The following is a 1,010,376-nucleotide window of genomic DNA, read 5'->3' as shown; positions in this document are numbered from 1 at the left end:
ACTAGCAGCTAAACATTGGAAGAAACTCCCGGTGGCCCTGACAGGCAACCCTCACACAAACACCTTCCGTACACATCTGAAAACCCACAGATTCAAAGACTAAGCTGGTTTCCCCTCCCTTGAGCTTTGGGCCTAGCACTAGGACACTCTAGCAGTAGCGGTGAACTATACAAATCCCAAAATTCATTCATCCATTCGTTCATTCAAAGGTGTCTGCTGAATCCTGTGACCCACATCCCCACTCCAAGGCCTAACCCAGTGTCTTCTGGGGGAGAATGGATTCATGCAGCCCATGGAGGAGGCAATCTACTGGAAGAGGTATGTGGTCACCAAGTGGCCAGTCAGAGTACTGCAGTGGGAGATGACCTGTGTTGGACTGCTGGCTTCCTCCCAGCCACAGAGGGCGCTCCAGAGTCACAAGAAAAGGAGACTAGTAAAAGTGGACCCGTGTGAGCCACGCCTGCGGGAGCAGGTGAGAGTCAGGGAAAGGAGAAGGGGAAAATCCTGGATGAAGAATCATGCAATGTTATCGGCTTTTGTTATGTACGTGTAGATGTATACATCAGTAATAATGATAAACACTTTCAGCCAGTGCGTGCCGATGGGGGCCACCAGCACCTATTTTTAAAACCAGCACTTACTTTTCCTCAGCAGACATTCACCAAGAGAGGGAAAACTCACAGAGGGGAAAGAATGAGGATGAGAAAGACAGAGAAAATGTTGCGGAAGGAGAACACAGGATCCTGCAAGACTTAGATAAAGTGAACGGGGGCCTCTGGTAGGGGATAAAAGAGGCGTGCGGTGGACTGAAGTCTGCGGACACTTGGTATTCAGTGCACTGACATTTAATAGCGCCGGTCACGAGCTTCTGAGCAGAGCTTTGGACACCGACACTTAGGGGCATATTATCAATGTGAAGGACGTCTAACCTGAGCTTCAATTGGAATTCCATAGAGCATATTATCAAGCCCATTATCGCCGTTTTAGCGGCAGTTTTCTGCTGCCTGTCTTGATAATATGCCCCTTATTCTTTTACAAGTTAAGCTCTGGACACAAGTTTGTTTCTTCTGTTCCCGGTTTCTTCTTCTCTTCATTGTGACCTGCACTTGGATGGATCACAAAACATTTGATTCTGGGATGTTTGAAAAGTCTCTCCTGGGAGACAGAACATCTGTACTCGGACTCTCCCTCTTAGACTCAGCGATGCTTCGGCCAAACTGTGCAAGAAGAAAAACATCGATCAGATGGCAATGTGTACACAAACCTGCGAATGCCTCCTAAACATGCCCCGGCTACGGAGAGCTTTGTCTGTTGAATTACTTCATCTCATTACTTCTTCAAAAAGGGCATTGAGAAGTCCAGAGAGAGGGTGGTCTTTGGGTCTTCTCGTCTCGCCTTTGGCTTCAAGGTTTGTGCTTGCTTGGGGGGGCCGTTGATCAAGGCCACGGCATTTCAAGGATGGTTGCAGTTTCCCACTCGTATTTCCATGAGGTTTTGGTGACGTGGCCTCAATAGTCCTCTTGTTGAGGATACAAACCATCTATACCTTGCCACTAAGAGCCAGCGTGCCTTCTTTGCTACATGTACTTTGCTGGCAGGATGACAGTCTGGTGGCTGATTTATGGCCATTTTGTTTAGGAAGTGTGTGCTGTTTGGAAGCCTTAGGGGTTCATTGGGACACAGGGTTACTTGCACATTCATTATTTGACTTTGTTGTCAAGATCACGTAAGATTTATTCTAACACCAGCAGAAACCTTTATCAAACATACTAAATATCCATCCCCTGCCTCAATTGTTTTGCATAACTACTATAATAGCAACGCATTACCATCCTAGTACAACGTGCACCATTGGATACCACTACTACTATAACAGCAAAGCATTACCATCCTATTACAACGTGCACCATTGGATACTACTACTACTATAATAGCAAAGCATTACCATCCTAGTACAACGTGCACCATTGGATACTACTACTACTATGATAGGAAAGCATTACCATCCTATTACAACGTGCACCATTGGATACTACTACTACTATAATAGCAAAGCATTACCATCCTATTACAACGTGCACCATTGGATACTACTACTACTAGAACAACAAAGCATTACCATCCTATTACAACGTGCACACTTGGATACTACTACTACTATAATAGCAAAGCATTACCATCCTAGTACAACGTGCACCATTGGATACCACTACTACTAGAACAACAAAGCATTACCATCCTATTACAACGTGCACACTTGGATACTACTACTACTAGAACAACAAAGCATTACCATCCTATTACAACGTGCACCATTGGATACTACTACTACTATAATAGCAAAGCATTACCATCCTATTACAACGTGCACCATTGGATACTACTACTACTATAATAGCAAAGCATTACCATCCTATTACAACGTGCACACTTGGATACCACTACTACTAGAACAACAAAGCATTACCATCCTAGTACAACGTGCACCATTGGATACTACTACTACTAGAACAGCAACGCATTACCATCCTATTACAACGTGCACCATTGGATACTACTACTACTATAATAGCAAAGCATTACCATCCTATTACAACGTGCACACTTGGATACCACTACTACTAGAACAGCAAAGCATTGCCATCCTATTACAACGTGCACACTTGGATACTACTACTACTAGAACAACAAAGCATTACCATCCTATTACAACGTGCACCATTGGATACTACTACTACTATAATAGCAAAGCATTACCATCCTATTACAACGTGCACCATTGGATACTACTACTACTATAATAACAAAGCATTACCATCCTATTACAACGTGCACACTTGGATACTTCTATAATAACAAAGCATTACCATCCTATTACAACGTGCACACTTGGATACTACTACTACTATAATAACAAAGCATTACCATCCTATTACAACGTACACTATTGGATACTACTACTACTATAATAGCAAAGCATTACCATCCTATTACAACGTGCACACTTGGATACTACTATAATAACAAAGCATTACCATCCTATTACAACGTGCACACTTGGATACTACTATAATAACAAAGCATTACCATCCTATTACAACGTACACTATTGGATACTACTACTACTATAATAACAAAGCATTACTATCCTATTACAACGTGCACACTTGGATACTACTATAATAACAAAGCATTACCATCCTATTACAACGTGCACACTTGGATACTACTACTACTATAATAACAAAGCATTACCATCCTATTACAACGTACACTATTGGATACTACTACTACTATAATAGCAAAGCATTACCATCCTATTACAACGTGCACACTTGGATACTACTATAATAACAAAGCATTACCATCCTATTACAACGTGCACACTTGGATACTACTATAATAACAAAGCATTACCATCCTATTACAACGTACACTATTGGATACTACTACTACTATAATAACAAAGCATTACCATCCCTTTTACAACGTGCACACTTGGATACTACTACTACTAGAACAACAAAGCATTACCATCCTATTACAACGTGCACACTTGGATACTACTATAATAACAAAGCATTACCATCCTATTACAACGTGCACACTTGGATACTACTACTACTATAATAACAAAGCATTACCATCCTATTACAACGTGCACACTTGGATACTACTATAATAACAAAGCATTACCATCCTATTACAACGTACACACTTGGATACTACTATAATAACAAAGCATTACCATCCTATTACAACGTGCACACTTGGATACTACTACTACTATAATAACAAAGCATTACCATCCTATTACAACGTACACTATTGGATACTACTACTACTATAATAACAAAGCATTACGATCCTATTACAACGTGCACACTTGGATACTACTACTACTAGAACAACAAAGCATTACCATCCTATTACAACGTGCACACTTGGATACTACTATAATAACAAAGCATTACCATCCTATTACAACGTGCACACTTGGATACTACTACTACTATAATAACAAAGCATTACCATCCTATTACAACGTACACTATTGGATACTACTACTACTATAATAACAAAGCATTACCATCCTATTACAACGTGCACACTTGGATACTACTACTACTAGAACAACAAAGCATTACCATCCTATTACAATGTGCACACTTGGATACTACTATAATAACAAAGCATTACCATCCTATTACAACGTGCACACTTGGATACTACTACTACTATAATAACAAAGCATTACCATCCTATTACAACGTACACACTTGGATACTACTATAATAACAAAGCATTACCATCCTATTACAACGTGCACACTTGGATACTACTATAATAACAAAGCATTACCATCCTATTACAACGTGCACACTTGGATACTACTACTACTATAATAACAAAGCATTACCATCCTATTACAACGTGCACACTTGGATACTACTATAATAACAAAGCATTACCATCCTATTACAACGTACACACTTGGATACTACTATAATAACAAAGCATTACCATCCTATTACAACGTGCACACTTGGATACTACTATAATAACAAAGCATTACCATCCTATTATAACGTGCACACTTGGATACTACTACTACTATAATAACAAAGCATTACCATCCTATTACAACGTGCACACTTGGATACTACTATAATAACAAAGCATTACCATCCTATTACAACGTGCACACTTGGATACTACTACTACTATAATAACAAAGCATTACCATCCTATTACAACGTACACTATTGGATACTACTACTACTATAATAGCAAAGCATTACCATCCTATTACAACGTGCACACTTGGATACTACTATAATAACAAAGCATTACCATCCTATTACAACGTGCACACTTGGATACTACTACTACTATAATAACAAAGCATTACCATCCTATTACAACGTGCACACTTGGATACTACTATAATAACAAAGCATTACCATCCTATTACAACGTACACACTTGGATACTACTATAATAACAAAGCATTACCATCCTATTACAACGTGCACACTTGGATACTACTATAATAACAAAGCATTACCATCCTATTATAACGTGCACACTTGGATACTACTACTACTATAATAACAAAGCATTACCATCCTATTACAACGTGCACACTTGGATACTACTATAATAACAAAGCATTACCATCCTATTACAACGTGCACACTTGGATACTACTACTACTATAATAACAAAGCATTACCATCCTATTACAACGTACACTATTGGATACTACTACTACTATAATAGCAAAGCATTACCATCCTATTACAACGTGCACACTTGGATACTACTACTACTAGAACAACAAAGCATTACCATCCTATTACAACGTGCACCACTGGATACTACTACTACTAGAACAGCAACGCATTACCATCCTATTACAACGTGCACACTTGGATACTACTATAATAACAAAGCATTACCATCCTATTACAACGTACACACTTGGATACTACTATAATAACAAAGCATTACCATCCTATTACAACGTGCACACTTGGATACTACTACTACTATAATAACAAAGCATTACCATCCTATTACAACGTGCACACTTGGATACTACTATAATAACAAAGCATTACCATCCTATTACAACGTGCACACTTGGATACTACTACTACTATAATAACAAAGCATTACCATCCTATTACAACGTACACTATTGGATACTACTACTACTATAATAGCAAAGCATTACCATCCTATTACAACGTGCACACTTGGATACTACTACTACTAGAACAACAAAGCATTACCATCCTATTACAACGTGCACCACTGGATACTACTACTACTAGAACAGCAACGCATTACCATCCTATTACAACGTGCACACTTGGATACTACTATAATAACAAAGCATTACCATCCTATTACAACGTACACACTTGGATACTACTATAATAACAAAGCATTACCATCCTATTACAACGTGCACACTTGAATACTACTATAATAACAAAGCATTACCATCATATTACAACGTGCACACTTGGATACTACTACTACTATAATAACAAAGCATTACCATCCTATTACAACGTGCACACTTAGATACTACTATAATAACAAAGCATTACCATCCTATTACAACGTGCACACTTGGATACTACTACTACTATAATAACAAAGCATTACCATCCTATTACAACGTGCACACTTGGATACTACTACTACTATAATAACAAAGCATTACCATCCTATTACAACGTGCACACTTGGATACTACTATAATAACAAAGCATTACCATCCTATTACAACGTACACTATTGGATACTACTACTACTATAATAGCAAAGCATTACCATCCTATTACAACGTGCACCACTGGATACTACTTAACACATACTGAATACAGACCACTTTCAAATTGTAAAAAAACCTCTTTTATCAATTTACATGTACATGTTTGCTTGAGTGCATATTAGCACTGTATTTAACCACCTTTTCTTTCATAACTCTTTTCTGTTACCTATCCCAAACTTGGCCTTTCTTTTTGATTGTTTATGTACCTCGAACCAATGCACAGCAATTTATATACCAAACATTATAACAATGTTAAAATGAAACAAAATGCTTTCTTTACACTCAACAGCTCTAAGTACAGCGGGTTAACAATGGCTTAAAACAAACAATGGCCACCAGATGTATTTACTTTTCTCTTTTCATGTGATTCTTTAATGTCTTTGTGATATTTCAGGTTGTACTTTGATGCCTGTATCTTTGGAGTTGCCGTCTGATAACAACTCCTCTGTTCGTCCACGTGAGACTCTTGCTATCGCGTGGCCCATTTCTGTAACCGTGCATCATCCCCCATACCACCCCTTTGCAAGCTTCTACACCATGGGGCATATTTACAAGGGCTTTCTCGCCTCTTTTTTGGCTTACAAAGCCAAAAAAGCTAAAACTATCACCCTATTTACAAGAGGGTAATAACATGCATAATCGCATGTTACCACCCTTTTTCCCAACGCCTCCCTTTGCATCTCCAATGAGATGCAAAGTGGGCGTTACTGGGCGTACCCAATATGGACTACCTTGCAAATATCGCTGATGTTTACATCGCGATATTTACAATGCACCCCACATGATTTTAGCAGACGTTACATTTTGGCGAAAACTGCAGTTTTCGCCAAAATCTAACGTCTGCTAAAATCCTGACTTAGCCATCCCTAACACAGGTGTGGATTATGCTGATACGACCCTTTTGGTCATATCAGCAAGGTTATCGCCCTTTTGCAGGGAACATCGCTGGAAAACCAGCGATGTTCGCTGCAAAGGGCGATAACCTCGCTTTCTCTGGAATTTTTATCGCCCTGGAGTAACGCGTTGTTAATAACGCGCTACCAGGGTGATAAATTCCAGAGATAGCCTGCGATAATATTATTATCGCTAAGCACGGCCACCGATAATTATCGCTGGCCGTTGATAATATGCCCCCATCACTTTTATGGCAGGGAAACATTTTCACCAGATTTCGTCTTTCATGATTTGCCTACCGAGGAATGTGTGGTCTGGGGCGCTCAAACCTCACTTCACCACTTGGTTCCCATATTCTTGATTTTTTACATGACTTTGTTTCCAGTTGCCACCTGTAACCTGCACAGATATTCACCATTGGGCCGCTGCGCTGTGTCCGGCTCACTCTCTACTCAAACTCCTCAAAGCCTCTTGGGGCATCCTCCATGGCCCTTCAGTTCAACACGTCTGCCCTGGTGCTCGTGTAAGATGCGGGCTGACCGTGGGAGTCCAGCCTGGACAGTTCTCCAGCACCCTGCTCACAGCATTCATCACTTTATTTCATTCACTGTTTTTTGGTAACACATTTTCATCAAAATACAAAGGCCCTCATATACAATATTGTGGTGCAGGGTAGCGCTGCAAGCCTTCCCGCAGCGCTGTCCTATGTGAAAAGAAAAGGGCAGGAATGCGCTGTATCTGTGCGATGCGACACATTCCTGTCATCTTTTACAGCGCTGGCGCAAAAATGGCTGCCATGAGCCAACTCAGGCACCCTTGCACCATGGTGCAAGGGTGTCTGAATGGAAATCAGGTTGTTTTTGTGGGACCCCTTCCTTCACAAAACAACCCTTACGCCACCCCTGGGGAGGCAAAAGCTTTTGACGTATTCCCAGGATTACAGCGTGTTGTAAATCATGAAATGTGTCAAATGCCATGGGTGTTACATGGTAACACCCACCGCAACACCCATGGCACGCCTCCCTAACTCTGAGTGAGGCAACGCAACGACTTGCACTGCGTTGCCTCGCACAATATCTTCGAGGCCATGAAAGCTTTGCAGGGTGACTTTACGTGGCCTCGTAGATATGGGTAAACCCAGTGTGCCGCTGGTGCCAGTGTGCCCGTGCCAACGCATGCCAGGAACATATCTCATGGATATGGCGCATTCCCGACCTTTTCTTCATTTTTCTTATCTTTCACACTGTACTGGCACACAATTCAGTGCCTTTCACCAACGCAGGCACCCTTGCACCATGGTACAAGCACCATTGTGCAAGGGTGTCTGCATTTTGGGCAGGTTTTGTTTTGTGCAGGAAGGGACACCTTCCTGCACAAAAACAATTCATGGATGTGTTTTCCTTGTTCTATGTGTGGCGCAGAATGCAGTAGACATGAAAAAAGGCAAAAACTAGGAGAAAGGAAAACATTCATTTTTGTTATTCCTGCTCTGGGGAGGCGTGGGGCCTCATTTACAATTTTCTTTGGCTCAGGGAAGTGTCGCAAGGCTTCTTGCTATGCTGCCCTGCGTCAAAAAGAAAGGGCAGAAATGTGCTGTATTAATGAAATACGCTACATGCCTGTCCTTTCTGCCTGCGCCGGCACTCAAATTGGTGACCAGCACCACGCAGGCACCCATGCACCATGGTGCAAGGGTGTCTGTGTTATTGCACAATTGTTTTTGTGCAGGAAGGGACACCTTTCTGCACAAAAGCAATCAATGGAGGTGTTTTCCTCTTTCTATGTGTGCTGCATGGAAAGAGATAAAAAACCAGGAGAAATAAAGTTATTTCTCCTCCCCTGGGGAGGCGCACAGTTTGATGCATTTTCAGGTTTACAGATCCTTGTGCATCTAGGAATGTGTCAAAATTCATGGGTGTTGAATGGGAAAACCCGCTGCAACCCCTGTAAAAAACACCTCCTTGATGTCGAGTAGGGCAAGGGAGCCTTCTGCTCTGCCTTGCCTGAGTGCATATCCATGAAGCCAAAAGCCACTCAGAGTGGCCTGGCGTTGCCTCACAGATATGATTGAGAGGCTGACGCCACCAGAGAACCATGAAAAGTGATGCTCTGGCGGCGCAGGCCTTTTGTAAGGTTTCGGTGCTGCTCCAGGTTAACGTGATTTTGTAAATCTAGGGCAGCGTCGGAATCCATTGGTCTTGCGTGGGAACACCCACCTAATGCCCATGGAACGCCTCCCTCATGCAGAGTAAGGCAACGCAGTGCTTTGCGCTGCCTTGCCTTACTCCACATCTATGAGGCCATGCAGGGTGGCTTTGGGTTGCCTCACAGATATGATTGAGAGGCCTGCATCGCTGGATCATTACAAAAAGTGATGCTCCGGCCTCTTGTAAATAAGCCCTTCTGTTCAACAAAGTGGCCCGGAAACCAGCTTCAATAAAAGTTCTATAATGTTGTATCCTGCGGGGCAGACACACATACAAACACACAAACATGTATGCATGCACACACACACACAGAGAACAAAAAGCTTATTGGTGTTGCCAGTGCTTGTTGACATTTAGCTGCTCTCTTGTACATCCACTGTTTCAGTATTTCTGAGGCCTAGCTTTTAGTTAAAACCAAAGCCCCGAAATCAAGCACAAGTGAATTCCTGCATCCTAACACTCACTGCTCACAGGGGCTGCAAATAAAACTAAAACAAGCATTTGCAATGCAATAAGTCTAGGGTTGAGCTAGTGGCATAGTAAATGACAATGCCTTTTATTTATGTTTTGGTTTTTAAAACATAAATAAAAGGCTCTGGGGACCCTGGCTGTAGGTGGCCGGAGCTCAAATCTGGAGTGGGGCGTACTAGCTATTGCCACCTACAGGCATTTCAAAGAAACAGTCTGTGGGTGTAGGCAGAGCGCATTATTTCAGAAGGGATACAAAATAAAGACCTCCCCCAGGGAGGCAGGTTCTGAAGACAGCCGTGGCATTGTGACACAATATTAACTCTACACAGGATAAGGAGAGTGGGCTCGATAGCGTTAAAAAGTGAGCGCAACTTCCTGGAAATGCCAACGCAAAAGTAGGGCTAGAGCGACGCAGCTCCCATCTTCGGGTACAATATTTGCCGAAAGAGGAATGTAAAGTATTCCAGGGGAGGTGGGTACGCGAAACCCAATGGCTGCCGGCAAAAGCAAAAAGACACGCACGAGCATGTGGTCAGCTTTCAAAACTTCGTTTTTCACCTACTAAATGTCTCGTGCTGCGCGAGCAGTGCTGTGCGCTGCAACTCTAGGCGCAAGACCTAAACAGTCACTCTCTCAAGGTTTCTGAAACTCTCAGGTGCGTTGAGCAAGAACCTGTTGAGGTGGGGTGTGAGGGGTACATGGCGTGGCCAATCCATGCCTCTCCCGACGAACAGAGACAACCAATAGCCTGAAGAGAGAGGGTGCATTCTTCAGCGGCTAGCTGATCCCCCAAACAGCGTGTGCGGGGGGGGGGGGGTAAGGGGCAGCCCTGGCTACTCGTTAAAGTTCATTACACGTAGGCTCTTTTCATTGTGTTCACAACACTGTGATGAACGTTCTCAAAAGCAGGGTATCAATATTGTTTCCTTCATACTAATGTAGCTTTGGAGATGCCCTTGGCTCATGATGTGATGACGTCAGCGCGCATCTCAGCTCCATGCTTCTGAGTCGATGGATTTCCTCCTAATCTGCCTTTTCCCGCGTCCCTGGAGCATCCCTTCTTTCCCATCCTTTTAGTTGGATGACTTGTGTCCTTCCACTGCTGACATCAGGGAACTACAATGCACCATCCCATATTCATGGCTACAAGCATCACAATAATTGCATATCCATATGCATGAGAATATTATTCATATTGTAAACGTCCTATAAACTTGGTACATGAAATTAGGATGACGTGTGGGGCCTGCCCAGGCTCGCTCTTATATGCATAACAAGAATGTTCCACATCGCTCGTCACTGATCGGAAGGAGCGTGACTCACTAAACCCTCACACCTCTGCAACCGCTCCCATGGAGTAGCATGAGCCACTGAGCTCCCACACCTTAGCAAACACCCCTGTTGGGCTCCCACTGAGTAGCATGAGCCACTGAACCCCCACACTCCAGCAACCACCCCAATTGGGCTCCCACAGAGAAGCATGACTCACTGAACCCCCACACTCCAGCAACCACTCACATTGGGCTACCACAGAGAAGCGTGACTCACTGAACCCCCACACTCCAGCAACCACCCCCATTGGGCTCCCATGGATAAGCGTGACTCACTGAACCCCCACACTTTAGCAACCACCCAAATTGGGGTCAAACAGAGAAGCATGACTCACTAAACCCCCACACTCCCGCAACCACCCCATTTGGCTCCCACAGAGAAGTGTGACTCACTGAACCCCCATGCTCCAGCAACCACCCCATTGGGCTCCCATGGAGTAGTGCGACTCACTGAACCCCAACACTCCAGCAACCACCTACACTGGGCTCCCAGGGAGTAGCATAAGCCACTGAACCCCAACACTCCAGCAACCACACTTATTGGGCTCCCATTGAGTAGTGTGACTCATTGAACCCTCACACCTCAGCAACTGCTCTCATTTGGCTCACACGGAGTACTGTGACTCACTAAACCCTCACACTCCTGCAACCACTCCTATTGGGCTCCAATGGAGTAGTATGACTCACTGAACACCCACACTCCAGCAGCCACCCCATTGGGCTCCAATGGAGTAGTGTAACTTACTGAACTCCCACACTCCAGCAGCCAACCCATTGGGCTCCCACGGAGTAGTGTCTCATTGAACCCACACACTCCAGCAATCACCCCATTGGGCTCCCACGGAGAAGCGTGACTCACTGAACCCCCACACTCCAGCAACCACCCCCATTGGACTCCCACGGAGAAGCCTGACTCACTAAACCCTCATACTCCAGCAACCACTTCCATTGGGCTCCCATGGAGTAGTGTGACTCACTGAACCCCCACACTCCAGCAACCACCCCCATTTGGCACCCATGCAGTAGCATGACCACTGAACTCCCACATCTTAGCCAGCACACCCATTGGACTCCCACGAAGTAGCTTGACTCACTGAACCCCCACACTCCAGCAACCACCCCATTGGGCTCCCACAGAGAAGCGAGACTCACTGAACCCTCACACTCCAGCAACCACCCCCATTGGACTTCCACGAAGTAGCGTGACTCACTGAACCCTCACACTCCACCAACTGCCCTCTTTGAGCTCCCACAGAGAAGTGTGACTCACTGAACCGTTACACCTCAGTAAACACTCCCACGGAGAGCGTAATTCACTGAACCAGCATACTCCAGCAACTAGTCCCACTGGGACCCCACGGAGTAACATGACTCACTGAACCCCCACACTCCAGTAACCACCCCCATTTGGCTCCCATGAAGTAGCGCCACTCACTGAACCCTAACACTCCAGCATCCACCCCCTTTGGGCTCCCACTGACTAGCATGACTCACTGACCCCTCACACTCTAGCAACCGCTCCTATTGGGCTACCACGGAGTAGCATGACTGACTGAACCCTCACACTCCAGCAACCACCCCATTGGGTTCCCACGGAGTAGCATGACCCACTGAACCCTCACACTCCATTAACCACTCCCCTTGGGCTCTTAGAGAGTAGCATGACTCACTGAACCCTCACACTCCAGTAACCACTCCCATTGGCTCTGAGGGAGTAGCGTGACTCACTGAACCATCACACCTCCAAAACTACTCCTACAGAGAAGCGTGACTCACTGAGCCATCATACTCCAGCAACAGCTCCTATTGGGCTCCCATAGAGTAGCATGACTCATTGAAACCCCACACCACAGAAACCACCCCATTGCGCTTCCACGAAGTATCATGACTCACTGAACCCTCACACTTCAGCAATGACTCCATTGGGCTCCCGTGGAGTACTGTGACTCACTGAACCCTCACACTCCTGCAACCACTCCTAGTGGGCTCCGAAGGAGTAGCATGACTCACAGAACACCCACACTTCAGCAACCTTCCCCATTTGGCTCCCATGGAGTAGCATGACTCACTGAACCCCCACACTCCAGCAACGGATCCCATTTGGCTCCGATGGAGTAGTGTGACTCACTGAACCCTCACATCTCAACTACAACTCCCACACAGAAGTGTGACTCACTGAACCCTCATACCTCAGCAACCACTCACACAGAGAAGCGTGACTCACTGGACCCTCACACCTCAGCAACCACTCCCACTGAGAAGCGTAACTTACTGAACCCTCACAACTCAACAACTGCTCCCAAAGAAAAGGGTGACGCACTGGACCATCATACTCCAGCAACAGCTCCTATTGGGCTCCCATAGAGTAGCATGACTCATTGAACCCCTACACTCCAGCAACCACCCCCATTTGGCTCCCACAGTGTAGCGTGACTCATTGAACTCCCACATCTCAGCAACCCCCCATTGGGCTTCCACGAAGTAGCGTGACTCACTGAACCCTCAAACTCCAGCAATGACTCCATTGGGCTCCCATGGAGTACTGTGACTCACTGAGCTCTCACACTCCTGCAACAACTCCTATTCGGCTCCGATGGAGTAGCATGACTCACTGAACCCCCACACTTCAGCAACCATCACCTTTGGGCTCCCATGGAGTAGCATGACTCACTGAACCCCCACACCCCAGCAATGGATCCTATTGGTCTCCGATGGAGTAGTGTGACTCACTGAACCCTCACACCTCAACTACAACTCCCACAGAGAAGCATGACTCACTGAACCCTCATACCTCAGCAACCACTCCCACAGAGAACCGTGACTCACTGAACCCTCACACCTCAACAACTGCTCCCACAGAAAAGGGTGACTCACTGAACCATCATACTCCAGCAACAGCTCCTATTGGGCTCCCATAGAGTTGCATGACTCATTGAACCCCTACACCTCAGCAACCACCCCCATGTGGCTCCCACAGTGTAGCGTGACTCATTGAACGCCCACACCTCAGCAACCATCCCAATCGGGCTTCCACAAAGTCGCGTGACTCAATGAACCCTCACACTCCAGCAATGACCCTATTGGGCTCCTACGGAGTACTGTGACTCACTGAACCCTCACACTCCTGCAACCACTCCTATTGAGCTACAATGGAATAGCATGACTCACTGAACCCCCACACTTCAGCAACGGATCCATATGGGCTCCAAGGAGTAGCGTGACTCACTGAACCCTCACACCTCAACTACCACTCTCACAGAGAAGCGTGACTCACTGAACCCTCACAGCTCAGCAACCACTCCCACAGAGAAGCGTGACTTACTGAACCCTCACACTGCAGCAACCACTCCCAAGGAGAAGCGTGACTCACTGAACCTTCATACTCCAACAACCGCTCCTTTGGGCTCCAAGGGGCCGCATGACTCACTGAACCCCCACACTTCAGCAACCACCCCCATTGGGCTCCCATGGAGTAGAGTGACTCACTGAACTCTAACAACTCAGCAAGCACACCTACGGAGAAGCATGACTCACTGAACCCTCACACCTCAACTACCACTCTCACAGAGAAGCGTGACTCACTGAACCCTCACAGCTCAGCAACCACTCCCACAGAGAAGCGTGACTTACTGAACCCTCACACTGCACCAACCACTCCCAAGGAGAAGCGTGACTCACTGAACCTTCATACTCCAACAACCGCTCCTTTGGGCTCCAAGGGGCAGCATGACTCACTGAACCCCCACACTCCAGCAACCACCCCCATTTGGCTCCCACAGAGTAGAGTCACTCATTGAACTCTAACACCTTAGCAACTGCTCCCATTGGGCTCCCACAGAGTAGCATGACTCACAGAACCCTCACACTCCAGAAACCACTCCCCTTGGCCTCCAAGGGTGTAGCGTGACTCACTGAACCCCACACCTCAGCAACCACCCTCATTGGGCCCCCACAGAGTATAGTGACTCACTGAACCCTCACACATCAACAACCCAACCACTCACACAGAGAAACGTGACTCACTGAACCATCATACTACAGCAGCAGCTCCCATTGGGCTCCCATGGAGTAGTGTGACTCACTGAATCCCCACACTCCAGAAACCACCCCCATTTGGCTCCCACAGAGTAGCTTGACTCATTGAACCCCCACACCTCAGTAACTGCTCCCACGGAAAAGAGTGACTCACTGAACCTCCACACCTCAATAACTGCTCCCAAAGTGAAGCGTGACTCACTGAAACCCCACACCTCAGTAACCACTCCCACGGAAAAGCGTGACTCACTGAATCCCCACACCTCAGCAACCCCCCTCATTGGGTTCCCATGGAGTAACATGACTCACTGGCCCCAAGTAGCGTTGTGATTATTCGGGACGCTGCCCAGCCAGAGGCTAATGGCCCAGTCATTGCAGCCTACATGGTGTTGGGCAGAATGCGCATGGCTGGTTTGGTCAGCCCCAGAGGACCAACCAAACCAGTCATGCACACTCAGGAGTGGGCACACCACTCCTCCCCTGCTTGCAGAGCAGCCCCGCCCGCCCACAACCAAACCCTTCTGCTTTCTCGCAGTGTGAGAAGCAGAAACATAAAATGGTAGTTATGCATCTTCTGCAGCACGCACATGACATGGAATCTTCTGCAGCACGCACATGGCATCTTCTGCAGCACACACATGGCATCTTCTGCAGCACACACAGGGCATCTTCTGCAAGATGCACATGGCATCTTCTGCAGCACGCACACGGCATCTTCTGCAGCACACACAGGGCATCTGCTGCAAGATGCACATGGCATCTTCTGCAGCACGCACATGGCATCTTCTGCAGCATGCACACGGCATCTTCTGCAGCACTCACACAGCATCTTCTGCAGCACGCACACGGCATCTTCTGCAGCACGCACATGGCATCTTCTGCAGCACGCACATGACATCTTCTGCAAGACGCACATGGCCTCTTCTGCAGCACGCACAAGGCATCTTCTGCAACACGCACATGGAGTCCAAGTGGACCCACCATTCACTCAGCACATGTAAAACACCTACACTGTCTCTCACGCACACAACAGACACACACACACAGACACTCACACACACAGACACACACATATAGACACATACACACACACCCCTATATCACACATGTTAAGAATGCTAGTTATGGGAGCCGAACAGACCTTAAAACGCCGACAGTCAAAGACCATTCTTTCCACAGAATGTCTACTGGTAAAGAAAAGTCAAGTAAACGTCAGGTCATACATGAGCTAGTTGAGAAAAACCCACAAGGCAGGACAGCTCTCCCAAGCTGCAAACAAGCATTGGCAAAGCCAATATATCTGGCGACGCCAGCCCGCTTTTCGACAGTTCTTGTTTTGTTTTTTCATGGATTTAGCAAAAACTTTATTGTTTGAAAAGCTGTCAGGCATTTCTCAATCCAAATAAATAAATAAATACATTGACTAAGGGCAAAAATGTTTTTCAGTCTCAAAAAAGCACACATTACCATAGTACTCCATGGCACTCAAGGGAACTACTTTGTGTGCGGATGTGCTCCTTGTGTGAGGGCAATTAAATATAATCGGGTTACCCTGTGTCCCTCAGCACTTGGGTATACAGTTATGAGCTACAAATAGTTCTGTCGGGTAAAGGAATTGTGAATAATGTTATTTATTAAACATTAGATACTGAAAGGGTCTATACGTGAAGCCATTCAACATCTGGGAAACTTCTCCTGATTCAAATTACACCAAGCTTTGAAGAAAATAATATCTTAAACCCACTGACACAACACAAATATCAAATTACTTTTAAATATATATATATCCTTTCATATTTCTCAAACAATAGTAACTTTATTCTGAAGCAATTAGCCATCCATAAAAGCAATATATAATTCATTTCAGTTATAAAAAGCGTTAAAAATACAATTCATAGGACCAGCTCAGAGTATATGCCTAATTATACAATAAAAACACAGTAGTAAAAGGAAGTTTAAAATCAAATCACAATACTACAGTATATCACTGATAAAAGGACAGGTGTGCAACAGTTAATAGTTAAAAATAAAGAAAAAGTACAATAATATCTAGGAGAATAATTTTGACACGTTCGCGCATACCTCTTGTAGCATAATTGGCTGAAATACAGGGGAACTAGGCTGAGAAGGAGAACAAAAATCTCATATTGGGTCCACCATGTGCTCCCCACATCCCCTAGAAAGTCCAATTGCATATTTTTTTATTTGTAGGAGCATAAGAAAACAATAGATGATGTGTACTTAAAACATATATTACCACCCAGCACAACACCCTAAATAATCTCTATCTATGAGCTAAAGAAATGTTCATTCCTGCAGAGAACAGTCCACAAGAAAGAAGCCATACCGCAGCAAATCTCCGAAGCATGCAGAGATCGTAGGTATTAATACGCTGGTCGACATTGCTTGAAGTGTACACTCCTTATATTTGGTACAATCCAGCGCTTCCTCTGATAATTATAAAGTTTACAGAAAAATACCACATGCGTGGTCTTTTGTGCCATTGTCGCATCAATACAAGGACAGTTAGTTAAAATTGTAGACTAGTCATTCATATTTGGAAAACTGACCTATCATGGAAAGGCGCCCAATCTTAAATGAGTCAAGACAAACCTATGTCTTGCATTTAAACTGCTTTAAGACAGGGTTGCACATCAAAAGTGATTAAAATCATTTGATTTTTCAAAACGTTGGGTTTAAAAATGTCGGCTTTAAGTCTAAGATTTGCCAGATGTGTCATGGCTTCATTTTTTAAAGAATCCCTACTGGTGGGGTTTAGTGATTCAGGCTTCTCAAAATACTCGGGGTGGCCCAAATCATTACAGAAGCGTTGAATGTAAACAAGCCGCAGTATACTCTGGTATAAACTTGATTCGAGCCAATCCCTGATTATAACATGATTTAAGTTGGCATGTTCAAAAGTCCATACTTTATGCCAAAGTAGGATGGGCTGTAGCATGATCAGGTCTGTAATAAATGGGGCTCCATGCTCAGCATGGCATACATGTACTGGAGCGGTTTTAGGGATGGCAAGAAGATACCTGAAAAACTTGTTCTCTACCAGTTGTATGTCACTACATGTCTTGTGTCCCCACACACTCGCCCCGTAAAGTGTGCCACTAAGCTATTTAACTTTATAGATTGACATCATCAACTCTGGAGGGTGAGAACCTAGTCGTCTGGGAAACCCTCCGAGTGCCATACAGGCTTTGCCAAATTGTGGTTTCTTATTGGAAATGGCTTTATTCAATAACCACTCTTTATCAAATAAAATCCCCAAATATTGGCAAAGCCTATAGTTGTGCCATGTATTTTTAGATCTCGACAATTAGTAGTGTTCCTTCCTCATTTCATGATTGATTTACTTAAAGACCAAGTTCCTGCATATATTCAACAACATTTTTAAGCAGGTTCTGAAGGGCAAGTGGAGTCCGTGCCATGAGGATGGCATCATCGGCATAGAGGAGGGCAGGTACAGGGCGAGTTCCTACTTGCGGGTGATCTTTAGAAGATGCAGTAAGTACCACACCCACATTATTTATATAGAGAGAGAACAGGAAGGGGGCCAGGGCACAGCCCTGTCTAACCACCCTCTCCACCCCTTCATATTTTAAATTTTAACAGCTGCCCAGCTAGGTGCTGAGATATCATGGTATACATCTAACAGATACCATTCTGGACAAGTCATGTGTCTTTCTTTCAATACATTTAAGGCTATACTTTGCTCTGTTGTAGTCCTGAGGAAGACCTGACATGATGTATAGTCACTAATACTTAAACACAGGGTTGAAACGTCGACGACATTGTGTTATGTCCTATGTCAGCTGTCCTTGGAAATATGTGATGAAGATATAAGGATACACTGAACAAAACTTGTTTTGGACATTTTGATTGTATGTGGTGGGTTCTGAGGCCTCATGTCTGTGATCACTGGTAGATGTTGATTCTCACTATTTATAGGTTATTGTGATCTACTCTTCTTTATGTTTTCTGGACAGCCGTTGAAAGGAGAAATATGAAAAGATATATATACAAATGGATGAAGCGTGGCTGAAGACCTCTCTAAGGGGCATATTAACAAGGGCTTTATCTCCGCTTTTCTGGCTTTAAATATCGCCCTATCAACAACAGGGTGCTAACATGCAAAATGGCATGTTAGCACCCTTTTTCACTACGCTTCCCTTTGCATCTCTAATGAGATGAAAAGTGGGCGTTCCAGAGCAAAAGATTAGGAGAAATGTTGCTAAGCGACATTTCTCCTATTATCAAGCTTCACGCTAACCCTGTTAGAGACAAAAAAAGCAGCGCTAACCATGGTTAACGCTGCTTTTTTACGTCTGCTAATTTTCAGACTTAGCCATGTACTCGAATGGGAGGTGGATGACATGGCTAAGTCCACCATGGGCTATCAACAAGGATAGCCCTATCCTTGTAGCTTTATCGCTGCATTACCAGCGATAACCTCCCAAAATGCCGCTATCGCTGGATTTTTTTATCGCCTAGGCGGTTAGCGTTGTTAATAACGCGATGACCAGGCGATATTATCCAGCGATAGCGGGCGTTAAAAAAATTAACTCAAAGCGCCCTTAGTGTTCATTTTCCCCGTTCCTTGTTAATATGCCCCCAAGTAACTAAATCATACAAATAGTTGTAGTAAAATCCAAGGTCTTGGCTCACACAGAGCGGAAAAAGGCAAATGTTGTACCATTGACTGCCAGCCTCTTGCCTTTAAAAAAGAAAGGAAGAAGAAAAGAAAGGAAAAAACAAGGAATGAAAGCAGGAAATAAGGAAAAAGTAAGGGATGAAGGGGGATATCAACAAGGGGCCGCGGTAATCATCGCAAATCGCGCTTAGCGCGATTTGCATTATCGCTGTATATAGCCGGTTCACATCGCCGTATTAGCGGCTTATTTACAACGATTTGCTAACAGGCGATGTTAAACCTTCGATATACAGCGATTTGAAGCAATATCGCCTGAAAACCAGCAAAGTCAGCATTGTGCAGAGTAAAATGTTGATAATAGGGAGAAGTGGATGTAACCTTACACTCCACCTCCCATTATGCACATGGCTAAGTCGGAAAAATTCCAGACGTTAGTTTGCGGCGATGTCAGCGGTTAGCGCGGCTTTTTTCATCGCTGCGCGTTGTCTGGGCCTGCTTGTTGATACCGCGATGTGCAGTTAGCGATCAATTTCCCTGTTCTTTCCTGAAGATACGCCTACTTTGCATCTCATTAGCGATGCAAAGCGAGGCGTTACTAAAAAGGCAGCAAACATGCGCTAATGCAAGTTTGCGCTGCCTTGTTAATAGGGCTGTTAGACCTGGCACCTTGGCGTGAGTTTCCCTTCCACTTTTGATGGTGTGCCTCGATTGTTTTTCTGGTGTTGTCCGCTCAGGGCGCTGCGCCACGGCTAATCCGTGCCGCAGCGCAAGTGCTCCCTAAAATAAAGTGTTCATCATTGGTATACATGATTGGTTTATTGGATTCACTGTCAGTCCCCAGTAAAGTGCACCCGGAGTGCCAGGGCTTGTGAATGCCAATGCCGCTAGTGGGCTGCAGCGCTGGTTGCGCCACCCACACCAGCGGCCATGTAAAATGTGTCCTGGGTCTGCCACTGCTGACCCCGCGTGCAGTCCCGTACTGTCACGCTAGCTGGGCAAGTGCACACACTTGCCAGCCCTCAGAACCTTCCCTTAGCCTCATGTTAGTCACCCCTATGGTAGGCCCGCGGGCAGGGTGCGTTGTAGGTGTAAGGTAGGACAGGCCCTGGTTGTGAGGCCTGTCCTAATAGTGAATCACCGCCATCTTCGTGGTTCACTATTGCAAGGCTACCTGTTCCCCTTAGGCCAGATGAGCTGCTGGAATTATTACATCCTATAATCCCAGCAGGCTCAGGGAACATGGTAGAGAGATATGTTTAGTATGCCTGAACTCGGAATGATAAAGTACTTCTTGTAGTCAAGTTTATTTTACTATCCTGGGTTTGTAAATACGACTTTTTAGAAAGTCCGTATTTACTCGCTTAACCATCTCAGCCCGCCTCTGCTGTGCGTGTATCTGACTGTCTGGGCTATGTGAGTGACAGGGCTGGGGGGATGACAGGTAGCGAATGGCAGGAGAGCACCTTGGTGGGAGGTGGGGGTGCCCCTTGGACTCTGAATAGGGCAGTGCTCCACCACCACAAAGCTGGCTCCGCCCCCTGGGGAGCGACTGATGACTCAGCCTGCACCTGGCCCCGGACGGGCGAAGCGCTGTCCACAAGGTGATCCTGAAAGTACTTGTCCCCTGAATGCCGGCTCCACCTCCTGTGGAGCGGCTGATGTGCCTGCCCCTCACACTGAAAGCAGAAGTCAGAGTACCCCCAACAAAGTGCTCAGGACTGAGATCGACTATGCGAAGGCCCCCCTGGCCTGAAAGAACAAAAGAAATGTGGTATAAAAGTAGGAGCCCTGCTCCTTGCAAATCAGAATCCTGTTTACCACAAAGGACCTCTGCCCGACTAGAAGGAGAAGAAGACGCTGGAAGGACTGGCCTGCTGCTTGCCTTGCTGAGAAAGGAGAGGAAAAAGACTTGCTGAAAAGACTTTGCTACTTTGTGCTTGAACATTCTCCAAGGGCTTGATCTGAGCTTGCCCCCTGAACTGAACCCCAGGACTAGTGGGTTCTCTGTGCTTTTGCTCGTCCTCCAAGTCGAGCCGTGTGTGCATTCCGCTGGAAAGAGACTGCGCCCCTCATCGCCCCCTCCTAGGGCCGTGACACTCAGGAGCTTGCCTGCCTTTACCCCGTGAGAGCCCCGCTCCGTCCGGAGGCGCTCTCTGTCCCCGGGCTAGGTTGCCTGCACCCCTGTCATCGCCTGCCACTGGAGTGCGCTGAACGCGCTGTCCCCCCTCCCGCCGGAATCCGTCCGACGACTGTGATCTACGCCGGATCAACCAGCTGCACTGACCGTGCCTTGTGACCCCGCTTCGCTATCCCCGAACATCTCAGGCCGCGCCGCCCCCGCTGTGGAGACCCCCCTGCACCGCCGTGCTAAGGGTCGCTGGCCGCGCCTGCCTGCTGCATACACCCGCTGATTGAGGATCCAAAGACACTACCCCGAAGCCGAGAGTCGCTCCGATCTGGGTAACTCTCTCCTCGCAACAGTGCTACAGGAATTCCAGTATCGGGCTCGGGGCCCGCACCACCTTACTTCCCCGTTAAGCCTCACCGCACGCCCGTCTCACCGCCGCTGCCCGGGAGCCACCGGGAGGAGCTGTGCACGGCGCGCGCGCGCCCACGACCGATGTGTGAGCCGCGGTAGGCCGGAACGTAAGTCAAAGACTGGAAGCTCCCAAGTGACATTGAAAAGAGACTAAAGAAGCATCCGCTTAAAGAACCGTTTACCTGCTTGATAATCTGGTGGCATAGAAGCAACGTTACTGGTCTTGTGATAAATCTGCATATTAAGATAACTATTTTTATATAAAGAACCGTATTTTCACATACCTAAGCCTGGTGTCCATTTCTGGGGGGATTAATGTATTTACTGTGTGTGTGATTATAATTGCTTAACCAACAACGCCTGGAGAATCGCCTTGGCTGCTCACGCCACGCACCTAGAGGGTGAGCAAGGGTCATTCCCAAGGGGTTATCCTTTGCCCTGACGTGGAGGAGAAGGTCACTGCTTGACACAAGGACATCCTTGCGCCAATTAGAGATCCCCGTCTCTAACATTGGTGGTAGCGGCTGGGATTTCGGATTTGCATTTGTAATTTGCATACAGTGAATTATTAATCACCAGATAGTGAGAGCAGACCAAGTAACGCAGCCACAGGTTTTTTTCATTTGTGAACCTTTGAGACATCTGCCATTACTGCAGCCATGCCTGGCTCACTCCCTGCTGGAAGAGCACTCTCTGTGATTTCTGGAATGGATGAGGTGGATTGGGAGAAACTGGAGGACTGCACCGTGGAGCAATTGAAAGGCTACAGTGTGAAATTCAGAGTTCCCCATACTGGATTCAAGAGGAAGAACCAGTACCTCAAGGCGTAGAGAGCCTGGAAAGAGTCAAGAGACCCACAGAATGCGGGGGACATCGTTCCGCCCGACCACTTTGTGGAGCCCAACAGAGGGCTGTCACCAGAAGAGCTGGCGGACAGGGCAGCAGACAGGGCGCATGCAATGGAGATGGCAAAGTTGGCAGGACAAATGGAAATGGAGATGCAGAAGTTGGCCTTGGAGGCACAACAACGCCAAATGGATCATGATCTGAAAGTGAAGGAGTTGGAGCTGAAGGCGAAAAGTTTGGAAACCACTCCTTCTGGTGGCAGCACTCCACCGGTGCAGGTAGAGTCCAAGGTGTACATCCCCAAAGATGTAGTTAAAGAGTATTTTAGGAAGGATGACATAGGGCAGTGGTTTAGGGCCTACGAGGTAGCCATGTCTTCACACCGGGTCCCTGAGAAAGACTGGGGAGCGGGGTTGTGGGGAAGGTTCCTTGCTGAAGGGCGTGACACACTGTTAGATTTGCCCCTAGTGATCCAGACCTCATACCCCCATATGAAGGAAGCTTTAATGACCAGGTATGGGTTAACTCCTGAGCTATATAGACAGAGGTTCAGGGAGACTAAGAAGATCCCTGAGAGTACGTATGTGGAGTATGTAACTTTTTTCTGCAGAGCACTGGATGGTTGGGTGAAGGGTAGCAAGGTGAATGATTATCAAGGGCTGCTTGATTTAATTGCATGGGAGCACTTCTCCAGTCAATGTTTTCCTGAGCTACGCCAGCACCTGATTGATAGCAAGCTGTCCAACCCGAGGTAGCTCGCTGAGGAGGCGGACCGCTGGCTCAGCACCAGGGTCCACAAGGGTCAAGTGGGAGACTCCGCCAAAGGTGGGCAGGGTCCCCAGCAGAAGGGTGGAGGGGACAAGGGTAAACAAAAGGGGTTCCAAAAAGGCCCCCAAAGTAATCCCCAAGGGAACCAGCAGAAGGGTTCTCAGCCTCCCCCACCCCCGCAGCAGAACGGGGCCCCGGCAGGTAGGCCTGTTCCAAAGGGGCCCTTCAATTGTTATAAATGTGGTGAACCGGGTCAAATTGCCTCCGATCCTAAGTGTCGCCTGTTTGGTAAGACAGCACCCACTGGTGCTCCCCCCCCGGCAAGTAGCTAATGTTAATTTTGGGGAGGAGGTAGCAGTCCAGGGGGGTGGGGGTCCTGCGCATATGACCCTAGTCTCGCTAGGAGACAGTGAGATGGTCCCTGAAACCTACTTACCCTCTAACACTAAGAAATATGGGCAAGTAGTGACCATCAATGGAAAGAAGGTTGAGGCTCTTAGAGATACAGGAGCCAGCGTGACCTCGGTGAGGCAACACCTGGTGTCTCAAGAGCAGATTGTACCCAATGCCTACTGTAGGGTTGTCAATGCTGACAACATGGAGAGTCGTTGTCCAATGGCTCAAGTTCCCTTTGAGTGGGGGGAGGTCTCTGGTACTCTACAAGTCGCTGTGAGAACTGACATGCCTGTAGATTGTCTGCTAGGGAACGACCTGGAGAGCTCCCCTAATGAAAAGGTGGAGAAGACCACGCATCTGAGGATGGTGGGTCTACCCGACTGGGCGTGCGTGACCACCCGGTCCATGGCAGCCAGTAGGGGTGTTGAGAGGGTCCTGGAGCCTGAGGGAGAGGTCCAGGAACCGGCCTTAGGGAGAAGGCGCAGGAGGCGCGGGAAACCGGCCCCCGAAGTTCCCACGGCCCAGGAGGAAGCAGACCCTGAGGGGGATGCCCTGGAGCCTACCGGGGAACAGATTGCCGAACTGGGAGACCTGCCTGAGCTGACCCATTGGCAGCAAGAAGGAGGTCCCTCCAGGGAGCAGAAAGAATGCCCTTCTCTCGTGGGTATGCGGCAGCAGGCTGCAGACCAAGCCAATGGTGTTCAGGCCAAGACACACTACGTGTACTGGGAGAGTGACCTCCTGTATTCAGAGCCTAAGGCTGCTGAACCTGGGTCAGCCCGTGTGCTGGTGGTACCCCAGAAGTTCAGAACCTTCCTACTGGGGCTGGCTCATGATGTGCCTTTAGCAGGACATTTGGGGATGGACAAGACCTATGACAGGCTTGTCACCCACTTTTACTGGCCCCAAATGCACAAGAATTCAGATTCCTACTGCCGAACCTGTCAGACTTGCCAGGCAAGTGGTAAGAGCGGAGGGAAGCACAAGGCTCCTCTGCAGCCCTTCCCCGTGGTCGGTACGCCATTCCAGCGAGTGGGTATTGATATTGTGGGGCCTCTGGACCCCAAGACAGCCCTGGGCAACAGGTTCATCCTGGTCTTGGTGGACCATGCCACCCGGTACCCTGAAGCCATCCCTCTGAGGACAGTGACGGCCCCCGTGGTGGGACGAGCACTGATGGGAATTTTCTCCCGAGTGGGATTCCCTCTAGAGGTGGTGAGCGACAGGGGGACCAATTTCATATCCACATATATGAAATCCCTGTGGAAGGAGTGTGGGGTAACTTACAAGTTCACCACTCCTTACCACCCCCAAGGAAATGGGTTGGTTGAGAGATTCAACCGAACCCTCAAATGAGGCGTAAGTGGGACGTCCTCTTGCCATGCCTGCTCTTCGCTTACCGAGAGGTGCCACAGAAGTCTCTAGGGTTTTGCCCCTTTGAGCTTCTGTATGGTCACCCGGTAAGAGGACCTCTGAGTTTGGTAAAGGAAGGCTGGGAGCAATCTCCCAGGAAACCTCCCCAGAATGTATACAGTTACATGCTGGCCTTCCGAAACCAGACTAGGCGTTTCAGGCAACTTGCTGAGGCAAATCTGGAAGCTAGCCAGGAGGAGATGAAGCGGTGGTACGACCGGAATGCCACTCTGGTAGAGCTTCAACCTGGACAAAAGGTGTGGGTCTTGGCCCCAGTGGAACCGTGTGCACTTCAGGATAAGTGGACAGGTCCATTTGAGGTTGTGGAGCGCAAAAGTCCAATCACCTACCTGGTGAACATGCAGTCTCCCAGGAACCCTTTGAGGGTCCTACATGTTAACCGCCTTAAGCCCCACTTAGAGAGGACCGAAGTGGGCATGCTGCTGGCCGCTGATGATGGAATGGAAGAGGAGACCGAGCCTCTTCCTGACCTCTTAGTAGCCTCTGAGAAAGATGGGTCAGTGGATGCAGTTAACCTCTCACCCACCCTGACGCCCGAACAACAGGAAGATTGCCGCCACTTGCTGGGGCAGTTTCCCGATAGGTTCTCCCTGGTTCCTGGTGTCACAGATTGGTGCGTCCATGATGTGGACACAGGTGACAGCTTACCTGTGAAGCACAAGGCTTACAGGGTAACTGACAGGGTCAGAGCTTGCATCAAGGAGGAGGTCTCCAAGATGCTTGCGCTAGGGGTGGTTGAGTCCTCCAGCAGTCCTTGTTCCAGCCCCGTGGTCTTGGTCCCCAAAGCTGCTGCGCCGGGAGCCACACCTGAACTCCGGTTCTGTGTGGACTACAGAGGACTCAATTCAGTAACTAAGACTGACGCGCACCCCATCCCCAGAGCTGATGAGCTCATTGATCGGCTGGGGGCTGCCCGGTTCCTCAGCACGTTTGATTTAACGTCTAGGTACTGGCAGATCGCCTTGACCAATGGGGCCAAAGAGAGGTCAGCATTCTCTACACCAGATGGGCACTTCCAGTTCCGGGTCATGCCATTTGGGATGAAGAATGCCCCTGCCACCTTTCAGAGGTTGGTCAACCAGGTACTGGTTGGGCTGGATGCGTTCAGTGCCGCCTACCTGGATGACATCACAGTGTTCAGTGCCACCTGGCCCGAACACCTGCGCCACCTCTGGGAAGTGTTGATGGCTCTGCGCCGAGCAGGCCTCACGATCAAGGCAAGCAAGTGCCAGATCGGGCAGGGTTCCGTGGTGTACGTGGGACACCAAGTGGGGAGTGGCAAGGTGGCACCCTTGCAACCCAAAATTGAGACCATCCTGGCTTGGGAGCCCCCCAAGACGCAGACCGCAGTGAGGGCCTTCCTGGGGCTCACTGGGTACTACAGGAGGTTTGTCAAGGGCTATGGAACGATTGTTGCCCCCTTGACAGAGCTGACTTCCAAGAAGCAGCCCAGGAACGTGATCTGGACTGACACCTGTCAGAAAGCTTTCGACACCCTGAAGACTGCCATGTGCACGGCGCCCGTGCTCTTGGCCCCTGACTTCTCCAAGGAATTCCTAGTGCAGACAGACGCTTCAGAGCATGGTGTAGGGGCTGTTCTCTCACAGATGACTGAGGAGGGCTGGGACCAACCCGTAGCCTTCATCAGTAGGAGGTTACTTCCACGGGAAAGCAGGTGGAGTGCAATTGAGCGAGAAGCATTTGCTGTGGTCTGGGCGCTGAAGAAGCTAAGACCCTACTTGTTTGGGTCTCACTTCCGAGTTCAGACCGACCACAGGCCCCTCAGATGGTTGATGCAAATGAGGGGTGAGAACCCGAAACTGTTGAGGTGGTCCATCTCCCTACAGGGTATGGACTTTACGGTGGAACACCGTCCTGGCACAGATCACGCCAACGCTGACGGTCTGTCCAGGTATTTCCGCCTTAGTGACGAGGAACCCCCTGGGCAAGGGTAGTTCTCCCCACCTTTCAGCTGGAGGGGACACGTGTTAGACCTGGCACCTTGGCGTGAGTTTCCCTTCCACTTTTGATGGTGTGCCTCGATTGTTTTTCTGGTGTTGTCCGCTCAGGGCGCTGCGCCACGGCTAATCCGTGCCGCAGCGCAAGTGCTCCCTAAAATAAAGTGTTCATCATTGGTATACATGATTGGTTTATTGGATTCACTGTCAGTCCCCAGTAAAGTGCACCCGGAGTGCCAGGGCTTGTGAATGCCAATGCCGCTAGTGGGCTGCAGCGCTGGTTGCGCCACCCACACCAGCGGCCATGTAAAATGTGTCCTGGGTCTGCCACTGCCGACCCCGCGTGCAGTCCCGTACTGTCACGCTAGCTGGGCAAGTGCACACACTTGCCAGCCCCCAGAACCTTCCCTTAGCCTCATGTTAGTCACCCCTATGGTAGGCCCGCGGGCAGGGTGCGTTGTAGGTGTAAGGTAGGACAGGCCCTGGTTGTGAGGCCTGTCCTAATAGTGAATCACCACCATCTTCGTGGTTCACTATTGCAAGGCTACCTGTTCCCCTTAGGCCAGATGAGCTGCTGGAATTATTACATCCTATAATCCCAGCAGGCTCAGGGAACATGGTAGAGAGATATGTTTATTATGCCTGAACTCGGAATGATAAAGTACTTCTTGTAGTCAAGTTTATTTTACTATCCTGGGTTTGTAAATACGACTTTTTAGAAAGTCCGTATTTACTCACTTAACCATATCAGCCCGCCTCTGCTGTGCGTGTATCTGACTGTCTGGGCTATGTGAGTGACAGGGCTGGGGGGATGACAGGTAGCGAATGGCAGGAGAGCAGCTTGGTGGGAGGTGGGGGTGCCCCTTGGACTCTGAATAGGGCAGTGCTCCACCACCACAAAGCTGGCTCCGCCCCCTGGGGAGCGACTGATGACTCAGCCTGCACCTGGCCCCGGACGGGCGAAGCGCTGTCCACAAGGTGATCCTGAAAGTACTTGTCCCCTGAATGCCGGCTCCACCTCCTGTGGAGCGGCTGATGTGCCTGCCCCTCACACTGAAAGCAGAAGTCAGAGTACCCCCAACAAAGTGCTCAGGACTGAGATCGACTATGCGAAGGCCCCCCTGGCCTGAAAGAACAAAAGAAATGTGGTATAAAAGTAGGAGCCCTGCTCCTTGCAAATCAGAATCCTGTTTACCACAAAGGACCTCTGCCCGACTAGAAGGAGAAGAAGACGCTGGAAGGACTGGCCTGCTGCTTGCCTTGCTGAGAAAGGAGAGGAAAAAGACTTGCTGAAAAGACTTTGCTACTTTGTGCTTGAACATTCTCCAAGGGCTTGATCTGAGCTTGCCCCCTGAACTGAACCCCAGGACTAGTGGGTTCTCTGTGCTTTTGCTCGTCCTCCAAGTCGAGCCGTGTGTGCATCCCGCTGGAAAGAGACTGCGCCCCTCATCGCCCCCTCCTAGGGCCGTGACACTCAGGAGCTTGCCTGCCTTTACCCCGTGAGAGCCCCGCTCCGTCCGGAGCTGCTCTCTGTCCCCGGGCTAGGTTGCCTGCACCCCTGTCATCGCCTGCCACTGGAGTGCGCTGAACGCGCTGTCCCCCCTCCCGCCGGAATCCGTCCGACGACTGTGATCTACGCCGGGTCAACCAGCTGCACTGACCGTGCCCTGTGACCCCGCTTCGCTATCCCCGGACATCTCAGGCCGCGCCGCCCCCGCTGTGGAGACCCCCCTGCACCGCCGTGCTAAGGGTCGCTGGCCGCGCCTGCCTGCTGCATACACCCGCTGATTGAGGATCCAAAGACACTACCCCGAAGCCGAGAGTCGCTCCGATCTGGGTAACTCTCTCCTCGCAACAGTGCTACAGGAATTCCAGTATCGGGCTCGGGGCCCGCACCGCCTTACTTCCCCGTTAAGCCTCACCGCACGCCTGTCTCACCGCCGCTGCCCGGGAGCCACCGGGAGGAGCTGTGCACGGCGCGCGCGCGGCCACGACCGATGTGTGAGCCGCGGTAGGCCGGAACGTAAGTCAAAGACTGGAAGCTCCCAAGTGACATTGAAAAGAGACTAAAGAAGCATCCGCTTAAAGAACCGTTTACCTGCTTGATAATCTGGTGGCATAGAAGCAACGTTACTGGTCTTGTGATAAATCTGCATATTAAGATAACTATTTTTATATAAAGAACCGTATTTTCACATACCTAAGCCTGGTGTCCGTTTCTGGGGGGATTAATGTATTTACTGTGTGTGTGATTATAATTGCTTAACCAACAACGCCTGGAGAATCGCCTTGGCTGCTCACGCCACGCACCTAGAGGGTGAGCAAGGGTCATTCCCAAGGGGTTATCCTTTGCCCTGACGTGGAGGAGAAGGTCACTGCTTGACACAAGGACATCCTTGCGTCAATTAGAGATCCCCGTCTCTAACAAGGGCGATGGCATTAACTCCGCTTTAGCAACGAGAAGTGCCGATAAAGCGGAAATAAATCCCTTGATAATATACCACGAAGGAAGAAAAGAATGACGGAAGGCAACAGTCTTTATAGCACAGTTCTCTCAACAACAATCTAGAAGATTCAATCTCAAGTTCCGGGAAAGGAGCCTGCTGCAGTACAGCACGTTACTGTCAATAATTAATAGGAATGCATCTTACCACTTCGGTGGAAAAAGTATTGTTGGTAACATGTTACTCGTACTTTTATATGGGCTACCACCTCCACAGCGTTGTGGTCACCACAAGCAGAAATAGACCCAGGGCTCTGAATCCTGGATTTGAAGAAACTGAAGCAAGACAGCGCACCACACTGTAGAACTTAAGAAGGCCGGTGATTGGACTGAAGAGGGAGAGCAAGCCACACTATAGAACTTAAGAAGTCCGGTGATTGGACTGAAGAGGGAGAGCGCGCCACACTGTAGAACTTAAGAAGGCCGATGATTGGACTGAAGCAGGAGAGCGTGCCACACTGTAGAACTTAAGAAGGCTGGTGATTAGACTGAAGCATGAGAGCGCTTCACACTGTACAACTTAAGAAGGCCGTGATTGGACTGAAGCAGGAGAGCGCACCACACTTTAGAACTTAAGAAGGCCGATGATTAGACTGAAGCAGGAGAGTGCGACACACTGTAGAACTTAAGAAGGCTGGTGGCTGAACTGAAGCGGGAGAGCGCGCCACACTGTAGAACTTAAGAAGGATGGTGATTGGACTGAAGGGGAAGACCACGCCACACTGTAGAACTTAAGAAGGCCGGTGACAGGACTGAAGTGGGAGAGCGCGCCACGCTGTAGAACTTAAGAAGGCCGATTATTGGACTGAAGCGGGAGAGCACGCCACACTGTAGAACTTAAGAAGGCCGGTGACTGAACTGAAGCGGGAAAGTATGCCACACTGTAGAACTTAAGAAGGCCGATGATTGGACTGAAGCGGGAAAGCGCGCCAAACTGTAGAACCTAGGAAGGCCGGTGACTGGACTGAAGCGGGAGAGCGCGCCACACTGTAGAACATAAGAAGGCCGATGATTGGAGTGAAGCGGGAGAGCACGTCACACTGTAGAACTTAAGAAGGTCGGTGACTTGACTGAAGTGGGAGAGTGCGCCACACTGTAGAACTTAAGAAGGCCGGTGACTGGACTGAAGTGGGAGAGCGCGCCACACTGTAGAACTTAAGAAGGATGGTGATTGGACTGAAGCGCGCCACACTGTAGAACTTAAGAAGGCCGATGATTGGACTGAAGCGGGAGAGCGCGCCACACTGAAGAACCTAAGAAAGCTGGTGACTGGACTGGAGCGGGAGAGCGTGCCACACTGTAAAACTTAAGAAGGCCGGTGACTGCACTGAAGTGGGAGAGCGCGCCACACTGTAGAACTTAAGAAGGATGGTGATTGGACTGAAGCGCGCCACACTGTAGAACGTAAGAAGGCCGGTGACTGGACTGAAGTGGGAGAGCGCGCCACACTGTAGAACTTAAGAAGGCTGGTGATTGGACTGAAGCACACCACACTGTAGAACTTAAGATGGCCGGTGACTGGACTGATGCGCGCCACACTGTAGAACTTAAGAAGACCGATGATTGGACTGCAGCGGGAGAGTGTGCCACGCTGTAGAACTTAAGAAGGCCGGTGATTAGACTGAAGCGTGAGAGCACGCCACACTGTACAACTTAAGAAGGCTGGTGATTAGACTGAAGTGTGAGAGCGCGCCACACTGTACAACTTAAGAAGGCCGTGATTGGACTGAAGCAGGAGAGCGCGCCACACCTTAGAACTTAAGGAGGACGGTGATTGGACTGAAGTGGGAGAGCACGCCGCACTGTAGAACTTAAGAAGGACGGAGATTGGACTGAAGCAGGAGAGCACGCCACACTGTAGAACTTAAGAAGGCTGGTGATTAGACTGAAGCAGGAGAGTGCGACACACTGTAGAACTTAAGAAGACCGATGATTGGACTACAGCGGGAGAGTGTGCCACACTGTAGAACTTAAGAAGGCTGGTGATTAGACTGAAGTGTGAGAGCGCGCCACACTGTACAACTTAAGGAGGACGGTGATTGGACTGAAGTGGGAGAGCACGCCACACTGTAGAACTTAAGAAGGCCGGATATTGGACTGAAGCAGGAGAGCACGCCACACTGTAGAACTTAAGAAGGCTGGTGACTGGACTAAAGCGGGAGAGCGCGCCACACTGTAGAACTTAAGGAGGCCGGTGATTGGACTGAAGCGGGAGAGCGCGCCACACTGTAGAACTTAAGAAGGTCGATGATTAGACTGAAGCAGGAGAGTGCGACACACTGTAGAACTTAAGAAGGCTGTTGGCTGAACTGAAGCGGGAGAGCGCACCACACTGTAGAACTTAAGAAGGATGGTGATTGGACTGAAGCGGGAGAGCACGCCACACTGTAGAACCTAAGAAGGCCGGCAACTGGACTGAAGCGGGAGAGCGTGCCACACTGTAGAACTTAAGAAGGCCGATGATTAGACTGAAGCAGGAGAGTGCGACACACTGTAGAGCTTAAGAAGGCTGGTGGATGAACTGAAGCGGGAGAGCGTGCCACACTGTAGAACTTAAGAAGGATGGTGATTGGACTGAAGCGGGAGAGCACGCCACACTGTAGAACTTAAGTAGGCCGGTGACTGGACTGAAGTGGGAGAGCGCGCCACGCTGTAGAACTTAAGAAGGCCAATTATTGGACTGAAGCGGGAGAGCACGCCATACTGTAGAACTTAAGGCCGGTGACTGAACTGAAGCGGGAAAGCACGCCACACTGTAGAACTTAAGAAGGCCGATGATTGGACTGAAGCGGGAAAGTGCGCCAAACTGTAGAACCTAGGAAGGCCAGTGACTAGACTGATGCGGGAGTGCGCGCCACACTGTAGAACTTAAGAAGGCCGACGATTGGACAGAAGCAGGAGAGTACACCACACTATAGAACATAAGAAGGCCGATGATTGGAGTGAAGCGGGAGAGCACGTCACACTGTAGAACTTAAGAAGGCCGGTGATTGGACTGAAGCAGAAGAGCACCCCACACTGTTGAACTTAAGAAGGCCGGTGACTAGACTGAAGCGGGAGAGCGCACCACACTGTAGAACTTAAGAAGGCCGATGATTGGACTGAAGCGGGAGAGCGTGCCACACTGAAGAACCTAAGAAGGCTGGTGACTGGACTGAAGCGGGAGAGTGCACCACACTGTAGAACTTAAGAAGGGTGGTGACTGGACTGAAGTGGGAGAGCGCGCCACACTGTAAAACTTAAGAAGGATGGTGATTGGACTGAAGCGCACCACACTAGAACTTAAGAAGGCCGATGATTGGACTGAAGCGGGAGAGTGCGCCACACTGTAGAACTTAAGAATGCCGATGATTAGACTGAAGCGGAAGAGCGCGCCACACTGTAGAACATAAGAAGGCCGATGATTGGACTGAAGCAGGAGAGCGCGCCACACTGTAAAACATAAGAAGGCTGGTGACTGGACTGAAGCAGGAGAGCACGCCACACTGTAGAACTTAAGAAGGCCGATGATTGGACTGAAGCGGGAGAGCGCGCCACACTGTAGAACTTAAGAAGGACGATGTTTGGACTGAAGCGGGAGAGCGCGCCACACTGTAGAACTTAAGAAGGCCGATGATTAGACTGAAGCAGGAGTGTGCGACACACTGTAGAACTTAAGCAGGCTGGTGGCTGAACTGAAGCGGGAGAGCGCGCCACACTGTAGAACTTAAGAAGGATGGTGATTGGACTGAAGCGGGAGACCACGCCACACTGTAGAACTTAAGAAGGCCAGTGACTGGACTGAAGTGGGAGAGCGCGCCACGCTGTAGAACTTAAGAAGGCCGATTATTGGACTGAAGCGGGAGAGCACGCCACACTGTAGAACTTAAGAAGGCCGGTGACTGAACTGAAGCGGGAAAGCACGCCACACTGTAGAACTTAAGAAGGCCGATGATTGGACTGAAGCGGGAAAGCGCGCCAAACTGTAGAACCTAGGAAGGCCGGTGACTGGACTGAAGCGGGAGAGCGCGCCACACTGTAGAACATAAGAAGGCCGATGATTGGAGTGAAGCGGAAGAGCACGCCACACTGTTGAACTTAAGAAGGTCGGTGACTGGACTGAAGCGGGAGAGTGCGCCACACTGTAGAACTTAAGAAGGCCGGTGACTGGACTGAAGTGGGAGAGCGCGCCACACTGTAGAACTTAAGAAGGATGGTGATTGGACTGAAGCGCGCCACACTGTAGAACTTAAGAAGGCCGATGATTGGACTGAAGCGGGAGAGCGCGCCACACTGAAGAACCTAAGAAAGCTGGTGACTGGACTGGAGCGGGAGAGCGTGCCACACTGTAAAACTTAAGAAGGCCGGTGACTGGACTGAAGTGGGAGAGCGCGCCACACTGTAGAACGTAAGAAGGATGGTGATTGGACTGAAGCGCGCCATACTGTAGAACTTAAGAAGGCCGGTGACTGGACTGAAGTGGGAGAGTGCGCCACACTGTAGAACTTAAGAAGGCTGGTGATTGGACTGAAGCGGGAGAGTGCTCCACAATATAGAACTTAAGAAGGCTGGTGATTGGACTGAAGCACACCACACTGTAGAACTTAAGATGGCCGGTGACTGGACTGATGCGCGCCACACTGTAGAAATTAAGAAGACCGATGAGTGGACTGCAGCGTGAGAGCGCGCCACACTGTACAACTTAAGAAGGCTGGTGATTAGACTGAAGTGTGAGAGCGCGCCACACTGTACAACTTAAGAAGGCCGTGATTGGACTGAAGCAGGAGAGCGCGCCACACTTTAGAACTTAAGGAGGACGGTGATTGGACTGAAGTGGGAGAGCACGCCACACTGTAGAACTTAAGAAGGCCGGAGATTGGACTGTAGCAGGAGAGCACACCACACTGTAGAACTTAAGAAGGCTGGTGACTGGACTGAAGCAGAAGAGCACGCCACACTGTTGAACTTAAGAAGGCCGGTGACTAGACTGAAGCGGGAGAGCGCACCACACTGTACAACTTAAGAAGGCCGATGATTGGACTGAAGCGGGAGAGCGTGCCACACTGAAGAACCTAAGAAGGCTGGTGACTGGACTGAAGCGGGAGAGTGCACCACACTGTAGAACTTAAGAAGGATGGTGATTGGACTGAAGCGCACCACACTGTAGAACTTAAGAAGGCCGATGATTGGACTGAAGCGGGAGAGTGCGCCACACTGTAGAACTTAAGAATGCCGATGATTAGACTGAAGCGGAAGAGCGCGCCACACTGTAGAACTTAAGAAGGCCGATGATTGGACTGAAGCAGGAGAGCACGCCACACTGTAAAACATAAGAAGGCTGGTGACTGGACTGAAGCAGGAGAGCACGCCACACTGTAGAACTTAAGAAGGCAGATGATTGGACTGAAGCAGGAGAGCGCGCCACACTGTAGAACTTAAGAAGGCCGATGATTGGACTGAAGCGGGAGAGCGCGCCACACTGTAGAACTTAAGAAGGCCGATGATTAGACTGAAGCAGGAGTGTGCGACACACTGTAGAACTTAAGCAGGCTGGTGGCTGAACTGAAGCGGGAGAGAGCGCCACACTGTAGAACTTAAGAAGGATGGTGATTGGACTGAAGCGGGAGACCACGCCACACTGTAGAACTTAAGAAGGCCAGTGACTGGACTGAAGTGGGAGAGCGCGCCACGCTGTAGAACTTAAGAAGGCCGATTATTGGGCTGAAGCGGGAGAGCACGCCACACTGTAGAACTTAAGAAGGCCGGTGACTGAACTGAAGTGGGAAAGCACGCCACACTGTAGAACTTAAGAAGGCCGATGATTGGACTGAAGCGGGAAAGCGCGCAAACTGTAGAACCTAGGAAGGCCGGTGACTGGACTGAAGCGGGAGAGCGCGCCACACTGTAGAACATAAGAAGGCCGATGATTGGAGTGAAGCGGAAGAGCACGCCACACTGTTGAACTTAAGAAAGTCGGTGACTGGACTGAAGCGGGAGAGTGCGCCACACTGTAGAACTTAAGAAGGCCGGTGACTGGACTGCAGTGGGAGAGCGCGCCACACTGTAGAACTTAAGAAGGATGGTGATTGGACTGAAGCGCGCCACACTGTAGAACTTAAGAAGGCCGATGATTGGACTGAAGCGGGAGAGCGCGCCACACTGAAGAACCTAAGAAAGCTGGTGACTGGACTGGAGCGGGAGAGCGTGCCACACTGTAAAACTTAAGAAGGCTGGTGACTGGACTGAAGTGGGAGAGCGCGCCACACTGTAGAACGTAAGAAGGATGGTGATTGGACTGAAGCGCGCCATACTGTAGAACGTAAGAAGGCCGGTGACTGGACTGAAGTGGGAGAGTGCGCCACACTGTAGAACTTAAGAAGGCTGGTGATTGGACTGAAGCGGGAGAGTGCTCCACAATATAGAACTTAAGAAGGCTGGTGATTGGACTGAAGCACACCACACTGTAGAACTTAAGATGGCCGGTGACTGGACTGATGCGCGCCACACTGTAGAAATTAAGAAGACCGATGAGTGGACTGCAGCGTGAGAGCGCGCCACACTGTACAACTTAAGAAGGATGGTGATTAGACTGAAGTGTGAGAGCGCGCCACACTGTACAACTTAAGAAGGCCGTGATTGGACTGAAGCAGGAGAGCGCGCCACACTTTAGAACTTAAGGAGGACGGTGATTGGACTGAAGTGGGAGAGCACGCCACACTGTAGAACTTAAGAAGGCCGGAGATTGGACTGTAGCAGGAGAGCACACCACACTGTAGAACTTAAGAAGGCTGGTGACTGGACTGAAGCGGGAGAGCGCGCCACACTGTAGAACTTAAGGAGGGCGGTGATTTGACTGAAGCGGGAGAGCGCGCCACACTGTGGAACTTAAGAAGGCTGGTGATTGGACTGAAGAACACCACACTGTAGAACTCAAGAAGGCCGGTCACTGGACTGAAGCGGGAGAGCGCGCCACACTGAAGAACCTAAGAAAGCTGGTGACTGGACTGAAGCGGGAGAGTACGCCACACTGTAGAACTTAAGAAAGCCTTAGTGGGTTAATGAAAACAGCACCACAAAGGAAAGTAATCCAGCCTACCATTGAGAGCATGTTTAGGTTGGAGGGGCAGTTCCAACGCAACCACCCAACGGCACGATTGTACAATGCGAAGCTGGCTAATATGTTAGCGCTGGACCTTCTTCCTTTTTCATTTGTGGAAGGGGTGGGTTTCTTTGAATTTGTGTCTGCCATCTGCCCTAAATGGAAGGTTCCCAGCCGGTCCTATTTCGCAAGAATTGCTGTTCCGGCACTACATCATGATGTGCTGTGTAGATTGTGGAGAAGTGTGGCTCACTGGTTAGAGTAGGCAGACCTGGAAGCAGAGGTCAGCCCGGGACCAGGGTTCAATTCCCGGCTCGGCTGGGTCTTGAGTCCATAAATTGTCCATGGACTCGATAATTCTCGCTCCAGTGCATACTCGATTCATGGGTTCACACTCTGCGACTCTGGGCAATAGCTTGCTTAATCTCCACAATGACCCCTCGCGGCGGGATGCCTGGCTTTCACCTTGTGGATGCCCTGCTGGGTTATCTCACAGGGGAATACCAGGACGGGTTCCCTAAGCAAGCGCTTAGAGACCGGTTGGTGATTTGCGCTATATAAATATCTGCACATTTACAATTGGTTGGACAAGCTTTGCAGCAGAGTGCTGTGCACAATATCCACCTGACAACAGACATGTGGACCAGTTGCCAAGCCACAGATTACATGTGCATCACTGCACACTGGATCTCTTTTGTGGGGGTTAGAGATAAGCTATCTGCACGAGGTGCTGTTGACACAGCTGCGATTTTTGAAGGTACTCGGAAACATGCAACTGTAGCCATGTTCGCCATGGAGAAATCTCATACGGCTGAAAACATTTTACACGAGTTTCGCAGCAAGGTTTTGGAATGGCTGCGGCCAAGAGGGCTTGGTATTGGTTTTGTTGCCACAGACAATGGCAGTAATGTACTTAAGGCCATGGAACTTGGTTCCTATTTCATGGTTCCGTGTTTGGCGCACTGCATAAGCATTATAGTTCAAGACTTTCTGAAAAAAGAACCCATAGTCAGCAATTTACTGGCCACCTGCCGAAGAATATGCACTCATTTCAGCCATTCTTTTAAAGCTCGGAAGCAGCTGAGGACCATCCAATGTGAACATAGGATGCCAGTCAAGGCACTCATCCAGGAGGTGGCAACACGTTGGAACTCAACGTATTACATGCTTGATCATCTGTATGAGCAGTACAGGTCACTCCATGAATATGTCTGGAACAGAAGTGGGGATGCTACTGTTAAAGGCATGAACCTTGAGATGGATCAATGGAGCCTAATTAAATGCCTGACTGAGATGCTGTGTCCTTTTGAGGTCATCACACGTGAAGTCAGCAAGGAGGACTGTACAATGGGCCAAGCTATCCCATTATTACAAATGCTAGAGCATCAGCTGAATAATGTGTCTGAATCATACAAAGGTGTAGAGGACAAAAGGCAAGCCCATGGCTCGATGGAGAGCTTATCCCGGCGCTTAGCTGAAAATGTAAGGATACAAAATAAAATTTTGTCACAAGAACATTACATTTGTGCCACAATTCTGGATCCACGTGCAAAACTTGGACTGAAGACATTCTTTGCTTTTTCCGAGATTGATGTTGCCCGCTACAAAAGTTGTATAGCTGAAGCAGCCAGTAAGTTGGAAAACGAACGGCTGCTAATTAAAAGCCCGCAAGATCAACCCACAAGAAGTACTGAAGCAGGCCATGCAGGATCAAGTGCAACTTCGTCGGCTGAGGGCAGTGCATTTGGATCACAACACTCACCATCACTATCGACCACAGAAACAATAACTGGATCATTAGGCCGAGTACAATCATTACACGATTGGTATCTAAAGTTAGGCATTAATAAACACAGTGCTGATGCACAGAAAAAACTGCACAAAAGCTTACCAGCAGCAACCCTGAACATTGAGCGGATGGTCCAGGCCTATCTGGACGACCCAACAGAGGTGTACATTGATCAAAACCCATTGCAGTATTGGTATAGGAAAAGGTCTGAATGGCCACAGCTCAGCAGGCTGGCAATAAGCTATCTGGCTTGCCCTGTCACAAGTGTCTCTTCCGAACGTGTTTTCAGTGCTGCTGGTTCCATTGTAACATTGAGAAGGACCAGTCTCTCGCCCAAAAACGTGGAGAGGTTAACAATGATCAAAATGAATCAGCACTTCATACCACCGAATTACACAATACATGAAGCAATGGAGGAAGATGAGGACAGCGGCTCAGGTGACGGAAGTAGTGTGTCACATGATAATTACCTACTACTGGCTGACCCCCCAGAGTTTGAGGACGAGCTATACTTCCCTGACAATTAGGCTTGCACTTACTGTCTTCCTACCTTTTTTCCCACCGTTGTTTGTGTGTCTGTCGTTCTGGTTACAAACTTGTGAATCCCAACAAATCCATTACCACCGTCTTCTACTCTTCTTATTTAATATACAATTTTCTGGTGTCTGCAATTTGACAGTACAGTCCTCCGAATCCAGCTCCTCCGCTCCATCATACTGAATCTCCCACCCAAATCCATTGCCCTCATGAATGATGATTGGATGATGGTAAAATACTACAAGAAAAAAATCAAACTTTCCTAGTCCTGCCAAAATAAGTGGAGCATGAATCAGATGACTACTATAGCTATCCTCCTTTTAAGAGCCGAGAGAGACTGGCCATTAACTGAAAATAATATGGAACAGGTAATGATTGGTGCCATGCATTGGACGCAGAGTCGCAGACTGAATCATTTTGTTGTGTTTGTTGTGCATGAATTTATGTAATTGTGCACTGCCACTAATCAACTTTCTACAGAACACACTAAACTTAACTTAAGGTGAATTCAATTTTCCCCTTCTTGCAAATAAGAAATTGCTTTTAATTCAATACAGGAAGGGGACTCACTATATCTGCGCAATGAGTATGATGACACAACAGCACCGCCCATCATGATGATGGCGAAATAGACGGCCCGTTAACTTAAGATGAGAAGGAACAGGTAATGACAATTAATGGCATGCATTGGACACCTGACTCTGAGCGATTGGTCTTTGTGTTTTTGTTGTTTGTTTGTTGTGCACAAAGTGAAGTCAAAGTATACTAGTAATCTATCTTTCTGTACACACTAAAGACTGACTCAAGTCAATAAGATTTCTACTCTTGTGGTGTAATAACAATTTTACTTCTACTGCAGGCCGATCTTCACAGTCAGTCAGTAAAAGTATCGGAGATGATGATGAAGTCAGGAGGACGTTTCATGAGTGGCATAAACTTAAAAGCCTAAAGGTAAACACGTCAACAACAACCACAGCAGACCCAAATGTCTGTAGAAGTGGAATAGAGTGTAGCGGTGGGATGACTGCGGTGCATTGATTCACTAACTTAAACTGTAAAATGCTATGTTTGGAATGGATAATGTGCTTTGCCTTTGTCCAACTCTTTAAAAAAAAAAAAAAAAAGTACTCTAAAGTCTTAACGTAGGATGTGCTACTGCTAAGCATTGTGGGCCTGCTCTCTCCTGTTATTGTTGAAGGTCAATGCTGGAAACAGACTAGAGTAGAGATGATGCATACATGCCACCTCGGAAAGTGTTCTTGTTGCACAACACCATAACTTGTGCATTTGTTTCAACTTTGTTTCTCAATATCCCCTTTGGTTTTCCATCTACAATTACAGGCCGGGCCTTGCCCTATACTTTGGAAAACATTACAATACTCACTTACCTTACCAATAAATCGACATTTTTGTTTCCAGCCGGGCAGTGGCGAGTGGCGAGGCGACACACCCAAGATTGATGGACGAGAGGAGGACCAAGAGGAATGCTGAGATGCAAATCCAGTCCACATTTTTTACCAGGATAACACAGTAAGAGTATCCACTTTTATCTTCTTTTAAATAATTTGATTAATATTTTGTATACAATCTTTACAACAGTGTGTTCTTGGAGTTGTTATTATCATCATTAGGTTTGCTCTCTGTCTACGATTCTTCCCTACCAATATTTAAAATTTCTATTTGCTATCTGTAAAAGTATTAAGGCCGGAACAACAGAACAAGAACTAGAAGTGTATGTAATCCGGGTCTCTCATCATCATGCATGCATTTCCTTTTTCTCCCTTAACATATGGATATGGTAGTCTTCAATGATTGTCGTTTCTTTGTCCATGCATACTGTTTTTCTATGTCAAACCTTTCCCAAAAAAAACCTTCCCATCCATTCAACAAACCCTAACCCTCTTCCCCCGGGCTGTGTGACTTATTGTCGAGGTGTAACTAAATTGAATGTACACCAATACTTAATCACACACTTGCTGGGGCGGATGTGGCGAAAGCAACAGTACTTCAATTTCAAGGCAGAGCGATGATCTTCCTCTGCTTGCCCACCCATGAGTAGGATATTTCAGGTTATTTTATTTAACAAAGGAACATATACCTCAGCATGAATTGCCGGCATTGATTGGATTTGTTTGTTGTCATTCCTCATATACAGCACTAATTGTTAGGCTGTAGGCCTAGTCAAGTGACTCGACACAACTATAGTTTGTAACTCTGTCTAGTAGGCTATCCCAACCACCATTATGTTTTGTTGTCTAATATTTGAGAATATTATTGTTGCTCGGTAAGTTCTGTACTGTACTTCATTCTACTACTCCTCTAACAGTCTCTCAAAGGCGATTGACTGTCTCATTTTCTTTTTTTGCAAATGCTGCCGCCCTGCCAGTGTCTACTACTACTACTACTATACTACCACCACCACCACCCCTATCATGGCATGTTAGAAAAAGGAAACCATCTTCACCATGCAGCCATTGCTGTGCCACAGTTGGACATAAACATCAAGCACAGGTAAGAGAGACGTTTGGGGGAGGCAGAATTAATAATGGACATGTTGTCAATGATTTCATTTTCACACACCAGTCCAGATAAAGAATGCATAGACTAGAGGACAGACTGAAAGTACTAGAAGGACAAGTCAATCAGTGAGGTGTGTCGCATCTATCAGTTTGTGTCTTACACAGTCAGCCAATTATTTAAATCAAACACAGGCTATGGGCAGCCATGCACCAGCAAGGAAACAGTGTGATGTAAAACAGTTACCCCACCTACAAAACATTAACAACATTGCATGTAACATAGAAAAATATATTTAATTTTCCCTAACAAAAATAAACTAAACCCACAAAAGCTGACCCACCCCCTCCCTAACCCCAACCAATGTCCAATTGTCCATAGGAGAAAGTCCGTAAAGAAAAAATCCCAAACCCAACGCCCAAACAAGTTCCCACCCACCCAAACAAGAATTAAAAAAGGGGCAGAACTTAATGACAGGGACTAAGGTGTGGGGCGGGACTCAAGGAGGACACGCATTTGGTGCTCTAGGCGGGCGACGCGGCGTCTTAGGGTGCGGCAGTTGCAGCCACAGTGGGGGGGACACCGGAGATGGCACTACGGTGGCAGCGGGCAGCCGCCAGACGGTGGCGCCGTACTGCTGGAGGGCGGTGGCTGGGGCCCGGGGCACTGGAGGAGGCTTGAACAATTGCTGCCGCAGTCTCCTCCTCCTCCTCGGCTAAGACCACCAGACGCCGGTATTCCCGCTGGATTGCCTCCAGCTTCCGGCGCCGTGCCTTGGCGGCCAACTCCTTGCGGTTTAGTTTAGGAGTAGCTGTGTATCAAAAAGAAAAAAACAAGACAATTGTAAAATATACTCTTAGAAAAACAGTAGGACTAGGTAATTATTTATACACATAGTGGCATGGTAGAGTAGCACTATAAAGCACAGTAGTACATAACATTTTAAATCTCGCCCGTCCTTCTTACTTCCACCCGTCTTTCACTTTTTAGTTGAACAGTGCACCAGGTGCTCTTCTCCATAAAACTTTCAAAGTGGAGTTGAAATCAGATAGATGAGGCCATTGGTTACTCAATACTCCCGCTCCTATGCAAATTAAAGGGATTCTAGTCTTCTAGTTCACTCTTCAAACGTCCCCAACAACTCATACTTACTTACGACATCGGATGGCGGCCGGACTTTGTCCGCCCACCATGCTAAAAAGGGTGGGGGTCCCGTGGGGACAGTTAATTAGGATGATGCGCCCGGCACAGTGGCGGGCGCATCCTGTTTTTTTTACATTCTGGTTGGCGGTGCCGAAAGCAATGCTAAAAATGCATGTTGTGCTGCTTTTCCAAGCACAACATGATGGGCCCCGCACAGAGCCTGTCACGTTTTGCTTTGAAAGGCAGGGGGGGTACCATAGCATAGGTAGGTACCCTCCATGGGGGCCCCCAAGCATACTCTGCAATGTCTGCATGCCTTTCCGTGGTGGACGGCAATGCCGCCACGCAAAGGCATTCCAAAATGCAGATTATATGGCTGGCGGTGTGTTCAGAGAGACACCACCGCCATATTGAACCCTTTCCCGCCTGGTCGACATATGGGGGGAGTCTGACTCTTTTCTACAGGGATGGCGGTAGGTTTGCCCCTGTGGTGCCGGTGGTGAATACCGCCGGCCCGGCGGGGGCAATACGCCCGCCATCCTAATGAGGCCCTAATTCTCAACAGTACAGTATACATATACATACAGTACACCCTTGCAGTGAGTGTACTGTCAAGTTCAACAATAGTTAAGGATTATGAATCTAACTTACCACCGCCCGCCGCTGGTGCTGCCACTCCCCCTACCGCTCCGTTGCTATCGGCAGCAACTGCCGCATCCTCGCCCTCCGCGTCGCCTGCGCTGGCCCCGGCAATGGTGGTCGGTAGTGCGCCTAGAAAACATTACACATTGATTAGGCGTCATATACACCTCCCCCCTCTTGATCAGTAGCAAGGTTGAAAAATGAGTTAATACTAACATACATCACTAGTACAAATCAGGTAGTAGTAGAGTAGACACTAATAGTTATATATGGTCATTATTGTAGCCTTTGCTTAATTAGCCCGAGCCATGCTACCATTTTGATTTTACCTTTGTGTCTTTTATTTTTGCACATGTGACGTTACCTTGCAGCTTCTTGTATAAGACACCTTTGAGGCCACATGACCTGCCTCACACTGCTACTGCCTAGTCTACGCGCTGCGTACAAGCGGTCAACAAAAACATTAACAAGCCACTTTTTTAGGAAGTACTGGTGTACTGTTAGTCCATATTGCTTATCCATAAATGCTACACTTTTTGGCACGGCTGAGAAATGCTTGCAAGTTGCAATATACTAACGCACACCATTTCATTTTTCGCATTACAGACGGAAGATTCCCTTCTACGAACCAGAGCTTTGCAGAGCTTCTGAATGATGCAACAACTACCAGTACTAGGTTCTCCCAAGGTGAGGGGTCCCTTCACTCACATCTTCATTTATAAATTTATATAAACTAAATTCCTAGCGGATGGTGGTGCTGCCTTCCACCACTGTTCAGATATCATGATTTAATTCCCAACTGTATAAGTGTAACAATGTTTATTGTTTTAATGTTATTGATTTTCCGGTTGGTGCTGCATTTTATAATAAAACAATGTACAGAGCTTCTCAATTCAAAATAAACATTTTGAACTTACATAGGCTTGGCGGTATTTGGTGTGGATTAACTTAGACGAGTGAGCAAATTAAAGGAAGGGTGTGCAAGTGCATTGCTTCCACGACTGAGAGGTTGGGTGTGTTATGTTCTGGGTTGTCTACTTGCTGGGTATCTTGGGGGGAGGGTTCGGAGACCTAATAGTTATGACAAGACAGTACTATAGTCGAGCAGTGGAATTGTGGTGGGTGCTGAATTTCTGATTGAGGTGTGTGAGGAAGGTCCAACCTACCATCACCAACATCCTATTTTCTTGTGCAAAGATCTGTATGTGCAAGATCCCTACAACAGTAGTAGTATGTCCTATAGGCTATCATATCAAAATAGTAATACATCTGGTTGGGCATTTGTTGCTGTGAATTGTCAAAGCCTCAAGATTAACAAAGACTCAAGATCAATAAGACTAGAAGTAGTACAAGACGACGACCCAAAGGATTGGACTCAATGGCTCGAGCTACTGGTGAATATGAGTTTTATTACAACCTTTCAAATAAAGAGTGGCACTGGCCAACTGGGCAAGCTTAGCTACTACAGTACAGACAGACTGATAGTAGTAGTAGTACTGAGAGTCATCATAGCAGCGGCAGGGATAAGATTTTTGAAACCGTACAGATCGAAGGATAATTGTTGGTAAAAAAATAGCATTTGGAAACTGAAACAATAGTTCGTGAAAAATATGGTGCAGATGGTGCAGTAAAAGTTATGGAATAAGAAATATTATTAAAAACAAGAAGACTTACTGGGGCCAGCAGAGGAGCCCTCATTGGTGTCCTCCTGGTGCTGTTCGGACTGTTGTCCCGCCGACTGCCCAGTCCCTGTCTGTCTGCCCCTGGGTGCTGATGAACAGGAAAGATATAAGAAAGAGACAAACATTGATGGATGGTGTCAAACAAATACAATATTTTTCAACAACGGTAAAAAAAACACTTATGTAAACAACAATTGCAATAACTAAATTGACCGATCTCATCTGGTCAACAAGTAGTATTGGGGGATTCGCGGATCGACTACTTAAGTTACTATTTATCAACAGTAATCCAGTCTTCCATTCTGATTCCAGAATACTAAGTTACAACTAAGCCTAAGTACGACGTACCACCCAACCTAGCCCACCTATTCCAAGCATGCCAATTGTACATTAAGTATGCATTTCCACTTCTTTAATTCCTCGACAATGCATATGGTCAAATGGAGGAAACATGACTACATTTTTTGTGAACACCAAATATTGGGTTGATTGATTGATGCTGATGTTCTGCTAGTGCTAAGCCAATTACCACCACTCATTGAACAAACTAGAAAAGGTTCTAATAAAGACTGGCGTACTACCAGCACGTCACGTAACTAAGGGGGCATCACGCATACCACTAACAAATTAGAAACTCATACAAAGTACCTAAACCTAAGTATCAATCCGCCCCTATCTATTAGTGACAGGACAAAGTAAGGAGTGGACTAGACTCACTGTAGCATTACGTAACTTAATTTCTCTAAAATAAACTCCTACAGAATCACGCTAAGCGAGCGCAAACGCAAATTTGCAAACAAGTAAGATTAGTAGTAGCGCAGAAGAGCACCTGTGTCATAAAAAATCACAGAAGACTTTTAAACGTAATTAACCTGGAATGTAAGCAGCAACATTCTAGCTGGTTGGAAGAAAAAAAAGATATTCGCAATATATAACACAGAGCAGAAGAACAGACACAAAGTAGTAATAATTAAATAGGTACTCACCAAGCCCCGGGACCTCCACTCCTAACAGGTCCAGCAGGACCAGCTCACGGTCCAGGAGGTCAGACCACCGGTGCGTCAGCTGCGCCTGGGTGCGCCGGACCCCAGAGAAGCGCGACACTGCCCGTCGCACCTTCCCCCACCGCTGCCGACGCTCCCGGAGGCCGTACCCGGACCCAGGCCTGCCACCTGCTGCCATGGTTGAGGGGAGGTGGCGCTGCACACAGAAAATTAGTGCAGCCAACTCTACCTCCCCAAATAAGGCCCGTGCCTGCACCCCTTGTGGGCACCGCCTTCCGCAAGGAAGGCGGTCGCGGCTCTGGCTGCGACGACAACCAGCCCTACCCTTAGACATGGTTCTGGGGTAAGAAAAGGTAATACAATTAAAGAAGTAAAGGAAATAAATAGTAGCAGGCAATAGAAAGAGAAAAAGCAGCTAAAAAACAAAAAAAAGGAGACAAAAACCAAAAATATAGAAGCTGGAAAATAGTAAGAGAAATAATAAATAAGAAAGATAAAAAAAAAGTGGGTTGAAACAAAGGATTGAAAAGATTTGGAGAGGATTGAAAATCAGGCCCCAGAACCATGCAATAGAGTGAAAAACAAGATGGCCGCGCCCATTGCGACCACGTGCGCAAGTTCGCGCGATATTTTCTCAAGCAAAAAGCAACGCGATCAAGTAAAAGCGGTCGCGAACAGGAAATATCTACCACGAACGGGCGCAAACATGCATTGCGCGACCCGGAACAGGAAGTAAGCATCGCGAGAGGGCGGGACAAGTGAAAACACGATGGCCGCGCCCGTGAGCAACCGCATCGGTAAGTTGGCGACCCGCGATCACGCAAAAAATACCGCGAACGCGCGGGAAAAAAACTTCCGCGTCTTCGCGATATTTCCGGCGTGTTTGCGGAGATTTTTAGCATTTTCGCGATAATTTGCGAAAGTTAATTTTGCAAATTCCGCCCACCCCTAATAAACACACTGCCATCAATACTCTGTACGTTTCACATTCATGCTCAGACACGTCATTGATTGATACCTGTCAATCAATCAAAGGATGGGGTGCTCATTGCCTCAATAACTTCCCCCCAGCGCTGTTTCTGGAGGTGCTGGCAGCATGTTCCTAGTTATTATCCCTGGTTTTGCAATCTATTTCCCATTCACACCCACCTTACAAACATGGGAGACACAAACTGGCATCAAGCGTTTACGTGACCTGGGAGGCCTCACATTACACTCTGCATACAGAGACACAGGCTTCAGCTCTGGTAAAGACCCGAATCACGCATGGAAACTCCACAAAGGTTGGAACTGAAAAGGCTGTTGCCCAATCTAGGTCACGAGTGCAGGACAATGATGCCAAAGAGAGATGTAAGAAACCCCAGCTGGTTCAGCCTGTTTGAGCGGATCCCAGCCCAGGCGGACGGAAGCAGCACTCCCAGGTGTAATACTCAACTATCTCTCTTATTACAGCACCCAGAGGGCCAGGCACACCTTCAAAAATGAGAAAACTCAACATGTTCACACTGGGCTCCACCCACGAACGACCAAGGGAAATATTTACAAGGCGACAACGCCACCAGAATGTCACTTTTTCTGCCGGTTTGTTGGCGGTAACTCCTTTGCCTTATTTACAAGGCGGCGTTAAGCCACTTAAGGTGGCATAACACCTCCTTGTAAATAGTGCCCGTAATCACGCAGCACTTAGCGTACAAGGGGCATGCAGTGGGGGTTCCGCCGCAACACCCATTGCTTTTTGACGCTCCCCATATTTACAAGGTATGGGGCAGCTCACAAAATACAGCCAGGGAATTACTGGGGCGTAATTTATGAGGTTGTGGCAAGGGGCAGAGGCACAAGGAGTCTTGCTGCGCTGACCTGCTTCAAAAGAAAAGTGCAGGAATGCGCCCTATCTATGAGATGCGGCGCATTCCTGTCCTCTACCCTTGCGCTGGCGCACAATGGACTGCCATGATGTCAACGCGGCACCCTTGTGCCGTGGTGCATGGGTGCCTGCGTTGTGGGGCTGATTGATATTGTGCAGGAAAGGATAGCCTCTTTCTGTGTGTGCTGCAGAAGGTTGCACACAATGAAAGAGGAGAAAATGAGGAGAAATGAAAACATTTCTTCTTGTTACACCTCCCTAACGCCACCTCTGTGAAGGCGTTAGAATCAAGCGCATTCCCAGGTTCACCATTCCGTGTAAATCTGGGAATGCCTCAGATTCCATGGGAGTGCCTCAGATTCCATGGGAATGCCTCAGATTCCATGGGAATGCCTCAGATTCCATGGTTGTTGTATGTGAACACCCACAGCAACACCCATTGAACGCCCCTTTCACGCAGTGTCCTGCGTGAACGGGTATATAACCAAGTAAAGTGGCTTTGCGTGGCTATGTTAATATGCTGCATCATATTGCGCCACCGGAGCGTTAATAAAGTGCTGCTCCGGCGGTGCAAAAGTGCTGCTAGGGACCTTGTAAATGAGGTCCCTGGACTTAAGCAGGCGATACGAGGAGAAATGTTTTATTTCTCCTCGTGTTTTGCTCTTTCCACATGTGCTGCATTGTGCAGAGAACATAAAGAGAACAAATCGCCTGTAATGATTGTTTATGTGCAGGAAGGTGTCCTTTCCTGCACATAAACAATTGCCCCTGCAGTGCAGGCACCTTAGCAAAACCGCACAAGTAGAGTGCCTGCGCAGGCGCTTGGCAGCTTTTTTAGCACCGGTGCTAGGGGTAACACAGGGGTGCGTTTACATTCTTGTGAATATGACGCATCCCTGCATTTTTAAACTGTCGGAGCATGGCGTTACCTATTTTGGCGTAACACCGCGCTCCACCGGTTTCTTGTAAATATGCCCCCAAGTTTTTTAACTCTTCTCTTAGTATGGAAGCAACCAAAGAAATGGGGAGCCAAAGAGAGCCCCCAGAATACACTCGGAGTACCAGACGCAAAGGTGCCTGTCTACACCTTCCTCCCTTGTTCATCTTGAGAGTTTTGATCAGTTGTGTTGTGTTATGTTTGTTGCAGGGTTTTGTACACCGCTGTAATCGCCAATGCTCTGTATTCTACTTCTCGTCACTGTTGTCAGACTCTTGTCTGCCTCTGTGGCTTCACCCCATGAAGAATCTCCGATGAAGGGGGGATTTAAACCCTCGCCATCCAGAGTAAGTGCTGATGTTTTAGTGATAAGATGAGGGTTTTCCAGGTTCATTGAAGGCCAGAGACTGGATTTTGTGACCCTTCAACCTAACCTTGGTGCGTCAAAGTGGTGTCATGGGCACTTATGCAGGGTGCTCTGCAAGGGCCAATCACAGGGCTCCCCACGTAGCCACAGTCAGCTGCAGCACCGGTGTTGTCCAATCATCGCGAGGTTGTGTCAGAGGCTTTCTAGTGCAGCCTTTCTGGGCCTTCTGATGCTCATCTGGAGGCTTCTGTCCTCCTACAGGTTCTGATGGACACATGCCGCCCTGGCCTCCTGCCGCCCTGGCCTCCTGCCGCCCTGGCCTCCTGCTGCCCTGGGCTCCTCCCGCCCAGGCGTCCAGCCCCTCTGGGCTCCTGTTGCCCTGGCGTCCAACCCCTCTGGGCTCCTGCCGCCCTGGTCTTCTGCCCCATCTGGGCTCCTGCCGCCATGGGCTCCTGCCGCCCCGGGCTCCTGCTGCCCTGGTCTCCTGCCCCCCTGGGCTCCTGCCGCAGTGGCGTCCAGCCCCTCTGGGCTCCTGCCGCCCTGGGCTCCTGCCGCCCTGGGCTCCTGCCGCCCTTGGGTCCAGCCCCCCTGGGCTCCTGCCGCCTTGGGCTCCTGCCGCCCTGGGCTCCTGCCGCCCTTGGTTCCAGCCCCCCTGGGCTCCTGCCGCCTTGGGCTCCTGCCACCCTGGGCTCCTGCCGCCCTGGGCTCCAGCCCCCCTGTGTTCCTGCCGCCCTGGGCTCCTGTCGCCCTGGGCTCCTTTCACCCCGGGCTCCTGCCCTCCTGGGCTCCTGCCCTCCTGGGCTCCTGCCACCCTGGGCTCCAGCCCCCCTGGGTTCCTGCCGCCCTGGGCTCCTGTCGCCCTGGGCTCCTTTCACCCCGGGCTCCTGCCCTCCTGGGCTCCTGCCGCCCTGGGCTCCTGCTGCCCTGGGCTCCTGCTGCCCTGGGCTCCTGCCGCCCCGGGCTCCTGCTGCTTCGGGCTCCTGCCCTCCTGGGCTCCTGCCGCCCTGGGCTCCTGCTCCACTGGGCTCCTGCCGCCCTGGGCTCCTGCTGCCCTGGGGTCCAGCCCCCCTGGGTCCTGCCGCCCTGGGCTCCTGCCCCCCTGGGCTCCTCCCGCCCCGGGCTCCTCCTACCCCCCTGGGCTCCTGCCGCCCTGGGGTCCAGCCCCCCTGGGCTCCTGCTGCCCTGGGCTCCTGCCGCCCTGGGGTCCTGCCCCCCTGGGCTCCTGCCGCCCCGGGCTCCTGCCCCCCTGGGCTCCTGCTGCCCTGGGGTTCTTACGGCTGAAACAGGCCTGTACCTACCTGTCTTGTATTTATTCGTTTTTTTGACCTTAGATGTAACATCTGGTGTTGTGTGGTCTGGTATTTCCCCGCCCACCATCTCTCTGTCTTTATTCATTCCCTGTCCCACCAGAGCAGTCCCTCGGATTTCATTCCACTGGCTGCTCCCCCTCTCCATCTGCTGGTCCTGTGCCCCAACAGAAGGCTCTTCCATGCGGCTCAATGTCCCAGGACTCCCTGGGATGGAAGGATGGATGAAGACAACAGGTATCAGCCGTGCCCTTCCACAAGGGGCGTCCTAACACAGAGGCCCATCCTTGGTGGCGAGCAGGGGTGGATTTAAAGGGCGCGTCTGCATGAACGTCAGACCCACATCATCAGACCAATGATGTATCCTGACTCGGTGGAGCTGGACACACCACTCACCGTTAGAGAAGAGAGCTGTTGGTCTGCAGGTGGTCAGCGTATGTTTGGGGAACCCGTGGGTCAAGGCAAGAGCGGATGGCATGTGTGGTCAGTGATGGGGAGGCTACAGAGTGTCCCGTGCCCCAGAAAAGTATCTTCCACGTGTTACTTATTGGGAGTGCCAAGTGGAGATAGGAGGGTGGGCCAGAAATCTGGACAGGGTTGGTCCATTTAATTGAATCCCTAATAAGATGTGTGTGCTTGTGGTTATGAAAATACTCTACATTCAGGAAAGTTTTATAGTTCTGTAGCCAGACCGATCATGGCATGAGCATGAAAAACTATCTACAAAGCAAGCATGGATTGCAATAAAATGTAATAAAATAAAAATGTATATTTACGCGTCTTAATATTCTCTACAATAGTGAGAATCTTTTCCCCCACACAAAAAATAGTTTCGCTATAAAAGCAAAGCAGCGAAATAGGTCCACCGCCTTCCAGTAATAAAGACAGACTCCCACCCAATAACAGAGACAAGCTCCCACACAAAAACAGAGGCAGGCTCCCACCCAATACCGGAGGCAGGCTCCCACCCAATTACAGAGGCAGACTCCCCCCCCCCCCCCAAATTAGAGCCATGCCCCCACCTAATAACAGAGACAGGATGCTACGCAAAAACTGAGGCAGGCTCCCACCCAATAATAGAGGCTGACTCCCATCTAATAACAGAAACAAGCTCCCACCCACAAACAGAGGCAGATTCCCACCCAATAACAGAAGCAGGCTCCCACACAATCCCATAAGTTGGCTCCCACCCAATAACACAGGCAGGCTCTCACTGAATAACTAAGACATGCTCCCACAAACAAAACATAAGTAGTCTCCCCACCATTAACAAAGACAGACTCCCACCCAATAACAGAGACAAGCTCCCACACAAAAACAGAGGCAGGCTCCCACCCAATAACGGAGGCAGGCTCCCCCCAATTACAGAGGCAGACTCGCCCCCCACCCCAAAAAAAATAAATTAGAGCCATGCACCCACCTAATAACAGAGACAGGATGCCACGCAAAAACTGAGGCAAGCTCCCACCAATAACAGAGGAAGGCTCCCACCCAATAATAGAGGCATGCTCCCACCCGATAACAGAGACTGACTCCCATCTAATAACATACACAAGCTCCCACCCACAAACAGATGCAGATTCCCACCCAATTACAGAAGCAGGCTCCCACACAATCCCATAAGTTGACTCCCACCCAAAAACAAAGGCAGGCTCCCACTGAATAACAAAGACCTGCTCCCACAAACAAAAAATAAGTAGGCTCCCCACCAATAACAAAGAAAGACTCCCACTCATTAACAGAGGCAGGTCCCCACCCGAAAACAAAGGCAGGCTCCCACCCAATAACAGAGGCAGGCTCTGTAGGAAGGTAGGATCTGCTTTCATGGTCACCCCCACTTTTGCTGGTGTCATTATGTTTTACTGACTAGTCTGACTGGGATCCTGTTACTCAGGACTCCAGTCTCTGTGCTTCCTCCGTAAATTGAACATGCTGATTACTTAGGTACACCCCAGACTGGCTACTGGTGTACCCTGGTAAGTCCCTAGTATATGGTACTGAGGTACCCAGGGCATAGGTACACCAGGGGTCCCCCATGGGCTGAAGCATGTATTGTGCCACCCGTAGGAGACCACTCAAATGGGGACTACAGGCCAGCCATTGCAGCCTGTTTAAGCTGGTGCTAGCACTACTTACGGCAGACATAAGTTTCCTTATATCCGAGGTCGCTGCACTCAAAACCTATAAGTCACCCCTAAGGCAGGCCTTTCAATCCGGAAGGCAGGGTGCTCGGTTATAAGTGTGAGGGTGCCCCTGCATGAGCAGGACACCCCTAACAACCCACGGAGTCCATTCTCACAGATTGTAAGAGCATTAGCCATTACGATACATAGAGTGCCCATGCGTCATTACGCAATGGCTAACTCTAAACTGGCTGTAACGATGCCTGTCATGTTTGGTATCAAACATGTTGGAATCATACACCCACACCGTAATGTTGGAATCATACCCCCACACCATAAATGGTCCTGTACGTATGATTCCATGCACTGTAAAGCTCCTGTGGGAGGCCCTCAGTGATCCCGGTACCAGTGCTCAAGACCCAGACACGATTCTGGCTTTCTGCGTCTGAGCCAAGATCGAGCAGGGGAAGGTAGGACAATGGGTTTCGTGTCACAGGAAGGTGTGACCACCTCCCAGACAGGACTTAGTGTATTAGGACAGGGTGGGGGCGCTTGCCAGCTTCACTAGCCTAAGTCTGGGCGGTGAACTCCAGATTGCTCCCTTCTGTGTCTAGAGCATCATCATCTGTTTCAGTGCGTCATGGGAAGCCCCAGATATCTGTGTTGTAAGGCCGCAGAAGACCCTGCCCCTAATCCACCAGACAGCGAGGAGCTCTCTTCGCAAGCCAGCATTAATATTTATTGACTGCAGAAATTGTTCAAGCGATAACTGGTTTTAAGGTTTGCTACTAATAAACCCGGTCATCTGGCTAGCTCGGGCACTCTTGCACCACCAGAGAAGACCTTTCTCAGTCGTGGCCAGTAGATCTGATGTCTTCGTACGAGATGCTGAGGTACTCTCAAGGCTCATAAAAACTCAACAAGGAAGATCTGAAATTAAGATATAGCTATTGTTATGAAGTCTTATTAAGCGCACTCCAAGTTTATTATTGCTAGAAATGTACTGTTTTGACATTGGGATTGTTTCACCAAATCTACCTAAAAGAATTAAACTTTTGGTACTTTTCCTAAAATCAGCAACTGGATTCTCTAAAAAGTACCCCAGGGGTACCCACGCTGGCCTGACTGTGTTAAAGTGTTGCAAGACCTCAAGCCATTTAATGGCTATTCATAGAATAACACTGGCCCTTTCTTTCTGTGATATAGGATTAGGACTAGTACTTTTAGTGGACAAAACAGCCATTGTAAAGAGTACAGTTCACTTAATAACGCATGACCCAGTGCCCAACATCCCAGTCACACAGGCTGTCCCGCTCTGATACTGTTAGCCGGGGGTTCCAACAAGTTCATGAACTAGGAAATCGCTGACATTTAACTCTAAACTTGCAGGGATGAGACTGCTCATGCTGTGCGGGACGCAACACCCTCCTGGCCCTCTTTGACTTTTGTCATCAATCCTGTATTTTCTCCTTTTACTGGTTTGTAATTTGCTCAGGAGCAGATACACGGCTGTGCCTGACTGGGGGGTTCCACACTGTGCCCCCCACACACAGTGGACATTGCCTACTGCTCCCAAGTCATGTAGTGGGGGCACAGGCGGCTGGTGGTAGCCTGCCACTGGGGCACACATCTTTTGATATATACTCGTGAGACAGGATCTATCACTCACAACCCAGACTTTCTGTTCATCCCATCGCTTTGGTATTTCACTGTACATTGTGTATGTTTTGTGTGGTTCTATGTGTGACCACGCCTGGCAACCCATGTTCTGCGTGAATGATGTCCTCTCTGAGGACCCGGGCGACTACAGCAAGTAATGAAGTCCTCCATCCAACATGCCTTCAACACACATGTGGCGCTCCACATGGAAGCCCTGTAGCGCCTCTGGGATAGGTGGCGAACCCGGCCCCACCAGCGCTAGAGAGTTTCCTGGAACAAAGACTGTCTATGAATGATTTGATTTTCTGAGTAGCCCCTTCCTAGCTCTGCCAAGCGCCTGCTCCGCCTCACTTAGGATGTCCAGAAGGGGACATTTCAGACTAAATGCCAACATCCTTTTCTACTTCCGCGTAACCCCCCCACCTGTGTTGGAAGCCTGGGAAATGCCCTCATGATCCCCTGCTCTGCTTGGCTGCAGTTACAGTTTCTGGAAACAGAGACAGTAGCTCTGAATGGACCTTGGGTTTATTGTGTGTAATCGTTCGTGTTATCCAGTCTGTGAGTTTACACATAGCGCCATCTCCCAGAACACATTTACTGCTGGGCATGGTGCGCACAATCAATCAAGCAGTACATTTGTAGAGCGCATAACTCACCTGTGAGGGTTTCAAGGCGCTGGGAGGGGGCGGGGGTGCTGCTACCTCTTGAACAGCCAGGTCTTGAGGAGTCTCCTGAAGGCCAGCAGGTCCTGGGTCTGTCGTAGGTGGATGGGGAGGGTGTTCCATGTTTTTGCAGCGAGGTGAGGGAACGATCTGCCACCTGCATTTGCTCGACGGATGCGAGGGACGGTGGCAAGGTCAGCAGAGCGAAGCTGGAGGTTCGGGGTGTAGAAGGTGAGTCGTTCGTTGAGGTATGCTGGTCCGGTGTTGTGGAGAGCTTTGTGAGCGTGGGTGAGGAGCTTGAAGGTGATCCTCTTGTTGACGGGGAGCCAGTGTAGGTCTTTCAGGTGGGCTGTGCTGTGGCGGGGGATGTCGAGGATGAGGCGTGCAGAGGCATTCTGTATGCGTTGTATTCGTTTCTGGAGTTTGGCTGATGTTCCTGCGTAGAGAGCGTTGCCGTAGTCCAGTCTGCTGCTGACAAGGGCCTGGGTGATTGTCCTTCTGGTACCGGTGGGGATCCATCTGTAGATCTTGCGGAACATGCGGAGGATGTTGAAGCAGGAGGAGGAGACGGCGTTCACTTGCTGGGTCATTGACAATGCGGAGTCCAGGATGACTCCCAGGTTGCGTGCATGGTTAGTGGGCGTCGGTGCAGCTCCCAGTGCGGCCGGCCACCATGAGTCGTCCCAGGCGGAGGGGGTGGATCCGATGATGAGGACCACCGTCTTGTCCGAGTTCAGTTTCAGGCTGCTGATCGTCATCCATTCGGAGTGTACGGACCCCACTGACTGACAGAGGGAGTGTACGGACACCACTGAACCCCACTGACTGACACAGGGAGTGTACGGACCCCACTGACTGACACAGGGAGTGTACGGGCCCCACTGACTGACACAGGGAGTGTACGGACACCACTGACTGACAAAGGCAGTGTACGGACCCCGCTGACTGACACAGGGAGTGTACGGACACCACTGACTGACACAGGGAGTGTACGGACCCCACTGACTGACACAGGGAGTGTACGGACACCACTGACTGACACAGGAAGTGTATGGACATCACTGACTGACACAGGAAGTGTACGGACCCCACTGACTGACACAGGGAGTGTATGGACACCACTGACTGCCCGTGACCCAAAGAAAAGACCTCGGAGTACGCAAGCCTTGTCTCAGCACGTGCATCTGTGACCCACCAATGCATCCATGACTGGGCAGCATCGCTGAGCTTTGGAAACCCCTCTTCTGAGAAGAACTTGTAGATGAAGGGAGACTAGCCCTTCTTAAAGGGACCAACGCCGACATAATGTTGCCATGAAGTCCAGCTGTGGACAGGTCACCTTTAGACGGTCCAGCAGAGCTAAAAAAAGCAGCAACACTCGCTCGAAAGGTTCAGCGCCCAGGCCTTTCATTGGACTTTGACCCTTCATGACCTATCCAATACCTTTAATACCAACCACCAGCTTACGATACTCAGGAGGAGGGACTTCACCCATCACCAAGCGAACCACCAGGTGGAGCTCACAAGAGCCTTGATTCCCTCCCACCTGGACTGGTGCAGTGGAGTCTACAGTCACCCCCCAAAGGGTCTGACAAATATTCTGAAGATCCAGAACTGACCCCCAGTAGAAAGGGCTCAAACCCCTGGCCCTCTGCACCATATGCACACCCCGCTGAGGTGCAGCCCCTTCCCGCCTCTAATGACTGGGAAATTAACTATTTATTGCATCTTTCATCCTGCAAACCCAGCCTGAGGCAACTGAACATCACCGGGCATGGCAGACACTTCAAGGCTGTTTTCATGAAGTCAAGGTTTCACATTTAATACATCTAATAGATACTGGAAGGGTCTATAAGTACCATTCAACAATGGCTGGCATTCATCGCCCTCAGACAGGTGTGGGCGCTGCCTCGGTTCCTGGTGGGTGGCATTCATGGCCCTCAGACAGGTGTAGGCGCTGCCTCAGTACCTCGTGGGTGGCATTCGTGGCCCTCAGACAGGTGTGAGCGCTGCCTCAGTTCCTTCTGGGTGTCATTCATTGCCCTCAGACAGGTGTATGCGGTAAAAAAACAATGGTTCGGGTGTGGCCAAAAGGTCCAATAATAAAGTGATCCTAAAGAGAGTACTTATGGTTAGCGAGTTGAAGATTAATTATTTTAAAAGAGCAAAAAAATTAATAATGTACATCGGGACATAAGTAAGTCCATGTGAAACATTTATTTCCACAACAATAGAATTCAGGTGCTCACACAATAAGTGAAAGAGGCGTGACGTGCAGAGTGATGGTGAAGTTTAAAATAACGGCATCGCGTTGACAACATTGTGTAAAACTCCTCAAGCAACTTTATAGAATAGGAAGAGTTTTGTTGTAAAGGGTCAACGGCGTTTCGATCCCAACTGTTCGAGATCATCATCAGGACATATAACGGGTGAGCAAGCTGAATTGATGCAATTATTCGTAGCGCAAGGAAGAGCAATTGAGGGCTTCAGAAAACAGCTGAGGGCAGACGAGTTCACCCAGATTAATTTGCTGAAGGTACGAGCGTGAGAATATCACGTGTGAATAAACTTGAAGGGCAGGGTCAGCTGTGTAAATTGCACTTAACGATTTTCTGCCAATAAGTTCAGTTAAAGTCACTTTCAGTTCATATTTGGAAAGTCTTGGGAGAGGAGCTCAACGCATCATGCTGCTTGGGCTGTTCACGTTTAGTGGCCCACAGTCAGGTGTGGGCACTGCCTCAGTACCTTGTGGGTGTCATTCATGGCCCTCAGACAGGTGTGGGCGCTGCCTCAGTTCCTTCTGGGTGTCATTCGTGGCCCTCAGTCAGGTGTGGGCGCTGCCTCGGTTCCTCCTGGGTGTCATTTGTGGCCCTCAGACAGGTGTGGGCGCTGCCTCATTTCCTCGTGGGTGGCATTCGTGGCCCTCAGACAGGTGTGGGCGCTGCCTCAGTACCTCGTGGGTGTCATTTGTAGTTCTCAGACAGGTGTGAGCGCTGGCTCAGTTCCTCGTGGGTGTCATTCATGGCCCTCAGACAGGTGTGGGCGCTGCCTCAGTTCCTCGTGGGTGTCATTCGTGGCCCTCAGACAGGTGTGAGCGCTGCCTCAGTTCCTCCTTGGTGTTATTCGTGGCCCTCAGACAGGTATGGGCGCTGCCTCAGTTCCTCATGGGTGTGATCGCTGCCTCAATTCCTCATTGTTGGACCCGGCCCTCGTAACATAGTCAGACCTGACCCCTGCACCTCACACCAGCCCCGAGCCCCGAGCCCCGAGCCCCTGGCCTAGCCGATCCTTCCCACCAGAACACACGCACCCTACCCGGACTTCCCCCGTCCATAGGCCTTCCTCCTTCGGCCACCCCGGGCCCGCGTGCCCACTGCATGCACCAAGATGGCCGCCCGGCCCCAGCGCGACCCTAGCCTACAGGCGCCACTCCGGCTGGAGGACATCGCGCCCCCCTTGGGATGAGAGAGGGAGGAGCAGTTTCCATCACACCTCTGCGCTTCCCGGGGACGGTGGGTTTCGATCGACCTGCCGGCCTCCCTGAGGGCTGGCTCCACGCCTGCTGGGTGTCTGGGGCTCCTCCCGACCCGGCCCTGAAAGGATCAAAGGACAATGGCAGGAAACCCCCAACAAGCGACCCCCAGGGGACAAGACCCCTGCCTGCACAGACTCCGGACATCAAAGAGGAGTCGCCCTATAACAAGGGGTGCTCTGGGACTGTCGGGCAGATTCGCTTTGGAACCACCTGAGCCCTGCTGAGTGACTCGCGGCTCCCTGAAAGATCGTAAGACCTCCGAACTTGTGCTTGAGCCCTGCTGAGTGACTCGCGGCTCCCTGAAGATCGTAAGACCTCCGAACCCGTGCTTGAGCCCTGCTGAGGGACTCGCGGCTCCCTGATGATCGTAAGACCTCCGAACTCGTGCTTGAGCCCTGCTGAGTGACTCGCGGCTCCCTGAAGATCGTAAGACCTCCGAACTTGTGCTTGAGCCCTGCTGAGTGACTCGCGGCTCCCTGAAGATCGTAAGACCTCCGACTTTGTGCTTGAGCCCTGCTGAGTGACTCGCGGCTCCCTGAAGATCGTAAGACCTCCGAACTTGTACTCGAGCCTGCTGAGTATCTCGCAGTGCCCACAGACTCCCTTGGTCCCGCCGGACCCCACGACGACAAGCGTATCCCCCAGCTCGAGGATTGTGAGCTGTGCGCCGGATACGCTCTTGCATTTGATCCATTCCCCCCAAAGACTGTCCCGCTACCTCCTAACCCCCCTCCAAGACTTTGTGAGCCCGCGCTCCACTTGTATATATATTGCCTTGCGGATCATAAAGATCTTACCACTCCGATCTGATAAAGATTTGCTCTTAAGAACTCTCGGTGTTGTGTCTCTTTGTCGTGTGGTGCCGAGTGTACGATCCTAGATACGAGATTCCTCCCCTGAGGAGTCTCCCGCCAGTGCCCGGCTACGATACCTCGAGGGTTGGTCTCAGGCCAGTCAGGGCCCCCTCCGGGCCCCTCTGAGGTCGCCTTCTAACATTGGTGGCAAGCGACGGGATTCGGGCCCATAATCTAGAGATCGTACCGTGAACGGCTGACGCACTACCGACAAAGATGGCAGAAGGAAGCGCTGTGGTTCTCGTAGAAGACGACGCCAGCACCGTGTTCCAGGTGGAACAGCTGGAAGAGTACACTCACAGAGAACTAAAGCAATTCTGTAAGGAACTCAGAATCGCTACCACCGGTCTCAACACCAAAGAAGATATGCAAAAGGCACTGAAAGCTTGGGTGGATTCTGGAGCCTCCCGCCCAGAAGGAGCGGTGGAGCCCCACAACAAAGCAGGACCCTCCCAAGGAGAACGCAGCAGCAACCAGGTGCGAGGCTTCGTACCAGACGGGGGCCTATCCCCGGAGGAACTCGCAGACAGAGAAAAAAGTCGCCATCACGAGCTCGAATTAGCCAAACTCAAAATTGAGGGCGAATTGAAATTAGCCGAGAAAAAGCTAGCAGTAGAACAGTTGCGAGTACAAGGAGAACTGGAGGAGAAGAAACTCCAACGAGAACACGAGGGAAGGAGACTTCAACTAGAACATGAACGCAGCTTGAAGGAGATAGAACTGAAAGCAAGAAGCGAAGAAGCGCGGCCCCCGGGGAACCGGGAGGCGGCCGCCCCAACGGAACAGAAGGTCCACATCCCCAAGGATGTGGTCAAAGAATATTACAAAAATGATGACATTCAGCAGTGGTTCCGGGCCTACGAGGTCGCCATGACCTCCCATCGGGTCCCACAGAAGGATTGGGGGGCTGGGTTATGGGGACGATTCCTGAGCGAAGGGAGAGACACCCTGCTCGACCTACCCACCTCCATGCAAACATCCTATGAACACATGAAAGCGGCCCTCCTCACGAGGTACGGCCTCACCCCGGAGATGTACCGCCAGCGGTTCCGGGACTGCAGGAAGATCCCGGGTACCACCTGGGTGGAATTTCTTCAGCCGTGCCTTCGATGGGTGGATCAAGGGCAGCAAGGTAACCACCCTGGAAGAACTAACTGACCTTATGTTATGGGAACACCTGGCTGCCAACTGCTTTGTGGAACTACGCCAGCATCTGCTCGACAGCAAGCTCACGGACCCGAGAAAGCTGGCTGTCGAGGCGGATCGCTGGACCAACACCCGGGTCTCCCGGGGCCCTGTAGGAGAGTACCCCCGAGCCAGTCAGGGACCACCCCGCCAGAGAGGGGGGGGAAACCAGGGAGGGCAGCAAGAGCCCCAGACTAGTCCCCCGAAGTCCCAACCTCCGCCTTTCCCGGCACCCCCACCAGCTGTATCCGGCCCCCCCCTGAGACGGGGGCACCGGGTAACCATATAACAAAGCAAGACCTACCCCGGAAAAGGAAATAATAATTTAAATTTATTTTTGCTCTAGGTACCCAATGCTTGTAGTGCCTATCTCACTCACACCCTCTGGTGTTTCTGCCACTAAAGTGGAAAATCTACTGTTATACACAGACCGTGTCTGTTCTTACAGGCTGTGAGAAGGGCAGCTCCTAAGTGTCAATGTGTTTCCCTACACTATTGTGCTGTAAAATACTGATAGTGGTAAAGCCAAAAGTGCAAAACCAAAAAAGGTGTGATAGGCCGGCAGTGCCTCACGGAAGCAGCCCCAACGAGGTTTGTGTAGACAGGTACTCGCCTACTACCTCCTGTTATCATCATCGGCTACTGCCGCCCAAACAGAAACAGAAAAGGAAGAAAACAACAAGGAGTGCTGGAACCCTCATGCTAATCCTAATAACTAGTGTCTAAAAAACAATTTATATGGTGACATGTGTCTAATAATCTAAAGAAAAAGAGGAAATGTCGACCCAACTGCTGGGTGACTGAGTCTGATCAGGACCCAAGTCACTCCAATTAAAACCGAGCAGCACTACACTAGCTGTGTGAAACTTTATTCTATGCTGTGTGGCTGCTCATTAAAACCAACATGTTTCGTTGCCCAGTTAAATTTGACGGCAACTTCTTCAGGGCTAGGGTCGACTGGTCTCTCTGCGTCGCTAGTACAGACCAGCGATTACTTTATCAGCACCTGGGGGAAACACAATTAAAAACACACACTCAGTATCTCACCCAACCGGTCAAAGCCAGTGCATACGAGCAGCTGCTCGTCTACCAAGGTGCCTGCATCACACCTGACGTTCATATTTACCATCATAGATGATGTCTGTCAGCATACCTGAACCTTTGGTATGTGTGGATATATGTGGTATCTTAAAAAACCTGGACTGCTTGTTCAGAGGCTGCGGAACCGCGTTTCTGGAAGGGCACATGTTATACATGAGCAGAGGGGACTGAACAGCCTATACCGGGGCACTTTAATAACTGTTACATCTTTGTGCCCTTCCAGAAACGCGATTCCGCAGCCTCTGAACAAGCAGTCCAGGTTTTTTAAGATACCACATATATCCACACATACCAAAGGTTCAGGTATGCTGACAGACATCATCTATGATGGTAAATATGAACGTCAGGTGTGATGCAGGCACCTTGGTAGACGAGCAGCTGCTCGTATGCACTGGCTTTGACCGGTTGGGTGAGATACTGAGTGTGTGTTTTTAATTGTGTTTCCCCCAGGTGCTGATAAAGTAATCGCTGGTCTGTACTAGCGACGCAGAGAGACCAGTCGACCCTAGCCCTGAAGAAGTTGCCGTCAAATTTAACTGGGCAACGAAACATGTTGGTTTTAATGAGCAGCCACACAGCATAGAATAAAGTTTCACACAGCTAGTGTAGTGCTGCTCGGTTTTAATTGGAGTGACTTGGGTCCTGATCAGACTCAGTCCCCCAGCAGTTGGGTCGACATTTCCTCTTTTTCTTTAGATTATTAGACACATGTCACCATATAAATTGTTTTTTAGACACTAGTTATTAGGATTAGCATGAGGGTTCCAGCACTCCTTGTTGTTTTCTTCCTTTTCTGTTTCTGTTTGGGCGGCAGTAGCCGATGATGATAACAGGAGGTAGTAGGCGAGTACCTGTCTACACAAACCTCGTTGGGGCTGCTTCCGTGAGGCACTGCCGGCCTATAACACCTTTTTTGGTTTTGCACTTTTGGCTTTACCACTATCAGTATTTTACAGCACAATAGTGTAGGGAAACACATTGACACTTAAGAGCTGCCCTTCTCACAGCCTGTAAGAACAGACACGGTCTGTGTATAACAGTAGATTTTCCACTTTAGTGGCAGAAACACCAGAGGGTGTGAGTGAGATAGGCACTGCAAGCATTGGGTACCTAGAGCAAAAATAAATTTAAATTATTATTTCCTTTTCCGGGGTAGGTCTTGCTTTGTTATATGGTCCTGAGAGGGGCGCTACCTACCCTTTGACCCCCTAGGCTCCCTTTTTTGAGAGCACCGGGTAACCATCACTTGTTTCCGTTGCCAGAAGCCCGGGCATTACGCCAACGACCCTGAATGCCCCATGGCCCCACGCACCAACCAGGCAGCACCCCCCGCTAGACAGATAGCCAATGTAGCCCTGGGGGAGGAGGTTGAGGAGGCCGAGGAGTGGGAACCAGCCGCTATGGCCCTAGTGTCCTTAGGGGATACGGAGATGGTCCCTGGGAGCCTCCTGCCCTCTAACACAAAGAAATATGGCCAGCTCGTCACGATCAATGGCCACCAAGTAGAAGCCCTCCGCGACACCGGGGCCAGCATCACTGGTGTCCTCAGCCATTTAGTCCACGAGGACCAGGTCCTCCCCAACGTATTTTGCCCTGTCATTTCAGCCGACAACACAGAAAGCCTATGTAAGGTAGCCCTGGTGCCCTTCGAGTGGGGAGGGGTGGTCGGTAAACTGAAGGTCGCAGTGAGAACCTCCCAGCCCGTCGACTGTCTCCTGGGGAACGACCTGGAAAGTTCCCCCTGGGGGCAAGTTGAGCGCAAGGCCCACCTAGGGATGATGGGCCTCCCTGAGTAGGTGTGCGCCACCACTCGATCCATGGCGGCTCGACTGACCCCCCTGAGGGACGTCGACGACGCCCCGACCCCTGGAGATGGGATGGTCCCAGCCGAGGGCCCCCACATCCCCCCACCGGAAGAGTCGCTCGCCAGTAACGACCCGCCGCCTTCCGACTCCACCTCAGACGCCGAGTTAGGCGATCTGCCCGAATTAGCACAGTGGCGCCACGAAGGTGGCCCCTCCCGAGGGGAGTTCTGCCGAGAGCAGGCTATCTGTCCCTCCCTGGTCGGGCCCCGGCAACAGGCAGAGGCCCAGGCCGCAGGCGACCAGACGGGGACGCACCGGGTCTATTGGGAGAATGACCTTCTGTACAGCGAACAGAAGTCGGTGGATGTTGGACCCGGCCTCGTAGAATGGCCCTCCGTGCCCCCGCACCACCGAAACCTGGTACCTGCAGCCCAAGCACACGGCCCAGCCGACCCTTTCCACCAGGACACCCGCACCAACCCCGGACATCCCCGTCCATGGCCTCTCTCCTTTCGGCCACCCCGGGCCCGCGTGCCCACTCCATGCAACAAGATGGCCGCCCGGCCCCAGCGCGACCCGGGCCTCGAGGCGCCACTCCGGCTGGAGGACATCACGCTTCCAGGGGATGAGAGAGGGAGGAGCAGTTTCTATCGCACCTCTGAACTCCCCTGGGACGACGGGGTTCGATCGGCCCTCCGGCCTCCCTGCGGGCTGGCTCCGTGCCTGCTGGGTGTCTGGGACTCCTCCCGACCCGGCCCTGAAAGGATCAAAAGACAATAGCAGGAAACCCCGACAAGCGGCCCCCAGGTGACAAGACCCCTGCCTGCACAGACTCCGGACATCAAAGAGGGGTCGACCTATAACAAGGGGTGCTCTGAGACTGTCCGGGAGATTCGACGCTGGAACAACGAGAGCCTGCCGACGTGGTCGCGGCTCCTGGAACTTGAACCCACCTGAGCCCTGCTGAGTGACTCGCGGCTCCCTGAAGATCGTAAGACCTCCGAACTTGTACCTGAGCCCTGCTGAGTGACTCGCGGCTCCCTGAAGATCGTAAGACCTCCGAACTTGTACCTGAGCCCTGCTGAGTGACTCGCGGCTCCCTGAAGATCGTAAGACCTCCGAACTCGTACCTGAGCCCTGCTGAGTGACTCGCGGCTCCTTGAAGATCGTAAGACCTCCGAACTCGTACCTGAGCCCTGCTGAGTGACTCGCGGCTCCTTGAAGATCGTAAGACCTCCGAACCTGTACCTGGGCCCGCTGAGTGACTTGTGGTAAATAAAATTCTTTACCGGGACTTAATTTGATACAGAAACATAATAAAATAGCTCAGTAAAATAAGAGGCAGAATCCGTGGTATTAGAGGTTCGGAATGGGCTTTATTCCAATGATCGATTATAATCGGTTGCTCCAAGTTCCATCACCACGGAGGTTCAGGAAGTGAAGTACATACTTTATTGACACGAAGTGATTTTTATAGAACATACATTAAAATGAAACGAATGCAGTAGGCGTAACAATTGATAAGGAAAATGACGATTCATATGCGTAACCGAAAATGGGTGTAATAAGGAGTAAAAAGGAACATAATTGGTTATGATGTCATATATAGGTGGATCTATAAGATAATACTTGGTATAGATGCGCGCGCAGCAGCATGACGTGTGATTGACGTGCAACTAGGGGGTGAAGGGGACTTGACGTTTAGCTCTACATGTGGAGACGAAAAGTCTGGGGGGTCAAGTCAACCTAATCCCAAATCATATCTAACATCCTATGTTTAAAGAACTATGTTATCCACAAAAGAAGGACTCTCGGACAGAATCTATTCTATACTGACTGTGCGTGCGTGTACAAGCGTCTAAGTGTCTACACTAAATGCGAGGGGGTAGGAATATTCCATGGTAACAGGACTATGAATTACTTGCATAAAGACAGAGAAGCCGAGCCATTGCTCGGTAGCTGGAAGGAATGTTTACTTAAACTACTAGACAGGAATGCATCGGCTGAGGGGCGAAGCAGATAACTCGAAGGTGAAATACAGTTCTTGGCAGAGAATAGGCTGATGTCAGGCTTCGTGAGCCGCGCAGAGAATGAGACAAAGTTCATGGTCACGGATGCAGGCTCAGACTGGAGCTTTCAGAGGCAGAAGGCAAGAAGAGTTCGATGACAGAATCAGGGCCTACTTGCCTGGACTGTAAAATGTCATAAGTGAACCATATAAAGCCGGTGGCCTTTCATACTTAAGAATGGAATATCCGGCCTATTCATGGCGGATCTGACAGAGGACATGTTGATGGTGGACGCACATGTGTTTGCGTCTTCATAACTGGAACTGGAGGGAACATACATGTACTTGTAACATGCACATGGAACCGTTGGGGTCCAAGATAGGGGACATAACTGACCAGAAAAATCCATATTTCCACATTCCCTCCTTGTCCCCTACTTGCCCGTTAAGAGATATCAATCTTCATCAATCCATTGATCTGTTCATATAACATCATTTGTTCTTCTTTCTTCTTTCGTGACGAATGAATTCTTGGTGGTGGAATACATGATGTGGCACACAGACCACAGATCGCTGGTCCACCTTGTAGACATAGACAGCAACTGAATAGTATGAGAAGGCCAATACCTAGGAAAGATAGGACCTTCCATCCAAAGGTAGATATTATACTCCAAAACCAACCGGACCAAGTCCAGGTGCCTGGGTTCTGGTGTATCTGGCTTACAATCTTATGAAGGCGAGTTATGGCCTTATATACAGATGGCGAATTTTCTGGTATGAAAATGCAACAGCTTGATCCGATGACCCTACAAGCTCCGCCCCTATCAGCCAGGATGACGTCAAGGACAAGACGATTTTGAAGCACAACAATCCGCATAGCAGACTGCTCTTCTGTTAAATTGCCTAAAGCGGAAATAGTTTCATTCACCACTGCTTCAAGGGTTCTAGTCAATCTACGTATCAGCTTACTATTAGTAACAGTACCTATATAGGGAAAGAGACCTTTATTGAAATCTGTGTATTTTTCCCATGCTGTTTCAGTGTAATCAACTATTGGGAGATCTCTCCTTACTCTACTATTTACTAAATGAATATTTCTGTGATAATCAGGAGGAGCTAAAAAACTGGTGGCAAAAGAAATGCAATGTAGCAGGTACCATCCCAATCTAGGGGTAGACGCATATATGCAGTCTGACCACATATAAAGTAGGAGTGGCGATAAGCTCTAAATGAGGATTTGCCTTGATCACTGAATTCTACTATAGTAGTGCATTTACTATGGCCCATATGTATGGAACCAACCTTTCTTACACATAATTCACCTTTCGCTGGGAATACTGACATTGTTGGTAAAACTAGTTCAACTTCGGATTCGACATTTAGAATCATGAGATTAGGTGTAAAATTACCTAATCCATATACTTCATTTTCTAGATCAGTTCCTGTTCCTTTGGGGCGACCCTCCTTGTCAGGGTAACAGACCTTGAATAAAACTAGGTTCAGATTTCCCCATACCCAATGGTCTTGATAAACTGCTGTGTCTGAGTCTATGGAATTGAATAAGCTGAACCATGCTCCACAGGAGCCATTATGTGTAAACGGATGTGGAAAGAAAGGCAGGACTCCTTCATAATTCTGATAGGGAGGGAGCCACACCCAACAATTAGTAGCATTACTAGTCTGGTGGGAATGATGTAACATACTAATGAAAGTGTTATTGCGCAGCGCAAGTCTATAAGACAATTCATGCGGCGGTAGGTCACTAAAAGAATGTTCAGCAGTAACATTGTAAACATTTCTGGCAATAGGGTAATATATGTGCAACAATATACTTGCAGTAATTATTAAAAGACTTAAGAAAAACAAGATTAATAATGTCACTATGCAATGGCTACGCAGTGATTTACAATACGCCTGTCGTTTCATCACTTTTCGTGTTTTTCCATGATTCAGGTCTGGAGGATACATGTCGGAGACAGATTCAACCGCTTCACCTAGGAGAGGACTTAAACAATCAAATCGTCCGACGGTCTAGGCCTTAGTTTTAGTTTATAGAGTTCCTTGCTGTTGGTCTCAGCCAAAGGTAGTTTTGAGTCAATGGGTGAAGACACACGAGGTGGGCTATTTACATCTGCAGGAAGTCCATGAAATTTCTTGATATGACTCGAATGAATCCATCCTTTTCTGCCTTCAATCTTCACGGCTGTTCTTGTGGTCAGCAGGACCAACTTGGGTGACTTCCACCTGGGCTCCAGCTGAGTCTTTCGGTCGAAATTCCTCACAAGGACGAGGTCCCCCGGAATTACGTCAAGGGGTTTCACCTCAGTGTTGTCGGGAAAGGCTGCAGCTACCTGTGAACGACAAGATTGTAGTGCAGACATCAAGGAAGCCAAGTAATCTGTCAGCATATTACAGTCAATATCAGTTATTTTTCGTGGTATAGGCGTCCCCCACATATTTGGTGGTCTGCCGAAGATCACCTCATACGGGGATAGCCCTGTTCGAGAGTGTGCTACCATTCTCGTGAAAAAGAGTGCAACTGGTAGTGCTACTACCCAGTCGACACCTTTCTCCCTGCATATTTTGGACAATCTAATTTTCAGGGTCTGATTATGTCTTTCTACGAGACCTGCTGCCTCAGGGTGTCGGACACAGTGGAATTTCCACTGATAACCTAACAAAAGTGAAACATGTTTCATTAATTCGGATGAGAACGGCTGGCCGTTATCTGAGTGAACAACACGTGGTAAACCGTATCGTGGGAAGAATTCTCGAACCAACTGTTTGGCAGTAGTCGGGGCAGTGTAATCTGAAACCGGGTATGCCTCCGTCCAACGGGAAAGAGCACAAACAACTACGAGAACGTATTTGAATCCTCGACATCGTTCCATCTGGATATAATCCATCTGGAGGACTTCAAAAGGGTGATCAGGAGGATGAAATCCACCCTGTTCTACGGGAACGCTTTTTCCTGGGTTGAACTGGCAACAGATCATACAGGTACGGACCTTTTGTTTGGCTGCTGCTCGTAAATGTTTATTGAACCAAATGTGTTGAATGCTATCTAGCATAGCTTTTTCTCCTAGATGTGCTGGACTATGTATAGTGTTAATTATAACTTGGACCATTGAATCAGGAAGGAACCACACAGACTTTTCCTTCATAATCCATCCTTGATCCGTTTGGATCCCTCCTAATTCGGTCCATTTCTTTATTTCATCTGGTGTAGCATGTGTCTGGATGTCAATTACGTCAAAAGTAGGATCTTTAACTGTCATACAATGTGTCGGCATCGGGACTATTGTCTTTGTCATGTCGGAGGTTTGAGCTTGAGCAGTCTGTTTAGCTGTTCTATCGGCTAGATCATTGCCTTGAGAAATGACATCAGTAATCTTCGTATGAGCCTTACATTTCATAATTGATATTGCAGTGGGTAGATCTATTGCATCTAATAAGGCATGAATGAGGGGTCCGTGCTGAATGTGGGCACCGTGGGAGGTTAAATAACCTCTCTCTCGCCACAGCACGCCGAAGTCATGTACAACTCCGAATGCATAACGTGAATCAGTGTATATGTTAACTTTTTTATTCGTGGCTTGAATACAGGCTTGTGTCAGAGCGATGAGCTCTGCGGCTTGAGCTGACAAAGTATTTATACGATTTGTTTCAATGACTTCAGTATCTGTTGTGACTGCGTAAGCAGCCACTAACTCTCCTGTATTTGTTCTCATACATGAACCATCTACATACAATGTCAGGTCTGGATCGGACAATGGGACATCGGTTAAGTCTTGTCTGGGTTTCGTCGTTATAGTAATAACTTCAATACAGTCATGGGCTAGTGGGTCTGTTCCGATTACTGGCAAAAGTGTGGCAGGATTCAATGTGTTACAGCGTCTGATTTCTATATGTGGCTGAAACAATGTAAGCTCGTACCCTGTAAGTCGCGCTATAGTCAAGTGTTGTGTTTGCATTCTATTTACAAGAACCTCTACTGCGTGTGGTACTTGAACTGTCAATGGATGTCCTAACACTATGGCATCGCTTTGTCTGATTGCTAAAGCTGTCGCTGCCACTGATTTCAGGCACGCAGGCAAAGCCTGAGCTACGGGATCTAATGTACTAGAAAAGTAAGCACATGGTTTGTGTGCTCCTGCTTGTTCCTGTGTGAGTACTGACAAGGCAGTACCTTCGCGTTCTGTAACAAAAAGTGTAAACTGTTTTCTGTAACATGGCGTTGCTAAAACAGGTGCTTGACATAAAGCTTTCTTTAGGCTTTCAAAAGCTTGTGTATGTTCCTGAGTCCAAGGGAGAACAGTCGATGTGGCTGCCTCCTGTGTTGTCAACTGAATGAGCGATTTTGCTAGAAATGCATATTGAGGGATCCACTGTCTACAGTATGAAGTGAGGCCTATGAAAGCCCGTACTTCCTTTTGTGTCTTAGGTATTGGCATGTTAGCTATTAACTGAATGCGGTCGGGTGTAAGCTGCCTTCCCTCCTTGGACAGCGAGTGTCCAAGATAAACAACTCGCTGGACACAGAATTGCAGCTTAGAAGGGGACACCTTGTGTCCCTTTTCAGCTAGAAATTGTAAAACTGTCAGTGATGCTTTCTCACATTCGGGTTCGCTTCTAGCGGTGATCAACAGATCATCGACATATTGAAGCAAGGCAGTGTTAACTGGCATGTGGATGCTGTCGAGTTCTCGTTTCAGTGCTTGGCTATAGATGCTGGGGCTTTCTGTAAATCCTTGAGGTGCGCGTGAGAATTTAAAGCTACGCCCATTTAAACTAAATCCGAACAAATATTGGCTTTCCGGATCTATTGGGACACTGAAAAAGGCATTCTTGAGATCAATTACAGTAAAGAATGTTGCTTCGGAATCAATAGCTGTCAATAATGACGAGATATCAGGGACCACAGGGAATTGTGGCACAATACACTTGTTTAATTCGCGCAGATCAATAACCAATCGATATACTGGGAGGGCCTTTGGATCTGTTCGTTTAAGAATCGGAATTATTGGTGAATTACATACATTGGAGTCTGTTTCCACAACCACTCCTTGGGCAATGAGCTCGTCAATGATTTGCAGCAAAGCCACTACAGCATCTGGTGGTAACTTGTATTGTCGCATTCGTGGTAGTACCACTCCTGCCTTTAATGTGACTCGATATGGTGTAATATTCATGCAACCAACATCAGTAGGGCCTTGTGCCCATAGATGTGTAGGTAAAGTCTGCAGTCGGGGATCCATGTCTCTAGATACATAGTGACCTTTAAAATCACGTAAAAACAATCTTACTCCTTCCGGAGAACAACATATTATGGCTCCTAGAGCTTTCAGTGTTTTTATTCCTAACAGATTTTCTGGACATGATTTAGTAAGCAATAAATCGGTAGTTCGGGTCAAAGGTCCTATCGTAAGTGGAAGAGGTTGTGACACTTCATTAACAATAGGTTTTCCTGAAAAACCAAGGGAAATATTCTGAGAGCCTGAGAGGGGTGCCCCTGGAACTTCACTACGTTTTATGGTCGTTCGACTTGCCCCTGTATCGAGTAAAAATTTTCTGTCTTGGCCTAACAATTCACTATGTACATAAGGTCCTTCTTGATCTACAGGGATCTCGATAAGGGGTAAGTCAACTTCCCTCTCTAGGCTGGTTCATGCATATCGTTGATAATCAGGATAGTCGTACTGTGCGGTCTGGTACAGTTGTCGTGTCGTGGTTTGTGTGGCAGCAACGGGCAGCGCTGGTGCAGCTGGCACAAACTGTACAGACTGTGGTGGAGCTGGCATGGACTGTGCGTGCTGCGGAGCTCCTTGTTCATTCTGATCCTGTCTAGGTGGTCGTGGTCTTTCTTTTGTATTACCTATGGCGATATTATGTTTCAAAACTGGACAATCGTGTACGTAATGACCTGGCTTTTTACAATAATTGCATGTCCCTTTTACAGGTCCTGCTGAATCACCGGAATGTGTCATACCCTTTTTATGTCCTTCAGCTGGAACTGTCTGAGAAACTAGCATTTTCATTTTTGTGTCTTTCATGCGTCTGTGTTCATGTTCTTGTTCCTCTCTAATTCTATTGTGATGGTACTGTAACATTTGTAACATTTGTGATGGAGTGTTACCTTGCCAGGTACTCTCGAATTTTAATACTCTATTCTTTACTATGGGCAGGGCATTTTCTACTAATTTTGTTACAAACAGATGTGGGTATGATTCGCTACTCGCTTTTATGCCACTATTTATACCAAAACATTTTTCAAATCGGGCATAGTAATCACTAGTGTCTTCATCTTGCTTCTGTTTACAGGCTGAAATTGTACCCCAATCTTCCTTTTTCGTAGTTAATAAACGTGGCAGTACCTGTACTAATAAACCTGGTAGTGCTTTAGTTTTATCCCCAAGTCCTGCTCCTGCAGTTCGGGCCTTTTCTTCTGCTTCTAATACTGACCATTCTATCTTTTGGTCTCCTACCTCCCACTCTTTTTCCCTGAGTTTCTCATAAATGCCAGCAGGCATTAATACCTTTAATATTGTCATAATGTCGGGATAGGTATACTCTCCCATGAGTAACATGTCTTTAATTTCTCGGTGAAAACCCGCTGGATCTTTGTCATGACTGGGTACCACTTTCTTCATTTCTAACAATTCTATTTTTCATATGGGCGTGTATACAAATACGCGTTTAAACTCATTGTCCTCGCCCTTTATTGGGTGTACTTCTCGTAGAGGATTCTGTCTGTCCATGTAATACGTGGTTCTTTCCTTAATGGGTAGTGAAACATGTTCTGAACATACAAAAAGAATGTATTGCTTTCTTGATTCTAGTATTTCTTTAATTAATTTAGTACCTGAACCTCTCCATCTATTCATGAGTAATTCAGTCAATATATCAGGTAAGGGACCAGGGTCCGAATGCTGACTCTGATATAGTATAAGGAGTTGTTGAATCATATAAATCCCAGCTAAACGCTGTTCATCTGGGGTGAGATTCAAAAATGTGCGTGCTACTGTATCATCACTATATTTTCCGGGACTGTCAACCCAATGGACAGCTGACCTGGCTAATTCTTGTTCATCCATAGAATCGAGAAAATGATAACCCCTTCTTTCTCGAAGTAATTTGTCAGCTGCTTGGAACGAATGCTCGTTAGACCTTATATGGACTATGGGTGTTGGGAAATTCCTGTTATTATCTGGACATATCGGACGTATCGGGTCAATAAGACATCTATTACTATTACAAGATCTTCCTCTACCTACATAGGCTATAGTGTCTGACTGTCCTGTGGGCAGTCCTGATCCTTCCTCCTCGCTTTGTTCGAACTCGTCTACCTCTAATCTCTCTTCGTGTAGGCGCTCTATTTCTTTACGGATCTTTCGGCACATGGCTATTATACAATTCTGCTTATCATGTCTTCCTTCTGATATATTCTGACTCCATCTGGTAAGAATTTGCATTGCTTCCGGGTCTACCCCTGGTCGGTCTTGATTTCTGATCACACAATTTATGAGGAAACGTAACAGTTCCCCCTGTATCTCCACTTTCTGGTATTCCATAGCTCTGTTAATACATTCAGAATCTCGCCCTGTTTGAACAAAATGATATATATTATCTAGATGCGCAGTCATTCCTGGTAACTTCCCTAGATACACCGCGGCTCGTCTGATACGTAATGATGCCAGGGTCATTTCGTCCTCTTTGCCGGGCACAGGGTCATATCTACAATCTACAAGAAGTTCCTTAAGCGTACGGGCATTTATGAGTTTGGGGGTACGTGAATGTGCTGACTCTTGAAACGTAAGTTTATTTATTCTGGGTGGCGTAGAAAAAATGTTGCTAGCACCTCCAGCAGCCCCATCTGGGGTATCGGGTGTGAAAGGATTCGTTGAACGTGACACAGCAACTATAGGTGTGGACACAGCTATAGAAGCAGCTGTGGGAACAGATGTAGAAACAGATGTGCTTGCCGGAACTTGTGACACGATCTGTTGCTGTAGGGATACGGGTACTGGATCTTGGCGTTGAACCTCCCTGGTATGCGGTCTATGTGGGGCGGAATTAGCATATTCGGGAGCTGCGTCGTCTAAATATGAGGAGAGAAAGACATCTTCTGCGGTTCTAGGATGCCCCTTAGGATGTACCTTTATTGGGAATAATGGGGGCGGCAAGTCTTTCGGTATTTCTGGAGTAGCTTTAGGTAAACCTTCGGCTAGAAGGGGATACATACCATTCATAAGGGCATTTCTTTGTCTATCTACTTGTTCTGATTTCACTCGGATACCTTCCTCAATTAATAGATTTTCTCGAACTTTATTTGAACTCTCTTTATTCTTCTCTTCCTGTCGGAGTGCTTTTTCTGTACGTCTATGAGATTCTTTACGCCATAACTCAACGGCATCTTTCTGTGACTGTCTGACTTTCCTTTTCCATAACTCTTCCTCGACTTTCATGATGCACTCTGCATCCCAGGTCCCCGCTGCGGGCCACCTCTGACTTTCTGGTAATTCCTTGGTGTAGTCTACCCATAAATCAAGAAATAATATAGCGTCTAAGCCATGTTTATGATACATGAAGTACCCTGGAGTGTCCCTAGGAGGAATAGGAACGGCTTCTTCGAGTACCCCTTTTCTTGTTGTGATCTGTCTTAATTTTGAAAAGAGCGGCATATTTGAGAACTAACCTGATACTTGATTTAAAACAAAACTTAATACAGTAACCACGATAATGAACAGTCATTCATACCACAATATGCAGAACGTACTGAAAACATTTAACATTTAACATTTACCTGAACAATCAATAATGATGATGATCTAAGGAAAACTTAAATCACTAAACATAATACTCGACATTAACTGAATTATATACTTGATATACTGCTAAACAGTACAGATACACTGCTGAAACAGTGCAGACCGGATTTGTGTACCCAAACCCGTCTTGACCGGCACAACCTATGTGCACGTCAGAAAGCCTCCCCAGTAATGGTACTCACCGGGTAGCTCGGAAACGGAAGGCCTCGGAAACTGGACTGAACTTGAACCGGACTGGACTCGACTCGAACACTACGGAGACTGGACTCGACTTGGGACTTCGGAAACTGGTGGGCCTCTGTATACCTCGGATCTTGCTCTCTCAGCTAGGCTCTGGTCGGGATACTTCGCACTTCTCACCGCCTCGTCTGGGTGTTGATCGCAGCCTCAGTCGCCCCCGCTTGACCGGAGGGAGATACAGGAAATCCTGCTGGTACGCGTTATTGTCCGTCCAGCTGTGGCAGGAGACCGGGCCTGCAACTCACCGCCGGCGCGTGAGATGAGAAAGTGTCCCTGTTCAGGCGCCATTCATGTGGTAAATAAAATTCTTTACCGGGACTTAATTTGATACAGAAACATAATAAAATAGCTCAGTAAAATAAGAGGCAGAATCCGTGGTATTAGAGGTTCGGAATGGGCTTTATTCCAATGATCGATTATAATCGGTTGCTCCAAGTTCCATCACCACGGAGGTTCAGGAAGTGAAGTACATACTTTATTGACACGAAGTGATTTTTATAGAACATACATTAAAATGAAACGAATGCAGTAGGCGTAACAATTGATAAGGAAAATGACGATTCATATGCGTAACCGAAAATGGGTGTAATAAGGAGTAAAAAGGAACATAATTGGTTATGATGTCATATATAGGTGGATCTATAAGATAATACTTGGTATAGATGCGCGCGCAGCAGCATGACGTGTGATTGACGTGCAACTAGGGGGTGAAGGGGACTTGACGTTTAGCTCTACATGTGGAGACGAAAAGTCAACCTAATCCCAAATCATATCTAACATCCTATGTTTAAAGAACTATGTTATCCACAAAAGAAGGACTCTCGGACAGAATCTATTCTATACTGACTGTGCGTGCGTGTACAAGCGTCTAAGTGTCTACACTAAATGCGAGGGGGTAGGAATATTCCATGGTAACAGGACTATGAATTACTTGCATAAAGACAGAGAAGCCGAGCCATTGCTCGGTAGCTGGAAGGAATGTTTACTTAAACTACTAGACAGGAATGCATCGGCTGAGGGGCGAAGCAGATAACTCGAAGGTGAAATACAGTTCTTGGCAGAGAATAGGCTGATGTCAGGCTTCGTGAGCCGCGCAGAGAATGAGACAAAGTTCATGGTCACGGATGCAGGCTCAGACTGGAGCTTTCAGAGGCAGAAGGCAAGAAGAGTTCGATGACAGAATCAGGGCCTACTTGCCTGGACTGTAAAATGTCATAAGTGAACCATATAAAGCCGGTGGCCTTTCATACTTAAGAATGGAATATCCGGCCTATTCATGGCGGATCTGACAGAGGACATGTTGATGGTGGACGCACATGTGTTTGCGTCTTCATAACTGGAACTGGAGGGAACATACATGTACTTGTAACATGCACATGGAACCGTTGGGGTCCAAGATAGGGGACATAACTGACCAGAAAAATCCATATTTCCACAGACTCGCGGCTCCCCCAGACTCTCACGGTCCCGCCGGACACCGACTCCGACCACGTATCCCCCAGCTCGAGGATTGTGAGCTGTGCGCCGGATACGTCCCTGCTTTGAACCGTTACCAGAGACTGTCCCGCTACCCCCTACCTTTCCGAGACTCTTGAGCCCGTGCTCACCTTGTACATATTTGCAGTGATACCTATTTGATAAAGCTTGTTTTCTGAGAATACCCAGTGTGGTCACTCTGTGTCGTGTGGTGCCAGAAGTACGATCCTAGTTGCGAGATTCCTCCCCCTGGGGAATCTCCCGCCAGTGCCCGGCTACGATACTTCGAGGGTGGGTCTCAGGGTAGTCAAGACCCCTTTCCGGGCTCCTCTGAGGTCGCCGTCTAACATTGGTGGCAAGCGACGGGATTCGGGCCAAATCACCTAGAGATCGTACAGTGAACAACGGACGCACGACCAACAAAGATGGCAGAAGGAAGCGCCATGAGCTCCGCAGAAACCAACATCCCCGTCCATGGCCTCTCTCCTTTCGGCCACCCCGGGCCCGCGTGCCCACTCCATGCAACAAGATGGCCGCCCGGCCCCAGCGCGACCCGGGCCTCGAGGCGCCACTCCGGCTGGAGGACATCACGCTTCCAGGGGATGAGAGAGGGAGGAGCAGTTTCTATCGCACCTCTGAACTCCCCTGGGACGATGGGGTTCGATCGGCCCTCCGGCCTCCCTGCGGGCTGGCTCCGTGCCTGCTGGGTGTCTGGGACTCCTCCCGACCCGGCCCTGAAAGGATCAAAAGACAATAGCAGGAAACCCCGACAAGCGGCCCCCAGGTGACAAGACCCCTGCCTGCACAGACTCCGGACATCAAAGAGGGGTCGACCTATAACAAGGGGTGCTCTGAGACTGTCCGGGAGATTCGACGCTGGAACAACGAGAGCCTGCCGACGTGGTCGCGGCTCCTGGAACTTGAACCCACCTGAGCCCTGCTGAGTGACTCGCGGCTCCCTGAAGATCGTAAGACCTCCGAACTTGTACCTGAGCCCTGCTGAGTGACTCGCGGCTCCCTGAAGATCGTAAGACCTCCGAACTTGTACCTGAGCCCTGCTGAGTGACTCGCGGCTCCCTGAAGATCGTAAGACCTCCGAACTCGTACCTGAGCCCTGCTGAGTGACTCGCGGCTCCTTGAAGATCGTAAGACCTCCGAACTCATACCTGAGCCCTGCTGAGTGACTCGCGGCTCCTTGAAGATCGTAAGACCTCCGAACCTGTACCTGGGCCCGCTGAGTGACTCGCGGCTCCCCCAGACTCTCACGGTCCCGCCGGACACCGACTCCGACCACGTATCCCCCAGCTCGAGGATTGTGAGCTGTGCGCCGGATACGTCCCTGCTTTGAACCGTTACCAGAGACTGTCCCGCTACCCCCTACCTTTCCGAGACTCTTGAGCCCATGCTCACCTTGTACATATTTGCAGTGATACCTATTTGATAAAGCTTGTTTTCTGAGAATACCCAGTGTGGTCACTCTGTGTCGTGTGGTGCCAGAAGTACGATCCTAGTTGCGAGATTCCTCCCCCTGGGGAATCTCCCGCCAGTGCCCGGCTACGATACTTCGAGGGTGGGTCTCAGGGTAGTCAGGACCCCTTTCCGGGCTCCTCTGAGGTCGCCGTCTAACATTGGTGGCAAGCGACGGGATTCGGGCCCATCACCTAGAGATCGTACAGTGAACAACGGACGCACGACCAACAAAGATGGCAGAAGGAAGCGCCATGAGCTCCGCAGAAACCAACGCCAACAGAGTGTTCCAGGTGGAGCATCTAGAAGAATACACACACAAAGAGCTAAAGCAATTTTGCAAAGAACTTAAAATCGCTACCACTGGCCTCAACACTAAGGAAGACTTGCAGAAAGCACTGAAAACTTGGGTGGAGACCGGGGCCTCCCGCCCGGAAGGTATGGGGGAGCGCCCCGACGAAGCCGAACCCCCTCCAAGTGAAAGCAGCGACAATCAGGTGCGAGGCATCGTACCAGACGGGGGCCTATCCCCGGAAGAACTCGCGGACAGAGAGAGAAGCCGCAGTCATGAACTCGAGTTAGCCAAACTCAAAATCGAGGGCGAATTGAAGTTAGCGGAGAAAAAGCTAGTGGTAGAGCAAATGCGCGTACAGGGCGAACTGGAAGAAAAGAAGCTCCAACGGGAGCACGAAGGAAGGAAGCTCCAACTGGAGCACGAACGCAGCTTAAAGGAACTCGAGCTCAAGGCCCGAAATGAGGACGGGAGGCCCTCGGGAAACCGAGAGACGGCCCCCCCAGCGGAACAGAAGGTCCACATCCCCAAGGATGTGGTCAAGGAATATTATAAAAACGATGACATTCAGCAATGGTTTCGGGCCTACGAGGTCGCCATGACCTCCCATCGGATCCCACAGAAGGACTGGGGGGCGGGGTTGTGGGGGCGGTTTCTGAGCGAAGGAAGGGACACCCTGCTCGACCTACCCCTCTCCCTGCAGACCTCCTACAGCCACATGAAAGAGGCCCTCCTCACAAGATACGGCCTCACCCCAGAAATGTACCGCCAACGGTTCCGGGACTGCAGGAAGATCCCGGGCACCACCTGGGTGGAGTATGTAAACTTTTTTAGTCGGGCCTTCGATGGGTGGGTCAAGGGCAGCAAAGTCACCACCCTTGCCGAACTCACTGATCTCATGTTATGGGAACATCTGGCTGCGAACTGCTTCATAGAGCTACGTCAACATCTGCTGGATAGCAAGCTCACAGATCCCCGGAAGCTGGCTGTGGAGGCCGACCGCTGGACCAACACCCGGGTCTCCCGGGGCATGGTAGGAGAGTACCCCCGAACCAGTCAGGGACCACCCCGCCAGAGAGGGGGAGGGAACCAGGGAGGGCCGAGAGAGTCCCAGCCTAGCCCCCCAAAGACACCACCTCCACCTTTCCCGGCGCCCCCCCCACCAGTGACCGGGCCCCCGGGGAGACGGGGACACCGGGTGACCGTCACATGCTTCTGTTGCCAGAAACCCGGGCACTACGCCAATGACCCAGAGTGTCCCATGGCCACCCAAGTCCCCCCTGCGAGACAGATAGCCAACGTAGCCCTGGGGGAGGAGGTTGAGGAAGCCGATGAGTGGGAACCCGCCGCGATGGCCCTAGTATCCCTGGGAGATAGGGAAATGATCCCTGGTAGCCTCCTACCCTCCAACACACAGAAATATGGGCAGCTCGTCAAGATCAATGGCCACCAGGTAGAGGCCCTGCGGGACACCGGGGCCAGTATCACCGGTGTCCTCAGGCACCTAGTCCCCGAGGAGCAAATCCTTCCCAATGTCTTTTGCCCCGTAATATCCACAGACAATAGGGAAAGTATGTGTCAAGTAGCCCTGGTGCCATTTGAGTGGGGAGGGGTGATAGGTAAACTCAAGGTGGCCGTAAGAACCTCCCAGCCGGTCGACTGCCTCCTAGGAAACGACCTGGAGAGTTCTCCCTGGAAGCACGTAGAGCGCAAGGCCCACTTAGGAATGATGGGACTCCCCGAGTGGGTGTGTGCCACCACCCGATCTTTGACAGCCCGACTCACTCCCCGGAGAGAAGTCGAGAGCACCCCGGTCGAAGAAACCAGTACCGTCCCCGCCGAGGGTCCTCCCGTTCCCCCATCAGAAGGGTCCGTCGCCAGCAACGAACCCGCACCATCCGACCCCGCCCCGGTCCCCGAGTTGGGGGATCTACCCGAGTTGGCCCATTGGCGCCACGAGGGCGGGCCCACCCGGGAAGAATTTTGCCGGGAGCAAGCCACCTGTCCTTCCCTGGTCGGGCTGCGGCGCCAGGCCGAGGGCCAAGCCGCAGGTGACCAGACCGGAACGCACCGAATCTATTGGGAGAATAACATCCTGTATAGTGAGCAGAAGTCGGTGGAGCTGGGATCCGGACGGGTACTGGTGGTACCCCTCCGCTTCCGAGATTTCCTCCTGGGCTTAGCCCACGACGTCCCCCTCGCCGGCCACCTGGGTCAGGACAAGACCTACAGCCGTCTCGTGACCCATTTTTATTGGCCTAAGATGAAAGCAGCGGTAGAGGCACACTGCAAGTCCTGCCCCACATGCCAGGCCAGTGGGAAGAGTGGGGGGAAGCGCAAGGCTCCCCTCCAACCCTTCCCGGTCGTCAGTACCCCCTTCGAACGAGTCGGAATCGACATCGTGGGGCCACTGGACCCCCCCACCTCCCAAGGTCACCGTTTCATCTTGGTCCTAGTAGACCACGCCACCCGCTATCCAGAGGCTATTCCCCTACGCACCATTACGGCCCCCGTGGTGGGCCGGGCCCTGATGGGGATCTTTTCCAGGGTGGGTTTCCCCCGCGAGGTCGTGAGCGATCGCGGCACTAATTTTATATCAAGGTATATGACGTCCCTGTGGCAACAATGTGGGGTGTCCTATAAGTTCACCACCCCGTACCATCCCCAAGGGAACGGCCTAGTAGAGAGGTTTAATAGGACTTTGAAAGGGATGATCGCTGGCCTAGAAGAGCCCCTCCGGCGTAAGTGGGACGTCCTGCTCCCCTGCCTCTTGTTCGCTTACCGGGAGGTCCCCCAGAAGTCCTTAGGGTTCAGCCCGTTTGAATTACTCTATGGACACCCCGTCCGAAGTCCCCTCAGTTTGGTTAAGGAAGGGTGGGAGGCAGCACCCCAGACCACCCCCCGAGATGTGTTCCAATATGTCCTGGCCCTCCGGAACCAGACCAGGAGGTTCCGAGAACTGGCCGAGGCCAACCTGGAGGCGAGTCAAGAAGAAATGAAGCGCTGGTACGACCAGAATGCTACTCTGGTCGAGTTCCAGCCGGGCCAGCAGGTGTGGGTCATGGCCCCCGTGAAGCCTGGCGCCCTCCAGGACCGATGGACTGGGCCCTACAAAGTGGTTGAGAGGAAGAGTCAAGTCACCTACTTGGTGGACGTCCAGTCGCCTCGGGATCCCCTCCGGGTCCTGCACGTGAACCGCCTCAAGCCTCACTTCGTGCGGACAGAACTGAGCCTCCTGCTGGCCACCGATGACGGGGCCGAAGATGAGTCGGATCCCCTCCCGGACCTCCTGTGTGTCAAGGAGCAGGATGGCTCCGTGGAGGGAGTGAACCTCTCCCCAGCCCTCACTGCCCAGCAACAAGCGGACTGCCGCCAGCTCCTCAGACAATTTTCCGACCTCTTCTCCCTGACCCCCCGGGTCACCAACTGGTGTGTTCACGATGTGGACACCGGGGACAGCCCGCCGGTGAGACACCGAGCCTAACGGGTTCCTGACCGGGTCCGGTCCTGCATTCAAGCTGAAGTCTCGAAGATGTTGACCCTGGGGGTGATCGAGCCCTCTGACAGTCCCTGGGCCAGCCCCGTGGTCCTGGTTCCGAAGGCCGCGGCCCCCGGTGTCGCCCCCGAGCTCCGGTTCTGCGTGGATTACCGGGGGCTCAATGACATTACCCGAGCCGATGCCCACCCCATTCCACGAGCCGACGAACTCATTGACCGACTAGGGCCCGCCCGGTTCCTCAGCACTTTCGACCTCACCTGCGGATACTGGCAGATTGCGCTCACCGAAGGGGCCAAGGAGCGGTCTGCTTTCTCCACCCCCGATGGGCACTACCGCTTCCGCGTGATGCCCTTCGGGATGAAAAATGCCCCGGCCACTTTCCAGAGACTGGTGAATAGGGTCCTGGCCGGGCTAGAACAGTTCAGCGCGGCCTATCTGGACGACATCGCTGTCTTCAGTTCAGAGTGGAGTGAGCACCTCCAGCACCTCCGGAGAGTGCTAACCGCCCTGCGCCAGGCAGGCCTCACCGTAAAAGCCAGCAAGTGCCAGATCGGGCAAGGATCCGTAGTCTACCTGGGGCACCAAGTCGGGAGTGGCCAGGTCGCCCCTCTACAGCCAAAGATCGACGCCATCCTGGCATGGGAACCACCCATCACCCAAACGGAGGTCCGAGCCTTTCTGGGACTCACGGGCTACTACCGCCGATTCATTCGGGGGTATGGCAGCCTGGTCGGCCCTCTCACTGAACTCACGTCTAAAAAACAGCCAAAGAAGGTGCAGTGGACGGCTGCCTGCCAGGGAGCTTTCGATGCTCTAAAAAAGGCCATGTGCACTGCCCCCGTCCTCCAGGCTCCCGACTACACCAAGGAGTTCATAGTCCAGACCGATGCCTCCGAGCATGGCATTGGGGCCGTCCTGTCCCAAGTGAATGATCAAGGCCTAGACCAGACGGTCGCCTTCCTCAGTCGGCGGCTGCTGCCCCGAGAACAGAGGTGGAGCACCATAGAGCGCGAAGCCTTTGCCGTGGTCTGGGCACTCAAAAAACTACGACCCTACCTGTTCGGCACTCATTTCAGAGTCCAAACTGACCATCGGCCCTTGCGATGGCTCATGCAGATGCGAGGAGAAAACCCCAAGCTACTGCGGTGGTCAATCTCCCTCCAGGGAATGGACTTCACCGTAGAACACCGCCCTGGTACGGACCACGCCAACGCTGACGGCCTCTCCCGGTTCTTCCGCCTCAGCGAAGAGAACCCCCCAAGGTGATGGGCAGTTCTCTCCGGCTTTCAGCTGGGGGGGACGCGTGTTGGACCCGGCCTCGTAGAATGGCCCTCCGTGCCCCCGCACCACCGAAACCTGGTACCTGCAGCCCAAGCACACGGCCCAGCCGACCCTTTCCACCAGGACACCCGCACCAACCCCGGACATCCCCGTCCATGGCCTCTCTCCTTTCGGCCACCCCGGGCCCGCGTGCCCACTCCATGCAACAAGATGGCCGCCCGGCCCCAGCGCGACCCGGGCCTCGAGGCGCCACTCCGGCTGGAGGACATCACGCTTCCAGGGGATGAGAGAGGGAGGAGCAGTTTCTATCGCACCTCTGAAATCCCCTGGGACGATGGGGTTCGATCGGCCCTCCGGCCTCCCTGCGGGCTGGCTCCGTGCCTGCTGGGTGTCTGGGACTCCTCCCGACCCGGCCCTGAAAGGATCAAAAGACAATAGCAGGAAACCCCGACAAGCGGCCCCCAGGTGACAAGACCCCTGCCTGCACAGACTCCGGACATCAAAGAGGGGTCGACCTATAACAAGGGGTGCTCTGAGACTGTCCGGGAGATTCGACGCTGGAACAACGAGAGCCTGCCGACGTGGTCGCGGCTACAGGAACTTGAACCCACCTGAGCCCTGCTGAGTGACTCGCGGCTCCCTGAAGATCGTAAGACCTCCGAACTTGTACCTGAGCCCTGCTGAGTGACTCGCGGCTCCCTGAAGATCGTAAGACCTCCGAACTTGTACCTGAGCCCTGCTGAGTGACTCGCGGCTCCCTGAAGATCGTAAGACCTCCGAACTCGTACCTGAGCCCTGCTGAGTGACTCGCGGCTCCTTGAAGATCGTAAGACCTCCGAACTCGTACCTGAGCCCTGCTGAGTGACTCGCGGCTCCTTGAAGATCGTAAGACCTCCGAACCTGTACCTGGGCCCGCTGAGTGACTCGCGGCTCCCCCAGACTCTCACGGTCCCGCCGGACACCGACTCCGACCACGTATCCCCCAGCTCGAGGATTGTGAGCTGTGCGCCGGATACGTCCCTGCTTTGAACCGTTACCAGAGACTGTCCCGCTACCCCCTACCTTTCCGAGACTCTTGAGCCCGTGCTCACCTTGTACATATTTGCAGTGATACCTATTTGATAAAGCTTGTTTTCTGAGAATACCCAGTGTGGTCACTCTGTGTCGTGTGGTGCCAGAAGTACGATCCTAGTTGCGAGATTCCTCCCCCTGGGGAATCTCCCGCCAGTGCCCGGCTACGATACTTCGAGGGTGGGTCTCAGGGTAGTCAGGACCCCTTTCCGGGCTCCTCTGAGGTCGCCGTCTAACAGTGGAGCTAGGGTCCGGCCGGGTGCTGGTGGTACCACTACGCTTCCGAACCCTCCTCCTGGGCTTGGCCCACGACGTCCCCCTCGCAGGCCACTTGGGTCAGGACAAAACATACAGTCGCCTTGTGACTCACTTCTACTGGCCTAGAATGAAAGCAGATGTAGAAGCCCACTGCAAGTCCTGTCCCACGTGCCAGGCCAGTGGGAAGAGTGGAGGGAAGCGCAAGGCTCCCCACCAGCCCTTCCCTGTCGTCAGTACCCCTTTTGAGCGGGTCGGGATCGACATTGTGGGACCTCTGGACCCCCCAACTTCCCAGGGGCACCGGTTCATCCTCGTCCTGGTGGACCATGCCACTCGTTACCCTGAGGCCATTCCCCTGCGCACCGTCACGGCCCCCGTGGTGGGCCGGGCGCTGATGGGGATCTTCTCCCGCATGGGTTTTCCCCGCGAGGTCGTGAGCGATCGCGGGACCAACTTCATCTCCCGATACATGAGGTCCTTATGGCAACAGTGCGGGGTGTCCTACAAGTTCACCACCCCGTACCACCCCCAAGGAAACGGCCTGGTAGAGCGGTTTAACCGGACTCTGAAGGGGATGATCGCGGGCCTGGAAGAGCCCCTCCGGCGTAAGTGGGACCTCCTGCTCCCCTGCCTCCTATTCGCATACCGAGAAGTTCCCCAGAAATCCTTGGGTTTCAGCCCCTTCGAGTTACTCTACGGGCACCCCGTCAGGGGGCCCCTCAGCCTGGTCAAAGAAGAGTGGGAGGCGGCGCCCGAGGCACCCCCCGAGACGTGTTCCGTTACGTCCTGACCCTCCGCAATCAGACTAGGAGGTTCCGGGAGTTGGCAGAGGCCAATCTGGAGGCGAGTCAGGAGGAGATGAAGCGCTGGTACGACCAGAACGCCGCACTAGTAGAGTTTCAGCCGGGCCAGCTGGTGTGGGTCATGGCCCCGTGAAACCCTGCGCTCTCCAGGATAAATGGACCGGGCCCTTCAAAGTAGTTGAGCGAAAGAGCCCGGTCACGTACTTGGTAGACGTCCAGTCACCCCGGGACCCCCTCCGGGTCCTCCACATGAACCGCCTCAAGCCCCACTTTGTGCGGACAGAGCTGAGCCTCCTACTGGCCACTGACGACGGGTCCGAAGAAGAGTCGGATCCTCTCCCGGATCTTCTATGCACCAAGGAGAGGGACGGCTCCGTGGAAGGAGTGAACCTCTCCCCGTCTCTCACGCCCCAGCAACGTGAGGATTGCCGCCAGCTCCTAGGGCAGTTTCCGGACCTTTTCTCCCTGGTCCCCAAGGTCACCGACTGGTGTGTCCATGACGTGGATACCGGAGACAGCCCACCAGTGAGACACCGAGCCTACCGAGTCCCCGATCGGGTCCGGTCCTTTATCCAAGCCGAAGTCTCGAAAATGTTGACCCTAGGCGTGATCGAACCCTCAGACAGCCCCTGGGCCAGCCCCGTGGTCCTGGTCCCAAAAGCAGCCGCCCCCGGGGTCGCCCCGGAACTCCGCTTTTGCGTGGACTACCGGGGACTCAATGAGGTCACCCGAGCCGATGCCCACCCCATTCCCCGAGCCGACGAGCTCATTGACCGGCTCGGAGCTGCACGGTTCCTCAGCACCTTCGATCTCACCTGCGGCTACTGGCAAATTGCGCTCACAGAGGGAGCCAAGGAGTGGTCTGCCTTCTCCACCCCGGATGGGCACTATCGCTTTCGCGTAATGCCCTTCGGGATGAAAAACGCCCCGGCCACCTTCCAGCGACTGGTAAATAGAGTCCTGGCCGGGCTGGAATAATTCAGCGCTGCATATCTCGACGATATCGCAGTTTTTAGTTCCGAATGGAGTGAGCACCTCCAACACCTCCGGAGGGTGCTAACCGCCCTACGCCAGGCGGGCCTCACCGTGAAAGCCAGCAAATGCCAGATTGGGCAAGGTTCGGTAACCTACCTGGGGCACCAGGTCGGAAGCGGGCAGGTTGCCCCTCTACAGCCCAAAATCGACGCCATCCTAGCCTGGGAACCCCCCACCACCCAAACAGAGGTCCGAGCCTTTCTGGGCCTCACGGGCTACTATCGGAGATTCATCCGGAATTACGGCAGCCTGGTCGGTCCCCTCACGGGACTCACGTCCAAGAAGCAGCCCAAGAAGATACAGTGGTCCCCTGACTGCCAAGAGGCGTTCAATGCCCTGAAAACGGCCATGTGTACGGCCCCCGTCCTCCAGGCCCCCGACTACTCCAAAGAGTTTGTGGTACAAACTGATGCCTCCGAGCATGGCATCGGGGCCGTCCTCTCCCAAGTAAATGACCAGGGTCTGGACCAGCCCGTAGCCTTCCTCAGCCGAAGGCTATTGCCCCGGGAACAGAGATGGAGTACCATCGAGCGCGAGGCGTTCGCAGTAGTCTGGGCCCTCAAGAAGCTACGCCCTTACCTGTTCGGCACCCATTTCAGGGTCCAGACCGACCATCGCCCCTTGCGATGGCTCATGCAGATGCGAGGAGAAAACCCCAAGCTTCTGCGGTGGTCAATCTCCCTCCAGGGGATGGATTTCACCGTGGAACATCGCCCTGGTACGGACCACGCCAACGCCGATGGCCTCTCCCGATTCTTCCGCCTCAGCGAAGAGAACCCCCAAGAAGATGGGTAGTTCTCTCCGGCTTTCAGCTGGGGGGGACGCGTGTTGGACCCGGCCCTCGTAACATAGTCAGACCTGACCCCTGCACCTCACACCAGCCCCGAGCCCCTGGCCTAGCCGATCCTTCCCACCAGAACACACGCACCCTACCCGGACTTCCCCCATCCATAGGCCTTCCTCCTTCGGCCACCCCGGGCCCGCGTGCCCACTGCATGCACCAAGATGGCCGCCCGGCCCCAGCGCGACCCTAGCCTACAGGCGCCACTCCGGCTGGAGGACATCGCGCCCCCCTTGGGATGAGAGAGGGAGGAGCAGTTTCCATCACACCTCTGCGCTTCCCGGGGACGGTGGGTTTCGATCGACCTGCCGGCCTCCCTGAGGGCTGGCTCCACGCCAGCTGGGTATCTGGGGCTCCTCCCGACCCGGCCCTGAAAGGATCAAAGGACAATGGCAGGAAACCCCCAACAAGCGACCCCCAGGGGACAAGACCCCTGCCTGCACAGACTCCGGACATCAAAGAGGAGTCGCCCTATAACAAGGGGTGCTCTGGGACTGTCGGGCAGATTCGCCTTGGAACCACCTGAGCCCTGCTGAGTGACTCGCGGCTCCCTGAAAGATCGTAAGACCTCCGAACTTGTGCTTGAGCCCTGCTGAGTGACTCGCGGCTCCCTGAAGATCGTAAGACCTCCGAACTCGTGCTTGAGCCCTGCTGAGGGACTCGCGGCTCCCTGAAGATTGTAAGACCTCCGAACTCGTGCTTGAGCCCTGCTGAGTGACTCGCGGCTCCCTGAAGATCGTAAGACCTCCGAACTTGTGCTTGAGCCCTGCTGAGTGACTCGCGGCTCCCTGAAGATCGTAAGACCTCCGACTTTGTGCTTGAGCCCTGCTGAGTGACTCGCGGCTCCCTGAAGATCGTAAGACCTCCGAACTTGTACTCGAGCCTGCTGAGTATCTCGCAGTGCCCACAGACTCCCTTGGTCCCGCCGGACCCCACGACGACAAGCGTATCCCCCAGCTCGAGGATTGTGAGCTGTGCGCCGGATACGCTCCTGCATTTGATCCATTCCCCCCAAAGACTGTCCCGCTACCTCCTAACCCCCCTCCAAGACTTTGTGAGCCCGCGCTCCACTTGTATATATATTGCCTTGCGGATCATAAAGATCTTACCACTCCGATCTGATAAAGATTTGCTCTTAAGAACTCTCGGTGTTGTGTCTCTTTGTCGTGTGGTGCCGAGTGTACGATCCTAGATACGAGATTCCTCCCCTGAGGAGTCTCCCGCCAGTGCCCGGCTACGATACCTCGAGGGTTGGTCTCAGGCCAGTCAGGGCCCCCTCCGGGCCCCTCTGAGGTCGCCTTCTAACACTCATGGGTATCATTTGTGGCCCTCAGACAGGTGTAGGTGCTGCCTCAGTACCTCGTGGGTGGCATTCGTGGCCCTCAGACAGGTGTGAGCGCTAGCTCAGTTCCTCGTGGGTGTCATTCGTAGCCCTCAGACAGGTGTGGGCGCTGCCTCTGTTCCTCGTCGGTGTCATTTGTGGCCCTCAAACAGACGTGGGCGCTGCCTCGGTTCCTCGTGGGTGTCATTCGTGGCATCAGACAGGTGTGGGCGCTGCCTCAGTTCCTCATGGGTGTCATTTGTGGGCCTCAGACAGGTGTAGGCGCTGCCTCAGTACCTCGTGGGTGGCATCGTGGCCCTCAGACAGGTGTGGGCGCTGCCTCAGTTCCTCATGGGTGTCATTTGTGGGCCTCAGACAGGTGTAGGCGCTGCCTCAGTACCTCGTGGGTGGCATTCGTGGCCCTCAGACAGGTGTGGGCACTGCCTCGGTTCCTCATGGGTATCATTTGTGGCCTTCAGACAGGTGTAGGCACTCCCTCAGTTCCTCATGGGTGTCATTCGTGGCCCTCAGACAGGTGTGGGCGCTTTGTGGCTCTCAGACAGGTGCGAGCGCTGCCTCGGTTCCTCATAGGTGTCATTCGTGGCCCTCAGACAGGTGTAAGTGCTGCCTCAGTACCTCGTGGGTGGCATTCGTGGCCCTCAGACAGGTGTGGGCGCTGCCTCAGTTCCTCATGGGTGTCATTTGTGGGCCTCAGACAGGTGTAGGCGCTGCCTCAGTACCTCGTGGGTGGCATTCGTGGCCCTCAGACAGGTGTGGGCACTGCCTCGGTTCCTCATGGGTATCATTTGTGGCCTTCAGACAGGTGTAGGCGCTCCCTCAGTTCCTCATGGGTGTCATTCGTGGCCCTCAGACAGGTGTGGGCGCTTTGTGCTCTCAGACAGGTGTGAGCGCTGCCTCAGTTCCTCATAGGTGTCATTTGTGGCGCTCAGACAGGTGTGGGCGCTGCCTCAGTGCCTCGTGGGTGTCATTGGTGGTTCTCAGACAGGTGTGGGCACTGCCTCGGTTCCTCGTGGGTGGCATTCATAGCCCTCAGACAGGTGTGAGCGCTGGCTCAGTTCCTCGTGGGTGTCATTCGTGGCCCTCAGACAGGTGTGGGCGCTGCCTCGGTACCTCGTGGGTGTCATTCGTGGCCCTCAGACAGGTGTGGGCGCTGCCTCGGTTCCTCGTGGGTGTCATTCGTGGCCCTCAGACAGGTGTGGGCGCTGCCTCGGTTCCTCGTGGGTGTCATTTGTGGCCCTCAGACAGGTGTGGGCACTGCCTCGGTTCCTCGTGGGTGTCATTCGTGGCCCTCAGACAGGTTTGGGCGCTGCCTCGGTTCCTCGTGGGTGTCATTCGTGGCCCTCAGACAGGTGTGGGCGCTGCCTCGGTTCCTCGTGGGTGTCATTCGTGGCCCTCAGACAGGTGTGGGTGCTTCCTCGGTTCCTCGTGGGTGTCATTCGTGGCCCTCAGACAGGTGTGGGCGCTGCCTCAGTTCCTCTTGGGTGTAATGTTTGATAAAAAAATTGTTTTCACATTACGTATGACACACTAATTCGTAGTGCGCGTTAGAGTCCTATTCGTGGCCCTCGACAGGTGTAGGTGCTTTTCTAAACACTGGCAGAGATAGGAACAAGCAGAATTACATACTGAGTATGTTTTTCTGATTGCTGCCTCGGATCCTCGTGGGTGTCATTCGTGGCCCTCAGACAGGTGTGGGCGCTGCTTCAATTCCTCGTGGGAGTGATTCTTGGCCCTTGTGAGAAGTTGACCTGGCATATGCTGTCCACTAGTTATAATGGGCACCTTGTACCAGGCCAAAAACCCTTATTGATGATAGGTTTAAAGACAACCTTTATTGAAAGCTATCCTAGTGGTAGCTATGGAGAGCATCCTTCAGGCTAAGTCTTGAAGGAGTGTAAAGCAGCTTGCTTTACCAGATTATAACCTCTTGAATTACTAAATGAAAGGAGAACCACACAAGGCATATAGAAAATATATGTATTTATTTCTACACACGCACTACTAATCTCTTTATGAGATTAGAGTCCAAGATACACAATAATACAGTTCTAAAACAACAGTAAATAGCACAATATACAATGGGCCCTAGGGGCGGACCAAACCATATATTAAGAAAGTGGTATTAGAACCACAACTTGACTAGACACAGTGCCTAGAGCACGTAGAAACGCTGGGACCCCAAGGAACCACCCAAGATAGTGACACAGGAGACCCACGGGGACGTTTGCAGTGTGAGAACACTGGAGCGAGCCCCGTACTATTCTAAGGGAAAGTCGCGGTTGGAATTTTAGAAGTTAAGGACACGTAGGAGAGGACTTTGAGCAAACCCCTTTAGACTTAGGGGGTTCTAGGGCCAGCACCCACGGGAGCACTGGAGTACTCGAGTTACCTCACCCAGGGAAGCCGGGTGCATAGGTGTCAAATGGTGTAAGGAATCGTCATTGATTTCAATGGCGATCTGCTGCAAAGTGCTGCTGCCGGGAAGAATAAAAGTGTCCGGTGTGATCCAAGCCTGGATCGAAGATCAGAAGAACCTGAAAGCAGAGGGGACAGAGTTCTGGGTCACTTGCCAGTGACCAGGGGCACGATAGACGAATGCCCACCGATGTCGGGTGATTCAGGTGAGAAGAGGGTAAGCTTGACTCTGCAGCCACAAGGACCAGGAGGCGTCAACGATAACCAGGAGCTGGATTCAAGCTGTCCCACAAAGGATGTTGAGTGCTGCGGTGTCGGTGCCCAGATTGGACCCAACAAGCCTTGGCAAGAGCAACCCACGCAGGAAGAGAAAAGATGCTTTGGTGCAGACCAGCAAGGTCCTGGGGACTCCCCAAGCAAGGGAGAGTCAGGGCACGTCTGGAGCAACCAGAGAAGCCCAATTAGAAGTAAAGATCCCTTCACAAGGACCCACCAGTTGAAAGACTAGGGATCGTGAAGGGACCGCAAGAGAAAAAACAAAGGGCCAGCTCACGGAACACTCGTGAAGTGTAAGTGGGTAATCTTCGCTACAAATGCTGCTCGGGGTCTGGGCTACAAGTAACCCAAAGCTCAGCTGCAGGAGTCATTGGAACGCTGATGCTTCTGCAAAGTGACATGGTGTCCAGGGGTTTGGGGTTGCACGGTCGCCACGAGGGATACGGGCCACAGACTTGCTGTGGGCACTGATCCACCTCTAAGACCATGGAATCCCACCTCCTGTGTTGCAAAATTTTTCAGAGTCTGGCAGGAGCTTTGGAGGTACAAACCGGTCAGATGCGTCTTTGGTGCCTGCCTTGCAGGGGGGTAACTCCTTTACTCCAAGGGAGATTCTTCAGTCATCTAGTTCAATGTCGATCGTCAAAGTTCCAGGATTCAGTATCAGAGTTTCATCCAGGTGTAATCTAAAGTCCTGTAGCCAGGGATTCCTATCTTATACCCAAGGAAGGGGTGGGACAAACTCTAGGGACCCATCTATGGGAGGGTCAGGTAAGAGGGGTGGCTACATCCATTTTCTTTGTCCAGTTATATGCCAGAGCAGGGGCTGGTAGCTCCTGCAACTGGTTTGAGCTGGACTATGCACAGGGACACCAAATGTGCCCCCAGTGCTGATATTCAAAGCACTCTTGGAGTGCACCCACCCAGCCCCAATACACTAAAGCCTGTCTGGGAGGTGGTGTGTAGGAGAGTAGGATCTGCACTTATGTGGCCCCCACTTTTTTTCTGATGTATACACTGGTTTCTTGCTATAGTCTGGCTGGGTCCCTGCTAATCAGGGCCCCAGTGTCTCTGTTATCTCTAAACGACTTGCTGTTTATATTAGATGCACTAGTGATTGGATACTGTGGTACCTTATGAGCCCCTAGTATATGGTACCTTAGGTACCTAAGGCATAGGCACTTCACAGGCCTACCAGGGACTGCAGCATGTATTATGCCACCCCTGGGAAGCATTCTCAATCTGACACCACAGGCCTGCTACTGCACTCCTCACTGAGATATAGGTTTCTATATCTCCCCATACACACACATATAAACCTATCAGCCACTTCTATGGCAGGCACTATCCATCCTGAGGGCAGGGTGCTTGGTTTACAATGTGAGGGGGTGCCTCTGCCGGAGCAGGGCCCCTCTGCAGCTACCAGAGTCTATTCTCTATGGCTGTTTGTGGATGCGGTTAAACCATATACTCTTAAGGGCATTAAAATGCTAACTTTGGAATGACTGCATCAAAACATGTTGTGTTTAGTGTCAAACAACTTGGAATCATACCCCCACATCAGTCCATGATGTGGGAGCATGATCCCACCCTTCTAGAGGGGACGACATGTAAAACGACAGAAATCTGAAAGAGCCCTGGCATCATAAAATGGATGCCACCAGCACAGACACCGGGCTGCCCTCCTGCTGCTGACTGAAACTCGCAGTGGAGGAAGCCCAACAAAAGGCATCCTGTCACAGGGAGGTGTCACCACCTTCCAGACAGGATTTAGTGTATTGGGGCTGGGTAGGTGCACTCCTAGAGTGCTTTGAAGTCCTGCACTTGGGGAGCAGTAGGCTCCTCTGTGCATATGCCAGCTCAAACCGGTTCAGGGGCTACCTGTCCCTGCTCTGGCGCGAAACTGGACAAAACGAAGTGGGTGTAACCACCCCCTACCCTGTCCCTCACAGAGGAGTGGTCATAGAGCTAGTTCCTCCTCTATCTTCACTATAAGATGGCAAACTTTGCCATTGCAAAACAGATAACCCTGGACGACGCTCTACAAAGAAAAATCCTGGCCCTTCGACGTTCCACTACCTTTAGAAGACAGAAGAATCTCCCTTGGAGTCAAGGAGTGACTCCCCTGCTTGGCAGGCACCAAAAACCTTAATCAACAGTTGCAAACTTTCCCACACCCGCCGGAGTTCGAAGTCCCTGCAGCCCCGGAAGTGGATTTCCTGACTTCTCGACGGCCATTGTGAGTCCCCAGCAGAGCTGTGGTATAAGTATAAGTATAAGTATAAAAGAAGCTTATAAAGCGCTCGAATACCAGACGGTGTCTTGGCGCTGTGGTATGTGTAATCAGCGGGAAACAAATTGTTATTGGACCTGGAATAGGCGATATTTAAGCATCTTTCTGAAAAGGGCATACCTAGGTTGAAGTCGCATCTCCACTGGCAGATGGTTCCATAATCTAGCTGCACAGATGGCAAAAGAACGACCGCCCCATCTGGCTAGTTTAAATCTGGAAATACAAATAAGGCCAAGGTTGGCCGACCGCAAGGCACGGGGCGGGTTGTAAGGTATGAACCTGTCCTTTCCATCGTTAGCGCCCCCACCAAAGCGGGCCCGGTGAACCAAACAGAGTGCCTTAAACTCGATTCTCTGTTGAACCGGAAGCCAGTGGAGAGATTTCCTGCCCGCAGAGGTGGGGAAGCCCCTGGGCAGGTTCAGAATTACACGAACCGCGGCGTTCTGCAGAGACTGGATTTTTCCAACCTGGAACTTGTCGATACCCAAGAACATGGCATTACAATAATCCAGTCTGGACATGAATAAGGCGGCCATCACAGTTTTTTGTAGCGCCAAAGGGATGTATGGTAGGATTTTCCGCAGAGTCTTTAACAGGAAGAAACAAGATGAAGTTAGGCTATTGACCTGGGCTGACATGTTCAACTTTTCATCAAAGATCACTCCCAAGTTCCTCACCTTAGTGACCGGGAGGGGATATTGCCCAGCCGCCGAAGGCCACCATAGGGTGTTCCAGACTGAGGGACCCTTCCCGAACTCCATCACTTCAGTCTTTTCGGTATTGATTTTTAAAAAACTCGAGCGCATCCATTCCATCACATCAGAAAGACAGGCATGGAATTTGGCCGCTATTTGATCAGGGTGTTCCACGACTGATAGCACTAATTGTGAATCTTTGATGCACAATGGTTCAGCGCTATATAGAATAAGTATATAAAGTCAGAGGTCACAATGATTTTGCAAGTGAATAAAGCATCCAAGATATGTTGTTCTTGAGGTAATTCTTCTTTATTTTCCTTTAAAATATTTTCTTTATTTTCCAAAGATCAAGAGATCCTAGCCATAGCCAATGCGTTTCATCTCTTGGCGAGACTTCTTCAGGGCTATTTAAAAATACAATACAAAAAAATATTTTAAAAAAAGGGCATTCAGACATTCCTTTATGTTTTGACATACAGTAACAATTACAATACATTGAACAAAAAAACACACAAATATATTATTTAACACGAGGGTCTATAGCGTATGGGAAATGCATTTGTTCGCAAATTCCGCCCACCCCTAGTCACTTCCAAGCCAGTGGCAAGTCAGGTGGCACAACAAAGGCCCCCCTGATACCACTACCTGTGGTGGGGGTTCCCTTGGAAAGGGTAGGGATTGACATTGTTGGTCCCCTTGACCCTCCAACTGCATCTGGGCACAGATTTATACTGGTGGTAGTGAATCATGCCACCAGGTATCCAGAAGCTATACCCCGCAGGACTACCACAGCCCCTGTGGTAGCAAGAGCCCCCATTGGAGTTTTCTCCAGAGTGGGTTTCCCGAAGGAGGTCATATCTGACAGAGCTGCAAACTTTATGTCAGGATATTTAAAAGCAATGTGGAAGGAGTGTGGTGTCAATTATAAATTCACTACTCCCTATCACCCACAATGCAATGGGTTAGTTGAGAGATTCAACAAAACCCTAAAGGGAATGATTAAAGGCCTCCCAGAAAAGCTTAGGTGAAAATGGGACCTTTTACTTCCCTGTCTTCTGTTTGAATACAGGGAGGTTTCACAGAAGGGGGTTGGCTACAGCCCTTTTGAACTTCTGTTTGGGCACCCTGTCAGAGGACCCTTATGTCTGGTGAATGAGGGATGGGAGTTACCTCTCATACCTCCCAAACAGGATGTGATGGACTATGTACTTGGTCTCCGCTCCCGGATGGCAGAGTACATGAAGAAGGCAACTAAAAACCTTGAGGCTAGCCAAGAATTACAAAAAGCTTGGCATGACCAAAAGGCTGTCCTGAGTGTTTATCAGCCAGGCCAGAAAGTGTGGGTGTTGGAGCCTGAAGCCCCAGCAGCTCTCCAGGACAAATGAAGTGGCCCCCATACAATTGTTGAGAAAAACGGAGAAGTCACCTACTTGGTGGATTTGGGAACTCCCAGGAGCCCCCTTAAGGTGCTCCATGTCAACAGATTAAAGCCATATGTGGACAGGGCTGACATGGGCTTGCTCACGGCCACTGATGTGGACCAGGAGGAGGAGAGTGACCCTCTCCCTGACCTGCTCTCACAGAACCCTGATGATGGGTCAGTTGATGGTGTTGCTTTGGCAAGCAGCCTCACTGAGCATCAACAAACTGAATGCAGACAAGTTCTGCAACAGTTTAGACATATGTGTAGCCTGACCCCAAGTCAGACTTCCTGGTGCACCCATGAGGTGGACACTGGAGACAGTCTGCCTCTCAAGAGTAAAATCTACAGGCAACCTGACCATGGCAGGGATTGTATCAGGACTGAAGTCCAGAAAATGTTGGAACTAGGTGTTATTGAGCCTTCAGATAGCCCTTGGGATAGCCCAGTAGTCCTTGTACCTAAACCTCATACCCAGGGTGGTAAGAAAGAAATGAGGTTTTGTGTTGACTACCGAGGCCTCAATGCAGTCACCAGGATTGATGCCTATCCAATACCCAGGGCAGATGAACTTATAGACACTTTGGCCTCAGCCAAGTATCTTAGTACATTTGACCTAACAGCTGACTACTGGCAAATCAAGTTAGCTGATGATGCCAAGGCCAAAACAGCATTGTCAACCCCTGGTGGGCACTATCACTTTGTGGTAATGCCCTTTGGTTTGAAGAATGCACCTGCCACTTTTCAGAGGTTGGTGAATAAAGTTCTGATGGTATGGAAACCTATTGCTCTGCTTATCTTGATGATACTGCTGTCTTTAGTTCCACCTGGCAGGATCACCTGGTCCATCTCAGGAATGTTTTGGAGGCCCTGCAAAAAGCAGGCCTCACTATCAAGGCCACTAAGTGCCAGATAGGGCAGAGCAAGGTTGTGTACCTGGGCCACCTTGTGGGTGGAGGCCAGGTTCAACCATTGCAGAGCAAAATCCAGACCATAATGGAATGGGTAGCTCCAACAACCCAGACACAGGTCAGAGCCTTTTTAGGCCTGACTGGGTACTATAGGAGGTTTGTTAAGGGATATGGATCTATAGTGACCCCCTTAAATGATCTGACTGCCAAGAAAATACCAAAAAAGGTTCAGTGGACAGCTAGCTGTCAAAAGGCATTTGATGACGTCAAGCAGGCAATGTGCACTGCCCCCTCCAGACTACAAAAATAAGTTCATTGTCCAAACAGATGCTTCAGAGCTGGGTGTGGGAGCTGTACTGTCTCAACTTAATGATGAAGGTCAAGACCAGCCAGTAGCTTTCATAAGCAGAAGGCTGACCCCTAGAGAGAAACGTTGGTCAGCTATAGAGAGGGAGGCCTTTGCTGTGGTGTGGGCCCTGAAGAAGTTGAGGCCATACTTGTTTGGTACTCACTTCATAGTTCAGACTGACCACAAGCCCCTCCTATGGCTCAAAAAGATGAAAGGTGAAAATTCTAAATTGCTCAGGTGGTCAATTTCCCTACAGGGGATGGACTATACAGTGGAACATAGACCTGGGACCCAACATGCCAATGCATATGGACTCTCAAGGTATTTCCACTTAGAACATGAAGACTCAACTGGTCAAGGTTAGTTTAATGTCCCTGCGTTTGGGGGGGGGGGGGGTGTAGGAGAGTAGGATCTGCACTTATGTTGCCCCCACTTTTTTTCTGATGTATACACTGGTTTCTGGCTATAGTCTGGCTGGGTCCCTGCTAATCAGGGCCCCAGTCTCTCTGTTCTCTCTAAACGACTTGCTGTGCATATTAGATGCACTAGTGATTGGATACTGTGGTACCTTATGAGTCCCTAGTATATGGTACCTTAGGTACCTAGGGCATAGCCACTTCACAGGCCTACCAGGGGCTGCAGCATGTATTATGCCACCCCTGGGAAGCATTCTCAATCTGACACCACAGGCCTGCTACTGCAGCCTGTGTGAGGTAGTGTTCGCACTCCTCACTGAGATGTAGGTTTCTATATCTCCCCTTACACACACATATAAACATATCAGGCACCCCTATGGCAGACTCTATCAATCCTGAGGGGAGGGTGCTTGCTTTACAATGTGAGGGGGTGCCTCTGCCGGAGCAGGGCCCCTCTGCAGCTAACAGAGTCTATTCTCTATGGCTGTTTGTGGATGCGGTTAAACCATATGCTCTTAAGTGCATTAAAATGCTAACATTGGAATGACTGCATCAAAATATGTTGTGTTTGGTGTCAAACAACTTGGAATCATACCCCCACATCAGTCCATGATGTGGGAGCATGATCCCACCCTTCTAGAGGGGACGACATGTAAAACGACAGAAATCTGAAAGAGCCCTGGCATCACAAAATGGATGCTACCAGCACAGACACTGGGCTGCCCTCCTGCTGCTGACTGAAACTCGCAGTGGAGAAAGCCCAACAAAAGACATCCTGTCACAGGGAGGTGTCACCACCTTCCAGACAGGATTTAGTGTATTGGGGCTGGGTGGGTGCACTCCTAGAGTGCTTTGAAGTCCTGCACTGGGGGAGCAGTAGGCTCCTCTGTGCATATGCCAGCTCAAACCGGTTCAGGGGCTACCTGTCCCTGCTCTGGTGCGAAACTGGACAAAGGGAAGTGGGTGTAACCACCCCCTCCCCTGACCCTCCTAGAGGAGTGGTCATAGAGCTAGTCCCTCCCCTATCTTCACTATAAGATAGCAAACTTTGCCATTGCAAAACAGTTAACCCTGGACGACGCTCTACAAAGAAGAATCCTGGCCCTTCGACGTTCCACTACCTTTGGAAGACAGAAGAATCTCCCTTGGAGTCAAGGAGTGACTCCCCTGCTTGGAAGGCACCAAAAACCTTAATCAACAGTTGGAAACTTTCCCACTCCCGCCGGAGTTCGAAGTCCCTGCAGCCCTGGAAGTAGATTTCCTGACTTCTCAACGGCCATTGTGAGTCCCCAGCAGAGCTGTGGCTAGTGGACCCCACGAGTGATGAGGAACAGCAATACCCGGGGACCGTGCACTATTGTCGAGTGCAAACCCTTCACGACGTTCTATGAACTTGTGCATTGGATCATTTGTGGCCCAAGCCACCAGCAGATTTTGCAGCGAAAATCAGAGGCCTACCCCATCCCGAGTGACCGTGGGCTCCTGTGAAGCATTTCCTTAAGAGGCATCTTTGCAATCCCTTGCCCATTGGATGGTGGGTCCCCCGAAGACTTTCTTATCAACTCAAAGGGCTTCCCTGATTGCTCCAGGCCTGCACTCACTTACCCTTGCTGGGTGAGTCCCTCAGACCTTGCTGGTCTGCACCATCGACTTTCTTCAGTCAACACAAGACTTGCAGTTGCCAAGGCTTGTTGGCTCCAATCTGGTTGCCGACACAGCCATCAGCTGCAGACATTGTGGGGCACTCCGAATCCAGCTGATGGTCATCATTGATCCCTCCTGGACCTCGTGAGCGAAGAGTCAAAACACCATCGATGACCTGAAATCACCCAACATCCGTGGTCAGCCATCTTCCTGCCCACCGGTCACTGGCAAGTGACTTTGAACACTGTCCCTTCAATTTTCAGGTCACCTCCATCTTGAATCCACCCTTGGATTCCACCGAACACTTCTTCAGGCGATGCAAGCAGCAAGTCTTCTTTGGTCTCCATAGAAAACAGCGACGCGGCCAGACACCAAAAGACACCTATGCACCCGGCTTCCCTGGGTGAGGTAACTCGTGCACTCCGGTGCCCTAGTGTGTGTTGGCCCTCGAAATACTTACCTTGTAAGTGGCTTGCTTGTAGACTTCCTCGAAGTACCCTAAAACTTTAAAAATCAAACCGCGACTTGCACCATTATAATCAATAGGGAACCCGCGGCTGTGTTCACACACTGCACGCGTCTCCCGTGGGCCTGTTACTTACCTGCTAACACTGCAGTAGTGAAGTCCCAGCGATTCCCCAGGCCCTGGGCCTTGTCATTTTGCAAGTCGACATTCTTACACCATTTTTTTAGTATATCGTCTGGTACGCCCCTAGGGCTCCAGCCATATTTGTGCTTAACTTATTGAAAAACGTTGAATTTTGAATGTGTATCTGGCTTCTAATCTCATAAAGAGATTAGTAGAGTGTGTCTAGTAATAAATACATATATATTTGATATATATAAATGTGTGGTGTCCTTTCATTTGGTAATTCAAGAGATTATAAGGTAAAACAAGCTGCTTTACATTCCTCTGAGACTTAGCTTGAAGGCTGCTCTCCACAGCTACCACTAGGATAGCTTTCTTTAAAAGGTTGTCTTAAACCCATCTACCATAAGAGTCGAATTGGACTGGTGCAAGGTGGCCACTATAACTAGTGACCAGCATATGCCAGGCCAACTTCTCACATGGTGACACCTCCCTTTGTCAGGAAACCTATTGTCCAGGCCTCCCCTGCCGGAGTTTCGTTCAGCAGCAGGAGGGCAGACTGGTGTCTGTGGCTGGCAGCATCCATTTTGTGATGCCAGGGCTCTGTTAGCTGGTACCGGGTATACCGGTGCTGTCATGTCTCTCCCTCTAAAAGGATGGGATCATACTCCCACACCAGTTACTGGTGTGAGGGTATGATTCCAAGGTGTTTGACACCAAACACAACATGTTTCCGGGCAGCCATCCCAAAGTTAGCATTTACCGTTTGGTTAGCATGCACTTAAGAGTATATAGTTTGGCTGCATCACAAACAACCCCGGAATAAAGGTTCCGAAGGGTGCAGAGGGGTTCTGCTCATGCATTGGCACCCTCTCACATAAAACCCAGCACCCTGCCTTCAGGATTGGTAAGGCCTGCCATAGGGGTGACTGATAGGTTTATATGTGCAGTGATATGGAGAGATATAGTGAATCTATATCTCAGTAGGGGGTGCATGCACCACCTTACCCAGGCTGCAGTAGCAGTCCTGTGGTGTCAGTTTGAATGGTCTCTCAGGGGTGGCATAATATATGCTGCAGCCCCTGGTAGGCCTCTGGTGTACCTATGCCCTGGGTACACAGTATACCATATACTAGGGACTTATAAGGGTACCCCAGAATCCAATCTGGAGTGTACCTAAGGTACAGGGAATCAATTTAGAGAGGGAGCAGCTAGGCTGGGGCCCTGGATAGCCGGGCCCCAGCCAGACTAAAGTCGAAAAACAGTGAAACATCAGCAAAAAGTGGGGGTAACTATAAGAATCAGATCCTACTCTCCTACAGCCCCCAGATAGGTGTGGGAGCTGCCTCAGTTTCTCGTGGGTGTCATTCGTGGCCCTCAAACAGGTGTGGCCATTGCCTCAGTTCCTCATGGGTGTGATTTGTGGCCCTCAGATAGGTGTAGTCGCTGCCTCAGTTCCTCGTGGGTGTCATTTGTGGCCCTCAGACTGGTGTGGGTGCTGCCTCAGTACCTCGTCGGTGTGGGCGCTGCCTCAGTTTTTGTTGTGTGTGTCATTTGTGGCCCTCAAGCAGGTGTGGGCATTGCCTCAGTTCCTCGTGGGTGTCATTTGTGGCCCTCAAACAGGTGTGGGCATTGCCTCAGTTTCTCGTGGGTGTGATTCGTGACCCTCAGACAGATGTAGGCGCTGCCTCAGTTCCTCATGGCTGGCATTCATGGTCCTCAGACAGGTGTGGGCGCTGCCTCTGTTCCTCATGGGTGTCATTCGTGGCCCTCAGACAGGTGTGGGCGCTGCCTCAGTTTCTTGTGGGTGTCATTTGTGGCCCCGCGGACAGGTGTGGGCGCTACCTCAGTTCTTCGTGGGTGTCATTCGTGGCCCTCGGACAGGTGTGGGTGCTGCCTGAGTTCCTCGTGGGCGTCATTTGTGGCCCTCAGACAGGTGTGGGTGCTGCCTCAGTTCCTCGTGGGTGTCATTCGTGGTTCTCAGACAGGGTGGGAGTTGCCTCAGTTCCTTGTGGGTGTCATTCGTGGCCCTCAGACAGGTGTAGACGCTGCCTCAGTTCCTCGTGGGTGTCATTCGTGGTTCTCAGACAGGTGTGGGAGTTGCCTCAGTTCCTTGTGGGTGTCATTCGTGGCCCTCAGACAGGTGTAGGAGCTGCCTCAGTATCTCATGTGTGTCATTCATTGCCCTCAGACAGGGGTGGGTGCTGCCTCAGTTCCTCGTGGGCGTCATTTGTAACCCTCAGACAGGTGTGGGCGCTGCCTCAGTTCCTCGTGGGCATCATTCGTGGCCCTCGAACAGGTGTGGGTGCTGCCTTAGTTCCTCGTGGGTGTCATTCGTGGCCCTCAGACAGGTGTGGGCGCCGCCTCAGTTCCACCTGGGTGTCATTCGTGGCCCTCAGACAGGTGTGGGTGCTGCCTCAGTTCCTCTTGGGCGTCATTTGTGGTCCTCAGACAAGCGTGGCGCTAAGGGTCCTGGCCACGTATGTTGGAGCAGACGTCTTGGATCTTCAAAGTGCTGGAAATGGTAGAAAGTTTAAATCTCAAAATGAGTTTTCTTTTAACGCTCAAACATTTTTATTGGGTCGATTTTTAGAAGCTCTATAATTTGCCGATTAAATTCTTTATTTCTTTTACATAAAACCTTAGTTGCTGATAAAACACCGAGGTCACCCAGGAGAGCTACAACCCTTTGTTGTAGCGCTTTGACGAGTAACTCAGGTCCCTTGTGCACTGGCAGCAATTCTCTCAAGAATAGTTCACTCTGGGGGAGGGGGGGTAGTATTTTTACTATTTCTATACCTCGTTATCATATTCTGTCCCTCAATAGCTCCTCGTTGCATTAGGCAGACGGCATTAAGGCGCCTGTTCGTGCATGCGGATGACTCTCTTGGGCCTGGCAGAGTTGTGTACGAAGAGGGTTGGCAATGTACATCATCACTACACTCCGGCTGCGCCTCGTGCGCACTCGCCCTCCTTGTCCTGAGTTTGCCCTCTCTCTGGCTGCTGCCTGCACATGGTTACCCCAGAGGCTGTGCCTTTGACTCCAGGTTGGGTAAACAGATTGTGAAACGGGCAGCCGTGCATGGGCGGCGCCCTTCCCTGCCCACATCCCAGCTCAGCCCCTCGTGTCTTGAGGCTTTCCTCCACCTGGCAGGGGGCAAATGGTGCAGGGGGGTGGAGGGGGCAGAATGATGGGGGGGCAGAGGGTGCTGGGGGGCAGAGGGTGCCAGGGGCAGAGGATGCGGGGGCAGAGGGTGCAGGCGGCAGAGGCTGCAGGGTGCAGAGGGTGCCAGGGACAGAGGGTGCAGGGGCAGAGGGTGTTGGGGGCAGAGGGTGCAGGGGCAGAGGGTGCAGGGGGCAGAAGTTGCAGGGGGCAGAGGGGGAGGAGGGCAGAGGCTCCAGGGGGTAGAGAGTGCAGAGGGTGCCGGGGGCAGAGTGTGTGGGGGCAGAGGGTGCGGGTGGCAGAGGGTGCAGTTTTTAGGTCTCGCCTGACCCAGCGCATGCGCTGGTCTGGCGAGACTTTTTGTGAGGGCTTAAAAAAGTGCTACCACTGTAGCCTAGAGCTACGGGGCATGTGCGCGGGCGCGCGCGCCTCACTTTCGCGGTCGCACGGCCGCTTTGATGTTTGATCGCGATTGCGATCACTTTCACTTTCGCGGCCGCTCTGATGTTCTCTGTGAGCCAGTTTTTTTTTCTCCTGTTTATTACTTCTATGTAGTAATGGTGGCACCCGTGCGCCACCATTACTACAGAGCAGTAATAAACAGAAACAGAAACAAGCATTGGCATAGCCAATAGGTCTTGCTTTTGGGACCTTATAAGTATTTAGTTATGCAACTGTTGCATGGCTAAACACTTATAAGGTCCCAAAAGCGAGACCTATTGGCTATGTGGTAAATAAAATTCATTACCGGGACTTAATTTGATACGGAAACATAATAAAATAGCTCAGTAAAATGAGAGGCAGAATCCGTGGTATCAGAGGTTCGGAATGGGCTTTATTCCAATGAACGATTATAATCGGTTGCTCCAAGTTCCATCACCACGGAGGTTCAGGAAGTGAAGTACCTACTTTATTGACAAGAAATGACTTTTATAGTACATACATTACAATGAAGCGAATGCAGTAGGCGTAACAATTGATAAGGAAAATGACGATTCATATGCGTAACCGAAAATGGGTGTAATAAGGAGTAAAAAGGAACATAATTGGTTATGATGTCATATATAGGTGGATCTATAAGATAATACTTGGCATAGATGCGCGCGCAGCAGCATGACGTGTGATTGACGTGCAACTAGGGGGTGAAGGGGACTTGACATTTAGCTCTACATGTGGAGACGAAAAGTCTGGGGGGTCAAGTCAACCTAATCCCAAATCATATCTAACATCCTATGTTTAAAGAACTATGTTATCCACAAAAGAAGGACTCTCGGACAGAATCTATTCTATACTGACTGTGCGTGCGTGTACAAGCGTCTAAGTGTCTACACTAAAAGCGAGGGGGTAGGAATATTCCATGGTAACAGGACTATGAATTACTTGCATAAAGACAGAGAAGCCGAGCCATTGCTCGGTAGCTGGAAGAATGTTTATTTAAACTACTAGACAGGAATGCATCGGCTAAGGGGTGAAGCAGATAACTCGAAGGTGAAATACAGTTCTTGGCAGAGAATAGGCTGATGTCAGGCTTCGTGAGCCGCGCAGAGAATGAGACAAAGTTCATGGTCACAGATGCAGGCTCAGACTGGAGTTTTCAGAGGCAGAAGGCAAGAAGAGTTTGATGACAAAATCAGGGCCTACTTGCCTGGACTGTAAAATGGCATAGGTAAACCATATAAAGCCGGTGGCTTTTCATACTTAGGAATGGAATATCCGGCCTATTCATGGCGGATCTGACAGAGGACATGTTGACGGTGGACGCACATGTGTTTGCGTCTTCATAACTGGAACTGGAGGGAACATACATGTACTTGTGATTCATACATGGAACCGTTGGGGTCCAAGATAGGGGACATAACTGACCAGAAAAATCCATATTTCCACATTCCCTCCTTGTCCCCTACTTGCCCGTCAAGAGATATCAATCTTCATCAATCCATTGATCTGTTCATATAACATCATTTGTTCTTCTTTCTTCTTCCGTGACGAATAAAATCTTGGTGGTGGAATACACGATGTGGCACACAGACCACAGATCGCTGGTCCACATTGTAGACATAGACAGCAACTGAATAGTATGAGAAGGCCAATACCTAGAAATGATAGAACTCTCCATCCCCAGGCTGACATCATACTCCAAAACCAACCGGACCAAGTCCAAGTGCCTGGGTTCTGGTGTATCTGGCTTACAATCTTATGAAGGCGAGTTATAGCTTTATATACAGATGGCGAATTTTCTGGTATGAAAATGCAACAGCTTGATCCGATGACCCTACAAGCTCCGCCCCTATCAGCCAGGATGACGTCAAGGACAAGACGATTTTGAAGCACAACAATCCGCATAGCAGACTGCTCTTCTGTTAAATTGCCTAAGGCGGAAATAGTTTCATTCACTACCGCTTCAAGGGTTCTAGTTAATCTACGTATCAGCTTACTATTAGTAACAGTACCTATATAGGGAAAGATGCCTTTATTGAAATCTGTGTATTTTTCCCATGCTGTTTCAGTGTAATCGACAATTGGGAGATCTCTCCGCTCTCTGTTGTGTACTAAATGAATATTTCTATAATAATCAGGAGGAGCTAGGAAAACAGGTGGCAAAAGGAATGCAATGTAGCAGGTACCATCCCAATCTAGAGGTAGACGCATATATGCAGTCTGACCACATATAAAGTAGGAGTGGCGATAAGCTCTAAATGAGGATTTGCCTTGATCACTGAATTCTACTATAGTAGTGCATTTGCTATGGCCCATATGTATGGAACCAACTTTTCTTACACACAATTCACCTTTCGCTGGGAATACTGACATGGTTGGTAAAACTAGTTCAACTTTGGATTCGACATTTAGAACCATGAGATTAGGAGTAAAGTTACCTAATCCATATACTTCATTTTCTAGATCAGTTCCTGTTCCTTTGGGGCGACCCTCCTTGTCAGGGTAACAGACTTTGAATAAAACTAGGTTCAGATTTCCCCATACCCACTGGTCTTGGTAAACGGCTGTATCTGAGTCTATGGAATTGATTAAACTAAACCATGCTCCACAGGAGCCATTATGTGTAAACGGATGTGGAAAGAAAGGCAGGACTCCTTCATAATTCTGATAGGGAGGGAGTCGGCCACACACCCAACAATTAGTAGCATTACTAGTCTGGTGGGAATGATGTAACATACTAATGAAAGTGTTATTGCGCAGCGCAAGTCTATAAGACAATTCATGTGGCGGTAGGTCACTAAAAGAATGTTCAGCAGTAACATTGTAAACATTTCTGGCAATAGGGTAATATATGTGCAACAATATACTTGCAGTAATTATTAAAAGACTTAAGAAAAACAAAATGAATAACGTCACTATGCAATGACTACGCAGTGATTTACAGTACGCCTGTCGTTTCAACATTTTTCGCAATTTTCCATGATTCAGGTCCAAGGGATACATGTCAGAGACAATTCAACCGCTTCACCTTGGAGAGGACTTAAACAATCAAATTGCTCGACTGATTGGGCCTGAGCTTTAATTTATAAAGTTCGGAGTCACTTTTTTCCACAAAAGGAAGTTTTGAGTCAATGGGTGAAGACACACAAGGTGTGGTATTCACATCTGATTTCAGTCCATGAAATTTCTTGATATGACTTGAATGCACCCATCCTTTTCTGCCTTCGATCTTCACGGCTGTCCTTGTGGTGAGCAGGACCAATTTGGGTGCTTTCCACCTGGGCTCCAGCTGAGTCTTTCGGTCGAAATTCCTCACAAGAACAAGGTCCCCCGGAACTACGTCAAGGGGTTTCACCTCAGTGTTGTCGGGAAAGGCTGCAGCTACCTGTGAACGACAAGATTGTAGTGCAGACATCAAGGAAGCCAAGTAATCTGTCAGCATATTACAGTCAATATCAGTTATTTTGCGTGGTATAGGCGTCCCCCACATATTTGGTGGTCTGCCGAAGATCACCTCATACGGGGATAGCCCTGTTCGAGAGTGTGCTACCATTCTTGTGAAAAAGAGTGCAACTGGTAGTGCTACTACCCAGTCGACACCTTTCTCCCTGCATATTTTGGACAATCTAATTTTCAGGGTCTGATTATGTCTTTCTACGAGACCTGCTGCCTCAGGGTGTCGGACACAGTGGAATTTCCACTGATAACCTAACAAAAGTGAAACATGTTTCATTAATTCGGATGAGAACGGCTGGCCGTTATCTGAGTGAACAACACGTGGTAAACCGTATCGTGGGAAGAATTCTCGAACTAACTGTTTGGCAGTAGTCGGGGCAGTGTAATCTGAAACCGGGTATGCCTCCGTCCAGCGGGACAGAGCGCAGACAACTACGAGAACATATTTGAATCCTCGACATCGTTCCATCTGGATATAATCCATCTGGAGGACTTCAAAAGGGTGATTAGGAGGATGAAATCCACCTTGTTCTACGGGAACACTTTTTCCTGGGTTGAACTGGCAACAGATCATACAGGTACGGACCTTTTGTTTGGCTGCTGCTCGTAAATGTTTATTGAACCAAATGTGTTGAATGCTGTCTAGCATAGCTTTTTCTCCTAGATGTGCTGGACTATGTATAGTGTTAACTATAACTTGGACCATTGAATCAGGAAGGAACCACACGGACTTTTCCTTCATCATCCATCCTTGGTCCGTTTGGATCCCTCCTAATTCAGTCCATTTCTTTATTTCGTCTGGTGTAGCATGTGTCTGTATGTCAATTACGTCAAGGGTAGGATCTTTAACTGTCATACAATGTGTCGGCATCGGGACTATTGTCTTTGTCATGTCGGATGTTTGGGTTTGAGCAGTCTGTTTAGCTGTTCTGTCGGCTAGATCATTGCCTTGAGAAATGATATCAGTAACCTTCGTATGAGCCTTACATTTCATAATTGATATTGCAGTAGGTAGATGTATTGCATCTAATAAGGCATGAATGAGGGGTCCGTGCTGAATGTGGGCACCGTGGGAAGTTAAATAACCTCTCTCTCGCCATAGCACGCCGAAGTCATGTACAACTCCGAATGCATAACGTGAATCAGTGTATATGTTGACTTTTTTATTTGTGGCTTGAATACAGGCTTGTGTCAGAGCAATAAGCTCTGCGGCTTGAGCTGACAAAGTATTTATACGATTAGTTTCAATGACTTCAGTATCTGTTGTGACTGCGTAAGCAGCCACCAACTCTCCTGTATTTGTTCTCATACATGAACCATCTACATACAATGTCAGGTCTGGGTCTGACAATGGGACATCGGTTAAGTCTTGTCTAGGTTTCGTCGTTATTGTAATAACTTCAATACAGTCATGGGCTAGTGGGTCTGTTCCGGTTACTGGCAAAAGTGTGGCAGGATTCAATGTGTTACAGCGTCTGATTTCTATGTGTGGCTGAAACAATGTAAGTTCGTACCCTGTAAGTCGCGCTATAGTCAAGTGTTGTGTTTGCGTTCTATTTACATGAACCTCTACTGCATGTGGTACTTGAACTGTCAATGGATGTCCTAACACTATGGCATCGCTTTGTCTGATTGCTAAAGCTGTCGCTGCCACTGATTTTAGGCATGCAGGCAAAGCCTGAGCTACGGGATCTAATGTACTAGAAAAATAAGCACATGGTTTGCGTGCTCCTGCTTGTTCCTGTGTGAGTACTGACAAGGCAGTACCTTCGCGTTCTGTAACAAAGAGTGTAAACTGTTTTCTGTAACATGGCGTTGCTAAAACAGGTGCTTGACATAAAGCTTTCTTTAGGCTTTCAAAAGCTTGTGTATGTTCCTGAGTCCAAGGGAGAACAGTCGATGTGGCTGCCTCCTGTGTTGTCAACTGAATGAGTGGTTTTGCTAGAAATGCGTACTGAGGGATCCACTGCCTGCAATATGACGTGAGGCCTATGAAAGCCCGCACCTCCTTTTGTGTCTTGGGTATTGGCATGTTAGCTATTAACTGAATGCGGTCGGGTGTAAGCTGCCTTCCCTCCTTGGACAGCGAGTGTCCAAGATAAATAACTCGCTGGACACAGAATTGCAGCTTAGAAGGGGACACCTTGTGCCCCTTTTCGGCTAGAAATTGTAAAACTGTCAGTGATGCTTTTTCACATTCCGGTTCACTTCTCGCGGTGATCAACAGATCATCGACGTATTGAAGTAAGGCAGTGTTAACTGGCATGTGGATACTGTCAAGTTCTCGTTTCAGTGCTTGGCTATAGATGCTGGGGCTTTCTGTAAATCCTTGAGGTGCGCGTGAGAATTTAAAGCTACGTCCATTTAAACTAAATCCGAACAAATATTGGCTTTCCGGATCTATTGGGACGCTGAAAAAGGCATTCTTGAGATCGATTACAGTAAAGAATGTCGCTTCGGAATCAATAGCTGTCAGTAATGACGAGATATCTGGGACCACAGGAAATTGTGGCACAATGCATTTGTTTAATTCGCGCAGATCAATAACCAATCGATATACTGGCGGGGCCTTTGGATCTGTTCGTTTAAGAATCGGAATTATCGGTGAATTACATACATTGGAGTCTGTTTCTACAACTACTCCTTGGGTAATGAGCTCGTCAATGATTTGTAGTAAAGCCACTACAGCATCTGGTGGTAACTTGTATTGTCGCATTCGTGGTAGCACCACTCCTGCCTTTAATGTGACTCGATATGGTGTAATATTCATGCATCCAACATCAGTAGGGCCTTGTGCCCATAGATGTGTAGGTAAAGTCTGCAGTCGGGGATCCATGTCTCTAGACACATAATGACCTTTAAAATCACGTAAAAACAACCTTACTCCTTCCGGAGAACAACATATTATAGCTCCTAGAGCTTTCAGTGTTTTTATTCCTAACAGATTTTCTGGACATGATTTAGTATGCAATAAATCTGTAGTTCGGGTCAAAGGCCCTATCGTAAGTGGGAGAGGCTGTGATACTTCATTAACAATAGGTTTTCCTGAAAAACCAAGGGAAATATTCTGTGAGCCTGAGAGGGGTGCCCCTGGAACTTCACTACGTTTTATAGTTGTTCGACTTGCCCCTGTATCGAGTAAACATTTTCTGTCTTGGCCTAATAATTCACTATGTACATAAGGTCCTTCTTGATCTACAGGGACCTCGATAAGGGGTAAGTCAACTTCCCTCTCTAGGCTTGTTCATGCGTATCGTTGATAATCAGGATAGTCGTACTGTGCGGTCTGGTACAGTTGTCGTGTCGTGGTTTGTGTGGCAGCAACAGGCAGCGCTGGTGCGGCTGGCACAAACTGTATAGACTGTTGTGAAGCTGGCATGGACTGTGCATGCTGCGGAGCTCCTTGTTCATTCTGGTCCTGTCTAGGTGGCCGTGGTCTTTCTTGTGTTTTACCTATGGCGATATTATGTTTCAAAACTGGACAATCGTGTACGTAATGACCTGGCTTTTTACAATAATTGCATGTCCCTTTTACAGGTCCGGCTGAATCACCGGAATGTGTCATACCCTTTTTATGTCCTTCAGCTGGGACTGTCTGAGAAACTAACATTTTCATTTTCGTGTCTTTCATGCGTCTGTGTTCATGTTCTTGTTCCTCTCTAATTCTATTGTGATGGTACTGTAACATTTGTAACATTTGTGATGGAGTGTTACCTTGCCAGGTACTCTCGAATTTTAATACTCTATTCTTTACTTGGGGCAGAGCATTTTCTACTAATTTTGTTACAAACAGATGTGGGTATGATTCACTACTTGCTTTTAGGCCACTATTTATACCAAAACATTTTTCAAATCGGGCATAGTAATCACTAGTGTCTTCATCTTGCTTCTGTTTACAGGCTGAAATTGTACCCCAATCTTCCTTTTTTGTAGTTAGTAAACGTGGCAGTACCTGTACTAATAAACCTGGTAGTGCTTTAGTTTTATCCCCGAGTCCTGCTCCTGCAGTTCGGGCCTTTTCTTCTGCTTCTAATACTGACCATTCTATCTTTTGGTCTCCTACCTCCCACTCTTTTTCCCTGAGTTTCTCATAAATGCCAGCAGGCATCAATACCTTTAATATTGTCATAATGTCGGGATAGGTATACTCTCCCATGAGTAACATGTCTTTAATTTCTCGGTGAAAACCCGCTGGATCTTTATCATGACTGGGTACCACTTTCTTCATTTCTAACAATTCTATTTTTGATATGGGCGTATATACAAATACGCGCTTAAACTCGTTGTCCTCGCCCTTTATTGGGTGCACTTCTCGTAAGGGATTCTGTCTATCCATGTAATACGTGGTTCTTTCCTTGATGGGCAATGAGACACGGTCTGAACATACAAAAAGAATATACTGCTTTCTTGATTCTAGAATTTCTTTAATTAATTTAGTACCTGAACCTCTCCATCTATTCATAAGCAATTCAGTCAATATATCAGGTAAGGGACCAGGGTCCGAATGCTGGCTCTGATATAGTATAATGAGTTGTTGAATCATATAAATCCCAGCTAACCGCTGTTCATCTGGGGTGAGATTCAAAAATGCGCGTGCTACTGTATCATCACTATATTTTCCGGGACTGTCCACCCAATGGACAGCTGCCCTAGCTAAATCTTGTTCATCCATAGAATCGAGGAAATGATAACCCCTTCGTTCTCGGAGTAGTTTGTCGGCGGCTTGGAACGAATGCTCGTTAGACCTGATGTTAATTATAGGTATTTGGAAATTCCTGTTATTATCTGGACATATCGGACGTATCGGGTCAATAGGACATCTATTACTATTACAAGATCTTCCTTTACCTACATAGGCTATGGTGTCTGACTGTCCTACGGGCAGTCCTGACCCTTCCCCCTCGTTTTGTTCGAACTCGTCTACCGCTAATCTTTCTTCGTGTAGGCGTTCTATTTCTTTACGGATCTTTCGGCACATGGCTATTATACAATTTTGTTTATCATGTCTACCTTCTGATATATTCTGGCTCCATCTGGTAAGAATTTGCATTGCTTCCGGGTCTACCCCCGGTCGGTCTTCATTTCTGATCACACAATTTATGAGGAAACGTAACAGTTCCCCCTGTATCTCCACTTTCTGGTATTCCATAGCTCTGTTAATACATTCTGGATCTCGCCCTGTTTGGACAAAATGGTATATTTTATCTAGATGCGCAGTCATTCCTGGTAATTTCCCTAAATACACTGCGGCTCGTCTGATACGTAATGATGCTAGGGTCATTTCGTCCTCTTTTCCGGGCACAGGGTCATATCTACAATCTATAAGAAGTTCCTTAAGCGTACGGGCATTTATGAGTTTGGGGGTACGTGAATGTGCTGACTCTTGAAAGGTAAGTTTATTTATTCTGGGTGGCGTAGAAAAAATGTTACTAGCACCTCCCGTAGCCCCATCTGGGGTGTCGGGTGTGAAAGGATTCGTTGAACGTGACACAGCAACTATAGGTGTGGACACAGCTATAGAAGCAGCTGTAGGAACAGATGTAGAAACAGATGTGCTTGTCGGAACTTGTGACACGATCTGTTGCTGTAGGGATACGGGTACTGGGTCTTGGCGTTGAACCTCCCTGATAGGCGGTCTATGTGGGGCGGAATTAGCATACTCGGGAGCTGCGTCATCTAAATATGAGGAAAGAAAAACATCTTCTGCGGTTCTAGGATGCCCCTTAGGATGTACCTTTATTGGGAATAATGGGGGCGGCAAGTCTTTCGGTGTTTCTGGAGTAGCTTTAGGTAATCCTTCGGCCAGAAGGGGATACATACCATTCATAAGGGCATTTCTTTGTCTGTCTACTTGTTCTGATTTCACTCGGATACCTTCCTCAATTAATAGATTTTCTCGAATTTTATTGGAATTCTCTTTACTCTTCTCCTCCTGTCTACGTGCTTTTTCTGTTCGTCTATGTGATTCTTTACGCCATAACTCAATGGCGTCTTTCTGTGATTGTCTAGCTTTCTTTTTCCATAATTCTTCCTCTACTTTCATGATGCACTCTGCATCCCAGGTTCCCGCTGTGGGCCACCTCTGACTTTCTGGTAATTCCTTGGTGTAGTCTACCCATAAATCAAGAAATAATATAGCGTCTAAGCCATGTTTATGATACATGAAGTACCCTGGAGTGTCCCTAGGAGGAATAGGAACGGCTTCTTCGAGTACCCCTTTTCTTGTAGTGATCTGTCTTAGTTTCGAAAAGAGCGGCATATTGAGAACTGATCTGATACTTAATCTTGAACACACTTAGTACAAAAGCACAACAATGAACAACCATTCATACCACAATATGCAGGACGTTTAACACATTAAACATTAAACATTAAACATTTTTTTAACCTTTGAAATAACCAACAATGATGATCGTCTGCATAACTAATCACCAAGCATAATTCTTTGACAATAACTAGATACTTCGGAATACTTGATATACTGCTAAACATTACATATACACTGCTAAAACAGTGCAGACCGGATTTGTGTACCCAAACCCGTCTTGACCGGCACAACCTATGTGCACGTCAGAAATGCCTCCCCAGCAATGGTACTCACCGGGTAGCTTCGGAAACGGAAGGCCTCGGAAACTGAACTTGGACCGGACTGGACTCGACTCGACTCGTCGGAAACTGGACTCGACTTCGAACTGGTGGGCCTCTGTATACCTCGGATCTTGCTCTCTCAGCTAGGCTCTGGTCGGGATACTTCGCACTTCTCACCGCCTCGTCTGGGTGTTAATCGCAGCCTCAGTCGCCCCCGCTTGACCGGAGGGAGATACAGGAAATCCTGCTGGTACGCGTTATTGTCCGTCCAGCTGTGGCAGGAGACCGGGCCTGCAACTCACCGCCGGCGCGTGAGATGAGAAAGGGTCCCTATTCGGGCGCCATTCATGTGGTAAATAAAATTCATTACCGGGACTTAATTTGATACGGAAACATAATAAAATAGCTCAGTAAAATGAGAGGCAGAATCCGTGGTATCAGAGGTTCGGAATGGGCTTTATTCCAATGAACGATTATAATCGGTTGCTCCAAGTTCCATCACCACGGAGGTTCAGGAAGTGAAGTACCTACTTTATTGACAAGAAATGACTTTTATAGTACATACATTACAATGAAGCGAATGCAGTAGGCGTAACAATTGATAAGGAAAATGACGATTCATATGCGTAACCGAAAATGGGTGTAATAAGGAGTAAAAAGGAACATAATTGGTTATGATGTCATATATAGGTGGATCTATAAGATAATACTTGGCATAGATGCGCGCGCAGCAGCATGACGTGTGATTGACGTGCAACTAGGGGGTGAAGGGGACTTGACATTTAGCTCTACATGTGGAGACGAAAAGTCTGGGGGGTCAAGTCAACCTAATCCCAAATCATATCTAACATCCTATGTTTAAAGAACTATGTTATCCACAAAAGAAGGACTCTCGGACAGAATCTATTCTATACTGACTGTGCGTGCGTGTACAAGCGTCTAAGTGTCTACACTAAAAGCGAGGGGGTAGGAATATTCCATGGTAACAGGACTATGAATTACTTGCATAAAGACAGAGAAGCCGAGCCATTGCTCGGTAGCTGGAAGAATGTTTATTTAAACTACTAGACAGGAATGCATCGGCTAAGGGGTGAAGCAGATAACTCGAAGGTGAAATACAGTTCTTGGCAGAGAATAGGCTGATGTCAGGCTTCGTGAGCCGCGCAGAGAATGAGACAAAGTTCATGGTCACAGATGCAGGCTCAGACTGGAGTTTTCAGAGGCAGAAGGCAAGAAGAGTTTGATGACAAAATCAGGGCCTACTTGCCTGGACTGTAAAATGGCATAGGTAAACCATATAAAGCCGGTGGCTTTTCATACTTAGGAATGGAATATCCGGCCTATTCATGGCGGATCTGACAGAGGACATGTTGACGGTGGACGCACATGTGTTTGCGTCTTCATAACTAGAACTGGAGGGAACATACATGTACTTGTGATTCATACATGGAACCGTTGGGGTCCAAGATAGGGGACATAACTGACCAGAAAAATCCATATTTCCACAGCTATGCCAATGCTTGTTTAAAGGAGGCCTCGAAACGGGTCTCTATCGGGCTCTGTTTTGTTCCCTGGCACAGGCGGTCTGTACAGTGACACCAGCACATCAATGTGCGCTGCGTACACTGCTCACTTCTCACTTCTCACTGGTGGAGAAGTTCCGCATGACGTCATGCCAGGTGAGCGTTGTAGGGGGAGGGAAATCCTTTAAAGAGAGTCATTTTCTCTCTGGATTTCCCTTCTCTTTTCGAAACGCAAGAGCAGCAACATTGTTGTGGTGTCACCAGGGCTTTAAGTGGAAGCTTTTTCAGTATTATATACAAGCCATAGTTGCTGCTTATTCATCTTATGCGACTAACAACCATTGGCATAGCCAATATTCCTGACTCTTCGTAGGTATGATGTTACTTGTCGTATCATATATGTGGATGCAGTGACGGAAACAGCAACATACAACTAGGGTGGCACACTTAGGGTGACCAACCGTCTGTAAATTTCACAGACTGCCCATAATTTGGGCCTCTTGTCCGTGAAGAATTCTTTCACGGACGCCTTATGTCCGTAATTTCAGACTTTAGAGCGAGCTGCCCCCTGCAAGCAGCCTGGTAGTTCTGTAACTATCACTGTGGGGGGGGGTGGATGGGGGGTGGGGTGCTCCTGCTGTGATCAGTGGCCTGCAGCAGCACGTCCCCGCACAGGCTTCTATTCGCCCGTTATCTCTGTATGTCGGCCTAATTATCACATACAGAATGTTAATGGGCCAGTGACAGCCTGTGCTGGGCCTCCTCCAGCCAGAGCCCAGTGCATGGCAAACTGCTTCTGTTTAAGGACTCCTGTCACCTCACCTGGGGCCAAGCTCTGGGGTGGGTGGAGGTTTCATTTTGGCGCATTTTACGCAGATGCATCCAATATGCAAACTCAGATATTTAAGTTTCACTCAGGCCCACAACAGATGCAGTGCAACGTTCTCTCCACCTAATATAGACTTATTTTGACTTCTGCTTGTGTTGGTTGTCTATTTACTTATGTAATATTACGCAACCTTCTATGATGTGTCTGTAAAATGTACCTTTAGTCTTGAATTTTTGTCCTGAATTCTGACCTTTTGCCCTGAATTTTTGTCCTGAATTTTGACCCTTTGTCCTGAATTTTTAAACTCACTGTCCTGAATTTGCACCCATGCCAGTTGGTCACCCTAGGTACACTATGCTAAGCACAGATTTTTAGCTTATGTATTTTTAAGCCACGCCCTTAATTACATTGGCCACCCCCCTTTGAGAGACCCCTGAGTTTTCTCATCCCACTTAAAGCCCTGGGGCAAAGGGTGCAGGGGGGCAGAGGGTGCAGGGGGTAGAGGGTGCAAGGGGCAGAGGGTGCAGGGGTCACCTGGCTCCATTTCCCCAGACACCCAAGAAGAGCTTCAGTGGTGGCTCCTTCACATGGACGCCCAAAATGTCAAGGCCATTTTCGGGGCCTCCCCTGACATGGTCATCGAATCAGATGGCAGTCACTGGGGCTGGGGAGTGTAATGCGGAGATTTTTCTACCAGGAGTCGCTGGTTGTCTGAAGAATTGCAACTCCATATCAACTGCCTGGAAGTTCTGGAAGGGTCTTTTACTATAAAGTCACTTTCTCCCATTAGGAGCAACTGCTGCATACTCCTGCAGATAGACAATGTCTCAGCGGTTTGTTACATCAACCGCTTGGGGGGAACAAAATCACGCCTTCTAGAGAACATTGTCTGGGAATTCTGGCACTTTTGCCTATCCCAGGAGATAACAGTTCAAAGGGATTTCCTTCCAGGCAAGAGCAATCTCGTGGCGGATTGGAATTCCAGATTTCTGGTAGTTTCAGCGATTGGAAGCTCCATCCCTTCATCTTCTAGAAGATTGTGTTTTCCTGGCGAGCTTATCAAGTGGACCTTTTTTCTTCCCGTTTGAATGCTCAACTGAAACAGTTTTATAGTTGGAGACTGGACCGGAGGGCCATGTGGACAGATGCCTTTTTACAGACATGGATAGGTCCTGTGAATTATGCGTTCCTGCAATTTGGCATGATTCCGAGTGTTGCAGCTCAGCTCAGGCGTCAATCGGCAACTCTTGTTTTGAGTACTCCAGTGTGGAAAACACAGTCTTGGTTTCCAACGCTTCTGGAACTGTCAATAGCCCTTCCCGTTCTTCTGTCTACATTCCTGCATCTTCTCCTGGACCCAGTGGGATCCCCACATCCTCTGATCCTTCAAAACAAGCGACTCTCATGGTCTGGAAGATATCAGGAGATATGTCCAGACTGCAGGTCTTTCATCTGCATCTGCCGATTTAATACACCAAGCTTTGGCTCCTTCCACCCGCAAACGATATTCTTCTGCATGGAAGAGAAGGGTGGGTTGGTGCCTTCAACGGGAGGAGGATCCTGTGGGATGAGAGTTAAAAGATATTTTGAACTTTCTTTCTGAATGTGCTGAATCGGGATTATGTCACTGGTCAGTAAATAACTTCAGGTCAGCTTTGGCCACTGGGATCAATCTCATTAATGGTAAGCCAGTAGGTATCCAGTCTCTTGTATGTAAGTTATAAAAAGGTATCAGGGTGGATCACCCTCTGAAACCTAGATACTCTCACTTATGGGATGTGACTTTTTTTTGTCATTATTGGAATCATGGCCCGACAATTCGGATTTATCGTTGAAACAATTTTCTGCAAAGTTAACTATGCTTTTATGTTTGATTTCATGCCGACGAGTGCCAGATGTGCGAGCTCTGGATCTTGCAGGTAGGTTATTTTCTCCTGAAGGTGTTTCAGTTCTTATTTCAAAACAAACAAAGGCCATGTCACTGTCCATTGGTTATCCTGCTTTTCCCCCAATGCGAAGTTATGTGTTGTAAAAAGTCAGAAAGTGTACGAAGAACGCACTTTGGCACATAGGACTGACCCTCTAGGCCCTTCATTTTTGGCTATTCAAAAACCTTTCAGTCCAGTTTTGGCAGTTGCTGTTACTGGGTGGGAGCCTGCCTCCATTACTGGGTGGGAGCTTGCCTCTATTATTCGACGATTCAGGGGTCCCTCCCACAGATGGGGCTGGACAGTGGGGAGGATACTCCATGTCCTTTGTCCAGTTTCACGCTGGAGCGGGAGCCAGGGGCTCCCTAAACTGGTTCTAACTGGAGTATCCAAGGAGAGCCCCAAATGTGCCCTTCAAAGCAGACTAGTGTAAGCCTGGGCAGAGTTCACGGAGTTCCGCTACGCGGAACCCCGCGAAGTGCAAAAATAACTCTGCCGCACTACGTCGAACTCACGGAGTTTGTCCAGTTTTCCGCACTCTGCGTTACTTGGAGCAGAGTTCATCAAAGTCAAGTTGGCGAGCGGGAGTGAGGAAAATCCACCTCTCGGCGAGATTTTTCCTCGTTCGCGATCATCAACATCAAGTTGGCGAGCGCCCGCATGGAAAATCAACCCTTACTGCGAGATTTCTAAACGCGGGCGGTCAGATTTCTCATTGCGAGTGGTCGCGACCGCTTGCATTGAGACACGACCGTTCCCGTAGACAAGGCTGCCCCTCAAGTAAAAATCTACTCGAGTGGCTGAAAGTAAGCAGTACCCGCTTGCGCTGTGCATGGTGCCATTCACGATGATTGCACAGTGCGTACAAGTACCTGGCACTGAAAATCACAGCGAACGGCATTTATCTAACGCACTCCACAATCTGGCAAGTGAACTGAGTTAGAATGGGCTCACGCCGTAGATGACTTCTGATGTGGGTCCACACAGGACGAAGGTCACACCAGGGAGTTCTTGGTCCTCAATGACAAACTTTGATGCAGACGGGGGGACTTCCTACGACAACTAAAGAAGAAGTTGGTTATGGCCTGTGCTCACGCCACACGAGGCTAGTGCGTGGCAGGATGGGACAAAGTTTTAAATAAGTAAATGTCGGCACAAGAGAGTCTTCTCACCAAGAAGAGTCAAGGTTTCCTTAAGCGCCACCTGCACTTGATGAAAGGAGCCTTGGCAGCTCCCTCTGTCACGGTGAAGGCCAGAGAGGATTTCCTGGTGCTCTTCCTCTACGTCAACAGGTCTAAGGCTTTTGGAACAGCCGAGGCTGAGCTGTGAGGCAGCAGCACATGGACGGGCAGCAAGATGGTGAGCAGAGCTTGCCTTTAAACTCCAGAGGTTGAGGAGGTAGTGGTCACGCAGCTCCAATGCCTAGAAAGACAACAACAATGCATAGACCACTTAGGTCTGCTCAGCATGTAGTTCCTTGAGGTGCTGGAATGGGGCTCCAGCACACATTATGAGACTGGGTCACTGGTGTTCCTGGACATGTCCACATTGTCCTCATCTCAGCATGTACTGCTTGGCAGTTGCAGCTAGGTGACACTTTACAGATAATACTTCAGAGCGTTGCCCAGTCTGCAAACCCTGAGACATTCCCTGTAGAAGATGGAGAAAGATAGAGCGGGAAATGCACTGACCCTGTCATGTCTGTGTGCAGAATCAATCCTTCATTTTAGCTTCACAATTATGACAAAGCCAGACTCCCCTTTTTGTATATCATGATCTATCCTACATCAGGAACTTTGGGCAGTGAACTGTATAAGAAACCTCAGACTAAGAACTCTCTTCTTAGTTTTCATAGTCATCACCCCAAATCTCTTCGGCACAATCTTCCGGTAGGGCAGTTCCTGCGCATCTGCAGGAACTGTTCTACTATGGACAGTTTTCAACTCCATGCTGATGTACTCTCCAAGCAACTCAAAGCCAGGAAATACCCGACTCACCTGGTGAGACAACCCTGCAAACGGGCGTCTAATAATAACAGGGACGCTCTCCTTGAACCTCCGGTTCCCAAGGCACCATTGACAAGACTGACCGTTGTCACTACCTTCAGTACACTATCCAACAGTGTACAAAAGTCGGTACGTAAACATTGGCATATTCTTAATGTTGGGAATGAAAATATCCCATTACCCTTGTTCTCTTTCAAAAGAGGGACAAGTCTGCGTGACAACCTTGTGCACACAAGACCCAGGGTTAAACAAGGGGCAAAAACATCGACACTATGGGATTTTCCACCGGTACAGGGCCACTACCCATGTGGCTCGTGTTCAGCTTGCCCACAAACGCAGCCTACTAAATCAGTCGATTTAGGGCTAGAGAAACCATGGATTTTACGGGAGGCATACCAACTGTAACTCAGAGAAAGTAATCTACCAGATCACATGTCCTTGTTCACTTAGATACATAGGAATGACAACACGCAAGCTCAAAGTCCGTATCAGTGAACATAAAAGTACCATCAGGCACAAAAAACAAGCCACAAGACTAACCAGCCATTTCCTTTCCCTCGATCACAAACCTGAGGATTTGAGATGGCTCATTCTAGAACAACCTTTTATTCCATCTCATATTACTGATATCAACAAATTCCTTTTCATAAGAGAACAGAAATGGGTCTATAAATTACAAAGTGATTGCCAAGGATTGAACGATCAGATACCATGGACATCGCTATAAGAGACTTATTGAGCACCTGTGAATACATAACATCTCCTTTTGTATAAAAGGTTCGCATATGTAGAGCTTTTTTTCATATAAAAGTCTGTGCCGCACCATTAGAATAAGAATCCATTCTCCTCCTTCTTTCAGCTATTTTAACTCTTCAATAGATACAATCATTACAGATTTGGAGAGCCATTGACTGAGACTAGGTTTTAGGTGGATAAAAACAATATAGTTTACTACTTCACCGACACCAATCTCTACTTTATTCAAGTCACTGCATAAGCTAGCCGCCCCTCGCCGTGATACAATGTCACTGGTCGGGCGCGATATGCTTTGTGATTACATTGCCTTGACCGCACCGGCTTCATGACAAAAGACTACAATTCCCCATAAGACATGGGCTGCACGTCACCACGCCATTTCGTCATCAGCCTGCGCCCGGTCTTCATGCAGATCGCACACAGGTTACGATGGTGGTGACGAGTTCCTGCTCCTCAAATAGGATTCCTTACTACCGCCGTACACCTCCCCTTCTCGCTCAGTAGCCGCGAGAGGTACCGACGGAGAGGTAAGGTGCATACGGACAAACTGCTTTTGACTCATACTTTGTGAACTATCTTTTGAACTGTGCAGAGTACCGTCATCAGTCTCTACTTAGACATGCGCTCGCTGTGCTAGCGATTTGTGCCGTTAGCATTTGGTATTACTCAGAGCAGACAGAACCGTGCTGTAAGGCATAACGAAACGGCAGCTTTGGTAAACAGGTTGCCTAGTTACATTTACACATGGCTTCGATTAAGGCAGGCTCTCACTTCTGCGCTTGTTTGACCCTCATCATGTACTGGTTCTAGCATGAGAGACAGCACCACACTAGTCGCTTTTATTAGATGACAAAGTTTAGCAACCATTGATGATGATTTCTAGCATCTAGTATATCGATGACCAGGACAGAAATAAAGGTCTTTTATCTATGCCACCTCTGGGCCATACGTTCTTGACATAGAGTGACACGATTGCAAATATGCATAGAGGTATGCTTTGTCGATAGTCAGACTCCCGTGTGACCAGTCCGCCTTGTTTTTAAATTTGCGCTGTGTATATTAAGTGTTCAACATTCAAAGAACCATGGTCAGGTGACACAATGTTTTTCACTTATATCATTCCCTAGAGCGGTGCCTCCTAACCTGAGCAGTTGCCAGGTGAGGGGAGGCGCATACCCAGAAATATTCGGGTGAGTGACAACATAATATTTTTATCACTTGATGTGATGGCCGTACAGTTGTTTTAGTACACTAACTGGTATTTTCGCAAAATTGATAGATTTAATCTCTTTGCGATTTTTTGACCAAATTGTAACGCTATACCACTTTGTTTTCTTGTTTAAATTCTCACTGCTGTTATTCTTACATGTATTTTCCCTGTACCAGGAACAAGGTCCAGGTTGTATGATTTATGAGATATTTGTATTAAATACACCACAACTTTGCAGTAGCTTTCTGGTCCTGACGAAAGCTGGGATATAATTTATCCGAGAGCTGAAACATGTAGACCAGTCTTTTCCAACACAGTTATTTGTTTAAACTGTCATAGCACTGTTTTATTTTATTTTGGTATCAAGGTAGCACTCTAATAAAAACATTTTTGTGCCTTGTTAACCAATTTTAATCATCACTTTCCTTATCAAGTGCACTGCATGCATCACCCCTTATCATCTTTACCGTGGTCTCCCTCGATTCAGACAATATACCGACAGATACATTTGGGACACACATTGAACCAGTATCTACGTTCATCTGGTAGAGGATGGTTCTCTGGCGAAGTTCCTATGTTCCCAAATGATGAAGCGAGTCACTTGTTGTGGGTGATGGGAATCTTTCTCACTATATGAGAACATGCATGACTCGCTCCTACGCGAGAACTTGCATGACCCGGTCCTACGTGAGAACCTACATGACAGATCCTACATGAGAACTTGCATGATGCAGTCTTGCAAAAGAACTTGCATGACGTGGTCCTACATGAGAACTTGCATGACACGGTCCTACATGAGAACTTGCATGACACGGTCCTAAAACAGAACTTGCATGACACGGTCCTACATGAGAACTTGATTGACCCGGTCCTACATGAGAACTTCCATGACCCGGTCCTACATGAGAACTTGCATGAGTCCATCCTTTGTAATAACTTGCATGACCTGATCCTACTTGAGAACTTGCATGACCTGGTCCTACATGAGAACTTGCATGACCCGGTCCTACATGAGAACTTGCATGACCCTGTCCTACATGAGAGCTAGCATGACACGGTCCTACATGAGAACTTGCATGAGTCGATCCTTTGTAAGAACTTGCATGACCTAATCCTACTAGAGAACTTGCATGACCTGGTCCTACATGAGAGCTCACATGACGTGGTCCTACATGAGAACATGCATGACTCGCTCCTATGTGAGAACTTGCATAACCCACTCCTACATGAGGACTTGCATGACCCGGTCCTAGGTGAGAACCTACAAGACAGATCCTACATAAGAACTTGCATGATGCAGTCTTACCAGAGAATTTGCATGACCCGGTCCTACATGAGAACTTCCATGACCCGGTCCTACATGAGAACTTGCATGAGTCCATCCTTTGTAATAACTTGCATGACCTGATCCTACTTGAGAACTTGCATGACCTGATCCTACATGAGAACTTGATTGACCCGGTCCTACATGAGAACTTGCATGACCCGGTCCTACATGAGAACTTGCATGACCCTGTCCTACGTGAGAGCTAGCATGACACGGTCCTACATGAGAACTTGCATGAGTCGATCCTTTGTAAGAACTTGCATGACCTAATCCTACTAGAGAACTTGCATGACCTGGTCCTACATGAGAGCTCACATGACGTGGTCCTACATGAGAACATGCATGACTCACTCCTATGTGAGAACTTGCATAACCCACTCCTACATGAGGACTTGCATGACCCGGTCCTAGGTGAGAACCTACATGACAGATCCTACATAAGAACTTGCATGATGCAGTCTTACAAGAGAACATGCATGGCCTGGTCCTACATGAGAACATGCATGACTCGCTCCTACGTGAGAACTTGCATGACAGATCATACATGAGAACTTGCATTGTAGTGTAGTTCCTATATCCCTGATAGGCTCTGTGCATTGGAATATACACTATAGTTTTGACATAGGACTGAGGTCAGTATGTCTCTATCGAGTACATTAAACTTAATTACTTGTGTGTGCCAGCTAACTCAGAAGTCACTAGAAACTTCTCGAATATACAAGAAGGGATTAGTTTCTGACAACCGCATAAACATGACAACTTTGTTTCCCTTAGAGTCGGAACAATCTCAGAACCGTAGAAACAATAGATAACAGTTTCACTCAGTCAATCATGCATGCTTCGTTTCTACAGAGGTGCATAGAAATAGAGAGACGGGCGTTTCAATAAAAAGGGGTTTATTGAACAGTCTTATCTCTCATGCAAGAGATATGAACTGCTACAATCGTGAGACAGGATGCGAAGTACAATACGTACAGGGTTAGCAGTAAGATAAAATAATACTGCAATAGCATGGTTTGTAACTATGACATATATTAATTAAAGTACATACATAAATAACAGCGGCTAAAATGTGAATACTCATCTGATGCTTCTAAATAGTTCTACCCCAGTGTACCTAACCTAAGTTTAGTACGAGGTAAGAAGTGGGTGCTGTTTGTCTAAAGTATAGCTAGCTATAGTTTTATTTATTTATTTATAAAGTTTTATTTATAAAGTTTTATGTAGCGCGAACAATATCCCAAGGGATATCAGAGCGCTTTACAATCAAACTAGAACTGGAAGGATAATAATGTAACAACAACAAGTTAAAAACAAAAATGATCATAAGGTGCACGAAAATTAAAATGGAAGTTATGTTAAACAAGGTACAGTGTAACGACAGAGGGACACAGTATGTCACAAAAAAAAAAGTGTAGTAGTAAATGTTGAAACAATCGAAGAAGGAACAATGACAACGGGCCAAGGGGCTAGCCCAATTACTGAAGGAGTTTATTCATCAGGAATCTTTTGACTTCCAGTTTGAACACCGTTGTTCTGGAGATTCTGCGTATTTCTGGAGGAAGAGAGTTCCATATCTTTGGAGCCGCGCCAGAAAAGGCTCTGTGACAGGTTCTCTTTTTGTTAAGGATAGGTGGTTTCAAGAGTTAGGTAGTGGCGCTTCTGGAGGCTCTGGAGTTTTGCCAAGAGTTGCCAAAAGTTTCTCTAAGTTCTAGTCTGCTCCATACCTTAGAATGTGTGAGGTTGGAATCTCTTTCGGGACTCGATATCTAACACCCCGCAAGGGGAGTCAGAAACACTGGAGCTGGATTCTCTGCGAGGAGGATGACAGCGTCTGGTCAGTGCGTCAGGCTGGAACTCGATTTCCTTCCAAACTTGTCGTGGCAAACTGCAAGTAGGCAGTCGAACTGGACCGTACCGGAACCGTGGTTTGCCAGGGCAAGTGCAGGTATATTTATTCCTTGAAGGTGTTTAGGAATGCCAGTATTGACGTAAAAGTCGGGCATCGGAACGTCATGAATGAACACCTAAAGAATAGATGTTCATGCATAATAAATGAGTTCTTGGAGAAATCAATATCCAAGCAATGGAAATTCCTAAAGGCTTAAGAGTCTGGTTTTCCAAGAACTCGTTGTGACGTAGATGGACGGATGTAGGTGGCCATGCCTGTATTTGGTTAGCATGGACAATGCCTAAATAAGGGCTGGATTTTCTATGCCTAAATAAGGGCAATGTGAATTGTACGTATATAAGGGCATAAATCGGGAAACCTATATACGGAATCTAAATCTACACACAACAGCATGACCCGGTCTTACATGAGAACTTGCATGACACGGTCCTACAAGAGAACTTGCATGACCCGGTCCTACATGAGAACTTGCATGACCCGGTCCTACATGAGAACTTGAATGACCCGGTCCTGCATGAGAACTTGATTGACCCGGTCCCATATGAGAACTTGCATGACGCGGTCCTACACGAGAACTTGCATGAGTCGATCCTTTGTAAGAACTTGCATGGCCTGATCCTACTTGAGAACTTGCATGACCTGGTCCTACGTGAGAGCTTGCATGACGCGGTCCGACATGAGAACCTGCATGACACGGTCACATGTGAAAAATTTCATGACCCGGTTCTACAATAGAGCTTGCATGATGCAATCCAACATAAAAACTTGTGTGACCCGGTCCTACATGAGAACTGGCATGATCTGGTCCTACATGAGAACTTGCATGACCATGTCCCACATGAGAGCTTACATGACCCCGTCCTACATGAGAACTTCCATGACCCGATCCTACATCAGAATTTGCATGACATGGTCCTACATGAGAACTTGCATGACTCCATCCTTCATGAGAACTTCCATGAAGCGATCCTACATCAGAATCTGCATGCCGCGGGCCTACATGAGAGCTTGCATGACCTGGTCCTGCATGAGAGATTTCATGACCCGATCCTTCGTAAGAACTTGCTTGACGCTGTCCTACGTGAGAACCTGCATGGCATGGTCCTACATGACAACGTGTATGACCAGGTCCTACATTAGAACTTGCATGACCCGCTCCTACATGAGAGCTTGCATGACAATGTCCTAAGTGAAAACCTGCAAGGAATCGTCCTACATGAAGAAGGATTCTAAAGTTTGTGTTCTGCTTCTCATGGACTTGAGAAGGGCAGTGGCTGGTGAAGATCTGAACTTCTTCACTAAACTAGGAAATGTACAGCTGATAAAGGCCAAAGATACTTGTCTGGCCCCTGCATGAGGATCTAGGATGGAGGCTCTCGCGCCCCTAAGACTCACCTCCACCTGTGGCTCTAGACTCTATTGTTGACAATCGCTGTGCACCTACTCCGATGCGGTACCTGCTTCTCATGTACTCCTGTAGTGCTGGGTGCACCACTGTGGGACCATCCCAAGGTCTGCCCTGTACATGCACACCTCAAACGTTCCCAGCAGAGCGGAGGGCTGCATACCCCTGGTATCTTGTGAATAATAACACCCAGTGTGGCAGGGTCTGGCCCAAGCAGACGGCTCTACAGTTTACTCCTTTGAGAGTCAGAGGGACGTCCACTTGAACACCTGCCTTTGCTCAGCCCTCATTTTTGCACTTCACACCATATTTATGAGAGGGCTGCTTCACGTTTGCAGCCACGCAACATGGTACATGCATAACGCAAACTTCTCAGACAAATTTTTGAAGCCACATGAAGCCACTTTGCGTGACTCTGAGTGGCTTCAAATATCAGGAGGACCGCAACGCAGCGCAAATTGCTGTGTTGCGTTACTCTGCCCTATGAAAGCATTAAATGGGCACTGCGTGGGAGTTGCCATGCAACGCCCATGGATCTTGACTCATCTCCTGATTTTCAAGCATTTGTAAAGCTGGGGATGCGTCAAAATCTTAGATCTTTGCAGGGGAGGCTTAATGAAGAGAAACATCCCTATTTTTCCACGTTTCTTCCTGTTTCTATGTGTGCTGCACACATTTTAAGCACACACATAGAAGGAGGACTATGCCTCCCAGGATTGTTTTTGTGCAGGAAGGTGCCCCTTTTATGCACCAAAAAATCCTGCAAGCAATACACGCACCCTTCCAGCATGGCGCAAGAGGGCCTATGTTGGCATTCCATGGGTGTTGCTGTGGGTTTCCCACGCAACATCCATGGATTCTGATGCATTCCCAAATTTACAACATTTTATAAACCTGGGAAAGCGTCAGATTCCTACGCCTCACCAGGGGAGGAGTAGGGGAGGTGCAACGAGGAAAAATACCGTTATTTGTCCACGTTTCTCCTTTTTCTATGTGTGCTGCATTGTGCAGCCCACATAGTAAGAGTAAAACACCTCTCATGATTGTTTATGTGCAGGAAGGTTGTCCCTTCCTGCACATAAACAATCATTCCTGCAATGCAGGCATGCTTGCACCATGGCGCAAGGGTGCCTGTGTTAGTGCACGGCAGCCCATTGTGCGCCGGCGCAGGGGGAAAGGACAGGAATGCGCCGCATCTCATAGATACTGCGCAATTCTGCTCTTTTCCTTTGACGCAGCGCAGCAAGATTCCTTGCGGCGCTGCCCTGCGCCAAAACCACATAAATGAGGCCCTTCATGAGTAGCTTCTGCTTTTTAGAGCCCAGTTGGGCACATTTTGGCAGCAGATGAGCAGCACCTCTGCAGGGTTAGTCACATTAACAGTACCTTTTACAGCTGGGTAAATAACCACCGCAGGTGACGTCACCCTATGTCCACTGCTGAGACGGGGCACTGCTGTCAATCACCCTGTGACACCCCCGCTCTCCACTGCTGAGAAGGGGCGCTGCTGTCAAACACCCTGTGACGGTACCCACTCTCCACTGGGGAGAAGGGGCGCTGCTGTCAATCCCCTTGTGATGTCACCCGCTCTCCACTGGTGAGAAGGGGCGCTGCTGTCAATCACCCTGCGACGCCCCCCGCTCTCCACTGGGGAGAAGGGGCGCTGCTGTCAATTGCCCTGCGACACCCCCCGCTCTCCACTGGGGAGAAGGGGCGCTGCTGTCAATTGCCCTGCAACACCCCCGCTCTCCACTGGGGAGAAGGAGCCCTGCAGTCAATCGCCCTCTGACGTCACCCGCTCTCCACTGGGAAGAAGAGGCCCTGCTGTCAATCACCCTGCGATGTCACCTGCTCTCCACTGGGGAGAAGGGGCGCTGCTGTCAATCAGCCTGCGACACCCCCCCCCCCCCGCTCTCCACTGGGGAGAAGGGTGCTGCTGTCAATCACCCTGTGACACCACCCGCTCTCCACTGGGGAGAAGAGGCACTGCTGTCAATAACCCTGTGACGTCACCCGCTCTCTTCCGCTCTCCACTGGGGAGAAGGGCCGCTGCTGTCAATCACCCTGTGACGTCACCCGCTCTCCACTGGGGAGAAGGGACGCTGCTTTCAATCACCCTGTGTTGTTACCCGCTCTCCACTGGGGAGAAGGGGCGCTGCTGTCAATAACCCTGTGACGTCACCCGCTCTCCACTAGGGAGAAGGGGCGCTGCTGTCAATCACCCTGTGACGTCACCTGCTCTCCACTAGGGAGAAGGGGCGCTGCTGTTTTTCAGAAGTGCAGACAAGTTATTTTTGTAAAATAACTTTATTAAGTTCATTGGAACAACCCCTAGACATGTCCTTTCTCAGTAACTGTCAGCTCTTCTCTGCCTGGATAACTCACAACAAAGCATCCTTCTTACCATGGTAGGAATGCTGTAATGTTGTCAAGTTACCAAGCTATCCAGTCAAGACATAACACATCTTCCTTCTTTAATAATGGAAAAAATATATATACAAATTACAACTTAAAAAAAAACATAATACAAATTAAGAAAACAAGTACATAACAACTGTAACAAGATGCGGAATGCCATGCACAAGATAAACAAGTAGGTGACATAATTACTGTGCCATTTGGGACTTTTCCTGACATGTTTGTCATTGTTTACATTGTCAGAACTATTATCCAATTGATTGTTACGACCTTTTTCCATCCATGTATCAACTTCCAGCTTATTGCACAAGGTTACATTGCGTCTATTCCAAACCTTGCTGTCACTCAACCAAAGATTGTTACCACTAACTTTGGTTATACATTTTGGTACAGACCATTTGACAAAACTTTTTTTTTGTAAACCCATGCTGTATGTCCTCACCCAATCTCCCACTGAGAATTTATGACAGTTCCTTTTTAACCTGTTATTGTGTCTGTGAACATACTTATCTTGATAATGCTTTACTCTACTCTCTACACCCCTCTTGCAAACAGGACGTGAAAAGTCTTTGAACATCCATACCGGGGCAGCCGCCGTGCCAGGTTGCCTACCCTTGAGAAGTTTAAATGGGGACTCTTTAGTGACTGAATGAGATGTGGTGCGATAACTCCATAACATTTCCTTCACTGCCTCTTTGCAATCTTTACCAGATTGTTCAGACAATTGTATACATTATTTTAATGACCTGTTAAATCTCTCCACAAGACCATTTTCCCTGGGATTATAAACGGCTGTGGTGTGGTGAATGGTACCGATTCTAGATAGATATGTCTTAAATTCATTAGAAATAAACTGTGGACCATTGTCTGCAATCAGTGTATCAGGACAGCCTTCTCTGCGAAAAATTTGGTCACAAAATTCAATAATGTTGTAAGTTTTAATGTCCCTTGTAAATGCCACCTCCGGCCATTTGGAGTGGTAATCCATCAACACTAATGCATACTTATTAACAATTTCTTTAGCCGAAAATGGACCACAAATGTCCATGGCTACCTTTTCCCATGGTCCGCTGGGGAATTTGGTTGAAGAAATAGGTGATTCCTCTACTCTATGTGTTGTATCACAGCACATGCACTCCATGCATTAACGTACATGTTCCTCTATAATTTTATCCATCCCTGGCCACCAACAGGTTTCTCTAGCTTTCCTCTTCGTAGCCGACATACCACCATGTCCTTCATGCAATAATTTAAGTAGTTTATTGTGCAAACTTTCTGGAACTACCAGTCTACCACTTCTACGTAACACATCATCTACAACTGAAAGTTCTGACCACACGGTCCAAAATTCTCCAAATTTCCTTTTTATGGTAAAACTAGATCCAGATGGATTGGCCAACTCAATTATTAGTTCCTTGAGCACCTTGCCATTTGTTATTGCTTCTTTGCACTCATCACAAGATATGGCACCATTACACGACTCCATTACACTTGCTGCAACACAATCGTCATTGGAGTCTATGTCATCATCATCACAATCTAACGGTAAGCGTGATAAGCAATCAGCATTAACGCTACGAATGCCTGGGACGAATTGTAGAGAGAAATCATATCCCTAAAGTCTGAATAACCATTTGGCAGTCCTAGGAGTTGCCTTTGCAGCTCGTCTAGTGGTAAACAACTCTACAAGTGGTCTATGGTCAGGTCTGATCTCAAAACGTGTGCCCCATATGTAATTCTTGAAATAGTTTACTCCCCACCAGCATGCAAGGGCTTCTTTTTCTATGACAGAGTAAGTGGCCTCCGCACCCTTAAGGGTATGGGATGCGAATGCCACTACCCTCTCATGTCCCAAATGCTTCTGCATTAACACTGCCCCTAGACCATAAGCACCGGCATCCACAACCATCATGCTGTGATGTGAAGGATTGTATGGTTTCAATGAAACAGCCTTGACAAGTTGTTCCTTGATGGCATTAAAATCCCTTTGACATTCATCCGTCCAGTCAAATTTGACCCCCTTTTTCATTACATTGAGCCTGTGAACTTTGTCAGCAAAGTGCTGAACAAATTTGGAATAAAATTCCTCAAGACCCCAGAAGGAGCGTAACTGTTCTTTGTCTTGTGGAGATGGAGCATTTGTGATAGCATCGAGTAATTTTTTTTTAGGTTTAACTCCCTCCTTGGATAATGTGTGCCCTAAATAATCAATTTCCTCAACACCAAATTTGCACTCCAGCTGTTAATCCTGCATTTTGTAAATTCTCTAATGTTTTTGTTAACATTGAATCATGTTCTACACGAATAGATCCCCTCACCAATACATCATCTTGGAACACTAGTACGTTAGATGCCCTCCCAATATTCTGCTCATTACTCTTTGGAAAACTGCTGACGCCGATGCCAGACCAAATGGCATTCTGATGAACTGAAAGGCCCCTTCCGGTGTGATGAAAGAAGTCAGGTGTCTTGAGGATGAATGTAATTTGATCTGACGGTATGCGTTAGATAGGTCAATCAAAGAAAAGTACTTGGCATTATTTACAGAGGAGACCATTTCGTTGATGTGGGGTAATGAGTATCTGTCAACTAAAATATTTCGGTTGAGGTCTCTCAAGTCAATACACATGCGTAAGTTGCCGTCCGGTTTTTGTGCCAAAACCACCGGACTAAGCCATTCGGACGATTCAATAGGTTCTATGACCTGTACCTTGCATAACCTTTGTAACTCTGATTTTAACTTCTCTCTAAGCGTAAAAGGCACATTTCAAGCTTTGTGCACACATGCAGCATTATTTTGTTTGAGAATAATGCGGTGTTCAAATTTTTCTAAGCAACCTAACTTCCCTTCAAACAATTCAGGAAACTTGGTACTCCATTTAATTGTTTCGTCTTCATCAGTAACTATTACTTGTTGTGGATGATTAGGGTTAAGAGTGATACCCAACATTTTCTGTTCACACCATCCAAGTAATGCTCTCCCCTTTTCCACAACGTACACTTTGCTGGTATCCACCTTTCCTTTGTGAGACAAGGTGCACTTGAAAAAACCCAACAATGGAAGTTGAACATCCCACTGGTTCTACATCAGGTGGACTCAATCGGTGACTTCCTACTTTCTCCCACATATTCTTATCTATAATTGTATAGGATGAGCATGAATCTGCCCATACCGTTATTTTAATTCCATCGATACCTAAATCACATTTTGGTGGATTGTAACCCTCAGATATTTCATTTATGGCATTATCACAAATGACCATTACTTCAACTTCTCCATCATTGTCGGAGTTATCTTCTTCACTATTTTCTCTTATTGTATTTACAGGAGGCTCCCATTTTGTATTAGGTAAAGACCCGGCCTTGCACACGCGTGCTAAGTAGCCAGTCTTTTTACATTTGTATCATTTCTCTTTGACAGCGAAACATGTGTCAGAATCAGCTGTGCGTCTTATGCTGCCACATCTGTAACGTGCTTTGTTATTTTTAAAATTGGAAATGTTTTTGCTATTACTTTCCTTCTTTTTGACAGAATTTTTTTCTATAGTGCAGACTTTGTTAGTGAGGGGTTTCTCTGTATTTAACTCCTTGACGTATTTGGAAGTATTCTCCATTCGCCTTGCTACTTGTATGGTTTTTGATAGGGAAGGATCCTTCATGTCTAATAGTCTCTCTTGGATTTTGGCGTTGATTGTTCTGTTAATAAATTGATCTCTTATAATTTCTTCATGAAGGTCTTTAAATCTACGGGTGGCGGCAAATGTTCTTAATATAGATATATATTGCTCCACTGACTCCCCAGGTAATTGTGAACGAGACAAAAAATTATGTCTCTCTACTACAACGCTAATCTTTTTGTCGTAGTTCTCTTATAATGCCTTTACTACCTCAATGTACACATCAGTAGAAACTAGTTCTTCATAGTGTACCTCTACTACTTCCTCTACATCTTCACCTTCATGTTTGTTTTCTTTATCATTGGTTTTTTCGCTAATGACCTCTTGACTTTTAATTACGTTAATAGGTCATGTTTTTAGCACCTTCTTTCCTTCTCTACCTAAATTATGTTTAAGTAAGGCTACTTTGCGCGAAGCAATAAAATCCTCTCCACCAATAGCCTCGAAATAAGTTTCAAAGGATTCTATCCAATCCTCCCAAGAAAAGGGGGGTTCTCCTGGATTTTGTAAAAATTTAGGTGGAGCTGTAATGGATGACATGTCCATATTGATGGTTCACTAGTTGTAGTATAGATCACTTAATGAAACAATATACCAGTGTAGTTTATACAATAAAGATAATGCCTTAATATGAAGGTATCTGAAAATAAGACCAAGTTAGTAAAACAAAACAAACTAAAAAAAAACGAAGTAGTCACCGTAGTCAACTCAGTAGCAGATTGCAGCAATTCTCATGATAATGTGTAGTGGATTGTTCCCTCGAGTTTATTTGTTTGCATAAATTCTTCTGTAGCTTAATTGTGATGAAAACGTGCACTTCAATTTGTTGAAATGTGCTCCTCGGTTTTCTGTATTTAAGAAATATTCCTGAAATCGAGGGGTTTATGTCGCTTTGTTTGTACTGACGCGTTGCTATGGCAATTGAATGCTGCTGAGCCCTGCAAGATCACGTTGCCTGTCACCGCGCATTTCCCAAGTGACGTTGCGCTCGTGACGTGTGACGCTCCGTGATCTTTTGAAGAGATGCAATGGCGCGCTCCACAGAGGAACGCTCGAGCCTTTACCGGTGAGTTTAATTCAATTAATAACACTGCAGCAGTTTGCGCCGACAGTTACAACTTCCACAGTAACTTAACGAGAAACAAAAAACACCGCAGCCGAATGTTAGCACCTCCGAAAGAAATATCAGGGATACTGTCACACGCTGACTTGGCCTTCCGTAGCAATGTCGCAATCATTTAGACCACAAGTTAATACTGTCACACAATGGCTTCCATCTTCCTTGCAATACGTCGCAAATTCCACAAGTGCCCATCGTTTTCGACAATAACATTCAGGGCAACGTGGATCCAATTCTGTGCCAGAACCAACGTTCGTTTGTGACCCCTAACCGCTAGACACAGCCCTCAAAGTACAGCGGTGGGATCACGCACACATTATTAAATGAAATTCCAAGCATGTGTACATAGCAATAATAGCGCTTGTCGGACAAAGTACATAATAATTCCTTGGTTCACGCAGATAAGATGAATGATAACTTTGTCCAGTTCAGTCCTCCTACCTATGACTTCAGCAGGACTTCTTCTCAGCGGTTATTCACCAGAATGGATCCATGTTACTCTGCTATTCCATGCAGTTTAATCTTCCCACTTGTCACTACAGCAGGACGTCATAAAAAAAAAATTCACCATCAATTTTGGATGAATTCACGCCACACCGCACAAAACTGCACAATGTTCGTCTAGGGGTTGATACCGCTCAGTCTGCCTTAATGGGAATGACATCCCATCCTCGTCGCCACTTTTAAGAAGTACAGACAAGTTATTTTTGTAAAAGAACTTTATTAAGTTCATTGGAACAACCCCTAGACATATCCTCTCTCAGTAACTGTCAGCTCTTCTCTGCCTGGATAACTCACAGCAAAGCATCCTTGTTACCATGGTAGGAATGCTGTAATGTTGTCAAGTTACCAAGCTATCCAGTCAAGACATAACCGCTGTCAATCACCCTGCGACGCCACCCACTCTCCACTAGGGAGAAGGGGCGCTACTGTCAATCACCCTGACATTTACTGCTACGCCCAATGCTGGGCAGGAAACAGCACCATTGAAATGGAAAAGCAAACCTGTTAAGACGAGCTGCAGCCTATGGCCATCAGCAGCGGCGCATGGGCACCGGGCACAGAATGTGGCAATAAAAATAGAATCACGTAGTACTGTAAATATGCAAATGGGTGCAATGCCAGCTTCATAGGAAGGCATGCCTGGATGATTAAAAGGAACCTTGGGCCCTTCCTGCTTAGCAAACACACACACCTGTTCCTGTGAAGGAAGTAGAAGTCCCTTTATTGTATTTAATTAGATTTACTCTCATTTAAATGATCAACGCAGGCCTAGTCTGGAGAAAGAGAAGGCTTGGAGGTCCCATTAGGATGGGGGGTTTAGACCGGAAGGGGGGGTCACTTTGGTAAGACCGGGACGGTGGAAGGAGGACAGACACGGAAGAAAGACTCACAGGCAACAGCAGGTTATTTCATACCATAGAAAGACACTAAAGAAAGACTCACAGGCTTCAGCAGGTCTTGACATATACTCGGCTCTGACCATAAATGAGATGCGAATCATGAAGTACGTGTTGGCATCGTCTGGAACTGCGTTCAGTGGGTCTACTGAAGAGAAGCTCTTTCTTAACTCTCCTGAGCCCCAGGAGGGTTCGGGCTGACAGGGCCTGGAAGGGCATTCCAGAGGCAGAGTATGGGAAGCAGCTTGGCTGCCACCTTCACTGTGGGAGGCTTCTCGCCAAGGTCTGGCTTCTGGTGCCAGAGGAGACTACCAAAGAGCTGGTGGTCCAGATGGCATGCTTCTGCTGACAACGCCTTGTAAATGTCCCTATATGTCAACAACTGTGTGCCAGCTTTTAGACACAGTAGTATAAAAAGCAAGTCTCAGGGGGGTGGAGTCAGGCTGTCGAAGAAGATGGTGGCTATGTTGTAGAGCTCTGACGACTCGCAGGGCTTTGGGTGGCCCAGGACCAGTTTCCGGCAGAGCAAATGGCTGGGAATGGCAGAACATATACACTGTGCCAGCATTCTGCTGGTGGACACCTCTAACCGCCCCCTCCCCCCCCCCCACATGCCCCCAGCTGTGAGAGCATCCACGGCCCTCCCGCCATTCAATTGTCCCATCAATTATGGACACAAAGACCTTTGTGGTGTTAGAACGGCTGCAGGTTATTCACATTATGAGCTGGTACATGAGTTATCACAATTGCATCGGTCATTAATATGTTCAGCTCTGTACAGCCTACAGTTCACAATTGGTCCACAGTAAAATCTTATATTTATTACATATCAGAATTTAACACGCATAATCTGCAATGGATTACCCTGTAAATCAAAAGACTCCTGACTGGGTGTCATAAATCACTGTTCGTCAGCTGCCGAGACAGCTCATCTTCGTCGGTTATTTTTGGCACAGCGGGCCACGGCTTCGAGGCTTCCCTTGCTACCGAATGTAGGCATTCATGGCCACCGTGGCCATGCCTGGGTTGCAAGTGTGTGTCCACCCAGCGCTGTCCATTGTTTACCTCCTTCGTGTGCCTTCAAATGTCCTGCCATGAACCATCCCAAGGACCTTGTCCGGGCAATTGTCTTTTTATGTCCGGGAGTGAATATATGTTACGTTGCACCTTGTAGCTACCTGCCCTTGACTTATTTGCGGCTGCGATGCCCGTGTTACCTAGTGTGAGTGAGTGGGATCAGCTTCACAAGGACCCAAAACAATTTGAAGGAATGCCACCCGCTCCCTTCGGTCACCCTTTTGACCACCTTCGTGGCCAGGCTCCTCTCCCTGATCGTGGCTTTCAAATATAAACTTGAATGGGCCACCTCTCGGCCCCCTTGTTCTTTTGGTGCTCTCTTTTGGTGCCATCCACTGTCGTTCACGTTGGGACCCCACTGGGGGGGGGGGGAGAAAGGGTGTTAGCCTCCATCCCTCTAGGGTCAGCTGCGCCTCCTGGTCAGGTGGGACTTTTCTTTCGCTGAACCCCAAGTGGCGCACAAACAAGACGATTCACACCAGCTGCGCCACTTCCAATGCGGCATCTTGAGGCAATAGCCTCAGCCCCAAGGGACGGGCCACGCTTACGCAGACCCACAGTTTGCAATCGCCTATTCCATCTCCAGTAGATCTGACAGCGAAGGAGAGGATGGCTGGTCTATACCATTTTTTTCAGGCATTTGTAGAGTGCATGGTTACCCAAACGGTCCTCCCAGCGCTGGACATAGTTCAGGGCCCAGACTCAACCAGATTAGAGAAATAGCCAAGTTTTCAGCTGCTTCCTAAAACTCAATTCTCAGTAAAGAAGAAGGTAGAACATCTAAGATCCTCTTGAGCGTTCTCCGCGTGTCACAGCAGCTAGCTTCCCACACCAGGGTCTCAAAAGTGATATTGTTATCCAGCCAGGTGTATACATTGTTTTATTTTCGCGTTCCAGACAGGATGGCTGCCCAAGGAATCGGGCCAACAAACCATGGAGCAACCATGAAGGTTTGTCCCCGCTGAGCCTCAAGCAACCGGCTGCCATCCCGTCTGCTACCTACTTCAGGCAAGGATCAAGCCGCCATGGAGCCAGGTTTCCAGAGAAGTACCACAATTGGCTGCTCATTAAATAAGAATGAAAAGAGATCTAATTCATGCCACACTAGTGATCTGCAATTGAGCAGAAACAGCCGCCACATTTCACCGGAGTAGTGCTGCACCATGGGGCTAAAATTACTGAAATCACAAGTAGAACTGGGCGCAATTTCAATTACAATAGAGCAATTTCTGTAATTCTCTGATACTCTTTGATTGGGAATTATCGATAATTACGGGATTAATCCTCCTTGCGTAATTAAGAGTAATTTGGAGGATAAAATTAGAATGCAAGAGAACATTTAGTGAGCGCGAGCAGCCGCTCGCTATTTGTGTTCTGTTGCATGTAGCTCTGTTTCTTAGCGCACAATGCATCCTAGGGTTTATTTTGGATGCGAGAATGCATTTTGTGGTAGCAAAATAGAGCTAAATGTCGGTAGTAAATGGAGGCAAAGTCCTACCTAAAGAGCACATTTGGCGAGCACAAGCAGCTGTTTGTGTGCTGTTATATTTAGCACTATTTCTTAGCACAAAATGCATCCTCACGTCCAGATTGGACGCGAGAATGGCATTTTTGCAGTAAGAAATAGCACTAAATGCACAATCACTCTTCTCGCATAATTCAAGTGTGATCTTGTGGAATTTTTAGATTGCACGAGTTACTCCAACCCCTAATCAAGAGCCAATGTTGCTGATCAAGGGTCAATCAAATGAAGAGAACTGCCGTTAGCACTTACACTTAGGGCATGGAATTGTTCAAATGAGTACGATTGGCCAGTTTGTGAGAGACGATGAAGGTTGCTGGCCTCGTGCGACTTGGACAGGTGTAGACGAGCTTGCCTTTGGTGTGCATGTGGCACACCAGTAGTGCGCATGCTACACGTGTCCACTCTGAGTCCCCCCCCGTTTTTGATGACCTAAACTGAGGGCTTGGTGTCCCAACCGCTTCCGGACACCCCCACAGGACGTCAGCCGTTAGACCAGCTAGCTCTACGGTGCCACTACCACCACCCTATATCTTACAGTAGTGTAGGTATTTTCTGGCAACCACTGAACATGACAACCCTGATTCCTCAGGGATCGTGGAAAACAGTACGGTATGTTTCGCTCAGACGCTCGTGCTTGCTTTCTCTCTCACAGCGTGGTGATTAGAACATTTCAATAATTATTTATTGGTCCAGCAACAGCCTTGTGTAAAACGTGTGCTGCGACAATCAGGAGACAGAAGCATACAAAAGAGATTGATAGTACCAGTATCATAAACAGTAGATACATTTCTACCATATCGCTAATAAGATGAACAGAAGCCGTTCAGATAAAAACCATAGCACTTGCATATTCCTAAAATGCGCGTCCTAAGTAGTTTGCTAGAATATACCTCGTCTAACCTGGAAATGTAGGTGTATATGTGTATAGCTATGTGTATCTGTAGCCAAGAAACCCCAGGGAAGAACCGCCGCCTCACCTGATGGTGTAGAACGAAGGACCCCGACTGCATCGAGGGTGACAACCCACAAGGGATGTCAGACCACTGCGTGTCGGAGATTCGGCATGCAGGACCCCCGTCTCAGCCCGAAAGAAATTTGCCTGTAATTTGTGAGGGTCTTTTATACTAATGTGATCACTCTATGTTTTCTTTTACTAGAATTAATATGTTTTTAAAACAGCCATGGATGTTTTTTTAAAACAATCATAAATGTTTTGAAAACAATCACCAATGCTTTTCTGAACAAGTGTGATCATGCACAGCTGGCTGTTGGCCAAGGATGAAAAAGTTGTGACCCTTATACAGAATAAATCTGACGTTCCTGGGGACATGTTTATGTACGTCAGGTACAGGGATTATGACAGAATACTTAGAGCCTGGTGTCGAGGAGACAGGAGCAAGCTACTAGGTAAAAGGTCACCTGTTTAGAATCATTATTGTCGTGTGGATGGGACAATGTAGGTAAAAATGGGGTATACATTGATGGGACTATCCTAGTAGAAATGACAATGGAGCCATGCACATGTTACCAAAAGACTCTGGAACTGTATTTCCTCCAACATTTCTCTGACGTATCAAAGCTTCACATACTGACATGCAGATGAAAACAACTACTTTTGGTTCTAAACACATAATTAAATAACACATGAGGTGGCATACTTGGCATTGGCGGTAATCAGGTAATCTCTCCATTGTTCTAACTGCAGTACCATGGTGCATGTCTACTAACGGTTTAAGTTCAACCCCTCCATGTATGAAATCCTTTTGACTTAAGCAGTTTCCGTTTGCGGGATGCCAAATTCTGGCCAGCACCTTTGGAAACCTAGCCGACGACTGGCTGGTAGTCAGGACTTTTGGAGTCTTTGTTGACTCTGGGGTCTCTACTTTCTCTTTTGCACTGGACTCTGCCCCCTTTAGGGTTTCCTCATTGTGGACCAGCAGTTAATGGCTAAGTTGCTTCTTGGTAGTACGAAAAAAATGATATTTTCATGACCTTTATGCACCTTTCAACGTATTTTAAAATCTGGCAATGAAGTGCACTTCTTTTTAGGTGACCCTACAAAGGCAATCAGGTAAAGGTTGTTATAGTGTAATGGGCAGTGGCTCACGTGGGCTGACCACTGCCCCCTGCTCAACGGTGTGGAGGGCTAAAGCCAAATGTGAATGACAGGCGGCCAATAGACGAGGAGAGCTGACCCCATGCATCGCTGTTTATGCCTATCTGTGTGTTATTCATGAGTTTTGTTGATCACATGGGACTTGCAAGACACAGAAGTGGCCTAAAACAGAAGAGAGGGGTTTTTATCTGGTTCCTCCATGTTCTGCTCTGTTATGTGCATTTATAGACTTCGAAACAATCCAGGGACTCACTTTTTTAAGTGTGAAATTCTCTGTCTTTGCTTTCACAAACAATAGTTTTTGGGGGGTCGATGTAGTTTGGTCGGCAGGTCCCATTAGTTACACATAAGGACAAATAAGTTGAACCAGCTATGCATCCACCCACTTATCCATCCACATCTACCTTCTCCTCCATCCATACTTCCCATCACCCTTCCTTTACCCTTTCTTACTTTCCATTCTTTCTTTCTGTTTTCTTTCAGTCTCTCCTTCCTCCTTATCCTAATTATGAGTTTCTGTCTGTCCTTCCCGCTGCAGCTGCTACAGCAGTGAGGGCGGGGAGGGTTCATGACGTCCACACTAGCCACCACTTCAGAGAAGGGAGTCTATACAAATACAATGGCTGCACTGCCTTAGCCTGTTTATGCAGCAGGATGACAGCCGAAGCCTTGGCCTGGATCCATGTGCCCTGCGGGCTTCGCCACCGACCCTTTGAGTGTAAATAAAGGTGCAAGCCACCCCCTGCTGACATTCTGATCTGTAAAGTTTCCAGCAATCAATGTCTCTCTTTTCCATGAAGCAGCCGGACTCACCAGCTAGTCATCATAGCTCTTGTCTGTTACCAGCAGAAAAGTAAAACTGCCTGTTTCGCCGCTTTAGTGGCAGAAAACTGCCGCTAAAGCGGCGATAATGGGCTTGATAATATGCCCGTGAGAATTCCCATAGAAGCCCATGTTCTGGTGTCAACATGGGCTTCTATTGGAAGTCTCTGCGGCATATTATCAAGCCCATTATCGCCGCTTTAGCGGCAGTTTTCTGCCACTAAAGCGGCGATAATTTTAACGCTGTGCTTGATAATATGCCCCAGAGTTTTTGTCTTCAAATAAACTGCAGAGCAGGCAGCATAGACAATCGCTGGCTGTACCAGTCCTCGCACACCCTGGTGGGCCGCACACTTCTGAGACTAAGGGGCATATTTACAAGCCCCTCCCGCCACCAGAACGCCCGTTTTAGTGATGTTCCTTTGGCGATAGGGGCTTCGCTTTATTTACAAGACAGAGTTAAGGCACTTAATGTGGCTTAATGCCGCCTTGTAAATAAGGCTCCCGTTCACGCTATAGTTAGCATGAAAGGGGCGGGCAATGGGTGTTGTGGAACCCGCAACACCCATTGGTTTTGAAACTGCCCCATATTTGCAAGGGTGGTGTAAACATGGGCCCGCCCCAAAATGAAGAACAATGAAACCTAGGGGCATATTTGCAAGGGCTTTATCTCCGCTTCTTTGGCTTACAAAGCCAAAAAAGCAGAGATAATACCAGCGCCCTATTTACAAGAGGGTGCTAACATGTATAATTGCATGTTAGCACCCTTTTTCCCAACGCCTCACTTTGCATCTCCAATGACATGCAAAGTGGGCATTACTGGGCGTACACAAGATGGACTACCTTGCAAATATCGCTGATGTTTCCATCGCAAAATTTACAAGGCAGCCCACATGATTTTAGCACACATTAGATTTTGGTGAAAACGGCTGTTTTCTCCAAAACCTAACGTCTGCTAAAATCCTGGCTTAGACATCCCTAACATAGGGGGTGGATTATGCTAATACGACCCTGTGGGTTGTATCAGCAAGGTTATTGCCCTTTTGCACGGAACATCGCTGGAAAACTAGCGGTGTTCCCTGCAAAAGGGTGATAACCTCGCTATCTCTGGAATTTTTATCGCCCTGGAGTAACGAGTTGTTAATAACGCGCTACCAGGGCGATAAATACCAGAGATAGCCTGCGATAATAAAATTATCGCTAAGCACGGCCAGCGATAATTATCGCTGGCTGTTGTTAATATGCCTCTTAGTCTTACCGTGGCGAAACAAGGAGAAGCGCTTTATTTCTCATCGTTTTTGCTGTTTCTATGTGTGCTGCTCTCTGTCTCACTAATGACAGTGTGTACAGGAAGTAAAAAAATGTAAGAGAGGAACTTTCAGTGACTCGAGATGGCCTCATTCTGTGCCCATGAGGGACACCAAGGAATAGTTGCCTCTAAGAGAGCTCTCCATGATCGAGTCTTGTTTCCGCATCTCGGCAATAGGGTCGAAAAAGAATTGAAGACTCGTCTTTTGTCTCAAGTTATTCAGCCCCCTGGGAACACGTCAGAATTGCCACATCATGCTTGAGACAAAATCGCTATTGATTTCTTTGGTCCTCAGAACGGACAACATCTTCTGGTTATTGTTGATAAATACTCCCTTTTTCCATTGGTAGAAGACCTTTCATCCACCACACATGAAAAGGATATTCAGAAGTTAGATGGCATCTTTGCAACATAGGGTGCACCTACAATCTTAACATTTGACAGCGCCCCACCTCTTAATAGTTGAGAATTTAAAGACTTTCTGAATCACCTCAATATAAAGCATCAAACGAGCACTCGCCTTTGGTCCGAGGCCAGTGGTCTGGTAGAGCGGTTCATGAGTACTCTAAAGAAAGCTGCTCTGCGTGCTGCATTGGAGAAGCTCGACCTCGAAGTTGCTTTAAACACTACTCTTTGAACTTACCATTTGCATCCTCATTAAACGACAGGGTGAAGCCCTGCAACTTTCATCTTTGGAAGAGCCATGACAACCAAGCTGCCGCAATGGACCAACCTCAGAGCCAAGAATGAGGAAGATAGTCACGCTACAGACTTTGCGTCATCTTCACAAAAGGAGATCGAGTGCTTGTCACACAACACAGCAAAAGAAAGTCTGATGTTTCTTCTGAGGGTGAACACTTTCCCATCACTAACACCAAAGGACACACGGTGACGGCCCACTGTCTTGGGAAGTCCCTTATGAGAGAGTTCTCTCATTTTCGGTAAGGGGCCCATCACTCACCAAACATTGATGTCAATGTAGAGACTGGGTCCGACAGACTGTTGATGACTCGGTGTCTGCTGATAATTCCACCTCACCTGTACAGATCACTGACACTTCGGCTGACAGTTCCCGGTCTCCAGTGACCCGATCAGGAAGTATGATTCAGGCGCCACAACGCATAATTGAAGAATTGTAATTGCCTGTATATCTCTGATTAACTGTGTATTTATTCATGTATTTATTTGTGTATATATTTATTCACTTTGTTGTCTAATTTGAAAAGTTCAAACTTTTTTCTAACAAAGCGGGAGATGTAGTGTCTTGTACATAAAAGAACGCTGGAGATCTTTTGGTTCCCACTGTACACCGTAGGCCTATGACACAAGCATTAGAGAAATGAGTTGAAGGCAGGATTAGAATGGTGAATTCTGATTTACGTGCAGAACAATAAAGATGTCTACAACTACAACGAGTACCGGGCTGGCAGGACTCTACCCTACAAACAACAGCTTCTATTCTTTGTCAAACCCCTGACACACACCAAACCTACATTAAGAAATGATGTTGATATTAGTAGTGAACTGGGGACTGTAAACTATGGAGAGAGTTCATTCTATACCACACTGTTTGCAAACAGTGAAACCTTCATGAGAAATAAATCACAGAGTATTCAAAAGAATCTACTAAGATCAGTGCACATTCTGTGCCACAGTTGTCAAAAAATACACTATTGCTAAAAACAGCCAAGATCTGAAGGTGCCAAAGATCATACTACCTGCACCCTTCATACTACGGTGAAACCTTTACAGATAGCCTATCTTCTGACGCAAAACAATCACGCATACATAGGTTACTACCTGGTGCACACACTCTTCCATGCTAAGGATAAATTATCATGGGGACACCATTCTCTCTAATAACTCAAGGCTGCTTACAAAAGTTAGTAGTTACTAGGTACAATGGCCATTCTCAAATTAACATGCATAGGGAATCTTGATCTCATTAAAGACAACGGAGGCCTACATTATGGAATAATTCTTTATTGCTTCCCCCACATGCGGGCCTTTCTAGAATCTCAACACATCACAAAGCAAAGAGAATGTTCAGAACGTATCAATATCCGGAGCGTGCAGACATCCTCCTCTTTTAGTGTAGTGGAGACGGAGGTCCAGGTACACACATTGCTATGTTAGCATAAGCGTCTTCGAAGCTAGAAACGCCATCTTGCCACTTTTGCTGCTTTTGCACACGACACTGCAGATAGATGTTATTATATGAAAACTGCTTGCTTGCCTTTTCTTCACATGAGAACGGTCTGTTGTTCACATCCCTAGACGTGCACCGCGACCTTGGTCTGAACACTGTGTGCAGAAACAGTTTGCAGTTTGCATGCATGAGACACACACTTTGGAGAAGAACTTTTCCAGACACAGAGCAAAGCTGATCCTGTGATGTGATTCACCTAAGCTGATCTTTACGGTATGGGGTTCCCCATTCAAACCTAGAGACCTTCTATTAGTCTAATAATACTAGCTTACTAGTGAAGGGAGGGTGGTTGTATTCCACTATCATTTGGAATATGATTTCTCCCTTCATTTTTTATGGTATCGTAACAATGCTGATGGTTTTATTCTTAATCATTTGTCTGCTTATCTTAGCCAAGTACTGCATCTTAGGACACGTAGTTTATAAAATAAACATTTTAAACTTTACTGTGTCTCTGATTACTCTTGGGAGGCAGCCCTCCTAGTGAGAGCCTGCCCTCCTAGTGAGAGCCTGCCCTCCTAGTGAGAGCCATCCCTCCTAGTGAGAGCCATCCCTCCTAGTGAGAGCCTCCCCTCCTAGTGAGAGCCTGCCCTCCTAGTGAGAGCCTGCCCTCCTAGTGGGAGCCGCCCTCCTAGTGGGAGGCAGCCTTCCTAGTGAGAGCCCACCCTCCTGGGGAGAGCCCGCCCTTCTGGTGAGAGCCAGCCTTCCTAGTGAGAGCGAGATCTCCTAGTGGGATGCATCCCTCTTGGTGGAAGGCAGCCCTCCTAGTGAGAGCCAGCCCTCCTAGTGAGAGCCAGCCTTCCTGGTGAGAGCCAGCCTTCCTGGTGAGAGCCAGCCCTCCTAGTGAGAGCCAGCCCTCCTAGTGAGAGCCAGCCCTCCTAGTGAGAGCCAGCCCTCCTAGTGTGAGCCAGCCTTCCTGGTGAGAGCCAGCCCTCCTAGTGAGAGCCAGCCTTCCTGGTGAGAGCCAGCCCTCTAGTGAGAGCCAGCCCTCCTAGTGAGAGCCAGCCCTCCTAGTGAGAGCCAGCCCTCCTAGTGAGAGCCAGCCCTCCTAGTGAGAGCCTGCCCTCCTAGTGAGAGCCAGGCCTCCTAGTGAGAGCCAGTCCTCTAATGAGAGCCTGCCCTCCTAGTGAGAGCCAGGCCTCCTAGTGGGAGGCAGCCCTCCTAGTGAGAGCCCGCCCGAGCCCGCCCTCCTAGTGAGAGCCCGCCCTCCTAGTGAGAGCCAGCCCTCCTAGTGAGAGCCCGCCCGAGCCCGCCCTCATAGTGAGAGCCAGCCCTCCTAGTGGGAGGCAGCCCTCCTAGTGAGAGCCTGCCCTCCTAGTGAGAGCCAACCCTCCTAGTGAGAGCCTGCCCTCCTAGTGGGAGCCGCCCTCCTAGTGGGAGGCAGCCTTCCTAGTGAGAGCCTGCCCTCCTGGTGAGAGCCAGCCTTCCTAGTGAGAGCCAGCCCTCCTGGTGAGAGCCCGCCCTCCTTGTGAGAGCCTGCCCTCCTAGTGGGAGCCAGCCCTCCTGGTGAGAGCCAGCCCTCCCAGTGAGAGCCAGCCCTCCCAGTGAGAGCCAGCCCTCCTAGTGGGATGCAGCCCTCCTGGTGGGAGGCAGCCCTCCTAGTGAGATCCTGCCCTCCTAGTGGGAGGCAGCCCTCCTAGTGAGAGCCCACCCTCCTAGTGAGAGCCCTCCTAGTGAGAGCCCGCCCTCCTAGTGAGAGCCCGCCCTCTAGTGAGAGCCAGCCCTCCTAGTGAGAGCCTGCCCTCCTAGTGAGAGCCTGCCCTCCTAGTGGGAGGTAGCCCTCCTAGTGAGAGCCCACCGTCCTAGTGAGAGTCTGCCCGAGCCCGCCCTCCTAGTGAGAGCCCGCCCTCTGAGAGCCAGCCCTCCTAGTGAGAGCCCGCCCGAGCCCGCCCTCCTAGTGAGAGCCCGCCCTCTAGTGAGAGCCAGCCCTCCTAGTGGGAGGCTGCCCTCCTAGTGAGAGCTTGCCCTCCTAGTGAGAGCTTGCCCTCCTAGTGAGAGCCTGCCCTCCTAGTGAGAGCCTGCCTTCCTGGTGAGAGCCAGCCCTTTAGTGAGGGCCAGCCTTCCTGGTGAGAGCCAGCCCTCTAGTGAGAGCCAGCCCTCCAAGTGAGATCCAGCCCTCCTAGTGAGAGCCTCCCCTCCTAGTGAGAGCCAGGCCTCCTAGTGAGAGCCAGCCCTCTAGTGAGAACCTGCCCTCCTAGTGAGAGCCAGCCCTCCTAGTGAGAGCCTGCCCTCCTAGTGAGAGCCAGCCCTCCTAGTGAGAGCCAGCCCTCCTAGTGAGAGCCCGCCCTCCTAGTGAGAGCCCGCCCTCCTAGTGAGAGCCCGCCCTCCTAGTGAGAGCCAGCCCTCCTAGTGAGAGCCAGCCCTCCTAGTGAGAGCCAGCCTTCCTAGTGAGAGCCCGCCCTCCTTGTGAGAGCCAGCCCTCCTAGTGAGAGCCCGCCCTCCTAGTGAGAGCCAGCCCTCCTAGTGAGAGCCAGCCCTCCTAGTGAGAGCCAGCCATTCGAGTACGGATCATCCTGCGCTCAAATACATTTGTTCAGGCCTATGAAAGTTCATTGGTTTGGCCAGGGTCATAGGAGCTCCAGTCAAGGTGGGATTCGAACCCATGTCCTTGAGGCCAAAGCCCCCAGCGTTAGGAGTTTGGCTCCATGACCTCGAAATCACCGCAATTGCTGGAAACAAGCGCTCAGCTCACTGGGCCATCCTCTCAACTGATCCTGGGCTGCCCCCTTAGGCGCCACCATTGGCTCCAGGTGCCTCAGGAAAGCCTGCATTTCTAGCCCCGTTGTCGCCGATGTCCCCAGGGGCTCGACGCCTTCTCCTGGGCACCGCCGTCCTGGCTGCAGCCGGTGCTGGTGAGGCGGGACCATGTGTTCTTCCTGCCTGGAGTGAGTGGTGCAGGTCACGGGCTCCTCCATGCTTCCCGCAGCTGGATTACCCCAATGGCTGCAGCCCTGTACCCAGCTGTCCACCTCGACCCCTCAGCTGATGACCCCGCGACGAGGTCTGAACGTGGCGAGGTCAAGGTGTGCCCAGGGTGTGGCAACCTGCGCTGTGAACCCTCTTTTCTGCAGTGGGCTTCCTTCTGATTGGTGTATTTGAACCATGCAGCTCATCGCCTGCTTCCGTGGTCTTGCGGTGAATTTCCACAGGTTTACCACCTTCCGTCTCCTGGTGGTGCCGCCCTTCGGAGGCGTTCATCGCGGGCCCTTCATTGGTCCGGCTTTGCCTTCCCGCGACTTTTCCAGTTGCAAGAACCTGGGGTCTCATATTCAAAGATTAAACAATAAAAACACCTGGGGCGCCTTCTTGAGAGAAAGGGGTGGTTGGAAAGTACAGGAAGTCCTTCCCCTGTCTGTGCAGGACAAAGGGAATGGGGAATGTTTTTTGCCAGGATGGAATGAACTTTAACCCCTGTGCCCATCCACCGGACGGAAGTGACGTCAGGTCTAAGTATTAACGCTCTACAGCCCCTACCTGACTGTAGGAGTCGACAGGCAGCAAGTGAGAGTGAAGCACCAGTTATTTTCATGAAGGCTCTATGTGAGAAGGCTTCTCCTCAACAACAGAAGGGCCATTTTGAGGAGAAAGCCTCTGTAGAAGTTTCTTAACTTCGACCAGAAAGTAACCCGCGTGGTCCTCAAATAGCCACCTCCAGCCCTCAGCTCAAGGGTCAAGGCCTGCCACCCTCCCGCAGTGGACTCCTGCGGTACGATTTAGTGATTAGACCGGGGGCAGGGTGGGGCAGTATTTCTGACTCTTCCAGCGGGTGGAACCAGGGGGCAATATTTCTAACTTTTTTTTAATTGTAACGTGGAGGGTTTGAAAAGGGCCTTATGTCCTGTGCTCCATTGAGTGGACATGGGGGCAGCATTGCTGACACTTTTAGGGGGTGCACTCAAGGGGGCAGCATTGCTGACACTTTTAGTGGGTGCACTCAAGTGGGCAGCATTGCTGACACTTTTAGTGGGTGCACTCAGGGCGGCAGCATTGCTGACACTTTTAGGGGGTGCACTCAAGGGGGCAGTATTTCTGACCCTTCCCGTGAGTGGACCCAGGATGCAGGGGCAGTATTCCTGATTCTTCCCATGAGTGAACCCAAGGGGCAGTTTCAACCAGAGATGAGGGACGGAATGAATGACGCCCTCTCGGAGGCTTCCTGTGAACACCAAGACTGCAGCAGAGACGCCTCTAATCTTCAAGGTGTCTTTCTGACGCTCCAACCAAGGATGAATGGAAGGGGCCCTACGCAGTAGTTTGGGCAGGGTGGCCTGGGCACGTCTCCATCAATCACCATTAACAGGCACGCTAGAATGTTCCTTTCGGAGAGGACGTGGGCTTGGGTTTTGAGACCTGTTGTGACATCATTCACAGTTGACCCCTTTACATAGGTACACCCAGTGGGCCTCCAGCAGTCTTCTCTGTAGGGGCAAGACTACCAGCATTCACATCTGCCCCTTAATGCAGGGTCGGCTTTAGGGTGGTGTGACCTTTATGACCGACCTGCGCGCAGACCGGGGGTGGGGGCACTAAAAGAGGGGGGCACTGCGTTTAGCAATAACCTACGATTTAAAAGCACCTGGTGCACCCAGCTTTCAGGCAAAAATAAAAATGTCAAGAGAACTCTTGCAACTAATGTTCCTGCTAGAGAGAGATGGAGTGTTGGCTAGAGGCAGTTTTGACTCGCCATAAAGTAGCTCAGAGGGTTAATATGCCTGCTGCACAGGACAGATTTGTATTTTATGTGGATAGCTGAGTGGATTAGTAAAACCAGCATTTACCAATACTTTCAAACAAATGTAACGCATGTGAGAGAGGGGCTATGGAGAGATGAGGGGCACTCTTGTCTCATGGCCGTGAGAGAATCCGAGGAGGTGGTCATGGGGAGCAGCAAAAAGATTGTCCCACTCGGCGCCACCAGCACTAACGCCGGCCCTGCCTTAATGGAAGACGCAACAACATGCTTGAACTGCGAGCAGCGAGCGGTCTGGTTGTTTTGTAACGCGCGTTTGGTATGCAGCGTGTAAATAATTAACGTGTACCGAGTAACAAAAGAAGCTTTAGTCAGGTAACCCACACTGCAGTGCCCTGTACTCAACCAATGCTCAGAATAGAGAACACTACTGTGCACTACAGGGCTCTGCGTGGCCACTTGTGTAATAAAAAGACTCCACAGGAGTTACGGGTACAACTGGTGAGCACTATGAACCGTGAAACCACTCTCTTTAGGCACTGAAGCACATCAGGTAAGGTGAGCTTGAAAGACATCATAGTGCCATGAAGTAAATGAGCCTTCAGCCTCGTCTATGAGAGGGAGTGAGAGTGTTCAGGAGATCTGTGCTGTTCATTAGTGTCGGAAAGTGGCCCTTTTTGACATGACCTGGTATTTGATGTGATTTCGACTGGAAGCGCACACGGTCCCTGCTAACTCGGTCCAGAGTGTCTTTTTCCCAAAACTGTGCAAGTGTACCTCAGTTGGCAATACCTTTGGCACTCCCTGTAAGTCCGTGGTGAGTGGTACCCTGGTACCTAGGGCAAGGAAGTCAAAGGGGGTCCTTAAGCACTGCAGCATGAATTGTTCAACCCTAAAGGACCCCTCACCAAACACATACAGAGTGCCACGGCAGGCTACGTGTCTTGGTGCAGACAAAAGTGAAAACACGACATGGCACACAGACCTGTGTGCCATACCCACAGACCCAGCATAGAGTATAGGCAAGTCAGCCCTACTGCAGGCCTTACAGCCCTAGGGCAGGGTGCACTATACTACATGTGAGGGCATACCTGTATGAGCAGATATGACCATGTGCCGGTCAGTCCTATTGCCACCAGTGCAAGTGAACACGGAAGCCGTTTTGAGTACATGTGCTGGACACTGGTGAAAACGAGTTCCCCAGCTACACGATGACTTTGCTGAAAATAGGGATGTTTGGTATCAAACATCTCGTATTAATGGAGCCACACTGGGCTAGTGTTGGATTTATTAAATCATGCACAGAGGGCACCTTAGATGTACGCCCTGCAAACCTACCAACCTCGGGTGTATTGACTGAGTGGATCTTGCCAGCCTACCACCAGGGATGAGTTACTGACCCTCAAGGGTGAGGACTTTGCTCTCAGGAGGTCAGAAACAAAGCTTGCTAAGGAAGAGGGTGTTCAACACCCCACCCCCCCCCCGCACACCCCCTCCCCCGGATGACCCGCTGATTAGCATTCCAAGGCAGGAAAGCTGCAAATAAACCACCGCCTTTGAAATGCGAATCTGGCTTCCCTCACAGGAGAGGAAGCGGGCCCCTTTTGTCCACAGTTATTTGGCACCTGGAGAGGTGGGAAAATTAGCTAGTCAGGTAGGCGTGCCCACCCACAAGCTAGTACCACCCCTAAGGTGGCCTAACCTGAAGTAGACACGACTTTCCAGTGTTGGCCATATTGGTGATGGCAAACGTAGGAACCCTGGGACAGGGTTACGCCCACTTCCCACAGGAAGTGGTCATATAGGAGGCGTAGTGACCTCAGAGGTAGGTAGCCCATTGCCTACTATTCTATACTCCCCTAACACCCCTAAATTCAGTATTTAGGGAAGCCCCTGGCACCAGAAAAATCAGGTCCTGATGACCTGAAAGACGACGACGGATGTTGAGAGGACCAAACAGCAAGAACAGAAGACCCAACAACTGACTTGGCGCCAACCCTGCCGGCCTGCCTGCTGACTTCGACAATTGCACCAAAAGAGGACTTATCCTGCAGCTCCTGTGTCTCCAACGCTTGATAGAAACTGCCAACACTTCACCCCAGGAACCAAGAACTCCCGTGAAGCAAGGTGCCGGCTTCCCTGAATTCTGCAAGCACCCACAGAAACCCGAGAGGACTCCAAGTCCGTGAAAACCCGACGCCTAAGGACACCTCTGCACCTGTTGCCCGTGGAGAAGAGGACCAAAAGTGTCCCCATCTCCTCGAGCGTTGTGAGGCCTCAGTCCCTCTGTTGGTTTAGCCGGACTGGCTCCCCAGTCAGACCCTGAAGCCTCTTCATGCGAAGACCGATCTGCATAGACTAATATTGGGCACCAAATGCTGTATTGCACCTCCACACCCGGCCCCCCCAGTACCGCCCGGTGTGAACTCTTGGTGCTGCCTTGGACATTGCAGATACTCACCTTAAGTCCAGGAGTTTGGTCTTGTAAGTTGCTGTATGGACCTGGATGCAGTACTTGTTTTTCCTTCCATAGGATAACATTGCAGCACCTGAAAAATGCATTAAATTTTTTTTTTTTTTTTTTTTTAAACCTTTATTTTTCCAACAAGGTGTACACTGCTATTCAGCCAACAACCCGGAGGCAGGCAGCGTGGTAATGTAGCGGCTCACCGCCAGAGCGGACCCATGGCGTACACCAGATTAATACCAAGTAGATAACAGTATGCAATGTTTAACAACAACAACTGGAGGCGTGAGTCAACAGCAAGGGACACATATCAAGAGCCAATATCCCTGCCGTCACCACCCTGTGGTCGCGTATTACCAAGCCCGTGCAAGCGCAGGGCAAGCCCGCCCATGCACAACGCAATCTGGACGTCAGACCACCCGCATCGGGGTGAGCACCCCACCATATTACTACCCCACTATGCAGCCCCACACCCCCCGCACCGCATCCCCAGTCAACCAGCTCAATCGCTCATTCCCCATCATTCGCGTCTGTCCCCGCCAGCCAGTCCACCAGGGGCTGCCATATATCAACCGGTCGCGAGCGCTGCGGCATCTGGTCCCAGTAGGAGGTCAATTGTTCCCTACAATACACCGCTGATCCCACCCAACCTGATATTTTCGGGGGAGCCCTACGCTTCCAGTGGATCGCTATTTGACGCTTGGCGAGCAGGAACAGAATGGCCACAAGCTTACGCAATGTATTTGGTACATTCTTCACGAATCCCAGGAGGGCCACAAGCGGGTCGGGATCCATTGTCGCGCCCACCATCCGCCCCACGATATGGAAGACCTTTTCCCAAAAGCTATGCACTGGGCCACACATCCACGCCAGGTGAAAGAACGTAGCCTCACTCTCGCCACACCGCCAACACTTCGTGTCAGCCTGCAATCCCATCTTAAAGAGTTGAATGGGCGTGCGATATATCCTATGCAGGTAGTTAAAGTGGACCAGCCGCAGTCTATAATTAGGAGACAGGTTTTCAAGCTGGGTGCAGCAGAATTCCCACTGTTTCTCCGTGATAGTTATGCCAGCTTCATCCTCCCATGATGTCCGGGAGTCCACGTGCGCAACCGGTGTTGCATTTTGAGTGACCCTATAGATGCGCGTGATCAGTTTGCGCGGGGAGGAGTTCGATATTACGTCTTCCAGTGCCGCCAACGTCGTCGGAGCCTTCGGGAACGAAGGGTATCTATGTTTACAGGCCGACCGCAACTGATAGTACAACAGTAGTTCCGACGCCGATGGTGCGGGCGCCGCAACCATGTCCTGCACTGTGAGAAAAGTATCATCCGGGTACAGATCGCCCGCCACCTTCAGACCCCAGGCATGCGCCCGGCGCACCACTGCCGCGTCCGTTAGTGGACCTAATAATGGGTTTCCCCCCAGCGTCATGCTCGGGGCATATAAGTCAGTGGTCCCCGCGCGCTTCGCAATGTTCAACCAGGCCCACCGCACCGTTTCAACGGTGTCGATGTCGTCCCGGGACCGCTTGTATCTCTGATACACCGCTGTCCTCAGAGGGCAGGGCGCAGCCATGTCCATCTCGATCGCCACGTGAGGCTGGTAAGGGATCGGGTGCTGCCAGTAGTGCAGGTATTGGGCCTGCGCACTATATGCATAAAGCTCGAGGTCCGGGGCCGCCAGGCCCCCCTTGCGAAAGGGGAGCGTGAGGAGGTTCCAAGCTATTCGGGGCTGCCTGCCCGCCCAGACCAGTTCAATCAAGGCCGAACGGAGGCGGCGGAAGAAAACCTTCGGTAAGGCCAAGGGAATATTCACGAATAAATAGAGGAATTTAGGCACTACAACCATCTTTGCGATGGCTATGCGGCCCGTCAAAGATAGCGGCAACGTTTTCCATCTCTTCACTTTGCTCTCCAGCCACTCCATGGCCACCCCAAAATTGGACAGCCAGATGTCCTGAACTGAGCGGCTCACCCTTATGCCCAGGTACTTGACCTCATCCGCAACCCAGGCGATCGGGAATTCCGTGGGGCACTCGAGCGTACCATCTGTCAATGGCAACATCACTGATTTCGACCAATTGACATCTATGCCAGTAAGGCCGCTATAACGCACCACCTCTCTCATCAGAGGGTCAAAGTTCTCCTGCGGATTCAGCATGTATATGGTGATGTCATCAGCATACAGGGATATGAGCAGACCACGTGATGTAAAGCCAATGCTACGCTGGGTATGGTGCTGTCGCATGCGAGCCGCCAACGGCTCCGTTGCAATAGCAAATAGCAATGGCGACAGTGGGCACCCCTGCCGGGTCCCTCTAGTAATGGAGAAAGGGGAAGACGTCTGTCCGTTTACCCGCACCCTGGTCGACGGATCATTATAGAGTATGCCAATGCGCCTGGCAAATAGCGGGCTGAACCCCATACGGGTGAAGAGCGTCCACAGGAACTTCCACTCCAGGGAGTCGAACGCCTTAGTCGCGTCCAACAGCGCCGCCGCGGCCTGCACCTTGGGGTCCAGATAATGCAGAAGACCGAACAGCACTCTTAGGTTGTGCGATGTGGACCTACCCATTACAAACCCCGACTGGTCGGAGAGCGCTATCTGCGGCAACATATATTTTAAGCGGTCCGCAAGCAACTTCGCGTAGATTTTGGCATCAAGATTGATGAGTGAGAGCGGGCGGTAGGAGTCCGGGCTTATGGGGTCTTTACCAGGCTTTAGCAGTGTTATGATCAAGGCTTCGCGCATCGACTGCGGGAGAACGCCACTCTCCACAGCCTCCTCAAAAACCTGATGGAGTCTCGGGACCAAGATGTCTGCGTATTCTTTGTAGAAGGCTGCCGTCAGCCCGTCAGGGCCCGGTGCTTTACAGGGCGGCAAGCCAGCTATTATCCCTCTGATATCGTCGGGCGTGAATGGTAAATCCATGTATTGCCGGGCACTATCGTTGAACCACGCTAAAGCTATGGTGTCCAAGTAGTCGCCGAGCACATTGTCCTCAGGCGTCACCCTGGACGTGTACAAGGCCCGATAGTAATCTGTCATGGTAGCCAGTACAGCCGGTGGCTCCCGCACCACGGCCCCCCCCGCCCCCTGTAGTTCCAGGATATGATCCGAACCACGTGGCGGCCGCAGCATGTTCTCCAGTGTGCGCCCGGCACGGTCCCCTTCGCCATAACGCCTGGCTTGGCAGTCTTTAGACAAGTACGCTACTTCCCTGTCAGCCTCCTCCTGATATCTAGTAAGCTTCGATCTGAATTCGGCACGCAGACTATCCGACGGCGCTACCATCAAGGCATTCTCGAGCTGTGCAAGCTCGGTTTCCAATTTACTCAGTGTATCTCGTATGGAGCGCAGTACTCCAGTTTTCAATGACATACAATGTCCTCGCATAACCACTTTGCAAGCCTCCCAAAGCACGCCCGGCGAACCCACAGTACCCTCATTGATCGCAAAATACTCCTCGAGCTTATCGCGCAATTCCTGCTGGAATACCTGGTCGCGTAACGCGCGGGAGGGGAACCGCCAGCTAAAGGGTTGTACGTATTGTGTTGGTGTGGACAGGGACAGGCATACCGGGGCATGATCGGATAGCGACCTTGGCAGATGCGACACCTCCAGAACCGATGTGTGTAAGTCTCTGGACAGCAGCCAGTAGTCTAGCCTGGACCAGGCCGCTCTGTGCGCTGTTATACACGTGCCCGCGCGGACTCCGGGGTGCAAGAGCCGCCAGGAGTCCACCAGCTCCGCTTCCTGGATAATACAGCCTAGCGCCGCTGACGCTCTGGGATGATGTTCCCTAGCTGCGCCCTGCCTATCCAAAGTATCGGAGAGAACAACATTATAGTCCCCACCCCATAGAATCGCCGCCGGGCCGCGAGCCTGCGCCTTATGCCACAAATCCTCGTAGAAAGCAGGGTTGTCATCATTCGGGCCATACACATTCACCAACACCATCCTCATGCCGCATAGCGTACCCACCAATAGTATGTATCTGCCTTCAGGGTCCCTGATTTCCTCATGCGTCATCCAGCGGAGTCCCCTTCTAATTAAGACCGCCACCCCTCTGGAGTAATTGGAATAAGAAGCGTGGACTATCTCACCCCAGCGAGCGTGGCGAAACAGCTGCGCAGCACCCGCGGCCAGATGAGTCTCCTGTAGGAGGCATATGTCTACTTCCTTTCTGAGTATGAAGGCCTGAATCAGCCGGGCTTTGCGTCTATCATTCATGCCCCTTACGTTCCAAGTAAGACATCTTATTTGCTGCATGACATCAGGGGCCTGATAAAATCACATTCCAACAGCGGGCCAATTCCGACCAACACACCACGCAACCAACAACAGAAGCATTGCGTATCGGAGACCAACAGCCAAGCGGGCCACAGCGCGTGAGGGTGGGTAGAATTCCACGAGTAAGGTGGGTTCCAGCAAGGCGGTGAACAGTGTATAATAGTCGATGCATCACAGAAGTATGCCCCCTCCAACTCAACGCTCCAAAACAAACAGTAAAACCCATCATCCCTCAAACTCAAATTAACCCATTTCCCACCCGCTCCAACCCCCCAAGCAGGTTGTGCATTTTCCCCCCAGGCCACACCCCCATCAAACAAACTTTAATGAAGGCCAGTGGTAGTGACCAACGATTGGGAATCATCCCCTGAGGTACGCAGGTTAGCCACCTATTAACCCCGTACGCATTGTAGTAAGGACTCCCTTAATACGTACATACATTGTTAAGTTAGCATAACCACGTTAGAAGTTAAAAAGCCATCTTGCTGCTTTTGCACACGACACTGCGTTCACAAGTTATTGCTTAAACGAACTGCTGACTCGAGTTTTGCCTCACACGAGAGCAATCTGTTGTTACCATCCCGAGCTCTGCGAAGCGACCTTGGTCTGCACACGATGTGACAAACAGTCTGAGTTGTTAGACAATGCATGTTTTCCACTCTAGGTTGATCGACCCACTATTTAGTCATAACACACGAGCAGCTGCACATACCTGAAAGTTGGTGCTTTTAATATCACAGACATCATGTTTATTATTCAGACCGAAGACGAGCCTTCCTGCGAGAAGACTCCTGATGCTCCTATGATGTGATTTCACTAAGCTGATCTTTGAGGTATGGGGTCCCCTATTCAAGCCTAAGAGACCTTCTGTTAGTCTAATAATAATATTAGCCTCTTAGTAAAGGGAAAGTGGTAGTATCCACTGTCATTATAACATGATCACCCCTTTTATATTCTATGGAATTGTAACTATGTTGATGGTTTTGATTTTAATCATTTGTCTGCTTGTATTAGCCAAAGTACTGCATATTAGGACACGTGGTCTATAAAAATAAACTCTTTTTATTTTCACCGTGTCTCTGTTGATTCTTGTTGTGGACTGATGTGAGAATAATATACGAACAGGTATTTCCGATTCCCACCATTCCTGAGTATGTACTGAGTCGCGTGTTCTGGGTTGTCTTTTCATTGGGACCGCCGAGCTAAATCTCGGATAACGAATGGGACACTTATGCTAGCCGGATACTGGGTTCTGGGTTCTGGGTTCTGAGGTGAGTTTCTGGTACACCACAACTCACTGAGGTCCTGGGGTTCTACGCATAGTTCTGTGTATAAGCAGAATCCCTGCAACATGGCGCACCTAACGTTTGGTCTATGAGTTGAAACGCCTTAGTAGTGCTCGCGTTTGTCCACAACACCCTCACTCTTGTTTCCGGATAACATGTCTGACGGATTTAAACCTACCTAGGTCTATTGATATAGGTTCTTTCAAGCTTGATAATTAAAAAGGTTACTGAACCCTTGTGCTACTGATAGTTTCACGTGTATTGTCCTAATGTCGGTGGATATTGCGGCGCATAGCCGTGCGGCTCTGAAACGTCATTTGACGCAGTATGGGGTACCGGACACTGGTATGAACGTCATCTTTGTGGTGGGAGCCGATGCGGCTCATCCCTATGAGTTGTTCTACTCTTGGGTGACGATTCCAGCGGTGGGGGATGATGACACCTTTCATTCTTATACTGCCGCTGCAGTGCCGGCGAACTATACGCCGTATAGGACACAGGAAATACCAATATCTGCTTGGCAGCATCTTATTTGGTTTAATGGCGCCCTTCCCCATGTGGTTATACCGCCGAGAATGGGCCCTTTATCAATTGCAGGGGCCACTTGGCCGGTACTAGCCGGATTTACGCCTCATCCCCGTTACCTCACGGTGACGGTGGCTGAGCTGCGTGTACTACACACTGCCCTCATTACGGTATATAGGGCGTTGGTGCAGTATGTGTCGCGCAATATGCAGGCGGGGGCGCCTGCATATGCGGGACAGCCTACTGATCATCACGCGGTGGTCATTAGTCCTGTTATGGTCAATTCTGTTATGGGCAAGCGCCCCCAAACTAGGGATGATTTCCCCTTTTGGCTTGCTGAAAAATTTGACCAAATAGAAGCGGTTTACCCGAATACTTCACCTGTGGAGAAACACAGGATCCTCACCATTAGTTTGCCTAAGGACTTGGTCCCCCACATTGATGATTGTACAAATTGGGGCAAGGTCTTTGCAGCGACGTACGCGCAGTGCTATGGCACTCCGTCTATGTTGCAGCTGCCCTCCGTAATCAAAAGAGTTCAAGAGAACCATGGTGCGGAGTCTGCGATGGAGTTAGGGATGCGGCTCCTCGGGCAATTTGACCTGGTGGCTACCATGATAATTGGTAACCTGAAGGGTGATGCTTTGCATTTCCAGGTTCGTAATGAACTGAAACGAATTCCTGAGGAGGACAAACCGCAGGAATTTGCGAAAATAATCGCAGAGGCATATCGGGATTTGGGTCGTAGCTCTTTAGGAGTTAAGCCTGTCATAAAGAATCCCGATCTAAAACAGCAGGGTAAGGCAGAAACGTCTGGTAAGGACGACCGGCCCTTTTTTCCTAAACAAAAATGGCAGGTTAAACAACAGGGGAAGCAGCAGCAGCAGAAACAGGGCTCTCGGCCTGCCTCTCCCGTACAGTCAAGTAGTGAACGCACTTATGATCTGCGCGATCGTGCTGCTATAAAGTCTCCTGATAGATTTCAGGTTTCTGAACAGCGCTCTCCTCGTTCTTCACAGGAAACATCGGCTACACAGTCCGGTGGCGGAGGCGGTGGCAAAGGTCGGGGTGCTCCACAACAGCGTGACCAGCCCCGACAGACTGAGGGTGAAGGCAAGCAGGACGAATTTGCACGACAAAGACCCCCGTTTCAGAAGAAGAAAGTGGCGGCTCTGACGGCAAGGTATGCCTCAGATAGTGCGGACACAGCTTCGGAACCGGACATGGGCGCTGACGCTCCTGGACAGCGCAGCGGAAATTACCATAGTCCGTCAAGCTCTGCGTCCATTTCTGGCGGTGACAGCAACTGATATATCGGTTACTGTGGAAACAGCTGACACCAGAGTGGCTCCCCCTGATAGACTTTATGAAATAGTCTTATTAATTGAGGGTGACATACAACGTACAATAAAAGGGATTTTTTGGGATAATCTGACCTCCTCCTATGATATCCTCCTAGCGGAGGCAGATTGGCCCCCAGCTTTCATTTTAGAGGCTCCTAGAGGGGAGGAAGTAATCCTCCCGTCCTTTGCGCACACAGTGCCTAAGGACCAAGCTGAAGTGTATGCTGAGGAGTGGGCGCTTGCGCTTGCGCCGGCGGTGTATCGTACTCAGGTGGGATGGGACAGATTGTCCCCCTGCCATGAGATTCCATTGCGGTCTATGCCCCAGCCTCAACCCCAATATCCTATGCGTCGTGAAGCGAGACCCCACGTCGCGGCAATCCTTGAACAATTGGAATATCAAGGTGTTATTGAAACATGTGTGTCCCCTATGAATAACCCTTTATTCACTGTAACGAAGCCTGACGGCTCGTACCGTTTAGTTTTGGATTACCGGCACCTAAACTCCCACTGCCGGACCTGCGCGGTACAAAATACACATAGCTCGGCTTTGGTCGACAGTCTCGTGCGTAAAAGATTTAAAACGACACTTGACATTTCCAATGGCTTTTTTAGCCACAACCTGTCCACACTGAGTAGCCAGTGGACAGCGTTTACTTCGGGCGGAAAAACAAAAACAGTTTACAAGATTAGCCATGGGTTACAAAAATAGCCCTGGCGTCTTTTCTGCTCGCGTGGTTTCTCTCTTAGAAAGAATAGACCCCGACGCATACTCCTATGTTGACGATATCTACCTCACGGATGATGAGCTGATGCCACATCTGTCTCGAGTCGACAATATTATCGTGAGTTTTGCTGACTATGGCTACAAATTCAATTTTGCGAAGTCACACATCGCAGAATATACGGTGTTGTTTTTGGGCTACGAGCTCAACAATGAAGGTAAGGGGTTAGCCCCCCACTTTCTGGAAAAGTGTGCACGCTTGAGTGCTCCTACGACACTGAAGAAATTACAATCTCTGCTGGGTTTTCTGAATTTCGGCCGTACGTACATTCCTGATTATGCCCAGCGTATCAAGCCGCTTTACGCCTTGGTACAACCTTCATTTTCGAAGTCTAGCTGGCAGCTAGAACACTCTGCTATTTTACAGTCTTTACAGGCTGACCTTCTTGCATTGGATGCCTGGCAGTGTGTACCCTGGCACCCAATGTCAGACACCCGCGGCCGGCAGCCAGATTCACTATCGCCCTCAGCAGCCCGGGGGAAGGTACGTTCCTCGCAGCAGGGTAAATCCCCAATGCAGCAACGGCGAGCTCCGGCACAGGGACCCCCTCCGTGGGACCCCCGATACAAGGTACCCCCCGCTCGGCGTCTCCACTTCAGTCCCCCCTTCGAAGGCCACGCATCCCACCTCCTGGACCACTTCGGCGCCACCGGCCGCAGCTCGCTCTCCGCAGCTTACTCTCCCGCCGGGTTGGGCACCTGACCAGACGCCGGCCCTCGCCTCACGGACCAGGTGTCAAGGGTTGGTCCCGCACTTCCACCAGTAGCTGCCCCCTTACCTCGTCTGGGATTGCAGCGCCTCCGCCAACCGCCGCTCAGCAATTCTCAACGTCGGGGCCCGCATCGGCAACCGCCAGCAGCGCAGCGCCTCCAAGAAAGATGGCCGCCATCCGTCCTCTGCCGTGGGGCACGAACCAGGCCTCAATAATACAGGGGGACACGGGTGCTCATCAGGCGCGAAGGGATACCGGGCCTCACGATGCAAGGCCACTTCATCCGCAACCCGGCAGCGCCCCACGGTCGCCAGCACAGACTCCCGGTCTCCGTCTCCGCAGCGCCCTCCGAGGCCCCGGCTCCTTACGATGCGCAGGGCTTACTCTTCACGCAGCCCGCTCACAGCTGCCCACGAGCCCCGGCACCAATTCCGCCGTCCCCGCAGTGTGTTTCTGCGATCAGATCATGTGTCGCTCAGTCCAAGGCTCCAGGATCAGCGGGGGGGGGGAGATCTCTGTGTCGCGGCGCCGCACATCCGCAAGTCCAGCCTCACTCTAGTCCCCGGCTTGTGCGGGTGCGACAGGCCTCCACGCCGCTCGCCGGTCCAACCACCGGTTCCACGCCAAGGACGAGACCAGGAGTCACATAGGGCAGGGCACAGCCACTGCACGCCTCATTGGGGTCGAGGGGTCCGAGTCCAGACACCCGTACAGCATATAAATGTCGGATGGATGTGCTCGATCAGCGGAGCTGCGGTTTCAGGCAGCCATTCTGCTCGGCAGCCAAGCCACGCCCCCATGCAGTCAACTTTTTAAACGTAAAAGTATTTCTCTTGCAAAGTGTACTTACTTGATAGTATTGATTATGGTGCCTAAAAATATATAAAGACAGGTGTTATTTTTATAAATTGGTGTGGATCTCCTTCTTGAGTCACGGGCATCATTTATTGACTATTGTGTGTGTTTCCAGATGTCTAACACTTCTCTGTGTTAAGCCTAAGGCTGCTCGACCACACCACTCCCTCAAAGAGCACCTTGGGATTTCTAGAGTGTGAGAAGCTGGCCTGGTATATGATGTCCACTAATGTAAGTGGGCACCTTGCACCAGTCCAGACAACCCTAATGGGGATTCAAGAGGTTTTAGACAACCGTAGAAAGCTCTCTAAATGGTAGCTGTGGAGAGCTGCCTTCAGGCTTAGTCCAGGAGGAGTGTAAACCAGCTTGTTTTACCAGAATGCAATCTTAAAGTATAGATTAAGTGAAACAAACCACCCCAAGTACTTATAAAAATATGTATTTATTATATAATACTCTCTAGAATGTTCAAATATCTCCTACATGGAGATAAACACAATGCACACAATACTTTAGCAAAGAAACACAGTAAATAGCACAGAATACACAGTGGACCCCAGGTCTGGACCAAACCATATACTAAGAAAGCAGTATAAGAAACCCGACTCGGGTCAAGACAATGTTGAGAGGACGTAGAAGTGCTGGGGACCCACAGAACCACCCAAGGTAAGTAGATAGGGACCCCAAGTAGAGTGTGTGTAGTGTAGAAACATGACAGCGTCCTCCGTACAAGTCTATGTGTAAATTGTGGTTGGAGTTTTAAAGATTAAGGACCCTTCCCTCGACTCTTTCCAACCTGGATTTCGCAGCAACCACAGTACCAAGACCACCCTCTTTGCTGCCTGAGACGACAGCCGCACTTTCCTCGACCAGGGCCACACCGCGGCCCTCATCTTACAAGACCTCTCTGCAGCCTTCAACACTGTCTCCCACTGCACTCTCACCGCCAGACTCCATGACGCCGGCATACAGGGAACCACCCTCGACCGGATCCACTCCTACACCGGCCGAACCCAAAGAATTAGACTCCAGCCTTTCCTCTGTGAACCCACAGAGATCAACTGCAGAATACCCCAAAGGTAGTCGCTCTGCCCACGCTCTTCGACATCTACATGGCCCCCTCGCCGCCATCGTCAGACAGAATGGACTCATTTAGTATCCTACGCCGATGACACGCAGCTCATCCTTTCCCTCACAAAGGAACCAGACACCACCAGACTCAGCTTCCAGGAAGGAATTAAGGACGTCGCATCCTGGATGAGCAGCAGCTGCCTGAAGCTCAACTCTGAGAAGACAGAAGTCCTCCTCCTCGGACCCACCCCATCAGCACGGGACAACACCTGGTGGTCCACTGCCCTTGGAAACCCTCCACACCCATGGACCACGCCCAGAACCTCAGCATCATACTCGACTCTTCCCTCACGCCGTCTCATCCATGTGCTTCAACACCCTCCGCATGACCTTCGAATGGATCACCCCCCCCAAAATCCAGAAAGACCATCATCCAGGCACTCAGAACAAGTAGACTGGACTACGGAAACGCCCTCTATGCCGGAATCAACAAAACCTTGCTCCAAAAACTCAAGACCATCCAGAACACCGCTGCCAGACTCATCCTCGGCACCCGACGACATGACTACATCACCTAGCACCTATGTGACCTCCACTGGTTCCCTGTCGAGAAGAGAGTAACCTTCAAACTACTCACGCCTACAAATCCCTACACATTACCGGATCCCATTACCTAGATGAAAGAGTCTCCCTTCCACGTACCAAACAGAAACCTCCGCTCGGCTGCCCTCGCCGAAACCCCACGCATACGCAGAGCCCGAGCAGGTGGAAGAGCCAACATCGTGGCAAAGACCTGGAACGAGCTCCCGCTCATCAGATGTTCCCCTAGTCTGCACACCTTCAGGAAGAGCCTCAAGACATGGCTCTTAGGCTGAATCGGAACTGCACGCCCCCTCCCCTCCCCCCCCCCCCCACAGCACCTTGAGACCCTCACAGGTGAATAGCACACTTCACAAACCCCGGATTGATTGACCCTGAAGAAGCCCCATGGAAGACAAAAGGTTGGCGAGCCACCCCACCCATGGATACCCTAGTACCCATGTTACCTACACCAGGGAAGCCGGGTGCATACGTGTGAAGTGGTGTCGGAAACCACTGTCGACCCAAATGGAAGATTTAAGGAAAGTGCCTCTGTTGCAGAAGGAAGAAGTGTCCGGTGGAATCCAAAGGTCAATTCTAGATGAGAGGTACCTGCAAGCAGAGGGGACAGAGTGTCATTTAGGAGTGACCAGGAGACTTGGAAAACTAATGCCCTCCGATGTCGGGTGCTGCAGGATGGGTGACGATGACCTTGACTCTGCAGCTGTGAGGACCAGGCGACCATGAGGAGGACCAGGAGCCGGTGTCCGGTGGGAGCGCCAACAAGACTTGGCAAATGCAACCAATGCAGGAAGTGAAGAAGGAGCAACGTCGGGACCAGCAAGGTCCAGGGGACTCACCACAAGCAGGGTAGTCAGGGCAGGCCCAGAGTATTCATGGGAGCCCAAAAGAATCAAGTGTGACCCTCAAATGGACCCACAGGCCGGAGGCACTGGAGTTGCAAGAGGACTTCAAGCAGCTCACCAAAAGATGCAGGCCTAGATTCACACGATGTGGTGTGGCTGAAGATTCTGGTCACTGAAGGTGCTCGAGGTTGGGGCTACTTGGATCACATATAAGCAACTGCTGTCGCTTGAATTTCCTACAGGATATCAAGCATTTCCAGAAGGCAATAAAAAGGGCAATAAACCTGGTCTCCAAGTAGTGCAATGATGTCCCTGGTCAGATCTCTGGCCGGTGAGGTATCCAAAGATATTAGAGTAGACGCCTCACTCACTTATCGTGACATGCTTCTTCATAGGCGTCTATCCACACCCAGGTAAGATGGTACTACCTGGGCGGACTCAACCAAAGATGTAATGGGAGTTCTTTTTATAAAGCAAAAGCTGGTCATGCAGGGAACCAGATGAGTGATCATAAAAATACCTTCAGGGATACCCAAACATTATGTTTATTATGAGGGCACCTGGTATATAGATAAGTGTGCAAAGTTTGGGGTTATACTGAATCTAATCGTTCAGTTGTACCCCATTTAAGGTGCCAACATGTTTCGGCCCGTGCTCTAAGCCCACGTGGGTTTGGGGCCTTCGTCAGGGCTAATTTTCTACTGTTAAGTGTCCCTGCTTGTGAGAGGTGCACGAATTACATGCCCTAGAGTGAAGCCTAATGCACTCACCTGTCTTCACTGTGTCCTTCAGTAGGTTTTCTACTGGGTGTTGATTAATAGGCTCTATGCGGATCAAGTTGTTGGTGCTGTCTTGTAGTCACACTTTCGTCAAAGATCAAGCACCACCTGAGTACCTCTGTATCTCACTGTGTCCGCCGCCGGACTTGTAGCCAGACGATCTTCTTGGAAGGAAGCCAACAAGCCTTTGTAACTGCAAGTTCTCGCAGTGCTCAGCTGTTCGGTTCCTGCAAACCCCCACGAAGGATACTGGGCTCAAACTTGGTGTGAGGGCAGGGCAGGCCTCGAGAGCTGTGGAAAACCACTGCCTGTGTGGCAGAACCTTACGGACTCCGGAGGAACTCAGGATCCGCAGACCAGTCGACTTGGTTGTGGTGCCTACGAATGCAGGGGAGTGACTCCAAGGGAGATTCCTTCAGGTGTCTTTGATGCTTCCCAGACCTTAAAAGGTTTCTGTATGGTGCACAGGCACAGATGATGCAGTAGACTGGAAGGGAGACAAAGTCAGGCCCAAACGAAGTCCAGCAAAGTCCAGAGTGCCCAGATGGTAGAAGTGCAGTGGTATCTGATCTGAATCTTATCACACGACGAATCGAGGGACCTTCTCCCAGGTAAGCCTTTAAGTACCCTGGTGAAAGGGTTGGGACGATTCAGGGGACCCTTTCAGGGGAGAGGATACTCCCATGTCCTTTGTCCAGTTTCATGCCAGTGCAGGAGCCAACAGCTCCCAGGACTGGTTTGAACGGGACTATGCACGGTGGAACACCAAATGTGCCCATCGTGCAGACTGAGTGACGCTGGCAAGCGCACCCACCCTACCCCAATAAACTAAGTCCTGTCTGGGATGTGGTCACGCCTCCCTGCGACAAGATGCCCATTGTTCTGCCTTTTCCTGCTTGAGCTTGGCTCAGCAGCAGGAGGGCAGAATCGTCTCTGCTCAGCAGCAACCATTTTGTGCTGTCTGGGTCAAGAAGGCTGGTACCCAGGAACACTGAGAGCCTAACGGAAGGCTCTTCCAGTGTTTGGAGTCATACCTCCCATACAGTTTACGGTGTGGGAGGTATGATTCCAAAACGGTGTGGGAGGTTGATACCAAACATGATAGGATTCGTTGTAGTCAGTTTCAAGATGGTCATTGCGCAATTACGCGGTTCCCCACTATATAGTATATGGCTGCTTCATTGACAACCCAGGAGAATGTACTCTGTAGGCTAAAGGGGTGTCCCGCTCATGCAGGGGCAACTTCGCACTTAGAAACAAGCACGCTTCCTTCAGGATTGCAAAGGCCTGCTAGAGGGGTGGCTTTTAAGTGCAGTGACCCTAGATATAGGAAACCTATGTCTTTAGTAAGTGGTGCTAGCACCAACTTACACAGGCTGGAATGGCAGGCCTTTTGGTCTATTTTGAAAGGTCTCTCATGGGTGGCAAAATACATGATTCAGCTCACAGGAGACCTCTGGGGTACCTATGCCCTGGGTACCATATACTAGGGACTTATAAGGGTACCCCAGTATCCAATCTGGGGATGTACACAAGTACTGTACATACCAATTTAGGGAGAAAGCATAGACTGGGGTCCCGATTAGCAGGATCCCAGTCAGACTAGTCAAATACAGCTTAGCACCAGGCAAAAAGTGGGAATTACCATAGAAGGAGAACCTACTTTACTACATAGATCAAGCCCCTGTCCACTAGTAAGGGAACACCTGGACTCTATGCATGGTATATCTCATATCTGATACAACATATCAAGCGTCATCTTTCTACAGTTAGTGCATACAGGAGCTACCATCCCTGCTGGCATCACACTTGTCACATGTTGCCTATGTCCAGAGTTGCATCAGGACCAAAAATTGGCCCGGGCACCCAAAAACAAGTGGTCCACCTTTGCAGATCTCAACCTTTCTAGAAACATTGCTTGGTTAGTATCAGGGCGCTAGGTTGGGGAAACATCTGTGATAAATTAAACTTTTCAACCGTTCTAGACTGGTAGCATTGTCCAATGCTGGAAACACCATTATCTCTGACTCTTTTGCACGTCTTCCAACTAATGTGTCCCTGAACCAGTTGTTTACTCTTACACCCTCCAAGTCATTATTCGCCGTCGAATCTCTGAATTCTCGCGGCAATCGGGTCCCAAAACCCTTGGTCATTCTTGTGGATCCTTGCTTGGCCCTGACCAACCTGGCCCCACAACTTCATGCCGATCATCCTGTCTGTCGGTTACTGTTCGCCCGTAGGAATCCATAGGTGCTGCTCATCCTATGGCCATCAGATTCTTGATACCATCAGCTGGTCTCTTAACGGCCCACATAATAAAAAGGCCCTGAATCTCATTTCCGCCCTCCGGTCCGATGAGACTCCTGCTGGGGCTCAGATCCTGAAGGTTCCTGCTCACTCTTCGGTGCCTTTGGATTCCAGCTCGTCATCTGATGACGAACTGGTCCCTCTATTTCAATCCCTCCTTTATCATGCTCTTCTTCCTGCCTTTGTGTTAGTTGTTCTGATTTTCCAAGTTACCATCGCCCCTGCATGATTTCCCTCCCTCTCTCGCAGTCTATAAATCCCCCCTCTTTTTCACTCCTGTCTCCCACATACGCTCCAGCCTTAATTTCTTCCGACCTCCCATTTCCTTATTCCCCACTCTCAATTTCTATTGTCTGAGTTTTACTTCAGTTCTTTTTCTTGTCTAGCAATTTCTCCCTTTCTTTAGTTGCGTTCTCTCAGGTCACTCACCCTCATTCCCTAAAGCCCTTGAACATGTTTGCATCTGGCAGCTCCTCCATTAGGGCGGAGGAGCGTCGCCCCACTGCTTTCTCGCAGTGCGAGAAGCAAAAACGTAAAATGGTATTAGAAATACAATTTTACATTTCTGCTTCTTGCACTGCGAGAAAGCAGAAGGGTTTGGTTGGGGGCGGGTGGGCTGTCCTGCTCTAGGGCAGGGGAGGAGTGGCTTGCCCACTCTGAGGGCGCTGACTGGTCGGCCCCAGGGCCGAACAAAACAGTCATACACACTCTCCCTTTTCTCCATGTAGGCCGCATGCAGCCTACATGGAGAAAATGGCCTTCCCATACACACCTGTGTGGTCGGCGTCCCAGCCAATCACAAGGTTGCCATTGCGCGTTGTCATTGGCTTAGGGGAGGGAGGCTGCCTGCTTCCTGTGAGGAGCAGAGACGATGCGGGACCAGGCCGCCGAAGGCAAGTTAATTTTATATTTAAATGAACCCCCCCCCAGCACAACCCCCCCACCCAGGAGTCATGCCGACCGCAACTACTGGCAACTACCTGCTTTATCCTACCTTGACATTTGCAGGAGACCATTCTCCAAGGATATTAAATAGATTCCCGTGCTTTCAGGTCTGCAGCTTCCAAAGGTTATTCAGGAAAGTAGCAGGGCCCTGTTCTACCTTTAGTAGAAATCAGACCACAAGTATGTTTTATTATAGAGTTGTAAGGGAAGTCCACCTATTTCTAGAGAAATTGTTATAAACAGTGGAGAATCCGCGGGTGGCATTTCTTTTACCATATTATCCCTTTCTTTACGGGGTAGGACCAGATTATCCCTTTCTTAGATTTTACTCCTAAATTGGCATTTCCTAGGTAGGGTCAACCTCTAAATCAAGCGGTGGACTGCTGGACTGTCAGAAATAAGTGTGTGTGTGAGGCCATGTCCATCTTTCCCTTATTACTGACCAGGATACTTCTAACATCCTCTTCTGCATCCATCCTTCGCATTGTCATCCACTGTTATTTTTTCTCCCTTAGCTTGCCCTTCTCTCCACTCTTGCTTCCCACCCTACCTTACCAATCTTTTGTTCTACCCTTCTCTACACTTAGGGCCCAATTCCTATGTCGTTCGGAAGGCCTCCGAATCAGTTTTGACTTTCCCGGATCTGAATCGTAGCCCTTATTTCCAACCGAATCGTACACAGGTCCGAACGACCAAGTAGGATGTGAAGATCGCGTACGCGCCGACCGAATGGATTCCAAACCCGATCCTGTCTGCACGACCCGTCATAGCCGAATTGTGCCGTGCAATGGTGCCGGATTCCGACCGAGCGAGTACGATGCACGGTTCGGACAGCCGCAGCGACTCGGTCTCAGCGAGACAAAACGGCTGTCGGAATCATACTTCGAGGGGCCGTAGCAAACCCCCCCCCTTCACCCAGGGCCCACTGAATCTGTAAAGGGGGGGGGGGGCGAGTGCCCATGGGTCCCCCCGATCAAGCATTCACAGGATGTACGCTTTTCCCCACCCACCCCTTTTTGCTATGGGAGCCTGTGTATGCGTTGGTACACCGGCTCCCATAGAGTTCAATGGGAGTCTGAGCCAACCAAGTCCGTAAGCATACGGATGCATCGTACTCGCTCTGACTCCCAAAGCACGATTCGCTTGGAAAGCCCTCCGGATCCGAGTCGTATGGAGGTCTTTCCTATCGTAATCAGGCCCTTAGTCTGTCCTTACTTCATCATTTCCTTGGTTGTTTCCCTCTCCGCCCCTCTCGTTCCCTCAATGTGCTGATCTATAATCCCTCCCCTTAGCCTATTTTCCTTTCTTCTCTCAATCATTTCTGCCTCTTTCCTCTCCCCCTCTCAGTTTGTCTCTACTCTCCATTCTGTCTCCTATTTCCTTTTAGTTCCCTCCCTTTATCTCTGCTCTCACTTCTCCTTTTGCCCAGACAGAGGGTGAATTATTGTTTTCACTGAAACATTGTCAAAAATCGATTTTCCTTTTAGTCATTTCTAGTCATTATTTTCTTTGAATGTAAAGTTATTTCAGTCCTTGGTGTTTTTCTGTGACGTTCCATCTGTCTCAGCTGTGAGCAGCTCCCTCCCTATGCCATACGGAATGAACCTTCCCATCTCAGTCTGTCCCAGCACAGTTTTTAAACCAAAGGCTGGCACTAGACCCCCCTATCTTATCTATCCGACCCTTGGAGAGCAAGGGACAGTGCCGGGCGGACAGCATGGTACAGTGCGGGGGGGGGGGGGGTACCGAATGGTACAGTGCCGGGGGGGGGGGGGGTCAGCATGGTACAGTGCCGGGGGGGGGGCAGCATGGGACAGTACCGGGGGTGGGGGGGGGCAGCATGGGACAGTGCCTGGGGCCTCAAGGCGCAGCATCCGGGGCGGCAGCAAAGGACAGTGGTACGGGAGAGCATGGGACAGTGCCGGGGGCCTCAAGGCGCAGCATCCGGGGCGGCAGCATGGGGCAGTGCCAGGGGACAGCATGGGACAGTGCCGGCGGCCTCAAGGCGCGGCGGCTCTTATCCCTATGTAACCTCTGTGCATTCTGGGATGGAGGCCAGATCTGCAAACCTCGTGTCTACAAACGCTCCGAGCTAGTGCTTTTATAATCTGCACTGAACACATGGCCCCAGTTAACATCTGCCTCTGTCCGCATACGAAACAAAACAATTTAGAAAAAGAAAAAAAAAACCAATACATCTGGTTTTCACAAAAGTTGAATTTAGCCTATTCCCGCAAAGCAGCTGGGGAGGGAGGTGGCACTGGGAGCCGGAGTCGAGACCCCAACAAACAAGCAGTGGCAAACTCTTGTACTTAAAGACAGGATAAAACATTAAAAAAAGACTGCTGTGGTGGAAAGTAGGAGAACAAATGATTGATGAATGTATACAATGCATTTAGGAGCAAAGGATTTAAGGGCTGACTATTGAGTTTACTTATGAGAAATAAAATAGATCCTCATGCATGGCAAAACGAGGCGGAATGACACACCACAGAATAAGAATGATACACCACATAGCCAATAACAGTGTGGGACAGCAACAACAAAAAAAACCCAAAAAAACAACACACCACCACTGATCTTTAAGTTCTCAGAAATGTCATCGATAGGTCATTCAGAGTATGCGGACAAGGCAGACCTAAAAATGAGGTAGATCTCTGTAGTAGGTCATCTCAGAAAACTCATCGCCTGTTAACATAGACAAGGCTTCAGGGAACTCGGTCTTCAGTTCCTGTGAACTAACTCTATTACTAATTATAAAATCCAACTTTGGGCAGCCTGGTCTTCACTCCTTGTAGACTGCTACTTCCTGCAGAGTGAGCAGACCGCAAGTCGGGGTGATCTAATGCCGACTTTACACCCTTTCCAAGTCATCGTCTCCGCAATACCCCACACACCCATACATAGAACTCGTTTCACTGACAGCAATGCTGGGTCCTCAGGCGCTCGCTTCACGACCTTTCAAAGACCTCCTCCCCTCCACCCTCCACCTCCTCACGCATCCATACACAGCACACGTCAAAGTGACCGCAATGCAAGGTCCTCAGGCACTCGCTTCACCACCATTCAAAGACCTCCTACTCTACACCCACCACCGCCCTGCGCACCCATGCACAGCCCGTGTTCAAGTGACAGCAACGCTGGGTCCTCTGGCGCTCGCTTCACAACCTTTCGAAGACCTCCTCCTCTCCACCCTCCACCTCCTCACGCATCCATACACAGCACACGTCAAAGTGACTGCAATGCAAGGTCCTCAGGCACTCGCTTCACCACCATTCAGAGACCTCCTACTCTACAACCACCACTGCCCGCTCACCCATGCACAGCCCATGTTCAAGTGACAGCAATGCAGGGTCCTCAGGCACTCGCTTCACCACCAAAGACCTCCTACTCTACACCCACCACTGCCCGCTCACACATGCACAGCCGATGTTCAAGTGACAGCAACGCTGGGTCCTCAGGCACTCGCTTCACCACCAAAGACCTACTACTCTACACCCACCACCGCCCGCTCACCCATGCACAGCCCATGTTCAAGTGACAGCAATGCAGGGTCCTCAGGCACTCGCTTCACCACCGTTCAAAAACCACCCCCTCTACACCCACCACCACCCTGCGCACTCATAACAGCATGCGTCCAAGTGACAGCAACGCTGGGTCCTCAGGCACTCGCTTCACCACCATTCAAAGACCTCCTACTCTACACCCACCACTGCCCGCTCACCCATGCACAGCCCATGTTCAAGTGACAGCAATGCAGGGTCCTCAGGCACTCGCTTCACCACCAAAGACCTACTCTACACCCACCACTGCCCCCTCACCCATGCACAGCCCATGTTCAAGTGACAGCAATGCAGGGTCCTCAGGCACTCGCTTCACCACCAAAGACCTCCTACTCTACACCCACCACCGCCCGCTCACACATGCACAGCCGATGTTCAAGTGACAGCAACGCTGGGTCCTCAGGCACTCGCTTCACCACCAAAGACCTACTACTCTACACCCACCACCGCCCGCTCACCCATGCACAGCCCATGTTCAAGTGACAGCAATGCAGGGTCCTCAGGCACTCGCTTCACCACCGTTCAAAAACCACCCCCTCTACACCCACCACCACCCTGCGCACTCATAACAGCATGCGTCCAAGTGACAGCAACGCTGGGTCCTCAGGCACTCGCTTCACCACCAAAGACCTACTCTACACCCACCACTGCCCCCTCACCCATGCACAGCCCATGTTCAAGTGACAGCAATGCAGGGTCCTCAGGCACTCGCTTCACCACCAAATACCTACTCTAGACCCACAACTGCCCCCTCACCCATGCACAGCCCATGTTCAAGTGACAGCAATGCAGGGTCCTCAGGCACTCGCTTCACCACCAAAGACCTACTCTAGACCCACCACTGCCCCCTCACCCATGCACAGCCCATGTTCAAGTGACAGCAATGCAGGGTCCTCAGGCACTCGCTTCACCACCAAAGACCTACTCTACACCCACCACTGCCCCCTCACCCATGCACAGCCCATGTTCAAGTGACAGCAATGCAGGGTCCTCAGGCACTCGCTTCACCACCAAAGACCTACTCTAGACCCACCACTGCCCCCTCACCCATGCACAGCCCATGTTCAAGTGACAGCAATGCAGGGTCCTCAGGCACTCGCTTCACCACCAAATACCTACTCTAGACCCACAACTGCCCCCTCACCCATGCACAGCCCATGTTCAAGTGACAGCAATGCAGGGTCCTCAGGCACTCGCTTCACCACCAAAGACCTACTCTAGACCCACCACTGCCCCCTCACCCATGCACAGCCCATGTTCAAGTGACAGCAATGCAGGGTCCTCAGGCACTCGCTTCACCACCGTTCAAAAACCACCCCCTCTACACCCACCACCACCCTGCGCACTCATAACAGCATGCGTCCAAGTGACAGCAACGCTGGGTCCTCAGGCACTCGCTTCACCACCATTCAAAGACCTCCTACTCTACACCCACCACTGCCCGCTCACCCATGCACAGCCGATGTTCAAGTGACAGCAACGCTGGGTCCTCAGGCACTCGCTTCACCACCAAAGACCTCCTACTCTACACCCACCACTGCCCGCTCACCCATGCACAGCCGATGTTCAAGTGACAGCAACGCTGGGTCCTCAGGCACTCGCTTCACCACCGTTCAAAAACCACCCCCTCTACACCCACCACCACCCTGCGCACTCATAACAGCATGCGTCCAAGTGACAGCAATGCTGGGTCCTCAGGCACTCGCTTAACCAAAGACCTCCTACTCTATACCCTCTACCTCCTCACACACCCATACACAGCACGCGTCCAAGTGACGCAATGCAAGGTCCTCCGTTACTGGCTTCACACCCTTTCAAACACCTCCTCCTCTACACATATCACATGATACAACAGAAAGAAAAAAAACACAATGTAGATCAGGAATTTATTTCCACATTTCTTTTTTGGTCGACCAGTGTATTCATTATTTGATAAACTATGTAATATATGTCTTAAGAGACTTGTTCCTGTGGAAAGGACTGTGGCGAAGTGTGGGGTGACTCAGCTCTGCACGGACACCATCCTGCTCATGCCGCTGAAGTAAGACCTCTCCCGCTCGCTCATCACCTCGAAATGCAGGGGTCGCTGGCAGAAGTTGCACTCCGCGGAGGAGTGGGGGTTCAGGGGCAGTCCCACGCTCTCCCATGTGTGCTGGAGGTTTTCTGTCAAATAAAAGTAGAGCGTTCATAAGCGTGCCCTTTGGTGCCACCATGTGTACGTGCTTAATACATTTATAAAAGTAAACTTTATTCAAACAGGGTTTCAGGCAGACCACGCTAGATGCTGCAGAAACACAGGCATCGACTGTCCTTCAAAGTGAACAACCCCAATTTTGAGGGTTACCCGTTACGCAACAAAAACGTGCCCAGTCCTATTCTGAATCCAATCCATTTATCTCTATAAAGGCACATAGTTCTGATCTGCTACAAAGCGTCAGATTGTGGTAGTTTAAAGGGTTAACCTTTGCTATGGCTTCAGGGCTGACCGTGCCACACACACTGGCCCTGCCAAGCACTGGTGAGCAGTCGTGAGCACTGGTGAGCAGTTGACCATCTGACCATGGCCGCTTCATGCCTTTTGGGAATGCAGTCTCACCCCAGAAGCAGCGGTATGGTCTCACCTCTGACCCCCCTCCAAACCCATTCCCATCCGACCCTCACACACCTGCACCAGATTCCATTGCACGTGCCTCCTGTCTTTGTAACTTTCCTGCAGCCCTTCGGGTAGACATGGTGTGTTCTTGAAAATGAATGTGAATACTGGTGATCGGAGCTGTTGAAGGTCGCTGCTCACACTACTCACCTCATCCTAACCCAGAACCTAGAGGGATCCAGAGACCCCCAAACCTTTAGTCGCGTCTGGGGCAGTGCACACAACCACTCAGACCTCAACCAGGAGGTTGAGAACAGTTCTATGCATGTCAAAACTTTGCCTCAGCAAACTGTGGGCACCACAGCTGGGCTGGTGGCGAAGCCAAGCCTCGGTCCGTATAACATATGTTGATCACCTCGCCCGGGGCGACCACAGACCTCTGGAACGGAAGGGCCACCAGCAACCAGTTGGATAAAGCATGAACTGATGAAGTGTCAAAGCTTTCTTACAGTGAACCTCTCCGGTCACACCTTTGGTTGTAGATCAAGTGATCTCAACATTCCCCCCCCCCTTCCTCGACAGAAAATAAAAACAACAAAAAAACTGCAGGATTTTCAAACTCAAGTTTAGACTTTTGCAAATATAAAAAGGTAACAAATGAGGCCTTGAACCGCTGGTGAGAGGGTTTAGGACGTGTGTGGTACAATAGTGAGTGAACCTCTTCCATGTGGTGGCTTCGCAAGTGTGCATGGTGGGCCCAAGGGCTTCCTTTAGGAGGTCCAGACACTCTTGGTGCCAGTTAAGGAAACCAAACTAAGGGCTACGGACTGAGTTCACTGGGTCGAGATGCCTGCAGTCCAGTGCCCGACTCTGCCATGGTTCTGTCACAGGTGCGGCCAGTTGGGGAGCTTCTCATGCGCGGCATCGGATATCTTTGGAAGGGCTGAGAATGATGGTTGCGAGGCCCATGCAGGACCCACCAGAATGAGGGTGAGGGATATTTGCCAGTTTGTGTGTGTGTGTATATATATATATATATATATATATATATATATATATATATATATATATATATATTCACTTAAAAAACCATAGGTTTCACACATGTTATAGTTAGGTGGATATTTCACTCGTAAAAAACCAATGAAATTCCCCCGTTATAGTTAGTTCAGATAACTATAACTGCATGCATGCAGAGCATGTGCATCTATAGCCACACATGCTACGTAAGCATTTAGTGAGCTTTACAACATAATCCAGAGTTTGACCTATGGATACGGAGGAGTGGAGTCAGTGCTCGTTGAACACAGGCACGGCCCAACCAGTCGTGAACTCATGGATGCAAGGACTCAGACAACAGTGTAGAGGAACGACTGTAATGCAGTGCCTCCCACCCAGGCAATGCAAAGGATTGAACCACCATTCACAAGCCAACAGTGATGGGAATTCAATCAAAGGACAGGGCTCACCAAGCTGCCGCTAGGAGAGGGCGGAGGTCAAGGCAGGTTCCATGACTGGGCCACATTGAAGAACAAACCCAGGTCTTTCAGGTACAAGAACCAAGCAAGAAATCCGACTTCAGAGCTAAAATGACCAAGAAAGAAATATTTTGGGGCGATTCTCCCTTATAGGCAGCGAGTCATTGGAGTTAACTTACCCAGGAAATAACGCATCATCTGAGGGGTGTGGTGAGGAGTTGGGGCGATCCGCAGGAGCTCTTCTCCACGAGGAACTGTAGGATAATTGATCGCTTGGACGTAGATGTTGTGGTTGCTCATCAGTTTATCACAGATTTCGGTATTTTTAGCAGCATCGGCAACCTACATCATAAAAAACATTTAATCAGCACCCGTGCATCCTTCTGTTATTTGATCACACATCCATCGGGGTCTCCCTCTCCCTAAAGATGCTGTTTGCATCTTCACAATACACTTTACAATGGTAAACAAGGAGGGTTGTTGATATTTTTACTCCACATGTCACCGAGGACCCTCAACATAAAGGAGCTCTTACAGCCCACCCTGGACCCCACCGCTCTCCTGGCTTTCAATGTTGTGGAGGAGGCGCAAACCATAGAGCTTTCGATGACCAGTACACAGGTCCCCTACACAGCGAGGCGCAAACCATAGAGCTTTCGATGACCAGTACACAGATCCCCTACCCAGTGAGGCGCAAACCATCGAACTTTCGATGACCAGTACACAGGTTCCACCCTAGGTCTATAGTGTTGTAGTCTGCTAAGTGGACCCAAGAACAACAAAACTAAATACATGTTTTATGACCTTCACCCAGTAGGAGAGGAAGATGAAAAAAACTGTATCCATAAAACGCAAATGAATAAAAAAACAAGAAATCACCCCAAAAAATATATATATATGAGGGACTGAAGGTTACCCTGATGGGAATGATGTGACTAGGACAGTGCACGACAGGAAAGCCTGCGTCCATCAACATTTGGCGCAGGAGTTTGACATTGCGCTGGTGCTGGCGACGTAGAGCTTGGCCTTCCGCACTCTTCAGCGTTCGGACGGACTCCATGGCTCCAGCCAGGAGCATGGGTGGCAGCGAGGTGGTAAAGATGAAGCCAGCGGCGTAGGAACGAACAGTGTCGATTAAGGAGCTGGTGCTGGCCACGTAACCTCCAACACATCCAAAAGCCTTGCCTAAAGATGGAGAAACAGATAACGGGTTTTATTCAAGTTGCTGGAATCTGCAAGTCAGCACGATTAACATTCCACAGAAGCAGATTACTGAAGTTATGGTCAGACTAAGACAAGTCCTCAGTGGATTAAAATCCAAAACTACAAGAACTGCACGTGCAGCACACGTTGCTGGATCCAGGGGTACCACACTACTGCCCGAATCTAGAAGGGCAGCAGCGTGATGAGCAGCGTGGAGGAGGGGCGCATGGGAGGGGTCCCTACTGACCACCACAGTCATCAGCACCCAGGCGAGGCAGATGGCAGAAAACCAGACCTTTCACATGAACTCTGCTCCAGCAACTGTTCCCAGTCTCCTTCACTTCCGAGTGCCTTACCTGGATTTAGGCTTTCTTGTCCATCACCAACTTCTGCTTCCTTGAATGCCTGTTATTTTGACTCACTCATTGCTGGTTTTTACCATCTCATCTCTGAGTAACCCTAACATTGTGTTAAAGTTTGCTACTGGAACAATTGTTTCAGATACTTGCTCCAGTTTCACTAATTTTTCCACTTCATACATCGTTACTTGTTTTTTTCCTGTACATTTGTGGTTATGATTAGAGTCTGTAACGGACCATGTATATATTACTCTGCTCTTGCAACTTTGTTTTAATGCTAAAGCGCTCTCATGCCTTTGAAAACAATCATCCCCCAAAAAACTACAATAATAAACAAAAACTAACACACTCTGGCCCTTTTAGATATTTCCATTTGTGGTTTCTGTCTGCAATTTTTACCACTGTTGACAGCTGTGTCCCGCCCACTGGGCGTCAGCTGACCCGTCACCGGGGCGACGGCTCTGACCCGCCCACCGGGGCGATAGCTCTGACCCGCCCACCGCTTGGCAGTTACCTGCTATAGCAATGCACACGATTTGCTCATGCATGTATTCATTCTAGGAGTATGCACGCGCTAATGTTGTGTACATTTAATGTTATGTTCTACTGGTATTCTGCTCTTGGAAGAGCATTCCAGTGTCAGCTGCACTGCCACTTCCCAGGTTCATGGATGCTCCAATAAAGACTTCTCTACTTACCATTTTGGAGTCCTAATTCTTTTACACTTGCACACCATGCGACAGCTGTGAACTGTGCACCGGGTAACAGCTGTGACTGGCACATCAGAAGGTAAGAGGTTTATACAATCTACATATTTCCAATGAAAGAAAAGTTCAGATCTTGTTATTTGCCCGGGTTAGGCCTCTGTAGCAACACTGCCCATTTTCTAACAGTGTCCTCTTTCTGCACAGTAACATGATATTGTCACCTTTTGCACATATTCGCGAGCATGACCATGTTGGATTTGTTCCTCTGAAACGGCTTTGCTTGTACATCTGGCTTCGCGCAACATTATTGGGATGCCTTGAACACCGAAAACAAGGCCTTGCACGCTCTACTATGTCGTCCTGTCTTCATCCACGGGGCGACAGGGCGGTCTACAAACTCATAACAGTGATGGTCTGTGTATACGTCACAAGGATGATTTTCATTATACATTAATGAGAATTTGCGGGGGTTAGCCAGAGGAGACACTTCTGCTGACATCCAGAGGTCCCTGCATGCTGACACTTCATCAAGCAGCTGCCCAACATCTTCGTGAGGGGTGTCCAGTTTGTGACCAAGACGAAGTCCTACATTCTGCCCCACCAGGTAATGGGGTTGGATCATCCCGTGGGGGCATTCTTGGCTATACATCCACATACACTCTAGACGCACATATGGTAGGTAAGGCTTGCATAGTAGGAGTACTCCCGATTACCACCTTGTTTTGTATGCCTGCATATATACACTGTCTTAGCACCACACTAGAACGATACCTGCCGTTTACTCTTCTGTTGCTTGTAATCACTTCCATCTGCTTCTGTCAACTGATTATCGCAGCACACGTATTTTATACAAGAATACATTTGGTTCAATAAATATATGGAAGAAACTCCCATTGTACATTCTTTGTATACTTCTGAGAACAAGAGCGCATGAGTGACTGGGCAAAACTGTTCTAGATCGGTTTCCACGATACCCGAGGCGTCGGGTTTATCATTTGGGTTAGGGGTGCTTGTGGTGGCACTGAGCTAGCTGGTCTCTAGGCCAACATACCCTTCATGGGTGCTTGGAATCCGTCGAAGCACCTCACCCAAAGTTTGTTGTCCACAAATGCACAGATCCTACGGATTAGTGGGATCTACACTACAGTCTCTTAGCTCTCATAATTATGTCGTTTTTTTACAGCCATGTGTAAAGTGTGCTGCCTCTAGGAAGGGATCATTGTATTAAACCCTTGTTAATCGTGCAGCAAAGCAAGCGAACGCTTCCATTCTAGACAGGCCGTGGTCACTGCAAGCAGTCGCAGGAACACAATGTACAATGTAGCGCATCACAGCTCTTGTAACAACACATTGTTTGCAATCTTCATGAGGCGGAACATAGTAAAAATGCTGAAAACATCATATTGTGCTTGGCAATGATAGAAAAGGTGCACTTAGCTGCTTCGTATAATACCTTCACTTGGTGGCGCGTGCAGAATACAAAGAGTGATGGATGGATGGATGGATGGATGGATGGATGGATGGATGGATGCTTGAATGAATCTCAGCCACCAGGAGTTCTTCGGAAAGGACAGGTTTTAATTTTGCTCCAAGGTGGGGGTCATGGGATGATTCATTCACTTACTCTCAGAAGGTTACTCTTCTTCGCCACAGTGCTGCCCATCGCTGCATGAAACACGCACGGACGATATCCTACTACTGATCCAGTTGCTAGTGACTCCAATTGGGTGACAGATCACAGGGTGACAGATCACAGGGTGACTGCTGGATCCAGTACCAACAATAACCTAGTGTCTTCCCAGTCAGCAGTGGCCTGCTGGAGGGTGTGTGCAAAGTATGCACGTTCTATGTATAGCTAAGGCTTTAGACAACCCACACCGACAGGAACTAATGTGATTCAATGCTTATACAAAACAAACAATCTTTTTGAAGCGGAACACACAGACGCTAGATTTAATTTAAACATAAAAAAATAACACTTTTAAACACACTTGATGAGGTATGACTGTTTGCACGGTTTGTAGAGTGAAAAAGAGTCCCTCTTCCCCTAAACAGCACATGACATACCCAATGTTCCGGAAATGATGTCCATCTTGGGCATCACCCCATCTCGGTCTCCGATCCCTCCTCCGCGGGCACCGTACAGTCCAACAGCGTGCACTTCATCGACAAAGGTGATCGCTCCATATTCATGCGCCACGTCACACATTTCTTCCAAAGGACAGACGGCGCCTGCAGCAGAACAAGAGTTAAAGAGCAGAACTTGTAAAAACCCTGTACATGGAGCGCAGAAGACAGAGCGTTCGGTGAGGCCATAGGAGGGAGGGACGACTCAAACACGAGTGAACCCTCTGCTACAGATTACCATACCTAGTGCCATGAAGCCGTGGCAAGAAACTGGATTTCCGAATATGCCTAAAAACAGTGAACAATACCACTGGGTAATTTAGGACTAACTGTCTCAAGAGCAGACCAGAAATGGACCGATTAGTTGAGCAAGCAGTTCTTTTCTACAAGAAATGAAGACACTGAGTGAGTGCCTGGGACTCAATTTCAAGAAAGGGGCACTGTGGGAGAGAAGACAATCCTCATCTGTGAGAAGCGGGCACAGTAGGTGACCCTCCACTACAAGAAATGGGCACAGTAGAGGAGAGGGCACTTCATCTGCAAGAGATACCCACAGTGGGCGAGTATCCGGTCTCAAGATATGAATGCAGAGCTCATCTGCAGCTGGATTCAGCGCCCATAGAAATGAAACCCATAGGCAGGGCCCCTGGAATTATGCGTATATGGGGCCACTGCATTTTTGGCATAATTAAGGATTAGCCGCATTGGCCACATAATACATTATCTGCTGCATAATTCTCAGATTTTAACAATACAAAACTTTTTTAGCTCAAACGGACGAAGTTACTAAAAACATGGTGATATTCGTTCACACCCATGGAAGACCCTTCGCAAAGGTTGAATTATTATCTTTCAGTTGCTGATTTATGTATTTGGATGTAAAACTGGTACATATGTTGTGAAATCTTAGTGCAGATAGTATCAGGAGTAAGAATTACAAAAGAATGAAGCAATACAATCACAAATTGAGCCACACTACGCCGCATATTTTCTTTTTCTTGACGCATAATTAAGTCGACCATGCCACATAATTTGTTACTCAGCTGCTGTATGATTCCAGTGGCCCTGCCAGTCGAATATGAAATCAGTTGAAGACCGAAGTAAGCTGGCCATGGTATGCAGGGCACATGCTCTTCTCCAGTCATTCACATCACTGGCAGCTTTAACCTGAAGCTCAGACCAGGGGACCGGGCAGGGAAGGTGGTCATACAGAAAGGGCCACACGCTAAGCTGCTCTTGTGGAGAAGCAACAAGTACCCAGAAAAGGCGCCTGCACGGCTACCGTAACCCTAATGGTGCGCCTAAGATTCATCTGCCCGCCTCTTAACACCCAGAAACGTCTTTTACAGATCCCCAGTCCACGCAATGGTTGGATTCCTGGTAAAGAATCCACCCATCTGATGATCTGGCTTTGCCAAGCGCCTCAGACTGCCAGATAGATCCGCTCTTTGAGAGCATCAGACTATGGCTCTGCACCTTCAGAGAAGACTCGTCAGCCTATGCCCAGGGTCAGAAATCTACTAGGTTTACTGGTTTTATCGATTTACTATTAAATCATTTCCTAATCTTTACTCCATCTTAGTTAGCTGTGTGTTGGTCTAGGCTTTATGTAAACAAATTACCAGGGTATTGCTAAGCAACTAATCAGGGTACTTCTTGCTGATCAACTAGCAAAGCTAAGCATGTGGCCCCCCTCTATTATTTTGCAGCCTTAACCATAGCTCGCCCCTATTCCACTTCAGACAACATCACAGGAGACTTTGTTGCTTCTGGGTACTGACAAACAAAGACCTACACGTTTCTATCCGTACATGCCCACAAACAGAAATAGATTTCACGCTGGGAAGAGGACAGCAGACAGGAACAGGGACTGCGGCCGCCCCGTGTCACCTCATGAAACCTTCTAAGAAGGAGCTTACCATCCATGGAGTGGACAGTCTCGAAAGCAACGATCTTCGGGATAGATGGATCGGACTTCTTCAGGATGTCACGGAGATGGCCAACATCATTGTGTCGGAAGACGTACTTGGGCACGCGGCTGTTGCGAATCCCCTGTATCATGGAGGCGTGGTTCCCAGCATCGGAATAAATCTCACAGCCTTGAAACAAGACACAAGGAGTATTTTCATAGTAAAAAAATAGCACATTTTCATCATTCTTGGGACATAAAAGAAAGATGTCACTAAAATAGAAGCTTTTTTTTTTGTTTTTTTAAAGTGGAGAGAGCAAATGAACACAGTGAGTTCTAAATCCCTTTAGTTACGCAAATAAATAAATGCAGCCACATAAGTCATAGCAGCGACCCTTTCAAGGTGGGCTCCTCGCAGCTTTGGTCAGAAGCAGGATATAAAACGGTAGTTCAGTTCATACGTATGTATGTATGTATGTATGTATGTATGTATGTATGTGGAAAAGGTCTAGTGCAAGCTCGCCAAAAAGTAGTGGAATATCCATTGCTTTGCTAACTCCTGAGGCGAAAAGCCGGGAGGTGTTTTTACTGCTATTTTAAACTTGTATACTGTGTATTGATTTTAAAAATACTTGCCGATTTTGCACACTCTGCTTGATTCCCATAGCAGCTGAATATTAGCTGTTGGGAAACGAAATCCACTCGTTTCTTGGCGCCATTGACCGCCGAGGGAGACGATAGCCACGCCCATCTCTTGCTGGCCACGACCCCTCCTACGTCACTTGCGACCACTATAACTCATGTGTCAATACCGGAAGCGCAGCAAACGAGCGCAGCGGGCACGCCGATTGCGCGCTTAAGGCAAGCTCGTCTGCGCTCGTCCGCGACGAGAACGCGCCTAGCGCCACAAACCCTGCCCAATTCAGCCCGCAATCCCCCTGCTACACCCGGGACGCACTGCTCAATCTACGAGGGTACGCGCACGAAGGTAAGCTCACCTTTGAAGAGACTGCTTCTCCCTTAACTGACTTCACCCACAAGGGCCTAATCGCAGGAGGCCTCCTGAACGTCAGATCTCTACCGAAGCATGCCACTGAAATCAATCTCCTTATAGAGTCACACCACCTAGACGTACTTTTTCTAACCGAGACTTGGACACATGCCAACTGTGAGACCGATTTAGCATCCGCTTGCCCTTTAAACTTTAACATCCTACATCTCCCCAGATCCAAAGGCCGCGGTGGCGGAGTTGGCGTCATCTTCCGAGCCTCGTGGCAATTGAACACCATTGACATAGACCCTGTACCCGGAATCGAGCTCTTTGGTCTGACTATAAACTGCCACCCAGGAGTCACCTTTACGGTGATCATCTGCTATCGACCGCCTGGGGCGTTTTCCCTCTCGCAACAGCAAGCGCTCCTCACGATCATCACAAACATGGCAACCTCCCATAACAAACTTATTATTCTAGGAGATTTCAATCTCTGGCCAAACGGCAGCCTAGACATAGGTTTAGACAACCTTCTGCTGTCCTGTGAGAGCATGGGGCTTCACCAACTGATAAAGGACCCCACTCACTCCGCAGGAAACCGTCTTGACCTTATCTTTTCAAGTCCTGGTCTATCTCAAGTAGGCGACATTTTGCCTATGAGCTGGACAGACCACTCGCTCATTAAACTTTACATCAACAACGCCACAATAAGAAAGCCCAAGAATCACTCTCCACCACAATTTTCTTATCGAAACTGGAAAGCTTTAGAAAAACTCAGCACCTCCACCAAAGTTTGAGGTGCAGGATAGTTTCTCTCCTACCAGCTCGGTGGAAAACAATTACAGATCCCTCAGCTCGAGAATTACCTCCATCGCGGACTCGGTTGCCCCTCTAAAACACTGTAAACCCAAAGGTAGAGCACCTGCTCCCTGGTACAATGACTCCTTGAAAACCTTCAAATCAGCCTGTAAACAGGCTGAGAGAAAGTGGAGACACGGATACTGCGACAACAACAAAGCCCTCTGGAAAAACTCACTCCGTGATTACAAATCTGCCATCGCAGAGAGTAAATCGAATTATTACTGCTCCACCATAGCCAACGCGGCCAACAGTCCAAAAAGTATATTTCAGATCCTGGATAATATTATACATCCTGACTGCGTCAAAAACTCCATTCCCCCTTCTCAGACCCTTTGTGATAACCTTGCTCAGTTTTTTACCGACAAAATTGAGACTATCATCAACAATCTGGCAACGCCCCCGTTACATATCCACCCTACCCCTCCCGAAGCTGGCTCCACCAATCTTGATTCTCCGAGGTCAGCCTGCCCTCCTATGAATAGGCTCCTGGCTTTCCCCTTGATCTCTCAAGCAGAATTTGAGAAAGTGGCACTGGGCATCACCTCGGGATCTCCCCTTGACCCTCTGCCTCCGAAAATCTGGAAAGCATGTGGGCACGAATTATTCCACACTCTCCGGTTGATTTGCAATCAATCTCTCAGCTGTGGTCTCGTCCCCATCCCCTGGAAGCAGGCGCTCATCACCCCGCTATTAAAGAAACCTACGCTAAATCCAGAATGTTTGTCCAACTTCCGCCCCATATCACTTCTGCCTTTTCCGGTGAAGGTGCTTGAACGTTGGGTCAGCAACTGCCTCTCAGCCCACCTCGAGCAGCACCACGTGTTGGACGAATTCCAATTTGGTTTTCGCCCAGCCCATGGCACTGAAACTGCTGTGCTCACTGCCATGGAGGAGCTTCGAATGCGTGCAGACAGGGGCCAAGCCGTGGCCTTGATTTTATTAGACCTGTCTGCCGCATTCGATACTATTAATCATGGGACCTTGCTTGAGAGGCTGAGAGAGGCAGGGATCGACGGCACGGCCCTGCTCTGGTTTCATTCATATCTCAGTGACAGGAAACAGGCTGTATCCCTTCCCCCCTTCCAATCGGTCTTCTCCCCTGTCCCTCACGGTGTTCCTCAGGGCTCCTCCATCAGCCCGATTCTTTTTAATGTTTACTTGAAACCACTGGTCACTTTAATCAAATCGCACAATATGACCACAGTAAACTATGCGGATGACACCCAGCTCCTTTTCTCCTGGGAGGGCGAAGACTCCATCTCTTTAGAAGCCTTCCATAACTGTCTAAGAGACACTGCAGGCTGGCTGCACCGGAACTCCCTCCAGTTCAACTCCTCGAAAACCGAGGTTCTGTTCTGTCCCGCGAACCGCATACCCCGCCCTCTGCCTGCTGAGTTCTGGCCCCCGGAAAACTCTAACAACCCGCCACCTGTTATCAGTGTTCGCAACTTGGGCGTCATGCTAAACCACCAACTGAGCATGGAAACGCAGGTTTCAAGAACAGTCGCTACCTGCTCAGCCCTTATGCGCTCACTGCGCAAAGTCCTGCCTTTACTACCACCTTCTGCCCGTGCATTGATAGTCAGGTGCACTATTCTTAGTCGCCTTGACTACTGTAATGCCCTTCTGTTTGAATCCCCAGCGACGCTGCTGGACAGACTCCAACGAGTTCAGTCGGCAGCAGCCAAACTGGCTCTTGGTTGGACCAGGAGATCCTCGGCCACCGCTGCCTTGACCGAGCTGCACTGGCTGCCTTTGAAGCAACGCATTGCCTTCAAAGCCCTTTGCTTGGTCTTTAAGGCACTACACGGCGCAGGACCCAGACCTCTTCAACGTCTGTTCTCGTGGTACAGCCCCACCAGAACACTTAGGTCTACAACCGCCTGCCTTGTGAAAGTACCTAGATGTAAGAAGGCCAGGACTGGGGGAAGATTGTTCCACAGCTTGGCTGCAGCTACTCTGAACGGTCTGCCTGCCGATATTCGCCAAATCCCCCATCTCCTACCTTTCAGGAAACGAATCAAAACATGGCTCTTTCCTCCACCCCTCTAAGCCCGCCAGCCATAGTTCAACCCCCCCGTCTAAAAACCCAGGAGTTAGTTACCAGCGCCAGGATACCTGCCAGGTGACAGCCGCGCTCTATAAATATTTTAAATAAATTAAATAATTCAGGGTCAAAGGTAAAGATCTGCTTAGTTACTGGAGCAGCAGCAGTGTTGCTAGGACCACAGTCGAGCACTACTTGCTTGCGAGTTTGCGTTTTGTAAAGAGGTGTTTCTTGGAGTAGGGTGGGCGTACTTCTGATGGGTGCGGGGCATTGTTCCAGATCCTTGGTGCATAAACGGAGAAGGCTTCTGCCCCAATACATCCTAGCAAGACACTAGCAAGTCACTTGTGACATTACACAGACTGCCCTGCTCCTGGAAGAACTTACCCGGTAACATTTTAGCCAGAGTGAAAAGAGTGGAGTCGTTTGCGACAAAACAGGACGAAAACAACAAAGCAGCGTCTTTGCCATGGAGATCAGCCAACTCGTGCTCAAGATCGACATGAAATTTACTGGTTCCAGAGATGTTCCTTGTCCCGCCTGCTCCGGCACCATGCTTCTTTAGAGTTTCCCTGTTGGTAAACATGAAAGAGTGTACACAGTTAGTAAACTTCTCTTGACCCCATGAAAAGCAGCAAAGTGGGATCTGGTTGTAACCCATTTAAGGCGGTGTTAACCCGTCCAACCACAATCAACACAAATGTAGCTTTTGCGTTTAAGTTAAAGAAGTGGGTCAAGCAGAGGTGGAGGGCCAGCCATGAGAACGAGTGCAGAGGAAACAAGCACACAAGTGTGTCCTGCGCTCAATGTTCCTGTAGCAAAGTAGGTTTTGGGACTGAAGTGAGCAGGAGGACTCAGGAAGTCACTGGACCAGATAACAAGAAGTCGATTTAAAAAGAGACTCCATGAGGATTCTGCCTCTTTAAACCTTCAAGGCCGGCAGGCACCCGTGCAGTTTCCTATTTAATAAAGGGCGCATATCTCTAAAGGAGGCCATGCCACAAGATAATTCAGCCAAATGCCTGGCTCAATCTTGTGTGCAAACAGACGAGTAAGGCTTGTCTGGGGAGGTAAAAAGAGGCGGGAAATTCCAGTCCTTCCAATACATACATATCTATATACGCTATCATACATTCATGGAATTAGAATGAGAGATCCTTTGTGCCCTTGGAAAGGCCCCGGATCAATAATGTGGCTCTTACAGTGGGTAGAAACATGTCGGCACTTTCAAAGGATGATGGGGCCAACGTACCCCTAAACAGCCAGTAATTTGTTTATTCACATTTTAATAATACCTGTGGTACGTCATAATAAGGGATATACATGTGGTTTACCTCAAGGTATTTTTTTATATAAAGCGTATACCTGTATTATCCATGAAAAGAATATATCTTTAATTGCAGTTACGTCCACCCTGGTCGTACCATCTTACCAGGGTGGGCTGAGGTGGCCAATGCTTAAGCATACAACCTTACGTGGGTGAGACCACCGCATCCAAAATCTTTATTTTGACCCACAGTGGGTCCAATAGCTTGGGGACAAGGACTTCGGTATAGGAATTACTCATTCGGTCAATAGATTTGGTGCACTCGTCGTGCAGGGTCTAAATCCTCCCTTTCACTCGACGAGGTATGAAGTTTGGGGGAGGCCCAGAACGTATTCTTCTTGGAGACTCCAGATACTTTTGGTGCCTTCTTAAGTCTATTTCTTGGCATCTGGGGTGGAATGACAAGCTTACAGTATATCAAAGAGTTTCTCTGTGCTGGGATGTGCCCACTTGTTTGAGCACCCTGAGACATTTGTGAAAAACAAAAAGACAGAAACTGGGGCCAGGACTGTTTTTTAAAGCATAAACAAGCTACAAGGGAACTAACAGAAGTGGATAAACCAGCAGTCTGCGATTATTGCATCATTCAAATAGTGCCAACTACTGCCCCATACTTATTATACGTGATTAATGTGTACGAGAGAACACTGCTGGCACGGTTCAGGTTGGGCTCCTTCCGTTGGTTCATTTGTTTTCCCCTTGGCCAGAATTTTTCGGATTCCATTTGTATTTGTCCATGTGATGAGTATTCAAGCCAAACCATTATACACTTTGTCGTCTTTTGTCAATTTTACTTACCGGACACAAAGAAATGTTTATCACCCCTATTACGAAGACATAAATTTTATACGTGTAAAGCCGCCCTATTTCACCTGCTGCAACTCCATGGCCACTGTGTATGCCGCGCAGTTGCTGGCTTCTTGAAGTGTGTTGTAGCCAAAAGAAGGAGCATGTTTGATGAAATCGTTTTTATTTTCCATTTTACAAAGTGTTGTGGGTCTTGTATTGTAGAGTGTAAGTTTGTCCCTGGCATCTTACTTTTTATCCATCTTGTTGTCTTTTTTGGTTATGATGTCCTTGGATTCAAAATGTATGCACTGTCACTTTACATATTGTAAATTATAATTTTTTGTCTTTTTAACATGCGTTTTATATTGCATGATTTTTTCTTATTGTATGTATCTTTTATGATCTGCCTTCGGGAGATCGAATAAAGATGACTGCTAATGCTACAAGCGACAGCGGAAACCCCGTTGTGGGATAGCAACAGTCTGGGAGAGGTGAAGAGGGAGCGCGCACACACAATGGCACCTAAAAGGAATAGATCCGCTGGGAGACGTCTGGAGGGGGGGCTCACTACTAACTTTTAGAGAGTTGGAGTATGACCAAGGGGAGATATTCCGATGTTTGCAACTACAGCATGTACCGAAGTGTCACCTGCCCGAGGGGTACAATCGCCGGACTACTCCCCTATGGAGGAGCGGCTGCTCCTCGACCCTATGGAGGAGCGGCTGCTCCTCGACCCTACGGAGGGCCGGCTGCTCCTCGACCCTACGGAGGACCGGCTGCTCCTCGACCCTACGGAGGAGCGGCTGCTCCTCGACCCTACAGAGGAGCGGCTGCTCCTCGACCCTACGGAGGGCCGGCTGCTCCTCGACCCTACGGAGGGCCGGCTGCTCCTCGACCCTACGGAGGAGCGGCTGCTCCTCGACCCTACAGAGGAGCGGCTGCTCCTCGACCCTACGGAGGGCCGGCTGCTCCTCGACCCTACGGAGGGCCGGCTGCTCCTCGACCCTACGGAGGGCCGGCTGCTCCTCGATCCTACGGAGGGCCGGCTGCTCCTCGACCCTACGGAGGGCCGGCTGCTCCTCGACCCTACGGAGGGCCGGCTGCTCCTCGACCCTACGGAGGGCCGGCTGCTCCTCGACCCTACGGAGAGTTCTGGAGCCGAAATAGTTTTTACTAGGTATTGCAGGGGAAGAGAATTAGCCCAAATACCACAGCAAATGGCTGTCCACTGCTGCAGGGGTGGTGAAACGTAATTAAGCCAGACTATGGGGAGCGAAAAGACCCCCGACGATCAGAGAGTGGGAAGACGACCTTGACTGGTGTCAATTGGCAGAACGGGAAACATACCAGGCCAGAGGTTGCCCCCATAAATTTGAAAACATTTGGGGACCGTGGATGCAGCATAGGGGGATTGAAGAGGTAGGATAAGAAGGGAGGAATGGAGGGCAATGGGCAACCTAACACCGTAAGTGGACTGTCGATCACTCTCTCTACTGTACAGCACGCAACTCTTGGGGGGGGGGGGGGGGCCGACACAAAGGTACCCAGCGAAGTGCTGACCCCCTGCTAGTGGCAGATAAGGCCTTTACTTGATGTCAAACTTTACTTTCTTGAGCTCGAACAATTGCTCAATAAAAATATATATATATTTTTTTTTTAACGTATTTTTCGTCACATCTTCGACTGTAGTTCTACACTGTAGACTCTCTCGTCTGAGAGCAGTGGCTCTGTGTCCGAATGTCCTGGGTCACTCGCGTCATGCTGCAGCAGCTACAATGCGAGAAAAAAAACGAAGGTCATTTCGGGGTCTGTGTTTCCAAGGATCCTGTGGTGTTTAGATGTTTTGCCAAAATAAATGTACTTGAAGCCTTTGAAAATATGCATTTTCATATCTCCAAAATATGAATAAAGATCTGTCGTCGAGGAGGAATGATACACAGAAAGCGAGAAGGTCTTTTATCATCGTTCGGTTGTCATGGTAGCCCTGGATGTCAATGGACAGCGGAGTGAAAGCAGGGTGACAAATAAAACTAGTCTCCAGGGAGTGACCGGGGAAGGGAGAGAGTTGCAATTTAACTCAATGAATTGGAATAACTCCCCATTTCCTCAGTATTGCTTCTCATTATTAAAAAAAAATTAATAAAACTTCTTGAACACAAAAAAAAAAAAAATTGTCTTCAGAAAATTGTCTTACGAAAGAGGAACACTGTCAACACCACCACAATGTCCTCAGGTTCATGTGCAGCTGCAAAACCATCATTGCAGTATTGTGGTATTTACTTGCCTTCCCTCAAAACTGAAAGAAATGATGGTGCACAGGCAGTGACCCACGTAGAAGCCATCGTGGCCCGCACGGTGCAGCTAGTTTAAAACTTAGGCCTAGATTTAGATCTTGGCAGACGGGTTACTCCTTCACAGCGGTGACGGATATCCCGCCCGCCGAAGTATAAACCCCTTATACCCTCTATGGGATTTATATTTCAGCAGACAGGAGGTCTAAACCATGCCCCTAACAAAATATAAAATAAAGGAAGAACCCACCAACAGGCTTTGGGTATAAACGTCCTTCTTGTCGTTTCTCTACACCTGGGACACACCAAGAGATGCTGGAAGAGGGCAGCCAGTGTGGGGAACCCCACAAAGGGGAAGACGTACAAAGCAACATTGCGCATACTCCTTCGGTACCATTACTCCTACAGGTGTTTACAGCCCCACAGTTTGTGCTTCGTCACATCAGGACTTTCTAACGCCTCTTGGGCGTCTTAAAGACAATTTACCAAACAACAACACTCACGTGACAGCTGCAACAACGCGAGGGTGGCGACTCATCCCCAGGTAGTCGTTGCTGCACCAGACGGACACCTCCTTCTTGCTGACCAGCGAGTCGGAATAGTCGTCCGCCATGGGGAAGGCGCGGCTCCTCCGATTCACGGTTTTAAACACGCGGTAGGTGTGGTCCTTCTTTTTCTCATCAATCTTTCTCTCAAAAAACTGGTCATACAGGAAGGTGTTAACAGCTGCAAATTAAAAAGGGACAGAAAAGTTCAATAATTTGGGACTGAAAAACAGTGTCACTTTGATTGCTAAAGCTCTGCTTTTTCTTCAACGCATTTGCCACCGCAGACTAGAAGTACTGGTGTGAGGCACGGCGGCGCCCACGCATGCAAGGTGACCCACTGCGGCACCCTCCCGCTGCACAGCGGACCCACTGCCGGCACCCTCCCGCTGCACAGTGGAGCCACTGCCGGCACCCTCCCGCTGCACAGCGGAGCCACTGCCGGCACCCTCCCGCTGCACAGCGGAGCCACTGCCGGCACCCTCCCGCTGCACAGCGGAGCCACTGCCGGCGCCCTCCCGCTGCACAGCGGAGCCACTGCCGGCACCCTCCCGCTGCACAGCGGAGCCACTGCCAGCGCCCTCCCGCTGCACAGCGGAGCCACTGCCAGCGCCCTCCCGCTGCACAGCGGAGCCACTGCCAGCGCCCTCCCGCTGCACAGCGGAGCCACTGCCAGCGCCCTCCCGCTGCACAGCGGAGCCACTGCCAGCGTCCTCCAGCTGCACAGCGGAGCCACTGCCAGCGTCCTCCAGCTGCACAGTGAAGCCACTGCCAGCGTCCTCCAGCTGCACAGCGGAGCCACTGCCAGCGTCCTCCAGCTGCACAGCGGAGCCACTGCCAGCGTCCTCCAGCTGCACAGCGGAGCCACTGCCAGCGCCCTCCTGCTGCACAGAGGACCCACTGCCAGCACCCTCCCGCCGCAGAGCCGGCCCACTGCCGGCACCCTCCCACCACAGTGCCGGTGCCCTCCCGCCGCACAGCCGGCGCACTGCCAGCACCCTCCCGCTGCACAGCCGGCACACTGCCAGCACCCTCCGGCTGCACAGAGGACCCACTGCCAGCACCCTCCGGCTGCACAGAGGACCCACTGGCAGCACCCTCCCGCCGCAGAGCCGGCCCACTGCTGGCACCCTCCCGCCGCAGAGCCGGCGCCCTCCCGCCGCACAGCCGGCCCACTGCCGGCACCCTCACGCTGCACCTGGCCCACTGCCGGCACCCTCCCGCCGCACAGCCGGCCCACTGCTGGCACACTCCCGCCGCAGTGCCGGCGCCCTCCCGCCGCACAGCCGGCACCCTCCCGCCGCACAGCCGGCCCACTGCCAGCACCCTCCCGCTGCACAGCCGGCCCACTGCCAGCACCCTCCAGCTGCACAGAGGTCCCACTGCCAGCACCCTCCCGCTGCACAGAGGACCCACTGCCAGCACCCTCCCGGCGCAGAGCCGGCCCACTGCTGGCACCCTCCCACCGCAGAGCCGGCGCCCTCCTGCCGCACAGCCGGCACCCTCACGCCGCACAGCCGGCCCACTGCCGGCACCCTCCCGCTGCACAGCCGGCCCACTGCCGGCACCCTCCCGCTGCACAGCCGGCCCACTGCCGGCACCCTCCCGCCGCACAGCCGGCCCACTGCTGGCACACTCCCGCCGCAGTGCCGGCGCCCTCCCGCCGCACAGCCGGCACCCTCCCACCACACAGCCGGCCCACTGCCAGCACCCTCCCGCTGCACAACCGGCCCACTGCCAGCACCCTCCAGCTGCACAGAGGACCCACTGCCAGCACCCTCCCGCTGCACAGAGGACCCACTGCCAGCACCCTCACGCTGCACAGCCGGCCCACTGCCGGCACCCTCCCGCCGCACAGCCGGCCCACTGCCGGCACCCTCCCGCCGCAGTGCCGGCGCCCTCCCGCCGCACAGCCGGCACCCTCCCGCCGCACAGCCGGCCCACTGCCAGCACCCTCCCGCTGCACAGCCGGCCCACTGCCAGCACCCTCCAGCTGCACAGAGGTCCCACTGCCAGCACCCTCCCGCTGCACAGAGGACCCACTGCCAGCACCCTCCTGCTGCAGAGCCGGCCCACTGCTGGCACCCTCCCGCCGCAGAGCCGGCGCACTCCTGCCGCACAGCCGGCACCCTCCCGCCGCACAGCCAGCCCACTGCCGGCACCCTCCCGCTGCACAGCCGGCCCACTGCCGGCACCCTCCCGCCGCACAGCCGGCCCACTGCTGGCACACTCCCGCCGCAGTGCCGGCGCCCTCCCGCCGCACAGCCGGCCCACTGCCAGCACCCTCCCGCTGCACAGCCGGCCCACTGCCAGCACCCTCCAGCTGCACAGAGGACCCACTGCCAGCACCCTCCCGCTGCACAGAGGACCCACTGCCAGCACCCTCCCGCCGCAGAGCCGGCCCACTGCCAGCATCCTCCCGCCGCAGAGCCGGCACCCTCCAGCCAAAGTGCCGGCACCCTCCCGCCACAGTGCCAGCACCCTCCCGCCACAGACCAGACCCATGGCTGGCATCGGGCCACAGAGGTGACCCACCACCGGCACCCTCCCACACAAGGCACCCCATTGCCAGTGCCCGGTGCCCCACTGCCAGTGTTTGCGAGGCATCACCACTGCCAGTGTTGGCCAACCTACCTGACATGAGTTCCCACCACCAGCGCTGTTGCGCAAGGTGCCCCATGCCAGTGCCTTCCTGCACAAGGCGCCTCATCGCCCTCCCGCACAAGGTGCCCCACTGCCAGTGCACTCTCCTACAAGAAGCCCCACTGCCAGTACCTGGCAACCTGGTGCACCACTGCCAGTGCCCAACCAGCACCCCACTGCCAGTGCCCACCCAGCACCCCACTGCCAGTGACGGATTCCCCAGTGCCCACCCACCTGGCGCATGACTGCCAGTGCCCACCTACCCGTCTGCCATGCGTTCCCACTGCCAGTGCCCACCTACCCGTCTGCCATGCGTTTCCAATGCCAGTGCCCGCCTACCCGTCTACCATGCGTTGCCAATGCCAGTGCTCGCGAAGGGATTTAACTAGCAGTGCCCACATAAGGCATTTGACAAGCAATGCCCATGCAAAGCATTTGATGAGCTGTGCCCAGTTACCTCAAGGACGTATAAAGTTGTGCAAAGATAAGAGTACTGCTTACTCCTTCCGTTTGTACCAAGAAGTCCCCTCCCTCAAACCCCTTCCAGTGAGTTCATAAAACAGTCTTCTCAGCAGATTACTACACTGATGTGTGGGTGGGTCACACCAGCTGCCTCATTTAGCCATTATCAGAAAGGAGGGGGGGACAGAGCGAAGAAGGGGGGGGGGGGGGAGAGACCTCTGCTGCACAGTCCAGCATGCGTTTCCCAGGTAAAAAGTCTGTGTCCATGGAAGCAACCACCAATTGATTGCAAGACTTTAAATATCTCTTTGCAGACCCCAGAGCAGTGAAAAAGACACAGAGGCGGGAATGCGAAGGGCGGGGGGCAAGCAAGTGCTGAGGAGGGTCTCTGTATCCCTTTGGCACAACCCTCTGGGAGCTTAGCCCGAGTGCAGTAAACTTGTTATTCAAGGGGCCCATCCCGAAAATGAAACACTTATAATAAATGCGAGCTCTACTTAAACTGTTCTCGAATGGGCCTGGACCCGGCACGGGCGGTGACAAATTAAGCACAGCGAGCCGTCAGCATCCTTACATTTGGGCATGTTGTCCTGGAGGAGGTGGGACACGGTCTCCGGCCTCTGCTTCCGAACCACATCCTGGAACCTCTTCAGCAGGCCAGGGTGGTCCTGTCCCTCGGTTTGGATCTGCACCACTGCCGGAGTCAGGGGGGACGCGGCCAGCTCTGCGCGTAAAAACAGAAGTGCACGGGTGAGGTCAGATGTACGGGGAGGGCGGAGTCACTGGTCTTAAGGACCCCACGACAACTCTCAGACACAACTAACCCCGGACTCTCAGATGCACGGGTGAGGTCAGATGTACAGGGAAGGAGAGTCACGTGCCTCAAAGGCCCTACGACAACCCTCAACAGACACACAACTAACCCCTGACACAAGTGCACGGGTGAGGTCAGATGTACAGGGAGGGCGGAGTCACATGTCTCAAGGACCCCACGACAACCCTCAACAGACACACAAATAACCCCGGACTCAGAGATGCACGGGTGAGGTCAGATGTACAGGGAGGGCTGCGTCACGTGCCTCAAGGACCCCACGACAACTCTTAGCAGACACACAACTAACCCCGGACTCTCAGATGCACCGGTGAGGGCAGGTGTACAGGGAAGGATTGTCACGTGCCTCAAGGACCCCACGACAACCCTCAACAGAAACACAAATAACCCCGGACTCAGAGATGCACCGGTGAGGTCAGATGTACAGGGAGGGCTGCGTCACGTGCCTCAAGGACCCCACGACAACCCTCAACAGACACACAACTAACCCCGGACTCAGAGATGCACGGGTGAGGTCAGATGTACAGGGAGGGCTGCGTCACGTGCCTCAAGGACCCCACGACAACCCTCAACAGAAACACAAATAACCCCGGACTCAGAGATGCACCGGTGAGGTCAGATGTACAGGGAGGGCTGCGTCACGTGCCTCAAGGACCCCACGACAACCCTCAACAGACACACAACTAACCCCGGACTCAGATGCTGCAAGACACAGGTGCACACTGAACTGTTCGTTATACCAGACATTGCTTAACAGCAAATGACCACATTTCACAATACAAACCAGCAGAGAGGGCAGCCTTCCTCATTTGAAAGGGATGCGACCCAACTGACAGGATTTCAAGAACAGGTTCCCGGCGAGGGCAGACACGCCCAGAAAGGGCACACCCGAATGCCCACATACCTTTCCTCACCGCCTGCATTTCCTGCACGTCCTCCTGCAGCGCCAGGCTGGCTTTGCGGAACACGCTGCTGTTGTCCGGGTTCATCTGTGCTGCCAGGAAGGGGCACTTGGTGGCCGCCTTGGGGCTTGCATTAGCCGCAGAGGGGCCCGGTTGCGAATGGGATCCGGTGGGCCTGGGCGCGGCTCCGGCAGCGCTGGTCTCTGTGGAGACCAACAGAAACGTTTAGATTTCTCGGATCAACATCCCAGAGTTTCACAATATTTCAAGGATTCCAGAAACCCAACCTGCTCAATACACGTTTTATGTCTACCAACAATGTACCGCTGTACCGCTGTACAGTCCATTTATCTCACATCCCATTAAACATGCACATGTTCTACAGCTCAAAAACAGAGCTTTACGGATACACATGTATCCGAAACACCTAGTAACAAAGATGCAAAGTTCATGCATCTTAAAACCCTGTGCTTTACAGGCGCAAAGTTCATGCATCTTAAGACCCAGGGCTTTAAAGGTGCAAAGTTCATGCATCTTAAGACCCAGGGCTTTAAAGGTGCAAAGTTCATGCATCTTAAGACCCAGGGCTTTACGGGTGCAAAGTTCATGCTTCTTACACCCAATGCTTTACGGGTGCAAAGTTCTTGCAGCTTAAGACCCAGGGCTTTACGGGTGCAAAGTTCATGCTTCTTACACCCAGTGCTTTACAGGTGCAAAGTTCGTGCATCTTAAGACCCAGGGCTTTACAGGTGCAAAGTTCATGCATTTTAAGACCCTGTGCTTTACAGGTGCAAAGTTCATGCATCTTAAAACCCAATGCGTTACAGGTGCAAAGTTCATGCATCTTAAAACCCTGTGCTTTACAGGTGCAAAGTACATGCATCTTAAGACCCAGTGCTTTACAGGTGCAAAGTACATGCATCTTAAGACCCAGTGCTTTACAGGTGCAAAGTTCATGCATTTTAAAACTCTGTGCTTTACAGGTGCAAAGTTCATGCAGCTTAAGACCCAGGGCTTTACGGGAGAAAGGTCATGCTTCTTACACCCAGTGCTTTACAGGTTCAAAGTTCATGCATCTTAAGACCCAGGGCTTTACAGGTGCAGAGTTCATGCATTTTAAGACCCAGGGCTTTACAGATGCAAAGTATATGCATCATAAAACCCCATGTTTTACAGGTGCAAAGTTCAGGAATCTTACAGGTGCAAAGTTCAGGAATCTTAAAACCCCATGCTTTACAGGTGCAAAGTTCATGCCTCTTAAAACCCAGTGCTTGGGGGGACCCAATGATGAACCATGTCACCCGTGTGTGAGTGAGGGTTCTCGTCCTTAAAAAGGATTCCTTCCATGCAAACAATTTCATCACATCACACACACCAATTTATTATTTCTGATAGGGTACATCTCTAGGCAGTGTACTAGCCTCTAGCACTCGGAGTATCACACCAGGCGTACTTAAGGGTGAATTTATGTAATAGTGGGATTAGCACATAGGTGGTTTCGGTAGGCCCTGTGATCCCTAGTGTGAATATTATCACCAAATGCAGAGGGTGGCGGGGGCCACCTCTGTCCAGGCATAGAACACGCTCCGGTGTGGGATCACCTACATGCAGAGGGTGGCGGGGGTCACCTGTGTCCAGGCATAGAACACGCTCCGGTGTGGGATCACCTACATGCAGAGGGTGGCGGGGGTCACCTGTGTCCAGGCATAGAACACGCTCCGGTGTGGGATCACCTACATGCAGAGGGTGGCGGGGGTCACCTGTGTCCAGGCATAGAACACGCTCCGGTGTGGGATCACCTACATGCAGAGGGTGGCAGGGGCCCACCTGTGTCCAGGCATAGAGGACGCTCCGGTGTGGGATCACCCATATGCAGATGATGGCGGGGGCCACCTGTGTCCAGGCATAGAACACGCTCTGGTGTGGGATTACCCACATGCAGATGATGGCGGGGGCCACCTGTGTCCAGGCATAGAACACGCTTCGGTGTGGGATCACCTACATGCAGAGGGTGGCGGGACCCACCTGTGCCCTGGCATAGAACACGCTCCCGTGTGGGATCACCCACATGCAGAGGGTGGCAGGGGCCACCTCTGTCCAGGCATAGAACACGCTCCGGTGTGGGATCACCTACATGCAGAGGGTGGCAGGGACCCACCTGTGTCCTGGCATAGAACACGCTCCGGTGTGGGATCACCTACATGCAGAGGGTGGTGGAGCCCACTGGTGGCCTGGCATTGAACACCGAGTGGTGTGGGATCACCTATGTGCAAAGGGTGGTGGAGCCCACAAGAGGCTTGGCATAGAACACGCTCTGGTGTGGGATCACCTACATGCAGAGGATGGCAGGGGCCCATCTGTGTCCTGGCATAGAAGACGCTCTGGTGTGGGATCACCTACATGCAGAGGGTGGTGGGGGCCCACCTGCGCCCTGGCATAGAGCACGCTCCGGTGTGGGATCACCTACATGCAGAGGGCGGCGGGGGCCCACCTGCGCCCTGGCACACACTCGTGAGCTGCAGATGCCTCTCCTCTGAAGTGGCAGACAACAGCCTGAGGCGTGGTCTCACCTGTAGGGTGGAGGTCTTGCTGCCAGGAGCACTGCCCGTGGAAGACATGTTTTTGGACCAGTATTTTACCTCTCCCCCCGTGCCCACTAGACAGCATTCCCCGGTCTCCATCCAACACTCACCTGGCGGGGGCATGCTGCATTCCCTGGCCTCCTTGCCCACAGGGCTGTTCTCCTTGGCCTCCTGGCAATGAGCGGCTGAGGTGCGCAGGGCGCGGGCAGTCATTCCCTCCATCATCACTGGACAACTCTGGGCATAGGTGAGCAGTGACTGGCCGGCCTTCTGCAGGAAGGACTGGGACACCCGGGACAGAAAGGGGCACCGGCGGGCGAAGGCCTCCATCCTGGGGAGACAAGAGCATGGAGTCAGAGCAGCTCCTACCAGCACCAGGCATGGCCCATTCAACCCCAGTACTAGAACCAAAGTACACCCTTTGTGGTGCCACATGCCCCATCCACACCCCAGATACCACGACCACGCCAGAACTCTTCCTCAACCCACAGCAGAGCTCCTGCCAGCTGGGGCCCAGCTGTGAGCCTCACATGCGTCAGAGCCACCTGTACACCGACTGGTGCAACACTCCAGCAGGACTCAGCCCTGACAGCACCCTAATCAAGGCAGGCTGCTCCCCACGAGCCACATCTCTCTCTTCCCAGTGCCCTTGACTATGCCAGGTCGGCATGCACCCTCGATCTATGCCAACATTTCCAGAATGACCACCTCACTGGAGCCTTGCCTCCCGTGCCAGAAGTCCAGCAGCCTCACCTTGCATCTCACATCCAGAATACCTCCCGTGCCAGACGTCCAGCAGCCTCACCTTGCATCTCACATTCAAAATACCTCCCGTGCCAGACGTCCAGCAGCGCCACCTTGCATCTCACATTCAGAATACCTCCCGTGCCGGAGGTCCAGCAGCCCCACCTAGCATCTCGCATCCAGAATACCTCCCGTGCCAGACGTCCAGCAGCCTCACCTTGCATCTCACATTCAGAATACCTCCCGTGCCAGACGTCCAGCTGCCTCACCTAGCATCTCACATTCAGAATACCTCCCGTGCCAGACGTCCAGCAGCCCCACCTAGCATCTCGCATCCAGAATACCTCCCGTGCCAGACGTCCAGCAGCCTCACCTAGCATCTCACATTCAGAATACCTCCCGTGCCAGACGTCCAGCAGCCCCACCTAGCATCTCGCATCCAGAATACCTCCCGTGCCAGACGTCCAGCAGCCTCACCTTGCATCTCACATTCAGAATACCTCCCGTGCCAGACGTCCAGCTGCCTCACCTAGCATCTCACATTCAGAATACCTCCCGTGCCAGACGTCCAGCAGCCCCACCTAGCATCTCGCATCCAGAATACCTCCCGTGCCAGACGTCCAGCAGCCTCACCTTGCATCTCACATTCAAAATACCTCCCGTGCCAGACGTCCAGCAGCGCCACCTTGCATCTCACATTCAGAATACCTCCCGTGCCGGAGGTCCAGCAGCCTCACCTAGCATCTCACATCCAGAATACCTCCCGTGCCAGACGTCCAGCAGCCTCACCTTGCATCTCACATCCAGAATACCTCCCGTGCCAGACGTCCAGCAGCGCCACCTTGCATCTCACATTCAGAATACCTCCCGTGCCGGAGGTCCAGCTGCCTCACCTAGCATCTCACATTCACAATACCTCCCGTGCCAGAAGTCCAGCAGCCTCACATAGCATCTCACATCCAGAATACCTCCCGTGACAGACGTCCAACAGCCTTACCTAGCATCTCACATCCAGAATACCTCCCGTGCCAGACGTCCGGCAGCCTTACCTAGCATCTCACATTCACAATACCTCCCGTGCCAGACGTCCGGCAGCCTTACCTAGCACCCCACTTGTGCCTTACAGTCACAGTACCTACCTCCCGTGCCAGACTGCCCAACACCTACTCCTTCTGCGACAACGCTCCGCACCCCAACCATGCCAGACATCTAGCACCATCACTGGTGCACAAAACACCAGTGCAACACTGAAAATGGTCTCCAAGCTATATCTCCCACAATCCCCAGAAATGGAAGGTCTCCCTTAACCCTTGGTTAAGCTGGACACCCAGTACAGTTTGCTGTGACTAACGAGCCTGCATCAACCCTCGTGCATAACGACCAGCACCTTCACACATGCCCCACACCCTTACCCATGCCTAACCAGCACCATCACACATGCCACACACCCTCACCCATGCCTAACAACCAGCACCATCACACATGCCACACACCCTTACCCATGCCTAACAACCAGCACCATCACACATGCCACACACCCTTACCCATGCCTAACAACCAGCACCATCACACATGCCACACACCCATACCCATGCCTAACAATCAGCACCATCACACATGCCCCACACCCTTACCCACGCCTAACAACCAGCACCATCACACATGCCCCACACCCTTACCCACGCCTAACAACCAGCACCATCACACATGCCCCACACCCTTACCCACGCGTAACAACCAGCACTATCACACAAGCCACACACCCTTACCCATGCCTAACAACCAGCACCATCACACATGCCCCACACAATTTACAACTTAAAATATCAAAAGGCCCTGGCAGTTGGGCACAGATAAGGGAGTGTGGCACGCATAAGGGTACTAGTTGTAAGCATTGGTAAAGGTGTGTGACATGTCAGAGGGTGCTGGTAGTAAGGCAGAGGTAAGGGTGTTTGGCACACGTAAGGGTGCTGGTTATGCATGGGTAACAGTGTGTAACTCACATGAAGGTACTCATTGTAAGGCAGTGGTAAGGGTGTGTGCACACGCGAGGGTAATGGTTAGACATGGGTAAGGACGGTGTGTGCACGTGAGGTTGCTGGTCGTTAGGTACGGGTGTGTGCACGTGAGGTTCTGGTCGTTAGGTACGGGTGTGTGCACGTGAGGTTGCTGGTCGTTAGGTACGGGTGTGTGCACACGCGAGGGTGTCGGTTGTTGTGCATGGGTACGGGTGTACGGACCACCTTCGGCTGACGTCAGAGCACTTTTCATTTACACAAGTTTTGAGAAACGCCATCCATTTAACCTGAACGCAGGTTTACTTAGGCAAGCTAGAAAGTCAAATTATTTCGTTATGATATTTGTTCTTCATGTTTTTGGTCTTAATTCAGAGCCAGGCACTGCCCATGCGATTAACAGCCAACTCCCCAAGCTGGTGCCAGACATTCATCATACAAGCGACAGACACATCATACCACCCGCAGCAGACCTCATTCACGAGCACCTGCATAGAACCACGAACATCTTGAACTGCGACAGACATCCAGAGCTGGTTCTGTGTCAGGTCTTCAGCACCCACCAAGCCACACCCTCAATTGTGTCGACCAATCAACACGCTCACCAGTGCTAGACACCTTCGTCAGTGCTAAACAAGCACCTCCCACACCACTAACAGACACCCAGTATCCCACCCACGGCAAGGAACCAGCCCCTTCTCCCGAGCTGGACCTCATAAATGCACAACAACCAGCACCCACGAGTGATGAATCCCTCAGCCTGAGTCAGACACCCTCAGTAGGACACCCAGCGCCCTCAACTATGCCAGACCCCTCAATATCTAGGCTTTGCCAGACACCCTGACCTCTATCAGATACCCAGCACCCTCATTTGTGCCAGAGATGCAGAACCTCTCCTTTGTCCGATTGCTTGGCCTCCGTCAGCCACCAAGCAATAAGGCCAGTGTCAGACACAGAGCGCCCATGCCTTCTAGCCTCACTACGCCAGACTCGTTCACATGCCCTCCCCAGTACCAGACACCTAGCAGCTCTCCGATGTCAGATCGTCTAGTTTCTCATCTGTGAGCGGCATCCAAAATCCCACTTCTCAGACACCCAGTTCCGTTACCAGGGTCAGACACCTCACATGTGCAAGTAATGCAGCACCCCGATCTCTGCCTGCCTCCGTCCCCCTTGTGCCAACCCGCGCCCCAGCCCTCACGTGCGTCAGACAAACTATCCCTGTCAGGAACCCAAAAGTGCCACCACTGTCCTGACAGATATGCCAGTGTCACCCCTAATGCCAGACATCATCACCAGGGTCAGACACTCATCTGTGCCAGATGCATAACCCTCCCGTGGCAGCTACCTTAGTATCCTGCCGCATGCCAGACGCCTTCATCTGTGCGCCACATCAAAGTCCTCCAGGGTCCGATTCCTCATTATCCTGCCCGTGTTAGTCATCCTGAGCTGTGTGACCTCTCACATGTGTCAGACACCTACATCCGTTGCCAGTGATCCAGAACCCCTCCAGCGTCAGCTCACCCGGAATTCTGCCCATGCCAAGCACCCCACCTGTGCCAGACACCTTCACGTGTGCCAATCACCCAAAACCCCTCTAGGGTCAGATCGCTCAGTATCCTGCCCATGCCGGAAACAACCACCTGTGCCAGACACCTCAACCTGCGTAAGACGCCTACACTTGTTGCCAGGGATCGGGAACCCCTCCAGGGTCAGATCCTTAAGTATCCTGCCCATGCCGAGCACCCCCATCTGTACTAGACACCTACACCTGGGTTAGACACCCACACCTGGGTAAGACACCTACACCTGCGCCAGTGATCCACAACACCTCCAGGACCACATTCCTCAATATCCTGCCCGTGCCGAGCACCCGCACCTGGGGCGGACACCTACACCTGCGCCAGACACCTACACCTGCGCCAGACACCTACACCTACACCTACGCCAGACACCTACACCTGTGCCAGTGATCCACAATACCTCCAGGGCCACATTCCTCAATATCCTGCCCGTGCCGAAAATAACCACCTGTGCCAGACACCCCAACCTGCGTCAGACACCTACACCTGTTGCCAGGGATCGGGAACCCCTCCAGGGTCAGATCCTTCAGTATCCTGCCCATGCCGAGCACCCCCATCTGTACTAGACACCTACACCTGGGTAAGACACCTGTGCCAGTGATCCACAACACCTCCAGGGCCACATTCCTCAATATCCTGCCCGTGCCGAGCACCCCCACCTGTGGCGGACACCCCCACCTGCGCCAGACACCTACACCTGCGCCAGACACCTACGCCAGTGATCCACAACACCTCCAGGGCCACATTCCTCAATATCCTGTCCGTGCCGAGCACCCCCACCTGGGGCGGACACCCCCACCTGTGCCAGACACCCCCACCTGCGCCAGACACCCCCACCTGCGCCAGACACCTACACCTGCGCCAGTGATCCACAACACCTCCAGGGTCATATTCCTCAGCATCCTGCCCGTGCCGAGCACCCCCACCTACGCCAGACACCTACACCTGCGCCAGACACCAACACCTGGGTAAGACACCTGTGCCAGTGATCCACAACACCTGCAGGGCCACATTCCTCAATATCCTGCCCGTGCCGAGCACCCCCACCTGCGCCAGACACCTACACCTGCGCCAGTGATCCACAACACCTGCAGGGCCACATTCCTCAATATCCTGCCCGTGCCGAGCACCCCCACCTGTGGCGGACACCCCCACCTGCGCCAGACACCTACACCTGCGCCAGTGATCCACAACACCTCCAGGGCCACATTCCTCAATATCCTTTCCGTGCCGAGCACCCCCACCTGGGGCGGACACCCCCACCTGCGCCAGACACCCCCACCTGCGCCAGACACCCCCACCTGCGCCAGACACCTACACCTGCGCCAGACACCTACACCTGCGCCAGTGATCCACAACACCTCCAGGGTCACATTCCTCCGCATCCTGCCCGTGCCGAGCACCCCCACCTACGCCAGACACCTACACCTGCGCCAGACACATACACCTGGGTAAGACACCTGTGCCAGTGATCCACAACACCTCCAGGGCCACATTCCTCAATATCCTGCCCGTGCCAAGCACCCCCACATGCGCCAGACACCTACACCTGTGACAATGATCAGATCCCTCGGTATCCTTCCCGTGCAGAGCACCCCCACCTGTGCCACACACCAACACTTGTGCCAGATACCCCCACCTTTGCCAGTCATCTAGAACCCCTCGAGGGTCGGATCCCTCAGTATCCTGCCCATGCCAGGCACTCCAACCTGCATGACCTGTGCCAGGCAACCTAACCTGTTGCAAGTGATCGAGAACCCCTCAAGGGTCAGATCCCTCAGTATCCTGCCCGTGCAGAACACCCCCACCTGTGCCAGACACCAAACACCTGTATCAGACAACCTAACCTGCGTCAGACACCTACACCTGTTGCAAGTGATCGAGAACCCCTCAAGGGTCAGATCCCTCAGTATAGTGCCCATGCCGAGCACCCCACCTGTACAAGACACCTATACCTGTGTCACACACTTACACCTGCGTCAGATACCTACACCTGTGCCAAGGATCCCGGACCGCTCCAGGGTCCGACACCTACACCTGGGTCAATGATCCCAGAGCCCTCCAGGGTCAGACACCTATACCTGAGTCTGTGATCCCGGACCCCTCCAGGGTCAGATCCTTCTCATGGCGGGCACCCCCACTTGTACTAAGCAGCTGCACCTGCACCTGCGTCAGACACCTACACATGTGCTAGTGATCCAGAAGCCCTCCAGGGTCAGCCACCTACACCTGTGCCAATGGTCCATGACCCCCCCAGGGCAACATTCCTCAATATCCCGCCCGTGTCGAGCACCCCCACCTGGGCAGGACACATACACCTGTTGCCAGTGATCGATAAGATCGGTCAGATCCCGCAGTATAGTGCCCATGCCGAGCACCCCACCTGCACAAGACATCTGCGTCTCACACTTACACCTGCGTCAGATACATACACCGGAGTAATTGATCCAGGACCCCTTCAGGGTCAGATCCCTCAGTATCCTTCTCATGATGGGCACCCCCACTTGTACCAGACACCTACACCTGCGTCAGACACCTACACATGTGTCAGACACCTACGACAGTGACCCCTCCAGGGTCAGACATCTACACCTGTGCCAATGATCCAGGAGCCCTTCAGGGTCAGACACCTACACCTGTGCCAATGATCCAGAACCCCCCTGGGGTCAGATCCCTCAGTATCCTGCCGGTGCGGGGCACCACCACTGGTATCAGACACCTACAACTTGGTCAGACACCTACGCCAGTGACCCCTCCAGGGTCAGACATCTACACATGTGCCAATGATCCAGGAGCCCTCCAGGGTCAGACATCTACCTACACCTGTGCCAATGATCCAGAACCCCCCTGGGGTCAGATTCCTCAGTATCCTGCCGGTGCGGGGCACCACCACTGGTATCAGACACCTACATCTGGGTCAGACACCTACGCCAGTGACCCCTCCAGGGTCAGACATCTACACCTGTGCCAATGATCCAGAAGACCCCTGGGGTCAGATTCCTAAGTGCGGGGTACCCCCACCTGTACCAGACACCTACATCTGGGTCAGACACCTACGCCAGTGACCCCTCCAGGGTCTGACTCTCTCACCTGTGGACGAGCAGTGCAGATGCGGTCTGGGGCAGTCTGATGGTGGGGCTGGGGCGGTGGCAGTACCCGTCTGCTCGGGTCTGAGGCGGAAGCACCAGAGGACGAAGCAGTTCACTGACCCTGTACGTCCGCGATGTCGACTGACCCTCGGCGCGACCGCTTCCGCAGTACCAACCACCCAGCGACGCGCCCCTGCGCTGCTATTGGCTGGAACACTTCCCCGAGCCAGCTTGAGCCTTGTGATTGGACTGTACTTCAGAGTTACGCAAACCTCCGTGATCCTATTGGTCCGAGATCCAGCCTCCCTAAACCAGCGCTGGTATCTGTCCAAATCCCACACAAAGCCCGCCCCCTCTTTCCATTGGCCCGAATGTCACGTCACTTTCCAACATGTAGATTTAATGTCAGATACACGCGAAACCCGCCCTAAGCATGTCAATCAACCAATTCGCACGGCAGGGATAGGTTACCTTGTTGCTCTCCGCCCTTTGAGTTGACGTCAAACCTCCACCAACTAAAGAAAACCCAATCCTTGGTGACCATGCTGAATATGGGTAGGCCTAAGAGACGTCAGTGTGTGACGTATGATGACAATGATGAGCCGCGCTCCTCAGAGCGTTGTGCCCCGTGGTGTCTCCGGCTCGGGTGACCAGTTAAAACCCAGAGCCCGCGACTTTTCGCAAACATAGAAGTAGGACTACAATTCCACATGATTTAAAGGGCAATGAGACTAACTAGACCACACGGGTATAGATACATAGCTACCAACTCACACGGTATCGGGTCCCACCATCACACGGCCTCCCGGTGAGGAGCGGATATCACACGGTGGCAGGGAGGGCCAGCTGAAACCAGCTCCTTTATCAACTGTCAACCTCCGTGGTTCAATAAAGCACCTTGGTTCAATAAAGTTCTCTATGACGAAAGGAAAAAACGTAGAATCTTGGAGAAACATTGGAGACAATCTCCATCCACCTCCAATCTCTCTCTTTTACGCCCAGCAAGATCCAATTACCACAAGCACATCTTCCATGAAAAAGCATCACATTTCAGATCCCTCCTCGACTCAGCTAAAAACAGACCCAAAAAACTTTTCGACCTCATCAAAAACCCAAACTGTTCTCCCCAAACCATCAAACCTGAGGATGCTTCAAAGAAAGCAACTGAATTCGCTATATTCTTAGATGAAAAGGTCAAATCACTGGTGGATCAGGTCACCCACCCCACCCCCATTGAGGAGCGAAAATCCTTAGTCACTTGGCAGAACTTTGCCGCCATCTCGGAAGATGACCTCCTCAAATGCATCGTCAAAACCAAACCCTCCAACCATTCTTCTGACCCCATACCTATTGTCATCGCCATTGATTTCTATACCAATACTCTCTCTTATTGGACCAGGCTAGTTAATCTCTTCCTCAGTCATGGATCCCTCCCAGCTGTCCTCAAAATAGGACAGGTTACCCCCCTTCTAAAAAAAACATCCGCAGATGCGAACAACCTCAATAACTACTGCCCCATCACCAATCTCCCTTTTCTTTCAAAGATCACAGAAAAATGTGTTGCAAAACAACTTTCCCAACACATTATGGACAATAATCTCCTTGACGTGTTCCAGTCTGGCTTTATTCAAAATTGCAGGACTGAAACAGCCCTGCTGCGAGTGATCGATGATGCGCTGCATATACTCGATTCGGGGTAATCGTGCCTTCCGATTCTTCTTGGCCTATCTGCAGCCTTTGACACTGTTAATCACAACACCCTCCTTAACACTCTTCAACAGAGAATGGGCGTGGAAGGCACAGTGCTTAAATGGTTTGCCTAATTCCTCTCGGACAGATCCCAAATGATCAAGATTGCGAACAGTCTCTCGTCTCCACTGGTGATTGGTCAAGGCGTCCCTCAAGGTTCCATCCTTGCACCCACTCTGTTTAATCTCTATCTGGAACCATTAGGGAACCTCCTAAGCAAATCTGGAATCCTCTACCATCTCTATGCAGATGACACCCAAATCTACCTCAAGGTGTCTTCCTCTCAAGATCTCTCACTACTCAACTCTACTCTCAACTCTATTCACAACTGGATGTTAGTTCACCAACTCATTCTCAATCCCTCCAAAACTGAATTCCTCCTCCTATCTACCTCTCTTTCCCCGCCTCCTGTTCAATCCTGGATGGATCAGCTGAATTTACTCAACAGTAAACCCATCATTGTCGACTGCGCTAAATCCCTAGGTGTCATACTTGACAAAAGACTCAACCTAATCTCACACATCAACTCCATTGCCAAGAACGCACGTTACCAGCTGCGCCATCTGTGGGGGATTCATTGGTTCTTCCCGGAGAAAGACCTAAAATCCTTGGTCCAATCACTAGTTCTCTCTAGACTGGATTATTGTAATTCTCTTCTGACTGGCCTTCCCAAATCTCACCTCTCTCCCCTTAAATCCGTCCTCCATTCAGCAGCTCGCTTCATTTCAGGATCCAAACGAAGTGACCACATCACACCTATCCTGTCTTCTCTCCGATGGCTTCCCATCGAGGCTAGAGCTATTTACAAAACGACTTGCATCTCCCACAAAGCCTTGCACTCTTCCTCCCCTCGCTATCTGGTGAATAAACTGAAATTGTCCGGAGGATTGAGACCTTCTCGGAATGCGGAAAAGTTCTTGCTTGAGCCCCCCTCCCTCAAAAGGGAAAAATTGATGGCTCAATCGTTCTCAGGTAATGCGGTGAGAATCTGGAACTCGCTTCCTCCTTTTCTCCTTGCCACCACTTCCATCCGGATCTTCAAAGCGGACCTCAAATCTCTTCTTTTCCAAAGACACTTTCAGAACTAATTCCTTCATTCTCAGACTCCGCCAGGAAGTTCGTTAGTCATTGTAAATTTGTTATATTTATTTATTTTGTGTACATTCCTTGCTTGCTGTGGTTGATATTGTGTTCATCTTTCCTGCTGTGTTTGATTCTGTGTCCTGCTATTTTTGTACGTTCTATTTTGTAACATTTCTCTCATGTAACGTAACTGGTTCTATTGTACAGCGCTCTGACACCTTTGGGTAAAGTCCGCGCTTTATACAAATGCATAAATAAATAAATGAAGGGGTATGAAACCCCCAGGACATGGGCATCAGCTTCTGCAAGCTTTTTAGGTCTCACCTGAGCCAGCGTATGCACTGCTCTGCAAGACATTTAGTAAGTGGGTTTTGAAAGTGCTACCACAGGCTTTTGCTGGCTTCAAGCTTGCGGTTATGCGCTCATGCACGCGCGCAGCCGCCATCAGTCTTTCCTCCGTCAGGGATCATTAAGTTCATCGCGATCACTTTCGCGGCAGCGTCACTCTCACGGTCGCGCGGCCAATGCTTGTTTTTTAGTAATAGATTGTTATCTTTTTTCTAGATGCTATTAGAATTGTTTGCGTTCTTTCTATTATGTATTACATCTCATTTTAATAGCTTGTTCTTTCACTGGCACAACATTGGTTTCTTGGCTTGTTTTCACTAGGCCATAGCAACCTTCTCTAGTGGCAAGGTCTGCTATGATGACTTAATAGAAGTATTCATTCAGACACTTAAACAGAGCAGTTTTGCTTTCCTCTGTTTCTGTTTCCTTCCTCTGTTTTGGAAGTGTTTTGTCGGAGTGTCGCTGCCCCCTTCTGAAATGCCAGTACAATGAGACGGAGCAGTTTCACATTGCCCGTCAGTATCCATTTTGTTTTTTTTGAGTGTCTACCAGAACCGCGTGGCGCGCGTGACAGCTGGGGCGGCCCCGCGCTCTCTTCTGGCATCATGGAAAGAGACGACCGACAAACCTCGTATTCAAAGAACTATAGTGGTATTGATGACGAAGAATGTCGTGAAATTAGTTGCAAATTCACCAAGAGCCCCGGAGCTCTTCTGCTACCTGGCACGGGCTTGCCAGAAGTGTAACCCTTTGTCCATTGACATCTTTGGGTTTGTAGCGTTCGCATGTTCACCCACCTGTTGCCTGGTGACAAGATTAATGCGCACAGACACTCCCTGGACAATCTGACATTGAGAGCCCCTTTGCGATAAAATCCAGCCAGACTGACATTTTGCCCTTTTTTGTGCCCTCTGTATGGTAAAATTCTGTCCATACGACATTGTGATGCACTTTATACCATATCTTTCTAAACCAATATAATGACCCGTTTTGAGATTAAAAAAAATCTTTCAGTCCCACATTAGGATCATCTTTACAATAAAATCCTGTCAATATGGCATCATAATGAATTTTAAAACTTTCACTCCATGATTGTGACGCATTTTTCAATAAAATCCATCCAATTTGCTTATTATTTCACCCACTTCATGTTACTGTCCTGCATATCAGATGTTGTGACCATCCTTAATGTAAAATCCTGCTGTTCCTATACTTCCTTTAAAAATGCAATTATTCCAATCAAACATTGTAACCCACTGTTGGACTTGGCCCTTTTCCCGGAATTTTTCGCTTTTCTGGGAAACCACATGTTATATAAATGCGAAGATTGAAAGCTGTGTGATAATGTACGCAGGCTGAGTTTCCCCATTTTAAACATGTAACTTAAAATGGATGCCATAGCTGTGTGGTTGTGCCGTCTGACTGAGCTGGGTTAACAGTCTAGTCGTTATTTCCCAGCAACCCCAGCTTCTGGAGGGAAGCCTGGCACCCAGGGTGCTCTACCCCTCCCCCTAGGCCAGTTAGAGCCAGTCTCCCCAGATGCTTCTAGAAGCTTCTGGCACTGTCTGGAAGGTGGGGTGAGGGGCGTATAAAGTGCGGAGCTGGGCTGCCATGTGCTCAGTCAGAGGGTGGACCTGAGAGAGAGGGGACCTGCTGCCAGGGGTTACCGCCACATGGGCCTGTGTGCTGGGCCCTGAGCCTACCTACCCCCCCTCTACTGTCCCCAGTGCGAGGGAAAGCTATAGTTGGGGCAACACAGACCTGGAGAAGCCTACGCAGGAGTTTTTGGCGGTAGGGTTTAGTCAGGGACCTATGCCTCTGAAAGTGACAGGGCTTAGGTGCTGCCTTTTAAGTGAGTGAGGGATCCTGAACTAACCCACTGATCTGGCCCAGCGAGAGGAGAACCCAGGGACGACGGGCAGAGACTAATTAGTCCGCCTTCAGCCACCAACTCAACTTCCCCCCCTTGAGAAACCCTCCACCCAGGGCGCAGGAACCAGTAAGTGCCTCGTGGGACCCTGACTGTAGTCCCTGCGGAGAGAGAGCGCTATTTACAAGCGGCCTGTGGAAAGAGAGCGCTATATCCGGTGAGCACTACATTTATAACTGACTGTGCTCTGCTGGTGAGTGTTGTAATCCCAGCTGCCTGATGCCCCTGGAGCTGAGGGGGCTGCCTAGCGCTTGAAATGGATGGTGCTACGTGTGGAGCGCCTCGGAGAAAAGGCGCATCGCCTTATGTCCTGGATCTGAGGGGGCTGCCTAGCTCTTGGTAAGTGCTATACCCCGTGACCCGGTTGCGCGGTGTGGTCCGGGAGAGCTGTTGATTTGCCAGCGCCGCGGGAGCCTACCCCACGTCATGGCGGCGCTCTGCATGCACCTTTGATGGAACGGGAGCCCACCCCGTATCGGCGCCTTATTTGAAAACGGGAGCCTACCCCGGGTTGCCCCCGCAAGGAGAAGATTGCGCCAAGTCACCGCTGCGGCCCGGGGAGAGGCCACGCCACAGACGCGACGCGGAAGTCAGGCAGCCGGCTGGGACGTGGGCGGAGCTGCATCGAAGCCCGGCCGGGACAGGAAGGCTGCCTCTGAAGCGGCGCCAGGCGGGAGCCTACCCCGCGCTGGCCCAGTGCCTCGCAGGCTCCAGATCGAAGTCCCGGGTCCCAGGAGGGGGCCCGGGTGAAGCCGAAGAAGGAGCTGGCGTCTGCAGGGCTCCCTGTGAGCGGAGGAGAGCCCTGCACCTGAGGAGAGCCCTGCACCTGAGGAGAGTCCGCCGGAACCCAGGTGAAGACGAGACCGCCTCAAGGACTGCCAGCGAGTGGGGCTACATGTGGAGACCGGTGGGGGCCATTCGAGGTACGGGGTCGGTACCTGAGGCCCCCTGAAGCCGAGCGAGTGCCTGCACCAGCCCCAGCCCTCACAGCTGCACCGCGGAAGCGGGCGGCTGCACCGAAGGGGCCTTTTGAGGAGCGGGGAATTGAGAGGGCGACAGGGCACATTGTTGGTGCCCGCCCCCCCCTGCACCAGTGTGACTGTACCGCTTCAACGTGTGCCTAATTGGCCCGAGGAGCCCTTCAGTGAGCCGGCAAGTGGGGCTCTTATGTCGAGTGGTAGGGGGATGAATTCGGGGTACATTGCCGGTGCCCGCTCCCAGTGCCCGGACTGGTCCTCCCCACTGCCCCGTCTGACAGAGGGCAGCGGCAACGAAGCAGGAAGCATTGTTGCACCCAGGAGTCCCAGGGGTCGATATACCCTGGCGGGCTGGGCCAGCTGGGTCGTCTTATTGTGGGCCACACCACTGCTAACTCGAGAGCCCCTGGAGGGGGGCTCCCAGATACCACATTTGGGGCCTAACTTTGAATGGAGAGTCCCAGAGGAGGGGCCCCCATGGTCCGTGACTGTACTGTCTGGGACTGCTAACTTGTTAGGGAGTGCCTGTTTTTACAGGAATGTGCAGCGCTATGTCAAATGCTATGTTTTAAAGCGCTACTGCCTTGCTATGTGCAATGCTATGTTAGATGCCATGTTTTAGAGCGCCATTGCCTTGCTATGTGCATCGCTATGCCATGTTTTAAAGCGCTATTGCCTTGCTATGTGCAGCACTATGCCATGTTTTAAAGCGCTATTGCCTTGCTATGTGCATCGCTATGTTAAAAGGCTCTATGTGACGCGCTATTGATTGGCTATGTGCAGCGCTATGTCTAGATGCCAGGTTTTGATGTGAATGAACTGCCTACTTTGATTCCTGCCTCGGGGGACCTTCAGGGTGTTAAGGGATATGGTCAGGTCCTGATGTTTTTATTACAGGTGGTCCGGACTAACGCCTAAGGTTATGCCCCGAGTTGACTTTATTGCAGGATTGAGGCTGAGGGACTGTATCTTTATTCCTCACATACCTTTGTTATATTTGGAGGTCGCACTAGTTCTGGCAGGGGCCCGATTGGCCCTGCCCTGTATATAATTCCCCCCGGTACCTTTTGACCCAGCGCCAGTTGGCGCCGTGTAGAGATTACCAAACATACTGGGTTTTGACAATACAAAAGTTATTTTCACACAAACTTGTGTAGTGTCTCTTTTTGTAGTGTGCCTTGTGTGTCGCCTGTGTGTACTGCGTGGATGCTTTGCACATTTCCTCCAGAGTTTGGCCCACCCGCTCTGCACCACGCTACCCATTTCCAACACCCACCACAAAAAAAAAATATATACGAATCGATATTGGGACCAACTTTACAATAAAATTCACCCAATCTGGCATTTTGTGATGTACTTAACTAAAAAATCCTGCCAATGTAACATGGTGACCCGTGTTAAGATGAATTAACGTCAGTGGCCATATTTTCTCATTTGCTTAGGCAAGTAGGTGAACAGACAAGGCTTTCTGCTGTGTCCTCTTCTTTCACTGGTACACATTAAACTCCTGGCAGGGAGAACAAGCATTTGCAATGCAATATGTCACACGGTCTGCTTTTTAAGTCGGTGAGCGCTTTTGTTGATTTTGTTTAATAAATAATGGGGACAATGGCGGCTGCTTCTTGTATTTGGAGCGCACCCACACAGCACTCGCAGGACAATGGCGGCTGCTTCTTGTATTTGGAGCGCACCCACACAGCACTCGCAGGACAATGGCGGCTGCTTCTTGTATTTGGAGCGCACCCACACAGCACTCGCGGGACAAGGGCGGCTGCTTCTTGATTTTTTAAATTTAAAGCTGAGCACGGCGCCCACTGCAGGGACACTGTGTTCTGTTTCAATCTTTTTTTACTTTAATGCGGAGCGCTGCACCCACTTCAGGGATACCGTGCTCTGTTTTAGCTTTTTTTTCTCGTAACATTTCAATTTAATGCTGAGCGCAGCGCCCATTTCAGGGACACCGCGCTCTCTGTAATGCAATAGGTCTTGCATTTTCCAAACTATGACCTATTATTACTGTACATGACAATGCCTTTTATTATTCCAGGTCTTTTTAAATCCACAAATAAAAGGCATTGTCATTTACAATGCCAATAGTTCAAAATCTCGTGACCTATTTCTAAAAACCGGGACAAGTGCTGGATTAAGTGGAATCTGCCGGGACACATGAGCAAAAACAGGGACTGTCCTAGCACATCCTGGATGCCTGGTCACCTTACTCTGGGCTGCGCTCTGAGGTGACCATCCATGAGGTGTCGGTTACACGGTACAGAGGCACCCCCGTGGCAGAGCTCCCCTCACCGTATGCCACCGTGCATTACCGGCACCACAGCCAGAGCCTCTCTCTTGCTGTAGAAAGCCTGATGCCACCTCCTTCTGCATGCAGCCCTTCTGTGAGGCGTACCTCAGGCTAGGCCCGTGACCTAAGTCTTGCCCCCCCCCGGCAGGACTGCTGCCACCTCCCTTCACAGGCGACCCTTCATACGCCTTTCTTTAGGCCAGGTCTGTGACCTAGGCCTTAAGTGCCCCTACGGTGTCATGGCAGCAGCCCTGCTCTCCCCAGTTACCTAGCTTGGAGGGTCTCGGCAGGAAGTCCCTGTGCTTCCTAAAAAGTAAAAAAAAAAAACATACATACATCATAACTCTTCAATGAGTCGGCGAAGTGCACAAATCAACCTTCCAGATCTCAAAGCGTGTGGTTGAGGAGTTATAGGAGAAGCATCCACGGCAGGCACCAGTTACACAGGTGCAGTCTTTGGGCTCTCCTGACTTCCAGGTGGAAGGGTCTCACAGTGAACGTCTGGAGTCAATGAACCTCAAGTTAGGTGTTTGAAATAGGAATTTCTTGTGATACACCGAAAGAGCCCTGAGTACTGAGACTGCCCTGATCGCAGCCACCGATGACATCAAGGCTTTCCTGGACTGCAGCAAAATGGCAGTCATCACCCCCTGGACTTGTCAGCCACCTTCAACACTGTCTCCCATCACATCTTGATCAACTAGCTCCACCAAATCTGAATCCAGGGAAACACCCTCAAATGGATCGCCTCAAACATCACAGGAAGAACTCAGAGAATCCGTCTCCCACCCTTTACCACGGTTCCCAAGAAGATCATCTGCGGCATCTCCCAAGGATCGGCCCTCAGCCACACCCTTTTCAACACATACATGACCCCCTTGGCGAACACCATCAGATCGCACAGAGTCAACATCATCTCCTACACTGACGACACCTGGCTCATCCTCTCGCTGTCAAAAGACCCCTCCACCACCAGACCTAACTTCCACAGATGAATGATGAACGTCGCCGACTGGATGAAGGACAACTGTCTCAAACTCAACATGGGCAATACAGAAGTCCTCATCTTTGGGAACAACACCCCTCCATGGAACGACACATGGTGGCCTGCTGAGCTAAGCCCATCCCCCGCCCAACAGACCACGCACGCAACCTCAGCAGCATCTTGGACAGCAAGCTATCTAAGAAGAAACAGGTAAATGCCATGTCATCCACTTGCATCCACACCATGCGCAATCTCTGACAGATCTTCAGGTAGCTTCCAGTCAACACCGGAAGGACTGTCACTCAGGCCCTCGTCACCAGCAGGTCAGACTACAGGAACACACTGTACATAGGAATCACTGCACGCCTCCTGACGAGACTAAAGATAATGCAAAACTCAGCAGCAAGACTCATCCTTGACCTCCGCAGATGGACCCATAGCCCACCACACCTCAAGAAGCTACATTAGCTTCTGATCCAGAAGAGAAGCCAGATCAAGATGTTGACCCACGCATACAAAGTCGTGCACAACGAAAGACCAGCATACATCAACATATGCATGACCTTCCCCTGACTCACCAGACAACTAGATCCGTCTCCCTATTCCTTGCAGACACCCCCTGGATCCACAGAGGTAACAGCGGAGGACGCTCCTTCTCACACCTGGCGGCAAAAGCTGGAACAACTCTCTCCTGCACCTCAGGACTGCCTCTTTGCTCCGGGAATTTAGAAAAGGACTCAAGACCTGGTTCTTCGAATGAACAAGATCACCATGCAGAATTTAACAACTCCAGCACCTTCAGACCCTCATGGGTGATTTTCCACGCTTTATAAATCCTTGCTTGATTGATTGATGGACTTTTCATGATGATGAGCAGTCACCATGTGTCCTTCACTAGTCACAACACTCAGCGGGTCAGTTTCAAAAGGAGCATCAGACTTTCGTTTACATTTCTCCTTAAAATGACTTGGTCTCCTCTGTTGAACACAGTGTTCCGTGCACAGCGGCTTCTGTCCGCATAGGTCTTCATTTAGCGCTTGTGATACGAACCAGTAGTGGAAAGTTTACCCTGGTCAATAAATCTTTGAGAAGTCCAATTTGGAAATTTGGTTTTCACGGCTCTTCTTAACATTACGGTGGCAGGGCTTTCACCTGTGGTACAATGAGGCTTTGACCTGTAGGCACGAAGCGTAGAGTGAAGAACTGATTTAAGTTCAAGCCATTCCAGCGCAGCGCGCTGTACGGTCTTCTTGAGGGTGCTCATAAATGGCTCAACGACACCAATCGCCTGGGGCCAGAGAGGTGTGCGTTTCTGATTCTTGACATTTAGATGAGTGAGAAAATCCTTAAATGCAAAACTATTGACCCTTGTCAGATTTCAAAATCGAAGGAACACCTAATGTTGCAAAAATACTTTTTAAATCTCCCAATGACTCTGTCATGAGTAGTTGACGACAGATCTTCCACAAGGGGACAATGGGAGCATTTATCAACAATTACTAGTAGATGATGTCCATTGTCAAGGTGTCCACAGAAATTAAGTGCAATCTTCTTCCATGTATGCTGCAGAAGATCAGACATGTTTAACGGATGCAGGGTTGTTTTGGATGACAAACAGTTGCACAGCTGACATGCTGTAGTAGTGCAAGGAGTTGATACACACACTGGTTAGGGAACCCTTCTCTCCCCTCGAACAGCTCTGTCGTTGCTCCTCTGCCCCCTGCACCTCTCTGGACTCAGGTAGGTGTTCGGAGCTCACCTCCACCCGCAGGCCTGCACCTCATCCCTGGTGGTCCTGTGGGGGAGCCTTTCTCTTCTGCTGGTCTGCCCGGCATGCCGTCTCTATCTTCTGTTTCTGTTCTATCTTTTCTGTCTGTTTCTCTTGATTGTGCCTGTTCTGTCTTTAAATCTTCTTCTCTATATTGTGCCAGTTTTGTATTTAATTATTTTTCTCTCTATTGTGCCATGTTGTGTTTTTCTTTTTATTCTTTTCCCCCTAGGTGCCATTTTTCTTGCCACTGCTGCCCCTGTGGCCACTCCCCCCCCTGTCAGTTCCCGCTCCCGCCTCCCACTGCACTCTCACCCCGTCCCCTACTTAATGACAGCTGCTGCGCGAACGGGTTGATCAAGCCGTCTGACCTCCTGGTCAGGGAACTCTGCTCTCCCCTCGTGCAGTTCTCTCGTTGCGTCGCTGCCTTCTGCACCTCTTTGGACTCAAGTAGGTATTCGAGGCCCTCCACCCGCAGGCTCCTGCCTGCGCCTCATCCCTGGTGGTCCAGTGGGAGAGCCTTGCTTTTCTGCTGGTCCACCCAGCTAGCCGTCTCTGTCTTCTGTTTCTGTTCTGTCTTTTCTATCTGTTTCTCTTCATTGTGCATGTTCTATCTTTAAATCTTTTTCTCTTCATTGTGCCTGTTCTGTCTTTAAATCTTTTTTCTCTTTATTGTGCCTTGTTGTGTTTTTCTATTTATTCTTTTTCCCCTTGGTGCCTTTTTTCCCGCCACTGCTGACCCCGCGGCCCCTACACCCCCTACTGGTTCCCGCCTCCCACTGCGCTTCCTCACCCGTCCCTTACTTCTTTTTTTAACTTGTTTATTAATTAAGCACTGCATGAAGGATATCTGTAACAGTTGTCATGCACAAACATTTACGTCTCAACAATTGTGTCGTTACCCGTGAGTCCCTTGTCCCCTACTTACTGTGCGGCCGCGCCATTGACGCGCCAAAGGCAAGCCTGGCCGCGACCCAACCGCGACCAGCGCTAAGGACCCTGATTCTCTGACTCCCCACTGCTACGACTCAGCTGCCCTCCACGCACTCAACCCTGGAAGAAACAACAACTGCCAACTGTCGATGCTGGACACCACCCATGGCCAGTTTTTCCTGCTGACACTGCCGACGAACCTTCACCAACCTCTGAACTCCCAACGGCCACCGCCCAACCTCCAGACGCCACCGCACCCGAACCCCTGAGGTGCATCCTCCTCAACGTATGCTCCCTGCACAGACACGCAGTAGAGATCTGGAACCTTCTCGACACCCTTTCACCAGACGTCATCTTCCTCACGGAAACCTGGACAAATGCCACCTCTGCCCCGACATTGCTACCGCGATCCACAACGGATACAAGATCCAGAGAAAGGACCGCCCCAACTGCCCAGGAGGAGGACTTGCCATCGCGCACAAGAACTCCCTCCTGCTCACCACCTCCAGCACAAATGACTCCTCGTCCCCCATTTCCAGATCCAGACCAGCCCCAGAATGACCCTACGTGGCACCCTCTCTTACAGACCTCCCGGACCATGAACCACGTTAACCACAACCATCACAGACATCATCACACCCCACACCATTGCCTCCATGGACTACATACTGCTCGGAGACTTGAACTTGCACCTCGACAAACTCAGTGACCGCAACTCCTCCGCCATTCTGGACAACCTCGCCAACATCGGACTGAAACAGCTCATCTCCAACCCTACCCACAAGACAGGACACACCCTCGACCCCCATCTTCGCAGGAGGAAACATCCGCATCAGCCACACCACTCAACCCCCCTCGACAGACCACCACTGCATACACTTCTCCTTAAAAAAAAAAACACCTCTTCACAAACCCCTGATGGATGGACTGGGTAGACTCGGGTGGGTATAGATTTATTATATCCAAGAAAAGAAACAAATAAATGGTTGTGATATATTCAGGAACATCTCTGAGGACTTCAAACCGTGGTGGTAGTTCCTTTTATTCTTCAGGAGGTGTCCCGTCTCTCTCTCGGGGTCACAGAACAGAGGATTAATAAAAAAATCGCTCCTTTGTAGGACGCGCACCTTAGTGCCACCTTCATCGATCAGGGGTGTGTATGCGGGTGTTGGTGGTGATAAGGGCATCCCAATATACCCATATGCAACTCCCACATGCGTCTTTCTTTACAGGTGTGCCCTCACTTTGTTGGACCCCCACCAAAAGCACTGTGTAGCTGCTGGTACTTGCCTCTGACCGTGACCTATCTCCTGGGTTGTGGTATCAGGACCTGAATCGTTCGTCTCGTCCCTCTGCTTCCTGGGACGGTAATCTGTGCAAAACAGCAGTGTCTCTTTCGGGATCTCCGCTCCGGCGTCTCTGGAGCAGTCAGCTACTTCCTCCAAAGTACGGGTTGGCTTCGCAGGGACGTGATCCGTCTCCACACCTCCTGTTGCAGCTGATGTTTCTCCCAGATTCTGAGCACTTGCCTTTTCCTCGTCTGCCTCTTCTGGCTCCTCTGTGCGTGTTCTCCCTTTCATGCTAGTCACCTCGTCCAATTCCCGAGGGAACTCCTTCTGGTTTTCCTCGCATTGACATCCAAAGGGGCGTGGCCACTCATCTGCCCTCTTTCCATGGAATGCTGGAGCGCTCTCTGTCCCCAGGGCTTGGTTGAGAGTATCGGCCATGTTGGGTTTCCACCCTTCCTTACACATGCCCTTAACTCTTTTTAAACTCTTTCATCGAAACGAGGGAACCACACTCAGTCCCGTAGAGCTTGTTTAGTAGCAATAACTTCAAGATGTTCCTCATGTGCCAGTTCAGTGATTTGCTCTCTCAGACTCTTGGACATGACAACTCTCGACATTCGTAAGACGATGCCTTCTGGGGTAACTGAAACTTCCTCTTGCGCATGTTTTAATTTCTGGTATTCAAGGTCATCATGAAGAGATTGAGTATGTTTTTGTCACAATTGATCTGTAATAATGTCTTCAAGTATTAGGAAATCTCTGTCCGTGCTCCCAGCAGCAACGATTTGTTCCAGTGATATGGCATCTGGGATGCTGTATTAAGAAGTAGTGCCATGGCACGGTATGGGTGCAAGTGAGAAGTAGTCAGCAGGGTTTTGATATGTTCCTGGATGATGCACAATCGTAAAATAATACTTCTGCAATTGCAACCCCCACCGCTCAGTGCGAGGGGGCATCTTGGCTTTAAGATTGCCAAAAATGGTGAGCAATGCTTGGTGTTCGGTGAGAACCTTGAAGTGTTTTTCCTACAGGAACACTTGAAAATGCTACACAACAGTGAGGCTTTCTTTTTCAGGTAGTGAATAAGCACGCCCCGTTAGTGACATGCTCCTGCTAGCATAAGCCACAATTTGACTTGGTGCATTAAGATGCCCATTGTGCTGGGCAAGTATGGCACCTAACCCCACTGGGCATGCATCAACAACAATCTTCGTTTGTAGTTTCAGATCATAGTGTGCCATTTCAGTGGCATTCTCAATGGCACGTTTGGTTTTCTTGCAGCTTGGTTCACATTCACGTTACCACCGAATTGGAACATTTTGTTTTGTTAAATCTCTCAATGGGGCACCTACTTTGTTAAAGTCACGTATATACCTTGAACAGTAACTGGTCATACTAAGGAAGGATCAGAGCATAGATACATCTTGTGGGGAAGACGTGAATGAAACGATTGTACTTTATTTGGATCTTGAGGCAATTCCCCCAACAGAAAAGAAGATATAACCAAAGAACTTGAGTTTTGTTTTATGAAACTCACACTCCACAGCATTTAAAGTGAGACCTGCATCATCAAGTACACAACACACTTGTGTAAGAGCTTTATCATGTTCCTTTTGTGCGACCCCAAAAACCAATAAGTCATCACTGTAATTGAAAGCATTTGTGACTGGCTGTAATATGTGATGAATGGCATCCTGAAGAGTTCTGGATCTGATGACACTAAGAAATGTAGTCTTTTATATCATAACAAACCAACACGTGCCGAAGAAGTAGTAATGTACCTGTAATTTTCTTCTAGTTCGATTTGGTGATGCCCTTTATTCAAATCAAGGCGGGAAAAGACTTTGGCTCTATTTAGCTGTGTAATCATGTAAGCAATGAGCGGACCTGGATGTCGTTCTCTTTGAGTCACCTTGTTAGCTTGGCGCATATCAACACAGATGCACACGGCTCCTCCACTATCCTTCTTCTGCACTACAACTATGGGTGATACCCATGGCGTCGGACTAGTGAGTGGATTGCTCAATGATGATGTGCTTTAATTGTGTCTCAAGTTCTTTCTCAACAGCCTATTGAAAATGAAATAAGATTCAACAATGTCATTGAGCAACAGTACGGATGTCCTCATTTATGTGAAGTTGCAGTTTCATTGTCTTAAGTCTTCCTGGTCCATAAAACAAGTGATGATTCACTATCTCATGATAAGCATTGGCATTGTAGTTTGGGAAATGAGCCCATTGTCAGTGGCAGTACTGAAAGTGAGTAAACATGCACTCAATGAAGTGCCTTGCAAGACCTGAATTGGTGCTTGTACTTCCGTATTTTTATGCTTTACAGTTGCCATAAATGAACCTTGGCTTTGAAGTGGTGTCAAAGCAGCCCAAGTGTACACTTTGGTTTTCAACTGGGTTAAATGAGGCAATGGAGACAGTTCATTGTTCTTTCTGGGTGGCATAATATTTATCAATATACCAATGTCATCGATTCACCTTCAATGTGAATTTGGGACAGTGTCTACACGAATTTCTCACTTGCCGATCTCTCTTTGATTGGCTTTCTTCCGTACAAGAATCAAATCCTACGTTTTCCCGTGGACAACACTGACATCACACATCAAGCTTCCTCACTGTCACTTGACAATGATGGTGACAAACGTTTTGATGAGGAATTTGATAACAATCGACGCAGTTCAGTTTCTAGACCGTCTCTGGAATTTTCTACCATTCATTTTGGTTTCTCTACCTGGTTCACTTGTTCTTTCCCTCACTCTGCAAACTGTTACAAAATGGATCTCTTTCCTGCTGCCTTTTCATCTCTATCCAATGGCGGGACATTTAACTTCATGTGGAAAGGAAAATCCACAACTTCTTTTTCTTTGGAGACATTACTTTGTGGCCTTCTCCCTTGTGTTTTGGCTTGCTTTTCATGCTCAGCGCAGATTCATTTTAGGTCGTTCCAGCCTCCATGTTAGAGGCTTGTCTGTCAGCCCTTTCTTCCTCTCTAGCAGCCATGAGTACTCGCTCCAAACTGAGTGTGTCTTTCTGCATTCATCGTCTGAAGGACTCAGAGAGACAACCATCTATTACCATTAGACGTGTGGCCTCTTCATCACATTGAACTGATTGAACTTGCAATACTTGATGAGCGAATCAAGTCTTTCTACAAACTCATCCGTTTCACCAGCTTTCTGCATTTCCTGACTGAAAATGTACCTTCAATGGTTGACATTTGGCATTGGATTGAAATTGGTGATTTGTGCTTCTTTGATTTGACGGTATATCACTTCATCGTCGTGAGGTATTACGTTTATCACTTTCAGGGGAGTTTTATATAGCGCAAACTTGACCCGAAGGTATCAGAGCGCTTTACAGGAGCACCAGTTCCATTATAGAATGACACATTCATTAAAAAAAGAATTGTTAGGCACAGGAAGATTAAGTGATTTGCCCAGAATAACAGAACGTTGCGCGTCGCGGCTGAGACTCGAACCCGGTTTCCCAGCTTCGAGGTCGACCGCTCTAGCCATTTTACTTCTTCACCTGCCCAATTATTTTGATATTTAATTATGTTTTTATCATTTGCTTCGTCCAGTGCATCAATAAATTCATCAATGGATTTGATCGAGGCAGTCCATCTGTAGCCAATATTCAGCTTTTTGGTGGTATTAACGGGAGGCAGTGGTTTTAAGAATGCAGCAGTATCATAACCTGTGGAACTTTCTGCTGTCTGGAGCGGAACCCTCTCCGGCAATGTCTGCTGCCCACTTGGAATGGCAGCTTCGTTAAGCACTAGCCATTGGCTAACATTTGGGTCGTCGTGCCCGTTCCCTGATGATGATGATAAATTTATAAAGTGCGACTTATACCCTGGGTGTCTAGGCGCTACCTACAGTACATTCGGTACAGAAGGGGGTAAACCAGTTACACCGAGAACAGCCAAGTTTTAAGGCCTTTCCTGAATTTGAAGAGACTATTTTCACTTTTTAATGTGATGGGAAATGAATTATAAAAAGCTTGCCGTTATGGCCGTAAAACTCTTTCCCCCCCATCTTGCCTTGCTGATTCTGGGTACAGTTATATTTCTGAGTGAAGCCGATCTAAGGGTTCTCACAGGGGCATAAGGTTTCAGAAGTTTCATCAGCTGTGCTGGCCTCATGTGGTTAAGACATTTAAAGGCGATACATAATGATTTAAATTGTATCCTCTTGGCCACTGGAAGCCAATGCAGTCTAATAAGCGCCGGGGAAGCTGAAACAAACTTCGGGATGCCTAGCAATAGCCTAGCCGCTGCGTTCTGAGCCGTTTGAAGTTTGTTGATGCTACGGCGTTGAGCACTGGAGAGGAGGGCATTACAATAATCAAGTCTAGAAGAAATCAAGACTGATTCCACCGTCTTCCTTAGGACCATCGGTATTGCCGGGAGGACTTTCCTCAGAATCTTCAGAATGAAGCAAAGATGGTGGCATTGATTTGATTTTCAAAAGTAATCTTTGTGCCAAAAAGGACCCCGAGATTTTTCACCTTGGGTACAGGCGTGGGCAACAGACCCAATTGGTCAGGCCACCAGCTGTTGGTCCAAAAGGAGGGAGTATTCCCCAACAACAGGACCTCGGTCTTGGATGAATTCATCTCAGACAGTTGCCTGACATCCACCTAGCTATGTGGCTCATACATTCCCTGAACCCGGTAGCCATCTGGCTATCCGAGCTGCTCGCTGAAACGATGATCTGTGTGTCATCTGCATATGAAACAAGGGTAAATCCATAGCTTCTCACTAGGTTCGCCAGCGGGGTAACATAAAGGATGAATAGTGTTGGGCTGAGGAAGGAGCCCTTGGGGACTCCACAAGGCAAAACAAATGGGGGTGATACCATATTCCCTATTGCCACCTCCTGAGACCGTTCAGACAGAAAGGAGCTCATCAGGGACAGCGTCCGCCCCTGACCCCTGACCCCGATGGTATATAGCCGGTCCCGTAGCAGCCTAACAGTATCAAAGGCTGCTCATAGGTCCAATAGGATCAGCGCCCCGCCCCTGACCCCGATGGTATATAGCCGGTCCCGCAGCAGCCTAACAGTATCAAAGGCTGCTGATAGGTCCAGTAGGATCAGCGCCACATTCCCTCCTGTATCCAGGATCAGTCTGAGCTCCCCCGTGGCTGTGATGAGAGCACGAAATACAAATTGGGATGGATCTAATAAGTTCTTGTCTTTAATGAAGGCTGAGAGTTCGGTATTTATTGCCTATTCTATGACTTTGGCGGGAAATGGGAGTCTAGAAATCGGTCTATAGTTTAGTGGTCCCTTAACATCCAGATTGGGTTTCTTTAGCAGCGTACGTATTGAGGCTCTCTTGCAGTCCACTGAAAAGAGTCCTGTTGTGAGCATTAAGTTAAAAATCTCAGTTAGGGGAATGGCTATCGTTTTGGGTGAAATATGCAGAATTTTGGGGGGACGGGGGTCTAAAGGAGAACCTGATTTGGTAGCAGCAATAAATGAGGTCATTTGTTCAATTGTCAGTTCATTAAAATGGGACAAGGTGGGGATATCTGGATCGAGGGCACCTTGTGGAGTAGTGGGTGCAGCTGACTGGGTTATGTCAGCGGCACTCGCCAGTTGGTCTGGACTTTTTTCCTGCTGCATGTATAGATCAAAAAACGATTTGACCTTTTGTTGAAAGCATTCTGCCAGAGCATTACAAAAATCTTGACTCATGTCAATGTCAGATGTAGAGGTAAGTTAGCAAAATGTTTGTCTGTAGTAAACAGGGCTTTAGGACAACTGTTAGCTGCCAGAAGTAGCCTTTTCTTTAAGGATTCATTTTTTGTAAGTCAGCGGGATGCCTTATAGTCAAGTCGGGTGGATTTGTTATCATCGAGTCTCCACTTTCTCTCGAGTCTACGACAAAGCTGCTTCTGAACTTTTAAGGCATCCGTGAACCAGGGTTCTGAAGGAGTTCTCCTGGATTGTCGACACGTTTTTGGAGGTGCTAATGATGTCAATGCTGAATCAAGCCAGGAGCGATGTTGCTCTGCGGCCTGATCAGGATCCCTAGCCAATTTTGTCATTATTTTGTTCAAAGTAATGGTTAGAGATCTTGCCTCTACTTTCTTCCAGGGGCGGCTAGCATAGTGCTCACTGGGGATCTTGAATTTGTTTTTTTGTGGTCGAGTAATTTCAAATAGGCCGGCCTTATGGTCTGACCAGATTAGAGGTATGACTCCAGTCCAGCCTAACATGGGAGTGTCTGAGAAGATGCCATCTAGACAATGCCCAGCATTGTGTGTTGGACTCTTAACAATTTGACACGTCCCTGCGCTGTCCATGAAATCAAGAAATGATTTAGTATCGGGATCATCAAATGTTTCCAAATAGAAATTAAAGTTGCCCAACATGGTAAAGTTGGGGTGATCAGTTTTCTGGGTTAACAGGGTGCCCAGAATATCTAAGAAGGCAGTCTTGGATTTCGGCGGGCAATAAAGTAGAGTTCCGTTAAAAGAACGTTGACCAAACAGCTCAATTTTAAAAACAAAAGATTCAAAGTCTTCACTATTCTTTTCTATTTCTATACAAGACTTAAAAGTGGATTCAAGGATGAGGGCAATGCCCCCCCTTTCTTCCCTTCCCTGTCCATTCTGTGAATGTTATACCCAGCTGGTAAAGCCATTAGCAGAACTGGGTCAGAGGAAGGCTCCGCCCATGTCTCAATGACAAAAGCGATGTCAGTGTGATTGGCGTTCACAAACTCGACATTCAAGAGCATTTCTGATCAATGTTGTGAGGTGCTGTCTTCTTCGTTGGCGGTGAGTAGCAGCTTTGTTTCTAGGACGGGACCTTCATCCTACTCACTTCTTTGCATTGTACTTGGTTTCTACTGCCTCTAGTGTTTCTGTGTATCAGAAATGTTTCCACTTTTAGTGCTTCCTTGCACTCGGCTATCACTGCCTTTCGCACTTATCTGTATCTGGTTGTCGCTGCCTTTAGTGTTGCCGTACTGTATGAATGACGGCTCCGTGTTAGGCTGTGGCATAGCATCTCTTGTCTCGACTTTACCACTAAAATTCTACTCGACGACAAATAAACTTTCTTTAAGGACTTCTTTTTCTTCACAGGCCTTACTTTGACTGGAGTGTCGCTTTGACTCCACATACTCCAACTGTCGATTTTCACTTCAACTGCGGCACACGTAGCATGCACAAGCAGTTTGCTGGACCACAGCAAACTCTCCGGGAGAGCACTGGTGGTTCTTCGGGTTGCAGGGTTTATGTAATCCCATATCTCGTCACCAGTTGTAGCATCCTCCTCAGCCCTGGTTCATGTAAATGATCATGCCACACACAGAGCTCGATATTACACGTCTTTATTCTTCAGAGTGTAACGATTAACTGCACGCCCTACGTCATGAGGTTTCTTAACCACACCCAATCACCTGTGTCACTATTCTGCAGAGTCCGTCAGGGATCAGAGGGATCCTGCTATCTCTGACACACACGACACTACACCTTACTGATGATAAGCAGCAGTGACGGCTGGCAGGGAACGGGGGTGGCAGGAGGGTGAAAAAAATATATATTTCTAAAATACACGTACATCTTCATGGCCACCGTCTCCCCTCTGTTGTTGGTTCTCTTCCTGATGAGTCACAGGCTCTCCTAAGCCAATCACAACGCTGCTGTCAACAGAGTTGTGATGGGTCTGAGCCCCGTGGTTTGGCCCTCAGACGGGGACTGGGAGCCCGTGCATATTCTCCACCCAGGCTGTGTATTACAGCCCGATAGAGAACATGCTAAGTGGGCATGAATGTTTGGCCAGCCAAAAATGGCCGGACAAACTGTCATGCACACTTATTGTGCACAAACCACTCCTTCCAGGCTGTGACACCAGGCCAGCCCTGCCCCGCCCTAACACAGCCCCGCCCCAAGGACGTTATTATCGTTTTATTTCGTTTTCTACTGCCCTGAGATCGGTGGGGCGATGCTCTGCCACTTTAGCAGAGGAGCCGCCCCGGACAAGCGGTGCTCTGCAAATCCACCTCACATTACACTGTGGCCACATGTGGGGAAGGGGAGGAAGGCACTTGTGACTTGATCAGCTTTCTAAGTCTCCACCCTCAGTGTTTGGAAATGGTGAATGGTCTTCCAAAGCAGCGGCTCGATACTGGCAATCCCTGGTGATGCCAGCAGAACCCCTCTCGCCGGCTAAGCCTCCACCAGGAGATTGCTGGCACGTTTCAGGGCATAGCCGGTAAACCAAATCTGCACAATTAACAAAATTATTTTCCCTGAATATTAAACCTAAATCAATAAATGAACAATTAAAGGATTTTAGAACTTTTTATAGTTTTCTTAAGTGATCAATAAAAGTAGCCAAGAATAAAAAAAGGTTACAGGGGTGTATATACAAATTCTATTCAAGAGGCCGCTCCTCGACCATTCATAATTTTGTAGTAGCACGTGGTTAATCATTTTCTTGTGGCAACGCCAGTCGTGATCCTCTTTCATGAGGTGCCCTCTGACAAAGCCTCTATCAGTAGTCAAAGAGGTTCAATGGAGCATACAGATTGGTCCTCCTGAGATGGCTGAGGCCAATAGAGGCGGGACAGGCGGACATAAGGCTATAAGGAGGATGGGTCCGCATAGAATAATGATGCTTATTATAAGTAGTCTTGCTACCACCTTGCTACTTATCTGAAATGTCTAAAATGATATCTCATGCTAAAAATGAATATTTTTTTATATTAAGTTCCTGTATCTTCATCATGTTGCAGTCTGTGACCTCTTCAACCTCAGAAGAACACATCTCCCATTACTTGAAGCAGTGAAGGCTCTGAAAGTGGTGAAAAATCATGTGTTTTATAAGTGACATACTTTAGCAGCCTCTTGGAATGTGTTGCAAGCCTTTTTCCAGAGAGTGGCTCTCAGGACTGGTCAGTATCATGTAAAGGTGGACGGCTCAAAGGCAGAGGGAGCCGCAGGTGTACTGAAAGGACTGGACTAAGAATTAGGTCACAAATCCTTTGAGCTACTCAAGAATACGCACAACTTGAAACCTGTAAATCTGTGATGTGGAAGTGAGATTGGGACCAAAGGGGTTTTGGGAGAATCCTGGCCATTGAAACAGGTATTTGGAAGGGCTGGTTAGGGCTCTCTGGGCTGGAGAAGAATATTATTCAAGTACTGTCAGACAGTATTGAACTATCGACTGTCACCGAGACTTGAACTATCGACTGTCACCGAGTATTGAACTATCGACTGTCAAAGGGTATTGGACTATCGACTGTCACCGAGTATTGAACTATCGACTGTCACCGAGTATTGAACTATCGACTGTCAACGAGTATTGAACTATCGACTGTCAAAGGGTATTGAACTATCGACTGTCACCGAGTATTGAACTATCGACTGTCACCGAGTATTGAACTATCGACTGTCACCGAGTATTGAACTATCGACTGTCAAAGGGTTTTGAACTATCGACTGTCAAAGGGTATTGAACTATCGACTGTCACTGAGTATTGAACTGTCGACTGTCACCGAGTATTGAAATATCGACTGTCACCGAGTATTGAACTATCAACTGTCAAAGGGTATTGAACTATCGACTGTCACCGAGTATTGAACTATCGACTGTCAAAGGGTATTGAACTATTGACTGTCACCGAGTATTGAACTATCGACTGTCAAAGAGTATTGAACTATCGACTGTCACCGAGTATTGAACTATCGACTGTCAAAGAGTTTTGAACTATTGGTCCCACATTTAAAAATCAAGGTGGCGGTCATTACGGCATATGATTAAAGAGTTTGTTTCTAAACATAAGCAAATTCTGTGGCTTGATAATTTAAAACAAATCCAGATGTTACTAGATCCTGAGGGCTTTGAAGGGTCAAGCTCTTTTACAATAGCACGCTAGTGGAAGCTTTTAAGAAACTTGACAAACACATGATTGTTTGAAAAAGAACTACAGGGCGAGCTGCAGTTATACTTGAGGGACATCCGACTGATGGACATTATAATGTTGATGTTAAGACTAAGATTGGGGCAAGTTCTTCTAAACAATAAATGGAAGATGCAAGTGGCTAAAAAAGTAACAATACTGATATACCAAAAGCTTCCTTAACTTGCCCATTTCAAAGTTCCGCTGCGACTCTGTCACCGCCCTTGATCGCACGGCATTGTATTTTGCTCATATTTCACCACGGCCCTGAAAGAGCCATTGCTACCAGTTTTTAGATGTTTCAAGACACAAAGACTTAACGAATTGCGTGTAATTATAATGAAATATGAACATTTTGTATTATGTTACAAATTGGGTTTATTTTTTTATATTTTGGAGAAATGTATATAATATGGGTTAGAGAATTGTTCTTGAATGATGCATTTTTTTAGTATTTTTATAGAATTTGCAAATCAATGACTTCCCAGGTTGGCATATAATGAAAGAATGGAACGGATATCCGGATGAGCCGAGTCCATCTGTTGTGATTAAAGGCGCTGCTTGTTTTGGGGGTACGCAATGTCTACGCAGGCTTCCTTCTCTGGATCTTATCCCCATTACTACAGATGGAGTAGTGTTCAGAATTGTCTCGGTTCTACGCTCCAGTGTTGTATCTCTTTACCTTCTTGGAAAAGGTTCCATATTCTCCAGATGTGCACAAGATTCTCTCATTCCAAAGCTGGACTGTGGAGGCTTCGAATCTGACACAACGGGCCATGCTTATGCCTGTTTTTCTAGGCCTGCTGACATTTAAATTACGGTGGCGTAAAAGTTCCCTTTCCTTAATATCTATCAAAAATCATTGGACTTCCCCATTGAATTGGATTTTTCATAACTATTGTGTAGGAAGCTGTCTCTCTATAAAGGATGAGGTCTGGAGTGCACAGAGTCCCGTGGACCCCCAGAGGCTTGAAAAGAGGCTAAGGTAGATAATACCTCACTCTCTTTTGTGGTGGTGTGGGCGAGCCGTGGGGCTTACCAGAGGGCAGTGTTAAACGTTTGTTGTACACACAGAGGCAATAAATGACACACACACTTAATGAAGAAATTTGAGACCAATTCATAGCTTTGCATTGTAGTGTATATGCGAATGTACAGAGTGTAAAATGCTGTTTATTACCACCGTTGAGCGTGGCATCGGTTCCCGGGAGGTCGCTCCCTACCCTCAGCACTGACGATAAGTAGAGTGTTCGGTGTGGCCCTGGGTGAGTCACCCTCGTGAACCACTGGACTCGAGGCTGCCCTACTCTTTTATAGTGTATATGCCAATGTGCAGAGTGTAAAATGCTGTTGATTACCACCGTTGAGCGTGGCATCGGTTCCCGTGAGGTCGCGCCCTACCCTCAGCACTGCTGATAAGCAGAGTGTTCGGTGTGGCCCTGGGTGAGTCACCCTCGTGAACCACTGGACTCGAGGCCCCCCTACTCTTCTGTCCCTGGGTGGTAAAAACACGGGGGTGATTTTAAGGCCATTCGTAATATCATAGATGAGAATAAAGTACATTCACCTCAGGGTCTGAGTGACATCATAGACGACTCGAGGTGTGAGGTATAAACACAGCCAGGATGTAAGAGGTTACATGTGCGTAGTTTGGTAAAACCGCGCTGAAGAGGCGCCTCACCAGAGGCGCGCGCGCTTCCTATGTGCAGTACCCGCTACATGCGATCTGTGAAGAAGTAACACGTGTGTTTCTCTTTTCAGTTGTGCAGCGTGAAGGAAATAAACTGGAATTTGACATTTGAATGAATGTATGGATATTAATACAGCTGCTGCAAATTAGGTGTAATTGCGCCTCGTTTATTTTCACTAATTTTATAAACTTCGATTGTATCAGAGTGGACTTTATGTTTATTTTATTTTTTAGAAAGAAAGGAAGCATTGGCTGAAGCAAAAGTCAAGAAACGACTTTAGAATAAAGTTACGGAAACGAACTTAGCGCTTTACACAAGACTTCTGTTTGGAAACGTTAAACAGTATTCACAGCGGGCTCTCAAGTGTGCTTCTAGGAGACCTTTTGCCGTCGCTGCTTGGAGGGGCCCCTAGGGGCTTCTCCATCCGATGGCACCAGGACGGGCACCTGGGGGCCTCTCCATCCGATGGCAACAGTAGGGGCCCCTGGTGGCCTCTCCATCCGATGGCAACAGTAGGGGCCCCTGGGGGCCTCTCCATCCGATGGCACCGGGAGGGGCCCCTAGGGGCTTCTCCATCTGATGGCATCAGTAGGGGCCCCTGGGGGCCTCTCCAGCCAATGGCACCGGGAGGGGCCCCTAGGGGCCTCTCCATCCGATGGCATCAGTAGGGGCCCCTGGGGGCCTCTCCAGCCAATGGCACCGGGAGGGGCCCCTGGGAGCCTCTCCATCCCATGGCACCAGGAGGGGCCCTGGCCGGAGATCTACGCTTCTGCCCTCCTTCAGTCACACTTGTGGCGTTTCCTCTCCAGCTGCCCCCACCCCCGGCGCAGGAAGCGCTTTAAGATTACAAACTCACGCGCCCCGGGGTCGTGCACTGGTGTTTCACGGCCGTGCAAGCGCCGTTTGCCCACTGGACGGTTGAGGCCCGTTGCTCAACCTTTCAACAGAAGCTGTGGTGAGACTCGTGCCCACAGCCCACTTGCGACACTGCCTGGGGTCGTGCAAGGAGGAGAGGTGTCTGTTGTGCAACACCCAACCGCCCAAGAGTGGGTGGTTCACCCAGCAGGAGCGCCCAGCAGCGCTTCTGGGCGCTATGTGTCGTCTTGTGGATTCGGTTCATGCTCCATTGTGCGGACCGGGTCTGTCTCGTGTCACATGTGAGCAGTGAGGGGCTTGGAGGGCCACACTGTTCTGGTACTGATGGTGCCCCACTCGGAATGAACGGTGAGGGCACCATTGCCTCCCGGCAGCTGGCATCGGCACTTCCTGATGCATCGGGCCCTTTCCTATCTAGCAATGTCCTTTCTGCACCCTCTGCCGCAACGTCTGCAGCGTGGCACCTCAGTGGACGAATGCACCCCCCGTAGGGGCCTGCGTTCGACTTCATTCATGGTCACAGGTTCAAATCCCTGTGGTTCTGCCCAGCCTTTCAGCTTTCTGAGGTCGATAAAATGAGTACCACTGAATTTGGTACCAATAAACGTCAGTTATTCAGGCCAAGATACCCTTTTGGGTGAACGAGCGCTTTAAAAATTAACATGTTATATATAAGAAATACCCCTTACCCCTGTTTACAAAGCAGCGAATGGACCGCACGCATTTTAATTCACTTTACAATGAGAGAGGTAAGTTTGAAGCAAAACCAGCCTGCTTTCATTTTGTAAAACCTGCACAGCAAATACAGAATAAATGTGCCACATTTTTTAAACAAACCCTCACGAAGCAATGTTTCTTCTTCGTTATAAAGTTTGATGAATCAGTGATAAACAAAAGTGGCCCGTCCATTTTTTGGAGCAGTTTCCCACCCTGTTTTCTCGCTTTGTGCTCTGGCACAACTAGGTTTGTCTCTTTCCCTAGCACAAAAATTGCAAAAATACATCTAATAAGAAGTTGCTGGATTTTTGCACCAGTGTTTTTTTTTTTTAAACATTTTTTTAAAATCTGCCATGGCATTGTTTAGTGTCACCAAAGGAGTTTGGCATGCACTATAAACAGAGGGCGTGAATCCCTGGAGGGCCAGTCACCTCCTGTCTGAACAGCACTAGATACAGTTAACAATGCACCCCCACCTTGGAGAGGCCTGAACGGCTGGGGCGAAGTCAGCCATGTACTTTTCACCTGTCAGGCAGTGTAGAGTGATGGGAGAGAAAGCAAGCTGACTCTGACCCGGACCTGCTGGCCTCTCAGAGGCTCTGCCCTGTCAGCCCCCACCTGGCCCCCTGTGCGTGGAGAGCGATGACGCATGTGTGTCCACTCACAGGAGCCGTGCAGCCGGCTCGCATGACTATCTGTACTCCAAGCTGAGCTGTCTCTTGTCACGTAAATAATCACTGGTGTCTTTGTTGGCTCTGAAATGATGAAAGCCTGGCTCGACCCCTGCAGACTTCATACCTGCCTAAAAAGGGGGCGCCCCCTCAACACGCCAGGGGGGGCATTGAGTGGCCACAGTAAACAGTCCCAGAATGCTCCAGCCGGTCATATTGCTTCAATGCGGCTGCGCCGCGGTCACTTCCTTCAATCAATCAATCAGTCATTTGTAAAGCGCACTACATACCCGCGAGGGTCTCAAGGCGCTGGGGGGGGGGGGGGGGGGCTGCTACTGATCGAACTGCCAGGTCTTGAGTAGCCTCCTGAAGGTCAGCAGGTCTTGGGTCTGTCGTAGGCTCAGTGGGAGGGTGTTCCAGGTGTTGGCGGCGAGGTGGGAGAAGGATCTTCCGCCGGTGGTTGTTCTTCGGATGCGCGGGACGGTAGCTAGTGAGAGGTCGGCAGAGCGTAGCTGGCGGTTGGGGGTGTAGAAGGAGAGCCGTCTGTTGAGGTAGGCTGGGACAGTCTTGTGGAGTGCCTTGTGTGCGTGGATGAGGAGCTTGAAGGATATCCTCTTGTCGACGGGGAACCAGTGCAGGTTTCTCAAGTGGGGGGTGATGTGGCTGTGGCGTGGTACGTCGAGGATCAGTCGTGCCGAGGCATTTTGAATGCGTTGTAGTCGTTTGATGAGCTAGGTCAGGGCTCCCGCGTAGAGGGCGCTTCCGTAGTCGAGTCTGCTGCTGACGAGGGCCTTGGTGACTGTCTTTCTTGTATCTGTTGGGATCCATTTGTAGATCTTGCGGAGCATGCGGAGGGTGTTGAAGCAGGAAGAGGAGACTGCGTTGACTTGCTTGCTCATTGAGAGCGTTGAGTCTAGGATGATTCCTAGGTTGCGTGCGTGGTCGGTGGGTGTCGGGCTGCCCCCAGTGCTGTCTGCCACCAGGAGTCGCCCCAGGCTGAAGGGTTGGAGCCGAGGATGATGACCTCCGTCTTGTCCGAGTTCAGCTTCAGGCGGCTGATCTTCATCCAGTCGGTGACGGCCTTCATTCCTTTGTGGAGGTTGACTTTGGTGGTGATGGGGTCCTTTGTGAGGGAGAGGATCAGTTGAGTGTCGTCGGCGTAGAAGATTATGTTGAGGTCGTGCTGTCGGGCGACTTGTGCAAGCGGGGTCATGTAGATGTTGAATAGTGTCGGGCTGAGGGAGGATCCCTGGGTACGCCGCAGATGATCTCGGTGGCTTCAGATCAGAATGGGGGGAGGCGGACGCTCTGGGTTCTGCCTGAGAGGAAGGATGTGGGCCATTACAAACCTTATCTTGGATCCCTGCAGCGTGGAGGCGTGCGCGTAGTGTGCGGTGGCAGACGGTGTCAAAGGCGGCGGAGAGGTCTAGGAGGATGAGTGCTGCAGTCTCACCATTGTCCAGCAGGGTCCTGATGTCGTCGGTGGCGGCGATGAGGGCGATCTCGGTGCTGTGGAACCCTGACTGGGAAGGTTCCAGGATTCTGTTTTCTTCGAGGTATCGGGTTAGCTGTCTGTTGTCCATCTTCTCGATGACCTTGGCCGGGAACGGGAGCAAAGACATGGGCCGGAAGTTCTTGAGGTCTCTTGGGTCTGCCTTGGGTTTTTTGAGTAGGGCGTTAATCTCAGCGTGTTTCCAGCTCTCTGGGAAGGTCGCTGTCTCGAGGGAGAGGTTGATGACGTTGCGCAGGTGGGGTGCGATGGAGCTGCTTGCTTTGTTGAAGACGTGGTGCGGGAATGGGTCTGACGGAGAGCCGGAGTGGATTGTGCTCATGGTCTTGATGGTGTCATCGATGCTCACGCTAGCCCAGGCTAGCAGGGGCTCGTGGTCGATGATGTGAGGAGAGTCTGTTGTGTTGCTGTCTGTTGGGGCTGTCTGGGTGTTGAAGCTGTCGTGGATGTCTGCCATCTTGCGGTGGAAGAAAGTGGCGAGGGAGTCGCACAGGGTTTGCGACGGCGGGATGTCGTTGGTGTTGGAGCTGGGGTTGGAGAGTTCCTTCATGATGTTGAAGAGCTCCTTGCTGTCGTGTGCATTGTTGTCGAGGCGGTCTTTGAAGGAGGTCCTCTTGGCAGCCTTGATGAGGTGGTGGTGGTTGTGGATGGCGTCTTTGTGGGCTGCGTGGCTGTCCAGGGTCTGTTCACTGTGCCGTTTCTTCTCTAGCTTCCGGCAAGCTTGCTTGGAGGCTAGGAGTTCTGGGGTGAACCAGCTGGCCCTCTTGCTGGTGTCTCTGTAGGGGGGTTTCTTCAGCGGGGCAAGGGTGTTGGTGCAGTCCTCGATCCAGCGTCTGAGGCTGTGGGCAGTGTCGTCGGTGTTGGAGGGTACGGTGGGTGGGCTGAAAGCGAGGTTTGCATGTAGTTGATCTTCGGTGATTTTGCTCCAGCAGCGTCGGGGGATCTGTTGGGTGCGGTGGTGTGTGGTGGGTTTCTGGAAGGTGAAGTGGATGCAGCGGAGGTCGTTCCAGAGGAGTTCGGTGGTGTGGTTGTAGGAGACGTGCAGGCTTGAGGAGAAGACGGGGTCGAGCGTGTGGCCGGCGGAGTGGGTGGGCGTAGTGACGAGTTGCCTCAGTCCGAGGTTGGCGAGGTTATCGATCAGGGTTGTGGTAGTTGTTGTTGTTGTTCTCAAGGTGAAAGTTTAGGTCTCCGAGGAGGATGTAGTCAGTTGAGGTCAGGGCGTGTGTGCTGATGAAGTCGACGGTGGAGTCGCTGAACTGGGGGCAGGGTCCGGAGGGTCGGTAGACGAGGGTGCCTCTGAGGGTGGAGTTAGGGTCTGTGTGGATCTGGAAATGCATGTGTTCGGCGGTGCTGAGAGTGTCGTCGGTGCTAGTCGAGACCCTGATGCTGTTCTTGTGGACAATGGCGATTCCTCCTCCGATTCCGTTGGTGCGGTCTCTGCGGGTGATCTTGTAGCCGTCTGGGATGGCTATGGCGATGTCGGGTGCGGAGGAGTCGTTCATCCAAGTCTCTGTCAGGAAGGCGACGTCCGGGGATGTTGTGTCGAGCAGGTCCCAGAGCTCAACGGCGTGTTTGCGTGCGGAGCGGGTGTTCAGGAGTATGCATCGGAGGTGGTTGAGTTCTTTTTTAGCGGGTGGTTCATCGGCTCTGAGGCTGGTGTAGCTGCAGTTCCGGCAGGTGAAGGGACCGTGTGTGCGTTTCGGGGCCGCCTTGAAGCAAGTGAGGGTGCGTCCGGAGTTGAGAGCATGCAGAGTGCTGGCATCGTAGTGGCGGCGTTCCTTGTGGCGGGTGCAGGGACCAGGGGTTCTGGCGCTGGGCGCTGACCAGGCACGGACTGGCGCAGACGGGCTTGCCTTAGGCACGCCTTCTGCGCGCCAGCGGCGCGCCCGCTGCATGCCACCGCACTGCAGCTGGCATATATGGGGAGGTGGGAGGGAGGAGCAGCTGGGAGGTGGGGGCAGAGAATGGGCAGTCAGGGGTGCGGGGCCACAGGGGACGCAGTGGCAGGAGCAGAGAGGCACGACAAAGGGCACAGAAGGCAAAAAGGCACAAAATTAGAGGGGCAACGAGTGTTACAGAAGGCAAAAAAGGCACAAAATTAGTGGGGCAACGAGTGTTACAGAAGGCAAAGAAGGTTACAGAAATACTGGGCAGTGAATGGAATAGAAGGCAAAATGGGCACAACGGGCACTGGGTTACCGGGGCAACGAGGGAACAGAAAGCAAAACGGGCAGAGAGACACGGGGGCAGCGAGGGGAACAGAGGGAAAACCGGGCAGAGAGACACGGGGACAGCGAGGAGAACAGAGGGAAAAAAAACGGGCACAGAGCAAGTACAGGCAGCAGGGGAGGACCGAGAACAGCAGTTACGGGCACAACAATGACGGAAAGCAGTACAGGCAATACAGTGAGAGCAAACCTACCTACGGCCTACCACTGGCCACCAGGGATGAGGCGCAGGTGGTAGCCTGCGGGTGGTGGAGGGCCTCAAACTTCCTCAGTAGCGGCAGCTGGTGCAGACACACAGGCGGTGGTGTGGGGGGGGAGAGCGACCTACCAGGTAGGGTCAAGGGTCACTCCTTATTTGTTCAGGGGCTTATTGTATCAAGATTAGACTACAGCAATATTATATTTCTAGGTGCCCCTGAAGCCGTTTAACAAACTCCAGCAGGTCCAAAATGCTGCTGCAGGGCTGCTTATGAATACACCAAGGATGCAGTCAGCCAAACCCGCTTTGAAGGCCCTGCACTGGCTTCCGGTGCGGGAAAGGGTCAAATTCAAGGCTCTATGCACAGCGCATAAAATTCTCCAGGGGAAGGGACCTCCCATCCTGAGGAATTTAGCTGTGCCCTATAAGGCTAACAGAGCTTTGCGTTCTGACCAGAAACATCTGCTCCAAGTTCCCAGAGTGAAAAGGGCTCGGGCGGGTGGACGAAGATTCTCGGTCAATATAGCCTACCGGTGGAATGTGCTTCCTATGAGTTTGCGCTCAGAGACTTGATCCTGTCGGTTTCGGAAACTTCTTAAAACTCATCTTTTTCCTGTTTGACGCTGCTGACCCGTTTGTTGCTCTTGTTGTCGCCCTGGACAAGCGCTGGGATGCCCTAGGGTAACTATGCGCTATATAAATCTCAAATTCATTCATTCATTCCTTCCAACTTTAACTGCTGTAAGTTAAAACTTGGCAGCACCATCGTCTGGACGCTTGCTATTCTGAATTTATTTCAAGTGGGAGTACCTGTCCTGCTCTGCCCTGCCCTGTTCTGTCTTGTCCTGTCCTGCCCCGTCCAGCCTTGTCCTGTCCTGCCCTGTCCTGCCCTTTCCTACCCTGTCCTCCCCTGTCCTGCCTTGTCCCGTCCTGCCCTTTCCTACCCTGTCCTGTCCTTTCCTGCCCTGCCTTACCCTATCCTGCCCTGTCCTCCCTTGTCCTGCCCGCCCTGTCCTGTCCTACCCAGTCCTGTCCTGTCCTGTCCAGCCTTATCCTGCCCTGTCCTGCGCTGTGTCTCAGAGGAGCACACTGTTCCCATATTTCTTTTTGTGGGGCGCTTATGTCTGTGTTTCATCTGATGACATTTGATCTTGCCTTGAAAACTTTGAATTAAATCCTTCATTATTAAGAAGGAATCTGGTATCAGTGTGTGCTTGAGACCCTTACACTGCAAAGCCAAATAAAGATGTATCGCAGGTCAGCAAGGCCAAGCGAGACCATAGTGAACACAGGCCAGTGGGGAAGGAGGGGGTCAGTCGCCTGGGAGGCTTTCAGGGCTGGGACAGTGAGTTGAACTGCGGTTTAGAGGGGTGGGGGCAGAGTCAGTCACATGTCAGACATGCAAGACTCGGGGGCATATTTACAAGGGGATTGCACCACCAGAACGTTACTTTTACCGCTGTTCCTGCGGCGCATGCTCTGCTCCATATTTACAAAGTGGCGTTCAGCCACCCTTTGTGGATTAACGCCGCTTTGAAAATATTCTACCCTTTCATGCAGGTGTCTGCGTGAAAGGGGTGTTCAATGGCTGTTGCTGTGGGCGTTCCAGCGCAACACCCACAGCTTTTGACGCTGCCCCAGATTTACAAGGAGGTGTAAACCTGAGGCAGCGGCAAAAACTACCGACAGGCAAAAGCAGGCATTAGCATGGCGGAACGAGGAGAAATACTTTTATTTCTCCTCGTTTTTGCTTTTTCTATGAGTGCTGCAGATAGAAAGAGCGAAACACAATTAAAGATTGTTTATGTGCAGGAAGGGGTCCCTTCCTGTACATAAACAATCATCCCTGCCGCCCAGGCACCCTTGCACTATGGTTCAAGGGTGTCTGTGTTGGCGCTAGGCAGTCTTATTTAGTTCCAACACAAGGGAAAACACAGGGGTGAGCCATATTCTTGTAAATACTGCGCATCCCTACGTTTTTGAATTGACGCGGCACGGTGTTGCAAAATTGCTCGCAGCACCGCACTGTGCAATTTCCTTGCAAATATACCCCTCAGCCACATGGCAGGCCATGTGGGGCTGGGGTAGGACCAGTATGAGATCAGTGGTGCAGGGCAGAGCCAAACACCTCTTTGGCCAGTGTAGCTGGGGACAAGTAAATCCAGAGGTGGAATTGGACAGGATTTGGGAGGCACCACGTGCTCATACTTTTTTTTACTAGTTTAGCAAAACCAGCTCCCTAAATGTGTGTTAAGAGACAATTGTTGTTGGACGGTTAATTCGGAGAGTTGAGATGCATCAGCAGAAGTGGAAGGGAGGAGCCTCTGGTGCTGTGAAGAGAGGAATGGACAGACATCTGGACAAGAAACAAGACTTCTAGCCAGGGTGCCTGCTGCCTGAGAGAAATGCAAATGTGTGCGATTGGTTAATGTGCATATGTAGAGACGGCTTTGAAGTCGGTATTGGCTTTATCTGCTGACGTCACTTGAGGCTTTGTGATGACACAGATGTATTCTTTGTGAGAGGTATTTCACGGGTGTTACCAGCTGAGCTGTGGAGTGCATACTCATAATGGACAGTGCGTACTCATAATGGACAGTGCGTACTCATAATGGACAGTGCGTACCCATAATGGACAGTGCGTACTTATAATGGACAGTGCGTACTCATAATGGACAGTGCATACTCATAATGGACAGTGCGTACTCATAATGGACAGTGCGTACTTATAATGGACAGTGCGTACTCATAATGGACAGTGCATACTCATAATGGACAGTGCGTACTCATAATGGACAGGGCGTACTCATAATGGACAGTGCATACTCATAATGGACAGTGCATACTCATAATGGACAGTGCGTACTCATAATGGACAGTGCGTACTCATAATGGACAGTTTTTACTTATAATGGACAGTGCATACTCATAATGGACAGTGCGTACTCATAATGGACAGTGCGTACTCATAATGGACAGTGCATACTCATAATGGACAGTGCACACTCATAGTGGACAGTGCATACTCATAATGGACAGTGCGTACTCATAATGGACAGTGCGTACTTATAATGGACAGTGCGTACTTATAATGGACACTGCATACTCCTAATGGACAGAGCATACTCATAATGGACAGAGCATACTCATAATGGACAGTGCATACTCATAATGGACAGTGAGTACTCATAATGGACAGTGCATACTCATAATGGACAGTGCATACTCATAATGGACAGTGCGTACTCATAATGGACAGTGCGTACTCATAATGGACAGTGCACACTCATAGTGGACAGTGCATACTCATAATGGACAGTGCATACTCCTTATGGACAGTGCATACTCATAATGGACAGTGCATACTCATAATGGACAGTGCATACTCATAATGAACAGTGCATACTCATAATGGACAGTGCGTACTCATAATGGACAGTGCGTACTCATAATGGACAGTGCACACTCATAGTGGACAGAACGTACTCATAATGGACAGTGCGTATGGACAGTGCATACTCATAATGGACAGTGCATACTCATAATGGACAGAACGTACTCATAATGGACAGTGCGTATGGACAGTGCATACTCATAATGGACAGTGCATACTCATAATGCACAGTGCATACTCATAATGGACAGGGCATACTCATAATGGACAGTGCTATAATGGACAGTGCATACTCATAATGGACAGTGCATACTCATAATCCAGAGGCACACCCTCCAAACCCTGGTACTTGTCCACTCTTAAATTGGAAAAAAAACATTGTAAGCTCTTGAATGTAAGTGGAGGAGGGAATATGATTTCGTGGGTAAAGAATCCTCCAAAAAAGCACAAAAGAACTATTATGCAGCCATAATGATAGCTAAACAAATGTATTAGGAGGAGCGAATTGGAAAAACTGGAAAACACTGGAAAGAGATCTTTGCGATAGTTAAGAGTTTTATGACCCCATCTGCCTGCGCTGAATCCAAAGAGGCCTCAGGTGAGTGGTGGGAGGACCTGCCAGGTTTTCTCGCATCCAAAGTCCAAAGTATTCAGGCAAGCCTAGGAGTAGGCAGTCTACCGGCTACTGATGTATGAAGTTATCTGTGAGCAACTCAAAACTGAGCTCCGTCGAAGCCCTCTCTGCAAAGGGCTCTCTTACTGCTCTCAAAACTTTGAAGTCAGGTTCTCCGAATGACCCATGCCCCCCTAAAGTGCCAGCTGCAGGGGCTGATATCATTAATCCAGTGGTCAACAAGATTCTTTATACATCTGTTGTAAAAGTCACAGTTCCTAGAGTTTGGAAACAGGCCATGGTTCTACCCCTTCTAAAAACCCAACAGCAGATCCAGCCGCCCCATCTAACTGGAGGACCATTGCCCTGCTGCCGGCTTTTTACAAGATTCTAGAGAAGCAGCTAAATGGACAACTGTCGAATTATGTGGAGAATAAAAGGCTTCTCCTCCGAGGTCAATCCGGCGTTAGAGCCCAGCACAGCACAGAAACGGCTCTGGTAGAGGTATCGGAATTCATCAGGGGTACCCTGGACGCTGGGGGCGTAGCTGCACTAATGTGATTGGATCTGTTGGCAGCGTTGAGCACAGTCCCGCATGCTCTTCTCTTAGATCGTCTTCAGGAGACAGGAGTAACAGGGCAAGCCTGGAGCGGGTTAAAATCCTTTTTTAGAAAACAGAAGCGAACAAATCTGGATTCCCCCATGGTCCTCAAGTCCCCAAAAGATGGAAACAGGGGTCCCTCAGGATTAGTGTTAAGCCGCACACTTTTTAATATTTATCTCACCCCGTTGATCCAGCCAGCAGGAAAATTAGGAGCAAAAGTGATCGCCTACGTGGACGACACACAGTTGCTTCTTCTCCTGGAAGAAGGGAACAGAACTGTAAAGCTCTCATGTTAAAACCTGTCTTACTGCAATCTTTCATTGGCCAGCAAAGGCGCAATTGAAATGTAATGAGGATAAAACAGAAATCCTCCTCTTCGGGAGTTCCCCCCATATTTCTGGCTAATTTTTTGTCCGGACGATGCATCCCTGCAAGGTCCCCAAAGAGATTCAGTAATAAATTTGGGGATTTGGTTTGATAATACGCTGTCATGTGGACCCCAAATTGACAGGTTGGCTGGAACCTGCTTTGGCATCATGAAATCCCTGAAGAAATTTCTGCCTCTCATATCGTTCTTTGTACAGAAAACAGTCATTCGGGCATTGATCACGTCCCGTATTGACTACGGCAATGCCCTGTATGTAGGCCTCACGGAATATCTCCTGGACAAGCTTCAGGTGATCCAGAATGCGGCAGTTCGACTTTTACTCAACCGCCCCAGACGGACGCTCATCAGGCCGCATCTTCGGGGTCTCCATTGGCTGCCGATTAGGGAAAGAGTGAAATTCAAGTCGACGTGCTGGTTCATGCAGCTCTGTGGTGCAAAGGACCTACCTACCGAAGTACCACCTTTAGCTTTTACAACCCGACAAGACCGCTGCGAACTAGCACTACATTTCTGGTTCGCACCGCCAGGATCCGCAGACAGAGAACAGGAGGTAGATCTCTCACCTTTTTGGGTGCAGCGGCTTGGAATCAGCTTCCCTTGGAATTACGCGCTATAAGCGATCCAGGGCTGGTAAAAAAAGCTGAAAACCTGGTTCTTCTTGGTAAACTGAGCTTGTGTTTCTCTCTAGCCTCGCAGAATAAATGTTTCCTATTATATCATCATATCATATCATTATAAAAAGGTTTGCACTTGATACATTCTGTCTATTACCAAAAATCTGTATTTTAGAAGCACTTAGATCATAAACTTACATCTTTTTTGCACATTTTGTGACATGTTATTTCACTCTGTGTCTAATGCAAGTTCAGAGTAATGACTCCCATCTCCACAGTCCCAGCGGCACAAACTAGGGTTCAATCTTGGGGCTTTCTGGTCACACACAGTGACGCCTGCGGTGATCGCATTGACCAATACAGGTTTAATGATGTGAAATCGCGCCTTTCCCACTGATTCGTTTACCGTGCACGTATGCTTTATTTAAGGCATCTGTTACTTTACATTCAGGCACCTGAAGATGAAAGACCAACAGAAAAGTACCGAAGGTTTTGTTCTTTTTAGCCACGCCCTCAGCTACGCACACCGATCTGGCCCCATGGACTCGGGGTCACAGTCCCATACTTGTTGTTAATGCACTTGGACCGCAGAGTTATCACAGTGACATAATGCAAAATGATGGAATGCCCTTGCAGAATGTGGGAAGAGGCTACTGAGATTCCATATCTCAGAGACATCCTTCTGCCTTGGGCTGATTGAGCCCCAACGGGCCTGTGTTACGCCCCTGGTAAGTCATATGTATGGTACACAGGGCTGGTCATATGTAAAGTACACAGGGCTGGGTCACAACCATGCCGTATATAAGGTACAAAGGACTGGTCATATGTAAACTACACAGGGCTGGGTAACAGCCATATCATATCCCGGGTACACAGAGCTGGGCCACAGCCATGTCATATGTAAGGTACACAGGGCTGGTCATATGTAAAGTACACAGGGCTGGGTCACAACCATGCCGTATATAAGGTACAAAGGACTGGTCATATGTAAACTACACAGGGCTGGGTAACAGCCATATCATATCCCGGGTACACAGAGCTGGGCCACAGCCATGTCATATGCAAGGTACACAGGGCTGGTCATATGTAAAGTACACAGGGCTGGGTCACAGCCATGCCGTATGTAAGGTACAAAGGACTGGTCATATGTAAGGTACACAGAGCTGCATCACAGCCATGTCATATGTAAGGTACTTGGGGCTGGTCATTTGTAAAGTACACAGGGCTGGGTCAGAGCCATGCCACATGTAAGGTACAAAGGACTGGTCATATGTAAGGTACACAGAGCTGGGTCACAGCCATGTCATATGTAAGGTACACAGGGCTGGGTCACAGCCATGTCACATGTACGGTACACAGGTCTGTGTCACAGCCATGTCATATATACGTTACACAGAGCTGCGTCACAGCCATGTCATATGTACGGTACACAGTGCTGGGTCACAGCCATGCCATATGCCAGGTGAGTGGTGCTGGCAGGAGCAGCTCTTCCGTAATGGCGCAGGAGTGTCGCACCACTGGTCAAAGTGAGTCCCAGAAAAATACCATTATAATAAAACAATGATATTATTTTATTTCTCTGTCACTGGCTCACAGGTGTGCGTGCATGCAGGGCCGGGCCGGACCATGACAGGGAGGAGTGGTGAGGACATAGAAGTGCGCATGTCAGTTTCGCTGTCCGTCTTAGGCCGGCCAAACAGACATGCGCACTTCTATTTCTCCAACCCAGCTGTGTTGCACAGCTGGGTTGGAGAAAAGCCGCAGGCTCCCAGGCACTGTCTGAGTGGCAGACTCGGCTGCTCAGACAGGGGCGTAGGAGACACTATATTCCAGGGGGGGGACAAGGACAACCTTTTGGATTTTCCAGTAAACCTATACAAATCTCCCATTGTCTGAGAGCCGTACGCTCTGATAAACGAATACAATTGCAATTTGTAGTGAAACATTGATAAAGGCAGACATGTAATCACATCTTCATGCACCAAGTAAACAAAGGTGGGGCGATAAAAAGGAAGAATAAACCGAATGCTCTTTGTGACATTCCTAAACCTCAAAATGCAATTAGACTAATCTTGGAGTGTATTGGAGACAGGCTGCAGGCACACAGAGCTGTGAGAAATGTCCACTTTTGGCAAATCAAAAATAGGAATGTAAAAACTAACCTTACCAGTAAAGAGGATTCATCTCTCTTTCTCCCCCCTCTCTGATCACTTTCTCTCTACCTTTGCCGCCATCCCTCCTTCTCTCTCTCTCTTTCTCTCTCTCTCTCCTGCTACCTCTATACCTCTCTCTTTCGCTCTCTCTTTCTTCCTTGTCTCTCTTCTTCCTGCTCTCTGTCCCTCTTGCTATGTCCCTCCCTCTCTCTCCCTCTCTGTCTCTCTCCCTCTCTCACTCTCTCTTTCTCTCCCTACTTTTCCCGCTCTCTCTCTCCCTTTCTCTGTGTATCTGTCTGTCTTGCTCTCTCACTCTCTCTCTCTCACTTCTCTCTCTCTCTCCCTCCCTCTCTCTCTCCCTCCCTCTATCTCTCCCTCCCTCTCTCTTTCCCCTACTCTCTCTCTCCTTCCCTCTCTCTCCCTCTCTCTCTTTCACTCTCTCTGTCCCTCCCTCCCCCTCTCCCTCTCACTCTCTCCTCGCCCTCCCTCTCTCACTCTCTCTCTCTCACTCTCACCCTCTCCTCCCCTTCCTCTCTCTCTCTCCCCCCTCTCTCTCTCTCTCTCTCTCTCTCTCTCTCTCTGTCTGTCTCTCCCCCTCTCCCTCTCTCTCTCGCCCTTCCTCTGTCTCTCTCTCTCTTGCTCTATCTCTCTCTCACTCTCTTTTTCCTCTTTTCTCTCTCATTTCCTCTCCCTCCCTCTCTCACACACTCTCTCTGTCCCTCCCTCTCTCTCTCGCTCTCTCCCTCCCTCTCTCTCTCTTCCCCATCACTCTCTCATTCTCTCTCCCTCTCTCTCTCTCTCTCTCTCTCTCTCTCTCTTAAAGCTCCCTGTGCCTGTTGCAATTCACTTTGGGGAGCTGGGGAAAGTGAAAGGCTCCAGGAGCGGCCCTGGGCATTCAAAAGCGGCCCCCAAGGGCCCCAGCCGACTGGGGAAATGGCCAGTGGAATTTAAAATTGCCCTAGTTTTGAGCCTTGTGGTTGTCTCAGCCACTCACTACTTTTCATGGAAGACTACATTTATAAATTAGCTGCACACAAAGGGGTCAATTCACACATGCATTTAGGAGTCCGGGAAGCAGTACTCTGGAGTACTGTTTTATATACTCTGGAATACTGTTTTATGTACTCCGGAGTATGGCTGTATGTACTCTTTAGTACTGATTTATGTACACTGGAGTAATGTTTTATGCACTCAAGAGTACTGTTTTATGTACTCCGGAGTACTTCTTAATGTATACCTGAGCACTACTTTATGTACTTCAGAGTACTGCTTTATGTACTCCAGAGTACTGCTTTATGTAGACCGGAGTACTGCTTTATGCACTCCAAAGTACTGTTTTATGTACTCCAAGAGTGGCGGTTTATGTAATCCGAGAGTGCCAGATTATATACTCCGGAGTGCTGCTTTATGTACTCTGGAGTACTGCTTTATATACTCCAGAGGACTTTTTATGTACTCCAGAGTACTGTTTTATGTACTTCGGAGTACTGCTTTATGTACTCCGGAGTACTGCTTTATGTTCTCTGGAGAGTACTGCTTTATGTTCTCTGGAGAGTACTGCTTTATGTTCTCTGAGAGTGCCAGTTTATGTACTCCGGAGTACTGCTTCATGTACTCCGGAGTACTGCTTTATGTACTCCAGAGTACTGTTTTATGTACTCCAAGAGTGGCGGTTTATGTAATCCGAGAGTGCCAGATTATATACTCCGGAGTACTACTTTATGTACTCTGGAGTACTGCTTTATGTACTCTGGAGTACTGCTTTATATACTCCGGAGCACTTTTTATGTACTCCAGAGTACTGCTTTATGTACTTCGGAGTACTGCTTTATGTACTCCGGAGAACTGCTTTATGTTCTCTGGAGAGTACTGCTTTATGTTCTCTGAGAGTGCCAGTTTATGTACTCCGGAGTACTGCTTCATGTACTCCGGAGTACTGCTTCATGTACTCCGGAGTACTGCTTTATGTACTCCAGAGTACATCTTTATGTACACCCGAGTACTGCTTTATGTACTCCGGAGTACTGCTTTATGTACTCCATAGTACTGCTTTATGTACACCTGAGTACTGCTTTATGTACTCCGGAGTACTGCTTTATGTACTCCATAGTACTGCTTTATGTACTCCCGAGTACTGTTTTATGTACTCCGGAGTACTGCTTTATGCACTCCAAAGTACTGTTTTATGTACTCCAAGAGTGGTGGTTTATGTAATCCGAGAGTCCCAGAATATATACTCCGGAGTACTACTTTATGTACTTCGGAGTAATGTTTTATGTACTACGGAGCACTTTTTAATGTACACCTGAGTACTGCTTCATGTACTTTACAGTATTGATTTATGTTCACCGAGAGTGCTGGTTTATGTACCCTGAAAGTGCTGGTTTATGTACTCCAAGAATGATGGTCTATGTACTCCGGAGTACTGCTTTATGTACTCCAGAGTATTGATTTATGTACTCCGAGAGTGCTGGTTTATGTACTCTGGAGTACTGCTTTATGTACTCCGGAGTACTGCTCTATACACTCCAAAGTACTGTTTTATGTACTCCAAGAGTGGCGGTTTATGTAATCCGAGAGTGCCAGATTATATACTCCGGAGTACTACATTATGTACTTCGGAGTAATGTTTTATGCACTACGGAGCACTTTTTAATGTACACCTGAGTACTGCTTCATGTATTTTAGAGTATTGATTTATGTACACCGAGAGTGCTGGTTTAAGTACCCTGAAAGTGCTGGTTTATGTACTCCGAGAATGATGGTCTATGTACTCCGGAGTATTGCTTTTTGTACTCTGTATTGTTTTATGTTCTCTGAGAGTGCCAGTTTATGTAGTACGGAGTACTGCTTTATGTACTCCGAGAGTGCTGGTTTATGTACTCCAGAGTACTGCTTTATGTACTCAAGAGTACTGTTTTATGTACTCCGGAGCACTTCTTAATGTATACCTGAGTACTGCTTTATGTACTTCAGAGTACTGCTTTATGTACTCCAGAGTACTGCTTTATGTAGACCGGAGTACTGTTTTATGTATTCCGATAGTGCTGGTTTATGTACTCTGAGAGTGATGGACTATGTACTCCGGAGTACTGCTTTATATACTCCAGAGTATTGACTTATGTACTCCGAGAGTGCTGGTTTATGTACTCCGGAGGACGTTTTAATGTACACTTGAGTACTGCTTTATGTACTTCGGAGTACTGCTTTATGTACTCTGGAGTACTGCTTTATGTACTCTGGAGTACTGCTTTATATACTCTGGAGTACTTCTTTATGTACTCCAGAGTACTGCTTTATGTTCTCCGAGAGTACCAGTTTATGCACTCCGGAGTACTGCTTTATGTACTCCGGAGTACTGCTTTATGTACTCCAGAGTACTGCTTTATGTACTCCAGAGTACTGCTTTATGTTCTCCGGAGTACTGCCAGTTTATGTAGTACGGAGTACTGCTTTATGTACTCCGAGGGTGCTGGTTTATGTACTCCGGAGTACTGCTTTATGTACTCCAGAGCACTGCTTTATGTACTCCGGAGTACTTCTTTATGTACACCTGAGTACTGTTTTAGGTACTCCGAGAGTGCTGGTTTATGTACTCCGGAGTACTGCTTTATGAACACCTGAGTACTGCTTTATGTACTCTGGAGTACTGCTTTATATGCTCTGGAGTACTGCTTTATGTTCTCCGAGAGTACCAATTTATGTACTCCGGAGTACTGCTTTATGTACTCCGGAGTACTGCTTTATGTACTCCAGAGTACTGCTTTATGTACTCCAGAGTACTGCTTTACGTTCTCCGGAGTACTGCTTTATGTTCTCTGAGAGTGCCAGTTTATGTAGTACGGAATACTGCTTTATGTACTCCGAGAGTGCTGGTTTATGTACTCCGGAGTACTGCTTTATGTACTCCAGAGTACTGCATTATGTACCTCCAGAGTACTGCTTTATGTTCTCCGGAGTACTGCTTTATGTTCTCTGAGAGTGCCAGTTTATGTACTCCGAGATTGCTGGTTTATGTACTCCAGAGTACTGCTTTATGTACTCCGGAGTACTTCTTTATGTACACCTGAGTACTGTTTTAGGTACTCCGAGAGTGCTGGTTTATGTACTCCGGAGTACTGCTTTATGTACTCGGGAGTACTGCTTTATGTACTCCGGAGTACTGCTTTATGTACTCCAGAGTACTGCTTTATGAACTCCGGAGTACTGCTTTATGTACTCCAGAGTACTGCTTTATGAACTCCAAGAGTGGCAGTTGATGTAGTCCGAGAGTGACAGTTTATGTTGATGTACTCCGAGAGTACTAGTTTATGTACTCCGAGAGTGCCGGTTTTTGTACTTTGGAGTATTGCTGTATGTACCCTGGAGTACTCCTTTATGTACTCCGGAGTACTGCTTTATGTATACCCAAGATATTAAAGAGAGATAATGGTCCACCTTTTAATGGGAAAGAATTCAGCAAGTTTCTTGAGTACATGGGAGTGAAGCAAAGACAAATGACTCCACTATGGCCACAGTAGAAAGATTGATGGCTACTTTCAAAAAGAGTGTGCAGAGGGCCAAACTAACAGACATTTCGATAAATCAGGGTGTATGTCAAGTTTTATGTGATTATAGAAACACACCTCATGGGTCAACAGGAAAAAGTCCTTCAGAGTTGATGTTTGGACAGACCAGATAAACACGTCTACCACAAATGCCTTTGAAACCCCCTAAGGAACATGCTCAAATTGCTAAGAGGGCTGAAATGATAAAAAAGAAGGTGAAACAGTATGCAGGGCAAAGGAAGTGTATTCAGATGAGAAACTATAAAGTTGGAGACCTGGTACTAGTGAGACAGAACCAAGTACGACTGTCTGTGAGCAGATTTCATCCATCTCCTTTGGAAATAACAAAAGTAAAGGGGGTCAGCGATCGCTGCACAGAGTGAAGATAGTGCTGCTTTATGTACTCCGGAGTACTGCTTTATGTACTCCGGAGTACTGCTTTATGTACTCCGGAGTACTTCTTTATGTACACCTGAGTACTGTTTTATGTACTCGGGAGTACTGCTTTATGTACTCCGGAGTACTGCTTTATGTACTCCGGAGTACTGCTTTATGTACTCCGGAGTACTGCTTTATGTACTCCAGAGTACTTCTTTATGTACACCTGAGTACTGCTTTATGTACTCCAGAGTACTGCTTTATGGACTCCAGAGTACTGCTTTATGTACTCCGGAGTACTGCTTTATGTACTCCAGAGTACTGCTTTATGTACTCCGGAGTACTGCTTTATGTACTCCAGAGTACTGCTTTATGTACTCCAGAGTACTGCTTTATGAACTCCAGAGTACTGCTTTATGTACTCCAGAGTACTGCTTTATGTACTCCGGAGTACTGCTTTATGTACTCCGGAGTACTGCTTTATGTACACCTGAGTACTGCTTTATGTACTCCGGAGTACTGCTTTATGTACTCCGGAGTACTGCTTTATGTACTCCGGAGTACTGATTTATGTACTCCGGAGTACTGCTTTATGTAACCCCCGCGATCGCTGCACAGAGTGAGGATAGAACAATAAAAAGAAACAAAGCCCATTTCAAACCGTTTGTGAAGCCAGCTCCAATTACAATGCATGAAGAGAGAGACGGTGCTAATGATTGTGTTTCTATCAGAAGAACAGGCAGAACACTCAGAAGACCTCAAAGATCAATCGAACAATGTTAATGATTATTTATAGCGCTTCTTTATTGTTATTTAATGTAGCTCTGTTATAAATGTTCCTTATTGTTGTTAGAAAAAGGGAAGGTATAGTGATGTCATGAAAATATTGGAACTGTGGCATGTCATGGCCACATGTAGAATATGTTCTAGGATTCAAATATAGTTCTGCGAGAGCACAGTTGGTGGCTGTTGTGGTGCAGATGAGACGACTGCTCTGTGCATTTAAAATAAACCGCTTTATCTCAAGTGAGACTCAGCGTCATTACAGGGGCCAGTGTATCCGAGGTTACTCTGTCGTGATAGGCTCATGAGCCACAGTTTGTGGGAGGATGGCATGCGGCAAGGCAGATGCACGGACCTGCATGTGGACACTGCTGAAGAGAGGATGACTAGTCACAAGGCACATATATGGACCTGCATAAACCAGCTTATCCTTGTGTATCCTCCATGTGCCAATGTATCCAGGGTGACTCAGTCGTGATAGGCTCATGAGCTGCAATTTGAGCTTGGAGGGAGGATGGCATGCGGCAAGGCAGATGCACGGACCTGCATGTTGATGCTGCTGAAGAGAGGATGACTAGTCACAAGGCACATACATGGACCTGCATAAACCAGCTTATCCTTGTGTATCCTCCATGTGCCAATGTATCCAGGGTGACTCAGTCGTGATAGGCTCATGAGCTGCAATTTGAGCTTGGAGGGAGGATGACTAGCCGGAAGGCAGATGCATGGACCTGCATGTTGGCACTGATGCCGGGAGAATGGCTTTCAGCAAGGCAAATGCATGGACCTACATGTTGACACTGATGGAGGGAGGATGGCTCACGGCAAGGCAGATGCAGGGACCTCCATGTTAACACTGATGGAGGGAGGATGGCTAGCCGCAAGGCAGATGCATGGACCTGCATGTTGACACTGATGGTGGGAGGATGACTAGCCGCAAGGCAGATGCATGGACCTGCATGTTGGCACTGATGGCGGGAGAATGGCTTGCGGCAAGGCAGATGCATGGATCTCCATGTTGACACTGATGGAGGGAAGATGGCTTGCGGCAAGGCAGATGCATGGACCTGCATGTTAACACTGATGGAGGGAGGATGACTGGCCTCAAGGCAGATGCATGGACCTGCATGTTAACACTGATGGAGGGAGGATGACTGGCCTCAAGGCAGATGCATGGACCTGCATGTTAACACTGATGGAGGGAGGAAGACTGGCCGCAAGGCAGATACATGGACCTTCATGTTGACATTGATGGAGGGAGAATGGCTCACGGCAAGGTAGATGCATGGACCTGCATGTTAACACTGATGGAGGGAGGATGGCTAGCCGCAAGGCAGATGCATGGAACTGTATGTGGACACTGATGGTGGGAGGATGGCTTGCGGCGAGGCAGATACATGGACTTGCATGTTGACACTGATGGAGGGAGTATGGCTCACGGCAAGGCAGATGCATGGACCTGCACATTAACACTGATGGAGGGAGGATGGCTAGCCGCAAGGCAGATGCATGGACCTGCATGTTGATACGAATGGTGGGATGATGGCTTGCGGCGAGGCAGATACATGGACCTGCATGTTGACGCTGATGGAGGGAGGATGTCTCATGGCAAGGCAGATGCATGGACCTGCATGTTAACACTGATAGAGGGAGGACGACTAGCTGCAAAGCAAATGCATGGACCTGCATGTTAACACTGATGGAGGGAGGATGGCTCATGGCAAGGCAGATGCATGGACCTACATGTTGACACTGATGGAGGGAGGATGGCTAGCCGCAAGGCAGATGCATGGACCTGCATGTTAACACTGATGGAGGGAGGACAACTAGCTGCAAGGCATATGCATGGACCTGCATGTTTACACTTATGGAGGGAGGATGGCTCATGGCAAGGCAGATGCATGGACCTACATGTTGACACTGATGGTGGGAGGATGGCTCACGGCAAGGCAGATGCATGGACCTGCATGTTAACACTGATGGAGGGAGGATGGCTCAGGGCAAGGCAGATGCATGGACCTGCATGTTGACACTAATGGTGGGAGGATAGCTTGCGGTGAGGCAGATACATGGACCTGCATGTTGACATTGATGGGAGGGAGGATGGCTCATGGCAAGGCAGATGCATGGACCTGCATGTTGACACTGATGTCAGGAGGATGGCTAGCCCCAAGGCAGATACATGGACCTGCATGTTGACACTGATGGAGGGAGGATGGCTCACGGCAAGGCAGATGCATGGACCTACATGTTGACACTGATGGCAGGAGGATGGCTTGCAGCAATTCAGATTCATGGACCTGCCTGTTGACACTGCTGCCTAGTCAAATGTAAGGGCGCTGTCCTGTGCCAATTCCACGGAATTCAACACAAAGGCGTCATTCACAGAAGAACACAGGACAAACATTCAAGCCCTGCTGGGCACACAGGTCTTACAGAGAGAGTGGCTGCAGGAGAAGCAGGAGAAAATGATTGGGTGCTGTCTGGTAACCAGGTCTTATGTGTGTCAGACAAAAATGTAGGGCACTCAGTGAAAAGGTGCTTGTCTCGGCTCTCACCTGGTGGTGACGGGGGAGGGCTCTTATGAGGAAGGATACATGTGAAACTAGGTAGCCGGTGGAGGCTGTTCATCTTGGAAACTCAGCTTCTTCAACCTCTTCATGAGAAGGTTCTGAATGGTGAGCTAGGGCTGTTGAACAGGGGAGATAAAACACAGGGCAGGTGAGATAGGGCTGTTGGACAGGGGAGATAAAACACAGGGCAGGTGAGATAGGGCTGTTGGACGGGAGTTTCAAGTGCGACCGCTTGAGGCTCCTTCGCGATCACTAGCCCATTGGCTAGCAGGTCCCCACGAAGGCAACTCCATTTCTGGTTGGGCTTTCCTGGTTGCTCCAGATATGCCCTGACTTACCCTCGCTGGGTGAGTCACTCAGACCTTGCTGGTCTGCACCGCAGTCCTTTCTCTGAATTCCTGTGACTTGTTGTTGCCAAGGCTTGTTGTGTCCAATCTGGACGCCGACACCGCAGCACTCGACAGACTTTGGGGAACAGCTCGAATCCAGCTCGTGGACTTCGTCGACACCTTCTGGACCTCCTGGCTGAAGAGTCAAGACACCCTTCAACTCACCTGAAGCACCCGACATCTGTGGGCATTGGTCCATCCTGCCCTTGGTCACTGGTAAGTGACCCAGACTCTGTCCCCTCTGCTTTCAGGTTCCTTCCATCCTAGATCCAGGCTTGGATCTCTTCGGACACTTATCCTCTTCACGGCAGCAGCAGTTCTTTGCAGGCTTCCATTGCAATCACCGACGCGGCCTGACACCAAAAGACACCCATGCACCCGGCTTCCCTGGGTGAGGTAACTCGAGTACTCCGGTGCTCCCATGGGTGCTAGCCCTACAACTTCTTAAGCACAAAAGGGTTTGGTCCTGACTAGATTAGAAGTGTCCCTAATCTTTACATTTCCAACCGCGACATTGCCCATAGAAGATAACGGGAACCCGCGGTTGTGTTTACACACTGCATACAGTCCCCGTGGGTCCCCTGTGACACTACCTTGGGTGGTTCCTTGGGGTCCCAGCGATTTTACAGGCTCTAGGCCTTGTGCTTAGTTCAGTCGTGGTTATTATACCACTTTTTTGGTATATGGTTTGGTACGCCCCGAGGGCCCAAACGTGTATTTGTGCTATTACTGTTGATTGCTATCTTGTAACTTAAGTACTTCGAACTTCAGTCTCATAAAGAGACTAGAGGGGTGTGTTTTATCTTAAATACATATTTTAAATATGTACCTGGTGTGGTTGTCCTTTCATTTGGTCATTCAGTAGATTATAGACTGGTAAAACAAGCTGCTTTACGTTCCTTCAAGACTTAGCCTGAAGGCTGTTCTCCATAGCTACCACTAGGATAGCTTTCAATAAAGGTTGTCTTTAACCTATCACCATAAGGGGTTGTTTGGACTGATACAAGGTGCCCACTAGAACTAGTGGACAGCATATACCAGGCCACCTTCTTACACGTGCTACTCTGGAACTCAAGGGTGGTGATTAATCCAGTGGTTATTGTTAGTTATTGGGATTAATCGAGTGTTTTCAAGGAATCTATACCATGTATTCACTGTAATTTTGTGGTAGATTAAATGAATCGGAGCTAGGTGTGATCAGTAGTGGGGGGGAGTCTGTGAGTTCATGCAGATGGGGGGTGAGGTGAGTTACTAAACACAGAGGAAGGAAGGGAGGAAGGTAATAATAATAATAATAATAATAATCCACATTTGTAAAGCGCGAACAATCGCCCGTAAGGGTCTCTAGGCGCTGGGGGCCGTCGGAAGATTAAGCAAGCTATTGCCCAGAGTTACATGGTGCTGGGCTAATCTGTCACCGGTGCCGGGTATCGAACCGTGATCCCCAGATTCTGGAGGCAGTCGCCCTGGCCGTGGCGCGACAACTCAGGGAAGGTCTATACACAGAGAGTTGAGACACACAGAGGACAGAAAGAAGGTAAGGGCTGTGCTCTGAGAGAGGAGGCACGCAGAGGATGGAGGGAAAGTAAGGTCTGTACCCAGAGACTGGAGGCACACAGAGGACTGAAGGAAGGTAAGGGCTGTACCCAGAGAGCGGAGGCACCCAGAGGATGGAAGGAAGGTAAGGGCTGTACCCAGTGAGCGAAGGCACTCAGAGGATGGAAGGAAGGTAAGGGCTGTACCCAGAGAGTGGAGGCACCCAGAGGATGGAAGGAAGGTAAGGGCTGTACCCAGAGAGTGGAGGCACCCAGAGGATGGAAGGAAGGTAAGGTCTGTACCCAGAGAGCGAAGGCACTCAGAGGATGGAAGCAAGGTATGATCTGTACCCAGAGACTGGAGGCACACAGAGGTCTGAAGGAAGGTAAGGGCTGTACCCAGAGAGCGGAGGCACTCAGAGGATGGAAGGAAGGTAAGGTCTGTACCCAAAGAGAGGAGGCACCCAGAGGATGGAAGGAAGGTAAGGTCTATACCCAGAGATTGGAGGCACGCATAGGACAGAAGGAAGGTAAGGTCTATACCCAGAGAGAGGAGACATGCAGAAAGGTAAGGTCTATACCCAGAGAGTGGAGGCACGCAGAGGACAGAAGGAAGGTAAGGTCTATACCCAGAGAGTGTAGGAACGCAGAGGACAGAAGGAAGGTAAGGTCTATTCGCAGAGAGTGGAGGCACGCAGAAGATGGAAGGAAGGTATGGTCTGTACCCAGAGAGTGGAGGCACACAGAGGATGGAAGGAAGGTAAGGTCTATACCCAGAGACTGGAGGCACACAGAGGACTGAAGGAAGGTAAGGGCTGTACCCAGAGAGCGGAGGCACCCATAGGATGGAAGGAAGGTAAGGGCTGTACCCAGAGAGCGAAGGCACTCAGAGGATGGAAGGAAGGTAAGGGCTGTACCCAGAGAGTGGAGGCACCCAGAGGATGGAAGGAAGGTAAGGGCTGTACCCAGAGAGCGAAGGCACTCAGAGGATGGAAGGAAGGTAAGGGCTGTACCCAGAGAGTGGAGGCACCCAGAAGATGGAAGGAAGGTAAGGGCTGTACCCAGAGAGTGGAGGCACCCAGAGGATGGAAGGAAGGTAAGGTCTGTACCCAGAGAGCGAAGGCACTCAGAGGATGGAAGCAAGGTATGCTCTGTACCCAGAGACTGGAGGCACACAGAGGTCTGAAGGAAGGTAAGGGCTGTACCCAGAGAGCGGAGGCACTCAGAGGATGGAAGGAAGGTAAGGTCTGTACCCAAAGAGAGGAGGCACCCAGAGGATGGAAGGAAGGTGTGGGCTGTACCCAGAGAGCGGAGGCACTCAGAGGATGGAAGGAAGGTAAGGTCTGTACCCAGAGAGTGGAGGTACCCAGAGAATGGAAGGAAGGTAAGGTCCACACCCAGAGAACGGAGGCACCCAGAGGATGGAAGGAAGGTAAGGGCTGTACCCAGAGAGTGGAGACACCCAGAGGATGGAAGGAAGGTAAGGTCCACACCCAGAGAGTGGAGGCAAGTAGAGGACGGAAGAAAGGTAAGGTCTGTACCCAGAGAGTGGAGGCACCCAGAGGGCAGAAGGAAGGTAAGGGCTGTGCTCTGAGAGAGGAGGAACTCAGAGCATGGAAGGAAGGTAATGTCTATACTCAGAGAGTGGAGGCAAGTGGAGGATGGAAGGAAGGTAAGGAATATACTCCGAGAGTGAAGGCACACAGTCACGATATTTCCAACTCGATACTTGTGTCAGTTGATATTACTGACTCCATATTTTGTCTGAAACCCTACCAACCCTCTTAGGATCATTTAGGTTTTGTTTGTCAAACCTTCACTCAACCCTGGGTAGCTGTGGCTCTGAGCAGTCAGGCTTGCACAGAGGAACACGTGTGAAGCATTTAAATAGCACAAAAACAATTGAAAAAATAAATAGGACACTCAAGAAATCAGACACAAATGTATAAAATTAGTGCACATTTTTTATAATCATTTTTGACACCAAAATAAAAAAGATCGACCAGAGTGTTCTAAAGATAGCAAATTTACAAAGTATAGTAAATCAGCACTTTTTACTTAACCACAAACAAGCATTGGCTAATTCAATTAATTTTACACTTAGAAACTTATTTCAAGAAAAACTTGTGCAGTATCAATGTGGTTACTTAGAGCTACTTTAGGGAACCAAGTCCAGCAGAGAGACAATCAGGCAGACCATCAAGGGCCACTGCAACAGTGACCTTGACAAGAAAAACAGTCCCCAGTCCAGTTCCAGCTTCAGTGTCTTCTTGCCATTGTCTTTGATGGAGTGGTCCTGATGCAAGAGATACAGGACGCTGAAGATGCTTAAGGATGCTGAAGCTGCTGTGCGGTTGACAAGGATCTTCCTGGGGCTAATCTTAGGTTCTCTGGTTTGGTGTGGTGATCCTGGCTGCAGCGGCTAATGTCCCTCAAAGTCCTCTCGAGCTTGGCAGAAGTTCATTAGCCACTGGACTACCAGTTGCCTGGTATAGCAGTTTCAGCAGTTCCCTGCCTTTGGTGGTAACTTGCCTTATGGGTGACCTAGCTGCACTTCGATGACTCTCCCGGGTCCAGCAGACTTGGGGGCAACTATTGAGCATTGCGTCCAGGTTCTTGATGCTGCAAGGTGGCAAGGAGAGGCGATCTGCTGACCTGGGCTACCTACTCACCCCAGCATGCTTCTTCAGCTGTTGTGGCCCTGTGATGTGAACAGGAGGTCAGCCAACTGACCCTTGGAGTCTCTTGGTTTGGCACGGCTCACTAGTCGACTTCTCAAGCAGCAGGACTTTCCTTTGCTAGCCACCAGGAGCAGCAGGTGCAGTCCTTCTTTGGTCTTCTCCAGTCCAAAGAAATCTCAGCTCTGGGTGCCAAGGTTCCCTTTTTATGGTCAGGGGAAGTCGCAATCACTAGCCAATGGGCTACTAGGTTGATTTGATTTTGGGTTTTATCGGGCACTCATATGCCCTGAGGCGTCTTGGCGCTGATCCGAGCAGGAGAGTGTGCAAAGCGGGGACTGGCCTTGGATATGTTATTTACTGTACAGCCAGGTTTTTAGTTTTTCCTAAAAATAAGAAGAGTGGAGGCTGTTTTTAAATCCAGAGAGTGATCATTCCAAAGGAGTGCAGTATTTTTATCAAAGCCTCTGCCACCCCAGGTGGTCAGTCGGTGTCAGGGCACAACAAGTTTTTCCCCAAGGCTGATCGGAGCGGTCTATTAGGAGTGAGTGTACCAGCTGAACTTGTTTTTCAATTACTCTGGACCTGTTCTGGACAAAGCTTTGTAGGTAACGCAGAGTGATTTAAAAGCAGCTCGCTCTTTCACTGGGAGCCAATGAAGTTTGTTCAGCGCTAGAGTTGCCGAGTGGCATTTAGGCGGATTGTGAAGCATTCTACCTGCAGAATTCTGTACAGTTTGCAATTTCTGCATGAGATTTACTTGCAGAGTAAGATGAAGGCCGTTGCAGTCGTCAATGCGTGAGAGAACCAGGGCAAGGACTACTGTTTTCAGAAGGTCATGAGAAATCAGATGTCGGATTTTCTTCAAGATTTTTAAGACAAAAAAGGAGAAAGAGGTTAGTGCATTAACCTGGCCTTTATACATTCATCTGTTGTCCAGCAGGACTCGTAAGTTCCTGACTTTACTCTTAGGGGTGGAAGAGCCCCCATGTCTTGCGGCCAGCATGAGGGGATCCAGAAGGATGTGTTATGACCGATCAGCATCACCTCCGTTTTAGCCAGATTTAGTTTGAGGCTGTTTTTGCCCATCCAGGCACTGACAGCCGACATACAATTACGAAAAGGTTCATCAGTGCCATGTGTGGAATTGGAGAGGGACACAACTATCTGGGTGTCATCGGCATATGATACCAGCGAGTACCCAAAGGATCTGATAAGAGCTGCGAACGGGGTGACATAGACATTGAACATGGATGGGCTCAAAGGTGAACCCTGGGGGACACCACAGGGTAAGATATAGGATTCAGAGGTGTGTACGTCCAGGCTTACTGATTGCACTCTAGAAGTCATTATGGATTTAAGCAGAACACTAGTCTGATCTTTAACTCCCTGTTTGCTCAGTCGATTGACCACACAAGTGTAGTCCCCCCCCCCCTCCTGGTGACTACTTCCTGGCAAGTGTGAGATCTGGCTATCCAAGAAGGCTCCGTTCTGTCCGCTCCCAACATGGCAGAACCCTTTTCTCTGCATGCAGGGCACCCTAGCCCAACCCAGAGATGTGACTACCAAAGGAGATATACGCCTTGGAAAAAGCAGTTTGACTACTAGTTTCCCTTCTCTGTCCTTAGTGCCAGCCTGTCTAACTTAACTATAGATCAGTCCTTTTCTCTAGTGTATGCCAGTTGTCCTTCAAAGGTGGCTTCCACTTTGAAGCTTGTCTTTTCAGCTAAAATCCATGTGGTTTCTTGCCAGGGAGAGACAATACCTCTCCCTCATGCAGGCCCCTATTGTCTCCTGACCTGGAAGTCATTTGCATGTCTCCCCAGAAATGCAGAAAGCTGTCTCAGTGTGCAACCGAAAATGGGCACATGAGACATTGGGCAACACAGTGGCAACTTTGTAAAAGTTGTGTATTGCAAGCAGCTATATTAATTCCGACTTGAGCAAGAAGTCATGCTTAATGTAATGGATTGTTTGATACCTTACAGGACTGACTTTGATAGTCCCAGTTAGAAGTTAGAAGCGCTGATGGGTCAGCCTGCAACTTTGCTCTCGTCTATAGGACTACTAGACTTTTCCACAATATTAATGACAATTTAGGGTTTTTACTGCTGGAACATTTAAAAGTACATGCTCCATTTTATTACATACAGCACCTGACTTAGGACTCAACAGGACTACCTTAGGGGTGGCTTGTGTATATTAAAAAGGCAGGATTGGGTTTTTCCATGTTTTTAAATGGCAGAGTTGAGTCAGCAGTTTAAAAATGCTCTTCCAGTCTGTAGTGGCAGGCTGGGAGCCAAGTTTGACGATTGTTACATCCGGAGGGGCACAACCACGGCTACAGTCCCTGGGGTGACCCTCTAACTTAAAGGCCCTGGATAGAATATACTAGGAACTAATGACCTGACATGACAGGAGAAATGTCGCTTAGCGACATTTCTCCTATCATCAAGCCCCACGCTATGAAGCATAGTGACAGGAAAAGTAGCGATAACCCCTGTTATCGCTGCTTTCCTTACGCCTGCTTCAGGACTGACTTAGCCAAGATATCCTATGGAGGGTGGATATCATGGCTAAGTTTGTGAGTCCCTATCAACAAGCTAACGCCACATTGCGTGAGATTATCGCTGGGTTTCCAGCGATAATCTCACGTTAGGCAGTTAGCGCTAGGATTTTTATCGCTGAGGAGATAAGCGTTTCTAATAGCACGCTATCTCAGCGATGAAAATCCACGTTAGCCGGTGATAATTATCCTAGCGCTAAGTGCGCTTAGCGATAATTATCGCCGGCCCTTGCTGATATGCCCCTTAGTGTCTTATTTGCAAAAAATTGGCATAGGGCAGTGCCGCAAGTATTCTTGTGGCACTGCTCTATGCCAATCTGAAAGGGCAGGAATGCATCGTACTTATGAAATACAGTGAATTCCTGAGCTTTCTGCCTGTGCCAGCACAGAATCTGATACCATGCGCAAACGTGGGCACCCTTACACCTTGGTGCAAGGGTGTCTGCGTTGCTGGTAGGATTGTTTTTGGGCAGGAAGGGGCGCCACCCTGTACATATACAATCCATGGAGGCATTTTTCTTGTTCTATGCGAGGTGCAGAATGCAGCACACATGGAAAGAGGGAAAGACAAGAAGAAATGCATTTCTCCTCGTTACGCCTGCGCTGGGAGGTGTAAGGTTTTGGCGCTGCCCCAGGATTACGCAAATTTGTAAATCTAGGGCAGTGTCAAAATCCATGAGTGTTGCATGAAAACACCCAGTGTAACGCCCATGGAACGCCTCCTTTATGCAGAGTGAGGCAACGCAGCGACTAGCGCTGACTTGCCTGGCTCCATATCTATGCAAAGTCGCACAAAGTCACGCAAAGCCACGCAGGGTGGCTTTGTGCCGCCTCTTAGATATGATTGCGAGGCCTGCGCCACCAGGACATTAAAAAAAGTGACACTGCGGCGGCTCCGGCCGCTTGTCAATGAGCCCCTAGGGCTTCATTTATCATATTGGTTGCCGTAGAGCAGGCCGTGCCGCTGCGCTGCTTTACGGCAAAAGAAAAGGCCAGGAATGCGCTGTATCTATTAGATTCCACGCATTTCAGTCCTTTCCCCTGCTCTGGTGCACAATGGTCTGACATGCGCCAACTCAGGCACCTTTGCACCATGGTGCAAGGGTGCCTGCGTTGTGGGGATGATTATTTTTGTGCAGGAAGGGAAACCTTCCTGCACACAAACAAAATACAGCGCACATAGAAAGAGGAAAAACGAGGAGCACTAAAGATATTTCGCCTGGTTGTGCCTCCCTTCCTTATACCTCCCCTGGGAAGGCGTAAGTTTTTGGCGCTGCCTCAGAGTAACGATTTTTCGTAAATCTGGGGCAGTGTCAAAAAGCTATGGATGTTACTGGGAACGCCCCCCAGCAACACCCATAGAAGGCCTCTTTCACGCAGTTTTCTGTGTGAAAGGGGAAAATATTTATAAGGCCACGTAACCTGGCTTTACGCGGCCTTATGTTATGTTATTGTAGCTTTTAAAGCACACTTATACCCAAGGGTGTCCTGGCACTGAATGCTGTCTCACTGGTTCCATAGGTAAAATGTTTATTCAGAGAATAGCCATGTCTTCAGCCCCTTTCTTAAAGAGAGGCGCTCGGTGCCGTTCCTGAGATGCCCTGGCAGGTTATTCCAGGCTTTTGCCGCCAAACAAGAAAAGCTGCTGCTGCCCCCGTTGGCTTCTTTTACTCGGGGAACAATCACTTGTTTTCCTTCCGAGGAGCGCGGCGCTCTTCTGGGAACGCACCAGTTAAAGCGTCTGCTCGGGTCTTCAGCACCATTTCCCGTCAAAGATTTGAAAACGGTGAACAGTGCTTTAAATTGTGCACGTGTGGCTACTGGGAGCCAATGTAATTGACGAAGACCCTGTCTAACTGAGACAAACCTTGGTATGCCCGATAGCAACCTAGCCGCCGCGTTTTGCACTAGCTGCAGTCTGTGAAGATGATTTTCCTAATGCCCAGGTACAGACTGTTACAATAATCCAGCCGTGACAAGATGAGGGCTGAGACTGCAGTCCTAAAACAGTCCACTGGTAAGAAAGAATTTATTTTCCTCAAAATTCTAAGAAGAAAAAAACTTGACGAAACAACTCCACTGACCTGCTCTCCAAAAGCCAGTTTGTTGTCCATAATTACACCCAGGTTCTTAGCTTTGGACGTGGGAGCTGGAAACTTACCCATTTCTTCGGGCCACAAATCCAGTGACCAGAGGTTAGGGTTATTTCCAAATGTAATGACCTCGGTTTTGCCTGCATTAAGTTTCAGGCAGTTCGAGGCCATCCAGCCAGATATGTCTTTCAGACAGTCCTGGCATCTGGTGGTCATTTCCTCTTCTTTACCTCGTTGCACGGACAACACAATTTATGTATCGCCCGCATAAGAAGTGAGTTGAAGCCCGAAGGATCTTATCAATGCTGCCAGCAGACTGACATAAACATTGAAAAGCATGGGGCTGAGGGAGGACCCCTGAGGCACCCCGCACGGGAGGGAGAAGGGCTTGGATTGCTCCCTCCCAAGATCCACCGTCTGTGTTCTGCTGGCCAAAAATTACTTCAGAAGGCTCCAGGCCCTGCCCTGAATCCCTGCCTTTGATAAACGGTCCATCAAGACATCGTGGTGGACCGTATCGAAGGCTGCTGACAAATCCAGCATTATCAGGATCGCCATACCTCCCTGGTCCACCGCCTCTCTGACCTTCTCCGTAGCATTAATAAGAGCTAGTTCCGTGCTGTGACCTGCGCGAAAGCCGTACTGTGTAGGGTCAAGCGCGTTGGTGTTCTGTTGAAACGTGCTGAATTGCATATTGATGGCCATCTCTATCATCTTGGCTGGTAACGGAAGTCGTGAGATAGGTCTATAGCTGTTAGGATCGTTTTTATCCAAATTCGGTATCTTTATCAGCGGAAGTATTGATGCTGATTTCCAAGTATTGGGATATTGACCTGACTCGATGATGATGTTGAACAATGGCGTAAGGGTAGACGTGATGACCTCCAGAAAGCATTTGATCACTGACACTGGACACGGGTCCAGGGGGGACCCAGACCGAGATGCCAACAAACGTTTAATTACTTCCTGGGTTTCAAAAGGTTTAAAACCCTCTAACATATATGAAGAGGCAGTGGTCTCCAGCATAGGGTCGACTGCCACGTCACCCGCCTCTCCTTGCTGGCTGATGAAAGAGAAGATAACTTCCACCTTGTTGCGAAAGAAGGAGGTTAACGACTCACACAGACCTGGGCTACTAGGAATATTTGATTTGGTGGGGTTTGTAAGATTAGTAATGGTTCTAAACAATTCTTTAGAAGAGGATTTAGCCTTGGCCAGTGGCACATTGCACCACCGGAACGTCAAACAAGTGACCCCAGTGTTCTGTGTCATTAAAAATACCCAGCCCCCAAAAGCACCTACAGTAAAACGTGCCCACTGGCATCATGCCTCAGGCGCGTCTCTGCGCCTTTTTACACTCCGGTTAGTAACCTGTTAGTAACCTGTTGCAAATGCAAAAATAATACTTGATGGACATTCACCCCAGTACAGAGATCTGGGCCTAAATCCATCGTTTTTTTACTCACTATGTCATTCCAGTTTGGACCCAGCCATATGCAAATCAATCTTGACCCTGCGTCCAATGGGAACAGTCCAGCCCGAACTGCCAGGCCAGGTCCTTCCTGGACTGGAAACAAGAACCTAGGACCCCTCATCAGCCAGGATAGCTTAATTCCAGTGGCATGGAGAGTACGGGACCCACGTCTGGGCATACCTGTCCCACTCGGGGTGCAAATGCAAAAAGAACAATTTATGGAAAGAATGCAGAACAATGTCTCCGATCCAGGGAGGACCTGGCTTGGCAGTTCGGGCTTGTCTGTTCCCATGAGGCACAGGGTCAGACTGATTTGCATATGGCCATGTCTGAACTGGGGTGGCATGGTGAGGAAAAGAATGATGGAATTAACCCAGATCTCTTGATTGGGGGTGAATGTTTTGTTCTGCATTCCGTGTATCAATTGTGTGTCTTTTAGTAACCTCTTGCAGCCTGTCCCTTTTAGGTCTCGGCTAGCGAAGGCTGGCGAGATTTTATGTTTTCCAGTAGTGGGGCTTGAACCCGCCCCTCTTCTCCATTGGCTGGCCTCTTAAATGCTGGTCAGCCATTGGAGAAGAGCTTTGTCTGTCAATTCAAGCCCCGTCTTTTCCGGATTCAGGGGTGTGTTTTTTCGCTTCTTTCTCTTTTTTAAGCCCCGTCCCTTTTACACTGGTGGGCGTGTACTTTTTATTGTTTTTTTACAGGGACTTTTTGGTGTTTATTCTTGTCTCTTGCTGGGATGTACAGAGCGATTTCCGAACATCTAAGGTAAGCTATCTTTGTTTATTTACATTTCTTGTTTGCTATTTTTTTTTTTCTTTTCTTCATTCCGGTTCTCGCAGTTCTTGTACTAAACGTAGTACAAGTATTAGAAACGAAAATTAAAAGTGAAGACAAGGCTGCCAGCGTGTGATTGGGAACCTGGCGCCCTCTGAGGCCTCCCCGTCCCTAGTATCAGTGAAACACGCTCAGCCAGTCCTGGCCTGTGGAGACGCCCGGCCGCCATGGTGGAGCAGTAGATGAAGCGTAAATGGGCTATTCACTTGATGTGATAGTTACTACAACAGTGTAATATCTCAGTAAATAATGCGTCTCTTGCGCTACTTAAATGGAGCTCATTTTATTTACCTCGGGAGAAATTAAAAACCGAAAAAACATGTAACGCAATTTGTCTCTCTGCTAAAGCGCTTTAATGTCCTCGGGCAAAGTAGCGCTATATTAAAAAAAACTAAAAAAACTGCAGACCCGGTTGTCTCGTGATTTTTTTTTTTAAATACACCCGGCCTCTCGACTTTGGTTTGTGAGGCAACGGAGTATAAAGTTAGTAACAGTCTTGCTTTAGATAACTTAGGAGTAGGACCCAAGAAGAGAGGGTGGTGGTGAAAGGGCAGAGGGAGTGTCCGAACAGCGGACAGCAGCGGGTTGGATGGATAGACATGGGGAACAGGGAGAGAGGGTGGATGAGGGGGGCACAGCTAGAAGTGTGGGGAGGGCGGGATTTCGTAGAGTTGTTTTGAGCCCCTTCGAGCTTCTCACATGTAGGCAGTGAATGGGAGTACAAACCCGCGCAGCTTTGCAGGCATGGACCGCCACCACTGCACCCACTACCAGTTCCGAGTGATCCTCCTGGGGGACGCCACGGCGGGGAAGACGTAGCTGGTGCAGCGAGAAATCCTTCCTGGAGCAGGCGGTGTGCACCCTGGGCATAGACTTCCATGTGAAGATGCTGACGCTGGCGCCCGGTGTGCGGGTCAAGCTGCAGCTGTGGGACACTGCGGGGCAGGAGCGCTTCAGGAGAGTGACCCTCCCAACCCCACAGCCGCAGTGATGGTTCACTGGAGCGACCTGCAGTCCGCACACTTGCAAGGGATTGGGGCAGTTTTGTCACAGCTAAATGAAGGGGGCCTTGATCAGCCAGTTGCCTTTATTAGTAGGAGGCTTCTTCCCAGAGAGCAGAGGTGGAGTGTCATTGAGAGAGAGGCTTTTGCTGTGGTGTGGTCACTGAAAAAGTTCAGACCCTATTTGTTTGGGACTCACTTTCGTGTTCAAACTGACCACAGACCTCTCAGGTGGATCATGCAGATGAGAGGTGAGAATCCCAAGCTGTTAAGGTGGTCCATTTCCCTACAGGTAATGGACTTTACCATGGAACACAGACCTGGGGTTGCCCATGCAAATGCAGATGGACTTTCCAGGTTTTTCCACTTAGCTGATGAGGACTACCAGGGTGTAGGTTAGTAACCCATCAGTCGGAGCCTGCAATGAGCTTGGGACTTCCGGGACCAAGGTTAGGCAGGTCACATGGTGTGGTCTCTTGAAGGAGAGTGGACTCCGACTCTTTCACCGCCGAACTTGGCTCTCCAGCTCTCGGCTAACATGGCGTTAATTATTACCCTTTTACCGCTCCGGACCTCTTCGCTGCTAACAGCGGCAACCGGCGCTTATTCCACCCAGCACCCGTGAGCTTGTCTCCTTCGCCGCCCTGCGTCTCCTACTCGGATCGCCATCCTTGCCATTCGCACAGGCGCTACGGCACCCGTAGGTGCGTATCACGGACGCTCCTCCTCCGCCTCAAATCGTGCGTTTCCCCAGCACCTGAGGCTCCTCAGCCACTCATTCCTTCTACCTGTGGCTACTTAGCTAACTTCCCAGGCATCCTTACCTCCGTCTTGTCCTGAAGAGATCACACCATCTGTTTGGGGATCAAAACGTCGTCGACCTACGTCTCTAAACTCAAAACTTTATTGTACATTTGTTTTCTGAATATGAGATGTTGATTTGACTTTTCGTATTTGCATTGTTTACTTAAAAGTCACTTTTTTAAGTCACCAGCCTGGGTTAAGGAAATCGGCTGATTTCCTTTTAAACCTTCTCACGGCTAGCTCACTCATTTTTGTTCTTTATTATAGTTCTTAAAATCAACATAAAAACCTTCTTTCATCACATGCATTGTTCATTCTTTTGAATTCCAATTCTTATTGTAGTAATTGTGATATTTTTCTTGACTTCTCTTGAATGGGACCACTGTTCCTTGTAAATACATGTGGAATTTTGGAAGCAAATTCAGAGAGGGTGTGCGTGGGTGTTCCGTTCTTAAAAGCAGATATTCATCCTGGTCCAATAAACCTATAACCCACCGCTCTTTCAGCAGATCGTGATATCTGCAGATGGATTGCCTGTCGGTTTCCCAGTTTATCTCATCGTAGCAGGTGATATCGCTTAGCTGTCGGCAAGCTTCCGCTCTATAATCCTCCATGTTTACCAAGACAATATTGCCTCCCTTACCGGATGGTTTGATGATTATTGAAGAATCATCAGTTAATCGTTTGAGGGCAATCCTTAGTTCCTTGGTTAAATTATCTCGCCACTTCATGTCATTGCTGTCACGCATCTTTATGATTTCAAGCGTCCTGACAGAATTGAAAGCCTCTGTTATTGTAGGGTACATTTGGATTATATCTTGATTTTGGTTTGAAACCTCTTTTAAACGATCTGTCGATGGTAAAGCCCGTAGCTCTCAGTGTCTCACTGGTATTTTGTTCTTGTATCTCATCAGTTAGATTCTCGTCTAAAGCATGTGCTGCTAGTACAGAAATTATGTCACTCAATGTAAAGATAGAAGGTTCATTCGCTTCCGATCCATTGCCGGCTATTCTTTGTTTATTTGTTATTTTATGCATTTCATTCATTTCAATTTTCTGACATGAACAAATCTATTCTTAAGTCCACATAGTTCGTATCACTGGTGGGACAATAAGATAAACCCAATTTGATCTATACTTACATTTTTGTTGTAACAGCATATGCGTGGTAAAGGTATGCATCGCAAATGCATGCTTCTGTCGCACAACCAGGAGAGATGAGGGGATACTGATAAAGAGTTTGTTCAAAGATAAGGAGAACCAGAGGGTAGGGGAGGCAGATGAGGGAGGTGATGGATACATTGATGTGAGAGACTTCTCAAAGAGATGGGATGGCAGGTGTGAGGGACGCACTAAAGAGATAGGTTAGAAGGACATGTCGGCTAGACGGACAGGTGCGAGTGATAGCGGAACGAAGGGAGACAATTAAGAGCAGGGTGATAAAGTTGAATAGGATACAGTGGTTAGAGAAACCTAGGTTAGAAAAAACACTTGAGAGGGAGGCAGAGAGAGGAAACGTGCTGGATATGTAGATGATATTGGTATAGAGACAGGTGAGAAACAATCGGGAGAGAAAGTGAGGTGGGAGAAAGATTAAATGGAAGTCAAATAAGAGACAGAACAGATGAGAGACGTGAAGATAAATACTAGTGATAAGGACACTGTTAAGTTATACAGGAGGGGTGAGAGAGACACAGCAACATACGAGAGATAATAAAGTTACGCAGTTTACAGATAGCTGAGAGGAGAGTCACAGCCGGCCCAAGGTCATATGACAGCAATTTCTGAAAAAGCCAATAGGTCTGGTTTTTTCAAGCTTGTGTTTTATTTATGTATTTATTTTTCTCATGTTGAAAGCATTAGCCACAAAAATATAAAAAAGACAAGTAAACATGCCAGTTACACGTGGTAACCATATACTGGCAATAAAAATAAGGATGACACATGATGACATAGAAAAGTACTTGTGCATCCTGGCACGCAAGCATATTTAGAACGGGTACACACAGCCTTTTCAGTTTTTATGCACACCACAGGGAATTAAGGTTCTAATTGGCACAAAGAGACGGTACTATTGGCTTTAAATCACTTAGCCTGAAGACAGGGTTTCAACACACAAGGAGGCCTAAAAGAAAAAAGTCAAAGGATAAACAATAGATTAAAACAAGCATTGGCATAGCCAATAGGTCTCGCCTTTGGGACCTTATAAGTATTTAGTTGTGCAGCACAATATCCTTGGTGCAACAACATCAACTGTTGCATGGCTAAACACTTATAGGGTCCAAAAGGCGAGACCTATTGGCTATGCCAATGCTTGTTTACATGGAAGAAGTTATTTTTCTTGTTGTGGCTTTATTTCTAAAGAAACAAACACACTGCTTTTGAGCGTGACCGCATTTTGAGACCTGGTTATGCGCGTCTTTACGTAACACGTATTACCTGTATTTCCTGCTCAGAAGTGGGTCGTCCAGTGGTATAGAAAGGATTTGATCAAAGCCCTCGTCGTCTCTCCGCGCCTGGGGCGCTTTCCAATCGATGCCCCTTAAGATACCCAGGTCTGCGTCCGGTGGCGGGAAGGATGCTCGTCTCCATGGCAACGCGAGGCACACAGACACCCGAGCCTGGTCCAAGATCCCTGCAGCTCCGGGCGATGCGGGGCGCAGACGTCACCTCTCCCGCTGCGGCCACGGAGGTGGGAGCGCGGGAGATTATGGGGTTTAGCGCGGCTACGAAGAGAGGCCTGGGGGGGGGGGGGGGATGGGGGTCACATAAGGCATTAGGGACACGAGGGCGGCGGCTCGTTCACGTAACAGCACGGCTTGCTGACCTGATGGACGTGTCCTGCTTCCTGCTGACCCAATGACCTCACGGAGCCGCGAGGGTATTTCTCTGCCATAGTAAAGTAACCATTATTTAAATTAAGAATATATGTGAGACCCCAGCCCTTATCGACGCGAGAATGTTCCACTCTTGAGCACAACATGATTTACTTCTCTTAGAATCTCAGCCCTCTGTGACATTTTCCGTCGGGAAGGTTCCCTGGCTAATCGACCACCCAGACTCAAGTCCCCCCCTTCCACCACTGCCAGTGCTTGCTTCTTCTATATGACTGCACCCCCCTTCCACCACTGCCAGTGCTTGCTTCTTCTATATGACTGCACCCCCCTTCCACCAGTGTCAATGCTTGCTTCTTGTATATGGCTGCACCCCCTTCCACCACTGCCAGTGCTTGCTTCTTCTATATGACTGCACCCCCCTTCCACCAGTGTCAATGCTTGCTTCTTGTATATGGCTGCACCCCCTTCCACCACTGCCAGTGCTTGCTTCTTCTATATGGCTGCACCCCCCTTCCACCACTGCCAGTGCTTGCTTCTTCTATATGACTGCACCCCCTTCCACCAGTGTCAATGCTTGCTTCTTGTATATGGCTGCACCCCCTTCCACCACTGCCAGTGCTTGCTTCTTCTATATGGCTGCACCCCCCTTCCACCACTGCCAGTGCTTGCTTCTTCTATATGACTGCACCCCCCTTCCACCACTGCCAGTGCTTGCTTCTTCTATATGACTGCACCCCCCTTCCACCACTGCCAGTGCTTGCTTCTTCTATATGACTGCACCCCCCTTCCACCAGTGTCAATGCTTGCTTCTTGTATATGGCTGCACCCCCTTCCACCACTGCCAGTGCTTGCTTCTTCTATATGACTGCACCCCCCTTCCACCAGTGTCAATGCTTGCTTCTTGTATATGGCTGCACCCCCTTCCACCACTGCCAGTGCTTGCTTCTTCTATATGGCTGCACCCCCCTTCCACCACTGCCAGTGCTTGCTTCTTCTATATGACTGCACCCCCTTCCACCAGTGTCAATGCTTGCTTCTTGTATATGGCTGCACCCCCTTCCACCACTGCCAGTGCTTGCTTCTTCTATATGGCTGCACCCCCCTTCCACCACTGCCAGTGCTTGCTTCTTCTATATGACTGCACCCCCCTTCCACCACTGCCAGTGCTTGCTTCTTCTATATGACTGCACCCCCTTCCACCACTGCCAGTGCTTGCTTCTTCTATATGACTGCACCCCCCTTCCACCACTGCCAGTGCTTGCTTCTTCTATATGACTGCACCCCCCTTCCACCACTGCCAGTGCTTGCTTCTTCTATATGACTGCACCCCCTTCCACCACTGCCAGTGCTTGCTTCTTCTATATGACTGCACCCCCCTTCCACCACTGCCAGTGCTTGCTTCTTCTATATGACTGCACCCCCCTTACACCACTGCCAGTGCTTGCTTCTTCTATATGACTGCACCCCCCTTCCACCACTGCCAGTGCTTGCTTCTTCTATATGACTGCACCCCCTTCCACCACTGCCAGTGCTTGCTTCTTCTATATGACTGCACCCCCCTTCCACCACTGCCAGTGCTTGCTTCTTCTATATGACTGCACCCCCCTTCCACCACTGCCAGTGCTTGCTTCTTCTATATGACTGCACCCCCCTTACACCACTGCCAGTGCTTGCTTCTTCTATATGACTGCACCCCCCTTCCACCACTGCCAGTGCTTGCTTCTTCTATATGACTGCACCCCCTTCCACCAGTGTCAATGTTTGCGTCTTCTATATGACTGCACCCCCCTTCCACCACTGCCAGTGCTTGCTTCTTCTATATGACTGCACCCCCTTCCACCAGTGTCAATGTTTGCGTCTTCTATATGACTGCACCCCCCTTCTACCAGTGTCAATGCTTGCTTCTTCTATATGACTGCACCCCCCTTCCACCACTGCCAATGCCTGCGTCTTCTATATGGCTGCACCCCCCTTCCACCACTGCCAGTGCTAGCTTCTTCTATATAACTGCACCCCCCTTCCACCACTGCCAGTGCTTGCTTCTTCTATATAACTGCACCCCCTTCCACCACTGCCAGGGCTTGCTTCTTCTATATGACTGCACCCCCTTCCACCAGTGTCAATGTTTGCGTCTTCTATATGACTGCACCCCCCTTCCACCACTGCCAGTGCTTGCTTCTTCTATATGACTGCACCCCCCTTCCACCAGTGTCAATGCTTGCTTCTTCTATATGGCTGCACCCCCCTTCCACCACTGCCAGTGCTTGCTTCTTCTATATTACTGCACCCCCCTTCCACCACTGCCAGTGCTTGCTTCTTCTATATGACTGCACCCCCCTTCCACCACTGCCAGTGCTTGCTTCTTCTATATGACTGCACCCCCCTCCCACCACTGCCAATGCTTGCTTCTTCTATATGACTGCACCCCCCTTCCACCACTGCCAGTGCTTGCTTCTTCTATATGACTGCACCCCCTTCCACCACTGCCAGTGCTTGCTTCTTCTATATGACTGCACCCCCCTCCCACCACTGCCAGTGCTTGCTTCTTCTATATGACTGCACCCCCTTCCCCCACTGCCAGTGCTTGCTTCTTCTATATGACTGCACCCCCTTCCACCACTGCCAGTGCTTGCTTCTTCTATATGACTGCACCCCCCTCCCACCACTGCCAGTGCTTGCTTCTTCTATATGACTGCACCCCCCTCCCACCACTGCCAGTGCTTGCTTCTTCTATATGACTGCACCCCCCTCCCACCACTGCCAGTGCTTGCTTCTTCTATATGACTGCACCCCCCTTCCACCACTGCCAGTGCTTGCTTCTTCTATATGACTGCACCCCCTTACACCACTGCCAGTGCTTGCTTCTTCTATATGGCTGCACCCCCCTTCCACCACTGCCAGTGCTTGCTTCTTCTATATGACTGCACCCCCCTTCCACCAGTGTCAATGCTTGCTTCTTCTATATGACTGCACCCCCCTTCCACCACTGGCAGTGCTTGCTTCTTCTATATGACTTCACCCCCCTTCCACCACTGCCAGTGCTTGCTTCTTCTATATGACTGCACCCCCCTTCCACCACTGCCAATGCTTGCTTCTTCTATATGACTGCACCCCCCTTCCACCACTGCCAGTGCTTGCTTCTTCTATATTACTGCACCCCCCCCCTCCCACCACTGCCAGTGCTTGCTTCTTCTATATGGCTGCACCCCCCTTCCACCAGTGGCAATGCTTGCTTCTTCTATATGACTGCACCCCCTTCCACCACTGCCAGTGCTTGCTTCTTCTGTATGACTGCACCCCCCTTCCACCACTGCCAGTGCTTGCTTCTTCCATATGACTGCACCCCCCTCCCACCACTGCCAGTGCTTGCTTCTACTATATGGCTGCACCCCCTTCCACCACTGCCAGTGCTTGCTTCTTCTATATGGCTGCACCCCCCTTCCACCACTGCCAGTGCTTGCTTCTTCTATATGACTGCACCCCCCTTCCACCACTGCCAGTGCTTGCTTTTTCTATATGACTGCACCCCCCTTCCACCACTGCCAGTGCTTGCTTCTTCTATATGACTGCACCCCCTTCCACCAGTGTCAATGTTTGCGTCTTCTATATGACTGCACCCCCCTTCCACCACTGCCAGTGCTTGCTTCTTCTATATGACTGCACCCCCTTCCACCAGTGTCAATGTTTGCGTCTTCTATATGACTGCACCCCCCTTCCACCACTGCCAGTGCTTGCTTCTTCTATATAACTGCACCCCCTTCCACCACTGCCAGGGCTTGCTTCTTCTATATGACTGCACCCCCTTCCACCAGTGTCAATGTTTGCGTCTTCTATATGACTGCACCCCCCTTCCACCACTGCCAGTGCTTGCTTCTTCTACATGACTGCACCCCCTTCCACCACTGCCAGTGCTTGCTTCTTCTATATGACTGCACCCCCCTTCCACCACTGCCAGTGCTTGCTTCTTCTATATGACTGCACCCCCCTTCCACCACTGCCAGTGCTTGCTTCTTCTATATGACTGCACCCCCCTTCCACCACTGCCAGTGCTTGCTTCTTCTATATGACTGCACCCCCCTTCCACCACTGCCAGTGCTTGCTTCTTCTATATGGCTGCACCCCCCTTCCACCAGTGTCAATGCTTGCTTCTTCTATATGACTGCACCCCCCTTCCACCACTGCCAGTGCTTGCTTCATCTATATGGCTGCACCCCCTTCCACCAGTGTCAATGCTTGCTCCTTCTATATGGCTGCACCCCCCTTCCACCAGTGTCAATGCTTGTTTCTTCTATATGACTGCACCCCCTTCCACCACTGCCAGTGCTTGCTTCTTCTATATGACTGCACCCCCCTTCCACCACTGCCAGTGCTTGCTTCTTCTATATGGCTGCACCCCCTTCCCCCACTGCCAGTGCTTGCTTCTTCTATATGACTGCACCCCCCTTCCACCACTGCCAGTGCTTGCTTCTTCTATATGACTGCACCCCCCTTCCGCCAGTGTCAATGCTTGCTTCTTCTATATGACTGCACCCCCCTTCCACCACTGCCAGTGCTTGCTTCTTCTATATGACTGCACCCCCCTTCCACCACTGCCAGTGCTTGCTTCTTCTATATGACTGCACCCCCTTCCACCAGTGTCAATGTTTGCGTCTTCTATATGACTGCACCCCCCTTCCACCACTGCCAGTGCTTGCTTCTTCTATATGACTGCACCCCCTTCCACCAGTGTCAATGTTTGCGTCTTCTATATGACTGCACCCCCCTTCCACCAGTGTCAATGCTTGCTTCTTCTATATGACTGCACCCCCCTTCCACCACTGCCAATGCCTGCGTCTTCTATATGGCTGCACCCCCCTTCCACCACTGCCAGTGCTTGCTTCTTCTATATAACTGCACCCCCCTTCCACCACTGCCAGTGCTTGCTTCTTCTATATAACTGCACCCCCTTCCACCACTGCCAGGGCTTGCTTCTTCTATATGACTGCACCCCCTTCCACCAGTGTCAATGTTTGCGTCTTCTATATGACTGCACCCCCCTTCCACCACTGCCAGTGCTTGCTTCTTCTATATGACTGCACCCCCCTTCCACCAGTGTCAATGCTTGCTTCTTCTATATGGCTGCACCCCCCTTCCACCACTGCCAGTGCTTGCTTCTTCTATATTACTGCACCCCCCTTCCACCACTGCCAGTGCTTGCTTCTTCTATATGACTGCACCCCCCTTCCACCACTGCCAGTGCTTGCTTCTTCTATATGACTGCACCCCCCTCCCACCACTGCCAATGCTTGCTTCTTCTATATGACTGCACCCCCCTTCCACCACTGCCAGTGCTTGCTTCTTCTATATGACTGCACCCCCTTCCACCACTGCCAGTGCTTGCTTCTTCTATATGACTGCACCCCCCTCCCACCACTGCCAGTGCTTGCTTCTTCTATATGACTGCACCCCCTTCCCCCACTGCCAGTGCTTGCTTCTTCTATATGACTGCACCCCCTTCCACCACTGCCAGTGCTTGCTTCTTCTATATGACTGCACCCCCCTCCCACCACTGCCAGTGCTTGCTTCTTCTATATGACTGCACCCCCCTCCCACCACTGCCAGTGCTTGCTTCTTCTATATGACTGCACCCCCCTCCCACCACTGCCAGTGCTTGCTTCTTCTATATGACTGCACCCCCCTTCCACCACTGCCAGTGCTTGCTTCTTCTATATGACTGCACCCCCTTACACCACTGCCAGTGCTTGCTTCTTCTATATGGCTGCACCCCCCTTCCACCACTGCCAGTGCTTGCTTCTTCTATATGACTGCACCCCCCTTCCACCAGTGTCAATGCTTGCTTCTTCTATATGACTGCACCCCCCTTCCACCACTGGCAGTGCTTGCTTCTTCTATATGACTTCACCCCCCTTCCACCACTGCCAGTGCTTGCTTCTTCTATATGACTGCACCCCCCTTCCACCACTGCCAATGCTTGCTTCTTCTATATGACTGCACCCCCCTTCCACCACTGCCAGTGCTTGCTTCTTCTATATTACTGCACCCCCCCCCCCTCCCACCACTGCCAGTGCTTGCTTCTTCTATATGGCTGCACCCCCCTTCCACCAGTGGCAATGCTTGCTTCTTCTATATGACTGCACCCCCTTCCACCACTGCCAGTGCTTGCTTCTTCTGTATGACTGCACCCCCCTTCCACCACTGCCAGTGCTTGCTTCTTCCATATGACTGCACCCCCCTCCCACCACTGCCAGTGCTTGCTTCTACTATATGGCTGCACCCCCTTCCACCACTGCCAGTGCTTGCTTCTTCTATATGGCTGCACCCCCCTTCCACCACTGCCAGTGCTTGCTTCTTCTATATGACTGCACCCCCCTTCCACCACTGCCAGTGCTTGCTTTTTCTATATGACTGCACCCCCCTTCCACCACTGCCAGTGCTTGCTTCTTCTATATGACTGCACCCCCTTCCACCAGTGTCAATGTTTGCGTCTTCTATATGACTGCACCCCCCTTCCACCACTGCCAGTGCTTGCTTCTTCTATATGACTGCACCCCCTTCCACCAGTGTCAATGTTTGCGTCTTCTATATGACTGCACCCCCCTTCCACCACTGCCAGTGCTTGCTTCTTCTATATAACTGCACCCCCTTCCACCACTGCCAGGGCTTGCTTCTTCTATATGACTGCACCCCCTTCCACCAGTGTCAATGTTTGCGTCTTCTATATGACTGCACCCCCCTTCCACCACTGCCAGTGCTTGCTTCTTCTACATGACTGCACCCCCTTCCACCACTGCCAGTGCTTGCTTCTTCTATATGACTGCACCCCCCTTCCACCACTGCCAGTGCTTGCTTCTTCTATATGACTGCACCCCCCTTCCACCACTGCCAGTGCTTGCTTCTTCTATATGACTGCACCCCCCTTCCACCACTGCCAGTGCTTGCTTCTTCTATATGACTGCACCCCCCTTCCACCACTGCCAGTGCTTGCTTCTTCTATATGGCTGCACCCCCCTTCCACCAGTGTCAATGCTTGCTTCTTCTATATGACTGCACCCCCCTTCCACCACTGCCAGTGCTTGCTTCATCTATATGGCTGCACCCCCTTCCACCAGTGTCAATGCTTGCTCCTTCTATATGGCTGCACCCCCCTTCCACCAGTGTCAATGCTTGTTTCTTCTATATGACTGCACCCCCTTCCACCACTGCCAGTGCTTGCTTCTTCTATATGACTGCACCCCCCTTCCACCACTGCCAGTGCTTGCTTCTTCTATATGGCTGCACCCCCTTCCCCCACTGCCAGTGCTTGCTTCTTCTATATGACTGCACCCCCCTTCCACCACTGCCAGTGCTTGCTTCTTCTATATGACTGCACCCCCCTTCCACCAGTGTCAATGCTTGCTTCTTCTATATGACTGCACCCCCCTTCCACCACTGCCAGTGCTTGCTTCTTCTATATGACTGCACCCCCCTTCCACCACTGCCAGTGCTTGCTTCTTCTATATGACTGCACCCCCCTTCCACAACTGCCAGTGCTTGCTTCTTCTATATGACTGCACCCCCCTTCCACCACTGCCAGTGCTTGCTTCTTCTATATGACTGCACCCCCCTTCCACCACTGCCAGTGCTTGCTTCTTCTATATGACTGCACCCCCTTCCACCAGTGTCAATGTTTGCTTCTTCTATATGACTGCACCCCCCTCCCACCACTGCCAATGCTTGCTTCTTCTATGTGGCTGCACCCCCCTTCCACCACTGCCAGTGCTTGCTTCTTCTATATGACTGCACCCCCCTTCCACCAGTGTCAATGCTTGCTTCTTCTATATGGCTGCACCCCCTTCCACCACTGTCAGTGCTTGCTTCTTCTATATGACTGCACCCCCCTTCCACCACTGCCAGTGCTGGCTTCTTCTATATGACTGCACCCCCCTTCCACCACTGCCAGTGCTTGCTTCTTCTATATGACTGCACCCCCTTCCACCAGTGTCAATGTTTGCGTCTTCTATATGACTGCACCCCCCTTCCACCACTGCCAGTGCTTGCTTCTTCTATATGACTGCACCCCCCTTCCACCACTGCCAGTGCTTGCTTCTTCTATATGACTGCACCCCCCTCCCACCACTGCCAATGCTTGCTTCTTCTATATGACTGCACCCCCTTCCACCAGTGTCAATGTTTGCGTCTTCTATATGACTGCACCCCCCTTCCACCACTGCCAGTGCTTGCTTCTTCTATATGACTGCACCCCCCTTCCACCACTGCCAGTGCTTGCTTCTTCTATATGACTGCACCCCCCTCCCACCACTGCCAGTGCTTGCTTCTTCTATATGACTGCACCCCCCTCCACCAGTGTCAATGTGTGCGTCTTCTATATGACTGCACCCCCCTCCCACCACTGCCAGTGCTTGCTTCTTCTATATGACTGCACCCCCCTTCCACCACTGCCAGTGCTTGCTTCTTCTATATGACTGCACCCCCCTTCCACCACTGCCAGTGCTTGCTTCTTCTATATGACTGCACCCCCTTCCACCACTGCCAGTGCTTGCTTCTTCTATATGACTGCACCCCCCTTCCACCACTGCCAGTGCTTGTTTCTTCTATATGGCTGCACCCCCCTTCCACCACTGCCAGTGCTTGCTTCTTCTATATGACTGCACCCCCTTCCACCACTGCCAGTGCTTGCTTCTTCTATATGACTGCACCCCCTTCCACCACTGCCAGTGCTTGCTTCTTCTATATGACTGCACCCCCCTTCCACCACTGGCAGTGCTTGCTTCTTCTATATGACTGCACCCCCTTCCACCACTGCTAATGCTTGCTTCTTCTATATGACTGCACCCCCTTCCACCAGTGTCAATGTTTGCGTCTTCTATATGACTGCACCCCCCTTCCACCACTGCCAGTGCTTGCTTCTTCTATATGACTGCACCCCCTTACACCACTGCCAGTGCTTGCTTCTTCTATATGGCTGCACCCCCCTTCCACCACTGCCAGTGCTTGCTTCTTCTATATGACTGCACCCCCCTTCCACCAGTGTCAATGCTTGCTTCTTCTATATGACTGCACCCCCCTTCCACCACTGCCAGTGCTTGATTCTTCTATATGACTGCACCCCCCTTCCACCACTGCCAGTGCTTGCTTCTTCTATATGACTGCACCCCCCTTCCACCACTGCCAATGCTTGCTTCTTCTATATGACTGCACCCCCCTTCCACCACTGCCAGTGCTTGCTTCTTCTATATGACTGCACCCCCCTTCCACCACTGCCAGTGCTTGCTTCTTCTATATGACTGCACCCCGTTCCACCACTGCCAGTGCTAGCTTCTTCTATATGACTGCACCCCCTTCCACCAGTGTCAATGTTTGCGTCTTCTATATGACTGCACCCCCCTTCCACCACTGCCAGTGCTTGCTTCTTCTATATAACTGCACCCCCTTCCACCACTGCCAGGGCTTGCTTCTTCTATATGACTGCACCCCCTTCCACCAGTGTCAGTGCTTGCTTCTTCTATATGGCTGCACCCCCCTTCCACCACTGCCAGTGCTTGCTTCTTCTATATGACTGCACCCTGTTCCACCACTGCCAGTGCTTGCTTCTTCTATATGGCTGCACCCCCCTTCCACCACTGCCAGTGCTTGCTTCTTCTATATGACTGCACCCCCCTTGCACCAGTGTCAATGCTTGCTTCTTCTATATGACTGCACCCCCCTTACACCACTGCCATTGCTTGCTTCTTCTATATTACTGCACCCCCCTTCCACCACTGCCAGTGCTTGCTTCTTCTATATGGCTGCACCCCCCTTCCACCACTGCCAGTGCTTGCTTCTTCTATATGACTGCACCCCCCTTCCACCACTGCCAGTGCTTGCTTCTTCTATATGGCTGCACCCCCCTTCCACCAGTGTCAATGCTTGCTTCTTCTATATGACTGCACCCCCCCTTCCACCAGTGTCAATGCTTGCTTCTTCTATATGACTGCACCCCCCTTCCACCACTGCCAGTGCTTGCTTCATCTATATGGCTGCACCCCCTTCCACCACTGCCAGTGCTTGCTTCTTCTATATGGCTGCACCCCCCTTCCACCACTGCCAGTGCTTGCTTCTTCTATATGACTGCACCCCGTTCCACCACTGCCAGTGCTTGCTTCTTCTATATGACTGCACCCCCCTTCCACCAGTGTCAATGCTTGCTTCTTCTATATGACTGCACCCCCCTTACACCACTGCCATTGCTTGCTTCTTCTATATTACTGCACCCCCCTTCCACCACTGCCAGTGCTTGCTTCTTCTATATGGCTGCACCCCCCTTCCACCACTGCCAGTGCTTGCTTCTTCTATATGACTGCACCCCCCTTCCACCACTGCCAGTGCTTGCTTCTTCTATATGGCTGCACCCCCCTTCCACCAGTGTCAATGCTTGCTCCTTCTATATGGCTGCACCCCCCCTTCCACCAGTGTCAATGCTTGTTTCTTCTATATGACTGCACCCCCTTCCCCCACTGCCAGTGCTTGCTTCTTCTATATGACTGCACCCCCTTCCACCACTGCCAGTGCTTGCTTCTTCTATATGACTGCACCCCCCTCCCACCACTGCCAGTGCTTGCTTCTTCTATATGACTGCACCCCCCTCCCACCACTGCCAATGCTTGCTTCTTCTATATGACTGCACCCCCCTCCCACCACTGCCAGTGCTTGCTTCTTCTATATGACTGCACCCCCTTCCACCAGTGTCAATGTTTGCTTCTTCTATATGACTGCACCCCCCTCCCACCACTGCCAGTGCTTGCTTCTTCTATATGACTGCACCCCCTTCCACCAGTGTCAATGTTTGCTTCTTCTATATGACTGCACCCCCCTCCCACCACTGCCAGTGCTTGCTTCTTCTATATGACTGAACCCCCCTCCACCAGTGTCAATGTGTGCATCTTCTATATGACTGCACCCCCCTCCCACCACTGCCAGTGCTTGCTTCTTCTATATGACTGCACCCCCTTACACCACTGCCAGTGCTTGCTTCTTCTATATGACTGCACCCCCCTTCCACCACTGTCAATGCTTGCTTCTTCTATATGGCTGCACCCCCCTTCCACCAGTGTCAATGCTTGCGTCTTCTATATGACTGCACCCCCCTTCCACCACTGCCAGTGCTTGATTCTTCTATATGACTGCACCCCCCTTCCACCACTGCCAGTGCTTGCTTCTTCTATATGACTGCACCCCCCTTCCACCACTGCCAATGCTTGCTTCTTCTATATGACTGCACCCCCCTTCCACCACTGCCAGTGCTTGCTTCTTCTATATTACTGCACCCCCCCCCTCCCACCACTGCCAGTGCTTGCTTCTTCTATATGGCTGCACCCCCCTTCCACCAGTGGCAATGCTTGCTTCTTCTATATGACTGCACCCCCTTCCACCACTGCCAGTGCTTGCTTCTTCTGTATGACTGCACCCCCCTTCCACCACTGCCAGTGCTTGCTTCTTCTATATGACTGCACTCCCTTCCACCACTGCCAGTGCTTGCTTCTTCTATATGACTGCACCCCCCTTCCACCACTGCCAGTGCTTGCTTTTTCTATATGACTGCACCCCCCTTCCACCACTGCCAGTGCTTGCTTCTTCTATATGACTGCACCCCCCTCCCACCACTGCCAGTGCTTGCTTCTTCTATATGGCTGCACCCCTTTTCCACCACTGCCAGTGCTTGATCCTTCTATATGGCTGCACCCCCCTTCCACCACTGCCAGTGCTTGCTTCTTCTATATGACTGCACCCCCCTTCCACCACTGCCAGTGCTTGCTTTTTCTATATGACTGCACCCCCCTTCCACCACTGCCAGTGCTTGCTTCTTCTATATGACTGCACCCCCTTCCACCAGTGTCAATGTTTGCGTCTTCTATATGACTGCACCCCCCTTCCACCACTGCCAGTGCTTGCTTCTTCTATATGACTGCACCCCCCTTCCACCACTGCCAGGGCTTGCTTCTTCTATATGACTGCACCCCCTTCCACCAGTGTCAATGTTTGCGTCTTCTATATGACTGCACCCCCCTTCCACCACTGCCAGTGCTTGCTTCTTCTATATGACTGCACCCCCTTCCACAACTGCCAGTGCTTGCTTCTTCTATATGACTGCACCCCCCTTCCACCAGTGTCAATGCTTGCTTCTTCTATATGACTGCACCCCCCCTTCCACCAGTGTCAATGCTTGCTTCTTCTATATGACTGCACCCCCCTTCCACCACTGCCAGTGCTTGCTTCATCTATATGGCTGCACCCCCCTTCCACCAGTGTCAATGCTTGCTCCTTCTATATGGCTGCACCCCCCTTCCACCAGTGTCAATGCTTGTTTCTTCTATATGACTGCACCCCCCTTCCACCACTGCCAGTGCTTGCTTCTTCTATATGACTGCACCCCCCTTCCACCACTGCCAGTGCTTGCTTCTTCTATATGACTGCACCCCCTTCCACCAGTGTTAATGTTTGCTTCTTCTATATGACTGCACCCCCCTCCCACCACTGCCAGTGCTTGCTTCTTCTATATGACTGCACCCCCCTCCACCAGTGTCAATGTGTGCGTCTTCTATATGACTGCACCCCCCTTCCACCACTGCCAGTGCTTGCTTCTTCTATATGACTGCACCCCCCTTCCACCACTGCCAGTGCTTGCTTCTTCCATATGGCTGCACCCCCCTTCCACCACTGCCAGTGCTTGCTTCTTCTATATGGCTGCACCCCCCTCCCACCACTGCCAGTGCTTGCTTCTTCTATATGGCTGCACCCCCCTTCCACCACTACCAATGCTTGTTTGTTCTATATGGCTGCACCTCCCTTCCTCCACTGCCAGTGCTTGTTTGTTCTATATGACTGCACCCCCCTTCCACCACTGCCAGTGCTTGCTTCTTCTATATGGCTGCACCCCCCTTCCTCCACTGCCAGTGCTTGTTTGTTCTATATGACTGCACCCCCTTCCACCACTGCCAGTGCTTGCGTCTTCTATATGGTTGCACCCCCTTCCACCACTGCCAGTGCTTGCTTCTTCTATATGACTGCACCCTCTTCCACCACTGCCAGTGCTTGCTTCTTCTATATGGCTGCACCCCCCTTCCACCAGTGTCAATGTTTGCGTCTTCTATATGACTGCACCCCCCTTCCACCACTGCCAGTGCTTGCTTCTTCTATATGACTGCACCCCCCTTCCACCACTGCCAGTGCTTGCTTCTTCTATATGACTGCACCCCCCTTCCACCACTGCCAGTGCTTGCTTCTTCCATATGGCTGCACCCCCCTTCCACCACTGCCAGTGCTTGCTTCTTCTATATGACTGCACCCCCCTTCCACCACTGCCAGTGCTTGCTTCTTCCATATGGCTGCACCCCCCTTCCACCACTGCCAGTGCTTGCTTCTTCTATATGGCTGCACCCCCCTTCCACCACTGGTAGTGCTTGCTTCTTCTATATGGCTGCACCCCCCTTCCACCACTGCCAGTGCTTGCTTCTTCTATATGGCTGCACCCCCCTTCCACCACTGCCAGTGCTTGCTTCTTCTATATGGCTGCACCCCCCTTCCACCACTGCCAGTGCTTGCTTCTTCTATATGGCTGCACCCCCCTTCCACCACTACCAATGCTTGTTTGTTCTATATGGCTGCACCTCCCTTCCTCCACTGCCAGTGCTTGTTTGTTCTATATGACTGCACCCCCCTTCCACCACTGCCAGTGCTTGCTTCTTCTATATGGCTGCACCCCCCTTCCTCCACTGCCAGTGCTTGTTTGTTCTATATGACTGCACCCCCTCCCACCACTGCCAGTGCTTGCGTCTTCTATATGGTTGCACCCCCCTTCCACCAGTGTCAATGCTTGCTTCTTCTATATGACTGCACCCCCCTTCCACCACTGCCAATGCCTGCGTCTTCTATATGGCTGCACCCCCTTCCACCACTGCCAATGCTTGCTTCTTCTATATGGCTGCACCCCCTTCCACCACTGCCAGTGCTTGCTTCTTCTATATGGCTGCACCCCCCTTCCACCACTGCCAGTGCTTGCTTCTTCTATATGGCTGCACCCCCTTCCACTACTGCCAATGCTTGCTTCTTCTATATGGCTGCACCCCCCCTTCCACCAGTGTCAATGCTTGCTTCTTCTATATGACTGCACCCCCCTCCCACCACTGCCAGTGCTTGCTTCTTCTATATGACTGCACCCCCCTTCCACCACTGCCAGTGCTTGCTTCTTCTATATGGCTGCACCCCCTTCCACTACTGCCAATGCTTGCTTCTTCTATATGGCTGCACCCCCCTTCCACCACTGCCAGTGCTTGCTTCTTCTATATAACTGCACCCCCCTTCCACCACTGCCAGTGCTTGCTTCTTCTATATAACTGCACCCCCCTTCCACCACTGCCAGGGCTTGCTTCTTCTATATGACTGCACCCCCCTTCCACTACTGCCAATGCTTGCTTCTTCTATATGGCTGCACCCCCCTTCCACCACTGCCAGTGCTTGCTTCTTCTATGTGGCTGCACCCCCCTTCCACCACTGCCAGTGCTTGCTTCTTCTATGTGGCTGCACCCCCCTTCCACCACTGCCAGTGCTTGCTTCTTCTATATGGCTGCACCCCCTTCCACCAGTGTCAATGCTTGCTTCTTCTATATGGCTGCACCCCCCTTCCTCCACTGCCAGTGCTTGCTTCTTCTATATGGCTGCACCCCCTTCCACCACTGCCAGTGCTTGCTTCTTCTATATGACTGCACCCCCCTTCCACCACTGGCAGTGCTTGCTTCTTCTATATGACTGCACCCCCCTTCCACCACTGCTAATGCTTGCTTCTTCTATATGACTGCACCCCCCTTCCACCACTGCCAGTGCTTGCTTCTTCTATATGACTGCACCCCCTTCCACCAGTGTCAATGTTTGCTTCTTCTATATGACTGCACCCCCTTCCACCACTGCCAGTGCTTGCTTCTTCTATATGACTGCACCCCCCTTCCACCAGTGTCAATGCTTGCTTCTTCTATATGACTGCACCCCCCTTCCACCACTGGCAGTGCTTGCTTCTTCTATATGACTTCACCCCCCTTCCACCACTGCCAATGCTTGCTTCTTCTATATGACTGCACCCCCCTTCCACCACTGCCAGTGCTTGCTTCTTTTATATGACTGCACCCCCCTTCCACCACTGCCAGTGCTTGCTTCTTCTATATGACTGCACCCCCCTTCCACCACTGCCAGTGCTTGCTTCTTCTATATGACTGCACCCCCCTTCCACCACTGCCAGTGCTTGCTTCTTCTATATGGCTGCACCCCCCTTCCACCAGTGGCAATGCTTGCTTCTTCTATATGACTGCACCCCCTTCCACCACTGCCAATGCTTGCTTCTTTTATATGACTGCACCCCCCTTCCACCACTGCCAGTGCTTGCTTCTTCTATATGACTGCACCCCCCTTCCACCAGTGTCAGTGCTTGCTTCTTCTATATGACTGCACCCCCCTTCCACCACTGCCAGTGCTTGCTTCTTCTATATGACTGCACCCCCCTTCCACCACTGCCAGTGCTTGCTTCTTCTATATGGCTGCACCCCCCTTCCACCAGTGTCAATGTTTGCTTCTTCTATATGACTGCACCCCCCTTCCACCACTGCCAGTGCTTGCTTCTTCTATATGACTGCACCCCCCTTCCACCACTGCCAGTGCTTGCTTCTTCTATATGGCTGCACCCCCCTTCCACCAGTGTCAATGTTTGCTTCTTCTATATGACTGCACCCCCCTTCCACCAGTGTCAGTGCTTGCTTCTTCTATATGACTGCACCCCCCTTCCACCACTGCCAGTCCTTGCTTCTTCTATATGGCTGCACCCCCCTTCCACCACTGCCAGTGCTTGCTTCTTCTATATGACTGCACCCCCCTTCCACCACTGCCAGTGCTTGCTTCTTCTATATGACTGCACCCCCCTTCCACCACTGCCAGTGCTTGCTTCTTCCATATGGCTGCACCCCCCTTCCACCACTGCCAGTGCTTGCTTCTTCTATATGACTGCACCCCCCTTCCACCACTGCCAGTGCTTGCTTCTTCTATATGGCTGCACCCCCCTTCCACCACTGCCAGTGCTTGCTTCTTCTATATGACTGCACCCCCCTTCCACCAGTGTCAATGCTTGCTTCTTCTATATGACTGCACCCCCCTTCCACCACTGGCAGTGCTTGCTTCTTCTATGTGGCTGCACCCCCCTTCCACCACTGGCAGTGCTTGCTTCTTCTATATGGCTGCACCCCCCTTCCACCAGTGGCAATGCTTGCTTCTTCTATATGACTGCACCCCCTTCCACCACTGCCAGTGCTTGCTTCTTCTGTATGACTGCACCCCCCTTCCACCACTGCCAGTGCTTGCTTCTTCTATATGACTGCACTCCCTTCCACCACTGCCAGTGCTTGCTTCTTCTATATGACTGCACCCCCCTTCCACCACTGCCAGTGCTTGCTTTTTCTATATGACTGCACCCCCCTTCCACCACTGCCAGTGCTTGCTTCTTCTATATGACTGCACCCCCCTCCCACCACTGCCAGTGCTTGCTTCTTCTATATGGCTGCACCCCTTTTCCACCACTGCCAGTGCTTGATCCTTCTATATGGCTGCACCCCCCTTCCACCACTGCCAGTGCTTGCTTCTTCTATATGACTGCACCCCCTTCCACCACTGCCAGTGCTTGCTTCTTCTATATGACTGCACCCCCCTTCCACCACTGCCAGTGCTTGCTTCTTCTATATGACTTCACCCCCCTTCCACCACTGCCAATGCTTGCTTCTTCTATATGACTGCACCCCCTTCCACCACTGCCAGTGCTTGCTTCTTGTATATACACTGCACCCCCCTTCCACCACTGCCAGTGCTTGCTTCTTCTATGTGGCTGCACCCCCCTTCCACCACTGCCAGTGCTTGCTTCTTCTATATGGCTGCACCCCCTTCCACCAGTGTCAATGCTTGCTTCTTCTATATGACTGCACCCCCCTTCCTCCACTGCCAGTGCTTGCTTCTTCTATATGGCTGCACCCCCCTTCCACCACTGCCAGTGCTTGCTTCTTCTATATGGCTGCACCCCCCTTCCACCACTGCCAGTGCTTGCGTCTTCTATATGACTGCACCCCCCTTCCACCACTGCCAGTGCTTGCTTCTTCTATATGGCTGCACCCCCTTCCACCACTGCCAGTGCTTGCTTCTTCTATATGACTGCACCCCCCTTCCACCACTGCCAATGCTTGTTTCTTCTTTATGGCTGCACCCCCCTTCCACCACTGCCAGTGCTTGCGTCTTCTATATGACTGCACCCCCCTTCCACCACTGCCAGTGCTTGCTTCTTCTATATGGCTGCACCCCCCTTCCACCACTGCCAGTGCTTGCTTCTTCTATATGACTGCACCCCCCTTCCACCACTGCCAGTGCTTGCTTCTTCTATATGACTGCACCCCCCTTACACCACTGCCAGTGCTTGCTTCTTCTATATGACTGCACCCCCTTCCACCACTGCCAGTGCTTGCTTCTTCCATATGACTGCACCCCCCTTCCAGCACTGCCAGTGCTTGCTTCTTCTATATGGCTGCACCCCCTTCCACCACTGCCAGTGCTTGTTTGTTCTATATTGCTGCACCCCCCTTCCACCACTGCCAATGCTTGTTTGTTCTATATGGCTGCACCCCCCTTCCACCACTGCCAATGCTTGTTTGTTCTATATGGCTGCACCCCCCTTCCACCACTACCAATGCTTGTTTGTTCTATATGGCTGCACCCCCCTTCCCCCACTGCCAGTGCTTGCTTCTTCTATATGACTGCACCCCCCTTCCACCACTACCAATGCTTGTTTGTTCTATATGGCTGCACCCCCCTTCCACCACTACCAATGCTTGTTTGTTCTATATGGCTGCACCCTTGCTCTGCTCTCCTGCTCTGTTGTCCTGTCTGTTGACCCCACTTGACTTTCGTCATGGACTTCTTGGAAGCTTATTCTCAAATCATGTAAAGCGCTCTGATACCTTGGGGCTGAGCCAGCGCTATACAAAACTCAAATAAATAAATAAAGGGTGTGAACCAGGTACGGGCACCTCCGAGGCGCGTGCACCTGCCTAGACAGGGTTACCTGTAAGGCAGCTTTACCTCCTGTTCACAATAACTCACAGGGCGTTTCCTGAAACAAGGTTTCGAGTCCATCTCACCAAGGACGAAAAGCTTCAGTTCTGAATATTTAACAAACACGTGAGTGCATGCTGGTACTTGAGGTTTAATGTCAGTCAATGAAACAAGCAGGAGTAAAGTGGCAGATCTGAGTTTTAATGTCAGTCAATGAAACAAGCAGGAGTAAAGTATCAGATCTGAGTTTTAATGTCAGTCAATGAAACAAGCAGGAGTAAAGTATCAGATCTGAGTTTTAATGCCAGCCAATGAAACAGGCAGGAGTAAAGTAGCAGATCTGAGCTTTAATGACAGCCAATGAAACAAGCAGGTGTAAAGTAGCCGATCTGAGCTTTAATGTCAGCCAATGACACAAGCAGGAGTAAAGTAGCCGATCTGAGCTTTAATGTCATTCAATGAAACAAGCAGGAGTAAAGTATCAGATCTGAGTTTTAATGTCAGCTGATGAAACAAGCAGGAGTACAGTAGCCGATCTGAGTTTTGATGTCAGTCAATGAAAGAAGCAGGAGTAAAGTAGCCAATCTGAGCTTTAATGTCATTCAATGAAACAAGCAGGAGTAAAGTAGCTGATCTGAGTTTTAATGTCAGTCAATGAAACAAGCAGGTGTAAAGTAGAAGATCTGACTGCATGTAAATGAAGACACCCCCTAACTCATCCATCTGCCTCATGTAAATGAAGAGAGCCCCCCTAACTCATCCATCTGCCTCATGTAAATAAAGAGACCCCCTAACTCATCCATCTACCTGCATGTAAATGAAGAGAGACCCCCTAACTCATCCATTTGCCTGCATGTAAATGAAGAGAGACCCCCTAACTCATCCATCTGCCTGCATGTAAATGAAGAGAGACCCTAACTCATCCATCTGCCTGCATGTAAATAAAGAGACCCCCTAACTCATCCATCTACCTGCATGTAAATGAAGAGAGACCCCCTAACTCATCCATTTGCCTGCATGTAAATGAAGAGAGACCCATTACTAATTCATCTGCCTGCATGTAAATGAAGAGAGACCCCCTAACTCATCCATCTCCCTGCATGTGAATGAAGAGACCCCCTAACTCATCCATCTGCCTGCATGTAAATGAAGAGAGACCCTAACTCATCCATCTGCCTGCATGTAAATGAAGAGAGACCCTAACTCATCCATTTGCCTGCATGTAAATGAAGAGAGACCCATTACTAATCCATCTGCCTGCATGTAAATGAAGAGAGACCCCCTAACTCATCCATCTGCCTGCATGTGAATGAAGAGACCCCCTAACTCATCCATCTGCCTGCATGTAAATGAAGAGAGACCCTAACTCATCCATCTGCCTGCATGTAAATGAAGAGAGACCCTAACTCATCCATCTGCCTGCATGTAAATGAAGAGAGACCCTAACTCATCCATCTGCCTGCATGTAAATGAAGAGAGACCCCCTAACTCATCCATTTGCCTGCATGTAAATGAAGAGAGACCCATTACTAATTCATCTGCCTGCATGTAAATGAAGAGAGACCCCCTAACTCATCCATCTCCCTGCATGTGAATGAAGAGACCCCCTAACTCATCCATCTGCCTGCATGTAAATGAAGAGAGACCCTAACTCATCCATCTGCCTGCATGTAAATGAAGAGAGACCCTAACTCATCCATTTGCCTGCATGTAAATGAAGAGAGACCCATTACTAATCCATCTGCCTGCATGTAAATGAAGAGAGACCCCCTAACTCATCCATCTGCCTGCATGTGAATGAAGAGACCCCCTAACTCATCCATCTGCCTGCATGTAAATGAAGAGAGACCCTAACTCATCCATCTGCCTGCATGTAAATGAAGAGAGACCCTAACTCATCCATCTGCCTCATGAAAATAAAGAGACCCCCTAACTATCCATCTGCCTGCATGTAAATGAAGAGAGACCCCCTAACTCATCCATTTACCTGCATGTAAATGAAGAGAGACCCATTACTAATCCATCTGCCTGCATGTAAATGAAGAGAGACCCCCTAACTCATCCATCTGCCTGCATGTGAATGAAGAGACCCCCTAACTCATCCATCTGCCTGCATGTAAATGAAGAGAGACCCTAACTCATCCATCTGCCTGCATGTAAATGAAGAGAGACCCCCTAACTCATCCATCTGCCTGCATGTAAATGAAGAGATCCCCTAACTCCTCCATCTGCCTGCATGTAAATGAAGAGACCCCCTAACTCATCCATCTGCCTGCATGTAAATGAAGAGACCCCTAACTCATCCATCTACCTGCATGTAAATGAAGAGAGACTCCCTAACTCATCCATCTACCTGCATGTAAATGAAGAGACCCCCTAACTATCCATCTGCCTGCATGTAAATGAAGAGAGACCCCCTAACTCATCCATCTACCTGCATGTAAATGAAGAGACCCATTACTAATCCATCTGCCTGCATGTAAATAAAGAGAGACCCCCTAACTCATCCATCTGCCTGCATGTAAATGAAGAGACCCCCTAACTCATCCATCTACCTGCATGTAAATGAAGAGACCCCCTAACTCGTCCATCTACCTGCATGTAAATGAAGAGAGACTCCCTAACTCATCCATCTGCCTGCATGTAAATGAAGAGACCCCCTAACTCATCCATCTACCTGCATGTAAATGAAGAGACCCCCTAACTCATCCATCTGCCTGCATGTAAATGAAGAGAGACCCCCTAACTCATCCATCTACCTGCATGTAAATGAAGAGACCCCTAACTCATCCATCTGCCTGCATGTAAATGAAGAGAGACCCCCTAACTCATCCATCTACCTGCATGTAAATGAAGAGAGACCCCCTAACTCATCCATCTGCCTGCATGTAAATGAAGAGAGACCCCCTAACTCATCCATTTACCTGCATGTAAATGAAGAGAGACCCATTACTAATCCATCTGCCTGCATGTAAATGAAGAGAGACCCCCTAACTCATCCATCTGCCTGCATGTGAATGAAGAGACCCCCTAACTCATCCATCTGCCTGCATGTAAATGAAGAGAGACCCTAACTCATCCATCTGCCTGCATGTAAATGAAGAGAGACCCCCTAACTCATCCATCTGCCTGCATGTAAATGAAGAGATCCCCTAACTCCTCCATCTGCCTGCATGTAAATGAAGAGACCCCCTAACTCATCCATCTGCCTGCATGTAAATGAAGAGACCCCTAACTCATCCATCTACCTGCATGTAAATGAAGAGAGACTCCCTAACTCATCCATCTACCTGCATGTAAATGAAGAGACCCCCTAACTATCCATCTGCCTGCATGTAAATGAAGAGAGACCCCCTAACTCATCCATCTACCTGCATGTAAATGAAGAGACCCATTACTAATCCATCTGCCTGCATGTAAATAAAGAGAGACCCCCTAACTCATCCATCTGCCTGCATGTAAATGAAGAGACCCCCTAACTCATCCATCTACCTGCATGTAAATGAAGAGACCCCCTAACTCGTCCATCTACCTGCATGTAAATGAAGAGAGACTCCCTAACTCATCCATCTGCCTGCATGTAAATGAAGAGACCCCCTAACTCATCCATCTACCTGCATGTAAATGAAGAGACCCCTAACTCATCCATCTGCCTGCATGTAAATGAAGAGAGACCCCCTAACTCATCCATCTACCTGCATGTAAATGAAGAGACCCCTAACTCATCCATCTGCCTGCATGTAAATGAAGAGAGACCCCCTAACTCATCCATCTACCTGCATGTAAATGAAGAGAGACCCCCTAACTCATCCATCTGCCTGCATGTAAATGAAGAGAGACCCCCTAACTCATCCATCTACCTGCATGTAAATGAAGAGACCCCTAACTCATCCATCTGCCTGCATGTAAATGAAGAGACCCCCTAACCCGTCATCAGTCTGCATGTAAATGTAGAGACCTCCTAACTAATCCATCTGCCTGCATGTAAATGAAGAGAGACCCCCCATCTCATCCATTTGCCTGCATGTAAATGAAGACACCCCTTAACTCGTCATCTTCCTACATTTTAATGAAGAGAGACCCCCTAAATCGTCATCTGCCTGCATGTAAATGAAGAGAGACCCTAACTCATCCATCTACCTGCATGTAAATGAAGAGACACCCTAGCTCATCCATCTACCTGCATTTACATGAAGAGACCCCCCCTAACTCAGCCATCTACCTACATGTAAATTAAAAGACCCCCTTAATCATCCATCTACCTGCATGTAAATTGGGAGACCCCCTAACTCATCCATTTACCTGGATGTAAATGAAGAGACCCCCAAATCATCCATCTACCTGCATGTAAATGAAGAGACCCCCTAATTTGTCATCTGCCTGCATGTAAATGAAGAGAGACCCCCTAACTCGTCCATCGACCCGCATGTAAATGTAGATACCCCCTAACTCGTTTTCTACCTGCACGTAAATGTAGATACCCCCTAACTCGTTTTCTACCTGCATGTAAATAACGAGACCCCCTATCTCGTCATCTGCCGGCTTGTAAATGAAGAGACCCCCTAACTCATCCATCTACCTGCACGTAAATGATGATACATTCACTTTATACATTGTGTTCATAAATCTTTCTTAGCTACACAATGGGCTTACTCCTTCATGTAAAAATCTTTCTTCATTGTTTTGTGTGTCATCCATCATAAAAGTTGGCAACTTGAAGCCCAATAATAGTTCTCTCGACTTTCAGTGTGCGGCATTCGTATCTTTGGTGCAGTCGTATTAGTAATTGATGCTGTTTCACAAACTCTGGGGCAAATTTACAAGCCCCTTACGCCAGATTTGCACCGCCGTTGCGTCTCTTTTGTGAGGCAGCGGTAGCGCAAAGCCAGCGCCATGCTGCGGGCTATTTACAACGTGACACATCTAGGGAGATGCGTCACGTTGTAAAGCCCTGTGCCACATGTGGGCGTTCCTGCACAGGCGGGGGCGTTCAGTCACTTTTACAGCCATGCTGTGTCAAAACCCTGCGCCTGCTTGAAGCAGGCGTAAGGATTGACACAGCATGTTAGGGATAGGGGCACCCCGAGCCTTGCTGGTGCTGCGTCGCGCTTACGACACAACTCCAGAAATGCGCCGCCTTTCCGCGGGGGGATGCAACATGCATCTGCCCATCAGCGCGCCACGGTGCGCCGCATTGTAAGTGCGGCGCATCAGTGGTGGAGCACGGGTGGGCAGATGCGTCGCAACTCTTCTGGCGCATCCCTGCTGATTAGCAGAGATGCGGCAGAAGTAGTAAATCTGCCCCTCTATCTTTATGGACCAATCCACACAATATATATGTAGAGGGAATCCCCTTATTTATATCCTAGTACACTCTAAAACTACTTGTTAAGATTTGCGATGTTGGGGAAGATATTGGTTTATGCCTTCATACTCACTCACCAAACTATCTAATTTCACCATGTCAGAAAGAGATGTTGTAAGGAAATGTAAACATTTGAAAAAGTACCTCAATCAATAATCATTTGTATAGCGCAGCACTGTCACCCTGGGGGTATCTGGGCACTGTGGGTGTGACGTCTCAGTCGAAAAGCCAGCTCTTGAGTTTCTTTCTGAAGTCCGCCAGGGAGTGAACTGCTTGAAGATGGAGAAGCAGGTCGTTCCAGGTCTCGGCGGCGACATAGGAGAAGGAGCGTCCCCGCTGCGGCTGCAACGGATGCGGGGGGTGTGCAAGGGCTAGTGTGGAGGAGCGGCCCCCGCTGCGGCTGCAACGGATGCGGGGGGTGTGCAAGGGTTAGTGAGAAGGAGTGGCCCGCTGCGGCTGCGACGGGTGCAGGGGGTGTGTGCAAGGGCTAGTGTGGAGGAGCGGCCCCCGCTGCGGCTGTGACGGATGCGGGGGTGTGTGCAAGGGCTAGTGAGAAGGATTGGCCCCGCTGCGCTGCAACGGATGCGGGGGGTGTGTGTGAGGGCTAGTGAGGAGGAGCGACCCCCGCTGCGCTGCGATGGATACGGGGGGGTGTGCAAGGGCTAGTTAGGAGGAACGGCCCCCGCTGTGGCTGTGATGGATGCAGGAGGTGTGTGCAAGGGCTAGTGAGAAGGAGCGGCCCGCTGCGGCTGCGACGGATGATGCGGGGGGTGTGCAAGGGCTAGTGAGGAGGAGCGCTAATACATAATTAATTTTGGAATATATCACGCTCTAGTGCTTGATTTCTCTATTTCAGGCGGTGCCCAGCTTTCAAATGAAGCTCTCATGATTCATGCAAGCATCAGATAAAATATTAATCAAAGATATTATTTGGCCTCATCCGACATGTCGCTAATAAAGAACTGGAGACTGTTCTTAATGCCATCAGGGCATGCCCCGCTCCTGTGTCCAAGGTTGTTCATGCTTTGGACTCCCAGAGTCAATAAACCCAAGAGGATAGGCATCACCCCCCCTCCACCGCACTCCAGGAGTGTAACCCTCTGTCCAAGTGCTCAGAAAGCAGCCCTCTTTGAGCTCTACTCCTCCTTTCTGTACAATATTGTTTTATAGTTTCATTGTTTGAACAGAAGAAGCTTGCCGCCAGATATGCTTTGACTGACAAGGATGTGTGGTCCAAATGACGGCGCTGCCTGATATGCCTATTGGTGACGTCAGTGGGGTAGTGCCGCCCTCCCACCAAGACATACATGTGAGAAAGTACCCCCTGCTGTACATTATAAGGATATTGCGAGTCACTGAGGAGTTCCATGACCATACAGAGGAACGAGGCCAAAGGCTGAGGTACTTTATAAGAGTATAGAACCCCAGGTGGCGTGCAATACCTTTATGATGTCCGGCAGGGCGCACTTTATTTGCTGTAAAACACGGCCACACCATCTCCTTACCCTCCAACCAGTTAAATCCTTTGTGCTTAGCTCCTTCAAATGAAAGAGAGAGCGTGTTTGCAAACATGAAGAATAAAAAAACATCTCTAGTGCAAAATTAAATACTTCAAACAGCTGTCATTTGTTGCAAAAGGTATTAAAAACTACTTAATACTTTAGGAAAGTAGGAACTGCGTTCATGTTCACCCCACTTTTTGCTGGTGTTATTCTGTTTCTGACTAGTCTGACTTGGATCCTGATAATCAGGACCCCAGTCGCTGTGCTTCCTCCCTAAATTTGACTATGGTAAGTACTTTTGTACCTTCCTAATTGGCTGCTGGTGTACCCTCCTAAGTCCCAAGTGTATGGTACTAAGGTACCAAGGGCATAGGTACCTCAGGGGTCTCCCATGGGCTGCAGCATGTATTGTGCCACTCATGAGAGACCGCTCAAACTGTGACTACAGACCTGCCATTGCAGCCGGTGTGAGTTGCTGCTTGCACCTCTCACAACAGATAATAGTTTCCTAATATTGCGAAAAAATTGCAAAATAAACAAAATGCTGCAGCTAGAGCTCTGCTCGGCATCTCAGGAAGATCGAGTATAAAACAACATCTACGGGACCTACACGGGCTTCCTGTGGCTCAACGTGTCCAGTTTAAAGCCCTCAATCTTGCCCATGGAGCTCTTCACGGATCGGGCCACCCTATCTTAGGACACGCTTTGGTATTTACGTCCCCTGAAGACAATTGTGTTCAGCCGCGCAGCTTCTAGCAATGATACCCCCTTTCGCCTTACTCGAATGGGGGGCAGTTCTTTATCTTTTAAGGCAGCTGAAGCCTGGAATTCCCTTCCATATGAACTGCGGAATCCACAAGACCCCAGGCTGTTTAAGAAGCAGCTAAAAACCCTGCTTTTTAATTAATCCACAGTTTCTCTCAGCTCCAATGCACTGGCAGGTGGCTTCCATGCCGGGACACTCCTGCGTGATATAAGTGTTAATAACATAACATAACAAATATCTGAGGTCACTGCACTTAAAATCTATAAGTCACTCCTAAGGCAGGCTTTCCAGTCCTGAAGGCAAGGTGCTAGGTTATAAGTGTGAGGGTGCCCTGCATGAGAGGATACCCCCTACAAACCCTAGTCGATTCTCCAGGCTTTGTAACTGCGGTCAGCCATTTAATACATATAGTGGACATCAAGTCAATTACGAGATGTCTAACTATATAATGGCTGCACCGAAACCGGTCATGTTTGGTATCAACCATGTTGGAATCCTACCCCAACACAGAATCCAGTGTTGGATGTAGGATCCTATGTACTCAGGGGGCTTCCCTAAGGAGCCCCCTGTATTCCTGGTACCAGCCTCTCAGGGTCTGCCGGCAAGCAAGTGTTGCTGCTGACCCCAGACATGATTCTGTCCTCCTGCTGCTGGGCCAAGCTAGAGCTGGGGAAGGTAGAACAATAGGTTTCCTGTCACAGGGAGTGGTGACCACCTCCCAGACAGGACTTAGTGTATTGGGTTGGGTGGGGGCACTTGCCAGTGCCACCAGACTCCTTTGAAGGTCACATTTGTGGCTCTCCTTGCATACTCCAGTCCTGGGAGTCGTTGGCTCCCGTGCTGGCAGGAAACAGGACAAAGGACGTGGGAGTATCCTCCCCTCTGTCCAGCTCCTCCTCTGGGAGGGATCCCTGAATCGTCCCAATTCTTTCCATAGTGTGCTTAAGGGCTTACCTGTGGGTGGCCCATCAGATGTGTCATGGGACAAGATTCAAATAGGAAACCACTTCAACTTCAACCATCTGGGCACCTGGACTTCATTGGACTTCGCCTGTAACCGAGGCTGAATAAAGGAAGAATCCTGCTGCTCCTGGTCTCGTCATCCTGTCAGTCTTCTGCATCGTCTGTGCCTTTGCTTCATCCAGGTACTTCTCCAGGCCTGTGGGCATCAAAGACACATGAAGTAATCTCCCTTGGAGTGAAGGAGTCACTCCCCTGCATCTGCAGGCACTGTAACAAAGCTGACCACCCTGCTGCTCCTGAGGTCCTACGGACTCCGAAAGGCTCTGCAACATAGGTGGTGGTTCTACAACTCCCTTTAGGCCTGCACTGTCTTCTCAGCAAGTTTGAGGCCAGAATCCCTGTTCAGAACTGCTGAAACAGAACCCTTGTGCACATCATTGACTTGCTGTTGCCAAGGCTTGTTGACTTTTTCCTCCAAAGATCGTCAGGCTAAAAGAAGCTCCAGCATCTCTTCCTGCCAAGATCTCTGTCCTCACTGCATCCTCTGAACTGCGAGCCTGAATCATTGGTGACTTGCTCGAGGTCCTCTTGCGACTCCTGCGCCTTCAGTCTGTGGGTCCTTGTTAAAAATGGGATTTTTGGTAGGCTAGGGCGTGGGCCAAAGCCAGGCAAATACCACCACTCTAATCAGGATAAGGGAGTTACACTTCTAAAATGACCCCTGCCCACCCCCATGGCAGCTTGGCACGAGCAGCCAGGCTTAACTTAGAGGCATTTGCACATAACCAACAGAAATACAGTGTACGCACTACAAAAGGACACCACACCAGTTCAGAAAAATATCCAATATTTTTATATAATTAAGACAAGACCAATAACAATAAAAATCCACACTACTATACTTAAAAGTTCACAGTTCCAAAAATACGCTGATTAAAAAGGGTTCCTTGTGGGGATAGCTCCGTCCGGGCTACCACGGCATCGTGAACAACAAAATCCAACAGTTCTGGCTGGTCGCGGGGTCGCAGGCCAGCTACGGTGTCGGGAAGACCCACAAAACAGTACCTGTTAGAAATGCAGGGCATCGAGGCCCTTGAAGTCACTCGTGTTGCGGGTCGAGCTCCTCTCTGGTAGAATCATGAACGCTGGCGCCGGCAGGCGTCGGGTGCTGCGGTGTGAGGTCACGGTATGAGCAGCGGCTCGGTGGCGGTGTCAGATGACATCGTCAGTGAGACCAGGGTCGCGGTGCAAGATGAAGGCGGTGCTCGTCACGGTGCTAGCAGGTCACGGTGCAAGCAGCGGCATCGTCATTGCTGGAGCGCTGTTGACGGCTGACGAACTGGAGTTGATGGTGCCGGCGTCGATAGACCAAGGCTGCGGTGCGGGATGAGGGCAGTGTGTCATGGGACTTACAAGCGGGGCCCTCGAACCACGGTGCAAACAGCGGCGTCAATTTTGGCAGGAAGAGGCGGCATCAGGCCGGCCAGGGCATCCACGTGAAGCAAGGCGGTGTGGAGTGTGGTGCCCATAGGTCGCTGTGCGAGCAGCGGCTTGGTGGCGGCATCAACAGGTGTCGTCGGTGAGACCAGGGTCGCAGTGCGGCGTTGAAGCGGTGCCCTCTGCTGTGACAAAGCTTCATCGTGAAGTGAGGAGGTGCGGAGTGCGGTGCCCACAGGTCGCGGTGCAAGCAGCGGCTTGGTGGCGGCATCAACAGGCGTCATCGGTGAGACCAGGGTTGCGGTGCAGAACTGCGGCGGTGCCCTCTGCGGTGCCTCCAGGACACAGACTAGGCAGTGGCGTCGTAGACGTCGTCGAGTTCGTGTTCTTCGGGGTGCAGCACAAAACAGACAGTCCCCAGTGCTGCGGGTCGAAGAATTTGAAGTCTTTGCTGTTCCTGAGACTTCGTGAACAGGGGGCAAGCTCTACCTCAAGCCCTTGGAGAGACTCACAAATTATGTTGCAGAAAGTCTAGTCCCGGCCTTTCACTGCCCAAGACAGAAGCAGAAACTGCAGGTCAGCCCAGCAAAGCACCCAGCAAAGCAGTCCTTCCTTTTTGCAGCTTCTCCGGCTCTTCTTCTTGGCCATCTTCTTCATCCAGATGAGTTCTAAAGTTCAGGGTTCTGGGACCCAGTATTTATGTCCCTTTGAGGTGCAAGGAAATCTCCTCCCCCTTCCCCCATCGTAGCCCAGGTCTATTCAGCCCTTTCCTGACCTACCTAGATTATCTGGAGCCCATCCGGCCCCCCATCCAAAGCCCAGATAGGCAATCCACATTCCAGCAGAGGCACACGAGATGACTGAGCAAGAACATACCCACTTTCTAAAAGTGGTATCTTCAAACGCAGAATGTAAAAATCACCTTCACTAAAAGATGCATATTTAGATTCTGAGTTCAGGTATACTAAATTTTATTTTCTTACAGAATTCCCTGGGCCAGTTATGTTTATAAGATGTTATAAACAAACCTCCCATTCTGTCCTATGGGCAATGGGTAGCCTTGCAATAGTGGGAAACGAAATTGGCTGTAATTCACTATTAGGACATGCCACACACACCAGGGCATGTCCTACCTTTCACATACACTGCACCCTACCCACAGGGGTACCTTGGGCCTACCTTAAGGGTGCCTGACATGTAAGAAAAGGGAAGGTTGGGGACTGGCAAGTGTGTGCACTGGGCAAGTCGACATAGCAGTTACAAACTGCGCACAGACTCTGCAATGGCAGGTCTGAGGTACCTTTTCAGGGCTACTCACGCGGGTGGCATAATCAGTGCTTCAGGCCCATGAGTAGCATTTGATTCACAGGCCCTGGCACACTCAGTGCACTTTACTAGGGACTAACAAGTAAATCAAATATCCAACCATGGAAACACCAATCTATAGCACAATTTACACAGAGCACCTGCACTTTACCACTGATCAGCAGTGCGAAGAAACGTTATGTCAGCAAAAATAGAGACAAAACCAGGAGGTCAAAAAGCAAAAAAGTCAGGGGAAACACGCCAAAAGATGCCAAGTGTAACACATGTCCCCTCCAGCTGAAAGTAGGGAGAACTACCCACACACCTGGGAGTTCTCTTCACTAAGGCAGAAGAACCTGGACAGGCCATCTGCGTTGGCGTGCTCTGTGCCAGGGCGGTGTTCCACCGTAAAGTCCATTCCCTGTAGGGAGATGGACCACCTCAGCAGTTTTGGATTCTTCTCCCTCATCTGCATTAACCATCTGAGGGGCCTGTGCTCTGTCTGAACACGGAAGTGAGTCCCAAACAGGTATGGTCTCAGCTTCTTCAGTGCCCAGACCACAGCGAAAGTTCCCTTTCTATGGCACTCCATCTCTGCTCCCTGGGGAGTAGTCTCCGGCTAAGGAAGACTACCGGCTGGTCTAGGCTCTCTTCGTTCAGTTGTGAGAGCACCGCTCCCACTCCATGCTCTGACTCGTCAGTCTGCACGACAAATTCTTTGGAGAAGTCGGGGACCTTGAGCATGTGGGCCATGCACACGGCGGCCTTCAGGGCATCAAAGGCCGTCTAGCAGGACTCCGTCCAGATCACCTTTTTTGGCTGCTTCTTGGAAGTCAGTTCAGTTAAGGGGGCAACAATGGTGCCATATCCCTTAACAAATCTCCTGTAGTACCCGGTTAGTCCTAAGAAGGCCCTCACCTCTGTCTGGGTCTTGGGGGCTCCCAAGTAAGGATGGTGCCAATCTTGGGCTGCAGGGGTGCCACCTGGACGCTCCCTACCTGGTGTCCCAAGTACACCACCGAACCCTGCCTGATCTGGCACTTACTGGCCTTAATCGTGAGGCCTGCCTTCTGCAGCGCCGTCAACACTTCCCCGAGGTGCTGCAGGTCTTCGTCCCAACTGGAACTGAACACGGCAATGTCGTCCAGGTATGAGGCGCTGAATTCCTCCAGCCCGGCCAACACCTGGTTGACCAACCTCTGAAAGGTGGCAGGGGCATTCTTCAAACCGAAGGGCATCACACGGAACTGGTAATGTCCTTCCTGGGTTGAGAATGCAGATCTTTCCTTGGCCCCCTCGGTTAGAGCAATCTGCCAGTACCCCGACGTTAAATCAAACGTACTAAGGAATTTGGCAGCTCCCAACCGATCAATGAGTTCATCAGCTCGGGGGATGGGGTGTGCGTCCATCCGAGTGACGGCATTGAGACCCCGGTAGTCCACACAGAACCGCAGTTCTGGTGTGGCACTGGGTGCTGTAGCCTTCGGGACCAAGACCACGGGGCCGGCCCATGGACTGCTGGACAGCTCAACCACCCCTAACGCCATCCTCTTCGAGATCTCCTCTTTGATGCTGGCTTTGACCCGGTCAGTCAGCCTGTAAATCTTATGTTTCACAGGGGGGCTGTCACCGGTGTCCACATCGTGGGTACATCAGCGAGTAACGCCTGGGGTCAAAGAGAACAGCGGGGCAAACTGCACTAGCAACTGGCAACACTCACTCTGTTGCTCAGCGGTCAGGTTCGGGTAGAAGATCACACCATCCACCGACCCATCCCCCTCCGGGGCAGACAGGAGGTCTGGGAAAGGCTCACTCTCCACTTCCTCCCTGTCATCCATCGCCAAGAGCATGCTCACTTCGGACCTCTCGAAGTGGGGCTTGAGGCGGTTCACGTGGAGGACCCATAAAGGGTTTCGGGGAGCCTGCAAATCCACCAGGTAGGTGACTTCACTTTTGCCCAGTCCACTTGTCTGCAAGGCACAAGGTTCCACGGGGGCCATAACCCACATTTTTTGCCCAGGTTGAAACTCGACCAGAGTGGCATTCTGGTCATACCACTTCTTCATTTCTTCCTGGCTGGCCTCGAGGTTCACCTGAGCGAGTTTTCTGAAGCGGGCAGTTTGATTTTGGAAGGCCAGCATGTAGCTAAACACATCCTGGGGGGTTTTGCTGGGAGCGGCCTCCTAGCCTTCCTTCACCAAGCTTAGAGGTCCTCGCACGGGGTGACCATACAGAAGCTCAAAGGGTCTGAACCTGAAAGACTTCTGAGGTACCTCCCGGTATGCAAAGAGAAGGCACAGTAAGAGGACATCTCACTTAAGCCTCATGGGTTCGGTGAGACCCTTGATCATACACTTCAAGGTCTGGTTGAACCTTTCTACCCGACTGTTACCTTGGGGGTGATAAGGGGTGGTGAACTTGTAAGTAACACCACACTCCTTCCACAGGGATGTCATATACTTCTAGATCAAATTGGTTCCCCTGTCAGAAACCACCTCTCTGGGGAAGCCCACGTAGGAAAAGATACCCATTAACGCCCGGCCCACCACTGGCGCCATCGTTGTCCTGAGAGGGATTGCCTCCGGGTACCGGGTGGCATGGTCCACCAAGACCAGGATGTACCTGTTGCCCATGGCTGTCTTGGGATCCAGTGGCCCCACAATGTCCATCTCTACCCTTTCAAAGGGTGTCCCAACAATGGGGAACGGTTGGAGAGGAGCTCTGACCTTCCTCCCACTCTTGCCACTTGCCTGGCAACTTTGACAAGACCGACAATGCACATCTGACTTCCTTCGCATTTGAGGCCCGAAGAAGTGGGTGACAAGTATGTCAAAGGTCTTGTCCTGATCCAAATGTCCTGCCAAAAGCATGTTGTGAGCCAGACCCAGTAGGAAGGTCCAGAAGCGCTGGGGTACCACCAGCACACGGGCTGACCCAGGTTCCGCGACCTTAGGCTCGCTGTACAGGAGATCATTCTCCCAGTAGATCCAATGTAACCCGGACTGATCACCAGTCACCTGGGCTGCGGCCTGCCGCCGGACACCCTCCAGAGAAGGGCACTCTTCCTGCTCCTGGCAGAACTCCTCCCTGATGGGACCCCCTTCTTGCTGCCAATGGGTCAGCTCAGAGATATCCCCCATTTCAGCTACCTGTTCTCCTGTAGGCACCAGGGCGTTCCCCTCAAGGTCCACCTCCTCCCGGGCCGTGGGAACTGTGGGGGCTGGTTTCCCGCGCCCCCGGCCCTTTCTCTTGGTAGGGCCCTTGGTCACTGTTTCAGGCTCCGGGTCACTCTGATCACCCTCTCTGGCTGCCATGGACCGGGTGGACACACATGCCCACTCTGGCAACCCAAGCATCTCCAAGTGGGACCTGAGCTCAACATCCTTCCACAAGGACTGCTCCAGGTCGTTACCGAGCAGACAATTGACAGGCATGGAAGGGTTCACAACTACCCTCAAAAGACACCCCCCCCCCCCCACTCGAAGGGAACCTGCGCCACCAGACACTGGCGCTCAGGATTGTCGACTGCAATTACTTGGTGGAATACCCCAGGGACTACCTGCCTCTCAGGGACCACGTGACACCGAACTGAGGTCACACTGGCTCCAGTATCCCTGAGAGCCTCTACCCTTTTCACATTGATCGTCACCCAGGTGCAGTATTTCTTTGTGTTAGTGGGCACCGGGGCCCCTGGGACCTTCTCACTGTACCCTAGTGAGATGAGGGTAATTTCTGTGGGGTCCCCACCCTCCTGTGGGTACTCCTCCTCCTCCTTAAGTGCTACACTAGCCAACACCTTAGACTGCACACCAGTAGGTGGCTGTGCCCCCTTGGAGCACCTGGGGTCCCCCTTCATGTGCCCCACCTGTTCACATGCAAACATTTGCGGGCTGGTCTCAGCAGGCTTGCCTGTCGAGACCCCTTGCTTCTTATCTCTGGGGGGATGGGAGCCTTTACCCTGGGTGTTATTTTGGGGCCCTTTAGAGAACTCCTGTGTTTTACCCTTGTCCCCCCCACTTTCCTGCTGGGGACCCTGCCAACTTTTAGCTGAGTCTCCCCCAAACGCTCTCTTGTGGACCCTGGTACTCACCCAGCGGTCAGCCTCCATAGCAAACTTCCTGGGGTCAGTTAGCTTACTATCAACTAGGTGCTGGCGCAGATCCGCAAAACATAGACTACACAAGTGCTCCCACGCAATCAAATTGTAGAGCCCCCGAAAATCTGTCACATTACTCCCCTTCACCCAGCCATCCAACGACCGACAAAACCTATCCACACATTCCAGCCACGTGTTGGCATCGGACTTCTTCCACGACCTAAACTGATCCCTGTACTTTTCAAGAGTTAGACCATACCCAGTGAGAAGGACCTCCTTCATATCAGCATAGGTGAGGTCAGGCCCCTTACCCAAAGCTGTCAAAGTATCCCAGGCTTCCTCTGGAAACAGAGACCACAAACCTGCTCCACAATTCTCCTCAGAGACCCCATTCATGTGTATCGCTGCCTCGTAACCCTGAAACCACCTCTGTATGTCATCCCCCTTCTTGAACTCTCTGCCCACATTCTTAGGGATTTGTACGATTCGGTCTGTCTGTCTTGATGAGTTGCAGCCACCATCTGAGCTGGTTCTTTTCTCTCGATCCAGCTCCTTCATTCTGATTTCGTAATCTAATACCATTCTCTTCTCTTCCATGGCTAATCTAATTTTTTCTAGTTCTGTGGCTACTTTCCTTGCTTCCCGTCTGTCCTCCAGCTATTCTGGGGACAGCCTACTGCTGCCTGGCCGGGAGGTTTCCCCCCTTCCCAACAGCACATCCACCCTAGGACTAGGCTCCTCTGCTTCTCCACTACGATCACCAGATTGCCGACTGGCGTTTCTGGCTGCTACCCAGGCCCTCAGTGCTTTTTGTAGCTCGTCCTTCTCAGTGAGGCCTCTGACTTGGACTTTTAGGTTCTTGCAAACGGATTTCAATTCTCTAACAGTGTAGAGCTCCAACCTATCCTCCTCAAAGGCAATTTCCATGGATGCAACGGATGATGCTATTGATTACGGCATTACGAAGTAGAAAGTTCACCTGGCAAGATCACAAAAATTGGCCAAAAAGAAAACGGGCTAGTATGCGGTACGTAATGGTCTGAGATATGGTAGTAGTTCACACCAATCACTGTAAGTCACGTGCAAATGCAAGTCCTATCCTCACCGGTGACAACCAATGTTAGAAATGGGATTTTTGGTAGGTTAGGGCGTGGGCCAAAGCCAGGCAAAAACCACCACTCTAGTCACTTCTAAAATAACCCCTGCTCACCCCCTTGGTAGCTTGGCACGATCAGCCAGGCTTATCTTAGAGGCAGTGTGTAAAGCATTTGCACATAGCCAACAGTAATACAGTGTACGCACTACAAAAGGACACCACACCAGTTTAGAAAAATATCCAATATTTTTATATAATTAAGACCAAAAACAATAAAAATCCACACTACTATACTTAAAAGTTCACAGTTCCAAAAATACGCTGATTAAAAAGGGTTCCCTGTGGGGATAGCTCCGTCCGGGCTACCACGGCGTTGTGAACATCAAAATGCAACAGTTCTGGATGGTCGCAGGGTCGCGGGCCAGCTACGGTGTTGGGAAGACCCGAAAAACAGTACCTGTTAGAAATGCAGGCGTCGAGGCCCTTGAAGTCACTCCGTTGCGGGTCGAGCTCCTCTCTGGTGGAATCAGGAGCGCTGGCGCCGGCAGGCGTCGGGTGCTGTGGGGCGAGGTGCAGCGGTGCGGCATGCGGTGGCACCAGGTCGCGGCGCAATCAGCGGCTCGGTGGCGGCGTCAGATGACGTCGTCGGTGAGACCAGGGTTGCAGTGCAAGATGAAGGCGGTGTTCGTCATGGTGCTAGCAGGTCACGGTGCAAGCAGCGGCGTCGTCGTTGCTGGAGCGCTGTCGTCGGCTGATGAACTGGAGTCGATAGCGCCGGTAGGCCAAGGCTGCGGTGCGGGATGAGGGCGGTGCATTGTGTGACTCACGAGTGGGGCCCTCGAACCATGGTGCAAGCAGCGGCGTCAATTTCGGCAGGAAGAGGCGGCGGCAGGCCGGCCAGGGTGTCCACGTGAAGCAAGGCGGTGTGGAGTACAGTGCCCACAGGTCACGGTGCAAGCAGCGGCTCGGTGGTGGCATCAACAGGCGTCATCGGTTAGACCAGGGTTGCGGTGTGGCATTACGGCGGTGCCCTCTGCTGTGCCAAAGCTTTGTCGTGAAGCGAGGCGGTGCGGAGTGCGGTGCCCACAGGTCGCGGTGCAAGCAGCGGCTCGGTGGCGGCATCAACAGGCGTCGTCGGTTAGACCAGGGTTGCGGTGCGGCGATGCCCTCTGCGGTGCCTTCAGGACATGGAGTAGGCAGTGGCGTCGTAGACATCGTCTAGTTGGTGTTCTTTTGGGTGCAGCACAAAACACACAGTCCCCAATGCTGCGGGTCGAAGAATTTGAAGTCTTTGCTGTTCCTTTTACTTCGCGAACAGGGGGCAAGCTCTACCTCAAGCCCTTGGAGAGACTTACAAATTAGATGGCAGAAAGTCCAATCCAGGCCTTTCACTTTCCAAGACAGAAGCAGCCACTGCAGGTCAGCCCAGCAAAGCACCCAGCAAAGCAGCCCTTCCTTTTTGCAGCTTCTCCGGCTCTTCTTCTTGGCCGTCTTCTTGATCCAGATGAGTTCTAAAGTTCAGGGGTCTGGGACCCAGTATTTATGTCCACAAATCCTTTGATCTTTCAGGCAGAGGGTGTCTGGGCCCGGCCAGAACCAGTTGGGCCTTCTCTGGTGTGAATTCCTGGCAGGAGGTGGAGACGGCATTTGTCAGAGGCAAACCAGGCCCTTTGAGGTGCAAGGAAATCTCCTCCCCCTTCCCCCATCGCAGCCCAGGTCTATTCAGCCCTTTCCTGACCTACCTAGATTATTTGGAACCCCTCTGGTCCCCCAGCCTTCTGTCATCCAAAGCCCAGACAGGCAATCCACATTCCATAAGAGGCACACGGGATGACTGAGCAAGAAAATACCCACTTTCTAAAAGTGGTATCTTCAAACGCAGAATGTAAAAATCACCTTCACTAAAAGATGCATATTTAGATTCTGAGTTCAGGTATAGTAAATTTAATTTTCTTACCGATTTCCCTGGGCCAGTTATGTTTATAAGATGTTATAAACAAACCTCCCATTCTGTACTATGGGGAACTGGTAGCCTTGCAATAGTGGAAAACGAAATTGGCTGTAATTCACTATTAGGACATGCCACACACAACAACGCATGTCCTACCTTTCACATATACTGCACCCTACCCACAGGGGTACCTTGGGCCTACCTTAGGGGTGCCTGACATGTAAGAAAAGGGAAGGTTGGGGACTGGCAAGTGTTTGCACTGGCCAAGTCGACATGGCAGTTACAAACTGCGCACAGACTCTGCAATGGCAGGTCTGAGGTACATTTTCAGGGCTACTCACGTGGGTGGCATAATCAGTGCTGCAGGCCCACGAGTAGCATTTGATTCCAAGGCCCTGGCACACTCAGTGCACTTTACTAGGGACTAACAAGTAAATCAAATATCAAACCTTGGAAACACCAATCCACAGCACAATTTACACAGAGCACCTGCACTTTACCACTGATCAGCAGTGCGAAAAGTGCGCAGAAACGTTACGCCAGCAAAAACAGCGTCAAAACCGTGAGGTCAGAAAGCAAAAAAGTCAGGGGAAACACGCCAAAAGATGCCAAGTCTAACAGTCCTCTTGAGGGTCTTCCTTGGGTTCAGTGGACTCCCCTGCTTTCTTGGAGCCTGCACTGACCCTTCTGAACTTGGTGAGTCCCTCTGACGTTTCTGGTCCCAACGTTGCACCCTTTTCGTTTTCCACATCTGTTGCTGCTGCCAAGGCTTGTTGGTGCTCCCATTGGACACCGAGCCCCTGGTTCTTCACTTCCGACGTGGGACAACTCATGAACAGCTCCTGGTCTTCCCACAGCATTGCCTGGTCCTTACAGCTGCAGCGACAAGGTCTCCGTCACCACTCCTTCAACTTCCATCATCGGTGGTCATTGGTGTTCCGTGCCTCCTGGTCACTCCTGACTGGCATAGACTCTGTCCCTTCTTCTTGCAGGTTCTCCTCTTCAAGAATCCATCCTTGGATTCCACCGGACTCTTACCCCTTCTTCACCAGCTGCATCTTTGCTGAAGTCCTCCATGGTTATCATTGGCGGTTTACGACATCATTTCGCACCTATGCACCCGGCCTCCCTGGTGTAGGTATCCTGGTTCCTGGGGTATCCATGGGTGGGGTGACTCTCCAACCTTCTATCTTCCATGGGGTTTCTTCAGGGTTCACTGGGAAGGGTCCTTCTTCTTAAAAACTGCAACCACAACTTCCTCATTGACGCATTGAGTACGCGGCTGTGTTTGCACTCAGCACACAGCCTCCGTGGGGTACCTGGGTACATACCTTGAGCGGTAACTTGTCGCCAGCTCTTCTGAGTCTTCTGGTCCAAGTCTCAACTTTGATCACAGTTTGCATTCCACTTCTTTAGTATATGGTGTGGTCTCCCCCTGGAGACCACTGTGTATTTGTGCTTAATTTCCTTAATCCCATTGAAATATTGTGTGTATTGTGTTGATATCTACGGGTGGGAGATATACCAATGTGTTAGTGAGTGTGTATAATAAATATGTCCGTACCATCTCCATATTATCATGGAACATCGCTGGGTTGAGAACTAGGAATGATGCCCCCGATTGGAATGAATTTATAGGGATTTACGATATGTGCGCCTTTCAGGAAACCTGGGCAACAGATCCGTTTTTTTATCAGGGGTATCTAAATTATTGTACTCCTGCTACCCGGGGTGCTAGGGGCCGTCCATCAGGGGGCCTCACAGTCTAGGTAAAGCAAGAAATAGGTTTAAAGATCTGGCTCTTACCCTCCGTTTCCAACAACATTCTTGCACTTATGGTGTCCTTTGGGCCCCGTGACATCTGTGCAATAGTGAATGTACATGCAAGAGGTCAGGGGGGGGACATAGATCCGGAACTATTAATGCCTTGGGCGAATTCTTAAATACCCTCCCTGGGTACTCTGGTGTCATAGTTGTTGGTGACTTAAACACCACTTTTGAACTGCTCGACAATGAAGATAATAACCTTACGAGGGAAGAGAATGAATATTGGGGAGTTCCGGCACTGGAAATAAATCCGATTAAACGATGGACCGAGGACGCAATCCAATTAAAAGCATTATGTCAGGAACATGGCCTTAGAGCAGCCAATGGCCGGTCCATCTCGGATAGACAAGGTAAAAAAACTTTTAATAATGGCTACCACTCTAGCCATATCGATGACCTTTTAGGCAGTCTGAATTTATAGCATATTTTCGAGGACATGTCCATAAACGCATGCACAGAGAGTGATCACGATCCACTCTGTTCGCAGTTTAGATTTTGGAATTTTAGAGTACCAGTGGCACTGGTTACTCCATCCACAGTGAGTGATCATGTAGCTTCTAATAATATGCGGAGCGTTAAATGGTCTAATATTGTGACTAGTCCAGAAATATTAATTATCATAAGTAGCGAAGTTGAACGTACAACCAAACGGATGGAGACTCACGACTCACAGATGTTGCTGGAACTCCATGATCTGGACGTTTTGATAGTGACGGAGACTTGGACCCATTTGGATTCAGATCTAGAACTGGGCCAAGCATGCCCGCAGGGCTATAAGGCTTTCCATTAACCTCGTCCTAGTGGTAGAGGCGGAGGAGTCGGGATTTTCTTTAAGGACGTCTGGAATGTTTCACCCGTAGATATTGACATGGTTGAAGGGGTTGAATTATTGGGCTTTGCCCTAAACACCCTTGAGCACCAGGTGCTGACAGGTATTATCTGCTATAGACCGCCGGGAGTAGCCAGCCTCCTGCAACAAAAAAACCTGGTAGACGTGTTTAGTAATATGGTTCTTGCACATTCTAGGCTCCTTATATTGGGGGATTTTAATTTATGGGCCAATGGAAGTATGGATCCAGGATACAACAATCTTTTACAATCATGTATGGATCTTACCCAGTGGGTGGTAGAGCCTACACATACGGGGGGGATTTCCTGGATCTCATATTTGCCAGGGAAGACTCAATGTAAGTTGTAAGTGTGTCCCCAGTTGGTTGGTCTGATCACCACTTGATAAAATTTGATGTGTTCAATATCAATCGCAATAATACGGCTAGGAAGGAGATAAGATGTTTTCTTGGCAGGGACTGGAAAGGCCTGTTGAGGAATATTAGCTCCTCCCCGATATTCCATCCAGAAGGTCTGTTCGATCCGGGGAAAGATGTGGAGGATAATTACACTAAATTTTGCTCACATATAAAGAATCATCTTGATCGGATCGCTCCGTAGAAAATGATCAGAAGAGGTGGTAAACCCTCAGCCCCTTGGTATAATATTGCCCTGAAAAGTTCAAAGTTGGGATGTAGACAGGCTGTGCGAAAATGGAGGAAGGGGTATGCGGAGGTAGACAAAATTCTCTGGAAAGAGAAAATCTCTAGTTACAAGAAAAGTATTCCTGCTGCTAAAGCTGATTACTTTGCTGAGATAATTTTGAAGGCTCCAAATGGCTCTAAGAGCATTTTCAATATATTGAATGATATTGCTAAACTGATATGCACTAAAAATAAGGTCCTTCCTACACAGGAACTTTGTGATAGCCTAGCTGACTTTTTTAACGATGAGATTAGAAAAATTATTGAAGGGTTGGAAGAAAATAATAGTTCTGCTAAGACCGATGGTCCCTCACAGGATGAACAGAAGGAAACAAGAGTGCAGAGGAAGGCTCCGGCCTTCATTCCTGTTTTGGAGCACTTTGATACTCTCTCCCCGGAGGTGTTTGAGCAGCTTGCTGTGGGGGTTTCCTCCGGCTCACCCTTAGACCCTTTCTCACATAAAGTCTGGAAAGCGTTCAGATCTGAACTGCTTCCTCCACTTAGACAGCTGTGTAATCAATCCCTGCTAAATGGGATGGTTCCTTCTTGCTGGAAGCAAGCAGTTGTCTCCCCCCTCCTAAAGAAGCCTTTACTTGACCCGGAGTGTCTTAAAACCTATAGGCCCATCTCACTCCTTCCCTACCCAGTAAAGATCATCGAGCGCCATGTGAGTCGAGCACTCTCCCAGTTCCTTGAGGCGAATAACCTACTGGACGAGGTCCAGTTTGGTTTCCGCCCGGGACATGGGAGAGAGAGTGCCCTATTGACCGTGTTGGACGATCTTCGTCTGCGTGCAGACAAGGGTCAACATGCCATCTTGATCCTATTGGATCTGTCTGCTGCATTCGACACGGTCAATCACAGGGTCCTCTTGGAGCGGGTGGAAGGAGTGGGGGTGACCGGTCTAGCACTGAAATGGCTCCACTCATATCTTTCGGAGAGAAGTCAGGCCGTAGCTCTTCCCCCTTTTCAGTTTAAGTTCACCAAAATCCAGCATGGTGTACCGCAGGGGTCCGCAATAAGCCTCATTCTGTTTAATGTCTACATGCGTCCCCTGGTGGATAGTATTAAATCTTATGGCATAGGCATGGTAAACTATGCAGATGACACCCAGTTGGTTTTATCACTGGAGGGAGAACAGTCATCTTCCCTGGAGAATTTTCACGCATGTATGCAGAGTATGGCTTGTTGGCTAAGAACTAATTCGCTGCAATTTAATGCAGATAAAACTGAAATCCTTTGCACTAAGGGTGGGAAAGTATCCTTTCCCCTTCTGGTCAACTTCTGGGCTCTTCCTGCAGACCCCCCATTACGACCTGCAGGGGCAGTCCGCAACTTGGGAGTCATATTTAATGAAAAATTGTCTTTGGAAACACATGTCAATAAGACTTTGGGAACCTGCTTTTCTCTTGTAAGAATCCTGAGGAAGATTCTCCCCCAGCTCCCAGCTCATGTGCGTCCTTTGGTAGTTAGGAGTGTGATCCTGAGCAGATTGGATTATTGTAACTCATTATTGCTGGAATCCCCTTGATTTGTGATGGGGAGATTGCAGAGAGTTGAGAATATGGCAGCCAAGTTGGCACTGATGCGCCCCCGTCATTCTTCCTCCACTCAGGCCCTTGCGGAGCTGCATTGGCTTCCCATAGCACAGAGGATCTACTTTAAGTCCCTCTGTGTTGTGTTTAAGGCACTGCATGGTCTGGGTCCCACACCATTACAGAGTAAATTCTGCTGGTATGCACCTTCTCGCTGCCTTCGATCCTCCACAGCTTACTGGGTGGGAGTACCTCGGATCAGAAGAGCTAAGCTTGGGGGACAAGCTTTTAGTGTCGCAGCCGCGAGACTTTGGAATAAACTGCCCCTGGAGCTGCGACAGGTGAAAGACCTTTTAGTCTTTCGTAAACAACTTAAAACCTGGCTTTTCCCTAGAACTTAATATCTCTCTGTCTGGATTTTTTTTTTATTGTCCCTGCTGTTCCCTCTTTTAGCGCCAGGATGCTCGTTGAGTTGCAGTGCGCTTTCTAAATTACTATTACATTACATTACATTACTTTACCCCAGCAATGGCCATAGATTTCACAGAGCTGCATAATTTATTCTTTTCAACGTTACGCTGTCACTTCCAAAAACAGAAAAACCAAAGGATGAAACTTACCCAGCCCAAACATCAATGGTACAACCGTGAGTGCAGTAGTGCACGAAAAATGCTGGGTGAGGCGCTCAAGTCGGGGATTGGGGCAAGGGTGAGAACCGCTGGGTCAACATATAAGAAAGCGATCTATAGCACCAAAAAGTCCTGGGACAAGGAAAGCTGGCAGGAATTAAAGTCCGCCAGCATCAGTAAACATTCCAAATGGTTTTGGTATGTGGTAAAATGGGGCAGGGGAGGAGTAGCTCAGCCGCCGGATAATCATGTTGACTCTGAAGCGTGGGTTAATTTTTTCACTACCCAATACACCGAGGAAGAAGCTGATAAGGGGGTATCATCCTTGAGTCATCATTCCTCCTCTGCTGTAGTTTTTAACGAGGAAGATGTGACCCGTGCACTAGGGGTCTTAACTGGTGGTAGGGCACCGGGCCTAGACTGTATTCCTGCAGACATTTGTCTGCATGATAAGCCCAAATGGTCTATTTATATACTTTTACTTGCCAAAGCTATAGCCCAAGGGGCACCTATCCCACTTACCTTGCGGGGGCGGAGATAACACCCATCTATAACAAGCATGTGCAATGCAATAGGTCTCGCATTTGCCAGAGTTTTAGCTATTGGCATTGTAATGACAATGCCTTTTATTTATTTGTTTTAAAAACCCACACATAAATAAAAAGCATTGTAATTTACAATGCCAATAGCTCAAACTCTAGCAAATGCGAGACCTATTGCATTGCAAATGCTTGTTGTATATACCCTATCCCGAACCCCAAGGACGGACTACTAGGGCCCGCTACAATCGCTGTTCCCTATCCCAAACCCCAAGGACGGGCTGATAGTGCCCGCAACGATAGCCGTTCCCGATCCCATTCCCCAAGGACGGGCTGCTAGGGCCTGCTACAATAGCCATTCCCTATCCCGCACCGCAATGAAGGACTGCTAAGGCCCGCTACAATCACCGTTCCCTCACCCCAATGACGGGCTGCTAGGGCCCGCTACAATCGCTGTTCCCGATCACGAACCCCAAGGATGGGCTGCTAGGGCCCGCTATGATAGCCGTTCCCTAGCCCGAACCCCAAGGATGGGCTGCTAGGGCCCGCTACAATCCCCGTTCCCTAGCCCGATCCCCAAGGATGGGCTGCTAGGGCCCGCTACAATCACCGTTGCCGATCCCGCTATGCTTAGGTAACAACTTGTTTGATTTGGCACTTTTTTATTCTGCACTTTGGCATTTTAATGATGTGTAGTTTTGCACATCGGCACTTTTACAGGGGAAAAACCATGGTCCATTTAGCATCGTACATATACCCGCTATCTATAGCGATTTACCTATGTTAATTCCAACCATCCCTATTGCAAATTTGCACTGTGCACATTAGGGAAAAGACCAGTCCCTGATTCGTCATTTGGATCCTTTTAATATCTGCATTTGGCATCTTTACTTATATGTTTAGGAAGGAAAATTAACAAATGTGAAAGTCTAGCCACAAGCTGTCCAATGGCTGAAGTAGATGTCAGATTTGTACTCTTTCTTGTATGCATTTTAAACATTTTGAATTGTATGTTTGGATCATGTTTAGGGTTTTAATTGACTGATAAACTATTCGTATTACATACCGTGTAGCCTGGCGTTAGTTAAATGTGGTTGCACTTCAAGGGAAGCCGTTTGATGGTGGCTCCCAAGTGTGAAGTAAGTGTAATATGCACTGTGAGGGGCACACAGCGTCTCCTCGTGTAAACCATGGGAACGGACGTCACCGGGACCTTTGCAATGTGGTGATAAACATGCCCTAAAGGACCCTTGTTTTGGTCACGGCGCGGCGGAGATATATATGTGTGAGTGGCAGACACTATGACAAGTATATTAGCCCCGCCCCCACAGTAGTGCCACAGGTGGTTGTTGACCACATATCCTCGGAAGCTTGGCTTTAAACCCGTCCTTGCACCAGACACGCCTCTCGCACTCACTCGTGCACACATGTGTGGCCCTGCAAAGTGACTTACACGAGCATGAAAGGGTGTGAATGGACGCCCGGACTCCACAGCCCCCCGAGCAGGAGCCCCTCACGGGCTCCAGTCGGCGGTCTGCGGGTGTCCGAGGTGCAGAGTATACGTGCGGCCTATGCGGCGAGGAGGCGCCGGGACTGGGACTCACAAGAGATACCTTCAGGCACCTAAGTTCTGCGGTCTGTGCTGCAGTGTTCATTGTCACAAGGACACGAGCACTAGTGACGAGCTCATTAATGTCCGGGCTTTATAGTTATGGCTGTCCGTGCACTCTTACTTGTACCAGTGTTGTGCGTCATTCGTTTGTCGCTGTCACAATTATAATTATTATTATCCTCGTAACTCTATTATCGCGGTCGTCGCTATTACTGTTATTATCTATATCACTATTATTAACATAAAGACTGACGTTACTCTCATTATTATTATGTCATTGTAATTATTACGTCATTATCACTCTGCTATTCTCACGTTGGTTACTGCTGCCGTTTTTATGAAGAAAAACCAGAATAGGGGCGATATGTAAGTAAAACCCAAATTGCGAGGTTCTTAATATCGATTTTTACCTAATCGCTATTAAGAACTTGCAAAGTCCGATGTAGATTAAAAATCGCTAAAAGATAGCGATTCGGTAACAATCGCTAAAAATAAATACCGATTTCGCATTACCAAATCGGTATTAGCGATTTCGCATTACCGAATCAGTATTAGCGAATCCGCTATTTCAAAAAATCGCTAATTGGTGAATCAGCCAATCCGGTGCATCCTGATGACCTCACAACCAGGAAGTGGGGTGACACATGCTGTTACACTGAGCCTGAAGCTGTGGGAGAGGCAGGGAGCAGAACCAAACACCCAGGAGCTGCACAGCAACCACCTTGCAGACACCGAAAACAACCATGGAGACACAGGAGAAGGGAAACGAGGCCGGTGAGAGGAAGAGGAAACACAATTTTAGTGAGAGGGAGTTGGAGGTACTAATTGAGGAGGTGGTGAAGGATCTTGACCAGCTCTTCTGCAAAAAATCCCTGCACGTTCCTGAATCACAGAAAAGAAACATTTGGCTTGTGACCCAGGAAAAAATCAATGTCATCGGTGTCACCCAGAGCTCGATTGACGAACTCAAGAAGCGCTGGTACGACCTTTACAAACGTGCCAAGGAGAGGTTGGCCGACCAGCTCAAACAAGCCAACCAGACAGGTGGCGGGACATCTACTGCGCCTGTACCAACTCCCTTGGAACAATTGGTGGAGTCCACCCTCCAGCCGGAGAGCGTCATTGGCATCGGAGACGCAGACAGCTCTGCCAGAGGAGCCAACAGACAAGGTAAGATGCATGCTTCACCTTAAAAGCCCGTTCGTACAGATTCTGTAGAGCACCCCAAGGCTACACTGAGAGCCCCAGCATTTATAGCCAAGCCCTCAAGAGACAACTAGATGCAGTCCAACTACCAGATGGAGTGGTGTTAATACAGTACGTTGATGATATTCTTTTGGCGGCCGACACCACTCCACTTGCAGTCATAGCCACCATTCACCTCCTCCACTTCCTTGCGGAGAACGGTCACAAGGTCTCCAGGAAGAAGTTACAATTCTGCCAACCCCAAGTGACATACCTAGGCCACCTCCTATCCAAAGACGGGAGGAAACTTACACCTGACCGAATTCAGACCATCTTAGAAACCCCTGTCCCCAAAACTCAGAAGCAAGTGCGGTCTCTGGTCGGCCTCACCTCCTTCTGTCAACAGTGGTTACCAAACTTCAGCCTTATTGTAAAACCTCTGCTTTCCTTGCTAGCTAAAGACGCCCCCTTCCCCCTCCCCTGGACACCCGAATGCCAGTCTTCCTTCAAAGAATTGCGAAATGCCCTTTGTTCAGCACCAGTCCTAGGAACCCCAGACTACACTAAACCTTTCTCCCTCTACACCCACGAAAGGGAGGGATGCGCGTTGTCTGTCCTAACCCAGTCCATAGGTCCTAAACAACGCCCTTGTGCCTACTTCTCTGCCACTCTTGACCCTGTAGCCAGAGCTTTGCCCGCCTGCCTTCGAGCAGTAGCCGCCGCTGCTGTCTCTATCCGGCAAAGTGAGGGGATCGTGCTCTCGAACCCCCTCACTGTGTTAGTACCCCATGCGGTTGACAGCCCGCATCACACAGCGATCCGCACAGGCGGCTGAACTGATTGCTCTCACACGAGCATGCATCCTAGCAGCGGGGACAACCGCAAACATTTACACCGACAGCCAGTATGCCTTCGGGGTGGTTCACCACTTTGGGCTCCTATGGAAGGAGAGGGGATTCCTGACTTCCCATGGCACACCCATCCTACACGGAGATCTAGTCTCCGCTCTGACCGAAGCAGTCCTCCTCCCCACACGGCTAGCTGTGATCAAATGCCAGGCACACAAAAAGGTGACGGACGTTATAGGACAGGGAAATGCGCTGGCTGACGTCACTGCCCGAACCACAGCAGAGAATAGGTCAACAACACGCATGTACGTGACCAGGTCACAAACTGAGAAATGGAAGGATGCTAGGGAAACGATTAGGGACATCCAATTAGCCAGCTCACCACACGAATTGACTGAATGGGCACGGGTGGGATTGAAGGACGATGACGGTTGCTGGCGAACTAAAGACACGAACAAATGGTTGCTACCTGACTCATTCCTGATTCCCATGCTAACCATGACACACTCCCCCGCGCACATAGGGTCTGCCCCCATGATCGAACTCATCTCCAAGGTTTGGCACAACGACAAGATCCCAGACTCAGCCAAACGTCTGGTCCAACAATGCCTGGTATGCCTCCAACACAACCCTGGTAAAGGAACTGCTGTACCCCGGGGAGGGTTTGGGGTTCCTAATCATCCCTTTGAGGTCCTACAGATGGACTACATCCAGTTAGAAAGGTGCCAAAGCTTGAAGTACGTACTTGTCGTTGTGTGTGCTTTCAGCAAGTGGGTAGAAGCTTACCCGACCCGAGACAACACTGCTATGACTACCGCTAAGGTATTGCTGAAAGAATTCTTCCCCCGTTACGGCCTTTGTCGAATTTTGTGGAGCGACAACGGCCCACACTTTGTAGCCGAAGTTATCCAACTCATCTTAAAAGGGTTGGGTGTAAAACAGAAGTTCCATGCGGTCTTCCATCCCCAATCTGCAGGCTTGGTTGAGCGACATAATGCCACACTGAAGCTCAAAATAGCCAAAATAGTTGCCACCACAGGACTGAAATGGCCAGACGCTCTCCCGCTAGCATTGCTATCAATGCGTTCCACTCCCACAAAACACCACTTAACCCCCTACGAGGTCGTCTTCGGGCGGCCCATGAACCTTTGAACCGCACCAAAACCATCATCCATCCACGACGTCCCGGACGTCCTCATGTCTGACTATTTGTACAACCTAACTAAAATGTTGTCTGTTATCCATCAGCAGGTGCTGCAAGCCATTCCTGATGCTTCCAGGGGCCCCGGGCACGATATCCAACCCGGAGATTTCGTCCTAGTGTGTAATTTCCAGCGTGCAAGGAGTCTGGAGCCCCGGTGGACGGGCCCCCTGCAAGTCCTGATCACCACCCGAACAGCTCTTCGAGTGGAGGGGAAGCGCAATTGGCTGCACGCACATCATTGCAAAAAGGTATCACCGACCCTGACGACAACCGACAACATCGCCGGCCAAGAAGAACTCCTGGACGAAGGCCGACCATCCCTGAGCTGCTACCCGGACACAAAGACACTTGAATTAATGAAATATCCCGATCCCACTGTGCCGTCCAAAGAAGGGTATAACCTGCGACGAAAGGAGGGAACTTTGGCTAAGCAGACCACGAACTAAGTTGAAATCTCGAACCGGTAGCCTAATCACCTCAAAGGCCTCCAGAAGAGAAATTAGACAAAGTCTGTGTTTCTGCCCGCTACCGAGTCCCTTGAAGGTGATGGAAGCGCCCGACATGAAGATGATGGAAGCAACCGGACGTCCGAATATCCACTACAAAAACCCAAAGACTGACAAAATGCACAGCTCAGACTATCGCGCTTTTTATTACCCTACTCTTTTGCCTTCTCCTCATGATCACCTTCTGGATCGTGGAAGAGAGTGCACCCGCTCATGAGACATTGTTGACCACTGTCCAACCTACCACCATGAAAGAACACCATCTGATCTCACTTTCACCCCAACTCCGAGAAAGGCGTAAGGAGTTCTGGAATAACTCTTTTGTACAGTTGCTCCACCAACACAATCTTGCCGCCAATGCAACCAACTGCTGGATCTGTGGATTGCTGCCACATGCCACTGGACATTCTATCCCTTTCATCCCTTCGCCCTTCTCTGTCCATGGCTCTTGCCTCGCTTGGCTAATCCTCCTGCAAGAAAGCTACAAGGACAATGCCACTTCCGACAAAACTATGTCACACTTCTACCATGGGTTCTGGCTGAACAGAACTGGAAAAACTTCTGCTCCCTTCTGTCCTCTGAGATCAAACACTTCCTTTCATATGGACATCCCTGCCAAAGAGCGAGTCGAAATGCAGGTGTTTAACAACCCAGCCAGACCCACCTTCTCTTACCTCCGGAAACGAACGGCCGCCACCCTAACAGTGGCCCTATCCGTCATCAACATCACAGGTCTTGTGTGCATCGAAGGTCTGCGAACGCAGCTGGTGGGCCACAGTTCCTGTCTCATCACCCGAACATTGGACTCAGTTGACCCACCTTCCTTTGTTACCTCCCCAAATATGTACTTCGTCTGTGGTACTAAGGCCTACACCTGGCTTCCGAAAGGGTGGGGAGGCACCTGCTACATCGCTTTTATCCTTCCTCCACCATATGTGGCTCCAGCAAACCATCACCGGCAGAAACGTGCAAAGGACATTGTACAAGCCGACTCCACTGGAGCACAGTTCATGGACGCAGTAAAGGGACTTGTTCCACTGTGGGGTCCAATGGCAAACAGCCGTGACATCCGGCACCTGACCCAGGCAGTCGAAACCACAATGAACATTACAGCCGGCATCCTCACCAACAACACCGCTGAGCTTCAGGCCGTCCGCCTGGTAGCTCTTCAGAACCGCCTCGTTCTAGACGTAGTTCTGGCCGATCGTGGAGGAGCATGCCGCATCATTGGGTCCAGCTGTTGTACCTACGTACCGGATAACTCACCCTCAGTCTACAAGGCGATTGAACACCTCCACAGACTTTCCGCAGAGGTTCATCAGGAGCAAGAAGGATGGTCGCTTGGGAGTTGGTTTTGGGACACTATTAAAAGTTGGGGGTGGAGGTTGTTTACGTTTATCCTAATACCAATTGTGATCCTATGTGGATGTTGCCTGGGGATTCAGTGTTTGCTACCCTTATGTTCACTTTTCATAAACTGCATCTGCCCTAAGACTCTGAACTTCGAAGCAGAGAGAATGAAAGCTCTGTACGACATAGAGGTGCGTGGCATTATGGGGATAGATCCGAACTAAACAAGCTGGCGAGATATGTTAAAAGGGAGGACTGTGGAAATGTAGCTCGTAACTGAACAGTATCTGCGCCATCTTGTCTCTCCCCAGCGCGACACACAGAAAAACGCACGGCAGCCATTTTAGGCATCCTGGTCTCTCTCCCTGCTCATTGCCGATCGCCAACGCGTCCCTCTGGTGCTGCGAACATCCCCCCGCGCGCCGGCCACCCCCGCTCTCTCATACACGGGCCATAAACCCTCTCCTTCTACGCGACCCTGCCATGGAACCACATCCCACGCCTGACCGACATCCCATACATGGTCATACATCTCTTTGATAACCCCCTTCCTCTGCGCCCAATTGTCCGAACCGATCCCAGGCCATCACCTAGCCCTGCGGATGCAGTTTATTGCCCCTACTGTAAGGGAAACACCCCACATCAAAGGGATTACAGTAGATCAAGGCCCCCCCACCCCCTGAGACCCGACCAGTCGCACACACCCCCGGGAATTGGCGGAATGTCCAGCTGTGTGATAGCCATCTCCTACTGTGGGTGGGGTGGGGACTTCCACTGTAGATATGTGTGGGAACGAGCTTGAAGTGGGGATTCTGAGGATGTTCTTTCATGTATCAAAGCGATCTCAAGAATGTGCCATGTATGATAAACCTGCAATAAAGTCATAAACCTGTGTATAAGAGGCCAGGCCTCAGAGATGTGGTTAGAGCACCTCGTGACGATACCTTGCTGTCTGATCTGATGTGTTCTACTCCGACGGAATAAAACTTTGTTTTCCTGCCTTCCAGTCTCCGGCGCCTGCCTCTTTGTTGGTTAATTTTCGAATGGTATAAGAGGCGATTACCGCCGGGCAATACTTGAAAGGTTATCGACTGCAACTGCCCCTACCTTTTAACAAAAGACTTCGGTGTCCGGCGGGAGATTCAGCGATGCAGACCGGTCAGTTGCTTCTTTGGAGCCTGCCAAGCAGGGGAGTCACTCCTTGACCCCAAGGGAGATTTTTTCAGTCTTCTAAGCCAAGTAGAACGTCGAAGGTCCAGGATATATATTGCAGAGTTTCGTCCAGGGTAATCTAAAGTCGCAAGGACTGGGTTCCCATAATTATACTAAGTTTGGGGGTTGGACATACTCTAGGGACCCACCTATGGGAGGGTTTGGAAAGAGGGGTGGTTACACCCATTTCCTTTGTCCAGTTTCGCGTCAGAGCAGGGGCAGGTAGCCCCTGCAACCGGTTTGAACTGGACTATGCACAGGGGCACCAAGTGTGCCCCCAGTGCAGGACTTCAAAGCACCAGAGAGTGCTCCCGCCCAGCCCCATTACACATCTGCCTGTCTGGGGAGGTGGTTACACCTCCCTGGGACAGGAAACCTATTGTCCAGGCCTCCCCTGCTGAAGTTTTGGTCAGCAGCAGGAGGCCAGACCCGTGTCTGTGGCAGAGGCATCCATTTTGTGATGCCAGGGCTCAGGAAAGTCCTACCGGGTTAGACCAGTGTGAACATGTCTCTCCCTCTAGAAGGGTGGAATGCTACCCCCGTCGCCAGAACTGGTGGGGGGGGTAGTATTCCAAAGCGTTTGACACCAAACACAACATGTTTCCGTGCAGCCATCCCAAAGTTAGCATTTACCGCGAGGTTATAATACACTTAAGAGTATATGGTCAGGCTGCACCACAAACAGCATCAGAGGAGGTACTCCGAACGCTGCAGATGGGCTCTGCTCATGCAGGAGCACCCGCTCACATAAAAACCAAGCAATCTGCCTTCATAGGAGTGACTTATAGGTTATATATGTGTGTGCAATGGTAGTGATATAGGTAGCCTATACCACAGTAAGGGGTGCAAGCACACCCTTACCCAGGCTGCAGTAGCAGACCTGTGGTGCCATTTTGGAGTGCTTCCCAGGGGTGGCATAATACATGCTTCAGCCCCTGGTAGGCCTCTGAGGTACCTATGCCCTAGGTACATAGTATACCATATACTAGGGGCTTATAAGGCACTCCAGAATCCAATTAGATATGTACCTAATGTACATGCAAACCATTTTAGAGAGGAAGCAGCTAGGCTGTGGTCCTGGTTAGCAGGGCCACAGCCAGACTAAGGTTGAAAAACAGTGAAACACCAGCAAAAAGTGGGGGTACCCATGTGAAACAGATCCTACTCTCCTACAACCCTTGACCAATCAGAAAGAGTTGTTACCAAGGACAATCAGGTCTGCCTCCAGCTAAAATACATTGCGCATTGGTCCGACTTCAAGCTAAATTGCGGAAAACGAGGTCTTCAGTATAATTGCACGCCTAAAACCTTCTTCCCACACTATGGACCGTCTCCCTTCCACAATTATAAAATAACTCAACCACACCATTTGCCCTTTCCGGACAAAAATCATCAACGCCTCTCTCACCTCAGGCTGTGTCCCAGACTCCCTTCAACTAGGACAAATCACACCCATACTCAAGAAACCAGGGGCCGACCCCAACGATCTCAACAACCTCAGACCGATCTCCAACCTCCCGTTCCTTGCAAAAACATTGGAGAAATGCGTTCTCCACCTACTCAACAAACACATTGATGAGTTCAACTTCCTCAACACCTTTCAATCAGGATTCAGGAAAGGCTATAGCACTGAAACAGCTATGCTCAACGTCTCGGACGATATTCACAAGGCTTTAGATGAAGTTGATGCCTGCCTACTCATCCTTATTGACCTATCTGCGGCATTCGACTTTATAAATCACCCAGCGCTTCTGGAGACCATGTCGAAGCGCTCCGGCATCAATGGAACAGTACTAAAATGGTTCACTTCCTTCCTTCAACACCGCTCGTAAGCAATTAAAATCAACTCCTGTCTCTCGAAACCAACAAAATTCACACTTGGGGTCCCGCAAGTCTCGATCCTCTCCCCGGCCCTCTTCAATCTTTTCATGGAGCCCCTCACAATCATCTTGAAAAAAGCTGGAGTGAATTACCACCTTTACGCTGATGACACCCATATCTATTTCAAAATCAAGTCTCCCAGCGACATCCAACACCTCAATGCCACTCTAACCAAGATCCAAACTTGGTTCAACGCTAACCACTTAAAACTCAATCCAGATAAAACAGAACTAATCCTATTCTCTCCAGAAAGCAACCATCGTCCAATCCAAGAGCGGCTCAAGAATCTGGTCGCCCTAAACTGCCCCATCGTTCTATCCGATTCAGTTAAGTCTCTAGGCATCACCCTTGACAAGAACTTATCTATGGAGGCCCACATCAAAAACTCTGCAAAAAGTGCTCTTTTCTCTCTAAAGCACCTAAAGAAATTGAAACCTTTTCTTCTCCATGTTGACCTCAAGACAGTAGTCCAATCCCTAGTTCTCTCTAAAATCGACTAAGGGAACACCATCCTAACAGGGACTCCAAAGCTCACCGAGCCCCACTAAGGACAGGGCTGAACATGGCCGCTCGACTCTTATCTGGGGTAAAAAGATTTGATCACATCACTCCAGCTGTCAACTCCTTCAACTGGCTTCCCATGAAAGGGAGGTGTATTTACAAGCTGGCCTGCATCACACATAAAACCCTTCACTCCCTGACCAAACTGGTAAGAGCAGGTCAATCCAGAACTCTGAGAAGCTCCAACTCACTCCTTTTTATCCCTCCGAAACTGAAAAAGAAAACCACTCAGTATCGATCTTTTTCTGGCAACGCTCCCAGGATGTGGAACACAGCCCCTATAGACCTCAGATGCAACCCTCCTTCCCCTGCTTCAAAAGGGACCTGAAACTTAATCTCCTCAACAAATACTTTCCTGACCAACGTCAATGAACCTAGACTTCAATATCCGAGTTGACTCCTCTCTCTCTTGACATTCAAGGATAGTTGGTGACCGGACTGTGTTAGCCATCTTCGTTTGTTTTCTCTCCCTCCCCTGCACTGTTTACCTATTTTTCAGGTTGTATTTTTTATCTCTGTTTTGCTTCCTCACCGCCTTCCTACTATGTAATGCAATTTTTCCTCTGTCTTTACTGTGCGTATGTAAAGCGCTCTGATACCCACGGGTCAAGCTAGCTAGCTAAGCCCAGAGTAGAGAAAACCATAGAGAGCTGGCTAAGGGCCGTCAGGACTCCGGCAACGGTGGCCTGCTGGGGTTTTCTGTTGTTTTTTAAAAGATATCAAAGGGCTCCTGCATCGAATGGGGCCTTTCAGTGAATGACGTCACCAGACATCAGCAAACAAAAGTCACTTCTGGAATCAGTGGCATAGCTAGGGGGGGGCGGTCCGCCCCAGGCGGCACTATATTGGAGGCGGACAAAGGCATTCAGATAAGGCTGGGCTTGCTTTCGTGGACGTTCGGGGACGGGCAGAGAAGGAATAGGACTCGGGCAATGTCCTCTTCTTTTTTCTGCTGGCAGCTGTCCCCCCCTCTCTTCCTATTATTCCCTCTCTTTCTGTCTTGCTCCTCGCTGACTTGAAGAAACTGTTCACAACCTCTTTCCTTTTTTCATTTCATTTAGTTGCTTCCCTGTGAAAAGGATCCAAAAAAGAAAAACACTCTTGCGGGAAATGCCCTTTTTCTGACATTTTTCTATTCCAAAGTGCAGCAGGGTGGAGAGAAATAGAAGGTTTTAAATATGTAAAATAAATACATAACTAAATAAAGCAAGACAGAGTGGTCGCAAAGTGGCCAGATTGGTTTTATTCACATCCAAACACATCAGCTTTACTTTACAGAGTTTGCCAGTGAAGCGCTACTTTTGTTTTCTCGTCTTTCTTTGAACAGCGTTGTTGTCCCCAGGTGGGAAAGTGCACCATTCCTGGAGGGACTGCAATACCTGGTTGATGGGTGGATTGGAAAACAAAATGTGTACCATGGCTCTGTGTTTATGGCTGTGGTCTTTTTAAACCACACTGCTTACGTTTATTAAGGATATAAGCAATGGACATTGAAACGGTTCCCTTCAGGGCCCTCTAGTCATGTCCTTAACTTATCAGGTAAAACCACTCGCTGATTTCTGAATAGTGAGCGAGAGATAGTTAAGGTAACCATGTTGTTTCTGCTTACATTTCACATGCTTTACTTAATCTTGCATTACCTATGAGTGGTTGCATTTGCTTTTTTTTAGGCAGCATATTACTCTAATCAAGTGCATAATTTGAATTGAGCCACATCCAAGTGTTTATAGCGGGCACAATTAGGTTATAGCTGAAGGCAGTGCGAGTTTCTCTCAGTGGGGAAGTATGGTGTTCAGTGGGGATGTGGCACTATGGCCAGAGCTGTCGAATTTGGAACTGGGGAACCGGGTTCAGCCTTCATGACCAGTCCACCACACCACTGTACTGAGGGAGCACATTCCCATGCTAGACCTTACAAGGCCCCACTAGACCTTAGAAGGCTTGATGTCTTAGCACAAGCAGGTGTACCCTAGTGGTGTCAATTGTGAGTTTACCTTCAAGGTTTGTCCACCACAATCCATACTGAAGTTCATCTCCAGTCTTGCGGGCAGGCCTACGAAGCAGCACACCCTAGAGCAACAGTGATCCAGTCACTGTGACTCTGTCACTGAGGTCACATGAACCTTGAGCAGGTTAGGGCGGTGCGAACGGCGTGACCGCACTGGGTACCTATTTCGGTGGGTGTGTAGTGTTTGCAAGTATATAATGGTTTTTAAAAAACTTGCTGTCTCCTTCCTGGCCTCCAGCTATTTTCAGAAACAATAAAAATGTCATGATAACTTCGGTGATTAATGTTCTTCCTAGAGAGAGGTCGAGTTTTGTCTGGTGGAAGGGTTGACTCCTGGAAAGGTAGCACAGAGGGTTAATGTGCCTGCTGCAAAGAACATGTACCATGCAGATCACAAAGTGCACTGCTTTAATGGGGGGACCATGATGAATGGTCATTTAATGTCAGCTGTAGATGATGGATCCCTGAACAGTGTCATGTATGTGCATGTTTGCATTGTGCTGAGGGGATTACCAGGTAATTGTTCACGCAGCTCTCTGATGGATGTCACGTGCGGTTTTTCTGAGTCCCCAGATAGATCATGCAGTCTGTGTGTTCTCTTTTGTACTGCCAGTCACCGGTGTATTCAACTGTTTAGCCTTAGACCGTGTCATGTATGTGCATGTAACTTGCATGATCGAGGTAACTATTAGTGGTGATACTACGTGTCTCTCGGTCCTCTTTCAAGTGCTTGCCATCCTTTTTCCCCAGGACCCTCGTCCCCCCCCTCCCCAGCCCCCCCCCCAAGGGGCGGCAATCTGAGGGATGGCCCCGGGCGCCACAAGCTCTAGCTACGCCTCTGTCTGGAATGTAAACCCCAGCTCCATAGAGTCAAAGAAGCGCAGGTTCAGCCAACTGACGCTTACAAGATACAATCTGAGGAGCACACAAGACAGAAGCAAAGGGGCGCCCCTTGTTGACAACCCCCCATTACTAAAGGCTCTAGTTTGTGGAAGGTCTGTTAAATAAATGTATTAACTGAACTGAAGTGTAGCGGTCTAGTTGTGGTCACGTCACGGTGACGTGACGTAGGCGGCCATGTTGGCGCCGGGGTGTGCGCGCGGCATTAGCGCGCTAAGCAGCCACAGGGAGAGAGTGCCGGCCGGCGCTCCTCGGTACGATTCTAGACTAACAATAAATAAACATAGCGGTGTCTGTACAACGTGCCTCGAGTGATTATTGAACACATTACAGTGGCGACGAGGTCGGGACGGAGACCGGACCGACGCGGGTACATAGGAGGAGGCAACACTCCACGTGGCCCCACGAGGCGAAGGAAGACACGCAAGTAGGTCACAAGGAAAAAACGGAACACCGACAGGCCTGCCTGGAGCGGTGGAGCCACGGGGGGAACGTCGGACGATCCGAGTCACGGAGCAACCGAGGAGCGTGGCAGTGCCACAGCATAGCACACGAGCTGCATATAAGCCACAGGGACGAAGCAAGCCGCTAACGGCCAAGAGCACACGCGCCACCTTCACACATTCCACGCACTGGGAGCGCTGCGCTGGCTACCAAGGAGGAGGAAGTGGGGTCTAGTAATAAGAGCCCCCAGAGAATCGAGCACACAGGGAACAACGACAACACCCCAGGCAGCCCCCCGAGCAAAGCCACCGACGGAACGAGCGCCAAGGAAGTGAAGATGAGTACCCCGGCAGGGTACGCGATTGCACCCGTGCAATTCCTAACGAAACCCGGAGACCCACTGATGAAATGGGAGGACTGGAAGGAATATATAGACAACTTCATAGGGGTCCTGGAGGACGAAAATGAAGAGAAGTTCACTCCTCAGAGAAAGAAACGCATCTTGCTACTAAATCTGGGCCCAGAAGGACTGAGAATATACAAGAGTCTGGTACCAACGAAGAGAGAGGACACGGACGACGATGTGTATGCGCAGGCGGTGGAAGACCTAGATGAGCGATACCGCCCCACCATCTGTATTTCAGTGGATAGATATAACTTTCAGCAAAGGAAACAAAAGGTGGGGGAATCCATCGAAGAGTATGTAGCAGCGCTGAGGAAGCTAGCAGCCCCGTGTAAGTACGCACTGTGGGAAGATGAATTCATAAAAGACCAGGTGATCATGCACACCACTAGTGCAAACGTGCAAGACAAGCTGTGGGCGAGCGGGGACACCACACTCAAGGAAGTAATGGTCATAGTGAAGAGGGCAGAACTCTCGAGGAGGTGCGCCGAGGCCACCAAAAAGGAGGCGGTCACTCCAACCATGGTGAACAGGATACAGGAGGAAGATCACCGCAAGGACCAGAAAAACAAACTACCCACGGCCAAAGGGATTAGCAGATGGCAAGGGAAACAATCGGACAGCGTGAACAAGAGAACGTGCTACAGGTGTGGAAGTTGGTCCCACGAAGCCCACGACAGACGCTGCCCGGCGTTCCGAGCCAAATGCCTGCACTGCGGCATCATGGGGCACTACGAGAAGGTGTGTCGGAAGAAACAACAGAAAGGAGGGGTGAAATACGTTGACCACAGCACAGAAGACCTGGAGGAAGCCCCAGAGGAAGAAGTGGTCACCGTCTTATGTATATACGATCAAGTATTGAGCGTAGACGACAAGAGATCAACCAAACCAGTCCTAGAGATGTCCATGGGCGGCATCACCATTTCAGTAGTGGCAGACACCGGATCCCCATTTACCATTATACAGAGAGCGGTGTGGGAAGGACAGTTCCAAACCAAGTTAGGCCCTGAGCTGGAGAAACTAGACATACGACCAGTTACCTACAATGGGGATCGCATTCCCATGCTAGGCTTCCGACGTCTACTGTTCGAGTTCAGAGGCCGATCCGCGTGGTGCAAACTGTATGTGGCCGAGAAAGGACCCTCCGTCCTAGGATGGTTAGACCAGGGCGACCTAGGCATAAAACTCGACCCAGGAGGGAAGGAACAAATCCTGCTCACAGAACAGGAGGAATGGCCGGACATGAACAGATGGAGGAAGAACTACCCAAAAGTGTTTGGGGGCACTGTAGGGAAAATGGAGAAATTTCAGCATAAAATAGTGCTTAAGGATGGAGCCACACCAGTGGCACACAAAGTGAGGAATGTGCCCATTGCAGTAAGGGAAGCCGTCCAGACAGAACTCCAAGACCTGGAGAAGAAGGGCATTATAGAACCCATTACCTGCGCCGAATGGCTGGCGCCCTTGGTGGTCGTGATGAAACCCAACGGGAAGGTCAGGCTCTGCGTGGACCTGAGAGAACTCAATAAAAACATAGTGGTGGAGAAGTTTCCCCTTCCCAAGATAGAGGAGATGTTAGCAAAAACCAGAGGAGTTCAGTGGTACTCCACCATTGACCTTACATCCGCTTACCACCAGGTAGCCCTACACCCGGACAGCAAAAGCCTGACATCGTTCATCACCCCGTTTGGGTGTTACAGATTCTGTCGCATGCCGTTCGGGCTAGCCTCAGCGGCAGCCGTCTTTCAGAAGATGATGCACCAATTGTTCAGAGACTGCGAGGATGTACAGTACTTCCAGGACGATATTTTGGTGATGGGGAGAGATAGAAGAGATCATGACCGAAAACTAGACAAAGTACTACAGACACTGGAAGCCAAAGGTCTCACGGCAGAGTGGTCGAAATGTCGGTTGGGACTGCAATCGGTAACCTATTTAGGCCATGAAATTGGGCGACAGGGGATCACACCCAAGACGGAGAACGTGAAAGCGATCGCTGAAGCACCACCCCCCAAGAACAAGGAGGAGGTCAGATCGTTCCTGGGGATGGCGGAGTACTATAGTAAATTCGTGGTACACTTCGCATCCAAAACCTACAACATGAGGCGGCTGACCAGGGAGAGCACGGTGTTCCAGTGGACACCAGAAGCCCAAGCGGAATTTGAAGTCATCAAAAAGGGAATCCTGGAAGCCATACCGCTCAAGGGGTACGACCCACAAGGCGCCACCATACTCATCACTGACGCCAGTGACAAGGGATTAGGCGCTGTACTCATGCAAGACCGAGGAAGAGGGGACACGGAGACAATCAGCTTCGCCTCCAGAGCATTGACGGAAACAGAAGGCAAGTACAGTGTCATCGAGAAGGAGATGTTAGCGGTAGTGTGGGCCATGACGAGGTTCCGGCAGTTCTTATGGGGTACCCGGTTTCGGCTCAAGACTGACCACAAACCGTTAGTGAAAGTATTAACATCGGGCGGGCACGCCAGCGCCACACCCCGGATATCGAAGATGTCCTTAAAACTGTTGGAATTCAGATATGATGTGGAGTACATCCCTGGAAACAAGAACCGAGTGGCGGACTACTTGAGTCGAGCGGCGGCCATGGAGCCGGGAGAAGAGGACCCAGCGGACAGAGGAGAGATGGTAGCCCTCGTAGAGGACCAAGAGAAGATAATCAGCATACAAGAGTGGGCTGAAGCCTATGAAGAAGATTCTGACCTGGTGGAAGCAAAAGCGCTCATCACACAAGGGTGGCCTGACAAGAAAAAGGTGAAACCCAACCTCAAACCATTTTATGAAGTGAAGGAAGAACTGACCGTAGGAGACAAGGGCATATTCATCTACCGGGGAGACAGAGTAATCCCCCCCACGAAGCTCATCAACAAGCTGCTGGACTTATTACACGAAGGCCACCTTGGCATAGGAAAACTCAAGGCCAGATCGAAACAGAACTACTGGTGGCCAGGTATGGACGTAAGAGCAGAGAGACATGTCAGAGAGTGTCCCCAATGTCAAGGGGCCGACAAAACATTGAGACCACTACGTCCAGCCCTTGGGAAATTCGACACTCCCTCAAACCCGTGGGAAGAGTTGTCAATAGACATTCTAGGACCGGTGCTGGACGACCAGGGCATACAGAAATACGTGTGTGTCCTCATCGACCGTTATTCCAAATGGCCAGAAATAAAGGTGAGCGAATCCATGGACACGGAGAACATCCTGGAGTTTCTATCGGAAACATTCACCCGAGAAGGAATTCCCAAGTCCATCTTAAGCGACAATGGACCACAGTTCACGTCGGAAAGATGGAAACAATTTATGGGTAGAAATGGCATCTCTGTAAAGCACACGGCCATATATAGGCTGTCCGGAATTCGGTTTAAACCGAATATTACCGACAGTACACTACCGGACGAAAATCAGCGGACTCGGTTTAAACCGAGTGTCACTGATTTTCGTTGCTGTTGCACCACTTGGCCACTTGATGGAGCCAAAGCAGTACAATGGCCCCCGATTGAATTTCATATGGCAGCAGGTGTGGAGCAATGTGCAGGAGAGGAGGTAACGATGTGTGATAATGGTAGGGCGGGACTGTTGTTCTGGGGCTGGCTTGATGGTGGTTATAAATGGGCAGAGTAGTGGGAAAGGCACAGCGGGGATTCAAGTGCCATTCATAGGCAAGGGATGGGTACAAGGGCTTCGGCCCTAACAAGCTGCAACACGAAAGGTATAAAGTGCGGGCAGAGGATAAGGATAATGAAGAGTGGTGAAATGCCCGTGGATAGCAAGGGGGGAGGGCGGAGGGCCGTCCAGGCACTTATATGGATATGGGGGTGGGTAATGGTCGGTACTTAACACGGCAGGGGCGTTTTAGGAGTTGTGCAGATTGTAATTGGGCACAGGAGTGTAAGGTTGTTTCATGAGACAATTGTAGTAAATGGCAGGGTATAAGGGGGAGGCGAGGGGGGCTGAGGCTCGGACCTGCTGACTCAGGAGCAGGGTGTTGTTTGAATCTCGGAGTGAAGTTTGAATCTCGGCGTGTGAGCCTGGGCGGATGATATATCTCACAGAATACCACAAAGAAGGTATTTGTCCAGGGGTGACGCAACGGGGGCAGCATAAAAAGCACTTCAATATCAGAGACAGGTTAGTTAGAGGGAGACAAAGCGCGGGGGTAGCGAGAAGGGAGGGGCAAAGGGGGCCCTCGGTTCTCCAGGTTAAGTCAGGGCAGGTAGGGGTCTAATTACTAGGTTAAGGCTGGGAGCCAGGCTGCACCGGAGGAGGTTTTTGCAAGAGTCTGGCCGGTTAGGATCTATTGGGTGTTCCCCCCACATCTGGGGGTGGGGGAGATTGCTGCACCAGGCACTATAGGAGAGCAGGGATTGGCGCCATTTCTTACAAGGGCGTGATTGATTTCCACACGGGGGTACCATGGAGGGGGATAGAGGCACCAGTCCGGCAGTGTAGGGGGAAACACTGGGTGGCACGCACTTGGGAAATTTAGTGCTCAACAAACTGGGCCCGACCTACAGGAAGATCAGCCATCCATCATGCAGAGCAGAACAGTGCCTCACGTGCCTGCAATCATGGTAGCGTGTTGATGTGGGGTTGGGGGGCGCAGATAAAGCGTTTTCGGCTTACAATGTAGCATTTCCGAAAAAATTAAGTGCCGCCGTAATTCAATTGGTGCTGGGAATAATGTTTTATTACCCCAGCAGGTGTTTTGCTGCGTCTGTAACACCGAGGTACCCATGGCCAGGGCTTTGGCTTTATGTAGGACGACGAAAAATCTAGTGGGTCTTTTAAATGGGAGTGGTGGATGTAATTAAGGGCGAGGCTTAAAAACACGTATGCTAAAAACCTGTGCTTAGCATAGTGTGTCGCCCCACTGGTATTTGCGTTTTCTGTCTTAGCATCCCGATATATGATACAACAAGTAACATTACACATACAATGAGCCAGGTCTATTGGCTTTGTCAATGGTTGTTAGTTGCATGAGATAAATAAGCAGTAACTACGGCTTTGTTGTATGTATGCTTCAGTGCTGAATTGATGAGACACTGAAAGAACTATAACCCGTCTCGTTGAAGTTACATTAAATTATGAGCAGCTGCACAGTAAAAAAAAAAAATCACCCTGAGGGTGAGGGCAAAAATGGAGAGCCCAATAGAGACGCGTCTGACCACCTGCTGTAAGAATTGCCTGTGCCCAGCACCTGCAGGAGCCGACCCACTTTAAGTCCTGGATGTAGCCCTCTGGCAGTGTTAGCTACTTGTCGGGCATGGGGAGGTCATGAAACTGCCATGTTGAAAGCACTGAAGTGCAAACTTTCCACACTGCTCTTCACTGTGCGTTAAAACGGATTTGTAGGGCAGATTGAGTGCTTGGGTGTTTTTTCTCAGATTTCCAAAAAATGCTGCCACTGAGAAGAGAAGATACACTACTGTTTTTAAATAAACAGGGCATGTCGTGCTGAGAAATGCGAGGTACCATTCAGAATATATCTCGGAGGAGCGGCGCAAGCCTCTCACGCTGGCCACAGCTGAGCTTGTATACCTGCTAAGGAAGGTAAAGGTGAGTATGGACTCCATATCCTTTTTCTTTGTTACTCCAGATTTCCCAGGAATTCTCTTTACACAAATATCACCCATCTGTTTCAAATTCTGAAAGGTTAAAAATACTATTGAGGCTGCATTTATTTTTATTCCAGAGAAACTGCAAGGGAGGCTGGCGGTATTTTGCGCTGGTGTTTGGGGAGAGGACGGTCACCTTCATGAAAGGGAGGGGGCTCTCATGGCACGAGGCAATAAGGACACACAGGGATTATGCTGGAGGTGGAAGGAACAGTGGGTGGCAAGCTGGTGGGCACACACAGGCGGCGGAGCGTGCAATAATTTGAGTGTCTGGCATAGCGACAGCTAAAAGATTACAGAAGGCTAATTGCGCCCCCACCCCCCCCCCCATTGACGGACAGGGAGCAGGAAGGTTGTCTGGGTGGTGCCAGTGCTACACCGTGAGGGTGGGGGTGTAATGTTGGGCCGCGGGAGAGACTAATTTGGCATATTGGCTGCACCGTTCTTTGGGGTACTCGTACGAGGAGACCAGCAGTCAGGTCAAGGTCCGCGATAACGTAGTCAGTTCTCCTCCCTCAAGAAATCCAAGGTTGCACAAACCCCCCCCAAAAAATATGCAGCAAAAAGCAACTGTTAAACCTTACTCTGGTTATGCATTGGCTCTACTATGAAGTTGCCTTAATGAAGCGCCAAAGTATTAGACATTTCAAATTATATTTGATAGTTGATAAAATATTTTAACTCTAAACATTTTTGCTCTCGTTTCAACTCCCCAATCCCCAATGCGTTTCCAAATGCAGCAGGCTGCTAATGCATGTTTGACTACTGTGCTGGTTTTGTTCGACTTGTATTTGTTTGGTAAAACGCATCTCATCGCTACTGTTGATGGGGAAACAAGCAGCTTCTGGACTCCTCTTGGGAGAAATTGAATGACCACATTTTTCAATTCAGTCTGCTCTTCTCTTTCATTATTGTGAATCGTTTGTTTTCCAAAGATTCACTGAAGAAGTATTGTATAGTGTACTACAATAAGTTCTACTTGTAAAAATGTATTTGGACCTCATATACACTGTACGTACACTGTCTACATACCATGCATCAGTGAAGAAAGCAAGCAATAATAAAAGCAAAGCGTTCCATAAACACCGGTAAAACACTGTTTCTGCTGTTTTTTTATGACGCGAAAATGAGTAACCACTGAAAAGCACTGTTTTTTTTAAAGTATTGAAATCACTGGAAAACACTGAAAAAACACCACCAGAATATACCTAAAATAGAAACTGAAAACAGGAAAGCCTAGCCATATACCATCCGGCAGGCAACGGTCTGGTGGAACGATTTAACAGAGTGGTGATGGGGGCTATACAAGCGGCCATCACCTGTAATAAAGACTGGAAGAAAGCGTTGGAGAACATGGTATGGGCCTACAGAATAACCCCCACAAGCACGGGGTACAGCCCGTTTCAAATATTGAGAGGTCGTGAACCCTTCACGCACGACAACAGAATCTGGAAGGAGAAGGTGGTGACCAGCGAATGGTCCCCGGCGGTAGTAAGAGCAAATCTGGAGAGAGCACAAGCCACCTACACCAACAACTATAACAAGAGGAGGAATGTGAAGGACACTCATTTAGAGAGAGGAGAATGGGTGAGAGTAAAGCTGGCGACCCTACAAAGGAAGGGAGACAGCAAGTACAGCAAGCCGATGCAGGTTAAGGAAGTCTATGATCGAGCGGCCCTGCTCAGTGATGGGAACGTGTGGTCGCAGGACCGCATGGCCCGGTGCAACAAGATATTGAGATGGGAACAGTGGGATCCGGAAGGTGAAGACAGGGAAGACCTGGATGAAGAGAACAAGAGGGGCGGAAGTGAACAAATGGGAGAAGCAGGTGCAGGAGAGGAGCAAGAAGGCGTGTTAAGGGGTGAGACCCCAGTGGTAGAGATGGACAGGCCAAGTGGCAATATGAACAGCGGAGGAGCGATGAGTGGAGGAACAGAAATCGAGGAAACGCAGAGCCAAGGGGCTCGAGGGAACATTGGTAAGGTGACCAGGAGTGGAAGGCAAGTTGTAAGGCCTTCCAGGTTCCGAGACTTTGAACTAACCTGCGAACTGTAAGTGACTTTATTTCGGTTTGGTAAAAGGGGGAGATATGTAGCGGTCTAGTTGTGGTCACGTCACGGTGACGTGACGTAGGCGGCCATGTTGGCGCCGGGGTGTGCGCGCGGCATTAGCGCGCTAAGCAGCCACAGGGAGAGAGTGCCGGCCGGCGCTCCTCGGTACGATTCTAGACTAACAATAAATAAACATAGCGGTGTCTGTACAACGTGCCTCGAGTGATTATTGAACACATTACATGAAGGGTGAGTTAACGCTGCTGGAATTCAATGTCAGCCTCACATTTCACAAGTCCTCGGCAGCTCGACCTTTTATCTGCTTACACGGAGTATTTCTCGGTTAAAATGTGCATTTCCGGAGCTTACTGCGTGGGCTTTGGTTCCCTAAACCACTCCAGAAATGACTGCGGGGGTGGGCGCGGGGAGTTTGCGTAGATTATCATATAAATTAACTTTAATGTGACTTCACCCGGGGTGTTTGTTTCTGTTTGGTGTCACTGGCAATGACAGGCAGGGTCTGAAGGGTGGGGGCCCCGCCTTCTGGAGGTGCTCAGAGCGCACGGTGCGTGTGCGGCGCTCTGGACAGAAACAGCCCCCCCCCCCCCCTGTATAATGAGACCTGTGGCTCCTGACGGAGAATCTGCCAGTGACGTGGTGACAGCTGTCAGGAGCAACAGGCTTCAAGGCTTGTAACCACTGGGGCGGAGCGAGGAGCAACAGGCGTGGGGGGTGGAGGGGGGTGCTGTGGAGGGGAGCAGACCAAGCATCACAGGCCTGGGGGGGCGGGGTGCAGGGGAGCAGAGCCAGCATCATCGCCCGGGGAGGCTGTGCAGAGGAGCAGAAGGGGAGGCTGTGCAGGGGAGCAGAAGGGGAAGCTGTGCAGGGGAGCAAAGCCTCGATCGGAGGCCGGGCAGGCTGTGCAGGAGGCTGTGCAGGGGAGCAGGGCCTCGATCAGAGGCTGGGGAGGCTGTGCAGGAGGCTGTGCAGGGGAGCAAGGCCTCGATCAGAGCCCGAGGAGGCTGTACAGGAGGCTGTGCAGGGGAGCAGGGCCTGCATCGGGAGCCCAGGGAGGCTGTACAGGAGGCTGTGCAGGGGAGCAGGGCCTGCATCAGATCCCGGGAGGCTGTGCAGGAGGCTGTGCAGTGGGGCAAGGCCTCGATCAGAGGCCGGGGAGGCTGTGCAGGACGCTGTGCAGGGGAGCAGGGCCTCGATCAGAGGCTGGGGAGGCTGTGCAGGAGGCAGTGCAGGGGAGCAGGGCCTGCATCAGAGCCCGGGGAGGCTTTGCAGGAGGCTGTACAGGTGAGCAGGACCTCCATCAGAGCCCAGGGAGCCTGTGCAGGAGTCTGTGCAGGGGAGCAGGGCCTCGATCAGAGGCCGGGGAGGCTGTGGAGGAGGCTGTGCAGGGGAGCAGGGCCTGCATCAGAGCCCGGGGAGGCTGTGCAGGAGGCTGTGCAGGGGAGCAGGGCCTGCATCAGAGCCCAGGGAGGCTGTGCAGGGGAGCAGGGCCGGGGAGCAGGGCCTGCATCAGTGCCCGGGGAGGCTGTGCAGGAGGCTGTGCAGTGGGGCAAGGACTCGATCAGAGGCCGGGGAGGCTGTGCAGGACGCTGTGCAGGGGAGCTTGGCCTGCATCAGAGCCCGAGGAGGATGTGCAGGAGGCTGTGCAGGGGAGCAGGGCCTGCATCAGAGCCCGGGGAGGCTTTGCAGGAGGCTGTACAGGTGAGCAGGACCTCCATCAGAGCCCAGGGAGCCTGTGCAGGAGTCTGTGCAGGGGAGCAGGGCCTCGATCAGAGGCCGGGGAGGCTGTGGAGGAGGCTGTGCAGGGGAGCAGGGCCTGCATCAGAGCCCGGGGAGGCTGTGCAGGGAAGCAGGGCCTGCATCAGAGCCCAGGGAGGCTGTGCAGGGGAGCAGGGCCGGGGAGCAGGGCCTGCATCAGAGCCCGGGGAGGCTGTGCAGGAGGCTGTGCAGTGGGGCAAGGCCTCGATCAGAGGCCGGGGAGGCTGTGCAGGACGCTGTGCAGGGGAGCTTGGCCTGCATCAGAGCCCGAGGAGGATGTGCAGGAGGCTGTGCAGGGGAGCAGGGCCTGCATCAGAGCCCAGGGAGGCTGTGCAGGAGGCTGTGCAGGGGAGCAGGGCCTCAATCAGAGGCCGAGCAGGCTGTGCAGGGGAGCAGGGCCTCGATCAGAGGCCGGGGAGGCTGTGCAGGAGGCTGTGCAGGTGAGCAGGACCTCTATCAGAGCCCGGGGAGGCTGTGCAGGAGGCTGTGTATGGGAGCAAGACCTCCATCAGAGCCCAGGGAGGCTGTGCAGGGGAGCAGGGCCTCGATCAGAGGCCGGGGAGGCTGTGCAGGGGAGCAGGGCCTGCATCAGAGCCCGGGGAGGCTGTGCAGGAGGGTGTGCAGGGGAGCAGGGCCTTGATCAGAAGCCGGGGGGGCTGTGCAGGGGAGCAGGACCTCCATCAGAGCCCGGGGAGGCAGTGCAGGAGGCTGTGCAGGGGAGCAGGGCCTGGATCAGAGGCCGGGGAGGCTGTGCAGGAGGCTGTGCAGGGGAGCAGGGCCTCGATCAGAGGCCGGGGAGGCTGTGCAGGAGGCTGTGCAGGGGAGCAGGACCTCCATCAGAGTCCAGGGAGGCTGTGCAGGAGGCTGTGCAGGATAGCAGGGCCTCGATCAGAGGCCGGGGAGGCTGTGCAGGAGGCTGTGCAGGGGAGCAGGGCCTGCATCAGTACCCGGAGAGGCTGCACAGGAGGCTGTGCAGGGGAGCAGGGCCTGCATCAGAGCCCGGGGAGGCTGTGCAGGAGGCTGTGCAGGGGAGCAGGACCTCCATCAGAGCCCGGGGTGGCTGTACAGGAGGCTGTGCAGAGGAGCAGGGCCTTGATCAGAGGCCGGGGAGGCTGTGCAGGAGGCTGTGCAGGGGAGCAGGGCCTGCATCAGGGCCCGGGGAGTCTGTGCAGGAGGCTGTGCAGTGGGGCAGGGCCTTGATCAGAGGCCGGGGAGGCTGTGCAGAGGAGCTTGGCCTGCATCAGATCCCGAGGAGGCTGTGCAGGGGAGCAGGGCCTCGATCAGAGGCCGGGGAGGCTTTGCAGGACGCTGTGCAGGGGAGCTTGGCCTGCATCAGAGCCCGAGGAGGATGTGCAGGAGACTGTGCAGGGGAGCAGGGCCTGCATCAGAGCCCAGGGAGGCTGTGCAGGAGGCTGTGCAGGGGAGCAGGGCCTCAATCAGAGGCCGAGCAGGCTGTGCAGGGGAGCAGGGCCTCGATCAGAGGCCGGGGAGGCTGTGCAGGAGGCAGTGCAGGGGAGCAGGGCCTGCATCAGAGCCCGGGGAGGCTGTGCAGGAGGCTGTGCAGGTGAGCAGGACCTCTATCAGAGCCCGGGGAGGCTGTGCAGGAGGCTGTGTATGGGAGCAAGACCTCCATCAGAGCCCAGGGAGGCTGTGCAGGGGAGCAGGGCCTCGATCAGAGGCCGGGGAGGCTGTGCAGGGGAGCAGGGCCTGCATCAGAGCCCGGGGAGGCTGTGCAGGAGGGTGTGCAGGGGAGCAGGGCCTCGATCAGAAGCCGGGGAGGCTGTGCAGGGGAGCAGGACCTCCATCAGAGCCCGGGGAGGCAGTGCAGGAGGCTGTGCAGGGGAGCAGGGCCTGGATCAGAGGCCGGGGAGGCTGTGCAGGAGGCTGTGCAGGGGAGCAGGACCTCCATCAGAGTCCAGGGAGGCTGTGCAGGAGGCTGTGCAGGATAGCAGGGCCTCGATCAGAGGCCGGGGAGGCTGTGCAGGAGGCTGTGCAGGGGAGCAGGGCCTGCATCAGTACCCGGAGAGGCTGCACAGGAGGCTGTGCAGGGGAGCAGGGCCTGCATCAGAGCCCGGGGAGGCTGTGCAGGAGGCTGTGCAGGGGAGCAGGACCTCCATCAGAGCCCGGGGTGGCTGTACAGGAGGATGTGCAGGGGAGCAGGGCCTTGATCAGAGGCCGGGGAGGCTGTGCAGGAGGCTGTGCAGGGGAGCAGGGCCTGCATCAGGGCCCGGGGAGTCTGTGCAGGAGGCTGTGCAGTGGGGCAGGGCCTTGATCAGAGGCCGGGGAGGCTGTGCAGAGGAGCTTGGCCTGCATCAGATCCCGAGGAGGCTGTGCAGGGGAGCAGGGCCTCGATCAGAGGCCGGGGAGGCTTTGCAGGAGGCTGTGCAGGAGGCTGTGCAGGGGAGCAGGGCCTGCATCAGAGCCCGGGGAGGCTGTGCAGTGGGGCAGGGCTTCGATCAGAGGTCGGGGAGGCTGTGCAGGAGGCTGTGCAGAGGAGCTTGGCCTGCATCAGATCCCGAGGAGGCTGTACAGGGGAGCAGGGCCTCGATCAGAGGCCGGGGAGGCTTTGCCGGAGGCTGTGCAGGGGAGCATGGCCTGCATCAGAGCCCGGGGAGGCTGTGCAGGAGGCTGTGCAGTGGGGCAGGGCCTCGATCAGAGGCCAGGGAGGCTGTGCAGGGGAGTAGGGCCTCGATCAGAGCCCGGGAGGCTGTGCAGGAGGCTGTGCAGGGGAGCAGGGCCTCGATCAGAGCCCGAGAGGCTGTGCAGGAGGCTGTGCAGGGGAGCAGGGCCTGCATCAGAGCCCGAGGAAGCTGTGCAGGAGTCCGTACACTGTCCGCATTTGACGAGCGATGATGGAGAGGGGCTTCTGCTGTGGTCGGAAGTGTGCCACGACCCATTCCCTCCCCCAAGCCTGGCAGGGACACTGGCAATGGAAGTATTATCCCTCAGGCGACCTGATACCCATTCTTGCTTCGGGACTGAGCTCTTCCCTGCTACCAGGAGAACCCCCTCCTCCCTGGGTGGTTAGTCGGCGGAGGAGGTGGGGGGGCAATCTGAGTCTGACAGCGGTGGGTGACAGGGTTGTTGAAGTTTTTAGGGGCGGGGGCTTTGATAGCAGTGGTGCCTCTCGCAGGATTGTAAGGAGGGCACCAGGGGGGCCACAGATAAAACTGGTAGGGCCACCTACAACAGACGTGTAATTGTAAAATGATGTACCCGCACACACACACACATCTCTGTGTATATATATATATATATATTCACTGAAAAAACCATAGGTTTCACACATGTTATAGTTAGCTGGACATTTCACTCGTACAAAACAATGAAATTCCCCCGTTATAGTTAGTTCAGGCAACTATAACTCGCGCGACCGCAATCCACTGCTGATGACGTCACATATTACATCACTCATGACATGGTCAGTGACATCACTCATGACATCACTGATGACATCTCAAATGACATCACTGATGACATCACTGATGACATAATCCAGTGAATATGTGTCTTTCTGAAAAATAAATATTTTTTATATATGTATATCTAAAGGTTAATGGAAGAATAAATGGGTAAATAAGTGTCTAAATGGATGTTTTTTTTGTAAAATTAATTGTATAACTGACTTATTAACAGTATCTTAGTGAATACAGTGATATAATATGTGACGTCATCAGCAGTAGATTGCGGTCGCGCGAGTTATAGTTAGCTGAACTAACCATAACGGGGGAATTTCAATGGTTTTGTACGAGTGAAATGTCCAGCTAACTATAACATGTGTGAAACCTATGGTTTTTTCAGTGAATTTGCAAGGTTTTTTAAATGCTAATTCCTAACTATAACATGTGTGAAACCTATGGTTTTTTCAGTGAATTTGCAAGGTTTTTTAAATGCTAATTCCTAACTATAACGTGTGTGAAACCTCTAGTTTTTTAAGTGAATTTGCAAGGTTTTTTAAATGCTAATTTCTAACTATAACGTGTGTGAAACCTATGTTTTTGTTAGTGAATTTGTAAGGTTTTTTAAATGCTAATTTATGTATGTATTATTATATTTTTTATATATTTATTTTACAATAAACTACCTATGTACATAGTTATAGATTGACTGTATCCTTTAATATGGAATGCCTCAGCTTTTTTATTTTGAATTTGGATAAAGTTGAACAGCATAGTTAATATCTTCTATAAACTTATAAACAGTTTAAAATGTTTTTTTTTTTAATGGTTTTTCACGGTGCGTGCACCGTGCGCGCACCCCGCGATTTTTTGAAAAAAAATAAAATGTTTTTTTCACCCTTCGGGGTCCTTCAGGGACCCCCTGACAAAGGCTAGGGGGTCAGGAACTCTCTACCCTGCCCCCTTTTCACGTTCTTCACCTTTCTTTTTCACTGTCACACATAAAATGGCGTCCGACACTTCCTGATTTCGACCGATTGGAATGTTGACTGACATCTAACCACCAATTAGAATTACACGTGCGCCCACGTTGCGCGCATATAGATATTTATGTACTTTTAACTGCAATTTTCTCAGGAATTACTGAACAGATTGACACCATATATGCAAAAGGCACATGCCTGACCTGAGGACTACCTCTTTGCCAAATTTCATGTAATTCTGTTCAGCCGTTCGGGCTGTACCTTTGACTAAAGGTCCTATGGGTAAAGGCATGGGGAAAACGCGTTTCTGGACCCCCCTTTTTTCTCAGCCCCCGTTTGACGTATCACCCCGAGACTTTCAGGGTAGGAGCTGAGCGGAGCGCCCCATTAGTTTTGAAAATTTCACGAAGATAAGTCAACCAGCGCCAAAGTTATTCAAAATAGAATTTTCAGATTTCCTATGGGAACTCGTTCCTAACTATAACTATCTACTGGCGACCGCCAGTAGATAATATATACACACACACACGTTTACATATATATTACACATATACATATATATTTACTGAAAAAACAAAGGTTAAAGTGATATTATAGTAAGTTAAACATTTCATTTCATCCTGGTGCCTGTCCCCCTACATTCACCTTTCATAGCCTACGGTACCTGGCCTGCACCTTCTCTCTTCTCCTCATTCCTCTGGCCTTCCATTGACCCCCCCTGCCTCCCCTCCCTGTACAGCCCCTTCCCCTCTCATCTCCCCATACCTCTGGCCATCCATTGACCCTCCTCTTTCCCCTCCCTGTACAGCCCCGTCTCCTCTCATCTTACCGTATCCCTGACCTCCCCTTGATCCCCTCCTCCTCCCTCCACCTCTCTCCCTCCCTCTCTATTTCTCAATTTTCTCCTCCTACTTATGATCTCCATTCTTCACCTCTGCTCAACACCAGTAAAAATATCACTGTAACTCCATCCACTCCTTTCTACCACCATCTTTCTCCACCTTCGACCCTTGCACATCAACACTCTCCCCAGTCCCGCTCCTCCCCCTGTCCACCTTCGCCTACTTCACTCCTTCCCTTAACCATCGAGCCACCCAACACTCCGTGCTCAGCCCTCCTCTCTCTGGAAAATAAACTTGACTCTTTCATCTCTTCCATTTGCCAGCTTGAAGCATCCATTTCACTTTTAAGTGCTAAGATATCCCCCTTCCCTAATAACCTCCCGAGGAGTTCCCTGCTCCCGCGCCCCAATAAAGCCAACCACAGTCTGTCCTCCACAGACATCACCAACTTGCTGGCTACAAGACTACCAACGTCAATCCCCCTCCACTCTCCTCTCCTAACAATTCTACTCAATTCACCATTCAGACCATCTCTTCCGTCAGAACTTACCAGCCTCCCTCTCAAGGGGCCCCTCATTCAAGAATCTAATCCCTATCTCCCTTAACAGCCCGAACACTCCCATCACCAAAACAGTTGCGTCAGAGCTGCATTGTTTGCTCCACAACTGCAGATCTGCAATCAAGCACCAACTGGAAATCTCTGACACTATCACCCACCACCATCTCGACATACTCTTTCTCACTGAGACCTGGTTTAATGACTCATCTCACACTTTGTTTGATCTTCTGATACCTACCGACTACTCTATCCTCAGAAACAACAGAACAGACAAGATCGGGGGAGGTGTTGCTATTACCTTAGAAACTCCCTTCAAATGAAAGCCTTTCCCACCATCTTCTTCCGCACATTCGAATGCCTATCCCTAGAACTTCAAGTTCATCACGGCTCACCCTTCAGGTTCCATGCCATCTACCACCCGCCCAGTAACTGCTCTTCCTTCATGGAGGAACTCACCGACTTCATTAGTGACCAATATTCTCAAAGTGACAGGCAGATCTTCCTAGGTGACTTCAATCTCCACTGGGGCTCCCTGGAAGACTCAGCTTGCAACCTTTCTCTCAGCTAACGATCTTGTCCAACACTGCTCGGAAACTACACATGCCAAGGGCTCAATTCTGGGCCTTGTTATTTCTAAATCAGACCTGCTTACCATTGCTCCCCCTATCCATGTAGACTGGCAGACCATTTCCTCATTCCCTTCCGTTTTCACTTTTCGCACGTTATAACTCTCGGCCAACCTAAAAGGGCTTCTACCTGGCTCCGCAACACTATCAACATTGATCTTGAAACTCTGTGTGATTCTACTATGCTTTCACTTCCTAGTCCAGACCCTAGCGCGGATGTCAACGATCTCACCCCCCATTGCCTCTCAATCCTAGCAGTCGAAATCAATATTGTCGCTCCACTCCAAAGAAAAAGGAAAAGACCCACCCCCTCAGCACTTTGGTTCAATAAAGCTCTCTATGATGAAAGGAAAAGCCTTAGAAATAGTGGAGACAATCTCCATCCACCTCCAATGTCTCTCTTTTACGTTCGGCAAGATCCAAGTACCACAAGCACATCTTCCATGAAAATGCATCACATTTCAGATCCCTCCTCGACTCTGCTAAAAACAGACCCAAAACACTTTTCAACCTCATCAAAAACCCAAACTGCTCTCCCCAAACCATCAAACCTGAGGATGCCTCAAAGAAAGCAACTGAATTCGCTATATTCTTAGATGAAAAGGTCAAATCACTGGTGGATCAGGTCACCCACCCCACCCCCATTGAGGAGCGAAAAGCCTTAGTCACTTGGCAGAACTTTGCCGCCATCTCACAAGATGACCTCCTCAAATGCATCCTTGAAACCAAACCCTCCAACCATTCCTTTGACCCCATCCCTAGTGGCATCGCCATCGATTTCTACACCAATACTCTCTCTTACTGGACCAGACTAGTAAACCTCTTCCTCAGTCAAGGCTCCCTCCCTGCTGCCCTCAAAACAGGACAGGTTACCCCTCTTCTAAAAAAAACCTCTGCAGATGCGAATGACCTCAACAACTTCCGCCCATCACCAACCTCCCTTTTCTTTCAAAAATCACAGAAAAATGTTTTGCAAAACAACTTTCCCAACACATTATGGACAATAATCTCTTGACCAGTTCCAGTCTGGCTTTATTCAAAATTGCAGCACTGAAACAGCCCTGCTGCAAGTGATCGACGATGAGCTGCGTATACTCGGTTCAGGAGGGTCTTGCCTTCTGATTCTTCTTGACCTCTCTGCAGCCTTTGACACTGTTAATCACAACATCCTCCTTAACGCTCTTCAACAGAGAATGGGCGTGGAAGGCACAGTGCTTAAATGGTTTGCCTCATTCCTCTCTGACAGATCCCAAATGATCAAGATTGCGAACAGTCTCTCGTCTCCACTGGTGGTTGGTCAAGGCGTCCCTCAAGGTTCCATCCTTGCACCCACTCTGTTTAATCTCTATCTGGAACCATTAGGGAACCTCCTAAGCAAATCTGGAATCCTCTACCATCTCTATGCAGATGACACCCAAATCTACCTCAAGGTGTCTTCCTCTCAAGATCTCTCACTACTCAACTCTACTCTCAACTCTATTCACAACTGGATGTTAGTTCACCAACTCATTCTCAATCCCTTCAAAACTGAATTCCTCCTCCTATCTACCTCTCTCTCCCCGCCTCCTGTTCAATCCTGGATGGATCAGCTGAATTTACTCAACAGTAAACCCATCATTGTCGACTGCGCTAAATCCCTAGGTGTCATACTTGACAAAAGACTCAACCTAATCTCACACATCAACTCCATTGCCAAGAACGCACGTTATCAGCTGCGTCTTCTGTGGGGGATTCGTCGGTTCTTCCCGGAGAAAGACCTAAAAACCTTGGTCCAATCGCTAGTTCTCTCTAGACTGGATTATTGTAATTCTCTTCTGACTGGCCTCCCCAAATCTCACCTCTCCCCCCTCAAATCCGTCCTCCAATCACTGATCTAATTACGTGTGTAAGCACTTTCACCCCTGAATCAAACGCCATCCAAAAAATAATCAAAAAACATTGGAATCTGCTATCGGTGGGAAGCTGGGAAGTCCCCAAGCCCCGATTTGCGTTCAAAAGGACCGACAATTTGAAAAGTTTGTTTATTAGCACTAGACCCAAACTATCCCCACCCTCCAACCAACGACTGTGGGGCCTTCCACCCGTGACAGGCCATCACCCATGCGGACAATGTACTGCTTGTGCCCTAACAAAAACAAGCAAATTTATCACTTTTTCAGAAACTCTAATTTGGCAACAAAAATCCCATACCAATTGCAATACCCGCAATTGTATCTATCTAATTCAGTGCCCATGTGACCTTATGTACGTCGGCATGACGACACGTCCAGCAAAGATCAGAATTTCCGAACACCGAAGCAACATTAGGTGCAAAAAGATTAATACCAAAATGTGCACTCATTTTGTGGAGAAGAACCATACTGCCAATGATCTAACGTGGACAATTCTGCAGGCTTTCCCAGTGATCAGTAAGGAGGCCCTTTTCCGAAAGGAACAGCAGTGGATCTTCAGAATTTCTAGCCATACTGGCGGCCTCAACGATGATATACCATGGGCCACCCTTAACAATACATGATCCACCTCACATACATGAGACGGCCTGAATGAGCCACTATCATAATCTGAACAGCTTACATTAAGGTGATTTCCTCATAACACCATAAATAACACCAATAGCCTTGCAACTTTTTAGATGTCATTAGGCAAGACCCACCGGCTTTAATTACTGACCTTGCCTTTTATAACTCGGATATACCATGGGCCAACCTTTACAATACATAATTCACCTCACATACATAAGATGTCCTGATGGAGTCAATAACGTGGTCTTGCCAGCTTAAATATAGGTGAATTTCTGATGACACCATAAACAATAACAATAGTCTTGTATTTTTTTCCATCTCATTAAGCAAGACCCACGGGTTAAAATTACCGACTTTTCGCCCTTTTTTAGACTCTGAGGCTGCTTTACATCACCCTTGCGTCACCGCGTCAGTTACTTGCATGAATAATTTTTATTGTAATATATAACCCGCTGAGTCACTTCCCAGCGCGTTTTTCCGTGACGTTTGTTTTGCATGCCCAAGTTCCCCTGTTGTGGGACATTATCTATCCTTGTCCCTTTCACGCACTGTTCGCGCAATAACGTTTGCTGTCAGTCTCAATATGGGCGCACAAGTTTGCGGTCTAGTTGGTTGCTCCCGTGCGTTTGAGCCCTTCCTTTATCTTGCACACACCCCTGTAGGCTTGTTACGGAAGCCTGAGCCTCGATAGGATCTCGGTTGTGCGCTCGCCCCAACTCTGTAAGTACAATGCGTTTCTAGGGTGGTATCAGTGTACGGCAGCCTGTAGGGTACTTACTGCTCTCCTTCAACTTTTTCAGGGCGAGCCCTCTACGGCCTCCAGGCGAACCCGTACAGTATTTTCTGTTCCCCAGGGGGTGAGTCTCCGTAGCCATCGGCACTTGCATTTTTGAAATTTGCGTCAAAATCACCCGATACTCTAAATTTGAGGACAGCATTTTAACACGTATTTTGGCCTTCCCCCTTGTTTACTATGTTCACAAATGTTCTCATAGAGCTGGGGACGACAGTGCACTTCAACTATAATTTGCTCGGCCACATATCGCGATCCCATGCCATATAGCACTTCGTGAAGCATTGCATAGCATTTGGCACACATGGTGGTTGCACAGTATTACGTATTTGGTAACACCGATGCGATGAAGCACGATCTCCTCCGGATTTTTGTGTGAGCACCCATTAAACTGGCTATCACAATAGACGCACGGTTACCCACGGGAGCCAATCAGCACCCAATTTAAATGCTGGAATGTTTTATGTGTCTGTGTTGTCCTTCTCTTTTTCTTTTTCTTTTCTTTTAGGTACCGCAACAGCGGGTCCACTCCTCTTAGGGACCCAATGGATTTGCTAGGTGATGTACTTATAATTTTTCAATCACCTAATTTTTCAATCACCTATTATGTAGTAGAGTTTATATTTTGGAGCACATTCTCACCTGGTCCTGATGAATTGCCACCGACCCGTATGGGCATAGAGCAAGAAACATGTCGACCTTTCTACTTCCCTAGGGAGCATTATAATCCCTCGGGGGTCACCGATTTTACTTAGGCTGGTATACCACCAGAATAAAATGGTTCATCGATTGGCAATACCATACCTATTTTAACCCACCTCACTATCACTCGATACACTTGTTGCACCTACTCCCATGCACCTATACGGCTGTCTCTAAAAAGATCTCCGATAAAGAGCCCCTTCGCGGGAGCCCGTCGGGCATTGCAGCGCCGGCCCGACGAGGAGCACAGCCCTATGATGAAGCATGACACCTTGCTAGGTGTGTGAGGGCATTCTATAGAGACTAATCGCTCTCCCCCCTCTCTCACCCTCCCCTCTCCCAGAGGAACTGCACTCCTGGTTTTGTTCTGAGTATTCCGTAGAGCCAAATGTGATGAGCAGAAAGAATCTGCTCAACGGAAGAACAAATGAAATGAAAAGGATGACAAAGATTTATCCAAGGAGGGGATCCCATGAGTGTTGAGCAAGATGCTGGAGAAAGAGTCCGAAAGTAAATGAGAGCACAGGCACTTTATTCAATGGAGGAGGAACAAAAGAAAGATGAAATAAAAAAGGATTTTTTTGGGTAATAACTCAGCACAACCCACCATAAGGAAAATATTACAAAAAAAACTGGAGTATCCTGCGGAAAGAGAACCTTATAACAACGTTGTGGATCGAAGCCCTAAGAGAACGTCTAAGAAGACGAAATCCATGGGAGATATTTTAACAAGAAGCCACTTAGAACCAAGTAGAGAAATTAAGTGGTTAACAAGCAACATAAAAGGAGCATGCCAGTTTGGGATTAATCGAAAGACATTTGTAACATTGGATGGAGAAAGGACAATACAAGGCAGAATGACATGCGAGACTGAGTGCTTAGTATACGCAGTAAAATAACAAATATTATGTGGGTAGTACCATCAGTACCATCAACAAACTGAAGCTACGAATATTGCAACACATATGAGCCATTACAAATGGTTAATCACTTTGCATGGGAATTTCGCATTTAGGGATCCCCCCTTTTTGCCTCGGTCCCCTCTTGATGGATCACCCCGAAACTTTCCATGACAAACTAGTCAAAACTTACACCTGTTTGAAAAGTTTCGTGGAGATTCGTAAACGCTCATAAAGTTATTAGCAACACAAAAAATGCTTAAATACACACACACATAATGCTTAAATATATACACACACACGTGTGTTACTGCCATTTCAGTTTTAGTAAGGTCAGAGTTTTGTTTAAAAAAATGTTTTTTTGTTTTCTTAACAACTTTGGCTTTTGGTACCATTCGACAAATCTGCATGCAACTTTCCCCAAAAAATAGTACATCCAAGTTGGAAGCCTCATGGTCATTTTTTTGCTGATCTGTCAAGGTGAAGCTGGAGGGGGTGTGGATTGCCATTTGAAGAAAGTGACTTTTCCCATTTTACCTCCCATAGGATTATTTGCTTTTCGATACAGAAAAATGGCTGTACGGAATTACACAAAACTTGGCATGTCGGTGGAACTTTACTATACAATGAGTATTTGCTTGGTTTTGTAGACATATGTTCACTAGCATTGGAAATGACCATATTTTTTGAGTTCCCCCAGATTTGATGCCTTCTGTGCCTGAAACTGTTTTTGTTGGCCACATGACTAAGCACACTTTACTCTGCTAACTAGTGATAAAACTACTTGTAAGATCCTATTATATGGCACAACACGCACCCAGGGCCTGTAAATGAAATGCTTCTAGTGGATTGCGGCAGTCATTGTGCCACTAACTACAGTAGCACTATAAAACAGGTCTGCAGGTTTACATTGCAGCATGTGTGTGCCATTTTGACCTGGCAAAATAAACCTGTTTCCAGGCCCAAACTTTTCCTTTGAGTAATAATAAGTCACCCCTAAGGTAGGCCCTAAATGCCCAGAGGGCAGGGTTTTTAGAAAGTGGGACATGTATATTTAATATTCAACATGTTCTGGCAGTGAAAAAAAGCCAAAGTAGTTTTTCACTGTAGCAAGGCTGGCTCTCCCACTGGGAGACACTGGGTACAAAATTCCAACTTATAATGCTCCATTTGGGTTTGGGAGCAGCTAGAAAAATGATTCAACAACTTATTTTGATAGTAATTGAAAATCCAACCTAATGGTAAGGTCGGATTTTATATTACTATTTTGAAAATGACACTTTTGAGAAGTTGTCCTTTTTCTGTCTAAGCCAAATGTCCTTCTAGTGACCAGTGTCTCCTGACTAGTGAATGACTCCCCTTCGGTGAGAAGTGGATTGCTTCCAGACAGTAGACAAAAGGCTTGGGTGTGGGGAGGTGTTTTTCTTCCTTGGCAGGGTGGCCTCTCTTGAGCTTCAAAAGGTGCCTACCCTGTCACTGGCAGATGTAGCTCACACCCAGGCTTGCCTCCCCTTTTCTTCCAAAACAGCTTGGCTCCAAACCCAGTGGAAGGGGGAAGCTGCCCCTGAAATGATTTGGAGTGACCACAAGTAAGGGTTTGCCCGTTATCATGACCACTCCTCCGAGTAAGCACAGGAAGATCTGACTAAGTGAAGAAGGGTTCTGCCATGTTGGATTTAGGCGGAGAAGAGCACTCTAGGGTTGTTTACTGTAAAATACAGGAAGTGCTGCAAAAGTGGGTAGAATCACCTCTGTTAACTTCTACCCCTTTGGTTAGGGAGTGATCAGGAGTTTCCCCTACCCACAGGCTGGCACTGGGCATAAACATGGCATCCCCGGTACCTCTCTCAGAACACTCCTGGACTTGTGAAGATCAGATGGACTGTCCTGCTGTCTGAATCCTGAAGGAAGACTGGACCTACTTGCCATTACACAGGACTGCAGAAGGTGGCTGACCATCCTGTTGAGTTACAGGGACACAACAAACTAACAGAGGCCATTACTGCACAGCCCAGCTGACCAGATCCAACTGGACCTGCCCTGGACCCTGCTGCTAGCCCCATTTAGAGTGAGTCTTTACCCCCAAGTGCTATCCTAGACCCTTGACTGTTGTCAAAGTGTAGTCCTCCTAAAGTTTCCTGAAACTTGAGACTTAGGAACTTTTTGCTCTGAGAACTGACCGGGGACCGGGACCAATCTTCGGAGCCCATCCTATGAAGGTACATCACCGGTCAATAAGGTGCCTCCCACTACATTTTTCTCAGCAGCAGTGAATCCATTCCAGCAGGACTTGACAGAGAAGAATTCAAGAGTCCAAGCTCCAAAAATGTTACTAAGTCTGAAAGTAGAAATCTTTACCTGGCAAATGCACAAAAAGTATCTGGCCAGCGAGGGACCTTCCCTGGGTGTGGAATTCAAATTTATCCTGCTCTGAGCTTTGGTGCCAAAAATCATCAGTGGCTTCACCAAAACCTCTTCCAACTGCTATTCGATGGCGTGGACCCTTGTGAATTCACAACCCGCAGCCTTGCGCCACTGAGGGTTCCCGACTTCCATCCCAGAGAGTAAGAGCCTGATTTATTATTTGGCGAACGGTCTGTCGTTCCACCAGAGAGGCTGGGTAAAAATAAAAAATAAAAGTAAATTACTCTGTCCCCATGGCATAAGGACCCTCTACCAAAAGTATAAATGACCGCAAAGCAGGCGGCCCATAATGCACTGGCAGGACCACCATCGCAGCAGTTCCTGCCAGTGCATTTTGCCCTTTGGTGCGGGGTGGTGTCAGCATGATGCAGCCCTGCACTAAGCAGTTTTCATTTTTTATTCTCAAAAAGACAATCCTAAAACAGGAATTTTTTTCAATAAAAAAATGTAATGCTCCCCTTGCCATGGGAGTCATCTTCCATTCTGAGGGGGGGCATTATTAGTATTTTACTTACGCTCCCATCCAGGGTTCGCCTGGCAGTGACGGACATTAAAAAAGGGCTGTAAGTCCACCCATCCTGATTGGGTGGGCGGACCTATGGCCATTTCTCCAATGGTCCTTACTCCGTCGGGCCGTTGGAGAAGTTTGGCAGTGGTGAGGACGGAGCATTAACCACCGTAGCCAAACCTATGGTGTGCCTGCATTTAAATCAGGCGGGCGGACTGTAATGCTGGCAGTAAGGATACTCCGCCACCATTGAGATGGAGTATTACTGCCAACATAATAAACCTGGCCGTAAATCCGAAGGTACAGCTTTTCACCGGAGCGAACCTGGACCCTGTATTCGAGCTGGGCTCCCTCACCGTCGGCCTTAACTTTGTCCCAGTCAAGCGCAGACAGATGACCGCGGCTGGCACTACCCCTTTTGGCATCGTTTGGAACCTTAAACTTTAAAAGCTCATAACTCCGGATCTACTTACTGGTCATTTTATTTATTTAAATATACTCTATTTTTCTAAATAGACTTTTGGATTTGTATTGTTTTGTGTTCTCACTCATAACTTGTTTGAGAGCCAAGTTTGTGATGAAACATCCCGTTCGCCAAACTCTGAGTGCGGCCCTGAGTCTGTAATGCACGTCATTTGAGGGCTGCAGTTGCTGTCACATACATACGTGACAGAACTGCTGACCGAGTCTGGACTGTGGGATCTGTGGAGAGTCTGGATCAGATCTGCTGTGTAGGATCCGATCTTATTCAATATATGCAGCCTGATGAATTGATCAGAAGCCATTGCTTAAAATAATCTCCCCAACCCCCAGGAGGTGAGACCTGAGTCTGCATCCTTTACAAGTGTCACTTTAGGATAGCTTTCCTGAGGGACACCTGAGCCTGTGTTGCGATCGGTGTAACCTATGATACAGCTTCGCTGTAAAAAGCTTAAATGGGCATGACTTAATTTATATGAACTAAGCTCAGTGTTCCAAAGTCACATCCTGTTACGTCCAAAAGTCACATACGTGGTGTGAGAAGTTGGCCTGATATGTAGTGCTCACTATTCTAGTGATCACTGTGTATCATTCCAAACGACCCTTATTGATGATTGGTTGTAAGTCAACCTTTTAGACCAGCTATCCTAGTAGCGTGGATACGAGCAGTCTTAGGCTAAACTCTAGAGGGCGTGTTAAGCCAGCTGTTTACCATCACATATACCCCTTGAACACCAAGTGAAAGGACACCACACAAGTTGTTATGAAAATAAAAGGATATTTATTTATAACAGGACTACCCTGGCTCTTTATGAGTCAGGGAGCTAAGCACACTACAAAACTCTTAGGAAAATACTTCAGTTGCACAATTTACACAAATGCCCGAGGGGCACGAGAAACCACCTACACTAACAGTGAAATGCGAATGGTTAGAGTCTGGAGATACGGATCCCGGAGTGATCCGATCAGTGGGACTAAACGAAAAAGGAACTGGACACTTGTAGAGCGAACCTGCGATGGAGCACCGAGATGCTCGAGTTACCTAGCCCGGAGGCTGCGGCTGCGTGAAGTTCGTCAAGATGTCGGGAGTCCTCGTGTAGTCTCAGGAGCCTGAAAGAAGAAGATGCTGGCAGGCGACCAGTGACGATGTTCAGAGCGATCCAAGCCTGGATCGGTGGTGAAGGAAAACCTGAAAGCAGAGGGGACTCAGTTCTCAACCGCTAGCCAGCGATCGTGTGGGTACCAGGAGGGTACCGGCGGAAGTCACCTCGACCAGGTGAGTGGGTGACGTCGGACTCGGCTGTTCCTCGGACCAGGAGGCGCGGCGGCGACCAGGATGGAGGGCGAGCTGTCCCACGAAGGTGTCTGCTGTCGATGATGCTGGGCCCAGGAAGGGGCAGCGGATCTTGGCAGTGGCCACCCAAGCGGGGGAGTCAAGATGGCGTCGGGAGTGGACCAGGAGGGTCCGGGGTACTCCTCTGTTGAAGGGGAGCAAGAGCCAGTCTGGAGCAACCAGACTAGTGATGAAACAAAACGTGGTGCGTCGTGAAGCGGGCCACAAGCCGGTCGGCAAGTGGTCGGACAACGCGGTGAACAGCAAGGAGCGGAAGGGCCCCCACGCAGATCTCGTGGATGCTGGGGAGACAGACTTCGATGCTGGAGCTGCTCAGGGTTTAGGGTTTCTCAAACCCTAGGTGCACTCACTCGAGGGTCCCTCGGTGGGCGTGCTAGATAAGCGTCGTGCAGGTCCTGAAGATAGCCGGTCCCGCAGGTCTCGTCACACCTACGACTCTCAGCTGAGCTGATGAGGGAGGTAAAAGGTCAGAGATGGCAGGGAACTCGGGTCTCGTCGAGCTGGGCAGTCTTGATCCGTAGGAGAGACTTACAGCAAACCGCAAGCGCTTAGGTGGTGCCTGCTGGTGCAGGGTGGCTACTCCTTAGCCACAAGGGAGAGTCTTCAGAAATAGTCAAGAGTTCCTTTCGTGGAAAGTGGTTCGTGATTCGGAGGTATCCGATTATCTGATTATCCAATTTGGGAAGGGGACTCGCCCCTACCTTTATTCTAAGAAAAGGGGCTGGCCCGTGACTAGGTTCTACCTATGGGTGGAGCCAGGATGGGGGTGGTTACACCCCTATCCTTTGTCCGGCTTCGCGCCAGCTCAGGGGCCGGTGTGCCCCCGAAACTGGTTTGAGCCGGGCTATGCACAGTGAGCACCGGGGTGCCACTTGCAGTCACCTTCCTTTCAGCCCTGCCCACCTGGGATACACAAACCCTGTCTGGGACGGTGCTAACACCGCCCTCGACAGGAAACCCTTTGTCCAAGCTCCCTTTGCTGGAAGGTCCCCCAGCAGCGGGAGGTCAGACTTGTGTCTGGTGGCAGCATCCATTTTGTGATGCTGAGGCTTGAGTCAACTTTAACCGGGGTTCAAGGTTACTTCCATGTCGTGTCCCTCTAAAAGGGGGGGAATGCCAACCCCGTCACCCGGACTGGCGAGGGGTTCGTATTCCCATTCGTATGACACCTTACTCGACATGTGTAGGTGATGCGAGGCCAAAGTTAGCAAATAACCGCTAGGATTATAAGGCATTAAAAGTAGTTGGCCCGCGTCACCATGGAACGGCTATTAGGACTTGGTTCCACAAGCCGTCGACGGGCTCAGCTCGCGCCAGAGCACCGTCCCACATGATCCCCTGCACTCTGCCTTCAGGATTGATAAGGCCTGCCATAGGAGTGACTGATAGGAACCCATGTGTCCATGTTAGGGTTTAGGTGTAGGAATACTACACCTACAGCAACGGGTGATTACACCACGTGGCCCCAGCTGTCGTGCAGCCAGTTGTGTCAGATTTGGGCGGCCATTCCAGGGGTGGCATAATACATGCTTCAGCCCCTGGTAGGCCCTGGGTACACCGATGCCCTGGATACCTGTGGTATGCTGAGACAGGGACTGACAAGGCGGCCCAGTTCCAATTAGTGGATGCACCTAACGTACATGTGTGTTAATTTCGAGAGAGAACAGCTAGGCTGTGGGTCTGATTGGCAGGCCCACAGCCGGAGAAAGTCGTAAACCAATGAAGCAAAAGCAAAAAATCTGGGTGATCATAGGATTGCAGACCCTACTCTCCTACATGACCCCCCCCCAAACTTCGGGACAATAAGCTAACCTTGACCAGGTGAGTCTTCTTGCTCTAAGTGGAAATACCTGGAGAGCCCATCTGCATTGCCATGATCAGTGCCAGGTCTATGCTCCACTGTGAAGTCCATCCCCTGTAGGGAAATGGACCACCTAAGTAGTTTGGGGTTTTCACCCTTCATTTGATTTAGCCACAAGAGGGGCTTATGGTCGGTCTGAATCTTGAAGTGAGTGCCAAACAAGTATGGCCTCAACTTCTTCAGGGCCCAAACCACAGCAAAGGCCTCCCTCTCAATAGCTGACCAATTCTTCTCTCTGGGGGTCAGCCTCCTGCTAATAAAAGCTATGGGCTGGTCATGACCATCAAAATTCAGTTGCGATAGAACAGCTCCCACACCCAGCTCCGAAGCGTCTGTTTGGACAATGAATGGTTTGGAGTAGTCTGGACTCTTTAGGATAGGTGCTGTGCACATGGCCTGCTTTAGGTCATCGAATGCCTTCTGACAGCTTGCTGTCCACTGAACTTTTTTTGGCATCTTTTTACTTGTCAGGTCGTTTAGCGGGGTCACAATGGATCCATAATTTCTGACAAATTTCCGGTAATAACCAGTCAGGCCCAAGAAAGCTCGAACCTGAGTCTGGGTGGTTGGAGGAGCCCAGTCCTGGATGGCCTGTATTTTGCTCTCCAACGGTTGAACCTGGCCTCCACCTACAAGGTGGCCCAGGTATACAACCTGTGTCTGCCCTATCTGGCACTTGGTGGCCTTGATAGTGAGGCCTGCCTTCTGCAGGGCCTCTAACACTTTCCTCAGGTGGACCAGGTGATCCTCCCAGGTGGAGCTAAAGACAGCGATATCGTCCAGATACGCCGCACAGAAGTCGTCCAACCCAGTGAGAACTCGATTCACCAGCCTTTGGAAGGTGGCAGGTGCATTTTTCAACCCAAAGGGCATTACCACGAACTGATAGTGCCCACCCGGGGTAGAAAATGCTGTTTTGGGCTTGGCCTCCTCAGCTAACCTGATTTGCCAATACCCAGCTGTCAGGTCAAACGTACTTAAGTAGCTGGCCGAGGCCAACCGGTCGATAAGTTCGTCTGCTCTTGGTATCGGGTGGGCGTCAGTCTTAGTGACTGCATTGAGACCTCTGTAGTCCACGCAGAACCTCATCTCTTTCTTACCGCCCTGGGTGTGAGGTTTCGGCACGAGCACTACGGGACTAGCCCAGGGGCTGTCCGAGGGTTCAATGACTCCCAGCTCCAACATTTTCTGCACCTCTGTCTTGATGCAGTCTCTGACATGATCAGGTTGCCGATAGATTTTACTCTTGACGGGCAGACTGTCCCCAGTGTCGACCTCATGGGTACACCACTTGGTCTGACTGGGTGTCAGAGAGAACATATGTCGAAAGGATTGAAGAACCTGTTTACAATCCTCTTGTTGATGTCCAGAGAGGCTGCCACAAAAGACAACACCATCTACTGATCCATCGTCAGGGTTCTGAGAGAGCAGGTCTGGGAGAGGGTCACTCTCCTCCTCCTGTCCCTCATCTGTGGCCATGAGCAAGCCCATGCCCTCCCTGTCGACATATGCCTTGAGCCTGTTTACATGGAGCACCCTGTGGGGGCTCCGAGGAGTTCCCAGGTCTACCAAGTAGGTGACCTCTCCCTTTTGCTCAATGATCGTGTGGGGCCCAGACCATTTGTCTTTGAGTGCTGCTGGGGCCACTGGCTCCAGCACCCACACCTTCTGTCCAGGCTGGTACACAGTCAGGACAGCCTTTTGGTCGTGCCAAGCTTTCTGTAATTCTTGGCGCGCCTCCAGGTTTTTAGACGCCTTTTCCATGTACTCCGCCATCCGCGAGCGGAGACCGAGCACATAGTCCACAATGTTTGATGCCGGCTTTCTGAGAGGTCTCTCCCATCCTTCCTTTACCAAACAAAGGGGTCCCCTTACAGGATGTCCGAACAGAAGCTCGAAAGGGCTGTAGCCAACCCCCTTCTGTGGGACCTCTCTGTAGGCGAACAAGAGGCAGGGTATCAGGACATCCCATCTCCGCCGAAGCTTTTCAGGTAGTCCGTGAATCATCCCTTTTAGGGTCCGGTTGAATCTCTCAACCAGCCCATTGCATTGTGGGTGATAGGGTGTGGTGAACTTGTAGTTGACACCACATTCCTTCCACATAGCAGTCAGATATCCCGACATGAAGTTTGCACCTCTGTCTGAGACGACCTCCTTAGGGAAGCCCACTCTGGAGAACACTCCAAGTAGGGCCCGTGCCACCACAGGTGCTGTAGTGGTCCTAAGGGGAATAGCTTCAGGATACCTGGTGGCGTGGTCCACCACCACCAGTATGAACTTGTGCCCTGATGCTGTCTGGGGTTCCATCGGTCCGACAATGTCGATCCCCACTCGTTCAAAGGGTACCCCCACCACTGGCAGTGGTATGAGGGGGGCCTTTGTCGTGCCACCTGACTTACCACTGGCTTGGCAAGTGACACAGGAGCGGCAAAACTCCTTCGTATCTTCGGACATGTGGGGCCAGTGAAAGTGTGGAACAATTCTGTCCCAAGTCTTATTCTGGCCTAAGTGACCTGCAAGGGGAATCTCGTGGGCCAAGGTGAGAAGGAAACCTCTCAGAGACAAGGGGATGACCAACCTCCTGGTCGCACCAGGTTTGGGGTCTCTTGCCTCGGAGTACAGGAGTCCATCGTCCCAGTACACTTTGTGGGTACCTGTGGCGTTCCCTGCAGCCTCAGCAGCGGCCTGCTGTCTGAGGGGTTCAAGGGAGGGGCAGTCTAACTGTGCCTTCCCCAGGTCTTCCCTGGAGGGTCCCCCTGAGCCCAGAAACTCAACCTGACCAGGTTCAAGCTCTTGCGGCTCAGTTTCCCTCAGTTCTTTAAGGTCAGCCTCCTCGGAGACTTGATCCACGACCTGGGGCAAGGGGGAAGGCGAAGCCTTACCCTTACTGCTCCTCTTCTTGGAAGGTGCCTGGTCCGTTCTTCCAGGATCCAGCACCTGTTCAGTGGGGCATCTTTTGGCCTGTGACCTGGTCACAGCAAGGACATGTGCTGGCAAGCCTAACATCTCCGTGTGAGTCCTCTGCTCCACCTCTGACCATTGTGACGTTTCCAAATCATTGCCCAACAGACATTCTACGGGGAGGTCTGAACTAACCACAACCTTTTTCGGGCCACTTACCCCTCCCCAGGAGAAATCAACAACTGCCATACTGTGATTGGTAGTGACGTTGCTGGCATTGGTCACTAGGTAACTGGTACCTAGCATGATCTGTCCAGGGTCCACGAAGTTAGGCGTCACCATGGTGACACTGGCACACGTGTCCCTGTAGGCCTGAGCCACTCTTCCATTTATCAAAGGTGTCTGTCTGTATTTGCCCAAAGTATTGGGACTGGCGTCAGGGGACATATCCATATCCCCTGTACAGACAAGGACGGCCTGAGTGAGCGTGCCGACTAAGTCGTCACTCCCCTCGGTTCCCAAGGTTAACCCAACTAATGCCTTGGGAGGCGCACTACCACTGCTGACTGTACTAGGGGGTGCAGGTGCCTTAGGGGCTGCAGTGGCAGGAGTTTGCCCTCCTTTCTTGGTGCACTCACTAAACCAGTGAGTCTTACTTTTACAGTATTGGCACCACCTTTTTGACTGGCCTTCTTGAGTCTTCTTCTTCTGCGAAGCCTGACCCCCACCCTCTTTGGTTTGTTGGGGACCTGTCGAAGACTTCTGGTCATTTTGTTCGTTCTTGTTACCCTTCTGGTCTGCTTTCTTCTGACCACCCTGGTTCTGATTCTGGTTCTGCTTGACCCTTGTTCTGACCCATCTGTCCGCCTTCTTTCCCAATTCTTGGGGAGAGGTCAGATCCGAGTCGACAAGGTGCTGATGCAACAATTGGTTCTGACAGTTGTTTAAAATCTGTTCTCGCATGATAAGATTGTACAATCCTGTGTAATCAGTAACCTTGCTACCCAGCAACCAGCCTTCCAAAGCCTTAGTGGCACAATCGACAAAGTCAGCCCAATCCTGAGACTGAATTTTCTGGGTGTCCCGGAACAGCACCCGGTACTGTTCCGTGGTTAAGCCGAACCCATCAATCAGTGTGTTCTTCAGGACCTGGTAGTTGTTAGCATCCTCAGCTCTTGTAGTGAGGAGCTTGTCCCTTCCTTTACCTTCAAAGGAAAGCCACAGTATAGCTGCCCACTGACTTGGGGGGACGCACTGGACAGTGCAGGCCCTCTCCAAGGCAGTTATCCACTTGTGGATGTCGTCCCCTTGTTTAAAGGGGGGCACGATTTTACTCAGGTGTCTAGTGTCTATACCCCTGTCTTTCTCTCTAAGGAGAATGCTGCCACCAGTGGGATCTAACCCACTTAATTTCTGTTCTCGGGCCAAGGCAAGTCTTTCTTTGGCGAGGGCAAGTTCTTCCCGCTCGATCCTCAGATTGACCTCCCGCATCTTCGCTTCATGCTCCCTCCTCTGAGGGGAAGTCATTCCTCTCTGAGAGGATGCCTGAGAGACATGTGTATGAACCGATCTGCCAGAGCCTCTGGAGAGAGACCTAGCTCGTCCGTTCCCAAGGTTAAGCCTGCTTGAGCGTGGGCCCGGGGCTCCCCCAGTTCCATTCTCATGCCTGCTTAAGTTGGTCCTTGTAAGCCTGCCGACTACCGCTGGACCTTTGTCTGCCTCGTCTCCCGATAACTCGTCCTCGTCCTCCTCCTCTGTGTGAGGGTCGAGGTCCGGGTCACCGAGGGTTCCCTCTAAGGGCGGCATGTTCCCATCTGCACTGGGGGGACCTGTGTTAGAGGACCTCCTAGCATCGTACGCCTCTAAGAGACCTATCAGTATTGCGATGGTAGGGTTAGAACCCTGGTTTAGCTTCCTGGAGGCACACAGTTGTCGCATCTCCTTGAAGCTAAGAGTTGCATATCGTGACACGACCTGTGGAGGGTCACTGACCACTAAGGGAGTATGCGAAGACTCTCCGTGGATCGACATGCTTTTCTAGTGAGGTGTAAGTGTTGCACCTACCTACACTATGGGTTTACCTACTGATCCCTTGCTAGGAGTTGTAGTCAGGGTGTGCTAAGCCCTGTTACACTACAACAGCCGGTTCAGTAGAACTCGGAGTATTCTAAGTTAAGTTATATGTACCTGGGTACTTATGTGATCTTTCACTGCGATATTCTTAGGATACGTGTGTGGTAAAACAACAGCAAGCTCAAATCCCAACCGCTGCCACCAATGTGAGAAGTTGGCCTGATATGTAGTGCTCACTATTCTAGTGATCACTGTGTATCATTCCAAACGACCCTTATTGATGATTGGTTGTAAGTCAACCTTTTAGACCAGCTATCCTAGTAGCGTGGATACGAGCAGTCTTAGGCTAAACTCTAGAGGGCGTGTTAAGCCAGCTGTTTACCATCACATATACCCCTTGAACACCAAGTGAAAGGACACCACACAAGTTGTTATGAAAATAAAAGGATATTTATTTATAACAGGACTACCCTGGCTCTTTATGAGTCAGGGAGCTAAGCACACTACAAAACTCTTAGGAAAATACTTCAGTTGCACAATTTACACAAATGCCCGAGGGGCACGAGAAACCACCTACACTAACAGTGAAATGCGAATGGTTAGAGTCTGGAGATACGGATCCCGGAGTGATCCGATCAGTGGGACTAAACGAAAAAGGAACTGGACACTTGTAGAGCGAACCTGCGATGGAGCACCGAGATGCTCGAGTTACCTAGCCCGGAGGCTGCGGCTGCGTGAAGTTCGTCAAGATGTCGGGAGTCCTCGTGTAGTCTCAGGAGCCTGAAAGAAGAAGTTGCTGGCAGGCGACCAGTGACGATGTTCAGAGCGATCCAAGCCTGGATCGGTGGTGAAGGAAAACCTGAAAGCAGAGGGGACTCAGTTCTCAACCGCTAGCCAGCGATCGTGTGGGTACCAGGAGGGTACCGGCGGAAGTCACCTCGACCAGGTGAGTGGGTGACGTCGGACTCGGCTGTTCCTCGGACCAGGAGGCGCGGCGGCGACCAGGATGGAGGGCGAGCTGTCCCACGAAGGTGTCTGCTGTCGATGATGCTGGGCCCAGGAAGGGGCAGCGGATCTTGGCAGTGGCCACCCAAGCGGGGGAGTCAAGATGGCGTCGGGAGTGGACCAGGAGGGTCCGGGGTACTCCTCTGTTGAAGGGGAGCAAGAGCCAGTCTGGAGCAACCAGACTAGTGATGAAACAAAACGTGGTGCGTCGTGAAGCGGGCCACAAGCCGGTCGGCAAGTGGTCGGACAACGCGGTGAACAGCAAGGAGCGGAAGGGCCCCCACGCAGATCTCGTGGATGCTGGGGAGACAGACTTCGATGCTGGAGCTGCTCAGGGTTTAGGGTTTCTCAAACCCTAGGTGCACTCACTCGAGGGTCCCTCGGTGGGCGTGCTAGATAAGCGTCGTGCAGGTCCTGAAGATAGCCGGTCCCGCAGGTCTCGTCACACCTACGACTCTCAGCTGAGCTGATGAGGGAGGTAAAAGGTCAGAGATGGCAGGGAACTCGGGTCTCGTCGAGCTGGGCAGTCTTGATCCGTAGGAGAGACTTACAGCAAACCGCAAGCGCTTAGGTGGTGCCTGCTGGTGCAGGGTGGCTACTCCTTAGCCACAAGGGAGAGTCTTCAGAAATAGTCAAGAGTTCCTTTCGTGGAAAGTGGTTCGTGATTCGGAGGTATCCGATTATCTGATTATCCAATTTGGGAAGGGGACTCGCCCCTACCTTTATTCTAAGAAAAGGGGCTGGCCCGTGACTAGGTTCTACCTATGGGTGGAGCCAGGAGGGGGGTGGTTACACCCCTATCCTTTGTCCGGCTTCGCGCCAGCTCAGGGGCCGGTGTGCCCCCGAAACTGGTTTGAGCCGGGCTATGCACAGTGAGCACCGGGGTGCCACTTGCAGTCACCTTCCTTTCAGCCCTGCCCACCTGGGATACACAAACCCTGTCTGGGACGGTGCTAACACCGCCCTCGACAGGAAACCCTTTGTCCAAGCTCCCTTTGCTGGAAGGTCCCCCAGCAGCGGGAGGTCAGACTTGTGTCTGGTGGCAGCATCCATTTTGTGATGCTGAGGCTTGAGTCAACTTTAACCGGGGTTCAAGGTTACTTCCATGTCGTGTCCCTCTAAAAGGGGGGGAATGCCAACCCCGTCACCCGGACTGGCGAGGGGTTCGTATTCCCATTCGTATGACACCTTACTCGACATGTGTAGGTGATGCGAGGCCAAAGTTAGCAAATAACCGCTAGGATTATAAGGCATTAAAAGTAGTTGGCCCGCGTCACCATGGAACGGCTATTAGGACTTGGTTCCACAAGCCGTCGACGGGCTCAGCTCGCGCCAGAGCACCGTCCCACATGATCCCCTGCACTCTGCCTTCAGGATTGATAAGGCCTGCCATAGGAGTGACTGATAGGAACCCATGTGTCCATGTTAGGGTTTAGGTGTAGGAATACTACACCTACAGCAACGGGTGATTACACCACGTGGCCCCAGCTGTCGTGCAGCCAGTTGTGTCAGATTTGGGCGGCCATTCCAGGGGTGGCATAATACATGCTTCAGCCCCTGGTAGGCCCTGGGTACACCGATGCCCTGGATACCTGTGGTATGCTGAGACAGGGACTGACAAGGCGGCCCAGTTCCAATTAGTGGATGCACCTAACGTACATGTGTGTTAATTTCGAGAGAGAACAGCTAGGCTGTGGGTCTGATTGGCAGGCCCACAGCCGGAGAAAGTCGTAAACCAATGAAGCAAAAGCAAAAAATCTGGGTGATCATAGGATTGCAGACCCTACTCTCCTACACGTGGGTGCTGTTCTCAACCAAAACTACCTCCAAAAACTTCTATCATATTTGGATTTTTTTTTAGGTCTCGTCTGACCCAGCGCATGAGGGCTCCAAAAAGTGCTACCAGGCCAGCCTAGAGCTACAGTGCATGTGCGCGGGTGCGCGCGCCGCGCTTTACCGCGATTACTTTCACTTTCGCGGCCCCACGGCCTCTTTGATGTTTGATCGTGATCGCGATCACTTTCACTTTCGCGGCCGCTGGGCCGCTTTGCATAGCCCATAGGTCTCGCTTTTGGGACCTTATAAGTATTTAGTTATGCAACTGTTGCATGGCTAAAAACTTATAAGGTCCCAAAGTCGAGACCTATTGGCTATGCCAATGCTTGTTATTGATGTGTAGGCCGCTTGTCCTTGTTCCTTACACAGGGAGCCGTATTGAGAAGCGTATTTTGAAGATGTGTAATTTGTACCACTAATTAAGTCTAAATAGGGGTCACTGAAAATATGTTTGTTACCGGGGCCCCAATAGTTCTTAAGATGGAAATGCCTGCAGGGTGGGATTGGGGCTGGTCGGAGAGATCAATGTGGGGCATTTTTTTAGCGGTTGTGGACCGGTTCTTTGGCCACATGGGCCAGTTTTTACGGCTTATTTCCCATATATTTCCAGTTTTTTAAACAATATGCTTCGCTTATATGGGTCACTTTTATTTTGGTACTGGGCCTATTTTTTAACCAGTTCGACCATGAGTCTCCCTGTCAACTGACCTTAGAGGGCGTGAATGAGCTGAAAAGGTTAGTAGTAAATTCAAAGCTTTTCTGAAGAGCGGTCCCCGAAATAGGTTTGGCACAGGCCCCCCAAAATCCTTAAGATGTCCCTGTTTAGGAGATGCCCTTTAGAGGATCTGTGCTCCATCACCCACAGATTATTACATTCCAGTGGCAGATTCTAGGGTGGCCCCCTCATTCCATGCCGTCACAGACACTGTTTTCAGTCTTGGGCTTCTTGTGTGACCGCCTATTGCATTCTGGGCACTGTAGTCTTCTTTTGTGTCCATTGAACTAACCAAAGCCCCACACTTGACAGCTGTAGGAAAGTAGGATTTGCTTTTATGGTTACCCCCACTTTTTTTGCTTGTTTGCATGATGTAATGCTATTTCCGATGAATCAAACTGGGATCCTGCTATTCAGGACCCCAGTGTCTGTGCTTTCTTCCCTAACTTGGGGGCATATGTATGAAAGCAAAAATTAGTCGCAAACGCTGCGATTCGCAAAAAACAGCGTTTGCGACTGATTTTTCGCTATTTCATATGTATGACACACTTCCAAACTGAAAAATAAGAAATCGCTAAATTAGCGATTTCTTAGGCTGCGAAACAAGAAAACTGCGAATTTCCTAGCAAATACCTAATTTGCGATTCCTTAGCGTTGCGAATATCGCTAACAAGAAATCGCTAGCTAAGAAATCGCAAACACATGTATGAAAAAATCGCAAATTGCGATTTCACGAAATTCGCTAATTAAGAAATCGCTATTAACACCAATTGCTTGCAGGTGGTAAACTGGTGCAAGGTACAAAAACCAGCCCACAATGCAACAAACACACCCACAATGGCTGCAATGTACGTGATAGCCAGGAGGCTGCGTATTCGGGCCCTTGCACACAGGAGAATGAGACAGGAACGTATCTTCAGGCTGCGCATCACCCTGTTCCAGAACACTGAAGAGGACATCTATGACAAGTACAGACTGCACCCACAGACCATAATGGACCTGATTGAGGAGCTGAAACCCCACTTGGAGCACCCTACTCGCAGGACACAAACAATTCCCACACATGTGCAGGTCCTGTGCTCCCTGCACCTCCTGGCGTCAGGGAGTTTTCAACGGGTCATAGCGGAGGTTGGTGGGGTGTCACAGAGTGCACTTTCGCGCTTCTTCCATGCCTTCCTAGATGCAATGCTACTGAGGCTCCCACATCACATTTACTTCCCCACCACCCAACAGGCATTACAACAAACGATACTGGACTTCTACCAGATTGCACGTTTCCCCCACGTCATCGGCTGCATTGACGGGACCCATGTGGCCATCACACCCCCAGCAGAAACTGAATATGTCTACAGGAATCGGAAATGCTACCATTCCCTCAACATACAGATTGTGTGCAACGCTAAGTATCACATCACAGACATCGTAGCCAAATACCCCGGCAGTACACATGACTCCTTCATCTTCCGACACAGTGGAATACACAGACGTCTGAGTGCTGGAGAGTTTGGGGAGGGGTACCTGCTCGGTAAATACATTGCACACATCAATACATCCACTACATCAGTTGAGGGGGGGGACATTGACTCACCTATTGTGTTTTTTTCCATGAAGGTGACAGTGCCTATGCAGTGCGCGACTTCATCCTGACCCCATACCTGGATCCGGCAAATGCAAGTGAGAGGAGCTACAACAGGGCACACAGATCTACACGCTGTGTCATTGAGCGAACCTTCGGAATCCTGAAGAGCCGCTTCCGGTGCCTGCATAAGAGTGGAGGCGCACTGCAATACAGCCCTGAGACCTGCTGTAAAATCGTGGCAAGCTGTGCAATGCTACACAACATGGCAATGAGGAAAGGCACCACAATTGATGTGACCGATACAGACACATCGGATGACGAGCGCCCTGCTCCCCCTGCCAGACCAGCACCAGGAGTTGGGGCAGCTGCTGGACGCCAGAGACGGACTGAGATCACACAAAACTACTTTTAGGTGAGTATTGAGGAAATGAGACTACAAAGCCTGATAATGTGTCAAGTGTTTAATCACACTTAACATGAAAGAAATTGTAATTGTCCCCAGCACATGTTGTACACACAGTGCAGAGAAGGCACAAGAAATAGGGCAAACAGCCTTTTGCGGGTTAATGCACCCGTGTTGCAGTCAGTGTCCCCGCAGAAGATCACCTCCGTCGGTGCCGTCCAGGGTGGTTGACCCCCATGGTGCGCCCTTGGCCTGCTACCTGTCTGCCACTGCGGCGTCTTTCACCTGGCAAGGTTGGAGTGATGCTGCTGCGACTCGATGTGTCCTCACTCTCAGCAGAGGCCATTAGTGCGCTGCCACCTGCATTGGCTGTCTGCAGCTGTTCCACAGCAGTGGTCACCTGCGCCAGCCCTCGTGCTATGTCCTGGCAGCAATGTGCCATGTCCACCTGCATGGTTACGCTTCTGCGTGTGAGTGCGCTGGTGGTGGTGCAGAGGCGGTTGACTGCCTTAGTATAATTGTGTAGCCGTGCATTGGCACGTCGTCCAGCCCTGTCATTGGCAGCTTGGGTGTCCCTCAAAGTGGCACAGAGCTCTCGTATTGCCGCTACCATGTTGCGATTGTCCTGATGTAGGCGTCCTAGCTGGCGATTCATTGACCGCATTGCCTTGCTTTGCAGGCGCTGTTCCTGCAACATGCACTGTTCCAAGCCGGAGAACACGGTGCCCTCTCCTTCTGTTGCAGTGCTGCTCCTGGGCCTTGACCTGGAAATGGCCTGTTCCCTTTGCCTTGGTGTTGGTGCGTCATGACGGGGCATGTCTGTCACACCCTGACTCCCCTCTCTCCTGTCGGTGTCATCGCCTGTTGCTGGGACTTCATCCTCAAATGGAGGCAGTGGGGGCACATGTGCGCGCTTCCTGCGCTGAATTGGCTGCTGCTCTGTCTCATCGCTGGAGTCCGCAGGGTCTGCAGGCTCCTCTCCCTCAGCGCTGTCTTCTTGTGGCATGGCGTGTGCTGTGGATGTAAAGGGGACTATATGAGTTTGTGTTACTGTCTGCATGTGGCACTCAATAAAGTTACAAATCTTTGACGGCTAACCTCTGACACATTTCTATTCAATGATCCCCAAAACACATATGTTGCATTTACTTGTGATGGTGTCATGGACACACAGTCAGACACAGTACTACGAGTACCATGATGCATTGCTGGGTGTGCTGTAAGACCTGGGCTGGATTGGCATGTTGGGAGTTAACTATGCGCATTTGGGGGAGTGTGCAAGGGATGGGGAGGAGTGCAGGGTGATTTGGCATGCATCTTACCTTGTCTGCTGGATGAGGGGTCGGAGCTGTCGATTGCAGCCACACCACCAACGCTCTCAGGCAGGAGGGTTGACTCCACGAGCTCCTCATGGGGGGTTGGCTGCTCTGCAGTGGATGGTCCTCCTCCAGTCTGAGTGGCATCCTTGAGTCTGGCTGCCACCCTCTCCTTGGACCTCTGGCGCATATCATACCACCGCTTGCGCAGCTCCTCGATGGTGCGTGTGGTGACTCCAACAGCATTCACCTTGCTCTGTATTTCCAGCCAGATTTTCCTCTTCCTGGCCTCTGGGACTTTGAGTGCCTTCTTCCCAAACAGGAGCTCATGGCTGCAGACCATCTCCTCAATGAGGACCTCCTGCTCCTTTTCTGAAAACTTTTTTCTGCATCTTTGCCCTGCTGGTTTTGTTTGGGATCCATTGCTGGTTGCTGTCTCCAGGAAAGCCTCCTCACACTCCACAAGCAGCCTCTGGGTGTGGCTCAGGTGAGCAGGTGCAGGCAATCACTACAGTTTCCTGTTTGTGATGTCATCAGCCTGCACCAGGCTTGCAGATTCCCGTTTTTGCGATTTCTTATTTAGCGAATTTCGCTATTAAGAAATCGCAATACGGGATTCTGCGAATTATTTGCGATTTTTAAGGAATCGCAAATGATTAGCGATTTATTTTATACATCCCGTTTAGCGAATCTGATTTTGCGAATCGCAAAATCTCGCAAATTGAGATTCGCTAAAGGGGAGTTTGATACATATGCCCCTTGGTTTGGTAAGTACTTAGGTACATACCAGATTGGACACTGGTATAATCTTATCAGTCCTTAGTATATGGTACTAAGGTAACCAGGGCATAGGTACACCAGGGGTCCCCCATGGGCTGAAGAATGTATTATACCTCCAATGGGAGACCACCCAAACTGTAACTACAGGCCAGCCATTGCAGTCTGTGTAAGCTGGTGCTAGCACCACTTACGAAAGATATACGTTTACCTATATCTAAGGTCACTGCACATAAATTCTATAACTCACCCCTAAAACAGGCCTTTCAATCCTGAAGGCAGGGAGCTTGGTTCTACGTGTGAGGGTGCCCCTGCATGAGCAGGACACCCCTAAAGCCTACAGAGTCCATTCTCCCGAGTTTTAAGTGAGAGAGCCATATAACATATAGAGGGGCAACGTGTCATTATGCAATGACCATCTCTAAAGTGGCTGTAACAAACCCTGTCATGTTTGGCATCAAACATGTTGGAATCATGCCCCCACACCGTAATTGGTCCTGTACGTATGATTCCAAGCACCGTAAAGCTCCTTTGGGAGGCCCTCGGTGCTCCCGGTACCCGTCTTCCAGACCCAGACAGCAAGCTAGGGCTGCCGCCGACCAGAGACACGTTTCTGTCCTCCTACTGCTGAGCCAAGGCTTGGGCAGGGGAAGGAAGAGCAATAGGTATCCTGTCACAGGGAGGTTTGACCACCTCCCAGACAGGGTTTAGTGTATTGGGGCAAGGTGGGGGCACTTACCAGCGCCACATAGTCTGCGTACAAGGCACACTTGGTGCCCTCCATGCATAGTCCAGTTCAAACCAGTTCAGGGAGCCGTTGGCTTCCGCTCTAGTACAAAACTGGACAAAGGACGGGGGAGTACCCTCCCCCTTCTCAATCCCCCTCCTTAGGGAGGGACCCCAGAATTGTTCCAACCCTTTCCTTAGGGTATTTAAGGGCTTACCTGTGGGTGGGTCCCTAGATTTGTCATGTGACAAGATTCATTTCAGACACCACTTCTTCCTCAACCATCTGGGCATGCTCGACTTCGCTCTGGGCATCAAGGCTGCAACTGGGAAGACTCCTGCTGCTCCTGGTCTCGTTGTCCTGCTCCATACAAGAACCTTCCAAGGCCTGCGGGCATCCAAAACACCTGTAGCAACCTCCCTTGAAATGAAGGAATCACTTCCCTGCATCTGCAAGCACCAAAACTACTCTGACCAGTCTGCTGATTCTGGGCTACCACAGACTTCAGAAGGCTCAGCAACACAGGTGGTGGTTCTTCACATCCCTCAAGGCCTGCCCTGTCCTCTGACCAAGTTTGAGGCCAGTATCCCTCATCAGAGCCGCAGGAACCAAACCCCTGTGCATCGTGTTGACCTGAAGTTTCAAAGACTTGTTGGCTTTCTTCCACCAAGATCTTTGGGCTCCAAGTAGCCCCCACCTCAAGCATCTCTAGTGATCAAGATCTCTGTCCTTACTGCAACTCTTGCATCGTTGGCCTGCATCTCTGGTGAGCTGCTCGAGGTCCTCTTGCGACTCCATTGCTTCCGGCCTGTGGGTCCTGTTGAGGGTCATCTTTGAATTCTTTGGGCTCCCCTGATTGCTCGATGCCTGCCCTGACTCCCCTGCTTGTGGTGAGTCTCCTGGACCTTGCTGGTCCCGCCATTGCACCTTCTTGAACTTCCATGTTGGTTGCAGTTGCCAATGTTTGTTGGTGCTCCCGCCAGACACCGACCCCTAAACTCTTGACATCCCATGTGGGAAAGCTTGTGTATGGCTTCTGGTCTTCCACAGCATCGCCGCATCCACGCAGCTGCTGTTTCAAGGTGACCATCAGCTCTCCTGTATGCCTCCTGGTTACCCCTGAGTGGCATAGACTTTGTCCCCTCTGCTTGCAGGTTCTTCACATCTTGAATCCACCTTTGGGTTCTACCGGATACTTTCACCTTCTGCAGCAGCGGCATCTTCCTGAAGTACTCCATTGAGTTCGACAGCGGTTTCCGACGCCACTTTACACCAAGGCTCCCGGCTTCCCTGGTGCAGGTATCCTGGTTCCTAGGGTATCCACGGGTATCCACGGGTGGGGTGGCTCTGCAACCTTCTGGCTTCCACTGCGTTTCCTCAGGGTCCACTGGGAAGGGTCCTTCTTCTTTAAAATTGCAACCGCGACTTACCTATTGACATGCATTGACCCCGCGGTTGTGTTCCCACTCTGCTCACGGCCTCCGTGGAGCTCCTGGTTACTTACCTTGGGTGGGTCCTTGGGTCCCGGCACTTCTACGTCTTCTGGGTATAGTCTTGACTTGAGTTATAGTTCGCATGCCACTATTTTAGTATATGGTTTGGTCTCCCCCTGGCGGCCACTGTGTATTGTTTGCTACTTACCTGTTTCTATTGAAAAGTTTTGTGTGCATTGTGTATATCTCCATCTAGGGGATACCTACATGTGTTAGTGAGTATATTATAATAAATACATATTTTTATAAATATACTGTGTGGTTCCTTTTCATTTAATCTATACTGTAAGAATATGTTCTGGTGAAATAAGCCGCTTTATAGTCCTTGTGCACTGAGCCTGAAGGCCGCTCTCCACAGCTACCACTCAGAGATCTTTCTAAGGTTGTCTAAGACTACTGAAATCACCACAACGGTCGTCTGGATTGGTACGGGGTGCCCACTTTCATAAGTGTACACCATATACCAAGCCAGCTTCTCACAACAGTCATGAGTTCTAGGATACAAATCCAGGGCTGGAAGTCTGGGAGGCTTCTGCTGGGGGTATTCCGTGACATGCAAACTTTGACACATCCATTTCGTAGTGTGCAAACCACGGCAGGTGGGGTGTACTGAGTGCCAGCCGCAGCGTGTTAGACAATAAAACTTGAGAATTGTGCTTATACATGACTTAATATCGCAGTTTTTGACATTCCTTAGCACTGTAAAGAATAGATTTTGCTACTAACCAATTTAATTGTCTTCATTTTATTGACTCTACATTGAAATGTTGAAATGGCTCTGCTGAAATTCAAATTTAAAACCAGAGATCACACACAGATGTCAGCAGTGAGTGTTTAACTCCTTGGATTATGTTGCTTGCCGAGACTCCCAAGAGAAATTGAAAGTGCCTGTGGACCTGGCTAGAAGTCGAGTGGCTGCTTGAAGCTCTTTGTGTAACAGGCCTTGTGTCAGGGGTCCCAGTGCAGCGCCCCTGGCTGCTTGAAGCTCTTTGTTTAAGAGGAGCAGGGGTTGCAGCACCCCAGCTCTTGTGCCGGGGTCACCATGCACCACCCCCTCGCAGCTTGAAGCTCCTTGAGTAAAAGGAGCAGAGGTTGCAGCACCTCAGGTCTTGTGTCGGGGTCCCAGTGCAGTGCACCCTGGTTGCTTGAAGCTCTTTGTGTAACAGAAGAGGGTTTGCAGAATCCCACGACTTGCTTCGGGGTCCCGGTACAGGGCCCCCTGGCTGCTTGAAGCTCTTTGTGTTAAAGGCCCAGGAGTTGCAGCATACAGGGTATTGCGTCGGGGTTCCAGTGCAGCGCCCCCTGGCTGCTTGAAGATCTTTGAATAAATGGAGCAGGGGTTGCAGCACCACTGGTTTTGTGTCAGGGTCTTCTTTCAGTGCCCCCTGGCTGCTTGAAGCTTCTTCTGTAAAAGGAGCAGGGGTTGCAGCACCCCAGGTCTTGCGTCCGAGTCCCAATGCGGCGCCCTCTGGCTGCTTGATGTTCTTAGTGTTAAAGAAGGTGTTGCAGCACCCCCGGTTTTGCGTCGGGTTCCCAGTGCAGCACCCCCGGCTGCTTGAAGCTCTTTGTGTAAAGGAGCAGGGGTTGCAGCACCCCAGGACTTGTATCAGGGTCCCAGTGCAGCCCGCCCTGGCTGCTTTATGCACTTTGTGTAAAAAGAGCAGGTGTTGGCAGCAACTCCGGTCTTGCGTCGGGGTCCCAGTGCAGCACCCCCTGGCTGCTTGAAGCTCTTCGTTTTGAAGGAGCAGGGGTTGCAGCACCCGAAGTCTTGCGGCGGGGTCCCAGAGCAGCACCCGCTTGCTGCTTGAAGCTCTTTGTGTCAAAGAAGCAGGGATTGCAGCACCCCAGGTTTTGTGTCGTGGTCCCAGTGCAGCACCCCCTGGCTGCTTGAAGCTCTTTGTGTAAAAGGAGCAAGGGTTGCAGCACCCTAGGTCTTGCATCAGGCTCCCAGTGCAGCACCCCCTGGCTGCTTGAAGCTCTTTGTGTAAGAGGAGCAGGGGTTGCAGCACCCCAGGACTTGCATTGGGTTCCCTTTGCAGCCCCCACTGGCTGTTTTTTTACGGTCTTTGTGTAAAAGGAGCAGGGGTTTCATCACCCCAGGTCTTGCATCAGGGTACCACTGCAGTGCCCCCTGGCTGCTTGAAGCTCTTTTTGTGAAAAGAGCAGAGGATGCAGCACCCCAGGACTTGCATTGGGTTCCCATTGCAGTGCCCCATGGCTGCTTGAAGCTCTTTGTGTAAAAACAGCAGGGGTTGCATCACCCCAGGTCTTGCATCGGGGTCCCAGTGCAGCACCTGCTTGCTGCTTGAAGCTCTTTGTGTCAAAGAAGCAGGGATTGCAGCACCCCAGGTTTTGCATCGTGGTCCCAGTACAGCACCCCCTGGGTGCTTGAAGCTCTTGTGTAAAAGGAGCAAGGGTTGCAGCACCCTAGGTCTTGCATCAGGCTCCCAGTGCAGCACCCCCTGGCTGCTTGAAGCTCTTTGTGTAAGAGGAGCAGGGGTTGCAGCACCCCAGGTCGTGCATCAGGGTACCACTGCAGTGCCCCCTGGCTGCTTGAAGCTCTTTTTGTGAAAAGAGCAGAGGTTGCAGCACCCCAGGACTTGCATTGGGTTCCCATTGCAGTGCCCGATGGCTGCTTGAAGCTCTTTGTGTAAAAACAGCAGGGGTTGCATCACCCCAGGTCTTGCAACGGGGTCCCAGTGCAGCGCCCCCTGGCTGCTTGAAGCGCTTTGTGTAAAAGGAGCAGGGGTTGCAGCACCCCAGGTCTTGTGTCGGGGTTGCAGTGCAGTACGCCCTGGCTGCTTGAAGCTCTTTGTGTAAAAGGAGCAGGGGTTGCAGCACCCCAGGTCTTGTGTCGGGGTTGCAGTGCAGTACGCCCTGGCTGCTTGAAGCTCTTTGTGTAAAAGGAGCAGGGGTTGCAGCACCCCAGGTCTTGTATCGGGGTCCCAGTGCAGCGCCCCCTGGCTGCTTGAAGCTCTTTGTGTAAGAGGAGCAGGGGTTGCAGCACCCCAGGACTTGCATTGGGTTCCCAGTGCAGCGCCCCCTGGCTGCTTGAAGCTCTTTGTGTAAAAGGAGCAGGGGTTGCATCACCCTAAGTCTTGCATCAGGGTCCAAGTTCAGAGCCCCCTGGCTGCTTGAAGGTCTTTGTGTACAAGAAGCAGGGGTTGCATCACCCCAGGTCTTGCGTATTGGTCCCAGTGCAGCTCTCCCTGGCTGCTTGAAGCTCTTTCTGTGAAAGGAGCAGGAGTTGCAGCATCCCAGGTCTTGCATCGGGGTTGCAGTGCAGTACGCCCTGGCTGCTTGAAGCTCTTTATTTAAAAGGAGCAGAGGTTGCAGCACCCCAGTTCGTGTCGGGGTCCCAGTGCTGTCCCTGGCTGCTTGACGCTCTTAGTGTAAAAGGAGCAGGGGTGGCATCACCCCAAGTCTTGCATCTGGGTCCCAGTGCAGCACCCCCTGGCTGCTTGAAGCTCTTTTTGTGCAAAGAGCAGGCGTTGCAGCACACCAGGTCTTGCTTCGGGGTCGCAGTGCAGTACGCCCTGGCTGCTTGAAGCTCTTTGTGTAAAAGGAGCAGAGGTTGCAGCACCCCAGGTCTTGCTTCGGGGTCGCAATGCAGTACGCCCTGGCTGCTTGAAGCTCTTTGTGTAAAAGGAGCAGAGGTTGCAGCACCCCAGGTCTTGCATCGGGGTCCCAGTGCAGCACCTGCTTGCTGCTTGAAGCTCTTTGTGTCAAAGAAGCAGAGATTGCAGCACCCCAGGTTTTGCGTCGTGGTCCCAGTGCAGCACCCCCTGGCTGCTTGAAGCTCTTTGTGTAAAAGGAGCAGGGGTGGCATCACCCCAAGTCTTGCATCTGGGTCCCAGTGCAGCACCCCCTGGCTGCTTGAAGCTCTTTTTGTGCAAAGAGCAGGCGTTGCAGCACACCAGGTCTTGCTTCGGGGTCGCAGTGCAGTACACCCTGGCTGCTTGAAGCTTTTTGTGTAAAAGGAGCAGAGGTTGCAGCACCCCAGGTCTTGCATCAGGGTCCCAGTGCAGCACCTGCTTGCTGCTTGAAGCTCTTTGTGTCAAAGAAGCAGAGATTGCAGCACCCCAGGTTTTGCGTCGTGGTCCCAGTGCAGCACCCCCTGGCTGCTTGAAGCTCTTTGTGTAAAAGGAGCAAGGGTTGCAGCACCCTAGGTCTTGCATCAGGCTCCCAGTGCAGCACCCCCTGGCTGCTTGAAGCTCTTTGTGTAAGAGGAGCAGGGGTTGCAGCACCCCAGGACTTGCATTGGGTTCCCTTTGCAGCGCCCCCTGGCTGTTTGAAGCTCTTTGTGTAAAAGGAGCAGAAGTTGCAGCACTCCAGGTCTTGCATAAGGGTCCCAGTGCAGCACCCCCTGGTTGCTTGAAGCTATTTGTGTAAAAGGAGCAGAGGTTGCAGCACCCCAAGTCTTGCGCCGAGATCGCAGTGCAGCACGCCCTGGTTGCTTGAAGCTCTTTGTGTAAGAGGAGCAGGGGTTGCAGCACCGCAGGACTTGCATTCGGTTCCCAGTGCAGCGCCCCCTGGCTGGTTGAAGCTCTTTGTGTAAGACGAGCAGGGATTGCAGCACCCCAGGTTTTGCGTCGTGGTCCCAGTGCAGCACCCCCTGGCTGCTTGAATCTCTTTGTGTAAAAGAAGCAAGGGTTGCAGCACCCCAGGTCTTGCACCAGGCTCCCAGTACAGCACCCCCTGGCTGCTTGAAGCTCTTTGTGTAAGAGGAGCAGGGGTTGCAGCACCCCAGGACTTGCATTGGGTTCCCATTGCAGCACCTCCTGGCTGCTTGAAGCTCTTTGTGTAAGAGAAGCAGGGGTTGCAGCACCCCAGAACTTGTATTAGTTTCCCAGTGCAGCGCCCCCTGGCTGCTTGAAGCTCTTCCTGTTAGAGGAGCAGGGGTTGCAGCACCACAGGTCGTGTCAGAGTCCCAGTGGTGTCCATGGCTGCTTGAAGCTCTTTCTGTTAGAGGAGCAGGGGTTGCAGCACCCCAGGTCGTGTCGGGGTCCCAGTGTTGTCCCTGGCTGCTTGAAGCTCTTTCTGTTGGAGGAGCAGGGGTTGCAGCACCCCAGGTTGTGTCTTGGTTCCAGTGTTGTCCATGGCTGCTTGAAGCTCTTTCTGTTGGAGGAGCAGTGGTTGCAGCACTCCAGGTCGTGCCTTGGTCCCAGTGTTGTCCATGGCTGCTTGAAGCTCTTTCTGTTGGAGGAGTAGTGGTTGCAGCACCCCAGGTCGTGTCGTGGTCCCAGTGTTGTTCATGGCTGCTTGAAGCTCTTTGTGTACAAGAAGCAGGGGTTGCATCACCCCAGGTCTTGCGTATTGGTCCCAGTGCAGCTCTCCCTGGCTGCTTGAAGCTCTTTTTGTGAAAGGAGCAGGGGTTGCAGCATCCCAGGTCTTGCATCGGGGTTGCAGTGCAGTACACCCTGGCTGCTTGAAGCTCTTTATGTAAAAGGAGCAGAGGTTGCAGCACCCCATGTCTTGCGCCGGGGTCGCAGTGCAGCGCACCCTGGCTGCTTCAAGCTCTTTTTGTAAGAGGAGCAGGGGTTGCAGCACCCAAGGACTTGCATTAGGTTCCCAGTGCAGAGGTCGAAAGGTCTTCACCACAGTGTAGAATACTGTAGGCGCTCGTGGCACGTGAAGGCACTGGTGAGAGCCACTTATAGGCACTGGTGAGAGCCGTTTGTATGCACTGGTGAGAGCTGTTTGCCCATAGGAGAAGGGAACATTTCCAGCTTGTCAGGTGCTGGGGTCAGGGGCTGGAATCAGTGAGTGGGATCAGGGGCTGGAATTAGGGGCTGGAATCAGGGGTCAGGGGCTGGGATCAGGGGCTGGGATCAGGGGCTGGAATCAGGGGCTGGAATCAGGTGCTGGGATCAGGGGCTGGGATCAGGGGCTGGGATCCGGGGTCATGGGCTGGGATCAGGAGCTGGAATCAGGGGATAGGATCAGGGGCTGGAATCAGGGGCTGGAATCAGGTGCTGGGACCAGGGGCTGGGATCAGGTGCTGGAATCAGGGGCTGGAATCAGGTGCTGGGATCAGGGACTGGGATCAGGGGCTGGAATCAGGGGCTGGGATCAGGCGCTGGGATCAGGGGATGGGGTCAGGGGCTGGACTCAGGGGCTGGGATCAGGTGCTGGGGTCAGGTGCTGGGGTCAGGGGCTGGAATCAGGGGTCAGGGCTAGGATCAGGGGCTGAAATCAGGTGTGGGGTTGTTAGAAATGGCGATTTCTGGTTGGCTAGGGCCTGCGCCAAAGCCAGGCAGAAACCACCACTCTAGTCAGGGCAAGGAAGTTACACGCCAAAGATAACCCCTGCTCACCCCCTTGGTAGCTTGGCACGAGCAGTCAGGCTTATCTCTGAGGCGATGTGTAAAGCGTTTGCGCGCGCACCCAGCAACAACACCCAAGGCCCACCACAAAGGAAACTCCACACAAGGTATTATATAAAAATAGCCTTTGTATTATACCTAGGGCTCCCGGTTTTCCGTATTTACGGATTTATACATATAAATACAGACGGAAATCGATATTTCCTTTGTCTGTATTTATATTTATAAACGGTAAAATACGAGTAAATGTTGCAGCGCTAGTCTCCCGCCTCCCGATTCCTGCAAGCAAAAACCCGATGCCTCTGGGTTTCAGCTGACAGGGCAGCGCATCTCGAGAGCCTGCTGTGTTCACTGCAGTCTCCTCACACCGTGGGTGGGCGGTGTCTGCTGCCGCTGCTCTGTCCCAGGGTGCCACATCTTTGTTCTGTGCCTCGGGGTATCTTCATCGCCTGACTTTGTTTCGGGGGAGCGTTCATGTTTGCACTTTACCAGCGCCTTGAGTACATTTGCAATGCAATCTGAAAGGCCACCTCCCGCCCCCGTTGATAACCTTCAAACTACTCACAGAGCAGGCCTCTCGTGCTTTCGTAGTGCGCCCACTGCTGCCGAGGAGCACAGTGTGCGGCAGAGGGCGGCCAGTGAAGGCTTAAACCAGGAACACTTTTTGAGAAACACAAATATCAGCTGACAGGGCTTGATATTGTGTAACGTGCTAATTCTTCCAGCAATAGTCGGAGTGGCGATGCAGGGGCTCTAGAAGGGGTGAACAACCAACAAAGCCCCATTAACAAGCGAATGGTCTTTTAAAGACCTGTGAAGTGCTCGGGGCGGCTGTGTGTGTGCTGTTTCAGTGGCTCCTAATGACTGCATATGGACCTTCACCTCTCGCTAGGATTGAATTTGTTTTTTTTTAATGTCAGCTGTATTCAGATTCTAGGTTTGATAATGAGCGACATAGAAGGCATCAGGTGTGCTCCTGGCCTGTCATTGGCCGCTTGTCAAATATTTGATTTCGAAGCTTGGGGCATACTTCTAAAGCACTGGAAACATATTGGGGCTGCATTATGTTTTGGTCTGCATCATTGTAAGAAACGTATGCAAATAAGCCTGGCCCCACACAAGCCTGAACTGCTAGGCCATATCACCCTCTTTCATGAGACAATATGCACAACGATGGCGTGTTTCTGTTTCATTAGGTCTCATCAAATTTCTTTTGTATTTTTGAGTTATCATAGGTGGAGCTTAGAGGTGTGTAAGCCCACAAATTAGCAAGGGAGCCGAGCCAAGCCCAGGGTCTGGATTGGCTTCAAGAGCCTGTGCACGAGCCAAACCTTGAAAATATTCGGCAGACAAATCAAGTCACAGGTATCATATACAATGTATGGTAACTCCTTTCCAAAATGAAAAAGAAGGGTACACGCGTCTCATTTTAGCACATCAGATTATATCACTGCATAGAGAAGAATTTTTAAAAGCGGTAGTTTTTAATACATAAACTTGGAAGGATTAATGCTTCTCCATGTCGACAGTGCCACTAGTGTAGTTAGAGGCAAGTCAGTTATCATGTGTATCCTATATGTGGCATGGAATTTTATTATGCATGAAACAAAATTATAGTCTATTAAATCAAACACAAGAGGTGTTTGTACAGTGTGTGGCTTAACTGATGCTGATGTATTTGCAGATGTTCTCAAGTGTGATAATGTATAAAAAAGGAGGCTTGCTGAAATAAAATATTTGACAAGGTTTACACAGTTTGTTCAGTTGGGGATGCCGGGATTGAGCTCAGGTTTTCTGGTCTCACATTGTGCAATTCACTCACTAGATGGTTATTTCTTGCCCTTTATTACATCAAAGCTTCCGGCTTTGCTTTTTGTGGGTGACTTTACAGCGTGAGTGGCAGATGCCACATGAAAGTTCAACTCATTTTTAGCTCGAAGGTCCAAAAAACAAGCATTTGCAATGCAATAGGTCTCGCATTTACTTGAGTTTGAGCTATTGGCATTGTAAATGACAATGCCTTTTATTTATGTTTTGGTTTTTAAAACAGATAAATAAAAGGCATTGTCATTTACAATGCCAATAACTTAAACTAGCATAATTGCGAGACCTATTGCATTGCAAATGCTTGTTCTCTTCTGCACACACAAAACATCAATCCTCATAGTGATGGCCAGGGACAGCTTTTAGCGCTAGTGGGGCACAATTTGGGTTGCAGTTGAAGTCAGTGTGAGTTTCTCTCTGTGGGGCAGTATGATGTTCAGTGGGGGAAAAGGATGTGTCACTCTGCCGATGACAGGAACTGCAAGGCTCTGAGACAAATGGCTTGTGATAGCACTTTTAAGCATATTTGGGACATTTTGCAAATGGCAAAGTTTTTAGGTGAATGTATAGTGTTGACCAACAACAACTGAGCGCATGTGTGCATTGTCAATTTAAATAAATGTGGAAAAATACTAGCTGTAGCGTCGTCTTTTGCTTGTGGCAAAAATAAATGTGGATAAATACAGAAAAAATGCCCGAAAAATAAATATGGATAAATACAGACGGAAATGGCAAAAAAATAAATACCATAAAACCGGGAGCCCTAATTATACCACAACACATTAGATAAGAACACACACTCTACAATGTGCCAACAGGCACGGGCAGAATTTACAAGGGATTATATGTACAGGGGACAGGGCCACATGGACCACTGTCAGGAATTAGCACTCTTAGAACATAACACAAATTACCAAGTGTACATGTAGAACATAACACAAATTAGCACTGTAGAAACCAACCAGTATCTACTGGCGCAATAATGACCTCAGCGTCATCACACTAGCATCAGGTATAAAACCTATCCTGCATCCATCGCAGAAGCATAAACACATTTATGCAATTTCTCATCAGTCTAACGCATTAGACCTAACCACCTAAGTATAGCTACTCTAGGGGCGTACATGACACAGGGAAGTACATTCTCCCTACCATCAACCTAAAAAGGTAACACAACCTCCTAGGCAGAAATCCTATCTAGAGGTATGAAATACAGGGTGCACAAAACATGCTATACACAGTACATTTCCTAGCACCAAAAGCATGAACACAGGGTGCGCCAAACATACTACACCGTACATTTCCTAGCACCCAAAATCACATTAGAGTCCAGGTTGCGCCAGAACCTAAACATAGCAGCTGCCCACTACTTGCTGGGCAGCTGGGGACAAGCACAGGGCCTAAACGCTGCAGCTGGCACTAAGTGCTGCGCAGCTGGGGAAGGCACATAGTAGGCAGGGGCTCTCACTAGCCCCTGAAACAATATCCAGAACGTTGGAGCCACCTAGGCTCGAAAATGACATGTCCCCCTGGAGCGCACGGGCTCCTAAAATAATGGTGCGCCAATATAGAAAAGGGGCTTGCCCCAAAGTACTGTGGAGCGCACTGGCGCTCTCTGGGCGAACAATGCTGAGTTGGAGCCTCTCTGGCTCTTAAGGTAATGAGGGGGGGGGCCCAAACGTTGGAGCCATCTGGCTCAGAGAACAACTGGCACACGTGCTGGAGCCACTCAGGGCTCTGAAATAATAATATGAGCTGGCGGTGGGGTCCCCTCTGGACTCGAAATAAGGGATGCCTGCCTCGTTGGAGCCTCACTGGGCTCTAAACAAATCTGCCCCGCGTTAGAGCCTCACGGGGCTCTGTAACCAACTATGCCCCCATGGGAGCGGCCCGCTAACAGACGGGGCCGCCCCAGAACTTTACACTCAGTGCCTTTACAGGCACTTTAGAATGGTATCGGCTCCCTCCTCGGCGGGAGCGAAAGGCGGCCCGGACCCCCTTAGAGCCCTCACTCACCGGCTCTCTTGGACGCGCCTCTCACGGCGGGGTAGGCTCCCGCCTCAATATCTGCGGGGCCGACGATGGAGCATACAACGCTCCGCTTCCTCTGAACGCGGGGCTCTCACTTCACGAGAGCTCCGCTGAGGGGATCGAGGCACCTCTCTGTGCCGGCTTCCGGGGTACTCCGTGGGCGCGGGGCTTCCTTTGGAAAGCGGAAGTCCCGCCCCACGTCAGGCAGCCAGCGACCTGACTTCCGGGTCTCCCCGGCCGCGGCGGTGAAACGCGGGGTGGGCTCCCGCTACAACATCGAACAGGCACTATGAGAGGTAGGCTCCCTTGGAATTGGAATATAAAGCAGGGTGGGCACCTGCTAATTAATAAAAAGTAATTGGCAGCATAACCAGCGGAGTGGGCTCCCGCTTGGTCTCGTATCACGGGGAATCCCTACCACGGGGGTTCCCTCCGACAGGGGCTGTAGCTCGGCGCTGCGAAGCCCACGCTCTCCCTCCGCTGGGCCAGTTTAAAAAGCAGAATACAGCGCTCAGGCGCTGGAGGACTATAGCAAAGCCCTGGGCAAAAGCAATAAAAAAAGAGCCAAAGGTCCCAGCAGTCCTGGGGGCATCAGGGGGGCAAGGTAGGGCCCAGGGGCCAGCACACAGGACCCTCCAGCAGGGAGGTAGCCCCCATGGCGGTCCCTCCTGGGCCCCACCAGCAGCAAGCCCCCCCCCTCTGTCAGGATCCAAAAAGAGAACAGATTCTGTGGGGACACAGCCCCAGTTTTATACAGTAAAACCCTTTGTCTCAGGGTGCAGGGGAGGGGCGAACCAGTTACAACTGGTTCCTGAGCACTTTGTTTTGCTCAGCCCCTCTCCCTGTTCACAGTGCAGGCCAGGGTCATCAGTCGCACCACAGGGGGCGGAGCCAGCATTGTGTGGGGAAAACCCAGCCCTATTCAGGACCCAGGTGTACTCCTCCCACCCATCTAGTTGCTGATCTCTCCATTCACCACTGGGCGACTCCCCCTGACTGGGGATTCCCTAGCCCGTCACATGACCTCACTCAGCCAATCACGCGACAGGCAGTCACTGCACATTTATGCCAGCGTCCAAAAGTGGCACTTCCACACTAGACACAGCCACGCCGCACACATCATCGCGCAGCATTTAATCACACGAGTCCGCACATACCAAACTCGCACCTGCACTCCCCACGCATCAGGAACTACCAGGGACACATACATTCCCCCATGCATTCCTATGGGAGGGCAGGTCAGCGTCACTCAATGTACACAGAGCGCACGCGCTTTCCACTGGGACACAGTGTGAAAGCGCCTAGAGGCCTAAAACCACTAGTACAACACAGGAAAAAGGCTAGGATATTTGCAAAAAGTTCCAGGGGTGAACTTGCCAGAAGGGCCAAGTCCAACAGGGGTCAGGGGCTGGAATCAATCAGGGGTCAGGGGCTGGGATCAGGGGCTGGGATCAGGGGCTGGAATCTGGGGCTGGGATCAGGGGCTGGGATCAGGGGCTGGGATCTGGGGCTGGGATCAGGGGCTGGAATCAGGGGCAGGGATCAGGGGATGGGATCAGGGGCTGGGATCAGGGGCTGGGATCAGGGGCTGGAATCAGGGCAGGGGCTGGAATCAGGTGCTGGAATCAGGGCAGGGTCTGGAATCAGGTGCTAGGGTCAGGGGCTGGAATCAGGTGCTGGGATCAGAGGCTGAGATCAGGGGCTGGGATCGGGGGCTGGAATTAGGGGCTGGGATCAGGGGCTGGAATCAGGGGCTGGAATCAGGGCCTGGGGTCAGGGGCTGGGATCAGGTGCTGGGGTCAGGGGCTGGAATCAGGGGCTGGAATCAGGTGCTGGGATCAGGGGCTGGAATAGGGCTGGAATCAGGTGCTGGAATCAGGGGCTGGGATCAGGGGCTGGAATCAGGGGCTGGGGTCAGGGGCTGGGATCAGGTGCTGGGGTCAGGGGCTGGAATCAGAGGCTGGAATCAGGGGCTGGGATCAGGGGCTGGGATCATGGCTGGGATCAGGTGCTGGAATCAGGGGCTGGAATCAGGGGCTGGGATCAGAGGCTGGAATCAGGTGCTGGGATCAGGAGCTGGAATCAGGGCCTTGGGTCAGGGGCTGGAATCAGGTGCTGTGATCAGGGGCTGGGATCAGGGGCTGGAATCAGGTGTTGGGATCAGGGCTGGAATCAGGGGCTGGAATCAGGGGCTAGGATCAGGGACTGGGGTCAGGGGCTGGGATCTGGGGCTGGGATCTGGGGCTGGAATCAGGGCAGGGGCTGGAATCAGGTGCTGGGGTCAGGGGCTGGAATAAGGTGCTGGGATCAGAGGCTGGGATCAGGAGCTGGAATCAGGTGCTGGGATCAGGAGCTGGAATCAGGGGCTGGGGTCAGGGGCTGGGGTCAGGGGCTGGAATCAGGGTCTGGAATCAGGTGCTGGAATCAGGTGCTGGGATCAGGGGCTGGAATCGGGCTGGAATCAAGTGCTGGAATCAGGGGCTGGGATCAGGGGCTGGAATCAGGGGCTGGGGTCAGGTGCTGGGGTCAGGGGCTGGAATCAGAGGCTGGAATCAGGGGCTGGGATCAGGGGCTGGGATCAGGGGCTGGGATCAGGGGCTGGGATCAGGGGCTGGAATCAGGGGCTGGGGTCTGAGGCTGGAATCAGGGGCAGGAATCAGGGGCTGGGATCAGGGGCTGGGATCAGGGGCTGGGATCAGGGGCTGGGATCAGGTGCTGGAATCAGGGGCTGGAATCAGGGGCTGAGGTCTGAGGCTGGAATCAGGTGCTGGGATCAGGGGCTGGAATCGGGCTGCAATCAAGGGCTGGGATCAGGGGCTGGGATCAGGGGCTTGAAACAGGGGCTGGGATCAGGGGCTGGGATCAGGTGCTTGGATCAGGTGCTGGGATCAGGGGCTGGGATCAGGGGCTGGAATCAGGGGCTGGGGTCAGAGGCTAGAATCAGGGGCTGGAGTCCGGGGCTGGGATCAGGGGCTGGAATCAGGTGCTAGGGTCAGGTGCTGGGGTCAGGGGCTGGAATCAGGGGTCAGGGGCTGGGATCAGGGGCTGGAATCAGGTGCGGGGTCAGGGTCTGGAATCAGGGTCTGGAATCAGGGGTCAGGGGCTGGGATCAGGGGCTGGAATCAGGGGCTGGGATCAGGGACTGGAATCAGGGGCTGGGATCAGGGACTGGAATCAGGGGCTGGGGTCTGGGGCTGGAATCAGGGGCTGGGGTCTGAGGCTGGAATCAAGTGCTGGGATCAGGATCTGGAATCAGGGGCTGGGATCAGGGGCTGAAATCAGGGGCTGGGATCAGGGACTGGGGTCAGGGGCTGGAATCAAGGGCTGGAATCAGGGGCTTGGATCAGGGGCTGGAATCAGGTGCCGGGGTCAGGGGCTGGGATCAGGGGCTGGAATCAGTGGCTGGGATCAGGGGCTGGAATCAGGGGCTGGAATCAGGGACTGGGGTCAGGGGCTGGGATCAGGTGCTGGGGTCAGGGGCTGTAATCTGGTGCTAGGGTCAGGGCCTGGAATCAGGTGCTGGGATCAGAGGCTGGAATCAGGTGCTGGGATCAGGAGCTGGAATCAGGGGCTGGGATCAGAGGCTGGAATCAGGTGCTGGGATCAGGAGCTGGAATCAGGTGCTGGGGTCAGGGGCTGGAATAAGGTGCTGGGATCAGAGGCTGGGGTCAGGGGCTGGAATCGGGGGCTGGGGTCAGGGGCTGGAATCAGGGGCTGGAATCAGGGGCTTGGATCAGGGGCTGGAATCAGGTGCTGGGGTCAGGGCCTGGGATCAGGGGCTGGAATCAGTGGCTGGGATCAGGGGCTGGAATCAGGGGCTGGAATCAGGGACTGGGGTCAGGGGCTGGGATCAGGTGCTGGGGTCAGGGGCTGTAATCTGGTGCTAGGGTCAGGGCCTGGAATCAGGTGCTGGGATCAGAGGCTGGAATCAGGTGCTGGGATCAGGAGCTGGAATCAGGGCCTTGGGTCAGGGGCTGGAATCAGGTGCCGTGATCAGGGGCTGGGATCAGGGGCTGGAATCAGGTGTTGGGATCAGGGCTGGAATCAGGGGCTGGAATCAGGGACTGGGGTCAGGGGCTGGAATCAGGGGCTGGGATCCGGGGCTGGAATCAGGGCAGGGGCTGGAATCAGGTGCTGGGGTCAGGGGCTGGAATAAGGTGCTGGGATCAGAGGCTGGGATCAGGGGCTGGAATCAGGTGCTGGGATCAGGAGCTGGAATCAGGGGCTGGGGTCAGGGGCTGGGGTCAGGGGCTGGAATCAGGGGCTAGAATCAGGTGCTGGAATCAGGTGCTCGGATCAGGGGCTGGAATCGGGCTGGAATCAGGTGCTGGAATCAGGGGCTGGGATCAGGGGCTGGAATCAGGGGCTGGGGTCAGGGGCTGGGATCAGGTGCTGGGGTCAGGGGCTGGAATCAGAGGCTGGAATCAGGGGCTGGGATCAGGGGCTGGGATCAGGGGCTGGGATCAGGGGCTGGGATCAGGGGCTGGAATCAGGGGCTGGGGTCTGAGGCTGGAATCAGAGGCTGGAATCAGGGGCTGGGATCAGGGGCTGGGATCAGGTGCTGGAATCAGGGGCTGGAATCAGGGGCTGGGGTCTGAGGCTGGAATCAGGTGCTGGGATCAGGGGCTGGAATCGGGCTGCAATCAAGGGCTGGGATCAGGGGCTGGGATCAGGGGCTTGAAACAGGGGCTGGGATCAGGGGCTGGGATCAGGTGCTTGGATCAGGTGCTGGGATCAGGGGCTGGGATCAGGGGCTGGAATCAGGGGCTGGGGTCAGAGGCTAGAATCAGGGGCTGGAGTCCGGGGCTGGAATCAGGTGCTAGGGTCAGGTGCAGGGGTCAGGGGCTGGAATCAGGGGTCAGGGGCTGGGATCAGGGGCTGGAATCAGGTGCGGGGTCAGGGTCTGGAATCAGGGCTGGAATCAGGGGTCAGGGGCTGGGATCAGGGGCTGGAATCAGGGGCTGGGATCAGGGACTGAAATCAGGGGCTGGGGTCTGGGGCTGGAATCAGGGGCTGGGGTCTGAGGCTGGAATCAAGTGCTGGGATCAGAAGCTGTAATCAGGGGCTGGGATCAGGGGCTGAAATCAGGGGCTGGGATCAGGGACTGGGGTCAGGGGCTGGAATCAGGGGCTGGGATCCGGGGCTGGAATCAGGGCAGGGGCTGGAATCAGGTGCTGGGGTCAGGGGCTGGAATAAGGTGCTGGGATCAGAGGCTGGGTTCAGGGGCTGAAATCGGGGCTGGGATCAGGGGCTGGAATCAGGGGCTGGAATCAGGGGCTTGGATCAGGGGCTGGAATCAGGTGCCGGGGTCAGGGGCTGGGATCAGGGGCTGGAATCAGTGGCTGGGATCAGGGGCTGGAATCAGGGGCTGGAATCAGGGACTGGGGTCAGGGGCTGGGATCAGGTGCTGGGGTCAGGGGCTGTAATCTGGTGCTAGGGTCAGGGCCTGGAATCAGGTGCTGGGATCAGAGGCTGGAATCAGGTGCTGGGATCAGGAGCTGGAATCAGGGGCTGGGGTCAGGGGCTGGAATCAGGGCCTTGGGTCAGGGGCTGGAATCAGGTGCTGTGATCAGGGGCTGGAATCAGGGGCTGGAATCAGGGACTGGGGTCAGGGGCTGGGGTCAGGGGCTGGGATCAGGGGCTGGGATCAGGTGTTGGGATCAGGGCTGGAATCAGGGGCTGGAATCAGGGGCTAGGATCAGGGACTGGGGTCAGGGGCTGGAATCAGGGGCTGGGATCCGGGGCTGGAATCAGGGCAGGGGCTGGAATCAGGTGCTGGGGTCAGGGGCTGGAATTAGGTGCTGGGATCAGAGGCTGGGATCAGGGGCTGGAATCGGGGGCTGGTATCAAGGGCTGGAATCAGGTGCTGGGATCAGGAGCTGGAATCAGGAGCTGGGGTCAGGGGCTGGAATCAGGGCCTTGGGTCAGGGACTGGAATCAGGTGCTGTGATCAGGGGCTGGGATCAGGGGCTGGAATCAGGTGTTGGGTTCAGGGCTGGAATCAGGGGCTGGAATCAGGGGCTAGGATCAGGGGCTGGAATCAGAAGCTGGGATCAGGGGCTGGAATCAAGTGCTGGGGTCAGTGGCTGGGATCAGGTGCTGGGGTCAGGGGCTGGAATCAGGGGCTGGGGTCAGGGGCTGGAATTAGGTGCTGGGGTCAGGGGCAGGAATCAGGTGCTGGGATCAGGTGCTGGGGTCAGGGGCTGGAATCAGGGGCTGGGATCAGGGGCTTGAATCAGGTGCTGGGATCAGGTGCTGGGGTCAGGGGCTGGAATCAGGGGCTGGGGTCAGGGGCTGGAATCAGGTGCTGGGGTCAGGGGCTGGGATCAGGGGCTGGAATCAGGTGCTGGGATGAGGGGCTGGAATCAGATGCTGAGATCAGGGGCTGGAATCAGGGGCTGGAATCAGGTGCTCAAGTGCACTTGGAGCATAGCATGTTGCCAATAAATCGCTGCTCACAGACGTGATGGAATTCGCGTTGGTACCAACCTTAGCTAGGGTGGATGGAAAAATTGCCCTTGGTGTAAGCGGGCTCCCGAGCTCTGCTAGGAGCCGCCATCTTGGCGGATGCCAAACCCTGGGGTCAGATGAACTCAGCTGTGGATGGGTGGTGAGGTATGTTTGTTATGCTCTGTTTGTTGAAGGGTGAAGTTGCATCTCTGCTTTTGTTGACATTCCTCAGTGTAAATCCTCCTACTTCACTGTTGGCAGAGTCCTTGGCACAGTGACGGCACGCCCATGGACAGTAAGACACACAACACTATGCAAATATTCCTAGTGCCGATATAGGCAACCCTCCCCCGAAACACAGTACACACTTCAATAATCACGCCACACAAATTTGCTTGGAAAAGTTTGATGCAGGTTTATTTCATACATGAAGTATGCCAACGCGGTGGGTTAACTTATGGGCTATCCAAGGACAGGTAGTGCTGAGTAACCTGAGCTGCCCACGCGCCTGACGAGCCAAACGGCAGCGTGGCCAACCCAATCAATGCAACCATATATCTAGGGGTTTCTCCCCTTAACTATTGTTGAGCACCAGTCCATGACTTTACTCACGACTTTACTCACGCCTGTTCAGGGGTGGAGCGTGGCCAGGGAAGCCCCCAGTTGCTCAGGCGTACAACCGCCCAAAGGACTAGCGGGGCGCCGACGTTTTCAACTAGGGTCCTGCCGTAAAGACTCTTGGGGTTTGGCATAGAGCACCCCTCCTGTGCTCATTGAGGGGGTACCCATCAGCCTCCGGATCGCCCTTAACTCAGCCAATGCCGTGAATGTGGCCGCCGTCATATCTGGGCCCACCCCACCATGGCAGGCTCCATAACCTCCTGCAACCTGCAGCTTCCAGTCCTGCTAGCCATGACAAGTCCCCATCCACCTCAGGTGCACTCCGCCCCTATCGAAGTCCCCTGTGGTGTTTGCACTACTGAGGCCACGCCCTATTTAACCACGCCCTTCTTGAGAGCTGGGGGCTCACTGGTCCTTGCTGCCACTTTGTGACCAAACTGAAACGATACATGTCGGGTGACCCAGACCTGCTGCCAGACTGAGGGGTAGCACTTCAACATGTCAAAAGTGTATTAGTTATTAAGTTGCTGTTTAACATCAGCAAATTTAGTTATCTGTACCAGCTACAGCTGTTTGCCAGCCTCCACAGCAGGTCTCCCCTACCCCCCTCCTACGGGATCATTTTAAAACCACTGCTCTCTTCATAACCACAGTTCTGGGTTATATAATCCTTTGCGCACTGTGTGCAAAAATGTGCCTTTACATTTGGGGGTTGATTAAGCCCTTGCTTACCCCCCTATTTGGCGAGTCCCTGTTGGACAGGCCACATAAAGGGCTTGCTCCCTCCCCGCATGACAGGGCCCGAGCCCCGGCCCTCCAGGTGTTACCCACAGAAGCAACCCGCACCCCGTCTCATACGGGACTCCTGCCCCCGGACATCTCTGTATCATGGGGCCGAACCACTACCGGCTCCCTCGCCCGGCCCGGCCGCCATCTTGGACACTGCACCACGAGGCCGCGTGGCCTCAGCTCGACCCTAACCCTGGGCCTGGCCAGGCCCCGACATCCCGGCACCACCATCCACCCAGGAGGTGAACGGACCACTTGGCAGGTCAATGGGAGAAAGAGGTGTCGATGGCTCTCCCCCGCCAGGTGCCGATCGCCCCCCAGCTCCCCCGGGCGCTGGCTCCACCCCCCTGCTGGGTGTCTGGACTCCCTCATCCCGGACCTCCCGACCTCCAAGTGCGAGGGTCCGGACATCAAAGGGCGCCAGACCTATAACTGGGGCAGCTCCAGAGCAGGAAGGCAGTTGTATCCTGGAGTCAAGAGACACCGTGAAGAACTCATCCTTGACGGACTACTGGCGCTGCCGTAGTCCTGCCTTGCGAACTATCGTCCTGCCTGCTGGCGCTGCCGCAACCTTCTGCATCCTTCATCCTCGTCGGGACCTGCTGGCGCTGCCGCGGACCGTTGTAACTACCACCTTCACCGGGACCTGCTGGCGCTGCCGCGGCCCGTCCATCTAGAACGCCGAGCTCGAGGATTGTGAGCTATCCATCATATCATCGCATCTACCAGATTGGTAACAAGACTGTCCCGCTACCCCCTTTCCCAACCAAGAGACTAGAATCGAGGGGACCCCTGAGTCCTGACCTCCTTGTACCATTCTATCGTACCTAAAGATTGCTTATAAAGAACGTTAAACCTTATCTTCGTGTGGTGTACATCTGTGGGGGGGAAGTTACTCGTCTGTACGATCTCTGGAGACGGCTCTCCCCGGAGACCTCTCCCCTTGTCCTCGGCCGACCCTCCCGGTCCGTCTAACATTGGTGGCCAGCGGCGCGATCCGAATCAAAGCGTAATCGTACAGAGAGTAGCTCACCCCACGACGAAACCACAATGACAACCAAAGAGAGCGGATCCACCGAGAAATTCCAGATGGAGAAATTGGAAGAGTACAGCCATCGCGAGTTGAAACAATTCTGCATTGAACTAGGCATTGCTACCACCGGTCTGAGTACCAAAGACGGTTTCAAGCACGCCATTGAGTCGTGGGCAGAAACCGGGGCCACCAGACCCCCGGACCAAAACATTGCAGCATCAGAGAGGAACACCACGGCTCCCGAGGAGCGAAGAACGGGTCTCTCGCAGGAAGAGATCCAAGAGAGAGAAAAAAGCAGACTACATGAGTTAGAAATGGCACGGCTCAAAATGGACAGTGAACTAAAATTAGCCGAACAAAAACTGAACCTAGAACATCTGCGGCTCCGAGAAGAACGGGAAGAAAAACAGAGGCAGAGAGAGCTCGAAGAAAAGAGATTAGCGTACGAACACGAGCGCAAACTGGCAGCAATAGACCTACGGAAGCAGAACAAAGAACTGGGGGTGCCCGAGCAACCGCGCACCCCAGGAGCGACAGAAAAGAAAGTCCACATCCCCAAGGATGTCGTTCGAGAGTATTTCCGAGATGACGACATACAACAGTGGTTCAAGGCCTACGAGATCGCCATGACCTCCCACCGGATCGATCGAAGTGACTGGGGAGCCGGTCTATGGGGGAGGTTCGTCAATGAAGGCCGCGATGCCCTGTTACAGCTCCCAGACCATCTGATGACATCCTACGACCACATGAAGGCTGCCCTCCTCACCCGATATGGGCTCACACCCGAAATGTACCGCCAGAGGTTCCGAGACTGCACCCGGATCCCGGGTACAACTTGGGTGGAATATGTAAACTATTTCAGCCGAGCCTTCGAGGGTTGGATCAAGGGAAGCCACGTAACGACCTACGAGCAACTTTTTAATCTCATGGTGTGGGAGCACCTCTCTAACAACTGCTTCGTCGAGCTCCGGCAGCACCTCCTCGACAGTAAATTGACTGACCCACGGCAGCTCGCCGCCGAAGCTGACCGGTGGGAAAGCACCCGAGTAGGCCGGAGGGGGCCGCACGAACAGAACCGGAACAACCAAGGTCAGCACCGTCCCCGAGGAGGAGGAGGAGGCCAGGGACGAGGAAGAGACACCGCCCCGGCCGCCCCCGCTGCCAGCACCCCGCCCCCGGCCAGCCGGGGCAACACCCCGATGCGCCCGGGGTTCCGAACCAATGTCACGTGTCACCGATGCCAGCGAGTCGGCCACTACGCCAATGACCCGAACTGTCCACAGAACCAAACTCCGAGACCCCGCCAGGTAGCTGCCGCCGCCCTGGGGGGAGAACAAATCTCCGAAGAACAGGAAGAATGCGAACAAGAACAACAAGAGTGGGAACCGGCCGCCATGATTCTAGTGTGCCTAGGGGGAAGAGACATGGTCCCGCGGGCTCCCCTACCCGCCAACACCAGAAAATATAGTCAGTGGGTGAACATTAATGGACGCAGGGCCGAAGCACTACGTGACACGGGGGCCAGTGTGACGGCCGTCCGCTGTCACCTGGTGACCCCAGAACAGATCCTGCCGAACATTCTCTGCCCCGTCCGTTCAGCCGACAATTCGGAGAGTCTATGTCGGATGGCCTGCGTCCCCTTCGAATGGGGAGGAGTCTCCGGCATGTTGAAGGTGACGGTCCGAGATGATGCCCCCGTGGACTGTCTCCTGGGGAATGATCTTGAGAGTTCCCCGTGGGCCGCCGTAGAAAGAAGAGAGCACCTGGGGATGTTGGGCCTCCCGGACTGGGCGTGCTTAACCACCCGGTCCATGGCCGCCCGTGCCATCCCCCGACCAGAAGAACCAGAATAGCCAGCCCCTCCTCCCCCGATCGCTCCAGTAGAGGACACCGACCATACCGACCCCCCAGAGCAAACCCCCGAAGGGCTCGCTCAGCCCCAGGACCTTCCCGACCTGGCTCAGTGGCGTCAAGAAGGGGGGCCCACCCAAGAACAGTTCCGTCAAGAGCAGAAGACCTGTCCCTCCCTCGAGGGACTCCGCCAGCAAGCCCTCGCCCAGAGCGCAGGGGACACCACCGGAGCCCATTGGATCTATTGGGACAACGACCTGTTGTACAGTGAACAGAGAATCGCGGAGTTAGGGGCCAGTCGAGTGCTGGTGGTGCCCCTCCGTTTTAGAGACTTCTTGTTAAATTTGGCCCACGATGTCCCTCTGGCTGGACACCTGGGCCAGGACAAAACCTACAGTCGCCTGGTGACCCACTTTTTCTGGCCAAAGATGAGAAACGACGTCCTCAACCACTGCCGGTCCTGCCCCACGTGCCAGGCCAGCGGGAAGAGCGGCCGCAAACTTAAAGCACCTCTGCAACCCTTCCCAGTTGTCACCACCCCGTTCGAGAGGGTGGGAATAGACATTGTGGGGCCCCTGGACCCCCGTACAGCACAAGGACATCGGTTCATCCTGGTACTGGTGGACCACGCCACCCGCTACCCCGAGGCTGTTCCCCTGCGAACTATAACAGCCCCGGTGGTCGGCCGGGCCTTAATGGGGATCTTCTCCCGGGTGGGCTTCCCCCGAGAAGTCGTCAGCGACAGAGGCACAAACTTTATTTCAAAATATATGAAGTCCCTCTGGCAACAGTGCGGGGTCACCTACCGATTCACGACCCCCTATCACCCTCAAGGAAACGGACTAGTCAAGCGGTTCAACCGCACACTCAAGGGAATGATTGGGGGGTTGGAAGAGCCCCTCCGTCGCCAGTGGGATGTGCTACTTCCGTGCCTCCTCTTCGCATATCGAGACGTCCCCCAGAAGTCCCTCGGCTTCAGCCCTTTCGAACTCTTGTACGGGCACCCGGTGCGAGGGCACCTCAGCCTAGTCAAAGAAGGTTGGGAGATGGCCCCCCTAAAGACCCCTCCAGACGTCTTCAAGTACCTCCTGACCCTACGCAATCAGACCAGGCGATTCAGAGAAATGGCGAAAGCGAACCTTGAGGCCAGTCAGGAGGACATGAAAAAATGGTACGATCAAAATGCCTCCTCCATCGAATTCGAACCTGGCCAACAAGTGTGGGTGATGTCCCCCACCGAACCATGTGCCTTGCAGGACAAGTGGACGGGGCCCTTCAAAGTGGTCGAGCGCAAGAGCCCCGTCACCTATCTCATCGATATGGAATCTCCACGGAACCCCCTCCGGGTCCTCCACGCCAACAGACTCAAACCCCACTTTGTGCGCTCGGAGCTCAGCCTCCTGATGGCTACAGACAGTGGAGCGGAAGAAGACTCCGAGCCTCTCCCTGATCTCCTAAAGACTCGTGAGAAAGATGGTTCCGTGGACGGGGTCCGACTCTCAGATGCCCTCACCCCGGAACAGCACCAAGGCTGCCGGGACCTCCTGCTGCAGTTTGCGACCCTGTTTTCCCTCACCCCAGGGGTCACCCCCTGGTGCTTGCACGACGTGGACACTGGGGACAGTCCCCCTATCAGACATCGGGCGTACCGCGTACCAGATCGGGTACGGGCCTGCATCCAAGAGGAGGTGTCAAAGATGCTCACGCTCGGGGTCATCGAGCCCTCGGACAGCCCCTGGGCCAGCCCGGTCGTGCTGGTCCCCAAAGCTGCTGCCCCCGGCACCACTCCTGAGCTCCGATTCTGCGTCGACTATCGGGGCTTGAATGCTGTCACCAGAACCGACGCTCATCCCATCCCCCGAGCGGATGAACTGATCGACCGCATGGGGGCTGCCCGCTACCTCAGCATCTTCGACCTGACAGCGGGCTACTGGCAGATCGGTCTCACACCCCGGGCTCAAGAACGATCCGCCTTTTCCACCCCCGATGGCCACTACCACTTCAAAGTCATGCCATTCGGCATGAAGAATGCCCCAGCTACTTTTCAGCGACTGGTGAACCAGGTCTTGGCGGGACTCGAGGAGTTCAGCGCCGCCTACCTGGACGATATCGCTGTGTACAGCCGCCACTGGTCCGACCACCTCCACCACCTCCGAGCGGTCCTGCAGGCCCTCCAACGGGCCGGCCTCACAATCAAGGCCAGCAAGTGCCAAATTGGTCAGGGGTCCGTGACCTATCTCGGACACCAGGTGGGAAGCGGTCTGGTGGCCCCTCTACAACTCAAGATCGCTGCCATCCAGTCCTGGCAGCCTCCAGTCACGCAGACCGAGGTCCGAGCCTTCTTGGGGCTCACCGGCTACTACCGGCGGTTCGTGAGGGACTATGGCAGCATTGTGGGGCCCCTCACGGAACTCACATCCAAAAACCACCCGAAGAAGGTCAACTGGACCCCAGACTGTCAAGCGGCCTTCGAGAAGCTGAAGGCCGCCATGTGCACTGCCCCTGTGCTCCAGGCCCCCGACTACAGTCGGGAATTCATCGTACAAACAGATGCCTCCGACCATGGCATCGGGGCGGTCCTCTCCCAGTTGAACTCCGAGGGACTTGACCAACCAGTGGCCTTCATCAGCAGACGCCTCCTGGCCCGAGAACAGCGCTGGAGCACCATCGAGAGGGAGGCCTTCGCAGTGGTGTGGGCCCTCAAAAAGCTCCGGCCCTATCTCTTCGGTACCCACTTCAGGGTGCAAACAGATCATCGGCCCCTGCAGTGGCTAATGCAGATGCGGGGGAAAACCCCAAACTATTGCGTTGGTCCATCTCCCTGCAGGGGATGGACTTCACTGTGGAACATCGACCTGGCCAAGACCACGCCAACGCGGATGGCCTGTCACGCTTTTTCCGCCTCGACGAGGAGAGTCCCCAAGAGGATGGGTGACTCTCCCCGCCTTCAGCTGGGGGGGACGCATGTTGGACAGGCCACATAAAGTGCTTGCTCCCTCCCCGCATGACAGGGCCCGAGCCCCGGCCCTCCAGGTGTTACCCACAGAAGCAACCCGCACCCCGTCTCATACGGGACTCCTGCCCCCGGACATCTCTGTATCATGGGGCCGAACCACTACCGGCTCCCTCGCCCGGCCCGGCCGCCATCTTGGACACTGCACCACGAGGCCGCGTGGCCTCAGCTCAACCCTAACCCTGGGCCTGGCCAGGCCCCGACATCCCAGCACCACCATCCACCCAGGAGGTGAACGGACCACTTGGCAGGTCAATGGGAGAAAAAAGGTGCCGATCGCCCCCCAGCTCCCCCGGGCGCTGGCTCCACCCCCCTGCTGGGTGTCTGGACTCCCTCATCCCGGACCTCCCGACCTCCAAGTGCGAGGGTCCGGACATCAAAGGGCGCCAGACCTATAACTGGGGCAGCTCCAGAGCAGGACGGCAGTTGTATCCTGGAGTCGAGAGACACCGTGAAGAACTCATCCTTGACGGACTACTGGCGCTGCCGTAGTCCTGCCTTGCAAACTATCGTCCTGCCTGCTGGCGCTGCCGCAACCTTCTGCATCCTTCATCCTCGTCGGGATCTGCTGGCGCTGCCGCGGACCGTTGTAACTACCACCTTCACCGGGACCTGCTGGCGCTGGCGCTGCCGCGGCCCGTCCATCTAGAACGCTGAGCTCGAGGATTGTAAGCTATCCATCATATCATCGCATCTACCAGATTGGTAACAAGACTGTCCCGCTACCCCCTTTCCCAAAAGAATCGAGGGGACCCCTGAGTCCTGACCTCCTTGTACCATTCTATCGTACCTAAAGATTGCTTATAAAGAACGTTAAACCTTATCTTCGTGTGGTGTACATCTGTGGGGGGGAAGTTACTCGTCTGTACGATCGCTGGAGACGGCTCTCCCCGGAGACCTCTCCCCTTGTCCTCGGCCGACCCTCCCGGTCCGTCTAACAGTCCCAAATGTAAGGGTTCAAACTGCTGACATGTGCAGCACCAGCAAGTGAAACATGGACCCCCTGGAGAGGGTCATTGGGTGGGGACAGGGTGGAGTCTCCTGCCGATGCCCCCCCCCGCTAGAGCTAGCACCTTAGGCATGGCCCTCTCAGCCATAAGAATCGTATGACATGTATCCAATTGAAGCAGTTTCGTGTCCTTTCGAGGACGCCAAGAGACCCTCTCCCGCCTGAACCAAGACAAAGGTGAACCTGAAAACAGGGGCTGAGGCCTGAGGTCCCCTAAACATACCCCAAATATTCTGCAACATTTCATGTCCTTATTTCCTGCAAACCCATCAGTCTGACTGTGATCTTCAGATGCTGAGTCGCCATGCTGATGTCCACGCCCTCGCGTATGTAGCCCACAGCCAGATGTTTGCTGAAGGTATACCAGAGTGCCGACAAAAGATGCCAATGCCTTTGGATGGTGAGAACATGGAGTAAAACATATGTACAAATTTACCTGCACCGTCTCAAATATGAGAATGCCAAATGTGTTCTAGTAATTGTCAGCATTGGTTCTCCAAGCCCATATTTTGCACCACAATTGGAGCCACAGCACTCTTTTTAGAATGACAAACCAACGCACCCCCCGGCTAAATGGTGGTGAGCAGTTCTTTTTTTATTTAGCTTAAATGCAGGATCCCGTTATTCACACTCTCATATTTACAGACAGCGCATATTCTATAGAAATGGCCACTGATTTGCACAGGCACTTCTGCTAAACTGCGGTGAACAGTTTAATAATGCGACAACCAGGATCCGTGGAGACTTGTCTTTTATGCCTCGCCCTCCAGAGTGTGGCGATTAGTTTTGGCCGCATTACCATCGGTGCTTCCGTCACACTTCAGGATTGCAAGAAAGGAGCTTCGTTTCTGTTTCATGACCGTTCACAGCTGTTCCTTTGCATTTCCTTTCTCCAGCTGCAAAATGGAAGGAGTTCTGAGCGCCCCTCCCCCCCCCCCCCCCCCCCCCCAGTGTTGTAACACATACATTTTACGCAAATTCTGTCAGGAGAACATAGCGTCCTGTTCTTCATCTGTCTTTGAAACTCAGGAAACATGCCGAGTAACACAGAGTCTAACAGCATAGTTGTTTAACGTGGACTTTCCTGTCCCCACTTTACTGATCCTGTTACCGAGGAAGGTGTGGTGCCTCCCACAGTCGGTACACGTATGTGGTTTTTTTGTTGGACAAATTAACATATTAACACGTTCAGTACATTGCCCCGCTATCCGGCCGGCACGCTGGGTGTAATCTTGCCTGCCCTCTCCTGAGTTATGGAAATGTGAATTGCTTTAATACTTTGTCAGCCGTTGTCCCCAAAACCTTCAGAACCGTGCCCCTCTGTCTAGGACAACCGTTCCTACCCCGCCTGGCTGTGCTAGTCCTGGGGCCGGCCGTCTATCACTCAAGTGAAGCATCCGGTGGGACGCACTGGGATTTGACTGGTTTTGCTGGGAGCACATTTCCGTTGACTGGACACTGAGTTTGCACCTCTCACCGTCTCACTGATGCAGATCTATTGAACCCCCCTTGTGCTATAATCCAGGTCCAGCGGATAATTGTCCTTTGTGCGTCACCAAGTACATTTCATAGCTTTGTTTAACCCTATTAAAAGTGCCTGTGCCCAGTCAGATACAGGGGTAAAGGCATCTTTAATTAGCTCTGACCTACATGCCCCATCCTTTAATTGATCCTAATACCTGGAGGGGTGCGGTGCCTCCAACAGCCAGTAAAGTTATGGCTGTGCACATTACCCTCTATAGTAACTTGATGGACCCAAGCTGTTTTACCAATCTACACCACAAAACATTATTACACTCTGACGGATGTATGACGTAACAACGCGAGTCATTACAACGCGTGCAGTTACATTGCATTCGTTACAACGACTGCAATGTTACTACACTATGCCATTACAACGCAAGTCTTTACATCGACTTGCGCTAGATGGCGTGCTAACATTAGAAAGCGTAATTTACTATTCCAACTCCAGTCCACTTAACAGTAGGGAAGGATAGTAAACTACACTATTTGTAATGTTAGCACGCCATCTAGCGCAAGTCAATGTAAAGACTTGCGTTGTAATGGCATTGCGTGGTTACATCGCGTTCGTTGTAACGACCGCGATGTAACAGCATCGCGTTGTACTGAATGCGATGTAAACGATGTTTCCCCACTCTGACACTCCACTCCACTACCCTCAACTCCACTCTATGACATTTGGCTCCACAACTCTCCACTCTATGACACTCTACCCCACTCTGCGCCACTCCCCTCTACGCCACTCCACTCCACTTTAGTCTACTTTATGCCACTCTGCTCTACGCCACTCTACTCCACTCTATGACACTCTACCACACTCTACGCCACTCCACTCCACTCTATGCCACTTCAATCTATGAGACTCCACTCTATGACACTTTACCCAACTCTGTGCCACTCCACTCTATGCCACTCCAATCTACTCTATGCCACTCTACTCTACAACACTCTACTCCATTTTTTGACACTACACTTTATGACACTCTACTTCGCTCTATGTCACTCCACTCTACGACACTGTATTCCACTCTACACCACTCCACTCTACAACACTCCACTCCACTGCACTCCACTCTATCACACTCTACTCTGCTCTATACCACTTCACTCTACACCACTCCACTCTGTGACACTCCACTCTACTCCACTCTACTCCACTCTATGACACTCTGCTTCAGTATAGGCCACTCCACTGTACAACACTCAACTCCACTCTATTCCACTCAAAAACACTACTCAACTCGACACCATTCCACTCTACAACTCTCTACGCCACTCCACTCTACAACACCCTGCTCCACTGCACTCCACTCTATCACACTCTACTCTATGCCACTCCACTCTACAACACCCTGCTCCACTGCACTCCACTCTATGCCACTCCACTCTGTGCCACTCCACTCTACAACACCCTGCTCCACTGCACTCCACTCTATCACACTCTACTCTGCTCTACACCATTTCACTCTACCACACTCCACTCTACGCCACTCCACTCTATGCCACTCCACTCTATGCCACTCCACTATGTGACACTCGACTCCACTCTACTCCACTCTATGATACTCTGCTTCAGTATAGGCAACTCTACTGTACAACACTCAACTCCACTCAACAACACTACTCAACTCACTCTACAACTCTCTTTGCCACTCCACTCTACAACACTCTGCTCCACTGCACTCCACTCTATCACACTCTACTCTGCTCTACACCACTTCACTCTACCACACTCCACTCTACGCCACTCCACTCTATGCCACTCCACTCTGTGACACTCTACTCAACTCTATGACACTCTGCTTCAGTATAGGCCACTCCACTGTACAACACTCAACTCCACTCTATTCCACTCAAAAACACTACTCAGCTCAACACCATTCCACTCTACAACTCTCTACGCCACTCCACTCTACAACACTCTGCTCCTCTGCACTCCACTCTATCACACTCTACTCTGCTCTACACCACTTCACTCTACACCACTCCACGCCACTCCACTCTATGCCACTCCACTCTATTCCACTCCACTCTACAACACCCTGCTCCACTGCACTCCACTCTATCACACTCTACTCTGCTCTACACCATTTCACTCTACCACACTCCACTCTACGCCACTCCACTCTATGCCACTCCACTCTATGCCACTCCACTATGTGACACTCTACTCCACTCTATGGCACTCTGCTTCAGTATAGGCCACTCTACTGTATAACACTCAACAACACTACTCAACTCGACAGCATTCCACTCTACAACTCTCTATGCTACTCCACTCTACAACACTCTGCTCCACTGCACTCCACTCTATCACACTCTACTCTGCTCTACACCACTTCACTCTACCACACTCCACTCAACGCCACTCCACTCTATGCCACTCCACTCTGTGACACTCTACTCCACTCTATGACACTCTGCTTCAGTAGAGGCCACTCCACTGTACAACACTCAACTCCATTCTATTCCACTCAAAAACACTAATCAAACTCGACACCATTCCACTCTACAACTCTCTACGCCACTCCACTCTACAACACCCTGCTCCACTGCACTCCACTCTATCACACTCTACTCTATGCCACTCCACTCTACAACACCCTGCTTCACTGCACTCCACTCTATGCCACTCCACTCTATGCCACTCCACTCTACAACACCCTGCTCCACTCCACTCCACTCTATCACACTCTACTCTGCTCTACACCACTTCACTCTACCACACTCCACTCTATGCCACTCCACTCTATGCCACTCCACTATGTGACACTCTACTCCACTCTACTCCACTCTATGACACTCTGCTTCAGCATAGGCCACTCTACTGTACAACACTCAACTCCACTCAACAACACTACTCAACTCAATAGCATTCCACTCTACAACTCTCTACGCCACTCCACTCTACAACACTCTGCTCCACTGCACTCCACTCTATCACACTCTACTCTATGCCACTCCACTCTACAACACCCTGCTCCACTGCACTCCACTCTATCACACTCTACTCTGCTGTACACCACTTCACTCTACACCACTCCACATCACTCCACTCTATGCCACTCCACTCTATGCCACTCCACTCTACAACACCCTGCTCCACTGCACTCCACTCTATCACCCTCTACTCGGCTCTACACCACTTCACTCTACACCACTCCACATCACTCCACTCTATGCCCCTCCACTCTATGACACTCTACTCCACTCTATGATACTCTGCTCCAGTATAGGCCACTCCACTGTACAACACTCTAATCCACTCTACACCACTCAACTCCACTCTATTCCACTCAACAACACTACTCCACTCTACATCATTCCACTCTACCACCCTCTACGCCACTCCCATCTGTGACACTCTGCACCACTCCACTCTACACCACTCCACTCCACTTTAGGCCACTCGAAATAGCATTTTGACATTTTACAAATACAGCACAGTATAACAAACACAGCATTGCATAGTGCAATATAACAGCACATTATAACAAACACAGCATAGCATGATGCAATTTAACAGCACAGTATAGCAAACACAGCATAGCATAACAGCACAGTATAACAAACACAGCATAGAATATGAGTTCCAACAGCTTGATCCAGTCTTGCAGAAAAAACAACATGATTTCCGGAGGTGAGGTCAGGGGTTATGTTCCATAAGTGGTGGGCGTGGCCTAGAGGATAGGTATGGTAGCAGGGGGGTTTTTTGCTTCAGGATGTCAGCATGGGGAGCTGACGGTCACGTATGTAAGGACTGTGACTGGGAGGTCTGACGAGGACGTAATGCAATATAACAGAACAGTATAACAGACTCTAGTACAACAAACACAGCATAGTATAACAGAACAGAACAGTGTAACAAACACAGCATAACATAACATAAGAGAACAGTATAACAAACACAGCATAACATAACAGCACAGTGTAACAAACACAGCATAACATAGCACAGTGTAACAAATACAGCATAGCATAACATAACAGCACAGTATAACAAACACAACATAGCATAACATGACAGCACAGTATAACAAACACGGCATTGCATAGTGCAATATAACATCACATTATAACAAACACAGAATATCATAATGGAATATAACAGCACAGTGTAGCAAACACAGCGTAACATAACAGCACAGTATAACAAACATAGCATCGAATATGAGTTCCAACAGCTTGATACAGTCTTGCAGAGAAAAACAACATGATTTCCGGAGGTGAGGTCAGGGGTTATGTTCCATAGGTTGTGGGCGTGGCCTGGAGTGTAAGGATGGGAGCAGGGGAGTTTTTTGCTTCAGGATGTCTGTAGGGGAAGCTGATGCTCACGTATGGAAGGACTGTGACGGGAGGTCTGACGAGGAGGTAATGCAATATAACAGAACAGTATAACAGACTCTAGTACAACAAACACAGCATAGTATAACATAACGGAACAGTGTAACAAACACAGCATAATATAACATGACATAGCCGCAATGCATAACAAACACAAACTAGCAAAGCAAACCGACACACCGTGACTCAAGGCAACATCACAGTTTAACATAAGAAACAGCATAGCATAACTTAACAGCACCCCATAGCATAACAAAAAGCACAACATAGCATTGCATGGCAGGACATTACATCACATCCTTGTCTTCCCATTGGTGGTCGTGCCTGGGGTCCACCGCATGTTTCCATTGAGTACCAAGCTATAGCCCAGGCTCGAAGTCCCCACTATACACCTGGCACAGCCCTTTGTTTCCCAATCTGCTCCTTAGATGTAGCTGGTCTACCCTAGGGCCGGCTCTCTGGGACCCTGTAATGCACCGGTACACAAAGCTTTCTCTGTAGCACACTGACGTCCATAGTCTACCCTAGGGCCGGCTTTCTAGGACCCTGTAATGCTTTAGTACACCCAGCTTTATCTGTAGCGCCCTGAAGTCCATGCTCTGCCCTAGGGCTGTCTTTCTAGGGCCCTGTAATGCTTCAGTACACCCAGATTTATCTATAGCGCCCTGAAGTCCATGCTCTGCCCTAGGGCCGGCTCTCTAGGACCCTGTAATGCTTTAGTACACCCAGCTTTATCTGTAGCGCCCTAAAGTCCATGCTCTGCCCTAGGGCCGGCTTTCTAGGGCCCTGTAATGCTTTAGTACACCCAGCTTTATCTATAGCGCCCTGAAGTCCATGCTCTGCCCTAGGGTCGGCTCTCTAGGACCCTGTAATGCTTTAGTACACCCAGCTTTATCTATAGCGCCCTGAAGTCCATGCTCTGCCCTAGGGCCGGCTTTCTAGGGCCCTGTAATGCTTTAGTACGCCCAGCTTTATCTATAGCGCCCTGAAGTCCATGCTCTGCCCTAGGGCCGGCTCTCTAGGACCCTGTAATGCTTTAGTACACCCAGCTTTATCTGTAGCACCCTGAAGTCCATGCTCTGCCCTAGGGCCGGCTTTCTAGGGCCCTGTGATGCTTTAGTACACCCAGCTTTCTCTATAGCGCCCTGAAGTCCATGCTCTGCCCTAGGGCCGGCTCTCTAGGACCCTGTAATGCTTTAGTACACCCAGCTTTATCTATAGCGCCCTGAAGTCCATGCTCTGCCCTAGGGCCGGCTTTCTAGGGCCCTGTAATGCTTAAGTACACCCAGCTTTATCTGTAGCGCCCTGAAGTCCATGCTCTGCCCTAGGGCCGGCTTTCTAGGGCCCAGTAATGCTTTAGTACACCCAGCTTTATCTATAGCGCCCTGAAGTCCATGCTCTGCCCTAGGGCCGGCTCTCTAGGACCCTGTAATGCTTTAGTACACCCAGCTTTATCTGTAGCGCCCTGAAGTCCATGCTCTGCCCTAGGGCCGGCTTTCTAGGGCCCTGTAATGCTTTAGTACACCCAGCTTTATCTATAGCGCCCTGAAGACCATGCTCTGCCCTAGGGCCGGCTCTCTAGGACCCTGTAATGCTTTAGTACACCCAGCTTTATCTGTAGCGCCCTGAAGTCCATGCTCTGCCCTAGGGCCGGCTTTCTAGGGCCCTGTAATGCTTTAGTACACCCAGCTTTATCTATAGCGCCCTGAAGTCCATGCTCTGCCCTAGGGCCGGCTTTCTAGGACCCTGTAATGCACCAGTACACCCAGCTTTATCTGTAGCGCCCTGCAGTCCATGCTCTGCACTAGGGCCGGCTTTCTAGGGCCCTGTAATGCTTTAGTACACCCAGCTTTATCTGTAGCGCCCTGAAGTCCATGCTCTGCCCTAGGGCCGGCTTTCTAGGGCCCTGCAATGCTTTAGTACACCCAGCTTTATCTGTAGCGCCCTGAAGTCCATGCTCTGCCCTAGGGCCGGCTTTCTAGGGCCCTTTAATGCACCAGTACACCCAGCTTTATCTGTAGCGCCCTGAAGTCCATGCTCTGCCCTAGGGCCGGCTTTCTAGGGCCCTGTAATGCTTTAGTACACCCAGCTTTATCTATAGCGCCCTGAAGTCCATGCTCTGCCCTAGGGCCGGCTTTCTAGGGCCCTGTAATGCTTTATTACACCCAGCTTTATCTGTAGCGCCCTGAAGTCCATACTCTGCCCTAGGGCCGGCTTTCTAGGGCCCTGTAATGCTTTAGTACACCCAGCTTTATCTATAGCGCCCTGAAGTCCATGCTCTGCCCCAGGGCCAGCTTCCCAGGGACCTGTAATGCTTCAGTACACCCAGCTTTATCTGTAGCGCCCTGAAGTCCATGCTCTGCCCTAGGGCTGTCTTTCTAGGGCCCTGTAATGCTTCAGTACACCCAGCCTTATCTGTAGCGCCCTGAAGTCCAGTCTCTGCTCTAGGGCCGCCTTCCTAGGGCCCTGTAATGCTTCAGTACACCCAGCCTTATCTGTAGCGCCCTGAAGTCCATACTCTGCCCTAGGGCCGGCTTCCTGTGGCCCTGTAATGCTTCAGTACACCCAGCTTTATCTGTAGCCACTGAAGTCCATTCTCTGCACTAGGGTTGGCTTCCGAGGGTCCTGTAACGCACCAGTCTACACCCAGCCTTATCTGTAGCGCCCTGAAGTCCATGCCCTGCCCCAGGGCCAGCTTCCCAGGGACCTGTAATGCTTCAGTACACCCAGCTTTATCTATAGCGCCCTGAAGTCCATGCTCTGCCCTAGGGCCGGCTTTCTAGGGACCTGTAATGCTTCAGTACACCCAGCTTTATCTGTAGCGCCCTGAAGTCCATGCTCTGCCCTAGGGCCGGCTTTCTAGGGCCCTGTAATGCTTTAGTACACCCAGCTTTATCTATAGCGCCCTGAAGTCCATGCTCTGCCCTAGGTCCGGCTTTCTAGGGCCCTGTAATGCTTTAGTACACCCAGCTTTATCTATAGCACCCTGAAGTCCATGCTCTGCCCTACGGCCGGCTTTCTAGGGCCCTGTAATGCTTTAGTACACCCAGCTTTATCTGTAGCGCCCTGAAGTCCATGCTCTGCCCTAGGGCCGGCTTTCTAGGGCCCTGTAATGCTTTAGTACACCCAGCTTTATCTGTAGCGCCCTGAAGTCCATGCCCTGCCCCAGGGCCAGCTTCCCAGGGACCTATAATGCTTCAGTACACCCAGCTTTATCTGTAGCGCCCTGAAGTCCATGCTCTGCCCTAGGGCCGGCTTTCTAGGGCCCTGTAATGCTTTAGTACACCCAGCTTTATCTGTAGCGCCCTGAAGTCCATGCTCTGCCCTAGGGCCGGCTTTCTAGGGCCCTGTAATGCTTTAGTACACCCAGCTTTATCTGTAGCGCCCTGAAGTCCAGTCTCTGCTCTAGGGCCGCCTTCCTAGGGCCCTGTAATGCTTCAGTACACCCAGCCTTATCTGTAGCGCCCTGAAGTCCATTCTCTGCTCTAGGGTTGGCTTCCTGTGGCCCTGTAATGCTTCAGTACACCCAGCTTTATCTGTAGCCACTGAAGTCCATTCTCTGCACTAGGGTTGGCTTCCGAGGGTCCTGTAACGCACCAGTCTACACCCAGCCTTATCTGTAGCGCCCTGAAGTCCATTCTGTGCTCTAGGGCCGCCTTCCTGGGGCCCTGTAATGCTTCAGTACACCCAGCTTTATCTGTAGCGCCCTGAAGTCCATGCCCTGCCCCAGGGCCAGCTTCCCAGCGACCTGTAATGCTTCAGTACACCCAGCTTTATCTGTAGCGCCCTGAAGTCCAGTCTCTGCTCTAGGGCCGCCTTCCTAGGGCCCTGTAATGCTTCATGTTGGAAGGCGTTCCCTGGGGAGGCTGCGGAATGCGTTCCCGACCACCCTGAGGCCCACCTTTCCCAGAATCTAGGCCGAGCAAGAGCAGGGAGGCCCTTCCTGGAAGGGTCTCGCACCTAGGATCGCACGCGCTGCGCTTACTCTCTCTTCGGATAGAGGGACACCATACAATAGGTCGTTATAAGGCAAGAAACTTTTATCGGTAGTTGTCAGGGATCTTTATGATCCGGCAGGCAGGTGCAATATTAATGCCACAAGTGGCAGCGATTTCGTGATGGAGGGATAGGGGTAGCGGGACAGTCTTTTCAATCAGTGTCTCTGCGAGGTATCCGGCGCACAGCTCTCAATCCTCGAGCTGAGGGGATGTTGCTTCTCTTGGCAATCTCTGCCGATTCTCTTGGAGGAGCGGGCCGCGAGTCACTCAGCAGGCACCGGAGGTCCGTAGTTCGGGGAGCCGCGACGGCGTCAGCAGGGCTCAGATGGTTCAGATTTCGGGGAGCCGCGACGGCGTCAGCAGGGCTCAGATGGTTTCAGAGTTCGAGGAGCCGCGACGGCTTCAGCAGGGCTCAGATGGTTCAGAGTCGGGGAGCCGCGACGGCGTCAGCAGGGCTCCGATGGTTCAGCGTTCGGGGAGCCGCGACGGCGTCAGCAGGGCTCGGATGGTTCAGAGTTCGGGTGCGTTCTTCTGTTCGGTGAGCGATCGAGCCGCGACCAGGTCAGCAGGCTCTCGTCAGTCCAGGTCTTCTCTGCCTCTCGTCCCTTCAGCACCCCTTGTTATACTCCCCCTCCTCTTTGAAGTCCGGAGTCCTCGCGGAGAGGGGTCTGGTGCCTGGGGGGTGGTGTGTCGGGGTTTCCTGTCGCTCAGCCCCTTGATCTGTTCAGATGTGTCCGGGAGGGACTCCAGACGCCCAGCAGGAGAGGCGCCCGCTCACCGGGGGCCTGGTGGCCGATCGAAACCTCCCTCGGGGAAGAGACCAGAGGTGTGACAGAGTCGGCGCCTCTCGGTCTGGTTTGGGGGGGTCTCGTTCTCCCTCGCCGGGCATGCGTGTTGGGGATCTGGTCGGCCCTCGGGATGTTGGTCCACGGAAGCCGGAAGGCCGTGCACACGAGGTTCGGCGTGTTTGTAGTGTGACTTGCTGGTCGGGAGGGCCCACGCCACGAGGCCGGTCTTACACGTGCCCCCCCCAGCTGAAAGGCGGGGAGAACTACCCATCCACTTGGGAGTTCTCCTCGCTGAAGCGGAAGAATCGGGACAGGCCGTCCGCGTTGGCGTGGTCAGTCCCGGGGCGATGTTCCACAGTGAAATCCATCCCCTGGAGAGAGATGGACCAGCGTAGCAGCTTGGGGTTTTCCCCTCGCATCTGCATCAACCACCGCAGGGGTCGATGATCTGTTTGCACTCGGAAGGGTGTTCCGAACAGGTAAGGGCGTAACTTTTTGAGGGCCCAGACTACGGCGAACGTTTCTCGTTCAATTGTGCTCCACCGCTGTTCCCGGGGCAGCAACCTTCGGCTGATGAAGGCTATGGGCTGATCTATGCCTTTGTCGTCGTATTGTGAGAGGACTGCCCCGATGCCGTGTTCCGAGGCGTCCGTCTGGACCACAAACTCCTGGGCGTAGTCGGGTGCTTTGAGTACTGGAGCCGCGCACATTGCGGCCTTTAGGGTGTCGAACGCCTTCTGGCAGGCGGGAGTCCAGTGTATTTTCTTGGGGTGTTTTTTGGAGGTTAGTTCTGTAAGAGGACCTGCGATGCTGCCATAGTTTTTAATAAACCTGCGGTAGTAGCCGGTGAGGCCCAGGAAGGCTCGGACTTCCGTTTGGGTTGTAGGGGGTTCCCAGGACAGGATGGCGTCGATCTTCGGCTGGAGGGGGGCGACCTGCCCACTCCCCGCCTGGTGCCCCAGATAAGTTACGGAGCCGTGCCCAATTTGACATTTGCTAGCTTTGAGGGTGAGGCCGGCCCCGCGTAGAGCCAGCAGGACTTGACGGAGGTGCTGGAGGTGCTCGGTCCATTGGGAGCTGAAGACTGCTATGTCGTCAAGGTATGCTGTGCTGAACCCCTCTAGTCCGGCCAGGACTCTGTTCACCAGCCGCTGGAAGGTGGCCGGGGCATTTTTCATTCCGAATGGCATCACTCTCAAGGTATGCAGCGCTGAACCCCTCTAGTCCGGCCAGGACCCTGTTCACCAGCCGCTGGAAGGTGGCCGGGGCATTTTTCATTCCGAACGGCATCACCCTAAAGCGGTAGTGCCCATCCGGGGTGGAGAAGGCGGAGCGCTCCTTGGCTCCCTCGGTGAGGGCAATCTGCCAGTACCCACTGGTCAGGTCGAAGGTGCTGAGGTAGCAGGCGGCCCCAAGGCGGTCAATGAGTTCGTCGGCACGGGGGATGGGGTGAGCGGCTGCTCGGGTGACTGCATTGAGGCCTCGGTAGTCCACGCAGAATCTCAGCTCGGGGGCAACCCCCGGGGTAGTCGCTTTCGGAACTAGGACTACCGGGCTGGCCCAGGGGCTGTCGGAGGGTTCAATCACCCCAAGGTCTAGCATCTTTTCCACTTCGGTCTGGATGCAGGTCCGGACCCGATCAGGGACCCGGTAGTCCCGATGTCTCACTGGCGGGCTGTCTCCGGTGTCCACGTCGTGGACACACCAGCTGGTGACCCCGGGGGTCAGGGAGAAGAGATCCGCGAACTGCCCTAGTAGCTGGCGGCAGTCGTCGGTCTGTTGGGCTGTGAGGGCGGTCGACAGTCTCACCCCCTCCACGGATCCATCGGTTTCCTTCGCCCCCAGGGGGTCTGGGAGGGGCTCGGTGTCTTCTTCGGCCCCATCATCGGTGGCCAGGAGTAGACTTAATTCGGTCCGCACAAAGTGGGGCTTGAGGCGGTTCACGTGGAGAACCCGGAGGGGGTTCCGCGGGGACTGCACATGTCGTACTTTAATATTCGGGACCGCGTAGGGGACAGGGCCCTACCCCTGTCTATCTTGGTATTAGCAAACCGCAAATGGTAAATGCAGCATGTACGAGTGCTTTATATATCGTTCTAGCTATGAATGCACTGTGTACACGTTATTCTGCTTCACTACGCGGGTTCCATTTTGGAAGCAGTGGCCATCTTGTCATTGCCCTCACATAGGCTATAATGGAGTAAATACGGGCCTCACAGTACATGGGCTTTCCCTCTGACTTCTCTGTGACCTGGGCAGCTGGCTCTGCTGCCCCAGGTCAAACCGGTCTCACGAGCTCCCCTTCCTCCGTCCACCTGTGATTAGCATCAGGGCTTGACCCGTCATAAAACCCTTTCATTCTACACAATCCTCCGGCTAATCTCTTCCACACCTGCTTGTTCCTGCTTTATGACTTGTTTCCCAAAACAGGAGATGCTCATGTTTATTGGGGGGTCTATTAACATCCGATGTGGGATCTGAACCTTACTGTGTAAATCATTGTGGGCTGGCCGAACTGGAATGTGGGATGGTCATCATGACTCTGCCTTTTCTTTGTAATGTACACTTGTATATTGCCGTATCATAAAACCTAGGAATGTATGCTTGAGGCAAGGAAAAGGGTATTTAAGATGAAGTCCGTTTCTATGATTTTCAGCAGTCTCCTGAGAACATACACGCTGTTGTACTTCTAGGATACCTGTCATTGGTCTGCAGCCAATAAACGAATCTTTGACTTCACCCAGAAGACTCTGTGTTTCTGTAGGTCTGGAACAGGGTGAACCCAGAAGTCATAGGGTGTGTGCCCCTGCACCGCTGGGTCTAAAATACCCAGTACTTCAGTTTGGCGCCCAATGTGGGGCGATTTCAGCGGTACCAGTCCAAGCCAGAGGTTCGTGAGGAGCTTCGTGTGGAAATTCCGGAGGAAGGCCGCCACTTCATCGACCCCTGCATGTCGACGTGGTCCGAAAGTCTTTTCTGCGAGGTTCTCCACGTCCCGACGGCTACGAAGGACTGCTGCCCTGATTAATCGACCTGTTTTGGACCCTTGACGAGTTTTGAGAGAGCGAAACAATCGAGAGAGTCTTCTGGTGACGCCATCGATCAACAATATTCAGTTAAGTATAAGTGGAGCGTCTCCCATTTGTTTTTGGTATCCTTCGAGATCGTTTGATTTGGTAATTTGGTACTTTGGAGTTTGCAAACGCCAAAACCAGAGGACTCGTGTATTCACGAGGCTATCGTAATCGATAATCCTTTGACGTTTGGATCTAGACTAGTGAGCAAAGATGCCTGGTTCTGGACTATTTGGTAGATTATTCTGTTTGGGTTGTGGAAAAGATTTCCAGCTAGAGGAATCATGTCCGGTTCCTCCGGTTGGAACTCCAACTTATGAGCTCTATGTAAAACATGGCGTAGGCCCCATTGCATATAACGAAGTGTGGATCCACTACACCAGGAAAGATGGTGTTTTAAAATGGCCCCAAAATGGTAGTTTTGATACTGATATTTTAGATAATTTAGAAATTAAATTGTTTAAGAAGAAAGCCCGGCCGGCGATGTTTGACTCTTTCCGCTTATTGCGAAAGGAAGCCAAACAAAAGGAAATTAAGTTAGCGAAAAAGAATAAGAGAGAGAAAGGTATGACAGTAATGCAAGCAGCTGTACAATTTAAAGACAATGAAGAGGAGCAGATGAGTGAGCAATTGCATAGGCAGCGCAAGTTAGGGATTGACAAATGTTACCCAGCTTTACCACATTCTAAGCAGAATGAGTCCGAAGAAAAGGAGAAAGATCCCCTGATGTCACATTTGTTGAGTTCGCCACCCCCATATGCTCAAACTGCCACGGCGCCTCCCCAGCTTGTAAATATGCCACCTCCAGTGAATATACTGCAAGCCTTGCCGCAACCGCCAGTTGTTTTGCAGCCGGTTCCTATCCCTGTAGCGCAGCCCTCTCAAGCGCCGCCAGTTGTGCTTCCAACTGCCCCCGCAATTCCTGCGACTTTGCCTAATACAGCAGCTGCCTCCCCTGACACTCTTCCTTCCACCACTCCAGTACCTGTCTCTACATCCTCTTTTCTTCCCTCTGTTTTTCCCCCTGTTCTCGCCTCAGCTTCTCCTTCAGCGCGACAGCGCTTAGCTAATGTGGTTACTACATTAATGTCTCCTCTCTTTGAGTCATCTGGTGCGACTCCTGGTTTACAGCGTAAGCAATTGCGTAGCCAATTGCCTAACCCCGATGAGAAAAAGGTAATAGATAACATGGCGCGTAGGTGGATCGTTTTTCCTTCACTGTATGATGTGGAATCAGTTGTCAACGTTTTCCATCAATGGGATGCCCCAAAACAGAGATATGTGTTTGAGAAAATGTGCGAAATTCTCTGTGAAGAATTGGAGGATAGTGGTAAAAATCCGAACCCGCAGGAATTGTGTAGAGTGAGGTTCGATTTTGGAACTGGTATAATTGTGGACCGCGGAGTAGATAAAGCAGTTGCGGTTGTATTGTCCTTTAGGAATGATGATTGCCAACAATCATTGTTTGAACAAGATGTCCTTGTGGGGAAAAAGGTAAAAGCGCGACAATACCCTATGAGAGAAGTTCCCCCGGTATGGAAGGAAGCGGTTGCAGCTGCCGGTGGTAACCCCGCTGTGGCAGCGCATTTCCAGCGTGTTTGGGTGCATGTTCCATGGAAGCGCTCTGAGGTGTTAGCGCTTAAGCAGTCCTTGCCTGATCCCCGTAAAAACCCAGCAGGTTATTATAAAGAGTTGTCACAGACGGCAGGGTGATGCATTATGAATCTGGCCGACATAGACATGTTGTTTGGTAATGTTGTTCCACAGCCTCTATGGGGATCAATTCGTAATGTAGATCACAATGCAGAACTAGGGGATACATGGGCTAACATTGTTGCTGCTGATGCTAGACAAACTGGTGGTGCGAAACCAGAACCTTTAGTAGCTGAACTGCCTGGTAGAATCATCACGTATATGAAGACAATAATGCCTGCGATGCGCGTAAATTGGGACAAGTTATCTGCATGCAAGCAGAAGAAAGATGAGACAGTGTCAGACTTCTTTACTAGGTTTGAAGAAACATTTATTGACCACAGTGGGCAGGATATGAGTACTGAGGGTGGCCAACGGTTGTTTGTGGATAAGTTTGTGCAAAATTTACTTCCTGACCTGTGTAAAAAGTTAAAAGATTCAGAAAGTTCTTGGGCTGTTTCTTCTTCAGCGCAAATACTGGCTACTGCACAGTATTATGAAAATAGAGATAAAGACGAGAAAGATAGAACAGAAAAGAAAACGAAGGAACTAAAGACAAAGGTCCTTTTACAGCAGGCCTATCCGCCACGTGGAGGTCAGAATAATTATAGGCAACCCCAAGGTGTCTATCACCAACCCCAACAGTTTCAGAACAACCAGCAAATGAACGGGTATTACCAACCACGTGTCCTTGTAGGTCCCAACCAATGTTCATACTGCAAAGAGGAAGGTCATTTTAAATATAGTTGCCCTAAATTAATGCAGCGGAACGGCAATGTGTATGGCGCAAGAGGTAGGGGTGGTCAGCAAGCTCCTAGAGGCAGAGGGCGTGGAAGTGTTCCCCAGAACGCGCGTCCTCTGCCGCCTCAAAGTACCATCAATAGCTTTGATCAGCAAGCTAACGCGATTAGTAATACGGCTCAGTATTATAATAATGATTATTATGCAGAGGACGGTGATGGAGAGAATAATGATTACTAGGACAGCCGTAGACAGAGAGGGGGAGTTGTTTCAGTGCCAGTGGATCAGAGCGGACCGTACGTTGAGGTGACTACAGCAAATGTAACGGAGCCTTTTCTGCTAGACACTGGTGCTGCAAAGAGTTCAATCATGCATTCAAAACTCCCTGGCGCACCTTTGTCTGGCGATATAAATGTTTCAGTAGGTTTTTCTGGCGCCCCGGTTAGGAACCCGATTTCCAGTCCCATGACACTTCCTGTTGGACCTTGCGAGCTGAAAGCACCCCTGATTCTGACAACAGGTTGTGGTGAGAATTTGCTGGGATTAGATTTGTTGAAAAGATTGCACGCTACACTGTATTGTTCTCCTTCAGGAGTACAACTTACATTAGGCAAGAAAGTGATTTCCCCAATGTATTTGTCTAAAAATACAATGCCACCTGAATTGTCATCCCTTCCGGATGCCCTTTGGGCTACTGGTCCCAATGATGTGGGCCTCTTGGAGATACCGCCATATGTGGTGACTTTAAAGGCTAATGTCAGACTGCCACGTATTCCCCAGTACAAGATCTCTAATGAAGGGCAGAAAGCATTGTTAGACATTGTCAGCAACTTGATTAATAAGGGTGTGATTGAAGAGACAAGAGGCAACGTCTGCAATAGTCCGATTTTACCTGTCTTAAAACGAACGGATCCTTCACAGCCACCTGTTTACAGATTTGTGATTGATCTTAGAGAGGTTAATAAGATTGTTGTGCCACAGTTTCCGGTTGTCCCCGATATAACCGCCTTGTTAACGATGATTCCAGCCTCTGCTGCATGGTTTTCAGTGATTGATTTAAAGAATGCTTTCTTTAGCATCCCAATTGCAGAAGAGAGCAGAGACATTTTTGGTTTTAGTCTGGGAGGCCGAAGCTTCCGCTTCAAACGCGCTCCCCAGGGCTACTGTGAGAGTCCATCCATATACAGTCAGGCTTTGAAAGCGCAGCTTGATGCACTTGTTTTACCTAGTGGCGCTATCCTGATTCAGTACGTGGACGATTTACTAATTGCCGCGGATACTGAGAAGATTTGTAAAGAAGCCACATTGTCACTGTTGCGCCATTTATCCGCTTTCCATCACAAAGTGTCTCTCTCTAAGCTGCAATATTGTCGACAAGAGGTGACCTACTTAGGTCATCTCTTATCGAAGGAGGGAAGGAAACTGACCCCAGAAAGAATTCAAGCCATTGCACAGTTGAGTGTGCCAAAAACACAGAGAGAAGTACGTGCTTTCTTGGGCATCACTTCATACTGTAGGCATTGGATCCCTAGTTTTTCTTTATTGGCAAAACCTTTGTTAGCCTTAACATGCAAAGACACACCGAATCCTATCCCATGGTCTGAAGAGTGCCAGAAAAGTTTTGTGGAATTGCGTAATGCATTATGTTCGGCTCCTGTGTTGGGTACCCCTGACTACAGTAAGCCTTTTACATTGTATGTTCACGAGAAAGATGGATGTGCGTTGTCAGTGTTAACACAGCCTTTTGGCGACAGACCGCGCCCATGCGCATATTTTTCATCAACCTTGGACCCTGTAGCGAGGGCATTGCCAAGCTGTCTGAGAGCGACAGCTGCTGCAGCGATGTCTATCCGACAATCTGCTGGTTTGGTAATGGACAACACATTGATTGTTATGGTTCCACACGCTGTAGACACATTATTAAATAGGACCAAGACACAACACTTGACTAGTGAGCGATTATCAGGTTATGAACTTACACTGTTAGCAAATCACATACACATAAAGAGATGCAATACGCTGAATCCAGCTACATTGTTGCCAATTCCAGCAGACTCAGATGAGATTGAGCAACATGACTGTCTGTTCAGAACAGAAGAAGAGACGAAAGGGAGAGTAGATCTAAAAGATACTCCCCTGACTGAGTGTGATGGCACTTTATGGGTAGATGGGTCATGTTTCAAGCTCCCTAATGGTGACACGACTGCTGCATATGCTATCACGACTTTGCACACGGTCGTGGAAACTGCACGAGTGCCACATAATTCGGCCCAAGCAGCAGAATTAATCGCCCTCACGAGAGCATGTGTGTTGTCCGAAGGAATGAGAGTGAATATATACACAGAGGATGTATGATGTTACAACGCACACTTTTACAACGCATGCACTTACAACGCATTTTTTACAACGCATAATCCATTACAACGCATGACATTACAACGCATGACACTACAACGCATTTTAAAAAAATACCTTTACAACGCATTGCCATTACAACGCATACTACCTTTACAACGCATACCATTACAACGCATTATATTAAATTACATTTAAGGTAAGTATTAGATAGTATAGGGGTAAAAATTACTATTCTAACTCCAGGGGGTGCAACAGTAGGGTAAGTGTTGGATAGTACAGGGGTAAAAATTACTATTCTAACTCCAGGGGGTGCATCAGTAGGGTAAGTGTTGGATAGTATAGGGGTAAAAATTACTATTCAAACTCCAGGGGGTGCAACAGTAGGGTAAGTGTTGGATAGTGTAGGGGTAAAAATTACTATTCTAACTCCAGGGGGTGCAACAGTAGGGTAAGTGTTGGATAGTATAGGGGTAAAAATTACTATTCTAACTCCAGGGGGTGCATCAGTAGGGTAAGTGTTGGATAGTATAGGGGTAAAAATTACTATTCTAACTCCAGGTGGTGCATCAGTAGGGTAAGTGTTGGATAGTATAGGGGTAAAAATTACTATTCTAACTCCAGGGGGTGCATCAGTAGGGTAAGTGTTGGATAGTATAGGGGTAAAAATTACTATTCTAACTCCAGAGGGTGCATCAGTAGGGTAAGTGTTGGATAGTATAGGGGTAAAAATTACTATTCTAACTCCAGGGGGTGCATCAGTAGGGTAAGTGTTGGATAGTATAGGGGTAAAAATTACTATTCTAACTCCAGGGGGTGCATCAGTAGGGTAAGTGTTGGATAGTATAGGGGTAAAAATTACTATTCTAACTCCAGGGGGTGCATCAGTAGGGTAAGTGTTGGATAGTATAGGGGTAAAAATTACTATTCTAACTCCAGGGGGTGCATCAGTAGGGTAAGTGTTGGATAGTATAGGGGTAAAAATTACTATTCTAACTCCAGGGGGTGCATCAGTAGGGTAAGTGTTGGATAGTATAGGGGTAAAAATTACTATTAAAACTCCAGGGGGTGCAACAGTAGGGTAAGTGTTGGATAGTGTAGTGTAATATTATGCGTTGTAATGGTATGCGTTGTAATGGTAGTATGCGTTGTAATGGAATGCGTTGTAAAGGTAGTTTTTAAAAATGCGTTGTAATGGTATGCGTTGTAATGTCATGCGTTGTAATGGATTATGCGTTGTAAAAAATGCGTTGTAAAGGTAGTGCGTTGTAAAAGTTGCGTTGTAAAGGTTGTTCCCCATACACCGATAGCCAGTACGCCTTCGGCGTGGCTCATAATTTTGGGCATTTGTGGAAGGAGCGTGGGTTCCTGACGTCGCATGGAGCTAAAATTCAGAATGGCAAGTTGGTGAATGATCTCCTTGAGTCACTGACCCTACCGTTGCAAGTTGCGATCATGAAATGCAGTGCGCACAGGAAAGTCACAGATGATGTTGGACGTGGGAATGCGTTTGCTGATGAGACCGCGAGAGAAACAGCACAGAATGTGAAGACTAGAATGTATGTTGCAGGCCCCGCAAGATGGGTTAATGATGTGGGAATGTGTGAGAACACAATAGAGAGTGTGAAGTCGCTTCAAGCTGAAGCCACAGAGGAAGAGTTAAGCAAGTGGAGAGAAAGTATGGGTAAGTTGGATGAGAATGGTTGTTGGATTGATCTGACAGAACATAGGCGATGGTTATTGCCCAATGCATATGTGCTTCCAGTGGTTACTATGGCACATGGAATGGCACATATCAGTACGAAAGGTATATGCAAGTTGTTGGCTCCAGTATGGCAGAATGCTGGGATTCCCAAGTGTGCAGAGAATGTGGTCAAGAATTGCATAGTATGTTTGAAGTACAACCCTGGTAGGGGAACCCCAACTCCAGCTGGTCACTTTGCACCCCCATCATGTCCATTTGAAGTTTTGCAGCTGGACTTTATTCACATGGAAAGATGCAACAACCTGAAATATGTACTGGTGGTTGTTTGTGCTTTCTCAAAATGGATAGAGGCTTATCCTCTGAAAGATAACACTGCCCTATCCACAGCCAAAGCCCTTGTGAAAGAGTTTTTCCCTAGGTTTGGGATGCCAAGAATGGTGTGGTGTGATAACGGAAGTGAGTTTGTGGGTAAAGTGATGAAGAATGTATGTGAAGGGCTAGGGATAAAGCAGAAGTTCCACGCTGCAAATCACCCCCAATCAGCTGGATTAGTAGAACGCTACAATGGAGCCTTAAAGCTCAAGCTGGCCAAAATCCAGGCGAGCACCGGTCTTAAATGGCCTGACGCTCTGCCTTTAGCACTCCTGTCCACCAGAATGACCATACACTCACGAGTGGGACTTAGTCCTTACGAGGTTGTTTTTGGCCGTCCGGCCAATGTATGGGGTGTACCGAGGCCTATGAAGTTCAGTGAGATAGAACATCCAGTACTGCTCGATTACCTGTATGATTTGACTGTTAAACTGCGTGTTTTGCACCAACAGGTACATGATACTCTTCCCCAAGCTTCTGAACCTCCTGGACACCCTATCAACCCTGGTACATGGGTGCTAGTCCGAAATTTCCAGCGCAAGAGCAACGACGAGCCTCGCTGGATCGGCCCTCATCTTGTTCTTCTTTCGACAAGATCAGCAGTGCGAGTGAAAGGGAAGAAGCACTGGATTCATGGTACCCACTGCAAAGTAGTCCCCTTGCCTCTGCCATATGACCAGTGGGTCAAGGAGGGTATCGCCGACTCAGAGACAGACACTGTACCTCGTTTTGCACCATTCAGTGACGCACGCATAAAAGGCACAGTTTCAGACCAAGAGAGTGACAATATTCTGCAGGAAGCTGTGCCACCATCAAATCGACTGGACACCACTGAACCTGAACTTTTGTTTCAAGACCAAACAGCACCTGGCCGTCTCTGCTATAATTTGAGACCAAGGCCCATGGACAAATAAAGATTTCCTTACGATTTCCTCTTTGACATTTTTTGCTCTCCCATCTGAAGGACTTTCTTGATTTTTGTTTTTCGAACCACCATCCGGGTTCTGCCGCAGGGTCGCGGTGCCAAGACTTTGGGGTACAGGCCGAAGACGCTAGGTCAACGGTTCTGGTTGGTCTAGGGCGTTTCCCTGGACTGACAGGCGTGCCCCTTAGCAGAAGAAACTCATCCGCCGCGAGCGGCCCGAGTAGAGGATGGAGTTTTTTAAGATGGAGAGACCGATTGAGGAAATGAACTCTAACGCAAGGATGTGTAGAATTGTAAAAAGTAAATGTTTTGTCTTTTTGTGCCTTTTTACACTGTGTAGTATCATGATGTTTATTGTAGGATTTGTGTTTTTCTCCGCTCAAAAGCCCATTGAACCCACTCAACAGCCTATACCTCTTTCTACTGCCTCCTCTCACTCTTTTCACCCTTTGCCTGAGCACGAACAGACCAGACGATCAGAGTTCGTAAATAACTCGTTTATCCAGCTCTTGCACCAGCACCAACTGGTAATGAATACGACCAATTGCTGGGTGTGTGGGTTAATGCCCCATACCATTAACAAGGGTATTCCCTACCTGGTGCTGCCGTACAGTTACAACGGATCGTCATGGGCATTCCAAACCATGTTTCTCTATGCTCTAGATACATACTCCCCTCGCCAACCGCGTTCCATCAGACCTATCACCAATAATAAGGCTTTGATGAAAGGAGTTGCCGATATGAGTAGGGATATCGATGCATACTCATCCATTCCCAAAGAAGAGTTGAGACCTTATGTAGGATGGAACGCGACGGGGTATAGTATTAGTCTGGGTGAAAGACAGCGAAAAATCTCATCTCCAATCTGGGTCGTACCCCACATGGGTCGGTTCTGCTTACAGGGTAATGGTCAGAATCCTAGAGCTCAACTGGGAAGAAGTGACTGTACTGAAACGTACACCTTCCCATCACAGTTTTCCCCCGCGTTTTTGGCTGCCAAGGGCACATATTTCATCTGTAATGACCGAGCATATACATGGCTGCCCCCTGATTTCTCGGGCACATGTTATATTGCGAACTTGCTACCGCCGACATTTACTGGTGCCTCTGACTATCACAAGACCAGAGTTGTGAGAGGTGTGATTAGTAAGGAAGATACTGCGGGTCAGGAAGCGGGAGACTTCTTCTTGGGTTTCCTGCCGTTTTGGGGACCTATGGTCAATAGTAGGAACCTGAGACAGCTGACACGTGTGGTTGAATCCACTGTCAATGTAACGGCTGGTGCCCTTAGTAATCTGACAGCTGAGCTCCAAGCGGATCGCCTTATGACTTTGCAGAACCGCATGGTTCTAGACGTTATTCTTGCAGACCGCGGTGGGGTATGCAAGGTCATCCAATCCAGTTGCTGCATTTTCATACCAGATAATGCTCCAACAGTGTATCAAGCCATCTCCAAACTCCATAAAATATCTGAATCCATACACGTGGATAAGGGAGATTGGTCACTGGTGGGGTGGTTCTGGGAATTGATATCTGCCTGGGGTTGGAAAGTTCTGATGGTCATTGGAATGATCTTAGCCATTCTTTTCCTGTTCTGTCTGTGTATACAGTGTGCTCCTGCGATATGTGGTCTCTGTGCTACCTTATGTGTAAGGAAACCTGTATCGAGGGACGAACTAAGTAATAGGATGATGCTACAGCAACATCTCCATGATTTCGCGAACATTGACCTAGACTCGGATTAAGATGAGTATAGTGATTGCCTATGTAAGGGCAAAAGGAGGGTCTGTCGTACTTTAATATTCGGGACCGCGTAGGGGACAGGGCCCTACCCCTGTCTATCTTGGTATCAGCAAACCGCAAATGGTAAATGCGGCATGTACGAGTGCTTTATATATCGTTCTAGCTATGAATGCACTGTGTACACGTTATTCTGCTTCACTACGCGGGTTCCATTTTGGAAGCAGTGGCCATCTTGTCATTGCCCTCACATAGGCTATAATGGAGTAAATACGGACCTCACAGTACATGGGCTTTCCCTCTGACTTCTCTGTGACCTGGGCAGCTGGCTCTGCTGCCCCAGGTCAAACCGGTCTCACGAGCTCCCCTTCCTCCGTCCACCTGTGATTAGCATCAGGGCTTGACCCGTCATAATACCCTTTCATTCTACACAATCCTCCGGCTAATCTCTTCCACACCTGCTTGTTCCTGCTTTATGACTTGTTTCCCAAAACAGGAGATGCTCATGTTTATTGGGGGGTCTATTAACATCCGATGTGGGATCTGAACCTTACTGTGTAAATCATTGTGGGCTGGCCGAACTGGAATGTGGGATGGTCATCATGACTCTGCCTTTTCTTTGTAATGTACACTTGTATATTGCTGTATCATAAAACCTAGGAATGTATGCTTGAGGCAAGGAAAAGGGTATTTAAGATGAAGTCCGTTTCTATGATTTTCAGCAGTCTCCTGAGAACATACACGCTGTTGTACTTCTAGGATACCTGTCATTGGTCTGCAGCCAATAAACGAATCTTTGACTTCACCCAGAAGACTCTGTGTTTCTGTAGGTCTGGAACAGGGTGAACCCAGAAGTCATAGGGTGTGTGCCCCTGCACCGCTGGGTCTAAAATACCCAGTACTTCACACATCGATGAGATAGGTGACTTGGCTCTTCCGCTCGATCACCTTGAAGGCCCAGTCCATTTATCTTGGAGAGCGCAGGGTCTCACCGGGGCCATGACCCAGACTTGTTGGCCCGGCTGAAACTCGACTAGCGTAGCATTCTGGTCATACCAGCGCTTCATTTCTTCTTGACTGGCCTCGAGGTTTGCTTCTGCGAGTTCCCTGAATTTGCGGGTCTGGTTGCGGAGCGCCAAGATATATCGGAACACGTCCGGAGGGGTCCCCCGGGGGGTGGCTTCCCACCCCTCCTTGACCAGGCTCAGGGGTCCTCGGACGGGGTGTCCATATAACAGTTCGAATGGGCTGAATCCCAGGGATTTTTGGGGAACCTCCCGGTAGGCGAACAGGAGACATGGGAGGAGGACGTCCCACCTCCGGCGTAGGGGTTCCTCGAGGCCCATGATCATCCCTTTCAGTGTCTTGTTAAAGCGCTCGACTAGGCCGTTTCCTTGGGGGTGGTACGGGGTGGTGAATTTGTACGATACTCCGCACTGCTGCCAGAGGGACCTCATATATCGGGAGATAAAGTTCGTGCCCCGGTCACTCACGACTTCGCGGGGGAACCCCATGTGGGAGAAGATCCCCATCAAGGCCCGGCCCACCACGGGGGCCGTCACGGTGCGGAGAGGGATGGCTTCAGGGTAACGGGTGGCATGGTCCACCAGGACGAGGATGAACCGGTGGCCCTGGGCGGTCTTAGGGTCCAGTGGTCCGACAATGTCGATTCCTACCCGCTCAAAAGGGGTACTGACGACGGGGAAGGGTTGGAGCGGAGCCTTGCGCTTGCCCCCACTCTTTCCGCTGGCCTGGCACGTGGGGCAGGACTTGCAGTGGGCCTCCACATTTGCCCGCATCTTGGGCCAATAGAAGTGGGTGACGAGTCGCTGGTAGGTCTTATCCTGGCCTAAGTGTCCGGCCAGGGGTACATCATGGGCCAGGCCCAGGAGAAGACTTGGGAAGCGTAGGGGTACTACTAGTACTCGGGCCGATCCCAACTCGGCCGACTTCTGTTCACTGTACAGCAGTCCATTCTCCCAGTATACCCAGTGGGTGCCAGTCCGGTCGCCTGCTGCTTGGGCTTCGGCCTGTTGTCGGGGTCCAATGAGGGACGGGCAGGTGGATTGTTCTTGGCAGAACTCTTCACGGGAGGGGCCCCCTTCGCAGGGCCACGGTGCCAGTTCTGGCAAGTCCCCAAGTGTGGTCAGGTTTTCGGGGTCGGAAGGCCTGGATTCTCCGCCGGGAGCGGTTGGTTCGTCTAGAAGGGGGTCGTTGGCTTCTGGTGGTGTATCCTGGCTCTCGGGGGTGGTGGCGGTGTTCAGGGGCATGGCCTCTCCCCCCTCGGAGGAAGGCGCCCGGAGAGTCATCGAGCGTGTGGTGGCGCATACCCACTCCGGTAGGCCCATCATCTCGAGGTGGGCCCTTCGTTCCACTTGTCCCCACGGGGAGTTCTCCAGGTCGTTGCCCAGGAGGCAGTCCATGGGCTGGGAGGTTCGTACCGCTACTTTTAACTTGCCGGTGACTCCCCCCCATTCGAAGGGGACTAGGGCCATCCGGCAGAGGCTCTCGGAATTGTCTGATGATATGACGGGGCAAAAGGCGTCAGGCAGGATCTGATCCTCGGAAATCAGGTGGCAATGCACCGCCGTGACACTCGCCCCCGTGTCCTGGAGCCCCTCGATGCGGTGACCGTCGACCGTTACCTGCTGTCGGTACTTCTTTGTGTTGGCGGGCAGGGGCGTTCTGGGGACAATCTCCCGGTCCCCTAGGGAGACCAAGGCCATGGCGGCTGGTTCCCATTCTTCGGAGTCTTCCACCTCTTCTCCCAGGGCTACAGAGGCCATCTGTCGAGCCGGCGGGGTTGTGGTGGCGGTCCGCTGGTACAGGGGACACTGAGGGTCACTGGCATAGTGTCCGGTCTGCTGGCAGCGGAAACAGGTGATCCTCACTCGGGGCCCCGGCCTCCCGGGTGGCCCTGTGCTGGCCGGAGGTGGAGCGGGAAAAGGTGGAGATTGTCCTCTGGGCGGGCTGAGTGGGGATCCCCCCGGGAGCTCCCTTGGCCGGCCTTGGTTCCCCCCGCCCCTCTGGTGGGGGGGTCCCTGACTGTGGCGACCGTAGTCTCCCACGGGCCCCCGGGAGGTCCGGGTGTTCACCCACCGGTCAGCCTCGACGGCCAGTTTCCGAGGGTCTGTGAGTTAGCTATCCAGGAGGTGCTGGCGCAGCTCTACGAAGCAATTAGCAGCCAAGTGTTCCCATGCGATTAGGTCGAACAGCTCCTCAAAGGTGGAGACCTTGCTGCCCTTGATCCATCCGTCCAAGGCCCGGTTGTAAAAGTTCACGTACTCCACCCAGGTGGTATCGGGTATCTTTTTGCAGTCTCTAAACCGTTGCCGGTACATTTCAGGGGTGAGCCCATATCTGGCTACCAGGGCCTCTTTCATGTGACTGTAGGAGTTCATTACCGTGGAGGGCAGGTCCAGCAGGGTATCTCTCCCCTCACTCAGGAACCGGCCCCACAGCCTAGCCCCCCAGTCTTTCTGCGGGACTCGGTGGGAGGTCATGGCGACTTTGTAGGCCTTGAACCATTGCTGAATATCGTCGTTCTTATAATATTCTCTCACCACATCCTTGGGGATGTGGACCTTCGGTTCCACGGTGGAGGAGATGGGTTGGGTTTCCGAGGGTCGGGCCTTCGCCCTCTTGGCCTTGAGCTCGATTTCTTTTAGGCTACGTTCGTGCTCTAGTTGGAGTTTCTTTTCTTCGTGTTCTCTCTGTCGTTTCTTTTCCTCTAGTTCTCCTTGTAGGCGTAATTGTTCCACCGCCAGTTTTTTCTCAGCTAGTTTTATCTCTCCTTCGATTTTTAATTTTGCTAGTTCCAGTTCGTGGTTGCGACCTCTTTCTCGGTCCGCTAGTTCCTCTGGGGATAGGCCCCCCTCGGGGGCGCCGCTCCTCCCCGGGCTGCTTCGTGGTTCGTTGGGGTGCTCTCCTTCTGTTTGTGTCCGGGGGGCTCCTGTCTCGACCCAGGTTTTTAATGCCCCCTGGAAGTCCTCTTTCGTGCTTAGTCCGGTGGTAGCGATTCCAAAGTCTTTGCAAAATTGTTTCAGTTCTCGGTGCGTATAAGATTCTAACTGGTCTTTTTGAAATGCCGTGCTTGGGTTGGTGCCTGCGGCACCTAGGGAAGTTTCTCCTTCCATTTCTTCTTGGTAGTGCGTAAGCCGTCTACTGCACGATCTCTAGGTGTTGGCTCGGATCCCGTCGCCTGCCACCAAATGTTGGAAGGCGTTCCCCGGGGAGGCTGCGGAATGTGTTCCCGACCACCCTGAGGCCCACCTTTCCCAGAATCTAGGCCGAGCAAGAGCAGGGAGGCCCTTCCTGGAAGGGTCTCGCACCTAGGATCGCACGCGCTGCGCTTACTCTCTCTTCGGATAGAGGGACACCACACAGTAGGTCGTTATAAGGCAAGAAACTTTTATCGGTAGTTGTCAGGGATCTTTATGATCCGGCAGGCAGGTGCAATATTAATGCCACAAGTGGCAGCGATCTCGTGATGGAGGGATAGGGGTAGCGGGACAGTCTTTTCAATCAGTGTCTCTGCGTGGTATCCGGCGCACAGCTCTCAATCCTCGAGCTGAGGGGATGTTGCTTCTCTTGGCAATCTCTGCCGATTCTCTTGGAGGAGCGGGCCGCGAGTCACTCAGCAGGCACCGGAGGTCCGTGGTTCGGGGAGCCGCGACGGCGTCAGCAGGGCTCAGATGGTTCAGATTTCGGGGAGCCGCGACGGCGTCAGCAGGGCTCAGATGGTTTCAGAGTTCGAGGAGCCGCGACGGCGTCAGCAGGGCTCAGATGGTTCAGAGTCGGGGAGCCGCGACGGCGTCAGCAGGGCTCCGATGGTTCAGCGTTCGGGGAGCCGCGACGGCGTCAGCAGGGCTCGGATGGTTCAGAGTTCGGGTAGCGTTCTTCTGTTCGGTGAGCGATCGAGCCGCGACCAGGTCAGCAGGCTCTCGTCAGTCCAGGTCTTCTCTGCCTCTCGTCCCTTCAGCACCCCTTGTTATACTTCCCCTCCTCTTTGAAGTCCGGAGTCTTCGCGGAGAGGGGTCTGGTGCCTGGGGGGCGGTGTGTCGGGGTTTCCTGTCGCTCGTCCCTTTGATCTGTTCAGATGTGTCCGGGAGGGACTCCAGACGCCCAGCAGGAGAGGCGCCCGCTCACCGGGGGCCTGGTGGCCGATCGAAACCTCCCTCGGGGAAGAGACCAGAGGTGTGACAGAGTCGGCGCCTCTCGGTCTGGTTTGGGGGGGTCTCGTTCTCCCTCGGCCGGGCATGCGTGTTGGGGATCTGGTCGGCCCTCGGGATGTTGGTCCACGGAAGCCGGAAGGCCGTGCACACGAGGTTCGGCGTGTTTGTAGTGTGACTTGCTGGTCGGGAGGGCCCACGCCACGAGGCCGGTCTTACACTTCAGTACACCCAGCCTTATCTGTTGCACACTTAAATCCCTACCCTTCATACCTAGGTGACATACCCTGGTACACCCTGGCATTTATCATAGTATATTAGTGGTACAAAGATGTGCCCACATGGTGCTGAGGCAGTGCACAGTAAATGTAATTCACAGTGACACGTACTTTTTGTATTGTAGTCTATATTCTGATATTTTTGGTTTTCAAACTCAGAGGTCGAAGTGAACAGGATCGATTGAAAATGATGTTCCTTGTTTTTTATTTACAAAAACAGTTCCCATCGTTTTTGCCAGAAAGATAGATCCCTGAAGCAGTAATGCTGCCCCTGAGTGTCGTTCCGTACTGTGAAGGGAGCGGTGGACAGACAGACAGCTGAAGCAGAAACAGCCGTCTGTCCGGGGTAGCTGGAGCAGTGTCCGTGCGCATCAGGTCGATAGGTAGATGCAAAGGCTGCTTGGGAGCAAGACCCGGCTCCCTCTGATGGGGCCTTGTGAAGCTTCGTGGTGTCAGAGGGAGGCATCCTTCTGATCCTACCGTTAATGTGTCACCAGTCGAGTTCTGGACGGATCCTTTTAAAGTCCACATTTTTGGGGGAGGTAAACTTTTACAGCTGGGAGTGAGGCTGGCGTTTGATGACATGAAAACTTTATCTGAGCTCGCCGGCTCCATGTCCTCTGTGGGGTGACATTTGCGGATCTTGGGACGTTCGCATATCCGGCCTCCCTTGATTCCAGGACACGTCAGGGGTCTCTGCTCCCACAGGCCCCTCCCCCCTCTCAAATATGAAAGCAGCAGAGAGCGTTGGCCCCGACATGGGTCCTGGCAGCCCCTGAGACCTGTGATTAGGTCTGAGGTATACAGACACTACATACACACGTCAGGGGTCTCTGCTCCCATAGGCCCCTCCCCTCTCAAGTATGAAAGGAGCAGAGGGCGGGGTCTCAGGAGCTGGCCCTGCCCCTTGCAGCCCCTGAGGCCTGTGATTAGGTCTGAGGTATACAGACACTACATACACACGTCAGGGGTCTCTGCTCCCATAGCCCCCCCCCCCCCCTCTCAAGTATGAAAGCAGCAGAGGGCGGGGTCTCAGGAGCTGGGCGGGGTCTCAGGAGCTGGCCTGGGTCCTAGCAGCCCCTGAGACCTGTGATTAGGTCTGAGGTCTACAGACACTACATACACACGTCAGGGGTCTCTGCTCCCATAGCCCCCCCCCCCCTCTCAAGTATGAAAGCAGCAGAGGGCGGGGTCTCAGGAGCTGGGCGGGGTCTCAGGAGCTGGCCTGGGTCCTAGCAGCCCCTGAGACCTGTGATTAGGTCTGAGGTATACAGACACTACATACACACGTCAGGGGTCTCTGCTCCCATAGCCCCCTCCCCCCTCTCAAGTATGAAAGCAGCAGAGGGCGGGGTCTCAGGAGCTGGGCGGGGTCTCAGGAGCTGGCCTGGGTCCTAGCAGCCCCTGAGACCTGTGATTAGGTCTGAGGTATACAGACACTACATACACACGTCAGGAGTCTCTGCTCCCATAGCCCCCTCCCCCCTCTCAAGTATGAAAGGAGCAGAGGGCGGGGTCTCAGGAGCTGGCCTGGGTCCTAGCAGCCCCTGAGGCTTGTGATTAGGTCTGAGGTCTACAGACACTACATACACACGTCAGGGGTCTCTGCTCCCATAGCCCCCTCCCCCCTCTCAAGTATGAAAGGAGCAGAGGGCGGGGTCTCAGGAGCTGGCCTGGGTCCTTGCAGCCCCTGAGGCCTCTGCTTAGGTCTGAGGTATACAGACACTACATACACACGTCAGGGGTCCGTGAGGAGTGAACGTTTCTATGGGTCACACTTTGATAAACATTAATGGCGGCTGCTTCTCTGGGTGCAGGCTGGACAGCGAGGTGTACTGCAGCTTTGTGGGAGAGGCCAGTGTCTCAGAGAGGATGGAAGGGCTGGCTCCGACAGGGTTAGTCACTGCTAGCCTCATTGAAAAGGACGGCTTGTTCATGGTGTTTTCAGCAGCACCGCCTGCCAGGACTCTTCGGGTACAGCTCAGCAGTCAGCACGCCTCTGACCTGTGTCTGTGTGCGTCACAAGTTGTGCAATCTTTTGGCTACAAAGCATTACATAAGAAGGCAAGTGAGTTCACGGGCCGCTCCCTGTGTAATCCTCTGCCAACCATCAACACAGTTCGAGGTAGGCCACGTGAGTCTCAGTTATGGGGCAGGTGCCCGGTGGCATCACTGCAAGCTCTCCGCTGTGGCCAAGATCTCTGCAGAGCGGCTGAGTCAGCAGCAGGGAGGCTTATCTTAAGGTAGCCTTGTCTTTGAACCTTACTCTCGAACCCTCTAGCCCTGGAAGCTAGTTTTGCATTACACATAGAGCCATTATTGGCAACTCCCCCCACACACAGTCTGAGCATGCGTGAAGAAATAAATACACAAGACAACTTTTGTTTGGGAAAATATTGCTGCAGGTTTAATCCATAAAAAAGTAAAAAATATGGTGGGTTATCTAACGGGCGATCCAAGGGCAGGCAGCTGTACCAACCTATGCTGCCCCTGCCCGCCTGATGAGCCAGCACTGTGGGTCACCCATTCAGTGCTACACCTTTTGGTAATCCTCCTCTGGATCACGTGACACGTTGGTCCCTTATTACTCACGCCCTCTTCAGGGCAGAGAGTAGCAGGGCGAACCCCCGATTGGTCAGCCCCTCAACCGCCCGAAGGACTAATGGGGCGCCGTCGTGGTTTTCCGGGAACCTGCGCTGAGGCTCCTAGTCTTTGACACAGGCACCCCTATTGTGCTGCGCAGGGGTACCCTTACTGTACCCGTCTGCCGCAGAGGTACCCTTACTGTACCCGACTGCTTCCAGATCGCCCTGTAACTCCGCCACAGCTCTGGAGGTGGCCCCTGTCACCGTCAGAGCCACCCCCCACCAAAACAGCTAATTTCTCACCTGCAACCTGCTTTCTAGGGCCTCCTGCATGTCCAGTGGAATGTGTTCATGCCCACCTGTGACAAATGCACCCGATGTTTGTCAACTTAACCTTAGGCGTACGCCAGGATGGCCCATGCCACCAAGACAGCTGTCGCCTCACTTTCCACCTCTCATTTCCAGGGCCACCTGGAAGTCCAAGGGAACAAATCCATTCCCAATGGTGACAGTGGACCCCATCTTTATCAAAGTGGCCTTTAACATTAGCCTGAATCAGCTCGTGTCTGATGAAACCCAGACCCCTCTTGTCCGCGAACTCATGCCGTGAACTGTTCACTCTTTCAGAGATGTTCTACAACCTCCTGTGACTTAGCTCCGTGCCACCTCTGCGGGGAATCATCTCAGACCACCAAAGCTCACATGACTCATGTCTTTGCTGATCTCACCTAAGTCAGCCTTCATTGCTTGCAAGAATGCCCCCTTACCCCTGGCAGTGAGGTCATTGCCTCCTAAGTGGATCACCAAGATGTTGGGGAAGCATCCCCCCCCCGCCAGTCTCTGCTCCAACCTGTTCAGGAGGCTTCTCCGTCTCATTCAGCGGAACCCCCTCCATGTAGACTGCATCTGGGAAAACCGTACGGCGCTATTTATCCTTCTCCGGGAAGTACGGCTGCCTCACATTACCTGTAGGAATGTGATGGCCTCCCAGGAGGGAACTGTACTCTTACCATAGCTATAGTCGGCCAGAGACACACATATATTAAACCTATTTAATGTTTTTTGCCACTTGGCGCTCTTCTGGTTGGTGAAGCGGAACCTCCAACCCAGCATAAGCTGACAGTCTTGCGTTGCCGTCACCCCACCCGTGTCCCTTGAATCACCCTCCATCTTGCTGTGCAAGTCGCACTGCTAAGTGGGCAGCCAGTTCCACATCCCTCCTTTCGTGCCGGACTGTTGCCTGGTCAGTTTACGCTGTGGTGACTGCTCCCTGTCTCCCCAGGCAGCTTGCTTGCTGTCAATGTGGGCAGATGCTGACCTTGAGGGAATCTCCCGCTTGAAACTTGCAACTATAGCGCTTATTTTAACTTAACATGCTACCGTGTATCTGAATGAACTATGCACCGGTAATTGAAACTCTCACACGTGCAGTCGCTGTGAAACATTTTGGACTAGCCCATCAAATTCAGCCAGCCACCCCGTATGCCCTGTCTGTAATATGGTACCTCACATTCAGGATAGTCCTAATTTACCCCCATGCTTGATCCTTCCCAAATTAGAGGGGGGGGGGGGGTTCACACTGCCCACCCTGTGCATCACCAGCAGTGAAAAATTACCTGCTCCGTTAAATTTTAATTTTGTTGAATACTGGACGTGCCAAATGTTCTTTTATATAGTAGCCTTTTGTGCCTGACACCTTGTTTCCCCATTTATTGGGACAGCAGCACACTATGTTGTATGTGGCTGACAGCGTCCCCACCCAGCATGGCTAATATAGCTAACCGGGCGGGGCATTTGAGCATAGCTGCAGCAACATGCCACCTACCCTCGGTTCCGGGGTGCACTCACTTCGCCCCGCTTGACCAAACAATTGCACAGACCCCTTTGATTGCTAAACTTTGGTGAACACCTTACTGGTGACAAATCTGGTTTGAAAGAATATATGTATTGTGCCCACTGTTGGCAACACCTCACCCTTTCATGTAGTGACAACTTACGTTATGTTCAACGGCCTCCTCTGCCGTAGCCCTGTGCCACACTGCGGGGAATAATCCGAGACCACCAGAGCTCACATAGACCCATGTATAGGTGATCTCACCTAAGTCAGCCTTCATTGCTTGCAACTATGCCCCCGTACCCATAAAAGGGGGTACACCTATGCGCAAAGTACCTGCACCCTATTACTAATAGTGCCAGTGTGCTCTGTTAGTTGTCCTGTTTGTGATAGAATCCTGCTAGGTCGGCCCTATTGAGAAAACAGCACCCTATTAGGACTGCCAAACTCACCCCCCCGCTGGCTGGAAGGTGCCTATTTGTGTGTGCGGGTATACCCCAAGGATATGAGCTCAACTGAAGCAACCTGTATCAGCAAAGCTTTTGGATCTGAGGACATGGAGTCAACCTGTGAGCGATGTACCTGTACCTTCCTAACTTATGAATGCCAGATGTGCTCTGAAGGTTGTCCGTCTAAATGGTCTTAACCCTCTATTTCCGCACTAATGGGGTAACAGCACCCTTTTGGGAATGGCAAACTCACGCCCCCGCTGACTGAATAAAGCCCATTCATACTTGGTCAAAAGACCCGACAGACACCTCCAACCCGCAGCGACAAGATGAGGCCTGCTAACCTGCCCCCAAACTCTGCGGAAACCACAACCTGTGTAAGCGTCGCGAACGCCTGGGCCATAAATTGGGACAGTTGTCCCATTGTTAGCTGACAACTCCCAAGGATCAATCGCTTAACTGAAGCAACTGGTAACATGCAATCCATTTGGATCAGAGGACATGGAGTAAACCTATGAGTAATGTGCCCGCACACTCTTCAACTATGAATACAGAAAGTGCTCTGGTAGATGTCCGTATTAGTGCTCCCTCCCCTCTATTTCAGCACATCGAGGCAAACCGCACCCTCCTGGGAATGGCACACTCACGCCCCAGCTGGCTGAGAGTGCCTGTTCGTGTGTAGCCCATAAGCCTAAGTTTTCCACTGACTGTACCAGGATTATCCTGAAACTTACTTAGCTTCACCGCTGAGTGCGCGTTGCACAATCACAGATATGTCTTTGCCATTGCCGTTCCCGGGGGCAAAGTTAGAACGACATTGCCAGCCCCAATCCCGGGCGAATGAAAGGAAGCTTTACTGCTAACCATGTGCGCAGCTGCTGGTGCTAATGAAGGAAATCACCCAGTTGCCACTTGAAATTATAAGCCGCAGCCTACTGTGCTAAGTTATAAGTGCTGCAGAACCTAACTTAATGTCTCTTCAACTGTGAAGCCCCGCTCATGTCCCCTTCAGCGAAAGTTGTGCACTTCCCGCTTCTGCTAATGTGTACCATGGAGCAGACAAGTGGGTGGGAACAGGGGGGAACCATGTGTACAGATAACTGCCTTTTCTTGAATAATGGAAGAATTTAACGCTAAGTCTCTCGCTTTCTACACTGCCAAGTGAGCCCGGTACCTTCACCAAATTCCTGTACAATTTCCATTTCTGACTGTGATTGGGAATACGTTCACCCCATGGTATCTTGGTGCTGCATAACATGTTTATTGTTACTCAACTCAATGGTACTTGTTTTATCGACCTCAGAAGGATAAATGCTAAGTGGGCCTACAAAGATCTGAACCTGTGACCAAGAGGTCGAACACAAGCCCCTTTCTGTTCTGCCTCTCCACAGGCCTGGAAATTGTATCCCAGGGCCGACTTCTGGCACCTGAACCCTTATTTGGACATGCCTGAGCTAGAACCCATATCTAGAAGGCCCGCCAACAGGCTGACCACCTCCAACACCAGAGTGTCACGCAGCCACTCCGTAGCCTGGATACCAAAACAGGTAAAGATGTATCGGAAGACCCCTCTCCTGGCGCATGCCTGCCACAAATTTCACTGAAATAATCGCCTACAACCCACCCGAAATTATGCAACTGGAACAACCGATACAGGGGTCCATGAGGTGGCGCACACTGGGAAAGGAATGCCAGTATGGTGTAAATGCCACCTGCGTGCCAGAGTTAACCATGGTCCCAACCTCCAAATAGCCTGCCTACAAACCCCACTAGATCCGAGTGAGCACCCAACCCCCCAACTAGGACAGGGAAGCAGAGCACGTGTGACGTGGCTACCACACGCCAAATGCAGTGCCGAACCCACGGTGCTCTGACTACCGGGCCCGGCACCCCCACCCGCAAAGCTCCGCCCAAGCCGCATCCTCTCCATCTCAATCCACAGCCAGGCCAGCCAGACGCCAAACGTGGGGATCCCATTCTGCCAATGGCCACCATCAACCTCTGCGGAGCAGCCAGCTTGATGGGCTGTACTTTCAATCAAACCAATGTCATTCTAGAATGAATTTTCACCCAGCTCAAAGGTACCTTTTTTGTCGACCTCCGGAGGATGAAAGGCAGGATGGCCAAGCCGGGGCCAACCTGCCCAAGGTTGCAAACTTGTGCAATTGTTCCTGTTCCAAGGAGCACCCCATCCCTTCGCGGATGCTGTGGACGCCGGCATACACCAAACAGCAGACATCCAGCTGCAGCACAAGCGGAGTGTGTCCTGTACAGCGCAGCACAAAGCAGGTGTGATTAACTTTTACAACCACAAACATTTGCTTCTGGTCGTGTTACACCTTTACGACAATGAGCTGACTGTTGCATTCTGAATCCACAAAGTGTTGCTGGGCTATAACCTTTTGACCATATACTGCCCATCCCAAATTAAATACACAAATCACACTCTTCCTTATACAAAACAAACATTGTTTTAAGGGCCTCGCCGGAAGTACGCCTTTTAAAGAATAGCTGGAGAAACCCCCTTAAATCGTGAACGTCCAAACTTCGGTGAAACAACAAAACAGAGGGACAGTGCCCCCGGTGGCCCAAACACCTCATAGTGTTACCTGTTCACATTCGTGACCTCCTGGTGTCGGCCTGATAGTTTAAAGGCTGTAACCACATCTTCCTGCCCTACTCCATGACCGGCCCCAGTTATGCAAGCCAGTTCCCAGACAACCCTGGAGTAGATTTTTACACACTAGCTCACATACTGACTACTCGAAAGGAAAAAACTACAGAACCGTAAATAAAGCGGTTATTCAGGTGCTGCCGTAATAGACAAAGGAAACCTTGCACAAGTTCCCCACACTGGCCTCAAACCCAGAACCAAAGTGCACAACACTCCTCAGGCCTCAGTACGACCGGGAGCTGTGTGTGCCATCCGTTGTGGCATTTACAAGCGGGACTGAAATTCAGTTTAATAAAGAGAGTCTAGGTCTCAAGGAATTGGACCTCAATTTGTTTTGCTTTATTTGTTGCTGTCTGCTCTTTCTGAGGTTAGGATCCCTTATGCACGCTGCTCACAGGAGCTGTGGGGCCGATCACTTACTAAGCCCACCCATATCGGGGGGAGGGGGGACTGTAGAAAATAGAAAAACTTGTGAGCGTCAGTCCCAGGCTACAAGCTTAGGCCCAAGTGCATGATTACCAAATGTGGTGGGAGCAGAGTGACTTAGGAACTGTGATATGCTCCTTGTAATAACTGAGATTAGAACCCAATGGGAAACAGCTGGGGCTATTTAGCAGGAAGTGACATCAAGAGAGGCTGCACAATCTAGCGTGACATTCCAGAGACGCTGCTTCCTAGAACCATCCCTACATCCAAGAATGAGTTCACAGCGCCTCATCGGCCGTTCCTGGCCGTTAGCCGCGTCTGCTGTGCCTTCTAGCATTTTATGAGATTAATGATACACTATAACGTGGTACTCCAAACTAGTCATATATATTTGACTCTATTCATGGGAATAATTGGTTATACGTGTGATAACGTCGCAATCAAAGTGATGTAAGCGGGGAACTGAGAAGTCACGTATCAGTACACTAAACACCCAGAAATTACACATAAAACAATTGAAACTTTGCAGTTCTGTTCAAATACTTCAGTCTCCTCATTACATGGCAACATCCAGGTTCCTGGGATATCCACTAGGACGGCGAGACCCCTCCTCTAATCCCAATGTCGAACCGCTTCCCGAGGAATGAGGCCTGGCCAACGTCCGAAATCAGAGCCCCACTCAGCCTGGCATCGACCGAGGAAGGCCTGCTGCCACCCGTGTGTGACTCAGCATGGCAGCATGGACCGGACAGAGGGGACCCTGCTGATTGCCCGCCTCCAGCTACCGGGCACCGGCTCCGTCCCTAAAGGCAACTCAGCCTGGGCTACGCACCTGAATTTAGAAGAGCGCCCAGCACCACTGCTGCAACTTGCGATTCACAGAGCTCTCCGCACACCCCATGGTCTCTAGCCGCTACAGGAGCAAAGCAATGATCCCCGCCATCAACCCTGCACCTGGTATGGTGTCATTGGGCGGGACCACAAACCCTTTGTGCCTGAAAATAGCCCCTTTCGGTCACTTGTTTGCACCTTCACCTCATGTTACAACCATTAACTTATTGAGACGTGTCCGCAGTATCAGGCATATCTTTATCACCAGCCTCCCTAAAACTATCTTGGAGTGGTCAAGCATGATATGACCGCAATGTCCTTTAAAACTTGAAAGTCCATATCAGTCATCATTCCCAAACTTGAGGCTCCCTTCGGCATTGCCCACTGTAATAATCTCTTGTTTAACATTGATCTGTGATAATTATTCCTCTTATGGTTGACCTCGCGGCCCGACCGGAAGTGAGGCCCCCTCCTCGGCTCAGCGCACAGCAGTCTCCAGAGGTCCACACACAGCTGACTCCAGGCGCCAAACAGGCGAAGGCCCACCATTCTTACATTATCCTGTGCCTCAAATCTCACCCGTGCCGCCTCCAAGCTCCATGAACAGCGAGGCTTCTAGCGCCACGCAACTGCCCCCCAGTGTCCCGTGGCCATCCCAGCAATGGGAAGACCTATCGTCCCCAAACCAAACAAAACATGCCTCCACGCTCAGATCCAACACGGGGCTGCAGACACGGGTGCAACTGCAGTGTATCTGTCCAGTCAACCTATGATGATTCTGCTTTCAGCACGCACCCCGCCAGTTGACACACGCCTGTGCATCAATCCAACCAAACAGCATTTCCGCCATGCCACCCCAATTCAAATGTTGGAGCTGTGAAACCCAATGTGCGCTGTCCGCAACCCCCAACAGACCCAGTGCATGTCTGTGTCCGCGGCGACTCGCCCCCACCACACATGCAGATCGGAGGCCCCCTACCAAAAAGCATGCCCGAAGGCAAGCAGAGGCAACCGGCGCCAACAAGAGGCAAAGACCCCCCCCCCCCAAAGGGGGCTCCAGACTCACCGCATGTGCTCACCGACACCCCATAATAGCACCTGCCTCAGACACCACGAGGAGCCCTGAGCACCCGAACCCAGATGCCCCACGCTCACCTCACCAATCCGCGATTCACACGACCCGCGGCTCGGCCTCTGCACCCACAATGTCCGCCGTCTAGCGTGTGCCGTCTATGCCACCACTGATCTCGCCGGGCCAAATTAATTTAATAAAGAGCCCGGGACAAGATCACCCTCTCTACGGCCCCCAGCCGGTCCACACACCATCCCCCCTGCTGCATATACCGCAAACCAGCGGCCCTCCAGCGGGGCTGGGCAGCGCACACCACGAGGGTGAAGGGGGAGGACAGTTCACTGCGGGCTGGTGGCAGTGAATTGCCGAGAGGGGGCACACTCACCTCACTACCCAAAAGGGTCCTTGACCGACCGCACTTGCACGACCGACGACAGCGACGTTCAACGACGACGGCATGTCTGGCGCAACAGAGGACACCAGGAGGGCCGGGGGAGGCATATATACCCTCCCCTACCATGGCGCCTCGGAAGTGACGCACGTAGTGCGCCACCGCGAGAGGACTCCTAACTGGAGTCCAACCACTAGTGAGGGGTGTGTTAGTGCCCAAATGGCACTAAAGGGCAGCCCACTGGGGGGGCCGCGGGCACCTGCATTTGCCGGTCTCGACTAGGCAGCGCATGCCCTCTCTAGTCCCTCCTTTGGTCTTTTGTAACCCCCCCATGAGGACTGCCCCTCTTACATGTATCATTTCTTTCACTTGTCCTCTTATAGCGACTGCTAAAGGAACGTTTTTTTCACTGGCAAAAAGCAGTTCACGGGAGCGAACCTCTGTGGTTTCACTCCTCTGAACTTTAAGTAAAGAGTAAACAGGGCTGTAATTCTTATCTCACGGCATTTGCTGTTCATGCAAAGACGAGATCAAATGTCACACGGGCGCGTTTCCTTTTATTTACCTACATCAGCACCGTTGAAATGACAGCGTGTGATGCCAGAACTTAACGCTACAGGAAAGAATGTGTAACAATAAAACCTGTTTATTGTCTTTCATGGGCCTCCTTTCCTTAGCCAGACCATGAGTACCGCCGCGGTGCAAACAAAGAGTAAATGTAGAAATAGAAAAGTTTCTCCAGGGTGTAGGAGAGTAGGATCTGCTTCTTATGGTTACCCCCACTTTTTGCTGATGATTCACTGTTTTTCGACTTTAGTCTGGCTGGGACCCTGCTATCCAGGGCCCCAGCCTAGCTGCTTCCTCTCTAAATTGATTGCATGTACTTTAGGTACACTCCAGATTGGATTCTGGGGTACCCTTTTAAGTCCCTAGTATATGGTATCCTATATACCCAGGGCATAGGTACCCCAGAGGCCTTTCAGGGGCTGCAGCATGTATTATGCCACCCCTGGGAGACCATTTAAAATGACACAACAGGTCTGCTACCCTTACTCAGATATAGGTTTTCTATATCTATCCATATCACTGCACATATAGACCTATCAGTCACCCGTATGGCAGGCCTTATCAATCCTGAAGGCAGGGTGCTGGGTTTTATGTGAGAGGGTGCCCATGCATGAGCTGAGCCCCTCTGCAGCTTTCGGAACCTTTATTCCGGGGTTGTTTGTGATGCAGCCAAACCATACATACTCTTAAGTGCATTATAACCTCGCGGTAAATGCTAACTTTGGAATGGCTGCATGGAAACATGTTGTGTTTGGTGTGAAACACCTTGGAATCATACCCCCACACCAGCAACTGGTGTGGGAGGTATGATTCCACCCTACTAGAGGGAGAACCATGACTTCACTGGTACACCCGGTACCAGCTTCACAGACCCTGGCATCACAAAATGGATGCTGCTAGCCACAGACACGAGTCTGCCCTCCTGCTGCTGGACGAAACTCTGGCAGGGGAGGCCTGGACAATAGGTTTCCTGTCACAGAGAGGTGTGACCACCTCCCAGACAGGCTTTAGTGTATTGGGGCTGGGTGGGTGCACTCCAAGAGTGCTTTGATGTCTGCACTGGGGGTATATTAGGTGTCCCACTGCATAGTCCAGCTCAAACCAGTTTCAGGGGCTACCAGCCCCAGCTCTGGCGCGAAACTGGACAAAGGATATGAATGTAAGCACCCCTCTGTCCTGACCCTCCCATAGGTGGGTCCCCAGATTTTGTCCCATCCCTTCCTTGGGTATAAAGTACGAACTCCAGACTACAGGACTTTAGATTACCTGGACAAAACTCTGCTACAGAATCCCAGAACTTCTACTATCTACATGACGTTGGATGACCGAAGAATCGCCCTTGGAGTAAAGGAGTTACTCCCCTGCAAGGCAGGCACCAAAGACGCATCTGTCTGGTTTGCAACTACGCAAATCCTGAAGGACACCGAAGACTTTGCAACACAGGAGGTGTGTTTCCAAGCTTCCCCGAGGCCGATCCGTGCTCTCAGCAACTCTGAGATCCAAAGCCCTCGTGGGGACCGTGCAAACCGAACCCCTGGACACCGTGCACATTTGCAGCAGCATATGCTTCTTGGCGATCCCTGAGGTTGTGCTTTGGGCTACTTGTAGTCCCAACCCCGAGCAGTGAATCCATTGAAGATTTCTGGCCTACACTCTCGAGGTCCCTTCGCGATCCCTTGTCTGTCGACTTGTGGGTCCCTGAGAAGGGTACTTTGACTTTCAATGGGCTCACCTGGTTGCTCCAGACGTGCCCTGACTCTCCATTACTTGGGGAGTCCACAGGACCTTGCTGGTCCACACCACACCAAAGCATGGGTTGCCGTTGCCAAGGTTTATTGGTCTCCAATCAGGACACCGACCCCCCAGCACTCGACATCCTTCGTGGAACAGCTCGCCTGCAGACTGTGGTTGTTGTCGACACCTCCTGGTCTCCGTGGCAGTGGAGTCAAGCTTCACCTCATCGCACCTGAAACACCCGACATCGGTGGGTATTCGTCTATCGTGCCCCTGGTCACTGGCAAGTGACCCAGACTCTGTCCCCTCTGCTTTCAGGTTCTTCACATCTTCGATCCAGGCTTGGATCACAACGGACACTTTTCCTTTCCACGGCAGCAGCCCTTTGCAGCAACTCTCCATTGACGACATCAAAGATTCCCGACACCATTTGACAACTATGCACCCGGCTTCCCTGGGTTAGGTAACACGCGTACTCCAGTGCTCATGTGGGTGCTGGCCTTAGAACCTTCTAAGTCTGAAAGGGTTTGCTTCAAGTCCTCTCCTAAGTGTCCTTAAACTCTAAAATTCCAACCGCGACTTTCCCATAGGATTGTACGGCTATGTTCTCACACTGCATACGTCCCCCGTGGGTCCCCTGTGTCACTACCTTGGGTGGTTCCTTGGGGTCCCAGCAATTCTACGTGCTCTAGGCACTGTGTCTAGTCAAGTCGTGGTTCTTATACCACTTTCTTAATATATGGTATGGTCTACCCCTGGTGCCCATTGTATATTGTGCTATTTACTGTCGTTTTAGAATTGTATTATTGTGTGCCTTGCTCTCTAATCTCATAAAGAGGTTGGTAAAGAGTGTTTAGTAATAAATACATATATTTTATATATATACCTTGTGTGGTTGTCCTTTCATTTAGTCATTCAAGAGGTTATAATCTGGTAAACCAAGCTGCTTTACATTCCTTCAAGACTTAGCCTGAAGGCTGCTCTCCATAGCTACCACTAGGATAGCTTTCAATAAAGGTTGTCTTCAACCTAATCATCAATAAGGGTTGTTTGGACTGGTGCAAGGTGCCCACTAACCCTGGGCAATGAACTCCTAGTTTGCGAAATTTGTAATCTACACATTCCATTAGACACCCAGAATTCGTCTTGCAGAATCATCTACTAAACCGCACCCACAAGTGCTTTGATAAAGCAACTTTACATGCTATAAAGCATATTACCAATTCACAAAAGTGAACTTTAAAAATGTAAAATATCAGGCAATGAGAGAAGTGATGATTTTGGGGTCCCCCCTAACCTAGGGGGAGGACCAAGCAGATGCCTTGAACACAAAGAGCACATCTTGCTGAACGATTCGGTGGTGGTCCCATCCTCTTAGGACCACCCCAAGCACAGTTATGGGCAAAAATACAATCCCAACCAAAGGCCCTGCAAAGCATTATGGGTCGAGATTAGCAGTGGGCAGTGAATATTATAGTATCCAATATCAAAATAATTCTACAAAGAGCTGCAGTTCAATTAGTCGTTGCCAGATGTCCCTCACGAGTCAAATGCAAAAGCATTGAAATTATTACATCAAGCTGCAGTTCAACTAGTCGTTACCAGGTGTCCCTCAAGTAAAATGCTTTTGCATTTGACTCATGAGGGACACCTAGTAACGACTAGTGGAACTGCAGCTTCATGAAAGGGTTTCAATGCTTTTGCATTTGACTCTTGAGGGACACGTAGCATCGACTAGTTGAACTGCAGCTTGATGTAATAATTTCAATGCTTTTGGATTTGACTCGTGAGGGACACCTAGTAACGACTAGTTGAACTGCAGCTCTTTGTAGAATTATTTTGATATTGGATACTATAATATTCACTGCCCACTGCTAATCTCGTCCCATAATGCTTTGCAGGGCCTTTGGTTGAGATTGTATTTTTGCCCATAACTGTGCTTGGGGTGGTCCTAAGAGGATGGGACCACCACCGAATCGTTCAGCAAGATGTGCTCTTTGTTTTCAATGCATCTGCTCGGTTCTCTCCCTAGGTTAGGGGGGACCCCAAAATCATCACCTCTCTCACTGCTTGCGAAATGTTTCCAACGTAGTCATGGAGTCTTAAATATCTCCTGCTCACTGGTGCATGTTTTCATTACAGTGGTTTCAGACTGACTCGGCCATTAACAGCGCATTTCCTCACGCTTGCAGGGTCACACACAAGTGGAGTGACACAAGTTACACTCCTCGTTGCATAATGTCCTGTTACTGGTAATCTTCATTACCCCGATTAGGGTGATTAGGGTCCTCTTTGTCCCAGTCCTTCCATAGTGAGGCACACCTGCCTCCATCCAGCCAATCAAAACACCTAGAATCAAAAGTCCAAAGGTCACATAAACCCCTCCCACCCACCGCCATGCCTGTTGTCCACAAGTCCCTGACTCAAACACAGCGGGAGGGAGGGAGGGAGGGAAGAGGATTGGGACGAGGAGGACCCTCATCGGGGTAATGAAGATTACCGGTAAGTATCAAGACATTCCCCCTCATGGGTCCTCCCCGTTCCAGTCCTTACATAGTGAGGAGCTCACAAGCAGAGAACCTGGAAGAAAAAACGCCGGACACCAGGGATCCATGCAAGAAGTATAAAACTTTCATCAAACAAATTAATCAACAAACAGCAGCATTCAACACGCCAACCACAAAAATGTCAACAGATGCATGCAAAACATCAAGACGATAATACTGAACAAACATGTGAAGGGACTGCCAAGTGGCCGCCCTACAAATCTCCTGGATAGAGACCCAGTCGCCTCAGCCCAGGAAGCGGACACAGATCATGTCGAACGACCCTGCACCTGAGACAGAGGAGGCAGACCCACAGGCTTATAGGACTGGCAGACCGCCAAACGCACCCCCCAACTGATCATAGAAGTAGAAACCTTCTTCCCCTTATCCACACCCCCACAGTAGACAAATAGGGCAGGAGAAAGCCGAAACCTCAGCGAAGTGCCCTCTGAACATCCAAAGAAGAAGGAACAAGGGAATCCCCCTCTTTAGGTGAATCAGGAAGTATCACCTCCTGTTGCAAATGGAACTTGGAAGAAACCTTAAGCAGAAAAGCCGGATCAAGCCGTAAAACAACCCGATCCTGCAGGAAATGCAAATAAGGGAAAGAAATGAACAAGGCACCCAACTCACCCAACCGACGAGCGGAGGTGATGGCAGCAAAAAAGCCATCTTAGCGGACAACTACAACAAGTCCGCCTCCAGCAAAGGCTCAAAAGGGGGAAACTGCAGTAGGCAACTCCCAAGAAGGCATGACCACAGGAGAAACCGGACGACAAAGCCTAAAGCTCCGAAGAAGCCGACTCACCAAAGGAATAACAACCTCCAGGGAAGCCCCGGACCCCGACGAGCACGAACTGCTGCCCATTGAGCAGAAAACGTGGAAGGGGAAAGGTCTTTCAAAAAACCATCCCGGAAAAAATCCAGCACAGAAGCAGGATCCCCAAGCACAGGATCCACACCATGCGAAGAACACCAGGAGACAAAAGAGCCCCAATCTCGACCATAGCATTTAAGGGTCGAAGGCCGATGTGACAACTGGATGCCACGAGCCACCACAGAAGAACAGCCCAAAGATTCCAACGTCAACTGCTCAAGAGCCAGGCAGTCAGTTGCAAACGACGAAGACAAGGCAGAGACAGGAGCGGAAACTGAAGATGAGCCAGAACCAAAGGAAGCCGGACAAACCGCCCCCCCCCCAGCCACAACAGGAGAGGAAACCAAAGGTGTCGAGGCCAGAAGGGAGCAAATCAATAGGACTGACACCCTCTCCCCCCGAATCTTCTGCGCACGCTCGGGAGGAGGGACATAGGAGGGAAGGCATACAGAAGGCCTAAAGGCCAGGGAATCGAAAGAGCATCCATCACCCAAGCCTGAGGACACATCACCTCTGAACAAAACCTGGGGAGAAGAGCGTTGTGAGGGGAGGCAAAGAGATCGATCCAGGGAGTCCCGAACCAAAGACAAAGGTCCTGGAACAGAGGAAGTGAGAGATGGTTAGGCCTGGGCTAAAATTTCGTTCCGTTCGCGGAAATTGCGATAATTTGACATTTTCGCGTTCCGCGGAAAGCGTGAAAATGTCAAAATTTCCGCATTCCGCAGCTTGGCGATAATTTGTTTCTTGCTCGCGCTGTAAAATAATACATTCTCGCGCGCGCGCGATCGCCTTACCTGAATCCCTGCGTTCGCCGACAAGTTTTCTTGATCCGGTCGCGTTCTCCATGAGATGGTGTATTGTTTTTAGCCATTTACGCTGTCTCGCGACAGTTCGCGCCCGCAGTGACGTCATGCGTCGCGCGATCACGTCTTTCTTCTCGCGATCATGCACCGCGAGACAACTGAAAACAAGATGGCCGCGCCCGCGAGCAACCAAATGGGTAAATTGGCGAGCCGCAACCATGCAGAAAATCTCGCGAACATGCGGGAAAAAAACTTCCGCATCTTCGCGATATTTCCGCGTGTTTGCGATAATTTTTAACATTTTCACGATAATTTGAGAAAGTGGATTTCGCTAATTCCGCCCACCCCTAGAGATGGTACAGAACAGAGGATGAAAGGTTGAGGCTCAAAGCGTCCGCATGAAAATTCAACTGCCCCAGAATGTACACAGCTCTCAAGGCCAACAGGTGAGATTCCGCCCAGGCACAAATCATGGAGGCCTACAGATTCAGAGACAAGCACTCGGTCCCCCTGACGGTTCAAGTAACAACGAGCCACCTGATTGTCGGTACGAACCAACAGATTCGCCCCGTGGAGATGAACCTGAAAGAACTGCACCGCCTCCCAGATGGCCGCCAACTCCCGCCAGTTCAAGGAATGGGCGCTGTCCTTCCGAGACCACTGGCCCTTGGCCTCCAAGGACCCCAATGTGGCCCCCCAACATCAAAGACTTGCATCTGTGGTCAACAAAAGGGGAGGAGGAAGACAAAACCGCACCCCCTTCTCCAAAGACACCAGTCCAAGTCCTGAACCAGAGCAGGAGAGAAAGGAACCAGAATCTCGTAATCCGCCCGGAGGAGTCCTACCGAGCCAACAGAGTCACCAAGGGCTTGAGATGCAGGTGAGCCCAAAGAACCACAGCAGTGGTGGCAGCAATCAGCCCCTGGACCTTCAACCAAACACGAGCCAGGGCAAAGGGACGACTCAACAGATCCCGCAACAGAGTCTGCAAGGAAAGGATCCGAACAGGAGGGAGAAAGACCGCCCCCAGAGAGGTGTCGAACAGACCCCCGAAGAACTGAAGTCTCTGAACAGGATCCAGATGAGACTTGGCCAGATTCACCTTGAACCCCAGCTCCCGGAACAGGGCCAATGTTACTTCCACCGCCAGAAGAGCCTTAGGAAAGGAGGAAGCAGAGACCAAACAATCAACAATATAGGAACATAAAGAAACCCCGATGCTGCAAACCGCCCACAGCAGGAGCCAATACCTTGGTAAAAGTCCTGGGAGCAGTGGAGAGGCCGAACAGCAGAACCTGAAACTGGAAATGCATCCCTTGGACCGCAAACCTCAGGAACCGCTGACTGGCAGGTTGGACTGGAACGTGAAAATAGACGTCTTCCAAGTCCAGAGAAGCCCAAAAATCGCCCTCCTGGATGAGGGGAATGACGGACTGCAACATGACCATCCAAAAATGATCCAACCGCACCAACTTGTTCAGAGATAGGAGATTCAGGATCAGGCAGAAGGAACCATCTGGCTTTGGTACCAGGAACAGATGGGAATAGAACCCCAGTCCCACTTCCTCCACTGGAACAACAGCCCCCTTTGACAACAACATGGCGACGACGGACAACATGGCAGACCGCCTCATGGGTCTCTTGACAACATGGTAACTTGAAAGTAATCCAGAGGGGGAGGACCCCGGAAGGGAATCTGATAACCCAACCTGATGACTGACAAGACCCACTGGTTGGAAACCAGAGCAGACCAAAGGTCCAAAGACAACCAGAGCCGAGCCCCCACAGCGGCATAGTCTCTTCTGTCCCGCACCATTGGAATGCTGCCGCTGCTGCTGCTGTTGCTGAGGCCGAGATTTATAATGGAACCCGGCCCCCCGACCACGTGCCCGACCACGAAAGAGCAGAGAAGACAAAGACCCCTGAAACCCCTGCTTATGAAAAAAGAACTTCTTCTTAAGCACAGGCTGAAAAGGCTTCAACATTTTCTACTCCTCCGCAGAGCGCTGCACCATCGCATTCAAATCGTCCGCAAAGAGACGGGGCCCTCAAAAGGCAGCTTATGGACCAAGGCCTTCTGAGCAGCTTCAAGACGCCAAGGCTTGGTCCAGAGAGACCTCCTACCAGCCACCGCAGCCCTGCCAGCCGAGGAGAAGGCCCACAAGGAATCAAAAGTCATATCCAAGAGGAATTGCGCCAAGACCGCCATCTGAGCCAACACAGGAGTAGGGTCCCCCTGATCCCGCAAATGGTCAAACAACTTCTCAAAATATTTCAGAAGGACCTGTGAGGCATAGGCCGCATAAGTACTAGCACGCACCCCAAAATGAGAAGCTGCATAAGAACGCTTGAGAGCAGACTCCACCGTCCGCTCCACTGGGTCCGCCAGGGAAGCCTCCTCCGATGACAAAGAGGGAGACGAAGAAGAGGCCATAGAGGACAAGAGAGAGTTGACTTTGGAAACTGGAGGAAACTGGGTGTCAAAGTCCGCCAGGCGATACCGCTTCCCCAGAAAGCGAGGAAAATCCTCATCAGATAATGATTTTGGGTCAAAGCCCAGCACTTCCCGAATATGCAGCAGCATGTCCGAAAAAACCTTGCCCTGGACGTACTTTTTCTTAGGGGAATTGTCCATGTCCTCTTCATCCTCCTTAGATCTTTTTGCCGCAGGTTCCAGCAGCGCAGACTGGACAGCAAAATTGATCAACTGCAAATCAGCCCTAGAAATCTGCAAAACATCCTCCTCACGCAGGCCCTGGACATTATGCTGCTTGGAAACTGCCTTTGCAGGCACCGGAGAAGAAGCCCCCTCACTCATGGTGAGCAAAAAGGAGTAAACCCCACTGGAAACTCCCAACACACAAAAAGGAAGTGCCCAGCAACTCCCATAAATACTGCCCCCACTCAACCAAGTCTCGTGATGTGAGACTTAAAAATCAGCAAAAGGGCAGCCCTGCAGTCTCCACCCACAGCCACACACATCATGACATGGCCACGGGGGGCTGAACACTCCCTGAAACCTCCAGCGCCAGGACAATCTGCGGCCAGGACTGCAGGAAAGCTCCCCGCCCCAGCCCAGCACATGCGCGGGGAGCGTCCTGACCCAGGAGCAGGAGCGCGGCCAACCGTAGCACCGGTACTGCCATGCAGAGACAAAAAACAAAGTCAGAAGAAACAGTACAACTTTAAGACCTCTGAAAAACAGTTGACAAAAAACTCACGGCACCACAACACATCCGCGAAACTGGAAACAGCCACAGGATACACGGAGCACCAGCGTTTCAACCGCCGTCAGAGCAACAAAAAAACAGGCATGGCGGTGGGTGGGAAGGGTTTATGTGACCTTTGGACTTTTGATTCTAGGCATTTTGATTGGCTGGATGGAGGCATGTCTGCCTCACTATGTAAGGACTGGAACAAGGAGGACCCATGAGGGGGTAATGTTGGCTGCCCGTGGTCCACGAAGGGGACCCTCCTAAGACGGTGGCCGCCTTAGTGCCTCATGAGGGCACACGAGTCAGCCCAGTGTTGTGGGACCCCCTAGGGCTCCACATGCCTGCGTCATATCCGGGCAGGAGTGGGCGGGGGGGCGAGGCATAAATACTTCTCCTGCCCATCTGGCGTCCTCTTTTCCACGATCCTGGACGCTGTTTCGTTGTCCACGTGTCTTTCGTTGTCCATATTGACCAAGTACAGATATTATCGATTGGTATAGCTGGGCATAAGGAATGCCAGGCTAGAATCCAGGGGATGATAGAGCAAGTGTTCCCTGTTCCGAGCCTAGTTATGTATTTACAGATATGGGTGTGCTGCAGCTCCAAGGAGGCCTGGCCCTTCGCCCTTCAGCAGGGGGTTATTTACTGATTCACGCTGACAGCTCGCGTTCCCAGGACCGAGCGGGTAAATTTGCTCGTATGTTACTCCATCCTCAAATCCACAGCATTTACTTACCCCCCGGCCCTCTGGTAACAAGGGGTATAAGCATATAGAGGCCACAATGTATTAAGAATACTCGGCATGTCCCTTTCCAATTTTCAGTTTTACAGGTATGTAGGCAAGCTTAAATATGTCAGGCAATGCGGGTCCAGGCAAGCGCTGGTGCAGTCACTCTGTTAAGATAGGGTCAGCAACCACAGCATTCAGGGCTAGCTTGTCAGCGGATCGCAGCTTACAGGTGGGACGAGGGGAATCGCACTGTTTTAAGAGGTACATCCGACCGTAAGCCACCCAAGGGAGTTGCCGGAAGACAGGTTAAGCGTATTATGGACAGGTGAATTGTGCGTATATACCGAAGGCACGCCGGTGTGGCACCGGATGTGTGGTGGGGTGCAGTGTTATGGTGGTTTCATGTGCTAGCTTGGTTAGTTGTATAGAAGGGTGTGCAGTGCCCTACAATTGGGTTTAGCGTCCTTGCATTGCTTTACTTTGCCAGGGTTAAGGTCTGGGTGACTGGCCATTTGTACGTCCTGGGAGTGGCATGGTGGGCTTAAAGCAGGAAATGGAGGCATGGGTTTTCCGCCACTGAGAACCTGTTTGGGGTTCCCAAGCATGCGCTGGAACAACTTGTTAAGAAGCTGCGGCAAAGACTAAGGGGGGTTGTCTCCTCTCCCTAAATACTGGTCATACACCTGGGAGGCAATGATTTGACTTTCATGGGTAGGAGGGCACTGCTGCTAACAATGACATTTCCAGGTGTAAGTTATGCAACCAATTGGGGGCATGTGAGTTATGGAGGTTGGAGACAACCCCACGTTTAGAGTGGCGAGGGGGAGGCCAGAGAAGCCTCTCGCAGGAGACTTAACAGTGCCATGCGTAAAGTCTCCGGGCAAAGGAGATTTGGATTGATCAGACATGGTTTGCTACATGCAAAGTCCACTGGGTGTTTCGAAGGAAGATGGGGTTCACCTGTCTAGAGTGGGCATGGACTTGTTTTGGCTGGACCTGGGAGAGGCCCTGGAATCAGCAGGATGTAGGTAAAGAATGCCTACCTTGGTGGGGGGCCCTGGTTGTGACGGTGGCCACCCCCAGAGCTGTGGTGGAGTTACAGGGCGATCCAGAGGCTGTAAGGTACAGAAGGGTACCCTCTGCAGGAGCACAGTAAGGGTGCTAAAGCCAAATATCCCCAGGGAAGTCCTCGCGTTGGACCCTGGAGGAGCAACGGCGCCCCGTTAGTCCTACGGGCGGTTGTGGACCTGTGCAACCGGTTGATGCCTGGAACGCTCCGCCCCCTTCTGGCAGCGTGAATAATGGGGTGGACTGGCGGTCCACCAGTGGGAGGCGTTATCCCCTCCCCCAAAACTGGTAAACACCGATTGGCTATGGTCACGGTGTAATTTGGCTCATCAGGTGGGCAGGCGGCGACGGGCTGACTGCCCTGGGATCGTCTGTAAGATGACCCACCATGTTGGCATATTTGTTATGCAAATAAACTTGCAGCAATTTTCTCCACAAAGAAGGTGTCTTGTCTGATTATTTCTTCAGGAGATTGCTGTGGGAGGGATGGGGAGTGTTGCTGATATTGGCACTATGAATGAGTCCACAAGGCCACGCTGCTCCTGCACCAACTCCCGACGCAGGTCGGCCTCCTTATCTTCATGAAATGTATTTATATTCAATAGATGCTACTCTTCCGAGCCCGTTCAAACACTAGGGAGGCACTATTCATTGCTCTCCCACGTAGAAAGCAGGACACGGGCAACGTAGCCGGACCTGCTTCTGCCGGAAGTCTGTCAAATGTTGAAAGTTCAAAATATTCATTAGAAAAAATGGCTGGTTTTCAAAAGAGCTGCATAAGGTGGAGGGGGCATATCAGCAAGGGCCGGCGATAATTATCGCTAAGCGCACTTTGCGCTAGGATAATTATCGCCGGCTATCGCTGCTTTCTGTCGCGGAGATAGCGTGCTATCAGCAACTCTTATCTCCAAAGCGATAGTAATGCAAGCGTTAGCTGGAAAACAGTGTGATTATCGCTGGAAATCCAGCGATAAACGCACTGTGACCGGTGTTACCTTGCTGATAGAGCAGGGTGGTCTTAGCCATGTAATCCACCTCCCATTGGATTACATGGCTAAGTCAGAATTAACGTTCATCAAAAGGGAACAGTTCCTCGCTAAGTCAGAATTAAAGCAGGCGTAAGGAAAGTAGTGATAACCATGGTTAGCGCTACTTTTCTTATCGCTATGCTCCTTATTGCTTTGTCTGTAAAAAGCCTGGCCACTGGAAAAATGATCCCGATTGTCCAAAGGTCAGCAACAAGGAAAATGTTCCTTCTCGCACTACTACCACTCCTCCTGGTACTACAAGTAGTAATCCCCCAGTTGGTAGTAGTGCACCCATAAAGTTAGGTGGGTTCTCATGGGGAACTGAGGTTGACCATAATTTAGAAATGTGCCCCTCACAGGCCTCATCAGTCTGTAATGGTGGCATGGGATTTTCCACTTTTACTGTGAGTCCCAATACTTTGGGCAAGTACAGACTGGAGCCACTAATAAATGGTCAGAAAGCTGTGGCCTTTAGGGACACAGGGGCTTGTGTCACCATGGTGACAGGGAAGCTAGTCCCCCCTCAACAGCTTTTACCTGAGTTCAAGTACCAGGTGACCAACATTGATGGTATCGGGACAGATCATCCCATGGCCATGGTCAGTCTTAGCTGGGGAGGGGTCACTGGCCCAAAGAGAGTGGCAGTGTCCCTCAACTTGTCTGTAGATTGCCTGTTGGGTAATGATCTCGGAGTTTCAGCCTGGGCTGAAGTTGAATACTAGGCCCATTTAAGAATGTTAGGCCTCCCTGAGAGAGTTGGTGGGACCCACAGGGCCTCAATCCAACCCCAGGGAAATTTTGGAGTGGTGGAGCCTGAAAGAATGGCCCACTCAAGTTCAAGTTCAAATAACTTTATTCCATTCGGTTGAATCATAAAAGTTTTCATACATACTTTAAATAATAAAACAAAAACAAAACATATGCATACAAAGTTTTTGTACAGAAATTAAAAAATACAGCACACATATTATCTTTTCCTAAGTCATATTACCCCAGCACAGATTCAAAGAATTTAAAAACCTCCTACCGTTCTACAACACATTTATACTAAATACAAAATATTAAAACCCCTAAAATCACTAAAAACTTGAATTCATTTTAAGATTCATAGCGTTTCCTGATTAGAAGTGCGGTTCTAATGAAGTTAAGCACAGCGCTGCAGATAGCAGAAATGGACAGTGACCACAAGTAATTAAAACCCTCCTGATAGGAACAGGGACAGATTTCCTTTAAAATGGGCTTGATGAAACGTGCCCTTGGGTCTTTATAAAGGATGCAAAACAGCAAAAAGTACATTGTGCTCTGATGGGCTAACTTATTACAGGGACAGGGGGTTAGTCTCTCACACCAACCTGCCTGTTTGGGAAAAGCCACAAGAAAGTGCAATGTGCAAAGGCCACATCTAGTCATAAGGAAACGTGATTGAACATACAGAGTAAAAGACAAATAAAATTGTTGTTGATTCGGAAACGTACGATCTGGTATTCCATAATCCTCATTAGACATACCTAATTCAGTGTAATATGCATTTTTTATGATCTGTTTCATGTTTGATTGGATACAATCGGGATTGTCATAATAATTTTCCAAGTCTATTTTATAAAAAGTATCTTTGACATAACGAAGCCAGGAGAGTGACATTGGGTTATCAAGATTCATTCAATCTCTAAGGATAATCTTTGAGAATAAGTCCTCTGAAGTCCAGATTTTCCTCCATAAAATCAGCGGGCAATGTTTATCCGATCTTTTACATAATCCAGACCCACTTCAGAGTGACAAAAAAGTGTTGAAGAACTGCTAGGAATCATCAATCATCTTTTAAAAAATGTGTTCTCTAGATTCTGAATATGGGAACTTTTATGGTAGCCCCATACTTTAGCCCCAAAGGTAGTTACTGACAGGCATTTAAATGTATATAAAGTTATCATTTCTGCTACCGGCTTATGTCCAAGCTTGCAAGCAAAGCGAAACAGCCCCTCTATTATTCTGCTCGTATGTTGAATCCTAGCCACAGTTAGGTGGTGCCAATTTAATTTATTATTAAAAACATTTCCCAGGGAGGTAAAATTTGGCACCTTATGAATGATTTTATCCTTTACTATAAAGGTTCTTGTTTTTGTTTGATTGGGACCGCATACCATAATAAATGATTTGCTAAAATTTACCTTCAGATCCAAGGCCATCATAAATTCAGTAAACGCATTCAGACATTTTTGAAGGCTATTGGCCGTTAAGGTCATCAGAACTGTATAATCTGCATAGGACAGCAATGGAACCCGTTTGCCTTCTATACTGGGGCAATCCAATTGCTGTTCTAACAGGAATGATTCCAAACCATTTGTATATTTTAAGAATAGAAACGAGGCCAGAATGCAGCCCTGGCGTACCCCCCTCAGTGGAAGCAATGGGCCTGGTCTTCTCTCCTCCAGAACCAAAACGAATGGCTACAGCGGTGGGCGCGCGTAGCCTGCGCAGCAGGGAAATGAGGGGTTCTTCAAAACCCATATTTTCCATCAGTTTCCACAACTTCCCCCGGCTCACTGTATCGAAAGCACTGGACAAGTCCATGAAGGCCAGGTGGATCCCCGCCCCGGCCCTCATGTACTTGCCCATAATCATGGACAAGTTGAGGCACTGTTCATTTGTTCCCATCCGCTGTCTGAAGCCATATTGGCTATTCGATATGAGTCCAGTGGCATTGGCCCATGACTCCAGACGTGCAAGGATTACCCTCCCCATAACCTTGCACGTGCCATCAATTAGAGAGATCGGCCTCTAGCATGTGGGGTGATTCCTGTTACCTTTTTTGAAGATTGGGGCTACCACAGCATTTCTCCATGATAATCGAATACGACCCACTGTTACTGCTTTAAAAACATTAAGCATCAGGGGGCCCCAAAGTTGAGGATTGCTTTTAAATAGATCCAAGGGCACCCCATCTGGTCCGGGGGCTTTCGAGTAAATGCCCTTTGCTAGGGCCTCCTCAACCTCGCTTAAGGACAGGGATGAACTAAGTTGGTATGCCGTTTGTAAGTTAATGACTATCACATCCCTTTGCTCTTGTGATAAGACGCCCTTTGGGGTAAATATAGTCAGAAAATGAGACGAGCCGTTATAGTCAAGTCCATACTCCTTGTGTCATTAGAAAAAAGAGGACGATTTATGACTTCCCAGAAACTCTTGGAATCCTTGAGAGCACTAGTTCTTTCAAGATCTTCCCAGACCAGTCTTCTCAGTTCGTCCGTCCTATGCTTCATCACGCTTTTGTAGGTCTGTCTAACTGCCTTGATCAAAACCCTATCACGGGGACGGCATGCAAAGCTTTCTTCAGATCTTTTTGCGCCTTGGAACATTCAGCATTAAACCATCTTATTTCTGGTGAATCCCAAATCCTCACTGATTTAGTCAGGTTTTTAGCCACATCTTCACTAATTGATTCAAAACATTGTATTATAACATCTGGATGGGAATCAAAATCTAAGCATGTCCTGATTTTATTTAGATTCGCTTTACCAATGGCCTCCTCAAATTTTGTGGAATTTATTGTGCACCGCTTTAACCTCTCCCCCTGGTTGCGATGATGTTTTAATTGGCGTTCATCACCCCTACCCCATCTGTGCTATAACATGCACGGCAGCAGTGAGGGGGTTATAGTCACCAGCAGAGTTTGGTTCAACCGCAAAACTGTCTACTAGAAATGCATGCTTATTTGATGTCAACATAAAATAAATGGTACTGATTCTACCACCACCATGATAGGTTGGAAGCTGGACAGAGGGAATACTAGCCAAGGTATCAATCGTGCATAAGTCATTTACTACAATGATAGTATTTAGTGCTTCGCCCTGTGGGGTGTGCTTAAAGTGAGACAAAGGTTGGTCTGCGGTGTCTACAATGCCACATATTTTGCGTGTAGTGTGCTGACATAAAACCACCCACCCAGACTATGCACAATGGGAAGAATCGCACCGCAACTTTATCAATTTCCTCTTTAAGGGTGTTATTAACCCCACAGTTTTGAGGGTCAAAAATATTGTAGTACCAATTAATCAGTGATAGTGTGGCATCAATCAGATTAGAGATCACGATAAGCTGATACCAAGGAGACTCTGTTATAGTCTCTATCATTAGTGACTCATATTGGACGGAAATTAAAGTCACTAAGCCTCCCTTTGCCTCCCTGCAGGGGATACTGTTGCCTGGACATTAAATGAACAATATCCGTCCATGGTGACATCATCCCTGCGCCAGGTTTCCTGGGCACAGATAATATCAAACGTCTTCATATATTGTACCCAGGCCTCATCTGATAGTTTTGAGGAAATGCCCGCAATATTCCCTGAGATGAGCCTAAGTGGGCGGGTATTAGGATTCCTAACCTTTAAGACTTCCCCAGCAATGTTACTTGTGACTTGCTCAGCGGGCAAAATGTTTGAATCCAACCCTACAATTCGAGCACTCTCATTATACGGGTGCAGAAGTGGGTATCGGCTGTTCTCATGGTCTGATATAAAAGGGGACGCAACTGTACTATCTACCATGTTAGAGGCAATCTCTGGGGAATTTTTTAAAATACCATTATTCCCTGATTTTCTCAAATTTGATGTTAGTCAGTCTATGTCTGCAAGACCGCTTAAAACTTCAAAACGATTTGGGTGGAACCAAGGGGGAGGCTTGGGGTGCGGGTTCGCCCATGCACATCTGTTATCTTCCACTGTGTGCCAGCGTGGTCTTGGTGGCTGATAGAAAAACCCAAAGGGTAGAATGGAAATTCCCCTCTCATTTACAATATAATCGTCCTTCCTCTCTAATATTGTTCTGACCAAGCCTTGGGATCTAAATGTTAATGCAATACAATCTCCAGGGAATGTCTTGTTTGATTTCCCCACCCACTCAGTTCGGGGCGCCATCTTGAATTCAGAAAATAACAATTTATTATTAATACCTGTCCTTGCACTCAAAAAGTGCAAAGATTTGTTCCGCAGTGTTGACCAGTGCTCTATTTCACCAGGCTGCAATGAGGTAACATTAGCCAACACTATAATATATGGGGTTGCTTCTGGGGGCAAGTGCAGGTTAAAGTGTGAACCACTAGGGGGTCTTTGAGCAAAGGGCCGGCCTTCTATAATGCCTGTGCTTCTGGGTCTCTCTTCATAGCTAATACTTGCATTACTAGCTCGAGAACTTCTTCTCGGGGCATACGCAGTCTGGGAGTTCCTGTGAGGCAAACTTTCTGTCTGGAACGCAGTCTCTGTGCCATTCGAAGGAGGGCATGCTACCCTTGGGTGAGGCAAACCACCCCGCATCGCAGGTCTTACAGAGGGCTCAGGGCGCTGCACAACCCCTTTTGCGGCAACACCATCAGCCCTATTTTGCCCACAGTCTGCAGGGTCAGGGGGCACTGGGTGCCGGTTTTCTAACTGCGCTAGCCGAGCCTCCATTTCAGTTCGCTTTTGCAAAATTGGGTCCAAATTCCAATTTTTTCATAAAGCTTCCCTCTCCCGATCAGGTAATGGTACCGACGATGCCCCATCACCTGGAGCTAGTGCTTGTGTGACCCCCTGATTGTGCCCTGAGTCAGCAGGTTTACTCCTACGGCCCAAAGGTTTAGGCATAAGATAACTTTGTTTATTTTGTTATTTGGCGCCCGCCCTTTCCTTTTCTTTGACGGTGGAGCGAAGCTACTCCCATGGTTAATTTTAGCTTTTGGACCCCGTGTGACAACATTCGGCCTTGCTGAAGTATCGGATTCTTCAGTTATTTCAGAGGCATTCATGATTTCAAGGCCTGGGGAATGTAACACGCTAATTTGTGATGAGCCGACTTCCAAACCCGTTTGTGGAGCAGGGACAATCAGAGCAGTTCGGTTATGAGGGTTTTGTGGCTACAAGGACACTTTGCGCTCAGTAAGTTCAATTTCGTGAATGAGTCCCGATTCGGCCCTCAATAAAAAGGGTGCAATGTCCCCACTACCCCTTGCCCATTTCCAGATTTTAGCCTGTTGATTTTATCCACGCTCCTTGATACGGAGTCAGTACCAACAGTAATAATGTCACAGTACCTTCAAATGTCGACACTAATTGAAACCAAGGCGATGTAAAAATGTTAATAATGTGGCCGAGCCCAGCCTCCTTCGGCCTCTGACGGGCACGGACAGACCCGCCTTTGGACCGGGCGCGGCCCGCGCACGTCCTGCGCTGTGGGAGCCGTGGCCCCCTCTTAAGCGCCTCCTGGCGCAAGTGACAAGGTGCGCGGCATGCGCTCCGCTAGCGCTTCTGGGAGATGTAGTTCCAGGCTCCCAGGCTCGTGGATGCGGCAGCGGTGGCACAGACAGCAAGTCCCCGCGTTCTGAGGCAAAGCGGCAGGTGAGTATTAGGCAATCACCAAATTATCGGCCCACTCTACTCCATCAGAGAGCAGAAGGGTTGAAGAAAAGTCTTCTTCCCCCCAGACTATAGGTAAGGGTCAGCTTCCTCAGGGAACTGATCCTACCCCTTGTGAGGGAACTGCCCCCGAGGCGGTCAGGCCTGGCAACACCCCTGATGGCAGGGGACCCTTTCAAGGTGGTACCCAGTCTGAAGCAGGTATCCTGCCCCTCTCTACCCTACCTCAATCAGCCTAGGGCTGCAGAGGTCAGTGAACCCACTGTTCAGAGGAACCCCCCTCATCAACAGATTAGGGACACCCAGTCTTGTAGCTCTAGCCAGGTGAAAACTCCTCAACACACTGAGGGATCCCTCTTACCATTAGGTAGGGACCTTCCCCAGATGGACTCTATTGGGCAAGGGCAAACCTGGGACCAAATGGTTCCAAACCTACCCTCTCCCTCCAGTGTTCCAACCAAAGGGACCCAACCCCCAGCTGTAGGCAGCCAGAGGTTGACCCTTAGGGCCAGATACAACTCAGTCATGGAAAGAAAGGCCTCCATGGTGACCAGTGCTCTGGGGAAGCTTAGGCAACTTTATTAAGGCCTCACTTCTCTACTCAGACACCCCACCAGCTTTTTACTTTGTTAAAACACACTACAGGTAGTAATGCCAACTTTTGGAGAAAATCCAATACCCTTAAGGGTAGGGACTCCTTAGTGGACCATAAGACAGGGGGTATCCATGCTAGTGCAGGATCTTCCTTATGTGGCCACTTAGTTAATAATGTCTCAACTGGGCAAGGTTAGCCTTATCTCCTTTCGTTGGGGGGGGGGGGGAAGGGGTTATGTAGGAAGGTGGAATCGGACTGCATGGTTACCCCCGTTTGTTTTCCTGGTGTTTTGCTGGTTTTTGACTAGTCTCACTGGGATCCTGCTAATCGGGACCCCAGTTTATCTGCTTTCTCCCCAATTTCGTTGTGCATGTACTTTAGGTGCACTCCAGGTTGAATACTGGGGTACCCTTATTAGTCTCTAGTATATAGTACACCATGTACCCAGGGCATAGGTACCCCAGAGGCCTCCCAGGGGCTGCAGCATGTATTATGCCACCCTTGAGAGACCATTCAAACTGACACCACAGGTCTGCTACTGCAGCCTGTGTAAGGTGGTGCATGCACCCCTTACTTAGATATAGGTTCACTATATCTATTCTAAATCACTATACATATAAACCTATCAGTCACCCCTATAGCAGGCCTTATCAATCCTGAAGGCAGGGTGCTGGGTTTTATGTGAGAGGGTGCCCCTGCATGAGCAGAGCCCCTCTGCATGCTTCGGAACCTATTTTACGGGGTTGTTTGTGATGCAGCCAACCATATATATTTAAGTGCATTATAACCTTGGGGTAAATGCTAACTTTAAAACGGCTGCTTAGAAACATATCGTGTTTGGTGTCAAACACCTTGGAATCATACCTCCATACCAGTAAGTGGTGTGGGTGGTATGATTCCACCCTTCTAGAGGGACTTATGTGAAACACCGGAACACCCGGTACTAGCTTTCTCGACCTGGGCATCACAAAATGGATGCTGCCAGCCACAGACATGAGTCTACCCTCCTGCTGCTGAGCCAAGCTCGAGCAGGCGAAGGCTTGACAATAGGTTTCCTGTCACAGGGAGGTGTGACCACCTCCCATACAGGATTTAGTGTATTGGGGCTGGGTGGGTGCACTCTGAGAGTGTTTGAAAGTCTGCACTGGGGGCACATTTGATATCCCTGTGCATAGTCCAGTTCAAACTGGTTGCAGGAGCCATTTGCTCCTGCTCTGGCGTGAAACTGGACAAAGGACACATGTGTAGCCACCCCTCTGTCCTGACCCTCCCATAGGTGGGTCCCTAGAGTTTGTCCCTTGGGTATAAAGTAGGAACCCTGACTACAGGACTTTAGATTTTACCTGGATTAAACTCTGTTACAGAAACCAAGTACTTCAGCTATCTACACTTCGTTGGATGACCGAAGAATCTCCCTTGGAGTAAAGGAGTTACTCCCCTGCAAGGCAGGCACCAAAGACGCATCTGACCGGTTTGCATCTCCCAAGCTCCTGAGGACTCCGAAGATTTCTGCAAATCGGCAGGTGGGTTCCCGAGGTCTCTGAGATTGATCTGCTCTCTCAGCAATTCTGAGACCAGTATCTCTTGTGGGGACCGTGCGACCCGAACCCCTGTGCACTGTGTACTTTTGCAGCAGCATGTGCTTTTTGGTGACCCCTGAGACTGTGCTTTGGGCTACGTGTAGTCCGGACTCCGAGCAGTATTTCTGAGGAAATATGGATTTTGTGATCAGTTATGTCCCCTATCATAGACCCCAACGGCTCCATGTGCATGCTATAAGTACATGTATGTTCCCTCCTGCTCCAGTTTTGAAGACGCAAATATATGTGCGTCCACCGTCAACATGTCCTCTTTCAGATCCACCATGAATGGGTCAGATATTCCTTTCCTAAGTATGAAAGGCCACCGACTTTATGTGGTTCACGTTCCACATTTTACAGATTCAGGCGAGTAGGCCCGAATTCTGTCATCAAGCCTTTTCCTGCCTTCTGCCTCTGAAAGCTCCAGTCTGAGCCTGCATCTGTGACCATGAACTTTGTCCTACTCCCTGCGCGGCTAACGGTGCCTGATCCAGCCCGTCGCCTGCCAAAAACTGTATTTCACCTTCAAGATTATCTCCTCCGCTCCTCATCCGATGCATTCCTGTCTAGTAGTTAGGTAAACATTCCTCCAGCTACCGTGCAAAGGGCCAGGCCTCGCTGTCCTCATGCAAGTAATTCATAGCCCCGTTACCATGGAATATTCCTACCCCCTCGCATCTAGTGTAGACACTTAGACGCTTGTACACGCACTAACAGTCAGTATAGAATAGTTTCCATCCTAGAGACCTCTCCTTTTGGATAACACAGTTCTTTAAACATAGGATATTAGATATGATTTGGGATTAGGTTGACATAACCCCAGACTTCTGTCTCCACATATAGAGCTAAATGTCAAGTCCCCTTCACCCTCTAGTTGCACGTCAATCACACGTCATGCGGCTGCGCGCGCATCTCTGCCAAATATTTCTGCTGACATTGCAGGATTCTCTTATGGATCCACCTACTTGTGACATCATGTATAATGACGTTTTCTAGTTACGCCTATTCTAGTTACGCATGCATATTTTATTTTGTCTTATCAGTTGTTACGCCTACTGCATCTGTTTCACTGTAATGCCTTTTCTATAAAAATGATTACTTGTCAATAATGTATTGCCCTTCCTTCCTGAACTTTCGTGGTGATGGAATAGAATGCCTACAATTCGAATTGTATTCCTTTGTATAGGAATAAAGCCTTTTTAAAACCTCTAATACCACGGATTCTGCCTCTCATTTTACTGAGTTGTTCTTAATAGACTTTACCGCATAAAAAATAGTACCGGTAACGAAATATTTACCACATAAATTGGCGCCCGAACAGGGACACTTTCTCATCTCACGCGCCGGCGGTGCGTTGCAGGCCCGGTCTCCTGCCACAGCTGAACGGACAAAAACGCGTATCTGCAGGATTTCCTGTATCTCCCTCCGGCCAAGCGGGGACGACTGAGGCTGCGATCAACACCCAGACGAGGCGGTGAGAAGTGCGAAGTATCCCGACCAGAGCCTAGCTGAGAGAGCAAGATCCGAGGTATACAGAGACCCGCCAGGTTTCGAAGTTCCGAGTCCAGTCGAGTCGAGTCCAGTCCGGTCCAGTTTCAGTTCCGTTCCGAGGTTCCGAGGCCTTCCGTTCCGAGCTACCCGGTGAGTACCATTACCGGGGAGGCATTTAACGTGCACATAGTCTGTGCCGGTCAAGACGGGTTTGGGTACACAAATCCGGTCTGCACTGTTTCAGCAGTGTATCTGTACTGTTTAGCAGTATATATAGTATGTTTTGCATATAAATAAATATAAGTAAGTATTATCTAGTGTTAGTACAATGTCAGTAACTAGTTTTCTATTAATTATCATTGTTCGTAAAAATTTTAAATGTTAAATGTTTTAAATACGTTCTACATATTGTGGTGTGAATGACTGTTCATTATTGTGTTTTTTGTATAAAGTGTGTTCTAGTAATAAGGTCTAAAAAAGCCGCTCTTTTCGAAACTAAGACAGATCAAAACTAGAAAAGGTGTACTCGAAGAAGCTGTTCCCATCCCACCTAGGGACACTCCAGGGTACTTTATGTATCATAAGCATGGCCTAGATGCCGTATTATTTCTTGATTTATGGGTGGACTACACCAAAGAATTACCAGAGAGTCAGAGAAGGCCCGCAGCGGGGACCTGGGATGCAGATTGCATCATGAGAGTAGAAGAAGAATTATGGAAAAAGAAAGCCAGACAGTCACAGAAGGATGCCATTGAATTATGGCGTAAAGAATCGTATAGACGTACAGAAAAAGCACTCAGACAGGAAGATAAGGGTAAGGAGAATTCAAATAAAGTCCGAGAAAATCTATTAATTGAGGAAGGTACCCGAGTAAAATCAGAACAAGTAGACAGACAAAGAAACGCCCTTATGAATGGTATGTATCCACTTCTGGCCGAAGGGTTACCTAAGGCTACTCCGGAAATACCAAAAGACTTGCCACCTCCATTGTTTCCGATAAAAGCACATCCCAAGGGGCATCCCAGAACCGCAGAAGATGTTTTCCTTTCCTCTTATTTAGATGACGCAGCTCCCGAGTATGCTAATACCGCACCACATAGACCGCTTACCGATGGTGCTCATCGCCAAGACCCTCCGTCTGTACCTCCGCAACAACAAGCTCCGACACACATTCCGACAAGCACATCTGTTTCTACAGCTTTTCCCGCAACGACGGTTGCTGTCTCACCTTCAACAAATCCTTTCACGTCCAGCACCCCAGACGGTGCTACAGGAGGTACGACAGACATTTTTTCTACGCCACCCAGAGGAAATACATTTTCCCTTAGAGAATTAGCACACCAACGTACGCCCAAACTAGCAACTCCCGACATGCTTAAGGAACTTCTAGTAGATTGTAGATATGATCCTGTGCCCGGTAAACGGGACGAAATGCTGCTGTCATCATTACGTATTCAACGAGCTGCAATATATTTAACGAAGCTACCAGGAATGGCTACACATTTAGAAAATATATATCACTTTGTCCAGTCAGGACGAGGTCCTGAAAGTATTAGCAGAGCCATGGAGTACCAGAAAGCGGAGGTACAGGGACAACTGTTACGTTTCCTCATAAACTGTGTAATCAGAAATCAAGACCGGCCTGGGGTAAATCCGGAAGAAATGCAAAAACTTGTCACTTGGGGCCAGAATATATCAGAAGGGAGACATGATAAACAGTTATGTATAGTAGCTATGTACCGAAAGATCCGCAAAGAAGTAGAACGAATACACGAAGAAAGATTAGAGGTAGACGCCACTGACCTAAACAGAGAGGAGGAGGAGCAAGAATCAGAGCAATTAGACACGATAGCTTATGTAGGTAAAGGAAGATCCCATAATAATACCAGAGGTTTTAACGACCCAATACGTCTAATACGTCCGGAATATAATAGACATTTTCCAAACCCTATGCTAAATACAAAATCCCCCGAACACTTATTCCAAGCCGCTGATAAATTACTCCGAGATCGAAGGGGGTACCACGTGCTCGATTCCATGGACGAACAAGAATTAGCCAGGTCAGCAGTACAATGGGCTGACAGTCCCGGCGAATACAATGACGATGTACTTGCACACACGTTTCTGAATCTAGACCCATATGAACAGCGTTTAGCTAGTATATACATGATTCAACACCTCCTTATATTATATAAAAGCCAACACTCCGATCCAGGACCCTTACCTGACATATTGACAGAACTACTCACGAATATATGGAGAGGGTCAGGTACTGATTTGATTAAGGAAATTCTAGAATCCCAAAACCAATATTTAAATTTCGTATGCCCAGAACACGTTCCAGTTCCCATCATGGGAAGAAAAATGTATCACATAGATAGACAGAACCCGTTACGCGAAGTACACCCAATTAGAGGTGCCGGTGATAATTTTACACGCGTGTTTGTGTACACGCCTATAACTAAACTGGAATTATTAGAAATGAAGAAAGTAGTACCCAGCCATGACAAGGACCCAGCAGGTTTCCACCGTGAGATAAAAGACATGTTACTCATGGGAGAGTATACCTACCCCGATATTATGAAAATATTAAAAGTCCTATTACCCGCCGGTGTTTATGAGAAACTCAAAGAAAAAGAATGGGAGGTGGGAGACCAAAAGATAGATTGGACAGCATTAGAAAACGAAGAAAAGGCCCGAGCTGCAGGAGCAGGGCTTGGGGAAAAGACTACAGCACTAGCAGGATTACTAATACAGGTACTGCCACGTTTATTAACTACGAAAAAGGAAGACTGGGGCGCAATCTCAGCCTGTAAACAAAAACCAGATGAAGACACTAGTGATTTCTATTCCCGATTTGAAAAATGTTTTAGTATAAATAGTGGCATAAAAGCCAGTAGTGAGTCATATCCACATCTGTTTGTGACAAAATTAGTTGAAAATTCTCTGCTACAAGTCAAGAATAGAGTATTGAAATTCGAAAGTACCTGGCAAGGTAATACCCCATCACAGATGCTACAGATGTTACAATATCACCACAATAGAATTAGAGAAGAACAAGAACACGAACAAAGACGTATGAAAGATACGAAAATGAAAATGCTTGTTGCACAGTCAGTTCCAGCCGATAGTCATCAAAAGGGTGATTCCGCAAGTCCTGCGAAAGGGACATGCAACTATTGTAAACAACCAGGTCATTATATACACGATTGTCCAGTCCTGAAACATAATATAGCCACAGGTAGAACACATGAGAGACCACGTCCACCCAGACAGGATCAGAATAACCAACAAATGCCTCAGCAGGCACAACCTAGGTTAGTTCCGCAACAACTAGCTCCGCAACAGGCAGCTCCACAACAGATCGTAGTACCACCACAAGCGCAGCCTATTGCTGCAACTCAAGCAACAACACAACAAATGTATCAGTATGCACAAACAGATTATCCCGATTATCAGCGATACTCATGAGATAGCCTAGAGAGGGAAGTTGGCTTACCCCTTATAGAGGTTCCTGTAGACCAAGAGGGACCTTATGTACATAGTGAACTATTAGGGGAAGACAGAAAGTTTTTACTTGATACAGGGGCAAGCAGAACAACTATAAGACGCAGTGAAGTTCCAGGGGCACCCCTCTCAGGCTCACAAAATATTTCCCTTGGATTCTCAGGAAAACCGATAATAAATGACGTAACACAACCTCTTCCACTTACAGTCGGTCCATTAACACGTACTACAGATTTATTGCTTACTAAATCATGTCCAGAAAACTTGTTAGGTATAAAAACATTGAAAGCTCTAGGAGCCATAATATGTTGCTCTCCGGAAGGAGTACGACTATTTTTACGTGACTTTAAAGGTCACTACGTATCCAGAGACATAGATTACCGACTGCAGAATTTACCTACACATTTATGGGCACAAGGCCCCACTGATGTTGGTTGCATGAACATTACACCATATCGAGTCACACTAAAGACAGGAGTGGTACTACCACGAATGCGACAATACAAGTTACCTCCAGATGCTGTAGTGGCTTTACTGCAAATCATTGACGAGCTTATTGCCCAAGGAGTGGTTGTGGAAACTGACTCCAATGTATGTAATTCCCCGATAATTCCGATCCTTAAAAGAACGGATCCAAAAGCACCACCAGTATATCGATTAGTTATTGATCTGCGCGAATTAAATAAATGTATTGTACCACAATACCCTGTGGTCCCAGATATCTCCTCATTACTCACAGCTATTGACTCAGAAGCAACGTTTTTCACTGTAATTGATCTCAAGAATGCTTTCTTTAGTGTCCCAATTGATCCGGAAAGTCAATATCTTTTCGGTTTTAGTTTAAATGGACGAAGTTTTAAATTCACACGCGCGCCTCAAGGATTTACAGAAAGCCCCAGCATCTATAGCCAAGCACTGAAACGAGAACTTGACAGTATACACATGCCAGCTAACACTGCCTTGCTTCAATATGTCGATGATCTGCTGATCACCGCCCGAAGCGAACCTGAATGTGAAACAGCGTCACTGACGGTTTTGAAATTTCTGGCTGACAAGGGGCACAAGGTGTCCCCTTCCAAGCTGCAATTCTGTGTCCAGCGAGTTGTTTATCTTGGGCACTCGCTGTCCAAGGAGGGAAGGCAGCTTACACCCGATCGCATCCAGTTAATTGCTAACATGCCACCACCCAAGACACAAAAGGAGGTGCGGGCTTTTATAGGCCTCACTTCATACTGTAGGCAGTGGATCCCTCAATATGCATTTCTAGCAAAACCACTCATCCAGTTGACAACACAGGAGGCAGCCACATCGACTGTCCTCCCTTGGACTCCAGAACATACACATGCCTTTGAAAGCTTAAAGAAAGCTTTATGTCAAGCACCTGTCCTAGCAACACCATGTTACAGTAAACAGTTTACACTCTTTGTTACAGAACGCGAAGGTACTGCTTTGTCAGTACTCACTCAGGAACAAGCAGGATCACACAAACCATGTGCTTATTTCTCTAGTACATTAGATCCAGTAGCTCAGGCTCTTCCAGCGTGCCTGAAATCAGTGGCAGCAACAGCTTTAGCAATCAGACAAAGCGATGCCATAGTGTTAGGACATCAATTGACAGTACAAGTACCACACGCAGTAGAGGTTCTCTTGAACCGCACACAAACACAACACTTGACTATAGCAAGACTCACCGGTTACGAATTGACATTGTTTCAGCCACACATAGAAATCAGACGTTGTAATACGTTAAATCCTGCCACACTGTTACCAGTAGGCGGAACAGATCCATTGGCACATGATTGTGTCGAAGTCATTACTATCACGACGAAACCCAGACAAGACTTGACAGACATCCCTTTGTCAGACCCAGACTTGACATTATATGTAGATGGGTCATGTATGAGAACAAGTACAGGAGAGTTAGTGGCCGCTTACGCAGTCACAACAGACACTGAAGTCATTGAAACAAATTGTATTAACACTTTGTCAGCTCAAGCAGCAGAGCTCATCGCTCTGACACAAGCCTGTATTCAAGCCACAAATAAAAAAGTCAACATATACACAGATTCACGTTATGCATTCGGAGTCGTCCATGACTTCGGCGTACTGTGGCGAGAGAGAGGTTATTTAACTTCTCACGGTGCCCACATCCAACACGGACCCCTCATTCAAGCCCTATTAGACGCGATTCATCTACCTACTGCAATATCGATTATGAAATGCAAAGCCCACACAAAGGTTACCGATATTATTTCTCAAGGTAATGACCTAGCTGACAGAACAGCTAAACAGACTGCTCAGAATCAGACTCACACAACTGACATGACAAAGACAATAGTCCTGACACCAACACATTGCATGACAGTTAAGGATCCCGCCCTTGATGTAATTGACATACAGACACATGCTACACCAGAAGAAATAAAGAAATGGACTGAATTAGGAGGGATCCAAACAGATCAAGGATGGATGACGAAGGAAAAATCTATATGGTTTCTTCCCGACTCAATGGTCCAAGTCATCATTAACACAATACATAGTCCAGCGCACCTAGGAGAAAAAGCTATGCTAGACAGCATTCAACACATTTGGTTCAACAAACACTTGCGAGCCGCAGCGAAACAAAAAGTTCGTACCTGTATGATATGTTGTCAGTTTAATCCAGGTAAAAGCATCCCCGTAGAGCAAGGTGGATTCCAAACTCCCGATCATGCTTTTGAAGTCCTCCAGATGGATTATATCCAGATGGAACGATGTCGAGGATTCAAATATGTTCTCGTAGTTGTCTGTGCTCTTTCCCGTTGGACAGAAGCATACCCGGTTTCAGATTACACTGCCCCGACTACTGCCAAACAGTTAGTTCGAGAATTCTTCCCACGGTACGGTTTACCACGTGTTGTCTACTCAGATAACGGCCAGCCGTTCTCATCCGAACTAATGAAACACGTTTCCCTTCTATTAGGCTACCAATGGAAATTCCACTGTGTCCGACATCCCGAGGCGGCAGGTCTCGTGGAACGTCATAATCAAACTCTGAAAATTAGATTGTCCAAAATATGTAGAGAAAAAGGAGTCGATTGGATAGTAGCCTTACCAGTTGCGCTCTTTTACATGAGAATGGTAGCACATTCTCGAACAGGGCTATCCCCGTATGAGGTGATCTTCGGTAGACCACCAAATATGTGGGGGACGCCTATACCTCGTAAAATCACTGATGTTGACTGTAATATGCTGACAGATTACCTGGCTTCCTTGATGTCTGCACTACAATCTTGTCGTTCACAGGTCTCCGCAGCTTTTCCCAACAATACTGAGGTGAAACCCCATGACGTGGTTCCTGGGGACCTGGTGCTGGTCAGGAATTTTGACCGGAAGACCCAACTGGATCCTAGGTGGAAGTCACCGAAGTTGGTTCTACTCACCACAAGGACAGCTGTGAAAATCGAGGGAAGGAAAGGGTGGTTGCACTCGAGTCATATCAAGAAATTTTATGGACTACCATCCAGTGTAGATACTCAACCCTGTATTCCCTCACAGACAGACTCAAAGCTTCCCTTGGCTGAATTAACAAAACCAGAACTTTATAAACTAAAATTGAGGTCTAGTAAGTCAGACAATTTGATTGTTTAAGTCCTCTCCAAGGTGAATCGGTTGAATTTGTCTCTGACATGTATCCTCTAGACCGGAATAGAGAAAGAAATCATCAGATGCTGCTCAAGAAGCATGCGTATTGTAAATCATTTCGTAGTCACTGCACAGTAACATTATTAATTTTGTTTTTTCTAAGTCTTCTGATCATCATTGTCAGCATCTTATTGCACATGTATTACCCTATTCCTAAGCGTGCTTATAATATAACTGCAGAACATTCTTTTAGTGAATTACCTCCACATGAATTGTCTTATAGATTTGCGCTGCGCAATAACACTTTCATTAGTATGCTACATCATTCCCATCAAACCAGCAATGCCACAAATTGTTGGATATGTGGCCGACTCCCTCCCTATCAGAACTATAAGGGAGTTTTGCCCCTCTTTCCCTATCCGTTCACACACAATGGCTCCTGTGGAGCATGGTTTAGTTTGATTAATTCCCTAGATTCGAATTCCGCAGTTTATCAAGACAACTGGGTATGGGGAAACCTGAACTTAGTTTTGCTTAAAGTCTGCTACCCTAACAAGGAGGGACTTCCCAAAAGAACAGGAACTGATCTAGAAAATGAAGTATATGGATTAGGTAATTTTACACTTAACCTTATGATCCTGAACGTTGAATCTGAAGCTACACCAATCTTGCCCGCCATGTCAGTATTCCCAGTAAAAGGGGAATTATGTATAAGAAAGAATGGCTCCATACACATGGGCCATAGTAAATGCACCACTGTAATAAAATTCAGTGATCAAGGCAAGTCTACATTTAGAGCTTCTCGTCATTCCTACTTTATATGTGGCCAGACCGCATATATACGTCTACCTTTAGATTGGGATGGTACCTGTTACATAGCATTCCTTCTACCACCTGTTTTCCTAGCCCCTCCTGATTATCACAGAAATACTCATTTAGTACACAATAGACAGCAGAGAGATCTCCCAATTGTCGATTACACTGAAACAGCATGGGAAAAATACACAGATTTCAATAAAGGTTTCTTTCCCTATATAGGTACAGTCACTAATAGTAAGCTGATACGTAGATTAACCAGAACCCTTGAAGCAGTAGTGAACGAAACTATTTCCGCCTTAGGCAATTTAACAGAAGAGCAGTCTGCTATGCGGATTGTTGTGCTTCAAAATCGTCTTGTCCTTGACGTCATCCTGGCCGATAGGGGCGGAGCTTGTAGGGTCATCGGATCAAGTTGTTGCATTTTCATACCAGAAAATTCGCCGTCAGTATATAAAGCCATAACCCGCCTTCATAAGATTGTAAGCCAGATACACCAGAGTCCAGGCACCTGGACTTGGTCCGGTTGGTTCTGGGGCGTGTTGTCAGCCTGGGGATGGAGAATGCTCTCCTTCCTAGGTATTGGCTTTCTCATACTATTCAGTTGCTGCTTATGTCTACAATGTGGGCCAGCGATTTGTGGTCTGTGTGCCACCTCGTGTATCCCACATCCAAGTTTTCGCTCAAGATTCCGGAAGAAGAAGGAAGAACAAATGATGCTATATGAACAGATCGATGGATTGATGAAGATCGATATCTCCTGAGGGTCCGTAGGGGACAAGGAGGGAATGAGGAAATATGGATTTTGTGATCAGTTATGTCCCCTATCATAGACCCCAACGGCTCCATGTGCATGCTATAAGTACATGTATGTTCCCTCCTGCTCCAGTTTTGAAGACGCAAATATATGTGCGTCCACCGTCAACATGACCTCTTTCAGATCCACCATGAATGGGTCAGATATTCCTTTCCTAAGTATGAAAGGCCACCGACTTTATGTGGTTCACGTTCCACATTTTACAGATTCAGGCGAGTAGGCCCGAATTCTGTCATCAAGCCTTTTCCTGCCTTCTGCCTCTGAAAGCTCCAGTCTGAGCCTGCATCTGTGACCATGAACTTTGTCCTACTCCCTGCGCGGCTAACGGTGCCTGATCCAGCCCGTCGCCTGCCAAAAACTGTATTTCACCTTCAAGATTATCTCCTCCGCTCCTCATCCGATGCATTCCTGTCTAGTAGTTAGGTAAACATTCCTCCAGCTACCGTGCAAAGGGCCAGGCCTCGCTGTCCTCATGCAAGTAATTCATAGCCCCGTTACCATGGAATATTCCTACCCCCTCGCATCTAGTGTAGACACTTAGACGCTTGTACACGCACTAACAGTCAGTATAGAATAGTTTCCATCCTAGAGACCTCTCCTTTTGGATAACACAGTTCTTTAAACATAGGATATTAGATATGATTTGGGATTAGGTTGACATAACCCCAGACTTCTGTCTCCACATATAGAGCTAAATGTCAAGTCCCCTTCACCCTCTAGTTGCACGTCAATCACACGTCATGCGGCTGCGCGCGCATCTCTGCCAAATATTTCTGCTGACATTGCAGGATTCTCTTATGGATCCACCTACTTGTGACATCATGTATAATGACGTTTTCTAGTTACGCCTATTCTAGTTACGCATGCATATTTTATTTTGTCTTATCAGTTGTTACGCCTACTGCATCTGTTTCACTGTAATGCCTTTTCTATAAAAATGATTACTTGTCAATAATGTATTGCCCTTCCTTCCTGAACTTTCGTGGTGATGGAATAGAATGCCTACAATTCGAATTGTATTCCTTTGTATAGGAATAAAGCCTTTTTAAAACCTCTAATACCACGGATTCTGCCTCTCATTTTACTGAGTTGTTCTTAATAGACTTTACCGCATAAAAAATAGTACCGGTAACGAAATATTTACCACATTTCCACTGAAGATTTGCATCCTACACTCCACAAGTGTTCTGTGGGCTGGTATATCGTGAATCAGCTCGAGGTCCCTTCGCCATTTCGGGTCGGTTGGCCTGTGGGTCCCTGTGAAGGTAACTTTGACTTTCCTTGGGCTTTCCTGGTCCTCACCGTAGCTTGTTTCCTCTGCCCGCATGAGTTGCAGGTTGCAAGGCTTGTTGGTGTTCGATCCGGACACTGACCCCCTAGCACTCGACATCCTTTGTGGGACTGCTCACCTCAGGACTTTGGTCATCGTCGACTTCTCCTGGTTCCTGTGGCTACAGAGTCAAGCATTCTATCTTCGCACCTGAAGCACCCGACATCGGTGGGCATTCGTCTACTGAGCCCCTGGTCACCCTGAAGTGACCCAGACTCTGTCCCCTCTGCTTTCAGGTTTTCTTCTCACCTCAGATCCAGGCTTGGATTCCATCGGACACTTTTCATCTTTCCGGCAGCAGCACTTTCTGGCATCACGCCATTGAAAACGACTAAGGTTTCCGACACCACATGAGTTCTATTCACCCGGCTCCTCTGGGATAGGTAACACGGGTATCTCGGTGCTCTCAAGGGTGCTGGCCTTAGAACCTTCCATGTTCCTAAGGGTTTGCTTAAATTCCTCTCCGAAGTGTCCTTAAACTCTAAATTTCCAACCGCGACTTTCCAATAGCGTTGTACGGAGCTCGCGCCTGTGTTCTCACACTGTACCCGTCCTCCGTGGGTCCCCGCTGTCCTTGGGGTCCCAGCAATTCTTTGTGCTCTAGGTATTGTGTCTAGTTAAGTCGTGGTGTTTATACCACTTTCTTAGTATATGGTTCGGTCTCCCTCTGGAGCCCGCTGTGTATTGTGCTATTTACTGTCGTTCTAGTGATTTATTAATGTGTGCTTTGTGCTCTAATCTCATAAAAAGGTTAGTAGAGAGTGTTTAGTAATAAATTCATATATTTTAAATATCTCTTGTGTGGTTCTCCTTTCATTTGGTCATTCAGGAGGTTCTGATCTGGTAAAACAAGCTGCTTTACATTCCTTCAAGACTTAGCCTGAAGGCTGCTCACCACAGCTACCACTAGGATAGCTTTCTATAAAGGTTGTCTTTAACCTAATCATCAATGTTCAATAATAAACAAGGTGCCCACTTTAATTAGTGGTCAGCATATACCATGCCAACTTCTCACACCTTCCATGGAAGAGTAGTGTGGTGGAGCATGGGCTGAGGGTCAGTCTGTCTGTGACCCATCCAGGGAAGAGCAGTGTGATGGGGCCTGGGTTGAGGGTCAGTCTATCTGTGACCCATCCATGGAAGAGGAAAGTGGTGGAGCCTGGGATGAGGTTCAGTCTATATGTGACCCATCCAAGGAAGACCAATGTGGTGGAGTGTGGGCAGAGGTTCAGTCTATCTGTGACCCATCCGTGGAAGAGCAGTGTGGTGCAGCCTGGGCTGAAGATCAGTCTATCTGTGACCCATCCATGGAAGAGCAGTGTGGTGGAGCCTGGGATGAGGGTCAGTCTATCTGTGGCCCATCCATGGAAGAGCAGTGTGGTGGAGCCTGGGATGAGGGTCAGTCTATCTGTGACCCATCCATGGAAGAGCACTGTGGTGGAGCCTTGGCTAAGGGTCATTCTACCAGTGACCCAACCATGGAAGAGCAGTGTGGTGGAGCCTGGCCTGAGGGTCAGTCTGTCTGTGACCCATCCATGGAAGAGCAGTGTGCTGGAGTGTTGGCTGATGGTCAGTCTATCTATGATCCGTCCATGGAAGAGCAGTGTGGTGGCTCCATGAACGAGTAGTGTGGTGGAGCCTGGGGTGAGGCCCAATCTATCTTTGACCCATCAATGGAACAGCAGCGTGGTGAAGCCTTGGGTGGGGTTCATTCTACCTGTGACCCATCCATGGAAGAGCATTGTGCTGGAGTGTTGGCCGAGGGTCAGTCTATCTGTGACCTGTCCATGGCAGAGCAGTTTGGTGGAGCCTGGGCTGAGGGTCAGTCTATCTGTGACCCATCCATGGAACACCAGCATAGTGGAGCCAGCGCTGAGGGTTAGGCTATCTGTGACCCATCCGTGGAAGAGCAGCGTGGTGAAGTCTGGCTGAGGGTCAGTCTAACTGGGACCCATCAATGGAAAAGCACTGTGGTGAAGCCTGGGCTGAGGGTCAGTCTATCTGTGAGCTGTCCATGGAAGAGCAGTGTGGTGTAGCCTGGGCTGAGGGTCAGTCTATCTGTGACCCATCTGTGGAAGAGCAGCGTGGTGGAGCCTGGGCTGAGGGTCAGTCTATCTGTGACCCATCCATGGAACACCAGCATGGTGGAGCCTGGGATGAGGGTCATTCTACCAGTGACCCATCAATGGAAGAGCAGAGTGATGGAGCCTGGCCTGAGGGTCAGTCTGTCTGTGACCCATCCATGGAAGAGCAGTGTGCTGGAGTGTTGGCTGATGGTCAGTCTATCTATGACCCGTCCATGAAAGAGCAGTGTGGTGGAGCCTGGGCTGAGGGTCAGTCTATCTGTGACCCATTCATGGAACACCAGCATGGTGGAGCCTGGGGTGAGGCCCAGTCTTTCTTTGATCCATGAATGGAAGAGCAGCGTGGTGAAGCCTTGGGTGAGGGTTATTCTACCAGTGACCCATCCATGGTAGAGGAGAGTGGTGGAGCCTGGGATGAAGGTCAGTCTATCTGTGACCCATCTATGGAAGAGCACTATGGCGGAGCCCTGGGTGAGGGTCAGTCTATCTGTGACCCATCCATGGAAGAGTAGCGTGGTGGAGCCTGGGATGAGGGTCAGTCTATCTGTGACTGTTAGAATTGGGAATCTCTGGTTGGCACAGGTAGGTACTTGTGACAAGCAGGGACCCTCTCCTCTAGTCAGGGTAAGGGGTTACACTCCTAAAATAACCCCTGCTCACCCTCTAGGTAGCTTGGCGCGAGCAGACAAGGCTTATCTCAGAGCGTTATAGGTTAAGCATTTGTGACCACATACAGTAACCCAGTGACAACACCACAAATGGACACCACACTAGATTTATATAAAAAATAGTGATCTTTTATATAAAGGCTTAGCACAAGACCAAATAACGACAAAAATGACATACACAGTTCAAGAATATGATTTTAGAAAGAGTTCTTAGGTTAGCGACAAAATCATTCACCTTAGCGTCCGTTTTAACCCACAGTACCTTATGATGCGATAAGAAGTTCCTAGCGGCACTTCAGCGTTGAAAATCAAGCTGTAGCTTATCCGGTAGAAATTTACTCGCTAAGGCACAATGCGACAAAATTCGGCCCGCTAACGAGCGGGGCGACAATTTCACCAGCGGTTATCTTGATTGAGTCTGCGATGATTTTCGCAGCGATAAAATTACTCACGCTAATGAGCGGTGCGATGATCTTGGCTTGTTCTGCGACAATTCCACACAGCAGCTGCAGGCTCTGCGACGAAGTTCGCAGCGATAGAATTCTTCCCGCTAACAGGCGAAGCGTGGATCTTGGCTGGTAGCGATCAAATTCGGTCCGCTAACGAGCGGGGCTATGATTTTTCCAGCTCTGATCTGGCTCAGTGGCAGCAGGCTCTGCGACGATGTCCTCAGTGATAAAATTCTGCACGCTAACGAGCGGTGCGACGGAAATTTTTCTCGCTGTGCGTGAAAAAGTGGAGATCTTTGATTTCTTTCTTCTTGGCCAGCTTCCCAACAGCAGGCACAGCTCCCAGAGGTCCCAAAACTGGTTCCAGCACTCTAAGAGGGGCAGACCTCACACAGCAGAGTTCAGGGGGAAGCTGGGGGTGAAGTCCTTTTGTTCCTGGGACTTCTTAACAGGAGGCCAGCTCTACTCAGGCCCTTGGAGATCTTTTAAAGCGCAAGTTGAAATAAAGTCTTTGTAGTCTTTCTCCTCTCCTTCAGCAGCAAGGCAACCACTGCAGGCAAATCCCCCAGGTCAGGGACAGTACTCCTCCTTACAGCTTTCCCAGTTCCTTCTCCTCAGGCAGAGGTTCTTCTTGTCAAGCAGGATCTAATTTCCTGGGAGCAGGGTCTCAATACTTATACCCCTAATTCCTTTGTTCCTCTGGGGTAGAGGGGCCTTTGCCCAGTCCAAACCAGTTCCTGAGCACTTTGTTGACATGACTCTGACTTTCTATTCAGGGTGCAGGGCAGAGACATCAGCTGCTCCACAGGAGGTGGAGCCAGCATTGTGGCGGCAGAGCACAGCCCTATTCAGAGTCCAGGTGCACTCCTCCCACCCATCTGGATGTCAATCTCTCTATTCACCACCAGGCTACCTAGCCCTGCCCCTCTGGAATTCCCCCGCCCTGTCACTTACAGAAACCAGACAGGCAGATACACATCATAGCAGAGGCGGGCTGAAATGGTTAGGCAAGCTAATACCAACTTTCTAAAAGTGGCATTTGCAAACACAGAATATTAAAATAAACTTTACTAAAAGATGTATTTTATTCTGAGTTCAGGCATACTAAACTCGAATTTCTACCATGTTCCCTGGGTCTGTTAGGATCATAGAATGTAACAATTCTAACAGCCCATTCTGGCCTATGGAGAACAGGTAGCCTTACAATAGTGAAAAACGAAAATGGCTGTAATTCACTATTAGGACATGCCACACACATCAGGGCTTGTCCTACCTTATGCTTACAATGCACCCTGCCCTTGGGCCTACCATAGGGGTGACTAATATGAAGTTAAGGGAAGGTTTAGGGACTGGCAAGTGTGTGCACTTGCCCAGTCAGCATGACAGTACCAGACTGCACGCAGGTTCTGCAATGGCAGACCTTAGACACATTTTACTAGGCCGCTTCTGTGGGTGGCACAACCAGTGCTGCAAGCCCACCAGCAGCATTTGTATTTACAAGTCCTGAGCACTCCTGGTGCACTTTACTGGGGTCTGACAGTAAACCAAATAAGCCAATCATGGAATCCAACCAACATATACATGTTATAATGGGGATAGCATATGCACTTTAGCACTGATCAGCAGTGGTAAAGTGCCCAGAGTCATAAAACAGCCAACAGGTCCGCCAAATATAGGAGGAAGGCAAACAAAAAAAAGTTCAGGGATGACCCTGCAGGAAGGGCCAAGTACAACAGTGACCCATCCATGAAAGAGTAGTGTGGTGGAGCCTGGGATGAGGGTCACTCTATCTGTGACCCATCCATGGAAGAGCAGCGTGGTGAAGCCTGGGCTGAGGGTCAGTCTATCTGTGACCCGTCCGTGGAAGAGCAGTGTGGTGGAGCCTGGCCTGAGGGTCACTCTATCTGTGACCCATCCATGGAAGAGCAGCGTGGTGAAGCCTGGGCTGAGGGTCAGTCTATCTGTGACCCACCCATGGAACACCAGCATGGTGGAGCCTGGGGTGAGGCCCAGTCTATCTTTGACCCATCAATGGAAGAGCAGCGTGGTGAAGCCTTGGGTGAGGGTAATTCTACCAGTGATCCATCCATGGTAGAGGAGAGTGGTGGAGCCTAAGATGTAGGTCAGTCTATCTGTGACCCATCCATGGAACGCCAGCATGGTGGAGCCTGGACTAAGGGTCAGTCTATCTGTGACCCATCCATGGAAGAGTAGCGTGGTGGAGCCTGGGATGAGGGTCAGTCTATCTGTGACCCATCCATGTAAGAGTAGCGTGGTGGAGCCTGGGATAAGGTTCAGTCTATCTGTGACCCATCCATGGAAGAGTAGCGTGGTGGAGCCTGGGATGAGGGTCAGTCTATCTGTGACCCATCCATTGAAATCCAGCATGGTGGAGCCTGGCCTGAGGGTCAGTTTATCTGTGACCCTTCCTTGGAAGAGCAGCGTGGTGAATTCTGGGCTGAGGGTCAGTCTAACTGTGACCCATCCATGGAAGAGCACTGTGGTGAAGCCTGGGCTGAGGGACGGTCTATCCGTGAGCCGTCCATGAAGAGCAGTGTGGTGGAGACTGGGCTGAGGGCAATCTCTCTGTTAACTGGCCATGGACAGCATGGTGGAGCCTTGGCTGAGGGTCAGTCTATCTGTAACCCATCCATGGAAGAGCAGCTTGGCAGAGCATGGGCGTAGGGTCAATCTACCTGTAACCCATGCATGGAACACCAGCATGATGGAGGCTGGGCTGATGGTCAGTCTATCGGTGACCCATCCATGGAAGAGCAGTGTGCTGGAGCTTGTCTGAGGGTCAGTCTATCTGTGACCCATCCATGAAGAGCAGCGTGGTGGAGCATGGGCTGAGGCCAATTTCTCTGTGTCCTGGCCATGGACAGCGTAGTGGAGCCTGGGCCGAGGTTCAGTCTAACTGTGACCCATCCATGGAAGAGCACTGTGGTGAAGCCTGGACTGAGGGTCAGTGTATCTTTGACCCATCCATGGAAGAGCAGCGTGGTGGAGCCTGGGCTGAGGGTCTGTCTATCTGTGACCCATCCATGAAGAGCAGTGTGGTGGAGCCTGGGCCGAGGTTCAGTCTAACTGTGACCCATCCATGGAAGAGCACTGTGGTGAAGCCTGGACTGAGGGTCAGTGTATCTTTGACCCATCCATGGAACACCAGCATGGTGGAGCCTGGGCTGAGGGTCAGTCTATCTGTGACCCATCCATGAAGAGCAGTGTGGTGGAGCCTGGGCTGAGGGTCAGTCTATCTGTGACCCATCCATGGAACACCAGCATGGTGGAGCCTGGGCTGAGGGTCAGTCTATCTGTGACCCATCCATGGAAGAGCACTCTAGTGAAGCCTGGGTGGAGGGTCAGTCTATCTGTGACCCATCCATGAAGAGCTGCGTAGTGGAGCCTGGGATGAGGGTCAGTGTATCTGTGACCTGGCCACGGACAGCGGGGTGGAGTTCAGACTGAGGACCTGTCTATCTGTTACTCAGTTGAACACCTGTTGAGAGTTGTTCTCTCTGTGACGTATTGGATGGCAATCAGTTTATCCGAGTTTCTACCCTTGTCACAGGTGGAACCTGGAAAGAGCCGGGCACAACTTGCCCCCCTCCCGAAGCTCTGGGCTCCTGAGGAGGCAGTTGAAAGGATCGCCGGGATAACAACAGAGCGTGACCTGAAGAAGTGTCTTCCCAAAACCTCTCACAAGAGGGATAAACTATCCAGTGGATTCGAAATTGAAGACAACCTTGATATGTCAGCAAATCACGGGTTTCTGGAACATCCTATCCTGCCTTCCTTTGCACCATCATTGGCCGAGGTTCTGACGTAGGTTTGGCGATGTTAGGGATGAGGGACGTTTGCCGTCAGCTGGGATGAATGAAAGACAGAACCAGTCGTCCACGTGGAGGCAACTTTATCGAAAAGGCCAAAGCCTTGAGCTGGTGAGTTGTTATCAATGAACCAAAACATGTGGTTGAGATCTAACTGGCAAAGTTTGAACAGACAAGATAGTCGAGCTTCCCCTCCCGGAGCAAGCACAGCAGAGCTTAATCCGGAGTGATGGGTGTATGCCTTCCTTTCGACCTTAGAACGGTGCAAGAGTTCATAGACACGTTGTCTGTGCTCCTGTAACTGATTACAATCATTAATAGCTGCTGGAATCAAAGGCTCAATGCGAGCTAAAGATCTAAAAACTCTAATGTATGCAAGAGTTGAATCTTTGGTGGTGCAATGGTTTGTATCGTAAGACAATTCTGCACTTGAAGCCCAGTGCCCCTGAGTTGCATCACAGACCACCATAGACCTAGTGTCTGTCATGATCCGTGGCCCACCCTCACCTTCTTGTGCTCGATTCACCATGAAAGCCCAGGACTCCAGTCTGCACCTTCAAAAGCAAGAAGGTCTCCCCTGTGAGCAGTTTGTATGGGTCGGGGTGAGGCTTCCATTCTCCACTCAAGGCGCAACATAAAGGCCCGGATTACAAAAGTAAACTTAGACCTGAAGTCTAACTCTAAAACTAGTAAAGTTAGACTTCAGGTCCAAGTTTACTTTTGTGAATCATGCCCAAAATGCAAGAGTTAAGACAAGGAACCTACCTGTCCCATGATGCACCTGGCTCTCAGGAGATTAGCAAGTGATGGTGTCCATATTGGAGTCGCTGAGTATACGTGTCTTGTAATCCAGCGTATCCTTGCTAGGTACTTGAGATACATGGGTGGAACAGCTGGGAGCTTGGTACATTTGCAAGTCATCGAAATACTGAACTGGGTATAAGAAAGCGTTCTAGGAAACTATTGTGTTTAATGATTTGGACATATATTTACAGACGGTAGGAAATCTGCCTTTTCTGTGTAGACGCCCTGGGTATTTTACCTTTTCCTGCCTTTAGAACTCTGTGTACCGTACCCCTGTTAACCAATAATAAAGTGTCTGTGTTGCCACTTTAACCACAGTTACATTGGCTTATTCCTGACTGGCACTTTCAACTTTCCTGTAAGTCCCTAGTGTTTGTTGTATAAAGTGCACCCAGTGTGTGGAAGTTAAATGTGGCACCATTTGTGCCATCCATAATAGTGGCATGGCAAACATGGCTCCAGGCCTATCCTGGGTAGCCTGACTGCTTCAGTGTAAGCATGCACTGCGACAGGTCAAAAGATGCCCTTTTTGACAGATAAAAACATTTAAAAAAAATATTAGTAAGTCACTCCTATGTAAGCCTTGTAGCCGACAAGGTAGAGTGCATGATATTTAAAATTGGGACATGTTGAAAGTTAATGTTACCATGTCCCTACAGTGGAAAGGCCATAACAGCTATTTCCACTGTGGCAGGCCCAGCTGTCCTATGTAGAAAACCAGAGTGGATATTAGAATACTAATACTACATTATTAAACCACTATTTTTAATACTTATTAAAAATTCAATTGAATGGTGAAGTCTCATTTTTAATAAATATGAAGTTACAAGTAACTTTTAGAAAGTTACCCTTTACCTGCCTCACCTGTCAGATGGGTAATTAGCATAAGCAGTAGTCTGATCTGAAAGGCCAGAGTTTACTCCTCTGAACTCTACAGAATATGCCAGGTGGGGGCTGTGGGCCTACTTTTGACAGCACAGTGTTAAATCTTGCTTGACAGATCTGTTGAGCTCCATGTACTACTTGGGGCACACGTGAAAGGGAGAGAACAGGATGCCAAGACAATTCTTGTGGATCCCCTGTCTGGTTGCCGGAGGACCCTGCTTTTGTCCTACCAGACTTCTCTGGGCTGTATTGAGGGTACAGTGCCTGTCTGAAACCTGATTTTAGTGTTAGATGTGGGAGGGCACTATGAATATTGTGAGAAGGTGGCCTGATATATGCTGTCCACTAGTTCTAGTGGGCACCTTGTATCAGTCCAAACAACCCCTTATGGTGAATGGTTAAAGACAATCTTATATGAAAGCTATCCTAGTGGTAGCTATGGAGAGCAGCCTTCAGGCTAAGTCTTGAAGGAATGTAAAGCAGCTTGTTTTACCAGTCTATAATCTCTTTAATGATCAAATGAAACGACAACCGCACCAGGTATATATTCAAAATATATGTATTTAAGATAAAACACACCCCTCTAGTCTCTTTATGAGACTGGAGTTCGAAGTACTTTGTTTACAAGTCAGCAATTATCAGTAATAGCAGAAATACACGTTTGGGCCCTAGGGGCGAACCAAACCATATACCAAAAAAGTGGTAAAAGAAACACGACTGGAATAGACACAAGGCCTATAGCCTGTAGAATCGCTGGGACCCCAAGGAACCACCCAAGGTAGTGACACAGGGGACCCACGGGGACTGTATGCAGTGTGAAAACACAACCGCGGGTTCCCGTTTTCTTCTATGGGCAATGTTGCGGTTGGAAATTTAAAGATTAGGGACACTTCTAATCGAGTCAGGACCAAACCCTTTTGGACTTAAGAAGTTCTAGGGCTAGCACCCACGAGAGCACTGGAGTACTCGAGTTACCTCACCCAGGGAAGCCGGATGGATAGGTGTCTTTTGGTGTCGGGTCGCGTCGTCCATTTCAATGGAAGCCTTCAAAGAACTGCTGCTGCCGTGAAGAGAAGTGTCTGAAGAGATCCAAGCCCGGATCTAGGATGGAAGCAACCAGAAAGCAGAGGGGACTGAGTCTGGGTCACTAGCCAGTAACCAAGGGCAGGATGGACCAATGCCCACAGATGTCGGGTGCTTCAGGTGAGTTGATGGGTGTCTTGACTCTTCAGCCACAAGGTCCAGGAGGCGTCGACGAAGTCCACGAGCTGGGTTCGAGCTGTCCCACAAAGTCTGTCGACTGCTGCGGTGTCGGCGACCAGAATGGACCCAACAAGCCTTGCCAACGGCAAGTCACTGGAATTCAGAGAAAGGACTGCGGTGCAGACCAGCAAGGTCTGAGGGACTCACCCAGCAAGGGTAAGTCCAGGCACGTCTGGAGCAACCAGGAAAGTCCAAGTAGAAAAGGAGTTGCCTTCGTGGGGACCTGCTAGCCAACGGGCTAGTGATCGCACAGGAGCCTCAAGTGGTCACACTTGGAGCGGGCCCACGGGTCACTCGTGGAGTGGAGGCCAACAATCTTCGGTACAGGAGATGCTCAAGGCTGGGACTGTTTGGAGCCCAAAGCACAACTTCAAGGAGGTCCAGGAAGGTAGTGTTGCTGCAAAAGTTCACGGTGTCCAGGGGTCATGGTTCCACGTCACCCACGATAGCCACGGGCCTCAGCTTTGCTGTGGACTCAGGGTAGCCTCGGGGAAGTCTGGAAATCCACCTCTGGTGATGCAGAGACTTCGGCGTCCGACGGGAGCTTCAGAATTGCAGACCGGTCAGTTGCTTCTTTGGTGCCTGCCAAGCAGAGGAGTCACTCCTTGACCCCAAGGGAGATTTCTACAGTCTTCTAGTCAGGATAGAACGTCGAAGATCCAGGATATATGTTGCAGAGTTTCGTCCAGGGTAATCTAAAGTCCTAGGGACTGGATTCCTAAACTTATAGCAAGTTTAGGGGATGGACTAACTCTAAGGCCCCACCTATGGGTGGGCCTGGAAAGAGGGGTGGTTACACCCACTTCCTTTGTCCAGTTTCGCGCCAGAGCAGGGGCAGGGAGCCCCTGCAACCGGTTTGAACTGGACTATGCACAGGGACAGCAAACGTGCCCCCAGTGCAGGACTTCAAAGCTCCCGCCCAGCCCCAATACACATCTGCCTGTCTGAGGAGGTGGTTACACCTCCCTTCGACAGGAAACCTATTGTCTAGGCCTCCCCTGCCGGAGTTTCGGTCAGCAGCAGGAGGCCAGACCCGTGTCTGTGGCAGAGGCATCCATTTTGTGATGCCAGGGCTCAGGAAAGTCCTAACGGGTTTGACCAGTGTGAACATGTCTCTCCCTCTAGAAGGGTGGAATGCTACCCCCGCCGCCAGAATTGGCGGGGGGGGGAAATAGCATTCGAAAGCGTTTGACACCAAACACGACATGTTTTGATGCAGCCATTCCAAAGTTTGCATCTACCTCGAGGTTATAATGCACTTAAAGAGTATATGGTATGGCTGTATCACAGAACACTGCTATATAAACATAATTTCACAAATGTTCGTTTTATTCTTAGTGATTCAATTTCAATTCAAAAAGTACATATACTTCTGTGCAGATACACAAAACATTTTTCAAAAAAGAATTTTTTGTCACATTGTACATCTATTGCTCATGGATGTTGATTTCAAACAAATGTATACATGTACAAAAATATACATTGATGAGTGGTTTATGCCCAATGCATTTCGGAACTTAATAGTTCCTTCGTCAGGGGAAATGAAAATAAAAAAATAATACACTGTCAGTGTGTGTCCATATGGAGGCTCAAAAACACAATATTCTTATTATATAAGGTTTCATGATTGGTTAAATTAATAGGTGTAAAGGTAACAATGTAAAGTGTCTATGTGTGGAAAAATTCATACCTTCAGTTGGTAATCTTAACTATGAGGAACCAGCTTTCCTAATGGATAAAAACTGAAAGAAGCCCAATGTCACTTGAGATGCAACAACCACCAATTGGTGCTCTTGCTGAAATAAACGAACCGACAATCAGAAAGAACGCACTTCCATTGCTAATTCTTACCTCGCTAGTGTTTGTCTTATAAGCGGTCTGAAACATAAATCATCAGAAACAGAAGCGTCAATATATATCAGAAGTTTACGACATTGAAGTCTACCGTTTTCGCAAGTAGTCGGTCCGCCCACCTACGTGTTTAGAAAGCGTCCTTAACTATAAGGCACCCACTCTAACGTATATCTGAAAAACGCATTTCTTTCTCGTTTCGTTTTTCAGATATACGTTAGAGTGGGTGCCTTATAGTTAAGGACGCTTTCTAAACACGTAGGTGGGCGGACCGCCTACTTGCGAAAATGGTAGACTTCAATGTCGTAAACTTCTTATATATATTGACGCTTCTATTTCTGATGATTTATGTTTCAGACCGCTTATAAGACAAACACTAGAGAGGTAAGAATTAGCAATCAAAGTGCATTCTTTCTGATTGTCGGTTCGTTTATTTCAGCAAGAGCACCAATGCCCCGGCGTAAACCCCATCCACATCCCCCCTCCAGCAGTTCCAGGTATAAATGTGGCACCTCCAGGCACCCACTTCAGAACACTGACTGGACCTGTGCAAGATCAGCAGAGCACTGAGCCTGCTGTCTGTGACTTGCTTCTTGTATATCCAGCACAAAGAAGGGGACTCCAGGGGTCCGATGGCAGACCTCCTGTGGAGCTACAGGGAGACAGACAACATGCTTCATGCAAGAAGTCTGTTCCCGGAAGTCCCCAATGGCCAGTGACAACTGGACATGGTCTGGACCCTGATGTTGGCCTTTGCCTGACAGCCTGAGCACCTCTAAGTCCCTCCCCTGAGGCCTTGGGGGGCTTTCGAAGTGTACTCCTTTGGTGCTTAGGACTTAGAAGTCGAAGTCAGAAGGCATAAATCTTTGACCAGGATGAACCTGGTGTATGTCTCTGACCTGCGCTCCATCGCCTAGCCACCGGTCACAAACGTTAACTATCATTGGCTCTTCGACTTGTTTTGCCCGATTTCTACTTAGAACTTTACAAATTCACATCTCTGGTTGTCCTTACTGGATTTTTGTCATTTTAGTGTCATTTTGTATAATACATTTATCATCTGTTTTTCTAATTTGGTTTGGGATTTTGATTGTTTTGCATTTTGATTTCATTGCTGTTTTGGTAGTGCATAAATACTTTGCACATTGCCCTGCGTTAGGCTTGTCTGCTTTGAGCCACGCCTGCGGCGGGGGATGGGGGTGGGAGGGGGGAGGGGTTAAGCTCACGTTAATGTAGTGACTTGGAGCGTTCACCCTGACAAGGATTATGTTTAGTCTTCGGAGTACACAGTCGCTCACACCAAAGTTTGGTTTCCAGTTTGGAGGATGCGTTGCTCTATTAAACATGACGGATATCCCGTCTGCCTTAGTACAGTTGCCTTATATCCTGCGACACTTGTTATATGGTGGGCAGGAAATCCATATCATTTGGGACAGAGGAGTCATCTGCCAAACTCTAAAACAGGCTGACAGTTTCTGCAACCTTTAGAAAGTTGGAAATACAGAGATTGTTTGGAGACAACAACGCCCCACCAATTGAAGACAGTGCCCGCTGTGTGACCAATCAGAGTGGCACTATCTGTGTCTCTGTTTCTCTCCTATCCCATTAAATTTACTGGTTTTACTTTTCCACGTAAGGCTGGTGATGGGTTCAGGGAAGCGTGTAGGCATAAATTGCTCTCTTTGGATCCAGACTGCACGGTTAGTGCCTTCTGACTGCTCCAAACTTTGATTAGTTTGCTCTGTCTTTCCATTTGACTGGGGATGATGAACAGAAAAAAATATTGTGTTCCCCTCCCAATGCTTTACACAAAACTCTGTCCTTTGAGAGCTCATGTCAGTCCATATGTTGCATTCTCTTTGTCCTATGAGAGGACATGTCAGTTCACATGTTGCACTCTCTCTGTCCTATGAGAGGACATGTCAATTCACATGTTGCACTTTCTCTGTCCTATGAGAGGACATGTCAGTTCACATGTTGCACTCTCTCTGTTCTATGAGAGGACATGTCAGTTCACATGTTGCACTCTCTCTGTCCTATGAGAGGACATGTCAGTTCACATGTTCCACTCTCTCTGTCCCGTGAGAGCCTATGTCAGTCCACATGTTCCACTCTCTCTGTCCTTTGAGAGCTCATGTCAGTCCATATGTTGCACTCTCTCTGTCCTATGAGAGGACATGTCAGTTCACATGTTGCACTCTCTCTGTCCTATGAGAGGACATGTCAGTTCACATGTTGCACTTTCTCTGTCCTATGAGAGGACATGTCAGTTCACATGTTGCACTCTCTCTGTCCTATGAGAGGGCATGTCAGTTCACATGTTGCACTCTCTCTGTCCTATGAGAGGACATGTCAGTTCACATGTTCCACTCTCTCTGTCCTTTGAGAGTTCATGTCAGTCCACATGCTCCACTCTCTCTGTCTGTTTAGAGCTCATGTCAGTCCACATGTTCCACTCTCTCTGTCCTTTGAGAGCTCATGTCAGTCCACATGCTCCACTCTCTCTGTCCCATGAGAAGCCATGTTAGTCCACATGCTGAACTCTGTTCATCCTTCCAGAGGCCATGTCTGCTGGTTTCCGATCGCTTCCTTGTTATCTTTAAATCAAAGGCCACAAGATTGCCAAGGAGGTCTTTTATCCTCTGTGATGTGTCCCTCCCACTGAATGAGACCCCTGGCACCTTCACATGTGCTCTTCTGTGCAGGTGGCACTGTCACCGTGGTTACTCAACAGACCTTCTCAGCATGCAGTACTTGACAAAGATAGGATTAATTCTGCATTATGAAGGTATCACCTTCCCCCTGACATCATGGAACTGCAAGATACAATCAAGAGGGTAGGACAGGTCAGAGCAGTTCACAGTCATTCTTTCCTGCACTCAGTTCTGCGTCTGGGAGGTCAGATCAGTTCACATGTTGAACTCTGCTCCTCCTCTGAGAGGCCATGTCAGTTCACTTGTTGCACTCTCTGTCCTCTGAGAGGTCATGTCAGTTCACATGTTCAACTCTGTTCCTCCTCTTACAGGCCACATCAGTTCACATGTTTGCTCTCTACTTTCTCTGAGAGGCATGTCAGGTCACATGTTGCATTTTATCCATGCTCTGAGAGGTCATGTCAGTTCACATGTTGAACTCTGTCCATCTTCTGACAGGCCACGTCAGTTCACATGTTGTGCTCTGTACCTCCTCTGAGAGGCATATCAGTTTACATGTTGCATGTTACCCATGCACTGAGAGGTCATGGCAGTTCACATGTTGAACCCTGTCTATCCTCTGATAGGCCATGTCAGTTCCTCCTCTGATACATCACGTCAGTTCATATGTTGAACGCTGTTCCTCCTCTGAAAGATCATGCCAGTTCACATGTTCAACCCTCTTCCCCCTCTGGGAGCTACATTGAAGCACTGACAGTTCTCTGACCGCCCTCCTTCGATCCCTGGGAGTTCATAGCAGTTCACATGCTGTACTCTCCCCCAGCATGCTTTGCGAGGCCATGGCAGTTCACATGTTGGACTCTGTTCCTTCTCTGAGAGATCATGTCAGCTCGCATGTTGAACCCTTTTCCTCCTCTGGGAGCTACATTTAGGCACCGACAGTTCTCTGACCGCCCTCCTTCGATCCCTGGGAGGTCATGGCCGTTACCACTCTGCACTCCCTCCCTCGATGCTTTGCGAGGCCACGGCAGTTCACAGGCGCTCCCCTTGGCACACACACACAAGTGCAAGGTGCCTATCAGATGGGCTCTGAAGGAGGTGATCAGAGTTTATGCTGAGGTGATCTGTGTGGACCTGTGCACCAGAGTTGGTTTGTGTTACCTTTGTGCCAAGGGGATCGGGCCCATGGACCTGGGTGAATGTGGGTGTGCAGTGTGCTACACCTCGTTGTGCATGTATGCCATTACATTGTCACCTTTGTTAACTTTCCTGCTTTTGCATTTGACTCATGAGGGACACCTAGTAACGACTAGTGGAACTGAGCTTCATGAAAGGGTTTCACTGCTTTTGCATTGGACTCGTGAGGGACACCTGGTAAAGACTAGTGGAACTGCAGCTTGATGTAATAATTTCAATGCTTTTTTGCATTTGACTCGTGAGTGACACCTAGTAACGACTAGTTGAACTGCAGCTCTTTGTAGAATTATTTTTATATTGGATTCTATAATATTCACTGCCCACTGCTAATCTCGTCCCATAATGCTTTGCAGGGCCTTTGGTTGGGATTGTATTTTTGCCCATAACTGTGCTTGGGGTGGTCCTAAGAGGATGGGACCACCACCGAATCGTTCAGCAAGATGTGCTCTTTGTTTTCAAGGCATCTGCTTGGTTCTCCCCCTAGGTTAGGGAGGATCCCAAAATCACCTCTCGCACTGCTTGCTAAATTTTCATTTTCACTTTTGTGAAATAACTATATGCGTTTAAAGACAGAGGGCCTGATTCACAGAACTAACTTAAGACAAAATCCTAAACTTACTACCATTTTGGTATTCACAGAAGGCACTTACTCATTTTGGTATTCACAGAAGGCACTTACTCATTTCGGTATTCACAGAAGTTAGGAGTCCTAACTTTAGGACTCCTAAATGCCTTCTGTGAATACCGAAAGTCTTAAAATTAGGATTTTTCTCAGTTTAGTAGTAGTATAGTTAGGACTCCTAACTTTAGGACTCCTAAATGCCTTCTGTGAATACCGAAAGTCTTAAAATTAGGATTTTTCTCAATTTAGTAGTCCTAAATTTAGACTTAGGACTACTAAATTGAGAAAAATCCTAATTTTAAGATTTTCGGTATTCACAGAAGGCATTTAGGAGTCCTAACTTCTGTGAATACCGAAATGAGTAAGTGCCTTCTGTGAATACCAAAATGGTAGTAAGTTTAGGATTTTGTCTTAAGTTAGTTCTGTGAATCTGGCCCAGAGATACTTATTATATTACCAAAAGTATATGCGGTTTCTGTTTTATTAATTGGGAGTCTGACGTGGAATTCCGCGTAGTAGTACTTTGCCAATTACGCCCACCCTTATCCAGGAGGCCAATAGGCGCCGGCATGCCATGACTACCTAAACCAGGCACAAACCCGCTGCCAACAGGAAGGCAGCAACGGCGACAGGAGGTGGCAGTCCAGCGCCACCGGAGGAGCTGAAGGAAACCCAGGCCACAGTCATCAGTGAGGAGACGGTGCAAGGAGTAGGGAGTACGGACACAGCTCGAGAGGACCTGACACAACATCAACAGGGGGTGCAATGAACAGGGACTGGGGGGACGGGTGGAGTGGGCACAACGGCATACATGCACAACAAGGTGTAGCACACTGCACACCCACATTCACCCAGGTCCATGGGTCCGATCCCCTTGGCACACTGCAGCACACACAGCACGAACAGCACACCCACATTGATGAGAACGAGGAACGACGCACATAGAGAACAGAGGACACAACTGGCTCCGCACAGGCACAGAAACATGCCTACTACATCTGACGGAGCCGGAAACTGTGAAATGGAAATGTACGCGTACGACATCACATCTATCATGTAGACCAAATGTACACAGTCCCGCAGTAGAATCCAGCACCCCCCATACAGTCACAATGTACATTGCCATACAGTCTGCATGCAAACCTGCATAATGCGCCAACATATATGTCAATGCAAAGTCAATACGCACCTCCCCTACACATCGCAGAAGGGCACACAACACCTTCAGCAGAGCACAGAATGCAACACATCAGTGATGCCGGAGAGGACCACCACACCGTTGACACCGATGCCCTACAGCAGCGCCTAGATATCCCACGCAACCCCCCACCAGGACCCGGACAGCCAAACTACTCAAAGGAGAACACCCAGCCTGCAATAGCCCACACAGCAGGAAGCACCTGCAAGCACAGCTGGCTCACGACACTTCACCCATCCACACATCGCACCCCAATGCCATGACCCTGCATGCCAGAAAGGAGGTGGCCCAACAGGTGTGGGTGGGGGCCGAACCCATGGAATGCGAACCAGGACACATACGTAGGTGTCCATCACCCTTCAGGGGCCACCAACATCCCACTAAGGAGACCCACACTGCCATAGAGGCAGATGCACATTCACAGTACAGAACCACGGGCAGGGGGTGCTCAAATTGCAGTCACACACCCATGTTGGCTCTGCGTACGACAGCCCTGGCCACTCGCCTTACGAATCTAGTGGGTGACGACAAAGCTACATGTCCAAGCTCCAACCCGCTGCCTGCGGTGACACATCTGCATCTGATGTACACAGCACAATGTAATGGTGTCAGGCCCAGGGCCCTCATGCTTACAACACGACCACAGGGACACACGCAGATATCATGTTGAACTGGTTACGGGCACATGCGCCCGGCCCCTTTACTGGCAGGGCCACATGTACAGTGATCCCTGTGCTGGATGTGTGTGGGGTGAGTGTAAGCCATTCCGCACGGAATGTCTGGTGCTGGCAACCACTTGAACATTAGACACCAGTGCAACGAAACAGAAAACACATGAATAAAAGAGTCAACTGCTGAGCAACATGGAGGGAGCCGGAGAAAGTCCAGAGGACAGCCACCATGCAAACACAGAAGTGTCCGTGAGTTGCAGTGCACTGGGGATGGGACACTAGAGATGAGCGCGCCCATTGGAAGAAAAAGTCTTGGATTGTTTCCCTCCAACAGACACCTGATGCAGATGCAGTGGGGTGTGTCATACCTGAATCATCTTCCCCATCAACGTCTCAGTGCCCCCACACTGTTTGAGATGACATAGCTGCACAACCTCTCCACAGCTCAAAACTCAATCAGTAATGGACAATGGCTTGCGGTGCACTGAGTCACTGGCACCTGGAGTACTGAGTAGGGTATCAGGCAGATGATGGCATCCACGACAGGTCTGAGCAACTCTGTAAGTCTGTCAGGACCACCGTTTCGACTCTGGCAGATGGTTGATGGAGGTGGTCCTTACAGTGGTGGCGTGTGCCTTCTGCGGTGATGCCACATCCGGGCCGGTCAGGACTCGATTTGGTGTGTGAGCCCTGGTGGGACGCCATTGGGCCCGGAGGCTGCGTACAGCGCAGGGCCACAGAGAAATGGCGTTGATGACCCCAAGGCCAACGCTTCAGGGGCCATCCAATATCTCAGAAGAAGGGGTCCCGGACCTGACCAGCACAGTGATAGTGTCCTCGGATGCACAGCGGCCAGCACAGGCATCCAGCAACGGGACGGTGACTTGCGGTGCATTCAGATGGGCCATGCGACCTGAACGGGTCACCATCAATGTACGAGGTGTATGTTGAGGAGGGTATTGGGGGACAGTGGAAGGTGTTCTCCAGGGCATGACACCGAAAGGTTTGATTTTATCCGGAAGCAGCAAATGGAGGAGTGGAATGTGACAGCCTCGTTGCCACCACCAATTACGTATCAGCTACATGAGGATGAAAACTGCCCCCTAGTCCATATACGCAGATGGCACCGAAGTTCGACCAGAGAGTGTCCATGATTGTCGGGGAACAAACTTAGTGGCACCGGGGCTGAGAGGGGATGCTGTCTGCGATGATGCCGGTAAGCTGATATGAACTCTGCCATTGCAAAATGAAGAGTCTGTGACCTACTGGACTGCAGTGTAGGCCGCAGGCAGTGGTCAGCAGTGGCCCACAGCCATGTATCATTGGCTGGCGAGGCACAGAGTTAGTGACACAAGGGCAGTTGTCGGTAGTGTTCGATCACCTCCGTAACGATGATCTTGTTCCCTCGGGACTGCAACGCGTCATCCTCTTACGCCTCTCCTTGCGTGCGATGACATGTATTCTGCCTTTTGAATAACCGATGTTCAGTTCCAAATCTGTGACCCACTTGTGCACAGCGTAGGGCGAGGGCAGTAGTCCGCGTAGGGCCACAGACACGTGTGGTTGTGATGCCATGCACAGACTTGTTGGCACCACATCGAAGTGAGTACAGAGACTTGTCCTATGCCTTAAATGGTGTTCACTGCCACGGTGTAATCAAGACTCAGTTCCAAATGTGTGACCTACCTGACCGTGGTGTAGGCCTGAGGCAGCGGTCAGCACGGCCCATTCACCGAGTGTCGCCGGCATAGGTTGGATAGCCCCACCGGCCTACGTAGTTCAGGTTCAGTTGCACCACGTTTTGGGACACCTCTGTGTATGTGACCCAGGTTTCATCCGGACTGAGCCACATCTTCCTCTTACTCCTCTCCGTGTGACCACTGGTGTGGACTCTGCCATTCGTGATTTGCACCTAGGTGCTGGATGTGGGACCTACTGGTCCGCAGGGTAGTCCTGGTCCCTCATCCACGTGTCACAGGCTAGCGTTGAACAGGGTTAGTGGCACCACGTGTCACCGGCTGGCGTTGAACAGGGTTAGTGGCACCACGTGTGGCCGGCTGGCATTGAACAGGGTTAGTGGCACCACATGTCACCGGCTGGCGTTGAACAGGGTTAGTGGCACCATGTGTCCCCGGCTTGCGTTGAACACAGTTAGTGGCACCACGTGTCGCAAGAAGCCGATATGGAACTATGCCTCACTGATCGAAGGGAGTCTGGTGCTGTTGCCGGTGGCCCAGATTTGGGGGTCATTGCCATTCATGACTCAAGACACATTTTCACACATGGGACCTACTGAGCCGAGGAGTAGCCCTGAGGCGGCAGTAGAGTACGTCAACGAAAAAGCACTAAAGTGGGCCCTTGTTGTGGAGGCCGTGATGGTCTGAGGAGGCTACCAAGGTCGCAGGACTCGGGCCTGGAGCTTGAGCCAGAACGTGGTGGGCCCTCCTTTACACACGCCGGTGTCGGCAGGTGACCAGTGAGGTCTGGCTGCGCAGGGGCGGCCTGACAGGTTCGTGGTCCGGCAGGCGCACAGTGTTGCAGGCAACTCCGGCTGGACGGTGTCGGCCACTGGCTGTGGTGACATGGTTGCGTCAATTCTCCACTACACTCCATACACCAGAGGTGTGCGTCACCATGGATATGAGTGTGTGCTGCATACTGCGGTCTATCCAGCACATCTCCGCCACTCTTGGCATTGTGTGCTTTCCCAGTCATGTTTCTCCTGCCTCCTCCACACATGCCTAGTTGCAGCCTCTCCCCACATTCGGCTGTTGTGTGGCTGAGGTGCCATGCCGTTGACGGCTCATGTTCATGGCTGGGCCAGGTAACCATTGTGAGCTGTTCTGTCGTGTCTGGTGTGTGGGCATGTTGTTGTGCATGTTGGTTGTGATTTTGTGACGTCTGCATTGCCAGAGTTGTGATTTGCATGGTTGTGAAGTTGAGGTGAGTGGGGTGTTGATTTGGAACTTGCCAAGGGACTGTGCATTTCCCTTGGTGCCATCCTGGGGACGCTAGTTGCTGATGGACTGTTGGAGGATGATGGAATCATGCACACTGGCTGTGTATTTGAAGGTGATATTGTTGGAGGTTCCACGGTGTTCTGTTGTTGCCTGCACATTGGGGTGGGAGGTGTGCTTTCTGTTGCGGTGATTGTGTGCTGTGTCACCAGGGGGAACAGGTGGGACATGTGTGCTATGGATTGCCCCCAACACGTGCGTGCATCCTGCTATGGCGTATGATCCTTGCTTGGTCTCCAGCATGACCTGCGCATTGTGTTGGACGTATGGGGACTGGGGTACCAGGGTGTTGGTGATTACCAGGACAGGTGTGACGTACTTGGATGTGGCTGGCAGTGAGACTCCTCCGACTCTGACGGGTGTTGGTTGGGGAGTGCCAGGGGCCAACAGGTGCAGCAGCTTGGTGTGGGGTGGGATGTTGGTTGTCCGCTGTGTTGGTGTCATAGGCCTGTTGGGGAATGATGGTCGAGATGCATGGGGTGGTTGTCCCTTTCAGCCTGTGGTGGACGGTGACATTGTCAGAGGTTGAGTCTGTGTGGCTGGTACGCTTCCTGGGGTCCGCTGTCTTTGTCTGCACTGCGTCTGTGGTAGTCAGGGGGGGAGAGTGTTCCGGGTCTGGGTTGTGGTTCTGGAGTGGTGTCGGTGGGTGTTGTGGCCCTTTTGGGTGTCCAGGCTGCATGATGGGTGGCTCCATGGCATCTGTTGCCCTTCCAATGTGGCCCTGGGCTGGTCTCCCTTTTGTGGTGCTGGCAGCCGTCTGACTTTACACCAGGTCCGAGCAGGTGTAGATTTCCTGGTGCTAATGCGCCTCATCACCTGTTTTGTTTTATCGCAATTCTATCTGGTCGTTGAGAATGTTGAGGTGTGATGTTGTCACGGCTTTTCGGGCGGGAACGCCCACTCTGCATCTCATTAGCGATAGTTGCGGGGGGCCTCTGTGGCAATGTTTTTTGCGGTTGCTATCGCGGGTAAACTGGTGCTGTGGGCTGTTTACACCGGCTTGTGAATGGGGAGGTATTTTTATCGCAACTTTGGCTGCGATAAAGTGCCATTGACTCGGCAATAGTTTCTTGTGAATATGCCCCCTAATGTTAAATTCTTATGTGTCCCCTTAATTGCTTTGCTGCAGACAGTAAGGGAAAGTCAGTTTAAACCAAAGGAGAATCCACGGGTGGAATTTCCTTTACCATTCCATCCCTCCGATGCAGGAAGTTGCACTGGTAGATTATAATCTATCTTTAGCACTACCTCCTGGAACGCCAACAACCTCTAAACTAAGCCCTAGACACAGGGAGAAAATTAGGACAGTGTATGTGAGGTACTAACCATACTTCCATCTTTCTCAGTAACCAGGAAATGTTTAACACCCTCCCCTCTCCTCTCCGCTCCATCATTTCCTTTGTCATTCACTTTTAATTTGTAGTTTTATATAGCATAAACTCTACCCACAGGCTTGGAGCACTTTACATTGACACATTCATTTTTTTTTAGGCACGGGGAGATTAGGCAATTTGCCCAGAACCACAGGATATTGAGCCAACGCTGAGACTCAAACCTGGCTCCCAGGTCAGCGACTCTGGGTTACACCACATGCTCTACCTCTTTTCTGCCTCCCTCTTCTCCACTTTCTCTCTATCTTTAACAATTGCTGTCCTTCTCTCCACTGATTGCATCACTTATTCTCCCTAACCTCTTCCCCTCACTCCCTCCAACTCTCTGCATCCCTGCCACTCTTATCCTCTCTCCTCTACCTTTCCTTTCTTCCTCACATGATTTCCTTTCCTTCATCCCATATTTTTGTCATTCTCCACTCTGCTCTCTCACTGCTCCTTCTGTCCTATTCACATTGCTCTCCTCACTCAATCCATTTTGTTACTATCCTGCCAGGTCTATTCTTCTTTCCCTTTGTCATTTTGACCCAGAATAAATGTTTTTTATTGTAATGTTTTAAAAAATAATTTTTTGTGTGGTCAAAAATATTTTCTTTTTGCTCATTTTGATTGTGTTGTTTTTTACTTCCGTTCCGTGGTGAACCGGAGTTCCCTCAAGGTTTTTAGGATGACAAGGTGGGAGCGGGCGCCTGTGGCTTCTGTCTGTCACTGGAGACACTGGAGCCTCTTGGATGGCACCCCTCAAGATGTGCCCCACTGCACAGCCCCTTTCACATCACCCCAGGTAACATTACTGCTCGCTGTGACGCTCAAAAAGAGCAGAGCCACCCCCAGTGGCCTCACTGGTACGCTGAGAGACTCGGGATGGGAGGAGACCCACCCCCTGCTGTGCCTGCTCAGGGAGACCCACCTCCTGCTGTGCCTGCTCAAGGAGACCTACCACATGCTGTGCCTACTCAAGGAGACCTACCACATGCTGTGCTTGACCCACCACATGCTGTGCCTGCTCAGGAGACCCGTCACATGCTGTGCTTGATGCACCACATGCTGTGCCAGCTCAAAGAGACCCATCACATGCTGTGCCCGCTCAAAGAGACCCACCACATGCTGTGCCAGCTCATGAAGACCCATCACATGCTGTGCCTGCTGAAGGAGACCCACCGCATGCTGTGCCTGCTAAAGGAGACTCACCGCATGCTGTGCCTGCTGAAGGAGACCCACCACATGCTGTGCCTGCTGAAGGAGACCCACCTCATGCTGTGCTTGACCCACCACATGCTGTGCCTGCTCAACGAGACCCACCGCATGCTGTGCCTGCTCATGGAGACCCATCACATGTTGTGTCTGCTGAAAGAGACCCACCGCATGCTGTGCCTGCTCATGGAGACCCACTGCATTCTGTGCCTGCTCATGGAGACCCATCACATGCTGTGCCTGCTCAAGGAGACCTATCACATGCTGTGCCTGCTCAAGGAGACCCACCGCATGCTGTGCCTGTTCATGGAGACCCACAGCATGCTGTGCCTGCTCATGGAGACCCATCACAAGCTGTGCCTGCTCAAGGAGACCCACCACATGCTGTGCCTGCTCAAAGAGATCCACCACATGCTGTGCCTGCTGAACAAGACCCACCTCATGCTGTGCCTGCTGAAGGAGACCCACCTCATGCTGTGCCTGCTCAAAGAGACCCACCACATGCTGTGCCAACTCATGGAGACCCATCACATGCTGTACCTGCTGAAGGAGACCCACCACATGCTGTGCCTGCTCAAAGAGACCCACATATGCTGTGCCTGCTCATGGAGACCCATCACATGCTGTGCCTGCTGAAGGAGACCCACCACATGCTGTGCCTGCTGAAGGAGACCCACCTCATGCTGTGCTTGACCCACCACATGCTGTGCCTGCTCAAAGAGACCCACTGCATGCTGTGCCTGCTCATGGAGACCCATCACATTGTGTGCCTGCTGAAAGAGACCCACCGCATGCTGTGCCTGCTCATGGAGACCCACCGCATGCTGTGCCTGCTCATGGAGACCCATCACATGCTGTGCCTGCTCAAGGAGACCTATCACATGCTGTGCCTGCTCAAGGAGACCCACCGCATGCTGTGCCTGTTCATGGAGACCCACAGCATGCTGTACCTGCTCATGGAGACCCATCACAAGCTGTGCCTGCTCAAGGAGACCCACCACATGCTGTGCCTGCTCAAAGAGATCCACCACATGCTGTGCCTGCTGAAGGAGACCCACCTCATGCTGTGCCTGCTGAAGGAGACTCACCTCATGCTGTGCCTGCTCAAAGAGACCCACCACATGCTATGCCAGCTCATGGAGACCCATCACATGCTGTACCTGCTGAAGGAGACCCACCACATGCTGTGCCTGCTCAAAGAGACCCACGCATGCTGTGCCTGCTCATGGAGACCCATCACATGCTGTGCCTGCTCAAGGAGACCCACCTCATGCTGTGCCTGCTCAAAGAGACCCACCACATGCTGTGCCAGCTCATGGAGACCCATTACATGCTGTACCTGCTGAAGGAGACCCACCGCATGCTGTGCCTGCTCATGGAGACCCACCGCAAGGACCAGCCTGGCAGCCTCTAAGGTCCAGCATGGCAGCCTCTAAGGTCCAGCCCAGCAGCCTCTAAGGTCCAGCCCAGCAGCCTCTAAGGTCCAGCCCGGTAGCCTCTAAGGTCCAGCGCGGCAGCCTCTAAGGTCCAGCGTGGCAGCCTCTAAGGTCCAGTGCTGCAGCCTTTAAGGTCCGTTCCGGCAGCCTCTAAGGTCCATCGCGGAAGCCTCTAAGGTCCAGCGCGGCAGCCTCTAAGGTCCAGAGCAGCAGTCTCTAAGGTCCAGCGCGGCAGCCTCTAAGGTCCGTCACGGCAGCCTCTAAGGTCCAGCGCGGCAGCCTCTAAGGTCCAGTGCAGCAACCTCTAAGGTCCAGCACGGCAGCCTCTAAGGTCCAGCGCGACAGCCTCTAAGGTCCAGCGTGGCAGCCTCTAAGGTCCAGCACGGCAGCCTCTAAGGTCCAGCCCGGCAGCCTCTAAGGTCTAGCGCAGCAGCCTCCAAGGTCCAGCCCGGCAGCCTCTAAGGTCTAGCGCAGCAGCCTCCAAGGTCCAGCGCGGCAGCCTCTAAGGTCCAGCGCGGCAGTCCATCCAGCCCAGGAAAATGATTTTATCTACAGGTGAAAAAACTGGCTCGCCAGGTGGCCTTTACTTGGGCGCCTAAAGCAATGGCCAATTGCCCACCCTGCTAATCCGACGTTGGTCACTGCGTGCACCAGGACAATGCACAGAACGTAACAATCACGTCCATTACTGTCTCCCTCTCAGAAGAGAGAAGTACGGGTGCTCAGTACCAGAGTGCACCGGCCCCTTTAAAGTACTGCTGACAGCACTGGATGCTTATCTGCCCCTTTCTGTAACCCCAACAGAACAGCTACCCTTGAGAACCCAAGTCCTCCTTACCAGCCCAAAACAAAGAGGAGCTGCGCAAGGTCTGCGTTCATCTCTTCAAACCATCAACAACATTTAGGGGTCGCCAGGGGCTGCAGCTGCAATACCCGGCTTGCCCCTGGTACCCCTGGTACTACCTTTGGAACACCCAGCCTCAGAGGTGGCAAATCAGTGCCAGGAACACAGGGACAGCATTGTCTGGGGATCAACTTTCCTGGTTTTCTATCAATTTTTAAATTACAATAATAGTGAATACTATTTACCTACTCACTGTTAGTGTACTAAAGAATGGAGTACAGTCAGCTGGAGTAGGACCCTCCCTGGCAGCTGTGCCAGCTCATGGAGACCCACCACATGCTGTGCCTGCTCAATGAGAACCACCACACGCTGTGCCAGTTCATGGAGACCCACCACATGCTGTGCCTGCTCAAGGAGACCCACCACATGCTGTGCCTGCTCAAGGAGACCCACCACATGATGTGCCTGCTGAAGGAGACCCACCACATGCTGTGCCTGCTCAAGGAGACCCACCACATGCTCTGCCTGCTGAAGGAGACCCACCACATGCTGTGCCTGCTCAAGGAGACCACATGCTGTGCCTGATCATGGAGACCCACCACATGCTGTGCCTGCTGAAGGAGACCCACCACATGCTGTGCCTGCTCAAGGAGACCCACCACATGCTGTGCCTGCTCACGGAGACCCACCACATGCTGTGCCTGCTGAAGGAGACCCATCACATGCTGTGCCTGCTCATGGAGACCCATCACATGCTGTGCCTGCTCAAGGAGACCCACCACATGCTGTGCCTGCTCAAGGAGACCCACCACATGCTGTGCCTGCTCAAGGAGACCCACCACATGCTGTGCCTGCTGAAGGAGACCCATCACATGCTGTGCCTGCTCAAGGAGACACATCACATGCTGTGCCTGCTCAAGGAGTCCCACCACATGCTGTGCCTGCTCAAGGAGACCCACCTCCAGCGGACTCACTATTAGTGTAATAAAGAATGGAGTACAATCATCTGGAGTAGAACCCTCCCTGGCAGCTGAGGTACGTAAACAATGCTTTCAAATATATGCTGTGTGCGTGCTTGCGGGTGAGAGTGTGTTTATGTGAGAGAGAGTGTGTGAATGTGTGTATGTGTAAGTGTGTGAGTGAAAGTAAAGGTCGAATGGCGTGTGATGGCACTTCCGCTGCCCCTGCATTTTGGTGAACTGACGTCCATGCCTTAAACCTTCCCAAATGTCATATCTTCTCCCGGCGATGGACCCCTTTGTGGATATTTCAGCAGGAAGCCCTGTAACAAGTGACCGTAACTAACCCACTAGGTTCAGTACTTGAAACAGGGAGGCCGCGGTATACAATCAATTATCTTCTTGCTATCACGCCTAACTGCAGTTATCAATAGTAAAGTGTCAATCACTTGTACTTTTGAAAAAAGATCCTAAAAATACATTGTCTTGATTGACAAAGGAATACCCAGCTTTGTCTGGCAGTGCCAGCGTTGGCATAACAGATAGCAGAGTGCTAGCTACAACTTTTGCCAACATCCCGCAATCTGTATTAAGGACAGTGGGTTATCCAATGAACAAGAGACATTTGGGGGCATATTTACAAGGGCTTTATCTCCGATTTTTCCAGTTGCCTCTGGTCAGCTCGGCAGTTGCAGCAAAAAGTCTATTGTAGCTCGTTGTGTCCCTGTAGCTTTAACAGGAGGTCAGCCTTGTGGCTCTTCACACCTGCTTCTTTGTCCTCGGTACGACAGGGAACAGGTCCAGTCTTTAAGGCTCTTTTCTGGTCACAGACAAAAGGTCCAGTCTTCGTCTTTCTTTCACAGGTCCAGAAATTGTTCTGAAGTAGGTGCCTTGAGATGCCACATTAATCCCAGCAGGAGCTACGAGGCGGGAATTACCCTGAGGACACCCTGACCAAAGGGGTAAAGGTTACCAGGGCCAACGCTACCCACTCTGGGCTTTCTCAAGATGGCCAATGTCTGTGGCTCTGAGGGCTTGATCTGTGTACTATGGTAACCCTTGTGTCACATCCAACACTAACATCCCGTTTTTTACAGTCCCTTTCCTCCCAACCCCCCAACAAACTCCGAGACAGAATTCTGCAAGGACAAATCTGAGCTTCCAGCCACCAGAGAGTGTATAAACACACATTCTTTTGGCATTATGTTCCCCTCAGTTGAAGTATGCTCCCAGTGTCAGAAGAAAAACCCCAGCAGACCTGTCAAGCAGGTCTTGATGCTCCAGCAGGATCTGACCCTGTAAGGTTCTACAGGAGTCGCATCGTGATGGAGGTTGGCCCTGCTGGAGGGACAAAGGAAGGGTACAGGCCTGGGTGTTAGCTACATCTACTTGTGACAGGGTAGGCCCCATTCAAATTTATCGAATTATTGGGCCCAGCCAACAGGGCATCCTGTGCAGGGTTCAACAACACCTCCCCATACCCTAGGGCTTTTGTTCCTGTCCTAGGAGCAAGTTGAAGCCTCATTCACCCATTACTGGCCGGCAGACGAGAGAGAGCATCATTCACCCGCACTGCAATGCTAATGACTGGCCGGCGGACGAGAGAGAGCATCATTCACCCGCACTGCGATGCTAATGACTGGCCGGCAGACGAGAGAGAGCATCATTCACCCGCAATGCAATGCTAATGACTGGCCGGCAGACGAGAGAGAGCATCATTCACCCGCACTGCGATGCTAATGACTGGCCGGCAGACGAGAGAGAGCATCATTCACCCGCACTGCGATGCTAATGACTGGCCGGCAGACGAGAGAGAGCAACATTCACCCGCACTGCGATGCTAATGACTGGCCGGCAGACGAGAGAGAGCAACATTCACCCGCACTGCAATGCTAATGACTGGCCGGCAGACGAGAGAGAGCATCATTGTATTGTATTGTATTGTATGGCATATTTGTATAGCGCATGCTGTCACCCGAAGGGTATCCTGGCGCTTTAGACAATTATACCAACACCACAGCAGTCAGGTGAAATTAAACAGACCTAGGGAAGAGAAACGTTTTTAATTCTTTCTTAAAAGAGGGAAACTCCCCAGAGCTTCTCAACAATAAAGGGAGAGAATTCCAATGTTTGGCCGCCACGAAACCAAAGGCTCGGCCGCCCATACGAGCCCTCAATACCTTTGGGACTACCACAAGATGTGCTGACAGTGACCTAAGGAGCGAGTGGGCACATACCACTGGAACAGCTCCTGCAATGGAGCAGGTCCTTGCCCATGAAGTCCCTTAAACACCAAACAAAGCGCCTTAAAGATGACTCGCTGTGAAACTGGTAGCCAGTGAAGATCGGCTAGCGCCGTAGATGAAGAGTCAGATCGACGACGGGACAGGGCTAGCTTGGCTGCCATATTCTGCACGCGTTGTAGCTTGGCCAGCAATTTATTTGGAGCTCCCAGAAGTAGTGCGTTGCAGTAGTCTAACCTACTCAAGATGGTACCGCGAACCACTTCTGGGCGAACGTGGGCCGGCAGCAGCGGAAGAATCTTCCACAGCATGCGTAGCAGCATCATGCAGGTGGACACGGTTTTATTTACAAAAAGATCCAGTTGAAGATCAGGCCCAAACACAACGCCCAGGTTCCTGGCAGATACTGCTGCAGAAGGAACTTCCTGGAAGGAGGCAGGCCAAAAATCAGGAGGCAGTGGCCGAGGGATGTGGTCCAGTGAGCAGTGTAGAACCTCTGTTTTAGAGCTGTTAAACTGCAGAGAATTCTGCCTCAACCAGTCCGCAGTTGACGCCATACATTGATGGAAAGTCTCCAGCGACACCGCGTCTTTGCCCTCGATGGAAAAGATGAGCTGCGTATCATCGGCATAGTTAATAACCGAGATGCCAAATGATTTAACCAAGCTCACCAGAGGGCGAAGATAAAGATTAAACAGTATAGGGCTGATGGCAGACCCTTGCGGTACGCCCTGCTCAACTGTTTTAATCTCTGACTGGAATGGTGGCAAGGCCACTACCTGGCGTCTGTCTCCCAAATAAGAAAACAGCCAATCGCGAGCCGAACCCTTCACCCCTGCATCCTCAAGTCTTTTGACCAAGATGTCATGGTTGAACGTGTCAAAAGCGGCCGACATGTCGAGCAGCACTAAAAAGGCCGCTCGCCCAATGTCGGCCCGCGAACGAAGATCGTCCAACACGGTCACCAGGGCCGATTCCGTGCCATGTGCTGGTCTGAAGCCAAATTGAGACACGTCCAAGCAGCAGTTGGTCTCCAGGAAACTGGACAGATGTTTAGTAACCAGTTTCTCTAAGATCTTAATGGGAAAAGGAAGCAGCGATATAGGTCTATAATTCGCTGGACAGGTGGGATCCAAAGTTTCCTTCTTCAACAAAGGTGAGACCACTGCTAATTTCCAACACTTTGGAACACGTGCCAAAGAAAGAGACTGGCAGCAGATAGCATGCAGCGGAGGAAAAAAGCTCCGTCTGGAATACTTTCCAATATTTGTGAGGCAATGGATCTAAAGGAGAACCAGAGGATATGCTGTTAGCCAGCAGGCAAAACTCCTCAAAAGACGGAAGGGGAAAACTATCCAGCTGTGCCTGACTACCAACTACCCTTACTGCCTCCCTTTCGGCCGCTAAAGTAGAGCCAAGTGCGAGCTGGGTAACAATTGTAGTTGTAGGAGCAAGCTTACTTAGGATCAAGGCGATCTTATCTTCAAACGCCTGCGCTAAGGAGGAGCATAAAGCTTGGGAGGCAGGAATGTCATTAGCCACAGAAGCAGGGCGAGAAAGATCCCCAACAATTTTGAACAAGGCCTGCGTTTTATTCGGTGCATTCAAGAGCGATTCCTCCAAGAAACGTGCTTTGGCGCTTTTAATCTGCACTTTATAGGTCAGCAAGGCCTGCTTAAAAAGGGCTTTATCGGGTTCTAAGTAGTGTTTCCTCCAAACTCGCTCCGCGCGTTTACAGCAGAGCTTCAAATGCGATAACTCCGCAGTGAACCATGGCATGGCAATCCTGGATCTATTCCTAATTTTGCGCAGAGGAGCCAGCACATCTAAGGAGTTAACAATTTTCTGACTAAGGCTCTCAAAGCTTGCGTCCACAGAAACTCCTAAAGGGGGGGTTTCCCCGGCAAGCAGGGACGGCAGGCTGGGTTGTCTAAGTAACCTTGACCATTGCCTGCCCATCCTGGTCTTAGTGCCAGTACTTCCATTCCCGGTTGGAGCCATGGGACATGTCACGGAGAGAAGGACCAAAGCATGGTCCGTCCAACACTGCGGAAGAATATCCCGAACCACAACCTGGCTAGTGTTGGCAAAGACCAGGTCAAGAGTGTGACCCTTAATGTGGGTCTGTGAATGCACCAGCTGCTGCAGATGAATATCGCTGCAAGCCTGAGTCAAATCCGAGAGAGCCGACCTTGTAGGACCATCCGAACACAGGTTAAAGTCTCCCAAAAGTAAAGTCCTAGCATGGGTATTAGAGAGCTCGTAGATTAAATCAATTAGCTCTGGTACTGCTGATAAAGAGCTGGCAGGGGGCCGGTAGCACAGCAGCCCGGAGTAGAGAGTTCCTCCATGCCCTTTCAAAGAGAAGGCCAAAGTTTCGCAGCCCAAAATGCGCCTTGTATCAAGCACTGAGACATCAAGCGACTCCCTAAATATAAGGCCGACCCCACCTCCTCTAGCTCCCTCCCGTGGGTTATGTCTGATCTTGAATCCAGGAGGGCAGGCTAGCCCTAGTTCCACTGCACAGTCCGCTCTAGTCCATGTTTCTGTCATGAACAGAACATCTAACCTATAGGAGTCTATAAGTAAGGCAATTTCCATGTGATGTTTACTCAGAGACCGCACGTTGAGCAGACCACATATCAGAGGCTGTTCCCCCCGCTCTACGGCATGCGGCTGATGACACGTGTTCGTGCCTGGATTTAGTTTTAGCAACATGTCTCTGGAATACGGTAGCCGACCATCGGGCAGTGGAGCAGAGTTCCCGGCCCTCGGCACGACCTGTGCGCGAACGGGCGCAAACGGGCTTACCTCTGGCGCGCCGCCGTCGCGCTCGCTGCGCGCCAACGCTGCGCGCTGGAACACACATCCCTTAAATGCTGTGTCAGTAATCCGCGCGGGAGTCCTGCGAGGACACACCTCTATCCCCACCAAAGATGGCCCCCGAGGTGGACCCAATCCAATGAGCCTCACCAAAGATGGCGGCCGGAACGCCGCGATCGCGTCCTGAGTAGCCCCCCAACAGCTGACTAAATCCCGCAAAGTGCAGGTGAGTTTGTCAAGTTTTATCGTGCGGGTATGGTCTAGCTAATCCCCCAGTAAGTTACGCCACCGAGAGCACAAAGCGCCGGAAATAGCTGCGCAAAATACAAAATGCTAAATTAATATTAAAAGCTAGTTAAAAACAAAGGCAGCAGCACCAAGCTATGCGTTAGCGCTAGGTATAAAGGTCTACCCTCATTCACCCTCACTGCAATGCTAATGACTGGCCGGCAGACGAGAGAGAGCATCATTCACCCGCACTGCGATGCTAATGACTGGCCGGCAGACGAGAGAGAGCATCATTCACCCTCACTGCAATGCTAATGACTGGCCGGCAGATGAGAGAGAGCATCATTCACCCGCACTGCGATGCTAATGACTGGCCGGCAGACGAGAGAGAGCATCATTCACCCGCACTGCGATGCTAATGACTGGCTGGCAGATGAGAGAGAGCATCATTCTCCCACACTGCGATGCTAATGACTGGCCAGGAGACGAGAGAGAGCATCATTCACCCGCACTGCGATGCTAATGACTGGCCGGCAGACGAGAGAGAGCATCATTCACCCGCACGGCAATGCTGATGACTGGCCGGCAGATGAGAGAGAGCATCATTCACCCGCACTGCAATGCTAATGACTGGCCGGCAGACAAGAGAGAGCATCATTCACCCGCACTGCGATGGTAATGACTGGCCGGCAGACGAGAGAGAGCATCATTCACCCGCACTGCGATGCTAATGACTGGCTGGCAGATGAGAGAGAGCATCATTCTCCCACACTGCGATGCTAATGACTGGCCAGGAGACGAGAGAGAGCATCATTCACCCGCACTGCGATGCTAATGACTGGCCGGCAGACGAGAGAGAGCATCATTCACCCGCACGGCAATGCTAATGACTGGCCGGCAGACGAGAGAGAGCAACATTCTGATTTAGCTTTGAGGAACTTTAGGCAGGACAAAAGTACATTTTTAGAAGAAATCTCTCCAAAATATACATTATGAATCCAATTTCACCAGTGGATTGGGCTTATAATAATTATTTTAAAAAGTGCAAAAATGTATTTTGTAGGTGCTTCCTATGCGGAAAAAAACATTCATTACAATTAATATTTTATCCAAATGCTTTCCTATGGACCAGCCAACCCCTCTACAGTGAAAATGGCTTTGAGGTGCTTGTCACTGTGGGCCCGATTCACAGAACTAACTTAAGACAAAATCCTAAACTTACTACCATTTTGTTATTCACAGAAGGCACTTACTCATTTTGGTATTCAAATAAGGCACTTACTCATTTTGTGATTTACAGAAGCTAGGACTCCTAACTTTAGGACTCCTGAATGCCTTCTGTGAATACCAAAAGTCTTAATGTTAGGATTTTTCTCAGTTTAGGAGTAGTAAAGTTAGGACTCCTAACTTCTGTGAATACCGAAATGAGTAAGTGCCTTCTGTGAATACCAAAATGGTAGTAAGTTTAGGATTTTGTCTTCAGTTAGTTCTGTGAATCGGGCCCAGAGAGGACATGTTCAACATTAACCTCTACATGTCTTTCTTTTAAATACCATGCACCCTGCTTTATGCGCAGTACAGTTTACTTAAGGGTGACATCAATATTTAAAGATTTGACAGGACAAATTTGTTTGAACAGCCATACTACTAGTGACAGGCCTGCAGTCATGCTCTCGTTGTCACTGCAGAGGGTGGACAAATTAGTACTGCAGCCCACTGGTGACATTTAACTTACAGGCCCTGGGTACACTGTGGGTTCCATATACCAGAGACTTATAGGTAAGCTACATATGCAAATCTGGTTAGCAGGTGAAACAGAATTCTATAGCCTGCAAACACAGAGGTCAGCAAAAAAATCAAAGCATCAGAGGTGACTGTGCAGAAAGGTCAAGTTTCCAACAGAAGGATTAGTTCAGAGATTCATTTTAAAACATCCTATGGTCCATGGGGGTTAAAGAATCCTTGGGGAGAGGAGAAAAAGGCAGAATGAGGAGCTAGACTTCTGAGTGAAGCCACAGTGCAGGTACTTCTGCAGACCAAGTATGTGCCAGTCAAATAGAAAGTTTATTCAAACTTGAGCAAATTAGTTTTTTGAGTACTGCCAATGCATCTCTGTAACAGATTTGTTGTTTCAGTCAGTAACAACTGGTGTGCCAGGGGAGTGGCGGGTGGAGAGGGTGAGGGGCAGGGGTGAGAATGTACAGAGAAATCACAAAAAAAGTAAAAAAAAGAACTTACCTGCTGCATTGCCCCCCCCCCCCCCCCGCAGAAACTCCTCTCTTCTGCTTCTTCCTCACTGCAGCACAGGCTCACAGCCTCCCCTATGACCAATCCTGACGCTACTCTCATACATGAGAGCAGCGTCAGGATTGGTCTGAGGATTCTGAATTTGCACACCCAGGGAGGATGGAAGCCTGTGCCTGCTATCTCTAACCTTTGCTGTTCACCCTATGTGGGAAGGGTATGCCCAGACACACTACGCCACTGGAGTCAAGCTATCCTGGCTGAAGAGGGGTGAAACCCCGAAACCGGTCCTAGGATGCTTGATTCCGGTCCAGGGAAGACATGGCTTGGCAGTTCGGGCTGGACTGTTCCCATGAGGCACAGGGTCAAGACTGATTTGCATATGGACATGTCTGAACTGGGGTGGCGTGGTGAGCAAAACAACGATGGATTAAACCCAGATCTGTGACTGGGGGTGAATGTTTTGCCAATGTGCAACATTCCGTCCATCATCTTATGTGTTTTGCTGCTATCTCTAACCTGGCAATGCAGCTTGGGCCAAACCAACATACGCACTGAAGGCAGTGCCCACCACTCCCCCTCATTACTACCCCGCGATGGCCCGACCCCCAAGACACATTCAATGGAAGAAAGATAAAACAATAAAAAACACATTTTATTATCGTTTCATTTTCTAAATTTTGAAGCTGGCTGGGGGGGGCGCTCCTCCGCCATAGACGAGGAGCCGCCGCTGGCATCAGTTGTGTATGTACAGCATGCCAGAAGCCTCTGCGGATGCCACAAAAGAATCAACCATGTAAGGGTTCAACTTCATGCGTGTCTGGACCCTCATCGTCAGGCAAGAGTTTCCATTGATGTTAAAGTTCTCAGTCTCCCACATTGGAAATGTGCACGCCACCACCTCCAGTTTGTGCTGTGACGCTGGAGCAGTGGAGAGCAAGGGCATGAGCTGTATGTGTAGTTATTCAGCCTTGTCTTAAAACACAATGACATGAAAGACGCATAGATTTTTAAACCCAGTGCACCCAAAACAGTTTTTCAGAGTCACTTTTATGATTGGAGTATTCACAGCACACTGGGTCAATACAATGAACTGAAGTGATTGAATATAGCTGTGTTGTTGTGTAGGAAAGTGCCCCTTTTCGCATGGTTACGCCCCACTTTTTGCCTGGCCTCTGATGCAACCTGACTTGATGTGCCCTGGGTTCCTGCCAATCAGGTTCCCAGGGCCCGTGTTCTTTTCCAAAACTGTACCTTTGTATCCACAATTGGCACCTCCCTGGCCACAGGTAAGCCCCTCGTAAAAGGTACCATGGGTACCAAGAGCACTGTGACCAAGGAAGGCGTCTAAGGGCTGCAGCACCAATTGTGCCACCCTCAGAGACCCTGCACCTTAACACACACACTCTGCCACTGCAGGCTGCATGTTTTGGTGCAGTGAAAAGCGACGAGTCGACATGGCACACTTCCTTGTGTGCCATGCCTGCAATCCACTGTCTGAGGCCTAGGTAAGTCACCCCTCTAGCATGGTGCACAAGCCCTAAGGTGAGGGTACAGAGGCATGAGCCCTGTACCCCTACAGTGTCTAAGTCATTCTTAGACATAGTAAGTGTGTAAAGCCATACAGAGTATATAGTCTGGGAGTTGGTCATTACAAATTCCAGAGCTCCATAATGGCTTTACTAAAAACTGGGAAGTTTGGTAGCAAACCTCTCAGCACATTAAACCCACACTGATGCCGGTGTGGGATTTAATGTACAAAGCACTCAGAGGGCATCTTAGGGAGGCCTCCTGAAAATCGACTAGCCCTGGTATGGTTCCTGAATGGCTGCCCACCATTTGCCACCACCAGACAGGTTTCTGGACCCCTGGGTAGGGAACCTCCACTCTCTGGTTCCAGAAACAAATCCCATCCTGGACAGAGGTGTCAAGCCTCCTCCCCCAGGATGGGCTGGGTCCACGAAAGGGGAAGCTTCAAAGCCCTGTCTCCTTTGGACTCTGTCCCTGTCATTTGCTGCCACCAGCAACTGGCTCCCACCAGTTCTGCCCCCACTTTCAGCAGAAGATCCAAGCTAGGAAAAAAGGTGTCCCCACCCTTGCCAATCCCACCCTTCAGGTGGTGGAGGCGAGGGGAAGCACACATCTCAGTCCCCTCAAACTTGAAGATGAGGGGACTCAGCCAACCAGAAAGAGGCTCATGCCCCCTCACACTGGAGTGTGGCATATTAGGGGTGTACCCACCCCAAGGAAGGGACCTATTGGTCTCGAGCCGCACATCCATTTAAATGCCCCTAAATTTTGTATTTAGGGGCGACCGTGAACCTTGCCTCCTCAGATTTGAGAAAGAAAGAAGAAGGACTGAAGAGCCGTGCTGACCCAGGAAAACGAAGAGGACACCAACTGCCTTGGTCCAAGCCCTACCAGCCTGTCCCGTCTCCGACCTGCCTACAGCAAGAACCCCGGCAAGTCCAGCAGCCAGCAGCCCCCAGAAACCGGAGGACCTGCCCTTCGACCTTCCCACAGACTCTGTCTCCCATGATCACCAGATTTACTCAACCAAAGACTCACCTCCAGAATTCTGTTGACTCCGCAATTCTGCACCACTCTGTACCTAATGCCCACAGCCCGAGTTTGAGTGGCTCAAGACCCCAAGCAGATCTCCCCAGCAATACTGACCTGGGATCTGTTGATCCCCGACCTCCCACAAGACTCCTGATGACGCCTGCAGCCTCAATCTGAAGGGTCCCCCCAACCGCAAACGGAGCTGGTAAGAAAAACACGAGGCCAGAAGACACCCCTGCATCCAATGCCCCACAGCCTTGGGTGGTCCAACCAACGATGTCCAGGCATCCCTCTCCAGCCGGTGATCGCCTTCAGGAAGTCTCCCTGCCCAACCCTGCAGCATCTTTCCAAAACCAAAGATCTCCATTGAAGAGCACAGGGTCCCCGATGTTCATGTTGCAGCCTGCACCCGGCCGCCCGAGTGCCGTTGGTGGTGCAGCTCCTGTGCTGGTCATTGGCCCCTGCAGTGCTGACATTAACTCAAGGAGCTTGACTCCCACAACAGAGTGGCCTCTTCGTCAACAGACCCTAACCGAAGGTCCCCTTAGCCCCATTGGCTAACGTTGGGCCCCTGCACTCTTCACCCGACCGCCCCAGTGCCGCTGGTGGTGCAACTTGAGTGTCCCTCTAGACCTTGGGGAACCTTGGTCCTAACCCCCAAAGCTCACCCTTGTGAGCCGAGTACTTACCTCCAAAACCAATAACCATTTTTAGGTCTCGGGACCATCCGGTCGGCAGACCGGAAGTCCGGAGATTTAATGTCTTTGAGAAGAGGGGCTTGCACCCGCCCCTCTTCTCTCCTGTTCTCCATTGGCTGGCCTCTTAAATGCTGGCCAGCCACTGGAGAAGAGGTCCAGTCACTCCGTTGAAGCCCCGTCCTTTTCGGATCGGGGGCGTGTTTTTTCGTTGCTTTTCGCAGGGCGTGTTTTTCTCTCCTCCAGCCAATGGCAAGAGGAGAGAAAAAGAAACACGCCCCCGAATCCGAAACCGAGGCTGCGTTTCTCCGAGGCATTTCTGCTTGGCCTCGGAGAAAGGCGGTGGTGTCCCGGCGTCCGGACGCATTTGTTTTTTCCCCTTTTGTTGTAGAACATGCCATTTGTGCTTACACCTTCAGAAATGGAATGCCCCCTAGCGGTGTATGTTTAAGATTAGCGTTTTATAGATTTGTTTGCAAATACTGCTCCTGCCCATAAATCTGCATGAAGTCCGTTTCTCCTTGTTCCTTTTGATGGCGGCCTTGTTAGGGAACAAGGCGCGAAGGGCTCCGGCTCCGGGATGGATGTGAGGCCGTTTGAAGGTGAGTAAACGCACCCCACTGTCAGTTGGACGTGGAAGGGACCCCGCCGGCCCCTTCTGATAGCCTGCCTTCTCTTGTTTTGCCAATTATGCCTCCATGCCATTGATGAGTTTTTTTTATGTTTTTCTTCAAAACAAAAAAAGTGCCCAGTTCTGATGCCGCCGGAGACCGCTTTCTTCTCGCGCTGGAAGCGCAGAACTTGAAACGCGTCTTTAAAGTCGACGCCTGGGTCTGGGGGTGTCGAGGTGAGCACGAAACAGAAGGGGTGTTTGAACCGGCGCTGTGCGCTGCACCCAGGTGCCCTTTTACCACTGCCACGCTTTCATCCGGCATCTATCTAACGTTTATGACTCTCAGTGAAGATCCGGTGGTACAGTAGGCGCTGCCATTGTCGATTTAACATCAATGGCCCCCTCCGCCCCCTTCTGATAACTTGCCTCTCTGTGGTGGTATTGATAAAGTGTTCGTTTAATTATTTTTCTTCACAAAAAAAATCAAATGTTTATTTCTCGTTCCATCGGAGATCTCTTTCTTTCTAAAATTAAAGATTCTTTAAATTCCACAGCTGGGTCAGTGGGCGTCAGTGGTGAGCCAGGGAGCAGCATTAGTTTTTGACCCCGTGAATCATGCGGCACCCACATACCATCACCAGACATGACCCCCTGCCCCACCCTCCTGTGCATTTGATGGCTCAACTCATAATTTTCTTTGGATGCTAACACGACACCCAGTCAGTGCAACTGTGAAAGGTCGGTGCTTCATGGGGGGTCCAGCTTAAACTGCAATTCGGATCGGACCTTTTCTTATCATTCGTTTTTCTATTATCATTCGTTTTTCTTTTTGACGGTTGATTTTAATGTCAGATTCGTTTTGCTTAAACAATTTGTTTTGAATTTAGTTAGACTGTGTAACATAGCGCTTTGTTTTGTATTTAGTTAGACTGTGTAACAAAGCGCTTTGTTTTGTATTAACAGAGCGCTTTGTTTTGTGTTTAGTTCGACTGTGTAGCATAGCGCTTTGTTTTGTATTTAGACTGTAACATAGCGCTTTGTTTCGTATTTAGTTAGACTGTGTAGCATAGCGCTTTGTTTTGTATTTAGACTGTGTAACATAGCGCTTTGTTTCGTATTTAGTTAGACTGCGTAACATAGCGCTTGCAAGGCTGTGCCTCTTACACTGACCTGTGTGAGTGCGTACCGACCTAGGAGGACAGCGTCAGCTCTGCTACCGGTGACGTCTACTTGCCCCTCTCACTCACAAGGTACACAGAGTTTACGCCCCTCTCTCTCAATCGCTTCCCTCCCTCTCTAGCTGTTCATCTCTCTTACTTTCCTGTTTCCCGCTTGCTTTCGTGCTCCCTCTCTTTCGGTCACTCTTTCTCTCTTTCACATTGTCTCGCTCCAGCTCTAGATGTGTGGCTCTCTCTTCCTCTGCTCCCTTTCCCTTCTGCTTTCTCTCCTCTCTCTTTAGCTCTTGTTCTCTTTTTTTCGTTCTCTCTTTACCTCCCCTCTCACTTCATTGCTATTTCTCCTTCTTTCTTTTTCTTACTCTCGCTCTGTCCCTTCCTCTCTCCCTCCCTCTCATCCTCTCTCCCTCACTTCCTCTCATCCTCTCACCCTCTCTTCCTCTTCCTCTCTCCCTCTCTCCTTTACTCTCTCCCTCCTTCCCTCTCTCTGTCCCTTCCTTTCTCCCCCCCTCCTTACCACCTTTCCTCCCTCCCTCCATCCCTGTCTCTCTCTCCTTCTCTCTCACCCTTCCTCTTTCCTTCCTTCCTCTCTTCCTCCCTCTCACCGTCCCTTCCTCTCTCCCTCGCTCCCTCCTTTCCTCTCTCCATTCCTCCCTCTCTCCCTCCCTGCCTCCCATTGTCCCTCCCTCTCACCGTCCTTCTCTCTCTCTCTCCTTTCCTCTCTCTCTCCCTCCCTCCCCTCCTCTCTCCCTATCTTCCTCTCTCCCTCTCTTCCTCTCTCCCTCTCTTCCTTCCTCTATCCCTCCTTCCCTCCTTTCCTCTCTCCATTCCTCTCTCTCTCTCTCCCTCCCTCCCCTCCTCTCTCCCTATCTTCCTCTCTCCCTCTCTTCCTCTCTCCCTCTCTTCCTTCCTCTATCCCTCCTTCCCTCCTTTCCTCTCTCCATTCCTCTCTCTCTCTCCCTCCCTCCCCTCCTCTCTCCCTATCTTCCTCTCTTCCTCTCTCCCTCTCTTCCTTCCTCTATCCCTCCTTCCCTCTCTGTGCACCTTCTTTTTTCCCTCCCTCACTCTCTACCTCCTTTCCTCACTCCCTCCCTTCCTCTGTCTCTCGCTCCCTCCCTCCCTCCCTTTCTTCCTCCCTCCCTCCCCCGTCCCTCCCTCTCTCCATCCCTCCCTCTTTCCGCCCCTCCCTCTCTCCCTCCCTGCCTTTCTCCGTCCCTGCCTTTCTCCGTCCCTCCTTCTCTTCATCCCTCTCTCCTTCCTTTCCTCTCTCCCTCCTTCCCTCTCTCCTCCCTTCCTCTTTCCTTCCCTTCCTCTCTCTGTTCCTCCCTCTCTGTTCCTCCCTCCCTTTCTCTCTTCCTCCCTCTCTCTGTCCCTTCCTCCCTCCCGCCTTTCCTCTCTCTTTCCCTCCCTGCCTCTCTGTCCATCCCGCTCTCCCTCTCTTCCTCTCTCCCTCCCTCTCTCCCTTCCTCTCTCCGTCCCTTCCTCTCTCCATCCCTCCCTCTCTCGGTCCCTCCCTCTCTCTGTCCCTCCCTCTCTCCCTCCTTTTCTCTGTCCCTCCCTCCCTTCCTCCATCTCTCCCTCCCTCTCTACCTCCTTTCCTCCCTGCCTCAGTGCCTCCCTCTCTCCTTCCCTCTTTTCTTCCCCCCTCACTGTTCCTCCCTCCCTCTCTCCCTCAGTACCTCTCTCCCTCCCTTTCTCTCTCCGTCCCTTACGCTCTCCCTCCCTCCCTTCCTCTCTCCCTCCCTCCCTTCCTCTCTCCCTCCCACCCTCTCTCTGTTCCTCCCTCTCTCTGTTCCTCCCTCTCTCTGTTCCTCCCTCATCCCTTTCTCCGTCCCTCCCTTTCTCTGTCCCTCCCTACCTCCTTCCCTCCCTCTCCCCATCCCTCCCTCCTTCCCTCCGTCCCTCTCTCCCTTCCTCTATTCCTCCTTCCCTCTCTATGCCCCTTCTTCTTTCCCTCCCTCACTCTCTACCTCCTTTCCTCACTCCCTCCCTTCGTCTCTCCCTCCCTCCTTCCCTCTCACGCTCCCTTCTGCTTTCCTTCCCTTCCTCACTCCGTTCCTCCCTCTCTCTCCACCTCCCTCCCTTTCTTCCTCCCTCCCCCATCCCTCCCTCTCTCCATCCCTCCCTCTTTCCGCCCCTCCCTCTCTCCCTCCCTGCCTTTCTCCGTCCCTCCTTCTCTTCATCCCTCTCTCCTTCCTTTCCTCTCCCCCTCCTTCCCTCTCTCCTCCCTTCCTCTTTCCTCCCCTTCCTCTCTCTGTTCCTCCCTCCCTTTCTCTCTTCCTCCCTCTCTCTGTCCCTTCCTCCCTCCCGCCTTTCCTCTCTCTTTCCCTCTCTGTCCATCCCGCTCTCCCTCCCTCCCTCTCTGCGTCCCTCACTCTCTCCGTCCTTCCCTCCGTCCCTCCCTCACTCCATCCCTCCCTGCCTCCCTCTCTCCATCCCTCCCGCCTTTGTGTTACCACTTCTGCCCTTAATCAAAGCTGCCACTTTGGGAACATATCTCCAAGCACTGACATTTAAGAGGAGAGAGCAGTAGGCCAATGTCATGAGCAATACCAATAGCTCTAACTTTGACAATGCCGAGACCATTGCATTGTAAATACTTGTTCTCCCAGAGGAACCCATGTCATAAGATTTGGGGCCTAAAATTGATCTAAGTCTGCAACTGCTAAAGTATGGAGAAAAAAGGAGACCAATAGAATAAATCCTTCTGCACCCATCCCCTCACTTGCATTCACCGTACGGCTACATCACTAGATGTAAAGATCTCCACTAAAGAGCCCCCATTGAGGGGTCCATCGGGCATAGCAGTGCCGGCTCGACGAGCAGCGCCCTATGATGAAGGATGACACCCCTCCGGGTGTGTAAGGGCATTCAGATCTGACCATAGGGATTCCCCCGAGTCCCCCCGTTCAGCTCCGTGGATCCACCCCTTGTGGGTAGATGTTGTTTTCTCCATTCACAACTGCCAGGCATTGGCCGCTTTCTTACAGGCACTAATTGCATAGCGTGTCTATAGGCGAATATGCCTGTCCATTCCGCATACAATTATCCCGCATGCTGTCTATAGGCTGCAGGGAAAATGGTGCAATTGGAAGCCATCTCTTAAACCTATTGGATAGTTAACACTATCACCTGAAACAAAGATGCACACGCTGTCCTTTTATTCTCTGAAAATAAACCTTAGGAAATACACCAACCACAAACCCCTCCTGGTCTTAAACTCTCGTTACCTTGTGTTGTGACCCTTAAAAGCTGCGCTACATGCGACTTTACAGTAGGTAAACGTACTTGTAAAAGTTCGGCATACATTTATTTTGTGATAATATTGTGATTATGTGTTATTTGATTCAACTCTCACAGAATCAAAAGGCCTCTTCAGAGCACTGATTAAAACAGTCGCACCCGAGCACTTCACAGGTCTTTAAAAGACCCTTTGCATGTTAATTAGGCCTCGCTGTTGTTTCACCCCTTCCAAGAGCCCCTGCAGCACCACTCTGCCTATTGCTTAAAGTTCAGCCCCCCCCGAAATTTTTGCTCAGCCCCCCCCGAAATTTGGCTCTAGTTGCGCCTCTGTGTCAAACACAATGTCATCTTCACAGCAGATTTATAGACATGATGTGCAGCACGTCCGGGCCCAAATCTCAGGTTGCACTGCCTTCCCCAGACCTTCCCAATCACACCAGAAGCTACCATCAACAAGAACAGACTGATTACACAATGCTTAAACCCACAACACACACCACACACACATACACACACACCACACACACACCCCTGCACTACGGTCTATGGTGCTAGGTAGTCCTAATAGTGCGCCAGAGCAGGGAAAGACAGCAGCACCGAGTTATGTGCAAGTCTCACCTGAGAAAGCGCATTCGCTGCCACTTGTCTCACACACACACACATGTGCACACACATGCACACACATACACACATGCATGCATTCACACGCACACATGCGCGCACACATGCACACACATACATACACAAATAGACACGCACCACACCCAGGCACACCCACACAAACGCATGCACACCCATAAGCACACACACCTGCACGCACACACACGCACACACCAGCTTCCAGCCTGCACATACGCTGCTTTGCTTATTGTGAACACATCCTAGTCATTCATATGATCAGATTGTGACAATGATCAGCACTAAGCTATGAACATCTTCATGTAGATATGGAAAATAAAACGCCGATAACTTGTTCTTCTATTCAGTGACCTTTCTACACTTTTTGACAGTTTGTTTATTTCTGCTTGTATTTGTTTAACTTATTTCCATGATTAATGCAAGACACTTTGAAAGAAGCGATTGTGTGGCACAAAATAAACAGATACTGGTTAAAATAAAATGTGCTGGGTTTCCTATATTCATCTATTGTAAACTGAATGCCAGAAACAAGCATTGGCAAAGTCAATAGCTGTCGCCTATGTGAGATCGATTGGCTTTGTCAATGTGTTCTTTAGCCATGTTCTACGTGTGCAGCATGGTGGAAAGTAAAAAATAAAAAGCACTATGAGGCGGCCAGCATAGATCGTGTCATAGCAGTTTTGTTTTTCATTTACTCTCAGCCACGCTGCACACCAGTTGTGCTGCTGTACAACATAGCTTAAAAGTTAAAACACATTGACAAAGACAATAGACCTTGCATAGGTGGGAACTATTGACTTTGCCAGTGCGTGTTTGTATTTTACTTGCAGCACTCCATAGCATGCATGTGGGTGCATGCTATCCCCCCGACCCCACGCATGTCCCGCTCAGGACTAACACTGCTCCCTTGACCTCCTCGACCTATCTCTCTATATCCATCCACCCATCCATCCATCTCTCTCTCTCCTTCTGTGGTCACTTTCTCTCTACCCCCCTCTTTCTCTCTCTCTCTCTCTTCCTATCCATTCATCTCTCTCTTTCCATCCATTCATTCATCTCTCTCTCTCTCCTTCTCTCCCCACTCTCTGGTCACTTTGTCTCTACCCCACCCCTCCCTCTTTTTCTCTCTCTCTTTCCATCCATTCACCCATCCATTCAGCTCTTTCTCTCCTTCTCTCTCCCCCTCTCTGGTCACTTTCTCTCTACCGTGCCCTCCTCTCTCTCTCTCTTCCCTTCTCTCCTCCTTTTCTACCTGCCCGCACACTTTCTCTCTTTCCATCCATTCATCTCTCTCTCTCCTTCTCCCCCCCTCTCTGGTCACTTTCTCTCCCCTCTTTCTCTCTCTCTTTTCTTTCCATCCATTCATGTTTCTCTTTTCATCCATTCACCCATCCATTAATCTTTCTCTCTCCTCTCCTCCCTTTCTGGTCAGTTTATTTTCAGTATCCCCTCCTCCCCCTCTCTCTCGCTCTTTCGGCCATCTCTTCCTTCCCTTCCCTTCTCGCCTCCCTTTCTATCTCCCCCCACGCTTTCACTCTTTCTATCATCCATCTCTCTGCCCCTTTCTCTCCACCCTCTCTGCCCCCTTCCTCTCTTGAAGGCTGCTGTTACCCTCCAGGAGTTGAGGGGAGACGGAAGCAGCAGGGGCGGCCTCCTACGGCTGTGAAGCACGGGGTAAATGCCCGGTTGAATAAAAGGCCAGTCAGCCCTCGTCGCGTTGCATGCTGCTGCTTGCCCCTTTCCACCTTCCCGCCCCATTCCTTGTTGCATAAAAAGGGGCGTGGGAAGAAGTCCCGGAGCTGAACCTACCGAAGGTAATCCCATCTCACACAAACAAGTACATCAGGTGTGTCTGTGGCAGCCAGCCCTGCACATACTGCTGCAGCCAGGACTGTGCCCCCAGTGGCACCTGTAACTGCCCTTCGGCTCGGCACGCACTCACCCATAGGTACGATTTCACCACCTCCAAGCCACCCACGCACCCCTGCCTGCAGCTGGCAAGTAAGGGCGTGACGTGTGAGGCGCCTCGAGGCAGAGATGCACTTTTATTAGTGCCAATATCGGCAACAGTTATCACAAAACACATAAGTACATAAATAAACCACACAACACTGTAATGTAAGTGGAGAAATATTGCTGCAGGTTTATTAGCATAACCAATATGCAAACAAGGTGGGTTATCTTACGGGCGATCCCAGGGCAGGCCAGCCCCTATGCCGCCTGCCCGTCTGATAAGCCTAGAGTCACCATGGCAACGCCAAATGGTGTATACCAAATATTGGGAGGGGCCACCCCTCCCATCCGTGGACCCCCAGTCCACTTGCTTCACACGCCCCCCGTGATGGGTGGGCGGAGCATACATGGCAGCCCCCGGTTGTTCAGACCCACAACCGCCTGTCGGCTAACGGGGCGCCGTCGTTCTTCCAGGGGACAACGCTAAAACATCCCTGGGTATCCTGGCTTAGCACCCCGCGGTGCTGCTGCATGATGTACCCCTTGGTATGTGCAGACCCTGGATCGCCCTGTAACTCCTCCACAGCCTTGGGAGTGGCCACCGTCACTACCAGGGCCCCCCACCAAGGTAGACCTGTTTACTCACAACCTGCTGCAGCCAAAGCTTCCCCTAGGTCCAGTAGGAAAAGGTCCATGCCTAAACTAGAAAGGTGCACCCCATCTCCCTCCAGGCACCCTGTGGACTTGGCGTGTATAAAACCATGCCTGATGAAGCCAAGACCTCTTTGCTCTGCGCAACTGCGCATGGCTCCCGGTAGGCCTTTATACCTACAGCATACTGATACCGGGCTTCTCCCAGGTCCAGCCAAAGCAAGTCTACGCCCAACCGGACCGGCGGCCAGCATGCACCATCAGGACATGTGCCCCCATCCTTTCTAAACTCCCCCGTCGATTTTTGACTGAAATGACCTTAAACCTAAAACAAGGCGTTGATCCAATGTTGCCTTTGCATGGCTGAAGAACAATCCCTTTGACAAGACACTCCTGCCTGGCAGTGCCCATGCGGGAGGAGGTAAGAGTTGACAAGCCTGCCTTCCTTCCTCTTTCACTCCGTTGGAGTACGCCCATCGTATTCCATCAGTCACCAAATGTGAAGCCTAGCCCTCCCAAAATTCTGCTAGTATACCAGGGAGAGACAGGTCAGAGTGACCACAGAGGAGAACAACGTGTAAAATTCTTCTCTATTTGAATACTGGGAAAGCCAATTGTTCTCCAGCTGGTTTCTAGCACAAAGTGTCACGCCGGGGAATCCCTTAATCATATGGACCATCTTGCCCCCGTTGGAAGGCCACTTCCACAACCTGCATAGCAGCCAGCCAGTGCTGGAGGGCGGGCGAAGTTACCCGGTACTGATGCTCGCATCAAAGGTACCTGTTTCGTCAAACTCAAGGGCGTGCTACTAAGTGAGCAACCAGGCTCCGCCCTAGTATCCAGAGGTCAAACCCAAGCCCCTCCAAGTTCTGCTGCTTCACCTGCCTGTTAACACGAATCCCAGGGCAGACCACCGGCGTATAACCCATGCTTGGCCATGCCTGAGCTAAAATACCACTGAATAGCCTGGCAACAGGCTAACCACCAGCATTGCGTTCTGAATGTTTCTGACACTGCCAAGAAACATGCGCATAACTAAAGCAACTGGCACCATGCCATAAAAGTATCAATTCAGCCTTCTATGAATGCAAAGTGTGCTCTTGTGGCGATCCGTATTAGTGCTCCCTCCAAACCAGCCGCCCAGACGGCTGGGTCTTGAGTCCATAAATTGTCCATGGACTCGATAATTCTCGCTCCAGTGCATACTCGATTCATGGGTTCACACTCTGCGACTCTGGGCAATAGCTTGCTTAATCTCCACAATGGCCCCTCGCGGCGGGATGCCTGGCTTTCACCATGTGGATGCCCTGCTGGGATATCTCACAGGGGAATACCAGGACGGGTTCCCTAAGCAAGCGCTTAGAGACCGGTTGGTGATTTGCGCTATATAAATATCTGTACATTTACATTTACATTTACATTTAACCAGGCAACCCGCACCCTCTTGGCACTGGCACACTCCCGCCCCATCTGCCCTAGAGTGCCTGGTCGTGTGTGGCCACAACCTACGTTTTATCACTGACGTTATATATCGGGGTATGATGACACTGAACTAACTCTACTGCTGAGTGCCCCTTGCACCATCGCAAGTATGCCTTTGCATACTTAGTGGCTGGATGTAAAGTTAGATGACATTGGCAGCCCAGACCCGGGCGAACATAGCAGCTTTACAGTTTCTGGTGCTGTAGACCGTACCTGTAGCTTGCGAACCGAATGCAATTCCCTTGCTCCTGTTGAGCACGAAACCCACAAGAATTTCTCACCATGGTTCCATACCTTAATGCTGCTCATCATTTCCTAGCAGAATGTTGCCAATTCTATGTTCTGCAATGGCACTACTTCGCAGCCTGCACCGTTCTGCCAGTGCCGAAAAGACCTTTGTCCTGCTGCCTGGCCTAAGCAATCTTGCCCTGTTCTAGAAGCGCCCGCTTCAGCCCTGGAGCAAACAATTCGCCAGTAACCCCAAACTGGCCCTGATGCGAAACAAACCATGCCAAGGCACACAGGTGTGTGTAATAACTAATAGCAGGTCTAACAGCGTCAACCAGCATCCTCAGCTTACAATAGGCGAGAAGGAGTAGGGGTTTCCAGTGAGAATAAGATGACAGCAAATACAGCGGGAGGAGCGACCAATGCCCTGCCCAAAGACTCTTCGAAATCCTCTTACCGAATGATGTGGGAGCTCGCCATCAACCTCTGTCCAAGCCTGCCACCCCCCAAGTATTTGGACCCCTATTGCTCCAAGGATTGGAGGGGGGGAGGAGGGTCAGTCTGGTCTAAAGATGTGTGTGATGGAGGACATGCGTCCTAGAGTACCTATAGTTGGGTTCAAACGAGTACCTGATGTGTTTAATACTAATAACAGTAGTAGCAACTCAATCAGCACAGGGCTAGTAGAACCCGTCTTACAACCGTGTGCGACACAGGGAGGTTAACGGAAGGCTAATCCCAGTCCGACACAGAAAAAACCCACCACATGGCTGTGCCCAAAGAAAACACCGTCCCACATCAAAACGACCAGATGAAAAGACAACAAGCGCCTAACGCTCTACACCCGCGGATAACCCTGGAAATAACCAATCGTATAACAAATCAAGAAAATAACAACGGACATCCTTTCAGCATCTGAAGGCCTAGCCCTTCAGAAGTAACCTGGGAGCCCAACGCCAGGCATCAGAACCGGCCTCGGCACCTGTGGCGTGTGTGATCTTTGCCCACTACTGTGTGAGCCAGGGCCCCCGTTGCATATTTATTTATTTTTTTGATTGCTGAAGCACACGTAAACCACCCTAGCTGTTCCTTGCCGCTAGGACATCCTACCCTCAGGAGCTAACGGGCATATCCTCTTTGGAAAATGCCTCAGTTCAGGCATGGTAAGGCCGGGTCACCAACACTACTAGCCAAACTTACTAAAGTTGTACACTCCCAAGCCCTTGCAGTGTAAATATTATTTGAATCAGAAGGCACAAGGGATACCTACGGGCCCCGAGCCCATCCCGAGAAGGATGTGCATTACCAACAGTGAGAGCCGTAGTCATTACTGGTGACCCAGGCAAAGTCAGGCAGATCATTGCTTCCCCAGGTCTATTTACAACATTCACTGCGAACCTGACTGATCACCATTCATGGCGTTAATCTATGCACATTGAGAAATAGATTCCATTAAGAGTATGTGAACGCAAAGGTGTTGAAACGTTAAACATGACTCCAGTTACCTGACATCCTGAGCACGTCATCGCATCCCTATATTTACTACACACGGTGCACTACCTACAACAAGCCCCTCTATTGGCTAATCAGTGCTGCTAATTGCATGTAGTGAAATAATTCCCCATTATAGCTCAGTTGCATGGCCAACCGAGGGCTATTCTACCTCATGTCAGACTTGCAGCGAAACAAAAGCTGGGCTGGCATCCCCACACCAGCAGACAGCAAATTCTACACAACACCCGGAGGAGCCCTTAATAAAAGGCGAGGAAGAAGGAAATGCACAGGCTATACAGTGACCTCCTCCGAAGGAAGGCCCCCCCAGCTCTTCCCTTTCCGTTAGAGGCAAACCGTCAGCACCGCCGATCCTCACTCAACGCCAATAACGATATAATTCCATAGTCATCGTAACCTGTTGGGCATTTACCTTAACCTCCTACTCTTAACCACATAGTGCCTGTGTGTGGCAAGTACGGCCCCATTTTTTTTATTTGTTATTTTTTTTTTTTGGAGGTAGTTGCCTCCGTAACTTAAGCAACAACTGTAGCTCCGTTGTACATGTAATGGTTCCGGAATGATGAGGCTGTGTAAATCCTAATCAGTCACATAGAAGTTGCATCCCCATTACAACTGTCTACCAAACTACACTTTATCACTGCATTGTCCCGACCGCAGGAGAAACCGCGCAGAGACCAGGCAAAAGCCAAGCTCCTGGACTGTTGTCGCTATTCACCAGTTTTTAATTTGTAAATGAATGTGTGCCTGTGCACGGGCCGCTGCTCAGAAACCCGCGGCCAGCGCTAGCACGTTTCACAACCAAGGCTGCTTAGACTTGATTAAAATTATCCATAACTGGTGCACGCATCCACGCACACATTGCTGCAGGATATGTGGATGAAATGCGCTCATGGCGAGCACCGGCACCTGGACTGCAAGACACGCGGACATGAGGGGCGCCCAAGCCAGGCGAAGGTCCCACCCCTCAACCGGATAGAACTGGGGATGCCGGGGGTTAAACCCGGGGCCGGCCTAGGTGTTGGTGGCGCCTTGTGCAACAATGTTTGTTGGCACCCCCCAATGCCACCTCCACCACGCATTCCCTCACTAGCCCCCTTTAACAGTGACCAAGTCTCCCTAACCACACTCAGCCGCATTGAATTAGTATATAGCGACACTCCTACCAGTGTAGGGTGTCCGAACACTTTGCATCGCACACAAATTACGCAGAGCCAATCATTCATATGCGTGTGAATCGGTGTATCGGAAATGTTACCTAGGCCAAAGGACTCAAAGTGTATGAGTCTCATGTCATCCCTACTGGTAGGCAATATAGTTAACGGTTGCTTAGTGCGGAGAATCACAAGCTCAGAGTCGCTTTCTGGCCAAATTAACTCATTTGCCACAATAATCAATGTTCTAATATTGTATGCTTTGCGATGTGTATGCAGTACAACCTGGAGACTCGATAATTCAATAGGACGGTATGGGCCGAACGAACACAATGCGGCAGTGACACCCGGTGGCCAATACACCACTGGCCTCAATCCTACCCGTCAGAACTATAGACTTCGTCAATGGTTGTTCGTTGCATAAGAAAATTAAGCAGCAACGAAGGCTTGGGGATACTAAAGAAAGCTGACAACTTGGCCGCAACAAACCTGATATTGCCGAGGCAGGGCACCAGACAGCCTGAGATCATGTCCGAGTCCGGATGTGCTCCCTCAGCCCATGGACCCAGGGGACCGCCGGGGGAGCACTCGATGCGAAACCGGACCCCTACAACTATCCAACAACAAGCTTACAGTATTCTGGGCATATAAATGCTATAAGCGGAACCCGGGAACACCAACAGCCCCCGGCACAAAGAAAAGCCGAAGATACCGCAAGCGGCTGAGGAGGAGAATCCCCAGCAGACAGAGAAGGAAGGCCCTATAAACTGCGGGTAGTTCTAGCCCCGCCTGAGTGCAATCCAGAGCCAGCAGAATTCAAGAGGGAGTCCTGATCCCTTATTTCTAGATCCAGGCTTATTCTCAACTGTTTCGAACTTCCTAACCAAATTTCCCTACCTCTCCAATCCCAAGTAATCATAACAACAAGAGAGCGCGTTCACCCGTAGTAACTTGGCGCTAAATAATAGATGGTTCTTGTTACCCAACTCAATGGAACTCATTCTATCGCCGCAGGTGGATGAAAGGCTGAGCAGTACGATAACTTGGCACTCAATCACAGGTAGAGTACTCCACCTTTCGTTAGTGAACCAGCCCTCTATGCATAGATTTGTGTGAGTGTTGGGGCATTGGGGCCCGGCACCCTTGCTAAGCCCACTGTGCCTTTGCACATTTTTATCTATGCCTTTCCCACTAGAATGTTGGCGATCATTAGGACGTGGGTTTTATGCATTGCTGTGACGTGGATTTATTTACCTTGTAACTGACATAGTAAAATGCAAAATCGATGCTGTGTTCCTGTGGGACTTACAATGTGTGTCAAATTCTGGACTTTCAGCACACATTTGGGGATCGCACTAGTAAAGTGTCATGTTATGCTTCCGCTTCATTAAATCGTTATTTAAATCGCACTCTAAATATATAAAAAGCATGCCTTGTTTGAACTTTTCCTGCTGCTGGTGTATTTTGAATTACTTGTAAACTTCATTGACAAGTATTTCAAAAGCAATTGGGGCCGTGTAGTCTAGTTTCACACGCCCTGGAAACACGCCAGACTCTAGTTAGGCTCTACAGACAAGTCAGAAAGGGAAAGTAAACATAGTGCCATGTCCAAATGACGACGCAACGATTTGTTAGTGGGGAAGGAGACCTGTGACCTCTAGAGGAAAACATCAAATTGAAAGGCATAGTTCTTGCTCATTTTCCTTTTAAACGCCTTCGAGATTGATGTCGTGGTGATGCAGCCCACTCAGCGCCGACACCTCTAATCCCAGCGCCCCTTCCTTTCTAGAATTTGTGGACCTGTTCATCACGTTATGAAATCAAGACCACAAGTCACAAAATGCAAAGCAAATGTAGACTGGATAGGACACTAGCTCCTGCACCTATGAACTTGAGATGGCTTCGAGAGCATAGATACCCCCAAGAGAATGCCGCGCCCGCTGCCCGCGTCCCACGCAGTGGGACATCAGCAGGGCAGCTCTCTAGTGGCCGCCCGTCGCAGCCTTCCCCTCCCCCTTCTTCTGCCTCGCGAGCGAGGCCGCGCCCCGGGAGGAGATCTCCCAATGAGGTGCAGGTAGGAGGCGGGCTGATAGGGGGGGCGAGGCTAGCCCCCCCCTACTTAGGCGTCCCTCTCGCCCAGTTCCTCCTCTGCTTCCTGCGTGCCGCTCCTGCCCGGACACGCGTCGTCTGCACCACGTTACCACGATCGAGGCCCCCCCCCCCGCTCAACGTCGTCGTACTCTTCGGGATACCCGGGATACCATCTATTTGCGGTGAGTCTTGCTAACCTCTCCCACCCCGGCCCTGTCCCTGGGCATAACCAGGTGGACGGGGCCCTGTGGCCTGGATGGCCATGGGTGTGGGGGGCGCAAGCAGCGCCCGCGTCCCTGCGGGGCGATGCGGGTGTCGCTGGGGGGGTACCTTCTTGGTACGACTGCGGAGTGGCAGGGTATCGGGGAGGCGAGCGTGTTGTTTGCGGCCACGTGCGTTCGGGCCGTTGTACGGGTGTCGCGGCCATCTTGTCTGGGCTTCGTGTTTTATGGAGCACCGATGTTAGTCTTTCGTTTCCCGGCGCGCAATAGTTAGCGCTGTGCCGTGGGCGGGTTCCCAAGTAACGCATCGTGTAGAAGGTCGCACCCGGGAATGGAAGGAAATGGGGGCTATGGCGCGAGTCGGGCCCCTGCAGGGCCTCAGGAGGACTCAGGGGTAGAGTGCGGGCTGGGAGAGGAATGTGGTCCGCCGGCTTAAAACTGCCGATTTTGGTGCAGGGAACCAGGTTCGTGCCCTCGAGGTCGCGTCCACATTACGGTGCTCATGCAAGCGCTCCAATACCTTCGGGTCGAGTTCGCGCTATATAAATATCAAACATTTTCGTCCGCTACACGCGCTTCCTTCTACACACACTGCAGGTCTGCGCGTCTTTTGCAGCACACGTCTGATTATAACATGCCGGGTGTAATAGGTGGCACAGGCTCTTCCGGTGGCGGTAACGCACTGAGGCCGCCGGGCAGCGCTCCTCGCATTCACCCGAAGTTTACGGAGAGTGTCATTAAGGGATGCGCGTTTCACACCAGACTGCGGGCGGTGTCTGCTTGACCCACCACCCTCCTGTACTCTGTGGGTTGCACGCTGAAGCACAGAGAGCCTTCACACGGGGCAGCAGAATTGTTTATTTGGCGGGAGAGTGACGCTGGTTGCAATAAACTACACGTTCCGCCACTGAAACGTCGGCGGATGCTATTACACACACCTATGCTTTGTGCGGAGACACAACGTGTTCTCAAAGCACCACAATGAAGGACCGTCGGTAGAAAAATACACGGACATTGTGTCCAGCGGCGGTGATTCAGCCCTCCCCCTCCCCCCCCCTTTTTAACATCACGCTTCGCGATAATTCTGTTACAGACCCGCATCGCAGCAATGCGCGCGTTCCCTCTCAGTGTCTGGCGTGCCGTGTGGTGTCCACAGCCTGCTGCTTTCTTTACTTTCTGAATATTGTTTTGTTGCGTTGCCTTTTGGGCGATACGGGTATTCATCTTTTGCCCTGTGAGTGGCCATGATTCACTCAGATTTTACCCGCTGTGTCCCTTTAAGCACCGGCCATGTCCGGCCCGAGACCACGCGCTGTTTTCGCTCCACTGCTGATTTCCGCTGATGTTTACAACGTTACTGGTTATGGTTGAGGAAGCAGAGAACGTGCCTGCCACATTAAAAATGCACAACATATGTGCTGTGTCGTTATCCCTCCTACCTTCCTGCATTTCACGCACAAGGTTTTCCTGGCTATGCCAGGGCAAGGGGCTGGGTAGGTCATTTACGGTGATTATCTGGGCCTTCACAGATGCTGTTGTCGTAGTGCCATAAGAGGGCAGATTTCCAACTCGGTTGGACATAGGCAACGTGGCGCATGAGTCTGTTGGGTTAGCAGCTATATGGTTGTTGGTATATTCAGTGCATTGTTTCTCCCATCGTTCTAACGCCGTTCCTTTTCCCCATCTACAGATCCGGTGTGGTACAGCCCGCAAACGTAGGGGCAGGGACCAAGGGGAAGGCGCAAGGGGGACGCGCGCTAGCTGTGACTTCAGAGCAGCCCACCCACCATGGAGGATATCGGGACACCGGGTCCACTGTTCTCCCAGGAGACGTCGGTCGAGGAGACGCAGTCGAGCGCACCGCAAGAAGGGGTGTGGGCGGACTTTATGGCGTTCGCCCGTGAGAAGGGCACGGCGTGGGCCCAAGGTTTCCTTGAGGGCCGCAGGTTGGAAGATTCGGGCGTGGTCGTAACCCCCCCCCATCCGAGGGCGTCCAAGGCCCTTCGGGGTCAGAGCCCTGGAGGTCCACCAGGGTGCGTAAGCCCACATCTAAAGACATGCCCGAGGCCCCGCCGGCCAGGAAACGACAAGCGACCGCACCACGTACCGTCCTCCCGGCAGTTGCAACACCGCCGGTGCACGACTCTGCCACAGGAATCACGGACATGGCCCAGATGGGCAAAGCCATGGACCACATGCTTAGCCTCATGTCCGTCTTTCAGAGCCGCTTGGACGCTTTAGCTGCACCGCCACAGTTGCCCACAGCGACGGGGCCCGCACCAGCCCAGGCACCCGTGCTCCAAGTCTGGGCTGGTCAGAGTACGGCCGTGGAACAGCGTAATGGTGAGCCTGGGGGCGCCCCGGGGTTCTCACTTTCAGGGAACGCAGGTCCCACCGCAAGTAGTGCAGCGGGTACATCCACGTCTAGCGCGGTGGCTTCCCTACCACCCCCACCGGCGACGGGTACGCCTACCACCTCCGTTGCTGCTGAGCCTTCGCCCACCGTGGCATCAGGGTGCGCTGTGGCAGGAGGGGAGGGCATGGGCCAGGTTCCCAGACCCCTTGTCACCCAAGCGCCATTGGCATCAGGTCGCTGCTCCCTGGCATGGTTGGTACCGCAGGCCGCGAAGGAAGGCATTTGGAGGCGAGAGTATATAGACATACTGACACTACTAATGCACGGGTCGGCAGGGGTGGACACAAGAAAGATGGGGCGTAAGGAGGAGGAAAGGGTCAGATATCAGCGATGGCCAGACAAGACGATCGAGAATTGGACGTCTGCATTTAATATATTGGCGGCTGTAGTAGTGCAAAAATTTCCTGAACAGAGCGAGGCCCTAATGCAATATGCCAGCACGATCCAAGAAGAGGCGAGGCTCTCTGGGGGGTTGGGCTGGTTCTATTACGACCAGGACTTCCGAAAAAGAATGGCCATATGCCCGGACCTGGGGTGGGATCAGAAGGAGATTCAACTTTGGGTAGAACACATGTGCCGACCCACACGGGATAGGAAGGATCAGGCATATAAGGGACACGGGGAGGCGGACGACAGAAAAAAGAATCAGTTTCCCAGGCGCCCCTTCAAGCAGCCTTTTCGTGGGGGCAGGGGGCGGGGGCAGCGGCAGGGCAAGCGCTTCAATTCAGGCACATGCCGCCTTTACAACGGGGGAAACTGCACTTGGGGGAGGTCATGCAAATTCTCACACAGCTGCAGCAAGTGCGGCGCACAACACCCTGCTACTGCTTGCCCCCCCAGCCAGGGCGCGCCTCAGCCTGCCACACCAACCAGGACAGACTCCCAACGGCAATGAGACCACACGCGTACCACCCCCCCCGCCATTCCTCCCCACCAACGCTACCGCCCCCTGCGTTCCTGGGTTCACTGCAAAGCGCCCCAGCCCCGCGAAGGGTCCTTCCCCCATCATCCTGGAAAATTTCATCCCGCTAATTAGGCGCTACCCACTGTTGCAGGACAGGGCCCTTCTGGCGGGTGGGTTCATTGATGGTTTTAGGATTCCCTACAAGGGGCCGTTGGAGTCCAGGGATGCACAGAACCTGAAGTCAGCAAGGGATATGCCCGGGGTGGTGGACCAGAAGGTACGAAAGGAGTTGTCAGCAGGAAGGGTTGCGGGGCCGTTCAGCAGCCGGCCCCTGGACCATTTCTTGGTGTCACCACTGGGAGTGGTACCAAAAAAACAACAGGGTGCCTACCGCTTAATTCACCACCTATCGTACCCCGAGGGGAATTCTGTGAACCACTGGCTGGACGAGGGGATTTGTTCCGTGGCATACTGCTCCCTGGACATGGCCATTGACATGGTCAGGAGAGTAGGGAAGGGGGCGTGGCTGGCGAAGGCGGACATTGAGTCTGCATTCCGCCTGCTGCCGGTGCATCCAGCAAGTCAGCATCTGCTAGGCTTCAAGTGGGCGGGGCAGTTCTTCTATGATTGCTGCATGCCAATGGGTTGCGCAGTCTCCTGCGCCTACTTCGAAGCCTTCAGCTCGTTCCTTCAGTGGGCCTTGGGGGACCTTCACGGGATCACGCAGGTGACCCACTACCTGGATGACTTCCTATTCTTTGGTCCGGATGGGACAGACGAGTGTGCGGTAGGCTTGAGTCGCTTTGAGGAGCTGGCAGAGTTTCTAGGAGTTCCCCTTGCCCCAGGTAAGACCGAGGGGCCGGCTCAGGTCTTAAAAATCGGGAGAATAAAAATAGGCTTAAGGGCCATGCTCCATGGTATAACACCGAACTAAGAGCTCTCCGCAAAGAGTGTAAAAAGGCCGAGAGACTGTGGAGAAAAGACTGGCTCCATAGTAACAAAGACATGTATCACAGCTCGGTAAGACGCTACAAATCAGCCCTTAAGCTAGCCAAAGCTGCATTCTATGACAGCAGAATAAAAAACGCCACCAACTCGTCAAAAGAATCTTACCTGATAGTTAAAGAACTGTTAAACATCCCAATAACACCCTCCTCTCACTCCCCTCCTCCAGACAGAAGTACGGATCTGGCCAACTACTTCGACTCCAAAATCTCGAGGATATTGGACTCCCTTCCAACCATCAGCCCACCTATCCACACGGATATAGAGGCCGGCAACAACAGCCCACGGCTGTCCACTTTCAGAGCAGTTTCCCTTACCGAGGTATCGTCCACGCTGGATAAAATGAAAAGCGGATCTCCCCTTGACCCAGCCCCGGTTAGATTCCTGAAAACCGTGTCGACCAACATAGCCCCTACCATCAGGGATCTTATCAACACCTCTCTCTCCCAAGGAACGGTGCCCTCCAACTGGAAGAATGCGGTTGTCAGGGCCCTGTTGAAAAAGCCCCAACTTAACCCGGACGACATGGCCAACTACAGACCTATTTCGCTGCTCCCATGTGTCAGCAAAATTGCGGAGAAACTAGTGAATGCGCAATTGTCACAATTTCTTGAGACAAACAATCTTCTGCGTCAATCCCAAACAGGATTCCGGCCCGGCCATGGCACGGACACTGCCCTCCTCTCCGTCATCGAGGAGGCAAGGTGTATCCTGGATTCAGGAGGATCAGTGGCAGTGATCCTCCTGGACCTCAGTGCCGCCTTTGATACAGTGGACCACCGTGTCCTTCTTCATCGCCTGGCCAGGGCAGGAATTGTGGGAACTGCACAAGCATGGATTGAATCCTTCCTATCCGGCCGCTCTTTTCAGGTGTGGGATGGTAACTCACGTTCAGACTCACTATCACTCAAGAACGGAGTTCCCCAGGGATCATCGCTTAGTCCCACCCTGTTTAATGTATACATGGCCCTGCTAGAAGATGTCGTGACCCCATACGGGATAAAAATAATAAACTATGCTGACGACACTCAACTCGTCGTTTCCTTGTCCCACCTGGATAACCACCCAGACAGCCTGCTGAGCTGTCTCCAGGACATCCACACCTGGATGTGTGAATCCTCCCTGAGGTTGAATGGTGCAAAAACCGAAATCATGCTCCTGGGCAAGAAATGGACGTCCATCCCTCCATCAGTTTGGCCGGACGCCTTCGGTGAAATTCCCATACCAAAAAAAGAGATCAAAACATTAGGAGTATGGTTGGAACCTGACCTCACCATGAGGACTCAGGCTGTCAAAACAGCTGGCACCTGTTTTGGTCTCTTGCGATCTGTTCGCAAGATCCTCCCTCTTCTCCCCCTCCCATCCAGGAAACTACTGGTCCAGGGGCTCATCTTAGCCAGGCTCGACTACAGCAATTCCATCTATCTTGGGGCACCGGAATTCACCCTCGCTAAACTCCAACGCACCCAAAATGCGGCGGCTAGGCTCATTATGAACCTCCCACCCAGAGCCTCAGCCAAGCCGGCTCTTAAGGCCCTACATTGGCTCCCTGTCCGCCAGAGAGTAGAGTTTAAAGCCTTGTGTACCACCCATAAGCTCATCAACGGGGTTGGTCCGGCCGCTCTGAAAGACCTGGTTATCCCCTACAAAGCCCCCAGACTCCTTCGCTCCGACGCCGAACATCTGGCCACTGTACCAAAATTCAAGAAGGCTCGCACCGGTGGTCGCCGCTTCTCGGTCAAAGCTTCCACAGGATGGAATTCTCTTCCACGCAGTCTACGTCTGGAATCCTGTCACGCTCTATTCCGAAAAAAACTTAAAACCTTCCTGTTTCCCAAATAGTCCATTCCCGCCTCCCCCTCTCCTGGTCCACATAGATTTATAGCGCGGGGATGCCTACGGGTCACCAGGCGCTTTAGAAATCGCAAAATAAATAAATAGGCGTGGAGCTAGACACGGTGAAAGGCGAATCGAGGCTCCCCGCCGATAAGGTACTGGGCTTGTTGCAGGACATCCAGGCGCTGTTGGGCAAGGACAAAGCGACCCTAGGGGCTGTCCAGAGCTTTATTGGCAAATTGAACTTTGCAGCCAGGGTGATTCCAGCGGGCAGGGTATTCTCAAGGAGGCTGGCAGGGGCCACGGCAAATGTAACTCAGAAGCACCATTTTGTATGATTGACCGCAAGCTTGAAGGCTGATCTAGCAATGTGGGCAGAATTCCTCATTGGTTTTAATGGGACGGTAATTTGGAGGGCCCCGTGGATAGCCAGCCAGGAGCTTTGCTTGTTTTCTGATGCGTCTGGAAGGGAAGGTTTTGGGGTGATCCTGGGGGAAGAGTGGTGCGCTATGAGGTGGCCTAATGCATGGCGTAGAAAGAAGGTGACACAGAACATTGCAGTGTTGGAACTCTTTCCAATTCTTGTAGCGCTGCATCTATGGCGGGCCACACTGAGCAACATGAAGGTGGTCTTCTGGTCAGACAACATGGCGGTGGTGCACGCCATCAACGGCCTTACTGCCTCGTGCCCGCTAGTCCTGAGTCTGCTGAGGGAGTTAGTCAAAGAGGGTTTGCGCAGCAACATTGAGTTTAGGGCGCGGCACACCGCGGGTGTACGGAATGTGGCAGCTGACGCTCTTTCTCGCTTTCAGTGGCTCCGGTTTCGAGAGGCCTGGCCGCGGGCAAGGGCGGAGATGACACCATTCCCGGACCACCTGTGGCGCCTGCTTCAGTGGGGGAAAGACTGAGGAGGATGGGGGAGAGGTCCCTGGCGCCGGCGACGCGGAGGAAGTACGACTCACAGTTAGCAACGTTCAGAGCAGTAGTGGAGGCGCAGGGTTGCTTAGCCTTGGGAAGCGAGGATCAGGTAGAGACCTTTGTGGTGTGGGCCAAGGAGAACGGCAGATCACACTCATGGATTTGTGGTCATCTGGCAGCCGTGCACCATGACGCCAGGTTAGATGGGAGTGTCGACCCAACAGGGTCATCCAAGATTAGGGCGGCCCTGAAGGGCTGGGCCAGGGAGGAGGTTAGACAACCTGACACCAGGGCACCCATTGAATTCATGGACCTTCAGCTCCTCCTGGACACGGTACCTCTGATTACTTTCTCCCCGTTCGAAGCAAGGCTGTTTTCAACGGCATTCTGCCTGGCATTCTTTGGCGCTTTTAGGGTTAGCGAGTTAGTGGCAAAATCAAAGGTTGACCTGTCTGACACAGCGCTGGGGATTGCGGATGTGGCCCTTAATGTATCGCTGGAGCTCCGCATTCGCAAATCCAAGACCGACCAGGCGGGGAGGGGGAAGACAATTGTTCTACAGGCCTTAGGGGACAACAGGTACTGCCCGGTTCACACGGTCAGGGAATACCTGGCCTTACGCCCAGCGTCCCCGGGTCCCTTCCTGATTCACGCAGATGGATCCCCCCTCACCAGGTTTCAGTTCGACCGTATTCTGGGTGCCACCCTTGCCAAGGCTGGCCTATCAGGGAGTGGGCGCAGATTCTCCTTGCACTCCTTCAGAATTGGCGCTGCCACTTCAGCGGCAAAAGCCGGCCTGGGCCCAGAGGGTGTGAAGGGGGTGGGGCGCTGGGAGTCCGATTGTTTTAAGAGGTATGTTCGCCCTTGATGCTGCATGTGCAGCTCCGAGTTTTCCCACCCTGGTTTTTTCCTTTTGGATGAACGTATCTAATTTGGTGTGTCATAAAGATACAACTACCTAAAAGCTGCTTCATCGTTTCATTGACAGGTCACCAGGTTTGGTTGATGGGACACTCCTACATCACGAGGCTGGAACGCTGGGCAGCACACAGGAACTGGTCGCAGAATTTTGCTAACACGCAGTTCGTGTGGTTGGGCTCCCCGGGGATGCAATGGAGTGAAGCCCGGGGCATAATTGAACAGCGTTTGGCTGCTGGGGGGGTTCAGCCCTCGATTATTATCTTACACCTTGGGGGTAATGACCTGGTTTCCAGGGGAAGGAGGGCTGTGCTCATGTCCATGCAAGCTGACTTGCCAGCCATTAGCCAGGCTGGGGGGTCTTGCGAAGTCTGGTGGTCAGAAATTGTACCCCGCAGGTTCTGGAGGGGGGCCAGGTCCCCGGCAGCAGTAGAGCGGTCACGTAGAAGGGTCAATAGGTCCATGCAAAAATTCATGGAGCGCAGGGGCATGGGCTTCATCAGACATGCATTGATCCAAGAGAAAGTGGAGGGGTACTACGAGAAGGATGGGGTGCACTTGTCCAGGGTAGGGATGGACATGTTCCTGCTGGACGTGCAAGAGGCGCTAGCAAGCAAAGGACATCAGTAACACCTATGGAGGGAAGGGGGGCTCTGGCAGCGACGGTAGCCTCACCAGAGCTGTGGCGGAGTTACAGGGCGATCTGGAGGCAGACGGGTACAGTAAGGGTACCTCTGCGACAGGCGGTACAGTAAGGGTACCCCTGTCCGGCACAGTAAGGGTGCCCGAGCCAAGGTCCAGGAGCCGAAGGGGGTTCTGGGAAGACCGCGACGGCGCCCCGTTAGTCCTTCGGGCGGTTGGGGGGCCTGACCAACCGGGGGTGTGCCACAACACGCTCCGCCCCTGTCAGAAGGGGCGGGAGTAGGAGACAGATCACGTGACCCAGTGGATGATCTGAAAATAAATATGTGCCGCACTGCCGGGCATCGACCCACCGTGCGTGCTGGCTCAGCAGGCGGGCGGAGCAGCGAGGGGCTGCTTGCCCTGGATCGCCCGTAAGATAACCCATTTATCATCATACTTATGTTGTATGAAATAAACCTGCAGCAGTTCTTCACCCACAATGAAAGTGTCAGTGTAATCCTTGGGTGACGTCTGTGCATGCGTGTTGAATGAAGCGGATGACGGTGTGGTCACTATGCCGCTGCCCGCGTCCCACGCAGTGGGACATCAGCAGAGCAGCTCTCTAGTGGCCGCCCGTCGCAGCCTTGCCCTCCCCCTTCTTCTGCCTCGCGAGCGAGGCCGCGCCCCGGGAGGAGATCTCCCAATGAGGTGCAGGTAGGAGGCGGGCCGATAGGGGGGGCGAGGCTAGCCCCCCCCTACTTAGGCGTCCCTCTCGCCCAGTTCCTCCTCTGCTTCCTGCGCGCCGCTCCTGCCCGGACACGCGTATTCCCACCCATTCCACTTACCCTGCGTGGCAGAGACAGCGCGTTATTGGAATGTTTTAATGTTTTTCTTTTGCGTTGCAGGCGGAGTTACAGGGCGATCTGGAGGCAGACGGGTACAGTAAGGGTACCTCTGCGACAGGCGGTACAGTAAGGGTACCCCTGTCCGGCACAGTAAGGGTGCCCGAGCCAAGGTCCAGGAGCCGAAGGGGGTTCTGGGAAGACCGCGACGGCGCCCCGTTAGTCCTTCGGGCGGTTGGGGGGCCTGACCAACCGGGGGTGTGCCACAACACGCTCCGCCCCTGTCAGAAGGGGCGGGAGTAGGAGACAGATCACGTGACCCAGTGGATGATCTGAAAATAAATATGTGCCGCACTGCCGGGCATCGACCCACCGTGCGTGCTGGCTCACCAGGCGGGCGGAGCAGCGAGGGGCTGCTTGCCCTGGATCGCCCGTAAGATAACCCATTTATCGTCATACTTATGTTGTATGAAATAAACCTGCAGCAGTTCTTCACCCACAATGAAAGTGTCAGTGTAATCCTTGGGTGACGTCTGTGCATGCGTGTTGAATGAAGCGGATGACGGTGTGGTCACTATAGACTGGAGATGGTGCTGCTCGAGATTACGCACAATTCCCGTCGCAGCGCTACGTGTAATACCAACCATGAACAGTACCTGTCCGATTTAAAGAAACACGTTAAAAACTGCAATAACACTACACCAGGGGGGCGTGACACGGAGTCCCTGTCCCCTCGCGACAAGCCCGCTGTACCTCTGAAAAATAATGACGTTTTATATAGCGCGAACTGTACCCGAGGTATCGGGTATCAGAGCGCTTTACATACCACCAGTTGCGTTAAATGTGGGAACATTCAACATTGATTTTCGTTATGTACGGGGAGATTAAGTGATTTGCCCTGAATCACAGGACGTTTTATCGTAATGGCTAGACTTGAAACAGGTTTTCGAGGTCGACCGCCCCCAACTCCTCTCCCCGAACAAACACGGGATCCTGCAATGGACGCGTTAGTCCACTGCGCCACGAGACCCGGCAATGAATATCAGGTCATCGAATAATTGACAAGACAAAAGGGGGCTCTGAAAACTAAAACAGCTTACGTTGTGCCGTAAACGCACACGGTAAACGACTTGGCACACCTCCTGCAGGCGGCGCATGAAACCTTTCCCCCAAACGACACCGCGGCCAAGACCCACCATAAGCGTCCCTGCTCGCTCTTCCGCGAGAGACATAGGAAGCTACCGGGTGGAAGAGCCAGCTACCTTGCCCCTAACAATACCCCAATCCCTGTCTCGCACGATGGGTCGTGACTCTGCACCGACACTGAGGCTGGAGTGGAGCATGGCCGCCCGAGGGCCAAAATGCCTCCCGCGCCCTAGCGAGCCATCGTGCCGCCCGTGGCCAATCTACCAAGACCCCCCAGAGCGGGAGGGAAGCGAGGGTAATGGCGCCAAATTCCCCAACCCAGGCGTGCTCTAGCCCCCCCACCAAACTCGCCCCGCAGCCGACATACACTCTAGCACCGTCCCTGCCCCACCCCCCGCCCGTGGTTTGCCGACCACAGGGCCCCGTCCCTTGGACTGCACAGGGACAGGGCCGGGGCGAGAGGACGTCACCGGCAAACTCACCAAGTAGAAGTGCTGGAGGTGGAGCGCACGACTATACCGCGACGGCGAGACGATGGAGCAGCGACCTGCGAAAGGCGAACGAGCGGACAAGAGGACGAGGAGGGGGCGGAGACAGTATATGTACCCCTGTCTCCTCCCCACCCTCGCCGGAAGCAGCTATCTGCTGGGGTCTCCCCTGGACTAGCCCAGGGACTCGACCTCCCACCCCTGTGCCTTCCTGTGGCACTAAGGCGGCCGCCCTCTAAGGGGCGGGACGCTATGCAACCCCCCCCGGGCAGCCTTACAAAGGCCGCTCTCTGGAGTGATGATTGAAAAGGGACAGGTGGCATCATAACACACCCAAAGCAGCCTGTGCTGATACCCGTTGCACGCAGGCTGATGCATGCTGGGTGCTAAGCTGTGGACGCAAGTGTGGCGCGAGATAAGCGCTCCTCACGTCACTGACGTGGATGTAGAGCTCGGCCATGGTTTCAGGAAGAGGAGAAGGTATGCAATTCTATGGCAGTCCACGGAGGCTCCGATTATGCTTCTCTTTGCTTTACTGCAAAAACACAGCAGCCAATTAAACAACTTTAAACTCCAGCATACCCCGGAAGTACAACCCCCTCCATAGTATGCCCCAACCACTATCAGTACTTTAGTATATATAGTTCGAAACCACGACATCACTTCCTCTTTCTTTGCTGCTGCAGCAGCAGATAAGTGCTTTTCCATTACCTTTTATCGTTGTGGTAAAAATTGTGGGGAAGTTCTAGTATTGATTGTATTACCGCTAGGTTATAAATATATTCAGGATTGTTTTATTGTTGTGGTAGGTTATGGCGCGATCAGCGTAAGGATTTCTCAGGTGTTTGTTTTCTCGGCTCCGGCCCCTTTGGGGACGTCGTGTACGGCGGCGCGCGCATCGTTTGGCTGTTACGAGCGCTAGGGGGCGGTGGAGAAGGAGGAGGCAGACACGACATGCTCGTGCTCAGAGAGCGGTCGCGTCGTTGCCCCGGACGCTGTGTCTGTGCGCGAAGTCCCGTTTTCCGTCCATTTCGAATTAACGGCTCTTCGCGCACAGAGTACAAAGACTGCACACATCTCTGGCCTCATTATTCTAACGCTGACCGGAGCGTGTTACCGGCATAGAGCTTTGCTCTAGGGGAGCTTGTAAGGGGTTTCTCCTTCCACCTTGATCTATTTGGGCAGAACCTTTAGTTTAGGGTTCATTTTTCTGTGCACTTTTTAGTGACAGGTTCGGACAGACCCCTGGGCTGCTCCCCCCCTTGAATCTCCTCCAGACCTCCCTGCTTGAAGCAATGGCGTACTACGCCGAAGAGGAAAATCAGTGGGTAGAGTGTGATGCATATGAGGAATATGAGGAGCCTGAACAATTGGAGGAGAATTTGGTTGAAGCGCTGGATACCCACGTCCAGGGTTCAGTTAATAAAGCTTTAATAAAAGCCCTAAAGCCTTTTACTAAACCTCTCCTCAAATATGGCAAGAGGAAGATGAAGACTCATCATAGTGACGCGGGGACTTCGCAGTCCTCTGCCAAGGTTTTGGCGCGCATGGCCAAAAACGTCATGAAAGACCATGGCTCCATGGCTTCTTATACCACGGATGACTCTTTTCCTTCTACTACAAATACCTCTGACTCGGAGGTGGAGTCCGTGAGGCCTAAAAAGAAATCGAAGAAAGCGACACATACTGCTTATAAAGCAGATGACAGCCAGGCTCCCAAAAATCTTTTATTTGACCCTCAGAGTCTTATACACCCTCGATCCTCGGAGTGGGTTCCTTGTCCAGAGGTGGCCCATTATGTGGGGGTAAACCTACGACAGGGTTTTGAGAAAGAGGTGCGCGCCACCTTAAGGTCGGAATGCCCGAGACCTTCGCTGACTGGTAAAGTGGCGGACACACCAGAGTTAGACCCTAACATGGCTACGTTTATGCGAAAATTCGCGAAGGACCCGAAAAAGGGTTTGGATAGAGCCTGGCGGGGGTGCCAGGATAAACAGCTGGATGTTTCGGGCCCCCTTACAAAAATATTGGATGCGGCGGTCAACGCCAAGAACCAAAACGTTCCATTGGACACTTCGGATAGTATGGAGTGGGCTCAGCGGGCCCTGTGTTTTTTGGGCAATGCCAATGTGGCGCTTTCAACGGAAAGAAGGCGCTCCTTCTTAATGCGCATAGACTCTCAATTGGCGGAGATGGCCATGACTGAACCGGGTTCCTTGGCCAACGGCATGCTGTTTGGCGACAAATTTGTCAAAGAAATGGGCAAATACGTGGCCACGTTTTCGGCACTAGATAAGGCGCAGGCGAACATCAAGAAGGTGTTCCACACTGGTGTTTTTGATAGGGCCGGACGCTCCAGGGGTCGAGGGTCCGGCCGAGGTTATAACCAGACCTCCCGAGGTGCTGAGCAAAGAGGCAGAGGTGGTCAGAAGCCGCAGTTTTACCCCTCCCGCAATCGGGGTGGACGAGGTCGAGGCCACAGAGGAGTCTACAGAGGACAACAAAATTCCGGAGATAGCTCCTATTCAGGTAACGATTTTGAATACCACAGAGTGCATGGTGGGAGGTCGCATAGCGTTGTTCCTTCACAGGTGGCAAGAGATTACGGTCGATCCCTGGGTTTTACAAACAGTGCAGGGCTTCCACATAGAGTTCTACGCCACTCCAAATCAGAATCAGATGCCCGGCTCCCTACATTTTTCCCTACAAGAACAGAGTTTCATCGACAGGGAAGTGGAAGCGTTACTCCAGAAAGGCGCGATAGTGAGGTCTATTCCCCATTCTCGGGGTTTTGTAAGCACGATTTTCTTGGTTCCGAAGAAGGACAAAGGGTTTCGCTTGGTGTTGAATCTCAGGGAATTCATCGCATGGGTGGTGTATCGCCACTTCAAAATGGAGGGCATCCATTTACTGCGGGACTTCCTTCTAGAACAAGATTGGCTAGTTCGCTTAGATCTGAAGGACGCCTATCTGGCGGTTCCTATATTCCCGCCACACAGGAGGTTTCTCCAGTTTCTCTGGCGCGGCCAGTGGTTCGAGTTTTCCGCGATGCCCTTTGGTCTGTCTTCCGCCCCTTGGTGTTTCACCAAACTCATGAGACCGGTGGTGCAATGGTTGAGAGAACGGGGGGTGCGTCTGATAATTTATCTCGACGACATTCTAATTATGGCACAGTCGAAAGACCTTTTGATGAGGCATTTGTCTTGGACGCTCCGACTGTTGCAGGAACTAGGTTTCCTTTTGAATCTAGAAAAGTCGGTTCTGATCCCAGCGCAAGCGATGGATTTTTTGGGATTTCAAATCAACTCGCTCACGTGTCAGTTACTGCTTTCTTTGAAGAAGAGAGTGGCAATCAGGAAGGAATTGAGGAGAGCGCTTGCCTCTCCGACAATATCATTACGGACGATAGCTCGCCTTGTAGGCCTTCTGGCTGCGACCATTCAGGTGATATTTCCGGGACCATTGCATTACAGGGCCCTTCAGAGATTGACAATTTTGCATTTACACAAGGGTCTCTCGTATGCGCAACAGATATCCCTTTCAGCAGAGGCTCGTACGGAGATCAATTGGTGGTTAGACCATATGGATGCCTGGAACGGCAGAGCCATTTTTGCCTCCAACCCGGATGTAGTGATAGAGTCAGATGCGAGTCGATGGGGCTGGGAGCGCGTTGCGGGACCATGGAGACGGGGGGTCGTTGGTCTCAGGAGGAGCTGAAATTGCATATAAACTGCTTGGAACTTCTTGCGGGAGCATTTGCGATTCGTACTCTGGCCCCTCAGAAGGTTTCTTGTTGCATTCTCCTCCGCATGGACAATGTGTCCGCGGTGCGATACATAAATCGGCTAGGAGGGACCCGATCTCGCCTCTTGGCGGAGATAGCCAAGGACTTCTGGCATTATTGCCTGGACCATCGTCTGGTGGTGACGGCGGAATATATTCCCGGGTCATCCAACGTGATTGCCGATTGGAATTCACGACATTTTCGGGACAGCAGCGATTGGAGGCTGCACCCCAGCACATTCGAGGCGTTGAACCTCAAGTGGGGACCTTGTGTTGTGTTGGACCTGTTTGCGTCCAGACTCAACAGTCAGCTTCCACGGTTCTACAGTTGGCGGCCGGACCCTCTAGCGGTCGGCTCGGACGCCTTTCTTCACTCGTGGACGACGGGCATTCTATATGCTTTTCCACCATTTGCCATGATCCCGAGGGTGTTGGCACAGACTCGCAGACAGAAAGCAGAACTGGTTCTGGTTACTCCTTGTTGGAAAGCACAAGCATGGTTCCCAATCGCCTTGACCTTGGCTTGTGCGCCTCCGGTTCGACTTCGCTCATTTCCGGACATTCTCACGGATCCACAGGGGCTTCGACACCCGTTAGTGTTGCAGGACCAGTTGGTTCTCATGGCCTGGAAACTTTCAGGCGTCGCGGGCAGGTGCCGGGAGTTTCGCAAGACACTCTCTTTTTCTTTTCTCAGGCTTGGGCACCCTCCACACACAAACGATACGAATCTGCTTGGAAGCAATGGGCTGGTTGGTGTGGTGAGTGACAGTGTGATCCAGTGGGATCCGACATTCATCTGATTGTGAATTGTTTGTCGGAACTAGCCAAATCCGGCTTGGCATACCGAACGGTGAATAACTTTAGATCGGCAATTTCGGCGGGCCACCCGCATGTGGAAGGCAGACCGGTGGGGGAACACCCTTTGGTTTGCAAGGTGGTGCGAGGTATTCGTTTAGTGAATCCTCCTCAACCTAAGTACACCGTACTTTGGGACGTTTCGGTGGTATTGCGTTTTTTGAGAATCTGGCCGAATAATGAAGCCTTGTCTAGGAAACAATTATCGGCAAAATTGACAGTCTTGCTATGTCTAATCTCATGTAGACGAGTGTCGGATGTGCGGGCATTGGATTTGGCAGGTAGAGTATTTACTCCTTCAGGAGTTTCCTTTACGATTTCAAGACGTACTAAAACGCATTCTCTGTGTATTACATACCCTGCTTTTCCTCATCACAGCAAATTGTGTGTTGTCAAGTGTTTGAAGGTTTATGACGATTGTACTAGGGAATTTAGATCTGATGTATCAGGACAATTATTAATTGCTCTTCAGAGACCTTTTCGCCCGGTCACATCTGCAACCCTGGCCAGGTGGGTCACTTGGTTACTGGGTCTTGCTGGGGTGGATGTTTCGATTTTTGGAGCTCATTCTGTTAGGGGAGCTATGGCCTCAAAGTCTTTTGGGGCGAGTTCCCGGTTGCAAGATATCATGACTGTGGCGGACTGGTCGGCTGATTCAACATTCAAAACGTTTTACCATAAACCTATTGTGGATGTAGCTTCGGTGGTGGTGAATCAACTTTAAACTAGCATAATCGGAGCCTCCGTGGACTGCCATAGAATGAAAAATTGTCTAGCAAGCGCGACAAAGAATTTTCAATTCTATTAAGGACACGGAGGCGAGGATTATCCCACCCAAGCTTCTGGAATGATGGCATTATTGTGTAATTGTTATAATGTTGTACCCACCCGGTAATCCTATACATTGCCTTCAACGCCATTTTGTATGGACGTTACGATGTCAGTTTCCATTTCAGGTGACCAGACCAAGCAACCTTGAGGTTCTGGAGTTTTGGCATCGGCAAAGATGATACGGCTCATCAGGGAGGCAAACCAGCCTTCCGGAGATGAAGTTGGGGGCTCAAGTTTGGACGCACGTCGATGAGGAAATCGGTGGTCCAGTGTTCAACAGTCAAGTTTGTGGACTGTGTTAAGAGTTTCATGCAAAGAAAGAGGAAGTGATGTCGTGGTTTCGAACTATATATACTAAAGTACTGATAGTGATTGGGGCATACTATGGAGGGGGTTGTACTTCCGGGGTATGCTGGAGTTTAAAGTTGTTTAATTGGCTGCTGTGTTTTTGCAGTAAAGCAAAGAGAAGCATAATTCTCGCCTCCGTGTCCTTAATAGAATTGAAAATTCTTTGTCGCGCTTGCTAGACAATTTTTCACTCTATTCCAATGTAGCTCGTTTTCAGTTCGAGCCTGGGCTGCGCATGCGCACTCTGCGAGACATGCTGTACTCGAGTATGGAGTTGAATCTCCGCCCACTCTTCCGCCCATATTTTTCATTGGGTTGTGTCATTTGAAAATGCTGGCTTTTGATTCGTTAATAGGCTTGTTAGTCCCTCCTTAGTACTGCCTTGTCTTCCTTTGTAAACTCCCATGAGTACTGCCCTTTTACTTCTGTTGTTACACGGTATGTCATATTTAATTTGTAAGCACTATTTTTTTTTAATGAGTTTCTCCTACTGCAGGCACCTCATGCTTTCCTGCAACATTCAGCGCGCCATGTTTGCTTTCACTTTCCAAGCAGCCCGGGACAATGGCGGCCGCTTCTTCGAAATGAAATAGGTCTCGCATTTACAAGAGTTTCAGCTATTGGCATTGTAAATGACAAAGACTTTTATTTGTGTGTTAATGATCAAAACAGATAAATAAAAGGCATTATCATTTACAATGCCAATAGCTGAAACTCTCACAAATTGGAGACCTATTGCATTTCCAATGCTTGTTATATCATGTAGTCCTCTCTATGGCACTTCTGCCATATACAGGGCCTGCAGTGCTTCATGTCTCCTCCTCCACATTTTCCAAGGGAATTATGTCCTCTTCCAGTCATCCCGCCTCTTAGCCTGCCTTTCCTCAATATTTCCTTTTGCCATTTTAAAATAATATTTCATGTGGGCCTCCGGAAAAATATTGATGGGACTGTGTTAGTTTGGTGAAATTGAGGATCATAAACATATAAACAAACTTCTCACACACAGCAGCCCAGAAACACGCAGGCACACCAAACGCAAACACCACAAACACCCACCTCCTACAACCACCCACAACCACCCACATCACCACCTTACCACCACCACACTCCCACACCACCCTTCGCAACTTTACCAACATCACCCTAACACCACCACTACCACAACACCCTACCACTGCCAGCCTCCTACTAACATCACCACCACCCTAGCACCAACCCCATAACACCCTACTACTACCACCGCATCCTAACCACTACCACTCTACCCTCACCACCATCACACTTCCTCACCAGCATCAGCACTCCCCAACACCACCCTAGCCCTTCCCTCACCACCCTACTATGACCACCCTACCACCACCCTACACCTATCACCACCACCCTACCATCCATCACCCTACCCTAACCACCACCAACCTACACTAACCACCAACACCACCCTACCCTACCCCAACCACCACCACACTACCCTAACCACAGCCCTAACCACCCTCACCAGCAGCTCCACTACCCTTACCTTAATCACCACTACTCTAAGCACCATCACAACCCTAACCAGCACCAACCCTCAGCAACACCACCACCCTACTGCCACATCCTACAACCACTTCACCACCACACTACCCCTACCTCCACCACTCTACCACCACACTCTGCCCCATCCTATCCACCACAACTATGACCACCACCACTCTAAGCACCACCACCCCAACTACTACCACCCTAATCATGACCACCACACTAACTACTACAACCCTAACTACAACCACCCTACCCTAACCACTACCGCCCCACCCTAATCACCACTGCTACCCATCTGTAACCACCACCACCCTAACTGCTAACACCATCCTAACCATCACCAGCAGTCTACCCTAACCACCACAATCCCCACCCTAGCCAGCATCACCCTAACCACCACCACCCTAATCACCACACAAACCACCACAATAAACATAACCCTAACCATTACCACCACGTCACCGCCCTACCACCAACACCCTATTACCAGCACCAACCCCCTCACCACTTCAGCCACCCTCATCACTACCCTAACACCAACCACCGCCGACCTCACGCCAACACCTTCACCACCACACTCACATCCACCACTGTCCCCTCACCACCACCACCCCCCACCAACACCCTACCATACCCACCCTAGGCTAACCACCCCCACCCTTTCACTCAGCTCGGCTGTCAGTTGCTGTAGAAGGTCTAGATTTGATTGCTGTTTTCATGAAAAGTTGTGGCTTTGCCTGGGCGGAATTTCACTTACGTTGGAGTAATCAGAGTAATTTTGGTAATTCCACATATTTACTGTTTGACGCAGAATTACTATACTTATGTATGGGCATATTATCAAGCCAGGCGATAAAATTATCGCTGCTTTAGCGGCAGAAAACTGCCGCTACAACGGCGATATTGGGCTTGATAATATGCTCTATGGAATTCCAATTGAAGCCCATGTTAGATGTGAAGGAAATCTAACCTGAGCTTCAATTGTAATTCCATAGAGCATATTATCAAGCCCATTATCGCCGTTTCAGCGGCAGTTTTCTGCCGCTAAAGCGGGGATAATTTTATCGCCTGGCTTGATAATATGCCCCTTAATTCCTCCTGCTCGCGAAATTACGCGATAAAAAGCCACCCATGAGAGCACGTATAGCGAACACGAGCAGCTGCTTGCGCTCGGTATTCGTGTTCTGCTGCAGTTATCACTATTTCTTACTGGAAAAATGCGTCCGTGCGTCCATTTTAGAAATCAGTATGTGAACAGTGAGATTAAACTCCATGGTAGGACGGACGATGCTGTAAACCCTAGGGCGTGTGTTCGCTGGGCAGACCCACATTTGCAGAATCATCATATTTGATTAGCTTGGTAATTGCTGTGCAGTGGCAATAAGAACACACACTGCTCATCCGTTACACGGCATGCTTTGAATAAAGCAACTACCACTGCAGACAGTCCTGCTTCGAAGACTGGTTGTGGGGGCTTTCCTTCCTCTTCTTGTGCTTGTCCCTACCCCGGACCACGGACTCATGGATTTTGTCCTTCCACTACCTACTTGTCAGGCCCTCCTTATTTCTTTTTGGTTAGGCACTCCATGAGAATGCATGTGTTTTCCATCTTTCTCCCTGTACCGCTATTCTCCACTCCACTGTACTCCATGTTGCTCTTGCCCATGCGTTTGTCCCCATCCCCTTCCATGTTTTGCTTGTCCCTGTGTGCTTCTCTCCCGGCATTGCATTCTCCCCTATGTGTCTCTCCTCTCTCCACGTTGTGCTTTCTCTCACCCATGTGCTGGTGTTCCCTTGTGCTCCTTGTTGCTTTCTCTTGCCACTGTTTTGTACTTCTCCCGCTGCTCTCCATGTTGTTTCTAACCCCACCCTCTATGATGCTTCCCCAGTAGTGCCCTCTATCTTGCTTCCATCCCAATTATCTCTCATGCCTGACTCTCTAGAAATACTTGAGCACTGCATTTTTTATATTTGCTAATCCAACTTGGATCAGTGAGTAAAAAGAAAAAACAAGCACACGCATATTTTGCAGATGCATGCACACATGGCGCACGCACCTACGAAATGACCTGTCTGCGGCTGCAGAGCCCCCGCACCCTTTGTTTGGTGTCCTCTCTATCCATGTTGCACAGCATGGCTAAAAACCATTGGCAAAGCCAGTAGATCCCAAAGGCGAGACCTAATGCCTCTAGTAAATATTTATTTATTTATTTATTTGTGTGACTGCTCGAGCACCTCCTGAGGCGGAAGCCGGGAGGCTGTGTTTCTAAGCGTTGTTTCTGTTTTTATTTGCTGCTAAATTGCACAAACTGCTAAATCGCGTTTTTATCTAATCTTTGGCAACTTGAAGTAAAATAGCTTGATTTAAGAAGCTTTATTTGCTTACCTCGTTCCCCCTCTTTCCCGCTGCCCTGGGCCACTCCCAGCCGAGCATTGACGCTGTGGAGCCGGTCCCCGGGCACTGAATAGCGGTGGCCATCTTGTGTGTGGGTGGGATTCACAGCGCTCTAGTTGCGCATAAAAGGGGTCCCGGTATGCCCAGCGCCTGATTGTGTGACTGCTCGAGCACCTCCTGAGGCGGAAGCCGGGAGGCTGTGTTTCTAAGCGTTGTTTCTGTTTTTATTTGCTGCTAAATTGCACAAACTGCTAAATCGGCGTTTTTATCTAATCTTTGGCAACTTGAAGTAAAATAGCTTGATTTAAGAAGCTTTATTTGCTTACCTCGTTCCCCCTCTTTCCCGCTGCCCTGGGCAACTCCCAGCCGAGCATTGACGCTGTGGAGCCGGTCCCCGGGCACTGAATAGCGGCGGCCATCTTGTGTGTGGGTGGGATTCACAGCGCTCTAGTTGCACATAAAAGAGGATGTCCATGCCATCGCGCAGCGAACGCGCACAGCGGGCGCGCCTGACTCGCGCCGGAGTCGTGCCAGAGTCCTGCCCGTCTGCGCCCGTCCGCGACCAGGTCGCAGCCGCGACGAATCTGATCCCTTCTTCGCCTTGCCTCTCCTCTACCATCTCCTATAGCAGGGAAGCCTTACTTCGCCTTGACTTAAAATCCTGTTCATATATTAGTAATAGTAAGTAGTAAGTATACTTTATTTAGATATAAAAATATCCTTAAAAGAACACCTCAAAGTTACACAGCAATACATTTTAAAAACAGACCCTTAGCATAAAAGCAGTAGTTGATAAAAACTTCAAATTGCAATAAAAAACTTCACCGATATATCAATGGAATAAAGACTTAGTGTGCAAAATGCAATGACAAGCATAACGTTTAAAGTACATTTGATTTCAAATGTTTGACAAAAACCGTAAATACAGTCCAATAGACCATAAAATGACAACCAATTATGCAAAGCAACAGTCAGATAAAAGTAGTGTTAGCAGCATTTGAGAAATTACACAATGAAATGAAATAGCTCCTAAAAAAGCATAAAAACAAACCAACCCGTTACTGCTTAAGAGAGCGGTAAGCATGTCGTAAAAGAATTGTAAAAGCAATATTTAAACCAGTGTTTTCTGGCATTAATGCTGCAATAATTGCTTATCTGCACGTTCGGATTCCCAGCCTGTTCCACTCAATTTTCAATTTCCGTCTACGTTGCGACATAAAAGATGGACAAAGACAAACTATATGCTCCATGGTTTTGGGAGACATGCCGCACCCCCTGCAGATTACATCCTCTGACAGACGGCGCCAGACGGGCAGATCTTTTAGAAATTGCCAATCGCCCAGTCTGGCAGCCATAAAGCTGATTTTTAGGTGCAAGGAGTAAGTGCAAGATAAGTAAGATGCGGGGGATAACCGACCATACGAGGACATTGTTGCCCAAGCATGTCTGTGTTTGGCAAATTGGGCTTTATCGATGATCAGGGACCTCATTCGAGTGCAGTTCTTAATGCTAGTTTTAAATGCTGATTTACTAGGGTTGAGGTCCCATAGTGCACCTGCAGACATTTCTTGGATCGAATCCTTAAAAAGACGGCTGTAAGAGCCGCGTGGATTTGTCTGGGAAATATCCAACCAAATTAAGGACTCCAATGAGCCTGTGTTTGCCTGTCTCAATTTGTGGCACAGGTTTAGATACAATCCAGTGGCTGAAATTTCATAGTTTAATAGACCAAATTCTAATCTGATCTGTGCAGCAGAAGCTGATTTGGGCAGGTGGAGGATTTTTTTGTAGAGTTTCGTCACATGTTGGTTAAAAGAGGAGTTTAATTTCCCCCTAAAAATCTCAACACCATAAGTCAATGTAGGCCCTATTTTGCTCTCATAACTTCCAGTAATGGGGACAGGCTTGGGCCAGACAAATTTCTTGAGAGCTTGCAAAAATTTACCTGTAGGTTCATGGCTTTTACTGAGATGACCTTACGCTGTTGGTTAAAGTTACCCCTGGAGTCAAAAGTGACCCCAAGATATTTATAAGTGTTTCCTATTCTGAGGCTAGAGTTGTTGAACAGCCAACCTCCCCCACGGTATAGTTTTCTACCAAAAGTGACCACTTGGGTTTTCTTTAGATTGACCTCCAACCCATTCATGGTTGTGTAGATTTCCAATCTGTTTAATAGCATCTGCAGCCCTACCCGTGTCAAACTGAAAAGGACCAGGTCGTCGGCATATAAAAGATTGCTTATCGGGACACCTCCCATCTTGGGCGGATGACTGTTTATTTCCTCGAGGGAGGATGGCAAATCTGCTATGAACAGATTGAGAAGAAGGGGGGCCAGCACACATCCCAGTTTGACTCCTCTAGTTGTCATAATTTTCCTGGAGAGATGTGTGCCGGTCCCCAACTTCACTTGTACCCACGTGCCCGAATGGAGTTGGATGATCGCATCCAGAAGTTTGTCTGGGATCCCCCATTTTTTTAGCTTCTCCCATAGAGCGGCCCTTGGTACCCGATCAAATGCAGCTTTAAAATCTATAAAACAACAAAAAACCATGCTGGATGTGACTAATGCTTTGTTGACAATAATAGACAATGACAGTAAGTTGGTCATGGTGCCAGAGGTGGCGGTGAAGCCAGTTTGGTTCAATGGAAGCAGATTGTTCTGCTCTACCCAATATCTCAGTTCCCCCAATAGTGTTCCTGCAAAAAACTTGGCTTCAATATCTAACAAAGCTATTAGTCTGTAATTATTTGGAGAAGCATGAGAGCCGGACTTATAGATCGGATGGATTATTGCCCCTCGCCATGAATCCGGTATGGTTGAACTTGTCAGTGCACAATTGAAAAGATTGGTTAAATATCTTGACCATAAATCAATGTTTGTTTTAAACAGGGACTGTGGTTAGCCGTTTGGACCCGGAGCGCCATCAGATCTTGCTTTTGATAGTACTTTGGTGACCATTTCTTGAGTGACTTGTAGATCTTCACTTCGTAGATCTGAACGGACCATAGAGCTACTCCTGATCAATTGTGGGTTGAGTGTCAGTTGTTTAGGAACAGATAAAACTGTAGACACAGAGACCTCTGAGGCCCTAAAATGGTCAGTCAAATAGGCAGACCAGGCCGCTTCTCCGATGTTTGCTGACCCGGATCTAGAGGAGCTAAAGTTTTGGCGGTTGATTAGGGCCCAGAATCTTTTAGAGTTGCAGCTTTTGCTCTCCCATAGAAGTTTGCACCAAAATTGGGCTAGATGGCGCCGTTTATCAGTTTGTATTGAATCCCTGAGTAGTTTTTGGATGGCTTTATACCCATTCAAGGACTCATTGTTTCCTGGGGACGTCTTAAGAATCCGCAGAGCTTTGTCTCTAGATTTCTTCAATGCCCTTGTTTGACTGGAGATTTGGAACTGGCGGCTGAAGTGAGCCTTGTGAGCATGTTGGCTAGATGGAAAACAACTTGTCAATTGGGAGCAGAAGGATGACCACGCATCAGTGGAAAAAACCGCTGCGGCGGTACTTCCTGTTATAAATACCAAACAAGCTTCCATGATATTAGGGCTGATGTCGTCATTCCATTTTAACCGTTTTAGGTTTTTTGTATAAATTCCTGGGCATGTCGTTGAGGCAGGTTTATGAAACTCTGACTGAATAGTTTCATAGCCGGGAGTTAGACGCTAATTTGATTTAAAAAAAATTTTGTGTCACTGAATAACTTGCTGATTTTATAAGCTCTTACTCACCTAGGCTTCACGGGACTCGGTCCTAAAAGCACACCGCACAGCTGCCCTGCGCTGTCAGCGGACTCACGAAAACTCCCTCGGCGCCATTGCCGGCGTGCTGACAGGCCACGCCCCCTTGGAGGCCACGCCCCCCTTCCTCCCTTCCCATAAGGGATGTGTCAGTACCGTACGCGCAGCGGACGGGCGCAGCGGGCGCGCGGTTTGCGCGCCGAAGGCGCGCCAAGGGCAAGTCATCGCCAAGTCATCGCCTCTCGCCAGTCCCCCTGGCCTTTCTCCGTCACCACCCCTCCACTACGATAAAGAGCAACTACTTGCCTGGAACCCCGGACGGTCCTGCGCTAACATTACAGGTAGGCCTGGTCTCACTTGCCTACAATGTCAAACCTGCGATTTTACTACCGCTAACCCCCATTCTATTCGACAGCTACTAGAGCCTGATAACACCACCTCCATCACGATCCTCCACCTCAACGTGAGGTCGCTAGCCAAACACCACCTTGAGGTCAATACCCTCATTCTGGAAGAAAACCCTGACATCCTCTTCCTCTGTGAAACATGGCTACGGGATGACACCTCTACCATTCCCAACCTTACGTTACCAGACGACTACCTTATGTCGACCATTAATAGAGACGGAAGAGGAGGCGGTATCGCTACAATCTACAAGAAAATGTTTTCTTGCTCTTTCGCAAAGGAAGAAATGCCAGACTGTGAAAGCGCCCACTTTAAGATCACCATAAATCCCAATTTCACTGTGTCGGGTCTCTACATCTATCGCCCGCCTGGCCCCGCTTCAAAATTTATTGAGGCTCTCCTTGAGACAACAACCTCTTTAATCACAAAAAATTCAAACTTTACGATTCTAGGAGATCTCAATCTTCACTTTGACATGCTAAACGACGCTACGATCAAAAACCTCTTCGCGGATCTCTCCGCACTACAACTTTATTCTGTTATTTCCACTCCAACGCACCTAGCTGGCCACATCCTAGACCCAGTTTTCTCAAACTTGGAAAAACTTACTTCAGAGTCACCCTTACCGATGGTATGGACTGATCACTTCCTCATTAAATTGGCCATTCTGGTCAATAAAAGCAGGCACAATACCGCCTCGACCCGTCGTCTAAAAAGACCATGGCACAAATTGTCTCGCAATGACCTCCACACCACCCTAGGGGAATTCCACCATGACACCAATTCGGACATCAACGCCAACTACAGTGCGTTTCATGAGTGGATCACGGGAGGGCTAGATATCCTCATTCCAGCAAAATGGTCAAAAGGTCGTAACTCTCCATCCAACCCCTGGTACAATGATACCCTCAAAACCTTATGCAAAGATTGCAAAAGGGCGGGACGCCTTTGGCGAAGGGAATATAACATGGAAGAAAAATCAAACTACCTATTTCTACAAAAGACGTACCACAAAGCCATCCGTGCTGCGCGGACTGCTTTCTATGCTGACAAAATCAAATCTAGTCCCACCCCTGCTAAAGAAGTCTTTAAACTCGTGCAAGAACTTCAGTGCAGCAAATCTCCCCTCCCTAATATCTCCTCCGCGCAACAATGCGAAGATCTTGCTAGGTTCTTTGTCGACAAGGTACAGAAAATCTATACTTCTTTTCCTCAGCACTCCCCTAGCCCTACCAGCAGCCATTCTCCTCCCCCCAACTACTCTACCCTGACTTACATCCCGGAAATCTCCGGTGATAACCTCAGCAAACTATGCAAAAAAGTCAAATCTGGTTCCCCGGCTGACCCCATGCGCCCGGCTCAATTCTTAGAGTCACTCAACTTCTTCCTACCGGCACTTACCTCTATTCTGAACCTCTCCTTCACTTCAGCGTGTGTACCATCTGCCTGGAAGCAAGCGTGGGTTTCACCCATCATCAAGAAACCCACCCTAGACCCATCAAAACCGGAGAATTTTCGACCGATCTCCCTGCTCCCATGGCTCTCTAAACTCGCTGAAGCGCATGTGAACAGTACTCTATCCCAGCACATGGTCAAAAACATCATTCTGGACCCATCTCAAAACGGGTTCAGACCAGGCCATAGTACTGAGTCTGCTCTCCTGGCCACCACAGAGCACCTCCGAACGATTTTAGACGCCGGTCAAAGTGCTGCGCTGATTCTTCTGGACCTCAGCGCGGCCTTTGACACGATATCCCATGACATCCTTCTCAATCGTTTGGAGACTTTTGGAGTATCTGGCCATGCTTTGGATTGGTTCCGATCATTTCTCGAAAACATATCCTTTCGAGTCTCTGCGCCTCCCTTCTTATCCAAACCCCATCCCATTGCACAGGGAGTTCCGCAGGGCTCTGCGTTGAGCCCATCCCTTTTTAATCTCTATGTCCAGCCTCTGGCGGCAGTGGCCAAAGAGTGGGGCCTGACATTAGTGTCATATGCCGATGACACACAGCTGGCCATCGCTCTTTCAGAAGGTCCTTCTAACTCTTCCTCTAGCTTCAAAAACGGCCTCTCCGCGGTTGCCCAATGGATGACAATGAACTGTCTACAACTCAACGCTGGTAAAACAGAGGTGCTACTCCTTGGCAAAAACACCAGCCTCTGGAATGAGCACTGGTGGCCGTCCTCCCTAGGCACCATCCCCTCTCCCAAATCCCTAGTGAAAAATCTAGGCGTTTGGATGGATGCCTCACTCAACTTTCAGGCCCACACCAAAAAAGTTGCTGGCACCTGTATTGGCCTGCTGAGGAGCCTCAGCCACATACTAGGCTTTTTCGACGCCAAAACTCGCCAACTTATTATTCAAGCCACCATCCTCTCGCGTCTTGACTACGCCAATGTACTCCTTCTTGGTGCCAACAAAAGTGAGGTAGCAGGACTCCAACGCGTGCAAAATTCTGCGGCTAGAACTCTGGTCGGCCTCCGCCGTAGGTGCTCAGCCAGAGCTACCATCAAAAAACGACACTGGCTACCCGTTGATTCCAGAATCAAATTCAAGACCCTCATCATGACCTTCAAAATCCTCAAACTCGATACCCCCCCTCTGCTACGACCACTTCTCACTCCCTATGCGCCGTCACGGAACCTAAGATCTTCTAACCAAAACCTTCTATGCGTCCCGCGCATAAAACTTTGCCTCATGGGCGGCCGCTCCTTCAGGTTTCTTGGAGCCAAACTTTGGAATGAGCTGCCGCAACACATCCGCACCATAGAAAGCCTACCAGCGTTCCGGAAAGCAGTAAAAACGTATCTATTCCCTCTCCCGTAATGTCCCTTTTCATCCCTTTTCCGCTCAGGCCAGGATCTTGGTTCTTAGCGCCGGGACGCCTCATTGCTGGGGCAGCTGTTTGCGCTCTACCAAAAACTATAGAATAGAATATAGAATAGAATATTAAGGGTGACGACTTGGGGACGGTGATCACTTCCTGATCGAGGAAGAATACTATAGTTGCTCAGATGATGGAACAGCGCTGAATTGCAGATGGTGTAATCTAAGTAGGAGCATTTGCGGCCATTTGACCAGGACCAATTGGGAGGAGTATCATTCGTAGATCTGCCATTCATTACCAGAAAACCAATACTTAAAAATTGCAGCACACTAAGCTCACCAAGGCCACAATACACTTGGTTTGGGGGTTTGGACTGGGCCTTGACTTCCGGGGTTGTTGATGTAAAAAGCCCTTCGTAATCGATGGAATTACCCTGGAAAAAGTTAGTGTTGAAATCTCCAGTAATAATGTAATCAAAATTGGGATAGTCCACCACCAGGTCACACACAGTTTTCATTAAACGCGTTAGATGGGCCTTTTTTGAACGGGTATTAGGGTTGATACAAACATTAAGGAGTAAAAGAGAACGCTGATTGTTCCATGCACTCATTTTAACACCAAGTAACCAGTCTTCGTCAAAGGTCAGTATCTCAATCGGGCCTTTTAGGTTATTTGAAACATATATCGACAGACCACCTTTAGGGTGGCCGTAGAGACAAGTTCTGATTGCCGGTTTCCAGAATTCAATGAAACCAATAACTGGGCTGGTTTGAGAGGCCCAGGTTTCCTGAAGGGCAATTAAGTCATGACCAAAAATAAAAGAATGGATCTCTGAATTGGTGAATTTCTGAGAGAGACCACTAATGTTCCATGAACATAGGGTGAGCAAAGACTGCGGCTGGGGGGACGGAATAGTTGAGGAAGGATATAGGAGGCGTCCTGATTGAACCTGGGCTACAGGATGTTCATCACGTGGTCAATCTAATATATTACGGGACAGAGTGGCTGGTAGCCAACCCCAATCAGAAATTTTATCAAAATTCAGGGGATTAGACCGTCCATCTTCGGTCGATTGTAGTGATCCTAAGGCGTTTTTAAGGATTGAATATGGCCTATTTTTCCCCCCAGGTCTATGACTGACCGGACTTAGCAAAGTAGAGGGTTGTTGAGATAACACTGCGGGGTATCCTGGCGTGGAGTAGGGGTAGATTTTGATGCCCCATTTCCGAAATAAGGCCTTTTGATCTAAGAATAGTCGTACCCAAATGGTAGACTTAAAGGACACCACGGTTACCTCAGAGGGTTGAGTACCCCTTGGGGGGAGAAATTCAATTGACTCGATATCGTCCGAAAACAAAGCCTCAAAACCCGGAACACTGTTTACTAATTTAATTATATTTGATCTGTTAAGAATGTCCTGCCGACCTTTTGATTTGTATTCGGGGGCAGTATATGCACATACTCCTTTTTCCGATTCCACGTCACTTTTCTTTAAACCCTGTATTGTACAAAGTAGAGACAACCCCTCTCAGCTTCCATGTCATCTCCTTCAGTCTCTCCCCCGACACTCCTCGGCTCTCAAGAACACTATCATTAAAGCTGGACTGATTAACTGTCGTTCACTTGTGAAACACTCTTTAGATGTAGCTCAATCGTCAGAGGACAATCAGTGGGACCTTCTTTTTCTCACTGAAACCTGGTTAGGAGAAGAATCCAACCCTGCTGTCTGCCTTGCCATCCCGCCAGATTATAAGATCCTGTGTGCCAATAGACAGAACACCCACCCCGGCGGAGGTGTGGCCATTATCTATAGATCTATCTGGTCCATTTCTTCCTTTTCCTACTCCAAAATAGAGTGTATCGAGGCACTACCTTTTTGTATTAAATTAGCTGCTAACTTCACATATTCAGGTTTATTAGTTTACCGCCCCCCAAATCTAAAATCTCCCATCTCCCGGCCCTTCTTGATTATGCCCTACAAGCCTCCTTCCGATACGCTAATTTCACCCTTATAGGGGACTTCAACCTTTATGTCGATAATGTCGATGACCCCACCATCGCTAATTTTCTGTCCACCCTATCAGATGGTGGGCTAAACCAAATTATTTCCGGTCCTACGCATAAGGCAGGACATACCCTGGACCTTATTTGCACTAATCTAACAGATACCTTTATAAGTGACCCCATCCCTGTAATCTGGTCTGATCACTATGTGATCCCTTTTACCATCTCCTTTTGCCATCAGGATCGATCAAGACCCCTGTCCAACTCAGTGGGTCGGAACTGGAGGATGATTTCCCCTGAGAATCTAGCCCCTCATCTCTCCTTGTCCGCCCCCGAGGAGGCTATAGATTTAGACTCCAGACTGTCTAATTTTAACCATTGGATCACTTCTGCTATTGATCTCCTAGCCCCTATCAGACCTATTAAATCCTCACGAGCTACCCCCTCCGCACCGTGGTACTCGGATGAACTCCGTATTTGTAAATCGGCCTGTAAACAGCTCGAGAGAAGTTGGAGACGACCTTACTCCCCAAATAGCAAATTCAAATATAAAACCGCCCTTAAGGAGTACAGGAAGAAAATCATAGATCACAAAAGATCCCATCTAGAGGAGAAAATCCTCCGGGCACAAGGGTCTTCAAGAGTTATTTTCAACACCGTCAGAACCTTCACTGACCCTCTGGCCCTCAAGCGTCAACCCCTGGTGTTCCAGACCCTCTGCGACAGTTTATCTAGCTACTTTGAAGACAAGATTGCCACTATTCAGAATTCCTTTCCCAGCAAGATTAACCCTGACTATCTGGAACCATGCATAGTCAGCTCTAATCCTACTAAGGTCTTTTCTAACTTTGAGGTGATTACCCCGGAACTCTCGCTGGCATATTACTTAAATGTAAATCTGGTTCCCCTCTGGACCACTGGCCGGCAAAACAGTATAAATCCTTAGCCCCCCTGCTTAATCCCATTTTAAATGAAATTTGGAACGACTCTCTCCAGACAGGAATCTATCCCGACTCCTGGAAGCACGCCAGATTGGTTCCTATTCTTAAAAAAGCAAATGCAGACTCCTCCGAACCTGCTAACTACCGTCCCATTTCCCTGCTCCCTGCCCCAGCTAAAGTGCTTGAGAAACTCGTACAGCGGCAACTGGCTGGTTTCTTGGAAACTAATGGTGCCTTCCATAACTCACAGCACGGATTTAGGTCTGGATATAGAACCGAGTCCGGCCTCATTGAGATGGCTGACGCCATTAGATGGAAGTTGGACGAGGGATCTAGAGCGGTGTTGGTGTTGCTCGACTTGTCGGCAGCATTCGACACCGTCTCCCACCCCGTCCTCCTTGACCGACTGCAGGCAAAAGGCATACAAGGCAAGGCCTTGGAATGGTTTGCCTCCTTTCTGTCCAATCGAACACAGGCAGTATTCACTCCCCCTTTTACCTCACACTGTCGCCCCCTCAGGTGGGGAGTCCCCCAGGGCTCCTCACTGAGCCCTGTTCAATGTTTATTTTTCCCCTTTGGCCAAGATCATCACTAAATCTGGAATCCAGGCCACTTCCTATGCTGATGATATACAGCTTCTGTTTTCATTTGACTCCCACTCCCAATCTACCTTTGACCCGTTGAAAAACTGCCTCCGTAACATCGCTAGCTGGATGGACAACAATTTCCTCCGGCTTAACGCTGGCAAAACCGAGGTTATATTTTTCCATCAGCCCTCGCCTCTGGACCATAACTTGTGGTGGCCTCTTGAACTGAGTTCTCGCCCTTCACCTAAAGACTCAGTCAAAAATCTCGGGGTAATCTGGTATACCAATCTCTCTGTCCAAAAACATATCCAGTCGGTATCCGCGGCCTGTTTCTCTAAGATGAGGATGATGAAAAAATTAATCAATTTCCTCCCTAGTCAAACTAGGAAAACTATTGTGCAGGCTCTGATCACTTCCCATCTGGATTACGCCAATGGACTGTACCTTGGTCTCTCCTTGGGCCTCCAGCGTCGCCTCCAGACAGTCCAGAATGCTGCTGTCCGCCTGGTCTGTGGGCTCCCCCTTCGTGAACGTATTACTCCCCATCGACATAGGCTGCACTGGCTCCCGGTTCATAAAAGGGCGGAATTTAAGGCACTTACCCTAGCTCATCGGGCTATCAAGGGAAAGGGTTCCGCATACTTATCCTCCTGCCTTCGTCCATATAGCAATACCAGACTTCTCCGCTCGAGCTCTAAACATCTCCTATCTACCCCCAGAGTTAAAAAAGCTCGTTCTGGGGGAAAAACATTCCAAGTCTGTGTTTCCTTCCACTGGAACAAGCTACCCTTGTCCATTCGCACCATCCAGGAGGAACTCCCCTTCCGGAGAGCTCTAAAAACCTTTCTCTTCTGTTGATACCAACTGAGTCAGACTCAGCTTCAGCTCTCACATAAGCGCCGGGACACCCCGTTGGGGTATCTGTGCGCTATACAAGATTCCCTAAATAAATAAATAGTAAATATGGTGCTGTGCGGGTTTCTTTTCCTTCTGCGATGCAGTGCGTCTCCTTTTTTCGTGTTGCTCTGTGCTGAGATTAATAGATCTGCTTCCATTAGTCGATCAAACGTGATACAGCTCTAGAGAACAGACACACTCCTAGCATGCCTTTGTGTGGTAACTTGGTTGTCGCCTCTCCTTCCCTACTTCTCAGCCAGGATGAGTGTGGAATGTGTGATGATGTCATGAATGCACGGGTTGCTTGGAGATCTGGTGTGTGTCAGTTGAAGATTGGAGGCTGAGCAGCAGGGAGGCTGAGCAGCAGGGAGGCTGAGCAGCAGGGAGGCTGAGCAGCAGGGAGGCTGAGCAGCAGGGAGGCCGAGCAGCAGCGAGACTGCTGCTCGTGGGGCTACGTTCTACCAACTTACCATCTCACCTACCATTCTACATCTTGTGTAACTGGAACTTAATAAAGCATCATCTTTGGAACTTTCTACTTGGCTACTTGTGGACTTCCTTACTTCAACACTTCGCAGTCCATCGCCGCTGCAACAGGGCTTCATTACCGTTGTAGTGCAAGAGAGAATTTGTACCTGTAAGTCACCAGGAGCCCAAGCCAGGAGTCCTTTCCACTGAATATACTGAATTATTACAAGACCGGAGGCTGCCATTAAGCATTGTTCCTTTAATGACATTCCACGCAGCACTTAAAAGCACTTTACATCATAAACCAAACAGTCAAGACTAGAACATTGAGAACGCATAAGTCCATGCACAGAACTCTCTGCCTCTTTTAAATGCTGCTTCTCGCAGACAAGTACCTTCCTACTTCTTATGATCTTTTACCATTACTGTCTCTTTAGCATTTGCTGTGTTGGTTTGTTGTCTAACACCTTTCTCTTTATTTCATGGGCTCGTTGTTTTTTATTGTACTTTGCTGAAGGTTATTCAATTTTAGTTCAGATCTATTCAATATCGGGCAGATCTTGCAGGTTATTCTCGACCCCATGGCGGCTAATAACGGGGCATATTATCAAGCATGGCATTAATATTATCGCCGCTTTAGTGGCAGAAAACTGCCGCTAAAGCGGCGATACTGGGCTTGATAATATGCCAGTGAGAATTCCAATAGAAGCCCATGTTGACACCAGAACATGGGCTTCTATGGGAATTCTCAAGGGCTAAAGCGGCGATAATTTTAACGCTGTTTCTTGATACAATGCCCCAACATTATCTAGAAGCCCCTCAAGTACACCTCAATGGGAGTGGCGTGGCGCCCTCACTGCTTCCTCACAATTCAACATCCGGGGGCGCAGGCCGCGGAGGCAACTTCTGTGGGCCGCCGGCTACCATGGCCCCCTGCAGTGTGTACACCGGCTGCCGTGGCCCCCTGCATTGTGTACACCGGCTGCCGTGGCTTCCTGCAGTGTGTGCACCGGCTGCCGTGGCCCCCTGCATTGTCTACCCCGGCTGCCGTGGCTCCCTGCAGCGTGTACACCGGCTGCCGTGGCCCCCTGCAGTGTGTACACCGGCTGCCATGGTAGCCTGCCAGGCATTCCACGGGCCTCCTCCATCCTGTGGGGGTTCCACTGAAGGCCGCATCCGCACGACGCGTCGGGAAGGAATTAAAGGAAAGCCCTGGGCAATGGCTGTACTGGCACAACATGCTGTATACCACTATCATTGTTTGGGTGAGCCCTATTTATTTAAAATGATATTGGGCGGCAGTCGGGAGACACTGTAATGCATCATGCCGGCAGTTGACACTACAGGGTCTCCTCGAACAGCTGATCGTCCAGTGATTTGTTTGGGCACTCCTCCTCACTTCTGCGTGATTATCAACCATTTGCTTGCAGAACACCTAACATTATCTTGGGGGTCTTGTTGTTTTAAGCCCTTCTAATAGAGTTTTGCACTGCTTTTTCCATAAGAACACTTACAGGGTTCATTCTGTTATTCTGAAACCCCGCCCCCTCATTAACTAATATGTTGGATCAAGAGTGCGAGTCCTCTGAGAATTCAGAGAAGATTAATGAAGAGATGATTACGAAATGAATTTACCATGAGATGCATACCTGTGTAGGCGAGGTTGGGAGGTTAAAGTACCCCAAATAGGGCGGGAGGTCCAAGTCCCACAAAGGAGAGCGGTGTCCAAAGCAGCACGAAATTGAGTGGTGTCCGAGGTGGCACAATGGAATCGGGTGACCCTAGCGCCTCTCGGGAAGTTGATTTTGAGAAGGAATCCCAGAGTGAGGTGCCTGTGAACAAATATGCATTTGACCTGAATGTCCTAAAAGCTGAATGCTCATGACCTGTCATCCATGAGAAAGTGAGCCTTACCACAAACTTGGACCCGCAACTAACCACCTTCCTTTTCAAGATGGGCAGAGACCACAGGAAGGGACTTGAGAGATCCCTCAAATTATGTCAAGACCGCCTCCTTGACGTTGTCATGGCAGAAGAGGCATATATCAACAAACTCCCTTTGTATCTAGACTCCTCAGAGGCTGGAGCCAATGGGCTATGGTTCTTCTCGGAAATGCAAACGCAGGTCTTTATGCTGAGAGGCTTTGTAGAAGGTTGGCTTAGTTTATGGTGCACGCTTATTTAAGTGAAGCACCTTGCACTAATCCAGACAACCCTTATGGTGGTTATAGTGGTCTTAGACAACCATAGACAGCTTTCTAAGTGTGAAGACAATGCCCCAAATAAGGTCACTCACGACCACCTCTCAGCCTTCCATACTAAATGAAGAGTCGGTCAGAGAGTAGAGAATACAAACCAATACTTGTTTATTCGAATACACTCGAAGCGGAGCCCAGTCTGCCCAGTCGGTTAGGAGTGCTGCAGAGGGACTGACATCAGCAAGCATAAAGATACATTATGTACACCTCGAAACCAATGAAAGCATGCCCACCATGGAATTTTCCAAGCATATGCAGCTGGACAGTAAATTACAAAGGAGTACGTTTGGATGCTGAGACCGGGCACACATCATCTGCTTTTCAAGGTCATTCTGCCTGTGCCCACCGCAAGACAAGTGGGAGAAGGCCTACATCTAACAAGAAAGGTATGCGCTAATAAGAACAGTGTATTCATTAGTGTTGCAGAACTCAGCTCCGGAGAAACATAACCTAGAGAAGACAAAGGATTTGTTTCAATTACGATTCAAAATGGCGGCCATACATAAAAATGGCACAGCGAATGCTAACTTTTCATAAACAATGCAAAAGCATATTTTCCTATTCTAACAAGTGGTAGCTGTTGAGAGCAGCCTTCAGGTGTAGTCCAGAAGGAGTGTTAAACCGCTTTTTTTAACCAGATCTAATCATGTAGTGTAGGTTAAATGAAAAAGAACCACCCAGTGTCTATATAAAAACAGTTCTATTTATTATACAACACTCACTAACAAACTGGTATATCTCCTACCTGGAGATATCAACACAAATCCACACAATACTTCAATTGCAAATAGGTAAGTAAGCACAATACACAGTGGTCTCCAGGGGGAGACCAACCATATACTAAGAAAGTGGAATGTGAACTGCGACCGCAGTCAGGACGTGGACCAGGAGACTCAGAAGAGCTGGGAACACCAGGAACCACCCAAGGTAAGTACCCAGGAACTCCACGGAGGCTGTATGCAGAGCGGAAACACAGCCTCATACTCAATAGAAGTCAACAGAAAAGTTGTGGTTGCAGTTTGGACAAACAAGGACCCTTCCCAGTGGACCCTGAAGACACCCCGTGGAATACAGAAGGTTAGAGAGTCACCCCACCTATGGATACACCATGAACCAGGATACCCACACCACGGAAGCTGGGTGCATAGGTGCAAAGTGACTTCGGAAACCGCCATAGACCACGATGAAGGACTTCGGGAAAAATGCCGCTGGTGAAGACTGTGCAAGAGTCCGGTGGAATCCAAGGGTGGATTCTTGAAGAGAAATACCGGCAAGCAGAGAAGACAGAGTCGATGCCACTCGGAGGTGACCAGAAGGTACGGAAGAACAATGCCCACCAATGACGGAAGATGCAGGCGTGATGACGGTGAACTTGTCGCTGCAGCTGTAAGGACCAGGCAATGCTGAGGAAGATCAGAAGCCATTCACGAGCTGTCCCACGTTGAAAGCCGAGAACCATAGGATCAGTGTTCGGTGGGAGCACCAACAAGCCGTGGCAGCAGCAACAGACGTGGAGAATGATGAAGGAGCAACCTAGGGACAAGCAAGATCCAAAGGAGTCACCAAGTGCAGAAGAGTCAGGGCAGGCCCCAGGAAAGCTGGGGAACCCACAAAAGCAAGAGGAGACCCTCAGGAGGACCCCCAGGCCAAAGGCACAGGAGTCGCGAGTGGACCTCCAGCAGCTCACCTCAGAAGAAGACACACAGTGCAGAGGATGTGGTGGGGATGCTGATCTTGGCAGGAAGAGATGCTGAAGCTTCTTGTATCCTGAAGATGTCTGGAGTGCAGAGCCAACAAACCTTGGCAACGGCAAATCGATGCAGTGCACAGGGGTCTGATTCCAGCAGTTCCGACAAGGGATACGGACCTCAAAATTAAAGAGAGGACAGATCAGGCCTCGAAGGAGTTGCAGAACCACCACCTGTATTGCTGAGCCTTTCGAAGTCCATGGGACGTCAGGAGCAGCAGACCGGTCAGCTTCATTGCAGTGCTTGCAGATGCAGGGGAGTGTCTCTTTCACTCCCAGGGAGATCACTTTGGGTGTCCTTGATGCCCACAGTTCTTGTAAAAATCCTGGAAGAAGCACAGACACAGAAAATAAAGAAGACTTGCAAAACACCAAGACCAGGAGCAGCAGGAGTCTTCCTTGATGCAGTCTTGTTTCCGGTCGAAGTACAGCGAAGTCCAAGTGTCCAGTGTCCAAGTGTCCATACGGTCAAAGAATGATGGCGTTTCTGGCTTGAGTCTTGTCTCACGGCGAATCTGAGGACCCACCCACAGGTATGACCTTTCATACCCTAAGAAAGGGGTTATGACTACTCAGAGGTCCTTCCCAGTTGAGGGACTGGTCAGAGGGGAGGATACTCCCATGGCCTTTGTCCAAGGGCTCCCAGAACTGGTTCCAACTGGAGTATGCAAGGAGGGCACCAAATGTACCCTTCTAAGAAATCTGGTGGGGCTAGCAAGCGCCCCCAGCCCAATGAACTAAGTACTGTCTGGGAGGCGGTCACACCTCCCTTTGACAGGAAGCCTTTTGATGTACCTTCCCATGCTCAAGCTCAGCTCAGCAGCAGGAGAGCAGAATCATGTCTGGGGTCAGCAGCAGCACTAGCTTGCTGGCAGACCCTGGAAGGCTGTTACCAGGAGTACTGGGGGCTTGCCAGAGGAGCCCCCCAGCGCATGGAATCATATCTCCAACACCAGTAATAGTGTTGGGGTATGATTCCAACATGTTTGATACCAAACATGCCCAGGTTTGGCACAGGCATCGCATAATGACCCATGACCACTATATGTATCAAAACGGCTGACTGCACTTACAAAGCCTGGAGAATCAACTCCTGGGTTTGCAGGGGTGTCCTGCTCAAGCAGGAGCACCCTCACACTTATAACCCAGCACCCTGCCTTTAGGATTGAAAGGCCTACCTTAGGGGTGACTTATAGATTTTAAGTGTAGTGACCTCAGATGTAAGGAAACATATCAGTCATAAGTGGGGCGAGCACCAGCTTACACAGATTGCAATCGCGGGCCTGTAGTCACAGTTTGAGTGTGCTCCCATGGGTGGCTTAATACATGCTGCAGCCCATGGGAGACCACTGGATACTGGATACCTTAGTAATATATAATAGTATAATAGGGACTTGTCAAATTTAGGGAGGAAACACAGTGGCTGGGGTCCTGATCAGCAGGATCCCACTTAGGCTAGTCAAAAATACAAAGCAGATCCTACTTTCCAACAGGCGTAAAGTTGTCCTGATGAAAATAAACCCCAAGCTTGGGGATCTAGCGTAGAAAGAAGCCTCTGAAAATCCCAAGAGCCTACTCTTTGGTGAGGATATGATCAACACCCTGGGCAAATACGTTGCAACCTTTACTGCCCTCGACAAATCCCAGACAAATATGCACCGGGTCTTCAGCCCAGGTGTTTTTGAACGGGCGGTAGAAGGGGACTTTCAGCTGGCCAGGGCTCCCAAAGGTCCCAGTTCTCAAACTAGAGGCAGAGAGGCTATGGCAGAGGAAATCAAACAGGACCAGTCCCAACCTTCCATCCCCAGAGAGGCCATTTCCAACGTGAAAGAGAGAATAAGTCACGCTGTCAGAACCTCACCGGATACCAAGGAAGAGAGAGAGGCCACCGCAAACTTTTTACCCACGCCTGAGAAACTATGGGGCATATTAGCAAGGGCTGGAGATATAATTATCGCCGCTTTAGAGTCCGTTTTCGGGCGATAAGCGGCGATAATTATATCGCAATATCATCAAGGACACGCTAGCGCATGTTTCTTTGATGTAGAGCCCATTTCTTCACAGCCCCGCATCGCTAATGAGATGCAAAGAAGGCGTGGCTGTGAAAACAACACTTGAAAATATCGCAAAGGCAGCTTCGCGATATTAACAAGGAGGTGCAGCGATAAAAAAAATCGCGCCTCCTTGGCCTTAACGGTGGAATTTAACGTCTGTTAAATTCCAGACTAAGGCATACTAATAATGGTAGTTGGATTATGCTGATACAACCACAGGGTCGCATCAGCAATGTTATCGCTGTTTTCCATGGAACATCGCTGGAAAACCAGCGAGGTTTCATGGTAAACACCGCTATCGCTGAAATATTATCGCCATAGCGCTATGTATTTTTAATATAGCGTTATCATGGCAATAATTTTCAGCGATAGCCAGCGATAATATTTCTACCGCTATGTGGGGCCAGCGATAATTATCGCTGGCCCTTGTTAATATGTCCCTATGACTCAGGACCCTTGGGTCTTAGAAACCATCCAAGGTTTCAGAATAGATTTTGTGGAGAAGCCCTCCCAAGTTGTCCCTCCAAGGGAGTTAAGACTGACTGCAGATCAACAGGAAGTGGTAGATGAGGAGGTTAAATCTATGTTAGAGAAGGGCGCCATTGTAGGAGTGAGTTTAGGATGCAGAGATTTCGTAAGCACACTCTTCCTGGTCGAAAAGAAAGACAAAGGGTGGAGACCCGTGATAAACCTAAGAGATTTAAGCAGATTCCTAGTGTACATGCACTCCAAGATGGAAGAGAGCCATCTTTTAAGGGATATGTTGCTAATGGTGGATTGGTTGATGAAGTTGGACCTGAAAGATGCCTACTTTACAATTTGCATGGCCATGGAGTGTCAACCTTACCCTCAATTCACCTGGCGGGGTCGACTTCACCAATTCTGTTTGCTCCCCTTTGGCCTCTCGTTGGCATCATGGTGTTTTAGCATGGTAATGAGGACTGGCGCTTCCTTCCTCAGAGAAAGGGGCACTCGTATGATTGTCTAACTAGCTGATATTCTCATCATGTCCCAATCCCAAGCACAGGTTTTTAAGGAATAGGACATGGACATATCCCTTCCGGGGTATTTGGGCTTCATGGTAAACAAGGAGAAATCCATTCTGGCCCCTTCTCGCTCTCTTGAGTTTTACAGTTTAACAATAGACACAGTGAGTGTGATTCTGCTTTTGCCCTTAAAGACGAAAAGCAAGATTCAGAAAGAAATAAGGTACGTTCTCAAACAGGAGTCTTTAACTCTGAGGGAACTAGCCAGACATTTGGGTCTTCTGTTCTCTTCTGTCAAAGCAATTTTGCTTGGTCCTTTACGCCCTGGCGCTCTGCAAAGGATAATGGCAAAGGCCCTTCGGGCAGGATTATAGTCAGGGCCGGACTGGGAACCAAAACCGGCCCAACAAAGTGCTCGGCTGCCCCCCCCGGTGGGTTGGAGGTGCGGCCGAGCTGTTTTTGCGCGATTTTGATACAGGAGCCGATATTGCAGCTATGATGCAAAAATGCACCTGTAACAAAAAATGCACCAAGGGGCCTAAAACCGGCCCCCACCCTGGTGGCCCACCGGGGAAATGACCGGTGCCCGCTACAGCTAGTCCGGCGCTGATTATGGTATGTGGACAAGTTGTCTCTACACCAGGAAGCCAAGTTGGAATTGAATTGATGTTTGGACAATTTGGATGCCTAGAACGGCAGGGCGGTCTTTGGATGCTCTCCAGGCTTCATTCTGCAGTCAGATGCGAGCCTAACTGGTTGGGGTGCACGCTTGGGAGTACAGGACACTGATAGATTGTGGCCACACGCAGAGAGGTCACATCACATAAACTATTTGGAGTTGACAGCAGGTCTTTAAGCTCTCATGAGTTTCAGACATTGCACGGCAGTTCAGTTTTGCTAAATGGGCAATATTTCTGAGGTGGTAAATACAAATAGCTTAGGAGGAACCAGATCGTTGGACCTGTCAGAATTAGCCCCAAACCTTTGGCTTTTTTGCTTAGACCACAAAATCAGCTTGGGGGCAGAGTATTTGCCTGGGAAGGTAAATGTGTCTGCAGACTGGAATTCAAGTTTTTTATGGGATTTCAGCGAATGGAAACTGAGCAAGGAATGTTTCAGGAAACTGTCTCAGATTTGGGGCCCACTGCAGATAGATCTCTTTGCGAGCAGGCTGAGGTTTCAACTGAAGAGGTGCTACCGTTGGATGCCAGACCCGGGTGCTCTAGCACCCGGGTGCCTTCCTTCAGACTTGGAAGGGGTTCCATTCAATGCTTATATGGTCCCACCCTTCGCAATGATTCAGAGGGTTCTTCAGAAGATGAGATGGGAGAGATGCTCACCTATTCTAATAACTCCATGTCGGACATCACAGGCATGTTTTCCAAGGACTTTGGAACTCGCTTGCTACATTTCTTTTTTTTCCTGCCAAGGAGGGTCGGCTGAAATACACAGATGGTGAAGAAAACCCTCTGGTGCAGACAGAGACTTTGAGCCTTCTCGCTTGGAGAATATCAGGAGATCTAGAGAGATGTTTGGCCTTTCAGGAAGAGCTGAGGAACTCCTTGAGGAATCCGGGGCTCCAGGAACACGCTATAGGTAAAAAGAAATATAGAAAATGTGGGTATGTAGGTGCTTGGAAAGGGATTTGTACCCTGTGTTGGCTCCTATAGTTGGAGTTGTTAATTTTCTGGTAGAATGGTTTGATAGGGGCCTTAGTTATAGAACCGCAAACTGCTATAGGTTTGCGATCGCTGCTGGCACAGACTAATACAAGGTTAAGAGTAACAGCATTCTTACAAGGATGGAACAGCAACCCTCACTTGACGTACCAGCATTCTATTGAGGATTCCGTAGCCGCTTTCCTCCTGAGTGTTGCTATTCTGCAGTTCTGGTAGTCAGGAATCTAGTGAAACACACGCACTCAGCCTTTTCACAAGGACATCCATTTCAGTGACCTTCCCGCAAGGACATTTATTTCAACAAATGCCATATTTAGCATTCAAGGTTTTATTTTAGGCCTAGAACACTGTGACTGATAGTCAAGGCTTGGTGAAGGTTTGCTCCTACGTCATGTGGTGACCCGGCCTCCAGCAGGGTCATTGAGCCACCAGAGCCCCAGGGTCGGGCTGGACTGTTCCCATGAGGCACAGGGTCAAGACTGATTTGCATATGGCTGGGTCCAAACTGGAATGGCATGGTGAGCAAAAAAACGATGGATTTAGGCCCAGATCTCTGTACTGGGGTGAATGTTTGACATTGTTCTGCATTCTGTCCATCAACTGTTGTTTTTGGTTTGAGATTAGGCACAGGCCTCCAGTGCGTTTCAGAGGCATGAGCTGGCCAGCTCCAGCAGTGGCAGCCGGCATGGCTTGCGGGTGGCAGGGGGCGGGTGGCGGGGGGAGGGCGAGTGTGGGTCACAGGTGCACTCGCGCAAGGATAGGCAAAACAATAATAAAAAATGTACTTACCTTCCCGCCGGGTCCAGTGACTCTGCCCCATGCTTCAAGAATCAGGAAGCACAGCCAGGCCCCACTGACCAATCACAACACTGCAATGCAGCGTTGTGATTGGTAGGCACCCAGGTTTCCCCTGATCAATCAAAATGCTGCAATGCAGCGTTGTTATTGGTCTGAGCGCCGTGTTGGGGCTGGAGGGGTGGACATGTTCTCCATGCAGGCTGTAACGGGGAAAGTGCTCATGACTGCTTTGGATGGCCCGAGGGGGCCAACCAAACAGTCATTACGCACTTAGCAGTGGGAAAACCACTCCTCCCCTGCCTTGCTCCATGGGCAGAGCAGTCCGGCCCAACCCGCTCACCCGCAAAGCAACAGGAAACATAAAATGATAATAACTTGAAAGCAGTGGGGCGACTCTCCTCGCCATAGCGAAGGAGCCGCCACTGTGCTCCAGCCTATCCAGACGCCTTGCTCATGCTCATTAGCAGCATTATAAACACTCCTGGATTGGTTAGTTTGGGAACAGGTTCTGCTATGGGAGGTACGCTCAGAGCCAAGGTCTGCCATCCTCATACGTTAATTGCTAGTTTTCCCCTGTGATCCTACAAGGATGTTTTAAGCGCCTTTAACAGCTCCCGCTGTTCCCTGTACTTTTACTGTGGAGAACCCACTCAGAAGACTTGTTGGATTACTGCCTGGTGAGAAACCCACAGCTTTATGAATTGCCAAGAAAACAATTTGTCAGAGTCTCTCTAGGACAAACGCATTGGCAGACTTAAAGCAGGCTGTGTTGGTTCGCCTAATGCTGGGCTCACACTGTATGAGGTCACCCTGACTGGGGCTGACTCTCGCTACACCAGCTGCAACAGGCAGGGGAGGCCGAGGTGTGCTAGGGAGCTGAGGACAAGCTTCATGGCCTCACGTCCACGGAGAGCTGGAGCAATCACTCAACACTGTCACTCTGAGGCAAGAGGCCGTCCACCCTACACCTCCTCTCAGCCCATTGGTCTCAGATACTGGAAGCCATGGGCATCTCCTCCGGTATGGCAGAGGATCGTCACCCCACTGGTTTGAGGTGGAGAGAAACATAGAATGATAATAACTTTGTGTTATTATCGTTTTATGCTTCGTGTCCTCCTGCTTTGCGGTGGGAGAGTGGGCGGGGCTGCTCTGCTCTTGGAGCAGGGGAGGAGTGGTTTGCCCACTCCTGAGTGTGCACTGACTGTTTGGTCTGCCCTCTCGGGCTGCCCAAACCAGTCATGTGCACTTTCTCCGTTCGTGGAGAACATACCCACCCCTCCAGCCCCTGGCTGAGTGCCGTCTCACTGTGCTCAGACCAATCACAATACTGCATTGAGTCGGACACAGGAGCTGGACCGCATCCTGTGCATAGTGCATGAAGGCCACCGAATATATCTTGGAGGCTGGCAGACGACGGAGGACCGGATATGTAATTGGACCCACGATTACCTAAGTCGATTTTGAATCAAGACATAGCGGACGGACGAATGAAAATGAAACAGTGACATTGGCGCTCTTGATTGAGGTAGGCCCGCCATTTGGGCTAGGGAGGTGCATTACCTTCCGCAGCACCTTGTTAATTAGAATTTGCCGCTTCTAGTGAAATTGGGGCAGTGTGACTTATCTGTAAGATTGTGTGTACAGTAATGTGTTAACCCTGTCCTGAGGAGGCCGAAGAAGGAGTAAGGGCGAAACGTGGTCGCGTAGACATTTCAAAAAGAGGAGTCGCTGAAATATAGTGATGATTTGACATTGCATGATGGCACACTGGGATGGCCTACACTAATTAAAAGACTTTAAGTGTACTATCTGGACTACCTCTTAGTGGTCCTTCAGAGCTGTAAGGCGGACACTATTGGAAATTATTTTGTTTTGGGGTTAGTGTATTATATATTGATGTCTCTTTGTATATTGTGATTCATGTCATGTTATGGTGTATGTACATTTTTTGTGTATACATGTATTGTTGTTTTCTTCATGATTAGATGCCATTATTCATGTAGAGTGTAAATATGTTTTGATATAATTCGTCTAGAGTAATAATTAGAGAGGGAGCAATTAAATGTGCTCTACTCAAAAATATTTTTTGTATCTATTCCTTTATACCATTTTCTGATTGTATAAAACCATGAAGGCCACTTAGGCATCGTAAAGTCCAAGAAGAGACTCAAGCAGTCATACTGGTGGCCCGCCATCAACACCTAAATGGATAAGTTTGTACGGGCGTGTCAGCAGTGTGCCAACGCGGATAAATCGCTTACTCTACTGCGGCCCCCGATGGGTGAATTCGCCACTCCTTCCAACCCATGGCAAGAGCTATCAGTTGACATCTTGGGACCCATCCTGGGCTTGTGGGGCGTACCGAAATACGTGATCGTTCTGGTTGACAGGTACTCTAAATGGACTGAAGTGGAGGTCTTTGAGAGAGCGGACACGGATGCAATCATCGCGTTTCTCACTAGCGCGTTCTTGAGGGAAGGAATCCCGAGAATCATCACCTGTGATAACGGACCCCAGTTTACCTCTGACAAATGGACGGCCTTCACCCGGAGGAATGGGATCAAGACACAGCACACACCAGTGTATCACCCAGCTGGCAACGGCCTAGCCAAACGCTTTAACTCCGTCATCATGGGCTCAGTCCAAGCCGCCATCAGCGCGGGCAAGAACTGGGAAACAACTCAAGAACACGACCTGGACATACCGCATCACGCCCACGCTGACTGGATACAGCCCATTCAAGATCCTACGTGGAAGAGAACCATTTACGAGGGACAATCTCGTTTGGATGAACATGACACTACAAAGCAAGTGGTCCCCTGCGGAGGTTAGAAGCAACATCGAGAAGGCCCAGAAAATCTATAACGATAACTATGACAGGAAAAATGGCGTTCGAGAAGTCTCTTTGGCAGCAGGAGAGTGGGTCAGGGTGAAACTTTGCCACCTACGCAAGAAAGGTAACAGCAATTTCAGTAAACCACTACAAATCAGAGAACTCTATTTACGCTCCGCCCTCTTGAGTGTGGGCACACGGCCGCATGGCGAAGTGCAACAAAGTCCTCCAATGTTCGACGGACAGCAGTACCAACAGAGCTGGCTACGATGACGAGGAAACGGAAACCAATGCCGCCTCTGCCCCTGCGACCTCCAGAAGCTCCGGCACCCTGGGGGGCACAGGGGATAACAAAGGACCATGTAGCAAGAGGTGCCCCACACAGCACACACACCCTCAGGAGACTAATGATGCAGGCAACCCAGGCACTAAGCGAAGGGCACCGGGCGTACATAACGAGAGTCAAGCAGAGAGCAACACACAGACTACATCTCAGGCACAGGGGACACAAGGGGAGCAGGCCTCCTTGACACGCACCCGTACAGGACAGTTAGTGGTGCGTCCCAGTAGATATAACGAGTTTGCAATGTAACTCATCCCCAGGGAGTAAACTCTAAGCCCAGCGTGGGAAAGCCTCAGCATAGTTTTTTTCCTTTCCATCTCTCTCTCTCTCTCCCTCTCTGTCTCTCTTCCTCTCGCTCTCTCTCTCTCTCTCTCTTTTTTTCTCTCCCCTCTCTCCGCTTTCCACACAGCTGAGAGCTACATAATTGGTCATTGTCAGACCTGTTGTTCATATTGTTTGTACCTACGCAAAGCAATTGCACAGTTATGTATTCCTCTCTTTTGTTGTTATTAATGGGGGAGATATGTGGTGTCGCAGCGCAGTCTAGTCATCAGGCAACCACGTGACCCTGCGTGGTGCCTGACGGGACAGCGTGCTGTGACGCACCATTGAGAATATCGGAATAGCGGAGATCGCATGGGTCTCCCTCTCCGTGAATAAAGAATGAGTTAACCCCCACTCACAGTGTCCCCGTTATTTGCATGAGCGCCACACATTACATACCTGTCAACTCACACGGTGCAACACAGTCTCCCGGTGAGGAACCAATATCACAAGGTGGCCAGTAAATGAGCTGAACACCACTGTAAATATGGGTTTCTTTTAAGGCCCCACCCCTCCTCACACGGTGAGATTGTTCTTCAAGTTGGCAGGTATGCTGTAGGCTTAGAGACAGTGCACAGAATCGAGGTCATGGACCTGGCACACTCCTGTACAGAACGGCGTTTGCGGTTCCTTCATGTGCATTGCCTTTGAGCCAGCAGCGAAAGGAGGCGGGCTCTGTGCAGATACTTCCGGTCTATTCCAATCCTGCTTCCTGTGTTTTTTAGGCTAATGGGAACTTGCATTTTATTTTTACTGTCTCAGCAGGACCCTGAAATGTTCTTCCTTCTCCTGAGGAATGAGCATGGGCTTTACGTAGGGTTGCAGGTGGCTTGCTCTGTGGTGCCCCGGACCCTTTACTTGCTACACCTAATCTCAGGTCGCGAAGGCAGCGGAAGGACCAGGAAGTAAACGAGACTCTAAGAATCCTGTTTACTTTTTGTAGTTTCACCTTCTTGACCACCCTTTACCTTCTCAGCACCCAGAGAAAGGATGCTGAGGGGCTAAAGGTGACACAAGAGGTCAACCCTGTGACGTCATTGGGGATTTAAGGGTGTGTGATATCACTTCTCCTGATATTTTGGTGAAATTAGGTCTATAAGAATGTAGTTTATACTGTCACTGTCATGTCAGTAGTTACATCAGGATACTTTACTTCAAGGTTTTTACTAAAGTCTTTGCATTGCGTGATAATATATCGCAGTGTAATTGGCAGTACAGCGCAAGGCAGTATATTGAATTAAATGTTAGAATTTGTGTTACAAAATCTATATAGAACCTTGTTTTGTTACAGTGTTTAAAAAAATAAAGTTCTACAACTTTATTTGAAATTAAAAAATCCCTTTCAAATTCGAACCTCCACCCCTTCTCTAACCATAAAAACCTTCACCACCTTTAAACACCACCCACCCCTGAACCTGAAAAACCCCTCTCCAACCCTGAAAAATTGCCCATCCCTGAACCCTAAAAGCTACCTCAACTCCAAAATATCACACATCCATGAATACTAAAAATCCTTCCCCACTCTAAATCACCCCCGTCCTGAACCATCAGAACCCCTCTCCACCCTTTTCCACTCCTTAACACCGCCCATCTCTCAACCGTAAGAACCCCTCTCCACCCTTCTCCACTCCTTAACACCACCCATCACTCAACCATAATAACCCCTGTCCACCCTTCTCCACTCCTTAACACCGCCCATCCCTCAACCGTAAGAACCCCTCTCCACCCTTCTCCACTCCTTAACGCCACCCATCCCAAGGAAACCCTGTCCTCCCTTCTCCACTTCTTAACACCACCCATCCCTCAACCATAAGAACCCCTTTCCACCCTTCTCCACTCCTTAACGCCACCCATCCTGAACAGTTAGAACCCCTCTCCACCTTTCTCCACTCCTTCACACCGTGCATCCCGCGACCGTAAGAATCCCTCTCCACCCTTTTCCACTCCTTAACACCGCCCATCTCTCAACTGTAAGAACCCCTCTCCACCCTTCTCCACTCCTTAACACCATCCAACAGTCAACCATAATAACCCCTCTCCACCCTTCTCCACTCCTTAATGCCACCCATCCCAAGGAAACCCTGTCCTCCCTACTCCACTTCTTAACACCACCCATCCCTCAACCATAAGACCCCCTTTCCACCCTTCTCCACTCCTTAACACCACCCATCCTGAACACTTAGAACCCATCTCCACCCTTCTCCACTCCTTAACACCACCCATCCTGAACAGTTAGAACCCCTCTCCACCCTTCTCCACTCCTTAACACCTCCCAGCCTGTACCATAAGAACTCCTCTTGTAGTGTAGTTCCTATATCCCTGATAGGCTCTGCGCTTTGGAAAAACATACACTATAGATTTGACATAGGACTAAGGTCAGTATGTCTCTATCGAGTATATTAAACTTAACTACTTGTGTGTGCCAGCTAACTCAGAGGTCACTAGAAACTTCTCGAATATACAAGAAGGGATTAGTCTCTGACAACCGCATAAACATGACAACTTTGTTTCCCTTTAGAATCGGAACAATCTCAGAATCGTGGAAACAATAGATAACAGTTTCACTTAGTCAATCGTGCATGCTTCGTTTCTACAGAGTTGCACAGAAATAGAGATACGGCCGTTTTAACAGTCTTATTTCTCATGCAAGAGATATGAATTGCTACAATCGTAAGACAGACTGCAAAGTACAATATGTATGAGGTTAGCAGCAAGATAAAATAATACTGCAATAGCATGGTTTGTAGCTATGACATATATTAATCAAAATACATACATAAATAACATAAGCTAAAATGTGATACTCATCTTATGCTTCTAAATTGTTCTACCCCAGTGTACCTAACCTCAGTGCAGTACGAGGTTTGAAGCAGGTGCCATTTCTAATGTATGGCTAGCTATATTTTAGTTTAGCCAAGAGTTGCCAAAAGTTTCTCTAAGTTCTAGTCAGCTCCATACCTTGGAATGAGAGAGGTTGGAATCTCTTTGCTGGACTCGATAGTCTAACCCCCCGCAAGGGAAGTCAGAAAGCACTGGAGCTGGATTCTCTGCGAGGAGGATGGCAGCGTCAGGTCAGTGCATCAGGCTGGAACTCGATCTCCTTCCGAACTTGCCGTGGCGAACCGCGTAGTCTGGGTTGGATCGAATCCTCCGGGAACCGCAATTTGCCAGGACAAGTGCTGGTATATGTATACCTTGAAGGTGTCTAGGAATGCCAGTATTGATGTAAACGTCGGGCAGAGGAACGTCATGAATGAACTCCTAAGGAATAGATGTTAATGCATACTTAATGAGTTCTTGGAGAAATCAATATTCAAGCTGAGGGAAATTCCTAAAGGCTTAAGGGTCTGGTTTTCCAAGAATTCTGTGTGACGTGGATGGACAGATGTAGGTGGCCATGCCTGTATTTGGTTTGTACGGACAATGTCTACATAAGGGCCGGATTTCAATGACCAAATAAGGGCAATGTGAATTGTACCTATATAAGGGCATAAATCGGGAAACCTATATACGGAATCTAAATCTGCACACAACACCCACTCCAGTTTCGTATGAACTACGTTTCTAAATCCTAAACGTTCTAAACATATCTTAAAACAGAGTATCGCATGGGTTTGCTAAAATGAGCTAAAAACATATCTAAAACATATGTTCTAAAAATACATTACAAAACCATTGCTATGCATAAAGTGTTGTACATAATAAAGGCAATGTTCCATTCTAAGCATAGGATCACATTGAAATGCTAAACGAATGAACCAAAATATATACATGTGATGAGATGGCTCGTAAATACAGAAGAAAAAAGGGGCCAAAACCATTTCATATCAGGTTACACAAGTCAGTTTGTTATTCATGACAAGGTGGCATACTGTCCCTGGAAGTGTTATCAAAGAATTCTGTTCTCTATGAATAGTTCTACTATAAGCAGATTACTGTGCCAAAAAATGAAAAATACAATTTTGGGACGAGAAGAGAAAAAATATATATATAATCATAGAAAAAGTTCCAAAGTCAGTATCACGTTTGAAAAAGAATAAAGGCCAAATTCAGAGTCTCTCCGGAAGACTGTGTGCTTGAATCAAAAGTCAGTGTGTGGGGATGGAGAAAAAATAACATTTTCTAATCTTATACACAATAAGTCGTCTACCGTTGTGGGTGAGAGTTGGAATACCTCGTGTAGAAGATCAACAGCACATAGATGCGAACTATCGCCTTCAGCATGGGAAGCATCAGCAATGTTTGGATTGTATCTTACCTGCACGCATGGTGTCTCCTCTCGCACCTCAACAGTGGCATGTTGCGTCTGTGAGATCTCAATGAATGCCGCCATCAGGATTGGTAGCCACTGGGGATAACACATAGCATGGGCTGTAATCGGGTCCAGCAGAGTATCGATATCCGTAGGCATGACAATGGGAGAGTCAGACAAATGTCCAGCACGCATTCTTCACCACATTTCAGGCAGCGTAGAACAGGTAAAATGCAATCTTGCCAGATTGGTCTGAATGACAGAAACCAAGTGGTGTTTAATTCTCGTAGACGAGGTAAACCCAGAATTTGGACGATGCGCTCACGACACCTCATCTCCAATAGAGTTCCTTCCATGGTGAACTGGGTGTCGCTGGTGATTTGGCTTGCCATATCGTAGCAGTAGGAGCAAAAATAGTATCCCTGCAACGAGTGCTAAAAGAAGCGGCAGTCCGCCAACCACAGAGTGCACGAAGTTTGGAAATATTCTGAGGACTGCTTGAAAAGGTGCTAACAGTCCTGCACACATGTCTTAAATACATGTACAATACCGCTTGTATCAAACATGTTTAAGATACGACCTAACATTTCTGAGAAATGCACAGGGCAGTTTGTATACAAAAGGGTATGTATCTCCGCTGAAGTCCTTGCGACTTGGAGAGCATAGGTTTCCTTGGCAGAGGTGAAAGGTACAGTTTTTTGTAAACGAATGGCTTTCATTCTGCTTAGAGTATCAATTCGTATAGAAGAGATATTCAGTGAAGGCCATAAAGGCGACTCTCTGACCAAAGATTGGATTAATCACTGTTGCCGGTGAACCGTGCAGGTGGCAGGATAAGTTTGTAGTGGAACCGTCACAGGCCCCGTGTAAATTAATACCCTGACAAAGGAGAGAACCGCTTAGTGCGTGTTCACAGTTTTCACCGCTAAGAAACACTTCACGTCCCCCACTCCAACATCTCTGTGTGTAAGGTAAATCCCAGGATGTCTTGATGTATTCTTTACCCAACCTTTCATATTTGCCTGCTGGTATATTTTTTAGGCAATACTGAAAATGGAAAGTCGTAACAGGCAGAGTAATCTTAGCATGTATGATCCACTCAGTAGCTGGTTTTTCTGCCACTGTGAATGGTAATTTCTCCAGTTTTTCAATGCTCAGCACAGTGTAGTCTGCTCCCTTTGTGCCAGTTTGATCTGTTTATCAGTGAGATTGAATTCTGCAAACAGTGACGTAGTATTGATTAAACGCCAAGGCACATAGCCAGAACGCAGGTTTTGAAGCGTCCAGCCTAATAGCATGATAGAACGTAGCTGTGACTGACCATGTTGCAACATGACCAAGTCTTGTTCCATGATGTCTATGACAGAGGATACAATGCTGTCCAAAGAATATATCCTGGATGATGGAGTCGTTAACCCATTGTCTACTACAGAGAGAGATTTCTCTAAATTAATACGATCAATTTCTCGTATTCGTTCTGCAGTCTCTGCTTGGGTGACCTTCCATGCTTCATTATAAGCAGCGTAGATACCGGCATATATGAAACGTTTTTGATGTGGTTTTCTTGGTCCTAGCAAGAATTCCCTACGGTCTACGTCTTCTTGAATTAAAGTTAAGTGTTGTTTTACATCCTCTAGTGTAGCTTTCTGTAGCCAATCAAGGCAAAGTTTCCCTACACTATAAGTTGTTACTACCCCCAGATGCTGTCTTTGGTCATAACGTGGGTCTGGCCTATGAAAGGTAAAACCTTGTGTTTTGTTCAGGAATCTATCTTGACAGTTGTTTGTGTCTAAGGGCCAGAGTAACCATTTTTTCCATTCAGGATCTGATCTCTTATTTTTCAAAATAGTATATGTACGTCGACCTCCCCCTGTGTAGTGCTTTCACTTGTAGGTGCATGTATAGACGGAGTGTTCATGTCTTTTATCTTGGCTATTCCAAGGCATGATGTTTGTTGGATAGTGTCGTTCAAAAACATAATTTGCTCAGGGATGATACAGGCTCTAAACAAAGCTTCTATTCCCTGTACTTGCCAGTCTTTATTACCCCAGACAGTTTTCGTCTCAATGTTGTCTTTCCAAAAGTCGTAACCCTGTCTAGACCGTTGGGCAATAAAGGGTGTAGAATAAATCTGTTTGGTATTCGTAAACATATTTTTAATTCCTGTCTTGTTGACATTCTTAAAGTAAAATGTCTCTGCATTTGAGATATTAAACACTGAAAAATACGGAAATTTAATTGCAAATGTTTTCGAGCTACCCTTTGGTGGCGTAGACAATGTTCCCATTGGTTATACATAAATACATTTCTAGGTGTTGCAGATTTATGCAGGAAATGATGACCATAGTGGTTATAACTATACAGTTGTTCATAGTCTGATGAACCTTGTAAATATTAATTATTAGTGAATGCAGTTGACATCTCTCGATCAGACATCATATTATTAACAGTCTCGAAGTCCCAATCATTAGAAAAGGTACTGGAAGTAATAAAGTCACTTAATGAAATTTTAAATAAATGTGGAATCTTCAAAAGCTCAGACGGGCCAAAAATGTCATATACGGTTTTGTCCCAAACTATACCATCAGGTATAGGAATCGCTGTGATATTCACTGCTGACAAGTCTCTTGCTTCACGATGGAATGATTTGTGTGGCTGGAGAAGTAAGTTCACTCTTTTACTTGCAGTGTCCATTTGAATATATCTTCCACTTATCAGCATACCCAGAGTTATTACCAAAGCCAACCAAAGTAGAAAGAAGAATATTCCCAAAACAATCCATAGTTCAGTCCATGGTGAAACCAGATAAGTTTTTTCTGGTAGATGAAAAAAGTCTGTTGCTACTTCTTTGAAAGTTCTTTGTGCTGATGCCATTTCAGGCTCGCTGGAATCCTCAGAAAATGTATCAAAGTTCATGAAATAGCCAGAAGCATTTCTGTCAATGGTTGGAATTGCATCCGTATTTGATGAAATTGCTGGAACCAGTTGATCACTTGTTACTTCGTCATAAACAGGTGTATCTGAACGGACTGTTATTTGGGTCTCAAGAGGTACAAGGTCCATAGCATTGTTGCTTAATCCTCTATTTCTTACTGTCGAATCTTCAAAGGTGAGGAGTCTCTCACTATCCCACGCTACCGGACAAAGAAGTGGGGAGGTTCGAAATTTGCTACCCTTGCCCCGATCCTCTGGAACTCCCTTCCCCTGGATCTGCGATCCATCACCCTGTACCCGCTATTTCGCAAACTTCTCAAAGCCCATTTGTTCACAAAATCCTTTGATTAAATCCCCAGCAGTCTCCCCCGTTTTTTAGCCCTGGATCTGGTTAGCAGTAGCGCCAAGAAACCGCAGGTGTACGAGCGCTTTACAAGTATTTTAAAACTCAAACTCAAACTCTCAGTTTGAACCTCTTGAATTGTAGCCAGCGGAGTGCGTCTGCTACATTGGCGGAGTCCACTTGGCCTACTGCTTAGTATCGGCCACATAGTGGGGTTTGATCAGGTCGATGGACACAAATCTTTTCTCCTTTTTACCAGCAAGGGGTGGCAAAAGTACTGTTCTTGATCCGTGGATTGCTAGGACAGGTACTGGTTCTCTGTTTGAAGGCCCAAATTACTTCTTATCTGCGATCTTTTCTCTGACTAGAACCCCAGGCTTTGGGATCCAGACAGGCCTTGCTGGGACGGCCGGATTTTTCTCAGTGGTGGTTGGTTTCAGGACCACATTGCTTTGTTGCTTTCTTAGTTCATTTAAGTCCTGTAAAACAGCCAAACGATCTTTGATATCAAATTGTTTGTTTTCCACCACTGTGCCTTTCATATCTAAGTCCGGAACCAACATTCTAGTCCCAAACAGGACCTCATATGGAGTGACACCCCCTAGAGAACTTCTTGGCAAGTTGTTTATTGTGCGCTGGACCCCATATAAATGTTTGACCCACCCATCACCCGAACCTAACACCCTAGCTGTTATAGACTGCTTTATCTCCCGATTTTTTCTTTCCACAACAGAATTTCCCTCAAGATGGACTGGAGAAGAATACCGCAATGCTACTCCCAGACTGGCCATGGCTTCCTTTTAAGCCCTAGAGCTAAACGCAGGACCCTGGTCAGAATGTAGTGTGCCTATTGCGTATGTGCCGATAAAGACTCGCAAATCTTTTATAACAGTTCGAGCGTCAGCCGAGCGCTGAGGCCACATCCATAGGAACCTAGAGCACGAATCCACTGCGACCATGATATATTTATAGTTCCCATCCCTGTGTAAGGGACCGCAGTGGTCCAGGTAAACACAAGCTAATGGTTTATCTGAAATTAACAGGGGCATCTGCGCAGGACGTTTCACAGTAGAGACTTTCATCTTTTGGCATATTTCACAGTCCAAAACATAACTTCTAGTCTGTTTCCTAGTGCCTGGCCACCAGTACCTTTCTTTTAATAAAGCCACTGTGGCTGAAATACCTGCATGGGCAGAGGCGAGCCCTTCATGTGCTGCCAGGATTAGCCCTAGTCTATGTTCCATGTTTGGTATTACCCTATCCCCCACTCCAGGGATTCGAGCAAACGGAACATTGTTCGCATCGATTATATATGAGTATTTGAGTGGAAACTTTTAGGGTAATGCCGCACCGCTGCCTTTGCTTGATGCATTGACAGCCAGTATTATTTTGCTGTCTATTTTCATATTTGAACGAGTGATTGCAGCTACGGAAGCCGTTTGCACAGCCCCTTTCGCGGCTTCATCAGCCAATGAATTCCCTTCAACGTGAACGCCATCACGTTGATGACTCAGCGTGTATATCACGTGAGTGTTCTGTAGTCCATTTCGCAACTGAACTACTTGTTCCCAAAGCGTTTTATGCTTGATTGTGCCACCTTTTGCATATTCGAAACCATTTTGAATCCAGTTCTGTAAATATTCATTGTAAGATTGAACACAGTAAAAAGAATCGCGCACTATCAGTGTGGGGAATTCGCGATCTGTATTTTCAAGTGCCATCTTAAATGCTTGTAGTTCAGCTCGCTGAGCAGTACAATCTCCTAGAGATTGGGTTTTTGTGACCATTGGTCTGAATTTGCCATCTCGCATACGACCTTTAACGATAGCACACGCTGCACTGTAAGCTTGTTTACTCCCGTAGCGGGCTGTACAGATCCGTCAGTATAAATTATAAATTTGTAATGGTCAAGAGGGAGAATCTCAATAGGCAGAGGACATTCGTGTTCATATTGCAGGAATGCTTGTGTTTTTAAATTAGGATCAAAAACATATTCAACATCAGTTGCAGCAAGAGAATTAACCCATTGTATCCATCTCGGATGTAAAGCTTTTGCATTTGGAATGCTAGCTTTAGTAACTGACTCTAAGGCTGGTACAGGAGTCACGACCATTATGCGTTTCCCCTGTGCGGGGGCTCTTTCTTTTGCTACAGCGGTTTGAACTGCTGTCAGAATTTTTTCTGTAGAAGTGAATTTCATTTCTGCTTGTGTATACAAGTGGGATTTGTATGCAATTGGTACTTTTTCACCTTCGTTAAAAGTTAAGTAGGTGAATCCGCATTGACCCGGAATTATTCGGATCACTAAGTTGCGTACGTTTACGCGTGTTTGCAAGTATTTCGTTTCTAACATGTCTGTTTGGAGTGAACGCAAAATTTCTGTGTGTTTTTGAGTCCAATGTGTGATTTTAAAACCAGGTTTGATTAATTCGTAGAGAGGTTTAACCCTTTCTGCGTAATTTAGAATGTAAATTCTTCCACAATTCAGGAAACCTAGAATCGACTGTAAATTTTTCAGCGTTTTTGGCGGTTGGAGCAGCGCACACTTTTCTAAAAAGTTGGCTGCCAGGCTTTTGCCTTCACTTGAAAGTTCATATCCTAGGAAAAGGACGTTGAGGTGGCCAATTCTTGACTTTTTTAAAGTTGAATTTGTAACCCTCTGAGGCGAAGCCCAATATTATGGGGCTCACCCTGTTCGAGTGCCTATCCAGGTCATCGTCTGTCAGATATATATCATCGACATATGACAATGTCTTCTCATCATAAGTTTGTAGTAACTCTGTTACCCTTGCTGAGAATAACCCCGGGCTGTTTTTGAATCCCTGGGGTAGTTGACAAAATTGACGCTGTGTCCCCATTATTCAGAAAGCGGTCAAATGTCTGCTTTCTGGTGCAATATTTTGACAAAAGAAATCATTTGAAATGTCTAATGTGGTTTTATATTTTTTACCCACAATGTTATTCATTACTGCTGTACTATGTGCATTTTGCACTGCAAATGTTTTGCAACAAGAATTTAATTGTCTGTAATCCAAAACTAGACGATATGCATTGTCTGGTTTGGAGACAGGAAACAAAGGATTGTTCATTGATGAGGTGCATGTTTCAATCATCCCCTGGTATTGAAGTTGATCTAAAATATCCCTGACCTGTTTTTTAGCTTCTTGCTTAACTGGGTACTTCCTTTGTGCAGTCGGTTGATTTTTTAACTGGATCTTATGGTGAGGTGAGTCCTCATACCATCCTACATGATTTTTATACAGTGCTGGGGCTTGGGCTACTGCCCATTTCCTGGCTAATGTATATTTTAAATGAACTGGAATATGGTTGGAGAAGGCAGGCATAATTATGGCCTCGCCATGTGGGCACTCCCTGACAAACTCTGGTGGCCAATCCCGTTCTGCTAGAAGTATGTCATAACACCTTGAAAGATGCTCCCAAAGAGTGCTTTCACTTTTCTTGGTATGTTTCCCTCCATCCGGAGTGTTATTTCATATAACCTATGTGGAGAACTAACCCTGGTGTCTACAGTCTCAACTTATATGTCTTCATTCAAGTCCACTGTCTCCAGAAGCCCCTTCAGGTTCTGGCGAGCTATTGTAACTTCTGCTGCACTGTCCAGCATGGTCTGGGCCCACTCTCCGTTCCTGAGTTGGGTTCTCAGTATTCTCGGCATGTCTGATCTTCAGACCTGCTACCTTTTTCTTGGTGAATTGAGGTTTTGTTTATTTTTCTGAACGTGTTGATCGTCTTTGGACTTCACGCGTTCTTCCTTGTTCTCTGACCGTCCTCTTCATTCAGATATCTGTGACGATATCTGAAAGGTACGAGAGGAACGTGTATCATTATCTCGATATCTGTCATGTTTTCTCAAATTATCCCTATTCCTGAGGTTGTACCTCCTTTCAGAGGGCTCCTTCTGTGGAGGAGACCTGCCTCTGGAATGAGAACGTTTCTCTTTGGATTTCTGTTTACCAGGCAGTCGCTCCCCTCACCGCCACGCAGCCCCCTGTGTGACCACTGACCGCTGCTGCATTGTGTCTGCCTGCGTTAGAGTGACTGTGCCCTCCTTCTCTTCTGTACCCACGAGTGAGTGATTCTCCCCCACTGTACCTGTGTATTTTGCTGCCTTGATTGTCCCCCTCTCCTTTGGTGCCCAGATTGTGTCCCTTTTTTCTTCTGTCTTTCCCCGCGTCTCCCCCTCGCCGCCCGTTTCCCGCCGCCGCGTCCCGTAGCTCCGCCCCCTCGCACCCTATTGGCCGCCGTGTCCCATAGCTCCGCCCCCTCGCACCCTATTGGCCGCCCCGCTCCCACCTCCCAGCTGCTCCTCCCTCCCTCTCCCACTCATATGGAGGCCGCGCAGCGGGCGCGCGCAGCGGGCGTGCCGCCGGCGCGCCAAAGGCGCGCCAAAGGCGCACCTAAGGCAAGCCCGTCTGGGCCCGTCTGCGCCTGGCCCGCGCCCAGCACCAGACCACCTGGCCCCCGCAGATGCCAGCCCACCCGCAAGACCTACAACGCCGCCACTCTCATCGCACTCAACACCGGCCGGAGCCCCGGCTGCTGCAGAGCCACCCCAAGACGCACCCACGGACCCTTCACCTGCCAATCCTGCAAGTTCTCCTGCATCCGGACCCGTACCGCACCCGCCAAGCCAAGCACCAACAGCAACCACCTGAAGCACCTGAAGTGCATCCTGCTCAACACCCGCTCCGTCCACAGGCACGCAGTGGAACTCTGGAACCTGCTCGACGCCACATGCCCAGACGTCGCCTTCCTCACGGAAACCTGGATGAACGCCTCCTCAGCACCCGACATCGCCATCCCGGACGGATACAAGATCACCCGGAGGGACCGCGCCAACCAGAATGGAGGAGGCATCGCCATCGTCCACAAGAACACCATCCGCAACACGACCAACTCTGAAGACACCCTCACAGCCGCCGAACACCTGCACTTCCGAATCCACACCGACCCCAAGACCCCCCTCAGAGGCACCCTCATCTACAGACCCCCGGGACCTCGCACACAATTCAGCGAAGACATCGCCGACTTCATCAGCCCACACGCCCTCCCCTCCGCTGACTACATCCTCCTCGGGGACCTCAACTTCCACCTGGAGAACGACCGCAACACCACCACCCTGCTGGACAACCTCGCCAACCTCGGACTCAAGCAACTGGTGACCACCCCCACCCACTACGCCGGCCACACGCTCGACCCCGTCTTCTCCTCCAGCAAGGACATCACCTTCAGCCACGCCACCGGACTCCACTGGACAGACCACAGCTGCGTCCACTTCAGCTTCAGAAGGACCACGACTCACCACCACCCGCAACTGGTCCCCCGCAGAAGCTGGAACAAGATCCCTGCCGACCAGCTCACCACATCCCTGAGCCAGAACCCCCCCACCAGATCAGCGAACCCCAACCAAGCCGCCAACAACCTCACGAAATGGATCAGCAACTGCACAGACGACCTCGCTCCACTGAAGACCCCCCCGCCAGACCCGGCACCAAGAAAGCATCTTGGTTTACCGACGAACTCAAGAGCTCCAAGAAGAACTGCCGGGCCCTCGAGAAAGCCTGGCGCAGAGACCCAACTACAGACAACATGACCACCCTCAAGCTCGCCACTCGAAGACATCACCAGCTGATCCACGACACCAAGAAATCCGCATTCAAGGAACGACTGGACAACAACGCCCGCAACAGCAAGGAACTCTTCAACATCGTCAAAGAGCTCTCGAACCCCAGCGCCGGAAACAACGACATCACGCCCTCGCAAGACCTCTGCAACTCACTCGCCTCGTTCTTCCACAGCAAGATCGCAGATATACACAACAGTTTCAGCACACAGCCAACGCACCCTACGACCGGAACAACGCCCCCCCACCACCACCCTCCGCGCCTGGACCCCAGTCAACACCGAAGACACCATCTGCACGATGAACTCCATCCACTCAGGATCTCCAACCGACCCCTGCCCTCACCACATCTTCAACAAGGCCGACTCCGTCATCGCACCCCACCTACGGGACATCATCAACGCCTCCTTCGACACCGCCACCTTCCCAGAGAGCTGGAAGCACGCCGAACTCAGCGCCCTTCTGAAGAAACCATCAGCGGTCCCCACCGACCTCAAAAACTACCGCCCCATCTCGCTCCTTCCTTTTCCGGCCAAAGTCATCGAGAAAACCGTCAACAGACAACTGGCCGCCTTCCTCGAGACGAACGGATCCCTCGACCACTCGCAGTCTGGCTTCTGTGCCAACCACAGCACCGAGACCGCCCTCATCGCAGCCACCGACGACATCCGAGCTTTGCTCGACAACGGGGAAACAACGGCCTTCATCCTCCTGGACCTCTCCGCGGCGTTCGACACGGTCTGCCACCGCACCCTAGTGCAGCGCCACAACAACATCGGTATCAAGGAGAAGGCACTGGAATGGATCATCTCCTTCCTCGCCAGAAGAACACAGAGAGTCCGCCTACCCCCGTTCAGATCCGAGGCCACCGAAGTCATCTGCGGCGTACCACAAGGATCATCACTCAGCCCCACCCTCTTCAACGTCTACATGAGCCCCCTCGCAGCCATCGCACGCCAACACAACCTCAACATCATCTCCTACGCCGACGACACCCAGCTAATCCTCTCCCTCACCAACGACCCCGCCACCGCCAGAACCAACCTACACGAAGGGATGAAAGATGTAGCCGAGTGGATGACGAACAGCCGCCTGAAACTGAACTCAGATAAAACGGAAGTCTTCATCCTGGGATCATCACCCTCCGCCTGGGACGACTCCTGGTGGCCCCCTGCCCTTGGCAGCGCACCCAAACCAACAGACCACGCACGCAACCTGGGCTTCGTCCTGGACTCCTCCCTCTCCATGACCAGACAAGTCAACGCCGTCTCCGCATCATGCTTCAACATCCTACGCATGCTACGTAAGATCTTCCGGTGGATCCCCACCGAAACCAGGAAGACGGTCACCCAGGCCCTCGTCACCAGCCGACTGGACTACGGCAACTCCCTCTATGCCGGAACCACAGCCAAACTCCAGAAACGACTCCAGCGCATCCAGAACGCCTCAGCACGCCTCATCCTGGACATTCCCCGACACAGCCACATCTCCGTACACCTGAGAAACCTGCACTGGCTCCCAGTCAGCAAGAAAATCACGTTCCGACTCCTCACCCACGCACACAAAGCTCTCCGCAACCAAGGCCCAAGATACCTCAACGACCGCGTGACCTTCTACACTCCCACCCGCCAGCTTCGATCAACCAGCCACGCCCTCGCCACCGTACCCCGCATCCGAAGAGCCACAACAGGAGGAAGATCCTTCTCCTACCTGGCTGCCAAGACGTGGAACTCCCTCCCCATCCACTTCCGCCTGACCCAAGACCACCTCTCCTTCAGGAAGCAACTCAAGACCTGGCTGTTCGAGCAGTAGCGGACCCCCCTCCCCCAAGCGCCTTGAGACCCTCCGGGTGAGTAGCGCGCTATACAAATGCTTGATTGATTGCTTGAAGAGGTAGGAGTGTTTTTAGGAAAGACCTTATCAGGACTTTCAGACAGTTGTGGTTTTACTGGTTTCCCTCCCAGTCTGTCTCTGCCTAATTCCTCATAGGATTTTTCAATTATTCTGGCTAGTTCTTGTGGTTGTTCTGTTACATCAAATTCCCTTAGTTTTCGGCGGATCGCCACCGATGCTGCTTCTCCTTTAATATTAGATAATATTATTGCTGACACCTGGTCGAAATTCTTAAGTAACTTCAAACCTAAATTCAGAGCAGGCTCGGCCCCGTATTCGTTTTGAATCTGTTTCAGGACATCAGGTATTACCGCCATTGACGGAACACCATGGGTTTTAGTGTAGACAGCAGCAAAGACTGTGCCCCAAGAGGTGCAGTCTTCCAGATGGGGTGTGATCCCCATTGGTAAACAAATTGTTAAAATTCTGTGTTTTCAAAAGGGGTAGTATTAGGAAATACTGCTTCGATTTGAGTAATATTTTGAGCTAACCAAAATGGAATTTGTTCGCGTTTTGCGGGTAATTTACCCATGACTGAGTGTAAAGTCTGTGGAGTAATTTTTAACGTATTCCCCTGATGAGGGGCTGGATTTTGAATTGTTAATGGTTGCTGGACTGTGGCAGTCCGCATGACATATTGAACCGATTGTCTATATATCTTGATTAATTCCTTGAGTTGAGCAAGTAAATCTACGTCTGACATAGTTTCAATGTCAGGATGAGGTGTGTAGCCGGCTAAAACCGGCCATGTTGCTCCTGGTCTAACTAGTGGACCGAGCCTGGTAATGTGATTGTAATGTTTTAGGGCACCTTTAAACCAGAGCTCATGCTCCTGGTATGTGAGTGGAATTTCAATATCCTTGAAAGGAATATATTCCTCAGGTGGTTCATCTTTGTTGTAGAAGTGAAACAAATGTGTTACGGGATTTGATTCTGGGAATACTATCCATGAATAGAATACCTCTGTCTGGTGAGATTCATGTGCCTCTATCACAAAAACTGCTCTACCACCTCTTGGTGTCAGACCATGTTTTATAAGTTTTAGAGTGATGGCTCTCCTTAAATTTGGCGGGATGTGTATAACACCCATCTCGTCTTCATTAAGACCTGTAAGGTCAGCCGCAGCTGTACCGTTGTCGACGACAATATCTCCGGTGTCGGACATTGTTTAATGAAAAATTGCAAAGTTTCAAGGAAACAAAGAGAAGGTGCACAATATTTTGGAACACTGTATCCTTCAACGTTGAACAAAACCAAACAGCTAAAACATAGGACTTTCGTCCTACTCAGCTATGGTGGGTATTATCCCTACCCACTCCAGACGTTTTATGTCGTTTTATGAGTAGAAGGTCTCTGAGAAACGCACAACTGATTTACTTCAGTATCTAGCGTTAAATTAGTGCCTTACCAAAACGTTGGGCGCCATATAGTGTAGTTCCTATATCCCTGATAGGCTCTATGCATTGGAATAACATACCCTATTGAACCCATCTCCACCCTTCTTCACTCCTTATTACCACCCATTCGACAACCGAAAGAACACCTTTCCACCCCTAAACCACATCCATCCTTCAACCCTAAGAACCCCTGTCCACCCTATCTATCGAGTATATTAAACTTAATTACTTGTGTGTGCCAGCTAACTCAGAGGTCACTAGAAACTTCTCGAATATACAAGAAGGGATTAGTTTCTGACAACCGCATAAACATGACAACTTTGTTTCCCTTTAGAATCGGAACAGTCTCAGAATCGTGGAAACAATAGATAACAGTTTCACTCAGTCAGTCGAGCATGCTTCGTTTCTACAGAGTTGCACAGAAATAGAGAGACGGGCGTTTCAATAAAACGGTTTATTGAACAGTCTTATTTCTCATGCAAGAGATATGAATTGCTACAATCGTAAGACAGACTGCAAAGTACAATATGTACAAGGTTAGCAGCAAGATAAAATAATACTGCAATAGCATGGTTTGTAGCTATAACATCTATTAATCAAAATACATACATAAATAGCATAAGCTAAAATGTGATACTCATCTGATGCTTCTAAATTATTCTATCTCCGTGGACCTAACCTAAGTGCAGTACGAGGTTTGAAGTAGGTGCCATTTCTAAAGTATAGCTAGCTATATTTTAGTGTAGCCAATAGTTGCCAAAAGTTTCTCTAAGTTCTAGTCAGTTCCATACCTGAGAATGAAAGAGGTTGGAATCTCTTTTCTGGACTCAATAGTCTAACCCCCGCAAGGGAAGTCAGAGAGCACTGGAGCTGGATTCTCTGCAAGGAGGATGACAGCGTCAGGTCAGTGCATCAGGCTGGAACTCGATCTCCTTCCGAACTTGCCGTGGCGAAACGCGTAGTCTGGGTTGGATCAAATCCTCCGGGAACCGCAATTTGCCAGGGCAAGTGCTGGTATATTTATACCTTGAAGGTGTCTAGGAATGCCAGTATTGATGTAAACGTCGGGCAGAGGAATGTCATGAATGAACTCCTAAGGAATAGATGTTCATGCATACTTGATGAGTTGTTGGAGAAATCAATATTCAAGCTGAGGGAAATTCCTAAAGGTTTAAGGGTCTGGTTTTCCAAGAATTCGTTGTGACGTGGATGGACGGATGTAGGTGGCCGTGCCTGTATTTGGTTTGTACGGACAATGTCTAAATAAGGGCCGGATTTTTATGTCCAAATAAGGACAATACGAATTGTACCTTTATAAGGGCATAAATCGGGGAACCTATATACGGAATCTAAATCTGCACACAACACTCTCCACCGGTAAACACATTCTTGAACCATAACAGATACTATCCAATCGTTCTCCACCCATCCCTGAACCCTAAAAACCCCTCTCCACTTATAAGACATCACTCATCCGTGAATCCTAGAACTCTTGCCACCACTAAACTCCACCCAACCTTGAATCCTAAAACTCCGCCTCCCCCAAACACCACCCATCCCACTGATGAAAGTATTAAATACGAAGTAACAAGTTCCTTTGTAGACGCACGCGCTGCGAGGATGGTTACAACGAGTAGAAATACCGAGGGAACTGGAGTACGAACTGAAACCACCCAAGGTGAGGCTAGTGAACCTTACACTGGTTTTACTTAGGGGGTTATTTACAAGCCCCTTGCGCCGCCGATGCGTCACTTTTAATATGGGAAAAAGTGAGGCACCGGCGGCGCAAGGGGCTTGTAAATAAGCCTTTGTTGCTACTCAGAAATGTGCCCCACAGGGTCACTCTTACGCTTGAATCAAATATCTGACTTTAGTGGAATGTTCACAGTCCATCCGGAGCCTGGAAGTCTGCAGGAGCTGCAGAGTGGCAGCATTTGCACCCGTGGAGCTGTGCTCAGGTGTGACATTCATGCTACATAACAGGAAGGCACAGTGACATATGATACGTTTCCTGTTCTTGTTTCTCCAGTGGGAGCAGTAACTCCACCTCTCCTGTGCCCTCATTTCCGTGGGTCCTCTCTCCAGTCCAACCCTTAGACCCCTTTTCAGGTGTAGTTTGTGTGTGTTTTTCATTGTGGGAAACGTCCAGGGAACCACTGGCAGTTGTCCTGGCACCTGAGTTTCTGGGTCTTCACCCACACTCCGGGCACTGCCACAAACCACCCTACAGACCTGCATTTTGCAGATGCGGAAATACCACAAAACGATCAGAAATTCCGAGTTAGCAAATCCCATGTGTGAGGGAATGTCCACTTTGGGAATCAGGTTTGTGACATGAATCTACGTGTTTGTTATGTACAACAGGGCTCTGAGGAGCAGAAAAAGGATTTGGGAATGCCCATGAGACGGTTGCAATGAAGGTATGTGTGTGGCAGGTGACGTATGCTGGCATGACGCATGCTGGCATGACACATGCTGGCATGACACATGCCTGTAACCCCACAGGAAGGCAGCAGGCAGGCGACGCATGCTGGCATGACACATGGCACCTCCAGGGAAGGGGTAGGCTGCTGCACTGAAGGTGTGTGTGTGGCTGAACAGGGAGGCACCAGGCAAGTGACGCATGCTGGCATGACACATGGCACCTCCAGGGGTTGGCAGGCTGCTGCACCGGAAGGTGTGTGTGGCTGAACGGGGAGGCACCAGGCAGGTGAGACATGCTGGCATGACACATGCCTGTAAACCCACAGGATTACAGCAGGCAGGTGGCTTATGCTGGCATGACACATGTCTGTGACCCCACCTCCTAATTACAGCTTTATCTCTCCTGCCTCGAGGCTCCATCCCGAAGCACCTCCTGATTCAAGAGATTGCAGGCTGCAGCTGTCTCTAGGGTTGTCTTCGGGGATGGGGAGGTCCCATTTCTCAGCTTTGATCATATGACGTGGTGTCTCACCTGCCAGAGGTGAGCAGCACCCACCCATGTCCCTTGGCGCAGTGTGGGCGTCACGCTGTACACTGGCTCATTCGTTTTTAGACCCTTTAACTTTTTACTTCCAAATATTTGTGTTTGGGTTTTTGTGAAGTGCAACAAAAAGGGACAACGCGAGGTTTGTGTCAGGAGCACTAAACACACATGTTTGATGCCCCCACAGCCCCCTGAATGCCACAGTGGCCCTGGATTAAGGGGCTGAGTCAATGTGACAACAGGTAAGAGCTGGGCGGGTGAAGCGTTGTATTGTGTTGTGGCATTTGTATAGAGTTCACGACCCCTGTGTGCCGCACTGAAGTCTTATTGAAGTGGGGAGCACGTTATACTGTGTAGGTAGGGTGTATGGCTGGGAGGGTGTTGTTTTTGTACTGAGCCTATATAGGAAGCATTGTCATGTTGTGCGTGTGTTGTTTTTGGACTGAGCCTGTACAGGAAGCATTGTCATGTTGTGCGTGTGTTGTTTTTGGACTGACCCTGTGTTGGAAGTGTTGTAATGTTGTGTGTGTGTTGTTTTTCTACTGAGCCTATATAGGAAGCGTTTTCATGTCGTGCATGTGTTGTTTTTGTATTGAGCCTGTATGGGAATTGTTGTCATGTTGTGCGTGTGTTGTTTTTCTCTTCTGAGCCTGTGTAGGAAGTGTTGTCATGTTGTCTGTGTGTTGTTTTTCTACTGAGCCTGTGTAGGAAGTGTTGTCATGTCACACGTGTGTTGTTTTTGGATTGAGCCTGTGTTGGAAGTGTTGTCATGTTGTGCCGTTGTTGTTTTTCTACTGAGCCTGTGTAGGAAGTGTTGTCATGTCACACATGTGTTGTTTTTGTACTGAGCCTATAAAGGAAGCATTTTCATGTTGTGCGTGTGTTGTTTTTGGACTGAGCCTGTGTTGGAAGTGTTGTCATGTTGTGCGTGTGTTGTTTTTGGACTGAGCCTGTGTTAGGAAGTGTTGGCATGTTGTGCGTGTGTTGTTTTTGGACTGAGCCTGTGTAGGAAGTGTTGGCATGTTGTCGGTGTGTTGTTTTTCTACTGAGCCTGTGTAGGAAGTGTTGTCATGTGCGTCTTTTGTTTTTATGCTATATATGGGAAGTGTTGTCATGTCACACATGTGTTGTTTTTGTACTGAGCCTATATGGGAAGTGTCATCATGTGCATATGGTATGTTTGTTTTGAGGCTACATATGGGAAGTGTTGTCATGTGTGTCTGTTGTTTTTATGCTATATATGTGAAGTGTTGTCATGTCACACGTGTTGTTTTTGTACTGAGCCTATATGGGAAGTGTCATCATGTGCATATGGTATGTTTGTTTTGAGGCTACATATGGGAAGTATTGTCATGTCGTGTGTGTGTTGTTTTTGCAGTGAACCTATGCGGGAACTGTTGTCATGTCCTGCGTGATGACCACTGAGGTTCGGTTATAGTGTTATGGGACGTAGCACCTGGCAGTGTGATGGACAGGGGTATGTGTGAGGAGCAGACATTATAATTATTGTAAGGACTAATCAGCTTCGCCACAGGGCCAGTGTGATGCTGTGAGTCTGGACACCAAAAAGGGCGGTAACCAGAGAAGGACCGGTAATCCATACATTGACGTATGCCCAGGAGCGACGCTGCTGAACGAGTAACAGGAGACCACAAGGGCGAGAATGAGAATCGGTTACTTAAGCAGTAGCCATGCACCATTTTATTTTATGAATTTATTTTTTAAAGGGAGCGACATTGTCTCCTGCTAAACACCCCCCTCCCAGGAAGGAGAAAGAATGTGGGAGAGCAGTCACGATTGGCAATGTCAGCAGAAGCCACACACACTTTAAAAGGCCCCGCTTGCACCTACACCTGCTAGGAAGAAGAGAGGCAAAGTTCTGAGTAGGGGTTCACACCACAATCCCCCCTCAGGCTCTCTGAGGCAGAAGAGCCCCCGTTGGGCGAGCCCCAGTCGGGTCGATGTTCAGACCCCAGCTACAGGGGCACCCTGCACATACGGGGGGACGAAGCACTTGGTAAGCTGCTGCCCTGACAGTGCAGTATTGGGTGAGCTTGCCATGTGTCACCCTGCGGTACTCACTCCTCCACGAGTGCTCAATGCTTTTCTTGAATCCTAGAGGCCCTTGTCCTTTCCACTTTAGCTAATGAGACGAGACATCCCCTGAGCTTCTGGAATACTCCCCGGGAACAACTTCCACTTTCATCATTAATGGTGAACGGATTCCAGGGTAAAAAAGAGACAATGTGGTAAAAGGAGAGTTGCCTGGCTTCCATTCATTCGACTGGGAGGGCCGCACGGCAGCGGTTTGCCACTGGCATAACGAAAATTGAGGGGCCCCTATGCAAAGTACATGGAGGGGCCCCGCGCACCAAGTGGACTGCGAGGCTAACGAGACGCCACTGTGATTTGGCAGTTCCCAGTTTCTTCAGTCTTAGTTCAGCTCTTCACTGACATGTGAAATGCAATGTTTATATGAGCATACGTAAGTTAATTTCCCTTCTATACAGTGTTTATATGAGCATGTGTATGTTAAATTCCCTTCCATACGGTGTTTATATGAGCATGCGTAAGTTAACTTCCCTTCCATACGGTGTTTATATGAGCATGCGTACGTTAACTTCCCTTCCATACGGTGTTTGTATGAGCATACCTAAGTTAATTTCCCTTCTATACAGTGTTTATATGAGCATGCGTACGTTAAATTCCCTTCCATACGGTGTGTATATGTGAATGAGTAAGTTAACTTCCCTTCCATACGGTGTTTATATGAGCATGCATACGTTAAATTCCCTTCCATACGGTGTTTATATGAGCATGCATAAGTTAACTTCCCTTCCATACGGTGTTTATATGAGCATGCGTAAGTTAACTTCCCTTCCATACGGTGTTTATATGAGCATGCGTACGTTAAATTCCCTTCCATACGGTGTGTATATGTGAATGCGTAAGTTAACTTCCCTTCCATACGGTGTTTATATGAGCATGCGTACGTTAAATTCCCTTCCATACGGTGTTTGTATGTGAATGCGTAAGTTAACTTTCCTTCCATACGGTGTTTATATGAGCATGCATACGTTAAATTCCCTTCCATACGGTGTTTATATGAGCATGCGTAAGTTAACTTCCCTTCCATATGGTGTTTATTTCCCTTCCATATGGTGTTTATATGCGAATACGTAAGTTAACTTCCCTTCCATACAGTGTTTATATGAGCATGCGTAAGTTAACTTCCCTTCCATATAGTGTTTATGTGAGCATGCGTAAGTTAACTTCCCTTCCATATACTGTTTATATGCATCCATAGCATAACTTCTCTTCCATACAATGTTAATATAGCATCCATAAGTTAACATCCCTTCCATACAATATTTATATGTGCATCGATAAGTTAATTTTGCTTCCATACAGTGAGCATTTGAAAGTTAACTTCCCTTCTATACAGTGTTTATATGAGCATGCGTATGTTAAATTCCCTTCCATACAGTGTTTATATGAGCATGCGTAAGTTAACTTCCCTTCCATACGGTGTTTATATGAGCATGCGTGCGTTAACTTCCCTTCCATACGGTGTTTGTATGAGCATACCTAAGTTAATTTCCCTTCTATACAGTGTTTATATGAGCATGCGTACGTTAAATTCCCTTCCATACGGTGTGTATATGTGAATGTGTAAGTTAACTTCCCTTCCATACGGTGTTTATATGAGCATGCGTACGTTAAATTCCCTTCCATACGGTGTTTATATGAGCATGCATAAGTTAACTTCCCTTCCATACGGTGTTTATATGAGCATGCGTAAGTTAACTTCCCTTCCATACGGTGTTTATATGAGCATGCGTACGTTAAATTCCCTTCCATACGGTGTGTATATGTGAACGCGTAAGTTAACTTCCCTTCCATACGGTGTTTATATGAGCATGCGTACGTTAAATTCCCTTCCATACGGTGTTTATATGAGCATGCGTAAGTTAACTTCCCTTCCATACGGTGTTTATATGAGCATGCGCAAGTTAACTTCCCTTCCATACGGTGTTTATATGTGAATGCGTAAGTTAACTTCCCTTCCATACGGTGTTTATATGAGCATGCGTACGTTAAATTCCCTTCCATACGGTGTTTATATGTGAATGCGTAAGTTAACTTCCCTTCCATACGGTGTTTATATGAGCATGCGTACGTTAAATTCCCTTCCATACGGTGTTTGTATGTGAATGCGTAAGTTAACTTTCCTTCCATACGGTGTTTATATGAGCATGCATACGTTAAATTCCCTTCCATACGGTGTTTATATGAGCATGCGTAAGTTAACTTCCCTTCCATATGGTGTTTATTTCCCTTCCATATGGTGTTTATATGCGAATACGTAAGTTAACTTCCCTTCCATACAGTGTTTACATGAGCATGCGTAAGTTAACTTCCCTTCCATATAGTGTTTATGTGAGCATGCGTAAGTTAACTTCCCTTCCATATACTGTTTATATGCATCCATAGCATAACTTCTCTTCCATACAATGTTAATATAGCATCCATAAGTTAACGTCCCTTCCATACAATATTTATATGTGCATCGATAAGTCAATTTTGCTTCCATACAGTGAGCATTTGAAAGTTAACTTCCCTTCTATGCAATGTTTTATGCGCATGCGTAAGTTAACTTCCCCTTCCTTTCTCTTCTGAACTCCTTTAACTAGGCCAGAGGTATTCAAACGGGGGGACGGCTCCCCTGGGGGGCCTTAAGTGATCCCAGGGGGGTGCCAGGCTCTGGCCAAGGGAAGCATCATGCTCTGTTTTAAGCCACTTTGTAAGAGGCTGTCACTGACATCTTTTGTCAGTTATATCCTGACTGGGAGTATGTGTAAAAGAGGTAACAGTACTTAACTGCAAAGTTTAAATATGTTTAAACATAATTGAAGATTGCCAATGTAAAAGAATAATTGTAAAAATCTGCGGGGGGGTTGATAATGTATTTATTTTTACACCGGGTCACAGCATGAAAATGTTTGAAGACCACTGACGTTGGCTTCTCCCACTCTCCCCTCTCTGACCCCCTCCCCCGTCCCGTAAATTGTTCTCTCCCCTCTAGCCACAGGCCTTTCACCAAAAAGAATGGAAGCCAAGAGGTGTCTTTTCCTGTCCCGGTCACCTCCTCCCTCAACCTCCCTGAGCGCCGGCTGCAGCCAGCAGAGTGTGTTGATTTCTTTCAGACAGTGGTACCGGGGAGGAAGAGCCTGGTTTTTTAGGTCTCGCCTGCGTTGCAGCGCATGCGCTGCTTGCCTTGGCGAGATCTATAGTTGTTGGTTTTCTGTCTGTGTTCTTTGGAAGCGGGGTTTGTGTTTGCCCTGTCTCCTTTAGGCCCCGCCCACCCTGACTGGAGATTCTGCTCGTGCACGGCATCAGCGCAACACAGGACCTTCAGGTAGGGTCCTAACACGGTCCGCCCTCACGCCCGCAGCCTGCCCAGGCCGCCGCACACTCACCGCTGTGTACCGCGTGAGCAGCCAAGTCCTCCGGCAGTGCAATAGGTCAGCCGCCGATGCCCTGGAGCAGCGCTTCTGCCGCGTCTTCATTCTGCGTGCCTGACCGGAGAGGGCATGTGCACGCGCCTGGACTCCTCTTTGCCGTCTCCTCTTTGCCGTGCCTGCACGCCCCCAGACAGGGCATGTGCACGCGCCTGGACTCCTTGATTGCAAACTAAAAACTTCATGACAGCATTAACTATACGGAGCTCTTCACCTTACAATCGGTTGTTTGAGATCGCTGAGCAGTATTTATTTTTTGCCTGCAGATTTATATAGCGCAAACTCGACCCGAAGGTATCGGAGCTCGTTATAGGCGCACCACTCACGTTAGTTACACAAGGACACAGTTATTTTTGGTAGGCTTCGGGAGATGAATTGATTCGCCCAGAATCACATTCGGCGTGCCTGCCCAGACAGGGCATGTGCACGCACCCGGACAGGACATATGCATGTGTATGTTGTACACCTGTAAAAACAGCGTCTTAGCAGAGCGCGCGCATAGCGTGCTTTCACTTTCTTTACTTCCCGCTTTCGCTTTCTTTGTTTAATCACTTATGAAGCTGCGTCACGCTTTATTTAAGCACGGCACCCACCTTTATGTATATTTAATTACAATACTCTTCCATGACATCTAGTGACTCCACAAACTTTCCCCGATGTTTTTCATGTTACCGGCATTTACAAACAGTATGAAGGAAGTTGTGAAAATTGTACACAAACATACAGGCACGTCCATTTGCGAGTGTGCAGTGAATTGGAAAGTAGATTGCACACTAAAAACTTCATGACAGCATTAACAAGACGGAGCTCTTCACCTTACAATCGGTAGTTTGAGATCATATTTTGTGAAGACCGCCTTTTGTCCACATCAACGTGCCTTGCGGTACTACAGCATAAAAGCCGTGGGTGCGGTTTGGTAGCTTGACTTTATTTTCAGTGGTTTAGAGCAGGCCGGTCTGCTATTCAGCCAGCATCAGCATTCAGCACAGAGTATGATTTCAAATATACATATGATTCGGATTGTAATTGACAGCAGTGGGGCAGGTAGATGTGGGAGTTTAGTTGGGTAGGGCATTTTGCACGGGTAGAGTAACATTACACGTGGGCAGTTTGTAAAGTAGGACATAGCTAAAGTCTTCCTCTGTTTTTAGTCAGTGCAGCGTTTCAGAGTCCTCTTGATAGTTAGAAGGTTGCCAGCACATTTCAGTTGTCAGAAGTCTTCTCAAACATAGGCACTTCAGCTGTGTCCTCATAAATAAAAGAATGCATCCCAGAGCGCATGTCCTTGCGAAACAAAGGGGTTGCCTCCCCATTGTCTCTGGCTTTGGATGGCACAATATCTCTGTCTATGAAAGGTGAGAACATTCAATGGGCTGTTGGTCAAAGTGCTGCACAGTCTTATTTGGAGGTGGTACGGCGTTGTGCATCCAATCTAAGTGTAGGCCCTAAACTTTGTTTAAATTAGAAATTTGACTCTGCGGTGGATGCTTCAACCAAAATGTTTTCTGATTAATTAAGTAACGAACTCCAACTTATTGATTTTCTTGAGTAAATGTAATCAGTATTAAATATTGATTTCAAGGAATACTTTAACTGGTTTGTGAGTCATTAAGGGCACTCATTGCAGATCCTTAAGTTAGTGGGCGTGTCTCGACATAAGCACTATAGGTAAGATGCGGCGCTCAAAGTCTTTTAAGAGCTTGTGTGTCAGCGGTGGCCTCATCATAGCCTTGTCTGTGGCAATAAGCGCCTTGCTGTAGAGATAGGGCGTTATTGGTCACTAATGGACCTCTTCCAGGGCACAAGACCAGTGTGTCTCTGCAGTCATGAACTGCCCAATCAGAGGTCATCACTTCCACAGAGAAGGGTAAGGGGTGCATGGACTAAGGTCTCCAGATCACAACTTTCCAGTGCAGTTTTTCCTTCTACAAAACATTCTGATGTGGGACTTTAGACCAATGAGTTCTATTAAGGTGACACGGACCATACCACTCGGAAAGCATAGGGTTCCTTACACTTATGCACAAGTCCAGAACTGGAGTATTGAGTCCGCGATGACGTGTAATATTTAGTAGGGGGGTTGGGCTGTTACGTGGACTTATCTCCTGACTCCAAAGGCACCGCTTCACACATATCCCTCAGTCACCTTCATCTCGGTGTCTTATATTCCACCTCCCTCTCCTCTGTTAGAGAGCGCCACAGACTCTGGAAGCATAGAAGGGGACGTCTAGCATTGCCAAACGTGGTTCTGTGTTCCTATTGCCGCAGCGCTGGAGGCTGGGTACTAAGGCTACAACCCTGTTACCGGGACCCCATACCTCTCTTGACTCACACAACACAGCTCACAAAAGACAACCGCATCTCCCTCTCTAATCATATGTCAGCTCCCAGGAGGCAAGTCCTCCAGCCCTCCCTGTAAGAGCACAGGGCACGAGTCCTCTATTCTCCCCCGAAATAACATCCCACACAACTCACAGGAGACAAGATCGCCATCTCTGTATCGAAAACTACTCCCAGCTCACAGGAGAGGAGCGCCTGATACCGGATTGAACAAGCATTTGCAATGCAATAGGTCTCGCCTTTACGCAAGTTTAAGCTATTGGCACTGTAAATGACAAGGCCTTTCTATTTTTTTTTTTTTAAACAAATCATAAATAAAAGGCATTGTCATTTACAATGCCTATAGCTTAAACTCGCGTAAAGGCGAGACCTATTGCATTGTCTTCTTTTTCTTTTGGTGTCTGCCTTCCCTTTGCTTCACAGCACAGGAGACACCCCCCCTTCTTTTGTAAGATGAAAGAAGAAAATCTTGTGACCATCGTTCTCAACCGATCCTGCTGACTTCGACCTCTGCCTGTGCGAAGTGTGGCCCCAGGGGACCCTTCATGCTCTGCGGGGGTTCCCATCACTTTGCGTCAGTCCCTCAGTAAGAGGGGCGCAGTCTGTGCTCTCAATTCAGTGTCTCGAGGCGGTCACAGCTGGACACACAGACACAACGAAGCAGTTGATCAACGAGGGTATGTGCCGTAGAGTGATGTCCTTACACCTGGCTGCGTCGACCGGCGCGCGGGTGCAAGATATCAGTGCTTTGGGCACTCCTCTCTGATGACATGGGACTAAAGATGTATTCGCTCATGCATAGCCTGCCAGAGGTAGAAGAAGGGCTTTGTGCCTCCTTCCATACCCCCAACGCTTGGGCATAATTATTTTAGAGCTTGTGTGGCTCCAACAGGGGCAATATTATTGTTTTTAGAGCCCCAGCATGGCCCAGAGGGCACAGTTGGGCCAGGGCCCATTTATTCTATTCCCAGCTGCGCTGCACCAGCGCGGGCAGCTGCAACGTTTCTACCTATCTATTCAAAGGGCACATTGGGTGCCCGGGCCTTTCCCTCATTTACAGCTGCGCAGCAAGTAGTGCCAGCTGCACCGTCTCGGCCATTTAATCCTTGGGGGCAGTTCTGATTGAGTTAGGAGGGAGTTGCACTCCTTTGCCCCATCCCTTCACAACTGTGCAGCACTTAGTGCCAGCTGCAAGGTTTAGGTTTGCGCAAGTGCGCACCCCGGACTTTCGCTGAATTGGCAGCAGCCCTGACATTCTGGACACAGGGCATCTGAGCCCCTTTGAGATGGCCAGTTGGCCAGTGGGACTGGGAGGTTTGTTGGGCGCCAGGCCCTAATGTGTTTATGTGGTGCTAGGAAATGTATTTCATGTAGTATGATTTTCGCTCCCTGTTCTGGTTACCTATGAATGTGTGTTTTTATGATTATGAGGTTGTCTTGCATACTTTGGTTTATGCTAGTGAGACTATGTTCCATCCTGTGCTTTATGCCCCCAATGTTAGTGATACTTAGGAGGTTAGTGTCTAATGTTAGACTGTTGAGATTATGGTCGTACAATGCGTTTGGTGCCTAATGTGATGCTGTGCATAATGTGGTTTATGTTACAGGCTGATGCTAAGTACAGTGATTACCAGTGGTTACTGGTTGTACGTTTATGATCTGTTTTACTTTTACTAAGTTCGCTTTGTGATGGTTCTGACAGTGGTCCAGTTGGCCCTGTCATGTGTAAACAACTCCCTTGTAAATGTGATATAGTGCCAGGTGCCACCATGTATATTATGTGATTACCTAGGTGAAGCGCCCATCAAATACCAGCGGAACCATAGAGACTCCCAAGCAGTAAAGCCTTCTTGACTACTGGAATCTGTGCCCCCATCTTCTCCTGCTCTGAAGTAACAACCTGTTCCTAATCGCCTCACTCCCCGGACTGCACATTAGTTCAGATCTCTTCACCCGACGTCTAGATTATGTGCCCCCTTCTTGTCCTTATACTTCTCCTCAACACCGCTTTCCTAGTACCACCCTTCCCATATCCCCACCACCCTCCTCCTCCACAATTTCCCAACATGGCCACCACTCGAGTTAAGTCTGGAATTAATTGCTACAAAATCATTTACCCTCCTAACCTGACTAAAGCTGCAGCAAAACGTTTCAAGCAAAACACCATTGAATGCTTCCCTGATTCCCTTTTTGTTGATCAGTTTTACAATGGTCGTTATGGGAGGCTCAAAAACTATCTCATTGTTTTCACTCACGACATCCCCTCCAGGTCCACCAGCTTTTACAATTCCCTTAACGTCACCTCCTCCTCCTCTATCCCTCATGGGAAACAGCTAAAAATGTCCCCCTCTGCGTGTTTCAACGGCTCCCTCACTATTTCACTCTATAACAACAGTACTGTCATGATCCAAGCCAAAGACACCTGTCTCTCTCTCTTTGACCACCTCTTCCCTTCCCTTCCCTTCTCCCCTCCCCTGCGACCGGGCTACCCCTTGACTCTTCATCCAGCTCCACCCATTTCTCCCTTTCTCATCCCCTGACCCCCTACACTCCAAAAGGCTGCACCCTCGGGAGGCACAGGTCGACCCTCTTCCCTCCCCCTCCCCTGTGCCCTCCTCTCCCATTCTTCCCCTCTCACAGTATGCCCCCCCTTCATCACTTCAGCCTTACCTCTAGCTAACACACTCCTCGTCCAATCTGCACCGTCCCGGTACTCCAATCTCATCTCCTCCCCCCCATCCCTACCTGCCACCCTTCTTTTTAGTCCACCTCTCCTCCAGCCTTCTCCCCTAGTTAACTTTCCTTACGGTCCCCTTATTCCCTCCTCTTCTCCTCTTCTCTACCCCCTCCTCCCCTCGCTATGCACCCCGATTTCTCCACAAACCCATTGCATCTCTCTCCTTCCCCCCACTCCTCCAGCAATGCTGTGCTACCCCCTTTCCCCCCTTGGTAACCCTTTCCCTCCCTCGGGCCTAGCAGAACCACTTCCTTTCTTCAACTTCCCTATCTCCCAACCCCCCTCACTCTGCCAGATACCCGCTCCCTCACAGCCACCTCACCTAGCTGACAGGACCTCTCCAACCCCCTCCCCTCTCTTCCTCCCAAACCTCCTTCATCCCTATGACTCCACACATTCCTCCCCTCTCCTTCCGCCCCACCGCCTCGCTCCTCACCTATCTCCCCCCTAATTATGTCCTTAATTCCTATCCTTCTAGCAACGCCAACAAAGACAACTCTCCTTCCACCTCTGGTGCACCAACGCCCGCTCTCAACCACCACCTTTCCCCACCTCTGAACCCTGTACCCCAACTCCCCTCCCGTTCCCCCACCTCTCCCTGCCTTTCACCGCCAATTGCACCCCCTCCTGTTTCCATCGAGCCACCCAACATGCCGTGCTCTGCCCTACTCTCTCTGGAAAATAAGCTAGGCTCTCTAATCACCTCCATCTCCCAACTTGAAGCTAACATTTCACTTTTAAGCTCCAAGATTTCCACTTTTCCATACACCTCAATTCCTTTGGGAAACCCTCACCTTTCCACGAGATGCACCTTGCCCCCACACCCCATAATAGCCAATCAGAACCTGTCGGCTGCAAACATCGCGAACTCACACAAGTCCTCGAACGCCACCCTTCTTCCACTTTCCTCTCCAAGTAGCCCTACTATCTACACTATTCCGACCATCTCCTCTGTCGGAGCCACTCATCCACCTAAACCCTCCCGAGCACCCTCGCATAAGTACAATATCCCTATCCCCCCTCACAGCCAAAGTGCCCCCGTCACCAAAACAGTCTCGACAGAGCTGCGCTGTCTGCTCCACAACTGCAGATCTGCAATAAAACACAAACTTGAAATCTCCGATACCATCATCCTGCACAATATTGACATGCTCTTCCTCACAGAGACCTGGTTCAACGATACCTCTCACTCTATGTTTGATCTCCTAGTACCCACAGGCTATTCTATATTTTGAAATGACAGAATTGACAAAGTTGGGGGAGGTGTTGCAGTCATCTTTAAAAACTCCCTTCAACTTAAGACTTTTCCTAACAGCTCCTTCCGCACTTTTGAATACCTATCTCTTGAGTTTCAATTGCACCACCGCTCACCCCTCAGATTCCATGCCATTTACCGCCCGCCTGGTAGCAGCCCTTCCTTTATGGAGGAACTCACTGACTTCATCGGCGACCAAATACTCGCAAAGTGACAATCAGATCTTCGTGGGTGACTTCAATCTCCACTGGCGCTCGCCTCAAGACTCTTCTGTGAATTTGCTGGCCACCTTCCTCTCTGCAAACGATCTTATACAACACTGCACAGAAACAACACACTCTAAGGGCTCAATCCTGGGCCTTGTTATTTCTAAAGCAGGCCCGCTGACTATCACTACCCCTATTCATGTAGACTGGTCTGACCACCTCCTCATCCCATTCTCTCTTCACCTATCACACTCTATAACTCTCTGCCAACCTAAGAGGGCTACTTCCTGGTTCCATGCCACTAAAAATATTAACCTCGGTACCCTCTGTGATTCAACTTTGCTTTCACTTCCAAGGCTAGACGTGAACCTGGATGTTAACGAACTCACCTCCCAATGCCTCACAGTCCTTGCAGTCGAAGTCAATAACGTTGCTCCTCTCCAAAGCAAAAAGAAAAGGCCCACTCCCTCAGCACCTTGGTTCAACAAATCCCTCTACGAAGAAAGGAAGTACCTAAGATGCCTGGAGAAACAATGGAGACAAGCGCCCTCCACCGATAATTTGGCCACGCTTCGTTCACCAAGATCCAAGTACCACAAGCAAATCTTCCTTGGAAAAGCGTCGCACTTCAAATCCCTCCTCGACTCAGCCAAAAATAGACCCAAAAAACTATTAGACCTCATCAAGAACCCAAACTGCTCTCCCCCACCCTCCAAGTTGGAGGATTCTACAAAGAAAGCAGCGGAATTCGCCATATTCTTTGACGAAAAAGTGAAATCACTTGTGGATCAGGTCATTCATCCTACCCCTCCAGAGGAGCGCAAATCCTTAGCCATTTGGCAAAACTTTGATCCCATCTCTGAAGATTCCCTCCTCAAATGCATCCTCGAAACAAAGCCCACCAACCATTCTCTTGACCCCATCCCTAGTGCCATTGCCATTAACTTCTATACACATTCTCTTTCCTATTGGACCACTCTGGTCAACCTCTCCCTCTGTCAAGGCTCCCTTCCTGTTTCCTTCAAAACTGGGCAGGTCACCCCTCTGCTTAAAAAACCCACCGCTGATGCGAACGACCTCAACAACTACTGCCCCATCACTAACCTACCTTTTCTTGCAGAAATCACATAAAAATGTGTAGCGAAACAACTCTCTCGTCATATCAAGGACAATGACCTTCTTGACAATTTCCAGTCCGGCTTCATTCAAAACTGCAGCACTGAAACAGCCCTGCTGCAAGTGATTGATGACGCACTGCGGATACTCGATTCATCGGAGTCTTGTCTTCTGATTCTTCTTGACCTTTCTGCAGCCTTTGACACTGTCAATCACCACACTCTCCTTAACACTCTTCAACAGAGAATGGGCATGGAGGGCACTGTGCTTAAATGGTTTGCTTCCTTCCTCTCTGATAGATCCCAAATGATCAAAATAGCGAACAGTCTTTCATCTCCTTTGGCGGTTGGTCAAGGTGTCCCTCAAGGCTCTATACTTGCACCCACTCTGTTCAATCTCTATTTGGAACCATTGGGAAATCTCCTGAGTAAATCCAGGATCCTCTATCATCTCTATGCGGACGACACTCAAATCTACCTTAAGGTGGCCTCCACTCACGATCTCTCCTTCCTAAGCTCTACTCTCGACTCCATTCAAAACTGGATGTTAACTCATCAACTGATCCTGAATCCCTCCAAAACTGAATTCTTCCTCCTCTCCTCCTCACTTTCTCCTCCCCCAGTTCAATCATGGATGGATCAGATGAATCTACTTAACAATAAACCCATCATTGTCGACAGCGCAAAATCCCTTGGTGTCATACTCGACAAAAAACTCAATCTACTCTCCCACATCGATTCCATTGCAAAGTCTGCTCGATACCAACTGCGCCTTTTTGGGGGATTCGTCGCTTTTTCCCGGAGCACGACCTTAAAACCCTGGTCCAATCGCTGGTTCTCTCCAGATTGGACTATTGCAATTCTCTTCTTACTGGCCTCCCCAAATCCCACCTGTCCCCCCTTAAATCTGTTCTCCATTCAGCAGCTCGTTTCATATATGGGGCCAAAAGAAGCGACCACATCACACCCATTTTATCCACCCTCCGTTGGCTTCCCATCGAGGCACGATCTATCTACAAGACTGCCTGTATCACCCACGAAGCCTTGCACTCCTCCTCCCCTTGCTACCTGGCGAATAAACTGAAACTCTCTGGAGGCTCCAGACCATCACGCAATGCAGAAAATGTATTGCTTGAACCTCCCACTTTCAAGAAGGAAAGATCGATGGCCCAATCCTTTTCAGGCAACGCGGTGAGAATCTGGAACTCACTTCCGCCTCAGCTCCGGACCACCACCTCTTCCCAGGCCTTCAAAACTGACCTCAAAGCTCTCCTCCTTCAAAGACACTTCCAAATTTAATTTACGCCCTCTCCATTATCTGAAGGAAGCCCTTCCATTACAGGAAATTCTGTTCTCCATGACTATAGAAGTGCCTTCCCAGTGTGTTCTTGTGGTTTGAGTATCTGCCATTTATTGCAGTATTATACTTCTACTTGTATTTTATACTCTTTTGTAACATGCACACATGTCACCTTTTCCTTTTGTAACGTATCGTTTGCTCCCTCTTGTATTTTGTGCTCTTGATACTTGCACAATTGTCACTATTGCCTCATGTAACATATCGTTTGCTTTTGTAACTTGCTCACTTGTAATTTTTCTCCTCGTGTATCATCACTGTTCCTATTGTGAAGCGCTCTGACACCTTCGGGTAAAGTCTGCGCTCTATAAAAACGCATAAATAAATAAATAAATAAAAGTTAAACACACACCACAAGAGAGGACGCTGAGCTCTGACTGGCCCTGTGACGTCACCAGACACTTGTTATTATCCAAGAACTACTTCCTGCCTCTTTCACCCTCAGATTAAAGTGTCAGCAGCTAAGAGGAGGCTTCTTGGCACAAGACCTCCTTTGTCCCTTACCCCCGGGGTGACCTTCACTGAGCACGCTGCACCTTTGCTACTGGGCGGCAGGGTTCTCTGTAATGGGACGGGGTCATAGGTCAAAGAGCGCATCACGAGAGGAGGGAGAGCCCAATCAGCGTGTGAGGCCACGCGACTCTAAATAGAAGGAGACAAAGCCCCTTGATGTCATTTTAATATCCAAAGAATACATTAATTCTTTCCATTTATTAGTTGGACTTGTGTTTTGCTTGTCCTTTGTTTGCGCCTTGAGAAGATATTTTTTATGGTCAGTGCTTAATTTGAGCGAATGTTGCAGGAAGAGCCACCGGCACTCTTATTGGGGGGCAGGACTTATTTTTAATCATCAGACTTTGACCCACAACAAGAAAGAGGAAAAGATGGAGAACGAGAAAGACGGAGAAACAGAGTCAAAGGGAGAAAAGCAGGGATAAAAGGAATCTATGTGAGTGTGATACAGGGGCAGTGATAGGAGCTTGGTGGATGAAAGAGGCGCGGGCGGAATAAAGACTGGACCTCTGGATTCATGAGATAAAGAGACAGGAAGTGAAGGGTGGTGGATGAAAGAGGCGCAGGCGGAATAAAGACTGGACCTCTGGATTCATGAGATAAAGAGACAGGAAGTGAAGGGTGGTGGATGAAACAGGCGCGGGCGGAATAAAGACTGGACCTCTGGATTCATGAGATAAAGAGACAGGAAGTGAAGGATGGTGGATGAAAGAGGCGCGGGCGGAATAAAGACTGGACCTCTGGATTCATGAGATAAAGAGACAGGAAGTGAAGGGTGGTGGATGAAACAGGCGCGAGCGGAATAAAGACTGGACCTCTGGATTCATGAGATAAAGAGACAGGAAGTGAAGGATGGTGGATGAAAGAGGCGCGGGCGGAATAAAGACTGGATTCATGAGATAAAGAGACAGGAAGTGAAGGGTGGTGGATGAAAGAGGCGCGGGCGGAATACAGACTGGACCTCTGGATTCATGAGCTAAAGAGACAGGAAGTGAAGGGTGGTGGATGAAAGAGGCGCGGGCGGAATAAAGACTGGACCTCTGGATTCATGAGATAAAGAGACAGGAAGTGAAGGGTGGTGGATGAAAGAGGCGCGGGCGGAATAAAGACTGGACCGCCTCTGGATTCATGAGATAAAGAGACAGGAAGTGATGGGTGGTGGATGAAAGAGGCGCGGGCGGAATAAAGACTGGACCTCCTCTGGATTCATGAGATAAAGAGACAGGAAGTGATGGGTGGTGGATGAAAGAGGCGCGGGCGGAATATAGACTGGACCTCTGGATTCATGAGATAAAGAGACAGGAAGTGAAGGGTGGTGGATGAAAGAGGCGCAGGCGGAATAAAGACTGGACCGCCTCTGGATTCATGAGATAAAGAGACAGGAAGTGATGAGTGGTGGATGAAAGAGGCGCGGGCAGAATAAAGACTGGACCGCCTCTGGATTCATGAGATAAAGAGACAGGAAGTGATGGGTGGTGGATGAAAGAGGCGCGGGCGGAATAAAGACTGGACCTCTGGATTCATGAGATAAAGAGACAGGAAGTGAAGGGTGGTGGATGAAAGAGGCGCAGGCGGAATAAAGACTGGACCTCTGGATTCATGAGATAAAGAGACAGGAAGTGAAGGGTGGTGGATGAAACAGGCGCGGGCGGAATAAAGACTGGACCTCTGGATTCATGAGATAAAGAGACAGGAAGTGAAGGATGGTGGATGAAAGAGGCGCGGGCGGAATAAAGACTGGACCTCTGGATTCATGAGATAAAGAGACAGGAAGTGAAGGGTGGTGGATGAAACAGGCGCGAGCGGAATAAAGACTGGACCTCTGGATTCATGAGATAAAGAGACAGGAAGTGAAGGATGGTGGATGAAAGAGGCGCGGGCGGAATAAAGACTGGATTCATGAGATAAAGAGACAGGAAGTGAAGGGTGGTGGATGAAAGAGGCGCGGGCGGAATACAGACTGGACCTCTGGATTCATGAGCTAAAGAGACAGGAAGTGAAGGGTGGTGGATGAAAGAGGCGCGGGCGGAATACAGACTGGACCTCTGGATTCATGAGCTAAAGAGACAGGAAGTGAAGGGTGGTGGATGAAAGAGGCGCGGGCGGAATAAAGACTGGACCTCTGGATTCATGAGATAAAGAGACAGGAAGTGAAGGGTGGTGGATGAAAGAGGCGCGGGCGGAATAAAGACTGGACCGCCTCTGGATTCATGAGATAAAGAGACAGGAAGTGATGGGTGGTGGATGAAAGAGGCGCGGGCGGAATAAAGACTGGACCTCCTCTGGATTCATGAGATAAAGAGACAGGAAGTGATGGGTGGTGGATGAAAGAGGCGCGGGCGGAATATAGACTGGACCTCTGGATTCATGAGCTAAAGAGACAGGAAGTGAAGGGTGGTGGATGAAAGAGGCGCGGGCGGAATAAAGACTGGACCGCCTCTGGATTCATGAGATAAAGAGACAGGAAGTGATGAGTGGTGGATGAAAGAGGCGCGGGCAGAATAAAGACTGGACCGCCTCTGGATTCATGAGATAAAGAGACAGGAAGTGATGGGTGGTGGATGAAAGAGGCGCGGGCGGAATAAAGACTGGACCTCCTCTGGATTCATGAGATAAAGAGACAGGAAGTGATGGGTGGTGGATGAAAGAGGCGCGGGCGGAATATAGACTGGACCTCTGGATTCATGAGATAAAGAGACAGGAAGTGAAGGGTGGTGGATGAAAGAGGCGCAGGCGGAATAAAGACTGGACCGCCTCTGGATTCATGAGATAAAGAGACAGGAAGTGATGAGTGGTGGATGAAAGAGGCGCGGGCAGAATAAAGACTGGACCGCCTCTGGATTCATGAGATAAAGAGACAGGAAGTGATGGGTGGTGGATGAAAGAGGCGCGGGCGGAATAAAGACTGGACCTCTGGATTCATGAGATAAAGAGACAGGAAGTGAAGGGTGGTGGATGAAAGAGGCGCAGGCGGAATAAAGACTGGACCTCTGGATTCATGAGATAAAGAGACAGGAAGTGAAGGGTGGTGGATGAAACAGGCGCGGGCGGAATAAAGACTGGACCTCTGGATTCATGAGATAAAGAGACAGGAAGTGAAGGATGGTGGATGAAAGAGGCGCGGGCGGAATAAAGACTGGACCTCTGGATTCATGAGATAAAGAGACAGGAAGTGAAGGGTGGTGGATGAAACAGGCGCGAGCGGAATAAAGACTGGACCTCTGGATTCATGAGATAAAGAGACAGGAAGTGAAGGATGGTGGATGAAAGAGGCGCGGGCGGAATAAAGACTGGATTCATGAGATAAAGAGACAGGAAGTGAAGGGTGGTGGATGAAAGAGGCGCGGGCGGAATACAGACTGGACCTCTGGATTCATGAGCTAAAGAGACAGGAAGTGAAGGGTGGTGGATGAAAGAGGCGCGGGCGGAATACAGACTGGACCTCTGGATTCATGAGCTAAAGAGACAGGAAGTGAAGGGTGGTGGATGAAAGAGGCGCGGGCGGAATAAAGACTGGACCTCTGGATTCATGAGATAAAGAGACAGGAAGTGAAGGGTGGTGGATGAAAGAGGCGCGGGCGGAATAAAGACTGGACCGCCTCTGGATTCATGAGATAAAGAGACAGGAAGTGATGGGTGGTGGATGAAAGAGGCGCGGGCGGAATAAAGACTGGACCTCCTCTGGATTCATGAGATAAAGAGACAGGAAGTGATGGGTGGTGGATGAAAGAGGCGCGGGCGGAATATAGACTGGACCTCTGGATTCATGAGCTAAAGAGACAGGAAGTGAAGGGTGGTGGATGAAAGAGGCGCGGGCGGAATAAAGACTGGACCGCCTCTGGATTCATGAGATAAAGAGACAGGAAGTGATGAGTGGTGGATGAAAGAGGCGCGGGCAGAATAAAGACTGGACCGCCTCTGGATTCATGAGATAAAGAGACAGGAAGTGATGGGTGGTGGATGAAAGAGGCGCGGGCGGAATAAAGACTGGACCTCTGGATTCATGAGATAAAGAGACAGGAAGTGAAGGGAGGTGGAATGAAGACTAGACCACTTTGGTATTCATGAGATAAAGAGACAGGAAGTGAAGGGTGGTGGATGAAAGAGGCGCGGGCGGAATAAAGACTGGATCTCTGGATTCATGAGATAAAGAGACAGGAAGTGAAGGGAGGTGGAATGAAGACTAGACCGCTTTGGTATTCATGAGATAAAGAGACAGGAAGTGAAGGGTGGTGGATGAAAGAGGCGCGGGCGGAATAAAGACTGGACCTCTGGATTCATGAGATAAAAGAGACAGGAAGTGAAGGGAGGTGGAATGAAGACCAGACCGCTTTGGTGTTCAGCAACTCACGACAGCGGTGCAGATTCACCTCTTAGAAAACTTGGGGTCCTGGCTCCTATTCTTTTTCAAATTAAGAACCGTGTGTGGTGCTTATGCTCTGCTCTTCAAATAATAAAAAGGGACGAACACCTGAAGAGGTTAGGAAGTGAGATTGGCAGATAGCACCATCCTTGTGTGTTCAACCACTCCACCCCCTGAAGAAGAAGGGGGGCCAATGTCCAGACAACACCCAGAGATTCCCAAAACTACACACGGGAGAGGATGTAGCCTTACTGCTAGAGCGGTCGACCTTGAAGCTGGGGAACCGAGTTTGAGTCTCAGCAACAACGCTCAACATCTTGTGATTCTGGGCAAATGACTTAATCTCCCTATGCCTAACAAAAATGAATGTGTCCATCTGTAACGAAACTGGTGCTCATGTACAGCGCGCTGATACTCGATGTATCGGGTCTAGTGTGCGCTATATAAAACTCTAAAAAAAAATTACCAGGGTGAAATCATTTTGTAGTTTTAATTACCACATATTATCTTTTTTTGTTAATTTGTGCATTTTATGTGCAAAATGTAATATTTTATTTATATGTAATATATTTTGTAACATATGTTTGGGTCTACACTGGACAGAACTGTGTCAGCAGTTATCCCAAGAACACCAGAAGGTGCCATGATAGCACAAGGAACACAGGAAGTCCCGCCCCCTAGCCTTCTGACTTCCTGTTTCTCTGTTGCCTTAGACCAGGCTTCACCACAAAGCACCCCAGTGTATCTCTCTGACCTGAACACACATGCACACGGACCTCAGTACAAGGTAGCTCCCAGAAGCAACCGTTCCCTCTGGCATCCCTCTCAGACTGGTGTTGCACAAAGGCGGTGGAGCGAGCTGTTTGTGATGGATGACCCCAGCGAATCAATGGAAGGGAACCATCTTTGGAGGGTGAGGAAAGTTTACACTGCAAGGTGGGGAAAAAACATAATGTTGTCTTTGTGAGTGCTCCCCTCACATTGAGAAAGGCAGATGTTGATCCTTTTCCAGTAGTTTGCCACCACCATCAGATGGTGCCCTAAGAACACAAGCTGCCAAGCTCTGGAAATCACTACCAGCCAGCATTTGAAGCACCTAAGAGCAAATACACCAACGAAGACAGTTGAAAACATGGCTATTTCCTAGATAACTGCACCACCCACACCCGGGCAATACAGCCCAGAAAACAGTTGTACCCTCAAGTGAAATCCTCGGCTTACAACCCATGAATTGCAAACAACTCAGGGCCTTATTTACAACAAAATGACGCAGCTCCACAAGCCATCTTGCTGTGCCGAGCTGCATCATTAAAAAGCACAAGGAAGCATAATATATTTACAACAATCTGACGCATCCCTGTGCTTTCCCTGCACTGGCGCACAACTTGCTGCCATGCGCCAACGCAGCCACCCTTGCACCATGGTGCAAAGGTGTCCACATTGCGGGGATGAATGTTTTTGTGCAGAAAGGGACACCTTACGGCACAGACACAATCACACGAGGAGTTTTCCTATATGTGCTGCAGAATGCAGCACGCATAGAAAGAGGAAACAACGAGGAGAAATACAAGTATTTCTCCCCATTGTGCCTCCTTATGCCTTCCCTGGGGAGGAGAAGGATTCTGATGCCTTCCCACGTTTATGAAAAGTTGTAAATCTGTGAATGCGGCAGAATCCATGGGTGTTGCGTGTGAACACCCACTGCAACACCCATGGCATTCCCCTTTCATGCAAAGTGCTGCGTAGAAATGGGCCTTATTTACAAGCACACGAGAAGCCATGCAGGGCGGCTCTATGTGACCTTGTAAATATTGAGCACCACACTGCGCTGCTGGTGCGTTAAAAAAAGTGAGGTACCAGCAGCGCAGGGGGCTTCTAAATAAGCCCCTCAATCAGGAAACTGCTTTTGATATGCAGGTAAACAAAAAAGGGCTAACCTATGGGTCACCGTGACATCATATAGTTATGAACTTGCATAAAGAACCGTTACAGTCCACAATAATGCTAAAACCAAAATACACAGCAGCAAATTGTAAGTTATAGCTATTAAATTCGCAGAAGACATATCTGCTATGAGTGTGGCCATCACCGGCACTGTACAGGCAAATATCTAAACATCACCAAATAAACAGGCGTGGAGTAACTGAAGAGATCTGTCACCCAACTCCGGGCACCTTTGGCGATCTTTAATATAGTCCATTCACTGCGGGTCCCAAATATCTACACACTACAACTGCTTCATTACAACTCACAAAGACACTCAGATACTGGAGGATAATAAAATGCCCATCCCAGCAGAACTCTTCACTTCTGTCCCCCTCCAGCCATGCCAGCTCATGACCACAACTATACACAAAATCTCAGATTGGGCAACTCGGTGCAGTAACCAGCGAAGGAGACTAAAATCATAAGAATTCCCATAAAGGGACCCGCAGAGCTGTTCAAAGCTGTCGGCGTACTGAAAACCAGAAGCAGCGTGTCTGCGTCTCTCACACCTCATCCACAACCACACTGCTCGGTCTGCGTCCCATAACACGATAACTGCACCTCGGTTGTCATCACGCACAACATGGAATCAATTCCCACATAGGATCAAAACAAAAATAGCATCTTTCCAACCACATACTCTACACAATGTAACAAGCTACTCATATAGGCAAGGACTTCAGCGTCCCATGTACGGATAGTAAGCACTACAGAAATGCTGCAATACAAACAGTACAAAACTGCCTTACGTCGCCTTTCGCAGAACAGTCAACACTTATGGTTGGGGACCCCCGTTGAAATCTGTGGAAAGCATTTGACATGTTAGTAGCGTGAAAATAAATGCTAGGCGGTGACACCTGCCACCAGTGTGTACACTGTCACCTGTCAACGCATCCAAAACGCCTCTGCACCCCTGATCCTCAACATCCTCCGCCACAGCCACATCACACCCCACCTTAGAGACCTGCACTGTCTTCCGGTCAACAAGAGGATCACCTTCAAGCTCCTCACCCACACACACAAGGCACTCCACAACACCAGACCAGCGTACCTCAACAGATGACTCAGCTTCCACACCCCGAACCGCCAGCTCCGCTCCGCCAACCTCGCCCTCGCCACAGTCCCCCGCATCCGAAGAGTGACCTCCGGCGGCAGATCGTTCTCCCACCTCGCCTCCAAGACCTAGAACACCCTCCCCATCCGCCTGCGACAGACCCAAGACCTGCTGACCTTTAGGAGACTTCTCAAGACCTGGCTGTTCGAGCAGTAGCAGCATCCCCGCCCCTCCCCCAGCGCCTTGAGACCCTCATGGGTGAGTAGTGCACTTTACAAATGTTCTGATTGATTGATTGATTGATTGATTGATTGATTGATTGATTGATTGATTTATTATGCCTAAACCAACCCAGTGTGTGGAAAACCCCAAAACATCCGAATCCTGGATGAAAGCATTGGAATTATAAACGTTACAAACATGCTCAAAAAAGGGAAGATCTGCTGAAGACGCTCAGGCTGTTGACATTTACGAAACAATATAAAACATGGCTGTATCCACTTCAGGTCTTAATCAGAACTAGTAATTGACTCATTCTAGCACCGGGACATCCCTCTGGGAATGAGGTGTGCGCTTTACAAATACTAAAAACAAAATACGAATACAAGGCACCTCAAGTCAAAGCGACGAGCCTTTGTGGCCTCAGAGAACAGGAAGTTCAGAGAAAGATCCACCCCTAGCAGAACTCATGGACTCTGCAGTGACCTGTTGGGGCAGGGGCTGCACTGTCAGACTGAGGCTCCCACAGGACTGAGCTTCACCCAACTGACATCCATCCACCAATGCTGAAGGCCTGTGATGACCTGAGGAGCCAGATCACAACATAATGAGGCCTATCCATGAAGCTGATAGGCTGGTGGGACCATCAGTAGGAGACACCACCCTTCATGGCACTCAGTAGCAGATGTGGAAGCAGCAGCTGGACAGACACAGTTCTTTACGCTACTGTAACAGGACATTGATATATATCTTGATAGTAGCAGCAGACTGCGGAGGTGGTCAACGGTTTGCAATGCCCGCGTCAGCCAAACATCAGAGTGCAGACACTGCTGTCGTAGACAAGCCCAGAGAGTTCATCTACCACGAAGTCAACACTCTTGATGCCAAACCAAGATGGCCTTAGCGTGCCACGGATCAAGAAAGGATCTCACCGGTACAAAATCCTGTGTTGACAAGAAACAGCATCATCCAGAGATTTTATGGAACATGGAAAAAAGGGAGTGTGACTTAAAAGTTGCTGGATCGTCAACCTTCAGGGTTTTGTTTTAAGAAGGAGTGCACTAAGCCAGTTGCAATCTTCCTTGGAACACAACCCACCACGAAAGAACTTTATAACATGCGCTGCTGGTACCTCTGGTGGCTACTGTGGAAGTGAGCAAACCCAATAAGATGATGGACGGAGTGCTGAAACCTTTCAGACACTCACCCTCAGTCATAGATCTGGGTTTAATCCATCATTGTTCTTCTGCTCACTAAGCCACCCCAGTTTGGACCCAGCCATCTGCTAATCAGTCTTCACCCTGCTCCTGATGGGAACAGTCCAGCCAAGTAGCCAGGCCAGTTCCTACCTGGACCGCAAACCAGCATCCAGAGACCAGTTTCTGGGGTTCCCTCTCATCATCCATATTAGCTTGAATCCAGTGGCAAAGTGAGCAAGGGACCAACGTTCGGGCATACACTGCCAACTCAAGGCGAACAAAGCAAACACAAGGAGATGATGGACGGAGCGCTGAAACTTTTCAGACACTCACCCCCAGTAACAGATCTGGGTTTAATCCATCATCACTCTTCTGCTCACTAAGTTCCCCTGTTTGGACCCAGCCACATCCCCAGTCGTGGGTCCCTTGCTAACTTTGCCACTGGATTCCAGGTAGCCTTGCTGATGAGGGGTGTTACCCCAGAACAAAACCGAGGATGCTTGTCTTTGGTCCAGGGAAGACATGGCTTGGCAGTTTAGGCAGCACTGTTCCCATGAGGAACAGGGTCAAGACTGATATGCATTTGGCTGGGTCTGAACTGAAGTGGCCAAGTGAGCTAAAGAATGATGATGGATTCAACCCAGATCTGTTACTGGGGGTGAGTGTCTGAAAGGTTTCAGCGCTCCATCCATCATCTCCTTGTGTTTGCTTTGTTCGCCCTAAGTTGGCAGGGTATGACCAGACGTGGGTCCCTTGCTCACTTTGCCACTGGATTCAAACTAGCCTGGCTGATGAGTGGTGTTACCCCAAAACCGGTCCCAGGATGGTTGTTTTCGGTCCAGGGAAGACCTGACTCGCTGGGTTCTGTTGGTGAGGAATGAGCATATTCAGTTGAGGGCCTTGTCGCGGATGCCAGCGCTGTGGAGTCTTGTGGCTAGGGTGCAGTGTGAGATGGTATCGACGGCAGTAGAGAGGTCCAGGAGGATGAGGGCTGCCATTTTGCCCTGGTCGAGGAGGGAGCGGATGTCATTGGTAGCAGTGAGTAGGGCAGTCTTGGTGCTGTCGTTGCTGCAGAATGCGGATTGGGAGATGTCCAGGACGTTGCTAACATCAATGAAGTTTGCTAGCTGGGTGTTGATGCCCTTTTCAATGACGTTGGCTGGGAATCGAAGCAGGGAGATGGGCCTGAAGTTTTTGAGATCCGTCGGGTCAGCGGAGGGTTTCTTCAGGAGGGGTTTGATCCTGGTGTGTTTCCAGTCATTGGGGAAGGTGGCGGTCTCAAGGGAGCCGTTGATCGTCCGATGTAGTTCAGTGTGATGGCCGAGGCGGCTCTGTGCAAGATGTGCGGTGGGCAGGGGTCTGAGGTTGCCCTGGAGTGGATGCTTTTGATGGCCTTCAGGATGACTTCTGCCGTGAGCGGGGTCCAATTGAGCAGGGTTTGTCTGGTGGCATCATTTGGAGGGGGAGTAGGAGATGTGTGGAGGTCGTGGTTTTCAAAGTTGTTGCAGAGCATTTTGATCTTAAGGTGGAAGAAGTTGCTGAGTCTGCAAATGAATATGAAAAAGCATATCAGCAATGTGTGTAAGGGAGCAAACCACTAGATGAGGACCATGAAAAACATCAAACCATTCCTGCCACAAAAGGATTTCAAGCAGGTGGTACAAGCACTGGTCTTGCCGAGGCTAGACTATGGCAGTGCTACGCTCTGTGGCCTTCCCAAATACAACCTGGCTCCACTAAGGGCATCACTGAACGCTGCAGCCAGACTGGTCACAGGTACCAAACGAAATGAGCACATATCCCCAGTCCTAAAATCTCCCAAATGGTTACCCTACGAAGCTCGAATTCAGCTAAAGATTACCGTTCTGATGCACAAAGCCCTGCATTTCAAAACTCCCAGGTACCTAGCACAAAAGCTTGAATTATCCTGTGGTGGGAGAGCCTCAAGAAGCGCTAACACTCTCCTCCTGAAACCTCTCATTCTTAGCAAAAAGAGAACTTGTCACCGAGTCTTCTCCGGCGCTGCCCCAAAGATATGGAACTCTCTTCCACCGGAAGTACGCAGAATCTCCTCAACGACTGCTTTTGAAACTGGAAGCCAAAAGATTCCTAATGAACAAATTCCTTCCTTAATCTGGGCTAGGACCACTGGCTCAAAATCATTGATCCTACAACCACTGTTCCATCATGTGTTGCTGCTCTTCTTTACCGCATTGTGCGCTCCCCTCGTAACCCGCTATTATCTGTTTATTGTGTTACTCTCCTTTGTGTCATTTGGCTGTGAAATTTTGCGATTATTCATGTTGTGTATTCTTACTTGATGTCGTTATTGTTTTTTTTTTTATCTTTCTTCCACCCTTCTATAAAGCGCTCTGATATCCTTCGGGATCTGGTTCGCTCTATATAAAACTTTATAAATAAATAAATAAATAAATCTTGGGAGGGTGGGACGTCTGTTGTTTCGCAGCAGGGATTGTCGAATTCCTTGATGATGCTGAAGAGTTCTTCGGTATTGTGGGCGTTGGTGAGGCTTCTGCCATGGATGGATTTCTTCCTTGTTGATTTGATGAGATGGTGGTGTGCGGTGGTGGCTGCTTTGTAGGTTGCACGTGTTTCTGGGGTTTTGTTGTTTCTCAATGTCAGAAGCGTTTGGATTCTTGGAGCGTAGGGGTGTAACTACTTGCATTCTTGATGTGTCTTCCTGTAGCTTTCTTGAGGAGGGCGAGTGTGTTGGCGCAGTTCATGATCCAGTGGTGGAGGTTGCTTGCTGCAGTGTTAGCATCTGGCGTAGTCGGAGGTAAGGTGCTGATGAGGGTGGAGGTAAGCTGGCCTTCGGTGAGTTTGTTCCGGCTTCTAAGGAGGAGGTTGTGGGCTTGCTTGTGTATGATGGGTTTTTTGAAGGAGAAATGGATGCAGTGGTGAAATGGCCAAAGGAATTCCATGGTGTGGCTGTAGGAGATGCTGTTTCCTTCGGCAACAGCGGGAATGAGCGTGTATCCCGCTGTGTGTTCGCTAGTTGTTTGAGTCCTATGTAGGCAAGGTTCTCTAGGAAGGAGGCAGGTTGTTGTCCAGGTGAAACTTTAGGTCACTGAGCAGGATGTAGTTTATGGATGCGAGGGCGTGGGGTGTGATGAGGTCGGTGATGGCGTTAGTGAAGGGAGCACGGGGGCCGGTCAGCCTGTAGATGAGGGTTCCGCGGAGAGTCATTTGAGGGTTGGCCTGGATCTGGAAGTGAAGCTGCTCCATGAGGGTCATTGTGTCGTCCGGGGTGGTGGTCCTCACCCGGAGGGTGTTTTTGTGGATGATGGCGATGCCTCCTCCTGGGTGGGTATGTCGGTCCTTTCGCAGGATCTTATATCCGTCGGGAATAGTAGTCGCGATGTCGGGTGCAGAGATGGCATTGGTCCATGTTTCTGTGAGGAAGGCGATGTCGGGTGAGTCAGTGTTGAGGAGAGCCCAGATTTCTGTGGTGTGCTTGTGTAGGGAGTGTACGTTGAGGAGGATGCAGTTGAGTGGTGTGTGGGTGGTGAAGTCTGGGAAGCTGGGGGCTGCTGCTGGGGTACGGAGGTGACTGACGGTGCTGCAGCAGTGTAGACAGGAGAGAGGGCCTTGGGTGTTGTTTGGCATCGAGAGCTGGAGGTGGTTGCTTTGTCCGAGGTTGAGAGTGTGGAAGGTGCTGGAGTCGTAGTGGAGGCAGGTCGGAGGACCGGGCGCTGGTCGCAGACAGGCGCAGACGGGCTTGCCTTGCCTGCTTGTGTAGAGTACTCATTGTCTACTCATTAGAGTGCTCCTTGCCTGCACAGGTAGAGTACTCATTGTCTGCTCGACTAGAATTGTCTTGTCAGAGAACTCCATGCCTGCTCATGTAGAGTACTCCATGCCTGCTCACGTATAGTACTCATTGTCTGCTCATTAGAGTGCTCCTTGCCTGCACAGGTAGAGTACTCATTGTCTGCTCGATTAGAATAGTCTCATCAGAGTACTCCATGCCTGCTCATGTAGAGTACTCCATGCCTGCTGATGTAGAGTACTCCATGCCTGCTCACGTAGAGTACTCCATGCCTCCTTGAGTAGAGTACTCATTGTCTGCTCGAGTACAGAAGTCTATGCATGAGTGGTCCATGCCTGCTCATGTAGAGTACCCGATACCTGCTCGGCTAGAGAACTCTATGGCAGCTTGTGTAAACTAGTAGTCTATGTCTGAGTACTCCATGCCTGCTCATGTAGAGTACTGCACGTCTGCTTGCACAGAGTACTCTTTTCCTGAGTACTCCATGCCTGCTTTTGTATAGTGCTCCCTGGCTGCTCATTAGAGTGATCCTTGACTGCTCAGGTGGAGTACTCATTCTCTGCTTGAGTTGAGTATTCTCCTCACAGTACTCTATGTCTGCTCGCTTAGAGTACTCCATGCCGGCTTGCATCGAGTACTCATTGTCTGCTCGAATAGAAACTAAGCGTACCATGTACTTAACTCTAAGTCTTGGAACGTAGCTGACAGCGCCATTTAATGCAGGTCAGGTTCTGGCAGCACCCTCTCTTTCCTTGACCTGGTATACGGACTTCTAAACCTGTGGCGCCATTGAACCTTTCCAGGTTTACTATCATTAATTTCAAGTACAGAAAACATGCACATCACTGGTACAGTACACGTGTGTTGATCGTTATACCTGCATTAGCAATTTAAATAGAGTTACGAAAATCTGGGCAGATTTTACTCGCATGGACGAAGAAACTAGCTGCCCTGTTGATACTGCATTACTGATAAGAGTAGAGGCTGCTGCTCCGCTTCCTTGGAAGCAAGAAGGCGCTGACAGAAAGAGGCCAACGGTTCACATGTCCCCATCTGGAATTGTATCTGCTGGTGTGAGCAGCAGCTGGTTCTAGGGATGATTGGGGCATCCTCCTATGTAGAGACTGACATGAGGGTAGATGTATGCTCAGCTGATATGAAGAGGCTGACAGTGCCACAGAGACAGTATACAGATCCCTGAATAGGACACTGGCTGGTACAAAGAATAGTTGTCAGTCTTGGTGAGAGAACAAATAGGTGGACATCAAGGTGTCTACTGGTGCTTTGTAATATAGGTTCCATATTTCTACATGTGTGTCACGGGCACCCTGATGCATAGACATATGATGACTCTGATGACAAAACCCTACCTGACCATGCACTGCCCTTCCTCTTGTTGCAGCACGGGATTACCTCAATGTTAGACCCGGCCTCGTAGCATGGCTCTTCCTGTCCTCGCACTACCTAACCTGGTACCAGGGACCCCAAGCACACGGCCCAGCCGATCCTTCCCACCAGAACACACACACGCAGCCCGGGCCTCCCCGTCCATGGCCTCTCTCCTTTCGGCCACCCCGGGCACGCGTGCCCACTTCGTGCACCAAGATGGCCGCCCGGCCCCAGCACAACCCGGGCCTAGAGGCGCCACTCAGGCTGGAGGACATCACGCTTCCAGGGGATGAGAGAGGGAGGAGCAGTTTCTATCGCACCTTTGAACTCCCCTGGGACGATGGGTTTCGATCGGCCCTCTGGCCTCCCTGAGGGCTGGCTCCACGCCTGCTGGGTGTCTGGGACTCCTCCCGACCCGGCCCTGAAAGGATCAAAAGACAATGGCAGGAAACCTCGACAAGCGACGCCCAGGTGACAAGACCCCTGCCTGCACAGACTCCGGACATCAAAGAGGGGTCGACCTATAACAAGGGGTGCTCTGGGACTGTCTGGCAGATTCGCCTTGGAACATCTGAGCCCTGCTGAGTGACTCGCGGCTCCCCGAAGAACGTAAGACCTCCGAATCTATGCTTGAGCCCTGCTGAGTGACTCGCGGCTCCCTGAAGATCGTAAGACCTCCGAACTTGTGCTTGAGCCCTGCTGAGTGACTCGCGGCTCCCTGAAGATCGTAAGACCTCCGAACTGGTGCTTGAGCCTGCTGAGTGACTCGCGGCTCCCCCTGAATCTCTTTGGTCCCGCCGGACCCCACGACGACAAGCGTATCCCCCAGCTCGAGGATTGTGAGCTGTGCGCCGGGTACGCTCCTGCATTTGATCCGATCCCCCCAAAGACTGTCCCGCTACCTCCTACCCCCGCCAAGACCCTGTGAGCCCACGCTCTGCTTGTAAATATCTGCCTTGCTGATCATAAAGATCCTACCACTTCGATTTGATAAAGCTTGAATCCTAAGAACCCTCGGTGTGGTGTCTCTTTGTCGTGTGGTGCCAAGTGTACGATCCTAGGTACGAGATTCCTCCCCTGCAGAATCTCCCGCCAGTGCCCGGCTACGATACCTTGAGGGTGGGTCTCAGGACAGTCAGGGCCCCCTCCGGGCTCCCCTGAGGTCGCCTTCTAACACTCAACATACCCATTTACACTTGAGGAAAACGACTCTGGCTCCTTTAAGGAAGTCTGTGTCCGGTACAAAGGCCCCGCCCCTCCACCTTGTGTCTCTTACGTGATAGAAGCTGAGCTGTTCCACTTTGGAAGGCCTGGTAGTAGTACGCAGGGGTATGTGATCACGTGAGAGAAGAGGAGACACCGAAAGGAGAAGCAGCTGGAGAGCACCATACGGGAGGAGTCACTGGACCTGCTTGGGCGGATTGCAGATCCAAGACCAGCGTGCTCTCAACACCGAGGGTGGAAGAATGGTGGCTGAGGTCAGCGCATCCCGAGGAGGCGAAGAGACGACCAGGAACCCCGCTCAAGCGAGCCATGCGCCAGGAGGAGCGTGGCCGACAGAGGTGCGAGCGCGCCTACGGGCTTTCAGGGGGAGGCAGGGTGTGGAGTCCACTTGAGAAAAGGGTGCACGCTCCTGCCTGAATCCCCCTCCCTCACAACGGTGAAAGGTGGTGTTACAAGGTGTACAAACCTCCCGCACGTCCCTCCCTGGATATCGTGTACCACCCCAGATGTGGCCCCTGATGCGGGTTCCACATGTGGTTTCTTTGAGGGCTTCTGAAGTAAAGACTCCAGGCGTGGATCCTTCTCGGTTGAAGTTAGGAAAGAAGAAGCCAGAGGCACATCCTTTTAGCACCCGGAACCGGACTTACTTACACTTTGTTGCCCAATAAAAACGACTTAAGCATCAAACGAAAGGCTTCCTTCTGTTTTTCCAGCTTACGTAAGCGACAACATGACCAGCTGATGCGATGAGGCTGCATAGCCACTGTGACAGAAAGAAACAAAATGGACGGCAGTTTGGTGCTTTCCAGCAGAGTTTAGAAGCGCGGTGGCCGCTCTCTTTCTGCCCCTGCAGAGGTTACTGCCATCTGCGACCACTGGCAGACATCTTCAGGTGGCGGAGGCCTCAAGGGGACTAGAGACTCATTGAGGGGTTTCTGCTGTTTGCCTGGCCATCGGGAGAAGGCCGACACTGCATGGCTGTGGTAGATGCCGTCGTCTTGCCCCTGCAGACAATACTTTATTCTGTGATCACCGGCTGATGGTTTTGGACAGCAAATGGTTCAAGGAGAAAACAGATGGACTGGAGGGCAGTAGTTGCTTGTCTGGCCGTAGTGAGATGGTGGATATGCTTGGCAGCATGGTACTGATGTCTGGATGCCCCTGCATTGTTAGCGGCTTCTGCGATCACTGGCGGGTATCTTCAGGGGCATCTGCCTCAAGGTGAGAAGAAGAGACCGAGACTGACAGGGAATCGCTGCCGCATACCTGGCCATCAGGAGAAGGCCGATGCTGTTTGGAGTCGTGATAGCTTCTGTCTTCTTTGCCAGGGGCGGCTCCTCCACCAAGGCGGAGGAGCGTCGCCCACTGCTGTTTGAGCAGGAAACATAAAATAGTTATTTTAATTTTATGTTTTTCAGGTTCGGGGCTCGGTGAGGGGGCTCGTGGCACAGGAGAGGAGTGTTTTTCACACACTAAGTGCCCATGACTGCTTGGCCGGCCATCTCCGGCTGGCCAAACAGTCATGCGCACTTGCCATTTTCCCCAGAAGGCTGCATGACACAGCCTCGTGAGGACCAGTCCCCATCTGAGCGCCGATCCACCGCGCTCCGACCAATCACAAAGCTGCATTGCAGTGTTGTGATTGGCTATGGGAGGCCTGAGTGCTTCCTGGTTCAGGACTTGCCGCTGTTTTAGGAGAAGCGGAGGAAAGACGGGACTGGCAGATGAGGTAAGAGTTTTTTTTTAATTTATCCTCCCATCCTCTCACTACCCCCTTCCCTCCCTCCCTCCCTCCTCCCTCATTCCCTTCCAGCCGCTACTGCTTGACCTTCATAGGCTCCTGAGGTTTTACTGGCAGACATCTTCAGGGGCGTAGACCTCAAGGGACTAGAGACTGATTGGGCGTGTCTGCTGCTTGCCTGGCCATCGGGGGACGGCCGACACTGCATGGCAGCGTGGGAGGTCTGTCATTGGTAGCGCCTCTAGCCACAGCAGATGGACAGCGCTGTGACCAATCAGAGTACACTGCTGCCGTGCGGGGAGCTCAGGGATACATAGATACATGTTTCAGGACACAGCTTTGTCCAAATTACTGTATCCTTTTTCACGATACATGCAATGAACTTGTATAACTTTTCAAACCAAAATCCACCCTAGGCAATAACACATTTCTAACAGCTTCGCTTTTTTCACACACATACATTTGTCTAAACAAATCTGCTTCCGTAGCTGAACACCATATACAGGGCGTGTTGTTTAGGATAAAACAGTATGGCAGAATCCCCTGGCAGGTGTGCAAAACCTTCAAATGGTTTTCTGGCTTCTGAGGCCCATGCGAATCGGCTCTTCTGCGCACGTGACTCCAGAACACTTTTATGGTCAAATAAAGTGATGCTCTGACACATTAAATGCGCATTCCCTTTAAATGTAAAAGATTTCCTTCTATTGACTGCTTATTTTATTTTACACTTTTGCTGGGATTCAACCTTTCCTCTTCTTTTCCTCTTCTGATCATTTGGCAGAGCGGCGCCCACGTCACTGGAGATACAGATCGATGGACAATTTCTTTTGACGATTTGGAATGGAGCTGGGTGGAGCGCTCTCCTTGAATAAACATAGCCCTCTGACCAAACATATCAGAATAAACATAGGACCGGACCTGTCCTATTCTCTGCCTGTGCTTGGGGGGGGGGGGGGGTGGGTCGAACGCCCGGGCCCAGGGCCTATGCGATGAGGGTGTCAGCAGCGGTTCATGTTTAATCACATTCCGATCAAACACACGTGTCTGCACGGCCGCTCATCTTACGCCCTTCTCTACCTCGGATATGTGACCTCAGCTGGGCCCCTTACCACCAGGCAGACCCCCTCTTCGTCTCCCAGACAGGGGCAGACCAGGGCCGGCTTTAACACTGGTGGCGCCCCCAAATGCCCACCTCTACCACGGATTCCCTCACTACCACCCTTTAACAGTGCCCCTCAAGTCTCCATAACCACACTCTCTCAGACTGATTCAGTTATATAGCGCCACTCATACCAGTGTGAGGTGTCAGAGCGCTTTACAACACACACACATAACAAAGAGACAATCAATCATGCGTGTGTAAACAAGTGTATAGGGAATGTTACAGCTGACAGGGGTCTACAAGGTGCAGTGTAGGAGTGACGTCATCAATACTGGTAGGCAATAACGTTTAAGGGACTTTATTCTGGAAAAGCACACATTCAGAATTTACAACGTAACATCTTTGTTAAGGGCTCTCTTTAATAATAAGAATTGTTTTCTCCCCAAAATGAATCCCTTTTACAAGATTAGGATGATGAAAGACTGGGCAAAAAAACCTATAGCTGTAACATATACCTTGCAGTTTGCATGCAGCTCTAGGGTGACAGTTAATAGGTCAATGTTCTATATCAGGATTTGGACTTATAAAGACAAGGTACAACAGGAGCTCTCTTACAGAAACAGGAACCCACTGACCTATATACATTACATGCATTTTGTTATCTGCATGGTACAGTTCTTAGCAGCAGGCATTTTAACCCTCTGCACTACCTTAGGATGAGTCAAAACTTCCACTAGACAAACCACCGGTCTCTTTCCAGGAAGTTGATTAATCACAGAGTTATCTTGACATTTGAATTGATGCTGGTAAATTGCTAGAGGCAGGTGCTTCTAAAATGACAATATTCTTGCAAAAATGACCGGTGCGATGGCACCGATCACACCACCCTACAGCCGGCCCTGAGGCAGACACGCGGTCTCACCCTCCAGGGAGCTCTGGTGTCATCCCTCTCATAAGCTACTGCTCCATCGCCAGACTGAATGCTCTCCCCAGCCTACTCAAGGTAGGAGTTCAGGGAAAGCTCGGACGTGAACTACGCTGCAGGTAACACTGTCCCTTCCCAGGCACAGCTGAGCACAGTATCCAAGCAGTTGCAAGGCTGGTGGGGAGGTGGCTCGGCGGGTGTGGTTGATGGTGCAGCCTTGGATACACCTTTGGGCAGCTTGTGAGAAGGTGGCCTGGTATATGCTGTCCACTAGTTAAAGTGGGCACCTTGCACGAGTCCAAACAACCCTTATCGATGATAGGTTAAAGACAACCTTTATTGAAAGCTATCCTAGTGGTAGCTTTGGAGAGCAGCCTTCAGGCTAAGTCTTGAAGGAATGTAAAGCAGCTTGCTTTACCAGATTATAACATCCAGAATGACCCAATGAAAGGAGTACCACACAAGGTATAGATAAAATATATGAATTTAATACTAAACACTCTCTACTAACCTCTTTATGAGATTAGAGCACAAAGCACACAATATTAAAGGACTAGAACGACAGGAAATAGCACAATACACAGTGGGCCAAAGGGGGAGACCAAACCATATATTAAGAAAGTGGTATAAGAACCACAATTTGACTAGACACAGTTCCTAGAGCACGTAGAATGGCTGGGACCCCAAGGAACCACCCAAGGTAGTGACACAGGGGACCCACTGGGGACGCGTGTGTGAGAAGTTGGCCTGGTATATGATGTTCACTACTTAAAGTGACCACCCTGTACCATGCCAAGCAACCCTTATGGTGTGGTTGTATGTCAACCTTTTCGGACCAGCTGCCCTAGTGGTAGCGTAGGCTAAGCAGTCTTTTAGGCTAAACTCGTTTAGGTATGTTAAGCAAGCTGTTTCACCATATGTAACCCCCCTTTATACCAATGAAAGGACACCACACAGATATATATTCAAAATATATATGTATTTATTACTCAAAGTATCCCCTTGACTCTTTATGAGCACAGGAGCACAAATCGTTAAACAAGAAAGTATCACAATATACGAAAGTTGCACTTTATATGGATAGGCCCTGGTGGCCGCTCAAACCATATACTAAAATAGTGGTATAAGTACCACGAACAGGAAAGGGAGAAGGCCTAGGGCCTTTAGAATCGCTGGGCCTACAAGGAGCTAACTTTAGTTAGTGACCAGGAGGTCCACGGGTCGCGTGTGCAGTAAGGAAAGTTACACGCGGGCGCCCATAGGCTTTCAATGGGTGCGTAATTGTTCAAAAGTTACTGCTAGAAGGGTCTTCTGGTTGGACTACGAACTCAAGACTTCAAACCTAGACATTAGAGATGTTACTCTACACTTGTGCACTGGAGTGCCAGCTTTACCTCACCCACAGGAAGCGGGTGCAGCTTTACCTCACCCACAGGAAGCGGGTGCATAGGGCTCGAAGTGCGTCGGGTTTCGTCTATCTGTTCAATGGAGCCTGACGACAAAGATGCTGCAGGCGGGATGTATGTCGTTACAACGCACACTTTTACAACGCATGCACTTACAACGCATTTTTTACAGCGCAAAATCCATTACAACGCATTCCATTACATAGCATGACACTACAACGCATTTTTAAAAACTACCTTTACAACGCATTCCATTACAACGCATACTACCTTTACAACGCATACCATTACAACGCATAATATTACATTTCATTTAAGGTAAGTATTAGATAGTATAGGGGTAAAAATTACTTTTCTAACTCCAGGGGGTGCAACAGTAGGGTAAGTGTTGGATAGTATAGGGGTAAAAATTACTATTCTAACTCCAGGGGGTGCAACAGTAGGGTAAGTGTTGGATAGTATAGGGGTAAAAATTACTATTCTAACTCCAGGGGGTGCAACAGTAGGGTAAGTGTTGGATAGTATAGGGGTAAAAATTACTATTCTAACTCCAGGGGGTGCAACAGTAGGGAAAGTGTTGGATAGTATAGGGGTAAAAATTACTATTCTAACTCCAGGGGGTGCAACAGTAGGGAAAGTGTTGGATAGTATAGGGGTAAAAATTACTATTCTAACTCCAGGGGGTGCAACAGTAGGGTAAGTGTTGGATAGTATAGGGGTAAAAATTACTATTCTAACTCCAGGGGGTGCAACAGTAGGGTAAGTGTTGGATAGTATAGGGGTAAAAATTACTATTCTAACTCCAGGGGGTGCAACAGTAGGGTAAGTGTTGGATAGTATAGGGGTAAAAATTACTATTCTAACTCCAGGGGGTGCAACAGTAGGGTAAGTGTTGGATAGTATAGGGGTAAAAATTACTTTTCTAACTCCAGGGGGTGCAACAGTAGGGTAAGTGTTGGATAGTATAGGGGTAAAAATTACTATTCTAACTCCAGGGGGTGCAACAGTAGGGTAAGTGTTGGATAGTGTAGTGTAATATTATGCGTTGTAATGGTATGCGTTGTAAAGGTAGTATGCGTTGTAATGGAATGCGTTGTAAAGGTAGTTTTTAAAAATGCGTTGTAGTGTCATGCTATGTAATGGAATGCGTTGTAATGGATTTTGCGTTGTAAAAAATGCGTTGTAAGTGTAGTGCGTTGTAAAAGTTGCGTTGTAAAGGTTGTTCCCCTGCAGGCGGTCGGTCCAGAAGAGATGCGGTGGATCCAAGGATGGATCGGAAGTGTAGAAGACCTTAAAGCAGAGGGGACAATGTTCACAGTCACTAGCCAGTGACCGGCGTGGCACCAGGTAGGTACCAGGCGATGTTGGGTGCAAACAGGCGGAGAGGTGAAGCTTGTCTCCGCAGCCACGTGATCCCTGAAGGTCAACGACGTCCAGGAGTCGGTTCACGAGCTGTCCCACGCAGGCTCTCGCTGTCGGCGGTGTCGGCAACTCAGAAGAAGCAAACAAGCCTTGGCAAAAGCAGGAGTCACAGAAAGTGAAGAAAGCTTTTAGCACGGACCAGCAAGGTCAGAAGGGCTGCTCCTTTGGATGGCAGCAGGGGCCAGTCTGGAGCAACCAGACCAGCGTCGTAGTTTTTCAAGATGGTCGGCAAGATGGCCACTGGCTAACGGACCAGTGACCGGTTAGGCGGCTCGAGTCGCGAAGTGCAGAGGGGCCCCACGCAGATCGTGGAGATGCTAGAGGGCTCACCTTTGATGCAGATGCTGCTCTGATGTTGGGCTTCTCAGGACCCAAAGCACAACTCGGAGGGAGCCTCTGTTGTTGCGCTTGCAGCTTGTCGAGTGTCTTCCAAGATGGCTGGCTCCACGTGTCTCGATGCCTCCACGGGTTCCTTCTTTGCAGGGACTGTGGATCGGGCTGTGAGAGGTCTGGAGGTCCAGTTCTTGTCGGTCTCTGGGCTAGGGCTCCGGCGGGAGGCGGCGGCAAAGCAGATGTCGATTTGCTGGGTGGTGCTTGCGTTAGCAAGATGGTCACTCCCTGACCATAGGGGAGATTTCCTTCAGTCTTCTGTGCAGCAGAACGTCGAAGTTCCCGTCTTCTTCTTAGTTGTAAGTTGATTCCAGGAAGTCTAAAGTCTTTGGACACAGCTCCTACCTTTAAGCGGATTCTAGGGGCCGGACTACCTGCTAGGTCCCTCCCTAAGGGTGGGACCAGGAAGGGGGGTGGTTACACCCCCAATCCTTTGTCCAGCTCGCCCCAGGTCTGGGGCTGGTGTGCCCCAGGACCGGATTGAACTGGCATATGCCCCGAGGCTCCTTGTGAGCCTCAGGCATGTCTGTTTCTTTTCAAGCCCTACCTGACCAATACACAAAATCCTATCTGGGGTGGTGCTCGCACCTCCCCTGGCAGGAAACCCTTTGTCCATGTCTCCCAAGCTGGAAGGACCCCCAGCAGCAGGAGGGCAGACTTGTGTCTGTGGTGGCAGCGTCCATTTTGTGGAGCTGAGGCTATGTCTGATTTTACCCGGGTTTCAGGTTCTGTACATGTCGTGTCCCTCTAGGAGGGTGGAATGCTAACCCCGTTGCCAGAATTGGCGAGGGGTTAGTATTCCAATTCGTATGACACCTTACTCGACATGTTTTGATAAAGCCAAACCAAAGATAGCATTTAACCGCGAGGTTCATAATGCACTTAAGAGAATATGGTATGACGATATCTGGAAACAGTAGAAGGAAGTTGTTCCGACTACTCTAGACAGGCTCAGCTCATGCCAGAGCACCATCTCACATAAAACCAAGCACTCTGCCTTCAGGATTGTTAAGGCCTGCCATAGGAGTGACTTATAGGTTAACATGTGTCCCATTTAAGGTTAGGTATAGGCATACTACACCTAAGTAAGAGGTGGATACACCAACTTACCCCAGCTGAGTGATCAGCCAGTTGTGTCAAATTGCTAGGCCAGGCCAGGGGTGGCATAATACATGCTTCAGCCCCTGGTAGGCCTTAGATACACCAATGCCCTGGGTACCTAGTGTACACTAGTACAGGGGCTCACAGGGTGATCCAGTTCCAATGGGTCATGCACCTAAAGTGCATAGTGTCAATTTAGCAGAGAGAACAGCAGGCTGGGGGTCTGATTAGCAGGCCCACAGCCTCAATATGTCGAAAACCAGTGAAGCAAAAAGCAAAAATTTGGGGTGACCATAGGATAGCAGACCCTACTCTCCTACAGCGTGCACTGTGAGAACACAGCCGCGAGCTCCGTACCATCCTATGGGAAAGTCGCGGTTGGAATTTTAAAGCTTAAGGACACTTAGGAGAGGACTTTGAGCAAACCCTTTCAAACATAGAAGGTTCTAAGGCCAGCACCCATGGGAGCACTGGAGTACTCGTGTCGCCTAACCCAGGGAAGCCGGGTGCATAGGTGTCAAATGGTGTCAGGAATCTGCGTCGTTTTCAATGGCGTGATGCTGCAAAGTGCTGCTGCCGGCAAGAGGAGAAGTGTTCGGGGTGATCCAAGCCTGGATCGGAGCTGAGAAGAACCTGAACGCAGAGGGGACAGAGTCTGGGTCACTTCAGGGTGACCAGGGGCTCGGTAGACGAATGCCCACCGATGTCGGGTGCTTCAGGTGAGGATGTCAAGTGCTTGGGGGGGGGCAGTGTCCGGATTGGAGACCAACAAGCCTTGGCAACTGCAACCCATGCGGTCAGAGAAAAGATGCATTGGTGTGGACCAGCAAGGTCCTGTGGACTCCCCAAGCAATGGAGAGTCAGGGCACGTCTGGAGCAACCAGGAAAGCCCACTGAAAGTTACAGTTGCCTTCACAGGGACCCACAGGTCGACGGACCAGGGATCGCGAATGGGCCTCGAGAGGAATCACAAAATACTAGCCCACGGAACACTCGTGGAGTGTAGGTCAGTAATCTTTGGTGAAATCACTGCTCGGGGTCTGGACTACAAGTAGCCCAAAGCACAGCCTCAGGGATTGCCGAATAGCATATGCTGCTGCAAATGTGCACGGTGTCAAGGGGTTCAGGTTGCACGGTCCACACGAGGGCTGCGGGTCTCAGGTTTGCTGAGAGCACTGGTCAGCCTCGGGTAAGCTTAGGAACCCCCCTCCTGTGTTGCAAAATCTTCGGAGTCCTTCAGGAGCTGCGTAGATGCAAACCGGTCAGATGCATCTTTGTTGCCTGCCTTGCAGGGGAGTAACTCCTTTACTCCAGGGAGATTATTTGGTCATCCAACGTAGTGTAGATAGTTGAAGTACTTGGTTTCTGTAGCAGAGTTTCATCCAGGTAAATCTAAAGTCCTGTAGCCAGGGGCTCCTACTTTATACCCAAGGAAGGGGTGGGACAAACTCTGGGGACCCACATTTGGGAGGGTCAGGACAGAGGGGTGGCTACACTCATGTCCTTTGTCCATTTTTACACCAGAGCAGGGGCTGATAGCCCCTGAACCGGTTTGAGCTGGACTAGGCACAGGGACACCAAATGTGCCCCCTGTGCAGACATCAAAGCACTCTCAGAGGGCACCCTTTCCCAGCCCCAATACACTAAAGCCTGTCTGGGAAGTGGTTACACCTCCCTGTGACAGGAAACCTATTGTTCACCCTTACCCTGCCGGAGTTTCGGCCAGCAGCAGGAGGGCAGACTTGTGTCTGTGGCTGTTAGCATCCATTTTGTGATGCCAGGGTTTGTAAAGCTGGTACAGGGTGTACCGGTGTAGTCCTATTTCTCCCTCTAGTAGGGTGGAATCATACCTCCCACACCAGTTACTGGTGTGGGAGGTATGATTCCAAGGTATTTGACACCAAACACGACATGTTTTCATGCAGCCGTTTTAAAGTTAACATTTACCGCGAGGCACTTAAGAGTATATGGTTGGCTTCAACACAAACAACCCCAGAATAAAGCAACCTAAACCCTCAGTGGTAGGGACAATTGCGCAAAGAAGTGCTGAGACAAAATTGATATATCAATATAAACCCTTGCTTCAGGTTAACAATACGAAGACCACCAGCATCGTAATATAAGCTAACAACAGTTAACCGCAAGCATAAACAAGTTTGGAAACCGAGCAAAAGGGTTGTCTAGAGAGTCATCAAACATGTAAAAGTGCAAGTGCACATCGAACAAAATATTTCAAGGTAAATTCCAGGTTTTCATATTTTCTCTTTATTTCTTGGAAGAAACTTCTTGGATACAAGCCCACTGCCAGCCAACACGTGTTTCGTCCTGACTATTAGGTCATGGACTTCATCAGGGCTGGAAACAAAGAAATAACCCAGTTTCATAACGAAATTACTTAAATGTCACAACAGAAAGTAAATAAACATAGTAACGTATGACTTAGAGGCCAAAAAATCGAGCTATTAGGGCATTACACAACCTAATAGGTAAACATCGTGGTTGGAGCAAAAATGTATAATAAACTGTCAAGCAACATTGAATTGTGCAAATTGTGTGCAGAGGAAAAAAGGGAACCCGCAGAAAGAAGGTGCTAATTGTGAGAGGAGAGAGCGAGCTCAGTGAACTAAGTGCCATAATGAAATAAATTTAAGAAAGTAATAAAGGGAAATAATATAGGTGGAAGGAAAAGAAGTAACACTGGAGACCCGTGCTATAATCCAAGCACAAATATAAATAAGTTTTTTAATTAAAGAACAAGCCATTCGAAGAAAAGCTACCTAATTGAAGCTAACCACCAGTGCGAGAAACTCTCTAAGAGCCTGAAAATGAAACATATGTGGCTAAAGACTCACCAAGTTGGTATTGTCAATCTATAGTTAGTCCAGGAGCCAAGGACTTAGCGATCGCAACCTGCATGTAAAATAATATTTTCAATCAATCCAACTCACTCAATTGTTGTAAAGTACAACAAGAAAGTATTAAAGACATACCATTCTAATTTCGAAATAACGGCTCCACGATATCCAATAATTAAAATTAAAGCCAAGTCAATCGATGCAATTATTCGGTAGACGGTGTCATTAAAGTAACCTAGAACGAAAATTTAAACTAAATTTCACGTTATCAGCCAGTATACAAGCATAAATGTCTACCAATCTCTTCAGAAACTACCAAGGAAGCTGCTAGTAAATTAAATGTAACAGTAGAATTTAAGACCAAGTAACAGAACTATAAGACGGCATCACCAATATATCAGCAACATGGTCCATAGAATAAATATACTAAGGTCTAAGAACTGATATTATGCTAATATTCAAGTTTTACAATCTAATAGAATTATCAAACGTGTATACTCATAAATACCTGAAAGTGAAGCGAAGGGTCCTATATCATGACCACTCGTATAAAGTACCGGCGTCTGCAATGGGCGCCATGTTCGTTCGGGATTAAATAGTCAAACTGATGACGGACTATATGTTAAGTGCTTGCTCTTAGTATAAGCGCCATATTGAGCTGGTAATTGCGTGAAATCAATGGAAACAATTGAAGGATTAAGTAACCAAAACGTAGAGTGTTAATAACATTCAAAGTCGTATGTAATTATATCGAGCGTCTGAATATAAGCGACATCTCGAATAAAGAACGCATATATGTGGAAAATTATTAAAATTATCAAAGATCACTGAACCGACTATAAAGACAAAAACCTATTACTAAACGAATGAAATAGGGGCTATAATGTCCGGGCGTCTAAATTTGAGCGCCATCTTAGAAGGGCATCAAACTATTGTAAGTTGAACCTAAGTGCATGCCATCTAATAGAACTAAGAAGTCCTGCGTATATATGCTAATGTAATTGATACTATTATGTATTGCTGAACCGACCCCAAGAAAGGTTACTAACATTCAAAGTCGCATGTGATTATATCAAGCGTCTGAATATATGCGACATCTCAGATAAGGAACGCATATATATAGAAAAATTATTGAAAGTGTCAAACATCATCAAACCGACCTTAAAGATAAAATCTAAATTTGAGCGCCATCTTGGAAAAATCAAACTACTATGAATTGAACCTTAGTACATGCCATCTTGTAGAACTAAGAAGTCCTGCGTTTGTATGCTAATGCAATAGATACTATTATATAGTGTTGAACCGACCCCAAAAAAAAGGTTACTCTTTGTCTGATAATTAAAGTAAAATGTAAGAATTTAAAAAGTGAAGAGAAAAAAACAGTAAAAGGAGTCAGATCAGCGGAAAGGAAGTTAAGAAACCATAGCAGCCCCACTTTGGTAAAAATACTGTGAGAAAGGGCATACATATACATGATTCAGGTAATGTACAGAACATAACCAATTAGTTAGTATTTGTAAGTTTACACATTAAGTATTATCTGGTAAACCAAGGTTTTTGAAGATTTATGATGTTTTCCCTCCTTATGCCTAACCTTGGTTTACCAGATAATACTTAATGTGTAAACTTGCAAATTTTTTGGGGTCGGTTCAACACTATATAATAGTATCTATTGCATTAGCATACAAAAGCAGGACTTCTTAGTTCTACAAGATGGCATGTACTAAGGTTCAATTCATAGTAGTTTGATTTTTCCAAGATGGCGCTCAAATTTAGATTTTATCTTTAAGGTCGGTTTGATGATGTTTGACACTTTCAATAATTTTTCTATATATATGCGTTCCTTATCTGAGATGTCGCATATATTCAGACGCTTGATATAATCACATACGACTTTGAATGTTAGTAACCTTTCTTGGGGTCGGTTCAGCAATACATAATAGTATCAATTACATTAGCATATATACGCAGGACTTCTTAGTTCTATTAGATGGCATGCACTTAGGTTCAACTTACAATAGTTTGATGCCCTTCTAAGATGGCGCTCAAATTTAGACGCCCGGACATTATAGCCCCTATTTCATTCGTTTAGTAATAGGTTTTTGTCTTTATAGTCGGTTCAGTGATCTTTGATAATTTTAATAATTTTCCACATATATGCGTTCTTTATTCGAGATGTCGCTTATATTCAGACGCTCGATATAATTACATACGACTTTGAATGTTATTAACACTCTACGTTTTGGTTACTTAATCCTTCAATTGTTTCCATTGATTTCACGCAATTACCAGCTCAATATGGCGCTTATACTAAGAGCAAGCACTTAACATATAGTCCGTCATCAGTTTGACTATTTAATCCCGAACGAACATGGCGCCCATTGCAGACGCCGGTACTTTATACGAGTGGTCATGATATAGGACCCTTCGCTTCACTTTCAGGTATTTATGAGTATACACGTTTGATAATTCTATTAGATTGTGAAACTTGAATATTAGCATAATATCAGTTCTTAGACCTTAGTATATTTATTCTATGGACCATGTTGCTGATATATTGGTGATGCCGTCTTATAGTTCTGTTACTTGGTCTTAAATTCTACTGTTACATTTAATTCACTAGCAGCTTCCTTGGTAGTTTCTGAAGAGATTGGTAGACATTTATGCTTGTATACTGGCTGATAACGTGAAATTTAGTTTAAATTTTCGTTCTAGGTTACTTTAATGACACCGTCTACCGAATAATTGCATCGATTGACTTGGCTTTAATTTGAATTATTGGATATCGTGGAGCCGTTATTTCGAAATTAGAATGGTATGTCTTTAATACTTTCTTGTTGTACTTTACAACAATTGAGTGAGTTGGATTGATTGAAAATATTATTTTACATGCAGGTTGCGATCGCTAAGTCCTTGGCTCCTGGACTAACTATAGATTGACAATACCAACTTGGTGAGTCTTTAGCCACATATGTTTCATTTTCAGGCTCTTAGAGAGTTTCTCGCACTGGTGGTTAGCTTCAATTAGGTAGCTTTTCTTCGAATGGCTTGTTCTTTAATTAAAAAACTTATTTATATTTGTGCTTGGATTATAGCACGGGTCTCCAGTGTTACTTCTTTTCCTTCCACCTATATTATTTCCCTTTATTACTTTCTTAAATTTATTTCATTATGGCACTTAGTTCACTGAGCTCGCTCTCTCCTCTCACAATTAGCACCTTCTTTCTGCGGGTTCCCTTTTTTCCTCTGCACACAATTTGCACAATTCAATGTTGCTTGACAGTTTATTATACATTTTTGCTCCAACCACGATGTTTACCTATTAGGTTGTGTAATGCCCTAATAGCTCGATTTTTTGGCCTCTAAGTCATACGTTACTATGTTTATTTACTTTCTGTTGTGACATTTAAGTAATTTCGTTATGAAACTGGGTTATTTCTTTGTTTCCAGCCCTGATGAAGTCCATGACCTAATAGTCAGGACGAAACACGTGTTGGCTGGCAGTGGGCTTGTATCCAAGAAGTTTCTTCCAAGAAATAAAGAGAAAATATGAAAACCTGGAATTTACCTTGAAATATTTTGTTCGATGTGCACTTGCACTTTTACATGTTTGATGACTCTCTAGACAACCCTTTTGCTCGGTTTCCAAACTTGTTTAAACCCCAGAATAAAGGTTCCAAAATCTGCAGAGGGGGTTTGCTTATGCATTGGCACCCTCTCACATAAAACCCAGCACCCTGCATTCAGGGTTGATAAGTCCTGCCATAGGGGTGACTAATAGGTTTATATGTGCAGTGAAATGGGTAGATATAGTGAACCTATATCTAAGTAAGGGGTGCATACACCACCTTACACAGGCTGCTGTAGCAGACCTGTGGTGTCATTTTGAATAGTCTCCCAGGGGTGGCCTAATACATGCTGCAGTCCCTGAGAGGCCTCTGGGGTACCTATGCCCTGGGTATATAGTATACCATATACTAGGGATTTATAAGGGTACCCCAGAATCCAATCTGGAGTGTACCTAAAGTACATGCAATCAATATAGAGAGAAAGCAGCTAGGCTGGGGTCCTGGATAGCAGGATCCCAGCCAGACTAAGTCGAAAAAAGTGAAACATCAGCAAAAAGTAGGGGTAACTATAAGAAGCAGATCCTACTCTCCTACACACCTCCGCTGTGATTTTGTGCGAATCGCAGCCGGAAGCGACAAGCGCTCTGGCTCAAATGGGCTGTATGCATAGTGCAGATCCCAGCGGAGCATGGTGCGGCTCCTGGACTGCGGTATTTTGCGAGGTAAACAAGACTGAATGAATTTGAGTTCACTGCAGGCAATGTTTGTGGGAATTTCTGGGAAATAAACAGTAAAAACCAGCCAAGCAGCCCATAAAACAGGCCCACAAACAGACGGCCCACTTACAGACCTGAAGACCAGCCCTTCGGGCATTGCCTGTTTGCCCTACAGGCCGGCCTGACCCTGAATAAAAACAGTGAACCAAGAAGAGCAGTAAATTGCCATAGGACATGATTGACTGTTGTGGACATTAGCACGAGTAGAGTCACTCCAGGCACATGCCAATTTGCCCGGGGTCTTATTGCTGCATGGTACCCAGTGCCACCATAGACACCAGGAGTGGGCCACATTCTTAACGGCTCAGGGTGTTTTCCAATTGCCAACATTTATTTCTTGCAATCTTATATAGTGCGAACTCGACCGGTAGGTTTTGTAGCGCTTTACATGAGCACCAGTTACATTACACAAGGACACATTCATTTTTGGTAGGCACAAGGAGATTATATTATTTGACCAGAACCACAGGACGTTGAGCCGATGCCGAGACTCAAACCTGGTTCACCTGCGCCAAGGTCGGCAGCTCTGGCAGTTATGCCACACCCTTTTTAAACTTCACTTACTTAAAAAAACAGTAAGACAAACAGTACGTCCTGAGGCACTGCAACCTACGCACAGACCGCACATTTTCCGTAGTGCGCAGTATGTGTCAGTGCGCGACTGAAACAACTAAAATGCTTGAAAAAATAAATGCAAACAGCATTGTGGGCGCTTCTCAGCAGGAACCATCGAGAGATCTATCAGACACAGCGTAATCTCCACGAATAACATATGATCCACAGTGAAAGTCTGCAATAGAAATCGCTCTCTCTCTGCAGGGTGTAGGTGCTTGTGAAACCTCTATATTTATTTATTTATAGGTTTTATAAAGCGCTTGAATCACCCCACTTTGGACTCGACGACTAGACAGGCTGATGGCAGAAGTTAAAGTACAGCAGTCTTGAGGCGTTTCCTAAAGCGCACATAGTCGGAGCATTGTCTAAGGTGAATGGGGAGCAGCTTCCAGTGGAGGGGAGAGAGGTAGGCAAAGGATTTCCCACCTAACCTAGTTTTTCAAATCTGGGGTGCAAAGAGGAGCGCTTTATTTCCTGACCTTGGGGTCCTGGAAGGAGCATAAGGCTTATGTTTCGAAGAGATGTAGAGAGGACCTTTGTTAAGCAAAGCTTTGTGTACAATACAGCAGATTTTGAAAATCACACGTTTGCGGACAGGAAGCCGGTGGAGACGTTGAAGAAGGGGGCGGGAGGCAATTCTCGGAGGGGCATTCGTGAGGAGGCGTGCTGCAGTGTTCTGGACCACCTACAATCTGCTGAATGAGGACTCGTTAGCTGAGACTAGGCGAGCATTGCAGTAGTCCAACCGACTCGTAACCATAGCCTGAATAAGGGTTTTATGAGTGGAATCCGGGAGGAAGGGAAAAACTCGTCATAACAGGCCCAGCATATAGAAGCAGGAGCCGGCGGTGCAAGCCGCATGCTCCTTCAAGGACAGGGCGCGAGCAAGGTGGATGCCCAGGTTTTTAACAAGGGCTTTATGGCCAGGGGGAGTGCCAAGAGAAACCAGCCACGAATCTGGTGACCACAGCGATGGTGCATCATCAAAGAACATAATCTCCGTCTTTCCCGCTGTTAGAATCTGGGTTCTCTGGTTGGCACAGGTAGGTACTTGTGTCAAGCAGGGCACCTTTCCTCCAGTCAGGGTAGGGGGGTACACTCCAACAATAACCCCTGCTCACCCTCTAGGTAGCTTGGCGCGAGCAGACAAGGCCTATCTCAGAGCGTTCAGGTAAAGCATTTGTGAACACACACACAGTAACTCAGTGACAACCCCACAAATGGACTCCACACTGTGATATAGAAAAATAATACTTTATATATATAGTTTAGGCTTAGCACAAGACCAGATAACGTTTAAACGGCCCACAATACTTTTTAAACAAAGAGTTCTTGGTTTTAGCGTAGTTTTAAAGTTCTGTGCGCTTCGTTCCTGTCCGTACGCTTCGTATGCGGTAAAAACTGCTTGGGAACAGGCCGCACACGCACTCTAGGCGCTTTGGGATGAAGTGTACACCGTACGGTGCGAACAGGCACAGTACCTTTAATTGGTGAGTTTGTTACGGATGCTGCGCTGACATCAAGTGCGATGTACGGTGCGTTGTCCTCCTGGTGCGATGCGTACTTCGGTACGTTAGACCTTGGGCGTGCAGGGCTTCAGGGGACGGTGCGTAGGTACGGTGCGTTCAAAGTTTGTCGCGGCATTCGTGCAGTACCATGGGATCGGCAATCTTGATTCGAAGCGCTGGATACAAGCGAACAGTACGCTCCGCACAGGTTTAGGGACTGGCAAGTGGGTGCACTTGCCAGTCAGCATGTCAGTACCAGACTGCACGCAGGTTCTGCAATGGCAGACCTAGACACATTTTACCAGGCCGCTTCTGTGGGTGGCACAACCAGTGCTGCAAGCCCACCAGCGGCATTTGTATTTACACGCCCTGGCACTCCTGGTGTACTTTACTGGGGCCTGACAGTAAACCAAATAAGCCAATCATGGAATCCAACCAACATATACATTTACAATGGGGAGAGCATATGCACTTTAGCACTGAACAGCAGTGGTAAAGTGCCCAGAGTCATAAAACAGCCAAAAACAGGTCAGAAAAAATGCAGGAGAAAGGCAAAAAGTTTAGGGATGACCCTGCAAAAAGGGCCAAGTCCAACACCCGCGTTTAATTGGAGAAAGATGCTCTTCATCCAATTTGCGATGGCCGTCATTCACGTAGAAAATGTGGACTGACCCGATGAGTCAGATTTGTTAAATGAGAAGAGGAGCTGTGTGCCATCAGCGTATGAAATCGGCATACAGCCGCAGGCTCTGATGAGGTTGGCCAAGGGAGCAATGTAGATATTAAACAGAGTGGGACTCAGACAGGAGCCCTGGGGGACTCCCTTGGTCAATTCCATCGGTTTCGACCGAAAAGGGCCAAGATTGACAGTCTGGGAACGGGAGGACAGAAAGCTCGTCGTCCATCGGAGAGCAGGCCCTCTTAGTCCAATCTCTTCCAATCTCCTGAGCAAGATCAGGTGGGATGCCGTGTCGAACGCGGCAGAGAGGTCCGACAGCACGAGAATCATTGACTGGCCCCTGTCTAAGGTCATCCTGATGTTGTCTGTGACCTCCAGCAGGTCAGACTCTGTGCTGTATTTGGGCCTGAAGCCAGATTGTGAGGGATCCAAACTGCCTGTGTTTTCGACATGGTTAGTCAGCAGATTATTGATCTATTTTTCCAATACTTTGCTCAATTGAGGTAGTAATGAGATGGGGTGGAGATTGGAGAGCTCTTCCATAGGGGCCTTGGAGTTTTTCCGAATTGGGATGATCTGTGCCGCTTTCCATTCCCGGGAAAGCTAGCCCTCTGTCATAGAGAGGTTGCAAAGGGTGCCTATGTGCAGAGCCGATAGTTTGGAGAGGGCGGTGACAACTTTAGCTGGAATGACGTCTAAGGGGGAGCCTCATTTTACTGAATGCAGTAAGGCTTCCACCTCATTAACGGATATAGGGGGGAAGCATGTGTTAGCAGATGCTGGCAGAGCCAGAGGCAGAGCAACGGGCTGCTGCTCCCAGAATGGGGGATCTTATCGTAGATGAGATCTATTTGAAATGCTGGGCAATATCGTCACAGAGAACCTGGGAAGGGATCTCAGGATTATCACATGGTTTAGGGTTTGTAAAAGATTTTAGTATCTGGAATAAAGTTTTGGGGGCGTTCTCCGCCTTTGCTAACTGTGAGGTGATAAAAACTTTCCGTGCTCCCTTTATGTTTTTTTGATAGGTGGAGCGGGCTCTCCTAAAGCAGTCTTTGTCCTTCGCCTCCTGGGACCTGCGCCAACGTCTCTCCAGATGCTTACACTGCCGTTTTTCGGCGCGGAGCTCGGGGTGAAAGTAAACCAGGCTGTTTGAGGGCGCCTGGCTGGGTACGGTAATGATTTAAGAGGCGCAAGCAGATCAATGGCACATTCAACCGCCGAGTTGAACTGAGAGCTCAGCAGGGAGGGCAGCGGGCACCGCTTGTTATGCTAAAGAGAAGATGGCAAGAAGATACCAAACAACCACTCTACAAGTGCCTAGAATACCCCCAACCCCCCCTCCCCCCACCTGAAGAAATGTGGATGGAACCTCACCGTGGAGATACTGGAACATGCACCTTATATCTTAAATATGATTTACTTAAAACAATGGGCGCGATGTGTGCAGGAGCATGACTGCTGGTGACAAAGGCTTCCAGAAGGAGGTCGGGTTGTGTAGCGCGGGGGTGGGGCAATCATTTGGTATTACAGGGTTGTCATTGGTAGAGCTTCGTGTCACTGGAGCTTCCAAGGCCGTCATTGGCCGCCACTGCAGATTGACGGCCCTGTGGCCAATCAAAATACATTGAGTCTGCGCGGGGAGATTAGAAATACATGTTGGATGACAGCATACATAGTACGCATGCGTGGAATGGTACGCATGCGCACATGAGACAATAGGATACAAACTTACAGATGGGAGCTCAGACCGACAGAACACCGGCCTTCAGGGCATTAAGTGTGCCGGGTCCTGCCAGTGCTCAGCACCGGCAGTTCTAAAACGCAGGTGCTGAGACGGGTCCCTATCGGGCTCTCCCTTTTTTTACTCGGGGTAAAAAAAAATCTTCACTCTGCAGCAGGTCCACCCGTCACTGCCTTTGAGGTAACCTCAGAGAGACGCGCTATAGTTCTTTCACTGTCTCATCATTTTACAACTGAAGCATTTTCAATTTTCTATACAACGAACCCACAGTTGTTGTTTATTTATCTTACGCAACTAACAAGCATTTGCAAACCCAATAGTCCTACCTTGTTGTAGGTGTAATGTTACTTGTTGTATTATATATCTGGATGCAATGACAGAAACAGCAAAATACCGGTCGGGTGGCACACTGTGCTAAGAACGGATTTGTACCTTACGTATTTTAAGCCACGCCCTTAATAACATCGGCCACACCCCTCGAGAGACCTCTAGTTTTTTCATTTCACTTAAACCCCTACCGGCCTTGATGGTGCTGACACTGCTGAGGTGCGGCGGCGCCGACTATGGGGTCGCCAGCAAGGAGGCAGGGGTTGCAAAGGGTGGCTTAGGAGTTGCGACCCCTGGCAGCTCCTAATTGACGTCCAATCTACACCACTCCCCCACCCACTCCACCGTCGCTGCCCACACTTTGTGGGACTGAAAGTAGGATACTTCATTTATTTTTTTGAGGGCGTGGCAGCCATTTGTTGCCAGGCTGCTTCTCTATCAAAAAACGGTTTTGTGCAAGTAAATAGCGCCGCTATAGGCAACTCTCCCCACGTAATATGAACATGGCATGCACTGTAATTAATTAATAAAGACACAAAAACAGGTTTGTTGGAAAACAGTTTCCTGCAGGTTTGTTTCATACAAGGAGTATGCCAACGTGCTGGGTTAACTTACGGGCGATCCTAGGGCAGGCAGCGGTGACGGACCTGAGCTGCCCTGCCCACCTGATGAGCCAAATTGCACTGTGGCCAACCCAATCGGTGCTACCATTTATGTGGGGGTTATCCCCCTTAAATACCGCGGACCACCAGTCCATGACTTTACTCACGCCTTTTTAAGGGCGGTGTGGAGCAAGGCAGGCCCCCGGTGGCTCAGGCTTACAACCGCCTGAAGGGCCAATGGGGCGCCAACGTTTATCCAGGGTCGTGCCGTAAAGACTCCTGGGGTTGTTTGGCTTCTGTACCCCTATTGTGCTCCTGTGGTGCCCCTATGTACCAGTCAGCCTCCGGTTCGCCCTGTAACTCTGCCTACAACACAAATTAACAAGTCATCATGTTTCCTAGTCCTCCACACCCTCTAGCCGGAACGCCGGGTGTGCAGTAGGGAGGGCGATGGTGTGGCCAGGAGAGGCAAAGAGGAAGGCCAGTGGGCAGGGGCAGGTATAAATACCTCGCCCAATCCACTGGGCACCGGAAGTGGCGCGTTACGGATGCCAGATTTTGTGGGACACTCCGGGGGTTCCCGAGACTGGAGCGCAGGGATCTGCCGAATGCGGCACTAAGGTGGCTGCCCTTTTAGGTGGGCGCCCCGTGGTCGCCGCGGCAATCCTCATAGTGCCGCTATAGGTAATAAATCCACAAATAAAAAAAAATATACAATGGCGCTTGCATCACTGTGTAGGTGTGTGCATGCATGTGTGCGCTGACTTAAGTCATCACAAATACGAGCCCCCATGGAGTGGCTCGCGCCTCTCTCTCTTTTTTTTTTTTCTTTTTTTTTGCTGATGCTGCACAGCATCAGAAAAAAAGAATTCACATTTTGACAATGTTGAACCGCATTGGCAAGAACCAGTGGCAGAGCTACGGTAAGGCGGGGCCTATTGGCTTTGACAATGCTTGAGAAATGTCCAGTTGAAATGATGGTTTTGTCTAAAGTGAGGTGGTTCACCTCACTCGGTCATAGCGCGGACTCTTTGTACTATAACAGCGCGGGGCTGTCTTCCTCGCACGACCATCAGTCACGGAACAAGGGACACGCTGTTCCTCTCTGGGCACAGACCCTTCCGGAGCCAGGGCCCCTCACTGCCTGTTTATCCCACTCCCTCCTTAATATTAAACATGATGACGTCAGACTGCTCACTTGAGGACATCTCTGCAGTGAAATCTGCACATCGGGTACATCGTGTCCCTGCTATAGACAGGAGACAAGTACAGTCCCATTAACTCGAGTATTAATGCCACTGGCAGCTTCGAAAACAAGAGGTGATTCCCTTAATTTATCCTATTATTGACGTATTTATATAGCGCCGCGTCCTAGGCCCTCGAGCATCTCAGCACTTTAGAAATAAACCTGCACAGTATGTACACTGTTTGGTCAAATAATCGGAACAAAAAGTACCCCAGCCAGAGGGAAATGGAAAATACACGGGCTGAAGGCAAGCCGAGGTTCCGGTGGTCGCTACAGAAGTCTGCAGTGGGTGCACGAGGAGAGGCCGGGTCGCCAGATGCTTTTCCCAGGAGTCGAAGCATCACAGAGCGTCCTTAAGGTTCCGGTCAGAAGGAGCGTCGGAATCCCACCCCAAATCCGAGGGAAATAGAAGTTAGACATTTGTCAGCACTGAGTTGAAGATTCTACAAGCACCTAGGGCTCAGACCCCAAGGAGGACTGACCCTAGGGGAGGGCTCTAGCTGAATGGGATTCTGGAAAAAAACATATTTAAGAGACTCTGAAACGTACTTCAGGGAAATTCCTGAAATTAACTGGATTGCAAGATGTGGTCGTGGTTAAGTGAATAAAACATTCCCGGCAGGTTATTTTTTGTCCTGTTCCTACTAGAGAGTGCGTGAGCTGTCTGTTGCGAGACATATTGTTAGCTTACAGCGGTCTTGTATCCGCCTTTTGCTTTCCATTGTTGGATTTTATTGTCACTCTGGTTTGCATCCTTTGTGGGCTCAGTTCTCAAAAGTAAACTTAGACCTGAAGTCCGAGGGCCCAAAGTAAACATAATATCAGACTTCAGGCCTAAACTTAGACTTCAGGCCTAAACTTAGACTTCAGGCCTAAACCTAGACTTCAGGCCTAAACCTAGACTTCAGGCCTAAACTTAGACTTCAGGCCTAAACTTAGACTTCAGGCCTAAACTTAGACTTCAGGCCTAAACCTAGACTGCAGGCCTAAACCTAGACTTCAGGCCTAAACTTAGACTTCAGGCCTAAACTTAGACTTCAGGCCTAAACCTAGACTTCAGGCCTAAACTTAGACTTCAGGCCTAGACTTAGACTTCAGGTCTAAACCTAGACTTCAGGCCTAAACCTAGACTTCAGGCCTAAACCTAGACTTCAGGCCTAAACTTAGACTTCAGGCCTAAACTTAGACTTCAGGCCTAAACCTAGACTTCAGGCCTAAACCTAGACTTCAGGCCTAAACTTAGACTTCAGGCCTAAACTTAGACTTCAGGCCTAAACTTAGACTTCAGGCCTAAACTTAGACTTCAGGCCTAAACCTAGACTTCAGGCCTAAACCTAGACTTCAGGCCTAAACTTAGACTTCAGGCCTAAACTTAGACTTCAGGCCTAAACCTAGACTTCAGGCCTAAACTTAGACTTCAGGCCTAGACTTAGACTTCAGGTCTAAACCTAGACTTCAGGCCTAAACTTAGACTTCAGGCCTAGACTTAGACTTCAGGTGAAACTTTACCTTTGTCAATCAGGCTCTTAGACTTCATGTTTAAGCTAAGACTTCAGGTCTAACTTTACCTTTGTGAAATACGCCCTCTATTTGTTAGCTTTTGAGTGTATTTCCTTCTTCCTTGTGTGTATGTCACCCCTGGAGCATGGGTACCTACACCGACGACACCCAGCTGATCCTCTCCCTCACCAAAGAACCCACTGTCGCCAGGAACAACTTCAACGAAGGAGTGAAAGTAGGCCTGGGCGATGAACTTCGCTCCGCTCACGGAGTTTGTGGAGTTTTCTGCACTCCGCACTCCACGGAGCTGGCGGAGTGCAGCAAACTCCGCTCTGCGCAGTACAGCAGAGTGTTTTCCCCGCTCATGATCACCAATGGTAAGTTGGCAAGCACGAGCTGACGCACAGGTAGAATTTCTATCCCAGCTGCAGGAAGATCAGCGCAAACGGTAGTTCGCACTGCACTCTGCCGCTTGTGGAACTCCGCAGAGTTTTTATGTCACTTCGCAGAGTTACGCATAGCGGAACTCCACGGACTACGCCCAGGCCTAAATGAAAGGCGTTGCCGCCTGGATGAAGGACAGCTGCCTGAATCTCAACTCAGACAAGACATAAATACTCATCCTGGGAGCCTCCCCCTCCGCTTGCAATGACTCCTGGTGGCCCTCTGCTCTAAGAAGCCCCTCTACCCCCACACAGTGACTGCATTATTATTGGCTTATATTCTTCAAACTATCCTTCTTCATTTTGTGTTTTCCACCTTCTTGTTTTTCCTCCTTTTATCAGGCACATCTGTGTACAGATGTTGTAAACCATGCTGTGTTTCTACCTCTGTTATGACTATCTACCGTTAAAGCCTGGTTTATAGCTGTGTACATCTTGCATTATAAAATGAGAAAGAGTGATTACACAATAACCGGGTCAAAGACAGACGGGAGCTCGAAGTCAAAGAAGAGAGAAATAGAGAGGAGAGAAAGAGAGCGAGAGAGAAGGAAAGAGAAAAGAAAGGGAGAGAGAGGAAAAGAGAAAAGAGAGGAGAGAAAGAGAGCGAGAGAGAGGAAAAGAGAAAAGAGAGCGAGAGAGAGGAAAAGAGAAAAGAGGAGAGAAAGAGAGCGAGAGAGAGGAAAAGAGAAAAGAGGAGAGAAAGAGAGCGAGAGAGAGGGAAAGAGAAAAGAGCGCGAGAGAGAGGAAAAGAGAAAAGAGAGGAGAGAAAGAGAGCGAGAGAGAGGGAAAGAGAAAAGAGGAGAGAAAGAGAGCGAGAGAGAGGGAAAGAGAAAAGAGAGCGAGAGAGAGGAAAAGAGAAAAGACAGGCAAGAAAGAGAGCGAGAGAGAGGAAAAGAGAAAAGACAGGAAAGAAAGAGAGCGAGAGAGAGGATGAGAGAAAGGATGGTCCGTGCTGGAGGATTGTGATCCCTGTAGTTGTGACGAATTCTCAGCACAAGACACTCTTCATTTTATCATGTGTTATGATATTTATACTCATTTACATATTACATCTATCATTCCTCCCCTTAAGGGTATGCATTTTACTCCGACAGGACCTGCTCTTATATTTTTACTGTTGCTATCTTCTGATATTGCTGGTTTTTTAAAAGCGAGGATAAAGAGAGGACAGAGCACGGGTGTTAAACCGTTTCAAATCCACCTTTTCCTCTTCGAATTGATTGATATTCCTTTTTAGGCTTTCGTTTATTACTTTAAGGTCTTAAAACAGTTTATTTGCACGTAAATACGCTGGTGTTTTTAATGATGTTGTATATTTTATGGAACTTGTTTTCTGAAATAAATTTGAGAGGGAAGGAATACTAATACATACAGACAAGATTCATATCAGAGGAAGAAAGAAATATTGAAATACTGCGGAGGATAAAGACTGATATATTGAAATACTGACAGTTTCTTATATATGTTCTGCAGAGGGACAAGAGTACGCCCAACACCTGTAAACTTCTGACTCCTGTAAACTTCTGACACCTGTAAACGTCTGATACCTGGAAACGTCTGACTCCTGGAAATGTCCTACACCTGTAAATGTCTGAAACTTGTAAACTTCGGACACTTGTAAACTTCTGACACTGTAAAGTTCTGACACCTGTAAACGTCTGATACCTGTAAACGTCTAACACCTGTAAACTTCCCCTGTGACCTTCTGACACCTGTAAACATCTGCCACTGTAAATTTCTACTGTAAACTTCTGACACATGTAAAGGTCTGACACCTGTACACTTCTGACACCTGTAAACGTCCCATGTAAACATCTTACACCTGTAAAAGTCTGACTCCTGGAAACGACTGACACTTGTAAACTTCTGACACCTGCAAACGTCTGATACCTGTAAACGTCTAACACCTGTAAACTTCCCCTGTGACCTTCTGACACCTGTAAACTTCTGACAAATGTAAAGGTCCGACACCTGTACACTTCTGACACCTGTAAACGTCCTCTGTAAACATCTTACACCTGTAAACGTCTGACTCCTGGAAACGTCTGAGACCTGTAAACGTCTGACACTTGTAAACTTCTAATACTGTAAAGTTCTGACACCTGTAAACGTCTGATACCTGTAAACGTCTAACACCTGTAAACTTCCCCTGTAACCTTCTGACACCTGTAAACTTCTGACACTGTAAACTTCGACTGCAAACTTCGGACACATGTAAAGGTCTGACACCTGTACACTTCTGGCACCTGTAAGCGTCCTCTGTAAACATCTTACACCTGTAAACGTCTGACACCTGTAAACAGCTACACCATCTTGCAGTTAAATGAAGAGACTGCAGAAATGAAGAGATAGAGGATAGAGAAAGAGGCAAAGGATTACTTTGTGAACTAGAAAATACATTTCAAAAGAGATTCATGTTTTCCTTTGAACAAATAACACAAAGGACATTAGTACAAAGCACATTTATTTTTATTCAAATAAATGAGCGTAGACCAGACTCAATGACAATGGCGGGTTTCATTAGAGCTGCACTCCCTGGGCAGTCATGTTGTCCACCTACACTCTGTGCTAGTTCTCGCGTCTCCCACCCTCTATGCTGCAGACATTGGGGGTGACCGAAGAAGGACCGCCCACCCCATTAAGGTCTGAATCAGCTTTGCATGACTAAGGCGGGCTTCTGGGAAATGGTGCAGACAGTTGTATTCGTTCATTTATTGAAGCTTCGCCTGCCTGACGGGACAGCAGGTCCAGTGAAGTGCAAGAAAAAGAACTCTGGTGAGGAGTGGTTCAGGTTGTGTCATCAGAGAGGGTTGTCCAGCCTCTCACACCCTTGTGGGTGGATGGATTCTGGAGTAACAGGTACATTTGGGTCTTGTCACAGCACCTGCAGTACAAGAGACGGAAACACAACCCTGATCTGTACACAACTGCACAAACAGTGCTTAGCAACAGACCCTCCAGACAAAGCATCTATGAATAGAAGCAAGATTATTCACTGTGCCTGTCAAAACCGGTTAGAAACCGAGAATGGTGATGTGTTCTCTGTTAATGTGGGTAAAACACAGATGCAGTCGCTGAACCAGGCGCCCCTGCGGTCGCCCTCTTCCAAGAAAGACAGGCTCCCTGGCACGCTAGGAAGGCCTGGCACAGGAGACCGTGGGTCTGGCTGGTAAACATTTGACAGACACGGCTGCTGGTAGCCTCGACGCCACTGTAGTGACCGGTCTGTAAATTCTGTGCTATTGGATAAAGCAGCAGCCAGGCCCTCGCAACATCAAGTGGGCTGACTGCAGGGAGGAGGAGCCAGGAATGGTGATATGGAAGTCTGGCCGCCACACTATGTCCATGCAGAGCCATAGATGCCATGTGTGGAGTTTGCTTTTCTGTGACAATGTGTGTGTCTCTTTATCAGGGGCAGACCAAACCCAACCGAGACAGAATTCCTCTCCTTTGCCTAGAACAATACTCAAGATACAGTTCAGACCCGGCTCAATGACATGAACCCGGAGGTCTTCAATTCCCAACTTTCAGCGAAGTCACTTGGGTTCACCCCAGACACCAACCTCACCCTCAAGGAACACATCACCAAAACAGAAAGGCGGCCTGGTACCAGCTCTCCCTTCCAAAGGAAGTCAAACCATTTCTTCCAGAAAGTGACTTCAGAGCTGCTGTTCAAGCCTTTCCACCCTCACACCTGGATGGTGGAAATGTTCTGCTCCATGGCTTCCCAGATTCCACAATTCCACCTTGTCGGGCGCCCTTCAAGCTGCAGCACATCTCATCCAGGGCCTGAGGACACAGGCTCACATCACGCCCACCCTGCTGGAAGTCCATTGGCTCCCCTTGCCGGCCCCGCCACCTTCAGTACCAGCTGCATCATTTACAAACAACAAAATCAAAATAAGGGGGGCCACACGGAGATACAGAAAGGTCCAGTGACTCGTGCTCCCGAAAAGTACTCTACAACCAAAGACAGTCACTGTTCCTATCAGAGAGAAGCAAAGACAGAAAGCTGTTGTTGTTCAACTACTGAGATCAGACGAGATCAGGTGCTTCCAGGGTTGTATGTTCTGCTACTGTGTTTGTGGGGGACAGTGTGTCCTGTTCTTGATGCCCTCACACACCCCGAAGGATGTCTTGCTTCATCATTGGGCTTTGCTCCTCGTGAGGCCGGCGCTGCAATGCCCTGCGGGTCCCCCAAAGGGTCACTTTTTCTGAGATCTTTTAGATAAAGCCATAATGGTGCGTGGGGGTGAGTGGTAGTGGTGTACTAACGTGGAGTTAAAAAAACGACTGGATGGGTGCTTGGAGAATATATTGAAGGAAATAGTCCCTCTGTCATTAGTAAAAACTAAGAAGGTGGTGCTGCTGTGAGGGATGTAATGGCCCTCTGTAGCTAGGTTTGTGACACACCCCTAGTGGGTATGTTTCTTAGGTCAACATGTTTCACGCTATTTAACGGTCTCAGGAGGAGATCCCATGAGCTTCTTCAGGACCAGAAAGTAGTGATAGATAGGTCAGATACATGGCCTGTAGTGATTAATCTAGTGCAACTTAGGAAGTAAAGAAGTAGTATTCCAAATGAAGCGGGAAGAAATCCACATGAGAATCGGCAGTGGGTCTCTCGAGACAGTTCCTCGTAGAAAAGGGAGCCCGTACACCTACCCGACCTCACACTGTCTCCACCGGTGGAGCTTTTCTGGTCCTGAGGAAGCACATGGAATCTCCGAAAAAGTGAGCCTTCGGGAGACCCAAAGGGCATTGCAGCACCAGCCAGACGAGGAGCAATAGCCCAATGATGAAGTATGACATCCTTCAGGTGTGTGAGGGCATCAAGAACAGGACACACTGTCCCCAATAACCACAGTAGTAGAACGACAACAGCTTTCTGTCTTTGCTTCTCTCTGATAGGAACAGTGACTCTCGTTGGTTCTAGAGCATCATTTACAAATCCGTCACAACCAGCACCCCCACTTATCTTGTAATCAAGCTCGCCATCTGTGTTGGATATCGGCGCCCCCGCAGGGAGGCCACCATCAGATCGCAGCCCAAAAGGTGAAAAAAAAAAAAAACAGGGCAGCAAGGCTTTTGCGTGTTGATCAACATCCCAGTATCCACCAGGACTGCTCCAACCCTGCTTCAATTTAGGAAAGCGACGAAAATGCACCACTTTAAAGGACACTGCGTCACAATGCACCAACCATCCTCTGTCCAGCCTCCTCTCTGACTTGTTTATGGTTGTGTTTCACCGTGCACAGCGCTCCGCTGCATGCTGGCCAGGTTTGTGCTATAGAAAGACCATATGCATTCGTACACATACAGTTGTATCCATATAACGAGGGGGATTTCAGGGGCACCTCATGTGCAATATTCAGGCCTAGAAACGGCAGTATTGATCCGGAAGTACTTATCCAGTCTCTCCAACCTGCAACCCTCTGTAACATGATCAACTCTCTTGCTTTCTGGGTCTTCAGAAGCCAGTCCTTCTCATCAGGACTCAGGGGTGGCCGGTGACAGCAGATGCAAGCAGCAGGCAGGGTGTCCCATGCACCACCTTGCACAATATCACTAGGAGTGTGTAGAAGTGTCTGTGAGAGGCCAGGTTTGTTCACCTGGAACTGGATGGAAGGCTGCATCACAGAAGGTGTAATGGATGACGCAACTTCAGAAACACGTTTAACTTCAGGATTCTACTGTCTTCTACAGTGAAGGGACACCAAACTAGCAGCCCCCCCTAGCCCCCCAGCCCTGAGCACTACTTACCTTAGGGGTAATGGCTATTCACCACTGGGAAACATGCAACTAGGAGGCCAAGAATGCAAACCACTCTTGGTAAACCGTCTAGACTAGTCAGAGGTGCCAGTCAGACGACAGAGACACTTAGCAGCCATCTCATTCATTTAACCCCACCCCCGCACCCACCCAAGCATACATACACGTTTCACACAATGTAAACAAGCCACGCCAACAGGTTTGACTGTCTGCCAAATAAAGAAGAAAGCATCTAAAAATGGAGGCTGAAACATAGAAAGCAATACTTTTTCCTATAGGCCCATCTTTAGGACACTTTCAACAGGGGTTGCTCCCCACTGCGCTCCAACTGTAAAACCGTCCCTGGCGCAATCCACTGAGACAGCAGGACACACCCAAATAGAAAAATGGTGAGGGTAAAACTCTCTTGTGGGCGGATCCAACATGTGATGGACAATGTCTGAATGTTCCAGAGGAAAACAAAGCCAATGACTGAAGGAGGCGGCCCAAAGACAAAGCCAATGACAGAAAGAGGAGGGGCCAAAGACAAAGCCAATGACTGAAGGAGGCGGGTCCAAAGACAAAGGCAAAGACTGAAAGAGGTGGGGCAAAAGACAAAGGCAATGAATGAAGGAGGCGGGCACAAAGGCAAAGGCAATGACTGAAGGAGGCAGACCCAAAGACAAAAGACAATGAATGAAGTAGGCGGAGACAAAGCCAATGACTGAAGGAGGCAGGCCAAAGACAAAGGCAATGACTAAAGGAGGTGAACTCAAACACAAAGCCAATGACTGAGGAGGCGGGCACAAACACAAAGGCAAGACTGAAGGAGGCGGACCCAAACACAAAGCCAATGACTGAAGGCGGCGGACACAAAGACAAGGCCAATGACTGAAAGAGGTGGGGCCAAAGACAAAGCCAGTGACTGAAGGAGGCGACTCAAAGACAAAGCCAATGACTGCAGGAGGCGGGCACAAAGACAAAGGTAATGACTGAAGGAGGCGGACCCAAAGACAAAGCCAATGACTGAAGGAGGCGGGCCCAAAGAGAAAAGCAATGACTGAAGGAGAAAGACCCAAACACAAAGCCAATGACTGAAGGAGGCGGGCACAAAGACAAAGGCAATGACTGAAGGAGGCGAGCCCAAAGACAAAGGCACTGACTGGAGGAGAATGACCCAAACACAAAGCCAATAACTGAAGGAGGCGGGCACAAAGACAAAGGCAATGACTGAAGGAGGCGGACCCAAACACAAAGCCAATGACTGAAGGGGGCGGACACAAAGACAAGGCCAATGACTGAAAGAGGTCAGGCAAAAGACAAAGCCAGTGACTGAAGGAGGCGACTCGAAGACAAAGCCAATGACTGCAGGAGGCGGGCACAAAGACAAAGGTAATGACTGAAGGAGGCGGACCCAAAGACAAAGCCAATGACTGAAGGAGGCGGGCCCAAAGAGAAAAGCAATGACTGAAGGAGAAAGACCCAAACACAAAGCCAATGACTGAAGGAGGCGGGCCCAAAGACAAAGGCAATGACTGAAGGAAGCAGACCCAAACACAAAGCCAATGACTGAAGGAGGCGGACACAAAGAGAAAAGACAATGAATGAAGGAGGCGGAGACAAAGCCAATGACTGAAGGAGGCAGGCCCAAAGACAAAGGCAATGACTAAAGGAGGTGGACCCAAACACAAAGCCAATGACTGAAGAAGGCAGGCACAAACACAAAGGCAAGACTGAAGGAGGCGGACCCAAACACAAAGCCAATGACTGAAGGGGGCGGACACAAAGACAAGGCCAATGACTGAAAGAGGTGGGTCCAAAGACAAAGCCAGTGACTGAAGGAGGCGACTCAAAGACAAAGCCAATGACTGCAGGAGGCGGGCACAAAGACAAAGGTAATGACTGAAGGAGGCGGACCCAAAGACAAAGCCAACGACAGAAGGAGGCGGGCCCAAAGAGAAATGCAATGACTGAAGGAGAAAGACCCAAACACAAAGCCAATGACTGAAGGAGGCGGGCCCAAAGACAAAGGCAATGACTGAAGGAGGCGGGCACAAAGACAAAGCGAATGACTGAAGGAGGCGAGCCCAAAGACAAAGGCACTGACTGGAGGAGGCTGACCCAAACACAAAGCCAATGACTGAAGGAGGCAGGCACAAAGACAAAGGTAATGACTGAAGGAGGCGGACCCAAACACAAAGCCAATGAATGAAGGAGGCGGAGACAAAGCCAATGACTGAAGGAGGCAGACCTAAACAGAAAACCAATGACTGAAGGAGGCGGACCTAAAGAGAAAGCCAATGACTGAAGGAGGCGAACCAAAGCCCCTGAAAATAATAATACAATTTAGTATGTTTCCTATGAATGTCACCAGCCCGTGCATGTTATGTGGAGTTGTACAGCGCTGCTTGTCACCCGTGAGGGTATCCATGCGCTGTCAAAGTAGAAATGATTCCAATTAATGATTATCCCCATCCTTAAACCAAGGCATTGAAAACAGGCGCACATTTCTTTTTGCGTCAATAGATTTGTAATTAGCAAACATTTGTATTGTCGTTCTCTAACTTTCAAGGCAAGTCATGCCTTCGGCCCTCTATCTGCTATACTTAACTCCACATATATGTAGCTTGACAATACACTATACCTGTGTATATAAATTTACATCCACAAGATTCTGCGTCCTAAAATGTAGGCGACAATATTTTTGTAGCCTGATATTTCTGTCTTCAATATTCTGCACATGACCACTTCTCAGTCTGTTGGAAACCAGCTACCAACGCAAGGCCCAGCAGCTGTAAACAGCCCCAAACCATTGTTAAGCCTCTTTTAAACTACTAGAGTCCCATTGTGCCTCTTGAAGCCATCACTACTTTGATGGAACTGTGCATAATTATGGAGTAAACATTAAAAGAGAAGCCTTTGAAGAGGGCTCATGCAATATACAACTTTACATTAACCTACAGGATCAGAAGACACAAAATAAGCAATCTTGGATAGGAACTTCTCTTCGGACATCAGTGTCAGGCTCTGTAAGTCAAAACCACCCAGCTCTAGCACACAGGTCTGTTTTCACCAGTATAAGGGTGAAAAAAAGATCCTTCGCATTTGCACTGTTGATAGTGTAAGAAACACGCCTGTCCTTGTCATGTGTGTGTCTGTGAGAGAGGTTGAAAAAGTGCGAGGGTGTAACAAACAGGTGCTAAGAAAGAGAGCGGCATGAAAAAGAGAAGAGAGGGTGTGAAGGAAGTCAAGGTGTGTGAGAAGAGAAAGTGTAGTTTGCAATGGAATGGAATGAGAGCAGCAGGAGATGCAGAGAATCTCAGCAGGGGCAGCTGCAGACATTTACAGCAGGACTGAGCCCAGCAAGGATGAGGGGATGAAAGTAGCAGGAGGTACAGGAGTGACAGCTGGTCTCAGAGTGACTGTAGCTTGGACGGCAGGAGGTGACAGCAGCAGGAGGTACAGGAGTGACAGAAGGTCTCAGAGTGAGCGTAGCAGAGAGAGCAGGAGGTGACAGAAGCAGCTGGTACAGGAGTGACTGCAGGTCTCAGATTGAGCGTAGCAGAGACAGCAGGAGGTGACAGCAGCAGGTGGTACAGAAGGGACTGCAGGTCTCAGAGTGACCGTAGCAGGGACAACAGGAGCTGACAGCATCAGGAGGTACAGGAGTGACAGCAGGTCTCAGAGTGACCATAGCAGGGATGGCAGGAGGTGACAGCAGCAGGAGGTACAGGAGTGACAGCCGGTCTCAGAGTGACCGTAGCAGGGACGACAGGAGCTGACAGCAGTAGGAGGTACAGGAGTGACAGCAGGTCTCAGAGTGACCATAGCAGGGATGGCAGAAGGTGACGGCAGCAGGAGGTACAGGAGTAACAGCAGGTCTCGGAGTGACCATAGCAGGGACGACAGGAGCTGACAGCAGCAGGAGGTACAGGAGTGACAGCAGGTCTCAGAGCGACCATAGCAGGAATGGCAGGAGGTGACAGCAGCAGGAGGTACAGGAGTGACAGCAGGTCTCAGAGTGACCATAGCAGGGATAGGGGAGGTGACAGCAGCAGGAGGTACAGGAGTGACAGTAGGTCTCAGAGTGACCAAAGCAGGGATGGCAGGAGCTGACAGCAGCAGGAGGTACAGGAGTGACAGCAGGTCTCAGAGCGACCATAGCAGGAATGGCAGGAGGTGACAGCAGCAGGAGGTACAGGAGTGACAGCAGGTCTCAGAGTGACCATAGCAGGGATAGGGGAGGTGACAGCAGCAGGAGGTACAGGAGTGACAGCAGGTCTCAGAGTGACCATAGCAGGGATAGGGGAGGTGACAGCAGCAGGAGGTACAGGAGTGACAGCAGGTCTCAGAGTGACCATAGCAGGGATAGGGGAGGTGACAGCAGCAGGAGGTACAGGAGTGACAGTAGGTCTCAGAGTGACCATAGCAGGGATAGGGGAGGTGACAGCAGCTGGAGGTACAGTAGTGACAGCAGGTCTCAGAGTGACTGTCGCAGGGACAGCAGGACGTGATAGCAGCAGGGATGACAGCAGCAGGAGGTACAGGAGTGACTGCAGGTCTCAGAGGGACTGTAGCAGAGATGGCACGAAGTGGCAGCAGCAGGAGTCACTGCAGGGACAGTAGGTCTCAGAGAGACTGTAGCAGGGACAGCAGGAGGTGACAGCAGCATGAGGTACAGGAGTGACAGCCAGTCTCAAAGTGGCCACAGCAAGGACGGCAGGGGGTGACAGAAGCAGGGGGTACAGGAGTGAGAGCAGCAGGAGGTACAGGAGTGACAGCAGGTCTCAGAGTGTCCACAGCAGGGACTGCAGGAGGTGTCAGCAGCAGGAGATAGAGGAGTGAGAGTAGCAAGAGGTACAGGGGGTACAGGAGTGACAGCTGCAGAAGGTACAGGAGCGACAGCAGCTTGAGGTACAGGAGTTACAGCAGGTCTTCGAGTGACCATAGCAGGGATGGCAGGAGGTGAGAGCAGCAGGAGGTACAGGAGTGAGAGCAGCAGGAGGTACAGGATTGACTGCAGGTCTCAGAGGGACCACAGCAGGAGGTACAGGAGTGAGAGCAGCAGGAGGTACAGGAGTGACAGCAGCAAGAGGTACAGGAGTGACAGCAGCAGGAGGTACAGGAGTGACAGCAGGTCGCAGAGTGACCACAGCAGGGATTGCAGGAGGTGACAGCGGCAGGAGTGACAGCAGCAGGAGGTACAGGAGTGACAGCAGGACTCACAGTGACAGTAGCACGGACGGCAGTAGGTGACAGTAGCAGCAGGTACAGGAGTGACAGCAAGTCTCAGAGTGAACATAGCAGGGACATCAAGAGGTGACAGCAGCAGGAGGTAAAGGAGTGACCGCAGAAGGAGGTACAGGTGTGAGGCGGCAGGAGGCAGTGGAGTGATGGCAGCAGGAGGTACAGGAGTGACAGCAGGTCTCAGAGTGAGCGTAGCAGGGACAGCAGAAGGTGACAGCATCAGGAGGTACAGAAGTCACACCAGGTCTCAGAGTGACTGTAGCAGGGTCAAAGGAGGTAACAGCTGCAGGAGGTACAGGAGTGACAGCAGGTCTCAGAGTGAGCATAGCAGGGACATCAAGAGGTGACAGCAGCAGGAGGTAAAGGAGTGACTGCAGAAGGAGGTATAGGTGTGAGGCAGCAGGAGGCAGAGAAGTGACGGCAGCAGGAGGTACAGGAGTGACAGTAGGTCTCACAGTAAGCGTAGCAGAGACAGCAGGAGGTGACAGAAGCAGCTGATACAGGAGTGACTGCAGGGATTCCATTACACGCACCTTGCACCAGCAGTTTTGTCCTTCTGCTCTTCTGCCCACTGTTGACCGGAGAAGCCTAAGGGGAGTACGCAGGCAGACCAGGCGGACCGCCGGACAGGAGGACTAAGCCTCCCAAGATCCTTAGCGGCACTTCACACCGCGCACGCAGTCACCTGCGCGCCAGGAGATGCCTAAAAGGGGGCCAGAGCTCCCGCAGCGCGGGACGCGTGTGGCTGCGCCCGGGCAAAGCCCGGGCCAAGGGCGGGCCCGTCTGCGCCCGTCACAGACCGACGGAGGCTGGGCTGGGCCACAGCTCTGAAATTCATGTCCCAAGGTATCGTGACTTTAAAATTATTTTGCTAAAGGTGTAACAACGCCTAAAGATTGGAACTTTGTAGGCATCTGATATAACTTTGGTTGGATACGGGACTTCTGTTTTGCTGCTATTCTCCCCCAAGGGAGTGCGTTTGAAAGGTTTTAAGCCTGCCATGAGTATTGACAAATATATACTTTTATCCTCCTTCTTTTTTATTTTATCTCTGCTCTGTGGGTAATTTAAAAAGTGTTGGGTCCCTTTTATCTTGATTTTTGCCATCTGTTTGTGACATACTCAATATGGGGAAGAGAAAAACAATGTCCACTCAGAATAGGAAATCAGTTAGTACAGGAGAGCGCTCCCGCCAGTCTTTACTCCGCTACCTGTAGGAAACCGGGGTCTCCGGTCCCTATGGCGGTAACGTGACACGAGCGGCTGGGCACCCAAAGGCCTGTGTGTAAAGCAACCATACAACACGCACCTCTCATGGAACGGGGAACACACACAATAAGGGACGCCACACTATATATTTTATGCAAATACTCAAGTTTATCCAACAGTTCAAGATCAATGCCGTTCAGGCTTTGTACATGCAGTTCATGGATTTCAAATGCAGTTTACGAATTGTACATGCAGTTTATGAGGCATATGCAGTTTAGGAATTGTACATGCGGTTTATGAGACATAGCGCTACTCGTGGTGAGGGCGTAGGGAGCTCCGGTGAGCGGAGCCTATCACCATAGCGGTACTCGTAATAAGGAAGCCTGTAACAATTCAACTCAGCGCCTGCAAGCAAAGCGTTCCTCGTAATCAGCAAAGCGTATAACATTTAGAGCAGAACCTGCAAGTATGGCATTACTCGTAATCGGCAAAGCATATACATTCAAAGCAGAACCTGCAAATGCGGCATTACTCGTAATCGGCAAAGCATATACATTCAAAGCAGAACCTGCAAATGCGGCATTACTCGTAATCAGCAACGCGTATAACATTCAGAGCAGAACCTGCAAATGTGGCCTTACTCGTAATTAGCACAGCGTATAACATTCAAAGCAGAACCTGCAAATGTGGCATTACTCGTAATCGGCAAAGCATATAACATTCAGAGCAGAACCTGCAAATGTGGCATTACTCGTAATTAGCACAGCGTATAAGATTCAAAGCAGAACCTGCAAATGCGGCATTACTCGTAATCGGCAAAGCATATACATTCAAAGCAGAACCTGCAAATGCGGCATTACTCGTAATCGGCAAAGCATATACATTCAAAGCAGAACCTGCAAATGCGGCATTACTCGTAATCAGCAACGCGTATAACATTCAGAGCAGAACCTGCAAATGTGGCCTTACTCGTAATTAGCACAGCGTATAACATTCAAAGCAGAATCTGCAAATGTGGCATTACTCGTAATCGGCAAAGCATATAACATTCAGAGCAGAACCTGCAAATGTGGCATTACTCGTAATTAGCACAGCGTATAACATTCAGAGCAGAACCTGCAAATGTGGCATTACTCGTAATTAGCACAGCGTATAACATTCAGAGCAGAACCTGCAAATGTGGCATTACTCGTAATTAGCACAGCGTATAACATTCAGAGCAGAACCTGCAAATGTGGCATTACTCGTAATCGGCAAAGCATATAACATTCAGAGCAGAACCTGCAAATGTGGCATTACTCGTAATCGGCAAAGCATATAACATTCAGAGCAGAACCTGCAAATGTGGCATTACTCGTAATCGGCAAAGCATATAACATTCAGAGCAGAACCTGCAAATGTGGCATTACTCGTAATCGGCAAAGCATATAACATTCAGAGCAGAACCTGCAAATGTGGCATTACTCGTAATCGGCAAAGCATATAACATTCAGAGCAGAACCTGCAAATGTGGCATTACTCGTAATTAGCACAGCGTATAACATTCAGAGCAGAACCTGCAAATGCGGCATTACTCGTAATCAGCAACGCGTATAACATTCAGAGCAGTTCGAGGGGGGGGCACGCTACTCGGAGCGAGCAAGCTTCCAGTGTTCCTTCGGTGCAGTTCGTGGCGCACCAAGCTTCCGAACAGTCTGGGGAAAAGGGGGGCAAATCCCTCGGAGGGGTGCCCATGTCGTGGTGAACGGGGGACTCCCACGGAGAGGGAACCCGGGCCCAGGGTGCGGTGTGGCTCCCAGGCTGCAGGGGCGCACCGGGGTCAATCCCAGCCTCCGGGCTTACCTTGCTCTCGACGTCGGAAGGCGTCCGCTCTGGCGGCGACGGGGGAAATCGTCCACGGCCTCGCGCACCTTCTCCAACAGCTGCGACGGCAGCGACGGGGCCCCGGGCTTCTCCGCGGGCCTCGTGACACTGAGGGGCACTTCTTCCGGTCTCCGGGCCGCAGCGGTGAGCGCGCTTCGCCTCCACGCCACCGGGGGGGGCTCAAATTAAGTAGGGGAGCTCCGCGCTCAGCGGAGCACGCTGCCGGGGGTCCCAGGCCAGGTCAGGGAGCGCAGGGGTCACAGCGCTAATACCTGGTCGATCCCCAGCGATTCCTCAGTCTGCTTGGCATAGGGTTTCAGGGTTCAGTCTGGACACGCAGTCTCAGCGCTTGGCATATGATTTCAGGGTTCAGTCTGGACACGCAGCCTCCGCATTCAGTGTCTGTACTCAGTTGTTATATGAAGTCTTGATGGCGCAGATGTCTCTGGCGCCCTTGAGGGGTTCTGTTACAGGGGGGTAGGGATTGAGTTGGCGACGAGGTCCTTCCTAGTCAGGCTGGGCAGAGGTTCTCTGGGTCCTCCTACTGCTGGACAAGATCAGTGGGTTTCACAGGATCCCTCACTCACTTAAGAGGCAGCACCTAAATCCTGTCACTCTCAGAGGCATAAGTCCCTGGCTAGGCCCTACCGCCTCCACTCCGGCGTGGATTCTCCAGCTCTGCTTTACCCCACTGGCCAACTCTCTACAAAAAGTTCCCTCCCTCACTTAAGTAGCCCTAGGTCAGGTGACCTCTAGCCAAGGCGGCAAAAGTAAAAACCACACCTCCCTTCTAGAAGGTTCCAGCACATTCCAGGAGCTTCCCCATTCTACCTATGGGACAAAAAGGTGGGCTGGTGTCGCAACATTGTTGTGGGGTTCCAGCCAGCTCCTGGCAGCTAGGGTGCTACTATGAAGACCACTCTGCAGTAGCAGGGGTCTGTGGCAGCCATCTTGGGAGAAGGGAACACCTGCGCCTTAACATTGATTGGCAATGAAAAGGCGCCCGGAGACCTAAGTCCAACATCAAAAATGAGGGTGGAAAAAATGAGGCACGATCAAAAATAGATGTGGAGACCACCCTAGGGCTGACAGGTCCAACACTACCTCACTGGAGCTGTAGGCGCCATAGCACGGCAGATTAACACGGTCGAGGAGGCCCTGAAACCTGGGGTAGATGAGAGTACCTCAGCGAAAGTGAGCTCCGAACTAGTTGACGAGCAGAGAAGTAAATTGGGTACTAATGGCTGTGTGGTGAATATTTCTGACCATCTGTCAGGTAGTGAGCAGGAACTTGATGCGCAGCACCAGCCACCAAATAAGCGTGCAGGAATCCGAGTAATTGTCCTAGTGTCTGCCCGAATATTAACGGAGGGGAAGCTATAGACTCTATTGCAGTAGAGAGGTTTTCCCCTAAAACCTGAAAAAGGGACCAGAAAAGGACAAAGTCAACACCAGTAACTAAATCCGAAAACTGGGAAAAAGCAATAATTAATACTAGTACGCGCACGCATATTGAGGTAGAAAAACTAAAAGTTAAACTGGATGTTCTAGACACATTGATGAGAGACAGCCTGGGTAGCCTGACGACTAGAATAGGGGCAATTGAGGCGTCTGTAGCTAAATGCTTAGATATCGTTCAGCTTTCAGTATCAGGTGGAATGAATTCGATTGGCCACACCACTAAGGATGACCATTTAGATATCAGCTCACATACAAGACACACTGGTCCTGTTAGTACTAGCTTTAAGGCTCCTACATTTGTCCCCCCTCCAAATACTCAAAATACACTAGCCGCTAATTCATCGGTCCACTTAGCTACTAGCGCTCCGGCCCTGTTGAAGTCAGCAACAACTTCTTCTTTAGCAAACCCAAGTAATGCGAGCCAGAATCCGGGGTTATAACATGTCACTCGTTTAGATTGAAGCAGGACAGTATGTCCCTGGCCTACTTTGAAAAGGTTTGCAACATGCTGTGCTTGTAATGCTGAGTAAAGCTCACGATTGTGAATAAAGAGGGCAAAGCCATATGTGAGCTTTAGCTCAATTTGAACTCTGGGACATACTGTCCTGCAGAACTCACGGGGGTTTTGTTTAGGTTAAATTCATCTTCTACCTTCCACTTCTGCTGTTTCTTTACTGGACACACATTTTTAACTTTCAGTGAGGAAGCAATCGATGACGATAGATGTGGGCGTGCTGGTGAGAACCTGCCAGTAGCTCCTCTGGTGTTGCGCACGTGAGGTGCTTTCTCACTCTTTCACTTACTTTTTGATGTACTTCACATTCACCTTTCTTGGATTAAGGGAATATGTTTCTCGGGGGGTCTGATTTATTGTGCATTTGAATGTTGTGGCACCTAGGACAGGTTGAGACTGAAAAAGTTATCAGTAGTTGGATGGAGGCAGACACCCCCTTAACCCCCTGTCCTTTGTGTAAAGTCAATATAGCCCCCCCCCCCTTACGAACCAGGTCTTTGTTGATGAAATAAGTGTAATGGAATGCGACAGATAATGTGTTGAGACGAATTGACAAATATATGAGACACACAGTCACTCACTCACACGCCTACACACTCATCTAAGTGGGCACACCGCCTACGAAGCTTGTGGTGTCCTTGCACCCTTGTTCACCCCTGTGTTGTGCCAGGCGGGAGCTCCACCAGTGAATGGGTCCATCCTGCTGTGAGGACGAGGGCGGACCCTCTCCAAGCCCTCCCTCACAGAGGCTTTCGACATCACCACCAGGGGACTGATAGCCAAGACGGGGCAGTGGCGTCCAGAGCTGAGGGGAGATTTATTTGGCTACCCTTGAGGGCCCATGGAAGGCCTGACCCCTCCAGGCCCATGGAAGGCATGTCCCCTCCAGGCCCATGGAAGGCATGTCCCCTCCAGGCCCATGGAAGGCATGTCCCTTCCAGGCCCATGGAAGACATGTCCCCTCCAGGCCCATGGAAGGCCTGTCCCCTCCAGGCCCATGGAAGGCCTGTCCCCTCCAGGACCAAGGAAGGCATGTCCTCTTAGGCTCATGGAAGGCCTGTCCTCTCAGGCCCATGGAAGGCCTGTTCCCTCCAGGCCCATGGAATGCATGCCCCCTCCAGGCCCATGGAAGGCCTGTCCCCTCCAGGCACATAGAAGGCATGTCCCCTCCAGGCCCTTAGAGGGCCTGTCCCCTCCAGGCCCGTGGAAGGCCTGTCCCCTCCGGGTCCATGGAAGGCCTGTCCCCCGCAGTCCCATGGAAGGCCTGTCCTCTCAGGCCCATGGAAGGCCTGTCCTCACAGGCCCATGGAAGTCCTGCAGGCCCATGGAAGGCTTGTCCTCTCAGGCCCATGGAAGGCCTGTCCTCTCAGGCCCATGGAAGTCCTGCAGGCCCATGGAAGGCCTGTCCTCTCAGGCCCATGGAAGTCCTGCAGGCCCATGGAAGGCCTGTCCTCCAAGGCCCATGGAAGGCCTGTCCTCTCTGGCCCATGGAAGTCCTGCAGGCCCATGGAAGGCCTGTTCTCCTGCAGGCCCATGTGAGGCCTATCCTCTTAGGTCCATGGAAGGCCTGTCCCCTGCAGGCCCATGAAATGCCTGTGCTCTCAGGCCCATGGAAGGCCTGTACTCTGCAGGCCCATGGGAGGCCTGTCCTCTTAGGTCGATGGAAGACCTGTCCTCTCAGGCCTATGGAAGGCCTGTCCTCTCAGGCCCATGAAAGGCCTGTACACTCAGGCCCATGGAAGGCATGTCCCCACCCGGCTCATGGAAGGCCTGTCCCCTCCAGGCCCATGGAAGGCATGTCCCCTCCAGGCCCATGGAAGGCATGTCCCTTCCAGGCCCATGGAAGACATGTCCCCTCCAGGCCCATGGAAGGCCTGTCCCCTCCAGGCCCATGGAAGGCCTGTCCCCTCCAGGACCAAGGAAGGCATGTCCTCTTAGGCTCATGGAAGGCCTGTCCTCTCAGGCCCATGGAAGGCCTGTTCCCTCCAGGCCCATGGAATGCATGCCCCCTCCAGGCCCATGGAAGGCCTGTCCCCTCCAGGCACATAGAAGGCATGTCCCCTCCAGGCCCTTAGAGGGCCTGTCCCCTCCAGGCCCGTGGAAGGCCTGTCCCCTCCGGGTCCATGGAAGGCCTGTCCCCCGCAGTCCCATGGAAGGCCTGTCCTCTCAGGCCCATGGAAGGCCTGTCCTCACAGGCCCATGGAAGTCCTGCAGGCCCATGGAAGGCTTGTCCTCTCAGGCCCATGGAAGGCCTGTCCTCTCAGGCCCATGGAAGTCCTGCAGGCCCATGGAAGGCCTGTCCTCTCAGGCCCATGGAAGTCCTGCAGGCCCATGGAAGGCCTGTCCTCCAAGGCCCATGGAAGGCCTGTCCTCTCTGGCCCATGGAAGTCCTGCAGGCCCATGGAAGGCCTGTTCTCCTGCAGGCCCATGTGAGGCCTATCCTCTTAGGTCCATGGAAGGCCTGTCCCCTGCAGGCCCATGAAATGCCTGTGCTCTCAGGCCCATGGAAGGCCTGTACTCTGCAGGCCCATGGGAGGCCTGTCCTCTTAGGTCGATGGAAGACCTGTCCTCTCAGGCCTATGGAAGGCCTGTCCTCTCAGGCCCATGAAAGGCCTGTACACTCAGGCCCATGGAAGGCATGTCCCCTCCCGGCTCATGGAAGGCCTGTCCCCTCCAGGCCCATGGAAGGCATGTCCCCTCCAGGCCCATGGAAGGCATGTCCCTTCCAGGCCCATGGAAGACATGTCCCCTCCAGGCCCATGGAAGGCCTGTCCCCTCCAGGCCCATGGAAGGCCTGTCCCCTCCAGGACCAAGGAAGGCATGTCCTCTTAGGCTCATGGAAGGCCTGTCCTCTCAGGCCCATGGAAGGCCTGTTCCCTCCAGGCCCATGGAATGCATGCCCCCTCCAGGCCCATGGAAGGCATGTCCCCTCCAGGCACATAGAAGGCATGTCCCCTCCAGGCCCTTAGAGGGCCTGTCCCCTCCAGGCCCGTGGAAGGCCTGTCCCCTCCGGGTCCTTGGAAGGCCTGTCCCCCGCAGTCCCATGGAAGGCCTGTCCTCTCAGGCCCATGGAAGGCCTGTCCTCACAGGCCCATGGAAGTCCTGCAGGCCCATGGAAGGCTTGTCCTCTCAGGCCCATGGAAGGCCTGTCCTCTCAGGCCCATGGAAGTCCTGCAGGCCCATGGAAGGCCTGTCCTCTCAGGCCCATGGAAGTCCTGCAGGCCCATGGAAGGCCTGTCCTCCAAGGCCCATGGAAGGCCTGTCCTCTCTGGCCCATGGAAGTCCTGCAGGCCCATGGAAGGCCTGTTCTCCTGCAGGCCCATGTGAGGCCTATCCTCTTAGGTCCATGGAAGGCCTGTCCCCTGCAGGCCCATGAAATGCCTGTGCTCTCAGGCCCATGGAAGGCCTGTACTCTGCAGGCCCATGGGAGGCCTGTCCTCTTAGGTCGATGGAAGACCTGTCCTCTCAGGCCTATGGAAGGCCTGTCCTCTCAGGCCCATGAAAGGCCTGTACACTCAGGCCCATGGAAGGCAATTCACCTGCAGGCCCATGGAAGGCTTGTCCTCTCAGGCCCATGGAAGGCCTGTTCCCCCCAGGCCCATGGGAGGCTTGTCCCCCGCAGGCCCATGGAAGGCCTGTCCTCTCAGGCCCATGGAAGGCCTCTCCTCTAAGGCCCATGGAAGGCCTGTCCTCTAAGGCCCATGGAAGGCCTGTCCTCTCTGGCTCATGGAAATCCTGCAGGCCCATGGAAGGCCTGTCCCCCTGCAGGACCATGTGAGGCCTATCCTCTTAGGTCCATGGAAGGCCTGTCCCCTCAGGCTGTCCTCTGCCGGCCCATGGAAGGCCTGTCCCCTCAGACTCATGGAAGGCCTGTCCTCTCTTGCCCATAGAAGGTCTGTCCCCTGCAGGCCCATGGGAGGCCTGTAACCTGCAGGCCCATGGCAGGCCTGTCCTCTCTTGCCCATAGAAGGCCTGTCCCCTGCAGGCCCACGGGAGGCCTGTCCTCCTGCAGGACAGGCCTTCCATGAGCCTACACCTCCGAGCTGGCAGCCTCCAAGGCCCCGCAGCTGGTGTCACTACATCAGATGTGGGTCCGCCCTTGAACCCCCTCCCGGCCCAGACAGGGCTGAGGATGAAAGCGCAGAGACGCGTCCCCCAGCGGCTTCTGAAGGTTCTTTCTGAGGACGAGTAAAAACACCGCTGATAACGGACTCCCAAACACACTAAACATCGAGGCAACCAAGGCTCAAGACAAGCCCTTGATCCAGAGGCCAGGCAGACCCATCAAAGGCCCTTGTTGATGCTAAAAAAGACAGGGAAAGGGGCGAATGGGGGAGCGCTGCAAGCTGCCAAGTCTAAGTCTCACCATCGGTTCTGGAACATTATCTCCAGCGGGACTGGGGAGGGTCCCGTCCCACAGAGGTTAACATTCCAGCACGTGACTGGGGGGCATTATTGAAGCCTGTGTGTACAGAAGGAAGGACAGCCCCCCGCTGTTAGTGATTCCTTAGGCTTGGGGGCCTGGGGCCGATTTACACAGCTCATAGGAGAGGCGGACATCTCTGGAGCAGCGGCGGGGGTCTGCACCCAACGACCAGGGAATCACAGAGTAGGAAACATGTCTGGCCCTACAGAGCAGAGCGCCCTACACAGCACCAGGTCGAGATAGAACCCCCAGGGACGTATTTCAGAGCGAGGCCGACATCTGGGGTGCTGACGTCTCTCCATTGTTTACAGTTTTTCTAAAAGGGGCCCCTTTGCCCCCCACATGGGCTGAGACCAAAATCACACCCATTCTTAAGAAAGGGCCCGCAATGGGCCATCAACGTGTATACCCATACGTCTTATTGGCAGCTCGCAAGAGCTCTTCTGTAGGGTCCTGCTTGGCAGGCTGCAGGAGTGGATGGTTAGGAATGGCTTTCTGTCCCCCACAGGAGGGCTTTAGAGAGGCCACAGGCGTGAGAGACCAGGTATTCCGGCCCCAGATGGTGCACTGGAAGGGGGTCACCCTTGGGGGTGGACGTCTGTATGTCGTGTTTGTTGACCTTCCTTTCGCCTTTGATTTGGTCCCCAGATCCCCCCTGTGGTGGGTACTGAGAGGGATGTATGTCGTTACAACGCACACTTTTACAACGCATGCACTTACAACGCATTTTTTACAACGCACAATCCATTACAACGCATGACATTACAACGCAGGACACTACAACGCATTTTTAAAAACTACCTTTACAACGCATTTCCATTACAACGCATAATATTAAATTGCATTTAAGGTAAGTATTAGATAGTACAGGGGTAAAAATTACTATTCTAACTCCAGGGGGTGCAACAGTAGGGGAAATGTTGGATAGTATAGGGGTAAAAATTACTATTCTAACTCCAGGGGGTGCAACAGTAGGGGAAGTGTTGGATAGTATAGGGGTAAAAATTACTATTCTAACTCCAGGGGGTGCAACAGTAGGGTAAGTGTTGGATAGTATAGGGGTAAAAATTACTATTCTAACTCCAGGGGGTGCAACAGTAGGGGAAATGTTGGATAGTATAGGGGTAAAAATTACTATTCTAACTCCAGGGGGTGCAACAGTAGGGGAAGTGTTGGATAGTATAGGGGTAAAAATTACTATTCTAACTCCAGGGGGTGCAACAGTAGGGTAAGTGTTGGATAGTATAGGGGTAAAAATTACTATTCTAACTCCAGGGGGTGCAACAGTAGGGTAAGTGTTGGATAGTATAGGGGTAAAAATTACTATATTATGCGTTGTAATGGTATGCGTTGTAATGGTAGTATGCGTTGTAATGGAATGCGTTGTAAAGGTAGTTTTTAAAAATGCGTTGTAGTGTCATGCGTTGTAATGTCATGCGTTGTAATGGATTGTGCGTTGTAAAAAATGCGTTGTAAGTGTAGTGCGTTGTAAAAGTTGCGTTGTAAAGGTTGTTCCCCACTGAGAGGGATGGGAGGTCCCAGCGACTCACTGTACATCATTGCCGGACTGCACGTGAACACTTATGCTCAGGTGAGGTGTGGCCAGGCCGGTGCTCTGTCAGTGCCCTTCGCTGTAAGTACAGGGGTAAGACAGGGCTGTGTACTTGCCCCAGCTCTCATTTCCCATGACATAAACGGCCTTATAGACGACCTGGGCCAGACTGGTAACGGTGCCCCCAGACTGGCGAGCTTGAGGGTTCCTGCCCTCACGCTCGCTGACGACACTCTCTTGCTCTCAGCATCCCCCCCCCCCCCCATGGGCTGGCACAAGCTCCTTGCTGGTTTTGAACAGTTTTGCAGGGATCGAAGCCTGGAAATCAATACAGCAAAACGAAGAACGTGATTTTAAACCCAGAGCATTGAACCAGGGCTAACCCAGTCCTAGCAGAGCCCCGCTCGAAAGGAAGCAATCATTCATGTACCTGGGTATTGGAGTCATTGAGCGTATGGGGTGGCAGGCACACACCACCCAACGCAGGCTCAAACTAGAGCAAATCGCAGGGGCATTTCCAAGATGGCATATCGATCACAGTGTCCTCCAGCAAGCCCGGCCCTGCACGTTTATCAATCGCAGGCTCTGGGGTCAGCTACACATGGTGCAGAGCAGGGGCGCCCTGTGGATGCGACTACGCTTGATTTAGTTGGAAATCGATTCATCAGGCAACTGGTAGGTGTCCCTAAGAGTACCCCGTTGCTTCTCCTCAGACTCCCCTTTGGGAGGACACCCATATCTGCTGAACCTGGTAACGCCCAGCCTTGTACTGGACGAGGCTCTGGACATCTCTGGAGCTCCAACCGTACAGGGAAGGCCGAGTCCAGATCCTCGGCCTCGCAGGATCTAGTAACATTCCCTGCTTCCGGTATAAGAGATCCCTCTTGGAGAAAATTGGGTTTTTAATTATGTGAGTACTCCAATCGAGTCAGCTGGGATCCCCAGAACAGCATCAAAACAGCCTATTGGCGGCACATAGATATCGCAGCAAACACAGAGGAAAGCAGGGGCTCCTTGACCGATGCGTTCCTTGTGGTTAAAGATGTTTACAGCAGAGAAAGGTTCATGGATGAGATGGAACCTCCAATGGCTAGGCGTCTGCTCCTGCCGGTCCCTTACAGGACACTTCCCCTCCGGGCCTTCACACCTACAATGGCGATGGGGTCACAGGTACTCCATCACAATGACAACGGGGTCACTGGAACTCCATCACATTGACGATGGGGTCATAGGTGTTCCATCGCAAGGACAACAGGGTCACAGGTGCTCCATCGCAAGAAAAACCGGGTCACAGGTACTCCATCACAATGACAATGGAGTCACAGGTACTCCATCACAGTGACGATGGGGTCCAAGCTACTCCACCACAATGACGAGGTCACAGGTACTCCATCACAGTGACGATGGAGTCACAGGTACTCCATCACAGTGACGATGGGGTCCAAGCTACTCCACCACAATGACGGGGTCATAGGTACTCCATCACAGTGACGATGGGGTCACAGGTACTCCATCACAATGACGACGGGGTCACAAGTACTCCATCACAATGACGGGGTCACAGGTACTCCATCACAATGACGGGGTCACAGGTACTCCATCACAGTGACGACGGGCTCACAGGTACTCCATCACAATGACGACGGGGTCACAGGTATTCCATCACAGTGACAATGGGGTCACAGGTACTCCATCACAGTGACAATAGGGTCACAGGTACTCCATCATAATGACGATGGGGTGAAAGGTACTCCATCAGAATGGTGATGGGGTCACAGGTACTCCTTCACAGTGACAATGGGGTCACAGGTACTCCATCACAGTGACAACCGGGTCACAGGTACTCCATCACAGTGACGACGGGGTCACAGGCACTCCATCACAATGCCAATGGGGTCACAGGTACTCCATCACAGTGACGATGGGGTCACAGGTACTCCATCACAATGGCGATGGGGTCACAGGTATTCCATCACAGTGACAACGGGGTCACAGGTACTCCATCACAATGACGATGGGGTCACAGGTACTCCATCACAGTGACAACGGGGTGACAGGCACGCCATCACAATGACAACGGGGTGACAGGTACTCCATCACATTGACAACCGGGTCACAGGTACTCCATCACAATGACAATGGGGTCACAGGTACTCCATCACAGTGACAACCGGGTCACAGGTACTCCATCAGAATGACAACGGGGTGACAGGTACTGCATCAGAATGACGATGGGTCACAGGTACTCCATCACAATGACAATGGGGTCACAGGTACTCCATCACAATGATGATGGGGTTACAGGTACTCCATCACAATGACAATGGGGTCACAGGTACTCCATCACAATGACGATGGGGTTACAGGTACTCCATCACAGTGACAACGGGGTGACAGTCACGCCATCACAATGACAACGGGGTGACAGGTACTCCATCAGAATGGCAATGGGGTCACAGGTACTTCATCATAGTGACAACCGGGTCACAGGTACTCCATCACAATGACGATGGGGTTGCAGGTACTTCATCACAGTGACAACCGGGTCACAGGTACTCCATCACAATGACAATGGGGTCACAGGTAGTCCATCACAGTGACAACCGGGTCACAGGTACTCCATCACAATGACGATGGGGTTACAGGTACTCCATCACAATGACAACGGGGTGACAGGTACTCCATCAGAATGACAATGAGGTTACAGGTACTCCATCACAATGACAATGGGGTCACAGGTACTCCATCACAATGACGATTGGGTTACAGGTACTCCATCACAATGACAACGGGGTGACAGGTCTTCCATCACAATGACGATGGGGTGAGAGGTACTCCATTACAGTGCCAATGGGGTCACAGGTGCTCCATCACAGTGGCGATGGGGTCACATGTACTCCTTCACAATGACAATGGGGTGAGAGGTACTCCATTACAGTGCCGATGGGGTCACAGGTGCTCCATCACAGTGACGATGGGGTCACAGGTACTCCATCACAATGACGTGGTCACAGGTACTCCATTACAGTGATGATGGGGTCACAGGTATTCCATCACGGTGACGATGGGGTCACAGGTACTCCATCAGAATGACAATGGGGTCACAGGTACTCCATCACAATAATGATGGGGTCACAGGTACTCCTTCACAGTAACAACTGGGTCACAGGTACTCCATCACAATGACAATGGGGTCACAGATACTCCATCACAATGACAATGGGGTCACAGGTACTCCATCGCAGTGACAATGGGGTCACAGGTACTCCATCACAGTGACAATGGGGTCACAGGTACTCCATCACAATGACGGGGTCACAGGTACTCCATCACAATGACAACGGGGTCACAAGTACTCCATCACAATGACGGGGTCACAGGTACTCCATCACAATGACGGGGTCACAGGTACTCCATCACAGTGACGATGGGGTCACAGGTACTCCATCACAGTGACGATGGGGTCACAGGTACTCCATCACAGTGACGATGGGGTCACAGGTACTCCATCACAGTGAAGAGTGGGGTCACAGGTACTCCATCACAATGGCGATGGGGTCACAGGTACTCCATCACAATGGCAATGGGGTCACAGCTACTCCATCACAATGGCGATGGGGTCACAGCTACTCCATCACAATGACAATGGGGTCACAGCTACTCCATCACAATGACAATGGGGTCACAGGTACTCCATCACAGTGATGATGGGGTCAGAGGCACTCCATCACAGTGACGACGGGGTCACAGGTACTCCATCACAGTGACGATGAGGTCACAGGCACGTGGGTAGGAGCCACTATGACGCAGTTACTGTAAATGTATAGAGAAGTGTGCTAGCCGTGGACAGCTCTAAATCTGGGGGACGGAATAAAGGCAGGGTGTCGATGTAAAGTCCTCTGCCACCCTGTCTGCGTTTACTGCCTAACTCTAAATCACGCCCGCTGGAGTGGGCAGCGGCTTGGAATGCTGACACGCGGGGTCGCCATGGGTTCGACTCTTTGGAAGCCTTGGTCCCATCACCCTTTGTGTATTCACTAGCCCTTATAGTGCCTGGAAACCTGAGATGGGTTCAGCTCTCCAAGCCTTCTTCTGCTGATGTTTATGAATTCTGAACTGTAACTTTGCCTCCATTTGAGGAGTGCGTCTTCCATGGGTGCGGATCTGCTACCTTTGATTAAAACGCTCACTATATATATTTAAGTTCTGGATTCAAGAAATGAAGAAATGTAAACCTTTTGGTGAAACCGGAGTGACAAGAAAAACAGACACAGGAATAGCAGACCCTATTTAGGGCACCAAGACTGGACTACCAATCCCATCCAAGGAAGCTTTGTTCTGAGGCTGCCATACCCCAAACATCCCCCAATGAAGCTGTGCCTGTGGCCACCATAGTGACGCTGACTGAGCTCCACAGCCAGCAGGGGGCAGAACAGAGCTGAGGCGGGTGGGCACACTTCCGGTCCACCTGAGGCTTGTGATGCACAGTGGCGTAACAAAACTTGAGGGGACCCCCCTGCAAAGTACATGGAGGAAGACCCCTCCCACTCTGGCTCCAGTCAGACGCTCTCAGGCCAGGGGCCTGCCACCCGTGCACAGTGCTGAAGGGGGCCCCTTGGAGCTTGTGGCCCCTAAGCCATGGGGGATGCAGGGCTATTTTGACACCACTGGTGCTGCAGAGCCCCTCTCCCTTCTGGGGGTCCTGGCGGCCTCCTTCTCTTGAGTGTGAGTGCGAACTGTGCTTTCTTTTTGAAACCATGTTTAGCTAAACCCACGCGTGTTTGTCCAGCGGTAGAGATCTCAGGCATCGCAGAGACCGTAGAAGTCCTGAGCCTAACTACATACAAACGACTCATTGTGTGGTTAAGTTTTTTAATAATTAATGTACCTTGTACTTTCATTTACTGTATTTATTGTAGGTGACAAGAACAAGTGTTCCAACCACAGGCAGGTAATTATGGTAGGACTTAATTAGTAATCCACCGCACCTCTACCTAATTAGTTCCAATTGGAATCTAGTAAAGGTATTTTTTAGGGATTCGTTGCCCTGACGAATGCCCCCGACCCTGTAGACCTATGATAATGGGCAGAAACATGTTGGCAATAATTTAGGGTGAGACATTATACTCCAACACCCAAATCTCTTTTTGTTTTTAATCTGACCTAATGTTCCATAAATAAAGGTAATATTCCCCTGGGAACTCTAAGGTATTTTTAAAGTTTTCACCTGGATCCTCTGTTATATGGAGTTGCCCAGTAAGATTTATGCAAGAACTCCCTCCTAAAAAGTCAGTCTTCGAGGAGGTTGAGTCCGTCCGGGTGGCATTGTCCTACCAGGGTGGGGAGAGGATGCCTATGATGAAGCATGGCACTATTGGGTGTGTGAGGTTTCCTCTTCCATTGGGATGACTTTCCCAAAAGTGAGGAATCTGCGGTCGCAGCTCCATAGCGGGCGTATTCGCACTCGAGCCCGAGCTCTGATGCTTTACATACACCTTTGTATATGTGTCGTTGACACCGCACAATTTTGTTGTGTTTACTGGCCTCCTTCTCTTGTCATCTGGACTCAGACTCAGAGGTAGTTAATGGTTCCAGATATTTGGTAAAGCTAGGGCTAAAGGGCAGTAGTATAAGATAACAAGCATTGGCAAAAGCAATAGGTCTGGGCTTAATGTGCTAACATATGCAGGATTAACACATTAGAGTGAGACACATGGGAGGAAGCCAGGAGGAGCGAATCCAGAGAGTTTAGTCATGAAGTAGTCCCTCATGCAGGCCAATGGAAGCACTCAGCTGACAGTGGAAGGATACACACAAACAGCCAATTGCATTAGGTGAGAGAGGTATACAACCATGGGGCTGAGCCCAGACATGGCTGAAAGAGTCTCACGCCCATGGCTGAACGAGACTGCTGGAAGAGTGGCAAAGGTGGGAAGGGGGGGGGACCCAAAGTCCACTCTGGGTATATTGATAACAATAGGTCACTCTTGACAGCTTGCTGTCAAACCCCAGACCTAATAAAAGTGATGACAGCATTCTGAAAAAAATGAGCAGCAGTTCAATTTAAAACAGTTTTGTATTGTACTTGAAAAATGGAAAGATATATTGTGAGATACCATTGTTTGGCTTAAACCTCACTATTGTCAGGTAACAGGGGGCACTCTGTCAGAACCCCACCAGGCTTACCTGGTATGCTCGTGAGGCTATCTCGCAGGGATGACACGAACAACCTCCACCGTCCCCCTCCTTACCTAATCAAGGTGGATACACCGACCAAGGCAAGGATGGGACCAGGGGAAGGAGTCAAAAAGGTGGTGGGAAGGGACGTGGTCTGTGAAGACCTGGTGAAGAGTCTCACTAGACTGAGGGCTGTTGTCTTGGAATTGCCAATCGATCGGTTAGTGCATTTGCTCACCTATCTAACTGGATCATAAACATGCAGCATTCACACTAATGCAAGGGGCGTTGATCAAAGGTCAGTATAGTCACCTGGAAACAAAGGCTGGGGTGGGATCAGCTTGAAGGCAGGCACAATACTCCAGTTCCGGAAGCACCAGAAGAAGGTGGCACCAGCGATCCCAATGTAAAGGAGAAGGAAAGGCTGCCATGCTCACCGGCGTGGTAGCAGGGTAGAAACGAAAATAAAACAAGGAGCGCTCCTGCGCGGTGGGAAACAAGCAAAAAGTAGCGATAACGTGTTTCCTGTGCGTGCCGCGGTATGTACAAGAACAAGGCGCTCCTGCACCGTGAAAGCAAGCAAGTAGTAGCGACCACGCTTTCTTTGAGCGTGTCGCGGGGTCACTGAACAAGGCGCTCCTGCGCCATGGGGAAATGTCAGCAAGACCGCGACCACGTGTTTCAGAGGGTGTCACAGGGTCACTGAACAAGGCGCTCCTGCGCGGTGACGCTGGCAATGAAGATGCTTGCAAGCATCAATGTAGGCGGAGGTCTCTGGCCGGTCGGGTAACTCTGGGACGTCCGTATGCGGGTCACTAGCGGCAGGCATTCACCAAAGAATAGTACTGGAAGCACTGGAGGGTTAGAGTACCGTGGCTTTATGCGGTCTCACCCGGTAGTGCTACCCACCAGACAGGGTGCGCTTCCTGGTTGAGCGCTAGACTGCTGACCTGCCCTGCAGTACTGCATGCCGACCACGGACCGGAAACCACCAAACATACCCCCATACACACCGCTACTCATCCTTGGCCGGAACCATGACAGAACCCCTTCCTAAGATAGAACCCCCTCCTACACAGGGGTTGCAGGACACGGTTTGTGCGGATGTCATGCATGAAAGGCACGAACCAACAAGGAAGCATGGCGCACATGGGACAAGGGTTCCCAGGAATGCTCCTCTGGCCCATACCCTGTCCAGTCCACCAGATAGAATAGCCTCCCCCTGGTTCTATGGGAATCGAGGATGGACTTTACTTCGTATTCCTCGTGATCATCCCTGAAGATGGGAGGCGGAGGACTAACAACACATGTCTCAGGATGGGCAGGACGTAGGAAAGACACATGGAACACCGGGTGCAATTTCATCTGTTGAGGTAAGGTGAGTCTCACCGCCACCTGATTGATGACTTTCTCGATGGGAAAAGGTCCTAAGTATCGTGGCAGCAGTTTTTTGGGTCTGTGTACGTTGAGGTTCTTTATGGACACCCATACCTCGTCCCCTATCTTGTAATCTGGTTCCGTTTGTCTATGAGCATCGGCATCATGTTTGTAGTTTTCTTTGGCTTTGGCAAGCTCGAACCGGGCCTCCTGCCACAGGCCGTGAAGAAGGGCATGGTACTCCTGTACGGTCGGGATATGGCAGGCCAGTGGTTTTTCCCACGGTTCTGATCGTGGGTGTCGCCCTTGTAGACAGAAGAAGGGTGACATACCTATGGACGTGTGTTTGCTATTGTTGTACGCACACTCCACCATCCAGAGCACCTCTGACCATTCTTGCTCTATGGATAGCAGTAAACAACTGAGGTATTGTTCCATGGTCTGGTTTGTTCGTTCTGCCTGCCCGTCTGTCTGAGGGTGATACGCCGACGAGAGACGTGTTTCCATGCCCTTGTTTTTATACACTTCACTCCAGAACCTGGATACAAATTAGGACCCCCTATCCATGATCAGCACTGAGGGCACATCATGCAACCGGATTGCGTTGTGTGCAAAGATCAGGGCCAACTCGATTGCCAATGGCAGCTTCCTCAAGGACACAAAATGAGCCTTTTTCGTTAAGTGGTCCACAATGGTTAGGACGGTGGTGAAGCCTGTCTTGGTCTTGGGTAACTCAACAACGAAATCCATGGAGACTCTATGCCAGGGATGAGGAGGTAGAGGGATCGGGTTGAACCGCCCTACAAAGGGACTGGAATGGATTTTTCCTTGTGCACAGATGGAACATTGATCTATATAGGAACGAACTGCAGTGTCCATGGAAGGCCACCAGAAATGTCTGTGCAAGAGGTCCATGGTTTTGTGAAATCCTGGATGAATAGACAGATGATGGTCATGGCACATGTACAAGGCCTGTAACTGATGTTCTTCCAGCAGAAGGTAGTACTGATCTCCTTTGAAGAAGAAACTGTCCCGTACAATGATCCCAACCAAGTCCTCGATCCATTCTTCTGATTCGTTTTGTTTTAGGTCTTCATGTAACAGGGTAAAGAAGGAGGAGGACAGGATTACTCATTGGAAGCAATGTTCAGGAAGGACAGATACGGGTTCGGTTTTCGGTACGTCTTCTTCGGTTTCGTCCAATCTGGACAGGGCATCTGCTTTGCCGTTTTCTTTTCCAGGACGATAGGTGATCAGGAACTCATACTCATTGAAAAACAGGGTCCACCTCAGTTGTCTAGCAGTGAGGGCTCTGGCGGAATGGAGGAACTGGAGATTCCTGTGGTCGGTGTAGATGGTCACTAGGTGTTGGGCGTCTTTGAGGTAATGGCGCCATTCCTCAGAGGCAGCTTTGATGGCGAGAAGCTCACGGTCGGCGACAGTATAGATGTGTCCCGCTGGTAGCAGTTTTTGGGAATAATAGGCCACGGGATGCAACAAACCCGATTTGGCGTTGCGTTGTGATAACACACCCCCCAAGGCATTTTGCGATGCGTCCGCTTCCACTATGAAGAGTTGTTCAGGGTCTGGATGCCTCAAGACGAGAGCACTGGAAAACCTCCTCTTTAGGTTCTGAAACCCCTCCTCGGCTGTAGGATTCCAGCAGAATTTCAACCCTTTGCGCAACAGTCTGGTGATGGGAGTAACTATGCTAGAGAATCCAGAGATGAAGCGCCTATAATAGTTGGCAAACCCCAGGAACCTCTGGACCTGTTTGACAGAACAGGGCGATGGCCATTGTAGTATCGCTTCGACTTTTCTGGTGTCCATTCTGACCCCTTCAGTGGTTAAGATGTGTCCCAGGAACTCGACCATGGTAGTGTGGAACATGCTTTTTTCCAGCTTGACATAGAGGCTGTGTAGTTGTAGTTTTTGCAGGACAGCACGGACGTGACCAATGTGTTCGGGGACGTTGTTGGAATAAATCAGGATGTCGTCAATGTAAACGACACAGAAACGATCGATGAATTCCCTTAATACCTTGTCAATGAAGTACTGGAAAGCCGCCGGGGCGTTGCAGAGTCCGAAGGGCATCACTCGGTATTCAAGAAGGCCATATTTGGTTCGGAACGCGGTCTTCCATTCGTCGCCCTCTCGGACCCTGACAAGATGGTAGGCACCCCGGAGGTCCAGCTTGGTGTAAATAGTGGTATCCTTCACCTGATCTAAGAGATTGGAAATGAGCGGTAAGGGATACCGGTTTTTGATGGTTATCGTGTTTATGGCTCTATAGTAAATACATGTTCTTAGATCTCCGTCCTTCTTAGCCACAATAAAAGAGGGAGGAAGAGACGGGTGATTTGGAGTGGCGTATGAATCCGTTTTGCAGAAACTCATCCAGATAGGTGCGTAAGTGGAGATTTTCTTTCTCTGTGAGCGAGTAAACACGGCTACAGGGGAGAGTTGAACCAGGAATGAGATCAATCCTGCAGTCTGAAATTTATCCTGAGCACCAAGTCGATAAAGGAACCAATATCATCCGGGGGATCGGAATGTTGTGAGAGGAGGTCCTTGACCTCATCCCACAATCCTTTGTAAAAAACGGACACCTGCTTGGACTCCGGCCACCTTGCTTCGATAACCAGTCTATTGAAAGTGGTGATATAGTGCAGCAGGTCGGAAGAGCCTTGTTTCAGGTTAAGGAGCTCATTGTCTGCGGCTTGCACAAACGTGTGGCGGGCGAACATTCACCGTAGGGTTTCCTTGAAGACGGGAAGACTGTATAGCATAGGATCGTAATTTTTGACCAAGGTTATGGACCACTGAGCAGCGTCTCCTCCGAGATAGGACAAGATGAATGCGACTTTGGAGGCGTCATCTGGGAAGGCGGAAGCACCCACCATAAAGTGCAGTTGGCATTGGTTCAGGAAGATGCTGTACTTGGAGCTATCACCATAAAAGCGTTCTGGGGGTGCTAGCTGGAGAGGGTAAGGAGTTATCTCCTGTATGGGTGGGTTGTGGCTGTGGGAGTCGGGTACTGACTTCCCCGGATTGAAAACAGGAGGGTGCAACACACCCCCCTGTTTAGCTCTAACAGCAGGGTCTGGGCCCCAAGCCCCTGTTTGCCCCACTGCTATCTGGCCCTGCAGTGTTGTAATGTCCGGGCGTAAGCTCAGGTTGTCTGCCTGTATACAGGTCAACATGGCTGCGATGTCCTGTAGGGTGATGTCGGGGTTGCTCATGACGTCCAGGCGAGATATAAAACGTGGGATTTCAGTTCTGTCAGAACCCCACCAGGCTTACCTGGTATGCTCGTGAGGCTATCTCGCAGGGATGACACGAACAACCTCCACCGTCCCCCTCCTTACCTAATCAAGGTGGATACACCGACCAAGGCAAGGATGGGACCAGGGGAAGGAGTCAAAAAGGTAGTGGGAAGGGACGTCGTCTGTGAAGACCTGGTGAAGAGTCTCACTAGACTGAGGGCACTTGTCTTGCAATTGCCAGCTATATGGAGAGGAATCAATCGGTTAGTGCATTTGCTCACCCGTCTAACTGGATCATAAACATGCAGCATTCACACTAATGCAAGGGGCGTTGATCAAAGATTAGTATAGTCACCTGGAAACAAAGGCTGGGGTAGGATCAGCTTGAAGGCAGGCACAATACTCCAGTTCCTGAAGCACCAGAGGAAGGTGGCACCAGCGATCCCAATGTAAAGGAGAAGGAAAGGCTGCCATGCTCACCGGCATGGTAGCAGGGTAGAAACGAAAATAAAACAAGGAGCGCTCCTGCGCGGTGGCAAACAAGCAAGAAGTAGGGATCACGCGTTTCCTGTGCGTGTCGCGGTATGTACAAGAACAAGGTGCTCCTGCGCCGTGAAAGCAAACAAACAATCGAGATCACGCGTTCCCTGTGCGTGTCACGGTATGTACAAGAACAAGGCGCTCCTGCGCTGTGAAAGCAAGCAAGTAGTAGCAACTACGCTTTCTTTGAGCGTGTCGTGGTGTCACTGAACAAGGCACTCCTGCGCCGTGGGGAAACGTCAGCAAGACCACGACCACGTGTTTCAGAGCGTGTCGCAGGGTCACTGAACAAGGCGCTCCTGCACAGTGATGCTGGCAATGAAGACGCTTGCAAGCGTCAGTGTAGGCGGAGGTCTCTGGCCGGTCGGGTAACTCCGGGGCGTCCGTATGCAGGTCACTAGTAGCAGGCATTCACCAAAGAACAGTACTGGAAACGCTGGAGGGTTAGAGTACCGTGGCTTTCTGCGGTCTCACCCGGTAGTGCTTCCCACCTGACAGGGTGTGCTTCCTGGTTGAGCGCTAGAACTCTGACCTGCCCTGCAGTACTGCATGCCGACCACGGACCGGAAACCACCAAACATACCCCCATACACACCGCTACTCATCCTTGGCCGGAACCATTACACACTCGTCCCAAAAAACCTCTTCGAAGGTCCGTGTGAATCACCTTGAGAAACACACTTAGGACACTACAGATAATGCTTTTCACTATGTCTGGCAGATGATGCAGTCCAGGGCAGGCGTGATATGCCTGTCAGACACTACATTCCAGGGTAGGTGAGATATGTCTGTCAGACGCTACAGTCCAGGGCAGGTGTGATATGTCTGTCAGACGCTACAGTCCAGGGCAGGTGTGATATGTCTGTCAGACGCTACAGTCCAGGGCAGGTGTGATATGTCTGTCAGAAGCTACAGTCCAGGGTAGGTGTGATATGTCTGTCAGACACTACAGTCCAGGGCAGGTGTGATGCGTCATCCAGGGCAGGTGTGATATGTCTGTCAGACGCTACAGTCCAGGGTAGGTGTGATATGTCTGTCAGACGGTACAGTCCAGGGCAGGTGTGATATGTCTGTCAGACGCTACAGTCCAGGGCAGGTGTGATATGTGTGTCAGACGCTACAGTCCAGGGCAGGTGTGATATGTCTGTCAGAAGCTACAGTCCAGGGTAGGTGTGATATGTCTGTCAGACACTACAGTCCAGGGCAGGTGTGATGCGTCATCTAGGGCAGGTGTGATATGTCTGTCAGATGCTACAGTCCAGGGTAGGTGTGATATGTCTGTCAGACGCTACAGTCCAGGGTAGGTGTGATATGTCTGTCAGACGCTACAGTCCAGGGCAGGTGTGATATGTCTGTCAGACGCTACAGTCCAGGGCAGGTGTGATATGTCTGTCAGACGCTACAGTCCAGGGCAGGTGTGATATGTCTGTCAGAAGCTACAGTCCAGGGTAGGTGTGATATGTCTCTCAGACGCTACACTCCAGGGTAGGTGTGATATGTCTGTCAGACGCTACAGTCCAGGGTAGGTGTGATATGTCTGTCAGACGCTACAGTCCAGGGCAGGTGTGATATGTCTGTCAGACGCTACAGTCCAGGGCAGGTGTGATATGTGTGTCAGACGCTACAGTCCAGGGCAGGTATGATATGTCTGTCAGACGCTACAGTCCAGGGTAGGTGTGATATGTCTGTCAGACGCTACAGTCCAGGGCAGGTGTGATATGTCTGTCAGACGCTACAGTCCAGGGCAGGTGTGATATGTGTGTCAGACGCTACAGTCCAGGGTAGGTGAGATATGTCTGTCAGAAGCTACAGTCCAGGGTAGGTGTGATATGTCTGTCAGACACTACAGTCCAGGGCAGGTGTGATGCGTCATCCAGGGCAGGTGTGATATGTCTGTCAGACGCTACAGTCCAGGGTAGGTGTGATATGTCTGTCAGACGGTACAGTCCAGGGTAGGTGAGATATGTCTGTCAGACGCTACAGTCCAGGGTAGGTGAGATATGTCTGTCAGACGCTACAGTCCAGGGTAGGTGTGATATGTCTGTCAGACACTACAGTCCTGGGCAGGTGTGATATGTCTGTGAGACGCTACAGTCCAGGGTAGGTGTGATATGTCTGTCAGATGCTACAGTCCAGGGTAGGTGACATATGTCTGTCAGACACTACAGTCCAGGGCAGGTGCAATATGTCCAGCAGACGATGCAGTCCGGAGGCAGGTGTAATATGTCAATTGAGACAAAAGTCTACCTTTACTACTCGTAAATGCCCTTTGTGAATACCGAAATTCGTAAAGTTTGACTTTCGGCTCAGTTTCCTTTGTGGATCAGGCCCAGTGTTTTGAACTGTTCTGAATTTTACAGACAGACGACCCCTAGAGATCGAGTGATCCCTCTGTTAAAGGGTGTGTGCCGAGCTGTTTGTGTTGTGGTTGGGGCACTGGCTGCCTCACCCTGGCAGGGGTGTCATTAGAGGTGTTTTGATGCTACCTGGGGTGTCATTGTTGTGCTGGTGGTGAGGTCGAGGTGTCCCTAAGCTGCTGAAATCCTGTTTTCCAAAGCTCTCGCCTGCGATGGACACAGAGGCTGCAACATCTTGTCTCTCCGGATTGCGAGCCTCCCTTCAACCTAGGTAATTGCTCCGTTCATCGAGGTAGGATAAAAGGAGGGATTATGGAGCCGGCCGGGCTCCCACGGGTCCTTTCAGAGTTGGACAAAGGTACCGTGCACTGTACCCTGAGAGCCCTCTAGCTCTCCTGAAAGAGGCGGGAAATGGGTCAGGGTGGTTTAATGAAAGCCATTCTCGGAAGCTGCACCACGTGACGTGACCAACAAACCCCCGTGTGCGTCGGCCCTGCACAAGAGTGGAGGAGACATGTGATCTTGGGCTCGCGTGTCCATGTGCGCCCTAAGCATGGGGGCCAAACTCGGTGCTCTTTAAAGGGTCCCTGTGGTTACAAACGCCCTGCCCCTCATGGCAGACACAGTGACTAACGTGAGCTTGGCACGCATCACCGTGACCGCCCCCAGCCGCCTATGGGCCGTCAGGTCAAAGGTTTCCAATGGCAGGGCCAGCTGAGGCGCCTCCCTTGACACCTCTCTTCTGCTCTGGCTTTCAGATCCTTCTGACCGTGGTGTGTTTTGGATATGGAGGCGGTGACCTCATTACTCCACATTCAATTTGAATTGTTTAGTCGCAGTTTTGGTTCTCCTATTGAACAGGCCAGTGGTCGAAGTTGGGGGGGGGGGGAGTAGGGGAACTGTGGGCGGAGAATCAAGGGGCGGGAATAACCTGTGGATTGGGTCAGTGGGCGGAGTCAGAAGTGTGGCAGATAGAGCAAAATATCCCAACTTTTAGTATTTGTTTCCCATTTCACTAATCGGTTACAGATTATTACGGTATTTAATTTAACCCATGGCTACACATGTTTATTTAAGGTTTAATATGAGTTATTGGCATTAAAATACATTCACAAAGTGGGATACGTTTCCAATCACAGAATGTCCCAAATATCCTTAAAAGTGGAATCGCAGCCATTTGTCTCCCAGCCGTGGAGTTTCTGTCATGAGCATTTCTCCTCCCTTTTTCCACAAGAGCAGTTCAAACATGATGGCAAAATATCCCAGTCTGCAAATGTTTTCCACATAATTATGACTATGACATATTTGCCACATAATACATCATCTGCTGCATAATCTGCTGATTTTAACTAATAAACTTTTCATAGCTCAAACGGATCACAAGTTACTAAAAATGTGACTTCTGCTGCTGTGAAGTGGACGGCCTTTTGCAAAGGTTGCCTGGTCACCTTTCTCACTGCTGCAGTTGTATGTTCCACTGGTACTAATAAGGAAACATCTTTGCAGAGGCTGTTAGCATGTGTAAAAATGTCAAAATAATAAAGTATCAGAAAATGTACAGTACCACTAATACCAGTGTAGGGTGTCAGACCACTTTACATCCCACACATTACACAGAGACAATCAATCATAAGTGTGTAAATCACTATATAAGAAATGTTACATAAGACAAAGGGCTACAAGGTGTAGGAGTCACATGACAACCATACTAGTAGGCAGCATAGTATATTAGTTATTGGTCTGCAGAAGCACAAACTCAGAATTTAAAATGTAATACCATGGTTGGAGGGGTTCTCTTTAATAATCAGAATTGATTTCTACCCAAATGAACCCTTTTTTGCAACATTAGGATAATCAAAGACTGGGGGAAAAACATAATGCTCTAATTTATACTCTGTAGTTTGCATGCAGCTCTTACTTGACAGTTAATAGCTCACTGTTCTATGTTAGGATTTTAACTTATTAACTGCAAGTAACAATAGGGTCTCTCTGACAAAAGCAGTAACCCACTGACCTATTTACATCATGTGCACTTTGTGATCTGCATGGTACATGTTCTTAGCCGCAGGCACATTAACCCTCTGCGCTTCCTTTCCATGGGTCAAAACATTCACTAGACAAAACACCATCTCTCTCTACTAAGAACATTAATCTCTGGAGTCATCATGACATTTTTATTGTTGACGAAAATTGTTGGATGCCAGGAAGGAGGCAGTGAGTGCTTTTAAAACCATATTATACTAGCAAACATGAGGCCCCCCCCCTCCCCCAGAAGTCAGCCGCGGTCAGTGCAGGAAACAGCGGTGGGGCCAGGTAAGGGGGGATTGCTAGCGATGATTCAGAAGGAAAATTAAATACTTCTTTAATTTTCCTTCCGCATCTTCCCTCGAAATACCCCCTTACCTGGCACCTCTGCCCAACCGCTGTTACGGCACTGACTGCGGCTCGTCAGCGCCTGGTGCTGTCGCACTGCCCTAGAGCCACCCTGCTCAAGAGTCCTGTGACCTCAGTGACAGAGTCACTGTCACTCCATGGTGTGCTGTTTCATTGGCTTGCCTGCAAGACTGGAGGTGAACTTCAGAATGAATTGTGGCGGACAGGCCTTCAAGGTTAACCCACACTTGCCACCGCTAGGGTTCACCTGCTGGTGCTAAGACACCAGGGCTTTTAAGATCTTGCGGGGCCTTTTAAGGTCTAACATGGGAATGTGCTCCCTCAGGAGAGTGGTCTGGTTGACTGGTCATGAAGGCTGAACCTGGTTCCCCAGTAACAAATTCAGCAGCTCTGACCATAGTGCCACAACCTCTCCCACACTGAACATCATACTGCCCACTATGTGAAACTTGCACTGCACTGACCCGCTATAAACACCTGGATGTGACTCAATTCTAATTACGCACTAGACCAGAGCAATATGCTGCCTAAAAAAATTAACAACATCTTAGAAAAAGCAAACACTCATAGGGTATTAAGTAAATCATGTGAAATGTAGGCTGGAACTACATGGTTACCTTTTTCTTTTTACACTCATTATTCAGAAATTAGTGAGTGCTTTTGCCTGAAAAGTTAAGGCCATGACTACAGGGCCCATAATGGACCCGTTTCAATGTCCATTGCTTATATCCTTGCAAAACCTAAGCAGTATGGTTTAAAAAGACCACGTTTGTGAACACACAGCCTCTGTACACATTTTGTTTTCCAATTCTCCCATCAAGCAGGTATTTCAGTACCTCCAGGAATAGTTCACTTTCCCACCCAGGGAAAGCAATGTTGTTCAAAGAGAGAGGAGAAAACAAAAGTAGCGCTTCACTGGCAAACACTGTCAAGCGGCGCTAATGTGTTTAGGTGTGAGTAAATCAATCTGGCCACCTTGCAACCACTCGGTCTGGCTTTAGTTAGTTATTATTCATATTTTGAATGTTTTATTTCTCCCCACTCTGAGGCTGCACTTAGAAATTGAAGCATTTCAGAAAAAGACAACGGGCCCGATTCACAGAACTAACTTAAGACAAAACCTAAACTTACTACCATTTTGGTATTCACAGACGGCACTTACTCATTTCGGTATTCACAGAAGGTACTTACTCATCAATGAGTAAGTGCCTTCTGTGAATACCAAAATGAGTAAGTTACTCAAAATGAATAAGTTACTCATTTTGGTATTCACAGAAGGTACTTACTCCTCAATGACTAAGTGCCTTCTATGAATACCAAAATGAGTAAGTTACTCAAAATGAATAAGTTACTCATTTTGGTATTCACAGAAGGCACTTACTCATCAAGGTATTCACAGAAGATACTTACTCATCAATGAGTAAGTGCCTTCTGTGAATACCAAAATGGTAGTAAGTTTAGGATTTTGTCTTAAGTTAGTTCTGTGAATCGGGCCCTACATTCCTACATAAAAACTGAGGTTCTGCCACCATGTCCTGGCCCACGGCCAAAACCAAGCATATTGAGAAAGCTAGGGCAGGGGGTCGTTCCTTTTTTCAATCTGGCAGCTGTCCATTGGAATGAACTTCCTTTAGACCTTCGCCTTACGAGCGCATACAAACCGTTCAGGAAGAAGCTGAAAACATGGCTGTTTCCCAGAATATAGATACTAGCGCCTGCAGCCCCTTAGCCTAGCTCCCTCTGCTCCTAGATAATCAGTCCGCCACCACCACTACCTCTGTCTCAGGAAAACGCTTCCTAGCGCCGTGATATCCCTTGGGATGAATGTTGCGGTTAATAAATAAAAACATTGTAATCACCGTACACCAGAATGTCAGGCTGGCAATATAACACACCACACTCACATAATACAATAAGCAATAGTAAGAGATCACAACATACAACGGCACTTAAAACACATCAGAATACAACACCACAGTATAATGACAACAATAGAGCCAAACACATCAAGATTCCAACACAACAAACACAGCACAATAACACTGGACAGCAACTACGAACAACACATCATACCAGCACCATAACGTTACAACACAATGCAGCAACAGCATACACACACCTCGCAATAATCCTCTAAACCCAAGCAACACAAGGTAACACAACAAAACAACAATACAACAATGTAACTGTTTTGTGTTGCTTTGTTGTAGTTTTGTGTTGTTTTATTGTTATGTGATGTGTTGCTATGCTGTGTCGATATTGTGATGCATTGTTATGGTGATAGGCTTAATACTGTAGTATTGTGTTGTTTTGTAGTTTATTAGCGTCTAGATACCCTCGCGGGTGATTAACAATGCTCTACAAATCCCGATTGAGATGATGATAGGATATTGTGTTATTGTATCATTGTTGTAGCATGTTTTTGTCTCCTTGTTTTGTTGGTAAAAGCATGTCCTGTAGCCGTTATCTTGTTCTTTTGTGTGCTCTTATGTTTTTATTGTGTTGTTGTTTTAATTAGTTATTGTGTTGTTATTACCTTCTGTTGTGTTACGGTGTTTCTTCAAAACCATCAGCAAAATCTGATACACTACCAGCTGAAAACAACGCAGTCCATGAAAGGTTAACTTAAAGCAACTACTTACCACACTTACCACACCCTCACGGCGATAGTGCACTTTATAAATACACATAACAGAACACTACACAGCGAAGGTAGCATCCAGCTGTTGCAGCTCTTCCCCTATCCAGGACAGCAATAAGCCCAACACCCTGGCCAAAAGGTCATGCTTTGTGTGAAGAGTTGTTACTGCAGGCCTAAGTTTGAGAGGCCTTGTACTTTGGTCTCCCCTTTACTCTTCTTGATCTCAAGTCTGGCCATGTCACGCCGTCTTGTGTTTCAGGGACCCCCTCAAATGGTAGAGAGATACACAGGGGGGGATATTCACACGGAGCTATCGCCGAGTTAATGGCACTTTATCGCAGCCAAAGTTGCGATAAACTTATCGCCCCAATCACAAGCTGGTGTTAACAGCCCACAGCACCAGTTTACCCGCGATGTCAGCCGCAAAAAACATCGCCACGGATGAACCCCGCAGCTATTGCTAATGAGATGTAGAGTAGGCGTTCCCGTGCCAAAAGCCACGAGAACACCACTCCACAACATTCACAACGAACAGCCAGAACTGCGATAAGAACACAAAACAAGCGATAAGGCGCGTTAGCATCAGGAAAATAACACCGGCTCTAACCTGGTGTTAAGTCGGACCACAGCCTGCACCACAAAAGGGAGACCAGCCCACAGCCACATCGGAAGGGCAGCAGATGCCATGGAGCCACTGGTCATGCGGGCCGGACACCCAAGAGGGCCACAACACCCATCGCCACCACCCCAGGACCCCATACAGCACCCGGAACCCCACCCAGACCACCACAGAGGTAGCGCAGACAGACTGCGGACCCCCAGGAAACGCACCAGCCACACAGACCCAACACCTGACAATGTCATTGCCCACTACAGGCTCAAAAGGACAACCATCCTACGCATCCTGACCAACAACGCCCAACAGGCCGACGACATCAACACAGCGGACAACCAACATCCCACCCCACACAAAGCTGCTGGCTGAGCTGCACCTGTTGGCCCCTGGTACCTCCCAACCAACACCCGCCACAGTCAGAGGAGTCACACAGCCAGCCACATCCAAGTCCCTCACACATGACCTGGACAACACCATCGGCCTGTCACCCCAGTCCCTATATGTCCAACGCAATGCGCAGGATCCGCTGGACACCAAGCAAGGACCATACGCCATAGCTGGATGCATGCACGTGTTGGGGACAATCCACAACACACATGTCATACCTGTACCCCCTGCCGACACAGCACACAATCACCGCAACAGAAAGCACACGTCTCACATCAATGTGCAGGCAATAACCAAACACCGTGGAAACTCCACCAATCACGCCTCCAAATACCCAGCCACTGTGCACGATTCCTCCATCCTCCGACAGTCCATCAGCAACCAGCATCCCCAGGATGGCACCAAGGGAAATGCACAGCTCCTTGGCAAGTTCCAAATGAACACCCCACTCACCTCAACTCCACAACCATGCAACTCACAACTCTGGCACTGCACACGTCACAAAATCAAAACCAACATGCCCACCCACCAGACACGACAGAACAACTCACAATGGTAACCTGGACAAACTGGGAACATAAGCCATCAACGGCATGGCCACACACTAGCCCAATGTGGGGAGAGGTGGCAACCAGGCATGTGTGAAGGAGGCAGGAGAACCATGACTGGGAAAGCACACAATGCCAAGAGTGGCGGAGATGTGCTGGACAGAACGCAGTATGCAGAACACACCCATATCCATGGCGACATGCACCTCTGGTGTATGGAGTGTAGTGGACAGTGGATGCAACCATGTCACCCGGCCAGTGGGGGGGTTCGCGCAAATGTTGCCTGTTACATTGCCCCCGTAAGCGTGATCGGAGTGGAATGGCCCGGCATACGACAGGCCAGCATAGGGGTTTGAATAAAAAGCACGTAGCCCTGGACATGGTCCACTTCCGGAAAGCCCAACGTCTCTGCCAGGGCGGCACCTCTCACCACACCACGAGGCTGACGCTGTCCTCGTGAGCGGAGTTGCCTGTGATCCTGTGCGCCTGCTGTATCCCGGCCCGCTGGACCCCAAACCCGCCAGGCCCGCCCCTGCGCAGCCAGGCCACACTGATCACCTGCTGACACCGGCGTGTGTCAAGGAGGGTCCACCACGTGCCGGTGCAAGCTCCAAGAACCAGTTCCGTGACCTCTGCAGCCTCCGCAGACCATCGCTGGATCCCCAACGCTGGCCCACATTACTCCTTCCACATTCACATACTACACCGGCGTCCTCTTCGGCCCAGTAGGTCCTATATGTGAAACTGTGTCCTGAGTCCTGAATGGCAGTGACTCCAAAGCCTGGGCAGCGGCCACAGTACCAGACCCCCCCGATCACTGAGGCATAGTTCCATATGGGCATCTTGCGACACGTGGTGCCACTAACCCTGTTCAATGCCAGCCGGCGACACATGGTGCCACTAACCCTGTTCAATGCCAGCTGGCGACACGTGGTGCCACTAACCCTGTTCAACGCCAGCCGGTGACACGTGGTGCCACTAACCCTGTTCAATGCCAGCTTGCGACACGTGGATGAGGGACCAGGACTACCCTGCAGACCAGTAGGTCCCACATCCAGCACCTAGTCACGAATCACGAATGGCAGAGCCCACACCAGTGGTCGCATGGAGAGGAGTAAGAGGAAGATGTGGCTCAGTCCAGACGAAAGATGGGTCACAGTCACAGAGGTGACCGAACACTATCAACAACTGACCTGGTGCCAGCAACCCTGTTCATCGCAAGTCCGCGTCACGTGGTGCCACTGAACCTGAACTATGCAGGCCAGTGGGGCCATCCAACCTATGCCGGCGACACTCAGTGAATGGCCCATGCTAACCGCTGCATCAGGCCTACACTGCGGTCCATTAGGTCACACATGTGGAACTGTGTTTTGGGTAAGATGTGGAGGAATCCACACCCTTGGACACCCCTCATCGCAGGCGGCATCCCCTAACCGCACTGGTGCCACTAACTCTGTGCGCAATGAGTCATGGGCACCACCTGTTTGGACCCTGGTGGCGTCAGAGCCCATGGCCTGGTGGTTTTCTGCATCTTCTTCTGGCTGGACCGGACTTGGTGTCCGACATGTGTCAGTTCCATTCATCTCCACCATAGTGACTGTATCAGCGTGGGCCTGCCCTCTGCATCCTGCCCTGGGGGTACACCTTCCAATGTCCATAGAGACACTCCGCGACAAGGCCCCTTATCATCCCGTGAACCTGCTCTGCACCCGTGAGCCTGCCCCAGTGCACCGCAAGTCAGCGGCCCGTGGCAGCAGGCCCGTGCAGGACGATGTGCATCTGGGCCTCTAACTCTGTGCAGCACAAATCATGGGGCCTTTATGGTTGTATCCTTTACAATGTACACTGTTGTAAATTTCTGACTGCACCAGACAGCCCTTGCCGGCTGATGTGCACACACCCCACACACATCCAACACAGGTGTCACTCGGTAAGTGAGCCTGATAATAAATGTGGCTGTGCGCACGTGCCCGTAGCCATTCACACCATCTGAGCAAGTGTGCCCGTGTGTTCATTGTGTCAGCTTGATGTGCATGGGCCCTGCAACATAACAGAGTGCTGTCTTCTGCGGACGTTGCCATGTCACCTCAGCGTTGGCAGTGACCCTGGACATGTAGCCCCGCACCTGCCCCCCTGCATGCACAGGCTGCGTGTGCTGGTTCGGCCGGGGGGCATGGTGTAGTCCGGACCTGGCCCGGTGCAGGAAGTGCGGTAATTGTGTCTCTGTATTGGGGTGTTGTCGCCACCAGGGCCACAGTACACGATGTTGCAATGTGACATGTACCAGGAGGGCAGGCCTACAGGTACGGGGACATGTTGGAGTGCTAAGACGCTCGGGGTCTTGGCACATGCATGCCAGGTGTGATGTGTATCAGTCTTGCGGATGCATGAGTCTGTTGCCTGGCCTCATTCGCAGCACGATCCTAGCCAGCCATGGGCTGGACACCTGTGTCCACCCTGTCCGGACCATTGGCCTACACCCAAGTGGGCACACACCTTCGAAGGCCTGCGTCGCGGAGTTGTTGGCATGGTGCTGGACATGGGCGGACAGGCATTAGTATGGTGTCCCGTAGGAGTACACGTGATGCAACCGTGCAGCGCACACAAGTGTGGGTGATCGTGGCAGGGCGGAGCAGGTGTGTAGCAACGTGACACACAGTGAGTCCGTTAGTGCGTTGTGCTGGGCATATCATCCAGGATTCTCAGGGTCGTAGACGTCCCACCACACCCACGACCAGCCTCTGTACATCTCCTGTATGCATGCAGCGGGTGAAGTTACTGTGGGGATGAAAGGTCCTTTGTCTGTACTATCATACAGTAGCACATCTGCAGCTCCGGGCAGGAACTTGCATGTGCCCAGCACCCCCTGACAGGTACGATGGCATTTGCTTGCGAGTCTCACACTACGCACTGCCCGGCGTGAGACCAACGTATACATATCCCACACGCAGTGGTCCCTGGTCTTGGTTGGCGTGCGTGATATGACCTTCACACGTATTCCCACCCCACCCAAGGCCTGCACCCGTTGCACACAGACACTGCTCATTGCACCGAGCTGTGCCATTTCATCCAAAGGACTGTCTCATGGCAAGCCAGTGCCGCTTCAAGCAGAGCCACTGACGCAATGGCAGACTATCCCGGGCACATGGTCTACTCCAGTCACGTGGAGCTGTACCGTGCATGTCTGCTGCATGTACTGGGGCACTGCCATTGGCAGTGCTGCGGATCAGTTACCGGGTGGGCTTCCGCCTTGTGCACGTCACCTGCGTGCAGCCTGTATTGCATTGTCGCTCGTGCATATTCGAGTGGTCGATGGATGTCTGCCTCTCCAACGTAACGGTAGCTGACCTGGATTTTGACGTGTGTGTGCGCCCCCTGTTGGACCACGACCAGGAGTGTCACCAGGATGACCGCTTATGGCATGCATGGATGTCCGGCATGCAGGCTGGAAACTGGACCTGGGGGATTGCACGAGTCGCCGTATGCAGTGAGCACATTGAACCACTACCCGATTGGGCTTTGGTGCACATTGGGTCCACTGGTTGGAGTCAGCACATCTGTCCTGGTCAGCTGATGGATTACTTGAAGATATAATGGTCATATAGTTTATATACCAACATCTCACAAGACCTGCCAATCATAGTTATGGAATAATTTCTTGAAACCAGACAAAGGCCACATGATGTCCCCACTGATTATATCCTGGAAATGTCAATGCTCTGCCTTTAGAGGAATCTTTTTATTTTTCAATAACCAATTCTACGTCAAGTTAAAGGGAGAGATTTTGGCTGCCCATTCAGCCAGCAGAGGCAATTCTGTCAATGGCCCTACATGAAGCATTAAGACTTGGTGTACCTTATAAAGAAGTGTTGTCGATTGATGGTGAAGCGGGAGGACCTACTGTATCTAACCAGCACTCAACCATGCCATGCCTGCCCAACTTCTACCCCTCGCCGTCCTCCCCCTGGGGGCGAACCATCAGTTTGGAATCTATTTTTGACTGAACCTGCCCACCTCAGTCCAGGCCAGATCAGCCATGGACACTGGCTGAATGTTGACGACAAATGTGGTGATAGATTGAAGAACGCACCTGGGAAGTGGCGTGAGCGCTATCTTGGAGGGATAAAGTGAAGAACGCTGGCCAACTGGAATAACAACATTTTGGGAAGTTGAGGGGCACTCAGAAAGGGAGAGTTACAAATAAGAAGGGACAGAGGGACATGAAACTAGAGACCGAGAAGTAGGAAAAGGAGAGAGGGAAGAAAGGAACAAAAAAGGACAGAAGGAACTGGACAAAGTGAAGGGAAGATACAAGGGAAGAAGGAGGCACAAAAGACAGATGAAAGGAACTAAAAGAGTGAAGATAAAAGAGGTAGACAGTAGGGGAGTTTGTGAGAGGGAAAAGAGAGAGGGAATGTGTAAGAGTGTGGAAAGACGGTCGAAGAAGGAAGGGGCATAGCGGGGCCCGGCTTTGGTTGAACCAATAGATGTGTGCGTCACAGCCAGGGAGAACTTTGTGGGAAGACTCAGTGCACTGAAGTGGCCCCTGAGGGCCCTTGAGCGTGGGGACACTTGTGCTCCAGTTCACTGGTCTCAGGGCCTCTTGAGGTCACACAATGGATGGAGGCAGCTCAAGTGGTTCTCTCCATGTGAGAACCCCTAGTGCAGAGCAGCGGAACAAGAGGACACAGGAGGGGGCTTCTGTGCTTGAACTGTGGGAACCAAACAACACAATGTCCCCTCAAGAAAGCGCCGCTTGGCAAAAGACCTGGCTGGTGTGGTGCCCACCCAAGGAAGTAAGTAAGTGAAGACTTTATAAAGTGCGCCAATGCTGAGACGTCCTATGAGAGAGCTAAAAAAATCTACTCAGTACGGGAGGTGAAAAGCCTGAAATTATACCCACTGTGCAGGATGCATTTAGGAGTCTTTGGACTCTGTAGTGTCAGGATTCTGCCATCCTGCCACCAGGTGGAACTCATGTGAATGAATGAAATGAAATGAAAACGAAATGAAATGAAATGAAAACGGATTTCTAAAGCGCATGGCTGCCCTTGAGCGTCCCAGCGCTAAGTAATACACTAAGCCACTGTCCCAGAACATCAGAAGGAACCTACAAAGGGAAAAGAAGGGTCTTAAGTGTTTTGCGGAATTTTGTCAGGTTGGATTCGTTACGCAGAGCCACTGGTAAGGAATTCCAGAGATGGCCCGCATTAATAGAAAAACGACGTCCACCTGTTTTCACCTTTTTTGCTCTGGGTATTGCTACAAGGTTCCCAGCTTCAGAGCGAAGGGCACGGGAGGGTTGATAGGGGCGGATCAAATCTCTAAGAATGGGGGGCCCAGATCCTTGTAGAGCCTTAAACACCATGCAGAGGGATTTGAATTTGATGCGGGATCTTATTGGTAACCAGTGCAAGGCCTCCAAAGCAGGCCGAGCTGAGGAGGTCTTGGCTGTACCAGTAAGCATCCGCGCAGCTGCGTTCTGAGCTCTTTGAAGAACATTCAGAGTGGATTCAGGTGCTGCTAGAAAGAGGGCATTGCTGTAATCCAGCCTCGAAAGCACCAAACCATGGATAAGAAGTCTCCTGGAGTTGTCAGGAAGGAGCGGCAGGATCTTCCGGACTGAACGAAGCAGCCCGTAACACGTCCCCGCCACTCGCTTGGCTTGAGTAATGAAAGACCTGGCATGTCCAGCTTTCTCCCTGGTTCACCACAGGGCCCTGTCAGGCACATTGCATTCCTGTCCTGGTTTTCATGCCACCTTTTTATTGGTCATGTAGTTGTTTCTGTCCTCAAACCCTGCTAAGATCAGGTCCTGGAGGTGGAGCCATGCTTACTGTCATGGCTCCTGGCCCCTGTGGAGTCAGTGACCCACATATAGATGCTTTATATGCATCGTGGATTCTCTTCAAACTCACCTCTGATCCATACCCCATTTCTGCTTTCTGTGTCTCCCTTCTTGAGGCTGCTTGCATCTACAGCTTTGCTTTCTAACCTTTTTCGAACCACGACCCAGTTTTTAGAAAGATAAAATGTTGCGACCCACCTAGCTTTAATGGAAATGAGCCGTGCCTTTTTTAAAGTAACTAATGCATCTTGTGTTAGCACTGTCATTTACAGACAGCATATTTTCCATTGAAATTGGCACTAAGTTTGCACAGACAGACAGTTTTACTTGTACAAATATATTTCACGCAAATAATAATGTGTGGAAATCAGGCTTCGCGGAATAGTTTTCACTTGTGCATCCCCAAGTCCAGTGTCTTGGTTTACTTTGATTCTATTAAGTCTGTGTTTCCATCACACTTCAGAATTACAAAAACTGGTTCATTTTTGCTTTCCGAACTGCAGCTCGTGTACAGTTCATTTACAGGTAATTATTTTTTGTTGTGTGCTTTAAAAAAATGACACCCTACAGCCTTTCCTTTCAACTCTCTGTACCCCGCAGATACTGTCACATAATTTACTTTGCTTTCTCTTTCTGCAAAGTGAGAGGAGTTTGTAAACACCAATCCCCATGTGAAAAAATAAGCAGCAATGATTTCAGAAGACATAACCTGACATTGGACCCCTGTCTGTGAAGCGCAGCAAATGTGACAAGACAAATACAGAATCCAGATGTTCCTAGCTCTAGTAGAGGTAAGTTTCAATTCTATTAAGGACAAGGAGGCAAGGATTATGCCTTCTTCCTTCGCTTTATTTTTTCAGCAGCCATTTTTTTAAACACAAACTAACTACTACTCCCATGAACACCAGGGAGTAGGAGAAACATTTCAACAGGAGTGCCTCATCACAGGTCACAGTCCAGACTCCAGTTGGTCCCTCCTCTGTGTTATCTCTTCCCCTCTCTTCGCGCGAACAGCCTCTTTACGAACTTCGCACATCCTGTTTGGACCCATCATTTCCTGCAACAACTGGCAGCGTCAGAGCCAAGTCCAATATCAACGTGTCACCAGAGTAAACACTAAAGAGACCCTGTTGAGCAGTAGAAGGCCATAAGCAATAATTAAACATGAACCAAACATTTACATTGACCAACATTTCAATTCACCCATAAAAGCAAGTACTTACTCCAGAATGGGGAGTGTCCGTGTGTTCATCAATCACCGGGTGGGCTAATCCTCGCCTCCGTGTCCTTAATAGAATTGAAACTTACCTGCACTAGAACTCGGCAAATTTTCATCCTATGTCAGGACCGGAGGCTCAGATTATGCCAGTTCAAAGCTTATCCACCATCAGTTGAGCGACCGCCAACACTGGCTTAAAGTAGAACCTCTTAAAGGTTGAGTCCGAGGACCAGTTGGCCGCGGCGCATAAGATCTTCCAAACGCTCCCCGAGCGAAAACGCCTTAGAGGCCAGAATGTGATGAAAGTGGGGGAGTCGGATTGGAAAATACCAGAAAAGTTCCAGAAGAACTGGAAGCCACACTTTAGACCTCCAAAGAGGGGTGATCAACACCACCTCTGCCTGTTGGTGGTGAACGTGAGTCGACACTCACGTGATCATGGAGAAAGGGGGGAACGCGTAACCCTGTTCCCGCTGCCAGTCCTAGAGAAACGCATCCATCGCCTCGGCCAGAGGACCTGGTCTCCAGCTGAAGAACCTCTGTAACTGATGATCCCGACGCGATGCAACTAGGTTGGCCCTGTGTCATCATCTGTGTCTTCTGGGGAGCCCCCGGTGCCCTGGGGGTCTGAAGTGACAGTGCGGGGAGGGGCCTGGGGACCATCCAGGGCGGCAGCCATCACTGAGGGGCGCCTGCGCTACAAAGGCCTGTTTTAAGCACGTGAATGCATCAGCGTCCAACCCGGGGTTGCCCTGCTTCTTTGCGGGGGGGCCTTCTTCCGGCTGTGTCTTGGGGACCTCTGAGGGATTTGATGAGGGTTTTAATCACTTGGTGCACTCCCGCACAATCTGCAATGAGAGGCACTGTGCGAAGGGTTCCATGGGCTGATTCATGGCTCTATAAATGAAATCGTCTACTGCCTGGTAAAAATCATCATCCCATGGCAGGAGGGACAGAGTGTTCACTTCCTGGTACTGGTCTTGCATGACTGCTAAAAAACACCTGTGACCAGCAGGCAGTCCCTAACGTGCCAGATGCACTGGGTTCAAAGAGTGCACGCAGAGTGTTGTGGAAATATGGATTTTTCTGGTCAGTTATGTCCCCTATCTTGGACCCCAACGGTTCTATGTGCATGTTACAAGCACATGTATGTTCCCTCCGGTTCCAGTTATGAAGACGCAAATACATGTGCGTCCACCGTTAACATGTCCTCTTTCAGATCCGCCATGAATGGGCCGGATATTCCATTCCTAAGTACGAAAGGCCACCGCCTTTATATGGTTCACTTATGCCATTTTACAGTTCAGACGAGTAGGCCCTGATTCTGTCATCAAGCTTTTCTTGCTTTCTGTCTCTGAAGCTCCAGTCCGAGCCTGCATCTGTGACCATGAACTTTGTCTCATCCTCTGCGCAGCTCACGATGCCTGACATCAGCTTGCTGCCTGCCAAGAACTGTATTTCACCTTCGAAATTATCTGCTCCGTTCCCTGCCCAATGCATTCCTGTCTAGTAGTTTAAATAAACATTCTGCCAGCTACCGAACAGAGGCCCGGCTTCTCTGTCTTTATACAAGTAATTCATAGCCCTATTACCATGGAAGACTTCTGCCCTTGCATCTAGTGTAGACACTTAGACGCTTGTACACGCACTAACAGTCAGTATAGTCAGTATAGAATAAGATTCTACTCCAAGAAGGCCTCTCTTTTGGATAACATAGTTCTTTAAACATAGGATGTTAGATATGATTTGGGATTAGGTTGACTTGACCCTCTAGACATCTGTCGCCACATGTAGAGCTAAATGTCAAATCCCCTTCACCCCCTAGCTGCACGTCAATCACACGTCATGCTGCTGCGCGCGCATTTCTGCCAAGTATTTCTGCTGACATTGCGAAATTCTTTCATGGAACCACCCCATTATGACATCATGCCTGATGACGTTCCTTTGTTACGCCCAATCACGCCCATTTTTCATTACGCATGAATAATGTTATCTTCCTTATCAATTGTTACGCCTCTCGCATTTGCTTCACTGTAATGCCTATTGTATAAAAGTAATTAATTATCAATAATGTATGTACTTCACTTCCTGAGCCTCCGTGGTGATGGAACCTGGAGTCCACGATTTCGAAATCGTCCATTGGAATAAAGCCCGTTCCTAACCTCTAATACCACGGATTCTGCCTCTTATTTATTGAGCTATTTTTTATTATGTTCTGTATCAAATTAAGTCCCGGTAATTAAATTATTTACCACATAAATGGCGCCCGAACAGGGACACTTTCTCATCTCACGCGCCGGCGGTGCGTTGCAGGCCCGGTCTCCTGCCACAGCTGGACGGACAACAACGCGTACCAGCAGGATTTCCTGTATCTCCCTCCGGTCAAGCGGGGGCGACTGAGGCTGCGATCAACACCCAGACGAGGCGGTGAGAAGTGCGAAGTATCCCGACCAGAGCCTAGCTGAGAGAGCAAGATCCGAGGTATACAGAGGCCCACCAGGTTTCCGATGTCCCGACGTGTCCGAAGTTTTCGAGTCGAGTCCAGTCCAGTCCGGTCCAGTTCAGTTCAGTTCCGTTCCGAGGCCTTCCGTTCCGAGCTACCCGGTGAGTACCATTACTGGGGAGGCGTTCTGGCGTGCACATAAGTTGTGCCGGTCCAGACGGGTTTGGGTACACAAATCCGGTCTGCACTGTTTTAGCAGTGTATCTGTACTGTTTAGCAGTATATCTAGTATATCAAGTATATAAATTCAGAATAATTTCCGTTAATGTCGAGAATTATGTTTTATGATTAAGTTTTCTTAGATCGTCATTATCATTGTTGCTCATTTAAATATTAAATGTTAAATGTATTAATACGTCCTGCATATTGTGGTGTGAATGACTGTTCATTATCGTGGTTTATTGTATTAAGTTTGTTCAAGATCAAGTATCAGACCAGTTCTCAATATGCCGCTCTTTTCGAAACTAAGACAGATCACAACTAGAAAAGGGGTACTCGAAGAAGCTGTTCCCATCCCTCCTAGGGACACTCCAGGGTACTTCATGTATCATAAACACGGCCTAGACGCTATATTATTTCTTGACCTATGGGTAGACTACACTAAGGAATTACCAGAAAGTCAGAGGTGGCCCGCAGCTGGGACCTGGGATGCAGATTGCATCGTGAAAGTAGAGGAAGAATTATGGAAAAGGAAAGCCAGACAGTCACAGAAAGACGCCATTGAATTATGGCGTAAAGAATCGTATAGACGCACAGAAAAAGCACGTAGACAGGAAGAGAAGAGTAAAGAGAATTCAAATAAAGTTCGAGAAAATCTATTAATTGAAGAAGGTACACGAGTAAAATCAGAACAAGTAGACAGACAAAGAAATGCCCTTATGAAGGGTATGTATCCCCTTCTGGCCGAGGGATTACCTAAGGCTACTCCGGGGATACCAAAAGACTGGCCACCCCCGTTATTTCCAATAAAGGTACATCCTAAGGGGCATCCTAGAACCGCAGAAGATGTTTTTCTTTCCTCATATTTAGATGACGCAGCTCCCGAGTATGCTAGCCCCGCCCCGCATAGACCGTCGACCGGGGAGGTTCAACGCCAAGATCCTGTATCTGTATCCTTACAGCATCAAATCCTGACACAAGTTCCGGCAAGCACGTCCGTTTCCACATCTGTTCCTACAGCTACTTCTATAGCTGTGTCGTCCACACCTATAGTTGCTGTATCGCGTTCTACGAATCCTTTCACGCCCGATACTCAAGACGGGGCTACTGGAGGTGCTACCAACATTTTTTCTACGCCACCCAGAGTAAATAAACTTACCTTTCAAGAGTCAGCACATCCACGTACCCCCAAACTCATAAATGCCCGCACGCTTAAGGAACTTCTTGTAGATTGTAGATATGACCCTGTGCCCGGCAAAGAGGACGAAATGATCATGGCATCATTACGTATCAGACGAGCTGCGGTGTATTTAGGGAAGTTACCAGGAATGACTGTGCATCTAGATAATATATATCATTTTGTCCAAACAGGGCGAGATTCTGAATGTATTAACAGAGCTATGGAATACCAGAAAGTGGAGATACAGGGGGAACTGTTACGTTTCCTCATAAATTGTGTGATCAGAAATCAAGACCGACCGGGGGTAGATCCGGAAATAATGCAAACTCTTACCAGATGGAGCCAGAATATATCAGAAGGGAGACATGATAGGCAAAAATGTATAATAGCCATGTGCAGAAAGATCCGAAAAGAAATAGAACGCCTACACGAAGAAAGATTAGCGGTAGACCAGTTTGAACAAAACGAGGAGGAGGAAGGATCAGGACCGTCCACAGGACAGTCAGAAACCATAGCCTATGTAGGTAGAGGAAGATCTTGTAATAGTACTAGATGCTTTACTGACCCGATACGTCCGATATGTCCAGATAATAACAGGAATTTCCAAACACCTATAATAAATATGAGATCCCCCGAGCATTCGTTCCAAGCCGCTGATAAATTACTCCGAGAACGAAGGGGCTATCATTTACTCGATTCTATGGATGAACAAGAATTAGCCAGGTCAGCCGTTCATTGGGTTGACAGTCCCGGAAAATATGGTGATGATACAGTAGCACACACATTTTTGAACCTCACCCCAGATGAACAGCGTTTAGCTGGGATTTATATGATTCAACAACTTCTTATACTATATAAAAGCCAACATTCAGATCCTGGTCCCTTACCTGATATATTGACTGAATTACTCACGAATAGATGGAAAGGTTCAGGTACTAAGTTAATTAAGGAAATACTAGAATCCAGAAGGCAGTACATTCTTTTTGTATGTCCAGAACATGATTCACTGCCCATCAAGGAAAGACCGATGTATTACATGGACAGACAGAATCCCTTACGAGAAGTGCACCCACTAAAGGGCGAGGACAATCAGTTTAAACGTGTATATGTATATACGCCCATATCAAAAATAGAATTGTTAGAAATGAAGAAAGTGGTACCCAGTCATGACAAAGACCCAGCGGGTTTCCACCGAGAAATTAAAGACATGTTACTCATGGGAGAGTATACCTATCCCGACATTATGACAATATTAAAGGTATTAATGCCTGCTGGCATTTATGAAAAACTCAAGGAAAAAGAGTGGGAGGTAGGAGACCAAAAGATAGATTGGACAGCATTAGAAAATGAAGAAAAGGCCCGAGGTCCAGGTTCGGGGCTTGGGGACAAAACTAAAGCACTACCAGGTTTACTAGTACAGGTACTGCCACGTTTATTAACCACGAAAAAGGAAGACTGGGGTGCAATCTCAGCCTGTAAACAAAAGCAAGATGAAGACACTAGTGATTTCTATGCCCGATTCGAAAAATGTTTTGGTATAAATAGTGGTATAAAAGCAAGTAGCGAGTCATACCCACATCTGTTTGTGACAAAATTAGTTGAAAATTCCTTGCCCCAAGTGAAGAATAGAGTATTAAAATTCGAGAGTACCTGGCAAGGTAATACCCCATCACAAATGCTACAAATGTTACAGTACCATTACAATAGAATTAGAGAAGAACAAGAACATGAGCAAAGACGCATGAAAGACACGAAAATGAAAATGCTAGTCTCCCAGACAGTTCCAGCTGAAGGACATAAAAAGGGAACGACACATTCTGGTGATTCAGCAGGACCTGTAAAAGGGACATGCAACTATTGTAAACAGCCAGGACATTACATACATGACTGCCCAGTCCTGAAGCGTAATATCGCCACAGGTATTACAAAAGAAAGACCACGGCCACCTAGACAGGATCAGAATGAACAAGGAGCACCGCAGCATGCACAGGCCATGCCGGCTCCACAACAGTCTATACAGTTTGTGCCAGCCGCACCAGCGTTGCCTGCTGCTGCCACACAAACCACGACACGACAGCTGTACCAGACCGCACAGTATGACTATCCTGATTATCAACGATATGCATGAACCAGCCTAGAGAGGGAAGTTGACTTACCTCTTATCGAGGTCCCAGTAGACCAAGAAGGACCTTATGTACATAGTGAATTATTAGGCCAAGATAGAAAATTTTTACTTGATACAGGGGCAAGTCGAACAACTATAAAACGTAGTGAAGTTCCAGGGGCACCCCTCTCAGGCTCACAGAATATTTCCCTTGGTTTTTCAGGAAAACCTATTGTTAATGAAGTATCACAGCCTCTTCCTCTTACGATAGGACCCTTGACCAGAACTACAGATTTATTGCTTACTAAATCATGTCCAGAAAACTTGTTAGGTATAAAAACACTGAAAGCTCTAGGAGCTATAATATGTTGTTCTCCGGAAGGAGTAAGATTGTTTTTACGTGATTTCAAAGGTCACTATGTGTCTCGAGATATGGATTCCCGACTGCAGACTTTACCGACACATTTATGGGCACAAGGCCCTACAGATGTTGGTTGCATGAACATTACACCCTATCGAGTCACACTAAAGGCAGGAGTGGTACTACCACGAATGCGACAATACAAGTTACCCCCAGATGCTGTAATGGCTTTACTGCAAATCATTGACGAGCTTATTGGCCAAGGAGTGGTTGTGGAGACCGACTCCAATGTATGTAATTCACCGATAATTCCGATTCTTAAACGAACTGATCCAAAGGCTCCCCCAGTATATCGATTGGTTATTGATCTGCGTGAATTAAATAAATGTATTGTACCACAATACCCCGTAGTTCCAGACATCTCTTCATTACTGACAGCTATTGATTCCGAAGCAACGTTCTTTACTGTAATTGATCTCAAGAATGCCTTTTTTAGCGTCCCAATAGATCCGGAAAGCCAATACTTGTTCGGATTTAGTTTAAATGGACGTAGCTTTAAATTCACACGCGCACCTCAAGGATTTACAGAAAGCCCCAGCATCTATAGCCAGGCACTGAAACGAGAACTTGACAGTATACACATGCCAGTCAACACTGCTCTGCTTCAATATGTCGATGATCTGCTGATCACCGCCCGAAGCGAACCTGAATGTGAAAAAGCATCACTGACGGTTTTACAATTTCTAGACAAAAAGGGGCACAAGGTGTCCCCTTCTAAGCTGCAATTCTGTGTCCAGCGAGTTATTTACCTTGGTCACTCGCTGTCCAAGGAGGGAAGGCAGCTTACACCAGATCGTATTCAGTTAATAGCTAACATGCCAATACCCAAGACACAAAAGGAGGTGCGGGCTTTCATAGGCCTCACTTCATATTGTAGGCAGTGGATCCCTCAGTATGCATTTCTAGCAAAACCACTCATTCAATTAACAACACAGGAGGCAGCCACATCGACTGTCCTCCCTTGGACTCAGGAACACACACTAGCTTTTGAAAGCTTAAAGAAAGCTCTATGCCAAGCACCTGTTTTAGCAACACCATGTTACAGAAAACATTTTACACTCTTTGTTACAGAACGAGAAGGTACTGCCTTGTCAGTACTCACACAGGAACAAGCAGGATCACACAAACCGTGTGCTTATTTTTCTAGTACATTAGATCCCGTAGCTCAGGCTCTGCCTGCGTGCCTGAAATCAGTGGCAGCGACAGCTTTAGCAATCAGACAAAGCGATGCCATAGTGTTAGGACATCCATTAACAGTACAAGTACCACATGCAGTAGAGGTTCTTGTGAATCGAACGCAAACACAACACTTGACTATAGCGCGACTTACAGGTTACGAATTAACATTGTTTCAGCCACATATAGAAATCAGACGTTGTAACACATTGAATCCTGCCACACTTTTACCTGTAAATGGAACAGACCCACTAGCTCATGATTGTATTGAAGTTATTACAATAACGACGAAACCCAGACAAGACTTGACAGATGTCCCATTGTCAGATCCAGACCTGACGTTGTATGTAGATGGTTCATGTATGAGAACAAGTACAGGAGAGTTAGTGGCCGCTTATGCAGTCACAACAGATACTGAAATTATTGAAACCAAGTGTATAAATACCTTGTCCGCTCAAGCAGCAGAGCTCGTCGCTCTGACACAAGCCTGTATTCAAGCCACAAATAAAAGAGTCAACATATACACTGATTCACGTTATGCATTCGGAGTTGTACATGACTTCGGCGTGCTGTGGCGAGAGAGAGGTTATTTAACTTCTCACGGTGCCCACATTCAGCACGGACCCCTCATTCATGCCTTATTAGATGCAATACATTTACCCACTGCAATATCGATTATGAAATGCAAAGCTCATACGAAAGTTACTGATATCATTTCTCAAGGCAATGATCTAGCTGACAGAACAGCTAAACAGACTGCTCAAACTCAAACATCCGATATGACAAAGACAATAGTCCAGACGCCAACACATTGCATGATGGTTAAGGATCCCACTCTTGATGTAATTGACATACAGACACATGCTACTCCAGACGAAATAGGGAAATGGACTGAATTAGGAGGGATCCAAACAGATCAAGGATGGATGACGAAGGAAAAATCTGTGTGGTTCCTTCCTGATTCAATGGTCCAAGTCATTATTAACACTGTCCATAGTCCAGCGCATCTAGGAGAGAAAGCTATGCTAGACAGCATTCAACACATTTGGTTCAACAAGCATTTACGAGCAGCAGCGAAACAAAAAGTTCGTACCTGTATGATCTGTTGTCAGTTCAACCCAGGAAAAAGCATTCCCGTAGAGCAGGGTGGATTTCAGCCTCCTGATCACCCTTTTGAAATTCTCCAGATGGATTATATCCAGATGGAACGATGTCGAGGATTCAAATATGTTCTCGTAGTTGTTTGCGCTCTTTCCCGTTGGACAGAGGCATACCCGGTTTCAGATTACACTGCCCCGACTACTGCCAAACAGTTAGTTCGAGAATTCTTCCCACGATACGGTTTACCACGTGCTGTCTACTCAGATAACGGCCAGCCGTTCTCATCCGAACTAATGAAACACGTTTCACTTTTGTTAGGCTATCAGTGGAAATTCCACTGTGTCCGACACCCCGAGGCAGCAGGTCTCGTGGAAAGACATAATCAGACCCTGAAAATTAGATTGTCCAAAATATGCAGGGAGAAAGGTGTCGACTGGGTAGTAGCATTACCAGTTGCACTCTTTTACATGAGAATGGTAGCACACTCTCGAACAGGGCTATCCCCGTATGAGGTGATCTTTGGCAGACCACCAAATATGTGGGGGACGCCTATACCTCGTAAAATCACTGATATTGACTGTAATATGCTGACAGATTATTTGGCTTCCTTGATGTCTGCACTACAATCTTGTCGTTCACAGGTAGCTGCAGCTTTTCCTGACAACACTGAGGTGAAACCCCATGACGTAATTCCGGGGGATCTCGTTTTAGTGAGGAACTTTGATCGAAAGACTCAGCTGGATCCTAGGTGGAGGTCGCCGCAATTGGTCTTGCTCACCACAAGGACAGCCGTGAAGATCGAAGGCAGAAAAGGCTGGGTACATTCAAGTCATATCAAGAAATTTTATGGACTACCATCAGATGTGAAAACCACACCTCGCGTGTCTTCACCCATTGACTCAAAACTTCCTTTGGTTGACTCAAACAGTCACGAACAATATAAGCTAAAACTTAGATCTAACCAGTCGGGCAATTTGATTGTTTAAGTCCTCTCCAAGGTGAAGCGGTTGAATTTGTCTCTGACATGTATCCCTTAGATCTGAATAGAGGAAAAACCCGAAAAATGTTGAAACGACATGCATACTGTAAATCACTGCGTAGTCATTGCACAGTGACGTTATTAATTTTGTTTTTCTTAAGTCTTTTAATAATCATTGCAAGTATATTGTTGCACATATATTATCCTATTTCTAGACATGTTTATAATGTTACTGCTGAACATTCTTTTAGTGAATTACCTCCGCATGAATTGTCATACAGATTTGCGCTGCGCAATAACACTTTTATTAGTATGTTACATCATTCCCATCAGGTTAGCAATGCTACAAATTGTTGGATATGTGGCCGACTCCCTCCCTATCAGAACTATAAAGGAATTCTACCTCTTTTTCCATACCCGTTCACACACAACGGCTCCTGTGGAGCATGGTTTAGCTTAATTAATTCCTTAGATTCAAATTCTGCAGTTTATCAAGACAACTGGGTATGGGGAAATCTGAACTTAGTTTTACTTAAAGTCTGCCACCCCAACAAGGAGGGACTTCCCAAAAGAACAGGAACTGATCTAGAAAATGAAGTATATGGATTAGGTAATTTTACGCTTAATCTCCTGATCTTGAATGTCGAATCCGAAGCTAATCCAAGTTTGCCCGCCATGTCAGTATTTCCAGTAAAAGGTGAATTATGTGTGAGAAAGAATGGTTCCCTACATATGGGCCATAGTAGATGCACCACTGTAATAGAATTCAGTGATCAAGGCAAGTCGACATTTAGAGCTTCCCGCCATTCCTATTTTATATGTGGTCAGACGGCATATGTACGTTTGCCTCTAGACTGGGATGGTACCTGCTACATTGGATTCCTTTTGCCACCTGTTTTTCTAGCTCCTCCTGATTATCACAGAAATACTCATTTAGTACACAATAGAGAAAGGAGAGATCTCCCAATAGTCGATTACACTGAAACAGCATGGGAAAAATACACAGACTTCAATAAAGGTCTCTTTCCCTATATAGGTACCGTTACTAATAGTAAGCTGATACGTAGATTAACTAGAACCCTTGAAGCAGTAGTGAACGAAACTATTTCCGCCTTAGGCAATTTAACAGAAGAGCAGTCTGCTATGCGGATTGTTGTGCTTCAAAATCGTCTTGTCCTTGACGTCATCCTGGCCGATAGGGGCGGAGCTTGTAGGGTCATCGGATCAAGCTGTTGCGTATTCATACCAGAAAATTCGCCATCTGTATATAAAGCTATAACCCGCCTTCATAAGATTGTGAGCCAGATACACCAGAATCCAGGCACTTGGACTTGGTCCGGGTGGTTTTGGAGCGTGTTATCAGCCTGGGGATGGAGAGTTCTATCCTTCCTAGGTATTGGCCTTCTCATACTATTCAGTTGCTGCTTATGCCTGCAATGTGGACCAGCGATTTGTGGTCTGTGTGCCACATCGTGTATTCCACATCAAGATTTTCGTTCAAAATCCCGGAAGAAGAAAGAAGAACAAATGATGCTATATGAACAGATCAATGGATTAATGAAGATTGATATCTCTTGACGGGCAAGTAGGGGACAAGGAGGGAATGTGGAAATATGGATTTTTCTGGTCAGTTATGTCCCCTATCTTGGACCCCAACGGTTCTATGTGCATGTTACAAGCACATGTATGTTCCCTCCGGTTCCAGTTATGAAGACGCAAATACATGTGCGTCCACCGTTAACATGTCCTCTTTCAGATCCGCCATGAATGGGCCGGATATTCCATTCCTAAGTACGAAAGGCCACCGCCTTTATATGGTTCACTTATGCCATTTTACAGTTCAGACGAGTAGGCCCTGATTCTGTCATCAAGCTTTTCTTGCTTTCTGTCTCTGAAGCTCCAGTCCGAGCCTGCATCTGTGACCATGAACTTTGTCTCATCCTCTGCGCAGCTCACGATGCCTGACATCAGCTTGCTGCCTGCCAAGAACTGTATTTCACCTTCGAAATTATCTGCTCCGTTCCCTGCCCAATGCATTCCTGTCTAGTAGTTTAAATAAACATTCTGCCAGCTACCGAACAGAGGCCCGGCTTCTCTGTCTTTATACAAGTAATTCATAGCCCTATTACCATGGAAGACTTCTGCCCTTGCATCTAGTGTAGACACTTAGACGCTTGTACACGCACTAACAGTCAGTATAGTCAGTATAGAATAAGATTCTACTCCAAGAAGGCCTCTCTTTTGGATAACATAGTTCTTTAAACATAGGATGTTAGATATGATTTGGGATTAGGTTGACTTGACCCTCTAGACATCTGTCGCCACATGTAGAGCTAAATGTCAAATCCCCTTCACCCCCTAGCTGCACGTCAATCACACGTCATGCTGCTGCGCGCGCATTTCTGCCAAGTATTTCTGCTGACATTGCGAAATTCTTTCATGGAACCACCCCATTATGACATCATGCCTGATGACGTTCCTTTGTTACGCCCAATCACGCCCATTTTTCATTACGCATGAATAATGTTATCTTCCTTATCAATTGTTACGCCTCTCGCATTTGCTTCACTGTAATGCCTATTGTATAAAAGTAATTAATTATCAATAATGTATGTACTTCACTTCCTGAGCCTCCGTGGTGATGGAACCTGGAGTCCACGATTTCGAAATCGTCCATTGGAATAAAGCCCGTTCCTAACCTCTAATACCACGGATTCTGCCTCTTATTTATTGAGCTATTTTTTATTATGTTCTGTATCAAATTAAGTCCCGGTAATTAAATTATTTACCACAGTGTGGGTAAATGTATGCTGGGAGGGGGCCCAGCACAATATGGGTGGGCCTGAGGCACACAATTTCGTGGGCAGAGCCCTGGGGACACTAAACGCCATGAAGGATACTAAGGGCTCCTGCCACCCAAGAAAGTGCCCCACGCGGCGCTACAGCCGCCAATACTACCCCATAGGACGTCCAGTACTGTGAATGCAGACCCCAGAGGGGCGTAGAAATCAACAGGGGTTGTACAGACCCACACGGGTGTCACTCGGGAGGCTGGGGACCGAGCTAGGCTCTCTACCAGGCAGCGCACGTCAGCACTCTATCATTAGTGCTAGACTCAGAGAGAGAGGGCACAGCACCCCCAAGTGGTGGGATGACCCCACCGCGGTCTACACTGGAATAGCGTCACGTGAGGCACGCAAACGCGTCCTGCTACTTCAAGGAATCTGTACCCAAGAAACATGCATATAACGGAACACCATTAACCCGCAAAACATGCACAAAAAAAACTCCCCTCAAACAGAGACAAGGAAAAAATGACTTAACTTGCTGCTGAGCAGCAAAGAAAGAGGAAGAGGAAACAGAGGAGGGACCAAGTGGAGGCTGGACTGTGAATAGTGATGAAGGACTCCTGTTGAAATGTTTCTCCTACTCCCTGGTGTTCATGGGAGTAGTAGTTTGTGTTTAAAAAAATGGCTGCTGAAAAAATAAAGCAAAGGAAGAACGCATACTCTGAGCCTCCGGTCCTGACATAGAATTTAAGGGCATCTTTATTTATAGTTTGCACTTTTGCGACCCTTCAAAAATCGCCTTGCGACGCATCAGTGGGTCGCGACCCACAGTTTGGGAAACACTGCTCTGTAGTCTTTCCCTCAAGAAGACCCAGTGCCGCCTTCATTCAGAAACCCCGAAACTGGTCCTAGGATGCTTGTTTCCGGTCCAGGGAGGACCTGGCTTGGCAGTTCGGGCTGGACTGTTCCCATGAGGCACAGGGTCAGACTGATTTGCATATAGCCAGGTCTAAACTGGGGTGGCGTGGTGAGCAAAAGAATGATGGATTTAACCCAGATCTCTTGGCTGGGGGTGAATGTTTTGATTTGTTCTGCATTCCGTCCATCAATTGTGTGTCTTTTGCTTTCTCGCCCAAAGTGCGCCAGGTATGCTCAGACGTGAGTCCTGGGCTCGCTGTGCCACTGGAATCAAGCTATCCTGGCTGAAGAGTGGTGAAACCCCGAAACTGGTCCTAGGATCCTTGTTTCCGGTCCAGGGAGGACCTGGCTTGGCAGTTTGGGCTGGACTGTTCCCATGAGGCACAGGGTCAGACTGATTTGCATATAGCCAGGTCTAAACTGGGGTGGCATGGTGAGCAAAAGAATGATGGATTTAACCCAGATCTCTTGACTGGGGGTGAATGTTTTGATTTGTTCTGCATTCTGTCCATCAATTTTGTGTCTTTTGCTTTCATTCAGTGGGCAGAGCTCTGATTCCAGGCACCTGATTGGTTACTCACACTGACTCTGCCTGCATCTGTGCTCCTCCCCTGAGCTGCAGCTCAGTGCTCAGAGGTCTTGTAACTGTCTTACCCCTTGGAGCTCACACTCCTGCTGTGCCTTGCCCACTGTCTGAGGGCCTGCTGCTGGTTTCTGTCTGCTCTACACTTTCATTGTAACTAGGCCTGGGTGAAATTTGTGTTATGCCACTTTAATTAGCATATTTTCTGAAATTTCATGTTACTCTTGTTATGGGAAATTCCTGAAATGTCACTATAGCGCCCCCTGGTGTAATTAAACAGCGTTTGCAGGAAAAGTGCTCACAAATGCGTTGTTCACAGTAAACATTTACTGCAAATGCATGTGAGCCACGTGACCGACGAGGAGCAAGTGCTTTTCTTAGCAATCCTTTTGTACTTTTTTTAATAAAATGCATCCTTGGTTGTAAAGTGGACGCGCAGGCGCAGTGTGTGCTAAAACTCAGCTCCAAACACCAGCTTTGTATTTCACATAATTGTGTGTAATTTCTAGTAATTTTGCTGAAAGTTCAAGTAATTATGCAAAAGCAAATTACACACATTTTGCATAGTCTTAATTGTAACTTGATTTCTCTGCATCTGTCTCGCTTCTTCAGTTTCTTCCTCCCTCTCCTTGGGCTCTGTGGTTACTTCAGCTCTGTTCCTGCTTGTACGCAGATTCCTTCTCCTGTAATCCAGTTTTCCTTACTAGAGTTCTTAGATTTCTCAGCCAATATAAAACGAGAACTACAAGTCCCAGAATGCAAAGCCAATCCCTGGCCTGGTTGAGCTGCCCAAGGATGGACCAGGCACGCGAGAGCCCAGCCTTGCTGTGACATCTTCCCCGTCACAGACACACGGATCCCAGACATCACACACACTCTCATTCATGGTCGCTTCTCTGTTCTTTAGATTCCTAGTGTCTCACGTCCTCCCTGTGTTTATTCTGCTGTTTATGTTTTGCTGCAGTTTTGTCTTCTACGGGCATTATTACCCAGTTCCCGTGGCTGCCACATTTCCCAGGCATGGCCCGCTTCTCCAGGCCATTTTAGGTCAGGCCTGAGACAGCGTATGTGCTGTCGCTTGTGAGATCTTTGTTAACTTATACTTAACACCAAGGGCTTTGAGCCCACCCGCTGCTTACCATTGGCTGGCTTCATCGTCACTCTCATTTCTTTTCTTTTCATTGGTCAGCGGCAGCTGGTTTCATTTTGCTGCTCTCGCTACAGAGAGCTTTGGGAGGATTAAGATCTCATCCTCTTTAGATTCAACCTACACACCAGGCCCTCACCGGCATTTCTGGGCATCGGACGCTTTCCCGGTGAGCTGGCAGTGTGCAGGCCATTTTCTCTGCCAGTGGGGGCTGGTTAATTTGCTGGGGACTGGACAGCCACGTTCCTGCCTGCAACTCTTATAAATAAAAATGACAAAACAAATAGTTTAAAGAATGCTTTGAAACCATTCGTTTTGTGGTCGGCTCATCCCCACCAACACAACTGGTCCCACCCTGCCAGCCCACCGGAGAAACGCTGTGCTCGTCACTACATGCTGTATGGGGGATACTCGGGCAAAATTTGCCCGGGCTGATTTTGGTGCCCAGTCCTGCCCTGCCACACACCCCCAAAAGCCCTGCAGGGAATCAGCGCCGCAGCGTGTGGCTTAGAACTCCTCTGCCCTTGTCCGCTACAGTTCAATAGTCTTATATATATGCTCCTTGCACTAGCTGTTTGCTGGTGCCCGAGGTGTTACTGTAACAGGAATTCCTGTAAAACTAGAGTGTGTTTTGGTACACAGTGCATACGATCAAATCTGAGGGGCAGATTTACAACAAAATAACGCAGCACGGTGCAGCAAGCCACTTTGCTGCGCCGTGCTGCGTTAGTTTGCAAAGCCCAGAGATGCAACATATTTACAAGAATATGTCGCATCTCTGTGCTTCCCCTGCGCTGGCGCACAAACTGCAGCCATGCCCAGGCACCCTTGCACCATGGTGCAAGGATGCCTGCGTCGTGGGGAGATTGTTTTTGTGCAGGAAGGGACACCTTCCTGCACAAAAACAATCACAAGAGGCTTTTCCCTCTTTCAATGCATGCTGTAGAATGCAGCACGCATTGAAAGAGGAAATAACTGGGAGAAATGAAAACATTTCTCCTCGTTGCGCCTCGCTACGCCACCACACGCATCTCCAGATTTACGATTTCTCGTAAATCTGGAGGTGTGTCTTGTTCCATGGGTGTTGCGTGCGAACACACACAGCAACACCCATGGAACGCCCCTTCAACGCACAGTGCTGCATGTGAAGGGGCCATATTTATGAGGAGAGGAAAAGTCACGCAGGGTGGCTTTTCCTGTCCGTGTAAATATGGAGGAGCCCCCTGCGCCACCAGTACGTCACGAAAAGTGACGTAGTGGTGGCACAGGGGGCTTGTAAATCTGCCCCTGAGTATGACCCAGACCTGCGTACACCCAGCTCTGCATACAGCCCAGCTCTGCGTACAACCCAGGCCTGCGTACAACACAGCTCTTCTGATCTCCTGCGCCGATACACATTACCGGAATCGGTATCGCTCTGTCACGCTGGAAGCTTTTTGCGTTCCCGCGGACCAGACAAGGCAATCCGCCTTGACCCCTTACTTCCTACCATTGCGAGCGCCGCGTATTCCGACGTGAAAAGGACATATATTTTTTCCCCCTTTTTCATGATTTGACGAGGATTGCTTTTATAATTGAAATTTACCTGGAATTGACTATTCCGACTTGTAAGCAGTTTGCACATCATTATAATCTGAAAACATCATTCTTGAGCATAATTCTTGTGTCCTGATGATGATCCCTGGATCTTAATTGGATCGAAACATCGTCGACTTCAGTGTCTTGACTTGATTTACTATATGTATATTTCTAAAAAGCAAAGATACTTTTATGTACTGTGGCTCAGAATTTGAATTACGTTAAAAGTCACTCAAATGAACAATGCCTGAGACCAAGAAATCTTGTGATTTCCATGATGTTTGCCCACCCCAAAACATTTTTCATTACTGCTTTTAGTTCCGAATTTATGTTTGTTAATAAATGATTTACGTCTCCATTTGGAGTTAGCACACGTTGTCTTTCATTGTAAATTCTATGTCATACTAACATTTTGTTTTGGAAGAGACCTCTGTCTTTGTAATGCACCAGCTCAGTGTACGACCCAGCTCAGCATTTGACTCAGCCCTGCATACAGCCCAGCTCTGCGTAATATACAGCTCAGTGTACAAACCCAGCTCTGCGTACGACACAGCTCTGTGTACAACCAGCTCTGTGTACGACCCAGCTCTGCGTATGACCCAGCTCTATGTACGACAGCTCTGTGTACGACCCGGCTCTGCATACGATCCAGCTATGCGTATGACCCAGCTCTGCATAAGACCCAGCTCTGCATATGACCCAGCTCTGCATAAGACCCAGCTCTGCATAAGACCCAGCTCTGCATAAGACCCAGCTCTGCATAAGACCCAGCTCTGCATATGATCCACCTCTGCATATGACCCAGCTCTGCGTATGACCCAGCTCTGCGTATGACCCAGCTCTGCGTATGACCCAGCTCTGCGCAGGACCCAGCTCTGCGCAGGACCCAGCTCTATGTACGACATCTCTACGTACGTTCCGGCTCTGCGTACGACCCAGCTCTATGTATGACAGCTCTGCGTATGACCCAGCTCTGTATAAGACCCAGCTCTGCATATGACACATCTCAGTGTACGACCCAGCTCAGAATTTGACTCAGCTCTGCATATGGCCCAGCTCTACGTAAGATACGGCTCAGTGTACAAACCCAGCTCTGCGTACGACACAGCTCTGTGTACGACCCGGTTCTGCGTACGACCAAGCTCTGCGTATGACCCAGCTCTATGTACGACAGCTCTGTGTACGACCCAGCTCTGCGTACGACCCAGCTCTGTGTATGAACCAGCTCTATGTACGACAGCTCTACGTACGACCCGGCTCTGTGTACGCCCCAGCTCTATGTATGACAGCTGTGAGAAGTTGGCCTGGTATATGATGTTCACTAGTTAAAGTGACCACCTTGTACCATGCCAAGCAACCTCTTATGGTTTGGTTGTAAGTCAACCTTTTCGGACTAGCTGCCCTAGTGGTAGCGTAGGCTAAGCAGTCTTTGAGGCTAAACTCATTAAAGCATGTTAAGCAGGCTGTTTTACCATATGTAACCCCCTTTTTATACCAATGAAAGGACACCACACAGATATATATTCAAAATATATATGTATTTATTACTCAAAGTATCCCCTAGACTCTTTATGAGCACAGGAGCACAAATCGTTAAACAAGAAAGTATTACAATATACAGAAGTTGCACTTTATATGGATGGGCCCTGGTGGCCACTCAAACCATATACTAAAATAGTGGTATAAGTACCACGAACAGGAAAGGGAAAAGGCCTAGGGCCTCTAGAATCGCTGGGCCTACAAGGAGCTAACTTCAGTTAGTGACCAGGAGGTCCACGGGTCGCGTGTGCAGTGAGGAAAGTTACACGCGTGCTCCCATAGGTTTTCAATGGGTGCGTAAAAGTTCAAAAGTTACTGCTAGAAGGGTCTTCTGGATGGACTACGAACTTAAGACTTAAAACACAGACACTAGAGATGTTTCTCTACACTTGGGCACCGGAGTGCCAGCTTTACCTCACCCACAGGAAGCGGGTGCATAGGTCTCGAAGTGCGTCGGGTTTCGTCTATCAATTCAATGGGGCCTGATGACAAAGATGCTGCAGGCGACCAGTCCAGAAGAGATGCGGTGGATCCAAGAGTGGATCGGAGCTGTAGAAGACCTGAAAGCAGAGGGGACAGTGTTCACAGTCACTAGCCAGTGACCAGCGTGGCACCAGGTAGGTACCAGGCGATGTCGGGTGCAAACAGGTGAGGAGGGGTAGCTTGTCTCCGCAGCCACGTGGTCCCTGAAGGTCGACGACGTCCAGAAGTCGGGTCATGAGCTGTCCCATGCAGGTTCTCGCTGTCGGCGGTGTCGGCGACTCCAAGGAAGCAAACAAGCCTTGGCAAAAGCAGAATTTGTGAAGAATGAAGAAAGCTGATTACTCTGACCAGCAAGGTCAGAGGGGCGGCTCCTTTGGAGGGGAGCAAGGGCCAGTCTGGAGCAACCAGACCAGCATCGTAGATTTCAAGGTTCATCGCCAAAATGGCCACTAGCCAACGGGCCAGGGACCGGGCAGGCGCGTCGAGATACAAAGTGCAGAGGGGCCCCACGCAGATCGTGGAGATGCTGGAGGGCTCACCTTTGGTGCAGATGCTGCTCGGATGTTGGGCTTCTCAGGACCCAAAGCACAACTTGGAGGGAGCCTCTGTTGTCGCGCTTGCAGCTTGTCGTGGGTCTTTCAAGATGGCTGGCTCCACGTGTCTCGGTGCCTCCACGGGTTCCTTCTTTTCAGGGACTGTGGATCGGGCGGTGAGAGGTCTGGAGGTCCAGGTCTTGTTGCGCTCTGGGCTTGGGCTCCGGCAGGAGGCGGCAGCAAAGCAGACGTCGAGTAGCTGGTTGGTGCTTGCGTTAGCAAGATGGTCACTCCCTGACCATAGGGGAGATTTCCTTCTGTCCTCTGTGCAGCAGAGCATCGAAGTTCCTGTCTTCTTCTTGTAGTTAAGTTGATTCCAGGATGTCTGAAGTCTTAGGACACAGCTCCTACCTTTAAGCGGATTCTAGGGGCCGGACTACCTGCTAGGTCCCTCCCTAAGGGTGGGACCAGGAAGGGGGGTGGTTACACCCCCAATCCTTTGTCCAGCTGGCCCCAGGTCCGGGGCTGGTGTGCCCCAGGACCGGTTTGAACTGGCATATGCACCGAGGCTCCTTGTGAGCCTCAGGCATGTCTGATTCCATTCAAGCCCTACCTGACCAATACACAAAATCCTGTCTGGGGTGGTGCACGCACCTCCCCTGGCAGGAAACCCTTTGTCCACGTCTCCCAAGCTGGAAGGACTCCCAGCAGCAGGAGGGCAGACTTGTGTCTGTGGTGGCAGCATCCATTTTGTGGAGCTGAGGCTATGTCTGATTTTACCCGGGTTTCAGGTACTGTACATGTCGTGTCCCCCTAGAAGGGTGGAATGCTAACCCCGTCGCCAGAATTGGCGAGGGGTTAGTATTCCAATTCGTATGACACCTTACTCGACATGTTTTGATAAAGCCAAACCAAAGATAGCATTTAACCGCGAGGTTCATAATGCACTTAAGAGTATATGGTATGGCTATATCTGGAAACGGTAGAAGGAAGTTGTTCCGACCACTGCAGACAGGCTCAACTCATGCCAGAGGACCATCTCACATGGAACCAAGCACTCTGCCTTCAGGATTGTTAAGGCCTGCCATAGGAGTGACTTATAGGTTAACCTGTGTTCCATTTAAGGTTAGGTATAGGTATACTACACCTAAGTAAGAGGTGGTTACACCAACTTACCCCAGCTGAGTGATCAGCCAGTTGTGTCAAATTGTTAGGCCAGGCCAGGGGTGGCACAATACATGCTTCAGCCCCTGGTAGGCCTTAGATACACCAATGCCCTGGGTACCTAGTGTACACTGGTACAGGGGCTCACAGGGTGATCTAGTTCCAATGGGTTATGTACCTAGAGTGCATGGAGTCCATTTTAAAGAGAAAGCAGATGGGCTGAGACCCTGAATGGCAGGATCTCAGGCCTACTAAGTCGAAAAACCAGCTAGACACTAGGAAAAAATTTGGGGGTAACCATAGTCAGATATCCACCTTCCTACACAACACCCCCCCAAACGAAGGGAGATAAGGCTGACCTTGACCAGGTAAGCCTATATTGCCTAAGTGGCCATATAAGGAAGAACCAGCACTGGCATGGTTACCCCCTGTCTCATGGTCCACTAAGCAATCCCTCACCCTAAGTGTATCATAGGGTCTCCACCATAGGGAATCTCTACCTTTGGTGTGTCTTGGCAAAGTAAAAGGCTGGTGTTGAGATGGAGTACTGAAGTGAGGGTCCTCAAAGTGAGGCCTCAGCTTCCTCCAATCATCCTCCACCATGGATGCCTTTCTTTCTTTAACGGAGTTGCACTGTGCTCTCAGGGTCAGCCTCTGGCTACCTAAAGCTGGAGGCTGGGTCCCTTTTGTGGGCTTACTGGAGGGACAGGTCAGGTTTGGGGCCCTAAGGTCCCATGTTTGCCTGTGCCCAACAGAATCCCTCTGGGGGAGGTCCCTAACTACCTGTAAGGGGGATCCCTCAGGAATGTTTTTACCCATCACCTGGCTAGGGCTACTAGTCAGGCAATCCTCATTCTTTTGATGGGGGGGTTCTTGTGGACAGGGGCCCTCTTGGGGTCCACTGGCCTCCCTGACCTCTGCAGCCCTGGGCTGACTGAGGCAGGGTAGAGAGAGGCAGGCTACCTGCACCAGACTGGATCCCACCTTGGAAGGGGCCACTGACATCAGAGGCTCTGCCAGGCCAGGCCTGGCTACCTCTGGGGCAGTTCCTTCACAAGGGGTGAGGTCAGCTCCCTGAGGAGGCTGACTTTTTCCTAATGTCTGGGGAGAGGGAGACTTTTCTTCCTCCCCACTACTCTCTGTTTGTGTGGAGTGATCCATAGTTTCAGGCTTCACTACACCTATGTCAGTCTGAGTATAGGCTGAGACCATTACAGCCTTGCCAACCTTTTCAGGGAGGCACTCAGTTTGTGTTTGAGCTGTGACTGTCACAGCTCTGCCAGTCTCTACAGGGAAGTCTGTCTTTGCCTGGGCGGTGGCTACCACTGCCCTTCCAACCTTTTCAGGGAGGAAATCTACTTGGACAGGGGTTGTGGCTGGCACAACCCCACTACCCTTTTTTGAAAGGCCTACCATTTTAGAATGGGTGTCTTGTTCAACTCCAGCCCAAGCTGAGAGTTCTAAGTCATTCCCCAGTAAGCAGTCTACAGGCAAGGTTGGGGACACTGCCACCCTTTTAGGGCCAGTGACACCTCCCCAGCTGAGACATACCTCTGCCATGGGATGACTGTTCTGTTTGCCATCAATGTTAGTTACCTGGTGGGAGAAACCAGGCAAAAGCTGCTCAGAGGGGACTAGCCAATGGGCCACCATCGTGATGCTAGCTCCAGTGTCTCTGTAGGCCTCAGCTTTTGTACCATTAATGTAGGGCTCCTGTCTGTACCTACCCAAAGTGTTGGGACAGGCAGTGAAGTTGGCCATCCCCATGCCACCACCACAGACAAGAGTAGTTGCTGTAGGGGAATTGGCTAAGCCAGGGTCCCCCTGTGTTCCCCAAGTAAACCCACCCAAATTTCTGGGGGCACTCCCACCACCTGGGGGATTACTGCTGACAGTAATAGGTGGTGTGACAGGAGTAATTGGAGGAACAGTTTTGTTTTTAGCCTTTGGGCAACTGCTGTCAGTTTTCCAATGCCCAGGAATTTTACATTCATGGCAGTAAGGCTTTTTAGCTGTGGTAGAGGAGGGAGCTTGGGACCCACCACCCTGTGTGGAGTTTTGGGGCCCTGAGGAAGATTTCTCTTTTGCTTTATCCCCACCCTTCTCTTGAGGCTTGGTGGTATCTTTCTTTTGGTCACCACCCTGGTTTTTAGGTCTGATCCTGGTCCTGACCCATTTATCTGCCCTCTTTCCCAATTCTTGGGGAGAGGTCAAATCTGAGTCTACCAGGTGTTGATGGAGAAGCTGGTTTTGACAATTACTTAAAATCTGCTCTCTCATCATCAAATTGTACAATCCTGTATAATCAGACACCTTACTTCCCAGCAACCAACCCGCCAAAGCCTTAGTGGCACATTCAACATATTCAGACCAGTCCTGAGTCTGTGCCTTCTGGGTATCTCTGAACATTAACCTGTACTGCTCAGTGGTCAAGCCTAACCCATCAACCAGGACACTCTTCAGGGCTCTGTAGTTTCTGACATCCTCCTCTCTAACAGTGAGGAGTCTATCTCTGCCTCTACCTTCAAAGGAGAGCCATAAGATTGCTGCCCACTGGTCTTCAGGAACCTGCTGTACTTTGCAGGCTCTCTCAAGAGCAGTTATCCACTTGTGGATGTCATCCCCACTTTTGTAGGGGGGCACAACCTTGGACAGGTTCCTATTATCAAAGACCCTATCTTTGTCCTTAGGGACAATGCTGCCACCAGTGGGTATAGACCCACTCTCTCTAGGTTGCCTAGCCTTGTTCAGTTTTTCTTCCATCAGGGCTACTTCTAGCTCCTGTCTCCTGATCCTCAGCTGAGCTTCCTTCATTCTGGCCTCATGCTCCCTCCTCTGAGGGCTGGTCATCCTTTTCCTGGAGTGACCTTGAGAGCCTCTAGAGGCATGAGAGCCATTAGAGTCACCTGAGTGATTCCTCTGTCTCCCAAAACCCTGGTTAAGTCCACTAGGGAGATCCAATGGGTGAACCCATTGTCAGTCCCCAGTAGCCTTAAGTTAGCTGAGCCAGGTCTGGCACCTGGCACTGGGCTATCTCTCCCATCTGAACTGCTACTACTGTCAGACTCACCCCCTTTGTCATCCCTGTCCCTATGCTGATTCTCATCATCTGTAGTCAGATTCTCAACTAAGGGGTGACTATTGGAAAGGGGTACTTCAGTGGCATCTTCAGAAGGAGGGCCTCCTGTTCCTGTCCCTAAGGGGCCTAACTAGGAAGCTTTCTTGAGAGCTCTCTGATCTTCATCAGCCTGTAAGAGTTCTCTGAGTTCAGCAGAGGTAGGGTTCCTGGGCTGTTTAAGGCCCCTGATATTTGCCAACTGCCTGAGCTCATTTTGATTTAGGGTAGCAAAGATGGTTGGTGCCCTCTGGGGGTCACTCTCGACAGAGATGGGTACATTGGACCCCTCTGCCCCAGCCATTGCTCTTAAGTGTGGGTGGATGTGTTGCAACTACCTACACTTGGGTTTTCCTACTAAACCTATCTAGTAGTTGTAGTCAGGGTGTGCTACTCCCTTTGCTCTACAACAACTATGTTCAGTAGAACTTAAGTATATCTAATCTTGTTTTATATGTACCTACAGGTACCTGTATGATCTTTCAATTGGTAACCAAGAGATTACAGAGGTAAAACACAGCAAGCTCAAATCCAACCGCTGCTCACCAATGTGAGAAGTTGGCCTGGTATATGATGTTCACTAGTTAAAGTGACCACCTTGTACCATGCCAAGCAACCCTTATGGTGTGGTTGTAAGTCAACCTTTTCGGAATAGCTGCCCTAGTGGTTGCGTAGGCTAAGCAGTCTTTGAGGCTAAACTCGTTAAAGCGTGTTAAGCAGGCTGTTTTACCATATGTAACCCCCTTTTTATACCAATGAAAGGACACCACACAGATATATATTCAAAATATATATGTATTTATTACTCAAAGTATCCCCTAGACTCTTTATGAGCACAGGAGCACAAATCTTTAAACAAGAAAGTATTACAATATACAGAAGTTGCACTTTATATGGATGGGCCCTGGTGGCCACTCAAACCATATACTAAAATAGTGGTATAAGTAACCCGAACAGGAAAGGGAAAAGGCCTAGGGCCTCTAGAATCGCTGGGCCTACAAGGAGCTAACTTCAGTTAGTGACCAGGAGGTCCACGGGTCGCATGTGCAGTGAGGAAAGTTACACGCATGCTCCCATAGGTTTTCAATGGGTGCGTAAAAGTTAAAAAGTTACTGCTAGAAGGGTCTTCTGGAAGGACTACGAACTTAAGACTTAAAACACAGACACTAGAGATGTTTCTCTACACTTGGGCACCGGAGTGCCAGCTTTACCTCACCCACAGGAAGCGGGTGCATAGGTCTCGAAGTGCGTCGGGTTTCGTCTATCAATTCAATGGGGCCTGATGACAAAGATGCTGCAGGCGACCAGTCCAGAAGAGATGCGGTGGATCCAAGAGTGGATCGGAGTTGTAGAAGACCTGAAAGCAGAGGGGACAGTGTTCACAGTCACTAGCCAGTGACCAGCGTGGCACCAGGTAGGTACCAGGCGATGTCGGGTGCAAACAGGCGATGAGGGGTAGCTTGTCTCCACAGCCACATGGTCCCTGAAGGTCGACGACATCCAGGAGTCGGGTCACGAGCTGTCCCATGCAGGCTCTCGCTGTCGGCGGTGTCGGTGACTCGAAGGAAGCAAACAAGCCTTGGCAAAAGCAGAAGTCGTGAAGAATGAAGAAAGCTGATTACTCTGACCAGCAAGGTCAGAGGGGCGGCTCCTTTGGAGGGGAGCAAGGGCCAGTCTGGAGCAACCAGACCAGCATCGTAGATTTCAAGGTTCGTTGCCAAAATGGCCACTAGCCAACGGGCCAGGGACCGGGCAGGCGCGTCAAGATGCAAAGTGCAGAGGGGCCCCACGCAGATCGTGGAGATGCTGGAGGGCTCACCTTTGGTGCAGATGCTGCTCGGATGTTGAGCTTCTCAGGACCCAAAGCACAACTTGGAGGGAGCCTCTGTTGTCGCGCTTGCAGCTTGTCGTGGGTCTTTCAAGATGGCTGGCTCCACGTGTCTCGGTGCCTCCACGGGTTCCTTCTTTTCAGGGACTGTGGATCGGGCGGTGAGAGGTCTGGAGGTCCAGGTCTTGTTGGGCTCTGGGCTCGGGCTCCAGCAGGAGGCGGCGGCAAAGCAGACATCGAGTAGCTGGTTGGTGCTTGCGTTAGCAAGATGGTCACTCCCTGACCATAGGGGAGATTTTCTTCTGTCCTCTGTGCAGCAGAGCGTCGAAGTTCCCTTCTTCTTCTTGTAGTTAAGTTGATTCCAGGATGTCTGAAGTCTTAGGACACAGCTCCTACCTTTAAGCGGATTCTAGGGGCCGGACTACCTGCTAGGTCCCTCCCTAAGGGTGGGACCAGGAAGGGGGGTGGTTACACCCCCAATCCTTTGTCCAGCTCGCCCCAGGTCCGGGGCTGGTGTGCCCCAGGACCGGTTTGAACTGGCATATGCACCGAGGCTCCTTGTGAGCCTCAGGCATGTCTGATTCCATTCAAGCCCTACCTGACCAATACACAAAATCCTGTCTGGGGTGGTGCACGCACCTCCCCTGGCAGGAAACCCTTTGTCCACGTCTCCCAAGCTGGAAGGACTCCCAGCAGCAGGAGGGCAGACTTGTGTCTGTGGTGGCAGTATCCATTTTGTGGAGCTGAGGCTATGCCTGATTTTACCCGGGTTTCAGGTACTATACATGTCGTGTCCCTCTAGAAGGGTGGAATGCTAACCCCGTCGCCAGAATTGGCGAGGGGTTAGTATTCCAATTCGTATGACACCTTACTCGACATGTTTTGATAAAGCCAAACCAAAGATAGCATTTAACCGCGAGGTTCATAATGCACTTAAGAGTATATGGTATGGCTATATCTGGAAACGGTAGAAGGAAGTTGTTCCGACCACTGCAGACAGGCTCAGCTCATGCCAGAGCACCATCTCACATGGAACCAAGCACTCTGCCTTCAGGATTGTTAAGGCCTGCCATAGGAGTGACTTATAGGTTAACCTGTGTTCCATTTAAGGTTAGGTATAGGTATACTACACCTAAGTAAGAGGTGGTTACACCAACTTACCCCAGCTGAGTGATCAGCCAGTTGTGTCAAATTGTTAGGCCAGGTCAGGGGTGGCACAATACATGCTTCAGCCCCTGGTAGGCCTTAGATACACCAATGCCCTGGGTACCTAGTGTACACTGGTTCAGGGGCTCACAGGGTGATCTAGTTCCAATGGATTATGTACCTAGGGTACATGGAGTCCATTTTAAAGAGAGAGCAGATGGGCTGAGACCCTGAATGGCAGGATCTCAGGCCTACTAAGTCGAAAAACCAGCTAGACACTAGGAAAAAATTTGGGGGTAACCATAGTCAGATATCCACCTTCCTACAACAGCTCCGCGTATGACCCAGCTCTGTATAAGACCCAGCTCTGCGTACGACACAGCTCTGCGTACGACACAGCTCTGCGTACGACCAAGCTCTATGTACAACGGCTCTGTGTATGACCCGGCTCGGCGTACGACCCAGCTCTGCGTATGACCCAGCTCTATGTACGACAGTTGTGTGTATGACCCGGCTCTGCGTACGACCCAGCTCTGCGTATGACCCAGCTCTGTATAAGACCCAGCTCTGCATATGACCCAGCTCTGCATATGACTCACCTCTGCGTATGACCCAGCTCTATGTACGACAGCTCTGCGTACGACCGGGCTCTGCCTACGACCCAGCTGTGCGTATGACCCAGCTCTATGTACGACAGCTCTACGTACGACCCGGCTCTGCGTATGACCCAGCTCTATGTACGACAGCTCTACGTACGACCCGGCTCTGCGTATGACCCAGCTCTATGTACGACAGCTCTACGTACGACCCAGCTCTGCGTATGACCCAGCTCTATGTACGACAGCTCTACGTACGACCCAGCTCTGCGTATGACCCAGCTCAATGTACGACAGCTCTGCATACGACCCCACTCTGTGTACGACCCAGCTCTGGCTCCTCCAGTTTCGTTTCAGCTCTGATTCAGTCCCCTTTTTTCAAGCAAGCATGCATATAAATGTCCACCACACACCTGCTCTGTCCACTTCTTTGAGTAGAGGCATCACTAATGTTAATTAAACTAGTAAAAACACTGGGTCCCACATGTCCCTTCGCAAGAATATTTAAGGCAACAGCTCTTCATCACCACAGTCATAGCTTCTTACTTGCTGACCCTCCTGCCAGGTTCTCGACTGAGGTCACCATATCCAGGGTCACTGCTTTGCATCACGTGTAGGGCAGCCACCTACGGGCACTGTTTGACTCCCACATCTCATGCCGGAGGACACTTGGTCCTAGTTGTCACTGGGTTTGCACCATGTATCTGTTGAAAGAGCGTCTGGCTCCACAGGCCTGCTGCTGGGAGCGCCTGGCCCTGCAGGCCTGCTGCTGAGAGCGTCTGTCCCTGCAGGCCTTCTGCTGAGAGTGCCTGGCCCTGCAGGCCTGCTGCTGAGAGCGTCTGTCCCTGCAGGCCTACTGCTGAGAGCGTCTGGCCCTGCAGTCCTGCTGCTAAAAGCGCCTGGCCCTGTAGGCCTGCTGCTGAGAGCATCTGTCCCTGTAGGCCTGCTGCTGAGAGCATCTGTCCCTGTAGGCCTGCTGCTGAGAATGTCTGGCTCCGCAGGCCTGCTGCTGGGAGCGCCTAGCTCTGTAGGCCTGCTGCTGAGAGCGTTTGGCCCTGCAGGCTTGCTGCTGAAAGCGTCTGTCCCTGCAGACCTGCTGCTGAGAGCTTCTGGCCCTGCAGTCCTGCTGCTTAAAGCGCCTGGCCCTGTAGGCCTGCTGCTGAGAGCGTCTGTCCCTGCAGGCCTGCTGCTGAGAGCGTCTGGCTCCGCAGGCCTGCTGCTGGGAGCGCCTGGCCCTGCAGGCTTGCTGCAGAGTGCGTATGGCCCTGCAGGCCTGCTACTGAGGGCGTCAGGCCCTGCAGTCCTGCTGCTGAGAGCATCTGGCCCTGCAGGCCTGCTGCTGAGAGCGCCTCACCCTGCAAGCCTGCTGCTGAGAGCGCCTGGACCTGCAGGCCTGCCGCTGAGAGCATCTGTCTCTGCAGGCCTGCTGCTGGAAGCATCTGTCCTTGCAGGCCTGTTACTGAGAGCGTCTGGCCCTGCAGGCCTGCTGCTGAGTGCGTCTGGCCCTGTAGTCTTACTGCTAAAAGCGCCTGGCCCTACAGGCCTGCTGCTGAGAGCGTCTGGCCCTGCAGGCCTGCTGCTGAGAGCGCCTGGCCCTGCAGGCCTGCTGCTGAGAGCGTCTGGCCCTTCAGTCCTGCTGCTAAAAGCGCCTGGCCCTGTAGGCCTGCTGCTGAGATTGTCTGTCCCTGCAGGCCTGCTGCTGAGAGCGTCTGGCCCTGCAGTCCTGCTGCTAAAAGCGCCTGGCCCTGCAGGCCTGCTGCTGAGAGCGCCTGGCCCTGGACGCCTGCTGCTGAGAGCGCCTGGCCCTGCAGGACTGCTGCTGAGAGCGTCTGGCCCTGCAGTCCTGCTGCTAAAAGCGCCTGGCCCTGCAGGCCTGCTTCTGAGAGCGCCTGGCCCTGCAGGACTGCTGCTGAGAGTGTCTGTCCCTGCAGGCCTGCTGCTGAGAGCGCCTGGCCCTGCAGGCCTGCTGCTGAGAGCGCCTGGCCCTGCAGGACTGCTGCTGAGAGCGCCTGGCCCTGCAGGACTGCTGCTGAGAGCGTCTGGCCCTGCCGTCCTGTTGCTAAAAGCGCCTGGCCCTGCAGGCCTGCTGCTGAGAGCGCCTGGCCCTGCAGGACTGCTGCTGGGCACGTCTGTCCCTGCAGGCCTGCTGCTAAAAGCGCCTGGCCCTGCAGGCCTGCTGCTGAGAGCGTCTGTCCCTGCAGGGCTGCTGCTAAAAGTGCGTGGCCCTGCAGGCCTGCTGCTGAGAGCGCCTGGCCCTGCAGGCCTGCTGCTGAGAGCGCCTGGCCCTGCAGGCCTGCTGCTGAGAGCATCTGTCCCTGCAGGCCTGCTGCTAAAAGCGCCTGGCCCTGCAGGCCTGCTGCTGAGAGCGCCTGGTCCTGCAGGACTGCTGCTGAGAGCATCTGTCACTGCAGGCCTGCTGCTGAGAGCGGCTGGCCCTGCAGGCCTGCTGCTGGCCACAATCCTCAGTGCTGAAGTCCTAAGGCTGACTACCCTTACACCGTTTGGGACAGCTCATTGAGCTGACCTTTTTGTGAGCTATAAGCTCTGATGTATAGTCTGGCTGCTCCAGTGATGGGCTCTGAATTCAGCCCCCGGCAGTCTCTCTCCCCCCAAACTGCCCATGCTACATGTCATGCCTTCTGCCTCCCTGAAAGGGGCTCCATTCCCTTAATGTCGCTTTAACCGAGTGGGCCTATGAGTCCTGCATGGACAAGCCACAGACAGTGATAGGGCCTGTGAGTCCTGCGAGGACAAGCCACACACAGCGATTGGACCTCTGAGTCCTGCAAGGACAAGCCACAGACAGCGATTGGGCCTGTGAGTCCTACAAGGACAAGCCACAGACAGTGATTGGGCCTGTGAGTCCTGCAAGGACAAGCCACAGACAGCGATTGGGCCTGTGAGTCCTACAAGGACAAGCCACAGAATGCGATTGGGCCTGTGAGTCCTGCAGGGACAAGCCACAGACAGCGATTGGGCCTGTGAGTCCTACAAGGACAAGCCACAGAATGCGATTGGGCCTGTGAGTCCTGCAAGGACAAGCCACAGACAGCGATAGGATCTGTGAGTCTTGCAGGGACAAGCCACAGACAGCGATTGGGCCTGTGAGTCCTACAAGGACAAGCCACAGACAGCGATTGGGCCTGTGAGTCCTGCAAAAACAAGCCACAGACAGCGATTGGGCCTGTGTGTCCTGACAGGACAAGCCACAGACAGCGATTGGACCTATGTGTCCTGCAAGGACAAGCCACAGAAAGTGATTGGACCTGTGAGTCCTGCAAGGACAAGCCACAGACAGTGATTGGGCATGTGAGTCCTGCAAGGACAAGCCACAGACAGCGATTGGGCCTGTGAGTCCTGACAGGACAAGCCACAGACAGCGATTGGACCTCTGAGTCCTGCAAGGACAAGTCACAGACAGCGATTGGGCCTGTGAGTCCTACAAGGACAAACCACAGACAGCGATTGGGCCTGTGAGTCCTACAAGGACAAGCCACAGAATGCGATTGGGCCTGTGAGTCCTACAAGGACAAGCCACAGACAGTGATTGGGCCTGTGAGTCCTGCAAGGACAAGCCACAGACAGCGATTGAGCCTGTGTGTCCTGACAGGACAAGCCACAGACAGCGATTGGGCCTGTGAGTCCTGCATGGACAAGCCACAGACAGCAATTGAGCCTGTGAGTACTGCTGGGACAAGCCACAGACAGCCATTGGGCCTGTGAGTCCTACAAGGACAAGCCACAGACAGCGATTGGGCCTGTGAGTCCTGCAAAAACAAGCCACAGACAGCGATTGGGCCTGTGAGTCCTGACAGGACAAGCCACAGACAGCGATTGGACCTCTGAGTCCTGCAAGGACAAGTCACAGACAGCGATTGGGCCTGTGAGTCCTACAAGGACAAACCACAGACAGCGATTGGGCCTGTGAGTCCTACAAGGACAAGCCACAGAATGCGATTGGGCCTGTGAGTCCTACAAGGACAAGCCACAGACAGCGATTGGGCCTGTGAGTCCTACAAGGACAAGCCACAGACAGTGATTGGGCCTGTGAGTCCTGCAAGGACAAGCCACAGACAGCGATTGAGCCTGTGTGTCCTGACAGGACAAGCCACAGACAGCGATTGGGCCTGTGAGTCCTGCATGGACAAGCCACAGACAGCAATTGAGACTGTGAGTACTGCTGGGACAAGCCACAGACAGCCATTGGGCCTGTGAGTCCTGCTAGGACAAGCCACAGACAGCGATTGGGCCTGTGTGTCCTGACAGGACAAGCCACAGACAGCGATTGGACCTATGAGTCCTACAAGGACAAGCCACAGTCAGAGATTGTGATTTTGAAGTGAGTCATATCCCTGGGAATAAGAATATAGGAGCAGACTATTTTTCAAGACACCCTGTTGAATCTGAGCATGAGACTGTGGATGTTGATGATGAAGAGTGTTTTGTAGCTTCCCTTGGATTAGATGAAATGTGTGCTATAGGTGAAGATGAGTGGAGAGATTTTCTCTCAAAGGATGTTTTATTGTGTGATGTCATCAAGTACATAAAAGAAGGTTGGCCTAGGGAGAAGAATGTACATTTTTCTCTCCAGACATTTGTCAAAGTTTCCTCTGAACTCTCTGTTGAAGATGGTTTGTTGGTACGTGGTGACAGGTTGGTTCCTCCTGACAAATTGAGAGCAAGATTAATGTTAGGTGCACATGAAGGTCACTTAGGGAAGACGCTCACAAAGAGAAGGATTCGTGAACATTTTTGGTGGCCACAGATGGACAAAGATGTAGATTTGTTTGTGGGGGATTGTGTCATTTGTTCAAGTTCAGATAAGAGTCTTAAAGTTCGTACCCCTCCTCTTCAACCAATTGATTTACCCAATAGGCCTTGGGAAAGGATTGGTATAGATCTGGTTGGACCTTTTAATATGCTTCCGGCTAATTCCAGGTTTGCCGTTGTTGCAATTGACTACTACTCCAAGTGGCTGGAAATTCGTTTTATTGATGAACCTAATTCGAAAAATGTCATTGAATTTCTAAAAGATATCTTTCTGCGTGAAGGTTTTCCTTCCACCATTGTTAGCGACAATGGAGTACAATTCACCAGTCATGAATTTGATGTTTTTTTACATCAAGGAGGTATAACACATGCCAGGAGTGCACTTTATCATCCACAAACCAATGGTTTGGTGGAGCGGATGAATAGTGTGCTTAACAATTGTATCCAATGGGCCTTGGCAGAGAGGTGTAATTTACAAAATGCTGTGAGGTCCATGTTATGGTTTTATCGCACGACTCCACATTCCTCGACTGGAGTTTCTCTTTATGAACTTCTTAGAGGAAGAAAACCTTGTTCTTAGGTTTGTCCAGGGTGGATGTCAAAGTGGGTTAAAATGGATTCCTTGAGTAATGTGGATGATTTTGTGAGAAACAATGTAATCCAAGCACAGTTTCGTCAGAAATCGTACTTTGATTCAAGAAAAAGATCTTTATCTCAACCTATTGTTGTTGGTGATATTGTACGTATAAAGGTTCCTGTCCACATTAAGAAAGGGAGTTCTAAATTCTCTGAACCTTTCACTGTTGACAAAGTTTTCAGGAATGCTGTGAGAGTAAATTCTAAGAACTGGTGGAATGTTTCAAGGGTGGTCAAGCTAAACAAAAATGTTGACCAGAATTCTTTGTGTGAACAAAAGATTGTTTCTTCTCCTTCTCATGTTACACAAGGTTTACGCAGGAGTTCTCGACAACGTTTCGTTCCTGCTAAGTATCGTTGATATTTCTTCTTGGTTTTTTTATTTCTTGCTTTCTTTTCTTTTATTCCAAGATCCTTGTTTCTATTTACTTCTTTGTTCAATTTCTTTTGTTGTCTGTATATCTTTGTCTCTTTTCTTTTTGTTTTTCTTGTTTTTATTTTGAGGAAGAGGATAATGTAGTGTTTTCACCTAGCTATGGAATACTTGGGCCATGATGTTCTGGCCTCAAGATTCCTCTTAGAATGTTTGTATTTGAAAATGGGTTTTAACGGTGTCTGAGAAGAGCTGACGAAGCGGACTGCTGCGCAGCACCTGCAATTTAATAAACCTCATTCTACCTATTCACTCCGGAGTCGAGAGCCATTACTACAGTGTCCTGCAAGGACAAGCCACAGACAGCGATTGGGCCTGTGTGTCATGACAGGACGAGCCACACACACCGATTGGACCTATGAGTCCTACAAGGACAAGCCACATACAGCGATTGGGCCTGTGAGTCCTACAAGGACAAGTCACAGACAGTGATTGGGCCTGTGAGTCCTGCTAGGACAAGCCACAGACAGCGATTGGCAGTTGAGTCCTACAAGGACAAGCCACAGAAAGCGATTGGGCCTGTGAGTCCTGCAAGGACAAGCCACAGACAGCGATTGGACCTGTGAGTCCTGCAATGACAAGCCACAGAATGGGATTGGGCCTGTGAGTCCTGCAAGGACAAGCCACAGACAGCGATTGGGCCTGTGAGTCCAGCAAGGACAAGCCACACACAGCTATTGAGCCTGTGAGTCCTGCAAGGACAAGCCACAGACAGCGATTGGGCCTGTGTGTCCTGACAGGACAAGCCACAGACAGCGATGGGGCATGTGAGTCCTGCAAGGACAAGCCACAAACAGCGATTAGTCCTGTGTGTCCTGACAGGACAAGCCACAGACAGCGATTGGGCCTGTGAGTCCTGCAAGGACAAGCCACAGACAGCGATTGGACCTGTGAGTCCTGCAAGGACAAGCCACAGACAGCGATTGGGCCTGTGTGTCCTGACAGGACAAGCCACAGACAGCGATTGGACCTGTGAGTCCTGCAAGGACAAGCCATAGACAGCGATTGGGCCTGTGAGTCCTGCAAGGACAAGCCACAGACAGCGATTGGACCTGTGAGTCCTGCAAGGACAAGCCACAGACAGCGACTGGACCTGGGTGTTTTGCAAGGACAAGACACAGACAGCGATTGGACCTGTGAGTCCTGCAAGGACAAGCCAAAGACAGCGACTGGACCTGGGTGTTTTGCTAGGACAAGCCACAGACAGCTGCAAACCATGGTTTGCATTTCTCTGGCTAGAAGGTCAAATGTATTCATAAAATGCTTTACTGCTTGCCCCAACATTTGGTGCCCCCTTGACATCCGATATTGTTATTTTAAAAAAAAGTTTTTAAAGGGGTGTGGCGGCCCATGCTGGCATCTGGCCATGCCCCGACCTTAAAGGGAGCATTACAATCTTTCCACCCCCAGGAGGCTAGTTGGGGGTTTGTTCCCAAACTGCCCCTTGGTGGTGGGAGAGACGGTTTAAAAGACAACTAAGTACCAGGGTTTTTTAAAATAAATGAAAAATGGGATGGGCGTCTCGCACTGGGTCATTTCCCCTCCCCAAAATTGGCACAACAATATTTCTGCCCCCTCTGCTGGGACAGAGGTGGGTTTGCCCCTATGGGGGCAGAAAGCCCACTAGGCACCAGGGATTTTGAAATGCTGCCAAAAAATGAAGGTGCGGTCCACCCTGGCATGGGCCACATTCCCATCCCTGAAGGGGCAATTGAGCATTTCTAGCAGAGAGGACATTTGCCCCGATTAAGGGTTCACCTGTAATCTGCCCCCCCCCCCCCTATAAAGACTGCTAGGCACCAGATATTTCGAAATAGCTTTAAAAACTAAGGGGCATATCAGCAACAACGGCGATAATTATCGCTAAGCGCACTTAGTGCTCGGATAATTATCGCCGGCTAACGTGGATTTTTATCGCTGAGATAGCGTTATTAGCAACGCTTATCTCAAAAGCGATAAAAAATCCTAGCGCTGACTGCCTAACGTGAGATTATCGCTGAAAAACCCATCGATAATCTCACTAAATGTGGCGTTAGCTTGTTGATAGGGACTCACAAACTTAGCCATGATATCCACCCTCCATAGGATATCATGGCTAAGTCAGTCCTGAAGCAGGCGTAAGGAAAGTAGCGATAACAGGGGTTATCGCTACTTTTCCTGCCGCTATGCTTCATAGCGTGGGGCTTGATAATAGGAGAAATGTCGCTTAGCGACATTTCTCCTGTCATGTCAGGTCAGGAACGGCCACTTTGCATCTCATTAGAGATGCAAAGCTGGGCGTTAGGAATCCCCACGCTAAAGCAAGGTTTCACGCGTTAGCGTGACCTTGCTGATTAGGCGATAAAATTATCGCCGCTTTGCGGCTGAAAACGGCCGCAAAAGCTGCGATAATTTTCTATTGCCGCATTGTAGATATGCCCCTAAAAGATGAGGGTGGGCCAGCCAGGTAGTGGGAGCTACCCCCACCCAATAAGGGGTAAAACAGTATATGCTCAGATTGGGGGTGCATCTGTAATCTGACCCCGGAGCCCACTAGACACTTGGGGGCAGGTTTACAAGCCCCTTGCGCCACTTTTGCATCACTTTTCCCATGTTGTAAGTGGCGCAAAAGTAGCGCAAGGGGCTTGTAAATCTGATCCAAGGGATTTTACAGAGGATCAAAAAGTGGTGGGGGCATAGCACCGAGGCATTGGGTTATACCCCCACCCCATAAGCAGCAGCACAGTCTCTTTGCTTCCCTGGGAGAGATGGGGGAGTTCGCCCCGGTGTGGCCGAGAGCCCACAGGTTGCAGGGTATTTTTTGAATAAATGAGGGGGTGTGAGGAGGACCACCCTGACCTCGGGTCGCACCCCACTCCTGAAGCCCCATCCGTCCTTCTAGACCTCCGGGGAGGAATGCAGCTCCCTCCCTTGGCATATATGGTGGAAGGAATGTTCCTACAAGGATGCAGCCCCGCGGCAGCATCTGGGCAGCACATAAACAAACAATGACACACGTCATATGTTGAGATTGCTTCACAAGGCGGACAAGTCATGGCCGAGCACTCCCAGGCAGGAAGCGCTCTTTCAAAATTAATGCATTTAAAAGACCATCAGGTTTCTTAGAAGGCGCACTTCCTGCAGATGGCGGCTCAGCCAGGGCCAGATCTCGGCCCTGCTTCATCCCATCTGCTGGTAACTCTCAGAGCTCAGCAGTGTAGGGACTCTGGGAGCATCACAGCGCCATGAAGCCACCCCCTCTGAATCAGGGCGCCTTTGGGTTCACGCTCCGCACCACTGTCATGTACTGTAGCTGTAGGGGCCAATGTCAGCTCCTGCGCTGTGCCAAGAGCGCCACCGCCTGGCTGGTAGGAGGACAACTCATGCGCTGTGCGAGAGCGCCACCGCCTGGCTGACAGGGGGACAACTCCTGCGCTGTGCTGAGAGCGCCACCGCCTGGCTGGCAGGGGGACAACTCTGCGCTGTGGTGAGAGCACCACTGCCTGGCTAGTAGGGGGACAACTCCTGCTCTGTGCTGAGAGCGCCACCGCCTGGCTAGTAGGGGGACAACTCCTGCGCTGTGTGAGAGCGCCACCGCCTGGCTGGCAGGGGGACAACTTGTGCGCTGTGCGAGAGCGCCACCACCTGGCTGGCAGGGTGATAACTCTCATAGGCATAATGTTGAGCTGTTCAATTACAAACATTATTCCAGTTTTTGAAATGTTATCTTTCAGCTGTTCAGGGAGAGTTCTCCATAGTCATGTTGTATTTCTGATATAATTATTAACCAACTTTGGATTTTTGCTATAGAAATAGAGGGGCGTATTCACAAGCCCCTTGCGCTGCCGATGCGTCACTTTTTGTGACACACCAGCCGCACACTGTGGTGCTCCATATTTAGTAGGAGACGTAGAGCCACTCTGCATGGCTTTTCGTGTCCTTGTAAATACTCCCCCTTTTCAGGCAGCACTTTGTGTGAAAGGGTCGTTCCATGCGTGTTCCCATGCAGCACCCATGGCTTCTGCCGCATTACCAGATTTACAAGGTTTCATCAACCGGGAATGCGCCAGAATCCTCCACCTCCCCAGCGGAGGCGTAAGGAGGCGCAACGAGGAGAAATACTATTAATTCTCCTTGTTTTTCCCTCTTTCTATGCGTCCACCTCTCGTGATTGGTTTTGTGCAGGAAGGTGTCCCTTCCTGCACAAAAACAATCTTCCCCGCAACGCAGACAGCCTGCCATCTTGGTGCCAGTCTGCCTGCTATGGCGCATGGTATCCAATTGTGCGCTAGCGCAGGGGAGAGCTCAAGGATACGTCATGTTGTTGTAAATATGACGTATCCCTTTGCTTCGGAAGTAACGCAGCGCGGCACCGCCAAATGCCTTGCGGTACTTCACTGCGTTACTTCCTTGTAAATATGGCCCAGAGTTTGAAACTGTTGTTTTCGAGAGTTTGTTTTTACTCTAAAAGGGTACATAAGACAAAGAATGGTACTCTAATGGTGATAAGCCCTCTGTGGGGATGTCTTCGTAATAAGCCGATACACACTGATGAACACAGAGGACAAAGAGTGACCAGGAATCAGACAAGGTGGGTTCACTGGTGAAATCACACATGGGTAGATGCACTGGCACAGACCTTGACGGGACCTGAGTACTGCACAGACCATGATGGGTTATGATTACTGTGAACAATACTAACAGGTGATGGATGGAATGCTTGAATGAATCTCAGCCACTGATGAATAACTGGGGCCGCATTCCAGGCCATCATTTTTAGACTCAGGCGTGGGACTAGCACTTTCGAATCCCAGAGCATGTCTCCTCATCCATTAGGTGAACACTAAGACGCAGGATGGAGAAACCTCGAGGTGTCCGCAGCCTCTGACCCTGGAGCCGCTGTACATACGTCAAAGCTGAGAGGGTGGACGACCAGCCGAAGAACTGACCCAGAACAGAGCCAGTGTTTTCTGCAAAATGTTGCACAGGCAACGAGGGATGGGCTTTGAGCAGTGATCCTGGTTCGAAGCGCTCTACCTCTGTGGCCATCGCCCTCCACTCACCGTGCTTATTAATGTCCGTGCTCCTGACCCACAGCCAGGGCAGCAGGACACACTGCACCATCCGAGGATGCTTCACACATAGAAAGGGAAAGACGAGCCACCATTCCTATCACTGGTCCTCGCTTCGGAGGGGTGGAAGGCTCCGGCGTAGCCCAGATCACAGCGATGCACAGAGAGGCGTGTGATCTGCCATCTTGGTCCGTATTAGGGCCCTTTGAAGGTGGTAAGAACCTCAACGATGCCAGTCCCACGGATAAACCGAGTCCATGGAGTCTCTTGGAGAAGAATGAGTAAATCTGGCAATCTGCGTGCCACGTGCCCAGGAAGACCGGAGTGGAAAGAGCTCTCCTACTTAAGCTCTCCGGGCCTCATATACGAGGTTTGGAGGAAGGGGGGTGCCGCAAGCCTTCCTGCTGCACTGGCCTGTGCCATGAACGAGCCCGATCTATCAGATACAGCGCACTCCTGTCCTTCCCCCTGCGCTGGCGCACAAACGGCTGCCATGCGCCCATGCAGGCATCTTTGCACCATGGTGCCAGGGTGTATGAATTATGGGGGTGGTTGTTTTTGTTCAGGAAGGGGCACCTTCCTGCGCAAAACCAATCAATGGAAGCGATTTCTTCTTTCAATGTGTGCTGCAGAATGCAGTGCCCCTGGAAAGAGGGAAAAACGAGGAGAAATGGTTATTTCTCCTCCTGGTGCCAATCCTGCGCCACCCCTGGGGAGGCGTGGGCCTTTGATGTATGCCCAGGTTTACGAAATCTCGTAAAACTGGGCACGTGTCAAATGCCATGGTGATACGTGGAAACACCCAGCGTAATGCCCATAGCATGACACACACACATGCCCCCCCTCCACCCCACCCTCTTGTGATGAGCCCCAGGGGCAGGCTGCCAACGATCCTGGCTTGGGGTGATGATGGGACACCCCTCGTTAAACCCTGCTGGGCTGCATGAATGAGGCGGGGAGGGCGGGGGGGGGGGGAGGGACTGAGCCTGCACCAGTGGCGGCTGGTGAGATTTTAAAGTGGTGAGGCTGAAAATTTTTGGTGTCGAATGGCGCGCGAGCGAGCGCAGCGAGCGAGCCCGAATCACCTACGGTGGGTTCGGGGGGGTTCCCCCCCCCGAGAAAATTTTGAAAAATTAGCAGCCAAATGGTGGATTTTCAAGACTTTCGGAAGCCATTGTGCTTAACAGAAACAGGCCACTGCCTCCCCTAAAACTATCATCAGTTCCAAGGCCTCATGAATAAACCATTCTAAATTGCAATAAACCACAATTAATTTTAACAATGTTGCATAAATAGGTTGGATCTGCCTACTGACCAAGTGGCTACTTGAGATAAAATTGCATTCAAGGTAGCCCATCAGAGTAAAATGCCTTCTTTTTCCATATAGAATTGAATCTCATATTGGTTAGTGTTCATTTTTTGGAACTCAATAGCATGCATAAAGGCACCATGTATAAACAAAAAACACATAAGCATACAGAGATAAAATATATACATGCATGCAACACATAAAATGTTTCCCCTACCTGTGCTTGTCTGTTTCCTTTATGAATCATTTGTTCAAAGCCAAGTACACAGGAGGTGAATTAAATCTTCATATGATATAATTGGCTACAGATAGAAATATTCATTTGAAGAAAAAAATAATCCAATCTTATAGACTGTCAACCAAACTTTGAGCCGGCTAGCTTTACAGTTGAAAGACGAAACGTAAATATCCCTCACCCCAAAGCCAATTGTTCAAACAGTAATTTAGAATGCTTTATATAGATTTACATTTAAACAATCAAGCATGGTAAAATCCTTTCAAAAAAATATATAAGGAGCAGGAAGATGACCAAAACCTTTGTGTAGAGAAGGTTTAATAGTACAAGAAGTATGTTTTATATACTTTAAATTTAAATACTTTGTACATCACTGCTAAAGTGTCTGGTGAACCAGTACTTAAAAAAACTTGTATATTTACATGAAATATGCATTGGTGCATGGAAGAAACATAACTTTCTCAAAGTTGTATGGGTTCACACATTTATATTATTTTACACCCATGAGGCCACCAACAAAATATTACTAGTAGATAACTCTATATGTTCCAACAAGAAAACAAACATGGTTATATCATTGATGAAAGTGAAATGAGCCAACATTCAGACTCCTTGCATGCAAATATGTGCTCCCTTACAGATGTTGCATCACTGCAGATGGCAATTCGCATCAGATTCTGCTAAAGTAATGGAGTTGATGAACATGAAGTGCTGCCGCCTTAAAATAATTGAATTTTTTTATGGTGTGTTGAGTATTAAGTATGAGGTAATGAGTCATGAGTAGATCTAAAGATATGCAATAGTGTCAAATCTAGTATGCTCTTCAGTTCAGAAATGAACCCTATCATTATAAATGAAGTAATATTATTAACAAATCCACTCAGTATCAGTCCATGATGGTCAGTGGTAGAGATCGTTAAAAAAATATACGTCCAGGATTCTACAGGCCTCTACCACACAGCAACACTACAGTCAGTGTATCAGTTTGCAATTAGGAAAAGAGCAAACAAACTACAGCTTCATCTAACGAATAGCCAGAAGACAATTGTTTCCCTTGATTTCTTAATAACTTAAATAAAGAACCTAATCAATCTACGATAGAAGTCCAGAGCATTCATTGTCGATTACAACAGCCTTCTGCAGGGACAAAAAAAAATGGCTGTTTTCTGTAGACAAGGGAACTATCAGACACATAATTTAATGTATCATGATCACTGTAGGTTTGAAATATAAAATATTTACCCATGCACAGCGATGCAAGCACTCCGCAACAGGTTGAATTATACACCCAGATATCAAAGAGTAATACTCCTCTGGGCGGATATATATTTAGGATTTTTTAACAATAGGTATAAGACGCATGTGCTGTCAAGCCAGGCATAAAAATATTGTTCATCATCAGTTACATGGCATTTCAGTTGGCGTGTGTTCAGAAAAATGCTTAGCCTGTCTGTAATGTTCATTACTAATTCATTCTCCAAGTCTGTAATTGTGACTTAGCTGGCCCGAGTTTCGCTTTTATTAAACATATCGTTTGGCACCTTTAATCAATGTTATCGAGAGCGGTTTTTCCACCCAATACAATATTGTCAAAACATTGGCACGTTCAATTGGCGCTTAAAAACCTGCATATTAACTCACGGCGTAGTACTAGCCACTGTGGGCGATTCTTCACGCCAGCCCACGTTTTTTATTTGAAAGAAAATAAAAGCCGACCAGCTGTGTTGACCCGCTGGCTCGCTTTGTTTTGCTTGACATGTTTCTGTGTAAGCTACGGTACATTACGCTCAACCGCGCACATAAAACTATAATTATGGACCAGGGAGCAGTGAGGGGAGGGATGGGTCCGGGCAGCCGATAGGGAGTAATGCTGCGAAAACATTCGAGTATTTGTAAGGCTAAATACCTGTGGGATTGAGTGAGCTACGGTTCAGATGACTGCCCAGGCGAGGTACTCCCAGCCTTCGCTCCAGGGCTCGGGCCCTGCGAATCCTCTTGTTTATTCACCCCCGCCCCCCACACGCTATCCCCCCCTGCACATTTGTAGCATACAATCAGTACATTCATGCAGCAGTTTCTGATGACACTGGTGCATTCCTGACAGCGCTTATTGCATATCTGAGGCTTCCTTCTCACAAACGGCCGTCGAGCACCTGGCAACGCGGGAAAGCGTAAAGTAGGGGGGTGGGGGGGTGCTGCCGATTCTCACTGCCATCTCTTCAGGAATGGGCCGACTGTCGCACTATTCCACTGCCCTTGTGTGCTGCCGAATGCTGCACCCCTGCATTTGGGTGGTACATTCCAACGTGCAGCAACTTCTATCGACTGTAGGTACAAATTCACCGCAACAGCAGACTGCTACATTTGGCCACTTTGGGACACCCCAATGCCCCCTGTCCACCATAGTGCACAGCATGACGTAACTTGTTTAGGTCTTCGCCCCTCTCAGGGGCTTTGTCACTAGCACTGGCTGTGTTTGAACACTAACGTGACCATTGATTACTGTGAGTAAGGATTACAATGTAATACATACCACCGCCACCGCTCCTGACACGACACAGTCCGTCCCGAAAATGGCGGCTGCTGCTACATGCGCGGGAAGAACTACTCCGAGTCTGCACAGAGGGTCCTATCCACTCGTCACAGGGACAGGTGGTTCACTTCTCACCACGCCCTGTGACGAGTTGGGAGGGGGTGGGGGTGAATCTCACACTCTCCTGTCTCCTCCACTCTCTGATTGACGTGGAGATGTTAGCAATCCCGGGCTTGTGTAAAAAACGCCCGGGGCTAACTTAATCTCCACGCCATCAGGGGGTGGAGACTGGGCCTCCAGGCTATGTCTTTGCCTGCTGATGGCGTCACAGCCTTCAGGGCTGTGAGGTTCTCAGCCGGCAAAGACATAGCAGGTGGTGCAGCGCGGGGGTATTGACAGTGGGAGGCAGCAGACTGACGACAGTGCCCCATGTTAAAGTTTGCGGCGATGTGTTCTTTTTCTTTGCGTTTTTTTATTTTCTAATTCTTAATAAAAAAGAAACGTACTAAGAAACGTACTGGTATTTATTTTTTTTTAAAATCCAAGGAAACTTGTTAAATTAATTAACTGGGAAATTACCTGGGGCGGAGCCCCGACGCCCACACAGAGAAACCGCCACTGGCCTGCACCACAATGATTAATGTGCGCGCTCACCCGACCCTCGCTCACAACGGGGACATGTCTTTGTTACATCCAAGGTGTGGCAGCCCCGGGGCAGCCCTTGAAAAACCAGGACTATCCGGGCACATCCGGGACGTCTGCGCACCCTAAACTAGACGCAGAGCAGTAAAGGATGTGTACAATGTGAGGCTTGCGCGTCACAGCACCGATGAGTGAATGCCCGTGCCCTCACTCCTTACTTCTAGGGTCTGAGCCCCGCTCATTTCTGTAAACAGGGCTCCCAGTACAACTGGGTTTTCCTGCACCTTCGGCGTCTGACTACATTAAAGCTCTCCAGACTGAGCCATGCGTTCACGCATCACAATAAGAAAGTGCTTCTAGGCAGACGACAGCGCTGCGTTAACAAATCGCTGGTTTCCAGGCACTACACTTGACGATATGAAGGGAAGTGCAGCAGACACTTGTTTGTCTCTATCTCCTAAAAATGCGAAATTGTACATTTTCATAAAAACTATAAATGCAGACGCACAAAGGTATGTTTGCGCATATTTGCAGATCTGCAAACACAGGCTCCCAAACATCTGTAAATAAATGCACGTGCTCGACACAACCTGCCCATCGCAGCGACAACGGGATTCTCTCTTCGGAAAGGCCCAGGCGGGGCATGGCATATATTCAGGCCCCCTCGTCTGAATAACTTTGAATCATTTCCAATTTTCAGCTAATTCCAGCCATGACGACGCTAAAAAATATGTTGTTATATGTTAAACTTCCAGAAGTGCGGCCTGCACAGAACAGTGTGCCCATCACCCGCCACCCAAGTGGTAGAAACACACGGCATGAACAAGCATTGGCACACACATTTCTGTTTAGAATTTCATGTAGATTTTTTGTCTTGCAAAAACAAGGTGGAATTTAGAATCTAAGAACTCGTTCCTCCCTCCGTAGGTAAGGGAGCATGCTGGGAGTTTACTGGAACCGAGCATGACGTGAAAATAAGACATATAGACTAGGAGCTGGACATTGTAGCGCCAATCACCAGAAATTCCCTTTTACAAATAAATGACCCTTCACTGCTTGCATTCTCACTGCAGGAGTGAAACCAAAGCTCCGCTCCAGTCACTGGGTGAACCCTGGTGGTGTCTCTTCTTGACTGTCTCCCCTGCCTGTCTCTTGCCTCCACCCTCCATGTCTACTTCTCTGGGTGGACCTTGGTGGTGTCTCTTCTTGGCTGTCTCCCCTGCCTGTCTCTTGCCTCCAGCCTCCATGTCTACTTCTCTGGGTGGACCTTGGGGGTTTCTCTTTTGACTGTCTCCCCTGCCTGTCTCTTTCCTTCTCGCCCTCCATGTCTACTTCTCTGGGTGGATCCTGGTGGTGTCTCTTCTTGACTGTCTCCCCTGCCTGTCTCTTGCCTCCACGCCCTCCATGTCTACTTCTCTGGGTGGACCTTGGTGGTTTCTCTTTTGACTGTCTCCCCTGCCTGTCTCTTGCCTCCTCGCCCTCCATGTCTACTTCTCTGGGTGGACCATGGTGGTTTCTCTTTTGACTGTCTCCCCTGCCTGTCTCTTGCCTCCACCCTCCATGTCTACTTCTCTGGGTGGACCGTGGTGGTTTCTCTTTAGACTGTCTCCCCTGCCTGTCTCTTGCCTCCAGCCTCCATGTCTACTTCTCTGGGTGGACCTTGGTGGTTTCTCTTTTGACTGTCTCCCCTGCCTGTCTCTTGCCTCCACCCTCCATGTCTACTTCTCTGGGTGGACCCTGGTGGTTTCTCTTTTGACTGTCTTCCCTGCCTGTCTCTTTCCTCCTCGCCCTCCATGTCTACTTCTCTGGGTGGATCCTGGTGGTGTCTCTTCTTGACTGTCTCCCCTGCCTGTCTCTTGCCTCCACGCCCTCCATGTCTACTTCTCTAGGTGGACCTTGGTGGTTTCTCTTTTGACTGTCTCCCCTGCCTGTCTCTTGCCTCCTCGCCCTCCATGTCTACTTCTCTGGGTGGACCATGGTGGTTTCTCTTTTGACTGTCTCCCCTGCCTGTCTCTTGCCTCCAGCCTCCATGTCTACTTCTCTGGGTGGACCGTGGTGGTTTCTGTTTTGACTGTCTCCCCTGCCTGTCTCTTGCCTCCACGCCCTCCATGTCTACTTCTCTGGGTGGACCGTGGTGGTTTCTCTTTTGACTGTTTCCCCTGCCTGTCTCTTGCCTCTGCCCTCCACGTCTAATTCTCTGGGTGGACTGTGGTGGTTTCTCTTTTGACTGTCTCCCCTGCCTGTCTCTTTCCTTCTCGCCCTCCATGTCTACTTCTCTGGGTGGATCCTGGTGGTGTCTCTTCTTGACTGTCTCCCCTGCCTGTCTCTTGCCTCCACGCCCTCCATGTCTACTTCTCTGGGTGGACCTTGGTGGTTTCTCTTTTGACTGTCTCCCCTGCCTGTCTCTTGCCTCCACCCTCCATGTCTACTTCTCTGGGTGGATAGTGCCGCTTGGCTCTGCTGAATGAGAGACAAGGGTGAGGACGGGTCAGCGGTAAAAGACAGAGTGGTCATGAGAAGGGCAGAGTGAAAGGAGTGAAGGAGAGGGAGAAGGGGTGTGGAGTAGAGTTAGAGCGTGGCAGAGAGACAGGTGAGGAGGGAGAGATACAAAGAGAGAAAGGGAGGGCCCCAGAAGTAAAGGTATGAAGAGACGCAAGGCGGAAGGGCACAGAGAGAAGAGGGCTAGGGAAGGGTTCAGACTGAGGTAGAGAGAGATACAGACAGAGCTCCTGGAATCAACTGATTCTACATCATCACCGGTAGCCGCATAATTATGATTATGCCTACCAACAGATTTTTACAAAAAATGTATTACCGCTCATACGGATAAAAAGTTGCTAAAAACACAGTGACACCTGTTGTCAGCAGTTAATGACCCTTCACAAAGGTTGACTGGTCACCTTTCAGTTGCCTATTGCTGTATTTGGGTCATCAAGTGGCACTAATTAGTTGGCCTGGATGAATTACGCTGCATCATGTATTTCACACACCCCTATTGATGAGTTGAAACCTTTGCCCAGACAGTGTTAACTCGTGTAAAAATGACAGAATACTGAAATACCATCACAAAATGTGTCCCATTAGTCCACATAATTTGCCTTTTCTTGCCACATGATTTACTTCGCCCTGCCGCATAATTTGATCCTCCATTGCAGCACAATTTAAGTGGCACTGCCTGTAGGTAGGAAGATGAAATGTAGAGAAAGGGAATGGACGGGGGTACACACTGGGGTGACAGCCAACGAGGTATGACAGGAAGAGAGATGGTTATCGCTTAAAACAGACAGAGGTAGACAGGTAGAAGAAAGGGGTAATGGGGAACCACAGACATATGTAAGGTAAATTGGGAGAGAGCGGTGAGATAGAGCGAGAGAAGCAAAATGAGACATGAGGCGGAGCAAAAAGGTCAGGTAAAGAGGGTGGTGAGGCAGAGAGAAAGGTTCACCGAGGACGTGATGCCAGGGTTGGATTGGGATTAAAAATCGGACCGGGCACGCAAAAAAAAAGTGGCCCACATTGGAATATTGCCTTTCCACAAAACACTGCTTTGGCGAAATGTTATTAAAAAAAGGGGGGCGGGGGGTGAAAAGTTTACACTGGTGAAACACACCTGAAAACAAGTGAGGCCACTTCTGCTCAGGCCCCCTGCCCCCGCTCAATATGCACACATTAATGGGCCGGCCCAGCGAGAGGAAGGGAGTGACACCTCTGCCCTTTGATAAAAGGGGGGTGATGGACGCCCCTCTGCCTCCAGAATAGAAACTCGGGCACCCACTGTGCCGCTGGCGGCATCCAACATAGACACCGCCCAAATCGGCCCCCAGGCTGCCAAAAAAGCAGCCCACAGCTGGAAATCAGATACCGGCCCCTCGGGCATTGCCCAGGTGCCCGCGTTACCAATCCGACCCTGCGTGATCAGTAGAGAGCAAGAGACTTGTGGTGAAGTAGTCACAGGAAAGATTAGGAAAGAGGTGGGGCTGATATGGGGTACAGGAGGAGGATGAGTTAGAGATGAAGGTAGAGGGGAAGTTCAATAAGATAGGAAGAGAGTGGAACAGAGAAAGGTGAGGGAGTAAAAGAGGGTAGAGGGAGGGGAGAGGCGCGGTTGAGGGAGGTAGACGACAGACGACAGTGGATAAAGATGTAAAGAGCAGCCCGAGCTCCTGGGCTGGTCGCCACTCCCCCTGCAGCAGAGTGGCACCTCTGGTCGTCTACCAGCGCAGAGTTACCGGTTCGAGCCCGGCCCTGTGCCCCTTGTGCAGCGCGACTTGCCTTTTTTGCCCAGTCTTCTTTGTAGTTGCTTCCTTGTGTAATTTTACTTTCAGTTTCTTCCTAGTGTATTTTTATTTTCAGTCTCTTCCTTGTGTAATTTTATTTTTAGTTTCTTCCTTGTGTGATTTTATTTTTAGTTTCTTCCTTGTGTGATTTTATTTTTAGTTGCTTCCCTGTCTAATCTTATTTTAGTTGCCTCCTTGTGTAATTGCTTACCTGTGGAATCAGCATTCTGCTTCAGCGCCCTTCCTCTCGGCCCACGGGCTGTGCCCCCTCATACCGCTTCCTGCTGGTTTCATTCATGCTGTCCTCCTGCCCAGCCCCCTGCCATCCGCCTCCTGGACTGCCCCTCCCAGGGCTACTTAATGGAGGCCACTGCACGGCTGCACTGCCTGTGTGCCAAAGACAAGCCCGCCTGTGCCCTTCCGTGCCTGGACCGGGGACCCCTGGATCTACAGCCCGACGCTGGTACTCCACCGAAGAAATCCAACAACTGGAACCCAAGCCACGAGACAAGAACTGCTGCAACACCTCTGCACACTCCACTGAAGGACCCTTCACCTGCCACTACGGCTGCTTCTCCAGCGAGACAAGAACCATCACGATCGCCAACCAGCAGCAGGCACCCCTTCCGTGACCACAGCCCCACGGCACCACACTCAACATCAGATCCCTATGCAAATATGCCACAGAAATCTGGGACACCATAACCACTCTCACCCTCAACGTGATGTTCATCACCAAATCTTGCCTCACCCCCTCATCAGCATCCGACATCGCCACCGAAACACCCCCCCACACCCCCGGGTACAAGATGATCCATTGTGACCGCCTCAACAGACTCAGCAGAGGCACCCCGATCACCCACAAAGACTCCCTCAACTGCATTGCCTCAGACGACTACAGGACACCGATCAAGGAGCAACTCAACTGTCTGGCCCCGCCCCAGCTTCTGCATCTCCATCGGGACTTCATCAACAGGCACTCCCAGAGAGACTACACCTCGTGGCCCACGCACGCAACCTCGGAATCATCCTGGACACCCAGCTAACCACGAAGCAACAAATCAACACCGTCACCTCTGCCTGTTTCCACATCCTCCACATGCCACAAGATCTGATGGATCCCCGTCTCAACCAGGAAGACGGTCACCCTGACCCTCATCGCCAGCCGACTCAACTTCGGCAACACACTCTATGCCACAACCACCAACCAGCTCCTGCGCCGCCTCCAGACCGCCCAGAACTCAGCGACAACTCATCCTCGACCTCCACAGAAGAACCAGCATCAACTCCCTCCACTGCCTCTTCAAACTACTCATGCATGCCTATAGAGCCCTCCACAAGCCCAGACCCGCCTACATTAACAACTGCATGACATGCCACAAACCGACCAGAGAGCTCAGATCCTTCTCCCTCGCCTTCGCCCACATCCCCAGTATCCCTCGTAGCCGCTGCGGAAGTCGCTCCTTCTCCTACCCTCGCCGCAAAGTCCTGGAACGACCTCCACCTGTGCACTTCTTCATCTGTGAAGGACTTCAGGTAAAACTAAAGGCCTGGCTCTTTGACGCCACCACCCTCCGACCGAGGCTCACGGAACCCCAGCGGCTGGAGACCCTCCGCCCCGAGTGACAAGCCGCGCTCTACAAGACCCTCTGATTGATTGATTGAAGAAGAGTGAGATGAGGGATGGAAGGAGAGAAGAAAGAGCAGAAGATACTGAAGGAGGGAAGAGTGGTAGGCAGGGGTGGAGAGAAGAAAGAGCAGAAGATACTGAAGGAGGGGAGAGTGGTAGGCAGGGGTGGAGAGAAGAAAGAGCAGAAGATACTGAAGGAGGGAGGAGTGGCAGGCAGGGGTGGAGAGAAGAAAGAGCAGAAGATACTGAAGGAGGGAGGAGTGGCAGGCAGGGGTGGAGAGAAGAAAGAGCAGAAGATACTGAAGGAGGGGAGAGTGGTAGGCAGGGGTGGAGAGAAGAAAGAGCAGAAGATACTGAAGGAGGGAGAAGTGGCAGGCAGGGGTGGAGAGAAGAAAGAGCAGAAGATACTGAAGGAGGGAAGAGTGGCAGGCAGGGGTGGAGAGAAGAAAGAGCAGAAGATACTGAAGGAGGGGAGGAGTGGTAGGCAGGGGTGGAGAGAAGAAAGAGCAGAAGATACTGAAGGAGGGAGGAGTGGTAGGCAGGGGTGGAGAGAAGAAAGAGCAGAAGATACTGAAGGAGGGAGGAGTGGCAGGCAGGGGTGGAGAGAATAAAGAGCAGAAGATACTGAAGGAGGGAGGAGTGGTAGGCAGGGGTGGAGAGAAGAAAGAGCAGAAGATACTGAAGGAGGGAAGAGTGGCAGGCAGGGGTGGAGAGAAGAAAGAGCAGAAGATACTGAAGGAGGGAGGAGTGGTAGGCAGGGGTGGAGAGAAGAAAGAGCAGAAGATACTGAAGGAGGGGAGAGTGGTAGGCAGGGGTGGAGAGAAGAAAGAGCAGAAGATACTGAAGGAGGGGTGAGTGGCAGGCAGGGGTGGAGAGAAGAAAGAGCAGAAGATACTGAAGGAGGGAGGAGTGGTAGGCAGGGGTGGAGAGAAGAAAGAGCAGAAGATACTGAAGGAGGGAAGAGTGGCAGGCAGGGGTGGAGAGAAGAAAGAGCAGAAGATACTGAAGGAGGGAGGAGTGGTAGGCAGGGGTGGAGAGAAGAAAGAGCAGAAGATACTGAAGGAGGGAGGAGTGGCAGGCAGGGGTGGAGAGAAGAAAGAGCAGAAGATACTGAAGGAGGGAGGAGTGGTAGGCAGGGGTGGAGAGAAGAAAGAGCAGAAGATACTGAAGGAGGGAGGAGTGGCAGGCAGGGGTGGAGAGAAGAAAGAGCAGAAGATACTGAAGGAGGGAGAGTGGCAGGCAGGGGTGGAGAGAAGAAAGAGCAGAAGATTCTGAAGGAGGGAGGAGTGGTAGGCAGGGGTGGAGAGAAGAAAGAGCAGAAGATACTGAAGGAGGGAGAGTGGCAGGCAGGGGTGGAGAGAAGAAAGAGCAGAAGATACTGAAGGAGGGAAGAGTGGCAGGCAGGGGTGGAGAGAAGAAAGAGCAGAAGATACTGAAGGAGGGGAGGAGTGGTAGGCAGGGGTGGAGAGAAGAAAGAGCAGAAGATACTGAAGGAGGGAGGAGTGGTAGGCAGGGGTGGAGAGAAGAAAGAGCAGAAGATACTGAAGGAGGGAGGAGTGGCAGGCAGGGGTGGAGAGAAGAAAGAGCAGAAGATACTGAAGGAGGGAGGAGTGGTAGGCAGGGGTGGAGAGAAGAAAGAGCAGAAGATACTGAAGGAGGGAGGAGTGGTAGGCAGGGGTGGAGAGAAGAAAGAGCAGAAGATACTGAAGGAGGGAAGAGTGGCAGACAGGGGTGGAGAGAAGAAAGAGCAGAAGATACTGAAGGAGGGAGGAGTGGTAGGCAGGGGTGGAGAGAAGAAAGAGCAGAAGATACTGAAGGAGGGGAGAGTGGTAGGCAGGGGTGGAGAGAAGAAAGAGCAGAAGATACTGAAGGAGGGGTGAGTGCAGGCAGGGGTGGAGAGAAGAAAGAGCAGAAGATACTGAAGGAGGGAGGAGGGAGGAGTGGTAGGCAGGGGTGGAGAGAAGAAAGAGCAGAAGATACTGAAGGAGGGAGGAGTGGTAGGCAGGGGTGGAGAGAAGAAAGAGCAGAAGATACTGAAGGAGGGAAGAGTGGCAGGCAGGGGTGGAGAGAAGAAAGAGCAGAAGATACTGAAGGAGGGAAGAGTGGCAGGCAGGGGTGGAGAGAAGAAAGAGCAGAAGATACTGAAGGAGGGAGGAGTGGTAGGCAGGGGTGGAGAGAAGAAAGAGCAGAAGATACTGAAGGAGGGAGGAGTGGTTGGCAGGGGTGGAGAGAAGAAAGAGCAGAAGATACTGAAGGAGGGAGGAATGGCAGGCAGGGTTGGAGAGAAGAAAGAGCAGAAGATACTGAAGGAGGGAAGAGTGGCAGGCAGGGGTGGAGAGAAGAAAGAGCAGAAGATACTGAAGGAGGGAGGAGTGGTAGGCAGGGGTGGAGAGAAGAAAGAGCAGAAGATACTGAAGGAGGGAGAGTGGCAGGCAGGGGTGGAGAGAAGAAAGAGCAGAAGATACTGAAGGAGGGAGGAGTGGTAGGCAGGGGTGGAGAGAAGAAAGAGCAGAAGATACTGAAGGAGGGAGAGTGGCAGGCAGGGGTGGAGAGAAGAAAGAGCAGAAGATACTGAAGGAGGGAAGAGTGGCAGGCAGGGGTGGAGAGAAGAAAGAGCAGAAGATACTGAAGGAGGGGAGGAGTGGTAGGCAGGGGTGGAGAGAAGAAAGAGCAGAAGATACTGAAGGAGGGAGGAGTGGTAGGCAGGGGTGGAGAGAAGAAAGAGCAGAAGATACTGAAGGAGGGAGGAGTGGCAGGCAGGGGTGGAGAGAAGAAAGAGCAGAAGATACTGAAGGAGGGAGGAGTGGTAGGCAGGGGTGGAGAGAAGAAAGAGCAGAAGATACTGAAGGAGGGAGGAGTGGTAGGCAGGGGTGGAGAGAAGAAAGAGCAGAAGATACTGAAGGAGGGAAGAGTGGCAGGCAGGGGTGGAGAGAAGAAAGAGCAGAAGATACTGAAGGAGGGAGGAGTGGTAGGCAGGGGTGGAGAGAAGAAAGAGCAGAAGATACTGAAGGAGGGGAGAGTGGTAGGCAGGGGTGGAGAGAAGAAAGAGCAGAAGATACTGAAGGAGGGGTGAGTGGCAGGCAGGGGTGGAGAGAAGAAAGAGCAGAAGATACTGAAGGAGGGAGGAGGGAGGAGTGGTAGGCAGGGGTGGAGAGAAGAAAGAGCAGAAGATACTGAAGGAGGGAGGAGTGGTAGGCAGGGGTGGAGTGAAGAAAGAGAAGAAGATACTGAAGGAGGGAAGAGTGGCAGGCAGGGGTGGAGAGAAGAAAGAGCAGAAGATACTGAAGGAGGGAAGAGTGGCAGGCAGGGGTGGAGAGAAGAAAGAGCAGAAGATACTGAAGGAGGGAGGAGTGGTAGGCAGGGGTGGAGAGAAGAAAGAGCAGAAGATACTGAAGGAGGGAGGAGTGGTTGGCAGGGGTGGAGAGAAGAAAGAGAAGAAGATACTGAAGGAGGGAGGAATGGCAGGCAGGGTTGGAGAGAAGAAAGAGCAGAAGATACTGAAGGAGGGAAGAGTGGCAGGCAGGGGTGGAGAGAAGAAAGAGCAGAAGATACTGAAGGAGGGAGGAGTGGTAGGCAGGGGTGGAGAGAAGAAAGAGCAGAAGATACTGAAGGAGGGGAGAGTGGTAGGCAGGGGTGGAGAGAAGAAAGAGCAGAAGATACTGAAGGAGGGAGGAGTGGCAGGCAGGGGTTGAGAGAAGAAAGAGCAGAAGATACTGAAGGAGGGAAGAGTGGCAGGCAGGGGTGGAGAGAAGAAAGAGCAGAAGATACTGAAGGAGGGAAGAGTGGTAGGCAGGGGTGGAGAGAAGAAAGAGCAGAAGATACTGAAGGAGGGAGGAGTGGCAGGCAGGGGTGGTGAGAGATGAGGAGAGAGAGACAGAGCCCTTCATCAGGGGCCCCAGTGGGCCCCACTAGAGGTGCATTTAAAGGTCTGAGGCACTTCCTATTGGTCTGACTGAAGTAAGCACTGCCGGTAAATACGGTTATTTTTGCCAGTCTCTAAAATGAATTAATGTGTAGGAGCCTTCCACCACCTTGTGGCCGAATAACAAACTACACCTTAGTAATTCTAACATGCAATGCCAGAAATGAAGCATCGGAGGAAACTTCATAGCTCGTGTTTGATTGGGTACTTTGTCTTACTGTATCCAGCGCTTAATTTGAGCAGGTGTTTGCAGGTGGGGCCCACCCGCACTCATTTTTGGGGAGCGTAAGTCATTTTCCTCCAGAGACTTTGATGCAGAGGAACAGAGAGAAAAGAGGTAAAGGAGTGAAAGAACGACGGACAAATAGTGATAAAAGGGAGAAAGGAGGGACATGGAAGAGTGAGATAAAGAGGAGGGAGTGTCTGGTGGTGGAGTGAAGAGGCCTGAGGTGGAATAAAGACCCCATAGCCTTGGTATTAAGCACGCGGACCTTTGATATCTCCTGCTGTGGCTTCCCTGTCCCCGCCATTACTTTTGGGGTCCTACCTCTCCAGGTCCGCCCCTTGCCAGGCACAGGGGACATTGCGCAGCACCTGGGAGATGAAAGGTCGTCATTTCTGGGAGGGGTTCCCATTTCCATGGTCTGTCTTTGGAAATAACACAAGTAACAAGAAGTGTGCCTTGTCAGCTCCAGGGAAAACACCCGTCAGAGCATCAGCTTACGTCACACTCAGCCTCGAGCTAGCCCTGCAGTGTCTGCAGAGTGAAGGGGTCAGGGATACTATTGAAACTTTTTTATTTTTTATTTCAATCCATGATAATACAGTACATATATCCATCACAATGTTTCTTTAAAGGAGACTGGATAGGATAAACAAATACATAAACCATTGACTTTATCAAGGTGCAAAACGAGGCAGGAACAGAAATGAAATATCCAGACATTAGAGCGTCATAAATAGCTCTTAAAAGTGATTAAGAGATCTTACCAAGTGGATATTCAGTCCTTCATATATTCAATCACTGGGCCCCATATTTCCATCCCCAGGTTCTGTTTTCGTAAACCTTTAAAAGCATACAGACTGTATTCTAGATTAAAAATAGCAACAAATCTAGCCCTGCAGAGCTCAAAAGTGGGAACATCCTTCTGCAGCCCATGGAAGCACCGCATCATCTTGTTATCGCAGTGGCTGAAAAGAATAAATACCCGGACTTGTGCACGAACTGCTCGGCCCCTACATTTTCGTCCATCCCCAAGAGCATATGCGAGGCAAATATTTTTACAGACCCCCGTTATTTCAGAGAGAAATTTCTCTAGATGCTCCAGAAAATTGCTCAATTGTCCACATGAATAAAATATATGAACTATGTCGGCATCCTCCATACCACAACGAAAACATTTTCCATCATTTACCCCTCCCCATTTTAACATTTTGGCGGGGGTATGATAAAGATTAAACACTGTCTTATAGGGCTGAGATAGTAAATTAGCAGACATAAACAACTTCCCTGCCAGAGCAATAGGATGTTCCATTTGAGTGCCCTGGCACCCTAACCTATTATCCCATTTAAGATTTTGAACATTCAAATCGTCCATCTGAGTATCCAATAATAGTTTATATAGAGTGCAATACGGGCATTCTTCCTAATAGCTTCAACAACAGAGTCCGGCTCTATACTCCGTCGGGTTTTACGCAAGTAGCCGCGGATTTGTAAATTCCGATCTAGGTAACCGATAATTATCCGTTAGCATAGCGTTAGAGGCCATGCTCCCATAAGTATATACATCTCCACTATATAAAACCCCTTTAATCCTCCATCTGTCTATAGTTCTATCCCAGAATACAGGTGGCAATAACCCAGATGCAGACATTGGGGTATAATAGGAACCCCTTTCAAGTTGCTACTGTTTCCGTACAGCCTTCCAGACCTTATAAGCAGTGTTTAACACCTTGGACCTAGTTTTTTTGTCGTAGCTGAACTCAACCAGCACAAATAAAAGGCTCTTGACATCCGCACCTAAAAGCATCTGGTAAATAGATGGAGATTCTGCTATATTAGACATTTCTTCACCAGTTAATAAAATTGGCATATTTTGCAGAATGCAGCCGTAAAAATATAGAATAAAATCAGGAACTGCCCAACCACCCTTCTCATGAGGTAATGTCATAAAGCGCTTTGCTCTGCGGGATTTCCCCTGAGCCCATAAAAACCTGGCACAGATTGACTGGAGTAGTTGCAGTTGGACATGGGTGATTTCTAGCGGGACTGATCTAAACAAATATAAAACCCTAGGTAAAATCTACATTTTAAGAACATTGCGGCGCCCCACCAATGAAAGGTGCAGACATTCACAACGATCTAGTTGTTGCCTCACTGCCCTTACAAAACACCCCCAATTAACCTCCACTAATGCTTTTAAACATGTCCTTAATTTAACACCTAAGTATGATACCTCACCTGAAGTCGCTGTTGCAGTCTTGATTCATACACAGAATTTGTGTTTTGAACGAATTAAGCTTATAACCGGAGGCTGCGCCAAACTCAAGTGCCAACTGTTCTATCTCGGGCATAGCAGCGAGAGGATTAGGTGTGACAACCGCGATGTCATCCGCATACGCGAGCACACGATATTGCTCTTGCATGCAGATTACTGATTCGATCCTAGGGCTCTGCTCTAACATAACTAAAAAGGGATTAATATACAATCAAAACAACAGTGGGGAACACAGACTTCCCTGTCTTGTACCTCTGGTGATATGTACAGGGTCTGATTCTAAGCCCATCAAACAAACTCTAGCCATTGGCTGGCGATATAAGACCTGGATAGCTTTAACAAAGCCTTGGTGAAACCCCAATCATCGTAACACTGCCCACAAAAAGTCCCATGCGACCCGATCGAATGCTTTTTCAGCATCTAATAAAATCAGACCAAATTTACTACCCTTGGTATTGGCTACATCTAATAGTGTTATTACCCTGTTGATATGGTTAACTGTGCCCCGCTCGGGTATAAACCCATGTTGCCGGAACGATACCATAGGGGTTACTACTTCCGCCAATCAGGTCGCTCGGATTTTTGCATACAGTTTGCCATCGCAATTTAATAACGATATGGGTCGGTAAGCGCCCGGAAGGTCAGGTGGTGTATCCTTTTTTTTAAAGACAATTATACTTGCCTCATCCCATGACGGGGAAGCTGCGCCTATCTGTGCCTGTTGAAAAGTATGCAACATATCCCCTTTCAACTCTTCAAAAAAGGTTTGTATATTTCTAGAGGTAATTTGTCGGGTCCAGCCGCTTGACCACTAGCTAGGCTAATAATGGCCGCCTCTAGTTCTTCCATTGTTATCGATGACTCTAGCCTATCTATGTCAATGTATCCTAGCTATGTCCATTGTACAGCCCCTTGACAAAACCATGAAAGACATTAAGGATCCCAACCAGGGTGTCTACCGGGCTGCCTTGAGAGTCGGTTATAACCTCAATTCTTTGGGCAGCTTCTCTTGACCAAAGCCTTTGCGGCAAGCAGCGTCCTGCGGCTTCCCCATACTCATAGCTCTGTTCTTTGTTTAGAGTATGCTGAATGGCTATTGCTTCACTCCAGTGAAGCTTGATTTTGGCCTTACAGCGTGCAACCTTTGTTTGAAGTGGCGCAATATCGTCCTTTGCATATCTCCCCAACATAAGATTTCCTTCAGCTGTCGTAGGCTTCGCATACAATTCCTGCATTACCAACTTCAGCTGTTTCTGCTTTTTGAAGCAAGATGGCGACCATGCTGACGGTCGTGTAAGCCCAAGCTCCCGGATCCATGCCGCTTAGTGTTTGGAGCCGCATTTTTGCACTTTGATAGTGTGAAATGGACTGAATTACGGTAGCTGAACGTAACACAATTACAGTGGAAAAGGATAACAGCCCAAGCTCTTCGGTGGAGCGGTATGCTCTGGTGTGCTTACCTGGCTGTAGTGGCTTCCCGAACGGCTGTCTGGCGGCTGCTGGAGCTGTCGCGGCGGTCTTCCAGGCTCACACACGTCCTGAGATCGCAGAGTGTGGGCGGAGCTGCTCCATCGGCGTCCTCTGGTAACACCTCCAAAGGCTGGGCGCGGCAAGACCCGTAACCCCATGGAAGCTGGGGGCTCTGGGGGACCGCGTGATGGCAAGAATAGCAATCAGATTTCGGAGGGAAAAAAGGACAGCATACACATGGAGGCAAGCTGTAAGAGGACAGTGCCGTCTTTGTTTTTGGCAGGGAAAGCGAGGAAACAACTCCCCTCTGTGCGCACAAGTCCTGGGAAGGGATCCGGACGGAGTAGTAAAAAGGGGGAAATCACGAATACTGGCGGGGGGCCTAAGGATCCTCAATTACAGAAGGATGATCGAACAGGGGACATATCTGGAAGTATGAATGAAGGAAAAGATCTAAGAACAGTGAATAAGGCAGGGGCCGATACTATATCTGAAAGTGACAAGATGCGGCAAAATACAACAGAGGCTCCCGTTGACGATCTCTTAGTAGCACCCGATTTAATGAATGAACAGGAGCTTGAACCTTTGAATCAAGATGTTTTAAGGGTTAAAGATAATGCAAGCAATCAAAACGCGATAAAAGAGATTGAGTCTGGAGATAATTTCTATTCCCTTTCCGATCCCTCAGACGGTTCTGAGGATGAGCTTGAATGGTCGACTCATCCTAGGTGCAAGGGGGGCTCTCCAGATAGTAGCCATAGTTGTCTCAGTAATTTTCCTCTAGATGATCGGGGGACAGACTCACCAGGTACGCCAGAAAGCAGCCCAAGAACAGTGCGGAATAGAGCCCTAAAATTATCAAAAATACTGAGGCCATGCAATGGGACTATTCCTTCTTAGCTGAATCCGGAGCTACTGGTGTGACAACTGGAACGCAGCATAATGAAAAGGCCCTGGAGAAGGCTGAGGACATTTCATTAGCTGTCATTTATCAAAGCATAATGGTCGATAGAGAGGAGACACGCATTGAAAGCCAACGCACTCAAGGGGCTTGTCGAAAACTCCAGAATTCGGTTCACAGGATAGCCAAACGGTGCCCAGAGTTTGTACAGAGATTTAATGAGGCCGAAACGCGCATCTCTAATTTGGAGGATGAACTAGCGGTGCAGGAGGCAATTACAGAAGCATTGCGTACATCGAAGGACGACACTCTCTGGAAACTGACGGACCTTGAACACCGTCTCCGTCGTAACAACCTGTGGGTTCTGGACATACCGGAGGGCGCAGAAGGATTAGATGCAAGAAAGTTAATTATTGAGCTCTTCACTGAGGCCTTCCCCGGTCTATCGCAATGGGACTGGAATCGTGAGATTCAGAGAGCACACAGATTCCCCTTTACGCAGCGCACAAGACCTGGACAAAACACCTCCAGACCTAGGAATATTCTAATATCAATTAATAACTTTTTGGCCAGAGAGGCAGTCTATGATTTAGCACGCCTGATCGAAAGAAAACTGGGAAAGGGATGGAGTTTTTTTGTATGTCCAGACTACTGTCCGCTGAGGGTTGAGAAGAGATGGCCATTACGGCAACTCATTACCCCGTTTCAAGGCAAAGGGGCACTGGCCTATTTGCTGAACCCAGCTAAGTTGAAGGTTATTTTTAAGGAACAAGTTCGATTTTTTACTGCAGAAATGCCGGCTAAAGATTATCTGCAATCCCTGTAAGAGAGGATAGGACTTGTAGGACTTGGTTAAAATACAGAGGTGACAAAATATAAGGATTCTATTTTTGATTAGGCCGGGCTATGGGGTTTTTCTATTTTTCTCTCTATTTTTTTATATAGTTGGTGTATTTATTATCTGTTTTCTTTTTCTTCTTTATACCACCTGGCTCATGGTATGGCTGTTTCATTAAAAAAATAAACAAAAGAAATAAATAGGAAGAATAAAAAAGAGGGAATGAAGAATCGTATAGCATTCTGAGGGGTTTGGTATACGGGGGGCAGGAGCTTGATCCATCTCAGGGACCATTGGTCTCAAAGCCTCTTTTCAGGGTAAGAGTGGGGGTGGGGCAGGGCTTCAGCTGAAGCCCTCTGTTTGGGGTGGGGGAGAAGGAGGATGGGGGGCACACGGGCCTGGGGGGTTAGAAATAAATCAATCCATGATAGTGTAAGTACAAAACGCGCAAAATGTAAACAAACAATGCATATGGTCTTAGATTGGCTAGAAGCATTGACATCTGATGGGGGATAGGAATACATTTTCAGGATTACGAATCTGCTCTTTTTAATGTTTGTGGGCTCAAAAATTATGGGAAGAGGCAACGGGTGGCTGCAGAGCTGCGGGTGCTTCAACCAGATCTAGTGTGTATACAAGAAACTCACATCCCATGGGGTAAGAGAAAACTTCTGGCTGAATTGGGGCTGTCAACACTGATATGCACACAGCAATCTACAACAACTCGGGGAGTCGCGGTGTTGGCAAAAAACTCTGTACAAGGGACGGGAAGAGCATTGGGGGATAAACAGGGGCGGAGGGTTATTGTTGAACGTATAATAGGGACTCTCAGATGCGCGGTCTGCTCAGTTTACGGCTCCAACTGTGATGAGGCAGAAGTGTTAGATGGATTGAATGTTGAATTAGCAGCATGGCCAACCCCCCTGATTCTTTGAGGGGACTTTAATATACATCTCGAGCCTCAGGGCTTGCTGGTGGATAGTAAAAGCTCTAAAGGCAGGAAACCCAAAGTCTTCAAGGCCCTTCAGCACTTGGTCTAGGATCATAGTTTGGTCAATGTCTGGGCGGCTCAGACCCTGGGTTCACATTCTATTCACACCCACATCAGAAATTAGTAAGATTACATTGTTTTTTGTTGTCAACAGCGCTATTGGCCAAGGCAGATATACATGTATCGCCCAAGATTACGGCTGATCATGGACCCTTGGTAATAAATATTCAGGCACTCAGTGGAGGTAGTAAAGCCAGGTCGTTCTCATTCGATAGGAAACTTTTGCTGGACGAAACATTTGTTGTGCACATGAAAGAGTGGATTAGGCAATTCCTGAAAATCAATCGGAGGTCTACTGCGGCTGGTTTTATTTGGGATGCCCTAAAAGCTGGGTTTAGTGGGGAGACTCTTAGCTTTGGGCTATATACTATTAAAACTTTTAATGAAAGAGACTGATAAAAAATAAAGATTGTGGCTCATTCACAACAACAACAGAGTAAAACTAGGCGAAGACGCATCATCTGTCCTGTCTTCTACATGTCCGGTTGTTACAAGAATTCCCAGACTCAGAGGGTAACAGCGGGAATCATTTCTAAGACTGACCCCACCCCAATTAACGTTGGTTAAGATTTACTCTGTGGTTTGAGCTTCTCTGTAAAACACATTTTATCCCTGTAGTGGCTGCATTGTAATGGCATGCGGTGTAAAGGATGTTGCGTTGTAATGACTGTGTTTTAAAGGTAGCGCGTTGTAATGACTGCGATGTAATGGCTGTTTCCAGTATCTTACTAGAGGGAAAGTGCAAGAATGCGCCGTATCTTACCAGAGGGAGAGGGCAGGAATGCGTCATATCCTACTAGAGGGGGAGGGCAGGAATGCGCCCTATCTTACCAGAGGGAGAGGGCAGGAATGCGCTGTATCTTACTAGAGGGAGAGGGCAGAAATGCGCCGTATCTTACCAGAGGGAGAGGGCAGGAATGCGCTGTATCTTACTAGAGGGAGAGGGCAGAAATGCGCCGTATCTTACCAGAGGAAGAGGGCAGGAAAGTGCCATATCTTACTAGAGGGAGAGGGCAGGAATGAGCCATATCTTACTAGAGGGGGAGGGCAGGAATGCGCCGTATCTTACCAGAGGGAGAGGGCAGGAACGTGCCATATCTTACTAGAGGGAGAGGGCAGGAATGAGCCATATCTTACTAGAGGGAGAGGGTAGGAATGAGCCATATCTTACTAGAAGGAGAGGGCAGGAATGCGCCATATCTTACTAGAGGGAGAGGGCAGGAATGCGCCCTATCTTACCAGAGGGAGAGGGCAGGAATGCGCTGTATCTTACTAGAGGGAGAGGGCAGAAATGCGCCGTATCTTACCAGAGGGAGAGGGCAGGAATGCGCTGTATCTTACTAGAGGGAGAGGGCAGAAATGCACCATATCTTACCAGAGGGAGAGGGCAGGAATGCGCTGTATCTTACTAGAGGGAGAGGGCAGAAATGCGCCGTATCTTACCAGAGGGAGAGGGCAGGAATGCGCTGTATCTTACTAGAGGGAGAGGGCAGAAATGCGCCGTATCTTACCAGAGGAAGAGGGCAGGAAAGTGCCATATCTTACTAGAGGGAGAGGGCAGGAATGAGCCTTATCTTACTAGAGGGAGATGGCAGGAATGCGCCATATCTTACTAGAGGGAGAGGGCAGGAATGAGCCATATCTTACTAGAGGGGGAGGGCAGGAATGCGCCGTATCTTACCAGAGGGAGAGGGCAGGAACGTGCCATATCTTACTAGAGGGAGAGGGCAGGAATGAGCCATATCTTACTAGAGGGAGAGGGTAGGAATGAGCCATATCTTACTAGAAGGAGAGGGCAGGAATGCGCCATATCTTACTAGAGGTAGAGGGCAGGAATGAGCCATATCTTACCAGAGGGAGAGGGCAGGAATGCGCCATATCTTACCAGAGGGAGAGGGCAGGAATGCGTCATATCCTACTAGAGGGGGAGGGCAGGAGTGTGCCATTTCCTCCTAGAGGGAGAGGGCAGGAATGCGCTGTATCTTACCAGAGTGAGAGGGCAGGAATGCGCCATATCTTACCAGAGGAAGAGGACAGGAATGAGCCATATCTTACTAGACGGAGAGGACAGGAATGCGCCATATCTTACCAGAGGGATAGGGCAGGAATGTGTCATATCCTACTAGAGGGGGAGGGCAGGAATGTGCCATATCTTACTAGAGGGTGAGGGCAGGAATGCGTCATATCTTACTAGACGGAGAGGGCAGGAATGTGCCATATCTTACTAGAGGGTGAGGGCAGGAATGCGTCATATCTTACTAGAGGGAGAGGGCAGGAATGCGCCAAATCTTACCAGAGGGTGAGGGCAGGAATGTGCCATATCTTACCAGAGGGAGAGGGCAGGAATGCGCCATATCTTACCAGAGGGAAAGGGCAGGAATGCGCCATATCCTACTAGAGGTAGAGGGCAGGAATGTGCCATATCTTACTAGAGGGAGAGGGCAGGAATGCATCATATCTTACTAGAGGGATAGGGCAGGAATGTGCCATATCTTACTAGAGGGAGAGGGCAGGAATGTGCCATATCTTACCAGAGGGAGAGGGCAGGAATGCGCCGTATCTTACTAGAGGGAGAGGGCAGGAATGCGCCGTATCTTACCAGAGGGAGAGGGCAGGAATGCGCAGTATCTTACTAGAGGGAGAGGGCAGGAATGGGCCATAACTTACCAGAGGGAGAGGGCAGGAATGCGCCATATCTTACTAGAGGGAGATGGCAGAAATGCACCATATCGTACCAGAGGGAGAGGGCAGGAATGCGCCATATATTACCAGAGGGAGAGGGCAGGAATGCGCCATATATGACTAGAGGGAGAGGGCAGGAATGCGCTATATCTTACCAGAGGGACAGGGCAGGAATGCGCCGTATCTTACCAGAGGGAGAGGGCAGGAATGCGCCATATCTTACCAGAGGGAAAGGGCAGGAATGAGCCATATCCTACTAGAGGTAGAGGGCAGGAATGCGTCATATCTTACTAGAGGGAGAGGGCAGGAATGTGCCATATCTTACTAGAGGGAGAGGGCAGGAATGCTCCACATCGTACCAGAGGGAGAGGGCAGGAATGCGCCATATATTATCAGAGGGAGAGGGCAGGAATGCGCCATATATGACTAGAGGGAGAGAGCAGGAATGCGCCATATCTTAGTAGAGGGAGAGGGCAGGAATGCGCCATATCTTACCAAAGGGGCAGGGCAGGAATGCGCCGTATCTTACCAGAGGGAGAGGGCAGGAATGCGCCATATCTTACCAGAGGGAAAGGGCAGGAATGTGCCATATTCTACTAGAGGAAGAGGGCAGAAATGTGCCATATCTTATTAGAGGGAGAGGGCAGGAATGTGAATGAATGAATATCAAATTTGTAGAGCGCGGACTTAGCCCAAGGGCTGATGAGGGTGTGAATAGAATGTGCCATATCTTACCAGAGGGAGAGGGCAAGAATGCTCCATATCTTACCAGAGGGAGAGGGCAGGAATGCACCATATCTTACCAGAGGGAGAGGGCAGGAATGCGCCATAACTTACCAGAGGGAGAGGGCAGGAATGTGCCATATCTTACCAGAGGGTGAGGGCAGGAATGCGCCGTATCTTACCAGAGGGAGAGGGCAGGAATGCGCTGTATCTTACTAGAGGGAGAGGGCAGGAATGCGCCATATCTTACCAGAGGGAGAGGGCAGGAATGTGTCATATCTTACTAGAGGGATAGGGCAGGAATGTGCCATATCTTACTAAAGGGAGAGGGCAGGAATGTGCCATATCTTGCCAGAGGGAGAGGGCAGGAATGCGCTATATCTTACCAGAGGGACAGGGCAGGAATGCGCCGTATCTTACCAGAGGGAGAGGGCAGGAATGCGCCATATCTTACTAGAGGGAGAGGGCAGGAATGCTCCACATCGTACCAGAGGGAGAGGTCAGGAATGCGCCATATATTACCAGAGGGAGAGGGCAGGAATGCGCCATATATGACTAGAGGGAGAGAGCAGGAATGCGCCATATCTTACTAGAGGGAGAGGGCAGGAATGCGCCATATCTTACCAAAGGGGCAGGGCAGGAATGCGCCGTATCTTACTAGAGGGAGAGGGCAGGAATGCGCCATATCTTACCAGAGGGAAAGGGCAGGAATGTGCCATATCCTACTAGAGCAGGGGTCTTCAAAGTGTGGGGGGCCGTGAAGTGATGGAAAGGGGGTCGCGCATTCCTGGTCACACTTCTGCCCAGGCCGATCGGACAACAAAGGATTCAGCCCCCCTCCTCCCCCGCAGTGTGTCTCAGCTCGAGCTGCTGTGGGCTCTGGGCTCTGTCTGCAGTCTTATCTCCAGCACAGCCCAGCACGCCTGAGTTTTTCACAGGTCGTTAAAGACCATTTGCATGTTTACATACCTTTTGTAAACTGGTTACTGAGGCTGTCCCCGCAGTAATGTGAAGCAGGCAGGTGAGCACAATGGTCTCGTCGCATTTACACATGGGAGGAAGCAGTGCATTCATCAGATTCCGTATGTGCATTTTAAGATTATTATTATTTTGGTCTGCTTAGGTGCAACTCGCTCCATTTAGCTGTATGACGTCACATTCAAATCTGCCATAAGTCAAATACGACCGAGCAGAACTGGAGTAAGGCGCGACAGGTAACCACTACCAGAGTGCTTTCTGCGGTGGTGGAGCGGTCACTACTCCATGCCGTGAATATTACACTCTGCGATCTGACGTTTTCAGTTTGCTCAGTTAAAGCACGCATCTCCATCATTACAGGGCTCTTGGTAGCTGCGGGAATGATGGTGATTTTTATTGCATATAACAATAAATGTTTTCCCGTACTCACCCAAGGGGCTGACTGAAGCCTTGCTGTCCAAAATCAACACTGCCAGATCAAGGATGCCACCAAAAGGGGGGCGCGGTTGGGAGTAGAGGTGGCAGTGAAAGATAGGAAAGCCCCGTTTTCACTGCCCACACAGGGCTGTTGCACTTAGTGTGTGTGTAGTGTGTGTGTGTGACAAACTGAATGGGCAGGTCGATGCCCACGGCTTGCTAGGTGTATCACTGCAACACCCACTGTTGTACATCTCCTTCATCACGCGAGGGTCCTTGATTTCGAGGGAAACAGGTTCAAAGGAAAACACTTGTAGGCTCTCATCTGTGGAAACATTTTATTTTTCTTGCTGTTATGCTATGGCTCATCTGAGCGGTTAGTGGTAAGCAAGCTGACTTTGATTTGGCACCGGCGCCCCAGTGCTCGGCCCAGTGGTGTAACGAAACTTGAGGGGGCCCCCCTGCAAAGCACAATGAGGGCCCCCCCCCCAGCGGCCCGGCCCACCACCTACCACTTTACCCCACCAACAAAAATAAGCAGTCAACTAAAGCCATATCTTCAGCACTTATCTGTGCCTACCTCTAACAGCAAATATAAATAGAATGCACTTTAATTGTCTTCTGGGGCTGCCTGAATGATGAGATCCATGACTGATAATTAAAGGGAACAAAGACAGAAAAGTCACATTACAAATGATTACATACTTTTTTATTTATAACCCTATTTAGTGCCAAGACGAGGTCTTTCCAGGCTCTTTAAACACATGGCTGGCATTTTTCTTTTGGCAACTCTACTTTATATTCCTTTTCATGAAATGCATTCTCATACTACAGCAGTAAATGTACAATTTATGAAGTAGGACTGTTATGAGGCAACTCACTGGTGCAACTAACGCCGGCGAGAGAGTGTAGTGCTGCCCGTGTGCGCTACAGCGCTGATGGGGCCCCTGGAGGCTGGAAAACGGGGGCTGCTGGGGGCATAGCTGCCAAGGTTTCAGATTGCCATGTGTGACATTTTCATAATTTCAGTGTCATTATGAGTGACATTTCAACGACTATGAGTGACACTTTATTGCGAGTAAAATTAAGCAATGAAAATGATCAACACATATAAATATCAGAAATAACAGAAAATGAGGTGAATGAGAAGTGCAGATGGGCCTGGGAGGTGACGGGCCGGAGAGGCCATGAGATAAATGTGAGAAACTGTTAGAGATGAGGGCAATGAAAAGACAGAATGGCAAGAGGTGATTAAGGGTGAAGTGAGAAGTTGAATGGGGAGAGTTCAGAAGTTGTAAAAAGGGGTTAAAGAAAATGGCCTGCAAAGTGAGAGAGGGATTGGGATTGGGAGAGGAGAGGAGAGAGGGATGGAAGGGAGGGGTGAGAGGAAAGCGACATGGGTAAATTGCTTAACTCTACACAAGCCCGCCAGGGTTTTAATGGACCCCTGCTGCTCCCGGCCCGGGCCAGGTGAGCTTCTAATGTGGCAGCACGTATTCCTGCAGAGTGGAAGGCCCATCATAAAGGTTGACTAGACATCTTTCTGATGTTAATTGCTGTATTTTAGTTATAAACTGGTACTGATGGGGTGGAATCTTTCCTCAGTGTTACTATGTGAAAATAAAATTCAAAATAATGAAGCAATTCTAGCCCAAAATAACACGGCATTACATAACATTATTTACATTTTCTTCCCACACAATTTAGTCAAGCCTGTCGTGTAATTTGGTCCTCACCTGCCTCGTAATTCCAGAAGCCCTGCCTACAGGTTTAGAAATGTTTGTCAGGAGGGGGTCCTTACGCCTGAAAATGCTGACAGGGGGGTCTCGGCACCCAAAAGTTTGAAGACCTCTGTACTAGAGGAAGAGGGCAGAAATGTGCCATATCTTATTAGAGGGAGAGGGCAGGAATGTGAATGAATGAATATCAAATTTGTAGAGCGCGGACTTAGCCCAAGGGCTGATGAGGGTGTGAATAGAATGTGCCATATCTTACCAGAGGGAGAGGGCAAGAATGCTCCATATCTTACCAGAGGGAGAGGGCAGGAATGCACCATATCTTACCAGAGGGAGAGGGCAGGAATGCGCCATAACTTACCAGAGGGAGAGGGCAGGAATGTGCCATATCTTACCAGAGGGTGAGGGCAGGAATGCGCCGTATCTTACCAGAGGGAGAGGGCAGGAATGCGCTGTATCTTACTAGAGGGAGAGGGCAGGAATGCGCCATATCTTACCAGAGGGAGAGGGCAGGAATGCGTCATATCTTACTAGAGGGATAGGGCAGGAATGTGCCATATCTTACTAGAGGGAGAGGGCAGGAATGTGACATATCTTGCCAGAGGGAGAGGGCAGGAATGCGTCATATCTTACTCGAGGGAGAGGGCAGGAATGTGAATGAATGAATATCAAATTTGTAGAGCGCGGACTTAGCCCAAGGGCTGATGAGGGTGTGAATAGAATGTGCCATATCTTACCAGAGGGAGAGGGCAAGAATGCTCCATATCTTACCAGAGGGAGAGGGCAGGAATGCGCCATATCTTACCAGAGGGAGAGGGCAGGAATGCGCCATAACTTACCAGAGGGAGAGGGCAGGAATGTGCCATATCTTACCAGAGGGTGAGGGCAGGAATGCGCCGTATCTTACCAGAGGGAGAGGGCAGGAATGCGCTGTATCTTACTAGAGGGAGAGGGCAGGAATGCGCCATATCTTACCAGAGGGAGAGGGCAGGAATGCGTCATATCTTACTAGAGGGATAGGGCAGGAATGTGCCATATCTTACTAGAGGGAGAGGGCAGGAATGTGACATATCTTGCCAGAGGGAGAGGGCAGGAATGCGTCATATCTTACTAGAGGGAGAGGGCAGGAATGTGAATGAATGAATATCAAATTTGTAGAGCGCGGACTTAGCCCAAGGGCTGATGAGGGTGTGAATAGAATGTGCCATATCTTACCAGAGGGAGAGGGCAAGAATGCTCCATATCTTACCAGAGGGAGAGGGCAGGAATGCGCCATATCTTAGCAGAGGGAGAGGGCAGGAATGCGCCATAGCTTACCAGAGGGAGAGGGCAGGAATGCGCCATATCTTACTAGAGGGTGAGGGCAGGAATGCGCTGTATCTTACTAGAGGGAGAGGGTAGGAATGAGACATATCTTATTAGAGGGAGAGGGCAGGAATGCGCCGTATCTTACCAGAGGGAGAGGGCAGGAATGCGCCGTATCTCACCAGTGGGAGAGGGCAGGAATGCGCCATATCTCACTAGAGGGAGAGGGCAGGAATGCACCATATCTTACCAGAGGGAGAGGGCAGGAATGCGTCATATCTTACTAGAGGGAGAGGGCAGGAATGTGCCATATCTTACTAGAGGGAGAGGGCAGGAATGTGCCATATCTTACCAGAGAGAGAGGGCAGGAATGCGTCATATCTTACTAGAGGGAGAGGGCAGGAATGCGCCATATCTTACCAGAGGGAGAGGGCAGGAATGTGCCATATCTTACTAGAGGGAGAGGGCAGTAATGTGCCATATCCTACCAGAGGGAAAGGGCAGGAATGCATCATATCTTACTAGAGGGAGAGGGCAGGAATGCGCCATATCTTACCAGAGGGAGAGGGCAGGAATGCGTCATATCTTACTAGAGGGAGAGGGCAGGAATGCACCATATCCTACTAGAGGTAGAGGGCAGGAATGTGCCATATCTTACTAGAGGGAGAGGGCAGGAATGCGCTATATCTTACTAGAGGGAGAGGGCAGGAATGCACCATATCTTACCAGAGGGACAGGGCAGGAATGCGTCATATCTTACTAGAGGGATAGGGCAGGAATGTGCCATATCTTGCCAGAGGGAGAGGGCAGGAATGCATCATATCTTACTAGAGGGAGAGGGCAGGAATGTGAATGAATGAATATCAAATTTGTAGAGCGCTGACTTAGTCCAAGGGCTGATGAGGGTGTGAATAGAAGGTGCCATATCTTACCAGAGGGAGAGGGCAAGAATGCTCCATATCTTACCAGAGGGAGAGGGCAGGAATGCGCCATATCTTACCAGAGGGAGAGGGCAGGAATGCGCCATAACTTACCAGAGGGAGAGGACAGGAATGTGCCATATCTTACCAGAGGGTGAGGGCAGGAATTTGCCGTATCTTACCAGAGGGAGATGGCAGGAATGCGCTGTATCTTACTAGAGGGAGAGGGCCGGAATGAGCCATATCTTACTAGAGGGAGAGGGCAGGAATGCGCCGTATCTTACCAGAGGGAGAGGGCAGGAATGCGCCGTATCTCACTAGAGGGAGAGGGCAGGAATGCACCATATCTTACTAGAGGGAGAGGGCAGGAATGCGCCATATCTTACCAGAGGGAGAGGGCAGGAATGCGTCATATCTTACTAGAGGGAGAGGGCAGGAATGTGAATGAATGAATATCAAATTTGTTGAGCGTGTGCCTGAAAAAATGGATACGGCTGTGGCAAAGATGGAACATTTATAGGGGGGAACTCTGCACGTTACCGATTGTAGCACAAGATCCTGATGAAACGATATGATATAGCAATTTGTAAATGACTACTGTGGTTTTTCTGTAAGGTGTTATGTGCATAGAGGGGACGCCATAATGATGACGATGGTACGCAGCCCAACCTAGAGCTGTCTTTCAAAATCCAAGCTCCATTTTAGGTGGTTTACCGGGATACTTACATGTTTTGATCATGTGCCTCCTGATTATTGGTATTTTATTGTTTACTGAAAATAAAAATACATTTTCCACAAAAAAAATTAATTTGTAGAGCGCGGACTTAACTCGGGGGCTGATGAGGGTGTGAATAGAATGTGCCATATCTTCCCAGAGGGAGAGGGCAAGAATGCTCCATATCTTACCAGAGGGAGAGGGCAGGAATGCCCCACGTCTTACCAGAGGGAGAGGGCAGGAATGTGCCGTATCTTACCAGAGGGTGAGGGCAGGAATGCGCCGTATCTTACCAGAGGGAGAGGGCAGGAATGCGCTGTATCTTACCAGAGGGAGAGGGCAGGAATGCGTCATATCTTACTAGAGGGATAGGGCAGGAATGTGCCATATCTTACTAAAGGGAGAGGGCAGGAATGTGCCATATCTTGCCAGAGGGAGAGGGCAGGAATGCGCTATATCTTACCAGAGGGACAGGGCAGGAATGCGCCGTATCTTACCAGAGGGAGAGGGCAGGAATGCGCCATATCTTACCAGAGGGAAAGGGCAGGAATGAGCCATATCCTACTAGAGGTAGAGGGCAGGAATGTGCCATATCTTACTAGAGGGAGAGGGCAGGAATGCGTCATATCTTACTAGAGGGAGAGGGCAGGAATGTGCCATATCTTACTAGAGGGAGAGGGCAAGAATGCGCCATATCTTACTAGAGGGAGAGGGCAGGAATGCTCCGCATCGTACCAGAGGGAGAGGTCAGGAATGCGCCATATATTACCAGAGGGAGAGGGCAGGAATGCGCCATATATGACTAGAGGGAGAGAGCAGGAATGCGCCATATCTTACTAGAGGGAGAGGGCAGGAATGCGCCATATCTTACCAAAGGGGCAGGGCAGGAATGCGCCGTATCTTACCAGAGGGAGAGGGCAGGAATGCGCCATATCTTACCAGAGGGAAAGGGCAGGAATGTGCCATATCCTACTAGAGGAAGAGGGCAGAAATGTGCCATATCTTATTAGAGGGAGAGGGCAGGAATGTGAATGAATGAATATCAAATTTGTAGAGCGCGGACTTAGCCCAAGGGCTGATGAGGGTGTGAATAGAATGTGCCATATCTTACCAGAGGGAGAGGGCAAGAATGCTCCATATCTTACCAGAGGGAGAGGGCAGGAATGCACCATATCTTACCAGAGGGAGAGGGCAGGAATGCGCCATAACTTACCAGAGGGAGAGGGCAGGAATGTGCCATATCTTACCAGAGGGTGAGGGCAGGAATGCGCCGTATCTTACCAGAGGGAGAGGGCAGGAATGCGTCATATCTTACTAGAGGGATAGGGCAGGAATGTGCCATATCTTACTAGAGGGAGAGGGCAGGAATGTGCCATATCTTGCCAGAGGGAGAGGGCAGGAATGCGTCATATCTTACTAGAGGGAGAGGGCAGGAATGTGAATGAATGAATATAAAATTTGTAGAGCGCGGACTTAGCCCAAGGGCTGATGAGGGTGTGAATAGAATGTGCCATATCTTACCAGAGGGAGAGGGCAAGAATGCTCCATATCTTACCAGAGGGAGAGGGCAGGAATGCGCCATATCTTAGCAGAGGGAGAGGGCAGGAATGCGCCATAGCTTACCAGAGGGAGAGGGCAGGAATGCGCCATATCTTACTAGAGGGTGAGGGCAGGAATGCGCTGTATCTTACTAGAGGGAGAGGGTAGGAATGAGACATATCTTACTAGAGGGAGAGGGCAGGAATGCGCCGTATCTTACCAGAGGGAGAGGGCAGGAATGCACCGTATCTCACCAGTGGGAGAGGGCAGGAATGCGCCGTATCTCACTAGAGGGAGAGGGCAGGAATGCACCATATCTTACCAGAGGGAGAGGGCAGGGATGCGTCATGTCTTACTAGAGGGAGAGGGCAGGAATGTGCCATATCTTACTAGAGGGAGAGGGCAGGAATGTGCCATATCTTACCAGAGAGAGAGGGCAGGAATGTGTCATATCTTACTAGAGGGAGAGGGCAGGAATGCGCCATATCTTACCAGAGGGAGAGAGCAGGAATGTGCCATATCTTACTAGAGGGAGAGGGCAGTAATGTGCCATATCCTACCAGAGGGAAAGGGCAGGAATGCATCATATCTTACTAGAGGGAGAGGGCAGGAATGCGCCATATCTTACCAGAGGGAGAGGGCAGGAATGCGTCATATCTTACTAGAGGGAGAGGGCAGGAATGCGCCATATCCTACTAGAGGTAGAGGGCAGGAATGTGCCATATCTTACTAGAGGGAGAGGGCAGGAATGCGCCATATCTTACTAGAGGGATAGGGCAGGAATGTGCCATATCTTACTAGAGGGAGAGGGCAGGAATGTGCCATATCTTACCAGAGGGAGAGGGCAGGAATGCGTCATATCTTACTAGAGGGAGAGGGCAGGAATGTGAATGAATGAATATCAAATTTGTAGAGCGCGGACTTAGCCCAAGGGCTGATGAGGGTGTGAATAGAATGTGCCATATCTTACCAGAGGGAGAGGGCAAGAATGCTCCATATCTTACCAGAGGGAGAGGGCAGGAAAGAGCCATATCTTACCAGTGGGAGAGGGCAGGAATGCGCCATAACTTACCAGAGGGAGAGGGCAGGAATGTGCCATATCTTACCAGAGGGTGAGGGCAGGAACGCGCCGTATCTTACCAGAGGGAGAGGGCAGGAATGCGCCGTATCTTACCAGAGGGAGAGGGCAGGAATGTGCTGTATCTTACTAGAGGGAGAGGGCAGGAATGCGCCATATCTTACCAGAGGGAGAGGGCAGGAATGCGTCATATCCTACTAGAGGGAGAGGGCAGGAATGTGCCATATCTTACTGGAGGGAGAGGGCAGGAATGTGCCATATCTTACCAGAGGGAGAGGGCAGGAATGCGCCATATCTTACCAGAGGGAGAGGGCAGGAATGCGTCATATCCTACTAGAGGGAGAGGGCAGGAATGTGCCATATCTTACTAGAGGGAGAGGGCAGGAATGTGCCATATCTTACCAGAGGGAGAGGGCAGGAATGCGCCATATCTTACCAGAGGGAGAGGGCAGGAATGCGTCATATCCTACTAGAGGGAGAGGGCAGGAATGTGCCATATCTTACCAGAGGGAGAGGGCAGGAATGCGTCATATCCTACTAGAGGAAGAGGGCAGGAATGTGCCATAACTTACCAGAGGGAGAGGGCAGGAATGTGCCATATCTTACCAGAGGGTGAGGGCAGGAATGTGTCATATCCTACTAGAGGAAGAGGGCAGGAATGTGCCATATATGACCAGATATGGTGCATTCCTCCCCTCTCCCTGACCTGCAAAGCGATGCAGCAAACCTGAGCCTAAATGTCTCTACTTCTTGTAGTTCTAAATAACTGTAGATTTTCTTTCCCCTTTGTGATACTTTTAGCTAACTAAACAGAATACTTTGGATGAATGCTTTAAAACGCACCCGCTGTATGCATGTGCGCTTACTTCGATATAGCTGCCAAAGGTTTGCTTGACAGGAGTCCTCTTGGCTACTATGTCTATGTAAGCCACCAAGGTAGACACTGCCATCTATAGTTCTCTAGTGGCCATTTCATGTATTTGTCTGCAGCTTTTGGCTTCATTTTCTGCAGATTGGGCTCACCTCTATCCATCAGCTTCTAGGATCCCTGAGATGTGATAACACAACTGCGGATCATGAGTGCACGTGACAACATTCTGTGACCCAATAGAGGCTCTTTAGCATACGAATGACATCACCAGAAATGACATCACAAGACTATTGTGTCCACAATACAGGAAACCAGATGACATGGAATGGGATGGAGCGCACTGGGAAGGATCACATGGCCTCTGACACAAATGACATCACTAACTATCAGTTCCTTGCCATCAACGAGTGAGATTCGATCACGGGGCAGCCTCGCTCATCCTCACACGGGTCCAGTTAGAAGGCTCAGCAGGAACTCTAAGGCTGAAGAGTGTCTTTGCTTCATAAACATATCCAGAGGAAAGTCTTCCCAGAGCCGGGCTTGAAACATGAACCATTTGCTGCCTCTTTTTTCAATCACGAATGATAGAAAAGTTAAAGAAGCACAAAGTAAAATTGTACTGGGGCATGAAAGAAATTGACTTTAAATAAGTCAGTCTCTGCGGCTGATTCCCACGCGTGCTCAGAAGCGCGTGTTAACCGATCGAATCACAGGCATTAGGGAGAGGGAGGGATGTTTGCAAACTTGCTCGGTGGGAGAAATCATTACAAATCAGTAGCTGATTGATTAAATCGGTAGGGTTGGCAGGTATTAGGAATACAGGTGACTCAAACAAGCATTGTTCATTTAGACACAGCCTCCTGAATCTAATAAGAAAAAAATGCCTTCTTGTAGCTTTCTGAGGCGCACTTCCTCCACTTCAATGCGCTTTAATGCGGAATTCATTTTGTTATCAGCATTAGAGGCGAGGGATATGCACTATCTTTCTTCACTTCTTTAATGTGAATAGAAATAGATTTTCAGAGAAACGAAGGGAACAAGCAGAGCAAAGTATCCAAAGCAGACCCCACTCAGGCACGGCTGTCCACCCTGACGCGTCTGTGACCGTCTGCTCTTCTCCAACATGAGTGGAGTCATTCATTCACTTCACTCACTGAGTACCAGGTCATATGATTGTGTACGCTTCGGGATTGCTCAGGGGGGCCGTTTGTGTGTACAATAGCGGAGTTAGGGAAGAGGTGTGGCGCCGCGGCCAGGGCAACTGACTCCGGAATCTGGGGATCACGGTTTGATCCCCGGCGTTGGTAGCAGATTAGCCCAGCACCATGTGACTCTGGGCAATAGCTTGCTTAATCTTCCCGACGGCCCCCAGCGCCTAGAGACCCTTACGGGTGATTGTTCGCGCTTTACAAATGTGGATTATTATAGGCGTCCACCTGGTGGACCCGCACTAGTGCTACGGGCTCTCCATTGTGGGAACATAGGGGCATATCAACAACAACCGGCGATAATTATCGCTCAGCGCTCTTAGCGTGAGGATAATTATCGCTGGCTAGCATGGATTTTTATCGCTGAGATAGCGTGCTATTAGCAACGCTGATCTCAAAAGCGATAAAAATCCTCACGCTAACTGCCTAACGTGAGATTATCGCTGGAAACCCAGCGATAATCTCACGTAGTTTGGCGTTAGCTTGTTGATAGGGACTCACAAACTTAGCCATGATATCCACCTTACATAGGATATCATGGCTAAGTCAGTCCTGAAGCAGGCGAAAGGAAAGTAGCGATAACAGGGGTTATCGCTACTTTTCCTGCCGCTATGCTTCATAGCGTGGGGCTTGATGATAGGAGAAAATCACAAAACTGCAAAAAGATATAAAGAGATTCGACAAGGAGAAAGTGTACCCCTATATTAAGGAGGACTACCAAGCGCCAACCGGCGAAGACTCCTCAGATGGCAGTTCGGTAGAGAGCAGACCACGCTACAACTCCAATAGCAGTACATCAAGCAATGAAAGTCGTTCCAGCTTGAAGAAGAACTGGGGACAACCACCACCACCCATGTATGGATACCCAATGAATCCCTTTTATGGCCAACAACCACCATGGAACCCTATGTACCACATGCCTGCACCCATGTACCATTACAACCAGAACCAACAGCCTTTTTTAGGAAGAGGCCGGGGCAGGGGAAGAGGCAGAAGACGAGACGGTCAACCGAAACAAGTCCAATGGCAGGACCAATCCATTCCCCAACAACAAGAACGAATGGAATTGAGGAGCAGGAAGAACAACAAAACCTAGTGGTCAATTTATCAGACAAAAATCTAACACCCACTGAAATAAAAGTTCTAAATAGGGGTCTAGGATTTGTACCTACTCCACGTGTGGACCACTTTCTCCAACATAAAGAACTCCACAATTTCTTTAGAAAGATACGCCTAAGGGCCTTCTTTCAAGACAAGACCCCCCAGGAATCCATGGATTCAGGCCTGCGTCCACCGTCAACATTTACACCACATGATGGGATGGTTCCTCCTGAGGTGTTAACCTTTGAACAAGCAGTTTTGAAAGAAATGACTAACATTCCCACAAGGTCACACTACGACAACTTTCCAAAAGCTGAGAGAGAGGCCATAAAGACCCTTAATGAAGACCCTACCATTACAATAAAACCGGCAGACAAGGGTGGTGCCATTGTCCTAATGAACACTACAGATTATGACAATGAGTGCCTACGCCAACTCTCACAAGAGAAGTATTACAAGAGAATAACGGCGGACCCTACAGGGAAGCTGATGACGAGGATTAAATCTATCGTGGAATCTGCAGAAACTCAGGCCTGGATTTCCAAAAACGAGGCCGCCTTCCTGGTGAACTCACAACCACGCATACCAGCGTTCTACACGCTCCCCAAGATTCACAAAGGTCAAAATCCACCCCCGGGACGCCCTATAGTATCAGGGATCGGCTCAGTCTTAGAACCCCTCAGCAAATTTTGTGATCACTTTCTTCGTCCGCTGGTGAAACGTATACCATCGTACCTACAGGACACCAGGGATGTTTTGAATCTCATATCCGAGTTCAATACCAACAATCAAGTGAATCTCCTTATGACATTGGACGTGGAGGCACTCTATACTAATATACCTCAAACTGAAACCCTTAGAGTGATTGAAGAACTTCTTCTTAAAGATGACTGGACCTCTACTACACCAGTGTCGTTCATTATGGAGTGCGCAACAATAGCTATGTGTGAGAGCTACTTCCAATTCAAAGACCAGTTCTTCCACCAAACCCAAGGTACTTGTATGGGCAGTACCTTTGCTCCAAGCCTGGCCTGTCTCTATGTAGCTGATTTCGAACATCTTCACCTAACAGATAACATCTTTCGCGACAACATTGTATTGTGGAAACGCTACATTGACGACATGTCCCGTGTCGGATTGCACTGCCCCGACTACTGCCAGGCGGCTGGTTCGGGGGTTCTTCCCACGGTGCGGTTTGCCACGTGTTGTGTGTTCGGATGGCGGCCGGCCTTTCTCATCCGAATTGATGGGACGTGTCTCACTCTTGTTGGGATGTCAGTGGAGGTTCCGCTGTGTCCGACACCCCGAGGCAGCAGGTCTCGTAGAAAGACATGGCCAGACACTGAAAATCAGACTGTCCAGAATATGTAGAGAGAAGGGTGTCGACTGGATAGTGGCATTACCAGTTGCACTCTTTTACATGGGAATGGTGGCACACTCTAGAACGGGGCTGTCCCCGTATGGGGTGATCTTCGGTGGACCGCCGAGTGTGTGGGGGACGCCTATGCCACGTAGGGTGGCTGATGTTGACTGTGGCATGCTGGCGGATTGCTTGGCTTCCTTGATGTCTGCACTGCAGTCTTCTCGTTCACGGGTGGCTGCGGCCTTTCCCGACGGCGCTGAGGCGGGGCCCCATGACGTTGTTCCGGGTGGTCTTGTCTTTGTGAGAGACTTCGACAGGAGGAGTCAATTGGAGCCCGGGTGGAGAGCACCCGGGTTGGTCCTGTTGGCCACGGGAACAGCCGTGAAGATCGAGGGACGAGGGGGGTGGATTCATTCGAGTCACGTCGGGGGATTTCGTGGACTTCCTCCTGGCACGGACAGTGCTGCCCGTGTGTCTTCCCCCATTGACTCGGGGCTGCCTTTGGCTGGGGCCGGTGGCGCCGAACTCTATGGACAGAGACTCAGGTCCGGATCTAGACTGTCGGACGATTTGATTGTTTGAGTCCTCTCCAAGGTGGAGCGGTTGAGTCTGTCCCGACATGTGCCCCTTGGGTCTGGATCGCGTGGAGTCCAGAGTCATGGTGGAACGACATGCTTATTGTGGGTTACTGCGTAGCCACTGTGTTGTGACTTTGTTGGTTTTGTCTTCCTTGAGTTTTTTGGTAGTTGCTGCAAGTGTGTTGTTGCATGTGTGTTGTCCTGTTTCTGGGCGTGTTTTCAGTGTGGCTGATGAGCGTTCTTTTGGTGACCTACCGCCACATGAGTTGTCTTGTGGACTTGCGCTGCGCAATGGCACATTCATTGGTGTGTTGCATCATTCCCATCAGACTAGTGGTGCGGCCGGTTGTTGGGTGTGTGGCCGACTTCCTCCCTGTCGGAGTGACGGAGGAGTTCTGCCTTTCTTTCCACATCCGTTCACGCACGGTGGCTCCTGTGGAGCATGGTTTAGTTTATTGAAGTCCATGGACCCAGACACAGCAGTTTGTCAACGGCATTGGATGTGGGGAAGTCTGAATCTAGTTTTATTCAAAGTCTGTCACCCTAATAAGGAGGGTCACCCCAGTAGAACAGGAACTGATTTAGAAAATGAAGTGTATAAATTAGGTAATTTTACGCCTAATCTTATGATTCTGAATGTCAAATCCGAAGTTGAACTAATTCTGCCCACTATGTCAGTATTTTCAGTTAAGGGTGAATTATGTGTAAGAAAAGTTGGTTCCATACATATGGGCCATAGCCAATGCGTTACTACAGTAGAATATAGTGATCAAGGTAAATCTTCATTTAGAGCTTCTCGCCATTCTTACTTCATATGTGGTCAGACGGCATATATGCGTCTGCCTCTAGATTGGGATGGTACCTGTTACATAGCATTCCTTTTGCCACCTGTTTTCCTAGCTCCCCCTGATTATTATCGAAATGTTCATTTAGTACACAATAGAGAGCAAAGAGATCTCCCAGTTGTCGATTATACTGAAACAGCATGGGACAAGTATGTAGATTTCAATAAAGGTATCTTTCCCTATATAGGTACAATATCAAATAGTAAGCTGATACGCAGACTCACCAAGACTCTTGAAGCTGTAGTAAACGAGACTATAGCCGCCCTAGGCAATCTGACAGAGGAACAATCAGTGATGAGAATTGTTGTTCTCCAGAATCGTCTTGTCCTTGACGTCATCCTGGCCGATAGGGGCGGAGCTTGCAGGGTCATCGGATCCAGCTGCTGCATATTCATACCAGAAAATTCGCCCTCTGTATATAAAGCTATAACACGCCTTCATAAGATTGTAAGCCAGATACACGAAAATCCAGGCACTTGGACGTGGTCCGGGTGGTTTTGGAGTGTGATATCAGCCTGGGGATGGAGAGTTCTATCCTTCCTAGGTATTGGCCTTCTTATGCTCTTCAGTTGTTGTTTATGCCTGCAAGGTGGACCAGCGATTTGTGGTCTGTGTGCCACATCATGCATTCCACATCACAGGTCCCGTTCAGAATGCCGGAAGGAAGAAGAAATGATGCTCCATGAGCAAATCAATGGAATGATGAAGATTGATGTTTCGTGAAGGGCAAGAAGGGGACAAGGAGGGAATGTGGAAATGTGGATTTTCCTGATCAGTTATGTCCCCTATCTTGGACCCCAACGGTTCTATATGCATGTTACAAGTACATGTATGTTCCCTCCAGTTCCAGTTTCTAAGACGCAAACATATGTGTGTCTACCGTCGACATGTTCTCTGTCAGATCCGCCATCAATGGGCTGGATATTCGATTCCTAGGTATGACGGGCCACCGACTTTATATGGCTAAGTTACTCCATTTTTACAGTTCAGGCGAGTAGGCCCGATTCTGTCCTCAAAGCCTTTCCCTGCTTTCTGTCTCTGACAGCTTCAGCTTGAGCTCGCATCTGTATCCATGAACTTTGTCCTACTCCCTGTGCAGCTAACGGTGCCTGCCTCGGCCAGTTTTCGCCTGTCTGCCAAGAAGTTGTATTTCACCTTCGAATTATCTATTTTGCTCTCCAGCCGATGCATTCCTGTCCAGTGATTTAGGTAAACATTTCCTTTAGCTCACAAGCAAGGGACTCAGCCTTTCCGTCCTCCTGCAAGTGATTCATAGCCCTGTTACCATGGAAAGTTTTCTATCCCTCGCATCTCATATAGACACTTAGACGCTTGTACACGTACACAGTCAGTATAGAATAGATTCTGTCCGAGAGTCTCTTCCTTGTGGATAACATAGTTCTTTAAACATAGGATGTTAGATATGATTTGGGATTAGGTTGACTTGACCCCAGACTTCTCGTCTCCACATGTAGAGCTAAATGTCAAGTCCCCTTCACCCCCTAGTTGCACGTCAATTACACGTCATGCTGCCGCGCGCGCATCTATGCCAAGTATTATCTTATAGATCCACCTATGTCTGATAATTCTAACCAATCATGTTTCTTTTATTCCTTATTACGCCTAGTTTCGATTATGTCACTGTTTTGTCACTTTTCTTATCAAATGTTACGCCTTCTACATTCGTTTCATTGTAATGTACTTATTATAAAAATACATGTCTGTTAATAAATTATTGTACTTCACTTCCTGAACCCTCGTGGTGACGGAACCTGAAGGCCGCGACTCGAGTCGGCCATTTTGAATGGAATAAAGCCCACTTAGAAAACCTCTTATACCACGGATTCTGCCTCTTGTTATTTTGAGCTATTTTACTTTATTTTAAGATTCCGTATGAAATTCAGTCCGGTAATATTTATTTTATTTACCACATAATGGCGCCCGAATAGGGACACTTTCTCATCTCACGCGCCGGCGGTGCGTTGCAGGCCCGGTCTCCTGCCACAGCTGGACGGACCATAAACGCGTACCAGCAGGATTTCCTGTAAGCTCCCTCCGGTCAAGCGGGGGCGACTGAGGCTGCGATCAACCCAGACGAGGCGGTGAGAAGTGCGAAGTATCCCGACCAGAGCCTAGCTGAGAGAGCAAGATCCGAGGTATACAGAGGCCCACCAGGTTTTCCGAAATCCCGACGTCCAGAGGGTCCGATGTCCGCAGTTATCGAGTCCTGTCCATTCTCTGAGGCCTTCCGTTTCAAGGAGCTACTCGGTGAGTACCATCGCCGGGGAGGCGTGTTGACGCGCACATGGGTTGTGCCGGTCAAGACGGATTTGGGTACACAAATCCGGTCTGCACTGTTTAGCAGTGTATATGTACTGTTTAGCAGTATATCAAGTATTCCGAAGTATTCAGTTATTGTCAAGAATTCAGCGTGGTGATTAGTTAGGCAGACTGTCATCATTGTCGATCATTGTTATAATGTTTAATGTTTAATGTTTAAAGTATTCAGAAATGTCTTGCATATTGTGGTATGAATGATTGTTCATTGTTCACTGTTCATTATTGTGTTTTTCTCGTATTAAGTAAGTTCAAGAGTAAGTATCAGATCAGTTGTCAATATGCCGTTCTTCTCGAAGTTAAGACAGATTACTACCAGAAAAGGGGTGCTTGAAGAAGCAGTTCCTATTCCTCCTAGAGACACCCCAGGACATTTCATGTACCATAAGCATGGCTTAGATGCCATATTGTTTCTTGATCTATGGGTAGATTATACCAGAGGATTACCGGAAAGTCAAAGGTGGCCCATAGCGGGAACCTGGGATGCAGAGTGCATCATGAAAGTGGAGGAAGAGTTATGGAAAAGAAAGGTCAGACAGTCACAGAAAGACGCTGTTGAGTTATGGCGTAAAGAATCTCATAGACGAACAGAAAAAGCACGTAGACAAGAAGAGAGGAGTAAAGAAAGTTCAAATAAAGTTCAAGAAAATCTATTAATTGAGGAAGGTATCCGAGTGAAATCAGAACAAGTGAATAGACAAAGAAATGCTCTTATGAATGGTATGTATCCCCTTCTAGCCGAAGGACTACCTAAGGCTGTTACGGAGGTGCCAAAAGACTTGCCACCCCCATTATTTCCAATTAAGGTACATCCAAAGGGGCATCCCAGAACCGCAGAAGATGTTTTTCTTTCCTCATATCTAGATGACGCAGCTCCCGAGTATGCTAACGCCACACCACATAGACCGTCTGGCAGAGGGGTTCAACGTCAGGATCAGGTATCTGTCCCCGTGCAACAGCAAGTCCCGACGCAAGCTTCGGCAAGCACATCTGTTTCCGCATCTGTCTCCGCAGTCGATCCTATAGGGGTATCGACACCCATAGTTGCTGTGTCACGTTCAACGAATCCATTCACACCCGACGCCCCAGATGGGGCCACGGGAGGTGCTAGCAGTACTTTTACACCACCTAGAATAAATAAACTTGTCTTTCAAGAGTCAACACATTCACGTACACCAAAATTCGTAAATGAACGTACGCTTAAGGAACTCCTTGTAAATTGTAGATATGACCCAGTGGTTGGTAAAGAGGACGAAATGGTCCTGGCATCATTACGTATCAGGCGAGCCGCAGAGTATTTAGCAAGGTTACCAGGGATGACTACGCATCTAGATAACATATATCATTTTGTTCAAACAGGACGAGATCCAGGATGTATTAACAGAGCTATGGAATTCCAGAAAGTAGAGATACAGGGGGAACTGTTACGTTTCCTCATAAACTGTGTGATCAGAAATCAAGATCGTCCGGGGGTAGACCCGAATGCAATGCTTATTCTTACAAGATGGAGTCAGAATATATCAGAAGGGAGACACGATAAGCAAAATTGTATAATAGCCATGTGCCAAAAAATCCGTAAAGAAATAGAGCGTATTCATGAAGAAAGATTGGGAACAGACGAGTATGAGCAAGATGAAGTGTCCGAATCAGGGAACTCTGCAAGACAGTCAGAGACCATAGCCTATGTAGGCAGAGGAAGATCTTGTGAAAATACTAGATGTTTTTCTGATCCAATACACTCTGTATGTCCAAATAATAGCAGAACGTATCCGACGCCTGTAATAAATCTGAAATCTCCTGAACATTCGTTTCAAGCCGCAGATAAAATACTACGAGAACGAAGAGGTTACCACCTCCTCGATTCCATGGATGAGCAAGAATTAGCCAGATCAGCCGTTCACTGGATTGACAGTCCTGAAAAATACGGTGATGAGACCGTAGCACACACGTTTTTTAACCTCAGTACAGATGAACAACGTTTAGCTGGAATATATATGATTCAGCAACTCCTCATATTATATAAGAGCCAACATGCTGACCCTGGTCCTTTACCTGATATATTAACAGAACTACTCACGAACAGATGGAGAGGTTCTAGTAACAAGCTAATTAAAGAGATATTAGTGTCACGTAAGCAGTATGTCCTTTTTGTAAATCCAGATTCTCTCTCGCTGCCCCACAGAGAAAGAGCGCCGTACTATATGGATAGACAAAATCCCCTACGAGAAGTGCACCCAATAAAAGGCGAAGACAATGAGTTTCACCGTGTATTTGTTTACACACCCATATCAAAAATGGAATTATTAGAAATGAAAAAAGTAGTACCTAGTCATGACAAAGACCCAGCGGGTTTCCACCGAGAAATTAAAGACATGTTACTGATGGGAGAGTACACCTTTCCTGATATTATGACGATATTAAAGGTGCTTTTGCCTGCTGGCATTTATGAAAAACTGAAAGAAAAAGAGTGGGAAGTGGGAGACCAAAAGATAGACTGGACAGCATTAGCAGAGGAAGAAAGGGGCCGAGCTGCAGGTTCAGGGCTCGGGGATAAAGTTAAACTATTACCAGGTTTACTAGTACAGGTACTACCACGTTTATTAACTACAAAAAAGGAAGATTGGGGTGCAATCACAGCCTGTAAACAAAAGCAAGATGAAGACACAAGCGATTATTATGCTCGATTTGAAAAATGTTTTGGTATAAATAGTGGTATAAAAGCAAGTAGTGACTCATATCCACATTTATTTGTGACAAAATTAGTGGAAAATGCATTGCCTCCAGTGAGGAATAGAATATTGAAATTCGAGAGTACCTGGCAAAGTAACACTCCGTCGCAAATGCTACAAATGTTACAGTATCATCACAATAGAATTAGGGATGAACAAGAACACGAGCATAGACGCATGAAGGATACAAAAATGAAAATGCTAGTTTCTCAGACAGTACCAGCAGATGGTCACAAAAAGGGTGTGACACATTCTGGTGATTCTGCAGTTCCTGTAAAAGGAACCTGCAATTACTGTAAACAACTAGGCCATTATGTACATGATTGTCAAGTCCTGAAACGTAATATAGCTACAGGTATTGCAAAAGAGAGACCACGATTAGTTAGACAAGATCAGAATGAACAAGGAGCTATGCAGCATGGACAGTCCATGCCAGTTCAGCAACAGTCTATGCCAGCCTCACAGCAACCCATACAGTTTGTGCCAGCTGCACCACCGTTGCCTGCTACTGCCACACAAACCACAACACGACAAATGTATCAGACTGCACAGTATGAATACCCTGAGTATCAGCGTTACGCATGAACCAGCCTAGAGAGGGAAGTTGACTTACCGCTTATCGAGATTCCGGTAGATCAAGAAGGACCTTATGTACATAGTGAATTATTAGGTCAAGATAGAAAATTCTTACTCGATACAGGGGCAAGTCGAACAACCATAAAACGTAGTGAAGTTCCAGGGGCACCCCTCTCAGGCTCTCAAAATGTTTCCCTTGGTTTTTCAGGAAAACCTATTGTTAATGAAGTATCACAGCCTCTACCACTTACGATAGGACCTTTGACACGAACTACAGATTTATTGCTTACTAAATCATGCCCAGAAAATCTGTTAGGAATTAAGACTCTGAAAGCACTAGGAGCCATAATATGTTGTTCTCCGGAAGGAGTAAGGTTGTTTTTGCGTGATTTTAAAGGTCACTATGTGTCTAGAGACATGGATCCCCGACTACAGACTTTACCAGTACATCTATGGGCACAAGGCCCTACGGATGTTGGCTGCATGAACATTACACCCTATCGAGTTACATTGAAAGCAGGAGTGGTACTACCACGAATGCGACAATACAAGTTACCGCATGATGCTGTAGTGGCTTTGTTGAAAATCATTGATGAGCTAATTGCCCAGGGAGTAGTTGTAGAAACAGACTCCAATGTATGTAATTCACCGATAATTCCGATTCTTAAACGAACTGATCCTACTGCTCCACCAGTGTACCGATTGGTTATTGATTTGCGTGAACTAAACAAGTGTATTGTACCACAATTCCCTGTGGTCCCTGATATATCATCATTGTTGACAGCAATTGATTCCGAAGCAACATTTTTTACTGTAATTGATCTCAAGAATGCCTTTTTCAGCGTCCCAATAGATCCGGAAAGCCAATACTTGTTCGGATTCAGTTTAAATGGGCGCAGCTTTAAATTCTCACGCGCTCCTCAAGGATTTACAGAAAGCCCCAGCATCTACAGCCAAGCATTGAAACGAGAACTTGACAGTATCCACATGCCAGTCAATACTGCACTGCTTCAATATGTCGATGATCTGCTGATCACCGGGAGAAGCGAGCCAGAATGTGAAAAAGCTTCTCTGACAGTTTTACATTTCCTAGCCGACAAGGGGCACAAGGTGTCCCCTTCTAAGCTGCAATTCTGTGTTCAGCGAGTTATTTATCTTGGTCACTCGCTGTCCAAGGAGGGAAGGCAGCTTACACCAGATCGCATCCAGTTAATTGCTAACATGTCAATACCCCAGACACAAAAGGAGGTGCGGGCTTTCATAGGCCTCACTTCATATTGTAGGCAGTGGATCCCTCAGTACGCATTTCTAGCAAAACCACTCATTCAGTTAACCACACAGGAGGCAGCCACATCGACTGTTCTCCCTTGGACTCAGGAACATACACAAGCTTTTGAAAGCCTAAAGGAAGCTTTATGTCAAGCACCTGTTTTAGCAACACCATGTTATAGCAAACCTTTTACACTCTTTGTTACAGAACGCGAAGGTACTGCCTTGTCAGTACTCACTCAGGATCAAGCAGGATCATGCAAGCCATGTGCTTATTTTTCCAGTACATTAGATCCCGTAGCTCAGGCTTTGCCTGCATGTCTGAAATCAGTGGCAGCGACAGCTTTAGCAATCAGACAAAGCGATGCCATAGTATTAGGACACCCATTGACAGTTCAAGTACCACATGCAGTAGAGGTTCTTGTGAACCGAACACAAACACAACACTTGACCATAGCAAGACTTACCGGTTATGAACTGACATTGTTTCAACCACACATAGAGATCCGACGGTGTAATACATTGAATCCTGCTACACTATTACCTGTAATTGGAACAGACCCACTAGCTCATGATTGTGTTGAAATCATTGAAATAAAGACGAAACCTAGACAAGACTTGACAGACGTTCCATTGTTAGATCCAGACCTGACGTTGTATGTAGACGGATCATGCATGAGAGCAAGTACAGGAGATTTAGTGGCCGCGTATGCAGTCACAACAGACACTGAAGTTATTGAGAATATTGAGAATACTTTTCAGCCCCGTCCAGATCCTTTTTGGTGATGGAGATATTCTCCCTTTGACTCGAGTTATTGGAATAAAGCCCTTTATGTATCTGATACCACAGACTCAGCCTCTTGCTTTATGCATGATCCTATTGTTAATATTTAAAAGTCTGAGAGCGTGATATTTTATTTACCACACTATGGAAAGGTGATAGTGAGACTTGTGACAGATTCTTCACATGGGTCAACTCCCTGGACCCATACTTGAAGTTCACCCGTTCTGTTTCATCCACAGAGATCCACTTCCTAGACCTTACCATAACCTTACAAGATGGCGGGTTATCAACCAAGACTTTTAAAAAACCAACAGATCGGAATAGCTTATTACTATATGGAAGCTATCATCCAAAAGCCTTAAGGGATAACCTTCCCTTTGGACAGTTCCTCCGTCTTCGGAGAAACTGCGAGAAAACCAGCGACTACAAAAAGGAAGCAGCCATTCTCAGTCACCAATTGAAGACTCGAGACTACCCCACATCTATTGTAAAAAGATCAAACAAACGAGCACTCAACAACAACCGAGAATCCCTGCTGGAACCAAAAACTAAACTCACCGATGAATCACTGACATGCGTGACAACGTTCACACCAGAATCTAACATGATCCAGAAGATCATAAAAAAGAACTGGAAGATCCTGACTACGGGAAAAGTGGCTTTACCCCCTCCAAGATTTGCGAACAAACGCACAAGCAACCTACGTGACATCATAGTACATACCCGTCCTAAGATTGGAAAACAAACAAAACAAAGGACCCTGTGGGATATGGATCCCTTACGTGGACATTATCCCTGCGGACAATGCGGAGTGTGTGACCTTACCAAGGCAACCAAAGAACTTACTCTTGAAGCAGGCAAAGTCTGGACTCAGAAAAATCATACTAACTGCAACTCCAACAATTGCGTCTATTTAATTACTTGCCCCTGCAAATTAAGATACGTCGGCATGACAACACGCCCAGTAAAGACAAGAATTATGGAACACCGCAGCAATATACGGTGTGGAAGATCCACGACAAAACTGAGTACACACTACCTCACTCACCCGCATGGACACAATGATTTACAATGGACCGTGATTGAAAGTAACCCCTCATGGTCTCAGGAAAAACTTTTTGAAACTGAACAGAGATGGATTTTTCGCTTATCCACGCAAGAAAGGGGTCTTAACGACGAAATTCCATGGACAGAACTAACGTGATAATACACCTACTATACATGGCTCTGTCAGTACCACACCTCCACTAACATGACGGTGGTGGAAGGCCTCTAATGGTATTGTATTATTCCTTAAAAACTCCTGTCTCTATATATACATAGAACTAACGTGTATATAAACATGTTTATACTCCTTGGTTGTTATCACCGAACCATGCCCTGTGTTTTTTACACATAAACTACATCTCCTCCCTGGGTAGTGATGTAACGTTCTTTATAATACACCCTGCTACCTCTGTAAGGGAGAGCACCATCTGGGTTCTACCTGGGTTTACTGATGGCTATACGGCTACTACTAACCTCTAGTAACCTTTATCATTATTGGGTTTGCAACATGCCATATTCAGTATCCAGACCTGTGGAAACCGATAGTTTCTATCCTAATATAACAGACTATCAAGATATAACGTTGTATTTCAACGTATGTATCTTCCCCGTACCACACCAACCAGCTCGAATTAGGGTTTCGAAATCCAAGGTCAGGCACTACTCCTGGGACAAAATGTCGCCCTCCGTAGTCTCGCGAGACCTCGCAATCGACTTTAGGTTAAATACAGGAAGTGAACCCGGTACCGGTAATATTCAGGTGAGGAGCAGACACGTCCTGTTTTGGCCTGCCCCCCGCCACCTTTTGGGTAAGTCTTCAACTACGCTCACTGTATGCGATGTGATCGCCACTGAGTCCCGACCGGAACTCTAGCCATGGGTGAATACGAGCACCACGTACTCTACTTATGGGTCTGTTCTGCCCGCACTTGTTTGGCCACAATACGCTACCCTTAAGGGGCTGGGTAACTACTGGTATTCACAATTTAGGACGTTTCTCCACCAAAAAACTACTATGCACTTTATAGTCGGAGGATCACCACGATGTATACCACACCTCTAATTAACCTCGCGTATCGTGTCAGGTTTAATTGATAGAGATCGGACTTGTTACGATCCAGACACATTTTTTGTACGAGTGTGTGCTACTACATCCCACCGCTGCGGACGATGTTATATTGTGTTATTCCACACCCATGGATTTCCATGATTACCACCACTTTCTTTTTGGACACCAACCATCACCAGAGTGTACTAGACTACTTAGCCCGTACCACTTTACATTATTCCTGATGTGAGGAGAGAGCAGATCGGCACTAAGTAGCATATTGATCACCCCGAGCAACACATCTCACGCTCTTAATAGAGATAGAGTATTTCATTCACATGTTGTACAGCATGTTATTTTGCGATGCTTATATCTTTGTCACAGCGGGACCGTTCCAGTGGTCCGGTTGCTACTCCCTCACCTATGAAGCTCTGACCCCCTCACTCTGAGGTAAGATCGATATCCTGAAATTTTCTTGTGAAATTTTCTTGTGAAATGTAAGGGGTATCTAGTCGTTGTTCACTGCTTGAGCCAATTTAGTTGTGTTTTATATGTACTAGTTCAAAACTTTTAATGTCCTCTCTCTAACCAGGTGGTTATTGAGAGTAGAAATCATGGTGCTTTGAAGGAGATAATTGACACCTCAACATGACGTTTGGATCCTTATCTCTTGACTAAGCTGCTAATGGGTGGCTTCTGCTTGTCCTCTATTTTTTGTCTCCCTCTGTTTAGGCGGAGCCATCTATTCTGTACCATACTTAGGTTCAGCTTTACATGTGGTTGACCTTAAGTACCCCGTTATAAGAAATTGTGGTATATGTACTTATAATTGGTCCCACGGTCCTGAAGAAGTGTCGCTCGAATTTGAGCATCCATGACACGAAACATGTTGACCCCTGTCAACTATAGGCTACCCTGATACCTAGAATCACCTGAGTAGCCTCCCTGGTTTTACCTAGTCCCAGCCCTACCTAACCTAATTAAAATTACTGAGGGGCCAGGGACTATTTTAGTTTTTTCGAATCCCCACATTCTTAGGAGTTATTACCCTCCACAATCATTTACATGGTCTTCACACAAAACGGCGTTCTCAGATCAAAAGATCTCCGCTAAAGATGCCACCAGGCCCGTCGGACATTGCAGCGCCGGTCCGACGAGGAGCACACCCAATGATGAAGCATGACACCCTAACAGGTGTGTGAGGGCAACAAGATCTGAAATTGAATTTTCCCTTCCCAGATCAGATTAATCATCACGATCTTTTCCAATTTGGCCATTTAGAGGAACTGCTCTTACCTGTCTTTTCCTACGTAGACCCCCGGGAGCATTAGAACAGGACCTCTTTAAACAACCAGCTCTCGTGTCCCCCCCTTCCTGATTACAGGAGAAATGTTTCTCCTGTCATGTTAGGTCAGGAGCGCCCACTTTGCATCTCATTAGAGATGCAAAGCTGGGCATTAGGAATCCCCACGCTAAAGCAAGGTTTCACGCGTTAGCAGTGCCTTGCTAATTAGGCGATAAAAGGATCAGCGCTTTTCGCCCGAAAACGACCGCAAAAGCGGCGATAATTTTTTATCACCAGCTTGTAAATATGTCCCATAGAGCGCTTCACGGCGAAGTCCCGCGTGACAGGCAAAGTGATGGGTAGCACTGCGGAGCAGGCAGTCGGAGATCCCTATGTCTCTTGATGATTAGAAATATGCAAATATTCATGGCAAGAATTTTCAACTCTATTAAGGACACGGAGGCTCCGATTATGCTTCTCTTTCTTTAACTACTCTTCACAGCAGCCAATCACAATAAAGTTTTATGAATACTACATTTCCCATGATACCACATCAACACGTGACCAACCATAGAGCCTCTGTCCTATATAAATAACCTCTTCACCACATCATAGTGCCCTCTTTCTTTGTTCAGAATTCAGGAGAAACACTGAATGCAGTTCTAAACCATAGAACTCTTGCCAAACATCCGAAACAGGAGTCCGGCAAGGACAGGGAATCTTTCTTCAGTTACACAAGCTTGAGATCCAACCGGAGTCCGCTTCGAAACTCCGTCCAATGGGAAGCCATGAATCCTCCCAAAGACGATCTGTCAGCCCTCAAGGGGAACCAACTCCTCACCGAACCAGGGGTCCCATTGGCCAGGAACGTCCACCCCTCCAGTAATTATTTGCCATCCAAACCTGGTAAAGCAAAGGGGATACCGTAGAACTGAGCTCACCACACATGTCACAAAGCAAGGACATTCAAAGGGGAGGGAACATATGGAATCAGACTCATTACATCAATGCACTGGAAAACGTCTAACGATGATCCTCACCTCAGTGTGCTTAATAGAATCGAAAATTCTTGACACAAATGTTTGCACATTTTTATTCTATGTCAGGAACGGAAGCTTAGATTTTGCTTGTTTAAAGCTTAACCACCACTACAGGAGCAACATCAACAATAGGTTTACAATAGGATGTCTTGAGAGTAGACTCTGACGACCAGTCGGCTGCTTTCATAATGTCAGTGAGGCTGACGCTCAAGGCAAAAGATTTGGAACCATTGCCTCATGTGCCGAATGGGCCCCAATCATGCACACATTAATGCCTTCTTCACTCATAAGCCAACACGCCCATCTCGCCTGCGTGGCAGGGGTCACGGGGCGAAAGGGTTCCTGTAGGGTGATCAATGGTTGCTCCTTCATATCCGTACGAAACTCAGCAGTGCTCACCTCATAAACCTTCAAACATCATACCACACATACTTTACGATTATCTGGGAAGGTCGGATAAGAAACTGAAGAAGTATTACATTTCGTGCGTCTAGAAATGGAGAAGGTAACCTCTAAAGCACGGACGTCAGACACTCTTTTACTGGACACGAGACAGTGCAGCACAGTAAGCTTCGCTGACAGGTGCTTTTGCGACAGGTATTTATAGTCTGGCCACAATTCCAAAAACTGTAGCACAATGGACACATGCCACAATACCGAGTACTTAGAGCAAGGAGGGTGGACCATACAGATGCACCTCAAAAGCTCAAAAGCATGTTCCCCAACCGCTTTACCATCAACCAGAGCATGGCTTCCCAAAATGACAGAACCAAAAGTTATTAATGGTCGCGTAAGACATACCTGCAGAGGCAAGTGAAGAAGGCAAATTAATTACCAAAGAGTAATGTTCTCTAACGGGATTGGCGTCCTGTTCACGGCACCAGCCACACCATTGTTTCCAAGCAGAGGAATAGCACTTGTGGGTGTTGGCAAACCAGGCCTGACAGATGAAGTTGTTAGCTTCTTGCAAAAGCCCAGGGACACTCCCTCTGTCCCGGAAATCCACCAAGCCACTAGTGAGAGCTGTCCTTCCAAGATCAACGGATGTGGAGAGCCCCCTGGGTCCAGAAGGAGCTTCCAATGAAATGGGAGGAGGATCGGACAGGCACAGGACAGTTCCAGAAGGGCTGGAAACCAGGCCAGTGCCCTCTGAAGAGGCGTCACCAACGCTAATTCTGACAGTTGATGGCGCACTTGTGCCAGCACCCTGGGAATCATTAAGAAGGGGGGAAACGCGTAACAAAGACTGGGATTCCAGTCCTGAATAAAGCTTCTGTAGCTGTGGCATCCGGATCAGGGCGCTGGACGGTTGAGGCGTGAAGCAAACAAATCTATCAGGCAAGGACCCCAGAGACGATTCAGTGCATGGAAAACTCTGAGATGAAGTCTCCAATCGCTGAAATCCCACAGATGTCGGGTCTGCCAGTCTGCCACTGTGTTGCTCAGACCCTGGAGGTATTCTGCCACCACCGATATCCGGTGTTGTAGGCAAAAGTGCCAAAAGTCCTTGGCGATCTCTGTCAGGATGCAAGATTTCATGCCCCCCAGCTTGTTCACACAGCAAACAGATGCAACATTGTCGGTGTGAAGTAAGATGCAGCAATCTGTCTTCACTGGCGAGAGGCTGCAAATCACACAGGAACCCCGGGAGCTCCAAGCAAATGACGTGCATAGCAAGTTCATCCTGAGACCAAAGGCCCCCTGTAGTGACAGGTCGGCACCTGGCTCCCCAACGGCTGGCATCTGACTCGATCGCAATCTCAGGGGTGGAACCAAAGATGGCCCTGCCGTTCCAGGCCTCCATGTGATCCAACCACCACAACATCTCCGACCTTGCGTCCTCTGAGAGGAGAATTTGTTCGGCATAGCTGAGGCCTTTCTGGAGATGCCAAATTTGGAGTCTCTGCAGCACACAATAGTGCAGGGGGTCAGGAAAATTGCCCTGTATCGATGAAGCTAACAAATCCACTACTCGGGCTACCGCCCACAAGAATACAGTCTGCTTGCTCAGAATCGATCTCAACTCCCTCTTGATGGTCTTGAACTTCTGAGATGGTAGAATCGGTTGGAAACTGCAATACTCGATCTGGAACCCCCGAAATTCTATTGTTTCGACGGGGATCAGAATCGTTTTTTATAGGTTCACCATGAATCCCAAGTCCGGAAGAAGGGTGATCGACCACTCCAGGTGGGTGACAACCAGATGGGGCAGCGCACCATGATAACTATGTCATCCAGATAAATAAACAACCGGACCACCCTCCCCGAGCCCTCAAGGACTTCGCTACCGGCCATAGGAAAGACGAAACACGTGTTGGCAGTTTTGTTTTGGGATGTATCATCAGGGAATAATAAAAAGAATCGCGTCTTGAAGAAAACCCAGTGATGCGGACTCTGCTTTTTGAATACAATTGAAGGAATTGGATGATTCAATAGTGTTAAAGAACCAGTATATGATCATTGGCGTCCTACACATGACGCTATCAAATTTGTCCTACACGTAGTTAAGGACTTTTGAGATAAATATAAGGATGTGCTGTATATTTCTTTCTACTGTTATAATTGGACGAGAAGATGGGGATAGAAAGATATGCATCTTTTGAGTCCAGTCGAACCATCTAGTCTCCCTCTTGGATTAGATCTCACAGCAGATGGATGCCTTCCATCTTGAAATGATGGTATACGACCCAACCATTGAAGTCTGTCAGATTCATTACGAGATGCGCACCACTCCCTTTCTTCTCCTTGAAGAAGACACTGCTGAGAAACCCGTGGGGATTTTGGGGCATATCTGCAACAACCGGCGATAATTATCGCTAAGCGCACTTAGCGCTAGGATAATTATCGCCGGCTAGAGCGGATTTTTATCGCTGAGATAGCGTGCTATTAGCAACGCTTATCTCAAAAGTGATAAAAATCCTAGCGCTAACTGCCAAACGTGTGATTATTATTATTATTTAAGCCATCCGATGACCGAAGGCAACCAAATGGTCACCGCATGTGCGGGGCTGACCACTCGTGAAAATCAGAAGTGGACCGCGCGTCAAGCAGACGCGCATCCTTGCTCCTATCTCCCTGTGCATGGGCAATGAGTGACAGAGACGATTTAAGCTCAAACAAAAGGGTTTATTCAGTTCCTAATATCAACTTTCGGGGATGATTCGGAAGAGCCCCCACGGTGATCTGTAGATCCTTCCCATCTGGTAACCTTACTCCTAATCTAGCCATAGGATATGTTTTTACGTCACCATGAACACAACAAATGGGTACTTGTTGTTTGAGTATGTTTGCTGGATTGACCAATGCGGATTGGATGACTGACTGCCTACAACCGGAAACGAGTAGTGTTCTTACATGAATTCTGTTGATCACCAAACTTACGGAAAAACAGGTGCCCATCTCCTCAGTGTACAAGACTTGTTTGAATAGATAGCTGACATCCATCGGTTCCTCAGTGCTCTTCTTCTGTGGGCAAAAGTGGGCTATATGTCATCAGGTCTCGCAGTCGAAACATTGAGGTCCCTTGGACATACTGATGTCAGGTTTGGAAAAACGGGGTTTCATGGGTTCACTAGGGGCCTTAGGTGGTCTTTTCCTGGTTTTCCTAGGTTGGGGCGTGGGTTTTTTCTGCTTCCCAAAGAAAGGGCTTAGGTTGGGCGCGTACATGTGTGGTAGCCATCTCCATTGCTTGTTCCAGAGAGAGATGGGTATGTTGCCGGAGCCATATTTGGGTGGAAAGGGGAGAGCTTCCATGAACTGTTCGAGGTATATTAGGGACATTATCACCTCTTTGGTGTTCTCTTGGGACTTTAACCAGTTGTCGTCGGCAGCCTTCAATTTAAAGAACAGGGTTTTTGGACTGTCCCCTGGGCATTCCCTTCTCCTTCCGAAAACGCGCTCACTATGCTTTGGCATCCATCCCTAAATGTTCTGGTATGATCTCTTTTATCTCTTTGTATGCAGTATTGCCAGTGGGATTGGCAACCTGATACGCCGTCTGGGCTTCACCACTTAAAAGGGGAGCTAAAAAGAATGGCCATTTCTGTTCTGGCCACCCCGAGGCCTTAGCAGCTCATTCAAAGTTCAATAGGAATGCATCTGGGTCGTCCCCTGGTACATATTTTTGGAGGGCTATGGTGGGGTAAACTAGGTTGGGTCCCTGTCCTCGCTGTTGATTGTGATGATACCTGGTCTTGCCTCTCGGAGATCTTATGGAGGCTCTCAAGGTGCTGATTGAGGGAGGAGGTAAACAGGTCCCTATCGGCCTGTGCCAGTGTCATTTGTCTCTCCACTGCCCATTCGAGTTTCTCCTGTCCACGTATGAGCTACTGTATAAGGTTCTCCATTTCAGCATTTCAATGGAGGATTGCCCGCATTCTCCACCATGTGTGAATGGGCATTGAGTGGCAGAGACGGTTTAAGCTCAAACAAAAGGGTTTATTTATTCAGAAATTCCAATAAGTGCCCCACGAGTTCTCTAGGTTTCTTCCGTCTTTCCTCAGAGGAAGGTTGTGGGTCGGATTTTGTCCCCGGTCCATGGAGCATGTAAACAAAGAAAGAAAGAAAAAAGAATACTAGCTTTTAGGGAGGAATTCAGTCTCCACTTCTATGGCAACAAGCATTTGCAATGCAATAGGTCTCGCATTTATAAGAGTTTGAGCTATTGGCATTGTAAAATTACAATGCCTTTTATTTATGTTTTGGTTTTAAAACAAATAAAAGGCATTGTCATTTACAATGTCAGTAGCATAAACTCGCATAAAAGCAGTGTGTGGAGTGCAGCAGTGTGCAGCGTGCAGCAGTGTGCGGCGTGCAGCAGTGTGAGGCGTGCAGCAGTGTGAGGCGTGCAGCAGTGTGTGGCGAGCAGCAGTGTGTGGCGAGCAGCAGTGTGTGGCATGCAGCAGTGTGCGGCATGCAGCAGTGTGTGGCGTGCAGCAGTGTTTCGTGTAGCAGTGAGGCATGCAGCACTGTGTGGCGTGCAGCGGCATGCAGCAGTGTGCGGCATGCAACAGTGTGCGACGTGCAGCAGTGTGCGGTGTGCAGCAGTGTGCGGTGTGCGGCGTGCAGCAGTGTTGTGCAGCATGCAGCAGTGAGTAATGCAGCAGTGTGCAGCAGTGTGTGGCGTGCAGCAGAGTGCGGTGTGCAGCAATGTGTGCCGTGCAGCAGTGTGTGGCGTGCAGCATTGTTTCGTGTAGCATTGTGCGGCGTGCAGCAGTGTGTGGCGTGCAGCAGTGTGTGGCGTGCAGCAGTGTGTGGCATGCAGCAGTGTGTGGCGTGCAGCAGTGTGCGGCGTGCAGCAGTGTGCTGCGTGCAGCAGTGTGTGGCGTGCAGCAGTGTGTGGCATGCAGCGGCATGCAGCAGTGTGTGGGGTGAAGCAGTGTGCGGCGTGCAGCAGTGTGCGGCGTGCAGCAGTGTGCAGCGGGCAGCAGTGTGAGGCATGCAGCAGTGTGAGGTGTGCAGCAGTGTGTGGCGTGCAGCAGTGTGTGGCGTGCAGCAGTGTGAGGCGTGCAGCAGTGTGAGGCGTGCAGCAGTGTTTCGTGTAGCAGTGTGAGGCGTGCAGCAGTGTGCGGCGTGCAGCAGTGTGTAATGCAGCAGTGTGTAATGCAGCAGTGTGCGCAGCTGTGTGTGGCGTGCGGTAGTGTGCGGCGTGCAGCAGTGTGCGGCATGCAGCAGTGTGTGGCGTGCAGCAGTGTGTGGCGTGCAGTAGTGTGTGGCGTGGTTTGTAAACAAAAAGAAAAGCGGACATCAAAGGAAGGGTGGGAGGGAACGAGCATATGGGGTGTGAGTTATATCGAAAGTTAGTTGTTGTAAGAGGGGATGCAGGAAGTGAGGCCGAGCGCGCGCTGGCGAAAGCAGTCTGCTGCTTTCAAGTCCGATGCCAGATGCCAGCTTCGCGCTTGAATGCCTCACATGCACTGGCCATAAACCGCATTCCTAAGGTCTTGTGCCCCTTACTAAATCTCTCTGAATGCGTGAGGCGGCGCACGCGCAGGAAGTAGCTGGTGGCAAATGGAATGCGCGTGGTTGTGCGCGTAACCGCCACCCGATCCGCCTGGGAAGCCTTTGGGAGCATTTTCGGAAGCCCCTACATAAGTCTCGCTGGGCGATCGCTTACGCGATAGCCAGGCGAGACCTAAAAAAGGGGAAAAGGAGTGAGGCAAAACACCACCACGCTGCACCACCACCAGGTGTCACTCGCTGTGCGTCAAGTTGGAAAAGGATACCCAGATATGGGCTTCCGTAGACTCAGTGTCTTGGTGCTTCCCCACCCTGAGTAGGGGTCCTTCGTCATTGGACTCCCCCTTCCCGAACCACCCATGGACGCGGTTGCGTACCTCTGATAGCCACGCTCCTCCAGAAGCATGATTGGCTTGTTGGTGCTGCCAGAGAAGGTCCGGCTCCCTCTTCTTCCGTTCTGGGTCCGGAGGTTCAGCTGCCTTCAGTGTGGTCTCCTGTTCGTCTCCGTCTGGGGTCTTCTCCGGTACCCTGGTATCCTCTCATCCAGGTGTCCTCGATTTGCTCCAACGGCGTCCGCAATCGCCCAGCTCTCTCCCTCAGCACCCGCCAGCTCCATTGAAAAACCTACTTCCTCATTTGGTCTGAAGCCTATTGGAGCATGTGACATGGTCACGTGATGAGGGCCGGTCTCCTGGAACCACGGAGAGTTAAAGGGGTCGCTCTCGCTTTCTGCCAAGGGTGACTGAAAACAAAGCACAGGGGATATGTAAGGAGGGAACGGGTCACCACACACCTCCTTCTCCGGGTCTTGAGACAAGACATCGTGACACTCCCGCTCCACAAAAAAAAGACGTGGGCGGCGGGCACCCCGTCAGGAGGTGGAGCACTTCTAGAGCAATGAAGACTGTCAGAGAAACAATGCGGCAAAACCCGCGTACCGCATCCGTGACAAGCAGCCGTTAGGGTACTGCCACACGTGCGCACCTTGCGCCAATCATTAATAAATGAACAAATTATTCAAACCATGCAAGACAATAGCAAGTCAATACGATATAAGTATGAAGGAAGTGTACTTAACTGGCTGCGAAGCAGCAAAGAAAGAGGATACTATGACGTGGTGAAGAGGTTATGTAGGGCAGTGGCTCTATGGTTGGTCACGTGATAATGTGATATTAAGGGAAATGTAGTATGCATACAATTTTATTGTGATTGGCTGCTGTGAAAAGTAGTAAAAGACAGAGAAGCATAATCGGAGCCTCCGGTCCTGACATAGAGTCATCTACCCCGTGTGCACATCGGAGACGTAAGGCTAAGGACTGCGTCCTCTGGCCTGCCAGCAGAAGTGTAGGAGCAGAGCAGCTTCACTTCCCTACAGGAAGAGGAAGCAGTGAGACGGACACCTGCTCAATTTATATCCCCTGCTCTTGAGGACACTGTGAGTGCTGTAGGGAGGGCCTGTAAATTATCTCTTAGGATCAAGGCACAGCGACAAGGCTTCGCAGTGGAAAATAAGGGTGAAAACTATTAATATTCATTGGTGCCACCACCATCATCTGTTGATGTATATCAAATAGATATAGTTGTTCATGGGCCACCCCCTACTGGCCAATCTGGAGACCAGAAATACTTCCAATGACCTGAGGGGGGCATTGGGGCAGGCTCTCCTTGAGGCCTTTGGGTGGGCACTTTCACAAGCTCTTTCTGTCCACAGGCCAGTCAAGGTTCAGCCCTCCATGCTCCCTGCAAGACTCCCGGAGCTTTAGGAGAGCACCCACCCAGTCGCCCCAACCCCATGTCCAGACCCATAGCAAAAGCCAAGACCCAAAGGAAGGTTCACAGACTATGAAGGGAACACAAAGTGTAACTCTGGGCACTTGGAGGAGTTTGGTAGCTTACAGGACTCCTTCCATAAGAGTGCACATGTTGAAAATGTACCTTTGTCCCAAAAAGCTCACAAAAACAGAGAAAATGACAACCTAGTTGTCCTAGACACCAACTCTGGGAAAGGGTCCTCAAAAAGAGGGGAGCGTGACATGCAAAATGACATGACGTCCAACGAGGAGCCGGGGTATAGCAGACCATTGAGTTCCGACACTTCTCTGACTCGAGGGGCTGAGGAAGACAACTAACAGTCAGATATAATCGAACCCGACCAACTGTGCATCCCTAGATCCTCAGGCGGACACCAATTTCTAAAGTAGCTGACTCTGTGGCAAAAAGGATCAGACAGACCCTAGACAAGGGTATGAGGGCTAGATTGAGGCCCAAATGCCCTCACAGGAGGGTAAAGTGACCTCAATGCTGGACATAAACACCAAGTTGTGCACCTTTTGGTTGAAGTACCCCAAGAACGAGACAGATCGTTTGAGGAGGGCCTACCAGGACAGGATGCTGCACGTGGTTGGCGTCCTCATGATGATTATAGGACTGGCAAAGGACCCCTGGCCTCAGGAAAGTCTGTGCCCGCAGATATTGTGCCAAGATGGGCTCAGAGGGTGGTCTTCATTTACACCAATGCTAGTTCCATCCTTTTGATGGAGAGGTGATCCCTCCATATCAAGATCGACCCAAACTGGGACACCAGGCTCTGAAGAGGAGCCATTACTCAAGGCTATTTGTGAAGGAGCTAGGGAAGTTTGTGGTGATTTTCTCTAGTCCGTATAAGGTCCAAATTCAATATAGAAGACTTTTTGCAGGGAAGGTTTTCCCCAGGACAGGAAGAGGCAGGGTTGCTCCTCCTGCCGCCTTTTTAAACAAGGTTCCCAATGAGGACAGAGTAGTAGAAACAAAAGGTGGCCTGACTGACACCAGTCAGGAAACTTCTTCCTGTTAAGAGCTGATGCCAGGGGTAGGGGTGGAAGAGGCAGATTCAGAGGAGCAGCAAAGGTCCCGGGAGGTTACTACGGTAAGGATTATCCATTTTCATCTTCTTAAATTATGGAGGAGGGTGAGATGGTTCAAGGACAAATGGGGAAGGTTACAAGAGATCCTTGGCTGTTGGAGACTGTGGAGGGTTTTCACATAGAGGTTTATGGATCCCCTGTACAGACGGTAAGACGCACCCTTTGAGATTTGTGAATCAGGAGGTTTCCCTTAGAGAAAAGTAGACTAGCAAGATGGCGAGCAGAGGAGGAATTTGCAGGTCAGTATTGCATCCAAGACGAATTTGAGCAACATTTAGAGACATAGTAGAGTAAAAAGATAAGGGTTTCAGACCCATCATAAACCTGAGGGAGCTCAACAAAGGGCTGATTAGCTCAGCTTGAAGATAGAAGGTGTTCATCTATTATGAGATGTCCTCCTACCGGAAGCCGGATGTCCAGGCTAGACCTAAAGGATGCCTACCTGACGCTGCTCATTTTTGCTCCACACTGGAAATATCTTCAAATGGTGCAGCCAGATTTACAATTTTTTATCTCTGCCACTTAGGTAATCATTTGCCTCATGCTGCTTCACCGAGCTACTAAGGTTGCAGTGGAACATCTGAGGATTAGGGGTGTCAGACTGTTTATATGTCTGGAGGACACCCTGCTGTGTCCCTCAGCATAAATATGAGACCCAATTTAAACATGGCTGTGGCATTACTGCAAGATCTAGGCTTTCAATGAGGAGAAATTGGAATTAACTCTCTGTTGGTCTATGACTCTCCAGGCTCAGTGGCGGACAACCTGAGTCTGCTGGTCAAGAAAATGACTGGAATAAATGAGGAGTTACTGAAGTTCATCAGAAAGACCGGGTGTCTGAGACAGCTAGCTAGGATGGTGGGACTCCTGTTGTCTTATATTCAGGCCATTTCCCAGGGGTCCCCAGCACTACAGTACCCTACAGGCACTGAAGGCCTCCCACCCACGAGGGGTATGAAATATTCATAATTCAGAACTGCTGTAGTTGACTAGACCATATGCAAGCATGAAAGGGGAGGTGTAGGAAGCTGGCTCTATGTATAGTGCACTAAAAAGAAGTCCACTGTGCAGAGAGTCCAGTGAGTCTGAGGTTGGTATACAGAGGCAAAAGCTCTTTTTGTGGTAGTGTGGGCGAGCAGTTAGGTTCATCAGAGGGCAGCGCTAAGCATCTGTGGCACTCACAGAGGCAATAAATGAGACACACACTCAAGAATAAACCGGAGACCAATTTGTAAACATAACATCGATTTTTATATAATTTTTCAGACCAAGAACTTCATTCTACAGTAAGTACTTTTTAAGATATTAATTTTTCACAAAGTTCGCAAAATACATCACTTTTGTGCGTAATTACGCACCATTGAAGTCAATGGGAGAAAACTGAAAAATGCATGTAAAATCACACAGTTGTATTTTGAGATTCACCTTCTGTATTTAGGTGAGTAGCAAGGCCAGGCCCAATGTTCCAGCAGCGGATTCTCGGGAGCGTCCCGGATTCTACCAGGAGAAGGGTGCTGAGGTCGTTGGTAGCTGGTGCACTACGAAGAAGGGGGCCACCTGAAAGCACACTGCACAAAGGGTAAGTCTGAGGGGTCCACTCGAGGGAGGAGGTCACAAGGGCCTCAGGACCACAGGAGCACAGCTGGTTAATCAGTACCCAAGGGTGCAAAGCAGACAGGTCAGCCAGGCAGCGAGCGTCAAGATGTCCTCACGGTCAGGAGCAGGTACATTGTAGAGGAAATTCTGGGACAACTGGGCCACTCACAAAGTGGGTCTCAGGGGTCTCAATGTCCCTCAACAGGTGCTTGCTTTCTGGGCAGTTGGAGTCCAGACTGGACTCTTTGTCTCGGTGTAGGTTGCAGGGGGTCCAGTATCCCGGGCATTGGCGTAGAAGAGCTCTGGTAGGTCTTGGTGTATTCACACTTGGTGGTGAGACAGATCTGACCATCCAGAGCTGGTGTATCTTGTTTTGCTTCGATGCTGTGTCGGAGTCGCCGGGGAGCAGGAAGTCGGTAAACCGGGCTCTGTAGGTTTGGTGCCTGCGGACTGCAGGGGAGTAGTTCCTCTACCCCAAGGGAGTTCTCTGGTGATTGTTGAAGGGCTGGAGGTGCTCCAGGGTTCTTGGAGACCTCACAGTTGCAATACAAGGCAGCACACTACGATTGTTGAGTCCTAGGAGCAGCCGGCAGGGTTTCATGCCAGTTTCTCTGCAGCAGTTCTTCGCTTCTCGGGTCAGCAGCTCTTCTTTGTCCACGGATATCAGCTGCGGGGGGCCTCAGGGATCCTCCCTGAGCCCCACCAGCTTAACATTCTACATGGCCCCACTTGCAGCCATCTTCAGAACCCATGGACTACACATTACATCCTATAGCAACGGCACCCAGCTGATTCTCTCCCTCTCAGACAAAACCACAGCAGCCAAGAGCAACTTCCAAGATGGGATGAAGGCAGTCGCCACCTGGAGGAAGGACAGCTGCCTCGAGCTTAACTCAGACAAGACCGAAATCCTCATCCTGGGATCCTCCTCCTTTGTCTGGGATGACTCTTGGTGGGCCACAGCGCACGGAATCCCCACACACTCACAGACCATGCACAAAACCTCAACATCATCCTGAACTCTTCGCTTTCAATGAATTGACAAATCAATGCCGGAACGTCCTCCTGCTTCCAAATGCTCTGCTTCCTTTATAAGATCTTCAAGTTGATCTCCACTGGGTCCAGAAAAATGGTCACCCATGCGCTTAGCAGCAGCAGTCTCGACTACCGCAACACAATCTACACCGGCACCACCCAGAAATTCCCATAAAAACAACAGACCATCCAGAACGTTCCTGCCAGACTTATCCTGAACATCCCAGGCTGCAACCACATCACTGGCCACCTGAGAGACCATTACTGAGTACCTGTCAACAAGAAAATTACCTTCAAGCTCCTTACACACACCTACAAAGCTCTCCACTACTCCGTACCTGCATACCTAAACCACTGCCTCTCCTTCTACACTCCCACCAGTCATCTCCACTCCATGCAACTGGCCCTGGCCACCATCCCACAGATCTGCAAGACCATGGTTAGAGGAAGATCCTTTTCCTACCTCACTGCGAAGACCTAGCACACCCTGCCTCTGCACCTCAGGCAATCACCATCGCTGCTGCAATTCAGGAAGGACCTCAAGACCTGGCACACCCTGCCTCTGCACCTCAGGCAATCACCATCGACGCCTCAATTCAGGAAGGACCTCAAGACCTGGCACACCCTGCCTCTGCACCTCAGGCAATCACCATCGACGCCTCAATTCAGGAAGGGCCTCAAGACTGGCACACCCTGCCTCTGCACCTCAGGCAATCACCATCGCTGCTGCAATTCAGGAAGGACCTCAGACCCGGCACACCCTGCCTCTGCACCTCAGGCAATCACCATCGCTGCTGCAATTCAGGAAGGACCTCAAGACCTGACACACCCTGCCTATGCACCTCAGGCAATCACCATCGCTGCTGCAATTCAGGAAGGACCTCAGACCTGGAACACCCTGCCTCTGCAACTCAGGCAATCACCATCACTGCTGCAATGCAGTAAGGACCTCAAGACCTGGCACACCCTGCCTCTGCACCTCAGGCAATCACCATCGCTGCTGCAATTCAGGAAGGACCTCAAGACCTGGCACACCCTGCCTCTGCAACTCAGGCAATCACCATCGACGCCTCAATTCAGGAAGGACCTCAAGACCTGGCACACCCTGCCTCTGCAACTCAGGCAATCACCATCACTGCTGCAATTCAGGAAGGAGCTCAAGACCTGGCTCTTCGACTGAACTGCAGACCCAGATCCCCACTCCACCCAGTGCCTTGAAACCCTCACAGGAAGGTAGTTGCACTTTATAAGACACTGATTGTTTGGATCTTCTTTGTATCGGTTGAATCTAAAAGTCAGGGTCCAGGGATGCCATTTAAATACTAAATTTAGCGGTGTTAAATGGGGTCTGGTTGTGGCAGGCTGGCTAAGACTAGCCAGAGACCACACCAGCGCTTGTTAGGTTTCATGAGGACTCTCTAACGGGTCTTGTGTGTGCATGTATTAATACATACAACCCTAGCATCAGTGAGGATTTATTAAGACGAGATGATTGGTACCAAACATCTTAGGGTAAAGTGAAGCCATCATGGAGTTAGGAAACTCATAATGACAAGTATCCGGCCCGTGTACTCTCTATGGCTTCTCTTTCCACTTACAACATCCAAGAATGGCTCAGATGCTGCAGGGTCATTTTCTCATGCAGATATGTCCACACATGGGATATAGTGCCCCCTGCCTTATGGCTGTAAGGACTGCAGCAGAGGTGACTTACCTATATCTCACGCAGTGTGTGGGCGCATGGCACACAGGGATGTGCGCCATGTCGACTCTTCAGTTTTCTCTGCACCATGACACGCAGACTAAAATGGCAGTCTGCATGGTCTTGGTGAGGGGTCCCTAGGGTGGCACAAGTCGTGCTCCAGCCCAAGTGGACCCTCTTCAGTCCCAATGCCCTAGGAACCAGGGGTTCCGTTTTAGGGGGAAAACACTGGTTCTGGGAACCTGGTTATCAGGAACCCGGTACAACTCAATCAACATTGCATCACAAACCAGGCAAAATGTGTGTAGGGGGGGTACAGCAACAAGAACCCAGTTGCCAACAGGAGGACAGTCTTCGGATGCACCCCTAGAAATGATGATAGAATCAGATGTGAGATGGTGGAGCTGGGGAGCCACGTGCAAACTGTTTTCAATGGGGGGGCATTGGACGGATGAGGAGATAGAGCTCAGGCAAACTATTTGGAGCTCCTGGCGAGATGGTTTGGAATGAGGCCCTTGAAGAAGGACAATCTGTACTGTTGTGGGCTTCCAAAGATGTGTTTAATAATTAAATAACAAAAGGAGAGCAAGGAAATAAGAGCAGCTTGTTTCTTTCCCCTGTAGTAAGTCTATATCAATCAAGAAGAACAGACTCGTACAGATAATTGAACCATTCGATTACTAGTTTGTGTGCAAAAACGATTGTTTTTTTAAAAAGAACCCTCACCCACCAACCTAGTTGGTGGCATGCTTCATCGTCGTGTTCCCACCCAAGGTGCTGAGTGCACCCGAGGTGTGCTGCGAAGCCGGAATTAAAGCGGAGATGGTGTTTTTTATGCCAAGTGAGGTGGAGTGATACGTGAATTAAAACTATCTAAACAGTTTTATTATAAACATTTGGGCGATATATCTTCTATTGTTCTCGAAAAGTGTTAAACTAGCATAATCCAAAGCCTCTAGTCCTGTAATAGAATAAACAAATGTCTAGCATTCACGCCAAGAATTTTCAATTTTATCAAGGACACGGAGGCGAGGATTATCCCGCCCAGGGTACGATGCATGTTATGACTTTTATTTTACCCATCCCGATGCACACTTCCCTCACAGTTGTTACAATTTAATATTTCTGTTTCAGGAGCTGAGCAGAAAGGTGAATAAGCGATAGCTTATTTGGATGTCATGGACGGCTGCTTCCGTATCTGTCATATATATGGATTTCTATTGAATCGGTTTTGTCAAGTGGGTTTCAGTTTTGCTTCAACAAGGTTCTGCCATAATTGGAACAAGTTGTGTAATTATACGGACTTTGCTCGTTTAAAGCAAAGAAAGAGGAAGTGCTCATGTTGAAGATTGTCTTATACAGGGACAGTGTAGGAGAGTAGAATCTGCACCTTATGTTGCCCCCACTTTTTTTTCTGATGTTAACGCTGGTTTCTGGCTATAGTCTGGCTGGGTCCCTGCTAATCAGGGCCCCAGTCTCTCTGTTCTCTCTAAACAACTTTGAGTGCATACTAGATGCACTAGTGATTAGATATTGTGGTACCTTATGAGCCCCTAGTATATGGTACCCTAGGGACCAAGGGCATAGGTACTTCACAGGCCACCCCTGGGAAGCAGACTAAATCTGACACCACAGGCCTGCTACTGCAGCCTGGGGGAGGTAGTGTTAGCACTCCTCACTGAGGTATAGGTTCCTATATCTCACCATACACACACATATAAACCTATCAGTCACCCCTATGGTAGGCCCTATCAATCCTGAGGGCAGGGTGCTTGGTTTACAATGTGAGGGGGTGCCTCTGCATTAGCAGGACCCCTCTGCAGCTGGCAGAGTCTATTCTCTGTGGCTGTTTGTGGATGCGGTTAAACCATATACTCTTAAGTGCATTATAACCTCCCGGTAAATGCTAACTTTGGAATGACTGCATCAAAACATGTTGTGTTTGGTGTCAAACAACTTGGAATCACACCCCCACACCAGCAACTGGTGTGGGAGTATGATCCGACCCTTCTAGAGGGGACGACATGTACCCACTGTGGAAACACAGTAGAAATCTGAAAGAGCCCTGCCATCACAAAATGGATGCCACCAGCACAGACACTGGGCTGCCCTCCTGCTGCTGACTGAAACTCGCAGTGGAAGAGGCCCAACAATAGGCATCCTGTCACAGGGGGGTGTCACCACCTTCCAGACAGGATTTAGTGTATTGGGGCTGGGTGGGTGCACTCCTAGAGTGCTTTGAATTCCTGCACTGGGGGAGCAGTAGGCTCTTCTGTGCATATGCCAGCTCAAACCGGTTCAGGGGCTACCTGTCCCTGCTCTGACGTGAAACTGGACAAAGGGAAGTGGGTGTAACCACCCACTCCCCTGACCCTCCCAGAGGAGTGGTCATAGAGCAAGTCCCTCCCTTCCTTTTAGTATAAGTTAGGGAACCCGCACCATTGCAAGTTAGATATCCCAGGAGAATCCTGGTCCTTCGACATTCCACTACCTTTGGAAGACAGAAGAATCTCCCTTGGAGTCAAGGAGTGACTCCCCGTCTTGGCAGGCACCAAAAGTTTGAAACAAAAGTCGCAAACTTTCCCACTCCCGCCGGAGTCCAAAGTCCCATGCAGCCCCAGAATTATAGATGGCCATTGTGAGTCCCCAGCAGAGCTGAGGTGAGTGGACCCCACGAGTGACGAGGAACAGCAATACCCAGGTACCATGCACTATTGTCGAGTGCAACCCCTTCACGATGTTCTATGAACTTGTGCATTGGATCATTTGTGGTCCAAGCCTCCAGCAGGTTGTGCACCGAAAATCAGAGGCCTAGCCCGTCCCGAGTGACCGTGGGCTCCTGTAAAGCATTTCCTCATGAGGCGTCTTTGCGATCCCTTGCCCATTGGCTTGTGGGTCCCCTGAAGACTTTCTTATCAAACCAAAGGGCTCCCTTGGTTGCTCCAGGCCTGCCCTCACTCACCCTCACTCAGACCTTGCTGGTCTGCACCATTGACTTAATTCACTTTTCACAAGACTTGCTGTTGCCAAGGCTTGTTGGCTCCAATCCAGTTGCCGATACCTCAGGAAGCTGCAGACATTGTGAGACACTCCGAATCCAGCTGCTGGTCATCGTTGATGCCCCCTGGTCCTCGTGAGCGAAGAGTCAAAACACCCTTGATCACCTGAAATCACCCGACTTCCGTGGGCATCCATCTTCCTGGCCCCGGGTCACTGGCAAGTGACTGTGAAGTCTGTCCCTTCTGCTTTCATGTCATCTTCATCCTGAATCCAGCCTTGGATTCCACCTGACACTTCTTCAGTCTTCGCAAGCAGCTTTGGCTTCCATAGAAAACAGCAACGCGACCCGACACCAAAAGACACCTATGCACCCGGCTTACCTGGGTGAGGTACAAAATAATATGGGTGTCAAGGGAAAGAACGCTCAACCTGCAAAAATACACAATCACTAACTATGCGAACAACAATTTACAATACGGTGCATTCAACTTGAGGTTAAACACCCCATACCCTCAAAAAACAATCAAAGATTGAATCATGTAATTCCTTTTGTTGAAGCACACGTGAAATTACTGATAAATGTCTCTTATAATAACAACAAAACAGAAAACAATTTGTGTGGGCTTCTCTTCTTCTTTATTTCCGAGTTGGATCTTCAAAATCCTTAATTAGCAAACATTCCTCGCTGGGGGTCGCGTAACTAGTTAGCATGGAGGAGTCTCGTTCGTTATCGGAATTAACCAGATGCATGGCCGTTCTTAGTTGGTGGAGCGATTTGTCTGGTTAATTCCGATAACGAACGAGACTCCTCCATGCTAACTAGTTACGCGACCCCCAGCGAGGAATGTTTGCTAATTAAGGAATTTGAAGATCCAACTCGGAAATAAAGAAGAAGAGAAGCCCACACAAATTGTTTTCTGTTTTGTTGTTATTATAAGAGACATTTATCAGTAATTTCACATGTGCTTCAACAAAAGGAATTACCTGGGTGAGGTAACTCGTGCACTCCGGTGCCCTAGTGTGTGTTGGCCCTCAAATTACTTACCTTGTAAGTGGCTTGCTTGTAGACTTCCTCAAAGTACCCTAAAACTTTAAAAATCCAACTGCGACTTGCTCCATTGAAATCAATAGGGAACCCGTGGCTGTGTTCTCACACTGCACGCGTCTCCAGTGAGTCTTTTACTTACCTGCCTTGGGTGGATTAGTGAAGCCCCAGCAATTCTACAGGCCCTAGGCCTGGTCCCCTTGCAAGTCGATTTTCCTAAACCTCTTTTTTAGTATATGGTCTGGTACGCCCCTAGGGCCCCAGCCATATTTGTGCTTAACTGATTGTGAAATGTTGATATTTGAATGTGTTCCTGACTTTTAACCTCATAAAGAGATTAGTAGAGTGTGTCTAGAAATAAATACATATATATTTGATATATATACCTGTGTGGTGTCCATTCATTTGGTAATTCAAGAGATTATAAGGTAAAACAAGCTGCTTTACATTCCTCTGAGACTTAGCCTGAAGGCTGCTCTCCACAGCTACCACTAGGATAGCTTTCTTTAAAAGGTTGTCTTAAACCTATCACCTTAAGAGTCGAATTGGACTGGTGCAAGGTGGCCACTATAACTAGTGACTAGCATATGCCAGGCCAACTTCTCACAGACAGTCTCTATGGTGGGTAATGTAGTTCATTGTATTTGAAACGTTTTTTCATTGGCTGCTGTTAAAATTCAGTAAAGAAAGAGAAAGCAGAATCCTCGCCTCCGTGTCTTCAATAGAATTGAATATTCTTGGCGTGAATGCTAGCTAATTTTTTATTACATTACATATGGTCAGACTCATTTTTAGGAACTGGAATATGATTTTCCCAAAATGACAGGATGTTGGGCTGACGCCGGAACTTGAACCTGGGACTCTACTTTGAAAGTTGGCAGCTCTAGCCATTAGGTCAGATTTCTACCCTTGAAGGTTTACATTCATTATTTCTGTGCGAACACAGGCAGATACTAAACTCATTTCTTACCCTGCCTAGCTGCCAAGGTTTGAGATTGCTTTTGTGTGACATTTCCAGAATTTCAGTGCAATTATGAGTGCCATTCAATGATTATGAGTGACATTCAATGATTATGAGTGACACTTTATCGTGAGCAAAATCAAGCAATGAAGACGAGGGAAACACAGAAATATTAGAAATGACCCCCATTTGAGCATCGAGAAACTCTAAGGAGATCTTAAAACTGCTGCAAAGCACCAGGGAATTCAGAACACTGCAGGATGGATGAGTGTGCGTCGTGTCCTTTTTCTTTTCCACACACTTTTATTAGGAATGTGAATAGTAGAGCCCCCTCTAGGTCCTGCAGGAAGTCATACTCATACATCAAGTAACAGGATGCTGTTCAAACAATGTGCACAGGGCGGTGCCTTGCTGATTTAACACAAATACCACAATTGGATGCTACATTGCAATCAACTGCTTTAAACACCACCTTGCTGCTAGTGTTCAAATAGCTTTCGAGTTGCTATGCGTCAAGGAGCAATTTTTCAAATAATTCTTTGTATTAATTTTGTAAGACAGAACACAAAACAATACAAACACAGTTGACGCTGTTTGATGAAGCTTCGGGAGCTGGCGAAGGAACAGACAGCGGGCAACCAATGAAAACTCTGCGCTTTATGTAAGTCGGACCATAGCAATGATGCATATAAACAGCATCACCTCTGACCAGCCAAGTTAGTTGTTTAACCTTTGCCCCAAAGTTTGACGTACTTTGATGGTAAGCCTCTCCACATGTACAGCATCTTCTTGGCTGTCGCACAGTAGCTCATGCCCCGTCACCATTCCACCATCGGCGGAGGTGAAGCACTTCTCCAGTGGTGACCGATATCCCTCTTGGCGACCAGGAAGCCCACTCCAGCCGATACTGCTTAGCTCAGTATGGCACGGCTCGGCCCGGAGCCTGCCTGTCACTGAGCCCTGACCTCACGAGTCAACGTGGACGTAATACATTTTGGGCAAACTGCCCTTCGTCAGGGGTAGCAGCGGTGCAAGAAAAACCACATCAGAACCAACAGTAACCAGCAATTAATCCCACATTATATTGTACAAATTATAATTTCCACGTGCGTGACACATAACTGTTAAATGTTGTAAAAAGGACAACCTACTGTGGTGACCTGGACAGGCCACGCTATCAGGACGCTGCTAACACTGAGGGACGACAACGACACAGGTAGTGGGGTAAACCGGAAAGACCCCGAGCGCTCTTCCGTGTCTTTATTTATACCTCGAGGCGAGCCCGCCTCGAGGGGTGTGGGATGCGTGTGTGAATGTATACAAAGTTTCGTAGAGGCCGAGTGGCTCTCTACAGCCCTCCAAAATTTTAGCCAGCGCCAACGTCCCAGTTCTCCACTCAAGGCGAAGAACACATAAAGTCTCTGAGTCTCTGAGTCTCTGACTCGGGGCAGGATTACCTCGTAGCCGGGAACCAACTCCTCTGCTGGAGCCACCTCTGTCCTCCGGGCTCCGTGAGCCGACTTCTCCCCGCTGGGCTCTGCTCTCCTGGGGGTCGCTTGTGGTATGCTCTAACTCGTCCTGTTGTGCACTTCCCCGTTCCCTCGGAGATCCCCTCGCCGGGGCGGGAGACCAGTCTGTGAGATCGTCGCACCCTGTCTCCATTTCTTCATTCTCCTGTTCTCCTGCTAGTTCCTCCACCACCTTCTTGAAATATGACGCATTCCTGGTTACTCGCATGTCACCTCTCCCCGCTGTAACCATTGTCCCTTTTGTTGCTAGCACTGTCCACATCTCCGGTTCGAAAGGTGTCCGGAATTTCTATCCAGGGTGTCGATCTTTAACCACCACCTTGTCTCCAGCCGCTAGTTGGTGTTCTCTGGCTCTCCGATATTCACTGGCCTTGTTGTTTGTCTTCTCTCTTCTCTCTTGCACCCTTCTGTCATCATGTGCCGGCGGACGCCAGGATGGGTCAGTCGGTATTCCGTCTCTCGGGGCTTCTTTGAAGAGGAGGTGGGCAGGCGCACACTTCGTCGTACAGTGAGGCGTGTGTCTGTACGCGTCCAGAAATTTGGTCAACGCCGTCTCGGTGTCTTGACCTTGTTCTACTGCGATGTGCAGGGCTCTGTTCAGTGTGCGCATCAGCCTTTCAACGTCCCCATTTGCCTGCGGCCGCAGAGGAGTAATCCGCCTGTGTTTGATCGCTCGCTTCGCCAGGTAGTCCTTAAACTCTTGGCCTTGGAAGGGCGGCCCGTTGTCAGACCGGATTTCTTTGGGGTTTCCAAACATGGCGAACGTTTTCTCCAGAGCCAGGCGTATGTGTTGAAATGACGTAGACTCTACCACTTTCACCACAGGAAACTTTGTGTAGGCGTCGACAAGCACTAGCATCTGTCTCCCATCCGGGAAACTGCCAAAGTCCACACTTACGTTGCACCACGGGTGATGACAGGGCTCCTCTGTGAAGACTGGCGCTGAGGGTGGGCCATCGCCGGTGATCGTACATGCTCGGCATCGCCGTACCAGCTCTTCCACCTTCGTGTCCATGGCTGGAAACCAGACTTTGTTCCTAAGGCGTACCTTAGTCTTCGCCATGCCCTGGTGGCCTTCATGCGCCAGTTGCAGGAACTGGCCCTGCAGTGTCCTTGGGACGACCAGGAGATGACCTCTCAGGACTGCACCGCAATCACCCATGCTTAATTTGTGGCGGACTTGCCACAGCTGTTGTTGTGCGTGTTTCTCTTCTTCTGTGAGCACCCTGTTCCCCTCCAAAAACGTCTTCCAGTCGTGCGACGCCAGGGCCATTTTCACCTTCGCTAGGGTTTCGTCATTGTCCGTGGCTCGGCCAACCTCTTCCAGGGTCACCGCATCCGGGCAAGAGTCACGGACAATCATCTGAACATAGGCGTCGGAGTACCTGACGTCAATGGGGACGCATGACGGGGGAAGCTCCTCCGGGTGACGGGATAAGTAGTCCGCCGGGTTGTGGGCCCCTGGGCAGAAGATCACGGTGAAGCGGTATTGCTGCAACTGTACCGCCCATCTTTCGATGCGAGGGGGTGCCAGCCGCGTGGTGCCTCCAAACAGCGGGACCAGAGGCTTGTGGTCCGTGATTACAGTGAAGTCTTGCCCAAACAGGTAAAGATGAAAGTGTTGGCAGGCCCACTTTATTGCCAGAGCTTCTCTCTCTATTTGCGCGTATCGTGTTTCCGTGTCGGATAGAGCGCGACTGGCATACGCAGCCGGTTTCCACGTCCCCTTTTAATGCTCTTGCAACAGTACTGCTCCCAGGCCCACCGGGCTGGCGTCCACAACGAGCTCCGTCAGCCGCCCCGGGCGGAAGTAGGCCATGACCGTTTTGTCCTGCAGCGCCGCCTTGATCTTCGCGAACGCTGCGTTGGCTTCCACCGTCCACCTCCAGGGCTGGACACCTCGCGTGAGGGCACGAAGCGGCTCGGACAGGGCGGCGAGGTTCGGGATGAACCTCCCGCAGTACGTCGCCATCCCGAGTAAGCTCCTCACTTCGGTGGGTGACTTGGGGATGCAAGCCGACCACAGAACGAGCGCTTTCTTCGGATCCACTCTGAGGCCTTCCCACGTGAACGTGTACCCGAAGAAGTCAATCGATTCTTGATAGAAGACGCACTTCTCCTTGTGCAATGTCAGACCATGGTCTCTGAGCCGTTGGAGTGTCGCTCTCAGCTGGGCATGATGGTCCTCCAGCGTGCACAAGAATACCAAAATATCATCGCTTAGGTTGATTACCCCAGTCAGGCCTGACAGTGTTTCCTTGATGGCGTTCTGAAACACCTCTGCCGCCGATGATACTCCGAAACTGAGGCGCTTATAGCATCGGAGGCCCACATGTGTAGCGAAGGTCGTGATGTACCGCGTTAAGGTCCAATTTCGAAAACCATTTAGCACCGTTGAGGTCCGCAACAATGTCATCCATTGTTGGTGTCACATGGCGCACTCTTTTGACAGCAACGTTGGGTAGCCTCATATCAACACATAACCGGAGAGCTCCCGGTTGTTTCGGCTTCGGGGCGACCACCAACGGAGACACCCAGGGTGTGGGGCCAGTGACCTTCTCTATAACGTCCAGCGCTTCGAGCTTCGCTAGCTCCGCCTCAACCTGGGGCCTCAGGTTGTACGGCATCCTCCGGTGAAGCAGGGCTATCGGTTTGACGGTTGGGTCTATGTGAAGCCGAAATTGCTTCCCCTTCAGCTTCCCTAATCCTTTGAACAATTCGGGAAAGTCCTGCAGGATGTTCTCAGCGTGCGCTTCATGCACCTCGTTCGTGAAGAAGACAAGCCCTAAGTCCTCGGCTGTGTGACAGCTCAGGAGGGTACCCTTCCATCCCTCTGTCACATGGAATCTGGCTGTGGTGGCGAGAGAGCCGCTGGTGATAGTCGTTTCGAAAACACCCCTTAGGGGTAGGGGGTCGACACCTCCGTAGGCGTATATTCTCGCCTTTGTTGGCAGTAGAGCGGGTCGGTGCGCCAGTTGTTCGAATTGTTGGGAGTCCATAACGTTTACCGTGGCCCCCGTGTCTATGAACGCCTGGAGATCTGTGTCAAACACCCTGACCGAACACATGGGTGGCGGTCTGCGCCTGCTTCCAGACTGGCCAACGAAAGAGACATAGTATACCTCTTCACCATCTTCCTCTAGGTCAAGGTTCTGGTGGTGTGTGACCTCTTCCTTCGCGTCGGCCGGGTCAGCAATCGATAGCTGCCGGACTCTTTGCATGAACCCTCTCTGTCTCCTTGGTGCGGATCGCAATTGGCCACTGCGGCACACCTTGGCGTAATGGTTCAATTTCCCACACTGGGAGCACTCACGCCCTTTTGCTCCGCATGTGGCCGTTGGGAGGTAGTCCTCCACACAGTTCCCGCAGGGCCCTCCAGGCGGCGGTCTCGCCCTGACTGGTGCGGGCGGCAGTCGCCTTCTGATCACGTCGACACGCTCCTCTTTGACCTGCGGATACCGTGGGCTGTTCTGCACCGGAGAAGGAGTGTGTAGAGCTGCGGCCATTTCCTCCGCCCTGACGTCAGAGAGTTCGTGGGACCTGGCCAACACCAGGATCTGATCTAGCGTGATGCCAGGCTGGCACAGTATCAGCTTTCTGAGTAGAATTGATTTGCATCCCAGTATGATCTGGCTCCTGATCTCCTTTCGCTGGTCGGCGAACCAGCATGTGGCCGCCAGCTTCCTCAAACGCGCGTGAAACATATCCACCGACTCATCCGCCAGCTGCAAAGAACAGCGAAATTTGAATTTTTTGAAGTCTATGTTGAGTTGCGGATCGAAATGCAAATTGAGAGCTGCCACTGCCGTGTCGTACTGATCCGCATCGCCTGTATTCGGGAGTGTCTGGAATAGATCATAGATTTCCGATCCCCCGTAGAAAATTAGCAGGGAGCGCTTGACTGTGTTGTCCGTTTCATGGGTCCCCGTGAAGTAATTGTTGAGCTGGCCCACCCATGCCCTCCATCGGGTGGCCCCGGTGGCCGGATCCGCCATTTCGCTGAAGGGCGGGAGTGGGTTGACTGTCGAGTGATTGTGGCGCGGTTCATTTGCTCGTCCCCCTCCTCCTTGGGCTGCAGCCTGGCCCGGCGGGGCGTTGTTGGCCGCCTGTTGCTGCGCGCTCATGCTTATGGGCGGGGCTGAGAAGGGCACGTGGTCCCCCTGTGCGTGGGCAGCGGCCGGTGTCTTGGCTCGTGCGGGGCTTGGTACTCACTCAGGCGTGCCGATGTCTCGAACCCAAGGAACAGCTGGCTCCCGGCAGCAGGCAGGAAGGAACACGCCCAGCCACACCACGAGTCGTGGGGTCCAGCAGCCAGGGGAGGTCCTTTCGAAGAGGTGCAGGGCGTGGTGTTGCACTTGGATGCCCCAATGCTTGATGGACTGGGAGCACGTTGACCCCCTGTGCTTGCCAATGCTTGCTGAACTCTTGGGCTTGCCAGTGATCAATGTTCGTAGCACCCAGCTCCTGCACATGACCGGGGAGCGCACCTGTGACGCGCCGGCCAGGCGAGACCTTCTTCCACGTGGCAGGGCAGTCAGCCGGCTACGCGGCAAGGGGCAGGCCCCGCAGGCGAGGATTCCAGGCACACGGACTATCCGCGGTGATGCAGGCGCGCACAGCGCTCTTCGCGGCGCCGCCGCCGACGTACCGTGCCTCAGGGGCGAGCCTCCAGATGGGCGGGAGGCGCGCGGGCAGGCTCAGGGAGCCGAATGACACCAGGGAGTGCAGCCCATGAGTGTGGAGCGTCGCGGGTGGGCTCCACTGACGCCGCGGCAGTGGCTCCGGCTAGCCAGATGGACGCAGCGGGACTTCCAGCCTCGTCGCCAGTGTGGTGACCTGGACAGGCCACGATATCAGGACGCTGCTAACGCTGAGGGACGACAACGACACAGGTAGTGGGGTAAACCGGAACGACCCCGAGCGGTCTTCCGTGTCTTTATTTATACCTCGAGGCGAGCCCGCCTCGAGGGGTGTGGGATGCGTGTGTGAATGTATACAAAGTTTCGTAGAGGCCGAGTGGCTCTCTACACCTACCATGCACATCCGGTGGATGACATCATGACAAATGAAGCAACTATGTCTGTGTGGCAAACAAACTATTGTGACAAAAGACCAATTTATCAAAAACAAGTGAATGCCCTCATGTGTATCCATATCCTAAAAATATGCTCTGTGTAAAAGACACAAATCAGAATCATGCGCGAGACGTGCCTGTTCTGCAACACCAGGTACCGAACGAAACGAAAAACAATTAAACTTCAATAAAAACAAGCGCCATTATCTGCAAACTAAATGTACCTGCACCAGTGGGTGCCGCAGAGCCTGGTCTGTCCATTGGTGAGTAGACCGTTAGCAAACACAAGTGCGTTTCGACTGCTTTTTAAATGCGCCGATTGATTGAACTGTCTGACATGATAGGAGGCCGACAGAGAGAAATATAAACAAGCTACTTTAAAACATAAATGTGAATAAACTGCACTCAACAGAAAAACCCATAACGGAATTTGGTTAAAATGAACCTTTCATGTAACAATCACTGCGATATCGTGGCAGAAAAAAACAAGCATTTGCAATGCAATAGGTCTCGCACTTATTCAAGTTTCATCTATTGACATTGCAAATAACAATGCCTTTTATTTTTGTTTTCGTTTTTAAAACATAAATAAAAGGCATTGTCATTAACAATGCCAACAGCTTAAACTCACGTAAATGCGAGACCTATTGCATTGCAAATGCTTGTTTCTTGTTGTAGTTAAAGGGTAAAAAAGGGCCTGTGTGGCAATCTCCATCCCAGGCTGGGAGGAGACAGCCACACCTAACTGAATGGGTGCTTAGTTATAGGCCCTGTTTTATATGTGATAGTGTCTTGCCCTTGGGTGGGAGTGGGAGGGCATTCATAGCTTGAATAGAGAACAATAGGCTTTATAAAAGTGTCACAGCAATTGATAGAACCTGAGAGTTGTCAGCATCACACAATGCACAGTGGTAAACATATAAGTAAGGGGCCGTGGAAAGGGCCTGACCCGAAAGCAGATGTTTAGTCCAGTACTAGAGAAAGAGAGGAATACAGATGGCATTGGCAACATGGACTGTAGGAGAACTAAATGTATATCTTAAGAGGTACAGGGTGTTAGCTTATCTTAAGCGCCCAAAAATACAAATCGCTAATCTCGAGAAAAACTCACTTGCTTAATCCAGAGACAGACAAACCTGGGAAAGAAAGGAAGAGGCATATTTTCACAGCTGGCTATTCTAAGTACTCTACAGGTGGGGTGTAGCTGGTGTTCCATTTCAAAAACAGGGCGTAGTACAGTACACACATAATTTCTTATGTCTCCTGGAATTGAAACCTGCCTAGTAAATACCTATTCACCAAATATGGATTATAAAATGTTCTTTGGTGAAGCAGTACAGGCAGCCTTTCCGTACGTGGGTATTATGGAAATTTGGATGAGAGACCTTATTTATGTTCGGAATTGGCAAATGGACAAATTCTTCCCACAAACCTACTACTAAGCCCGGAACTGACATAATGCTGGAAAATATATTGAGGGATTTTTACTTAATTGATGTGTGGAGATACCACCATCCGACCAAAAAATGCACTTCTATTATTCTCATATTCCTAACACGCACAGTAGAAAAGATGATATGATGGAGAAAATGCAAGAGCTGGTGAATTTCAGAGACGCAACCTATTTAAAGAGATTGCTTTCTGACCACTTACAGTTAGGCCTCTCGCTAATCCATTCACATGTGAGACCAAAAATGCAAGACTGGAGACTTGCACCGAAGTACTGGCTGACGAGCCTTTTCAGCACGCATACGAGACTACACACTGCGGTTCCTACTCAACAAGCGCGAGACAAGAGAATGCAGAGCAATGGAATGGAAAGCTTAGAAAGTAGCCATGAGGGAAATGCATGTCCCAGGTCACACAGTGAGGAGGCAATTAGAGCGCATGCTCCTTGACACTTAGAAAACACTGATGAGACTAGAATAAGACCAGAAGCTGCAGTCTGGTGTGCTGGACCAAGAGGTGAAAAGTAACGTCCTTACCCTGGGCCTTAAAGCCGAGAGGCAGTCGGGCACATTCGGTAGTGTCCTCGGAGGCAACAGGATCGAGTTATCCAAGGATGTGCCTCCTCCGGGTACCAAGTCTCGTTGGGCTAAAGCGGATGACTTTAGCCCCCATTTCTCTGCCAGTGATGAGAACACCCTGAAGCAGGACCTTCCCCGCGGGGCGCACATGCTGTGTGGCAACTGGCTGGCGTACTGGCAGTACGAGATTGGGGTCAGCCAGCAAGAGTCCCACTTCTGCTTTCACCAGATCAATTTACAGAGCTTCCAGGGCCACTCCGGGCCATCAAGTGTGTGGCTCCACTGTGCGGGGAAACTTCTTCCTGAGTGGCAGAAAGGACAGGACAGCGCCGTACAGAGACTCACCAGGGTGGCGACCCGGGCTGCCAGTCCATGCAGGGCACCGGGAGAGCTGCAGTCAGCTGCGGCACATGGGGGAGCAGACGTAAGCGCACCGCTCTTTACAGGTTATGTGCACGCGTATGGTGCGAGCAGGAATTGTGATAACACCGCGAGCATTACGCATGCACATCTCCTGTCTTCCACACTCGTGCACATGTCCTGTCCCCCTTCGCCCACCAAATCGACAACAATAGGTCTCGCCAAGGTGAGCTACGCATGCACTATATCGCTAGGCGAGACCTAAAAATGAATGACGTGTAAAGAGAAACAATGATAAACACATAAGCATATGGCTACTACATCAGAAACACAGTTTTACGGGAGTTTCTGTGGTGTTGCGGTCTAGTTGACGGCACGCTAGGCGTGACGTCACCGGACTTCCGGCGGCGGCCATCTTAGGATCGGCATTAGCGCGCCGATTTAAACAGCGAACGGAGCTCCGCGCCGGCGCTCCTGCAAAAGTGATCATACTGAGAAATAAACCCCTCAACATCTAATCAGTGTCTGTGTCTTCTGTGGGGGGCACTGTCTGGTGAGAAAAGGGGCAACATTACAATGGCGACGAGGATGGGATCTAGAACATCTATGGAAATCTCCTCACACGGGTTTTCCGGGCAGTCAAAGCGTCCCAGCGGTGGGCGCAGCACCATTCTGAGAGGAAGATAGGATCGGCATTAGCGTAGTAACCTTGGCCCACGAAGGACATTTGGGCATCGTGAAGACGAAGGGTAGAGTGAAGGAGGACTATTGGTGGCCAGGGCTGGATCTCGCGGTGGAAAGACACGTCAGAACGTGTGAGCAGTGCAACAATGCAGACAAGACGCAGAAGGTGCTGCGCCCACCGCTGGGACGCTTTGACTGCCCGGAAAACCCGTGGGAGGAGATTTCCATAGATGTTCTAGGTCCCATACAAGATGCCAGTGGCGACCAGAAGTACCTCACCGTGGTGGTGGACAGGTACTCGAAGTGGCCAGAAGTCCATGTGGGTGACAACGCAGAGACCGACACCATCCTGGGATTCCTCACGGAGGTTTTCATCAGAGAAGGGATCCCCAAGGGGATCCTCAGTGACAACGGCCCACAGTTCACTTCCACCAAGTGGGAGGCCTTCATGGACAGGAATGGGATAGCCGTCAGGCACACACCGGTCTACCACCCAGCGGGAAACGGAGCCGTAGAGAGATTCAACAGGGTGATAATGGGGTCAGTGCAAGCAGCTATCGGTCAGGGAGCAAGCTGGGAGAAAGAACTCAAGCGTATGCTATGGGCTTACCGGATAACTCCCTCGTCCACAGGCTACAGCCCATTCCGCATTCTGAGAGGAAGAGAACCGTTCACCCGAGACAATGTAGCATGGAAGAGGCTCACGGTGCAGAGTCATTGGTCACCGGCAGTGGTGCGCAGAAACTTAGAGAAGGCACAAGCTGTTTACACGAACTACTATGACGCAAGGCATAACACCAAGGAAACCGCCTTGGAGAAAGGAGAGTGGGTGAGGGTGAAACTGCCCACACCAGGGAAGAAAGGGGACAGCAAATTCACCCCCCCCTTCCAAGTGGTGGAACCCTATTCCACATCAGCATTACTAAGCGACGGGAAGATCTGGGCACAAGATCGGATGGCAAGGTGCACCAGAATTGATGAGACTGAGCGGAGCGGGGAGCTGGACTGCGAGGCAGGAGCCAGAGCCACTCCGGTGAGGACAGGCGATAGTAGGAGACCAGAGAAAGAGGCAGGAAGCGTTCCCAAGGGACCTGGGAGTCCACGAGGAGGAGAAGTCGAGACTCCGCGACGGGATGACCGAGGGACTGAGTTGAGTGAGAGTGAGCCCCTAGAAGCGTATGGGGAAGCTGGTCCGATGAGGGGGGGAGATACCCCGACCGCAGGCGCAGGAGGTAGGAGAACACGCTGCGGAAGAAGAGTAATGCTCCCCAGAAGGTTTGAGGAGTTCAGCCTGGACCACAAGTAAGACTGTTTACTCGTTAAGGGGGAACAGTGACTTTTGGTGTTGTAAAGGGAGGAGATGTGGTGTTGCGGTCTAGTTGACGGCACGCTAGGCGTGACGTCACCGGACTTCCGGCGGCGGCCATCTTAGGATCGGCATTAGCGCGCCGATTTAAACAGCGAACGGAGCTCCGCGCCGGCGCTCCTGCAAAAGTGATCATACTGAGAAATAAACCCCTCAACATCTAATCAGTGTCTGTGTCTTCTGTGGGGGGCACTGTCTGGTGAGAAAAGGGGCAACATTACAGTTTCCATAATATTTACTGATATTCTTATCTGGCTCGGGCCAAATGCCCGGGCGCTGGTGATGACTGCCTTGGGGCTGCGGAGTCAGGCGGGGTAAGGCAGATCTTTTGTTATCAGCTGCCTCAGTGCAGCGAGCCGACCCAAACTCTACTGATGCTGGCGCATTGATGGGCACCAAACTGGCGTCACAGGCAGTGGTGGTGCAGCAAAGAAACTTAATTGCTGCTTGCTGCCTCTGTGACTTCCTTCTTGCCAAATTAGACACTGCGCGATCGATTGCTGTAGCCATATGACGCTGTGTCACATGATGCTGCCGCCCACGCTGGCTTGGGCTGAGTCTCAGCTGATATTTGAAAGCAGCCAATGCAACTTAGTCCCAGTTTGTGTGGCGTTGTTTGTGCGTGCACACTTGGAACCCTCTAGTCCGTAATCCAGCCAGCAACTGAACTGAATGACTTATAATGCCCCTCACTTCAAGGCAAGGCACTCTTACTTTCATTTTCTGCACTCGTCTCCAGCCAGCAAATGGTGTTAGCATCCAGCGTGATACTTGGCAGGGCTGACCCTGATTTTGAGGCTAAACCGAACCTTTGTGTACTAATACATTCTACTTCTTTTTCTGTTTGTGTTCTCATTTTATGAAAGTACTCTCGATTAGCCCAAATGGGTATGGCGAAGCCCTTTGGCTAGTTATGAATGAATACATTCAAGTAAAGTATGATCAGATATGGGTTAGTTGTTGCTGTTTTTTCATCCACCACCTGTCAAAATTGTTGCTATTTAACTGACCCAAGATGGCCGCCAGCAGAGGCCGCGTCGCTGAAAACAGAAGAGACGTGTCACGCACAATTACGTTGGCGCCCCGTTAATCCTTCGGTTGTGGGCCTGGACAACCGGGGGTTTGCCTTGCTACGCTCCGCCCTGAAAGGGGCGAGTAATAAGGGACAAATGTCACGTGATCCAGTAAGGGGATCACCCTCATAAGGGTAGCGCTGATTGGATTCGCCACGGTGCTTGGTTCACCAGGCGGGCGAGGCAGCATAGGTTGGTACAGCTGCCTGCCCTTGGATCGCCCGTAAGATAACCCACCATGTTGCATACTTTTGTATGGAATAAACCTGCAGCAATTTTTTCCCAAACAAAAGTTGTGTTGTGTATTTATTTATGTATGTATACATACTCTGTTGTGGCGTGGGTGGGGTGTGTTGGCAATAAAGGGACTATGTGTATGGCGAAGCCCTTTAGGCCTCTATGAATGAATACATTCAAGTAAAGTATGATCAAATATGGGTTAGTTGTCCGTCCTGACTCGTGCAGATCCGGTTGCTCCCCTCTGTTCTCCTGCTGGGTATCGTAGCGCTTCTCCCACGCTGCTTGTAATATCTGCTTTCTTCAGCTGGACTACCATAGCGCCGCATTGTGCATTTGACTCACTCTGTCCTCAGCGCTGCTTTGCTGCTTTGTGATTGCTGCTCTGTGTTTGCTCTGTGCCCAATCTCATAGCGCCGCCTGTCACTCTTAATGTGCTGTGCTCATAGCGCTACTCTATGTCAGCCATTTATTTCATAAAATATATATTTTGATCATTGCGCCCCACTGCTCGCCCCAACCTCTCCCTGCGTTAAGTGTTTGTTGTTGTTGCAGCCATTTGGTTCCTGTGACGTCCTAGCCCGTCCCTCCAATCACGCTCCCGCCTCCCAGCTGAGCCTGCCTCCCACAGATAGATTAGACCGACCCCTCCCCCCCCGAGAGCTGTGACCGTCCTGACTCGTGCAGATCCGGTTGCTCCCCTCTGTTCTCCTGCTGGGTATCGTAGCGCTTCTCCCACGCTGCTTGTAATATCTGCTTTCTTCAGCTGGACTACCATAGCGCCGCATTGTGCATTTGACTCACTCTGTCCTCAGCGCTGCTTTGCTGCTTTGTGATTGCTGCTCTGTGTTTGCTCTGTGCCCAATCTCATAGCGCCGCCTGTCACTCTTAATGTGCTGTGCTCATAGCGCTACTCTATGTCAGCCATTTATTTCATAAAATATATATTTTGATCATTGCGCCCCACTGCTCGCCCCAACCTCTCCCTGCGTTAAGTGTTTGTTGTTGTTGCAGCCATTTGGTTCCTGTGACGTCCTAGCCCGTCCCTCCAATCACGCTCCCGCCTCCCAGCTGAGCCTGCCTCGCCCCTCCCCTTCAACTATCCACTTATGACAGTGACTTTTGCGCGCAGCGTTCACGCGCAGCGATCGCGCCCCATTCGCGCCGAAGGTGCGCCAAAGGTAAGCCCGTCTACGCCCGTCCGCGCCTGGACCGCGCCCAGCGCCAGAGCCCCTGGTCCTCGTAATGCCCACCCCTCCCGCATTACTTACGATGCCACCACCCTCCTAGCCCTCAACCCCGGCCGTTCCCCCAACTGCATCCAAGCGGCTCCTGGACACACCCATGGACCCTTTTCCTGCTACTCCTGCAAGTTCGACGGCACCAAGAACAACTCCTCATCTACGAACACACAACAGATATCCGATCCCAACCACCTACAATGCATCCTGCTCAACACCCGCTCGGTCCACAGGCACGCCATTGACCTCTGGAATCTACTCGACACCATCTCTCCGGACGTCGCCTTCCTGACAGAAACATGGATGAATGCCTCTTCAGCCCCAGACATCACCATTGCCATCCCAGAAGGATATAAGATCATTCGCAAGGACCGTACCGGCCACACAGGAGGAGGCATCGCTATCGTCTATAAGAAATCCATCCGCATCTCAACCAGCTCAGACGTCAATCTCGCCAACTCTGAACACCTTCACTTCCAGATCCACATCGACCCCAAGACCACACTCAGAGGCACCCTCCTTTACAGGCCACCAGGACACCGTGCACAATTTAGTGAAGACATCACGGACTTCATCACTCCACACGCGCTCCCCTCCGAGGACTACATCCTTTTGGGAGACCTCAACTTTCACCTTGAAAAGAACAACGACCGCAACACCACCACCCTTTTGGACAACCTCGCAAACCTCGGACTTAAACAACTTGTCACTACCCCCACCCACATCGCAGGTCACACACTCGACCCTATCTTCACCTCCAGCAAGCATGTTTCCTTCAGCCACACCACAGCTCTCCTTTGGACTGACCACAGCTGCGTTCACTTCACCTACAACAAGCCCACATCCAACAACCACCCCCAACCCACTCTGCAAAGAAACTGGAACAAAATCACCATCGACCAGATCTCCTCATCGCTTCTTCAAAGGCCCCCCGCCCACTCCTCAAACCCAGACCAAGCAGCCACCAACCTCACCCAATGGTTATCCAACAGCGCCGACATCCTAGCACCACTGAAAAAACGACAAATCAAACTAGGCAGCAAGAAGGCCTCCTGGTTCAACGATGATCTTAAGAAATCCAAGAAACTCTGTCGCTCCCTCGAGAAGGCCTGGAAAAAAGACCCAACCACCGGCACCAAGGACGCCTTCAAAAACGCCACCCGCATACACCACCAACTAATCCGAAATGCCAAGAAAGCAGCCCTCAAGGACCGTCTAGATAACAACGCCCACAACAGCAAGGAATTATTCAACATCGTCAAGGAATTTACCAACCCCTCAGCCAACTCCAACGACATCACCCCCTCTCAAGCCCTCTGCGACTCCCTAGCCTCATTCTTCCACAACAAAATTGCAGACATCCACAACAGCTTCGACAACCAACCCGAAGACCAACCCACCCAATCCCCTGCAGGACCCCCACCCCCCCTGAACATCCTCAATGACTGGAAGCCAGTCTCCACTGAAGACACCATCCATCTGATGAACTCTATCCACTCAGGATCCCCCACAGACCCTTGCCCTCACCACATCTTTAACAAAGCAGACTCCGTCATAGCACCACACCTCCGAGACGTCATCAACTGCTCCCTCAAATCCGGCACCTTCCCGGAAAGCTGGAAACATGCCGAACTCAGCGCCCTTCTGAAGAAACCCACAGCTGACCCCACCGAACTCAAAAACTACCGCCCCATCTCGCTCCTCCCATTCCCGGCCAAAGTCATCGAGAAAGCGGTCAACAACCAGCTCGCCGCCTTCCTCGAAACCAACAAATCCCTCGACTCCTCACAATCCGGCTTCCGAGCCAAGCACAGCACTGAAACCGCCCTCATCGCCGCAACAGACGACATTCGAACTCTACTGGACAATGGAGACACAGTCGCCCTCATCCTCCTCGACCTCTCCGCAGCCTTCGACACGGTCTGCCATAGCACCCTTCTACAGCGCCTCAAAAACATCGGAATCCAAGGAAAAGCACTGGAATGGATCACCTCGTTCCTCTCCGGAAGAACCCAGAGAGTCCGCCTTCCACCATTCAAGTCAGAGGCCACTGAAGTCATCTGCGGCGTACCTCAAGGGTCCTCACTCAGTCCCACCCTCTTCAACGTTTACATGAGCCCCCTCGCGGCCATCGCACGCCAACATAACCTCAACATCATCTCCTACGCCGACGACACTCAACTGATCCTATCACTCACCAGAGACCCTAACACGGCCAAAACCAACCTACACGAAGGAATGAAAGAAGTAGCCGAATGGATGAAGCACAGCCGTCTGAAACTGAACTCAGACAAAACAGAAGTCCTCATCTTAGGTACCTCCCCCTCCGTCTGGGACGACTCTTGGTGGCCAGAGGCCCTTGGAAAAGCACCCATCCCGACGGACCACGCACGGAACCTGGGCGTCATCCTGGATTCCTCACTCTCGATGAACAGACAAGTCAACGCCGTTTCTTCATCTTGCTTCAACATTCTTCGCATGCTCAAAAAAACATTTCGCTGGATCCCTACCGAAACTAGAAAAACAGTCACCCACGCTCTGGTCACGAGCCGACTGGACTACGGAAACACCCTCTACGCCGGCACCACCGCAAAACTCCAGAAAAAACTACAACGCATCCAGAACGCCTCAGCCAGGTCCATACTAGACATCCCGCGTAAAGAACACATCTCTGATCACCTGAAAAACCTCCACTGGCTCCCCGTCAATAAGAGGATCACTTTCCGGCTCCTAACCCACGCACACAAAGCACTCTACGAAATCGGACCCGAATGCCTCAACACACGACTATCCTTCTACACCCCCTCCCGCCAGCTACGATCCTCCAACCAAGCCCTTGCCACTGTACCTCGCATCAACAAAACCACCATGGGAGGTAGATCCTTCTCCTACCTAGCTGCTAAAACTTGGAACTCACTTCCCACTCACCTTCGCCTTACTCAGAACCACCTAGCATTCAGAAAGCAACTCAAAACGTGGATATTCGACAAGTAACTCCCCACCCTTCTACAAGCGCCTTGAGACCCTCTGGGTATGTAGCGCGCTATATAAATCTTTTGACTTGACTTGACTTGACTTGATTTTTTCATCCGCCACCTGTCAAAATTGCTGCTATTTAACTGACCCAAGATGGCCGACAGCAGAGGCCGCGACGCTGAAAACGGAAGAGACGTGTCGCCCATTGGGTCATGGTGTGAGAAGAGACGACGGACTCAAGATCAGTTTTATCGTTTTTCATACAGGCGCCATATTGGAAAAGAGTAAATCCAGAGAATTTTGACAAAAATTGTACCACAGAGAAATGACTTACAATTATTGCTTTTGGTTTACAGTATTAAATTAGTGAATAATAACCCAAAAAAGCAATTACTGTCTGAATATTTTACATTTTTAATTTACACAATAAATGTCAAATATGGTCTTTTGTGGATTGAGTGGCCACTCCATGTCTTCGGTTCTCTCCTCGGCCAGGACCCGCCCTTGAGGCTCCACTCAGGGGCGCCCCTACCGTCAACCAGCCACGCCACAAACCGAGACACGAGGCTCCACCTCTTCCGGTCCTTCCTGTTCCGGTCCCGCCCCCTCACTGAAGCCGTTGCTAAGGTTTCGGGAAGCGCGGAAACTTGAAGTGGGAGCGGGGCCGGAGCCGGGGAGCCCGGGAGGAGTGGAGGCCGAGCCGCGGAGACTAGTGACAGTGTTCGCCCCCTGGAGCAGGAGAGTGCACCCCCGGAGCAGCGCCCCCCCCCCCCCCGGAGCCCAGTGACAGTGTGTGATCCCTGGACCAGGGGGCGCCCCCCCCCCCCGGAGCCCAGTGACAGTGTGTGATCCCTGGACCAGGGGGCAGAGAGCAGTGATCACCCCCCGGAGCAGGGCCTCCCCAGGGGAGAAGGGACCCCCGAGAGCCTAGGCAGCTCCAGGCCTCCGTCACACCCCCTCGGATCACACTGCGGCCCAGGAAACCCGGAGCCAGCCGCTACAGCCGGGGGTGCCGCCCCTTCTCCCCCACCACCATGGTCTCTCTGCTGGTAGGTGCACCCCTCCCTTCAGAGACTGGGGGCCCCCTGGGGCTTGGCTTGTGTGCACGGAGTGACATGTGACGGTGCTTGTTGGTGAGGGATTCATGTGAGGTGCTGAGTGACCTCTGCTCCAAGGATGGGGGTGACACCGAGGGAGGGGGGTGCTGCCCCCCCACCATCGTATCTCTGTTGGTAGGTGCACCCCTCCCTGCAGAGATTGGGGCTTGGCTGGTGTGCACGGAGTGATATGTGACAGTGCTTGTTGGTGAGGGATTCATGTGAGGTGCTGAGTGACCTCTACTCCAAGGATGGGGGTGACACCGAGGGAAGGGGATGCTGCCCCCCACCATCGTATCTCTGTTGGTAGGTGCACCCCTCCCTGCAGAGATTGGGGCTTGGCTGGTGTGCACGGAGTGATATGTGACAGTGCTTGTTGGTGAGGGATCCATGTGAGGTGCAGAGTGACCTCTGCTCCAAGGATGGGGGTGACACCGAGGGAAGGGGTGCTGCCCACCCCCCACCATGGTCTCTCTGCTGGTAGGTGCACCCCTCCCTGCAGAGACTGGGGGCGGGGGGTGCAGGCCCGGGGCTTGGCTTGTGTGCACGGAGTGACATGTGACGGTGCTTGTTGATGAGGGATCCATGTGAGGTGCTGAGTGACCTCTGCTCCAAGGATGGGGGTGACACCGAGGGAAGGGGATGCTGCCCCCCACCATCGTCTCTCTGCTGGTAGGTTCACTCCTCCCTGCAGAGACTTGGGGCTTGGCTGGTGTGCACGGAGTGACATGTGACAGTGCTTGTTGGTGAGGGATCCATGTGAGGTGCAGAGTGACCTCTTCTCCAAGGATGGGGGTGACACCGAGGGAGAGGGGTGCTGCCCCCCACCATGGTCTCTCTGCTGGTAGGTTCACCCCTCCCTGCAGAGACTTGGGGCTTGGCTGGTGTGCACGGAGTGACATGTGACTGCTTGTTGGTGAGGGATCCATGTGAGGTGCAGAGTGACCTCTACTCCAAGGATAGGGGGTGACACTGAGGCAAGGGGGGCAGGAGGGAGCGCTACGTGCAGTGCTGGGCTCTACTTCATGCATGCATTAAGATTTATTTACAGACGTCTGTGTAATGTTAATAAAAGTCACTTCAGGGCAGCATGGAAATGGATATAGTCAAACTTTGCAGGCCAGGAGTAGTAACTGAACGCCATCCCTCAGTCCAGCAGTGGAGACTGACTGAACGACTCACTGGAAAGTCAACAAGAATGTAAGACCTGCTAGAAGGTTAGGGCTGGATCTTGTGTTGGGGCGGAGGGGGTTTTGGGTTAGCCTGTGAGGGTGCAAGTGTACGAACTCACGAGGAAAGAGACCCGTTTGTGGCCCTTCCAGGAGTGACTACCAAAGGTATTTCCGTTACTTGCCGTAGCTGCAGTAGGGCGGTCACCCAGAAAGTCATTGCCTCTACTTTCAAATATGGAAATACTATCTACCATGGACCATCTAGTGTGCTTTGTTTCAGGCCTTTCTTGCAGAGAGTACATTTCTGATCAACTGACCTCCACACTGCAGCGGTGTGTTATTTAATAAAATATCTAATTGTCCATGGGGCAGGTTGCTTCATAAATCTACTTGTCCTGTAACAAAATCCACTTGTCCCCTTAAGTGCCATGTAGTGCGGTGACAAATTATGGCAGCAATCTCATTATATAAGAGCTCTGATATAGCCTCTCTGATTATGCCAGTGCTCATACCATAGTAGTGTTTGAATACTTGCAATCCACTTATGTTGCCACTTTTCCGCACATGTACATACTGGGGCTGAAGGTAGTGGGAAGCAATAGTTCCAGAGTTAGAATGTTCTTTTGAAACTGTGCAAACCTACTAACTTTCATGTTTAAAGGGTTTTCAACAACTCTTCTCTAATCTTTTCCCATACTGAGAAATGTTGAAAATTTACTCCAGACAATGGTAGATGTAAACCTTCTTCCACAGTTGGGGGAAAAAAGTGGTTGGAGGGAAAGTGAACTTGCAAACACTTAGATTTTCGCTTGAGCAAATCTACACATGCATATTTGCTCATGCTAATATACAGTTCACAAATATTTTCTAGGAGTACTATTTCTTGTCCTACTTCTGTAAATTCTAGGAAATTCACAAAAGCCATATATCTGCACTTAATGCAAGAACATACACCATGGGTGCAATTTTGAGACTTTCTTTAATAATTTGGCCCCTAATTTGGTCTGGCGTTGACCTTTTGCGTTTATTAACATTCTGTCTTTCTCTCTCTCTGTATCGGCTGACATCACTGCGAGTGACCGCATTCTGCACTTTCCCAAGGGGCATATCGGCACACAAAGTAGTCTTGTTCAGTGCCAGTAACTACTGTGGCAGTGTGTGCTTTTTAAACCAAAAACAATTTTTGCTTTTGCCAATGTTTGCTATAATGATGAAGGCCCAGCAACTCCCACACCAATATGGTTTTACAAAAACTATGCCAAAACAAGTCGCAAAACTAAAAAGCAGACCACCAATTTCAGGCCTACTGTCTTTGCCAATGCTCGTTTATTTTTGTTTCCCATAATCTTATTGAAACTGGTTACACTGATTTTTCCATTATGAATATTTTTGGTAAATACTAGCATGCATCAACACATGTTTCTAAATGATGCTGCAAAGAAATGATACCAGAAACTTTACAGTAGTTTAGCAACATGTTTTTTTTTTCCTGCTTTCATTTTTGTATCAACGTTTTTATTTTGAAAGCAAAGAATCATCAATCTTGCTTTCAAGCTTCTGCAAATATTTGCATCAAATCAGAGAACATTCTACATAGCCTCATATTGTTAAACTTTGAAAACGTGTGTACTCATTTTTATACTGGAACCCGATCGGTAGTGCAGTCAGAGCTTACAACATTTACTTAAAGCGCTCACCCTAATAATAAAGGCTTTTAATTAATGAAGCATAAATACAAGTTTGAACAGCATTAACATATGGCCAAAAATATTACCTCAACTGCAGACAGTGCAGTTAAGGCTTCCCTGATCCATAATGAGGTACTGCAAACTGGCAGCCAAAGGGTTCCTGCTTCAGGTGGCGGGGCCTACTTGTCCCAGGGACAAAATACACACGAAAACGTGTTGCCCTTGATCCCAAACAATATGTCATGGGTGTTGGGCTATAGGCATTCCACATCCCTGACACTGGCTTCTGGTACACAAGAGTGGTCATTAAAGAGCCTCTGGATAGGGCAGAATACCGCCCCCTACTTTACCACTTCAGCTGTCAAAGGCGCAGGGTTATGCCCTTCTCAATCAGATTTAATGATGGTCCCACAAGGACACAGATCTAGACCAGTGGCAGCCCTTTTTAGGTCGCAGGCTACCAGACAACACAGCTGCCTAGTTTACTAAAGACCTCTTGCAGACTTTTCAGAAAGTTGACCTATAAATCTATTTTCCCATTGATTGCCAATGGCTTTCTTTTTGCTGACTTTGTCTGCTTTAGGTTCTCTGGGTTCAGTTTGTCGCTGCCGTTTCCTAAATCATATTTACTGTAATCTTCCACAAATTCGCTTTTTGTAAACAGGCCTGTAAATCTTGTTCTCATCACATTTGCTGTGTATTTAATGACTAAGGTCAAATGGGAGACGTTGTCTTCTGAGCATGCTTGTTTACTTTTCTTTCTCTGACTTTTAAGAGAGAGCATTTGTGACAATCTTGCTTGGCACTGGGAGTAGGAAGGGGTTTTTTTCTAGCACACAACATTAAATACATTCTGTAAGTATTTCAGAATTAGGAATACAAATAAAGCAATTTTTTTGTTATTTCTGAAGTGTTAGAAGCAAATACTATAATATGATCAAAACAAATCCATACACTTGGTGATGCCATTTCCACACTTTTGTGTCTGTGCACTGTATAGTTTTATTAGTAAAACTGTATGTCTGTGCAAATGTAATGCTCATTTCAATTGAAAATGTGTTGTTTGTAATGGCAGTGTGCTACCACACCATGCATGCTGCATTCTACGCCACTCCACTTTACCCTATACCGCTCTACTCTATGCCAGTGCAATCTTCTTCACTGTATGCTACACTACTGCACTCTTCGCCACTAAACTCTACACCACTCCAGTCTTGGCCACATCAATATTATCTGTACAACTCCACTCTGCAACACCTATGTTATGTTAACTCGTATTTGTAGAGCGCACGGCTACTCCCTGGAGTGTCCCGGCGCTAGGCAGAACATAGACCACATAACATCAAACCAAGCACAACCACAGCTCAGAAGTTAACAACTGGAAGAGCCACGTTTTCAGTCTCTTCCTGAAAGTGAGGAGGTCTGGGCGATGTCTGATGTCCAAAGGTAGGCTATTCCACAACCTAGAGGCCACAACATGAAAGGATCTGCCCCCAATCTTGGAGAGTTGAACCTTAGGAACGATGATAAGAAGATGGGAAGAAGATCTCAGAGTACGTAGGGGGCTCCAATCTTGTGGAAGGCTTTGAGGACCAGGGCCTTGAAATGAATTATTTTCCGCTCTGGAAGCCAGGGCAGAGAGGACAGAAGCTGGGTGGTGTGCGTTCTGGGCCCTAACAAAAAGATGGCCCGAGCTGCTGCGTTCTGAATCACTTGTAGTCGGCCCAAGTGCCATGCCATTGCACTCTATGCCAATACACCTTATTCTTTAACACTCAACTCTATGCCAGTACACCATGCCAATCCACTATACACCACAATAATCTACTCTGTACCAGTTCACTCTGCACCACTTTACTCTACGCCATTACACTCTATGCCACTCTATGCAACTGCACTCTACCCTGCATTTCTCCTCTCTAAACCACTTAACTCAACTCTGAAACATCTACACTGCACTCTATGCCACTCTGCACCACTCCACTGTATGCCTCTACACCACTAAACTTTTAACCACTGCGCTCTACGCCGATGCACTCTGCATCAATGTACTCTACTGCACTCTTAACACTCTACTCTGCAACACTGCCCTCTCCGCCAATGAGCTATACGCTTCTCTACTCCACTCTACATCACTGCACTCTATGCCACTCAACTTTTAACCATGCCAAATAGCAGCCACACTGCAGTATAGCATGCCTAAAACATGTTGGCAAAGCCAATAGCACTTGTATAGGCGAGACCTATTGGTATTGCTAATGCTTGTTAGAATTAAGCCATGGATAGGACTCCTCGTCTCTGTTCTTTCTGTCTCGTCACCTGGCCTTATGCAAACCACTAAAAACGTAACTATTCGCACCCTCTGTTGATATCCTTCTCTGGTTCTACCACCCAAGTGCTTAAATACCCTTTCAGGTGCTGCGTTCTCTGTAAGCTGTCTTCATTCATTTACATCATGGAAGACTAGTGCAGCCGCTCCGAGCACTTGTCTGCTAGGCAAGCTTGTGCGCTCTCATTTCCAATGAATGAGTATGTTAACAAAGGCAGCAGAGCACTGACAGAAAACTGAGCTTCGGTTGGGGAGGGGTGAAGTATGCAACCTGCATTCAATGGACAGTTTCCTTGGGCTTGGAATAATAAACAGCCTGTGGAGGGCATCTGCCAGGCCCTGGAGCCTCAAAGTACTTCCGTATCACTTGCAGTGGGTGTGATAAGACTCACTCAGATGGTTGATAAACAAGGTGAGACCTTGATATATTCTGGTTGCTGAGTGTAGCATGAATCCATTCTATTTTTTCTTTACAGGAAGACCCTTCATTGGAGCGGCATTTTAAAGGCCATCGTGACACGGTCACTAGTGTGGACTTCAACCCCAACACGAAGCAGCTTGGTAAATTAGTCCATCTTTTATTATAATTTTCTGTGTTTCTTCTATCTGAAAAGAAGCAGCATTGTGCAGGACATAACATTTTTATTGCAGCAGGAGCACCTCAAACAGTGTGCTGTACGTAAAACAGTCGGGTGTCCAAGGACTTCGAGTAAAATCAAATAACTGAGAGAGTGACAGGAGCCAGACGCTGTGTCTGGGAGGGGCCGGAGCCAGACGCTGTGTCTGGGAGGGGCCGGAGCCAGACGCTGTGTCTGGGAGGGGCCGGAGCCAGACGCTGTGTCTGGGAGGGGCCGGAGCCAGACGCTGTGTCTGGGAGGGGCCGGAGCCAGACGCTGTGTCTGGGAGGGGCCGGAGCCAGACGCTGTGTCTGGGAGGGGCCGGAGCCAGACGCTGTGTCTGGGAGGGGCCGGAGCCAGACGCTGTGTCTGGGAGGGGCCGGAGCCAGACGCTGTGTCTGGGAGGGGCCGGAGCCAGACGCTGTGTCTGGGAGGGGCCGGAGCCAGACGCTGTGTCTGGGAGGGGCCGGAGCCAGACGCTGTGTCTGGGAGGGGCCGGAGCCAGACGCTGTGTCTGGGAGGGGCCGGAGCCAGACGCTGTGTCTGGGAGGGGCCGGAGCCAGACGCTGTGTCTGGGAGGGGCCGGAGCCAGACGCTGTGTCTGGGAGGGGCCGGAGCCAGAGCCAGACGCTGTGTCTGGGAGGGGCCGGAGCCAGAGCCAGACGCTGTGTCTGGGAGGGGCCGGAGCCAGAGCCAGACGCTGTGTCTGGGAGGGGCCGGAGCCAGAGCCAGACGCTGTGTCTGGGAGGGGCCGGAGCCAGAGCCAGACGCTGTGTCTGGGAGGGGCCGGAGCCAGAGCCAGACGCTGTGTCTGGGAGGGGCCGGAGCCAGAGCCAGACGCTGTGTCTGGGAGGGGCCGGAGCCAGACGCTGTGTCTGGGAGGGGCCGGAGCCAGACGCTGTGTCTGGGAGGGGCCGGAGCCAGACGCTGTGTCTGGGAGGGGCCGGAGCCAGACGCTGTGTCTGGGAGGGGCCGGAGCCAGACGCTGTGTCTGGGAGGGGCCGGAGCCAGACGCTGTGTCTGGGAGGGGCCGGAGCCAGAGGCTGTGTCTGGGAGGGGCCGGAGCCAGAGGCTGTGTCTGGGAGGGGCTGGAGCCAGAGGCTGTGTCTGGGAGGGGCCGGAGCCAGAGGCTGTGTCTGGGAGGGGCCGGAGCCAGAGGCTGTGTCTGGGAGGGGCCGGAGCCAGAGGCTGTGTCTGGGAGGGGCCGGAGCCAGAGGCTGTGTCTGGGAGGGGCCGGAGCCAGACGCTGTGTCTGGGAGGGGCCGGAGCCAGACCCTGTATCTGGGAGGGGCCGGAGCCAGACCCTGTATCTGGGAGGGGTGGGGGGGACCAGACCCTCTTGTCTGGGAGGGGCGGGGGGACCAGACCCTGTATCTGGGAGGGGTTGGAGGGACCAGACCCTCTATCTGGGAGGGGCGGGATCTGGGCCCCCTAACTGGGAGGGGAGGGAGCTAGTGGCTTTCGTGGTATTTTTAGGCTGAGACATTCCCCCACTTTCCCCCACAGAGCAGTGTCTTTCCCCTCGTAAACCAACTTTACTGTTAGACTTGCGAACCCTTCCGCCGTAGCCCGACTTGACTCGTATTTGTTGCAATTTGGGAGAAAGCTGGACTTGTGGAGCGGCTTCTAAAGGGGATGTTCATCAGATGGGAATTATGTCTTCTCCAGGAGACGTAGGCTCTGGTTCTTCGGTTCTGAACGGTTTTATTAGCTTTGATAAATGGAGCCTGTAGAGCCATTGAGCAGTTTTTTCCAGCCCCCACTTCTCTGTCCTGTCCATACGAGTGCCAGCCCAAGGTATCTATACGTTGTTACGGTTCAGCTCCTATATGGTAAAGCTGGCGCCAAGTCTGTGTTCGTACTGAGTTCGGAGCACTTAATGTGGCCTAAGTTCTCATTTGGTGTGGGGGGGAGGGGGGCTCCCTTGACGACCAGAACGGGACGTTGTCATTGGGTGTGAACTCAGTGTTCAGGTAGATTATGGGCAGACATGCTGGGAGGTGGGTGCAGAAAGGGAATTATGGGTCACTCTCTGTCAATGTTTCTGCAGCTCCCACGTCCCAAGCATCCACAGGCGGGTGAAATCGGGAGCCCACGAGGCTACATGTATGACAGGAAGTGATCTCGTGTAAGGTGTTTCTCAGGGAGTCACTTTCTGAACTCCTACCCAGAGGAAGCACATTTGAGTCTGGTGCTTTTAAAAAATATATATATATTTTTTTAACCCTTCCGGCTGTATTTATCCAAATGTATTTTTGGGCCTTCTTATTGGTATTAATCCATTATTGTTTTGTGAACAGATGATGTGATAACTTGTATATTCAACATTTGTTTACCAAATAAATGCGCATTCATACTTGATGCCTGTAAGGTTTTAGCATGGTACACCATCAAAAATAATAAATCCTCATAAAAAAATAGCATATTAGCATAAATACAAATTGAGATAAGCGGTCAAGTCAAGGACAGCTTTATTCGATTGCTATTTCAGACAATCTTAAAAGCAGAAATATATGAAAAACATGCACATGATTAAAATGAAATAAAAGAAAACATCCTTTATACAAGTTTTTAGTTCAATTCATTGTACGTGGGATAAAAAGCATAACCATTATTACAAGAAATAGCAATAGGAAGCGAGGCTCTTAAAAATCATAAAAACATGGATAATACCCAAATTTCCTTTGCTCCAATATATTCCATTAAACTTGAATAGCCATCCTTTTCCTGAGTATGACTACCTGCTTTAAAAACATTGCTGTCTTCCAGGTGCTATGTATATTGTCTAGAAATTGTAAAGCAATGAGAGCTGGCTGACATTGTCTCAACCCAAAGCCTTTCAGGATTGGAAGAATCCACGTTTTTCTCAGTTCTCTGTAAAACTTACAAAAAAAAAAAAGAGGACGTGTGTGTCGGATTGAGCTGAAACATTATCACAAACACAAGTTCAGTTCACGAGTCCAGTCATTCATTATCGGAAGACTAACAATTCTAAAAAAGACCCCCAATCTAAATCGTGTTAGTAAAAGTCGATCGTAGGCTCCAGGAACAGCTGTCAGATATGGCTGAGTAGAAAAGGTGGTTAAAATCTGCTGATTCTGCAGGACGCTGGGCTTTAAGATCTCGGCTGACATTCTTGTAGCTTCCAGAAGTTGAAGGCCCTCTTTTTTAGGTTCTTTCTCGCGATCATATGTAAAGTGCTTGGATTATTAAAAAACTCAGAGAGATGCAGTCATTTAAGGAAACCTCGTTGAGTTTGTAACTCCCCACGCTGTGAAAGAAGTACAGCCGCTGGCCTGAAACTCATTAATCTCCGCATGGAGAGTCACTCAAAAGAAGCCAAATATCTGCATTCTTCCGCTTTTAAAAATGAATACGGACAGGAAACACAATGTTTTTTGTCTGTATTTACCTGTAAAAGTCAGTAAAAACGAAAAACAGGGAGCCCTAATAATAAGCTTCTATATTTGATTCTACCGCACTGATCTCAAAGTCCAGGTATGTTGTGGGGGGGGGGGGGGGGTGAGGTGGGAGTCTTTGAAGAATCCTCATGTGTTAATAAAAATAGATTTGCGTGCCAGAGTTAATACCTTAACTCGATTCTCGTCTTACCTTGTACCCATGGCATGCTTTTAGGATTGGCGTTGTATAGTATTTACGTAACGTACTGTATATCTGTAAAGCAAGCGCTGGCCCGTGAGTTTCTCGGCATGAAAGTAAGATGTTATTTTCTCTGATGTTCCTTTAACTGCCATTGATGCTGCATTTGATAAGACCTCAAGCGCGCCAATATCCTTCCCTGTAGTCCCCGTATGAGAGGTTTATCGCAGTCCGTTTTTGATTCGGTTCTGGCCATCGCTGCTGTTGTTGTCTAGGTTTCCTAGTGCACCTTATTTCATTCCAGGTGCTAATCCCAGGAAGATATTGTAATGTTACAGACATCTCCTCAAATATGAAACCGAGGGATTTGACTTTCTCATTCAGTTTAATTGTTGTTGACGGTAAATTAAGATCGTTCCTGTCATTGTGTTCTTTACGGAGTGACTTGTTCCTGATACTAGAAGCTTGTTTTTAGCCTCATTGAGGTTCGGGCCCTAAGATCTCCTCCAGGATTGGGTCGTGGTTCACAGTCCTTATCTGAGGTCTTTGTTTTCGTTGAATTCCTTGGAGAGCTGAAAGTGTTGTTTGGGTGTCGTCAACATAGTGAGAGCAGTGATGAACCCCGCTATCCTCGACCGCCTCTTCTCTCCGACACCCCGCGAGATGAGGTGTCGGGTAGGGTCTAGTGCTCAAGGTTGGTAGCACCCTGACTGCACCTGTTGCATCTAATGTATCAGAAACCATGGGCTCGATGCCCTAATGTAAACGGCGACGAAAGTCTAACTTTACGACTTTCACTATTCAGAAAAGGCATTTACGAGTGGTAATGTTAGACTTCTGTCTCAGTTAAACGCAAGTTTTGGTTTTAAGATTAACTGAGACAAAGGTCTAACTTTACTACTCATAAATGCTTTTTGTGAATACCGAAAGTCGTAAAGTTAGACTTTCGTCTCCGTTTACCTCTGTGAATCGGGCCCAATGTGTTTGCAGGTCCAATATGGCACTCTTGGGTGTCCCAGTTTAGGGAAGCTCTTCACTGCCACTTTATCCAAGGCGCTGCTTTCCAGGTCTTTCTGTAACTGAACCGAGGCGCTTTCTCCAGTGCCCTTCAGAACTGGGCCATAGCTCCTATCAGGATTATTGTTAACCGTGGGGTAACCCCTCGCCCTTCTGGGTCATAAAGACTTTATCTCCACCAGGACAGGGTCGGAGCTATAGAAATGTTATTGCTTTCTGGTGTGCTGCTGTTGGGGGCTTCTGAGTTCGGCCGGGCTTGTGCTCCGCTGAGCACGCTTGTTGTCTCCCTCTCCCTCGCCCTTCCATCTTGCGACCGGCCGGGCTTGGCTCCGCCGGACGGGGACTTCATTTCCCAGCATCCCCTCACCTGGTGACGCTCCCGCTGACGAGTGTCCCGCGCCTGGAGGCGCATAAACCAACGGACGTTGGCGAGGACCTTGTGTGCTGCTGTTGGGGGCTTCTGAGTTCGGCCGGGCTTGTGCTCCGCTGAGCACGCTTGTTGTCTCCCTCTCCCTCGCCCTTCCATCTTGCGACCGGCCGGGCTTGGCTCCGCCGGACGGGGACTTCATTTCCCAGCATCCCCTCACCTGGTGACGCTCCCGCTGATGAGTTTCCCGCGCCTGGAGGCGCATAAACCAACGGACGTTAGCTCGTCCCGCGAGGACGCGCGCCGGGCTAAGCCCGGGCACAGGGCGGGCCGTCTGTGGCCGTCAGGGGCCAGAAGAGGCCGGCCTGGGCCACCCCTTTTCGAACACACACCAGGCAAAGGAATCGCCAGGGGATAGGTCTGAGTTGTGCACATCATCTCTGACACGAATAGGTGGCCATGGCTGCAAGGAAAACTAGGAGCACTGCTGCAAGGTCTGGAGCCCAAACACTTTCTACTTTGGGGACTATGGACAACTTCATCATAAGGGCCAACTCTGTACTGGACAAAGAAATCACCACGCTAGAGAGGAGACTTTCACAGGGCTTAGCTGCATCGAAACGCTCCTCTCTGGGGGCTATTGCTAGGGCTTTATCGCCTATTCAGCAGGGTCTTCCGGTGAATGCCAGGGATTTGAGTTTAACACCCCCATTATTAGGGATAGTTGGTGATGTTCAACCTTCAACCAACATTGTTATACCTGACACACAAGGTGATTCCCAAAGCCCCCTCCTTGTCCCCTCCACCCAACCCCCACAGGGCCCTGTATTTAGGAATAAGACCCTAGAGGTAGGCCAGCGCGAAGGTGCAATCAAGAAAAGGAAACAGTGCACTGAGGGTCTGGGGGGGAAAAAATCTAAAATCCCAAAACATGATAACCCCCAATCCTCACGGAATATGAGCAAGGGACAAGGGAGGAACCCCCAGGTATTTAACACCAACCCAAGGGTAGAAGCTACTCCCCCACTGTCAAGCAGTTTCTCTGCAATTTCCAACGCTGACGGGGAAGTGCAATTGAGGGATAGAGACTTGAGCTCCACTATAGAATGCCTGATAGACTTCCTCGAAGCTAGATTAACACGGCTAGAGGCTAGACTAAGTGGTATTGAGGAGGGTATAAACGTTACTCAGCAAACCCTTATGGAATCTACCCAGGGGCTAGGGAAAGTAGAGGGCAGGTTGACTAGAATGGAGGATTTAATGAAAGATCTGGTAAAGGGTGTAGGGACACTGAAGGTACCGCAAAACAGCAGTGGTATCTGTTCAAAGTGCGCAGCAAGGGGAGATGTAGCTCCCGTAACATCATCCACCCACCCAACGAATCCATTCTATTTAGCCACTACTCTACCTACTACATCTGGTACCAACAATCTAGTCCCAAGTAATGACACACCATGGGGCATTCCAAACCCTTCCCCACCACCCCACCCCCCATCTATACCTCCCAGGGGGGACATTACCAACAAAATCCCTGTAATAGCTACCCCTGTTACCCAGATACAGGGACCTAATCTCCCGGTTAATCTGCCAAAGGGACCCAATCTATATCCTAGGGAGCAAGCCATGCAACCTTCAATGAAGATTCCTGATTCCAACCCCGCCAGGAGACCAGCCCATCTACCTCCAGGTGCTGCTCCTTATGTGGTAGTGCTTAGTGGTGTCCCTGAGCTTGCTGAGGGCTCCAATGAGACTCCCACTTCTATTAAAAATAAGACCATAGATTGGCTCAACAAATTTAGGCCCCTACCCCCGGGCATGCATAATGAGGTTATCTTGGCAAGGCGGGTTCCGTGGGTAGGAGAGTCAATCAAAAGGGGCACAGGGGACTGCGTCCTGGTTAATTTCAGAGACCCAAGAACAGTTGCCTACATCTGTAATTGGGTTGGGGGCTCACCACATACCACCATATAGACACTTCCCTTATCGGCCTTCTACCCCGACAAATTAGAGCGGTTTGCGGAGGGAGGCGACGAGGGTTGGTCATGGGTGGGCCCGAGAAAGTTGTACCAGGGGAGAAGAGTCTATCCCCAAGGGGAACCCCGGGGTATGAATAGATGGAACCAGCCAGCCTTGGGTCTGAATGGGGTCCCATTTACTCACTCTAACAGATTTGACTGTCTTGATGCTGTGGATTGACGGTATAATTCCAAAGGGGAGCACACTGTCTGTCCAACATTTGGGGGGGAGAGGAGTACTGGGGTGGGTGGGTGCTCACCAAGAAAGGTCTCTTCGCCACGGGCTATCCTAGGCAGTGAACGCTCGGTCACTGGGGATCGGGCCCTCCCGGGGTCAGATCAAAGTATTCCTGCCGAGATTGCTATAAATACAGATAAGGATCTGAGGTCATTAGAAATCCTATCTTGGAACATAGCGGGGTTACCCAATAAATTAGACTGTAGTGAATGGGCGGACTTCATTAAAAAATACGATATATGTATGTTCCAGGAGACATGGGCCAGAGAGAGTCACTGCTATGCTGGGTTTGTAACTTTTAATGTTTTAGCCACATGGGGAGGGAAGGGACGCCCGTCCGGTGGTCTGTCAATATGGGTTGGTTCCCATCGTGGCTGCAAGGCCGAGATTGTAGAAACCAACTCTCTGGATATTTTGTGTGTGGCCTTGTGTTGGCCCACTGGGATGGGTCTAACACTGGTAAATGTATATTCCAGACCGGTTGGAGTAGCGGGCATTTCAGGGACAATGGAGGACCTGGCTACATTTCTCGACTCTGTCTCTAGCTCAGTAACACTCTTTGTCGGAGGCGACTTTAACATTCAGTACGAACCACTCCCGGCTTATCTAGACGGGGTCAGTAGTGAGGAGGATGATCTCTGGGATATTCCAACTATTGCGGGTCCCCCGGTCAGGGCATGCTCACCACTTGTGTCCCAAATAACAACTATGACCCTTGCAAACTCACTTAGAGCTTGCAACGGCAGGTTTAAAGGGGACATACCACCGCGACCAACTTTTAATAGACTAGGCCATGAGTCCCGGATAGATTATATACTAACTAGATTACAGGATTGGAAACTAGTCAAAGAATTTAAAATAGCCCCCAGGCCGGATAGTGATCATAATGGCCTGTCCCTCTCCTTAGCAGCCGACGGATTCCTCAATGCTGTTGTGGTAGAAAACAGAGCATTGGTGACAAGTTTAATTATATCCAGTAATAGGCGAAGAATAAGGTGGGAAAAACTCTTGGAAAAACCAAATCGTATCCGGGCGATTTATGAGTTAGTGGCCCCAGCCCTCGAAAAGGTGGGAAGGCTTCTCCCACAATTGCCTTCGCCTGATGGATGCCGTTCTTTGGGGGATATCCATCTGACCCTGTGTAATAACCTTGCTGAGGTATTGAACCCGGTGGTTCGGGAGAGGAAAGCGAGGAGAGAAAGAGCCTCCTGGTTCAATGCCAGCTGCAGGAAAGCCAAGGCAGACCTTCTCCAGACACTCAAAAACAGGGAGGCCCATCTGGTTATTAGGGAAAAGCGGGCCGTTTATAAGCTCCTCCTTGAAAATGCCAAAATAGACTGGGACTGGGAGAACTGGTCAGAAATGACATCTGCTCTCAAAGTCAGAGATCCCAGGAAGTTCTGGCAAATAGTGAAACATGGCTCTGCTGAGCCTGCTCTGGCTATAGAGGCAAATATTGCGCCCGAAGCGTGGGAGGAACATTTTTCATCCCTCTATAGCGTAGCTGGGCTGGATCACCTGGGAACCGAGGCTGGAGAGATAGTGTCCCTAACCACTGGTAATTCCTCCATGATGGAAGATTTTAACTTGGAGGATTTGGAAATGGCGATTGCTCGCCTTTCCTCGGGAAAAGCGGCAGGACTTGACAAGCTCCCAGGCGACCTCTTAAAACATGAGGTTAGAATCTGGGCCCCCTACTTCCTCGTACTTTTTAATGCTATTGTCCACGGCATGGCGGTTCCCTCTACTTGGCTGGGGGCAGAGATTGTCCCTATATTTAAAAGGGGTTCACCTCTGCTCCCAGCCAATTACAGACCGATCAGTCTGATAGACGTCCCTCAGAAGCTTTTCGCGAGGCTTCTGTTGGATCGACTTTCGGACTGGATCGAAGATAGGGAAATCTTGAGCCCCCTCCAGGCTGGGTTTCGACAAAAGGTCTCTACCATAGACCAGGTCTTCAGGCTGTCCCTCATATACTGGAAAACAATACAATTGGAGGGTGGCAGCCTCTACACTGTATTTGTGGACCTGAGGGCGGCCTTTGACCTGGTTCCACGTGGTAAGCTGTGGGAAGTGCTGGCTAGATTGGGGGTACCAAGTGATCTATTGTCGATGATTATTTGACTTCACACCAACACCTATGCTCAAGTGAGGTGTGGTAAGCAGGGCGCCCTATCCAATAAGTTTCCCGTTGGCAGAGGGGTAAGACAGGGGTGCGTACTTGCACCGACCCTGTTCTGCCTCTTTGTCAATGGGGTCATTGACCACCTCAACGGGGTCCCTAATTCTGACGTCCCAAAGCTGGCAGGAAGGAGGGTTCCGGCAATTATGTTTGCAGATGATACCCTCCTCCTCTCCAAGTCGCCGATGGGAATCCAGCGTGTTCTGGATGGCTTTGCGGACTTCTGTAGAGAGCACGGACTGGAGATTAATACTACGAAGACCAAATTTATGGCCTTCAATCCCCCGCCTAGGTTCCACTGCATTCCCCGTATAGGGAACAATACGTTAGAACGGGTTAACACCTTTGAATATCTTGGTGTAACCCTAAATGAGAAAATGGGGTGGGGTCCGCATCAGGAGAAAGCAAAGCTAAAACTAGTACAACATGTGGGTGGGATATTAAGGCTGTTGGGGAAGAATAGGTCAACGCTTAAACCTATAGGCCCTCCGCTCCACATTTATAGGGCGCAAGCCAGAGGAGCCGTTATTTATGGCAGTGAATTATGGGGCCACAAAGTCTCGTCTTGCTTGGCAAAGGAGGAGAACAGGTTTCTCAGGTGCTTAGTAGCCCTCCCTCCAAGCACACCTTTAGTGCCACTAAGACTTGACTTAGGTATTAGACCCCTGGAAGAAGATCTGGCGCTTCGCCCTCTGATCTACTGGCACAGATTGTGGGCGGTGCCCGAATTGATCCATTATAGGCAGGGCTTGCAGGAAGTCCTTAGCCTTCCGAATTCGGGGAACATTGGTTGGCTCAAATTTGTAAGGAGTAGTCTGGTGGGTCTAGGCCTTGACACCCTATGGAATGATCCTCTAGATGCTTGCCCCAGGCTTCCAAAAAAGGCCCTCACTAAAATGTACTATGACTCCAAGGCCCCCACATTCCACCCCTGCACAACCCCTGGGACCCTCACGGAGCAATTTATTTGTATTAAAAATGCTTATAGCCTGGAACCAGCCCTGGACAATATACACCCAGTACTAATAAGGAAGCTGTATCTGCAATGGAGGCATGGGTCCTTGCCAATCCGTGCACTCACTAGTCACTGGACTGAGTCCGCACCTAGCACTTGCCCGGCATGCAGAGTAAGTGATGAAACTGAACTGCATATAATATTCTTTTGTCCGGGCTATAGTGAGGCGCGGAGAAAATGGATCATCCCCATTTGCAGGAACTTGGGTTTTACTAGGTGTCATGAAGCCTTTAGAATCCTCAAGAGTGAAATGGCTGCCCATATTGTGTTTGCTGTGGCCAAATTTCTGGGGGCTTTCTGGCATACAAGGAGACGGTACCTGAAAACGCTCACCTGATTTAATTTGTACTGGTTTAAACTGTATATGACTGTTGTAACGAGCGGCCATATAGATGCCCTGGTCTTCTAAATGTTTTAAATATTTTAAACCGCTTTTTAACTAATTTTATGCATGTTTTTAAATATTTTTATAATAATATAATTCTATGCATCTTTTATGGAGATATTCTCCGAAATAAAGTTTATTTGACTTGACTTGACTTGAAATGTTCTTTAATCCCCTTTGAAGGGCGGAGATGACCTCGGCATTCGCTTCTTCCGTGACAGTGTTCCTGCGAGGCACGTGTTCTTGTCGCATTTAAGAATTAATGATAGCTTATTTGTGTGAAGTATTTTCTCTCTGAGATTAATAGTTTTTTTTTATTCAAAGAAAGACTGGTGTTTCTTACACCATTTAATCTCCCTCCTGAAGTCTTCACCGGCGGTAACTGATCAGCAGTAACTTTAACATTTTGAATCATTTCCTCAGTGTTATCAGGATTTCTGTTTTTGGGTTTAGGAATTTTTTCTTGTCTTTCTTTTTGAATCCAGCGTGGCACATTTGTACATGTTTTTTTTTTTATTTCTTTTTAGATCCTGTAACTTCTGTCTCTGTTCTCCCAAACATCCACTCCTTTGCTAAATTCTCTCTCTTTGGAACAGCCCTGAGCCTCGACCTCTTCTCTTCTTTCTCTGCAGCCAGTGGCTCCATGGACTCCTGCCTGATGATCTGGAACATGAAAGCGCAGATGAGAGCCTATCGCTTCGTGGGTCACAAAGACGCCATTATATCCGTCCAATTCTCACCATCTGGTCACCTGGTGGCTTCCGCATCTAGAGATAAAACTGTCCGCTTGTGGGTTCCAAGCGTGTAAGTATGGCAGAGAAAGCATTGCATGTACAGCAGGCCTAACCTTTCCAAACTGTTCATTGGGCATTACATTTCTACCCCAGGTTTGAAAAGGTTGCTTCTTAAGAAATAAGTAATGGGAAAGCATTGGTGCGACGCTCCAACCCCCTACCCCAACCAGTTGTTGCCAAGGGGGCAGTGTGTTGGCCAGCGCAAACACATTGCTGACATGGGTCGGCTCTTCGGCAGCCTTGTATGAAGAGAATCTTCTTCCTACACCCATTCTCGATGTTGAAAACCATTATTGGGAGCCTCCTCTCCAGGGAATGTAAAACTATTTTGTTATTACTGTGCTGGCAATATTTGGACATTGCCCAATGTCTTACTGGTAAAAACATTCCCCCTGACCTCACTCTCCCCCCTCTAGGCTTGTGGGTCTAGAAACATTTCTTTTTAAAGTATTGTGTCCTGTTATTATTTGTGTTCACGATTCAAGACTTGTTGAACTCTTACTTGTCTTGATGCCTTTTTGCACCAAGTGTTCTTGGTTTTCCAGTGTCCTAAATGTGTTTTTTGATGCCTTTGCAGAGGGTGCTGGGATAAGGGCATCCTTTGTGTGATCACTGTTAGTGGTATATTAAATTATACGGTGTGACGTGTGTCCTTTATATTGTAAAGAATTGTGTAGGAGAGTAGGATCTGCACTTGTGTTGCCCCCACTTTTTTCTGATGTTTACACTGGTTTCTGGCTATAGTCTGGCTGGGACCCTGCTAATCAGGGCCCCAGTCTCTCTGTTCTCTCTAAACAACTTGGAGTGCATATTAGATGCACTAGTGATTGGATACTGTGGTACCTTATGAGCCCCTAGTATATGGTACCTTAAGTACCAAGGACATAGGTACTTCACAGGCCTACCTCGGGCTGAAGCATGTATTATGCCACCCCTGAGATGCAGACTAAATCTTACACCACAGGCCTGCTACTGCAGCCTGGGTGAGATCGTGTTAGCACTCCTCACTGAGGTATAGGTTCCCTATATCTCACTTTACACACACATATAAACCAATCAGTTACCCCTAAGGCAGGCCCTATCAATCCCGAGGGCAGGGTGCTTGGTTTCCATGTGAGGGGGTGCCTCTGCCTGAGCAGGACCCTTCTGAGTCCATTCTCTGTAGCTGTTTATGGATGCGGTTAAACCATATACTCTTAAGTGCATAACCTAGTGGTAAATGCTAACTTTGGAATGGCTGCATCAAAACATGTTGTGTTTGGTGTCAAACGCTTTGGAATCATACCCCCACACCAGTAACTGGTGTGGGGGTATGATCCCACCCTTCTAGAGGGATAGACATGTACCCACTGTGGAAACACGGTAGAATCCTGAAGAGCCCTGGCATCACAAAATGGATGCCACCAGCACAGACACTGGGCTGCCCTCCTGCTGCTGACCGAAACTCGCAGTGGAGGAGGCCCAACAATAGGCATCCTGTCACAGGGAGGTGTAACCACCTTCCAGACAGGATTTAGTGTATTGGGGCTGGGTGGGTGCACTCCTAGAGTGCTTTGAAGTCCTGCACTGGGGGAGCAGTAGGCTCCTCTGTGCATATGCCAGCTCAAACCGGTTCAGGGGCTACCAGCCCCTGCTCTGGCACGAAACTGGACAAAGGGAAGTGGGTGTAGCCACCCACTCCCCTGACCCTCCCATAGGAGTGGTCATAGAGCTAGTCCATCCCATCCTTGTAGTATAAGTTAGGGAACCCTTGCCATTGCAAACTAGATATCCCTGGACGATGCTCTGAAGAAGAATCCTGGACCTTCGACGTTCCACTACCTTTGGAAGACGGAAGAATCTCTCTTGGAGTCGAGGAGTTACTCCCCTGCTTGGCAGGCACCAAAACTTTGCATCACGGTCGCAAACTTTCCCGCCGAAGTCTGAAGTCCCTGCAGCCCCGGAAGTGGATTTCCTGACTTCTCCAAGGCCATCGTGAGTCCCCAGCGAAGCTGGGGCCAGTGGACCCAACAAGTGATGAGGAACAGCAATACCCGGTTACCGTGCACTATTGTCGAGTGCAACCCCTTCACGACATTCTACGAACTTGTGCTTTGGACCACGTATGGTCCAAGCCTCCAGCAGGATCTCCTCCAAAGATCAGAGACCTACCTCGTCCCGAGTGACCGTGGGCTCCTGGTGAGTGAATCCTCCCGAGGCGTCTTCGCGATCCCTTGCCGGTTGGCTTGTGGGTTCCCAGAAGACTTTTCTACAGAACCAAAGGGCTCCCCTAGTTGCTCCAGGCCTGCCCTGACTTACCCTCGCTGGGTGAGTCCCTCAGGCCTTGCTGGTCTGCACCGCTGACTTTCTTCACTTTCCACGAGACTTGCTGTTGCCAAGGCTTGTTGGCTCTAATCCGGTTGCCGACACCTCAGGAAGCTGCAGACTTCATGGGACACGCCGAATCCAGCTCCTGGTCGTCGTCGACGCCTCCTGGACCTCGTGGCTGAAGAGTCAAGACACCCGTGATCACCTGAAATCACCCGACTACTGTGGGCATCCAGCTTCCAGGCCCGGGTCACTGGTAAGTGACTTTGAACACTGTCTCCTCTGCTTTCAGGTCTTCTTTCTTCTGAATCCAGCCTTGGATTCCACCGGACACTTCTCCTGTCTTCACAAACAGCAAGTCTTCTTTGGCTCCCATTGAAAACGATGCCGCGACCCGACACCAAAAGACACCTATGCACCCGGCTTTCCTGGGTGAGTTAACTCCAGCACTACGGTGCTCCTGTGGGTGTTGGCTCTAGAACTACTTACCCTGTAAGTGACTTGCTTATAGACTCTTCCGAAGTATCCTAAAACGTTAAAATTCCAACCGCGACTTGCTCCATTGAAGTCTATTGGGATCCGCGGCTGTGTTCTCACACTGCATGCGTCTCCCGTGGGTCCTTTACTTACCTGCCTTGGGTGGATTAGTGAGGCCCCAGCGCTTCTACAGGCCCTATCCCCTCGCAAGTCGATCTTCCTAAGTCTCTTTTTTTAGTATATGGTCTGGTACGCCCCTAGGGCCCCAGCCATATATGTGCTTCACTTGTTTTGAACTGTTGATTTTTGCATATGTCCTTGACTTCTAATCTCATAAAGAGATTAGTAGAGTGTGTTAGAAATAAATACATATATATTTTATATATAAATACCTGTGTGGTGTCCTTTCATTTGGTAATTCAAGAGATTATAAGGTAAAACAAGCTGCTTTACATTCCTCTGAGACTTAGCCTGAAGGCTGCTCTCCACAGCTACCACTAGGATAGCTTTCTTTAAAAGGTTGTCTTAAACCTATCTACCATAAGAGTCAAATTGTACTGGTGCAAGGTGGCCACTTTAACTAGTGACCAGCATATGCCAGGCCAACTTCTCACAAATTGGAATAGAGCTACAGCCACACTTTGCAGATTGAAGCAAGTGCCCAGAGTAGGTTGCAGACTCCACCCCGAGTAAGCAGCTGCACATTCGGGGGCACTCTGATCTCCCCACTCAAGGGACTTACCTCACACCTCACTGTACTATTCCCCCAGATATAGCCTGAGCTGTCAAGTGAGACCTGTAGCTTGTCCAGTGCTTGATGTTTGTGGAGTGTTTTTCCTCTCCCCTCTTTGGAGCTAATTTGCTGTACAAATGCCACAGGAGGCTCTGCGCACCATTCTCAAACGTAGCCCCAGGCATAGATCTGGGTTTAATCCATTGCTTTTTTTTGTGCTCATCACAGCACCACAGTTTGGACCCAGCCATTTGCAAATCAGTCATGACCCTGCGCGCTATGGCAACAGCCCAACACCCAAGACCTCCACCATGACCGAGTGGAAGGACCGATTGCAGCTTTAGGGCACCCTGCACTTATGGAAGCCTGGTCTCCTGGCCTGATGAAGTGGCTGCCACGCTGGCTTTCTTACAGTATCTGCTCTAGCTGGCCAGGGGGAGAGGATGTGGCTTAACGGCTACGTAGGTCGACCTCCAATCTGGGGAACCGCGTTCAAGTGTCTGCAATGACGCGCAACATCCTGTGATTCTGGGTAAATCACGTAATCTTTCCGTGCCTAACAAAAATAAATGTGTCCTCATGTAACCCAACTGGTGCTCATGTAAAGCGCTCTGATACCCAATACCTTCGGGTTGAGTTCACGCTCTATGAAACTCCATTAAAGAAAGTAAAATCTCTCCCGTGCATTGGTCCAAATGCCCTCATCCTCCCTCCTAGCAGGTGTCGGGCCTCAGCACAACACTACGGTGGTCTCTGCACAGGAGTCTTCGCCTCATGGTGGGCCAGGGGGCATCTGCCTCCCTTTCCGTGGTCCATATACCCTCATCCCTGCAGGTTTCAGGCCTCCGCCATGTATCTTCGGTGGTCTCAGTCCCATGGTGGGCTAGGAGGCAATTGTCTCCCGTGCCTTGGTACATATGCCCTCATCCTCCCTCCTGGCAGGTGTCCAGCCTCAGCACAGCACTGCAGTGGTCTCCGCGCAGGGTTCTCCGTCCCATGGTGGGCCGGGGGGATCTGTCTCCCATTCCATGGTCCATATACCATCATCCTTGCAGATGTCAGGCCTCGGCCCAGCGACTACGGTGGCCTCCGCGCAGGGGTCTCAGTCCCATGGTTGGCCGGGGGTATCTGTTTCCTGTGCCTTGGTCCATATGCCCTCATCCTTCCTCTTCGCAGGTTTAAAGGCCTCAGCACTGCAACTATGGTGGTCTCCACGCAGGGGTCTCCGACCCATAGTGCACCAGGAGCAGAGCTCTACAGTTCAGCCTTTCTCAACCTCTCCGCAGCATTTTGTCCTTTAGAGAGTCCAGGCCGTAGCGCGGTTCAATGGACTTTATCAGCGTTACTGGTTTCATGTGTGCTCCTCGTTAGTGTGAGTGCTACAGAGACCGAGCTGTAGAGCAACACAACGCGGTAGAAGAAAATGTTCCATCCCTTTGCATCGTCAAATAAAGACCAAACCAAGAGGCTGAATCGCACATATACAGACACACACTCCTGCATACTTACACGTAAACAGGCACACACACTCATGCACACTTACACAGGCACACACACTCATGCATACTTGTACATCTAGAGGCACACCCAACACCCACTCATGCATACTTACACATCTAGAGGCACACACTCCTGCATACTTACACATCTAGAGGCACACACTCATGCATACTTAGACATATACAGGCACACACACTCATGCATACTTACACATCTAGAGGCACACACACTCATGCATACTTACACATATAGAGGCACACACTCATGCATAGTTAGACATATACAGGCACACACACTCATGCACACTTGCACTTATGCAGGCCCACACTCGTGCATACTTGCACATCTAGAGGCACGCACACTCATGCATACTTGCACATCTAGAGGCACGCACACTCATGCATATTTGCACATCTAGAGGCACGCACACTCATGCATACTTGCACATCTAGAGGCACGCACACTCATGCATACTTACACATCTAGAGGCACACACACATGCATACTGACACATATACAAGCACACGTACATATACAGACACGCACACTCTCATGCGTACTTACACATATACAGGCACACGCACACTCATGCGTACTTACACATATACAGGCACACTCTCATGCGTACTTACACATACAGGCACACTCACACACTCCTGCATACTTACACATATAGAGGCACACACACTCCTGCATACTTACACATATAGAGGCACACACACACTCATGCATACTTACACATATAGAGGCATACATGCACACTGACACATATACAGGCACACACACACATGCATACTTACACATATAGAGGCACACAAACATACTCATGCATAATTGCACATATACAGGCACACACATACTCATGCATACTTACACATATGCACCTCATCCTGTAGGATACAGGAATCATAGGATCGCGCCTCACCCCGTAAGTTAAAGGAAGCACAGGATTGCACCTTTTCCTGCATGTCTCCGGAAGCACAGGATTGCACCTCATCCTGTAAGTTACAGGAAGCACAGGATTGCACCTCATCCTGCATGTCCCCGGAAGCACAGGATTGCACCTCATCCTTACAGCAAACACAGCATCGCACCTCATCCTGTAGGTTACAGGAAGCACAGAATCCCACCTCATCCTGTAGGTTACAGGAAGCACAGGATTGCACCTCATCCTGTAGGTTACATTTTCCACCATGATCTCAGGCTATAAAAAGATGCAGAGCCAAATCAGAGGAGCAGATGGAGAGGTACAGGGTCCAGGAGGTGAAAGACCCTCTTCATCCTAAATGTGGCCGTCTTTTACTGTGCAGCCCAAGAGGGTACCTTTTCTTTTTGTCGAAGTTCCACCAAAGAGCCCTGGTGTTCTGGTCCATCAGACTGTAATTCTGTGAGCTACCACAGGAGGGCTCCCCTCTCCACCGAATGTTGCCGCGTCCCTTTAAAACACATACGCACGTTCTGACAGAGATTGTATACAGAATAATCCTTAAGTGTCTCGTCAGTTGCTGTTGCTCATACCTGCAGCAGACCCTAAAGTTGGATGCGGGGTGCACCCCTCAGGGTCACACTCTGGAGAGGTGAGCAGCCTCAGAGTGACCACTGTTTCCTCTGTGAGGCTGCGTGTCCTGGGCAATCCTTGTTTCATGTTCTCTCTTTAGATTTCATAGAGGCCGCTTTAGCTGTATAACCAGCCAAGAGTAATAATACATCGTCATCCGTCCGTCAGTAGTTGTAAAGCCGGGGTATCCAGGCGCTGGGTCCCTAGGTTCAGTCGCAGAGCCGGGTCTTGAGTCGCTTCCTGAAGTCTGTCAGTGAGGGTGATGTCCGGAGGCGGAGAGGGAGAGCGTTCCAGGACTTGGCGGCGAGGCGGGAGAAGGAGCGCCCTCCGCTGTGGCGATGGCGGATGCACGGAGTCTGTGCGAGGGAGGCGGAGCACAGGTGTCTGGAGGGTTGGTGGAAGTTCAGGCGGTGGTTCATGTGTGCTGGTCCTTGGTTGTCAAGGGCACTGTGGGCGTGTGTGAGTAGTTTGAATTGGCATCCTTGCTGGACGGGGACCCAGTGGAGGTTCTTCCGGTGCTGGGTGATGTCGCTCTGTTTGAGCAGGTTTGGGGTCAGTCTGGCTGCTGATATGTGTATCGTCTGGAGCCTTCTCGTGAGTTCGGTGGTGGTTCCCGCGTACAGTGCGTTGCCGAGGTCCAAACGGCTGGTGATTAGGCCTTGCGTGACTTCTTTCCTGGTGCTTCTGGGGAGCCATTTGAAGACTCTTTGGAGCATGCACAGAGTTTGGAATCCGGCAGCGGAGACTGCGTCATGTCATTTCAGTGAGTTTGCTGTCCAGGATGATACCGAAGTTGCGGGCGTGGTCTTTAACTGTGGGAGGGGGATTGGTCCGAGTTAAACAAGCCACCATGTGTCCTTCCAAAGGGAGGCATGGTTGCCAAAGATCAGCACTTTGGTCTTGTCCATGTTGAACTTTAGAAAGTTGTCCTTCATCTAGGCTGTGACGTTCTTCATTCAGTTGTGGAAGTTGGTCATAGTGGTGGTGGGGTCTGATGAGAGCGAGAGGATGAGTTGGGTGTCGTCAGCGTAGGATATGATGTTGATGTTGCTTCTGACGATGTTATCTAGAGGCATCATGTAGGTATTAAAGAGGGGTGAGGGATGAAACCTGAGGGACGCTCTACAGATAGTGCTCTTCCGTTTTGAGGTGGGTTTTTTCGCGTGCGTCCCTTGAGAAGTGATGCTATCCATCTGAGTGCATCTCCCTTTATTTATTTATTTATTTATTTATTTATTTGCAGAGTTTTATATTGTGTGAACTTGACTCAAATCGGGTATCGGCGCGATTTACTTTGCACCAGTTGCATTACATGAGGACACTTTTTTTCAATTTTTTTTTTATTCTGATCTGGTGCATTCTCTTTAGGAGTGTGTTGGGGAAACTGTGTCAAAGGCTGCGGAGAGGTCAAGCAGGATCAGGGCAGCCGATTCTCCTTTGTTGAGTAGGGTGCGGATGTTTGAGGCGGCGATCAGGGCGATTTTGATGCTGTGGTCGGCTCGAAAGCCGGATTGGGAGGCGTCTAGCAGGTTGTTTCTTTCCAGGTGAGCGGACCTTCTCCAGGACTTTTGGGGAATGGGAGCAGCGAGATAGTGCGGTTGTTCTGGAGATCGCTGGGGTCTGTGGATGGTCTCTTAAGGAGAGGCTGCCCTCTGCGTGTTTCCTTGCACCGCAAAAGGTGGATGTGGTGAGAATGGTGGTGAGTTGGTGCCTGATCTTGGGGCAGGGGTTGGCGGGTCCTCCAGAATTGATGGAATTTCCTTATGGCTGTGGTGTCCTGTTTGGTGAGCTCTTCCCATGCAGTGAGATGTTGGTTGGGGGGAAGTTGGGTTCCGTAGGAGTGTGGAGGTCGGTGGGTAGGGGATTGAAGTTCCTGTCGATGGTGGATATCGCGTTGTGGAAGTGATTCGCTAGAGCATCGCAGATTTCCTTTGAGGGAGGGATTGAGTTCTCGGTGGCTGTTGGGCAGGAGAACTCTTTGATGATGGTGAAGAATTCCTTGGTCTGGTTGGCGCTAGCCTCGATGTGGTCAGCAAGGACACCCTTTCTCGGGTATTTGAGTCATTGGTTGTATTTGTCATGTCAAATAAACAAAATAAGTATATATAAAGGTACACAAAGACACTTTGGGACCACAGCTTCATCCCCTGATCAGTTGAACTGTCATTAACCTGTTGCTTCAGCCCACAACACCATAGAGTACGGAGCAGCGCCTCAGCTCACTTCAGGAATTGGTTTTCTTAAGCTGTGAGTGGTGGTAATTTTTCCTCATCACGTACACATTCACCAAAAAAAGAAGTGCACTTCAGGGTCTGGTCTGATGAGACAATACACTTTGCATAATTTGTTTCTCTTCATTTGGTATCCTTTTTTGTCATCCTCGTGTGTGGTTAAAGTATGCCTTCAGGTTACAGTAATTCAAAGCCAATAATATGTTTTTGCTCCAGTGAGAATCATATGTACTTGTGATGTTTACTAAAACGTGAAAAGTATTTCTAAATGAGCTACATGTACACCTGCCTGCCAGGAAGTAACCACACTGTTGTATCAAATATTGTGCAATGGTTAATTTATTTTTGATTGTAACATTTTTATTGCGAGCACATGGCTGCCACGTTTAGGCAGCAGCTTGTCTTATCTTTTATTTATTTTTATTTTTGTGGCATATGTTTGGAATAAACAATAATACATTATCGTTGTCTTAGCTTACCAAAACAACTTAAAGAAGGAAATTAAATGTTTTTGAAACTACCCCTCTGCTGCATTTTTATGTCTGTTATTAGTACAAAATTAAGTGTTCTGTTATTTTTTGTCTTAAAAGATATTTAAAAAAATCTGTTTTTCACTTTTGATAGGTTCATTATTTTATTTTACTTTTAGAAGTTTATTTTCCTCTCATTTGTGTGCTGGGATCTTGAATGTGCGTGAAGATATTCAGTGTTTTATGAATTTAATGTTGATAACCTTGTTCGAGAACTGGTGTCGCGGGTAAATTACTTTTCTTGTTGCGAGCGGCATTGTGTGGTGCAGCTTCTGGTTAATGCACATATTGGTTGTGCATTCACAAGCCTGCAGTCAGTTGTTCTTCCCACTACCCCCAAGCTGAATGTTTCTTCTGAAGCCTTTGATCCGTCGCCATGGCAGCAAATGTCTGCCACCAGTTGGGTCAGATCCATAGAGGTGTCCACATCAGTCAGCTGTGGCTATACCCTTCTTTGCTTCCCTGCCACGGCTTTCTTTTCCACCCACTCTCCATTCCAGCTGGACTCCGGGTGTTTTATCCTTCTTTGAACTCTGTATCACAAACAGCACAATTCACCACCACAATTCTTTTACCCTGGCCTCCGTGCTACAATGCGTAGTTTGTAGGAAAAATTCCTATTGTTACTTTTACTACTCACTTGTTAACCAGAGCGGCCTGGGTACTGCCCTGGGGGTTGAACCCTTAAATGAGCGTACAGAAGATCTGAGAACAACCAGCTATTGTAGCCCCTGCATTGTAAACATGGGTCTATTAGCGCATTGAGACCCTCATGAGTGAGGATCCCTGCTTTACAAACTCCTGATTGATTGATCCCTCCCTGTGTGCCTGGCTGCGTGTGAAACTGGTACCCTACCTTTCTGTTGGTCCCGAATCGTGCTACCCTGGCGTGTGTACAAAGGTGTCGGTCTGACCAGTGTAAAATGATAAGGACACTGTTGACATGTATGTGAAATTGTGATTAAAGCCTCTGATCTATAATTGATCAATGATGTGATGTTTCTATCCCCTGTATGTAGGTGACTAACCGAGGGTGTCTCCCCATGAGGTTGTGATAGCCCTTAGGTAGGGAAAGTAGACCGTGTCTGTACCCACCCAAGCTATGTGTCCTGTGTTGTTGTGCATTGTTTACACTCCTTTCACGTCTGTCTTTTTACTGTTCCGCAAGTAGTGCACGTGTGAGTAAGATGTCCTATTTCTAACCCGATTTATGAATCTGCTCAGGTTTTAGACTCAACCTAGTTGGGTACGAAACAATATTTCCTTTAAAATCTATGTGTATGAATGAATGTGTACATGTAATAACTGCAAGGGGATCTTTATTGCCCTGCTCAGACCCTTTCACCCATCGGGGCATTATTACAGGCTGAAACCTGTTGGCACCTTTATGTATGTATGAGTCATAAGCATTCATTACACAACTCTGTCATTGTTTTACCCTGACTTGTGTTACACTTAATATAAATAAATGTATTTGGGTCTACCTTAAGGTAATTTTAGCAACTGGGACCCCTTCCTATAATCCAGTAGCTTCTTAAAAACAGCTCACTCAAGAGTTAAGCATGCCCTAGTAGTGCTGGCTTACAAGGACGGGTAAGGATACTGATAGTGAAGCATGCCCTAGTAGTGCTGGCTTACAAGGACGGGTAAGGATACTGATAGTGAAGCATGCCCTAGTAGTGCTGGCTTACAAGGACGGGTAAGGATACTGATAGTGAAGCATGCCCTAGTAGTGCTGGCTTACAAGGACGGGTAAGGATACTGATAGTGAAGCATGCCCTAGTAGTGCTGGCTTACAAGGACGGGTAAGGATACTGATAGTGAAGCATGCCCTAGTAGTGCTGGCTTACAAGGACGGGTAAGGATACTGATAGTGAAGCATGCCCTAGTAGTGCTGGCTTACAAGGACGGGTAAGGATACTGATAGTGAAGCATGCCCTAGTAGTGCTGGCTTACAAGGACGGGTAAGGATACTGATAGTGAAGCATGCCCTAGTAGTGCTGGCTTACAAGGACGGGTAAGGATACTGATAGTGAAGCATGCCCTAGTAGTGCTGGCTTACAAGGACGGGTAAGGATACTGATAGTGAAGCATGCCCTAGTAGTGCTGGCTTACAAGGACGGGTAAGGATACTGATAGTGAAGCATGCCCTAGTAGTGCTGGCTTACAAGGACGGGTAAGGATACTGATAGTGAAGCATGCCCTAGTAGTGCTGGCTTACAAGGACGGGTAAGGATACTGATAGTGAAGCATGCCCTAGTAGTGCTGGCTTACAAGGACGGGTAAGGATACTGATAGTGAAGCATGCCCTAGTAGTACTGGCTTACAAGGACGGGTAAGAATACTGATAGTGAAGCATGCCCTAGTAGTGCTGGCTTACAAGGACGGGTAAGGATACTGATAGTGAAGCATGCCCTAGTAGTACTGGCTTACAAGGACGGGTAAGGATACTGATAGTGAAGCATGCCCTAGTAGTGCTGGCTTACAAGGATGGGTAAGAATACTGATAGTGAAGCATGCCCTAGTAGTGCTGGCTTACAAGGACGGGTAAGGATACTGATAGTGAAGCATGCCCTAGTAGTGCTGGCTTACAAGGACGGGTAAGGATACGGATAGTGAAGCATGCCCTAGTAGTGCTGGCTTACAAGGACGGGTAAGGATACTGATAGTGAAGCATGCCCTAGTAGTACTGGCTTACAAGGACGGGTTAGGATACTGATAGTGAAGCATGCCCTAGTAGTGCTGGCTTACAAGGACGGGTAAGGATACTGATAGTGAAGCATGCCCTAGTAGTGCTGGCTTACAAGGACGGGTAAGGATACTGATAGTGAAGCATGCCCTAGTAGTGCTGGCTTACAAGGACGGGTAAGGATACTGATAGTGAAGCATGCCCTAGTAGTACTGGCTTACAAGGACGGGTAAGAATACTGATAGTGAAGCATGCCCTAGTAGTGCTGGCTTACAAGGACGGGTAAGGATACTGATAGTGAAGCATGCCCTAGTAGTACTGGCTTACAAGGACGGGTAAGGATACTGATAGTGAAGCATGCCCTAGTAGTGCTGGCTTACAAGGACGGGTAAGGATACTGATAGTGAAGCATGCCCTAGTAGTACTGGCTTACAAGGACGGGTAAGGATACGGATAGTGAAGCATGCCCTAGTAGTGCTGGCTTACAAGGACGGGTAAGGATACTGATAGTGAAGCATGCCCTAGTAGTGCTGGCTTACAAGGACGGGTAAGGATACTGATAGTGAAGCATGCCCTAGTAGTGCTGGCTTACAAGGACGGGTAAGGATACTGATAGTGAAGCATGCCCTAGTAGTGCTGGCTTACAAGGATGGGTAAGAATACTGATAATGAAGCATGCCACAGAAACGAGGGAGAGGTTTCCTTTTCTAGAAAAGTCTGTTTCTTTTGGGGAATTCCTAAAGTGATTACCACTGTCCGTTGTCACATTCATTGTGCAGTATTGTATTATAAGGGCATTCAGAGTATTAAGCACATGTATGTGCAATAGTTGTGTGGTAGTACGACTTTGTGGTGCGTTTATTATTGAGACCTCTGGCATTCCTCTTGGGTGGCCCCTGGTTTAACCTTGCACAAGCTGGAGGTTGGATTCAGCTTCCCTGGACACTGAGGGTGCATTGGCAGCTTTTTGAGCCTGGAGGGGGAGATCCAAACTGATGTGAGGGAGATTGGAGACAGTTGCCCTTAGAAATTGAGTGAGGTCCTTGTTAGCCGAGGTCTCCAGATTAGTTCGCCCCTTGTCATTTGGTAACTGGCGGGGGCAAGGGTGGGTCTGCAGGTTTTGTTCAAGGCGAGGAAGCTTCTAGAAACGTCCTACCCCAGTAACTATTCCAGACAGGCCGATGACCGCCAGGTGAAGGGACCTCGCACTTCATTGTTCCGTTGTGTTGGATTGTCCTGCCGGAGTCATGACCTTCAACAAGGCTGTGTCCGCGCTGAAGCCAGAAAACGACATTTGAAAAGGGACAAACTCGACTGGTTCTAAAATCCTACAGGGGATCCACATTCCGTGTCTGAAAAATAAATGTCCAAGAGGGATCCAAACAGTCATTAAGAAAATGGACCTAGAACAAACTAGGGCTAAGGAAGGACGTGCTTAGGAGAGCACTCTAGTGACTGCTGTGTGACCAGGGCTGGTGTCTGCATGGCAGAAGATAGCACCCGCAGTCTGCATTTGTTGGTAGGAGAGGTGCATGTCTGCCTAGCACCTAGAAGTCTGACTTCTAAGAGAGGGAGGGTGCATGTCTGGCTATGCAGAAGGAAAAAAAGTGTGTTTCTGCCACAGCTAATACCCAGAGGAAGCTGACGGAGATGAAGCAAACCTGGAGCGATCTGCTTTGGAAGGTCTCCCGGTCTCCTTGGCTGGTCTCATTGTGAACTGCACCAAGACTTTCAGAAGCAAGTCATCAACGTGTCTTCCGACATCCTGCAGTGCACCCAAGAAACTGGTGCTGCCGCTTCCCGATAGCAGAGCTGAAGAGCCCTTCTTGCCACTGGCACGGAAGCCCTTACTGCGCCAGGGTCCGCAATTGTCCAAGATGTCCACCCACTGAAGAACCATCCTGCAACTGCCGCAACTGAGCACCCGCATAGGAAGCTGCAATGCCCCAGAACAAGCGCACGCCTTGCATACCTGCCTCTCCAATCCCACCTAGCAGTTCTTATTCTGAGAGATCGCTGCTGTGGCCACCGCAGGAACAAAGTGGCTGTAGCAGCTGTGGGTACGCAGAGGTGCCTACCAGGGTCTTCTGCGCTACATCTCCACCAAGCCGGTAGAAGCAAAGCCTAGCTGTGAACGGGACAAGAGACTGAACTTGTTGAGAACTCTGCCCTATGAATTTCGCCCTGGTAACTCGTGCCATAGAATTGATTTATGTATCTAGCCACAGCAGTCACAAAATGACTCACACCTGTACTCCATTATTGCACGTACCCACGCCATATACCAGGGCCCACATACATTATCAACCTATAGCGCAGTGAGGTCACTGGAGGGGATGTAGCGCCTCATTGTAGGTGAAATGACAGTCCTGTACTTTAAAATCTGTTGCCCTGTGTAGTATTTTGTTTTGCTGTGGGGTGACCATACTTTTTGTTTTGTGGGGGGGGCAGATTGGTAACTAAAATATGTGCACGGTGCTTGTAATATGTCATCGGTTCCCTTGGATGGCTCCTCACTTCTGAGGTTTGCTCCCCATCCCTAGCTTACCTCTCCGAGAGAACTTTGACTTCTCACCATGTTTGCTGTGTTCTCCCGCCCCCGCCTCAATCTGATCCCCTTTGAGGTTCTTGAGCGCGTTGTCCATAATTATTTGAAGAGTTGAAATATTTGTGCACTGCGGCCATGCACCACCAAATGATATGTTCTCCAGATTTCCCTAGAATGCCCAGTTTGTATTTCTAGACCCCATGGGTCTAAGGACTCATTCAAACCGAAGACTGGAAACCAGTTGGACCTACAATCACTTAGCACCCCCACGCCCAGCACACACAGCCCGCTGAGCAGTATTTAAATGAGATTTATTTCAGGTAATAATCAATCCAAAGAGAAATGACTGGACTAGTTAGTGGAAACCCCCTTTTTCATTCAGGAAGGGTACACCCAGGAATCTCTAGGAAAGAAGGGCTACTTTTTAAAGACGTCTTTTTTGAATAAGAGCCATATACGATTGCACACAATTTGAATTGTAATCACAACAAAGGCAAATAGAACGACCGCAGCAACATGTGCACGAAGTGTAAATACCAAGAAAAGACCCAGCATTATTGCTGCATACTTTCATAGCAGTCCTATCCTCATCTTTCTGCTAATTGACAAAAAGCTGATTCGAGCACAGCAGAAAACGGAAACCCTAAATTGATTCTGAAGATGGTTCGCACCTCCATACCGGTCTGAGTAATGGGGCTTGTGTTCAGGGCTTTTCTTGTCGTACGGGGACAGCTGCGCTGAATAAACTCAGGAAAGGAAGGCTGAACGACTCCCCGAAAAAAATTCTGCCAATGTTTTCCGTCTTAACTGAGCTACTTTAATCTCAAAATTATTTTGCTATGCAGTACGAATTCTCACAATGTGCAAAATACTGGAAATCGCCAACTCCAAAACTCTACAGGCAGAAACACTTTGCACAAACTAAATACCATTTCTTTGCTGTCGGCTGCTCCTGTTTTGGGCTCAACAAGATGTTTTGTTTTAGTCATGACATTCTTTACCTTTCGTTCTAATTTTTGATACAAAGAGTACTGTTTCTTAGTGAGGATTTGAATTTCCAAAGGTTGGGTGCTTTCATTCCTCAGGGTACCTCTTCATGTGTCGGTTGCTGCACAAACCCGCAGGGGGACATTCCGCAGTGTACCTCTTCATGTGTCGGTCGCTGCACACACCTGCAGGGGGAGTCTGTCTCCCTTTTAAATGCAGACCCGTTGCTGCCTTCACAGGGATTGGCAAACCCACTGCTTCAAACGGCTCGTCTCCCTTTCCCTAATGTGCTACCCCCACGACGAACTCGAGTTCACAACTACTGGGGGCGGCACATTTAATGTAATCACACTCTGTCCTGGTCTGTACCCCATGAACCGCGGCTCATACAGGAACAGTGCGCCCTATATGTAATGTGGTCCCCATAGCTCGATGGCTCCAGGTGGGAACCCCAAGATTCTGACCATGAAAAGACATGTCCTGTCTTCCCACATCTACTTCTAGTCTCTCTCCATCAGAAGGTCTGGCGGGCGCTCCTCTGGGCTCACACGCTGAGCAGGTTGCAGCCATAGAGCGACGAAGGGCCGCAGATCTGTTACATTTATAAAAGCATTGAGTCTGTGGGAGGGGAGTGAGCAATCATGGGAGACTCAGCCGGTCGGGCAGCTGGTGTTCCAGAGCTACGAGTGCATTGCTGCAGGATTATGCCTCCCCGTGTGCATCACTCCAGACAGCAAATCAAAGACCTGGGTACTCGCAAGCATTTCCACAGGGGTCCAAAAGTTTGGTCTGGGTTGTGTTCTAGGGCTTCAGGGTGACTGTCAGAGGATAGGGGGTGTAAAAGGGGTGTAGGGGAAGCCAAGCATCTTTACGTGCTTCGCTTCCCCTACACTCAGTCGCTGAATTGCACAGTGTGAAACCAGAACCTGGGATCAATCCCGGCTTCCCCATTTGACAAAACAGTGTGGTCCTTATCAATTGTTTTATTTCACTTTGCCTCCATTTTTAGGTCTCGCCTAGCGATGCAACACAAATGTGCTGCCATCGCTTTGCGAGGCATGCAGTATACACTGTAGTGTGGAAGCTTCGTGGAAGCTCCGCCCACTCTCTGCCCATTGGCTTTTGTCTTAAAGGCTGCCTTCTGATTGGTTTGAGGCTTGTTAGTCCCTCCTCAGTCATCATTTGTATCCTTCCACGGCTACTGGCCCCTTTACTCCTAACACTATTTTCTTTTAGGTCTCGCCTAACGATGCAGCATGAATGTGCTGCCATCGCTTTGCGAGGCATGCAGTATACATTGTAGTGTAGAAGCTCTGCCCACTTTCTGCCCATTGGCTTTTGTCTTAAATGCTGCTTTTGATTGGTTTGAGGCTTGTTAGTCCCTCCTCAGGCATCATTTGTATCGTTCCACGGCTATTGGCCCCTTTACTCCTAACACTATTTTCTTCCCTGTCCCCCCCCCCCCACCCCAGCCCCCTCCCTCAGTCTGTGACTTCTCGCCCCCCGCTCCCATTCTTGTCTATTTGTGTCCTCAATGCAGTAGGACTCGTGTAAATCCCGATCTGCTTTGTTTGCGTTTAGCACGCCATGCACGCTTTCACTTTCTAAGCAGCCGGACAATCGAGCTGGTGCTGTTTGTATCTTCAATGCAATAGGACTCTTGTAAATCACGACGTGCTTTGTTTACGTTTAGCGCTCCGTGCCGCTGGTCCGACTCCCTGTTGCTGTCTCAAACCGTGGGGAGGCTGGCCAGTTATCGTTGATAAAGAAGGAGCCGGGAGGGCAGCCCATTGTTTATCACCTTTTCCATCGCTCCCCGCCATTGCAGTCAAAGGACGCCCCTGCTGAGAGACCGGAGGCAAAAGAGTCAACCTCCAAACAATCAACCAGTGCCGCCGGTCCGCTGAGGCAGCCGTGACCCAAAATGCCTGCTCCGAAAATCTTCACATGTTTAGTAACTCGAGGACTAGCTGCGGGAGATGTTCGAGCGGTGGATTTACTTGGACGCAATCTTGCCCCGCATATTATGCCTCAGATTGATTGAAACATGGATTAGGAATATGATGGAATTGACAAATATGAAAGATAAAATACCCGTAACAACCTCCATTGGTGCGCTGCAAGTTGACTTTTCAATAGCATATCGGCAGCATTTTTGCTCACTGTTATCTTTGATATGCTTATGATGCTTTGTCTGTGCCCTGGGATCTCTCCTTATCACCAATCATTTTTACTTCTGGAACCCCAATTTTGTGAATCAACAACATCTAAAATGTTTTTTCATATGCGGTGATGTCTCCCTTCCTACAGAACATGTTGGGTTCCTTGCAAGGGCAAGGTGTTTGAAAACAGCGCGAGGCCAGATGATTGTAGAGGGCCCCCTTACAGTCCATGGGGGGAGGGGTGGAGGCTAAGATTTCGTTACCCCACTGACGCATTTGTGTAACTTGGAATAGCATGCATGCTGTGTTCATCGCACATTATTCCTCTGGTGTCACCCAACACAGAATTGACCGCAGAAGATTTACACGCATATTTGAGTTAGCACTTATTTTGTGACTTAATAACACACTCAGTAAAGACCTCCAAGGGCGATATTTAGCGGTATAAGCTCGCTATTACCGCGTCACTCATAACAAGCTGCTTAGATTTCAGAATGCTTGGGGTGCTGTACTGTACAGAGCTACCAGTACAAGTTTTGATTCTGAAGTTTGTAGAATGGGCTCCATGACCCCACTGTACAAAATGTAAGAGCGTTTACAGGTTAGAACATTATTTAAACTACGCAATTTCTCTTATGGCTTGAAGTTCAAGCCGCTCATGCATATAGATGATTTAAATCTATACATACAGAAAACACTGGAGGTGTTAAAGCCAGACCTAATGTCGTTGCCAGCGCTTGCTCAACCTTGACATTCCAGCAAAGGTTAGCCTGATCTCAAACCATAACAAGTTTCACAGATCATATTTGTTTCGCAGATCATATTTCAAGTAAGGCTCGTGTCTTTCTCAAGTACAGAACACGCTTCTGTTTCAGTCTAGCTAGTGCTCGTTATCAGTTTCAGTTTCATACCACACTGTTCTTTACCTCCACATTCCTCTGCTGCTCCACGTCCCTGACAAAGCAACACAAGCATTTGCAAAGCAAGCTGGTCCGACTTATGCTGCCAGCCTTTTGACTTTGTCAATGCATTAGCTTTGTGAATGCATGTTGGTGTTTGTAAAACTTTGTTTGGGACGAACAGTTACCTTAACCCCTTTCTATGGCGCCCCACTGAGAACAAATGCTCTTTTCATCCGGTTATAGCAGTTGTGTAAGGCTAAATGAGAAGAGTTAATAACACCCAGGATAATGTGCTGCATGGCTTTTAAGATCCTAAAGGCGAGACGTTCCATTGCAAATGCTTGTTTTACTATGGAATATAAGATGACCTCAAATACGTGACTTCAGGAAAAATGCATCACCAACCTTTTCTTATGTTTGATTTGGTAAACTTTAATGTCCATGCATATTAGCCACCCAGAGAGTGCGCATAACAAATGACTTGTCTTAGTTCGCCGTTGGCATTGTTGTCGGAGTTGGGTGGTGCCCATGAATCTTTCTAAATTTCTGTTTGAAACTTACTTTAAAAATGCTTTTCACTGCACTTCTGCAATCTGATCTACTGAAGTGAAATCCTTCTGCATGATCATGAAATAGACTATTTTAACTTTAATGAGACTTTGCCATTCTTTTTCGTGTTTCTTGCATGATGTCTTTAAACATGAACCTGTTTACCTAAAGTTAAGTGGTGCTAGACCCCTTCTTTTCTACTTTCTCTTTACTCCAGTTATATATAAATAAATATTTCCCGTTTAATATTGATTCTTTGTAATGCTAGTGCCGAGTTGAGTACAGTCGTGCTGTTGACCAGGTGACTGCATGTAAAGATTAGTAAGCCGCAAGGGGGCTGTGCCGTACTGGTCTAAGAACTGTCTCTTAGCCTTACAGTCCACCCTCTCAAACAGCTGGTAAGCCATTGGCGTCTGGGGAGGCTGCGTCTTGGAGCAGGCACTGGAAGACTAATAAGCTTTTGCAATGCAATAGGTCTCACATTTGCGAGAGTTTGAACTATTGGCGTTGTCAATGCTGTGATTATAACAAAGTAAACAAATATAGGGAAAAAAAATGGCAGCTGCACACTTATTTTTCTATTTCTTTTTCAATGGCGACACCCACACTTTAGCTTTAAACAACTTAAGCTAAACTGCGTGTGCCGCGATTTCTTCAAAAGTAAAAAAAAAATAGAAAAATGTTTTTTTTCTTTTTTTTTTTTTTCTATTTCTTTACTTTTGAAGCAATCTCAGCATCTGCGCTTTAGGTTAAAATGTTTTAAGCTAAAGCGCCGGTACCGACATTGAAAAATAAAAAGTAAAATAATAAATGGAAAAAGAAATGCATGTGGCCACGTTCGGTAACGCAAATAATAAAAGAAAGGAGCAAAACAAACTAGCATTGGCATAGCCAATAGGTCTCGCTTTTGGGACCTTATAAGTATTTAGTTATGCAGCACAATATCCTTGGTGCAACAACATCAACTGTTGCATGGCTAAACACTTATAAGGTCCCAAAGGCGAGACCTATTGGCTATGCCAATGCTTGTTGAAACTTCACTCCAGTTCTGACCCCAGGAAGGCTGGATCCCAGGGGCTGGTGACTCTCCTGCTGCTCTGGCCCTCTGGGCATTAGCACACGGTTCACCTCAGTCCTGACTTGCTGATCACAGAAAGTACATGCATCCCTTCCATGCAGTTCTGTAGGTAACTCATATAGCGTGAACATAGCTTCGAGGAGCAGCCCGGCGCTCTATACAGACCATGGCCTGAGGGGGCTAATAGGCTGGGGGTCGGTGCTGCTTTGGCGACTAAACCAAGCCTTTGAGCTGTGTTACATGTAACCCTCCTCGGAAGCTGCCGCTGCAGAGCACCCCCAAAATGCTGCTCCAATAGTACTGCAATTATTGTAAAAAAAATAAATTTCTTAAGACAGCACTCGGTCTGCAAATCCTTGTGAATGTGTGTAATGCAGGGACGGAAGCCTGCAAGGGACAGCAGACCTGTGCACCCGCTTCCTGTCTACATTGAGCTGGTATTGGGACCCTGTCAGATCATCAAAGTGACATCCCTAGAGGGACTCCAGGGGACAGGCATGAGTTCTTGGGACCCCCCCCCGTCGGAATGGGACAAAAATTAGGCCCCGGCTCCAAATAAAAGGTGACGCCCCGTTAGTGAATTAGAAACCTAAAAAGTGTCCCATGCTTGCAAATTGGGGCAGTTTTGAACTTGCAAAGACACCCTGTATAAGTGTTTTACAAGGTGTGGCAGGATCCAGGCATTTGAGCTTACTGCAGATGCTTGTTTTAATATTTGTAAATTCAACAGTAAAAAACAGTCCACCAGACCATAAAGGGGGTCCACAAACACCCCCAAAAGAAGGCCCACACACTGAACTGACAGGCCAGCCCGTCTGCACTGCCCGTCCACCCTGGGTGTCACTTACTCAGTGGAAGCTGTCCCTCACAAACTAATGTTTTCACGTTACTATATTGCGTTTTTGGTTTGCCCCAGTAAAGCCTGGCACTTTCAACAGCTGAATAAAGACTGAGGCTACTGGCTGACTCGACGTCCTCGGACACCTGATGTTTCTTTCCAGCTTTTCCCTCCATCAAACCATTGTAATTTGTAACTTTAGTCAAACGGGTTCATTGATCTGAACCAGGACTACAACTCCCAGAATGCAATGGTTTGATGTAAGTATGCCTTTCAGCCGACGGTATCTCCAAGAAGAGTGAAGTTAGGTATTTGTTGTGGGTGACGCCCTTCAAGCCCGTGACAGTATAGGGCCCTCATACACCTCTGGGGGGGGTTCACCCCCCTCCCCTCTTAAAAGGCTCTGGGTACTGGTTCTGTTGATTCCGCTTTGTGTGTCTGCGTTTCCTACACAGCAACACTTTAGATGTGCAGGAAGCACCACCCCTTGTCTGTTCCATTGGAAAAAGATTTGGAATTCCACCTCTAGCGCCTAGCCCATTGGCTTAGCGCTTTCAGTAAATCACTACTGGAAGGCGGCGACACCGCACCTAAGCTATTTCTATGTCTTGAACCCCAAAACAACTCACAAAGATACAGAAACAAGGATACGAAAGGTTTTATTTAGTTTTTAAAAACACAAAACATGTAGAAACAGGAATTTGAATGTGTTAATGCAATGGTTGGAGTTTTTGAAATATTCTAGCAGAAATCGTAATTTTAATGGAATGGTTAGAACCTTTCAAACTGTAATTTTATTTCTGAAGGATGAACTGATGTGCTGGACTCCAGGACACAATGTTGTGTATTTGCTCCCAGTTCGTGCTCTGTTTGTGGCGCGCACCAGTGCGCCAGTGGAGGCCACCATCCTCGGACAACATCCCCGGTCCCTGTGCTGGTTCCACCATTCAAGAGAAGGCTACCATCTTCATTCATATCCTTCAATGTCAAATTCTCTCCCATTTCCAGAGCGTTTTACATTTTTGAATTTCGCTTTTTTATATGTCCGTACTTTATTAACCTTCTAATATTTCATTTTCTAATCAGTCGAGGGCCCCCTGAGTAGGGCTATATGGGCCCCGGGGGTCTGCGAACCCTAGGTTAGGAATTGCTGGCCTCGTCTCCCAGAGCCAGCTTCAATGGCTCCGAATAAACATTTCGGCACGATGATGGCAGAGTTTAGGTAGCTGTTGACAACGATGGGCAGGGTCTGGTGGGCGACAAGCCATCTACCCCCGGTAACGGAGACCCTGGCATGGAGTGACTTGTCTTAGATCACACATCATGTGAAGGGACCAGTCATTTAGCGTATGGCTCTCTAGCCCCAACCAGAGCATTCGATCATTTTTCACGTGTGCCCAAGATCAGGCAGTGTGTAAATTAACTGAGCTGGGACTTAGTATGCACACATTCCGCGGTTAGGCACTTTAGGTAACAGAGTATGGAAAACATCTGCTTTAGAGCTAATTGTACCAGAGTGGAGGGTGGGGGCTAACATCCCGGACAGAAGCACCCCCCTGGCTTGTTCCCGTGTGTCTGCTTGCTGCGGTGTTGTACTCTTGTGTAACCTTGAACCGCACGCCTGGCGTCATGCTCCCTCACATGTGCCCGTGGTTGTTGTACCACCTGCCTGCAGAATACCCAACACTGACCAGCAGGGCACAGTACCCCTGGGCACCCGGCTGCCTGTCCATGAACTCAAGGCTAGAGATAGGGAATCTGTAACACCCCTGTGCGTGCAATGCATATCACATCGGTGCATGCAAGCTAGTCCCAAGGGCTAACAAGCATTTGCAATGCAATAGGTCTCGCATTTACGCAAGTTTGAGCTATTCGCATTGTAAATTTCAATGTCTTTTATTTATGTTTTGGTTTTTAAAACAAATAAAAGGCATTGTTATTTGCAATGCTAGTAGCTTAAACTCTCGCAAATGCGAGACCTATTACATTGTAAATGCTTGTTGTGATGTGTGTTTGCTGGTCATGTGCACAAGTTTCAAGACTTTTGGGGGTGTTTCTGAAAGTATACAGATAATAGTTTTCCATTTTGGGTGTTTCTTACACCAGTGTCGGTGCCCCTGCCAATGTGCTGTGATGCACGAGGGTCGTATTGGTTTTGAGGCAATGTTTTAAATTTAAGTTTGTGAAAGGCATATTGTCGTTGTTAACATCCTTTAGGCTCTGATAGAAACATCGTTTGTTGTCTAAACCTAGTACCTTAACTGAACGTGACCTGCGCTGCCGTAGAAGAGACTACAACTCCCAGAATGCAACTGCCCGTTAAAGTGGAAAGCCGGGACTGGAATATTGTGCACCTGATGACATGAAGCCACCTGTTAACCCCATAAGTCAACATGGTTCTAACAATGACAAGGGAAGCTGCTATCCTCCGCAGGCCGCTTCGAAAAGGGCTTTGAGTGACATGCAACGCTTTCAAGGCAGTTCTTGTTAAATGCTAAAATCATTCCTAAAAAAATGATTGTCGGGGGTGTTCAGAGCAAAGCTGCTAGATTCCAGTGCAATCTGCACTTGCAACAAGCTGTCTCCATTTTACGAACAACCCTCCCCTTCCCTGTGGCTACTTGTATGACTTGCGTGGCCTTCAGCGGCGCCATGTTTTACTAGACAATCCTTCTCATGGCGGAGCTCAGAGCTCACCCCCTTTCTCCTTCACAGCCTCCATGCAGACCACCTCAGAAACGAGCACTCTGAGATAATTACCTACAGTACAGCTTCTAAAATCACATGGCAGAACTAGACAACCAGGCCTATCCGAGACATGTGTTGAGCCTTCCAGGAGTGGGAAGAAAGAAGGGTCACGGCCCGCAGAGCCTGGCTCAGGCGGAAGTGGCGTCATGCTAAGCGGCATGCCGGGAGTAGTATTTTGGTCTCTTTGGCCAAGCTACTGCACGGTTTGTAGTCTGTCCGTGCATCCTCTCCGGCTGCTGACATGGCAGGAATGGAGCTGCTGTCCGACCAGGGCTACCGGATGGACGGGCGGAAGCCGGGTGAGTTGCGCAAGATCCAGGCTCGCATGGGGGTCTTCGCGCAGGCCGACGGATCCGCCTACATCGAGCAGGGTAACACCAAGGCGGCCGTGGTGTACAGGCCGCATGAGGTGAGCCTTGTAGTTTTATTTATTGCAAACTGGACCCGCAGGTATTGGAGCACTTTACATGGGCACCATTTTCATTACACAAGGACACATACATTTTTGGTTGGCGAGGGAAGATTAAGTGGGGTTCTGTTGTCTGTAACTTCTTAGACGCAAGGTAGGATCCTTCTGCTGAGTGGAATCTACATCAGAGCTTGCCCAGTGCAACCTGGAAGAAACCGGATCCGCTCTGGGGAGCTTGTTATGGAGGGGGTCTTTATTTACTAAGCTGCCTTGCAAAGGGCGCCCATGTTCTTTCCAGAGGCCATCGCGGTCAGTAGACTGGTGGTGTTCAACACAGAGCGCCTTGAGGCCACTCTGCCCACACTGACCTCGAGACACACAAATGAATCCGATTTATAATGTTGGCAGCTCGGTTGGCGGGCTGATTCGGACCCAGGGGCCGGTCCCGTGCACAGATTGTGCTGGAAGGCTCCAAGCACAGCAGTGCACACACACTCCGGCTCTGAGCATCGAACCAACCTGCATGACAGAATTGTTTTGTTTTTGTTGTGTTTATAATATAATGAACGTGAGCTCGACCCGAGCTCTTTACATGAGCAGCAGTTAGATTACAGAAGGACACATTCATTTTTGGGAGGCACGAGGACTTTCAGCGATTTGCCCAGAATCACAGGATGTTGAGCGGACGCCGAGACTCAAACCTAGTTCCCCCACCTCTAAACCCGGCAGCTCTGGCCGTTACGTCACTCCGTCTCCTCAGAATGTGGCTACCTGTAACCCACGGCCGCCACTGTCTGCTGACAGACTGGCAGCTTTTCTGATTTTTGAAGACCGGATATTTGCAGCGTGGATGCCGTGAAGGTGGAGGAAACTGCAATTGTCCAAATGACCCTCAAACAAGTCCTAATTAATGTATGTATGGGGTCGCCTGTCAGTCGAAGACGGGTATGCGCAAAGTGACTAAAATGCATAGAATATTCCTACATTTACGTAGACCTGCGCGCGCACCTCTTTTTATTGACATCTGTCGGGTGTTCTCAGCTGCCATGTTTGTGCCACCGCAGTGCGATTGCGGCTCGTGCCCTCTCCAGGTGCTCGCAGGGACGCCTGCCACAGCCCTGGGATTGGACTCGGCGTCGAGAGCGCAGTGCCCATTAAATGCGGGGTGCCATTCCCGGAGCTGTGCAGCGGACACATGCTTCCTTGGCCAACATCTCCCCGACGGGGGGAATGGAAAGTGAAAGTGCATGAGGCTGCTGAGGACTGAAGGGGGACAGGAGATGTGCACGCCGCGTGGCTGTACACATCATTGCAAGGGCGTCCACAGACTACAATCGCCAAAAGCCCTGTGCGTGCCCATCTCCTGTCCCACTTCCGAGGCAAGTCAGCAACAATAGATCTCGCTGGCGACAGCGCTTCTCGCTGCGTTCGCCAGGCGAGACCGAATGAGCCTGCTGCTGAATACTAAGCATAAGCTGCATGCCACAGGTTAGAATCCTGAGTGAGTCCATTCCGCGTTTCATCCTCTTGGGCCGATAACAAAAGAAGTACCGTTAAGGTGTAGTTAAAAAACACAGAAAACCACAACGAAGATCGCATTCGCAGCTCTTCGATACCGCCAATTTCTCACAAAAATGTGCAGTGTTTTTGAAGCGCTACCGAGAGAAACTGCTTCACTAAAACGATTGAATATTGGTATAAACAACCGCAATGGACCGCACTCTGCTAGCTCCTCCTCCGGGTCGCCCCAAGGGAAGCTGGTACATGAAGTTCTTGAGTGGTTCACCCCAGTGGGTGCAAGTAAGTACTTGTTGAACTGATGATCTCTGATGGAGTTCTTAAGTGGTTCACCCCAGTGGGTGCAAATAAGTACTTGTTGAACTGATGATCTCTAGACCCGATACATGTCCCGGGTTTTAAAATATCGCCCGAGACATGGCTCGGGTTTCGGGATAACTTCCCTCCTCAGTAGAGAAAATAGTTAGGGGTGGAAGAGAGGGCCGCCAAGCAACCGTCAAGGGCCTCAGTGCCCGCACAGGCACGCAGGTGCGTCGTCCAGGAGCTCGTCAGCTCAAAGCTCAAGGGAGCCATTTTTATAAACAACCGCAATGGAGCGCACACCGCTAGCTCCTCCTCCGGGTCGCCCCATGGGAAGCTGGTACATGAAGTTCTTAAGTGGTTCACCCCAGTGGGTGCAAATAAGTACTTGTTGAACTGATGATCTCTAGACCCGATACATGTCCCGGGTTTTAAAATATCGCCCGAGACATGGCTCGGGTTTCGGGATAACTTCCCTCCTCAGTAGAGAAAATAGTTAGGGGTGGAAGAGAGGGCCGCCAAGCAACCGTCAAGGGCCTCAGTGCCCGCACAGGCACGCAGGTGCGTCGTCCAGGAGCTCGTCAGCTCAAAGCTCAAGGGAGCCATTTTTATAAACAACCGCAATGGATCGCACACCGCTAGCTCCTCCTCCGGGTCGCCCCATGGGAATCTGGTACATGAAGTTCTTGAGTGGTTCACCTCAGTGGGTGCAAGTAAGTACTTGTTGAACTGATGATGTCTAGACCCGATACATGTCCCGGGTTTTAAAATATGGCCCAAGACACAACACAACAGAAAAAATGATTTAGAGATTTTTAACTACACTTGATACGAACCTTCTCACACCCTTCCTAATGTTTGTCTGGACGCTACTGTATAACCAGTTGGTCTTCCTCCGGGTGGAGGTCAGCATACATTCTAAAAAAGACCCGATGATGCTGTACTAATACACATAAGCGGTAACCCAGTCTATGCCGCCTTCGCACCTGTGTATAGTTATGAGGGTTCTTTTATGAATGAACCAAAAGCGAAAAGACCCTGGCCACACAGGACACGTGGTCCACTCTTCTTTGATTCTTTGCATACCCTAAATACAGCATGTCGCGAAGACACGGTACAATCGCTGCAAAGGCGACTCCAAAAAAACTGAGTTCCTGTTGAAACAGAGCCATCGATTATTAGTAAAAACTGGAAGCCCTAATTATATCCTGTGGTTGCTCGCGTTTGTGATACAGGATTGTGTATTGCCAGTATTGCGCCATGTCTCCTAGTGCTGGTGTCCTGTAAGATCCCTTCCCCAGCATCCCACCCCGTAGGCGTTCTGAGTGCCGATTGAGACCCTTTCGTACCCACTCACTGACTCACCCACACACATCCTCATGAGTTGGAGGAAGCCCTTGCAGCCCTCCTTCACCCTCTGCACTTGGATCAATGATTCTTGCCCCCTAGCATGTACCTGCACAGAAAATACCGAGCCGAGACCGAGATTCAAAGCTTGAGTTTAGACACTAACAAATGTTTTCACAACTGTACAAAACTGCAGTAAATGTCTGCCTGTAACCTGGCTCCTTCATTACTGCCATTGAAGGGGAGGAGAGTGTAGCTGCCCTGTGCAGGCCTTTACATTTAATTTCCTACACACTTTTTTTCTAGTTAAACGAAAAGGAAAAACATTTGCCAAGAGCCCAGTTTACAAATCATTTTCAAATCCCCGCACAGAGGTTTATTACTTTGCATGGGTGCCAATCTCAACATTCGAGGAAGTCCCGAAGATCTCCGAAAGTACTCTTGGAAGCGCGTGGCACTGATAGGTGTACAGATCTACAGCTGCAAACAAATGTGTGTAATTTTGAAGTTGCTGGAGTGGGAATGGTTTGTAAAACTCGGAAATGCCTACAAACTGACATGTTTTTGCAGGTGTCGAAAAATCATACAAATGTTACTGCAGATCTAGTGAATTAAATTTGCTCGCCCTAACTGTATTTCTCTTGGCCCATAAACTGGTTTCAAATGGTGTGATCCTGGGCAAATATTTTTATTCACAGAGCCGCCATTTTCTTCAAATATGCAAGTTCAGCGGGCCTGCTTTACATAACTCATGTTTGATTTAATATAGTAAACGTTTGCTCCATATATAATACAAATCTAGCCAGCTGTAGGATTCACATAGCCCCCAACTTGCCTCTTAGTTCACGGCGGAGAAAGCATGCTTCTCAAATCATGTTTAAAACCTACCACTTTGAATAAATCCATAACTAACGCATGAAGTGATGGCACACTGTCATTTGCAATCAGCAGGTTTTAATTTGAAAAGGCCACAAAAGTTCCCACTGCCATGCGGTTTACTGATAAAACTATATAGCGTATAAACAATGTTTGGAAATCAAGTTCCTGTAAATATGTGTCATTTGCACATCACCAAGTAAAGTGTTCGGATTTGTTTTGCTCCTTTTTCAATCTTTAATTGCATCACAATTCAAAAACAATTATCGTTCATAATTCCTGATCTATTTTGAAATATTTGTGCTATTCATTTACAAGCTCTTTAAATGTGTTAGAAAACGAAACTGACCTCTTGCGACCTTTTGTTTCACAAGGACTGTCGGACAGCTCACGTGACAGAAGCCTCCAACTGTAGGAAGAGAAAATAAACTCAATTTCCAAGCAGCAATTGGTCAAAAGACCAGCTGACCTTTGAACTCTTTCCTTGAAACAGACAGTTAATGTGTCCTATAAAAGCCAGATCTAAAGGCATCTTTATTGCTCCTGTTCCAGATTATGTTCACTCCCCAAACGGGCCAGAAGGTGCTACAAATAGCTTGACCTGATAAAATATCACTCGCCATTGCAAGTGGGCGAGTCCAGACCTGTCTTGGGTCCTCTCAAATATTCCAGGACATCCTCGCCCTAGAACATCCCTTTCTCGCCCTTTGTCGGATTTACTCACGCTCAATGTTGACACTATGCTTCGATTAAATTTGTCATGAATGAATTAACTTAGGACCGTAATGCCACTTTTTGTGAATTCTTGGCGCATATAATTCAGACCATTTGTGCGTGTATGTTGAACATGCACTCTGAGCTGGCTATGGGAATTTACTCAATTAGTTTTTTTCCATCTTTTTTTATTTATTTATTTGTAACGGGCAGCTTTGAGTAATTATCCATAATGCATCACATTGTGATACAAATTGGTTTTTGGCTGATAAAAGGCTCTTTTAAGTCCATAATGTTTTTAAGTTCCATATAACCTTTCAGTTTTCCTACGTCAATTCCCCCACATACCCCCTTGTAGGTTTGTCTATCAAGGTCTGGTCTGGTTCCATTACGGGACGTCTGTGCTTTGGTGGAGACTAACTGACCACAGCTGGAGAGACTGCGATATCGTAGGCGTTTCAAGTACTACGTTTGGAAATGTCTCTCTAAATCGATCAGCCATTGTAGGACCAAGTTTTATATTTGTGTAGAATATTGTGGCCGGCCCCTCTGATGTAGTGTGTTCCTGGTCATTGGATAGATGGTAGGGTTAGAACATATTTCAAAGGGGTCAGAGGGCAGGTGTACTTGGTTCACACTTCATTTTTACAGCAAACATTAGAATTTAAGAAACAAACTGTGTGAAAGTAGTTGACCAGTCTTGATGAAACTTGTAGTATAAAGCGAACGAAAGGAATTGTGGCCATCAGATGTTTTCGAGACCCTGTCCATGCTACCTCTGTGCAGGCTGACCAGCGACCTCCTCTTCCTGTAAACTACTTCAGTGCTAATAGGCACATTACACATCGAGAGAGCTGGGTTATGCTGTGTACCAGTTTGTGGTGGTTTCTATAGCAACCGTCCTGCCAAGTAATGACAGTGAATAGCATATTGTAAAAATAGATTTTAAACAAGCGGTGGTATTTTTCCATTCTGCAGTGCGGTGTATGTACAATTTCCTTGCTCTAAAGCCCGTCGTTTACCAGAATAGTTCCTGAAGCGAGGACTGTGTCCGTAAACATGCTTGTCCGCATGGAGTTTGGGATACTGGTGTCCTAAGAAGGGGATTGTATGTGATGGATTTAGGACACGGTGCTACTTTGGTGAATTGTGATGTGTTGTTGATGTCGTTGCAGCAAAGGAGAGTCCACCGTCTTCAAGGCCCACATAGGGACCGTGAGGAGCGTCTGCTTCTCCAACGATGGCCAGTCCTTGGTGACCGCGTCCGATGACAAAACCATCAAAGTGTGGACCGTCCACCGGCAAAAGTTTCTGTTCTCCCTCAACCAGCACATAAACTGGGTCCGATGTGCCAAGTAAGTAGAGTCCTGGCCGGAGGCCCTTCAGTCATTCCTGTGCCTTTTAGTGCAAAAATGTATGTACTTTACGTAAAATCTAATGCCCTGAAGCGGAGAGGATCCTCAAGAAGCCATTGGTGCCACACTGGCTGAAGCTGTGGATGCAAACACGCGGACTCCTTATTGCACTGAACATCTAGAATGGTAGTCCGTGCTCGTGAACACTGTTAATCGCCTCTGTCCACCCTGATCCTGGCCACTTAATCCACCACCTTGCTAGTGATGTGTCCCCTTCCGGATGTGCCTCAGTCTTCAGTTACCTCCAGAGCAGCACTCAGTGGAACTCTTCATAATCATTGATACTCTGCTGAGCAACACATCCATGAGTGCCACAAGAGCTGGATACACAGACCGGCATCACCACTTACCCTCCACCCCAACATGTGCAACAAAAGTCAGACTTAAGATCTACTTAAGATTTATTACTGCCCGCATTTGCACTTTTTCTCACCTGCATTCCGGCCGCATCCTATCGCCCCGCTCCCCGGTCCACCACGGGCTCTCCCGATTGCGTGGAGGGAGCAGGTGGCAATTGGGAGCTTCATTTCCGGGTAGGAGGTGGGGGCGGAGTTTACGGTCAGCAGTCTAGCTGCTCGACCTATTTAAGTCAATGGTTATCGCGACGCAGAGCCAAAGGTGCACCAAAGGCAAGCCCGTCTACGCTCGTTCACATCCGTACGGGACCAGGGGCCACAGCCCCGGTCCCTTTTTCCACAGGTAATCGCGTCTATGCCCCTGATCACCTCCACTGCCTAAGAGGGACTGTGAATGAAAGATGCCTACATTCCTTCTCTCTATTCAAGAATAACGCCACCTGTCCTCGCTGCTCTTGTACATTCGAACCCATCACTAAATGCTCAGCTTCCAAGGAAGGAATATGCATCCTGCAAAATGTTATTAAACTGTAGGTCCTTTCCCAAACATGCCACAGAAATGTCTGTTATTAGAGGATGAACTCCCTGATGCTTTATTCCGAACTGAAACCTGGCTCCAGTTCTCGTACAATCTCTTCCTCTTGGCTACCTCATCCAGCGGTTATCGCTATTCTATATAAAGATCAGTTCAAATGCCGCATCACAGCTGACCCTCTACCGGACTGTGTGAATGTTGCTTTTTCAATAAGCTTTTCGACTATCCACACGTTCTCGGGCTTACTGAACTATCGTCCCCCGGAGTGCCAGTACAATATCTTAAAACAATTCCTGAAATTGTGGCTTATCTAGCCAGCTCCCCTTTCAATGTTATGGTATTAGGAGACCTTAACCTGCATTTAGATTACCCCTCTAACTCTGCTGCCTCGGAGTTACTCAGGAACCTTTTGGCACTCCAGCTTAGGCGAAAGGTTTCTGCAGCGGCCCATGTTAAGGGTCATTTATTGGACCCTATCTTCACTAACAATGAAGAACTCTCAGTGGGGGCTCCTACACCGCTCCCATGGCCAGACCACTTCTTGATCCCCGCGTCATGGGGCCTCTCGCATCCTCTGTCCTCATTTAGTATGGTTAGTTGTCAGGAACGCTCATGGTGTAAGCTTCCCCTAGACCAGTGGGTCACAGTGCTTGATGTCACTACTTTCCAGCGAGACGAACCCTATTGTGACCAATGATACATTTAACAAGTGCAGCAAGCTCTCTTTAGACCGTTCTCTCGCTAAAAAAACACTTTTAAAGTCCGGTCTAACATCTCCCCATGGTATTCTCCTAAACTCTGCGAACTTACACATTTGTAAAAAATTAGAAAGAAAATGGAGAAGGGACTATGCAGCATCAAGTAAACAAAAGTATAGGGAGGCTATTCAAATTTACCAAGCTGAAGTTAAAACCGCACAAGCGGCTTACTACGGGGAAAAAAATTAGCCTCGCCTCCAACTCTCCGTGCAAAATTTTCTCCATTGTTAAAACCCTCATTAAACCCACATCCCCACAAACTACCGCTGATGGTGCCCTTGACTGAAGCAACAATCTGGCAAAATTCTTCCATAAGAAAATTCACGACTTATCTTACCTTTCCTCTTGCAGCCACTCATGAAGACCCGTCCCCCACGGTTATTTCTCCTCCTGGCACCCAAGTGAAGTTGGAACACATCCCTTTTCTGGACCTCAGATCTCTAGAATCCATCTTGACTTGTCTAAAATCAGGCTCACCTAGGGATCCTGCCCCTCCTCATATTCTGAATTTAGCGACAGGTACAATTCTCCCAGTGATTTGCGAACAGATCAACTCCTCCATCTCCACGGGACTAGTTTGCCTGCCCTGGAAATGTGCCATGGTGAAAACACTGCTCAAGAAACCCAATCTTGACCCAGAGCACCTGAGAATTATCGTCCTATCTCCCTTTTCCCGGTTATCAGTAAAACTTTGGGGACGCATGTTAATTCAGTGCTTTCTGGGTTATTGGAGTCTAGCAACACGCTTCATCCATCACAGATGAGCTTCCGGCCCCAACATGGGATGGAGACAGCTCTTAGCGGTGGCTGAAGAGTCCAGGAGGATCTTGGACCAGGGTGGCATAGCAGCTATTATTCTCCTGGACCTCAGCGCCGCATTCGACACCGTCAATTATAACATCTTGACCTTCAGACTCCGGAGTCTTGGAGTGTCTGGGGGTGTTATTACCTGGTTGCAGTTCTTTTTAGAAGACCGATTCTTTCAGGTCATCGAAGGAGATACCGTGTCTAAGCGTATGTCCCTTAGTTGCGCTGTGCCTCAGGGATCCTCCTTGAGCCCTGTGTTATTTAATGTATACATGAGGCCGCTTGCCGAGATAGTTCGTCCATTTGGCATAAAAATAGTTACACACGCTGACGACACACAACTTGTTGTTGCCTTAAACCACCCGGAAAATTCATCCTCTGGTCTAGGCCCCTGTCTGGAGAAGGTCGCAGAATGGATGGAGCTTTCCTGCCTAAAATTGAATGGAGAGAAAACGGAGCTTATACTCCTAGGTAATTCTCCAATTCTAGATTCAGGGTTGTTGTGGCCAAACCGGTTTGGCCCTGCTCCAGCACCTAAGAATCCGATCAAAAGCATGGGCATGAGGCTTGATCGCTCCCTGACTTTTGATCATCAGGCAGTAACTGTTGTCTACATGCTGCAGCATATTAAGGATGCTTTGAAAAATGTGTCCTTTTCTCCCATTCCTTGCGAGAAGGATAATGGTCCAGGCTTTTATTCTCTCACGCCTGGACTTTGTGAAAGCGCTCTATCTGGGATCGCCTCATTCCACTACCACTAAACTACAGACCATTCAAAATTGTGCAGCTCACCTGCTTCTAGAGATTCCTCGGCGGCAATCTGCTAAGCCTGCGTTGAAGACTGTTCATTGGCTGCCGATATTGGAGAGAATCAAATTTAAGGCGCTTTGTATCACTCAAGTCTTTCTGGGTGAAAGGACCGACGATTAATCAATCTATCGTCACTCCGTATCACCCCAACAGAAGTCTCCGCTCGGCGAACCTCCTGCTCACCCTTGTTCCAAAAATTAAGAGAGCAATAAGTGGCGGCTGCTCTTTCTCGTATAATGCTGCTAGGCTTTGGAACGACCTCCACCCCCCCCCCCCCTACATTCGTTGGGAATCCAATCATTTGCCTTTCCAAAAACTTCTTAAAACTTATCTTTTTAAAGTCTCCACCCAGTAAGATGTATGCTCGATCCGTTGCCGCATATATCGCTGGGATGCCTTAGGGTAGCTATGCGCTTTATAACTGTTTCTTTCATTTCATTTCATTTCATCAAGGGTGACCCAAGTCAAAGCGAACTTTGTATCTGACTTTCTTAAGCTCTACTGATTATCTGCACGCGATGCCGGCTGGAACAATTCACTGTTAGAACACCTGGATCGACCAGAATGTGCACATGTGCACGAATATTAACCCACAACAAAGCCTACGACATTTTGAGTTATCTTTAGACCCCAAACTTCCATCATGAAACTCAGTGGTCACTTTCTCAGTCAAGCTAATCATTTTGGTATTTACATCTAACTTTCAGCCCCTTCCTTTACCTCCTGTTTCATAAACATGACAGCAGTCATTCACCATATAGAACCTTCCAGAAAATCGCGAAGGAAAAAGGCTGTCTCCAATGGAACTCAGTCTGAGCACAACCGCAGTGGTTCGTGTAGGGCCTTGAATATGTGAAACGCAGCACTCGCAGACCTAAGAACATTTCCTTAAAGACTAAACCGACTACTGAAAAGGCCCCAACCTCATCCACAAATGGATCTATATATTTCTTCCGTTTTAGCAGTATCAAGCTTGTGCTGGTTTTACTGCTGCTTGAGCCATATTGTCAACCATAGTCGAACATTGTAAACTCTCAAAATATTAAACTGCAGAATCCTCTAAACTATATTCACTATCAGTAGATACAAGAATAATTAGTCTTGTATGTGCCAAAAAAAATACAGAAAACCTCTTAAAGTGCAGCCTCGGCACAAGGGACTGGATAACACAGTTGGCAACAGTCTATGCTTGCCGCCAGCCTCTATGATCGAACACAGCACAGTAGTTGTAAACGGATCCACGGACACCAGAGTCGCTTACACTCATGAGCCAGTGTTCCGTGCTAAGAGACCCGGCGACTGGCTCTTTATTTGTACGAGCTCATAGAGCTGAAGTCGCCTCTTTAATTCAGTTCTCTGCTCCATTGAGGCCCGTGACATTCTCGTAGAGCGCGCTAGCTTGCCTTCTTTAAGGGTTTGATTTCATTTTGTTGATTGGCAGCTCTCTGAGGGTGGACAGTTTGGCAGAGTTTGACATAAATTGAATAAATAAAAAATATTTTGACAATAAGAATGATCTATGTAAGTGCCTGAAATCAACGTTCTTTCCCCTTTACTCCTGAGCTGAATTCACAAGGTGGTCAAGCGATTGTGACCCAACCGGTTCTTGTGTGTCTCTTCTGCTTTTCAACAAATGTAAAGACTACAACCAGGGCACTGTCGTACAGCAAGGCCGCAGATGCAACGTTTCACTTCTTTCGCATGTTCAGATTGATCACCGTAATCGGAGGCAGCCACCAAACGAGATTACCATTTCCAGCTCCCACATAAAACACTAAAAGGCAAAACATTTGCTCCAAATACTTTACAGCTAGTTTCTAGCTTAAAGAAACTCTACAGCATGCAATCGAGGACCATTGACTGACACGCTTTACGCTCCCACGCCAGACCCAGTTGGGCTATGCTTCCACAATTATCAGAGAAGCACATTTGTGAAGTGCACAACACTACTCTGTAGGCTCTGATCATCAGAGAAGCACATCTGTGAAGTGCACAACACTCCTCTGTAGGCTCTGATCATCAGAGAGGCACATCTGTGAAGTGCACAACACTCCTCTGTAGGCTCTGATCATCAGAGAGGCACATCTGTGAAGTGCACAACACTCCTCTGTAGGCTCTGATCATCAGAGAAGCACATCTGTGAAGTGCACAACATTGAAATCTGTAGGCTCTGATCATCAGAGAAGCACATCTGTGAAGTGCACAACACTCCTCTGTAGGCTCTGATAATCAGAGAGGCACATCTGTGAAGTGCACAACACTCCTCTGTAGGCTCTGATCATCAGAGAGGCACATCTGTGAAGTGCACAACACTCCTCTGTAGGCTCTGATCATCAGAGAAGCACATCTGTGAGGTGCACAACACTCCTCTGTAGGCTCTGATCATCAGAGAGACACATCTGTGAAGTGCACAACACTCATCTGTAGGCTCTGATCGTCAGAGAAGCACATTTGTGAAGTGCACAGCAGTCCTCTGTAGGCTCTGATCATCAGAGAAGCACATCTGTGAAGTGCACAACACTCCTCTGTAGGCTCTGATCATCAGAGAGGCACATCTGTGAAGTGCACAACCTTGCAATTTGTAGGCTCTGCTCATCAGAGAAGCACATCTGTGAAGTGCACAACATTGCAATCTGTAGGCTCTGCTCATCAGAGAAGCACATCTGTGAAGTGCACAACATTGCAATCTGTAGGCTCTGATCATCAGAGAAGCACATCTGTGAAGTGCACAACACTCCTGTAGGCTCTGATCATCAGAGAAGCACATCTGTGAAGTGCACAACACTCCTCTGTAGGCTCTGATCATCAGAGAAGCACATCTGTGAAGTGCACAACACTCCTCTGTAGGCTCTGATAATCAGAGAAGCACATCTGTGAAGTGCACAACACTCATCTGTAGGCTCTGATCATCAGAGAAGCACATTTGTGAAGTGCACAGCAGTCCTCTGTATGCTCTGATCATCAGAGAAGCACATCTGTGAAGTGCACAACATTGCAATCTGTAGGCTCTGATCATCAGAGAAGCACATCTGTGAAGTGCACAACACTCCTCTGTAGGCTCTGATCATCAGAGAGACACATCTGTGAAGTGCACAACACTCCTGTAGGCTCTGATCATCAGAGAAGCACATCTGTAAAGTGCACAACACTCCTCTGTAGGTTCCGATCAGAGAAGCACATCTGTGAAGTGCACAACACTCCTCTGTAGGCTCTGATCATTAGAGAAGCACATCTGTGAAGTGCACAACACTCCTGTAGGCTCTGATCATCAGAGAAGCACATCTGTGAAGTGCACAACACTCATCTGTAGGCTCTGATCATTAGAGAAGCACATCTGTGAAGTGCACAACACTCCTCTGTAGGCTCTGATCATCAGAGAGGCACACCTGTGAAGTGCACAACACTCATCTGTAGGCTCTGATCATCATAGAGGCACATTTGTGAAGTGCACAACAGTCCTCTGTAGGCCCTGATCATCAGAGAAGCACATCTGTGAAGTGCCCAACATTGTAATCTGTAGGCTCTGATCATCAGAGAAGCACATCTGGGAAGTGCACAACACTCCTGTAGGCTCTGATCATCAGAGAAGCACATCTGTGAAGTGCACAACACTCCTCTGTTGGCTCTGATCATCAGAGAGACACATCTGTGAAGTGCACAACACTCCTCTGTAGGCTCTGATAATCAGAGAAGCACATCTGTGAAGTGCACAACACTCCTCTGTAGGCCCTGATCACCAGAGAAGCACATTTGTGAAGTGCACAACACTCCTCTGTAGGCTCTGATCATCAGAGAGGCACATCTGGGAAGTGCACAACAGTCCTCTGTAGGCTCTGATCATCAGAGAAGCACATCTGTGAAGTGCACAACATTGCAATCTGTAGGCTCTGATAATCAGAGAAGCACATCTGTGAAGTGCACATCACTCCTCTGTAGGCTCTGATCATCAGAGACACATCTGTGAAGTGCACAACACTCCTGTAGGCTCTGATCATCAGAGAAGCACATCTGTAAAGTGCACAACACTCCTCTGTAGGCTCTGATCATCAGAGAAGCACATCTGTGAAGTGCACAACACTCCTCTGTAGGCTCTGATCATCAGAGAAGCACATCTGTGAAGTGCACAACACTCCTCTGTAGGCTCCGATAATTGGAGAAGCACATCTGTGAAGTGCACAACAGTCCTCTGTAGGCCCTGATCATCAGAGAAGCACATCTGTGAAGTGCCCAACATTGTAATCTGTAGGCTCTGATCATCAGAGAAGCACATCTGTGAAGTGCACAACACTCCTGTAGGCTCTGATCATCAGAGAAGCACATCTGTGAAGTGCACAACACTCCTCTGTTGGCTCTGATCATCAGAGAGACACATCTGTGAAGTGCACAACACTCCTCTGTAGGCTCTGATCATCAGAGAAGCACATCTGTGAAGTGCACAACATTGCAATCTGTAGGCTCTGATAATCAGAGAAGCACATCTGTGAAGTGCACAACACTCCTCTGTAGGCCCTGATCACCAGAGAAGCACATTTGTGAAGTGCACAACACTCCTCTGTAGGCTCTGATCATCAGAGAGGCACATCTGGGAAGTGCACAACAGTCCTCTGTAGGCTCTGATCATCAGAGAAGCACATCTGTGAAGTGCACAACATTGCAATCTGTAGGCTCTGATAATCAGAGAAGCACATCTGTGAAGTGCACAACACTCCTCTGTAGGCTCTGATCATCAGAGAGACACATCTGTGAAGTGCACAACACTCCTGTAGGCTCTGATCATCAGAGAAGCACATCTGTGAAGTGCACAACAGTCCTCTGTAGGCTCTGAACATCCGAGGAGAAACAGGAAGCTGAGGTGATAGAACGAAAACGTGACAGTTACGATTTTAATCCTCAAGATTTTGAAATTCGATTTTGAATGTCTACTGGGAGGGGGCTCATTGTTTTGCTCCTCAGTGGCAGTGCCTTCATCCCTCAAAAGAAGACCGATGGAAACCAGCTTGGGCCACAAAATATTGATATAAGTATAGATAGCCTGACTGTAACTACAGGGCTACTTTATCCATTTAATACTCTGGAGCAGCTCTTCTCCAAACAATGAGACGTGTCTCAGTCCACCTTGAGTTGTATCCTCCGCTCCACATCAAAGCGCAGATCTGCCTCGAAGGCCGGGTCCATGGGAATTGCTGCAGTCAGGATGTTTTGAAGTTCGGACAAACACTTTTACATGGACATTGGCTGCACATTGCCCTCGTCCAGTCTGGAGTTTATTGCAGGCCTGATGGGGCAGGATGTACTGAATGATTCATGTGCAGGCTCATGACTTGATACCACATATTGCTGGTCACTCGTGTATCGAAGCCTCCATGGGTAGAGCTCTATCTGGGTGCCTTCCAAGATCCTTACCTTCAGTAGGGTGGAGAAGGTTTGAAGGAGCTTGTCGACGGTTGTCCAAAGATCTGCAGTAAAAGGAGAGCACGCATTTCCCTTTTGTGATTTTAGCCAGGAGCCGTACTTGAACTTCTTACCGGTGCTTCGTATTTTACCAGCTCTTTCGACGGGTAAGTAAATGATCAAAGCTGATTTTGAGAATTTTCACTCTTTAACAGTACACTGTTTGTCATCCGTGTGTCATTGAAACATGACTTGTTATTCTCAGATGACAGCCGTCAAGGGCTCAACATGTGTTGAAGATACAAGGCAGTACTTTGAGCTCTAAGGAACACCATGCATGGTAGATGTACGACTGTAGATAGATCTACTTTTTCCGAATTGAATTTCGCAGCTGACAAAAAAAAGCAGGGCTTGTTGTGGACATGTGGTCCATGCGGGTGACGTCTTCTAACCAATGGCACAGAAGAATGTGATCCGTGGTACCCAAGGTTAAGTGGTCTGTGAGATGAACGCTCCATGACCATCTCCAAAAGGTTCTATGAAGTAGCGAGGTCTAAGACCCAGGACAAAGGCGTAAGCATCATTTTTTTAGGATGAAGCACATTCGGGAGCTGAAGGTCTGATTGCACTTAAGTGATGATTATTTTCTTGAATATTCTGCTCATTTCTGGCAGCTCCGTTATCACTGTGTTACTGCAGCAATCTGGCAGGCCTACGTCATTTTACTTAGTCGTGTAATTTTTAGCACAGGTGTAACCGCATCCTCCAATCAGGTGAGTTCTCTCTAATGCGTTAGGTGTTGGCAGTGGAGCCAATGAGTTTTACTAAGAGGTCTGGAAACTGAGGAAGGAGTCCACCTCGGCCTGCACCATCGGGCAGGTGGGGCCTTATCTGCTTCTTGCAACTTGCCCTCTTCCACCGCTTGAAGGAAGGTAACCCTATCTGAGGCTTAGTGCTGGCGAACTGACAGGATGTGGGCTCAAAGCCTTGTTTCTATAGCCACATTTTGCAAAGGCTGCACTTTCATTTAATTGCAGTGTTCTGAGATGGCGTGACGTAGCTGTTGAATCTCGCATTATTGTCAACACTCGCCCCTACTGGTTGACTTCAACAATTTAAGATGTTCTTGATTGTGACTGTTAACTCGTCTCAGCTTTTTATGGCACTTTCTTCGTGGACGGCGGCTCTTCCTTTGCATAGTTTTAATTATTTGTGAAAAATCACTAGTTTATATTCCATCCTACTCTTAGGCTCCAGGGAGTTAACCACGCCATGCAGGTTGAGGAACATATCTGAAGTTTTGCTTTACAGGAGACATGGCAGTGATGGGGAATATTTGTTCACATGATAGTTTTTTTAGGTCTTGCCTGGAGTTAGACTGCGCACACATGCGCAGTCTCGCTGGCGAGATTTAATGACTTTAGTAGATTTCTCTAGTGGGCTTTAAGCCCCGCCCCTCTTTTCCATTGGCTGGCGTCACCCTTTATGCTAAACGGTGGCCAGCCATCGGAAAAGAGCATCTAGTGACGTACACTTCTCTCTTTTAGAGCCGTCCCAGTTGGACTGGCTGCCCCGACTTACTGCTGGCATAAAAGTTTTTTTTATCTTTATAGAGCTAAACACATGGCCCCATAAAGATAAGAAACCAGTCATGCGAGACAGTCCAACTGAGACGCTCTAAAAGAGAGTTGTTGTTGGCGTTGCAGGGCGCGCCTGCAGTGTCGGGGACCCGGGCTCACTCCTCCTGGTCCGGCGACTGCTCCGCTGGCTTGATCAATGTGAGAGAGACACTTAAGTGATACGGAGGGCAGGCTCAATGAAAAGCATATGCAGGTTTAGCCACGCCTTTCTAGATAGCATCACTCAGGCACAAATAACAGAAACATGCGCAAGTGCTTACTGTTGGCATGCCAACAACAGAAGTGACCTGTGGCATGCTAAAGGGCGCCGAGCGTTACCTCCTCCTGGAAGGACAGCGGGGATCTGCAGATCGGCAGGAAAGAAGCTCCGTACACCTCCCTCCACCTCACATTCAAACCCCGGCCAAATGGCGCGTTGCTGACCTCACCACGCAGGCGCAGTGCGGCGTGCCTGGAATCCTGATGCAAACTCCCTTGACCGTAATGTGACATCAACACTTTCTTTCCGTTTCTCCTTTCATTGAACCGCATTTCCCGTGGGCATCCCAATGATACCTTTCTCTCGCTCGCCACCAGCCTCTTCCTGTCCTCTCTCTGCCCTGTGCTTTTCGCACCCTCTCCCCCCTCTTCACTGCTATTCCTTCCCCTCCTGTGCTTCGAGTGTCACATCTTGTAAACCGAGAGGCAGAGGGCAGGCCTCCTGGCCCTGCATAGGATCATGAGACCGGCAGGAGGTCTTACGCAGTGTTTGCAATTTCGCCTCTTCGCTCGCAGGGCCCCATCTCATGTCTCCATAGCGCGCTCGACTCTCTCATTCATTTCGAGATCCTGCTTTGATATTTGTACTTCTCTTCTGTCACATTTTATCGACTTCCTTTCTTTTACACTAGCTATTCTCTGCCTCGTATATCATATGAATGAATGAACGATACCGTTCTTCCCCACCTTTCTGTCACGCCCTCTGACTCTATTTCACTTCTTTCCCTCTCTCTCTGTTCCCTGCTTCTTGATTCCAGCCTGTCTCTACGTTAAACTCGCCCCCCCCCCCCTGCAGCTTTGTCTTCGCTCTCACCTTGAGGTCTCGTCTCTCTTCAGTCAGTCTCTGTAACCATGTACTGATTCTCTCTCTCTACCTCTTTTTCTTTCTCTCATCTCTCTAACACTCTACTAGCAGCCATCCTACTTTTCTCGGTCATGCCTCCTCCGTCATTCACCCCAGTGTCATCCTAGGGATTTCATGGGCCCTGGGCAAGGAATAATTCTGGGGCCCGGTTCGGGAAAAAAATGTTTTTTTATTACTTATTTTCGACTACTTCAAGCTTACCTGATGCCAAACAATATTGGTTTAAACTTTAACTTCAACAGAAAAACAAATACATGTCTTTCCTGGGACACCAAAATCCCTAAACAAGCATTGAAAATGCAATAGGCCTCGCCTTTTATTAAGTTAAAACCGTTTGCTTTGCTATATAATACCATTTGCAAAGCAAATGGCTTTAACTTAAAAGGCGAGGCCTATTGCATTTTCAATGCTTGTTACTATTTTGTTTTACAGAGTGGATTGGTTCCTTACCCCTTGGAGTCTCCCCTTAAGTATCTAAAGAAGCTTCCTGTTTCGATTGTCTAACCAGATTAGGGGCCTCAAGTACACAGTGATGGTCGCTCCTCTTTAAAGAAGGCCTGACCCGCTCTAAATGAGCCTTTTCTGGTGAGTAGGTGAGTCCATCACGGGTCAGACTCCACAGGTATCAGATCATTCGCACGCGTCTTCATCTGAGAAACTGAATCTCCGAGGATTGTCACTCTCTAGAATCCTCATTCAAGGCCGTTAAAGAAACCCTTGAGATTGCACAGGAAGATTGCATCTTGCACTGAGCAGAAGTACATTCATCGGCACAACTTGAATTTCAAAGAGTTGGAGTAAACTCCCTGGTGAATGTTGCCGACCTTCAGAGTGGGAATGGCTTCAGCCTGGTCGGTTTCACCCTCCACAACTAGTCCTCTCGTGAGTTTGCGCTTTGCTACAAATCTGTTACCTTGGGGGAAGGAGGGTGGTCACAGTGTGGACATTCACCCCCCTCGAGCTATGACACGAAGAGCAAGCCCATCTGCCACATCTTGAATACATTGTGCTTGAGTAACCACTTACCTAGCACTGACCAACTCGAACACGGTTGTGCGTGTGTGGTGTCTGCATAGTACAGACCAAGCCAGAAGGCAGCGAAGCACAAAACAGGTTTGAAAGCCTTGATGTAAAGATGGTCTGGACTAGTGCCCGAACCCCAGATTTAGAACCTGCATCAGCTGTAGCCGGGAGAAAGGCCAACCAGAGGCCCCCTCCTGGCCCGAGCACCAGACAAGCCCAATGTCCCTTCACTGCCCCTAGCACAAGGCCAACCAGAGGCCCCCTCCTGGCCCGAACACCAGACAAGCCCAATGTCCCTTTACTGCCCCTAGCACAAGGCAAACCAGAGGCCCCCTCCTGGCCCGAACACCAGACAAGCCCAATGTCCCTTTACTGCCCCGAGCACAAGGCAAACCACAAGCCCCATCACTGCCCCGAGCACAAGGCAAACCAGAGGCCCCCTCACTGCCTTGCACACAGTGCAAGCCAGAAAGCCCCTCGCTGCCCTCCGCTCAATGCAAGTCAATAGGCCCCTTACATCCTGAGCACAAGGCAAGCCCGAAGTCCCCTCACTGCGCTGAACACCGTGCACGGCTAGAAGATCTGGCCACAGTAGCGTTCCCCTTGTCGGAGCAGGCCATGGCCTTGACTCCGCTGGCAGAAAGACTGGTTGCCCACCAGGTCCGCTCCACAGTGACTTTTAAAACTTTTCCCAGCTGTTGCTGGAGACCTGTATAGACTACAATGTTAATGAGATGATATGTTTTTTTTTGTTTAAGTGTAGTGATTTTAGTCTTTTCAAAGAAGAAAAATTTAGCGAGGTTTCGAAGACTGCATTTATCGAGGTTTCCTGTTCAAGCCTAGAACTCACAAAAGATCGCAGTTACTGGACGGGAAATTACAGACCAGGGTTAGAGAATTGGTTTGCATAGACTCCACTGCTATCGTTTTAGAGGGAGTCCAAGAGGTGTTGTAAGGTGCATATAGGAACAAATAGGAATCCTGCAGTATAATTAGTCGGCTTACATCAAATCGTGTTGCTATGCCTGTAATGCATTATTAGCATAGAGAATATTTTCATGTATGAAAAATGACATTTCTATTACAGATTCTCTCCTGATGGAAGATTAATCGTGTCTGCCAGTGATGATAAAACGATCAAGCTGTGGGATAAAACGAGCAGAGAGTGTATACATACATTTTGCGAGCACGGAGGGTAAGTGCGCCAGTGCTGTGCCCAGTAACTGTTCCCCCTCGCAGTGAGCCAGTGCCCCAGGAGGAAAACATTTCCATGAAAAGTTTGTTAATATGAAAATGTTCACATTTATCTGTAGATTTTTGTGATCCTTGGTAACTTGCATCTGGTTAGTCAGACCGCCATCACCACCACATACATTGTGTGATTCCAAGACATTCCAGTGGTTGGAGACCTCCCTGTTCTAAATCCAGCTCACCTCACCTAGCCCTGTCTCCTGACATCAGACCCCCATCTTCAAATGTGCTGCACTCTCTTCAACAGAGCAGTGCAATGCAAACATACTCGGAGATTACCCTGGAATCATGCCAACTGGTCTGAAAGATCTTACAACGTTCTGAGCTGGAGAAGACTCGAATGTGCCCAATCCGTGCACTTTTGTGAAGCGCATTAGAACTCTCTGGCATTTTAAATATATATTATTGAATGATCTTCCATGAGGTACAATTAATAATGATACCTTTTGTGTGTTACCTTATTCGTTTTCACCCAATGTCTACCGATGGCCGCTACTCATCTATGCACGTCTTCCTGTTCCTGGGCTCTTGGTTGATAAAGAGCGGCAGACCACTCTCTGGTGTAGTCTTTGTTCCACGCCCTAGGGTTCACGGTCGATGCAAATAATGCTGCATTTCGAGCCACAGTGGATCCAACCCTTTCTGGGAGCTGGTAGACTGTCACAGGAAGTGCCTACCCGAACCAAGAGCGGGTAATGGCATCCCAAAGGCTGCCCCGTCTCTTACCAGATACAATGCCCCTTATTGGCATTATTGAATTCATTCCATAACATTGTTTATCAGCAGGTAAAAATATATATTATTTGACTTCACTAAGGAAGGTATCAATGTGTCATTACAATGTGCTTCTAGGGCAAAATCGACATTTCTTCTTATTGGAGAATAATGTTCGGATTGTGAGCTTACGCTAGTGGTCCGTGGGCCTGCAGTATCGCAGGCGTCATCCGACGACCTGAATTTTAGTTCTCAAGCCAGTCTGATGTCGGATGGCAATGAGCTCATAATACTAAATTGGGGGTTTTAACTGGAAGGGTGGAGGAGGGTCTTTGTTCGAACAGCTGAGCTAAAGGGTTAGGATTGCTGAAGGAGTAAGTAAGTGAATATTTTGTGAAGCGCTCGAATGCCGAGGCATCTTGGCGCTAAGGGAGTGTTGGGTGAACTGCTCAGGTCAGTCGTAAAACTTATTTGGGGGGACACAGCCAGGTTTTAATCATTTTCCTGAAACACAGCCTATTTGGCTGCAGCCTGATGATGGCCGACAGCTTATTCCACAATTCAGCAGCACAGTGGGATAGACTCCTGCCTCCCCATCTTGCCTTGCGAATTTTAGAAATCTGAACCAGACCAGTGTCAGATGATCGAAGATTCCGTGTGGGAGAGTACCAAAGAAACCGATTCTGCATATCCAACGCACCCCTCCATAGAGTGCCTTACACACCAGGCCGAGTGCCTTGAATTCCACCCGTCGTTGTGTTGGAAGCCAATGAAGTAGCCTAATACTGGCGGAGGTAGGATTGTAGTTTAGCCATCTGTGCCTTGCCGATGCCCAGGAATAGTGCATTGCAATAATCTATCTTTGAGAGGATCAGTACTACTACGACCTAAGTTCCTGAGGAATAAAAGGCAGGATCTTACGTAGAGTCTTTAGTAAGAAAAAACAGGAGGACGTCCGGCGATTAATCTGACCTGCGAAGTTTAATTGACTGTCAAAAATTACTCCCAGGTTTCTTGCCTTGTTTGTCAGAGGCGGACAATCGCCTGCCTCGGTTGGCCACCATGCTTCTTTCCACAGGTTTAGGCCCTGACCTGCACTCCACAAACTCCGTTTTATCAGTATTGAGCTTGAGAAAATGTTGGTTCATCCAACTCATGATGTTAGGCAGTTATGAAAACTGACCGCTGTGACCTCTGACTTTTGTGATCAAGATCTGACTGAGTGTCATCGGCATATGAGACCAGAGTGAAGCCATGCTCTCTGATTAGTCTGGCCAGCGGGGTGACGTAGATGTTAAATAGGGTTGGTGATCGAGCCCTGTGGCACCCCGCATGGAAGATGGAAGCTGTCCGATTTGAGCTTATCCCAGTGTATCCTCTGGATGCTAGAAAGGATGAGAGGAGGGTCAGGGCCGTCTCTTTAATCCCTACTGCCTCCAGCCGCCGCACTAACACCGCATGGTTCACGGTGTCAAATGCTGCTGATAGGTCAAGGTGGATAAGGACGGCTCTGTCCTCCTCCCCCCCCCCCCCACCCCCAGCTGCCTGCAAATCTCCTCTGTAGCCATAACCAGAGCAGATTCGGTGGAATGACGTGGTCTAAAACCATGTTAGCTGGGATCGAAAAGGTTATTGGAGACAAGATATTGGATTAGCTCACTGTTTAGCGATTTTCCTAGGATTTAGGCCGCGATTGCCAGGCAGGATATCGGCCGGTAGTCTTTGACCTCCGTGGGGTCCAAAGCAGGTTTTTTCAGAATAGGCCTGATACATGCCTTCTTCGAAGACCGAGGAAAAATCCCTGACTTGATTACTTCATTTAGGAGTGGAGCTCAATGGACGCTAATCTTTTCTGAGACCAGATGGAGAGTGGCAGGGGGACACGGGGACACAGGTCATTAGGAGATCTCGACTTAGTCAGTAGAAGGAGATTATTCCCTTTCTCCGGGGTTAGGGCCGAGAAGTTGGTTAAATTACTGTGAGTGAGGTTCTCCTCAACGGTCATATTATTCGATTTAGCAGAACCAGGAGCTGTTTTAAGGAGGGCATTATAAATTGATTGAACCTTAGTTTGGTAGAAATCAGCAATCGTGTTACAAAAGGTTTGGTCCGGTGTAAACTGATTAGCCTGCTGATGTTTAGCTAGAGCCAGGTCTGTCTTAAAAAGCTCCTTGGAGGAGTTCTTGGCGGCGCCTATTCTAGTAGTATAGTAATCCGTCTTAGCTTTTTTGATTGCCTCCTTGTATTCCTCTAGGACTAGATTATAGGCCTTTTTATGTTCGCTGCTACTGGCGGCCCTCCATAGTCTTTCGACTCTTCTACATTTAGACTTCATGTTTTTAAGGTCTGGGCCGTACCATGGAGCCGAGGCCTGACCTCTTCTTGTTTTCATATTTTTCCCTGGGGCCAATAGATTAATTGCTGATCTGATCCATTCATCAAATTGATATCAGCGGCGTGTGAGGGAGGGCGTTTGTCAAGGGACTCTTTTAACTCTTTCTTCTGTATTTTGACAAGAAGCGGTCTATTTACGCGGGCCGGTTGGGCTGCGTTATTTCAAGTTGAACATTTACAGCTTTGTGATGTGCCCAGGGTAGTGGTAGGATTTTGTCGGAATTGTTGGTAAAAATGCCGTCCAGAGTATGACCGGCCATGTGCGTTGCTTCAAAGACCATTTGGGATCGACCATGTGCTGCCAGATTATCTGGTAGCCTCACAGAGTCTATATTATTAATAGATTCAAGGTGAAAATTAAACTCGCCCAAAATTGTGATAAAGGGGGATTCTAAACAGGATTCAAGAAGGGTCTAGAGTGCTAGGGAAAGACCGCTCTTGGCCCAGATGGTCGATATAGGAGTAGGTGTTATTTACTTGGATAGTGAAAAGCACAGCCTCTGCAGGACGTTGTAGGGTGGGCTCTATTCGAACTTTAAGGGGGGAGCGGTCTAGTATGGCTATGCCTCCTCCTGTTTTCCCTATCCTGTCCTAGCCCGCCACTAAGTAGCCTGCAGGGAGCGCTATGTTCCAGTCTGGGTCGGATGTCTGGTTTGCCCTGGTCTCAGTCAAGAATACCAGGTCCGGATTAGAGAGCTGCAGAGGAGTGAGTTCTTGAGGAGAATGATATCATGAGAGCATTGTATAGTTTGATGTTGTAGTATTAACTGACTATTATCAGTCGGGAGTGAACTTCTAAACTGGAACACCCGTTTTACACAGTGATGTAGATCAGGGGGAGCTACCGGGGTGCGGTCGTCTCAGCCAGCATCACTTTCATGTTCCCCAGGATAGTTTGCCAAGTCCCTGCTATGAGAGGTCTGCGGAGGCCTCTGGATTCCTCCCATTCAGTGCTTGACTTTCAGCTTATGCCCACTTCAATAGAGCATTGCACTTTGCCGCCTGGGAAGGAGGGGGCCTGGCCTTCAAGGGTGTTGCAATAGTATGCCTTGCAACAAGAAGGGTGAGATGTGTAAACCAAAATGCCACCTTGTCTCTTTTTGCGTGCTTGTAAATTCTGGGAGTTACTGATACCCAGTTGTGAAGGGGAGGTTTTACTGATGGGGCACATAAGGTCTTTTCTTTTGGCCCAGAAAGTCGCTAGGGAAGGGCATGCCCAGAGCACACACAGAAAGGCTGCCTACATTTAGCATTTGCTTGTGGGAAATATTGACAACGGCGGGGGAGAGAAAAGCCTCATGCAGTATTAAGCATTTCCTCAGTTTGAATTTGGCATTAATGGGATGCGACTAAAGCTAAGACTTTTGACCATTCCTTTTTGTAAAACGCTCTGTCCTTCCTTTTGCCTTGCAGTAGCGATACCAAAAGTGAAGGTTGTGAAAGAGGGGCCTTGTAAAACCAGGAGATGAGCCTTCGGCCCATCCCAGTTGTATAGAGGGCTTGAATAGAAGAATGAGTCTCTGGCTTGGCGGGGACTGTGGGCCAGTATTTAAGGGCATTACTGCATGGTTCCATTGGTTCTCAAGCGAGAGGAAGTGGTGCTCTTCAAACACCCAGTCTTGTGAGATTTGAGTCCTGCCAGGAGTTGAGGTTCCTCTGCTTGAAGGGGCCACGTGGTTCTGAGAAGCCCAGAAGCAGAATAGCTTGAGCATATGGGATTACCCATTTGGTAAGACGAACTGCACAATAGTAGCACCCTAGCGCGACTCAAAGGGGGTGAGGATGAGAGCGGAGACAGCGGATTTCGCCATTCGCGGGGGGATGAGTTTCTGAGCATGTTTCATTCAGTGCGAGTCCCGCATGCCATCTGCCAAACCATTGTAATTTGGCGGCAAGTTAATATAACAAAGGGGGCTCCCAGGCCACCCACCTCAACTGGTGGAGGAAGCTTGGCAAGGGCACTCTGCGTCGCTCAGTGTGCTAAACGAGCTCAGCAAAGAGCTTGCCAAACCCGCAAAAAAGCCTCCTCGGAAGGGTGATGGGTTAGTTGGTAGAATAGAATATGAGGTGAGGCAGGGTCTTCTGCAATACAACCTGGGAAGTTAGGGCTCCACCGCATGGGTCAAGTTGTCATCCATCAGTTCTCTTTCCTTATGACAGACTCTGATCCCCAGGTGGTGCACAGTTCAAATTGTCATCCATCCCCTTTTTCCCTTATGATAGATTCTGATCCCCAGGTAGTGGAACAGTACTTCCTTCCAAACAAAGGACCCCTCCACCCCCAGCTCCATCCCGGCCTCTGGTGTGTTTTGCATGAAGGGTAAAGAGACCAGATTGTAGCCAATTCAATTGAAGGCCGGAGACAGCAGCAACATCATTTTGAAGCCGAACAATCTCAAAAGTATCACCTTCTCGAGATGACTGGGTGAGCGGATGTGCCTGCCTTGAGCTCCGTCCCTGCCCGGTTCAAAGCATTCGGTAAAACTCTGACCCCTCCCCCTGTCTCAATCGCACTCCACGGGTGCCAAGCAGCACCAGAGGGTGGACAGTGCAGGGCGACGCCCCAGTGATCAGCGCATCGCTGACGGAGCGAGAGCTGCAGCCATGGCAACCTCAGCATACCTCCCAGCGGCGCACTTGGGGGCGTAGATGGAGGAGAGCCCCCGGGGCCTGGGATCTCCCGCTCGCTGGCTGAATACACTTCAGGAGAGGAGCAAGAGCAACAAGGGAGACTGCGGGTCCCCCGAGCTGGGGTCTAAGGGCGACGGCCCTGTACCTGGGCGGCGCCGGATAGCATCTCGTCGGAGGAGGCCTTGTGGGCCTGGTCTACGAGACCTGGGCTGCGGTGGGTGAGCGGCCTCCCTGTTGCTTCCCCGCAGTTGTGACTGCCTTTCGCTGCGGTGTCTAGGCTGATGACACCCCCGAGCTCGTGGGGGTGAGTGCCCGAGTCTGTGGCGGTGGCCTGCTGTGTGAGTGCACCTAGGCCGGACTTGGCTCTTGTTGGGGGGCAGGCGGGCGTCAGGCATTGTGGAGCCCCCCTTGCCTTGCTTCCAGCATCAGACCAGCCTCATTGAACGACTTGGCCCGGCCTTCCACGGCGCGGACTCCGCTCGAGCATTTGGAGCCCTCCTTGTGGTTTGCGGTTTCTTGCACGGGCACTAGTAAGGCCTGCCCAATTTCCTGATAGCCTCCCGTCTCCGGGTCCCTTGGAGACCTGCCCTCTTTGCTAGCAACCCGCCACTGTCCGAGTGCATCGCTGCACTGGGTTTCAGTGGTCCCCAGGGCTCCGGTTGTTGCCGCGCTTTCCACTGGTGCCTGTCCCCAGCCAGCCGTTTCTTCCTCCACTGCGGCACCACGGCAACCGTCAAAAATTAGAAGGACCGTTCAGTAAAAGACATGCTGCTTATGGGCCCGGCAGACGCCCAAAAGGAGAAAACCCCCATGGAGGACCCCAGTCAACCGGGTGGAGATGAAGGAGCGACCGGTGCAGTGACTCAGGAGTTCCTAGAAGCACTTTTCGCCTCACTCTGTGAGGATCTCCAAACAGTTAAGAAGGACCTCGCCATTGAGCTTAGGGAAGGGCGCTGGGACATTGACGAGGTGGGGGAGAGATCGGCGGTGTTGGAAGAATCTCACTTTCTAGGGATGCGGAAATAGATTCCCTCCAACAAGAAATTACCCACCTGCCGGAACAGCAGCTAGACCTACAGGCCCATGCTGATGACCTGGAAAACAGGTCCCAGAGAAATAATATACGCGTCAGGGGGACCCCAACGGGCAACGAGGGAACATACCTGGAAGGCTATGTTAAAGAGCTGTTTGGGGTCTTCATGGGTGAAACCTCTCCCAAGAACGTCAAGCTGGACAGATGTCACAGAGTTGGCCCCCAAGAGCGCTGCCCTGCCCGCCATCAGACATCTTGGTCTGTGTCCATAAGTTCACAGAAAAGGAGGCGATCCTTAGAGCAGCCCGTTCAGACCAGAAGCTCCAATGTCGTGGCCACTCGCTCCAACTCTTCCAAGACGTAGCAGCATCCACACTTCTGGCAAAGGAAAAAAAAAAACTCACGCCTGATTACGAACCACCGCCGCTCTTGCTGAATATCAGTCCTGGGGCCATCCATTTCACCTCATTTTCCTGTTGAACAGCAAGACCCAGCAGCTACGTTCCCTGTCAGAGGCCTACAAGATCTCGCCTCCTGATCCGCCCTCCCAGCAGCCCTCTTCAGCGGAGCGAGCGTGAAGCGAAAAGAACCACCGGGCCCAGGCGCAGCATGAGATCTACACCTTATCGACCAGATTCTGCAGCCATGACGGAGGAGTGCTCAGGGGTGTTGTGCTCTCGCCAGAGGAGAGAAACAAGGCATGGACCCCACCTCTTGAGGTATGGCTCCCTACCAGAAGGGAGGTTAAATCATGGGTAGGGGCGGAGGTTCACTGACCGAATCTGTTGCAGGCATCCATTTCAGTGATCCCGAAACCCAGGAAAAACCCTGAACATTGCAGTTCTTACCACCCGATATCTTTGCTCAACGTCGACGCTAAATTGTTTGCAGGTATCCTGGCATATTGCCTCAACCACCTGATGCCGGGTTTGATCGATCCTGATCAATCAGGATTCATCCCTTCATGTCCGTGCGGGGACAATACCAAGCGTGTGTCATCGTAGCGACAAGATCCATCAATCCTACGAAGAGACACTCTTAATGACGGTAGACGAGGAGAAGGCGTTCGACAGGGTGCACTGGCCTTACTTGTTTGCGACCCTTAAGCAATTTGGGTTGGGAGACCGGTTCTTGAAATGTATTCGTAGTATACACAGCATGCCCAGTGCAATGGTCCGAGTGAACGGGATAAGCTCTGTGTGATTCAGAGTGGAGCTGGGTACCAGGCAGGGCTGCCCGCTTTCTCCGCTTCTCTTTGCTATATACATGGAGACCTTTGCCTAGAGGCTAAGAGATTACCCCAAGGCTGTGGGCGTTAATTTTGGGGCGGACCATCATCTCATCAGCCTCTACGCCGATGACATTATTTTCCCCATCGCCCAGCCCCTCATCTCGCTAGAAACCATTCTCGCTGAACTGGAGGCTTTTGGAGCAGTTTCAGGCTTTAAGATGAACCTTTCCAAATCCCGAATCTCACCACCCAAATGGACATGGAACAAACTCTCGAAACAGCGAGTTTCACCCTTAGAAGTACCCCTTACGCGGCCGGCCCAATCTGGGTTATATGCGACATGCTGTGTACCTTCCCTCACCCAGAGGTCTCCCAGCTAACGCTTTAGGGACTGTTCGATATTATGAATTCGATTTCTGCAGCCGGCCTAGTTGGGTTGTAGGCATTTTGCTGTGTGAATCGCTTGCTCTATTCTATAACAATAAAAAAGATGTAATCCTAAAAGTATCCCCTTTGAAGTCCCTGAAGTATGAAGGGTTGTCTGTCTAAAGGGGGGTCGAGTGTTTCGTCCACTAGTAGGATTCTCCTGACTCCCCCTACTGGTCTTAAATCGTGCCGCAAATGGACCATGACTAGGGTGGGAAACAGATTGGGGGGGGGGGGTACAAGTAGAGACCCTGTCTAGTCCCTCTGCTGATTTCGAAGGTGGGGGAAATAAGTTTGCCCACCCACACTTGCCCCGTTGGATGTGCGAGTAGAGAACTTGGATGATACAAATGCTGTGGGCTCTGAAACTGAAGGACCTCAAAAAGGTAGTCCGAGCGCAAGGTATCAATAACCTTTTTGAGATCAAGCCTAAGGGCTGCAATTGCGGCCACCTCAAGAGAGTATATAGGCGCATGGTGTTCCTATGTGGAATCGTCCCATTCTGATTCAAGAAGGATCAACCGAGGGAGGATCAGAACGATACAGGAGGCCAGGTCCTTTCCCGAGATCTTATAGCCGGAGTTAAGTCTATAGGAGGCTGGGTCACTGGGAGGACTCCCCAGTTTTAGGAGGGGGGACCACGGGCACATCTCTAAGCAAATGCGAAAAGCCATCTTCCAATGCTGTCTTATGTTCAGCCAGTCAATCAATCAACGAGGGGTTTATAAAGCGCACTACTCACCCGTGAGGGTTTCAAGGTGCTACGGGATGGGGGAGATTGCAGCTCCGGATCAGTCGAAAAGCCAGATCTTGAGGTCCTTCCTGAAGAAAATGTGCAGGGTCGGGGAGCGTCTGGTGTTCACTGGGAGCTCACTCCAGGTATTGGCTGTGATGTAGGAAAAGGCTCTCCCGTCTGCTCTGTCTGTGGATGCGGGGATCTCGGACAGGGCGAGGTCGGCGGAGCGGAGGTTCCTCCTGGGTACGTGGAAGGAGACTCTCTCGTTGAGGTATTCGGTCCGATGTTGTGGAGGGATTTGTAGGCGTGGGTGAGGAGTTTGAAAGTGACCCTCTTCTCAATGTCCTTGCTTGGTTGGTGGAAAGGGCCGGTGCCTGATAACAAGGGGGGTTTACTTGCTGGGGTTGGCAGATCCTCTGCTTGCTGAGGAGGCACAATTTTCCCCAGAGAGCAAGGTCTAGGCCTCTGCCTATGGAGAGAGCATATGCTGGGACTGTAGCTCTGGTTGTTCCCTAGGGATGCCATACGTCTGCTTGCTGTGGAGGGCACTGGCCTCTATTGCTGCCCATGGCTCCTACTGCTGGTTCCAGATGTGGACGTAGGCATCTGGCTGGGGTGTAAGAGGAGCAGGCCTATCTCTCTGTGAATGCTGGGGAGACGCTATGTCCCTTCTTGCTGGCTGGAAAGGACACTGGCTCTTGCATGCCTGTTAAGAAGGGAGGGTTTACTTGCTGGGGTTGTCTGGCCTCTGCTTGCTGTGGAGGGCACAACCCTCCCAGAGAGCAGTTTCTAGGCCTTTGCCTATGGAGAGAGCATATGCTGCTTGCTGGGGTGCATGGGGTGCAGCTCTGGCTGCTCCCCAGGCATGGCACACGTCTGTGCTCGCTGTGGAGGGCACTGGCCCCTCTTGCTGGCCATGGCTCCTGCTGCTGGACACAGACATCTGGCCAGGATGCAGGAGGGACAGGCCTGTCTGCTGGCACTGCAAGCCGTAAAGAGCCAGTCTAGGGGCGAGAATATCTTGGTATGCCTGATAAATGTTCAGGGGAAGGCATTTGGTACCCTGCATCGTACCAGCTACAAGATTGTGATTAGGCATTTTAATCCCATGGGGTATATTTACTGAATCCATTTCTTCCCTTTCATGGGGGAGAATGTGGGGCAAGAGGAGGTCCCTGAGGAGCTCAGGAATTGGGGTGATTGAGGGGTCACCGGGTACTTCTCGGCAAAGACCACGGTTATAGTCATGAAAACCTTGCAAGATCTCCCCATGTTTGTACACCAGAGTGTCAGCCTGGTTCTTAAGCGCCGTAATGGAGTCTTGCAACGCGTTTCTGGAGGTCAGCCAAGCCAGTACCCTACCCTCTGTGTCTCCTTCGTATGTGCTGGAAATGTACTTGCAATAATAGACACCTGAGCTTCTGAAGCGGGGCCCGTGGGTTTGGGCAGCGTTCCTGGTCTGTCGCAGACCAGGGTCATCGACTATCAGTCGTTCTATACCACTGGCAGCTTCTACCGCTTCAGTCGAGCGGTCATTGACTATCAGTCGTTCTATACCGCTGGAAGCTTCTACCGCTTCAGTCGAGCGGTCATTGACTATCAGTCGTTCTATACCGCTGGAAGCTTCTACCACTTCAGTCGAGCGGTGATTGACTATCAGTCGTTCTATACCGCTGGAAGCTTCTACCGCTTCAGTCGAGCGGTCATTGACTATCAGTCGTTCTATACCGCTGGAAGCTTCTACCGCTTCAGTCGAGCGGTCATTGACTATCAGTCGTTCTATACCGCTGGCAGCTTCTACCGCTTCAGTCGAGCGGTCATTGACTATCAGTCGTTCTATACCGCTGGCAGCTTCTACCGCTTCAGTCGAGCGGTCATTGACTATCAGTCGTTCTATACCGCTGGAAGCTTCTACCGCTTCAGTCGAGCGGTCATTGACTATCAGTCGTTCTATACCGCTGGAAGCTTCTACCGCTTCAGTCGAGCGGTCATTGACTATCAGTCGTTCTATACCGCTGGCAGCTTCTACCGCTTCAGTCGAGCGGTCATTGACTATCAGTCGTTCTATACCGCTGGCAGCTTCTACCGCTTCAGTCGAGCGGTCATTGACTATGTCGTTCTATACCGCTGGAAGCTTCTACCGCTTCAGTTGAGCGGTCATTGACTATCAGTCGTTCTATACCGCTGGCAGCTTCTACCGCTTCAGTCGAGCGGTCATTGACTATCAGTCGTTCTATACCGCTGGCAGCTTCTACCGCTTCAGTTGAGCGGTCATTGACTATCAGTCGTTCTATACCGCTGGAAGCTTCTACCGCTTCAGTCGAGCGGTCATTGACTATCGGTTGTTCTATACCACTGGCAGCTTCTACCGCTTCAGTCGAGTGCTCCTCAATTGTCTTGGAGAAGCTTGCTGCCTCTTCTGTGCAATGGTCGCAAATGACTACTTAAAGGGGTCCCACTCTGTGCAGCTCGAGGAGCTAGATTTCGGATTCACTTCAAGATAGTGTAGGCTGCAGGACGTGACGGGCTTCCTGAGTTCGTGGCTCTTCCAGAGCTGAACGCTGAACGTGCCAAGTGTGAATCGAGGCAGGGCCTAGACCACTGGAGGGGCGTGGATCCGGTAGAGGAGAGCATACAATGTATGGGGAAGAGCACTGGCCGTATAATCGACGCTCGCGGATGGGTGGTCTCCACATCTGTACTAGGAAACTCTGTGGAAGCCAAATTGGGAGGAAACTGGGGTTGCCAGATGTGGGTGTCTGAGGTAACGACGGATAATACAGTATTAGTCTCCACCAAACTCCTTGTGGAGGTGGGCTCATGTAGCAAGGAAACCCGATAGCGGAGCCTAGAATGTGTGTTGGTCAGAGTTTGGGGTCATGTTTATTACCCGAAGCCTAACCAGTGCACCCTGTAGGAGAGTAGGGTCTGCGTTCTATGTTCACCCCCACTTTTTGCTTTACTGGTTTTCGACTTGGATGTGGCTGTGGGCCTGCTAATCAGACCCACAGCCCTGCTGTTCTCTCTCTAAATTAATACTATGTGTGAGAAGTTGGCCTGATGTATGATGTCACTAGTTCTAGTGTACACCTTATATCAGTCCAAATACCCTTATGGTGATTGGTTGTAAAGTCAACCTTATAGACCAGCTATCCTAGTGGTAGCATGGACAAGAGCAGTCTTAGGCTAAACTCTGAATGGCATGTGAAGCCAGCTGTGATACCATATATAATCCCTTGAATACCAAATGAAAGGACACCACAACCGATATATATATAAAATAAAGTGTATTTATTCTAGTCAAACCCTCAGCACTCTTTATGAGATTAGAGGTAAGTACAACACAGTCTTATTTAAGAATACATTAAGTCACACAGGTAAGTAATACAGTTAGGCCCTAGGGGCCACGCAAACCATATACTAAGTAAGTGGTATAAGAACCACAGTCACGGAAATAGAATAGGCCTAGGCCTAGGGAATCGCTGGGGCTACACTACACTAGCGTTGGTTAGGAAGTGGGAGGCCCACGGGATTCGTGTGCAGAGTGGAAACACTCACGCGTAATGCGTAAAAGTCACTAGCAATAGTACAGTTTAGAAAATGATAGATTTAGGACACTTCCGGAGTAGCTAGGAAGTCGAGACTGGAAAACTAGACACTAGGATAGTCACTATCCTGATGAGCACCGGAGTACCCAAGTTACCTAGCCCACAGGCTGCGGGTGCATAGGGGTGAAGATGCGTCGGTTTTCGTCGTCGACTCCTATGGATGCCTGAAGAAAGATGCTGACAGGCAGTCAGTGAAGAGTGTCCGGTGGATCCCAAGGCTGGGATCAAGAAGAGAGGAGACCTGCAAGCAGAAGGGACAGAGTCAAGGTCACTAGCCAGTGACCACGTGGAACCAGGAAGGAACCAGGCGATGTCGTGAAGATTGCAGGTGAAGGTGAAGCTTGTCGCTGCAGCCAGGAGGACCAGGAAGCGTCAAGGACGACCAGGACCAGGAGGCGAGCTGTCCCACGAAGGCTCTTGCTGTCGGTGGCGTCGAAGTTGGACTAGGACTCACCAAGCCTTGGCAAGCGGAACCCACGAAGAACGGAGGACTTGCTTCTGGTGCAGAACAGGAAGGTCTGGGGTGCTTCTTCTTTGCAGAGAAGCGGGAGCCAGTCTGGAGGAGCCAAACCAGCGCAGAAGATTTCAGGGTGCGTCGTCACAAAGGCCACTAGCCAGCGGGCAAGCAACCGGACAGCTCGCCTCCTGGTCCTGGTCGTCCTCGACGCTTCCTGGTCCTCCTGGCTGCAGCGACAAGCTTCACCTTCACCTGCAATCTTCACGACATCGCCTGGTTCCTTCCTGGTTCCACGTGGTCACTGGCTAGTGACCTTGACTCTGTCCCTTCTGCTTGCAGGTCTCCTCTCTTCTTGATCCCAGCCTTGGGATCCACCGGACACTCTTCACTGACTGCCTGTCAGCATCTTTCTTCAGGCATCCATAGGAGTCGACGACGAAACCCGACGCAACTTCACCCCTATGCACCCGCAGCCTGTGGGCTAGGTAACTTGGGTACTCCGGTGCTCATCAGGATAGTGACTATCCTAGTGTCTAGTTTTCCAGTCTCGACTTCCTAGCTACTCCGGAAGTGTCCTAAATCTATCGTTTTCTAAACTGTACTATTGCTAGTGACTTTTACGCATTACGCGTGAGTGTTTCCACTCTGCACACGAATCCCGTGGGCCTCCCACTTCCTAACTAAAGCTAGTGTAGTGTAGCCCCAGCGATTCCCTAGGCCTAGGCCTATTCTATTTCCGTGACAGTGGTCCTTATACCACTTACTTAGTATATGGTTTGCGTGGCCCCTAGGGCCTAACTGTATTACTTACCTGTGTGACTTAATGTATGCTTAAATAAGACTGTGTTGTACTTACCTCTAATCTCATAAAGAGCGCTGAGGGTTTGACTAGAATAAATACACTTTATTTTATATATATATCTGTTGTGGTGTCCTTTCATTTGGTATTCAAGGGATTATACATGGTATCACAGCTGGCTTCACATGCCATTCAGAGTTTAGCCTAAGACTGCTCTTGTCCATGCTACCACTAGGATAGCTGGTCTATAAGGTTGACTTTACAACCAATCACCATAAGGGTATTTGGACTGATATAAGGTGTACACTAGAACTAGTGACATCATACATCAGGCCAACTTCTCACATTGGTGAGCAGCGGTTGGGATCTGAGCTTGCTGTTGTAATACCATTGTAATCTTGAGATACTAAATTGAAAGATCACACAGATATTGTCTAGGTACATATAACATAGATTATAATACTTAAGTCCTACTGGACTTAGTAGTTGTAGGTTGAAGGGAGTAACACACCCTGACTACAACTACCAGAGAGGTTTAGTAGAAACAACTAGTGTAGGTAGGTGCACACACCACACCCTCACTAGATCATGTCTCTGAGAGGAGATCAAGTAGATGCTCTCTCAGGAGGGTCAGGTCTGCAGAAGACCCCCTCTAGATATGATACCTTAACATTCCAGGAGATGAGACAATTGTGTACCTCCAGAGGAATAAAACAGGGTGCAAACCCTACCCTCCTTCAGTTAAGACAACTCCTAGAGGAGTATGATGCTCTTAAGGCCTCTCAGGCAGGTACCCTAGGTACAGAGGAGGGTCTACCCACCACAGAGGAGTCAGATGGGACTTCAGATGAAGAGGTAGACAGCCAGGGCCAAGTAGGAAGACTTAGCCAGGCTAACCTAAGCTTACATGGGAGTTTGCATGGGGTCCCCCCATACAGACCCCCAAGTGGGCTTACACAGAGAAGCAGGAAGGACAGATCCCCTTCAAGGGAATCCATCCACTCCCATGTCTCTAGCATCTCTAGTGTTTCCTCTCACAGGGGAATGACTTCCCCTGAGAGAAAGGAACATGAAGCCAGAATGAGGGAAGCTAATCTGAGGATTCAGAGGGAAGAACTTGCCCTTGCCAAGGAGAAGCTTGCTCTGGCTAGAGAGCAAAAGTTAAGTGGGTCAGAACCCACTGGTGGCAGCAATATCCCTAAGGATAGAGACAGGCACTATGATAATAGAAACCTGAGCAAGATTGTCCCTCCCTACAAGTGTGGGGATGACATCCACAAATGGATAACTGCTTTGGAGAGAGCTTGCAAAGTACAGCAGGTACCCCAAAGTCAGTGGGCAGCTATCTTGTGGCTCTCCTTCTCTGAGAAAGGTAGAGACAAGCTCCTCACAGTTAGTGATGAGGATGCAGATAATTACACTGTCCTGAAGAGTGCTCTGATTGATGGGTTTGGCCTAACCACTGAACAATACAGGTTGTTGTTCAGGGATACCCAGAAGACACAGACTCAGGACTGGACTGACTTTGTAGATTGTGCCACTAAGGCTCTGGAAGGCTGGCTAATGGGAAGTAAGGTTAAGGACTATACAGGATTGTATAATTTGATCATGAGAGAACAAATACTTAACAACTGTCAAAACCAGCTATTGCATCAACACCTGATTGATTCTGATCTGACTTCTCCCCAAGAATTGGGAAAGAAGGCAGATAGATGGGTCAGGACTAGAGTTAAGCAGAAAAACCAGAACCAGGGCGGTGATCAGAAAAAGGCAGACCAGAAGGGTAATGATCAGAAACAAAAAGACCAGAAGTCTTCACCAGGCCCCCAAAAGGCTCAGGGGGAGGGTGGTCCCAAAAAGGATAAAAAGAAAGATGGCCAAAAGAAACCATGGTGCAACTATTGTAAGTCCAACTCACATTGGTTTAGTGAGTGCACCAAAAAGGATAAGCCCCCAGCCACCATTGCCCCTAAGGCAACTGTACCCCCTAGTTCAGCTGTAAGTGGTGGTTCCCAGCAAAAGGGTGTAGTAGGGTTAACCCTGGGAACTGAGGAGGATTCTGGCCTAGTCAGAGTACCTACTCAGGCTGTTCTGATCTGTGATGGGGACTTAGCTTTGTCCTCTACTGTAGGCCCCAGTAACCTGGGCAAGTACAGACAGACTCCTTTTATCAACCAAAGAATGGCTCAGGCCTACAGGGACACTGGGGCTAGTGTCACTATGGTGACACCTGCTTTTGTGGGCCCTGGACAGATCATACTAGGTGAGAATTACCTAGTGACCAACGCTAGCAATGCCACTACCTCCCATAGTGTGGCTATTGTTAACTTCTCCTGGGGAGGGGTAACTGGCCTCAAGAAAGTTGGTGTTAGTTCAGACCTTCCTGTAGAGTGTTTACTGGGCAATGATCTTGAAACTTCAGTTTGGTCTGAAGTGGAGTATAGGACCCATGCAGAAATGCTGGGGATAGATGCACATGTCCCTGCTGTGACCAGGTCACAGGCCAAAAAGTGCACCACTGAACAAGTGCTGGATCCTGAAACTATGGACCAGTCACAACCCAAGAGAAAGAGCAGTAGGGTTAAGGCTGCGCCTTCCCCCCTGCCTCAGGTGGTGGATCAGCCCTCCCAGGAGGATGATTCTGAGAGCCCTGAAGGAACTGTCCTAGAAGAACTTGAACCTGATCAGGTTGAGTTTCTTGGGACAGGGGGGCCTTCAAGGGCAGATCTGAGGCAGGCTCAATTAGACTGCCCCTCTCTTGAACCCCTCAGACAGCTGGCTGCTGCTGAGGCTGCACTGCAGGGAATGCTCAAGGTACCCATAGAGTGTATTGGGATGAAGGGCTACTGTATTCAGAGGCTAGAGACCCCAAGCCTGGTGCATCCAGGAGGTTGGTCATACCACTGAAGTTCAGAGGCTTCCTTCTTACCTTGGCCCATGATATTCCCCTTGCAGGACATTTAGGCCAGAACAAGACTTGGGACAGGCTTGTCCCTCACTTTCACTGGCCCCATATGTCAGAAGATACTAAGGAGTTTTGTCGCTCCTGTGTCACCTGCCAAGCCAGTGGCAAATCAGGTGGCACCACAAAGGCCCCCCTCATACCACTACCTGTGGTGGGGGTCCCCTTTGAAAGAGTGGGCATAGATATTGTAGGACCAATGGACCCACAAACAGCATCTGGGCACAGATTCATACTGGTGATAGTGGACCATGCCACCAGGTACCCAGAAGCAATTCCCCTGAGGACCACAACAGCTCCTGTTGTGGCAAGGGCCCTGCTTGGAGTATTCTCCAGAGTGGGCTTTCCAAAGGAGGTCATTTCTGACAGAGGTGCCAACTTCATGTCAGGATACTTGACTGCAATGTGGAAGGAGTGTGGTGTTAACTACAAGTTCACCACACCCTATCACCCACAGTGCAATGGGCTTGTTGAGAGATTCAACAAGACCCTAAAGGGAATGATAAAAGGATTACCAGACAAGCTTAGGCGAAGATGGGACATCCTTTTACCCTGCCTTCTGTTTGCTTACAGAGAGGTCCCACAAAAGGGGGTTGGCTACAGCCCTTTTGAGCTTTTGTTTGGGCATCCTGTAAGAGGACCCCTGTGTTTGGTGAGGGAAGGATGGGAGAGACCTCTCAGACAACCCAAACTAGACATAGTGGATTATGTACTTGGTCTCCGCTCCAGGATGGCAGAGTATATGAAGAAGGCTTCTAAAAACCTTGAGGCAAGCCAAGAACTCCAAAAAGCTTGGCATGACCAAAAGGCTGTACTGACTGTTTACCAGCCAGGACAGAAAGTGTGGGTGTTGGAGCCAGTGGCCCCAGCAGCACTCCAAGACAAATGGTCTGGACCCCACACTATTGTTGTGAAAAAGGGAGAAGTCACCTACTTGGTGGACCTTGGGACTCCCAGAAGCCCCCACAGGGTGCTTCATGTCAACAGATTGAAGGCATATGTTGACAGGGCAGACATGGTGCTACTCATGGCTACAGATGAGGGGCAGGAGGAAGAGAGTGACCCTCTCCCAGACCTGTTGACTCAGAACCCTGATGATGGCTCAGTTGATGGTGTGGTCTTTTCTGACAGCCTCACTGTCCATCAGCAACAGGACTGCAGACAAGTTCTGCAATCCTACAGACATATGTTCTCTCTGACCCCAAGTCAGACAAACTGGTGCACCCATGAGGTGGACACTGGTGACAGTCTGCCTGTGAAGAGTAAAATCTACAGGCAACCTGACCATGTCAGGGACTGCATAAAAGTTGAGGTACAAAAGATGTTGGAGCTGGGAGTCATTGAACCTTCAGAGAGCCCTTGGGCTAGTCCTGTAGTTCTTGTGCCAAAACCTCACACCCAAGATGGTAAGAGAGAGATGAGGTTTTGCGTGGATTACAGAGGTCTCAATGCTGTCACTAGGACAGATGCCCACCCAATACCTAGGGCAGATGAGCTCATTGACAGACTGGCAGCTGCTAAGTTTTTGAGCACATTTGACCTGACAGCAGGCTACTGGCAAATCAGACTAGCTGAGAGTGCAAAGGCCAAAACTGCTTTCTCGACCCCAGGAGGACATTATCAATTTGTGGTAATGCCCTTTGGTTTTAAGAATGCACCTGCCACTTTCCAAAGGTTGGTGAATCAAGTCCTTACTGGGTTGGATGATTATTGTGCAGCTTATCTTGATGATATTGCTGTCTTTAGCTCCACCTGGGAGGATCACCTGGTCCACCTGAGGAATGTTTTAGAGGCCCTGCAAACGGCAGGCCTCACTATCAAGGCCACTAAGTGCCAGATAGGGCAGAGCAAGGTTGTATACCTGGGCCACCTAGTTGGTGGGGGTCAGGTTCAACCACTGGAGAGCAAGATCCAGACCATAAAGGACTGGACTCCTCCAACTACCCAGACTCGGGTCAGAGCTTTCTTGGGCCTGACTGGGTACTACAGAAAGTTTGTTAAGAACTATGGGTCCATAGTGACACCACCTAATGACTTGACCTCCAAGAAGATGCCAAAGAAAGTTCAGTGGACAGTAAGCTGTCAAAAAGCATTTGATGACCTGAAGCAGGCCATGTGCAGTGTACCTATTCTGAAAAGTCCAGACTACTCCAAAGAGTTCATTGTCCAGACAGATGCTTCTGAGTTAGGTGTGGGAGCTGTTCTTTCACAACTGAATGTAGATGGTCAAGACCAGCCCATTGCTTTTATAAGTAGAAGGCTGACCCCTAGAGAGAAACGTTGGTCAGCTATTGAGAGGGAGGCCTTTGCTGTGGTTTGGGCCCTGAAGAAGCTGAGGCCATACTTGTTTGGCACTCACTTCAAGATTCAGACAGACCATAAGCCCCTCTTGTGGCTAAATCAGATGAAGGGTGAAAATCCCAAACTTCTTAGGTGGTCCATTTCCCTACAGGGGATGGACTTCACAGTGGAACATAGACCTGGGACTGACCATGCCAATGCAGATGGACTCTCCAGATATTTCCACTTAGAACACGAAGACTCAACTGGTCAAGGTTAGTTTAATGTCCCTAAGTTTGGGGGGGGGGGGTTGTGTAGGAGAGTAGGGTCTGCTTTCTATGTTCACCCCCACTTTTTGCTTTTGCTTTACTGGTTTTCGACTTAGATGTGGCTGTGGGCCTGCTAATCAGACCCACAGCCCTGCTGTTCTCTCTCTAAATTAATACTATGTACTTTAGGTGCATAACCCATTTGGATAGGATCACCTTATTGGCCCCTGTACAGTGTACCCTAGGTACCCAGGGCATAGGTGTACCCTAGGCCTACCAGGGGCTGCAGCATGTATTATGCCACCCCTGGCCTGGCCTTCCATTTTGACACAACTGGCTGATCACTCAGCTGGGGCAAGGTCGTGTAATCACCCCTTGCTTAGGTGTAGTATTCCTATACCTAACTTACATACAGACACATGTGTACCTATCAGTCACTCCTATGGCAGGCCTTAACAATCCTGGAGGCAGAGTGCTTGGTAACATGTGAGATGGTGCTCTAGCATGAGCTGAGCCTGTCTGCAGCTTTCGGAACCAAGTCCTTATAGCTGTTCTATGATATAGCCTACCATATACTCTTAAAGTGCCTTATAATCTTAGACGGTTATGGTAACTATGGTTTGGCTTTATCGAAACATGTCGTGTAAGGTGTCTAACACTGTGGAATAATACCCCCATGCCATTTCTGGACATGAGGATATTATTCCCACCTTCTAGAGGGAAAGACATGTTAAAATCATACTTCACTGTTAGCCTCTGACCAAAGCCTCAGCATCACAAAATGGATGCTGCTGCCACGACACAAGTCTGACCTCCTGCAGCTGGGAGTGATCCCAGCCAGGGAGGCCTGGACAATAGGTTTCCTGCTTGGGGAGGTGCTAGCACCTCCCCAGACAGCCTTTAGTGTATTGGGGCAGGGTGGGCTGAAAGGAATGAGACATGCCTGGGGCACACGAGGTGTTCCTTGCATAGTCCAGTTCAAACCGGCGCTGGGGCACTCCAGCCCCAGCTCTGGCGCGAAACTGGACAAAGGGAAGTGGGTGTAACCACCCCCTCCCAGGTCCCACCCATAAGGCGTGACCTAGCAGGTATCCCAGCCCCCCAGATTAGTATAAGAGTGGGAGTTGGGCCTCAAGACTTTAGATTATCCTGAACCTGCAAACTTGAACAGAAACTCTGGACCTTCGACATTCGACGAAAGAAGAAGACTGAAGAATCTCCCTTGTAGCCAAGGAGTGGCTACCCTGTGCAAACAGGCACCATCAAGAGACTACCCTTTGCTTTGCCCACGTTCTACGAGGAACCGACTGCAGAGCCCGACCAGAGCCTTGACTTCCAGACTTCTCCGACCCTGATCCACATCCACAGCAGAGCTGAGATCCGTGGAGGCGACGAGCGACGTGGGACCGGCTACCTGGGAAAAGTGGCTAGTAACTTCAAGCGCAGCTTCTGAGGCACCCTCGACGTTGTGCACCGGGGATTGAGAAGCCCCAACCCCAATCATCATCTGCACCGAAGATCAGCCCCCCACACTCCACGAGTCCTGCGTGGGTCCCTTCTGCATTTTCCTGCTTGCCGCGTCTGTCCGGTTGCTTGCCCGCTGGCTAGTGGCCTTTGTGATGACGCACCCTGAAATCTTCTGCGCTGGTTTGGCTCCTCCAGACTGGCTCCTGCTCCTTTGAAAAAGAGAAGCACCCCAGACCTTCCTGGTCTGCACCAGAAGCAAGTCCTCCGTTTTTCGTGGGTTCCGCTTGCCAAGGCTTGGTGAGTCCTAGTCCAACTTCGCCGCCGCCGACAGCAAGAGCCTTCGTGGGACAGCTCGCCTCCTGGTCCTGGTCGTCCTCGACGCTTCCTGGTCCTCCTGGCTGCAGCGACAAGCTTCACCTTCACCTGCAATCTTCACGACATCGCCTGGTTCCTTCCTGGTTCCACGTGGTCACTGGCTAGTGACCTTGACTCTGTCCCTTCTGCTTGCAGGTTTCTTCTCTTCTTGATCCCAGGCTTGGGATCCACCGGACACTCTTCACTGACTGCCTGTCAGCATCTTTCTTCAGGCATCCATAGGAGTCGACGACGAAAACGACGCATCTTCACCCCTATGCACCCGCAGCCTGTGGGCTAGGTAACTTGGGTACTCCGGTGCTCATCAGGATAGTGACTATCCTAGTGTCTAGTTTTCCAGTCTCGACTTCCTAGCTACTCCGGAAGTGTCCTAAATCTATCATTTTCTAAACTGTACTATTGCTAGTGACTTTTACGCATTACGCGTGAGTGTTTCCACTCTGCACACGAATCCCGTGGGCCTCCCACTTCCTAACCAACGCTAGTGTAGTGTAGCCCCAGCGATTCCCTAGGCCTAGGCCTATTCTATTTCCGTGACTGTGGTTCTTATACCACTTACTTAGTATATGGTTTGCGTGGCCCCTAGGGCCTAACTGTATTACTTACCTGTGTGACTTAATGTATTCTTAAATAAGACTGTGTTGTACTTACCTCTAATCTCATAAAGAGTGCTGAGGGTTTGACTAGAATAAATACACTTTATTTTATATATATATCTGTTGTGGTGTCCTTTCATTTGGTATTCAAGGGATTATACATGGTATCACAGCTGGCTTCACATGCCATTCAGAGTTTAGCCTAAGACTGCTCTTGTCCATGCTACCACTAGGATAGCTGGTCTATAAGGTTGACTTTACAACCAATCACCATAAGGGTATTTGGACTGATATAAGGTGTACACTAGAACTAGTGACATCATACATCAGGCCAACTTCTCACACACCCCCACTGGGACAAATCTACCCTTGGTTTCTGTGATTGTGGCTTTCATAAAAATGGGACCCCCGTTCGGACCAAGATCACTGCTCCCATGGCAAAGGCCGAGTAGTGTCCTCAGATGCCGTGTCCCCTTATGGTGCAGGAGGTAATGAAACCTCTGGGGGTGAAGGGTTCATGTATAGCAAAGGTGCCACATGCAAGAATGAACTTCCATCCACTTCCAGAGTGTCTGGTGAGCTAATGGTCACAAGTGCAGGGTCAGTGGTGGGCTTTAATGTTGAAGGAGCCCAAAACTCTATATACTTTCCAGCGGTGGAACAATAACGCCACTGCTGTAACCTACCACAGATGCCTCACTCATGGGGTGGGGGGCACCTCTGTTCAGGGTACTTGGACGCGAGGACAGGAATGTCACCTTTACCTGAAGCTGGCATCAATTCACCTAGCACTGGGCGTGTTTTACATCTTCATTTGAGAGAAAACAGCCCTAGGAAAGACTGACCGCATGACGGTTTATACACTATATCCAGGAACTGTAGTGGGGGGGGGGGGGTGGCACAGTTGGTACTGACTCCCTCAGCTGTCCGTGCCAGCCCAAAAGATGCGACGTTGGGCCATTCGCAGTCGCATCCACCCCAAGGGGAGCGTCCTCTACCCGGGGTGGTTTTCGATCCTGGGGACCTTCTCAGCAGGAGGCGTTAACGGGTCCACAAATGAACACTAAATCTCAAAGTACTTCAAAGGTACTTTCAGAAATGTCCCCCCCCCCCCCAGGGGACCTGGTCGGGGGTCTTTGCTCAGCTTTCCCTCCACTTCTCCTGATACCGCAAGTAGTGAGAGAACTGAGACCAGTGTCGTTGAGCCTCATTCTGGTGGCACTAACTTTGGCGAGACACAGATGGTTACTAGAAATATCTGTCAATCCGCACAAAATGTTACCCATCAAAGTGGCCCTTCGAGCTTTGGGTCTGCTCGAGCTCCAAACCGCAAGGAAATGAAACTAGCGATTTGGCACCCGAGGTCTGAGAGTTCAGCTACAACATCCTTGAGAGTGTCTGCATGCAAGTCCACCACGTGGGACTGTCCTGCAGGAAAATGATTTTTCCATCGGTACACAACTAAACAAATGCAACCGCTGAGAGCCATGGTGCGGGGTGTTGCGTTTCCTCCTGCGCTCGGACATACCCGGACAGCATCCCTTCAAATCCAGTTTCACTTGGAGACTTTGGCAGCCAACATCCAAACACATTGTTCCTGTAGTTTGAAGTTTTCTTTTGAGAGACTTAAGAATGATTCCAGGCACGTACATTATACCTCTGTGGTATTAACCAGAACGGAGGGACCTTTGAGCCCTTACACTCTTGTGCTGCCAGTTTCTTCCTTTGAAGGTAGCCTCCTGCGTGCAATCGCCTCCCTAAGGAGAGTTTCAAGCGCTCAAAGTGGAAGAACCTTTTATACAAGCTCAGAAAAACAGAGCTGTCCTCGGGACAAACCGGAAGTTTCCACCCAAGGTGCTAACCGCTTTCCATGTAAATCGGACAGTGTCGTTCCCCCACCTTCTTTCCGCATTCTGAGCCCGGTTTAGAGGGGACATTAGCTGTCCAGAGGGTACCAATGTATGACACCAGTAAGAGAAACCCCACCCCCAAACCAGGCAACTGTTGCTTGCTTTTGGGGAGCCTCGCATTTCATTTTGACGTTTGGTGCTGTGAGATGGTTAATGAAATGCATACATGTGTGCTGTGTCCATGGCACATCCCACTGGTGAAAAGTGTGCAACTATGGCCTTTTTAAGGAACATACCAATACACACATATGTAAAGCCTCTAAGCACTATGACGTGAATCTGCAGGTCTGTAAGAGGAATGGTTTGGTCCCACAGTTTTGAAAACTATTCCTGTATGCTTTCTAGCTGCTGCTTCATGCAGAAAGTACAGTCCGTGCAGAGCACATTCATTCACTGTACACACATGTTCTCTTGCTTCGCTGCAACGCACTCTGCGCTCCCTGTGCTGGGGAGAAACTATCTGAGGTGGAGTCTGTGGTGGTGCATTGTGGATTGGGCAGGAGTCCCAAGATATCTTGAGAGCAAAGACTTGTTTTAAGAAAAGCAACTTGCCAATGCCTGTAATGAACACTAGATGGCAGGAGTGTGCATAGCATGCGACTCTACAGCAGCACAAGCTGCAGATGGTTACAGCGTCAGCAACTTCTCCTTATCGAGTTATTGTTATAGGTTGTTGAACAATATTACATTAACGTTACTGCAGCCCTTATACATATGTTGCACACAGTGCCAATAACGTACAATAAACCAGAGGCTTCATAGAACAGATTCGCCTCCCTCAGTATCGGATTCAATCCCTTTGATTCCCTCAAAGTGATGGAAACCTGCAGCACTAAGAGTGTACAATGAAACCACAAACCGCGCTCCGGCTGCTGAAGGTAGGCATTTTAATATCCTGTCGATCGATAGTAACAAACCGGACCTATGGTGCACCCTAAAACCGACGAACCCTGCTCCGGCTGCTGAAGGTAGGGCCGGCCTTCACCATCATCGCCCGATGCTCTCGAAGTGTCCGTGCGTCTCCCGCCTCATCACCTTTACTCAACGCAAAACAAAACAAAGGCTTTTTCCAAACGGCAGTGAAGTGCACAGGATTGTTCCTGTTTTACTGATTGGTTAAGATAGTTGAAGCTCTGTGCAAGACTCAAGCAGCCAGACAGGAGACAGGCATTCCTCTTCTGGGGGCCGCACACTCCGACTATACTGAGAACCAGGTCTTCCTATTTCTGGTTCAAACTTCAATCTCTAGAAGGCTGCAGAGTTTTTCTAGTCGCTGCCCTTGTTACACCGTGCGTGGAACCGTTCCCTCACGAACAGGCAGGTCCACTTTTACCCACGCACTGTGCATTGAGTGACTGCCGAGGGCTTCTGTAAAGGGTACAAGTCGAACTTGAGGACTTGCTCTCGCAGAGGAGGATGGTCAAGGAGCATCCACGCGGGCATAACCCTGCTGGGGGGGGCACTCACCAGCCTCACGGCGAGCACATCGATGGCAAATGGAGGGACCAGCACCAAACGACATCAGGGCAGCGCGGAAAAGAGGGCGACCAGCCGTGTGTCTTGTTTTCGCCTGTCAGATTCCATCTGACAGCGGTGAGTTTTTGGATACCGAGGCGATAGCCTCATTACTCCACATTCATTTTGAGTTTTTTAGTCGCTGTTTAGCTTGTCTTATTGATGTGACGCTTTGTCACAGTTGAGGTTGGATCACAAGGTCAGCGCTGTGAAAGGCCGCAGGTTGCCGTCAATTTGGTTTGCGGAAGTGTCAGCAAGTTTTATCGCAGTGTCTTGTATTCGTCTGCCAAATGTCTTCTGGCGGTGATGAGCTTTTGATGGCTGCCGCGGCGGTTGCCTTCTGACAGTGATGAGTTTTGGGTTCCTGCCGGGGCGGTTTGCCCTCAGGCAGTGATGGGTTTAGGATGCTGTGTTGCTGTTTCAGTTTCGCAAGGTTAGCGCTTCTATGGGCCTCGGGTAGCGGTCAAATGGGTTCGTAGAAATGTCTGCAAGTTTCCTGATCAGTGGGTTTTCTTTTTGATCCAGTCCTTTGTAGAATGTCCTGTTGAGTTTGCGGAGATGGTCGTCCAACATCTCAACGCCCAGGTCTCTGTGGAGGTCTGCTGTTCTTGTGAAGAGTGGAGCACCTGCTGCAATCCGTAAGGCCCTGCTCTGTAGTCTCTGCAGGTCTTTCCGATGCTGCGGGCGGCAGCCACTCCAAACTGGTGCAGCGTACGGCATGGTTGGTCGAATTATTGCGGTGATTACTCGCACCTTGCTCTGCAGGGGCATCGACTTGGTCTTCAGGAGTGGGTATAATGCAGTCAGTTTTGTTGCTGCTTTCTGGCAGGTCTTCTCTATGTGGTGTCTCCATGTGAGTTTAGAGTCCAGAGTCACCCCAGTTAGGAGCTGCTGTTTTCCCATTTGATCTCATCCCCATTGAGGAGGATCGCTGGGTGTTTTCTGTTCAGCTTCCTGGTGAATAGTGTTGCTGTGGTTTCCCTAGTGTTCAGGGTGATCTGCCAGTTGCTGTACCATTCGGAGAGTCTGCTGAGTGATGCCTCAAGGTTCTTGGCCACTTCCTGTCCGCTGAAGGATTGGGAGATGACTGCAGCATCATCGGCGTAAAGAGCCAGATCAGTCTTCTTTAGGTCCGTGGGGATGTCGTTTGTGAATATGTTAAAGAGGAATGGTCCTAGGATTGATCCCTGGGGCACTCCAGCAAGCATTGGGCGTGGCGTTGAGCATTCGTCTTGTACCGCCACGTGAAAGGTCCGTTTTGACAAGTAGCTAGACAGCAGTTTAATCAGGTAGCTTGGAAACTTGAGCTTGATAAGTTTGTAAAGCAGTCCCTCATGCCATACTCGGTCGAATGCTTTGGCTACATCCAGAAAGACTACTCCAGTAGACTTGTTGATGTTGAATTCATGGCTGATGATGTCCACAACTCTGAGGAGTTGGTGGTTGGTTGAGTGGTCTTTCCGGAACCCAAACTGTTCTTTGGCGAGGAGGTTTTCGCTTGTCGCAAAGTCCACAAGACGGGCAAGGATAACTTTTTCGAAGAGCTTTGATAGGCCAGATAGTAGACTTATGGGGCGGTTATTTGCAGGATCTCGTAGTGGTTTCCCAGCTTTGGGGAATACGATGACTCTTGCTTCTTTCCAGGCGTTAGGGAAATACTGGTGCTGCATGCAGGCGTTGAATATCTCAGCAAGGTGATCCACTGCAGCGTCTGGGAGCATCTTGATGGCTTGGTTGACAATTCTGTCCTTTCCTGGTGCCTTGCCGTTTTTTAGTGTCTTTATCAGGGCCAGTAACTCGCCTGTTGAGCATTCCTCAATGTTTGCAGCTTCTGTTTCTGGTGGCTGCTCCCGGTGGTGCTTAGCGACCTCTTGCTTGACTTCTGCTGCCAGTTTGCTTGCCTGGTTAGGCCTGAAGGATGCCTCCAACGTGTCAGCGAAGACCTCAGCCTTGTCCCTGTTGCTGCATGCCAAGTGAGTCTTCCCTTGTATCGGTGGGTTTGGTTCCTTCTTCCCAGTCAAGCGTCGGGTCATTCTCCAGAGAGAGTTGTCGGAGTCCTTCAAGTTAGCCGTAGCTGCTTCCCACTTTGCACCTCTGTGCTGGCTTATTTGGATCTTCAGCTGTCTTGTCAGTTCATTGTACTTCTTCAGCAGGTCGGGGGTGCGATTCCTTTGCCACTCTCTCCGGGCTCTGTTCTTGTCAGCAATCGACTGCTTGATGCCCTTCGGGAGGTCGTAGATAGAGCAGCGTTGGAGTGTCTGCTCGGGAACGCTGCGCTCGATGGCAGTGTGGACTGCAGCTGTGAAGTGGTGAACCGCCTGGTCAATGTCTTCAATGCAGCGTAGGGGGCCAGGGATCAGTGTCTCCTCCAGGCTTCTCTTGTATAGGCTCCAGACTGCCTTCTTGTAGTTGTGCCTGGTGCCCTATTGCTGATCTTCAAGCACGTCGCCAACTGTGATCAACACTGGGTTGTGGTCGGACGTCCGTGCAGTTAAGGTTTCCAGCTCCATAGACTGGGAGAGATTCTTCATGACGACGATGTCCAGAACGTCCGGTTTATGCAGTGCAGAGCCTGGATAGTGTGTAGGTTGAGTTGGGCCAGCCACTACAAAGTCCTCCTTCTTTGAGTGGGCAAGTAGAGCGTGTCCTTTGCTGTTAGCCACGCGAGAGTTCCAGCACTGGTGCTTGGCATTTAGGTCTCCGCCAATTAATGTTGGGATGCGGGGGTCCAATAAAGCATCCAAGTCCTTTGGGCTTAGCTTGCCTGGGGGTGAGTAGGCGGCAATCAGCCGTAGGGGGCCTGCAGATGTCTGGATCTCTATGCCAGTTGCTTCAATGCTCCCCACTGGTGGTAGTGAGATCTCGTGGTGCTTCACTTTTGTGCTGACAATCACCGCTGTTCCTCCGCCCTTGGCTCCGGTGGTGCGATCTGTGCGGTACACCCTGTGGTTTGCTAAGTTGAGCTTCTGGCTTCCTTGGAGATGGGTCTCGGAGATAAGCGCTATACTCACATCCATGGTTTCCATCAGGTGTAGGAGTTCTGCAGTTTTCTTCTGAATGCTGTTAGCATTCCACATCAAGAAGAACGGAGTTTCCTTTAGATTTTGCTGCCATTGCGGGTGTTTTCTTCACCGTGGAAAAGTCCGGCGATGAGATTCGCCACCATTGTCACCAAAGGGTGGATGTTCATGTCTGCGACTGTTTTCGCAATCTTCGTGATGAGTTCCTGCCAGTTGATGGCTGAGCCTATTTCACAGGGTGGTGCTGGGGCAGTTGGTGGTGGTGGGCTGTCCTGTTTGGGTCCTGTTACTTCTGCGTATGTTCTTCCATCCACACGCGCGTCGCTATGACTGTTGTTTGGATTGCTAGTTGGGATTCTGTGTGCCAATGCGGGTTTGTAAGTCTTCCTTTGTCCCTGGTCTGTTGCAGTTGAGTGTGGGGAAGTCTTTTGTGGTTGGGGTGGTTTGCGTGGTCCATCCTTCTTTGCCTTCTGCAGGTAAGGACAGCCGCGGTAGCTTGCTGGGTGGGGTCCTGTGCATTTAGCACATATTGCAGGTTCGGTTTCTCGGTTCCTAGTGCATTGGTTAGAGGTGTGCTCACCTCCACAGCGTACGCACTTTGGCTTCTGGTGGCAGAAAGCAGAGGTGTGCCCCAAGCGCTGGCAGTTGTAGCACATGACCGGTCCTCATTTCCCTCTAGGTGCTTCTGTGGTGACGGTGCAACTGCAGAGCCGTGTGACTGCTGAGAGGTCCTTGCTTGCCGACAGGGTTACCACAAAGAGGGGAAACTTCTTGTTCTTGTCCGCTGGAGAGGTGATCTGTGTTATATTTTTGACTGGAAGTCCAAGTTCCGATAAGTCCTGAGTGATGTGCCCAAGGGATGCGTTTGCTGGGAGCCCCCGTATTACAAAGCACTGGGCTTTTGCAGCGGTGAGTGAAAAGGTGTGGTACTCCATTTTCTGTTCTGTAAGCATGCTGGTCACGCTCCTGTAGTTCTCCGATGTGGTGAGCATAATCTTGGCGTGGTCCTGCCGGGGCTTGATTGTGAAGGTGAAGGTGGAGGTGCAGTGTTCCTCAAGTAGCTCCACGAGGACCTTGTGGATGGCTAAGTTCTTCAGGATGATGGGAGGGATCCGTAGTCGCTTTGTGGGACCTGAAGAGGTCCCGGGTTCAGATGCCGTGTTGTCCTGGGGGTGGGCGTCATTATCCTGGGTGCTTTGGAGAACCAGATAGCGGTTTGAGGTTGGAATCGCGTTGCTTGCGGGGGGTGCGCGAGCAAGCTTTGCTGCTTTTTCTGGTGAGCTCGGGCACGAGTCACGTCCTCTCTTTGCCTTAGTGTTCCATGCCATGTCGTCTTCGGTGTTGCCGGATTGAGCCGTGACGTCTGACTTCATGGTTGGTGCTGCTTGGTGGGGGTACAGTGGAGCGCCTTGGGTGGCCGGGCGAGCCAGAGGGTGAAGGCTGGGCTTTGGGGTTCAGCCGCACAGGGTATGGACTCTCAGTCCCTCTCCACTGCGGTGCGCAGCCTGGCCCCGGTCAAGCCAGGGAGACGCAGGCCCAGCACCTTAGAGCAGTGGGAGAGAGGGTGGAGCGGGTCGGACCGCGAGTCTCCCGCGGAAAAGCGGAGCGCAAAAAGAATCAACCAATCAAGCAGGGCGCATAAATGATGGATCTCAGTGCAAAATTAATCAAGCAGAGCGCATAAATGATGAATTTCAATCTGAATAAAAAATCAATAAAGCAGAGCGCATAAATGATAAATTGCAATCTGAATAAAAATCAATCAAGCAGAGTGCATCAATAATACATTGTAATCAGAATATAAAATCAAACAGAGCAAATTAAGCAAGCAATCAAGCAAAAATCGGTATACAAGATAAGTAAAGCAAGGAAGCAGGGCCCATCTATCACAAAGGATAGAAAATGGCGCTTACCAGGTCGACTTGCTGGCTGGCTGCTTGGCAGGGACCATGGGGGTCACTCATCAGGCATGTCCTTCACTGGTGCTGGGAAGAAACCACGAGTGTCGCTGATCCAGGGATCACTACCGGAGTCACCTCCGATGCAGGGAAGTCCGATCCCCGTCTCTGCACCGGCACGGGAGCAAAATGTCTGCCCAGGAACGTCCGATCATCGTCTCTCTCACCACAACGAACATCCGATCATCGTCATCGCCGAACAGGTAAAAGAGGGCGACCAGTGGGTGGGAGAGGTATATGTACCTCTTCTCCCCCCCCTCCCCCCTCCCCCACCCCCTCCTGCCCGGAAGTGACGTGGGCATGGGGGACCCACGAGGGTCCCAAACACTGGGAGGCTAACTCGTCGTGTGCCATCCTGTGGCACTAAGAGGGGGCCGCCCTCTTAGCAGGGCCCCCTGCGTGGGCCCGGGGCAGCCCTGCAGTGCATTGAGTGACTGCCACGGGTTTCTGTAAAGGGTACATGTCCAACTTCAGGACTTGCTCTCGCAGAGGAGGACAGTCGAGGAGCACATACCTGTTCTGGAGTCTCACACCTCCTCACTGCTACTTTAAGTGAGAGTGAGGTCTCTGGAAGGGGGCTCTCCAACAAACTGCTCCTGCCTGTATATTGCTGATGGCAGCCCCCCAGGGGAGCCTGCGAGCAAAGCAAATGACGAAGAACCTCTGGCATAGAACTCCTCGGCCGCAGAACACGCCGTCCATGGAGGACTGGACTCGTTATCAGGGTCATAATCCTTCTGGGGCAGCCATTCAACCACCCTATGCATAGGGGGAGGAAAGACCTCTGGGGCACGTGCTTTCCTCTACGCCATCTTTTTAATACTCCATCTCGAGCAGCCATACAACCACCCTATGTGCAGGGAGAGGAAGGACCTCTGGGGCACGCGCTCTCCTCTACGCCATCTTTTTATTATAATAATATACTAGGACTCGATTAGTTGTGCCCTGCTGTTCTGTGACCCGTACAAAAACACCTCTTTGCGCATTGGTCGTAATTACAGCACCATTCGCAATTTACTTCACCAGGTAATCTCTGGGCGAAAAAAAGGAGTTTTCCCACATTAAATTACAAAAAATCAGATCTGCCATAATTCAGCAATTGGGAAAAACATTTTTTTTCATCCATAAAGTGTGGACTCCCTGGCCTTTAATCTGTTAGTCCCAAGAACAGTGGATTTGACTGTCTCTTTCAACTTAATCTGTACTTCAGTGTTCCTTCCTTTGAATCAATTGCTGTCTCAATGTTTGGTAATTCAGACATTTCTTATATCGCCTTAGGGTAAATTCTCTTCAATAATTTTCAATGCATCATGTTTTGTATGTAAATATTTATTTAAAAAAACCTCTCTCTGTGCCGTATTTATTTGTGTTCCCTTTCGGTCTGTATGTGTATTCTAAATGTAATCGTTCTGTGGTCGCGGCCCTAAATGTTGCACGATCTTCGTTTCGCTGACGTCTTCTTTGTTTATAGCCAGATCAGGAATTGCTACCTTTCTCATACCTTCCTTTACAGACCGCACCATCCCTTTTCTTCCTTGTAATTTCATGAATGCGCTGCTGCCTTGTAGAAAGGCCTTCCATTGAGTGTCTGTAGCTCAAGCCACTCTTAACGCTAAATGTATGGCTCGCACTACCTGCCTTTTATAGTTTGAGTGCAGAGACGGCTTCCTTCTCACTCAATCTGTCATTTCTTTTGCTCTCTGAAACCTGCCACTTCTCAGTTGGGAATTTAGATTTGCTTTTATATGAAGCCAAAATACATACCCTTTTCTCAGTCGTTTGTGTGATATAGGGTAAGGGTAAAACAAGCCACCCTCCTAGTTCTTGTGCTACCCTGTTTGTTAAATACCTGCACTATGTATGTATGTATATATTTCTATACGGGACCCAGCCAATGGCTGCAGCGCTCTGCACATGGTCCTAGGCGGTCATACCGTCACCGAGCGGTAGGAGAATCCGCTGGTTTGTGAGCGGTTTATGCGCTGTGATGTGTTCCAAACGGTACCGCCGTGGTGGCTGTTCCGGTGGATACAGGAATGTTGTTCCAGACCCCGGTGCGCAGATGGAAAAGGCTTGCTGACTTGTGTTCTTTTTGCAGTTCTTAGTCTGGAGTCCTGGCTTGGTGTGTGCCAGAGCCAGAGGTGGCATGCTGGTCTACAGCGTGGGCAGGAGTGCGGCTCGTGGTCGCTCTGCCAATGATGCAGCTGGGGTTGAAGAGGGTGAGGCTGGCAAGGGGAGCCACTGGAGTGCCATCGGGATATGGGGGATGGGATGATATTCCTTGAGGGCCTGGAGTAGACCTGCTGCGGCCTGTAGGATACCTCCAAAGGGTAACGGTGTGAGGGAATGATGGCCTGAACAGCCGCTCTTTACTCACTCTCTACAAGAAATGGTTTGACTTTCTGTAGAAGAGAGTGCTGATACCAGGCCGACGTTTTGGCAGTGTCCCCTAGAGTTTGGGGTTCACAGTGAATCCAAGCGAATGTTTGGGTTCGAAGCCATCCGCTTTCATGTCCTTGAGCAAGGTTTGTGCTGTTTCTGTTGTTTTTTCTTGACAAATGACAGGAATATTGTCTTGGTTGGGTTGAACTTTTGGTAGGCACAGCAAACCCATGCCAGGATGACGGCCGTGTCTGGATTACGTGGAAGTAGCGTTTGAGGCGTTGGATCGCTGAAGCAGTGGATTCTTTAGAGTCCAGTTGTGTATCCTTTACATAGTGGTGAATCACGATGCTGTTATCTGTGAGTAGTGCACCAAACGGCTCCGTGTAAAGGGTGAAGATGACAGGAGACTGTGTTAAACCTTGGGGGACTCCGCAGGTGACGGGTATTCATTTTGACCTGGAGGTGCCCATGTGATTGTGAGGTTGGAGAGGTATGAGGAGCGTCAGTGAAGGACATGACCAGTAAATCCCATTTGAGGCTCCAGGGTGCGTATAAGAGTTTGATAGTCAACTGTGTTGAAGGCACCGGAGAGGTCTAGCTGTAACAGGAAGTAGGGTTCAGTGGTAGAGAGGAGGGCATAGTGTACGGTGTATATGGTAACCGTCTCCGTGCTGGAGTGTGATTTGAAGCCAGAATAGTAGTCGTGCACAAGATGATTAACTTTGATATAATTTTGAAGTTGAACCTAGACTGCTTTTTCAGAGATCTTGCCGATGAATGGTTTCTAAGTGATGAACTGGTAGTTGGCGAGGTCATCGGGTGTAGTTTTCATTTCTGTAGGAGTGGGTGGGATCGGGCCTGTCGTGAGATCTTCTTGAAAGATGGCTTGTGTGAGTGAGCAATAGCGCACCGGTTTATTCTGGATACCCTGAGACCAGGCTTTTCCCAGAAATAGAATACTGGAAAACTGCTCGCCCTGGATGCACAGGGATATTTTGTCAGCCACTCAGACCACTTTCCAAAGACTTTTATCAAGAGCCAGCATTACTGATTGGTATATCACTGTGAAAAAGCTCCATGCTTGCGCTCCGCAGGGGGGCGAAACACATGTCGGCAGCTCTTAGTCTACAAATCTTTGTCAAGTCAACACTGCTTGAAGAGCATTAAGAGGTATAACGACAACAACAATACTAACATATAATAAGGTAGTTAATTTGTGTTGTATCCAATGTACAAAGAATAATTTGAATTCAACCTAGAAACTAAGATCTCAGTATGGGATACAAATGACCAATACCGTGGTTTACCACTAATGAGGCTGAGTTGTAATGTGTGTTCTGTACCTTTTGTCTGGTAGTTAGCGGTATATGTACACGGTCGGGTCTATGTGTTGTGCTGATTCTATGCGAGTGTCTGGGTCGTCTAGATCACGATAATTATAGGGATTGGGGAGGGTACAGGGGGGCACATGCTTTTATTTTACCCTGCTAGTTGCAGTGGAACAGAGGTTCTAGCCCAAGGTCCTTCCCGACCCCATCAGTCTGTATCCGCCATTTGCTGGGAATGCCCAGTGATGTCACTTTCTGTGAAGGATGATGAGAAGCAGTGGTGAATCCAGTGATGTCTCCTCTTGTGCAGATGTGCACCTCCAGTATATAAGCACATCTGGAGATGATCAGTGCTAACTCCCTTTCCTTTCCTTCATTTCTGTTTCTTGTATTGTTACAAGATCTTGTTTGTCCCTCTCCTCTGTACTCTTATAAAGCCTAAGAGGACTGTTGCATTGTGTTATTATAAATTATCTTGTATCCTTCCTTTAAATATCTTGTTAGCTTTTGATTGTAGCACATGCTATGCTGTGAATCGATTCTGTTTAGAACGGTCACGCTTCATTGTTCTCCTGGGTCATTCCGCCTGGAGATCTTCATCTAGAAGTACTGTGCCTCTGATGATTAAACTTCAAATTATCACAACCCTTCCTGGAATCTGAAATATTTTTATATCTTACAAGGACCCTAGTTGGAGTGTGCCTTCAGGTCGAATTAGTATTATTATGGCATTAACATTCTTTAACCCTACTGGATAATTTTTCCTGAGTTTGTACTTCTCCTTTTCGAGAAACCCATACCTTTCAACCTGCTTAATGTATCCTATGTGCTGTGGTACCAGCATTTTGTTCGAATATCGTCTGACACAAATGCTGTATTGCCCATTGAAGTTAATAATATAAAAACTCCCAAGATGGAAATTGTACATTTTAAAATGCTGTGCTGCCTCCAGACTATGGTCTAGCCATGCACAAATTCTGCACCTTCAAGCGACAAGTTGATTTAAAGTAGTAAAAATAAAAGTATATTGTCTTTTGTAGATTTGTAGAGCGCACCATCACCCAGGAGGGTGTTCTGGTGCTCACATGCGTGTGTCTAGCCACACTTGGGGCCTAGTGGGACTACTTGAAAAAGCCAGGTCTTCAGCTTCTTGCAGAATTCAAGAAGTGAGGAGGAGGCTCTTGTGTGTAGTGGCAGGTCGGGCAACGCTTTAGGAGGGATGTAGGAGAGGACTTAATCGCCAGATTTGGTTTTCCGTATGTTTTTTTTATTTTTTTTATTAAGGAGTCCGAACGAGCAGAGGTGTCTGGAAGGTGTCTGAAAACAGATAGTTATTGTGGTATGCTGGGCCGGTGTTATGTAGCGCCTTGAAAGTGTGGGCGAGGGATTTGAATTGCTTGTTTGTGAATGCAACCAGTGGAGTTCCTCCAGGTCTGGCGTGATGCGAGTGCGAAGTGGGAGACAGAGTGATTCTGGCAGCTGAGTTCTGAATGGTCTGCAGCCTTCTGGTGAGTCTTACGTTGATCCCAGCATAGAAGGTGTTCCCGTAGTCAATCTCTCCTATGACCAGGGTGTGGTTGACTGTTTTTCCAGGTTCTGATTGGGAGTCATTTGAAAATCTTCCTAGGCCTCTTCAGGGTTTGGAAGCATGAGGCGATGACTGCATGGACTTGTGAGGTCATGTCAAGTTTGCGGTCGATGATGATCCCGAGGTTCTTGGCGGGAGTGGTGCGTGTCAGTCCTAGCTCTATTGGCTGCCAAGTGGAGTCCCTCTGCGATGCGCTCGTCTCAAAGATCACGGTTTTGGTCTTCTGGGTGTTCAGCTTTAGATAGTTGGTCTTCACCCAGCTGGCGATTTGATTTCAGTCATTCAGGCTTTGAACTTGATCTAGGTACAAGACCTTGACAAAGAGTGATGTACAGAGCTACTGACACTGCGGACACAAGATCTTCACAGAGGCAGACGTACAGAACTGATATTTATCATGAACAGTACAACTGATTTTATGCTACAGCACCAGAAAATCATCTGACAAAAATATTGTGTCCTGTACATCTCTTACAAAACATCACCCATTAGAGAAATGATAGAAAATCTATGAATGAAGTGATCTTTTTGCAGGCTATATTTAGGCTGTGATACTTTTAGGAGAAGGTATCTAGGCAACTATATTCTGACCTACATTTCTTTGTGCATTATCCAAAGCAGGTCATTAGAAAGACTTTGGAGTAATGACACATGAGTTGGCAAAATCTTTTTTACTTGTTAGAAAATGACCATGCGTTACTGGGGGTTGGCAGAACCCTATGGTTTGAGGCATTGCAGCATGCATGTTACCATGGCCCAATGCATAGATTACATGCCAGACTAGAATTAAAATAACCTAGAGATATTGTGTGCAAATATGTTGTGGGAAATATTTAGATTAGGTAGATTTGATCTAAAAAAATAAATAATTAAAAACGTTTTTTACTTTGTACACAAATAATAGTAATATCTTCTCCAACCACGCAGCCACCAAAATAATCATCACCCCTTCACAGGAAGTGTGCGACACCCTGGCGGACTTCTTCCACAACAAGATCCCCCACCATCTACAAAAACTTCGAACGCCAATCTACTAACGCTGACATCCTCAGTCTCCTTGCTCCCACAAATGCAAACCCCGACCACTTGCTCACCGCCTGGAACCAGCTCACCACACAAGACACCACAACCATCCTGAACTCCGTCCACTCAGAAGCACCCACGGACCCCTGCCCCACCACATTTTTTACCTCTGGAGCAAGATTGTCGGCAACAAGCTCACTGCCATTTTCAACGCATCCATTACCAAGGCCATGTTTTCCAAACAATGGAAACACGCAGAAGTCAAGCCCCTTCTCAAGAAACCGTACGCCAACCCCAGCGAATTCAAGAACTGCCGTCCCATCTCTCTGCTACCCTTTCCTGATAAAATCCTCAAAGGCCATCAACTGCCAACTCACAGAACACCTGGAGAACAACAATCTTCTGAACACATCCCAAACTGGAATCTGCGCCAACCACAGCACTGACCCCACCCTGATCGCTGTCACCGCGAACATACCCGAACCCTCCTTGACCGGGTAGAAACAGTGGCCCTGATCCTCCACAACTTCTCAGCAGCATTCAACAAGGTATCCCGCCACACTCTTATCAAGAGACTTCACTACTTTGGAATTTGAGGCGACGCCCTCCGATGGATCACCCTGTTCCTCACTGGAAGAACCCAGAGAATCCGGCTTTCACCTCGGAACCCAAAAACAACATCTGCGGCGCTCCTCAGCCCTACACTGTACAACACCTACGTGACCCCCTTGGCCAACATCGTCCGAACCCACGGACTAAACATCATATCTGTCGATGATACCCAGCTCATCCTCTTGCTATCAGAAGACCCCTCCAACATGATGGCCAACTACCACAGATTCATGACGAGCGTCGCCGACTGGATGAAAGACAGCTGCCTAAAACTCAACACAGAAAAATCAATGAGAGTGGAAGAGTATCAAAAAAGGACCAACCCCCAAATTGTTGTAAGACCCTCAACAGTTCTATTCTGTCAGAGGCAGGTTTTCCGCTGACATTCTTAGTAACTGTTCGTCACATCATTGGGTCTGTCCTCCACCATTAGGAATTGTCTCTTGTACCCGAGACGATCTAGGATCCATGTACTTAAAAATACCTCCTACCTCCAAAATCATATGGCTTAATTAAAAAGAGGGCAGTTGTATGATCAAAAGGAGATGCGAGTGGAGAAGTATTAGGTGTCTTGCACATCTACATCTGGAAAAACCAGGTCAGCAGGTTTCAGCCTGCTTTGCGCCCTTGTGGGTCAATGTCTTTTGCCCGGACCATAGGTCTAGTTTTACATCCCTTCTAAAAACCATTCGGGATATTTTCCCTTGATTATAGAAATATTCTCTTCATAGGGGATTAGAGAAGACCCTGTCCTTTGCCCCACAAAGGCGCAAAGCAGGCTGAAACCTGCTGACCTGGTTTTTACAGATGTAGATGTGTGAGACACCTAGTACTTCTCCATTTAAATCTCCATTTCTTTCAATTATACCACTGCCCTCTTTTTCATTAATAAATAAGACCTACGATTTTGGAGGTAGGAGGTATTTTTAAGTATAGTTTTCACACCACGGACCTCAGATAGTCTCTGATACGAGAGACAATTCCTCCTGGTGGAGGACAGGTCCAATGATGTGACGATCAGTTGCTAAGAACGTCAGCGTAAAACCTGCCTCTGACAGAATGGAACTGTTGAGGGTCTTCAACAATTATGGTCTTGGTCCTTTCTTGATACTCTTCCACTCCCATTGATTTTTCACTGTTACGTTTTGGGAAGTTGATTGGAACGCTAACTTCTCTCTCCTACATAGATTTTTTGTCTTAGATAAAACTCAATACAGACAAAACGGAAGTGCTGCTCTTTCTTTTTTTTTTTGTGGAGTTTTATATAGCGCGAACTAGACCTGAGGGTATCAGAGCGCTTTACATGCGCACCGGTTGCATTCCAGACACACATTCATTTTTGTTAGGCTCGGGGAGATTAAGTGATTTGCCCAGAATCAAAGGATGTTGAGCATCCCTGTCGAGACTGGAACCCGGTTCCCCTGCTCCGAGGTCTACCACCCTAGCTGTTAAGCCACATTCTCTCCCCCGATCTCCGGGAACAACACCTCCCCTTGGAACGACTCCTGGTGGCCTTCCAAACTAGGACCCTCACCCCCACTCCATCAGACCATGCCTGCAACCTTGGCATTATCCTGCACCACGAAAAGCCAGATCAATGCGGTCGCCTCTGCCTACTTCCTCAGTCTTCGCATGCTCCGAAAGATCTTCAAATGGGTCCCCAACAGCACCAGCCGAACAGTCACTCAAGCCTAGTCACCAGCCGTCTGGACTACGGCAACTCACTCTACGTAGGAATCACCACGCATACCCTGAAGAGACTAAAGAGTATTCAGAACTCGGCTGCCAGGCTCATCCTCGAACTCCCTAGACGGCCCCACATCACTTTTCACCTCAACAAGCTCCACTGACTCCCCACTCAGAAGAGATGCCAATTCATGATGCTGCTCCATGCCTACAGAGCCCTGCACAACCAAGGACCACCCTGAACTTCCACCAACCCTCCAGATAGCTGCCCTCCACCTACCGCTCCCTCACACACACCCCTGCATCCGCCAAAGCAACTGTGGAGGACGCTCTTTCTCCTACCCCGCTGTGAAATCCTTGAATGACCTCATCCTCCTCAGCGGATATACAGGAAAGGTCTCTAGACCGGTCTGTTCAACTGAACCTCCTCCCAACGTGCCCCCCCCCCCCACGAAGCAGCAAGGTTCTCAGTGCCTGGATATCCTCACAGATGACTAGTTGCACTCTACAAGTCCTGGTTGGTTGGTTGACTCAAAGTCCTATTTATCTGCATCAGTGATTGTATAGCTCGTAAACTGGGGCGTGAAATCTTCGGAAGCAGAGGTAACGAAGGGAAGGCTGCATTATAACCTAATCGAAACCGTGAACTGGTGACTTGTAGAGTAACTGGAGCAGTCCCTCCAGGGTATCTGCTTCTAGATGAGCTGTTTGGTATGATGTGCCTTAAGCAAAACCATCATCATGTCCAGTAGGTAACAACCCTGTTTACAAAGATTTTCATTATGTACCGAATGAACGTTTAGAGGATCGAGAGAAGGGGTCGATGTCACCTTGTTCATTCTGCTGATTGTGCATCAAACATGCCCTTGCTTTGAGTGGGCAGTTCTTCATCTTTTTCTATACTCTTTAGTATGTGGAAGCAATTATCGAAGACTGACATTTTCTGGGTGGATGGTCGAGAGTGCAGCACAAACTGCTGTACCACCTGTTCTCTCTCACAGGCCATCTGACGGGATGTGGTCGGCTCACCTGCAGAAATCCAGATGATGGAAACTGAGGTCACTTTTTGATTGGGAGAAATCTACCCAAACAGAGTTGCTTAAACTACCTGCAGTTTCAGAGATTCTGATGATGTGCCATTCACTCCGTCAAAGTAGATCCGTCTATGTTCACTGTTCTAGCCGTTGGCACCCTTCGCCTCTTGCACCGCCTTGAGGTCCTCGGCAGCCGGCTCGTGTGGCTTTCTGGATCTGGGCATTGAATCAGCACCTTTCTGCGCTCCCCTAAAGGAGTGGACTTTGGTGGGTTTGTAAAACTTAATCCACTCCATAGGTGTACCTACATGAACCCTTCTAGGGAAAACTCAGCAGGCTCCCTTGAATCTGTGCACTGCGACATGCACAAAAGTACATGCCTTCTGACAATTACCTAATTAATTAGCCCGTGAACTTGAGTCCAGCAGTGAAAAGAAGAATACTGCAAAGATTTCACAAAATAAACAGACTTCCTCACAAAACCAACCCAGAAAATGTAAATCCTCCTCAGGCAACATAAGAACGTGGATGTCGCATCAAGACCCACACCCTGTCCCTGATTCACACTCCTGTCTCTGATTCACACTCCTGTCTCTGATTCACACTCCTGTCTCTGATTCACACTCCTGTCTCTGATTCACACTCCTGTCCCTGATTCACACTCCTGTCCCTGATTCACACTCCTGTCCCTGATTCACACTCCTGTCCCTGATTCACACTCCTGTCCCTGATTCACACTCCTGTCCCTGATTCACACTCCTGTCTCTGATTCACACTCCTGTCTCTGATTCACAGTCACACCCTGTCCCTGATTCACACTCCTGTCTCTGATTCACACTCCTGTCTCTGATTCACACTCCTGTCTCTGATTCACACTCCTGTCCCTGATTCACACTCCTGTCCCTGATTCACACTCCTGTCCCTGATTCACACTCCTGTCCCTGATTCACACTCCTGTCCCTGATTCACACTCCTGTCCCTGATTCACACTCCTGTCCCTGATTCACACTCCTGTCCCTGATTCACACTCCTGTCCCTGATTCACACTCCTGTCTCTGATTCACACTCCTGTCTCTGATTCACAGTCACACCCTGTCCCTGATTCACACTCCTGTCTCTGATTCACACTCCTGTCTCTGATTCACACTCCTGTCTCTGATTCACACTCCTGTCTCTGATTCACACTCCTGTCTCTGATTCACACTCCTGTCTCTGATTCACACTCCTGTCCCTGATTCACACTCCTGTCCCTGATTCACACTCCTGTCTCTGATTCACACTCCTGTCTCTGATTCACACTCCTGTCTCTGATTCACACTCCTGTCCCTGATTCACACTCCTGTCCCTGATTCACACTCCTGTCCCTGATTCACACTCCTGTCCCTGATTCACACTCCTGTCCCTGATTCACACTCCTGTCCCTGATTCACACTCCTGTCCCTGATTCACACTCCTGTCCCTGATTCACACTCCTGTCTCTGATTCACACTCCTGTCTCTGATTCACAGTCACACCCTGTCCCTGATTCACACTCCTGTCTCTGATTCACACTCCTGTCTCTGATTCACACTCCTGTCTCTGATTCACACTCCTGTCTCTGATTCACACTCCTGTCTCTGATTCTCACTCCTGTCTCTGATTCACACTCCTGTCTCTGATTCACACTCCTGTCTCTGATTCACACTCCTGTCTCGGATTCACACTCCTGTCTCGGATTCACACTCCTGTCTCGGATTCACACTCCTGTCTCGGATTCACACTCCTGTCTCGGATTCACACTCCTGTCTCGGATTCACACTCCTGTCTCGGATTCACACTCCTGTCTCGGATTCACACTCCTGTCTCCGATTCACACTCCTGTCTCCGATTCACACTCCTGTCTCCGATTCACACTCCTGTCTCCGATTCACACTCCTGTCTCCGATTCACACTCCTGTCCCTGATTCACACTCCTGTCCCTGATTCACACTCCTGTCCCTGATTCACACTCCTGTCCCTGATTCACACTCCTGTCCCTGATTCACACTCCTGTCCCTGATTCACACTCACACTCCTGTCCCTGATTCACAGTCACACTCCTGTCTCTGACTCACACTCCTGTCTCTGATTCACACTCCTGTCTCTGACTCACACTCCTGTCTCTGATTCACACTCCTGTCTCTGATTCACACTCCTGTCTCTTCACTCATGTTCTTGTATCCAAATGATCATGGAAAAGCAACACATCTTCTAAAAGATTAAGAAAGGAACTGTGTTTTTTTCTTTTTTTCTTAGATTTGTAAACTATGTGGATTTCCACCCGAGCGGGACCTGCATCGCCTCAGCGGGCACGGATAATACCGTCAAGGTGTGGGACGTGCGAATGAACAAACTCCTTCAGCATTATCAAGGTGAGCTGGGAATCCTGGCTCTAAGCGAACAGGAACATGTTTTCATCTTGCGGATTCCAGTTGTGTTGACATTAGACCAGGAGCATACATAGCTGTTCTTTGTAAGTAAAAGTCCTATGTGACTGAAGCGTGTTCAGTGTTTGCATGTGCAGCAATGGGTAAAGTCACTGGTCCAGCTTCCCTCTAGTGCAAAGCGTCTTCCATGGAGCCTGAAGGCCCTTAGAGGGCAGTTTTTGCATCAAGCTTTTCAAGTGTTCTTGCAACAAACCTTAAGTTCTACTTGCATTCTATTCCTGTCACCCCACTTGGGCTAGCTTAGATGAATATTTCACTTGAGCGGTCCCATTTCACACTGACAGTTGCTGTTAGTGACTTGTCGCTTACTGGAAATGGTGGCACAGAAATGTCATTTACTGATGAACATATTTGCAGTTTGCCTGACGGAGGGTCCTACACACCTCTCAAAGTCTGATTTCTAAAATAAATTATTGTAAAACGAGCTTGCATCAGTTCCGCATTAATGGCTGGAATAGGATGAGTGCCCTTTTATTTCCATGGTTGGATTTTTGCAAAGCATTGCTAACTGAAGTGACTACGTAGCACTGATTTGTCTCTTTGATCAGAGGCAAGGCTCAGTGTCTCCTGTTGTCCTCATCTAAGGAGTATATTCTCTGCCACAGAACTGGTGGTGTTCTCACTATACAACTTCAGAAGAGCTGTGTTCTACCTCCAGCCTGAACAGGAGGTCCTGCTCACTGTGTAAGTAGAGCTGTGCTCAACAGCTTCTACCGTCATTCTCTTACAATTGTGGCAAATGAGGACGTTTCGTGAAACACTGAAGACGGTCCATGCATGGGGGGATTGTCTGTGAGGCTCCTATAGGTTGTCTGGATACCCACAAGGTGACTCTGAAAGTGGGACAGAGGGGCGAACTCAGCAGTGGACGTTATAGCTGGAGGTATGTGGATGATCAACGAATGCAAAATTGAGCTACTGAACCATCGGGCAAGAACCCGCGCTGACCTGAGAAATTAAAAAGCCCCTCAGGCCCATGAACCTGCGCGAATATGGTGAAAGGCAAGCCGACCCGGCCAATGCAAGCAAATACCATTCCACAATCCTCCATGGAACAGCAGAGAGTGCTGTAGAGCACTCCCATATGAGACCCTGACGAGATTGTGAGAAGTTGGCCTGGCATATCCTGTCCACTAGTTATAGTGGGCACCTTGCACCAGTCCAAACAACCCTTATTGATGATAGGTTTAAAGACAACCTTTATTGAAAGCAATCCTAGTGGTAGCTATGGAGGGCAGCCTTCAGGCTAAGTCTTGGAGTGTAAAGCAGCTTGGTTTACCAGATTATAACCTCTTGAATTACTAAATGAAAGTAGAACCACACAAGGTATATATAAAATATATGTATTTATTTCTAAACACTCTCTACTGATCCCTTTATGAGATTAGAGAGCCAGGCACACAATAAGACAGTTCTAAAACAACAGTAAATAGCACAATATACAATGGGCCCTAGGGGCGGACCAAACCATATATTAAAGTGGTATAAGAACCACGACTTGGCTAGACACAGTGCCTAGAGGACGTAGAAACGCTGGGACCCCAAGGAACCACCCAAGGTAGTGACACAGGAGACCCACGGGGGACGCGTGTAGTGTGAGAACACAGGCGCGAGCCCCGTACTATTCTATGAGAAAGTTGCGGTTGGAATTTTAGAAGTTAAGGACACTTAGGAGAGGACTTTGAACAAACCCCCTTTAGACTTGGGGGGGTTCTAGGGCCAGCACCCACAGGAGTTCTAGGGCCAGCACCCACGGGAGCACCGGAGTACTCCAGTTACCTCACCCAGGGAAGCCGGGTGCATAGGTGTCAAATGGTGTCGGGAATCGTCGTTGATTTCAATGGCAAACTGCTGCAAAGTGCTGCTGCCGGGAAGGATAGAAGTGTCTGGTGTGATCCAAGCCTAGATTGAAGATCAGAAGAACCTGAAAGCAGAGGGGACAGAGTCTGGGTCACTCGCCAGTGACCAGGGGCACGATAGACGAATGCCAACCGATGTCAGGTGTTTCAGGTGCGAAGAGGTGAAGCTTGACTGCAGCCACAAGGACCAGGAGGCATCGACGACCAGGAGCTGGATTCGAGCTGTTCCACAAGGATGTAGAGTGCTGCGGTGTCTGTGCCCAGATTGAACCCAACAAGCCTTGGCAACAGCACCCCACGCAGGAAGAGAAAAGATGCTTCGGTGTGGACCAGCAAGGTCCTGGTACCTCCCCAAGCGATGGAGAGTCAGGGCACGTCTGGAGCAACCAGGTAAGCCCAATTAGAAGTAAAGTTGCTTTCAGAGACCCACCAGTCGACGGACTAGGGATCGCGAAGAGACCTCGAGAGAACACAAAGGGCCAGCTCACTGAACACTCGTTGAGTGTAAGCCGGCAATCTTCGGTGCAAATGCTGCTCGGGGTCAGGGCTACAAGTAACCCAAAGCTCAGCTGCAGGAGTCGCTGGAAAAGTGTTGCTTCTGTAAATTATCGCGGTGTTCAGGGGTTCGGGTTGCATGGTCTTCCACGAGGGATACAGGCCGCAGAATTGCTGAGGGCACAGATCGACCTCGGAGACCATGGAAATCCACCTCTGGTGTTGCAAAATTCTTCGGAGTCCGGTGGAAGCTTCGGAGATGCAAACTGGACAGATGAGTCTTTGGTGCCTGCTTGCAGGGGAGTAACTCCTTTATTCCAAGAGAGATTCTTCAGTCATCTAGATCAATGTAGATCGTCGAAGTTCCAGGATTCAGTATCAGAGTTTCGTCCAGTTGTAATCTAAAGTCCTGTAGTCACCCATTTCCTTTGTCCAGTTTCGTGCCACCAGCCCCTGCAACTGGTTTGAACTAGACTATGTACAGGGACACCAAATGTGCCCCCAGTGCTGAACTTCAAAGCACTCTTGGAGTGCACCCACCCAGCCCCAATACACTAAAGCCTGTCTGGGAGGTGGTGACACCTCCCTGTGACAGGAAACCTATTGTCCAGGCCTCCCCTGCCAGAGTTTCGTCCAGCAGCAGGAGGGCAGACTCATGTCTGTGGCTAGCAGCATCCATTTTGTGATGCCAGGGCTCTGTTAGCTGGTACAGGGTATACCGGCTCTGTCATGTCTCTCCCTCTAGAAGGGTGGGATCATACTCCCACACCACTTACTGGTGTGGAGGTATGATTTCAAGGTGGTTGACACCAAACACGACATGTTTCTGTTCAGCCATCCCAAAGTTAGCATTTACCGTTTGGTTATAATGCACTTAAGAGTATATGGTTTGGCTGCATCACAAACCACCCTGGAATAAAGGTTCCGAAGTCTGCAGAGGGGCTCTGCTCATGCATTGGCACCCTCTCACATAAAACCCAGCACCCTGCCTTCAGGATTGTTAAGGCCTGCCATAGGGGTAACTGATAGGTTTGTATGTGCAGTGATTTGGATAGATATAGGGAACCTATATCTCAGTAAGGGGTGCATGCACCACCTTACCCAGGCTGCAGTAGCAGTCCTGTGGTGTCCTTTTGAATGGCTTCCCAGGGGTGGCATAATACATGCTGCAGCCCCTGGTAGGCCTCTGGGGTACCTATGCCCTGGGTATATAGCACGATTCATCAGTTGTTATGTTGCTTGTCCTTTACAGCGCCGGGACGCCGCTTGGCTGGGGCATCTGTGCGCTTTATAAATACAAAATAACATAACATAACATATACTAGGGACTTATAAGGGTATCCCAGAATCCAATCTGGAGTGTACCTAAAGTACTGGGAATCATTTTAGAGAGGAAGCAGCTAAGCTGGGGTCCTGATTAGCTGTGCCCCAGCCAGACTAAAGTCAAAAAACAGTGAAACATCAGCAAAAAGTGGGGGTAACTATAAGAAGCAGATCCTACTCTCCTACAGAGATATCCTGGTGAACTAACATGGAACGCGAATCGTGGAGGAGTGACCCTGTTGTTCATATGGAAAGCAGGCCCGATAAAAACAAGGTTATGTTCAACTGAAATGCCAGCTAGAAGCCTGAATAATGAAGGGCTGATGACTGCCTGAGTGGACAGGGGCTTGCTGTACCAATCCCAAGCTGCCCTTTAAGGGGTAGTGTGGTCGACCAGCCCTAGGCTTATCAAGGAGGAGTGTTAGACATTTGTTGCATACACAGTCAATAAATGATACACACACACCCAATAAGGCGATCCACACCAGTCTAATAAAATAACAAGTATTTTTATATAATCTTTAGCAGCAAGAACTTAGTTATTGGGAAAGTACTTTTAAAAAAAAAACAGTTTTGAAGAAAACTGGTAAATATACTTGTATTGCCTCTAATGCAGTAATATTATCCTATGGGGAAAAACACATATAGTAATCCTGCCATTCGGGTACTTAGCAGTGACTTACAGGACCAGTCTTCTGTAGTTAGGGTAAATACGAGGCAAAGTCCAAGGCAGCCCCAACAGGTCACCTCGGTAGGCTCTGGGGCGTCCGGGTGCCGAGGTGCTTTCGGCGTCCGGTGCCTTGTTGGTTTCAATGGGACTCAGTCCTGGGAAAAAGAGGCTGCACATAGGGACTGGGGAGGCCAGTCCGGCTGAACCAACAGTGGGCTCCGGTCTTGCGATGCTCGGGCACATGGGCACACCTTCGGTCCACTTCTCTGGCTGAGGGGCTTGTGTGCAGTGGTGGTTTTAAGCGTTGGGTCAATGATGTGGGAGACACTCCCGGATGATGGATCCCGCACAAAGAGGCTGCAGGCGGTGAAGGAGTCTAATCTGGGCAAACTCAAGGTGGTGTTTGACTCTTGAGGGTCTCAGGACCTCGGTACACCATTGACCCACTCTGACTCAGCCTGGGGGGTATGGGTGCCGTGGTACATCAGGGATTGGGTTTTCAGCAGTCCTACGTGTGAGAAGGTGGCCTGATCTATTCTGTCCACTAGTTCTAGTGGGCACCTTGTATCAGTCCAAACAACCCCTTATGGTGATAGGTTAAAGACAACCTTTATTGAAAGCTATCCTAGTGGTAGCTATGGAGAGCAGCCTTCAGGCTAAGTCTTGAAGGAATTTAAAGAGCTTGTTTTAACAGTCTATAATCTCTTGAATGATCAAATGGAAGGACAACCACACCAGGTATATATTTAATATATATGTATTTAGGATAGAACACACCCCTCTAGTCTCTTTATGAGACTGGAGTTCGAAGTACTTAATTTACAAGTTAGCAATCAACAGTAATAGCACAAATACACGTTTGGGCCATAGGGGCGTACCAAACCATATACCAATAAAATGGTATAAGAACCACGACTGAACTAGACACAAGGCCTAGAGCCTGTAGAATCGCTGGGAGCCCAAGGAACCACCCAAAGTAGTGACACAGGGGACCCACGGGGACTGTGTGCAGTGTGTAAACACAACCGTGGGTTCCCGTTATCTTTTATGGGCAATGTCGCGGTTGGAAATTTAAAGATTATTGACACATCTAATCGAGTCAGGACCAAACCCTTTTGGACTTAAGAAGTTCTAGGGCTAGCACCCACGAGAGCTTCGGAGTACTCATGTTACCTCACCCAGGGACGCCGGGTGCATAGGTGTCTTTTGGTGTCGGGTCGCGTCGTCGATTTCAATGGGAGCCTGCAAAGAACTGCTGCTGCCGTGAAGAGAAGTGTCCGAAGAAATCCAAGCCGGGATCTAGGATGGAAGGAACCTGAAAGCAGAGGGGACCGAGTCTGGGTCACTTGCCAGTGACCTAGGGCAGGATGGACCAATGGCCACAGATGTCGGGTGCTTCAGGTGAGTTGATGGGTGTCTTGACTCTTCAGCCACGAGGTCCAGGAGGCGTCGACGAAGTCCGCGAGCTGTATTCAAACTGTCCCACGAAGTCTGTCGAGTGCTGCGATGTCGGCAACCGGAATGGACCCAACAAGCCTTGGCAACGGCAAGTCACTGGAATTCAGAGAGAGGACTGCGGTGCAGACCAGTGAGGTCTGAGGGACTCACCCAGCAACGGTAAGTCAGGGCACGTCTGGAGCAACCAGGAAAGCCCAAGTAGAAAAGGAGTTGCCTTCGTGGGGACCTGCTAGCCAACGGGCTAGTGATCGCGAAGGAGCCTCGAGCGGTCACACTTGAAGCTGGCCCACGGATCACTCGTGGAGTGGAGGCCAACAATCTTCGGTGCAGGAGGTGCTCAAGGCTGGGGCTACTCGGAGCCCAAAGCACAACTTCGAGGAGGACCAGGAAGATAGTGTTGCTGCAAAAGTTCACGGTGTCCAGGGGTCACGGTTCCATGTCACCCACGATAGCCACGGGCCTCAGCTTTGCTGTGGACTCAGGGTACCTCGGGGAAGTCTGGAAAGCCACCTCTGGTGATGCAAAGACTTTGGCGTCCTGCAGGAGCTTCAGCGATGCAGACCGCTCTGTTGCTTCTTTGGTGCCGGCCAAGCAGGGGAGTCACTCCTTGACCCCAAGGGAGATTTCTTCAGTCTTCTAGTCAGGATAGAACGTCGAAGGTCCAGGATATATGTTGGAGTTTTGTCCAGGGTAATCTAAAGTCCTAGGGACTGGATTCCTATACTTGTAGTAAGTTTAGGGGATGGACTAACTCTAAGGCCCCACCTATGGGTGGGACTGGAAAGAGGGGTGGTTACACCCATTTCCTTTGTCCAGTTACGCGCCAGAGCAGGGGCAGGTAGCCCCTGCAACCGGTTTGAACTGGGCTATGCACAGGGACAGCAAACGTGCCCCCAGTGCAGGACTTGAAAGCACCAGAGAGTGCTCCCGCCCAGCCCCAATACACCTCTGCCTGTCTGGGGAGGTGGTCACACCTCCCTTCGACAGGAAACCTATTGTCCAGGCCTCCCCTGCCGGAGTTTCGGTCAGCAGCAGGAGGCCAGATGCGTGTCTGTGGCAGAGGCATTCATTTTGTGATGCCAGAGCTCAGGAAAGTCCTACCAGGTTTGACCAGTGTGAACATGTCTTTCCCTCTAGAAGGGTGGAATGCTACCCCCGCCGCCAGAACTGGCGGGGGTGTAGTATTCCAAAGCGTTTGACACCAAACACAACATGTTTTGATGCAGCCATTCCAAAGTTAGCATTTACTGCGAGGTTATAATGCACTATACGGTATATGGTATGGCTGTATCACAGAACAGCCATAAGGAAGCATTTCCGAAAGCTGCAGAGGGGCTCAGCTCATGCTTGGGCACCCTCTCACACAAAACCAAGCACTCTGCCTTCAGGATTGTCAAGGCCTGCCATAGGAGTGGCTTATAGGTGTGTGTGTGTGTGTGTGTGTGTGTGTGTGTGTGTGTGTGTGTGTGTGTGTGTGTGTGTGTGTGTGTGTGTGTGTGTGTGTGTGTGTGTGTGTGTGTGTGTGTGTGTGTGTGTGTGTGTGTGTGTGTGTGTGTGTGTGTGTGTGTGTGTGTGTGTGTGTGTGTGTGTGTGTGTGTGTGTGTGTGTGTGTGTGTGTGTGTGTGTGTGTGTGTGTGTGTGTGTGTGTGTGTGTCCGTGTGTGTGTCCGTGTCCGTGTGTGTCCGTGTGTGTGTCCGTGTCCGTGTCCGTGTGTGTCCGTGTGTGTGTCCGTGTCCGTGTCCGTGTGTGTCCGTGTCCTATACCACTGTAAGGGGTGCAAGCACACCCTTACCCAGGCTGCAGTGGTGCCATTTTGGAGTGCTTCCCAGGGGTGGCATAATATATGCTGCAGCCCCTGGTAGGCCTCTGAGGTACCTATGCCCTTAGTGCATAGTATACCATATACTAGGGGCTTATAAGGACTTCAGAATCCAATTAGATATGTACATGCAAACCTTTTTACAGAGAAAGCAGATAGACTGGTGCCGTGAATAGCAGGATCTCAGTCCAACTAAGTCATAAACCAGCAAAACACCAGGAAAAAAGTGGGGGCAACCATGTAGTCAGATTCCACCTTCCTACACTGAGTCCTCGTGATTCTACTGGGGTGCGTGCAGGGGTGCAGCTCCACTACTCTACAGGAGATCCTAGTTACGTCTCAAAGTTCTGGCAGTCCTCCCAGGCTTCTGGATGCAGTGCAGCTACAGGACTAGTCCACTTTGGTGCAATTGTCGGGGACAGCAGGTAGGCCGGAAGGGTGGTACCAGGTCAGTTGCTGCTCCTCAGTTCTTGCTTTTTCGCTGCTCTTTGGTGTCCTTCCTCTTCTTAGGTCGGTAGAATCTGCTTTCCTGGTGCCAGGGGTTCCCCTAAATACTAAGGGTGTTAGCCAATGGGCTACTTACTCTTGAGGTTACCATTCCCCATACATGACCTGTGGGAAGTGGGCATAATCCTTACCCAGAGTTCCTAATGCTGCCATCGCCAAAATGGCAGAATGTTCCTGAAGGGGGCACATCTGGCAGCTCACCTTAAGAGTGTGACTGGCCTGGTATTGCACCATGTCTCCCTTTATATCTAATTTACCACCTGTGTAGGTGCCAAATGAGCCCAGGTCAGAGGTTTGGCATTTCAACGGTCTGGGGAAGCCGTAATCGCATATCAAAGGCGGCATAGGCCTTTGAAACCTTCGGCCTTGATTACTGAGCCATCCTGCTTGGAGGAAGTGACAACACCTCTGTCCAGAGCAGGCCTTATTTCTATCCTTAGAGAGCGTAGGCTTTTACCTGCAGGGGGTCAGAACCCTCTATGTGGGGTCAGGCTGGTCTACACCAGTCAGCAGGTACACTAGAGGCTGGTAGGGCTTCAGGGGTCACCTCTAAGGTGCCCTCTGGGTATATGTATTAATGAATCCACCACTGGAATCAATGTGGGTTCATTAATACAAGGTGTTTGATGCCAAACACCATAGATTTCAGTGAAGCCATCATGTAGCTGGTGAACTCGTTTATACCAGTGCCCAGCACATGTACTTAAAATGGCTTCCATGTTCACTTATGACATCTAAGAATTGACTTGGGCATTATAGGGGCATATCTGCTCATGCTGATATGCCCACATGTAGTATAGTGCATTATGCCTTGAGGCTTTCATTTGGGGTGGCTTACTTCTACTGCATGCTGTGTCTTCACTTCACAGGGATGTGTGCCATGTTGTGTTTTCACTTTTATCTGCACCAAGACATTCAGCCTGCAATGGCAGTCTGCATGAGTTAGTTGTGGGATTCCTTAGAGTGACACATTGTGTGCTGCAGTCCTTGGGGATCCCTGCCCTCGGTACTTGTGGTACCATTTACTAGGGACTTAGAGGGGTGATAAAGGTATTGCCAATTGGGGAACAATTGTGCAGTTTTAGGGAAAGCGCTCTGGCACTGGGGACCTGGTTAGCTGGAACCCAGTGCACTTCTGTCAACATTGTGTCGGGTACCAGGCAGAAAGTGGGAGTGACCATGTCAAAGGGGCCTTTCCTTGGGGAATAGTAAAGAAAAGTCCGTAAGAAGTAGATTTGAGTATGTTCTCTGCAATTCCACCTAAAACAAAGTTTGGTTTCCGTCTTGGAATGCTAGACATATTTCCTATGTTTTTCTGATTAATTTGTTTTACAACACTGAAGGTTCCACCCTCCTCCCCTGAAGGAATTGTTGACTATCCTAATATCTGCTGCCTAAGGTAAAGCACAGGCCAATTTGATTTGTTTTCTCATAATAACTTCAGCTCATGTTCCTTTGCGTAGACAGTTGGCCATTTAGATCTCCCGAATGCCAGGAAGCAGGAGGAGGTGAGCATTGGCATTAGGCCGAAAAAGAGCAGAATGCGGTCTTCCCAAGACACTGTGCTGCTTCCACCAGAGCGAAGGCAGCATCCGGGGCCATCTAGAGGCAGACGCTGGGGTCACCCAGTGGATCACAGCATTACTCCCAAGATGCATCATCTGTCCCCAAGACACTGTGCTGCTTCCACCAGAGGGAAGGCAGCATCCGGGGCCATCTAGAGGCAGACGCTGGGGTCACCCAGTGCATCACAGCATTACTCCCAAGATGCATCATCTGTCCCCAAGACACTGTGCTGCTTCCACCAGAGCGAAGGCAGCATCCGGGGCCATCTAGAGGCAGACGCTGGGGTCACCCAGTGCATCACAGCATTACTCCCAAGATGCATCATCTGTTCCAAGACACTGTGCTGCTTCCACCAGAGCGAAGGCAGCATCAGGGGCCATCTAGAGGCAGACGCTGGGGTCACCCAGTGGATCACAGCATTACTCCCAAGATGCATCATCTGTTCCAAGACACTGTGCTGCTTCCACCAGAGCGAAGGCAGCATCCGGGGCCATCTAGGGGCAGACGCTGGGGTCACCCAGTGCATCACAGCATTACTCCCAAGATGCATCATCTGTCCCCAAGACACTGTGCTGCTTCCACCAGAGCGAAGGCAGCATCCGGGGCCATCTAGAGGCAGACGCTGGGGTCACCCAGTGGATCACAGCATTACTCCCAAGATGCATCATCTGTTCCACGACACTGTGCTGCTTCCACCAGAGCGAAGGCAGCATCCGGGGCCATCTAGAGGCAGACGCTGGGGTCACCCAGTGGATCACAGCATTACTCCCAAGATGCATCATCTGTTCCAAGACACTGTGCTGGTTCCACCAGAGCGAAGGCAGCATCAGGGGCCATCTAGAGGCAGACGCTTGGGTCACCCAGTGGATCACAGCATTACTCCCAAAATGCATCATCTGTCCCCAAGACACTGTGCTGCTTCCACCAGAGCGAAGGCAGCATCCGGGGCCATCTAGAGGCAGACGCTTGGGTCACCCAGTGGATCACAGCATTACTCCCAAGATGCATCATCTGTTCCAAGACACTGTGCGGGTTCCACCAGAGGGAAGGCAGCATCCGGGGCCATCTAGAGGCAGACGCTGGGGTCACCCAGTGGATCACAGCATTACTCCCAAGATGCATCATCTGTTCCCAAGACACTGTGCTGCTTCCACCAGAGCGAAGGCAGCATCCGGGGCCATCTAGAGGCAGACGCTGGGGTCACCCAGTGGATCACAGCATTACTCCCAAGATGCATCATCTGTTCCAAGACACTGTGCTGCTTCCACCAGAGCGAAGGCAGCATCCGGGGCCATCTAGAGGCAGACGCTGGGGTCACCCAGTGGATCACAGCATTACTCCCAAGATGCATCATCTGTTCCAAGACACTGTGCTGCTTCCACCAGAGCGAAGGCAGTATCACTGGCCATCTAGAGGCAGACGCTTGGGTCACCCAGTGCATCACAGCATTACTCCCAAGATGCATCATCTGTTCCCAAGACACTGTGCTGCTTCCAACAGAGCGAAGGCAGCATCAGGGACCTTCTAGAGGCAGACGCTTGTCCGGCAGATACTTGGGTTACCCAGAGTATGAAACCATCTGAAACAAACGCGTTAGTTGGATTCCTTACCTTAGAATATCCCCAGGCGTCAGGCTGGATCCGGAAAGATTTTTCGTCAGCAATACCCTTGCGCGTCGCTAGGAGTCATCTGCGGCTCCGCGTCCATCGTCTGCGTCGTGATCGCCGGGATGACGTCGTCGAAGTACTTAGACGCCGCCCTCGCTCGCTGACGTCTATTCTTTTTTTCCGCGCTAGTAAGCGCAGATCCGCGAAGAGCATACCCTTTAGTCACTATTTGACTAAACTTTTGGGACTTTTTTGGTTCATCTTTCGAGCGACCTAGACTCCTGGTGCCGGTAGGGATGCCCGATTTCAAGCCGTGCGACGCCTGTAATCAACTGATTTTGGTTACGGATCACCACCCTCGGTGTCTCTACAGCCTGGGGCTGACCATGATGCCCAGTCATTGTCAGCCCGGCCTGGATCCCGGTCGACGCCGGTTGACCTTACGACCCCTCCGCCGGCGCAGACCCCTATGATGCCGCACCCGGCGCCGTCTTCGGACAACATCGTCGTCTCCAGTTTTAGCCCCGGTCCGGATCCGGCGTCGGAGCGGTGCCACCATTGGATGAGCAATTCATCTACCGCCCGGCTCCGTCCTTTCAACCTGTCTACCAGGAGTCGGATGATGGGGACAACTGGGAGGGGTCTGAGGACCCTCTGGCACAGCAGAGCTGGGGGATGCCAGTGGTCTCGCTAATTCACTTGACACTGGCTTCATCTCTCCTCCCTCCGTGGCTACAGAGGAGGGTGCAACCTATTCTGTGGAGCTGCGCAGGGCTGCCAAAGCCCTTCATCTGGAGCTCCATGCAGCGGCCGTGAGGACTAACCTCCTCACTGAAGTGCTTCCGCCAGTAAGCTCCTCGGAGCCTCTACTGCAGTTCAATGAAGCGCTTACTGATGTTCTGATGGGCACCTGGTCCAAGCCCTCCACAGTCACTCCTGTGGACCAGAACGTGGCCTGGCACCACCGCCCTGCTCCGAGCGACCCCAGCTTTCTGTCAGTGCACCCCACCCCTGAGAGCCTGGTTATCCAGGCCTCTGCGTCCCAGACCGCCTTCCCGTCCGCTCCTCCGGATCGGGAATCCAAAAGGTTGGAACAGTTTGGGAAGAAGCTGTTTTCCTCCCTCAGTTTGGGGTTGCGGTCCATTAATACCGCGTGCCTTTTGGACAGTTACACCCACTCCTTGTGGGATACGGTGGCGGAAGTGCTGCCCCAGTGTCCGGAGGAGGCCCGGAGTCCTTGGGCCTCCCGGCCCGTGCCCGCAAACTTCTGCTTTTCGCCCCTTTCGTGGCCAAGGAAGGGGCGCCCCCGCACGTCCGTCTAGCCACAGGCCGCAGAACCAGCCTCAACACGGTCGCGGATTCCGCTGAGGCGGAGCAGGGGGACAGAGAACCGGTCAGCCCACATCTGCCCCCGCAGCATCTGCCTCAAAGCCTTCCTAGTCCGACCTTTCAGGCCCATTCCACGCCAGTGGGAGGCAGAGTTCGCCATCACCTGCTCCATTGGCGTACCATCACGTCGGACAGGTGGGTGCTGTAAATCGTCCGAAGGGGCTACTCCCTCCCCTTCGAGGTGACCCCTCCCCTCCTGCCATGCCACTGCAGTACCACCGCATGTCGGGGGATCACTTGCAACTTCTGCAGGAGGAAGTTACGGCCCTCTTGGCCAAGGGGGCCATCGAGCGCGTTCCTGGCCCAGAAGTAGGTCGGGGTTGTTACTCCCACTACTTTCTGGTTCCCAAGAAGGGCAAATGGGGCTTACGCCCTATCTTGGACCTCAGGAGCGTCAACGCTTTCCTCCGCAAGGAGAAGTTCAAGGTGCTCACCTTAGCTCAGGTTCTGGCTGCCCTAGACCCTGGAGACTGATTGGTAGCGTTGGACTTGCAGGATGCATATTTCCACATCCCCGTCCTGCCGTCCCACCGGCGTTACCTGCGGTTCACGGTAGGCCACGAGCACTTTCAGTTTACCGTGCTCCCCTTCGGCCTCACCAGTGCCCCTCGGGTGTTCACAAAAGTGATGGCAGTGGTCGCGGCTCATCTGCGCAGATTAGGGATTCCAGTCTTCCCCTATCTCGACGACTGGTTGTTGAAGGCGGGCTCGCCCCAGGCAGTCGTCTCCCACCTCCAGACTAAGGCCGACCTCCTGCATTTGCTGGAGTTCTCCATCAACGTGACGAAGTCCCATCTGAGTCCCTCCCAGAAGCTTCTTTTCATTGCAGCGGTTCTGGACTCTGCGCTGTTTCGGGTCTAGCCTCCAGAACAGCGGGTTCGGGATATTCAGGCTCTGATTCCGATCTTTAAGCCTTTATCCCGAGTTTCGGTCAGGTTGGTGCTGCGGCTGCTGGGTCCAATGGCCTCCTTCATCCTGTTGATACATCACGCCAGGTGGCGGATGCGGGCTCTGCAGTGGGACCTGAAGTTCTAGTGGGCTCAACATCGGGGCAACCTGTCCGACCACGTCCTGATCTCGGAGGGCACTGCAAGACAGTTGCAGTGATGGCTCACGGACCGCGATTGGGTCAGTGGCAGATCCCTCTCCCTACCCCATCGGAGCATGTAGTGGTGACGGATGCGTCCCTCCTGGGATGGGGGGGCCACATTGGAGAGGCGGAGATCAGAGGCCTCTGGTCTCCGGCGGAGTCCCGGCTCCATATCAACCTATTGAAGTTGGGGGCGATCCGGTTTGCACTGAAGGCATTCCTTCCCTCTGTTCGGGGAAGTGTAGTGCAGGTATTCACGGACAACACCACTGCCATGTGGTATTGCAAAAAACAGGGCGGAGTGGGGTCGTGGACCCTTTGTCAGGAGGCTCTGCGCCTCTGGACATGGCTGGAACATCAGGGCATCACCCTGGTGGTTCAACACCTGGCGGGCTCTCTGAACGCCAGGGCCGACGAACTCAGCCGCCGGTGCATGATGGATCACGAATGGCATCTGAACTCGGACGTGGCGCAAGGCCTCTTTCGGCAGTGGGGAGAGCCTTGGTTAGATATATTCGCCACCGAAGAGACCGCGCAATGTCATCAGTTCTGCGCGTTAGAATTTCCAAGGCGGCAGACGCTCGGAGGCGCTTTTCGTCGCGAGTGGAGTTGCGTTCTGTTGTACGCCTTTCCGCCTATACCACTTCTGCCCAGAGTGCTGAAGAAGATCAGGCGCGACCGAGCCCAAGTCATCCTTGTGGCTCTGGATTGGGCACGAAGATACTGGTATCCCGAGCTACTCAGTCTGTCAATCGATCCCCTGATTTGACTGCCTCTTCAGGAGGACCTTCTGTCGCAGCAGCAGGGGACGGTCCTCCACCCGAACCTGTCCAGCCTCCACCTCCATGCGTGGAGATTTAGCGGCGACAGTTGATGCCATTTGACTTGCCTCCTGAAGTCTGTGATGTCATTCTGACAGCCAGGCGTCCCTCCACTAAAACGGTATACGCCTGCAGGTGGAACACATTTGTGGCATGGTGCACAGCAAAGGCTGTGGATCCCCTTTCCGCCCCTCTTTCTGAAGTTCTCCTCTTTCTTCTTTCCCTTGCCCAGCAGGGCTCTGCTCTTGGCACCCTCAAGGGATATCTTTCAGCTGTTTCTGCCTTCTTTCCGCATCCCTCGAAAGAGGAAGAGAGGCTCCACTGTCTGGACCCAAAACGTGCCCTCTCCTTCTATCTGGGCCGCACGAAACAGTTCCGGGTGGACGACCAACTCTTCGTTGGCTACGTGGGCGCTAAGAAGGGGCGGGCAGTGCACAAGCGGACCATCTCTTGGTGGGTCGTTTTGTGCATTAAGGCCTGTTATTCCTTGGCTAAGAAGGAACCTCCTGTGGGGCTGAGGGCCCATTCCACTCGGGCCACTGCGGCTAGTACTGCCCTGGGGTGGGGAGTCACTCTGCAGGACATTTTTCAGGCAGCAACATTGGCCTCGCTGCACACATTTGCTAAGCAATACTGCTTTGGCCGTTTCGTTCTCCAGGACTTCCTGGTGTGATCTTGGTTCGCAGACCCACCACCGGGGTTGGTATTGCTGGAGTATCTATTCTAAGGTAAGGAATCTAACTAACGTGTTTCTTTCAGATGAACAAGTTACTTACCTACGGTAACGATATATCTGAAAGAAACATTAGTTAGATAGATTCCTTACCACCCCACCCATCCTCCCCGTTCTGCAAACTGATATCTACGGTTAAGGTCATCCCTTTCAGGGCCCTAGATTCATGGCACCAGTTTCTGTTTCTTGCGTGGCTCTGTGTTCCTGGCCCGGAAAGCTATGTACGAGAATTGATGTCAGCGCGCGAGGGCGGCGTCTAAGTACTCAGACGTCATCCCGGTGATCACGACGATGGACGCGGAGCCGCAGACGACGCCTAGCGACGCGCAAGGGTATTGCTGACGAAAAATCTTTCCAGATCCAGCCTGATGCCTAGGGATATTCTAAGGTAAGGAATCTAACTAACGTGTTTCTTTCAGATATATTGTTACCGAAGGTAAGTAACTTGTTCATTACTCCCAAGATGCATCATCTGTCCCCAAGACACTGTGCTGGTTCCACCAGAGCGAAGGCAGCATCAGGGGCCATCTAGAGGCAGACGCTTGGGTCACCCAGTGGATCACAGCATTACTCCCAAGATGCATCATTTGAAGAAGCCACTTTTGGGAAGACGGTCTTTCACAGACTCATTGCTCGAGGTCTGGATTAGCATGCATCTTGAGGCCCACACCACATCTTCAACAAAGCCGGCAGCTCCATCGCACCCCACCTACGCAGCATCATCAACCTCTTCTTCGAGACCGTGACCTTCCCTGAAAGCTGGAAACACGCCGAGATCAACGCCCTACTAAAGAAACCCAAGGTGGACCCGAGCGAACTCAAAAACTTCCGGCCCATCTCCCTGCTCCCATTCCCAGCTAAGGTCATCGAGAAGATACTCAACATCCAGCTCACCCGCTACCTCGAAGACCACAGCATCCTGGACCCCTCCCAGTCAGGGTTCCGCAGCAACCACAGCACCGAGACCGCCCTCATCGCCGCCACAGACGACATCAGGATCCTACTGGACAAAGGCGAGACGGCGGCCCTCATCCTTCTGGACCTCTCCGCCGCCTTCGACACCGTCTGCCACCGCACACTATGCAGATGACTCCACGACGCAGGGATCCGGGACAAGGCCCTGGACTGGACCTCCTCCTTCCTCTCAGGCAGAACCCAAAGAGTCCGCCTCCCCCGTTCCGATCCTCAGCCTCCAAGATAATCTGCGGCGTCCTGCAGGGATCCCCCCTCAGCCTGACGCTATTCAACTTCTACATGGCGCCCCTCACATGCATCGCCCGACATCACGACCTCAACATAATCTCCTACGCCGACAACACGCAACTGATCCTCTCCCTCACCAAGGACCCCCTCACCGCCAAATACAGCCTCCACCAGGGAATGAAGGCCGTCACCGACTGGATGGAGGATAGCCGTCTTAAGCTGAACACAGACAAGACGGAGATCCTCATCCTCGGGCCCAACCCCTCAGCATGGGACGACTCCTGGTGGCCTGCATCGCTGGGCACACCCCCCGCACCCACCAACCACGCACGCAACCTGGGAGTCCTCCTCGACTCGTAACTCCACATGACCAAACAAGTCCACGCCGTCTCCTCCAGCTGCTTCAACACCCTCCGTATGCTCCGCAAGATCTACAGTTGTATCCCGACTGACACAAGAAAAACAGTCACCCAGGCCCTAGTCAGCATCAGACTCGACTACGGAAACGCCCTCTACGCCGGAGCCCCGACCAAGCTCATCAACAGACTGCAAAGAATCCAGAATGCCTCTGCACGCCTGATCCTCGACGTCCGCGCCGCGACCACATCACCCCCCGACCTGAGGAACCTGCACTGGCTTCCTGTCTACAAAAGAATCTCCTTCAAGCTCCTGATCCACGCACACAAGGCACTCCACAAGACTGGCCCAGCCTATCTCCACAGTCGACTCTCCTTCTACGTACGCAACAGGAAACTCCGCTCCACAGACCTATCCCTGGCTACCGTCACACGCATCCGTAGAACCACAGCCGGAGGCAAATCCTTCTCCCACCGCGCCGCCAAGACCTGGAACACCCTCCCCCTCATCCTACGACAAACCGAAAACCTTCAAACCTTCAGGAGACGACTCAAGACCTGGCTGTTCGACCAGTAGCAAGAGCACCCCCTCTCCCCATCCCCAGCGCCTTGAAACCCTCGTGGGTATGTAGTGCGTTTTACAAATTTATTGATTGGTAGTGCGAGCGGTGGGGGTGTAGTACGAGGGGTGGGGGTGTAGTACAAGCGGTGGGAGCGGTGGGGGTGTAGTGCGAGCGGTTGGGGTGTAGTATGCAGTCAGTGGTGCATTTTGGAGCACACTGTCTCAAATGTATCACTAAAGCATGGGGTGGTAGTACACCATCTTTGACAGACCGCACTTTTTGCTTATAAAACTATATAGCAGACAAACGACTGTGTGGAAGTCCGGTTTTTATAAATACTTATAATTTCTCATCACTAAGTGAAGTGTACTGACTACTGTTGCTTCTGTTAAAAATCTTTGCCCATGCTTGTTTCCTTTTGGCGTTGTCAATATTTTTTAAAGATGTTGGACTGCAGCTGAAGCTGCTGTGTAACGTGACAAGGTAAATTTAAAAAAACGCGCTATGATGCAGCCAGTGTTGACCGCATCATAGCGCTTTTTTGGTTTGAGGAGGAAGTGCTATCCAATAGCAAGAAAACAAATGAGAATGATGTAGGAGACGACCAATGATGAGCATTGGGCAGGCTCTAAGTCCCTTTTAAGCTTGTTTTTTAGGTCTCGTCTGACCCAGCGCATGCGCTGGTCTGGCGAGACTTTTTGTGAGGGCTCAAAAAGTGCTACCACTGTAGCCTAAAAGCTACGGTGCATGTGCGCGGGCGCGCGTGCCTCACTTTCACAGCTGCTTTGATGTTTGATCGCGATCACTTTCGCGGCCGCTTTGATGTTCTCTTCGCTTTTATGTCCGGTTTATTACTTCTATGTAGTAATGGTGGCACACGTGCGCCGCCATTACTACAGAGCAGTAATAAACAGAAACCAGCATTGGCATAGCCAATAGGTCTCGCTTTTGGGACCTTATAAGTATTTAGTTATGCAACTGTTGCATGGCTAAACACTTATAAGGTCCCAAAAGCGAGACCTATTGGCTATGCCAATGCTTGTTGTTTTTGTTTTAGAACAGTGTTTGCTGACTGCGCATGTGTGCTGTAGGTGAAACCTAAACTGTTCTTCCTTCTAACTGCGGAGGTATTTTGAAGTATTTGTACAGTACATTTACAGTTATTTAAATGGCGTTGTGATCACAATGTACATCTTACTGCCGTACCTTTCACAGTCCCTCTACTGCAGCAAGATTGCCACACAGTCCTCCCCCCGCCCCGTCCCTGTGGTTCTAATCCTGTTGTTACTTCTCTTTAAAATGCCAATAAACTAATTATTTATATATTTTTTAATGCAACAATTTGTCAGAAGGCATAGCCTGACAATTAGCCTCTGGTTTTGAACACACAGCAAATGTAACAAGATAAAGACACAATTTCAAGGCATATTGCTGGTTCACCTTTTGAACTCCAGCATGGTTATTTCTGGGGGTGCTGCGACACCCCAGTACTGCTACTTCCATCACCTACGCATGTATATTATATAACGTTGTTTTATTATATGTTATATGCCTATGGTTATATATCAATGTGATTATTAAATAATTGCTAATTTTAGTAAAATGTGCAACAGAATTCATGTGCTTATTTCTTTATTGTACATCATTCTTCACAAGGCTTTTAGTGCCAAGGTCAGGGTAAGGGAATTGTATCTGTCACAGGAGCAGGTCTGAGGAGAGGCCGCTTCAGCCTTCCTTGGGAGGTTTGAAGAGCGGTGTGTTTCAAACCTCTTCAGTGAAGGCCATGAGCTCCCAGAAGCTAGACCGTTCATTACCTGCACATTTCTCAGACAAGGAATGCCATAAAAGAGACGGAACTACCGTCTCAAAGCGCAGATCTTAACTGACAGCGAGTCTGTTACCCCGCGGAGGTGCACAGGTTGGAGGCGCCTTCGACACTCAGACGGGCAGTTGGTGCTAAGGTGTAGCCAGAGGCTAAAAGGCAGGGTTTGGTAACTAAAGACTGGTTTCGTCATGTGATACATTGATTTATTGAATATAATGTTGTAATTAGTCTCATTAGTTTGTTAATTACTTTCCTTGCCACTGATTTATTTATTGCATGTATTCCTATGATATGCATTAGATTTGGGCACTCCTTATAATAAAGTCTTTTCAGCATGTAGGGTGGATTTCTTGTTTGTGTCCGTCCGTGGGGAAGGAGGGTTTGGAACTCACTAATGCAAGAATGATCCTGTAGTCTCACCGGACTGATCATTGCCCTGTATGTGCCATCCTCAGATAAGGCATAGGAGGTCCGTGGCTACAGTTTGCCCGATTGCCTGGCTTGGGTTGGTAAGTTGTCGAAGCCTTCGGCCTCATTCCTTTAAATGGTCATGGAACTCCTCTGTGACTTGCAGCATCCTTCTAATGTAAGGCAGAGCGTAAGGTATCCCCTATATTAATCCTTTTATTGCTGTCACTGGGACTGGCTATATTGTCATCAACACTACAGGGACCTTTACAAGCGACATTGATGGTGTTGATTCACCGTATTCTTGATCCGCACTAGTGCAGATCCAGGAGATCGCAGACACGGGGAGCATGACCTCCGATTCTGGGTGTTTCTTGGATTCTGGAAACTCTCTTGTGATTTATTCCCTGGATTGGCCTTCTCTTGGCGGCCTTGATTCCGTTCTTGCAGTTTTATTCTGGAGGAGGTTTGTTTCGCCCTTCCTTGGGTACCTCCTCATTGAGTAGACTCATTTGTGTTCTCTTCCTTGGGTGTGTAGTTATAAGGCGGCTAGACCAGATATGTTAGTGTGCTGATCTAACTCCATGTTCCATCTCAATCCTCCTTACGCGTGTCCAAGACCAGCTATGCTTGGAGGTTTCACATGACCAGCAGCGGAATAAACTGAGGGTGCGCACACGCGAAGCCACACTTTTAACCAAGATTCATTTCCTGTCTTTAGTGCACAGCGCAGCGGTGAACAGTCTGTCTTTCCACCCTTCTGGGAACTATCTCATCACTGCTTCCAATGACTCCACCCTGAAGATACTGGATTTATTGGAGGGAAGGTTGCTGTACACTCTTCACGGCCATCAGGTGAACACGATGAATTTTGTATGTGTTGCAGTGTGCGTTCGCTGTGAGGTGTGTTTGAAGCACTTGGTGTTTGTGACTCTCACTTGTCTTCTCCAAGGCGATCAACTTCACTCTTGTGGTCTCTTCTCAACCTTCACTTTCATAGATGAAGGTAACCGGTCAACGTCCGCATCCCTGTTTCTTCTTCTGTAATGTTATCAAGTAGATATTGGGCGATGTGTTGTCAAGTGGTAGGAGTGTTCATTTAACTAACCATCTGCATGGTGCAGCCTTGCTGCCGCCACCCCGCTCCATTTGGTGTCCGTCGATAGATGCAAGGGTCTGTAAAAAGTCTTTATTTCTTCGATGTCACTGCAGTTAATGTCTTTCCACTGCAATTAAGAAAGATAGTGTCAGACAAACAAGTTCTAGAAATAGCGTGGCCCTCAGTTCCAGTCCACACAAACTCATTACTTTTCAAAGTCCAAAGACGTTGACAAAGGGACAGCGACCTTTGTATCATTCAGCCGACCACGCGTCACTGCGCTCCACGGGGTAGAGACGCTTCAAGAACCGCAAGTAGCAAGAACTTTTTTTACTCCCACTGTTCTCGTGGAGAAGAATGACCAGATTCAGACAATGCACACTCTGGATTTCCAAAATGTAAACCAGTTCCCAGAAAAAAACAAGCATTTGCAATGCAATAGGACTCGCATTTTCGCGGGTTTAAGCTATTGGCAGTGTAAATGACAATGCGTTTTATTTATGTTTCAAAAACCAAAACATAAATAAAAGGCCTCTAACACATGCATCACCCCTTACAGCGTTGTCGGCCTCTGCCACCTCGAATAAGTTATCCATCTGTCTGGCCATCAAGTCTCTGCTCCCGACACACCCCTGCAACTTTCCTAATATTATTATATGCATTGAACTTAGTTTATGTGACAGTCGTAGAAAACTCCATATTTTTCATGAAAAAAACTGAAGGTGACAGATGGGTGGCAGTAGTCCTTAATGTTCTGTTGGATGTCTCCACAAAGGCATTTCCCGTTACTTTGCCAATCATTCAAATGACCACATTAAGATAACATCATGATGACGGCGCAGTACTTGCAAATGGCGCACTACCACAGGGCTTGAAACTTCGTAGCACTATAAATTGTAATCGATCTCTGAAAGTCCTACATTCAGCTGTCAGGCGAAGGTACTGAACCCACTGGGCTATCTTACTGCCTGGTAATTCCAAGTACCTGAGGATGGCAAAGAGGCGGCGGGAGGAGAGAGAGGAATAGATCTGGCATGGCGTCAGTCGGAATAAAGCTGCGACACGTGCAGTTTGCTCGCAGTAAAAGCCTCACGGGTTTAACCTCTTTCCTCGGGACCTCAGCAACTCACAAATCTCGCAGCGATAAACAGTGGGCGCCTATTAATCTGGAAGGACGTGGAAACTTAGAGAACCCCCAAGGATGCGCACTGCAAACTTAGAGAACCCCCAAGGATGCGCACTGCCTGTGCGGGTTGACGGCACCAAGAAGCAGACAATTTGTCTTAAGCGAATCGACTGCAGCGCTGCTTTTTTATGCATTAAACCAAAGTGAAAAGGGGTGGTTTCTCCAGAGCTAAAGATCACAGGTCCATAGACCCACGGGCCCACCGTATTCAAAAGATGCTCCGGCCCCTCGGCTAAAAGGGCCCAACACGTCACATCAATTGTCTCTTCTGGTTACTGAAGCGTCTATCATGGCGAGCCCAGTACACAGAAGCCTCAAAGACAGCTCAAAAGGGTTAATGCACCTGCTACGAGGGTCTGTATACAAGCTGTGCGTCACAGGTCTGACATAATCCTAAAGCAGCTCAGTAAATGAATGGACTTGCAGCAGAGTGCATGTTTGTGTGAATGAGGGCAGGAGAAATACCAGGTCATTACAGTCTGTAATCTCAATAACTGGTTTGATAGAGGGTTCAGTGCTTGCTGCAGTGATCTGTGGTACCTGTGACCCGCGAGCGTTCGCAATCCTTGCGTAATACCTGGCTGTTAATGCAAACCAAAGTCAAACAGCTCAGTGAGATGTGCAGTAACAGCGATCTAAGTGTAGGTCACAGCCTTCAATTACAGCCGAGCTCAATCGGCCTGTCACCCACCCGATGTCGATTAAAAATAAGCGCCGCTTAGTCAAATAACCATAAATGGTTTTAATGTAACAACCAATACAGAATTCATTTCATGGCTGCGCTACATGCACATTTGAATACTGTGTGCTCGATGCAAAAGTATCAGGCAGGGAAGGGGACTGCGCACTTAGCGCTGAAGGCATCTCCGTTGTGGAAGTTCCTGCCCTTCTGGCTCTCCTTTTTCTGCACGGTGGCGACATGCTTGGCGGAGGCACCCCGGCCGTGTCGCCCCCTTATCTCCTAGCGACCGATCCACATGCTGCTCGGCGGCATGGGCTCCACCCTCGTTAAGCCCCGCCCACAGTCCGGCTTAGCTCCTGCCTGGCTGCCGCCAGCAGGCACCTGGATACGGAGTGAAGTCTCCGCAACGGCCCGAGCTCCAAGAAGAATTTACTGGTGCCCCCACGCACCTCTGGCCACAGTGCTCGTTCTGAGCACAGTTGGAGCCCTCTTCTCGGGCTCTAAGAACCGGCTAAAAAGCGCGCACCACACACAGTCAAGCACTAGCATAAAAAAAAGTGCTCACCGATAAATTGAAGGAGACAGTATAACGCCGCAAGTAAAAGATCCAGTCCTGATGGGCGGTCCCAAAAGGAGACAGGGCGGTAACAAGGAGGGACTAAGAAGCCTCATTATCAATTAGAAGCCACCGTTTACCATGGACGATGATGCCAGCCAATGAAAAATGTGGGCGAGGCTTCCACACCACTTCTAAAAAATAACCTAATACAGCATGCCTCGCAAAGTAAGCAGCGATTTGCGCTGCAACGCTAGGCGAGACCTATAAATTTAAAGCCTCTCTTTATCCTGCTAAAATGCTTGCTCTTATAAATAAAGACAGGGTGTGTGCTTGTGAGATAATTTGTGTTTAACCTCTTGTTAAACCACATTACCAAACTTAGCTGAACTACTTCGTGGTGATTCAAGATTTACTTTTCAGAAGGACTTCCCAACTTGTGTCTAAGGTTGTGAATGATTTTAACCCATCAACAGATTGGCAGTTGTTGTTATTCATGTACCAATCACAACATATGGAAAAGCGATACACACTCTTGTCCGCCCTCCAACTCAAAGTATGCAGTCCAAAAACTGGCCACATGGAACACAGTTGTCCTCTACCAAAACATGGGTGGCTAGAGGTATCTCGTGCCTCTGCCCTTTATTTGGAATACTTTCCTTTGTGTTTGTTCGCTCGCTGGCCTGTTTGGTTTACCCTGATTTTCTTTCTTGCTTTATAAATATTTTATCTTCCAGAAAGTGAGCCAGCATTGCCAAACCATATGGATTGTATACCTTTGGTCGCCCCTGTTTGGGTGGTAGACCTCTATATTCTATTTTGTCTTTTTGTAACTACACGTCTTCATGTACCTCTAAACATGCTTTCATTTAACTGAAGAAAAACCATCATAAACTATCCACCTGTGTATTTCTCTTAGTGAAAAAAATGAAACTTTTGCTTCTGGATATGTTAATAATGTTACACATATTTATACAAGTGGTAGCCTTACTAACATAATGCATGGAGTGAATATTGCATTTGAATCCTTTGTAGCAAAAAAGTTATGATTAAAGAAACTACCATCATGCCATTAGGTTTTAACTAGACATCACATTCAAAATTCATAAAAATATTAACAAAGGAGAAACATTATTACCAAAAATAATGATCAATAAGGATTGAGTGCCACCAATTAATCTGTAATGGAGAAGATGGTGATGTACCTGCTGGCTCCTTCCAGCTTCGGTTGGGAATAGCCAGCATTTCACCTTTTGCTCCACCAACAGATTCAGTCAGGTTCAGGTTGCAGTCTCTTTGATTGCTCTGTTGGGCAGGTGCAGATCACTGCAGATCCTGACTGCCAGGTTTGCTACACTTTATTGGCAATGACGATAGGGGTTATCCAAGGGTTGACGCCACGGGGGTTAACCTAGGGGCGAAGCCAGTGGACTTCACTGTGTAACCCCTTCCAATTTTCTGAGCTTTGCCTGTTATGCACGAGGGCCACTGGCTTTAAAGTCTGATCTGTGTGCAGTTGTACTGCCTTATTTGAGGCTTTTTGGGCATAGTCATTTCTGATTCTAGTAAAGTATGTTTTATGAGTGTGCCAGTGCCACACTCTGTGGCAATTCATTCTGATCTCACATTGTTGTCTCCATTGCCCTCTCCCATTCAAACATGTCAGTAGTGGCATAGGTTGTATATTATGATCTGGGTCAGAGCCTGTTTTGGACGGGGCTTCAATTGTATACATTGCATTTTGTCCATTACGTTACCTGCTGTTGTAGTCCTTCCTTTGTACAGTTTCACATTCAACATATGGCCTCATATGCGAGCTTCTGGTGGATACTTCTACCTACACCTTTCTCAACGAGAGCTTTGGTCCCCCAGCACTACAAAACACCTTGCAAGGATCCGAAATGAACATTTAATAGCAGAACACACAGGGTTTGAAGCCTGACTTTAGGTGGAGACATCCTCCACCGCACTGCAAAAAAGCCAACTTGTGTAGAAAGATTTCCACAGAGCGCTACTCTAGGTCTGCATCAAAGCGTAGAGAAAGAGAACTGATGTCGGTCATTGGGTTGGGGCCTTTTGGGCGCCAGTAATGTAATGTCTGGAGTGGTCCCCAGCGGCAAGCCAGAGCTAAACTACCAAGCGGCACTGGAGAGCTATTACAAGCTTCCCAGATCCAGTCTGGCACAAGGGAATATTCAAGAGATGAGGAATATGCACGTAGGTCCAGCATCCGCCAGAAAGATACTGATTGAACATAAATAACTTCTTCATCCGCGAAAAACATAACACCATGATTTTGAACCTCTGTCGAAGGCAACATGGGAGAAAATACCTGGTGTTTGGGTTCAGAAACTCAAAAATGGCTAAAGAGTAAGAGAGGTAAAAAGTAATATTCTTGCAGAGTAACTTGCACTTCTTATTAGCGAGATGGGGTATTCTGTGTATCTGCCTTAGTCTGTTTCCCACTAGAGAAGAGGTTTATGGTAGAATGCCTTTCCTCATAGTCGTGTTTGGATTTAGATTTTAATTGTATTCAGGACTTCAGAGCAAACGCATTGGGACTCAGGAGGTCTAGGACAAAGGGAACAACATAAAAGGTGTCCTTACTCTGCCAGGACAGTGGTCATTCTGATTGAAGGCCTGTGAGAAATGTAAACTACACTGGCGTGAAATGAAGAATTTTTATTATGTTTGTTACATAAAATTCATAAAATTATGCCTGTATGCCAATTTGTGTAATTGCGTGCCATTTATCGCACTGCGGTGCTTTTTTTTCTTTCCATTATTTCTAAAATTTCTTTTTGCATAATTATGTACTTTTCACATAATTATGTGAAATGTTTCTTCAATTTGGTGTGTTGTCTCCTCCGTGGTGTGCCGTCGCCATGGTGTGCCTTCCTGTTTCTGGTGTTAAACATGTGTTTTAATTGCACTTCTCTTGGCATTTATATGACATTACAAGGCGAATCCATGGAGGATTATCTGTTCGAAAACTGTCGCTATTGTTTTTCACTCATTGCTTGAAAGCGCAAAGTTCTATCTTAAGCGGCCTGTACTATATTATGGGTTTTATTCCTTTTAAAATCCTGTCTAATTTGTGTAAATGAATTTGTATAATGTTATGTATATCAACGATTTTTATTATTCATCGGTAATAAAGGTACATACGCCTGTCAAGGATCATGCAATTGCTGTCTGTGACGCGATGAGTGCTGTTTTTAACCTATGGTTAAGCCTGAATCCGGACTGCGTGGCATCAGGGACCTGGTGGTTGCTGAGATGGTCTGTGAGACGTCAGTTGATTGGTTTCTCTAAGATTTTTGCCGGGTGTGGGAGATGGACCTGCAGTTGAAAAGCGTGGCGGAGTCAGCAATTGGTTTCTTGAGCAGGGGCTTGATGGTGGCATGTTTCCAGAGGTCCTGGAATGTGGCTGAGTAGATGAAGGCATGAAGAGGGGTGTTAGTGCTTTGCTGATAGGTAGGAGTCCTTTAAAGGTGTGGTAGGCTCGAGGGTCAGATGGGGCTCCTAAGTGGATGCTCTTTATGGGAGAAACAATGTCTACAGTTGTGACGGCAAGGCACTACTTTAGGGTTTGTTCTTTGGCTGTGATGGGAAATTGAGTTGTGATGGTGACAGTGTCCAGTTGATGCTCAAAGTTGCAATATATGAAGGTGATTTTGTTACAGAAGAATTCCAAGAGCTTGTTGCTTAGGTCTTGTGAGGGGATGTTCTTGCTGGAGGTGACAGGAGGCACAATAGAATCCTTGGGTGAAGGCCTTTGTGGTTCTAAAATAAGGGATTTCCAGACCATTGCTGGTCTAGCCCGGACTAGAGGAAGCACTTGCTGATTCCTAAACAAGGTCTTACTAGCAGGGTGCGGATTCTAGGTAACTACCTGAGTAGGCGATTGCTTGAATTTGGACAAGGCCCCACTATGATGTTACTGCTAGGTCATGACCAGAATGGGTGGTTGCTAGTTGTTGGACTAGGTCTCACTGGTTCCAAGAGGAGATCTCTCTAGGTAGTTACTGGGACTTGAGCAGGTGTCACCAGGAGGCTGCTTGTTCTAGGTCATGAGCGCAGTTGGAGGTGAAGAAAGTCTTTCTAAGAGGTTAGTGGTTTTAGGTCATGACCAGGGCGGTGCTTGCTGGTACCAGGAGAAGGTATAAATAGGTGGTTGCTGGTTCTTGTTCGGTGAGCCCTTGCTCATCAGTAGGCGATTGCGGAAACCTGGACCTGTTCTAGGTCATGACTTGAGTTGGTGGTTGCAGGTATTTGAAGAAGGGCTTACTAAGGGGTTAGTGGTTCTAGGTCATGTCCAGGGGGTGGTTGCTGGGACTTGAGCATGTCTTATTAGGAGGCCTGGTTCTAGGTCATGGCCTGAGTTAACGGTGGAGAGGGCCTTGCTATGAGGTTAGTGGTTCTAGGTCATGACAGGGGGGAGGGGGGAGGGGGTGTTGGTGCTGCAGTCAAGGCCAGTGGTAGGTTCCAGATCGCCCCTGCAAGGCTGCCCGTTACCTGGAGGTGGGGGACGGGGTGATAAGTCGCTCTCTGCGGGGGGGGGGGGGATAAGACGCTCTGCCTTGCGCAGGTCGGTTTTAATGCCTGTTCAGAGTTGTTAATGCAGCCATCGGAATGTGCTGGCGCCCTGTCAGGCCTGGAATGCGCCACCTGGAGGGCTTGTTTTTGTCGGATTCTTGGGCTGCTGCTTCCTCGGGGGGGGGGGGGGGGGGGGGGGAGGGGGCGTCACCGCCCCATCCTCCTAGTGTGCCAAGTTTACATTTCACGGGTCTAGTGTCCTGGAACGGAGTGACTGCGGCGGATGTGGCCCCTGCCTTGTTGGGGTGCCTCGCTGTCCCGTCGGGTACTGCGAGCCGGGCACTCATCGGGCATCAGTGCTGGGGGCCCGCAGCTCACCGCCACCCGTGCCCAGGTGACGTCCTGCCCCTGCGGCCTCTTCCACCAGAGTCAGGCTCGCATCAGTGCTACTCCCACCCGTGCCCAGGTGGCGCCTGAAACTTGGGGGCTATTCCACTGGAGCCAGGCACGCGTCGAGCATCACTGCTGGGTACCCGCTGCCCACCGCCGCCCGTGCCCAGGCGGACCCGCCCCTGCCACCTGCGACCTCTTCCATCGGACCCAGGCCCGCATTAGTGCTGGGTGCCCGCTGCCCACCGCCGCCCGTGCCCAGTCAGACCCGCCCCTGCCACCTCTTCCATCGGACCCAGGCCCGCATTAGTGCTGGGTGCCCGCTGCCCACCGCCGCCCGTGCCCAGGCAGACCCGCCCCTGCCACCTGCGACCTCTTCCATCGGACCCAGGCCCGCATTAGTGCTGGGTGCCCGCTGCCCACCGCCGCCCGTGCCCAGGCAGACCCGCCCCTGCCACCTCTTCCATCGGACCCAGGCCCGCATTAGTGCTGGGTGCCTGCTGCCCTCCGCCGCCCGTGCCCAGGCGGACCCGCCCCTGCCACCTGTGGCCTCTTCGATCGGACCCAGGCCCGCATTAGTGCTGGGTGCCCGCTGCCCTCCGCCGCCCTTGTCCGGGCGGACCAGCCCCTGCCACCTGTGGCCTCTTCCATCGGACCCAGGCCCGCATTAGTGCTGGGTGCCCGCTCCCGCCCGTGCCCAGGCGGACCCGCCCCTGCCACTTGCGGCCTTTTACTCCTCATTAAATGGTATTTAACCCTCTTGGAGGCAGAGACCTCGTTGTATTGGGGCATAACGTGCGCAGAGAAAAGAATTAGAACAGCAGATCTGTTTGTATCTGTTCCTGCTTGTAGAGGGAATGGAGCAGCCCCTTTTTCTGCACCCTGGCAAACATGGCACACATTATTTTGGTCGTCTTCACATAATAAAAAAGAGTTGAGACATGGAAAGCAAATTTAATTTGTTTCCTTTTTAATTGCATACGCGGCAGAACAGCAACAAATTCCACTTTATTTAGATTTTTATTGGTTAGATGCCAAACTTTCAATTCTTTGTTCAGCCAGTCTTTGCTCATTCAAACTGAGTTATAAATAAGGCTCACAGTTTTCCGTTTTACTGATTTTTACAGTTAAATACAGGCAGAAAACAATGCGTTTCGTGTCTGTATTTATTTTTAAAAGCCGAAATATACAGAAAATTGTGCTTTTTGCGAGTGACTTTTGACACTGTCTTTATGAGCTCCAAGGCAACATCTGACCAGAGAAGCCGCATGGGGAGTTAAAAAAACAGGATGGGATTTCCATAAATGTAGGCATGTGTTAGCATATATTGTATATATTGCTAAACTTTACATGTGGGTGTAGCGTTCTGCTATATTGGCTGCTTATTTTGTAAAAAGTAACCGGCATTAGGGTGCGAGTGCCTATTGATCAGTTAAATAAATGTGAAAATACGCCATGTTACGACTCCATTTATTATTAAAACACACAAAATAAATATAGATAAATACCAAAAAGATGGTCGAATAATAAATATAGTTAAATACTGATGGAAATGTTGAAAAAATAAATACCATAAAACCGGAAAGCCCTAGTTATAAACGGTTCTTCTGCGCCGTTCAGTCTCGGCGTCCATGTCCCCAATCTTCTCCTCTCGTGCAACACTTGTCAGTAAAATTGATTGGATCACAATCTGTTTTCGCTGCATTACACGTTTGCAAAAACAGGTGCAAATGGATTTGCGCCGGTTTTGTACACCGGTGCAGATTTCTGTAATTCGGCTCTGCCTTCTACCCCCCCGGGCTCTGTTACCCAGTTCTGAGGGCAGTACCTTCAGCAGGTCAGGGTTTCCTGGTATTTGTAGTTCTGTATATCCATCCATATTAAATTCCGGACTTCAAGTACCACAATGCAAGGGAAAGCACCGACTCGGTCTAAGATGTTTACTCATGAAGCAGGGCCCCTTGTGTACTGCACCCCGGCTTTAGCATGTGACGTAGACGTGTCCTCTTCGCCCCCCTTTCCAGGGACAAGTCCCAGTTTCTCTCTTTAGCACCTAGTCAGAGAACAGGAGTGAGTGGAGACAGGTGCTGAACTAGGAGGGTGTGAGTGATTGGACAGATTTGTAGAACCGTGAATGGACAGAGGTGCTGGACTAGGAGTGAGTGAATGGCTAGACAGAGGTGCTGGACTAGGAGTGAGTGAGTGGGTGAACTGAGGAGCTGGACTAGAAGTGAGTGAGCTGCAGAGGAACTGGACTAGGAGTGAGTGAGTGGGTGGACAGAGGAGCTGGACTAGGAGTGAGTGAGCAGCAGAGGAACTGGACTAGGAGTGAGTGAGCGGACAGAGTAGCTGGACTAGGAGTGAGTGAGTGGGTGGACTGAGGAGCTGGACTAGGAGTGAGTGAGCAGCAGAGGAGCTGGACTAGGAGTGACTGAGTGGACAGAGGAGCTGGACTAGGAGTGAGTGAGTGGGTGGACTGAGGAGCTGGACTAGGAGTGAGTGAGTGGACAGAGGAGCTGGACTAGGAGTGAGTGGGTGAACTGAGGAGCTGGACTAGGAGTGAGTGAGCAGCAGAGGAACTGGACTAGGAGTGACTGAGTGGACAGAGGAGCTGGACTAGGAGTGACTGAGTGGACAGAGGAGCTGGACTAGGAGTGAGTGAGTGGACAGAGGAGCTGGACTAGGAGTGAGTGAGTGAGTGGGTGGACTGAGGAGCTGGACTAAGAGTGAGTGAGTGGGTGGACTGAGGAGCTGGACTAGGAGTGAGTGAGTGGACAGAGGAGCTGGACTAGGAGTGAGTGAGTGGGTGGACTGAGGAGCTGGACTAGGAGTGAGTGAGTGGGTGGACTGAGGAGCTGGACTAAGAGTGAGTAGACAGAGGAGCTGGACTAGGAGTGAGTGAGCAGCAGAGGAACTGGACTACGAGTGAGTGAGCGGACAGAGTAGCTGGACTAGGAGTGAGTGAGTGGACAGAGGAGCTGGACTAGGAGTGAGTGAGCAGCAGAGGAACTGGACTACGAGTGAGTGAGTGGACAGAGGAGCTGGACTAGGAGTGAGTGAGCGGACAGAGGAGAGTGAGCGGACAGAGGAGCTGGACTAGGAGTGAGTGAGCAGACAGAGGAGCAGGACTAGGAGTGAGTGATCGGTCAGAGGAGCTGAACCAGGAGTGAATGAGTGAGTTAGTGAGTGGACAGAGGAGCTGGACTAGGAGTTAGTGTTAGTAGACAAAAGAGCTGAACTTGGTGCGATTGGACAGAAGAGCTGGAGAGTGAGTTAGTGAACAGAGGAGCTGGACTAGGAGTGACTAAATAGAAAGAGGAGGTTCTCTATGCTGAGTGAGCGGACAGAGGAGCTGGACTCGGAGTGAGTGAGCCGACAGAGGAGCTAGACTGTGAGTGAGTGGACAGAAGAGCTGGAGAGTTAGTGAGTGAACAGAGGAGTGAGTGGACAGAGGTGCTGAACTTGGAGTGAGTGAGTGAGTGGACAGATTTGTAGTACTGTGAGTGAGTGGACAGAGGAGCTGGACTAGGAGTGGGTGGGTAGACCGAGGGCCTGGAGGAGTGAGCGGACGGAGGAGCTGGACTAGGAGTGAGTGAGTGAGTGGACAGAGGAGCTGGACTAGGAGTGGGTGGGTAGACCGAGGGCCTGGAGGAGTGAGCGGACAGAGGAGCTGGATTAGGAGTGAGTGAGTGGACAGAGGAGCTGGACTGTGAGTAAGTGGACAGAAGAGCTGGAGAGGGAGTGGACAGAGAAGAGGAGTGAGTGGACGGAGGTGTTGAACTAGGAGTGAGTGAGTGGACAGAGGAGCTGGACTAGGAGTGAGTGAGTGTCCACTCACTCTTAGTCCAACTCCTCAGTCCACCCACTCACTCACTCCTAGTCCAGCTCCTCTGTCCACTCACTCACAGTCCAACTGCTCAGTCCACCCACTCAGAGGAGCTGGACTAGGACTGACTGAGTGAGTGAGCAGACAGAGGAGCTGGACAGTGAGTGAGTGAGTGAGTTAGTGAGCGGACAGAGGAGCTGTACTAGGAGTGAGTGGACAAAAGAGCTGAACTTGGTGCGATTGGACAGAAGACCTGGAGAGTGAGTTAGTGAACAGAGGAGCTGGACTAGGAGTGACTGAATAGAAAGAGGAGGGTCTCTATGCTGAGTGAGCCGACCAAGGAGCTAGACTGTGAGTGAGTGGACAGAAGAGCTGGAGAGTTAGTGAGTGAACAGAGAAGGAGTGAGTGGATAGAGGTGCTGAACTGTGAGTGAGTGAGAGTGGACAGAGGAGCTGGACTAGGAGTGAGTGAGTGGATGGACAGCGGAGCTGGACTAGGAGTGAGTGAGCGGACAGCGGAGCTGGACTAGGAGTGCATGAGCAGACAGAGGAGCTCAATTAGGAATGAGTGAGCCGACAGAGGAGAAGAACTAGGAGTGAGTGAGCGGACAGAGGAGAAGAACTAGGAGTGAGTGAGCGCTCAGAGGAGCTGGACTAGGCGTGAGTTAGCAGACAGAGGAGCTGGACTAGGAGTGAGTGGGTAGACCGAGGGCCTGGAGGAGTGAGCGGACAGAGGAGCTGGACTAGGAGTGAGTGAGTGAGTGGACAGAGGAGCTGGACTAGGAGTGAGTGGGTAGACCGAGGGCCTGGAGGAGTGAGCGGACGGAGGAGCTGGACTAGGAGTGAGTGAGTGGACAGAGGAGCTGGACTGTGAGTAAGTGGACAGAAGAGCTGGAGAGTGAGTGGACAGAGAAGAGGAGTGAGTGGACGGAGGTGTTGAACTAGGAGTGAGTGAGTGAGTGGACAGAGGAGCTGGGCTAGGAGTGGCTGAATAGACAGCAGGTTGTAAGAAAGAGCCCTTTTTGACATTGTTATCCCTCACGTGTTGCCCGGTAATTGATGTGGTTTCGATTGTAGTGCAGGGGGTCCCTGCCAACCAGGTCCCCTGTGCCATTGCTTCTTCCCTAAAACCTATTCACAATTGGTACTTCTACCCCCTGTAAGTCCCTAGTAAGTAGTACCATGGGTACCTAGGGCTTGGGAGCTGAAGAAAGTCCCTGGGGACCCCCCTCACTAGGACTATGCCACTGCCGTTGCAGCTTGCATGCCCTTGTGTGGTGAAAAACAACAACGTAGACATGGAACCCTGCCTGGGTGCCATTCCTTAATATTGTAAGTGCCAGGGAAGCCATGAGGAGTACATGGGCTGGTAACTCAACAACTCGAGTCGCCCAGCACCATGATGGCTTTACTGAAGCCAGGAGTGTTTGGTACCAAACAACTCCTCGTTATATATTCCACCTGAAGCCTGTGTGAGATTTATTAAACCATGTACTCAGCGGGTACCTAAGAGGTGCCCCCTGAAAACCTGCCGACCCTCGTGTGGGCACTGACTTTCTTTAGGCAGCCTGCTACCACCAGACATGTTTCTGGACCCCTGGGTGGAGAGCCTCTGCTCCCCGGGACCAGATATAATGCACATCCTGGGCAGAGGTTTCACACTTCCTCTCCCAGAATGGGCCAGTGCAGCCTTTGTAATGTGGTCCCCAGCCACAGTCCCCAGAAGGCAGATCCCAGTTTACACCCCCACTTTGGGTGGGAAAAGTTAAAGTATGTGAGGTTTGCCCACCTCTGCCAACTCCACCCCTAAGGTGGGGGAGGCGAGATGAAGCACATCTTTCAGTCACAGCCATCTTGAAGATGGGGAGACCCTCCAACGAGGGCTAGGTCCATGCCTCCTTCCACAGAAGGGTGGCCTAATTGAGGATGCAGTCACCCCAGGTAAGGTGCCCATTGACCCTACCTGCTACTCCCCTAAAAAGGCCCCTAAATCTAGTGTTTAGGTGACTCACCCAGACCTGGAAAATAGATCTGCGTCGACCTAAGAAGGAAGAAGACATCCTTGCAGAGAAGCTGAAGATGACAACTGTCTTGGACTGTCTCCAGCTTCAATAAACCTGCAACAAAACGTCTACCTGTCTTGCAGCGCAAACAAAGCTTATTTTTCTAAAATTGGTGTGCATCTCCTTTTTGAGTCATGTGTCCATTATTAATCACTGATGTGCAATAAATGTCTTACACTCCTCTGTGTTGGGCCTAAGGCTGCTCGCCCACACTACCACTAATAGAGCCCTTTTGGGGAACTCCTGGACTCTGTGCATGGGATTACCACGAGTGGCATTCCATATACCGAGCCAGCTTCCTACAGAGGTTCACTATCCTGAGTGAGTACACCGTTGAGTTCCTTGAGGGAGAGAAGTACTTGGGTAGATGAGCTCCAGCAGGAGGAGTGAGTGGAGAGGTGGGGTTCCCTAGGAGTGAGTGAGTGAGTGAGAGAGAGTGGAGAGGTGCTGCCCTGGGAGAAGTGAGTGGACTGGGGAGCTCTCCAAGGAGGAGTGAGTGAGCACACCAGCTCCTGTAGGAAGAGTAAGTGGGCAGTGGTTCTGCTCTAGGAGGAGTGAGCGGATAGGTGGGGTTCCCTAGGAGTGAGTGAGTGAGAGAGAGTGGAGAGGTGGGATTCCCTAGGAGTGAGTGAGTGGAGAGGTGGGGCTCCCTAGGAGTGAGTGAGTGAGTGAGAGAGAGTGGAGAGGTGCTGCCCTGGGAGAAGTGAGTGGACTGGGGAGCTCTCCAAGGAGGAGTGAGTGAGTGAGTGAGCACACCAGCTCCTGTAGGAAGAGTAAGTGGGCAGTGGTTCTGCTCTAGGAGGAGTGAGCGGACCGAGGAGCTATCCTGGGAGAAGAGCTCTTGTAAGAGGGGTGAGTGTATAGATGGTGTGCAATCCCCTTGACCTGGGGTCTCTCTAACACAGAGGGACAAGGCGCAGCCATGTGTGCCGTTTGTAGAAGCCACTGACGCCCATCATTCTCTTTCAAAGTGAGAAACGAAGCCAAGGTGTGGAGGTATACCCCTCTGGGCAGCAGCACCCCTAGAAACAAAATCAATACTTGTGTGTCCCTAGGCAGCCGCACGTGCAAAAACAAATGAGCACTGATCATCAAGAGCCCCCCAGCCCCCCAACAAAATAATCCATCCGTAGTCTTTTGACCATGTCCAGTGCTCTGCTGCCTTTGGCTTGGTTTGCACTCTAGAAAAACCACATGCACAAAAGCACTTGTTATGTTATGTTATGTTACTGTTTGTTTTGTAGAGCGCTCAGCTGCTCCAAAGAGCGTCCCGGCGCTAAAGATCATCACACCAAATACCAGCAGCAAACAAACAGCCATAGCAGAAAACATAACCAGAATTAACCATAACAGCATTACAAAGCAAACAGATAGGTTTTAAGTCCTTTCCTAAAAACCGAGAGATTGGTGCACACCCGCAACGTCAAGGGCAATGTGTTCCAGAGGCGGGGTGCAAGGTAACTAAAGGAGCGACCTCCACAGCGAGCACGCTTCACTGTTGGAACAATAGCCTTGGCCTGGGCAGCAGATCTCAGAGGTCTAGATGGAAGATAGAAATTGACCCTTCTCTGCAGATATTCAGCGCCGAAATTATGAAGCGCCCTAAAAGCTGTAGTTAGGGTCTTGAAGAAGATACGCTTACGAATCGGCAACCAATGCAGAGAGACAAGGAGATTGCTGGCCCTAGATCTTCTAGTTAAACCGAAGATTGCCCTGGCTGCAGAATTTTGAACTATCTGCAGACGAGTCAGCAGATACTCAGGAAGACCTAAGTAAAGGATGTTGGCGTAGTCTAGGCGCGAGCCAATTAATGCTTGCACCGTAATTTTCTTATGCTCCAAAGATAAATAGGGCAGAAACTTGCGCAACATCCTTAAGATGGCAAAGCACTTCCCAGTCAAGCCGGCAACCTGGGTTTTAAAGGAAAGAGTGTTATCGACCATCATACCCAGGTTCTTCGCTGTAACCGAATCGCTGGCAGGGGGAGACATGGCCGAAGGCCACCATAGCTTCCAACGTGGGTCTGCAGGACAGCCAAAGAACAATATCTCGGATTTGTCGGAGTTGCATTTGAGGCCATTTTTCCCAAACCAGTCAAACACAAACTCCAAACACTTCCGAATGGCTGCTCCATCGAAGTCACAGCCCCTGTCACAAGTGAACAGGAGCTGTGTGTCATCCGCATAGGATATGATCTGGGCCCCTAGCTCCTCCACCCGTGCCGCAAGAGGTGTAAGGAAGATATTAAAGAGGGAAGGACTCAGTATGGAGCCCTGCGGGACCCCTACCTTAAGCTGCGGCATCCGGGCGGAGAAAGGGGGGGCCCAGATCGTTTGTGTCCGATCGGCCAAAAAAGACTGAAACCATGCGAACACCGTACCCCGCAGCCCAATCTCCCAGAGTCTAATTAGGAGGAGGTCGTGGGGGACGGTGTCGAAGGCCGCCGACAAATCAAGCATGATAAGCAGGGCCTTTCCACCCCTATCGAGGGTCTCCTTCACAATCTCAGTAACCTCAAGAAGAGCGGTCTCGGTGCTCAGGTTAGATCTAAATCCAGACTGTGACTGATGTAAAAGGGAGTTGCCCTCTACAAAGTTGGTAAGGGTGGTATGAACACACTTTTCAGTGATCTTGGCCAGGGCAGGAAGCAGCGAGATTGGCCTATAATTAGAATGCAGTTTAGCATCTGCATTTGGTTTTTTAATGAGGGGAAGAACTAAGGCCTGTTTCCAGGAGGAGGGGACTTTGCCCGACTTCAAAGATGCATTAATGAGAGGGTTGATGATCGGATTAAGGGCAGGTGCCAGGGTCGCAAGACACTTGGCGGGGCAAGGGTCCAGAGGAGAGCCAGATTTCAGGCTAGACAAAAGGTCAAGCGAGGCCTGAGGCTCTAAAGAGGGAAAACAGTGCAGGGTAGGGCCCACAGAATCCATATGCATAGCTGGTGGGCATAACCAGGGGTTGGAAAGGCCATCGACCTCTGAACCTTTGCTCAAGATGATCTGGGTTCCCTGTAACGCTGACTGGATAGTACGCATTTTATTAGTAAAAAATACTGCAAGCTCCATGATCCAAGGTTCCGAGAAAGCAGATGCAGAAGTGCAGCAGGAGGGAGAGATGAATTCTTTAACAATCTTAAAGATCTCTTTGCAGGAGCTATCTGCTTCCTCGATCCTTCTGGCCAAATAGGATTTTTTCTCTGCAACGAGCTCCCTGTGATATTCTTTCACTGCTGCTCTGTAAGACTGCTTAGCCGATGTATCATAGTGCCTCCTCCAAATTCTCTCCAGCCTCTTGCAGTGCCTTCTCTTGGCCGCCAAGGCAGCAGAGAACCACGGGGCTGATGCTCGTGCCAGTTCAGATCTAACCTGGCGAGATGGTGCCAAGGCTTCCAAACGTGCAGTGAGCCAATTCTGAAAACACACCACATCATCCTCCAGTCTGCCCGTAAAAACACAAGGATGGGTATCTAAAGCCTGGGTGATCATGGCCGGGGTGACTTTGTGGAAGGCTCTAGAACTACGAGCAGCGAGCCGCTGCGAAATGCGGGCGGCCACAGGCTGATGTCCTAGCGTGAAATCCGCTAGGAAATGGTCCGACCAAAGAACTGGGGCAAGGGAGGAAAGGACCACCGGAACGGTTGAAAAAATTTGATCTAAAATATGCCCCTTCTCATGTGTAGGGGACTGTAAATACATATGCAGTCCCACCGACGATGTCATATCCAGAAATTTTTGCACTTCAGGATCCTCGCCCTTATCCATGTGGACTTCACAAATAGATTCAAAACAAAGACTACACGCTTCCAAGCCCACACCTTGCACAATGTAGCGTGCTAGCCATGAAACGAGTGTTTCTGTGGCCCACATAGGGGTAGTAAGTGCTGTATATCGTGCAGTAACTGAAGAGATTGTTCTAACGCCACCACTGGACAGCTAGAGGACTCTAATCCAGTCCACGCTGCAGGTCCAAGCCATCCCTATACGGTGACCACTTCTTGTCATCGCACAATGACCATCAGAAAAGGGTTGATTCTGACAAAGTCCACGCCGGCAGGTCTCGCAGCCATCTCTCTCTAACCTGTGCCTGCTCAGAACAAGAAGTATAAACAAAAATGTCAGAATGGCCAGCCTTGTGCAGTAGCAAACTTAGCAGACTTAGATCATTAAACATACTATAAATGCAGAGCTTATCAAAGCAGCCAGCTTACTCGCAAACCTAAACTGTGCGTCTGTCTGACTTGTGCTGCGTCCCTTGATGGGATAAACACACCTCAATGGTCATCGCACACGACATGGAAAGTCAAACCATTTCTTCCAGAAAACTACTTCGGAAGCACTGTTCAAGGCCTCGTACTCTTGAATATATAATGCCCGACTTCTTGGCATTCCAGACGCCACACTGGCATCCAACATGCTGTAGCACGTTGTTACCATCATCCTTCTGAAACTCCGTTGGCTCTCTTCGTTGGCCCGTATCCTCTTCAAAACCAGCTGCATCATTTATAAAGCTGTCACGACCAGCACCCATGCTTATCTTGCACACACACACATCATCTCTGGTGTAGCTCAGCGCACGCACATCTGGACCCATCAGACTGCAGAAAAATAAGTGCAAAGAAAAAACAAGACAGCAGGCCTGTTCCATATGTGCACCCAAGATCTGAAACTACATTCCCGTATCCCTTTTTTCTACCCTAATGTTGCTCAAATTTAGGAAAGAGTTAAAGCCTCCCCTCTTCAAAGAACCCTACACCACACTGCGTGAACATCGACAACCAAGCTCCTCTCACTCGCCGACTTTATGCTCGTCTTTTGACCATGTACAGCGCTCTGCTGCCATTTTGATAGGTTTGCACTAGAGAAGTACCATATACATGCGCACATGCACGGAAACTCTTCCCACATAGGATCAAAACAAAGATAGCACCCTTCCAGTCATACACTGTAGCGTGTTAACCATTAAAAGGAGTGGCTCTGCGCCCCACATAGGGGCAGTAAGTGCTACGTAAATGTTGTAATACAGTGCCATCCGCAAGATACCCTATTGGCCATTCATACTCTTAGCAAGGGACTCCTCCCTTCACTCAGCAGCCCTGCCATCAACAACCAAGCCAACACTTTGTGTCATTTCACCCTTCCTGAGCACCCCCACCCTCAACAAGGTAACGCACGAGGCACTTCAACGGATCCAACACTTTGTATCCCTCCTCCCCTCCTGTGCACCCCTACCCACGACAAGGTAACGCACGAGGCACTTCAACAGATCCAACACTTTGTATCCCTCCTCTCTCCTGTGCACCCCTACCCATGACAAGGTAACGCACGAGGCACTTCAACAGATCCAAAACTTTGTATCCCTCCTGTGCACCCCTACCCACAACAAGGTAAACCATGAGGCACTTCAACAGATCCACCACTGTGTATCCCTCCTCCCTCCTGTGCACCCCTACCCTCAACAAGGTAAAGCACGAGGCACTTCAACAGATCCACCACTTTGTATCCCTCCTCCCCTCCTGTGCATGAGGCACTTCTATGCTCAACAGCAAACCCAGCAATCTTGTTCCCCTCTCCCCCGCTAAACACTCCTGCCCTCAGCAGCGCAGGCCATGATGCACACTTCCTCTCCACCATGTACCTATTAAGACACCTTACACCTCATCATGTGCCCCTCCAGGCATTCCTCCCCTCAACAACAAATCCATCAGGGAGGTGGTGACCAGATCTTACATAGATATTCACTGGGGGATAGGTCACCACGTTGATTCACCAGCCGCAGATTTCGGCTGAAGGTAAGATCACAGTCTGAAGCCCAGTTGGGTTGGCTCACCTCTTCATGCTTCCGAGGATGATAACATCAGCACCATTTAGTTGGATGATTGCAAAACCTATGTTGTAAACTATCTTGGCCATGGTAAAGAACTTGTGCCTGTAAAAAAACCATAGCCAAGAATACCATAATGCCGAAACCACCACCAGGAAGTTCTTATATAACAGAAAAGAGTTTTACATTGAATCCCCTGCTACCACCTCCTTTTCAACCAACATGTCCTGTCCTTACCCTAAACAAAACCTTTTTCTTAGTTATCCCAACCCTGATTCTCACCCTAAACAGAAGCCTTTTTCTGTCCCCTACCTTTATGGTTTCTTTCTATAGTCCTCATCCCTGCCGCTTTTCAAAGGCTTAGACTGTCTTTTCCCCTCAACCTCGCCATCAGTCTGAACGTCAACCCTAACAAATCCCCAGTTGTCACCGTAAACGGGATCCTTGCGCTACTCTTTATCCTTGGCCTAACCCAAACTTACCTGCAATCCTTATGTTTAGATCTGGGGTGTGCCAATATCTTTTGATCATAGTAAGAATATACATACGTGTAGGAGTTGGATACAAGGGCTTTCCGTGAGCCCTCTTCACCCATTGGTCTGTAGTGGTGTTACCCAACTGTTGCTGAAGCCCACCACAGCATATAGCATAGGACATTGGCTGTGCCCTCGTCATCCATTGGTCTGTAGTGGTGTTACTCAAATGTTGCTTCCGCCCACCACAGCATACAGCATAGGACATTGATTGGCTGAGCCCTCTTCATCCATTGGTCTGTAGTGGTGTTACTCGAATGATGCTGCAGCCCACCCCAGCATACAGCATAGGACATTGGCTGAGCGCACTTCATCCATTGGTCTGTAGTGGTGTTACTCAACTGTTGCGTCCGCCCACCACAGCATACAGCATAGGACATTGGCTGAGCCCTTTTCATCCATTGGTCTGTAGTGGTGTTACCCAACTGTTGCTTCCGCCCACCACAGCATACAGCATGGGACATTGGCTGAGCCCTCTTCACCCATTGGTCTGTAGTGGTGTTACTCAACTGTTGCTGAAGCCCACCACAGCATATAGCATAGGACATTGGCTGAGCCCTCGTCATCCATTGGTCTGTAGTGGTGTTACTCAAATGTTGCTTCCGCCCACCACAGCATACAGCATAGGACATTGATTGGCTGAGCCCTCTTCATCCATTGGTCTGTAGTGGTGTTACTCGAATGATGCTGCAGCCCACCCCAGCATACAGCATAGGACATTGGCTGAGCGCACTTCATCCATTGGTCTGTAGTGGTGTTACTCAACTGTTGCTTCCGCCCACCCCAGCATACAGCATAGGACATTGACTGAGGCCTTTTCATCCATTGGTCTGTAGTGGTGTTACTCAAATGTTGCTTCCGCCCACCACAGCATACAGCATAGGACATTGATTGGCTGAGCACTCTTCATCCATTGGTCTGTAGTGGTGTTACTCGAATGTTGCTGAAGCCCACCACAGCATACAGCATAGGACATTGGCTGAGCCCTCGTCATCCATTGGTCTGTAGTGGTGTTACCCAACTGTTGCGTCCACACACCACAGCATACAGCATAGGACATTGGCTGAGCCCTCGTCATCCATTGGTCTGTAGTGGTGTTACTCAACTGTTGCTGAAACCCACCACAGCATACAGCATAGGACATTGGCTGAGCCCTCTTCATCCATTGGTCTGTAGTGGTGTTACTCAACTGTTGCTTCCGCCCACCCCAGCATACAGCATGGGACATTGACTGAGCGCACTTCAGCCATTGGTTCCCTTCTGTGTGAGGGCGGTGTTCTGCTGTACTACTTTCTCATGACCCATGCAAGAGCTGTGTGTTCTAATTAAAGAATAAAACGTTTTATTTTTACGTTTTAAAATTGTATAATTGTACAGAGGCTAACAGCTTCCCAGACACACCAGGGCCGTTGCTTCCCCTCGCAGAGCTCCAGGTCCCACATGGGCACTGCAAGAGGCAACCATGTTTGAACGCGCTTTAAAACCATTCATAACTGGCTGCTGTGGGTTAATGCCATTCAAAGATTGGCAACTATGAATGTGCAAGCACAAATGGCAATCTTTATAACTTTTCTTATTTGTAAAAAAACATTCAAAGATGGACCTATGCACATATGTATGTGACCATTTTTAGGTCTCGCCTGAGCCAGCGCTTTAGCGCTGCTCTCGCGAGAGCTTTTGTAAATGGGGGATCTGGAAGTGCAAACGAGTGCTTTCAGGCCTCCAAATACAGTGCATGTGTGCCGGGCGCGCGCACCATTTGGTAGCCTGCACACCATTTGCTTTCACTTTCGTGGCCGCACGGCCACTTTGATGTTTGATCGCGATCACTTTCACTTTCGCGGCCGCTTGTTCTAATGTAACCCAGATTGCTTTCCGACTTAAAAACAAACAAACACTCGCCATGTCCTTCTCACCATATTGTTAGAGTTTGTGATAATTTATCAACTCTTTCAAAACGAAGCATCCATTACATGAGATTTATTGTGCACCGGCACATTCCTTTTTCTTATAATTTCAACTTGTTGCTAAAACTTGCATTTCTTGGCTTGATCGTTGTCTGGGATACTTTTGAAGCTCTTAGTTTAAAAAAGAAATTGCTTAGCAAACAGTGCCTGGGTTAACAGTCAATGTTGTAAGGATCATGTTTACATGGGCTTTCTATAATTTATGTGCTGGTTTGCTTCGTGCAGTCTGCCCCACCTTATCGACCCATTAGACAAGCATTTGCAATGCAATAGGTCTCGAATTTACACGAGTTTAAGCAATTGGCAATGTAAATGACAATGCCTTTTATTTATGTTAAAAAAAACAAAAATAAAAGGCATTGTCATTTGCAATGTCAATAGCTCAAACTCGCGTAAATGCGAGACCTATTGCATTGCAAATGCTTGTTTAATGCTTACCATCATAAAATCTTTATTCGGTTGTACACTGCAACCATAAAAGAACAAAAAATATATATCCATAAAAACATGCAGATAAAGCACACATACGTACAACATAAGAATCCAAAATACAATGAAAACCGATTAAACAAGCATTTGCATAGCCAATAGGTCTCGCCTTTGGGACCTTATAAGTGTTTAGCCATGCAACAGTTGATGATGTTGCACCAAGTATAATGTGCTGGATAATTAAACACTTATAAGGTCCCAAAGGCGAGACCTATTGGCTATGTCAATGCCTGTTTAAATGGGCTACAAGAGACTCTAATGATAAACACCCTTGCCCCGTGGCATCCTGTCCTTTGCAGAGAACCCTAAAGCCCCCAGTCTGGCAGGAACCTCCCATGTCATCCCATGCTGAGCCTCCGACGAAGGCCATACCTAGCTTGTCTCGCCAGGACTCTGAATGACAGGGTTGTAGCACGAGATACCTTTTTACGAAGCAATCCAGTGCCATCCACCCCTCTAAATAACTATCTTGTCTAAAAGTTTTGTTTGGGCTAAAAGACATCAGCATAACTGTTTTGCAAACCTGAAGTAATTGTGATTTAGTGTAAAAAAAAAAAATTGTTTAATTAAAGTTAAGGACTGTAAAAATGTTCATTGGCTCACCAGTGCATGGGGTAAGCAGACTTCCCCGCCGACGTCCAGCCAATAGTTTATTCTTGCGCGCTATGACGCAATTGCAATAAAAGGCGTCTGACGCTGCTGCCTGGCAGTTGCACGCCAGACGGAGTAAAGTACACTCCATGTCTCCATGTGCCTCTGTTCTGAACGCCACGTGCTGGCTAGCCTGTAGGCCCAGGACCACACTGCACTGGCGTGGAAACGACATATGAACATCCCTACACTACTGGCTACGGAGGGGCCCTAGACATGCTCACTGTTCGGAGGGCAATCATCAGTCCCTATGACGTGTCTTGCTGAGCAAGTGCCCCTGCGGCAGTGCAGACAGTATGATCTTTTCCAAGACCGTCTGAGGCAGCCTCGTCTGCCCGTCCAATGCCATCTCGGCGCCGGTGTTGTGTTGAGCGCTCTACGGCTCCCTTTATTCCTATCTGACCTCGCAGGGAGAGGCAATTGTGCTTGTCACAGCTTCACTATCAGCACTTAGTGGAGCCCGCAACACTGCCCCCGTGCCCACAGAACTGTGAGCAGGAGCGGGGCCGGCTGCAGGCTGCGCTCCTCAGCGCTTCAGTAATAGCGGAGAGGAGCGCGCCATTACCTCGGAGAAGAGGCGGCCCTGCTTGAGCGGCGAGGCTCAAGGAGGGGGCCGGAGATCACTCGAGTGATACCGAAAGTACAGCAGCCAGCTGCTGGCAGAGGAGGCGCAAAGGGGGATTCCCACAGACTGCATGCATCATAGCAACTGAGCATCACCCCCACCCACACACACCCCGAATGGGCTGCACCATCCCACCACCCAGCCGAACGGGATGTACCATCCCACTACTAGGCAACCCAACCCAAATGGACCGTTCAATTCCACAACTGGACAATTCCATACGAATACTGCATGTCAACTAGCAAGCTTGTAGCTCTACCAACTGGAAAACCCCTAGAGCATGAATAGGCTACACCATCCATCAAATGCATCTCCGCCAACCGGGCAAGCCGGTCAATCCAACTGTATTTAGCTCAACCAACTGGGACACGGTCACTGGATGCGGCTCTAGGAAGTGGATAGCACCAGGTATATGGGGCTGCAATAACAAACACGCATTGAATACAGCTCTCCCAACGTATACATTCAAACTGAACGTATCTCTTCGAACTGGGCAACTTCAACCCTATGCAACTCCACCAACTGATACGCACACTAAATGCAGCTCCATCAGCTGATAAACACACACCGGACGCAGTTCCATCATCTGATAAACACTCACTGAATGCAGCTCCACCAGCTGTGAAACTCTCACTGAATTCGCCCTGCCAGTAAGGAAACTATCAGTGAATGCAGCGTTGCCAACAGTCATCTCCTGAATTCAGTATTCGAGACTCTCATTAAGGACAGGCGTGTCAAAGAAAGTGTCTTTAATTTTACATCCTTGGTCTCACAAGTTTTCCCACACCTCGGTTCCTCTGATTAATGCAAAGGCTGCATGCACGTGCTGAGCCCTGTAACAGGCTGAGTGGCACACATAGTCCAAGAAAGAAGCGCAGTTCCAGATGAGAACAAGGAAAAAACAAACGCAAAAAAAAGCGCTCGCCAGTCAGCCACTGTTTATTTTTGCATCGCGCTGTCACTTTAAGCGCGATGCAAAAATAAACATGCGGCCTGCTTTACTTCTGCCATGAAAGGTTTCTTGTCTTTATGGGGCCATGTGCTTGAAACACATGGCCCCATAAAGACAAAAAAGCTTTTACCACACACGTAAGGCAACCGAGCCAGTCCAACTGGGACGGCTCTAAAAGAAAAAGGTGTACGACGCTGGACGCTCTTTTCCAATGGCTGGCCACCGTTTAGCATAAACGGTGACGCCAGCCAATGGAAAAGAGGGGCGGGGCTTAAACCCCGCTAGTGAAAGCTACTCTAAATCATTAAATCTCGCCAGCGAGACTGCGCATGTCTGCGCAGTCTACGCCAGGCGAGACCTAATAAGGGACACCAGATACATTGACACAAAGCTCAGCCAGTTCTTGGGTGCCTAGACACCAGGACTGCACAAGAAAACTGACCACAGCAAATCAGACATGTTCATTAGGAAGCAATTGTAAATACATGAGAGCAGGTCGCACATGGATAAATTTAAAAGTCTTCAACAATTGTAACAGAAACTGCTTTCTGGGCCAACTGTAGCACTTGCAACCTATAACAAAATGTAAGGTGTCCTGCAGAGACCTGTTGTCGCAGCCGCAGGGCATCCTGGGTCCCGCGTGGACCCATCCTCAAGAGTGTGACTAGAAGATGGTGTCATTGATTGATTAAATTGAAACCGGTTGCGCCTACTAGATGTCTGCATTAAGTAATTCTCCATACCAGGAACAGACTTGAGGAGCATGTGACCCCTCACAGGGGTTTCATCAACTCAGCCCGTTCTCTGGTTAATGTTGCCTGCTCAAGATACACTCCTTTTATACCTTCTAGGTCCTGTCGCGACAAGGAATGAGTTGTCAGGTAAGCGTGTGCTCTCCCTAGTGCTGCAAATGCTGCCTTGGCATAGGCTAACCAGTGGATTCTGTGCGGTACCCTCCAGGGCCTACCAATCCGAGAGGCACAGTCTGTTCAGCTTAAGCTCCTTCCCGCTCCAGACTTTAACCCAGCAGAGCAGGGGGCTATGGGCGACTGTCAACGAGAACCCTAATTGCAAATTCAACATGTATTGAAAAAGCCGGGGTACATTGCGGGACCTTAGCAAGTCGCCTTTAAAATGTATTTTCGGCAGCTTGGATCATATCGGTCTTCGAATACCCCATGATCTCACTAAAGTTCCAGGTCTGGGACACACACTTGGCATCGTAAATCTTGACCGATACTTGCGGAGACCCAGAACCCAACCTACAAGCAAAGCTGGCCCACATTCACAGTTGTTTTAACAATACTTCTTGCAAAAATAAAACTACAGTGAAAGACAGTCAATGTCTGCATGTGAAAGGTAGTTGGCCGCCTTTTTTGTTGTAAAACTTTATTGCAAAAGCCACTTCAAAATGACCTCCTGTACAATCACATCTGCAACCTTGATCAGTCTTGTTTGAATATTTTTTATAGTAAAGGAATTCAAAACCTATTACTAGGAAAACAAGCCGTTGTGAAGCCGTAAGATCTTCAGACAACAGCAGGCCTGCTGGTTCTGTCAGTGCCTATTCACTTTAACTTCAGTGCTTGGACACAATCTGTTCTGCTAGCTTTCTTGATCTTAGCGGGGCTTGCATGAGGAAATCTAGCAAATGTGAATTTTTCTGTGATCTCTGCAGATTGCTTAACTTATAGGAATTCACAAAAACTCTTATAACTGTGCACGTGCATTTACACATCATAGAGTCTATGGATACATTTATTCCTAAACTGGTGTTTTTTTCCTCAGGTGAAAAGTCTGCAGTTTTGTGGTTACATTCAATATGACAAAGCAATCTTACTTTTTTTTTTTTATAATTGCCTGTGAAGGATTCCTCTTACCTAGCGCCCTGTGAAAGTTTGGGCCGCTTGCCTGTCCGCACCCATTTTACCCCGTTACCTTCTACTTTGCTGGCCCAAACTTCAGGCACATCAATTGAGAGTGAAATCAGTGGGAAACTTTGTGGGGCTTCACTGCCTTCCCAGCGGCCAACACAGGCCCTTGTGGGATTACCCATGTTCCCGCTTCTGTCCCTGAACGTACATCTATGAAAGAAGCCAGTGTAGTGGCAGATGTGTGCTCTGCTAAGTTACAAGTGTGGTTGGAATGACTCTTTTATCCGCGGTCCCAGTGCTTGCGGTACTTGCAGGCTTTGTGCTCGCCTGTCTTGAACTTGAGTGCGCTGGAGGTTTCGAGTGTAAGTTGCCTGATCACGCGATGAAGCTGCTTGGACTGTGACACAGCACGTATCAAGCATGTTATGCATTATTCTAGGCAGAGCATTGTACTGCCTTTTAAAATCTTTAATTAACTCTTTTTTATGTTGCAGGGACCAGCCACTTGTGTCGCCTTCTCAAGAGCGGGGGATTCCTTTGCTTCCGGGGGCTCCGATGAACAGGTGAGCCCACTGTGCTTGAAAGAGGGAAGGGCGGATCTCAAGAGCCACCAACACTCAGAATGTGGTTTCTGATCTTCTCAAGGTGCATCACCTTGGCCTACAGTGCATTGGATCTGCTCCACAAGTGACCACGTCCCTCTGTTATCCATTGATCTGCTCCACAAGTGACCACGTCCCTCTGTTATCCATTGGTCTGCTCCACAAGTGACCACGTCCCTCTGTTAGCCTTTGCTCTGCTTCACAAGTGACCACGTCCCTCTGTTATCCATTGGTCTACTCCACAAGTGACCACGTCCCTCTGTTATCCATTGGTCTGCTCCACAAGTGACCACGTCCCTCTCTTATCCATTGGTCTGCTCCACAAGTGACCACGTCCCTCTGTTAGCCATTGCTCTGCTTCACAAGTGACCACGTCCCTCTGTTATCCATTGGTCTACTCCACAAGTGACCACGTCCCTCTGTTATCCATTGGTCTGCTCCACAAGTGACCACGTCCCTCTGTTATCCATTGTGTCTGCTCCACAAGTAACCTCAACTCTCTGCTTTCCGACAGGTCATGGTCTGGAAGACTAACTTTGATGCCACCGACTACGGGGAGGTGCTGAGGACCCAGCAGAGATCTACCAGTGTTTGTGGGGTGGAGCCGATGGTGGACGCCCGGGCAAGGCTTTCACAGCAGAGTACAGCCAAAGGACATGGTGTTGAGGTAAGGGATACTGCATAGAGACTTGATTCGAACGATGACTGCCACAGTTTGCTTGTTTCTCCTCTGCTTATGATTTTGTCCTTCTCCTTGCCATGCTGGTGTTTTGGCACAGTGTGTGCCCTCACCCAAGCCCCAGCTCTGTACTTGGTAACCATGCTGCCACACCATTGTTAATGAAATGAAGGGCTATACAACTGGCTCAATCCTGGACGCTTTGCACCACGCTGAACTCCGTGCAGCGCTCCACTCGTAGAGCGCCAGTTGATAGGGTGTGGGACATTTGAACAAGGAAACTCAACTGTACCAGAAGTAATATCACAGCCAAAGGGATGAGCTTTCTTCAAAGAGATATTACTTGACACCTGGTGCCAGGGCAGCAGCATAGAGGTAAAGATACAAGTCCTGACGTTGCAGAGCACGGATCCCCGCTGTCTCACCTACGTGGCAACTGCGGTGGAAGGAAAAGCTGGAGGCAATTCGAAGTTAGTTTCTCATTTATGGGTTACACCATTAGAATGCAAAGCATTGCCTTTTATTAAAGAAAGCAGTCCTTGATTCTTTGTCCCCTTGCGCTATAGACCCATCTCTCCTACAGACTCTGGGAGACTTTCTTGAGCATTATATGGCTATACAGCTCTGCTCCTTTCTTGAACCCAGCGGTATTTGTGACAACGCTCAGGGTGGCTTCCGCCCTGGCCATCCCACAAAGGTGGTGATAGCAGCAGCCGTCGAGGATATTCATGTGGCCGCTGACAGCGGCGGCGCCAGTGCCATGCTCTTCTCTGACGTGTCCTCTGCATTTCATACTGTTGACCACTGTCTCTTGATTTATAACTTAGGCGGACATATGCTTTTGTGGTTTGCTTTTGTTTGGCTCTAACAAGGGTGATGCTTCCATCTTCACTTTCACCATCACCAGTGGTCGTTCTAGGACTTTGCACGGCCATGTTGCCTCTTTAACTTATCCAGTATTGGGGTATCTTTCATAGATTCACATGCCTAAATCATTCCCCGTCGCCGAGGCGGGAGTCCCCGGTAAATAAAAAAAGTAGTGCCAAAAGGCTAGTAGTAGTAGTAGGCCCAAAGAAAAGGCCCAAAGCCTGTATCTTAGCAGCCTATCTACCTCATTATGCAAAAAGAACCAAGAATTTGGTAACAACCAATCAGACACCAGCACCCTTCTAGAACCCTCTCAGCAGAGCCAGTTCTCCTCAGATTTTCACCGCACGTCGTGTGGAAGGAAGTCTCCCTTAGTGCCTCTCAGTTTTCTTTCAAATTGCTTCAGCATGTCAGACAAGAAGGCTTTATTTAAGTCCTGCAGGACCTGCACCAAGAAAAGAGTCCATGTTGATGATCAACATGTAGACTGCATCTACTGCCTCTACCCTAAACATGAGGCAAAAGATTGCAAGATTTGCCGCACCTTCCCTACAAAAACTCTCAGGGATAGGGAGGCGAGAGTGCTTTTGTGGCTTAAATCCTCTTCGGCTGAGGAGGATGACAAAGCCTCTACTTCTAGCAAGAGAGCTAGATCGCAGGACAGCTCTTCCAGCGATGGGAAGAAGCGTCAGAAATCGCATCATTCTACTTCTGATGCGCACTCTCCTCAGGAATCTACAGTCAAGCAAACTGTGAGTAAAAGCCTTTCAAAATCTTTGGCTTACTCTCAATCTTCAGTTTCTGTCACCTCGTCTGCTTCTTCATTGACGCAAACATTCACGACGACGGCGCTTACCTCACCTATTATGTCTACGAAGATTACTATCCTCTCAAAGAAGCCCACTGTCGAGGGGTCGTCGACGAAGTCCTCGTCGACTAAGTCCGCAGTACCGCCGTCGACGATTCCGCCATTAAAAAGCCTGTCGACGTCGAGCTCGTCGACGAAGAGCTCGTCGACGAAGATTCCATCGTCGACGAAGATCCCGTCGACGAAGAGCTCGTCGACGTCGAGCCCGTCGACGAAGGGCCCGTCGACGAAGGGCCCGTCGACGAAGGGCCCGTCGACGAAGGGCCCGTCGACGAAGATTCCATCGACGTCGAGCCCGTCGACGTCGAGCCCGTCGACGACGAGCCAGTCGACGACTATAGTACCATCTACGATACCGTCGACGATCCCGTCGACGATCCCGTCTACCACAACCCCGTCGACGACGACCTCGTCGACGATGATCTCTACTCCAGTTTCCACCAGGACTTTTCAACTAAAGTCTTTTCAAAGGCAGGACATTTCACCGTTTACTCCCTCGCATCTCCTGGAAACTTATGTGCAGTGTGACGATGATGATTATGTGGACGACGAGGACGAAGGGCCCTTTGGGGTTGCTCGCCATCCTTCGGAACTGCACATCAAATGTCAGGAGGACGATGAGGATGAGGATTATCAAGGGCATTACTATCAGGAAGACATAATCGTTCCGCATCATAGACCCTGCTACTCACAACCTCGTAGGAATGAGATGTCACATCTGCCTCCTACTTTGATACAAGACCTACAGGCCATGCTTGCAGATTATAAGCGGCGTTTTCCACCGCAGCCAAACGTTCCACAGGTTCCACAGACTGCGCCGCAGCCGGACCCATTGCCTCTGCCTGAGGGTCCAGCCCCAATGCCTCAACTGCCTGATCCTCCACAGGACCCGCATCAGGATACAACCTCGGAGGAGGAATACGAAGAGGGCGAGTTGCCAGACCCAGCAGACCCTTGGGATTCATATATAATCCCTATGCCTTCGCCACCTACCCCTCTACCATCTGATTCGCCTCCAGAAGATATAGGGGGGTTCCATAACCTTATGCAGCGAGCTGCGACCAGGTTCAGCTTGCCGGTTACCATTGAGCAGTCTGACTGTTTTCTGCATGATTTTAAGGAGGAGTCAAGGAAGGTTACGAGAGCTATCCCTATCATTGACTATATTTGGAAAGAAGGGGTAAAATCATGAAAAACCCGGCATCAGTACCAGCGGTGCTTCCACGGATTGACAAAAAATACCGTGCTCCAGCCGACAGTCCCTCTTGTCTCACTGGTCAACCGTGTCCAGACTCGGTTATATCTCAGGCTGCCCAACAAAAGTCTAAGAATCCGGCAGCACCGGTCACTACACCATCGGATAGGGAAGGACGCCGACTGGATCTAATTGGGAAAAAATTTTCAACTATGGCAGCTGCTTCCATCAGGGCAGCCAACTCCCTAGCGATAATTGGGCGTTATGACCGCCAGATGTGGTCAGAAATGGCAAGCTTTATCGACCTCATCCCAGAGGATAACAGGCAAGATGCTCGAAAGGTTTTGTTGGAGGGTGAGCGTGCAGCCTCAGAGACTATCGACTGCGCACTGGATATTGCGAATACTAACTTTCGCCAGTTGGCTGGGGCTGCGGTTCTTAGGCGCCAGGGTTGGCTGAAAGCTACCACGTTCAGACCAGAGGTCCAGACAAAAATATTGGACATGGCCTATGATGGCGAATCATTGTTTGGAAAACACATAGATGATGCGCTCCAAGCAATTAAAACGGATACTGATACTGCAAGATCGTTGGGCTCCTTGCAATACAAAAGAGGTACCTTCAGAGGAGCAAGGGGCCGTGGATTTTCTTCAAGAGGAAGTTATCATACCCAACAAAATAGGTACCAGCCTCAGTATCGGCAATCATATCAGTCTTCCTACAGACAGACCAATACATCTGGTTTCTCTCGTCAAGGCGGACGAAAAAGATCGCAGAATCAGGGAAGAGACACCTCACGGAAGCAATGATTTCTGCAGGGCGCCTTTCACTCCTTTTCCCCTCCCTGTGGGTGCAAAAATGTCAACTTTTGCGACCAGGTGGCAAGAAATTACGTCGGACCAGTGGGTTCTGGACCTGGTTCACAACGGTCATACCTTAGAGTTTGTCACCAAACCACCCAAGGGACCCCCTCCCCCTCGTCTTCACTTACTATTCAAAGAAGCTTTAACAATGCTCCTCAAGAACGCAATCGAGAAGGTTCCTGCGCTTCAAAAGGGGACAGGTTTCTATTCCCGCTTTTTTCTCATCAAGAAGAAATCAGGGGAGTGGCGCCCAATCTTAGACCTTCGCAATCTGAACAGATTCCTCAAGAAGCAGGGATTTCGCATGGTCACTCTGGCGGAAATTCTAGGTTGCCTCAACGAGGGAGATTTTCTAGCTTCCTTAGATATGGAAGACGCTTACTTTCACATCCCAATACATCCGAAGCATCGCAAGTATCTTCGCTTCACAGTGGCTGGCGCCCATTACCAGTTCAAGGTGCTCCCGTTTGGGTTAAAATCTGCCCCAAGGATCTTTACGAAGTGCCTAGCTCCAGTGGCAGCAGTGTTGCGCTCCCAAGGAATCCAAGTCTTTCCGTATTTAGACGACTGGCTAATAAAGGGTCCTTCGGAAAGATCAGTCAGGACTGCCGTGACAACATCTCTTCGTCTGTTCCATTCTCTGGGGCTTACGATCAACAGGAGCAAATCTCAATTACAACCAAGGCAGATCCTTCCCTTTTTGGGCGCGCTGTTAGATACCGTCCGCTGCAAGGCATTCTTGTCTCACGAACGGCAGGTTCGTCTTCAAAACTTAGCAATCCGAATTTCCAAAAGAAAGTCAGTTTCTGTCCGGATGTACGCGTCGCTGCTAGGGATGTGCTCCTCTGCAATACACCTCGTTCCTCTGGTGCGGCTCCGCATGCGACCCTTGCAGGAGGAGTTACACCTTCAGTGGCAGCAGGTGAAGGGCTCCTTCGACGACATCATCAGAGTCACTTCAGGCATGAAGAGCGCTCTACGTTGGTGGTCCCATGTTCCCAACTTATCAGAAGGACTTACTTTCATTCAGAAAATTCCAGACTTTGTCCTCACTACCGATGCTTCCATGGAAGGATGGGGAGGTCATCTCCAAGATTTACAGATACAGGGGAAGTGGTCCCCAGAGTACAAAAACAAACACATCAACAGTCTGGAATTGCGAGCAATTTTTCTGTCTCTGCAAGCTTTCCTTCCAAGGATTGCAGGTTCTTCGGTTCTGATTCGAACCGACAATACCACCAGCATGTTCTACGTGAACAAACAAGGAGGAACAAGATCAGCAACTTTGTCCACGGAAGCTCAGGAGTTGTGGGAATGGGTCACACTCCACAACATAACCCTCAGAGCAGAACATGTCAGAGGTCTCTGCAATACATTAGCGGACACGCTCAGCAGATCCCAATCAGATTGCCACGAATGGGAGCTAGAGCAAGCTCAGGTGCTCAGAATATTCAGAGCTTGGGGAACACCACCGCTGGATTTGTTCGCCACGAAGGAGAACAAGAAATGCCGCTTCTATGCCAGCAGATACCCTCAACAGGGCTCAAGGGGGAATGCCCTGTCCATGCGATGGTCAGGGATTTGTGCTTACGCTTTTCCCCCGATACCCCTGATACCGAGGGTCATACGCAAGATGAAGTTGGAGGGCTGTCGTCTCATCTTGATTGCACCCAGATGGCCACGCCAATACTGGTTTCAGGAGCTCCTATTGCTATCACAGGACCAGCCGATCAGTCTTCGCCCGACTCCCACAATGCTGTCAAGGAACAAGGGTCAGGTTCTCCACCCGGACCCTCAGTCCCTACATTTACACGCATGGCTCCTGACTTCTTAGAGTTTAAGGACCTGGATATCCCTCAGGACTGTAGGGATATATTAACAAAATCACGAGCTCAGAGCACGATAAAAACTTACCGTCTAAAATGGAAACGGTTTTGCTGCTGGTGTGAAGCAAACCAGGTGCACCCGGTGGATGACCCTGCAGAAAAGATCCTTCCTTACTTGTTACACCTGGCAAGATCTGGGCTTTCTTTCCCTTCAGTCAAGGTCCACTTAGCTGCACTTTCAAGATTCAGAAGGGGTGCTCATGGCCCTTCTCTTTGTTCATCCTCTTTAATTAAACAGTTTATGAAAGGACTATTCCGAGAGTTTCCTCCGGTCAGACTTCCGCCACCGGAATGGGAACTCAACACAGTCTTATTGCAGTTAATGAAGCATCCATTCGAGCCCATCCACAAGGCTGACCTAAAATTCCTTACATGGAAGGTTGCTTTACTTCTGGCTTTAACATCAGCTCGAAGAGTGAGTGAAATTCAGGCGTTTACTGTAAAGGAACCTTTTCTACGCTTCACTCAAGACTACGTGCACCTCCGAACTAATCCAACGTTTATACCTAAGGTGCCTTCACAGTTTCATCTTAATGAACCAGTGACGTTAAAGACTTTCTTTCCTAATCCATCCACCCCAGTGGAACGAGCCTTACATTCTCTCGATATCAAGAGATGTCTTAAATTCTATCTTCTGAAAACAAAGAACCTCAGAAAGTCTGATCAATTATTCGTGGCTTATGGCCAAACTACTCTGGGAAAGGCGGTTACAAAATCCACCATTGCCAGATGGATAGCATCTACAATACTTTTCTGCCATGACAAGGCTCACAGGCCTCTGTTGAGGAAACCCAAGGCCCATTCCACGAGGACAGTAGCAGCGTCTACAGCATTGTTTGCTGGTGTGACTCTGGAAAATATCTGCCGTGCTGCGACATGGAAAAATGTCCACACTTTTACCAGACATTACTGCCTCCAATCTACGCATCGTGATGATGCAGCAGTTGGGCAAGCTGTACTACGACATCTGTTTCTTTGAGATACCTTCAGGTACCCTTTTTTCATATTTTAATATGTAAGATGTTGATATCTTTAATATAACAATGCAATGTGTTACAATGATGATTTGCTTTCATGTTAACATGCTTTTCTCTTTATAGATGGCATATTTTGAATTTTAAGATCTTTTCTTATACCTCTTGTTAACAAGCTGTGGATGCAATTAGGGAGTATCAGCACTAGTCTCCCGCCATCCGCAAACGACTGTATACTTGGTATACTGCTCGCTATTCTGATTCAGGCATGTGAATCTATGAAAGATACCCCAATACTGGATAAGAAAACAAGTTACTTACCTGTAACTACAGTTATCCAGTATTGGTATCTTTCATAGATTCACATGCACCCACCCTCCTCCCCGTAGAGTCAGTTCTATATAATTTGGGACGTTCACTTCCCACTTGTGCTACGAAAATCTGAGGAGAACTGGCTCTGCTGAGAGGGTTCTAGAAGGGTGCTGGTGTCTGATTGGTTGTTACCAAATTCTTGGTTCTTTTTGCATAATGAGGTAGATAGGCTGCTAAGATACAGGCTTTGGGCCTTTTCTTTGGGCCTACTACTACTACTAGCATTTTGGCACTACTTTTTTTATTTACCGGGGACTCCCGCCTCGGCGACGGGGAATGATTCAGGCATGTGAATCTATGAAAGATACCAATACTGGATAACTGTAGTTACAGGTAAGTAACTTGTTTTCTTCTGCTGTAAGCTCCTTGCATGTCTCATATGGTCAACTACCTTCCAATTTTACTCCTACTCGAATGAAACGCTGCTTCTATTCCATCTGCACTGTATGTTGGAGTTTATGGACTGCATGGGAAGTAATAGACTTCAATTCAATGTTGATGAAACTCTGTTGCTGGTGACTGCCGAGTGTACAGATCTCTGGTGTATCTACCTTTGCCCCTGAACCAGGTCTTGCCTTCTGCCTTCTCCTATTCTTAAAAGCTCGGAAGTAAAAATAACTGGGAATCTTTTCAGAACATAGAGCTGCAGCAGTCTCATCAGAAGATACTCAAAGTCCTTCCTATTTTAACCCCGGAAGAGGTTCTGGGCTGTGAGACGACATAAAATGATGGTTGAATGTACAGGGACTCTCCTAGAGGGGGTATTTCCCCAAGCACTGGATGTGCAGTAATCCAGCAGTATATATGTCATTAGAAGGGACCGGAGCACTCACTGAAGAGGGTTTTGTTTTCGAAGTACACGAGCATCCAGTGGCACAGCTCACAAGGGTAATTTGTGGCCATATTGGCGTAAACTTAGCCCTTGTACCACCCAAGCGAGGCCCTATAAGAATGTAAAAGAGAATGGCGTACAGATGACTGCTCCATGTCGTGGGGAGTTCTCTCTAATATTCATAATAGATGGAATCTCTCTGCACATTACCTTCACCGCAGTCAATCAGGCTTTCGCCTGCAGCACAGAACTGCCCTTCTTGAGGTGATGGAAACCATTAAATGTGTTTTGGATGAAGGTAAGGTGCCGCCTTGACTTCGCTCGATCTGGCTGCGACCCTCGTTTCCGTGTCCCACTCTGCCCTATTGCATTGGATGGCTGAGCTGGCTATTGGTGGCTCGGCATGGCACTGGTTTAAATCCTCCCTAGAAGCAAGGGATCAAGAACTCCAGCTCGCACCCCATTCTTCGCCCAGGAAGAGGCTTGCATTTGGAGTGCCACAGGGCTCTTCTTTGAGCCCCACTTTGTTCATTCTGTATGGCTCCCATGTCCAAATGTATTGAATAGCCTAGTCTTGTGACCGTCTCATATGCTGACGATACTCGTCTGCTCCCTGTATTTGAGTACTCCAACACAATCAGTCTTGTGACCGTCTCGTATGCTGACGATACTCGTCTGCTCCCTGTATTTGAGTACTCCAACACAATCAGTCTTGTGACCGTCTCGTATGCTGACGATACTCGTCTGCTCCCTGTATTTGAGTACTCCAACACAATCAGTCTTGTGACCGTCTCGTATCCTGACGATACTCGTCTGCTCCCTGTATTTGAGTACTCCAACACAATCCGTCTTGTGACCGTCTCGTATGCTGACGATACTCGTCTGCTCCCTGTATTTGAGTACTCCAACACAATCAGTCTTGTGACCGTCTCGTATGCTGACGATACTCGTCTGCTCCCTGTATTTGAGTACTCCAACACAATCCGTCTTGTGGCCGTCTCGTATGCTGACGATACTCGTCTGCTCCCTGTATTTGAGTACTCCAACACAATCAGTCTTGTGACCGTCTCGTATGCTGACGATACTCGTCTGCTCCCTGTATTTGAGTACTCCAACACAATCAGTCTTGTGACCGTCTCGTATGCTGACGATACTCGTCTGCTCCCTGTATTTGAGTACTCCAACACAATCCGTCTTGTGACTGTCTCGTATGCTGATCAGTCGTCTGCTCCTTGTAATGAAGTAATCCAACACAGCTCCACTGTCGCACGGAGAAAGGATAAGCTCGCCTCCTGCTTCCTTCAGCGATCTCCTCCCACATTCCAAACCAGTCATCACATTCTATCACATACAGAAGCGATGACCGAGGGCCAGTGCTTTAAATAGAACAAGCATTGAAAATGCAATAGGTCTCACCTTTGATTAAGTTAAAGCCATTTGCTTTGCTAATGGTATTGTATAGCAGTGCAAATGGCTTTAACTTCATGAAAGGCGAGACCTATAATGCTTTATCTTTTGGGGGGGGGGCATAAACGACGAGTGGGTCGGGGTTGTGAAAAGGGACCTGAATTGCAACACTTGCAGCGGACGGAGACTAGGGGAGAATCAACAAATGCCAGATTCTGAAGGGAGACCGAGGTGGTGCTGAGTGATGCTGAGGTGGTGCTGAGGTGGTGCTGTGCTGATGCGGAGATGATGCGGAGTGATACTGCGGTGATACTGAGGTGGTGCTGAGTCAAGCTGAGGTGGTCCTCTGTGGTAGAGAGCTGGGGTTCTGAGCTGGTGCTGCTGAGGTGGGGCTGTGTTGGTGATGGTGCACTAATGCAGATGTAGTGCTGTGCTGATGCTGAGATAGTGCTGTGCTGATGCTGAGATAGTGCTGTGCTGATGCTGAGATAGTGCTGTGCTGATGCTGAGATAGTGCTGTGCTGATGCTGAGATAGTGCTGTGCTGATGCTGAGATAGTGCTGTGCTGATGCTGAGATAGTGCTGTGCTGATGGTGAGATAGTGCTGTGCTGATGGTGAGATAGTGCTGTGCTGATGGTGAGGTGGTGCTGTGCTGATGGTGAGGTGGTGCTGTGCTGATGCTGAGATAGTGCTGTGCTGATGGTGAGGTGGTGCTGTGCTGATGCTGAGATAGTGCTGTGCTGATGGTGAGATAGTGCTGTGCTGATGGTGAGATAGTGCTGTGCTGATGGTGAGATAGTGCTGTGCTGATGGTGAGATAGTGCTGTGCTGATGGTGAGATAGTGCTGTGCTGATGGTGAGATAGTGCTGTGCTGATGGTGAGATAGTGCTGTGCTGATGGTGAGGTGGTGCTGTGCTGATGCTGAGATAGTACTGTGCTGATGGTGAGGTGGTGCTGTGCTGATGCTGAGATAGTGCTGTGCTGATGGTGAGGTGGTGCTGTGCTGATGCTGAGATAGTGCTGTGCTGATGCTGAGATAGTGCTGTGCTGATGCTGAGATAGTGCTGTGCTGATGGTGAGGTGGTGCTGTGCTGATGCTGAGATAGTGCTGTGCTGATGCTGAGATAGTGCTGTGCTGATGCTGAGATAGTGCTGTGCTGATGCTGAGATAGTGCTGTGCTGATGCTGAGATAGTGCTGTGCTGATGCTGAGATAGTGCTGTGCTGATGGTGAGGTGGTGCTGTGCTGATGCTGAGATAGTGCTGTGCTGATGGTGAGGTGGTGCTGTGCTGATGCTGAGATAGTGCTGTGCTGATGCTGAGATAGTGCTGTGCTGATGCTGAGATAGTGCTGTGCTGATGCTGAGATAGTGCTGTGCTGATGCTGAGATAGTGCTGTGCTGATGCTGAGATAGTGCTGTGCTGATGCTGAGGTGGTGCTGTGCTGATGCTGAGATAGTGCTGTGCTGATGCTGAGATAGTGCTGTGCTGATGGTGAGGTGGTGCTGTGCTGATGCTGAGATAGTGCTGTGCTGATGCTGAGATAGTGCTGTGCTGATGCTGAGATAGTGCTGTGCTGATGGTGAGGTGGTGCTGTGCTGATGCTGAGATAGTGCTGTGCTGATGGTGAGGTGGTGCTGTGCTGATGCTGAGATAGTGCTGTGCTGATGCTGAGATAGTGCTGTGCTGATGCTGAGATAGTGCTGTGCTGATGGTGAGGTGGTGCTGTGTTGATGCTGAGATAGTGCTGTGCTGATGCTGAGATAGTGCTGTGCTGATGCTGAGATAGTGCTGTGCTGATGCTGAGATAGTGCTGTGCTGATGCTGAGATAGTGCTGTGCTGATGGTGAGGTGGTGATGTGCTGATGGTGAGGTGGTGATGTGCTGATGGTGAGGTGGTGCTGTGCTGATGGTGAGGTGGTGCTGTGCTGATGGTGAGGTGGTGCTGTGCTGATGCTGAGATAGTGCTGTGCTGATGCTGAGATAGTGCTGTGCTGATGGTGAGGTGGTGCTGTGCTGATGGTGAGGTGGTGCTGTGCTGATGGTGAGGTGGTGCTGTGCTGATGCTGAGATAGTGCTGTGCTGATGCTGAGATAGTGCTGTGCTGATGGTGAGGTGGTGCTGTGCTGATGCTGAGATAGTGCTGTGCTGATGCTGAGATAGTGCTGTGCTGATGCTGAGATAGTGCTGTGCTGATGCTGAGATAGTGCTGTGCTGATGCTGAGATAGTGCTGTGCTGATGCTGAGATAGTGCTGTGCTGATGGTGAGGTGGTGCTGTGCTGATGCTGAGATAGTGCTGTGCTGATGGTGAGGTGGTGCTGTGCTGATGCTGAGATAGTGCTGTGCTGATGCTGAGATAGTGCTGTGCTGATGCTGAGATAGTGCTGTGCTGATGCTGAGATAGTGCTGTGCTGATGCTGAGATAGTGCTGTGCTGATGCTGAGGTGGTGCTGTGCTGATGCTGAGATAGTGCTGTGCTGATGCTGAGATAGTGCTGTGCTGATGGTGAGGTGGTGCTGTGCTGATGCTGAGATAGTGCTGTGCTGATGCTGAGATAGTGCTGTGCTGATGCTGAGATAGTGCTGTGCTGATGGTGAGGTGGTGCTGTGTTGATGCTGAGATAGTGCTGTGCTGATGCTGAGATAGTGCTGTGCTGATGCTGAGATAGTGCTGTGCTGATGCTGAGATAGTGCTGTGCTGATGCTGAGATAGTGCTGTGCTGATGGTGAGGTGGTGATGTGCTGATGGTGAGGTGGTGATGTGCTGATGGTGAGGTGGTGCTGTGCTGATGGTGAGGTGGTGCTGTGCTGATGGTGAGGTGGTGCTGTGCTGATGCTGAGATAGTGCTGTGCTGATGCTGAGATAGTGCTGTGCTGATGGTGAGGTGGTGCTGTGCTGATGGTGAGGTGGTGCTGTGCTGATGGTGAGGTGGTGCTGTGCTGATGCTGAGATAGTGCTGTGCTGATGGTGAGATAGTGCTGTGCTGATGGTGAGGTGGTGCTGTGCTGATGGTGAGGTGGTGCTGTGCTGATGGTGAGGTGGTGCTGTGCTGATGGTGAGGTGGTGCTGTGCTGATGGTGAGGTGGTGCTGTGCTGATGGTGAGGTGGTGCTGTGCTGATGCTGAGATAGTGCTGTGCTGATGCTGAGATAGTGCTGTGCTGATGCTGAGATAGTGCTGTGCTGATGCTGAGATAGTGCTGTGCTGATGCTGAGATAGTGCTGTGCTGATGGTGAGGTGGTGCTGTGCTGATGGTGAGATAGTGCTGTGCTGATGGTGAGATAGTGCTGATGGTGAGATAGTGCTGTGCTGATGGTGAGATAGTGCTGTGCTGATGGTGAGGTGGTGCTGTGCTGATGCTGAGATAGTACTGTGCTGATGGTGAGGTGGTGCTGTGCTGATGCTGAGATGGTGCTGTGCTGATGGTGAGGTGGTGCTGTGCTGATGCTGAGATAGTGCTGTGCTGATGGTGAGATAGTGCTGTGCTGATGGTGAGATAGTGCTGTGCTGATGGTGAGGTGGTGCTGTGCTGATGCTGAGATAGTGCTGTGCTGATGCTGAGATAGTGCTGTGCTGATGCTGAGATAGTGCTGTGCTGATGGTGAGATAGTGCTGTGCTGATGCTGAGATAGTGCTGTGCTGATGCTGAGATAGTGCTGTGCTGATGGTGAGGTGGTGCTGTGCTGATGGTGAGGTGGTGCTGTGCTGATGCTGAGGTGGTGCTGTGCTGATGCTGAGATGGTGCTGTGCTGATGCTGAGATAGTGCTGTGCTGATGCTGAGATAGTGCTGTGCTGATGCTGAGATAGTGCTGTGCTGATGGTGAGGTGGTGCTGTGCTGATGGTGAGGTGGTGCTGTGCTGATGCTGAGATAGTGCTGTGCTGATGGTGAGGTGGTGCTGTGCTGATGCTGAGATAGTGCTGTGCTGATGCTGAGATAGTGCTGTGCTGATGCTGAGATAGTGCTGTGCTGATGGTGAGGTGGTGCTGTGCTGATGGTGAGGTGGTGCTGTGCTGATGCTGAGATAGTGCTGTGCTGATGCTGAGATAGTGCTGTGCTGATGCTGAGATAGTGCTGTGCTGATGGTGAGGTGGTGCTGTGCTGATGGTGAGGTGGTGCTGTGCTGATGGTGAGGTGGTGCTGTGCTGATGCTGAGATAGTGCTGTGCTGATGGTGAGGTGGTGCTGCACTAGTTCTGCGCTGGTGCTGACCATTTATGGTGGATTCAGTCTGGACTCTTTCTGGCTACTTAAAGATGTTTGAATCCAGCAAATACGCCACTAAACTTTCCCTCAGGCTCGAACTTTGCAACCTGTAGGGTACCCAAGTAGTTTTGCAGCATGAGCTGAAACCCACTGTGCTGTTTTGCTAATAAGTGAACATGTGACCTGCACGTAACACACAGTGCTCTGCAGCAGGCACATTAACTCCCTTTGACCAGCACATTACACGCTGATCTCTGCATTAGGTGCCCTAAACATGTAAGCTAGCCTGTCAGCGCTACACCCTGGGAGTTCCTGGACATACACAGATCTCTGCAGCAGGTGCCTGAATCCAGTGTACCGCCTTAAAAATGCTACTAAACGTCTAGGCTGCGATATGCAACTCTTGTGGAAAAGGAGTGTCACTTTCACACGGGCGGGGCTCAAACTACCGATTTTGTTTGAAGCAGAGGTCAACCGTGCCTGGAATAAAACGGATGGTGTGGCCTGGGACAGAGAAGGGAGGAGAGATTCAATGAACTACGAGGGGCCTCAACCAGTCCCTCGCCTCAGTGCTCTCAACGAGGCCTTCCCTCTCCAGCTTGTACAATTCTTCCTTGACCTCATTCTTCATAGAAAACGGTTTGTTTCTTACTCCGTGAGACTGGTGTACTGTCGCCCCTCAATCTAATCTCATGCAAGAAACCGCGCAACTCCTCAACACGCCCAGGAAACACTCTGTGGTACTCCTCCTTCATCTGTTGGGCAAAGAAATCCTTATTTAACAACAACGTCTGCTCCAGGTTGTTTGGATCTGATACGATACCCAGTTTTCTCTGCCCCTTTCTCGGTACTCGCTCGCAAAGCCTGGATTCTGCTTTCAGTGACACTACCTGCATTTCGCAAGAATCGCTGTTTAGAAAAGCAATTAAAACTCCCCTCTTCTCTCTAATCTTAGGCTGACCTTTCCTTGTACAGGTGTAGCGCCGGGACGCCGCCGGAGTATCTGTGCGCTCCCATATGAGCATCCTGTGACATTTATTTTAAATGTTCATTTTCATACTGAAGTCAGTTGTAAAAGGAAAATATTTATAGGAAGCACCGATCAGACTGATAATCCTTTGACTGAAAACACCTTTCTAGGATGGTCTCTAAAAGGGGGTAGTGACGTGCTTTTACCTAGACTGTAAAAGAGTCCTTACTGACTGTACAGCTCTCCCGTCCAATCATGCGCATGTAGGATTCTACCCCTATGGACATGTCCAACTCGGGGATCCCTCCAGACCCAAGACCACCCCCCTTGAGTGCCTCACCACCTGAACACCTGGCTGAAGGATGGCAAGAACTTCCTGCTCTGTAAATATGTAATATATAATTGTCCAAGCCTAATCGCTGTTAAAATGTAATCATGAGTGAATTTGCAATTTGTGTATATTTATAACTCAAACCACTAGTATATGTAGTGCACCTTTGTACTTACTACCATTCCTATGTGATTTTAGAGTTCATCTGTTTGTATCTCTCCCTTGAGTGACTTTACAACTTGTACATTTGCAAATTTTTTCTGTTTGTATCTCTTATGTAACTCATGTAATCCAAAGTCCTTATGTAACACAACTGGTTCTTTTGTAAAGCGCTCGAACACCTTCGGGTAATGTTCGCACAATATAAAATCGCATTTAAAAAAAAAAAAAAAACTCCAGGCAGTCGTTTTGTTCGTTTTAAATGCTCACTGAGCGAGGCGCCCAGAGAGGCCTCTGGCTTATAGTAAGCTTTTTGTGACTGAGAACTCCGTTAACGAATGGTGAGTTTTTCCCTCTCAAGGTTGGAGCTCTTTGGTAGCTGTCTCATTTCATCTCAACGCTGGTCCCAGTCATTATGTCTGCTCTTTAACAAGTCTCATCTGTGGTGAGAATCTCCCAAAGCGATGGTGACATTTGTGTGGCCTACCCTATACATTCTCTAACCATCCATAACGTACACCTGTCTGGATCCGCCTTACCAAGCTGCGGGAGCTGGGAAAGCACTCTAAAATTTTCCTTTTGATGGATTTTCCAAACGTTTCCAGTCGTTTCGACTCCCTAGCATTAGGGTACCACCCCTGGATGCTGTGTTTGAGAAATCGAGACCTCCCGTAGAAAGGCTGTGGCAGCAGATAACCTGTTTGACTTGGAACCAGACATGGTTAGCATAAGTGCTCGGCACTGTCAGTGAGGGCTTCGTTAAAGGACAACAGACGTTTGGCCGGGGTCTCGCCAGGTTGTAGGGCCATCACATTTGTTTTTTACCTCCCTAGTGGGGAGGTGAAGGTCCGGGGCCTTCGCAGCCCTCCTGATCGTATCGATTGAAGACTTCTGAAGCAACCTAGATCGGCACAGAGCGTTCCGGTGCTTCAACTTGTAGAGCCTTATCCTCTCGAATGGCCTTTGGCTTCTGCTGGGCTCAGGCATTGCAGGACTTGGAGTCATGTGTCAAACCGAGCAGCAGAGGCACGCCTTGTGTGGATCTGTCGCAGACTTCTGTTTGCAATAGTCACTGCCAGGTTTGAACCCTGTCATCACTTGCACACTGGAAAAATATTGTGAATAAAATCTCTTCACTGGGTCAAGAAAGAAGGGGCGGAGCTCCAGATCGGAAAGTGCAGAAAGAAAGGAACTGATGTCAGCGCACGTGGTTGGTGTTTATATGTGGCTTCCTTTCGTCACTTCTGTAGCGTTGACATGGAGTCGCACGGAGCCTCCTACCGGCGTGTAGGAGTACTGCTTTTGTGGTTTCCGGATCCAGTTTGCCACCTGAGGCCATATTATAGCATGCTCCGGGGGCACAATGGGCATGTGCACCCCTGGGGCACTTTGATATTCTAGAAAGGACCACAGACGCTTGTGCGTCTCCTTCTGTGATACAGATAGAACTGGCGCTGCATGTGCACCAGTGCTATCTCAAAGGGCGTTCCCTCATATGCAGGGGGCGTGGCCCCATGCAAATGAGGGAATTACTTTGTCTCTGTGCCCGCTCAGTATTATGGATGTGAGTGCAGAGGCAAATATGCCATTAGGAGGCACATTGAAAGTGGCACACTTTTAGTGCGCTGCCTAAAGGCAGCCCTCTGGAGGGGAGAAAGTGGACCTCATGGAACCCCTCAGACATCCCATAGCAGGCAGGTGCAGTCACCCTCTGCACTCGCCTGCCAGAGGATCTTTCTCCCCTCTGGAAAGTGCAGGCGGTTGCCGCCTTCACAGCGAAACAGCGGCTTTGAAGGTAAATAACTTGTTCTAAAAGATCCTGTTTGACAGAGCGGATAATGGGCTACTTTCCTTCTCTTCCTCCTCCATGAATGGACCAAGCCAGAGACCACTCTGACGGGCGATCTCAGAACCTCATTGATTAGATTGTTTTTGCTTTAAGTTGAACATTTAACAATCCAACTAGAGTCCCTTGATGCCTAGGTAGCTTTCTGCCTGCAGATCCATCTTGACTTGACTGACTTCATCGTCCTATAATTCATTCCAGATCTTTGAAACAGAGCAAACAGGTCTCTTCCCGACCCACACGAGCCCATTGCCAAGGAGCTTGTATCTGATGTGGTCTCGGAGAATGGCATGCTGGCTCTTCCTCCATCAGACACTACGTGCCGGAGCCCAATGGTTCTTAACTTTTTGTGGGCCCCCTCTTAATCATTATTGGTATCCGGAGACCCCCACTAATCATTATTGGAATCCGGGGACCCCCCAGATAAGATTCAAATTTTGACTGGCGAAATCCTAGCCCATCAAGGTTGTCTCTAGTGGACATTATGACATTCTTCCATAACTAGGCAAGCTGGAAGTCCAATATCAAAACTTTCTCTCCTCTGGTCCAAACTTGCGTCCTTTTCAGGAAGCAAAATGAGCGGTTGTAGCTGTTAAGGTGAGTAGATACTGGAACACTGATGGGGTTTCAAACATTACAACCAAAGGTGCACCACATACAAGAAATTCAAAGTGATCACGAAAATTTGGAAATTAGTGACAGCGAATTTCATGAATCCAATTATGTTCCTCTTTTATTAATGTTTTTGTTAATATTCTTAAAGCCAGCTAAAGCGTTTCGTCCAACAAAAAATGGACTTCATCTGGGCAAGATTGCAGTGAATTCAATATATAACATCTGGTCCTGTTAAGAATGTAACAACTGCCTAATAAGGGACATGAATTTCCAAAATACTTCGTCTAAAATAGAGGAGCAATTGGAAGTCAAAGTGATGAGTGGCATTCCATCCCCATATGGGTCTGGTGAATATAGGTGAATTTATATCGGATCCGCATTAAGAAGAGGGCAGATCTGCCTACATCGAGCACACGTTGGAGGCCGGGAGGAATGCTCCTGTTCCTTTACATTGGCACCAGCTGAAGTGCTTTGCATAGAGCGGATACATCCACACTGCACAATCTCCACATACACAAGTATTTGTCCCTAAAACACCAAGACTGATAGATCTGCACAGATCAGGTGGTTTACGACTCTTCCATCATTAACCCCTCCTGTCACTGTGATCAGACAGCTACCCCGTAACTACCCCCTCGCCGCTATCGCTTGTTCAGGTTCTACTCTTCCAACCTTTTAATCCCACTCTACTGAAGACCGTCCGAAGAGCTAGAGGTGATCAGCCTCAAAGACCTCCCATCCGAACAGAGGATCAGAGTGGTCAACTCCCCCGATCGATGGCTGTGATCACCCTCAAAGACCTCCCATCCAAACAGAGGATCAGAGTGGTCAACGCCCCCGATCGATGGCTGTGATCACCCTCAAAGACCTCCCATCCGATCAGAGGATCAGAGTGGTCAACGCCCCCGATCGATGGCTGTGATCACCCTCCAAGACCTCTCATCCGAACAGAGGATCAGAGTGGTCAACGCCCCCGATCGATGGCTGTGATCACCCTCAAAGACCTCCCATCCGAACAGAGGATCAGAGTGGTCAACGCCCCCGATCGATGGCTGTGATCACCCTCAAAGACCTCCCATCCGATCAGAGGATCAGAGTGGTCAACGCCCCCGATCGATGGCTGTGATCACCCTCAAAGACCTCCCATCCAAACAGAGGATCACAGTGGTCAACGCCCCCGATCGATGGCTGTGATCACCCTCAAAGACCTCCCATCCGAACAGAGGATCAGAGTGGTCAACGCCCCCGATCGATGGCTGTGATCACCCTCAAAGACCTCCCATCCAAACAGAGGATCAGAGTGGTCAACGCCCCCGATCGATAGCTGTGATCACCCTCAAAGACCTCCCATCCAAACAGAGGATCAGAGTGGTCAACGCCCCCGATCGATGGCTGTGATCACCCTCAAAGACCTCCCATCCAAACAGAGGATCAGAGTGGTCAACGCCCCCGATCGATGGCTGTGATCACCCTCAAAGACCTCCCATCCAAACAGAGGATCAGAGTGGTCAACGCCCCCGATCGATGGCTGTGATCACCCTCAAAGACCTCCCATCCGAACAGAGGATCAGAGTGGTCAACGCCCCCGATCGATGGCTGTGATCACCCTCAAAGACCTCCCATCCGATCAGAGGATCAGAGTGGTCAACGCCCCCGATCGATGGCTGTGATCACCCTCAAAGACCTCCCATCCAAACAGAGGATCACAGTGGTCAACGCCCCCGATCGATGGCTGTGATCACCCTCAAAGACCTCCCATCCGAACAGAGGATCAGAGTGGTCAACGCCCCCGATCGATGGCTGTGATCACCCTCAAAGACCTCCCATCCAAACAGAGGATCAGAGTGGTCAACGCCCCCGATCGATGGCTGTGATCACCCTCAAAGACCTCCCATCCAAACAGAGGATCAGAGTGGTCAACGCCCCCGATCGATGGCTGTGATCACCCTCAAAGACCTCCCATCCGAACAGAGGATCAGAGTGGTCAGCGCCCCCGATCGATGGCTGTCAGGCTGCTTCAGGAGTCTCAAGACCTCACATCCTAAACTTTCTTGGTTACAAGCAGAGAGAAGGTTTCTTTGAAAACCACCACCTGAACGCAAAAAGCTGGTTTGTTGACTGCTTCCAGATGTTTTAGAGACCTGTGCCTGGGGCTGCTAATAAAGGCGTGATGCACGTGTTCAGAATAAAAAAGATCCGGATAGTGGCTGCTTATTGGCTATTCTGGGAGCCTAACTATGGAAAGATTTATTATTAGATTTATGGCCGGAATCCTCATCTTGCATACAACCATAAAAATACATAACACTTCATCATTGCAACACTGTAAAAACCCAAGCGTGAAACACCAGTCCCCACTAAAAAACAAACCATTTAAAACACCGAAACAGTCTAGAAATTCCTCTGAAAGCTCGGAAGAAGAAAACCAAGGTAATACCAATAGAATATATAAAATTAGTAAAGGTTAAATCACATCCTCGCCCTCACCGAAATAGCCCCATATATAAAAGAGGCGATTCCAAAAACCGACAGACAGGTTCGCGCCTGGTCCCTTCGCCCCCTTCATATCTGCTTTCATGACAGAATCGGGTTATCAAATAGTTCAGGGTAACTGAAAACATAAAAAGTAAACTTGACATAATGCAACCATTTCATCCTAACAACCTTATTGAGATTCAGGGGACATAGTGTGATAAAATCAGAATTACTGCCGAGACCTAGTTCCTCGTCTCCTCAACGCCCGGGGTACTCCGGGGCAGGGACAACAGGCGTCCAGCACAATTTTCTTGAATAATTTGCACGGCTGCAGTGTCCACTGCCCCCCAGATATCACTACCATAGGACACTGCTGAAACCTCCGGAATCAATGCTTCTTTTTTCACAAAAAACATAGAAGTTTGCTGAATGCGTGCACCTCTCCTGTGCTTTTCTACTAGTATAGATGGCTTGGGCCTCCCAGCGCTGTGATCACTGTTCTAGGATTGCGCACTATACTCCAACAGAAAGAAAGACATGGTAAAAATGCAGCTGTGATTAAGGCTCTCAGTATTTACTGATTTTTACAGATACATAGAGACAGGAAAAAATGTGTTTTCTGCCTGCATCTATTTTTAGAAGCAGAAAAATTGAGAAAATTGGTCTTCCTTTAAGTGTCTCTTCATGCTGTCTTTCATGAATTACAGACCAGCAGCCTAGCAGAGACCGCATGGGGAGGCAAAAAACAAAACCGAATGACATTTCATTAAATACTGTCATGTCAACATGTATTTGTAGAATAATCCTACTATTCACCTGTGGGTGTACTGTTCTGTCATTGTTGGCTGCTTAATTTGTTTAAGCACAACAGGCATCAAAGTAGGAGTGCTCGTTTATTCGTTAAATTAAATATGGAAATATACAACCTTACAACTGTTAGAAGGTGCTTCTGACACTATGGGCCGCCCGGATTTTTCGCTTTTTGAGCACCTAATTGTTGAGCTTTTACTGTGGGGGAGCCTCATAAGGTGGGACTCACCCACAGTGAACTCAGGATGTAAGAGACTGCATGTGGATTTTTCTGGTGTCCCCCTGGCTTGACCAGGCCACTGCGCAGCAGCTGGAGTAAGGGACACAGGGCTGGTTACATGCAGACACGTGTACATGCGTGTGCACACGTGTACGGGCTGCGCAGGGGGGGATTCCTAACGTGCGCAGTCCAGGAGCAGCTACAAAGTGAATGGTGTGGCAGGACTTATGCAGTATTGGGTGGTGACATGGAATAGGCTTTATACACTGGAAAGAAACATGCCAGGGAAAGTCAGTGTGTCTTACTGTTTTTTACTTCTTTATTCCCCTATGGGGATGTGGAGCCCATGGCTAGATTAACTTCCATTAGGCCTACAGATTCCAGACACGTGCTTAAGTCCACTGTAGCGTATATGAAAAGAAGTATTCTGCAGAGTCCAAAGTCATATTTGTACTGCTTTTGGGGCATCCAGAACTGTCATGTTTCTCTGAGGCAGCCATGACCAGACCCAGGCTGAGGGCTGACCTCAGCTGGATGGATTGATAACCTTTCTCCCACAAGTGAGGGCCTCCTCTCCATGAAGAGATTGTGGGTGGGGCTACAGGCTCATCCATCACTAGGTGCCAGGCACCAGGCTGCACCAAGGAGGGAAGGAGTTGGGTTTCAGAGGCCATGTGGCCAGAGACACTGGACGACGCCATTTTGAACAAACCCAGAGGCTGGACAAGGAGGGAGCAGGGGCAGGGAAGTGATGTGTCGCTGTTTGATAGGACCAACAGAGGCTTCCTGCCAGCCCCCTCCTCAACTTTAAAAAAGTGCTTGCACAGGAAGAGAAGCTCTCTCTGGGGTGTGGTCTGCGGAGGCTGAAGGTGCTGGAGCCTGGCGCAATGGGCAGTTGGAAGGAGAGACCCCCTGACTGCCCCCAGGACCCTATCAGCACCAGAAGAAGAGCCCAGGACCGGTGCGCAGAAGCAGTGGCCTCTGCGCAGGGAGAAGAGAGGCCAAGGAGGAGAGCAAGGTGAAAGGCTGGCGCAGGGAGCCAGTGAAGACAGCTCCCTGCTGAATCAACCCTCTTGGAGACCCGGGGGGCGAAGGAGAGTACTCCCAGTGCCTGAGGGACGCCACCAGGAGCAAGGAGACCAAAAATGGGGCAGATCAGACCCCCAGGGGCTGAGATATGGCCCCCGGAAGGTAGGCGACCGACGAAACGAAGCACGCCGGTCTCAGAGATGCCCCCGTAAAAGTGCCTGCAGGGGGTCCTGGAGCCCACCCTGGCCCCCACCGAAGATGGAGGCGGGCCCATCACCATTTTTGGTGCCTGGTGGCCCCCAGAGGATGGGGGTCACCCTCAGTGGTGAAAAGGTGCTGGGGGAGGCGGCTGGAGAAGCGCAGTTTCCCCCCACAGCATGAAGAGACAAGTCACCCTCAGTGTCCTGGGGATTCGAAAGGAATAACCCCTCCAGGGCTCAGCCGGCATTTAACACTCTCTGGGCTGGAACGTTTGTTCTTCAGCTGAGGGTGTTTTGATGATTGCATCGAGGAGTGAAGGGCTGAGGGGGGGAGAAGGGGAGAAGGGCATCCCCTGGAGGTGAAAGGTGTAATTGCACTGAAATGCATTTACTAATGGATATTTCTTTTAGAGGGACTGAAGTTCACGTGTTCAATGTGAAGTACTGGTGTAAGGTGATGTCATAAGCAAAGTGGGGTTATATGGCCAGACTGTCCTGCTAGGTTGTCTGGCTGTATATGTAATCCTGTGATTTCATCTGTGATGCCCTTAGGGGCTGTAATTGCAATGCATTCAAATGATCAACCAAGGTGATGAGTACTGTCATTCCAAAGTGTGCGTAACCATGGATTCTTGCTGCTGCGCTTAGGTGAAGCCCCCAGACTGCTAGCCCTTAAGATATAGAGGTGCATACTTTATGGTCAGTAGGAGATGCTCAGTCAGGGTCATGTGTCACCAAGGCAGGTTTACCCCTTTTTAATGCTTGTTGAGGTAGTGGGGTGGGTCGCCACTGGGATGGTGCCAGTGTGCAGGGCCCTTGCTCCAGGTTATGTTCAACTAACTGCATTGGGGGCAAGATGATGTGCATACATGGGAGTGGAGGTACTAGACCCCCTCCCCCCCCCCCCCCCCTTGCGGGTGGGGTGGAGATGTGCGATGTCACGAAGTAATTCCAGCAGCTTATGTATATTTGTAAATTGGTGCATAGTATTGAGTAGTGTGTGTTTAATAAACATACTCTTACTTTTATAAAGCAAAGTACAGACTGAACAATCAATTATTGAGTGTTATTTTTGTGCACCTGCAAATGGCGATTTACTAGCCCACATCACGTCCCTTGAGTAAGCCTCAGACTGCTCTGCAACGCTACCCTCTTGAGAGTCAGGCGCTACAATTGGGTGTTTATTTGCGAAGGCCCCACAGATGCTGCCTCGTTTTCCAACAACAACGTAATGTATTTATAAAATACAAAATAAATGTGGATACATACTGATAAGATGGCTTAAAAAAATATGGATAAATACAGACGGAAATGTAAAAAAAAAAAAAAAAACGATCTGTGAGCCTTATGATTTATTGTGTGTAAGACATGTCATTTATATTTTGGGGCGGCGCAAAGAATTACTGGTCCTCTGCATTATGACCCGCGCAGGAAAGGAGGGCAGCAGTAGTGGAGCCAAGACTGTTCGGAAGGTGCTTTAAGGGTGCTTTTCAGAGTCCGCAGTCTCCGTCTGGTGTTTGTTTAGTATTGCCAAGGGCTCGAAGACTCTATCCTGTGGGTATGATGCTGTTTTTTCTGGAAGCTCCTGTTAAGAGCAGTTGAGTGCCAACTTCCATAAGGTTGTACATTGACCTCCTGCATCACTTGTACTCTGCGGCTAACATATCATTTGTGTTTTCACAGCCGGAGGTTCATTTTGCTGAAGTCCCCGTTAATATGGTGAATAAAAGTAAACCGCAGCCCAAGCAAGCGCAGTGGCAGCGACCTGCGACGCCTCCAGATGTTCTGCAGCAGCATCCTGCCCAGCCTGGCCTCCCCCCAATGCTGACCAACACCTTGGAGCACATAGTGGGACAGCTCGATGTTCTGACCCAGGTACGTCTGTTTCAGACTCCCGGGCATCCCTTTACATGTCTTCTCGTGTCTTGACCCAGCTGTCTATGATGGGGGTCATGTCCTCGGTGTACGAAGCCTGCTCGCCAGACTCTGCGTTTCCATCATGACACGTGTACCAGAAGATGGCAGCTCACATATGCAGAAGCCACCCTCGAGGCATCACTTGTTAAGATGCTTGGTGACATCATCTGGTTCAAAAGCCATATGTGTGATAAAGAAAGTGTTGTGCTGAGATGCAAGGGTTGGTCGGGACCAGGCAGCATGGGCTGGCACACTCTTCCCTCTGGTGTGTTAAACGTGTAGGTTGGCTGTGCCCTGTGTCAAGGAATGTTGGGTTGTACCATGTGCGGATCTTGCTAGTAGGATGTTTGTAATGGGAAGGTTATTCCCTATAACTTCTCTAAATTGCATGAGGTTGAATGACAATCACACACTTGGAGATCGAGCCTAGACCGCGCCTGCGCTGTCTGGTAGACATGCTGTGTTCAGTATGTGGGCTTTCATTCCGCCACTTCATGGATGCCACTGCTCACCCCCACGCACCACTGTTCTCCCTCCACACCCCCATACAGATCATGGAGCACTGAGGTTCATCCGTTAGTTATAGTTGTTTCAAGTAACTATTACTCCCGCCCTTGCCAGGCACTGTTAATTACCCTACAGATTACATCACTCAGGACATCTTCTGGGACATCATTGATAGTGATAGAGGTAATTCGACAAGCGGGGGCTGAAATAAAGAGGGGGGGTGCCAAACCGCCTTTTTCACATGCAAATTCCCATAGGGATTTTAGACACGGCAACATCACGAACCGCTTAACAGAATTTACACCAAATGTATATGGCACTGGAGGGTAAGGACTTCAGGGCCATAATAGGCTCGGGGAGTTGGGGGGGGTGGGGGGGCATGTGCCCCTCCGTCCCCTTTGAAATAAAATAATGGCCCTGGTGTATGGGGTACCCAGAGAGAGAGGTGGGGGGCTGCGGGGTGTGTGTGTGTGTGTGTGTGTGTGTGTGTGTTTGTGTGTGTGTGTGTGTGTGTGTGTGTGTGTGTGTGCAAGCACGTGCATGTGTGTGCGTCTGTTTTCTCTCCCAAGTAAAGCCATATATTTGATTAATATTGCTGAAATCCAGATATTCAGGCCAACGTTGTCTTAATTAGCGTTCCACGATGTGTTTGTCCATTTGACAAATGAAAATTTCTTAAAATAATAAAAACATCTCCACATTTTACTGTAACTCTTCATGCTGTCCTGAAACTTTAATGCATATTTTTCACCAATACTTATGCTCGATTGTGCCAGGAAAAAGTTGTTTCTAATGGCGCACACAAAACTCTAAGAGGTATGTGTGTGGCAACAACCCAGTGCTGATTTTGTTTAAAAAAAAAAAAAGCTCTGGCACATAACCACCCTGGAAGTGAAATAGTTAACACTTAAATGTGGCATTAGCATTATTAGTAATTGCTCAGGGCCTTTGACCTGAGCGCTGTTCTCCTTGATACCTCCAACATTATTACCACACCCCACTGTTTTGTAACTCTGTAAACTCCTCCAAAAGGTGGTTTGAAATTGATAATTTTCTTTAGAACGGTTCCTTCACTCTCACTCCCTTACAGTGCCAGTATAATCTGATGCCTTTGGCGGGGGGCACCCCTCATACCTGTCCGCAGTCCTCCTAGCCTACATATGTGTCTATGCTACACACGCATGGACCTAGGACCACAACATTAGTTTAGAGTCTCTTTTGATGAGTCGCCTGTTTCCATGCAGCCTTCCCTCTCACTCAATGACGTCAATAAAAAGGCCTTTTATAGACCACGAGCAGCCCCATAAACACATGGTATGAAATAAATCCTCCCAGCTGGGTTTATGGAAAAACAAGCCCACTGGGCATTGGTAATGTCCTTCCGTCCCTCATTCTAAGAGCCTTACCTAATGCGGACAGTCTAAACCAGTTGTAAAAGCATGTGCTCCACTGAGCAGATATTTATTCTTGCCTAGGCGTAGCGTTCTATTTTGACACGTGACATCACTGTTATGGCTAGTTTGCTTCTTCAGTCCCCTCATTCGGGGTTTAACAACATTCTCATTGTCTTAGATTTACTAAAAAAATGTAAATCCTTACTACTCGTACGATCAGACGAATCTGTGTACTTCTTTCTCGTCAAAAAAATCCATGACCCTGATCAAGGACCCTAGCGTTGCATTCGTCTCCACCTTGGGCCCACAGCCGTGGCAGACATTTGGTGGCGTTTTCCACCATATGACTAGATTTGCTTTTATAATACCCGTTATTTCGCACAAGTTTGTATTACGTTTTTTAGTCCGTTCACTGAGTTTCTCCATTATCTGACTTGAATGCTGCTCTTCAGTGGCTGTATGTGGTCCCTTTGGAAACACCAAGTAGTGACCAAAGTGCATTGCGCATGCCCCGTGGTGGCAGCAAATGTCAATGCGGACGTGTAAGGACCTTCCGATGCTGCCTGATCTTCGAGCTCTTGGTGTCTGGAGACTCGGGATCCTCTTCTGCTTACAGGGCACTCCCAAACAATAGCTGGGCCAGGTGCTGGAGATGATAATACTGTTGCTCCTCTGAGACATGTGTGACCCGTGTATTCTGAAGAAGATGCCTGGACTTTTATACTCTTATCCAACAGCGTCAACTGAAGGCACCTCTCAAAGTGAGCATCACTCTTTCCATGACCACGTGAAACGGAGGTCCATTGTCTTACCATTCTTATGCTTATGCTCCAAAGTGAGCTCTTAGTAGGTCCAGGCGTCTACTGCCAGCAGGAACCGTGAACTCCACTAGTCCTTAACCAGTTATGGGGTGGAAGAGCTATGGACCAAGGTCCATCTATGCTACAATTGACTGGAAAACAAGACAACCGGTTTTAAGCGTGTCATGAATGGCCCCTCGCATCGTTCAGAGCCGCATGACGCTGATTACCTCTCTGCCTCGAGGCGGACTCCCGAAGTTCTTCCACATGATCTTCTGCCTCAGCAAGCAACCACAGGCTAATGCAACCTCTGAAGGAGGCCGTAGCAGCCATTTTTGGTACCACATGTAACCCCCTAGAGTGCCTTCTGGCCCCCATGGATTCGAGGTGGCAGTTTGTTGGAGGGCCGGCAACACATCTCTCTCCAACCACACCACTCGCCCTCCGTCCAAGGTTGACACCAATCCTCCGCCCCACAAAATGTGTCAAACGTTACAAGCCTGAGACTTGACATCAGCATCAACGCTGGATTCGTATCCAATAGTTTTATTGGATTCAGCAGCTCAACGGCGCCTTAACATCATTGCAGTTTCTCATAGCCAGAACAACACTATGAGCATGACGACAGTATTCCCACGTATGAAGAAGGTAACATTCATGAGAACCTACAAGATGCCAGTAGGTTGGACACTTACCCTGACATCAGCCTGAATTCCCTAAACCCTATGGCCATGGAAGAAACTGCCTCCTTTGTGTAAATACTGGCTTTAACCCTGCCCATGCAGGAGGTCAAAACCAACATTTTGAGAGAAGTCCTCAACCCTGCAGCTACCACCCAAGAACCTCCACTCCCCATTAATAAGGCTCCCACAGATATACTAGAGGGCACCTCGGTAAAACCAGGTTCTGTAGTAGGGGATCTCTGTGTATAGTCATAATCTAGTGAATAGTCCCGCCCATGTGCGCGGACCCCGGAGCAATAAAAAATAATCTCTAAAAGGTGACAAATCATGCAGACCTGCATACACCTTTAAGAGAGAATTTAATTTAAAGACAGATAATGCAGCCTATACCCACAGGCTACACTGTCCAGTACTTCAACTAGAATTCCACCAAAATCCACAAACAGCACTGCCTGTCCAGTTTTTCTCCCCATAGGAAAAAAAAAAAAAACCCTGCCTCTACCAGCAAAAGCCACTGGAATGATAGAGAGGAAGGAGTGGACAGACAAGCCCCATAGGCTGCCATTATGTGGCTTGGAACAGGATACTGTGCCTTTAAGAAAACTTTCCAGTTTTCCAGAACTTTCCCCAGTATCCCAGAATGCCCAGCAGGTCCCATTTACTTTCAGTTCTTTTTTCCGGCTCCTGCTAGCAGGACCCTGGAGCATTGAGCTCTACCTTTTTCAAGGTTTTCATTGAGATTTTGGCAATTTTTGTCACTTTTTCTTGTGTTTAATAGCTGGTACTGTCAACATGCCTGGCTTGTTCGACAAGTGCCCGGAATGTGGTCGAAAGAAGGCTAAAACTGACCCACACGAGGTGTGCATAGCTTGCCTTCCCCAGTCCCACGTGCCTGAAAGCTGTACCATCTGCCACTCGTTTTCAGCAAGAACCCTGAGGGACAGGATGAAGAGCAGGCTTCAAGCTCTGGAGGAGCGAAGACTGAAGGCACCAGGTGGGTCTGGAGGGGCTGATTTGGCCCATGCTGAGGCCTCTGGGGGGCTCCCCAGGGGCAGGAAGACCAGTAAACGCTCCCGCTCCCCGTCGACGTCGAGGGCGTCGACGGCGACGTCGAGGAGGATGACCACCGTCTGTTCGCCGTCTCCCCAAGGCTCTGGGGAGAAACGGCGTCGACGATCGGCGTCGAGGGACCTGAATAGGCCGCCGTCGACTACATCGGCGACGACGCCGTCTTCGACTGCGTCCAGCGGTCGACGTCGAGAGAAGACCCGGCGTCGGCGTTCGGCGTCGAGGGATCGCAACTCGCCGTCGATGAAGAGAAGGAGATCGACGTCGAGAAAGCGAAGATCGCCGCCGTCGAGGCGGAGGTCGCCGTCGAGGCGGAGGTCGCCGTCGAGGCGGAGGTCGCCGTCGAGGCGGAGGTCGCCGTCGAGGCGAAGGTCGCCGTCGAGACATAAGTCGACGCCGAGGAGGAGATCGACGCCGAGAAGATCGCCGTCGAGGCGCAGGTCGACGTCGAGGAAGAGAGAGTCGCCGGGATCGGTGTACTCAGTGGTGTATACCCCGCCTCGGAGGTCTCCGTCGCCTCCTCCTCCTCTCCCACCTCTGCCACCGCCTCCTCCACCGCCACCACCACCACCACCGCCACCTCCTCCACCACCGTCTCCACTTCCTCCACCGCCTCCTCCGCGGCCGCGGACTCTGTCTCCGCCACCCCGGCCTCTGTTGCTGCCAAGCACTCCTGCGGTGCCGCCGCCGGTCCCCCCGAGGTCGGTTTCCCTTCCACGGTACCCGACTCCGCCGCAAGGGACCCCGAAGCCACGACGCCCACGGTCGCCTGGACCAGCGAGACCGGCGGACAGGCCTAAGCCGAAGAGGTCGCGCTCCCGCTCTCACAGGAGGCGACGATCGCGGAGCCGAGGGCGATCCTCGTCAGACTCTAGACGACGCCGCAGAAGGTATAGGTCCAGGTCGCGCTCCTCGGACAGGGACCTTTCCCCGACGCGGTCGGACTCCCCGGGGACTAGGGTGTCGCCGGTGGACGACTTGGTCTCGTTCCAGGAGGTGCTGTTGCGAGGGGCTGCGAAGCTGAATATCACGGTGACGGTTCCAACACCCACGACGTCCGTGATATTTGAGACGCTTCATAAAAGACACTTGTCTCGCCCCCTCCTGCCTCTCGTGCCTGGACTGGTGGAACCAGCTTTGGAACTGTTCCTCACTCCCGCAACAGCGAAGGCCGCTCCGTCCAGGCTCATGAAGAAATATAGGGCCCCGGAGTCGGATCCGTCATTCTTGAGAGGGGACCCGAAACCGGATTCGGTTATCGTGACGGCGGCGAGAAAACAACATGCGACCGCCCCGGCCTCCACGGTGCCACCGGACAAGGAAAGCCGCTGGCTGGACTCTGCGGGCAGGAAGGTGTGTGGTACCGCTGCCACCACGATGAAGGCGGCGAGTGCAGGGGCGTTGTTGGGCCGTTACGACTGGGCCCTGTGGGAATCCCTGCAGCAATATGCGGACCTCCTGCCACGAGACAAGAAGGAGGACTTCTTGGAGACGGTGCGCGAAGGCATGCTGGTTTCTAACCAAACGATCAGCGCAGCAGCGGATATATCGCTATTGGCCGCCCACGCCTACTGTCATGGCGTCCACCAGCGGCGGCATTCCTGGTTGCGCCTGACGTCCCTCAAGCCGGAGGCGCAGCAGAGAGTGGCCAACTTGCCCTTCTCGGGGGAGACCCTGTTCGGGAAGCATGCGGACGATGAAATGGCCCGCATGAAGGCTGAAGCGGAAACCCTGACGGCCGTCGGGTTAGAGAAGGCCGAGAAAAAGAAACGACCGTTCCAGAGGAGGTTCGGGTCGTCGGGCCGAGGGCGTGGGCAGGGCTCGGGACAGCAGCAGCCACAACAGCAGCAGTTCCGCAAGCCCTTCCAGAAGCGCCAGAGGGGCAGAGGTGGCCAGCAGGCTACTACCACAAACAAGGGCCCGGCCGGGTCTCGGCCCTGAGCTGTTACTTCCCCCTCAACCGTTACCCACTCCAGTGGGGGGAAGCATTCGATTTTTTCCGGCAGAGTGGAGAAAAATTACTCAGGACAAGTGGGTGCTGAATATTGTTTGCAATGGATACAGTCTTCGGTTCATCAGCCCGCCTCCAGCGATTCCGCCGGTCAGCTCTCGCTTCCAGCTGAGGGAGCTCCAGGCGGAGGCAGACATCTTGTTGAGAAAAAAGGCGGTAGAAGAAGTACCTTTGTCTCAAAGGGGAAGAGGTCTGTACTCTCGGTTCTTCCTCGTTCGCAAGAAGGACAAGAACGAGTTCAGGCCCATTCTGGATTTGCGACAAGCAAACAAGTGGATTCGCAGAGAAAAGTTTCGCATGCTATCGTTGCACCAGATTTACCCTCAGCTGCAACGGGGAGACTGGCTCTGTGCCATAGATCTACAGGATGCGTACTTCCATGTGCCCATAGCACAGAAGCACAGGAAGTTCCTGCGATTCCAAGTCGGCGCCAATCACTATCAATACACAGTACTGCCATTCGGGCTAAAGTCTGCTCCCAGGACTTTTTCGAAGTGCATGGCGGTGGTGGCGGCACACCTGCGGAGGAACAAGGTGTTTGTCTACCCGTATCTGGACGATTGGCTGATCAAGGCGTCATCCTTCGAGGAAGCGCAAGAACACTTCCGTTGGACGTGCGAGCTCTTGAACAAGCTGGGGTTACACGTCAACATGTCCAAATCGGTCCCATCTCCGGTACAGTGCATACAGTACCTGGGGGCCTCCATAGATACGCGGTCAGCAAGCGTGTCTCCTTCGGAGGAGAGACGGTTATCACTCCTTCGGAAGGCTCAGGACCTCAGGACTGCTCCATCGACGACTGTGAGGAAGGTGTCGTCTCTGCTGGGATCGATGGCCTCCTGTATCTTCCTCACTCCGCACGCACGTCTACAGATGCGACCACTGCAGGAGTGCTTGGAGGATCAGTGGGATCAGAAGACAGGCTCTTGGGAGGACAAGATCAGACTGTCTCTACATGCTCGTCAGTCTCTGAAGTGGTGGTGTTCGGCGGAAAACCTCCTCAAGGGGGTTCCCTTCCACAAGGACATTCCCACGACGAATGTGGTGACGGATGCTTCTCTCCAGGGCTGGGGTGCGCATTCCGGGGACCTGCAGATTCAGGGGAAGTGGTCTCCTTTGGAATCGACGTACCACATCAATTTCCTGGAACTCAGAGCTGTCTTCCTGGCACTGAAGGCTTTCCTTCCGTCCTTCCAGACCAACTCGCTGCTGATACAGACGGACAATACAACCACGATGTATTACCTCAACAAGCAGGGGGGGTCGAGATCGCGCACTCTGTCGCAGGAGGCGCAGGCGATCTGGCGCTGGCTGCTGGCCCGAGGATTGACGATCACGGCCACACATCTGCCAGGGGTGCAGAATGCTCAGGCAGACGCCTTGAGCAGGCTGATTCAGGAAAACCACGAATGGGTCATAAACGACGAAGTACTAGGAGAAGTCTTCGCAAGGTGGGGGACTCCAGACGTAGATCTGTTCGCCACCGCCGAAAACAGCAAATGCCGAGACTTCGCATCCAGGTACTACCAGCGGGGGACGCTGGGGAATGCGCTATGGATCGATTGGTCGAACAGCTTTCTGTACGCTTTTCCACCCATTCCCCTGATTCCGGCGGTGCTCATCAAGCTGTCCCAGTCCAGGGCGCGGATGATCCTGATCGCCCCGGAGTGGCCCAGGCAGTGGTGGTTCACGGACCTTCTTCACCGGTCTCTCCTTCCTCACATGCGGTTGCCGTGCAGGCCGGACCTTCTCACGAAGTTCGGGGGGCGGATGGTGCACCCCAACCTCTCGTCTTTGAGTTTGGCGGCATGGCTCCTGAAATAGTGCAATACGGTCATCTGAATCTACCAGACGATTGTATGGACATTCTGAAGGAGTCTAAGCGACCTTCCACTAGGACATCCTATGCTTACAAGTGGAAGAGGTTCTGTATCTGGTGTAAGTCCAAGAACTTTGATCCGACAACATGTAAGGAAGATGTCATCCTTCCATACCTTTTGCATCTGGCGCAGTCTGGCCTTAATTTCCATTCCATTAAGGTTCATCTGGCTGCTTTGACTGCTTACAGGAAGTGCCCTTCACAGACGTCCTTCTTTCAGATTCCTGTGGTCAAGGATTTTTTGGAAGGCTTGAAGAAGGTGTTCCCTCCTGTCAGACTTCCCTCGCCTTCTTGGGACTTGAATGTGGTGCTGTCCAGACTGATGAGAGAGCCTTTTGAACCTATTCACAAGGCTTCATTGCAGCACCTATCCTGGAAGGCGGCGTTCCTAGTGGCCATTACATCGGCCCGCAGGGTGAGTGAACTTCAGGCATTATGTTGTCAAGAACCTTATACTGTGTTTCATGCTGCTAAGGTTGTGATGCGTACTCACCCTAAGTTCCTTCCTAAGGTTATCTCTGACTTTCATGTCAATCAGACCATAACTTTACCTACGTTCTTTCAGAATCCCTCTTCACCAGCGGAAAGGGCTCTCCATTCCCTGGATGTCCGTAGGGTGTTGAAATTTTATCTGGATAAGACCAAGGATATTCGTAGGTCTGACCAATTGTTTGTTAATTATGGCTCAGTCAGGACTGGTCTTGCGACCTCTAAGCAGTCCATCTCTCGGTGGATTGTGTCCTGCATACAGTTGTGTTATCAAAAGGCTAATAAGACCTTAGGGGGTAAACCTAAGGCTCATTCCACCAGGGGCAAAGCTGCCACGACGGCTTTGCTGCGTAATGTTCCGATTGCGGAAATCTGTAAGGCGGCCACTTGGAAGTCGGTCCATACCTTTGCTGCGCATTACTGTCTGGACTCGGATGCCAGGGCAGATGCTCAGGTTGGGCAGGCTTCGCTGCGAAATTTGTTCGCACAGTAGTGGTTGTGTCTTATGTGTTCTCCACCGCTTTTGTTGTGTGGGGATGGGCTTGCCATTCTATTCACTAGATTATGACTATACACAGAGATCCCCTACTACAGAAGGAGTAGTTTCTTTTCTGTAACTCCAGTTCTGTAGTAGGGGTATCTCTGTTATAGTCATAAGCGCCCGCCCTCCTCCCCGGTGGAGAGATACTTATTCATATGGAGAATGCTACAGGTCTGGCGTGCTACGCCTTCAAAAAGAACTGAAAGTAAATGGGACCTGCTGGGCATTCTGGGATACTGGGGAAAGTTCTGGAAAACTGGAAAGTTTTCTTAAAGGCACAGTATCCTGTTCCAAGCCACATAATGGCAGCCTATGGGGCTTGTCTGTCCACTCCTTCCTCTCTATCATTCCAGTGGCTTTTGCTGGTAGAGGCAGGGTTTTTTTTTTTTTTCCTATGGGGAGAAAAACTGGACAGGCAGTGCTGTTTGTGGATTTTGGTGGAATTCTAGTTGAAGTACTGGACAGTGTAGCCTGTGGGTATAGGCTGCATTATCTGTCTTTAAATTAAATTCTCTCTTAAAGGTGTATGCAGGTCTGCATGATTTGTCACCTTTTAGAGATTATTTTTTATTGCTCCGGGGTCCGCGCACATGGGCGGGACTATTCACTAGATTATGACTATAACAGAGATACCCCTACTACAGAACTGGAGTTACAGAAAAGAAACTACTCCATCTACCCCTTCCCCCCCCTCCCCCCCCCCCCCCCATAGCCCCAACAAACAGATGCCAAGGTGGCACCCAGATTTCTTAGTCCAGCGCCCTCCCCCGGAGAGTCTTGGGGTTCAGGCATTAGCCAGTCGCCTTAACCTAAACTCATTCCCTACCACTCAAGCTGACCAGGAATCCAAAAGAATGGAATATTTCCTGAAATAAGTTATTTTGCATTGCAATCAGTCAATGCCTTCAGCCTCCTGGGATAATATCCGCACCCCTTGTAGGACAGGGTGGCAGATATTTAGCCATCCGGAGGATCTAAGAGATACCCTCCAACATTTCATCCTCAATGGCCAAGATGCTGCTAAATACACCATCTGTACTTTCCTGTACACAGTTGACTGCTTGGGTTGGACAGTTGGGACCAACATGCACCACGCTTGGATTCGCTTGACAGCTTTTTCTTGGACATCCAGCAATGTCTTCTGGACATGCCGTTGGATGGCTTAAAACTTTTCGGAGCAAAGGCTGACTCGGCCCTCAAGATACTTAAAGAGAGCAGACCCGCCACTTTGTCTCTAGGCCTAGCCGAGCCTATTCAGCAGTTCCCCCAACAACTGTTCCCCTTCGGTAGAGAATACCTGCAAAGGCCGCTCCGATGCAGGCCTCCGCAGCAGCAGGCTTTCCAGACATTGCGAGAGCGAAGGCCAAGGAGCTAGCCGACACCATTCCTGCCCTCGGGGACATTGCACTACCCTACCCCCTCACCCTGCCGATAAAACGCTTTAAAGTTTCTCTGGTGGTACACAGTGCCCCAGTAGGCCGTGTCACCTTTAAACTCCCCAGATGGCCAAGCAACTTGTCAAATTAATGGATGCTCCAAAATATGGAACATGGATATTCTGTATCCATCCTGTCCTATACCACGAACATACCCCGTACTGCAACCCCTCCCGGAGAACCTAATGTCTCCATGGAGAAGTTCAGGCTCTCTTGGCCAGTGGAGCATTAAAGAGGGTTCCGCTTCAGAGATCAGGACTGGTTGTTACTCTCAATATTTTATGGGGCCAAAAAGGGCTAATGCCTTCATCCCATTTACGAACTTTGCCCTCTGAACTTGTTCCACTGGAAGGAAATGTTAAAAATGCTTACCCAGGCCCTTCTTCTGTATGCCGTGTATCCAGGATGCTAGATGGTAGTGCTGGACTTGCAGGACGCATATTTCCATGGTCCTGTTATGCATTCCTACAGACGTTAAAAGCAGTTTCAGGTAGGCCACAAGCACTTTTGATTCGCTGTGCTCGCCTTTGGCCTTACCAGTGTTCCTCAGGTGTTCACAAAAATGATGGTGGTAAATGCAGTTCATCTGCAGATGTTGAGAATGCCAACCGTGCCATACCTCGAAGACTGGATGCTGAAAGAAAGCTCGCCCCAAACAGCTGTGAGCTACTTCCAGATGTCCACTTACCTGCTGGCATAGTTTGGTTTCTCCATCAACGTGCCGAAGTCGCACCGGACTCCTTCACAAAGGCTTCTCTTCATTGGAGCCGTCCTGGACACGGTGCTTTTTCGAGCAATACCTCCTCCTCAACGAGTCCAGGAGATTTAGGCTATAATTCTGATGTTTGAACCTCTGACGTGTCTCATTGAGATTGGCTCTGAAGCTTCTGGGCCTGTTGGCTTCCTGCATCCTGCTTGTGGACAACTCCAGGTGGCACATGAGGGGGCTGAAGTCTCAGTGGGCTCTGCACCGAGGCGACCTCTCAGACTCAATCCAAGTGTCGAAGGAGACTGTGAAAGATCTGCAGTAGTAGCTGCTCAATCGCAATTGGATCAACGGCACCACCCTCTCCTTATCCCATCCAGAGCTAATGGTCATGACGGATGCATTTTTTGTGGGTTGGGACGGGGTTCATCTGATATAGGTGGAGATCAAAGGCCTTTGGCCTTCTGAGGCTAATCTCCACATCAGCGTCCTGGAATTGCGACCTACTTGCTCGACAGTGAAAACTTTCCTCCCGTCCTTCAGAGGGGAACAGGTGCAGGTACTCATGATCAACACAACCAGCATGTGGTATTGCAACAATCGGAGTGGCATGGGGTTGGGTTTTTTGTCCTGGGATATTCTGCTCCTCTGAAAGTGGCTAAACGAACATGGCATCTTCCTAATCGCCCAGCACCTGGCAGAACCTGGTGCAGACCAACTCAGCCAGCGTGGCCTACTGGTTCCCGAATGGCTGTTACACAGGACATCTTCCAGCAATGTGAAAAACCCTTGCGTAATCTCTTCGCCACCGCAGAGAATGCACATTGTCGAAACTTATGCATGTTCAAGTTCTCAAGACCGCTCTCCCTCAGACTCCTTTCTCCAACATTGGGGGCCTGGACTCCTGTACGTCTTTCTGCCCCTCCCTCTCCTGCCCAAAGTGCTCAGGATTTAGAGAGACTGGGCCCAAGTCATCCTAGTGGCCCTGGACTGGATGAGGGGAGTGTGATATCCAAAACATCTGACCTTGAGCATATGTTGTTCGATCCGGCTGCCCCTTCTGGAGAGCCTCCTGCCGCAGCATCCGGGTCAAGTCTTGCCCCGAGCCTGCACACCCTGCACCTCCATGTGTTGAGACTGAGCCGCGACCGTTGATCGCTTTCAATCTTCCTTCCAAAATGGTTTGTGTCGTCTTAGCAGACGAGCTTCCATCAACTAAATTAATCTCTACAGAATGCTGGGTGAAGTCTGTTGCTTGGTGTCTCCCCAATACATCCAACTCCTGAATGTGCAGCTACCGGATGTTCTCTTGTTCTGATGGTCATTGGCCCAGAAAGGCCTTGCTATCGCAACGACTAAAAGTTACCTTTCGGCCCTTTCTGCCTTCTTGCATTTACCCGACGAGCCAACCCTCTTCCAGTCATCGATACTTTGTCATGCGGCAGTGGGACTGTAATCTGCTACTCACCTACTTGATGTGCACTCCCTTTGAACCCATGCATGGCTGTTCTCTTAGACTCCTTACCATCAAGGGAGCATTTCTCGTTACCATAGTATCAGCAAGATGAGTGAGTGAACTCAAGGCATCGTCCATGGTTCCGCCATATACTTCTTTCATCCCGTACAAATTAGTCCTCCGGACAAAAGCACCATTCCTGCCTAAGATAGTCACGTCCTTCTACACAGTGCAATTCATCACCTTGCTGGCTTTCTATGCACCGCCTTACCCCTTCATGCAGGGAGAACGGCTTTATTGCCTTGACCCTAAATGGGTGCTTAGCTTCTTTGTGGACCGAACCAGTGATAATGACAGGAAAACCAACTCATGTCAGTTTCTCTGGGATAAAGGAAGACAAAACGGTGCAAAAGAGGAACAGCCATCTGAAGATGGATTGTACTATGCATGAATATCTGCTATGGGCTAGCCAGGAAGCGACCCCCAGAAGGCATACGCGCTCCTTCCACCAGTGCGAAGCTTGCCACCACTGTACTGGCACAGGATGTGCTAGTCCTAGTGATCTGCCAGGCTGCTACGTGAGTGTCCCGCCACACAAACAGCCACGGCCTGCGCAGGTAAGAGTGGTGGGGCCGTGTGGTTGCGGTGGGGGGGGGGGCGGATTTTGACAGATGACGATGAGGGAAATTTATTTATTTATTTCATCTTCCCTCGTGGTCTGTTGAATTCACCCATCCCCCAGCCCGGCCCCACTGCTCTGAAGTGCACAGGCCGTGGCTGCACACAAAGCATTACTGCCTAGAAAGCCAGGTCCGGTGGTACAGGCACTTCGCAGGAATTGTCTTGCAGGATATCCTGGTCTAAGCCATTCCACAGACCCAATACCAGAGGGGTTGTACTGCTTTGGTATCTATTTACTAGGTGAGAAATCAGTGGTTAGAGCTCTTGGTCGGAACTCACCTTCGGTAAGGACTTTTCTGGTAGAGACTTGGTCTAACTGGAGCGTCCTCACTGGTCCATCCTCCTCCCCTTTCCATGGAATGGACTCAAATACTTTTCCAACAAAATGTTCTGCAAACTGCACTAACTACTTTCCATGGCTCCACATTTGATGGCTCGGACAGAGATTAGAAAGAAATTGACATTACCGCGCAGAGGTGGTACACATATAGGGTCCCGATGTTCTATCCAAGGCAGTAATAAGCTGACACAGAGCTGCACAATGCCACCTACCTCTGCGGGAGGCAACTGTAGTAAAGTTTCCGAATCCAGTCTGGCTCCTGGAGTAAATTCACAAGGTGAAGAATCTCCCTCTTAAGTGTACTAGAAATGGCGTTACTGAAGGTATGTAACGTGCTCTCAGGGCTGGGGAGTTTCTGGAACTCAGGCGCCAACCCGTCTTCATCGCAGATAAAGAGCCGTGGTGGCCAAAAGTGCTATATCCAACATGAATCCAACTTTGTAGCATTTTACACTCAAATCTTTTTCTTTTCTTTTACAGACCGTGGCCATCTTGGAGCAAAGACTGACCCTAACTGAAGACAAATTGAGAGAGTGCCTGGACAATCAGCAGCGAATGACTTTCCAAATACGGCGAACTGATGGCAAGGAGGCGTGAGGGGCTTCTGTGACTATCTGACGATATTTTTGTGTGAACTTTTTTGTACACTTTTTATGCAGTGAATTTTATTTCTGTACTCTTTTAATCCTGTGGCTGCTGAACAGTGAAGTGCCTTTGAAAGAGCTTTTGATGGTGCGATGACTTTCACTAACACATCCTGGGGGCCAGCTTGATGGTTCTTCAGGATCTTCTTCATGGAGGAATATTGTCTTTAGTTTCTGCTTCCACCTCATGTCTCTTGTTCTGCTTCCCCCATAAGTGATGTTATAGACTGCCTGCCCTTGGTTTCTCCATCTGTCACGCACACTCTGCAGACCTCTGTTTTGGAAGTGTCCTGTGGCACTGGACATGTGGCATAAATCATAAACCTTGATGTCTATGCTAATAATCTGTCTGAAGTTGGAGTTCCCAAAAGCACTGTTTCGAAGACACCCTCATTGCTACCTCAATATCACTGGTTCTTCCCCTGACCCAGTAATTCTGGGCATGGCTCTTAGATGCCTCTTGCTTCTGACTGCAGGTGATGGCCGTGAAGCAGCCTTGTCGCAGTCACTGGGAAGCTCACCGGATCCTTTCTTATGTTCGATCTGTAGTTTCACAGACACCTTAGATTGTTCTTGGGACTCTCCTGACCTCTCGAAAGACGTTTACTTGTGCCTTATGCGGTTGGGCTCCTTGGGGAAACGGACTATGTACTTTTTTTCTGGTTACAATACTAGCACCTCCTGTCGAAGGACCCTTAAGTTATGAGACAGAAGCTGGTGTGAAAAAAACAGTTCCTCTCCTTTGAGAAAAATCAGAATATGGCAACATCAATTTCTTCCACCATGAAGTGCCAGAGCGGAGTCAAGTATACAATTCCCACCTCAAAAACATAAGCTCATTTTTGAAAGTTTTTAGATGGTGCTGCAAATGTTTAGCAATATCCTAGATCTGCATGTCCGGAGTTGGGAGACGTGATGTTGTTGCGTACAGATCTTCAGAGGTGTGACCACTCGTGATGGACACTGGAAGTCTGATGTTTCTCCAGCTGTGATTCTGCAGTTGGTGGGCTAGCTGCACAGAGCAGCTAGCCCACCAACAGCACAACAGCTGGTACCCTCCTAATTATGCACCTTATGGCTCCTTGTACCACTAGAGGCTGGTGACTGCGGAGCATTGGTCAGTCTCTGTCAGAACACACCCCAGTGGAGTCACAGTGGTGGCCTTCAGAAGTCAGCCGCTCCACCTCCACCTGTCTAAAGGCAACAGGGCCCCGATTCCATCCATGTGAAGGTCTGTGGAAGTCCCAGGCCACGACACCTGTTGGCGCGTGTCCACCCATGTGGAGGTCTGTGGAAGTCCCTGGCCACGACACCTGTTGGTGCATGTCCATCCATGTGGAGGTCCCAGGCCACGACACCTGTTGGCGCGTGTCCATCCATGTAGAGGTCTGTGGAAGTCCCAGGCCACAACACCTGTTGGCACGTGTCCATCCATGTGGAGGTCTGTGGAAGTCCCAGGCCACGACACCTGTTGGCACGTGTCCATCCATGTGGAGGTCTGTGTAAGTCCCAGGACACGACACTTGTTGGCACGTGTCCATCCATCTGTATTTCTGTGGAAGTCCCAGGCCACGACACCTGTTGGCACGTGTCCATCCATGTGGAGGTCTATGGGAGTCCCAGACCATGACTCCTGTTGGCACGTGTCCATCCATGTGGAGGTCTGTGGAAGTCCCAGGCCACGACACCTGTTGGCGCGTGTCCATCCATGTGGAAGTCCCAGACCATGACTCCTGTTGGCACGTGTCCATCCATGTGGAGGTCTGTGGAAGTCCCAGACCATGACTCCTGTTGGCGCGTGTTCATCCATGTGGAGGTCTGTGGAAGTCCCAGGCCACGACACCTGTTGGCACGTGTCCATCCATGTGGAGGTCTGTGGAAGTCCCAGACCATGACTCCTGTTGGCACGTGTTCATCCATGTGGAGGTCTGTGGAAGTCCCAGTGAATCTCTCCTAAGGGTCATTCTTTCTACTGTTGCATGACGGACATTTCGCCGAAATGAGGATATTTTGGGGATGGTGTGTTTGGGGTGTACTAGTAGGACAGGGCACAGTGGCCACGCATGAAAGTAGCAGTTCTTTCAAAATGTAAGATTTAATTTGACTATGGCATGCACTGACTCTACCATGCGTGTCATTTCTAGAGCAACTGACAGTACCTGATATATTATTACTAGTCACACTTGACCATCCGCGACCCGCTTAAAAGTAAGTCCCTAGTTTGTAAATATATTCTCTTTTATCCACAAGTTAGAGATGGCTCCTGCTGGAACAGGCTTGCTTTTTGGGCCAATCAGAGCTGAATGATGTAGGTAGATGTCGTACACGGTGTGTGCCAAAGTCCCACGGATGTGCAGCTTGGCTAGAGAAGGTCTGACCACCTTTCTGGGTTCTTCTGAAACGGCACAGTTGGGAGCCCATGTAGAGCAAATCACAGAACACCTGTGTGACTGTGTGTAACACATCCTCCTTGCCCAGATCCACACATGACCAGCAGATAATATTTTTATAAAGAGATGAAAGCAGAATTCTTCACACCTGCAGCCACTGAGAGGCTCTGAGATGAGGAGAAACAAGATGTTTGTGATTCAACACATTAGCCACGTAGCCGTGTCCTGTATGTGTTGCAGCCTCCGAGTTACAGGCGGTTCCATAAGATCTCCCTGTGAGGCAGTGACTGCAAGTTGCCTCTCTGTGGCACGACATCCAGGGTTTACAAAAGTCCAGGCTCTTGATTCCTTGCTCTGCTACATTTGCAAAAAATAGTCCAAGCCCTTCTCCTCCAGGGTCTTCCATGACACAGAAGTGCCTTCCTGCCTTCAAATGCACGTTATTTATCCAGGTAAGCCTTTTATGCGGACTCCTCTGCAAAACGTGAGTTTGTGCTTCACTCAATGGAGTCTGAAAATTAGGTCATATGCCCTATTGTAAAAATGTACATATTTTTGTGTTTGTTTTTGTAATGAGCGCTTATGTGTATTTTTAATGTCAATCAAATAAAATAAATGTCTTGATCTCAGTTGACCTGTCGAGTCAGATGGTGTTTAGTGACTGTGCACGTTCCCCATTGCCCCCCTGGAGCAGTGTGCGTGCCCCCCTGGCGCAGTGTGCGTGCCCCCCTGGCGCAGTGTGCGTGCCCCCCTGGCGCAGTTTGTGTGCCACCAAGGTGCAGTGCAAGTACCAGAGGCTGGTGGTGATGAGGACCTGTACTTGTCCAAGTAGGCTCCAGAAGGAAGCACTCCTACCCAAGAATCTACACTAGTGTCTTCTGACCAAACTCTTTTGTTCCAAACCCACAAGATGTTCCTTCATTATGTGTGTTGAGCATCTTACGCAGTCTTGTAAAAAAAAGAAAATAGTGCACTGAACGAGTTTCTTATTGTTCAACACGAAGTGTTGTCAGCAGTTTTTTATTTTTTTTATTTCACTCGTATGTCACACTGAAACTTGAAGGGGGCAGAAAGCGCTCCGTATTGGCTGCATGTAAGTAACTGAAGTTGTGTGTCGTGACCACAGCAATTGTTCTAAACGGACTCTCAGTGAGATCTAGTGTCCTGAGTCTGTGTCCCCGTTTTTAGTCTTGGATAATCATGAACTGATGGGGTATAAAATATGCAAGAGGAACTCAGAAGAGTTCTGGTTTGAAGAGAAGAGCATTTTACGTGAAAATTGCCTTATTTTGATAGCTAAAAAAAGGATTGGATTAGTGAAATGTACAGACAGGTGAAAAATATTTAAGATTCCACACAAGATGTTACATCTTGTAGTGTGGTCAAATATCATCCAAGCCCATCCGTTTCTGGTGGATGTTCTTGTCACTGGAGATCTGAGAAGTAGAGCTTAGACTAGAAACAAACAAAGCTCCTTCTTTTTCATACCTCTTCACTTTGCCTACCTCCTACAAATCACCCTGCTATTGCATTCTCCACTCCCCAAAACTCTCTTCCCCTTCAGGTTCCTCGCAGCCAACGCACAACTTTAGACTTCTGGGCCCCAAACCGAGTGGACTGATTGACTCATTTCACTAGAAGACAAACACATCTCCTCCCTCAGCTCTTCTCTAGTTCATCCTACTAAGAGAACTCATGTCCTATTACAGGGAGCTAATCATTTGTCTTGTTTGATGGACAAACTCAAATGCTGTTATCATAATTTATGTATTTAATAATTGTGGAGTGGAACTGACCCACAGTAGAAGCTAGAGAAGCAGAAAACGAGTAAGGCCATGGGATAGGTAGTTGGTTTGGAAAAGTTACATAATTGAATGAATACAAAGTGGTTAGCGAAGAAGCATGATTCTCCAGTATTGGGGTGTCTTTCATAGATTCACATGCTTGAATATTCCTCGTCGTCGAAGTGGGAGTCCCACGGTACATAACATAGCAATGTAGTAATAACATAAGCCTAATAGGCATAAAAGAAAGTAAAACCATAGAGTTTTTATGGATAGACAGCTTGTCACATCTATAACATATTACTGTCATTATGTTTTAGTCCAAAATCCAGCCAATCAGGCGTCCACACCCTCTAGAACCCTCTCCCCGGAGGCTCAGGCCCTCAGATTGTCTACCGCACGTCGTGTGAAGGGAGTCTCCCTGAGCTTGCTCAGTTTTTCTTCTCATATCTCCTCAGAAGATTATTTCTGTGATGTCTACATCCAAGAAATCCCTCTTCAGACCTTGTGGAAGTTGTGGTAAACTGAGGCTTCATTCTGAAGACCCTCACAAGAAATGTATTTATTGCTTATATCCTGAACATCAGGTAAAGGATTGCAAAATTTGTAGAACCTTTTCTCAAAAAACTTTAAAGGACAGAGAAGGGCGTCTCCTTCTGTGGCTACAGAAGTTGAAGACATGAGAAAATCCTCTTTCAGATGTGGAGAGTGTGTCTTCAATCAAAACTGCTCCCTCCTTGAAGAGAACAAGTGACTCTCAGAAGGTTTCTCCAAGACCTAAGGTGGTGAACAAACATCATGTAGATAAGCCCACCACCCAACCTTCTACTTCAAAAGGAGGGATTTCCCCCCCCCCAGGAGTCTATCTGAATCCTTTACGCCCCCGAGATCTGAATCTCAGGCGTCAAAGACTCCATCTGCGCAGTTTTTACCTCAGAAACTGCCTCTCTCGTCGACGAGCTCATCAACGCTTCCTCCGTCGACGAGAGCTGCCGTCGTCGCATCTACGTCGACGACTTCGACCTCGATGTCCATGAAGCCGGCTATGATCCTGTCGTCGGCGTCTTCACCGTCGACGTTGGTATCTGTTAAGGTGAGACCCATTTCATCTACACTGCCTTTAACTTCGTCGTCGTCGACGGCAAGCAAGTCTAGAAAGAACCATACGTCGTCGACGGTGGCTTTGTCGTCGACGGTGGCTTTGTCGTCGGCGACGGTGGCTTTGTCGTCGTCGACGGTGGCTTTGTCGTCGTCGACGGTGGCTTTGTCGTCGTCGACGGTGGCTTTGTCGTTGACGGTGGCTCAACGACTACTTTCATCGTCAGCAACAACGGCTATGACTCCATCTCAAGATTTGATACCATTAAGGGCTTCAAGCTCTTTGCTTCAACGACGACATAACTCTTTGGATACTCTGATGCCAATTAAAGCTCCTTCTCAGCCTCCAGAGGTGCTATTTTCATCTGATGATGAGGAATCCGAGGATGATAGATTTCGGGCGGCTCGCAGTCCCTCTGAACTTTTAATAAAATGTCAGGAATCAGATGATGATGATGACGATTTACAAGAGGACGATTTCTCTACTTGTGACACACACCCAGCTCCAGAACTTCCTATGGCACAACTGCCGTTAAGTCTTATTTCCAACCTTCAATATATGTTGGATGATTACAACCGCCGTTTTCCACGTTCTGTGCAGACTTCTCCTGCGCCGCAGATACCTCTGCAACCTTTTTCAAATAAGGAAACAGTGGTCACACCTACGTCGGCGACAAGAGTGCAACATCTTGCAGTTCCTCAAATCATAAAAGATGTTGTCGAGGAGCAGGATGATGAGGGTGACAGAGAAGAAGGTGAGCTGGATGACGGTTTCTTTCTTTCTGAATGGGACAACTATCAAATACAAACGCCATCTCCTGCTGATCCAGCTCCTTTGGATTCTCCACCGGTTGACATTGGTGGTTTTCATTTGCTCATGGAAAGAGCAGTTATAAGAGTCCACCTTCCTATGACCACCAGGGAGGAGGATTGTTTCCTATATGATTTTAAGGATCAAACTCAAAAGCAGGTCCGTTGTATTCCAATTATCGATTTTATCTGGCAAGAAGGCCTCAAGCTGATGCAGACTCCTAACTCCATTCCAGCTATCCTTCCTAGGATAGATAAAAAATACAAAGCCCCTCCAAATTCTCCTGCTTGTTTAATTTCGCAAACAAAGCCTGATTTCATCATTACTCAGGCAGCTCAGCGTCGATCCAGAAACCCATCGTCTCCTTTGTCTGCATCACCAGATCGGGAAGGTCGACGCCTGGATGGTATAGGAAAGAAATTTTCTACTATGGCGGCAACTACAGTACAGGTGGCCAATTCTTTGGCGATCCTGGGCCGTTACGACCGCCAAATGTGGTCAGACATTTCATCTCTAATAGACCTTATTCCTGAGGCATCTAGGCCAGAGGCTTTAAAGATTCTCCAAGAGGGGGAAAGGATTTCCTCGGAAATTATAGATTGCGCCATTGATGTATCCTCTACTGGCTTCCGTCTTTTAGCTGGTGCAGCAGTCCTCAGGCGTCAGGGCTGGTTACGGGCCACGTCTTTTCGTCAGGAGGTACAAACAAAAATACTGGACATGCCTTACGACGGTGAATCATTGTTTGGCCAGCATATAGACGATGCCCTTCAAACAATTAAAAAGGACACTGACACGGCTCGTGCTCTTGGGTCGTTACAATTCAAAAAACAGCTTTTTCGAGACGCAAGAGGTCGTGTTTCCTCTTCTTCCTTTTGAGGAAATTCGAATCAGTACAGACAAACTCAGAACCGCTACTCCTCCCAGAATCAACAGTCATACAGGCAACAACATTCTTCCAACTGCAGGCAATACAGAGGAAAATCCTCTTATAGAGGAAAGGATTCCTCCAAGAAACAATGACTCTCACCACACACAGTCGCCAAATCCTCCCGCTTTTTCAAAACTTGGATGTCGAATCTCCCACTTCTACTCCAAATGGTCACAAATTACTACCGATCAATGGGTTCTAGATATTGTGCGCAGGGGACATGCGTTGGAATTCGTAAAGATTCCTCCCAATACTCCACCAAGAGGTCCCCCTCCTGCTCACCTAAAAGAACTCTTGAATCAGCTGAAAATTTTATTGAGAAAGGGCGCGATCGAAGTGGTGCCAAAACTACAGAAGGGCAGGCAGGGGGTTCTATTCAAGGTTTTTACTCATACAGAAAAAGTCTGGAGAATGGCGTCCCATTTTGGATCTACGTGCTCTAAACAAGTACATCAAGACACAAACTTTTCGTATGTTATCCCTTCAAGAAGTACTCCCTTTTCTATCCCAAGGAGAGTTTATGACAACTTTAGATCTTCAAGATGCTTATTTTCTTCTTCCCATACTGCCGAGACACAGAAAATTTCTCAGATTCAGAGTGGCCGGAAAGGATTTCCAATTCAAAGTTCTGCCATTCGGCCTTGGTTCTGCTCCCTGAGTGTTTACAAAGTTCCTTGCACCGGTGGCAGCTTACCTTAGTCTTCAAGGAGTGCAAATCTTTCCATACTTAGACGACTGCCTACTGAAGGCAAAGTCGTTCGAACTAGCGTCCAAACAAACTCTGTTATGCAGGTCCCTCTTCCAATCTCTGGGCCTCACATTAAACATGGAAAAATCTCAGTTTCTCCCAGCTCAAAACAGACTGTTCTTGGGAGCCATTCTATATACCAGTCAAGGGAAAGCTTTTGTGTCGCACGAAAGGCGTCAACGTCTTCGCAATCTAGCGACTTCTATCCATCTAAAAGAGTTTGTTTCTGTTCGACAGGTGAAATCTTTCCTAGGGATGTTGTCCTCGTGCATTCTGTAGGAGAGTAGGGTCTGCTATCCTATGGTCACTCCAAATTTTTGCTTTTGCTTCACTGGTTTTATTACTTTATTGTGGCTGTGGGCCTGCTAATCAGACCCACAGCCCTGCTGCTCTCTCCCTAAATTAATGCCAATGCACACTAGGTGCATTACTTAGATATAGTATATTTATATATAACATATATGGACACATGGTACCCTATCAGTCACTCCTATGGCAGGCCTTAACAATCCTGGAGGCAGAGTGCTTGGTTTCGTGTGAGATGGTGCTCTGGCATGAGCTGAGCCTGTCTGCAGCTTTCGGAACAACGTCCTTTAGCTGTTTCATGATCTTGCCATACCATATACTCTTAAGTGCATTATGTACCTCGCGGTCAAATGCTAACTTTGGTTTGGCTTTATCAAAACATGTCGAGTAAGGTGTCATACGATTTGGAATACTACCCCCTCGCCAATTCTGGCGACGAGGGTAGCATTCCACCCTTCTAGAGGGACACGACATG

At 49.7% G+C, this 1,010,376-nt stretch overlaps 2 protein-coding genes across 9 annotated transcripts; one reads left to right on the top strand and one right to left on the bottom strand.

Moving 5' to 3' along the window:
• Positions 1 to 172,792: 172,792 nt before the first annotated feature.
• ALAS1 (5'-aminolevulinate synthase 1) lies at positions 172,793 to 781,625 on the bottom strand. Of its 8 annotated transcripts, XM_085624226.1 has the most exons (13): positions 781,369 to 781,623; positions 725,080 to 725,164; positions 565,536 to 565,838; positions 197,679 to 197,899; positions 194,989 to 195,189; positions 193,827 to 193,976; positions 190,106 to 190,328; positions 185,583 to 185,767; positions 181,307 to 181,486; positions 179,328 to 179,492; positions 175,908 to 176,176; positions 175,171 to 175,333; positions 172,793 to 173,083 (listed from the first exon to the last, which is right to left on the bottom strand). In XM_085624226.1, exons 4-13 carry the CDS (start codon positions 197,896 to 197,898, stop codon positions 172,923 to 172,925), a joined length of 1,917 nt encoding a protein of 638 aa, XP_085480352.1. In that variant the 5' UTR covers position 197,899; positions 565,536 to 565,838; positions 725,080 to 725,164; positions 781,369 to 781,623; the 3' UTR covers positions 172,793 to 172,922. The 8 variants fall into 8 exon arrangements, with proteins under 8 accessions (XP_085480352.1, XP_085480351.1, XP_085480348.1 ...); XM_085624225.1 differs by lacking the exon at positions 725,080 to 725,164 and having other exon boundaries at positions 781,369 to 781,625; XM_085624222.1 differs by lacking the exons at positions 565,536 to 565,838; positions 725,080 to 725,164 and having other exon boundaries at positions 781,369 to 781,625.
• Positions 781,626 to 810,354: 28,729 nt separating this feature from the next.
• Positions 810,355 to 1,004,852, top strand: POC1A (POC1 centriolar protein A). The gene is made up of 11 exons (XM_085624221.1): positions 810,355 to 810,849; positions 816,563 to 816,647; positions 828,155 to 828,326; positions 858,493 to 858,672; positions 872,263 to 872,370; positions 914,738 to 914,853; positions 935,342 to 935,475; positions 962,370 to 962,438; positions 962,992 to 963,144; positions 986,965 to 987,156; positions 1,001,670 to 1,004,852. Exons 1-11 carry the CDS (start codon positions 810,835 to 810,837, stop codon positions 1,001,784 to 1,001,786), a joined length of 1,341 nt encoding a protein of 446 aa, XP_085480347.1. The 5' UTR covers positions 810,355 to 810,834; the 3' UTR covers positions 1,001,787 to 1,004,852.
• Positions 1,004,853 to 1,010,376: the final 5,524 nt, after the last annotated feature.

Source organism: Triturus cristatus, chromosome 9 (genome assembly GCF_964204655.1).
Source record: "Triturus cristatus chromosome 9, aTriCri1.1, whole genome shotgun sequence".
Classification (NCBI taxonomy): Eukaryota; Metazoa; Chordata; class Amphibia; order Caudata; family Salamandridae; genus Triturus; species Triturus cristatus.
The sequence above is the reverse complement of the archived record's forward strand: the minus strand, read 5'-3'. Positions and strand labels throughout refer to the sequence as shown.

Coding starts and splice junctions, on each gene's coding strand:
- POC1A (XM_085624221.1), top strand. Junction 914,854..935,341: donor ACTCCTTCAGCATTATCAAG/GTGAGCTGGGAA, acceptor TCCTGTCTTTAG/TGCACAGCGCAGCGGTGAAC. Junction 963,145..986,964: donor CCAAAGGACATGGTGTTGAG/GTAAGGGATACT, acceptor GTGTTTTCACAG/CCGGAGGTTCATTTTGCTGA.
- ALAS1 (XM_085624222.1), bottom strand. CDS start 781,397: ATGCTTCTGGAGGAGCGTGGCTATCAGAG. Junction 175,334..175,907: donor GTCACATCATTCCCATCAGG/GTAACCTTCAGT, acceptor TTTATGATGTAG/GTTGCCGATGCTGCTAAAAA. Junction 173,084..175,170: donor GATGATGCGTTATTTCCTGG/GTAAGTTAACTC, acceptor TTTATTTGACAG/AAAACCTCCAGCACACATGG.